This window comes from Cylas formicarius, unplaced genomic scaffold (assembly GCF_029955315.1).
Source record: "Cylas formicarius isolate icCylForm1 unplaced genomic scaffold, icCylForm1.1 PGA_scaffold_1__22_contigs__length_36826433, whole genome shotgun sequence".
NCBI lineage: Eukaryota > Metazoa > Arthropoda > Insecta > Coleoptera > Brentidae > Cylas > Cylas formicarius.
In genome coordinates, this window is record NW_026844264.1 from 29,584,636 (window position 1) to 30,546,504 (window position 961,869).

A 961,869-nucleotide genomic window follows, 5' to 3' on the forward strand; every position below is an offset into this window, starting at 1 on the left:
CTCGATCCAAAAAAGCAGGTGGAAACAAAGCGAAATTCACTTCATTCTCCATTCATTATCCCTGTTATCTTATACTAACCAAACTAAAAAAGCTGGTGGAAACAGATTTAGCGAAAACGTAAAATTTTACCATTTATTTATTCTACATCTACATAATATGGGACTATTTAGAGAAATGTAGTAAGTAGTAATAAATGTTCACTCTTCAAAGAATGTTCAAATTTACTTTCCATGCTTAGTTGCATTGATAGATCAAATAAGTTAAATGCTACCCAAAAAAAAAATCTGCTTGTCAAATATATTCCGACGATGGCAAAGCTTCGAACTTTGCAATTTATGATTTTGTTGAAAAATTCTGACAACGATATGAAGTGACATTTAGTAATTACATAAGACATCTGTCAACTGTCCAAGGCCGTCTATGTGTGTGATATCATATAGTACCACATGTTGCATGTAATGAAATTTTGATCCTCCTAATGTAATAAGAAACGACGAACGTTTGGTCCCATTTAATTAACGCCATTCTTCTTTATGCAGGCGGAACCCCATGTGACGTTTAACGCGCTCGGTCACCGCCACCGGCCACATCCTATTTTTGTCCATTCTTGGGGTATGGCGGGGGACAAGGAGAAATATTCTCAGAATGCCGACTGCAACAGCGTCAGTGAGTGACGTCACCACGAACAAGGGGATATATCGACGCCCGAAATCTACGCCGCCGCGAGTTATGAAATCCATTTTGTCAGCGATTTTGGTTTAATCTAGGACAGTTCAGTAAATTTATGTGTCGAGATTAGAAAATTAGAATCTTTGAAATTGTTGATGTTTTAATGGGCTAATTAATGAAAATAATAAAAAATGTGTGTTACTATCCTGGATTCAGATTTATTACAACTTTTTCGATGTCCAAATTGCCAAAGTTTTGGTTAGATAGTAAACAGTTAAAAAAAATATATCCAAATTTAGAAATTTAATTATGGAAAAACTAAAAATAAATTATTTATAATATTTGATGTAATTGTTTATAATTGGTAATTTTAAAATATAATGACCATTCGAAATTTAGGGGTGATCATAGATTGTGATCGAAGAGTTCGTGAATATTTAAAAAATATCTCTCAAAAGGCATATTTCTAGCTAAACAATTATGAGAGTCACTTGTTCTTTTACATTTTAACTGCTGTGATGTAGTGTATGGTTTTTTTATTGATAACGAGTGTAAGTGCTGTATTCAAAGGTTGCAGAAAGCTTGTGTTCGTTTTATTATGGGTCTTCGAAACTATGAAAATGTACCTGCTGCATATCGTCAACTTAATTGGCTCAAAATGGAACAAAGAAGAGCTTCATTTCAACATTTTCCTTATGAAAATTATCCATAACCTCGATTCACCCACTTTGCTAAGAGAGCGGCTTACTCCTAGGAGTACTATACATTCTGTGAATGTAAGTTACAGACTAACGATGCCACTACATCAGAGTGCCTTGTTTCGTAGATCCTTCACATTCAACGCAATTCGTGTTTATAATTCTTTGTCACAGGAATTCAGTAACTTAAATTTATATTCATTTCAAAAAAGGTACAAAGATCATTTGTTACAAATACAGTTTTCCTAATAATGTGTTGCTAATTATATTATTAGCAAGGGATTATACTAAGTTATCAAATTCCTTATCTTCAATTGCATTTTCTGTATTGTGTAGTAGTGTTATGTTGTTCTTCCGATTTTGCGGGTATTTTTCACATTTTATTTGCTGTTCATCCAGTTTTCATTTTAATAAATAGTGCGCAATTTATTAATTACATAAATAGTTCTTTAGCGATTCAGTAGAGTAGCTATTTAAAGCTGGACTGCGCCGCTTTTGAGTCATCTGTCTACTTTTCTTTGAAAAATATTAATATTGTATATTGTTTTTTTTTTGTTATAATAAAGGTTTTTTATTATTTATTATTATTATTATTATCATTATTATTCTTGTTATTATTATTGTTATTGTTATAAATGTAGAGGGTGATTCCTTATTTAAAATAAAAAAATGAAAAAATGATTTTGTATTTTATCTATAAGAACGCAAAAAGAACAATAAAATATTACAGAAATATTTATTATATATTTATATTTTTACTTGTTTTGTTATTGTTCTATATATATTTGTTTTAAAGATAATAAATTAAAAACATTATTTTTCGGCCATATTTTTAGCGCCATACTAGCCTGATGGTTAGCGTTTAATCCAACGTTTATAAAACAAACCACCTTTTATTTTAAACAAGAAATCACCCCCTTAAGTGTTTTGTTTTGACAGACCCTGTACATTTATATACTTCTTATCACATTGATAAGGCTTTTAAATAATTGTTTATTTTAAGAAACGCTAATCTATAAGTGACAATATCAAAAAACCAAAACATTAAGAATATAAAACAGAAATAAAGTCAAGAAATATGGATATTTTTGAACTAGAAGAAGAAAATACCGTAACAAATTTTGTTGTTTGTGCGATCCCAACGTTTTTAAGTAAAAAAAAATCGAAGAGAAGATTGATTTTTTATGTACAATTTGTGTAATTTTCCCGTGAGTGCGTTCGTTTGATAAAACTTTAATTCCAAATTGCGAAACCACTGCAAAAAATTCTGCAAGTCTTATTCTGCTTAGGATTACTGTCTAATTGATGAAATTATTTATTTCGTGGTCCCAATATCCATAATTTTATAATTTCAATCTAAAATATTTTAATATTCCGGATGGTAGATGGCGAACAAGATTTTTTTCCAAGGTTTTATTTAAATCACGTTTCGAGAGATGTAGCGACGAAATTCAAAATTACGGGGATGTTTATGCTAATTTCCTTGACGAAGACTTGTTTTCCCAATAAGCTAGAGGAATTCTAAAGTTTATATTTCCCGAAGGACGATAATTAAAGTTACATTTATGTCTTTTGGCATGTTGAATCGCTAAATTTGCTGCACAGTGTGATGTTTTCGAAAAAAATCTGTAGGAAGGACGACTCCAGTCATAGTTTTCAGACGTGTCAACGTATCTGATAATAAACAGCAAAAGTTTTGGTAAGCTCAAAGATAGAAACCTCAACAACGTGTTATTCTCAACACTCACTCACGCTGGAGGAAAAATAATTTAAATTGTTGAATTATCAATTGTTGACTCCATAAAACAGATAAGAATGTTCCCTGTTGGAACACAATATATCAAAAAGATTCATTAAACCTTGGTTCTACGTTCACCAGCATTCAGTAAAAGTTTTTTAAAAACATCTAATTGTTTCCTATTTATTTTCCCTACCATCGTTCTGGCCACCGTGTTGTTACAATTCAGTTTTTTTTGGCGAAAGCTGATTTTGTTCCCGGGAAATGTGTTTTCTTCTCATTTAATTAGTGATCTCTTATAATTGGATAGTTGGACTGTATGTAGCCTATCTTATGGAACGTACTCTACATGATACGAATTCGCGGATGATTTTAAATTGAATGGAGTCACCCCAAAAATGCATGGAGGAAAGACGATTGAAAATGCATAGACACCCAATAAAAAGAAATGCATTTTTGCCACACGGAGCCGCTTGCCAGGAATGTTTAAGTAATACAAATTTCACGTGTATTTAGGGTATTCCTGAATTAATAATATAAAATTAATTTAATATTCAATAGAATCATAATCTGTCAAGTACTTAGAATATTTTTGATTAGTTTTTATTGTCATAGTACTTCACCTAACTAGTTGTAGTCTGCAGTAATAAAATATCCTAAATATCGATGTATGTATTGATGTATGAAACGTTGTAAAGGTTTCTGTCATATTCAATTTTAAGGCCTGCCATTTTTTGATTTCATGGAAATGAGCGCTAAAAAGTAGATATTAATTTTTCTACTCACAGAGAATATTACACACACACACTTACTACAGCTGACAAATTTCACGTGTATTTAGGGTATTTCTGAATTAATAATATAAAATTAATTTAATATTCAATAGAATCATAATCTGTCAAGCACTTAGAATATTTTTGATTAGTTTTTATTGTCATAGTACTTCACTTAACTAATTGTAGTCTGCAGTAATAAAATATCCTAAACATCGATGTATGAAGATAACAACGTTGTGAAGGTTTCATGTCACATTCAATTTTAACGCCTGCCATTTTTTGATTTCGTGGAAATGAGCGCTAAAAAGTAGATATTAATTAGTCTACTCGCAGAGAATATTACACACACACACACTTACTACAGCTGACAGATTTTAGTTGAACATTCTTAAATAAAAAGTAGTCCTAAGTGCTCACGGAAATATTATTATTTAACCAAATATGCTATAGTAAAATATCGCCCATTCTCATTACTACATGATGTAAAGTTTGCTTTATAGCATTAGAATTTCTCCATAGGTCAAGCTAGAAATAATTACAATTTTTTAATCAGCAATCATTCCATCATAATTTTCAAAATAAATAATGCATGTTTAGCTCAGACTTTCCAGGGAATAAATAAAAAAAATAAAATAAGTTTTAAAAACACTTATTTAATTCTCTAGTTGATTAAATAAGGACTGGATTATTAAGCTATAAAATTTTGTAAAGGATAACTTCGTTTTTCAACTTAGGTAACTTATACCCATAGTACAATAGACAGCAAGTTTGATAAATGCCATTTTAGTCACGAGTTTGATTTTGCACGAGCGGAACGCCGCGAAACTGATATCTCAGCAACGGTTGGTCCCCCCATTGATACACGGCGTCAAAAAAAAACTTCTTTTTGTCTGTTTGTCCGTTCTCCGTTCTCTGTAGGCCCTTCATAAAAACGCGAATAACTTCGGAACCGTTGAAGCCAGGATGCTGAAATTTTGCTCCTTTTAAACTGGCCACGAGATACATAAGCCTAAAGCAAATGGCGGCGATTGGTAATTGACATCTGTCTTTTTTTTTTCGAATTTCGTCTGTTTTTCATACATTGCTCTGAAACACGATAAGTGTCCGAGATTTACCGCTATTGATTTCAAAATTGGCACATATGTAGAGTTTAATCCCCTAACGGAACCTACTGAAATTGGGTGTGCTGCGGGCAGGGAAGTATTTTTAAATATTTAAAAACCGCGTTTGCAGGGTCTCGAAAAAAAGTCATTTCTCAAAAACGGTATATACGGCCGAAAAAATTCTTTAACCAAATGACACGCAAGATCTGGCCAAAAAATCTTTACCTCTGATGATTTTTTAAAAATGTACAGGTTCCGTCGCCAATTTGCAAAAAACTAAAAATTGGACTCACTCAGCTAAAACTTTTATCTTTAAAGTTTTCACATATTGTACAGGGTGTTCGGGATATTCAGTTCTATATTCAAAAAAGATTATAAGTGACTCAAATATATAGCTATCAGCTTTAAATTTGATAAGGAAGTCAAAGTCGGTTACCACATCTAAACAGTATCAAGTGTCGCCAAATATTTTTGAAAATTTTTATTTGATTATTTTGGCTTCCAGAAAAACATGATTTTCTCTAAAACTATTTAACCGATCGGCAAAATTTTACCACCGAGAAATGCGTTATATCTGGTGCTATAACTTCCATTTCAGGAATTTTTTCGATTATAAACAGGATTTTTCAATTATGGACAATAATCTAAAAGACCGTGAAAATTGTACTTTTCTGGGATAAATTATTAACCGCAAATCAAATTTCGTAAAAAATATGTCTAATTGGTTTAAACTATGTTATAGATCACATCGAAGCCTACAATTTTTTTTTTTAAGGTGTATCAAAAAATCCAAATGAAAATCACCATTTCTCGCCCTCAATTTAGACACGAGGACGTCATTTACGATTACGACGTACTGAATTGTTTCAGAAAACAAGTATTTTCTCGATAACCATTTACTCTACTGGAAAATTTCATATACCGGTGAACCTGGAAGAACCATGTCTATAACCCTCCATTTTCAAACATCGTTTATATACAGGGTGTGTCGTTTGTGGGTAAAAAATCTTAAGATCCTAAAAATTTCCATTGTTTTTTTGGGTAAATTATTGGCGATAAATGAAAAACTGTTAGGGATAATTTGATTTGAAGAGTCTCGTAAACTGTGTCGAGGGAGAGTTTTCGTCTATAATACTATAATACTATAATAGTAAATCGCAATTACCAGTACAAATTTTAATATTTACCAAAGTTGGCCGTAAGTTTGAAGTTCGACGAGATGTGAAAAACGTTTTATGCAGGATGCATGCACAATTCAATTACTTCGATTTTTCGAAAGTGGTCCGTAGGAACTGAACTGAAAAACAATGCGTCCTTCAAGGAAAAAAAACAGAATTGGCTTCATTTTGAAATAAAAATCTGGTCCGCGCTACACGCTACGAACTTGCCCCGCCCACTGACGATGTATAAATACATTAACTATTTTTGTACTACAAGGGAGTTGTAATATCTCATAATTGTGTTACCAACCATAGTATAACATTGTGCTGAAATATCAAACCAAGGAAACTAACTAGAACTAACCAAAATAGAATAAGTAATAATAATAGAATAAAATTACTTGAAGAAAATGCGCATTGTTTCCTTAAAAGTTAAATTTATATATGTATTTGATCCGTGCACGAAAAGAAATATTCTTTCCAACGAAAGAGACAATGACGGTCAATTTTGGAAATTTTTCAATATATTTTTTAGTGGCTTTAAAAACAAATATAAAGCCCAACCTAGTAGAAGACAAGAACATTCCATACGACAGGACAGAGGTGCTGGGTATCCATTACAACCAATAATGGATATGATCATAGGTATATCACTTGTTGCTTTTACTGATTATGAAAAAAATGAAAAAAACATTTTTGATATAAAATATTTCTGTTCTATATTCATTCTAAAATTTACATTTGAAAATTAAGAACTTCCAGAATAAACTGTCATTTGGGTAACTTGATGAGTGTTTGAACATGCTTCAATCTTCTGAAATCACGCATGCGCCTAGTAATGATCCACACTGAGATAAGCTCCCAACGAGTTAGCATATATATGGTAGCAAAATCGACAATTGATCTATTCGAAATTTTCTTGGTGACCCAACAAATGGCACAATGACACATCCGCCCCCACGAACTCTATCGCTCCGAGCGATGGGGCAAGCGTAGCGCCGAAACATCGGTCGATACGTTGCGCCCCGAAGAACGGTCTCAGTGTGAGTCGTGTGCTCGTAACGCAACCCCTATCTCGAATTTATTTTTTTTTTCGTCCACTGAAATAAAAAAACTCGTGAGTGTGAGTGTGATCCGAAGCTGCGGTAGCGATGCCTCAAGGCTGTCATGAACTGACGCCACCCGATCTCTGAATGGTGTGAGTTGTGGTTGTGGCTGATGTGATTAGCGATAGAAATAGAAGTTGTAAGTTGACGAGCGTCAAATTGTTCTCTCCAGAAAAAATAGGTAAGTAGAATCGTAGCTACAATGTATCGTATGTAAACTCAGCTGGTAAGTGGTACTTTTAGTTTATTTCAGCAGGAATCTAGCTAAAATCGTTGCTATGTGGATTGGTATGTAAGGGCACTTGTTACTTCCCTGACGGGTGGCTAAAATAAGCTGCTGCATTTCAAAGATAAGCAAAAGGGTGAAAGCCTTGTCGAAACTTTCATATTTTTCTGGAAACTAGGCAATGCTTCACTATTTTCGTGTTGTAGCAAAGAAACTTTAATTTTATTTACCGCAGTACACTTCACCAAGCCTCAGCCAATGTTTTTTTCATTGATTTCATCTGCGCCTCTCAAGCATGGTCTGGGACGAATATTTGAACTTTTTTTTTTGAGTTTAGATGCAGGTACGTTGAGGTTATGTACAAAAATACCGTCTCCAGGTTATGTTCGAATCCTAATACATTTATATCAAAAAACACAATAATATTTGAATGGAAAATCAGAAATCTGAATTGAATTTAATTAAGTTCTGTGGAAAATCTTTATACCATTAGAATTTTTCTAGTAATAATTATATTACATTTATTTAATTTTCTAGTCGATGAACTGAGGACCAGAATCTTAAGCTATAAATTTTTTGTTAAAGTTAATTTCGTTTTGTAACTTAATTTTATTTACCGCAGTACACGTCACCAAGCCTTAGACAATATTTTTTCTTTGATTTCATCTGCGCCTCCCAAGCATGGTCTGGGACGAATATTTAAACATCTTTTTTAAATATATTTTTTAAATGTTTGAATGGAAAGTCAGAAAACTGAATTGAATTTAATTAAGTTTTGTGGAAAATCTTATGTTAAATTAAGGTTATATTAAAACTTCCTATTTACCAAATATTCTAAATATCCGAAAATTCAAAAAATATTGCATATTAGCAATGGTTTTATAGATCGGAGCAAATAATATTGAAATAATTTTTCAATAAATTTTTTTAACAAGTTAACAAATGACCCGTGTCAAACCGAAAATCAAATCGGCTCGTGCTCCATAATTTATGGCTTTTTTGACTTTCCTAATTTTTCTTCACTACGTTCGATGTCCGATACGGCAAAAATGGCAACCCCAAACCCGTTTTAAGCAGCGGCTGACATGTGATTAAGCGTTTTACTGTCGCTTCCACTTCTCACGACGTTATTAATTACGTTAATGACAAACGATGCAATTTTGTGTGATCAAAATTTTACCGGCACCGCAACACCGAGACGTCGATATAGGCGGAATTCCAATATTAGACAATGAATCTATCAAAGCTCATAACATCTAAAATATAAAAAATAAAATAAAAGATCTGTGTTAATACATTGGCTTAGTATTAGTACTGAGAGTGAGACTTATAATACATCAAAACTCCAAAACCGATTTCTTCGCGATATGATGCTGATCTGCCTCAGTACCTTTGCAGATTATTAGTACAGATTGGGGCCCTAAAGGCGTTACTAGCTACAATGATATCTAGTAATTAACCAACAAGTATAAGTATCTATCCGTTTGGCACAGAGAAGAGAAGAAGAGGAACCGAATAACCCCGTCGTGTTTAGGGATGAATTTATGTGGACTTGTTGACGTCATGTTTCACTCCTCGCTCATGTACCAAAGTACTACAAATAAGCATTTATTTAAAGTTAATTTCATAGATGCCACTCTTCATTCTATGGGATTATCCTGTTTTTTGTTACGTTTCCTATGTAAGTAAATAACCGCGATAACAAAAGGAATTTGATATTATTCAGCAAAAGCTAACAATGACAATGACCATCTGTAAGGCAGCATCTTTGAGCACTTGCAAAAATTCAATCCTTTGATTTATTGTTTATTTCCGCATCTATTAGGTTTCGAGCTGCTTCAGCTACAACTTCACATATTTTGTGTCTTAATTGATTAGTGTGAACTTATTGAATTCCTAGTAGAACTTCTTCCTTGAACTGGGCTTGACTTTGAAGTGGAAAAAACTTTCAGTTGACACCTAAATAGACATATTTTTTAGAATTTTTCATTTTTCATACTTGACAACTTACCATAAAAAGAAACAGTTAAATATAAATCCATAAATAAATAACTAAAATAGCCCGCTTACTTTTATGGTACTATGGGGGGAGAACTTAAGTTGTAAAACAAAACGCCCCTTCATAAACTAAAATTAATTAATGCCAAAAGTGAACTTAATTACGAACTTTTATTTTTCGTGGTGGTTTTTGGTCTACGGTATAGAACCGAGAACCATAGGGGATAATCTGCTTTTTAATTAGTCAATATACCGTCCCTTGTTCCGGGCTATAAATTTTAGTCTCGCTCGTCTTTTTCTCTGCGTTGGCAAGAAAATTATGCTCTTATAAATTTAATACCTAGATGGGAGTCCCAATTAGAAGAAGCTTTGCACAGAGCTTAAAAATTATCTCCTATATTTAAAAACTTTCTAATAGAAAATGTTTGGAAATATTATCACGTTTATTATCAATTTGTGATATCAAAATGACGTGGCCGGTATCTGTCAGATGACAGTTTTTAATTAATCCTTGCATTACACTCTTCGATACTTAAAAAATGTTACTCACCTGTGCGAATAAGTTTCAAATCCTAATTGTTAACACGAGGCGGCTCCACCAAAGTGTCGCTAAATTTCAGACTAGAATCACAATTGACCCCATGACACTTCGACGAAACGAAAATTAGAGTACATTAGAGTCGAAATCCAAAGCTAGGTGATATAAATCATTAGCCAGTCAGCACCAGGGGGTCGGTCGTTCACTTAATTGCGGGTGAAGTTTAAATTCCATCCAAAATTAACTAAGTTGATATGCTTACCAATGGAATATTGTTATTCAGTATTCAGTGTGTGGTGCACCTTAGCAGAAATACGCCAGACTAACCATCTCCTGAACAAAGTGGTACGTACAGCTGACGTATTGAAGCATGTACGTGCGTGTAGAATAAAAATATAAGACAACAACAATAATATTTTAGGATAATGAAATTTTTCTTTTTTTTTAATTTTTGAAGTGTATTTTACAAGAGTTGGTAAGAATAAAGTTATATTGCAAATAAAATTTACAAATAAATTTTATTATTATTTTTTTAAAAGTTCAGTAATTTAGCAGTTCCTCCAGGTTTCTAAAATGCAACACACCTTTTTGGTTTTGTTCCCGAATACTTCCATTGTACATTAAAACGCATTATTTTGTGATATTAGAAATACACATCTTAAAGTAATAACTAAACAAACTTAAGTATATCTTTAACAAAATGAAAATGAATTATTAAACACGAAAAATCTATTTTAAATTTAGACTTTTGAGTTTTTAATAAATACAATCAGTTTTTCAGTTTCACTATTCATAAACTATACACTGGTCATAATTTACATTATGTTTTACACAATACAATACGACTTGCTGACGTGTGTACAAAACTTTCTTGTTAAGCATAAAATAAAAAGGATTTCTCGCTTTTTCTGTTCCCCATATTTTCATGAAGCGAAAATTATTCAGCATAATGTTATTCCAACCACGTTACAGCGAAGGGCACCGGGAGCTAAATAAAATACCTGCCGGTGTGGTGAAAACATCAAAGGGGGAGTTTCAAACCCTCGTGAAGTTAACAAGTTTACCCAAAACCTGTCTCTGGCACATTCGCCTTCGATGTGGGTTACAGTGCATCAGTGCCAGTGGTCAAGTAGTCCGTAAGCAGAATACTTTTAAAACAGGCGAAAGTGTTACGTACAATACGTAGACTTGGGCCAAGACCGTGTAATTACTTTACTTTGTATGCTGATTGTTAGGTAGGGAATCCAATTTAACTGGAGAATACACTGGCAATGCTAGTGACATCCTTGTGGATTATCTTTCCAATTCCAACACTCTGGTCACTTTAATGGATTAATATTTAGCTATTTACCAATAATAATATGAGTTTGCGTTGTGATAACAAAGGTTATAAGTATTCAACATCCATCGCATCAGATAGAGCTAAGTAAATTTGAACTGAATGTGCATAAAAAAATATGGTTAGGAGGAAGAGGCAATAGCATCAAATCAATCATTGCATTGTTGTTGTTGCTTTATACTGGTTCGTTAAAGGTATGAGGAGATTTTTTTTTGTTACATATTTTGTTGCAATTTGATGTCTGTAATATATCTGTTAGATTACACATTTCGTTTAAATTTTGTAAATAAAAATGGCATGCTAGCAGAAAAAGACGACCCTATTATCCACAAATTAATTCGATGAACTTCTATGGCCTTAAAACATTTCTTTTAATACGCCAATTGCTTGTTTTTTTCTTTTGTTTAATTTTACAAATGCAGATTATTCTGTTTTATTAATTATTAACAATTGTAAATGGCATTATAGGTAGAACACTTGCATAATTTTTTGTGTTGTTAAAGTGGAAATATGTGCTAGGAACTGCAAACTAAAATTAAATAGTTTGGTCTTTCCCATTTAACCGACAATTAATGATTAAAGTTACCTATACAATCACGATTTTAATGCTTCGATGCCTACGGAAACAAAGGGATAAAATGTGAAGGGAATAATCAATTTTTCTCAAACTATCCTAGGAATTGGGTATTATATTTGTCTCAACATGAAATTTAAACCTTCTTTTATAGACATGCAATTTACATTTCCTTCAACGCCCATTACACATTTAGATTTGGCGGAAACCCAAGTGCCTGTATATCAGCCTGCGGCTTATTCGCTGGTAAACGTTATCGCATCCGACTTCAGAAATAGGAACTTTTTGATATTCAAAAGGCTGGAATTAATGAGCTCGAAATACGACGCATCCACGATCGATTTTCTGACGACGACGAATTCAACGAGCAACTGGTTAACATTTGCTATTCGTTGCCAGTGGCGATGCTGTTCTTGGTAATGGACAATATGTTCGACTTTCGACTGGCTTCGGTAGAGTATACTTATCTAGATCTTTCCGGAAACATTACGGATATGTAAATGCAGTATTCTCGGTACTAAAACGTACGAGAATAAGGGCAGACAAGTGGAAAGTGTGGTAATTTGAGAAAACTCCATCAAAAAATACTGCTAAATACCTGTACTTTAGTACTTCTTTACTTTACTTAATATTCCGAATACAGTCACGACATATTATATTTTAAAGCAAAAAATTTATTAAGATGTGTTAAAAAACAAATCCGAACAACTTGCGAGGATAATTTCTTATGCAAAACAAGAGATAGTTTATTAAATAAATATAATTATTTTATTGTTTTATATGATGTTAAAGTTATTTGAGAATTCATTTACAATGCCAAAAAAATATGTGTCCAAAGTTGTCTGCAAACCCTCGCAAAAGACAACTTCTTACACATTAACGTCGACTGTCAATTGCCATGAGGAGCAAACAAATTTCAAAAAAAGTAAAATATACGAGTCGGCTTTCCACAAATATTTGATAATGATAATGGACTTCGCATAAACGACAGAAAAATGAAAATTGCTATTTACTTGGGAATGAAACATATAAAACATTCAAACTCCATTGCAGTTGTTGCAGTTGGGGTATTTATTTTGATTAAAAAATAAAACTAAAAGCAGCAATAACATTAAATTAGATATCAGAGCGAAATAGCTTTGCCCGAAGTGACCGACGTCAATTTTTTTACATTATTTATGTTATAAGTTAGAAAATCCACTTTAAGTGCCAATTTAAAAATAAAATGTGAGAAACTCCACTTTAAAAGTTTCGCCTCAGAATTTAGATTCGGGTATCAGCTGCTACCGTGCGAAACCTTAAAAAGTATACCGCTTTTGCAGCTTCCACTGACTAATTGAGCTGAATTAAAACTCTAAAAATATATCTTTAAATTAAAGATACATTCCAGCTTCATAGAATGAAATTAGTGTGTTCGTCATAAATTTTTGGTTTTATTTTGAATTTTTTCCTGAGTGATTCGATAGAGGAATAAGTTAAGTTACTAATTTCAATATATCAAAATATATCATATCATAAAATAGCCACAAAAAAATACCTATATAACTGCACTACAATAAGAAATTCTTTATTACCCCGAAATATATACAATGCTATAAACATAAATATGAATACCACAGTCGAGATTATGTACAGAAAAGTTCACCAAATATGACTGACTCAAATCTTTGTTTTTAAAGTTTTTAGTTGTTATAACAAGTAGGTGCATCATAATTGTGGATGCATCTACTGTGTTCAAGTCTGGTATAAATTATTATTAACATAGAGGCAGTTCTCGTATGATAATAGTGAGAATTTTCATTTTTTATGAAAACTGAAATTGCAGTTTACTACAAAAAACTCAGTTTGTGCCTAATTCATAACCTTTTAAACTTCAACATGAATAACCCTTTATAATTTTGAATTATGCCGACGTTGTTGTTGCTAGAAAATAAAACCCATTAACGTTGTAATACAGCGTGAGTCGAAAAGATCTAGAGTCGACCCTTTAATGACAAATTCTCCGACAAATATTGAGATTTCCATAATGGTCATTTTTCCTTTTCACAATTTCTGTTAGAGTGACTTAAACCTTATTTAAAAACACTTTCTATTTATAAATCTTTTTGATGCGTGAAATAATTCTGTTAGGTTATTTTTTACTTGTAATTTTTTGTAATTGAAAATGACATACTAGCAGAAAAAAAGGTACCCTATTACCCTCAAATTTACTCGTTGGACTGATATGGCCATAAAACGTTTCTTTTAATACACCCATTAATTTGTAAAACATTTTTTCTTTAGCTTAATTTACAACTACAGATTATTATGTCTTATTAATTATTAACAATTGTAATATGCGTTTCTCTATTTAATTATCAATTATAATATATTATTATAATATGATAAACAAAACTAACTTATTGTAAATATAAATTATTAATTATTATAATATATAACAAATTACCATGCCAAACAGCTAATGAAATTCGATTTGAAACCCCAAACATCCTATAAAAATCAAAACTCCCTAAATCTGATATTGCAAAACCTGAACGCATTGAACTAAAATCTCTAAAATCTAATCCCAATATCAGGAAAAGATTCAAGATATTCTTACAGACGAATCATATCGTCAACTTAAAAAAAATCCTACGTCATCTATGGACCGCCTTAAATCTATCATTAAGGCTTCTTCTCTATCAGACTCCGTGAAAAAATCTGTCACCCCTCATGACTCTAAAATTCCTCGTCTCTACGGACGTCTTTAACAGCTGTGGATTCTCCACTATCACCAGTCATCGCGCATATATTTATGGAAGCCTTTGAGAAGAAAAAGCTCTCGACACCTCCCATCAAAAAACCAAAATTATGGAAACGCTACGTCGATGATTCTTTTGTTATTTGGCCTCATGGTCAAGAATCCCTAGTAGATTTTCTTAGGCATTTAAACTCTATACACCTTAACATACGTTTTACCATTGGAATAGAAACACAATCAATCAATCAATCAGACCTAACATTGAGTCATTGTGTTTACAGAAAACCTACGCACACAGTGCGATACCATAATGCATTGTCACATCATCATCCGGTCCAAAAATCATCGATTATCAACTCTCTTATTTACAGAGCCATAAAAGTATCTCAGTCGGAGTCGTTGAACCCAGAATTACATTAGAAACACCTTACTTCTACCCTTCTCGCTAATAATTTCCATATTAAAGATATTAAGCGCTCCATCACAAAATACACTTCACCACAATCTTCCAATAACAATGGAGCCGAAAGCAATCCAACACTTGCCACCGTTGTCCTTCCTTATATTCAAAACATCACTGACCACATATCAAAAGTTCTAATGAACATCTTCAATCCGTCAAACACAAAATTCCATTTCAGAGTTTACAGCATTCTATGCATATGCGGCAAAGAATACATTGGAGAGACCGGACGAAAAATATCAACTAGGCTCAAAGAACATGAAAAAGCCTTAGACTAAGACAAATAAACTCATCAGATTTATGGCTTTTAACCATCAAGTCCATTTATTTTTGACTAACTTTAACTTCTTATTTTTATTTATAAGATTTTCGAAAGTTCTTGCTTTACGCTAAATCCATAGAATTATCCAAAAAATAACACATTCAATAAATTAATTATGATTCTGTTATAATAATCTGGAAAAGCTTTTTTCAGAATTTTTGAGTGGTCCATTTACCCCTTTTTGGTGTTTCGCAAAGGGCCAAAAATGTTCAAATAAACAGAATTTATAATTATTAGAAGAAACAAAAATTTTTGGTTAATTTTTTCCGTTTTGCCCCCTTGCCCCACCCACCCCTAATAAAAATCCAAAAATTATCACACAAACAATTTGCTATTTACTTTTTGATTCATCCTGTACATCATCGTTTCGAAACTTTTTTTTTTATTTCACATTAAGGTTCCGGTCTCTATTTTAGTACTGAACTAAAAACGTTAAGTCGAAATTTCTAGCGACGCCGACCGCTCAATTGAAATGACGAGCGGCCCCTAATTCGTCGTTCTGCACTTGAAGCAAAATCGAGTTCCACGGCATCGTATTGGATCGCGAAAACGAGAAAAATTTTCTTTCTAAAGATCCCGTTTGCGGTGGAGCAGCTTTCTTTTTTCCGTTTTTCAATTTTGCGCCGATATCCAAGCGAGGGAATATTAGCTTCGCCATAGGAAATAATGCCTCGCCTCTGACAAATTGTTTTTATTTCCTCGAATTCCAGTTTCGAGACCCGCCAGAATTAAAATCTAAAAATTAAATTCTTAAATAAGCTAGCCAAGTAGAGATAAGGAGTGCACCAATTTTAAAGCAAAATATCAATCATAAAATGGAGGATTAGTTTTGGTTAGTTTGACCATCAGATTCACGCCAGAAGAATATAAGATTTTTTTAATTTATTATCAAAAAAACCATGGTTACCATTACATAATAGTTAGTTCTATTAATCATCATCATCACGGCGAGTTGTTTGCAACATTGTGTCGCTTCTCGCATCCCCTACTACAGCGTCGCCTCACATTCCAGTCTCCTTAGTTGAGACCTCTTACTTCGAATTCGGTGTTTGTAATCCATTTTTTCCGTGGCCTTCCGCGTTAATTTCTTTGTGCTGATGTCCAGTTGCAGACCTTTAATGGTAGCCTTTCTTCTCTCATTCAGTGCAGGTATCCATACCATTTCAATTGTTTAGAATTTACGTTGTCGATTATAGTATTTTCGACTTGCATTTTTTCTCTGATGGTCTCATTTCTTACATGGTCAAGTAAGGTTAAACCGAAACATTTTCTCCAGTACATCATTTTGGTTGAAAGAATTTTCTTGGTAATGTTTTTGTCTTGAACCCACACTTCCGACCCATACGTAAATACAGGCTGAATCATAGCCTGGTATATAATTTTTTTGTTTTTTTTCTTATGTTATTACTTCACAGAATTGGATGGAGTGCTTTAATCATGTTCTTTCCTTTTCCTATTTTCTTTAGTATGTCCTTATTGTTCTTTTCGTTCTCATCTATTGTAACTCCCAGGTGTTGGTATTGTCCAACGTTTTTTATTACGCCAATTTCCGTTTCAATATCTTGTCCTATGCTTCCCATATTCATGTATTTTGACTTCTCAATGTTCATATCTAGGCCCCAATTTGTGAATTCTTCAATGAGTTTATTTATCATGTAGGTTATGTCCTGTTGATCGTCTGCGAAGAGGATTGTATATAAGTGGGTGTCCTCTTTATTTATTCCCATAGGGCTGCATTTTCAAATCCACTGCCTCAAAGTGCTGCTGAGATAAACTTTTAACAGTATTGGAGAAAGGAAGAAGCGCTGTTCGAAGCCTTTTGTTTGTGTGAAGGGGTCCGAATTTGGGTTTCCGATCTTTACCATCGCTTGGCTTTCTCTATACAGAGCTTTTACATGTACATTATTTATGTTAGCTTCTTTCATTGCAATCCGCAATTTCGATAAGGGCACAGAGTCGAACGCTTTGCAAAGGTCTATGAAAGCAGCGTGACGGTCCATTCCTCTTGCTAGTCTCTTTTCTGCTAATTGTTTTATTATAAATATATTTTCTGTTCAGGATCGCCCTGGTCGAAACACATTTTGTTTTGAAACTTCTTCTTCTATTCGGGCTGTTAGAACTCTTTCATGTAGCCTTCCGATGGGCGATGAAATGCGAATATCTCGGTAGTTATTACAGTCGCTTCTATTTCCTTTCTTATGAATGTATCTCCAATCTTTTGGAACATTCTTGTGGTAGCGTGATTAATTAGTTCGTTGGGCAACTTCCCTGGTGCTGGAGTTTTATTATTCTTCATTTTTCGTAACGCTGCTTGTATTGCTTCAAATTTGATGTACTCTACTTCTCTTACTACTGCCTCTTTTATATTCAGTTGAGTGTCTCATCGTGTTTTTCATCCAGTAAGTTGTTGTAGTATTCCTTCCACTCTTCTATTTTGATTGGATTTATTTCTATTAATAATACTGCATTTATAGCTTCGATGGTATAATCTCGCTCAATCTTTTTTACTTCTCGCCATGCTCCTTGCCTCAGTCCCAGTTTTGGTTAGTTTTGACTTGGTCTTCCACATTTTTTTCTTTTCTGTATTGTTGCTTCCCATACCTGTACTGTTTAATAATTGTCGTATTTGTATCTATTCCCACTTTCGATATACTTCTTATTTTGTTGATATTTTTTAAATTATATTCATTGAATAGTACGGTTTTAGATTTTTTTTTTGTTTCGTTTGTCTGTTTTTTCCGCTGTTATCTATTTCTACTCCTTTATAGTTGGAACTTCATTGTCTATTACCATTATATTTATCTGAGTTTATTTAATGTCATTCCAAAATTTTTCCGACCATTTTCTATCTGGTTATGCTATTCTGTTTCTGTCGTTCTGCGATTACAATAGTATCGCCATGAAAGACCCCGTCGGATACTTAATATTTCTCATATTGAATTTCCTTATGTATAAGGGTCTCTCTCTTGTGTCACCCTGTGGAGTCCCAGGTGAAAACGTTTAATTGATTTGAATGAAATGAAATGTAATGAAATACCCTCCAGGATCAACCAATGTAAATATTTAGGTTCCCATTTCCCCTTAACAAACACATTTTCAAAAAATTAAGATAGTTTAATAAATCTGACGATTTTTCCTTATCCTAATACGCGTGTTGGCTTTTATCTACCTATGTGTCACGAATAGTCCAAAAAGCTCACCTCTTTCCGTCTCTCGTCAGTAACCCCATGTCGAAGACAAATTTCATTTTATGAATGATTCAAGTGTATGGTTTAGATGTATTGATTTTATTCCGACGTTCGAAGTAAAGCCATAATACGAACTCGTATTGTGAGGCGCCAAAACTAATTTCCATTTTAAATTGTTCGCTGTTTCACCAGGGCCTAAATTATTCATCTCGAAATAGTACAGATTTATACTCACAATACCTAATACCCCCGGAAAAATCAGGCAGGTTATATGCATATTGTAGTAATCTTAATGCAGAAAAGAAAAAACTCTAAAAATATTAGAAAGAGAAAATTTGGTATATTTAAATAATTAAATATGTACCACAGTTTTTTATAAAACCGCAAGCATATTTGTTCTATTAATAATGCATGGTTTATTAACAACTGAAAAAATTAATAAATAAAATAAATTTTTTAATGTAATTTTCATGTTCTATTGTTTGTTTTTAAATGATAAACGCTGGAATAAAATGCAGTAATTAATATTGTAGTTTTTTATTGTCAATTGAACTACAACATAATTAATAAGTATCCACCTAGTGACATTAAAATAATTGTGCAGCCTTATGCAGGGCTTTGTTATGTGCACATAAAATATTGGAGATTCAAGAAATTGTGCTATAATGACAATTCAGCCAGTGGTGCAAAATTTAGGAGGGTCAACCAGCCACTCATCCCGTAGTACTTCTTTAGGTAGAAACCTTTATTTAGTAATCTAGCATGCTGTACAGTACCTGCACGAAATATGTTTATTTATTTAAATCAAACACCTTGTAAATCAGTTACATTTTGAGATCAGAATGTTGAAATGTATCAAATTATTATTCAATCAGAAGAAAACAAAAAAAAACTGTTCTCCTTCACACCAATATAATAAAGGGCGTTCGAATTTAATTAAACGGATCTGTCATGAAGTTGCTGGGGCTTTTTTCTTTTTTTTATTCTACTATTCTTTGTAGAATTATTTATATTTTAAGCAACCACGCACTAGTACGCATTTAAGAAAACCGTCATTCAAATTGGGCAAAGTTGACAAAAATTTACAATACGCTTTTTATATACAGGGTGTCCCATTTAACAACTGTAGCCCCTGGACAACAAATTCTTATTCAGGAGTACTTAGAACCGAACTATACCAATTTTAATAATGTTTCAATACACAGCATTCGAAATATCGTTTGCACCCCGCTTAAGGCTGTAAAATCTTTGATTACTTTTTGATTTTGTTTTTTTTTTTTGTTGGATAGATCTCTCAAAAACGTACTAAATGCTTATGTTTCTTATTACGTCAACTAACATCATGGCTAACTGGTACTAATTTTTTATGTCACTAGAGACTATCTTTCTTATTCAGAAATGCATAAAAATTAAATATACTAATTTCCATAAAGGTCTATTGTAGAATGTTTGTTTAGGGCTCAATTTTCATAATTCTTTTTTGTTGGATAGATCTTACTAAAGAGACATGAAACGTTTTTTCGTATAGCATCGACTAAAGTCGTGGCTAAATGACAGTTTTTTGAAGCGGATTTTTTCAACAACAGATTTGTATTCAGGGCTACCGAAAAGAAACTTTTTTTTTTAAATAAATATTGTAAACCTTGTAAATAAAGATAGGAAAGCATTTACAGATCTTAGTATTGGAAAGGTGTAAATAAAATTAAAATATAAATTAGCTAGTGAATTTGACTGTCGAATATTCGCTTCTCTATGGTAAACTTGGTTTTACAAAGGAAACAGTATGTCGACGTCAACAAATTTTTTATCTTTCTGTTATTTTCATTATTAGATGGAGCGTGGTCAAGTCTATTAAGTTTATATTTAATCCTCTCTAATAACATTTAATTTTAAGAATATCGTTAGTGTCTTTGAGGCTACCACGAAATTCGAGCACCCTGTATTCGAACTTCATGGAAATTAGCATAGTTGGGTTTTATGTAGTGGTGAATAAGCATTCATTGACACTTTTTTCTTAAAGAAATCCATAATAGAAAAGAATAAAAAACGAACATAAGGTTTTAGTGCGTTTTTGAGAGGTCAATCCAACAAAAAGAAAAAAATCAAACGCTATTCAAAGATTTTACAACGATATACAGCCTTAAGCAGGGTTCAAACGATATTTCAAACACCCAATATTGAAATAATTTTGAAAATGGTATAGTTGGGTTCTTAGCACTCCTGAATAAGAATTCGTTTTTATTTTTAAATTTATTTTTAAAATATCCCTACTTGTACTTCTCTCTTCTCTATCCTTTGTTAAATAGTCTCAGTTGGAGATGACTTTAAGTCGAGGTAATAAAAAAAACAAGGTGCATTTTTCACCTATCCAACAAAAAAAATTCTAACCATAAACACAAATTTTACAAGGGCGTGCAGTTCTTAAGTGGAACAGACTGTAAATGCAAAGGTATTTTTTGCAAGGATAACTATGATGGACATAAAGCAATCACAAGCTGCTTAACCAAAATTCTCTAATGAAAATAGCAAGAAAAGATTTGCAAAAGTAAAAACACATATTTCAAAGACCTTCTCAAAATTTATGTACATCGCCGAATTATACAACTCAAGGGAAGGAGCGGGACTGTCGAAATCTGCTATTCAAAACGAATTTTCTGTATATCATGGATATTTCCAAGAAAATAATATTAACCTTAAATATTAAACATCTTTAGTTTACTGAGAGAGATAACAGGCAACTTCTAGTTGTAATTGAAATTCGGGCCAAAATAGTCGAGGATATAAGTGAGAAATGAATAAAGTTGTGGTCATAAACATTGTAAAACTCTAAATGCCTGCAGGAAATATTGATCGCAAAAACAGTAAATAACTTTCAAAGCGCTTCGGACACTTTATATCTAAATGCGATACGTTGTGGGAGAAATTTTCAAAGCCAAAGGCCATCAAAAGCATTTTAGAAGTTGTTTTTTATTACTTTGTATCGGAAGCCGTGCACCCTCCTCTACGAATCTTGCATGTCAAAGTTTGTGTATTTCTCACTAAATCCATTTACAAGTCAAATGAAACAAAATAAAAGTTAAAATTAACACAGAATGTAACCCGAATAATATACTCGGTGACTTTCAGTCGATGGCGAATGTATAGTTGCCATGCGAAGATATCGGCCCACTGTAAATTTTTTATTTTAGTTTTTTTTTCTAGAATCACCCAAAAAATAAACGTGCTATTTCGAAGACAATTTAAATTGGTCAAGAGTGCTGATCTTTTATATGCGTATCTACGGTTAAAGAAATGACACGTATTCGTGCAAAAGTTATAGTGATAGTAACAAACTTGCTATAGACTTGATGCATACTACACTGCAAAAAACCGTTCGGGGTATAGCTTTAATCGAAAGTAAACTTCGTCGAGCTGTTGCTCTACAACTGGAGTTGATACGAACAGCAGTTCATAGAGCATACCAACGGTATGAGGAGACTGGATCCTTTGCTAGGCAGAAGGAGAATTACAACGGCTAGTGATAACCGTTTTATTGTGCCAACAATAATAAGTTCAACAGCTCCATGAACTCCGAAGAGAGGCTATTAGTCAGTGGACAGTGAGAAGAAGACTGAAGTACAATAATCTAGCTCATCAACAAGCCCACCGATGGGGGGTCTGTTCTGTTCTCAAATGAGACCAGAATATGTGAATGAATACATTAAATTGTCTCTCAAACAGCATATTTTTCTTATCTTATCAGTGGTTTCTAAAAAGTATTGAAATTGAATTCAAAAATTCACAATGATTTCTATGCACTCAAGTTTATAAATTTGTTTTTTTAATAGGCGAATGAATAAAATCCCCAAAATCACAAATAATCAACCAGACTAACGCTGTTCAGAGAAAACGGCGCTATAAGGACATGCGAATAAAGGTCAATTTTGTTTATTTTCTTATGAATCGTATTAAAATGTACCAAAAATTGGCACACATGAATTTGGTTTTATTTTTGAAACATGTTCGAATATGGAAACCTTATCTTGTTACTTATTACATAAAACATCTAACGAAAATGTTTCTATACAAGAATAAAATATTCCTAAATAAGAAAGTTGTAGGTCCATTACTAAAAAAACAAACTCTGGCGAGCGCTTTTTATATTTGAACTCCACTATCAAGCAAGGATATACCCATTCGTTTTAGGCTAGCCGATGGAAATAAGGACAACTAACAAAAGACGTCGAATTTCGGAACGTATCGGGCGTCCTTTGGTTGTCTCTGGAATTTGGAAAAAAAAAGTGTAGCATCTGTCCCGTCAAAATAAAAACATCCGACTTGTTCAATTTAAACGTAAACACCTGTCGTTGTTCGCAGAACTTCGTTGCGTTATTTTGACGAAATATAAAAGTTTCGCCACTTTGCTCCCCATCTCCCCCATTCCGCCCTGATAAAATAGCAGTTCGAACGCCGGGGAAACTTCGCGCCTTAACGACGTTGTCTCAAAATTTTCCCGACATCTTTTTTCCGCGATTCACAGGCGGTCCCCGAAGCTGGAGGGGAAAATGTAATTTTCGTCTAATGCGATAAGCAATAATTTGTGCACACACACATCGTGGGAATGTCTCTATTTTCAAAAAATATACATGGTGATTCACGGTGGATTGCATATTGGACGGTGGGATCGCTTGACTATATCCGATTTTCATGAAATTGATGAATAGGCCGTTTTTTCTTCAAAACATAGCTCCAATTAAATCCTTATTACCGCAATATTTTACCAAGATCTCTTGCAATTGTTTAATTTAGACGACTCCGCTCTGCAATACATAGGGCCCTCAAAATGTGCTACTATATCATTTTTTCAACTATTGTGGATGACAAAAACTCCTCCTTCCTATACCGAAGTATCAAGGACACCCTGCCTTAAGCAGCCATAAAATGGTTATTCAATTCGATTGAACACAAATTAAATTAGAACAAAAAATGTTCAGATTTTCACAAATTTTAATACTTTATGACAAGTGTTTCGGCAACAAATACAAAATATGACTATATTCCGACACAACATAAAGGGCAGGCACTTTCTATGTGTATGGGTGATTTGAGTTATTGTGTATTATTGTGTCCGTGTGTGAGGGTTTATGGTAAATGGAAAACTCTTGTTCTGTAGTTTAGTTAGAGTTAAGTACAGAAAGTTTAAAGAGTTATCTTGTTCCGTCTCTATGGTAAATTGATTCAACAAGGACTGCAGTTGTCTTTCGGTTCCAGTGAAACAAGCAAAAACATCATCTACGTATCTATACCACTAGAGAAATCCTTTACTCAGAGGTAGTAGTAGAAGTAGTGGACTAAGTGATTTTCCCATAATTAATCCTTCTTTAGCAATATAAAATTGACCATTAAATTCATTCGATAATACAGATGTTTTTCTATCATCTCTAGTTGTTGAAATACCGTTTAATTTATTTTAGTTCTACAATAGGAAAAAATAAAGAAATAAATATAAACTTAACTTCAAAATAAAAATTTCCTAATTCTAATTAGCTAAATATGTACTACAATACTAGGTTTACCTGCCCTACTAGTTTTGAAGAAAATTAAATAAGATAAAATGCCTTAGTTTCCTAATTGGACAACAGAGTGGCAAAACAAAATACACCTGTTTTTTGTGATTTTAGGACGGCAAAGCTTAAAATGAGTTCAGGAACTCATTGCCATTCAAGAAATATGTCTGTGATCAATGAACTGTTGGTTTTCAAATAAAAAATCTTACTTCCGCTCTGGCAGTTCAAGCTGATCAAGCAAAGGGTTTAAATGGAGATGGAAGTTGTTTTGGGTACTTGTCGTGTCAATTTTCTGTGATTGGTAGTCGTGAGATAAGGCAACTTGTTCAAGATAGACAATTCATCGCTACAATCAACTAAACTGAAGCTAACGGTAGATCGATTTCCAGAAAACTTAGGTGATAGTACAGAACAGGAGAAAATATAGCGACAGCACATTAAGACTAGCACTTAGCACTAGCACTTTCAGAGAGACTGCCCTAGTAAACTCCATTCTAGAATGTCCTATTTATTTATTTATTTATTAACTGGAAATAGTAATGTAACGTTGCTGACGTTTCACCAAACATCCAGTTTTTTTCTTCAGAGTTTGACTGAAACTGGCTCGCATTCTTCTCCGTACCTGCTTATATATTGTGTGAAGGGAGCGGAGCATAAGAAGAGACGTGCACATTGTCTCGGATGACTGATTCCCATATTGTTCGGCGACTTCGTTGAGCCTAGTTGATATTTTTGGTCCGGTTTCCAAAACGTATTTTTTGCAGCATATTGCACATGGAATGCCATAAACTCCTGGTATTTCAAACGGAATTTCGTAAAATTGAAAATGTTGATTTTTGGACAAGCGGTAAATCGGGCTTTGACTTTATATTTCTTAAGATATGTTGAACAACAGAGGCAAGTGTGCTTTCGGACTCATTGCCTTTGGAGGGTTGTGGTGAAGTATATTTATAGGTGTGAGTGTCTCTAATGTGAATATTATTAGAGAGAAGAACAGAAGTAAGCTGTTTTAATTCTGGGTTAGTTTCAGAGCTCTGTAAACAACAGAGTTGATTTGGAGTTGATTGGAATTGATTTTTGGGTCGGATGGTGATATGACAGTGAGTTAAGTTATCGGTTTGTGTGCGTAAGCTTTCTGAATGACGCAATATTAGGTCTGATTTTCTATTGATAAGAATATCTAAGAATGGGAGCTAATAATTAGTTTCTAATTCAATGGTAAAGCGTATGTTAGGGTGTATAGAGTTTCAATGGCAAAGAAAATCTAGTACTAATTCTTGACCATGAGGCCAAATAACAAAAGTGTGATCAAAGAAGCGTTTCCATAATTTTGATTGTAGATGGAAAATGTCGAGGACTTTCTTCTCAAAGGTTCCATAAATATATTCGCGATGACTGGTGATAATGGAGAACCCGTAGCTGCGTGAAAATATATAAGCAACCAATCTCAACCGCGACTCAGAATTTTACCTTTCACCAACTTGGTGAAGCTATGCCCCCCTCAAACAATATATAAACCGCTACAGAGGAGAATACGCGCCAGTTTTCTGTTTCAGTTAAGCTGTGAAACATCCAACAGAAATTTCTTTGAAAACACACAATTATAAAGTAAAATATACACAAGTTGAAGATACAAAAATTGTAATGTAAAATAGATATGAAAATGTATATTGGAATGTGTAATCATTAAAAGGTCCTGCTTGCACAGAAAAGAAGTGAAGTTTACCACGCCATCAGCTGTCTAGTTCTCTGTCTACCATTTATGAGAGAAGATTTTCTTCATTCCTCAGTATTGAAGCAATACTAAAAATGCTAACGAATCTTGTCTGTTTTCTGTCACTTTTGTATATTTTTCTAAACTTTGAAATATTCCTCGGACCCACCCGCATACTCTCTACCCGACAATTCGACCAAGTTTAATTATGCAAAACCGACAAGTGAAAAACGACGAGCCGAGAATGGTGGGGATAAAAGGCTAATTAGGTGGGGTGAATTAGTAGTATCCAACGCGTTGTTGGAATATTAACGGAGCATTTTCTTTGTTTGAAAACAGCAATCGCGTGGGAGTTTTAGCAATACCGACAGATCTAAGAGGAGATTTTTTATTTGTTACTGCAATTTATATACGGACATTTTAGATGGTGCTAATTTTTCGCCTAATAAATGGTAGTAGTATCTAAATTCAGTCAGCTAACAAGAGAACATAGTGTTAACACTAGGAAATAGTGCAAAGTACGTAATATGAAGTATAAATCTAATCTAAAATTTCCTTTTTTTTTAGAAACAGTACTAGTCAATCTTAATTGATTAGTGTGGCAGAAGATGTTATTTTGTAATTATTTGAAATTTTCATTCATATATTATAAGAGAAAGAGCAAACAAAGAAGTGATAATAAGTGAAGCTACACCATGCATAAAAAGCAGCGCATGAGTACATGACTAACGCAACTAAGCAGTAATTTTACTAACATTTTTAAAATCATCCTTAACATACCGACCAATAGGAAAAGATCAGAACTTCAATCAGAAAATACCGCTCTGAAATTCACCCCTAATTTATCTCGACAATATATAAAAACTCCACAAAATACAATCTACATATTATCAAATTGGGTTGGAGTTTGACTTTCTGTAAAAAATGCTACATTGTGCAGCCATCTTAACCAAAGGCTCTAGGCTAAAATAGTCCAAAATTGAGAAATCTTAAACAAAAATTTAACTTTTAAGTTTTAAAAATTAAAAATTAAAAACCATAAACCATAGCGTTGACAGATGATAATTAATTAATTAGGGAAACGAAACTAGCTATAGAATAACATAGATTTTGGTGCTATTTAGGTTAATTTATTTAATATAATATCATTGTTTGTTTTCTTTAAGCTATTAAGCTTTCAGGTTTCACGCAATAAATAATAAAAATAGTTACATGAAATCGGTTCTTGTTTGATCTCTATTAATTTATTGCGTGGAATAAGCAGGAATGGTTTTTACTGCAGCCAGTTGAAACCAAATATTTTCCATCTGTAACTGTTGTATATAAGATACTCATTGATACTGACCTCTAAGTAACCTTAATATCTCAGTATTGCAGTGACAGCATACCTTTACCTCATCGGCGATACAGTAAGTTCAATTTCTACATTTGAACGTTGTTATTAACTTGATATATTCCGCTATAGACGAAGCATATAAATAATTACCCTCTTTCCTACAATATCTCCTCATGTAGATCGAATCACAAGACTTTAGCTTTGAGTTGTATACTGTAGCAACCTAGCAATCCATCATAAAACGTCAGCGGCGGAAACTGCAAAGCTATTAGAGGTAATTTTGTTAAAGGGAACTTGGTAGTAATTTGCAGTTGGCAAGCGGCGGTCTCCAATTTCGACAGAAAATAACTTGGATACAGATGGCACACTAATGGATTTAATTCCATGCAACTCGATCAAACTTATCCGAACGTTCTACGAAAATGTCATCGTGACGACTCATTTTTATTACTGCAGAAGCGTTGCATGTCCAGAAAATTTCAGCTCGAAAATATATTTTTCAACACGTTAAATTACAATAAGATTAAATGCATTGATTTCAAAAAAATTGTTTCTGATTGCGTCGACTAGCCTAAGTTAGCTGAAAGGATGTAAACTGAAGTTTGAACCACTTCTTAACAGAGAACGGAACGAAAATGAATAGAAACACCCCCAAAGTTGTGCGGTTTCTAGAAGAAAAGAAAGAATGGAAAAGAAATGGAAAGATAAATAATGGATAGTTTAGATGAGGAAAATGTGATAAGGGAAGAACTCAAAAATTTAGTCCGCAGGCCAATTTATAAAACGGGAAATCGCTGGATGGAGAAGCCGTTCGCAAAATCTTAAAGTACTAGTTAAAAGTAAAATACGTAGCAAAAGAAAAATAGGACAGAAGAAAGAAACATGGGAAATGGCAAGAAGCTTGAAGAAAAAAAGGCATAGAAATAGCAGCACCAAAGAAATTATATAATAAATAACCCACATACCTCTGAGTAGAAAGGGAATTGATTATATATAGACAGATAAAGTTGAAATAATGTTTTTTTAATATATTCGGAGTGATTCGGATAGTTCTCCATTAATGGAGAATAAAATGTTTGTATAGAAGTTTTATAAATCTGTTTTCTTTATTCGAAGACACATCTGAGTTCATTCAATTTGCGAACTACGTGCTTCGGAAAACCAATCAAACTTACCTAACAACATCAACCACCAACTTTTAAAGCCATTACAGGTGAAAGGTGAAATCACCTGGATGCTTTCGATTGCTGCGTCGGGAAATTCGCTACCCGGATTAGTTTAAACAGAGTTTAAAATACCCGGCAGAAAATTAAAAGTCCAGTATTGAGATGCTTATCTAACTAACTAGCTAAATAGAGGTTTATTTTAAAGAAATTTTAGATCAATTTTTCTAAAGCTAACGGTTTAAATATTACAAACCTAATATACATTTTCATTCGTCATCTAAATGAGAAAAAGTTTTAAAATGCATATTTAATAGTATATTAAAGTGCAGCCGAGCATTTACCAGTGTTTATATATATATATATATATATATATATATATATATATATATATATATATATATATATATATATATATATATATATATATATATATATAGACGACACTATATTCCGGGATATCATCTGTTCGCTTGTTGAACTTCAATGCTCGCGCTCCGCGAGTGTTTTCGGAGCGCGAGTATTGAAGATACCAAGTGGGATTTTGGCGAAACGTCTGTAGGATTCCAGTCGGATGCAGGATTCCAGTCGGAGTTCAATAAGCGAACGGATAATATCCCGGAATATAGTGTCATCACATTTTTCCATCCGTGAATCAATACGTAAAATATATATATATTAGAATTTATTTCGAATATAAACAGGGTGTTTAAAAAACGTTAATTTTACTTTTACAAAAGAAGTGAAATTTTTTAGCAAAAAATATACTACAGAAAATATTTACCCTGTACCAGGGAAGTTTTTAAAGCATTTCCCTTTCGTAAAAATCAAATATCACGAATTCCAATTAGAGAACACACCCCAGGCGATCGAACATTCGTGCATTTCATTTTGTATTTCAGTTTTTGGGGCTTATTATGTTTATCGACGAGAAGCGAAACTATAGAGGCATCATTAAAGTAATGACGCAGTTACCGGCATATCAGGAAAACCTCCAAATATTAACGTGATCGCCCATTTAGGTTTTACCCATTAAGTGGTGAAACCGCGGAACCGGAAATATTTTGGTGGGAAATATTAAGGGAGTGCCCGTATGAATTTAAATACCCCCATGGCGATTCGCGTGCAAAATCGCGCCCCGTCATCGATTTTCTAATAATAGTGAAAATAAAAAACAGGTTTTCAACGAGGGAAAGATTTTGAATATTTTCGCTTCATATCAATAATAGTATGCGGTCTCTGTTGACGATTAACTGAAGTGGGACGATTTTGTTTCAGGATGAAGCTGGATCAAATTTTGCCTTCTGATCGGGACAAACTTCGAAGAGATGGTCTGGTGTTGTTTAGTAAACTTATAAGGACGAAAAACGTAGAGGGATTGCAAGAACAGAGACAAGACAGAACTGACGATAAGAAACAAAAACTTACGGTGAGTTCAAAATTTTGATCAGTTAGCATGATTCGATCTTAAGGTGAATGATTAAAAATTATACTCAGCGATTAGAAAAGCGAAATCAATTTTGGTTGTTCTTACACCGTTAGGCATTATAGAATCAGCGTAATTTGAAAGTTTATACCCTGTAGAAGTCCATATAGCCAAATAAGCTAAAAATATGCTCTTATATATTTGTAGCTGGCAGCCAACAAACTTTGTTTTTGTTTCTACTGAGTTGTCAGGAGTGGATCTGAATCTTAATTTATCTTACTTAATTGTCTTACTTAATTAATCTAACTTAATTTATCTTAGAATATAAAATATTAACTACTAAAATAAACGGAGAGCTCAAACATCGAACTTAAACGTTCAAGCTTTTGTGAGTGCTAATATTTTAATTTGATTGAGTCTAATTTCTAATAAAAGAAAGGGTCGTAGTTTGGTTAGAATCGCATTTTTATTCGATTTTGTTTCTCAAAAATATCTGTTTCATGTTGGACAAGAGTGAATTTTTGGTCAGAGTGCCCTTTTGGTACACTAACCTACCAGTATTAATATAATAACTACATTTATTACTGGTTTACCGGCCGATGAAGACGAGTGTTTAAACCGTCAAAGCGGTATAAAGCTGTATACATTTTAGATCAAGAAGAATAAATGACTACAACTAGAAAAAAAAACTAAATCAAACTTAATAAAATTCATTACTAATGTCGAATGCTATATAAATAATTTTGGTAAGAAGGGAAGTGATAAACAATTGCAAATAAAAAATAAGAATACCAATGCACATGCAGAATATTAGTAAAACTGGTATGACCCTCCTTCTTTCTCTCTAGAAATGCCAAGAGAATAGTATTGTTTTAAGAGAGATATTCAAGAACACGGGTTCTAATACTTCGGTAAATACTTCCCATTGATTTTTAATCATAATAACTGCCTGATTGTTTATTGATCTAGTTTACTCTCAAGATATAATTAAAATTAGACCCTGTATGAAAAATATACGATTTTAAAGTCTTTGAAAGTTCAGCCTGCTTCGTGTTTAAATCTTCGCATAAATTTTGAATTTTCATTGCTTAATGCTATAACCCAGCCACGAAAATAAGTACAAAAAAGGTGTTTATTAATTTAAATGGGAAATTAGGTCACAGCTTGAGAGAGGATCGATAGGAAACACCACTCTGGATAAAGAAGAATTTTAGAGTCTGTATCTGTGTAATTTTAATTTGGAACCCAAAAGACCGTAAAATTCCACGTGGCATGCTGCTAATGAAAACACAATGATAAATTCTCGCTCCACTTATCCGAAATCGAACTCGTGACTAAAGTGGGATTTACTCAGCTTGTTATATCAATTACCGTTAATACTAAAATCTAAAATATTAAAATATTGCATTTAGGGGTTTGTATTTTATATTACTTAAATAATATATTGTGTGTTATAAACTAAAAAATGAATAGAATTTTAATTATACTTATATTGTTCTACAAGTTTTATAAATAAGACATTATTCTATATACTATACTTTTTTTACCCATAACGAATAATAAAATAAAATAAATAATATACAAAAAAATCCACTGAAATTAATATACGTTCTTTAGTATTCCATAAAAAAAATGGCCATAACTAATACAATATTGACTATACTTGATATATTATTTAATTTAAAGTGAATATGGATTCAAAATTTCAGCTTGCCCCTTCATTTAAGCAAACTAAATATTAAAAAAATGAAATCATTGATGCCCTAAAAAACAAATCAATATTTTTAAAGCTGGTAGAAAAAAGTGTAGGGGTAACTAAATCTTGCCTTACCAGTTATAGCGAGTTACCAAAGCTCTTGTATTGTTGTATAATACATACTTAACTGTGACTAATTTAAGGCTGACACCTTACAGGGTTTTACCGTCCACTCATAAGGATACCAGTGGCAAAAGCACCACAAAGGACACGGCCTCTGTAACTTTAAGTTTTATTGACAAGTTAACTTTACGCATTTGCTTTTACTGTTCTATATATTCTTGAATTTGATTGCAAGTTTTTTTTTACTTTTCGGAACAGGAATACTGTTATGACTTAGAAACTATAATATTGTGAAACGTTATCATTGGATCTTAATAAAAAAGAATAATTAACAATAAATGTCGGTGTTAAAGCTTGTGTTTAAAATGTTATCAAAACTTAATTCGTTCTATATCTTAGGCCACGGATAAGACATCGAAATCCCATTTAAATGTATCTTATTATATCAAAAAGTGGGCATATTACAGCTAAGGTTTATTTAATAGAGCAATCAATTTTAATAAAGCCGTGTATTTTAAGCAACCACTCTTTTATAATCGTATTGTTATAATTTTTTCTTTTTCTTCTTTCAATATGTCAAAAGAATTTCTGTTGTGCACTGTACAAAATTACCTAAAGTATCACAGCCACTTCTCATATAAAATACTACAAAATGAAATGTACACACAAGCGACGTATAAACATAACAATTATTATTTGCCGTATGTCCAAAAGCTCAAATTTGCAAAACAAATGCAACCCACACGAACTCGCGTTAAATTTAATAATCTGTTACAAGCGTTCTACACATTCAACGCCCCGAATTCCGCAATTAATTCCCGAGATAAACTGGGAATTTGCCAGGTTTGTTCACGGAAGATAATATGATACATGCGAGTAGATAAAAGTGTGCGAAACTCCGATACGCGATTGTACATCCGCGTAACAATTACACAATTGAACCACTAGAACAAATTTTATGCCGTTTTGAGCTAGAGAATTTATTTGTATTTGGTATCGTTTATTCAACGATGTACAGTTCAAGGGTTTTTGAAAATGGATGTTACGTTAAATTATCATCTATAATGAAACTTCTGATTTGTATCAACAGTGATTAAATTTGACATAAAAACTCATTAGTACATTTTGAGTTTGTTGTTAAATGTGAACTACGAAAAACATATTGAGTCATCCATAACTTATCTGTCATAAAAGAATAGGTAATACTATGACAAATTTTGGTGAGCACATCTTACCCTTCCTCTTTAGTTTGATGTTATTTGACACGGTGGACATCACAATAGTCCAATATTTCTTAAACAAAGCGTTTTTTAGTCCTTGTAAAGAAGAACACGTCTGGGTAAAAACTTCATTCGTTATTTTCTAAAAAAAAAAAACAGTAAAAGAAAAGATAATATAATAACAAAATACCAAAATGACTTCTATGGGTTGATAAATATAACTTTAAACTAAATTTAAAATCAGAGATAGTTAAAAACCGATAGGAAGTATAAACTGCAGTGCAACTTTGGAATTACAAAGAATACCTAAGAATTTTAGAGGAATTAATCAAAGAATTCCCTGGGTATTTTAAGACAATTCAGATAAAGGAATTATAAGTGTAAAGAATTATGAATAAGTTTAAGTAACCAAGATCACCATTAAAAATTTTAAAAACTGGTGGCTTCTAATAATTCCTAAGAACTCCGAAGGAATTCCAAAGAATACCTAAGAATTTCAGAGTAATTCTAGAGTAATTTCAAGGAATTCTTTGAAGAATTCGTCTACCAATTCTTCCAATAACAACTGATTATTAGTTTAGTATTCTTCTCTCTCACCTCCCGGCTAATAATAATCAAGATAACCTTCCACAATTTTAAAAAATATGGGTCTATTTGTGAAGCCACGCAGACTCTACCCACAGATAGGAATTTGCTATTTGCTCAGTTCTGTCCTACGTTATCACGGAATTATGTCAAATTTGTCAAGACCCCCTCTAGAGTTTACTTATCATACCGACCTTTTAGAGGATAAAGTGGAACGTTAGGTTTTTAAAAGGAAGTACCACGCTGATCGACGATATTTACCAAACAAAAATATAAACATATTTTCAGATGTAAGCAAAAGGGAATGTCGAACGGCCCCCGCCTCCAAATAAAAACATTTATAAAAGAACGGTGTTTAGGGACAGATTATCCTATCCAAATAAATGGGAACAGCACCTGTACAACGATATCTCTTTTTATTGATTTTTTGCGTTCCCCGCCTGGGAAACAATTTAAATTTCTCTGGCGGTGAATTGGAGCTCGAATAATTGAATTTATATGACAGTATGACATACAATAAATGCATGTCAACGTTCCGTCGAGTTTAATTTGGCTCCGGTTACAATTTGCGCATTGTCGCCTTTAGGCATCCAAACGTGCATTTTTAATGTCTTCTTTGTCATATTTGGCAACAGGATTTATGCTCAAAAATTAAGAGAGAAGGATACATCGTTTGTTAAATAATTCTAATAACAATTATTACCTATTTATTCTCCTTCGAGGAATTTACTTATCTCCTGAAGAGAACAATAAATCATAGGGTAGTTTCAAAGTTCGATCTCCTAATGCTTTGAGATTGGTTAAAAGAACATTTGGAAAAAATATCGAAACCATTAAGGACACCATACGTTGGGTTTTTCTTAAAGTTCCCAGTGATAATGAAAGTCACTATTGTCATCATTAATTACTTTTTGCTAAAATATCTCACACTCATTAACACAATATATGGCTATCAAACAGTTGTAAAAAAGGAAGAAGACAAACAATTTTTTTAATAACTGAACAGATCAAACCAAAACCAACAAATCTGGAGGAGGACGAGGTTTCTTTTGGAATTTCGATTGGATATGATTTTTGATAAGGACTTGTTACTATCTTTAACCTCTTTAACTTGAATTAAAATTTACCGCCTTCCCATTGACATTTGACACTCCTGATTGTGCATAAGTTCTGGATGATGATGTCACATCCTTGGTCTGCCGTAACAATACGCCTCTGCGTGCGGAACCTTGTGACCTTGCTTACTCTTCTGAGCCTCTTACACACACGATACAAGATTTAATTAAGCATTAAAAATAAGAGTTAAGACGTTGTTACCGGCAGTTTCGTTAATATATTATAATGGTGCCCCTCGTATCGGGTTGAGTGCATAAAAAGAGTCGATGGATGGTCCTCACTTATCAGATGGCGCGTGTATAGTGGGTGAGCTTCTTGTGGTTTTGGTTTTCCAGGGAAGAAATCTACTCTTGTTGAGGTTCTGTTTTTCCTGGGAAATGATAAATTAGGGACTGTATTTGATCTCCTAGTCCACTTTTGTTGGATTTTTTTTAAGCACCTTTCCGCCAACTCTACCTTCGACAACGTTTTTCTTACTGTCCTGCCTTAGTCTGTACCTGCAGAGACCTGCATTGCGCCTAACAGTAAAGTCCACGCAACGCAAGTTAGTTGCCTTTCTATATTGGTTAGTTTGGTATCAATTCCCCTTCCGACCTGGGCAAGGCAATTCTCTCGTGAAGCATTTTTTTTTTAGATTTGGGAGGTTTCTGACTAATTAATCTATGGATTCTCTTTGAAACAATAGAATCAATTCAATTTCTTGAAAGCTACGCTCTCAAATTATGCAAGCCAAACCTGTATTTTGTCCGTATTGGTTAAATTGAGGTAATATTTACGTTTGTATAAAAGCTGTAGAAAAAAGATAACGTTTGTGCTTATCCACCATTTAGATCGTGTCGAAAATCGCAATAAAATCCTGAATGAGAAACCGAAGGGTCGCTTCTCTCTTGTCTTTTTCTAAGGAACGCACAAAAAATGAAAGCACAGATACACATGCCGATTACATTCAGTGTGATCAAGGAACACAATAAGCACCTTATTTTCGACGCCTTGTGGATGTAGATAGTGAGTCGGGAAACGAACGAACGGAAAAAGTGAAGGACTCAAATTTAATTCAATTTATCGTGTAAGGGTAGCAGCTCTTCCGCAGAGTGCCACTTTCCCAAGAAAATTATACAAATAAGTAAATGTTTTTCTATTTTATCACCCTGAATTTCCTGTGCTTTCGTTGGCATTTTCCAAAGAATTATTCCAAAAAAAGCATTACTTCGAATTTATTATTAACCATTGAATGAACAATGTTAATATTTTTAAAATTTTTACAACTCTGGAAGTTACCAAAACTCGATGTGATATTAAATAGATAGAAAGGGTTTTTAACAGTATTTCTAGTAGTATTCATTGCCGTACTAACCATACAGACAGCATACACATATTTCCAAAAATTAAAATACGCAGAGACACAGAGATACCGATAAAAATAAAAAGTATGTGTTTCAAAAATAACGCTGCAAAAAAAGGATCGAATTAAAAAGTTATTATATTGCGATACAAGTGTCAAGTTAATCTATTCTAAAAGAGTAGACCTGAATTGATTTTTATATCTAAATTTAGAAAGTAAACATTTAAGTAAACAAGATTTGTGCCGAATGGGTGAAATCGGGTGGCATCTAGTCGCTAGAAAGTCTCTATGGGTGATTCCTTAAATCCTCCCTTCTTAGGCTTAGATCTTTCTTCATTAATCTGTAGGTTTTTCGTCCGATGCCAAAGTTTTGTCCTGTATTTCTAACGTATATACTCTATACCAATATCTGTATACCAAACATACAATAAGGTGTGTACATTGTACATTTTCCAGTACTAATATAAGTTGTAGAGTAACAATTCTATTCTTGATGCTATGATAACTTCCTAATGGTTTAAATTATAGCTTTTTTGTTTTAAACTGATATAGGTCTATTCTAAGTTTTTTTTTTATAAACATATGTGTATCTAAAGAGAAAAAAATCTCGGTTTTATTGCAATGCTCAAAGAATTACAATTTTTTTATTGGTATTATGTTAATATGTGAATAATTATGGTTATATACAATTACAAGGTTTACAAGGTTCTAAAATTAAATTCATCTAGTATCGTTTTATGGCAAACTACATCATTAACACCTAATTTGAAACACTATTCATCTACAAAGTGAACATATACAAGAACTTGGCGGCACTGTTAAACAGTATAGGATACAATTTTTGGTAATTATAAACAAAATTATAGATAGAATGGGTTCATAAATTCAAAATAAAAAAGTTTGGTAACATTTGTGTCAGGAAAAGTTAGAGGTTAATGATTTCAATTATATAATCAATTATATCAATTATATCGAAGGTATTCATAAGTAGGAGATTTATTCCTTCGATTGTGCTAAATGAAATTATGTTAAAGAGTTTGTCTAAATAGAGATTTTTCATATTAAATATCTGTCCAAGAATAATTTCCTGGAATTTTACTTCTTCATTTAACGGATTAACGTTTTCATAAAGTTTTGCTGTTTTGATTTAATAACATTTCGCATATTCCTTTAAGATCATTTTGATCAAGATTTCCAGTGATATATCTAATAGCAGTACCAAACACATCAAATGAAGTACATTTTTTTCTCTAGTGCTTCAAAAATGTAAATTCTTCTTGAAGAGATAATAAAGAATTTTCTAAGTTAATATGTAATATATGTTTTAATAGTAATAAACACTTAAATTTTATTATTAATACTAGTTAAGTTAACATGAAAACAAGTTTTATCGTAATAATTTACAAGTGAAGCTAAACTTCTTTGTCTTTGAGGCCGTACTCTCAAATGAAATGTTAAATTACGCTCATTCTGAACTTTTATTTTTTCATTATTTTGCATTATATTACTAGATTTTTTTTTGTAAAAATTTGTTTATCGAATTGAATTTTGGTATCTGGAATATTTTTATTTGCCTTTTCAAGAATTTTTTGACTTTTTTCATTTACTTTGCCCGCAAAGTTTTTCATAAAACAAGTAATTCTTTACGGGTTTTTGCATTATAAATTTCATAGACAGTTTTATCAATTTCCATCAGATATTTATTTAAATATTCATATGGACCATAGAGTAATAACAAGGGATATATAAGTATAGCCGTAATCGTTAAGTCTTTAATATGATTTGCATTTTGCATGGGTAACACCCTTAATTTTTCTTTAAGTGTACTGTGAAATTTTTCCAAGTGTGATAAAATTGGATTCATTGAAGATGTAACGTCATATTCGCCATTATGCACCTTGAGATATTATTTTATAGTACCTGACTACAATTTAAGAAGGTTTGCTGAACTTAGAAAATAAACATTTAAGTAAACAAGGTTTGTCCCTAATAGGTGAAATCGGGTGGCGTCCATATGTTGATAGTAAGTCCCAATGGGTGATTCTCTAAGTCGGGGAGCTCACTAAGGGTCCGCGCAGCTCACTCTAATTACAAAACAACCACATCACCCTATATTTGAATAGCAGTCGTATACTGAACATGATTTTATCTTCACTTTGGAGATGCTGAATATCTGAGAAAGCAGTTTACTGTTTACTGCATCCTCATAGCATCAAGTAAATTAGCATAGCTTCCGCTGCCTTCCAAAAATCAGTGTTTAATAAACTTGCAAGAAAAAAACGGTCACTTGTAGTTGCTGCACGTTAAGAATCTCATAAGAATCTCCATTTGTGAATGTTTGTATGTCTCTTTACGTCTCTTACTTTTTTATTTATATATATTATATTGTTTATAAATCTCTATATCATGGTTGTGCCACACATTGTTGTATTGATTTGGAAATTTGAAATATCCAAATATTAGTTCAAAAATGGCAACTTGAGAATCGCTGAAACACCGCGTTGATTTTCCGAGACAAAAACCCGAAGGAAAAGTTCACGAGGCGTGTAAATCGTTGGCACTTCGTACAAATGCGTTTCCCTTCGTATAAATTACGCCATACAATTACAGCTTCATCACAATCGACACTGACACAACTTGTCCAGGAATAAACTCGACACTCAGAACTGCCCGATAAACTCATTCCCGCTTTCCGTTCGTCGACATCAACTGGACCTTTTATTTTAAATGTCATTCGACCGAAAACGTGCATTGCCATTACAGTATCGATGGTGTTATTGGAATTAATACTGAATGACCCAATTGGCTTAAGTAAAACGCGGTAAAATTTATTTACTATAATAATTCTTTTGCGTTAATGTATCCACTTACTTAAGCATCTGATAATCTATGTTCCTTTGACACGCTCAACCTAGTAAATCATGTCGCATTAGGATATTTTATCCTACGTTGGAGGCATACATGATTATTTACAGATATAACGACACATTTTATAGGTAACAGAGAAACAAAGATGTACCGAGATCAATTGAATCAAACGATGCCCTCTTCTTAAGTTTTGCAAAAGATTTTCGCGTTGCGACGTACTAATGCAAGCAAGCGTCTGAGCTGAAGCGCCACACATTGGGTAGAAATAGGTATTTTTCGGAAATGTTCCTGTAATTATCGAAAGACACTTCATTATTCCAGTTTTCATGATTTTTTATAACACCAATACAACTTCAATGTATGTTTTAAGTTAAATCAAGCGTGTTCCGAAAGGGTTTTTATAAATAGAGGAAGGAATTTGTCTTACACACGATATTACAATTTATACAAAACAATTTTTGATACTAAGCTGCCCATCAGTTTTGGTTAGTTGCAACAGAGAGCAAGGTGTTCATTACAAATACATAGAAATTGATTTCATATCTTTGTTATAAGTTTAAATGTGCTATAAGATTTTTCGTTAGCTATCTTTACAGCAATTTCGAACAATATTCCAAAAAAACTATTACAGCAAAATTTTATCAAAAAAAACCTTTATTTCCCAAAGCAGCCACTTTCGCAAAGCAATTCCTAGCTTATTCCTTTCTAACTAAGTGAGGATCAATCTTTATATATCTTCTAAAACCCCCCGAAAGTCCCCATCCAGCATATATCATGTTTCTTTTTAAGTAACTATCTTTCTCCAAGGAGAATGGACCCCGAAAAAAAAACTCACCATTTTAATGTTCCATGGGTCCCTTTTTTTAAGTAAAAACACCATATATTTTGCAACTTCCTAGAAAAGATGCCACAGTTAGGAAAAATCGCAATAAAGAACGATTTTTATAGAGGGATGTTAGTAATAATGAATTTGAAGATGTAAATCTCTAAAATAGCTTGAAGATTCAACCGACGAGCGAGGGAGCATGTCCATATTGCTTCTGTAATCTGCCAATTACATGAAGGAAATTTGCTACCTAAAAATTGATAAAATTGGTCTTCTGATAAGGCAAAAGAACTAATTCGGATGCTTTTTACGATTATTGCTGCAATTTATGTCAATAGCAGTTGAAGTCGTTTGAAATCCAGCAGATGATATAAATCGGGAGTCCTAAGAAACCGATTTTTGATAGTTCCCACTCCGAAAGGAGCAATTAAATAGATTGCTTCGATGGATTCCTTTCTTTCTTATGTGGTTGAAAAACGACACAGACGGATATACGCGTCATTTCATTAAAAGCGTTATATCACTGAAACGACCAGGAAACTTCAAAGTTATAATATAAAGAACAAGAAAAATTCTGACACTCTATACAGCTGAAAAATAATATTGATTGTTGTATTTTCATCACCTTCTAAAACCACCGAGATGTTTTTTATGCGCCATCGCTGCCATCACGGTTTTAAAAGATACAGTATTAAAGTCACCAAAAATTACTTAAATAGTATCGCCAAAACTCGATGCTTAGCCTTGATTTAAAATTTTGCATCGCTCAATTTTTAACTTAACTCAATCAATTATTAAGATGTGAAATTTAATCCGTTAATGAGTTATAGTTTATATATACACACTACATTCCGGGATACACTATATTCCGGGATATCATCCGTTCGCTTGTTGAACTCCAACTGGAATCCTGCAGACGTTTCGCCAAAATCTCACTTGGCATCTTCAATGCTCGCGCTCCGAAAACACTTCGAACACAGCGGAGCGCGAGCATTGAAGATGCCAAGTGAGATTTTGGCGAAACGTCTGCAGGATTGCAGTCGGAGTTCAACAAGCGAACGGATAATATCCCGGAATATAGTGTCATCACATTTTTCCATTTTATTATATATATATATATATATATATATATATATATATATATATATATATATATATATATATATATATATATATATATATATATATATATATATATATATATATATATATATATATATATATATATATATATATATATATATATATATATATATATATATATATATATATATATATTTATATATATATATAATAAAATTATCCATCTAAAACTTAGAACTAGTCTAGAAAGTCCGCGAGTGAGTTGAAAAAGCTTGATGTTCTGTTAAGTCAAATAAAAATTAACTATCCCGAACGAATAACAAGCTGCATCAAAGTTCCAATGGTTGTTTATTTGGTTTTTTCAATATTGTCGCCATTTCCAAAAATTTAAACAATTTTTTTTCAGAAATGCCTGACAACATTGGATTTAACGTCACTTGGTGTCGGCAGTTGCGTGGGTACCGGTATGTACCTCGTTGCAGGTATGGTGGCAAAAAATTGGGCGGGCCCAGGCGTAATTATCAGTTTCATCATTGCCGCCATAGCTAGCATATTTTCGGGTAAGTAAATTTTACGTCTGGAAGCCACGGTTCTCAAACAGAAATCTGTTTCCAGAAAGTGTTTGTTTTCTATTCCAATCACGTTCAGAAAACAAGGAAGTTGCTTTGATCTTTAATGCATCCAGTTGTCTGTATGGATTGAATTTGAATTGAGAGAATATTTTTCGACAATATCCACAATCATTTTCGTGATGTAAATAGTAAATTTAAATTGGCGACATCACTCCTAACAAGTTGATTGGAAAAGATCTACACTGGTAGATTTGTACCTCAATTAATTTAAATGCTAAGTTCAGTTTTGTATTACACAGTGATATCAAATTCCCATTTTTTAGAGGTAGAGCTGGTATAGCTTAGTATAGTTCTCTCATGTTACGATTATTATTGAATCAAGCTTGACATAAATTTAGTTTTTACGGCAAAACACTGCGTAAATCCATATAAAACAGGCAACATTTAGGTGGTACAAGAAGACGTTTCATCGTCGATTTGTTATGACCACTTTCAACCAATCACAATTCCGTTGGATAAACTAAATTGGATCTTTGCCGTCTAAGAACAGTTAGAAAAGCGTCGGCCGACGGCAAAGCAGCTTGCACAGTCTTCCGTTTTCATTTGTTTTATATACGTTCGAAGCAAAATAATCTTATTTAATTTACTCAAAAAACAAATGAAATTTTCTTGGCTTGATTAAACTTTAAGATCAGTTTGCTCGAAGCTCAAATTACAGAGATATTCACGCAACGCAGTTCAAAAAGTTGCTAATAAAATAAAAGGTTAAAATTGGCCTTTTGGGAAATTGTACTAACTGGTATTAGAGCATAAATCAATTTTAACTAGTCCAGTCAGCAGGGCACACGAAATATCCTAAAATTAAGCTTAGACAAAACTTAACTGATTATATTTTCCACTAAACCATAACTAAAACACGACAGCACACTCAACTGTTGAGTGGACGTACAAACATAAACAAAAAAAAAGCAGATTTTAATACAAATGAAAGTTTTCAGTACTATACAGCTTATTAGACCTACTAGGTTTATGTCAGAATGAGCCTTTTAAAATTTTACATATTTCTACAGCCAACTGAAACAAGCAAAATCAAACATTTTTTTATTGAAAGATAAACCATCAACGACTGACTTTATTAGATTTTTTTCAAACTTGACTAGACAATATGCTTCACTTAGTTTAAATCTTAACTTAGATGGTAATCGAATTAAAACAATTATAAATACAACAAATACAAAGTAATTGCAACTCTATGTATCACATTTTATAATCGATTTAAATTGAGACCTTTGCATGCCCATCAATAACTGCCAGTGACTAAAATTTATTTAAGCTTGTGTTAATTATTTATTAACACAACATCTTGTGCTGACACGAAAAAAATGCGGAACTTTGTGAAACTGAAAATTAAATTATAAAAATTGTGTCTGCTGTCCAGAAACCCAAATACTATTAAAACTGTGTTAGTACGAAATACCTCTCAGGTGGCTATAATTTAATTAGAATGCCAAATTTTGGAAAACAATCTATGAATGCAACTGCTTTTGCGTATGCTACTACTTCAATGTAAAAACTGATAAAATGATAAATTTACATTTTTGTATAGTCTGTCTCTGTCTGTCTCATGATGGCTTTCGACGAACCCTCCCCAACAAAACTAACGATTTTATTATCTATTGTTACTTAGCTGTCAAGGCAGGGATGGGTCAGGCATATTTTTATCTCTCTGATATATTTATTGAGGGTTGACCATTTGTGGCAATGTGGAATAATCGTTTTTACTGTGCCTATGAAAATGAAAACGAAGCTAGAATAAAATGAAACCAATCCTCCATAGAGTTCTTTGTGAAATGGGTTTTAAGTGCCACAAGATATACAAAAGTAGTAATCGAATCTCACTTGGAGATTTAATTACCGTCAAAAAATTAAATCGAAAGAATGGGACGATACCACTCAAAACTCAAACTACCAAAGCAACTTCAAATAAAGGAAAACGCATCACCATAATACATGCTGGGTCAGAAGACGGGTTTGTCCCAAACTGCTTGCTCTTGTCTGCAATGAATATTAAGGATTCCAGCTTGGATTATCATGAGGATACAAGTGCCGAACTTTTTGAAAATTGGTTTCAAAACAATATTTTAACAAATATTCCCAATAACAGTGTTATTTTCATAGGTAACGCAAGCTACCACAGCCGTCTGCTACGCAATGCACCAGCCTCATGAAGTTCAAAAAATGATATTTATTTTGAATGCAGTTTCAAAAAGGCGCAACTTTTGAAAGTCCTGAATTCAATTACTATTAAAAATATAGTATGTATGCGATAATTTGGCTGCATCGGCTGGGCATACTGAGCATAGAACATTTGTGGAACCAAGAAAAAATCAAAGGTCAGATTAGAAAATATTACTCCTACTATAAGTCCCATTATAAAACTTTTTATAAAACTTCCTCCTGCGTCTTTGAAAAAAAAACATACCAAATGAGAGCTGGAAAAATTCAATGCAGCATATTATAAAAATTGAGGACTCCTCCATTACTATACGAAACAACATGAATCCTGTCATAATTAATCTCAATGACGAATCTGATAATGTAACAGAATTAGATTTTGGAAATTTGGAATAAAAATGTAATTATGTATAGATATTCCTAACTAATAATTTATTTATTTTTTAGTGTAATTTAATAAGATTAGACCCACCTAAATAAATAAAAAAAAATATTATTACCAAAATCTCCCCTAATGTCGTTTCATACTTACCGGACCCGAGTTTTATTGCCGTCGGCAGGTAACTTCGATAATTGTGGCCAAAAGCCAGCACCACGAAGATTGAGACAGCAGGCCTCAGAACAAGCCTCAGAATATTAAAACACTGTAATTAAAAACTTGGCCTTTCGAATCATACATTTTGGGTGACTACAAAACTTAGAAACTTAACTTATTTTCACATAGTAAGTTAATAAAAAACCTAAGAATTTCAGAACTAAATATCTAGATTTTAAAAAATCCTCTCCTTTCTATTGACTCAATAATATATGTTAAATATAATACTTCCTTTTTCGCTTCCTACCGACCGTTTATATTTTTTAGCAGACTGATAGACATCTTAATAAAAACAACCGCAAACCACTTAGTAAATGTAGGTTAACATTTCTAAATAAACCCCACCCTCGCCACCAAACATTCCAATTCCACGCCGTTTTGCTGGCTTCAAAGAATCCACGAGTCACAGCAAATTTAAGCAATATACATATTTGTCACTTTGTCGGAGAATTTACCGGTCTAATCTGATCAAAGAAACCAATATAAAGTAAATATTTTAAGCGGAAAACCGATCTGAAAAGCATTCATTCAACTGAAAAATATTTTTTTCAACGGTCACGTCAAATTCCAATTCCGTTCCATACACTAAGGAAATTACACCGTAACGAAATCGAGAACTCCAAAAATTACTTTCTAAAATTGCTGTATCAGATAAAACAGGCGCCTTCTCTTGGATAATTACCCACGAACCCTTACCGGGTCGTTTCGAAAACACGACTTGCGTGTTCCAACAGTTGAAACTGTAGTAAATTAAACTTTAAAATGACTAGACTAAAATGATTAGTTAAAATTGTCACTTCTAAAAGTTAAAATATTTTGTAGAAGGTGATTGGAAAGGAACCCTCTCATTATTTATTACGTAATCTTTTTTGTTTTAATATTTCAGCCGTAAGCAAGCAAGATGATGAATTTTTTTCATTTCCCCACACACTTCTACAGATTCTACTGGTGATTACGGTCGTGGATTAATATTATTATTGGATTCGTCATTATAATTTTTAAAGACAAAATAGTATGTTATGCAACAAGTGCGGTAAACGGCAATTGACTCACGAGATTATTTGACGCGAGCGGAGCGCAGCGGAGCGAGTTTTTAATAAACGAGTGCATTAAAAAGTTTTTCTACCCCCGTCTGTAAAACACCTAATTACCCACCGATGTAGCGTACGGGAAGCGTCACTTTACCACGTCAGTTTCGTTTCCCAGAAATCCGAGCCACTTCGGACATCTCCGGGATTTTACCGCACGGATTTGGGAGCAATCGGATGATTTCGGAGATATTTCCCACGCTTTGAATTTTGACGTTTGCCAATTCTGACAGTCAACTAACAGTCGTAGAAAAAGTATAGTATGCAACACGTTCGGTAAACTTTTTAACTCACTCGTTTATTAAACAAATGCCGTTTACCGCACTTGTTGCATAATATACTATTACCGAACGTGTGGCATACTATACTTTTTCTATGACCGTTGGTTTTTGGGTACATTTTCGCAAACAACACGATTGCATTCACCGACATGATTGTCAGAATTGACAAACGTCAAAATTCAAAGCGTGGGAAATGTCCGAAATGGCTCGCATTCATGGGAAACGAAACTGACGTGGTAAAGTGACGCTTCCCGCAGGCTATATCGGTGGGTAATTAGGTATTTTACAGACGGGAGTAAAAAAAATTAATTAATGCAGGGCTTTAGGGATGGGGCAATTCATTAAAAGATGATCTTTTGACGTTATGTTGACAAACGTTTCATAATTGTACTAAAGTTTGACAATATTAAAAAATGAAAAAATAAACATAAAAAATGAAAAATGAACACTTTTCAGCTTAAGATAATATTTTAGATCAGTTGGTGATTGACCAGAAGTACAGGCCAGATGTGGTAAATTTATGATTGGAGCAAATACTAAAGGACAATATATTGACAAAAAAAAAAGATTATTATTATATTAAATAATTGACTTGAAGCGGTTCACTTTTACAGAATGTTTTTTAAAGTGGAACGCATCAACGTTCAACCCGATAAAACTTCATGGTTTCAAATTAACTCCACTGTCTATTATTTTGAAAGTTGCAATAAATATTTTATAAATGGATTCGTTCGAGAATTATTCCCAATTTCCACGTATTGGTTGAGACAAATTTCAAAAGACACAAGGAAGTATAGAGTTGCTCAATTCGCGTTGGTACGAAGACACAAAGACGCAAAAAATGAATACACAAGTTCCTTGGTTCCATATTTTATCCTGAATTTGGCGATTCACAACTTCCACCAATTTAATATTGAAATGATTGTACATTCACACTTCGAAAAATATCGCTTCAAAATAGAGCAAGGAGTTTTGTATGAAAATTGACGAAGACAACCTTCGAGTCTGCGACGAGTCTAGCACACTTAATCCAAATAGTTTATAGTATGTATTTCCATTACATTTTATTGTGAATAAATATTTATAAGAATTTTAGAGTCTTTGGCACACGCATTGCATATTTTGTCTTGCGAATCGTTTGTTACAAATGCAATAAGCAAAAAACAATTACATGTCAATAAACTTGGATCCATAATCCATAAAAATTCGGAAACATTTTGTCTCAACTTAAACGCATACAAACATAAATTGCAAACTAATCAAAATGCTGCTGGTTTTCAACGAAATATTAAAATCTTCTGTTTTATCTGGTTTAATAAGTAGGAAGTATTAAATATAATATAGGATATTTGCAAAAACTTAATTTCGATAGTAGAGTAATAAATTAATATAGATTAATATTCAAATAAGGAAAATACAACTTTACAATTTTCCATACCCATAAAATGTAATGATTTTATAGTTGCCGTTAATGAGAAGTAAGAATAGCTCGTGTTATCAGCAACTTGTGAACCAGCGCGTGGGTTTTGTTAGTCAGCAGGGCATGTGTTTACACGCACCACTGGGGATTAATGTCCCGTTTCTAATTAGTGTAAACGAAACCACGCCGACCTTAAGCCCCTTTACTCTCCACCCATGTAACGGTTAATTAAAACGAATTCGATATAATTGGCGAGCACAGAAAAACTGCCAATCATCAAACTTTGCAACCATAACCAAAAATCAAATTTGTTAATGCATAATGTAACCCTTAAATAATATTAAATTGTATTCATTATTTAATTTTTACCCATATTGCTTTTTCAATTTAGCATAATTTATACAATTATCGCACTTTAAGGGAGTCCAATCACAACTTACAATATAATCAATTCAGGAGCTCTAAAGGGATCTTTGTTATTGAAATCGAGGAATTTATCTAAATAGGAACGTTTCTTCTCAGTGTTGAATCCAAAGCCATTACGAATTTCAGAGAAATTTTCTTTAGAAATTCAGTTATATAGGGGTAACCCTTTCATTAACTTCACATAGAATTCAATGTATATACAGTGAACGGCTAAACAATGATGAAAATTAATTTAAAAATTAGGTATCAACATTTTTTCTTGCTCATTATTTGCAGTAATTACAAAATATACAGGGTGGGTAAAAATTTCTTGTTTTTATGAAACAGTATAATTCATCTATGCACATACCCTGTATTTATTTCGTTCTTTTTATGAGCAATAGAATAAAATACAGAAATTTCAATTTGAAATGTACAGGTAAGTAGCTAGTACCATTTAAGCTGTTATTGGTCGCAGTTACATTTGGTTCAGTAAAGAAAGTGAACACGGCGCATGTAAATGAATCTCAGAGAATTGAAATTTTAACTTTAATATGAAACGACTAAAAGATTATAGTTTGTTTAATTCAAAATATACAGAAAAACCAATTACAAAATCCACACCAATGAGAACACAAGATTAAACATTTTATTAGAAGTTGAAGTAACTTCGAATAATAATGTTAGTCAACAAACAGCTTTGCGTGTATTAAAAGAAGAAAAGTATCATCCGTACAAGATTACATTAACGAAGCAGCTGAACGAAGATGGTCCCTTGCGTAGGCTACAGTTTTATGAAACTATGATGAAGATGATGAAGCCACATTTTGTTTAACATAAAAATCAAAATAAATAAACAAAATTGTATATACATAATTGTAAATTGCACAAAAAATAAGTGCCTGACCAGGGATTTTGAACAAAATTATTTCTTCTTATTTTTTTGATGAAAATCTTTCTGGGGACCGATATTTACATTTTCTCAAATTCAAAACAGCCTATTAACAGCTAATGTTCCAGACGAACAGAGTTGATTTCAACAGGATGATGTTCATGATGGTAAAATGCTTTCTTTCATTAAATAAAAATTTTGGAAATGAAGCTTAATATATCAGATCGGTTTGAGAAAAACGATATGTTAAATTTAGACTTTTGCAATTATTCCGTAAAGCTATTTCCGTCCTAGGTGGTACTTTTTCACGTCGCGTCCATATCGTGCAGAAAACTCCCCTTAAAAAGGCATAAAATTGTTTAGAGTCTATAAAATTTTACGCCTCTCGGAGTTTCCGCTCATTTTTAGTTGAGCTTGGAATCATGCTCTTTCTTTTTCTTATTTCAGTCATATAAATTTGGAGCGCATATGTGCAATAAATCAGTAGAGTATACCAATAGCTCTAGACCACAATCCTTCAAATTGATGTATAAATTATTAGAAGAAAATTATTCGAGCTCCAGACAAAATTTTGGCACAAAATTCTCCAATTTTTCGCCAATTTCATTCATTCAATTTATGATAATCTACTCTTAAGGAAGAAAATGCAGGGGTCTGCTTCTAAATTTCACTTTACGCCATTTTCTTTATAACTCAACTTAACTTATTATTATTTTCTGAACAGTTAACAGGACCTGGATAATATACTGCAGTAAAAATGCCAGATCCAAACTGCAAACTGTCAAATTAACGAACCGTCAGGGGCCATGTTGATTGTTGAACGCTAGTAGATTACATTGGTTAAAAGCGACATTCGAAATGACATAGCTTGGGCATATTGAAAAGTGCCTATATTATCATTAACGGTAGTGGCTCCACATACCTATATGATATGGAAAATAAATTTATTACATTAGTAATTAGCATGATGTCTACAATACAATATTATTTAAACTTATAGTAGACGATAAAATTTCATATAGTCTAATAACAAAAATAATAATAATTTGCAAAATAATTGATTTGAAATATCGGACTAACAACTAAGCGTCAATATGATTGAAACTCTAGTCAAATCATGACAAGAGACGATAAAGCAGGGAGGGATTAAACAACTATTTAAGTATCAAAATAAAGCTCCCCAAACAAATTTGTTTGGTGAAGAGACCCAATCTTTGGAGCATTAACAAAAAGGCACACGGAAAATTATTTGAAGTTTGGTTTGAAAATAGCCTTCTTCGAAAGGATGCAAAAAATATTTTAATAGCAAGATCTCTTCGGGGCTATGAGCTTGAGAAAATATACAAAAAAATATAATAATAATATATTATTAAATAAGTTTGGCATAAACTTTGGTGGGAATTATATTCAACGGAGAGAAGACTGAAAAGATCTCGTTGTAAGGGGTTTTTTTTTTCGATAGAACTTTAAGTTGCAATAAAACAAAGATGAATTATTCGATTGACATGAATTTTATTTATCCAAAAGATAATCTTGTGTCATTACATTTTAAATATGATTTCTGGCATATGACAGCCACGGCTGGCGCGGATGTAGTCCAATCTGGAAGTCCAATTTTCGATGACTTTTTCCAACATTTGTGGACGTATATCGGCAATAACACGGCGAATGTTGTCTTCCAAATGGTCAAGCGTTTGTGGCTTATCCGCATAGACCAATGACTTTACATAGCCCCACAGAAAGTAGTCTAGCGGTGTTAAATCACAAGATCTTGGAGGCCAATTTACAGGTCCAAATTAGGCGGTCACCAAACGTGTCTTTCAATAAATCGATTGTGGCACGAGCTGTGTGACATTTTGCGCCCTCTTGTTGAAACCACATCTCCTGGACATCATGGTTATTCAATTCAGCAATGAAAGAGTTAGTAATCATAGCTCTATACCGACCACCATTTGACTGTAACGTTCTGGCCATCATCGTTTTTGAAGAAGTACGGACCAATGATTCCACCAGCCCATAAAGCGCACCAAACAGTCAGTTTTTCTGGATGTAACGGTGTTTCGACATACACTTGAGGATTAGCTTCGCTCCAAATACGGCAGTTTTGTTTGTTGACGTAGCCATTCAACCAGAAGTGCGTTTCATCGCTAAATAAAATTCGCTTATGAAAATCGGGAACAACGGCAATCTAGTTTTGGGCCCATTCGACGAATCTACGCCTTACTTGATGATCGTTTGGCTTCAATTCTTGCACGAGTTGGATTTTGTAAGCACGTAAACCAACATCCTTCCGTAAAATTTTCCATAAAGTGGATGGACACAGATCGATGGCGGATGGACTCATTCGGGTCTTCCTCAATACTACGTTCTACAGCAGCAATAGCTTCTTCTGTACGCACCGTACGGCGTCTCTGGGGATGCGAGTTATCAATAACAGTAAACGTGGTGCGAAAACGTGCCATGGTTAATCGATGGACGATTTTGTCGACGATAAAATGGACGTAGTGCACGATACGTATTCCGCACAGAACCATTATTTTCGAAATAAAATTGCACTATTTGCAAGCGTTGTTCAGGCGTGAGTCTATTCATAATGAACTGCCAAACCAAACTGAGAATAAGTCACTTGACATCTTGAACAGTAATGCCAACTTCAAGTTCTATACATCGAAAATAGTAACCCTGTACATGTAATTAACGATGAAGACATAATCTTATCAATAATCATATTAAAATATAAAATCAACGAACATATCTAAAACAGACTTGACTTGACTACAGAACAACCACTCTTCTCGATGTTATATTGAAAAAAAGGTTCCACGTGTAAACTAAACATAAATTGGAATTATTCTGCTTTATAAATGCCCAACTAACAACGGGTAATTAAAGTTCGATATCAATAGAAAATTTGCCGATATACCGAACATTCGCGTCAAAACGCGGGAAACGTTAATGAACCTTTGTTGAAAGTCGCTCAACGATCCCGATTCAATCTACTGTTAATCAACTGACCCGGCCGCGCCTAAACAAATCAAAGAAATCGTATATCTCTCATATATAGACGCGTTAAGTTTCGTCCATTCACAAAAATCGATTGGGCCCGATACCTTTTTTTAGATTTTAGTGTCTGGAAACATCGTCAACTTTAGTACCATTTCCTGCTTTAATAGATTTTATCGATTCAGAAAGTATTTACTTTGGCCGTGAAAGCGAACTCCGAGTTTCGTTTGTTTCGATTATAGAGCGTGTGTTCGGAAAATTGTTAAATAAACCAAAAGGAAACCTATAACCACACAAACACTAATTTATCAATGATGGCCGCTTGTCACGTAGAACTTGATCAATATTAACTTCGAAATATTTGAAATCATTAGCATATTTCCGCATACGGTAGTCGGCAACTTTCGCATGACCTTTGGGACAGGGTTGCAAGATTACTACTATCAATCTTCATGTAAATACGAACAGTGCAAAAGAGAATGCAATTTGTGGCATAATAATCGACCTAGTTAATACTTGGGATATTTGACATTTCTAATAGCAATTTCTAAAAGTAAACCCATTTGAGGTAAATAGATACATCTGGCAACCCTGTCGAATAAGGCGTGCGAATTGTGCGAAAAATCCCCAGTCTTTAACGGTGCCGTTTGCAAACTTGCATGTTATGTAAAATTATGATTTCTTTTCCTTTTTTTTCCTTTTGTGCCTTTTTATTGTTGAACAAGCTTCCGCTCCTTCTCTTGTAAAGCCTTACAACAATCTTCGCCACAGAGGTGATTAACTTTCTAGATATTCAGTCACCGATTCTCTGGTTGATATATTTGTTGCTCCGTTCTATTGTATTTTTGTTTTAAATTTACATTTACTTATGTTGTTTGTTGTACATATTCCTATAACGTATTTGCGGGTCTCTATACGCATTAGTTTTATTTCGATTTTAGAGGTTTCAATACTGTGTGTAAATAATAATAGAGAAGTAGATATGTATTCAGTTAAAACCAATATTATAAAATTGTTCTACATTCGTCAATTACAAACAAACAAAGAATTAAAATGCACACATAATACAGATATAAGTGAATGTTCCCATTTACCAGTTATCAAATCAGAAATATATTACTACTTAATTTGTATGCCAGCTTATAAACATTTTTTCCAGAATAATATTGGTTCCTAAGCGAAACAAGATAGTTTACTTCATCCCCGTTATTATGGGTATGGTCTGTTCATAGATATAAGAAAGTGGCCAATTGCTTTTGAGTGGGATTATCCAAGGGTTGTCATTAACATATAATGCAACCAGATTATTACCTAAAGTTTCGGAATTTAAATTCAGGTAAAATTGTGGTCCGTAATAGAAAATAATTTTATATCTACCTGTGTTTAATATTCTTTGGTTTGGTATACTACTTAGTTTAATTTTATTTAACTTAATTAGTAATCAAGATATAATACGGCGTAAAATTTACCAGTTATACGAGGAACAGCATGCTTACATTAGATATCTTAATTAGGAGGCTTGAAAAAGATGAAACCGGTGTTAAATGTGGCAGAAATACCTTATGGAAGTGTATTCAACACATGGGTTTTAGATTTTAAAAAATTGACAAGAGGCAAGTTTTAATGGAATCTTTTAGAATTGGAAAATGGCTACTGGAATATCTAGAAAAAATTAGGATTTACAGAGAACAACAAAGGCCAATTATTTACTTGGATGAAACCTGGTTCCACACTTATGGTACCTCGGAAAAGGGATGGGTTGACTCAACTGATAAGTGTAAAACAAACGCGCAATCAAAAAGAGGTAAAAGAATAACTGTTTTGCATGCTGGCTCTAAAGATGGTTGGATTCCAAATGGACTTTCTCTGTCTGCGAAAAATATTAAAGATTCTTCTCTGGATTACCATAAAGACACCGCCGCTGATTTATTTGAAAGTTGGTTTAAAAACAAACTAGATCCAAACATTCCTCCTAATAGCGACATTGTAATGGACAATGCAAGTTATCACAGTAGACAGTTAACTAAAACCCCTTCCTTGTGTAACACAAAAGCAACAATCCAAAACTGCATGCATAATAACGACATTTATTTTTACGAAGATTATACCAAAAAGCAATTAATTGAGGTTCTACAAAGCTTGAACCTACAAAATGAATACGTCTGTGACAATTATGCAAAAAATCTAGGGCATACGGTTTTAAGGCCTTACCACCTTACCACTGTATATTTAGTCCCTTTGAACATGTTTGGCACCAACTGAAATCTGCCATTCGCCGTAACAATGTTTTTCCCCGTGTTAACTCCAATGTCCTCAAACTTATAGAAACCGAAGTTTCTAACATCCCTCCACAAAGTTGGGCAAATTCTGTTAAACATATAGAAAAAGCAGAACAATCGTATATCCATATTGCAAATAATATAGAACAAATAATAATTAGAACAGGCGATGATAGCGATAGTGATACTGATATATTTTGTGAATAATTTTAAGTAATTTAACTAGTTAATAAAAATAATTTGTAACTTTGTTTTAGATTTAAACATAAATACATAAATAAATGAATAAATATTGTTTAGTATCTTTCCTTACAAAACCCCAAATAATAAAATTCTAAGCAAAGTAGGAACCTGTTCGGCCATATTTCATTCTTACAGCTTGCCCGGGTCTTTCCTTAATTCGTATCAGTTAGTCATTTTCTTATATCTATGAACAGACTTTATTTGCCTGTTAATGGAGCATTTTCTATATTTAGAAATAGTTCTTAAACCAAGAGTCGGCCGTATTCGTTCATCGCTGTCTCCTACAAAAATCAACATCAACGTGTAGTGATATGTTTATACCTAAATATTCGACATCCAAAGGTAATAGGTGTTTTAGATATTGTAATTTCTACATGTCATCTTTGTATTTGTGCCATGCGCGAAGAAAGTGTTTTGGATGTGCGGTCCCACTATATTAAGCCAAAGCCACATCATATAGCTCAGCATATTATATTTATTAACTTGTGTATTATGTGCAAACTTTTGAATTTAAAAATTTTAAATAGTACGACATATTGTAAATTTCATATTATTTGTAAAATTTTTGCCAGAATTTTCGCAATGATGATATATTTTATGAAAGAGATCCAAACTTGACCGAAGCGACGCTTGACCAAGCCATGAATTTTACACTCATATAGCCCCGACAGGAAAAGAAATTTAAAATAGCAAAAAAAGGTTGTAAATTAAGAGATCCAAACTTGACCAAAGCGACGCTTGACCAAGCCATGAATTTTACACTCATATAGCCCCGACAGGAAAAGAAATTTAAAATAGCAAAAAAAGGTTGTAAATTATGACCATATTAAGGTTAATCGTCGAATATTAAGGTTTTATAATTAAAGCCCGTTAGACTGGATGCAACATCCGCATTTTTATCAGATACAATTGCTGTTAAAAATGCATATAGTTTTAACCGGCAACCCAGCAAAATATGAATGATTATTTTTGTGGAAACTTGTTTTTGAAGGTTGTCTTTTTAACTCAATATAATAGTTTTTAACGCCACAATGTATTTACCACACACACTTGTGGACATATAGCTGTTAGATGATATAGTGGCCCTACTTGATATTTTTGTAGAGAAGGTAATGTTGTATGTAGAGAAGGTAACTCACTAACTTGCATTTTCCGCCATTTTCTCGATAAACACTTATTTACACACACTTAAGTCGTCTCCCCAAGAACATTTAACGAGATTTAGGCATATTTTGAGAAAATACTGCCGAAAATTCCGCGTCCAAACTTCTTGACGATTTGTCAGCGGCCATGCTGTTGTTGAGTAGCACATGGTCGTTCGTTAAAAACGAGATTTTTAAATCTCGCGCGCATGTTGAATGGTTGCTTTATTATCGGCATAGACAGGGCCTCTATAGCTCTAGTATATGCTTGAGGGGATACAAAAAGTGAGAAAAATGGAAATGTTTGAATTGCTTAAAAAAATCTATTGTCTGCATTTTGCCTAGGAGGTGTGAATTTTACCTGAATACCTTCTCCACTTAGTTTTTTCTGTTCGATGTTTAATATTCCATAGTATTGAGAGGTGTAACTGAATGGCTTTCTTCGTAAAAGTATTTATGTTAAATATACGTATTTAAACTGCCAATGGTCAAATGGTCATTTTTAGTGATTTTGATTATATTTGGATTTTTTATCGACCCTTGGGTTTTTAAAAACAAAATTCTTGAGCCGACTTTCACACACAACTTCGGGAAAAAATAGCCGGTAGTACACAAGTTGCAAGTGTAATAAAAATCAAACTATACAGACATTAACTACAATTATTAATTTCAGCGAAGCTATAGTTATTGGCACCAATTAATGGAACTACTTCAAAGTTGTTTTTTTTTATTTGTAGGGGCGTGTTACGCAGAATTTGGTGTTCGAGTCCCTCACACGACGGGATCGGCCTATATGTACTCGTACGTTACAGTAGGTGAATTCGTAGCCTTCATTATAGGATGGAACATGATCTTAGAATATTTAATAGGCACGAGCGCGTGCGCGTGCGCGCTCAGCGCCTGCTTTGATGCGCTTTCGAACAAAGCGATTACGGAAGCGATGCACACAAGCGTCGGGGATTTTTTCGGTAGGCCTGGATTTTGTTTGAAAACCGTTTGTCCACCATATCGGTTTCAGGACGAGATCCCGACTATTTAGCGTTCGTTATAACCCTTTTTATGACGGTGGTGCTGGTCGCCGGCGTCAAGAAATCCCTGATATTCAACAACATCCTCAACGTTATCAACTTTTCCGTATGGGTTTTTATTATGACTGCGGGATTATTTTATGTTAACACGGATAACTGGAGTAAACACGGGGGGTTTTTGGCACAAGGCTGGCCAGGGGTAAGTGTTGGGCAAAAAAATATTAATATTAAATATTAAATTGTTGTGTATGCGGGCTGTTTGTATTTTCGTTGGCAAGTAACAACCTTCTTATTTTATATTTAAATAAATCCTACCGTTTTTGAATCATTTGGAATTCCATGTCAAAAATTATTTTTTTGCACGTCTAAATTGTCTATCGATTTCTCCGACTAAAAACTTTCATTATATATTTTGGGTTGATTTACTATAATAATAATAATAATAATTAACGAAAAAGTGACTACAACATTAAAAATTTAAATTCAAAAGACCTTAAAAGTTATTTGGTCAAAGAGAAACACCCCATTTTTATGTCATCCTATTTAACATTTAAAAAAAAGGGGGGGGGGGGCTTTGTATAAGGTGCCTTATTTCAAAAATTGTAGATACATCTAGCTATATAGAAATATTAGGAATAAAGCGTTTTTCGATTTTAAAAATACTGGGCTATTAACTGGCTAATCGAGCACTGATAGCTACTATTACCATCGTTTGACAATTTTGTTAATAAAAAGATTCTTGTAGGTAATAATAATATAAATATAATAAAACAGCCTCCTTTAGACTATATTTTCGACAAACATTCAAAATTATATTAATCTGTTTTTCTAAAGCAAAAAAAATACACCATAATAAAGCATAATTACTTCTTAATTAATATTATCATTAATTAAAAATGTTTAAATTAAAGGGTAAAGATGAAAGCGAACCCTGGCGACAGTTAAATGATAAATGTGAAAATGAAAATTTACATCCTTAATATAACTTAAATCCCTGTCGTTATTAACTCCATTTGCGACAATAAAAACCGTAACGGCAATTTCTGCCGAAGAAAAATCGATAACAACCCCAGTAAAAAATTGATGATTACAGCCGGGGTTGCGAACGACGTCAAAAATATACCGGAATTTTTCAGACCACAGGTTTTAATTACCCCGCATCCACCGTGCCGGGATATTTTATATTCATATTATTCAGGATCCGGTTAAAAATGTTTTAATAAAAGATATTTCGGACTATTTCTGAATTAAAAATGATTATAGCAAAAAAGGTCGGAATATTCAACGAATTTCTAAATACCGATATTAACGGACTACAAATTTGGTGGTGGGTGTTCCGTATGGCACGATAAAATCACAAAAGTGGTTAAACGAAATATCGATAATTGTTGAGGGCACAAACGAAAGTCATCAAAAATTAACGTTGTATGAGCTTTGGGTAATTAGAAATAGTTTGATACAAAGGAAATGTACAAAAACATTTGAAAGTATAATTTAATATGTGCACTTTATTTTATAATTTTGTAACGAAAAGTATTGAATTCGCAAATGCAATAAATAATGCGTTTTAAGAAAATGGTCAAAATATATTGAAACGTCAGCATCAGCACAGAAACCTTCTGATTTTACGTATTGCGCAAAATGTAGATATAATCAAAACATGCAATCCAAGAGTTTTGGTTAATATACTGGGTGCTAATTTAAATGTCCCACACTTCACAGGTTTAATTATAAAATATGTTTAAAGTAAAAAGTTACTATGTGTAAAAATAAGATCGAAAGGTGTCAAAATTTTATTTATATTTTTTTGGGGAGAACGTTTCTAACACTTATTGTTATTTTGACTTTCATCTGGTTATTTTGTTGATTGGAAAAATTATTTTACAAAACAGATAAAACAGAGTGAATTATCCATTTTTTTTTATTATAATACAGGGTAGTGCAAAAAGATGCAAGTCTTATAAAGTGATGAAAATTTCTTATGTCAAAGTATCGGAATTTTTTATAAAAAAGCAAAAATTAAAATTAAACTTTGACGCACCTTGCGAAATTTCGGACACTTATTAAATAAGGCCCTGTATAACGTCTTTAAATTTTTTAACACACACCTCACTAACTGCGAGTCGTCTTTATTGAAATATCCTATATAATAAATTTTGACAAACCGCCTGGTTGGTTAGTTTGTAATTAATTATTTGCTAACCCAATTAAATAATTTCTATGTTTCTTTGGCAATAGGTTTAGAACTGTACAGAGGTGTTGCTTAGATGTATGTAGTTTCAAAATTCATTTTATTTATTTTCTTTAATAATTCCGTGTATTTCTATATGGCTTGAAAACACTTAAATAAAATTTGTACCATTGGTTTACTCCTTGGAAAAAGTTGAAAAATTTCCGATAACAGGTCTTTACCGGTGCTGCGACCTGTTTCTACGCCTTCATAGGTTTCGATATAATCGCTACCACAGGCGAGGAAGCAGCGACTCCCAAGAGGTCGATACCATTGGCGATAATCTGTAGTCTTGGGATTATCCTTATAGCCTACGTAACCAGTTCTATGATGATAACCCTAATAGGTAGTATTTTTTTCAATAGAACTGAAAACTTTTCATACGTTTTCCCACACCATTTCAGTACCATGGAAAGAAGTGGATCAGGATTCAGCTTTAGTCGAGATGTTTGGTTACGTGGGAGCATATAGGTGTAAATATATCGTCGCGGTAGGTGCACTAGCTGGACTAACAGTATCAATGTTCGGCTCGATGTTTCCGATGCCCAGAATTATCTACGCCATGGCCCAAGACGGGCTAATTTTTAAGTAATTTAACGGTTACTTCTCTAGACCATGACTAAAAGCTCAGATTTACAGGATATTTTCCCAAGTATGGCCGAGCACGGGAACGCCAGCTCTGGCCACATTTTGTAGCGGGTTAGCTGCTGCATTAGCAGCACTTTTTATACGATTAGAAATACTTGTCGAAATGATGTCTATAGGTGAGTTTATTACTCGTAATACAACGTCAGCAATAAAAAAAAACTAAATATTTACAGGAACACTCCTCGCATACACCTTAGTATCAACATGCGTTTTAATTCTCCGTTACCAACCGCATTCTACCAATTTGGTGGAACTTCTTCCTCAGAGTCTTAGAACACCTCTAAGAGGTTCACCGACTAAGGATGGCATCCAACAAAATCCAAATGGTGTGAGGCACCTTTACGGCAATCAACTAGAACCAGACGCCTTGAAGCAAGCCATCGACGCCACATTAGGTCCTCCTGGTGCACCCACCCCTTCACCATCGCCGCTACCCACTCAGTCTACGCAAAGAGTGATGGTGAGAAGAGTAACGAGGAGGTAAATCGGATACGCCAGCAGTTTTCGTGTTGTAACGAACAACCATTTTAGATTTTTCTTTGTGGACAGAAGTTAGATGAATTTAAATATTTTTGTTACATATCTTTAAAAGTAAGCGCGCTAGAGTAAATAATATTTTTACATTTTTTCGCACCTTCTCATCCAACAGAATAAATGTAATGTATCAATAGAAAATCACACCTAACACTGGGTCAATATGTTTACAGAAAACACACATACCGATACCTTAATGCATTATCACATCACCATGCGTCCCACAAATCATCCGTTATCCACGCTCTGGGTTACAGAGCCGTAAAATTATCTCAACCTGACTCACTATCAATATGCTATATATCTACCCAAATAGCATATAATATGTGAGTGTACCTTTTAGACTGCATATCTTTTTTGATTCTAGACTTCTTTTGTTATCTTATTGTTTAGTTTTTGAAAACAAAAGTAAAATCTACTTTCTCTTCATGTTTTTTTAGCAGTTAAATTTAGCAATACAAAACTAAACTAATTTTTTATTTAAGTAAGCAATATTAGAGAAAATCGCCCAGAACAAAATTATATTTTTAGCTATATATTTGCATAATTTAAAAAAATATGTCATTTTTTTTTCAGAAAAGTATTTTCTGAAAATCACCCCCCCAAAAACAAAGTATTAATTTTAGGAATCAAATTTTCACATTAAAATGGTTGTTGGGTTATTTCATTAAACGTTTTCCCTATTTTTTAAGGCTTGTTTCATCTTGATAGTAGGTATCATCATATGCAAAAAAAAGTAATAAAATTTTTAGGTTGACAAAAAATATTGCATGAAAATAGGCCTTTACTGTCAAACTGAAAAGTCAAATTTGGCCTAGTTTGTTTTGCGCGCTATAGCACCTACTCTCATAAAAGAGATCTTACCAATGAGAGTTCTGGACGTAGGAGGAATCCAGGTTTTGTAAAAAGAATGTGATAATTCAATAGCTGCTTGGCTGAAAAGAGCCAAGGAGCGTGAGCAATGTTTTAAACTTCCTGCTTCCACCAAAGAATGACAGAAAACCTGTATAATATTTTTTATTCTTTTGGAGTTTAGTTCAAGATATAGTACCTTACTCTATATTTGCTCGTCCGAATATATATTTAAGATAATTTAAGTTAGGTTGTTCTATATTTTTGATATATTATATACCTACAATTTTTTCATATATACAATAGAAAAAAAAAGACGTATTTAAAATGTGTTTTATTAATGATTTAAATTGGCAGTCCTTCCCTTTTACCATCAGAAGCAAAATTAAAGATTAAATATTATTGGGAAAAAAAATTATGCATTTGAAATATTGCCAGTGATGACTTCGCAAACCATACCCAACAGATATACCCTACGCACAGTAACATCGTATATCCTTGAGACGTCTTAAGGATGTCCCTTAACTGAAACTTAATTGTTTTTAGAAACAAACTAATATTTTTGCTGACATAACTATGAAAATCTGAAGAGAATATCTATAATTTTAAAAGATTCTTTGAACGGGTTTAGGATGGGAAGCGTCTTAGATCAGTATCTCAATGCAGAGTGTTAATTCTGATAATTATAAAACAATTCCTTACCATAAAAAAACTGGTCTATGATAGAAGTAGAATTACTGAAACAGAATTTAATTATAAGTTGATATTATGTTTTTTGAGAGACACGCATCTTCCAAATTAATATATTTTCCACTGCGATTGAGCTTCCACCAAAATGTTCGTATCTAAGAGCGCTTACAGAAGTTCAATCAGTCAAATTTTCCTTATATTCGTGCAAACGTAGCACAAAATCGACTTCTAACCTATTGCAGTTCCCCAGACAGCGACGATACTTTTGGTGGCGACGAACCAGAAGAGGATTTTTCCATGAGGGACGATCAGTTTTTGGTGTCGGATAGAACCGAAAACAAATTTTACGGTAAATGCGGTTAAACAAAAGGCAATCATGTTTACTGAATTTTCCGCGGTTCTTTGCAGGAACACTTCATGGAGCTGGAAGCGCTACTAGTACGGGAGGTGTGGTAGGATCGACCGTTGGTCCGAGTCTTGGTTATATCGGACGTAGATTGCAGGTAGAAATCTTATTTACACCATTTGTAGATTTTAAGTTGCAACTCATTTTTAAATCTTTTAAATTAGGAGTAAATAGTATTACAGTATTCTAGTATGAACTCCCTACTCAGTGTCAGCTTTATATCGTAAATAATTATAAACAAAATAAATCATCCTTATGAATGAAAGCGCTTTCTAGATTTGCTGAATATTAACGATAATTAGAACATCGCGTACTTTAAGGTGAATGGGAAGAAAACATTTAGCCGGTAGGATGTCGAACTTCCATTGTCTTTATTTTTAACTTACACATCGTTTCGGACAGTTGTATCACTACCCGTTATCAAGTGTAAACTCAGTTTACACTTGATAACGGGTAGTGATACAACTGTCCGAAACATTTTGTAAGTTAAAAATAAAGACAATGGAATTTCGACATCCTTTTAGTATTTCTACTGAATCAGTGTCTACCACCTTCAAGTAAACATTTAGCCGGTTGTAGGACGACAGCAAAACAAAATGAGGTTCAGTTTAGGTATTTTTTAATGACAAAAAAATATAATATCGATATGGAAGTTAATTACTCATTTATCTCATTTACAACAAACGAATTACTTTAAGGGTAATAGGGAACTTGAATATTTTTTTATTTCGTTAATGCATTTGTTTATGTATAAAAATAACGGCATACCAAATATCAAAACGCAAAACCCAATATGTAAGTTGGAATAAATAATTCAAATTGTGACACCCAGCTATTCCTTTTAAACGACACTAAACGTGGGGAACGATCGTGACGTCATACCGCTACTTTTCGATCGATACGGCGATGTGTTATAAGTGTTGTTCTCTGGTTATAGGCCGAGAATTATATTACTTACCTTTATTTTTGACTGGTGTAAAGTGTGTTTGTATTTAATCTACGCCAGTTTGGTTAGTTTTTGTGTGTTATATATAATAATAATAATAATATTGGAAGCATCACAAAAACAATATTAGAGATCGTGCCAGCGTGTTTAAGTACAACACGTAAAACGTCAGATAAACTTTTTATTCGTCTACTGGAAAATAAAATCCGTCGTTTTTTGTTAACAATATGTTCAGATGTCACTTTAGCATTAATCGTCCAAACATTTTTAACTATCAAAAATGCACCCATCCCATTGCAGTCTCCAAGTTATAAATGCCAATATACCTTAAAATCAATATTTAGATTTCCACTAATTAAAAAAAATCATTACATTACAATATTACATTGGTTTAAAACTAGTTGCTAAATTTTATAGGAACGCACGTTTTAGCTTTAACAAAGCGAACATCGGTAAAATAAAAACTTTCGGTGTTTTGTATGTAAGATGTCACCATAAACATATCCACTAAAGGTATAAATCGGCTTCGGTCTTTTTCAAAACTTTCTTTTTGATACTGAACCCCAAGACAACAAAAACAAGCAACAGGATCAACACTAAATGGCTACCCCCGGCTGGCGCGTAGTCTAACTAGCGAACTGACGTCACAACCGGTCATAGCCAATGACTTATATTTTTTACATGGCACTACGAAATTATTTTTTGTTTTGTGAACTGTGGTTCTGTTAATAGTAAGTTCCATATTGTTGATTTATTTTTGAGAACTCTTACAATAACTTAACCCTAAATAGTTACCCCCAAATTAAAATTTTTTTATGATATAGGACAGAAATGTTGTAATCTGTGTTGATTTTTATAAATTTTTAAAACGGAAGTATCTTCATATACTATATCTCTATTTGTAAAGCTTGTTCGCTGTTTAATATGTGGCAGTTTGTTTAAATTATATACTGTGGATTTAATATTTCTTAAAAAGGGAAGTTGACTGCTGCTGACCTATAACCCACTAACTGTTTTTTTTTTAATTTTCGACTTTTAAAATCGTTAGCTTAATTTTCCATTTTCCGCCATATTGTAATTTTTTGTCAGTTTTTATTACCACTTGTTGTTTTATGGCGGATAAGTTATGGGAAACCCTACATAATTTTAAATTAGTTGTGACAACCACTAAAAAAGGTCAATAACTACATACATCATTTTTTTAGGCAGCCACGTATTTGTGCCCATCAATATTTCCGTGGGTCGATACCGGACCGGCGACAGAAGAGTCCGGAATGTTCGTCATGAAGATGGTGGGAATCCTGTACCTGTTGATTATTATTTTCGATTTAATCATAGTGTACGGGATTGATAACATGAACACAGCGACGAGCATTTTCATGTGCCTCTTTCTGTTAAGTATCGTCGCGCTGCTATTGGTTATTTCGAGAAAGCCCCAAAATAGGTAATGTTAGTATATACAATGAAAACGATACATGTGAAACAAACCTCTGGGCAAAATTAACGCACAGTCTTTTAATAATCTTTAATACCACATTTTATCGGAACGCAATGGTATAATACGACCAAAAATATAGTGCATTTATTGACCGTAACGAATATTTGTTGAATTTTTTATTTGAAACGTAAATGGATCGTTTTAAATTTGGTTAAGCATTGATGCTGCGGGTATTTTCGAATAAGTAGAAACGTTTATTTTAATATCAGATAATATATATCGTTCTTAAGAGTTTAACCTAAATTCCAATATGTTGGTATATATTACGGAGGTATTTTACTGTGATCCTTATTTATATACCTGATTCTCGAGTTTTGACTCTGCGTGGCTGTTTTCACTGGATATTTCAAAGAGTAAGGGTAAGTACCTGTACTCTATTTATCTTACACATAAGTTCGAAAATAATCATTTTTGTCTCGTGTGCCTGTCGATTAACAACAGTCTTCTTCTTGTATTTTTGTGTCTTCTACATAGTTCTTCGATTTGTCAACAATAGTCTTCTTTAAGACTATAAATCATATTCGCGTAGATAAAGGTACCTGTTTTTTAACTCTATAAAATGTGGAGACCGTGGAATGAAGCAGATGTTCTCCTGTTAGGGGAAGACATGGAAAACAATGACAAATTTGAAGACGAAGTGGAGGTTGTAGTCGAACCTAATGACAATTTATAAGACGAACTACCTAAGTAAATAAAAAAAGCGGATCCATTTGTCTTACTTCCTTTGTTTGCTAAACAAATTGTTTTGAATGTTTACAATTTTATAAGGGATTCAGAAGGGGAAGTACTAGCAGGAATAAAAACAAGTGACATGACCAAAGTTCCGAAGTCAACTGCAAGGACAATTGTTGCAAATGTGATAACCAACCGAAAAGTGAGAGAAAATGTTGTTACTTAGTTAGGCGTATAATCTACGACGCTTATAAAGTGAGTACTGTTTTAACCCTAAAAATAAAAAAGTACTGACAGACTCAAACATTAGTTGTGCCGAAGATCGTTGGGTACTTTTTTGAAGAAAATGGATTTTCAGTTCCACACAATTAATAAACGTGACGACAGTAGCGAAAGTTACTATTATTATTATATTTAATATTTTGCATATTAATAATGATACTATGTAGAAATGTAATGAAATAGAACATAATAAATTTTGTACTAATTTGTTTATGTACATGTTGCTCGGGGAAAAAGATTGAAAACATACTTATATCCCGCTTGTTAGCGTAAGGGCTGCGGTTTTGCAGTAATAAACACTAGGCAAAGTTAATCACGGGGTCGGTTGTAAAAGCACTATATTTCTGGTTGAAGTATATCTTTCCCCTCATAATATTGTGAAAACCGAATCCTTCTGTCTGGAAAGGTTCTTATTTTTCCAGAAAAAAAGATAAGTATCGATAATATCGGTATCGATAATTTTTGTTTCCTTGCAGAAGCACAATTTTGTTTATGACTCCCGGCCTACCTTTCGTTCCGGCCATAGCGATAACTGTGAATATCTACTTAATACTAAAACTATCGAAACTCACCCTTGTTCGATTCACCATATGGATGACACTGGGATTTATCATGTATTTCTACTACGGAATCAAAAATAGTACGTTGGAGGAACAGCCAGACGCGGACGGCAACATCGAACTGACCGTAACTGATCACGAAAAAGCCAAGTTCAATAACAGCACTTCGCCCTACAATGCTGATCAAAACATTTTCAGGTAAGCGCCGTCGGGTTGTCAGGATATTACTCAGTTTCAGCGTCAAGGAGTAGTGGTTGGGAAAAGACATAGTTTTCACGTTAAATTTTCTTTTTTAACACAGTGTTCTAGTTTTTACTTCGGCAAGACTATTGGACGGAAGTATTTCTGGGACCAACCAAAAAAGTAAAAACGAACTTTTATCTATTTTTCTGTAGTGTTATTTAAATACACTCCCAATTTTAAGTGGGTGTTTTTTTTCTAACAATTTAAGACTTAAATGGCAGCTCTCAAAAAAGCAGTAAATCATTAGCAAGGAAGAAATATTTGATATTATACTTAAATCAACGATATAGCGTTCATATACTGCCTGTTTTAGAAAACGTTTAAAACACTACCAAATTTAAGTGAGATTCTATTTCTTTTTAAACCTTAAGATTTATAACTCTTGGGAGAGCAGAGAGGTCATAGAGAAAAATCCCTGCCATACATGGCAAAAAAATCACTACAAATTATATCCAAATCCACCATATGGCCGATATATACTGCGTGTTTCAAAAAACGTTATAAACTTTTAATTTGTGTCATTTGAAAACACTACCAAGTGGGGTTCTATTTTTTTGTGATGAAAAAACTTTCCAATCATTTCTGGAGTAAATAGAATATTAAAAAATGGCGTCAGTTTTGCTTAGTTTTTAATCAGTTTGCCATAAAAAAAGTCACAAAAGTTTTGCAGTTATTAGCAGCAAGTAATGGTGACTGCATTAATGAATTATCTTCAGTAATTTTACTTAATTAACTTAAACTAACGTTATGTTCTAAAACCTATTTCAAAAGTATATAGAATAATAGAATGTATGTATAGTAAGTATGCAAAGGATTATAGAGTGACGAAACTAACTGGAATTTCATTGTAAAGTTCTTTCCCTCTATAGGGTATAAGTTTGGGTCAGTTTACCCAAAGGGTCCGGTAGGATATTCGTAACCAGGAAAGAACTTTATTTTGTTGTTTATATAGTACTAAGTACCCTTATTTTTTATTAGCAATTATTCAAAAAAATTAATTAAATAATAAAAAATCATAGTATTCTCCGTCATACACAATTTTGTTACTAATCTTATAATAACGTGAAGACTACAGCTTAATGACAAATACTGATGCGGTAATCTAAACAAATATATTTATAAACGCGCTACTGTGTGTTTGAATTACACTGGTTAAGTAAGTATATCAGATGGTAAATGGTCAAAAATGACTACAAAGTCTATTTATTGGCATCGGATTTGCAATAGGGATCGAAAATTATTTTATTGTTCCAAGTTTACCCATACTTCTACGGACGTTACCAAAACTGAGTGTAATAGAAACTTTTTTGAAATTGTCCATAATATTCTATTTATCCTAGAAATTAGCGAAAAGTACCCTGTAGAAAATGTAATAGTTAGTAATTGTATGAATTAAACGCTTTGAAGTGCTTGTAGGTAATGAATTCTGAATGGAATAATCTGAAATATTTCGAAAGTCTCAAGCTGTTTGATACAGCGTTGGTTTGGACATATGTAATAGTTATCAGCTATCATTTAGACCACAATTTTGATTCAATTGTAATTTGTTTGGTCTTCTTTGAATATAACTTCATCGGTTAATTATTTTCCGACAGTCAGGATCAACCGACTTACGATTGGAATCCGAACACCACCTGGGATCACCAACCTTCCTGGGCCTTGCCCCCTCAACCCCAAGCCAACTCTTGGGGCCAACAGCAGTACCAAGTGGAACAACAATACAACGTAGAAACCAATAACACGAGGTCCGTGATAAGCAACATTGCCAAATCCACGAACCCTTTTAACAGTGGCGTCGGCGAGAAGACTACAGCTGAAGTGACGAAAAGAGGTACGGTCGCTCCTGCGGCGGGAGGAAGTATGTTCGTTAGCGACCCATTGGCGTTCGCTAATTGGGACGACTAGTCGCTGAAGATGTCCCCACGTTTTGTTGTTGAATAATTTTAGATAATAAAGTTTGAAACGGTTTGCGGTTTTGGAGGTGTGGTACCCGTAAAAGGGACGACAATTTATCCGATGTTACGCACATTATTTAACTGTTCCCTGTATAGTGTTGATAACCTTCCAAGTCTCTTTTTTTTCAATAAATCGCCATATTTCCGTAAAATAGGTTTGAAAAACTTCCCTCATGCGTCTCAAAATAACAGACATGATTTAATAATTATAGTAATGAGCGTACAGAGAAAGTGAGATTATTTTAGAAAATATATTCCGGCACAGATTGGTTAAATCGAGCTGTGTATGAAAAAATTTATTGAAATTACTACTTAGATAGGGTATCTAATTTTAGAAGACATATAACACTGCAACATTTATTATAGAATTGTAAGATAAGGTACAGGGTGATCCGTAATTGTGAATGATCCAACCCAATAATAGTAGTGCACACACTTTGTGGCCATATAGATATTGATGCTTAAAAGCAACGTTAATATATAAAAAAAAGTGCTTCACTAAGGAGAAATCAAATAAAGTGTAATTCCACAAACACTGATTTTTGATGAAAAAAATTTGATCCTAATTATCATATATATTTGAAAATAGAGAAAAAAAAAAGATTGGACTAAAATAATCCACATACTTGCGGATACGCGTTTCTCCTATTAAAATAAAAAAAAAATAGTATCTTAAAAATTACTGAAAATCTAAACCCAAATTTGTGATAAAATACAATTACGGACCACGCTAATGTTAGCCGTTCTAGTGATTCTTACATATTTTTGCGTAGACAGTAAAGTTTGAGTTTGACCTGGGTTTCCTTAAAATGATAGAAAGTGCCAAAATTTCGACATTTATAATAAGTAATTGAGTGAAACAAAATTCTAAATCGCCTAAAATATCTATTTGTTAAGGGAATATGTAATCATTGCAGGACTGTATAAAAGTATTGCGACAAAACTAATAACATATCACAAGCAAAATATTTTAAATGATTTGCCTTAACAATAATATTGCAGGGCTCCTGGCATAGAGTCGCCTCAAAAATTGAAGTTAGCATTTTTTTAAGCTTTATTTGTACTCGATATTTGTATTTGATAGTCCCCGCACGTTTTTAAAGCAGTATTTCAATTTCGATGCCTATATTATACCAAAGTTGGTAAGTGTGAGATTGAAGAAGCATATTTTCAAAATTCATGCTCGATTTTTGTGTTTGTTACACCCTGGCCACATGTTTTAGATGAGGCGCTTACGTAGGGCGTTCACGAAGAGAAAAAGCAAAAAAAAAGTAATTGCGATCATCCTGCGTAAGAATTTTAAAAATATTGTGATACTAATTTAAAAGAATGGGTCTCAGTAGTTTTAGCTTTAGTTGTACGTATAAATTTTAGAAATAGTGTTGAAATAAAAAATATACCAATAACTTTTACAGGGTAGATCCCAAAATGCACATAACATCTCTTGGTTGGAACTCAACTGTCAATGAAAACAAATAATAAAATATTTATCAGATGTCAGGCCTAATTTTCATGTTTTCATTCAAAAGTATGTTAAGAATAGAAACTAACGAGATAACCTATGATGATTTATCTCAATCTACCCATATATTGCACAGACGGTTTTGATCTTTTTAATATACTTTGCGCATATATTCAAATTTAGAACAATTAGTGCTTTGAGAAATACGAGATGTTACATTCAATTTTCAGTCTTTCTATAAATAAGGTAAGGTAAGGTTGTATTACGTTACATGAAGCTATGGGTGTTTTGGTTGTGTAGTAGTTATGTAGTACGTATTAATGAATATTCGACACTGACGTGGTGCAAGGTATTTTAAGGGTCTTTTGTGAGGTTTTGAAAAGGTTCCCAATTTTAAAAAGTGCAATCCGTAAGGGTCTTCTAAAATTATTGCTGGGAAATATTCTTTAAACTTAGTTGACTATTAAAAAGTACAAATGATAAAAAAGGCCGGCGGACGCTTGTTCCACAAATTACAGCACCTGCCATGTTTATAATCAAATTTTAAAAATATCCCCTCCAACTGTTAGAAATACTAGAAGATTGTCGAACATTGCCCTTAATTTTTGTTTACACAAAGTTTAGAGTTGATGTTTCAGTACCCGTTATCAAGTGCACACTAATTGTAATTCTAAGGCTTATATACTAGACTACAAAGACTACGGAGTCGGGCACAGCCAAGCGTTAAGTTTTCAGCTACGAACCTTTTGGAAATACACCGCAACAATACTGGCATTTTTACTGAATCCTTGTCTATCACCTTCAAGCAATACCACTGTTAGAACTCACCAACAAATTGAGTTTGACTGTTGTTACACTATATATATTTACGTTATCGTGGCCGAATAATGTCTACCTACATACTGTAAACAGTATACTCAGCAATAAGGTATAGACCAAAATGACAAGTGATTAATACAATAATTCCACCTGTTAAAATTTGGGACCTTTTGAAATCATGAAGTCTCCGAGTATTTACACAAAACTTCCTAAAATCTATTACTTGTTAAAGTGTTATGTCCTGCGTATAACCACATAAAGCCTATACATATTACACCATGTGACGGTTCCGGTCTTCGGCACAAAAATTAATTTTATAATTTGACTGACAGATTAAATATTACAGCAAAATTGCACAACAATGGTTTTTTGATATCTTAGATCGTTTTGACATATAGATGCTTCTGGTAAACGGTTACAGATTGAATAGGTATCATTCAAAACCATATTATACCTAGCAAAATGTTCTGTGGGAGGCGGATCTTGATGCTGATGCTGTACGGCTTGTGATTTTATCAAACATAATAAACACAATATTTAAATTGTTCTAGTAGAAAAACACGAGATCTCAATAGGAAAACTTAACTAAATACTATTTATAAAGACTCTCTGAAAGCGCGATGTGAAGATCTTGGGAAAATCCAGTAGACGTTGAAAGGTAAAAAAATAGTAATAAACGGATTTTTAGTTAAACGGAAATTTTCTTTCTATTTTTATAATTGTATAGAAATCGACGACACGCCTTTTTGTAAATACACGAGAACTCAGAGTTATACATACATACGAGTTTATCAAATGTTTGATCGTATATTCACTTAATTTAAACGTCATCAGTGCCTGTATCTCTAGAAGTATTTGGTTTATGATAACAGCAAGTGTATCCAAAAGTAACAAATGCAAATATCAAGTGGGATTTGAATCAATCTAAATAAAAACGTTAATGTATTCGAATTCTCAGAGAAATGGGGCTCCGATTATCATTTTTCTAAATTCAAAGATACAAGAAACTAAGCGTTTTCACCAGTATATAAATTGACTAATTGACTAAACATAGAGCGGCACATTTCTACTTCTTTCTATAACATTATGTCTATAGTATCTTATATTTTACAACTAAAGATATGCAACATTTAAACAGTTTTACTTTTGGATCGCTTAGTTGCCTATAAAACTTTGAAACAGGAAGAACCTTAAATTGTTATATTTTTAAATGATACTATATATAAATGTATTAGTAGTTAGGACTCAGTACCAATGTGAAAATTCTCGACAAAATTGTATCTTGCTCTTTATAATCCGTAGAATAAATTTGTTGTGTAAACTGCGTCTCTGTCGGCATTGTATCATGTTTGTATTATACACCAGCTAAGATATGTCATAGCGTAATTTTTTTCAAATTTAACCGAAATTAATTATATAAATTAAAATTTTATCTGCAAAAGTTATATCGACAGTAGCTCTTTTTTGAAAAAAAAATGCGCTTTGTGGTTTTTGAAAAATAAGTGTATGTGTAGACAGTTTAGAAGCACTTTCTAATTCAACAAGTAGCGTGTGCAACGAAAACAAATGCGTTTAGTCTCTACATATTTTATTAATCTGATTATGGTTTGTTTTTCCTTAAAATAACTTGTATAATAATTGACTTATAGTGATATAGGTATATATTTCTTGGTGTTACTTCTTCCGATGATATTACACTAGATAAGTTTTAGATAACTCAAAATGTTAATAAATATCATTATTCATTGGAAATAAAGTTGGGAAAAATCGAAATATTTTATTTCTCGTCAACTACGTAAGATTTGTTTGCCTGGGGCTTAGATAAAATGGTTCGTTACGGTTCTGTCCAAAAATGTTTCCGAAAGTAGGCAACCAGAAATATATATGCATGGAAGAAATCCAATAAAAATCCCTGTAAACCTTCTAATATTGATGTATTATTTTGTAAAATTGCATCCCTTTGATCCATTTCAAGATAATTTTTACAGAAAAATAATGGAAACTATAGCAATAATTTGAGAAGCACGTTAAGCAGAATCCGGGTTTTTCAATATGTGACCAGCATCGTGTTAGAAAGAATTTTTATTGTCAGTACATTAAATAAAAAAAATACTCTTAAGGCAAATAAAAATCAAAAATCGATTGGAAATTTTGAAAAGTGTCCATTTTGATCTCCTATAGAAGTTTCTCTTTTATCGAACAGCCTCCTCGGATCGCAACCAAACCGTTCATTTCGAATTTGGCGGTACGTTACCTGTCGAACGCTGGAACGTCACGTGACCCACGCTCGCCGCCATTTCTCCGTATAAACAACGACCGGGACGGTTCGAGTGTGGTTCGTGTACAATTTGTGTTGATAAGTCGTCAAATATATTGTGAAAAATGTCCGAAGTGGATTCCGCCAACACCAACAATACTGTAGCAGAAGAAAACAGTTCGGTAAATATCTTAAGTTTTTGTTAAATTCCCGATTTAATTTTAACAACTCAAGCAATGTGCACTTACCAATGAAGTGTTGTTAGACGGTGACGGAGAATTGAGGACCTGCGTGCAAATTTTGCCATTCAATCGGGTTTTCAATGATGTTCGTTACATTCTAAGCTACTTTGGGAGAGGATTCTTGAAATCTGTATTTTTATATTTTTTACGTTATTTGGTTAATATTAAAGAGGCTTAAAATACTCAACAGTTTTACCCGGTTAAATACAATTTATTGTTTGAAATCGTGATCGATGAAAATCTCGAGAAAACGGAAAATTTTGATACGTACGCCGTGGCTTGTGGTCCAAGTAAAGCACATACGTTTAGCGTTGTCTTGCAGTCATTCAAGTGCCGGCGAGGTGGAAGTCACGTCTTTGAACGAATGTTTACATTTTGGAGGGAAACTTTAAGTGGTTACCTATGTTATTTGTTTTAAACAATTTTTTGGAAAATTTGTCTTTTCTATTCTAATTATTTGTATTTCTTTTATCCGCAGCAATTTTTGACTATGTAACTTAAATAATTATTTACTTAATTGTAGAATGAAAAAACGCCCAAGGGAAGAAAGTCTAAGTCACCAAGAACGTCTACTATAGACAAAACGCGCGAAGAAAGTGAAGCGTTAACTCCTCCAGTAGAGGGTAGGCGAATGACAAGGTCAGCTGCAAAAGGGGTAACAGCCACTCCGCCGCCCCCTGCCAAAAAGGAACGCAAGAGCAGCACTGGTCGATCTACTGGACGAGGTAGAGGGAGGCGCCCTAAAAAAGCAGCTCCTGAAGAAGATGAAGAATTACAAAATGAAAATAAAGTAAGAAGTTGCAAAATTGATATTAGTTTTCATTTACTTATTACAAAATAATGTGTGAAATAAGCACATAGTGAATCTGTAAAACATATTTTAAAAATCTTTTAGGATACTGTAGTTGCTGCTGAATCTGAAGAAAAGAATGAAAAGGAAGCCCCCAAGAGCAATGACTCTTCGGCAGAATCTTCAGAATCAAAAAAATCTGAAATAGAACCCATGGAAACAAATTCACATGACGAAAAAGATGAAACTGCAGCAAATAATAATGCAGCTGAATCTTCCAAAGTAAGTCATATTTTAATTGCTATAACATGGTACTTAACTATATATGAGCAATGTCTGTGTAATGAACTCAGAGGCTATAACTGACACTATGATTAATTTTACACTTTTCTTTGGAATTACATTTTTTATTTCTTTTTTTAAGTATGCAATTACTGTTTTTTTTTTTAATAAGAAGTTTACCTTAATTATCAACCGGGAAAATTTTGAGGAGTTTTGTTAAAAAACCAGAAGGTACGATGATTAACTCTGTTCAAGGAATTATTTTTTCTTGCATAGGTGCAAGGTGTGGATCTTGGAGTTGTGAGACATGAATATTTTAGGAATGGCTAAATGTTTTATGACGGATTTTGTGTTATTAGAATTTCAGTGATGACTTTATCTTAATTTTGCATTTTATTTAAATAAATGTAAAAAAATACATTACTCAAAGGTTTGGTTTCTTGCACAGCTAATAAGTAGTTGCCTGTTCAGTGTTGTTTCAACAAAAATACTTTTTGTAATTTCTTAGTAATTTCTTGTTAATATGTGCTGGCTGTGCTGGCATGGCTGTCAGTTTAATACTGTGATTACTTGGTTTGTTAAAATTACACCAATTATTTATCTGAAATGCAAATTTCAATAAAAGACTTATTTGGTTTAAAATTTAATAATCCATGTAAACCCCTTTTGTTGTTAATTGAATATTTATTTACACAAATCATTCTGATCATTTTCCATCTAGGTTAAGTTCCCTCAAGTGCACCATACACAACCTGAAGTAAAATTATGGAAATTTCATTCATGCCGCTTGTTTTCTTACGCTTCACGGAATAGGAAAAAATTTTAAAAAAAAAGCTCCAGCTATTCTTGTATCAAACAGGCAGGAATCCATTGTGCAATAATTAACAAAAAATCTGAACTCTACACAGAGCACAGATTTTAGCTTTAACTTGCGGAGCTTCCTCTAATTTTTATTTAGTACATTTGACAAGTTTTAACCTATGTGTATCTGTGTGGCGCTTGACGGTTTACGGTCGTCTATATTATCTTCTAATGGTATATAAAAAAGATGTTGATTGAAATTGGCATTTTATGGCTGTTGGTTATTGTATAATCCCACATAAAGCAGGATCCGTCTTAATTGGGCAAAAAATAGAGGTCTTGGTACTTACATTTTGATAATGGTGTTGAAAACAAATTTTCAGTCTCGCATGAATAGTGGCAATGTTTTTGAAGCTTGTCGTTCGTTTCAGGAACCCGAAGCCACCGAGAACGGTGCAAAAGAAGACAGTAGCGCGGACGCCGCTTCGGAAGACGAAAAGAAAGAAGAATCGAGCACAAACAATAGCTCAGAGGAGACACCCGCGGATTCGGCGGCGGCCGTAACGCCGGAAGAGGTGAACAAAGCCGAGAGTAGCAGCGATCCTGCGACGGAGATTGGCGACAAGCCAACAGAGTAAGAGGACGGTGTACGATTTAGCACGGAGAGTAGCCGGACAGAAGTGCGGGTACTCGCCACAAGAAAACAACTTTTCTAATAATAATGATGTAGGTTAAATGACATTAATCTAATTAAAAAGAGATACAAAAAATGAAAAACTTGGTTTGTATTTTTTTCTCAAGAATTAAAAACAAAAACTGGAAAACTCAATAGTAAGGTTTTTTTTTTTTAATGTTTTGTGCAAATTTCCGTGGGTGTGATTGCGGGTCGACGACAGTTTTAGGAAGACGGGGTGGGTAGGTTAGGTATCGACGTGTTCATTTGTTTTCGGGTTTTGTTTGCGGTCGGAAATTTCTGTCTGTGCCGTAATGAAACGAGATCGTTCGGTACCACGCCTACAGCGCGAACCCGAGTTTAAACTTAGTCACTGTAAAAACTTAGTTAAAATGTAGTAAGTTTAGTAATTCCTAAGCATGTGTAATCATAAATATTAAATTTAAGCGAGGTAGGACTCCCCATTTTGGTTTGCCTTGGTTATGTTATTTAAATTTTAAAAATGGATCAGTTTCAACTGGATATCACAATATTGCAAATAAAGACTTGCTATGACGCTTTCAGAATTTTATTTTGCTCGGTCCCTTAAGTGAACCCTTCTCAGACTTTTGAGAAGACCACTAGTTTCGTCCTGACCCGAAATCACACCAATATTGGGAATGGTGCAAATGTGAGCGGGAGTCGTTGCCGTTGTTAATCATTAGTGTAAATCGTCCTTTTGTATATTTGTGCTTGTTTCTCTTTAAGGTGGTGTGCACCAAAAATGAACGTTTTAGTGCAAAAAAAATTACTCAATATGCGTCACAAGAGCCAGTCCTCAATTAACTTACTGTTTTAATATTTATGAGCATTAAAAAAGCAATAGTATAGGACCTGAGAGAATTCAGTCTTTAAGTTATATTTATGAGCATTAAAAAAGCAATAGTATAGGACCTGAGAGAATTCAGTCTTTAAGTTTGTGTAAATGTCTACAAAACATTTCAGGTTAGACAAAACTAACCAAAATGATTTTATCATTTTTTTCTTTAGTAACCAAAATTAACCAGGCAAACTTGCGCTTCTAGTGAAAAGTAATGTAAAAAGAATCAACATTGTCCATGTTTTTTTTTGGTTTCAAGTTAATAATAAACGAGTTTTCATACATTATTGGTAAATGGCTGTGGAATAAATGTTCATTCGCCAACTATGTATAGAAATACATTTTTGACATGTCCATTACTGAGGTGAAAAAACTAACTTTTCATAATTTCCTTCGCCGTGCTGCTAAACTCCCGTGACATATAGATTAATTTTTTTTTAATTATTTTTTGATGCACGTCTCCTTTTAATGGCAACCGACTGCAATATTTGTTCCATTTTCTTTTGTTTTATTAGATATTGACATGTTACGCTCTAATAATAATGCCAGTTTTCATCTTTTACTCCCAACGATTTGTTAAATTTTTGGATTATTAAAGTCACAAGGTGAGGTTTAAGTTCTTGTTAATTGATCTTCCTGTACGATTTTTACAATAATCCATACGATTCAAATTAATATTAATTGGTTAATTTAAAGGATTTTCCTGGCATACATTCATTTGGTTGCTGGCAACTAAGTTATTAACTATTGGCAAATTTTTCAAAAATAATAAACAAATTCAAGATGCGCCATTAGAATCTCATTAACAGATAGCTTTAATTGGAAGTTAAACAATGAAAAAATACAGAGTTTTTTGAGAGTTGAGTTTTGGTCACCATATCTCCAAAAGAACGATCTTGACTTCAAATTATTGCTTGTCTGGTCTGCTTTGGGCAATGTATCAGGTGTTTAATTTTAAAGGTGTTTTGTTCTCATTTCGAGACAATTTAATTTAAAATATGCAAAAAAAAATCAATCGCAGGGACAAATTGGTTCATTTAAAGGATTTTCCTGGCATACATTCATTTGGTTGCTGGCAACTAAGTTATTAAGTATCGGCTAATTTTTCAAAAATAATAAACAAATTCAAGACGCGCCGTTAGCATCTCAGTAACAGATACAAGAATTTCATTAAATTGTTTTTATTTCGAGACAATTTAATTTAAAATATGTAAAAAGATCAATAGCAGTCGTACTAGTTGCGCTCTGAAAAACGTGGCTAGCGGTGCCTCTCGAAAAGTAATCTTCACACAAAATTCAAAAACGAAATCGTAATTCATCGTAAAAAAAAACTCCCATGACTTAATTAAATCATTTTATTCAATGCCAATGACAAATATTACAAGCAAAGAAAGTGCTACAAATTATGCAAGTAATATTAAAATTGCATATAATGCAATAAATCTTACGGAGTCATTTTTCTGAAAACAATGTTTGATTTGCTTCTATTTGTAAATCTGCTTAATCGTTTTTTTTTTCAGATGGTTTTTTTTTAATTTGTTATATTGTGGCATTTTTCATGGCTAATATATCAAACCTGATATTATCTCTGGTGTATCCTAAACAAACATTTAACTAATTTTTAAAAATTATGGGACTTTTTGACCCAATTTTTTTAAAAACATATTGGTTTTACAAGTTGTTAATATAAAACTACATTTGAATCTCCCAAAAGGAAAAGGGCTAGGTTTCTCATAAAGGCTTAGAGGTAATAAGGTTAACCAAAGGTTTAATTGCCTTACAAAAAAATTTGTTACAAAATCACTTCAGATATGATAAAACAAATTTGGTATTTTTTTTTAAGAACCTTGTCAGTATGATGTATATAGTATATTAATGGTAGTGATCTATGTATATAGTATTACTAAACACTTCCTACATGGATGGCACTGGTTCTTCTTAAAACTTGCTGATATGCTGATATTTGATATTGCCGAGTTCAGAACGTGTCACTACAGAAAAGTAACACTGCTCTTCAGACTTGTAGATTTTGTAAAAAATTAGACTCTTTATTTAAGTCTCTCAGTTGCTGTTTTTGTTTCCTTTTTTTTGCCGACATAAACCGTTTTTCGTTCTTTTCAGTTTTGGCTGCACTTTCAAACGTTTTTGAAAATATCTCGATTGTAGTCTTGTGTTCGTATTTTATAGACTTGTAGTAATAGGTATATTTTTTTGACACAGAATTGAAAAATAACGTCTTATTTTATATTTAGGTAATAATCTACACTGTACGGTTACATCAATGTGAAAAATAAAAAAATCATTAGACCTTAGAATGTCCCTTTAATTGTTACCTGTTTAATGGATTCAATTTATTTTTTTCCGACGACGCTATGAAAATAAAAATGTAAGAAATCATTATTTTTACTGCACATAGGTGCATCGCTAACCAAATAGTTTTTCAAATAGATAATGCTTACCCAAGCATTACATATATACCTAAAAGATTTCTAAACAGGAAATTCTCCAAATCCCTACATTTCGACATTTTGTTCTAACCAACATGCACTGCAAAGATAAACTGCAGCTTGTCTAATATACATAGTTCTAAACTGAAAAAGGCGCCATCTACTCCTAAATAATTGTCACGAACAGTTGGTTGCCTACATCAGACGGTTGGGGCGAAATTTCTCAATTAAAAATACATAATACTAATAATATAATTTAAAATGATTTATCCGTTTATAAAAAAGTTAACTTATCCTTATCCTCCGGTAGCATTCATCTGGAGAAAAAAAGATCAAAAGCTCAATTTATTCCGACATTCCACTCAGAGTTTATTGATTGGTGAAACCCGTAAAAAATTTCTTGAAACCAGTCCCACCAACGGCAACAAACAAAACATGAAAGAAAACATTTGAAACAGTTTCTATCGAGATGGCGTACGGTATAGAGCTATCGTGACGTTTATAGTCGGGGGTATTGGTACTTTAAGCTGATAAGTTTAAATAATCGCGGCTAAAATAAATTAGATTTAACGTCTAACTGAAAAATTAATATTGTTAGTGTGGGAAAGGTATGATTTGTGCCGCGTATTCTTGAGAAGGTAAGCAAAAATTGAATTAATACCAAATCCAGTTGATTTGATTTAGTTTTTTTTTTCAATTGGGTACTTCCCTTGTGAAATATTATCATTTTAAGAATATTATGTCATTTGCTATTACGCATTCCTTTTTTCTAGCTAAATTGAAATTTATTGGGTCATATTTTATTTTGATCCTGCTTTATAATGTTTGGAAAATTTTTGGGTTATTTCTCGACAAAATCTTACCTGAATACACCTAGGCTATGATTGGTCGATTAATGTCATCTTTCGTATTTGAAATATTTATTATCGAGATACAGTTTTGAGAAATAAATAAAAGAGATACTATAGGAAAATTTAAACATGGGTATTCTCTCTCCTTTTTGCTTAACAAAAGTATTTCAATACTGCACACGGTATTTTTAGAAAAATTGGAGTACTTATTTGGCTAAAACAATTGTTTGTCGGTGAGAAAGGTCCCCCAAAAATCTTGGCAAAGTTGATCTTGGATTTTTAATATGAATATTACTTTCATGATTGCTTTTACATAAAAGTTCGATAGAAATATATTGCTTATTCTTATGGTTTATGGTTATTACTTTAATATAAAATTGGGCTTACTTCTACAAAAACCTAATATTTTCCTTCCATTTAATGGAATTTTTGTTTAATTAACTTGTTTTCTTTTGCAAACTGTAGCTTCATTTTTCAGACTCATCTCGCATTTTGAGTTATCTTTAAAGTATTGATTGATATTCCGCATGATATATTTTGTGTAAGTGAAGTTAAATATTGAATATGTTAAAAATACCATTAGAATATATAGTTCATTAAAATGACTGAACTTAAATCTAGTGCCACAGATATGATAAGGTCAACGTTCTACCTGACTACCAAATATTTAATTGGTACCAAATAGCTACTACACCAATCAACTTTTTTTTTGTAAATTGTTAACTAAAAATTGTAAAAACATACGTTGTTTGTATAGTATAAATTAAATTTGTCAGGTAGAGCCTTTTCTAGCTTGAGATTGAACAATTACGAAAAACTAGAATTGTAAAATGTAAATTCGTATGCTAATTTACGATTGCGCTGAAAACTATTAATGAAATAACCTGTACCAAAAAATATCTTGATAAATTGATGCGCATTTGGTGCCAATGCTATTTTCGTAGAAAAGAGAATAATTTTCCGCGCATGCCTATAGATTTCACACACTAACCTGTGTTTTGCGCCATTTTCTTTTTAAACACGCACTAAACTCATTTTTTCAGAACATTTAACGAAATTTGCCGTTAAAGCACAGCATCTACATCGACATAAGCTGAAACTTGACAAATTGACGAACTGTCAGCGGCCATATTGGCTGTTGAAAGCTGCTAGGTCTTGTTAGTTGGGATGAAATGACATGTGTTATTGGTTGAAAGTTCTTTTTTCATTGTCGCGTCGCGTATTATCAGCATAGCAGGGCCTAAGTAATATTTAGTAGCTATATTATATAACATAATTTTCTTTTAATTGGCATTTTTCAATTAAACGACAGTTAATTAAATACGTGAACCTATTTCAAGGCACAAGAAAGTTGTCAACGATTTTAGTGTGTTTCGTAAGGTATAAATTTAGCATTTTCGTTTTAATTAAAATCGGATAGCAATTACTCAAAAATAGCCCAAGACTTTACGCCACTTAGGTGATCTTGACGATGTTTTAACGACTAATTGGCAAAACTTTGTTGCGCATTAATGATCGCAATATTCCCACATGCACCTTTTTATTGTTATAAATAAGTTATAAGGAAGGAAGCCATGCAGTCTGTCCAATTTTGTTGGGATCAAATATCTTTATGCCAACAACACAAAGACTAATTTTGTGAATTAATGTAAGAACAACAGACGCTCAATTTAAAAGCCACCAGGTGAAATATTGACTGAGTTTTAGATATAAGCAGAATTATTAGAAATTTTTTAAGGGACGCCATCGCTTCCCGCATGAAAATTATATGTTTCTCTCAGATATATACATTGTTTCTTACAGCCTGTAAGCAATGTAGAACTAGTGCCAGTATGCAGAAGCTAGAGACCAACGAGTCAATGGGGTCTAAGAGAGATAAATAATAGTTTTGCCCAGGAACCGATGACGTCACTAATAAACTGAACCCTATTCGTGGCTTTTTTGAAACAGAGAAAGTGCGATAGAAAGTCTTATGGCTCTCAAAGTCGGGATGGTGAGCGGAAAATCGGACGTTGAAAGTTTTTTTATACATTTTTTATAAATTTAAATAAATAAAAATTACATTTTCTAGATTATTTCCTATTTTACAAAGAGATAGATATAGATTTCTATCGGATATCCATATAGTTCCACAGTTCTCCATGGATATCCAATGGAGATTTGTATTTCTCAGTCTCTTTAATTCCGATCTTTGCAGTACCAAAAAATCCGCAATCCGCAACGGCATTTGACTAACTAGTTTATTTGGCACGAGCGGAGCGCAGCGGAGCAAGTTTTTAATAAACGAGTGAGTTAAAAAGTTTACCGAACGCATTGCATACGCAAAACACGAATACATTCACTGACATGAATGTCAGAAATGACAAACGTCAAAATTCAAAGCGTGGGAAATATCTCCGAAAACATCCGATTGCTTCCAAACCCGTGCGGTAAAATCTCGAAAATGTCCGAAGTCGCTCGAATTCGTGGGAAACGAAACTGACGTGGTAAAGTGACGCTTCCCGCACGCTAGATCGGTGCGTAATTGGGTATTTTACAGACGGGAGTAGAAAAAAATATTTATAGCATAGTACTAGATTTTACTTTTGAGCAGATATCCTAAATCTTATTAATTGTATTTAATGCACGTTTACAACAGAAACCAACAAAATAAAGCTGCACGCCGTCCCATATCGAAAAAGTAATATTCTTTCCAATGGTGGATGTTTTCGAGAATCGGTAAAGCTGCGTTAACCCGGAGTGCCCGTGGGACCTGTTATTTGTTATTAATTTTCTTTTATTCCGAAGCCTGTACGTGACATTCGCTAAAACACACAAAATATCGGTTTAATTTAAATTTTCCATCATGTCGGAACTGTCACGTCCATAAGCTTGGGCAAAATCCGTCTCTTCAGTATAAAAATACGATTTTAATGCGACCGGAAGTGCAAAATGGGATTTTAACGTTTCTATGCGAGCGAAATAAGGAAATTTTACAAATGTTGTAATGTTGGCTTTAGTAGATCCCAGGTCTAGACAATAATGAAACACCTTTGTTCACACAAACAGAGAAAGTTAATTGTAATTATTTTAACTTGTAATTATTTTACTTATGGGCAATGGATAAATATCAGTAAGAAAAAATTGGAAAAAAATTTAATTGTAAATTATTCATATTTTTATTCCGACTTTATTTAGAGGGATGTTTTAAAGTTAGTTTAAAATTGCCGTAGTAAGATTTTCTAATCTATCAAGATGATGGGTATTATATTTGAAGCCCGACGTAATCGTAACTTTAACCTTTGCCGACATTCCTAGTATAGCTAGTATTTCCAACATAAGAATGGATAGAGGTAGGGGATATGCAGAAACAAATTTGGTTAGTTTTGAAAAATTGTTTTTCCTATAGACTAATTTGAGAATGGATTTTGACATCAAAATCATTTTCATTTACTGACGGTTGCGAACATCATCAAACTGGGACTTAGTCGCTTATTGTTCTGTAATCGCCTCGTCTAAACCATTTGCAAAATGTCCTTACCTGTTTGTCTAATATAATATTTAGGACGTGATCCTCATTTCAACCTGTAGACACCTGATTCTTGAGTTTTTGGACACTTAGTTTTATTGTTTTTTAAAAATTTTTTAATTGTTTTCTTAGTTCTGAAAGCTATTTTTAAACCACATTTTGACAAATGTTTTGAAACTTTTGCACTAGGTTCTCCTATGTAAGTAATTGTCCATTACATTCAAAATAATTTTGCAGTTATAAATTTATATTGGACAAACAGGTAGATCCATAAAAGAGCGTTTAAAAACAATAGTCTAGATTCTAATTATGCTATACACAGAAAAACACATTTTTGACGACAATTTTCATATTTTACATACGATAAGATACGGTGTTGTCGAAACATTTGCCATGTGAATATCTGTAAAAATCTGAAATTTTAGTACTTATTTATTTTGTTAAATGAATTTTCATCAAGTGAAAGCCTCTTAAGTTCAAATTAATATTTTAATTAAGAACAGTGGATTAAGTAGGGCCGATAAACCTAGTATAGGAATATTGATTAGCTTAGGGACAATTTATATCTTTATTTTTCAAAACTCACTTAATCTGCAATTGAAAAGAAGAAGAAAATATCTGGTGCCATTTTTGGAATCAGAATATGAAAAACATTTAAAATCGGTTGGTGGGTTTCCGAAACTTTTTTTAATTAAGTATTAATAAAATTAACTAAAGCTGTCATAGTAACCATTCAATAATTTTTAATGTTTTCTTTTTAATTTAAGTAACGTTCTTTTTCGATGATTATTACGTATTCCGGTTGGTGACTATTTTTATTCTCACGAATTAGTTATAGCTACAATCAAAAAAATTAATTTCTGTTGACATGAATTTTTTTTCCGGAAGCGGTACCGGCGGTACTGAGCCCAGTCGTCTGTGACTGCATTTGAACGGCCCCGTTTTATTTGCTAACTGGCCATTTTTGTGCATCCGTTCTGTCTCTCGTCGTCAAAAGGATCGTTAACCGCTGCAAAGGACAATGAAGTTTACAACGCTAATTAGGAGATTTATTTTTGATGGGCTAAATTAACAATTAAACAATTGTACAAGCTTATTGCCTCTAAAAACCGTTTCCGGTGGAACCGTTCGGGGGGGTTGCTCGGATAATGAAGTTAAATTATGATCTGTCGAGAAATGTCTCACCCGAGATTACTTATTATGGGTACCTATATATTATCTTAAAAGAAAGACGTCTTAATTCTTATAACGCTTTTATGATAAGTTTAAGATGACCATGCTGAATAAAAGTAACCTTGTTGCTAGAAATACTGAGGGTCGTTCTTGGATCTTTGAAAAAATTTGCATTTTCGCATAAAACAATCGACTACTTTTCAAATAATATAATAATAATAATTTTTCGCAAAAATTATTTTTGAGACTTAGAAACAAGCCGGATAATTTTAATACTGTTATTGTTTTGGAAAAAAATATAAAAATCAGGCAAGCCCAAATTTTCACTATTTATAATTAAAAACGAATGTCTTCCAAAAGCCCGACTATTTTTACCGGCAGGTGATTTAGAATGTTATAGTCTATTTCATAAAGGTGTAGAATAATAAAACTTTACAAGGTATATAAAGGGACTACAGAGTGATCCAAGTAATACTTAAGAGACTTTCATTGTTTTTTTAAAGTGCAGGTAAGTATACTCGAACCAGAAATATAGTGCTTTTACAACCGACCCCGCTATTAACTCAGTCTACTGTTTATTACTTCAAAACCGCAAACCCTTATTCGCAGCAATTCTTGAAACATGGACATAAAAAAATTAGTACAAAGTAACATTATCATCATTATTAATATATCATAATATCATCATTATTAATGTACAAAATATTAAATATAATAATAATAAAGTATCAGTCTCTTAGAAAATCGTCACTGTCGCTACTGTCGTCATCTGGTTCAATTCTGAGATTCCATTAGCATTTGCGGTTATTAATTGTTTGGAACTGAAAATCCTTTTTCTTCAAAATGGTACGCAACGACTCTTTGGTACACTAATATTTAAGTCTTTCAGTACTTTTTTATGCAGTTCTTTTAGGGTTAAACTAAAAACTCGAGAAGTACCAGCATCTTCTCTCATTTTCCTGTTGACTATGCCATTTGCTATAATTTTCTTACAGTTGACTTAGGAACTTTGGTCATGTCACTTGTTTTTATTGCTGCTCCTACTTTCTCTTCTGAATTTCTTATAAAATTTTAAACATTCAAACAATTTGTTAAGCAAGCAAAGCAAGCAAGACAAATGGATCCGTTTTTTTATTTTCTGAGGTAGTTCATCTTCTAAATTGTCACTAGATTCCACTACCATCTCCACTTCGTCTTCAAATTCTGCGTTCTTTTTTATGTATTCTTCTAACAGGGGAACATCTGCTTTGTTCCAAGGTCTCCATATTTAAAAGTGTTAAAACACAGGAACCTTCAAAAATTGTTTAACTGTAAGATTCTAATAAATATTTATTTGTATTCTTATGACGTACTTTCATCTACCACGAATATAATCTATAGTCTTCTTAAGTTCTTTCCGAATCGAAGAACTATGTAAAAGACATAAAAATTCAAGAAGAAGAATGTTGTTAATCGACAGGCACCCAAGACAAAAATGATTATTTTCAAACTTACCTGTGAGATAAATAGAGTACAGATACTTGCCCTTATGCTTTAAACTATCCAGTGAAAACATCATCGCAGGGTTAAAGCTCGAGAATTAGGTACATAAATACGTACTTACTGGAAGGATCACAGTCACATACCTCCGTAATATACACGAACATATTGCAATTTAAATTAAATTCCTAATAACGTTACCTATCACCTAATGTTAAAATAAACGCTTCTACTTATTCGAAAATACCCTGCAGCATCAATGCTTAATCAAATTTAAAACGGTCCAAATAAACATTTCAAGTTTCTACAGATATTCGTTACGGTCCATCTCAGGCAAGACCTACTTAATACAGAATAAACATCTGTTGGGATGGGTTTTACCACGGTCCTGCGGTTAAGGTACTGCAAAATACTTTAAACGTCGAAGCAATAAATGCACTATATTTTTGGTCGTATTATACCCCCCGGATTTGGGTCATTTATGGGTTTTGCATATTGTTGTCGATTCATCAACGCCGAAAATGGCTTGCCAAGGACGTACGAAAGAATTTAATTTATTATATGAAACATCCATTATAATGACATTAAATTATAGAAAATCACGACTGGACCGATCAAAGAGTAAAGATCCCACATTTTCAAAAAAAATTTCTTACCATTTATAAAACGTAAACCGACACTGGAGAGTCAAGTTGCATGGCGGTTACTGGGGCAACCATTCGCATCGCGCATGCGTCATATTCTTCTCGACTAAATTCTGGGAGACTGCCATGAAAAAAATTTGAAATCTCACAGTAACCAGAAAAGTAATTATCATATCAATGAATCAGTAAAGATATTGTTTGTCCTTAAATATTTTCAAGCTGTTGGAAGACGTTTTAAAACAGTACATTTACGGTTCTGCGTGTTTACTGCCTATTTATGTTTGCACAATGTATACAGAGTGGACCAGATTTTTTGGGGAAATGCTTTTTTCACGAAACTAATAATAAATAAATAGTCCACTTTTTTCAGAAATGTGGTTTAATGGGATCAAATTTACTTCAATTTTTATTTTAAGAGTAACCACGGGCGTATTTTTTCTTTAAAAGATGTTTAGTTTATATCCGGATATCACTGATAAAAATATATATTGCACTGTTTGATAGGTAAAAGATGTGTGTCAAATTTGATAAAAAGTGTAGTGTAATATTAATACATACAATACAGTTTAAAGATAAAGATAAAGATAGCTTTATTTCCATAAGACTTGTTTTACAAGTGTTGGATATTGTCAGCATAATGTAAAAGTATAAAATTATCTTAGTATAATTAGTAAATTAATAATAATAATAATAAGTAATACTGATGGATAAATAACAAATATATAAACAATAACAAACAACGAATACGTATTAAAACATATCACAAGAAAGAAAATCCTTAATATTGTAATAGGCGAAGCGTAGCAATTTGTCTTTAAGAGTGCATTTGAATTTTGTTTGACTAGTTTTCTCCTTCAGTTCGATAGGCAATTTATTATAAATTTTTACAGTCAAAACAAAGGGACTATTTGCTGTAAGAGACAGTCGATGTGTAGGTATTTTTATGTTAAGATTCTGTCTTAAATTGTACTGAATATCTGAGTTTCTTGAGGGCATATAAAGATTAGAGTTACTTTTTACATACGTGGCACAATTTAGTGTGTACATACTAGGAAATGTCAATAAAGAGTGTTGTGGAAATAGGTTCCGACATGAAAAATTCCAGGGCTTAAACAGTATAGTCCGTAAAATGCGTTGCTGCATCCTAAAGACTTGCTCTGCACGTGGGGAACGTCCCCAACAAACGTAGTTGAGACACGAATAGACATACGAAAAATAGTACATTTTTAACAAGGGGAAAGAAACCTGATGGCGGAGCCTCCATATGACGAAGCAGTAAACAGACAGAAAGTTTTCTGAGAATGTGGTAAACCTGTTCGAACCAGGAGAGTCTCGAGTCTACATAAACTCCGTGGAATTTTACAACACTTTTCTGTTGAATTGTGCTTTCATTAAAGCATACTAATAAACTCTTATTTAAATCCCGTGTTGAAAAGGCGATCATCTCAGTTTTACTTTTATTCAATATCAATTTGTTAATTTCTGCATAATGTTTCATTTGCTCAACCGTTGTCTTGGTTGCAATGCTAAGTTGCTCAGACGATGCTGCAGAAAGGGTAGAAACTGCATCATCCGCAAAAAGGGAAAAGTAAGTATGGGGGAAAGATGAAAATACATCATTTATAAACACTATAAACAATAAAGGACCGAGTAAACTTCCCTGAGATACACCACAATTCATTGACCTGGAATCAGAGACGTATTCAAATCCTAAGGTATCTCTCAATTTGACCAACTGCGTACGACCCCCAAGAAAAGACCTTAACCAATTTAAGGCGTTACCTCTAATACCATATGAACAAAGCTTGTCCACTAAAATATCAACATCGACCAAGTCAAATGCTCTTTGTAGATCGAAAAAAACACATGCTGTCTGCTTCCTTTCTTCTAACTGGGTAAGAATATGCTTATATAAAGAGAGAATGGCTGGCATCCTGCGTAGATCGGTTTTTTCGAAAACCAAATTGCATGCCGGAAAAAACGTCTCGACTTTCCAAAAAATTAGAAAGTCTGAAATGCAGTCCTTTTTCGAAGATTTTTGAAAAAACGGATGCTATAGCTCTATAATTTGAAATAATTGCTGCACCGTTTTTTTTATAGGGTTTTATATGAACTTTTTTTCATAAAAACATTGTTGTCGATCAACTCTCTATATAAACACACACTATGCTTTAAATTCTAAGAAACAGAGCGGGATAAAAAATAATCATTTCTAATACATTTTATTATACTCAATTTAAACTGTCGACTTTTTTCAGTAGTTAATAATTTTTATTTTTGGAGGAACCACTGGCATATTTTTTTATTTAAAAACGTTCACAAAAACATTAGTTCCGATCAATTCTTAGAAGTTGTTCCCAAAAACCTAGTCCACTGTGTATGCAGGTGTTGGTTCCCCGGAATAACGTCAAACTAAAAGAGATTTATTTTTCACTCTTTTAGATCGCCGCGAAAACCATTTTGTGGCTATTACGACAGACGCATTGTTTGTCTATATCTTCCTTATCTTTCTGTGGGTTTTTCTTTTTCGCGCGCCCGCTTCCACGGTCTCAATAAAAGCCGCGTTTCCGAGTGAAAACGTGACGGAATGTCGTCAACTCGGCCGGTTTCGAGAAATTTTCAACACTCTGTCGCCACGGAAACTTGAAAAATGTATTCCGAGATGTGTTATGCTTAAAATTCTCGTCTACCAATTTCGCTGACCGGAAGTTTGAAGACCAGAAAATACACGAATACATTCACTGACATGACCGTCAAAATTGACAAACGTCAAAATTGAAAGCGCGGGAAATATCTCCGAAAACATCCGATTGCTCCCAAATCCGTGCTGTAAAATCCCGGAAATGCCCGACGTGGCTCGGAATGATGGAAAACGAAACTGACTTGGTAAAGTGACGCTTCCCGCACTCTAGATCGATGGGTAATTACTTATTTTACAAGATGGGTGTAAAAAAAATGTTACCGATTTTTTGGGTGGAAAGGACCTTTCTGGCATAATATTTGTCATGTATATTTAAGAGGGCTTATTATGGTACATATTTTGGTTCAAATTAAATCATTTCTGCTGCAACATATCGTGATTAAAGTCCACATTTTCAAACCGGCAATAAACGGGTGCAGGGTCGGCTTCAAAATATACTTTTTAACAAATAAAAACAAATAAATCACTTGCCGGAAATCAAAACAGTTATAGAAATCGCTTATCACAACTAATATATCTCCCTTATTTATCACAATTTTGAAAAACTGTTTTATATATTTTTTTTAAGAAGCCCCAATTAATATGGGGTTTCATAAAAGCATGGCAACACAAAAATCTATTTTCTAATTGAATACATTTTGTACATTTTACTTGTATTTTGAAATTTAAATTGCCCGCTGTATGTGTGAATCGCTTTCATTGATTGAACTGTTAAATGGAACCGTCCATCCTTATTGGCTGTAGAAGATCTGAAGGTCGGAACAAGATGGAGAAACAAGAATATCGCTTGGTATTTTCATTTTACACTCCCTTTTGAGTATTACTCTTTTGAAACAAAATTATGAACTATTACACGTTAAGTTGCTAAAAGGCGATTTTCGTTAATTACCATTACAATTAAACGTGCACTTTGAAATAGCAAATACAACATTAAACATTTTATTTTATTATTATTATTATTATTATTATATTATTTTTTTTTTGAACAATCTTCGGCCATAGTTCACTCAAATTTTAACATCTTCACCCACTCAAATCTTTATTTCATTTAAAAGTTTAAATTTACTTAGGCGCTAAACTCTTGGAGATACAAAACTTAACAATGAGGCGTCACATTGTAATATCTTCCTTGGCTAAGGAAGCGACTAAGAATTCCACAGTAACGTCAATTTTTAGTAATTTAAATGCCTCAGATATTTTTGTATTGCCCCTTTGTTATGAAAGCCCTGTATTATTAAAAATATTTTTAAAGAATTTATGTCTTGGTTTTATCAAAACAATTTTTCAAAACAGCGATAAAAAATGGGATAATCAAAGTTTACTGAAAAGGATATTATATGTTCAAAAGAATAATGAGAGTATAATTTGAATCAATCTATTAGGCCCAGATTATAATCTAAATGGTAATTAGTATCTAATTGATTTCCGCGAAGCGTTTAAAAATTGTTGTAAAACTGGGATGTCTTTTGTTGCAACGCTCATTCTAGGATAATGAATCATTTGCACCCGAGGGGATTCTTATGTAATTCTATATTCATTGTGAATGGAAATGGAAAAAAAACCGTAGCAAATCTTAGAAATATCGGTGCTAAAGAAAAATAGCAGATAAAGTAAATACCCATTCATATTAAATGTGCGAGATTTTTTTTATTATAATATTTTACGTCATACATTGGTTAATTGGTATCTTTTTATAAAACTTCTGGACATAAAATTTGATTCGATTAAACTAAAATTCTTGCATGTAATCAATTCTTCTACCAATAAAAAATCCGAGGGTCTCTACCTGTCACCAATATGGGAATCAGTCATCCGAGACGGTGTTTATGCTCCTCATTTAGCTCCGCCCCCCTCAAACAATATAAAAGAAGGTAGGTACAGAGTAAAATACGACCCAGTTTCAGTCAAACCCTGGAGAAGCCAACAGGATGATTGGCGAAACGTTAGCTAGTTCTACTCGACAAAAACCGACGCAAAAGAAATCCAGAACTTTTGTAAAAAGTATTACAGTACCCTATGGAAGTTTCTTTGAAAAATGGTAATGTTGATATCTATTAAGTATTAACTTCTGCTTAAACCTTAACCAAGTTTTGTTAAGATTTACCCACAGGTTATCGTAATCAATGTACTTGTTACCTTAAAAATAATTATTGGCAGTGGATACGCAATATAATTATATGGTCTAAGTATATTTCTTTACTAAAAAAATATCCAGAGTGCTGAAGTGTCATTTTGAGGCGCCAGCTTTGTGATTTTGTAAATGGGTACTTTGACCTTTATCAGTGGTGACAGTTAGGTCACATGTTTCTCAGTTAATGTATTACTTCAGTTTTGCAATGCACTCAAAACATAATGGTCCTACGACACCTTTTCAGTCATTCGTTTATTAAACACCAGCTTCGCTCGTGCCAAATGAAACTCGTGATTAAAATGACGTTTATCAAATTTTGTTGCTATATATGCTATATTTGCAGCGAATTGGATCAGCAACGGTCATATTATGTTCCACATGTAGGGTTGTGGAATGACCTCTTTATTTTTTTTTGTCATTTGAACGAAATACATCTAAAAATACTATAATAATAATAATAAACTGTCTTTATTGAAAATCAAAATGTTACAATATTAGTAAAAATACAAGAGTCGCGACATTCCCAATTTGCGCTCTTTCATGTAACCACAAGAACAAGAGCACCAAGATCATAATTGTCAACAAAATACACACCCGTATAGACAACGTAAACACAAGAAATAGACGCACAATATTAACGTTTTTTGAAGGACTTTATTGTGGTGAGGAACGTTATAGCATAATTTAACTGCTTTATAGCTAAAAGATCTCTGGAAAGTTACCGAAGTGTGTCTAGAAACGCAATATCTTAAACAATGAAGGGTGTCTCGATTATGAATATCATTTCCTCTGCAAAGTTTATCAAACAAGTACGACCGGGTCTTATTGGAGTTTAGTAAAAAGACAAAAGTGGCTAACTGAACTTTATATCGGTCCTCCAGCTTGAGCCAACCAAACTCAGAGAGGCACTGTGAAATATGGTTATACTTTCTAAGATTGTAATTGAAACGAATACGTCGTTGGAGTCTCTTCTTATCTCGATAAACTATAGCTATAGAAAATGTTTATGAATATACAATGTCCTCAACTTATAGAAGGATGTTTCTAAAACCAAGCCAACATGCTTAGAAAACCGCAAGTCAGCGTCAAACCATAATCCTAAATTTTTGCACCCCTCTGAAGAAGGAGAGATAATCTCATCATTTAGTGTAATCTTAAAAGAAACGTTTTTTACAATATCTTCCCTTTTATTTCCAAATAACAGCATCACTGTTTTGTTAATACTCAATAAGATGTTGTGAGCCACAGATACCTCCGAAATTATTTTTATATCCAAATTTATTTTAGTACCGGCATTTAAAGCTTCACTACCAACAAAAGATAAATATAACTGAGTATCATCGGCGTATTGATGAGATTTACAAAATTTAAGAAATGTTGAGAAGTCAGCTGTATAAACTGAGAAAGAATTGGTGCCAGAATACTCCCCTGGGGAACACCCCTCTCCAAATCAATGACATCTGATTGAGTATTTCCTATAAATACTCTTTGGTATCTCTGACCCAGAAAATTTAAAAAAAAAAGGAAGAGCAGTACCTTTTATTCCAGTTTAGTTAGGAGAAGGAAATCATCCAAGGTGATATAGTTCAAGAGTATGAGACAAGAGTTTAATTTAGAATCCGCTGCTCTCAATAAATCATCAGTAACATGAAGCAAGGCAGAAGTGCTGTGAAGAGGTCGAAAACCAGATTGAGTGTCCGGGAGGATTTGGTTATCGCAACTGACGAAGTTGTTTAGCTGCAATTTTTTCAATAATCTTTGAGATGGTTGGCAGCAAACTGATAGGTTTAAAATCAATAATGCCACTTGGTCACCCTTTCTTTGGAACAGGTATAACTTCAGCTTGTTTCCATGAGTCCGGGAGAACCCCGGTCAGCAGACACTTTTTAAGAAGGAAAGTGATATGATCGCGTAAATATGGAGTAGTCAAAAGAATAATTTTTATATCAACATTATCTGAGCCATGAGCGTTAGTTTTAATACTAATCAAAGTTTTATTAACTTCCTCAGGGTAAACTTTAGCAAAACGGAATGAACTAGAACCAAATTGTTTATTAATATAATTTGCCGACACAAACCCCGGATCAATACCACCAACAGCTCCAAAAGAAGTAAAAGCAACATTAAAACTATCAGGTTGGCCAAAATTGTTTTCAAACATTAAAGTAGGATTGCTGTGCCCTCGAAGTCTCCTCAAAGTACGCCAAAAATATTCAGGATCAGCCTTAAATGTACTTGCCAAATTGGTATTTAAAACATTTTTTAACTAGTCAATTAAGAAGTGGTCAACTGACTACGGTCAATTGACCAGCCCCAACACTATCCACATATAACAAACACGGGTTTTTATTGCAGTATTTTTTTTCTTATACAGGGCTGTCGAATATCTTATATCACTATAAAATTTCTATAACAAATGTGGTGACAAATGTTGTTAAAAATATACACAATTTTCTAAATAATTGTCAAACAAGAAAAGATGTTAAATTCATTTATAGAAGAAATGAATAACAATAACTTTTTTTTGCAACAATGTATCTTCTGATATACAGACAGATATGACATTTTTACGTTTTTTAACTACAAACAATCACTCTGTTAAACAGGGTAAATGAATATAAAAAAAACGTTTTCTTTAAGCATGAAGGCGCGATAAACTTGTCACATAAGTTTTTCACACAAGTTTTTCAAGTTTTAAAATAAGTGATGGGCTAGAAATTTTATACTAATTTAAAAATAACAATTTATAAATGTTTTTGAATTGTTCCTTAGTCCTATTAATATTTCCACATTTATAATTTCATCTTATCTATATCTATATCTATATCTTATATATATATATATATATATATATATATATATATATATATATATATATATATATATATATATATATATATATATATATATATATATATATATATATATATATATATATATATATATATATATATATATATCTTATCTATATCTATATCTATATCTTATATATATCTACTATCGTTTTTAAGAAATGACCTTGAAGCATTCAGCAACCAACAGATCGCCAATAAGTTTGGATCCGGCATTCTTATGGCAGTATTTTCTCAACTTTCTCAAAAACGAGTTAAGTATACAGAAATCGCTGTTTAGTAGTAGGGCCAGTATATTATCCAACAGCTATGTTAATGTTCGACGTTTATTCGACAAAGTTCTTGTTATTTTTAACAAAAACTCAACGTATTTGGCACTTGTTTGAGTTGGTTTTGGTTCCGAAGTAAAAATTCACGTCATCTCTTAAAATGCGCAAAAAGGGCCCGTTAACGGCAAAATTCGAAGAAAAATTCAAAAAAAAAGCAGAATATTCGCAAGACGGGGCCCGACGTCGCAGAAATATGCGAGCGAATGGCACGACAAATTTCGGGCATCCTCATTATTGGGCTCATCTTTTAGGTTTCGCGGCGCTCAATTAAAAGGCTAATTGGATACGCGGAATTACTTTAATTAGGGGGCGCCGACGTTAGGGGAGAGCAAAAAGATTCGCCCGTATACGCAAAAATGCGCCTCCGTGCCACCGTCCTTCGAACAACAAGTCAGACAGAGGCAGAGATAATAAAAGTGTACGAACGACAAACTAACTCCGATGCACTACTACTTTAATTTTAGTAACAAAAAGAAACCGGTGCGCCAATTCAGATTATCAGGCATAGGTATAGTCGGTCAACAAGGCGTCTAAATCGGAAAAAGGGCTGACAATAACAACAAATAATTTTTTTTTATTTAATTTAATAATTTAATATTATATTTTAATTTAATGTTTCATATTTTAAAGCAAAATGTTTATTTTTAGCGTCTTAGTTACGTTTGTAGATACACGAAGTGTGTTCAAAAAGTCAGGTGACTTTTAAGTTTTATCAAAAAGTATTTAATTATTTATCAAAATTAATATTGTCCCCTTCAAAGTAATCCCCTCCCCCAGACGTAATACACTTGTACGAATGTCTTTTGCAATCCTCGAAGCACTAATGGTAAACACTTTCTGGTATATTCTTGAGTTCATCCGGCGATTTTTTCTTTATCTCCTCAATCGTTCCAAACCTCCTTCCTTTCATGGGTTTCTTGAGTTTTGGGAACAGGAAAAAAATCGCAGGGGGCGAGATTCGGTGAATATGGTGGCTGAGCCATGTTTATGGTCTTGGTTTTGACCAAAAAAATAGACAAAAGGAACGATGAGTGAGCAGGTGGATCATGGTGATGCAAAATCCATGAATTGTTTTCCCACACTTCGCATTGCTTCTCGCAAACGGCGCATAACTTCACTTCACTTTTACTTATTGACCGTACGACCTTGTGGTAGGAACTCTTGATGTACTACGCCACTATAATCAAAGAAAACAGTAAGTAAAACCTTGACATTTGTTTAAACTTGACGTACTTTGTTTTCGATCTTGGCGATTCTGGGAGCTTCAGTTATTGACGTGCTGCACTATATTCCATTTTTACACAAAATGTTATGCAAATTCATTGTTCTATTTTTTTGACAGCTGAAAATCGCCGAACACACAAAACACGTCTAACGCTTCTGTCTCACAAAAAAAGTAAATGTACAAACTGGTTCAAACTATGAACATATGTTAGAGGCATGTGTGCCAACATAACAAAAAAAAATTGAAGATCGAATGCCCGATTACAAAAGTCACCTTACTTTTTGAACACACCTCATACTATGACATTAAAAAATACCTACATGGTGTCCGCTATAAGTTGACAATTTTTACAAAGTTTGCAAGTTATCTCTTTTTTAAAATTATACACCATGTAACTTATTATTTCATACAATTTGCCTGTCAAAGAACTTCATTTTTTTATATAAAGTATTTCACTTTATTTGAAAAAACTATATGACAAAAAGCGGTTCTTAAATGTTTCATATCTCGACACACACTTAACTTAAATTTAATTTAAAAATATTTAATAAAGAAGTCATTTAATTTACTCAAAGATATAAACATATCAAGGCTCTGTCTGCAATTAAAACTCAGTAGGTAAATGTTGAAATATGTAATATTTTTGTCATGTGATAATATTCTGTAATAACAAGAATACATATTTTGATAAAATACTACCGAAAAATGGCACATCCAAACCGTCTAATTGCAGCCAGACTTTTGATTTTGGTTGGTTTTTGGAGATATTCGAAATTTGAAGGAAAATGAGACCCAGAATGAGAGACATAGGGAGCAAAAAATTTGCTCTCTTATTTTGCTTAATAAGAATTTTGTTGTATTAATTTTGATTTGTCGGAATCGCTTTGTGTGAGACGTAGCCATAAAAACTGACAAACCACAAAATACCACCGGTGGCTGAAATCTACCGAACAGGCGGAACTTGTAAGGGGATATATATTTTTTACACTTCGCTAAAACCACTTTACGTACATTTTCAAAATCTGCTTACTCCACGTTTGCTGACTCAAAATATTCGTTTATCAAATGAAAATAGAAAAGCTGACGATGCGATGCTTCTTGCTTTTATCTAAATAATTTATACGTTGATGCCGGAAGTTTAGGTGCCGCCTGCCTCCATTTTTGGCTCAGTGTATGTGGTTCGACCCAACGCAACGATCTGTTTAATGTTCCGTTATTTTCGTGAACGCGCTAATCGGTTTTTCAGTTTTTCCGTTCGTTTTTTTTTTCTTTTATAATCATTAAAACAAACTACCGAAAGTTTTAAACAGTACAAAATTCGAAACGGGATTAATATTTTTTTAAATCATACAAATTTTTTGAATGGATGATTTCGCTCATACTAATTTTCAGTTAATGCTGCTAGTGAAAGGACGGCTCACTTTTGTTTCATGAGTTTTGCTATTAGAGAAAGTAGATCAAATTGTGGTGCTCGTTAGGTTTACATTATAGTCGCAGTCTCTTCAAGTATAAAAAAAAAATTTTGACTTCCTATCGGACATTTTTATCACGAGCATTTCACAATTGCCATGTTTTTTCCTTAGCAAATTGTCGAAAATTGTCTCTAATGAAAGTCTAACCAAAACCAAGGATAAAGTTAGAGAAACCAGCTTCTGAAAATGATTGATACTTATAAATTCGCATTATCTAGATCCACACAGGTTAAAATCCTAACTAAACGTGAATAGCCGTGACCATAAACCCTTTCAGGACGGCACCATTTTGCCGCAAAAGTGCCACACAGACGGCTGTTTTTTACGTGCCCTGTGGACGAATATCATATATATCGGTAATGGAAATATACTTGTATGACCCCCTATAAAAACGCAAAAAAATACTTTTTTTAATAGAATAACTTTATTTTAATTTAAAATGTATTTTTTGAACTAACAAGCTTTTGAAAAATATTAAAAAATGTAAATGAACTTATACAAAATATTTTTAAATCAAAATATAAAACTCATTATAAAAAATGCCTATAGTATTTGTTAGAATTTTTCCTTTGTGTGGTAAATCTGAAAACATTACACACAAGCCTTTGTCACATTCCTTACACATATATCTGGAAACCTTTCATTGTTTTTCCTTTACTGTTGTATGTGACCATACAACAGATCTTCTGGATTTTTGTCTTTTCGATTGAGGAAACTAATGTGGGGAAATGTCTGTTCTGTAGTCTAGCTATATCAGCAGTTGCAGAAACGAAAGTGGGCTTGTTGGCATTGGATTTGTATCTGCAACAATAAAAATTAACGTAATTAAACAGAAGAACTTGAAAAAAATCACCAATATATGTGAATAATAGCCAATAAAATGTATACAAATGAATACAAAATAAAATTTTTGAAATTTTAATTAACTTTTGAAACCCTTCATTTTTTGTTGTTACGGTATTAAATTTATCAAGAATAATTTTCCCTGTTCAGCGTGGAACTTTTTTCAACAAATGTTCGCACTCTTCTACTAGTGAAATTGACTCTAACAAAGACATTTGTTCGGTCTCCAATTTTTTAATAAAGCTTCTTAAAAAATTAAAATCATTTTTGATATGTGTAAGTTCCTATTTTTCATTACAATGTTTTTTATTTGATTAAAGTGATTCGCGTGAAATAAGGCTGAGTCTAACCCCGTTCGCCATCGAGTAATTCAGTCTCGGTCGCTCGGACAGCAAATAAAATGTTTAAAATGCTTCACAAGCACCATCAGTGATAATTTTCAGAAGACGTTGTTAAAAATCACATTAGTCAAATAAGAAATGGGACGAGGGCTTAATCTTTAGGTAACGGGATTTGAGGGCTATAAACAGAAAGTCCACAATATTGCAGATAAAGTCTGTTCATAGATATAAGAAAGTGACTAACTGATACGAATTAAGGAAAGAATGAAATATGGCCGTACTTTGCTTAGAATTTAATTATTTGGGATTTTGTTAGGAAAGATACTAAACAATATTTATTTATTTATGTTTGAATCTAAAATAAAATTACAAATTATTTTTATTACCTACTTAAATTACTTAAAATTATTCACATAATATATCGCTACGATATACTATTGCTCTGCTTTTTATTATTACTTATCACAGACGTATACCTTTTGTAGGTTCAAGCTTTAGGTAAAACGGGATTTGAAGGCTATAAATAGAAAGTCTTTTACGATGAATGAAGTCTAACAGTCCCACAAGAATTTGTTTTTTTTTCTTGAAGAATATATGATAAGATCGCACTGCTATAGAAATTATCTGTAAATAGGGAATGACCTTTGTTTAGATACGGTTTCATCAGCTGAGCTACTATATTACCAGTGACTCCTAATCCTGTAATGTTTTCTTCTGGATTATATTGTGTCCTTGCCAATATAGACAAGAAATCTTCCTTTAAACAGTATCATAGTTTCATCAATCACTAGGTTTCCAAAACAATAGAATTGTGATTGAAATCTTTGCTTTATTTGTTCTAATTTGTTGTATCCGTCTCTTGCCATTTTTTGGCTAAAGACTGGAAAGTATAAAAGAAGATCTGTTGACCACTCTTTCCGTTTATTTTCATCTACCACTGGATCCTTTCACTATCTGATCCCAACAATTTCTTGAGACTCCTTACTTCCGCGTCTATTAGTCCGCAATAATCACGTGGTGTGATGTTTGACAGATGCGCGCGCCTCTCTGGTTGAGTGCGGGCCATACAGACGAGCGTCACATATATCGGACAGTGGCCCATATATATGGCGCTAGTCCATATGCCATATATCTAGTCATGATATATCTTGGCTGATTTATCATACAGACGTCTTTAAAACCTAAAAAATGCCTGACTATATATCGGTCAGCCGTCTGTGAGGCAATTTTCCCACTGTCAAATATATATGTCAACCGTCTTAAAATGTTTAAATTCTACCTGGAAAAATATAAGTCAAACATAACATATTTCTAACATTGTTCTCTCCTAGGCGTCAAGTTGAAACGACCCAGGGAATGCTGTTGAAATGATCCCACCAATGACTTCAGCATTATGACCGTCATCAGTCGAAATCGAATATGTCGCCGCTTAAGTCCCAAGGGGTTTGCAATCACTGCGATTGGGTTGACACTACTCCTATGTCTCTACTACACCAGGTAAGATCATAAAATGTGATTTTTGACATGAGAAATCCCTCTCCGTGAATAATTTTTGGGACAAATTGTAGAGGGCACTACGTATGGTACTTTTCGTGCTTTAGATACTTCCTAATTTTTTTGCACTTGCATATAATTGAGCTAATATGAGACCTTAACAGCGTGTTTAATATTATTTATTTAAGATTTTGGCAACAAGAGACTCAAAAAAACTTTGACATCAATGAAAACAATTTTATGAAAATATAAATTTAATTTTAAACTAAATTAAAATACAAAAGCTATTCATAAAAAAAGGTTTATAATGGGCAATAATTGTTCTCAAATGATTTCGACTAACTGTGATACATTTAGGGACGCGTTTATTGACAGACTGCGTTATTTTGCATTTTCAATCCTGTGCCATAGTTCATTTTGAGTAAGTGGTCCCACGATAAATCCAACCATAAGGAAGTTAATTATTTAGTCTCTAACGTGTTTCGACAAGTCCGCCGGAGCGAAATCTTGCATAAAAATAATTGCCTTTCTTAACTGTAAGGACTAAAAACAGCCAGCAAAGAAATTCACCAGTACCTAAGTGTCTTTATCGCATTTGTTTTACTCAAAGCCTACTTTGAAGAATTTTGCAGATATTTTATCGTCTCGGTTTTCGTCAGAGCCTACATTGCACTATTTTAAACCCTTTCATTGTAATTATGTAATTACTATTGGGTTGTTCGGAAAGTCATTTCGTTTTTTTTGGGGAACATGAAAGACAGTTTTCGTATAATGAATAAATATTTTATTAAATTGTATATTGGCCATTCTGGTCCAACACCTTTTGCCATCTTTCTGGCAGCAACATAATTCCCCTCTCATAAAAGTTTTGGTCCTTGCTGGCAAAAAACTGGTTCAGGTGGTTTTTGACATCTTCATTTGAGGTAAAGGTTTTGCCATCCAAAAAATTTTGCAGGGACCGGAACAAATAGTAGTCGGAAGGCGCCAGATCTGGAGAATATGGTGGATGTTGCAGTACGTCCCATTCAAGCTGTAAAAGTTTTTGGCGAGTGACCAAACTTGTGTGAGGTCTCGCATTATCCTGGTGGAACACTACACCCTTCCTGTTGATTAATTTGGGCCCCTTCTCTTTAAGTGAATCATTCAATTTGTCCAGTTGATGACAATAGACTTCTGAATTAATCGTTGTATTGTCCGGCAAAAGCTCAAAAAAAACGATTCCTTTGACATCCCACCAACCGGAGAGCATCACCTTTTTTTGGTGAATGTTGGCTTTTGACACGCTTTGAGCCGGTTCATCTTTTCCGCTCCATGACCTCTTGCGTTTAACATTGTTGTATACAACCCATTTTTCGTCCCCAGTAATAATCCGCTTCAAAAATGGATCATTTTCTTGACGTTTGAGGAGTGAATCACACACGTCAACGCGACGACACAAATTTCGCTCCGTAAGGACATGGGGCACCTACACATCGAGCTTCGAGGTTAAGCCCATGTCCATGCCTTCAATTTAATCTCTCACCGATCTCTCGTGTGGTTATTCGCCGATTTGCATCAACTAATGCCTTTATCGCATCTTTGTCAGCTTCGACCGGCCTTCCAGACCGTGGTGCATCTTCGACATCAAAATTGGCGGATCGAAATTTTGCAAACCAGTTCTGGCACTGGCGTACTGTTAACACGCCTTCTCCATACACATCCGTCAATTTTTTTCTGGCTTGGACAGCATTTTTACCTTTTCTGAAGTAAAAAAGTAAAATATGACGAAAATGCTGCTTATTGCTCTCCATATTTAAAAGGGCACCAACCAAAAACTACTGCGTAGAATTAATAGAACTTTTTCACACACAAGCCTTGCAATATCAGCTCTCAAGACATATAATGGTTATGCGGCTTAAGTGTGAAGTTGGTTTCGAAAAAACGTAATTAAGTCCTCTGACGGGAAAAAACGAAATGACTTTCCGAACAACCTTATATATTAGTGTATTGTAATTACGTGTGTGTAAAAAGGTGTAATGTTTATTAAAAATCTGCATACACTAATTCTCGAAAAAGTTAGGACGTATCAATAGTACGAAAAGTGCCCCAAAATTATTCACGAAAATATCGGTTAATATCAACTTTTGGACTAAGCTAAGTTTCATTAAATCGTAATATTTCTAGTTAAAAATTCTCCTATTTTGCCCCGAAAATTTGTGCATTTCTAATATGAGCAATGCAGATGGCAATTTTCAAAATCATTTACAGTATCTCTTCGGACGTCCAGAGAAACCTTCGACAGACGCCATCTGAAAACGACGCAATCCAAAAAGATGCTCAGGCTTCAGGTCTAAAGTGGCCGGTGCGGCAGATATTTCGAAAAAGAAACCTAGAAAAATGTCCGCGACTGGTATCGGCTGAGGCAGACATATCGACCTTAGAAATTTTCAAAGATTTCGATTTCCAGGTAAAATTGCTTGTTACAGCGAATTTTTTCGTGTTCTTTGTTTAACTCAGTTACTTCCACTAAATGTTTTTCGTACCTTAACCATCAGTGGCACTTTATAGTCCGTAACAAAATTTAATGCTGTTCATTACCAATCCTAATTAAGAACTAGCTAAAAGCACTCATAGCGCCTTTTTGGTATCTAATGGTATGCATATGTCCCTTCAAAATTATCAACAAATTTTTGTGTTACTAATGAAATCTGGCACTAAGTGATAAAGTTAAAAATACGCTTTCAGAACTTATTGGGCCACAAGTCCATGGACTAAGGTTCGAAATCATATTGTGCGTTTTTTAAAAATATGGATATATTTTTTTCTTTATTGCACAACTTAAATTATAACGCAAAATTTTCATTACCCAAGCGTCCAAGGAAATCATGAAGCAATAACATCGGTAGTGTCCAAGCGCTTTTCTTGACTAGTCGCAATTTAGAATCAAATACGATGGTCACTTGAAAAGTTTCCGATCTAACAATGATAAAAGACATTTTCTCATTTCCATATAGTACCCAGCTTTTTTCTCCGCAAAATAATTGTTCCTACTTGTGTCCTCCGAGTATGGTTTTCAGATGAGGGAACAATAAGAAGTCACCTGGGGCTAGATCTGGTGAGTCATGCGAATGGTCGAGCAGTTCAAACCGTAATTCGTGGTAACCGCTGAGATGCGTTGTCTTGGTGAAACAGCTTGTCAAGTAATGATGCGTAGTATGTAATGGTTTTCCCTTCTTGAAGGTAATCGATAAAGATGACTGCATGGATATTCCACATCCAACTCAACTCTAATTTGCGTAGACATATTGACAAAAAAGTTTTTTCCATTTTTACGAAAACACTCCCATCCAGTCACTCTCAATTAAAAACCACGCTTGCAAAGTGGCTGAAACTGTGGTAAGTAACAATCAAGACGTGCACAACTTCGATCACTCGTTTGTAGTAACTAGTAGTAACTAGTACAGCCATCTTCAGGGTGAGGGCGGAATCTTTTCAAGTGACCCTCGTAGAAGGGTCCAAAACGCTTTTTCATTCTTGAAATGACTTTTAGAGCTCATTGGATCACAAGGAATTCGCGAAGATTATGATGGCGATAATGAATGCTTGGTTGAGTGCGAAATTCAGAGACGATTTCTTTTCAAATCGGCTAACAATTCTTATTTTCTGTACGGTCTAAAGTTCGAAAGGGTATAGGGGCGGCAAATCAGGTCGGGTCCCGGATAAGATTAGCCTTTTGTTTCTGGCACGGAGGGACTCTTTTTTATCGCCACCCATTCCCATTACTTAGTGGCTCCTTACTACCGGAAGAAGTATAAAACGGCGAACAATGCCGCCGACACATAAATTCTCTTTTTATTCGGTCGAAAAGTCTCGCGAGTTAACCGTAAGATAAACGGTCCGCTAGTTCTTTTCATTTTGTTAGAACGACGTGATTGGAAAAGCGGAACGAAAATGAAAAGTTTTAATTAAAACGTCCTAAAAGCGTCATAATCTAAGTGTCTAGAGTTTTTTTTAGTAGATAACGATTTGGAGCAAAATTGGCAAAAAAATGCGGTGTCTGGTTTTCCACCCAGTGTTATAAAAATTATACAACTTGTACATGTTTCGGGATTAAGAAGGAGGGAGTGCTTTAAAGACAATTCTTTCAGAGCATTCAGCTCTCTACTCAATATTCCACAGCTCTCACCGACGCTTCCCCTACTAAACGACAGATACACCTGCATATTGTCAGCGTAAAATTATGCTGAACACTTTTTTAGTGCCTTTGGAAGATCCGATGTATAGACAGCATAGAGAGGCGGGGAAAGAATTGATCCTTCGGAACACCTCGAAGGGGGTCCAGTGGTTTTGATAATACAGATCCGATTCTGACACACTGGGATCTACTTGATAAAAAGTTAGAAAAAAAAATATCGATGTGTTACTAAGGCCGACATAGTTAAGAATTGCCAGAAGCAATTTATGATCAATCATATCGAATACTTTCGAGAAATCCAGTAAAACCAGCACCGTGAGATTACCCTCGTCTGCTGCCCTCAATATATCGTCTGTTACATTAGCCAGTGCTGTAGCGCAACTATGATTTTTTCCGAAGTCTGATTGAGTTTCAGGAAAAATGTTGTTATTTTCATTATGATTGATTATTTGGATGCTTATACATTTCACCAGTATCTTCGACGTAAAGCTTTGTAACTTTTGGGGTTAGAAGTTTTTGGCAATGGCGCATTTTTTCCAGCATTCCGGAAACACTGAGTTTACTATACAAAAATTAATAATATGAGTGAGGAAAGGTAGAATAAATGGACAGCGAAGCTGTCAGCACCCTCCGCTCTGGACTTCATTGCTGCAATAATATTGAGTATCTGAATTTCATTAATTTCCTTAAGCGTTAAAATAGATGGTTTCAGAAATGTTTTGACTATAGAAGTTCAGAAGTTCATCACTAGTGGGTAATTGAACATCCACACTATTTACAAAAAAGTTATTGAGCTCGTTCGGGTTGCTGAGACTTCTAAGAAGTTCGACCTTTGGCTTAAAGTTACAGGCTTCAAACTTTCTTAAATTATTCCAAATATTTGTGTTATTTTGAAATTGAGATTCAAAAAAAGCTTTTTTTACCCGCATATCGAAAAACAACTGGGGTTTAAAAGCATATCTTGATAGTGAAGTTGGTCACCTTGGTTGGTTTTGATAATGCAATTGTTAAAGTTGCTCAATGTGACCACCACCATATGCAAATAATCAATTCAAGTCTTGTAAAATAAATCTTTTGAATGAGTAAATAAAGTCTGGCCGCGCAATATAATTTATTTCTTCACGCTAATCATCTATCGTGTTGGCATTGCTTCTCGAATTCAATATAAACCGAGTATCATAGACATGTATACGGATACGGATGTAGTAGGTAAAATAAAATTCTCATTCGTAGTAAAAATAATGCACAAAGCTCAACAACCAAAGTCGTCCCTGTCTATGAAGTCGATCTTCTGTTATTTTTCCATAAACCATTTCGGCAGTTCTTTATTCAGATAGAATGTACCTTTTCCCGCAATCATGTTTCCAAAGAACTGTCCAGCTCAAGTTTTGGTCTTCATTTAAAGAATCTTTTTTATTTAAAGATTCTATTTGCTGAATAACCTTCACTTTACCATAGTATACCTCGACGGTCACCCTGTATATTATACGACCGCGAATTTATCGGTTTATCGCTTTTAAGAAATGTTACATATTTATCGGTGTTGGGTGTCTACTTATTGAAACATTGACAATGTCGGGTCAATAACGTCTGCCGAAGGAGTGCGTGCATAATTCCCAGACCTCGAAGAGCGGTAAAAATTATCGATCGGTCGGCGGCGGCGGGCGTACCGCGAAGGCCCGTCTGTCCTTTGAACTCCCTTGCCGGATTATTATCTTATTATTACGCCAACGGTCTGAGAACATGGAACAATCGATCAAGCACAATTAGACCGCGGCCGACTCAAAAACGAATGCAACTCAGCACTCGTGAGTGCGAGAGATTGATCGAGGCTTTTTGCTTTTAAAAGTTCTTTTATACATGATAAGCTTGCTACTACGGGATTCTTTTATTATTTTTAAGAATGTACTGCATGTAATGAAGTCACAAGTATTTTACATTACTCATCTTACTATAGTTAAAGTACCATTATTTTAAGCGAAGGGTTTTTGAGACAATTTGAACTCGTAGAACGGAGTGTTATACCAATTTATGTAACGGTAATCTTGGCTCGCTTTTACTACTTTGTTTAATAGTATCTGCAAATCCTCCAGAGGACCAGCACACAAACAGTGTCGTACCTAATATTATTAAGGATTTTCCTATTTATTACTATCCGAACGGATTCATCTTCCAATGCTTCTCTAAAAATGTTTTCCGAGTATATGTTGACTAGCATTGGAGATACAGACACTTCTGTATGCTGATCTGTTCGGAGAGAGCGTTATCTATTCTAACCTTAGCGGCATGACTCCAATACAGCTTTGATATAATCTGCATATCGGGATAGTCGATGTTCAGTTTTTTGTAGGATTTACATTAGTTTTTCATGCCTGACATTATCAAACTCTTTACTATAATCGACAAATCACACATAGAGATCCTGATTGACGTCTAAGCATCTCTGGGCAAGAACGTTAAAGCCGAAAATGGCTTCCCGAGTTCCAAGCAAATTGCGGAATCCAAATTGCGTTACAGAGGTTTCAGTTTCGCATATATTGTGTATTCTGACGTGCACGATTCTTAGGAGTATTTTTACAACATGGCTCATTAAACTTATAAGTCGATTTAGATGGTCGAGATTTTTTTGGGATTGGGACACAAGTAGACAGAAGCTAATCACGGGGAATATTACCAGTCTTGTGTACCTCGTGGAACAGATCTAAGAGTACCTGCATCTAATATTCGTCAAGCAATTTCAAAAACTCTCAATGCACATTGTCTGCCCCACTGCTTTGCCAAATTTTGCTATCCTTATAGCGTGGTCTATTTCATCTCTTGTTATTAGAAGTGGGTTCTCGGTTGTTGTCGATTCTCGGTGTCCAAAATTATTGAATTTTGTTCGTTTCGTGATCTTTTTGATCCAATACTTCCTTTATCTTTTTGTGGATGTGAAAGCTATTGTATTTGCGTTCCAGGTCCTCTATTTCTCTGCGCACCTTTCCTTCATAAAGTTCTCCTTCACTTCGCGGATTTTGTTATGAATAATGTTTTTAATGGACTTGTATTTTGCTTCATTATGGTTTTCAAGTTTTCTTTTCTCTTCCATCTCTTCCTATTTCTGTTTGTATTTTTACTACGGTATCCTTAATTTTTTCCCTATTTGTGTTCTTGTCCCAGGTACCGAATCCTTCTTCATGTAATGTTGTTTGGATCTGGATCATAATGATCCTATCGGAGTAGGGTAAGAAATTGATCACTGATTTCGCCATATCTTTCGTTACCATAATTCCGGCTCCATTATAGTGGGAGTAGTACAGTATTCCTCTTCTTCCACCGCCACCTCACCTACACCCAACACACCAATTCTCAACCTCTCCATTTCTGCAAGAACGTTGTCCATCTTTCCTGCCTGATATAAGCTACGTACATTCCACGTTGCAATTCTGATGTTATTTTTATGCATTTTAAAACACTTCCCTTGAGTGAGTTGGCTGACGTGGAGATTCTTAGCATCGTCTCTCTCCGTCTGAAGGAATGCCCCGGACTAACAGCCGTCGTTCTAGGTTTTCAAACATGTGAGTTATCTTGGGAAAATAATCCCTGGGTTGTTTTCCCGTTGCCTTCCCCTGTATCTAATTCGGTCGCTCCTAACATGGAGAACAGACACCGCTTGCAGCCGCCCACTCTGGGTCAGACGCTGCTGTTGTGGACTTCTTTTAGCTTCACCTTCATCCTACCAGCAGCTACGCTACCGCCGGCATTGTTCCCTGGGTATTGAAGATTACTGAGCCCTCTCACCAGCGACAAGATGGAAGTCCCCAATATATAAAAACATCTCATTAAAGTTGCTTCGCAGAACCTGTTTCACTACTTTCATCTTCTAAAGAGGAACAAGGAAGATTCGGATTTTTGTAGGAGAATGTTGGTACTTTTAAAACAAAGGGTCTTAAAAAGTTGTTTTCTTTATTAAAATTAAAAATAATTATTTAGAATTAGATCTGCGTAAGATATAATCTACTCAAATGTCAGTGGCGTAGATAGATACAGAGAAACATTTTAAATCGTCCTGCTATTGTAACTATTAGTACAATATTAGCATTAGCGTTGCCGTCGTCCAGTGACTATTTTCCAAATACATCAATTAACCATTAGACAGACAAAACGAAGTAATTTTCCCTCAAACTTGCCTGTCCATTCCACGCGAAATACGTTTTCTTTGGAAGACTATTTAATTTCCCGTCGTGCAAGAAAAACTAATTAGGACATCCTGGCTCGGGCCGTTCTCAAAATGGCAGATTAAAGAAGTTTTCCCACAAAACGGAAATCGACTTCCACGGGGATTTCGTAGTCGACATAAAAAGGTCCGCCGCTTTCTATAGAATGGACGTTAAAAAAACTTTTTTGGGCCTTGAGGCCGCTTCAGCTGAGGGTTTTGCTTAAATAAGACGGAAAAATCTGGAAAATGATCTCCTAAGCTTATTTTCGAATATTGTTTTGTTTGTATATATAGATTTATTATTAATCACGTTCATTTTTCAGCCGTCTTGGATGAGGAGCAAAGAATATTGGGACAAAATCTTCGAAGATAGATACGAGAGGCAGAAAATGGACCCTGAAAGACCTCCATTAAAGGTACTGCACATTTTTATTGACGCCCCATTTTGCCTATCGGATGTTCTAAATCGGTAAAAATATTTGGGTATGCTTTTGCATTCGCAACTTTTTGTTTTGCATGTTCAGTGAGTAGATATAAATGGTAGTATTAATTTGCTAAAGGTTGGAAGCGTAAACTTTGATCCAAGCAAAAAAACTAGCGTGGCCAAAGGCTACATTAACACTCTTACCAACGTGAAGTATGTTTTAAATAAGTTTGAGTAGAAGATTTATGTACAATTAGATCATTAAAAAGATTCGAAGAAGTCAATGCTATAGTTGATTTCAGAAAGGATAGAATAATAAAACTTTATTACCGACTTCAGAGTGAGTCAACTTACGGGTTTTGCCTAATACTATCCGTTCTATATTATGCTCCAAAAAAAAAAGGATGAATTTTGTTTTAACATGAATTATAATATTAGGTACCCTTATTTTTTATTAAACATTGTACAAAAATACATTACACAAAAATGAAATCATAAAAAATCTAAATATTCGTCATCTGATTAGGGCGATCGGATCGGTAGTCAAGTGCTTTAGGGGCATGATTTTTCGAAGCAAAATATTTTGGAATATTCTTTAAACTGACCCATAAAAGTTTTCTAGTTACTTTCGAAAAATCGATGAGATCGATTCTTTTCGAAAGTATACGTGTTCCTCACTAAACTCGAGATCTCGGTAACGGTCAGTCCTGGGGACCCTTATTGATACAGAACGAAACAGCGTCGAAAAAAAAATTTTTTTTTGTCTGTCCGTTCTCCGTTCTCTTTTCCGACAATAACTTCCGAACGGTTTGAACCAGGCAGTTAAAATTTTGCTCCTTTTTAACAGTCCACGGGATACACAAGATATCTAAAAATGGCGGCGATCAAACCTCTGCGGCCATCTATTTTTTTCAATTTTCGACTATTTTTTAAACATCGCTATGAAACACGATAAGTGTCCGAAATTTGAATGTATCGAATTGATATCGTGTGCACGTATAAAGCTTAGCTCCCTAACGGAACCTATTGAAATTGGGGGGGCTGGGGGGTCGGGAAGTATTTTTTAATAAATTAAGAATCGCTTTTGCAGGGGTCCAAGAAAAAAATCGTTTCTCGAAAATCGTATTACACGACAGGAAAATTCATGAACGGGAAGACGCTGAAGATTAGGCTCCATATTCAAAAAAAACTGAAAAATGGGCTCCCCTATTAATAAAAAAAATTTTTTATTTGATATTTTCACCTATTGTGCAGGGTGTTTAATATATAAAGGGCTATATTGAAAAATTAACGGGTATTTTAGATTTGCAGCTTCAACTTTGGCAGAAAGATAGAAGTACACACCCGTTTTCCAACTGTTGAAACAGTACTCACTTAAATCTCACAAAGTATTTTCTCAAAAATTTTGAAATTTTTTTTTGGATATTTTGACTTCCAGGAAAAAAATGTTTCCTCCAAAACTATTAATCCGATCGGTAAAATTTGTGAACCATAAAATACGAGAGATCCGGGACCATAACTTTTATTTGAGACATTTTTTCGATTATATACACGGTTTATTAATTATAGACATTAATCTAAAAGACCCTGAACATTGTTCTTTCGGCATTAAATTATTAACCGTAAATCAAAATTCATAAAAAATATGCCTAATCGGTTCAAACAGTGTTATAGGTTCGAAGTATTTGAAAAAAATCCATATGAAAATCACCATCTTTCGGAAACATCGGTCGAAAGTTTCACCATCACGTACATCGCGTGCCAAATAAATAATAATAAAATAATCTTAAACCTTTAATATCTCAAAAAGTAAGAACAAACTTACCTTATTTTTTTGTTCTAGAATTGATATCTGAAAAAAAATAGTGTGTTCCATTTGAAAATCTTGTTTTTTTGTTAATTGAATTCGCCAAAATGGCACCACCTATTTGGGACATCCTATATAAGAGGATCATCTCCTTAGTCTGTGGTTAAATTTTCATTGCAATACTTGCATCAGTAGCGTCACAACACAATTTTATATGGAGTAATCAAAATATGAAAAAAAACACATAACCTCAATTTCTACCTAAACTATGCAAAATTCGAATTTGAATTTCTTAGGAAAGTGACTTTTATTTTAAAAAAGTGTCGATATGTACAGGGTGTTGACACTTATTATATTATAAATTTTCAGGAGAGTCGAAGCAACTTTTGTACAAAATTTTTTTCGTCTCTCCTATGGGTTTCCAGATCGTATAGTGGGTCGTTTTATTGGGCACACGGTGTACATTTAAAATCAGTCACTGATGCTTGGTGTGAGTGTCACCATTTTATGGCTAATCTTATAAAACTGTAAACACTGCGATTTAAAAACTCTATCGTAAGTATTTTTTAATTATTCTGTCATCCCTTTACCCCATCATGACATGTTAACACTTTATTTTTGTTTATCGTAATTATTTGTACTTATTTCCACTTATTAATATTTTCCAACCTGCGCATAGATATTTCCTAAAAAAATTGGTGGTTTTAGGAGTAATATCCTCTTCGCCCCATTTTTTCTTCGTTTTGTAAACATTTGCACATTGTCTAATTGCTTTAAACAGGCTGCATTTTTATGGCTGCCTAAACAAATAGTAACTTTACTTATGCCTTTGTAAGTTTTTAGTATAGAGGGACCCCTTATTTCGGTCCTGGCTGCGAGCTAATTTTGTTTTCGTCGGTCCATAAACTCGGCCCACTGCTCCGCATTTCGTTTGCTTTTGGTCACGCTTTTCTTACGTTTCGTCAGACGTCAAGCCTTGTTGCGCTAATTTTAATAATTTTCTATTTAACATAACCCGAGATTTGTTTAAACAATAGGCTTTCGTGGTGACACTGTTTGAGTTTGTTGACGGAAGAATTTTCGAACCAGCCAAACAAACAACCAAATAAATTTTCGTTTTTTTTTGCAAATTCGAATCATGACGGAATATTTTTTATTAAGTTTATTAACCCACAAGACTGAGCATAAAATTAAACTAAAAATAGGATTAAGAATCGCGCTTGAGCTATCAGCAACGGCTAACGAGTGACTTTTCTTGTTATAATATAATAAATGGCAATAAAATACCGTTAAAACTTAAGTATTAAAAACTTGTGTCCACATTATTTTTTGTTTATGGTGGATGTTTTTCAATGTAAGCATAATAAGAGATTTAAAAACTGAAATGTGTATAAGTTAATTGGGTTATAATTGTATTTTTCGCGCACAGTAGTTAATAACCAAATACAGTGTTTTTTACTTACTTGTTTCGTGCCTTTAAAAACTCTAGTGACAAAAAGGCAAAATGTTATCCATAAAGAATATTGATATACACAAGTATTTACCTTGCATAAAAGAAATAACTGAAATTCGAAGTAAGAGCACCACCTAAATGGCAACGCGCAAGGAAAACTGAAACAATTACGGTTTATTAAAAAACTAACAAAAACTTTAAGAAAGCAATGTATTGAAAGGAAAAATGGATACCCAAATAAATTGTAGTAATTTTTCAAAGAAACTTCCACGGGCTACTGTAGTACTTTTTACAAAACTTCTGCATTCCTCCTGCGTCGGTTTTTGCTGAGTGTGACTTGCTGATGTTTCGTCAATCATCCTGTTGGCTTCTTCAGAGCTTGAACTTGAAACTGGTTCGCATTTTACTCTGTACCTATGTATATATTGTTCGAGGGGGCGGAGCTAAATGAGCGCCATAAACGCCGTCTCGGATAACTGATTCCCATATTGGTGACAGATAAAGATCTGAGTCGCGGTTTAAGGCTTTCGTGCTCTTTGGGCAAAAATATCAACTAGGATCAAAGAACACGACTAAGACAAATAAACTCATCAGCTGTTGTCGAACACAATCCCGAAACCGGACACAAAATTGTATTCGATAAAACTAAAATTCTTGCATGTAATCAATTCTTCTATCAACGGAAAATCAAAGAGAACAATCTTAACCGCGACTCAGGTATTCATCTGTCACCAATATGGGAATCAGTTATCGGAGACTGTGTTTATGCCGCTCATTTAGCTCCGCCCCCTCAAACAATATATGAACAGGTACAAAGTAAAATGCTAGCCAGTTTCAGGATGATTGGCGAAACTTTAGCAAGTTCGACTAAGCAAAAATCGACGCAGGAGGAATCCGGAAGCGAGTAGTACTTTTAACAGATGTGAAAAACAAGCTTCTCATAAATAAGTTTGTAAAAATATTAAAAAAACAGAAAACTTGTGTTCAAAGTTAATTTTTCTCAATAGTTTATTTGTTATTATCGCGTTCTGTCTAGGTAATAATTGTACCTCATTCACACAACGATCCCGGCTGGCTGAAGACGTTCGAAAACTACTTCCATTTTTCGTCGCGCCAAATCATGAACAACATGGTGGCGAAACTGCAAGAGTACAAAAACCTAACATTCATCTGGTCCGAGATATCGTATTTGAATGCCTGGTGGGAGGAGGCGCATCCCAGCAAGCAACGGGCGCTGAGAGATCTGGTGCATTCTGGCAGATTGGAGATCACTACTGGAGGGTGGGTAATGACTGACGAGGCCAACGTTCACCTCTACGCTATGGTGGATCAGTTAATTGAAGGTAATAAGGAGGAGATGAGAATTAGCTACGGAAGTGTTCAGAAGCAAAAAACAGCAACATAAATAAAAAATGATTTGTTTTTATTCTACTGATTATATAGTACGAGGGCTGTCTTTTATATTTCGGGATTTCTGATATCTGGCCACTAACGTTTTTATAGGAAAGTTTGACATTTTGAGGTTAGATTTACTCAGTTAGGTTTTCGAGTGTTTGTGACGGTCAAAAATCGAACTTAATCGGGAGTATTTTCGTGCAATACTTGTTGACAACTTTAGACGTGGACTAACTCAACAACAACGCATCTAGGTCTACTTTATCGCTGGTTTTCGAATTTCAGTCGTGGTCGTAGTTTTCTTAAGGATGAATTTCGTGGAGGTCGTCCAAAATCGGTTGTTGATGCAGTGCGAAAACTGATTTTGCAGGATCGTCATGTGACTTACCATTGAGGTATCTTTGGGCATTAGTGGGATTCCACACAATTTGACATCAGCTCAAAAAAAGGCTCGTGTTGATTGGTTGAAGGAAATGCTAAAAAAAATACGATCGCGGTGCTCCCAAACACGTCTATGATATCATGATAGTTTTTTATTCAAAATACCGAAACATAAAAAGTGGCCCTCGTATGTAATTTCTTGTAAATATGAAATATAAATTTAAAATTATTTTTTTAAATATATTTCGTATCGAATAAGTATACACATACATATATATCCGGTGTATTCCCAATTTATGAATTACAAATTGCTTGTAACTACAGGATGCGTTACGAAAATGTCATAAATTAAGTGAATTACATGATAACTTCGATCAATTTGATAATCCGGGGAAACCAAAATTAAACCAAATTACCGTTCAATGACAATTTTATATTTGTAATTGTGTTTTTTTTTTGGAAATTCCAATTTAAGTTCCCCAAACTATTATTGGCATTCGCTATTACCAAGCTTCGTTTCTCCGTAGGTGTATGATTGCTGTTGTTCCACTCTAACGGCCATCGTGTAAATATTTTATTTGTCGATCGATTTAAACTATTTAGATTTTAAATAATATAAAAACTAATAATCGTTTCGAAGTAATCTGATTTGAAAGAAACTTTTGATACACCAATTAATAATTTTATTTATCAAATTATTTAATTCGAAAAGCTGCTCCAGCGGGAAAAGTAACCTAGTCCATCATAACAGCGAAATAATTGCAGAAATAAACTTTCAATTTGTCAACTTCTTAAATTATATGAGACTTCCAAAATTATGGTGAGAAGAAACAAGTATTTTCATATATTCATGTTAATTAAATAAAAGTAACATAACTAAAATATTTCATCAGTTTCTCCGATATTTATCGATTTGACCCATATTCTTTTTATAGACAGTGCGAGCGTCTAATGTTGCTGACATTTTTTTTAAATTTGTTAAATTAAATTTTCCACCACCTCAAGGAACAGACAAAGGATTTTTGATGAATCATCAAGAATTAGCCTAATTAGCAATTAGTTAATAAATGCAACTGCAATTGAACTTTTAATTCGGTCATTTTGCTCCCGGCGAACGCATAATGTACTGTTGAAATACATCAATTTAGTCCATAGCTTACTTGGTGATTAGCACTAAAAAATGATTAAAAATATAGAAATTTAACCATCCGTCGATATAACTTAATTAGTTTACGTGCGTAGATAGATTTAAATTTGACGTTGACCTTCCGAAACCGATTGTTTTTATTCGGATACTAGTTGCCGATTTTTAATGTTTTTTATTGCATAAATCGGCGTTCACCGAAAATGCTTTTTTATGTTCATGTTTTTTGAATTTTTAAAAATCATTAGAAAGAAAGAAGAATTAAAAGAAAAAAATAAGCGTTTTCATTTTTGCGTTTGTATACAATATAAAAAATCATAATGAACCGCTTTCAAAAATTGCAATTGAAATTGCATTGTAATTAACGTGTTGGTTTGTGTCTCTAAGTCTAATTCACCATCAGACTCCTCATTGAGATAAATTATAATTAGATTTTTGTTGTTTCGTATATAAATGTAAGAGTCAATTTTTATAATGTGCTGTACTGAATTTTTCCAACTCTCAATTGGTATTAACATTACTAATCAAATTTATGACACTGGGAGTTAAAGCGTGAGTAACATTTTCTGTGCTGACCTTTGATTTTACTTGGTTCCACAAATACTGTATGGGGCTAAGCATACAATGATATGGAGGAAAACGTAAAACAGTATTCCCAGCCTCTTCAGCCAAATTTTAGTTATTTTTTTTAATTGCACCCTCATAATAATCCAAGCTAAGTTTCTTAATATTCTTTGGAGACAACAGCAAGCACTTTGTGTGTATTATGGTGATGCGTTTTCCTTTATTTGAATTTGGGGGGGTGGGGGGTAGCACGGCTTATATTTATATTGGTTTCATCTTCTTCAAGATTCTTTTTCAGTTTGTCCAAGGTGGAAAGAACTTCACTTTGATAAAGACAATATATTTTCCTCCTTATTAGGTCCTGATCGCTATTGTCTATATGGCTTTTCTTCAGTTCTGCACCATTAATAATATTCTTTATCGCCGATATTGGCTTTTTTGTAGGTGACAGGCTTCTTTTAAAGCTTTTTGTTGAATAAATTCTCTACTGATTAAAGTTTCTTACAAATTTTTCGCAAGCTGTTTTGCATCGAGCGACAAATAACTTTTTAGAAACGCACAGTAAAAACGATTATACAATACTGCCACAGATGGTCAACACTCAAGAAATATATCACAAAGAAAAAAATATACCTGGCCTAACCCTGCCTTGTCACTCAAGTAAGAATAAATGTTTTTCTACTCCCGTCTGTAAAATACCTAATTACCTACCGATCTAGTCTAGTCACTTTACCACGTCAGTTTCGTTTGCCATGAATCCGAGCCGGATTTGGAAGCAATCGAATGTTTTCGGAGATATTTCCCACGCTTTGAATTTTGACGTTTGTCAATAATGACAGTCATGTCAGTGAATGTATTCGTGTTGTTTTGTGAAAATGTACCCAAAAACTGACTGTTTATTAAACACTCGCTCCGCTCGTGTCAAATAAACTCGTGAGTGAAATACCGTTTACCGCACTTGTTGCATAATATACTATTTGTTAATGGCTTCACCCAATACCAATAGGTAATAACTTAGTTAAAGTTTTATTTTGGAGGGTCCCGTCGAAAGCCAACACCATGAAGGTTGAGACAGACTATACTTTGCGATTTTAAGATCATAATCAACAAATAAAAATATCCAGCACTATGTAGCAAATGAGATGTTACGTATACTCAGCGATGTATTCGTAAAAATACGTTCTTCGATATAACTACCTTATTAAGACAATTAGTAAGTAAAAATGAGATTGAGCCAGACTATATGAAGGTAATACTAATCCACAGTTATTTTTGATTTAAAAAATAGCCGAATGAAATAAACATATTTTTGAAATCCGACTAAAAACACCCTAAGTCAAAATTTGAAAGTGAATAGCTTTTCTGAACTTCACACCAAAAACGATGATTTGGTTAATTACTCTGTAAAATTTAAAAAAAAACATTTTTTAAACTTTAGAGAAGCTATTGTTTTAAAAATCGCTTGCCAAGTTTTTGAGTATGACAATTTTTCAGAGCCCCAGATTAAAGACAAAACTTTGTAAGTTTTTTTAATATCATTAGTTTTTACATTATTACACCATGTTACATTAAAAATTTGAAGCCAAATAAGTTTAACATTTCAACAACAAAGTGTAATAGAATAAAACAAAACGCCATCACAGTGAATTATTATTGTTTCAGGACATCAGTGGTTATGGACCAACTTGGGGATCAAACCGAAATCAGGCTGGTCCGTAGATCCGTTCGGTCACGGCAGTACCGTCCCGTACTTACTGAGCGCTTCAGGCTTTCGCGGGACAGTAATCCAACGCATCCACTACGCGTGGAAACAGTGGCTCGCCCTAAAACAATACGGAGATTTTCGATGGGTACCGGCATGGAGTCCCAGCGACCAGCAATCTTCACTTCTGACCCACAACCAGCCGTTCGACATATATTCGATCAAACACAGCTGCGGTCCGCATCCGTACGTCTGCCTAAATTTCGATTTCAGAAAAGTGCAGGGCGAATACACAGAGTACTCGTTGAAAGCACAAGCGATCACGTCGAAAAACGTCAAAGAAAAAGCGGAACTACTTTTGGAGCAATACGCCCGCACAGGTTCACTATTTCCGCACAATGTGGTACTCACACCTTTAGGCGACGACTTTCGGTACAACGTCAGGGAGGAATGGGACCAGCAGTACACCAATTACGTGAAACTCATCAATTATATCAACGCCCACAAGGACCAATATAAAGCCGAAGTGGCGTTCGGTACTCCTACTATGTACTTTGACGAAATTTCGAAGAGATTCGATCAGTATCCCACCCTCAAAGGCGATTTTTACGTGTACTCGGACATATTTTCCGAAGGTCGACCGGCCTATTGGTCCGGCTATTTTACCACGCGTCCATTTCTAAAGATCCTCGATCGGCAACTGGAGCACAGCACGAGGTCCGCGGAGATACTCTATACGGTCGCTTTGAACTACGCGAAACAACAAAAGTCGTCGTCGTACTCGAAAATTTTGGAAAAGGATTACGAAAAATTGATACGGTCCAGGAGAAACTTGGGTCTGTTTCAGCACCACGACGCGATTACCGGTACCAGCAAATCGTTCGTCATGAAAGATTACGGTATCAGACTGTTCGAAGCGCTACGCGACACGACCAATATCCGGCAACACGCGCTGCAAAGTCTCCTGTTTCCTAACCTGCCGATTAAAAAGGATCAAAATCTAGTACTGAGCGACGTGGAGCGCGACTCTTTCGACAAAATACCGAACAAGACCAACATTCAAATAGCACCGAAACAGTCTCGGAAGATACTCTTGTTTAACCCCCTCTCTTACCCGCAAGAGCACGTGATCGTTCTCACGGTGAACACGACGAACGTTAAAGTAACCGATCATAACGGCAGCGATGTTTTGTATCAAATTAACCCAATTCTGGAGGCTAACGGCAACAAGTACTGGGTGGAACCGTCCGAATACGAACTCATTTTTATCGCGAAACTGGAAGAGTTGAGCGTCACTTCTTTCAACCTGGTCCACACCGACGACGCTAGCGACAAATTAGGCATCCTCTACTGCAAACGTTGCTTTAAGAAAAACGCGACTTCACCCGATGGTACCAGATTTGAAGCACCTTTCACGATTCGAGACATACCGGTCGGTGATATCCAGCTTGAAAATCAAAAAATGAAGATATTATTCAGCGGTATGTTCTTTTCATGTTTCTCTGCTACCATATTTTTCATAACTTGTCTATCTCTGGCAGTCTGGATCCATGTCTGAATATTACGTATGCCAGTCTACTGTCTCTTGTTCCTCAGAGATGACATTTTCTTTCGTTCTAGTGCTCTCGATTTTGCTTCGTCGTTAAAGAGTTTTGCGTTTCTCATTCTGGCTGTCCATGGTATCTTAGGAATTCTGCGATATATCCACATTTCAAGTGCTTCCAATTTGTTTATGGCTTTTACTCTTAGTGTCCAGCATTCAAGACCGCACAGAGGCACTGACCAAATATAGCAACCCACAAATCTCAACTGAAGACCACTTTTAATTTCCTTGTCTGAAGACCATTCTTCATAAAGCCAAGTTCCTAGGTACCTAAACTTTTCCACGCTATTGGCGTTTTTAAATGTATCTATCTCTCTCGTGATAACCATGAATTTAGTTTTCTTCAATCCCATATCCTGGCTACAGTCTCCCACCATGTTAACAATATGTTGATATGCTGTCCGCATAGCATATCTTATTTATCCAAACTTCATTAACTTTGATCCCAATTTTCTTGTCCTCAAGCGACTCCTGGAAAATGGCTTCCAAGTATAGGTTAAACAGGAGCGGCGACAGTATATACCCCTGCCACACTCCTGGACCAATTTACATTTGGTTAGTCAGACAGTTAAACACCCTGCCCTATGCTGATTTGTGCCGGCATAAGTTTTCAATGGAACGAATGTCTTTTTAACCCAAATCAAGTCTTTTGAGAAGCTGCATAACTTTATGATGTTGTGTACTTTGTCAAAAGCCTTTTCGTCGTCTATAAAACGTAAACAAGGGTTTTTCCACTGGTCATGGCAATTCCGTACCAAAACTTGCTTGCTAACGCACGCCTCTCTTGTGCCCAACCCCTGCCTAAATCCAAACTGTTTGTTGCGTATGGCGGTATGTTAGTAATTTATATTAGTAGATATATCAGCACTGGTCATATAGTGTTCGTCTCCATCATCTTCGTGGTGATAGTGACTTCCGCATTCCGTGACGTCTAGCAATTTCACATCCCACTTCTGAAATTGTTACCTTTTCGTCACTCGTCAGGCTTTTAGGTTAACTAGGCTTATTGATACACTGTGTATATTAATTGACATTTGAATTAATCGGTTTATTTCCCACAGGCAGTACCGGTTTCATGAAGACCGTCACACGAAAACACAAACCCAAAGTAATGCAGTGCAAAATTTGGTTCGCCGCGTATCGTAGCGCCCAGTTCCATTCCGGTGCGTATCTGTTCATGCCGGATCCGAATGAACGCGACTACGAAAAAGACGTTCTCCTACAGTACAAAGAGCAGATGTCGGTCATAATCACCACCGGTCCCGTTTCAACCGAAATACTAACTATTTACAACCCGTTTTTGGTGCACAAAGTTACGATTTATCTCGTCGAGAATTCCACTCTCGCCAACGCTATCCAAATCGAAAACACGGTGGACTTCGAGAACCCGCCCAAGAACAGGGAGACGGAACTTTTCATGAGAATCATATCGGACGTTCAGAACGGCGATCCTCCCGAATTCTACACTGATCTGAATAATTTCAACATGCAGAAGCGGGTCAAAGTGGAGAGAATCGGTATTGAGGGCAATTATTTCCCCGTAACGTCGATGGCTTATATACAAGATGAAAGTGTGAGATTGAGTTTGCTTACTAACCACGCGCAAGGCGCCGCGTCTTGGCAGCCCGGTTATTTGGAGGTTATGTTAGACAGACGAACATTATATGACGATTCCAGAGGTATGGGTGAGGGCTTGGTGGACAGCCGAAGAACTACCAGCAAGTATTGGCTATTGGTTGAGGATGTTTCAAAAGTGAGACTCGAAAATGGCGGGCAGAAACGGTTCGATGGAGTTGAAGACACTTTCGAGAAAGGCGATGTAATACGATCATTTAACGTGCCCACAACAGCGAACGAACCCACCAAGCAAGAACCTTTTCCGATGGCTTCTCTCTACGCCACTCATCTATCGAACGCTCTAAACTACCCAGCGGAAATCTATATAGTCGATTCGGAGTATCAGTCTTCGGTAAATGACTCCATCAAACTTTTAAACAAGCCTTTTCCGTGTGACGTGCTGTTACTGAATGTAAGGACTCAACCCGATGCAGTTTATTCGCAATTTCCGTCGAATAGTGCACTCGTTGTATTGCATAGACAAGGCTATGATTGTTCCATTAATACTAATTACACTTGCGACGTGCATAATTTCGAAAAGGACAATTATTTCAAAATTTTAACAGTCAAAGAGGTGGAACTTAAGAGTCTGACGGGATTAGATAGTATACACTACTTTGAGAGTTTGGGTGACGTGTATATAGAGCCAATGTCTTTAAAAACACTAAATGTAACTTTTGGATAGAGAATTGTCGTGATTGTTTTGTCAATGTAGGCAACTATGAGTCAATGGTAGCTAATCCATTCAACTTTTTTTTACTAAAACTTACTGTTCTTAAGAAACCTGAATTTTTTAAAACAAAATTAATGGATGGTAGACTTAGTGGATCAAATAATGCAACGCCTGATATCTTATGTGTCCTATTTCTATATTATAGTCACGCCCACAAGTCATTGAGAAAAAAAAACTCTGCAGCCAATATACTAGATGAATGTTTTTTACATATGGAAGGAATAATTGATAGTTTGAAATTTTTAGAAAACCGCATCTGCTTAGCTCATTGCGGTCCAACGTTGACAAGTGAATATAATACTTTAATACTTTTTACAAAACTTCTGGATTCCTCCAGCGTCGGTTTTTGCTGAGTCGAAATTGCTGCCGTTTCGCCAATCATCCTGTTGGCTTCTTCAGGGCTTGACTAAAACTGTTTCAGTTCAGTTCAGTTACAGTCAAGCTCTGAAGAAGTCAACAGGATGATTGGCGAAACGCCAGCATTTTCGACTCAGGAGGAATCCAGAAATTTTGTAAAAGGTATTTATTTTAACAGTAACATCCAAAGAAAAGCATACACATATGCTTAGATCGTAATCTAATTGTGGACTCCATAAGCATTAAGTGCGTGTCAAGTCTACCGAAACAAACTATATGTTTTAATTAAAAAAAAAACATGGATTAGACAACCTTCTCGCGAAGTGAACTATAAAAAAAATCAATCAATGTTCAACTAAAGTATAAAGCGATTAGTTTGTTTTGATTAAAATTAGAAAATTTAGCCTTAACTAACCAAATCCTAGAGCCTTTGTACAGCAATCGATGTCGTTATAGGCATTGAGTTTTAGATAGTTGAAACTGACTTGTTAATGTTTTATTTTATTAAACAGTAATTGTAGTCATGAAGTGTGAAATATTGTTTCGGCCGTTCTTGTATATAGTAAGCTTAAATTAAATTGTTTTATGTGCGTAAAGTGTTACGAACATCAAGGAATTTTCGCCCAGAGATTTGATCATATTAATTTTTCATTTTGATCTATACAAAGGTAAAATTAAAGTATGTAATTGGCGAATATAATATGGTGATTTGTGATTAAAAAGTTGTTCAAATTTAATCCAAGATTTTTATACAGGGCAGGTCCATAACACGACAAAAAGACCACAAACCACAGCAAACTAAATGAGTGAAAATATAAGTCTACATATGTTACTGTTTTTGTTACTCGTGCTATCCCCAATTCACTTTTAACCGGTTTATGTAAGATAATCTACCGGCATCTTTTAAACAATACCTTTTATTTTGTAATATTTGTATACACTTTGTTTTAGTTGAATGTTGGTCAGGATTTTGCAGATTGGCTTCATATTTTTACCTTAAGTTTTCCAAGACTGAATTTGATCTAATGGTTTATTCCACCAATAGATTTTAACTTGCATAAAATAACGCGTTTTATGTTAATTTTTCCACATTCGTTTATTTTAGTGTTAATAGTTTAATTATAAGTAACTTATACAGAGTCGAAGTTCTTGGACAGATTTTAGTAAACGTGACTGCTAATTTTAGTAAATATTCTTTGTTGTAATGCTCTAATGGGTGATATTATTTTGTTTTGTTATTTGTGGTGTAAAAAAATGAATATAAAATTCCTTCTAAAACAACCAATTCATTAAAATTCCCAAACCCCCTACTATTCATTTGGTGATAAAAAGTCGTTTTCCCTAATCACAAAAATGTATTTATAATAAATTATTATATAAATTATTTGCACTTTACTATAGATGCAAAAAAACCTCTGCACCTTTAAATGTATTAGACATTAACACTCCTCAATGTTTTCATAATACCATGCAATATATCTAGGGACTCCAAATGCAATGGGTTATCTTTATCTAGTTGACCATACAAAGTATTTATGGAAGAACTGAACAACTTAAATTCTGGCATGCTCTCTTGAAGCCAAACTCTGGGTAAGATTTGACTGATTAATTTAATTTTTTGAACGGCGTCGGTCAGGGCACAAAACTTTAGAGCACTAAGTAAATACCGGTTCAAAAGAGAAGTCAAGGCCAACTCCTTGAGTTTGTTATCATTCAAAATACCCTGCCAGCTAGTAATATTTTTCAAAAGTTTTAGGCCACTGGCAAATTGTCTCTGAAAGAAAGGGTTTTTACTATCTGCTAATTTGGGTGTTACTGGGATAAAAACATCATGTTCTAGGGCAATTTGCATTTTGTGGGAAATTGCCCCAAAAAGATTCGTCAACGATTTGCTAGCCGGCCCAAGGCTAGGATATTTCCTAATAAATCTTCCTACTACTCCCACCAATCTTAAAGTTTGGGAACTTGACAAAGGATCCCAACATCTATCCACCAGTTGGGTTAACTTCGGAACCAACACTTTTTCAATGATTGTGGGCAAAAGGTTAATATCTGGATCTTTGGAGAGGGAGTGTTCAGACTCCCCGTCGTGCAAACCATAAAGGGCCAAGGTTCTGTACCAATCGAGCTTCTCTAGTTCAATTGTCCCATTCAAAGGGTCCCAAAATATTAAATTTAATCTCACCAATGGACTCACTACTTTCGGTAGGCACAAAGTTGCATAAGCTTCATTATAAGCCATTATATCCTTACTTCTCCATTGCTCAAATCTAATAAGAATATTCGCCGCTGAAGAGTAATCATCCATTACATCTTCAAATATTTCCTGTAATTCTTGAACAATTTGTTCTTTTTCTTTGTCGAATGTCAAAATATTTTGCTGTGAAATTTCGTCATCACTAGACATGCCCTCTACATGTTTGGGCATATTCTGATTTGGTATTTCTCTGGCCCGCCTTCTCCGCGTTCTTCTTCCTTCCCGTTCCGCAGCCCTCCTCACTTTTTCTTCATCATCTGGTCCCTTTCTCATCATTGCTTTATTAGTGGCTTCTTCAGCTTGGTCTCTGACATCCTGACGTCTTCTTTCTGTAAGCCATGCTGATTTGTTGGCCATTAAATCCAACGCCCTCTGCTCCAAGATGGAAATTACTCCAACCTTTTCATCAAAACACTCTACCAAGTCTGTTATGTACCCTCTAAGCTCTTGATAGAATCTAAAACGCTCGGCGGCTTCTGGAGCTTTTAACTGCAAATCTTCAAGTTCTTCTCCTGCTTGTTGAATTTCCTGTTGGATGTTCTTCAATTTTGTTAAGTTTTCATCTCGTGAAGAACAAATTTCTTTATAGTGGTCTCTGAGTTTTTGAGCAATCATTTCAGGCGTCCTAGGAATTCCTGGATCTATAGCTGACAGTTGAGGTTGAGACACTGGTACTAGTTCTGTTTGATGGCCTTCAACCATTACATCTTGAGCAGCAGACATAGCAGCGCCTGCGATGAGACAATTTTCTAATCCACATGATAACTGCCCTAATTTTTAATGTTGCTCCATGGATGAAGCAACATAACATACCTGTAACCCCTTTTCGAATTTGCTGATCTTCCCACTCATCCAACTCATGATCAGAGCCCTGTGCTGACAAAAATTGCTCCCGACGTCGGTCTTGGTCTCTTTTAGCCATATTAACATCCATATCTATTCTTTCTTCTTCGCTTTCTTCATTGTCATCGTCTCTAATTAAACGACCTATAAAGTTTAGTCTTTACAAAGCATGAGTAAAAACAGTGTTTACTAACCAGTATCTTCCGGCTCTTCCTCCTCAACTGGCACAAAATCTCCTAATTCCCTGGCTCTTTGCCTTCTTTTCCTAGCAGCATGAATCATTGCAGCATCAGGAATAGCACCAGACTCGAGAACTTTCTTAAAACTCTCTGGTTTGGAGAATCTATGCATTGTGGTATTAGAATCTTCATCTTCTTCAGAAGACATATCATTTTTACCTAGTAAAATTTCACTCATAAAAATAAAAGCTGTCAGACAAAGTTTAAACCAAATACCTGCACATAAAGCATCTCGACCACTCAATATGGGTGGTGGAGGCGTTGGAGGTTTAATGTGACTTGGGTTGATTACCAACACCAAATCGTCAGTAACAATTTCAGTTTTGTCCTTATCTTTTTTGTCCTCTTTGTCGGATTTGTCCTTTTTCTTTTTTTCCTTTTCAAACATACGCATCACCTTTTTATTGTGTGATGATTTTTTTACTTGGAAAACTTCACCTTCTTCTTCAGTTTCAAAACTCAATAGCGTCTGTTTGGATTTCGCCCATTTGTCTTTTTTCTTCGGCTTCCTTTCAGTTTGAGGAATTTCGGTAATTTCCATGGGTTCTTCATCGTCGTCGTCATTGCTTTCGAGGAAAACACGCTTTTGAACTATGTGTTTTTTTGGTTTTCGGAAAAGTGACATTATTAACTTGTATGTTTTTCTTATGGTTATGATCCCTAGCCTAGTCTGATTTACTACTCCGTTGAACCAAAATAGGTCGGTTATCGATTTTGGTGTGTGTTTTGGTTAATCAGTTAATTTTACATAAATTTACACATATTTCAAATGAATCACCAATTTAATATAATTAACATCATAGTAAAAAATGGTAAATATAATCTAGGATTTTCCATTTGTTAAATTACCTTCATTTCCAAGGTATTTTATTTATCAATCGATGGAATATTTTGCTAGTGTTGTTGCTCTATCAACAGGTGCTAGTAGGTATATCAACTATCCAAAAATATATAAATAAACTGAGAAAGGAAACTTGTGTCTATTTGCGGAAAATGTGTTCTGGTAAAATAATATAAATTATTTATTTTTTATTATTATTTCAGTTTAAAAAAAATGTGTCAGTAAATAACAAACAAAACTGCAGTTACGCAATTTAATATTATGAAAATTATTTCCAAACATTTCGCTTAGCATTTTATATCCATATTTATACCTTACATAGCTAGTTTATCTTTCAATCCCTCTCGTACTCGGCGAAGTGACGTCGAAAGGTCGAATTCCTTCCATCCTAACCTGCAAAGTCGTCCTATAAACTTTCGCAATGGTTCCTTAAAACCATTATTAGAAATGCTACTACACGACGCTCGCGACTAAAGACCTCGCATTTTACCTTACACAAGTTTTGGCTGGAGTTTTTAGATTCGACCGGAATAAGTGAAATATTTTACCGAATTGTTATTGCCTAAATTTTTATTAAACATGGCTAGCAAAACCAGCATAAAGAAGCAATCACGTTTTGTGCACTTTTACTTGGTGGCATATAATGCCTTACAAACTCTGGGGTAAGTCTTCGTTTTTGAAGTTCTTTTTTTTTGTTTTTTTTTTTTCGAAATTTTGTTCCATTTAAACTTCTTAAACCGTTTCTTCCGTCGGCTTTACATATGTAATAAGCTGCTGTTATTTTTTGTAAATTGCTACAAACCGCTTTTCTCTAAGTAACCATTATCAATCGTTTCAAAGATTAAAAATTGGATACCGCATTACATTTTTTTTTTTGAGATTGGTATCTTATTGACTACAAGCAGATATACCAAGTGTTCTCTTAACAAATAAGACCTCTTTAGTAATCTTACATCTAACTAACAAGCATGCACTATAATTATTCCAATATTATATTACTATTATCATATATGACTTTTATATTTGCGTCTTTTAAATGAATTTCGGAAATATAGGGACGCCACTGGATATTTGGCGGTTTGGTTCCTTACTCTTTGCCCCCAACTTTTGGATACTTGTAAATCGTTTAAAATTTCGTTTGGTTAATTAAACGAATATGTAAATTATATACAATTTCCTTAATATGCATATGTCTACAAGATCAATTAGTGTCAATTCTGTGTTAGGTATAAACTGTATTCAAAATATTCGACTTATAATTGTTTGTACATAGAAATAAATTAGACAATTTAAAACAGTTTATTGACGTTTTGTAGCTTCGAAGTAATTCAATACCTTCACAGTTCTTCTGTTATTATTATTATTATTACAAACATATATTAAAAATGTAAATTTATTAGTGAAAAATGGAAAGTTTAACTAAACTAACCAAAACTTATTATTTTCAACGAAAAATCTGATCAAGTTTCGACCACAAACTTCAATCATTGACTCGATGTAGGTGTAGGATCCACCTTGATTTTCTCGTAAAGTATTTTAAAATATAAAAAAACGCTGAAACTCCTCGCATTTGTGTGGCTCTTTATTCGTTTGGGGATTTTTGGCTATTTTGAAATTTTCGTAGATATCCCCTTCAAGGGGTGAGGTTAACAAAGGCCTTTAAAAAGAGGGACCACTGAACACGCCTTCCTAATCTTCATTGTAACAAAATCCACTTGTTTCAGTATTTTCTAGTTTTCAAGTACTTTTCGAGAAAAAGGAGGCTGCTTTTATAGTTTACACCCTGTATACATATTTATTTTGTAGCTGGATCGTTATATTCTTTAAGCTTGTAAATTTTTACCTCAGTCCCGGGACAAGAACACTATACGAATCTGTCAGATGTGTTTTGAATATTTTCCAAAATGCCGCCGTGCTGGAAGTTATACACGCTGTTACGGGCATCGTTAGATCAGATCCGGTGATTACTGCATTCCAGGTAAATTTATATCTCTTACTATCTATGCGATGATGAGAAGCGTATGCCGCATTAATGTATACGTAGAAAATACGAAAAATGTATAGGTGAAAGTCTAGTACGCACATTAACCAACATGTATTCTCCATTAGAAAAAGCATTTTTAAATTTACAGCCAAACTGCTTTTACTATATTTACCTTGACTTTGGTTAAATTAAACTTAAAGACTGGTTTTGAAACGTTGATTTCAAGTATTCACATCATGTGGTAGCAATTTATACAAATTAGCCAAACAATTGTTTTGGTTAATTATATAGTTTGGCCCCAAAAACTTTGTTTACGTAATAAGACAGAAGAAAGATATATAAACTCAATAATTATTTCCTAAATTGAGTTATAAAAGTTCACATATTTTCATGGGATTTTATGATACTGTTAAGGATATTGTAGAAGGTATTGTTAACGTATGTGTTGTGGTTAATACACCAGACTGTGGGCTATTTTAAAGCATGCTTTGTCGCAATTTATTAATTGTTCTAATATATTTATTATAAAATTAGCTATTTTAAGGTAGGATCAAGAGTAGTTGTTGTATGTGGAGTACTTATGGCCACATATTCTCCTAGGGATAGCATAGGATTACCGTTGGCGCTGTTGGCATGGTCCGTAACAGAAATCATTAGATACTCAAATTATTGTTTGAGTTTGCTGGATTTAGTTCCTTACTTCCTTAAATATTTAAGGTGAGTTCATATGCTCATAATTCTTCACGATTTGCACGTAGTCGAACTAACCACTAAATTCCGTTCAAATAGATTTTCATTAAAATAAGGTTAAATAATTATGTTTATACTATACATATCATCATCATCATTAAGTGTGTTTTTTTATTAATTGTTCTGGCGAAATTGTTAAATCATAATAAAGTTCTTAGAATGCCAAATCGCAAATTAACGTTCGTTAAATTCTTAAAAGTTTAACCAGTCATAATTTTAATGGGTAATATATAATTCTCACTAACACTTAAACTGTTGTTTATATGAGGCTAATTTTTAACACCTATTTAAAACGAATATGAACAGGCGCACTCGATTTCCTTGCTAAAAGAGTTTGTGTCAAATTCATTAAATACTGCAAAAATATATTTTCTTAACAAATGACACAAATTTCTAATTACCGAGAGGTAGATTTCTTTTAAAAAATCCTGCAACATGTGACTGACATAAATACATAGCAGCATAAATTAAATTTTACACAAACAGAAATTGATTTTTACACCAACAAATTTGATGTCAGATAAGTACAAACAATTTATGACGCGAGAAATGACCGACAAGTATTTAGGTGAAATATTTTTTTTAAAGTCTGAGATATCCAATGTTATTTGAATACTTGGACACTCTCTGAATGTCAGCCACGTGTTCCTCATTTCCTTCCACATAGGTAGTTAAGACTTGCATAAAAACTAATGCCACGATATTACATTGTATAACTATTGTTACAAATAGTAAAATGGCATACTGCAGTTACCCAGTGTAATTAACTCTTGGCTTTTAAATCCGCATAGGAATTATTTCAACCTTGCCCCGCTTCCCCTTGCTATAATTTACGTATGCCCGCGTCATTAGAGAACAATCAATGTCAAAATGTCAATTAGGTGCACACATAAATAAAACATTACAATTAATGCGGAATAGAAAGATCGGAAATGTAGAACGCAGTTTACTGGTGTTAAAAAATATCGGAAAAAAGAAATTTTAGTAACTCGATGAATTTTTAATATTTTTGTAGAAATTAAATTTTGAATGAAATTTGCCGATAGACTAACAGACAACTCGGAATGATTTTTCGTACAACATATTCTAGGATGTCCCAATGTTTTCAATGCCAAATATATCAGCAGCTCTTAGGTTTGTTTAGATTTGATTTCCTTTAGCAGATCTGCTTGAAACATTATTTATCATTATTTGCTCTGAATACATTAACCCATAGTAGTAAGTAATAAAACTACCCAAAATCAAATCAAATTTCAATTAAAAATATTATCAATGGTGGTCAAAAATAAGTTTACCTAGACAAAGAGAGTTTATTCTAAGGAACGTTTTTTTTTTTTTCTCGCACATTTGGTCTTTCAGGCAAAGGTTTCATGGATATTTTTTAAATTTTAAGTAGCAACTATTTGGACAATTAAATCAAATATCGCTTACTTTTGTAATAATGCGAGGTATTTTGCTTATAAAAATATAATTTAAAATACAAATTAATTCTAAAAGGTAATTGCCAAAAAAAAACTGCACAAATCTAGGTACATTTTCTTGTAAAAGTGGGTACGAAACCAGAGCCAGGCATCGTTTCACTAGTAATACTAGTGTGGTATTCGGTTAGAAAATTCCACACCAAATTGTGTTCTAAAATCAAATTAAAATTTATTTTTCGATTTCTAAAAACGTCAATTTTTGTGTTTATCCAATACCAGCAAAACATAGAAGGTATTATCGACTTCATTATATAGTTACGTCTAGTATAATTCGCTGTTGAGTACACAGGAGAAAAAAAAATCCACTAAAATTCATCTGTTGCCATGGCGATCTGTCTGCGAGTTTCGATTGGGTAAAAATTACAGCTGTGGAATTTTCAATAAAAAAATTAGCTCATAATAAATAAATGTTCTCGGGTGTACTTTTTGCTGCTTAAAATTTTAGGTATACCTTGTTTATAGTACTATACCCAATTGGTATAACAGGTGAATTATTATGCATTTATGCCGCCTCTAAAGAAGTTGGTGCAGGTCACTTGTACTCCTTGGAAATGCCAAATAAGTACAACTTTATATTCAATTACCAGCATCTACTGTGGTTTCTGATGTTGCTGTATATTCCTCGTAAGTATTTTTCTTAAATAAAAACATTTGTTTTTGTTAAATAACTGTTCCATCTTTTTTTGCAGTGTTCCCTCAGTTATATCTTCACATGTTTTCACAAAGGCGGAAAGTTTTGTTAAAGGCAAAAACAAACTAGGAATGACATCGATTAGTTAAATTTTTTCAATTAGACTGATTTCTGATCTGGAACCATTCATTATTACTACCTTCCAAAAGTACATTAAGAAGAACTCCACAAAATAACCTATGCTTGGATTTTTGTATTAATAAATTTTTATCCCACATAAACTGGTTTTTCCTTAATTTAAGCTATATTGACAACACAGAACCCTTTTTATTATTTTTTATTAATAAATATCTCAATTTTCTATAATATCAATTATTGCTGCAGATTGGATAATGCTCTCTGAATTTTTCTTGAATGAAGGCTCTTGGATTCCACCAAGGCATTTTCTAATTCGTTACAGAGGTGCACCAAGTTTGTTGGGTCAGTCTGTAATAAATTATGAGTGATCTGCTGCGAATCATCACTTTGTGTTTTCAGTATTAAATCCATTGTGATCAAAGGGGTTATTTGATTCCTTAGACACCTTGAGGATAACTAAAAATATTAAGTTGAATTTTGTTTCCACCTTTACCTGTTTTTATAAACCTATAATCCTAGTGAATTTAAATCAATTTTAGATGAACTACAAGAATAGGAAATTTTTTAATAATAGCAAGCCAACGCAAAGTTTTACTGAATATAACAGCAATAATACCTGCACTTCAAAACGCCACTGCAGGTCATGATAATGGGGCTCATTAATTTTATATCTGCTTAATTCCTTAATTTCATGTTGTTTTGCTTGATAAAACTTGCTCAGCACTGCTTGAATTTCTTCTGTGAAGCCAAGACTGAGAATAGAATCCCGAAAATCTTGCTCACTTAACTAGAAATTGCAATAATGAGGTTTTTCACTCTGTCCATTCATAATCAGAAAATACCCTAGTTTTTGGTACCACATTGCTTGGAAAAATCTGTACCTGAATAAACAAATGTTTAAAAAAGTTATAGCCTACTTCATTTTTGCATCCTAATAACAGCAAGTTTATAATGCCAAAAATACAGTTTTGAATCGTATCTATGCCCACATCTAATTTTTGAGCAGCTGTTAAGTACTTCTTTTGATTTATTCCATTCTGTAGAAATTCTCCTGCCAATTTGCAAAAATCCAGTATTACTAGAAAAAAGAAAAGTATAATTTTCCAAAACAAACAACAAATCCAGTCTTACCACGTTCAGGTTGGTTAATTAGTAATTGCAAATGTTCCTTATGTTCGTTGCTTAGTGATAGCAACATTTTATTTTATTTTATTTATTAGACAGGCTAATGTAAACATAAACCACAATTACAAAAATGTCACCTGCCAAAACACATTCTTCTATAAAGTTTAGGTTACATTTATCTTGCCTACAGCCAGTACTAGGAATAAAATCATTTTATTCAAGTCTGAAGATTGAGTTTTTACTATTCACGTTTTTTGTTTTGTTTTGTGCACAGTTTTTAGGTGTGAGTTTAAAATCTGTAATAAAGGGTTAAGCGCGGTAGATAAGATACAATAATACGTACTATATATTTATATAACTAAAAATTGAACAACTCATTCAAAGTGCAAGCGTGTGGCAGGGTGAACGTGCAAGAGTTGAAAATAAGCAAGGTCAAACAAATAGGCCCAATTTTTCGTCGAGACCAATAAACGCAACGCAACCGAAAATATGATAGTTTGTTGATGTCGAACCGGATGGGCAAAAACATAGCATTACTTGTTTCCTTCCATTTTGAATAGATTTTATCTACAAAATTTGCACCACAATCACGAATGATCTCGCACGCAGGCCATCTGTTCGGGATTGCTTTAACTAATTATCTAGTGTTTAATGCCTGGTGTTAAATTAACGCATGTGCGCCATCTATTATGTTATCAACTAATTAGTTTCACAATCCCGCGAAAGATGGCACCACCAAAACGCGTGCCCGCCATCTATCAGAGGATGGATGGTCAACTAGTTAGATCCACGGTCTAACTTTTTTCAAATTCTAATTTATTGCGCCAAAGTAAAAACTCGCATGTCTTTTTGATAGGTTGCGCAGTCATGCTTGATATTCGCAGTTGCCCAAGGGTTTATTGACTTTTTCCGGTTTTCAGACCAGCTATAAGGAGCTAGGGAAGAACTCTACAAACTAAGAAGCTCAAGGATTTAACTAGAAAGTGGACCAAAGAGGGATTTAAATAAAATTCTTCGATGACACTTAATAGCACGATTACTATTAAAAAAAATAGTAGATAAACTTTGCATTTAATGGTAAGTAAATGTGTCATTTGTCACCGGCTTGTAGTATAGGACAACTCTACAATAAATTCCATCTTGCCTCTATACCGTAAAAGGAAAAAAAATGACTTGTATCCTAGAATGCATACAGGAAACAAAATACTAGGAGGCAAATAATTACTATTCCTTTCTTATTGGAATTAGTCTATCCTTATCCCTGAGTAGTCATGTTTTTGTGATATGCCCATGTGTCAATTTTTATGTTTTGTTCTTCACTGCTTCTGAAAAACAAAACTGTTTGTCTTAAAAAAAGAGCAAACGACACATTTTTAGTCTTCTCCTGAAGATGCCAACTTGGTTGGCAAAACGCGCGATTACGTAAAATTGAGTTTCGGTTTGTGGTAAAACGCGTTATTGTGTGTTAGTACAGTGCCGAAGGTTCCAGTCAAGAGTTTTATACGCAATTAAGGATAAAATTAATGGCTCTTTAAAAACAGTGAGAATTAAGGTTACTCGTTTTGTTAGCTAATAACTTACCTTTACTTACTAAACCACCACAACACTGTAAAAACAAGAATACCAACAAACGGCTTGATAAAACGATAATGAAATGCCACAACATAGATTCGATAACTTGGGATGTATAGTTCTTCCCTTTGTTTAGTGTATGATCTAAAATGTGGAGTTGCTTAATGCATAATATTCTGAGCATTCTAACCAACGAAGTTACAAGCAAAATAAATGAAAGTTGAAATGTTAATCTTCTGTAGCTAAATTTCAAAAATTACCACCATTGTGGGTGCTAATCTTTTGGACAACCCGTTTTTTATCTTCGGCAGCAATGTACTTGCCGCAACTATGAATGGTTAAAAACAAATTTAGCAATAATATTTTTATTTAATATATATATTTCAAAACTCCAATAATGTACAAAAAATATCTGTGTAATTAAATAATGTTTTTTGTCTGTCAATTTGTTCACATTACTTTCTTTAATTTAGTGATGCTGGGAAACCTGTGAGGAAATGGATAATGGGGGTCGAGGGCAGAATGGGGAATAAGAGGGGAACCGTAATTGACAATAATCAAGTATGAATGCTATTCTCTAAAAAATAAGTCCTAGGTATCCATCCTAGCAACAGTAACATGGCGCATGCCTATCACAATGTCCAACAAAAAACGACTTTGTTCAGCTGCGGCGACCGGCTCAAAATTTTAACAAAATTTCCTGAACCCTAGTGTCCCGCAACAAATTTGGAACCGTAAAAATCGTGTAAAACGTTCCTCGGACGTTACCAAATCAAAATTCCAAGCGGGCCTCCGCGCCAATAACACATTTTAAATTATGTATAAAATATTAACAGTTGCTATTTTTTTATGAATTTTTTTGGTAATGCGCAGCAGAGTGATTGTAAAAAAAGGGGAAGACGACACTAATTACATATCATATCAGCGTTGGGGGTACCTGAAAAGGACATTTTTTTGAGAGGGCTCCAACTGCCGGGTCCTTTCGAGGCATCACAACCTGGTCGCCTCACAGGGCGTAAAATCACTTTAAAACAAGTCCAATAATAAAATATAATAATTATATATAAATATTAACATGTTACTATGTACAATTGCACACAGCCCTGTGCCTCTTTTTGGAGGGATGCTCCACTAAGCCGAGGATCAAAATACTTCAATTTTGAGTATAAAAAATTGTTTAGTGAGTTAGACAGCGCGCATGGGACTCTGTAACTTGAACAACGCCACAATTTTCAAGTAAATAAGCTCTTTATGAACATCCCCCAGATGTCTGCAATCCGCACTACCGAACTTAATCCGAAAAAAAAAACATATTAATTACAACAAGCTATATGATTAATGCACTTTTAATACAGCTAACCTGTCTAAATTACAGCCTGCAGTACTTTATTTACCGATGAGGTACCTTTGTAGTAAATAACCTTTCGTGTTCTATTTACAATCTATTTCTTCCAATAAAACAATCTCGCCCTTGACAGACATGGTAAACGAAAAACTTGCTTCATTTTAGGTTAAATTTTATACGACTTAGCTATTATGTTCAAGATCCGAGTTATTCTGAGAGATCTGAAGTTTCAACACTTTTCGTTTTAATTATATTGCCCCCAAACATAATGACATCCATAAAATATTAAACAAGAGGTATTTTAGACGATTCTGCGTGTTCAGGATTTGCATTTGATAGAAAAAGATCAGTTCCTATTTAACAGATGTACAAAAATAGTAATACATATATATACATAAGTGACGTCTTTGGCTTTGTTCTATTCCTCAAACAGAATTTCGGCAAATTGATAGCAAAAAGAAAACGTAATATAAAAAGGATAAAACGAGAATATCCTACCACAGGCAGATTCCTTCTATAACACACGTTTAACATCGAAACATTTTCGAACATCGATTTGGTTTACTGTTTACTCTGTTCTGACAGGAGCTGTTGTAACAGCGACGTTTTGGCGGGATCACCTTGCCGTCCTTCCTCCATAGTAGTCTGTAAATAGAACAAACTGCGAATTAACCGATGGGACTGAATTTCAATTCCAATTCAATAATTTACGTATACCCTGGCATTATGACCGGCCACTTGCACAACTCGCAAGAAAAACGGTGGAATCGCAACACATAAGTGACTATCCCATACTTATGTATAATTATTACTAGTGCAAATGATCCAAGCCATATAGAGTTTGCTTTATTAGATGCTCTAACAACGCCGATTAGTAATTTACAGGCATGCATATTTGGTATGAGAAGCAGATCAAGCCAAAACCCAAGATTGCAGATTAAGTGCTACCTATTTCTGTACAAATAATTAAATTCTAAATTTTGGCAATGGAAAAGTGATTATGCGATTAATTAACAACGCCTTGTAAGTGGAGTACACAACTTTTGGTCAGAATTATTAATCTGTAAACCTGGTCAAAAGTGAAGTAGGCGTGTCGCTTACCCTGGAAGTGGCCTGCTGTGGAGACATTGAGCCCATATCTGACCCCATCGCACCCCAAAGTTTTGGGCTATCACTCGCACCTGCACGCAACAAGGATGTCATTTTACGCTACCCAACAGAGGAACCCTTTCCACTTCCCAGGAGAAAATGTTCAAATAAAACTTCAATACATCATCCAAATGGAAAACAATTCAATCAAATTGATAGTAACGAAAGTGATAAGGGTTCCCGCTGTCCCAATTTGTAAAAAAAAAAGTTAAGTAGTAAACGGCAAAAGTTGCAGCTGGGAGGGTCCCGTACAGAGATGGATTGAACACAACCTCACCAATTGTGTTAGTTAACATTTAAGCGTTATTTTAAACCACCCTCCCACATATATTAGCTCACACCCATTAAAAATGTAGTTTACCGTTGTTTCTTTTTAAATAAAAAATAACCGCAATTTTGAATATTTTTGCAACGCTGTGAGTTAATAGTTTTTCTTGTGTGCTTGTTTTGTACATGTGTGTTTATATTTACAACTGGATACGACTTCCTAGCGACAAGTCAATTTAACGCCCAAACATTTTTGTCAGTGAATGAACAACTCAAATAAGATAAAACACAAAATTAATTGAATTAATTTCTACTTTATAACATTCTCAAACTTACAGCCATTTTCAATATAATTTTATTATTTTAATTTTCCCATAATTTGTTTTATTCTTGAACAATCCCCATTTGAAACAAATTGAAGTTCTGATATAACAGTTTAATATATACTGTTTAGAATACTATATACCAAGTCAAAATTGTTTAATTAAATTATAATTACGAAAATTTTAATATTGTTACATTATAGTCTCACACACCAATGACTTATAGTCTCTGTTTGGAATTGTTTTCTTCCACGTTACGTGGTTACCATGTAAACCATTGACATTTAGGCACCACTCCTCACCCCGCTGTGTCCCTTGCAAAAATAGCAATGTTTGCACCAAACCAACAACAATTTTATGGATGATTTATGCAGTCATTCTCTTTTAGTTGGAGATTTGTGGTCGCTACAATAAAGAGACTGCCCAAATCGTCAAGTAACGCACTGATTGACCGCTTATATATACATATTTTGCAATTTTAAGTGCAGGTTTCGATTCATGTAACTAAAACCCTCCCGTCATCCGCTCATTTCGAATTTACAACATACCACTCTCATGGAACAAAAGCAATAAAAATCAATACCTGAAGGCATCTCAAAGGTGATGCCCAGTGCTTCGAGATCAACCGATTGTTGGCCCATTTGCAATTGTTGCTGAGGGTTTCTCTGTACCGAATTTGGTTGTGACTGAGCCGTCCTAGCTCCCACCACCGCGCGGAGTTCCTGCCTCACAAACTCGGAGGTCGGATTGGGCGCGGCAACACCTGCTGGAATAAGCAAAACTAATTCGCGAGCTGTACCATAAAAAAAAAGGTATTCGCCATAAATTCGTTGGGAATCGACAAAAGCAAGCTCGAACGTCGGTTGCAATTCAACTAGTAAACCCTCTATAAAGTTGGTGCAAATTCTATCAACACATCTAATATCAGACGTTCAAAGATACCGTTCCTAGCAGATTAACAACAATGCAATTTAACGGTGTCTATGAACTTCTTCGACAATCAAAAAATAACTGCAGCAATTGTTAGAACAGGAAAGGAAGCACATAATACAACAATATGAAAGCAAACAACAAACGGCTAATACATCTCAACAATGAAAAATTATTTCATTAGATAAGTTGACTCGTAGGTTATGTATCATATCTAGACGGGTTATGGAACTGGGGTACACAAAATAACGGGAATCGAACCCAAATCAGGATGCAGTACAGCGGATGTTTAATACGGGAGTCCCCCAATGGATAATACTTTGAGCAGCTGAGAGGCATGATTCGTGTGATATATCCTTTTAAATTCGATCAAAAATCAAATCAACCAACCAAGATGAAGGCAAATTTTTTTTTTGTTTGTACAGATGCAGAATGATTTTTGATCGAATTATAATCAGTACGTTGTTAGACACAAGGCAGTGCGCCGATGAGTGGTTGTCGTGAGATGGGTGTGACATATACTGGTTCCAGAATAATCGCTGTTCCAACACATCGACGCCCAATTTTTTTTTTTTGTAAATATTCCGATTGGGCGCGAACCGAAATCGACAGTCATTCTGGCAACCAATGCAACATATATATGAGTGATCTGGGTGCCCTCGTACTAAGGACGGTTCCATCCCACCGTCTCTTCCAGTTCGACTTACCGGGCTGCATGTGAGGCTGCGGCGGGGGGCCCCTTACCCCCCGCTGCTGCTCCGACGGACTGTACGCCAGCCCGGGATGTTGCTGTTGATCATAACAATACGGGGAATCTTGCTGATACATCATCGGAACGCCGTGGTTATGTGGAGGGGGTAAAGGATTGATAGGGGAGTTGTTAGGGGGATGTTGAGGAACAGCGGTCTGATAATGTGGTGGGGGATGGTGTTCCCTGCCCGTGTAGGGCCGGGGTGAGCCAAGACCGCCTGTAACACACGAAAAGACACGCCGCGCGCTTAGAGATTTGCCTCTGGCGTTCGCTTCTGATGTGGTTCGGACTTTTTCCTCTTAGATACATTCGCGGGTTCCATAGTGACGCAATCGGATTAAAAACTTTTACCAAAACTCGATGCGATAACGTCAAATATCTACCAAGAGCCCACTAAACCAGAAATATGTAAAAGTCTAGATTAATCAAAGTCACATGCTCAGCAAATAAAATCCAAGTCTATGCGCCCGCCGAAGTTATATTACATTCAGGGTGAACCTAATTATATAATATGATTAAACTGGCACCATCAGTCCAGAATCTGGTATTAGACATATGTTCAATCGACTATATGCTAAAGGTGTAAATATATTTTTAAAATAAAGTCATTTATTAGCATTTCCTGTTCACTATAGTCTTATATTTTATTTTTATTGATGAGCTAGGAGAAAATAAGTATTTATTAATATGTTTAATTAGTTTTTATTTTGTTAATCGTTAACAAAGAGGAATTAAGTTTGCCAAAATTGTATTTATAGATAAGACAGTATTCCCCAAGGACAATATAAATGAATTTTTTTTAATATTGCATTTGAACTGCGCCAAATAATATTTCTTCAAAAGAACTTTTGGCCAATGTAAAATTCTGCAGTTAACAAAAATTTCAAATGGCTAGTACAAAGATTTATAAAACCCTTAAAACTACTTTCGCTGGATGTAGCAGATACCTATTTATTTTTATAATCTACTTACCATAAGTTGGCATTTGTTGTGGATGGCACATTACCCAAAATATATAAAGTCTTCCGTCGAAGCTATTTTTTTCAAAAATCTTTAATTTCGGTATATTTTACGTAGCTAAATCAAGAGAAACTTAAAAATTAATTCTAAAAATGATGAAACAGTCATCAACTGGCAGAAGGGAAGACTTAAAAAAGGAAGTGTTTAAAATCGCCATTTTGAAAACAGAGATCCTCGAAAAGGATATCAGCCAACGATAACAGGGCGATATGAAATTAAAAGGCTCAGGTTAAAACGAAAGTAGTTTCAAACGTTCGAAACAAACAACCCTTTTTTAAAAATATTGTTTTTACGTCGCGTAATTCATTTTGTACAGAAAACGAAAATGAGAGAGAGGAATAAATCGTTGGTCACCTCACATTTTATGACGAAATTACCTTTTTTTTTAAATACCCACACATCCTATTCCTGAAACTTTGAAACTGTTATTCGGCATCTACTGCACCTTTTCGTATTTTTCTGCCATACAAGCGAGTTTAGGTATCACCCCGTATGAAACAAACTCAATCATTGAGGACAGTACTTAAGAGAAAAAAGGCCTAACATGCATCAAATAAAGGGTCACTGTCAAAAATAGAATAAACCACTGCGTCAGAATCTAGTAATAAAGTAATCTACTGTTGGTAGCAGAGATTCAAACCATGCAAATTTTCGTTTTTAATTGTACAGTATGTTAAGTAAATTAACGTGAAAAATTTCTTTAAACAAATATGGAAGTAACCAAAACACACTGTACACGAAAATACGTTGTGGTTACAAATTTAAATGATCAATCACATCAACAGATTACCATCTCATCGAAGAATATCTCAAACCTAACCTACGAAATGATAATAAACCTCTAAAAACTTTTTAACGTCCACGTCAACCTACCTGGCAACTGAGTCGACGTATTTGGGGCACTGTTCGCTCGCTGCAGCCTCTGCAAATATTGGGTTTGCGAGAAACCCGAGTTCGGTGACGAAGGGGGAGGAAACTGGTCAGCCGCAAATGGAGAATGTCTCGCGCTGACCGTTCCCTGCTGCTGCTGTTGAGGAGCTCTCTGCAAAAACGACGGCAAAGCGTGATTTGAAGTTATCCTGGCAAAAAAAAAAAATCCACTCACCGTTAACTGAGCGTTCAGCATCGGATTTTGTTGCACGGTGATCCTCTGCTGCGCCCAGTTGTTATTCGGGGTGCCATTGCTTTGAGGATAAGCCTGTCTTGGAGACAATTGAGCGGTAAACTGAGATTGCGGAGACAGTCGGGCGTTCTGCTGCTGGTAGTTGTTGACGTTAGATTGCTGCTGGAAACTCTGCTGGCCCAACGGCGAGGGCATCTGAGCGTGAGGCGAATAAGGTTGTTGCTGCTGGGACACGCCTCTTTGGTTTTGTTGAGCGAGCTGCAGACAAACAACTTTACTATTTCCGCTTTCCTTACGAGCTAATCCGCACTTACGGAATTGGAATTCTGCAACTGAGAATTGAAGTTAGGGGACAGTTGGGATTCTGGCACGCTCGAAGAACGTTGCAAAGACACATTCGGGGCTACCGTGTTGTTAAGCAGAGTATCGATATTCTGAATAGAGTTCATTTCGGCTGCAGTCGCGTTGGACGGAATTAGTAACTGTTGCTTTTTCTAGAAACGAAATATATGAATACCGCTTTGCATTGATTCATCTCGCAGCTTTAGCAACCAACCTGTTGTTGTAACAGGCGTTGTTTCTGTTCTTGTTGTTGCTGCTGCTGCTGTTGGAGCAGCTGTTTTCTTTGTTGCTGCAACAACAGTTGTTGACCAGCCAAGCTGGCGTTTGCGGTATATTGAGAGCCAGCAGCCGCTCTTGCGTTCATCGCCCGTTGGTATTTCGCTTGGAGATAGCTAGGTGGCTGTTGGTAACCCAAGTTATTCTGGCTGGTCACCTACCACATCAACCCTTATTATTGCACAGAACAAACTTTTGCCAATAAAAATATTGTAATCTCTGAGTTGTACAAAAGCAACAACGGATTTGTTACCTCTTGTTACTCAAGAGTTTATTCACTTACTATACCTTCTAATACCATTCGCAAATTCATGGTAAAAAAAAAAACTTGGGAATGTTGGTAGAAGGAAGACGGTAACTATATTTTGATAAATACGCACTAAACTTACATTTACAGACTGAGGATAAGCAGGTGGTTTGGCCGGCAGAGATATGTTCGGTGAAGTGGGACTCTTAACGGCACTTTCACACTGCATCAAAGATTTTTGGATGGTATAAATGGCCCAAGCCTCACTTAGTCCGCTCTGATAATCGGAATCCGGCACTATATCGATGACTTCATCCAAGAGTTCAGAAAGCACTGGATCAGTTACTGAAGTGGCAGAAGCTAAAAGATTGGCGTTGTCTACCCAGGCACTGTTATTATCAGAAGCTGAGACTGGAGGAGTATAAGCTAATAAAAAAGTGTACAGAATTAGACGTATTGTTTATATGAATGAATGAAATGAATCTTACTTGAAGACGGCATTTGCCTTTGAACACTGTTACTAGTGAGGTAGTTTGATGGTTGTCTGGCAGGTCGTCCGACGGATCTATTATTGTTCATCGTCCCCTGTGCCATGGTGCTTCCGATGGTTTTGGCCGGATCGGTGGTTACTCTCGGCAATTTCTCTTGGGGAATCGCGCAAATGACACTCTGAGGGACGGGCGGAATAGAGGGAGGGGTCGGCGTCTGTTTCGCCAACAGAGACGCCAACATTCTATTCCTCTTGCAAAGTTCACTTGACGACGATGACACCTAAAGAGAATAATAAACACTACATTAGACGACGATGATACCTAAAAACCACGATTCGTACAACTGCGTGGTCTAAATAGCCCCCCCAGTCACCACATGAAAATTATCATTCTAAGATACATTAAGTACTATTTGGATAATGTCAAACATGCAACCAATCAAAACTATTTGGACATTGTCAAACATCCATAGAGTTGATCGTTTATGGGATACTGAGTGTTTTTAATCAATTGAATGTGAAGATGATTTTAAGAAAAAAGTTATTGTCATTTTCAAGTCGCAAACCTCTTACTTCTTGAGCTGCGTTATGATAGTTTTCGTATCAGGCTAGATATTTTTATCAAATTTTATATACCCCTCATCATTCAGAAGGATAGACGTTGAACTGAATATATTTCAACATAAAAATAAATATATTTTTTTGTTTCTTAAGGCTGCTTTCTGTTCAAATTTTTATTTTCTACTGTTATCAAAGATCCAGTAGCTCTAAATTTAAGATGTTTACAATATACTTACTCTTAAGTATCCACACCCAATTAATAAACAGCCTTTATATTAGGCAAAAATGAGCGAATTTAATTATAGTAAAGTAAAAAATAAAATCTGAGGGACATAATATTTTAAAGGCGAAGGAAGAGAGGTCTCAAACCAAATTTTAGAATACGGTTTAAAAGAGCGTTTCCTTAATATGCGAATAGGTTGCCTGATAAGTACCTGCGAACCGTCGTTGCTTCTTTTCCCGTCTCTTTCGTCTTTATCGTCCATGGACCGTTTGGTTCCCCGCTGCTCGTTCGAGGAATCGTTTAAGAATCCCAACTTCTTAAACAGCTGATCGCTCCCGACCAACGCTTTCGTTCGGTCGTCGTCGGCATCGGGGTTCTGTTTGAGCAGATGCTCCAGCAGCTCGCTGCTTCTTTTCATACCGGCTTTCGCTTCTTTCTGGTCATCGTCGGTTTTGTCATTTAACAGCTGCAAACGAGGAAAACAATAGTGCAATAATAAAAATAATTACATATACGGTAAAATTTATTGCCGCAATAAAGCCCCGATGGTTGACTCTCTATATAAAATTAATAAATCAAAACACCTTCTATCATAACCCAAAGAAACAGAATGTTGTTTTAATAAACAAGACAGTTCGTAGCGAGTAGCGCGATGCAGCTTTTTATTTTAAAAAGAAGGCGCTTCGAGGTTTCTTGTCCTGCGGAACACTATGGAACTTTCAGAAAATCGATGCAATTTGTATTGTATCTTTCACAACTCGTAGAGCTTCAAAGTCACGGTACAGTTTGACAAATACAAAAATTTGTGCAAATAATAGCGATTTCCAGTTATATTTTTTCAAATATCTCGCGCACCCTGTATGATAGACGAAACTTAAAACTCTCTCTCCACACAGTTTACCAATTTATTCACGAAAACAGCAACTTTCAGGTAGCCCTGGATCTCCCACGTTTCCTGGATCATGAATTTTTCCAATGGCGTAATGTTTTTCAAGAAAATATATGTTTTCTGGAGCCATACAGTACATCGTAAGAGTAAATAACGTCATCCCGTCCAAACTGAATCCCAGGAACAGTGATTTTCATATGGATTTTTTCAAATATCTCGAGCAGCTTGTGTGATAGACGAAAACCGTAAATACAAAAATTGGAGCTCTTGATGTGGCTTATGATACTGTTTGAACCGATTAATAATATTTTTTACGAATTTTGATTTACGGTTAATAATTTATTATAGAAAAAAACAATTTTCATGGTCTTCATTTTTGTACACAATTGACAAGCCCACTATATAAAAGAAAAATTGCCTCAAATAAAAGTTGCTGTCCTCGATCTTCCGCGTTTTACGGTTCATCATTTTACCGATCGGTTTAGTAGTTTTCGAGATGAACTTTCTTATGAGGACAAAAAATTTTTCGAAAATTTTTAAAAAAATATTTAACGAGGTCCGATTGCACCTGGATTTTATAATTTGTATGCGGGGGTGGACTTCTACCACCTTGCCCAATTTGAAGTCAATAGCTGCAAATTCCGGGCACTTGCTGCACTTTTTAGCATAACACGATATATCTCGAACACCCTGTACAATATGCGAACACTTTAAATACAAGAGTTTTAGCACTCTCTATGGGCCAAACTGTCATGTAGAAGAAACTGCAGTCTGAGTAACAGTATAGAACTTACAGTGATTTTTCCTTTTTTTTTTTTTTCGGATTTTTGGCAATACCGGCATACCCTGTATATTTTCAAAAATAAAGGTAAATGGGCATCAATATTCTGCGTCTTTTCGTTCAAAATTTTTCGATCCGATGAACGATTTTCGACAAATAGGCACTTTTTGGTTTTTGAAAAAAAAAATGGTTTTGTGATTTTAAAAAATACTTCCCATTCACCAATCCCTCTCAATTTCAATAGGTTCCGTCACGGGCCTAAGCTCTTTTGCAAACATTTTAAATCGATAAATTCAACTTTCGGATACTTATCGTCTTTCATAGCAAAGTCCAAAAAACAGTCGAAAATTTAAAAAAATGGACGCCAATGTCCCATTTTTTTATATTTTTACATATATTGTGTGTAAAGGAGCCAAATTCCAACTCCCTACCCTAATCCGTTCGAAAGTTACAGTCATAAATTCGGTTTGGTCTACAAAGATCGGAGAGCACAGACAAAAAACAATTTTTTTTTCGATCCCGATTCATTAGAAGCAATTCAATAGAATCCGGTCTTCGCTAATTTTTGTAAGCCCTTTTAGACTGAGTATGTTAAATAAATCCAAGACCATCCTTCAGTTTCCAAATGAGTCAGTCATTAAAACATAAGTATGCAACTACAACCAATAAAATGTCTTTTAAAAAGTTTCGTACCAACTCATTGATGAAAACACGCTGCGTGGGTTACCGCCGTGTGCAATCACAATTATTTAATTCAAAGATTTCTGCAAAATCTACGATAGTGTCGGAATAACTTGTTAGTTTTTCAGGGGTCATCGCAGTCAATGAAAATAGTTACTGTAAAATATTTTTATTTTTACAAACCTTAAAAAATTTAATAACACTTAGGCAAAGCAAACGAGATTTTCGCGCAAGGTGCGCGATAAGATAAAAAAAAATGAGAGGTGAAGGTCTCTTGGTCATTGTTTCAGTCGGTAAGGGGATCAGATATTGTTGTAGCTATGGTATCTGTCATTCACCTCATTGTCTGGTGATACTTTCGATTGTTTATTACAAAAACAAAATCCAACGGAATGAAATATATTATAGGCTAGCTTCGCGTTTACAAAATGTTATTTAATTAAGGCCACCTATACGGACTGCTCGGAAAAGGAGCACCGACCATGTTCCACTTTTGGTTAAGCGATTAGGAACGTAGATAATATTCCGAAGATATATTAATGGAAATTTTCGAAGAACACTAATTTTTGGTAATTACGAAATCAAATCAACCCAGACTTTTTGTTATGGGTAAAAAAATCGCAATAAACAAGGGGCAAATAGTACTGTACTAGTGAGTAAAGCAAATAGACAATGTTTTCATATAATTTCAATTTTTTGCTATGTCTAGGAAATACGCAATGACCTATGCCTTCATATAGCTCTTATCGCCTCCATTATAAAATAACAGTAAAAAATAGTCAAATGATACCCTAAAAATATTTTGTTCTCAATATCAAAAAATTATGATTTGTTGAAATCATTATCGAATTAATACTTAACCTTAAAATAAGTGCGGAATCCTATACCGATCACGATAACTAATGGTTGTAGCAACTGGTCATGGCTTGTCACGTGTGGTTGTGATTTTATTTATATTTGTACCTGCTTCAGGTTCACCATGTCTTTATAATTTACGAAACAGTGGTAATGAAATATTTTCCTTTACAAATGTCAAGCTTTTACATTCGATTAATCGAAGTTGCTCATGACTACATATTAGGAAAACAGCTATGCCGATGCCGGGCATAAAATTCTTAAATAAATAAAATTAAGTGTAAGTAGATAGAAAGATATGTGACAAATTTTGCGAAAAGTTATGGACAAAAAACAAAAAATAAATTAACAAAATCATAAAAAATTACTAAAAATACTAAAAAAAAATAAATTACGAATAACTTTTGTGAAATTTAATTTGAATTGTCATTTTTTGAATAAATTGTAAGTATTCAACACAACTTGTATTTTACAGTGTGCAATTTTTGACAGAAAAAATTAATATCGCAAAAAACAATCACGAAACTAAGCTGTAAAACATTCAACAAAAACATCTTATTCAAATTTCAAAAATACTCTAGTGTCCGGAAAAAAGTTCATATAGCATTTTTTCAAAAATTTAAAAATAACGGAATTTTTTTATGAATTTTCAATAACAACTTTTTTTTTTCTAGTTGGCCGTTTTATTTTAAATTTAGCACATTTATTAGAAATTATTTATTATAATTATCAACCTGTAATTACTTTAAATTTTGTGCTAATCATTTCTGGACGCTCTGTACAAATGTGTTACATTAAGAAAAATAGTCAGAGACAAAAAACTAACTCTCTATTTTTCATTTTTGTTGTTGAAAAATTTTGAAAATTCAAAAAAAACAATAAAATTTATTTTGGGTATCTAGCATACGGACACTAGTTGTGTGCGTTACATTCATATTAATTGGCATGTTTTTAGCATACATTTGTTTTTTTTTTTTCAATGATATATTATCACCCCATGCAAAAAACCATGTAAAGCAAAAATATTTTATCTGATTCGTCCTATCTCCCGCAAATAATTTTTCAGAACAACAGTAAGGTAACATGGCGATACCGCTGATTAATTTTTAATCGCGCCACTCAAAAATAGAAGATAAAATGTGTAATAAATAAGGCACCGTTAACAGCTCGTATTTGCGTTAAACAATTTTTTGTTAAGGAATCCGAATCATAAAGCACAGAAGCGCAGAATACCAATTTGTTCAATAACGTCTTTAATCTAATCCTAAACGCATTCAAAGCCATTACCATTATCAATTTATAATAAATATAATAACATAAAAACAATAGCTTCTATCAAATCAAGCATCAAATCCCTGATTTGTCTATGTATTAGAAAATTTAATAGCAGTTAATCAAGCAACTACCAAAATTACCTAAGTTGTAGAAAACTATGTTTGGGGACCATGTAGTTTTCCCGTCGTTTTAAATGCGTCAGAAGCAAAATCTTATACTTATCTCTATTTTCAAATATATTACAAAAAATGACACATATTGCATATCCAGTGCCATCTGGTATCCATATTGCGACACTTTTCCGGGTTGTCTCAGTTATTATTGCGGTTTTTCTAGTTTTGCTCTACTTTTTATGAAACAAACTGTCCATTAGTGAAAACTTCATAATTCACATGCATTTTTCTATACAAGGCAAAATGGCAAAAAATGTAATTCTTGCATATTGCAAGAAACAAGACACGGAGAAGTTACATATTACAAACCACGAGAATTCAAACTGTCCATATAAAATGGCAATGGATTTTCAAATTATTAATACGGGGTGTGACGGCTGTATACCCTAAAAAATCTATTTTTTTAACTTAAACAATAGGCCCAGTTGGCCTGTTTACACCTGGCAGACTTCTACTGACAAGAAGTAAGCAACCAATCATTTACTTATTGTACAGTTTGTAATGTTTGTAATTGTGTTTGTAATAAAATAACATTTTTTAATCACAAATCGGTGAAGTAAGAAAAAAGTAATTTTTGAATAATTTATTAAAAATAGTATGGGCAGGAACCATTCAGGCAATCACCTCGCAATTTTTTTTACACTTAAATTTTGATAAAAAAAATCTCATCTAAATCACAAATGGTTGAAGGTCGGATCTCCTACTATATTGAGATACGGCTTTTTCTTGAACAATCCTTATCCGCGACATAGTTTTTTTTAATGGTCGCTCAAACAATGCGCAAAAAAAAACTCGTCACGCGGTAAAGTCCGTTCATAGATATAAGAAAGTGACTAACTGATACGAATTAAGGAAAGACCCGGGCAAGCTGTAAGATCGAAATATGGCCGAACAGGTCCGTACTTTGCTTAGAATTTAATTATTTGGGGTTTTGTTAGGTAAGATACTAAACAATATTTATTTATTTAGGTATGTATTTATGTTTAAATCTAAAATAAAATTACAAATTATTTTTATTACCTACTTAAATTACTTAAAATTATTCACATAATATATCAGTGTCACTATCGCTATCAACGCGTGTTCTAATCATTATTTCTTCTATGTTATTTGCAATATGGATATACGATAGTTCTGCTTTTTCTACATGTTTAACAGAATCTGCCAAACTTTGTGGAGGGATGTTAAAAACTTTGGTTTCTATAAGTTTTCTTTTCGAGGACATTGGAGCTAACACGGGGAAAAACATTGTTACGACGAATGGTAGATTCAAGTTGGTGTCAAACATGTTCAATGGGATTAAATATACAGTGGTGAGGTCAAAGCCTTAAAACTGCATTCCCTAGATTTTTTGCATAATTATCACAGACGTATTCCTTTTGAAGGTTCAAGCTTTCTAGAACCTCGATGAATTGCTTTTTGGTATAATCTTCGTAAAAATAAATGAGGAAGGGGTTTTAGTCAACTGTCTACTGTGATAACTTGCATTGTCCATTACAATGACGTTATTAGGAGGAATGTTTGGTACCAATTTGTTTTTCAACCAACTTTCAAATAAATCAGCGGTGGTGTCTTCGTGGCAATCCAGAGAAGAATCTTTAATATTTTTCGCAGACAGAGAAAGTCCATTTGGAATCCAACCATCTTTAGAGCCAGCATGCAAAATAGTTATTCTTTTACCTCTTTTTGATGGCGCGTTTGTTTTACACTTATCAGTTGAGTCAACCCAACCCTTTTCCGGGGTATCATAAGTGTCGAACCAGGTTTCATCCAAGTAAATAATTGGCCTTTGTTGTTCTCTCTAAATCCTATTTTTTTTCTAGATATTTCAGTCGTCATTTCCGAATTCTAAAAGATTCCATTAAAACTTGCCTTTTGTCAATTTTTTTAGATCTAAAACCCATGTGTTGAATACACTTCCATAAGGTAGTTTTGCCACATTTAACACCGGTTTCATCTTTTTCAAGCCTCCTAATCAAGATATCTAATGTAGGCCCGTTTTGTTCCTCGTATAACTGGTAAATTTTACGCCGAATTATATCTTGATCACTTTCATCTACACTACACACGCCTCTATTACAAACGAAATAAGAATGATTACTAATAAACTTAAACTAAGTAGTAAACCAAATCAAAGAATACTAAACACAGGTAGGTATAAAATTATTTTCTGAATCTAAATTCCGAAACTTTCGGTAATAATCTTGTTGCATTGTATGTTAATGACAACCACCTTGGGTAATCCCATTCAAAAGCAATTGGTCACTTTCTTATATCTATTAACAGATGATACCACGTCTAGTGGACAGCTCGAAGCTTACGTACTTACCAATATATCGCCGTTCTTGTAGACGGGCCTGATTCTGAACATGCCGCCGGACTAAAAGCGAACCAACGAAAAAAAGAAAAACCAATCACACTCGCGTAATGAAAAAACGCACTTCTTTCTTCTACACACGCGAACCGGCGGCGGGAAAATCGCGCTACCGATCGGCGGCGGAGGCGGCGGTACCGCCGTTACCAAGGTTGATCGAGTTTTGAAAAAAATCACGCATTTCGTTTTTTTTCCCTCGCGAAAAAACAACGCGCGAACTTATCCGCCGATGGGCGGACGTGACGAAATGCCAAACAAATTATCAAGCGCGGAGTCGAGTAAAATTTCTTATCGGGTAAAATGTAAGTGCGTGTGAGTGTGTGTCTGCATACGACGGCGATCGCTTGACAGCTCGGCGGCGGGCCACGAATTCGTTTTTATCATTTAAAAAAGAAAAATTCGTTCGGAATAGCCGCGCAGGCCCGGCCTAATCTGTTAAGGCTCCAGTTGATAAGGGGCGGCGGTACCGCAACTTAAAAATTTATTTTTTCGAGTGTGTTCGGTGCTCGTTGACCGCCGCCGATTTTCGCGATTCGAGAATCGCGCCCGTGAGATTCTAAAGCCGGCAACACACGATCCGGCAGGCCTGTCAGTTCAAACTCCTCCACACGTTCAGCCGCATATGAAATATCAGTCTCAATCATCATCATGGCCTCTACCGACGACGATGCGTTAGCACTTCTCGTCTTAATAGTTGCTTTGGGTAAAAAGAAATAAAAAAAAAACGTACGACGGATGAACGAGCAGAGTTTTGAATTTTCTTCGTCCCCCTGAACAGCCTTAAATGACACTTGGACTGGAACATATACACGTTCAGGCGACTAGTCTCCAGACGGACTGTTCAGTTCGAACTAACAGGCCTGCCGGATCGTGTGTACCCGGCTTAACGAGTGCTGCCCCCACCCCCCGTGCGCGCGCATTCGTATCCGTTTTAATCAGCTGATTATGACACGCAATAGGGTAAGCATTTTTTAATAGTTCCTCTGAACAACTTATTACACTCCAGTAATCTGGATTGCCCCATAAACCCGACATTTTCAAAAGTTTACTTCCGTATAAAAAACCATAAAATTTTCCCTGTCTTGACACGTTTTGCATTCTTCTTACTTGCTACTTACTTAACGTAAAACGTAAAATACTATCTATATTTTCATCTTCAAAAAACTAATTTTATTAAAATTAAGAGAATCAATTTTTATTTGATATAATTTTAAAACTTTACTTTTTCCTGTTAAGTTTTGTTGTTGACGGTAAAAACATTAACCAAAAAGATGATACCCTTGCCTGGGGATGCTGTTTGAATATATGGGTAGGTCAGAAATTGGGGAATTGGGCGTGAATTAATTAATATTTGCAGCAAGAATTATACTTGGCCTACTATATTTGAATAAGAAGGGGCTTACGGCAGGGTTGTTGTCTGTCACTGACGCTATGTAAGATTTACTAAGACCGGGTACTACTTCGCAGTCTTCCAGATAGTTATTGCACATGAACAAGAGAACTTACAATCTCTAGTCTAGGAAGCTGGTGGAATAAAATGACAAAAGGGCCTTAAAGTGTCGGAGAATAAAACCGACTGCTGAAAAAAAAATGAAAAAGAACAACGAGTGCTTTGAACTATAATACAACTATGATAAACAACTAATATGTAATGCCTTTTTTGAAAACACTGTACCGTACGGATCCGAAGTCTGACAAATAAATCAGAAGCAACAGAGGAAAGTAACTAGTAGCCACAGACTTCTGGAAAAGATCAGCATGAGTATTGCGGTTAGATCATATGAGGAACACAAGAATTAGGGAAATCATGAATGTAAAAGAGGAGATGATCGTTGGAAAAATTTAATTAAAAAAAAATCGGTGGTATGGTCACGTGGAAAGATTGTCACCAGAGAAAATCTCTCAGGTGTAAAGCTATGGAGTACAAAATACTCTGTCCGAAAGAGCTGGTGACTGGAACAACGGAGATGTCCGGGGAATAGGAACCGTTGGTATAGAATTTCCGCTATTAAACGGTTTATACATACTTGCCTTAGAATACTATCCAAAGCTGGTTTCTTTAAATATTCAACTTCAACTATCTTCGAATTTGAGTTCTTTTTGATTGGTTAAAGGGTAACTCGCATAATTTTCGTAAAAATAATAAACACTTATTATTATTTGATGGCCCTAAGTGTTCAGCAGCAGTGTATTCATCGTAAGCCCTTAAAACCCCAAAGTCAAAAAAGGAAAACAAAATTACCTAAATCTATTATCCTCCAAAATTTGTGTCGATTAATCTTGGCTCAGCCGATTTATTAATCGAAATTACGTAATGAAAACAAAAACAGAGGTAGATGGTTGACAAAAATGTCCATTGTCCGGATCAGATTAAATATCAAATTTATTAGTGCGTTGTTTTATCTCAATTTGGCAGTCCTGATTAACATTAATAAAAACATATCTCTAAATATTTTTAAAGGTTGGTTGTTTTTCTTCAGCAGACGGAAATATTCGCACGTATGTCAAGGGGGGTGGTGAGGATGAAATTTTTGTGATTGAGTGATTCGTTTCGCAGCGGATACCCGAACTCACTCACTTAACATTACCAACGCGCCGAACAAATCAACACACCATCAAATTAATTGTATTAAGTTTTATGTTAAGACCTACATAAATTTTATTTTGCTATATATTGGTTTTGTTTGGTAACACGGATTTTTTAAAGAGAAGAAAAACTATTATTTAATCTATTTTATAAAATTTATATTAGGTTAGTTTGGCGTACAACAAAAGGTATAATAGATGGCAAAGAACAAAATCTATCCCAAAAGAAATTAAAAAAATATATATATATTCGAAAGTATTGTATACTAACGCACAAAAATAGAACAGAAGAGCAGAGGATTTTCAAAATTTGTTTATATATTTATCATCAGTACCGTTTTTAAAGTGCGATATTAATATATTATTTAAGTTAGCATTTTTTGAGACATACACAAAACAGACAAAACAATTTATTTGATCCGGAATTTAAACAAAAATAAAATTATCAACTGAGCAACTTTGGAAAACCAGTTAAAACAGTGTTTTGCGTTAATATTGGAAATGCAATATCAAAATTGCTAATAGTTTCAGAAAAACCTAAAAACAAAACTGCAAAATATAAAGAACTGTTTAATTAAGATTCAGTTCCACGTTGTAAGGGCCAGGGCTTTAAGAAAGGAAGAATTTCTAAATTAATAGAAAGAAAGGGTTTTTTTTACAAAATAAAAAATTTATCTATTAATTTATATTTTTCTTGGTTTATTGTGATATTTTCTCATAATTTGGTCAATTTTCGACGATTTGTCCGTAGAAATGTGTATACATGAAAAAGTGCTAAGTTTAGGTTTAGGAATACTTAATGAAAAAACTGAAAGAGCATTAATAGGAGTAATTGCATTGTGTTCCATTAAATTGTTTTACAAGGATCAATATTTTTCGAACTAACTTCAATACAAGCATAGGATAAACGACTGTAATACTTTGAGTATAAAAGGGAATACCTACTAATGCATTAATTTACAATCCGATCCATTAAAAAAAAAATAAAAGTTTGGTTTCCCACATATTGTAATCTGAAATAATATATTCTATTAACTTAAACGGCAACGTCTAATATTCGTATTCCTCTCGGTTCTAAGAACGTAACCTAGATGGTCCAATATTGACATTTCAAATTTGGCGGTATATACACCACGCTCTCCCTGCCAATGAATCCGTGTTCCGATTGGTTCGGCGCGTAGACAAATTAATTTATGCTTTTTTTATTCACTTCTATAGCCGCCAATGGCGAAAAATAACTGGAACCACTTTCGCGTAGGTATTCACGAATACGCACCAAAAGAAACGACCCGTGACGTAACGAGACACTATGGACGCGGTCGCAAACCGAACGTGACTGCAAAAGGTACGTCTGTCGGAACTTTTCGGGGTTGCTATTGAAAAGGAACCCTCGGAGGGGTAGGTGAAGACGACGAGGGAGCGCAGGTAGACGCTTCAGATTAACGTTGTCATCATCCCTTATGTGAACGTTCGGCTGTTGTCGGATCTACGATCTAAGATTCTTCTTCGCTCGGAGCTTTCGTATTCCAAATTATTCGAAGAACTATTCGTACTCTATTTTGTTCTCCTTAGGTACCAAAACTATGGTTACTTCCAAAGTTGCGCCCGTAGCAAAATTATAAAATATTAACTTATCAAATCACAGAAATAATGTAAATATAAAAAAAGATAAAATTGAAACAATCGTAAAACATTTCACATTTCAAGATTTACAGATAATGAATTCACGAGTGTAGATCGTTAATATTATATTGACTACGGACAAAGTCAGGTAGAACTTTTAGGCTTTCGATCTATTTTTCTAAAACTATTTGAATAATAAACATATAACAAAAATTATTGTAAAATGAAATATTAAAAGACGTCAACTTAGAATAACTATTGGCAATATACGATTACATTTATTAATATTATTAGTAGACAGTAACAGTGCATTAGAGGTGCATGATATTCGTCAACGTCCTACACCGACCGACGTTTGGCAACGTCGCCGCCAGACACCGTTGCCAGACGATCCGATGCGACAAGCAACAAGTCTTTGGGGTCCACGCAGACTGCGGCACGTAAATCGGGGTGGATTTTTAATGTCTGTGGTAATTGTTAATGCGAGGCAAGCGTGGTTTTCCTTGAGGATGCTAGATTTCAGTTACAATTTAATGATAAACGTGTGCAGTGACAAGACGAGTAAGGCGCCAGTTCCCCAGATGTCGCAGTCCAAAGACAAAGAAAAGAAAGTTTACGAACAAATATATCTCGGGAATAGGCATTTAAAAGATTACTCATAGTTCCAAAATATTTCAAATTGTTGATGTTTCACCGCTAATATTTGCTTTACCGTTATCCCAAACAGAAACAATATTCAACATTCAAACATTTTGGAGATAACCAATAATAGATATTTCACAAACACGAAGATAATGCCTGAGTATTAGATTATAAGTACTGCCTATCTCCCTTCCATATCTTTTGTCCACAAGGACCGCTGGATTATTACTGTAAAATTCTTTGGCAATAATTTGTGTCGTAAAACTTTTAACTACCATTATATATCGTCGAAAGGATTTTTAAAATGACTCCGTTTTACCACTTCAATAATAATCGATGGAGGAATACCATATACAGTGCGATCCATTAAGAATTAGGCTACTACCAAAGACTGGTTGACCCTTTCCAAAATTCTACGCCACTGTCGGCATCGTCTTTTGGTACCAATTTTTGATTTTCCAATACTTTATATGTAAAGACAAAATGAATGTTATTAAAATTACTGTTAACAAAAAAGCATAATATTATTTGTCAAAATATATTCCAAATCAAATTATGTTGAGCCCATCATGGTAAAATATTTTCCATTATTAGAAAAATCACAATGTATAACATAATATTGTAATAAACATATTATATTTCTAAAGAAGTTATTAATTATAGTCCAGTAGATTTCTCGACAAAATGGCGAAAGCGCTGCACGGAAATATATATGAAGTTTATGTCCAACATGGTGTAATAACTGGAAATTTGCTGAAAAAACGACAGGTAATACAAATTTTTGACTCTTTCAACGTCGTGATTGAAAACCAGCCCATTCCATGGTTCGAAATAATGGTAAATTAACAATATTGAACCATTGGTCCGTATTATTAGCAAACGTGTCGTTCTATATTTAATAACATGAAACTACAATTTTTAATTACCTTTCGTGCATAAAAATTATAAGAAAAACTGTATTCAGGCAGATGTCGTATGGTTCTGGGTAAGTAAGCAAAAAAAATAATAAAAGCTTTGCTAAAGCATTTTACTAAAGAACTGATAAATAAATATTAATATCTGAAATGGACAATTATGTACAAAAGTAGGTAGTTTCGAGTCTACTGAAAACACCTGATTTACCCAACACGACTTACCATCAGCAAAAACATTCGATATTAAACGTCAGCTTGCAACAAGAACAGATAGTGTGGAAAAATAACGTCACCATTCCGAAATTCCCGGTAAAAAAAGACCGCTTAAAACGGATTAACGAACCATTTAGATATTTCATCATACTACAAAATTATCCCGAATATTCACTTCAGTGACCTACCAAACGTTTATTTATAGTGACGTTTGTACGCAGTTCAATCGTCCCGTCTCCTAATATCATCTTTGTGTTTTCTCTCGTTACGCAACACTTGGTATCGTGCACTGTGTAACCTCACTCACATCCGCCGGAGATGTATCAGAGACCAAACGATTCACCGTATTGGATTCAGTTTCTAAAAACTCAGAACTAAAAGAACAAACGAACCGCGCTTGCAAAATTTCAAATTGGCCGCCGCCGTGACGTCATCGCGACATTTGCATTCTTTTGTTTCCGATTCGCGGAATCATAGAGTGCGGCGGGCACCGTTTTTGCATCGAACGAATAACCTTCCGAAACGATAGACTAGAGACAGTGGCGGAACACAGAAACGAATGGAACTTATCTAGCAACAAAACTTTAACTAAACTAAATTTAAGTTGATTTTGTCAGACTTCCTTATTTGATTCTCTTAAATAAAAGGTCTTCAAAGAGCAAAAAAAAAACAAACGAAGTTATCAAATTTCGCATTCGCAATGAATTCCGATGAGATAGCACTAATTTAGAAATGCTTACTGTTGAAGTTCCGTAGCAGTATCGTTGATATTGTAAATGCGACACCCTGTATTACGCCTTCTAATAAAATAAAATGTTTATTATTGTAAGGTGTATATAATAATCAATGTAACTTGAAGTCCTTAATTCAGTAGCTTCCTGAAGAAAACGGCAGTCTAGGATGGGGTGGTTGTAACTTTAGTTTATATTTTCCTAGTAACTAAGAATAAGTCTTTTTTTTGTTTGATTTTGATTAAGTTTAATAAAGGGCACGTCTAAAATGATATTTCTACTTTACACTGTAAAACGCGGCATTCGATAAATATGTTCGTGTTAAATGCGGGAAGCATTCTTTAGAAAAATTAGATTTTTAAAAAAATTATTTTGAGTTTCAGCAAAAAAAATATTTTCAAGAAAACCATTTACCCTAACGTTAAATATGGTTGAACCACGAATTACGGGAGGTCCAGAGCTATAATTCCCATTTTGGGTATTTTTCAGAATAAGTATTGGTCACAGGCAAAAATCGAAAATTATTTTTTTCGAGGATAAATTATTAGTCGTAAATGAAAATACGTTAAAGACGGAGCAATTTAATTTAAACAATAAGTCAGGCCATATCGAGAGCTACAATTTTGCTATTTACAGTTTTCGTCCATCATACAACGTGCGCAAGAACTTGTGATGTTAGTAAATGGCTTTTTCTTTCAATAGAAAATTCAGTATGAGGGGGGACAAATTAGTAGAAGAAATCACAACCCTGTAGCAAATCATAATCTGTAGAGCACAGAATTCTTCTGGGTGGAAAACAAGCATAACCATTTCGGTATTCAAGAAAGGGCCAAGAAAGGATTCTAATAATTATAGAGGAATATTGTGTTATACATTGAACCTTTTCACAAAGACCCTAAAGCAAAAGAAAATGAAAAATAACTCTCTGAAGATTCTCTCGAGGAAACTGCAAAGATATATAACATGATTATTTCCACTGAAAAGACACAAGCTATGGTGATTCGCAAAGAATCGATCCGGTGCAAGTTGGTTGTAGACGAGAAGATCACATTCAGCTCCGGAGATGTGATAGAGGGAGGAAGTTTGAGCAAAACTCAATAAAGCGGCACGCATTGGATGACATCTGAGACTCGTGATCTGGAAGAACAAATATATGGTCAGCTGAAAGTAAAGTCAACGTGTGTAAGACCCGTGGTATCACATGCCGCGGAGACAAGAGCCAACAACTCAACAACACAAAGAATGCTTCGAATCGCGTAAATGAGATGAGTCACTCTAAGAGATCAGATGAGCAGCGAATCCATTAGGACAGAGCAAGATATAGAAGATATCGTAAGAGGAGAGACATGGTATAGACAAAGGGCAAAGACCATCAGGCAGACCCTTATAACGAGGGCGAGCTAGCTGGACGTCTCTCTCACAACAGGCACTATTAGCTAGATTAAAGAAGGCATAGTCCTAGTCAAAGAAAAAGAAGACAATAAAAAGGGATCATTTGGGACGCATGTAACTAAAATTGCATAATACACAAACACAAAAACTGGAACTTGCAATTGATTCTGATGCAATACAACTGTATTGCAATTGAATGTGCTGGTCATTTGTGTTGTTGTGGTTGCAAACTCAGCATTCCATATAAGCGGTAATATGATAATTATATGCAATTACACGAAGTTTTATAATTGGATTATAAAAAAATCTTAACAACTAACCAAAAGTAACCTTGTTACAGAATATAAAAGACCTTCATAAAAAACGGTATCCTGGCGATTAGATGCGCGTGGTTCTAGGAATATCCTAATGGCCGAACGAAAAGTCCGACCAGAAATTTTGCAAAAAAGAGGATGGATGGATGGATGGGAGGGCGGAAGAGCGGACCCACCGCTGACGGCACGGCAGGTAGAAAAGAAACCCGGCCATTTGAGTAAAAACAATGGAGCGCCGAAATAATTATTATGCAAAACGTTGTCAAAATCCTTGGGCATGGGTGTTTGATGAGGTGCCGACGGTTCCGATTTCGTTGGTACCCGACGAGTCGAAAGTGTTGGTTCAGGACGGGAATCCATATAATTTAATAGTTTCAACTTTACGTGGGATCTAATCGAGCTTTGGTTTCGAATTGCAACGTCATTCATTAGGTCAATCTCAAGTTAAACAAGTTTTGGCTTCAATCAGTCTATTTACGAATGTCGCACGTGTAAGTAGAAACAAATGATTGCGGATTTAACTTTATACGTCGGTTTGCCGATTTCTCCTCTTAAATTTAAGCCAGATTGGCGACTGGCGCGATAAATCGTAATAAATTATGTCACAGTTGCAATAAGTCAGGCGCCGACAAATTTTTGTAACAATGGAACTATTGTTTATGCAAAAAGCGTGCGGAACTTTGATGTCCATCCGATATCAATTTATCATTCGAAACTTGGTATCCATACTGTTCTCGGCTTTTCAATCGAATCGGACAACCGGATAATTCGAAGATGTGATATGCATAAATAGACCCTGTAGGTGTTAAAAATAGCATTGCAAAATTTACATTTGGCAAAATAAAAAGAAAAAATTATTTTTCAAGTACAGTTTTATCTATTATTACAGCGTCAATAATAACACCTTTTATTATCCCACATATCTGGAATTCAATCAGTGTGATTTGGTCAAGTAAGTCAAAATCAGGTACACAATATTGATCCCGCGAATGAAGCAGAAAACTACCGTTAAAATGTATATAATTAAGCAGAACACAACAATACAGTGATAACAAATATTAATAAGTAAAATATTCCTTTAAATTATAAAAACAGTTTTGTAGGAGAAAAAAATTTAGTTTGGATTTAAAAATGTTTATACGACTACTGTATTTTAGCTCTGCTACACTCTAACACCGTAAAATAATAATAAATATATCATAAATAACTAATAAAATAACGACGCTTGTGACTTTTAAATGACGAAAGAATTTGTGATAGTAATAAGCAAAACAAATCTCCAGAGGGCAACCAAAAAGCGGGGCAAAACTTCAGTTAATTCCGAGGTCCCTAATTGCCTCCAAAAATTCGCAGTGCATTAAAGCACTACAAATCAAAACATTTGCTGTATAAGTTGACTGTAATAATAAGTTTTACGGATTTGTATAAGCACAGACAAAAGTAGATAGAGTATAAATGTTAAAAAGTAGATAGAGTATAAATGTTAAATTCCTTAAATTATTTAGCACCAGTGAACTCCACCTATCGATCTGGCATGGTGCCGGTAAAGCAGCAAATATTGATTATGTTATGCAAACTTTATTTAGAGCATCATAATTATTTGAAGATGTACTTATATTTTTTTGTTTTTTGTTAATAAGGATTATTATATAATGATTATTATAAGGGTAATTATTATTGTAAGGGTATTATTATATTATATTAGTGGGTTTTTGGGACCAAATAGTTTCCTAACGTTTACTTTGCGAAATGATTACAATCATTTATCTTTCTTCAGTGTTTGTGATATATTTTGGACTATTTTTCGCGGTGACAATCTTGTCTATGTAGAATATCTACTAATAAAAATAAATAAAGCCGCCCAATTTTCTTTTTTGGATAAATAAAGGATGTAAGTTTTGCACATTACATGAACTAGTTTTATTTAATAAATAAATAACTTAGCAGATTATTATATAAATAAAATGTATAAATATGGTTTCTAATTAATAACGAAAATTGTTAATTTGATTTTATGATTTCTAAACATGATTACGGTATATTATAATATTTTACAAAATGATTTTCTCCTTTTATTTGGGTATATATGTTTGTGTTTTAAATTCTTTTTGAAATAATACTCCTGAAAAAAATACGTACTGTCGTTTTTCTTATTTTTTAAAACAAACATTTTTTTTATAAATTTTAAAGTTCTAAGAAAGTGTATATGCGCTTTTTTCGAAGATAGACCAAGCCTTTTTTTCATTTATTAGTACTTCTAAATAAGCCACATGGATCTATGATGCACTTTATAGGACGGTTTGTAGCTAGTTCGTTAAGAACTCGCAACGAAGCAACGGCGATGTTCCGTATTATGATTTTCACTAATTTTAGTTTAATAATCTAAGATTTTTTTAACTGTGTTGAATCCTTTTATTCTAAACAATAAGAACTTCAACATTTTTGAGTTTTATTCAACGCTACATAAGTAACTACAGTACTACATTACAGTAACTACATTAATAACATCATTCTCTCTAAATGGTTTTCTTATTACAATTTTTATACTTTTCTTTTATCGCGCATGCGTTAATGCAATTGCGAACATTTACAGCGCTGAGGAAGAAGATAAATCGCGAGAAAGTTGCCCTTCGGTGTTAATATGGTTAATCAATAATCGCCATGATGATCGGAAAAGTTTTATGGTACAATCCAATCAGGAAAAGTTGAGGTGGAGCGAATTCCGTGAAAGGAAACTATTCATGTGGGAGGGGGTGTGTGGGGGGGGGGACGACGAAATATCCATCAAAACGTTGTCTACATGCAAAACAACAAACGGGTAGCGTTTATCAAATGTTGTTTTTCGGTAAGCGGGCGCTTCGCCGTCAAGAATTATTATTATTATTTTGTTCGGCTGGTAGTGCGCTGCAAAAAATATCAGTTTTAGAAGGTTAACGAGCTCGGAGACCGTTCAAGGTCAACGGGCGCGCTGTTGCCCCGTTTACGCGATTTTCCCCAAACTCAGCGACATTTGCAGGTGGTTCCGGTTAATAACTATCTACTAATACCAATCGTCTGTCTAGAAGGGAAATTTGGCTTCTATATTTTTTAATCCAGAACTGCTGAAACATTCATTGCATACCGATATCCCAAATATATCACATTCTTCTTGATTTCTCCAAGGGATTGAAACTAATAAACCCAAAGCTTAACACTGACATTCTCTTCTTGAAACAAATTTTACGAGTGAAATGAACCACTTTGATTTCAAAACCAGTCAAACCAATTCACGAAGTCCTTACTAACGAAATATAATTTCAGTAATAAAATTCAGTAATGCCACAAACAGCGTCATAAAACAACAAAAAAAACTAATTTTAATAACTTACTTGTACAAATTCGTCCTATTGCTATACCAACTTTTGGTGCGACTAAGAAAATAATGGAATATATTCTGAAGCTTTGTATTAGGCATCGATAAGTTTCACCTATGAATAAAGATCAAGTTATGATAAGTTCACGAAAGTTTCTTGTCTGTGCTTTCATCAGTCTATTGCAAAATTGCAAAAATTGTTTAAATTGTTCAGGATCCTTTAACCAACTTTAACTCCCCCCTCCCATTGCCTGTGACTGTTTATTGAAAAATGGAAAGCAAAGAAGTAAATAAGTTTGTTTTTACTGCTATTAGAAAAAAAATAAATAAATTAGTTGATGACATGAACATAAAAAAACTAAGTTTACATTATTATGCCAAGACGGAGATGGATATCAAAATGATGTCAAACTAACGTACATCATACATTCTTTTAGAACAATTTTCTTCAAATTTTTAATTGGAACCAACCAGAAAATGGTATTTTTCGTGACTATTGATTTTCTGATCGGTTTGTTATTATCAGGATGACTTTTTTTAAGTAAAAATCTACACTTTCCGGGATCGAAGACCTTTGTTCACAGAAGGCACAATCCCGACAACAAATGTTATTGTGAAGTCAATCATAACTCAGTTAAGACATTCATTGCTGTATCAGCGGCAACGTTGCGTTGCCGCTATAAGCAATTTGGCGTTCTTAGTCGTAGTAGCTAATAATTAAGAAAAAACGATGCGTTCCATTCTGATGGTCGATCCGCGATTGTTCTTTAAAAATTTTAATTAGAATTTGGTCATTGTTATGCTCTCGGCCAGCCAATCAACGGAGCAAAGGAAGAGTCGTGCAAACAATTTACCTTTTTTTCGTAGCAGGGTTACGAATTACGAATCGACGGTACGCCAAAACTTAAAAATCATGATATATTCAAATGGAATTCGACAAACTCTTACATAGGTGATGACATTGCGGTTTTTTGCGTTTCTCGAGGAAGAATTGTTAATCTGGAACGACACGTTATTTAAATGTCGATCAAAATGTCGTCCTAATTTCCGTTTTTGCACGTAAGAAATTCGGAAAAACCACTTCACTGTCTCGGCAATAAAACGCATTCCTCTAGGCACAAGAGTGAGAAGCCAAGTTTTTTTTTATCACTTTGGATATAGTGCCTTAGTAAAACCGATTCGTTAAATACATAACCTCAAACACGAACACACACACGACAACACAAACAGTAATAAAAGAGCCTAAAAATCTTTGTCATTATCGTCCAAAACAGAAATTAAATAAAAAAAAAATGCTCGATATAGTAATCCATGTTTCTTCCCACGACAAGTAATTTTCCTTATCACGTATTAACCATCGACGGGCTATCAGCCGGTTCGAGGCACATAATCATTTGTTATCTTTTGTCAGTTTATTAATATTGCACAATAATTATTGTCCAAACAATACTTTCGAAACTCGTTAGACACTAGCAATTTAACGTTTTGATTTTAATTTCAACTTGTTACCAATCGTTTAAACGATTTATCGTTTAGTTGTGATTAGCTGGAAATAAATTAAATAACTAAAAAACGCCAGAGCGATAAAAACTACTTTTGCCACTTCGGATCGTCAGCGTGTTATTTTGAAATTGCCAGTTAACAACTTATTAAGAAATACATCAAATTCCGGTAGTGCAATTGTGAAAATGTACCTTGAAACGGGTAAGCAAAATCAGACCAAAGTCAAACTGATATTTGGATGAAGATTTCAGCATATCTGTCGCAGGAAAATGATAGTTTTAGGCAAATGGCCTTTGCCTAGGAAAATGTTATCTGCCTGGGCAAATGACTTCATTAAATTGATTTCTATTTAAGAGTTATTCACCCAGGAATATGTCATCTGACTAAGTCGCTGTTAGACAAATGTCTGTGAGATATATATGATGAACGTATTTGGTGCCTAGGGTTATGTTTAAGAGTGCTTTGCTAGTTTTGCTGTTACAATTTTCATTAATTTATTTTTAAGAATATGTTAATAAATATTTATGTTCACGTTTTCCTATTATTTGTGGAATTAGTATCTGATAAAATATATTCATTAAATAAACTGGAGCTTATTTTGTTATTGGAAATATTTACATTCCCATTTGTCTTAAAAACCGTTTAGGGAAGCATTATATTACAATAATTAATGTAACACAAATTTTGTTTAAGTTTAGTTAGAGTTAGTCTTTTAGTTTCGTATACAAAAAAATAACGTTATTTTATTGTTACAAATATTTCCATTTCCACTTGCCTAAAACATGTTGAGGCAAAGATCATTTGACTAGTCAAATAGCATTTGCCTAGTTATTTAGCAATTAAAAAAGAAGAGACACTATCTGCCCAGGCAGATAGCATTTTCTTAGACAAAATCTATATTCCTAGATTTACCATTTTGTGTAGAGATTTTTCAAATTGGATCCTTCTTAATAATAAAAATAAGGGAATTTTTGATGTCCTTATCAGTTTTGCCGATTAGATTTACTTGACACTTTTTAAACTTTAAAAAACTGTATTCCTCATTTGGAGTTTAGACGATTTTATAAAAAAAATGACAAAATCTAAAACTGCTTTTTCATCTTCCCTGCTGTCTACTCCAGTAATTTGTACATTAACGGGCTTCTCGACGACATTTCACAACCTTTTATGCTACAACCTAGTTTCTTGTTTCTTAAAATACTCGAAAATATTGAAAATAACCCTGCGAGTCAAACATTTTTCCCAATATGATGTTAAAGTTAAAGCCCAACAAACTAAACCCTCACCCAATCTGTACCTGGAATTTAAAGAGTAATAAGTTTGCTTATAATTAATTAAGTATACCTGCCAAAGGCAACCTAGGTTCGATGCTTATTATCGGTCGTTTAGTTAGAATGACCCATAACTTAACTTACTTGTTACAAGTTTTGTCTTTTGCCTTGTGGTTACCTCTACCAACTGTTCTATGGAAAAGTGGCGTCAGCGAAGGCTTACACATAAAGGGACCTTTAGATTTTCCATCGGAATTTTTGTTATCGGACCTCGATCGACACTGGTCCGACGACAAGTAATGTGCTTCAGCCTTTACAGACACCGTGCGTGAGTCATATGCGAGTGTGATCGTTTTTTTTTTACAGTCATTTCGCGCGCACAATAGATCGATTGTCCTTGAGGGCGTAAATAATTTGTTTAGCGGTAAAAACGGCAAATAATATCCGGTACTCGTTTACGCGCGTTCAAAACTGAGAAAGTGTTGTCCCAACGGATGCGAAAAAACGTCGTCAAATGTCGGGCACACGCATTTGAAAGAATCTTTGAAGGTGGAAATGATAAAGGATCGTCAACAGAATATGGGAATTTCTGCGATTTTCTTTTTTGCTAAATAAACTAAAATGAAATATAGACTTTTAAAGAACGCCTCTGAAGATTAGATATTTCCATTCATTTTCCCATCAATTTAAATAAGACAATATGGATTTGAACGTTTGATATTGTTTTCGTACGCACCGCAAAAACTATAGGTAGGAACAATATGAAATACTTGCTTCCCTATATATTTCCGATTTCAAGCGCCACAAAATAACAAAAAAAATGAGCATAAGAGAATTGAAATGTCAGTATACACCATTTTAATTGACTGTAACTTTGTTTTTAGAGATATCAAGGTAAACAAAAAAAAACAAAAAATTAGGGTCAGTAACAAAGTTTTTATTTTGTATAAAACAAAACACTACCACTTTTCTGACATATAATCGGGCATCATATTTATTTGAATTGAACTCCCTGTTTATTATATATGTGTTAAATAGAATATCTTACTCCGACTTTAATGATGTAACACACTTTATATTTTAGTCCACTCGTTTTTGAAAAATCGCCAAAAATTTTTATATAATTTCAGAGAGTGCCGTGACTGACTGCAACAACAATAAACATTTACAAATCAAACTAAAAATGACAAGACACACTAAAGTAAAAAATTCTTTAACTACTCTAAATACTGCTGTATGTGAACACCAGTTTCCCGAACACATTTCTCATACACTCTAATTGTATGTTGTCTTGCATTTAATAACTTTTGCGGAATGTCTCTTAACTGATTGATTGCCTCTAAAATCCTTTGCCGAAGTTTCACGATATTATTACCAGGAGTTCTGTGCACGTGATTTTTTATGTGTCCCCCAAAAGAAAAATTCCATTAAAGTTAAGTCGGGGCTGTTGGTTAGCCAATTCATAGTTCCGCCGTTCCCTATCCAAGCCCTGGCATATTCCATGTCAAGAAAATTTTTAACTTGCACAACATTCTGAGGAGAGGCACCGCCTTGCTGCCACATAATCAGCGCTGATATATTGTTCTATTTGGTGCTCTAAATATCTAAATATCGGAACCAAAATATGCCCATCCATGACACGACAGCATACATTACCCGTGGGGTGATATTTCGTGTATATGTCTAGGATTATTTAAAGACCAATATTGCGTATTTTGTCTAATACAACCCTTTTTTGTAGTGAACGAACCTTCATCAATCTATAAAATATTTTTCAAAAACTGCATATTCCTTTGACATTGTTCTACACTTATTCTAATATACCGACTATGAGCTGCGGTTGCACTGTTATTATTCAGAAAGTATACTTATCACATTTGTCAACATTTTCCTGTATACATTATCGATTCAAGTTTTTCTATAACATTTGTTTTTCATTGATTTTTACGGGAGACCTAATTTGGAAATTTGCCAGAAATAAGCCGTTAGCCACGCTGATGGGCCACCCCGTATCTGCGAGAGATCTCACAGAAAGTTTTGTTTACGTAACCCATCGATGTAAGAGATTCAAAAAGGGGAGAGATCAGATTCAAAATAAACAAAAGTCACTTTTTTTTTTCGGCACAAACTATAGAGGAGACCCGATTCAAGATCGTCGCCAGCAGCTGCCGATAATAACGCGGCTTATGGCAGCTGGCTTGACCTTGGATGGGAATTGGGGCCTGGTCTAGTCGGTCTCATTATTACTGGCGTTTTTACGCAACGCCGTGTCCAATTCGAACTCATTTCGTCCGTGATGTAACCAACGAGCCGAGAGGTAGAAGACGGGGTTTTGTTATTGTACACTGTGCATTTTGTAAAATCTCGACAACCTTTGTCAGCCAATGCGTGCAGGGTTTTGCATTTGTACTTAATAGTTCATTTAATGGGGATCGTCCAATTTTTCCAGAAGCCACAGGAGTCGCGATAGGTGCCGTTATCAAGTTTGTCAAGTATATATATTAAAGTATTTGGAAAACTTCATTAATGACCACACGTCCTATACACACAGTAAACATTTTTGTGCAAGCAGGAATTGAGTATGGAAAATCTAAGCCAATTAACATAGTTAAAACAATAGAATGTTGTTGTAACATAGATAATTGAACATTCTGTGACTGTAAGCACAAGTGCACAAATTTTGCCCCCCCCCCCCCTTCCCTTAAGATAAATACTTCCTTAGAACATTTTACCTATCTCGAATAGATATAGAACTAAATTTCAATAGGTTGTTTTGAAAAGTGATTTGATCGGCGACATCTTTTGTTAGACGACAAAGTAGGACAGTAATGGAAAAACAATATTTTCCTCAAACAAGAGACGGGCTACTCCAGAAAATAGAAGAACAACAAAAAATATAAAAACCACATAATTGCCATATACTGAGAAAATTTTTAACAGAATCCCGATCGTGACATAAAGATGAAGATAAAATTATATCTTACACCTTAATAGATGGGAGAGTAATGACCAAAATCTTTAATTAATGACCACCATCAAAGTTCGATTTAGATAGAGATCCTAATAAAAGAATTTTCTGCACAGATGTGCATCGGAGCGCGCGAAACAAACATTAATATACCGGTTGGTGCATATGAAATAATAAACTGCCACAAACATCAATTAGGTAATAAGTGAATAACCGAGTATTGTACCTTTGTCGCAAATACAACTTCATTTTGAAAACATATGTTTCATTTGTCGCCGAACTCGGTCAGTTCTACAAAACAAAACAGCCCTTATTCTCGTCACTGACAAACCGAACCCTGAGTTTGGAAACCCGTGAAGTTGAAATGAATAAATTTCCTTTTCATGGTAAGTTGAAGCATATATGTTGTTGTAAATAAATAACAGGCGAATAGTTATCCCGCTTGTCTTATTTTGTAAAGTTTGGAATTGCTGAGTCAACATTTCATAATACATCGACAAATGTAATGCAGTTTCTATTAGACTTTGTTAAGCAAAATAATTGAAATTCTTTTAAATACCATACAAAACGAAGATCTTACAAAGGACAGCTGTACGGGAAAAATTTTCTTGTGCCTCATGGGCTAATCTGGTATATGAACATATCCAAAACAATAGCTAGGGGACCTACCTTAGTGAGTGCCTCAACAGACTTTACTAGGACAATCACATCTATATTTGCAGGGACAGTCGAGTGGGCATTGAAGCTCTGTGAGAGAATGTTCGGAATTGCTAATTGGCTGACGAGGAACATTAACAAGACCGGCGGATTGGAATTGTAAAAATCTCTTCTGGGTTTGTTTGAATAACACACAGTGTGCTGAAGAGAGAAAAACAATTCTCTAGATCTGAGACGTATTGCCGGGGTCTGCAAGGGGTTTGAAAAGTGAAAAATTGAAACAATGTATTAAAGCATACCTACAGCGGCATTGTTTTTACTCGGGGCGACCATACATTGACACTGCCAGCAAACTTCGGTACTAGATAGGTTTCTTTTAATTTTATGTGTTGTACTTTGTTTTTTTTATGTATTGTACTTTTACATATTTTCTGTATGAAACGCACCTAATAAAGAAATCTGAATATTTTTTTTTTCATTTAAGGATACTATTTACAAGATTCTTCAATTATGAATGTAAAAGAATTTATGTATTATTGGGGAAGTCAGAGGCCCGTACTATGTTATATAATTGAAATTGCTATTAAAGTGGCTATTCGGAAATCCAATAATATACAGGGTGTCTCATTTAAGAAATTAAGAAAAGTCTTGATGATTTAAACATAACCTGAATTCTGAAGATGATCGCTAATAACTTCGAAACGGTGCATCTTAGACCCATACTCATATATATCCTTGAATTTGTCTTTGCAAGGACTATCCAAAAATGCAATAAAATGTAGGGTGATCTTTTTAGAAAAATGTAACTTAGTTTTACCACCCAGTACACAAAAAGGTGACGATTACGAAAATAAAAAAATAAATAAACGTTATTTTAATTGAAACAACCCCCGTAGGTTTCGAGATAAGGTATAGGCCCCTCTTGGGCCACCCTGTACAGTAACATGTCACACCTAAGACTCGACCAGACGCAATTTTATGAAAATTTGACAATTGAGACAGACTTAAATGCAGCAGCCGCCGGCCGCAAACGACACGCATGCAACGAAGTCATCCTGTATATACCGATGATAATCAAAGTAACCCGAAGTGCGTAGCATCCCAAATTGGTCGGCGTCCGGTGACCTTCGCGATAGCGTCGTCTTCATCTGGTACGGTTTTTGTTTACTTTCGCTCGTCGGCGAATAACGAACGATTGTTCGGTAAAGACGCCCGCTGCGACGCTCGTTTGTGCCTATTTGAACGGTGGAAGACACCGGCGCGTCGCTAATGATAGAAGATCGTCATTATCTCCGCGGTAGGCCAGATGAGTTCGGCGTGTAGCCTGCCATAGATTGGGCAAAAAATATTTTTGTAATGTTCGACTTCGTTGTCGGTCGCGTTACGATAGACAAGAGAACGACGCGTAAGTTATAATTTCACCTACGGAAATCTTCATGAACAACTTTTTTAATAGATGAAATTAAGAAGTCATCTAACATGCACAAAAATTCATTTCTAGATGTAATTGGAAGCTTCCCTGAAAGTATGTATATTAGACCTTTCCCTGAAGAGGAAATATCGAACTTAATAAAAAATAAAATAAAAAACAAATATTCTTGTGGCCCTGATAGTGTGCCTTTTGTAATATTTAGAAAGGGTGCCGACTATATCCTGAGTCCACTGACCTCCCTGATAAATGCATTATTAACAGAGGGACTTTTTCCTACAGCCCTGAAAGCTTCGCGTGTGGCTCCCATCTTTAAAAAGGGCGACAGGCATTCTGCAGCAAATTGTCGTTCACATCATGCTTTGCTAAAATATTTGAATACGCCATGCTCGACAGCTTGACCGATTATTCAGAACAGGTATATCAACCCAAACAGCGATTCATTCCTTTTTGGAGCATGCTATCAACTAGATTGACTCTGGAGAGCACCCTGCTGGGGTATTTTGTGATATTAGCAGGGCGATGGAACAATACAGAATTCGTGAAATAACTCTGAACTGGTGCAGGTCGTTCTTAACAAATCGTAGGCAGTGCACCATACGCAACTAGTAAAAATGTATTGTTTTATTTCTAGTAAAGAATAAAAATTAATATGAAGTTTAAAATAATTTACACGATTTCATATTGTAAATATAGTTAATTCAAAAAATTTTTTGTATAGAAATTACTATTATTACTGGCTAAAACCTCAAATAACTCCAAAACCATTAATTTATTTGACCAAAAATTAAAAATTTCGCAGTAAGAACAAAATTGGGGGCTCAAATTTTAAGATATTTGTGGTCTAAATTTAAGTCTCTTAAAATGTTAATCATAATAAAGATTTTCCTTCTGAAAGAAACATGCGAATTTTGTCAACGTATTAGAAATATCCAATACTCTTCTTCCTTTTGGTATTTCTAGTGAAAATGTTTGAGCATTTGCACTTAATTACGAATTAATTATATTTTCAACATTTTCTTTACTGTTCATTTTGTAGGAATAACTAACAAAAGGGTAAAAAAAATTTTCATAACAAAATACGTTTTTTTTTTGCTCGAAAAAATGAGGCAAGATACGAAAACAACTTATGGGTAAAAAAGTTGTAAATTAAGTTGCTTATTTGGATTAAATAACAAAAACTGCAATTTAGTGGCGTACATCTCTTCGATAATATTATTCGTTAGGATACTTACCGGGACGGCACTGGAGTTAACAATATTAATCTACTAGTAGTAGCCCTTTACTATTATAAATTAAAAAAAAAAGACGGACAACAAATATTTAAGAACGAACAATATTCAAACCAAACCAAAATTTAGCCATGAGAAACAAAGACTCATTTAGTTGACCAGTTTTTCTACTCCCTTCTGTAAAATACCCAATTATACACCGTATATAGCGTGCGGGAATCGGATGTTTTGGGAGATTTTACCGCACGGCTTGAATTTTAACGTCTGTCAATACTGACGCTCATGTCAGTGAATGTATTCGTGTTGTTTCGCAAAATGTACCCAAAAACTAAAGGTTGTAGAAAAAATATAGTATGCAACACGTTCGGTAAACTTTTTAAGTCACTCGATTATTAAACACTCGCTCAGGTGTCAAATAACCACGTGACTAAAATGCCCTTTTCCGCACAGTATACTATGACGGCTCTTATAACAAAATATCTGGTACAACTATGATACTGCATATGCCAAGAGAGAAATGAGCTTGCATTGCGAAAGAGCTATGGAATCAATTTCTAAAAAACAAAAAGATATTGGAAAAATTTTCCATTTTTAATAGTTTTGCTATTTACAAACGGATTTTAAAAATATTTATATTCATTAAAATGTTTATAACCGTCTCTAACTGAGAGATCATCCTCACCATCATTGTTCATTTTTCAAAGCATATAATTCATTCATTTTTTGCTTTATTATCTTCGACACGCTGCAAATGTATTCGAATATACCAAAACTTCCTAACATTGTTGATGTTAATTATTACGTACAATGATTAAATACAAGGGACTTACCTGTCTCAGCATGTTGTTATTGTTGCCCACGGAAGAACTGCTAGCTCTCGGTTGCTCGGTCGGCATCGCCATAGTCACCGCCCTGCCCAATAGATCCCTGGGACTCGCCCTGTTGTCGAGCGAGCCCGAATGGTCTTCGTCTTGCTGGTTCAGAAGCGACTTCAGAATTCTATCGTGACACTCCTTGTCTTGCTGCGAGTTGTTCATGCTGGTGCTGTTGCTGGCGCTCGACGGATTCGTCAGCAAAATTCTTAACCTTTAGCAAATGAATAAAATTTAGAATTAACCAGTGAGATGAGAGCTCGAGGTGCCACCCACCTATGCGAGTCCGCTAGACTGGCAGCCTCCTCGAGCACGTTGGCTTTGGTATCTTTGGGTTCGTCGACAGAATAACGTTCTGAATAATCTTCTATCATAAACGGGCTGTAACTAGAATTGGTTTGATTGCTAGACTGCTGCTGTTGCTGTTGCTGCTGATTTGAAATCTGCTGACTCGGACTCTGCTGGGCGCCGTAATGTCCCCCCACCGGGCTCTGGACTACCGTCGGAGCGTTACTATACGAAGGGTTGCTTGGCGGTCTGAGACGGAAATAAAACGTCGGCCATCAAAAGGACATTCGATGGAAAGGCATTCGTTCAAAATTTTGGTAAAATCGAATATGCGGACTACGAAGAATAAATACAAGGCGGGCCAAATAAGACCTACCAACGTCAGACACAATTTTTTTTTGGTTACAATTGAATTCTTAAAAATTTATTATGAAATCATACGGACAGTACAAAACAACGCGTTAAAATTATCTAGTATTTCTATTCTTCAATATTTTAACTCAAGATCGGCTCCCACAGCCTTCACAATTACAAGTTTGGACCGGCTGAGTGGAGTGGTGATGATCCATCAGTCCATTGAGCATAATTATAATTATAATTTAAAGTCAAATCTTATATTATTTCTATTGCTACTATAATACGCTATTCGTTTTATATATTTAGAAATAGAAATTAATTTTTTTAAATAATAACAACAAACAAAACTGTAAATTTTGAGGTTCTGAGCGACACATTAGTGTGGTGTTATGGACAATATAGTTATCGATCCATATTTCTTCGAGAATGAAGAAGGAAGGCCGAAAACGATTTCCGCAGCTTCTTAGAAAACAATTGGAAACTTTTCGTAGATAATAGCGAAGGAGAATCCAAATTTGTGGTTTCCACAAGATGGATCAACTGCTTGGCAAACTTTGAACCCGCTGAACCGAAATTTCTGGCAAACGTTTGATTTCAAAAAAATTTTCCTTGGCCACCTCGTTCGTCAGATTTAACTACGCCCAACTTTTTTATGGGAATATTTGAAAATAAAATGTAATGTAATGTGTAATGGAAAAAGAGCTGTATGTCTGCAAAAAAAAATTAATCAAAATAACTTAAACAAAATAAATTAATAAAATTTCGAGAGTCAGATGGTTTAGAAAATACTAACGCGCTAAGCCAACTGAAATCAAATTACAACGCGGATACGACACATAAATAATTAATTTTGCACCCCATGCTATCTGACGATCATTGGGAACCGCATATTTACCAAGGGCGAAAATGTTGAATATTTAATGGCGAGAATGAATGTGGGTGTTGATACCACGTCACTTGTATGTAGAGCGGTATTTTAAATTCTTAATTATAACCGACGCCTCATTGAAGGTGAGCATTTGAAAAAAAATCGATACATGTATGTCGGACATTGCCGGTAGGAATGAAAACTACACGATTCATTATGTTCAAAATTATTGTGTGTCTAAATAATTAGACAAAAGGATTTTTATTCCATTTGATGACGATTTTAGACAAGGTATGGTTTTGATCAGTTTTTAGCCAGAGCGCTTCCTCACTGTTATAGAAAATTGATTAGGACGAAAGATTTAATATAACAATATTTGCCAACAAAATTAATCTTTCTTATAAAACTTGAAACTTTGCCGTAGAAAACATGAAAAAAAAAGTGGTTTATTTCTTTCTATTTAAAAGAGGAAGTGAAACTAAAAATTATATACACAGATAAGACATAGAAGTTATTTAGTTTCTTATGGCCAAAATTTCTCCTTTATTGTTGCCTATTTTTGACAAGCTATAACTGCGAAATTTCTTTGCTGATGTTGGTGTGCCATTGGTGTGCGATTGATAGTCTATGCGACAATGACGTAGGATTTTATTTTAAATCGCAAATAACATATGCTGCCTAAACTGCGTTAAAGAACAACATGTAAAGAAACAACTTGAATGAAAATTAAAAAAAATGAATATTTTTACTTGACTATTTGACAAATTCGCTAAAAATTATTGTTTAATAAGTGTTACAACTGTAATGCGCTGATCTTCTATAAAAATTTTGTTTTATTTTGATATTGAGAGACATCTATTAAAAAAAATTATTCTCATTTTCTTGAATGTTATCTTCTTTCACCTTTACTTTATAAATAATACTTTGACCCTCTTCTATCCTGAATATTTACCGCACTTCATGCACGCCGCTGGTTTTGAGCGTTTTCTTTATAAGTATTCCTTGATGCAGTTTAGACATTGTTATTGTCTTGTCTTGTCTTCCATAAAAAGAACACATATTTCCAGAGCAATGCAATGCAATGCATCAAAAGAGCAATGCATTGCATTTTGATACAATGCAATACATCAAAAGAGGTCCCCAGATGTTGAACTAATGACTCGTCCAACATCATAAAGAACTTTGCAGGACGTTTCTACATTCTTTGACAAAAAAGTGAAAATTTTCACTGTCTTTGTCTGTACACAGAGGATAGATATGCCAGTATAAAGACAGGTCAAGAAATTCATCAAACTTAAGCTACAAAAGAAAGACCACCGCAATAATAATAGTAGTCGCTTAAGAGGCATCTAAACATAAAGGGAGTGCAAAGAAACACCGAATACATATTCTGCAAAGAAGAGGAGGAAACAGGCACACAAATGATATTCTGTCGGCCAGGCGTCACCAATGAATTCACTATGGATTTTAATCAGAGAGACGAATCTAGATAAGATTCTGGACAGCTTAGATTACGAAAACCAATATCGGGATAGTAGATTGGTCAACCGAATACGTTTTTCCGGGGTATTTGTTAACCAAAAACGTTTGCGAACCTATTATTAGTGGTGACTCACCTTGGTGTCGGCGTCGAGACGGGGGTGACGCTTTGCCTCGAATCCGGTCGAGTCGCTTCGTGCCAGTTCGCATCGAGGTCGGGCCACGTCGTCGTCGGGAAATCGATGCTGAAATCGTTGTCCAAATAAGTCGGCGCGAACACGCTGGCGGAGTTGATGGTGGAGGTGGCCGAAACGGGTACCGAGGACCCCAACAGACCGCCCCCAGCGGAAGATGTCGTGGAGGAGCTGTCACTTCCCGCTGACGAGGCGGTAGTCGCCGAGCTGTTGCGGGGAGAAGGTCCTCCGGTACCGTTAACGACGCTGGTCATGAGCGGGCCGCCGATACCACTCCCTCCGCCGGGATCACCCGGACCGACGTTTTCATTGTCGCTTGAAGGAAAACGGAGTTATTGCCAATTGCTGTTATTGCTATGACATGACAATTGTTTCTACAACACCGTGTTGTAGAAACAATATATATAACTTCGTGAAAATCTGAACTTTTAGTTTTTATTTATTTTGATAAATCGATTTTCATCAAGTAACGGCCACCTCAGTTCAACGTTATCTGAGGCTCTGTTATCAGCTTTGGTGGCATGTGGTTTGCGGAAAATGATGTACGAAAACATCTTACGACGAAATCCATTGTTATCGTATTTAAAGTGAAATGTGGAAGGCGGAGTTTTCTAGAGAGCGAAGCATTATTAAATGCAAAACGTGTAATTTTAATTGGATCTACTGTAGGAACCGTTAACTTATTCACAGGTACTCCCCATAAAAGTAACTACATTTGTATGTATGTATGCTAAGTATCCAGAAATCCATATCAAGCCGATATGTTGCAAGTTGCAAATATATTGCTAAAGCGTGTTAGGTGGGTTTAAATAATAAAACAAGCCTTTCCTTTAACGTTGAATACTCGGATCACTCCATAAGGGCACTGAATTTTTTTAACCCATATTCACATTAAATGCCAAACTTTATCTTCAAAGATTCCATATACGTGGATTTCTGGCACTATCTGACCGACACCAGTAAAGCTCTAAAATCCACCACTCAGTTTCTTGTACTTTATAAAATCAGTTTTCTATGTAAACATAAAGCTCAAGTATCTTGGATTGAAGTGGCTTTTACTTGATGAAAATCCATTTAATACAAATTAAATTGGAACAAAAAATGTTCGGATTTTCAAAGATTTTAACTAAACAGCAGTTTCAAATAACTTTGAACTCTGTCTATATTAAACATACATAGGAGAAGCGAGCAAGAAAATTTCGAAACGTCTATCTAAATTTGATCTTAATATTGCTTTTAAAACTGAAAACACCATAGAACACACTCTAAAAAACAACAAAACTAAATTACAAAAAACTCAAAAATCTGGAGTCTACAAACAAACAGTAGAACATTTTCGCATTCTAACTACACCATTTATTTAAATTTAGAAATGTACAACAATGGTAGAATGTCTCCTTCTAGGTTTTTTTCTCTATATACGTGGATACTGACACTATCTGACTGGCACCAGCAAATTTTTAAAATCTACCACTGTGGCTCGTGTACTTTTTAACATCAGCCTTCTATGTGACCATAAAGGAGAGTATCTTACTCGGAAAGAATGTGCGAATGTCCTTGTTTATGGAATAATAAAATTGGTAATGGATTGAAAGGAAGAATTGTTGATATAATATCAGATTCCCTAATCAGGAATTTCCCGAAGCCCTACAGAAAGGTCATTTTGCAATTTTATATGAGCGTTTGATTTTTGTAGTTCGTGAAATATTATGAGATTCCACAAGAAATAAAACCATTCTATTGTGTTTTGTTGGCCTAAGGAAACGCCTTGATGCTCCAATAACCTAGCTAAATTGAAGCCGACAGTAAGTTAATCATTTGGATCTTCCGTATGTCAAAGAAATCGGAGTTACTTTAATGAACACAAAAAACTGCGAGCGGACCTTTTATCTATCACATGAAATACCTCAGTCCAGCCAAATTATTACAGTTGGTGTACTCAAGTACTGATCACTCGCAAATTTTTAGGCAAAAAGGATCAGCCAGTACGTGCAACAATATTGCAAGCTGCATTGAACGCAACACAACCGATCCGTTTGTAACATTTATTAAAACCTATTTTAAATGATGTATTGCTTGATCCCGATTTTAATTGAAAATAATAAGGGATGACAAAAAACTTGTCCCCTTTACAAAGAAATTTTCTGTTTGCAAATTGCTTTCAGTTTCGAAACTAAAAGAAGTTTAAACTTCCATTGTCATTAGCTAACGTTTCAGAGTGATGGATCACTGTCCGTTATCCAGTGTAAACTAAGATAGTTTGGAAGGCTACTAAGCTTATATACTAGCAGTCAACTTTCGAGAGAGCTAGTAATACATGTTTCATAAAGTGTTTGATGCATCTCGACTTTTCAGTGACTGAATTTTTATATAATTTATGGCGGCACCTTTTTATGTAATAAGCAAATTCGAGAAAGTTCTTTTGGGAAATTGCCGTAATCTGAAATCTGTTTTTGTCACAGTGAAAGTTAATGGAAAAGATTCAGCGTCCCATCAACATTGTCGAAATAAAAAAAGCTTCGGACTTCTCAAAATTTTTCCATTATCTATGGGATAAACAGCCGGAATACCTGCATTGGCTTTGGCCAACTCGGGATACTAGGTACTGCCCATAATGGAAAGGTGTGATAAAATTGAACCCGAAAAAAGTGTTTTATTCAGAGGCCAACAAACTTTAATCGAAAGTTTAAATAATTTTAAGATTAAAATTTAACAAGGCAGACATTTTTGAGAGCGTTTACATACATTTAATCCTCCCCAAACTTTTTTTTTTCAATACAATTTGAAGTGTTATTCACTCTGTAATTTTAACAGTCTCATAATTAAATTAATTACAAAAGTCTTATTCAAAAGAGAAATGGATAAGAGGCGGCGTGAGTGAGAGCACCGATCACCGCTACAGTCCCGTTCTACCCGTTGATCAGTTAGCTGTACCGGCAGTACATTGTATATTTTCAGTTAACCTTAGTTGTTGTGAGCACATGTTTTTACATTATTATTATAATACCTATGTAAGTCAAGAATGTTATTTATTAAAAAGTATCTAATTTATTATTAACAATTTACAGTAACTTTTTAAATAAAATGTCGATTGAAAAAATGAAAAGTGTACCATGTGTGATATGTAAAAAGAAAGACGCTGGAAAACTTAATTTATTTACTGAGACTACTTTAAATAAATGTCGAACCACGTTAAAAATCCGACAAGAATATAACTTGAAGTAAGACTGACCGCCTTCTGAAAATTTTGGGATGCATCAAACACTTCATGAAACACGTGTTGCTGGCTCTTGGGCTATTACCACTTTCACGTTGATTTTGTTAAAATTTATACAAGTATGCAAGTCCGAAGCTTTTCCGAATATTTTCCACTCACTTTCACTGAGACAAAAACAGAATTCGGATTGCGACAATTTCCCAAAAGAACTTTCTCGAATTTGCTTATTACATAAAAAGGTGCCGCCATAAATTATATATAAATTCAGTCACTGAAAGGTCGAATTTGCTTTTGCAAATTTTGAATCGTAGTGACTCACCTAATAATCGAATGCGTCGCCATAATAAAATCCGTCTCGCTCGCGTGGGGGTTCGTTTTAAACAGTTTAGACTTGGTTTGCACCTGCACGAACTTATCGGGCGCCACTTGAATACGATAGACCTGACTTATCGACGTACCCGCACTCAGAGTCTCTTTCAAATGCGCGGTCACTTTGTGATCGTCCTGGGGCGGCACCAGGTCTCTCAGAACGCGGTTTTTAAAGTCTTTACGTAACGCTAAAGCGATCGAGTCCGAAACACCAGACGTGTCCACGCAAATAATCTTTCCATTGGAGTCCAATTTGGTGGTGAACTGTTCGAACGAACACGACGCCTTGTCCCGGTGCGAGATCCTGCTGGCCACGCACAACAGACAAGGGCCGCTATCGCTACCGTCTTCCTCCGATATCGACAAGTGATCCCGCAGTTGGGTACTGGAAATGTGCATCAATTCGTAACACGCCACCTGGAACCCAAAATCTTTAATGAAGCCGACGGGGACGGGTGAGTTAAACGCGGAAACACCCACCCTCTGTCGTTTGTCCTCCAGAGAATCTTCTAAGTCATCCTTGACCAACAACCGGACATCGATCGACTTGGATCTAGTAGGAACCGGCTGATCGCTGCCCCATTCGATGGTCATGGGAAGCAAATTCGAATGGAATTTGGTGTGATCGCCCGGATGCATAAAATTGTAAATGGTCTTGCCGATGATTTCTTCTTTTGTGTACCTGATGTACGTTGAGACGTTTTCCGTTACGTGTTCGACCTATGGAACGGTCAAACGACACTCCAGTGAATCATTTATATACCAACGTTGGTTAACGAAATCAAAGTTGTCTGAAGCCTTCTATAGCGACTTCGATATCTGTTATCGGGAAGTCGCCTCAAACGGCTCAAGTTTATTTCGCAAGATTCAGGAAGATCGATAGTTATATGACGCATACGATCTGCTGTGTCTTGCTATGACATTGGAAAGAAAAACAAGCAAAATTCAGACCAAGGTTCCAGTAGTTTTGGTTAATTAATAAATGGAAGTTGATGAACGGGACTGAAGGAGGCTTCACGTAGGTATTACGACTAACAGTCAGTTATCTAGCAGTGACATATCCAAAAATTTAAGGAGGATTTGGTTTATATGATTTTTTGTAAGCTACTAATATTCTTAATCGATTTCAATCTAAATACGTCAGGCACCCCAGGGATACCGTCTAAAAGAACCAGAATGGTTTTCGCTCTAAACTATTCTGCTTTTTTTCGAAGTTCGTCGATTGCCTTCTTTTATATGACGCCAACTACGAGTTGTCTCGTCCTGTGTTTACTTGCCGTTTTTGTCCAGCAATTATTAAACTCCCAATATCAATAGAAGGCTTCTGGGAACATAACAAAAAATTGATGCTGGCTTTTCAATCATAAACTTATAAAAAAACGTTAAAAAATAAAACAACTACGAGATAATTCCAAATCCCTTAAAAAAATATTTTTTATGATACCTATGGACTAGAATTAGAGTTAATATGATAATGTGATCAATTTAAACTGTCATTTGCTACTTAACATTTACAGCTTAACAGTTAACCAATAAATATTTACCTTTCCATCGCTGTTAACTACAAAAAGGAATCCCTCCAGTGCCTCCAATAAAAGAGGCCCGTAAACTTCGTTAGACAGGATCGTGGGTCGTGAAGAGGACACTTCACCTTGCTGCACCGGATCGGTGTTTTGCTGATCCCCGTTGTCCTGCAACATCATTTTAATATACACATTGTTTCAGAAAATTAATATTTAAAAATAACGTTATTTGAGGTAATAAACGTGTGTCCCAAAACGATTGCTTCGGAAGAAAGTTCTTAAAAGGGGCCCCCGGATAGTTGTTTTGCTTTTTTATTTTTTGAAACACCCGGTATGCGTTGTTAGTTTCCTTTAAATTCTGACTCCATTAAATTCTCTTTGCTACGACATGCTGCAAATTTACAACTCCTCCGTACAGACAATTCTGTTTCGATTCCGAAAATTTCTTCCACGTGTGTTTTCAATTTTGGAAAAAGCAGAGAAATGAGTAAGTAGTAAGACCACCGTGCGTAATTTTTGATACCGTTAAAAAACAAATATTTAATTATGTGCCTTAATATTGATCGAGGCTATGCTGATCAACCTTCGAATAGACCATATACTTCTTACTTTTTCCATGATTTACAGTTTACTTCTCGTCATACTTTTAATGGAATCGGGCAGCCCCAAAAAGACCAACTACATTGTTCTGTAACTGCCCCATTTTCATCAGCAGCGTCATCATATTAGAAAAATTCTTGCCAGAACAACAAATATAATTTTTATGCATTGAATTGTATCCTAAATGTTCAGATGTGACAAATATTTCATTTTTAAAGTTATTTTTTGAGTTACACCCTTCTAGGAATCATTAAAAATAAAATGGTTTTGCACTTGCCCATAACGTATCTTGTATATTCGGTGGATATGGTAGTAGTATATGGTATTTTTTCTTATCCAGTCCGATGAAATTTTATTTAAAATATAATTGAATGAACATTTTAACATACAATACAATATAATCGAAGTTCTTTATATAAAGTAAAAAATTCATTTTCAGTTTTTCATTTTTTAACATATCCTTCGTTTTTTTGCTTTCATACTCTTCTTCGTCTAAACAGCAGCCAATTTACTATTCGATTTTTTTTTTAAATATCTTAAAATCAGTTTACAACTACGCGACTACAGAACAAAGAATGATGTTTGATTGAACAGTGTAAATAATCTTCATATTTAAAAAAAACTAAAAACAATTGATTTTTGTGAATAACAATAAGAATTCAGAATATACGTAGAAGGATGCCGAAATACAAATTACAGGAAACTAGGTGGTCATCAATAGAAAATCGACGCAGTATTGTTAATAATTTGAAACCGATATTCATCATTTGAAGTCCTCTGTGCTGTACCTCACTTTTTTAGATATGGTTTTTATATAACGTATAAACAGTATCCACTACAAAAAAGGACCATTTCACCAAGAGTACTCCCCAATTGTGCAACGAATTAACCGACTTAAATATTTCTTCGTTCCCTATTATTACAGTATCTTAAGATCTGGCCTCTCTATATTATTGTTGATCTCTTTCATATTGTTTTGACATAACGTTTTATAATTTTATATTGAGTGGGCTTGTAATTGTTATCGCTTTTGTAATAATGTGTGACTCTTCTTAACTTATCTTCTTACTCTTTACTCCTGACCTTTTGCATATAATTTTTATGTTATTCGTTTTGGTTAGATCTTAACATAATATAGCTCATTGGTAACATCAAATTTAATTTACCTTTAACCCCATTTTGCGAATATGATTTGAACTTGAGTAATTGATAAGTAATAATTAATTTATTTTACTTCATTTACTACCAAAAGAATTTTTTGGTCAAAGAGAAGAAAAAGAAGCATATCATGGACACAAAACATTCTTTCAGTAGTGTGAGAGTTTGTAATTTCTGCAATTTAATTATCTCATAATATATTTTATTATTTTGTTGGTGGTATTTTGCCGATGCCAAACAAATGAATTCATTTTACAGTTGCGGTTCTCATTATCAAGCCGACATTTGAAGTAGTTGAGTGACTTACGGAAAGAGGTTTAATAGGATTTTTTGCAATGATGTTGAATGGAACATGTTTATATTTTACACTATACGATGTTTACCTGCTGTTTGATCCTGCGGATCTGGTTAACGGTTTCTTGTAAGATGGCGCACTTGTCCGGCTTGACGGACAGCGAGCTCATGTCCGCAAAATTGGCGGATATCAGCTCGGCCAGCTCTTCTATGTAGATGTTTTCCTGTTCGCGGCGCCGTTTCTCATTGTTGCATTTGTTTCTGTAACAAATACCGATTATTACTATGACAGGCACAATAAAACCCAAGATTTGGCGGGATTCTTTGTTTCCGACTTTTAACTGTAAGCAAAGCGAAACAGCAAACAGACACTCTGTATTTATCATCGAATTACTCTTCTATTGTTGCCGAATTCGCTAAAAAAATCGTTTTAAATCAAGAAAACACTGAGTTAAGCCATAAAACACATTTTTCTCTGCCATATGCTTCTCCGAAATCTCCTCAATATTTAAACGCAAAGCAAAAGGTGGCATTATAATGAAATACGACGTAGATAGGCATGTATGCTGGATCGCATTAGATGTCACCACCTGGTCGGAACAGGTGAACGGAAGCGTTGGTCTTTACACTCCTATTTTTTTACGAAAAACCTGCCCATTTTCTGTAATACGTCTTGCAAACTTTTCATTACTACGAACGCCAGCTTGCCGGCGCAGCCAATTTTAAGCAACGCGACCGTCGCCTTTGGTTTATGAAAGATTTTGGATAATATACGGACGACCACATGGCCTCGTGAAGGGCCTCAACGACTTTGAAAGAAAAAAGAAATTATAAATTGTAAGCCCATATCATATCGGCATATATTATTAATGAGCTTGAGCAAATTTGGATCCTGGGGATAAATTGTTTTAACACATGAATGAACAATTTCTATAAAAACTTCTTAAGGAAGATATAGAAAATGTTATTGGGAATAGCTTCGTTTTTAATTTTCTACAAATTTAAACTACTTTAAATAGACTTTATTAAAGTACGCCGTCAAGTTCATCACTTCCTTATATATTTTTTTACTCCCATCGTTTTCCACGGTTCCAAGCCACTTCGGACATTTCCGGGATTTTACCGCACGGGTTCGGGAGCAATCGGATGTTTTCGGCGATATTTCCCATGCTTTGCATTTTGACGTTCATTAATTCCGACGGACAGTGAATGAATTCGTGTTGTTTTGCGAAAATATACCCAAAAACTAACGGTCGTAGAAAAAGTATATTATGCTACACGTGCGGTAAATTTTTTAAGTCACTCGTTACATTCGCTCAGCTCGTGTCAAATAAATTCGTGAGTCAAATGCCGTTTCCGCACTTGTTGCATAATATACTATAAATTTAATAAAAATAAAAAAAGGGTTAAAAACGTGAAAAAATCAAATTGTTCCGATGTCTTATTTGAAAATTTGCAAATAAAATTTTTCAATATTTTCGAGAAAGAATTTGTAAGATTTTTTATAAAATAGACAATTTTTACAGGTAATGGCAAATGTTTAAGAACTTTCGTCATCGAGTTATTTATTATATTTGATGCACAAACTGGTACATTTATTATGACGCGGGCTTTAGTGTTGACACTGTATATTATTTTTTAAAAAATGTCGGTTGCTTTTTGCCTCATGTGTCATCTAATGAATGATCCACTATTCTATTGTATATATTGATATTGAGGATCAGTAGTTCTTAAGAAGGCAATAAAATTTCCGACTAAATATGATTTTTTTTTTTATAAAACCCGCCCGACAACTCATCAATTCCTTAGTATCTAAAGAGAGACTGTTAAATTTTTGATTAATAAGCGAGTAAATCATGTAAAAAAAAATCATTCAAGTAGGATAGTGATGTTTTTGTTATAAACTTCCTTGCTCATGTATAGTCTGTCTCAATCACAATTATGTAAGTTTTCTGCCGATATTGGTTTCATCTTCCTCTAGCTTCTTTTTCAGGTTATCCATTTTCCTTCTTATTAGGTCCTTTTGACTATTGTCTATATTCTATATGGTGAGTTTGAAAATCACTACGTTTATTGTATGTGTGTGTATACTTTAGGATTTTGTGATCATGAGATATATTATCAACAAATAAATATCTAGCACTATGCAGCAAGTGAAATTTGGAAATGGTACGTATAGTTTGGTAATTTAATAATAATAATACGTACGTCTATATATAGGCTACCTCATTAATACATTAACAAAATTACTAAGCAAAAAAGTGTAAAAACACTGCAATCAGTGACGCAATAGTTGGTAGTGATATTTCCAAAAATTAATAACAAAAATCTAATATTCTACCATCATCAGTGCACTGGACTCTCGGAAAGTTACATGTTTATTTAACCACCAGCTAAGTGACGAACGGAAAAATATTGGTGCACCAAAATGTGTGTAAAAAAAGGTGTAGATTTGGTTACACTACAGTAGGAAAGACCGATTCTTCGTTATGACGTCACCCGTCCCTCACACGGTCTTGGTCTTTAGAAAATAAGTTTCGATACGCGTTATCTTTTTCACTTGCGTTTTACTGGTTGCAAATTTTTCATTGCGTCAAATCCGCTTCGAATTGTAGATAAAGTACGATAAAACGACTAATACTGTTAAAAGTGACTCGGCGAGCAATCCTACACAAAACTCAAACGAAATTACGAAATGACTTACGAACTGGCACTGTCAGCCATAATCACAATCAATAATATCCTGTGAAGACGAGCAGGGTTCTCCGAAAAATAGAAGAAAAAACCTTTGTGCGCGGGGATATCGCGACGACACTAGCGCGAACTTATCTAAAGCGATGCAAGAAACGCGAGGCAAGCGAAAAGCGCATAAAAAAAACCGTCACTGTCGGCGTTTTCGCGTCGCACGGATTTTTTAAACAATAAAAAAAAGTGGGGAAGAGTGTTCTTGGTTACCAAGTGTTCGACTTGGGCTTTTGTTATTATAATACCGCTTGCATAAAACGCGACGTAGAGGTTTTTAACACGATGGCGGATATCAGACGACGCAAGTCAATAAGTCAGTATCACAAATTTATATATCGTAACTGTCTTCTCCTTTAACTGACGGGAACCGATGATTTTATTAATGAACGATGATTTTACATCCCCTTATTGTGAAGAAAAATTTCACAAATTGTTTGTTGCAGCGCAGCACGGTGGTTCTTAAGTCCACAGGCGACCTTAATTGGTGCCAAATTCATAATTATTTTAAAAAATGAAATTTTATTTTGGAACTACGTAACTATAAAAATCCAACTACAGCAAATTCGTTTTTCAACAACCAAACGCAAGCTTATTTTACAAAACAAATAACAGTCAAGTCAAACACAATTTTTTTACTCAAAAAAATTGGATACTGGAACTATATCGCTAATTAGGGCTCAATTAACTTCATACCTTACAAATATGCCTTTATCAAATTCAAACAAAATCGAAGATATTTATTAAAAAACGTACAGTGTTGCCAAAAAACTATACAGATATTGGGCAGTATATTTATATTTATTTAACATTAAATATATTTAATTTAATGTTATAGATTTTACATTCGGCTAAAGACTTAGACAATACCATTTATACCTTTATCAAATTCATACAAAATCGAAGATATTTATTAAAAAACGTACAATGTGTGGCCAAAAAACTATACAGATTTTGGGCAGTGTATTTATATTTATTTAACATATAATATATTTAATTTAATTTTATAGACTTTACATTCGGCTAAAGACTTAGACAATACCATTTTAATGTTCAAATTTTTTTTACATTAAGCTTAACAGGTTATATTCAATTAAATAAAAGATACAACTACAAATAACCAACAAAAAATACAACGCAAAAGAATTTTAAAAGATGGTATAGAAACACCAAAAACAAAACATCAGGAAAAAAATGTGTTTCTACTCCTTACTTAAAAATACCCAACAACATATACACGGATTAGGTGTGCGGAAATAGTCACGTTTAGTTTCGTGTTTTTAAGCGATCGGATGTTTTCGATAGATTCCAGCCATAGTATTTTGTTTGTCAGTTCTAATGGTCACGTGACACGTTACTTAGCGAATTTACTGTTTTGCAAAAATGCACCCGGGTCGTAGAAAAAGTATAGGACTTCTTAAGTAAACTCGTGTCAAATCAAACTCGTGACCAAAGTGGCGTTTTTCAAACTATTTTCCAAATATACTAGTGCAAAAAAACGCTTTTAACTTGCGATGCTGTAGAAATTGAGAATATCGATATTACGGAGAGCAAGTTGCACGTAAAATATAATTTGGGGAAAACGCGGATTTTGTCATGTAATAATATGTATAAAAAATATTGTATCTACCTATTATCTTGAGAAGGATGTGTCCCACTTACTTTTAAATATAAAAAATCACGAATCCTCTTTTTTAGTATTTTCTCCATGGGCCTAATATTACTATGACAACCACACTACTGAGTCATTTTCCAGTTAGGATCTTATTATTTTTTAATTACGTACGTATAGTACGATAAAGCACGTCTGTGACGAAAATGGTTGCATGCAGAACGAGGCTTTGAAAACAAATTTTGCTGACTTCTACGTTGAACAAACAAAAACAAAAATAGTACTTTCCGACAGCTGCACCTAATACATATTCAATTTGGGAAAATAATTTTGAGTTTTTGAATTTTGCCGCAAAAGAATGATAGGCATTCTACATAACGAATTTTTTCGACTCATTCGATTAATAACAACACTCTATTTTCGGGTGGGCCAACCGGTTTGGCGATTTTAACGAACAGATATCGCCTCATCGAAATCACTAATTAATATAGAGGAGCATCTTTTAGTTCGTCGTAAACACAAACATTGTTGTTCTGATCTCATCGATATTATTCTTTCGTGATTGTGTGTGGCATTATTTATAATGTTTTTCTGCGACACATTCGATATATTATACAGTTGCTCTACCGTAATTACTTCAAGTTGTTTAAATTAAAAATAAGATACAAAAATGTTGTTTTTTTTTTAATAACCCTTGAATAGGGCTCTATTTTGGGTTCAGGGTTATGTGCTGTTGTATATTATGAAAATGTCAGTCGTCGCATAAAGGTTTTTGTTTTTTTTTTTATGCTTTCAGCATAGGGCAATATATTTGTTATATCTAGTTCGAGTCAACTTCGAGTTGCAAACGACAAACAAATACAAATCAAGGTATTAAACATTGAAACTTTTTTCTCTTGTATTGCTGTAGGTTTAGGTGGTAAAATAGAAGCCAAGGTTGTAACAGGTAGATGAATGAAGATAGTTAGTCCAGTTGTCCTTAAAACTATACAGGGTTTTTCAACAGGTATAAGCCATTTTTGTCCTAGGTCCTATGTCCTTATGTCCCACAATCAAAACTTACAGAGATACAGGGTGATAAAAGAGATTTTATTTTTTTCGTTTTGTATTATCTATGTAGACCCAAAAATGCGCTTGTAGATGGCACTTCCTGCACACACACACACTTTAAATTCTTTATCCTGACTATTTCACACCAATCTAGCATTTACTGCCTCCTGATCTGCAAGCAAAATTAAATTTTTGGTCGAATCCACCAAAATGAAGATCCTAGTTTTGTTAACAAAATACTATTTACTGAAGAAGCTACTTTTACCAGCGGCAGCATTTTTATTTTTAATAACATACATTCGTGGGAATTAAAAAATCCTCAATTGATATAAGAAAGGCATTTCCAACACAAATTAAAGACGCACTTGTGAGTAGGCATAGTAAATAATTAAGCACTACGAACATTTGAATTACCCTTAAATCTTGATGCAGCGACGGTTTTACATTATTTACCTTACCTGACCTTGCCTTTGGTTGTAAGAAATCGAATGGATTTTTGTGTTTGGGACTATATTAAATCACTGGCGTACAAAAATCCAATAAAGAACTTTGGCATAAAATTCCGGATGCTGTTAATGAGTTCCGAATCAAAAAATAGTTTTTCAAAATAATAAAAAATAAAAGCGTGCGGTTGTCACGTAGAAATGTTTGTTTCTTGTAATAATTATTAAGTTGGTTAATTGAATAAAACTTGATTTGATTACAATTATGTCCAACAAAAGTTTTCTTATGTTCATTTTTCATTAGTAAGAATAATAACCCTTAACAGTATTCGTTCTTTTTCGGCTTGGTCTCCATGGGTTTACACGGTGAGTTAAAAATGTCTTGCAAACGATTTAAAAGACAGATATTGAACAATTAATACGCTTTTTACTTAGAAAGTACCAGAAAATGACCCTGTCTTATCAGAATTTAAATTTGGGAATACACAAAAAGGATACGGCGGTATTTCCGTACAAGTTATTTCAAAATTTGTGAAAGTAATAAAAAACGAAAAAAATGCTTTTATTATCTATGTCAATTTTGACTTTAAGGCGTAATTTTATTTGTCAAATCGAATTATTTTGATACAAAACGCAAAGTTTGTGAAAATAAGAAGAATAAGAGAGAAACAAGCATTAATAAAAAATAAAATCGTAGAATAATATATTTAAATTGTACAACTAATTTAGCGGATATAATTTTCAAATCCAATGAAGAATACAAAAATTGAAATGACTTTAACGATCCAAAATTTGAATAAATGGAGAGGTATTTTCCTTGAAAATTTAATTCTGGATTCTAAGGTTTGATAGTCGATCTCCGGAACACATCTCATAGTATGATAATAAATGATTTCCATTATATTCTATTCAATCTTATTTTCGAATGTCTCTATGTTATGTAAAATCAAAAGCTAGACTCGAACTAATTAGCGGGGTTATGATCATGTTGACGAAATTGCGTCGACATTGAAGCATTCTACCAGAATCTTCAAATATTGTATCCCGAACTGGTGGCAACGATAAATGGCAAGTAAAGAACCCGTTTTGTTCTATATGCGTCTCTATGGTATACGACGTCCGTTTCCTACGTCAAATAAGTTTTTATCGAGTGATTTAGACACGTTCGCACGTTGTGCTTATTCCCTTTTCGGCCTTTGATGCGGGACGAAGTCATTTTTTAATCCCACTCAGAAACCACTTCTCTGCGTTTGAGGGATTACATCCCTTTGAAGCTTGCATCTCTCGACCTGGAGTGGCGGGGGATTGTATATACTGCCTGCCGATCGCAAAGAAAACCGGAAACGCTGCTCAGTCGGAAAGAAAAACAGTTTTCTCGAAACGGCAGGATCGCACCAATTTGTTAAACGTAGCGTTTAATTAAAAAAATGTTTAAGCAGATTGTTGAGTAAAAAAGAAACGACAACCGTGGCTAAGCCATTCCGTTATAATCATCTTCTGACAGAATCGGTTTATTGGATGGAACACAAACCAAAAAAAAAACCTGCACAATAATGACAAATGCTTCACGATGGGCCTGTTCAAATAGATCTAATATTACTAACTACTAGAATTAATCTGAGTGGAACACCTAAGTTTTCAAAATAAATACATTGTTGAAACCATCTATAAACGCATTCAGTCCCTCATTTTATGATGCTAATCAAAACTAAGCAAACCAAATTCGTGATTCGGTGTTTATCGAACTTGTTGCATAAAATACCATTAGTTTTTGTTAGTTAGTTAGTTAAATAGGTACGAGATGACTGCTACTACTTTCTTATCACAGGGAGTTCCTTAATGATTGAAAGAAAAATGGGAAACACTGAAAAATACAATCATGATGCACTTAACATATGTAAACCGATTTTATTTAATATTTCGGTGGATTCGCGGGGAACCGATTGTGTACAGTTTAAGACTATTATCAATATTTGGTTTAGATTCCCAATTTCTTTGTTTTAAGATACAGGGTGTTCAAAATGAAGACCTGATGACGTTTTTTGGAAATAAACTTATTACTCAGTAAAATGATTCACTTAAAAGATATTCCGGCATGATATAGCCAAATATTTTAGATATAGAATATGTTAACATTTTTTCGTACACCTAGACATAAGCAAAGGCAGTTTGTGCGCAATGTAATTGAATCATGATAGTAATGGGATGTAAGCAACTATTAATATAGCACAGGAGTAGTAAATATCGTAAAATTGATGCACTTCAGGCGGTCATGGCATTTTGCTCCTAAATATTGCCGAAAAAATGTTAGAAGCGATGCGCATAATTTAATGTTTCCTTTTAACATTTGTCTAGTAGCTATTTAATTGTTCAGAATATAGTGATGGACATGCGTTCTTCTTCTTGAATTAATTCATCATATTTCGATTCCGCGAACGGACAAGAATTTGCCAAACAAAGGCCGCTTACAAAAAAATTAATATATCCATTAAATATTAATATATTATTTAATAAAATAGAATAAAGAAAGTAAATTTTGCCCGATTTCGCTTGTTTTGACTTACTGCAGGGTGGAAACAAATTATACTTCGCAGTTAAATGAATATTAAACAGAAACCCAATAGTCACACAAAAATTATTAAAAAAAAAATACATTAAGCAGACTTTCGAGATAAGGAAATTGAACTTTGCTAGCTTAAATTTCATCTTCAAAAAATTATCTGCCTTATCTAGTGTTTAATTTTCCAAATAAAATGTTCTGCACACTTCTTGCACCTAAGTCAAACAAGACATCAAACTTATAGGTACACTTCTTCTGGATTTCTCCATTTATGTTTTGTGAGTTTATGTAATTAATTTTCTTGGATAGAAGAAAGTCCTGGATAGAATAATATCTGGTGACCTGTTTCATGGTAACGTTCAGAAACTGCTGACGTTGTTATTTGATGAACTCTGATTGATCTCTGATGTTCTTTTAGTCCGGTTGTTAATTTTCGACCTGTTTCTCTGATGTGTTCTTTGGCTTAGACGCATGTTATGCTGTGAACGGCCGCTGCGGTGAGAGGAATTTTATCTTCAGAAAAATACCAACTAGACTAAAAGAACACCAGAAATCAACGACATCAGCTTTTTCTGAACATTATCACGAAACATGACACCACATTTTATTCTATAATACCAAATATTTAATCTAGCACTTTCTTCTTTCTATCATCAATGAAATAATTCAGTTTTAAACAGGACAATCAAGAAAACCCGGAAGAAGTACATCTGCAACTTCCACAGTCTGAATGGTCCTTTAGCTAAACGTAACGTGGATCGTACACAGAGACAATATCAAATAGAACACGTGAGATTGGTTTCTAAGATAAAGATGAAGGGGATACTCACATCTGGGACTGCGGTTTATTCTCAGCTTTTTTCCGTTTCTTGTTGACTCCGGCCAGGGCGCTCATCTTAGCCCAAACCGGGTCCTGCAGCTCACACGGGCCGAGCCTGCAACACAAATTCACAATCGTTAAGATCTGCGCTAAATAAAAATCTGTATTTTGATATGATTCTGTTTTCCAAGGTAAAAAGCCGTTATAATATGTTAGCGATAATAGCCGACAAAACTTACTATAATAATTAACTATACAAGAAATATTAACCGTTAAATTAAATTAATGGTCAATTTTTTTCATATTTAATTACGTTAAAACCAGTAACTAAATCCATTATCTAGCGTGACTAAATCGCACTGCAATTCGCCACTGCAGCGCAGCGGCTCGAGCGTTTTTAATGACATTTAGTCCGTGAGCGATGCAATTTTACAGTTTTTTTATTTCCCCGTCTTCTGATCTCTCCTTACCGAATAGACTCATAAAACGGGATATTGATGCTGATATTGGTTTTTGAAAATAACTACTGCAGCCAAATGCCGACAAATATTGCAACGCGGTCGCTGAATTACTAGACGTTCAGTGTTACTTGTATGAACAAGTAACCATAACGTAGAATTTTTAAATAGAACACCCTGTACGGTAGTCCATTTGCTTCTCCAATATCACTTTCTGAACGTTTCTGCAAAATACTTTGCTATACCCTATTCTGTCAGTTTTAAACATATTTTTATTATATATTTATCCCAGTATCCTGGGTAAGAGTAAAATCTTTGCGACGGGGTGTTTTAAGCATCATAATTTTAATGCCGTTATAATTAGATAATTAGTGATACGTTATTTTTTTCAAATAGATTATTAAATAATAAATAAATTATCAAAAGATATGTTGCGATAGATTCCCATAGTAAGGACGTCGAAGAAAAATCAATTCAATCAAATCCATTAAAACCGCATTATTTAAAAATGTGACATTCCTGAAGTGAAGTAACGAAAAATGCGTTGATGTGTATGCAGATGTTTATTCAAATATTAAGTTCCCTCTATAATTATAACGATAAATTGAATTATTGTTCTATTCTCATCAAAATGTTTTTTTGCGCATTTTATGTTACATTTTCTTTTATTGCCACCATTATTGTTTAGGTTCCCTGTATTCATTTTTTCTATTAATTAGCTTGGTTTATTTTTTACAAGTTTCGACTGCACATTGACCGTTCAGGGTAGCAAATTTTATCTTTAGATAAATTTTCTAATTAAATTTAAATTGAAGCGGATGTAATTAACAAAAATATAGGCTTTTATTATTTATTTAGTTTGTTATATATGCCATATAATTTTACATAAGTATCTAGTTTTGTCTGTAAGTCGGGCGTGCCTTGGTTTTATTAACCAAGGTGGTGAAATGGGAAGAAAAAGTATAAAAACAACAAGCAAACATCCTATTACTATTTAATTTATTACAAATATATGATTTATTTATTTCTATTTTTGTTGTTACTGTTATTATTTAACAATAATGTAATTACGATTTAATGCAATTATTTATATTATTAAATTTAGTCCGTCAACGTCAACTGATGTATAGGAAAAAAAACAAAACTTCCAGCTGAGTAATTTATAATTCAATTTGGTATTATTGGACGTGCAAAAACTAATTAGAGGGTGTAGGCTCCTCATACCCCACCCCGCCCATCAATCAAAACTTATTAATCCCATCCACCGTTTCGAACGGTACCCGTAAAAATCCGTCCCTGCGTCTTCGTCGCGCGCATGCGTCGGAAATGTCGAAAGCGTGACGTCGCCAGTCTGCCAGACTGAAGCTTTTACCCTTGGATATCGATTACCGCCGCCCGACCACGCCGCTTTTCATTTTTCGCGAGTAAAAGGGCCCTCGATGTCGCTTTCTCTCTCAACGACGAGGGAAAAGGGCGAAGGAGCGCGGAGACCAAAACAACGGCGAATCGATATTGCGCGTCAAACGCGAAAGTCGGAAAACACGCTATTTGTTAGACGCGCCGGGCATCGACGTTATTACAACTTGGAGACCTGACAAGTCATTAACAGATATGAGAAGCAATCTTAAAGTTTCGAGAAAAGTTTATGCACGAGAGACAACATCGAATTCTGCACGCAATATAGTAGAACCGAGTGACAGGCTACCCAAGAAGCCTATTCGTTTTGGATATTGACTACCGTAAGAGCCACAGGGACCCGCTGTGCCCTAAATGCTTTTCTAGTTATTTTCGAATATATTTTCTCTTCTAGGCACTCTCTTCCAAACATTTGCTTGGAGGATGGATTTTAGGAGTCATATAATAAACGCACTTACTGAATCTGGTTACGCTATAGATTTAGTAACAAAGTGTTTACGTATTGCATTTATATAATTACTAGAGGAAGTGAAACACGCCAATAATCTAACGCGAGTGGTTAGAAACATTTTTAAGGAGCGTTGAAAGTAGGTACTTCTCCTATCAAAAAGTTTATTATGACCCTTTGGTCATAATACACTTAATTTTGAAAAACACTAAACACCATATCAAGCATTGCATTAGATAAACAAGATATTCTGGTTAGTTTCGATGTAGTGAAGTTCCTATTCCTGAAACTCTCAACACCAGAGAATCTGGAACCAAACCTTCTCACCTTAATTGAAAAATGCTTATCGGGAACATATTTTTCTTATAACGGTCAAAATTTTGAACAAACGTAGGGAACAGCTATGGGTAATATATAATAAACGTAATATATTGCATATGAGCTTTTTTTGTTCAGTTGGTGATTTACGAACGTTAGAGTAGAAAATATACAGGGTGTTCCATTTACAAAAGAATACATTCCTTTATTTTTTCCTTAAATCCTACATTCAATTGTTTTTCTGTTTTCGCCATCGTAATCAGTGGCAAAAATGCTAATAGATGCTACGCTTTTTTTGTATCTCTAATCATAACAAAGTTATCCTCTCATATTATTTTGATCAATTTTATGAAAGTGCCAGAAATCGCGTAGTACGGCGCAAGATTATCAAAATTTTACTTTTTACAGGCAACAGGTCGTGTTATGATAAAAATAAGAATAAAAAATCTACTTTTCTAATTTGCTAGAATTTTCATTTAAGTAAATAATGATGTAGTTTTACGAATCGAGTTTAAAATATTTTATAACAGCCATTTCCTATGTCCATCTTTACCGTTTTTTTTAGAACGTACTTTTCGCCGCCACTGCCGAAACGAACGAAAAGTGTGTGCGAAATCAGCAAAAACAATTTTGCGGTGGCATTGCTGTTGTGTAAAATTGCTGGGTCGAATTGAGGGCTTTGAGGAGGTAGAACGTGAGATACCGCATTGGTTGCGGCTTTTATTTATAGAACTCGCAATTAAACAAACGAACACCCAAAAGGGACATAGCTGGAAAAAATAAAGATATGCAATTGGCTTTGTTGGTTTTTTAAATTAACGATATTTTATTTCTCAACTATAACTAATATATAACTTATAGGTTTGTGTAATTGAGAAACTGCGTTAAAGCTGTTTATTGCTTGTATTACGTATCTAGTTGTTACAATTTCTAACCTCAAATTTTGTCATATTGAATGGAACTTCATAGGCCGCAAAATGTGAATTTTTCAGAAGGGCGAAAAATTATAATAAAATATTAATTATAGCACTCTTCTCACTCGAACTGGATTATGTAATTAACGGCTTTTATAAGAGAAAAATTTATTGCTGAAAATTTCGATATTACAGTAAAAAAATATTTTTAAAAACAAAGGTTAGAAACACAGTACATCCCATTGTTATCCTCAATTGTAGTGTCAATGCTTAAATCATGTAGCATACATTTGACTTCGCCTAACTAGTGTTGGGACTGGTCAACCCACCGCGGTCAATTGACCACTTGTTTATTCACTAGTCAAATTCGATCAATACGTTTTCAAAAACAATTGAAGAGTGTTATCTATCATTATTTAATAACAATATATATTTTATAATAAATTATTTGGCGTTTCTCTTCAAGGAATATCCGAATACGATACTTAGCAATTAGGGGAATCTCCATGTAGTTCTCAGAACGACGCGAAATAAATATAAATAAATAAATATTGTATTGCATTTTTAAAATTCTTTAGGCCAATTGACTCAAAAAAATTTGACCGGTCAATTCCACGATCTAAAAAAAGTTAACTAAACTAACTAATAAAACTTCGCTTTACTATAAAAAAATCTTACTCCAAACAGGTAGTTTTCATTTTTTTAGGCTAGTAATACTTGCGCTGTTGCCAGATATGTATTTTGGATCCCTACTTTTGAGAATCCATGCCGGTAATCAGCGGATTCCAACCATTTTAGGCTATAAGGTATCCATTTAGTGCCGATACAGAGTTAATATGTAGAAATTATTACTATATTGGTGCACACTGGGTTCACACAGATGTGCGACCCTCTTAAATCTGTAGTAAGAAATAGACTTAAATCTGGCAGCAATGTATAAAAATTAATCTCTTTGGGCTACACGATTTGACTATGTTCGACGCGCCTGGACAAAAGAAGACGCAAAATATATTAAAAACAAACGAAATAACCGACGCGCAAAAAAAAAGCGCCCAAGGAGCGCGAACGAACGGTGGCAACAATGTGTAACTCATTGTTCAAACAGACAGAAAAGTTATTACCCAGCTCACTATAACCGGTTATTACTGCGAATAAATTCAGAAATAAAATTAGTAATAATAAGGTTTATTGTTCATTAACCATATTGAGCGTTTTTTTTTCTTTTCGGATTATTAACAAACCGGGTATCCGTTGCAAAAAAAAAAAACGAAAATTAACCGTATTGTTCTGCTCGGAACGGTGTGTATATCTCGTTACGTTTTTTTATTAAGCAACTTCAATTATTCATACAATAAATAATGTAATTGGCGTATACGTGGCTGAAATGTTCGTATGCAGGCCGGCTATCCGACGATATTGTGTCCGCGTTGACAAATATGACAGTTTCATCGAGAAAATTATGTTTCCGAAAGCGGTAGACAATTATTGCCGGTATAATAATAACCCTAAAGCCGCAAAGCTAAACAAAACTAACTTTGCCAATGGCGGGGCAATTGCGTTTGATTTCGTTGTTGATTAACTTCCCCGTACTTTTCTAGACAGACGACATTTGGTGTGTTTTTCATTACGCACTTTCGTATCCGAATCTGGCATAAAATTATAATAATAGTTTTTGTTTGTTGATCTGTTTTGCAGTTTTGACTGTTTTTTTTTTCCTTTTCCTTATTTCGTTTTGGTTGCGTTGCACTTTGCAAGTACAGTAGAGCTTCGCCAATCCGAACACCACTAATCCGGATTCATCCGGAAATTTAAATATTACTTATTTACATTATGTATTCTATAAGCCGGATTTCTTATATATTCCATAGCCCGGATCATGTGTTCTTCGATAATTTCATGTAACCTTTATGATGTTGTCTAGGTGAATCCCCTAATTATTAAAAAGCCGCAAAAGACGAGTCGAGATTTTCTTAGAGGTTAAAAAGCATCATGGCACCAAAGAGAGAACACAAAACTTTAAAACTAGCGGAAAAATATGATATTTCGGAAAAATAGCTAGCATGAATTTTATAAGTATGTAATGCAAATTTTGTTCTGAGAGTTTTGAATATTTTTTTGTTTTATTTTTGACATTTTGGGTACAAACTCTTATTATCTAGTGACCTAAGTGTTGTTAAGCCTTCTCTTCAGAAATTAACTATCAAAATTAGGGCGATGCAGGTGGAACCATAACAGCTTTACAACGCAGTCGAATTAGCACTGTTTTGGAAAATGTTTCAAGATCGTACTTTTGTACATCATAAAGAGAATTCGAAACTTTCGTTCCTTGTGCAAATGGCGATGGATCTCATAAGCTAAAGATGATGGTTATTGGAAAATCAAAAAATCCGAGGTCAACAATTGTATCATTTCAGTTAAATATCGTACCAATAAAGCGTGGATATACTTTAGCTTTATTTGTCAAATGTTTTCACGAATCTTTTAGAATATTAATTGATCAGTGATATCGTAGCTATGTTCCTTCTGCCGAATACCAACCGATGGATCAAACTGCAAATCGGCTCATTAAAATGTTTTATCGCAAAACCGTATTAATTCATGTTTTGTCACTCTAATTGCACTCTAAAAAACATAAATTTACGAGATGTCGCATTTCTGTTGGCTAGTTCATGGGATAAATTAAGTCCTGATGCAAAATTGTTGCTAATGAAAGTAATCCTTTGCAAGAAACAGAGATCAGAGAGTGGATCGATGGCGATGATGACCACTTACCGCTGGACAGTGAGAGTGGCAGTGAAGAGGGTGACGAGGAAGGTGTTGAGAATTGATCTAAAAATTAAACATGAGGAAGCTATTCCATGTTTTGGTACATGTATACAGTAGGCAGAAGAAAATGGAGCTAAACAGAATGTTTTCTCCATCTTACGAACCATGAGAGAACCCGCAATGCAAGCAAAACAGTTTAGTTAGTTTCATAAGTCCGAATTGTTAGTCTGAAGAAGCCCGAAGATATGATTTTACAAATGCCCTTATTAAATTTAAAGCTACTGCCGTATTCTACACCACTCGGATGAATTAGCCGTAGACCAGGATGCCGTTCTGTGTAGGGGTGGTAATAATTTTTGTGGGTGTCTTAAATCCAGATAATGGACACGATGCACAAATTTTGTTTTTTAGTATAAATGACGTCCACAGTGGGTCTGGATTTGGTCAACATTTGTTTGAAAAAAGTTCTTATCTCCAGTTTTTTATAATTATCATTTCTTAAAATGAAACAGTTTCAAAACAGTCAAATAAAGAAAAATCACATCGATATTTCCAGGTTATCTGGGATATTTAATTTAACCTCTGAGAATTTTAAATTTTTGATAAAATTTTTTACTAAATTATAACGTATTAGTTGACGCCTTTGATTTAATGATCCGAGGTTATTTTCTATCCAACACCTATTAAATTAACCATAGATCGGTGTGCTCATTAAATTTAAGCGTCTCTTTTAATAGGCAATTTAGGGTCAGAATCTAGTTCAATGTGAATGACGTCATTTTCTTGTATAAATATAATCAATTTTCTTTCAGGCCATCCGCTAAGTTTCGATAAAATTATTTTGAACACGATAGTAGCCAATAAGTTGATATCATCGCAAATAAAAATTATTCAAACAATTTTGTAATGGATGTTTGATTGGTTTGGTAGGATATGTTTTCTATATGGCGATTACCTATGTTTACCGTTATTTTGGACAGTTCTAGTGTGTTTTGCGTGGCGTAAACTTGATACAAGGCTCAGATTGAGACTTTCTGAGCATTTTTCTAAATGGAGTGGTGAAGATGATAGCAAAAAAATGCAATAGATTAGTTTGCAGAGCCAAAGTCCGCGTCATTGTGAATGTGTGATTGTGAAAGTATAATAAAGTCCGAGTACGACCCAAGGGTCGCGTGCAAATATTAAAACAAAATGTTTCAACAAAAATCTACCAAATCAATGTTGACCACGTAAATTGCAGATTACAGAAAACGATCGGATCAAAATATAGAAATTGTGGAAGAAATAAAATAAAAATATATAATTAATAACAATTTGGGAGTGTATCAAACACTCCGATTATCAAAAATGCGAATGCGGCGGAGTATAAAAATGAAGGATTTATATCCAATACATTTCAATTTTTTACGTAAACAACGATTCACAACGTTTATTAACTATATATCCCATTAAATACAATGTACCTAATGCGTTATTGGCCACATACAGGAACGCATTACGTTTTAATTTAACGACACTATTACTTTTTATCACCGCTCATAGTTAACAACGGCTTTTGTTATTGCCCGGCGTGTATCGATGTCGATCTTACATCAACTCGAACATGAATTACTCCATTTTTAATTTTAACTCTAAATATGTTTTGCAGCCATTCGACCGGCACATTTCACGAAAATATATAGCAATTTATAAAACAACACTGTTACTATTTTACCGTGGAAGATTTTGTTTTTTTTTTATTTATCAGTGCAATTTTATTGTTATCTAAAAATGAAAAACAAAATACTAAACACTTTAATATCTTATAATTTACCAAGTGTCTTGCTCATCCCATATATGTTATTTTTATTTTAAAAATGACGCGAAGGATGTTCTCGTACATACTAAACATTTTAGTATCTTGTAATTTGCCAAGCGTCTTGCTAATCCCATATACAGCGAACTCCGGTTATAAAGTACCCTCTAGGGAACAGAAAATGAGTACTCTATAAGCGGAAGTACACTATTAAAAAGCACAAAAAAAATGTAGATAAGTACATATTTTTATTTTATATAAAAATTGAAAAGTAATAAACACTAATATAGATGTTAAAAAACAAAAGAAACTAAACAACCTAAACTAAAAACTTATATATCTATATAAACTTTACAACATACAAGTAAAAATACAAAAATGTTTTTTTGGTTTGTTTTTTTTTGCAATACAAATTTCATATTCTTATCATATCATATCATATCAGTAGATTGTTCAAAATTTATAATGATTTTAGCGGTACAAAACGCTTCAGAATAACTTGGTACTTCTCCTGTTGAACATCATCATCGTCGCTTTCGTTAATAATTTCTTTAATAACTCCGCTATTTCGCAACCAATTACTCCCAGTCATCGTCGTCATTATTTTTGTACTTCTCGAACCACTGAACCAGAGGTAAGTCATTGTCTGGATCAAACTCATCTTCCGACTTTATCAGACATGCAGGTGTTTGAAATAGTGGTTGAAGTAACATTATTCCAACATTGTGCAGGTAATTTTAAGAAGTCTGGGATAGTGATGTTGACAGGTTCCTTATTTTCAAATGATACAAAAAATATCTGCGGTAATATGTCTTAAGGCAATCCTTTCAATAATTATAAAAAATTGCTATAAATGACAGGTAAATTTTTCACGTCTTTCATGGATCTCGGTCGACTGTATATGGCCATTTGAAAGGCATGGGCTTAACCTCGAAGCTCGATGTGTGGGTGCCCCATGTCCTTACGGAGCGAAATTTGTGTCGTCGCGTTGACGTGTGTGATTCGCTCCTCAAACGTCAAGAAAATGATCCATTTTTGAAGCGGATTATTACTGGGGACGAAAAATGGGTTGTATACAACAATGTTAAACGCAAGAGGTCATGGAGCAGAAAAGATGAACCGGCTCAAAGCGTGTCAAAAGTCAACATTCACCAAAAAAAGGTGATGCTCTCCGTTTGGGATGTCAAAGGAATCGTTTTTTTTTGAGCTTTTGCCGGACAATACAACGATTAATTCAGAAGTCTATTGTCATCAACTGGACAAATTGAATGATTCACTTAAAGAGAAGAGGTCCGAATTAATCAACAGGAAGGGTGTAGTGTTCCACCAGGATAATGCGAGACCTCACACAAGTTTGGTCACTCGCTAAAAACTTTTACAGCTTGAATGGGACGTACTGCAATATGTACTGCAAAAAAAACGAAATGACTTTCCGAACAACCCAATAGATATTGTTTTTTTTTAATTTGTTTTGTCTAGCAATTTCCACCTTACCGATGCCACGCTCAATACTTCTGTTAATATCTATCTTTTCTTTTACAGTTAAAGACTTGCGCCGATCGGCCATTTTAACCATAGACTCAAAGAATCGTTATATCCCATATATAAACGGAGTTTACTGTATGCGGTTTTTATTTAAAAAATGACGCAAAGGCTGCTGTGATATCGTTTATCCCAAAACGACACAAAAATGCGGCACATAAATAAATATATCAAAACTTTCGTTAAAATTGAGCATCTTAGAAGAAATCTAAAAAAATATTAAATATTTTCATATCTTTAAATTTGCCAGGTTAATCCCGTAGCGATATCTTTGCTTAATCCTTAATGTTTTGATAAATGATTTTAGATTTGTTTCATTAAACTGACCCGGCTTTATTCAGACTAGAATAGATCGATAAGGACAGTTAAAACCCAACGATTTATTATAAGTAACAACATTGGCATTTAAATTCTTTTCGATGAAAGCCGATGTACGTAAAGGAGAATAGATTTTCATTTCAAATGTATCTGCTTCGTGGTTGTTGACCTTTGAAAAAAATCACGCGACACGTAATTCGAATGAAAATTTCATTTTTTTTTCTCGCCCACGACCCGATATTATTTTCGGAGAGTTAGTTGGCATTATTCTGAAGTCTAATTTGAAAAAGTTTTTTGAAAATTTTATTGCTTACGAATTGTTCGGATGTAGAATATATTTCATTTATATATATTTTTTTATAATTATAACATATGTTCGTTGCTGGCGATCTTAATGACTTCCACGTTTCTGTTTACGAGGATAATCAATCACGGAATATGCACAAAATTAGCAACAATTATATAAAAAAATAAACTCGCCCTATTGACTTTTTAAAACTCGCACTAACGGTGCATATCGGTACTAAGCTATGTCAATAATTATTTCCGATTATATTTGTGAAATGGCTGCCCAGTATTTCGCCTCACGTTATGTTATTAACGTTGAATTTATAACTATTATTTATGAGTTGCACCACACGGATTATTTTTGCAAGTCCCCCATTGCTATACGGCAATAAATTAACTACCGGAGCAATAAAGAGAAGTAATTGGGCTTAATATCGGCTTCGCCTAACGTAACGTTCTTTTTATTGTTATAATTTTTATCCCGTTTTGAAGATACTTCCGGTGACCCTAACCCAGAGTGCTTACAAAACTGTAGTCGCGAAAATTCTATTGAAAGGCAAAGCCCAAAAAAAAAAAGAAAGCAAAGATTTGAAATGCACCTACAGCACAAATAAATATTAACGTGTTTAGGAGCATTTGGTGTTCCTGTAAAATTCCCAGATCGGGTGAATTTTAAGCGAAGTTAATTAAAGTTAAGTAAACTAAAGTATATTTAACTATAATATTACGTTACGTGTTTGAAATATCAGAAGAAAACATGACGTTAAAAGTTAACATAATTGCTTAATTTCGGATAATATCCATGAAGTGACGTTGTTAAAGAAGTCGGAATTATTGTGCTGAATCCGAACCTGCCGCACCTCTATCCAATTCCGTCCTTTATTACATTGCGGTCGGTTTATACTTTTTGTTGGAGTAGGTCAGTACAAAAGGGGGAAATCGCAAACAAAAGAATGCGACGCAGATGACTGGGTTTTCATGTTTTCATTGATTGGGTGGCTGAAATGAGACGATCATCCTAATGGATCCAGAAAAATTATTTAACTATGTGCACCTGCTAAATAATTAGGTATTTTACAGGAGGGAGTGGAGAAAACATAACAAACATTTCTTTAAATTTGTTAAACGTGTATATCAGAGACGTTATTTACTTAATGTATGGAAATTAAAAAAACTTTAAGAAAATGGTCGATATTATTGTTAGAATATTTGTAGTATTACGTCATGTCCGACAATACCCCGTAACAAAGAGGCGCCGCTTTGTTCTTTTGCCGATTGTAAAATGTATCGGCGTCTCAGGCAAAAAAGGCAGAGAGAGCAAGTTGCACTGAGGAGATATAATCACCGTTTTATTATGCGATGTTTTTGGATTTACGATAAGTTAGTCAAGACGTAGTTGTCGAACCGAGAGGATCAAATTCGATTCTGCTTCTTTACATTGTTTTTGATTATCCTTACAAAGCAGCGGTGGGATATTATCAGTTAAAATCGTTTTTTTTTTTCGGGCTAGTTAAAATTATTGTACGTCATGGGAAAATTTGAAAAGCATAATAAACGGAAAGAACGTTCATTGTCGTCTTCGTGAAGTTGATAGTGCCGAAATTTGACCCAACTCGGGATGACGTGATGGTGGATAATTGGTTGAGTAAGGTAGATAGTTTGGCAGAACGCTATCAATGGGACGATGATACTGTTCTTCGGAGAATTTCCGGACGATTACGAGGTAATGTTCGTCAATGGTATGACGAGGACGTGGAGTATGAGTGAGTCATGCTGGATTGAAATTAAACATGAATGAGCCTGTACTTCCGTAAGTCAGAGAGAGCAAGTTGCACTGAGGAGATATAATTAGGGTTTTATTATGCGATAATTTGATTATCCTTACATTATTTACATTAGTAAAAGTTTTTCCATAAAAAAATCATAGTTTAAATGACCTCATAGTTCGGCAAAACATTTTACCGGGTTATCTAATTCGATTGAACGTTAGAGCTCCTTACCATCAAGCGCGAATCATCCTGTATAATAACAAGAGTTGTTATTTAGATAATTAGATATTAAATAGAGGGGCGCTAAAAAACTACATATATAAGTACACAATATATAATATATGTATTAATTCAGATTTAATTAATGGTTGTACACACAATTTTGCGGCGGCTTTCACTTTCCGCCGCAATCGGGCACAAGGTCGGCGCGGCACGGTTTCGGCAAAATTAAATGCTTAATTGTTTTTTGCATTTCGTATTTCCTTTTTGAAATAATCGAAATCGCGTTGCCGCCACTTTGCGTACACCGTGCTTCACAAAAAACTGCCCTGGAAATCTGAGAAGGGTCGAGAAAAAGGGTTATTACAAAAATTGTAGTTTGTTGAGATAGTTTTAAATATAGCACTTTTGTGCATACAGGGCGGCCGCAATTGGCTGCAGCGACATCAAATTACGTTTTTAAACGAGACATCGAAATGGTTTTTTTTTTTCACTTAAAATGGTACATCCTCGGTAAAAAAGTTAAAAGATCGAATTTGCTACAACTTCAATGATGATTTCAAAAATAATCTTTATTTTTGGCTATACAGTCTAATCGTACAACACTGACAAGTTTCTTAATAAATATTTAGCATCCAAAAATATATTTTGCAATTATGATGGTTAAAAATTATTTTTTCTCAGAAACTAGGAAACTAATCATACTAGAACAACTAATTACAAAACTTCGCCAATAAGCCTGATGGCTTCTTCAAAGATTAACTGAAACTGGAAAAGAAAGTTTCAGTGAAGCCCCCAAGAAGCCAACAGGATGATTGGCGAAACGTTAGCAAAGTTCGATTTCGAAGACTGTAGAAGTTTCTTATAAAAGAAACTAGCACTTATTTTCGACGTAAAATATCTCACAAAAAAATTGTTTTAAAGATATTTGAGATTATGTGAACGTTTGTGAAAAATCAAGGCATTTTTTAATGAGCTATATAAATTGATCAAAATATATTTAATTTTGAGCAGCAATTCCCACTTGTAAAGCAACAATGCAAATACCGAACATATAGAGATAGATAGATAGATATATAGGAAGGATAATACTACGAAATGAACCAACATTTTATAACACGTAAAAAATCGATGTTTTTCTATCAAACACCTCCTATATAATTACTCTATGTTTAGGACAAAAAAATTCGAAGAGTTGCGGAGAAAATCGAAATTTTGAGACAAATCGTAATGCTGCATGCTCTTAAAAAAATAGAAGGCCATGAAATTGGAAATTAATGACATTTGCAATGATAGGGAAGTCTTCATGTTAGTATTCTAATTTTGGAACATTTCAATCTAATTCGTTTTGTTTATTTATAAAATTGCCTTAGTATACAAGTTAAGAGCGACTAAACTGAAGAAGAAGACGAAGAAGTAAATAATCTAAAATCTGAAGATGGACAACATTGCTGAGAATAAACTATTAATTGTTATAACAATATACTTTTTTCTATTCCCGTCTGTAAAATCCCTAATTACCCACCAATCTAGCGTGCGGGAAGCGTCACTTACCACGTCACTTTCGTTTCCCATGAATCCGAGTCACTTCGGACATTTACGGTATTTTACCGCACTGATTCGGGAGCAATCGGATGATTTCGGAGATATTTCCCACGTTTTGAATTTTGACGTTTGTTAATTCTGATGGTCAGTGAACTAACGGTCGTAGAAAAAGTATAGTTCGCAACATGTTCGGTAAACTTTTTAACTCACTCGTTTATTAAACACTCGCTACTATAGATACTATAGATATATTGTGTATCGAAACACAACTTATTCATTGTTGTTTTTTTTTCTTTAATGATTGGTTTATACTTAACGATTGCTTGTTATCTATGTTTAATAACTATACGTATTTTTGATAATTAAAGCAATTAGATTGTTTGTTTCTAATGCATTTTGATGGTGTTATTTGATTTTATTCTTATTTATTTTAGTAAGGAACCACAAACAACAATAGCCAGGTCGGATTTTCTCTTTCCTTATCTCTGTTAGATTTCCAGATAGTATAGCGGCTATTTTTGTGCAGAACACGGTGTACATTATCTGATTATCCTTCTGCGCCCAGGGAATTGAAAAAAAAAACAGAAATCGGATTCGATTCGATTATTTCGTGAACTTGGATGTTGAGCAACGACGTGGTTGCCGAATTTGATTTGCAAACGTCGATAATTTTTGGAAACATTTTTGAAATACGTGCACAGCAATTAATTCACGCACTTGAAGCCGCTATTTACCGGTAAAATTTAAAATGAAGCTGAAATTTATCGATTATTTATTTATGTCTCTAAGTTTGTAAAATATTTATTAATATGCTATAAATATATATATATATATATATATATATATATATATATATATATATATATATATATATATATATATATATATATATATATATATATATATGTGTGTGTGAAGCAATATATATTTTCCTTCCACTTGACTGTTTTTCTGTCACAAATTTTGATTTTCAAACGATTCAGCACTTCTCGAAAACAATCAACCAAAATTACACAAATTTACTCTCAAACATATACGGTTTCCTATGCTTAAAATTAAAAAAATACCGTTTTAATGTTACGACACTGTTATCATCAAATTTATAAAAATGGTAGAAAATCAACTAACATCAAACATTTTAAAAAATTCGATGGACTGTTCTAAACGGTAGCACTTATGTTCCGCCCAATACAAGTACCGTTTAAATGTTATCATCAAATCTGTAGACATGTTGTAAAAACCCAATCTTGTTATTAAGAGGGTTGTGTTGTTCTAGAGCGCCAACATTGTCTGCTAACAGTTAATGATTTTTAATGAAAAAATAAAGAGCCGTTTGAAATATATTTATTTGATAAGGCAAACCTAATTTTTGGCTTTAAACATAGGACCTTTTTTCCTTTTTCATTTGAATTACTGACAACAAATATGACTAAAAGTGCAAAGTAGTAACAAATTTTATTTCGTCCAAAACCAAGAGAAGTGAAATAAATGTGTTTTAAGTTCTGATGTTTTAACTCAATACACATACTTTCTACATTTATTTATATTTTTCGGATGAATATAATTTGATACCTTTTTCACATACTTAAGCAACGCCCTCTGTATTTTATTGACCCAAATGCAAAACAGTTTCCGTTTTAAATACGGATAAACATGGATCAAAATATGATTTGATGGTATAATCACGCAAACTGACTAAACTAACCAAAACACAGGAACAAATGGCAACATAAATATTAGCATTCATACCTCCTCTTAGTCCTTTTCGTTGAAATTGACCACATTCTACCAGCCGAAGGTAACGGTAGGCACAAAAAATATTTTACAGCAAAACCCCACCAACGGGTTCATCACACCACGGCACTATTTCGAAATTTTAAGTAGCGTTAACACTTCATTAAATAATATTATAATTTTTCAAATAAGTAACGAACTCATGAATTTTCGAAAAAGTACCGGTCGCACTTTCCAAAATTTTGTAACAAAGTTATACAATTTAATTTTATCTGTGTCGTCAACTGAAGCCTCGGAAGGACAAATTGGAACAATGTAGCAGAGATAAAATTGCTTTAATAAAATACTTTAGTCGCTGGAAGCGATAAGATTGTCTTTTATCTGTTTTCGGAAACAAAGGCGCTAAAAACGATTTTTTTAAAACGTTCTTCGAGAATATGGAACGCCGAGAAATTAATCGATTTTTTGGAGGAAGAACCATATTGTTTTCGTATTCGTTCTATACGTGCAAAAATGTGACCCGTAAAAAAAAAGTTAAGAGATCGAATTTACTACTACCATTTGTGCCGGTATGAAAAAAGGCAGATGTGACACGATTTTGTTAATAAAAAAGCACTTTCTCTAATATCAGAAACTGTTTACAACTTTACACTAAACAGAATTGACACTATCAATCAAATGAAGAATTTTCCGTACAGTAAACCGCAGTCGGAATTCCTTCGTACTCCCTCCTTCATTATCAAGTTGCTAAATTGGTGTACTCTGCCGCATAAGTATTTGAATCAATTTGGTTAAAAACTCGCAAATAATGGTTTCCGATACACATACAAATGTGCAGCGGTAAAATGGTCTCTCTGAAAACTCAATTTCCGGTCGAACGTCGGGCCACATTTGCTCGCATTCGTTTCGCGACCTTGAATGACGGACATTAAAAATATTTTCGCTGGCTCAGCAATCCGTTTACCATCCCGGTATGAACGACCTTTTGTGTACTGAGCGCCTCGATGTGCGACGTTGCCGCCAACCTTTACTGAATTTCTATATACCCGACATTATTATGAATTCAACGATATCATTCGGTCACTGCGTAGAGTCGACATTTGGGATATATAACGATTACGAAGTTCACTTACTCATTTCGTGATTGGCGCTTACAAGGGACCACTCACCTGAAAAAAAAAAACAAAAATTAAAAGTGACAGATTTTTGGGCGAATGGTCCCCAAAGTCTTGGGAAACGCAATAAGAAGTGCAAGTGATTTTGATTGATGTGGAAACCATCAGAGAAACTAGAGATTCTGAACCAAATTGAAATGAATTTTTTTAAAGACTTTCGTATACAAATTTTATATCTCAGTGACGGTGGGTCCTACAGGATCGTCGTTGGTACAGAAGTGATCGGCGTAAAAAAAAAAAAAAAACAGTTTTTTGTGTGTTTGAACGTTCTCCGTTCCCGCCTTTTGGTTTTTCCGGAAAAACTTTGTAACCGTTTGGGATTTACCTCCTTTTTAACCTTTTTAACCTTTTAACAAGAACTTGTGGTGTCCCCAAGTATTTAAAAAAAAAATCGCGTGTGCAAGTATTTTTTTTAAATGATTTTTTTTTGGTTATTTTGGCTTTCAGAAAAATGTGTTTTCCTCCATAACCATTCACCCGATTGTTAAACTTTTTTCGTTTTATGCATTTTCGATTATATACAGGGTGTTTTACATATGAACAAAAATCTAAAAGATCTTGAAAATTGTTCTTTTCGGGAGTAAATTATCAATAGTTAATCAAAATTCGTAAAAAAATATGGCTAATTCGTTCAAGCAGTGTGATAGGCCGCATATTTTCGAATTTTGGTATATCACATACGCTGCTCGAGATATTTGAAGAAATCCAACCCAAACAGTTGTGAAACGGAGAGATAATAGAAGCATGCGTTTTCATGACAGTTTCTACGCCGATTTCAAATCGATTTAAGAAAATGGTTTTCAAATGCTGATGTTTGCCATCTGCCAATTTAATTCAATTTTATAGTCGACTATCGTTTTCTTTTATTGGGTTTTCAATCTACGTTCGAATCCAAAATTATTTCAGGATCGGATACAGATTAAAATCATTTCGAATACATCAAAAACGAACGAATTCTCATGAAAACGTAACAAACATTGGAATCAAAATTTATTGCCGCGGACTAGTTGGAATATAAAGCGAACGTCTGGTGTATTTTATTTGTAATTTCTAATTTTTAATAAATATGTCTACTTGTCGACGAAGTTGGTGCTCTTTTCTAACCGAAACGACTATATATATAGTTAATAAAATGGAGAAAAAGATAGGGGCCGCCTATGTCTTACTAAACGACTTTCCCAAAATGTTTATGTTTGAGGGAGCCCTAAGCATGACGAGACTAAAAGCGGGGTTTTCTCAGAAGGGTTAATGACATGAAAACGTTAAACCCTTAAGCCGAATGGGAAGAGAAATAATGTCGTCGATTTCAAAATATGTGCGTCTGTATATTACGTCTGGTTCGTCGGGGATATACAAATTCAAACCGAATGTGACGAAATCAAATAATTTAAAGAATTTGAAACTTTTCGAAAATATATCTTAATTGACAACAGAACTTAATTACGGTGTCCGTTAATGAATTATTTATGATGTTTATGTAAATGTAAACGCAATATCATTAACGTTAATAACTGTACAAATATAATTAGTTTTATTTATTTTACTTTTCCACGTTTGTTTAAATAGTTTGTTGTCAAACATCTGCTCTGCTTCGGCGTAAAAGGTTTCTCAATCTCGGACGTCGGGATATACTCTTTTGTGGATTTATTACAAAGCAATGAGCTACTTACTTAATTGATAACGCGATCGGATCAAGTTAGACCGATGCACCGTCAACACGTATAGGTAAATCCAAAAGGATCTTCGTATTAAGAAAAAAATTTTTTTTTGAACAGTCAACATATAAAACCATAAAAAAATTTCCAAATTTGAAAGGGGCATACCACAATCATCATCTTCTATCGCAAACGTACACTAAATGCATTTTATATTTAATGTATTTTATTTTATGTAGTAATAAAAAGTTCATGCTATCGGCTATAGCCGACAGCAAAAGTTTCATAGCATTTTTTAATTTTGAAAACCGAAAATATAATAATATTTTGAAAATATCCAGAACGATCATAAAAATATTCTTTAATTTATTTACTTCGTTTTGGTTGGGAAAATATATTTTTTATTAATTTGTAATATGCTATAAATGTCAAAAACTGTGTCTAAACAGGGCCACAAAAATCGACTCATTTGTTTTATGAAATATAATAAATACAAAATTATTCAAAATAGCGAAAACATAATATAATATTCCTTAATATTAATGGGCATCACTTGTTTTGCAGTTTTTTGTCCTGATTTCCTTATTGCGTCAAAATTCTTTAATTTATAAAAAAGGTTTTCTAAATTTTCATTGGTATGGTAGAATGAAAACAAAATTTATTTTCAAAAAGGATCTCTTGATATTTTTTTATGTTTATGTTAATTTTATGTTTTTTTCGCTTTCACCTTTTTTTTTAATCAAATTCGTATTCTACATCACCGAAAATTATTAATACAATTACTAAAAATAATTTTAAAAATAGCTTTACTATTGAAAATTATTAATTTATATTTTAAACGTTAGTATAATATAAAATAAAACACTCGCTCCGCTCGTGTCAAATAAACTCGTGAGTCAAATGCCGTTTACTGCACTTGTTGCATAATATACTATTATTCCGTTGTTTATAAGACATATCCATCTCTTTATGTCTAACATACACGGTTAAAAGCAGACTACAATAGCAGAACGCATAGGAACGATCAACGAATATTTATAATGGCAATTAGTAAAGATTTTGTTTGAATGGTACGAAATTTAGTAATCCGGTAATCTGTTGTTATTTTTATTTTGTAAAATTGTCATTTTTTTCGTGACGGTCATAGAAAAAGTATAGTACGCAAACGTTTGGTAAACTCTTTATCTCACTCGTTTATTAAGCACTCGCTCCGCTCTTGAGTCAATGCAGTTTACCGCACTCGTTGCATATTATATTATTACATAAATCGTATGGCTATTTTGACTCACACATCTTTTCCCATTATCAGCAAGAGTTCAAACTTTTACGATATTTTTTTCGTAGTTCTGAATGATTTTACATTATTCCATCTTTTTGTCTACTTCGTGTCTTGAAAGAAATTCTAATTTAGTGAGATTGGTGAGTTTATTTATTAGCCGCGAGAAGTTGGTTTGTAACGAATTCCAGATTACGGTCTGTAATCGTCCATCACATTTTTTTGTTAATTCCATTAAGTCCGACTGACAGACTGTGAAGACGATTACTTTCGATATTAGATTTTCTTTCAGCAACCCGCGCACGGTGACAAAACCGCGTTCCACGTCGGAACCACCCAAGCGGAAAACGAAAGCCGACGTTTCCTAGAATTTAAAATTAACTTCCATTGATTTACGAAGAAGAAAAAAACGATTTCTATTGTCTGCCGCTTTTCGAAAACAAAAGACGAACCGGCTTTTTCCCGCGTGGTTAAAAATATCTAGAAACTAAATACTTTTTTCTACTCGGGTGTGTAAAATACCTAATTACCCACCGATCTAGCGTGCGGGAAGCGTCACTTTACCACTTCAGTTTCGTTTCCCATGAATCCGAGACACTTTGGATATTTCCGGGATTTTACGGCACGGATTTGGAAGCGATTGGATGTTTTCAGAGATATTGCCTCGCTCCGTTGGTGTCAAATAAACTCGTGAGTCAAATGCCCCTTACCGCACTTGTTGCACAATATACTATTTCGTTTCTATTCCGAGTTTTTCCGGAAACATCTGCTTTTTATTACTTACTATTACTTTACTATTAAGCATTGAACCGCGCCTGCTTGTAATAAAACATCATTAAAAAGCGACCAAAACACACCAGGAATTAGGCAACTAAATGTACTACTTAAAGGCAAACTTCTATAGCATTACAAAATGTAATCCTAGTTTATGTCGATGTGTATTACGAAAACTTTTCAGATAACTCAGAAATAAATCTAAATAACATCAAAAATTATTAAAACTAACCAAAATCTTATTATTACCAGACCTTTAGCTAATGCATGAAGACCAAAAGATTGGTTGCTTCCACACAATTACTAATCAAACTGTCATCTAAATCGAATATTGAAAGCGCTATGAACGAATTGTGTACTGTAGATCATGAAACAGTAAAGTTGAACCCGTTTGGGAAATAAATCCACTGTACGCAGATCCTCATTTAAATGGAAATTTCACAAAACAAAAGAAAATAACAAGTCACAAGAAAAAGTACGGGGCGCCAATGAAAGTAAAAAATCAGTGCCATTGTGAAATTGTACTTATATAATCAAATGAGTCGAATATGATCCATCTGTCAAAAAAATACAATGTTTGCTCCACTTCTCGTTATATTTATATTTTAAAGAAAAAAATCTATCTGATGAAGCCACCTTAAAAAAACAAATCATATGGGAATAAAAATTGTCTCACTTTTACTTTCAACGTTTCCTTTTGCGCGAGCGTTATTAAATACGATCGCAAAATTAAATTACGCACACTTTTATAAATTTATTAGTGCTCGTGTTTAAAAGGAGCAACTGTACATTGAAGGAAATACTCTCTAATGATGTGGTAGAAAATTTGTTTTTGTAGATCAAAATTTCGAAAATATTTATTTATTTGCTTTAAATTCTTTTGAACTATTGAAATTTGAATCGAGAAAGCCATTTTGCTCTTGTTGCCCGTAAAAAAAGAAAATGTTCGTCACAACATTTCAAACAAAATATGAAACGCGGCTAATTTTTTGCGGCTGGCTGTTAATATAATTCGTTCTGATGTGGTGATAACATTTAAATTATTAACAAGAAATGTTTCAGTGAAACAAAGCCATTCAACACCGAAAGAAGGCTATCACGTCACGATAAAAAAAGGTGACATCAGTCAACAGTCACTGTAAATAAACATATCATCATAATCATAAATCATTACACCGCGGAACATTTTACACGCACTTTCAAGAAAACGTTTGTTTTATTTTATTCTCGCAAATGGCCTATAAAATTCAGAACGCAGAAAATTGGTTGTTTGATTATGGAATTACATAATAAAGTGTCGGTGGTGAAGGTAAAACTGCACACATCATGGTTTTGCTAGTGGATTAAGATTTTTTTTTTCTGGAATAGCGCGAAGTAAAAAAAGAGAAAGTGACCTAAAAGACAGCATGGGCCACTAAAAACAAAAAAGTCATATTGTCGGGGAAAAACGGATGGAAATGGTGCTCTCCTTTGGGAGCTAGGAGTTCTACGCGTTCCGAGTGAGAAAAAGTTAATTTAACACATCTTAAAAATAAATCGAAGATGTCGTTGATTGAAATAACGTTTTCGGAGTTGCGAGTTCTGCTAATTTGGAATGAGAGATGGATTAACTTGGGAGTAGAAATAGCGAGATTCAATAATAAGTGCGATGTTTCATTCAGGAATGGCTTGATGCATTATGGTGTTGTGGAGGACGTTGAAAGTCTGGAAATTGGCTGGGATGTCCTTGATTAAAACAAAGGAAGTAAGCGAATGACATTTTATTCTGACTTCTTATTGTTATGATTAAAAATTACTTAAAGTGAAGAGAAATTTTGCTGTCAAGCCAAAAAATTGTAGAACTTTTTCTCCATTTGGTAACAGGTTATCAATTCTTGCTTCAACATTTCTTTGTAAAACTAAAGGTAAGCAAATTTTACAACTTATTGAGATTTTTCACATACTCAGAACATTACCCACTTAAACGCATATTAAAATTGAACTCTAAATCTCAAAAGATATCATTCATATTAATATACAAACATCACATTGCTAAAACGTTAACATTTTTGAAAATTCAAACGTACGGTTTGATGCGTTTTCGTCAGTATCCTCTTATTTGAGAATACGGTATTAAGCTTGACAAAATGTGAAATAGAAAAAACTCAGAGGGTGCGAGTTATGGACATTGGCCCTGCTTGGTTGCTTTTTCACGTAAAAATATCACGAACCTTTGAAATTAAGAGAATACATGTAGGTAGCTCCCCCTAAAAGTGGGAGCTAAGTTAAGCACAAATTCAAATTTCTCATGTTCAAAAATCCCCAAATACCGAGTTTTCATTCAAAAATCGGCATTATTTAGGAAATTCTGCAGAAAAAAAATGGCACCCCGCATATCGAAAATGAAGCATTTCAGAACCCTTTTTAAGATCAGAATACAACTGGAGAACCTAAATGTATGAATTTGATCCGCTCTGTATATCGACAATATTGGCCTACAAAATCATGTCGTACGAAGCGATTACCGATGACGGTGGTATCGCTAAAACCGATTTCGAGCGCTGTTGCGTCAACGCGATAATATAAAAAGAAATGTCAAGTTGAAATCGCCAAACGATCGACGCATACCATCCGACTTTCACGTTTTCCGTTATAATATAACTGCCATGCTGCCACGAGTTGATTTTTTCGGTTTCACTTGCTGTAGAGCTTATACCAGGCGCTTCTTCACCTACCTCGGAGTATTCATATTTCGTTTAATTACGTTCCAGGTGACCGCCTTCGACGCAGCGGCAAGAAAATCTCCACTACAATAAAGAAAATCGCAAGAGGAGGCGGCAACAGTGTTACCGGCAGCACAAACATACAACACCTCTCCCATAATTTATTAGCCGGTTGGTAACCGGTTGAGTGATTAATAAGAAAATCGTGGTCGCTAGGCCCGTGCAAACTGGCGTAAAATTCTACGTGCCGTGCAAGTTATGTGATCACATTGTTGCAATCGGGAGCCGTGCTAGCAAGGGTATAATTTTTTTTTTTTAATTTTCTGGCAAGGCAGAAATAAAATTACTTTTTAAAAATTATTGTTTCTTACTTTTCTGCTATTCTATTCTATCTGAGATACGTTAGGGCGCTAACCACTGCAGAGTGGAGTCAAGTTTGAGTGCCCTCAGGTAATAGCTGGGGTAAAAAGAACAGGAGGAGGCCCTAAAAGTGGGAGCTAAGTTAGGAACAAATTCAGATTCAGAACAGATTATCTTATGATAGCCACACTCGAGCACAGAGTGCCTTGTTAATCCTTTTCTATGGGGGGTCAAGTAAAAATATAGTATAGGTTGGTGCAAAAAGTCATGAGCCTTTGAATTTGAAAGAATACATGTAGATACATACTTCCCCTTAAAAGTAAGAACTAAGTTAAAAACAAATTTAAATTTCTCATGTGAAAAAATCCCCAAATACGAGTTTTCGGCATTGTTTAGGAAATTCTGCAAAAAAAATGAGACCCTATATATCGCAAATGAAGCATTTCACACCACACGTTAAGGAACTTTTGACCATCAGAATACTACTTGAGAACCTAATTGTATGACTTGAGAAAACTTGAATTTGATTTTTATCCGCTCTGTAAATGGACACTATTGGCCTACAAAATCATGTCGTACGAAACTACCTATAGCAAGCTACGACGTGGTATCTTGTGAACCTTGGAGTTCTGATAGAACACGGATAGTTTCGAGCCTGGATCTGGCGGAACCGGTACAACACCCAAGAATAGCAAGGTGAGATTTGTTACAAGCCTGGTTTTTTCTATTGAGATGTAGACTCAAACAATCATCTGCAGCATAGGTTGCCACAGAATCTCAAAATCAAAGCGATCACAAAGGAGCCGGCGTGGCATCGAAACGTTGGGCGGATACAACAAAGAAATTCCTCCAGAAACGATACACCCTGGCCGCCCACATAACTGACGACCGTTGACCGATGGATAAGCATTGATCGAGCTGAAGCTGAACAATTAACCACAACAAATGTTAACGACGATAATGGTGAGCCATGACGGCTTATGAGAACCAGTCACCTTTCCAAGATGTTTTAGCACTCAAGAATTTGAACGAAACAAATGCTGTGTTGACACCTTTAGTTTTACTAAAATTGCGAATTGTCCCACTTCATTCAAACTCGTTTTTAAAGCTTCCATCATGATCTACGATTAACATAACATAAATGAAAAAACAATTCAATAGACGAATCCGGTCAGGTCGCCAACAAATTCCCATTTCGACTCATAACACAGTAATTCCTTTACCATTTGCCTCGTCTTCGCACACATGGCGCGACGCAACGCAGATGACGTAGCCACGTCGGCGAAGCCGACGCGAAACAACGAAGAAAAAAAAAGAAGGAAAATGCCCATAATAACAAACGATTCGAGTAATAAAATAAAGCTCGCTTGATGCACGCTCGTTGCGCACACCATAAACCTACATTAACCTGACTCGGTTCGAATCGGCCCGATCCGAAACATGACGAACCACATGCCGCACATACATTATAATTTAGCTGTTGTCGCAGTCAGGCGCGACGTTGACGAATTTCGTTTCGTTCGACTTTTGTTTTAAGACGACTTATTATTTTTTTTACTTTAAAACTTCTCAAGCTAAATGTTACACACAACTTTATTTACTATTGGTTTCGTAACTTGAGTTTGATAGAAGGAGAAACTAACTTTTGTTCTTAAGTTTAGGCCTTTCATCCAATTTTAGATGCTTTCGAAGGTGTAGCTATAAAAAGTTACCGTTTACACATTTCTTAAAACTATTCCCCACAGTGCCGCTACATATTTGTTGTCACTAGTGTGATAAGTTTTAAGTAGAACCCTCTCGTCAGACCAAAAAGTAGCTCAGGCAATTCTATATGGAAACTAACCAAAAACGACCAGACAAGTCAACAACACACAGGCAAATATATTTCTGCTCCAACCGTTCCACAACTTATAGGTCACATTTATATGCTAAGTTTTCACCGCGTTCAATACGAGAGGAGAATGAAAAATACGTAGACCACAGTTTCAAAATTTATTTCCATTCTCTCCGGCTTTCTGCATTTCTCCTCCACACCTGGATTTGGTTTTCTGCCTCTTCTTTTTCCTGCCTTCGCGAACTTTCTTGTATTATCTGTACGTACAGTTCAACATCCGTCCTTTCCCACCTCAGATCCGTCAAGTCTTTAAGTTCTTGCAGGAATAAAAAACTGTTGATATTACTATTGTTTAGTATATTATCATTTTTGCAGAAACTTCTTCAAAATTCTTCTCAAGCTTCTACTGCATTGCTATTCAATGTTCAATTTCATTTTCATTGGCACACACTAGACACGCGAATATTTCGACTTCAGCTTTCAGAGAATGAAAAATGTTATCTGCTGCAGAAAAGACTTGAGGCCGCTCGAGACGACTTGACAACGTCGCCGGTTCGTCAGACGGAGACTAAATAGCGACGAAGGTCTATCGTTTGGCCGCTTTTACACGGCGTTCGGACTTTCAAGATCGTCCGAGGAATCGTTTGTTATTGACTTCATCTGTAAAAAATACGATCATGCAAACGATGTATGTGTTGCGACTAAAGAGATAACGCCCAGTGCTATTTGTGTGTGGATACAGTACAACTGATACGTTCACGTTCTTATTCGATAAAGACGTGATCGCAATGGGTAATGCGGGCTGATTTTGGAGGTCTCCTTAATATTGAATGACGCAATATCTTTGATGTCTATCAGAGAAAAACTCTTCGGCGAAAACCGACTCCGGAAATCATACAGCAACGTTGAAGGAAGTATCGACGCTTAACAAGCTGGATTTGAGAGTAAAAATAACTCGCCGGTCTTTGGTTTTAGAGAACAATGACTTGGGAGTTGGCTGATCTCCAATACATTCTCGGTAATTTCGCGTTCCGTTTTTTAATTACCAACAATATCGATATACGTACGGCGAATTTCACGCCTGACCTAATTCCTTTCCATCGACCCAAACGAAATATTTAATTTTGTATATTTTAGACGTTGCAGACGCAGGGCTCGTATCGTAAACCTGCAGAGTTTTCCGTTATACGAACCCAAGTAAGAAAATAATATCTAATGATTTTTCTTTAAATTCTACTTGGATGACGAATAGGTTTGCTTAAACCGATATGCAAGAATGACAACGTGACCGGTATGTTTGTACAAGCGATGAGACTGATTTCTTGAAAAAATTTATTACAACGGAAATACAATTGCATATTGTCACAATCAGGATAACTTCCTTCTGAATCCCGCGGCGCTGAAACGGCATCTTCCACCCCTCATAGTAGTGCTGGAACTCCGATACTGGAATAGCTGACATCAATTGAGGTGATCTTTTAACTTCGGGAAGAGAAGAAAATCACAAGAAGTCAGGTTAGGGGATTAAAGAATGTGGACAGTCATAAGAAACTCTATTACTGGAATTGCTGTGTGACAAGAAGCACCCATTGGTAAAAGTTATGATTCTCCGATTAGCATCCGATTAGCATTGAGGAAGGAACTCCTTGTGAACGATTCTCCTTCGACTTCCTCATCACTGCTGCTTGAAGTGTAGCCACTTTTTGTTCTGGGAACGTTCCACAAAATGTCTTGAATTTTCGGACTCGACTGAAAAGGGCCTTTAATAGAATACAAAAAGTCAAGTAACCATTTTTGGGAATTTTTTCTCATCTCCAATTCATTGTCCCAAATTGAGTGTGAGTCAAATTCAACTCAATAAATATAATCTCAATTTTTTAATCCTGCAGGCAAGTTCGTTGGTTCGCAAATCAAACGGGAAAAATCTAAAACAGTTGAAATACCATGGGGATGCGCGAATATAAAAAAAAGTGGTGATGGACGATCTCGTCGGTATTGCTGCGGCTGAAAATGCAGATTTACGCTCGATTCGTCATTTTAATTGCTACTCCGAATGTCGCGCGAGTTTATTTATTAGAATGTCCCATCGACAACTTGATAAATACATTGTAATTTATATTGTTTAAGGCGGTATGCCTGCCATTCGGATTGCGAACCTTGAAAACGTTGGCGAAATTCTTTTTCGAGATCTTTTCAAGATTTATCGCGTTTAGGAACAGGCGCATCGAAGGGACGCAAATAATTGCGACTACATTGTACAAACACTGATTGCATTTATTTATCGAACCATACTTACGCAAGAAACACAAGTAAAATAAATATTTGCCATGACAACATCAGTTAAAATTACATTTTTCTTCTTTTTCTTTCTAAAGGATCAAAACGAATATTGACTTAACCTATAGCTTTGTTATTAAAAGAATATTTCCTATAATCACTTATTTTGCTTTAACATTTTTTGTGGCACAGCAAAGTTAAATCAGTAAAAAACAGTTCTACTTTTATCTCGAGCAAGTAATTTCAAATGATTGAGAATATCCGCACAGTCATGATCGACAATGAGTGTTAAATTTTATCTGTAATTACAATATCTAAAAACTTATGTCGAACACTTTCCCGCATACAGCTGTATAAATTTGAAACTGTGGTATTCATATAATTGAGCTCACTGCTTGACATTGCTTCGCTGATTATTAAGAATAATTAAGATCATCCAAAAACAATAAAAACCTCGCAATTGTTCCAGTGGTCCTTAAGATTATTAACATTACAAATTTATCATCCAACCAGAGCCTAACCTAGCTATCTTAGATATAATATGTTGATTACTTATATTGATCTGCACCTTAATTATCCTAGAACAGTCGATCATTAGGACCTTAGAAACAATACGAAGAAGTGATTTTTATGGGGTCTGCAACATATTTATCCTTGTGCACTTAGGCTGGGTTGTTTGAAACTGCTCGTGCAGGAATAATCGAAAACTGGATGTCTGACTTGACGACTGCATAAAATTTCACTGTTTTTCAAGGAAATAAGTAGACCAGCAGCACCATAACCATCGTTATAACAACTCTTCTCTAAATCATAACTCGATCGTGTCAGGACTAGTTATGAGCAAAATGTCAAAGTCGCTGCCTTCAATAAAGAAACTATGCATCGAGTGACGAACGAAAGCTATGGTCAAAGGAAAATAATAAGTAACAGGAGGATATAATATGACGGGAGATGACAAAGGGTCCGTTCAGCCCGTTTCATCCAAATGAAATTGTTTGTTTAATCCACTCAGCCTTTAACGGCGCTGTTGATGTTTTATAAATATTTACGTCTTTAGAATAACATAAATTTGATTTTTTTGCGAAACGTGAGAGCTCTTGATTAACGCCCTCCAAATAACAACTGCAACCGCAACATATAAAATTGGATTTGAAATCGAAATTAGTTTTATATAAACGAAACCCAATGCGTTTAAACAGTTGTCACTAGCCAAGCAGACCAAAGCCGGCGTCCCCCTTTTTCAAACCAATGACGGTCTTGCAGTCGTCTAGTAAACTATCCCATTTACAATTCTTCGAAATATTTCAATAAGCGCGGTCTACATTTTTTGGTTACGGAGCAAATTGGCTATAAATCCGAGCGCGAACATAATCTCTTTTTATCTCCGGAATAAGAACCCAACCGCAAAATAATAGAACCCCGGAGAGTAGATCGCGCGACTGTGGAATGCGCCGTCGGAACAAAAAGTGTTCTCGGCCTCAAACCATCGTTCACCTTGAACGAGATCAAAAACAAATAAATTCTATTTCGTTGCAAATCGATCGTATTACATATCCATAGAAGTTAGCCCGGTCTCCAATGTAACCAAAACTTTTCACATATCCCAATACCGCCAAAGGAAATTGCTCGCATCATCATCATCTCTTTATTCTAGTTTGATAAAAGATAAAATGAAACGACAACGGAATGAATATGGTTCGAAGTATCACTTACACTTTCTTGAGGGCTTCCAAGTTTCTGATTGCGTCCATACCTTTTACCTTCCTCAGTTATCGAAAGTCTGTGATTAGGTAGCCATGACGTTCTGAGTTCCAATGTTTTAATTATGAATTATATTTCCGGTGAACTTTTTTTGAATATAAATATTAGGCATTCCTAAATATAGACTGCATACACAGTCATTACTGGTAATTATTTAATGTTGCCTCAATAACAGTCCTTGTTCTTCCTTTAGGGTTCCATTCTCATAATTTTACAACAACAGCTGGAAGTTGGACATAACCGTTGCTACATTTGTTCATTGCAGTTTCCAGTAACGCAGGGACAATACATAATGAGTTATTATTTCTTTTGATATTGTTTTAAGCTCCGAATAGCAAGGAAAAACAATCCTTCCATCAAAAAAATCAACTCCGCTGCAATTTCTTGGTCCTTAAAAAACAAGATGCAAAACAAACGTTTTGCAATGCGCTCGGAATATGTAACAAACAAAAATCTAAATCGCCAATATCGCTTTGCTCCCCGCCGCCCGGTCTATTGGCAACACTGCCTCTACGACGTTTTGGCCCAGTGCCAAATGGTTGTTTGTTGCCAAGCTCGAGCTTAGACCAAAACCCGTTCCCCACGAACAATTCTAATATTCCGGTTCGTTCGAAAAACAATCTATAGCAATCTGACACGCTCCGAAGCCGACCATCCGAAGAATTTTTTATTTCGTTTTCGTCCGTCTAATTTTGTATGAGACACGACAGCATATAAAACTGTATACGCAGATTTAATTGCTTTGCTTACTGGGTTATTCCCGATATTACTTCTGAGTCGAGATTTTATATCCACGCAAATCCAGTTAAATTCGCACAAAGCTGACTGTAACTAACATGATGGCGAATTGAAGTAGTATATCAGACCAATTTGCAACGAATGTGTGCGTTACTGCGTCGTTATAGGCGAACGTATCTGTAATTGCCAATTTTGCCAATTACCAAGAAATACTAAAGCTCCGGTGTTACGTATAAATATACGCAACTTAACTCTGTCGAAGATTTTCCATCAATAAAGGAAAAGTACATATCTTAAAAATTAAAATCAAATTATAAACTTGAAATTCATCACGTACAATTTTAATTTCGGTCCGCGCTTAATTAACGTTTACAGCAAAAGAAAATTTCCTTTCCTTTCAAAATACTGCTCCAACTCGTTCGTAATCTCTTTACAATCCCTCTAGAGACTCTACTTTCTCGTGCATAAAAGACAAAATTAAAATATATATTATTTCGAATGTTGCAAGGATCCCTGCCCAAAAACACCTTAGCAAGCTTATCATCATATTAAAGTTAAACCACAATGCCATGTGTATTCCTCATGTTTAGGAAGTGTAAATATACGTACCAAATGTATAAAAAAAAACACTCTTTTGAAGTAAGTCTGTACAATCCTATGTCACATTGTGTGTCTATCGAAATGTAATGTAGGGAGGTAATGGTTTGTAATGAGAAGGGTTGTAAACATACTCCATCTGGCCCAATTTGCCACGTGAAAAATATTTCAAGTGATATATGGATTCTAAATCAAAATTTAACGTCATTTTGTAACGACCAGACATTTTGTTTATCAACAAACTTCACTAAGCGTAATTTCTAAAGTCGTTTTTTCCTTAACAAAAGAAAGACGAGCGATCCGGACTCTAAAAACTGAATTCTGAGACTTACCGGGTATAAAAATCGGGGAAGAAAGACGCTTCGTCTTCGTAAGGAGGGGTGACGTTAAGATACATAGCACTGTGTTCCAACATAATCCAAAACGCACTCTAATTATCACAGACCAGTTATTCACTGACTAGAGGGCACATGGTGGCAGAATAGTATTACTCCAAACGCGTCAACCACACCACATTATCCGCGCCGGTTTTTGAGCAATCGTAACAGTAATCCGAAGACACAAACAACACCAATTTTCTAGTACCATAGTAACTTTGAATTCCAGCGGGGCGCAACAAAACACAATCTCCAGTACGAAAAAAAAACACCAGCCGCAAAACAAACAAAAAAAACCACAACACGAATACGCACGGCCAACTGCGACGACTACTACACAGCACCGCAAAATCAAGTACGCCGCCGGCCAACGCGAAATGTCAAGTTTCCGACGAACGGCGAAAAACAACTTACCAGAACCGACGTTCACGGCACAAAATTCTCCACCTCGCGACCGTCGCCGACTCAATGGCATCGGTCGTGTTCGTGAAGCTTCTACGTAGGGCGACCGGTCTCGCGGTGTTGCCGGATCGCGCGACTTATAAAAAAGAAAGCAGTAGCGACACGGATATGTGCGCGAACACGGTTCGCCCGATAGTTTCGCGTTTATATACGAACGAAATAAATAAAAGTTAAAAATATACTAATCAAAAATTCCCGTATAAATAACAACCACATTTTTCTTAGTTCAGACAAGTTCAAAATTCGGAAGAATTGAATTAATTAAAATTAAGGAGTATTGGATAGACTGACGGAGAATGGTTTCTATTGCTTTATCCAAAAACCAACATTCAGAAATTTCTTTGTTTTAGAAGCCTCTGGTTTTACCAGCCGACTCCTACGCATTTAGCACTGCCTAGGGCTCTCGAGGGTAACAAGAACAATTTCAGCAGTTTTAGTATGTAGACCATACTTCTAAAGAATATTGACGTAATGGACGCTTCTGCCGTCAAGACGTGTCGACTTGTAGCCAATGGAATCTACCTTTTTAAAAGAATTCTGGTGACCATGAGCCATTCACTACTCATACATTTGTGAAATGATAGAACGATATACTAGATCTTGCCACGTTCCTATATTTATACTCTGTCTTAATTTGTGTATTGTTCTACATCATAAATAAAGACCTATTAGATTGCTTAGTTACGGCATTTTTCTGTTATCATGAAATAGTTTCTACTGGTTACCACGAAAACTAAACCGTAAGTCTGCGTAAGATTATGTTAAAATTGACATTAGCTGCTTGGTGTGACATTTTTTATATTTTTAAGATACCTAATATGTATTCAATTCAATGAGTATAATAAATAGTGGAAAACCCGATAGAACCATAACGAACATTAACGACTGTCGATCTCAGACAATAATTTGAGGAAAAGTCCCTGGCAAATTAATATTTGGTTCAAAATGAAGGTCTTACCGCTCCTGATACCATAAATATTTATGCTCACTAGTCGATGCTCGCGTTTAGCACTTATAGCACTACCCGGGTGGGTAACAATGACGATTAACCTTTTGACGAAAAGCAGTAGTTCAAGAATTTATCCACGTTGATAATTAAAGTTAGTGCAACCATTTTAGCAGTTTTCGTATGTGGACCTTACTTAGAAAGAACATTAACGTGGTGGAAGCTTCTATCTTCAATACATGTCAACTTGTAAGCAATGGAATCGACATTTTTAAGACAATTCTAGTGACTATGAGCCAGCAGATCTCACTACTCATACATTTTTTTAAATAATAGAACGTTATGTTAGATGTCGCAACATTCCTATGTTTACACTTTGTCTTAATTATGTATTGTTCTACCTATAATTAGTTAGTTACGGCAATTTTTCCGTGATCCTGAAGTAATTTTTACTGGGACATTTTTTTATATTTTTAAGGTACCTATAAAGTCAATAATGGAAAAACCGATTGAACTATCACGAACATTAACGACTGTCAATCTCAGACAGTAACTGGAGGAGTAGCTCCAGGGAAATAAATATTGTCTTCAGAATGTCCCTATCGCTCCTGATACTATAAATATATACATAGGATGACTGGTCGATCTAATCGGATTTAGTCACATTCTAAATGCACATCATTCCTTTATTAAATTTCCCTTAGAAAAACACAGAAAGAACAGGTAAAAATTTGTTTGACAAGAATCCGGACCAAGAGGTTAATTAAATAAATTAATAAAGATAAAGCTAGTTTTGGGCAATTGGTACTATGAGTAACAAATCCAATCGCTAGAACCGTTTGTATCCCCTCCGCATAGCATACACGCTTTATTAATCGATAACACATCTAAAATTAAACCTTTAAAAGCGTCCAAGAATATTCCATGATTTGAGATGACAAAGTTTTCCGATTAAAGACGAATTCTGACGCAAAACGACAACGGGGCACCGTCCAAGCGCTACACAGCAACGCGCCTCGAGGTCCGCCTAATGAGGTTAGTAGGTCGCGGCTGGTGACGCAGTCGGTGCTGCTGCGAAAACGTCCGATTTCACCCGAAGGCTACGGCGACGTCGAGATTCAAACGGTACGTTGCCGGACATCGTCTGACTTCCGACTGATTGATGATTTTTGAGGGCAGCTTACGAATTGGCCGTTTGAGTTCTCGGACCGTTTGTACATGTCAACCGAATCGCAAATTATTATCGGCTCTTGCGCTATATACTCCTGAAAATTGCAAATATTTTTAAGAAATCAATTTTTAGATAACAACGATCCTATTTATGATAAGGGAACACCAGCTGGATTATAAGCCTATTAAGGCACATAATTATGCTGTTAGTCTGTGATTGGAACAATTCATTCACAAAATGAAATTTTAATTGAATTTACTTTAAATATTGTTTTGCTTAGTTAGTCAATTCATTATCATTTGTATTTTCCTTTTTACACGCTTTTTTATTATAATCTGTATATATATATATATATATATATATATATATATATATATATATATATATATATATATATATATATATATATATATATATATATATATATATATATATATATATATATATATATATATATATATTAAATTAGTGGCTAGCTGTGGAGATTAAATCAGTTAAATAGTCTTACGTAAAATATGATGAAATATTGTGAACCTCTACAAATCAAGAATCATAATATGGCTGCTGCCTAGGCTGATAGAATTTGCAATTTTGAAGTCAACATTTTTTCCATTTTCTTTCCAAACCTAAACTTTCAACGAGATCTAGGCGTATTTTGAGAAAATAATGTCATCGGCTGGTTGGACGGTGTTTGTTGAGTGCCGCATGATCATTTTTTTATAGTTGCTTTATTTATCTTAATAAAAAAATGGCTTCATTGCCTATTTCACCCGAATTATGACCAATCTTTTCAAAGTCGGAGCTGTAAATCTTATCAGGATTACCCACGCCTTCTTCCATCTATAATTTTGGGTGGTGCTTCCTCACAAATTAATAAATGAAATGTTGACGAATACCAAATTGTAAAACGAAAATCTCGTTCCATTTAATTTTAAAACGAGACTTTGTAACATTTCCACTAAAATATGTTTAATTATCACGCTAATCAATAAATCTAGTTTAAACAAACGTAAACGTGTGGTAAAATATCGATCTGAACCGAATATCGGCCGACAATAACTTAAACACCATCACGAATCTATCATCCGCAATTATATCCCATAAATATTTAAAGCTGGCCGCCAATCACCCTGTATACAGAACGCAGCTACACAAACACGAACCGTATCGATACTAACCAAATACAATCAATCTCTTTAGCAATCTCCATTATCGACGAGATCGACCGAGGCAAAAATTTGCATGGTTTGCAACTTTTATTCTGCAGATGTTTCCGTATGATAAAATGCAGTTCGTGCAACGATCATCTGCGACGTTGTCGGTAGTCGTGGGGTGTACCTCGAGGTTCGGTACCTGGACCTTATATACACGTAAGTCAGCATTCAGAATAGCACGCACAAAAAAAAGGAACGATACGGCAACGGAGCGACAACTTCCTCCTTAACGAGCGACGAACTCCCGCGATCGTCTTGTTGACGGAATGACTCGCGTTTTGCTTGCGGGTATGCTCAATCGAACCGCTTAACAATGAGGTATTCAGGATAAACTGACAAAAATCCGAACGCGCAGCGATGACGTTGCAAATCATCGCGTTCCTATGGAGAACAACGTCCAGGGCGACAAAGTTTCACCAATTCGTAATTCTCCAAAACAAACCTAGCTTAATTGTGTTCATTAGAAATAATTTATACTGCGTTATATAAGGAAATGCAGTTTGATTACAGTTCGGCGAAACTGTATTTATGTTTATGTTAACAGTATGAATTTTTTCGATGGAAAACAAACCGTTCAGCAGCCCTAACCGATATACATATATTCCGCCATCTTTAAAATATGCGTTAGAATAACTTTTTACTCTGATACGAATTTTTTATTGTAAACAATATCGTTCCACTTACGCAATGTGGTTTTAGAAAGAAGTCCGATATGAATATGATATTTTTCAAGCGCATGATAAGAAAATGAGTACCAGTACCGTTCTTGCGTTGTTACATTTCGCCATAATCTTAGGTTAAACTAGACAAAATCATTATTATTGCTTTTAGGTAATGAAAATAAGATGCATAGGATGAAAAATTCTTTAATTATTCTAAATTTAAAGAACATTTAAAAACCATATTTCAAACGCCAGATGCAGCATTAAAAATATTATACAGTAATAGACAAATTTTAAGTTAAAAGTTAAAGAAAACGTTGTGCGAGTTATTGTAATTTTGTAGATGGTTTTTGTTTAGATAATGAAGGTGAGTATAGAATTCAAAAAGTTTAAAACCAATGTGTCTGCTTTGTGTATTGGGTGGCTCTGGATTGATGGAGTCGAAAACTACATTTCTGTACGTTTTAAGTAAAGACTATAAACGATCCCGATACTCCGTCATTAGTTAGGGAACGGATAGTGTTTAGGCGCGAAATACATAACAGGAAGCTTGGGGAGGGTAATTCGTATAACAACGTAAAATACTATAATTCACTACTTAATAACGTGGTAAATCTACAGAATTTGCCATAGTGATTTTTTCTGTTCTTTTTTTTTTCAGTTTTCCTCATGCATTTGTTATAACCATTATTTAAAAATTCCTATCTGTGATAGGACGTCATCATCAATTTCTTTTTAATTTTATTGTGTACTATTCTAAACTATACTATACTTTGTTTATATATATATATATATATATATATATATATATATATATATATATATATATATATATATATATATATATATATACATATATATATATATATATATATATTACTGTTATATATAGTAATACGCTGTACTGTTAGGGTGAGCGTAGAATTGTACGAACCATAATACGGATTTCTGTAGATATATAAACTTCTCCGTTACCAGATTTATTGAACACATACTTTTATTTCAATTCCATTTCAGTTCAAATACACCAACTTTGAAATAGGTTGTTAAAGTTGCGATCGCAGAATAAAAAATGTAATTATTTTGACTAACAACTAAAAATACCTGGGTATCGTTTTTAGGATATCGATTTTGTTTACGCATTTGATGCAGGCAACAAAATAACAAAATAAAAATATTATAACAAAAGTAATACAAGCAAACTTGGTTACTTGGCTAACAATACATCCTTTTTCTAAAATTTATACACATTTATAAAGAGTAGCAACATGGCGGATCAAGCTATAAAACAAAAATAATACATACTTGCCTTGCCGTTCGACATTGACAGAGTAACATTGTAACATATGGAGTATGTGTGTCATTACTACGAGTCATATTTAAAAAAAAATCACTAAACACGATTCTTGTCAATGATCTTGCCGGGATGAAATATGAAAATACACCTTAGAAAACCACGTAAAAAAACTAGCATAAAAATTTGGTAATTGACAACGTATGGTATATATATTTCGCTCACATTTAACGCAATGTATGCAATCATTTTAAACCACCCACTGACGCGTCATATATTATCATCATAATGAAATTAAACGAAGAAAAGACTATTTATTACAACCTTCCTGTCTAGTTTCCTTGAAAGTAAATGCCACATATAGCTTTCGGACAACAACAAAAAGGCAAAAATGTTACCATTCCTAAAAGGTGCTTTAATGGTTGGCAATTATGCTAATCTTTAAAAGCCGCATTGCATACGGACGAAGCGATTTAGCTTAAAATTGCTCAGTATTAAACGTCGTTTGTCTTCCATTTAAACCAATACATCATGGCGTGTACTTACTGCTGTTTTGCTGGTGACGCGTCGAGAAATCGGAACAATTCGACTCACCTAAAAAAGAAATTCAGCGTCAAGGATACAATCAATTTCTTTATTAATATTACACAATACACCAAAGAGTACATAATTTTATTAATTCTGTTATAACTCATACATTTGTGAATGTTTCACACAAAGCGCTTTTGTTAATAAAAATTGAACACTAGAAGAACAATTTTTTGCAAGTTTATGATATCCTCTTCATGTTCTAATGTAATACTAACCAGCTCATGAACTCTTATCACTATTGCAGTATGCCAATCGTTTACTAAAGTCAGTAAAAGAATGCATATTGATGCGGTATTCCTTTTTTCTCAAAATATAAATCAGTTGGGGTTAACTAGACCAGATACGAAGTTTTCAAATTTGTTATTTTCCACATTTGATCACGAAACATCATTAAAGTGGCCGAACCATTTTTGTTTAGCTGCAGCAACGTTTCAATATATAAAGGCGGATCGATACTTTCAGGGTACGTTGTAAACAATTCGTGCCCAGTTTCTAATGACCTATTAAAATGCGAATTTACTTTCTGCTTGAATGACCTTCCGCACGCTTTATCGCACTTAAAAGAACTTAATAGAGCGTTAGGTTAAATTAACCTAATTGGAAAATTTATACAAAACAAATTGTATGTTCTATGATCGAAAATGTATATCGAGTGGAGTTTTTATGTTTTCACTTCATTTTTGAAATTACTTCTTTTTTTTGTAATTGTGATGGTTTGTCGTGTTGTGTGTGACCACCGTGGAACTTTACTTGTAGGCAACAATCTGCTTACGGCAGGTGTTTAAGGTTAACAATATATTGTACAACTATGTAGAATAAATGATATATTGTATTTACTGACGTATAATAAAATCAAATTAATAGAAAATACGATGGCGCTAAATATATACAAATTATTAATAACTACTTAAATAAGTAAGTCTTATTTTCAGAATCTAATTCTACTTCACTCTCAGAGTCGTCATTCATTCAATAACTTCATGTATTGGAAAAGACTAGCTAATATTCTGTTAATTCTCAAGAGGTTACCGTCCTGCGTTATTATACGTAAAAAATTGAAAAAATTAATTAAACTTTGACGGGGTGCATTTGAATATTTTATTTGAAATCGAGAGTTTAAGACAAACTTAAAGACAAACGCTTTATTAAAGTTCCTACGAAAACTGAAAAAGAAACAACATTCTGTTGGCTTCTTCAGAGCTCAATTGTAGTAGCCTGTGGAGGTTGCTTGGAAAAATTGACTGGCTTTTATGGAGAGGACATCAAGCGCAAAAGCAGAAAGTTAGATCAGCGATTGAAACTGGTAAGATTACTCAGCACATTGACGTTTTTGTTACGTTGTAGAGACCACAACGTTATCCGAAATTTTCTTAAAATATCGCATCATGTCAAAACCTCATCTGCTTATAAAATTCTTCGCAAATATACTTCTCTCTCCGTCTCTACATCTTGTCCCATCCGAGTTCGATTCTCTTTCAAACAAAGCATGACAAAGTTAAAAATCTTTGTTTATCTTTTACCTAGAATCACATTCAAAATTTTGAAACAACAATAGTGAAACCATCAAACTCTTCGCAACACTGTGGTAAATGAACCATCGCACCAACTTTCTGAGACAAAAGGCAATTTCAATTCAATTCATTTCAAATGTCGAATCTATACTAAACAAACTGACATCGCAAACAGCCAATGAAAATCGATTTGAAATCTCTTACCTCTCCATCTCAGGGTCGTGAAAAAGAAACGCATTAATTAATTAAATTCGTAATTTAATAGTGAGGTAAGACAATGCCTAGGCTAGCTCATTAACAACCGAGAAAAATTAATAAAGTAGGAAAAAAAAATACTAAACCAAAGCCAAGTTGGAAGGCGGTGAAGGGCACCTCGGTCAGTCCCGGAAGGTGGTAGGTAGGCGCCACGTGATTCGAAAAAGGTAGACTTATCAACCCGAGGTTCCAACCCGTAAAGGAAATAAACAAGTGAATCACGAACAATAATTTATTTCCTTCAACCTGGTGGTAGGTGTGAGTGTCAAATCTCACCTTCAAGTTTTGGCGGTGCAAAAGAATGTAAGACACTATAATTTAAGGCTATAAGTTCCGCAAACCGTTCTTGAAGAGAACAGGCCACTTAAGCTACCCAAACCTCAAGATGTCCCGAACGTTACACAGATGTCTGTCACTATCCCGGGAACCAAGCCAAGATGGAATGGTGGCTCAATGGGACAGCCGCAGGTGGGCAGTCCCAGTTAACCCAGCAAAGTCCGTCCGGAAAGCCGGCTGCTCGATAGGGGAAACTCCACAACTAAACATGTACCCAAGAAACAGCATACACTGCAAGACACCAAGTCTGGTCTGGTATTCCGGTGAAAGAAGAAACCACGTGGAAGGTTTGCGGGAAACGGAGCAACAATACGTACAATACTAATTAAAAAAAAAAACCCTGAAATAAAATCGGCATAAATTGAGGAACACTGATTAGGGGGCGAAATGGTTCCAAAAGGTAACTTACCTCGATTCGAGGGTTTTCTGGAAATATGGGGCAATGACAATTCTTTTCAAAATCCCTCGTTGAGGAAGATTCCCATTCCAAACTCCAAATAGATCCAAAAATATGGGAAATCATAAATTAGTGACCAATTCACATATCCCCCTCTTATTGGGGTAGCACTACCGGCTCAAAAAGAAATCGGTCACACAAAAGAAAATCTGCCACAACCCCAAGCTTCAAAAGCTAGCGTACAAAATGCCGGACGATTCAGACAACCAGTTTTATTAAAAGGCTAAACGGGCACAAAAAAATTAGAGGGAAAACGCCACTCTTGCCAACCTAGTCGATGGTACGCCGCCAGTAGAAAGAACAACCGAACTATATCTGTGGTGATGGCCGTATGGCCCGTGCCAAAGAATCGAGGTTGCGTCAACGAGATCGAATTACCCGAACGCTATCTATGGTGGCGACCGGACGGCCAGTCACAGAAAATCGAGGAAGAATAGGTTAAGAAACAAAACAATGTTTACTAGGCTCGCCAAGGAATACCGAAGCAACGAAAAGCAAATGTGGTCCCTAGTCTCATAGGGTGACAGATGGTAATGGTTATGACTCCTTCTAATGCGCAACTAATACTCTGTTTTTTGCATTAGTATCTCTCAGTAAACCGGTGTCACTTAAGAGAAAACCAAGCGAACAAGGGGCCACGCACACAGCCGTTGCAGCATAAAATATTTATGGTTCGGCAAAACAATCGGCCGGGGAGTACAAGTCCGAAACTAAAGGAACCGAGTCTACAAAAGAACATGTGTTCAAATCGCAAAATCGATATGAACCTAATAAACAAGAATTTTAATTGTTAAGAAGCACTCGCCAAACAGCAAAAGGTGAAGGAAATGGACAGTACAATTAATTCTACAAGGTACTAATAAAATAAACCCGTTACTTCGCAAATGTGCCAGCACTGGTACTTTAAAAATGCTAAACTTTACCATTGAAATATGAAACCGTCACAAATTACAAAAATCCCTAAAAAATCCAAACCTCCTAAATTTAATATTCCAAAGCATGAACGCGCTGCTCTAAAATCTAATTCAGACATCGTAATTTTAAAGGCAGATAAAGGAAATTAACACAAGTGAATACCAGGAAAAAAAATAAAGATACATACATACATACATACGTCGACTTACATAAAATTCTACGTCATCTTTAGAACTCAACCTTAAATCAATTTCAGTTACGCATTGAAAAAGTGAACAGGATGATTGGCGGAACGTCAGCAAACCAACGGAGAAGGAATCCAGAAGCAAATAGTATTGTAGTAGGCCGTGGACGTTTAAGGAAGGAAAATTAATTATTTCAATGTTTTTTTTATTGACAGGTATAGGCAAATATTTAAAAAAATTCATAAAACTAAAAAAAAGATTAGTTTCAGAAAATTTCATACAAATTTACCTACACATTTCCCTTACAACGCTTTCGAGTTCCCCTTGTGTAACTAGCTCACCCGAATTGCATAGAACAACCGGCGTAAACTCCAACAAAAACTCGAGAACCATTTGAGACGTGACAAAGGGTTTAACGATTTTCTATTCGCTAATAGTAAACCATCGATAAAGATTGTCCCGCGTGAACGGTAAGGACTATGCGCGGTAATTGCCTGTTATCGCGTTAAAAAAGTAGGACATCCTCACTTCGTATGTGTAATGTACCGCTTTTCTGGTATTGAAACGATCGCTTTGAACATACAAATGGCTTCAATGAGGCCCGCGCATAATAAAACGATCCAAAGGAAATGCCGAGGAAATACACGCCATGCCGAGAAATTGACATAATATTACGTAAAGTTACGTGCCCGACAAGTTCATAATACTATGAGCACAATTACGTGACGCACGACTCACTCCTATAACGCTTCGTCGATTAATAAATTTCATTTGTTTTATTTAGCCCCTCTAATATTTAAATTACGCTGCCGCCTACTCAATTCCCGAGTTTTAAAAACCCGGGAAACGTCGAAATTGCTAAACGCACAAAGTCTAAATTATTACTGCGACAGCGATACCTTTGCAGCGCCACATAAAATATGCAACAATATTAATCCAAAGCAGAGTTCATCAGTTTTAGGGAAGAAGATTTTCACAGTATCAGAATTGTACCTTGCTTTGGGGACTATCAACTTGTAGGTACTATATGTGTCATATGACTCATATTTACAACAAATAAAAAAGGTCATTTAAAGAATTCTTGGAGTTGGAATTCTGCATAAAATGAAATTCCCCCCTTTGTGTATATATATCTAATCTGTCTATATATCTAAAGAAGTTAAATTTAATTTTGTCAAATATTAGGCGATAACAAGAGTATTCTAAACGACAATTGGATCACTCTAATTGCTTGCTTATGATAATTGTTTAATAATTGCAAAATTCTTTAAATTTTATTCAACGTTTTGATTACAACAATCGAGAATAAATTAAGTAAGAAAGTGCAAATATGCAATAAATTACATTAATATTTTGACGTACTTATGTCATTTAAAATATGATTCTCGATGAAGATTCATATTGTCATCAAAACGTTCAATAAGATTCAAAAAATATAAAGAATTTTGTTTTTCCAAAGAAACTTCCACATGCTAGTGTAATACTTTTTACTAAACTTCTGGATTTCTCCTGCGTTGGTTTTAGCTGAATCGCACTTGCTGACGTTTCGCCAATCATCCTGTTGGCTTCTTCAGAGCTTGTTTCACAGCCAGTTTCAGTCAAGCTCTGAAGAAGTCAACAGAGAAGCCAACAGGATTATTGGCGAAACGTCAGCAATCTCGACTAAGCAAAAACCGACGAGCTGATACGAGTTGGCCATAAAACAGTCGAAATATTATTGAAACAACCTGTTGTTTATTTTTTTTATATAATGTGTTGTTTGTAAAGCGTTTTTTCCTTTTCTAATTTTAGGTTTTTAAATCTGGATTTTCTGAGCTTAGAGAGCAAGATATTTGTCATGCAAATACTTTTTTTTTACTTATATTGACTTATAAGACGTGCCAAGCGCAATAAAACAATATTATTTTAGGGTCATGTCCATAATTAAAAGCAATATATCTGGTCTGTTCTCTGGTGAGAGCATATGATAGCATAGTATAAAACACATAGTTAGTTATGTTAATTGTGACTTAGTGAGTTTTTATTTATAATTATGTCTAACATCTTGAAATATTTAACTGATTATCTACTTAATATGCTTTTTAATAATAAATACCAAGTAATTATAAACATGTATTTTGAATACAACTTAAAACAAAACTTTAGAATGGGCATGATATATTTGCCAAGTTATTAATGATTTCACATTGAAATGTCTTTTTTTCATTCATTATTTCGCGTTTCCTCCGATAATTGGAGGTTAGGTTGTGGTATTTGCCAGTCAAATTTTAAAATACCCCTTTGCGTATCACCCGGTTCGGTATAAAAGTTTGATCGAGGCGGCGAAAAAGAGTGGGGTCGCATACGAATCGAGCTTTGCACTAAATCTCGCCGTAAACAAAAAATAAAGTCCGTAAACCCGAATTACCGCGATCCCTTCGCAATACCCGACCGCAATGTCGGAGGAACGCTTGGAAAATAGGAACGGGTGACAACAACATATTTTTCCGTTGCCACGCTCTGTAATGCCGCGCCTTCGTTAACGTGGCACATATCCGCCACAATAAGGTTATATAAAAGCAATAAGGGATGCTTGCAGCATTCCGAAATTGCGTGGAGCGTATATATATAGAGAGATTTTCCGGCGTTGGAGGGAAAACGATATTTATTAGAAAACTATGTTTGGTAAAAAGTTATATCGCTCAGAAAAAAGTTTACCTTTGCCAAACACAGAAAAGCATTTTAATTCAGGACTTATTTACTAAAATTTTGGTTATAATTGGCGGCATTGTTGCCTTTCCACTGTACGTTTTTATTTTTTTTACATTTCGATATCGATATGGTGGTGAAACTTGCGATTTTGATTTTAGTTTAAGCTTATTAAATCGACAGTTATATATAGAAAACAAAATAAATAATAATCGAATATACGTTTACTTATTCCAAAATTGACAGTCGCCATTTTATAAACGATTGGTCTGTCAAAGACATAGAAGGGATGTATATAGCAAGCAGGGTCTCTTCGTATATTTGTAAAGTATGGTTTTAACGTATGGTTAGCTGTGCCCTCGTAGTAAACCGCTTTGTTCCACATTGCTAAGGGAAAGAATTTTATTATATAGTATTTACATATCTGTTTATTATAAGTATAGTAAAAAAAACTTGCTTGAAAGTCCATATTCATCTTATCTAATGAATGCATGCATTTTAAAAATCGAAATGGAATCCAATGGATAAATAACGAATTCCATAAAAAATCGGTATTATAAACATTGGCAACGCCGCAATTTCACATTAGAAATTAATTGAATAAATGAAGAAGAACTATTGCCTTGAAGTTTTTGGTAAGTGTACAAAAAAGTAACTGCGGTTTAAAAATATATCTCTGATAGTTGAGTTTGCACTCTGCCTATCCGGTACTAATGCAGAGAAGAAATAGTGTTTGCAATTCTAAACAACTTTCTGAGTAGCGAAAAAAGTCAACTTTATGTAAGTACTTTGAAATTAGCCATGATTACAAGATGCAACGGGAATTTAACTTGTTTGGGTGTTACAAATTTACAATTTACGAATAAGTGATCAAAATAAGAATTCTTTTAAACAATAGTTTATATATATTTTCGATATCTACCAGATTAAAGTTTTTATACACACAGAAAGTAAGTTTGCTTTTTTAGTCGATTTAGAAATATATATATATTTTATTTTTATAGGGGGTGGGGGCGGGGGTCGTCCTGGATTCATTTCTCTCGATGCTGGTCTCTTTGGACATTGTCATACGAGTATACAAAAAAATAAATAAAAACGCAACTCAAGGTGTCTGTGACCATGAAATTTTGCAAGAATGGGGTTGCTGATTACTACATAAAAGTCAAATTATTGATTTGATTCTTTTATTAATCATCACCCTCTGCTACCCGCTATAAATATAAATCATACGTGGAATATGATGTAGTACGTGTTGATGTTATGTAATAATATTCGAATTGCTAAAATGCGACCAGAAAACGAACCACTCGTTTAAGGCTCAAATTAGAGTTTAGTAGGTATATTTATTACTAAAATGCCGAAATAATGGCAGGAGGGTTCAAAATGTCCACTATAGTAATTAAAATCAGTGTCAGCTATTTGAGAAATTGCAACTAATTCATGATTCAACGCGAAAAGCTTTTGGCGCTTAGAGACGACAACTCTCATTACTAATATATTTTTTTTAAATCATGTAATTGGGAAAAGTTTTTTTTAAATAGGGATATGTTCGCTAAACCATGGATATTTGGATGCAAATGTACATTTACTTTGAACGATTTGTATAAAACAAATTGATGCAATCTCAAAAACATGCTCCAAACTTACTCGATTCACATTTTAAGTAAAAAATACTCATCGCTCTACACCACATCACACCATCGTCAATTATCCTTTAGATACAATTGAGTCACTTTTTAATCTTGGGAGCCGTAAAGATTAATACTTAAAACAATCAACAGGCAACAATATGAGGAATTAACTAAATGATATCTAAAATGATGAAACCAGCAGCTGCTAATAAACAATAACCTACTTTCAACGTATTGAATGCGCAAGTAAACCCAAACAGTTTTCGATTTTGACCATGTAACGAAATTACTGTTCGGAAACCGTGACAAAACTGTAGTGTCCCGGTTGGAAGGCAATTTAATCAACGCACATGAGCGTGATTAAACTACAACTACCAATATTCTGTCTCTTTAATACATACCCGTTCGAATCAGACTGACCTCCAAACAGGGTTGCACTGAGAGGTGGTCTAACACGATTATAGAGAACTACTAAATATCAACTGTGGCGTGGCAAATAATGTGTTCCAGTCTCTACATGCAAGGAAGGTAGTTTGATTCCATTGAATAATTATATCCGATACCAAAACACCATAATGTTATAAAAATGTGGAGAAGCTTTTGGCTCTGGCTGTGGCCGTAAGTGAATTGATTGACCCAAATCCCTCCCTTTTTGTGACTTCTAATCCCTCGTCTTTATGCACGAAGCCGATTCACATGCAGCTTATATGCATTGGTTGCATGCGAGTCGCGGGCATCGCTGCCAAGCAAAATAGCTTTGGTGCAAGTCGGGAGGCTGAAAATAATTTGTAAAAGGATTTTCTTGTTTACGTAATCGTCCAGGACCAAAGGGTAAACACGACGTGACGTGACGGGCGAGGTTTAGCTTTTGCATCGCGTAGATCGAGGATGAGTGGTTTCGCTATTAATAGCACGCATACAGCGAAATATATCTATCTGTGCGACTCTATAATATATTATCCGATCCCTATTAGGTGCACTAATAGCTAAAAAAGCGCAGTGTGCTGTTGTATTTTAATGGTAAAATTAGTTTCTTGTTTATGCTCAAGTAATTATTATTACGGTAACCTGTGTGTGAAGCTTCTAGCGCATATCTCATTCACATTCTATCCCATACAACCTATTGTCAAAGAATTATATTATAATCTGCAGAAAAAAGTATTCCTCTGTTATTATGTGGATCTCCTAATTTATTTAAGAATATAAAGAATCATAAGGACGAAATAAACAATAAACATGTGAAGCCTTCACATTTTGCTCATAAATAATGTCAATGTTTCACTAGTACTCGTGGTTGTTCCCTGCAACCTACCGTCAAAAAATTAGGTTATAGTCTGAATGTATCCTTTTATTTTGCACCCCTAATAATTATTTTATGAATGTAATGTAAACAACACGAGTATGTGAAAGCCTTCACAATTAGGTTACAAATCAATATATCTCTAGTATTAGTAAATACAATCATTTTCCCACGAGGCGTAGAGAAAGACTTTAAAAATTTTAGAAATTCTAAACAACTTTGTGGAAAGGACATTTTTACTAGAGTGGTGTACAAAGTCCCAATAACTGCAATACCAACATCGTGTGACGTGAAAATCGTACTGAATAGATATGAGGAAAATGCATCCCCCTTACTTAATACGCTATTGTGCTTAGATTTGGGAAATCACATGTGAAATTAGAAGAAAAATTACTTTTTGATCTTTTGAGTGGTACTTTGAAAATTAATTTTTTTATTAATTTATTTTTTATAGCAAAATCTCTAAATTGATAATTAGTCTATTTATTAAGTCTCTATTGATTCAAAATAAATAAGAACTAAAAGTTCAGATTTTCACGAAATTATATATTATGACATGACAATTGTTTCGACAACACCGTGTCTTTATCAAACTTGATAAAGACACGGTGTTGTCGAAACAATTGTCATGTCATAATATATAATTTCGTGAAAATCTGAACTTTTAGTTCTTATTTATTTTGATAAATGGATTTTCATCAAGTAAAGGCCACCTCAGTTCAATCTATTGATTCATATTATATCTCTACAAAATTTGAAATTATTTTCTTTTAATCCTTACTAAAATGAAGTATAGTTCTATTGAAACAAATCGTTTATTATTATTATTATTGGTGACATTCAAAAATTGACATTAATCACGACCATTTTTTTTTTAAATTTACTGCACCAACAGTAACACATTAAAATTGTGCGTGCGCTACGTCCGCCTTGATATAGGCATATTCGGATATAATTGAATTTAATGGAAATTGAAACAGGATCAAGCAGCGGAAAGAACATAAATTTTGCAGAAAGGCTGCCCACCAACTGGATTTATGGAAGCCGGATAATGGAAAATTCAATGCCACAATTATACAAATAAGGGCGGCCGATAGCACTAATACCCTCATCTGATAAACTCAGATAAATGTGCGGAGAGTGTTTGACCCACATGACATGTAAATTGAACTACGAATATGGCCGATTATCATTCTGGGAAACAATGGAGGATATTCTTGGCGCATACAAATATAAACGCTGAAATTAAACCGCAACTCGACAGCTGGTGACAATTATGGTGCCAATAAATTATGTTAAATTCAGTTTCGTTTTTTATTACTAATCAGCGAATACAGTAATTAAATTTCAATTGAGAACGCGCATACTGGGTGACTTGAGCGATCTTTTTACGCGAAAACAAAACAAACAAAAATTGTGCAAGTGTCTATTATTTTTTGTTAATAATAAATTGTTAATTTAGTAAAACAATTAAGTATGACTTTTTTCGCAAAACAAACTTTGTACGAAATATTCTAAAATCCAAAGAAAACGAACGCCGTAGGCCTTTTACGCGTTGGGCGCAAAATTAAGGCTAAGAAATTGCCTTGGAACATTTCAGGAAACACGGAATACAAAACGATTTGACTTCATAAACATCTTCAAATAATTTGAAAGAAGGATTGTTTATTGTTCAAAGAAGATTTTGATCCCTCGTTTCGTAATTATTACTAGTTCTATTCAATAACGCAGTACATAATCTTTATAATCAAAACTGTTAAAATAGAGAACAATATAAACTATAAATCAGTAGTGTTTTACACGTAATTGAATCCAAAAGCCAAAATGAAAGGAAACCCGTTTTGATTTTGGTTATTCGTCACTAAAAGACAACATTCAATTCGCGTTTGGCAGGCGAGAGCGCGATATATTTAAAGATATAGAAATACGGTTGTGCAACATATCATAAATCGTAATCAATCCCGCATCATTTCAGATCTTATATCGCCACTTTCACATCTGTACAAACATGACAATTTTCTCCTGATATTGCGTAATTCAGGAATGTCATCGATCAACAAAAGAAACAGACGTCTCTTTTATTGTCCCTAAATTTGTACAAGTATGCGCTTCATCCAAACCAATATCCGTTGCGCGTTTTGGCGGAAATCTGAAAATCTCTTTTTTTCTTGCCAATTAACGGTTAAAATTGTGTTCGTAGATCAATCACGCAATAATCGGTACTCTTGGGTCATCATTCTGCCACTAGAAGTCTATGTGTGGATGTCAATTGCTTGTTATACGTTAAAGATCTAAAGTTGTTCTGCAAAATTGATAGTATTCAGGACTGCCGACGCCTGTCATTGAATGTAAAGAGTATTGAAAACTGGTGTGTCTATAATAAATTGTCATTAAATCCCATCAAATGTAATCTAATGTCGTATTCACTTAAAAGTAATATTATCAGATATGATTACCAAATCAATACTTTTGTTGATCTAGGTGTCACTTTTGACCATAAACTTTCTTTCATTCCACATATTGACTGCCGCGAATAAAATGTGCGGGATTATAGCACGGAACATGTTTGGAAACTTTAAAGACTCTGTAGTACGCATTTGTTAGATCTAAATTAGAATACCGTGATATTATATGGAGTACGTTTTACCAAGTCCATTCAAGGAAGCTGTAAAAATAAATAATCAGGTTGTTGATCCGGCCTTCTTATCAAAATTGAACTTTGGTGTTTTCAGGGTTACCTCAAAAGTAGATCAAACCTTTTATCTACGCCGCGTACGAATATTTTAAAATTTTCTCCTTTCCACAGAATTTGCGATCTGTGCAACTCCACTAGTTTCCAGCGTGATATATTTTCTTCTTCTGTACGTGACGTAAAAATATGTTTTTTAAAGAATGGCACGTAATTATTTTTGTTTTATTTTATGTTGTATTATGTTGTATTATTTTCCATTTTTTTAAATATTTGTCACTTATGTCCCCGTTCTGTAGTTGGGTTTATCCTGTTGAATAATGTATCTAAATAAATAAATAAATTCTTACTTTTCTTTGCAAAGTTGATAAGGTTGGTTGTTCTTCCACAAAAATATTTTCGGGTTGTGTGTTTCGTCAGATTATTTTTATTCAAAATATTTACAAATTCTCATTTCCTTTATGGCAGCAATATCCTGGCATTGGAGATTTTAGGACTTCATCACTCTTAGCCGCCGTAGACCGACGGTGAAAACATATTCACATTCGACGATGCAACAGCAACACGAGACAGAAAAATAACTGTACCGTTAGCATAGGAGGTAATTGATTAAAATTCGCTTCTCCGACAGCAGTTACGGGCAGCTCAAAATATCCGATTACAAGCAAGCTGCTTGCATTGACCATGTAACTGTTAAGAAATAAGATTTGTAGCCATACTCAGAACTGTTAAAAAAAAATTAAATAACAAAAAGTTAAACTTATCAACACTTTTAAATTTCACCCCTCAGGCAATCAACATAATATAATCAAATGTTATAAATATTATCAATATTATATATATATATATATATATATATATATATATATATATATATATATATATATATATATATATATATATATATATATATATATATATATATATATATATATATATATATATATATATATATATATATATATATATATATATATATATATATATATATATATATATATATATATATATATATATATATATATATATTGCCTTCTCTATTGCTTTCTTTTCGAAGTAAATCATGAAGAGGTTGGCAATCACAGGTGAGAGAGATGATCCCATTGCTGCTCCATCTATTTGTCGGTAAATTTTCCCGTTGTGCATAAAGTAAGCGTTTTTCAGGCAATGTCTCGACAGATCCATTATGTATGGCGGAAGATCCAACGAAGATCGATCGCTGTCCTGCCATACATCAAGGGGGTTACTGACAAAATCGGCCGAATATTACGGAAACACGACATATCAACGGCATACAAACCTGACCATACCATCGGAGCAATACTAAGAAACCCAAAACAAAAAATTACTCTGGAAAACCAAGGAGTATACAGTGTAGCATGCGGATCGTGCAGCCTGACGTATGTGGGACAGACCAACAGAAGGATTTCAGCCAGGCTCGAGGAACATCGTTTAGCCATAAGAAACAAACAAACAACATCTGCTTTGTTTCAGCACCAACATCAGACAGGCCATAAAATTGATTTCGGCACTTGCAAACAAATAGCTAATATTCCTGATTTTAGGACTAGGATTATACGAGAGGCCATCGAAATAGAAAAGTCCAGACACCTCAATACGAGAGACGGGGACATATATATGTATGTATATATATATATATATATATATATATATATATATATATATATATATATATATATATATATATATATATATATATATATATATATATATATATATATATATATATATATATATATATATATGCAAATCTTGACTCGAAGTGTTAGAAGTGTTTTCGGAGCGCGAGCATTGAAGATGCCAAGTGAGATTTTGGCGAAACGTCTGCAGGATTCCAGTCGGATGCAGGATTTGCAGGATTCCAGTCGGATGCAGGATTCCAGTCGGAGTTCAACGAGCGAACGGATGATATCCCGGAATATAGTGTCATCATATATATATATATATATATATATATATATATATATATATATATATATATATATATATATATATATATATATATATATATATATATATATATAATCTTCCAGTCTAATGTGTACAGTTATAATTTTATTTGGAGGTCATTGCCAGAAATCGCGTTAGCGTTAATAGTTTTTTTTTGCGGACTTTCCGAAACAAAATCTTGACTGATTTTTAACAAGCAACAACTGCGAGAAGATCCGACATTCTAACGACGCATTTATTTATTTATTCTGGAGGACTTCGTACCGCGAACACTGAAAAACAATATACACAAATTGAAACTATTCTTTATAAATAAAGAAAGCACGAACGCGGATCAGCGTACTGGGTGAGAGGTTATCATTGCTCTCACATTGAAGCGGCATATAAAAAACAAACATTAATGTGGGCAAGCGTTTATAATAGGCCAAGGGCAGAAGTACACAAATTCGACACAACACTATTGTCAACTTCTTTATTATTGAAGCTTTTTCCCTTACATACCCTTTAACCGGCGGAAAAAATACTATAACTTCAATAACCTAATCGATTTGGTAGCTCCAATACCAATAAAGAAGATATCAATAGAAAGCTGACTAGTTTGAGTTGATATGCCTGCTGAAGTAATACTTCACTCTAAGAGAGGAGAGAGAGTGGTTGACAGGGGAGGGGGAGAGGGAGAGAGAGGGAGAGACAGAAAGAGATAGAGAGAGAGAGAGGGAGGGATAGAGGGGGAGAAAAGAGTCAGGGAGAGTGAGAGAGACGGCGAGAGGGGATAGCATTATGTGGAATATAATAAAATACTTTAATAAAAAATTCGTTAAAATAATGAGTTTTATTCTAAAGGAAGAAAGTACAAAAGATAATAACAAATATAAAAATATAAATAAAAATAAAAAAAAAACATTTTGACAAAAATCAATAAACAAATTTGAAGTGATATATTAGTCTGTCATAACAATAACCTTTGCCATCAATCTAAAATAATTATGATAGTGCAAAACATTCATCAAAATACATCATTTTTAATAACCAAAATGTGTTCCAAGTATAAAAATACCTATTTTCCGCAGTTGGTTAAAATCAAGAGCTTGCAATGATGAATTTTGCGAAAAATGGGCCAAGAAATTGTTTACTCGTAAACTTAATAAACTAAACAAGCATTTGCTGCGAAGCGAACGGGACACGTTCCTGTTCCTTTATTGTGTCCAGTGGGCTCGTATCAACCGCAACGCACCCAATCGAATTCCCGGTCAATAAAGCTGCAAATCTCGAGCAAAACATCCCGGTAACACAATTACCCATATTGAGGGAGGCTGTCTTTTATATAAAAACAGATGATTGCGTCAAGGAAACAAAATTAACGGTTTCTATCATCTTCCCCGGCAATTTCCGTCAAAGGAATGGCGGATTTAAGGAACTTATTTACGGTTACCATGGCACGACGGCGAAGGGTGTCGGATTAAAGTGAAAATAAACGGCAAATATTCCTTAAAAATAAAGAAAAATGATATTGTAATTATATAATTGGCTCGTTTAATCCATTAACAGCTATATAGAGAATGAAACTCTTAAGTGTACGTTTTTAGTTGAGGGTAGGCGATATTCTTCAATTACAAAAAAAATGGTGTCCACGTTCTACCTAGTCTGCCATGGCACTAAAGACTTCAACTGGATCCAACCGTTCGATTTTGAAATCTCAAAAACTGAAAAATTAAGTCGTCATTTTTATATTCTTTTCATAATAGGGTATTAAAAAAATTTATGAAGAAGAGTCGAGCTTGCAAACTTTTCGCCAATCATCCTGCTGGCTTTTCTTCAGAGCTTGACTGAAACTAGCTAGCATTTTACTCTGTACCTGTTCATATATTGTCTGAGGGGGCGTAGCTAAATGAAATACACAAGATATTCTGGTTTTAGTTTCAACGTAGAATCACTCTTCACTAAAGTTCCTATTCCTGAAAATCTCAAACATAATTTGAAATATATTAAAATCCGAGAATATGAAACCTTCTCACCTTAATTTAAAAATGCTTGTAAGGAACATATTTTTCTTATAACGGTCAAATTTTTGAACAAACATCGGGAACAGCTATGGGTTCTCCAGTATCACCAGACATCGCGAATATATTTATGAAAGTCTTTGAGAAGAAAGCTCTCGACACCTTCCATCTAAAACCAAAATTATGGAAATGCTACATAGATGATACTTTAATTATTTGACTTCATGGTCAAGAATCCCTAGTAGATTTTCTTAGACATATAAACTCTATACTAAACTAATTAACGTTACGTTTTATTCGTATCAATAGAAAATCAGACCTGACATTGGGTAATTGTGGTTACAGAAAACCCACGCACACAAAATAATACCTAAAAGCATTGTCACATCATCATCCGGCCCAAAAATCATCCGCTATTAACTCATCACGAGCCGTAAAACTATCTGAACCCAAGTCATTGAACCCAGAATTAAAACAATTCCTCTGAACTTCTCTCTAATAATTTCCAAATTAAATATGTTAAGCGTTCCATCACAAAATACACTTCACCAAAACCATCCGATAGCAATACCACACATGCCACTGTTGTCCTTCCTTTCATAAAAAACATCACTGACCATATAACAAGAGTTCAAAAGAAACATAACGTCAAAACTAGATTTACCACTTGTCCAAAAATCTGCTAACATCTTCGATTCGTCAAAGACAAAATTCCATTGAGATGCATTTCATGCATATGCGGCAAAGAATACATTGGAGAGACCGGGGGAAAAATATCAACTAGGCTCAAATAACATGAAAGAGCGTTAAGACTACGACAAATAAAGTCAGCAGTTGTCGAACACAATCGCGAAACCCGAGATAAGATTTTATTCTTGCATGTAATCAATTCTTCTACTAACGAAAAATCTTAGAAATCTATCTATAAGTAACCTAACAATCCTAACAGCGACTCGGGTCTTTACCTGTCACCAACATGGAAATCAGTCATCAGAGAGGGTGTTTATGGCCCTCCGCCCCACTCAAACAATATATAAGTAGGTACAGAGTAAAATGCGAGCCAGTTTCAGTGAAGCTCTGAAGAAGCCAACAGAATGATTGGCAAAACGTCAGCAAAACCCGACGCAGGGGGAATACAGAAGTTCTGTAAAAAGTACTACAGTAGCCTGTGGAAGTTTCTTTGAAAAAGTATTACAGCTTGTGGAAGTTTTTCTGAAAAATAGGGCTTCGCTTGTTGAACTCCGACTGGAATCCTGCAGACGTTTCGCCAAAATCTCACTTGGCATCTTCAATGCTCGCGCTCCGAAAACACTTCGAACACTGGGAGGTTATCGGCGGTGCGGGCGGTATTTATACCCTGCGCCGGAGATGGTAACGGCGCTGCTTGTGCGGGAGGGGAGGTGGCTCCGCCCCCTGAATTGTCGCGTTGTTAATTTCGCCCGATCGTAGTTGCGATGTCCCCGTTGGCTGCTGCGTATCGCTCTGCTGTCTGATTATCGTTCTCCACATATTGGATAAATGCAGAGCGTCGTCTCTCGTATTCAGGTATCCGGAATTTTCTATCTCGATGGCCTCTCGTATAATCCTAGTCCTAAAATAAGGAATATTAGCTATTTGTTTGCAAGTACCGAAATCAATTTTATGGCCTGTCTGATGTTGGTGCTGAAACAAAGCAGATGTTGTTTGTTTGTTTCTTATGGCTAAACGATGTTCCTCGAGTCTGGCTGAAATCCTTCTGTTGGTCTGTCCCACATACGTCAGGCTGAACGATCCGCATGCTACGCTGTATACTCCTTGGTTTTCCAGAGCAATGTAGCATGTAGGTATATGTTCATACATACTATGTTTATATATGTTTATATATACTGGGTACATATACAATACATTTGTATGTACATATATTATGATTGTCAGTAGATAGTGTAGGTGGCAGCACTAAATATATTGGATCATATGGTACAGTTGTCAAATTATCCAGTGTGTGCAACACATATATTAAGAAATTATTGTGGAATACTTCTACAAAAATAATTGTAAAACTTTTCTTATACTCGGTGTTTTAATGGTTGTGGTACAATTGTTGCAAACTATTTATTCTCTCGTCGGCTGCAGATTTCAGCCTCAATTTTGAGTACAAGAAAAAAATAGTTTATTGCTTTTATCATAGTGTATGGTATGCGTCGTTGCAACTTTTCCTTAGAAATTGGTTTAAGTTCATATCTGCATTTTTAAGTTAGCGGATTTTCTCTGGAATCTAACAGAAATGGGCAAGGAACGGTTAGTATGTGAGCCAGAAAACGAGGTTTTAGGCAGATATCTGCAAGTTGTTCTGGAAACAGGGGTTTTAAATTCATATCTGCATTTTTAAGGTAGATTTCGGTACAATAAGAGCAGAAAAAGCAGATTCTGACTGGAATCTAATCGAAATCGGCAACTATTTGACGCAGAAAGGGCGGTTTTAAGTCGATATCTGCTGCTTTGTTGACGTTTTCGTTACAATAAAGACCGAAGATGCCGATTTTGACTAGTATTTGAATGATACGACGACAAGAAAACGTGACTATTTGGAACAGAAAATGAGAGTTTAAGCTGATATCTCCAATTCTGATTCCGTTTTAGATACAATTTGTGTCGAAAGAAAAATATTCTACTATTAACAAAAGAAAGTGGATTTTCAAGTTAATATCTGTAGCTTTAATGTAGATTTCGGTCCATTAAGTTCGCAAAATGCTTGTTTTGACTATAATCTGCTCGAAATCAAGAGGGAAAACCAATTATTTGCCCCATACTTTAAGTTCATATCTGTATTTTCAAAAGAGATCTCGGTACAATTAGAGGCGAAAAAGCAGATTTTGACTGGAATCTAATCGAAATGGATAACGAGCGCCAAATATTTGAGTCAGAAAGTAAGATTTTAAGCTGATATCTGCAAGTTTGATGCTATTTTAGTAACAATATGGGGCAGAAAAGGGGTTTCCAATTGGAATCTGCGCAAAATCAAGAGGAAAAAATTTATTTGTCCTAGAAAGAGGGGGTAGGTTCATATCTGCCAGGAAATGGCCAGAAACGTTCTTTTGCAAACAAAATTAATGAATAATAAATCGGATTTCATATATTATAATCAGCAAGAAAAGATTGGACATTAGAAAACAATATTAATTTTAGGAGTAGATCTTAGAAATACTGCTATGAATAAAACACCGGGAAAAATTACATTACCTTAGAAAAACGTTATCAAAACCGAAAAATATGACAATCAAATCCAAACATTATAAATGTACGAACGGCCTCTGTCAATGATGGAGTTTGCACTTGTTTTTTGAAAGCGTTTACCAGTACTTAATATTATTTCAGTAAGACGATTTCCAAACAACTGTTGGTAGCGATAAGATTCCGTTTGGGTTATTTTGGAGTACGATAACTCAAGGTCGTTGTATGTTTCGAAATTAAATTCCCTGTTTATTAAACACCACATATAGGAGGAACTTTTATTTGACATTTGACATCCAACAAAATAACATAGTTTGCCCAAAATCGAGATCCCCTAAGTGAGTAATTTTAAAGTTTATTAAGATTTCACTTTATGTTAACGACATGAGAGTAAATTAAATAAATAGCATTCCTTAATTCTGTTTCATACGCGTTATGTGAAAACTGTTAAATGCCTCTATCTGAGGTGCTATACGAAAATTGATAAACCGGTAGCGACTTCATTTTAGTGATATTACTAGTAAGGTAGTGAAAGTCAATAAGAGTGAGAAAGAGCTCTAAATCAATTATATCACGAATAGACCGAATAAAAGGCTACAGCTTTAAATCGAATAGGAGAATCGACATACGAGGTGAATTTAATGGGATCAACCAAGCTCATCTTCACATCACCATTGTTAGTCCTTATTGTTAAATTAACAATAACTTCGCACTCATTGTGACACGGCACACCCCGCATACGCCGAACAAAGCAAATTCAGATGTTCTACACGATCCGATCTGCAATTATAAAAAATAAAGTTTCATACGGTGCCGTTATTCGGTTGGGTGTATTATTTAATTTAAATATCACGCGATTTCTCTGTCGATGATTGATGGATGGCGTGAACGACGGATATAAATTAATTTTACGACAAAACAGTGTGAAAACAGTGCGGAAACAAAAATATGGCAATACAGATTGAGTTACATAAGTATAAATCTCTACAAAAATGACAGATTTAATACCAACAATATAAAAATTAATGATTGTGTTTATTATCGAACTATAAGATAAATGAGTTTCAAGTAACTCAAAATAGAGCATTAAGATCAATCTTAAAGTGTATTAGGTACACTCCTGTAAACGTAATGTCAAATGTTGTTAATGTCATGACGGTTAAACAAGGAATTATTTATGATGCAAATACTCTTATGTATAAGTTAAGAAATAAACTATTATATGATTACATCTGTAATAAAGCAAAATATTTTAACAGCGTGCATAGTTACTATGATTTTATTTTAGTAGATAGGTATTGCTCTAACCAAATGACTAATTGTGATAATTTCAATAACTTCAAAACTATGTTGATGGAATATGTGATGCCTGGATTTTAAGTATAAATCACCGTTTCTTCTTAATTTTACCTATAGGTTGATTTCTTGTAATAGTTATGTTGTTTGTTGGTTTTGTTTCTTCATGCATTTTGTAAAACTTTGTAAACAACTGTTTTTGTATGTAGCATCCCAAGCTAAGAAAGAAATATTATTATTATTTATACCTCCTCGTTAAACCGTAGATCACCTATTTTCCAATATACTGGAAAAACCATTAGCGATCTAGTTAAAAAATATTTGGTTTAAATAAACAATTCAATGTATTCAATGTAAATAATGGTCGGTTTATAACGGGGTCTCAGAAGCTGTCAAAATATCAAAAAAATTTAAAGACAAAAGTTGGTTAGTTATTGTTTTCTATTTCCTAATTTTGTATATCTGGATTTTGTTTCATTATGGGCAATTAAATAAATGTGAATAACTTTTGTGTCCACAACTCAATTACGGATCATTCAAAATAATTAAGAACTAAAAGTTCAGATTTTCACGAAATTATATATTTTGACATGACAATTGTTTCGACAACACCGTGTCTTTATCAAACATTTGATACAGACACGGTGTTGTCAGAATATATTCTGAACTTTTAGTTCTTAATTATTTTGATAAATGGATTGTCATCAAGTAAAAGCCTCCTCAGTTCAATTTTACGGATCATAAGATTTAAAAAAAAATTCAAATCAAAATATTCAAAAATACTTAAGTATAGAATATTATATACTTAGAATCCTACTAAAATAATACCAACAATATACTTCTATTTACAATAAGAAAGTTGTTACTTGTCCACGAAAATACAAACATCCTGTATAAATAATAATATAAAATTTTAAAAGTACAAATGAACCCAAAAAAATTTTGTATCTAAGTTTGTTTGGTATTTTGACATATTCTGAGATAAGATATATTCGCATAATAAACACTCCCATCTTGTACGTTTTTATATAATGCAATTATACTTAGAAGAAAAAATACAATTTAATGTTAGTTTCTTATTAATTTCATTTTCGGCAGTACTTTCATATGATGGCCTAATACCATGTCCTACACCTAATAAGTTATTTTAATTAACATTGAATGTACAAAATAACCGACATGTGATTGAATTCTCTAATTCTTTAAATCCCATTTCTGTGAAATTTCTAGTACTTTTAAATTAGTAGGCTGCAAATATTACCAATATTTATTTACAGCTAAACATTTTTATTAATCTGAAATTAAGCCCGGATATTTTTTCATGTATAGATTATAGACACTAATGGACAGCAATTGAATACAACTTAAACTCCAAAAATACCGATAAATATATTGTTTATCGAGTGTAAGTACAAGTAAATAGCAGCAAAATAATAAAATATTGAGCGATTTTATCTTATACATTCATCATATGTCACATTTTGGACACTTTTTATTTTGTAAGATTCCTAGCAATTGAATCAATATGATTTATCATTGTAAGAATGGAACTGGATGCGACCGTTTGCATTGTGAAGTTCACCCGCTTTGATACATTCGTAACCTCGAATTGGGTGACGAAACGAAAGTGAAATATAAAAACGAAAGGGTGGCAACAACGTAAACGGTCGACAGACGCATATCGAGCTGCTGCGTGGGGCAGGTTATTCCCAGGGTCAAGGTCGATGGCAGAGGGCGCGATCGAGCCTCCGCCCAAAATGCGGGACGGCATGGCAAGTCCCGGGAGCAGAAACGAGCCATATCTGGCCGGAAATCATCGATTGATTGATTACGTATACAACGGTGAAAATTAATTGTTCGTCACATTAGACAATCCTTAATTACTTTTATGCCGTGTCAACGAATTCGAAGTAAAGGTTTTCTTTTTGGCGTTTTACGGACGATTTACCTGATTTACCAACATATATTATCTTAAAACTGCAGATAACTACTTTATTGGATTGATAGTTCGTTTTTTTTTCCATTTTTCAAACAAATTGCAGTCAAAATCGGCTCCCACGACACATCGATATCAGCTTAAACTATCATTTTTTGATGCAAACAGTTACCTTTACGTGTCAATATCTTTCAAATACTAGTCGATATCGGCGTCTTCGGACTTTATAGTAACTAGAACCGTAATAAACCATTAGATATCGACGTAAAACCAGCTTTCTAAGAACGTTGTATAACAAAGTGTTTACATTCTTTACTGTTAAGAGTTATTACCAAATCCAGAGGAAATGAATTTTTATACAAATTTCCAATTCCATACTATCTCCAAATGACGTTGTTTTACCTACTAATGGCTGGATAATCTCGAAATCAACTAGTAATAGGCCTAAGTAGCACGTAGTGAATTTTTGATAGCCCAGAGAGATTAGTGTACGGTGTTCTGGTGTTATATTTGGATTTAACTTATTATAAATGAAACTCTTAAAAATAGTGGAATCGTCAGCACGTGCGCATATTGAAAATCAACACATATATATTATCATTCCGGAACAGCTAAACTGATTTGAATTGAAAGAGATTTTCTCCATAATAGTGATACTATATATCCAGGTGTAAAACAAACAGACTCAGTGGTATGCACACCTGACGAAAATACACTTTCACTCTCACTATTCCGTATGCAAAAGTTACGTTAGAAAAGATAAGGCAAATGTCGAAACCACAGAAAAGCAAAACAGTTTTCAAGAAGCGTCTTTAAGAAGTCCCTTGACAAAAACCAGACAAGAAACATACAATCAAGAGAGATAGTGCATATATCAACTACTTTGTAAATACGATAAGTCGTATGATTATGACACACATAAATAATGTTTGGTTAGAGCAACACAATATATCATGATCAGTTTGTTCAGTCAGTTTTGTTCCGCAAAGGAAAAGCGTAAGTTTTAAGAACTCGTAATTAAATGGTAACGACTTGGTGACCACAAATGAAGCACAAACGTACTAGCGTCCTTACTAAACAGCTACATGATGCACACTCGGTTACGAATGTACAGTTGAAGCTAGCAAATACTTAGTTATATTTGAGGCAGTGATCAATCTGTCTAAAAAAACGTTATGTAATAGAGAAAATAGAATTGGAAGTTCTCTTTGAAACGTCTTTATTCTTTTTTTCAAGATACAATACCAAGGAGTGAAGCGAGTAAAAAAATCCAAAAAGCCCTTTAGGGTACAGCAGTGACCAGATTGCTAAGGACCATGGGTTCAGAGCCCTTTTGTAACAGACGACAACTTATGGCATCATGTAACTGATGTTGTGCCCTTTCTTTTTTGCTTCTTCCGCCTCTGCGCTTTACCATGTGAAACAATTTTCTAGTGTTGTCTTAAATTACCCTGTATTCTAGTAAATTAAACTTATAAGAAAAATATAAAATTTAAAAAGTTTTTATATCTTTCCGAATGGAAACTTTTGGTAAATATTGTAGCGGCGAAAACAAAATTACCAAGTCGTTCCCACATTTCCATAAAAGGAGCGAGAATTACAATTTAACAATAAGAGAATGTATCTGCGTCGCGGGATTTTTAACAATTTTTTTACTGCCGACGAAGTTATCGATCGAAACTAGAATTGAATTGACGGAGAACAAAAGTTCGCTGCGTATTTAAAACGAGCCCATATCCTCGGCAATAGGCAAATGCTCGTTACGTGTCCATTATTTAACGTTCTGCACCTGTCCACGATTCAATCGTATCTTAATTTCATATTTCCTAGATAAAGATCTATTTAACGTTCGCACAAACTAGTCATTAGTTCTTCCCTAAGAATAAAATCATTGCTCAATTCGGCCTTGGTAGCTTTTATTGTTATTCATCACGAACACAAATATAAATGGAAATTTAATTAGTGATAGATAGTGATTTAAGATTATAATTTATCATCAGATTAAACGATTTAGCAATTTTGGCTTCTAAGTTTGAAATACAGTACCTACGTGTCGGCGAGGCTTTCATGGGTATAACTCGTAAGTAGTTCATTAAAAAAAGCAGTCTCTTTGATAACTGTAAGTAGCCTACACCTAAGCATTTAAATATACGCCTAATCGGCACTCAGTAAATACAATTTTTTAATTGCTAAAACCCTTCTCCGAGGTACATTAAAATATAAATTTGAAGGAAAGTTGAAAGTACAATGACGGTTGTCGTCAGACCTCAATCTACATTACTTAATAAATATGAGCGTCCCCATTGAACCACTGTAAAGTTCTCATAAACTCAATGAGGGTTTTTTGAGTAAAAAGTTGTTATCAGTTTTTTTGTTACTGTCAAACCTCCGGTAATGTAACGAAGGTGTGTCGAGACTACTACTACTTATATATACTAAATAATACGATTTTCGTCGTTAATTTTTCAAAGAAACTTTTACAGGCTACTGTAATACTTTTTATAAAACTTCTGGATTTCTCCTGCGTCGGTTTTTGTTGAGTCAAATTGGCTAGCGTTTCGTCAATCATCCTGTGGCTTTCTTCACAGCTTGACTGAAACTATCTCGCATTTTATTCTGTACCTGCTTTTATATTGTTTGAGAGGGGCGGAGCTAAACGAAGGGCATAAACACGGTCTCCGATAAATGATTCCCATATTGGCGACAGGTAAAGACCTGAGTCGCGGTTAAGAATTGATTACACGTAATAATTTTAGTTATATCGAATAAAATTTTATATGTCCGGTTTCGTGATGGTATTCGGCAACTGCTGATGAGTTTATTTGTCTTAGCCTTAGTGCTCTTTCATGTTCTTTGAGCCTAGTTGATATTTATCGTCCATCTCTCCAATGTATTCTTTGCCGAAAAACCAGATTTACCATTTGCCAAAAAATATCTCAACATCTTCGATCCGTCAAAGACAAAATTCCATTTGAGATGCCAGAAGTTTACAGCATTCGATGCATATGCGGCAAAGATAACATTGGAGAGACCGGACGAAAAATATCAACTAGGCTTAAAGAACACGAAAGAACCTTAGGAGTAAGACAAATAAACTCTTCACCTGTTGCCGAACACAACCACGAAACCGGTCATATAAACAACCTAACAACCTTAACCGCGAGTCAGGTCTTTACCTATCACCAATATGGGAATCAGTCAACCGAGAGAGGGTTTATGCCAATCATTTAACTCCGCCCCCCTTAAAAAATATAAAAGCAGGTACAGAGAGCTAGTTTCAGTCAAGCTCTGCTAGTTCAACTCAACAAAAATCATCGCAGGAGGAATCCAGAAGTTTTATAAAAAGGATTTTCGCCGGTTTTTTACATTTTAATTGTTTTTGAGATTATTTATAAATATTTAGAGGACCCCAATACGATTTACTTCGACTTATCCTTAACGGAAAAATAGGAAACCTGAGACAACGGACAGGCCTTAGCGCAGATAAGTTACTAAATGTAGCGCAAGAAGAACGTCGTATTCCAGCAATCCAAATTAAATTTTAATTTTTTAGAATTCTATTTCGAGGTGAGCATTATCTCTCTATACTGGCCAGAGAAGTTAGGAAACTGCATGTATAAGAGATCGACAACGTTGTGCTTCACTGAGTACAACCAAAATAACACTGACCTGACCGCTTGGTTTTTGAGATCGCCCGTCATCCCCGAGATAATTCCCACAATCCAATTATCCGCCCGCGTAAATCGGGACCAGTTTACGTCGAGCAATTAACATACACACGTCCCATTATCTGTTTAAATATTAAATTAAATCTGAAATCGTTTCGACGTCGGTAATCACTAATTAACTTCGCCGGAACGGGATCTAAAAAGGGCATAACGATTGACGATAAATTGGTATTGATGGCGACGGCTCGTTTCCGATTTAGCCAATGTTTGTCGAAAGGCTATATGTGAGGGTAAATCAAATTTAAATAGGTCAGTGCTAGATTTTTACGCCTCGATTGATTACTGATAATACGGGTGTTCAAACTGTTTACCATTTGAATAAATAAAAGTACTACTTTTTTACCTAAAAAAACGCTGAACTATTTAATGCAAATAACTAAAAGTAAGCACACATTGATTCATAAAACATTTAGAATTTGGGACTTACATCGAACAAAAAGAAAAGACTATTCCAATATTTTCGAGCAAGCAAAAAAAAATCGTCCCCTATTTGTCTAAATCGATTTCAGAAGTGTCTCAGCGATCTCTAACTAGTCCTTTTTTCAATTTCGGTTTTCAGGAGCCTAAATGATCGATGATAACGAATTGAGCACTTATGTATCAAAAGTAATTACAGGAAATCGAGATTCTTAAACATGCCTGTAGGCGTTACGCATTGATCCGTACATTCTCGATCACCCCTGAAGTATCTGACTAACATTAGTAGTATTGTGTCCCTGTTGTGATGTATTATTTAAAAAAAAGCAAAAGAGAACAGGAAATAAAGAACAATTTGGGTGCACCCAATCCTGAGGAAGCAATTTACTTTAGAAACATATGAGACCTTAATCACTCAGTTGAGGAGTGAGTGAGTGAAATTCTTAGGTAAGAAAAATTTCATTTAAAACACACCTTCCTTTATATGTATTTATTTAAATAAAATCACACAAGTCAGGAGTAGGTACTTTGAAAATATTCAAATATAATCTGATTGTTGAGTAGAACTTGAGTGCTGTGTCGCAGCAGACATTAATTTTCAATTGCTTGTCGTTGGAATTTTTTGAAGTGTTGGAACAAAGGAAAGCTCTTTTCTGGGCCAAGGGGATAAACTCTTCGGGATTTATCTCCCTTTACAAAATGTTCTTACGTAAAAACATATAAAATTTGTACTGCAGTGACTAACTCGACAACCGACCAATGCGAACGGAAATAGAGATAGACAATGTTTAGCCACTGGGGTTCACGATATTTTGTTAGGTCCGACACCCGTCAACTGGACATATGTTTCCATTTATCCCATTATACCTCCCCATACTTCTCCTAAACCTTTCAAATCGAGTAGTTCAAATGTACTGACCCCTCTGGAACGAGCGACGCACTACTAACGTATAATTCCGAAACGTGGCTTCAATAACTAATAATTTTGGAAAATTTATGGAAATGCGTCCAAAAATAAAAGGGCTCTGTTGCTCACTTCTCAAAAACTGCACTCTACATCCTATAGATGGCCTAGAATGAACAAATTGCAAAATGAGAAAAATTAAACAACTTAAAAAATCGATATGCTTAGACCATTTTCGCCCGAAGGGATAACTAAACAATAGTATATTATGCCACAAGTGCGGTAAATGGCATTTGACTCACGAGTTTATTTGGCACAAGCGGAGCGAGTGCTTAATAAACGAGTGAGATAAAGAGTTTTCAATACTGCGATACGTATTTAAAGAAAAAGCCTTTAATTGGAAGAAAAATCATCCAAGGATAGAAAGATAGAGGATTAAATTCTTGAGATCGCTTAAGCAAGAAAAAGCAGGTCCTAACTTAATATTCTGTTGGGAACTTAAATTATAAATCGACTAGTTCACTAGATTTTAATTGTAGCTTATAGGACGTAGTATTTAGATTGTCAGATATACTGCATAACACGAATACATTCACTGACATGACCGTCAGAATTGACAAACGTCAAAATTCAAACCGTGCGGTAAAATCTCCGAAAACATCCGATTGCTCCCAAACCCGTGCGGTAAAAACCCGGAAACGTCCGATGTGGCTAGATCGGAGCGTAATTAGGCGTTTTATAGACGGGAGTAGAAAACTGCATTAGTTTGATAGTTTTATTATATAATAATATATAATTTTGCAAGTTTCGATTTTATTTTACTTTCAAATGAATTTATTAACCGTTTTCCAATTAAATTTTTAATTTAATTTCCAATTTTGCGATAATGAAAAGAATGTAATTTATACTTTTATTTGTAAACGTCGCGTATAAATCACCGATACCCAAATGATCCACTACAAAATGTGTTTCCGTTATAACAAACAGTGTTTCAAATTAAACAGTAATTTTATGCATTAGTCGGCAACATAAACAATCACATTGTACGGAAAATGTGGAACGGGGTTACCCGAGGGGTTACCGTATTTCATTGTGTTGAAAAAAATATATATTCCGTGGAAAGTCAACGCTGCAGCGACCAAACTTTTTCGCTACGCTCTCGACACTGGAAAAAATCCAAACCTTTTAAAGTAATAAATTGTATTAAAGGCGTCTATAGGTGGAGGTGACAAAGCAATTTGCAGACAATCGAAATAACTCAATTCGCAGCGTTGCAAAAATCTCCTTGCGTTGGAGTTTTTCATAATTTGATTGGACATTGACTTGCAGAGTACGTTAAGTGCCTGCGGGCCGAAAAATATAGTATATTATGCAATAAGTGTGGTAAACGGCTTTACCAAATGTGCAAACAACATGAATACATTCGCTGAAATCATCGTCAGAATTGACGTAAAATTTCCGAAAACACCCGAACCGAAATGAAAACACACAGACACAACCAATCAACCAACCACCCACCAGCCCATTCACTGATATGACACAAAACATCCGATAGCTCCCAAACCCGTGCGGTAAAATCCCGGAAATGTTCGAAGTGACTCGAATACTTGGGAAAGGAAACTGACTTGTGTGACTGTGTGTAATTAGGTATTTTACAGACGGGACTAAACAAAATTTTTATTTGTACTCCATTTTCAAAAATGCCCAATTATACGCAGATCTAGCGTGGGCCAGATTTGTTTCCTACGGCTTCCTCAGACTTTTCCGGGATATTACCACACGGGTCTGAGTGTTGTTTAGCAACAATGTGCCCGAAAACTAACGATCTTAGAAAAAGTATAGTATACTCGTTTATTAAGCACTCTCTCCGCTGCGCTCCGCTCTTGTCAAATAAACTCGTGACTCAAATACCACACTAGTTGCACGATGCACTATTTTGGACGGTTTTGAATCCAGATTTTCAAATTTCGGACATTAGCCGAAACCAATTACCTATATTATGCAATAAGTGTGGTAAACGGCATTTGAGTCACGAGCGGAGCGCAGCGAAACGAGTGTTTAATAAACGAGTAAATTAAAAAATTTACCAAACATGTTGCATACTTTTTTTTTTAGAGCTAGAAGGGGCGCGAAAAATCATGGGTTTTCGACCACGAGTTGAGAAACCAAGGTGGCCGTTAACAAAATATCGTATGTCATAAAATAACCTCGAATAGCAGAGGCTACTTTTATTAATCTCTATTGTGTTGAAGGGTTGAAATTCGACCTCACCATATCCGAAACTAAACGAAATACAAGGCAAAATTGCTAATTTTATTTAATACTCAGAAACTTAAAATTCCGAGTAGTTCCGAGATATTCGAGAAAACCACAAAATACAATAATACATAGATTGTATTTTTTTCTGAAGTTCTTTTAATGCATATTTTTATTGCTCCCTTTTTCTAATACACCATGAGATTTTCCACATAGCTATCAGATAATATAGTAACCGCAGTGCGGTTAAAAATTATGCGGGTCTGACTATCAACGTCATACATCCACGTTTGTTTTTTTGTTAAATTATTTATTAATTGTACTCTCCAAATGAAATAGACGTGACTGCCTTGACACGAAGGAAAATGATAAGCTTATAATTTTGGGCGGTCTAAATTTTTGATTTTTGTATTTTTGCATGCCAAAGGGTGTTAAATTTGATTAACTAACTAACTAATTTTAAAATGAAAGACAAAATAAGAAAATCGGCCACGAATATCCAGGAAATAGTAGCGAAAACACTGGGAATACGTTTAAGAACAGCGCAGACAATTTTGCATCAAAATAAACGAAGAGAGTCAGTGAAGTTGTGAAAATCGAAGTTAGGAACGGGATTCATGATTTATAGAGATCAAAAACCAATGTAACTCTTCTAGTTTTGAAAGAAACTCTAAAAAACCGAAAGGTAAACAGGAGAGCTAACGGTGTTGTATACCGTAATTGACGTACATTTTTTCGGAATTCCACTGACACCGCTGGGGTTCTACTGGAACTCTTTCATAGTGTACATCATAATGCCACTGCGTTATACTCTTCGAAAAAAACTTAGCGTTTTGGATATGGGACTTAAATCATTATATTGTTTTTTAATAATAATAAATAATAATAATAAAGTTTATTTATAATAAAGTTACCGAAATTAACAATATAATTTAGTACATTTTTTTCTAACATCTACTGCAATCTAATTCATGTAAAAAAAAAGGTTTTGTGGTTAGACAACACTCCGTGAAATAATCAAACATTAATATAACAAACATTTTGGTAGTGTGATTTCTGATTTGAATCATATAATTGGTGACCTGTGGACTTAACGATAATTGCGAAAAAGTTTTGGCATATCCTGTTTGTTGTGATTTGAAAAGGGCATTTTCTTTCAAACTCATCGAAGATTAATCGCGTTTGACAAGAAGTGTATTTAATAAAGGAAAAATAAATTTTAAATTACGGTGAATATGTTTTATTTTGGTTAGTTTTTAGTTTAGTTAGCATTTTATCCAACCCTTGTGAAGTGAATCTTATGTTTTAGGTTTTTAGGAAATGGACATTCTTTGAGAAACCGTGCTTTCTGGTGTGGATGGAAAACAACCTTTAAACATTTACACATATGTTTTAGATAAGTACTGCCCAACTTAAACAAAAATTGTATATAACTTGCCGGAAAGATATACTGCGCCAAAAAACAATAGTCCTCAGCAGCCAATTTTGCACCAATTAATTACATTGAAATTATAAATTCTAATGGCGAACCGAAAGATAATTGGAAATTTGATTTTAAGGAATTTTATTTTTTCTGCATGGCGTTCCTACAAATAACACTTTTCGAAACCACGTTTTGCCGATACACTTCATTGAAGGACTGTAACGTGCAGTTTAAAAAAATGTACCAAATGAACCAAAACCACCGTGAAACTAATAACTTTTCCCTCGTATCTTCTATGGTTTCGGAGATTCATGTGGTGGGGATCGCAATTGGAAACAGTTTAAATTAAAATTAGCCTTGCGGATATGTGTTTAAAAAAACGGCATTTACCAGTAACAATAACGACGAAAACGTAATGGCTCGCAGAAAAATTGGGCGCGCCTCTATAAACGAGGTGCGGCGGAAACCGTAGAGGTACGACGTTGAAAGTTTCTTTATTAAAATATTGCTAAAACGATTTCGACACGCGTTGAAGTCCTAATTAATGACCGTTATTATAATTTCATTATAATTTAAGTAATTAATTACGCGTTATTACGGTAAAAAAGGTTTTCAATTATCTGACAATTTTTATTAAATAGATCTACATGAGTAAAAAGTAGTTTCAATTTTGATTTAACCGTGGGTTTGGTATGAGAATTGCAACATAATTTAAAAGTAACGGACAAAACAACAGAAAAAGCGCCATTTTTATTTTTCAAAAAATGTACTACACCTTGCCCCTTTCTGAGAAGAAGTTGTTCCATAATGTAAGGGTGTAAAAACACAATTTCAAAGTGAATTTTATTTTTTTTAATTTTAATATAATTTTAATTAATAATTCAAAAATTCTTGTTGCAAAATTATCGAGGTGAAATGCAAATTCTAGTATCCAGTATACTATGGACAATATGCTTATATTTAATATATTTATCTGAGTTCGCGTGGTTAGGAATTATGGCAATGTTTATATTTCTGTGTTTCCATTGCTATTTATTTCAACTTAGACAATAATTAATTAATTAATAAAATTAAACAAAAGCGAATTTCGCATAATTATTTTGACAAAACAAATTGCTCGTTTTCAGCTGTTTGGTTGTCTTTAAGAATTAAATTTTCATCCTATTTTTCTCAAGAGCACATTCTTGTCCTAAAATCTAAACACTTTATGCCTGTTGCCCGTTGATTCATGTACCTGCAGCGTTCCAGACCAGTTGGTAAATGTTTATTCTGTTTACTTAGCCTGATTTTCACAGGATCATACAGAATTTAGAATGAATCAAATTAGTAAGTCGTATTGTTGTATTTTCAATTGAATAAATATTTTTTTTTAAAGATTCCTGACCGTTTGCACCCAAACAAGCGAAATAAAATTTTCCTGGCTATTCTGTCTTACAAACTTTTTTGGTTTCGGCCAAAAACAGTTGGCTATATTCAGAGATATATTTTACATAAAGCGACTTTGTTTCAAAATGAATTTGCTTCGGGTAAAATATAATTTGAAAACAAACAGATAAAAGCCAGATAACGGAAGAAACTCAGAAGAAGAAATACGGGCTCTTCGTCCGTTATCTGAATTTTATCTATTTGCTTTAAAATAATATTTTACATGAAGCTAATTAATTTTCGCAATTCCTTTTTGTACGGTGCGCTCAATTTATCTTGCTAACATTTTAATTGGCTGTAACTTTTTTGTTTTTAGAGATATCAAGCTAAACAAAAATACAAAACGTAGGGTTAGTAGCCGAGTTTTATTCCAAGTGATGTATAAAACAAAACACTATCAATTTTCTGCAATATAAGCCCAAATCATACTATTTAAAATGAAACACCCTGTATATAATTTATGGGTTTCATAGAATATCTTATTCCGATTACAATGATGTAATACGCTTAATATATTAGTCTACTCGTTTTTGACAAATCGGCAAAAACAGGAAATTATTATACAATTTCAAAGACTGACAAATAAAAATATGTTTATGTTTGACATATTAGTAAACAACTTTGATGGTTGAAATATTGTCCAAGTCATTATTGTTAAAATGGTTTTTCTCGATTTTAGCATCCGTTAAAGGCGTGACATGCTTCACGTATACTTACTGAATAATAAAAGTGGAACCGCAGCTCGTCGTCAGCATATTAGACTATATCCAGAGCCCCGAGCTCCTTCAAAACAGATATTTCCAAAGCTGGCAAAAAAGTTTGCAGATAACGGTAACGTATTAAATGCTAAAAAGAAATGCCGGAATCATAATGTTTTAAATGAACAAAAAAAGGCAAATATATTAGGATTCTATGAAGCACGTCCCGTTTCCTTTATTACTAGAGTATATGAATATATATATGTAAAAAAAATATGTAAAACTTCAAGACTTTCTTAACATGGAATATCCCAGGGTTTGGATAGGGAACGGCGCAACTATGGATTGGCCAGCCCAAGGCCCCGACTTAACTTTAAAAATTCTATTGGGGACAAATAAAAAATGAAGTGCTCCGACCTCCTTGTAATGACGTGGTGGAACTTCGGCAAAGGATTTCACAGGCAATCAATCAGTTACAGTTACAGTTATTTAAAATTAATACATAACTGGAAATGACTAAAAAAGAATTAAGATATCCATTTTATAAGCGATTAAAAATAATTAATTTTGAATTTGTGGCGTTTTCCGACCTACGTAATGCCACCACCCGGTAATTACATTCAATTGGTTGGAAAATAATCACTAGATAATTCGTGTTTAAATGTTTAATATTGGAGAGCGAACTGACATTTCGCTATTGAAACGTTCAACGAGTCGAATTTAATTTAATACACGTTCGGAAAAATGTTTGTGTAATTATCGTGCACGCAACATGTCAAACGTTCGATTTTTACTATCCCTAATATATTCCCGACATATATTATGATAAAATAAACGTGTGTGGCGGAGCGAACGCTAACAATTTGCATTGTGATTTCAAAAGTCGCTAATCGACGTCGGACGGTACACAAAGTCGTACAGAAAATGAAAGAAAACAAAGTAAAAACGTTATCTTTGAAACTAAAAGTTAAACAAAGCGTTTGCGCTATCACAATTGAAAACGAGGTCGGTTTTTGAATTTTGATTAACGTTTATCAAACAAGTACCTTGCGTCTTGCGTCATTGTAAACGACAAATATTAAAATTTCTAATAATAATTTACCTTTTTTAATTCTAAGAAGGAAGGACGATATATTGTTTACCCATATTAGAGGCATATTTTGCTCCAATACCAATTTTCAATTTATCCATTGCGCTCAAAACAAAAAATAGGATCTATTAAAATTTACATAAGTTTTGGTTATTTTTCCATTTTGTTTTTGTAATTTTTTTGGTGTCTTTAAGTGATGGACATTCTTCGCGGCTCATCTGTTGCGACCAACCTCATTCTTAAATTTTATTTCAGTAATTGCGTAATACCATTTATCTGGTACGTAAAAAAAATAAATATAAAGAACGTCAAAGCAATAATGATACTTTTAGCCGCTTTTCTTATCAGACTGAAATTATCAAATACCAGCGGCGTTCCGTTAAAAAATAAATGTGCGCACTGCTTTTTTTCCAATATTTCTACTTTTTAAAATTTTTAAAACTCTTGTTTTTTTTAGAATAAATACTAATGACAACGTGTGGTTTGAGAAAGGTAGTTTTTCTGTCTGGTTGGTCATTATTTTTTTTCTCGAAAACAAAGCGAGATAAAAATACCACAGAAAAAGAAAAACTGAACACCGTACATTCTTTTGTCAAAAACATTTTTTTTTGAGGTTTGAAACGGAACCTACTTTGGTATACATTCTTTGAAATTTGTATACCAATTTAAAAAACACTGCATTTATGACAATGAATATATAATTTAATCAAAATATTTTATTTACTTTAATGCCAGCTGATAAGTGCATTGGCAATATTTGACTTTACTTCTAACCGATGCTACTGCGATCAGCGACACGAACGGGATATCGGTTTTGAGGTTGTGATTATCGTAACACTTTAATTTCAGACAATAAAATACTACTTTTAAGTTTAAGAAAACAGGTTAATAAGTTCCTGAACAAACATTTCTTCGAGAGAAGACTAATTAGAGCAACAAACACGAAATCTAAGAAGTTTAATTTTCACCCGTTGCCGGAAAACAAAAAGCAACGTTTGTATTCTGCGGTGCTCTAACGAAAACCAGTCAAAATCGAGTTTTTGGTCACTTATTGCAGTAACCAATTTAAAAACTCTCTTTCTGGGCCCATCAGTTTTTCATGTCGATTCGATCAGATTCTTGTCAAAGTGACAATCATTTTATACCAAACCTTTGGATTTATAATACGACCAAAAATATAGTGCTTCCCAACAAATGTTTATTCGGCATTATGCAGTTCTTGCCTAAGATGGACATTTGAAATTTGATTAAGCATTGATGATGCGGGGTATTTTCGAATAAGTAGAAGCGTTTATTTTAACATCAGGCGATATTTATTGCGAAGCTGTTTTCACTGGACAGTTCAAAGGATAAGGGTAAGTACCTGTTACTCTATTTATCTTACAGGTAAGGTTGAAAATAATCATTTTTATCTTGTGTCGATTAACAACCAGTCTTTTTTCAGACTATAGAGTGTATTCGCGGTACATAAAGGTACTTCATAAAAATAAAAATAAATATTTATCAGAATCTTACAATTAAACATTTTTTTAATGCTTTGAAATGTGAACAATGTGAAATACTGTTATTGTGTTGGATAATGACTGGTATCATTCAGCCCAAATTAGGAAAATTCCAAATACTTCTTCAAATAAAGAAGAAATTAAAGAATTTCTGTATGAAAATGATTTATATTTTGAACAGAGCTACACGAAAAACAAACTTTTGGAATTATTAAAAATAAAATATTTTAATAAAGACTACAAAATCGGTTCGATAGCACAGCAAAACGGACATGAAATCTTCAGATTACCCCCGTATCATTGGATATTAACGTCGATTGGGATGATTTGGTCTGAGTTGAAAGCGCTTATAAGAAGAAATAACACTGCACCAAAATTTAGTGATAGTACCATAAACGTAATTCCGCAAGAGGTAGCTAAAATATCAGAACAAAGTTGGTCTTTAATACATATTTTGTACATATGTATATGTATGATATGTATATATGTAGTATATATATATGTAGAAATTATATTCCGCTTGGTAGTGTAGACAGATAAATTCTTAGGACGGCCCTGGAATAGTTACGACTAAGGGAGCAATAAACAGTGGGCAAAGTTAATCACGGGGTCGGTTGTACTATATTTCTGGGGCAAGTATATTAGCTTTTTCACTCTCATTTGAATAAAATGTCAACATCTGCGCTGTCAGCGAAAATTGTCCAATTTTACAGGAAATATTACAGGTAGGTGTGCTTGCGCAATTGAAAACGTTCGCACAAGCAGTACCACCCAGCAACTACGCGAAACAAGCGTAAAAGGAATATGTGCGTATCTCCATGTGTGCGAGTATGTGTGTGCCTGTGTGTGTGTGTGTAATAATAACATAAAATAACCCGTTACGCGTCGTTTCACTTTCCGTCCTTGTCGCACACTGTGGTTCCCGCTGCATGGGAACTTGGTCCTCACATTGACTGGTTTCTATTAACATACTGAGTGAACGTGTGTACGGATCTCTTGACCGTTAGATTCCGCGGTGTTATTGGCTTACGCACTTATGAATAGAGCTTATGGGTAAGTGGGACACTCGTATAGAAACACTGTATAAACACAGTTTCAGACGGGTACCCATTAAATGTGGATATTTACTGAGCGTCTGTCGTGCGTTAGACCACCAAACCGAGTTGAAAAGTTACAACTTTCTTTGCGATGAGATACATCTCTTAGAAGAATTTTTGGATTTCTAAAACTAACCAGAATAATATCTGCGGTTTTATCGTCAAAATATTAAACTTGTTTTTGGGACTTTCCGACTTTGCGTAGTATGTGTGTGTGTGGATCTTTCCATAGGAGATCTCGCCGGATTGAACGATCTAGATCGCTTTTTTTTTAGATAAACTCGAAGGTGTGTTTCCAAGAAATCTACAATTGTGGTTAATGACGTCGTAATTAACAAATGTAATATAAAATACAGTGTTTTTCTTCTCTTTTCAACCATGGGTATTAAAAAATTATGAAAATTTATACTCCTCAAAAAACAGGGCAACGATAGAATATAGTAATCAATATACACTGATATTTATTTTCTCTAAAAAAAATATAAACCAAACTTTTGCCATTTCACGTTAAGTCGCATAAAAATATTTCAAAAAAACTATTTTTCTAACATTTCAAGATGACAAAATTTAAGCGACGAAGCAGGCGTGGATTGATCCTCGACACTCCACGTCGTCTCTTGTGTACCTTAATTGAAACGCATGGCCGAAAGTGAATGTAAATGAGTTTTTAATCCGCGCCTGGATCCCTATTGCGTCGTTTAAAAGTTCATTATTTTAACGAATAAATAATAAGCCTGCCCGTTCTAATTGCAAATGCTGACGTAATTACCGACTAAAACGCCTATACTTTTCAATAAAAAGGTGGAAAACATTTTTTCTTGCCGGTGGTGAGTTATTCAAAAAACAAAAAGGAAAGAAACCCATCCATATACAGTGCTCCTCAAACCTCTCTTAGTCTACTAGAATTATATGCAGAATGTCATTACAGCGTTGCCACATCTGCTCGAGCAAGACAAAAACTTCATTTTTTCATGGTAAAGCTATTTTCGAAGTAAAATTAGTTTTTAGAAAATTTAGCAAAAAACATCTAGCATTAAAATAATGGACTTACAATTTTAGGTAAAAATATAAAAGTTTGGTTACTTATTGATATGACACTTGAGAATTTTTAAGTGCAACCTGAATCTGTATTATACAACCACGTAGAAGTATTGTGATTTTTCAACAAAATACATGTTCTTAATTTTTGCTACGTTAATCATGTTTTACATTTATATTTAGGCAAAAATACATATAAACGGTAAAATTACAAATATTTAATATTTTTTCCATAGCGATTTGCAAATTCCTGTACACATTTTTAAGATTATGTATACCCTTGTGAAATCTTGTAAATTTACGTAAAATAACAAACAACTATGTAATAATACCGCTGTTATAACAGTAATCATATGCATTATTAGAAGCCCTTCAAACCAAAACCGAATGATTGTAAATTAAAGGGTTGAAAAATATTGGTAGCCAAAAAGTAAAGCGGATCGATCATTCATGTTTTGTTAATGAAAAATATTTATTAATTGTTAATGTAAAAAAAAAATATAACACTTTCAAAACATAATAACACAAATCCGGGCACAAATCTAAGGTACGTACGAATAGGTACAGATAATTAAAACAAAGATTAACAATTTCATTGAATCTACTGCTAAGTCAAAACAAAACATGTTCTTGTAAATCATTTGGTAAATACTATCTAATTAAATTGTCAAAATGTCACCATTAATGCCACAATAAAATACAGGTTGTTTCATTGTAAAATTTGCAGCATAATTTCTATACTTTGCCAAATAATATTGCAAACAGGAAAGTGATGATAGAAAATCACATCTTATAATAACAATGGATTTCTTCCTAAAATGGTTGAAAGATAGATATAATTTTCATGTTTGATAAATTTTCATCTATAAGTGGAGATATCGCGAAATGATAGTCCAATTGTCAAAATGTTGTCGGATAGCGAATATGAAATTGTTGATGACTCACTGCGAATGTTGGTTCTTTCAAACAGGGAACATGTGCGAATGGATCTTTGTACAGTTTTATACATATTAGAGAAAGTAGCACCATTTCTAAGCGAGAAGTGCTCAAATTTTTTACGACAACCTATTTCTCCTGGAGAAGGCCTCAAGGTTACTTAAGTAGTGTACGACAGCTGTTTGAGCAACAAACTATTACATGTATCAATATAAAAGGGTAGTAATGAATTCTTAAATGCAGTTGTTGTAGGGTTTTTAAATTAAAATTTCGGTTTCGTAACGGAGATTCATTGAAATCCAATTGGCCATTAACTAATAAATTCGTTATTAATTCGTTAAAATTGTCATTGTCAATTTTCCATAAAATCTATAAAAATGTTTCAATATGTGTCTGGCAACGTCGCAATGAACCAAATTTTTTTAAAATCGAGACATGGTCGCAACCCAATTTTCAAAGGCCAATTTTTCTAAATTCTTGAAATATTTCGAACAGGCCATCGGTTTGAGGTACCCTGCATACCTACGCGCGTGAACATGTAACATCGAAAAGCAAATAACTTTAGCCGTGGACGGTCGAAAAGGTATTCGTGTCGGCCGAACATTTTGTTATTAATTCGACCGGCGATATATCAACCACCGCTAATGATTTCGTGGAATAATAAATCGTTAGAAAGTGAAATTTATTTAAATGGTACTTTCCCCTCTTTGTCTGACTCGCCTGGATACTATGGGACATTGCTTTAATGAATTGAACGGGGGGAAAAAATCGACCGGCGTACCTTATTTTTCGCGGAACACAAAAATGACTAACAGTCTGCAGATGTTAACGAGTTACGAGCAGATGATTTAAACATTGGCGTCACGCCGGGAACTTTACCGCAAATTTTAAAACGGCCTAAACGCGTAAGATCAAAGAGGTCTTCCTTGATATCTCTTACATCGTGTTCCATCTTTACTACATTCTCAAAGTACCCTGTTAATGCCCTCGTGAAAATATTCTTTATGACAATTCGGAACAAATTCAAGTGAAACAACATTTCTGAGGCATTACCGATAAACCATCTTAGGAGAACGAGTGATCTTATAGATAAGAAACAAACAAAACGTGATCATCAGTACAAGTTATTGTATGCTAGCATTCCTTTTCCCCAACGATCGCGATTTCAAGTAAGTTGTAAGCCTAAAAAACTACACTGCCACTATCCTCAGTAGTGCGGTAGCCCTCCAACATAGCTCATATTCGGGAAACAGAAAAAAATCAATGAAACTCTTAAAATATCTGTGCAGTATACAGCCTGCGTAACACACACAATAGTACATAAAAGTAAAAAACTAAATTTTCTTCTAAATTTATGTACCTACTTTAGTACATAGCAGCATTTTATTATTATTGTTATATGTATTGTTTCACTCAGTATCTATTGTAAATAAATAAATAAAAAATTATAATACAAATTCAAATTCCGCATTCCGCATAAACTTATTAATTAGTTGAATTGTTGATTTTTCTTGACTTGACTTATTAGATATACTTTATTGCTACATAACAATTTTGCCCTGAAAAAGCTCGACTTACCGGCTAAAAATTGACAATAAGCGCATATCAATTTATTTTGCCAATCCAAACAAAGATATTGCAAAGACGATTGACAATCACTGCACGCCAATGCCCGTCGAAAATCCTTCCTACCTACGGCAAATTTTGTAATTAAATATCCCATTAAATTATCCAACGTCCCGCGGGATTTACATATGTGTTTTATTGTTTAACATTGCCCACTTGTTTATTTTCGGACACGCCGGGATCCTTTTTAACAATATTAATGGGTCTGGTTTGTTTTATAAATAATATTGTCGATCGTTGAATTCAATCTGCCCGAGGGTTACTTTATTGTTCCTTTATCTATTTTCTATCGAATTTTAAAGCATATATCTTCTATAGTCATTTTAATTAGCTGCCAATCGGATCATTGTCAAACCAATTATAAGTTGGAATCAATTCACGTAATTGTCGTGTCGTTATGATATCGTTTATCGTAAATTAAATTAAATGATGACAATGAAGGAAAAGCTCTGGAAAATATAAAGAGAGACCACCAGAAAAATGACAGGGATCGAAATTGAAGATACATAAAGAAAGAGATTATGTTTCTTTTTTGCTTATCCACATGAAGTTTTTTCATGCCGTAATATAAAATTAAATAAATTATGCACCAATGAAGCCTGTGCGGTGTCGCTTTAAAGCGTCAGCCTGGTTCGTTTCGATAGATTTTATTTCGATTTTAGTTAGAGGACTAATGGTCATATGAAAAGTATGGTGAGCCACAAGTCCATAGATTTCTTCAATCAATTATGGTGTACAATATGAAGGTATTCCAAGAAAATTCGAAGAATTCCATTGCAATTCCGGGGGAATTATAGGTATACACTATAAGTCCTATATCACTCATTGCGGAGAACTTTTTTCCATTTTCCAATTTGTGTGTTTCTTCATTGAATCTACTGAGCCGATGTGCTGCAAAGGAAATTCCGAGTATATTCCGTCATGTGTGCGAGAGGCCTTAGCACTGCGGTTTAACCCACGTTGATCACAAAACGTCACTTATACCCTAAAAAATTTTTCGTTAAATGTCTGTATATTAGAACGGTCTTATGAGAAATTGCAAACCTGAACTCTACAGAGTCTTTCTTGAGATTTGGTAGTTTTTAATGAGCGCATTTCATAATTGCGTTATGATGATAATAAAATTAAATACCCGATTAAACCAAAATGAATGTATGTACGTAATATATGTGTATTAATTAAGTTACAATAAATGCGGAAAAGAAACCAAAAAATTATTTCATAAGATGCAAGCTTTTACTTCAACATGATACTAGATTCTACTGAGTACAGGACGCTTTGGTTTAATAGCGTATTACATTTCAATTTGAATTTGGGTTAAACAAAAAAATAATACATCATAATAACATTTATGAAAGATTTCCTTTTATTGAAAGAATTTGTGTTGACATCCTATTTCGGGGTTTTATTTATAGTTAAGATATTTTATCATAATCGAGAGAAAGGTCATTCAAAATCGGTATAAATTAAGGAGTACATTTTTTTTCTTAATGAAATGCCAACAGAAAAATAAGTGGTCGTTTAAACAGTTCGAAATGGGCTACGATAGGGCATCCTATATGTTTATATTGGATTTAAAATTTCTTCTGAAATTTTTTGCTTTACGCTGTTTATTGTAGCTGTAGTAAGTCACATTTGTTGAACATTCTTTTCATAAATGATTTTTTGAATTATGTTCTTAACAACATATTCCCTATTCCCAAAAATAAGGTTAGTTGAATACTGGAACTATGTTTGAGTACATAAAAAGGTTAATGAAAGCATATTGAGAAACACGACAGTGATTTGCACCGTTTCATTTGCAACAATTTCAATCCGCTATTAGGGGTGCGACAATCATATCTGCAACCGGGACTCGGCTCGTCGCGAAACCGTTTTATCCGATGTTCGCCGCCTGCTTTATATAGAAAAGAGCACCGCGTAAATTTGAGATTTAAATACTGTTCGGTCTGGCGATCTCCGGCCCCGTCCGCTTACAAAATCCATTAAAGCGTCTGGGAACGAGGGTCCTGTCCGCCGATAAATCACGTAATCCCAGTTCTGGTAGGGATAATAGGGGTACCTCCCCCCCCAACCCCCGAAAACCGTTTTTACGGAAATTCTGCGGGGTCCGGTGGACATCAGGATCCCGCAGTAATACACTGTACAATTCGAGGGATTGTTAACTACTCGGATACCGGCGAGGTTCTTTTAATGGCGGATTAATAATTGGAAGGGTAAATAATGGGAAGATAAATATTAAAATATTCGGGGTGGGTATGCGTAGAACAGGTACGGTGAACGTTTTCGCTATAGTAAAAACTAAAACAATATGAATATATATAATTTTTGTCAGCTATTAATTTGTTTAATGCCACTTAATTAATGATTTACATTTAAAAAGTTATTTATCATATTTCGTTGACACAATATTGAAAATTAAGTAATACATGTGTTCGAAAATAGAGGACGGCGATATTTTTGGAAGGCGATTCCTTGTTAAAAAGAAGCTTTTGCTAGCACTGGTCCGGAAAAGCAGAGCTTTTACGATACATTATTTTTTAAATGGAGAACAACTACCAAAAGAGTGGACAACTGCATATATGACATCGATATTCAAAAAAGGCGACCGTAAAAATTGCGAAAATTACAGAGGAATTAGCGTAATATCATCTATGGGAAGACTGTATGGAAAACTCGTAAAGGCAAAACTAGAAATAGAAATAAAAGGCAAAATTGGAAAAGAACAAACATGTTTTACGGCGGGTCGATCTTGTATAGACCACATATATATACATTACAACAAGTGATAGAGAAGAAAATGGCTAAAAATAGAGCGGTTCACTTAGCCTTTATAGACCTAAAAAAAGCATACGACACCATATCCAGGGGGATACTATGGAAAGCAATGAAGACCATCGGATTGCCACAAAAATTAATAGAGACCGTTAAAAAAATGTTTGAAGGAAACCAAATATCTATAAAAATCGAAGACTCTCAAAAAGCTTTAAAACAACAAAAGGGCTGCTACAAGGATGCTCCACATCACCAACATTGTTTAAAATATTTCTAGAGGAGATCTTAAAACCATGGAAGAAAAAATGTGAACAAATGGGAATTCCAATCCGAGGCGACTGTCTTTACACGTTAAATTTCGCGGACGACCAAGTTGTACTCGCACAAGACGAAGAACTGAAGGAAGAATATGAAAAAAATGGAATGGAAATAAATTTTTCGAAAACGGAATACCTGGCAACAACAGAAGATGGAGAAAACTACCTACAAGTCGATGAAAATCATCAAATAAAGAGAACCAAAAATTTCAAATACTTAGGTTTCATAATATCTCAAAAAGGGACAACAGAGGAAGAAATGAACAGTAGACTAGGCCAGACGCGAAACTGTATCAGACAACTAAATCCAATACTCTGGGATAGACACATCACTCGACACACAAAATCACATATATTTAACACCATAGTACAGAGCGTAATGACATACGGCGCGGAAAACTGGGTGATCAACAAAAAATACAAAAGTAAAATACAGGCCACTGAAATGGAATACTGGAGGAGAAGTTGTAGAATTTCGAGAATAGACAAAGTAAGAAACGAGGAGGTCAGGGGCAGCGAATGGGTGTCAAGAAAGATACCTTAACATTGATTGAAGAAAAGAGATTGGTATGGTATGGGCATGTAAGAAGAACGGACAGAAATAGGTGGATACACAAGATAACAGAATGGAGCCCCATAGGTAGAAGGAAAAGGGGTAGACCCAGAAGATCTTGGAGGGATGAAGTATGGAAAAAAGAGGTATCGGAGATGAATGGCAAGACAGAGATGGATGGAGGCGTTTTAAATTTATTATTAAATTTATATCCAAACAAATATTTACTTTGTTTTGTTAAAATTTTGCAATGTTATTGTATGCATTGAGTTGCTTACTTAGCTCTAATAGATTAAAAATTATTAAGTTCAGTGATGTCCATAACATAACATTATTCTATTGTTTCGATAAACCATGGTCCATATAAATCTATTGTAAAAGAATGATGGACAAGATCGTCAACAGCAGTGAAGAAGCTGATCTTACACTTAACTTGAAGAAGGACGGAATAAGATCCAGAATAAGCTAGAGCTGCACTTACAAGTATAAGGAAGGTATTCTGCTCTAAACATTTAAACATCAGACTTAATGTCATATTGGTCAGATGGTTATTTCTCAATCCTTCTCCAAGGAATTGAGTCATAAACAACCGACAATTTAAAAAGACCGAAGGTCTTCTAAATATAGATGCGTACTGAGAGTTCTTTGGAATGAAAGAGTGCCGACATATTAAAGCGAATGGAAAAAGAAGCAGAGACAGTGAGTGAGACGTTCGGAAGATGAGACAACCAATTTATGCCAAACGAAACAGGAGGTGATCGCACCTTCATAGTAATCGTGTACGTAATATTTTGTCTTAAGATTCATGAGGATAAAATAATAAAATATAAGTTGAGGAGTTATTATTATGTAGAGATGTGTTATTTAATTGCGATATTGTCATTTTATTATTTTATCTTAAACGCATCTTAATAACATTTTTGTGTATTTCCGACTGATTGTTTTCGTTTTCTCTTTTCTTGTCCAAACTGATCATTAATATTCGACGATTTCAAGTTCCGACATAAAATATTACTATAAATTATTATTATATAAATTATTAGTTTCCGGTGAATAAATGGGACTGGATAAACCGGAAACAAATTCGCCTACTACTATGAACAGAGCACCAGTAACACAAAACCGGACGCAATAGACATCCAATTACAAATTAACTGCAGATGGTGAGAATATTCGACAGAAAATTATTAACTGCGGTTGAAATAAACTGCAAACTGGTTCACATACATTAATATAAACTTGTTGCTGTGCATTTGGAAACTAAATTAATTAGTAAACTTCGGTAAAATTTTATATATCACCCAAAATTAGACAAAAAACTGTAAAGCTGACGGTTGGGTTTATTTGATTTAAAACTAAGCATAATAAGTTTTTGAGATCTAGAGGAATTTTCAGAAATTTATGGTGTCGTCACATATAAATCACTGCATTAGGGAAGAACATTGCCATTTTCTTTGTGTCTGGAATGATTATACAACACAGAACACCACTGAGTTAATTTTGACATTAAAGAAAATATTCAGTCAAAAAAACTTTTGACCTGTAAATTAAATCAACGTTGATGGGAAATTTTTGATTCGACTTTCGATTGGCTGTAAGTAATAATATAAACTAACTAATATAAAACCTAGTTCAAATACTTTTCGTTTCGGATACACGGATAATGTCACTTGAAGACAACATTCTCATACATGGTGTAGGTACACCCAGAAATTTTGTTATTGCTTTTTTCTGCTATCTAGCTTTAGCTGTTTTCTGCTTCTTTTCGAATAAAAATTGCTTATTGACGAGTACTTAGCCAGACAATAGGCATATTGAATAAAAAATCGACTTGACTTAACATAAGTTGCTTTTTGTTCATTCTTTGTTATAAATATTCTCCGCTGTTAAAAAGTCGCAAGTAATACGAAATTTCTATGTAACCATGCCATGCAGACTTTGTATTTTTAAAACTTATTTAACAACCGTTTTAAAATTTTGTTTTGACTCTACCTCGCGCATTTATTTTCCGAATCTCCTGAATAAATAATAAAACAGATAAAACTTTTAAATAATACCATTAAACCTCAAGTTATTCAATTGAAAAAGTTCCCGAACTAAAATTAAAATAAGAATCCCCCAAAAAGATCGCAAAAGTTAAACAAAGCTCTCCATTTGTCCACCCCCATCATTTACTCGGATTTTCGCAAAAAATGTCGCTCCCCTGCTGCGCCTCTAAAATTCCCCCATACATTAAAATGTTTCGAGACCTTCGCAGTTTGTTAGCGGTAATCCACGACATTTTGGAGTTACATGAAGAAGAGCAAACATAGTTAACAAAAACCATTTTTTGTTTTAAAGTTCTTTGAAGGCGCAAGTTTTTTATGAGGAAATTTAAGATTTCATGTTCACATGTTTCTCACAAACTTTTTGATTGTCCAATTTTTCACTTAAGTCACAAAACATTGAAATAGAAAATCAATCAGCATATTTATTTTGTCATAAAATTCGAAATCTCTAGAGAAAAAAAGAGTATATATACAATGTGTCCCAGATTTCCTTCTCTATTCGGGAATCTAAGCTAAAATTATACCTACAGCAATTGTTAAATGGCGGTTTTCATTTTTCGGCATTAAATCAAAAACGGTTAAATAGACAGCTGTCAAACGTTGCTGTGTGTGGTAATATTAGCAAAATCATGTAATGGTTTACGAATTGTGGAGATTTTAATAAGCACAACACTCATTACTGGGCTGTGGAAAACCCTCACGAAGCACCTATAATGATCAATCATTTCAGGAAATCGAACTACAGGGTCATTTTGGTTTGACTACGGTCTAAATTGCTAGATTTACCCAGAGCTTTTACAAAACCAAATTTTGATGATCGAACATCTTGGTCTCATAGATCCCCTGACTTTTCGTCCTTGGATTTCTTTCTCTGGGGTGACACAAAGAATGAGGTGATAGCATACTTGAGTTGTACGAAAAAGAGTCACCAATTGCCAAAAATTTCTAGATGCAAATGAACATCATTTTGCAACTCTCTAATTAATAAACAGTACATTATTTTTTTCCTTTTTCAATTTACATTGTTCAATTTTTCCTGACTTTTTCTTTTTAAAAAAGTGGGTAATCTAAAGGACCTCTAAGTTCCTCTAAAACTTTGCACAAAAAGTACACAATGCATTTGAATATTGCAATACAGTTGAATTGCAACGAAATAAGTCGTTCAAACTATTTTTTAATTGTTTCAATATTTTAGGTAGGTATGAATATTTCAATTTTAAATACTACTTTAACCAAATTTGAAAATGAAATTGAAAATTTCAATTTATATTAAATATTAAGAAATCTCGAAAAAACAAACTACTTAGCCTCCCATTGTTATACAAAATGGCAAAATATTACAAATTTTGAGAGTTCAAAAAATTAAATAGAATGCACTTTCTTTACACAAAAAATCACTATACTGTGGAGAGAACATTAAAACTGAGTTTACGCACAGAAATCAATTCTTCCTTATAAAATAAATATACCGATACTAAAATATTTTTGAATGGCTAAACAATAAAAAAAAAGAAATTAACAACAAGACAGAGTGTTTCTCGGTATGTATTCACAACAAATTTGATAAGTAATTAATAATCGATAAGCTGGGCAGCGGTGAACAGCAGATCGTGCGCAGCTAGAAGTTTCTTACTTTTTTTCGCAGCTGATTGTGATTTATCGCTGGGACGCCAATCCCATTAGTTTATAACTGGAATAATAACGCGGCGTTAACCGTTAGTTCACGTAAGGTTAAGAATTTTGAGTAATTGGCAAAAATCTTCGACCAAACGAACCGTGCTTTGCTTAATAAACCCCGACTGTTCCATTCCATTAACGTTTCGTACTTATTTAACTTAGACGTCTGAATTTATCAAATCAAAATACGTTGGAAAATGTACTTCTCTGTTATAGACAAAAAAGTTTGATTTTATTTTTGCTTAATGTTTTGTTTTAGACCTGGAAATGGTATTCTAATATGAATTTTCTAAAATATACTATGAAATAAAATGATATTATTCTATTATTATTACTATAAAGAAAAATGTGTAGTAAAAATTCTGTCTAAGCGACGTTTAAACACAGACATGTCCGGTGCACACCCATCTTCGGATAAATTGGTTCAATCTTCGAATGTCTGTGAGGTCCTAAATTGTCCTAAATGAATGACCACGTCAACGTTCATCATTGCTAAAGACCATGTCAAATGAAAATGGCCATACGCGAACATTTGGATAAGAAGTGGCTCGTTACCCTGTTTATAGAATATCACAATCACGCAACAGTCATGGGTCCCAGACAGGGGGGGCGAAAGGATTGGGGGAATGTAGGTGATTAAAAGTATGCAAGAGAGAGCGGACTTCGCTTTCTTGGCAATGTTTGATACATGTACTGATACATGTTTTTAATGAACTGTAATACATCTGAGCATTCGGTGGTAATAGTCAATTTGAGCAACACTTCCAAATAGTATTTAGTTCTGGCTGGAATGAATTCGCAGGATTTTGAAATAATTTTGTATCATCAGCATAAGCGCACGGGCCACGGTATACACTAAGAATAACATTAGTCCCAGAATTGATCCCTGAGGAACACCACTAGGCATGTGTTGTGGTACCACTTGGAACTCTAGACAACCGGTGGTTTAGAAACGCGGCTCGCTATCCAGCTCAAAACTTTGCTGAAGTCAAGGTATATAACATCTAATTGATTAGCCGAGTCAAGTATAAGGGTTTCTAAACTAACTGCTGTTAGTTCTGACAGAAAAAAAAATGTTAACTAAAGTGTGCAGTGTACGATAATATTATAACAAAAGAGCTCTAACAAGTGCCATTAATTTATGTGGTGGGTTTTTGCAAAACCGAATAATTTCAGCAAACTAATTTATTCATTACATTTATTGCGCGATGCTTCGCGTCAACAAGGCTGCTAAATTTACACAAAGAGGTCCAATTAAAATAAAGCTTTGGTTAAACTTATAACTTCTCGATAACGTAATAATTATATAATATATTTTAACGGTCTTTGAGAACACCACGTTTAAATAAACAATTTTACATATCTTCGTTTCTTTACAATTTTCGTGAAAAATAAAGGAAAATGACGAACTGGTATGGTCTGTTCATAGATATAAGAAAGCGGCCAATTGCTTTTGAACGCATGATCCAAGGGTGGTCAATAACATACGATGCAATAAGATTGTTATTATTTATTAAGGTAATTAACAATTAATTAATTATTAATTATTAATTGAGGTAATAATCTTGTTGCATTGTATGTTAATGGCCACCCTTCGATCATCCGTTCAAAAGCAATTAGTCACTTTCTAATATCTATGAACAGACCATACATAATATTTATGCAGCCAACAAGATATTCACATCTTAAACGCACGTGTGTAATAGCCACCAAATCATTTGCTTTTATTAATTCATTATAAGCATCGACATCGAGTTTCTCTCATTCTCTTCGATTAATTTAAGGTAGGATATTAATATTTATGTTTTAGTTAAGCTTTGAATCAAAATATAAATACGGTAGATATAAAAGAATGAGGTTTCGAAAAATTTCACATCGGATCCTTCATTTTAACAATAATTCCAAATCTTCGTTATTTAGTGAAATTCGACACTGCCTAGGTACTCATTATTGCAAGATATAAAAGGGGATTTTTAGTGCATTAAGGACTAAGCTCTCAATCCGACATTTGCAAATAATTGTGGACTTCTAAAGTTACATTTTCGTATTTAAGGAGCGAATAATAAATTTGAAATCGCTCTACAGATCTATTTGTTGCTTCCTTTAGATGTAATAACTGCGTTACACTTCATTTTTCTAATAACTTTTACCGTAGTCTCGATACAGTCTAAGCAAACTATTTTTATTTTTTTATTTTTAATTTTTTTTTTAAATCTGCTTAATTCATTTGGAATATGGAATAATTTAACGAGTACCTCCCACATGGTAATCAAATAACGAGAAATTTATTACGAAGAAAATGATGAGCGACCGACTCGAATTGGATTGTTTGGGTAACTTATAAACCATTAAAGACACAGGATCTATCAATGTTGTGCTTAAAGTTGCAAATTTAGATGCATTTCCTAAAGCTACCAAAATTAACTTTGATTTTAGTATTTCCTTTGTGGCACCACATTTATTTCGAACTTTTCAAACACAAAATATTCAGAATTAAATATAAAGTTTCTCAAACAGGCCGCAGCTCTTTATGCACTTTTCATTTTTTGATTGATTTGAACAAGAAATGGAAGAAAATTTCGATTTTCAGTAGTCTTATTCTCGACAACGAATAGACATGTAATACTAATGTAAAACTAATAAAGTAGTTCAGTTCAGACATGTAATACTAATAAAAGTAGTTCAGTTTTTTACAAATAATCTAAAAATGCACAAAAATGAAGAAGTATTTAAAATTTGAATGTTGATGGTAGAAGTTTGAAAATGGAAGACAACACAAGTGCATACAGAGGAATCGCATTTTGAACGTTATAACTTTATTTGTAAAATTGGAAATAAGCTAGGAAGGAAATGCAAAAATCAAAGAACTGAATATTCAGATAATAACGTGATAATTTCATTTTGGTGCTTTTTTAAATACTCCGGAAGCTTACAGGTCTTCCAATGTGACTCACTCTGTACGCGCGGAACGGTTGGTTTATTTGTTATGATTAGTAAGAAATAATGCATACAAGCGTCGGCATTGTGGCCAATAAAACTAAGTAAGTACATTGAAACGATTCGCATTCGACTACGCTGCGGGAACGTCGTACTTACTGTACAACAATAAAACGTGTACTTAAATTAACGACAACAAAAGACATTGCAAAATCGTTTTGGGTAATTGTTGTAGCAAATGAAAAGAAGCAATTAAAATTATGCGAATTTGCATGTAACCCGGGTCCGTTTATGCTGGTATAATGGCGCAATAAAAAATGTTATTCGCACAGAATTGCGTACGATATACGAATGACAAAATTACTATAAATAACGTATCTATGTAAAAAGGATTGGTCATAAAATTAATAAAATCGTATTACTGATCGGGTTTACATATGACTCAAACGAAATTAGATCCGATTCTAACCCCCGACTGAATTAAAAGTTTTCATATAGATTTTTAAGAATCTTAAAAATGCTTAAAATACTGACTTTCTAAGAAGTAGTAGTAACCTCAAATTTCCAATTGTTATCTTTAAAAGTGGACGAGAGATGTTATCAAAAGTGCATGTTTATATATTTTTTTCTTTTACTTTACTGCAGTCCGTGATTTAAAACCCGAGTCGCCATGTATAATGTGCAGTGCGTCGGGATTTTCAGAAGCATCCTTACACAGTGTGTCCCATAATAATGGAATATGGCAAAATAGGAGATTCTTTATGTGAAAATATTACGATTTAACGAAACCCACCAAACTTAGTCCAAAGGTAGATATTAACCGAGATACAGAGTGACAAAGTTGCAATTTTATTTATGATTTTTCAAGATAATTTCTGAAATAATGGAGCGTTTTGCACAAAATTTGGTTAATCAAGATTTTTTAATACGAAAAATCCATTTTCATGAATAATATAGATAAAGATGGTTTTATTTCCATAAGACTTGGGATACAAGTATCGCATATTGTCAGTATAACACAAATACAAATAATATAAAATTGTGTTAGTATAATTAGTTAATTAATAATAATTATTAATTAAAAATGTTAGATAAATAACAAATGCACAAACAATAACAAGCAACGAATACGTATTAAAAGGTTTCAAAATAAAGAAAATCCTTAATGTTGTAATAGGAGAGGCGTAGCAATTTATTTTTAAGCGCGTATTTGAATTTTGTTTGACTAGCAATCTATAATTCTATTTATTATAAATTTTTAAGGTCAAAACAAAAGAAGTGTTTGATGCAAGAGACAGTCGATGTTTGGGTATTTGTATGATAATATTAGGTCTTAAATTGTACTGAATGTCTGAGTTTCTTGAGAGTATATAAAGATTAGAGTTGGTTTTTACCGAAGTGGCACAATTTAGAATATACGTAGTAGGAAGTTTTTTGAGAATATGATTCACCTGTTCGAACCAGGAAAGTCTCGAGTCTACATAAACTCCGAAGAATTTTGCAACACTTTTCTGTTGGATTGTTTTAATGGATCGTACTAATAAACTCTTATTTAAATCCCGTGTTGAAAAGGCGATCATCTTAGTTTTAATTCCACTTATTATCAATTTATTAATTTCGGCAAGAAAAGACCTTAACCAATTTAAGGTGTTACCTCTAATATCATATTAACAAATGATCTTTGTAGATCGAACAAAACCTATGCTGTTTGCTGCCTTTCTTCTAGCTTGTCAAGAATATGCTCACATAAAGAGGTAATAACATCCTGTGTTGATCGCTTTTTTCTAAAATCTAATTGCATGAGGGAATAAAGGTCTTGACTTTCCCAAAAATTTGCCTTTCGAAGATTTTTGAAAAAATAGACACGAGTGCTATAGCTCTATAATTTGCTAATAGCTAATAACTGTGCATCTTGATAAATAAATAATAAATATAAATAAGAAAGCTAATAATAATAGTGAAGTTTACTGCGTGTATAGACAGAATCATTACTTGAAAATGCCAATGCAGACACTCTTCACGAACTGAAATTGAGATTTTATTTAGTTAAAACATAATACTTTCCTTGTAAAAAATATCATTTCGAAATTCAAAGGGAAAATTAGGATACGCAAGCAGAAAATGCGTTGGTTCGGTACATCAGTAAAAAGTTCTTAATTTATTATTAATGTTCGCAGTTATTTCCTTCTTTGTTTTCCCTAAACAACCTAAATCTACGCTTGAATATATTACCAATCTGCGCTCGTCAAATCTCTTACAGTTAAAAAATAGCAAAATTAATAATTAATTTTTTAAAGAAACTACACTTAACTGAATTGTTTCAGTTAAGCTCTGAATTTTAGTACATTTATAGTCTGAGGATGTTTCTTTAAAAAAGAAAATGAATTATTTTTGCCAGATTGTCAGTTTTGAAAAAGAACAAATCAGAATTGCAATTTGATGGCAAATTTGGCCGGAAAATATTTAAAATATTACTATACTTACGAAAACGTTAGAACATCTAAATATTAAGTCCTCCGTGTTGAGCATACAGACACTCACCTGAAAACAAAAAAAAATCTAATATAGTAATGTATATGTATACAGTCATATTAGGAGTTTCGCCTCGGAATGAAAGATAATAAGCTATAAATTGGTATGACCCTTTGTTTTGTCATTCTAAATGTTGTCTCAAAAGTCACACACGCCATCGTGTGCGCGTCTTAAGATAGTCAAGGTCAAAGGTCACAAAAATCGGTTTTTCGCGAATATCTGGCTTCCTATTGCTTAAATGAGATTTGCACTTATTATAAAAGTTGTAGGCTATAAAATTCTCTACAACTTTTGTTTAAACCTTTCTTTTATACGACCAACCTTTTTGGGGTAGAGCGCGAAGAGTTTACAGCATAGGAGAAGATATTGATTTGCTCGTTATTTTAATTGGACGTATTCGGTCACATCATCAGGAAATTTTCTTTAAAAAAGTTGGCAAAGGCAATGTCAAAACACAAATATACTCTTCAAAAAGTTTTGACCAATATCTTCGTACTAAAAAACACATTTTATTTTTACACGCATTTAGTGGCTATGACACGACTTCTGTGCTATTTAAAAAAGGAAAAAAAACTATTACTGGAGCATTGGAGAAAATTCCCGATTTAGATAAACTGGTGGAAGTATTTCAACAAGAAAACTGCCCGAAACAAACATTATTTGAAAATGGATGTGACCGAATACGTCCAATTAAAATAACGAGCAAATCAATATCTTCTCCTATGCTGTAAACTCTTCGCGCTCTACCCCAAAAACGGTTGGTCGTATGAAAAAAAAGTTTAAGCAAAAGTTGTAGAGAATTTTATAGCCTACAACTTTTATAATAAGTGCAAATCTCATTTAAGCAATAGGAAGCCAGATATTCGCGAAAAACCGATTTTTGTGACCTTTGACCTTGAATATCTTAAGACGCGGACACGATAGCGTTTGTGACTTTTGAGACAACATTTAGAATGACAAAACAAAGGTTCATACCAATTTACAGCTTATTATCTTTCATTCCGAGGTTGACCCCTTTTCTTACCTAATATGACTGGGCTAGTAATAAAAAAATGACAAAGGACAAACTTCGGCACCAACAAATAAAACAATTGAATGTGTCACCGCATAAGTAATGGTAATTTTTATTTGGAAAATTGTTTGTGCATCTTTGTATATAGAGGTAAGTTGTGCGCACAGATAACTAAATTGATTTTCCCCTAACAGAAACTTGAGTTTAGTGGTATTTTTTTACATTTTTATGCAGTACAAAATAAGTGGCAGCTACTACGAAGCAAAGCAGAAAACTGTTTCAAGCAGATCTTAGCAGCATTATGAATCCTTTCAAAGTTACATTCGACGAATATATTCTTTCATAACTTGAAGGTACACATTTGTACAGTAAAATTATTGTACATTGTAATAGGTCTGTCGGTTAGTTGCTGCTGCGGGTTTACGAGGTATAATCAGAGCGATCGGTTATAAGAGCGACGGTCTAATGTCGACGGCAGAGCAGAGAGCCGTTGTAAACCTTGCTAGGCAATCCGAATCTTCTCAACGTCACCTTCGGTAAATAACTAAATTAACCCTGTCCGGCGTTAACATCTCCAACCATCTTATCTTAGATCCATCTTGATTCAGCGCAGCGCCAATTAATTAAGGAGTCGTTTTCATTAACGACTTCGGTCGGGCCGCTCTTAGGCAACCGGCGTAATTGCTACCTTATAGTCGACGTTTAACAATCGACTTCCGGCCGTTTTGCCCACAAACTGGATGATTCATTTTGCTTTATGTGCAATTTCAGTTCGCGATCGTCTATTGTTTTTTTTTTTTGTTCGCGACTGTGCGCACGCCCGCTCCCGATTTGCATAATTGTAGACCCGCCGGCACGGAAACATCAGCTCAGTTTGCGTCTAAGTTGTGAAGGTTACCTGTGCAGAGGAGGACACTCCTGCCAGTTCCAATTTTCTCTACATTACACTAGCTGTATTTAAACATTCCGATCCATTGTGCCGGCAGATCTTCGCTCCCTCCCCTAGAAGAGCCGCCGTTCCTTCAGAAATTCATGCAGTTGAGTCAATCCTAGATACGTGACACAACAAAGTGTGAGATAGCGATTTGAAATTTGAAAGGGTTAATATAGGCTGAATGTCCAATATATAGTAAATAGTTAGTTCCGGTTTGAGCGGAAAAGACAGTAACTTGTATATGTTTTTGCATTTTTGGATTCAGGAGATCATTCTTCATTCTTCAGATCATTGTTTTACTAAATTTGCAGAAAAAGTTGATATGTTTCTGATATACGGGTAATGCAAAAAAAACTCTCGACAGGCCCGTGCATTGTATGCAGCCCACAATCCGGGACGTCGCCATTCTTTCTTTAGAAAGATGGAATTGAAAATCCACAAAATAATCAACATGAAGTAACCTTAGCCTTACAGTAACACACATTGATATACCACTCTCAAATTGATTCTAAAGGCATCGTTAAGGTTTTATTTCCTAAATTCACTTGTTCTTCTCAGTTTCCGGTAAAAAGTGCTTGTAGCTTGTATGACGTACGTATCATACGATCTTTACGTTAGTTTTTGACTGTATCCCCGTATTCCAAAAGCATATCAACTTTTTACCATAACAAAACACTTTCAACAAAAAATTCTAATCGTTGAATCTCAGAAGAAACTCTCCCTTGAATTTCATTTTTTGTCGAGAGTTTCTTCTGCATTTTTAATCTTACCGACTTGACAATTAAAAATGGATAGAAGCAAAGCCACCTAACTAATATTTTGTTTTATACTTATCTGATTCTTTCCTTCCTGTGAGTTTATTTTTTAACGGATTTTGAAAATTTTGGTTTCAAAATGTTGCAAAAATTTGAACTTTGTGAAGTGGTAATAAATTGAAAATTGGCTCCTTGAAGTTAGGAATACACTTACATTTCTTAGTGATTATTATTTAATATGAACTTTATTGAATTTACATTTTATTTAGAAAAAAACGTTTTTCTACTCCCGTCTGTAAAATACATAATTACCCACCGATCAAGCGTGCGGAAAGCGTCACTTTACCACGTCAGCTTCGTTTCCCATGGACCCGAGCCAGATCGGACATTTTGGAGATTTTACCGCACGGGTTTAGGAGCCAAAGGAAGTTTTGCGAAGATGTACGCAAAAACTAACGGTCGTAGAAAAAGTATAGTATGCAACACGTTCGGTAACCTTTTTAAATCACTCGTTTACTAAACACTCGCTCCGCTCGTGTCAAATACACTCGTGAGTCAAATGCCGTTTAGCGCACTTGTTGCATAATATACTATTAGATGGGAAAAAGAAAAGGGTTGTTTTTAGGGTTTTCCCGGCAATTATTATAATTTTTCTTACCTTTTAAACCTTCCCTAGCCCTCCACGAACATTTCAAGATCAAGATATGATAAATCCGTTCTGCCGTTCTCGAGTTCTAGCGCGACTAACGAACAGCAATTCATTTTTATATATATAGAGAAAGTGATGCTGATGTCGCTTGACATCGCCGAGGTTTTTTACGGATACACTATATACAAAAGAATACATTGTAATCCAAAAGGTAGTAGTAGATCAATTGGAAATTTCACTCAATATTAGTTAACATTTCCTTAAACATTGCCCAATAAAATAACAAATAGTTCTTTTTGGTTTACGACGAATAAACTCTGTGCCAGCGTAAAGGGGTTTTAAATCACGGACGTCTTGTACTACGTCTGCTTTTGCTTTTGAAAAAATGTTTTTGTATATTGCTATTACAACCACTGATAGCAAAAATGGCAAAAACAGTGAAGTTTGCAATAATTGAATTGAATTGAATTCCGAAATGTCATTTCATATGTATGTAAACAAATGGAAGACGTGTTTGGTATTTTCTTGTTTTGCATTATTTCTCCAATTGTATCAAATGTGTTTAATTTAACGACTTATGATCCAAATAATTGAATCTAATTTGGTTTTAAAATTTTGATATGCAGATTTTTTTACCTAATTAGTTTTGATAGTTTAAATTTGAGAAAGTGGGGACCTTTTGAGTTATGAATTTCTAAAATTGCATGTGTACCAATGGCAGTGGCATAATCCGAAATTCCTGAAACAGCGGTTGACGAATGGTCTCTATATTCCGATTTGGATATACTTCTGATAGCCCTTTTTTTATACGAAATTTTGTTATTGAATCTGTTGAGCTTTCCCACAGTATTACAGGATATGCCAAAATTGAATGGAGAAGAGCCTACTAAGTCGAGGTTAGATAAACATTTCCCATTAAATGTTTCAGTCGTCGTAGTAAAAAGTTGACAATGGAGAGCCACTTTGCTGAAAACATTATGGACAATTCAAGAGAGCCTATCGTCCAGAACCCAGAACCACTCAATGATATGTTCTTTTTCCAACTGGGTTTCTCCTTTATATATTCAGGTTTGATGTTTTAAATGAAGAGTTGTCTGCAAAATTAACTGCAGCCCCAGGCTTCATATGGACATACTACAAGTACCACAAGTATACGAAACGCTTTTACAATCATCGTTCAGAGTTTGGTTAGTAACTTTTATTTGAATATTCATTAACTTTGTCCGACCCGAGACAAAATCCCTTTGCTAATTAAAAAAATTAAAATTCAATTAAATTAGAATTCCAACAAAAGCAAATTTAACATTAATTCTCATCAGTTTTTCAAATTTCATGAACTCAAAAACCCTAATTATAAAAACGTAGTAGGAAAGTAGAAATGTCCGGAGTATTGTTTAATCACCTCTTAGTGCCGAATCGATAGTCGTTCCTCAGAAATTAAAAAAAATCTAATGTCTTGCTTAATCGAGAAACCCTCAAGTATTGACTATGACTTGACCCTTAGTTCCTAACCACTTCATTTCTGTTATTTATCGCGGAGCAACGATATTACAAAAGAGCAAAAAAATGGCGAATCCTTAAATTCAAAGGGTTACTTATAATGAAGTCTGACTACTGCACGTCGTATTGTCGGGTGGGAAACTAGTCATTTTTAAAAAACCTACCCCAGATATAAAATACGTCCGTTAACGGTCAAAGAGGCATTATAGGGGCGCCGCGAAAAATAATTTCGCATGTAGGGTCGAATATCAAAAACTCGATTTTAATCAAAAAACGCATTTAAATAGATTGATGGGAAGGGTAAATTCGGCCCCTTGCTCTTGATCGTACAATTTCCCATCTGCTTGTATAAAATAATACAAATTGTCATTGCTTAATAAAATGACAATCAGAATTTTAACCAAAATCGCCAAGTAGAGAATTTAAAAAATATTAAAATTTAAACAGTCATTATTAAATAGTAAACAGGCTATAAATATACACCGTACTTAAAATATGTCCACTTTTAAATAAGCTGGATTAAAAAACTTCCACCGTCAGAAAGCCGTAAAATTTAATAAACCCCAAAAGTTTTCGCAGCTCCTATTCATCAAGAAAAAGCTTTTGGCCAAATAAGCTGATAACTTTTTAGAAGTTTTGCAAAGTTATATTATCGCCAGCTTCCTTTACAATGCCCATACTAAAATGAATTAAAAATTAGGACAACAGAGATAAATTGTCAGCCGTGCGTTCCACCAAATGAAATAAAAAAAAAACAATAATAGTTTTGGTAAGTTTGCAATAAACAACAGAAACAGAAATGGGACCAAAACGAAGTTCGTTGAATAGTGAGAAAAAAAAATTATATATATATATATATATATATATATATATATATATATATATATATATATATATATATATATATATATATATATATATATATATATATATATATATATATGAATATGATGACACTATATTCCGGGATATCATCCGTTCGCTCGTTGAACTCGGTGTTCGAAGTGTTTTCGGAGCGCGAGCATTGAAGATGCCAAGTGAGATTTTGGCGAAACGTCTGCAGGATTCCAGTCGGATGCAGGATTTGCAGGATTCCAGTCGGATGCAGGATTCTAGTCGGAGTTCAACGAGCGAACGGATGATATTCCGGAATATAGTGTCATCACATTTTTCCATCCGTGAATCAATACGTGAGAAAATATATATATATATATATATATATATATATATATATATATATATATATATATATATATATATATATATATATATATATATATATATATATATATATATATATATATATATATATATATATATATATATATATATATATATTCTCACGTATTGATTCACGGATGGAAAAATATGATGACACTATATTCCGGGATATCATCCGTTCGCTCGTTGAACTCCGACTGGAATCCTGCATCCGACTGGAATCCTGCAAATCCTGCATCCGACTGGAATCCTGCAGACGTTTCGCCAAAATCTCACTTGGCATCTTCAATGCTCGCGCTCCGAAAACACTTCGAACAGTGTTCGAAAATATGCGTAACGAGAAATATCAATTTATCCAACTAATCTTGCCCGACAAAATAGATGATCGAAGAGGTCAGGGGCGACAACGAACATCGCAAGATGTACAAGATTGTATCGTCCAACATGATAGAGGAGGATAAGGACTAGAAGAAGAAAAAGAAGGCACTGAAACTCAATAATTGTTTAATAATTTTCTGCTCCTGTTGGTGTCTCTCCGGGTTTTGGACATTGGTCCACATGATTTTACTGACAGATGTTCTGAATTATTTGATATTCCTGAGAAATGATGTTCATCGGCGCCTCTAAGTTCGCCTTTCTAAAAAATTTAAGTGAAACAGCAGGTATTTTTCATTGCGCATCACATGTCTAAGGTATGACATGGTTAGATAGAGCGGTATTGTCGGTGACAATATAGATGTAAGAAATTTTAAGTAATCTTTTGAGGCTTCTAGCCGTTTTGATATCGACTCGGCCTAGTCCATGCTTCTACTCCATAGAAAAGAGTTGAAAACGCTAACGACATTATTATTATCTCGTTGTTTATAATACATATGAATGTTCTATTATTTCAATGCGGTGTCTAATCTCTTGTGAGTGGTTCCATTGGTTGTTCAGATTGCAACCTAGATATGTAATATTGTCTACTGTTTAGAGAGTTTATTTTGTTTCAATTGGCTACAAATCGATGACGTATTTCATACTATAAGAATTTTGATCGATTTGCAATATAATTTCAGACCATACCTTTCCACTGCAAGGTCTATTGGGTTTTCTAGATTGTTTGCAGTATCCATTATTAGAAACGCGTAGTCTCCATATAGCAATGTTTTGTCTATCGATTTTTATGTTAGCAGAATAGTATTGGTGATAAAATGCAGTCCTAAGCAACTTGCTGCTCTACTTTAAATTCGTATGAGTTTTCGTGATTTTGTGCAACAATTCGGGTCTTTCAATATTTGAAGCAGTTTGGGATGCTGTACTCTGTTAAATACTTTTTTGAAATCTATATCAAAACTTGAGTGGAAAAGAGAGTTTTTCGAGTTCCAAGTTTAATAGTCACATAGTAAAAGAAGTCCTAAACACTGGATCAGCTTTAAAGCAATAAAAAGAAACCTACTTTGAAATATTGGCAAAGAAAACTCGGAGGCTTTCCGGAAAATACCTAGTTTAGATATTAATATTTCACGTAGCTGACTAATCAGTAATATAACTATAATATCAGTGCACTTTATATTAATATTAATTTCGTGTTAGAAGGTCGGTTTCCAAAACAATTCTACCCAGCGGGTATATTTTTAAATACATTTTTATGCTGCTCTAGGGAAGTGCAAATTGTGCAGGTTGTTGGAACTTGAGACGTCTGTACCGAAATAAAACGATAATTTGATTGAAAATTAAGAAAAGGCAATGTTCTTCTTATTAAATGGTTTTTTATAAGTTAAAAGTTTTACTAACTAAAATAAAAATCTTAAGTATCCAATTCCTTACTTTTGATAACATGTACTGCTAGTTCGATTGCATTTCTGTTTCAGCTTTCACGTTTCCTTTTTCTTTTTATATTCTTCGTAACACGCAGTATTAGGTGCTATTAGGATACTTTCCCTTATTACAATTACAAAATTATTAAAATAAATATTCCGTAATATTTTCCGAATGCATAAACACATTTACTAGTAGATGCCGATGTGTTAGCAAAAGTGCTGGCCATTCGCCAAAGTATTATTTTAGCTACTCAGATATTCCGATGCCGATAAGGATTTTTCGAGTATACCCTATTAAAGCAATTTTAACACGCAATAAGTCCTTTGGGTTTCGCTCATCGAATCGATTCTAGGCGTCGCCTGTTTCTTCGTGGGGGCGGATCGTTTCGCATTCGCGTTGCGTAGGTTGAAGAAATGAAATTCTGCCGATTTTAGGTGTCTCCTTGATTTTGGAAGAATATATTAAGTTTACAAGGAGACCGAAGGCATACAAATTCAAATGATATTTTCATGGCGGGTTTCTTTGGCATGCGTTGAGCATCTTAAATCATTGGAACCGAAATTGAAAACAAATAAAAACAAACTCTAGAAAAATTCTTATCATAAATGTTTTTTTTGTTTAGGTAAACTAGCCAAAACTAAAAATTAATGAAATTTCAATTCTCGTACTTAATGTGTCGCCTTAAAAATTGTTCGCAGAAGACATACATTTTACTATTCCCATACTTTCTGAAACATGAAGGTTCATATTGAGCAATCCCTAATAAATAAATATCATGTTTCTCTGTCTGCAGTCCTTTGAAGTTTGAAGTGTGGTGCCACACAAGCATGAGGCCTCATGTTGTATTGTTAGCAATGTCTCTCCTTTCATTCCTATCAGACGTGCTTCCAATATTGGCCTAGAACGAGTTTGCTGTAAACTGCTTCTTTTGGCCAGCCTGGAGAGCGTTCTGTGAGTGGTGTTAGTTTTTACTTTTCCAAATTTTCCGCCGTCATTCCTTCTGCTGGCATGTCCAAAATAGTTAAGAATTTGTTGTTTGATTTTGGCTGACAATCTAATTTGGATATTAAACTTTCTAAGTATCGGCTGTCCACGGGATCATCAGCAATCTTCTCCAGGTTGTTATATACCGATCTTTCCAAATATTGTAAAGTTTGTTCACTGCCGTCTTAGCAAAGGCTATCCTTCTAATTTCTTGACTTGAACCGCCATTTTTGCTGATGTGGGCACCCAGATAGATGCTTTCCTATACGTTCTCAACAGCTTCACTGAAGGGTATGCAGTTATGCCATATTCTCTTGTTTTCTCTATAATCTGTCGGACATTGATAATCTGGTCTCTGCAGCCTTTTCTTACAAAATCAGTCTATTCCTGTGCTATGGGAGTCTAAAAAGTTTCTAAGCAGCAGCAATAGGATCCTTAGCACGACCTTGGTTGAATGAGAAATTAATGCTATATTTCCATAATTATTACATTTTGTACTAGATCCTTTTTTATGCAATCGGTTGGCCACTATTCTGTCTGCCAAGTTGCTTGAGTATTTTTGCAATTCAGTCATCTCCTACTGGATTCTCATTGCTTCTTTAGATATCGAATCGCGTGTTTTATTCCAATTTTTAAGGTATCGGCCTCTTGCTCTACATCCTCAATCGATAGCGGAAGCTCAGACTGTTGTACAGGTTCTACTTCTGTGTATAAGTGACCACTGAGCCTCGATCGACTATGTTTTCGGCTCAAATTCTTTTATGATCTCTTCAACACATTTAAATAGATCTCGTGATCTTAGAGAGCTCTTCTATGTTGCGATAAATGTTCTACAACTGTGAATTTTTAATTAGCATTTAGTCTATTCTAGTTAGTCTAGTCAATTTTTGAATTTCTCTGTTAAATTCTTTATATTTAAATCTCTGTTCGTCAGTATTTATTCCTATTTTTCTAAAATTCTTCCTTCTTTGTGATATGTTCTCAGTTTCGTCGGACATTCAATGTTTGTTTCAAATAGTAAAAACTTGGAGAAATTAATATTTATAAAACTAACCAGAACAAAGTTCAATGGAGTAGAAAAATTATCAAAATAGAGTATCTGAGAGGCTATAGGAAATACTAATATTATTTTGAGAATTATGAGGAACTAAAATTAATGTTAAAATGTACAGTTGTCCAGCTTAAAATTTTGAATGTGACATACATCACTTAGCACTAATAAGTAAAAATAATATCAAAATAGAAGATATAAACGAACTATTAACTATAAGACTTGAACTTTGTACTACCTTTTGTATTTAAAATATTTTAAAAAACGTTTAACTTGAAAAAAAAAGGTTGTTGTTTCATCGGGTAATTTTGGATCATAAATTTCAGATTTTTTAATATGTGCTTTGCTGAGGATTGTTGAGAAGTTAGGGACAGTATAAATGAAAGGGAAAGGCCATTTTGTTTATGTTCCTTAATTTGGATAACTTAAAAATTAAATTACTTATTTTGACATTACAATATTTACATAACATACCACACCAAGATCACCTTAAAATAAATTCGAAATAAATAACCATCGTTAGATAGTATTTGAATACCAAAACGATTTTAAGTCGAAAGACGGTCGTTACCTGTCGCGAACTCGAGCCGCAAAAGTACCCCTTAGTTGCGTTCAATTCGGAAACATTTACTTGGAGTATATATGTAAGCGCTAAGCAAATAATCTAAAACTGACTGCAAAGCAAAACACCGATGGGAAAACCTAATTAAATTTTCCGTTTACTTTCATGGACGAGCTTTACGAAATTTGTTTGCGACGTGATCTTCAGCAAGCGCAAATGCCGTTTGTAAATATTTGACACACGTTGAAATTAACTTGAAGCGGTCTTTTCAGATATATTACATACAATCAAAAACTATCCTCAGCCTCGCATGATGAAAATACCTTTCCGACAAGGACTATAGATACTATCCGCATAATGTCATACCATTAGCGAATACCCAAACTGTTTCTGTGCACCTGTTTTGTATAAGAAACAAAATTATTAAATAAAGCCTTGATGCTTGGTAAATACCGTTCCTGAAACTTTTGCACATGCTCACATTGCTACGCCAAACCCGTAATTGTTTTAATAACGGGTAGCGAAATTACAGTATACTCGCAGGTCAGCTTGACCGCATTTCATTTTGGACGATGAAATGTGTAAAACGCGAGAAAAGGGTCAAAATCGACCCGAACATTTTTAAATACTTATTTTGTTTTGAAGTTTATTCTTTGTATTTCGTGTTTCGAGGTTTAATTGTTGGTCATATATGTTTCACTATGTCACTATGTTTGTTTCGGTAATTTCTTCAAAACGGCAAAATACCGATGACTTCAAGAATTTTGAAGAATTTCGCCAATAGTGCGATCTTGCTTACTATAAATGGTTGAATATCATTTCATTTGTGCTTTGTATATGAAACATAAAAGCACTTCGGAACAGAAAGTGGTTGAATTGACATACGAGTCCAAGGCCTGAGAATAGATAAGTTTCTGTTTTTTGCTTTGCTACTTGCAAAAAGTTTTTGTTTTTGCATTTATTTGCTCAATCGATAATAGTATATTATGCAACAAGTGCGGTAAACGGAATTTGACTCACGAGTTTTTAATAAACGAGTGAGTTAAAACGTTTAACGAACGTTGCATACTATACTTTTTCTACGACCGTTAGTTTTTGGGTACATTTTCGCAAAACAACATGAATACATTCACTAACATGACCGTCAGTATTGACAAACGTCAAATGTGCGAAAAGTGCTCCGATAGGGGGGAAACGAAACTGACGTGGTAAAGTGACGCTTCCCGCACAGGCGGGAGTAGAAAAAATAAATGACACATTTATCCTATCCAAGATAATAAAAATCAAAATATAGCTGTTTTTTTTCTTTATTCATTTGCACAAACCCGGTTTTCAGAAGTGCATTACTGCATCCATATCTTATCCATAGTTATAAATTGTTCGTTTATAGAGCGTTGTTTAACACTAACTTCTAACTAACTAATTAAACCTTCTCTTTAATTTGAGAGGGCAATAAACCATTTAAATGGAAGTATTTGATGACTTCATGGTTTCCAAAATCCTCCATTTTTGAATGCCCATTAGTATATAACCAAGTTAAGGATAGTGCCATAAAATGCCGATTATATTGAGGAGGCATCTCTAGATCAGGCACGGCACTTGACTTATCTGCCCACCTTCATATGCATCTAATGTATTCCTTTCGGCGTTGGGCAAACTGAAAAATCATTGATTTCTTTAAAAAAATCGTGAATTTTTTTTAGATTTTAATTAATTTTTTTTTAATTTCATAAGAATATGTATTTCCAGTTTTTTTTTTTTGTAGCAATTGCAAAATATTTTAAGGCCACTATAAACAATAGAGAGCACAATATACACACTAAGTATTCGTCAGAAACCGCTTTTTGCAAGAAAATTTCTGATACGACCTGTTTTTTCCCCCGATCTATAAATTGTTGTCGAATACGTCTCGCCTATTTAGTTGGTGCTTTGTCAAAGGAGTGGAACTAGTGGGAAATAGAGCATTACGTCAAAAATTTATATGGCTGATTGAAAAGAAAATACTATATGGCAGTTTCACATTAAAAAAACAGATCCGAATAGATTTGGGTGTAGAGCGATTTGTAAAATCTCGAAGAAAGGAATGTAAGGGAGAGTTCAAAGACATAAAGTACACCATGATGTTTGTGATAATAAGCAGCCAGAAACGAATACAGGTAGATAAATAATATTTTGTTTTATTATTACTTATTTCATTTTCATTTAACTTTGCATCTCGTAAATGGTATTTACAAAAAGGTTTCCAAAAGGATTAAGACATTCATTATTTAAAAAATGTAATTTTTGTCTTTTCTTTCAAAATTTTAATTCATGCATATTTTATTTATGTTTGATGCTTATAATTGTTAGTTACTTATTTTTATATTTTACGATACATAAAAGTATTTCGTATTCACGTCGCATAATTTCTTTATTTTAGGAAAGAATGTACACACATTTTTCAATGTATTTAAAAAAAGCTAACCGAATAAATTCAATAAAATCCAATAATTTTTTTTAAAGAGAAATTGGGGTTGTATTTGGTTTATCATTTATCAACAAAGGTATAAATTTATAAATTATTTTTTAATGTTTTTATTTTCTTTTTAGGCACTCACAGACAGTTCTGTAGATCTTGTTACTGCATCGTCTACCTCGAGTTCCACGACGCTTACGACAGATTTATGAAGCCTTTGGAAATCTTCGCAGAGCAGTGAAAACATTTACAATATATATTCGGGAATGTTGTAGAATTGCCTTTATCAAAAATACAAAAAAAATAGGATCGATAAAAGCAGGCCCTCACGCCATATCATTTTATAGTTTATATGCTGAACCCTCAAAAAAAACAACCGAAAAAACGGATCTGGCGTTGGAAACAATTAATAATTTATATAGAAACACTGGACTTTTGCCATGAGTAATTAAGTGCCCATTTAAAAAATATATGTTTTCGGATGAAATAATAAAAACGTTGAGCACTTTTCGTTTTTGTACACTCAGATAAAAGGAACAGGATGGGGATAAAAAAAATTACGAGATACCACTTTTTTGGGGTATTTTTCAGGTTCGCGCCCAAAAATATTTATAATTATTGATAAATAAAATTTTATAAATTAATTAATAGTCAAACTAACCGCTTATTTCTATAATTTTTCAAAGGCAAATAATGAGTCGAAAAAGAAATGGAATACCAATTCTACAGTTTTTCAATTATAATTTAAATAACTTTCTAAAAAATTATAATGATTTAAAAATATTTTGTTATAATGATTTAAAACTATTTTAAGACGAAGTAAAACTCCAATTTGAAATTTAAAAAAATGGACAGGGGATTTAAATTTCCTAAATTACTACAAATCGAGGGCCACAAAATCAACTAATGGCGTCCGTAAGAATGAATGACGATGACGAACTCTCAAACAATAACAGACGACGTTAACGGTACGACGAAACAATCGAAAGCGGACGAAAAGTTTCCCACAACCGGCGGTCTTAAAAGCAAATTGGCCGTTTTACTTTAAATTACATATTTTCGTGAAAATAATTGTCCCAACCGCGACCTGTCAGAACGGAAAATATCCATTGTGGTAACGTGCAATTTTTAAAGCGAAAAAGGTCAACACACCACCAATTTCTTCCGAGAGTTCAACAGACGACAAAACGAAAAACAAAATATACGTACGCTAACGAAAGCAAAATTTATCTGAATCGGACGGATCCGCGGCAATCTCTTGAGTAAATTCGCAGCTGGTGACACAAAAGGTTTATCTCGCATTAGAAAATATTCGCAAACGATTTTATCCGGATATCAATTTACGTTCTTGAGTGCAGTAAAATTAATCGTCCGGCAACCCGACATCGAATAAAATAAATTAACGCCGCATTCGCACCTTCGCGTATCGCCATTTATAAATCTACATAGGCCGTTCGGAGTGATTTGTCACTTTACTGCACGACGTTGCCTAAAGGAGGTTCTCTCGTTCCTCCTATCCGCAGTCAGAAACACTTTCTTATAAACTCAGTTTATATATTCCCACAAACGCTGACGCAGATTCCATGAAATAGAAAGTAAATTAAATTTTTAAAATATTTTATTTCATTCAACATATCTCAAAACTTTGTGTTAAGCAAATCTTTCTTGTGATTCTATATTCAGCAGGTTTTAGGAAGATTTTAGAAAAACAACAAAAGTAGTAGGGGTTTCCGTCTACCGTCCAGAATTGATGATGAGATTGACTGGAATCCTGCAGACGTTTCCAGGGTCGAGGAACATCGTTTAGCCATAAGAAACAAACGAACAACATCTGCTTTGTTTCAGCACCAACACCAAACAGGCCATAAAATTGATTTCGGTACTTGCAAACAAATAGCTAATATTTCTGATTTTTCTAGGACCAGGATTATACGAGAGGCCATCGAGCAACAGCAGAGCGATACGCAGTAGCCAACGGGGACATAGCGACTAAGATCGGGCGAAATTAACAACGCGACAATTCGGCGGGCGGAGCCACCCCCCCCTCCGCACAAGCAGCACCGTTACCACCTCCGGCCCCTGGTATAAATACCGCACGTACCGCCGATAACCTCCCAGTGTTCGAAGCGCGAGCATTGAAGATGCCAAGTGAGATATTGGCGAAACGTTTGCAAGATTCCAGTCGGAGTTCAACAAACAAACTGATGATATCCCGGAATATATTGCCATCGCATTTTTCCATCCAAAACTTCACAGTCTTTGCGGTAAAACAGAAAGACCGAATTGTGTGTTTTTCAAATTTTTGCTCCTAGATTCTATGTATGATGCCACAAAATTTTTTCAAAGTTTGTTTAGTTTTGCTCTTGGCATATTCTGTCAAGTCCTCTGCAAATTTCACACTATGCGGTAGAACAGGAAAACGCATTTGTGCATTTTTAAAATTTTTGCTTGTTTAGTTTTGCCCCGGTAATTTTCTCTTGTTAATTGTTTGTATAGTATAAGATTTGTGTGTCTGTTATACTTTTGAATATCTCAAATTTTGAGTAATGGTTTGAAAAATCTGACCTTTGTAGACTCAAATCCACTAAAAAATGACAAGATTAAAGATTTATTTGTATTAAACTATATCTTACATGTCAACAGCTTGTTATTCTTATGAGTTTTGAATATTAAAATGTCAAAAACGCATAACCAATTCTGGACATCTTCATTGTATAACAAAACTATTGGCGACATTTGGGTGATTTTGCTTAAACTATGATTTGTCTTGTATCTTGTACTGTATGTTCGTACTGATCTTTAATTAATAATCCAATAATAAAATTTTTGTATTAATTAGATGATCATGTATATGATGAAATATAATAATACATTTTTTGTCCCAATAATTGATTTGAACTAATTACCTCATAAATTCCTATTTCTATGACCAAACTAAAATAAAAAGACACTTTTTTTGTTAATATATTAAGTTAATTAATTGCTGTTCAATAACTCTTGTCTCCAAAATGAAACGAATATTTGAATTTGAACTTGTATGATTCGAGAGCCATCTACCTTGAAATTTACGAAACATCTAATGAATCATGTTAAAAGTACGTCACCTGAACACCGTTTAAAAACATGGAGTTGATGAAATAATGCAAACAGTATATATGATATTACAACTTCAATTAAAAAGATAATAAAAAAATCTAGTTTTAAAATATTTAAAACTTTATGTAAAAAAGTAACAGTTAGAAAGGAATTACTCATTTACCCCAATTTTAGAATTTTTTTTGTCGCCGTCTATTATATTACTGTATAAGTTTCCAATGCTATGCAGATGAGGACGATCTGACAACCATGGGAGTAGGTACGCTCATCGGCAGCGACATTAATTTGATAATACATATTAAACAAAAGTGGGTTGTTTCAGTTCAATATTAGCAAATAAAGGAAACATTGAAATACAAAGAAAGAGCAAGATTGGAAATGTAGAAATGATGACAATAAGAATTTGTCAGTTAATGCTGGTAATAGGAAACAAGCGAATTAATATCCAGGGGCTGGTTTCACTGTAACACCTTTGATGTTCTTTGTGGATCTCATATTTATATATATATATATATATATATATATATATATATATATATATATATATATATATATATATATATATATATATATATATATATATATATATATATTCCAGGAACAGTCATGAATTAAGAACAACCAAAGCGATCAGTGACAAGAACAATTCGGATCCCTGGCTAGAAATAACGAATGTGAGACTGAAGGTCAAAAAGTATTTCTAGTAATGTGACCACACATACAGACAAACAGAAGTTAAATAATTACTTCTAATAAGTCTAATATGGTACATCAATCCACCAAGCAAGAAAATTTTAAATCAAAGCCAGACCAAAAAATTCAATTTCGTGAAATTAGATTGAGACTGCAAATATTTTTTCGAAACAATTTCCTTATACGCAAGTACCGCTGCTTTCCACGCCATGTTTTTACCATTATTCGTTAGTAGTTATTACGTATTCGTTCCTACGATTGTTACGCGTTTAGTAGAAACCGAAAACGACGATTTAAATTCAAATAAGGCAGATAGATAGGCGAGCAACCCATGTGTCTGCGTGTGTGTGCTGTTGGTAACGAAAAGTATGTCACCGTCACCTTGAATCACAATTACCTGTATTTCTTTAACAATCGATAATGGGTTAAAAGAAATTTCGGGTGAATCATGTCGAACAAACGGAGCGCGACAAAAGTGGATGTTGCGATTGAAGAAGCCAGTAGAAAAGTATAAAATCAATAACATGGAACCTTCCCTCAATAATGAAAACCAAACCCGCGAAAATTAGAAATCTCCGGATTGATTGATTCATTTATTTAAAAACATGAAACAAAAACTTTTGAAGTATTAAATAAAAATTAACACTGTACAGCACAGAATGGATCTTAAAATTAAATTAGGAAGCACTGGCAAAGCAGTATTATCCCAACAATACTACAACTGTGCCATATGTAAATCGATGATATCGTTTTATAAGTATATTAAAGTTCTGCATAATAAACAAACCGAGATCAATCAAACTATCAAACAAACCAAAAAAATATTGCAGTTTTCTGACATTTAATGTAACGTAAAATGTTATACCTACATAAAAGAGCAACGGAGAGAAATAATGACGTTAATAAATGGATTTGCTTGGAAAAAACAAATTGCCTTTTCAAAGAAAATGATTGTCTCGTAAAGGTGAAACATAAAAGAAAAGTACATGTTCCTTACACAGTAATCAGCACTCTCGATATAGGTAGTATGAATCGACTATAAAAAGTTGGACTGCCGACTTATCATCCGCCTGTATGTGATTGGTATAAAGGGTATTTGCAGAAGTTGTTGAGACTTTAGAAATATGGCGTAATAAATTATAGATGCAAGAGTATAAGTTGGAAGTCATGTTTTTGTCAATGCGTATTATCTTTAATTTACGTTATTGTGTTTGTGTTTTAGTGATGCTCTAAATCCCTCGATTTTAAAAATCAAATACATTAAGAAATTAATGTACATAATGTGTTGAGATGTGCATGATAACTTTTATTACAAATCCTGTTTGAAACAAAGGGAATGCTGGCTTGTATTTGAAGTGATAAGAAAAATATTCATATTATATTATAAACACTCAACTTATGTTAACTATTCCAAAGAAGACTTTCAAGCTGTTATAGTTATAAAATGTAATTTTTCTTTGTTTTGTTAATGCTGTGTTTCTGTATTTTTATGCAACAGTTCAGTTAAGCTCTGAAGCAGAGAACAGGATGACTGACGAAACGTCAGCAACTTCGATTTATCAACAACTGACGCAGCACAAAATCACATTATAAATAAGACATTTTTGGAAATTCAACTCATATTAATTTGTAGGTAAATACTTTGAATAACAAAGTTGAACGTTCTTGGTTATCTGCATCGTTAGGAATTGCGACGTTTTATCGGTATCAAGCTAAAACATGACGTCTTTATTATATAATTGTCCTTTTACGTTTTCTCTCCTTTTTCTAGAAAAAACGGCAATAATCCAGCAAAATTACTAAAATTTAATAATTTAATTATTGTAAATCTTCAAAATATTACATAGTCTCTGTAACAGAAACATAAAATAAATATAAATTATAATTCCTGCATGACGACCCTACACTTTATTGCTGATAAAACCTTCGATATGAGAGCCTGAAGAAAATCTACATGTTGGCTTCTTTATATCTAAACCAATTTCAAGGTGAGATGCCACTTTTGTTCATTTAGTCCGTTGTAATCTATGTTACACTAAAAGAGCAATTCGATTAACACCGATTAACTGGGAAGATAACTTTTACCGAAATTCTGCTCTCAAACCATACGCACCTAAGACAAAGGAAACGTCGTCGAAAAAGCGTCAAACCCGTCAAGGATGTTTCGATTGGCCACTGACGTCATTTTTTCAAACAGACTATAATTATATTTTGAATAACAAAGGGAAAGGCAATATTGAAGATGTAGCGAACAGATGTTAGAAGGATCGTTCTCGTATAAGGTGAACGGATGAATGGTTACTAAGTGCGATTGTTTCGACCTATAAATAGAATGTTATTGATTTTGCGAAGCCGAAACTATTGATTGGATCGTCTACTTATCGATGGTAACGCGAATTAATATTTTTGTGTAAAACGCGACGTTAGTTTTGCGATAATGTCAAAACTGCATTGTCTGGAATGCAAAAAAACCCTTCAAGTATTTTTCTAATTAAATTATGCAACAACGGTTCACGTATAACAAGATTAAAAGCTTTAAGAAGTTTCGTGATACCGTACAAAACTAACCAGGCCGCGTTGTCATATTTCATTACCAATCTAGAATTGCAATATTCCAATTTACAGTTTTAGTTCTTTTAGTGCAACGTTTAGGAACGCGTTTGGTTCCGATTAAAATAATTGCTAAATATCATCTATAAATTTCGAGAAAATTGGCATTTTTATGGCATTTAAAATTTATTTTACAGTTATTTCAAATTTGGATTATTCTTTGGGGTAAGAAATGATTTGTGAAAAACACCAAAATTAAATCGGTCGAATACGTAAAAAAATATTTCTGATACGTTAATAATTTTTTCTGATTTGCATTTTCCAATTTTATTTCAGTCGTTTGCTCTTCTACCAACCATCATCAACTTATTTAATGACATAATGAAAAGTGGATAAGAACCATTTTAACAAACACCCGGGGATATAAGAATGACATTTTTTACGATGATCTATTTCAGCGAATGTTGTAACTAACAAACTAAGGCACAAAATAATCTTAAATTAAACTTCACAAAAATTTTTTGTAATGAAAATGTAGGACGGAAAGATAAAAAATGCTACCTGCAACTCTGCAATTCTGAAGATATGAGAGGAGGTACGACGAATAGACAGCGCCGCACAACAATTTTTTAGATTTCGTCAGAAAGGAAATTCAAAAATACTGTACAGTGTGTTATAAAATTTTTGTTTATGGTTCGATATTGATAATTTTTGTGTGTTTGTTTTGCTTATTGCTTCAACTGAGACTGTTTAACAAAAGAGAGAGAAGACCCATTTTGATAATTGTTAATCTTAGTTGGCCATGACTTTAAGCTGAAGCAGTAAGCAAAACAACAAAGACTTATCAAAGAAAAATATAAAAAAAGAACCATAAAAAAATATTTTACAAACGTGTACATTTCTTAATTGGGACACACTGTATGCAGAGCAAAAACTATGATGAAAACTGACTCTGGAAACTCTTTAATTCTTGAATCAATCGATATAAGTGATTATAAGTGACTCTGGTTTTATTAGATACTTATTACTTTACTTTATTGCCTTACTTATATAATCATCAGTTTCTTTTCCTTAAATGCAGATTTTATGATAAAGTTTGCTTGATGAAGACAACTCAAATTTACAAAGATGCGTAAACCAAACATTAACTAAATGATCAAATTGACAGAGTTGATTCGTGATTCGGCGACACTGTGCCTTTATCTGGTCTCAGGGGAATACGGCAAGCATGTGTAATTTTGAAAATCTAAACATTATTTTAAATTAAAAAATAATATCTCTAGGTCTAGTATAACTTAATTGTCATTTCAACACAACTATAACAAAAATGCATGTACCAATTACAATTGGCTCATTTTCTCAGTAAATAAAAGCACATATGGGCACTACATTACTTAGCTATTGTGTAGACCTGATAGTGCTGACGACTTTAGCGACATGCCTATAAGCGCCATTTTAAATTTCGGATATTTTTAAAAAAATATATTCGATTCAGTGAACGTTGCGAAACAAAAGCATTTCTCGAAACTATCGGCAAGCTACTCGGCATTCTTGTAACCGGTCATCAACGACAGGATCCTTGGTTCCGGTGCGGTCGACGAGGCAAAAAAGTGAAAGCGTTCTTCGCCCGACTGCCAAGGTCTGAACCAACAGTCCGATTGTGCAACATTGGCCGAAAAAAGCGACTGCTGCATCGCCAAAATGCATGTTACAAGCTACAATACGATTTACTGCACCCGCCGTGACCGTTTCGGTATTTGTAGTCTCGAATGGGTTTTTCCAAATAACTCAAATACATTTATTTGGGCAAATGGATTCCGCGAATGTTCAAAACTTGAAAATCTGGATTTAAAACCATCCAAAATTGTATATTACGCAACAACTGTGGAAAATTGCATTTGAGATACGACGAGTTTATTATTATTATTATTATTTATTAATTAACGTGTGACTTAAAAAGTTCACCAAACGTGTTGCGCACTATACTTTTTCTAGAACCGTTAGTTGTTGGGTGCATTTTTGCAAAACAACACTAATACATGACCGTCATGCGGTAATATCCGAAGAGGCTCGGATCCGTGAGAAACGAAATTGACACTTTCCGCATGCTAGATGGGTGTATAATTAGGTCTTTTACAGAAGAAAAGAAAAACGTTTTTTCAGGAGTGCGTTGCCGGATCCATGTGTCATCTCTAGTTATAAATCGTTCGTTTACAGAGCGCCAAATTCTCCACTTCACTTTTTCCATATCAATCTGCGGCATTCGCGCACTATTTTGTGGATTTTTGTACTATTTCACTTACTGTCACTGACAGGGGTTTATGACTAATGCTCCTGTGACTTTTTTTAAATTCACCTGACTTTTAACCATTGATGACGAAGAACATTTCAGTGTGTTATCCATCTACTTTTTAATTTGAGAAGTCAATAAGCCATTTAAATTGAAGTATTTGATAAATCTTTGTAAAAATGACTAATAAATACGAATAAGTAATAACCTGAAAATGTATATATAACTTAGTTAAAGATAGTACTATAGGATGCCGATGAAAAATCATATCAAGTTAGATGTTTCAACGAATTTTTATTTGATTTGACTTGTTCCATCAAAACGAGGACAAATAGATAAAAAAAAATTACGAAATCTGAATTATTGGAGACGAAAAGTCATGCCATCTGAACAGAATAGAACTCAGCAATACTAGTAGGGATGTTCTGTTTAAAAGTTTAGCTACTTTCCAAACACGAATAAGATTTCTACTTTTCTACACCTCAAGACGAAAATTGTGCTCTCAGTTTACGACTACTAACACTGGTAGGATCCTAAGAGGACACTAACATTGAAAAAGGCACCTTATCATCTTATTCATCTTCTAACCAATTGCGCACCGAGGAACCATCCAGGAACAGGAATAGAACATTTCATAGGAAACGCAATAAAACCCAACTTATCAAATTGTAAACAGGTATACAAATTATAAGGCATAACAGTAAAGGTTTAAACTTCCAGTCTTTTTTACTTTATCTAATTACAAAAAAATAACCATTTTAGTAGTATTAACGTCTATATAAAAACTATAGCGACTATAAGTTCATCGATTAGTTCCTATTGATATATAGTTCTGGCAACGATATCACCAAATCTTGTAAATTTTCTGGAATATTTAAAAAACAGTTCGTTCAACAATTGGCGTTGGATACGCCAATGAGCCTTATTAAAACCAATCTCCTACTTTTACGGCATGGCGTGTCTCGAGATTTTTTTGCACAATCGGCTCCAGTAATACCGAATTGCATTATTAAGATTACCTGATAACGAGAACAATAGAGGAAGCGGGATTGTGCAACGAAATACAGTAATGAACGCATGAGATTTATTCGTTTTACACGAAGATAACTATGAATAATAAATTTAATCGCTTGTACTAAGCGATGTTAAAAAATACAGATAACGCACAATAATTCAGTATTAACGAACTTGCGCGAGGCAAAGATCACTTAAATATTCGTTTTAATATACTACGGGACAGATACAAATCCAAATTGTTGTGGTTGTTATAATGCTGATAGGATTGATACTGCAACTCTTTTATCAAACCAGTAGAAAAAAATAGAGCCATTATCATTATAGCAAAAAGGGACATTGGTATTTATGGTAATTGCGTATTTATTTTTTGTTTTCACCAACCAAATGAAACTCACAATGTTAATTTTAGATTTTTGATTATATTTTCCTATTAGCATTGTTTTATATGCTTAGTGATTGTATATAACCAAATGAAACTCACAACGCTTAGCGTTCTATATGTCGATAAAATACACTTTTGATGACGATTTGGTTGCATGTATATTAGGTTCTATACTATTTTAGTACGTTACTACTTACTGCTTACCATCAGATAGGTCGCATTCATGTCAAATTGAAATAGTACTGAATTTCGAGAATTTTTCTAACCTGCAACCTTTCTGACAAAAGGTCCTTTTGGCTAGCTCAAAAATTATTTAACAAGATTCCATCAAAGGGGAGATGAGAGGTAAGATCGGTTGATGGCCAAAGAAAACAACAGTCACTAACCCAAAGTATATTTGCTGAGTTAACTGCGTAACAAATGTTGAGGTTAAAAAGAATATATCAAACTGAGTGTGGTGATAAGCATCAGATAACACGGCACGGTATTTCTGTTGATTACAAATATTACCTATTACACCAAAAGAGAAGCACATCCACATGAAAAAAACGTACAGGACTTCGAAAGGGCTGTCAAGCAGGACACGAAGGAAGAAGATGGTCAATACAATTAAATATGGTAGATTAATCTCCAACCGTAATAAACTGCAGCGTACTATTATAGTAAACAAATTAAGATATTTAATAACTCGGACAATAAATAAGAAACAGACAGACAGATTAAAATCCAATATTATATGTTCAAAGTTGTTTTAATCCACACACTAACACAAACTAACCGAAATGTATAAGAATGATCAAGGATCGAATGTCGCTGCTAGACAAACAACAACCTGCATACAAAACAATGCCACTATTTTGTATGGATCGCTAGAAATGCCACTCCCATTGTTAATCGCTTCCAAAGTAAACGCGTCCTCAAGCGAGGTCATTCAACAAAATTACTCATTACATTTCCTATGGAGGAAAACTTGCATCCTCCAATTGTTACAAACACCGAAACCATTAACGCCGATTTTAGAGTAAAAAAAAACGTTCAAAGCTAAGCGGGACCGGAGGAGAATTGATTTTTTACGGGTTTAAAACGTAGGTCACATTCTAAATATACGCGAATGCCATTGCAACATTTCCAATTCATCACTTGTTCTTGAGAAAATAAACTCTTGGAAAAGCGTAAATGTTTATGATGCGTCAGATAATAATTTATTCGAAATTAGGACCGAGGGTTGCACTATAAGAACTTTGAATCAGATGTTTTGCGGTCATGAAGAGTGTGACGACATAAAATTGACGCACCATTCATAAGTGTTTGTTTATGTTGGCCGCAGGTTTAGAGCGTTTCAGGAATGACTAGATTTATTAAATAAATATCCAAGTAGATTCATACCGCGAGATTCTTTAACATCCCCACCTAGTGGATTTTCCGCACAAACACCCCCCCATTAACTGAAATCGCTCCCTCATTTTAATCTCGACGGCGCGTGAAGTGGCGGGAGAAGTAGTTTTTAATTAATTTTTCAGCGCCGTTTTGCCGTCCCCGCCATCAGCGGCGTTGTGGAATCGGAATTCTAAAATAAACCCGTTGGAATTTGGGACAATTCAGTCTAATATGAATCTCCTCCGCGTTAACCATGACGATTTCATTCCGAACTCGTATTATGTGAAATTAAACCATTTAATTTTAAATAAATAGTAAAAGTCCGTTCGATCTGTCTTACCCTTAAATAGAAAAAAAAAATGCATAGAAAATCCCAAATGGTGTGTAAATTTGCAAAAATTGTTTTTACTAAAAAGCTGCCAGATATCATATAAGAGACCATGCCTTGGTTTCATCTTTGGTGTCCACAACTTAGTATTCCACAAAAGTGCGTGAAATATGTATAAAATCAATGTACATTCCGTTATTATAGAAGGTATTGAAAAAATTTATAATCAAATTTTGAGTTACAGAACTACGGGGGAAAACTTGTCTAAACTTCTTTAATATGGAAAGATATTTTATTTTTTATAAACATCTGTTTGATCTATTTCGAAGTTGTCAAAAAGACCTTTATAATGCAAAAGAGACCTTAGCTTCTCTTCGCTGGGTATAGGCCACCGATAGTCGTGTAGGCCTTTCGTTCGCCAACACAGAATCTTATCTCTACTATGATGTATCTGTTTGCGTCATTCACTAATAGAAATTTTTCCTATTAAATAAAACCTGCAAACCTTCATAATTACAACTTTAGGATTTGTCGAGGGAATTGAATATTGTAATTCTAGAGTGTAAATTAGTTAAGTGTAAAACGAATTGTTTAAATTTTATCATTTTAAAAAAAAAAACAAAAATCTGTAAAATAGGTGTGTATTTAATAGTTTGATCCCGATGACAAAAAATTCTTTAAATTTAAGTTTTAAATAGGCCATTTTATTTCCTTTAAAATGTAGCAATCAAAAAAGTAATTATAAATTTTTTCAATGGAATTTCCACAGGCTACTGTAATACTTTTTATAAAAATTCTGCATTCCTCCTGCGTCGGTTATTGCTTAGTTGAAATTGCTGACGTTTCGCCAATCATCCTGTTGGCTTCTTCAGAGCTTGACTGAAACTGGCTCGCATTTTACTCTGTACCTGATTATCTATTGATGACCTCTGAAGAAGCCAACAGGATGATTGGAGAAACGTCAGCAAGTTTGACTCAGCTGAGTAGCAGCCATGCGTTTTTACCATTGAATTAGAATCTAATAACAACCTCCCATTCTTTGATATTTTTAACAATAGAAAATCAGACAAAAACATTAAGGCATTGTGTTTACAGAAAACACAGACCGATACCTCAAGGCATTGTCACGTCACCATCCTGCCCCAAAATCAACGGTTATCAACTCTCTTCTTTACAGAGCCGTAAAACTCCCCCGAGGCACTGAACCCAGAATTAAAACACCTTACTTCTGCTTGCAGCGTTGCATCACAAAATACACTTCACCACAACCTTCCAATAGCAATGAAGCCGAAAGCACATATTTGCCACTGTTGTCCTTCCCTACATTCAAAACATCACTGACCACATGTCAAAAGTTCTGAAGAAATATAACATCAAAACCAGATTTACTGCTCTCAACATCTTCGATCCGGCAAAGACGAAATGCCAGGAGTTTACAGCATTCCATGCAGCCAAACCTCCGAAGAAGCCAACGTTAGCAAGTTCGAGTAAACAAAAACCGACGCAAATCCAGAAGTATTATGAAAAGTCCAATTATAAAATTAAAATATCTTTGTGATTAACAGTGTGATGGTTTAAAAATTGGTCGGAGTATACTGTGTGGTGGTGATGTGCGGAGCGCCCTCTATTGCCAATTGTGGGAGACGAAGTCGGCCAAGGAGCGCGGAGTGGCCAGTTCCTTTTTAGGGGATAAGTAATACACTCCGTTAGTATAGTATAGTGTGTGTATTGTTTTCGCCGCTTCTGAACCCGGTGTGCTTCGGTAGAAACACATCCATCACAACAGAGATTTTTCGATTCTGATTCTGATTTTTTTGACTTAAAAATAATAACGGACATTCATATAAGGACAAACCGAAATGATTATGATGATTATATCAAGTCCTCCATTAAAATCCACTTAATTTGCGTAACTTTTATAAGCTATTGACTTCAACCTGTAAAAAATGTATGGCTTTGTACTCGACAACTACACACTATTTTTATAGCCGAATTTCCGGGATTAATGACGAAAGGATCCTAAAAACCAAAGAAACGAGTTTTCAATCTTCGAAAAGTTCAAGTGTAAACGAAAACCAGCGCGGAACAAAAGCAATATATTTTTTTTGTTTCCATCGCGGCCTGTTATTAATCACAATTTGGGCTAATAAAAATACGGCCCCGTGGGCATTAATCACAATCTTCGAAATAATACGGGCCGCCCGTTTGGCTGTAAGTCATATTTCGCATGTCGACGTGAATCTGGCCGCGGACTCGACGAGCCAAAACCGCCGCCGCCGCCCCCCGGGCCGCCCACCGAATCCTACTCAGGGTCGTTCACACTTTTTTCACAATGTACGGCGACGAAAAAGCACATACGCACTACGGTTCGTACAGTGATTTAAGTCGAAGTCTGTAAACCTGTCAATCCCCTAAATAATGACAATATTTTTAGGGGGAAAATGCTACTTTTTTTTTCAACTTTTAAGAATTGTTTCATTCAAAACGCTTTTTACAAAAAGACTAAGTTCAAGTTTAATTATATATTTTTATATAAACATTTACAACAAACACATTACATGGTTGGGCACTTTATTAGGGGCCTGTACGTTTTCTCAGGAACTACTGAATTTATAAAAAAAAAAGTTTATAGAAAAGTTTTGGTTAGTTTAAATTAAATTTTAAAATTATTTATTTTTTATATATACAGGGTAACCGATAAGTGCTAGGACGACATTACGTTTTAAAATTTTAAAAGGACTACCCTATATATTTTGATATTTTTAGAATCCTTGCCAAAAATAAAGGTAACTTTATTACAAATTACTTATTCGAATGTTATGTAGTTTAGATTGAGATTGAGATTACATATGCAAAATTATGTTCTTAGTAAATAGGGTCTTCCACGGCTGGCAGTAATGTCTATTTGATCAAATTTTAAACACATTTAAAGAAGAGTTCCTTCTAACGATCTGCGATGACTAGGCATCATTAAAGGGTATCTTAAATTAAATGACACTTTTCTTTAATTTCTACTCGCAGTATTCTTTTTTTTTTAATGAGACGCTATGTTTTTGATATTTTTCTCAAAGCGGGTCAAAATACCTATAATTTGGTATACATATGTAAAAAAACTATATATCATCTCAATTTCTGTCTAACAAATGGTTTCTATAAAAGTTACTTTTATTTTTGGCAAAAATTCCAACAATATCAAAATATATAGGGTGTTTCATTTAAAATTTTTATAACTAATGTCAGTCAGTCAATCAGTAATTTCTGAGAAAAGGTACAGGCCCCTAATAAAGTGCCCACCCGGTACATATGACACGTTAAAATTATAGTAAAAATACTTAACCCATGAGCGTAAAAATTTTAGCTTCCTCCATATTTTGAAGACGAAATACGAATCTAGACAGAATTTTGATGGAGTTTAAGTAAGTAGAACGCTGCTATGCAGAATATAAATTTCAAGGATGATGAATTGTTTGTTGGTAAAAAAAAGACTGGAAAAGTGTTCTACAGCCTGCGGAAGTTTCTTTTTCAAAGTTACCTTGAAGAAATGCTAAAACATCTAACTTCAGTAGTGATTATAGATTGGCAGCTGAGATTCACCACGCATAGCGAGCATAGCAACAGCGAGAGATCATCGGCTGATTTACCAACAAAAATATTGGATTTGAAAAATACACTAAAAAACGATTATAACGATTTTTTATAAACCAAAAATATTAAATTTAACGTAAAAAATTTAACATTCTTTATATGCGTTTGCGGAACTTGTTTCTGAATGGATAGCAACGCTAAAATTACAATAAATCGACCTACCTGCATTTGATAAACAGGGACAACTTCAATGCCAAACAATTGAATACGCATAAATAATTGGTGGGTCGCCCCTGTTGCCCTTTTGCATGCATAGTGAGATTTAATAATAAAAAATAATTCACCGTTTAACCTTAACTGAAAGGAGTCCTTATTACATGGGCCTGAGATTGTATAATAAATTACCAAATGAGGTCAAAACAATTGCAAATGCAAAAATCTTTAAATACACAATAAAAAAAGCTATTGATAGAGTTAGAACCTTACTCCATAGAAGAATTTTTCTGTAATATTTAAATAATTGTTTAATTTTCTTTGCGTTCGGTATATTATTTTTGGCTAATGAATTTATGACACAATGTGAAATAAAGTTGATTATTATTAATAACGCTACGCCATTTGGAAATGGAATACTACGTAACTTAACGCACCCATCAAGTTTTACAGATATCGCGCATTTCAGATTTCACAGATTTCTAAATGTTCCTCTGTTTTTTGTAATAAATATATTACAGTTAAATAAAAAAAAAAACTAAAACATCTGCTCAAAAATTGTATCGTCAGTGTCATAAATATTTAAAATGCACAAAAAAATAATATTTTTGAAATTTTTCCAAAAAAATTTAATTTCTTCCTGTTTAACTTTCATTCAGTAATTATTAGCAAAAACCATGTTTAACAAATTTAGATAGGAATTTAGAAAATTATTATTATAAGTTGATGAAATAATTTACAATTACAGCCAAATAGAGAAAAAGCCTTATATTGTACCTTAAACGTCATAATCTTAAAAATATTGGGTGCCAAGTGAAAAAATCGGTAAGAGTGAAAGAGAGTAAGAAATGTCACATCTTAGATCTACAAATAATTTGAGAATATGTTAAATAACTATTTAATGACATATTGGCAAATTATATACTTTAATTTATTCAATATTTAAAGATACTCAAAATACTCAAAAATTTTAGAAAAATAATAAAAATACGTAATGATTTCACAAAGATTTGTGCGTGAAGTGACAAAGTTCGAGTATTTTAAAATATTAGTAAATTAGTAAAATTAGTAACAAATCAAAATGAATAAGAAGTAAAAGTTCAGATTTTGACATGACAATTGTTTCGACAACACCGTGTCTTTATCAAATCAAAAACGGTGTTGTCGAAACAATTGTCATGTCATAATATATAATTTCGTGAAAATCTGAACTTTTAGTTCTTATTCATTTTGACAAATGGATTTTCATCAAGTAAAAGCCACCTCAGTTCGGTGAATTAGTAAAGGGAAATGTTTACGAGTACTAAACGTAGACAACTCGTCAAATAAAAGGAAAAGCGGTGAAAGCAGCTGTCGAACACACCCTTCGCCTTTGATGTGACAATTTCATTTCGGAGCCCTTCTGAGAAGCGTATTGGCAAAAAACATGTTTAAGGTTCTAAACGCGAGAGAAATTCGTTTATGCTTCGAAATTCTAAATAACATGTCAAAAGCGCCCTGTTCAGCGGAATTACTTTGTTTCTCGTCGTCCCGGGGTGGTTTACTTTCAATTTTGGCAATTTCTCGTATCGACTTTGCTGACATATTAGAAAGCTGAACGTAATGGCACTACTGCGAAGGTTCTGGTTGCAAGGATTAAAGAATATATCTTCATTGGTGCTGACAAATTATTTCTGGATAATATCCACGTTCGTTTGTTGCTTTCCGATTTAATCATAGACGCTTCACTTGGTGTTTTCCACGATATCGAACCACCACAGTGTACGAGGCCTAGTAACTACCTGCTGCAACAAGCAGATGTTTTGCGAATAAAAGATCAATTTCTTTAAAGAATTGAATTATTTTTCCCCTTTAATTATATATTTTATGTTGACTAATACATGTCTTGCTTTTTCCTCATGCTTGGTAAGCAAAAATTTTATGAATGATATTTTTTTTTTAATGAGAACAGTATAAACCGGCCATAATTAATAATAATAAAATATTTTTCTCCAAATACGTCGTTTAATTGTTAAAAAAGTGGTGTTTTTACATCATCACAACAATCAACGAAAAAGGATCGAAAACAAAAACAAATGGTAATCCAAGAGCTGGAAGAATTATAGCTTCGATTTAGTTTCTTTTTTGACCTTTTAAAATAACCAAAAAATGCAAGACAAAATATAACCTTGCCTGTCCATTTCGTGGAAAACCGGCTTTAAGAGGTCACCGAAGAAAAGTCCACAAACACAACTAAATAATATGAGATCAGTTCCGGTAGTCTGTCAAACAGCATCGCGCGAGATTGCGAGTAACACGGTGTAAACCGTTCAGACCAAACGACTCGGCCATCTTCGTATACATTTATCTGCGGGACATATCGCTTTAACATGGCTACGACCGCGTGCAAAATAGCTTTAGACATGCACAATTTGACCCCACTGCACACCGTGCACCCCCGTCCACACGTACGTTCTCGATACAGTAACGAGCGTATATCCCTCGTTCCCATTTTGCGCTTCCGTCCCGTTGCGTTGATCTGGACACAGCCAATCGAAGTAACCGCCGGACACAATACGCTTTGTTCTTTCTGGAGAAGCCGTTTGAGCTCCAATCGTCTAGAACTTAATGAACGGACGTGTTCGGCGAGGCTATGGAGAACACGAATGGGAGGATTTCACTAACGATATGTTATTGTGCGCCGTGCGGGCGGCACCAAATGACAACACCGGTGTCGTCGCACCGATGCGATCGGTTCACCAACATTTTAGTTCAAAAATTGTCAAGAAAAAGCCGCGACAACTATAGGCAACGGTAGGGGAGCAGGCGTGAACGTTTTGATCCAATTAAATTTTGAGCATATTATTGCAGATTTCACGATTTACGAATAGCTTCAGATTAGATATGTAGATTTATGCAGGGCCCTGTATTAGTACGTCGGGCATTCATAACATCCTAATTTACAACAGTAGAAAAAAAAAAGCTTAATACAAAAGCTGTAGGATGTGGATTGATTTCCACAAACTGCAACATCCTGTTGGCTTCTCTTCCGGCCTTAACTGAAACTGGCTCGCATCTTATTTAATCTATACCTGCTTATATATTGTTTGAGGGGTGGAGGAATTGAAGGAAGGGTGTGAACAAACGTAATTTGGTTTTTGAAGGATAGAAGAGATTTTTGGACTGTGGTAAATCTGGTTTTGGCTTTATATTTCTTAACGTGAAAACCGGTAAATCGGGTTTAACGTTCTTAAATTTTAATTAAAATCTTCATTCTGGAATTCGGGCATTTGGAGTCTATTTAAATTTATAAACATTAGCTCACTTCAAACAACACAACAATCGAAAAGTATAGTTTTTAAGAAACACTAAAAACTAGTCAACTAAAAATGGAATGTTTTGTTGGTGCAAATAAGTATTTAGTATATTTATTAATTTTTCTTTTTTGAAATGAACGATTCAGTAATTCGACACGCTTCAGTTATCTAAGGTGGCCCGAAATGAATGCACCAAAAGGCAATCCTAAACTAAACTCGTTAAAATAATGATTTTGAGCCAAACGAGCTCTAGGAAAATGTCGCTCACTGAGTGTTAAAGTTTAAAGTTTAGTTATCTACAGCGATTTTGAAAATATTGTATATATATATATATATATATATATATATATATATATATATATATATATATATATATATATATATATATATATATATATATATATATATATATATATATATATATATATATATATTTAAAATAGGGGTGAAATATACTTTAATTTATGCAAGTCAACGCTAATATTAATGTGAATGTGTTCATTTCCTCAATGACGATTGAAAAAGGGAGAAAAAACTAAGAGTGAATTGCGTTTCGGAACAGGTCCAGCTCGCCGGAAAGTCGAAAGAACGCTCCGTCGTACCGGTCGCGTACTTACGGATCGTCTTCACGGAGCACGGAACATCCGATCCAAAAAACGCGACAGGTACAGGATGGAAACAAAATTCCATATATTTTTAAAACATCTAAATTTTAGGCAAAAGTTTTGAGACAATATATTACAATACTTAAACCACACACACAAGTAAAATATCGCTTTCGATTGCCTTTTAACGCATTAATTACACTATTTTGTAATTGTACTAATAAATATAAATATAAAAAGAGGTAATTATTAAAAACGTAAAGGATAGAGGAAATTATTAACAACGCAAAGGACAGAGGAAATTAAAAACGCAAAAGACAGAGGAAATATTAAAAAAGCAAGAGACAGAGGAAATTATTAAAAATGTAAAGGATAGAGGAAATTATTAACAACGCAAAGGACAAAGGAAGTTATTAAAAATGCAAAAGACAGAGGAAAATATTAAAAACGCAAAATAAAGAGAAAATTAATAAAAACGCAAAGAACAGAGAAAATTATTAAAATCGCAAAAGACAGGAAATTATTAAAAACGCAAAGGACAGAGGAAATGAGTAAAAACGCAAAATAAGGAGCAAATTATTAAAAACGCAAAAGACAGAGGAAATTATTTACAACGCAAAAGACAGAAGAAGTTATTCAAAACGCAAAATAAAGAGGAAATTATTCAAAACGCAAAAGACAGAGGAAATTATTAAAAATGCAAAATAAGGAGCAAATTATAAAAACGAAAAAGATACAGGAAATTATTAAAAACGCAAAAGACAGAGGAAATTATTAAAAACGCAAAGGACAGGGGAAATTATTAAAAACGCAAAAAGCAAAGTTAAAATAAAAAAGGTTCCTTATCGGGAGTAGATTATAATAGATGCATTTTCTTCTAGTTTGTAGGACTAACATGAGATATGGCTAACCAAAACTAGCCATCATATGGATAAATAGATTTGCTTTTTATTATAACAGCAGAACCGGTCTCTGCGTAATTTACATTTTGTGAATTGTTTTTAAAAAATTTGGATTTTGTTTGAGATAAAAATATTTTAATGACCCTTTAGCGAACAACTTTGTTGAAATTTGATAATGACAGGGGGCTATTAGATACAGTGGCGTTTCGGAACGAATATACCTGACAAAAAATTGTTTTCGAATTGCGCAACTAAAAATACAATTCTTTATCTTTTGCGTTTTATTGAGACGATATTGCCAAGTTTGTATTACTGTATTATTTTGGGCCACTCAAAACGGATGCAATTTTGTTATTAACTCCCTCTACTGTCAGACACGTGCAATTTGCATGTTTATCCGGAGCAGACAGTTTTCGTGGAAAATTGAGCTCTTTGTGTCGGTATATAATGAAAACACAATTTCAATTTCGACGAAAAATTCCTATACGAGTTCCATTCTTGTGCTAATATTGTTGGGGTTCTATTTGGAAGCACTACAATAACCAATAAATACATATTTCGTACGAGGTTGTGTTTACAAATTCTTGGCCGAGCATATAAGACAACATAATAGTAGCCTATAAGTGATATTATCACATGTAGACATAACTCAAACCAATAATAAAAAAAATTAAATTGAGTTGCATTTTGGTTTCTTTCTACTGATAACGGTCACACCGGGGAATAGCTAGGTAAATTAATTAACTAAAACTTTCATAGATAAGTGGCTATTAACGCAACTAATACAAGTGTGAAATCAATTTTAGCGCGTTTTCCATTTTCCTATTGTTGCCGTTAATTAAAGCAATGATCCTTCGCATAGCAATTATCTTGCTAATTCTAATTAACCACCTATTGTGCGTTGCAAAATAAATATCAGATGCAAATCGAAAAACCATTCATGACGAATAAATGATGAACGTATCTGCATTTACCTTTCTCAACCTAATATTTTTTATTTAGGTGATGCGGAACGAAGCTCCTGGAAAATATACAATACTCCCTTGAAAAACCTGTGTCGTTCTCAACGTTTAAAAAAATAAATATAAGATGGTTTTAAGTGAGAAATGAGGCGCAGCGGTTTGGCAGATTAACACCAATGAATTTTAACTGTATCGCTGACACGTCCCCCAACCCCCTTCATACGGATTATTTTCGCGTGTTTTCCCCGCAAATTAATCGCACAAATTAAAATCGTGCACAAGCAACAACGTTCGTCAAGCGTTAAACGCGCTCGAAATAACTCAATTAGGCTTCCGGATGGATGTGGAACTTTATTACGCACTCAATTTATCATTATTGCTTTAAAGTGGGTTCGTTTGATGTGGTTCGAATACGAGTTTTTGCGAAAACTTTCTGCGTGACCGTTTTTAATCACATTATAGATGAAATCGAAAGGATTCCGTAGTGCGGAACACCATTTGTGATGTATACGGACAGAATATACAATTATAACAATCCACTGAACAATATCTTCATATATCAATAAGTAGTGTACAATTTAAATCGGTTCTGTACCAATTCGAAATTTTTATCGATTCAGACTACTACTTCAAGGTAGAAAGGAACAAGTCAAAAAAGGAGAACAGAAAGGTCGTTCAATATGCGAATGCACGGCCCCGTTAAATCTCAACCCCAACCAATCCAACAACCAACATATACGCTGATATCTCCATTTGTAGTATTGGTTAATTAGTTATATCCTCAAAATATGTCCAGATCTCGCTAAATGTTCAGGGATAACCAAATTAACTGAGCGAAGATCCCACGGAATCAAAATGACACAAAATGCAGATTGGTGTGTGAAATTTGGGGGCTAGGGTGGAAGATATTAAACAAAAGCCACATAAATAAATAGAAAATAAATTTCTAAAACTGATAAAACAAAAATTCTTGAAGTACAACAATCGTAGTCTCGTAGTATTTTTACTTCTCTGTTCAAAAATTTGTCCCTCCTAATACTAAAATTAAGCTTTTACTTTTACTTCTAAGCAATAGCTTTAGTTTTTACTACTCTATCCCTTCATTCATTGTTTGGTTAATCCAAATACCTGCCTTTTCAACGACATTTGGTAAACCGTTATAGTTTTGCACAATGTTGTTCTATGAACTCCTTCTTGGCATTGTGGCATTCTTGGGCAAGACTTCCTTTTTCTTTCGGGATAAAGTTTCAAAGATCTTATATTCATAAATGTAGGCATTTCTGCCAAACTTAAACACCACAAAAAATTTAAGGCCGGCTTAGGCAGGCATGTAAAAAAGTGTGCGTTTCCTTCATATAATTAGGAATTGCTTTGCCTTTAACAATCATATGTCCAACATAATTTTAAAGGGTTATAAAATGTTGGGCGTTATTGTGCTCTGGTTGGACCCCACTTGGAATATGCTTCATCTCTATGGAATCCTGATTATCAATGTAATATTCGTCGAATCAACAAGTTCAGCACTATTTCTTTCGCCTTTAAGTTGAATATCGACTTGGCTTATAACGATTATCTGGCCCTTGAAAACGCTGAAAGCTCGTCGTGACGAAGCAGGCCTGATGTCGCTGTTCAAACTTATTAATTCCAGTTGTTTTTGACCCTCCATTCTGTCAAAAATTACATTTTAGACACCAATACGAATAACTCGTCTAAATAGCACATATTTTGTACCGTACCACCGGACCAACTATGGACGTAATACGTTCGTCGCGAGGGCGGCTCGGCTGGCCAATGAAAACGAGCATTTGGACTTTTTCACTACTGAGGGTAGGGTTTAGGAATTTACATTCAAGCAAGCATTATTTATTTTTCTTTTCTTAGCTTGTGGGATTTTAGCCTAGCCTTTTACTTTTAGTTTTTCCTTCATGTATCAACCTGTAATTTAAAGTTGCATTTTGCAATCTAAGGAAGTTTAGAGTCTGCACCTCTTTTGTAAAACAAATCCGATTGAAACAATGTATGCCTCTAATAGTATATTATTGTAAGGAAAATAAACAAATTTGTTAACTACCTGTAATTGCAAAGTGCAGTCAGTCAGTCGCGAACGACCTTACGACCAGGAAAGGGGTGTGAATCTTTGGCGGTAACCGTACGATATCGCGGGTCACACGGTCACGCTTCGGCTGCCGTAATTCTTGACACCTTCTTCAACCGGTTGAAGGCAAACTAGGGGTCAAGTGCCCCGCCCCCAAGACCGGCGAGATCTGCTTCCTTTTCGAGATTATCGCGGGCAAATATGGGGAGCGGTACGCGCAGATGTCAGCACGACAAGAATACACGCTACGGTACAGTTACCTCGGGAGGAAACAAAAAAAAATAGAAGAGAGAATAGCAAAAATTAGACATGAATTGAAAATTACAGCCCGTACCGCTTCCCTGTTGTTTCGCTTAGCGGCCGACCCCGAACACCATGACCATGATTGTCGGCGTTATTGTTCCTGCACTAGTCAGAAAGAGTGAAGATTCTTCGTAGTAACCTTACGCGTGTTCCATCGAGAATATCTGACATTCTGACAACTAGAAATCACAAGTTATCACATCACATATTATTTTTAATAAATTTTAATATTTCGGTCCTAGAACGTACGTTAACAAAACTGATTGATTTTTCTGTATATTAAGATAGTTGGGAAGAAAGATATTATCAAATGACAAAGACAAAGGGATTAGAACAATCCTTTGATAGAGGGAGCGGCAGAATCCCAAAATGAAAGTTTTACACGAACCACTCTGATATTTTAATAGGGAATGCGTTCGTTACTGCTCGAAAATATTTTAGTTGTTCTTCTTCTGTGGTCGAATACAAATTTCACTTAAGGTAGCTCTATGCATCAAAAGAATCTCAGACTTAAAACATCTGGTGACCATGGCGCCAGCCTATGAAACTGAACTACTTGAAAATTTAAAATGGACACAAAGAAAAGTACTAAGACAATTATTATTAACTGAGATATTGTTTGCCCATAGGCACATAAAACTATTTTTTTAACGCCCTATATTTCAATAAAAATTTGCCTCTTTCATTTCGTATGAGAGGTTAGAAAACATTCTAACTAAATATTTAAGTACTAGTAGTAGTATACACATGTTCTGTAGCCCACTTCTGTGACCATACGTTATCATTTTCGACTAATCGAAGTAACGCCAGACCGTGTACGCAAGTTATTACTGCATTTTAAATTATAAAATGTGATTGGCTAAACCCATCTATCTTCACCACCAACTGGTTTAGGTTACTTAATATTTGTATCTGGTGTCTTCCGGTTTCGACATATTTTATAAACGATTTGTCGGGCGCCCTTTCACAATATCCGTGGGTTCGGAGTTTTACGTATTTCGCATTGCTACTGTTCAAACGTGTTGCGAGTTGTGAAATTTCGTATGAAGTTAATGTAACATTATGAAGGAAAGGGACATTTTTTTCCTTTTACCGATAATTTACAACAAAGAAGTGATATCTAACGAATAGGAATTCGCTATTCGATTTGATGATTTTATTTATTTTAGATATTAAGTTTGTTTTTTTGTTGCGATTCTAGTTTTGAAGTAAACCAGTATAATGTAACGAGTAATTTTCCCTAAAATTTAAAGATTATAAGTTGGTGGGCTTCGGTTAGTTAGTTAGTTAGTTAGAAAAAAAAAACAAAATATTTTGAAATATTTCCTTGAATTACCGAAATATTGTATATATATTTCCCAATATTTTCTCGCATTTTCCAATATTTCCTTCGTATTTAATAGTATTAATAACTGAAATAAGATGTACATCAATTATACACTACATATAAATAATAACAATTTCACGTTATGCAGTCTTATTGGTTATTTTATTGGCAAAATACTGTAGGCAATTTGTTATGACAGTGTGAAAAAAAAACGTTTGGGAGTGAAATTGTCTTCTTTGCTCCACAGTAAGCCATTTTGCGTCAGGCGACTTAGGTGGTGCTTCTTAATCCCATAATTCCTGTTCTACTGTCCCAACCATACATCCTGACTGCTGACCTAGTTGAAGTCCCATAATTTTTGTATTTGATTTTCTCAAGCGTTCTCTCAAACATTTTCCTAGCACTCTTTTATTTGCACAGGTTTAGAAGCAAGAGCATTTCCGTTGTGCAAAAAAACGGCTTTCAGGCTTCTTTTCGATGAGTCCATTAGAAAGTCTTCAGGACTGTTGTCTGTACGATCCTTTATTAGTTTAGGAATATCGGCACAATAAACAAGTGAACCACTTTGTTCAAAATAGCCTCTAAATTCTGTCTCGCCCTTGCTGAAACATGAAATTTTAACGTATTGTGCTAGTAAATTTTTATTTCGAAGCCTAGATGCTAAAATGTTGGAAAGATAATTAAGTAAACCTAAGTATCTCAATAAGCCGAGAAGTTCGGATTGTGAAAATAACTGTGGTTGCTGAGGAACACTCTATGTATCACCAACATCACATTTAAGGTTCTGATAAACAATGTTTTTAATATTTCTAGTATTATAACCACGAACATGGCACATGCAAAAATAGCAGTCATCATGATGATTTGTTGGCTATCTCTATATCATAGGTATTCCAAGAGGTAGCGATCGCCTGGTTCCATTAGTCCAATGTCGTAAACCTTCTTCACATACCCTACAAACAATATGTGGCGCCCCAGGTTTGTGTTCATCCCCAATTTTTCACTTAAAATATTATTACATTAAAATAGTATTACATTGTATAAACTTTCTGATTCCTCCTGCGTCGGTTTTTGTTGAGTCGAACTAGCTAACGTTTCGCCAATCATCCTGTTGGCTTCGTCAGAGCTTGTCTGAAACTGTTTCGCATTTTACTCTGTACCTGCTTTTATATTGTTTGAGGGCGGCGTAGCTAAATGAGGGGTATAAACACTGTCTCGGATGACTGATTCCCAGAAGAAATATAACGTCAAAGACAAAAAAAATTCCATTTGAGATGCCAGAAGTTTACAGCATTCCATGCATATGCGGCAAAGAATACATCGCAGAGACGGGACGCAAGATATCAACTAGGATCAAAGAACATGAAAAAGAATTAAGACTAAGACAAATAAACAATTCTTCTACCTAACAATCTTAACCGCGACTCAGGTCTCTACCGGTCACCAATATGGGAATCAGTCATCGTAATAGTTAAAATTGATAAAAATTGATAACCCAAGGATCTGAAAGAAAACGTATTTGCGGTATTGTGGTAAAGGATGTGCCTAAGCGGATAGGGCAATTTTAGACTTGCGACCAATTTTTTGTGCACAATCGGTCTAGTTTAAATTATCTATTTTCTAGAATTACCTACTGATCTTTTTCGATATTGTTTTTGGGTTTTCCAAAGAACATAACTGGTTGTTTTGCACGATTTATCTTTAAGTTGGACTTATTCGACATTATAAGACATGCGCAGTCAAACTAGTCGCGGTCGGGGACTGATCCTAGTCATTTCGATGTAGAAATAAAACCAATTTACGGGCGACCGTCATTTGTTTCGACACCCGAGATTTGCGCGATCGAATTCAATCGGAAAATGTCACAATGTCATTAAAAATGTTCGATTGAGTTGTGACACGACCTTAACCCGGTTTTGGTTCGGTTTAATTTCACGGAATATAGCTGCGGCAATTTGCGTTTAATAATTTCGCAAAATACCGGTAATTCAGTTTCAAAATGTGCACGAAAATGGAGAGCGGAAATAAACAACTATAAAGCGGGATAATTCGGAACGTGCCCGACGAATATCTGTTTATGCAATTTCACGTTTTGTTGTTTGTCGCCGAGTATTAAATTCGTCGGTATACTGATGGGGCTTACTCCCCTTTTTTACGAGGCTCGTTTGATAAGTCCTTAGAAAAAACGTAGGAAACAACGGTTTCCTTTTTCGACATAATTTCCATTCAAGTATGTATATTTGCCTAAGCGTTATTCCGATTTTTTCAAGCCGCTAAAACGTAGGAGCTTGAAACATTTATTTTATCCTTAGATGTAATCGAGCCGATTCCGTCTGCAAACAAAAAAAAACACTGGGAGCCAAATCTGGTGAATACAGACGTTGTAAGAACTGGAATTTCAGTTCAATAATTATGGCAATAGCAGCTGAAAAAGTTTTTTTTCTTTTTCCTTGAGTTTTTTGCTCGTACGTTCCAATAGTGAAGCATAATACTCTCCTGCTATTGTAGTTGCCTTTCCCAAATAATCAATGCAAGTAATTCCGCGAGTAAACCTGGAGGATTGTTTCGATCATCTCGGCCGTAGAAACTTCCATAGGGCCTCCACTTCCAAACACAGCTTTGATTTGTTTCGACGTCAATACTTTCAAATACGAGCGTTCATTAATCGCTGCTCAAAACTCACATTATATAGGCAGCTTAAATTTGTTTACTTCAATTATCAACAATCAAACTATGTGAGAGTTACAGCTGAAACTTAAGTGCTAGTTAATGGTAAAAAATTATTTTCGATATTCTTTGACTACTACTTGTTGAACGACCCTCGTAGCTTGAACGCGATGAGACATTTATATTTACCGGATTCCCAACCAACCAGAGAACACTTTCATGACTCTAAACGAAAATGAAAGATTAAAATCACAAAGTATCGACTTATGTTAAATTTGATAACTGTCGATATATTTTATCGTTAGAGAGAAAAAGAAATTTTGCCAATTAATGTAAGTGGGGTTATTTCGTCAACTTAAGGATTTTATTCACAAGTGTGATGAAATATCAACTCAAGTGACGATTGAGTATTCAGTTAATGGAGAATCAACGAGACGAACCTTTAATCTATATCGTAGATTTTAAAGACATTTAATAATCTATCTACCTCCCATGGCTTTTGACAAAAAAATTATTAATTATGAGAGTAATAAACTGCTGTTATCATACAGATCGTCCCAAAAATGTACAGTTGATCTGGATTATGATAAAAACTCGAACTCTAAAAACAAAAATATCTGGGACTAATATGCAACGTTTGGTTTGGGCTCGTCCTAGCAGTTATTTCGTTATTTTGTTAACAGACAAGTTCGTTTACCTGGTCTGAGTTATTCATTCAGCAGGTGCTGTTCTGGGTGGTCTTTGTAAATAGGAAATACCCATATATAATTGCTTGAATCTGAACAACGTTGGTAGCAGATTCATATAAAGATGATTTGTATATTTTTACTCGCTCCTACACTTTTTTGGTAAATTTATTAAAAACAAAATTTGAAAAAAATATCCAACTCTGATTAGTATAAAGCCATGAAAAATGAGGAGCTTATCAGTTAACTAATTAATTATCTAGAATATAAATAAAACATTAACTAAAACTTCATTCATTAATTTAATTTTATAATAAGGTTCAGATTTCAAGCTTTGTGGCAGAGAGTTAAAAATTGTTCGACGCTATAAATATGCTTGTGCCGAATACTATGTCTGCGGTTGCTTAAGAAAAAATATTCAGAATTGCATTTCTGGTTAAATGGAAGAGCGCAATTTGCGAATGTCGCCACTCTTTTATTAAGACTTATATTGTAATATATTTTTATTATTAATTGCTCACAACCCGCATTCCTCTAGAAAACTAAATAGTAATCGAGAATGGATTCTAAAAGATTTTTACATGGTTGTACATTGTTGTTGTACAATTGATAGAATTTGTGTGTATCTTACATGTGACATATTTAATATGGTCCTTTCTGAAAGAACTCGCAAGTATTTTAAAGAAAAAAATCTTTCGACACTGGTATCGCTGGTATCTTCCCTTATCTAAGATACATAGTGAATAAAATTCAATATTTTTTATTTATCACTATTCCGTGAAATCCTTTAATTTCTTGAAAAGCCTTTTCAGCGTTGAAACCAAACAATAAATATCCTCTCCTCCAAGTAAGAAAGTAACGATAGCCATGTAGGTATTAAATAATGGCGTAAGAATAGCGATTTATTTTCAACCCATAATGTTTTACATATTGTTATTAAATATTGAACAAAATCAACGTTCCTATAATGTAACTTTGTTAAAGGAAACCACCCAAAGGGTTGTTTTGCGTCGCCGACTTAATAATGTCACTTACTTTAAGGTCACTTACTTAAGACACAGATATGTGTAAAACGCAAACTTCGTTTGATGTTCTGCCGTATCGTCTTCTAAAGAGCCGCGTTAAATTCTAGAGCTCGCCTGGGATATGACACGGAGCGCAATTAGTTTGTTGGAAATGGCCTTTGCCTCCTTAGAACCGACGTTGTTTACCCGAATGAACATTCAAAACGGATCTCTCTAATAAACATTGTCATAATTTTGATCTTTAATAAAGCCGGGAAGTACATTAAAACTCCAGAGGCGTACTCCGCAAGCAACGCTAGCTTTAACGGGCTTTAAAGGCAACCTATTCCCGTTGCTCGTTCGACATAATTTGTTAATAATAATAACCATATCCTTTAATACCAAGAAAACATTATCAAATGACAAGGGACAGAGGTCAGAGGTATCACTTTCCTTAATCTAATAAACAATTTACAATAACCTAATAGGCTAAGATTACAAAATAAAATATCGAACATTTTTAAATAATAAAAAGACAGGGCTGTGTTTATATCTGTCTAATTTTCAAGTTAGTTCTTTCAAAAAAAGTTGAGTTGAAGTTGTATACTAGTTCCGCTTGAGAACGGATCTTGAAGGCGTTGGTTGCATACTTGAAAGAACCTTTTCTCAGATTTCTGAGCCAAGATATCCTTTTCCTTCCAACAGATCTTTTGTCATAATTTTTTGCCTGGATGGTGAGTTGCATATTTAGAACCTCTCATAATTTGGCCGAGATATTGGAGCTTTATCTTTCTCACGTACTGCAGGATTTCCATATCTTTCTCCATTCTTCTCAGAACCTTCACGTTGCTCACATACTCAATCCACGGTATTCTATGGTAGGTCCACATCTCGAAAGCTTCTAATCTTAGCTCGTAGTATGCGTTCAGAGTCCAAGCTTCTACACCACATAAAGGACCGTGTTCTTGGGCTCAAGCTTAGATCGCGGCTACAGAGCGGTTTTTTGATCTTCATAAAGGATGCACGGAGCAGTCGACACGTGAACCTAGATAGCTTTCGACCCTTCCACATACAACTGTTCACTGAGCGCCTCATATACTTGGTCGTTACATTGGAGTGTCAGACCATTATCTCCGTTCAACCTGCTAGTTTATTTGTGGCTCGTTATTAGCAATTTTGATTTGGTTACTTTGATTTCTGTAGATTGTTTGTTGCACTTGGTCTAGAAAATACTTGCTCCTATTCACGGCTTCATCTTACACAACACGGTCGTGGCAACGGTTAGCAAGCGCAAAGTTTTTATCCCAAGAGGTGTCAAAATATTATGGTTACGCTAGTAAACTTTTAATAAACAAAATAATATTAGTTTTAGCATGGTTAGTTGACCCACTTATCCGCCATAGTTCCTTAGAGAAAGATTTAAGGGATTTTAATTCCGTTCGGCTTAAATGAAACAGAACGGACTAATGTTACCTCAGAGGCCGCTTAGCTTAGAAGAAGCGTTTGTGGTTCTAAGACGAACTTTGAAAAGAAAAGCGAACGAAGCAAGCGACGACACGAACAAATTTCGATTAAAGATTATTAGCTTAGTTACGACTAGTGATGGAAATAGAGAATATTGCGAGAAAACAACAAATATCTGGGTTCAATTAACTTAGTTAACCAAGTCTTCATTATAAGTTTAACTGAAAACAAATTTGTACAACTAAGACTAAAAGTCTGGCATTCGATTAAAATTCTTAAAATAATTAATTTGGGTAAAAATGTTGGGCAATTTATATTTAATAATCATCATATTAACAACATATCGTTAAAAACTTTCCTATTCTATTCTACTGAGTCAAATTAATTACAAATATCTAATAACAACTAACGACTAAACTTTACCTGCTGCTCTAACCTAATTTTTTGCTAATCCAAAAGGGCTTATCCATAAAAGAATATTAATGATCTGATATATTTCACATGGGACACCATGCGTTGTTGAAAAATAAAATATTATAAATAAAATAAAAAATAAACAAATACTTCCCAACTTCGCAAGGGACTTCTCTATTCTCAAATGAAAACAAATATACCAACGTTTTCTGAACTAAATAAGGCACTTACGGCAAGTTTCCATGACACTGCAAATGGCGAATTAAAAACGCGTACATTTTTAATTACGACGCTTCCAGCAACACGACTAAAAGAGCGCGAGGCAATGAGATTTTAAAACTTATTCGCTCTAGCGTTAGAAGTTTTATAGAGCAAGCGTGGTGATGATATGTCGTTCGAAGTCTCAGTTTTATTGACTGAAGAGTTATCGCTCTCACTTACTTTCTGCGATATAGGAGTGTCAAAAGCGAGTACATTAAAAAGATTGAAAACAATAAAATAGAGTTTTAGGGCCCTATTTGAAATAAATTTAATGGTATTGCCGTGTATACGAGTTAGGAGATGAGTCGGTTACTCTACGCGGTTTTGTAGGCTCGAGTGACGTGTCGGCTGATTAGAAAATGTAAATCTAAAAACGTCATACGAAATGAGATATCTTAGACTATACTGGGACGACTATGGATACAGTACCGAGTACCACTTACGGTATAACGTCAGCAACACGGGATATTGGATCAGTTCAGGACCAGATGGTAAAATAGCAAAAATATAATGCATTTTCAAAGTTAGGTCCCGATAAAATTTAGGTTCCGATCCAAATCGCGTGGTGGGAAACGTCCAAGTGATCAAAGCAGTAGGTCATCACTTAGTGCTTACATTTTGTCATCGATTAGAAGGAAAAACGCAACTGTTCACCGCTATTTTGTCGAGGGAAAAGAGGTTACAGAAAACAGACCTCTTAGGAGTACATGGTCTATTGACGTGGCGGGATTTAAGCACCAACGCGGTAGAAAGAACATGCAGCTCTGGATTTAATATAAACATTGGGGCACAAACCTATTTTATTTGCCTTTTAAGTGTATTGTGCTCTTTCAAGCTTTAAAGTGACGAACTGGAGTTTTAAAACGGCGCTGATTATTATAGGTTTTTATAAAACCTTGCTTGACACTGTGTGGCGAGTTGTGTAAAATTTATTAGAATATATATTTAGCCATCAAATTACACTGATTTGGAATAGAAGAAGGAAAAAAAAATACATAGCAAATGATTGAAGAGAAAGAGTTTATATGTTGTGATAATAACATACCAAAACTACAATCAATCAGTTTCGAAAACTAAAAAAATTTGACGACGGCTAGTCCGAATACAATGTTCTATAAAGATTGAAGTGTGTGCCAAAACCAATAACAAAAAAGACGACGCAAAATAGGTCGATAAAAACAATATAAAATAACCAAACAAATATATCGTGCCTGTATTCCGATGTAGGAATTCCAATTCCATTTGGCTGCCTCCTTGGCGAGTTTTTTTTATAAAGAAAAACCGGGTAAAAATGTTATTCTTTGGTTGGAGTGAATACTAAAAATGCGCGCTGGGTTAAAAATTGTTGTGTGTACTTATTTAAAACCAAAGGATTATGTTTTTTTACTCAATCATGGAACAATGATAATGCCAAAAAAATATCGACTCGAGTGTCACTGAGGTTTCGTTGGGTATGTTGGTATTATCATCTGCGGACACAAAAATAATAATACTACTACATCTAAGTATACTGTTATTATTGAAGTAGATGTCTGTCTAACCCAATATTACTATCGTTATTCATAGACGCGGTTATCTTTAACCCAATAACATCCAGATAACAACATAGTCGGATCTAATTGGAATCTAGAAAAACCAAACTGACGTTAACACAATGGATCGATCTCGTATTGCTATCATTAGGAGGCACCACTATTCTAACGAGATGTTCAATTTATTTAATATTGCCCTCATGACTTTTGCATTTGTGTACCGTTAACGACGTGTTGGTATTTGCAAAATGCCGTACGATGTAAGTGGGCGCTCCAGACTAATGTATTGAAAAACGAATTGATATTGCAAGAAAATGATATACATTTTACATTCTCGGCCACAACAGCTCGCTACCGTAGTATAAATATACTGTGATACTGCGGTGAGCAACAAATGTATCGATAAAGGCGTGTTTCAAAATTATTTCTGAACTTACTTTTATAGTAGTTCGGATCTTCAATATACAGGGTGGTGAGAGAAACTTGCTGAAGATTTAGACACATAGGTTTTTGACTGTAATCTATCGACCTAAAACCTTAATTTTTAAGAAAGAACACCTTGTATATTGTTCAATTTTCCGTTCGTTACCAATTTTCGACTGAAAGTTAAATTCTTACTGCGGTGTCTAGACTATTTAAATATCATCACATATCTATGAAAATTTGACAACAGTCATGCTATTAATCATTGTACAAATTAAAGGTAAATGTGGTCTAAACCTAGGTATCTGTAATGATTTTTTAGAGCTCTTTTTAAAGAGCCATTTTGAAAGAGGCATTTTCCATAAAATAAATGTCATTCATTGAAAATAAGATGTTTTTAGATATTGCGCTGGGATAATGTACATCTTAACTTTGGCTTTACATATGACGCCCTTATATAGCAGAAATTAAAAAAAAAAACAAGAATAATATGAATTTTACGTCAATTATGTTAACATTGCGATTCATTTCCTTTTTAGAATTCCGTACGACGAAACTTAAAACCATTAATGGCCCTTAAGAACCAAGAGAAAATGAAAACATTAGTTTTTGATACCAACAAAATTAACATTTATGGTTGGTACCTAGAAATGAATATACATTATCGGACTATATATTCCATTACATTACGAGAATCTCACATAGTCAAACTAAAAAGGAGTGAAAATAAAAACTATTAGGATAAAACCAAATGAAATATTTTGTTGTACTTCGTGAATCATTAAAACAAAAACGAGTTACTTGTTCATTTAAGCAGTGAATTACTGTCAGTAAAATTGTGTGTTGCTAACCAAGTATATTTTTGTTTTACAAAAACTGCAATGCTAAATGTTTTTTGTTAACTTGGAAAGAAATTCATGTCGATTTGAAAGTTTCATTTTTGGTTCAATGTATTATTAGCATATAATTATCCAAAGTTATAAAACCGTCCATTACGAAAATATACTAAGGCATCTGCCACACAGATTTGGTCTGTTGGACTAGACTACACATTAACATTCAATCAATTGGTTACAGGTGTTTCACCTTTTTACACACTTACGTCGTACTAAAAATAACAATAATTCAAGAATATTAAATCTCAATACCAATCACAAAAGTAAGACGTTGTATTTCTTGTATTGTCCTGATCAATGATTTTAAAAGACGTGTTTTGTGGACACGCATTAAGCAAGGAGTTCAGAAATGAAAATTCTCTTTTGTTCTGAAAATTCGTCAAAAGGTATTTTTTATTTGTTCTTTTAAATAAACCGCAAATTTAATTTTTGGGTTTATTTTTAAATAATTTTGAAAACATTCCGAATCAAATATAAAATTTTCCTTATGTTTTTTATGTCGTTATTTCTGTTTATGTTTCGTATTATCTCCATATATATCATTCATATTAAATATGGTATTAGATAGGACACATTGTTTGGCCAACAATAGCTCGCTTACGCTTACTAACCCACTCAATTTAAATAAATAAATGGAAACTCCTTTGCAAAACCCAATCGAAATCAACGAACGAATAACAAGCGATCGAGTTAATGATAATCAAACCGAACCGAAATTAGGCGAACGATAAAGCCGACCGTACACGTTGACGTAATACGAAAACCACTTTGCCGCAAAACCACGTATGGATTAGTTTGATGTCAATTTGAAGAATTTATTATCTGAGATAAATATAAATTCCATAATCGCAATAGCTAACAACACGATAATATTTTAATCGTTTCCCTACATTTCAGAACTATCCAAAACTAATACCAGTCAAAGCGTTTTGAAATTATCCTGAATCTTCTATTTCCGACAATGGTAAATTTTGTTGTTTGGCATTAAAAATTTAAATAAAAAAAAGGAAAACTAATTTTGCTCAAAAATTTGTAGCTTTGACAAATCGGACACTCAGCACGCCACGTGCATGGAAAGCCTTTGCATTGCGGAAAACCCGCACCTGCTCTAATTGGTTCCAATTTATTTACGCTTGCAAACTTAATAAACCCACCATTAATTATACATAAATTAAAGCTAGCCCCCTAGACAAATTATCTTCTTTAAATTTAAGTATTCCTGCTGAACGATTCAAGTATTACTCCGGACCATCCGGTCGACCCGAAAACAAATCAATGTGAATATCAACATGTAATAGTATCATCATCATCATCCTCAGCTATCCATCCATCGTCGGACGTACGCCTCCCCTAAGCATTGCCACTCCTTTCTATCCTGCGCATGCCACATCCAATTGTCTCCCACCAGTCTCTTTATATCATCTGTCCACCTAGTCTGGGGGCGTCCTCTGCTCCTCTTACTGCTCCATGGTCTCCACTCCATCACTCTGCGTGTCCAACGATCATCTTTGCTCCTGGCTATATGTCCTGCCCAGCTCCATCGCAGTCTACATAATCTCTCTATGACATCTGTCACTTTTGATCTTTCCCGGATTATATTATTGTTTATTCGGTCCCGGAGGGTTACACCTATCATCCTCCTTTCCATAGCTCGTTGTGTTGTTTGTAGCTTGCAAATGATTTCTTTATTAATTGCCCATGTTTCTGTACCGTATGTTAGTGTTGGAAGTACATATTGATCGAAGATTTGCGCTTTGAGGGTGTTTGGGAGGCCTGAACAAAAAACCTCTCTGAGTCTTCCAAAGGCTGTCCATGCCAACGATATCCTTCGCGGTAGTTCTGCTTTTAAGTTGTTTTTTGAAACTTCTATTTTCTGACCTAGATAAACATAGGATTCTGTGTGTTCTATTTTTTTGTTATCTATTTCGATTCTCGTTTCTTGTGTGATATTATCGTTTGTAATAGTATATTATCCAATAAATATAGTAAACACACCATAGTCATGAATTTCTTTATTTCATAAACGAGTGGCTGAAGAAACCCGTGACTATAGTACCGAAAACGCATAAAGTGACTCGAACTTTTCTTTTTTTATCAAAGAACGTCTGAAAGATGCATAATCTGGTATTGTAGAGTAGGGATTAGAAAAAATGCATTTAAAACTAACAACTATCGGTTCCGTGGCGTGGCCAGCGATGGGCAACAGTGCGCAAAGCAGAAAAGATGGCAGGCTGATCTTTTTTAATCAACCGAAAGAAAGGAAGCGTCGAATATAATCATATAAACAATATTTTTTCTGCGAAAGCATAGAGGGCTGCTTGACCAGGACAGTGTCTCCAGAGTAAATACTGAATACCGAAATTTTGTTGGAGGCACCTGTATACATTTAATATAGTTTTCTCTGTTTTTTCACACAAGAAATTAATTTTATATAACGAATGAGAAACGGAACTTAAAACACGTCAAAGCCTTTTAGCAGAGTATTTTATTGATAACAGCAAATCGTAGTGATTTTGTATATTGTTTCGAAGGACAAAAACAACACAATTTATTTTTTCAATAGTGAAAACTTGTGAATTTTACACCTGTATCTCTCCCAAGTATTAAGGCACCCTTAGGTGAATAGAAAATATTTGTACATCTGTAATTGGCATATTTTAGAATCATAATGTCCCTTTACTCTTATCGTATAAATGAAGTCTCGTACATTTTGTACACCTTCTATATTACTAACAATTAACTATAATCAAATACATAATGACTTTAAAAATTGTTAAAATAGCCACTGTGTAAAATAAGAAGGGCGCAGTTTTAATTAATTAATGGTTAGAAACTAATTACAAAAATGAAGTTGTTGGTGCCCCACAGGCACCGTTCTTTGCCGAACTATTGCATATTACAACATCAACTCGCTTGCAAAAGTCAATAGCGTTCAATTAAACAAATAATAAAACCAACCATTCGCAGGCCACTGGCACTTTATTTATATACTTTTTTTATTGCCATTATATCGGGTGATTAACCTTACGATACCCTTTTTTGTAGCGACGGTACATACGCAATTTCGAAAGGTTCTCGTACGATAAAATTATTTACTTACACCGGGCTGATGACACTAAAATGCAATTTGGGCAAGGTCACGCGGAATTTTTTTAAGTATTGTTTTAAATGTATTTTTTTTAAACATACCGAAAAACATCAGTGCGGGTATATCGAAAACCGTAAAAAAAAAAATCGGATCTATTTTATATATAATTATTATATAAAATGCGTTTGCGGAGACGCACAATTTATGCAAAAATTACTTATCTGTGATACAATTGCAACCATATTCGGAAAGATATTAATTTAACTGAAAATATATGAAAAACTTCGCACCAAATAAAACAACACAACTCAAAAATTTATCGCATTTGTTAAGGTCACAGCTATTTGTAAATAATATTTAAACATTTAAAGATTACATTTGTTAACGTTTCGTATTTAAATGATAATAGTAGTTCTCCGCAAATAGAAAATTAAATTTCTCGGAATTTTGTCTAGGCTTAAATATTTTATACAAACGGGTTGAGTGAACTTTGCCGATTATTACTAATTTCGTCCTGAGCGGAGTCTATTAGGAAATCTCGACCATAAATGTCAAACTATAAGCGCAATAATTTTTTTTCGAAATTGCTTTCGAAAACTCCGGGCTTTTTGTTGTTTCAAAATTTCTAGTTTGTTTGATTTGCGTTCAGTCAACCAGATGTAAGTTTTAAAACACGATTTTCGAAAACATCAGGGGTCGAAAATAAATTCGAAAATATCAGGACCGAAAAAAAATTGATCAAGCAAAAACGACGAAAATAGTTTGCTGTGTCGACATTATTATTATAAAGAATGATAAATTATGTCAAAAAAGGAGGCCTGCGGAAGCGCGATCCTTTTGAACTTTACTGCAAATCATGCTTTATTGTCAAAGAAAGGTCTTATTGACAAAGAGAACGGTGTCGGAAAATCCATATATAACAAAATACAAATAAAACAACGAAGCACCAAATTACATTACTCAAATATCCATAAATCGAGTAAAAGGCTAGAGTCAATAGTTGACAACTTAAGTGAGATTGCACAACAGGAAAGTACACCAGCATGGCGACAGATTTAAGATTCCAGATTCAAATTGGGAGAACTAACAATTGGCCCGTCCGTTAAAACGATTCAAATGATTTATTGCTACTCTCCTCATAACATACAGCCTTATCTAGATGAAAATGCACTCCTAGAAGGCCTGCACAATGGTATGTGACGTCTGTCGCTGTTTTCGTCTCTTTCGTCTTTTTTTTCAACTGAAATTAGACTTGGATGCCGGCAGTGGTCCGTCAGTACACCTAGCATTACTTTTAAGTAGCAGGTCTACTGTAAATTTGATCCATGGGGTTTTGAGGAATTTCTTGGCCTGTCTTCGTGTCCTGCACTTGTTATCTAGTACAATTCTTAATGACAATGCAAAACTTGGACAAATATTTTATTAGAAATCTTTTTCGTCTTCATTTCTCTTGCACTGTGATACTGCGATAGTGCGGCGATCTCTGTTTAGTAGAGTTGCTAGACCTTGCCTATCGGAATAGAAATTTTTGTTTTTGTTTTGGGTTCATATATCCCAGCTCCAACTCCTTCCTTGAGTTTTTGATTGACTGTGTACCAGATTATTTCTGTCCTATGATGCATTTGATAGATTGACTTCGACAAGTCGCTCTACCAATAAAAGATCTCTTAAGCTCGCGTTTGTGCAAAAAATTGAGGAGTGATCAGCAAAAACAAAACTTGCTTCTATTTGGCCAAGCTTGAGCACTATAAATTCAACATAGAGGTCGTCGTCAAAGATTAATAAAAAACGAAACCTTCATAGCACGGAGTTCCGATAACCGAGCGTCAGGCCATTTTAAGTGTGCAACTGCCATAGACATTAATGTTGGCATGCTTAAGAAGCGATTAGGATCTTAAGTGTCCGAAGGCGTGCATCATTTCAGCACGAACAAATGAAAAGCATATTCGGGCCATTTTTCTGCATCGATTGTCCCGTTCGCTATCCTTTGGAACGCCTTTTTCGGAGCGAGCGTAACAAAGAACGATTCACCACGGTACCACCTTATGTTAATACCAGATCTTGTCTCCGCGTTATGATTTGTGTGCGATAAACCAAATTAACGCTGCGCGGTCGTTCGCAACGATCTTGTCCGCGGGACGCTCAGGTAATGACCATGGCTGAGATGGTGCGCCACCAAAGGCGTCCGGACCGACAAAGCTTATGTGGAGATGTACGCCCACGCGAAGTATTTTGACGGACGACATCGGCAGAAGCCGACAACTGAATTACTTGGTCTTCCTTGGAATATATTAAAACTATTTAAAAAAAAATATCTTTTTGCGAATTTTAATTTCACATTTACAATTACGAATGGCATCACACAGTGATGCCATTCGTAATGTTTTGTGAAAACTAATCAAAACTTTTTCAGACACTAGTTTGTTAAATACTCGACCCGCTAGCGCCTATGGAAAGAAACTCCTGATTAAAATGTTGCATTCAAAACATGTTCAAAGAGCCAACCCGACAGGCAGATGAAGCCGTCATATATCCCATAGCGCACATTAAACATACAAAATTGCATAGCCCGGAATACAAAAAGAAACTTAAGTAGGTATTTTTAAAGCTAACATAAAGATAATAGAAGAAAACGTCAAAATTTTGCTTTAAAGAAATTCAGGCTTCTGATAGACGACAGACATCTAATAATTGGGAGAGTTTCAGAAGTAGAAGTAGTTTGAATTTGAATCTGGATCTTTCTATAGAAAATATTAGTATGGTGAACACCTCATTGAAAGATAAGTAATTCACACTGGAAAGTGACTCAATGCAATATTTAAAAAAAAAACATCAGTGCACCTTCTGTTATTTTTGTGTATGTCATAGTAGTGTCTGTCTCTATTTTATCTAAAATTCAGTTTTATACGTAATGTAAAACCAACATTTCCTAGACCTCTAGATATAATATTAAAAATCAATTGGTAAGTAAGTAAACATAACTTGGTAAATTCAAAATAGTGAAAGTTTCGTGTCAGGACCAAGTGGCATCTTAAGACTTTGTCCTCAACAAAATGAAATCGTCAATCATGGAGGGAATAAAAATAATATTTAAGGAAGATAAGATGTTTTCTTAACTTAACTTGGAAAAAAAGACAAACAAAACCTGCAAAATTAAAATCAACAGCCAAAGGACGGCATTCCTTTAAGAATAAAAAGTAATGTACATTTTAAACGTCACAGGTCAAGGTACTTTTGAAAACATCCAAGTCATATAAAGCGCGTAACAACATTGGTGTCTTAAAGCAATTCATATTACCGCCTCTTTACGTATTTCAATACTTTTAGATTATTTTTTAAATTTAGATTGCCAGTGGCCCACAGATACCAAAGGTTTTCGAGAACAAGTAAATCTACCTACTTTCAACTGATTAACGTAAAATTTCTGATTTCCGATTTTCCTTTTGTTAAACGACATTTGCGGGACAAAAATAATTACTCATAAAGGTAGCGGTCTAATTTGGAAAATGAGTCCTTTTGGTTTAAAGGTTTAAAATATGGAAATTGATCGACGCCAACGCGACGCCTTCATCTTCCGGAGATTCAAGACCGCTAAAATATTTAACTTACAAATTGCTAAATGTGAGGGTTGTTCATCTTATTTCAATAATTAAAGCTGTGCTTAACAGGCGGTACGAGTAAACGCTGTAGGATATTTAGTAATGAATAATTTTCATGTAATCCGCTTTATATTTTTTAGGTCTACAAAAACGAAACAACAATATCTTGTTCATGATGTTCCTTGGGTATTAACTGAAAATTTAAAAATTACACTGCTAACTATAATTACTATTTAACATATTTACTAAAAATTAATGTTTAATAGTGCGGAAAATTCTCCTACATTGTCGTCGGTGAGTGATTTACATTAAAGTTAAATTTACAAAAAATAGGCTTCTATACGAAACTTCTGGACTCCTCCTCGTCACTTGCTGTTCAATCGAGCTTGCTGGCGTTTCCCTAATCGTCCTGTCGGTTTCTTTGGAGCTTAACTGAAACTCAATACTCCATACTCATAGCCTAGAATACGGTTTACCATTGAATTAGAAAGTGAGAATAATCTCCCATATATTATTATCGGACCTAACATGGGGCCATTAAAGTGTTTGCTGAAAAACTACGGTCACATCACCATCCGCTCCAAAAATCATCGGATATGGTCTGTTCATAGATATAAGAAAGTGACCAATTGTTTTTGAAAGAAATTATCCCAGGGTTGTCATTAACATACAATGCAACAAGATTATTACCTAAAGTTTCGAAATTTAAATTCAGGAAAATTGTGGTCCGTAATAGAAAATAATTTTATACCTACCTGTTTAATATTCCTTGGTTTGGTATACTACTTAGTTTAAGTTTATGTGTAATAGGGCGTGTATTGAATCGTGTGCGAATTACGCAAAATATGTGCGAGTCTAGTGTATCTCAGGAGATGCTCCGGCCCAAATGTAGAAAACACTATTCTATTGAGCCTAAGGAAGTTGTAAATAATGTTTAATTGATTCTCACTGAACGTGGTGCCAGCAAGCAAGCATCTTTAGAAGAAACGGCCAACATCAACTGTATGGACAATTGTGAATAATCCCATTTCGGCGAGGAAAAAAAGAAGCGATGGTGGATTACCATGAAGACACCACCGCTGATTTATTTGAAAGTTGGTTTAAAAACAAACTAGTTCCAAACATTCCTCCTAATAGCGTAATTGTAATGGACAATGCAAGTTATCACAATAGACAGTTGACTAAAACCCCTTCCTCGTGTGACACAAAAGCAACAATCCAAAACTACATGTATAATAACGACATTTATTTTCACGAAGATTATCCCAAAAAGCAATTAATTGAGGCTCTACAAAGTATGAACCTACAAAAGGAATACGTCTGTGATAATTATGCAAAAAATCTAGGGCATGCAGGCTTTCACCTTACTCACTGTATATTTAATGCCATTGATCATGTTTGGCACCCACTGAAATCTGCCATTCGTCGTAACAATGTTTTCCCCGTGTTAACTCCAATGTCCTCAAACTTATAGAAACCGAAGTTTTTAACATCCCTCCACAAAGTTGGGCAAATTCTGTTAAACATGTAGAAAAAGCAGAACAATCGTATATCCACATTGCAAATAATATAGAACAAATAATAATTAGAACGGACAATGATAGCGATAGTGACACTGATATATTATGTGTATAATTTTAAGTAATTTAAGTAGGTAATAGAAATAATTTGTAATTTTGTTTTAGATTTAAACATAAATACATAAATAAATAAATAAATATTGTTTAGTATCTTTCCTAACGAAACCCCAAATAATTAAATTCTAAGCAAAGAACGAAATATTTTCGGGTCTTTCCTTAATTCGTATCAGTTAGTCACTTTTTTATATCTATGAGCAGACTTTATATACACTCAGGATTAGAAAATCTTACATCTGCTTTTCTCTCTAACAATTTCCACATTAGCGTTCCATCACAAAATACACTTCACCACAAGCTTCCAAAGCAACGCTACACTTGCCGCTTGTTGCCCTTCCTTATATTCAAAACGTCACTCACCAAAAGGTTTTCAGTTAATCTCTGAAGAATGTGCTATGGCATCAAGCGATTTTTATTTTCTTATTTAGTAGACGGATATACTAACTAAATAAATAATGGAAGAATAAGAATAAAATGCGTTTATTTCTAGCTCGACGAGAATTGGAATTAACTTTCATTTAACAAAAGCGGTTTCAGATATAAAAAATCCATATCATACAGCGTTTATGACAAAGTTGTGCAATATAGATTTTGTATTATATTATTGAGTATTATATTATTGAGTCGATATTCGTTGGCTGAAGTGAAAATTTAAAACCCGTGATGCAAGGCTACCAAAGTATTAATTTAAAGCAATTTCAGACTTTTAAATAAATAATGCTTTCTAATAAACTCTTAATAAAGCTTAACAACTACTTAACTTAGCTTGTTTTCTTAACTTTCATATATATTTAACAAGTAAGTAAAGTATCAGACAAAACATTTTAGCAAGAGAACTAGACTGTTAGCGAATTTGTAAAGTTAAACTCTAAATGAATTTAAAATTAATAATAAAAAAGACCCTTTTTGTTTCGATTTTAAAAACATAACATGTGGGACTGATATTTTATCAACAGAATATTTTTTCGTAACTTACGTGGATACTTGCTTAAGCCGAAGGAAATGCGCTTACCTGAAACAAAACAAAAATAATAATGAAAACTGTCGAGTAACAATCGAGTAACAAAAAAGCAAAATTAAATAAATTACGCTTAAATTTCGCAACAACAATGGTGGATAGCACGCCACATATGCAACAGTATGTTATATATATATTTTCACTAATAGAAAATTGAAATCTCCGCCGTCATACATATTCAATATAACATTAAAGAATATCCCAATGACGAGCATATTTGACCCAGCCCAAACGAAATTTTGCGCACATTCTTTAATTAAAATAATTCTGATCCTTTTATATGACATTTCCCCCTCATGAACATAAGGGCGTCTTCTGCTATCTCGCAATATATTCTTTGATTTTTGTGCAATTTTGCAGAACCATTTTCAAATTTTGCGCACCTTCCTGTGTTGGTCGTTATAACCCACCAACATTTCTTGGTCATAATCGAATTAAAAAAAGTTATGACGTTAAAAAATTGAAAATCGTGATTGCTTGTGATATCACATTTTTTAGGCCAGTATTTATAGAAAGATACTATTCTATATGTATCTACTCATGTATACATATTTCATTACAGCGATAAACACTTTTTAAGAATTATATAAAATCCATTGCATTCAGTATTTGGCATTTCAGTCATCGTATTCTATCCAGAGGTTATTGTGCCTATACGAACGTGACAATAAATTCAAATAAGATCACTACCAAATAATCTGCCTTGACAACTCATTTAATGCACATTCAAGGTTACATACTATTAATTGATAGGTTCCACCAAAAATAAGTCAGACTGGTGATAAATCACTGATAATTGCGTTTAATAGACCTTTCCAGATTTGTTATTTGCATTTCTATTGATTGCTTGAAATTGGAAAATAGAAAATTTTAAAGTAACACCTAAGGAAGTTTTCATTGGTTTGAGATTGGGGAGAATTTTGGAAAATTCCCCTGGAAGGCACCAAAAATTTTAAACTGGCTGTGCAAAATTGCCCAAAATTCAAAGAATATAACGTGGGAGAACAGAATACAGAAGTTTACCCCCACTAAAAAGATATTGTTTACGGTGACATCGAATATATGTGGAGCGAAACTAGACGGAGCTGAGAAATAGTTTATTTTCGTTCGTTGCTTGCTTCAATTACATTTTAATGAAATAAGTCCTACACTCAACAGTAAGTTGACAATACTAGTTGAGACATGGATTTATAACCAATACAGGTTGATACTGGTTAAGCGGATAAATATGGAAAGAGAATCGCCGTAGTCAAATCCATCATTTTTCATTCCACGAATTACAATAGCGCACGCAGATGTTTTAAGACAACATCTTTCACATCGTGTCGTAATTAACACCTAATTAGACATGCTTTGCAACGCACAACTGTTCCGACTGCATACTCGCCACTGCACATGGCGACCATAATTTCCCTGCTCGTTCGTCAGTCAACGCGAGGAGTCATTCGTATGAAATCCGCGACATACCGACAAACGAAACCAACATTTTCACCCGGTTTATTATTATTATCATGTTTCCTGGAAAAAAAGAAGCTGCCTAATAAATAAAAATAAAGCCGATCGAGCACGGGCCGGGTCTATGAGGGGGCGCCCCCTCAATTAGGACGACAAGGCCGAGGTCGAGTAGCACATTGAAGACCAGTTTTAAAGGTCTAAATATGCACCGCGAATTTGCGTGGGCGGTCCTTTATCACACGCTCTCGAGCTGAAACGTAATTGTGTTTGACCTAACGAGGTGCGTGTTTGATTTGGCAGAGCCCCGAGTCGAAATCACGTTATGACCACTGTATCCATTTGTGTACGATTTATTTTCGTTAAGTGAACGGAGTGAAAAAGTCCAAATTTTAGAGATAGCATGATTTCTATTTTGAAAACAATTTAAAATTGAAATTTAACTCGATATTTCGGTAAACATTACCGGCAAAATAAAAATTATTTTTAACAATGGCGATATGGTTTGTCGAGCGTCTTGTATTACGTCTATTTTTGCTTATTTTTGCGAGAATAGTCACTTTTTAAAAGTAAAACTGTGTTTCAATTCAAAGATCTGAATCTGGTTTCATAGGCGGGTTTATTTATTTTCTCGTTATTATCTTGTCATTATCTCTAAAACTGTGTCAAATTTCTTTAATTTAACTGTTTATAAGGTAGTTACGAAAATTTAAACACTGTTACCATAGCAACCATTCATATTTCGGCAACACACCTGAGCCCACTGCTCTCTTCGCCGAATTTATTATTGTTATTATTTTATTTTTATTTATTTACTATTATTATAGGATTTATTTTTAATTTTTATTTTAGTTAGACGTCAGTGGTGTCTTCCAAAACACCACTGCAATTAATAATAATCTAGCCACTTACTACCGCAAATATCATTATCACATTTAAACAAAGTGATAACAGGATTGTTTTAAAAAAACGATTTGATTTGTATCTCAAAAGGTTTTTGTTCGAATATAAAACAAGTAACAATCTCAAATTTTGTAGCAAATTTCTCAACATCCTGCATTTTACCTAAAATTAAATATATATTAAATATAGATAAATAAATATACACACTTTTAACACAGAAAATGTTAAAGACCTGATGACGTTTTTTATTTTTTTCAGAAAACTTTACAATCTATAGAGCGTAGTGACACTTTAATATGATTCTTTTTATACCTGGGTAATACAACGCAGAATGCAAGGTAAATATTTCCAGTTCTTAATTTTTGAGATTTTAATATTTCTAAATTTGAAAATTAACACGCACATTACAATGTCAATGTTTTCAGGTGTAAAATAAATTTGTTATAAATTTTTCGAAGTGCAATTCTAGCGACGTATTACATTTGTTCATTGTGATCGCATAGGTAAATTTTAAATTATTAAAGGTACAGGGTCAATTAAGATGCATTTCAAGAAATTTAACATTAAAATTGAGAAAATGGCGATTTTTCAAGAAATTCTTATTGAAATTTCAATATTGGTCCTAGTAGTAAATTTAAATGCCCAGTAAAACGTTTGTATATTTTTTTTTGCTGTAAACATGAAAAGAAATGTGCTAGAAAGGAAACATTAAAATTAAAGAAATTAATCGAGCGTCCATCTTTAATGGTTTCAAAGCTACCCATACAATCCCATCGAGAAAATGGCTTCTATGTATGTATCGTTTTTTTTTATTCAATCTGTATTTATACATATGTTTGCGAAATCTAATGACTAATCTTATAACTTCGCACGCCATACTTGGCGCAGACATTCGCTCTTAGCGATTTTTTGCAAATTTTGCAAAAATGAAAACAGGGTTAGAGTGGTCTACACACTAGTTGCAATTTCCAAGTGAAAAGTTTGGTATATCTATTTCGGTCGACAGAAAATTTTTCACCGCTCCAGTAGATGACAGCTTTTACCTCAACTTGGTGGTTAAAATAATAACGCTTACTCACACGACGTTCTCCAAAAACAACAGTTGCACTTTATGAAGTCGTGCTGCTTTTTTTTTGCCGACATAAACCACAAGTTTCGACATATCCGGTTTTGTGTCTAAGAGCGGGCAGCGCATGCAAACTGTGGAAGTTGTCTTCGAACCGAAAGGACATTAAATTTCCATATACTAACGATTGACGTCCTGCATAGTATATATCCACCAGATGGTCGACGCCGCCGATTCATTTTTGAAGTCTAATTTCTTGGCCCCCGGCCAAAAGGGATCATTTCTGTCCTACCAGCGAAACTAAAGAACAGAGAACGAATTACGGCCGGACAATGTAAAATAATTCCCTTCCGGGAATCTTGAATTTAAACGCAAATTGAAGATTTGTCGCCAACGAAGCAAAACTTACTGACCTTTTGTCAAACCCACTACCCAAAACGCAACAAAATGTCCAGATTAATTTAGGAAAAAGATTTTTTAATTGATTATTTGGCTTTCACTAACGAAATTGCACATTTTCGTATGGAAGTTAGGGACTATGTTGATTATATCAGATATCAGCCTGGCATACAAAATCTTGACGCAATACCATTTTTTTGAGCAAAAAATGCTTACAGAACATAATATTAAAGTTGGCTTGTATTAATCAATGACCAATTCACAGGTACATTCACACGGTTAAAGAACACAAGACCTCTGCCGTAACCCTTTGGGTTTGCGCTCTGCAAGTTCTGTTAAGGAGGTTGTTCCTGGTAGACACCTTTTCATTGGCGTTTTGATAAAAGGCGATCAAGGGTAACTAAGTACTTAGGCTTATTTGTGTGGTCTACTGCCCATCCTTCCCAAATTATTTTTATTTTTAATTTTATCTGCCGAACAGGTATTTAGGTGGATTTGGTTTAAGTGAGTACTACTAAGGTCGTTATTTTATTTAGCATAATTTCTCCAAAATCAATAGGAAAAGAAATTATCAAAACTAATTAACAATATTGTAGGAAGTGGTTTAATATACATTTTTTGTCCAAATAACTGTAGCGTTAGTAAAATAAATATTTAGAATCTTATTAAAATAAAAAGATACCACAAAAAACGTTTTATGATGAGACAATTCTAACCGTATGTCTTCAATTATTAACAACTCGATTCCGCATACGAACACATCTTCAGCGACGTAATAATTATATCTTTATTTAGACGTTGCCCCTTCGGGACAGGCCTGCACGGAGACTGTTAATGTTTTTAACAGTGCAAAACTAATTGGTTGTATTAATTAGGCGAACTGCTGCGTATATCGTCATCTCCATAGTGTACAACATCCGGTCTGCTGCATGTTTCGTTCGCGGATGGAAGAGATTAAAAAAATAGACAAAAATCGTAATAAATTGGCATGTACGACCGAGCAACGCGCTCTTATAATATACAACAGGCAATCTATTCAGCTTTGTTTAATAACTGAAATAATGACTTGAAGAATTAAATGCAAATTTTCTTAATTCTTTGAGTTTGCCTTTTAATCCGGTTACCTGTATTGTTCAGGGAATGAAATTTGGTTTCGTATTTTATTACTAGATCAAAATGCGTTCCAAGTTAAAAAAAAAATAAATGAGATGGCGTGGCTCAGATGAGATGGCGGAATGGAAGTATCCGGAAAAGGACGTACGGATATAGTTTAAACGTTACAAACATTTTTAGTTTTTACTATCGATCTTATACCCTTTCAAAATTAAAAATTATTTTAGATAATATTTAGGCAAGTTAGATAATTTTATTTAGTTTAAGGGCTAGCCCATTTTTTCCCGAAGATTAATTAGTGCCAAATATAAAAAGTGACGAAAACAACAAATGAGACTCTCGTAAGCTTCAAGTTCAATACATTGACGGTGTGTGTTCAGTGATTATAAAAAAAAAATACAAATAAACATATTTTCGAAAAATTGAAATGACTATTTGTACACATTTTCAGTACTACTTTTTAAGCAGTTGTCTATATGTAATTTCGTGTCTATGACTTTTTTCCTGTATTTAAGATATTTCTCGTCTTCTCCTATACTTTATACTTCTACAAGTTCTATTTCAATATTCTTTAATAAGATGCAATATATTTTTTCAAACAATAATTATTAAATTTTTCTTTTTGCTGTATTTTACTGGAAATTTGATATACGAACAGGTCGATGCAATTTCAAATTGCGCTTCTTCATTTTTTTTTCCTTTTCTAAACGAATCAGATTATGCGTCGATAGAGCCGTTGCGTTCACCTGTGGATGTAATTGCAGGACGAATGGTTTATTTACGTCCAAAGGTATAGAATTACGAGGCCATAAATTAAGGTACGAAGCTTTTAAGAGGTTATTTCGTAGACGCGCAATTAGTCCGGCATTGTGTCTTATTGGATAATAAAAATTGACAACTTAAGCAATTAATCGAAAGCGAATCTATAGCTGGCTTAATATATCTTCGGATTGAAACCAAAGACCCGACAGGCCCTTAAGATTAAGATTAAGATTAACAGTTGGGAGAGCTAGCAGTCAGCCTGTCTGTCACTGCGACTCAGAGGATCTATTGTGACTCTCTCCATAGCTATAGAGCTTTATCCAGGTTGGTCTCTCTAACCAGACTCCACAACTTCGATAATGGCTCCCTCGTATAACTCTCTGTCTCTGGTTTGGTATCGCCCAGCAGATGGAAACGCACTCTCGCTAGGCCTTCGCAGTGGCACAGTACGTGTGCGGCTGTTTCCTCCTCTTCCTGACAGAATCTACATTCTGTTTTTTCTTCCACTTCCATCAGGCTTAGATGCCTCTTAAGCCTGCGGTGACCCGTCAGCAGACCTACCATTATTCTTACGGCTTTCCTATTGTAGCTTAGTAGGTCCGCTGTAAAATTGGCCGATGGGCCCCTTAGGAATTCATTGGCCTGTCTTTGTCCCGGCATGTCCCTCCACCATCGTTGGGATTCTCAGTCCATCCAATCCCTGATGGCTGTTTTTGCAACGGGTTTGGCCACCCCACAAAAGGGTTGTGATCCAATCAGGCGCACTGACGACTCTTCGCGGGCTGCGAAGTCTGCGCCTTCATTACCTTTATGCCCTCCGTGCCCCGGTACCCATGATAGAGTAACTTTGTTCTGGCTTGCTATCTCGTTTAATGCCTTATAGCAGGCCAGAACTAACTTGGATGTTATTTTATTAGATTGCAGGGCCTTTATAGCCGCTTGACTATCGGTGTACATTGCAATTGATTTGTCACGGATCTTCCTCGCTTTTATTACTCTTGCACAGTGTTCTAGTGCAGTTATCTCTGCTTGGAATACTGTTGCTAGCTTACCCATTGGAATAGAGATTTTCCTTTTCGTCCTGGGTTCATATATTCCGGCTCCTACTCCTTCTTGACTTTTGAACCATCAGCATAACAGGTTATTTCTGCCTTGATTGGTGGCTCGTTTTCCCAGTCTCCTCTGGCAGGGATTTGAGCCCTGTAGTGATTAACGAAGCAATACTTAGGTGTTGTGCTGTCCGTAGGCAGCCCTAAGACATTGTCCGCCCTTACCTCCAAGTAAAGCTTGTTGTTTCCTGCACCAATTATTGGGAAGTGGACTTGCAGTAATCTATAAACTACGGACCTTGCTTCCCCTGGTATATAGATCTGTATTGGTGGGATGTTCAGTAGGACCTTCAGCGCTGCAGTTGGGCGTTGTGCTCATGGCCCCCGTAGCGCACAGACACGCTAGTCTTTGCACGCTACTCAGCCGCCTTATCGCCTCCCCCTGCATGGTTCTTGTCCACCAGACAATCGCCCCATATGCTAACATTGGTCTCACTACTGCTAGATACAACCAAAGTGTCATTTTTGGGTTGAAGCCCCAGTTCTTTCCACACATTCTTCTGCATCTACCTAGTATAATTGTTTCCCTAAGCGTGATCTTTTGAATTTGCGCTCTCCAGGTAAGTTTTTGGTCAAATATGACTGCTAAATATTTTAAATCCCTGGAGAAGTGTTATTCCCCTTAACTAATATTTGATATGATTTCCATTTTGGCATTTTACTAAGATGCATAAAGATATTGAAATTTTAACATTTCCAATTTGGGTAATTTAGAAGTCCAATTTGGTTGTCTGCTGGGGTGGTGTTTTATTTCAAAATATTAATCAGACAGGTAGAAAAATAAGGCTGCCTAGTTTGGACTCGTACCTGACAAAAATATTATATAATAATAATAAGTATATGCTGCTTCGTGTATGGAATGACCAGTTACGATCATCCTAACCTTTCTTTTCATAGGTAAGCTGTACAGCAGCAGCACAGCAGAAACTGAACTACTTATGGAAAAATCGAATAAAACAATTGACAAAAATAATACAATTTAAGTTATTAGATATCTTAATTATTTATATTTATTCTCTCTCGTTGCTTTTCGTGTCTCCAGATGAGTCATTTCGAAAAATAAAAACGTTTAAAATTCATCAAATTGTCAACCATTTGGGCCACCTCCGCAACACATGTAATTCAAATCCTGAGCGCGTAGGTATCCAAAATATGGACGGTGTGGTAGTAAATTTCCCGCCATTGTCTCTTTCGATACGTTATGTATTATGAACTATACACACTTTATGCTTGTTTACTTCTGCGTGACATGGCGGAATTAATAAACACAATTTCGGTGACAGGTAAAAAATGAAATTTCTCAGATTTATAGCAATAGTAAAAAACGTTTGGAATGTCCAAAAGTGCCGTAAATTTTCCAAATTAAAAACTCGCGGCTAAATGATTTAAAGCGCCATCTAGTAATTAAAATAAGAACTGCTCTGTCAAACTATACTAAATTCGTTCAAAGTTGTCCCCACCACGTCATCCAAATTTGGAACTCTTACATTTAAAAGTGAATAACAACTGATTGGGTGTAACAAAGTCGAATTGTGAGGACTTGCGAAGTCAGTTTTTTTCAATCAACATTAAAAAATATTGAAAAGGGACATTCAACATGCGCATGCGTGAATCATTACAAAACTTACTACCAATCAATAAGAAGAACCAAGTAAAGTCTGTAGAGATTGCTATTAAAAAAGGAAATGACGGAAAGTGCATTGTAATGTGCGAAATTTAGAGGCATGTACGGAAGATTATTTATGAAAATATCATAGCCGCCTCTGGAGTGCAAATAATCTTACCCAGGACTAAATAGCATTACAATAACATTTACAAAACTTCTGGATTCCTCCTGCGTCGGTTTTTGCTGAGTGGGTAACATACTAACGTTTCGCCAACCATCCCGTTGGCTTGTTCAGAGCCTGACTGAAACTGATTGTTGTTTTTATTTGCTTTTTTTAATAACCATTAATTTTTTTTTCAAATACTATATTTTTACTAACTTTTTAATGAGAGGAGTTTGTATGTTCCTAAGCTTTGCTGCCATTAATAACTTTTGGGTTTCCCATTTTATTTTGTGAACAAGGTAGTGTAGTGTTTTAATAACCATAGGAAACGCGTTACTTGGCGACTACTCATCATCAATTAATAATTAGTCTAGATCGTTTTTTATCAGCAGAACCTTCAGTCGATTTACCATTGTTTATAAAATGCCCCGCAAATTTCAAATGATAATAAAATCCAGCTAAACAAAACAGCGTCAAAAGGATGGCCATGTTTGCAGTATATACATTTACAGTCTACATTTTATTACTCCCCTTGTTTTTGGCTTTGTCAATTTTAAAAATGTGTACATGTGCGTCGTATGATACTCGACAATAACATATTTCTATCCCGGTTTCACCGAAACGCCATGACCTATTTTAGGATCATGCAATGTAAATTCTCTCAAATTTGCATATATTCGGAGACAGAATTCCGCGATCTAAGGACGATGATGCGGTGTCGATTTGAATAGCCTGGCGTGTGACAAATTTTTTAAATCTATTATTTTGCAAAACGACACTACTCCACCATCAGACGCGCGGTTTTATCAGCCCAAAAACGCGTTTGTCATCAGCCAACTTCCGACAAGCGAGAAAGGAAATAAACCGCCTTTCGTTCTATCTGATTTGGATGCACTTCCGCCTGTACTGGCTGTCGCTTTGCTTTATGGGCGTTTTTGGAAGTAAAAAAACATCGGACCGAGCTATTCTTGTTTCGTGGTCATTAGACGAGTAATAACGTGTAGTCAACAATTTTTTTTGCACCAAAATTCCTGCCTTTGAGTTCGCAAAAATTGTCTATTATATTTAAAACTAACACCCTTAAATACCTTTTTTTCAACAATTGTTGTTTTGCTATTAATGTCAAAAAAAGAATGATAAAAATGGTACAATACAGAAAGAGATGGAAAAACAAAAATTTGGAGAACTTAAAAAAATGAAAAATGTTATTAACCGAGAAGAGAAACCGAGAAATAAAGTATAGTAGAGAAAAGTTTTTCAAAGAAACAGGCTACTGTAATACTAATACTAACCAAAACTTCTGGATCCCTCCTACATCGGTTGTTGTTGAAATCGTCCTTTTGGCAACTTAGCTTTACTGAAACGGGATTTAGTTTCAGTTAAGCTCTGAAGCTTAGCTTAACTGAAACCGACTTCAGTTTAAGCTCTGAGGAAGCTAACGGGATTATTGGTGAAACGTCAGCAAGTTTTGTGAATAGTGGAGAAGTATATTCGTCATTATAAAGAAGAGAATAGACCAACGGAACCCAGCACTAGGTCTGCAGTTCTACAAGGCCTGTTCAGCTAACAAATATATAATTAAACAGTTATTTAAAATGATATTTTTTAATTTTTTTTGCGATTAAAGATTTTCGAGACAATTTTTTGTTTTGTTATTAATTATCTTCTTAAAAATGCATCCCCACTAATGGATGATTGCGATAACATTTTCCATTGCGTCTCTCTTCCCTGTGGTAAATTGAAAACTCCATCGTGTTGCCCAGTCCACTGTTTGATGTTGATATCTCTGATTTCTCATAATAAGTTCCAGATATACTATTTTCATCTTCTTAATTATTTATAAACTTCGTTTGTTAAAACGCCTTAACTTAAGGGTTCTGCGATAGATTCACATATCGACTGATTTTTATTTGTTAATTTCAGTCCATTTCAATGGCCTTAAGAACCTTATTCTCAAATTAAGGCCACAAACGCAGCATACTTGGCGGGCCTGTTCAATAAGACATTTCATTTGCTTGTCCGATATCCAATCTTTGACAAGCCGGGTGTCCAAACACTTAAATTTATCCACAGGTTTAGGAATTGTGAGTATTTCGAAAACTAACAATCAATCTAAACAAACCTAACATTTGCAGAAAGAAAAAGGGCTATAGTTATCTAACTATACCAACACCGATAACTATTTTTAATAGACACCAATTTGCATTTGGGCGTCGAAACTATTCGACGTGGAAGTCCCTATCTTAACATTTTACAAAAGAGATCTTTAATTAACTCAAACAAACTGTCAATTGTTACGCATTTTCACTACCCCGTTGCCCTCGACGAACGAAACCGACGTTAATTGGACTGCCTCCCAGTCCCGTTAATTCGCCTTGAAACCGCGGTGACGGCTAAAACTTTACGCAATCAAACCAAACTGTTTTAAGCTGCAACTACAAAGTGGGAGGTTACTGCTGATATGATGTCGTTCGACAACACATTTTCCAGATTGCACATCTTTAAATCGGACACAATAAACACGGTACGCGATTGTCGAGACGAGGTCGACTGTGTTAAACCTCTAGCTATATCTGAGAAAACGTTACGCCATTTTTATAATAAAAAATGATGAGTTTAAGCGGTGTAGCAGATAGCCTAACTAATTAGTCTTGCATTATTAGTTTTGCCTACAATTTGACAAGAAATTTCACTCCCGATACCTCCACACTGTTCAGTATGTTCTTGTCAGATCCAATCGATAACAAAATGATTCCTACAGATATCTGAGATGAAGAAACAAAACAATTTTGCTAGATAAAATCAATTGGGCCGATGAAAACTGGGAAAGAGTTCTTTGATCAGATGAAAAGAAAAATTATCTCTAGAATTAAGATAGCATTAACCAAAACACAAGACTACTTGGTGAAGCGTCAGTTAGTTTTGGGGAGGAATCTCCTTAGCTGGACGTAGTGACTTGGTGGTAATTAATAATGGTAATTGGTAAGAATTTTTTGTTAATTAATGTTAAACCAGATCTGATCTTGCTCTACAGGCGTGTTTAAGAATTACTAAGTTCACACTTCGGATGGTCTTCAAAATAGAGTAGGCAATACCCATTATAATTACTTTTAACTAAAATTATTATTTTTTTTTTTGGAATTTTCTTTTTTATTTAACTTCTTTTGGCATTTTATCTTTTATTAATTCCTGCGATAAGTTAGAATAACAATGTACTTAATTAATATATAAAAATATTTGTTGAGTATTATGAAATAAAAAATGTTTTTCGGTGCGTTCATTTTGCTGGCCAGCGTAGATTTTTTTCGGCGTGGTCAAACGTTTTGCATAATACTACAGGCGAAAAAATGAAACTGAAGATCTTCTATATCTTCTTCCTTCTATATCTAGAAATTTCGTCAGTCTTCGTGGCCTTTTTCAAAGACTCGAACGCAATATTCATTGGAGCCAATTGAACGCAAATCGTAATGGAAAATCTGACAAAATGGGTGCCATAAATGCCACCGATGCACGAACTCTCATCCGAAACGCCAGACAACCGTGAAAAATGAGTCGTGTGGTATAGATGCGACCATTACAACATTATTACAAGGCAGCGTGGGTGTACTTAAATGCGGCATTTAGATCTCTATCTTAGGTTTACGTTTGTGCGACGCACGTGGTAGGTATACTTATTATTATTAGAGCATCGCGACGAACTATGCGGTGAAACCACAAACAAGAAAGAAGAATATTTTTAAGAGTAATTTGAGACAACATTCCCACAAAACAACCGATTTTTTTTACAGTTTTTAATTTCTTCTATTTTCAAAAGCAGTAAAAACAGGTTAAAACATACCATCAAGTGCAAATCTCGATAACCTGCTAATTGACCTAACATTAAAGAGTTAAATAATTCATGGTATATGCTTTGTATAGTATGTATAATAATTTTAATAAAAAAAAAATATTTAACGATGTGAAAATATGGTACAATATGAAAATGCAAATCAAATCACTGTGCCATAGTCACGTAAAAAAAACATTTTCATTATGAACTGTAAAAACTGTAGCACGATTTTTAAGAAATACTATTCAAGTGTCAAGAGTCATGTACAAAAAAATCATTAATATTATTATAATTTTATGTGCAAATCTTTGAAATCGCCTTTATATCACCGCTGCCTCTGCACATACAGCCTCTATCCACAGTCACATTATAGAAACATTTGCGGTCAGCTGTAATGTAATTTCTTTGTTTTTGTCGTGCACCTTACTATACTTTGACCAGAAATATAGTGCTTTTACAACTGACCCGGTGATTAACGTTGCCTACTACATGAAAAAATTAGTACAAAATTTATTACGTTCTATTTCATGACATTTCTACATAGTATCATTATTAACATACAAAATATCAAATATAATAATCATATAAGTCACTCAAAAAATCGCCACTATCGCTACTGTCGTCACTTAATCCAATGATCAACTCCACCACTAATCGTTCTCGATAAATATTTTCTTCTTTTATTTTGATTATTGTTGTTATTTTGGCGCTGTGCTATTTCTTCTTATATGCGCTTTCAACTCAGACCAAATCATCTCCATCGGGTTAACTATATAATGATAAGACGGTAATCTCAAGATTTCATGTCCGTCTGTAGTCTTTATTAAAATGTTTTATTTTTGATAATTCCAGACGTTGTTTTTTCGTGTAGCTCTCTTCAAAATATAAATCATTTTCGTCCAGAAATTCACAATCCATCTTGAATCTTTGTAGGAGACAAAAATAAGGCATAATCCACCAAACCATTTTTGGACCCAGCGTGAAGCATTATTATGCGTTTTCCATGTGAAGACGGCACGTCTAGTACACTTATTACTGTTATCAGACCATCTTTTTTTCTACACTTGTATTTAAATAAGCCGCCCTCCACTGCGAAATTATTTGAGATTCCACTAGTACTTGACATTTATTAATTATTTGGAACTGAAAATACATTTTCTTCAAAAAAGTACGCAACGACTCTTGGGCAGGACTAATATGTAAGTATGAGTACTTTTTTATGCAATTCTTCTATTGCTAAAATACTCTTCACTTTATAAGCGTCGTAGATTATACTCTTTGCCCTTTTAAAACTAGCGAAATACCAGCATCTTCTCTCTCTCTTTCCTCTTGACTCTACAAAACATGTTTTTATTGACGTTCGGTTTTTTAATTTCGTCTTCTAAATTGTCGTTAGGTTCGACTACCATCTCCACTTCATCTTCAAATTCTGCGTTGTTTTCCATGTCTTCTTATAACAGTGGAACATCTGCTTCATTCCACAGTCTCCATATTTTAAAGTGTTAAAAAACTTTTAAAAAATGTCTAATTGTAAGATTCTAATAAAGATTTATCTGTATTTTTATAAAGTACTTTTATCTACCGCAAGTATAATCTATACTCTTAAAACAGACTGTTATTGTTTACAAATCGGAGAACTATGCTGAAGACACAATACAAAATACAAAATGCACTCGAGACAAAAATGACTATTTTCAAATTTACCTGTAATATAAATAGAGTACAAGTACTTACCCTTACCTTTTGAACTATAAAGTGAACACCGCATCGCAGGGTCAAAGCTCGATACATAAACACTTACTGGAAGGATCACATTCAAATACCTCTGTAATATATACGAACACCTACACACCTATACACCTGATGTTAAAATAAACGCTTCTACTTATTCGAAAATGCCCGCAGCATCAATGCTCAATCAAATTTAAAACGGTCCATTTACGTTTCAAATAAAAATTTCAAGTTTCTACAAATATTTGTTACGGTCCATCTCAGGGAAGACATAAACATCTGTTAGGATGGGTTTTACCACGGTCCTGCGAAAGCAGGCGGTTAAGGTACTGTAAAGTACTTAAAACATCAAAGCAATTATTGCACTATATTTTTGGTCGTATTATAATAGTTTACTGTCGATTTCACTAACTACTAAGGTTACGTCTACCTTATATTAAGCACTGTCATTGAAAGGCTGTAATCGAACATCCTCGCCCGCTTATTCTACCCAGCATACACAAATTATATATAAGATCTAGTGCGTGATTTTAATCTGTTTATTAATTGGACGAAACAAAAACCGTGAGAATTAAGTTTTCGTCTAAAAAACTGTTTTCTTGCTCGTCTCAATTGGCTCTGATTGAAAGGGTTTTGAAATTATTCCCAAACACGAAAAAGGAAAAAAAAAGGCTCCGGGCTCGGTATTCGGTAAGCCATTACTTTAGGAATAAACGCACCACTGGGGAATGAGAAAATAATAAAGATAAAACTTGGCTCTCGGAAACGAAGGCAATTAAAGTAGCCGCCAGTTGCTACATTGCCACTTAAGTAGTAAAATTGCGAGTCGTTTGTTTCTGGGGATTTTTTGTTTTGGATCGGTAAGTTGATATTTGTTTGTGCCTGAAACATTGAGAATCTTTAAGACGTTTTTAATTGATTTCATAAATAAAAATATGCAGTTTCCTATTATAAAAGTTCCGGACAACTAACAAAAGAGAATTTTTCCAATATCTAGGTCAATGCAGCGATGGTCCGAAAAATAAATGTTATTCAATAGTTCATTGCAGTATGTATTCCTTAATTTAATTGTTACTAATTGAAATACTTTTACTTTTAGTTTAAAATTGCCTAAAAGAAAAAAACTTGCTAAATTTACATTGGTATAGATTTATCGCAAACGTGTCACACTATTATGAAGCCCAACGACGATATCTCATTTTACATGTTAATGAGAGTGAAACAATATTATAAGGGTATTTTTTAAACTAAAACAAAAACTTTTTCAAATAAAAAAGCCTTACATATAAAAAAAAGAAAAGTTTTATTAATTATTATACATATTTTTACTTAGCTGCCTTTTGTAAATCAGAAAAAAAGGGGTTCCTAAAAGTGACAGGTCTTGTATAAAATAAATTAAATTATATATTAAATTATATACAAAATGTATGCGTAAGCTTGGAAGGCCACCAATATTATATGTTGTGTATGTTTTTGAGAAACCTTAGAGTTACAATGGCTGTAAACAAATTATTTATTCAATCTGTGCTGTGAAAGATAATTCAAATAGGGATGAAGGGCACGAGTTCCAGATTTTAGGCCTCTTGTGTTCAAAATATTAACTGCCAGATTGCAAAAGAAAACTAAAACTACAAGCAGAAAAAATGTTCAGATATACAAATAAGTCAGACCCAAGTTAAGAGCAGTTGTCATGACTTAAACAGAAGTGGATAAAAATAAAAAATAAAGCTGATTTAATACATTGAATGGATAAAATCAGTCTTTTTATATAATAGTTAGATTTTATGTTAACAAAGTTTCTACGAAACATATGCGTAAACTTGAAAAGCCTTCAAAAATTATATGTTGTGTATGTTCTCGAGGAGCTGCTGGAACTCAGAGTTGCAATGGGTATAAACAAACTATTCATTTGGTCTGAAGGGCAGGAGTTCCAGATTTTAGGCCCCTCGTGTTTAAAATATATACTGGCGACAGAAAATCGCCAGACTGCAAAAGAAAACCTAATACCACCAGCAGAAAAAATGCTCAGATACAGCCACAAACAATATGTTGCTGTATTTGTTGATGCAACAGTAAGACTTAAAGTACCAGAAGTGGACAGCAGATGAGGTAAACAAAAGTGTATAAAAATAAAAAATAAAAAGGATTTCATACATGGAAAGAATGAATAAAATCGCCCTTCATTCATTATATCTACATAATAATTAACTTTATGTTAACATAGGTACATCAAAAATTTTGCAGTATGCGAATTTGTAATCAATATAATAATAATTTAAAAGTAACCGTTGCATTTTTCAGATTATTTCGAAATTTTTAAAAATTCAGTTAGCTTTGGTTAGTTTCTACTGAAATTTCCATTAGTTTCGTTGTTAAATTTTGAAATTCCGTCCATTAATAACAAAAACATTTGCGTTCCACGACAAACATGCCGGTTAACGCAGCAATTATTTCGAGATGGGAAACCCATTTCAGGCATACAAACGATAGTCGATCGTGTTTCACGCACAGTTGCCAATCAAATCAATTAAATTGTCGCGAACCGCATCTCAAACGAGATTATGCAGCTATGTGCTGAACTTTAACGATCATCGAGTTGTAAATAATTAACAAAAGACCCCACCGGCTCGAGCCTAACAGCGAGCCGAGTCACATTGTTAAGTCTATAAACCCCGAACAAGCGAAATGTGTGTGTTTGTTTGGTTTTGACGGGGTCATTCCCCGATAACTCGCCGGCTTTTTATCTCAAGTTCTCACAGTCAAAATAAAATATACAATTGACGAACATGTTAATCGTGCCCGTGGAAAACTGAAACTTTTTTTCCTTTTTCTTACTTTCTTGATATATAATATGGGAAATTATTCCAAATCCTGGAAGGATTAAAATATAAACTTCTGGGTGACCAAAGATTCAAAATAGGTGTTGGTATAAAATTGGTTAAGAAAAGAAGTAATAAAAGGGCACTAATACCAATAGCTCAAGTGAAACGAGAGATGTGGTCTAAAGATATATTAATAATTGTAGAAATAAAATTAGTACCTCCTGTAATAGAAGAAATACCTGCTAAGTGAAGACTGAAAATTGTCACCTGATCTGCCTCTATGCCTCTATGGGCGACATCAGACGCTAATGAGCCATAAACAGTTCATCCAGTTCCCGCAACTTTTTTAATAATTTTACTAATTAGAAGGTGATTGATTTCTAGAATCACTTCGTAAAGCCTTAGTTTTATTCGTGTACCCTATATAAGTGCATATACGTTGACCTTATACTTGATAGATATTTATTTATATATTTATTTATTGACTACGTTTCGTACAAAAGGGACGTACAATTGTAACAAGTCAGAAGTGATATTCAAGTGCAATAAAATCAAATTAATAAATAACATAAAAACACACATCTAATACAAACAAAATTAGACAGTACTATACAGTTTTATAGCGCATCGATACCAGTGACAGTGTCAATGTATGCTCGTAGGGAGTAAAAACAATGACGTTGCTGGAATTCTTTAATAGTATATTTAAATTTTCTATTGCTCATCTTTTTCACGGTACCTGGCAAAACATTATACAATTTCAGGTTCAATGAGTTGTTCTCAGACTTCCTCAGTCTAAACCTAGGCCGAACGAGTTTAATAGGCGTGGCAATCGGAATTAGCGCTAAAGTTTCCTTTCGTTCTCTGTATCTCTAATAACTGGTAGTAGATATAGATGCAAGGAAGGGGCATCACTTTGAATTTTTTAAAATAAGGTTGACAATGGTCCCTATATCCTATATCAGCAACGACTCGAATGGCCCTTTTCTGCATTCTAAAAATCTCCACAGCAGCTGAGGAATCACCCCACAGTACCGTGCCATAGCATAAGTGCGAATGCAACAAAGAAAAAAAATCCAATCCATTTTCAAAGTCACGACATATTACATGTGTTTTTATTGGTATATCAACATTATAAAAAAATTTGCTCAAAAAATTGGATAGCCCGGCAGATATCAAGTTGCTTCACAAAAGAAAGTGAGGATGAAAAAGCTTCCTCGTGTATGGTGTACTGTTGAGAAAATTACATAGTTGCTTCATGAGTTTCTGTAATATCAGAATAGGCAGGGCCTCTATATGTCTAGTAGCTATGTGGTTACAATTGTAACTTTTTCAGAACACAACACAACAACAGTTGCAATAAGATTACCTGTAACTAATACACTTGCTAGAGTTGTATGCTTTTGCCATTCATATTCTCAACATTGATTAATATTGAGTAGCTGATATCAAGATCATAACCTCGACCTCATTTCGTTTTTTTTAGATGTATTATATAAATACATTAGTACAATGTTTGAGTTGCTCTTGGTTCGAGGTTGTTTAACCAACATAAACATAATCATCCGCCAAAACATTTTTTTGTACATTTGTACTTTACTAATTCATAATATCACTGTGATTCTTGATAAAGATCCACATTGTGATGGTAAATGTAAAGAATTTTTCTATGTTTGAACAATCTCAACTCAAGTATTATATGTATTTCAAGGTAGGAGAATAAAAAGAAACTGTTAAATAGTTAAATAGTTTATGTTGTTCCAAAAAAGAAAATTTTGTAAAATAATTTGAAATATCTCTCAATAAACACTATCATTATTATTATCATCATTTTACACGAATTTTAATTTTTTGGCTTAGATTTTGTGATAGTTGTTTACTTCTTTCATGAATGTGTTGCAAGTTTTTCGTTCTAAATTTTTTCGTATATCATCACTTAACTCGTGCATAGATCTCCCTATATCATACTTGAGGTAGGCACAAATAATATACCCTACTCTCAAATCAACTTCGCATAGATCATCCGATGGGGCTTGTGTATAAGTTGATGTGATAGGGATTTGTGGACTATAAGCAATAGATAGGCTTTTATTAGACCTTGCCCACATAGTGACGCTTGTAAATAAGAAAATTTTGTAGAATAATTTGAAATATCTCTCAATAAACACTATTATTATTATTATCATGATAAGAGCGGCGACTATTTTACACGAATTTTAATTTTCCGGCTTAGATTTTGTGATAGTTGCTTACTTCTTTCATGAATGTGTTGCAAGTTTTTCGTTCTAAATTTTTTCGTATATCATCACTTAACTCGTGCATAGATCTCCCTATATCATACTTGAGGTAGGCACAAATAATATACCCTACTCTCAAATCAACTTCGCATAGATCATCCGATGGAGCTTGTGTATAAGTTGATGTGATAGGGATTTGTGGACTATAAGCAAAAGATAGGCTTTGATTAGATGTTACCTACACAGTGACGCTTGTAAATAAGATGATTTTACTCCTGGTTTACAACGCGTCAATTATTTTAGCAGTTATTTATCTAGTATTAAAGAAGATTTGAAACTCATCTTTCTTTTTGAATAAGTATATATTTCTTCATTTGCAAGCGCAGGTTGATTGCCAGTGAAACCCAACGTGACTAGGCAGTCAGTAGAGCGCTGTGCCGTACGATAGTCCCTCTACAAATGTTTCACGACCACAAACAAACGTATTTCTGTTATAGGATCTTGAGACATCCAGGAAATCAGCAGCTACTCCATACATGTTGGAGTCATCAAACAGTACAGGATAGCTTACCAGATAGCATATTGTTAGACAAAAGATATTGACGGGTTCTTTGAAAGAAACCATCGGTAAAAATGTTCTCTTACCACTACTGCGCAGGCTACCTTTCCAAAATCATGGGTGGATTTATGTTTATGTTAACTTTACTTATTAGGAAGCTTGTCGGTGTTTCTTTCTTATATACACTGATACAGTCTAATTTTACGGTTGGAAACGTCTGGAAGGAATTTCTTCTGGTAATATTATTAGTAATTTTTCAAAGAAACTTCCACAGGCTACGGGAATACTTTTTATAAAACTGCACGATTCCTATCCGACTGACGCAGGAAGAATCCAGCAGTTTTATAAAAGGTATTGTCGGTAATTGTTATTATCATTATTATCGTCATAAAATTCTTGAACAACTTGAAAATAACAATTTGGTAGACATTTCAGCGCAAAAAGCATTACTATAGTCACTAACGTCATCAGACCCCTAGACAAATATTGTTGTTAGAGGTCACCATTCCAAGACCGTCGTCCCCTACGGCAGTATAATTTAACCGTATGTTATTTCGGAAAACGGCCGCTAGATAAATTGTCAACGCATAACTGTAATGTCACTATTCCCCAACGCGGAATTCTAAATCCCATTCCTTATAAAATACGGACTTCATTGAATATGGTTATTGGCGTTATCGAAACAACTATCTCCCTTTTCCCACGTTCGCTGCGTTGCCGATGCGAATGTATACGTCAACTCGCAGTATTTAAACGCAGACTCGATTTTAGATGTGGGACAAAATGAAAGTCGACATTTATAATATCAAAAAAAAAAACATTATCCGCGATCCGACAAAATATACCTAAGTGACATTTAGTCCGTTCGCGGCAAACCGGTATGTTTATTCGTCATCGTGTTTACACAGCGGGCAAAATAACGTGCTTGCATTTCAAAATTAGAAGTAAATTTCTTGATTGCCGGCTTGACGTGTAAGGAAGAGATGCTTAGCAACAGGGGCTTCCGTATAATATAATAATATAATCTTTATTTAGCATTATGCTACATAAAAAATACAAAATATAAAATATAAAATTCCAGATTATCATGCGGTAAATTGTTAAAATGGTTTAGTCCTTTATGTAATATGGAGTTTTGTACATGGCTAGAATAACATTCTCTCAACATAAAATTACCACAATTTCTTGTATTGTAAGAATGAATACCTCCGAAATAGGTAACTTTTTCACAAACATAATTGGGAACGCACTGCTGTTTAATTTAAAAAAAAATACAGAAACATTAAATATTACTTCTCATGACCCTATTTTGAACAATCTGCAATTGCCCTAATTTATACTTAGGCAAATTGAACAAAAGTGTGGAACAAAATTCTAACTGGGGAGCAGGTGGGCTGTTATACAATAAAATTTTGGTGTCAATTGAGAAATTTTTCCCTATTCTAGATATAAAATTAATCTTTTTAGAAAATCTATTCAGTATATAATCGGCATGTGGATGACACGTCAAATTCGGGTCAAATATAACACCCAGATATTTAATTTCCTTTTCATGAATTAATTTTTTGTTGTTAATATAAATGTTTACATCGAGATTTAATTTACGCAATTTATGACGTTTACCAAAAATACAAAATGGTTACTTGTCCGTGTTTATACAAAGGTTATTATTGCACAGCCATTCTTCAGATCAGCATTCATTTTTCTTTGCATTTCATCCACATTTTCACCCACAATAAAAATCATAGTGTCATCCGCAAATAATACCGATTTAGTATCATCTAAAATATTTACAATATCGTTTACATACATACGAAATGGTCCCAAAACTCTCCCCATGTTCTACAGTTTTTTTTTCCGTTTTATATTTCGTTTTTTGTAGCCTATCTGTTAAATACGAACAAAGCTGTTCCCTATATATCCCTACCCCTAGTTCTACTTATTGTTTCGCATGCACGCTTAAAATCCAAAAATACGGCTAACACAAATTTACCATCCTCTAAGGCCGTCATGAAATCATCACAGACAGTAACAACGACAGATTCACATGAATGTTTGGAGCGAAAGCGAAAGGGACAAAAATTTACATATTAGCCGACAGGAAAATCCATCAAATATTCTTCAATTTTCACTTTTCATTATTTTTATAAAAATTTTACTCGCACTTATATATAATATCAGTTCTCGAAAATGGTGGCGCTGCCGACAGTACACGAACGTGGCCATATAAAGTATTACCTTTGAACAGATTGTCTTTGTCTGCACAAACGACAATAAAGCATTATAAGTGGCTCTGTTATCAGCATTTGTTGTGTGTGGTTTGTCGAAAATGACGCCAAAAAAAAAATCTTACAAAAAAATCCTTTTTATCGTAATTAAAGTCGAAGTTTTGTAGAAGCGAGACGTTGTTAAATGGAAAACATGCAATTTTAATTGGGGAAACCGATAAGTTAAAGGACATTTTTACAGTATGTATTGAAGGTCAATTAAATAGTCGAAAATGCCAAGTATCTACAAAACACAGATGTAAAGTTCGTATTAAATTCTTTCCTTCAAACATGCGCAGGGTAAATTTAGGATAATAGTTAGTTAATGAGCTTTTCCTTTAATGTTGAACACTGGGATAAATCCATAAAGACCACTGAATCGCGAAAGATATCATACGTACTATTTTTTAAGCAATATCACTGTAAACCATACAATGCCAACATTAAACTCATTTGAAAACCATGTGGCTATTCCAAGTTTTACCTGCCAAGTAGCTTAGCGGTCGTTTCCGCCAGAGGTTTCATTGATTTGTAAAATCGTCTATTTCTCAAGATGTTTTTGCCATATTGACGTAAACATATTTGCATTCGGAGATAAAAAATGCGCCCAGTATACGGGACAGTCCGCGTTAATATCTTGAAGGAGTAATGGGTAAATCTTTTATCGCTTTATTTGTTTATTTAACCAATTATCAAATTGTAAGCAAAGGCGGTGGCACGCTACTAATCAAAAAATTAGTTCCGATTTGAGTCACACTTGTAATTGATGACGCAAGGTAAATGTCGAACGGAAAGATTATAATGATAGTACTATTAGATTATTATTGTGCTAGAGTCATAGAAAGTATGCTACATTTATTCTGGTTTCAAAATATTTGCATAAATGTTTTAATCAGATAAGTGGCTGACGGGTGAATTTCTAAAATCTACCAGTCCGAATCAACAAACTGTCTTGCTATCAGACATAATAAAAAGAAGAAAAACGGAAAAAGAAAGGAATCTTCATGAATATCTTAATGACAATTAAAAAAAACAAAAAGTTAAAAAGAAGAGATGACGTGGTAAGTGTTGACTGGTTCTAATAATATTTGAGAAGAACATTCTGGCAGAAGTGTTTCCACTGAAGCAATGGCAAAAGGTAGTCTAGCTGGTCATTGGTGTTTTCGTTATTATTTATAATCTCATGTTCAAAAAGTAAAAAAAAAAACTTCTACGAGGATACAAAATCACAGAAAATTCTCTAATAATACGTCCGTCCAGTCTAAACGCTTTATCATCGCATCGGGTCGTTGCATTTTCGTTTCGCCTCTTGATCCGTTTCAAAATTTCTTTTCACAATATTACAACGTACAGTTATAAATATTACACAACTATTAGCCACGATATCTCTAAGAATATCAGTTTTGCTATTACCATTATCTCTACATCGGCGAGTTTAAATACCGCACCGTCACGCCGAAAGGTGTTTTCGAATTTGCCAAAGGACAGTAATAACGGTTAGCTTTTCAATGCGAAAGAATGTTTCACGTATATTATATGGTATATATAATGCGTCGCCAGCGGCCGCACACCGTAGATAATATATATTAGGAATATTTCGTGCACTAACAGGAATATTGCAATACGATGTAAATTCTCATCGATCTTTTGGTATCGGAAGGTAGAGAACTTTGAAACACTGCAAATTAAAATTGTTTTTAAAAACTGACTATTTGGATTATGACCACAATATAAAAAAAAAACGACAAAATCAAATTTACGAATTTAAAAATCTATGCTGACCACAAGTATCTTAAAAACCATAACGGCAGAATATTGTAAATTTTTGTAATTATCAAACTTTGATTGGGAGAAATGTATATACCTTTTCTATATATCTCTACTCTATTTAACGATATATAAATCCAGACTTAAAAATTATGGTTTCAAAAAAATTTTACAATTATGTTAATTAATAATTAATTTTTATTTTTTTTCACCCTTTTATGGTTATACGAAAGATTGCGATGCCAAGAATGGGAAAAAAAGTCATTTCTATGCACCAAGAAATGAAAGAACTGAAAATAAAATGAACAGTTTTATCATGTTAAAAAACTTTTTTTAATGGTGTTTCAATGTATTTATTAAAATAATGATACCCTTGCTCTGATTTATGCATAAATAAATACAAAAATATGGTGTGTCCCAAACTATATCGTTTTGGTTTTTGTCATTACAACCTTTGTACCTATTGCTACCGAATCAATCCAGCAACTAATAATTTATTCGTAGTTGAAGGACAAGATATCGAATGTAGCGGCAAAAGCTTCTTATGAGTATGCAACTAATTATGTCGCGTCGAAATCACTTATCATTAGAAACAAAACTGTAAAGAATGTGTATGAATGTCTAACAGGTACAAGATTTATCAAACAAGAAGCTTTAAAAGATACCTGCCTACTTATCTCACCCTCTGGACAATAGTGAACAACCAATTTATTACTGTTTTTGATAAACTGAAAAGAAAAACGGCACAGATTGCTCACATGGAGATTTGAATGCATTTAGGAAATTAAAAAGTGTAGATCCGAAAAGAGATATAATATACCTAGATAAAACTGTCTTACAAAAAACGGACTTACTTAGGTAATTACTTGTATATATTTAGTGTCACCGTATTATCTATTTTCCCCAATTACATTTTAAGACATATTAAGAGTGTGTCCCTGATGCTCCATCGCACCATCCGACTGGTCAGGTGTTTTAATGCCGCCGACGAAGACGATACACTTTGAGATAGACCATACACACGCAAAAGCAGCTCAAAAACATTTATAAGTACTTGCGGCTATGTTGTACTTGGGGTTAGTTTAAAAATAACAATTACTGCCAAAATTCAACATAATTTCGGCAAAATACAACTTTTCCTTGCACTCAAAATAAGAAATAAATAATATGAAATAATATGTTCTTTTTCAACACGAGCATAAATCGTTTAGCAGCAAAATGGGTGGCGATACCAATAGAAAATTGAAGAACCGGTTTTTTTTTTTCGTTATTAAAGTTCTACCATGTTATTCCATGAGAAAGATTATTAATAATATAAAATTCTCGTTAATCTGCGTTGCTCCCAAAACTAAAAACGAAAACGTGAATCACGCGCTTCCAAAACAGAAACCCCCGGCAACAGAGTTCAAAAATCTCGTCGGCCGAAAGTTGGCACTATTCCTAGATAGGATAACTTGGTTAGGTAATTACGTGTGACGTGGCGAATTAACACTGTCGGACAGTTCGCAGTTTATTCCGACGATCGCGAATATAATTAATATTGTGTGCACCGACCACAGCAAATCCGTCATTTTATTTATAGACGTCTATCCGGATTAAATGACGGAACAACATCCGCGGCAAATAATAGTTCGAGGAAGATTTTTTCCTTTTTCTTCTTAAGGTGTCTATTCGTTTCGAATGCTGGCTATTAGCATGGCTATTCTAATCTTGCCCACTGCTGCTTTGAAAATCCTGTGGTTGTAAGAAAGAACCATTTTCTCAGATTGTGGAGCCATGAGGTTCTTCTCCGTCCTGGGCCTCTTTTTCCAAAGACGTTTGCGCATAATGTGACATGAGTACTCCAGTTTCCGCTTCTTTACGTTGTTTATGATTTCGCATTCGTTGTCCATTCTGCGAAGAACCTCATCACTAGTGGTGCTATCAACCAAGGAAATTTTCAGCATACGTCTATAGCACCACATCTCAAAAGCTTCGAGTTTCTTCATAGACGCCTCTGCCAATGTCCAGGATTCAACTCCGCAAAGGAGAACCGTAAACACGTAGCATCGGAGCAGACGTATTTTATTTTTTATTGTTAAAGAGTGACTTTTAAACCTTTTCTACCTTTTGTCTGATTTCAACTGAATGATCCCATCTGCCATTAACATTTCTTCAAAGGTAAACGTAGCTTGAGACGCGAATTATAGGTTGTTGATTAACCAGTAGTTGTCCCGGTGCTATATTATTCTTGCTGATAACCATATATTTCGTTTTTTTTATGTTAAAGTCAAGACCATACTCTTTGCTGGAGTCTGCGATACGTGTAATTAGAGCCTGCAAACCATCCAAGCTATCCGCGAAACCGATAGTATCATCTGCATACCTGATATTATTTAACCGCTCACCGTTTATGAGTATTCACTCATCTACGTTATCCAAAGACAGATTCATAATGTACTCTCAATAAATGTTAAAAAGTAAAGGGGATAGTACACATCCCTGTCGAACCCCTCTCTCTATCTTTATTTCCTCCGCCAACTGGTCAATGTTTTCGATTATTCTGAGGTCTTTGTCATCTAATCTGACCAACTCTAAGATTGACATCAATTTTTCATGTTTTAATCTGTCAAAAGCTTTCTGATAGTTCATGAAGCAGACATATATGTCGCTGTTGACGTCCCTGCAGAACTTGAACCGCGAAGAGTGCCTCACGGGTGCCCATTGCGTCTGTGTGTTCCTCACATTTCTTGTAGACTCCCTTATTTTATGTTTTAAACATTAAACTAATAATTGTATAATCCTCGCACTCTCTAGCGTTTTTTTTTTTCGGCAGAGCGATTAAGGTTGACTTTAACCAGGTTTTTTCCTGGAATCGCAAAATTTGCAATAAACAATCAAAAGGATTCGAACGAAACGGCTACAACGAATTGGAAGGTAAAATTAACACATGAGTTCGGATTAGACACGCTATATTTTTCATTAAAATAAATCGATATACGACAAAGTAACAGATATCGAGCTATACAATTTGCAATTGCATCTTGTTGCTTTTCATTCTGAGAAATCAAATCAAATTACTCATCTATTCACTTGGATCGTTCGGCTTTTTAAGCAACAATCGATCAAGTAAAAGAACCACGGAAGCAAGAAACGGATATTGGGTTATAAATATATTTTACACCCGAACGCAGCATAAGGACATTCGGAGAGCTGGTCAACAAATTTATCTCGGAACAAAAATAGGAAGACTTCTGCAGAGGTGTTCATCATCAAAACACATTTGGCACACCGTTCAACGTTGGCAGGAATAAAAGGGCAATCAACTAAAACCCAAGAAAATAAAATTCTTAGCTATTAAAATCTGAACCTAAGACATTTTTGTTTTCGGCTGATTATTCAAATATCTTGCTTCAACTAAGAAGAAACTTTTATTCAAATAAATAGTTTTATTTGTTTCTTTAAAGCGTTACTTTTAATATTTCGAAATAATCACATTTCCAATCATTTCAGATATCTTTTCTACATTGCTTCTTCAACGTCATTCGTCCAACTTCTCCTTGGCCTTCCTCTCTCCCGTTTTTCTGGAGGTATCTATTCCAATATTCGTCTTGTCTCATCCATTCTTTTTACATGTCCGAACCAACTCAATAGTTGTCACTCTCTGTGTACCTATCTATCTGAACCGCTCGAGTTTCCATATCCGACAGCCTCCTCGCAGAACATCCATTTCTGTGAGCAGCAATTTTCTTCTATTTGTTTGACTCATATCCCATACTTGCGAACCAGATTTTATTATTTTGTTTTTCATCTGATGCTTCTTGCTCAAAACATAGCATTCCACTTTTTGTTATTTGTTGTTGGATTTCATCTTATTATCTAGCCTCGTTCACGCCTTTCATTGCCGCATTATCCACTATTAAGTTGTTACTTTCCTCGATGCCCACAGTTAAGTACTCACACTTACCGTAATTTATTTTAAAGCCAGCCAGTATTCTTCATTCAATTTGCGAACCATATAGTTCATGTTCTGGTCGTTATTTGAACTTGACGTTAAAAAGAAAGAACACATCATTGCGATGCTAATGTAAATTTTATGATATATGAATAACATGATGGGTCTATCCAATTTCAGGCAATGCACAAATTAAATAATGATACTATGCAGAAATGGAATCAAATAGAACGTTATAAATTGTTAATTTGTATTAATTTTTTTATGTATGTTTCAAGAATTGCTCGGCGAAAAAGAATGAAAACATATTTATATTCCGCTTGTTTGTGTAGGTAGGTAAATTCCTAGGACGGTCCTGGAATTGGTACCGGTAAGGGTCTGCTCGGTAGTGCGTTCTATAAGAGGGCTGCGGGTTTGGAGTAATAAACAGTAGGCAAAATTAATCGTGGGTTCGGTTGTAAAAACACAATATTTCTGGTCATGGTATACCCAAATAATAATAAAATATATTTACATTTACAGGGTATTGCAATTTCTATGACAATCAGTATATGCTTATCTATATCTATATATGTTAAGGATAACATTCCTGTATAGTCAAATTAGACATGTATCAGCAAAAATGCTTTCACACTAACGTTATACATTTGCAATACTGTTTCGATTGATTGTTCAACAATTACTAAATAATTCTTAAGAACCAGTTGAGTTGCCACGGCAACGAAAACCATTTACGCGAGAGAAAAGACTCGGTGTCCGATGTCTTCGGGTACAAATGGTAACCGGATTACCGGCAACGTTGTTTCGGGAAAAAAAATAGATTGATGGGGGAAAATGATACAGTGCCATCACCAGAGACGTGTTTATTATGTTTCCTCGTGGAGGTGAAGGAGAAAAATTATATATTTTTTGCCGGCAAATTTTCGTATAAAGTCAACCTCCGATGCCATAACCCACGCGATTTTGAATAACCAAACGGGATTTATTATTTGTAACCATATAGCTACTAGACACATAAAGGCCCTGGCTTTGCTAATAGTACAGGAATTTGCGAAGCAACTATCTAACAAAATTTTAAGGTCTGTCAAATACGCGCACGCTCGACATTTGAAATTTCGTTTTTAACCAATGGCAGCTCTATTTGGATATATTTGCATATACTGCATTTTTACGGCAGTATTCTCTCAAAATATGTCGAAATCCCATTAAATTTTCAGGCAAAAAGGAGATGAAGGTGTAGAAAGCGTTGTTAAAAAAAAATTAGCGACAAGTGCTGAGTTAATATAATTCTGTAAGTTTTTTAACGTTTTAGGTCTTTAAACGCTATAGACACAATACCACTTAATTTTTCTCGAATTTGTGCCCGTAAAACAATGGCACAGACTTAGTATTCTCTGGCAATAGCAGTTTCTAGTTCGGCGTTGCCAATTATATTCGGATTTCAGAGGCTAATTTTGCGTTCTTATGAAATTAGTCCATTTTTTCAGAAAAATTACGGAAATATGGGAGTGAGGTTTTTCTACAAAAATATAGTAGGGCCCCTACATTATCTTATGTCTATAACAAACGCAATCAAATACCGTTTACAATTTAAACGTTCAAAATGTCCCCCACCGTCTCACGGTAAATATCTCATTATAGTTTTCTACTCCGTACCAATTTCTGGTACTTTAGTCACGCGTTTGGAAGCGATCGGACGTTTTCGATAGGTTTTAGCTACGAATGGTATTTTGACGTTTGTTAATTATGACAGTCACGTCACATGTCACTAAGTGGATGTATTCGTGCTGTTTTGCGAAAATGTACGCAAGCACTAATGGTTAAAACATACTGAGTAAACACCTTTTTAAACATGTTAAGAAAGTTTAATAAGCACTCGCTCAGTTGATACCAAAACAAACTCGTGACTGCCGTGTTGTTTATCAAACTAGCTGCATAATATCCCTACATATAGTTATACATTCGGTTACCTTGATCAAGACTTTTAAGTAAAGTAGAGCACAATATCAATCGATCCTAGTATAAAATTACATAGAAATTTATTTGATCTTTCATTTAACATAGGAGCAGAAATATAACCGACTGAAGGAAAACAATAGTCGACGCAACTCATTTAAATGATTTGTCCAAAGCCTCCTTAGAAATATAAACAGACGAATGGAAACGTATACGCTATAAATACATATATAGCATAGAATTACCACAAAGGTCAATCGATTCACCATAAAGTTCGATGACTCAATCCAGAAAAATAATCGTTAAAAACGATTCGTTCCCAGACCAAGGCCAGTTGAAAATCTACGCGCTAATCCTATCCGTGTCGTTCGTTGTTAAAAAAAAGCAAAGATCTTGAAAACAGACAAATATGACACATGTGAATATGTAATATGAAATATGCACCAACAAGTTTCGTATTCAAAAAGTTCGAGCAAACCTGCGCATTATTGCGCAATGTGCTGAAATTGATAACGAGACATAAATGGAAAAAGTTCCTGTTTCAATGTCGGGACAGCACAGAAAAATCTTTTGATTTGTGGAACGGTGGGGAAACGTTAACATCGTTTGCTAAAAATTTATAGGGTTTCTAAAACATCTATCCAGTCTTAGTCTTCATGTAGTTTGTTAAATTAATATAATTACAAAGCATCAAACTTGTTTAATGTGCCATCGGATCGATCACGTGAATCCCCCAAGGAAATTGTTTTTCGTGGCTTGAAGCGAGACGAAATGCTGTATATTTTATCTTTTATTGAATTTCGACTGTTTCGTTCTATGTTTCCTTCGGAGCTGATTAATTCGAAACACACTCCAAAAAACACGGAAAAAATATTGTTTGTACGAGAAACAGGACGTTTTTCTTTCCTTCAACGGTTTCCTTGAATAGCGGGATATGTTTGGACTGTATTCACTTTAAAAGGGTCTTAATTAATATTTTTACGACTTTACGACAGTTTGCTGTTTTGTCGAGCTCACTGACGTTCAATGAACTGAATATTTTTCTAATTAATTGTAATTTTACATTCAAAAAAACAAAGCTCAAAAAACGTTCTTTGGCTTGGCTTCGCCGCGCAGCTGATTTAAATCAGCGGCAACACACAGAATGCGTATATAACTGGTGGCAGAACCATTTGGTTTTAAACCGACCAATAAAAAAAGAAAATAAATGTACAACGAGGGTAAAACATCTTATACAGTAAGCAAGTACGCAATAAACGGACAAGTATTCAATATATACTAATTCCTTGGACATGATGACCCCAGTTTAACTGGAGACTGGAATTGGGAAGACCACTGAATTTATCAAGTGGAAAAAATATCTAAGGAAACCAGTAAAATTGCTACAAAATACGTGAATCGAAAAAGTGTTCGCTTCATCTGCTTTAAGAAGAGAATATCCATCCTATTCATGATTTTGATGAAGCATGCACAAGGGAACACGTTTAATAAATAGCAAACTGAAGGACTTGAATTTTGCGGAAACGCAAATTCCTTTTACTTAAGAGCAATTTAAAGCATAAAGCGTTTTAAAAAAAATGTCCATAAACTGGCGATAAACAAAAAGATCAAACAAGATCGTTTAAATTTTTATTATACTGGGTGTCCCAGTAAGGAAAACGACGTACAATATTAGAAAAGCGGACAGTTCGAGAAATTTTACAAAAAAATTATTAAGTAGTATCTGTCAAGGAATAATTAATATAAAATAATGAAACATTTATATTATTAATTCTCTGAATGGAGGAAAGTAGTTGAGGTTGAACATTTTTGGAAATAAATGTCGATAACTCCAAAAAGGTTCAACGCATTCTTCTAGGCTGTCAATCATGAGCAAGATGGCTTCTTACCTTGCCATTTAGCATAATAGCAAAACATATTATTTTCTGAAAAAGGAGGTACGTAAAACAACAACCCAATGAAAACCGCATGTCAATATTTATTTTTACCTAGAATATAAATAAAGTTAAGGCTACAAAAAGATGATTTTTGGGAAGAAGGTAGGCATTATGACTGAAGCACCAGTACAAAAAAAACATACAAAAACATATATCCAGATACAACCTGCTGTATCCTATTTAATTAATGTTGGTTGTCCACACACGTCAACGTATGGGCAAGAGTAATCTCACTTTTTTTTCCTTTCTAGGTTTTTAGTTTCTAGTTTTTTCGTTTTCTCGTAGAACTCCTGGGTTGACGGTTTTTATAAATTTATTTATTTATTGCATCTGAATCCTGACGCCTTATGGAAATTCCTTCTGTAGCCGCATCCTGGGGACATCAGAAAAACTTTAAACAACAATCCTCCAACAATATTTTAAACTGCGGAAAACTTGGGGGATTTATCATCAAACCGATTCCGCAAAAGCGTTATAATGGCCAATTTATTTTTTTCTTCTTGTGACGCGGCCGTCACATCAAACGAGCCCGCCCATTTAAAAAAGATATACGGAGGAGGTGTGGGCCGTGTATGCGTGTTTACTTTTGATTGCGACACTCGTTCCCGGGAAAATGTATTTTAAAAAAAACGCGAATATTTACTTTAAAGTCATTCGCCAAAGTGTGTTTTCGATATTATACCGTCTCGTTGGTTTATTTCCAAACACCGCGAATTTGCAAATAAAAATAAAGGCGGGTCGGTAGTTCTGTGTCCCAACCATGAACGCTACATTACTTGCGATTTCGAAAATAAAATGGTCCAGTGTGTAAAGAACATTTTCATTTATGCAAATACACTGCGGGCGAAGTAACAAAATAATAAATCAAAACGATCAAAATTTATATAAAACCTAATAAAAACTTTTTCTCGTTATGAAACGTCCGGGGCATGCTTTTAAAATTAGTTTTGCTTAATGTCATATTAATTATCTCTACAACTGAATAATAGTTTTTTGGGCCACTTATCAACAATTCTTAAATTGACACTTATTCGAATTAATTTTAGAATTAAGTTATACAAAGAAATATCGGAAAATCAATTGAATGTAAGTAGACTTTGTTTTAAGGAACTTTAGACGAGATGATATGCACCATAAGAATTCCGAATCCTCTTAATAAAACAAAAGATACTGAAAGCCTAAATGGGTGTTTTATTAACATAACCGATATAATCTGGTAGATTGTTTATAGAATTGGACAAAGTTCATTATTTTCACATATAAAATAAGCCACAACAAAAGAAAAAATGCATTAATTGTTTTTTTCATTTTTTCTTCCAATGATACATAAAAAAATTTAGTTGCTTTCTGCGTGATATATGATCTAGTTAATGATTCATTATTATTACGGAGAATCATCCTTATTGTGAGTATCGTCTGTTGTCAGCCGTATTTAAACTCTTATTAGCTTATTAGTTTGTCGATTGCCATTCTTTTTTATTCTTTTACAAATACAATTAACCAAGATCAAAAACAAATACGAGTAGAAAATTTTTATTGTTTTATACACATTTATTTCGTTCTTTATTCTTTTATATAATTATTATATCTATTTCTATCATGTCTCCCAAATTATTATTTGTGAAGTGTCCCAAAAATACTGATTATTCTAATTCTACTACTTAAATAACTCAGTGATTAAGAAAATCTAATATTTATCTAATAATCTAATATTTATTTAAAAAATAAGTGACAATACTAAACAGTTTAATAAGTCAAAACGTAATAATAATGTCAGCCACAGTGTAATTTTGTGCCTTTCGGAAAATGCTCTCCTCGAAATTCAACTTTTTCATCGTGTTATTAGGCACTACTTTCACTTTATAATGACTTAAAAAAAATTATATCGTTGTATTTGTTTTTGTTCTTTTTTTTGCAATTATGTCATTAAACTCAATCTGTTGAGAAAAAGTCCTTTTTAGTGATTGTAAGTTTGTCAAAATGCTCTATTTCCGAAAACGTTTACACACCAAGCTAACCACGCTTTAGTTCCTCCGAAATAAGGCAAAAACCATTAAAATTGTTACAATGAACAGAAACCGGATATTAAAAAACAAAACGACAATCCCATTACGCCCCCCGGTGGCCTTTTCAGACACTCAAAAATAATTTGCAGAATTTTATTTGAACGGTATGCTTAATCGCCTTTTTGCCAAATTTGCCCGTTTCACTAATACAGCACGCACCTCGATAGCTTTAATGCGACACCCAGTATAACAACAATTTAAAAAATCTTTGACCAATTCCTTACGGTTGTTTATCACCAGTGAAATGTCGAAAATGATACTCTCCTTTCAACGCAAATTCCGTTTGATTGCGATTGTCGTTACAATAAAAAATTCTCAAATCCCAATCGCTCGTAGTGTTTACGACTGATGCCCGGGGAACCTTGGCCTTCGAATGGCCGATGCCCCCGCGTTTGTATGTATACGTACCGAGCGTCCCCCCACTGGGGCCCCGCGTGTTGTCCCACTGCCCCCCAATGATGGCGTTTCGCACAATTCCCTCGGATATTGTGTGCGTAAGAGGCCTCGGGGGCTGATCACGCGAGCAACATGTATACAGAACGCTTAGGTAATTTAGGTACGGCACACCTGGGGGGCACGATGGGAGCTAAATTCCGCAGTCGTCTTTTCGTTTAGAATCCCTGGGTTGAGAGTTGAGACATAGCTATAATGTAATAAAGCAATTAACGTAATATCTAATTCTCGATGCATGTTAGATAGACAATTGTTGCTATATTACAGAATAACGAACAATTGCTTAAATTATTATATTAATTTTGTGTCATTTAATTAGATGTGCTACTAATGCAAGGTAATGGATAAATTTTGATCAAAATTCAATTTTTCGTAAGTACCCGAAATTATAATAATAATAATAATAGCATTTTATTTCCAACAGAAAAAGGGACGTAAAAACTAATCTTAAATCTACTAATCAGCGAACCGGAGAAACCAAATTTTTGAGATGCTTTTTTCAATCAGTCAGTGATAATCTATATGTTTAAACGCTTTGCGGAAGTGAGTGTCAGTGTTATCCAAAGACTGTTTCAACTTGCAATATGATATGGTAAATTTCAAATATAATAGCTGTTTGTCATTTAATTCGTTGCCAAAAATTGAAATTTAAATTTAAATAAAATTTAATTTCGCAGTTCGATCTTCTGAAATCGAAGTATAAACTATTTATTAAACAGGCCAGAATAAACTGGCACACAAAGTTCATAGTTTATATAATATTGAATATTTTTTTCATTTTTTACGTAAATATAAAAAATTTGCTTTTAAATTAATTTGTACGAGAATTTTCGAGTCTAATATAAAAACGATAAATTTATATTGCTGAAGAGGTTTTTGAATGAATATATAACAACAGGATTAATTTCATTTAATATTCGGGGAAATGCGCAATTAATTTGTTGTAACAACTGAAAACATTTTTCGATATTTTTTTACTGGGAACATCGAACGAAGCGGTCGTGATTCCGCGATGAAATGAATTGACACTAGAACGACTCGATTGAATCGTTATTAGCAACAGACAAAAACGGAACTTTTTGCTATTTTCATTATGATCAAATCAGATACGTTTTGGATTTTAATACCTCGCCATTCGCCCCGTTACAGAACAGAGAATTACGTAATGTATTTTTTGTTGCGCTTGGGTAATAAACACGCGATACAGTGTGACAAGGATACAAGCCTTCTAAATCTACAAGTCTACGACTTCTTCGAGTTTTTAAAACTTCTTAAGAATTTTAAACACGAAAACGGAAAATATGTTGCGTTGAATTAATCTTTTTTGGTTAGAAATGCTACCTCACACTTTTTCAAGTACGAACTTATTCAATTAATCTGTTTTCATTTTGCACTAAACACTGTTTATATTCGCAAAAATTACTTTTTCTAAAACAAAAAAACTGTTTACCAACTCAACAAATCGACAAGTTCGGGTTTTTTCTTTTTGTCCTGTTGGTTCGGTGGCAACCCTTCTTCATTTTTTAAAGTACACCATAGTCGATACTTGAGCTATCTTGTAATTCTAAAATTGTTAAGGCATCCTCAAGGGCTGAACAACGATCATGGACGAATGGGAACGTTACAATGCCAAAATCTTTGACCCTATGACCATATCTTACATTTTGAGTCTCTCTTCTTGGCTGCAAGAGTCTTCGCACACTGAAACATCACATTGCAGCCCAGAAATTCTTAATAAAACCCTGGATTGAACCGGTCGATCTAGATCTGGAGGTTTTTGGGGTTGGACTGATGAAAAAGTGATGCACAAGGGCAGTCCAATAAATAGTTTAGATAGTGCTTAATAAATAACCATAGTCCTTTCAGCGAACACAATCGATTGCAATATGTCTAGATATTACTCCACTGGATTTTTTCAAAATCAAAATTGTATAAGGAAAAACCACAAAATTTGATAATGTAGGGTATAAATTAAGGCCACAAGAAATGGTGTTCCATGTACAAAAAGGAACTTGATATCGGCAACTACTTTTTGACCCATCCTACCTATTGTTATTATTATTATTTTAAACTATGATGGACGAATTTATAACTAGGCGCTATAGCTACTTAAAATATCGAATAAAACCAACCATTATCGGTTAAAATACTTTTTTACGTGGAAACGAACAATGTTGTTGCCAATAAAGTTAACATTGTTTCAAATGCAAGTATTTTTTCGTAACATAATAATATATTTTGAACTGTTTTTGGTATAAGTATATCAATATGGTTTGCAATTTTTACGGAACAATTTGCCACGCTCCTGCATTACAGCTCGTCAAGGCTGCCACTAATTAAAAACGCAGAAACGTGCCATCAGCAGTCGTTTTCGGTTTTGTACGAGCGTGTGCGTTTGTGTGCATTTATAATCAAACGAGCGAACGTCGTCCGACGGAATTCCGGATAAATTGCACTCCGGAGCCCGCCCGGAAGGCGCCTCTGCACCAGAGCGCTGCACCTTTTTCTTTCTTGCTGCTTAAGAACACGCACTATTACGGAAATTTTATTTTCCAAATGTTTGTAATCTATTTTTAAAAAGACGTTTATAACGTTGTAGGTAAGCTAATGATTTTTGGACTTTTCAAAAAAGTGATTTTTGTTTAGTACAATCCTCTCTACATTTTATGGAAATTTGATTAGTTTCTTGTCTTTACTTCCTTAACTTAAACCACAAACTTAAAAAATACGACGAAATAATTAGTTGGTTATTAATCCCATTAATATCTTTTTGAACACACAGTTCAAAAGTTCTCTCAAGAACATAAATCGAAATTTGCTTTACCTTTTTTTACCTTTTACCTTTTTATTCGTTATATAGCTTATAGCAAAATAAAAACCACTCATTTTGTTACTTAATAATAACAAAAATGAATTTTTAAGCAAACAAGGTATTAAATCTTATTAATTCTTTTAGTTCATATTGATGTATTTTTGTAAATGATTTATAAAAAAATTACAGAAAAAAATTCATTCAAAAGGCATACAGATCAAGTAGCTAGATATAGAATGTTTCATCTAAAATATCAGATAAAAGTTAAATACAATTTCGTCAAGTTGCCAAGACTGGAAAACCTGTACTTTACAAAACTCTTAGAAGAAGATTGAATGATAAAGAAAAATATTAAAAGAACTTTTTTTTTAATTTTCTGTTTTGGCCAAATAAGTTGGCAAAACGCGATTCTATAATACACCGTGTATTTCAAAATATTTTTCAAATGTTTATGATTTGGTTTCATACAATAGCTATTAAAATATTTTTTAAATACGATGGTACCTATGTAAGAAAATTGCAAAAAAAAACGCATAACTTATACGAAGCTCCCTCTAAAAACTAGAAAAAAAAACTCTTTTTGAGGGTTGTTGATTGTGATAGATGTTGAATGTTTTCTGTGCTGTTTGATATTATGATCCATTCGAACGATTACACAAAATACAAATTTGATGACATAGGTTGGAAGCGACAGCTGATCGGCTAGAACTTTACCCCTTCCACTTGATAGATATACAAGATGTTTCAAAAATAATGCGCCAAGCTTGGCTGGAGAATCGTCATAAAAAAAATTAAATAAAAAAAAACAATATTTCAAATATTTTTTGCCTGATTTTGTTGAAATTTCGCTAAAACTAGACTGAAGTTGTGAAGTCCAGCGTCATGCCAGGCGATATCTTAAGTAAGTATATTATTTCTAAACCAACTAGTCAATAATATTGTTCGTCTGCTTTGGTGGGGGCCTTGGTGTCCCATCATTATTAATTATTATTATTATGATTAGTATTATTATTATTGTCCTTAACTTCGGTAATGCGGTCAAGGTTTACGAAATTATTATCCACCTTTGATGAAAAATTGATTTTAACAAAAACTTAAACGAAATCGACCAAGAAAAGTGAACTTTTATGACAATTCACTTATCACTCGCTTTGGTTCCGAGAGAAGTGTTTTTGTTACTATTTGTTACTATGTTAATAACTTTCGTTATCGGTACACCGGCAATTTGCGACCCGTAATTTTAGCCCAACAATGACGTAACGCGCGTGAGATTTTGGAAGCCCGCATTATTTACTGCGGACAAGCTGCCGATTGTGTTTCTCAGTTGTTTCCCCGGAATGGCTCGTAATGGAGTTGTTTTTGTGCGAAAACTAGAACGCCATTTAAGACGAAATATCAGACACTACGAAAATGGCGCAATACGAACCATAAATCAAAGGTTAAAGAATGTTGCACTTATTTGCCGTATGTATATTCAGACAACGATCGGTTATTTTTATTTTCGAATTGCGTGGGCCCTTCGTAAATGTCCCTTAATGCAATGTATGTATGATCTGGTTTGTTTTAGTTGAATTAATTACAACAATTATTTTTTTAAAAATCTTGTTACTTGTTACAATGCGTCCCGAAAGGACAAAAACTCCGAATTGGCTTCTTTTTGAAATGAAAATCTGGTCCGTGCTACACGCTACGAACCCGCCCACCGAGGATTTTTCGAAAGCAATCTTGTTACTTTCAATAAATCAATGAAATCGAATTATACGCGTTTGGCAACGAAACAGCGTCGAAAAAAAAAAACGGTTCTATTTTTGTCTGTTCTCCGTTCTCTATCCTCTGTTCTCTGTCCACGCTCTATAAAAATTGGTAATAAAATGGCCATTTTTAGATAATTTAGAACCAGCCGTGGATGAAGCAGATTACTACGAGCTACAAAAACGATTCAATTCGGCTCTGAGAATAAAAGTTTTTCGTACAAATAAACTAGAATGTTCTTCGCGATCGCTGAACTCGTGAGGTGGTTGGGTCTGATGTTTTTTAAAATATGAGATGCCCTTCCGAACGGTTTGAGCAAGGGAGTTGAAATTTGTAAACATCCCACGACATACATAATCAATACTATAAGCAATGACCAAGATCGGGCGTTGGCGTTCATCTTTTTTTTTGCGATTTGTTTTAATTTGTAAGTGTCGCAAAAATTAAAGCTATCGACTTCAAATTTGGTGCACGTATCGACCTTGGTCCCTTTACGGAACTTATTGAAATTGCAACGGTCCGCAAAAAAAAAAAAAATTTCAAAGTATAGAATATATATGAAAACAGACATTTCTCATATCATCAAAAACCACTGACAGAACAAATGGTTTTTGACAGGTTAGAAATATTTTTGTACTACCTTTGTGTATAAGATAAACAATAAATAGTTTATTTTTTCCCGGTATTTTGAACAAGAAATCAACCCCTTGCTTTTCGCACTTGTTTTCGAACGCCTCGTATATCAATCGGCACTACTTGCATCTGTTATTTTTTATGTCCCAAAAATATTTTTAAATCGTATTAACCTCGTCTCGTTTTTTAAAGCAACCGTAAAGCGCTGTCCAGGTCCGTTTTTAGGTTAATGATGATCAATAACTGGTTCGATAAATAAACCACGTGTGTTTTACTTGAAACAAACCAGCAAAACAATTTGCGGTAATTGCTTTAACATTTAACTAATATATAAACGGACATTGTCGTAATTCGCACTCTAACTATCTATAAGCAGAAAGATTTATTATTGCTGAATATGCACGCATGAAGCAAAACAATAGTACCTACCCAATAGAGTGCAGGAAACAAAATAACCCATAAACCCTTAAAATAATGTTGTTATTAAAATAATATCATACGTAACGTAAATACCTATAAATCATTCAACTACACTCATTTCAGGCTTATGAAATTAATAAAAATGGAAATATAAATTGTCTTATAGATTAATATCTTGACGGAGCAAAGGATTTACAGATCCATAGTTGAGGACCGTACTTCAGGACCATAGATGAGGACCATGAGACAACGATTTGTTTTTAAGCGATGTTATTAATAATCATGGCAGATCTCACGTTGAAATAAATCAAGAAATACATATTCCCGAAGACAGTCTAACACCTGCTGCTCAAAAAGTACTTGAAACAAATTGTCTAATATGCTTGAAATAAGCACTTAAAAACGAATCAGGTTTACCATTCTTAAGGTAACGTGTATTTTCTTAACGCGTGTAATATTTACCCATAGTGCTTACTTACGAAGTCTGTACCGGGTCTGTTAAATGCGCAAATAAATCCTACACATTTAATAAAAATGACCTAATTTTATGATAATCAGACTCCCGTATGTTCCGCCTTGTAGTAGGTGAAATAAGTGTTTCGTCATCGACGAAAAAATAGGTGTCCAAAAAATGTTGAAAATTATGAAAATTTGTGATCATTCGCACTATCAACTAAACAATTAATTAATGATGGGGTTCTAGATTGTATACTCCCAAATATCTCATTTGTTTTGATGACCACAATACAAAACCAATGAGTTCACGAGAATTTTTGTCGTAATTTTTCGAGAATTTTAGTGTCTGTAAGTTTTGGTTAGATTATACGTGAATGAATGTTTTGTTTGAGAAAAACAGGGAAAAACTGGTAAATAAACATTAGGCATTACTTAACCCTAGGAATATATGGACCTAATATGCTATAACACTAAAACTTTAGCATAACGAGGTCCTTTCTGTTAACGCCATGAAAGAATGTAGTGCGTATCGCAAGAGTAAAAAAAATACCTTTGAGATCTACGACCTATCGCCTCCAATTATTTGATCTAATCACAACTGAAAAACACAGAGTGGTTTATGTTCCTGTTAATGTTTGGTAGTTTTGGTTAGTTTTGTCAAGTGCCTAAGACTCAATGACCATTTTTTGTCCCGTTTATTTTTTCCGAGATAGAATTGTTGTTGTAGCCGTTGATGAATAGCAGAGACACCTAAATTATACTATTCGGAACTGATGTTTGATGGATGAATCGCTGAACAAAATCAGTACACTGAAATTCCCTTTTGGGAAAAATATATCCAAAGACATATCTCAAATACATTGGAATACATTGGAAGAAATTCCCCGAAGTACTCTAAAATATCTTGGAATTACCCCAAAATTACAATAGTAACAGAATTGTTTACTACTATTAGTACTACTAGCATTATTTTACTATTTTTAGCTTGGTTCTTCACTTTTGGGTGAAAAATTATTTCACTCTTGGCGGTGCAGTTTTGCAAAATCGTTGAAAATGATATATAAATATTTATTGCCTATCATAACCAGGTGTGCTCGTCTAGATATACAAAATCGTCTTTAAGTCATATCAAAATATGATCCCAACAAATTTTTAGACATATTTTTGAAACACCCCGTATATAAGAATAATGCCATAAAAATTACAACTTAACATCACATACGGACCAGTAACGCGGCCGTATCGTCGCGCAACACCACCGGCCCAGTAAGTTGATTAAATAAATATTGCTTTCACTTTTTACGGGCTCGGTTATATTTAGAAATTATTTGGCAACAGTTTTATTATGGTGTATAAATAATGTAAAGAAAAGGTCAGTATTTATAAAAAGTTTTATATATTTTGCCACGCGTTGACTCGCCTAGACCGCTTTATGATAAGTTTTGTTTTTAAATATAACCCATGTAATCGAAATCGGCACTAACAAGGTTAGAAATCGCTTCGAAATTATGTTTGTGTTGTGGCTGCTGACGTCACGCGACCTAATCTCGAGCAAAGGTTTCGTTTTCTAGCCTCGCGCCGACCCTTGATTTTTAAATGTTTTCAGCGGAAGTAAATATAAACATTTTGCTCTCAACATTTTTTTAAGAACAAAATCTATGGCTTTTACTTAAAATAAAAAAAATATCGAAGTTACCTATTGTTGTTTCTTTTGGATGGACAAAAATGATACCAAAGTTTTTCTTTATGAAGGCATCCTTCAGGAATTTTCGATTATTGACACTATCGCTAAAAATGACGTAAATACGACGCCGGTTGTTTTGCTGCGGGTACGAGTACCTACATAAATGTCGAAACATGCCGAAAACTTGTCCCCGCACAAAAATAATAATTGTTCCTGAATCGAGCCGGCGACATGTCGGGTCAATAAACGAAAAACGAACTCGGTTTTAATTAAAATGTCCTTTTGGAGTGGTGTTTTTGACGGGGGGAAAACAATTTTTCAATTTTCGTTTTTCGATTACTCTCCCAATCACTTTTTTACACATTTCGCTGGCCCAGCGGTCGATGAGGAAAACAAAAGACGTTAAATTAACGAATGCTTATGGCAGCAGCACTAGGGGCGCAAAATTCTAATGACTAACCAACTAACCGAAACATTCTGGTGAACTATTCCCTTTTCCTCCTAATCACCTGTGACAAGTATTTGGCACGCGGGTCTAAAAAACTACCGAAGTAAAGTAAATAAAAAAGCTATTCCGAAAACAATACTATACTATATATACGGTTGTCCTCTACCATCTGTCATTTATGTGGACGGTAACCATACGACACTAAAATTATTTTTGTGTCTGAACCATAACCAGTGCCAGCTAACTAGAAGGGACATGGTGAGAAATACTGAAGTCAGCGAGCAAATCCTGGAAACTAAAAAGAAAGTAAAAGGTTGAAATGGTATGGCCACGTCGAAAGAATGAATGATCAACGATGACCAAAACGACTGTTGAATGGATCTCCACCAATGGCAGCAAAAGAGGTAGACCAAGAAAATCGTGGAAGCAAGAAGTAAACTGTACAGTGGTGGATAGAGATCTGGAATGATCGCAAGCGGAGGAAGCTGGGATGCGAGAAACGGCGTCAGCTATAAAAAACCCGTTGTCAAGAGTACAGTTAGCACTGTTTTCAGGACATTCTAAATCTATGCTAAACCTAATTACTTCGCAAATGCAAAAAAATATAAAGCTGCTATAAATAACACTATCAGTAACCGAATCATACTATTGGTATTAATCACAAAGTAACCAGAAACTGTGACAAGTGCTTTAGGAATATCCGTTGTTTATGCACATAGAAACTGACTGCAATAATCCAGTCTTTATCACAATGTTTATTGCACCGTACACGCAAGTCAACTCCGAAGAAGCTCGGAAAACTGGACTATAGAGACCCTTATTAGTTCTAGCATTAGCTTTATAAATATTGTACTGTGCTATAGTATAACAAGTGTAAATATGCTAGAATACTTTTTTTTATAGCAAATACAAGATTTGAGTTAGATTTTTGTTTTTTTTATAACTTTATATATCTCTACATGGATCAATGTTCAATATTCAACTTAAAACAACTCTCCCTATATATCATCAGTGTGTAACATGAAAAAAGAACTTTTATTTTTTTGTTTTGTACAGTTTGCACGGATTTATTTCTTCTTCTTCTTCTTCTTCTATTAACGACTGTACGTCGTGTAGCCCTATCCATTGTCTGATATTTCGTAGCCAAGCCATTTTTTCGTATCTGGTCTTCAAATTTGCATTCGATCATCAGATGCAAAAATTCATATTTCGTGATTCGCATTATATGTCCCAGATATTTTCCGCTTTACTCTTCTTAATTGATTCAAACAGTTCACGCTGCTTAGCCGTTCAAGGTATCTTTAAGATTCTGTGGTACAGCCACATCTCGAAGGCTTCCAATTTATTGATTGTACTTGAGTTTTCCAATATACAAACATATTTAGGTTTCTAGAGATAATCACAAACTTTTTTTTTTGGTGTTGATATGCAGGCCTATTGATTTGCTCTGTTCTCCTATCTTGTTGAGTAGTTGTTGTCGGTCATTTATGTTTTCAGCAATTAAAACCGTATCGTCACCATTGCGGATATTAATTTTGACTCCCATCTCCGCGTCTTCCAAAGCCTCCTGAAAATCGCCTTCGAATATAAGTTGAACAGGAGCGGAGACAGCCACACTCCCCTTCTAATCAGTATGGTATCCGACATATTGGTGTCTAGTTTAATTTGCGTAGTTTGATTCCAATATAGGTTTTCAATGCCTCTGATGTCTTTCTGGTCTATATCGAGCCTACTGAGGAGCTGTATTAATCTACTTAGTCGCATTACAATTTCCGCATATATAATTCAGAGACTTTGGAGATTTGGTGGGAAAAGGGGTTAAAAATGCAGTGTACAAATACATTCTAAAGTTTTGATTCAATTCCAAAAATAAAATTTAGGTTAGATGAGACGTCAGTTGACAAGAACAAATTTCGAAGTAAGCTTAGTAACAGTATCGCTGTCAATTGTCATGCCTTTTTACCCACAGTCTCCGTTGCGGATTCGGCAGCGACAGTCATTACTCAAAAATAATTTGCTGGCATTATGTGATGTGATTTCGACAGTAGGTAACTGTTTACATTCAATTTTTGTTCAAAAACAGAGGAAGTAATATGTACGCAAAGTAAGCAATTAAACTTTATTTAAAAATATAAAACCACCTGGTGGAAAAAAATAGATGAAATAAAAGAAATGGAACGTAAGTCGTGTAAAATATTGAATTCCAAAAAAATTGTGTATTTTTTTGTAAAAGTTCAAAATTAAAAAAAAAAACTGAAAATCGCCATTCCCAAATGTGCTAATAATTAATTGATTTTGAACAATTTTTTTTTTTTAAAGCATCGTACACTTAGAGACAACTTAATCAAATACTTATTAAAACGTCTCTGGGCCTTTTGATTAATGTCTTATATATAAACGGCTGGGATAAAGTCGAGCGAACTCGATTCATTACTCCCAAGATCTAGTCAACTTCTTAATCCGAACAAGAAACGCGAATTAAATCCCTATACGAAACGAAAACAGCAAAAGGATCCGACACGATCCTTATCGCAGCAGTATACGTCTGGGTCGCTGTAAGCTGTAAACCCGTTCGCCGGATTTGTTAAAACACGAGAAGAAAAGCGGAAAATGGAAAATTTATTCATCTGCGATAGGAAAAAAAAACAGCAGCGACCAGTTCGTTATCTTGTCTGACGTTTGTTTTGCGTCAATGTGAGATTTAGGACCGTATACACAAGAAGCTTTTACCAGATTATTGATTATGTATTATATTTAGTCGAGCAAAGTACTTATTCCCGTGTAGTTTGAAACAATATGCGTGTTCTCTTTAATAAATAGCCGAATATTCGTCTTACATTTTATCTTATATAGCAATCTCACAGCTAGATTAATACCATATTAAAACAGTCCTCTACAAAATTATATCGAACTTGTCTTATGAGTGAAGCACATGATTGAAGCTCTCAATGGATCACCAAGGTCTAAAGGAAAAAACCACGTATCAGAAAAACAACTCTCTTTTAAAAGTCAGCCTAGCAGAAGATCAAGATATGGTTGAGGATAATCAGAAATTACTAGGCAGATGCAGAATTTACATTTATTTTCTGAACAATCGGATAGTGCGGCTTTAACAACTCGTTTGTTTTGTTCTCCACATACATATTTCTTTTAAACATTGCTGAGATTTATATTGTGCGTTACGTCGATGTCGCATCGTTCTGGGAACCAAATGGAGTCGATATTATTATTGGGATTCCCCGAGTCGCTAAGTATCGTATTCCGGTTATAGGTAAATTGAACGTCACAAACGCATAATAAACTTGATAGACCCGTGACGAAATTGCCACTTGTTGTTTAATATAAAGACACGGTGTTGCCGAAACAGCTTAATAGATTTAGATTTTTAGAAGTTTTTCTGTGGCAAAATAAGAGAAACTTATAACGGAATGAATTATATTAAACTTATACAGGGTGTTTGGTGAATGGTCAGCGAAACTTTTTGAAAATATTTCCTAATTGACCTGTGTCCCAAAAGTTAATTACCAAATCCCCGTTACGGCTTTCCTAGAGCAACAAACCAAAAACACACTAAAAATGAGTTTAAGAAATATTTTAAGTTACACACGTGAAAACATCTACTTATATACTATACTATACTATACGGGCAACAAATTTGGCTAACCAATAATTTACATAATTGTAAAAAATCAAAGCTTCTTCTACATTCGAAATAATGCAATGCAAAATATGATTTATAATAAACATGTACTTTTATCTTGAACAAATTTGATATTCTTTTAATAAATATATCTATAAGAAATACATATTCTATGGCACATTACAAATCTTTAAACAATAACCTCCAAGTGAACAGCTGGTTCTCAAATACCGGTATCATGAAGTGCTTTTGCTACCTTGAAGGTTACTAGTCACGATGCTTTTATAATAGTCAGTGTTACCATGAAACTACAGGGTGAGTCGTTTATATTGGGATATAATATATATATTTTTATTATAAAACGTGGTCGTGACCTTTGAGACACCAGGTTCCGTTCACAGGTTTCTGGTTTCCTGCTAACCGACATCATTTATAATATTTATTAAGGATAAGTGATCTGATTCGTGAGACTCCTGTGGCCGTGTCATCTGGGGGAACCTGTTGATAAGAAGTCATAGTAATAACAGTATTTGTTTGAATAGAAGAAATGAATAAATGAATTTGTGTTTATTTCACTTTGGAATATGATGAAGAATGTTTTGAAAAGCTATTCATACTATTGTTATCTGTTCAGCATTTGCTGTTGTATTCCTTCGGGTTCGGGTTCTTGTTTGTGCTATGCTATAATTTTCTATAGCGTAACTCTTGTTTGGAACAGGTGGAACAGGCGTAGAACTCTGGTACCTCTTAGGGAACGCAATTAACTAACCAAAAATATGCGGAAAATGACCGTAATCGACGGCGGCACTGGCGAAGTTGGAACGACCGCTACACGAACAATTTACACTTCGTAATTAAGAAATTCCAAGAACTCGCTAATGAACCGCCGAGTGTGTTTTTAATGCCCAAATAATTAATATAAATAATGCCGGTTTCGTAAGTAAAATAATAACAAAGTTATTGCGAAACGAAACAACGAGATAATGAATGTTCGATAATGATTAACCATAATTATTGAGTCTTAATGGTCACTGTAAACTTAAACGGAGACATTATTTCCCCAATAAACTGTAGATACATATTCAAAGCAAATTCAAGGTAAAGACTCTTTTAAAAAATGTAGCAAAGCATTGTCGACTTATGATAGGGGAACTCTAGACCGCGTCATAGAACTGAATAGATTCTATGATCATTGAATTAATTTGCAATGTTGCTTTCAAAAGCAAAAATTGAAGGTGAACGTTTCAAAGATTAACCAACTTATTACTTTGGCCGATACCTTACATAGTGTATTACACTAATATTAAAAAATATTTTTTTAAATTCCACAGTAATTACAAAAATATGTTTTATAGATAGAATTTTTATTTTTTTATTTTTTCAACCCTGTTTAGTAGGCCTATAAACTTTAATTATTTAGTTTTGTTATTAGGTATTTTCAATCAATGTTTCTTCAAATATGAATTCTAAAGTTTTATTAATATTAAATCTGTTAAAAAGTGTGGTATAGAGTGTATTTCTCTCAAAATTTTCACGTATTAATGAGCACCCTGTATTGTTAGCAATAAGTTTTATTCGTATATCTGGGGTATTATATCTTTAAAAGAACTAGTATCATGTCTTTGCTATTTGAAAAATACCTAATATCACCAATAAAAGACCTTATGTGGGCAGCTTTAAATTCAACTAGAATTTATACGGGTGTTATCTTAAACCTCGATTATCTCACAAAGTAAGTAAAATTTAAATATAAGACAAATTACAAACTTACCTTATTTTTTGTCCTAGAATTGATATCTGAGAAAAAATATAGGGTAGTCCATTTAAAAATCTTGATATTTTGTTAATTTAAGGCGAATCTGTGCATCTAGTGCATCATCTCCTCAATCTGTTGTTAAATTTTCGTTGCAAACAACTTAACCTAAACTTTGCTTAAGAAAGTGACCTTTATTTTTACCAAGGAATTCCAAAAATGACGCAATATACACAGTGTTTCATTTAAAATAACAAAATTGATGTTGCGGCACCCTGTATCAGCAAATTTATAAATTTGAAATCTTCAGAAACTTTTGTAAGAACCTTTTTATTTGCCACACGTTGTTGTTGACTTCAGTGAATATTGGATTCTTTCCCGTTCGATACTCCACACCCACTCACCTTGACGTATCCAAAGATTCGCTCATTCCGACCATATCTTGATCCAGGTCCAGTAGCGGTATGGCGGCGACGGTTGCAGCCGGCGGCGGCGCAAAACCCATGGGATCCGACGGGCTCGGCAAAAGGGCCGGAGCCGCCGCCCCTTCCGTCGCCTCGTAGCTACTACCGCTAAGGAACTCTTCCATGACGGCAGCCGCATCTTCGTCGTTAAAATCGTCCCCGTCGCCACCGCCGTCATTCGGATCGCCCACCTCGTCCCCCTTTGGGTAAAACAGCTTGGCGGAAAGGTATGCGCACCTCCTCAACGAGTCATAATAGATCGGCACCGCGCACAAACTTAAAAATCGCACACAAACACTAAACAAACTATGATGCAGTTTTACGATAAGTCAGCTTCGCGATCGACGAGCACAAACGGAATTTGCAGCGGTGAGTCCACTTCGATATGCTTTACTCCCTTAGCGAAACATTTTAAACCTTTGATAAAAAGAGTAAGCTCGATGGGTAATCTGCTGAGTTTAAAGAAGGCACATCTCTTTGATCAAGTATATAGTAAAAGACATTCCCGAGACATAGCGTCGGTAGATTCCCTATTGGAAATAAAATTCGTTTGAGAAATATTCGTTGATTTCTGTGGTACCCTTAGCTCTAAACCATTATCTTAAAACCTGACATACATATAAAAAAACAAGTATGTATAGCGTAGACATGATTTAAGAACATCGCCCAATTTTTATATCTTGACGAGATCTGAATTGATAAGCATACCACCCACAAAATGGATGGTATGATCCCTAAAATGCTGAATTTAATCGATTCTTCAAACTACGTATATCAAAAAAGTTGATAATTAGAAGACACTATGCTAAGTAAATAATATTGCTATTATATATAGTTCGAGTTGTTCGAAGACTTTCTACCGAAATTTGTATTTCAGGAAATGTTTGATAATGTTAAATTTTTGTATAGGTACCGCAAAACAAAATTAAACGTAATATTTCCATTCGCTTTCACATTCCGTATTGCGTTCCCATTAATATGTTAGTTTTGGCATCTCAGAGGACCAATATGAAAAACATCAACAACGTACGTAGGGGCCATTAAATTCCGCAAAACAATTTCGCAGTAGGTCAGATCAGTGTCGCATCAAATGTGCACAAGCTGTGGTTTCCACATTGCAATTGGTACAGAAAACACTTTTGCCAAATATAAAAAATATTAAATTTTTCAAAGAAACTTCCACAGACTACGGTAATACTTTTTATAAAACTTGTGGATTCCTCCTGCGTCGGTTTTTGTTGAGTTGAACCAGCTAACGTTTCGCCAATTACCATGTTGGCTTCTTCAGAGCTTGACTGAAACTGGATCGTATTTTACTCTGTACCTGCTTTTATATTGTTTGAGGAGGCGGAGTTAAATGAGGGACATAAACACCGCCTCAGATAACTGTTTCCCACAGTGGCAACAGGTGGAGACCTGAGTCGCGGTTAAGATTGTTAGGTTGCTTATAGATTTCTATAGACTCTCGGATTTTTCGTTGGTAAAAGAATTGATTGCATGAATTTTAGTTTTATTTTTTCGTCTAGTCTCTCTAATGTATGCTTTGAAGCATTTGCGTGGAATGCTGTAAACTCCTGACATCTCAAATGGAATGTTGTCTTTGACGGATCGAAGATGTTGAGAGATTTTTGGACAAGTGGTTGTGGCGTTATATTTCTTTAGAACTTTTGATATGTGGTCAGTGATGTTTTGAATGTAGGGAAGGACAACAGTGGCCAAGTGTGGGATTGCTTTCGGCTTCATTGCTATTGGAAGGTTGTGGAGAAGTTTATTCTTTAATGTGGAAATTATTAGGGAGAAGGGCACAGGTAAGGTGTTTTCCGAACACCTGGTATCGCCCAGGGTGTCTCAAAACCAATTAAAAAACTAAAGGGTGCTTCCTTGTTCAAAATAAGCGCAGTTTATGATATAAGCGTTAAGTCAAAATCAAATTATATAGTACTAATATTAAAAACGACAGGGCAATAATATTTTATCTCAAAGTCTTCAAAAATTAAATTCGTTTTTCTAGACATGCATTTTTATTACGGTACGGTAGTTTTATTAAAAAAAAATACAAGAGACAAAGTTTTCTAAATAAATCTGGACAATTATTTTTTTCCAAGTCATTGCTTAAATTGTTCGTTAAATTTAGTTTTGGTTAGCAGAAAGTATGTCGTCCGTAACTTTTGAAACATTTAGCATATTGCGATGAAATTTGGGATGATATTATATGAGACAATTCACTATTTCTTTTACCGAAAATGACATTTCCATAAGTAGAGGAATAAATGGTCAAGTGAAAACCTTTTTATGCTTAATTTAAACATAAAACATCGAATTTGAACACATTCCATTAATTCGTTTTCAAATAATTTAGTTCTATTTTAAAATAATTTTGGTTAGTAGTAGTTAGTAGTAAAAAATACAAAACTAGTTAAAATTAATTACCAATTTCTAATTAACCTTTGTAATTATAAAAACTACGTAAATAAAAATAAAAATTGAGAAAAGCAGAAATAAAATGCAAATGTTTATCTTAAAAGATGAAACTATGTCGTGTTCAAAGTCCAGATTTGAATTAGGGATAAACAAGCCTTCAAAATAAAGCGTGATATTCTATAAAAAAAAAACCAACACCGTCCCAAATTTAGTAGAAATATACCACACGGTTCAAAAGTTAGAGGGGGCAGATTTTATAGCTTCACCGTATATGCGGTATAAATTCAAATACAAACTTTATTTGTACATCATCATTATTTGTATATGATCGTCCATCCTAATTACATTCACAGAATAACTTTAGCAAACAATTATAAGTAAATAAGTTTTGCATTTTTTTTCTCTTGCAGAGAAATAATCTCAGACGGACGCTGTGATAATTTTTTGTTGTACCAGTATTGATCATTAGCTTATCTCCTAATTTAGCTTTCAATTATTTCTAAAATAATTTAATAATAAACATTTCTGAAAGTGACGTATATATTAATAAAACAACAGAAAATCTGAAGTAAAAATTTGTAGGCCGATATCTCTTTAATGGCTAACTTTTGACCAAACATTTTTATAATCATCTACCCTCTATTTTGAACAAGAAATCACCTCGTTTTTTGTGAAAAGTTTTTTTTAATTACTTATTGATGTCGTGCGACAACTGACAGAACCCTTGTCAGAACTTCTACTCATATTAAAATTTAAAATAAAATAATTTTTTTGGCTTAACTTTTATTCAGAAAAAATGAAGTTAGTAGCCTGTGTTTCTAGTATGCCTAAGATTTCGAATTTTAGATTCATAATGGCTTTTGCAAATCAAAATTGTTTATTGGTACACCACATAAATGAAGAAATGTATGTGAAGGTATCAAGAGTGAGCCTAGTCAGGTATGTAGGTTAAATTAAGCTTTGTATGGTTTAAAAGAGCTCTAATACAAAAATGTTTTAGAAATTCCCCTGTTGATTACAGATAGGTGTGATACATTAAAAATTTATGTTGACGATCTTGTAGTTGTGCCAACAAATAATGAGTTTTTAAAAATTATTTGACAAATAAATTTTTGATGGTTGATTAATTAAGATTGAGATTATTTCTGGGAATAAAATTTACTCGTGAAAAGAATAAAATCAGCTTAGACCAAAGTGCCTATGCAAAAACAAATTTAATACATCTAATCAAAAATAATGTCAACAGTCCGCCTGAAAGTAAATTAGACATTTTAGCATTAAATTCTGACAAACCATGTACTACTTCTTGGCGAAGTGCTATCGGATGTCTAATGTATTTCGTGATATGCACGAGACCTGATTTAAGTGTCACTGTCAACATGTTAAGTAGAATTATAAATAAAAATAATAAAGAACTGTGGAAATGTATAAAGTGAGTTTTACTACATCTAAAAGGTTCCCTAAATATTAAATAAAATTACATACGGGGGACTATAAAGAGTTTCTCGTAGGTTACGTTGATTCTGATTGGGGTGGTAACGACGGAAGTGACAAAAAAAGTAAAATAGGACACTTATTTCAATTATTTAGAAATTGTATTACAAATCGCCTCATCAACAGAAGCTGAATATATGGCTCTATTTGAAACTGTTAGAAAAATAAGTTTTCAATTGTCAGGCCAATTATTATTTTTGAAGATAATCATGGTTATATCAGTCATAAAAGATTTAATAATATTGATATCAAGTATCATTTTTCTGGAGAACAACTCGAGAAAAGGTCATATCAAAATCCACTGCGTATTATTTGACCCCATACGCCTTCATCGTTACAGCAAATAAAATAATTGTGTTAAAAATTATTTATGGGAATAAAAATCAACATGTTAAAAGAGAAATCCAAAATATATAATACTCGAAACAGCTTCACGGAATAAACAAATACCAAAACTAACCATTCGAATTAGGAAACCGAAAATATCGAGAAGACGCTCCACTGGGTGCAACAGTGGCACATCCATAAAATAACGGTTCCGAGAAAATCAGTGATTTAGGAAAATAAAAACTCATGTCAACTCTCCAACTCATTACAAAATGTATAGTGACATGTGTTTATAATTATATATTGATTTGTATTATTCTATTTTCAAAACAAAAAATATCTTTTGAGGTTCTTTTTTAAATGTTTTTAAATTTTGTGCCGTTATTGATTTTTTTTTTGCATACATCAGTTTGACAAATAAAGTGCAATATTTTGATACAAAAACAGTAGATCAAAGTTTTAACATCATTATATTATAAAAATAAGTATAAAAATATAATAAAAATTAAATTAATAAAATACTAAAAAAATTGCTTTATAAACTTAGGCACGTAAACAATAAGTACAAAAAACATCAAAAAGCCATAACTAAAAAAACAACCGATATTTAGTTTTTGATAAATGTGTATAATAAAAGAAACAGCTATCAGGTTAGTAGTCTTTCAACATGTAAACAATAAAATTATAAGAAGCAAGAATTATCCTGCCACGTAAACAAAAGCTGAGTTATTCCACAGTAAAAGTAAAGTAAAAACTAACCAACTGACCTGGTTCTTGGAACATAAACAAAACGTACTATTTTGAAAGTACCTAAAAAAACGTGACATTACACACATTTGACACCTTTCAGGCTATTATAAAAGTAACTGCGACAGTTTTTAATAGCATTACTTTTTCGAAAATCCATTACGTTATTCTATTATTTTTTTGGAATTGGTATAACATTTCGATAAGCAGCATCTAGATTTTTATTTTCGAAAGATGTAAAAGTCGCGCCTGGTCGCATTTTGCTCTGCGTAATACTTACGATTCTTTGGTCACGAAAAGATGTAAACACATATATATAACAAATATAAAACAAAACCAATTTTCTAACATATAAGCATACATCATATATTTTTTTAATGGAACGCCATGTTTATTATACATGTGCTAAATGCGCGAAAAGCCATTTTAACAATAATGACAATGTGTTACATCATTGTAATCGGAATAAAACATTCTATTAAACACAGGGTGCTCCATTAAAAAAATTGATGAAGGCTTATATGTCAGAAAATTGATAGTGTTTTGATTTGGAAAAAACACTTGAGTACTACCCCAACATTTTATTTTTTTGTTTACCTCGATATCTCTAAAATCAAAAAAGTTGCAGCCAATTAAAATATTATCAAGATGAATTGAACGCACGGTACAGTTTACTAAAAATTTTTTACATGTGCCATTAATGCATCCAGTGAGCGACGTGTTCGAAGGTACTCACCGTACCACCGAGATTAAGAAAATTACATAAATCAGGTGGCGGCAAGACATACACCCGGCGAAGAAAATCTTGTAACAATTAACATTATCGCTCGGAACGTCTACGACTCTCCAATCACGACAACCGATAAACAAAACGGTCGCGTATCAAAACAATCCAGCAGAACCCACCGTAGTCAAATGTATCACGCGCTGCCCGCTTCGAAATCTTTCGGCGCTGCGGGAAAAGAAAAACGACAGACGGATCGACGGGGAGAGAGAGAGAGAGAGAGAGAGAGAGAGAGTGAGACCGACGGTAAACAATTCGATTCGCGCGCGGCGTGCTGCGATGTACGCGACGTGCTCGGCACGTCGACGAGCGTGGGCTTTGGCCACAATCGGCAAATGTCGGACGGCGACTGAAAGCTGAAAGCGTTCTGATTTTGGGCCTGGTTTAAGGCGTGGACGCAGACCGACCGGCTCGGAGGACCTGGGGGTAGAAAAGTGAAACCGACGACGACGACGACGACGATCATCATGTCGACTGGAAATTTTCGGTCCGTAAGAATAGATAGATAACCCGACAAATTGGAAAACTTTTCGGCGACAAGAACAAAATTGAAACATTTAACGGCAAAAAAATATTGAGCCATATTAGTTTTGTTGATTTCGAATTCGTTCGAATGATCTAATAATAATAATAAGAATAATGATTGAACTGACGTGGCTTTTACTTGATGACAATCCAAAATAAAAGTTCAGATTTTCACGAAATTATCTATATTCACATGACAATTGTTTCGACAACACCATGTAATGTAATATTTACAAACTACCTGCTAGTATATATACCGAAAATTAACAATAAAAATTTAATTAATGTTGTTGTGAGAATTTAAGTTTAATAACGGAGAAGTCTTTAAATCTACTTGATCGTTAAGCAATACATGAATATCTCATTTTATTAATATCAATTTAGATTTTTTTTTAAATTTAATTTAAAAGAGACCAATAATAATATAGAGAGGCAGGGTTGAGCTGATGAGCTAAGTAATATTTTTGAAATCTGTTTTAATTGAGACCCAAAACAAAAGCGCAACGTAAAAATATTATTCCAAAAAAAAAAAGTAAAGCACAACTCTTTAACAAAATAATAATATGCACTTTACGGTTCTACATTTTCGTTGTATAGTTGGCACAAAAATATTAATTTTCTCCCTTTTTCTATTCCACTTCTACTGACGCCGAGGAAGTAGTTGCACAGAGGAATTGTTTTATTATGGGTAGCTGTTTCGCAATTTCTGGCTCACCCTTTTTGATGTCCACCACTGTATTCGTTTTTTATTATTTCATCCGAAAACATAGGTTTTTGAAATGGGCAACTGCGGGCATTCAACTTTATTACTAATGGCAAAAATGGCAGTGTTTTCATATAAATTATTAATTGTTCCTAAAGCCAGATTCTTTTCTTCCAGTGTTAACTCATATAGGTTATAAAATATACTGTTCTAGAGCATCTGAGATAGTAGAGTTTTTTCTCTGCCAAATATCAAGAGCAACTGATATTGGGATTAAATTTCTGAAATATTCTTGTGCTGCATGTTTAAGCCCAATATTTGACACCTTTTGATAAACGGTAGAGTCAATTTGGTTTTTGTTTTTTTCCATCGCACATCACTTAGAAACAGACATAATCATAGCCGGACTACCAAAGTAAGCGAGCGGACCGTAAGATCAAGACTTGAAGAAGTCAACCTGGCTAGTCTTAGATATCCCAATATACCCAGAGCTTCTCAGACATCATCGAGATTTAGTCTGCGATCACAGGGTACAAGAAAAACCTCCAGAACATTTTGCAGAATGTACGTACCTTCAGTCCTAACGTAATTTCTTCAGAGACACAGACAGATTGGTAAGTTGTTCTGAGAGCATCTTTAATTGCCCTTAGGTACAGTGAAAAAATTCGGAAAGATTTTGTTGTCCTTTACATGATACCCGATAATGCCATGCCAGACGCTACACTGTAAAAATTACTCAACAATACTGAAACGATGTGGACATTCCTGTTTCGCAGGAACCAGTGAAAACCCAATTCAACATTTTCGGACATGCTTGGGCGTGGAATACGAAGCCGTACTTCCGATAGATGAATGGGAACTGATCCCTCATCTGATGTTAGGCACGCCAGGAAGAATGCATTTATTAGAAATGTTGGTTGGTTGTTGGCAATACGGTACAATGTTCATCAATTTAAAGGCCACACTGGCATAATATAAATGTCGTTCGTTGGTAAAAGAATTGATTGCATGAATTTTAGTTTTATTTTTTCGTCTAGTCTCTCTAATGTATGCTTTGAAGCATTTGCGTGGAATGCTGTAAACTCCTGACATCTCAAATGGAATGTTGTCTTTGACGGATCGAAGATGTTGAGAGATTTTTGGACAAGTGGTTGTGGCGTTATATTTCTTTAGAACTTTTGATATGTGGTCAGTGATGTTTTGAATGTAGGGAAGGACAACAGTGGCCAAGTGTGGGATTGCTTTCGGCTTCATTGCTATTGGAAGGTTGTGGAGAAGTTTATTCTTTAATGTGGAAATTATTAGGGAGAAGGGCACAGGTAAGGTGTTTTCCGAACACCTGGTATCGCCCAGGGTGTCTCAAAACCAATTAAAAAACTAAAGGGTGCTTCCTTGTTCAAAATAAGCGCAGTTTATGATATAAGCGTTAAGTCAAAATCAAATTATATAGTACTAATATTAAAAACGACAGGGCAATAATATTTTATCTCAAAGTCTTCAAAAATTAAATTCGTTTTTCTAGACATGCATTTTTATTACGGTACGGTAGTTTTATTAAAAAAAAATACAAGAGACAAAGTTTTCTAAATAAATCTGGACAATTATTTTTTTCCAAGTCATTGCTTAAATTGTTCGTTAAATTTAGTTTTGGTTAGCAGAAAGTATGTCGTCCGTAACTTTTGAAACATTTAGCATATTGCGATGAAATTTGGGATGATATTATATGAGACAATTCACTATTTCTTTTACCGAAAATGACATTTCCATAAGTAGAGGAATAAATGGTCAAGTGAAAACCTTTTTATGCTTAATTTAAACATAAAACATCGAATTTGAACACATTCCATTAATTCGTTTTCAAATAATTTAGTTCTATTTTAAAATAATTTTGGTTAGTAGTAGTTAGTAGTAAAAAATACAAAACTAGTTAAAATTAATTACCAATTTCTAATTAACCTTTGTAATTATAAAAACTACGTAAATAAAAATAAAAATTGAGAAAAGCAGAAATAAAATGCAAATGTTTATCTTAAAAGATGAAACTATGTCGTGTTCAAAGTCCAGATTTGAATTAGGGATAAACAAGCCTTCAAAATAAAGCGTGATATTCTATAAAAAAAAAACCAACACCGTCCCAAATTTAGTAGAAATATACCACACGGTTCAAAAGTTAGAGGGGGCAGATTTTATAGCTTCACCGTATATGCGGTATAAATTCAAATACAAACTTTATTTGTACATCATCATTATTTGTATATGATCGTCCATCCTAATTACATTCACAGAATAACTTTAGCAAACAATTATAAGTAAATAAGTTTTGCATTTTTTTTCTCTTGCAGAGAAATAATCTCAGACGGACGCTGTGATAATTTTTTGTTGTACCAGTATTGATCATTAGCTTATCTCCTAATTTAGCTTTCAATTATTTCTAAAATAATTTAATAATAAACATTTCTGAAAGTGACGTATATATTAATAAAACAACAGAAAATCTGAAGTAAAAATTTGTAGGCCGATATCTCTTTAATGGCTAACTTTTGACCAAACATTTTTATAATCATCTACCCTCTATTTTGAACAAGAAATCACCTCGTTTTTTGTGAAAAGTTTTTTTTAATTACTTATTGATGTCGTGCGACAACTGACAGAACCCTTGTCAGAACTTCTACTCATATTAAAATTTAAAATAAAATAATTTTTTTGGCTTAACTTTTATTCAGAAAAAATGAAGTTAGTAGCCTGTGTTTCTAGTATGCCTAAGATTTCGAATTTTAGATTCATAATGGCTTTTGCAAATCAAAATTGTTTATTGGTACACCACATAAATGAAGAAATGTATGTGAAGGTATCAAGAGTGAGCCTAGTCAGGTATGTAGGTTAAATTAAGCTTTGTATGGTTTAAAAGAGCTCTAATACAAAAATGTTTTAGAAATTCCCCTGTTGATTACAGATAGGTGTGATACATTAAAAATTTATGTTGACGATCTTGTAGTTGTGCCAACAAATAATGAGTTTTTAAAAATTATTTGACAAATAAATTTTTGATGGTTGATTAATTAAGATTGAGATTATTTCTGGGAATAAAATTTACTCGTGAAAAGAATAAAATCAGCTTAGACCAAAGTGCCTATGCAAAAACAAATTTAATACATCTAATCAAAAATAATGTCAACAGTCCGCCTGAAAGTAAATTAGACATTTTAGCATTAAATTCTGACAAACCATGTACTACTTCTTGGCGAAGTGCTATCGGATGTCTAATGTATTTCGTGATATGCACGAGACCTGATTTAAGTGTCACTGTCAACATGTTAAGTAGAATTATAAATAAAAATAATAAAGAACTGTGGAAATGTATAAAGTGAGTTTTACTACATCTAAAAGGTTCCCTAAATATTAAATAAAATTACATACGGGGGACTATAAAGAGTTTCTCGTAGGTTACGTTGATTCTGATTGGGGTGGTAACGACGGAAGTGACAAAAAAAGTAAAATAGGACACTTATTTCAATTATTTAGAAATTGTATTACAAATCGCCTCATCAACAGAAGCTGAATATATGGCTCTATTTGAAACTGTTAGAAAAATAAGTTTTCAATTGTCAGGCCAATTATTATTTTTGAAGATAATCATGGTTATATCAGTCATAAAAGATTTAATAATATTGATATCAAGTATCATTTTTCTGGAGAACAACTCGAGAAAAGGTCATATCAAAATCCACTGCGTATTATTTGACCCCATACGCCTTCATCGTTACAGCAAATAAAATAATTGTGTTAAAAATTATTTATGGGAATAAAAATCAACATGTTAAAAGAGAAATCCAAAATATATAATACTCGAAACAGCTTCACGGAATAAACAAATACCAAAACTAACCATTCGAATTAGGAAACCGAAAATATCGAGAAGACGCTCCACTGGGTGCAACAGTGGCACATCCATAAAATAACGGTTCCGAGAAAATCAGTGATTTAGGAAAATAAAAACTCATGTCAACTCTCCAACTCATTACAAAATGTATAGTGACATGTGTTTATAATTATATATTGATTTGTATTATTCTATTTTCAAAACAAAAAATATCTTTTGAGGTTCTTTTTTAAATGTTTTTAAATTTTGTGCCGTTATTGATTTTTTTTTTGCATACATCAGTTTGACAAATAAAGTGCAATATTTTGATACAAAAACAGTAGATCAAAGTTTTAACATCATTATATTATAAAAATAAGTATAAAAATATAATAAAAATTAAATTAATAAAATACTAAAAAAATTGCTTTATAAACTTAGGCACGTAAACAATAAGTACAAAAAACATCAAAAAGCCATAACTAAAAAAACAACCGATATTTAGTTTTTGATAAATGTGTATAATAAAAGAAACAGCTATCAGGTTAGTAGTCTTTCAACATGTAAACAATAAAATTATAAGAAGCAAGAATTATCCTGCCACGTAAACAAAAGCTGAGTTATTCCACAGTAAAAGTAAAGTAAAAACTAACCAACTGACCTGGTTCTTGGAACATAAACAAAACGTACTATTTTGAAAGTACCTAAAAAAACGTGACATTACACACATTTGACACCTTTCAGGCTATTATAAAAGTAACTGCGACAGTTTTTAATAGCATTACTTTTTCGAAAATCCATTACGTTATTCTATTATTTTTTTGGAATTGGTATAACATTTCGATAAGCAGCATCTAGATTTTTATTTTCGAAAGATGTAAAAGTCGCGCCTGGTCGCATTTTGCTCTGCGTAATACTTACGATTCTTTGGTCACGAAAAGATGTAAACACATATATATAACAAATATAAAACAAAACCAATTTTCTAACATATAAGCATACATCATATATTTTTTTAATGGAACGCCATGTTTATTATACATGTGCTAAATGCGCGAAAAGCCATTTTAACAATAATGACAATGTGTTACATCATTGTAATCGGAATAAAACATTCTATTAAACACAGGGTGCTCCATTAAAAAAATTGATGAAGGCTTATATGTCAGAAAATTGATAGTGTTTTGATTTGGAAAAAACACTTGAGTACTACCCCAACATTTTATTTTTTTGTTTACCTCGATATCTCTAAAATCAAAAAAGTTGCAGCCAATTAAAATATTATCAAGATGAATTGAACGCACGGTACAGTTTACTAAAAATTTTTTACATGTGCCATTAATGCATCCAGTGAGCGACGTGTTCGAAGGTACTCACCGTACCACCGAGATTAAGAAAATTACATAAATCAGGTGGCGGCAAGACATACACCCGGCGAAGAAAATCTTGTAACAATTAACATTATCGCTCGGAACGTCTACGACTCTCCAATCACGACAACCGATAAACAAAACGGTCGCGTATCAAAACAATCCAGCAGAACCCACCGTAGTCAAATGTATCACGCGCTGCCCGCTTCGAAATCTTTCGGCGCTGCGGGAAAAGAAAAACGACAGACGGATCGACGGGGAGAGAGAGAGAGAGAGAGAGAGAGAGAGTGAGACCGACGGTAAACAATTCGATTCGCGCGCGGCGTGCTGCGATGTACGCGACGTGCTCGGCACGTCGACGAGCGTGGGCTTTGGCCACAATCGGCAAATGTCGGACGGCGACTGAAAGCTGAAAGCGTTCTGATTTTGGGCCTGGTTTAAGGCGTGGACGCAGACCGACCGGCTCGGAGGACCTGGGGGTAGAAAAGTGAAACCGACGACGACGACGACGACGATCATCATGTCGACTGGAAATTTTCGGTCCGTAAGAATAGATAGATAACCCGACAAATTGGAAAACTTTTCGGCGACAAGAACAAAATTGAAACATTTAACGGCAAAAAAATATTGAGCCATATTAGTTTTGTTGATTTCGAATTCGTTCGAATGATCTAATAATAATAATAAGAATAATGATTGAACTGACGTGGCTTTTACTTGATGACAATCCAAAATAAAAGTTCAGATTTTCACGAAATTATCTATATTCACATGACAATTGTTTCGACAACACCATGTAATGTAATATTTACAAACTACCTGCTAGTATATATACCGAAAATTAACAATAAAAATTTAATTAATGTTGTTGTGAGAATTTAAGTTTAATAACGGAGAAGTCTTTAAATCTACTTGATCGTTAAGCAATACATGAATATCTCATTTTATTAATATCAATTTAGATTTTTTTTTAAATTTAATTTAAAAGAGACCAATAATAATATAGAGAGGCAGGGTTGAGCTGATGAGCTAAGTAATATTTTTGAAATCTGTTTTAATTGAGACCCAAAACAAAAGCGCAACGTAAAAATATTATTCCAAAAAAAAAAAGTAAAGCACAACTCTTTAACAAAATAATAATATGCACTTTACGGTTCTACATTTTCGTTGTATAGTTGGCACAAAAATATTAATTTTCTCCCTTTTTCTATTCCACTTCTACTGACGCCGAGGAAGTAGTTGCACAGAGGAATTGTTTTATTATGGGTAGCTGTTTCGCAATTTCTGGCTCACCCTTTTTGATGTCCACCACTGTATTCGTTTTTTATTATTTCATCCGAAAACATAGGTTTTTGAAATGGGCAACTGCGGGCATTCAACTTTATTACTAATGGCAAAAATGGCAGTGTTTTCATATAAATTATTAATTGTTCCTAAAGCCAGATTCTTTTCTTCCAGTGTTAACTCATATAGGTTATAAAATATACTGTTCTAGAGCATCTGAGATAGTAGAGTTTTTTCTCTGCCAAATATCAAGAGCAACTGATATTGGGATTAAATTTCTGAAATATTCTTGTGCTGCATGTTTAAGCCCAATATTTGACACCTTTTGATAAACGGTAGAGTCAATTTGGTTTTTGTTTTTTTCCATCGCACATCACTTAGAAACAGACATAATCATAGCCGGACTACCAAAGTAAGCGAGCGGACCGTAAGATCAAGACTTGAAGAAGTCAACCTGGCTAGTCTTAGATATCCCAATATACCCAGAGCTTCTCAGACATCATCGAGATTTAGTCTGCGATCACAGGGTACAAGAAAAACCTCCAGAACATTTTGCAGAATGTACGTACCTTCAGTCCTAACGTAATTTCTTCAGAGACACAGACAGATTGGTAAGTTGTTCTGAGAGCATCTTTAATTGCCCTTAGGTACAGTGAAAAAATTCGGAAAGATTTTGTTGTCCTTTACATGATACCCGATAATGCCATGCCAGACGCTACACTGTAAAAATTACTCAACAATACTGAAACGATGTGGACATTCCTGTTTCGCAGGAACCAGTGAAAACCCAATTCAACATTTTCGGACATGCTTGGGCGTGGAATACGAAGCCGTACTTCCGATAGATGAATGGGAACTGATCCCTCATCTGATGTTAGGCACGCCAGGAAGAATGCATTTATTAGAAATGTTGGTTGGTTGTTGGCAATACGGTACAATGTTCATCAATTTAAAGGCCACACTGGCATAATATAAATGTCTGTTTTTTATACTGTTGTAACAAAAAAGTTATTGTGTGTAGGTTTATTATTATGTATAAAATGGGCACGTGCTCTCTATTTCGCATCGATGAGTTTCGCACTGTGCATCAAAAATCTAATTTAAATGATCTTGGTCTTTGCAAACGGATATCACATGAATGTTAAATACATGTTTATAAGAAATGTGGTAAATTTCCCTGAAAAAGTGTAATTGCGATTTTTAATTCACTCGGATGCAAAATATTCATTAAAAAAAAAACAACTTAATTTTTACTTTCAACGATTAATATTGGGACTGACAAATAACCTAGCACTAACATTATTACTATTAATTAAGTATTTGAACTATTACCAATTGCCTCGAAACGCCCTACGGACATTTGCTGTCGCACCTACGACTGCATAAAAAGCGTGACGTAAACAACTAACGTCCTTTTAATCGAAATCAATATTTTCGCCGGCGGCAATCAATCACCCGAACTATTCGAACAATATTGTAATTGATAATTCGCTTTACCGACCACCGTTAATTTACCAACGTGCACACTCAATTATAATGCGTCACATTAATGCTCAACAATTTTATGACTGTAATTTGGATGACGTCTCATTCATCTAAGTGATCGATGGAACAATCGTTACGGTACTTTTAAACGAGCACACCGAAGGATAAAACAATTGCGACTTCTAATAGATGCAATCACGGTCGCTGTTTCGTTCGCATTATTATCGTGAACTGCATCATTATGTTAATGAAATGGATTTGGTATTAGCGGAACATCAGCACGCACGCATCCGATCAGTCTGCGGCATCTAATATGTTATCATTAGCCTCAAGTATAAATGTGTTGATGTTCGGACACTGATCGCGCCATCCGTATTAGATTTTAATGCCCGATGAACAAATTACTCAAGTAAAATCTTGAGAGTGGTGTCTCCTGAGGAGAGATATTTTTTTAAGTATGAGCCGCATTCAGCTTATTTGATTATTTAATCACTGGCTGGCTGCGTCCCCATCACCGTATGGTCTCCCTACAATCTACAGATTATTAGCGAACAGATCCAGAAATTATGAGAAGGATAGACCAAACGCAGCTCTGTACCTACCGACATTTATCGTGCCAAAACTTCATAGAAATGTTTCCACAAATCTCAGTTTCTTCTTCAACGTCGGGGTTGAATCGAAAATCCGATAGTTTAAGAAAGTTTTGAACATGATTTTGCATGGACCATCATGAGACCCTTATATTAATTAAATTTTCAATGGGAGCCGTCCACAAGTAACTTTCTGCGCTGCTTTCTCGTGTCAGATGATTTAGAGGAATAAATACTTCTTAATATATCAGTCAATTTCATGATCCATCATGCATCGCGCATCTATACATCACTATAAGAGTTTACAGATTTTCTCTGCTCATCCCTATTGTCGTGTAACATTCTATCATTACCATGTTAGTCATTTTGTTCCACAATGTTCAGGAACTCCTGTTAATGTTTCCTATTTCAAATCGCGGTACTTTGTGATTTGAATCTATTAGAATTTTTAGTGCCTATGAAGTGAAAAATGAGCGTCATACTCATAGAAACTTTAGTATTTTTTATTTACGACCTTGATTAACTCTTGAACTTTTGAATGGTATTTGCATTCCGTTTAAACCTACAGATATAATAAATAGTTACATATTACTCTATCCCAGTGTTTTCCAAACTTTCGACGTTCATCTACCTCTTATAAAGGGTTTTTCAATAAGTGAGGGTCAATGCTGAATTGAAATAAAACAAATTGTGTATTATCAAAATGCTTTTTATATTTGAAAAGTCTATAAAATGTGAGATATGACATGGTTAAATTGCCCAACTGGGCTTCTTACGGTAATACGGATCTCAATGGTTCAATTCTCAATGACCCTTCTGAATTTGATTGATGACCCGTGTTAGGTTCACCTTTATGATATCGGCCCATTGTGATTTATTCGCCCACACCTACGACTAATAAGAAAAAGTCGTGACCAAACAATTGAAGCCCAGTCATCGGGCTGGCCTAGTATCTGGTCATGAACATTTGTATCTTGTAGAACAGTTGGGTCTTGTAAAGGTGTAGGCTAAAATCCCGAACTAAAACTCGCAAAGTTGAAGTCTGCGAAAGGCCCAATTCTTGTTCATAACCAGAAATCGACTGCATCATGTGCGGTTCGTGAACGTTCGGGTGTTGTTTGATTGATTGCCAAATCAATAGTTTCAAATTTGGCCACAAACGTTTACACTAGCGGTCACGCTTTTGGATAATAAAATTTGTCATTTGGTCGCGGTGTTCCATAGTGTAACTTGCCGTGGTGATTTGGCAGAAATAACTGAATAATAAACAAGACAGAATGGCCGCTACGGGACGCTAAAATGTACCCGCACCAATTGAAAAACTTTATTATTGTTACTATAATCCTGAGTACCCCTCGTTAAAAAATGTATATACATAATTCAATAACAATTATACCGTTTTACACCCTATTAATAAAGAGTCCAAAAGCTGGATAGAACAACATTTAAGTTAAGAAATACTTGTAAGATTTAAATTTACTCGATTATTATTTTCAAACAAAATCCTCAAATGTGCCAAGCAACGAAGTGTTTTAGTATTGAACGTTTTCTAAAAAATAAGTTTGGAAACTCCGTAAACAGATTTGTATTAAATGGAACCCGAATGCTTATATGTTAGGATGTCCTAACCGGTTGCAAAGTACACAGCAAAAATTCATTGCGATTTCAAACAATAGTTTCTTAATAGAAATCGAGTTTGCGCGACAATCCGTGATATTGAGCGTTTCTCAATCTTAAAAAAATCAACGCGCCACTTTTTTCACACGCCGTCCGTGTATAAATAAATAATACCTCTGTGGGCAAACCACTGCGGTGTATTTCTCCATCGCTATGTTTGGTAACGTGCAAAATGACAAAAAAGTATTGCCAACCTTAACCCGATTACTAGTTCTAACGCTCGTTTCATGGGCTTGCACAAACCAAATATCTACTGTCTACGTACGTATTATCATGTGGAAATAATCTCTTGGTATACCTGGCGTATTAAAATGTTCAGTTCAAAGTATACCGGTATATAACTTCTCATTATTTCGAAAGACATTCAAATTGGTGAGATTGTAGCATCTGTATCTGTAAGTATTTCCTGCCACATAGACGATAGCAGATCCAAGGGTAGTCTTCCTTTAATGCATGCAAATATATACTCTTCATTCTTCTTCTATTTGATAATTGAAATTTGGAGTATCTCATTTTTCCGACTTTTCAGGGATGAGAATAATTTATAGCGCAAGTTCTCGTGCATGAACGATTTACTCCAATAAAACTTTTAGTTGTGATTACTTTTCCATGAGATCCGCTACGAAATTAGGAATATATCCTCATTTGACCACGACCACACATACAGGTAAATTTTGATTCGTTCACACGTTTTATGACTAAATTGTCCGATCTTAACGATGCTAAATTTAGATAAAGTTCGATGGATTTGCTTGTTGTAGTATGGGGTCAAATTACCAATTGAAGTGACGGTACCATTCTTTGCCACGTAGACTGGCAAACTTTTGCCTTCAGGCACACCGCTGCAATTAACACCCAAGTTTATATGATATATCTACTGGATTTTTAAAAAACCAAACAATTTAACACCCATGCGTAAGTGAACTTTTAATCACAAAATTTATCAAGGAACTACGTTCTTCAATATTGACACTTTGTTTCAAATATTTCCACGGTAATCACATGTTTCAAAACACATCGTTAGGAAGGCGAAACTTGATACAAAAGTTCCAAATCATATTCATTAGATAGATTGTAATCGGCTATTTCAGATAATTGTAGAGAAAAATTGGAAGAGCCGTCCCGTTAAGAGTACCAATACTATGTACAGTATATATTTTGCACCATAACTACAGCAAAATATTGAAGAGTTAGAAACAAAATTTGAGTACAAAGGATGTAGTACCTATTAGCCTTTGATAATTATGGAACAGAAAAAAAAAACAAATAACTAAAACCTAAATAAAATCTGTATAGTGTATTGGGTTCATTTATTTGCAAATTGCGAAGTAATTAAACAAACGTTTATTTTTTAAAGTAATTAATCAAGTAACAGTAATTAATACAAATGGAAAGTCACATCCATGTCACATAAATTTTGAAAATTAATAATTAACAGAAGTGATAGTTTTAGGAATTTTATATAAAATTTAAACGTAAATATTGGAAAAAGGGCTAAAGTTAATCCTGATATCAAGAACAAAAATTCCATTCAAATAAATTAAAGCAACGAAAATTATTTCATTTTGAGAGATCTAGATAGATAAAGATAATCTTTTGTATTAAAAGTTTTTCTAACTCAACAAATGGCTGTAGGTATCTCGCAAAATATAAACACCCTATACATAATGCCAAATTTTTATTTTACTAAAATCAAATTCTTTCCAATTCCCTCCTATCCGGACGCCTCTGGCATCCAGTGGGTGGAACGGATAGCAATAGGCGAAACCCATAAATTGTCCCAAACGCGGGTATCCTCCGCACTCGTTAAAAACAATTTCGCAACGAAATCAATAAAAGTGGTTTAGGTATTGCTTGGGGTTCTCTATAGTCCCATTGCATACTGAGGTCTTATTACTCAACTCATTTCGGAAACAGACTTTAGATACTAGGAAACTCACTACGGTCAGCTGCGATCACATCATTTCTTGCGTCAAATGTGGCGAAATTACCTGAAACAATTACCAACGGTTAGTTACCTGGTCAATAATTTTCAACGTGGATAGCAAACGACTCGAACTAGCGACGCACGCGATAATAATTACATAAATTCATCACTTCGCATTTAGGTATTAGTTTCTATTATTTAGCCAGATTTCCATCTTCACTTTGGGGCGAATCGGAGACGAAACAACATTTGGCAAGTCCCGCTGCTAATATTTATGGTTGTTTGTGCAAGGTATCGCGAATACTCCTCCCAGCTCGTACGTATATCATGCGACAGTTTGTTACTGTCTCTGTCGACAAAAAAAACGCTCTAAAACCGTTTCGTGCGACAGATTCCACCCGATTTAATGTACAAACTACTGTGTGACGTAGTTTTATATTGGCAATAATGGATACACTACCATTTTGATTAAATTATTATATTATAACTCCAAACGGGTTTAAAATTATATATATTTAGTGAAATATATTTTAATACAAGGAACAAATGTCCAGCCAACTGCTCTCGACGATCTTCTCGTTTACAACCTCCTAATTTCGGCTTCCAACGGCGAATTCGGCTTGCCTCTGGGCTTCCGAAACTTCACTCCCGGTCCCCCTTGTCATTCCAACTCCCGCCTCCACCTTTGGGCTCTGAAAGTGCCGGCCATGCGACTAAAGTTCGCAGGTAGGAGCGCACTGTGTAAAAGTGCAAGAGTCAAGTGTTTTCAAAGCGAGTAGTAGTAGTAATAATAAGGCACTGTTATCAATTCAGATTTTTTTTTCAACTATAATATAACATTCCTTTTAAGTTTTCAAGCGTATGTTCTATTCATTTTCAATGGGATTATATGATTCTATATTGATTCTGGTATTATTTTGGTACATCTTATGTATGGCTCTTTTCTCACAGGTACACACCTAGTAAGAAATTATCATGCATTTGTTTTTTAGTGTTCCTTGAAGACATTAAAGTTTACATTGTTCAATTTGGAGTATATATTTCAGTTTATGCATACGTGTTTCTGTTTTAGTTAGCCTATTATAATTATAAAATATCTTTAACAATTAGTTCTGTATAGCATTGACAAAATAAACTTTTGGTTACGTTTGCGTATTTATATTCTAAGAGTATGACAACACCTAGTGAATTAAAATTTCTAATAAAACAATATTTATTATAACATGTCATTGTTATTAGTAACAAAACAATTCAAAATATGTTGACACATAAGGACATAAGTATAAGGCAGTAAGTAAAAGGAGTTTTTCTAACTTTTAGTGTGCATATTGGCTACAAAATTTAACACGTAATAAAAGTGTAGTTGGTTTAAACTATAACATTTGCATTTTATTAAAATCTGTTTTAGTAGTCACATTTTTCTCATATAGAGATCTATAATAAGACAGAAAAGTAAAATTTGATTTTGTTAATTTTGCTGTATTTATTAAGGTAGAGGCCAATTTGATCGTCACAATATTGTAGATTTTGGGTGGCAGAGCGATATTTTCCAGACCAAAGACTTAAAGAAGTGCTTTAAATTTACTGTCGAGGTTTAAACATTATTTTATTTTTATAATTTTTTTGAATTTCAAATTTTTACAAAATCGGCTTGTCTGTTACAATAATTGTTGAATAATTATCACTGTCACACCAAATATTAACAAAAGGAAAAAACGGCTTGCAGGGCGTGGAGACCCAATGGAGACGAGATAGTTTAATAAGTATTTTTATTGATGCTGCGCGCTAATTGAAACCATCGAAAAAAATATATCCTCCTTTCTTATCTTTTCATTATTTTAATGTTTTCCGGAAACGAAGGGCAACTGGGTGAATATCAGAGTATTCATTATTATGTAAAAGGCTTATTGTCTGAATTTTTTGAGCGCCATACTGTTTAAATTCTACCGATATCGATCGGTTGGCGGCAGCACGAAAGCGTATTGTGCCTGACCGTCCCAATCAATTCCGCCACTCGGACTGCCTTCGATAAGAAGGAAAAAGATTTATTTGGCTGTCAAATTATATTATAGTTCGCCTAGCACGATAAACATGAACGCGATGAAATACAGATATATCACTGTACGTTTATATATTTTTTACAAATTAGGAAACATGGTAACAAAAAATATTCACAACCGGAATTAGACATTTTCTTAACAGATCTCAAGATATCTTGAAAACTCAGATTATTATTTACTAATTTTTTTTTAATTACTTACGGAATTTTTCGACAAATGCTTTTGATTTCTTTAAAGGCAACATTAGTTCGTTGATGATTAATACTTCACAATTACTTTACACTTTAAATGCCACCGTTCATACCTCGTTTACATAAACATTCATTGATAAAATGAAAGTTTCAGTTGGTTAAAATGCTAACAATTTCCGAGTAGCAACTAGCTCAAAAGAATGTAGGTAATAAAGATTCCATTAATGAGTGAGTTATAGAAGTTATAATGGTTTATCGAACAAATCCTTTAACGTCCAAAAATAGTAGTTAAAATGCTATGGTTAAATTTTTAAAAGGATAAGTATTTATGGTTTTGGTAATAACTTGACAGTGGAATTAATTATCATAGTTTTTCTTCACAATGTTGAAAGCATTCTTTATATGACGGGCTTCTTGGAACCAACTACAATATTATGCTGTTTGCCGCAAAACAAAGAGGTAATTTTATGAATACTTAGTTTTAGGATACATTGAAACATTATGTGTTGCATAACGCCGCCGTTAAGGATTAATGGTTCAATTAAAAATCCTGACGCTACCAAAGCTAGTTACGTTTTTTTTTTTTCGCTAGTTGAATAAGGCAGATTCTTTTTACTTTCCGTTCCCAGAACAAGCGTCGTGACTGTACAATTTATCAGCATTACTTGCAAAAATCCCATAATCGATACTCGACACGATCGGTACACAAACAAAAAATTACAAGTTTTATTAAAAATATTAGACTCAAAATAGTTATAACTGTAAATATTTGCGATGCACAAGAAATTCGACAAACGGCAAACCGAGACTACCATCGAAAAAAAAAAAAGATTTTGATCATACAATCTTCAATTTCGAATTTCTTTGGGTTTTAAAGAATCTCCATTGTGTTTACCACTAAAAACTGAAAAATAAAAAAAAAGTAATTTTGTAGTAATAAAATTGAAACTGTAACTTCCAGAATAACGTCGAGCGTGTGTTTTATGGTTATTTTTCTCGAATTCTAAACTGCAACTGTTATGACGATTATTTTTTCCATTTGTGGCTGACTACTGAGATCGCTCATTAAATTATATATCAATTTAATAAAACATTTTATAGGTAGCGAATGTTTGGCGGACGGTTGTCCAAACTTGTTGGTCATACAGATAAGTTAATATCAAAAATATTTTATTAACATACCAGCGCTCCAAATTCAGCACATTTTTTAGGTTTTATTTTCTTAAATTACCACTTGGTAATTATTCTGCTGAGAGGTTGTAAATAAATGAATAAATACAGTTTGAATTATTAATCCAAGTAAGACACAAGTTAACTTTTCTTCTGCCGTCACGTGACCTGTGTTTTTTAGTACGTTGATGTCACAATCTTGATATAAGGTATTTTTAGCGGTTTTGGTTACATTAAAAAGGAAAAATCTTATTTGAAACGATTTTCGACTGGAGCGAAAATGCTTAAATTGGTTACTGATTTTAATAAACAGCAGAGTGAGCGTCTTCGTTGTGGAATCGTTCTTTGCCAATGTAGCAAACATATTTAACCGGATTTGAAACTGTTTAAGATGTTACCCAAATTTCTCTGCACGCAAGGCAGCAATTAAACTCAAAAATCTCTTAATAAATAACATCGTATCTTAGATCTTCCCTACCTAACAAAAATCACAATCCGAGTTCGTAAATTTCGACGCCCGTAGAGCGACGTCGGTAGTATCGCCGTTAATCGGACCCGTTTCCGTGTTAATCTTACAAAGTGCGATAAATTTGGCCGATAAAGCAGTTTCCGTATATTTATCGACCGGGTCGGATCACGAATTTGCGGCGTGAAAAAAGGCCAGACATTTATTACGGTAAAATATCTCGCTTGAACATGAAATTTTTCCAAATTGCCCGGACACGTCACGGTATTCGACACCGCCCGATAGACTTCTATGGATTTTTTTTTAATGACGGAATTTTTCTTCAATTTTTACGTCACCTTGAACGTTTAGCGGGAATGAATTATAAATAAGGCACCAGTTCCTTTTAAGGGAAAGCTCATAATCAGGCAACACACTAAACGTTGAAAGTTTCAATCGTTCAAGAATACATGCTCCATCACATGATATATAGTTTCAAAGTTTGACGCGTGATGGCGCTAAGATCAGGTGCTCGTATTTCTTGTCGCGGAACAACAGCTTTTCCGTAATTTCTTATAGTCTGTGGTACAAAGAGTTGTTAAAAAAACGGAAGAACACAGATTTTGTACATTTCTGTATTGAAGGTTATGCGTTCACAATAAGGCCATAACGAAAACCTACGACCTGACCTCAATTGGAACAATGGCCTAATTGGGAACTAGGTGGTAAAACTATTAAATTATTTTTAGAAATATATTATGAAAATAATTATTCAAATTGGTTTGACTTGTAGGAATTTTTAAAAAAAGTTACGTGTTATACAGTTACTTATTCATCATATTTGACTTTATACCTATTTCTTACAATAAAAGCAGAGATCAAATATCTAATCCACGTTATTTTGATCTTTATTTGGTATCCGAAATGTCGAAGTTCTTAAGAATGGAAACAAATATTAGTACATTAAGACAGAACGAAACCTTATATAAGTTGATTGGTATTTACTTGAGCTTTAAGTAATGATTAAAATTTACTTTCATTAACAAAGCATTTTTTAAATCGCCGGAGAGAGTCATTGTGTATTCTGTGTTTGGTTAATCGGCATGTAAAGTATGTAATAGATATTTCATAACCATAACCGGATGGTTAAATAGTAGGAATAAAGGAACTAGATGTAGAGTAGAAGATCGGGTTGTAATAAGTAGATCATTAAAGATGGTTAATAGATAGAAATCCACCGGGTAGTCATTAGCTGGAGCTGGGCGAACCTCGACAGAATGATGTGATGATGACACTATTGTCATTTCCCAAAAATACCAAATACTGTACTATGTCACTCGCAAAGACAAACTTTGTGCACACCAAATTTTATAAATTATTGTTACCTAGTAACTGGGACACGGCCATTTAAAATTTACGGTCGCCCTTAATTGACACAGGTACCTATGGGATAATTTTGACGCTTACCTTTATTAAACGTTTATAAGAATGAATCAAATCAGTTAATTGACAAATTCTTCGTTTATTATACCACCAGTGTTGTTTATAAATTAATGAATTAGTTAAAAAGTTATGAAGCACGCTGTATATTTCAAGAGTTAAAATTCTTTAAAAATTTTAACCTATCACATTTGAGATGTTGAACACGGGGCTTGCGATCGTAAAGGCCCCCACAGACGCTCAGTTTTTGAATACAGGCCGCCTGTGCAAACCTAGTTTGTGCAGGCATATCGGTGCGTTTGCGTGAACGTCCGGCCGACTGCGCAGGCCGTTGCCCTGGCCTGAGCAAAATCAGACCGTGTTTGAATTTAGCCTGCGCAAACTTGGAAACCTGAGCTTGTGTGGACTCGTTCAGTTGATTTGTTCAGTTTTAAGGTTTATTCATCCAAAAATAGTAAGCAACAAAATGACGAATGTTAACCAACAGTTTTTAAGCGAATTTATTGAGGTATACAAAACTTTACCATGTTTATGGAAAGTAAAGAGTAAGGAATACAGTGACAGAAATAAAAAGTCAGCAACCTATGATGTGTTGGTCGAAAAACTCAAAGAAGTTGATACGGGAGCAAATAGGGAAGCCGTGGTTAAAAAAATAAATAATTTAAGGAATTCATTTAGGAAACAATTAAAAAAAGTATTGAAAAGCAATGTAAGTGGGGTCGGTACAGAAGATATTTGTACTCCAAAGCTGTGGTATTATGAATTGCTGATCTTTTTAAGTGATCAAGAGATACCACATGCCTCAATGAGTAACCTAGACGATGAAGGCCATGGAATAAAGATAATAGGATATTATTGGAACACTAATACGGTCAGTCAAAAAAGTTCAATCCTTGGTCCATTTACTTCTTTGAACCAACCGTTGCTTTTTTTGCTTTTTCCTTATTGCACAGGCAAGCACAATGCAATATAATGCCTTGTCTCGAGAAGCCATTTTCTTTTACTAAGTATAGAAAAACCGTGCCAAAACTAGTGAGTGTGAATTTACCCAGTTGGCTGTTTAGAAAGAACTGTGCTATAAAACGGCGTGTGTGTGGGACAGGCATTAGTACAGTTAAACTGCACAAATTGGCCTGCACAGTTGGCTTGTGCTAAAAAACTAAGCGTCTGTGGGGGTCTTTAGTGAAATGCGTCAAAATTTGTTGACAATTGGATTGAGAGTTTATGTGTTGTTGATGATTGTAATGTTGCCCTACTCAAAGCGATTTCCGTTTTGTATTATTAAATATTAAGCAACCTATAAGCCGACAACGGTGTAATTATTTGGTGTCAAGAATGAACAGTGACGATCATCCTAACCCGAGCTTCCATAAGCAAAGTGTTTGACATCCAAAACGGGATGCAACCAACGTATGATGGCGTATTTGAGCTCGAACAAGTAACCATTTGACTTCTTTGAATTCTTTTCTACCCCATATTTTCATAAAATTCAATTTATTTCAATTCAATTTCAAAAAATGCAGTGAACTTGAATTAAATTATCGTTGTTGATGTGAAATTTCGGGTGAATTAAAAACAAGTTTGTTTTCCATTTTCTTTTATAGACTAGGTTGTTTTGTTTCCGAAATTTTCTGCTGTCTGGGAATGTGGGGAGTTTATTTCCACTGCTCGAGACTGAAAGTTCTGCGCTGGACTCCTCTCCCATCGACCCGCAAAACCTAACGAAAACAGCCGAAAAGTAACAATCGAAAGTAAAATGATAGATCAAAATCTAATTTGGTAAGATAAGTCGATTCTACTTTCCCAGTCTTTTGTTAAAGTCACGGTGATGATCGTTCCAGAGATAAATACGATTTTTGGATTGAATAAAAAACCTTTTAAAAAGTATATATAAAACGTTAATTGTCTGCTCTCATTTAACGACCCATCCTTACGCGTTTTAACGTGGAAGTGAAAGACTAAAAGAGCACAAAATGAATTGAATGGCGGCAATCCAAACTTTCCCTTTCGATGGGGCATCCTTGAAAACATCGGTAACAATAGTGGCAAGTTCAAAAAGAAACGAATCGTACACACCACATGCCGTTTCTGGGCTATTACAATACACCTTGTAACAATAATCCGAATAATGGCGGTCGTAATACCTATCGTCGTCGCGGCTATAAAACTGGGGCAATATCAGCAGAACAGGTTACGCGGTTGCCATTTTTTCTTCCTATTATGTGAGCCGCGCTTCGAACCAGATCATGAAATGACCCGTTTTTGATCAATACGGGTCAGCGGAAGCAAAGCGTAGATGGCGGATGGTATCAACAGAGAGATGCATATTTCCAACGATCCGTGAAGCATGTTGTGCCTATGAATACTTTAAGTTGCGATAACCTCCACCATCCCGATCACCAACCGTTATTTCAATTGAAAACACTGCGACGGCTGGCTTTCTCTCATCAATCTGGAGCTTCCGATCAAAGACGTTGAATCCAAATCGGGGTTCCACATGAAATATTAGAAAAATAAAAATTTCTTTTGTAATTTTTTTTTTAATTAAATAAAAATTCGTTTATTATGCCATTCAGATTAAATTCTTTTTTTTTTAATGAGGTGATCTTGGTGATTGATTCGTTAGGTATATCAGGTGGAATCACTTTCACCCCTACACCCATTGTTAAAACACATTCCACGTTTTGTTACAAAGTTCCGGCCTAATTACAGTTGGGCTCGCTACATTGTATAGCAGAATAATAATACTCCGAAATCACCACGCTAGCATGGCAACGCTGCAAATAGCATATGACCAAGACAGCGAAAGTGCATTTATCCGACTCTCTTCTCTTACATTTCGGTTACGTATTTTGCTTGGGCAGGTACTTTCGCTTACGCTACGAAGGCGATTTCAAATTGAGAAGTCTCACAAAATAAGACTCATGTTATATTGAATGAATCTCTAAAAGGATAAAAGATTCAAAAGAGGCATGCCACTGATAGAACGACAAACATTCTTCTTCAATATGTGCAAGGATTTTTCATTATTGACGAATTGTAACTTTCAATTTTTTTTAAAAAACAAATTTTATTGGGCTAAAATAAAGACAAGAATAGGTTATAGAAAATTACAGAAAGTACGATGTTATCAATATTTGACATTGCAATATGCAGATATTACCACCCAGGGTTAGGTCATTTTTTGCCTATTGTTGTCTGCTCACCAGCAATGAAAATGGCGTGCCAATTTTATTTTATATAAATGGGAAATTAAATATTTAGGAGAAGTAGTCGCTTGAAAGGAAAACACAGAAATTGAAGCAGGCGCTTTAATTACTTTTTATGTCCATAATACAAAAAATATTGTTTTATTAATTTATATTTCATGTGGAAATCAATTTCGATTTACATTTTAATAGCACTTCAGATATATCTTTAACGATGTCACAATTGTGCAAATTAACAAAAGGTATCTCAAATTTGCACAGGATTCGGAAAGTTTTGCTACAGTTCTACAGTTCATTAAAATTTTATCTAGGGAACGCATTTCTCTTTTTAAATAAGAAAAACCAACTTTTCTTCGAATTACACTTTTGCCTTGAGTTTGAATTTAATTATTTCAGAAAAAAAACGGATTTCAACATTAAAGATAAATTCAGTTCGGCTACAAGGAGTCTAAGAAATACGCATTATTTTGAATACACAGATGCATCCAGAATTAATGACAGGGCATATATTCCAGACGAATCATCTATCACTTCACAAGATACTATTTAACAAAATCTAAACAATGCACTCATCTACTTGGGTTCACCAAGCGATATGACAATAAAAGCTAATGATATCAAAATTTATAATGATTTTTCCATTTCTTCGACACGGACTTTGACTGGTCTCCACGAACTTGTCGAGGGAGGTTCTGCTTGACCTGCTGCATCCCGCAGTAAGTTAAAAACCACGAACTTTTCAACTCCCAGTCTCTCCCATTTTCTTGTACAGTAAAAGTCGGGTAATTGTATTTTATGAAATCATTAATATTTAAAATAACTCACTGATAGTGGAGAATTATTGGAATATATTTTTGTTTGTGTGAATGTCACAATGTATTATCAAACTTATAACATATACTGTTAATACTACCGATTATTAGGCAAATATACTTATATACGCTCTAGCTTAATTATATTCTAACTATTCTGTCATTGATGTGTCATTCATTGGTCCTTACTGGATCATAAAGGAATAATGACGGACAGGTGAGTTGGAAAGTGGTGAAAAATGACAATGACAAACCTATTTATTTTACCTACGCCTATGGTCGACAAAGAAACTGAAAGGAACTGGACGGAATTTCCCATTTTAATACACCACAATTTTTTTAAATTGCCTATAGAATTCTCTTCAAAGTTCCGACCTGCTTCCTGAAATTTTTTTATAAACTCAAGAACACGAAAGTTCATATTCTGTTTTTGTTTAACACTCTGGTAACTGGGAGGTAGATGGGAATATTAAAAATTTCGATAAAACTGCTAATATAATTTATTGGCATCCAATAGGTTATTCCTTATTATATATTCATCGGCATCCATCGAAAAGGTTATACTTACCTTCATGCTGAACTCATTTTATTCGATAATCCTAAATTAATTTGGTAAATTTTTGAAATTCGTTAAATCCAACGGACCGTTTGCGGATACGAAATATCCTAAATTACGATAGAGCATCACTTAATTGATAGGTTCGGAATCTCAAGTAAAACTACGGATCTTGGTTTTAAAGTTCTTTTTTTCGTATCTTACATAGATTCAACATAAACTTCACAAGGAAGTAGCTGAATTCAAGAGGCGAATTCGATTGCCATTGCAGTTTCATCCTAATCCACACATCCACAATACCTAAAAAAGTATATAATCAGTGCGCACGCAATGTCCTTATCTACGAATCACAATCATGTACACTTGCAAAGTCGAACATGGACAAAGATAGAAATAGAAACGAATATAAGAGGAGTGAAAACGGAAGTTAGGAAGTCAGTCAGGCCGAAAGACGACAGGTAGGACAAAAGTATTATAAACTGGAGATTTTTGGAAAATAAGATGAGATGAATGAACAGGATGACAGACAGACTGGCAAAGAAGAATGGAAAACGCTGTGGGAGCCGTATATCCAAAGTTGAACCGAAGAGGGCTAAATGGACAGGACAGACAGAATTATGATGCATCAAAGTAAACATACAAAACACTATTTAAATACTGGGATACTAAACCTGCATATTTATTTCTATTTCTGAAATGGACAAATATAGTTCAGACATTTTACATAGTGACCTAAATATCCCAGGATCAGGATAATGCAAATCTTCATATTAACCAAATAATTGTTAAAAAAACATCATCACTATTACGCGATAATGACGGAGTCATACGCCACGCACGTTCGAAAATCAAATCGACTTCGTTTCACGAAACTTAGTACGTTTATTACGGGCTATCTCTAATTGGTTTGCATAAACAATCGGTGGCGGCCACCAGCTGTCCGAACGAATCGCAAATTAATTGAAATGGGTCACGGTCGGACATCCGCTCACCGTACCGGATGCGGATGCTCTAATTCCAATTATGTACTTAGTGATAAGGTCCGATACATATTGATAGCAAAAACGTTCTGAATCGCCACAACCGATATTACGTTTTTGTCGTTCTCAAAGGTCCGTTATATATATGACAACGTAAAACGAATGGCACTTGCCCAGGTTTAAACCTGCCCCCTTGATTCCCCAACTCGATTAATAATAATAATAATCATAATAATACTATAATTTAACTTATAAATTTATTTGATGAAGGACGAAAAAAAACGTAGCCTATTATAGCTAAATACAAATTTGTAACATTGCTAATAAAGCAATGTTCTCCGGTTTAATATGCATGGCGCTACCTCTTTTGTAATTCATTTTTCTTCGATGAAACTTCTAAAATCATAAATGCTTGCGACTTTGTATTGTATCCTAAATCAGATACCAATTTATGGCGGATTGTTAAAAATTCGTACTGTGTTCATGTATGCGGGGGGTCATAAGGGCAGATAGATGATTTCGTTGATTTTCACTATAAATTAGTGTTTTTAAAAGATGCTTTTGAAACATTACCCATTATCTAATATCTGATACAGAACATAAAAGGTATCTCCAACCAAGAAACTCAGCCAGAACGAAAAACAAACAAATGTGTCAATTTAATTAAGTTTTGAAAATTGTAAAATAAAATATAAAACAATCCACTGTCGTACTGATACCCCATCCCTCACCTAAATTGAGAAAAAAAAAGACTGTAGCTGCCTGCTTGTCTCTCTATCGCTTCCACATCGTCGTTTTAAAAACAAATGTCAACATGTTGTATCTACAGAACATTCGAAGTGAATGTGGATGCACTTCCTACCCCTTCCAGTAATAGAAAAGTGGTTTTAAAGGTATACTAAAATATAATATTCTAAATTTAAAAATGTTATTGCCATCTAAAACCTCGAAATTCACAAAATTTTTGCGCCTCTGCCTCTTATAATATAACTGGCACTATAAGTGCTTAAATTATGGTTCGCGTTACTGCAGTTTTTGATACATTGCCAATAGTCGGCTAAGTTGTTAAGAAATGTATCACAACTAATTTCGGAGTTACTGAAGCTTTTACCTTTTCAAGTAACACATAATATTAATTCGGTTCCTACGTTCAATTTATCTCGATAACATTTTTATTGGCGGTAACTTTTTTGTTTTAAGAGATATCAAGACAAACAAAAAAAAACTAAATGTGGGGTTAGTATTATATTAGGTTTATTCCAAGTGACGTATAACAAAATTATTTTGCAAAGTCGTATATATATTATTTATTAAGCATATTTTAAAGTCCTTCTCCCATAAAGAAAATCAACGTTAAGAAGAATGAAACTCAAAAGCAAGTTATGCAGGCGACGAAATATAATACGCGATAATGACGTCGTCATTTCCGAAGTTTATCCTAAAATTTGCGAAGCGCATACTATACCGTCAGCCATATCAGAACTAGCTTCCTTGATTCGCCGTTAACCTAGTTCGGGACGACTAACGCTGCGTTGCCGAAGTTACCGTTAAATAGAATTAAAAATATGACTTTTTATTGCCGCCATTACTCTGATGAATTAATGAAATAAAAGCGCCAAGCTTTTTAAATTATTGCTTACCTTTTATTCGGGTAATATTTCTGTAGCTTTTAGCCATCTAGGCAGACGATCTTTTTTAAATAAAACTCGCGCCGTTTATATTATATTTTCTCAAACGATTTGTCTCCCCTCCGATTCGGAATCTTTCCATAAAAAAATAAAAATACAAAATATCTACAGGACTTAAAATCGCAATTAGTAGTATCTTTTAAATTTATTATGTTTTGCTATAGTGCTAAAGTGGTTACGAACTAACAATGGTATAATGGTATTATTTCGCGATTTTCTGTAGAAATTATTATTATTATTTTCTGTAGAAAAATACAAATGCACACGGACATACGTACATACATAAAAATACAAAAATACGAAATTGAAAATTATGTTAAGCTATTTTCCTAAACTTGAAGGAAAAAGGTAACAAAAATATTCAACGAAAATAATCCTACAAATCCCCTTATTAAATTCAAATAAAATTAATTTTAAATTAATTTAATTAAATAAAATTTAATCTTCACAGGGAGTGACCCCATTTCTTTCGTTTTGGCCCCTATCGTATTTTCCCATCAAACGAATTACCAAGCAACCAATTACAACGCAATAAATGTTTGATAGGAGCTTCAGAATTGTTACTAAAGTAGCGGCCTTCTCACACCAGACCACATAAATTGTTTGAAGGCAATGAAAATGTTTTATCGTCTGAGAAATAAAGAACTGAATTATAGTACTGTGAAGAAACGAATAATATCGTGTTTTTCTAGTTATCTAGTTTATCTGTTCTCCAGCTTCTTTCTATATCACAGTAATTTGAAAATCACTTGTGACTGATACGTGGCAACCGTGCAAAGATGTCCACAAACGTCACAAATCATTGTATTTCGAGGAGGATTCGCTTTTCTCCCAGATTTCGCTTGAAATTGGATTGCCTAAACCCGGCAGACATAAAACGGTATCGGGTGCGATGAGTGACGGTTGCACTGGAAATTGCACTCTCCGCAGACTCGTTTTGTTTTGTTTTATGTAACAGGACTTTCCTCTATTTGGCTTTCGGTTTTAATCAAATTTTATCGGGAATTTGACGATTGAAACAGGATCTTCGTGTTATCGCCCAAACTAAAACGATATTAAGTTTATTGCACAATGACAAACTTAGCGAAGATATACGAAAACTAGCATTTTTAGCAGTGTGTACGATTAGGTTCTCAAATTGGACTCTTTATGGAGTCCCAAATGTATTTTAGACCCCTGCTAGATGTTAGAACACAGATAAGTTTTTTGGGAACGTACTGTTTTCCTTTATAATCGAAACTAAGCGAGATATTCATCAAGGCTATGTTCACTTAACTGAGCACGACAATAACCATGAAGCATTACCTAAGTTTTTACATAGCACCGCAAACCATTAACCTACGGAATATTCAACAATTTTCGTATTATTAACGGCCACTTAAATAGTTTTATATTAAAACTTCACTTTTTAATAAGAAAATAGGAAAAAGAATAATGAAGTTTGCAAATTTTTAATAGTTATATAGAAGAACATTAGGCTTATTAGGCCGAATGTAGCAACACTATTTGACCTTGACCCTACTGGGTGGGCCTCCAATTATTGTTAAAATGGTTTTCCCGCGAAATTTGCATTCGTAAAAGGAGTGATATGCTTCAAGTATACTTTCTGAATAATATCCAGAACGCCGAGCTCTTTCAAAACAGATATTTCCAAGGCTGGCAAAGAAATTTGCCAATTGAAATGCTAAAATGGTATGCAGGAATCATAATGTTTTAAATGAAGAAAATAAGGCAAACATATTAGGATTCTACGAAGCACATCCAGTTTCCTCTATTACTATAGAGCATATAAAGAGACAGGTATTTCTCGTGGATCAATCCACTCAGTTTTGAAGGAATATACATATAATTTAAATTTCGTAAAACTCAAAAACTAAGTGCAGAACAATGTCAATAATTTTTTTTTAAATATTTTATGCAGTGATCAAGGTCCGTTCACGACAAGAAAGGGTTATAACAGACAAAATACGTGATATTGGTCTTTAAATAATCGTAGACAAATGCACGAAAAAAAACCCAGGGGTACCAATCAATTAATGTATGGTGTGGTGTCTTAGAGATCATTATTTTTGTCGATTTTTCAAAAAATAGTGGATATCACAAGTGTGTTACATCATTGTAATCGGAATAATTCTATTCTATTAAACACTTATATAATATACCGGGTGGTCCATTTAAAAATATATGATGGAGGCTTATACGTCAAAAGATTGATAGTGTTTTGTTTTATAAGTCACTTCGAAAAAACTTGGCTACTAACCCTACATTTTGTTTTTTGAAACAGGCGAAATTAATTTTGTGTTACTTTTGACTTTCTATTGAAGTTAGAATTAGGACGCTGCTCAATCTCAAACGTGAACGCGGACCTTGTAAACGAGCTAAGTACGCTTTAACGTCGCTCCCTAAAACCATTTTCAGCAGTTCACCCCCGTTGCTATGTTTATCCCAAAAATCCTTGGCGCTAAAAGCTTCGCGAAAAGCGTGTTCGAGGACCCCGACCGACCTGCCGGGTGGCATCCCCGCGATCGGCAGGAAGTCGCGGTATCCGCCGCGTCGATAGCTACCCGCTGTGTTACCGCTCAGCGGTGCGTCTGGCTCCCCGTCCCGTTGCATTTTCGATTGTCCGAAATAAAACGCAGAGACCCCGACAGATTTTCTGCAGGAGTTTTTTATGCGAGCAATTTCAGTACTCGACAAATTTTACAACGAGACTATGGCGTACCAAGCAAAAACATATCTATCTGTGTGATATATAATCCCGTATTTAGAACAAACCAATTTTGACAGAGTTGATGCGGACTTTTAAGATGTTTTAAAAGTATAAAGATTAAATATTGTATTATGTTTATTTAGGCATAATAAAATGAATTTAATACCAATAGAAAATAATAATTATTATTATTATTATAATATGTTTATTATACCACAAATTTAAAATACAATCAGTACACAGCGTATTATGGTTTTCGTCAAGTAGGCCAAAATTAGGTACACAATATAGATCCCGGAAGTGAGACAGAAAACTACTTTAAAAATTTATATTTATACAGTGATAACAATCATTAATAAGTAAAATGTTTTAGTTTGGAATTAAAAATGTTTATATTACTACTGCTTTATAGCTCTGGGGAAGGGTAGACTCGAACACCGGTGTTAGTAAAACATTTTTTTGAAAATTCTAGTCTATTTTTTATACAGAAACAATCTTTGTTACGTGTATTATAGTAGTTTTTTTTTGTAAGTTATTTTTGCTTTTATACACCCATAAAAAAACTCCTAATATACACGCTAAAGGCAGTATTTTAAACTCCCTGAAGAGGGGCCTGTACGAGCTATCCGGCGACACTCCAGCGATACGCCTTAGGACTTTCTTTTGGGATATGAAAAGAGATATTGGATGACTTGAATTTCCCCAAAAAAGAATACCATAGAGTAATCTCGAATGGATATGAGCATAGTAGAAATTTATTATACATTTCCCATTCAAAACAGTTTTTTTTAATTTTTTGTGAGGAAACAATAAGTGTGCAGCTTTGAAGAGAGGAATTGGCATTGAGTTTCCCAAGATAGGGTTTCGCCGAGTTCTAGTTCTAGAAATTTAGCGTGCTATGTTATTTCAACGGCCTCCCCGATCGAGTGGATTAACAGAAAGTTTTTTTTTTTGTTTTATGGGCATTTGAATATCAATAAACTTGTTTTTTGGACACTCAAAAAGAGTTAGTTCGTGTGAGGAGATTAAACTTGAACAGTCGAACTCTGCGAACGGTGCTAAACACTGGATCTTGCGATACCCCCTTATCCACCGATTGGACTTGAGATTTTTCTAATTTGACACAAATTGCCCTTTTCCTACCTTATTTCAACATACTGCCTACGATTTGTTAAGAACGATCTAAACCAGTTCAGTGCTATACAACGAATTCCGTATTGTTCCGTCCTATTCAAAAGAATTTCTTGGTTCATAAAGGCAAACGCCCTGCTAAGATAACAAAATATCCCTGCAGGGTGCTCTCCAGACTCAGGTTGATAGCGTACTCCAAAAATGAATGAATCGCTGCTTAGGTCTGAAGCCGTGGTTTCTGTTAAATACTTTTTGCGTAATGAATCCTCTACCTATTAAACATTAATACACATTTTTCCAATTTGTTTTGGATGTAATGACAAGCAATTATGACGCGACACAACCTTTTTCGAAGCGCAGGGTAACCCACTGACGCTGATATCAGTAAAAATTTGTAAAAAGGGCAACTTTTAGGAATGAATCCGTCAAAAGCTAAGACGGTATACTTTGAGACATACCATAACCTGAACGAACTACCTACCATCAAAGTAGGACCAGATCCTTCCTTTTGTCCCTCCCTCGTTACTTAATATACACTTAAAAATCACTGCCCTAACAAATACACAATCACAAAGTATAGGAAGGAAGTGGTAAGGTTAAACTTGGGTTGATATTAATTTCCTTCTAGTTGGTTTTTCTAGTATTGACTGATAAAATAACTGGGTCAATGTAGGCAGTGATTAGGCTTTGATTTAGCTATTTTTAGGGCATTGCTTCGGCTATCGAAGCAGAAGCTCGATTAAATCACATTTAATTTTCGAGTAGGCTAAATTCGTTCGGCTCAGAAAAAGATGGTGTTCAGTTGGTCAAATCTGCTCGATCAGTATCTGCTCGAGAGTTAAACCGCGATAAAAAAATCTGCACACTAATTCCTAAATTTATAGTTTTAGATAACTAATTCCGATACTTACACTTTTATTACGATCTAACTAACTAACATATCTGATACCTAATATACTAATTTCCTTAGCAATTCCGATAATAAGAACTAACATACATAAACAATAAATATTGGTAGTTGGCGATCACAATAATTATTAAATGATTCTTAATGCCCAAAAATATATATTTTCTCACATTGGTCAAAGCTACCTTGGGTGTAATAATAAGTTCGAGAAGGCATGTAAAAAAAACTCTGTATTACAGTTTAATAAATTAAACATTTCCTCTTAGGAAATATCTGACAAAATACTGCAAAGTGAAATAAAATGTACCTTACGGCATTCAAATTATTGAAAACTACGTGATTTTGTTCTAAACTACCCGCCAACCAACACAACAACAGCGACGTTTGAAGATCACAGAAATACCGACAAAACTCTAACAACGTTAAGTTTGTTAATAGCTATTATATCGAGAGTTTATAAGGTGATTAGACCTAGACCTTTACCTTTTTAAAAAGTACTTCAGAGTAACCCTATAAAATTCTAGGGTGAATTTGACGCTAAGAAAAAGTTTTTCTTTTAAGTAGTTCCTCGACTAATAACTAAAACTCCTTAGCTAATGCAACTAATACCTCGAATATTATTACCAGTTCCTGTACTAATGCCACTAATTCGTCTATTATTAGCAATCAATCCCAAGATTTGTACACCAAAATTCCTCCGCCAACGGATTACCCCTCGTATCTGCTCTTTTCCTCGCTTCGTTAGGCATTTTTGTTTAGCAAAAAAAAACACCCCCATATAAGTACTCTCTGTTCCTATGGACAAAGTCTATTCATAGATATAACAAAGTGACTAACTGATTCGAATTAAGGAACGGGTCCTTACTTTGCTTAGAATTTAATTATTTGGGGTTTTGTTAGGAAAGATACTAAACAATATTTATTTATTTATGTATGTATTTATGTTTAAATCTAAAACAAAAATTACAAATTATTTTTATTACCTACTTAAATTACTTAAAATTATTCACATAATATATCAGTATCACTACCGCTATCATCGCCTATTCTAATATACGATTGTTCTACTTTTTCTATATGTCTAACAGAATTTGCCCAACTTTGTGGAGGGATGTTAAAAACTTCGGTTTCTATAAGTATGAGGACATTGGAGTTAACACGGGGAAAACATTGTGACGACGAATGGCAGATTTCAATTGGTGCCAAACATGTTCAATGGGATTAAATATACAATGGTAAGGTGGAAGCCTTAAAACTGTATGCCCTAGATTTTTTGCATAATTATCACCGACGTATTCCTTTTGTAGGTTCAAGCTTTGTAGAACCTCAATTAATTGCTTTTTGGTATAATCTTCATGAAAATAAATGACGTTATTATACACGTAGTTTTGGATTGTTGCTTTTGTGTCACATGAGGAAGGGATTTTAGTCAACTGTCTACTGTGATAACTTGCATTGTCCATTACAATGACGCTATTAGGAGGAATGTTTGGAACTAGCTTGTTTTTAAACCAACTTTCAAATAAACCAGCGGTGGTGTCTTAATAGTAATCCAGACAAGAATCTTTAATACTTTTCGCAGACAGAGAAAGTCCATTTGGAATCCAAGCATCTTTACAGCCAGCATGGAAAATAGTTCTTTCTTTTACCTCTTTTTGATGACGCGTTTGTTTTACACTTATCAGTTGAGTCAACCCAACCCTTTTCCGGGGTATCATAAGTGTCGAACCAGGTTTCATCCAAGTAAATAATTGGCCTTTGTTCTCTGTAAATCCTAATTTTTTCTAGACATTCCAGTCGCCATTTCCGAATTCTAAAAGATTCCATTAAAACTTGCCTTTTGTCAATACAATACATTTTTAAAAAGGAATAAACTTTAAATTGCTAATGTACTTCGACATTCAGAAACCGTTTACCGGCGGATTAGAATGCAAATTGACGCCCCATGGTCCTGAAATATCCACGCGACGCTTTGCACGTTTGGTCTTGAATAATTCCACAAGCGTCAACTTTTGTTTATTTCGATTTCAATTTTTAATTTGCGAAGAGAAAAGTTTTAAAATACTAATGGTTGTATTATGTACATAACGAGATACGCGGGCGTATGTCGAAACCGAATTACAAATAAATAAAACAGCAATTAAAATCCACTGGCAACAGCACGGGCCAGTGCAAAACTTCATTCATTCGCTAGTTTGGCAACACCGCATTTGGCTTTAAACATCGCAAAATATGCGGGAAATAACTAACGGAGGGAAACTCGGGAAGATATACAAAGACATTGATTGGTTTGTCGCTTTTATTGTGGCTAGGTATTCTGTAGTTTGTAGTTAACAACTAAGCGCCTAATTAAACCTGTGGTTGCCTATCATTTTCAGTTTTTTATTTTTAGATGATCCGCGTTAACCACCTGGATAGGTGAGTGTGCCAATTTTTCAAACTGTGTATGTATGAGTATAATTATTAGATATTTTTATATAATTATATAGCCAAAAATTAAATAAATTTAGAATGCGTAAAACCTAACATTTTACTTTGGTCAGAATTAAGAAAAAAAATGTATCTACTATATTTCTACAATATATACTGCAAATTATAATTTAAGGGTTAGTAAAACTCACTAGATACCTAGCGCACAGAATTAGAACAATTTGTTTACAGACATGAGCCACCGGATAACATACTCTGATAACCCAACATAACCTCGAAACTGCCCACAAATCACAGCCACAAATCTTTGCACGGCAAACTAACGAAAATACTGCAAGTATGTGTACAGTTACGTAAGTAAGAATTTTACCTGTATCTCTGGGAAGCATTTTGGTCGTCGAACAAAATCCAAAAGTTGCCTGTAAGTGGCTAAACACGGCTCAAGGTCTCGTTACATCAAAACACTAAAAGATGCCACGAAAAACACTCGCGGCACAACTAACACCGTCGAAACACGTAGCAAAAACGCAACGGAAGTTAAACAGTTTGTTTTAGTTTTAGTTTTCTAGTTCCGATCAAGTTGAATCGCCGAAAAAAATAACACACACTTCCACAAGAAAATGTTGTTTTCAATATGGCCGCCATACAAACTCGATTCTCTCGCAAGGTTTTGTTGACCCTGATCAGATGGCGAACGCGATTGGCCGCTTGCTTGTGCCGCTCTCTTCGATTGGTCACATTCAAGGTTATGGGCAAAACATGGTTATACACCTGTCATATACACATATTTTCTTTTATAAAATCACTCAAAATTTTCTCAAATAGCAGTTTTCATTTACGAATTCTATCACACGTTCGAAATTTCAAAAGATTTTCAGAAATACTTAAAAGTTCTGGCCGATTCGTATAAAACCAGTTTCTCTTATAAAATTGCTGCATGGCGCCATCTGCCGGTAATAAACCAACAATTCGCGCACCAATTGTCGATTTCTTCCAAAACTTTTGCGCATAGTCGCCGCGAATTTTAAACCACGATTATTAATAGAAGACGCATTTTTATTGCTAATTAAAAGAATTTTGCACTTACCTTTCTTCGACTGTCTCACTGTTGGTCCCAGGTACGAAACAATATTTCGCGTTTACTGAATCCATTAGATTAAACAATGCTAATGGATTATACTGACCAGACAATTAAGGATCAATGGCTTGCGTTCTACAAACTTCATAGATGTTGGAAGTGGACGGTTCATTGACGCACGTATTTTAATGCTTAATATTTTACAAAAATTCAGATTTACGCCGCCTGTAGCTTTAGAAAAGCACGGTCAATGTTCAAGATCGTGTCGGTGCCGATGCGTCGCCCGGATTGCCTAATCCCCATGCGCTCCGTGCTTGACAACAATGTTGCCAGGCAACCAGCAATGCGCGTCACTCTCCATTTCGTACCATCATGAACTCCGATGTAATGCGATGGGAAATGGAAAGTTCTCTCACCAGAGAGTGAAATTAACCGGGGCGCGGTTAATCTCTGCTGAGTGAACGCAAAATTGGGAAATGGTTTTTCAAAAACTTGAGTCAAATACTTTGTGTTATTAACAATGCGGTTTTAAAATCTGTAACGTTTATTAGAGCAAATATTATACAAGCATTAGAGTAATAAGCGAACTCATAAATCAATGGCTGATGCATTAATGCTTGATGCAATCATTAAATAAAATTGCAAACAGCCAAAAATTGCCTATAAACGGCTAGAACGTCATCAGTTACGATATTATATTATCACGGAAAAATATATGTAAGTAATTTTGAAATTTCTGATTTTCCCTGTTTCACTCCTTTTTATTTCTCTATATTTGTACAGCTCAGTGTAATAAAAGCAAATCTTGAACGGATTTTGAAGTTCGATCTTATATGATTTACTTTTAAAAGAGAACTGAACTAATAGGAAGCCATAGCCAAGTTGCCAATAATATTCGCATGGTAATTAATGTAAGATCAAATTGGTGATTTATTGATTTAAAAACTAAGCAAACCAATATTACCCTCCTCTGCTATGCAAATATCAGTAGAATAGAAATTTTGAGTAACGAAGAAAACTTGTTTGGAGCCTTGGTCAATGTACCTAATCAAAGTAGATCGAGAAACGTCACTGTAGCAGCACATGCCGTGAGGAGGATTGAAAATTAAGTAAATGCACCAGGATGATTCGCCCATTGTCAACTCTGAGGATTTTAATTTGTTAGTTAATTTAGTTTCGCTGGCTTTCGTCGACCGGTTCGAATAATTAAAGCGACAAGGAATGATGCTTTCATTTGGGAAATCCATTAGTTCATTCAGTATAAGAAATTGCTATAAACTCGATCTTGAAACATATTACTGTCCAAAACCAAGGATATCCGTTTTTCCCTATATATGATTATTTTTATTGAACAAATGTTTTTGACAAACTTGCTCGTTACGTTGAGTATTTTATTTATTGTTCCTTATGTAATGAATACCTTTTTCTGTTCTAGTTTTTATCGTTTTATAAATAAACAAATCGATAAAGTGTCCAAGGATAACGGTATTAGCAGAGAATTAAATGAAATGTAGCTAGCATATTGGTATTTTGTGCATGAGGAAGATTATAGTTTGTCACGTACTTAACCTCAACAAAATGTTTGGTCTTTTTAGAAATATGCAAAAGTAGAAAATAAAACAAGTTAACTGACATGCAAAAACTAAATAATTTTAAAAAATTTCGTATTTTATTTGTAGCTGTTTTGTCTTTTCTTCTTGGTAGTATGTTGACCATTAACTTGACTCCAATAGAAAGGACTTGCAGAGTAAAGGATACAGATAGAGAACACAATATTATGAAGAATTCTAAACTCAAAAGCCCTGAATTAATAATACTAATCCTCTCTGCACCAAAAAATCTCAACAAAAGGAATAGCATTCGCAGTACATGGATTACTTTAGGATCTCAATTTGGAAAAATCAACCCAATTGGTTATACATTTAAACACTACTTTGTGATTGGCAACTTTAATACTAATGATGATATTTCATCAGAACTTTATAATGAACAGAACAAGTTCAGCGATATTTTGTTATTGCCAGTATATGATAATTACAAAAACTTAACCTTGAAAGTTCTAAAAAGTTTCCAATGGTTAAGTGAGCAACACGACTATGGACTAGACTTCAAATATGCTCTAAAATGCGATGACGACAGTTTTATAAATTTAAATTCTGTCTTAATAGAAATTCATAAAATGGAAAATATGCTATTTAATTCAAATTTATATTTCCCATTAAATTTGTCTCCGGAGAAGCTCAACCATTTCATTACAACTAGCGTTCAATCAAATGGTGATTTACCAGTAGAAAATTTAAGTATATTTTGGGGGTACTTTAATGGAAATGCAAAAATTCAAACAAGGGGCAAATGGAAAGAGCCTGACTGGAAAATTTGTGATAGATATGTCCCATATGCTTTAGGCGGTGGTTACATTATGAGTAAAAAATTAGTTCTTTTTATTGGGAGAAATGCTGCGGATTTAAGGTAGGGAATATGTAATAATTAATACATTTTTAAAGTAAATAATAAGTCAGTTACTAATATCGATAGCAAAAATACATAAATTAATGTAATATTTATTTTTGCAGAATGTTTAAGTCAGAAGACATTAGTGTTGGACTGTGGTTGTCTTCAGTGAACAACATAATCAGAATACATGATATCCGCTTTGATACGGAGTGGATAAGTAGGGGCTGTAAAAATTATCATTTAATTAGTCATGGTGTGTCCACTGTAGAAATGAGGGTCAGGTATGAAAATCTTCTGGCAAATAAACAATTGTGTACAGAAGAAAGCATTAAAAGAGATTTTTATTTATATAACTGGTCCTTGCCACCAAGTCAGTGTTGCCAAGCATCATAAAACTTTACTAAATGTGTATCAAATAGTAATATATGCTCAGACATTTCTCTCCAACATGTATTTTTCAACTAAACAGCTGAAAATAAATAAAACTGAAAAACCAATCTATTCTGTATTTTATAAAAAAAAACTAAAATAAATGAATTTTACAATAAAATTAAATTACTAGTGTATCATCTTTAATGTCCCACTGGGACCTCTTAGCGTTTGTCATATTCCTTGGAGGAGTGTTCTCACACTGTATACCTTTAATCTTTTTTTCTTTAAAGACTGGTATTTTACTGACAGCATATTTCGATTTTCTTGGTTTGTCACTCACCTTTAACTTTGGTTGTTGGCGGTTATTTGAGGCATTCATGAGGCCTAGTGGAGTGCGAACCTGTTCTTTCATTTTGACTATCCTTGGACAAACAACCAAATCTTCATCTTCATATATCAGGTTTGTTAACTTTTTGTCAAATTCTTTTATATTCACATCTACCTGTGGTGAGGTAAGGGCAAGAGTATTATTCACGGTACCAAGCTTTCCTGCTTCTGGCGACAATGAAGCTATGGTAGATTTAGTTTCAGGTGTAGGAACATCATCAGTCTTGTCAGTAGATTTATAGATGCTATTTTCTAAGTTGTTAATCGGATAATCCTTGGAAATTTCTTGGTGAGCATTTTCACTTTCATCAACTTCTTCAAAAGCAACAATGGGAGAAAGAATTTCACCACAAATAGATTCTTCCAATTTAAGTTCTAAAACTGAATGTTTCTTGACCTTTTTAGTGCAATCATTCCCACAAATGTCAATGTCATTTTCATTCTTATTTACTATGCCTTCCTCTGAGTCTTTTAAAACTTGAATTGGGGTACGCCAAAAATTAGTTGTTGGTGATCTAGGATCTTCAACATGCTCAAATTGTTCTTTAAATTCTTCCCTTAATTGATCTGTTAGAATAGACATTATTGAAACAAGAAACCAATTTTTTTATTAATAATACTTGAATCCTACTTATTGTTTGAATTTGAATTTAAATATCAGAAATGACATTTCAACTTAGCGAACAAAAAAATAGTGATAATACCTGCATATTTTTCCCTTAAGACAATGTCCAAATCAGTTTCAGTAAAATCAATATTTGTTTCAAGGACTCCCCCAAATGACCTTCTTTTACCCATATCCATTTTTTGACTGACTGGAGTGCTTTCTAACAATTTGGGTGGAATATTTGTATACCTGGGTGTACCAACCTGAGTAGTTGAAATGGCACAAGCCCGTACTTTGTCTAAGTTTTTGTTTCTTAAATGAGTTGGTGGTTTTTCATCATATGAATCACTTAATATAATAGGAGTTCTTTTAAATTCAAGGGCAGGTGAACGTGGATCAAAATGTGATAAGGTGGTATGTTTTATTGGAGTTTCTAACTGAACATTACTTAGGCTTAGTTGGGCTAGTTTTTCAGCTGCTGCATTGAGGACCTGAAATAAATAATTCAGAGTAATGTTTTACATACACATTATCAAAAATATGGAAAATTATTGAAATTATTTATATCTTACATGTATAGGAGTTCGGGATATATTCTTGCTGGGCGACCTTGGATCTAAGCGGAACTCCAAATTTTCCTTTGTGAATTTTGTTGTTAAAATAGGGGTCGATGGAATACTACCCTTTTCATCAATTTCATCTGGTAATTTGTCAGCTAATTTGCTTTGGAACGTTCCCATTTTTTATTATAATAGCGGATTTAACCCAAATTCATTTTATATCAGAGCCCGGTATCACCTGCAAAAACAATATCGAAAGTGTTTGAAATTAAACCTAAAAAGCAATAAACAGCTGCCTGAACTCCCCACTATGAAAAAAAAAAACAAATAAAAACCGTTAACTTAAACTAAAACATTGTTGCCACACCACACGGACAGTTGCCAAATTTAGTAATAAATTGTAATAGATAGTCTTTTAAGAGCAAATGTTTTAAATTATTTTCTTGATCGTGAATTTTAAAAAAGAAACGTTTGAATTAAGTATATATATTCCTAATAATTGTTTTATTGTCTCTGACTAATAGTTGTTTACTATACCAAATATATTATTTATCTGTGGTCAATTCTGGGTCTGTGGTGTGCAAAAATGGCATTTATAATTTGATTTAAATTTCAGGAACAGATTTTTTCAATTGGGAAATTACATGGGGAAGTAGGTATCCTTTTTTAAAAGAGTAAAACACAACTATTCCAAATTTTACTTCTATAAATGCTTTTTGTGTTTTCCTCTGACCCACTGGGGTTATGTTTTTTCTTAATATTTTATCTAGACACTCTGCGTGGCGAAAAACTGCAAAAAAAATTAGAAGAAAGCGAATTAGACAGGCAAGAGCTCAAGATAGGGATAAAAAACTCGCCGAAGGTAAGTCAAATATTAATAAACTAATTTCTAAAGTAAACAAATGAGTCGAAAAAAAAATAGCGAAACTAAATAAATTAAAGCAATATTTATGTTTCCGGTACATATAAATAGTGACCAAAATACATTATTTAAGTTATATATTATTTAATTTTCTTCTTAATCTTTAGGAAACTTGTGTATGAACACTTTTGCACGAGTGTTTTGAACTGTAGGCTGTAATTTTTTGATTTTGTTAAATGATTTTAGAACAGAAGAGACTAGAAGATTCTCCCGGCTATAAAAAGTGTCTTGAGGAACAACAATTTCTTGAGCAAATACAAGCTGAGGAAGAGGCAAAGCAAGCAGCTCAACGAAACTCAGAATGGTTAAAGGTGGAAAAAGAAGCGCAAATCCAATGGCAAGAATTGCAGAAAAAAATTGCTTTAGCGCGGGAAGAAAAGCAGAAACAGAATATGAAGATAAGAGCAGAGTGGGAAAGGGAACAGAAGAAATTGTTAGATTTGAAAAGAAGGAAAGAGAAAGAGTTGGAAGAAGCAAGGATTTTGCAAGAAAAGCGAGATAGTGAAATATTAAACTTTTTGGAATGTGGAGGCAGTACCCCAGAACATTTAAAGACTGAGTTAGAATCTAATCCTGGCAAAACCACCTGTCCATTTTTCAAAAAAACAGGGGCTTGTAGATTTTTTGATGGTTGCTCAAGAAATCATGTTCGACCAGGTGTGAGTAAAACTATTTTGATTACCAACTTTTATTCCCATTATAGCTTGGTTACAAAAGAAAATGAACATGGTAGTGATGGAAGTTTGGAATATGAAAAAGATGAGACATACTCTCATTATAGGGAATTTTTTTATGATGTTGTGTCTGAAATGGAAAAATGTGGAAAGATACTGTAAGTAAGCAAGGAGAATAATCATTAAAATTTGCCATTTACCTTTCTGAATCTTAAATATTTTTTGCAGACAGTTTCGGACTTGTTGTAATCATGAACTTCATCTACGTGGTAATGTTTATGTTGAGTACTCCACCACAAGGGAAGCACTTATTAGTTATCGAAAATTTAATGGAAGGTGGTATGGTGGAAGACAATTAAATGTGCAATTCTGTCAAATTGATAGTTGGAAAACTGCAATATGTGGTCAGTAACTTTAGATTTGATTGCATTGATTTGTAAATGATTACATTTTTGTTAATAGGTCTATTTCATACCAACAGATGTCCGAAAGGTAGTTCTTGTAATTTTTTACACGTTTTTGTCAATCCACATAACCTTTACAATTTTTTGGATGACCATGGTCATAGGAGCAAAAAAAGGAAAGCCGACAGGGAAAAAAGGTAGTTCCCATAAAAAAAAGTAAAATAACTTTTTCATAATTTTTTTTCAGTTGGAACTCACCAGACAGGAGCAAATGGAGATGGTCCGAGTCACCTGAATTCCCCCGAAATGGTGAGGGAATTTACTGTTACAGATGAGTATTTAGATTTTTTTTATTGTAGGTTTTGCTTCGGATGATGATGGTGGAGATAGGGAAAGGAAATGTGAAAAAGTGTATAAACATAAAAGTGACAAAAAATCCAACTACTCTAGGTCTAGATCCAGATCAGGCAATAAAGAGTCGAGGTTAATAGTCAGAAGCAGAAGAAAAAAAAATCCAACCCGGGATAGCAGATCATCCAAAAAATGATTATTAAAATGTAAATGTATATATTTAAATGCATTGTTTCTAAATAGAAAATATGATTTATTGTTTTTTAAAAGTTTTATTTATATGTGGGAATAATTAATAAGGTTGTACTACAAAATTATGGAAAAATTGCACCTTGCACCAGGTCTTATTTGTCACATCTTTTTTGGGAGCACGCCCGTTCTAGTAAGTAGTAAGCCCATCATTTTTTGTACTCCCTCCCCGCTCTTTAACCTGCGTTTTGGGGAAAAAATCGAAGTAAAAATTATTTTTTCCAATCCTCACAAAAAAGCACTGGTAACAATAATTGTAGACAATTTACCTTTTTGAAAGGTCTTGGGATTGGAAGGATGGTTGTAATAAAATACAAGTCAATAGTACATAAAATATAATTGATTTATTGAATATGTATTTTCCTATAGCATATATTAATATATATATAATCTCTCGTGCGGTAAGGTGCTCGCCGCACTCACACACAATTCCCAACTATAGCATAATATATTCGTCATATAGATTAAAACAGTAATTTTTTTTCTATTTTTATTCTTTAAATTTAGTGCTTAAATTGTCTCGTCATCCTATAATACAAATTGCAATATATATATAGGTATATAATCTTTTATAAATCAATAAATGTATAATATTCTCTAGGTACATATGCTTCCAGCCACAGTAAAAACTTATTTTTCTGTTTTTGCATTTAAAATAATTTAATAAATTTAATAATACCATCAACCACATAGTATATTATATAAAAAAGAAATATACAGGGATGACTGGAATAACAACACGGACGGCCGTTTTTTTGAAAAAGGCCGTCTGACACATCACATCATTAGATTCTTATTAGCACCACTCGTAGAATACGGACACGTATAAAAATACCAAAACATCTGAGCTCTGGTCCGCTACACAGTTAAAAAAGATAACATCTAACACGATTTTACGATAATAATTAAAAAAAGCCCTGTCGAATAATACTATGTTCTCGTAATGAAAGAGATTGAAAATCTATTTCAAATTTTGATGTTGGGCAACGCTCACCGTCGATATGAAATTTGAAATTTTCTCACTTCAAATTTTAATCAACTATTTCGACATTGTTCCTTAATGAAAACGGCCTTTGATTACGGATTATCTTGACCGACTAATTTTGACTCAAATTTATTATTATCTCTAATGAAAATGTAAACCGAATAACCCACAAAACGTTTTTTTTGGAGATCTCTTTTACAGAGTTAACGGTTAAACGTCCAACATCAAAAGTTACGCAATAGTCTCAAAATCTTTCGGTAAATTGCACTTACAAAAATGATGCTATACCAAGCGATATGACTATACCAGCGACGGTAATAAACAATGCGATAATGTACACTAAATTTTCTTCGAAAAATTTTCTAAATGACACCGACTGCCATACTTGGGTCAAATTTCGACTCTTAGGCGTGTGCGTTGGCGTAACGTTGGCCGGAGATAGTTTGGTTACCGCAGATACCTCGGCCGTCATCATGGTAAAGTTTAAAATTGGCGAATAACATCCGGGTAGTTCGCCGGAGTTTGTGAGCCGCACCGGACAAACGCGAGCACAATATTCGACACCCGGTTCTAAATCTTCGAGAGAGCACTTAGTTTCAGATCCTTTATATACCTGAAAAACAATTACATTTACTTCATGTTTCCTTCATTTCATTTGTTATTTATATAAATCCCAACATCTAAAAAGCGTCTTGGTAAGAAAACTATATGTCTATCTTTCTTGGTTGTGGAATCTTTCTAACCGCAGATGAACGGCAATGGTTACGTTTAAGTCATATAGCTACTAGATATATAGAGACCCTGCCTGCTTATGCTGATAATACAGGAACTTATGAAGCAACTATTACAAAAAAAAATCCATCATGCGCATATGTGCGAGATTTGAAATCTCGTTTTTAACCAATGCCCTTGCCTTGCGGCATTCAAGAGTCCACATGGCCGCTGACAGATGGTCAATAAGTTTGAATGCGGCTTTTTTCGGCAGTATTTTCTCAAAATATGCCTAGATCTCGTTACACGTTCTGGAAAAATAAAATCGCTGTTTAGAAAGAAATAGCGCAGGTTAGCGGTTAAGCATGCGAGGAAAATCATTATCTTCTAAACGAAAATATCAATACCGCCTGTGGCTTATTAAGCTTTATCGTAGTAGGGCCACTGTAATTTCTAATAGCTATATAAAAAATTACTATCACCTTAATCAATCAGTAAAATAGAACTTCAATCGGAACAGATTATAATAAAGCGCTTTTGTTAATTTTTTAGTGCCGCAAAATTTTTGATATTCTGACGCCTAGTTTTAAAAGATGATCTTTTCACAACCCACATGGGCGTTGACGGTATTGGATCAAAGTTTACTTATAAAATTTTAAGGGAAAAACGAGATAGTGCGTGCAGAGATCTTGGTCATGTCTCTTTCCTATGAAAAGGCCCCTAAGGTAAAGAACAAACATCAAATTACTCACTTGTTTAAAAATTTGATCCTTTCGCCTGGCCAACTGGGCCACGTAAATAACCGGATCACAAAACGAATTTTTCGATGCCGGCCATTCAATTGTGCAAGTCCTCTGGTCAACTTCTAAGGTTTTAGGAATTTTTACGGCAACTGGCGACGCTATGCAGGTGCTAAATTCGTATTCATCAGAAAATTCGCCCACTCCCGCGTCATTTGTGGCATTTATCCTGAAATTATGCAGAGGATGCCAATATTCAATAAAAACTCTACATTTAACATGTTACAATTGAATATCTATTGGAAACCGCTTTTCTTCTAACGAAATACAAGTCAAACCTCATTTTATTAATTTTAAGTGACTAGCAAATCACGAATAAATAAAAAACTATAATAAGAAACAGGCAAACGTAATAACCAAAATAACCAGACAAAATTAAAATAAGAAACAAAAACAGAGCTCTATAAAAATAGAAACTTGAATACATATTTGAATTTTCACCCTAATTTAAAATTGTCTGTTGCTTATTATTATATTTTTTATTGAATGGAGCTTTCAATTGCATTTCAAATTCAAGATTAGTGCACCTGTGTTTTAAAACTAGGGAGGAGGTCGAAGATCTATTTACCAAACGAATAGTTTATAAACATTTCGTCCCAACATGCATGTGTGCACAGCTGTGTAAATGATACATACCTAAACCTGTACTTGGTCAATTCTTGCAGCTTGTTCACCTTGCATGACAAAGCGGTACCTTTGTACACGCACTGCCACTCGCGCGACCTTTGGTTCTCCATTTCTACTGAATACTGGGTGTAATCTAGGTTCTTGCCGTCGCCCCACTTGAGTTTCAGGTAAGTATGACCCGTCCCGACGCAGCTGAGCGTGGGCGGGGCGGGAGGGAGTCGTAGAGTCGATGTTCGCCAGGTCGCGGACAACGATCCCGCCCCCATGGCGTTGACGGCTTGAACTTTGACCTTATAATTCGTTTCCGGTTGTAGGCCGTCCAATTTCCATTCCGTCACGGGTCCCGACGTCTCCACGACTTTATCCCCGATTTCGATGTTGTAGTGGCTGATTTCTGCCCCGTTGCAGGCAGGCTCGGACCAATAGAGAGTGATCGTCGACGGAGTGGATTCGCTTCGTATTACGGAAACCGTCGATGGCGGCGCCGCGGACGTCATGGTGGCCGCTATAGGAGAATACGGTCCGAGTCCGGCCGAGTTGGCAGCCTGCACTCGGAAAAAGTATTTCCGGAACGGGGTAAGAGACTTGGCCTCGTAGGAATGATGGGGTCCTTGGTAAATGTTGGCGAAGAGGCGGCCGTCGTCGACGGAATCGGGACTCATTTCTAACCTGTATTCGGTGATCGGTGCTCCGTTTGAAGGCGGCTCGTGCCACTCGATGCTTACGTGGTAAGGCGATCGACAACGTAGGGCGGGTATCTCGGGAGCGCGTGGGGGCGCCGCCCCCGACGCCACCTTGAGCACCTCCGACCACGGCCCCGCGCCGATTCGGTTCACCGCTCGCACCGCGAAAGAATATTCCGCGCCCGGTTGAACGCCTGACGACACCGTGCATTCCAGTTCTTTGCTTTTGTGCACTATAGTAGGACTAGATTCGGGATTTATCTGGAACGAAACGGGGTGCAACGTTTAATGGTTGCATCCATTCACTTTCACACTAATTTAATACTAAATGTTAAATAGACAAATACCACTAAACCATTAACATTAAAAAATTATGGAATCCAAACCATGTGATCGAATATGGCGGTATAGGGCAAATAATAGGGAAATGGAACAAAATTTTAATTTAAAAAATGTTGCTTATAAAAGTAAGTTTATACTATTAAAAAAACCATAGTGCACAAAAAAATAATTTCGTATTTCTATATAACAAATATAAACAATTAGAAATTGTAAAATTTAAATCCTCTTTAAGAAGCGCTGTGATTGGCTGTGACCGTTGTGACGTCAATTCACTCGGAAGACTACGTGCCAGCCGGACAGTAGCATAGAGAAGCCATTAGCGAACGAAAATGCGTCTTGATGGTTTTAATTTTATGTTGCGTTTAGCATCAAAATGAGAGTTGACCGAAGCCGCTTTTTTAAAAAGTCAATCTGATAATTTACAGTTTTGGTTATGTTGGATATGTTTGTGGTAATATCTTACGTACAAGCCAGGGAAGGTTTTTCTTTTGCTGAGGTTCGAGGTGTTAAAACTAAAAGTTACGTCCATGGAAAATTTAGACACTAGTTTTAAACGAATATAACATTGTAACCAGCTTAAAGTTTTCTAGTTTTTTAAATTCAAATGATATATCAAATAAAATGTAAATTATTCAATTAAAAAAAAAGGATTTTTTTTTAACTAATGGAAACCTAAATACTGATTTTAAAGTATATTGTCATTGATTACTTAAAATGTTCTTTATTTTATATAGATCAGGAAGCCATTACTGTGGAGATTGCAATAGGATGGCTTGAAATTTGAAAAATGTTTGCACGGTTAAGGCTAAAGTGACACCTGAACCTAATATTACCAAAAAACGGCGGCTTTATTTTCTGGTAGACGAATAAAAAGTTTCTTTACGTTTTACGGGTTGTACTCAAACACGATGGCACGATTTGTAATATTGTTTTTGTGTTGCTTCCAAAATCATAATGTAAAGTACATTAAGCACAAATACAAACTGTCGTAGATTAAATATGAACACTTTACACGAGTCAAAAATAAATGTAAATAATATAATCCTCGCCTATAACCTGAGAAAAGCAGCGGTATGACATCACGATCATTTCGGTGCGTTTAGTGTAGTTTAAAAGGAATAGCCGGATATGACAAGTCCAATAATTTGTCAACTTAAATATTGGATTTTGACTTTTGATATTTGGTATGCGTTATTTCTATTCATAAACACATGTATTAAAGAAATAACGAAAAAAATGTTCCATATTGTAGTAGCTCAGGTAAAAGTAATTTTTTTTTGAAGTGTTCAAATTGACGGAGAGTCATTATTATAAAAAAATCCCGATTTGGTGAAAGGAAATATTAAAAAACTGAATGAAATCAAATGTTTTTTTTCTAGATATCAGATGGCTTATGGCTGGTAGAGGGCTTTTAAACTACGTTCCACCAGTCAACAATATGGATATTATAAGTTATTTGGTGTTTTCTCATACATAGATATTTACACTAAGTAACAGGTGAAGGCTTTTAATAGTTTGCAAGCTTATAAGATACGAAATTTTTGTTTAGAGTACAAGAATTTTGTGACGATTTTATACTATCATTGGTTCAATAATTATGTTGCAACAGAGAGATGGACGTTTAACAAAAATCTGTTTTTTTAAATAGCACTGCGAAAAAAACTTAGTCAATTGCGGTATGAAGGGTTTCCGCAACCAACCACAATATAAGTTATAAGCATTTTTAACATTTTTCATACCTTATGTCCTTAACAGTAATATAGTATTACTATGCTAACAAAAATGAATGATTTTACACAATATTCATGAAGAGCTAAGAAAAGTACACTTTAAAACCAAAATTAATAAGAATTTAAAGTTTAGAAAACACAAACACTTTCAGCACGAACACAAAATAAGATCATTTGCTAAAAAACAGTTTTCCTTTTGGTTTTATTGACTTTGTTTACTTCCCAGGGACGCCATATTGAATTTCAGGTCGTTGGATTGCTTAATTAGCAATTTTTAACTTTTCATTCCATTCTTAGGTACAATCAAATATGCGCATGTGCATCACGAATGGCAGTGTCAATTAACGTTTTGACTTTACATATAACTAAAAACAAGTTTTTCGATTACTTACTATTTTCTGTGAGCACACGGGATTTAATTTTAATTGATTCATTAAATCCCACCGTGAACCGTTGTTTTCTTAATTTTAATGTTAATATTAATTTAATGCTAAATTAACATTTATGGAAGCCCGTGTGAATTTACTATAAGGTTGTTTAAAACTATATAAGTTATAAATTGTTAAAAAAAACAATATGTTACTAAATTGCATTGAAAAAGGATTAAATGTCGTGACATTTTGCAGCTGATGCCTTTCATTCTTATGTGTTATCAGCTCCTGTGTTGTGGTTGAAATGGTTGGCATACGGTAATTGGACAGAGTCATTTTAAATCACAAGCTTGTGTCTGACATTTTCAATAAAATATTCTTCTGAATTGGCGCCGAGGACATACGATCTATATAGTTGTCATTTTTAACATTTTTTTGGTTGACTTTTTTATCTTTATCCTTGTGTTTATTGTTTTTTGTATCTAAAAATTCTTATCTTATTTTCAAATTTCAACAGGGCTTACCATTTCAAGCTCATAATCCAATACGGGTGCGCCGCCATTATAATCGGGTTCTGTCCACCGTACAGTTAGGGAATCTGATTTGGCGCGTCCCACTAGCTTGGGAGTTCCGCAACGGCCGGGAGCTATAGCGTCGGTGGTCACCGTGCAGGGGTCGGAGGGGCAGCTCTGGCCTCCCGTGCTCGAGCAACTAACTCGCAACTGGTAAGTCGTGCCCGGGGTTAAGTGGTCGCATACGGCTTCCGTATCGGGACCAGAATAGACCGGTTCATAGCCACTCCCGGAGTTCACCTCCAAGATATACCTAGTGATTTCGGCTCCTCCCGTATCTGAGGGAGGTTCCCATTTCAGTTTAAACGAATAGGCGTGGATTCGTCCCTTGACTACTGGTTTTGACGGTCTGCCCGGCCGGTCGGGTTTCGTCTTGTATGTTACCTCTTCTGACCAAGGGGATGTGCCTCCCTCGTTGCAAGCCCGTAACCTGTGAAAAAACATGAAATTAAACCGATAACATTTCAACTGCCATTTCAAATATCCCTTTCAACTATTGTGTCATTCAGTCACCAATATGGTCGCTGATATTCATTAGTTCAATATGTCCCTATTGCTGACATATGAAACTAACCAATATGGTCGCTGACAGATGGTCAACATACGCGACTGTTGCAGCAGAATTTTCTCAAAATATGCCTAGATCTCTCCAAATATTTTGGTAAAACGAAATAAGTATGCGAAAATCGCTCTTTGGAAAGAAAAAAATGGCCTAAAGTAGGTTAGTGAGTGAAATTGAGAGACATATCATAGGTTAGTTGGTGAAATGGAGAGGCATGCACTAAAAATGATTCCCTTTCTACCAAAATATCAATATTCGTTCCACTATGTTTTCTAATATGGAACGCGAGTAAAATTCAGGAAATGAAAAAAATGTTGTTAAACTTCTCGTTGTGAACCTCTCGCTTTGATTTGAATGATTGCGTTAATTTTTGGACCACTATTACGGCAAAGAGTGAGCTAAAAAAAAATGGATCACAACGGACCAATGAAGTTTGTTACGTTTTAGAATTTGAGGTTTAACTATCATCATCGTGTACAGATGGTTGTGTCCTACGTTTTCTTTTTTGTTATTTTGATATGACAGATTAAGCATGATACATTAAACCAAAGTTAGATTTATGAAAATTTAAAAGAAAATCGTTGTTTCCGGTATTATCTTTACCAGATCTACATAGAAAAAATGCCCTCGTCATGTGAACAAGTCAAGTTACGACTTACTTACGGGTGGCCGTCTTTATCTGTACGAGTTGGAATAGTTAAAAGTAGACAAAGACCATTGGGTTGCTCCAAATGAATGCGATTCTATTAGGATTTTAGGATACATCAAACACCTAAAGGATTAAGGGTTTTTCAACTTCTCCTACCATTATGATTTCTTTTTCAATAATTCAAATCCAATTGCCTTTTAGCTTCATTAAATGTGGAGTGGTGCATGTATCGGATTAGTAATTGGGTTTACATTGGGAACAAAAATATAGAAACCTTTATTATAATCTATTATTTATTTTCAGTTATATTATGACTCCGTCCTATAACTACTTATGAATAACTAACTAACCACTAATCACAATATTATTTTTATTTAAATTTTTATTTTGCTTTTTATATTTTTGATATTTATTAGTACTGTAGCCCTGGTGAATACAACTCTCTTTTTTATTAGTTTTCTCTATAACCGGCACCCTTAATGCTAGCTGAATTTATAGTTTACCTGAACGTGTAGTCGCTATAACACATCAGCCTCTGGCAGACGTAGGACGTCTCGCGGCCGTTGTACACGTTCAAATGGCCGTATTTTGTATTGGGGTCGTTCATCTGTAGCGTGTATTCCTCGTCCTTAGGTCTGCGCTCCCACTTGACATGGATGCTGGACAGGGTTGCCTCGACCAGTGACGGCGGATCGGGTTGGGACGGCGGATTTTCCGTTGTTCTAGAGACGTCGAAACGTAAAACCGACAAAATGGCATTTTGGTTGATGCATTACCTGTATGTGGCAATCTCGGAATAAGCACTTTTGCCCACTTCGTTGACCACGGCCAATCGAAATCTATAGGCCGTCGCTGGTTGCAATTTTTGAAGGTTAAATTGTGTCCTGCCCCGGCTCTTAAGCACCTCTTCGAAATCGCCACCCTTGCCAGCGTCATATTCTAAAGTGTAGTAAAGGATATGCGCCCCGTTGTCATTTACCTGGTTCCACCTAAGCAACGAAATCACTTTTGGTTTGGCGGTAATTGAGTTAAAATTTCCGTTACCAACCTAAGTTGCAGAGAATTTTTCGTTTTTGCGCCTAATTTCGGAGCTTGGGGTTGATCGGGTTCGCATGGCGGCGTTTTGAATTTGATAGGATCCGTCGCCGAACCCTGTAGTTCGTCTAGATGTACTTGAAGACACACGGAATATTCTTGACCAGGTTTTAAGTCCTAAAACAGAAACCCGAAGATCTAGTTAAACACGGTCCAGGAACAAATTTTATACTGACTTGAATCCGACAAGATAGCGAGGCGCCGTTATAAATTGACTTGTATTTCATCTCCTTGCTTTTATCGCTCAACAGCACTTCGTAGCGAAGATCATTTTCGGAGATGTCGATCTCGTGGCTACCGCTATCGGTGCTGGCAGACTCTGATAGCTTAATGGGCGTCGCCCATTGCAATAAGGCACTACGGGAACTTAGTTCTGAAACCTAAATGAACCCCACACATAAGTTTCTAATTTTCTTCCCTAGAGAAAAGCGATCACTTGCAAAAAAGGCTAATGCTAATATTTTTTACATTCCGATAGGAAAAAAACAGAAATTATGCAAAACTCTAGTTTACTGGTCCGGTCAAACAACATTAAGATAAAAAAGAAATATTTAAAAAGTAGCCCCGTCTGACCTTCGCATCTTCGCATATCTGAATCTCCTCCCTCTTCTTCTTGGCCGCGTTACCAGCGGCATAAGCAAATTAATTTATTATGAGCAACAGATCTCGTTCTACAGTATCACGTTGTGTTGTTGTATTGATTACTAGGGCTATAAGCTACCACATCGATTCGGGCATCTCCAAAACATGCTCTTGTTGCCCACGTAAATTTATTCTCAATGTGTGGGAATAAAAAGAATTCATTAGGTGCTAAATCAGGACTATATGGTGGATGGCTCATCAAATCAACCTTTTTAATGCTCAAAAAGTTCTTTGCTTGCACTGATGGGTGAGAGCTAGTATTGTCGTCGTGGAGAGTGATTCGTCTTTGGCGGTTGGTTTTTTTAATTTCTCCGAACACTTTCGGCAAACAAATGGTTTGTGTACCATCTAGAATTGACTGTTTTACCTTCCACCAAAGAAACAGTTGCAAGGTGGCCAGTTTTCCTAATAGGCTACCATTTGTTACGAGGTGCTTCGCACATGAACAACTTTTGTGGGCTTTGTCTAATTCTGAAAGACCCATAAAGTCGACTGCTGCTTACTTTCAGGTTCTAATGCATGGATCCATGATTCATCACCTGTCACGATATATATCATAGACGTGTTTGGAAGCAGCATTTTTTTAGCATTTCCTTCAACCAATCAACACGAGCCTTTTTTCGAGCTGGCATCAAATTGTGTGGAACCCAACGCGAAAAAATTTTTTTAGTGGCCAAATGTTCATGCAAAATTGTATGTATGCTGGTCCCACTAATGCCCAAAGATATCTCAATCTCATAGTAAGTCACATGACGATCTTGCAAAATCAGTTTCCGCACTGCATCAATGTTTTCTTGGACAACCACCGATTTTGGACGACCTTCACGAAATTCATCCTTAAGAAAACTACGATCACGACTGCAGTCATAAAACGAGCGATAAACAGTAGTTCTAGATGGTGCTTTAGCTCCAAAAGTAGAATTGTTGTTGAGTTAGTCCACGTCTAAAGTTGTCAACAATTATGGCACGAAAATGTTCCCGGTTAAGTTCCATTTTTAACCGTCACAATTTTTTAAATTTGTCGCAAAAACCACTCTTTCGCCAAAATCTAACTGAGTAAACCTAACCTCAAAATGTCAAATTTCCGTATAAAAGGCAGCCCTCGTATAATACTTCGACATTTCGGTAGCAAATTCCATAGCTTTAGTTAACACATGTCTTTCCAATTCATTAATATAAATTATTTGAATATTTTACGTGGATTTCATTATTCTTCAAGTATTGTTGTTTAGTTGTACATTTCTTTAGGTACAATTAAAGTAAATGGGGGTACATTTTAAGACGAGGTACTTTTAAATTATTTATATTGTTAGATACTCTTCAATTTACTTCAATTAGTGAAAGTAAAGTGAAAAATATGATCAAAGAAATAAACAAAAGAAAAAACTGACCTTTGGGGCCTGGACGGAGGACAATATGTCCATGATCATTTGCGCCGTATCTTCCTCGTCGGGCACGCTGCTTTCCTCGCCGTCCTCGCTCGTGCCGACGCTATTCATGCCCTTGTCCTTGACTACTTGTGCCGTCGATGACCTTTTTAGGCCGTTCACTAGATCCTTCTGCGGTGACATTTCGCCTCCCACGACCTTTTGATGTTTCTCTTGAAGTTTCTTCTTCAGTTTGATGTGTTGTCGTTGTGTACGTTCGTCCTGAAAAAAAAAGTATTACGTGGCACTTACAAGTATATTTTTAGTACGTCACTACTAACGAAAGCCTTTTTCCAGTTTAGTCACCATATTTCCAATGTGCGCTCAATTTATCGACTTACTATTTAAAAAACCCAGATGCTTGCTGCTTAGCAAAAGCTCGCCTTTCTCACGCTCCAAAAATGACCTCAAACTGACTTAATTATAGGCTATTTCAGAATAGTGTATAGCAATAAACCAGCAAATTCCTTCCAGTTCCGCTCAATTTCGGTGTCGGTCATAAGCGTAGTGATGGGTGTGCTACGAAATTATTTTTGTTCCTTCAAATTGGATGTTTTAGAAGTTATGGATACCGCAAGCTCTAATTCACTACGCACAGAAAAGATTCCAATTTTATCTTGGCGAAAAGAAGATATTATCGATTGGTAAACTACCAATAATATTGATTTGAAGATAATTCGATATATCATATAACTTTTATTCCTATAAAATAAAATTTTTCGTTTTACGAGCATCTTTCCGACACGCCTTCAGCACAACATTTGCAGTGTTGGTAAATGGATGACAATAGGCAAAACCCATAAATCGGCCCATGTCCCGGGGGTTACCAACTGCAGTCGATCGAAAGAAAGAATTTTACAATGATACCAAACCATGAAAGAAGCTTTTAGGTATTCATTGGGCCACTCTGTAATCCCTTTGCCTCTGCGTACCTCAAATTTAATTCTGAAATAGACTATAGCTTATAATAATATTTTACGTCAAAAATGAATTTAGGAAAACTGGGAATTTATTGGAAAATCCCCAAGTCGTAATTGATAAAAATATGACTGAAAATTGATAACGTTGAAACTATGTCACTTAAAGGCCATCAAAAATATTTCAGACATTAGTAAATCAAATTCATATCATATCGCCGTCCATACGTCCATATCTCGTCCTTGGATTCAAGTTAATAACATTACTTTGTTACTGACGACCCTATGATGGCTGGCAACTTCGTGAATGTTAATTTTTTATGAACTTTGGTGGAGATAATTGTTTTAAGTTCGAGTTTAGACTATTAGTATTGATTTGTTCATTTTAAATTTATTGAATCTATTAAGCACACCAGGCTTGGGTACAATCGTCTAAATTGCACAAGATTGTGGAAAAAGAAAATGTAAATCAAAACACCATTGTTCCAATCAACGACCACAATCAATTTCGCTGCTGGTATTGCGCAAGGAGCTAATACGGCCACTAATAAATAAATCAGTGAAAGGCAATAATATGTCGAACATATTCGTGGAAATCAATAAATAAAACACTAAACTCTTTAAGGCGATGATGTTTTTATTAAAATGAAATGCTAAAATCACCTCTAGTCCGGTCGATTGTGCTTAAAATAAATTCGAACATACTTGCTACTCAATTAGTAAATATGCGAAATTTTAATGTAATTATCTCGATCGTTTTCTATACGAATTTATCAGCGTTGTTAAAAATTCGTTTCCTGCAATCCCACACATACAGAGATTCTTCTTCCTGCGTTATGTAAAATTGAGTAGTTTAAAACTGCGATCGAATAGATGACCACAACGCTTGTGATTAAAGCTAAGGAAGCCATTTCATACCAGAACACTACTAAAATAATGCTAATTATAAGTCAACCACCAATATGCACTGTGGTGGTTTGCTCAAAGAGAAAGAAAGCAGAACTTACTGAAATGAAAGTATAATGAGTTAAAAAAGCCTCTAAACGAAGATGTCCTTATTCACACATAGAGAAATTGAAAATAAAAAACAATTTTTATTATTTATTATATTACAAGAAATGCTTGCACAGCTGTATATATGTCTTTATATTCTTGAGCCAAAAATTTAATTTGTACAAATTTACGGAATTTGACGAACTTAGTAGGTTTGATATAAACAGAAAAAAAAGCTACACGTAAATTGATACCAATTTTTAATTAGAAATAAAATAAACCTCGCTATAACATTTTACAATAATTTAAATAGCATTATATGACGGTAATACAAATTACTATCGATATCATATAGTTCGTTGGAAAAATTTCTGTATTTGCCAGACTGTTCCGGTCTAACTTGGGAATTCGAGTACATAATCTAACTCTAAGTTCTTTATACATTTTAAAACCCTCATTACGAACACATTCTATTTTCTTTCTTTTAAACTTATTTGGGTACTCATAAATACTGACCTTATAGTAAGTTGGGTTAGGAGGAGGTGAATGGCCCATATGCGTCGGACTAGGAACAGGATGAGCCCCCTGCATGTTGGAATGGAAGTGCTGCTGGGGATAGCCCGCAGGTAGTCCTGGGTAGTATTGTTGCGACTGGTTTGTGCCGTTGCCCGGACCACCACTCTGGAAAAGAAAATCCTACCGTTAGACATGTTAATGGTCCACTAAAAATTTCGCAATGGCCAATTATGTCCACACGTGACGAAAAATACACCAAACCTTTGCTCAATGCAGCACAAATTTACCGGCAAACTTAGCAATATCACGCATAGTGAAATTGACATTTAGTAAATAAATACAAAAAGTCAATTGGGCCGTTAAAAACCAATCGACACTATCAAATTTTATTGCATTTATACTGAACTTATTGGAGGTATAGAAGCGCTTCGTATAAAACACCGTGCCAAAATAATTAATGAAAACGTTTCAAAATACGAACTCTATATTTTTGATATTTTGAAAGCAATTCAATCTGGATACGCATGGACTCAAATTTATTTACTCAACTGTCACAAGAAGGACCAGAACAATGGACTTTGTTTATGTATCTATCCCCTTCAATCATCTATCGACATAAGCATATTTTTATATTTTTCCTGCATATATTTTAGGACTTAAATAGTATATTATGCAACAAGTGCGGTAAACGGCATTTGACTGACGAGTTTATTTGACACGAGCGGAGCGAGTGTTTAATAAACGAGTGACTTAAAAAGTTTACGGAACGTGTTGCATACTATACTTTTTCTACCACCATTAGTTTTTGGGTACACTTTCGCAAAATAACACGAATATATTCACTGACATAATTGACGTCAAAATTCGCAGCGTGGGAAACATCTTCGAAAACATCCGACTGCTGCCAAATCCGTGCGGTAAAATCCCGGAAATGTCCGAAGTGGCTCGCACGCTACATCGGTGTGTAATTTGGTATTTTACAGACGGGAGTAGAAAAAAGTCAAGTAATGGTCATTTTTAAAATAGGGACAATAGCAATTTAATTTTATTCTTTACTTATATACTTACTATAACGGACAAGTTCTAAAAACTAACTAAAGATAAAAAGATAATTAGTGCTGCTCATTTATGTAATAATTATGAAGTCTCCTTTGAGTCCGTCCACAGTTTCCACGAATTGATCTCTATATCGACTTCTAAAGTTTAAACATCACATTTATTCGGCTAAGTAGCTTCCATTACGTATTTTAAAATTTGCATTTTGGCCAATATTATTTAGGTGACTAATTCAAAAATAAATTATCTCACTCCTATACTGCCTAATTAAATTATCAGGGGTCATGTATGACATGGCATGAACATTTTTTTAATTTCTGTTAATGAATTACCAATTACCCCAAGTTTGGATAAGCAGATCTCCATGTTAAAATTTTCTGTTGAATGTGTTCTAGTTGAAAATAAGAATATAGTTTCATATGCTTTGGGAATCAATGAATGTTGATATATTTTTTAATTTGTTCCAAAATATAAATTTAAAAAACGCTCCTTCTATTAATTAATTTTTTTTCACCCCTGTCGTCAAAAATTGGTATATCGACGACCGTATTCTTAAAAAAATCGATTTAGATTAAATCTGAAAAGTTTTAATTAAAAAAAAAATCTCGACAGTTCTTTGTTTTGAACAGGGTCATAATTTTTTTCTCTATTCCCCTCTGTAAAATACGTAATTACGCCCCGATCTAGCGTGACGGAAGCGTCGCTTTGCCACGTCAGATTCATTTCCCACCAATCCGAGCCACTTCGGACATTTCCGGGATTTTACCGCACGGGTTTGGGAGCGATCGGATGTTTTCGGAGACATTTCCCACGCTTTGAATTTTGACGTTTGTCAATTCTGACGGTCATGTGCTATTTTGTCAAAAAGTACCCAAAAACTAACGGTCGTAGGAAAAGTATGGTATTCAACATCTTCGGTAAACGTTTTAACTCACTCGTTTATTATACACTCGCTCCGCTAGTGTCAAATAAACTAGCGAGTCAAATGCCGTTTACCGCACTTGTTGCATAACATACTATTTGATATTTGGACAACCAATAAGTTGGTTTGAAGTTGCGAAGAGAAAACAAAAAGCCTTGAAAACTTCGATACACATATTCTTTCCCAATAATTTCGTCAATTTCAACATAAATTATTCAATGTTCTCGATTTAATTTAACCGAAAAAATAGTGGGGTATTCCCAAAGATAAATAAGCGAAATTCATATCAAAGTAATACCGCTATCATACTTTTTCAGCCACGGAGTTGAGTTTCTTCTTGCCTCCCGCATTTGCTTCCTCCTTCATTTTTATTCCAGCTGTCGCCTAGCAAAACAGAACACAGAAACGGAATAAATCTAGATTCCAAAGTGGCAATACGTTCCGACTGCCAACTACTCGTGTGGCTTATCAGTTCGTGCGTTTGAGGTGGATTGCCAACGAAGTGAGGCGAAAATCGTTCGGCGTTTCTTGCTGACGTTTCTCGACGATAAATGAAATATTTATTCAGAGTGGGCCAAACAAAAAGTTTTAAAACTCGGCGATTTCAAACTCACCTTGAAAATCATCGATCGACGAAATAATTTGATAAATTTTGATGGGAAATATATACTTTTCTAATTTTAAATCCGATTGTAGATATTTTTGTTGTATAAAGTGACTTGAATAGATTTTTCAGGTTCTGTCAATCTGACTCAAGTTAGATAAATTTAACTTTATTATTACTTTTTTGTCTTATTATTTATTATTACACTTTTGTCTTAATAGACACTCTTGACTTTGTATGCTATAATCGGAATCTCAAATACTATAAAATAGAAGCACTAGAAGATTTGGATATAGTTTTAACAACGCCTTTTGTCTATTGAAAGGTTAAAGATTTTACACTAATCACTTCATATGGCAACTTTCCATTGATACGATAAGTTCCTTCATATGACGCTAAGCAAAACTAACCAAATTAGTGACAATGACATGTTAAAAAAATGGTTGAAAAGTGCAGTATTTTAATAATTTTTAGTTTGTAATATCTACTGCTAGACTTATTATATTGTTATATTTTAATTATTGATAATTACTAAGGTCTTTCGAGTAGACTATCGAGTCATTACAAGTGTTATAGATTTTCAATATAGAAAGAGATAGTTGGCTTTGGAATCCATGGTTTAACAGGTCATGTCAACTGACTTTTCAAAACTGCCACCAATTATTCAATGCTTTGTTCGTGCTAGTTATTTGACTTCTAAAAACGGCTATAAAAGCGTATTGTAACTATTATCGGTTCACGTGTGGAAAATACATTTCATTTCTTGTTACTTTCCTAAGTTCATTTATTTGAGATATTTTAAAATTTAAGTTGATGTTTTGGTTACTTTTTTACAACAGCAGAGTGCAGTGCATGTAAGGATAACTTTGGCGCAACCTGTATTATATATAATGCAAATCGGCATTTGATAAGGAATCAATAACACTAAAATTGCTTTATATACTATACCGAGAGTTTTATCACTATTTTTAACCATTACTTTGTAGTTGATATATGTATTTGCTGAATTCGTCTAAAACCAGTTTGTCAAACGGGTTTGAAAAATAAAATGTTCACGATCTAGTTTCGGTGCAGAATTCAATGTAGGCGCTATGAAATTGACGACGTGATAAAAAATTGTTGGGAAGAAAAGGTTAAGCAAATATTGGACAAACAGAACCGGAAACACATACATACTACATGCAGGGCGTTGTTGACTCTAACGAGAGTGAAAATAGTCGCTACAACAGTAGCGGTGTAATATTGAAGAAAAATTACTTCAAAAATGCCATGGGGTTGAGTTGCAAAGCCCAGCCAATAGTTGTTTAATACATTCAGCGTTTAAAATATTTATACGAATAATTTCCAGAAAGGAAGGAATCTCCTCTAACCACAAGATTTGATTAAACTCCAAGCAATGAATGAATCCACCTACGGCTGAGAAAAATACATATTTAGTGATAAAATTTCATCCCGTGTCATTTTAAACAGATAGAAACCCATTTTTTAGATTTTACACTTCTTACTAGAAAGCTAGATTTTCTTAGAACGCACTGTATATAGTTTTAAGAATGTTTATGTTTCGAACTTGGTTCAGAAATGCGTACTGTCCAAAATTCCTCAAAATATTTCTTTTCTTACAAACATAATTAATTCTTGTATCTTGTATATCCTGTGTTCAAAAAACCATCAGTTTACCTCAAAGATTTGACACCCCTTGATAGCTCGATTTGCTGAATACGTAGACTCGAAACAAATAAGCTGCCTAACATTTTCAGAAAAAGTTTTGCATTGTGGAACATTTAATATTTTCTGATTTGTATCTCTTAGAAATTAGCAACTAAATACTATTGTTAATCATTACTATAAACAAATTAGAGCAATATTTTCCCGGCTTAACTTTGACGATAATTGATTTATAGCCTTACTCACCTTCAACATTCAATTCGAAATTCTTATAATATTGAACATTATATAATGTACATTGGATTTTTTAGTTTTTCAGCAATAGTATTATGTATCAGGAGTAAAGGGTCAATGAGCTCGCTCGAGCGGGAAACTCTATTGGAAAATGCCTCGCTAAAACGAAGGAAAATCCCTGTATTCGCAAGAGGAGGTGATTGACCAACGCTTGCCACTTTACATCTGCGTGTTCATCAGGAATTTGCTTTCATCGTCCGTCTTCAGACGTTTTATTTCTATGGGGGGCGACGATATCGATTTGAAAATCCATGCGGCGGGGTAAAATAACTTTCCGAACTTGATCGTCGTTGCTAGCGATTGGACAACTGTACACGAGTCGTCAATGACCTGTTTAACGAACTTTGTAGCGTAAAGATCTGTAAATCCTGCGGGCACGAGAGTAATAAATTATTATTCATAAATCTGCGTTTGATCGAATGCCAGCGACCTATATTTAGCTTTTGTATTACCAGTCCCTGAAAAACGATTGGCGTACGAGTAGACGAAATCGATACTACGAAGAAATTGATTTACAAGTGTTCTGCTCGGTTGTTAAAATAGAACGCGATGTAATGGAGAGTTTCGATTGCCTTTGATTTATTTTCCTCTCCAAAGAATTCTTTTAGAGCCGTTACTAAGCGATTATTAAACCTTAAAGCGAAATTTACGAACAGTTCAATTCAGTACAGTTTCCTAGATTTTTGGTTTGGCTTGTGTTCTTGGTTTGCTGTGCCAAATATCAATAAAACATTTTGGTAGGTTATGGAAATGATTTTAGTGAATTTTTGAAGAAACAGCAATGAAAAACGGAAATGTGAGAAAATGTGTTTTTTTTATAGTGACGTCATAAGACGTAATAACTCTTTTAAATTGGTATTTATTTCGGCACAATGGTGTCGATTATTTGCAGTAATGTTCGGTGTTAATCGGTATAAATTCAACTGAAATATCCCTAGCAAAATTTACTACCGTCTCTCGAATCTTTGGGTACGGCTCTGTGCCGCTGTTCTGGTTTAAGTCAGTGAATTCTGGTAGGTTTAATTGCAAGTCTTGTAGGCACCGACACCCAGCAATTACACCATAATTTGTGATTTGATTGATTTTAATATTGCGCTGGAACTGTATCGCCGGGTCATTAGTTAATAAACTGTCATTAGGTTCTATCATCATTCAAAACTGGTTGGCGATTCAAATTCCGCTTTCACTGTTAGTCTCCAGGTTCAAGTTTTATTGTTTTCACTTTGCCCGGGAAAAAGGTGAGAGGCCCGATTTGGTGGGATGTTCGGAAATTGAAAAGAAAAGGAAATTGAATTAAAAATTATCTGTATTAAAAAATTGTTATCTCTCCCAAATATTTTTTGCACTTTTAGTATATAAGATAATAAAGACACCTCTTATTTTATTTTTAGCCATGTTGCTGCGGAATTCTCGAATGAAACGTTTTCCCTCCCGAGTCCAAAAATATCATCGTTTATTCGTTTATAGTTTATACTATAAAAATTAGTTTATTTGAAATTCCTGGCGCAATAAAAACCTACCAAATGTGGATGTTCCTAATTATACTCTGTGAATCAGTTGCAAAGTTTTACTTTTTTGAGACTATTGAGGTTAGGTATTTATTATATTTGTTAGCTATGTGCTCAGAATTTTCCTCTTCCCTCATTATTTCTAGTATTTCCTGTAATATCTTTAGTTATTGCCACATGCATTTCATTTTGTAAGCATCTTCATATTTATTATTGTTGTTACTTAAGGCAAAAAGAATGTCTAACCTTTTTTTAATTTCCTGTAATTCCGGATTTGTTTTAGCTTTTTCTGATTAAAAATAATTTTATACGTACTTACATGGTATGAAAAATGTCACTTTAAATGTCAAAAATTAAAAAAAAATATTTTATTTTTCGTTATCGATATATAAAATTGAACTTATGAGAAGGTATATTATCTAGGTGCCTAGAGTTGTCAGTCTGGCAAACCAACCTAATTTCATCCAGCTTTTAAGAAATCATCGCTGGAGGCGTAAAATAATTGATAAATCGATTTCTTTTGTTACGACGCCATCGACAGCGGTCTATTAGTCTTCTTACCTTTCTCTCTAACGAGAACGATCGATCTTCTTTAAAATACCGTTCTGGTAACGAGCAACGGGTCCGCCATCTTAAACCATTCGACGCGTTCATTTGAAAACAATTGTAGGCGAAAGTTTACCGCCACCAAAGCGAACTATCATTTCTGTGGCGAAAATTTCTAGTCCATTGTGCGTTAATTATAGTATCTGGATTACTAGTACGTACCCGAGATGGGCAATTGTAAGAATTTCAAAGAAAGTCGATTACACTCGAGAGTACTTTCAACCAAGCTGAGATGGACGGTAAATGCTTATTTGACACCTGACACACTACGTCAAAATAATTTTAATGAAATTGTTAAGCTCGGTAACGAAATTTCCGTAAACGATTGGAATGAAATTGCATTGTTGCACAATGCCTAAATTTAAAAATGTCACGCACGTGATTTTCGATTTAGATGGAACGCTCTTGGGTGAGTAACGGTAACCATCAATTATAGTTGTTCCAATATCTAGAAGGAGCTCTATATAGATATGATTATTTGAAAAAATTAAGTTTAATACAAGCGCCAAGGGAGACTCTAATATAACACTAATAATAATTTACAGAATTGTTTACATAATTTTTTATGAAATTTGTTTTGTGTAATGTTTAGTCGCACAAAAAAGCAGCGCACTGTACTACTGTACAGAATAGGGCAATCTTATTAACAATTATGGTTCCGTCACATTGTTCACGGGGTATAGGCAAAATTCAAATTTAAAAAAAGTTGCGTCCAATAACTTTTTGCCTGACCTTGTATTCTAAGAATGGCACTGAATCTTATAAGAAAAGTTATCCTTAAACTAAGTTATCCAAATGGAGAAAAAATTCACAACGTTTTAAAAAATCTCAAAACCAAAAAGGACTAGCCAAATTTTTTCTGCCTTTTGCCCAAAAAAGTAGCGAAAACGCAGAAAATGCATTTGGTTAACGTATCGCACGCACATAAACAAATTAAAGAAAAACAAACATTCATCACCATCATATCGTCGTTAATAATAATAGTCAAAACGTTGGGTGTTAAGCTTGTTACATCCCTGCGTTCGTAATTTCGTAACGGATCTTATGGAAAGACCAGTATGGACGAAATCTCAGTGAAAAAAATTTAGATACGCCATGCATTCTGATTTGAATACTACGATATAGCCTTAGGTAATAATTAAATTCGAGCAACAATATAAAACGAGAACCATGCACGACATTTCCTTCCATGATTCGCTACATACCAAAGTCTTATAAAACCTAATGTCTTATGCGAAACACGCTTAGAGAACAGAGTACTATCCCGCAAAGTTGTAGATTCAGAGAAAGTATACCTGGAAGCTTTGGCCAAAACGATTGAGGATTACGGAAAAAAATACTGCTCAAAGATAGCCGAAAAAGTGTCGGGCAGTGTTTTGGAGGAGACGTCCCGAATTACGAGGGAACTGCTCAAGATCAATGCCAGCAATGAGGAATTTGCCGGAAAATTTGCTGATTACGCTCACGAAAAACTGGGCAATTGCGATCTAATGCCTGGTAACTAATGGGGTTCGGGTTATATAGTAAGGTTCAGATTCTACCGTCGATGTTAACTGTGAAAAATTCACAAACTCCTTTAACCCCATTGTGCAGATTTTCCAAAAATATCGAACCAATTAACCAAGTAAACCAAATCAGTTTTTTAAACAAACTTCCACTGTAATAGTTTTTTTAAAACTTCTGGATTCCTTCTGCCAATCCGCCAATCATCCTGTTGGCTTGTTCGGAGCTTAACTGAAACTGGTTCGCATATTACTCTGTACCTACTTTTATATTGTTTGAGGGGAGCGTCTCGGATGACTGATTCCTATATTGGTGAGTCGTGGTTAAGATTGTTAGGTTGCTTATAGATTTCTATAGACTCTCGGATTTTTCGTTGGCAGAAGAATTGATTACATACAAGAAGAACTGCTGATGAGTTTATTTGGCCTTAAGGCTCTTTCCTAGTTGATATTTTTCATCCGGTCTTTCCAATGTATTCTTCGCCGCATATGCCGAAATGCTGTAAAATCTAAAATGGAATTTTGTCTTTGACGGATCGAATATGTTGAGAAATTTTTGAACAAGTGGTAAATCTGGTTTTGACGTTATATTTCTTTAGAACTTTTGATATGTGGTCAGTTATGTTTTGAATATAAAGAAGGACGACAGTGGCAAGTGTGGGATTGCTTTCGGTTTCATTGCTATTGGAAGGTTGTGGTGAAGTGTATTTTGTGATGTGTGTGGAAATTATTAGAGAGAAGAGCAGAGGTTTTAACTTTGGGTTCAATGACTCGGACTGAGAGTTTTATGGCTCTGTAAACAAGAGGGTTGATAACCGATGATTTTTAGGCCGGGTGGTGATGTAGCAATGCACTACGTATCGGTCTGTGCGCGTAGGTTTTTTGCAAACACAATGACCCAATGTTAGATCTGAAGAAAATCTACTAGGGATTCCTGATCATGAGGTCAAATAACAAAAGTATCATCGACGTAGCGTTTCCATAATTTTCGAGGTGTCGAGAGCTTTCTTCTCAAAGGCTTCCATAAATATATTCGCGATGACTGGTGATAGTGGAGAACCCATAGCTGTTCCCGACGTTTGTTCAAAAATTTGACCGTTATAAGAAAAACATGTCCCAATGTTCCAGACAAGTACTTTTCAATTAAGGTGAGAAGGTTTAGTTCCAGATTCTCAGATTTCAATATATCTGAAATGATGGTGAGAGTTTCGGGAATAGGAACTTGAGTAAAGAGGGATTCTACGTCGAAACTAAACAGAGTATCTTGTACTTTTTATTTGTTCAAGGTGAAAAGAATTAAGTACGAAACTGCCAATTTTCCCTGTAAAGTGTTTTAATAGGGAAGGTAGATATTTTGTTAGAGAATATGTTGAAGAATCAATGGTGCTGACAATAGGTCGAAGGGGAAATTCTGATTTGTGAATCTTTGCGAGTCCGTAGAAATGAGGCATTTTAAGAGTCATGAAGGGATGACAGATTTTTTCACGGAGTCTGATAGAGAAGAAGCCTTAATGATAGATAGGTTGCGTTCCATAGATGACGTAGGATATTTTTTTAGTTGACGATATGTTCCGTCTGTAAGAATATCTTGAATCATTTTATGATGAAGAAGCCAACAGGATGATTGGCGAAACGTTAGCTAGTTCGACTAAACAAAAACCGAGGCAGGAAGATTCCAGAAGTTTTATAAAAAGTAAACCAAATCAAACTAAACCGTTCACGTAATCCATAGGAGCGGAGAAGCTGGTGAGACATTTTCACGCGAATAAAATACCAATGGCAATAGCGACGTCGTCCCACGAAGAATCAGTTCGACACAAGTCGGAAAAACACAAAGAATTTTTCACGCTTTTCCATCACATCGTATGCGCGGGCTCTGATCCCGAAGTGAAATTGGGCAAACCCGCTCCCGACACGTTTTTGGTCTGCGCCTCTAGGTTCCCGGATAAGCCTCAACCAGAATGCTGCTTAGTAAGCACACGATACCATTGACATTGCATTTTTCAAGAATTCCGGTCAATTTTTAAGGTCTTCGAAGACTCGGTCAATGGTGTGAAAGGTGCTATAGCGGCAGGGATGCAGGTGGTAATGGTTCCTGACGAAAGAGTACCTCAGGACCTGTGGAAGCTAGCTACGTTAAGGATCGATTCATTAGAGTACATGGCGCCAGAGCTGTTCGGGTTGCCCGCGTTTCCAAAAAATTTATAATGTAATTAAAAAGATCCACAAACAAAATAAATGAACAATTAATCCAGACCGAAACGTGCGGATAAATAAGTGCCAGTATATCATAGTCAGTTTTTACTTCTTCCTTTTTCTAACGCCCTACTGTCAGTGATCTCTTTTAAAGTGAATTAAAGAAAAGCACTGATGATTTCATCATAATCATCATTTAAGGTATTGAGATCAAAAGCTTCATACAAGGTTGCTCAGTTTCGTACAAAGCTATGATTATTCACCATGTCATCTAAATCGTTATCTTGAAAATCATCCCAACCAAAAATTAAATTATCGGTTATAGCAAGAAGAAAATTCTGGAATAAACACGTAAACAGACTGATCGACGACAGATTGCTAATAATGACAAAGATTAATGTACCCGTCGGAAGAAGATCCAGAAGAAGACCGTCGAGCGGGATAGGAAGAATGATAGAAATCTTCATTAGGAGAGGTTTTACTAAGATAAACAGGGGTAAAATATTGATTAGAAACTCTGTTTTCTGCATGATGGTTTTGGATTAGTAGTGGTGAATTTTTGAGTATTGTCTAAGTTGACATCCTGATCCTACTAAAAGAGCGATTTCCAGGTATTATATAACGCTATTAGATAATGTGGATGCGATAAAAATTATTGTTCCTGGGAATGTTTCTACATTTCGCCTACTAAACCATACCCATACGCCATTGTCTGTGTAAACGGATATCTTCACACTCTAAGTGTCAACCGCTATGTTGACTGTAGAACGCCGCAAGGTCATTGGTTAAAATATCTAGTAGCTATATGTAGTTTTTGAAGTCAATATGTTGAATGTATCATTTCCAAACTCACTTTCAACGAGTAACACCTATCAGCTGCTAATTCATCATAATTCTCCGTTTGAACGTGGCATTTTTTCAGCAGCACTTTCTTTACATTTTGTGAAAAAAAAAAGTTAAGCGCAAGTGAAGATCCCTGTTTACGAATGAAATTCCGACATTTTCTGTACAAAAATGCCACTCCCGCTTCAAGCAAGAAAAAGTGTATAAAAGCTCATTGAACATCCAAACAATGAAATCAGCTGGTATATGTAAAGTTGGTTGCCTACGCTAGATACGTTACGTTTATTAATTTGGTTAGTTTCGATGATACACACACACTTTTTAAGCCGGAACTCATACCGGGATTGCATTCAATTTCTAATTTCTTTAGGTAATCACAAATACCGCGAATTCCGTAAACAAATCGACCAAGGAACGCAAACTTACCGGCCAACCCATCCGTCGATGACGGACATCGTTGCCAAATGTTATTGCTAATTTTTACGCGTATCAGTATAAACAAAATCGTATAAATGATATACTTTATATGTCTACTATTTAACTACATTCGTAATTGTTACAAACAATACATTACAGCTTAAATAAATTTACTTCGCGTAACTTCTCGGACATGTAAATCCGGCAACCTCGATACCGGCGGTGTGTCCCAGATTCCACACCGAACAGCCTTGCGTTTTTCTCCGGTGAACGGATTTGTGTTCTGTGCGTCTTTGAACGTTGTTTTCAAACGTCAGCTCTTTCCGGGAAATGTTGCAAACATATACTTTCACAAACTAGATAACATACCTTAACGTTACATTTGATGCGGAGTTAATGAAATCGCTTGAAAAAGAATTTATGATTTTCTTTAATGACTTATTTATGAATTGATGCAATCTGGTATAAAATATATTAATTAATTGTGAAAAATGTAGCAACCAACGACTTCTCTTCTTGAATTTAAAATTATTTTAATTGTTTTTTTTTTCATAATCGAACGACACCATCCCATAGTTTCCTAGTTGCTTTGCATTTTCCTATACGCCTTGAAGCTATCGATGGGTTGTTTTTTTAGTAATACGTATATATATCATCTTGTCTGAGCTTGTGCCTTTCAACGGCATAGGCAGACGTCTTTTATCATACTACAACAGCGCGTTCTTTTTGTTCTTCTTTCTTTGCTTCTTCTTTTTTAAGGATCCTTTTCAATACGTATAATGTGTCGCAGGAAGTGCATAGATGGACAGGAGTGGTGATTGCCGTACTAAACAATTGCTTGCCGAATATAAATAAGTAGATAGCCCAAAATAATATGATATATTCTTATTTTTATTTAACTTTAATATAAAATACTAACCATTCATAATAAGAAAACTGAGTATTGTTGAATTTGAAGGGGTTAACATAGAATTATCTAATATTCTATATTTCGGCGGACGCGCCGGGATCATTGTAATCCAAAAACTAAATGAACACTAACTCGAATTAAAGACAATAAAGACTTCTTGCACCTCTTATTTGATCCTTGTTTTGCTTTGTCCCTTATTTGTCAGAAGTAATAGGATAAGTTTCATAAATAGTGTGGGTTATGAATTAAAAAAAACCCCCACCCCCTCCCGCAAAAAAAATCTAGGAACACCATTCCCGTCAAGATGGAACGAACAGACATTTTTCCGAGATGATTCACAGAACGTATACGCTACCGATTTTTATATACCGCAATAATCCGTTTATGGAAGCATACTATGTTGGCGTTCAGGCCGGAAACGCGCGGATGACAAGGTGACAAAACAATGGGGTCGTTGAATTTAATTGTTTACGTTATGATTTTGTAATAGTCATCCTTGACGATCGGGGAATTAACTCGACATCATTTACTCGCCGCTTTCCGGTTATCGACGAAATTAAAACAATATTTAAAAAACATACCATACGAAGCGTGCAGTGTGGGCACTTTATTAGGGGCCTTTACCTTTTCTCAGAAACTATTGATTTTAGAAAAAAAAGTATACATTTTTAACTTTCTTGCTTGCTTGCTTGATTAAAATCACATATGTCAAACTTTGACTTTTAGTCATAACTTCACTTAAAACAATTATAGACACTCATTTGGTTACCACAGCCTACCAGAGTAAAAAGTAAGTTTTATTATAATATTATTATGCCTTTTAAAACAATGGGAATTTTTTACTATTAATGAAAACTTTATTTAAATATGCGAAATCTCAATATGTTGTCGCATCATTCCTTGAAACAATCATTAAAATTAAATAAAATATAAGAGAAATATGCCACTATAAAATTCTTTAAAATAATTAGGTCAGTATTTTTCGCCAGCGAGTTTATTACTAAAAATGTCGAAAACCATTAGATTTATATATATATATATATATATATATATATATATATATATATATATATATATATATATATATATATATATATATATATATATATATGATGACACTATATTCCGGGATATCATCCGTTCGCTCGTTGAACTCCGACTGGAATCCTGCAGACGTTTCGCCAAAATCTCACTTGGCATCTTCAATGCTCGCGCTCCGAAAACACTTCGAACACGGAGCGCGAGCATTGAAGATGCCAAGTGAGATTTTGGCGAAACGTCTGCAGGATTCCAGTCGGATGCAGGATTTGCAGGATTCCAGTCGGAGTTCAACGAGCGAACGGATGATATCCCGGAATATAGTGTCATCACATTTTTTCATCCGTGAATCAATACGTGAGAATATATATATATATATATATATATATATATATATATATATATATATATATATATATATATATATATATATATATATATATATATATATATATATATATATATATATATATATATATATATATATATATATATATATATATATATATATATATATATATATATATATATATATATATATATATATATATATATATATATATATATATATATATATATATATATATATATATATATATATATATATATATATATATATATATATATATATATATATATATATATATATATATATATATATATATATATATATATATATATATATATATATATATATATATACCAAATTACCCGCTTTGAGAAAAAATATGAAAAACATGGGCGTCTCATTTAAAAACAATGAATACTGCAAGTTTTAATTAAAAAAAAAGTCCTTTAAGTCACCCTGTATAATTTTTAAATACCGCGTCCTCGCAGATCATTAGAAGGAAGTCTTCTAAATATAAATTTGATCAATCAAAATATATAATCTCAATTTCTAATCTAAACTACAGAAAATTCGAATAAATGGCTTCTATAAAAATTGCCTTCATTTTATAGGGTGTTTGTTCCATTTAAAATTTTAAAAATCATGTCGGCCTAGCACTTATCCGACACCCTGTATATATAACAAATTAATAATTTTAAAATTTAATTTAACCAATAAAACTTTTGCATAAACTTTTTTTTCTAAAATCAGTGGTTCAGGAGAAAACGTACATGCCTAAAAATGGCCCACCCTGTACATAGTAGTAATGAAATAAATAATTTACTTTCCGATCAATGTTATGCGTCATCAAGCTGAGCTCCGCCTTCATTTAACAACGAGCAATCCTAATCAGATTAATATAAATCTGATATTTACATATTTACATATTAATATATATTGACAAATTATAGATCAAGGAGAATTTTTAAATCACCCAAGTATTACGTAGAGTCTGAGCACACAACGTTTGGAAGGCAAACATCGACGTTATCTGTTTATGTGAACTTTTATGCTTGAATTTCATACGAATATCATTAATTAACACCCTGTATATAAATAGTTCTAGTTAAAATAAATTTTACATAAATTAATTAATGTTTTTTTTTATTAAAGAATGAATAAAGAATCCAACATTGTCATTTTTATTACGTAGAATTTTAATCGAAATATTGCTCTGAACTGTCACTATCAAAAATTCCAACTAATTAAACTTCCTGTTTGTTTCATCACAGGTTATCACATTCTATTACAAGAAAAATGCAAAAAAACGATCAAACAGTCCCTCAAACAATAGCAGCATTTGAAGAAAAAATTCCATACCATTATTATTGCCTACTTTGCAGAGGTTACGCTATTGTTATTGCTTGCCTAAGAAAATTCTTTCAATTTGTATTTAAATTTATTTATATTTAAAATTTTGTGAAACTTTATTTTAAAGCTCGATACCTCAAACACAATCCATATAAAAAATCGTAATAATAAACTAGCTTCGAAATGACATATATTTTTTTAAATAAATAAAAAAGTTTTGGCTTGTGTGGACTTAGTAATAAATTATGCTCAAACGAAAGCTGTTAAAGTATATCAAGAACGTCATATATTATGCAAGCATGCAGACAAAAACGTTTTCTGGATATTCTGGAATAAAAAGTTCTAAACGGTCCCAAGTAAACTAAATTTTGCGTAAATGTATTGGTTATTGCCACATAAAAAAAAAGATTGCAGATTGTCAAGACGATTGCCAGTAAATTTTAAAGTCATTTCGTCTGAAATTCATTTAGTTAATGTACCAAAAACAAAAATGGCTTTTAAAGCCAAGCTTTATTCGAGTAATTTTTGTGTCACACTGTTTTTAGTAGAAATTTGCTACTTCGAACTCCACTAGGCTAGAAGAGATGAACATTCCACGAAAGACATTAACAATATTATCTGTCAAGGTTACTTAAAATTTCTCACGAAAAACTAATTTAAATTAATGCCCTAATACTTTTTAAGATATCATTTTTTTTTAAAGGCTTTGAAAATAGTTTTACCGCCTTAATTATCTGCACAACACACAAAATACACTGATTGTATATTTATAATTATTATTTTTACTATTACTATTTCCCAATTATTTAATCATCGTTATCAATGTTGAAAGAGGACAAATAAATAAGTGTTTTTAATATCTTTTGATAACAAAATTTTCTTTCTTTGATATTTTAAACTAGGATGGTTTGATGAGGTAATAAAATTTTTTTTCTAAAGAGTCGTTAACGAGAGCTTAATTATTTATTAACTTATTAATTGCAGGTTTCTTGAACTGATCGCTTGTCACGCGCTGTTTGCAATAAATGTTCCTCTTTTCCTGTGTCCTTTCGATTGCCATTCCATTGCTTGTTTGGGAAGTCTTGTATGGGCATTCGTTGCACGTGTCCCATTCCAAATTAATTGTTTCCTTTCAATATCATCTACAACGGTTCCTCCGATGCCCATAATTTCTTTGATTCTGTCCCTTCGAGAAACCCTTACTGACCTTGCATCCATCCCAACAGCTTCTACCCTTTTTTTATATTTTTCTGTAAGTCTTCAAGTTTCAGCTTTGGATTTTACTAACGTTTCATATTATTATTTTTTGTTATATTTTTATTCCATAGTATTCCATTACGACATGCTATTGTTTTTTTGGATGTAATTCTATTTCCTTGTTGTGTGTTCTTGTTGTATCGAAAGTAACTCCCAGCTATATTTGTACTCTTGGCAATGTTTAATGTACAATGTGTCATTCAATTGTAGATCACCAGGTTCTCCACCAACACATAGATATTTTATTTTTTCTATGTTAAGGTTTTCTATGCAAGGCTCCATTTCTCATATTCTTCGATCGGTTTACGCATCATGTACTCCTCTTTATCATTTAACACCTGCAAACTGCAAGGTGTATAAATAAAAGTCATTAATTTTAATCCCCATTCCGAGTATTTTCCTTTTCCATTGTTATAGGGCTGCAGCCACATAGATATTAAACAGTGTTGAAGATATATAAATCCTGCAGTGCAGCAACCAGTGTATGATTGATGTTTCTGTCCTTTAGGATCTTCCAAAGTCTTGTTGGCGGTATTGTATCATAAGCTTTTTGAAGATCAACAAATGTTATATGTGTGTCTCTGTTCGTGGCCATTTTCTTCTCAATGATTTGCTTGTTGTTACAAAATCTTCTAGCACGAAGCCCACTTTGTTCTTCTTCTTGTTGTTACTTAATTTCTGTTCATTAATTTAAAAGAAAGATCAAATTAAAAATTTAAGACGAAAAACATATTCCTTACTTTAGTAACAATAACTCTCGAAGACGAATAGCTTTCGAGATGCAGTACTTTATATTCTTATCCGACGACCCCCGTATTTTGATATTTTCATTCATCAAATCGGTTAAGAAACGCCGGCCATTACTTAAAACAGAAAACATCGTGTGATCCGCTCGTGTGAAAATCCGGCCGCCAGGTCCGCGTTACCGGATTTACCCGGAACTTTTCGGCCGGATTTATCTTACCCGGCAATTTCCTTTTTCGCCCGTTCTCCGCTCGATCGACGTTTAATTTCAATTCCGAAACGCCCCTCGGTCGACCTTCGTTTCCTGGTCTGGGCGGTGATATTCCGCGTTTTCTTTTTTTGGAGAAACTTTAACTGGCGCAAAAGGTATTTTTTTATCAACGGGTTTATCATAAAATTCACCTGAACGAAGGGTGGGGCGAAAATTACGTTACGCTATTATTAACTAAAGGGGAAATTTTGTGAAAACTTATATTTACATTTGTTACGCTTCAAAATACGGTGTCACTTTGGAAAAAAATATTAAATATTCAAAGAAATAGTAACATCCACGGACAAAATGGCAAATGATAATTTTTTTTGACAACCTTCTCTAAAATGGCAAACTATGCACTGATCAAGCTTGCGCAAAGTATCACGTTAAGAAGCGAGTTGGTTACCCATGCTCACGAGTCACTTCGAGCATTGTCGGTACTTTAGTCACGGTTGTGGGAGCGATCGCTTGTTTTAAATACTAATCGTATTTTGACGTAGATCAATTCCGACGCTAACGTTACACAGTGAATGTATAGCATGCGTTGATAAAGTTCTTAATCTTGGATTAACCAGGGTAAACTAGAGAGACTAATCTGTGGTTTATCAAAAATATTGTTTAATATACTATTGACAGTTTGCTTTATAGTCTTTTGTTTCCCCAGCGTCACATAAAATAAAGTATATTAAATTTCCTGAGCATTTGTATACAATACCGATTAAATATATCTTTTTTTTTAATCTACAATATACAATCCAACATCAAATAGGGTTGTAGAATTGACCGATCAATTTTTTTTGTGTCAATTGACCAGAAAATTTAAATGGTGAATATTGACTATAAAACAAATAGTATTATTAAATATTTGTAGGTATGCTCTACAATTGTTATTTAAGACATTTTGATTTAATTTGACTAGTCATACATTAACTGTACATTAACTATACCTAGGTTTTATACAGAATGCGTTAACTTTAATACTTTTCTGGTAAAATATTCAGTTCATTTTGGATTCAGTACAGACTAAAGGTATTTTTTTAAACCGACTTGAATTCCCTTATTATTTTTTATTTTTAAAACCTTTCTAGTGTTCGATTTCAATTGACACCAAAAATAATAGTTCTAAAAAATGGTTACTAACAATTTATTACAATTAATATACGCCGGAGATGGTAATAAACAATAAAATATAAACACGTTGGGGTGGGTTCGCATGGGTTCACAATATTACGAATGACAGAATTATAACTGTTTAGGCTAGACCGATAAATAATTCGAGTCCAAAATAAACATTCCAAACACCCAAATCGAAATGTGAGAGCGTATCGATCACTTAAAGCTAAGGACGCAGACATATATGTAGATAACGTTCTTCGACGTTTTTCGATTTCTTTTTTACAATCTTTTTCGGTAGTTCCATAGAGCTTCCTCGAGCTCTTTCTTTCTCTAATCCCATTTTCTATCCCCTCTCTCCACCACTTTCGTGATCACTTCCGGTTACCAAGTTCTAGTTTCCATTCCATACCAGTGGTTTTTTTCGAATATCGTCTCTAATTGTGGGTGTCATAACCATAATCTCTATAACTCGTTCATTGGTTATTCTTTCTCTCCTAGAGATTGCGGATGACCGCTTCCGAAAGTCCATTTCCGTTGGGTTTACGATTTTCTCCGTACTTTCTTTAATTGGCTATACTTGATCAATATGTTATAACGCTCTTAACTATTGTATTAAATATTCTTCTTTTGTTCTCTTTTGATGTGCTTTTGCCCATAGGTTTCAAATTCCATTCCCTTTAGCGAGCCTATTGCTTTCCTGTCTTGTCGATCTCTGTCTCTAATACCTCTTTTTAATGTAGTTGTGTGATTGTGACTCCTAGATATTTGTAGCTGTCCGTTCGTTTTCTTACTATATTTTCCCTATACATATGTATTGTATATCTGTTTGGTAGTCTTTGGCAGATGATCGTCAAATTTCGTTATTATTCAAAGAAGTGGAATGTTGCGTTGTGTTTGAAAGACCACTAGTGAATAACGTCATAATTCAAAACCACCAAGCAAAAGCGTTTTTAAGTAGATTTCCATGAAAATAGGAACGCCTTTATTGCAATACCTATTGCGCATTCGTATATAGTCAGTCACTGATGAAAGGAAAGGAAACGCAATCAATAATAGCGGCGTCGTAATAACAATAATAATTAGCAATACTTGTTCAAGATAAACGTACACGCGATGGTAAATCAGTTTACTACTAATTAAGATAAATGGTTTTAGGTAAATTTCGTTTGTCTGAAGAATGAACTGGCTGCATAAACGCAACCTAATTTTATATCCGTATTTTTCTATTCTGACAAACTCTTTTCTGAGTTAACAATTTTAATTTTACTTTTATTTCTTATGATACACATAATTCGCATCGATGCTATTTTCACATATTATGAGGAAAACAATTATCATATTTCTCATAAACATGTTCTGAAAATTTACACGATAACCGTTTGAAAAGATCAAGATCATTTTTCTATGTTAAGCACATACCATACCACCATTAAAGTATCGATACCTACTCATTTCGATAGCACTCAAATCTTTTTTCGATACTACTCAAATAAATACTCCTAAAGTATCGATACTTATTCATATCGATACTTTTAGCAGTTTATTATTTTTTTATTTATTTTAAGGAAACTAACAATGAACGTTGAAGGACAATAATTAAAACAAAATTAAGAAGGAAAAGAAAACTTTTATTATAAAGGTTTGCGTCACGTTGAGCACGTACTTTAAACAAAAAACTCCATGATAACATTGGAATAATAAGCCGATGAAAAAGAATGAAGGGCGGACATCTTTGTCGCTTTTGGCTCGGGCTTAGTCGAGTGAAGTCGGGTGAGTTCGAGTTGGCTGGCGCGAGACAACGCGTCACCATAGATCAGATAGAGATTATGTTTGTCTGATGCGTTCGTTTTTTTTTTTTAATGGTGAGGCTGACTCGATTTGATACCAAGTACTTTTGTTTCGATACCGAGTAAGTATCGCAAGATTGATTCGATGCTATAAATACTTGGTATCGAATCAAAAGTATCGAGTACCGACTCGTATTTACTAAGCCCTAAGCATAGATGATATGTCGATCGAACAGAGACCTGTAAGAAAGCTAATATGGAAACACTTACGTGCAAGTTTATTGATTCGACCCCAGTTCCAAAGTCTGGATATATATCTTTCTGCAGTATTAATAATAAAACACAATTAGTATTTAGGACTGGTGGTTTGTATTAACAATTAATGTATGAAACATTTTTTTTAATTGTGGCTGATAGCTATGCTTTTTTCGAGAAAAATATTCATACAAAATTTGTGTTTCATAAACAACGCTACTGCGATTTAAAAAAAAATTACTTTCGTATCGTATCCGGTTTCATATAATTCTTCAAAAAATCAGTTTCGATTGCATAATTTTCTCATGAATTATTTTCTTTGTTTATAACAAAAAATGAAACTAATGAAAACTAAAAATTATTTAAACAATTTAAAATGGATGTTTCATAATTTTCCTTTGTGATATTCTAGATAAGGTTATTTATTTTAAGTTATTATTTTTACTTGAAATTTTCAAGGCTTTTTTTATGGCCCAATGCTGGGGATGAGACTTGTTCCACGTGTTCCGTTACTGTGCATCCACATTATTTACTCAAACCGGAGATTATTTTGGCAGTCACTTTTAAGGAGCACAACTTTTCTAAAATATTCAAAACGTCAGCTAAGAGCAAGATTAAACAGTAAGTAAGCTGAGCAGGAAAATAAAATTTTTATCTTTTCTTACGATGATATAGAAAAAATAATATCCATGGGTTTGAAACAGCAAACGAGAACGATTTTAAAAACTAGTTTTGGTTAGTTGAGCGATTTCATGAGGTGTGGCTTAGTCGCGGTCTTTAGTTGTTAAGAACTGCACAGAAGTTCAGAAATAAAAATAATGATTAAAAATATAAATATAATAATAACAGATTACATATATTTAACGATAAAATGGTAATCTAAATCCTAAATAAACATACACACCTGATATCCGAACAAATTATCTTAGTATTTGGTAAAAAAGACATGTACGCCGCATTTGATACATCAAAAATTTCTTTGATATTGTTCTACAAACACAAAACTACATCAAGGTGATCTAATTTACTTATTTATTTTCACTATTATACAACATTAATGCGAATATGCGATATATTCCAATTAACTAGGAATACTATATGGTTAACAACTCAACGTTACACAAATTTTAATTCTTGAAAACTACCACTCAAGATTAAACTCGTTAAAATTCCTTTGCAGACGCACAAGTGGACCATGGAAGTCATAGTATGCACCACTAAAAGCATATAGTTATTAGATACAGCTGGATGGGTAAAACATAGCTACAGTCAATTTTTCCTGTGATTAATTGAAAAGCAAGGCATAAATCTGAGACTTAGGACTGCATTGTAGTTAGATAGACCGTTTACTTAAGAAATTCACTAAATGGCGCAAATTTTTCTGCAAAATGTTATTTAACTCTAAACAATTCAAGTTTGACCAACGAAAATTTGAATAGAAGCCGCTGGCAGCCTGTTAAATTTTTTAAGCAAAAAGAGCTTAAACTCATCGGCAAATCCTAGCAAATTGTAATGGAAATTCATTCTTTTTTTCATTTATTATCCCCGTTATTTTATATTCCTCACAACCAAAGCATATTTTTTCCTGAAAACCAACTCAAAACAGATGGAAATAGATCGAGTGGACGCATAAAAGTTAACCATCCATTTAATCAAAGAAATTACGATGATATTTCAAATAAATAGTTTTTTATGGAACCATTTAGCACAATATACATGAGTTCAGTGTAATTAGCAATAAATACTAAATCTTCAAACTATGTTCAAAGCATGCATGGACTAATTTTTTGGCCCACAACAAAAATTTGTTTTTCAAATTTAAATATTTCAAGTTATATTTTTGCGGAATAATTCCGACAGCACTATAAACCGACATAATTTAGCAATTATTTGAGACACCATTTAACTCTCCAAGGCCACCTGAATTACGGGGCTGCCGTACCAGCGTGCGTTGTATAAAACGTAAAGGATTAAAAAAATAAATAGTAGTGGAACGTCTGGGGACAGTCGGTAAAACGAAAAATTCGCTAATCCCCCAAGCCCGCGGAGATGATCACGTTGACGGTTTTAATTTGTATACGACACGAACCTGAAGCTTTTACTGTCGACGCGGTTGGAGGGAAAAAAATATATAAACAAACCCGGGGAGAGGAAAAATTAATTATTATGGTCGGCTTTATTGAGGCACTCGCTACATAAGGAACCCACAATGACACGGAACTGGAATTAAGTAATAAAAAGTTATTGTCGTCGCGACCTTTGGCGTCGACGGAAAAAATACCGCCGTTTGCGGTTAAGAAAGAAAAACTGAAAATACATTGTTTAGGATTTTATCTTCGCTTAGTTTTTGCAAAACATTTCCTCGCGACCTTTAATTTAGACCTAAAAGGACCGCTAAAATCTGGTTGGTCTAAATGTACCAATAAAAATTTATCTGAAAAGACGAAGAAGAAAAAAGTTTCACGCTTAATATCGAAGCGTAATTAAAAAACGTTAGAACCGCACGTCCATGGTCGACAACAATGCACTCGCGAATATGCTTAGCCTGAAATTCCCCAGATTTGCAACGTTTCACGGGAAATTTCTCAGGAAAATTTAACGAATTCACACGACACCATGCGCTCGCGTAATTAGTAGTTTATCTAGCCCATAGAAAACCATTGGGGGCAATATTTATATGGAATAAATTAATTGGATTAATTTATGCGATGCCACGCCTCAGATTTTCTTTTATGTTGATCGGCTTCGTATCCACACTTGTGGTGGCGTGTCATATTCCAAATGTCCACCACTGTTTGTGATATTTAAAATTTATTTATATACATAAAACATATAATAAAATTAACAAGTATACAATAAAAAAAATTATCAATAAAAAAGGATTACTCCTTAAAACTTCATTAAACACTATGGCCAGCAAATTCAAGTGTTTTCGGTATTTTGTCATGTTTGTATATTTACAAAAATTAATTTATGGGTTCTTTGGTTTTAAATCTCTGTCGGCTCGGTACGTTTATGTTTATATAAAATAATGACGGGACTTCGTGACTATGAATGAAAAATTACGGTGTAGGAATGTGCATCCTACGTGGTCCAAATGTTTGCTTTAAAAGCAAACATACAGTCGATAGTTAGTTGCGTTAAACCTTCCGAATTCGTTCTTCTTAAAAGACAAAAAAAAAATCAAAGTTTCTATAATATCGAAATCTACTGCTTATTATTTTACCCCATACCCTTCATGTTACTGGTTAACAATGATCGAATGTGGCACTAGTGGTATTTTAAAGTTTGTTAGGTCTAACGGTTCAGCGTGTGTCGTAGAAAGAGTATAGTATGCAACTTCTTCAACCTAGTGACCAAAGTGTCATTTATAAAATTTATTGCATAGTATTCACTATAGGTATAGCGTAAATAAATTTTGAAAATATTTTAAAGAAAATGCTGATACAATTTTGGCTTGAATTTGCAATCGGAATTTTCAGGTTCATATATATATATATATATATATATATATATATATATATATATATATATATATATATATATATATATATATATATATATATATATAGTTTATATTTTGTTTTTTCTTAGACCTTCTCTATATTTATGTTTAGCTTTTGGTTCTTGGGTTATAGGTCTTTGTATTAAAAGCGATTAAAATTTTTTTTGTCCATATATTGACGTTTCGGTCTTCTATGACCTTCTTCAGAAAGGGGTACAGTCTAAAATTATGTTATAGTACAGTTCTTTTTTTTTTACATATACACAACGGAATTATAAAGAACCTTACCAAAAAGAGACAAACACAAATCTTAAAATTGAAGAGGTAGCATCATATGAAAGTTTATACTTTAAAAGCGTTTGGTTTTGTCATAGTGCCTAGAAATATTATTGTTTTGGTTTTTTCCAACTATGAGAATAAAAAAGTCATACCCTTGATAAAAGATAAAAGTCCAACAAAAAATGATTTGTATACGGCACTCACACACATAATACACACAAATTTAACGAAACAGTTAAAATATATATAAGAGTTTAAAATAATAATAATAATAATAATACCGATACGCGAGGTTTGCTCGCGTCGACGTTACTGTAAAAACATCGTACGATGCACGATTGTTTTGGTGCAAGGTTCAGAGGATATACAGAGTGTTTTTGTTAATTTATAATTTTTTTCTTTTATTTATTTTAAATTATTTTTATATATTATAATTTTATATTAATATATCCCTATGTTGTTACTTCCATTGTTGTTTTATTTCAGAATGTTGCAATATAACTTACTGAGATTGTTGGTGTCTGTTTTCGAATTTATAGAGTTCTTATTTTTTTGGATCTCAACCATTTCCAGAATTTCCCTTTTTTTTGTATTATTTTCGGTTTTTAGAATTTTTACTTTCGCAAAGTTGAAAGAATGCTTGGTTTCCGCGCAATGACTCTTCAGGGCAGTTGTATTTTTTTTGTCGTATTTGTGACCATTAATTCTGTTTTTAAGATACTGGCTTGTTTGACCGATGTACACACCCTCACAATCGTTGCAAGGTATCTCGTAAATGACGTGACTCTTCTTTTCGTCCGGTATCTTGTCTTTTAATTTACTGAAAATGTTTTTTACCAAATTGTATCCTTTGTGAGCAATAGTAATGTTGTGATTCATAAAAATTTTGCTAAAATTTTCGGACATACTGGGTATATAAGGAAGCGAAAGATAATTTTTTTTTTTGTTTTTGTTGGGTGTTGCTTTTTTGTTTAGTTTGGTTATAGAATAGGTGTATACGTTTTTTGAAAATGGTGTTAATTAATCGTTCCGGATAGTTATTTAGTTTTAATGCTTGTTTTGCTTTAGTAATCGATTTTTCTCTGAAATCCGGATCAGAGAGTTTAATTGCACGGTCAGCCAAGCCAATAATTACGGATTTTTTTTGCGATATAGGGTGCTGGGAGTTAAAATTAACGTATCTGGAAGACCAGGTCACTTTAGTGTACCACTCGGTTTTAATTCCTTTTTTTAAATTATGAAGGGTTAAATCTAAAAAGTTGATTTTACTTTGGGACTCTATTTCTATTGTAAATTGTAATTTCTGATGGTAGCTGTTGAAGAGTTGAAGAATTTCGTGTTGTTTGTTTTTTGGTATTGCCGTTATGCAATCGTCTACGTATCTGTAGAAAAAAGGTATGTCAAAAAGGGCATTGCTAAGGACCGACTCCTCCAAATCTTCCAGTACAATTTGTGCGATGGCACCCTATATCGCAAAAAAAATCCGTAATTATTGGCTTGGCTGACCGTGCAATTAAACTCTCTGATCCGGATTTCAGAGAAAAATCGATTACTAAAGCAAAACAAGCATTAAAACTAAATAACTATCCGGAACGATTAATTAACACCATTTTCAAAAAACGTATACACCTATTCTATAACCAAACTAAACAAAAAAGCAACACCCAACAAAAACAAAAAAAAAATTATCTTTCGCTTCCTTATATACCCAGTATGTCCGAAAATTTTAGCAAAATTTTTATGAATCACAACATTACTATTGCTCACAAAGGATACAATTTGGTAAAAAACATTTTCAGTAAATTAAAAGACAAGATACCGGACGAAAAGAAGAGTCACGTCATTTACGAGATACCTTGCAACGATTGTGAGGGTGTGTACATCGGTCAAACAAGCCAGTATCTTAAAAACAGAATTAATGGTCACAAATACGACAAAAAAAATACAACTGCCCTGAAGAGTCATTGCGCGGAAACCAAGCATTCTTTCAACTTTGCGAAAGTAAAAATTCTAAAAACCGAAAATAATACAAAAAAAAGGGAAATTCTGGAAATGGTTGAGATCCAAAAAAATAAGAACTCTATAAATTCGAAAACAGACACCAACAATCTCAGTAAGTTATATTGCAACATTCTGAAATAAAACAACAATGGAAGTAACAACATAGGGATATATTAATATAAAATTATAATATATAAAAATAATTTAAAATAAATAAAAGAAAAAAATTATAAATTAACAAAAACACTCTGTATATCCTCTGAACCTTGCACCAAAACAATCGTGCATCGTACGATGTTTTTACAGTAACGTCGACGCGAGCAAACCTCGCGTATCGGTATTATTATTATTATTATTATTTTAAACTCTTATATATATTTTAACTGTTTCGTTAAATTTGTGTGTATTATGTGTGTGAGTGCCGTATACAAATCATTTTTTGTTGGACTTTTATCTTTTATCAAGGGTATGACTTTTTTATTCTCATAGTTGGAAAAAACCAAAACAATAATATTTCTAGGCACTATGACAAAACCAAACGCTTTTAAAGTATAAACTTTCATATGATGCTACCTCTTCAATTTTAAGATTTGTGTTTGTCTCTTTTTGGTAAGGTTCTTTGTAATTCCGTTGTGTATATGTAAAAAAAAAAGAACTGTACTATAACATAATTTTAGACTGTACCCCTTTCTGAAGAAGGTCATAGAAGACCGAAACGTCAATATATGGACAAAAAAAATTTTAATCGCTTTTAATACAAAGACCTATAACCCAAGAACCAAAAGCTAAACATATATATATATATATATATATATATATATATATATATATATATATATATATATATATATATATATATATATATATATATATATATATATATATATATATATATATATATTTTCACGTATTGATTCACGGATGGAAAAATGTGATGACACTATATTCGGGGATATCATCCGTTCGCTTGTTGAACTCCGACTGGAATCCTGCAGACGTTTCGCCAAAATCTCACTTGGCATCTTCAATGCTCGCGCTCCGCTGTGTTCGAAGTGCTTTCGGAGCGCGAGCATTGAAGATGCCAAGTGAGATTTTGGCGAAATGCCTGCAGGATTCCAGTCGGAGTTTAACAAGCGAACGGATGATATCCCCGAATATAGTGTCATCATATATATATATATATATATATATATATATATATATATATATATATATATATATATATATATATATATATATATATATATATATATATATATATATATATATATATATATATATATATATATATATATATATATATATATATATATATATATATATATATATATATATATATATATATATATATATATATATATATATATATATATATATATATATATATATATATAGTAGTACTTGTAGTACTAATTTTCTTTTATTACACTAGTACTACTATCAAGAGACGCTCAATAGACGTTAATTGTGATTTTGAGTGACAGATTTACGTATTGCGACTAAATGTTGAAGTAAATATCCAATTGTGACAAACCAACCTTAATGCAGTAATTCTTCTATTAAACTTGAAATTGTCGACCTTGTTTAGATTCAGTTATGTAGTACGCTAATGATAGTGCGAGTAAGATGTATACGCGAATTTCGATTTCCACTCGTGCAAAAATGAAACAAAATATTAATCGGCGTCCTAATTAAAATCGTAAAACGTTAAAAACAAAAATGTAGGCTCGCGATTATTGGGAGCTTTTCATGCTCACAATGTAAAAGACGAAATTAACGATGGCAAGTTTAATAAATCCGTGGGCTGATAAAAAATAAGAAGCGCGAAAACTGAATTATGGCAGACGGCTCTGCAACATGCAACAAAGCACTTACGAAGTTCTTGTGCGTCGTTAACAACTGTTGTTATTAACATAGCAACGTTAATACGTACCATACGTAAAGATTTTACGGCGAGAACGCGCATGTAAAGGAAGTCTAATCCTTGTTTTTTCAATACTAAACTCGTAATTACCCCCCAATCAAACGATTAATTACAAATGTTCTCATGCGCGAAAATAAAAAACACAATAATAAAAAGCGCTTATATGGTGCTTACGTGACTGGGCCACTGCATACGATATACGTACGTGTCGTGTGTACTATTGTTCCGAGAATGGACACGATCTTGATAGTGTCTTTAATTGTTTTTTGAAACATTCGTTTCAACACAATGGACCTTCCTTCGATATCTCGGGGGGTCTTACACACGATTGCATTTGCACAGAATATTGCATAAAATATTAAAGAGTTTGGTTATTCTCTGAACATATTCCCGAATACGTCTTTAGACGATACAGCACTGTAAAAAATAGCTTTTTTTTTTAAATTACAAATTACAAATACCTTTGTTTAAAAAAAAAAGGTAACTGATGCTAGAATTTAATTTCAAAATAATTTCCAAGTTCCAAAATTAAATAACTCCGAAACCAGAATTTCTTTTTTGCTCTTTGTGGAAAACTGTTTAAAAAAATACTCTAGTCGAATGAATTAAAAATATCTGTATAATAAAAAGTTTGGGGCCTGTATAGCGATGGTCGTGTACAAAATATTAAACTTTTGCCAGAAGTCAATCAAATGTATTTGTGGTCTAACTGTCACTTCGGTATCTTAAGCCATTACAGAAATATTTTTTGGGGTTCCTCTTACTGAAGTCAACTCCAACTTTCACAGTTTAATACCGTAAAGGCTAAACACACAATGAAGCATAAAATTTTCAACAATTGAAACAATAATTGAGCAATTATTGTTAAATAACAAGGGTTCCATGTCTGACGAATGTTCAGATAAAATGTCATCTTAAAGGAAATTATATAACCTTTTATAAGTCTTGAAAAATCAATGAACTGATCCTCGACCACATTTTGTCGAAACCAAAAATCCGGAACAAGGTTTCGTTTTTCTTGGTTTCTTTATTGCCTTTTTTTATGAGATACTACAAATTACCCTTGTAGATCCATGGCACGCTTTGATTTTTAACCTCAACTTTGACGGTTTCGGACGCACAGTTTTACAGCCAAAAAGATAATTTAATTTTATAGCAAATGAAGTTTATATAAGCAAGAACAATACTTACATAGTGTTGAGGGTTATGCGAGGGCAGTGGCAGTAAACTGGGCGGGTGGTGCGAGGGCGATAGGATCATGTGACGCAGAGTACCGTTTTCGTCGACGATCTGCTGCACCACGTGACCCGGCGGAACTTGTACCGGCATGGCGATGGGCGGCGAGGAATTTGTCGAGACCATGGGTACCGTCACCGGACCTGCAAATACCAAACGCACCAATCAAGTACAAATATAATTTTCAACGCCTGTAAATGATTAAAAAGTTAAATGTGCTCGTATCAGCGAAGGCAAACAAGCGAATGAAAACTGTAAAATATTTGCTCGAGTGCTGAGTAAAGGAAATGAAGTTTACAAAAAAACATATAACTCGGCTTGCTTTTGACAATATTAGGATGAGCCTGAGTTTATCCGTAGAAAATATAATAAATTCAAGTCATGCAAAAAATTGCAAGAACTGTTTAAAACATATAGGTTTTATACAATATCTAAAGTATTGTATTATAGTATTATCCAACAATTTGAACCACTTGTGTGACTAAGCTGGCTAGATCATGAAAGCAAACTTTGAGAGAAGAAATAAATAAATAAATAAATAAATAAATATATATATATATATATATATATATATATATATATATATATATATATATATATATATATATATATATATATATATATATATATATATATATATATATATATATATATATATATATATATATATATATATATATATATATAAGCATGACATAGAAACGACTTAAGTCACATAAAAATATAAAATTAACCTTGTTTTAAAACCGACTTAGGTACTTACCCACTATAACAATAAATTATAATAATTTTTTGTCTTTTTCTAGTTTTTATGAATTCTCTGTCTGATCGCTTGAATTGTATACGATGTCATTAATAATTTTCGATGCAACGATATTATTCAGTGTGAATTAGAGTGCTATATTTGTACAATGCAAATAGGTAACCCTATCCGCTCTGTGTGTATTTCTAACGTTTTATAGTCTAGTTTACCCACGTTTACCGGACATCCAGAATTGGGAGCGATTTCCTGAAATTGCCGACAAAACCTATCCTTTATTTATTGTTTCGTAAAACTGTCGATTAACCACACTTCTGGGCTGCAGTATGATCGAATACAACGGATGTAAATGCTTTGTGCGTTTGTGGCAACACATATTTAGTCATGGAAAATAAAAAATAAGGAAGTTTATAACAATAAAAAAGCTTATATAAAATAAGTGAAGCGAAAACTTTACAGCAAGATTTCATTGCCTGCTTTCCTTTTGCCATCACGGGAAAGAAAAGTGTGTTGGATAAAAAGCCTACAAGTGTTCACGATAGCGTTATTAATCTGAACTCGCATGTGTAAATCAGTACAAACAGCTTACTCATCGAGCTTAATGAAAAGATGGAATTCCCAAATCTTTAACATATGGCTGCTCGGTATGAGGAAACTCAAGCTGCACAAATGACGTCGTCGCGTGTTATGCGATTGACGCCACTTTTAACGTTGTGTAGGGACGAATGAGGAATCAAAAACCCTTACTTATTAACCTTATGGTGACAAGGGGAAAAGATTCCAAATGACACATAGAACATATTACAGTGCAAACTTTGGTTTATGTGTCAATTTATTTTCACAAACACCAAAATATTTTGTAGTTTTGTTTGTAATAGCTGTAGCGATTTAAATAATGCAATTTATTCAATGTTATGCAAATTTTTACTATTTTTCTGGTGAGTTTTGATTATAATTTTACGTCATTTAATAAAACAATATTACTTGAGTATTATTAATTTATGTAAGAAAAGGGTTGGTCTTGTGAACTTTACAACAAACGAACACGCCAAACACTAGCTAATTAAAGCGTGCCACTTGTAAAAAGTAGATTTAATTTTTTTTTAACTAATTTTTTATTAACATAATATAAACGAATGTTATGAGGTCTTGCTTTGATATTTGGTAATGAAATTTAATGTTTCGTCGATTTTTTTTATGTAAAGGTACTAGTGCAATTTTTATATTTCATTACTCACCTTGTATACCGTATCTCACAAACAACCGTATCGCGTTCTTATGCGAAAGCTTTCTGTTTTGTAGAGAATTCACTAAGGAATCATTCCTTTAGAGACTTAATTAACTCCCTGTATAATGTGAATCTTTTCTAACTGCATAATTCACCGTTCTCGGTCAGTGCAAGGATTTCCAGCATTAAGTAGTGCCAACCACTTGTTGACAAAAGAATGTTAATGATTTGTTTGTCGTCTCCAAGCCAAACAGCATAACATCATTAAGTAGGTCATACGCGTAACGGTCAATTCTTAAGATAAAGATTTTTTCCGTAACACAATCGCTATCGTATGAGATCTTCCGAGCACTAGTATTCTAGTTTTTCATTATATTTTTTCTAACTGAAGCCGGAAAGATAGGAATGTTAATTCAACGGAAATTAAAGCAAAAAACAATAACAGGTCTGCTTTGTTGTGGCGTCGTGTGTGGAGAACTTTGTCCTGTGTGAAATTTGCATTGCGTATCTCTTCGTTCTCGAAAAATAAGCGTCACCATGGTGACAAGACATTCAAAAAACACTTGCAACTCACTCTCGCAAGTGGTTCGATTTTCTTCTCGATTTTCTCCCAATTAACAGAGTTTTTGTTGGATTTGATTCGTCACTACTGAAGATTTATTAGACTTTAAACTGAAAATTACTGATATCCTCATTTTTATTGCTATTTATTATGCAAAGCAGAAAAGGAAGAACATTTTCTTATGTTCAAAGAAGTAGTTCATTAGAACCAATAAATTCTGCATTGAGTTTACACTACTAGCAAATTTTCTAAATTGCTATAATTTTAATGGTAATTTTCGTAATCAGAAAAAAGCCTTTATATAGTATCATTAAAAAGTAAGCGCGTTTCTAACTTTAGCCTTTCGGTTTTCAATAATATAAAAAAAGTGTTTCATTCGATCTTTTAGCTAAGAAAAATTGAGCCATTTAACAGTGTAGCAAAATTAATTAAAAATAAATAATATACACAGCCGGAAAAGTTTGGAGAGTATCTACACAAATTCAGTTCTGATCAGCCTAAAGAAGTTTTAAACTTGATAAAATTTTCGGAAAAAAAATCTTAACTTTTTCGTGTCCATATTTCAAACTCTTTATCAATTTATGTCATTTTATGAAATGGACCTTATCTGAGTATCGGTACGAGCTGTTGATTCATTGCGCAACCATTTTGATTCGGTTAGCAGCAGATGATTTAAGTTCGTCGCTGACAGTTCCGGTTTTGGCACGGATAGTAAGTAAGCCTTTGATTCGTAAAAGAAATTTATTACAATCGTAAATTAGCGTACGGTATATTTTTAAAACAGCTCGGCCAAATTTTTCTACAGACTTGAGTGCAATAATATATGTTGCCTGGCGTCTTCTCTTTTTTTCTCTCGTATTACGGTGGACAAATTGTATAGTGCTGGAATGCGGTATCCTGGCAATCAGTGAAAGGAAAAAGTGATGAAAAAGGAAACGAAAACGACGATTGTTATAATAATAAAATGTATTCACATATCGGAATTCCAGAAACACGAATACATAAATAATGTTTAACAGTATGTGAACAAACTATCACGGAAATAGTACAATTCTACTACAATTCACAAAAATTCACAAAATATTTTTGAGGACAACGAGATATGTTCAAAAAGTAAGGTCACTTTTTAGTTTCATCAAAAAGTATTTATTTATTCATCAAAATTAACGATTAATGATATAATTCACTTGTGCCAACGTTTTTTCCAATCCTAGAAGAACTTCGGGTAAGCACTTTCTGGTTTAGCGTTGAGTTCTTTCAGCGATTTCTTATGGGTTTCCTCAATCGTTCCAAACCTCCTTCCCTTCATAGGTCTCTTGAGTTTTGGGGACAGGAAAAAAATCGCAATAGGTGCCGTATCCGGCGAATATGGTGGCTGAGACATGATTTTGGTTTTGGTTTTGGCCAAAAAGTTAAACACAAGCAACTATGAGTGAGGAGGTGCGTCATCGTTATGCAAAATACACGAATTTTTTTCCCAGAATTCCGAAAGTTTTCTTCGGATTGCTGTTCGCAAACGGCAGATATCTGACCTTTTGATAAGAAAGAAAACAGTAAGATTTTTTTCGGGTCTTGGCGATTCTGGGTTCTTCCATTGGGAGGACTGGGTTTTAGTTTCGACGTCATATACCCATGATTCGCCAGCAGTTATGATCTTTTTGAGCATATCAGGATCATCATTGACGTCGTTTAACGCTCTTTAGACGATCCTTTTGTTCAAAATTAAGCAGTTTCGGAACAAAACTTGCTGCTACACGTTTCATTCCCAAAACTGCGGTAAAAATTGCATGATACGAAACAATAGAGATGATGCGACTTCGCCAGCCACTTCTCTTTCGACGATTCGACGATTTTTCAACACCTTTGGTTTCAGTTTTTGTGCTGGGGCGTCCATAGCGAGATTCATCACCGGCGTCTTCTCGGTCATCTTGAAACAGTTTCTACCACTTATAAACATTTTTTTTGCTCAAAGTAGATTCACCATACGCCATTGTCAACATTTTTCAAGTGTTTTGCAGCACTTTATTCCATTTTTTACACAAAATTTTATGCAAATTCTTTGTTCCATTTTTTTGACAGCAGAAAATCACCGAGCACACAAAACACGTCTAACGCTCCTGTCCTGTCCATATTTTTAATTTATTTCTACGTTTTTTTCCTTAATATACAATTGACTCAAGATGGGCGACACTATTAATAAATACGAAGCGTGAAACAAGACATATTTCAAGTTCAAGTTATTTAGGAAGTTGTAGGATACATCGGTATACCGCAGATTGGCAGCGAGTTCGTTACCTGTTGTAACTGTAACATACTATTATCACTGATTACCAACAATTTTACCAAAAAAAGCAGGTTTCCATGGCAACATCAAAAAAATACTTAATAAAAAGTGAACGCGAAGTTTTACAAAGTGTGAACTGTCAACTATCAACCGTTTGTTTACAATTAATAGAACAAAAACACACAAAAAACAAATTTTAATTTCGAGTTGAAGTCAAAATGTCCTGATTTCTCTTATCTAAACCCATTCTGTTCTAAACAAAACAAAAACAAAATGATACAGTTTTGCACGAGTTTTCCCAGTCGTGGATGAAAATATCGTCGACCTGGCAATCACACGCCAGGTTGTTGATCCTGACGCGTTGTCAGTCTAACCGTATCGTGAGACGGTCGGATTCGAAATGTAAAACGCGACGAAACATGTTCCGTAATGATTGCGCGGTTGCCAAAAATATGTCCTTGCTTTCCTTAAAGAGGTAGGCGTGTACAGATTGGTACCTACATCACCTTTATTTTACAGTTACCGAACAGCGACAATGCAACTTTATTCCGTAGTAGACTAATTTTATTTCGTTTCACATTATTTTTTATATGATTTTCTTAATTAATTCTCTGTGTTTGTTTTTTAATAATTTTTGCTTCTATTTAGTACTTCACTTTTAGTGAGATTCTGAGAAATGGACGCTAATTCAAAATGAAGTTGATCTTGAAAGAAAAGAATACCTCATCGAGAAATTAATATGCATTCATATACAAAAATGAATCAATGCTTTGTTTAGTACCCAATAAGACTCCGCCTTAACCCGCCAAACACGTTGAAAAGTGTATGTCGAGAGATACGCTTTAGTACTATTATATTACAAATTAGGAATCGTGTGACCTTTAATACTCAGTTCAACCGTGTGAGCGTCAATGTTATTTTCATGTATTTTTGAAATCTGACGTTTTTAACGCCAACATTCATACTACTTTTGAAGCGCATGGAAAGTAATAATTTTTGCTATAGAGAAAAAAAGAAAAAAAAAACAAACAGCAGAAAAATGGCAAATTTGTTGCAAAACTAACAATCCTGGTTAATTAATTTCCTGTTTTCGTAGACTTTAAATAAAACATATAAATCAAACATTTTCTAAGAAGTGTAGGAATTTTTGCTTCGAACTTTTCACTAGAACAAAACTGTTTAAATAATTCATTTCTGTGAACCATTTAGTTAGAAAAACAAATATTAATATTTAATCTTTAATATTACTAATTTTGGAAATCATGCTCATAAACATGGGTGAAATAAAGCTGCATCAAAGTGCCATTTTTGCCTTCGCAGGCTGAAGTGTGAAGAATAATCCGAAGACTAGTCAACATTGCTACGCGACTAGAATGTTTGATTTCAGTATCTGCCATTACAGTTGGTATCGTTATTATGTATTATATCACTTTTAAAGATCGCTGTGCTACCAACATTTTTATTATGTCATTTGCTTTTATCGTACTTTGTAATAAACTAATGCTAGCAAAGCACGCTAGACCAAAATGCTCGACGGTGAGTAGGTATGCGTGTATGTATATCGTGTAACTAGATCCGATCTAACCAATCGTATGTAACTAATCCTGGTGGAATACGCAACATACCGAGGGGGTACCCATAAAAAACCGGAATTGAATTGCCGCGCGCAGAGCTTGTATAGTACACCTTTCTGCCGCTAGGTTGTGGACAGTACAACTTATTGCGAGTTCAACGCCACCTTCGTTTTAAATTTAACTTGTTTTGTTCACTTGCAGTGCCATTTTTTGTTATTTCGTTTTTTTCGATGGCAAGTTTAAAAGAACAACGTGCAGCTGTGAAATTTTGTTTTCTGCTCGGTGCTGCTGAAACGGTTTCAAAGTTAAAAACAGCTTATAAAGACGATGCGATGGGAAAAAATCAAGTGTACCAGTGGTTTGTCCGCTTCAAAAATGGCGACGAGTCAATTGATGACCGACCTCGTTCTGGACGTCCATCAACTTCTCGAATCGACGAAAATATTGAAAAGATTCGAGAGTTTGTGCTCACAGACCGTCGACAGACAATTGAACAATTATCAAAGATTAGTGGGTTGTCTTGGAGCACGGTTCAGCGAATTTTAACCGAAGATTTTGGAATGAAAAGAGTTGCTGCCAAGTTTGTTCCTCGTGTTCTGACTGACATGCAAAAAGAACATCGAGTTGAAACACGTCGTGCTTTGAATCAACAGCTTGAAACGGATCCAGATTTTCTTTCAAAGATCATTACTGGTGACGAGTCATGGTGCTATGGTTACGATCCAGAAACGAAGCAACAGTCCAGCCAATGGAAGACGTCACTGTCTCCCCGTCCAAAAAAATGTCGTCAGTTCAAATCAAACATCAAAACGATGCTGATTTGCTTTTTCGACATCAACGGCGTAGTTCATGCAGAGTTTGTTCCACCAGGTGACACCGTTAATCAAGCTTTTTATCTGGAAGTTTTAAGAAGATTGCGCAACAGTATTCGGCAAAAAAGACCCGATTTGTGGCAGACAGGGGACTGGTTCTTTCACCACGATAATGCACCTGCACACACAGCCATTTCTGTTAAGCAGTTTTCGGCTAAAAATGGCATGGTTCCTCTGCCCCATGCACCTTACTCGCCTGATCTCGATCCGTGTGACTTCTTCTTATTTCCACGTATGAAAAGGGACATGAAAGGACAGCGATTTGACAACAACAAAGATGAATATAAAAAATGTTTCGAACAGTGGAAGCACCGCTGGGACAAACGTATTAGTTGTAATGGAGAGTATTTTGAAGGGGATAAGGTCGTTCTGTGATTTTCAAAACAATATATAGTTTATAAACAATGATTCCGGTTTTTTTTGGGTACCCCCTCGTACACAGTCAAGATCGAGATAAGAATTGACTTGCGCCGGTCCAAGCCGGTATTTGAGACTCAAATTAAAAAGGGCAGTGCACATAAAAAAACAATACTAGAAGAGTATAGTTACTACAATTGAGAACTTTCCATTCTTTTACCTATTATAATAGCCACTAGGGCTAGTTATGGCTATGGTTATCTAGCGAAAATCTTAGTTTAGTAGTTTAGGAGTTATCGAAGGGTCAAACGCAAGGGTCAGAGTGAGGTGTCAACCAACTCCTAAGTGATCTTTAAAAGCCCAAATGTCCAATTAAATAATACATCATAAGTCATTCATAAAATATAAAAGTGCGATAAACGGCATTTCACTCGCGAGTTCCTTTTTTGCAGAACAACACGAATACATTCACAGAAGTGACAAACGTCAAAATTCAAGGCGTGAGAAATATCTTCGAAAAGTTCCGATGGCTCCCAAACCTGTGCAATAATATCCCGGAAATGTCCGAAGTGACTCGGATCCGTGGGAAACCAAACTCACCTGGTAAAGTGACGCTTCCCGATCGGTATGTAATTAGGAGTTTTACAGGCGGGAGTAGAAGAAATTATTCGTGTTTGAGATTATAATAAAACAATACAAAAATTTTAAATTCAAGTTGAAGTCAAAATTCTAAACGCATTCTGTTGGAAAATTAGTACAATTTGGAATTAAATTATACCTAGAAAATTACTAAATTAAATAAACTTAAAAAAATCAAAAATTGCGCATACTTTTTCATAATTACATTATAAATAGTTAAATTTTAAAAAAATGACACCTTTTCAGAGATAATGCAAATCGTAACCGATGCCTTTGAGCGTTCTTCGGAAATCTACATTAGATAATACTAAGCGCAAATACACAAAACCAGAAAAAAAGTACACCCGGTATGAAACACGTCATCGATTTATTTGCGTACGTATGAAATGACACTGAATGACAAGCCGCCAAGTTAGCAAATATGAAAATGAAGACAATGCTGTCTCCATTGATTGTATATCTATGGGTCAAATGGCCGGAATAGATTATTTTATCTGTTCGAGGCTTGGTTCGAGGGGGGCATTTATAAAATAGAGTTTGTTTTGTTTAAACTGGTGCCATTTTGCCAAAGATGAATAATTTAAAAATCTTGCTAAAAATTTCAAGAAACACCATCAGAAATTTATTTAATCCTGTCACCTAAAAAATGTTATTGCACTATCAAATTTTGATAATAGCATTCCTGCCAATTTTCTCATCTTTGTTTGATTTTACTGAATCAAAGAGGCGATTCATTTTGAATTTACTTGAATCATTTAAAAAATATGAGTTTTTGCAGTTTCACCGGCCGAATCCGCAAAAAAAACCGCCAGTCACTTTATCATTTTTAACACCGCAGGAGAAATGGGAACGATCGCGTCGTCTTGGGCGCGTTGTTCCATATTCTCAGTTAATTTTAGTGAGGTCGCGATTAAAATAACCCGACACAAAACACCGCGGTTAATAGATATTTTAGTCACCGGTCTCCGAAATGACAAGGCATCAAAAACAATGTAGTCTGTCCGCGAAAAATTCTCGGCTCTCGGATGTCGTCTCGTGGGTGCCGTCCAAAGCCGCGGAATACGAGAATTTTCACAAAATTGCACGAATTTGAGGATCCTCTTACTTTTCATGTTAGAAATTGAGGACGCGGCGAAATTCTTAACGTGTGCTTCGAGTATAATATGTCGGCAACAAATGCGGAGGACGTGGCTCGACGGTTTGCACAAGGTCATTCGAAACGACAATGAACGGGCCATAGCCATGATCCCGAGGACAACGCCACCGTCAAGGACGGTCACGGAGCTCCTCGGTGGAAACAGAAACGAATTACCGGAACGTCGCTAAGCGGAACGCCTAACCAAATCGTTAACTATCGATAAGTTTGCGAAAATTCTATCTGTCGAATAGAAGAAGTCAGATCGTTGTGTTTGTGATTTCTTAATAGCCCTTTTGCTGTTTTTTTTATTTAAGACTTGTTTAATTCCCAGCTTTACCGCACTGAACAAATAGTATGGAGGATTCCACTTGGGAGGCAAGGGAATCGACAATGTCAAGCTCGTTCGTTGCAGTTGGTTTTTTTCCACAAGAATTATTGACGAGAAATATCCATTTTTAAAGTTTATTACAAAATGTTTTTTTTTTCTTTCAATGAGCAAATCGAGAAGAAAATAATTAGTAGGCAAATTAACGTAAATTCAAGTAATTTACTGTAATTTTCTACTTAATTTTTTATTCCAAGCCTGTTTTAGTTAACCGTGTACAATTCAAAGTTACATGTGTTCACAGTTTTAACCAGTTTGCACGTTTATTTATTTTTTGTGAGACAGAAGCGTTAAACGTGTTTATACTGTCAAAAAAAATAACAATCAAGAATTTGCAAAAAATTTTTTGTAAAAAATTGAATGCAGTACTGCAAATCACTTGATATTTTGATAATGGCATATGGTGAATCTACTTCGAGGGAAAAAAATTTTTTTTGAGCTTTGTATATTGAAAACCAAGAAACTGAGGACCCTATTACTTTGGTTTATAAAAATGATATTTGAATTAAATAATAGTAAATTATTAATATGATATTAAGTACTATTGCTACTATTTTTTAAGGCACGTGGACAGAGTGGAGTGGTACTCTTACCAAATATCTCCCGATCTGCTAATATGTTTTGGAGACTAATTAAGGTTTTTCCAATTTTCTACTCGCCCTTCACAATTAGTTGCAAGTTTTTGGAGGCACATCAAAATTATCAATGTACTAAACATTTGACGTGTTCACTGCCCACTTCACCGTTACAGCACTGAAGGTGTTGGTTCATTCAAGACTTGTATAAATTATAGTTTATTATGGATTCTTAATAGAAGACGAATTCTACGCTTGATAAAACGCGAGAAGTCTCGAGGTATTATTTCTAGACAACTTCAAAAAAAATTGTAATGTAGCTAATTCGATTTTCCTTCTTTTTGTTCACAGGTACTAATTTCCTCGTATTCTTTTTTAATTCGTTTAGTAATTGCAATTTCATTTTATATTACTAACGAGATTGGTCAAGATCTTTCTTGTATCTTTAATGCTTTGTACTGAGTATATAAACAAAATTAACAACTAAACAAAGAACTAAAAAGTATTGAGATATCGAGATAAATCTCTATAATATTGTCACTTCTCATTTAAACACTTATTTTCGTGATCTTTCTTGAATATTCCGACTGTTCTTAGATGTAAGTTGTTAATCGACTTTTATAAATCGATCTATTTGTTTTGGTTGTTTTGATGCGAGTTGTTTTTTTTATGAGCGATGATTTAATTCCACGGTGTAGCTAATCCGATTTTTACTCTTTTTGTTGGAATGTATTATTTTCCTCGCAATCCTTTTAAATTAATTCGTATAACAAATTATATTTTAGATTTATTATAAGGTTGGTCAGGATCTTTCTTCTCCTGTGTGTACTTCTTATGTTAAATGTTTTATACTGAGTTTATAAACAAATTGTCAATTTTATTATGTTATATATCGCCACCATTTCCACAACCATATATATTTCTGTTGATCCAAAAAATACGGCACATTATTTTTACTAACATAATTGAACAGTAGTTTAAAGGTACGATTACCTGTTAGGTTCACGTCCGGGACTTATAAAATAAATGACAGTGCTTTTGGTCTGTCCGGATGTCGTGTCCCTTGGTGGACGCCTGTTCCGCCAATTGGTACCAATTGCGCAAACACGGAAACGTATATGTCAGTGGAAAAAGAAATGGCGAGGAAGTAATCAAACTGCGATTACCACCGATGGGCCAACATAATTGGCAATAATTGGCTACGTTTTAAAATTATAGTAGTTAAGCCGGATTTTCCACGATATTTTTTTACTGAGAATATCGTGACCAAGTGGCAGCACTCGTAATTGAAGCATTAAAATACTGAGTTTGAAGAGGCTTTTGCAGAGACTGGCAAAATATTGAAAATTTAACACTCCAATTGCAGAGAGGCCTACATCAAAGGCCATCCCTTCTGATTCACACATTCCACGACATATGTGTAGTGCAGTTTATCAGAGGCCGAGATATTTATTTTAATTAGTAATTAGGAGCCCTCAGCAAGGACACCTAGACAATTGTGTGCTGAGGTAAATAATTCACCTTATACCACACTATCTTGCTTTTTATGAGTGTACGCAATTTCACAATCAACAACATCTCAAAAATCAACTTGACAACAAGAGAGTTTAGCAAAACTATAATGATTCAATTAAACTTCGAAGTCGATGTCTCAAAAATTATTATTTGTAAAACGTTACACGTGTTTCGCCCACACGGGCACTATCAAACCTATAAAATCAATTTTTTTAAATACTAAAACGTTGGAATTAAGATGTATAAAAAAAAATAAAACTAAACAGCAATGTACCGCAGACCTAAATTTTATATTATTAAAAAAGAATGTCGGCTCAAAATTAAAAACGCAATCAAGGATAGGACTCCTTTTGGCTTTGGTGATTTCTAATTTCCCCAGTTTTTTTTGTGTGTCGTTTTAACACCAAATAGAGATCTTCGTGAACAGTGGCGGAGATTTTCCTGGGGGACTGTCCGATATGAATTGCATTACAACAACATTCATCATCCTACCCTTTAAAGCCTAAGTTACATCTACTTAGGTAGAAAAATAAATTCTCACCTGAGATCAGAAGACGCATTGAACTTGAACAGGATTCGTTAATGTTGCCAGACTCCTGTGCTATGCATTTGAAATGTGCAGCACAACGTTATGAGTGAGCCGGAATGGTAGAACATCCAAAGCAAGACTAAGAAATACGAGTACTGTTTTCTTTAGCATTGATTAAAACGGATGAAACGAAAATAGTTCAATTAATAGAAGCCTTAATCAATATTTAAAACAAACGCTATACAACTATCTATTATCTTACAAAGTATTTCGATCAGAGATAAAACGTTAAAATGGTGTCACTGCTACTTTGTTTGACGCATCTGTAAAAAAGGAGATTTATGCCCCCGGCCCTATCCAAACATATATTTAAAGCTTAAAGCAAATATATAGTAATCTATAAACACCGGCTTAGACTAAATAAACAGGCGGTAGAGAAATGATAGACAAGGCCGTTTAAAAAACTATCCGTGAAGCTGCTCGGAATTGGAACAGCTTGAGTTTTATTTTGATGGGAGAAATTTTACAACCAGGAGAGATTTGAGGTAGGTGGTGTCCGCAATATGTAATTTGACATGAGGAAATGCTGGCCACTGGAATATTCATATAATTCGATTAACAGTTGGGGACGGGAATATGTCAGAACGTATCGACGAAGTTGCTACTCATAAAACCTTTACCCTAACGAGAGTCGGAGCAAATTGCCGACTCGGCCTTGGAAACAAACCGCCATATTGATTGTTATTCAATATGAGGTTTTTATACATTTTTAAATACAAATCGGATAAAAAAAAACCGAGGTCGGATTGTTTTCTTTATAACAGCTCCATCCTTTATTAATAATTCAGCCGGCGTTTTTAACGTCCACGGAGTGCAATAGGTTACAGCCGCTCTTAGAATCGATCACGAACTGCGTACGTAGTACGTGTTACGTTTTCGGAACGTACGGTGGGGAATTCACGGACGAAGTTTCTTTAAAACCCGGATTTTGCACGACACAAACACATATTATTAACCACCCAGGACATACTTACCGTCCTATGGGCAAATTCGAAGGAAATATGATTAAAAAAAATCTCTGAAAGTAATATATTTTTTAAATCTGTATTACTGATTCTTAGAAGTGTTGGTAAAACAACAGAAAAAAAAATGGAAGTGCACAGTCCAGAATTAAAATGCTTTTAGGTTGCGGATTTAAGTTAAAAACGCACATTCATGATATCAAACAACTTCAATTCCTTCATCCCGAAGAACCTCTCGTAGTGTTTACCAATTGAGGAACAAAGAACATGACATCTGCAAATACCGCAATTTCATATAATTTATGTTGATAAGTGAGATATATATCTTGTATTATTGTTACGCCATTTATTCAAATTCCGTACTTAATTTTTGTATTTAATTTATTTTATTTGTATTTAATTTGTATACTTAATTTTGTCAGTTGTTTCGATCTTGTTGAGAGAAAAAAAATAGAAGTTTACATAAGGCGTTATTATTATAGCTCAGTTTCTTACAAAAACCGATCCTAAAATATTGCATAAAGAGAAATACGAGAAATACGGAGAAATAAAGACAAATACGGGGTAGATTTGGCCAATACTAGGAAATATAGGGAAATACACGAAAAAAAAAAGGTGATACGGGTAAATAAGGCGAAATATATTTCTCTATGGGGAAATATTTATCCAAATTTCGGGAGATGGTTTCTCCTCGTACAGATTAGAGTAAATCCTGAATAGAACGCGATCTAATGTAATTATTATAAATAAAAATAATCTATTTTCATTTGTTTACTTCATGGACTTTCTATTGGCTGGGTTAAAGAAAACCTGTCTTTGGTATTGTCGACTTTTCCGAAAATTTATTGCCTCTAAGCACGATTAAGGATTCTGCTGCGATTCTTCGAGTTGGTTAGCGTGGACCGATCTTTCCACGTACCACTGAAGGCAATGAACATTTCTTGGAAATGTCGACACGTAAAATCAGCCTTATTTGTCCGGAGGTAGCACCCAATGTATTGCCTTCCTCAAAAATATGCCGCAAATTAAGAAACTGAATTTATTTTAATCCCGTCTAAGACTCAACAATTATTAGGAAATCAGTGGAAAAAAAATGTGGTTCAAGGGACATTCCTGTTTGTGTCTTCGAAATGCGTCTGCCATTAAATTATTTGACAAATAACTACCTCAAAAATTGATTCTTATCTCTAACACGCTCGTCTGGAAAAACCTAGAAAATATTTAGACCGCAGTTGGGAAACACGAACGAAATATTAAACATTACCATGAAATATAACGAAATAAGTTAAAACCGTGGTTAAAATATTCATGTAAATAATAAGAGGCGAGCAAACAAACCCCAGAGTTGTTCGCTGATCCAACCATATAGGTTGAAGTTTATTTGGACCGATTACATTTGGTAACCATGCACAATGGAAAACAACCTATTAACGATACTACGATAATTTTTGCAAAGATTTGCCGATGGTTAGTTACCAGAAAAAGAGGCTACCACCTGAAAAATGGTAAACAGTATGCTTTTTCAATGTATTTATAGTGTTGATTTTTTGGGAATTTTTGATTTTTATAGTACTGAGCTGTTGTTTACATTGTTTGTGGGTTCGGTATGCTTCCTTGATATCTCGCAGCCGAAGAATTTTCAAATGTTCATTTGAACATTTTTTTCATGATTTTGCGAGCGAAATCTCTGCTAGGTTTTTATGGTGTCCTGAAACATGCTTTACAATGGCAAGATTCGAAACGATTTTCTTTTGACTTCAAGATACCCGCCAGAATGTAAATTGTCGAAAAAAATTTGAAAATACCAAGAAATGACCCGATTCGTTATTACGTGTGAACGCGTGTAGTTTTTAGATGTGCTTTTGCTATTGGTTCGTACGGATGGTAAATACGCTTTTTTAAAAAGCTTAATGCCAGATTCGACGTAAGTCGAGCTCTAAACAAACTTTTCTGCTGAAAGCCGAACGAAAACATATCTATGACCTACATTCATCGCTTGTAATAAATATCAACAAAAACACAACGAGAAGTAATGTATCGGATATCAACAGATGTGTTATAGTGAGTATTAAGGTTATCTGGCAGCGGACCAGCAGATGTCATGAGAAGAAGAAGTTATATATCGCAAGTAAAAATTAATCATACTTAGCGAATTTTCCTCGACACGCACATAAATAATGAATCGTAGTACAACAACGCATTCCACAATACAGTGTGCGATGTTGATAAGAATAAAGGCGCTACACAAAGAGCCTTAACGTTTTATAGATTCTCAACTATAATGAGTTAAAGAGCAACTCGTTTAAATCGTTTTAGTTTTCACGAATGATGGTTATTTTTAGGTCATGTGAACTTTGGAAACTTTGCATTGATTAAACCAAAATATAAAGTTCCCGACCCGATGCCGCATGGAAATGTTAAAGGTTATTTGTTATACTGCAGGTGGAAAGTGGTGGAATCTCCGTCGCTATGGGAACCAAAATCTATTGCTGCGGAATTGTTAGGGTTTCGTATGTAGAACTCTTGCTGTTGCCAGCATCGTGGTAGAGTTTTTGCAATCAACCTTTTATGACGTCTTATTTTCCCCCACAAATTCACTGTGATTTTCCGTCTTATAGTTATATGAGACAGGGAGATGTCTGGTTGCGGATAACAACTTCAAAATTTGAAATCTTGTGCAAAAGAAATCTAACAGTTTAGGCGACTAAACAAATAATTATCTAATCAACCTATTTACTGAATTTTTCGTGCATTCTTAGCGCAGTGAAAGCATGTTTTCTCATTTATGGATGGAGGCGATAGCGTATACCGTACCGTACCTTGTTTATTTACGGAAATAAATGCTGGGCGCACGTGACTCACGTGTCTGCAGACGTATATCTATCTCCTGTCTGGGATAAACAAATCAATATTTGCATCAGCAACATTCGCCGACAACATTTAACGCATCAAACTCCGATGTAATGTCGAATGGCGCACGCCAAGGGTCGAGACTCCTAGAAACTTATAGAAACGAAACCTGTAAGCCGGCACGGGGTTCAACAAACTTTGCTTAGTAGGCATCTTGCGACGTAGCAGGACGGCGTGGGTATTGTACGACCAAAAATATAGTACATTTATAGGTATTTTACAGTACCTTACCGCAGACCTTCGCAGGACCGTGGCAAAACCCATCCAAACATATATGAGCTGAGCTTGACCGTAACGAATATTTTATTATTATTATTTTTATTTTATTTTATATTTTCGAATAAGTAGAAGCGTTTATTTTAATATAAAGTGATATGCAAGAGTAACAAGAGTATTTTTTAAGATGATAGATTATATTCGCGGTACTTCCTAAGAATACAGATAAATATTTATTAGAATGTTACGATTAAACATTTTTTGAAGGTTCCTGATTTTTAACACTTTAAAATGTGGAGACCGTGGAATGACAATTTAGAAGACGAACTACCTCAGCAAATACAAAAACGGATCCATTTGTCTTCGGATGATTTCTGGTCGAAGTATTTACGCATGTATAACCAGACCCAGATTTTTTATCTTTCCGTTAAAGTCTAAGCTAATAAAACCTTGAATACTGTTTGAACGATGGGATTTCTTAACGTCCTCCGACGTTTTTTGATTATCGAAAATACTCTTCTGGTCGACAAGGAATGTACTCGGAACGGGAATATAAAACGTGAGCGCAGGTGAGTTGACGTTAATTTAGACGCTAGAAGGTGTCCATCAACCAATAAAGGTCACCCAACCCAAGAGGCCTCTAAAAAGATAAGATCCCTTACCGTATTCGCTCTGCAAATGAACGTGGGGACACAATTCAGTATGTCCACCGGGCTGGACATAATGATAGTGACTGTCCGGGTAAAACTCTCCGTATGGGGAATGTACGGGTGAGCAATACATTTCTGCATTCTGCGACGACGTTTCGACGCCTTGACTGGCCACCATCCCACCGGCCCTTCGGCTACCTCCTCGGCCACCACCACCACCACCGCGTCTCGGATAGCCACGTAGCTGAGACACTTTTACAATACACTGAGAACACTTGCACCGTACTTATCCTCCTTCCGAATGTGCACACCGCCGAATATACACTAGGGTTTGGGTTTCGCGCCCGCAGCCGGCAGCTTCTTCTGAGCAAAATTATCGCGAGTTTAAATGATGGGAGGTGGATTTGCTAGGCTGCCTGTGTAAACGCGACCAAGCGATATTCTTCGCCTCCGCCTAACCTAGCATGTCGACGTGTCCGTCGTGACTGCCTCAGTGGAGCGAGCGAGAACCGCGTTGGGAAAGGGAACGGGGGAAATGTTTTCTCTCTCTTGGGTTGGCGCGGGACAACCCGCATTTACAGAAGAGGAATCGGAATCGGTCGATGCGCATATCACCGATGGCTCTCTATATGATAATGTCAATATTACAGATGAAAAAATTATTTAACATAACACACGGCTTGGCGCAATACAAACCGCATTGATAGAGGAGGAACTGAAGGGAGAGAAACTTTGCGGAGTACTTGGGTAATTTCGAAAAAAGATTATCACCTAAAACTATATTTTTAAAACTAAAGAAAATCGCGGCGAGTGCTGCTTCCGACAAAGAACCCAAGCAAAATAGCGGATATTCTACTAAAAATGTCCTTTGCCCAAAAGTATCTCGTATCATAATATGACAGTCCAGAAGAGACAAAATGAAACAAAAATTTGAAGGGAAAAACCCGGAGTATAAATCCATCTTTTAACTATTACAAAATACCATGCATAAACCAGACTGACCCGTATTATTTAGATAAGCAATGATGTGTGCTTTGTTCTAAAAATTTTGATAAAACGTACTTTTGCTGATGTAACTGGAACGAATTAAATAGCATTACATATATACGTTATTCCAAATGAAAAATAAAATTCGACTCGTACCGTCCGTGCCGGTTGTACCGCGCCCCGAACATTATAGTTTCTCTTTCTTGCCTGTTTAAAATTAGTTAGCATATCTGTACAGTGAACGGATATTGTTTATCCGCCACATTTACTTATTTTTTATGCATTGGAGCTGTATTTTTTCTTACGCAAAAATACAGCCACCAATTTCACTCGGTAGCTAGCTAGGTGGCTGACATCGAAAAGAGGCTACTGTTCTTATACAAGGTAATTCAAAAACCATGCCCCCCAATGCTCGGCTAGAGTTTATATAAACGTAGGTCCAGAAATACAATTTTCTAGATATGGGTTGTTACACATTAAAAAAAAAACCTTTCTTTACAATATGTGAAATATTTTTTGGACGATTTTGTTGCAATTTGGCAAGGGCATTTACAACGATAAAGTGAAGTTCAGTGCCATCTCGGCAGTTTTTTGAAATTTTTGTTATTTACTTTGAATAAGCCTCTAAAAGTACTTTCGTCTTTTGTTCTCTTTCTTTTTACGCTTGAGTTGACTACATTTTTTCTCGGACCGTTTGATCACAAATACACTAAAGTATTAAACTCACCGAATCTTGTAAACTAATTTTTTTTGAACCTATGTCCATATGAACATTTTTATCTCCGACATAGCGTTATAGCCCGTTTCATCAAACACCTGGTATATCCAAAAGTTCAATAAGAAGTGTAGCAAAAACTCTTCCTGTGAAACTTTTGAATATGACAATGACGCTATTCAAACCAATTGAAATTGGATGCTTCAAAAAATTTCAAATATTGGTGTTTTGAGTAGAATATAGATAGTCCCTTCAAAAATTTCAGCACCTCTTACAAAAAAAAAAGTTTATTGTGTCTAAAACATTTTGGAGTCAAAATAATGCTTGCCTGTAGTATGTAAGGTACGATATTGGGATAATTTAATATCGACAGGACTAGGGAATCACATAATTTGAAGTTTAAGCTTTTTACGTCGATAGTTTTTGTCTATCTATGAATAAAACGTTATTATTTAGAAAAGCAATCTATTTTTTTTTTTGGTGAATCTCATTACTGCACACTTATTTGAATTTACTTTTAGATTATTTTGAAAAGAATACGTAGAAATTATTTGCAAATCATTTTTTATGTCCCCAATGTCAAACGAGTGAAACAACTGAGTATCGCCCACAAACGATCGAATCAAACCGGTCACACCCGTTCTGAGCAAATCTGCTGTGCAATACAGAAAGAGAATGGGTCCAAGACCGACCCCTGAAACACGTCTGATATTGTCCTCTCCCAACAATACTCGTTAAGTGCGACTGGTACTCGTTAAGTCGTGATGGTACTAAAGCAGAAAGATTGGTGCGTTAGGCGGCATATCCGAATCGCTTCTAATAATTTGGTGCTTATTAAAATCTCATTCGCGGCGGAAACGGGGACGCAATTTGATGAATTGTTACGTGGGCCGATCGGCCTTCAACCCGGTTGTGTAATCGGTAAAACGGGAACCAAAATTATCAAACCACACGGCCCGAGCGTTAAAAACTATTGAAAAATCCTGGACGACAAATAAACCCACGTTTTGTGCGTGTATAGATAACAACTGTGGGCAAATCTTCGGTTAATTTTTGTCCACCTTTAGACTCGTCCCTAATAACCAGCGATTATAATTAACGGCAATTAAAATTTATCTGCGCGCTTCGCGTCTATTTTCAAGATCTAGTCATCCAGTTATCGCACAAACTGTCCTCAATGCGTGATGTGATAACCTTCACCTATGATATCATAAATGGTCAAATGGAATATAAATTCCACACTAATTAATAATGCAAACGCATATAAATTTACAGCACAACAGAGGAACCGTGGCGTTGAACGGTAAAGCTTTCCATGCGGTCGCAGAGATTCGTATAATCACGGAATCACTCGGTCGTGGTGTGTCCGCCTGTAAGCTAAACATTTTGAAGAGTCGGATTATGGTAATTTACAACTTTTCCGCTGAAGTAAGTTAAGAAGTAAAAAGCTGGGACTGAATCGGCGACAAAAATCTAAGCAATGATCGATAATTAATAGAAAAAACTTCCAGGAACGTCGAATAAACGAAAATTGCGTTATTTTTATGAAAATAATTCTCGACATTTACTACTAAGAAAAAGTAGAATAGAATAGTTTAGTTTGTTTAAACATTACTATGCCAAAATAAAAATTGTATGTGTTTGTTTTCTAGGACTTTCACATATATTTCGTTTTTTTCACCACTAACATGGAATTTCACAAAATCTATCATCCTTAAGTGTGGGGGGTAATTTCTAACAGCAGGGTAATTAATATAAGGTACCAAAGCTGAAAAGAGGAGTGAGTTACTAAAATCTAATTGAACATTTAAAAGGATATTTGAATTTTTTAAATCGTTTACGTCTAAAGCTGGATAGTAAATTAAATTTGAGCCCTTTACTTTCATAATATTAAAATTAAACCGCCGATTTTATTTGTTAATTATTGTTAATTAGCTATCCTAAAAAATTATTAGTTTCAGAAGCTATTTTTAGATTATGTTTATTTAAGTAAATATGTTAAAATATTATATTTATATTTAAAAAATAATGGTAATGGTTAATTCTAATTATTGATGTTGCAAATTTATGACAATAGCGATGCTAAGAACAATTTGGAAATATGCTCTTCTTCTTCTGTTGCAAATTTCATATTAGGGTGCAAGTTATTAATCACGTGAAGAAAATCGGATAACTGTCTAAAAAAAACAAGTTAAAATGTCATCCAGGCATAGGAAAAATGTCAAAATAATTAATGTTTTATTTTCTAAAGAATCGATAAAAATCTTAATTAAAGGGTTACCCATAATTAAAGCATCAGTTCTTAGATAAATGTTATTATTAAATTCAAAATAGTTTTGTTCTAATACGGCGGAGAAGATGATAATTTTTTGCTTCTTAATGTAAAACATCTAATTTTGTGTTAGTAACTTATCGACTAATATAATCGCATCCGTCATAGGTGTACTGGGGTGGGTCTCTGTAACGTGTTTTATGTGAAGAGGGAGAGATTATTTCAGTAATGGAGCACTTTTAAACTCTGTAAGCACTTTCGGCTACGTACGCTGGATCCGAACGTATGTCCGAATTTCAAGACAAAATATCGCTAAGAGGTTCTCTCTAAAAAACTCATACGTTGCATGTATTTATATATTTGGTTTGGTTTGAGCGTCGATTATTTTACTAGTTTATTCGAATAGGTCAAAATTAAGAAAGACACAATGATTTGTTTTCACAATTATTGAAGAGGTTGGAGTCAAAATAATTTTTTTGAATATAAAAGCGTCTGCATTCAATCAGTTCCTTCTCCTGCAATATGGTAGTTTTATTTTCTGTGTTAATATTTGTTTTTTATAAATAGTTTCCTTGTGAATGTTTTCTTTTGTGGGCAATTAAAAAATAATAATAAAACCGCTAGAACTTACTGAGTTCAGATTATTTTATTGTCTAAAATATCTATTAACAACTTCTGACAGATTCATAAATAATTCTGCCAACTTTCTCAGGAGTATAACATGGTTCGCGCTCCCCATTATGCATCTAAATCGAGTTTCGCGATACTAATATTGAGTTTCCAATCATGTGCATGTTTTTGGAATGAAATCTGTCTATGTCTGTCTGCTGACATAGCATCATAATCACACCACATTTTTATGTGGGGTGAACAGATCCGATGAAGAAAACAGAAAACAGATCCAATGATTAGACAGTTGACGCGCAATCAGTTCTTCTTTGCTTTGGAACTCTTGAATTCCTATTAATATTTTCCATGTATAGGAGCAATTCGTTAAATGAATTGCAGATTGCAGATTAAATGGATCACTTCTATCTCTCATTACTTTTTTGCAATCTTTAGAGTTGAGATCCGTCGTCGATTCTCCTCTTTGTGCAGTAAATGTCGATTATTCTACGATTATTGGTTAGGTTGGGATTTTCTTCATCATAGTTTCAATGTTCTTAACACGTGGAGTATAATTATCAGTGCCCGATCGACGAAACGAATCTTGGCGAACGATAGCCGAGAAGTCTAGAGTGCTTAGGGAGTAACCTCGGTATATAACGACGGTTACCTTGGCATCCGCATCTCTTTCGCTTAGGAATATGATATAAGTTACAGAGTCTAAGTCCTGTTACATCAAAAGAAAGAAGTTTGCATTGAAAGGTAATACTAATTCTATGGATTTTTTGATAGTAAATGTGTGCTTAATAGGTAATAATATTAATCCGTTTTTTTGGAAGGAAACTACCAGTCTTATTGGATAACCTGATTTGTGATCAGTTAAAGAGTATCATTTAGGCTCTTGTGGGTCAATATTTGGAAGACGGTGAATTTCTTTGGCACTTTTGAAGTGCAAGTTTAAAAGTTTTTTGAGAAGTTTAAATAGGATCGTGGTTTAGAATTTTAACGGAGCCTGAGTTTTATAATGCTGTTGTTTTATTGCAGTGAGTTTTAGCCGATTATTTTTTAAATTTGTTTTCGTAGAATATCTAGGTAATTTTAAAACGTGATACATTTTTTCTTGTATGAGTTGCGGGATTCCTGCTTGGAATGCTGTAAAGAAACCGATCGTATGCAAGTGCATGTCGCAATGCTTGCTTTCATCGTTACAAGTAACCTGAATGGATTTTGTAGGTAAAAACGATTAGGAAAAGCAAAATAAAAAAATCAAAAGTCGAAACTTTTTCTTTCCTCCTTTTAATTAAGTAAAAATTTTCAACCTTGCGGCTAATTGTTTTCGACGAAATTTTTCCGACCGGGATATTTGTAAATAAAGCAATTAAGACACGGGACAAAATGGAGAAAATTTACTTTTCGGACAACTTACGGGTCGACGGGACGTCGAAAGCGAACCAGCGGCAATAATCCGCTTATCGAGGCAATTCGATTGTGGACGAGAGTGATTAAATTCCAAGATGAAACCCCACGTGAATTTAATTATGCGATTGTCTTCCAGAGAAATCCGAATCTAAAGTTTGGAGATTATTCCTGGAAGTTTCAGACTTGAATGGCCATCGGAAGTCGGAACCAACGCGCCAGCTTTTCGAATTAAAGGTAGATCTATAATAACTATTGACTTCCGAGGTAAAAGTATAATAGTTGAGCAAAAATACAACTGAAATAATAAAGACGAGGCAACTATTTACATTACTTTCATAGACGAATAATAATAATAATAATAATAATAATAATAATAATAATAATAATAATAATAATAATAATAATAATAATAACAACAACAATGATAATAATAATAATAATAATAATAATCGTAATAATAATAATATCGAGGGTAGATATATCTGAGTTTTGAGAAAAAAATAAAATAAAAAAAAACAACAAAAATGTTAAGTAAACCGGTTAAGTTAAACTGTCTTAGAATAATAAAAATTAATTAATCTTTTATTAAAAGCAGAAATGTTCGGTGCCATTTTGATATTAGCTGCGAGCTTATTAAAAAATTTAGGGGCCTGATAAGTAAAGCAATGTTGAAAACAGGTAGTGCGATGTTTGAAGCTTGCAATACCTAGTTCGGTTAGCTTTTTTTCATGCATATCTGCACCGGAACACACAAACAGAATTTACATTCAATATTTGCCTTTGTCCAAAAGTAAAGCGAAACGCGCTAGTCAGTTGATGTGCCATAATAGGTTTCTTCTTACGCATCAATGGAAATGTTCTTTTTCATCAAAACGTTCTATGATTTGCTCTTGCCTGTCTCACGAGTCTATAGGTGAAGCGAAACGAGGTAGATGAGGTTCAAGTGCCATGATTTCCAAAATCGACTTATGCTTGAAACAATATGCTAAACAACGTGCCTTAGGCGTATCCAGTTTCCAGCAAAATATGTGATTTGCAACCCTAATTAGCCGAGTCAAATATATTTTGTTTGATTTGATATTTTTGGTGTAGCTTATCCTAAGCAGTGAGGAAGTGTAATAATTTTGTACTAGTGTGAAAAATTATCACATTCTTTAAAAGTCTTATTGCATACTGAATTGAAAAAGTAACGTAAACAAATAAGCCATTTCTGCAGTCAGATGAACCCACGGGAACCCACCATTTGGACTTGTCTCAGATATACTTTAAACATTCAAATTAGTTTCGCGAGTGTTCACTCAAAATTGGCATGCCGCAATTTATTCCCTCGTGGCAGCTTGTTGGAACTCTTGAAAAAACAAATTGTTATAATAAATAATTATCTATCGCTCGGGTTTTCCGGGAACTGGACATTGTATACAGCCATTTTTAACGCCAACTCTTTTTAAGCAATAATAAATAATACCAGGAACACAGCTTATCTGTTTGAGTTGTTTCTGTGTTGATATTTACGTAATAAGGCAAAACAAACACGTATATACGTATATACGGGTATTTCCATAAATGTAATTACGCTCCGTAATTTCGTTAACATACACGTTAACTGTTAACTCTCTGGTTATTAATTAAAATTGTCTATTATTCGAAAATAAAATTGCATTTTTTTAACGTCGAGTTGATCTTCCCGAACATAATACGCAGTATTCTTTAGAGAATATGGTAAATAACGTAAACTATTTAACAAAATAAAACTCACACATTTTGTCGTAGAAGAAATTTAACCGAAAATGCCAAAGTTCCATTTTTGATAAGCGAGAAAATTAATATATTTTTAAATAAAAGCGTTTCCCAAATTGCCTTAGTTAACGGTTGTAGACTGAAAATTCTTTTTTCAGAAAGCGAGCATAATAGGTAACATAACATATAAAATGTAATCGTAAGATTGTTTTTATTTTTTTCTACGGAGAAGAAGAGCAAGATGGAAATGAAAACCAACACAGTAATTCTCTTTTTCTACTCCCTTCTGTGTAGGTGTACGGTTGACACGAGCGGATAGCACCGAATCGAGTGACTTAAAAAGTTTACCAAACATGTTGCATACTATACTTTTTCTACGACCGTTAGTTTTTCTTTAAATGAAAAATGGTCAACGAGTAGAGTGACAAAGGCCAGAACTAGAAAGAAACAACCTACAAATTATGGTAGTCTCCCGCTAGCGGCAAAGGCGCAATGGACTTCTTTTTTTCTTTTAATAAAATTAATAGGACTGATTTTTTCCAATACAGTCGAGCTCCCTCTACCGGCAAAGCAGAATCAACTCATTTCCTGACTCTCAAAGAAGTTGACACACTTGATATAGTTTTAACGTTATCGCCTCGGTTGACGACGTTTCATCGTCCCGAGTGAGTCCCAAACGGTGCTCTTGCCCTCCTCCATATTAATTGGATGTTTTTGAAGTTTGAGGTGATCACTAGGGGACAAATCTAAACAACAGGATAGTTTGTCAAAAATGTCGAAACTTGCAGGATGAATTCCGGCCATCAAACCAGGAGTGTTGCTCTTATAAAAGAACACACCAGACCAGAGTTTTCCTTTCTTTTTTTAGTTACAGTGATGTATGACTTCGAGATAAAAAATCTGCTAGGCATCCCGAAAAATTGGGGCGCCTTGATTCTTGGCAGAAATATTGGTGCACGAAATTTTTGAGTCGTGAGTCATAATAACAAATTCAATTGGAACATTCTGGTTTCTTAAGTGACCGGATTTTGAAACCAAATGCCACAAGTTGCATAGTGATCATCTATCTTTTCTGGTTCATATAATCGACGAAGGTCAATGTTTCTTTGTAAACAAATTTCAGCCATTCAGTACCAACATCTTGTTCACAGGTTTCTACGTGAAGAGATGAAGATGCTGGTTCAGCTAGTATTAGTACATATACACACACCAATTAAAATTAATCAATTCATAATTTTTTAGTTTTCAATAATCTCAATTGTTTTTTTATTAATTTTCATTTTATATATTTTATGTTAATCGGCTGATTGAAATTAATACGCAAAAAACTAATTCCATCGCTTGTTGGGAAACCGGAATCTCCTCGTGGGATAAAAAGAAAGGAAAATGCTATCGACGCGTTGAACCGACGAACTGTCGCACATCAAAACAAACACACGTTTTCGCCGCAACGTTCGAGATTTTTTGACGCGGGTGGCGATCCACGGCCTACTCCGTTGCGATTCCATAAAGGTTCATCGTTTCTAGTGGGCGGATTTTTCGAGCCGTATCAGTGTCACGCGCGGAACACGACTCACGGACGCGCTGATTTCAGCTTTATTGACATTCGATAGGACACGTTATTAAATTAATAAGATTACTATTTTTTTAGGTCAATTCTTGCATGTAATCAATGCTTCTAGCAAACGAAAAATTCAAGAGTCTGTAGAAATCTATAAGCAACCTAACGATCTTAACCGCGACTCAGGTCTTTACCTGTCACCAATATGGGAATCAGTCATCTGATTTAGCTCCGCCCCCCTCAAGCAATATAAAAGCAGGTACATGGTAAAATGCGAACCAGTTTCAGCTCTGAAGAAGCCAACAGGGTGATTGGCGAAACGTTAGCTAGTTCGACTCAACAAAAACCGATGCAGGAGAAATCCAGAAGTTTTATACAAAGTATTACAGTAGCCTGTGGAAGTTTCTTTGAAAAATTAATTGTAGCTGTTCATATTTTATGCTGTTTTTCTGATTTTACTGATTAGTACTCCTGAGATTCTCCCGTTTTAAAGTCCAGGTCTCACATCCATATAAGAGCAACGACAACACATAGTACTTCAGTGTTTTCAGTTTTACTCCGATCGACAGACCTGGGTTGAAGACCACGCTACGCAACTTCACTACACCCGCAATGCGTCTCTGATTTCTCTCGAATGGTCGAGATGATTATTGATTTCTCTATCCAAGTACATAAAGCTGTCTACAGTTTGAAGGGTGGTGTTATTAATTTCAATATTTATTTTTTTCCGGTGGAGTCCGACTAAACACTTTGAGGTATTGATGTCCAATCGCATTCTGGCACTATGTTAATATATTCATCAACGTTTGTAGCTGTTCTTCCGAGGCGACGGTCTATAGTGGGAACACTATTCTTCTTCTGAGCGCATTTTAGCCCATTAAACAAAAATTCAAATTACCCTAATTTAATATAATTTTTCACTCAAAATATGTTACTTTAGGCGTCTCTTTAAGAGGACCTCCAATTACTCAAAACATATACTGAGGTACTTCAGTGTTCTCAGTTTTACTCCGATTGACAGACCTGGGTTGAAGACCACGCTACGCAACTTCACTACACCCGCAATGCGTCTCTGATTTCTCTCGAATGGTCGAGATGATTATTGATTTCTCCATCCAAGTACATAAAGCTGTCTACATTTTGAAGGGTGGTGTTATTAATTTCAATATTTATTTTTTTCCGGTGGAGTCCGAATAAACACTTTGAGGTATTGATGTCCAATCGCATTCTGGCACTATGTTAATATATTCATCAACGTTTGTAGCTGTTCTTCCGAGGCGACGGTCTATAGTGGGAACACTATTCTTCTTCTGAGCGCATTTTAGCCCATTAAACAAAAACTCAAATTACCCTAATTTAATATAATTTTTCACTCAAGATATGTTACTTTAGGCGTCTCTTTAAGAGGACCTCCAATTACTCAAAACATATACTGAGGTACTTCAGTGTTCTCAGTTTTACTCCGATTGACAGACCTGGGTTGAAGACCACGCTACGCAACTTCACTACACCCGCAATGCGTCTCTGATTTCTCTCGAATGGTCGAGATGATTATTGATTTCTCCATCCAAGTACATAAAGCTGTCTACATTTTGAAGGGTGGTGTTATTAATTTCAATATTTATTTTTTTCCGGTGGAGTCCGAATAAACACTTTGAGGTATTGATGTCCAATCGCATTCTGGCACTATGTTAATATATTCATCAACGTTTGTAGCTGTTCTTCCGAGGCGACGGTCTATAGTGGGAACACTATTCTTCTTCTGAGCGCATTTTAGCCCATTAAACAAAAACTCAAATTACCCTAATTTAATATAATTTTTCACTCAAGATATGTTACTTTAGGAGTCTCTTTAAGAGGACCTCCAATTACTCAAAACATATACTGAGAGACTTCAGTGTTCTCAGTTTTACTCCGATTGACAGACCTGGGTTGAAGACCACGCTACGCAACTTCACTACACCCGCAATGCGTCTCTGATTTCTCTCGAATGGTCGAGATGATTATTGATTTCTCTATCCAAGTACATAAAGCTCTCTACATTTTGAAGGGTGGTGTTATTAATTTCAATATTTATTTTTTTCCGGTGGAGTCCGACTAAACACTTTGAGGTATTGATGTCCAATCGGGCATCCATTCTGGCACTATTTTAATATATTCATCAACGTTTGTGGCTGTTCTTCCGAGGCGACGGTCTATAGTGGGAACACTATTCTTCTTCTGAGCGCATTTTAGCCCATTAAACAAAAACTCAAATTACCCTAATTTAATATAATTTTTCACTCAAGATATGTTACTTTAGGCGTCTCTTTAAGAGGACCTCCAATTACTCAAAACATATACTGAGGTACTTCAGTGTTCTCAGTTTTACTCCGATTGACAGACCTGGGTTGAAGACCACGCTACGCAACTTCACTACACCCGCAATGCGTCTCTGATTTCTCTCGAATGGTCGAGATGATTATTGATTTCTCTATCCAAGTACATAAAGCTCTCTACATTTTGAAGGGTGGTGTTATTAATTTCAATATTTATTTTTTTCAGGTGGAGTCCGACTAAATACTTTGAGGTATTGATGTCCAATCGCATTCTGGCACTATGTTAATATATTCATCAACGTTTGTAGCTGTTCTTCCGAGGCGACGGTCTATAGTGGGAACACTATTCTTCTTCTGAGCGCATTTTAGCCCATTAAACAAAAATTCAAATTACCCTAATTTAATATAATTTTTCACTCAAGATATGTTACTTTAGGCGTCTCTTTAAGAGGACCTCCAATTACTCAAAACATATAATGAGGTACTTCAATACATAGTACTTCAGTGTTTTCAGTTTTACTCCGATTGACAGACCTGTGTTGAAGACCACGCTACGCAACTTCACTACACCCGCAATACGTCTCTGATTTCTCTCGAATGGTCGAGATGATTATTGATTTCTCTATCCAAGTATATAAAGCTCTCTACATTTTGAAGGGTGGTGTTATTAATTTCAATATTTATTTTTTTCCGGTGGAGTCCGACTAAACACTTTGAGGTATTGATGTCCAATCGCATTCTGGCACTATGTTAATATATTCATCAACGTTTGTGGCTGTTCTTCCGAGGCGACGGTCTATAGTGGGAACATTATTTCTTTTTCTGAGCGCATTTTAGCCAATTAAACAATTACTCTAATTTAATATAATTTTTCACTCAAGATATGTTACTTTAGGCGTCTCTTTAAGAGGACCTCCAATTACTCAAAACATATACTGAGGTACTTCAGTACATAGTACTTCAGTGTTCTCAGTTTTACTCCGATTGACAGACCTGGGTTGAAGACCACGCTACGCAACTTAACTACACCTGCAATGCGTCTCTGATTTCTCTCGAATGGTCGAGATGATTATTGATTTCTCTATCTAAGTATATGTAGCTCTCTACATTTTGAAGGGTGGTGTTATTAATTTCAATATTTATTTTTTTCCGGTGGAGTCCGACTAAACACTTTGAGGTATTGATGTCCAATCGCATTCTGGCACTATGTTAATATATTCATTAACGTTTGTGGCTGTTCTTCCGAGGCGACGGTCTATAGTGGGAACACTATTCTTCTTCTGAGCGCATTTTAGCCCATTAAACAAAAACTCAAATTACTCAAACTACCCTAAAAAGCAGCCTTCATTCTTCATTAATTGGTGTGGAAGATGTCGTTTCTTTTCACTTTGAGAGATTGCCTATTGGCGTTTAAAGACAATGAAAGTTCTTCTTTTGGTTTAAGTTTATGTTCTACTTTTGTGCAGTTTAATATACTTTAATAACAATTTCTTAAATTCAGACTTATAATTTATGGTGTTATTTTTGACAGCAATAAGGTTCAACCAAATGAATTTATGCTTTAGAAACAATATTTCGACTTCGTACAAGCACGTAACGGGTCATTATTCACCCGAAATGCCATTTAAAAGTTATTTAAAACGAAAAGTTTTGAGCAAATTCAAGAGTATGGCAGTTAAAATTTAATGGACTTATGCGATTTCATAAGAACTTTCACGGCCACAGATAAGGATTTGCATGAAAGCAGTTGCTTAAAGGGAGTTGAAAAGTTTGGGGGAAGTCAATCTGAAGGTTAATCCAGATACGGTATAATTAGATTTAGCATTATTCCTAAGTTTTATGTAGAAATGAACTCTCTCCGTAAAATTAATAAAAAATAAATAAACAATGATTACCAGAAAATAACATAGAAGCACATACAAGAATCTAACCACACAAAATATGTCACTCAACAGAATGATAAATCCAATTAGTTACCCAATACGAAATGCTTACAAGAAACGAACAAAATTGACAGTTTTTCGCGTTTAATTTTCATTCGTCGCTTAGCGCCTAGGAAAATAACTCAATTTTCCAGACGCCCGCGCCCCCGCATTTCACGGGAAACCCGTGGGAAGCTGGAAAATCGGTCGTAGATTCGAGCGTGGGGGGTTTCGGTGAAAATACGAATAGCATTGCGTGGGCAAACCGGTGGGAGGAGACTTAGTGGGCAACGCTCGTGGAATTGATGGAAAATGAGAACAACAGCGCCTTTTCCACGCTCGCTGTTGATACCAATTTTAGCCTTAGCTTTTTTATGGAGTCTGGATCGGTGTCGGCAACATTGTTTTGGTTTAATTTAGCAGCAAATCCGATTTAGCCGGCTCTTTGAAATAAATAACAGCGTAGAACAATTTCGCCAGAAAAATGAAATCGGTCCAAATGACAATTTAGATCAATAATTGAATACGTTAAATTAAATAAGAAAAGCGAAACATTTTAAGAAGGAATAAATACCTACGACTGAGTGGCGAACTGCAGCTCATAGACAGAGACGAAAAAACAAAAAAGTTAATTAGCTCTTCAGCGATTCGTCCGCATTTTTTTTTCCAATTTGTACGAGAAAACACCTTTTCAATAATAAATTAGGGTACAGTGAATAATTTCCAGCGGCGTCCTTTAGGGGGTCTCATTTTTGCATAGGTGTGTAGATGTTCTTTTTTCATGATGTCATGATATTTAGCGTACTACAAGAATTGCATGTAATCAATTCTTCTAGCAACAAAAAATCCGAGAGTCTATAGATATCTATAAGCAACCAAACAATCTTAACCAGGACTCAGGTCTTTACCTTTCATCAATATGGTAATTTGAATCCGAGAAACTATTGATGCCCATCCTTTAGCTCCACCCTCCTCGAACAGTATATAAGCAGTTACAGAGTAAAACGCGAGCCAGTTTCAGTTCAGCTCTAAAGAAGCGAACAGGATGATTGGAAAAACGTCACATTGTAGGATTTGTAAATAATAGCCTGTAAATAGTCTCTTTGGAAAATGATACTTAGTTCTTCAGCAATTCGACCTTAAATTCACTCACATTCTGCAAGGAATCCAAAAAAATTTAAAAAATCTATCGAGCTACCGATTTCGATGGAACTCGTGATAGTTTAAGATCCATATGACGTAATTATTTTGCACAAATTATTTTAGTTAGAGTATCCAAATGGTCATTTATAGGGCTGCATCTTAGAAGTTTATGTGCTACTTTTTCTACAGCCGTTTTTGCAAAACAGCACGAATATATTCTAAACACTAGGAAGAGATGTTGGATATTACTGGATATTAAATGAGTACTGTATCTAGTAAAAACTTTTCAACTAAAGTTTGAAAAATATTTTTCATTGTCAGAGCCAGCCCAGATATGTAAGTGCCGTTTAAAAAAAATCGAAGTCCACCTAGCAAATTAACAAAAAAAAAGCTGTTTAAAACTAAGCTTTATTCGAGTAACAAACTTACGACGGAACCAATTTTAAGCAACAAAATTTTCTCAAATTTTAAAAATACGGTTTTATTGATAAATGATGAAATTTCATACAAGTATAATTTTTAAATCATTACATTATTAAACCTGAACATCCCAATACAGGAAGCAAATATCAATCATCTGACTAATATCGGTAGAACCACCCATTGATGGATACCAATCACAACTGTAAAGATATTCAAAATATTGTTTCTATGTAAGAGTGATAGAAATTACGCAGAAGGAAAAGAAAAAAAAAGAAGTGTCTCTTGAAATTTTAGAAGTTAATGTCAACACAAAATTTAAAATATATTTAAAACGATATCTGAAGAAGTGAACAAGTCTGTTACTATCTTCCGGTGAAACTGGGGAAAAAGATATTTTGTACCAGATCAATCCAGGCAATTTTCCAAAATCTTTGAGATGAAAGTTGCATGACAGGAATTAGTTATCAAAGGAAATGATTCTTGAAAGCATACGAGTAAGTAAAAACCACAAAGCGATACTGGATCTTAGTATATAAAATAAAAGTTTTGTCTAATTTCCACAGAATTTACGGAGAACTCGGGTGGAAAAGATAATAACTTATTGTTCTTCTCATGCCGCATTGAAGGGATTTAATATTAACCCGAATTATGTGCAGTCCGGATTTCGCGCTGGCAGAACCTGAACAGAAAACATTCTGTCTGAAACAATTGATAGAAAAAAAGACTGCAACCAATCAAGAAACACACCTCATGTTTATTGACCTCCACAAAGAACACAAGAAACCACAAGAAACCAACATCAACTTTACCCTAATCAAAGCTCTAAAAAGCCTGTATGAACAATCCACATCTCGGATAAAGATAGGCAATACATTGTCTGAAAAATTCATGGCGCATAAGGGTTTACGGCAAGGCTGCTGCATATCACCTACATTATTTAAGATCTACGTAGCAGACGCTCTAAGACACTGGAAGAGGAAGTGCAACGGTATGGGCATCGACCTTGGGGGTACATGTTTGTATACCCTACAATTTGTGGATGATCAGATTATCATGGCCAATGATAAAGAGGATCTGGAGTACATGACGAGAAAATTGCAAGAAGAGTATAAACAATTCGATTTGATTGAATATACTTACCTGGAAGTGATATTTGATGCAACTAGCAAAGATGACGGGGATATCAAAAAAAGAAAGTTAGACGAAAAGTTGGCTGTCTGAATGGAATATTTTGGAGTACGGAGATGGGAAAGAAACGGAAAATCAATATATATGAGACACTGGTCTATTATACGGCGCAAAAACGTGGAGGATAACGGAGGCCAATCGAAGGAGACCTGAAGCGGTAGAAATGGACGTCTTTAGAAGAACACTGAGAATTTCTAGAAGAGACAGGATCCGCAATGAAGAAATTTAACAACTAATTGGAATAGATGGCTCTCTAAGTACCGATATTGAAAGAAAACAACTAATATGGTACGGTCACGTTCACATTCACAGAATGGATGATAGCAGACTTCAGAAGAGAGTAATGGAATGGATATTCCAGAACCGTAGAAAATGTGGTAGGCCCAAAAGAGGGGAAAACCAAAGCGATGACAGATGACAGATTTGACAGAGGGCCAATGGAATGACCGAATAACGCGGAAGATAGATATCGGACAACGTAGCAAGTCGCCCGATACATGGAATCGATCTTTGTGGAACATTTTTTCTGCCCGCTAAGCGTATAATAAAATATTATGGCGATTGCGTAAGTAATAAATATTGCATTCAAAGAGATTGAAGTTGTTGCTAAGGAACCAAAAGTCGTGTCCGACATCTGCGAAACATTTTTTGTTCAGCGGTGAATGTCGGCGATTCGAGTGGACTGCCTTCACCTTTGGTTCGAATCACGAGACGGTCGCAGCGTTTGTCGCACGCGTGTGAACGAACAGGCATTTCTTAAGAGAGCCCGGGTCTGGTACAAGATTTTAATAGGGTGCGCTAAAATTTGTAAGAATGCGCAATAAACGAGTCATAAAAAAATTGAAAATTTTTCTATGAAACTGCGGCACCGCACTGGATTTCTCCTGAGTCGGGCTTGGACTCTTAGTTTCTGACGTTTCGCCAAACATGCAAAGTGCATAATGTCAATGACGAGACATCAAAAATGTTCAAGAAACTTAACATTTGAAGCAGATTTGATTTGCCCTACTTGCCCAAAATTTTCCAACATCTTCAGCAGCTGTAGTAAAGAATTTATTGAAGAAACATGTGGAGAACTATTAACCAGGTTAAAAGAACACCTGAGATCAGGAATACGAAAAACTAATGAAATGGTTAAGAACCCAAACAATATATCTAAACCATGACACAGACTTGATCCCGCCCCTGTCAGGCATTTGCATTCGTATGTCGCCGTATAGGCGGCACACCATGTCTCATCATTACAGCCGATTGGCCGGTCTGTCATCCCTAAGCTCCTTTCTAATATTTCTAAATTGCTTTCTTGAACCTTCGTTGAAGACATGTTTACGTAAAAATAAAAGATAACATGATATTTATTTTATACAGGTCACCGTAAGATGTTTATTTTATATCTGTTGATGTATATTTTTCAACCAGCACAGTTTTACAACTAACACGATTGGGTAAACTTGGGTGTATATTTCGAAGAAAATATATTTCAAATGCCCAAGAAATTTTTACGAGATGAAATTGTAAATGAATTGCAAAGTAGTGATTATCTATATTCTTATTATTCTTATTCTTATCTATATTCTTCAAACTACACATTTCGTCACACAACTAACCAGACTTATTCAATGGTACAAAACTCATAGTTGCCGCAACTAAACATACCACCAATGCTAGAAAGGATTTTGCTGAGATATCGTTAAGCAACATGAATAAATGGAAAACAACAAGTAAATGAGAAAAAGCCTGATCTTGAATAATGAAGCTAGATTCTTGCCACAAAGAGTGTTTAGAAAAAATTTCTAGTAACTCTGCCTCCAAATTGTGGCAGGCATTATTTGTTATTGTTATTTGTAATATAAATACTGCTCGAAGTCAAGCTTGGTGCGCAGATAATCGCACAAAAAATCCTCGCCTGCCCTGTTGTAATCTACATCTCAACGGTTAAGTCGACAGGCTTTGTTATCATTATTTTTTAAATATCCTTTGCAGAAGAAAACCGAATGCCTGCGGCGTTAAAGTAATATGCAGGACTTTATCCGACAACTACTTAGCAAGTATAAAGTGCGTTGGGAATTAAATTTAACATCCTTCTCGGGTGAGTCATTCGGTGCGACAAGGCGTTTTCAATTGACCAATCGCGGTACGTGACGCATAGATTTGATATGGTCGATGTCACATTCGCATATAGACGATTAAACAAATAACGTTGGTTTACTTTACGCGGTTTTTTGATGAGCAGGATAAGAGACCCGGCATATGGTATTAAGTCTGAAGCAGTTACGTGAGTCACGTGGCGGAACTTTGGGAATCGTTAAGATTCCGCCGTTTCCTCAAATGCTCAGAAGAACGAACCAGTACACTAGAGCCCAACGGAAACAACGTGCTATTATCTTTTAATAGTACAACATTAATTGACAAGTGTCATAAAATCTTTTGACCGGCAAAGAACGGTAGTTTGACAGGTTCAAATTTCAAAAAGCCGCTCCCATTTTATAATAGAAAAACCTGTCAACGGTACACATTTGCAAGGTTTTATTATACCATTTAGAAACATTTTTACATTATATGTATATATATATATATATATATATATATATATATATATATATATATATATATATATATATATATATATATATATATATATATATATATATATATATATATATATATATATATATATATATATATGATGACACTATATTCCGGGATATCATCCGTTCGCTCGTTGAACTCCGACTGGAATCCTGCATCCGAATGGAATCCTGCAAATCTTGCATCCGACTGGAATCCTGCAGACGTTTCGCCAAAATCTCACTTGGCATCTTCAATGCTCGCGCTCCGAAAACACTTCGAACACACACGGAGCGCGAGCATTGAAGATGCCAAGTGAGATTTTGGCGAAACGTCTGCAAGATTCCAGTCGGATGCAAGATTTGCAGGATTCCAGTCGGATGCAGGATTCCAGACGGAGTTCAACGAGCGAACGGATGATATCCCGGAATATAGTGTCATCACATTTTTCCATCCGTGAATCAATACGTGAGAATATATATATATATATATATATATATATATATATATATATATATATATATATATATATATATATATATATATATATATATATATATATATATATATATATATATATATATATATATATATATATATATATATATATATATATATATATATATATATATATATATATATATATGTATATATATATATATATATATATATATATATATATATATATATATATATATATGTATATATATATATATATATATATATATATATATATATATATATATATATATATATATATATATATATATATATATATATATATATATATATGTATATATATATATATATATATATATATATATATATATATATATATATATATATATATATATATATATATATATATATATATATATATATATATATATATATATATATATATATATACATATGATGACACTATATTCCGGGATATCATCCGTTCGCTCGTTGAACTCCGACTGGAATCCTGCATCCGACTGGAATCCTGCAAATCTTGCATCCGACTGGAATCCTGCAGACGTTTCGCCAAAATCTCACTTGGCATCTTCAATGCTCGCGCTCCGAAAACACTTCGAACACTGTTTTCGGAGCGCGAGCATTGAAGATGCCAAGTGAGATTTTGGCGAAACGTCTGCAGGATTCCAGTCGGATGCAAGATTTGCAGGATTCCAGTCGGATGCAGGATTCCAGTCGGAGTTCAACGAGCGAACGGATGATATCCCGGAATATAGTGTCATCACATTTTTCCATCCGTGAATCAATACGTGAGAATATATACATATATATATATATATATATATATATATATATATATATATATATATATATATATATATATATATATATATATATATATATATATATATATATATATATATATATATATATATATATATATATATATATATATATATATATATATATATATATATATATATAACTTTTATCTGACCAAGCCTATCCTGTAATATTTTACCAAAGTAAAAAATATGTAAATATTTATTATATTTATTTTAATATCTTTTAATAAAATTCCCTCTATATGCTGCAACTTTTTAAAAGTAGAAAAATGTACACTTTAAGTGAATAATTTGTAATTTATTGTCTTAAAGTTGTATGAAATTTGTATTTTATTGTAATAGTATGAGAAACATACTTTTTTTCCTGTATCTTATGTTATAGAATTATTTATTAGGCTAAGAATTTTTTATGCTATAAAACGATCAAATAGTGATTAAAAGCAAAATAAAAAACTTGAAAAAAATTAAGAAAGGTCTATGTGCCTCAGATTTCAATTTCACATTAGTTTACATCTATAGGGAGTATAAAAACATGTAAAAAAACCCAACCGAAGGAAAAAAAGCTAAGGGAGATGGAAAGTGATTTTTTTAAAGAACTGGTTGCCATTCACGAATGGTCGAACTGCTGAAAGTTTAATTGTGACCTTTCATTCTACCTGTTAACAGTTTATGTGGTGTGCGGTTAGTGGGAAATGGCTATTTACATTGTACTGTGGAAGTCTCCGTTTGGTAGAAGGAAGGACATACAACTTTCATTGGGTGCAAAGTCGGATAACTCAAACTGCCAATGAAATTAATGCCCAATTAAATGTTGCATTGTTTCCAATATCAAGATAATTGTTACTGATATCCACTAACACAACACTTTGAGGTAAACTTTTCCTTTAATTTTGAATACACGGATGAGTCCGTAAAGGCAGTAAATCGAGAACAATACCGAACGAACTATTTCTTTAAGCAAGTCGGTTCCAATACAAGTTGTAGATTTGCCCATCCCTCTCTGAGATTTATTGAAGCAAAAGAAATGATTATTTGTAGGAATTAAAGTTTTAAGTATGTATAGAATGGCGAAGAATATCAAGCCGCCTTGAGAGGGAAAAAGGAAGAAATGCTGAGCTGGGTCCAGTTTTGAGGGCATTTAATATACTGGGCTAAAATCTAAATCATCTCATGCCCATAGAACCAATTTTGCACTTTTGAGAGAGCATTTAAGTTTACAATAAGTACAATTAAACAGAAAAAACAATTGGGGAAAATGTTAACTAATTGGCTAGATAAAATTGCAAAATTATTTCGACATACCATAAACACTGCATTGATAGTAGAATAATATCATGTAATGTTAAAACGTAATAAGAACGAAATAGAGTATAAAAATTAATAAACTCATATATCGGGAGAGTTGTAAAACCCATAGAGGTTAGAAGCCGGTTTTTAAATATTTTGAATGGGTTGATCTGTCTTTGAATATAAGCAATCTCATTGGTACGTTGTGTACTCGAGGTTATCACAATGCTTCCTAGGGCATTGTTATTTAATGGAAATTCCACCAAGCAGTTGTCAATTGTTTACAAAATTCCAATCGTTTTCCGTTTATCAACGGGCTATCGAAACTAAGGTGAAGAGGTCAATAACAATTTCGAGGAAATGACTATGATAAAAATTATTTATTATGGCAACACGAACTGGGTTTGTTCAACTAGCGGATATTTCGAAATCTTCCAGTTGAACATTGATCTCGCCGAACATGGAAATGATTCACGCGAGCCAAAGGCGCGAGGACACTCATGTGTTATTAGCCTGTTAATTACTATATACTGTATAGTTTGTCTCAAAGTATGTCGTGTCGACTTTTACAGGAATTTATCGAAATTAGTTGCCGACGCCAATATAACTCCGGGTCGGACTGAATTTTAAAGGTTTTTTAATACTAGAAAGATTAGATAATTTATTGTTTCGATTTATGTTTCATTGTAGGTCTGTTTTGTAACATATTTAAACCAGTTTGGTTAGTTCTAGCTCAGCATTTCTTTTTCCCTTTTCCTTCTTAAGCGGTGTTGATATTCTTCACCGTTCTATGCATACCTAAAACTTTTAATTACTCCAACTTATCATTTCTTTTACTTCAACAAATCTCAGATAAGGATGGGCAAATCTACAATTTGTATTGGAAGCCATTTCCTTTAAAACATAGTTCGTTTGGTATTGCTTTCGATTTTGTGACTTTATGGACTCATCCGTGTATTCAAAATTGAAGGAAAAGCTTACGTCATAATGCTCTGTTAATGCACAATTATCCTGGTATTTTTTTGCAACCAACAAGCTTTACAACACGATTTACTATTGGAAATTATATGTCTTAAGCGAAACTTTGTATCGACTAGTCCGAATAAAACTTTATTTTGCTTTCTGTATAAATAAATGTTTTCAAAAACGCTCACCCGAATTTTGAACATTTAAGTATATTTCTGATTTTTTTCCGTTTAATCATATATTCCTACGTTTTCTACGTTTCTACGTTTTTCATGAAGGAACCTTAGTACCCATGAAAGCAGGACTGGTTTAAATTTTTGGCATTATATAAAATTCCTGAATCCACGTTTCATCAAAATAAAAGTTTTTCTTCCGCTTTCTTCGATTCTGCTTTATAGACCTCAAGTATTTTCTTCGACAGTAAGCAATTTCATAGCTTATGCTTTATCTAATGCTCAACACTCGAAGACATACTTGGCCCATCCCGGCCTTGTGAAATATAAATAAATTATGGTGGGTTAGGCCCCGACACGACATACTTCGGGATACACTATACCGCGGTAAAGCGTGATGCTGCATAAATCGTCGGTATAGCCTAACGCCAGCGTCTGAGATTGGAATTATACTTTCTATTAAATAAACAAAAATTATTCCACAGCGCTGTTACAAAAAGTGAATGGGTTCGGTTTATTGTTACAGTCAAGGCAGTTCAGTCGGTGTCAAAAGACATTTTATACCGAGAGGGTAACAAAATATTACAAACGCTGATTTTTTACCATCAGGCCGTATAATATGGGTCGCGTTTTCTTTGTGTATTGTGTTACGAATTTCGCAACGTCGTGGTTATGGATTTTATGCAATAAAATATGGCCGATCGGTGAGAACGTGCAGCGCGGAAAAGTGGTTAAATTTATACAACTTGGCATTTAAGGGCGAAAAAGAGCCCAATTGTAACAACAACTGATCTTTACTTACTGTAGATGTAAAGGATAAATCATTAGCGCGCGACGACGTTCGGTATATACCGGGCGACAGGCTAACGATCGCTCGGTTCGGCGAGAATGGAAACGACCTTGCTGTGAACCACTTACACTCTAAAAAAATGAATGCGAAACAATAACCTTTCCCAGACCGTTTCGCTGACTGCCAAATGTAGACCATCACTACAGTCTGCAATACGTATTATTGTGCTTGTGCATTTATATACATTTATTTATTTTATTACCATCCGCAGACTACATTTTCAATAGTAGTAATGGTGACTTTCTTAGTGCTTCATTAACAATATATGCAATAAATACAGTGAACTACAGTTAAAAAGCGGAAGTACGCTATAAAAAAAACACAAAAAAATTATGTATATACGTTATTATTATATCTCAAATGGCAACCCTAAAAAAGAAACAATACTAATTTGCCAAATGTCATGCTAATCATATATCCAGTGAACTTCGGTTATAAAGTACCCTCTAGGGACCAGAAAAAAAGTATTCTATAAGCGGAAGTACGCTATTAAAAAAACAAAAAAAAATGTAGGTACATATTTTTTATATGAAAATAGAAAACTAATGAACATAATATAGGTACTAAAAAACGAATGAAATTAAACTACCTAAACTAAAAACTTATCTATCTATATAAACTTTCAATAATAAATTAGAGTATAAATGTTGGGAGTCTAAGTTAACTGTTTAAAAACAATGTACCTTGCACACCTTTGGGCGCTTTTATTGTGTTGCAGCGCAGAAGTACCACCAAGTGCTTTGAAAGAGTAGAGAAAAAGAAAGGCAATGTTGGGAGTGGCTCATAGTAAAAATTCTAAACCAATACATAAGTGTTAAGTTAAGACATAATGCCAAATGCCATCTATTACCGAATCTTGGAGCTCAAGTAAATAGAATGTCTTCTCAAGATAGGAATAGTTCAAACCAACAAGAACAATTTAGACCAGGTTCATCCCTACAGAAACTGAGGCAAAGTAAAAACTCGAGATAAGATAAATTCTAGGGTTAAAAAAATTGAGATGGATCAAAATCTCATCAATCAGATTATTCAAAAGGATTTGATTTGATATATATTTTTCTATCAATACTGGTTTTTCCTATGGTTGAACAGAATTGTTTTTCTTGAATAAAGATTTTTTTCAATTCAATGAATAAATTGAAAATATTTATTAGAAATTATGAATGTAAGTACCCATTGGGATTCCAATGCAAAGATCTTCAAAATGGTTCGAGTAATCGATAAACCGCAATGATTTGATTTATCGAACAAGTATAAGACCATTTTATTAGAGAGATAAATTTTCTATATAAACTATTAATAAAATTGGCTTAATGATCTATTGGTGATAAGACATGATTATTTATATATGAGATCGAAAATGCAAAACTATAATAAGGATAATCTTCCAATTAAGGTGTAAGGTTACTAGCAACTAGTTTTTAAGTGTCAGCTCCAACAAAAATCGTTATCTTTTTTACCCACCCTAGTGTATAGAGATGTAAATTAATGAATTACCTAAATGCAATTATTACACAACGACGTAAAAGATTAATTATTTTAAAGTAACCTTTACAATTTACCGAAATTATCTAATGCATTAACAGTCCCAGATTGCTAATTTGCTTTCTCCGGGCATTCGAAGAAGGCTTTGCATTCTCCCGTCATCTGACGCAACTGGAATGGTATGCGGAGACCGTCGTCGGGCCGATTGTCTAGTACATATATTAATTTCGATATATGTATACGCCACTTGCGAAATAAAGCAACAACCGAGTGATAACCTAATTTGTCTCCGTCTGAATTTAATTATAAGGCAGCAAAATAGAACGCATTTTCGAATTCTTCGATAAATTTAATTGTTACTTCTTCTTTGAATGTCACTGCAATGACGAACAGTAATGCAAGCTGCCTAGTTTTCACTTTTTCGAATGAAGTTATTTAAAAAAAAAATTAATGCTGTTAACTTTACTCACATCTACGCAGTTAAAAAAGAATTATTAACGTAAGTCGCCTCGCACTATCCTGGATTCGAACCGGTGCAACAACCTTTTATATCTACGCTTTCACCACCTGCATTTCGGTTAAGAATTTCTCGATTAAAAACATTCTTACATATTCACGCAAGAGAATATATGCGTAAATGTATATATATATATATATATATATATATATATATCCGTGAATCAATACGTGAGAATATATATATATATATATATATATATATATATATATATATATATATATATATATATATATATATATATATATATATATATATATATATATATATATATATATATATAACTGACGGATGGAAAAATGTGATGACACTATATTCCGGAATATCATCCGTTCGCTTGTTGAACTCTGACTGGAATCCTGCAGACGTTTCGCCAAAATCTCACTTGGCATCTTCAATGCTCGCGCTCCGAAAACACTTCGAGTGACATAAGTTCCCTTTGTTTTACTATTTTCTATCTGTGCAGCCTTTACTAACACGTGGTGCTCTAGTTGTGCAAGGAGTATTGTGCCCCCTCTGCTGTTAGAGTTTAATTGATGGCAAATTAATGTTTGTATTGACTAACCTATTGTGTTTTTTCTTGTTTTTGTGATAGAGAGTTTTTTCCCTTTTATATTTTAGAGTCCTGAGGAAGCCTGAATACTTCGGCGAAAGCTTGACTTAACAATAAAAAGCCACTATTCAATGAGCATATATATATATATATATATATATATATATATATATATATATATATATATATATATATATATATATATATATATATATATATATATATATATATATATATATTATTGCTCCCTCTATATTAGTTGGGCGATCCGGTAGTTATTTTGTGCAAGAAGTTACCAGTAGCCCGTTACTGTCCTTACACTTACACATCGTTTTGTGCATTAAACGTTTGTTTTTGCAGGAAATCTCAGAATAGAGCAGCCTATTTCCCAGGTGTAAAACAACTATTAAATTTAAGATTGATTTCAAATTGCTTCTACGAACAATATTTTTCCCGAGGTTATCGTACGAGATTAATTTTCTACAGAATTCTGCTAGCTGTTTACTCACTAAACACAGCAAATAAGGATTGCCTGCTGCTAGACGGCTGGTTTTAAAATGTAAACTGCACCGCAATATCTAGTAGTTTTGTACTCGTAGTCAGAAAACCCAGGTATTTCGCATTAATGCGGCAAGACGATTCAAGATTACTTATTTTCTTATTATTTCCATAACAAAGTTTCAAAATCTAACTTAGACTAACAATTCATTTGACACGAGACAAAACGTAAAGCGTATACAAAAATACAATTCATACTGAACATTGCAACTTTTCTAGAAACGCGAAAGTACGATTAAATTTAATTAATTAAAAACATATCCAATACATATTATAAAGTAAGAAGTAGTATATTATGCAACAAGTGCGGTAAACTCCATTTGACTCACTAGTTTTTAATAAACGAGTGAGTTAAAAAGTTTACAGAACGTGTTGCATACTATACTTTTTCTACGACCGTTAGTTTTTGGGTACATTTTCGCAAAACAACACGAATACACTCACTGACATGACCGTCGAGATTGACAAACGTCGAAATTCAAAGCGTGGGAAATATTTCCGAAAACATCCGATTGCTTCCAAATCCGTGCGGTAAAACCCCGGAAATGTCCGAAGTGGCTCGGATTCGTGGGAAAGGAAACTGACGTGGTAAAGTGATGCTTCCCGCATGCTAGATCGGTGGGTAATTAGGTATTTTACAGGTGGGAGTAGAAAAAATTATAAATGTATTCGTGTTGTTTTACAGAAATGTAACGGTCGTAGAAAAAGTATAGTATGCAACACGTTCGGTAATAGTATATTATGCAACAAGTGCGGTAAATGGCATTTGACTCACGAGTGAGTTAAAAAGTCATCCGCATAATTAGATATCAAAAAATTATCTATGCTAATTGGTAGATCGTTTATATCATAAATAAAAAGAGTTGGTACTAGTATGCTACCCTGTGGTATCCCTGTACTATTTTGTAAGATTTCAGATTTGAAAGGAATAATTGTATCCAATTGAGTGCTTTACCACGAATCCCACATCTCTTCATTTTGTCCAATAAAATTTTAGGCAATCGAATGCGTCTAAGAATAAACCTATGGCTAAGTTTTTTTCCTCAAACTGCTCCAAGATGGTTTTTGTGAACTGGTTGTTCTGTTTTTTAAGTAGGCATGTTGAGAGCTAGAGAACAATTGACATTTATTCATAAATTGAACTATTCTGGAACAAATCACCATTTCAAACAGTTTAGAAAAACTGGGTGAAAGATTGGTCGATAGTTATTTAGATCTTTCAAGTCTCCTTTTTTGTAAACTGGTTTAATTAGAGCTAATTTTAGTTGATCTGGAAAGACCGCTTGTTTCGTTGAGTTATTTATTAAGTAACACAAAACTGGAATCCATAGTTTCACAATACCAGCCGGAATTTGGTCATAGCCGCTGCTATATTTGTTTATTAATTTTACTGAAATTTCCAGTATTTCATTTTGTGTCACAGGAATTAGATGCACTGACTGACTATTACCTATTATATAATTTTGAAATGGAATATAAGTTTGAGCGTCTAAAAGTGCTGGGTTTATGGTTGTTAGGTGATTGTTAAAATCGTTTGTAAATTTGGAAGATCTTCAGGGAAGTCTGGAAGGTTTTTGTTACTTTTTCTTGTAACTTTGCCGCAGACTGACCACTTACTTTTCATTAAGTTATCCGAGTTTACTATTCTCTAGAGTTGGTATCAACTATATCTATCATCAGATTTTACGACATTAACTGTTGTTACTACTTCAATAAACTACATGGAAATGATAGGACAGTTCTAGCAATTACATGGCAACTTACAAATTTTGGATAAACCATACTTTTAGTTTAAGACCATCATAAATCTTTGTACGCATTGTATGTAGTAAGAATTGCAAAATCACGAACAAGCTAGCTCGTCCAGAAGGTTTTTGGACGTTTCTTTCCATCCATTTATTAATTAAATTAACCCATAAAATAGAAAACATTATATAGAAGAACAAACAACAAACAACGATAAAATTGCGCCTGTCAAAAAACAGCTATTTAAATCGGCGTAGTTTATTGAAAGCCGGCAGAAAAAGATGGCGTAAAAACGAACGTATCCGAAATAAAACTTTGCAGGTGAATTTCACGTGAACGTTCCACTTAAGACTATCTCAGATCGAACGCCGTCAGTTTTTCAAACAAGAATGTCGAGCATTCGACATACTTTCGAGTCGCACAGTGTCAATTTGTTTCCCGTTATCTGTGCCGTTTATTCAACGCTCGGGTCCGCCAAGTGAAGATTTCTACTCGAAGAAGACGACATTGCAGCAAATGAACGAAGGAAGCCATATTCTACACCCCGACGAAACTAAATATCTTAAAGGGTGGCTTTCCAGTAAAAACTTGTAGGCTGTTAATTAAGAACTCTTTCGAAAAATAAAGTTCTAGGAGTAGAGTAAAAAAAGCAATTAATATGTTAGATGACTATTTACAAATCGGTTTTAAAAAAATGGTCTAATAACAAAAAATTTTACACACAGTACATGCCACACCAACGTGTACAAAATTACATCTCATTTGAAATTCTACATTCAGCATGTATTTTATGGAAAATTTTAAAATGTATATTTAACTCTATGGGTCGATTATTACATTAAATATGTAATTATAAATTGCAGACATGGTTATATAGTAGCAATGTAGTTACACCATTAAGGCAACTTATGACTATTTATAAAGTTTTATAAATTATTTACATCGATTAAAATAGATTTTTTTTAACTCTTGCTGTAGTGATCTCTCTATTTAACACATGACAACGCCATACCAAATTTGAATCGTAATCACACTAAACTAAAAGTTCAGATTTTCACGAAATTTTTTGATAAATGGATTTTCATCAAGTAAAAGTTCAATTTTTGAAAGAAGCTGAAATTGGTTTCTTGGCTATTTGGTATTTTAAATTGCTTCTACGTTGCCGAATATGTTCCCAAAACATTTGGTTTTTTAACAAATGTCTGCAAAATAAGGTTTTTCCCAAATACATAAAATTGAAAACCAACAACAGAAGTCCCGCTGCATAGAAAGCCCAGATTCAAGGCCAGACGAAATGGATGAAGGAAGAACAGCATTTATGTCAAAAAAATTCGTGAAAATCTGAACTTTTAGTTCTTATTTATTTTGAGAACTATTATACTTATATATTACCTACCTGCCCAACTGTTTCAACAAAATTTAGAATATCACCTTAAACGACAATAGGGAAATGGCTGACACCACATTACGGCATTACGTGGCCACTAAAATTTACATTGTTTACAAAGTTGCACTTTGTATTTTATACTTTTTAAAAGCAACTTTTAATTTCATTTTAAATTTAAATAGGCATCGATGGTTTTTACAAAAACTAAGGTATAAATACAGATGCACTTATTTAAATGTTGTATATTTTTGTTGTTAACTTTATCGTATAAATACTCCAAAATTAATAATCCTCTGTTTGTTGTTTGTTGTTTTAAATAAAAAATGGGTCATTAATTTTCGCTGAAAAACCAAGCTTTAAAATATTTCGCATCATCAATTTAAAAATTTCCTAGCCAGGACTTCAATTCTTATTCATTAATTCACCTAACTTATCTTCCTAAATGTTCTTTAGGGTATATACCGTACTATGTTCCAACTTAATTGATTACTCCTAAATGCAATGGCCCGCGCACCTTATACAAGGAAAAACTGCAGCCGAGTCAGTCCAGGTCGCTACCCACCCGTAGACGACAATGTCTTTTGATGCTAGCTCGACATTACTTCCGGTTTAAACATGCCCGGTCGAAACTGATTTAACGAGGATATCGTCCGGATGTATGGCCGTTGTTCCATAGATCAAAGGCCGGCTAACAATTTACGCGATGCAATTAAGTTGGGAATAGGCATTTTTGAATACATATAAGCCATTTCGACAGGTATATCTACCAGTTTCACATTATTTGGTGCCAATTTCATATCCGGTCAAAGAACGTGATTGAATATCGCCAACGTTTAGAAACAAACTTTGTTGTTGAGTTGATTAGTTACTCGGAATTTATACCAAACTCTCTTCGTTTTTTTTTAATTAATTATCGGCAGATATACTTTTGAATTGAATTTTGATTTTTCATGGAAGTCATTTTTTTTTAATTATGCATTAATTGTATTAGTACCACTATTATTATTAATTTACCTACATCAAGCAAAGAAATTAGTACAAAGCTATGTTAAAAGACGTCAAAGAAGAGACATTAGAGACAATTCCGCAGTAGGGATCTTAATATTTGAACGGGCCTCGTATACAACACCAGATAAGGATAGTTTCTGTTGACTGCTCATAATCCACAGAGTAAATAGGTACTAATAATATCCTTGTGTGAAAATGTGTATATTATATCTGGCATATTTTACTGGCAATTATAATAATTATCAAAGTATTCGCTTAATTTCAATTTTTTTTTAGATTATAAATATATTTTTGTTGTAAACAATATAATTTGTAGAATACTGGTGTGTCCAAATAAAAGTCTTTTCAAATACAACATTCTTTGAATACTTGCAAAAGTAAAAAGAACTTCTCATCTTATTATATCTTATTATATCTTATTACTAAGACTGTCAGAATTCTCGTTAAAGTTTTATCGGCCAGGGTCTGTCCAAAGTTAACACGATGAAGATTGAGACAGACTATACATATGCTTCATACGAACAAAACCACGGATCATCCAGGCCCATCACGTCTCTATGGCGGTGTTAATTGCGAAAACAACAGGGCCGGCAACACTTATCAATTCAAAATATTCAGTCGGGAGTAAACGGAGTTTAAAACGCCACTGCGGCACTCACAACATAACCCCCTCAGAAAATGTTTTGCAACAATGTAACCAAAAAGTAATGGTACTGGAAAAAGTATAAATGCAACGTTGATAAATGGTTTCAGACATTCTAAGAAATATTAACGCGATACTGCACACGATACAAAAATTCAGAAGTATGATTCCTAGAGTTGACGCCACGGTGACGTTTTCTTCGGTAATTTTTTTGAAAAATTTAAAACAACGATGGCACTCATGAAACGGTTAATCCAAACACGGGATCAATTCCACTTCTGATGTTAGATTTATACTATTAATAAATTCATAATTTGCCCGGGTTTCGGAAAACGAACTTGACGAATACATACGGTTCAAGGCACGTGGTGATTCTATCGCCCTCCTTTACCCGAGGTTACACAACGAACCACCACTTCGGACGTGATGTTTATTTTAACACAGTGGCGTTACAATATTGTTTATATATTGATAATTATACGGTGCTAACACTACATTTGACCAAAATGTCGTATACAAAGCTCGTTGCACAATATGCAAATGCATTGACATTTTTTCATTCACAATCTTTAGTGTCAGTAAAAAATTCCGCAAAATTTTGGGGTATATGAAAAACTAAGGTACAAAATCTCAAAAAAGTAGTCGACACTTGTGCAAACGAAAACTCGTTGTCTGTGCAGATAAACTGTGTCCCGTACAAAACTGTCGGAACATTGGACGTCGTGCCCACTACATACATATAGCAAGCGTTTCAAAAACGCAGAAGCCCTTGTCTTGCCGTACGTGTTTGCCAAACCGCAAACGAACTATGCGCTTAGATAAGCGAATACTTTAACGTGTGAGTCACACGGCCTGTAAACTGTCGGAACACGCTAAAGATAATATTGAAAGAAAGAAATTAATCGGCGATTACTCATCGGCAAACGACCGGAATTTTCGAATCCCGCGAAACAGGTACGGGTCAATAAAAAGTTTAAAAATAATTTTGAAGGTTAACATACACGCATTTCGGGCGTCGTTAGTGTCTCCCGTTTGTGAATTTTATATTGACATAAATTCTTAAAGACGATACAGGTTTGTGTTCGACCCGCAGATACCTGCGGCCAATATAAACCCCTTTCATCAGCGTTATTCACGCGGATTGCCGAATCTAACTAGAATAGCGCGCGTTGGAGTATGGTTTTGTTGAAATACTGGGTTACCGCTTAGGGTGAGGTGGTGAGAGTGCTTAGATGGTGCATATTTTGTTGAGTACGGCAACTGTACGTTTCAATGACTTTTTTTTTTGATAAATTATTGTTTGTTATCATAAAAAAATTAATACATTTTACAATTATATTAAATAAATTTTTAAATTCAATAAGTAGTTAATAGTACGTTTTTATAAAACTTCTGGGTTCCTCCTGCGTCGGTTTTTGTTGAATTGGACTTGCTGACGTTTCGTCAATCATCCTGTTGCCTTCTTCAAAGCTTCACTGTACTTACTTTGTACATGCTTTTATATTGTTTGAGGGGACGGAGCTAAATAAGGGGCATAAACATACGAAATTCCTTTACTGTTGGGATTTCAGTAAATACTTTTTATAAAACTTTTGTTGGCTTCTTAAGAGCTGTTAAGTTTCAGTTAATCTCTGAAGAAGTGAACAAGATGATTGGCGAAACGTTAGCAAGTTCGACTGCACAAAAATCGACGCAGGAGGAATCCAGATGTTTTGTAAAAAGAATTGCACCTACGGCATATTCGTTTTAATATGTGCCCGTACTTGAAAATGCTAAAACTGATTGTTATCAATGCAAAGAGCTCGTGGTTGACAGCATAATAAGATTCTCGGAACCTAACCCAGCCCGCTCCTACGCGAACATCTTTAAACTTTGCAAATACCATTAAAAATGTAAATAAGATGACAAAAACTCATCCGACCGGTGACCTATCGAAAATTAAAAGCACACAAAAACATGTTTCTGAGGCGCACCTCTTTCATTGTGTGATATTCAGATCCATTTTTTATATTCTTTTCAGACCCTTTCTACGTTTACTTATTTTAATTCTCGCGTTGATTGATTGCGTTGCAATTTTGCACGCTAATGATATTTTCTCGATGCACGTTGAAACGCTTGCTTCACGAAACCCTAGTGAGAGCTGACATTTTTCATATACTCTGTAATCTAAGATTCAAATAAAAGTGACTCTTCAACTATACCGTGCTATATACAGAGTGTTTTATTTAGAAATGTGACAACTGTCATATTATTGATATAAACAAATGAATTGCTATTGCTTAGCAAAGCCCACTTTTTCACTTTGGATTTATTTGACTTGATAAATTGTCGATTCAATGGCAGTTCGTTTCTTAAATTTTCCTATTAAATTGCTAGTTTAATTAAATAAAAAGACATTTAAAAATGATGATGTAGTAGCAAGTTTTAATGAATAAAAAAAAAAGCTAAAAAGGACCGCGTGAATGCTAATTGGAAATCATAAGTGTCGTCGCAAAACAAGTATGGGAGATAAAAAAGATATGACGGTGAAAAAAGAATCACTAGATTACAAATTATACTTATTTCTTTTTATAGGCACTAGTCATAGCATTACACGTGCCAACTTTCAAATAGAGCGAGACTTTACATACAAATTAATATTGCAAAATTAAATTTAAATGGTTTTTATTTTTTTAAGCGAAAACCGTGCGTCGTACGAAAGCAAGTTCCTGCACCAAATTTGCGCCAAATTGAATAGGGATCTTAAAAATAATTTTTGTTTTCAGAAAAAAAAGTGACGTGCCATTTTTTTCTTCAAAAATATTCAGTTCAAACCCCATACGGACGCCACTCGTAAGAATAAAAATAACGCTTTTGTGTCAAAAAAAGTGATATAAAAGTTATAAAAGGAAAAACAAATTTTTTAGAAAATTTTACCATCCTGTATCTTGAAAATTATGCATTTTTGGACCTATGTTTATATGAAATTTTTGTCCTAAAATCACACAAGGGATCTTTTCTGAAAGTTTGGCAACGTATTTTTTTAACACCCTGAAGAATTGAAGGAACTATATAAACTTGTCTTAAGTTTACTCTAAATTCCATAATTAAAGAATATACAGATAATAATTTACAGATATGTTTGAACTATTGCCGTATTATTACAATAAAATTGCTTTATTTAGATTAAATTAATACTTTTATTTGAAGAAAATGATAAAAAAATATTATGTGAAATAAGATATAAAATTATTATTTAAAAACACATTAAAACATTAAAATATATATTATATTATAAAACTATGGTTGCGATTTGTATATATGATTTCCAAATTTATAGCTTTTTTGACAGATTATTTCTCTAAGAAATTTTTTCAATAGAAAATCAGTAACTCTTTCCCGATCTGTTACCCCGATACCGTCTGTCAAAAAAAAAATCAACAAATTTTTTTTCTTATAACTTATAACACATACAATAAATACTTTAAGCTGTTTTGTTTTACGTTATCCGCCAGAACTTTTAAAAATTGTTTTAAAAAGTGTCTTCGAAAATCACAAAAACTATGCTCTACGTCCATTCTGATACCTCTTTCTTCCGTGCTTCCTTTTTAATTATTTGTGATATTAAATTATTAAATAACCAACCTTTTGATAAAATTATTAACATTGAAAAAATATAAAATGAAATTTGACCTTTGACATGTTGATCAAATGAACGAATGAAGAATTTTGAATTTTTGAATTTTGAATTTTTTGAATTTGCAAGAATGCTTTTATTTCAATAACCGTTTAAGATTAATTGCCAAAAACCAAAAAATTTGCTTGTATTATGAGTGACCATTTTTATAATCTTTTCATTATTAATGTTTTGAAAATCGAAACAATTAATTCTAGCTAATTATAAAATAATTAACATATCATTTGACACATGTTTTCGTATAATAAAAGATTAATATAGCTTAAAAATATTTACACTCTAAATTGTGCATTCCTACAATTTTAGTTAACTATAGATATTTGAAAGATTCCTTTAAAAGTATACTTGCAATTGCACTGAGGTGGCTTTGACTTGATGATGCCTTTGATTTGATAAACCAAAGTTTTATAACATAATACATAGTTTAATGTTTTAAAAATATGATTCTATATATTATTTTCCATTCCTATCCGCTATTGCATTTTGATTACTGTTTCGAAAAATGTATTCTATTTCCTACAAATAAAAGCTTTAATTTAATCTAAATAAATCAATTGTGTTGGGGCAATAGTGCAAATATCTTGCAACATATAGAAACCTTAGTGACGAGTTTGATTAGGCACAATCCAAGGGAGGTTTTAATAAACGAATGTCTGACGAAGTTGTAAACGTGCTGCATATTACAGTGAAAACATCGAAAAGGCAATTTTATCATAATTAAGATATGGAGGATAAATAGAAAATGCAAAGAAGCTGTCTCAGATACACAATTTGGTTGCCGACCATGGAACAATAGTCGCCCTACTTTTTACAAAACCTCTGGATTGCTCCTGCATCGGTTTTTGCTTGACTGAAACCAGTAAAAACCGACGCAGGAGGAATCCAGAAGTTTTGTAAAAAGTATTACAGTAATCTGTGGAAGTTTTTTTGAAAAATTAAAAGTCGCTCTCTTTAGCCCCCGAGTACTAGTACTACTGTATTTTATTGACTATATATTATAAGGTACAACATTCTAAAATAATACAAAACCTTCAAATCATCGGGCTGGATCAGCGTGCCATAAGAATTATAACTACTTTACGATGAAGATAGAAAATCAGAGGCGAGTCAGATAGGGTTGCGTGCTTTCCCTATTACTGTTTGATACGTTTGAGGTTATTTTGTTCGACGCTCTGCTTGAAAACCAAAAAAGAATTCACGTAAGTGGCGTATACCAATAAATAATATCAGCTATGCGGATGATACAGTATTATGAGCAGTTTATCTTCATGACAAACAAAAATTTAAAGAAGATCAAATTAATCATTGTCAGCAAGAATAATATTAGAAACGTTCATTGGAATTGGTCAAGGAATAATAGAAATAATTGATCACTATGAATGCTTCGGACGTTACCTGAACAGTGAATGGGACATCGGACAGGAAATACAGTTTAATAAACGAATGTCTGAAGAACGTACTGCATTTTACAGCATTCAGTGACAAACGTCAAAATACCATCAATGAAAACATCGAAAACACGAAAAAGGCAATTTTATCGTACTTGAGATTTGGAGATAAGGAAAGGTTTCCATTTTCTTGGATCCAAACCCCATTACCATACCGAAAATTCGGATAATAGAAGAATAGAACCCTCAAAGCTCGTAAACTTCTCTAGAATCGACCAGCAAACATATTAATGTGAAATAAGATTATCTGTACCCAATAAAAATAAATAGCTTTTAATTTAAAACTCGGCTCCGCCAATTGAGGATCGACTGCGCTTTTCAGAGTCATCGAACCCGGCCGTCGTCCGCCTAAAACGATGTCGAACGTTTACTAAATTATTTTATAAAATGGTCGCCGCTGGTAGACTTATTTACATAAGTCTAACGAATTTCGCAAGGAACTCGAATGGCCTCCAGACTTTTGCCGTGCCGGTCGTACACGACACGCTTTCTTTCACTTTTTTCTTTGCCGCTCCGTCTTGGGAGTTCCCAAGATTTATTCGGAAATTTGTGCCACGTAGACGTCTGCCCGTCGAATCGTGTTTCGGTTGTTTTTTGCACGGTTTGACGCGCTCGCCATTTTTAAGACGCGTTAATGTGGTTTAAGCGCCGTAAACGACGTCATTAAGACATTAAAATTGTTAATGGGCCGTAGATATAAAAACGGGATGTTTAGATGGCTTTAAAAATAAGTTAAATTAAATAAATGTCAGCATCATACATTTTTGAAATCGTATTTTTTGTAAGAAGATTTTTGTTTCAAAAGATTAAATATCTACTGAAAGGAAAGATGTTTCCGACGAGATTAACACATCATCTACAGCAAACTATCACACACAATACAGGCAAAAGAAGCAGGAATGGATGACGGACGATATTCTGAACCTAATCGATGAACGCAAACAATATAAAATTCACAATAGCGACCGATACAGAGTCATCCCCCTGAAATTCAAAATAATTGCAAAGGAAGAATGGTTGAATGGTAAAAGTCAAGAGAGTCAATCTACATAAAAAATAACAGAAACACTGGGAATGAACAGAAAACACGAGAGAAGAGACGAGTACTGGTCCAAATATCTTAAAAGAGGAAGTCATACAAGCTATACTGTCAGTCAAACCGCAGACCCTGTTAATATCCTCAAACTAGCAGAGGATAAGGTCAGCAGGGTGCTCACTGATTCATTCAACACCATGAATACCTTGGGAAGAATACCACAGGACTGGTTAAAGTCCACTTTTGTCACGCATCCAAAAAAAACTAATGTCAAGTGCTGCTTAGAGCCATATACTAAAACTATTCCTAAAGGTTAGTCACAACAGGATATACAAAAAGCGCGAAGATGCTGTCTCGGACACAATTTGGGTTCCGAAATGGTCTTGGAACAATAGATGCTCTCTTCATCTCGCAAGTACTGGTATACCAAGTGATGGTATACCAATAAATATTATATATTTATATATTATATATAATATATATAAATGAAACAGTATTATCGAACTGTTCTTCTACCTTGCAGATCAATGGTTGTTAACAAAAATTAACCAAGCTAGTAATGCCAATGGTCGAACACTAAATTTAAAAAAGACCAAATGTATGTTTTTTGATTTATGAAAAATATTGGAAATGGTCATTGGAATTAGCAGAGAAATAATAGAAATAATTGATCAATATGAGACGTGAATATTTTCTACTACGATTTTTGTACCCTCGTTTCGACCCGATATAGACAGTTAATTTTAAAAAATTGTACTCAGAAGCCTTATTTACTAAATATTTTATATATATCAATGCTCTGACTACAGCATTTCTTTAAAATGGATCAGCTTTTCATCTCTTTGGTGTTGATATCTTTGTCACACTTACCTATTCTGTGAAACACTTTTTTCAGGTCCAAATATTTAGTAAATAATAACTAAACAGAAAACTAATTAATAAGATCTATCCAATCAATACTGGGAAGTACCAGGTCATTTCATTTAACCTAATTTCAGTTTAGCTGATTCTTATTAAATTATATGATGATGGTCAAGTGTGTACCTAATCCGCTGCTAAGTATAGAATGGTGCCAGCAGTTGGATCGGATCGTTTTGTTCAATCCTAAATATAATTCCCACAGATAATCTCATTGTCTGCAGCTCGTTCGAGCGTTGCCACCAGCCTGGGAAATTCGCAACGTTATCAATGTATCCGTATGGTATGTACGGGTATTTCATAAATTCGAACCGGAAACGTGCATCTATGCACCGCATCAGGCCGACACAGGCGTATTCGTTCCGAACAATCAACCGATCAAAAAAATAGTGCATTGTTTATGTCGCGGATTAGAACCAATTTCTTAAGGTGGACGCCACTGTTTTACGTTCGCTAACATTATGTCAGTGAAAGTTGGACATTTTTAACACGCATGATCGTTATATTGAGTATTAATCACTAAATTAGGTTATTGCATAGTAGTTATTTTACATTTTTCCGTCAGATCTGATGCAACGCATTTTTGTGCATTGTTGCAACCAAAGCGTGGCGATATAATAACTTCTTGTACGACATATACGAGCACTTTTGGAAAGTAAAAATTATTCTCAACAAGCTTCCGAAGCTATGGTGCCTATAGAACCCTTTTGCTGTTATTACATACTGAAACAAATATAATCTTTGTCTTTAGTAGATTTATTGACGCTTCAACAACTACTGCCAAAAACATTTTATTAACTCAAAAAACATTAATTACTTAAAATAAATGAAAAAACGATCCAAGACCAAAACGAATTTGTGTCTTGTGACTGTGATTCTCTCGTTTATTGTTTTTAAACAGATGTATTAAACGGTCAAAATGACAGGCTATCTTATAAAACAGGAAAAATACTTTACTTTTTGTCCAAACATGAATAGTAAAAAACATCAAATTCACTATCAATGGTCGGTAGTACCCAGTAATAATTTTGATGATCTCCAGAGACGCTCTAGGAGTGACTATCGGCTATTTGTAAATTGGGAGGGCTTAGATCGCTCTGTAATTCCTTTTAAATGAGACTTAAATTTGTCTTTCAACGGAATTATAGACGAAATAAAATTTCTATGCCCAATTACCATTTTGACGTAATAATCCAGTGTGCTCTTCATATATTATAATGATTTTGAGAGCTGTAGTTGACTGATTTTTACATTCCTGATATCTCTCAAATCAAATTTTATTGCACGATGATAGACACGGATTATCTAGAGGTGACCAACACATGCAAAGACTTAGATCACTCGTAGTAGAAATTATATACCGCGTCCCCTACAATTTTAGTGCGATAGCCTTAGGTTTTTTAGAAAGGGTACTTAATGGTCCTTCAAATGATTTAAATCTTCATTTTTCTTAATGCGTACTATGAAACAAGTTTGGTAAACAAAACTTTAGTTACGAGTGGGTCGCGACCTTAGTTGGCAACGCTGACGTTATAAATTTTTCAAAAAAATCGAAGGAGAAAATATTAACAACATAAGGTATGCCGAAGACACTGGCATATTGGCTGGAAAACTAGAACATCTAGAGGACGTGTATGATCTTTTCAACACAGCGCAAGAGAAACGAGATCTCCAAGTTACTAGACAAAATTGATGATAGAGTTAATGATTCTAAATCCCAAGGCAGGTGGGTCAACAAATGTTAGAACTTTGATAAAGAAATCCTTTTGACTTGCAAATATTCACATTTTGGAAACCGATTTTAAGCAACAGAAACCTCTCCACGCATCTTTGATTCTTTAAATGACATGTTTGGTCGGTGTTGCTTTATGGTAGGCAAACAGCCTGGTTCTTAAAATTCTTCAATTATCAGGAGCCCCTACATCCAGGGAAAAATGATGAGCACGCCTAGGATCGGAAGTAAAAAACTGTCATGGTTGCGAAATTTATGGCATTATACTTATTTAGAGCTCGAAAATATTATCACCATGATGACCAACCTCTAAAGACAGACAGGTGTATAATTCAGTATCTTACATTTCATTATTAATATTAATAAATCTTAAATGGTTTGGCAAGTCTTTCTGTAGAAGGTCATCGGGATAACGATTTGCAAATATAATTCCGCCGCCTCAGAATGATTTAGCAGGATTTCATTATTAAATGTAAAAAATAAAAAATAATAGAAGAGGGATAATTAATTGTTTATTTAAAATGTAGTTAAGTGAGGATTTATTTTACGGCACAACTGTTAAATGTTTCCTTGTAAACTCTTTAAATAACCATCAGTCGTTAACTGTTGAAGTATTTTAAGTTGTTTTGCAAGATTTTCAATCGGCCGCAAACGCTTATTGCGCGGACACATCGATTAGTGTTAATGAAAGTAATATACGGGCTGATTGCAATTTGCATAAAATCTGGGCGTTCGACCTACATGCCCAAGTTATGTATATTACTTTAAGAACGGTTTTTTGAACACTTAAGTTGTTTTCATGTACGGTTTTTCCAATAAACGCCATTAATATTTCTACCCGTTTTGTTTAAAATTAGTAATGGTATAAGTATTTATCACTAATCAAGTTAAAACTCAATTAGCCCAGATATCCAAATCTTAGAAGTAGTTTAATGCAAATCAAATAGAATATAATTTAAACTCAGGTCTATCTGCACTCTACAAAAAAACTATCGCATAATAGGCTCTCTACAAAAAACTGGTATAAGCAAACCTCAAACGTACCATACGATGTGCTCTGGTAAAATGAGGAACTGTTACTGCCACTCCTGCTCGTATCTCATTTTCGCTCTTACGTACAATTCGACTACTTACACGTGTTTTTCCCAAATTGTTTAAGTCAGTGGTCAGTTGTCTTGCTTTAACATGTCTTGGCCACAATGCGCCTATATTCCACAGCTTCCAAAGATTAAGAATTTACAGAAAGAAAGCATAATTAAAGAGTCATAATGATAAAAAACGGAAAATGTGAAGAAGTTTTTTAAATACTCATATAAAGAAAACTTAGAAATAAAAGCAAAAGCTGGGCAAGTTATACACGAAAATTTAGTAAAGACAAAAAAATGCTCGATGTTTTCTCGGAAGAACATAAACATTCTAAAAGTCATCACTTTCATAATTGTAAGAAATTTGCGTTACCTGGTCAACCAATATTAGGGCTCAATAATTAGATTTTGCTTATTAGGTAAATATAAAGACACCGTGCATAAACTGAAACCTTTTAATTTGTTGAAATTGTTCATGTTATTTAAAAAAAAGTATTTACTGTAAAGAACAGTAGACTTGAAATCCATCATTTCATGATTGAAGTCGCAGAAAGCACGATAAAATCAATGGAACACAAACCCCTTATAAAGTAAGTTTTTTGCAAGAATGTCAGTTTTCATGTACTTTTCTACCGATTATGCATACTGTTTATTAGTATGACGAGAATCAACTTGAAATTTGGCAGTTTTACCTTGGAGCAACTTGTAAAATCTGAAAACTTTTCCAGCACTATTATCAAAACATCTATTCTATTCTATTGTAGAAATGCTTTTGCTAAAAAAAATAATTTTAATCATTTGTAAACAGATCTTAAAAAAATAACAAAGAATTAACTGATGAAAGCCCCTAAATAAAAAATCGTTTTCAACCATCAGTTTTACTGGGTAGTGGTCTGCGCACAAAAAGTCAAATGAACCCGCTTTACGACCGTTCATAATAAGCTGCCCATTATATTATATAATTGTTCCTGCGAATGTATTAAATCGAAGGCAAACAAGTTGTCGGAGGCAACAATCCTTTAGTGATCGTTGGGATTTGTATAAGACAAAAATCGCCGCACGCGGTGCCATAACGATTTTAGTTGAGAAGTTAATAAAGAAAATTGTTCTATCTTAGCGAGAAAGGTGATGAAATGCGTGTCGTTTTTTTCTTAAAAATGTGTTTTATGCGAATTAATTGAGTTGCAACTCGAACACCCTTCGGAAAGTGCAGCACGCGTGTATAAATATGAAATTGTATCGGAAAATTTATATTGGACGCCATGTATTTTTTATTTGGGCATTAATAAAATTAAATTTCTCGGTTCTCTCAGAAAGTGTTGGCCATAGCTTTCCCATATAAACTTTATAAATAATTTTCTAGACTTTTAGATGGCCGCTAGGAGAATAATTGCAAAACAAACAAATCTTGATTTAAAACAAATATATTCCCTCATTAAGGCAATAAGTGTTTGTTTATTTGTTATACTTTTTACAAAATTTCTGGATTCCTCCTGCGTCTTTTTTTTCTGTTTTGAACTTGCTGACGTTTCGCCAATCATTCTGTTGGCTTCTCCGGAGGTTGACTGGAAGAAGGCAACAGGATGATTGGCGAAACGTCAGCAAGTTCGACTCAGCAAAAACCGACGCAGGATAGTTATATGCCAATAAGTGTTGTTGTATGTTATTTGTTAAGATTATCGAAAAAAGGACAAAAAAAATCAATTGCTACCTGCAACACTTTGAAATACTGAGTGACCCTAAATTTAGTTTTAGAACTGATCGATCAACAACTAAAGCAGTACTGAATCTTCTGCAGGGCGTGATTGAAGACATTTATAGATTCATGGCTATTTTAAATCGTATAATTGACAGTTACTTATAATTTAAATTGAATTGTGTTTCTTATAATGATTACTTTTCAGAAATCACTATCACACAACAAAACTTTTTTGCCAGATCGCTCATTAACTTAATGTTTGTTAAATTTGGATATATCAGAGTCATATAATTCGCCTTATTTTATTCAAAAGTATCATACTTGATACGTATTCGGGGTCGAAGTAGTGCTGCCTCGAATATCTTCCAGTTCGTTGAACATCTTCAAGCTTCAAAAAAGGGGTATTCGGGTTTTGTGTGGACTTTTTTTTCTAGCTTACTGTAGAACATTAATTTCTGGCACATTATACAGTTTTTGAAAATTATAACATGACAGCAGACTGACTATACCACAGCATAAACTTTCGAAATTAAAGGCTAATTTATTGAATATAGATTTATACAACAACTCGCCACAGGGGTAAAAGAATTAAGAGTTGAAAAATTTAGAAAAATCATAATAAAATTTCTTTTGTATTGTTCAAGAATTCTTGTATTCTGTATTCTTATATTGCGTGTCACACCATTTTCTTTTCTTTTCTTTTTAAAAAAAATTTCACATTTTTCTTTGACTCCTGTTATAATTTACACACATCATAGAAAAATTGTTAATAAACTACTTCTAGTATTAGTTGTATTATTTGTACTCGTTTAAAAGAGAATGATATGCTTATTATAAAAACCATTCTGAAGGTACTGGCTAATTTTTAGTGTTTAAAGGGTGTAAGGGTTAGATTTTTTACTGTTTATAATGGTTTTGATATCCTTGTAAGTTTTCGAATTATATCCATATACAATCTTAACCGATTTATCCGTAATTTCTTTTTATCCTAAATCGGTGGCAATACTTTCTGCGATTCATTTTTTGAGAAATGATTAGTATTCATTTAAAATCTCAGTTTTGTCTTTGTCTTGTTTATAAAGTGAATCTATAATGTTGAGTGTACTAGCAACTCCAACTGATACTTTTAAAGTACCAGAAGGCCGTAGAAAAAGCGACATATTTAGAATGACTTGCAGGACGCACATTGCTTGCAACAACCTTGGACAAAATGTGTAATTTCTCGAGGCTACAGGCCTTCTAATTAAGAAATCCAACTATTATGGGATTTTAGATTGCTTTTATTACTAGTTGTCGCAAAAATTTCTACAATCTATTTTACGACTCAAACGTTAGCGGCCAATCGGGCCGCTTAGATGGCGATTTTAGTGGAATCACGCAACGTCACAAATTTCCAACCGTACCTTACTGGAAATATAATGGCGTCGCTTGAAAAATTTCGCAATTTGTTATCATGCATACATACGGCAAAGCGTTTAAGTAGATAATTGCCGGTCGATTGTCTTGGCTCGGGTGTTGCCAAATCGCCTACCTGCAACAAAATGAAATTAAACTAAACAATGGAACAATAAAACCACCAATTTTCCCTTATTATCGCACTCTATTGTGACAAACCCGACAGTAATGTGCTTTTCAACGTAACCAAATACCTATAAATGCACGGCGATTGGCACTATTATTTTTGAACAGGCGGAACAATTGAACCCATTTTGGTTAATCGTGGTTCGAGTACTTTCAAAATTTTGCTCAATTCCAGATTTAGCCTAATGCCATTATTTTTATCTCTTTCATAATAGAATACAGTATTTAAAAATATACAATTAAAAACTAAAACTGTAAACATTTCTCGGAACATTTTTGCATCTTCGGCAAGATATCTTACAAAAAAAAAAACTAAACAACACAGTAACAAAAACAATACGTTAATTTAATGTTATGAATTTCATCGCTTCCAAGAAATTTTGTTCCAAACCAGATAAATAGAGAAAAATAGATACTATGCAAATATTGGCATTTAGGCAAGTGGGGTGAAAAGTTTTAACTAAATCTGAATGGTTGCTATGGTAACCACATCAGGTGGTAAAATTACTACGTTGCCAGAGTGATCTGTCGAAAAAACGCGATGCCTTTGAGCGTTCTTTACATCCAATGAAATACGTCATCGATTGACGACTATAACTTAAAATACAAAAATACTTAGATGCTTTTCCAATACAAAAAAAAACAGTCAAAAACATACAACTTATAATTCAATGAATTATAAAATGCGTTAAAACGTTGTTTACTGAAAACCTCAATTAGATTTTTTCTGCGTCTATATTGTTATGACCATGGATAAATACCAATATTGTTACGACTTTAACAATAATAGCTATGAAACAAGACTGTAACCAACATTGCTAATGCCGTTGCTATTTGGGTGATGGCCGTCTGACCGATATTTCTGTCTAGAAGGAAAGAAGAAGAGTGCAATTTAACATAACCTACCATAGATAACCAACGTTCTAGCCCTGTTTCATTTATTTCTTTTTCTTATGCCGGAAAGTGAAATGAGATTGTTTCTGTCGAAATATGTGCAAAAATTCCGTTTTTTTTCTTTCTATAATGGAGGAACAAACAAGTTTAGTGGAGATAGAAGAGCATTAGTGAAAAACTTAATATATTTGCGCAAGAGTTGAACGGTTATACAATTAGTGACATGTTTAATAATTCTGGTTACTGCAGGTTTACCAATTGCTAAATTTAAATGTCTACTTGCTGTAATATGATAACCACCATGACCATAAAAATCAAATTAACGAGCCAGCAATATGAAAATATGCTGTAAAACAAAGTGTTAATTATAAAAATCTTTTTTTGAACTGATGAGACACGGTTTTGTCGAAACAATTTCCACATGGAAATATATCATTTTGTGAAAATCTAACTTCTAGTTCTTATTTATTTTGTTAAATGGATTTTCATTAAGTAAATGCTACCTCGGTTGAAAAAAAGATTTTGAAACAATTAATTATAGAAAGTATACTTTATTACTTTTTATAGTTTTAAGACGCAGTTAAACTAATTTAACAAATATTACTAACGACAAAAGAACTTTTAGCTAACAAGCTGCATATGCATTTCGTAATTAACTATTTTTCTTAAAACATACTTGGCCCAAAATGAGGAACTTTTGCACATTAGCGTAATAAAATGAATAAATTAATTATATTCTAAGCAATGTTGTGCTTATCTTTATTTATGTTTGTTCTTTGCCAACGCTAATGCGCGAACAATAAGGATTTAATTAAATGTAGGGAAGTGAAAAAAGCTCCGCAGAAGAAACACCAGGATGTTAATATGTAATTATTTACCAAGTACGAAGTATGTAGGTTTAAATGCGATAATTTACAAATAACAATAACTAATAATAATAAAGCGCAAGGGTTATTACCCGCTTATTTGTGTGCATTTTTCTGTTTACCATAAAAAATTGCCCCGCTTTAAAATACCGCAAAATTTTGCAACCGTTTTACTTTCGGTTTGTGCAACGATTTGCGTCATGCACAGGGTCGTAACCTAAAATCGAAGTCTACACGGAAGCTAGAGTTTTATTTTAAATTTAATAGTGCTAATTATTGATGTATTTTTGGGATTTTAATTTTTTCAATTACTGATGTTCATTTAAGGGATTCAAATTTAAAAACAAAAAAACCCAAATAATCTGTGATTGATAGAAACAAAGACTTTCAGCTGTCAGAATACTGTCTAATGTCTACTTGCCTAATTTATTATTATATTTGGTAATAAAACTAATAAACTGCAGGATGTTTTTTACTTCTTATGCATAACCTGCCTGCTATGTTGCAAATAAAATATAAATATCATACAATTTCGATAAAATCATTTTTCATTTCTTGGAACCATCGCAGGTCGAATCGGATTGTGCGAATAGAAAAACATTTCCTGTTATTGCACCAGTTATACTCGCATCCTGCAATTAGGAAACGTCCACAGCCAAAACATGACCAGCGGATGTGAATTTAGTGACCAATTCATTATATGCTGTTATAACGATTTCATAATGTTGAAAGTGCTGAGCATCGCCAGAGTTTTTTTACAGATACACCCACCATACACAGAATATTATTTTTTTCTATTCCCTTCTGTAAATAACTATAATACCACGTGAGATACTTTTTCGGGATATTACCGCACTGGTTTGGTAGCAATCGGATATTTTCGGAGATCTTAACGCAGGGCTTGACGTTTGTCAATTCTGACGGTCATGTCAGTGAATGTATTCGCGTTTTTTGGCAAAAATGTACCCAAAAACTAAAGAAGAGAAAAGGTATAGTTTGTAACATATTTGCTAAACTTTTAAGTCACTCGCTTCGCTGCGATCCACCACATTGTTGTATAATATACTATTTTCAACACCTCGACATAAATAACTTAATACTACACTTGGTAATTGAAAAGACAAGTGTGTCGCTCTAGTTATAGCTCTTTTGGCTCCCAGTTGTTGAACATTCTTTATTTAAAGAAAATGTAAAGGAAAAGTCCATCCAACATTATATTGAATACAGGGTTTCCATTGTTGAAAACATTATTGAGAATTACACTTAGTTGTTGAAAATACCTGAAATTGTTTCTTTTAAGGATTTTTTTCAAATTTATTTATTAGACAAAATCCCACTCAAAGGGTAAACCGCAAAAGGGTGAAAAAATTACCTTCATTTCCAAATTTCAGAGGAACTCCAATCAATAATGGTACATTATGCAACAACTGTGGTAAACGGCATTTGAGTCACGAGTGTGTTTGCCACCATTTTTGCCAAATGTCAAAATTCAAGCCGTGCGGTAAAATCTCCTTATTTTATTGCAAAAATCTAGCCAAAAACTAAGGGTCGTAGAAAAAGTATAGTATGCAACACGTGACTCAAATGTCGTTTACCACACTTGATGCATAATACAGTAAACTCCGTTTATAACGTACATGGGATATAACGTACTTCTCTTGATTTTTCATCGGATATAACGTACCATATATAACTCCTCCTGCGTTATAAAGTACAATATTTTCACTATTGTTCTGGTTATAAAGTACGAGTGTACGCGAGATTTTCTCTGTGCTAGCACAATTTTTTGAGTTTATGGTTAAAATGGCGGATCTGCGTAAGTCTTTAGCTGTAAAAGAAAAGATAGAGATTATCAGAAATATTGAGAGTAGCATCGGTAAGGCGGAAATTGCTAGGATAAAAAAAAATAGAAATCCTGTACGTTCAGATGTAGATAAAGCTCTTTTACAACGGTTTCAAGTTCGATTGCAGGGTGAGGGTTTTAGTTGTTCTACAGGTTGGCTCGAACGCTTTAAAGTTCGGAAAAATGGTGAAGTTGGAGATGTTAACAAACAAGCTGTGGTGAAATGGTTAGAGGATAAGTGGCCCAGTATTGCACAAAATTACAAGATGACTCCCGATCGTACCCTAAATTTAGAGGAGAAAAGTGTTGGGTGGGAAGCAGACGAAGTTGAGGTACACCGTTTGGGTTTGTATAAATATGACAGGAAGCGAAAAATGCAAACTTCTTGTTATTGGTAAATATGAACAACCAAGATGCATGAAAAATGTGAAAAATCTATCTGTTATTTATTAGTCAAACCAGCAAGCGTGGATGACTCTTTTATAATTACTTAACGGATTGGGACAAAAAACTAAAACGTCAGAAGAGAAAAATATTGCTTCTGGTTGACAATTGTGTACCTCATCCAAAAAATCTAATCCTGTCAAATATCAGATCGTTTGATCCAGTCACTTGAAAATAGGGAAACTTTCAACATCACTATCCTAGACTCCATAAAATTATTTGCACAATGTTGGAATGATGTTACTTCAACCACTATTTCAAACTGCTGCAGGTCAGATAAAATCGGAAGAGTTTGATTCAGGCGATGACTTACCTCTGAATCAGTGGTTCGAGAAGTACAAAAATAATGACGACGATGACTGGGAGGTTCCCTTAAGTAATTGGTTGGCCAATAGCGGCTAAGATGTATACAACATTGAAATGTATCTTCCTGAGCTGGATAGCTTCCCAACTGTTGAAGATAATTTAATAACAACGGAGTTATTAGCGGAAAATGATATTATTACTGGCTTTACAACCAAATGATCCTCACAGCACTGGTACCAAGTACCAAGTTATTTTGAAGCGCTTTGTGGCGCTAAAATTGTTAAAAAACTTTTACAGTATACTGATAATGTAATTGATGATATTATGCAAGCGTCCTGGAAGGTTGAGAAGCACATCGAGAATATGATATTTGTATGAGAAAAAATAAACAAACGAAAATAACAATAAAATGTGTATTTTTACTTAAACGTAAATTTTATATAGATAGATAAGTTTTTAGTTTAGGTAGTTTAATTTCTTTCGTTTTTTAGTACCTATATTAGTGTTTATTAGTTTTCTATTTTTATATAAAATATAAATATGTATGCACCTACATATTTTCTTGTGTTTTTTTTATAGCGAACTTCCGCTTATAGAGTACTAAATTTCTGGTCCCTAGAGGGTACTATATAACCGGAGTTCACTATAGACTGTTATGTATTCAAAAGTATAGCTAAATTAAAAACTTAACTCAATAGTTTTTTCAGCAGTAGCGATATAGTTTGTAAGAAATGACTGACGCCAATGTATGGGAGTTTTTAAATGTTTAACCTCGATTTTACACGGGTCTTGTACTAGATGTTATTTTGCTTATTTTTGTGTGAGAAAAAATTTTTGAAAGTGAAAAGGTGTTTTTGAATATTGCTGTCACAAAAACTGTGAGCAAAAATGCTGCAAGTTTCCAATAAAATTGGCAGAAATGTTCAAATGCATCGAGTGTTTGCCAAATTCGTTTATTTCAACTATGACATTTTTCTTATTTTCTCCCAACATACGCGGTTACCATGGCAATCATTATCCCACTCGTCCCTTGCTTAAATGTCTGTATTCTATATTTGCATCATAACAACAACAAGTTTATGAATAACTTATTATTACTTACATTTATCTAGAAGTTTGTGACCTTACCCAAAAGAGCTGACCAATTTAAAACAACCCTAGTATTGAAATAATAAGTAAATAAATAAGTTACGTTTCCTTTTTATTTTTAATGCCGTAAATTCGCAACATTTTGTTTCAATCAATAACTCAAGAAAACGAATATTGCGTCAGTCAAAAGTTTTTCACTGAGAAATGAGCAACAAAAAAAAACATTGCTTCCAAGTACCTATTTTTCATCGATGCCATTGTTAGAATATTTTCATTAACATTACGCAACCTTTAACTATTGGTGTTTATTGCGTCTCGGTTGCTCCCAAACGCTCCGTATTAGAGGGATGACGTTATAAATTATTGAGTGCCAGCAGGAAAAAGCTTTCTTTCTTTAAAGTGAACTTTGACGAAAGGATGCTTGAAAAATAAACAAAATATGGGTCGAGCAACGAACCAACGAAACTATTAATTTTATCTATAAATTTTATTCGAGGCAAGTAAAGCGTTTGATGCTATTTTATGACAGTTTTGGTTAGATCATAATCATTTATGATTAATATATATATAATATTATATAATACAATTTTTTAAAAAAAAGTAGAGATCATATATTTCAGGTCCTAAAACACCTTGAAAATGGAATGCTTTTCGAATCATCTAATGCCTGTGATATAATATTGGGTTGTTCGGAAAGTCATTTCGTTTTTTTTGGGGAACATGAAAGACAGTTTTCGTATAATGAATAAATATTTTATTAAATTATATATTGGCCATTCTGGTCCAACACCTTTTGCCATCTTTCTGGCAGTAACATAATTCCCCTCTCATAAAAGTTTTGGTCCTTGCTGGCAAAAAACTGGTTCAGGTGGTTTTTGACATCTTCATTTGAGGTAAAGGTTTTGCCATCCAAAAAATTTTGCAGGGACCGGAGCAAATAGTAGTCGGAAGGCGCCATATCTGAAGAATATGGTGGATGTTGCAGTACGTCCTATTCAAGCTGTATAAGTTTTTGGCGAGTGACCAAACTTGTGTGAGGTCTCGCATTATCCTGGTGGAACACTACACCCTTCCTGTTGATTAATTCGGCCCTCTTCTCTTTAAGTGAATCATTCAATTTGTCCAGTTGATGACAATAGACTTCTGAATTAATCGTTGTATTGTCCGGCAAAAGCTAAAAAAAAAAACGATTCCTTTGACATCCCACCAAACGGAGAGTATCACCTTTTTTTGGTGAATGTTGGCTTTTGACACGCTTTGAGCCGGTTCATCTTTTCTGCTCCATGACCTCTTGCGTTTAACATTGTTGTATACAACCCATTTTTCGTTCCCAGTAATAATCCGCTTCAAAAATGGATCATTTTCTTGACGTTTGAGGAGCGAATCACACACGTCAACGCGACGACACAAATTTCGCTCCGTAAGGACATGGGGCACCCACACATCGAGCTTCGAGGTTAAGCCCATGCCTTTCAAATGGCCATAAACAGTCGAATTCGACAAATTTAATCTCTCACCGATCTCTCGTGTGGTTATTCGCCGATTTGCATCAACTAATGCCTTTATCGCATCTTTGTCAGCTTCGACCGGCCTTCCAGACCGTGGTGCATCTTCGACATCAAAATTGCCGGATCGAAATTTTGCAAACCAGTTCTGGCACTGGCGTACTGTTAACACGCCTTCTCCATACACATCCGTCAATTTTTTTCTCGCTTTTACAGCATTTTTACCTTTTCTGAAGTAAAAAAGTAAAATATGACGAAAATGCTGCTTATTGCTCTCCATATTTAAAAGGGCACCAACCAAAAACTACTGCGTAGAATTAATAGAACTTTTTCACACACAAGCCTTGCAATATCAGCTCTCAAGACATATAATGGTTATGCGGCTTAAGTGTGAAGTTGGTCTCGAAAAAACGTAATTAAGTCCTCTGACGGGAAAAAACGAAATGACTTTCCGAACAACCTTATATATAATGAAATGCCAAAAAACGATTGTTATGGTATTTGCAAAATGGGAAGCAGATTGTAGCAGTAATAAAAGAGAATAGAACAGTTAGCTCACAGATGTTACAACATTAAGGTACTTAACAAGGGAGCATACTAGGACCAATTCAATGACCCGTGAGTTAGTGAATGAATGGAAAAAGTCTTCCAGATTTACTTTTTAAGGCTCAGGAATTCCTTACAGTAGCCTCAGTTTGGTTTAACAAAGAATAAATAAATTCGAAATAAAACTGATGTCATAGAGGACGCAAAATGTTTATGCATTCATTTCAACGAACATATCATCTAAACAATTTAACAAAAAACTCAACTCTAAACTTCGGCAATTTCTAATACATTTTTAAATGTGCCATGATATTTTGGGTAACAGACACAACTTGTTAAGGAATATTTTTAGGATACAAAAAACGGTAATTTGGGATAATCATGAAAATGAACTATTGAGAGATCTGCAGATCTAAATTTAAAAGTTTATATTGAAAACGGCTACAGTACAAGATCCTCATATATGGAGTGTGACTTCAATTAACTGAGGAAAAAAATTGTTAATAAGTACAGGGCTGAAATAAAACATTTATTTATTTCCTGCAACCATTTTTTGTGTTCATTCATAATGCTAAATTTGAAGTTTTCATGAATTCGGCTCCAGATTGCATGCGACATTTGGAGACAAATTTGTTTGCTGATTTTTGATTTCTGGTGAAAATAATCTAAAATCGTTTTTTCTGATTACCAGAAAAATATCGTTCGGCGGCTTCGTATTTCTAGTGATCCTTGTCGGGTTGATATTTCCCACACAACAAAGCAAGTAGTCGGAACGTACATTCACGATTCCTTGACATTTATATGTGCGCAAGCTCGCAGATTATATAGTGCAAGCGGTTCTCTCGTACTTCAATAACCAAAGAGCAAAAAAATGCTTTCACCATTACTTCGTTATTGTGTTGCAGCGTATCGATGGTGTTTAAACTGATTTTTTCCACACGAACGTTCTCTTTGATATTTTTTCCGTTTATGTAACGCAATTTTAAATTATGCAATTTTTAATGCGAGCTTTCGTATTTCGTTTGCTTTCGTTTTCGACCGTTGCCTTTGGAGTTTAGTGGTCGTTGGTAATTTACTTGAAACCACTAACCGATTTGTACACTTGTCTTACTTACTAGATTTTAGATTTCATTATTTTGCATAAAATCCCTTCACAATCAATAATATATCAATTGAAAAAAAAAAGCGTGACTATCGCTAAAGAACCTCTCAGATTGAAGATAAGCCCATGGAGCAAGTAATGCAAATAGATCGGCGCGAATAGGTCCAGCAACTACGTAGCAAACAATTAAAAAGGCCAAATTAATAAATGAAGAGTGACGTCACGCTGCCTGGCTGGACAAACCAATATATACGAAAGGATAGTATGATTAAAAGTTAAAAAATATACATGGTATATGGTATAGAAGAACAAACAAAAATTGCTACGTGTAGCCGAAATGAAGGAGCTGAGAATGATGATGGTGAGATGGTGTAGAACACAGACATCAGGGAACAACATGGGATTCCAGATAACGTCAGATGGGCATTCTATGTCGAAGTACTCAGTACAAAGGCAAGCGCTTTTAAACAGTATGCTAGTTTTGCATTACATTTTGGAAAGGCCGCTTCTTTTAAAATGCGAGGCTATCATAAAGATGCAGCGATTTCAGTCACTATACTTACATTCTGATTAAGGTTTAAACCATACTAATAAATTTTTTGGGCTCATGTAAAAAAATAACGAACATTTTCAGATGTGGGTGCAAGCCATGCATATTTCCATTTTTATAACGATTATATTTTTTATTAATTAATTAATTAATTAATTTTATTAATTTAACTCAAAGTCAACATACTTACCTTCCTAATATTTTTAGGAGTGTGCTATTTCAGTAAGACAGAAAAAATTCAGTGTGTTCTAAGCTAGAGAACTTAATAAATTCAAAGAAAAACTTAATAATACTTTCAATGAAATTTGCAAATTTTGTGGGACTCCTTATATCATTGAATGACACCGTATGGACTTATTTATTTATTAATCATCACTAAATTATGAATAGAAAAATTTTCAAATAGAAAGCGTGTCTTTCAAATGATAAGCAACAGCAAAAAATTATGGTTAGGGAGGGGAGGAATAGTAACCGTGTGTTTGTTAGTATTGTATACATATTCCATACATTATTTTTTAGACTTAAATGACATAAAATGCGGAAATTGCACCAAGCAAACTAATAGAAAGCAGCACGTGACGAAGAAACCACACAGACGATTTACTGCTGCACAGTAATAGTTTTTACGCAAAATGCGGTGGTTTGCGGTACAAAAAAAACACTTTGCTATAATGGCGAACTAAATTACAGTAATTTACGCAAAATGTCATTTAAAGAATTTCTCCAGTCATTATTTTTTTTGACGTTTACTCTTACTGCGTTTTTAATTAACCTGTTATTTAAACCTTTGTTAACGAAAATTAGTATGTTGAAAATGTGTGAGAATTACTGAAGGGCATAATGAGGGCATCCACACGTTTTTCTATCTGTTTCCCTTGAAGATAGGGTGCAAAACTAATCCCTACCCTATACCTTTAGATAAACATGTTTATTTTAAGTGTTTTGTGAAATAATATTAAAAAATACACATTGCTATTTTTTTATCAATAAATTTTCCAATAATTTTTTAAAATATATATATTTTTTATATTTATAGATATTTATAGATTTCCTATTATACAAATATTTAACGAAAACATTGTTTGATAAACAAACAATAATATCGTGTTTGTCATTTTTTCTTATGGTGGTAGTTGTTTCTTTATACTGTAACTATAGATGTGACAAATTCAAGAGAAAGATAACAATCAACATTTCTATTCCCCTTTTTCTTTTTCTATTGTCTACTGTAAAATTTGTATTACTTTTCTTGTTAGTTTTGGGGACTGCCTGAGTGATTCTCCCATTAATTTTTTATTTGCTTCACCTAACTTCAACTAACGCAATCTTCCTAGCGGTAACATGTGAACTCTAGAAAGCAGGTAAATTAGTCATCTACGAGTATATCGATCACTTCACTTTGAATCAGCATCATTTCTAAGCAATTTTCATATTGCGCGTTGTGTTTAGTGCGAGTAAGAGTAAAGACTTTGTTGCAAATACTTATCTAAACACCCAAACAACACAAGAAGTGTCACCATTTGCTATGGGGTAAAAGAGTATCAGCAACACAGTGGTAGTAGTTAACACGTACAACACACTTTTTTTGACAATCCTGACTAATATAATCCCCTTAGACACATCCCCCAATGAAAACAAGGTAAAAAACTAAGAATTTGTTTTGGTTAGTTTAAATGCATGGTTCGTGGAATAGAAGTGCCACGAAGAGTAGTAAAGAAAGATACAGGCAACCATGGCATACATGAGACGGCTGACAGTTTACATAATAGATGGAGGAACCGCGACGTAACTCGACTATCATTTCCGGTTATGCGCTGTCGAAATCAATTATAATTCGACCAAAAATATAATGCATTCATTGCTTTGGCGTTTTTAAGTATTTTAAAGTACCTTAACCACCGACCTTCGCCGGACCGTGGTAAAACCAATCCCGACAGAACTTTATTCTGCATTAAGTAGGTCTTGCCTGAGATGGACCGTAACGAATACTTGTAGAAACTTGAGATTTGTATTTGAAACTTAATTGGACCGTTTTAAATTTGATTAACCATTGATGCGGCGGGGTATTTTCGAATAAGTAGAAGAGTTTATTTTAACATTAGATGATATGTATCGTTCCTAAGACTTTAATCTAAATAACAATATATTCGTATATATTACGGAGGTATTTGACTTTGATCCTTCCACTAAGTACGTATTTATGTACCTGATTTTCGAGCTTTAACCCTGCGAGGCTGTTTTCACTGAATAGTTCTCAAGCACTCTATTTACCTGACAGGTAAGTTTGAAAATAATCATTTTTGTCTTGTGCGTCTGTCGATTAACAACATTCTTCTTCTTGTTGTATTTTTATGTCGTCTATATAGTTCTTCGATTCGTAAATAACAACAATCTTTTTTAAGATTATAGATTATATACGCGGTAGATAAAATTACGTCATAAGAATACAGATAAATATTTATTAGAATCTTACAATTAAACATTTTTTGAAGGTTCTTGTTTTTTAACACCTTAAAATATGGAGACCGTGGAATGAAGCAGATGTTCCCCTGTTAGACGAAGATATGGACACATTTGTATTCGGATGCTAAACACATTGTTTTCAATGTTCACAATTTTATAGGGCCAATAGTGTATTTAGACAAAACGTGGTTCGACACTCACGACGCAGTGAAAAAAGTAAATTCTTCATGCTTGATCCAAAAATGGTTGGGTCGAAAATGCCTTATTTTTGTCTGCCAAAAACGTCAAAGATTCAAGTGTGGATTACCACGAAAACATGACCTCGGAAATATTTGAGGACTAGTTTGAAAATAAACTGTTGCCAAAACTATCGCCAAATACTGTTATTGTGTTGGATAATGCCTCGTATCATTCGGCCCTAATTAGAAAAATTCAAAATACTTTTCCAAATAAAGAAGAAATTAAAAAAATTCTGTGCGAAAATGATTTATATTTTGAAGAGAGCTACACGAAAAAACAACTTCTGGAATTATTAAAAATAATTATTAATATATAAATTATTTAATAAAGACTACAAAAGTGATTCGATGGCACAACAAAAGGGACATGAAATCTTGAGATTACCCCTGTATCATTGTATATTGAACCCGATTGACATGATTTGGTCGGAGTTGAAAGCGCATAAAAGAAGAAATAACACTGCACCAAAATTTAGTGATCGTAGCTAAAATATCAGTACAAATCTGGTCTAACTGTGAAAAACAAGTAATAAAAGAAGAAAATATTACGGGTAAGGGTCTGCTCGGCAGGGTGTTCTATAAGAGAGCAATAAACAGTGGGCAAAGTTAATCACGCGGTCTGTTGTAAAAGCACTATATTTCTGGTAGAAGTATACCCACTTCTTCCTTACCTCGTAGTATCTCCAGGGTATCGCCAATTTGAAAATTAATCGTAACGCCCGGATTAACGTGCAAGTATACCACGTATTCCCCTTGGCTTCGTTGACTAGGCCCGGGCCCGTAGAAACCTACTCTCTGAGGTTCGAATCCCGCCCCCAGATAAAACTTGACGGGAGGTCCGCCGCCGTTACACGCGTTCGCGCACTCGGGTGGTGGAAAAGGACAGTGATGGTGATGGATGAAGTGTTGAAAATGGGCGTGGTGGGTATGGGCGTGACCATGACGAGCAGGTGGGCGAGGCTTGCGGGATAACGAGTGCATATGATTCGACGACGCGGTCGACGATGCGGCGTTGGAGAGGTGAGAGTTTGGGGGTTCCACCGTGGGGGGCAGAGGCTCGTCGGTCACTTTCACCATTTATGTGTTTCACTGAGGGCCTGAAATGGAAAAATGTTTTAGAGTTATGCGTGTTAGTTTTAACATTCCTATTTCAGCTAATAAGATCGAACGATAGTGCGCATTGGGGGTAATAATAATAATAATAAATGGCAATAATAATAAGACAAGATAAAATAAAGGTTACTTTAAAATCCTTAGAAATATTTTTCAAAATCTAACTATTTAAAACGTAAAAGTATTTTTGAATGTTAGAATAATATTTCGAGATACACATTGGTTGTTACATTTTCTAGAAATAAAATGCACTACAAAAAAGTTAATTGGTTAATTTAATAAGCTATTTTTATGAAAGCAAAATGTGCAGAACAGGGTAACTTAATAATATAACACTGTCCAGCAAAAACTGTGAACACACGGACGTACCAAAAACCAACTTGTGTTGCACAGGTATAGCAGCTGAAAATAACCAATCATTTTAGCACCTTGCTTTTATAGTCGAAATTATATATAAACATAAGCTGAGTAGGAGGGATATTGAGTTTTTTTCATTTCAGTATTAAATTTTAATTAAAAAGATTACGGTTACCCCAAGAACTTTTTCGTTTCAATTTTATATTTCAATTATTTTCAAAAATTTTATTTAGAAGGAACACTTCACATTTTATTTTAGCCTTAAGAGGAGGTAACTAAATTTAAGAATTTTTTCAATTATACCCGCATTCATGTACGGCAAAAATTGAAAAAAGATGAAAAAAAAAACTTTTTAACACCATTTATCTCAAAAATGAAGTTACTCTCCGTGTGTATCATATGCATTTGGTGCTTCTATCATGTTGAAGTCAGAATGCTACTAGGAATTAAATCACTCTGTATCTTGGGTAAGTTACAACACTGAATTGACTTTCATATGCCGCTTCGATAGTGTGGAGATCACGTCTGTAAAAGGCAAAGAGCCATACAATATAATTTTGCCCAAGTATATACCCAGTGGCAGTGAATGATAAATTATAATCTAAATTATTTATTATTGAATCAGTAAATACAAAATAATCTTGTAATTCATGGTAAAATCATTGGCTTTCGACAGCTAAAGACTTTTCTTTATGGAACTTCAATAACCTACAACCAATAAATAAATACATACATATACAGGATACATATTATGGATGGTCCATGATGTGGTTATTTTAATAAAAAAAAATTATGTTGCCTTGTCCTAAAAGCCATAGGTATATAAAGTTTGTATATTAGTGTCCATAAATCGGTTTATTATTGGTAGGTACCTAAAATATTTTAAATATATTTTTCTAATATTTTAACCACATAATAAAATTATATTTAAAAAATATTTGAATTATGCAAGAAATTTATGGCGCATCCAAACCTCATAGTGTTGAATTGACTATCTTGGATTATGCTAACCTTTCACAGTTGTAATTGATTTTCTTAAAACCACTTGGTGATTTTTAAACAACAGTTCTAATGTTGCCTAGTTGCCTGTATTTAAAATTGTCCGGTAATTTATTGAGTTTAGTCTGTAAAGTCCGTTTGTTTGTTTTTCCGATAGCCGACGCATGTGGTAGACATTTTTTAGCACTCCGGTTAGTTTAGTCTGCAAAATCTGATTTGGTTATAGCTAGCCATTTTATTTTTTGAATCTGTCGATGTATAATAGATCGTCTTTATGTGCTTTAGTGAAAATGAAGATTTTCGCTTTTTTTTTCGTGGAGGATGTCATCACTCGCTTCTAGAATTTATTCTGAACCCCGTTACGACAACATTAGCGACTGAAGAAGTGTAAGAGAAAGTAGAATCGTATCTACACCCTATTCTAAATTAATTTTTTTAAAATTATTTAAGAAATGTGGGAGGTACAGTATATTATATGCGATACGCTTGATAAACGATAGTCACGTTTCGACCGTGTTGATTGACTATTCTAGGGTACCACAATATAGCCGCTATATATACCTAGTCTAAGATCTTTGCTCCCAATCAACAGATGTTCGGTTAAGTGTTCTGCTTACAGAGATGGTACAAAGTGCAGGGTACCAGTGCGTGAAATGTATGTGCATGCGCGAAAGATATAAAAAAAAACCAAAGTCACCAGAGGTGTAACAATTTGACCGTCTCTGCGGCTTCTATACTATCACTATCGTATTCACAACTAATACATCGTTCTAGGACGTTGTATTTTTAGTACCAGACTTTTCTTAAATTAACTAAGTCTTTACAAGGACGACTTTAACAAAATATGAGTAGTCATAGTCCTATAGGCAATAGGAGGGCTACAGGCAATTAAGATTTTAGGATCTCTTACCATTCTAATGGACACTTCACGAAACCAAAGTTGCAATTTAGATGCGTTCAAGGAGTGGACCATCTTCAGAAGAAATTCATCCTAGGATGCAATATTGTTATAGGTATTTTTACACATCCTGTCGAACCTACGCAATAGGTCATGAATTACGGCAATTATTAAGCCATGACTGAAACACCTGGATAATTGTTTTTACGGAACATTACTGACGTGTATAAATTACTGGCATATTTTTGATTGATTAACCCGACGATTATGTATACACATTTAGAAAAGGAATTTGGTTAAATACCAACGTTGCAAGTGTTGGATGCATCAAAACGCTAGTCGAGTGAATGGATTCGGCTTATTACTAGAGATTTTTCTGTTTGTTATTTAGCATGTCGTTATATTTTTAAAGTTTAGCGTTACTGCAGTACGTATAACCAAGCACCAAATATTAATTTTTAAAAAAATTAGTTCATTACTGATAAAAAACATTTCAACGTACAATATTCAACTGTGTTAGTTATTCATAGCTGGAGATTTTGAAAATGTTAAATATATAGCGTCTATATTGGCTCTAAATTTTGCAGAGAAACAGATAAAAAAATCAAAGTCATCAATACAAAAACTTCACAAACATAATACTAATTAAAAACTACAAAAAAATGGAAGAAATCCTACAAGAAAAAGAAAGACTATTTACATCTACAAACATTCAAAAAAGCCAAAACTAACCAAAATGGTAATGTTTTCTCGTCTTATTTCTTTTTATTTGACCAGAAAATAAGTTGTTGGATTTATTTAGTTTACCAAAACATAGTTAGAGCGGTGGATCACGTAAACAATATGTGCGTCATGATGTTTTTTACGAATTTTTAGAAAGAGCGTTTATTTCAGATTATTTGTGTTTGCGAAATTTCCACAGAAAATTTCTACGTGGCTGGCAACATAAAGGAAGCTTACAAAAAATACAAAAAAAACAAGCATCTAGATTTGGATCAAAGTTAAAGTATTAATAGTATTAACTATCGGCAAAAAAAATTATTCAAGTTATCCTTTTTAAAAGGAATTTCTAGTCCAAACAATCTATCAAAATGCAAAAGCTTTTAATCAAAATGTATAAGTTGGAGTCAGTTAAAAGGTGGGTTTGTCAAAACGTCTTTTATCCTCGCTTTTCCCTATAAACTTTTTTCTCATTCACCCGTTAATAATAGAAAAAACATATTAAAGGTAATACAGGTTCTTTAAGAGTGTTGGGTCAAAATATCATTATTTTTTTTAAATGTCAAATTTTGACAGGTTGAAGTGATTTTATAATTACAAACATTTTAATATTCTATTGTAAAAGTACATGGCCCAAAATCTATTGGTTCCAACATGTATTAGAAGAAATTGTCATAATTTTTGGTTCGTTGCATAGCTAAGGATCATTTTAATCACAAATGAATGTTACTTGAAGCCTTACTAACGTACATAGATGTGAAATTGGAATGAATATATAGGGTGTTCTATTTTCTACAAATTGTTAACATGTTAAAGGTTAAATTCTTATATTGAGTGGAGCCTCGTAAGAAGGATGTAAAAATATATGAGCCCAAAAAAATTAATACAATTCTGTGATGCGACGCTGTGTGATAGAAAATGGGAGTTTCAGGAAAGGTCCACTAATTTGATTCAGTAGCTGCTTTTATTACTTTTATTTTAACTATCAGCCCAATCTCAATGGGAGGAAAGAGACCACTATCGTCACTATCGATTTTTTCAAACAACGAAAAAACGAACTTTGTTTACGTTCGCCTGTAATCAACCGGCCGGATCCTTCGGACAAATTATCCCATCCTTGAATTTTATGTATTTAAAGGGGGATATTTTTAGAGCGCACTTGAATACGAGTACCGAGAAACGGATGGCTCGTTTCTTATTTAAGGCGTAACGAAGGTCGAACGATCTCTCGCTCGTATACGAAAAATAAACCAAATTGACCGTCATCGGTGTACCACGAACAGGTTCGATCTGAAAAAAAGTCCGGCACTGGATGCCAACGGACTTATTTCAAACAGTAGCTCCTTCAAACCGGGAAGGGATTAAATTCACGCGGCACTGCAAGTACGGTAGTTCATTTAGTTAACAGAAACTTCACTTGTGGTCAATTCTTCTGACCATTTTCCGTATTTGCGGATACTGCTGAGAGAGGATCGTCGCTTACTTTTGGGTAACGAATGATCTATGCTTCAAATGTTGCTTTTGCCACAACTTCTGATTTTTTTCTATCCTTTTCATTACAATGATATTATTTCATATAAACATTGCGATCTGGGTAAGGTTTTAATTTATAGTAAGAACAACTTGAAAACAGATGCTGCGAAGACCGAGGTAACTACTTCAGCCTTGAGCAGAAAGTGGTTTGATAAGGTATTTAAATTTCGAGGTAAACGGAGAACCATTCATTTTTGTGTGTTGCTGGATAATGCACGAAGATTCAAGGATCATATTTCTAAGTTATGTAAAAAATGTAGGTAATTAGCAATTGAGACCTTGTATAACCCCAAACTAAATTAAACTTTAAGGTTAAGGAAAAAGCCTGCGAACCGTATATTCTATCTGTTTTAACATATTGGTTTATAGATTCGGCTTCCTTTTCATTTTCGTTTATGCAGAATGTTTTATCGCATTTTCTTTTCGAATTTGTTATATTGGTTGTTAAAACTAACCAAACAAGTTGTTGTACGAGAACACATTTTATCTAAAGGAAGGGAAGAAATTTGTGATTCCGTTCATGAGGTTCAAATTTTATGAAAACACGCCGATTCAAACGAAATAGCCAACTGTTTGGCCGATAGAGGGCGTCTATAAAAATTCTACAATTCAAACAATGCTACGTTATATTCCTATTTATAAAATTAAAAAAAAAACTTGCAACTTTTTATGCAACATTCTAAAATGTCAAGAGTACTTATGCAGAATGTTTCGTTGTTGATATCGAACTTATACTTTCTTTTCACATTTTTGAAAAGAGGTTAAAATTACCTTTCCAATTTCCTGCCGACGTTTTTAAAAATAGGAAATTAGACAAACATCCTTGTATTCATTTGTAACGATAATATTTACCAAGAACGAGAGTATAGAAAGATATCACCTTCTTAAACTCAAAAGTTCTAAAGAAATATAACGTCAAAACCCTATTTGCCACTTTTCCAAAAATCTCTCAGCATCTTCGATCCGTCAAAGACAAAATTCCATTTGAGATTCCAAGAGTTTTGCAGCATTACATGCATATGCGGCAAAGTATACATTAGAAAGACCGAACGAAAAATAACTAGGCTCAAAGAACATGAAAGAGCCTTAAGACTACATTGGTATTGTTATTGGTATTAAAGAGGGGCGCCCTCGCGGGCGTCCAAGCACTTAGGCCACCAGATGGGCCCGTTGTGCCCCCAGGCCGCTCTAGAGGGCGTCCAGAATGCCGCCCCTCCTGTAGAAGGTCGGCAACTCCTTTAGCCCAATACCGTGCACTGAGTCCGGATCGATCAGGGCCGTTCCGAAGACTCCCAATCTTGCCCATGTCAAGGCTACATACAACAACAGAAATTAAAGAGATGATGCTTAAGCACCTGTTCCACGCTTATGAAGATATATGCTCCTACATTTATATACATTGCTAGCTTTTTATAAGAAACTGAACTCTAAGTTTGCTTCTTAGTAGTAAACCACAATCATATCCATGATTATATGACGTAAACTGAACTGCACAGGTTTAAACTAAGATAAAAATTCTATGTGATTGTTTCATTGTATTGATAGTATAGTTAGTTGCTTCGTTGGATTTTCATGAATGTCGTACAGAAACGACAATAACTATTGTTTCAAAATTGACTTTAAACAGTACCAATTGGTAAAAACTAATGAGTCGGTTAAACAAATTAAAAAAAGACCGACGCTTTAAAATATTTGGCGACATATGGAAAACTATAGCGAAAAATTTCTGCGGACGTTCTGCATGACGAAAACCGTACAACATGCGAGAAGTACCAGTGACATGGAATGGTACCAGTAGTACGGACCATGTTGTTGACCGGAACCAGTCTTTAACGGAAAACCGCAACGTTGCCGTCATTTGACAAATATCCCCGGTTCATTGGACACATAAGACGATCACGTAGGTGCTTCAGGTTTATTTAAACACGTAATGAGTGTATACAATAAAAATTTCGAAAATTATTTTGCATTCGAATATCGGCACATAAAAGCTTGTAAAAAACATTTAAGAAATCTGTACGATGTTGTCGTTGACATTAACATAATTTTAATATTGAAACGTTTTGCGCAACGTCAAAATGGTGCCCTACGGGGCGCGGTGATAGACTTTTCCAAATTGCTTTAGGCTTTTTATCCAACAATTTGCCTTGCCGCCATAGTAACGTTTGTGAAGATTTCCTTTTTGGCAACAGCGCCAGACACGACGAAGACCTGTTCGCGGTTGTTTTCTTTCCAAGCTTGAAAAATCCTCGGAATGCTGCCTCCTCTATAGGGCGACCTAGGTGACAGTCAAGAATGTGCAGTTTTTGTTAGGCTCGGCACTCTGCCTGTAGATGCGTTTATGCATATTATAATATTATACGTATTCGTTTATTCCAAGTGCCTGGTTAATTTTATTCCAGCGATGACGAGTTAATGCAGAATTAATTTTAATCAAAAGCAAACGCTTGCGGCAATTAAAAATTATCATTTACCGATTAATTATGACTTATTCAGTGACATACTCCTGACTTGCTCACTAGGCCGTTACACTTAACTGGGTCTTATTTTTTAAATACATAAATTTTATTATAAAAATCGTTCCCTCTAAATTCACTAAAACAATGAGACTTCACAAATGTAACATAATTAATAACCCTTGCGAGAATTAAAAAAATTAAAAACTGGTGACCTGTTCATCAGGACTGAGACTCTGTAACTTGTATCATATTCCTAAGCGAAACGGATGCGGATGCGAAGGGAAACTAAGCTAAGCATTTCTCTAGACTTCTCGGCTATCATTCCACTATACTCCACGTGTTAAAAACATAGAAACAATGATAAAGAAAATCCCAACCTAACCAAAAGTCGTTTTTTAATTTGGTGAACTGATGTTTGTCACTTCGTTTTTGCACATTTCATTTAATTTAATTAAAATTGACATAAAATATACAATAGAATAACCGCATTACAGGTAGGTATTTGTTTTAATAATAATAGGAATGCTATGTCAGCAGAAAAGGATTTCATTCTAAAAACATGCACATAATAAGTGAACGTGACAGATTAATAACTGATGGATTTATATTTATATATATCAATCATTGTTTTTGAATGAATATGAGAAAAGTTGCACTCTTCAGCACTTTTTATGGCAACCTATGTATTTGGAGGTATATTTTAATTCTATACGTTTCCTTCAAAAGAAAATGTTTGTTGTTAGGGGGTTCAGGCTATGCATTACAATCTTGGGTGATGACTTGTGACAAAGCCCAAGTACTGTGGAAAGATGCATTGGTGTTTTTAAAACTTGATTTAGATGCATAAGGGGGTCTCAAACTATGTTATACTCCTCGGAAAGTTGACAGAATTATTTATGCATCTGCGATTTTACTGTCAGAAATTGTTAATAGATATTTTAGACAATAAAATAATCTGAACGCATACGTTGTAGCATTTTTATTATTATTTAAAAAAAAAAACACTTTAAAATTCAAAAAAATATTTTGACTCCAATGTTTTCAGTCATTGTGAAAACAAATCATTGTTTGTCTTTCTTGATTTTGACAGAATTTAAATAAACCAGTAAAATAATCGACGCTCAAAACAAACCAAATATATAAATACGTGTAACGGATGAGATTTTTAGAGAGAACCTCTTAGCGATGTTGTGCCTTGAAGTTCGGAGATACGTTTCAATCCATTGAGTTTAAAAATGCTCCAATACCGAAATAATCTCTCCGTCTTCACATAAAACGAATTACAGAGCCCCACCCCAGGTTCGCTATCAGCAATATGAAAAATTGAGGAATCATAATACGTTTTTAAAACAACAACCAATCAACGATACTTGACGACAAAAATCGTTTATTAACACACATCATCAGTAAAGTTTCATTTTGGAGAAATTGTCTGTAGGACTTGGTTTAGGGTCTCTACTTTTTATCACTTATGGTAATGACCTGAAAAGAGTTCTCTCAAACTTGTTAATATTAACGTTAATAACATTCAATTATGCCGACGACGGTAGTATAACAGTAATAAGACGTTTAGGAATAAATAGAGAAGTGCCAAATCTATTAAACATAATCGAGAAATAACCAAAAAAGTTATGCGCCTTTCATAGCTGCACATTTTACCCCATCGATGTAATTTAATTTATGGCTTGGCTATTATTTCATCTCGTGGAAAGATCCATTGTCACGACAATCATCTTAGAAGAAATTTTTGCAGCAATTTGTCCAGAATACCAGGAAGTATGTAACTAGTATTTAACTTTGCCATTATGTGATGTGAATTCAATAACAGCATGTTCATAAGATTCAGAACATTTTAATGTTTGCGGTTAATTACTCTTATAAAATCACTCATGCAAAATGGATTATAAATTAGTATCCCCAACTTCTTCGTTCGCAAGATCATCTTCTCTATATTTTGAAAAAGCGACAAAAAATGCTAACCCTAATTTTTACAGGTTTCAAAAATATTTAGGTCAGGTCTCCTTTAACACCCCGTGTCTAGTACCTAAAGCTTAGAAATTGTCACAAGTTTATAAGTATAATTTCTATTTAAATCTGAATACGTTAATTACCTACATCTCGGTGCTATTTTTAATTTTTTTGAATAATTTAAGAAATACAATTTACCATATATTCCGTTTTGACATAAAAATTACAGAAGCGATTTTTTGGAGAAAACTGAACACAAAATACTTTGTGAAGTCACTTAAGTATTTAAATTGTGATACATGGTATATTTATAACAAAACATGTTCTATTAATCTCGTAAAGCGTATCTCGTATGTTATTAGGTAATTACACGTGCAGGATCCAGAGAAAGAAAACGGACACAGCTTCGCTTTCAAGTTTACTTACGTACCGACTTTCCTCTTAAACGAATACACCTACTTTACCCAGAACATCATTTTTTACGTGGCAAAAACGTTTTCGTGTCCATCAAGTTTGCCAGTAGAGGTTAATACACTTTAAATGCTTAATCACACCTAATGGTATAAGAGAAAGTTTGTAATGTGGCGGCCAACAGAAAAACCAAACCAGGATTTATGACGGACCGCTCGAAAAAAAAATTGCAATGCGTTTTTAAACGAAACCGACACTTTGTTTACGCCCAGATTCTAAAATATGTGGCTGTTTTTTGACGATAGTATAAAATAACACTCTGTAGAAAATATGAAAAAGGCTTTAACATCAATCACTTTCGTACCTTTTTCCATGAATTTATAACAAATGCGTTTGGATACATACCTTAGTTACGAAAAACGACGCAGAGAACTCGGTTTACCCATATACTAGCCACCATTTTTATTGATTTTTGTTTATGTAGACGCCGAATACCGCGAAAGCTATGCAACACTATTCATGTTTTGTAGAGGCTCGCCCTCTGTGAGCGAGTGGTCAAATGACATTTTCTAATGAAGAGTTCTTACCAAGAGTTCTAATGTCCTATTATTGAATTGGTAATGCTGTATACGTTTCTTTAGCTTTGTGGTGTGGATATCCTACAACAGATAACGCCGGTATTTAATGGTGATTAAATTGGGAGCTGTAAGTTATGAAAAAATTATTTTCGATGTTATGTCAGGTCCAATTTAGTAGTAGTGTATTCCAATTTATAATTGACGGGGATTCATGAGCTGGTGTACAAAATTGTAGTTTACTTGGTTGAATTTTCAATTCAGAATAAGTTCAAATGTTTTACTTTTTGTGCCAAAATTAACTCATTTGATGTTTTCTCAGCCTACAATGAGAAAATCAAATCAGAATCCATCAATTGGTGATAACATTGTACAGTTCACAGAATAGAAAGCTTTTCGATGTTGAAAATACTTCTTCTTCTTGTGACATCCTGCATGGACAAAATAATATAAAAAAAATTGACCGACAATTAAAATTTTTAATTTTAATTTAAAAATTCTAAAGTTTAAAGCATATTTATATGTAAGTAACATTTCAAGTGACTTCTATATTGAAAAATTCGTATTTTTCTTCGACGAAGGTTCGGGTCAACAAAGACTTCAGAAAAAAGCGTGGTGACCTATCTGGTTGACTGGGATATAAATTAATACAAATAAACTATCGCGATAATTTTGATATTTTTATTATAATTTAGTATTTACAAAATGCTTAGTTAATACATATTATTTACAGAGTTTGTTTAAATCGGTAACTGTTTATTAACGTTTAATAATTTACATAGGTAGGTTGATTTCGAGCAGTATCTTAAAAAGTTGGACATGAATATTTCTAAGAGTTGTTTAAATATTGCCTACAAAATTACCGAAAATCGAACAAATAATTTGCTTAAGTTGATTGACACTCGAAAAATTGTGAACTGATTTCAGAAGCACAGAGAATTTATAAGATATCGTCCACCCTGTATATTTTATTATTAAGAGCTGGGAGTTGTACAAAATTTTTTTATAATAAGTAAGAAATTATTTTCACGAGTTTAAAAAAAATCAATAGGTATAAAAAGTGTTTCATTCAGAAATATGTCTCTCACAATATCTTCTCTTTACAATATTTTTAATTATTATGAAAACGCAATATATTCTGTACAACTCAGATAGTGATCACTCTGTAACTATGGATTATTATTATTTTTTTCTTATAATTTGTAAAAAATATATAACACGATGTATTGTTTATTTTTTAACAGTTTTATTAATTGTTAAAATTTAAAAATTAAATTTCATAAAATTTTAATTATTTATATCTGATTTTCTATGAACAAAATTTAACCAATGAGCGATAATTTGAAATAATTTAAGATTATTTATTAATTTTATATAATATATTTACCTAAAGATTAACAAATATATCACAAATATCAATATCTACATGACATTTACTTTTCTACGGTTGGCGTTAGAAATATTTGAGACTCTAACTTCCATACTTCCATGTTTCATGTTTCTTAGTTTAATTTTTGTATTTTCAATATGGTAAACCAGACACTGCATTTGCAGATGGTGATGTTTGTTTTCGTATGATAAAAATTAGATATGCAAAAAAGTGGATGCTAATTTTTTTAGAGGTGCAGAAAAAAACCTCTGAAATCACTCCGCAAATTTTGTTTACCTGCATTTCGAGTGTCCAGCATTTTTAAAATAGATTTAAACGAGATATTTATTAACATTGCTTATTATAGAATGTGTTGGTTTGTTGTAAATATGCGTGTTGTCTCAAAAATATTGATTCCAACACAAAATAATTCTCAGGTACTGATCGGTCGGAGTTGCCGCAGATGCCAGCCTGAAATTTAAAAGTTTAAAGTCGGCGAATCGAAATCGACCCTAACATAAAATTTGATATACCTATACGTGACGCGCAATTTCATCATTTACCCTGTATGTCGAAGAAAATTTAATATAGAATACCATATCTCGCTATCTCAACCCACTATTAGATAACACATTTTACTAATTAAACGACCCGTTTTTGGCTAAGTGCAATCAGCATAATTATTTCAAAACGATCGAAACTAATAACTGAGCGTTACGGTGCTTATGAGATGTAAACGTATTTGAATTGACGCAGGGGTAATAGTTGGGCGTTAAGTTAACTAAAATTCAATAATCTAAAGATAGTTAAGGTGCTGATCAAGACGTGGCCTCTATAACCAACCGAATCTAACTTACGTAGTACCTTTTTCTTCTACTGTGGTATAGACTATCTAATAGATGAAAATTTATAGATCAATGAGAAACGGTGATTAAAAATTAAGATTCGTCATCTTTGATGTAACCCCCACATAAAGGAGGCTTCGTTAAAAAGATACGGGGTGTTAAACTTAAAAAACTATTTTTGTACATATTTTAAAAACGCGTTGAGAGAAAAAAAATAAGCTCACATATTTATACAAACGCGAAACATAACCGTACATGATATTTCTATAATTTTCTGTACAACTCGGTAAAACATCAACTCTGTAGCTCAAGAAATTAAAAAAATACAGGGTGATCAATATCTTATCTTATCTCTGTGTTTCTTTAAAAAAAGTCAAAGCCGATTTTTTTGCAAAACTTAAAAAACGATCTAAAATCCAATCGCGTTACCCAAATAAAGTACTCATCAAAATTTCATGGTGCGCTTCCGATACAAATTTTGCCATTATCTACCTAATTTTATTGGCAGAAGATCGAAATTGATTATTGCAGATTATAGAGAAGCATTTTCTCCCGCCTATTTTGAGAATAAATATTTTGCAAAATTGGCAAATAGCTTTTCATGTTTAACGCCCGTGTTTTCAGTGTACTGGTACATCTTTAGATTTTTCCAAGATACATAATGAACTTATATTTTGATCAATCAGGACAAATAAATTAAATTTTGGAAGAAGTTGCTGAGGGAGGGGGTATGAAGTTGCTGGTACCGAATAGAAATGCGTAGTAATGGAAATTCTGCTTGTCATATATGTCCATACTAATGGCAGTTAATTGTAGTTTTTTTTTAATAATGTTTGGCAATTTTATATCTCTTTGAATTTTTTGACTGTAATAAATAAAACTAAATTCTTAAAACTTGAAGTAACTTATCGCATTATAATTAAATAAAATATGTATTTAAGGTTATATAAATAATGTACTTTGATGTGATATCAAAAATTGTTAATTTGATTTTCTAATTTGTGTGACTTGATAATGTATATTTTTCCTTTTTTAGGACGTAGAAAATAATAGTCTAATGTGCGTGATTACATGCGTAAGTATTTTTTTTTGAAACAGTACTTCTGAAAAAATGCATATTGACTATTTTTTTTTAAATAACAAATTTATATATTTACCATTTCTAAGTAAGTAGGAAGATTTTTTAAGAAGTTATTTTTACTTTTTACGTATATTTAAAGAAAATATTGCTTGATCATGTAAGAATTATATAGCCAAATGAAGTAACAGAACTACGGGAATTTCCCAACTGTAGAAATGAGCAAAATAAAGATAACAATCCCCATTACTACTATTAATATTTGTCTCATTTTGCTATCATGCATGGCCATACCTTAACCATCTAGTATATCTCACAAATAAAAACGTCAACTTGTTATTCGATACGCTGTACATTTAAAGATATTCTTAAATATATTCTATCACATCTTAAATTAGTTAGGGCAGTATTGTACGTGTTTATACAAAATATAGACAACGGACTTGACCAACTATGTCGACACGACGAAACATTTCGCCGGAAACGCGAAGATGTTAGATCACTTTTTGAACAAATTAAAAGACGTGATTTTTTTTTGGTGTCTAGTTCTTTGTGTAGCCGCTGACCAGTTGTTGACGCTGTAATGCTCTTTCCCTAGTATTATCTCAATTTCATCACTCGCATAACTTTCATAAGTTTATGGATCCAGTCCCGAATAAATTATACTTACAACTTCGTTTAACGAGGGTTCGCTCATAATTCGCCACATTCATCCTATCGTTTTTATTTGAATTACTAGAATTTGAGAATAAAGTTGAAACCATCCCACTCACTCGTTCCTCTTTTGCGATTTCAAATATAAGTGGATTTTTCTTTGATATTTAATTACTTGTATTGGCTATACACATAAAGGGAAGTTAGCGGGATGCCTTCTTAATGGAAGGGTCTGGAATAATCCATCATTCGGCAGGTGTTCGGTTAACTGGATATTTCTTCGGTTTTACTTGTATGAGCCAGGAAAAACTCCATTTGTAGCACACCCAACTCTGTATAAATAACATTAAAACAAAATTCTGGATGAAGAGACGGAAAAGAAAAGGAAAAGAATAGGACAAGGAAACAATTGTTCTGAAGACAATTTAATCGAATTTGGGGAAGAATAAAATTTCGATTTTTTGGTAGAGTATCCAGTGTCGTACTAATGAAATATTTACATCAGAAAACTTTCCAAAACTAAGTGCAAAAGACATACCTTGAATCTGAGAGTTAGTCTCTCTCTCTGGTCTCCTGCACTCCTTTTTAAAACAACAGCCGATTTTAAATGAGCATGTCCTATTATCATTTGTTTTAATCTACCCTGTTCATAATACTGTTTCTAACTACTTAATTTTTGCAGTGTAAACATTTCATGTTACTATCAATAGAGTTATTTATTATCATCATTGTTCAGACAATTAAATTAAAATTATCCTTTTTTTCGTTTCCAATAAAAACGATAGAAAGGGCGCTAAAACGAAACATCCTGTACATGGTGCGCGTTAAAGGACCTATTCTAACACAACCACGATAACGTCGCCAAAATGTTCGCAATATTATAACTGAACCGATACCAAATCGCATTGGTCTAACGAACCAAAGTCCTCACGATCTGGCGTCACGTCCGGTTTGACGCCTGTCGTATTCGGGGAGTCGACTTGTCGACGACTCCCGGACTCCGAATGCTATACCGATATCTCTTGGATCTGAACGCGTTTTTTAACGACTCCTCCCGAAGGATTGCTCGACGTCCTTAGCGGAGGTTGAGGTTTGTCCTTTTTGAGGGTGTTCTGAGCCGTGGTCACGCTTACATTGTAAAAATCGTGCGATGTTTGACTTCTCGGTATCTGAAAAATCACGATAAAGTATCATTTTATCTATGCTCTCCTTGAATGATGATACTATAATAGTATATTATACACAAAGGTTGATAAACGACATTTCAGTCACCAGTTTCTTTAGACACGATTGGAGCGAGTGTTTAATAAGCAACCGCGAGATGTCACTTATCTATTTGCTTCATTTTGAATGTTGTCACATTATTTGCGTGTTTCACATTACATTGCGCTCATTCAATTTAGAATTTTGTGGAAATATATCGTACCTAGTTGTCCTGATATATTCAGCAAGAAACATAGGTTTCCAGTTCAAAGATGTTATGTCCGATGTCCGACAACAAGGACTTATAAAGTCTGTGATTTGCACTTTACGGAAAATGATAAAGCAACAGGGACCAAGAGAGAAAAATAAACGAATTTGAAATGAATAAATAAATTTTTTAATAATAAAAAAATATGTTTTTACTCCAATATTTGATGAAATCCTGTGTTGTCGAGACTTGTTACGAAAATTCATCACGCATTTTCCGAAGTTCTTCAATGTACCTTTCAGAAAGTATTTATTTTCAATCTAGGTTACGCTCCCAATAACGTTAGGCTTACTTCTGTATATTGTTGCATGTATGCATAAAAATGCATACATTATAGAGGTATAATAACATTAAAGAAATTTAAGTTAACATGTTACAATTTATTTATGCAGAATCTTAAAAACGTGTTTATAAAAAAAAAGAAGAATATACATAAATTATTATACTGCTTCTTATTAGGCATCATAATATAACTGGCTAATGTGATGAACTATCTGACAAGTTTGTGGTAATAATCACAGTACTGGGTGCATACGGTATTCCTATATGTGGCTGTAATTTATTGAGAACAAGTAACTCAAGAAATGAAGAGGTATATGCGGTTATCATCGCTATATACCCCAAACACACCGATTTAGCAATCTGCAATTTTCTCAACTGCGCCCGATCATTCGTATGGAAGCATTACCTGACGATGTATGTTACAATACGCAAAAGTTCGGACACTACTAGAAATACACAATTTGTCCAACAAGTGCAAGAGATCGTTCACGAAATCGAGAGGACAGTTTATGTAGGCACAAACTAGGAGTCACAGACAAAAAATTTTTTATGATTATGGCCACCTAGCTTCCCGGATATTAATCCCCTTGACCACAATGATCAACATGAAGAAAGAGCATGTGATTCGGGCATGTAGTCGTTTCCGACATCGGATTGAGTCCGTTATTGCCGCTAATGGGGATTTTATTGAATAATTATATAGTCGGAGTCGCAAATGACGTAAAATTTTCATGAAATTATAATCAATTTTGTAATAAATATGAATAAATAATTTGTAATATCCGTTTGTCCTCAAATATCGTACGCACCCTGTAGTTTAATAGAGCCATTCATACTCAAAGCTATTAGTTAGGTAAATAAGAAAAAAGAAAAAAAAACTCCAAATCTACGCAATTGTAGTAGTGTTTTCACCACAGTCAATGCGGACAAAAACAAAAATTTCGTTTAGAGAGCCTCGAATTCTATAATCATTTTAAAAATAACTGGCGAATCAAAACCATGATTTAATTTCATAAAAACGTAATTCTTGGACAGATAAATGGAAATCTTGGACGGAAATCGAATAATCACTCACGGTATTGTAACATGGCGGAAGTTCTCGATGAGGATTTTCTCTTCTCGCGAGTATGGGCGACTGCCTTGTCGAGCTCCCCGGTGTCGACGGCCTCTGAGACATCGGTATAGTTTCCGTGGATGGGGTTGAATTGCTTCTTGAATGTCGATCTATCACATTATGGTTTTCGTTTTGACGTCTTCTGTCTCTGTCTCTCTGAGAAAAGGGAACTCTGCGCTTCGAATTTGAAAACGGTGGGTGGTTACTCACCTGGTAATAAATCCCAGCGAATATTAGCATATTAAGCACCAACAAGAGACAGCCAACTCCTACAGTCACACCCAATGCCGCCGTGTAGCTGTAATAATGTCTGGTAGCTAGTCGCTCCAAAAGTTCTTCGCTGTCTTCAATTTTTTCTGACAAAAACGTATCATATAAAGCTAGCATTAATAAATGACATTATATAGTTAAATACGGTCTCCATAAATGTTTGAAAACAAAAAGCAACTGTGCTTTTTATCAAACTTCTGGATTCCTTCTGCGTCGGTTTTTGTTGAGTCGAACAAGCTAACGTTTCGCCAATCATCTTGTTGGCTTTTTCAGAGCAGAGCAGTACTTGCTTCTATATAGTTTGAGGTGGGCGGAGCTAAATGAGGGGCATAAACACCGCCTAGGATGACTGATTCCCATATTGGTGACAGTTAGAGACCTGAGTCGCGGTTAAGATTGTGAAGTTGCTTATAGATTTCTATAGACTCTTTGATTTTCCGTTGGTAGAAGAATTGATTACATGCAAGAATTTTAGTTTTAAGAGAGTTATATTTCCTTAGAACTTTTGATATGTTGTCAATGATGTTTTGAATATACGGAAGGACAACAGTGGCGAGTGTGGGATTGCGTTCGGTTTCATTGCTATTGGAAGGTTTTGGTAAAGTGTCCAAAAATCTTTCATCTTTTATCCGTCAAAGAAAAAATCCCATATTGGTGGCAGGTAGAGACCTGAGCCGCTTTTAAGATTGTTAGGTTGCTTATAGATTTCTATTAACTCTCGGATTTTTCGTCGTTTATCGAATAAAATTTTATGTCCGGTTTCGTGATTGTGTTCGGCAACTGCTGATGAGTTTATTTGTCTTAGTCGTAAGGCTCTTTCATATTCTTCGAGCCTAGTTGATATTTTTCGTCCGATCTCTCCAATGTATTCTTTGCCGAATATCCATGGAGTGCTGTAAACTCTTGGCATCTCATATGGAATTTTTTCTTTGACGGATAAAAGATGTTGAGAAATTTTTGGACACTTCATCACAACCTTCCAATAGCAATGAAACCGAACGCAATACCACACTTGCCACTGTTTTCATTCCGTATATTCAAAACATCATTGATATTAAAATATCACAAGTTCTAAAGAAATATAACTCTCTTAAAACTAAAATTCTTGCATGCTCGCATTCTCGCAACCTAACAATCTTAACCGCGACTCAGGTCTCTACCTGTCACCAATATGGGAATGTTTATGCCTCTCATTTAGCTCTGCCCCCCTCAAACATTGTAATTGTAAGTACAGAGTAATATGCGAGCCAGTTTCAGTCAAGCCCTGAAGAAGCCAACAGGATAATTGGTGAAACGTTGGCTAGTTTGACTCAATAAAAACCGACGCAGGAGGATTGCAGAAGTTTTATAAACAGTATTACAGTAGCCTGTAGAAGTTTCTTTGAAAAAAAGAAAACAACAGATGACCAGCTGCACCAATAAGACAAAACACAGCCATTTTTGAAATATAAATCGGAATTAATTTAAACTGGAATCGCGGGTTATTATTAAATATAATCTGATATGTTATCATCAACTGTCTGTACCTTCCTCTCCGTCTTCTGCATTGTCACCGGTTGTGGAAGGCGGTACGCATTCTGTGCCAGTGTTGCTGCCACTTCCTCCGACAACGATTTGAGAATCCGTCATTGAAGCCGGATGCATAATAGATGGCAACCTCGTAAACGATTCGGCCCTTACCGCGCCTGAAATAAATGTGGCATTCGCTTAGGAGATTTATGTTTAAAGTTCCACGCTTAAGTAGTTTAAACTTTATCAAAGCACCACGCATCTCATCTCAATTATATCTACTAGTGAGATCTGACAAATGATCCTCGTTTACATAAAATCTAATGCTGCAACTTGGGTCGCGCTAGTTTGATAGCGGGAATCTAGTCACTCCAGAGGGTCTTTTCTGGGTCGCAGCAATTTTCAAATCATTTGATTTTGTAAGGCATCAACTGAAGTTACGTTTTCTTTTGCAAGAAACTCAGGGAAATAAATTAACTCAAATTCACATTTACGTTGTAGATGGTGAAAATGATGAAAAGCAAAGAAAAAAAAGGTCTTAACAGTCTCAACACCTTTTTGACAATACAATATATAAGAAGAGAACCCGTAGTAAAGAAAAATAAAAATATAACCAAAAGGAACAAAAAGTAAGTACTTGTAGAAATAGTTCTGTGATTAATTAAGAGACGAAAAACCCAATCAGCACTTTATTTATCCAGCCTTTAATGTTCTTTCGAAACAGTTTTAAAGATGATAAGGCAAAGAAATGTCTATGCCGATTCATATATATACAGTAAAAATAATAGCGGCCCCAAGATTGATCCTTGAGGCACCCCTGATACGACTTCACCAACTTTCGACACACCAGCTGTCGTCCAAACAACTTGTCTTTTTTGCAAATAGTTGCAGAAGAGGGCCCCTGGATCGGCAGAGAGTCCAAAGTATTGCAATTTAGCGCATAAAAGTGAATGATCCACGTAAGAAAAGGCACGAGAAAAATATGATTACAAAGTCACTCTAATTACAGTTTTCTTCGTAAAATTCACTATGCACATGCCATAGCTGCTTTTTGTAGCTGTTGTAGAAAATGTAACGGATTATTTATCTTTTCTGCGGTTAGAATATCATTCATTGCTGCCCAACGTTTTTCAAGATTATTGTTAAAATTTTTGTGATATCCACTGCGAAGAATGTCACTTTTACATTGTGTTAAATATAAATTGTGGTTTATACTAATGTGAAAAAGTTTAACAAACATGATAGTTGCCCCCCATCCATAGTGTCTTATATTAAAGCTATTTTTTGGAGACAGACATGCGTATTTATACTAATGGTTGCACTATAGTTGCACTACATCGTATATCAATATGTTTTTGTGCGATGCGCAATATAGATATGTAAAACGTATTTCTGAATTTTCCCTTCTATAGCTGAAGGTATAAATATGTTAATAACTTTGGAACTCCGGGTTCTTTTACATATCAACTGTTAGGATCCCCTTTTTTATGGGGAACCGATCTTTATCGGTGAATCTATTATTCCCGCAATAATAAAATAAAATCCCTTAACGCTTTATCAGGTCTCTAACAACGAAATTGAGCTGATTTGAGTTTCCGGTTTACGACTATCCTTTCTTTCTGTTGATAGAGGCTAGGTGTCTCTTAGCAATACAATATTTAATAAACTTGTATCAAAAACAGTTTTTGTTTGTTTGTCAATTAATTTTGTTCAACTGTTCAATTACTAAGTTAAAACTGCTGCAATTTAAATATTTTAAGTAAGTGCAAAACAGTTATGAAGACTCAAAGGCGGTCGGATATGATAAAGTTAAAAATGATAAGAGACGTATATAATAAAATTGCCAATTTGAACGCTCTTTATGTACCTATCCATATTGGTAAGTAGTGATAAATCACTAACTTGTACTTTCAACAATGGAAAATAGCATTTATTTTTATAATGTTATATTTTATTCTAATTCAACTCTTTTGATTTGTATATTTATTTACCTACTAAGGATTCTGTGTGTAAGGACCTTTAGCTTTACAACTCTTCAAATTAGGTGCAGGTGTAATATTGTCACAAAGAAGCCGAATGGTCAGGCCCAGTCTGCAATCCAAGAAACTGGGGTACGCGGGAATAGGAGCGTTATTCCAGATACCGCCTGTAGAGAACACGATCAAATATTTGCGAGAAGACGCTGCGTTTTATTAAAGCGAAGGGCTGCTCATAGGGAGAGTCAGTAGAAAAACGCAACCTTGCGGAAATATAAATAGCCAACTAATGTAAATGGCCGTTGTATAAATTATTAGCTTCATAGATACTAACTAGTTATTATGTTAATTATGTTATTTTAACCAAAATTAATTATCAGTTCTATTTTCGCGTTATAAGTTATAACTGAACCGTCAATTTCTAGCGAATACAATGACACACGAATATTGGTTTACTCGTCATATGTGTACCACATTGTGTAAAAATGGATTATAAAATTTATCACTGGGAAATGTTAAATACAATGCCCATTTTAATTTATCAAAGGAATTTCCACATGCTACTCTAATACTATTTAGAAATCTTCTGGATTCCTCCTGCGTCGAAATTGCTGCCGTTTCACCATTTTTTTTGAACAAACGTCGGGAACAAGCCATTATCACCAGTAATCGAGAATATATTTTTGGATGCCTTTGAGAAGATAGCCCTCGACACTTCCCATCTAAAACCAAAATTATTCTCTAGAATCTCTAGTAGATTTTATTAAACATTTAAACTCTATACATACATAATCTCCCATTTTTAGATATTCTTATCAACAGAAAATCAGACCTAACATTGGGTGTTTACAGAAAACCTACGCACACATAGCTTAATGCATTGTCACATCACCATCCGACCCAAAAATCATCGTTTATCATCATATCAGTTACAGAGTCGTGAAACTAAAACACCTTAGTTCTTCTCTCTAATAATTTCCACATTGGAGATATTAAGCATTCCATAATAAAATAAACTTCACCACACACTGTCGTCCTTCCTTACATACAAAACATCACTGACCACACATCGAAAGTACTAAAGAAATATAATGTCAAAACCAGATTTAATGCTTGTCCAAAAATCTATCAACATCTTCGATCCGTCAAAGACAACATTTCATTACATACAGGGCAAAGAATACATTGGAGAGATCGGACGTAAAATATCAACTAGGCTCAAAGAACATGACAGACCCTTAAGACTAAGATAAATAAACTCATCAGCAGTTGTCGAACAATCACGAAATCGCACATAAAATGTTATTCGATAAAACTAAAATTCCTGCATGTAATGAATTCTTCTACCAAAGAAAAATGCGAGAATCTATAGAAATCAATAAGCAACCAAACAATCTTAACCGCGACTCACTAATATGGGAAGCAGTCATCCGAGACGGTGTTTATGCTCTTCATTGAGCTCTGCCCCCTTCAAACAATAGGTGTATAGTAGGTACAGAGTAAAATGCCAGCCAGTTTCAGTCAAGCTCTGAAGAAACCAACAAAAACCGACGCAGAAGGAATTTTGAAGTTTTATAAAAAGTATTGCTGGAAGTTTCTTTGAACAATTAACATAAATGCACGTAAATAAAACCATAATGTTAATAGATTTTATGGCAAATATATAAGAAAACTTGAGACCTTTCAAATTAAAAATCACTACAAGAACTACCACGAGAACCAAGCAACTTCCACACTCAACGTCAATCAGCTGATAATCTACTTAATTTCATATGTCGGTTAAAAACAGTTCCCACTGCATAGCAAGTATCGATTCGTTTAAGAATGATGACGATCACGGTTTCTGATACACAAAATAATAAAGATTTATTGATTTGATACTTAGAACCCAAGTTTCCTTTTCTTGATGTCCCAATTGATCCCGTATAGAGTAGAGTAAAACTGTTCGGTAACAATGCGACAATAATGTTTAAATGCTCGGAGATCGAAACGGCCGAAAATGCTTGATGGAGGACAGGTAATTTTGGCTTACGGCGGTAAACAAGCGGGTAACATTTAAGAAAAAAAGTTTAATTTATCACTCCCCGCTCCAGTACGTTAAAAGTGCCCCTACATCATACTTCGTGTCGGCGACTGCGAACACCCTACTTCCATTTGGTTAATTGGAAACGCCCAAAATTTGCGCGTTACCTACCCCTTTGTCAGAACCGATTTTAAAGTTATTTAGCGTTTTGCATACAAAGACGAAAACGTTTTATTATATATCGATAACAAACATTTTAATAAATAAGTAGTAAGAATCCGGTTGAATATGGTATTTGCACGTTTTTCTTGGTTTTCGTATGTCCCTTATTAATAAAATCAGCTTATTCCAGCTTTCGTGAATCAAGGCGGCTTTCTCATGAAATAAAAGGTGCCACAAACAAAAATGACGTATCTGTTTTGGAGTTTTAGATGTAGAGATTTTTTTTTTAATCTAAAATTATTTTTGAACTGAGGTGGCTTTTACTCGATGAAAATCCATTTATCAAAATAAATAAGAACTAAAAGTTCAGATTTTTACGAAATTATATATTTTGACATGATAATTGTTTCGACAACAAAAAGTTTTTTCTCATATATTACATAATTTATTACTAAAAGTTACCTGTCAATATACTGATAATACGTTTCTATTATATCCAATTTCTCCTAATTGTCATATAGAGGAGGCAGAACTTAAATAATAATTACGAAATGTCAAGACTGCTTGACAGCTTTAGTATATTAGGGAAAACGACACTTTTTTCTCTGATCAAACTCATAAAAAAAAGTAAAGAGATATTGTATTGTATTTGAAATAACTTTGTAAGTGTTACATACGAGCCTAATGAAAATGATAAACAGGGTGTTTCATAAAAAGACACAAGTTTAGCGGATCTACTATTTCTGTTTACGCTACCTGCTTTCACTTCATAAAAAGGCAAACTTTATTAGCCTTAAAAATAAGACACACCGTACAAACGGCTTTTCGGACTTTTTGCACATTTGGGACATTTTTTGACACAAACAAGATAATAATATATAATAAAAAAATCAGTGGCCGATTTTTTTTATTTTTAAAAACTTCAACAATCCTAACACGGCAATCTAAAGCTGCACCTCCATCTCAAGGACCATGACAGCACATGGAGTTTGTGTTTAGAAAAGCTCCAGTTCATTACCTAACCAGCTGTGCATCACTAGGTGGCAGCCGAATGAAGGTACTGGGAGCTAAATTCATTGAGTCCAAGGAACTATCCAAACTTCTCAATAAACAGTTATATCGTATTTCCTCAAGATGACAGGGCTCTTCTAGGAGAGTGGAGGAAAGGTCTGAATGCACCACTTTGGCCATGAATGACAGGAACGCATCGCAGATAGAATAGGAATATAATCTTCAGATTTTATTAGAAATCACCACTTCCATTCTTTGAACGGCTATAGTAAAGCTTTTGGAACACCACAATTTGCCCTACATCTTAATGCTAAATAATTGTGTTAAAAGCTATCAAAGTTGCACCGAAAAATTTGCAATGTGTAGTGAAACAATTAAAGTGTGGAGAGATGCAGCTCTATGTATTCCATTTGCACTACCTGCAGTAAAACATATGGACGATTGATATGGTTTTAATGCAGAAATCTGACCGTGAAGTAGTTATAATGCAGAATGTCATTTGTGTAAGATATTTATAGTGTTCATCACTCCTGTTAAGAAAGGAATCCATTTTATTATATTATCAAATAATGTGGCTAATATAATTGTTGCTTAAACTGTTTATGTCAATTTTAATCAATTTTAAAAGTCTATAAATTTATTATATAGCTGTTTATGTAGTTTTTACAAAACGTATCAAAATTTTTCTCATCACACTAAGGTGCGGAAACTATTTTGAAAAAAATCAAAATCCCGTACTAACGTTTCTCCCGTCTGGGAGTAGCACAATAATAACACATTCGATGGGCAAATTCTATCAAAATAAAAACAGGATAGTAATATATCCCAAGTTATAATCAAATCCCGTCCCGGCTTTCCATTCGATAACCTCTCTGAAGGATAAATGCTAAAATAATAAATTTTCGAAACGGCAATTGGATTCTAAGCAAATTTGATTTTATCAGAATTTCGATAGAGTCGAGCGTTACCTTTTTCCTTCGTTTTTCTTCATTAAAAACTTGTTTCCCAACATGATAAAAACACATCCGGGAAACTTTAATAACGTTAACGGCCACGATTAGTCCGTGTTCGAAGGCTTTCGAAGGTTAGACCAGAAATTTTGAGAGTTTGAATTTTTTTTTTCAAACATCATTACCCAGTTCCGCTATGAATCAAGCTGATATTGAAATTCCATTATGTCTTGACTTTCCTAATATTATTTATATATATTTATATATATAATATACTATTATTCTCAAGAGAGTTTTAGTAGGTATTTAGTTTTTGCAAATTTATGATTAATCACTAAATAATGAATTCGAACATGAATCCATTCCAACCCACATATATATTTACTGATTTATAAGAAAACCGGAGAATGTCGCAGTCTGTAACATCTGCATCCCAACTAAAGACGCTAGGGACAAATAATAAAATACCCTTCGATCAATTAACTCGAAAAATTTTTCCCGTGTAATTAAATTTTCGTTCGAAATCGATTCCCAAACAGCGAAAAACATTCGTTAAGGCGAACCTTGTTTGCGAAAATGAAAAACTTTTCTGCTTCGGCCACTTTCCTGCGGATCGTAATCATGATGTTATTGTACGTTGTACCCGAATCTTCCAGAATTCATCTGCGGCGTTAGTACTATAACGCCTTTTGTTTTTTTTTTACTTTATAATGGAAATTACAATTTGGTTCTAAAGGCAGAGCCTTATATAATTTAATGCGTTTATTAAATATGTAAACTAATTGATCACTTTAATAATATTGATATTTTGCTAAATATAAATCAGCAAAAACTAGATTGGTTTTTCAGAAGAAAATAATTATTACAAACAAAAAGCTGTAATTTCTGCATAATTTTGTAATAAGATTGCATTAATTTAATCTATATGGATCTCCGATGATTGTTGCAGGATGATTGAAAATGGAAAAACTGTTGGAGATAGCTAGAATACTTTATAGAGGTATATCTGGGACTACTAAGTCTGTTGGCCTGACAAATTTAAAAATTCTGTAAAAAGAAAAGGTTTGTGTGAGATTCCAGAATTTCCACATAATTCTTTCCTTATTTGGTTCGTTTGCAACGATGTGTTTTAAAGTAGCGTTTCATTACGATAGTTTAGATTATATCCAAACCTGCAGTTTGGAGGACCAGAAGTGCCCGCCAAGTAACTAGTAACTTTCTACTTATGTTTCCTAAAAGTTTTCCAGTAGGTAAGTTTCTGTCTTACATGGAAAAAGTAATTACGAAACTTTGATAGTTTAAACACAAGCTGCTGGGGAAAGAAAGTAAATAGACCTTATATTTGTCTAAAGTACAAATTAAACGGGCCCGGACGGGTTAATAAGACGAAAGGGCTAGAAGTGAGCAAAGGATTTCAAAATAGGTTGTTACACTACCTGAATTCGTCGCTATATCTCATGATTAATAAGTTTTTAATCTTTCAAACACTAGATGGCTTAAGTTATCCCGGAGTTATAATAAATATGAACACTAGAAGGAAAGTCTCCTAAGTTGTACCACGCCAATATTCCTTGAGAACATTTGCCGGCAGTTTTGGTTAGCCATCATCATATAGAAGCAACTTTTGTGTATTTTTTTTATAAGCTTTAGGATATTATTACGTTGGTTTATTAATAAAAATAAAATATTTCATTTTTTTTGGTTTCTTTGAAGAAATTGTATTTGCAAAATGATTTGTATATAGCAAAATACATGATGGAAGCAACTTAAGTTGAAGGGTTTGTATGTTCGATTCGAGAAAATAAAGGTAAGACTTGTAAAACCAATGATAACATTTTACCTTGCTAAGAAATCAATTTTCACGTTTACAACATCTCTCAATGTATTCATCATTTCATCAAGGTGAGCATACAATTTTTTATTCGGTTTTTATTCAAACAAAGATTCAGAAGAAAAACAGGCTACCATGAGTCACAGAACACAAATAATGGCCTTCGAACCAATGAAACAAAACCAGATTTGAAGTATGTTTTGGTCATAATCGAAGTCGTATCATGAGATCCAAGGAAGAAAAGTTTTGAAACGAGTACAATAAAAAAAAAAATTCTAGCTTTTGTTACGAATTGGAAATTCATGTTAGCAAGTGGAGTGTGAAAGTTATACTTTTTGGAAGATGTGAGTGCTGATAAGTACGTTAATTTGCTTCAAAACAACACAAGTTAAACAAAAACCTTCAATCGATTCCAGTAGAGAATCATTCCAGAGTTGCGAAACCGTCTCCAAGAAATTTGGAACATTTTTACAGTGACTGCCAAACATTAGTTGACACTATGTCAAAGAATCAGTCGAAACGGCGGCGTAACGCAGTGGTAATTACATTATACTAACTTTAATGTCTTGTTTGTGGTCGTAATTTGCTGCTATTTGGTTTCGTTGATTTGTAATAATCGTTAGTTTTTATATTTATAAGATATTTTTTCTTTATTACAAAAATGTAATATTTCTCAGCAAATCATTTTAGTATTGGTTAGTGCTGGTATCAATTTTTCGCTGACACGACAAATTTCATAAAAAACGTAGTCAACAGTTGAGTCAACAGAGACAACGCTCGTATATCAAATGCAACTTTAATTCGCTTTTTTTATATTTGAGACTAATTCTAGCGCGTACCCACAAAATCCTAGTAATACAAATCGAAAACGAGAATTAAAAGCAGATTTATCATCAGCCGATGATATTAATCGAAAACGGGATCAGCTTGCAAAAAAAAACATATATTTCAGAGGAGGGGTCTCAAATTCCGAGTCCTCGGCTCTATAAACAGAGACACAAAAAAACTTGTCCGGTGTTGCTGGTTACCGAGAATTGATGCTTGACAGCGATCGACGTAATCAATCTTCTCTGTAGCGGCGATCCTGTGGGTGAATTCAAGCAGCCACTTTATGCTGCTGCAGACACTTTGTGTCGCAGCGTCTGTTTGTGAAGTCGAGGGTCGGCGCGAATAGTTTCCAAATGATGGACAGGGTGTTGTGATAATATTCTCGAAAAGGGAACGCGAAACCAGGCGATAACGAATATTCGCGTAATTGTTATTCTCTTCACGTTACACGGCAAAATCATTAAGCGTTATAATTTAGAGAAAATTAGAAGAGGCAACAAACTAAAAGTATGCAATTTTTTGTAATACCAAAATGCTTGCCTGCATAGTAATAGGGTTCCCTCTCGTAGAAGTGGTGATGCCTCATATTGACATCCTCGTCTCCAGGTTGGTGTAGTTGGGGTATAAGGTTTAGCCAAACGGCCATTTTGTGACCTCTGTAGTGACTCTTCATTTTGGGTTTCAACGCTGAAAAAGAAAGAATATCTGTTCTTACAAACTGTAAATATTTTGATCACTCTTGAAGATTGAGTACGTTTGCAACATCGTTAATTGTGAAATCAATTTCAAATTGTTCAGAGTCTAAAGAACTTTAAGGTTGCCAAGGAGACGCCCGATCCGCTCTAAACTTTGCGAGAAAAGATTGATTAGATGAAATACTTGTAAGGCAAGGGGTCTTAATTTAATCCATAGTCTTGGGGTGTTTTGTTGATTACGTACGCAAGTAGTCTTTAGAATAGGATGGTCGTTTCAAATAGTGTGCGGAAAATAAGAAAGAATTGGAAAAGGTCAGTCAATAATAAAAATATATAATAAAAATAAAAATATATAATAAATTTATATATCAAGATGCAGGGTGAATTCCTCCATTATCAATCCGCATATGCATTTACTTCTAGAAAATACTTTTTACTCTCGGTGAAAAATAAATTTGTGTTAAATAAAATTATACTCTTACATGTGTGCAAAACACGGTGATTTTCGATGTTCTTTTTGAAAAGACACTTCTCTTCACTTCTGTTGTTTTCTGTTGTCTCTTTTTTTTTTCAAACATCCATTGTTTTCCGTTATGACAAAATTATAACGGAACTGAACTTGAAAAGATAATTTTACACCAATATACCGTCTACAGATAACATAACAAAGTATGAAGGGGATAAAGGCTGATGTAATACAGTAAATAATTTTTATTAATGTATTTTGCAATTTTGTATAAAATTGTACAAGAAAATTTAGTTTTCGAAAAATTTCAACTTTAATCTTAAGTTTTTGACTTTGTTTTGCCAAATGATATAAACTGTTTGGGTATAGTATATTATACAACAAGTGCGGTAAACGGCATTTGACTCACGAGTTTATTTGACACGAGCGGAGCGAGTGTTTAATAAACGAGTGACTTAAAAAGTTTACCGAACGTGTTGCATACTATACTTTTTCTGCGACCGTTAGTATTTGGGTACATTTTCGAAAAACAACGCGAATACATTCACTGACATGACAGTCCGAATTGAACAACGTCAAAATTCAAAGCGTGGAATACATCTCCGAAAACATACGATTGCTCCCAAATCCGTGCGGTAAAATCCCGGAAATGTCCGAAGTGGCTCGGATTCATGGAAAACGAAACTGACGGGATAAAGTGACGCGTCCAGCACACTAGATCCGTCTGTAATTAGCTATTTTACAGACGGGAGTAGAAAAATATTTTTGTATGTACCAATGACACGTTAATTGTAGCATTTGTCCAGAATCGTATGAAAATCTGTTCTTAAAATGAAAAGGATTGAGATATTAAAAATACTGCGAAATAATTGCACACATTTGCTTTGTTGAGTCACAACAACTGCTTTGAATTAACCCAAAGCCGTAGTAATAGTCTAAAAAAATGAACCAAATATTTTTCTTTAGGTTTTATTTAGAAAAAAATTAAATTCCATTATCGTTAAGCAGGTTTATTTCGAATCAATCATCATCGCCTCCGGCTTTCCCTTTCGTCAACCCACTTAAGTAGCATGTGAAATTTTCACCCCAATGCCCCAATTACCTCCCGGTGTTTCCCTCCTCTTTCACTCGGGTGAAAAGTCATCTCTCTAATAGCGCAATAACTTATCCATACGAAATGAAACAAGAAAATACGTTAACTCGAGAAGAACGCTAAGTGCGGGATGTTTATCAGACCGGATTCGAGTGGCACGGAAGCGTTTCGTCCTCCATCTTAATTCAATTAAACGTGGCGACCGAAGTAGCAATCGAAAAAGTGACGTAATTTCGTTTTTATTTATTGTGCCGCCACTTCGTATCACGTTGTTGGCTCGATTGGCATTTAGCTTATTTCAAAGTACGTTCTCGGGGAAAATTTTGTGAAGTGACATAAAAAATTCGATTTCTAAAACAAAAGGTTTCATCGTTGCAATGATTGATTTCTTTCTGTTGTTACTTTGCCGTTATTATCATTTTTTTCCTTTGTCGAAAATCCATTTAGTTTTCTGCTTGGCTCTTGATCAGGCTATACAGTCGTTTTTTTAAACAGTCTAAGGTTGGCATAGGCATAAATACTTTTGGCAAAAAACATAATAAATAACAAACACAAGTAGCTCTACCATACTGTAATTTCGTCACCTTCTCAGGAGCCGAGAGTACAGAAGTAAGCGATCCCTACGACTTAGATTGGCACTATCATTAGTTAAGTGCACACTAAATCAAGATATTTAGGTCACATTTTCTCAGGCGGGATTGATTTTTTTCTTCTTCTTCGACTGTTTCGATTTCGCTGTCTATCGACGATGACGCACGCGGCCTTGCTACTAAATATTGTCTGTTGCAAGTGTGCATATTTTTGAATACTTATGTTATACTTTTACTTATACTTATACTTATACCTATACCTATACCTATACTTATACTTATACTTATACTTATCCTGTGAGTGTACAGAGTAATTTTTTAAATTTGCGTACCCACCTACAGGACTTTTAATACAAAAGTTGTGTAATTTTTGCAAAGTTATCGTTTAGACTTGAGACAAGACTGAAAGACTAAAAAACAAATGCGCGTCGCAAAGAAACAGTAGCAAGTTTTTTATTTTTAAACGGAACACCATATATAAAAACCGATAATAACGAAATTAAACGAATAATTATAAAAATATAATGTGAAGTAAATGACTGTGTTTTCTATATATTCTAGCTGATTTTCCAAGTATTTTCTAATATTATCTCTCATTTTATGGTGAATGGATGGTCTCCATTGACCATGATTATTTCTTGTTCAATTCTTTGGCTTAACATATTTTGAGGTCTGTCATTGCATACTCGGTTTCTTAAAAATCAAAATTGTCCCAATCTGTGCCTATCCAATGATCATATCTGTCGCTTAGGTATTGGATCGGTATTGTGCGGCGGTGCCCCACCAAATGGCCTTCCAAATAATTTTCAATGTTATTTCAAATGAAACTTACATGTCGATTGCCCATCAGATAGATATCCATCAACCAAAATCGGTCCAATTATTTGGTTGGCCAGCATGCCACACCACACAGGAACCGATCTATGATCCTGTATTTTTACTGGTTGAATTTGATGTGGGTTTTCATTTCCCAATAATTCTACTCTTTTTGAAATAAAAAACTCAAAAAAAATGAAGCTTTTCTTCCTCTGACTAACGTATTAACTAACTGAATGTTTCGATTTAAAGTTAAGCGACCTAATATGCCACACTGAACGCATGGCCACCTCGATCAACATCTATTTAGTTATGCAAAAAGTTAAACTTAAATAATTCAAGAACGACTTATCCAAATATCGATACAATCTATATATTTTTGAAATTAGGAGATAAAGGGGGGTACGCAAATATAAAAAGAAACCTGCACAATTTGTACTCACGGGTGTTGCAGTTGCTTAAGGACCCTTTTCATCAAGCTTTGGTCTCAATAAGGTTTTTAATATCTCGCTGCTGCGGGGATACTGTTACATTAGTTTGGGTCTTCTCTTGATATGTAAAGAATGAAGAGTTAATTTAGTACATCAATAGTGGGAATTGGTTAAACGCATTCTTGCAAAATTCCTGGAAAGGGCTTCGTCAATTGAGACCAAAAACTTTCTTGGGATAAGTTGTGTTGTGTTACTCCACCATTTTTTTTCCTTTTTACTAGTGGGGCCAAAACGAGAAAAGCAACCGGTGAAATTGCAGTATTCGTTATAGTAAAAAAATGTGTTACTGAATGTTGTAGTCAATTTAGGTGCCTTAATATAAACAAAGTCACACTAAACTTTGTGCGACTGAAGACTTTCCCAAAAGACTATATGCTATGCTATGCTATGCTATATTGTCAATTGTTGCCTTGGTGTAAGATCGTCTAAAGATCTTTGCTTGATAATAAAAGCAACACCTCCTCTCTCTTCCTCTCGCTCGCTCGCTCGCTAATGCAAATTTCGGCTCAATCAGTTTCTGAAAGCTAATATTTAGGACAACATGTTGTTCATCTCGCTTTATTTTGAAGAACAGAACAGAAAACTGAAAGGAAGATTATATCGAATCAATCACTTGCCGACCGGTCGCCATGTTAGGTTACCGCTATCGGCGTGTATATTTGCTTTAAATTTCCTGAACTGGTGACTTTGAGTTGCAACACCTGTCGATTACGGGCGTCGTTGTTTGCACGTTAAACAATGTCCAGCAAAATTTAATTATGGAAGCCTTCGGTCGCCACTGTAACCGCAATAACGATTTGCCAGTTATTAAAGCGGCGACGTCACGACCGCAGCTTTATGGAACGGATTTCGATTAAGTGTCTTTCCTTTAAAACACACCGTGTGTATTACGCTACAAAATACAGCCTTAAATCAAATAAATTTTTAAATATTACGGCATAAATTAATTCTGTAGTGATAAAAATATATTTAAAACCGATGGTCACAGATTTACTGAGAAACAAACAAAACTTGCTTTTACTATTTAATATTTCTCTTTTATTAAATGGTACACCCTGTACAATTATTATTTTATCCAATTATACTCAACAACGAACGGAAGTACGACTTCCACCGAAGAGCCGAAAGCAACTAATAATGTTGTAATAGTGTTCAAACACAAAAGTAGTTTGGTTTTTGGGGAGAGTTTTATTCAAGGTTGACACCCTTATGGCCCCCTTAAATTAACATCAGAAGTGGGATAGTTCCGTATCCACTGCGGCAAAAGCAATACGAATTATTAGTGAAAAAAGTGTGCCCTGAAAATGGCGGAAGACAATTGCATTCGAATTCGAAAGGATATAATGTGTCTAGTATATTCCTGAACTTTCGGAAAGTACAGTTAAGTGACAAGAAACTTTCATTATTTTAATCGCTGCCCAACAAGAACAAAATGCTGAGTTGACAATACAAACAAAGATGGCGATGATACCATCGTCACATTGACAGAAAAAACCAACGTCCAATCTTCCCTTTGCAGTTGGATCAAGTACGCAAGCTTCAACACCAGCTACGATGATCGCTAAAGGAAGCGTTGGTGAATGGCGGTCGATCCACCGAACTTGGGAACATTTCTTTGCTGACCACATCACTGCGTTTCCTCATAAAGAAAAACCCGGGGCTCAAGCATTTAAAGCTGCTATCTTGCGAAGTCCTGATTGTGATTCCTTATGTGATATATGATTATGGGAATCAGAAACTTTGAAGTATATATGTGACCGGCAAATTCCGTTATACAGTTATACCTAGGTTTGCTTAGGCAAAGTCCCCATTGCCGAGCCACTTTAGGCAAAGTCCGAAATTATTAGATATTTCGGACATTGGCTACACCGTGGTATGATAATCTTAGGTTTGCCAAATGTGAAGCAGGCAAACTCCAAAATAAGCTGATATCCCAATTGCAGGCGCGGATGTTCCGTTCAGTTTAGTTTAATTGTTGTCTGTTTTGTGACAAAGACATATACAAGTACGAGTGACGCGAGTGACATGAAGGCGAGATTTTTGGAGAAATTAAGGAGTATGCAAAAACCAATAAATTTATTTTGTTATTTAATTGTTATTTTAAATTAATGAAAGAAGTTGAAGAAGCCAAGACAGCTGAGAAAAAATCAACTCTTCAATACCGACGTCTTAAAAGTTACGATGTGTTACTTATTGGGGGCATTAAAAAGTTAATTTCGCCATTGTTTGAGCACGTTACTGAAGTGAAATACTTTGGTGCCCATCGAACATTTGTTTGAAGGACTAGATAATGCTCACAAGGAATGTGGTTATGCTGGAAAAGATATTATGATTAAAGCACAAAGCAGTGTAACCCGAGAATGCATTACACTTTACTTAGAGCTACGTGAAGCCTGTCACCAGAACAAAAATCATCCAAAAAAAGGAATAACCGCAAAACCGCTGCTATTTCTAGAAGTTAATTCGAGAGGATAAGTCGATCTTATAGACATGCACACTTGCCCTGATGGTTATTTTAAATATATCCATAATTACCAGGATCATCCTTCGAGATGATCGAAAACAGCAGATGAGGTCGCTTATTGTTTAATACACATTTTTTGCATTTTGGAAACTCCTTCTGTGTTGCATCTGATAACGGATGTGAACTTGCAAATCGCATTGTTGAAGCGTGAAAGTGATGTGGCCACAGAAACCCACGTCATTCCCAAAGGCAGGGAAGTGTGGAGCGGTATAATCAAGATGTTGATAATATATTGTTTGCCTGAATGGAAGATAATAAAACCAAGCATTAGCATTTGTCAGTTACAGAAAAGCAATGCACATTACAGTGGAAATCCGACAAACTGCTATAGAAGCAATGTTTGGCGATTAACTGTTATATATTCATTATTTTTCAAAAATGTAGTGGGCACAGTTCTTCATTTGGATTCAGATGTAACTGTACCAAAAAATGTACCACTAACTCTTGTAAATGTAAAAGATTAAAATTGTTGCGCAATTCTAAGTGTTAACATTCGACATCTTGTACAAATAAGTGACATAATTAAGACTAAAATATTTTATAGGGGTCCCTCTATAATACGTACTCTTTAAAACGTGTACAATGCAGGAGCCCTAATTCTCTCCAAAGGGACTTCCCTTTTTTTTACAAATACCTGTTTTTTGGTAGTAAGTGACATACATAAACAATGCCAGGTGTATTTGTGATTCTTCTTTAAGATACAATAAATTATTATTACAAATTGATTTCTTTTTCTTTAATCGCATACTGTGCAACAAAGAATATTGACAGTGTAGGCAATGTCCGAAATATCTAATAATTTCGGACCTTGATTAAAGTGGCCCAGAAATGCGTACTTTACCTGGACAAACCTGACTGTATAACGGAATTTGCCGGTAACATATACATAAGGAGCACCAAACACAGCTCTAGAAGAGATTCGAGGTTCCTACAAAACTTCCAACTTGCAACCATTATAAGAAAATTGGCTACAGTGAAAGTGATTGTTGGTATAAAAATGGGAAATCCAAAAAGACGTTTATATTAAAGAAATGACGTCACCCATAGAGACGTTATTGTGCAATAATAGTGCTCTCTATTTATAGTGGTGCCCATGACTTTATTATAAAACATTAAATGTGATAATCAAAACAGGCGATAAAGTCCTTCTTGGGATTTGGCACTCAAATGGTTTATGCTATCGGTGTTTGTAATTTAATCACTATTATGTATACGTTGAGTTTGGATATTACTTAGCTGGTTACTTATTGTTTTACAAAAATAAATAATACCACATTATCACTGGTGGAATACAACATAATTAAATGACTACTCCAGTGGCGATTGACCACCTAGGTTGGCGTAAGAAAGGCTTCAAGTTAAGACAATAATAGTTAATGACCTTTTGAGGGTATAATCGATCAGAATATGCAACCCATATAGCTAAATTAGCATATATTGCATCTTTCGCTTTTTAAAAATTATTGTTAATGTTATTAATTCTTATTATTACTATAATCAGCAAACAGTGATTTTTCAAATTTTACAATAACGAATTCATTTGTTTCTCTTCCAATGCATATCGTGTGTGTCTGTATATATTTGCTACCAAATAAGTATATTTGTACTAAAAGGTAAGTCTAACTAGCCTAATGATCTTATTTACGAACTCTTGATTCATTTGATCTGCCTTTTTTATAAAAGAAAATTTAAAATGAAGAGGGCTGTAACATTTTCGAAGCCAATTTCAGATAACGTATTATGTAATGTGAATTACCTTTGGTTAGCTTTTGTTTTACTGCAGATATTGTATGTATATAAGAATAGAGAAAGGAGGCCTTACAACATAAAAGTGACAAGCTACTTCTTGTTAATGCTAGAAAATTGAATTTTTATTTCCATATACAGACTTCTACCTATAACAAGATATATATATATATATATATATATATATATATATATATATATATATATATATATATATATATATATATATATATATATATATATATATATATATATATATATATATATATATATATATATATATATATATATATATATATATATAAATTGCATCTGTCTACTTTTTTGGAAATACCATTTTCATCACAAGTTTTGCGACAAGCGGGGTGAGTGCTTAATACACGAGTGATTGAAGAAGTTTATCAACGCGCTGCGTATTATACTTTTTTACTACAATTAGTTTTTAGGCACATTTTTGTACCACTGCATTGTACCATTCACTGAGCGACGCATATAGTGATCATCAAGATTAACCGACGTCTGTGCATAAGTGCACAACCGGAATATACAAAAAAAGTGTTACTTCATATAATAATTTATAAAGGAACCGTGAAATGTGGCAACGCTTGGCAAACGCTGTATATAATATGCACCCACACCTCCAAAACAAACACAAACGCGATATCAACTTACAGCAATTTAGACTTCGGGTGGAATTAAAGGAAGGATATTTGATATATGTGTGTTCTATCTACCCAAACTATGTGAATATCACGTTTGCAGTCCGGGTTTTAATAGAAAATGATCCGGATTAGTATATCAATAAATTTCTAATCCCGTGTGAGGGATTTGTTCCGCTGCTATTCAAACTTATTTCGAAAGGGTCAGATTAGTGTTAGGAATTCGTTCTATAATATAGTTCACTGCGGCGACGGTAGAATGACCGATTTGGGGGGGGGGGGGGTCGAAACTATTTGTTAGTGCGAAACGTACGGAACAAAGCGACCAAAAACAAAGCGTTGGGAATATCGAGAATGTTTCATTAACGTGACGATTTAATCTAAACGATGGCAACGTCATAATTAGTTGTGAAAAAATCAGTTCTACCAATATTCGTTAATTTCATGGTTCGAATAAAATTGACCAAAAGTCTGGTTGTTGAATTTTCTTGGCTATATCTACTTAGGTAAAATCGAAAGTAAAATAATAACCAAGTAAATTGTACAAAGCGTTTATGTATTTGCTTTTAGGAAATACTTTGGCAGGTGCGTGTGTTGGTATTAAAGTTTTTTATCCACGTTAAAACGTATCGTAAGAAATTATTAAAAAAAATTACTTACAGCTGAAGAAACTGATATTTCATATAGCAAAACAAAGACCAAAATTAAAAAGCAAGTTTGGAATCGCATAAAGAGAGAGAAAATCACAGGCCAGGTGAGTGTGCTCAGGAAAATAATATTGCTTTATTTTCAACAGACATGAAAATATTTCATATAAATTAAAAAAATTACATCCAGCGCTTTAATTACATCTTTTGAACATTTTTTACAGTTAGAGAGAGCAGCGCACTGAAAGTCAAAATTAATATCACACAAGTAAGCAATATAATTAAAGTTTAAACAAATTTGATCAGTTGGTGATTTGACCATCATATTGGCCCTTCTCTTAGAGTTAAAAAAAGGTCAGCACTGCGTGAATTATAGCGTTTAATTAGAAAGAGGATTCTCCCTAATAGGGATGGACAGTCTATAGAATTATTGACGAGTTTATACAGCGTGACCACAGATAAATAAGTCCGTCTAACCTTAAGAGACTCCATGTCAAGTAGTTGGAGTAAAAAAAGTTGATCAAATCCCCGTGGAGGCTAATATCTATGCGACTTAAAGCGCATTTATGAACGCCGGCAATTGATGGCTTATCGCAAAAATGCAAATTATTTAAAAATTGACGATTCTGATACGATACCAAATGAAAGAAATTAAAAAAAAATAATAATAATATATATTGATGTGTACACTTGTTTCAAAAATTATCTTTCAATTGCTTTAAAAGCATATAATTAGAAAATAAGTAGTTCGTGGTAATCTCGTGGTCATTTTTCACTTTTTCTCTATATTAGTCACTGGAGTGTCAATTATTTCCTCACCACTGTCGCAGGCCACAACCATCCTTCCCGTTACTTTAGTCACGGGTTGAAAGGAATCGCATGTTTTCGGTATATTTAAAACACTGATTGTATCTTGACGTTTTGCAGTAAGTGTATTCGTGTTATTTTGCAAAAATGTTCCCAAAAACTAATAGTCGAAGAAAAAGTATAGTATGCGACAAGCTTATAAACTTCTTCAAACAATCGTTTATTAAACGCTCATTCCCTTGCAAGGTTTAAAGAAACTAGTGACTAAAATGTCGTTCATAAAAAATTAATTTAAAAATATATTTAAAAAAAATGTATTGAGTATACTTAAGTACTAAGATATCCAAATCCCCCAACGATTATTTCCCAGACGATCTCTAAGTTTCAAACTATTCTTTACGATTGTATTCGATAAAATCAGAAATTATAGTAAACCGGTTCTCTTAAATGTTCCCAAACGGTTTCATCTTATCGCACGGGCTAGTTATAGAAATCAATTTCCTTTAGCCGAGGAGCATCGCCGCAGTAGTTTTAAAAATTCCGCGAAGTCTGCCGTAAAACTATCCTTTAATTACGCTCACGTGTAATGTCGGCACTTTAGGGAACGATTTTAGGAAGACAACAACGATATCGAGTTCTGCAGCTATTTCTTCCGATAAACCTTAATTTCCTGAATTGCAAGCGGAATGTGAGCAGTAAATTGAATTAGTAAACGGTGGAAGTTGTAATAACATTTTATGTTGGATGAAATATGTGTGTAATTTTCCGAGTTATGCACGAATCAAATCATATTTTGTCACTTCTCCGTGACAAAATTGTCTTCAGTATGTGTGGGAAATTATATAGCAACGGTAACTTTGGTCTTAATTTTTACAAAATTCTAGCCGTTTTAAGGTAAACTGTAAACTGTAATATCATGTAAGAGAAGTTCGTTGACTGACAAATGTCGCGAATGAAATTTTGACAATACCAGCAACAAGATCTGAACAATGTCAATGCAATTTTAAAACCATCTTACCTTACCTTAACTTTCCTTTTTACAAAATAGTTTTGTTAAGACTTCTTAACTTTTTTTCATCGTCATCTAGGTAGTAATATATGATTTTCTGTAGGATCCATTAAGTCACATTGACCACTGCTTATCTTCTCCTAAACGATCTTTACTTTGTCCGCAGCTTACTTGAACTGGTGAAGATTTTTGAGGCCATACGTACTTCGACGACAAGGACCACGCTTCCCAACTATTTTTTCTCATTACGTATGCAAAATATTCCACTTTTCTTTCTTTTAGGTATACCGCGTGAGTGACGGTCCACACGCGATATTTTCACCATTCTTCTGAAACGAAAGCCCTTATCCTCTTGCACACTGTTTCAGCGCAGGGTCTTTGCTTCCATGCGGGAATTCGTAAAACTCTCTTGATGACAACATTCTGTTAAGTCCCAATTTTCATTCACCCAGCAGTGTACATATTTCCATGTTACGCTGATATCTGTTGAGCTATTAACATTTTTTTTGCTGACGATTATTCATTTGGTTTTCTTTATAGACCCATTTCGTTAGCATTGTGCCCTCCGTTTTGTCGGCTTCTGTGAAGATATTTTCTCCATATAAATTAAAAGGGAGAAAGCAGCCTCGTCGAATTTCTCTCGTAATAGGCATTTCTTCAGATGTCTGGACATAAACTCTTATGTCAGCTAACTGATTCTAGTTCTATGTCATTCAGTATATCTATCTGAGTGCTAAACAGCGCTTCTCTTGCATCGAAACCACTTTTAAAACCAGATTGACACTTACAATCTGTGTTATCTGTAAAATCTTTGCGAAATCTTAAATTATTTTGTTAAATTGTCCTTAAATAATAAACAAATTTATCTAAAAAAAATCATCTGAATTTTTCCTTCGTTTGATTTAAGGTTATAAGGATATAAGGAATAAGATAAGGCCATAAATTATATTTTCTCTGCTGTCTATTTGGCCTTAATTCTAATTTTTTGATCGATGGAAAATCAAGAATTATCATCGAAGTTGCTAACTAAATGTTAAACAAATGTTAACCAAAAAAAAAAGAGTTAAACATATTAAGAAAAAAAATTGGAAAATTATTATACTATGTTGACGTCTGCCTTTTTCCCCATTTCTTGAATTAAAGAGTTTAAATCTTAATAATTAATGTTTTTTACAGTTACGACGGAATACCAGAATTTTCCACATAATTTAAAAAGTATTTTCTAGCAACTTCTGCAATGTTCTGTAATCGTCGCAAATAAAATACAACGAAAGTTGACTAGAACCAATCTTTAGCGGTTACTCCTGTTTTCTACATGCAGTTGAGCAAATTTAATAGAAGTACGAGATTCTATTTTCTTGTAATGTTATTCCTAAAACATTATCTATTATTGGTATAAAATTAAAAATCCAAGCCAAAGACTCGTATCAGATTCTATTCTGATTCACTATTCATTGTTGATTGTTTCGGCTTCAAACTTTTATCAATGACTTGTCACGTCTCCATGCCTTTGGATATAATATCATTGGTTCTTACAGCACATATTGCCCGATATTTAACGTTTTAAATGTTGCCAGAATTGCGTCTTATTAACTGATACGTCGGCGTTTAATCTTCGATACGCCCGTTATGTATCTGTTTCTAGATTGGAGCCGTTTCGAGCCAATGTCTAAAGAAATATGAATAGCCAAAATGTAAAAACCCCTTTTTCGGGACGTTCGTCGAGTTATCTATCATGTCGTCCTATTTGTCGTTCCATTACCGTGTAGATGTTGGCGCCAAACCCCTACGTACGTTTCGTCTCCTAATTGGACCCCGTTCTATATTTGGCAACATTAAATTATCCGTTCATGCTCCACTTTGTCGACGTATCGAAATTTTCGGTAAACGGACCAGAATCGATGGTTTTGGATAGCAGTCGACGCCAAAAATTGGGATATTCGTGAGTTATCGTGCTCGTATTTCACTAAACGCTGTGTATAATAAAATTTTCTGATGTCTGAGTCGGCTCCGGCTTCTCGTATTATTTCAATTTTGTTTTGTTTTTACTTTACTTTTGCCACTCAACAGAAAATCGAATTATTGATTGGAAAAATCGGACATATTATAAGAGTAAGTCGATCCGGAAGATAGTAAGACATTAACAAAAAAAGTTCACAATTTTGGTTTTAAGTAAAGTGTACTAAAAAAGTCACAAAAAAAACCTGTGTAAAAGATCTTCATTCGGGAAGCACTGATATTAATACGCAATTAATCATAATAATGATAATAATAATCTTTATTCTCTACAAACTATAACTATTCAAATATATTACCTACAGTAAAATAATGGTAAAAGCACATAATAAACCATATTCACTGAAACAAAAATTGCTGTTTAATTAATGTGGCAAACTGTGAGCGACTAATGCAGAAAATGTCGCTGATAGCGAACATTCTTGATCAAAATATAGGCCTTACACCTATTGAAGATACACGAAAATTCAGCTGACTCAGCAACTTAAGGCAATCCACATGGTTTATGTAATATAAAAAAAAACAGCATGGGAATCTTAAACATTTTTAATAGACTCTATGTCGGTGCCCTAGTTGGATAGAAATCATATATACGTGATGCGCATGTATTTCCTATTGCTTGAATATGGTTTCTATAGTATGCAGTTTATAATAGACATTTTCTGTTTCCTTAGAAAATCATGAAAACCAACATAGGATTTTCCGATTAAATGTGAAACTCAGTTAACTAAACAGAGTATGATAGAGAATTTACCAATTACTAGATCGATGATGCAAGAAATTTCTTGAGTAACCTAAATTTTTTGCTCGCCAGAAGAATATTTTGCAGCCTGGAGTTTTATGAACATGTTTAATGTTTCTAATTGCCAAATTCGTCATTTTGTCACTGCTTTTGGCAATGTCAGATACATGTGGGACGAACAAGAGCCTACTATGTAAAGTCACTTCTCTAAATCACTACATTCGGTAGACCTGGTCACGATCACACCATCCATAACAGTACTCATATTTTATCATATTGCGTGTTAAAGGGAAAGATAATAAATTACACTTAACCAGCATTATAATGTTCAGTGTGCGGTTTGTTCAAATATAAGCCTGCGTGACAGGTGTGGATTCAACTAACCCTGTAAAACTAAATTTTAATTTCAAATAAATGTAATGCTTTGCAATATATAAAAATTACGTGAGTTTATTCAGAAAACGTAGATTAAATGAAACATATTGTTAAAAATATCGGAAAATACGTCGTTTTCAAATTTAGACATTTAGATCTTTGTTTTCGTTTCCAGGATTATTTACTACAGTTCTCAAACAACCATTCCTGTTTTCTACGGCCTCGTCTTAGCTTTTAACATTAAGTTCATCTAATTTCCTTGAATTACCTGACGATAGAATGGCTCCGCTCCATCGGAGACAGCCATCTTGTTAAAAATAAAAGCACCCGAGTTAATTAAGCTTCTACGGAAGGGGTTTCGATAAAAGAATGATTAAGTTTTCAACAATCGAGGTGTTTTCAGTCACTAAGGAGAAGTCATTATGGAAAAACGTTTCGGCGACAGGTGAGAAAATTTGATTTTAATCCGCTTCAAAGACGCTACTTAATCCGTCAGTTTAAAAGCCGTCACTTTTTACTTCGCGTTTTAATCAGAAAAGCTGTAAAACAAAATCTTCTAGCAATTTATTTTACTTTTGCTTGCGTTTCTGTCGAAATTAATATTTAATTAATTATAATTGCTATGCACTACCTACGGACATTTAGTAAAGAGGAAGTTTTTGAAAGCTTTTCTATGTGACCAAATTTGTTAGGCCTTGCTATTTATTTACTGGGTGAGAATACACAAGTTTTTTTCACTGCAGTCATTTAGGAGGCAGGCAAACATTATAAATTATTATTAAATTTTTAAAAAAACCTTGACTTTCTGGAAAGAGAAAAACGCTTTACCACTACTTAATCAAATCTATAAAAGTCCATTATTTTTATAACAAAGGCTTTCAGCCTGAGCAATCCATATATATTTAGGCCTACAAACGTCACTTCTTACATAGAATTCAAAATATGTCAGAAACTGCAAATAAGACGTGATTATAGGTTATATATATAAATGAAATATGGTAGGAAAGTTCCGAGAAATTAAAAAAAATATTTATATACAGGGTGCACCATTTAAAACAAGGGAAACGGACAGTATTAAGTAAATCGGCCAATAGAATAGGCAGGAAATTATTAGCGACTTTCTGAAATGACCGCCGGGGGCGCAATAGTTTTTCTAATTTTTAAAACACTCTACAAAATTTTCTAATCTTAACTATAGTTAGAGTTAGTCTTTTTAAACTGAGACAAATTCATATATTTTTATATACATTTATATACAATAATAGTACTATGGGTGACGCGATTGCAATTGCTCGCCTTGCCAAAAGGTAGTATTTTCTGGCATAATCGAATGCAACTTTTTTTCCGTTTCTATATATCGGGTCCCAATATCTTTATCCCAAGCTAAAACACTAAAAGGGAAGTTGAATTTTGGGAAACAATTTCACTTTACGGGTTGTTATTTTTATTTAGCTTTATATTTAAAATGTAAATAGAATTGTTTTATTTATTTTGATTACTTTTTTACAATACCTTTGAAGAGCATCGCATTGACTTTGTTACCCATTTTCAAATATATATAGTATTATAGCTAACTCGGTCATTAATCAATAGACATTTGCTTTGACAGAAATAATTAATTTACAATTATCAACATTGTTTGTCTTTAATAATTGGTTAGTGTAATAATAAGTATAATATGAAATTAACAAATAATAAATAAATACTATAACAAATAAACCGCGCAGCGTAATGTCAGATACTGGGTAATTTCGGGAGCTTCTAATTATAGTATTATATAAATAAAATATATAAAATAAATAAAATATATAATTAAATATATAATATATAAAATATAAATATATAATATAAAATATAAATAACAATTATTTTTCCCCATTGTAAGTATTATTCATCAATCTAAATAATAAATTAGAGATAACAACCATCATCAGTTCAAAAAATTGAACTTTTTTTGTGCTTAAAGTTCTTTTAGTCATATTATAGATTAAGATAAAGAAAGATATCCAGAGGCGCTTGGTTCCCTCTTATTTGGCCATCTAGTGAAATTTTTTTTTTTTTGCTATTAGGTCGGAAAACGTCATCTTGTGGCACAGCACCATTGATATCTCAGGAAAAGCCGGTTTTAACGACTCCAAGTATATTAAAATGGGTTAAGCCGTTTTGGAGTTATCAATATATATTTCCGAAAAATCCGAATGTCCAACATCCCTCCAGCACTTTCCTTGTAGAGAGCACATGGACGGCTTTTGCATATGCGCTGCAGTGCTGCAAAGCTCCCAAAAAAATTAAGAACCTACAGGAGAAAATCATAATTATATAGTCCAAATAAAATATTTTCTTTTATCAACAAAAAAATGCATAATACATTGCAATAAAAATGCTGCCGAACGCGTAGGTACAATCGACCAGTGGAATAAACAACTAATAATCGAGCTGCGACATCGCTTTCTGTCAATTCATATTCACTGCGAACTATGGAGGTAGTCTTTATTTAATAAATGTGAAGAGATTTCGTAAATAGTCGTACGAAGAAAAGTTAGAATTAAAAGCAAAATGTAAGTAAAGGTAAGTAGAGGAAAAATAAATGTGGATGTACCAAAAAATTGCTCCATATTGTTTTCCCTGCTTATTCTTTGGTGGCGAGAAAGCTTGGACGGAAATCGGTGTCACCAATCCGGAGCATTTAAGTTGGCAAATGAAATGACACGAAAATTCTAAAAGCCACATTCATAGTTGTCTGCAATTTGCGTTGTTAAGGTCAACCAATATAGGGCTCAATTAGATTCTATTTATTGGATAAATATAATGAAAAAAAAAAAAGAATTATATATTTTATAATATTGTATTACATTTTACGTCCGGTCTTTTTCATGCTCTTTGAGCATAACTGATATTTTTCGTCCGGTCTATAAATACTATAATACTACTTCTACGAAATACTATAAAAAATAAAATGTTGAGAGATTTTGGGACAAGTAGTTCAAGACAAGACTCATTGCCTTTGGAAAGTTGTTGTGGACAATAATGTGGAAATTATTAGAAATATGAGCATATGTAGGGTGTTTTAATTGTTGGTTCAATGACTCAGGTTGACATAGTTTTAAGGCTCTGTAAAAATACTTTAAGGTAGGTGCCTACATTTTCTGTAAACAGAATGGCCGAATGTTAGGTCGGATTTTCTATTGATAAGAATCTCTAAGAATGGGTAATTATTATTAGTTTCTAATTCAATGGTCAAACGTGTGTTAAGGTTTAAATGGCTAAGAAAATATCGTAGGGATTCTTGACCATAAGACCAAATAACAAAAGCGTCATCGAATGTAGCGTTTCCGTAATTTTGGTTTGAAATGGAAGGTGTGATCTTTCTTCTCAAATATATTCGCGACGACTGCTGATAATGCAGAACTCATGACTGTTCTCTACGTTTCTTCAAAATTTTGACCGTTTTAAGAAATATATGTCCCAGACAATCATTTTTCAATTAAGATGAGACCATTTGATTCCAGATTCTCGGATTTTAATATATCTGAAATAATAACAAATGCAATAGATTAAGTACGAAACTATTCGCTTTCCCTGTCCAGGGTTTTAATATAGGAGTCAGATATTATGCTAGAGTACATGTTCGAGAACCAATGTTGCTGACAATAGATCAAAAGGGTGATCCTGGTTTGTAAATCTTAGGGACTCCGTAGAGACGAGGAATTTTAGAGTCGGGACGGGTGACATACTTTTTCTGATAGAGAAAAAGCGTTAATAACAGTTTTAAGCTTGCTTTCCATAGATGATGTAGGATCTTTTTTAAGTTGACGATAGGATCCCCTTAAACAATATATAAGTAGATACCCTGGAGGAATCCAGAAATTTTGTAAATAGTTTTACGGAAGTTTCTTTGAACAATTTTGAATTCGCTCTCCGGTGATATAATAGGAGGATATTTAAGGACACTTCCAGAAGACATTTAGAATGATCTGTTGCTTGAAGTTTGAGGAAATTAATAATTCCGTTTTTGTTTAAGGTAACTTTTTGCTAGAGTTGCAGAACACCTTAATTTTTTTCCACGAGCCGCCACTGGGCCACTCGGTACACAATGCTACACAAAAATACAAATAAAGTCGATTTGTCACAAGAAAAGGCTGAAATGTAAATCGAACTTAACTAACGCAACGGCGATGGCGCTGCGCTTAAACTAACACGTATCCATTGAACGGCGAAGCGTTTAGTAATTTTAAAACCCTATATTTGTTTTCCTTTTTTTTTTATTTTCTTTTTTCGCCGTTGCCCTTCCGGTCGGGCAGACCCCTTTTTACAAATACGAAACGATTACTCGAAAAAGCCGAACGAATTTTTCAGCGACGGACGAATCGCCCCACTTGCACCGTAAAAAAGTCGTTTTCAAATTTCGCCGGCGTCCAACTTTTATAATCAACATTAATTTTGTTTGCACGTGTGCTGCGTGTTTTTGTCCAGTTGTGAAAAATTTTTCCTTCACTTATTTTGCCGCAGTTGGTCTCCTATTTGCCATGCTAATTTCGTTTGTTTGGCATAACACAGCGGGTCGGACGTCAATACGACATTTAATTAAGAGAACTGAACAAAAATTTTTGGGTTTGCTGTAAACAATGAAATTCCAGATTAAATATGGAGATAATTTTTGGTTGAGATAACACAACAACAACGCAAAGATTTAAATTTTTTATTAGAATCTCATACGAATATCCTTACTTGCAATCATACTAAAATAAGCATTAGATAATGAAGTATAAGGATTGTTATGTTGAACGTTTATGATAAAGGAATCATCAAAAGAATATTAAAATGAAAAATTAAATTAGAACAAAAAATGTTCAGATTTTCACAGTTTTTAATACTTAATGACAGCTGTTTCGGCAACACCGTGCCTTTATCAAATACAAAATATGACTATATTCTGACACATATGTAAAGTAATGTATGTAGTAAATGTATGTAGCAATAGATTTATAATTACCGGTATAGGGTTATAAATGTAAATTTAACAATGGAGACGCATTTAAATGCAATTTGTCATTAAGTAATAAATTCGAATATCTCATTTTATTAATCTCCAAAATTTATATGGGACAAACAGGTAGAACATTTAAAAAAACGCATTAACGAACATAAAAGGGCGTATAAAAATAAAACTTCGGGGTCAAACTTTGTCATTCATTTAAATTCAGAAATGCACAACTTTGGAGGTAATTTTGATATTTTACATAATCTTCCAAGAAGCAAAAAACTAAATTTGTTGGAAGCTATGGAGATTAACAATATGAAATATTAAATAATAATAAATTTATAACCTTATACCTGTAATTAAAAGTCTATTTACTACCAGTTTTTTTATATATGTGTCGGAATATAGTCATACTTTCTATTTGATAAAGGCACGGTGTTGTCGAAACAGCTGTCATGAAGTATTATGAATTGAAAATCTGAACACATTTTTGTTCTAATTTAATTTGTGTTAAATGGATTTCCATCAAGTAAAAGCCACCTCACTCTGATAAAAAAGAAATTACCTTATTTTATTATCTCTACAGTACTTGTGATTCTAACTAATATTTACAAATCTTCTGGATTGCTGACATTCTGTTCTGGTTCTTCAGAGCGTAAGTGAAACTGCTTCCTATTCTCCTCTGCTTATATAGTGTTCAAGTGGGACAGAGCTAAAGGCCTGATGCCTGATTTTTCTTTGGTAGAAGGTGCAGAAGATTTGTAATTTAGTTCTACAGTAGCCAGAAGTTTCTTTGAATTTCAGTTTAGAAACCATGAAATATTTGGAAATTTTCTTAGAACAATTTTCAATTAAATCGAATTGTTACATTATGAAAAAGGAACATTTTTGAAATGTATATATACGTATTTAACAATTTATGGGATTTTAAGTTAGTTGGTGAACATTGTAAGCATACAAGATAGAGGGGTAAGATTTATGTTCCCTACTGTATGCTGTGGACGACTGCAAGGTCACTTGATTATTTAGGTGTTTGTATTTTTAACAATCTGATCGTGGAGTTAAGAGAAAGCAGAAGAAACGTTTAACATCTTCTATATTTAAGAAACGAATAAAAATTATTTTTGTTATCCAAGACATTTCATAGTTTGGACGCATTTTGTTGAGTAAATGTTTTTCCATATTTCCGTTGTACCTATTATGTATTTTGACTATTCCAATGCAATTTTGTAGTTGTATTTGGGAAAATAAATATTTGTAATATTATCATCATTACTATTATTATTATTATGCTACATAGTACATGTAATTATTTGAGATTTGAAAGTGGCTAATTAAAATCTTTGAAAAATTGTAAACCACTGCTTGAATAATATAAATTTTATTAATTTATGAATCTAAAATAAGTCATTCGCTTTTCCTTTAATGCGCATAGATAGAGAAAACTTTTAAAACTTTGAAATATAACTTTAGACCTCACTTCTCTAACATTTAATTTTTGTTTGATTAGGAAATACGAGAAAATTTTTGACAAATTCATAGTTAGAGTAAGATTTTTTTTCTATTATATGTTGGATAGGTAATAATATCCCACGGATAGCCCACGTCCTTAAATTATCATTCATAACTTTTTAAACCGCGAGACTATTGTCAGGTTAACAAAAGCGGAAATGTTACTGTGAAAAAATGTTTGAAATATCAACGACGTTCCCTTTCGTCAGTCAAAGAAGAAAAACTCAACTTCAACTACTGCAATCTCCATTCGTGCAAATTCGATTTAGAGAAAAAGACATACAATATATACATACGTATCATTTTCTCTGCGCTTAAGAACAAATAAAGAAAGGAATAATTCGATCCGTATTTAAGAAAATTTGGTTTGGGTATCAATTTTAATGACTTTTAGGTACTTTGTCCTCTGTCCATTCAGACTGAAATTCAGATAAATTCGAATACCGCTTGAAAACTCATCCTCGTTTAGTATTTGAATAACGAACTTTCCGATGTCCAGTTTAGTTTTTCTCAAAAGCGATTTTGGGTTCGTCCGTTAAACTTTTTATCAGAACAAGGTTTTGAAACGGCTCCTTGATACATGCGATATGCCCAAAACAGTGGAAAAGTGTATTATATTACCCCGGATGATGGAAACCAATACAACGCAGTGGTGGGAAGAAGTCTGGACGAAAATAAAAACATTGAATATCTAAGGAGTTCCTCGAAGTCAATAATAAGCGCAAAATTTCAAAAAATTACTGTTTTGTTACCATGGTAGCTGTTTACATCAGTTTCAAATAAAATGTATAGTGTGGGCCGTTTATTTTGGGACACCACCTTATGCAAGAAACTATAGGTGATGGAGCCAAAAGTTCAATTCAATTTATTTTATTATTATACATTCAGGGTGTTTCATTTTTCGTGGGCGGATATCAACTTTCCTATTTTAAATAGAACACCTGGTATATTACTTCATTTTTCAATTCTATACAATATTCTAGACATATTTTGTGTATAATGTCCTACACCTAACCACCTAAAATATTTAAATATGCAAAGGACTCGAATAATGGATAAGAAATTTCTATACATATTAATGATATACTGTTGCCATATTCGGTTAGTATTAAGTGGCTTTGATGGAATTTGAACAGAAGAAGCGCTAAAGTACTGCCGCTATGATTTATCATTTCATAGTCGAACATAATCTTGCTGATGCGTTTATGAAGATCCAAAGATTATGTAAATGTATGTATGCATTGTTTTATACAGAATAAGACCAAGGATATGCGATAACGTTGGTGAATATTTTAATAACGAATGATCAATAAAAAATTAATAGCACATAAAGGATAATAATTATTGTAACAGTTGTTCAATATGTCCTCCACTTTTAAATAGGATATTTAAACGGGAATGAATCTTCTCTTATTAGACGTTTAAATCTTTAAGTGTAAATATAGTGGAGTTAAGTCGGGGCTCCTTGGAGGACATGCGTACCTACCATTCTCCCCAATCTCTCGAGATCCTGCTGCCAAATAAAATTTCAACGAATGGATGATGTATAAAAGCTCTAAGTAGCGTTGGGAATTTAAACTCTGATTAAAAAATACTGGACCTATTATTCTGAATCTCCAAATGGCGCACCAACCTTTAACAGAAGTTCTACCTAATCTTGTAACTTTCGTATCTTTTTCATTATTCTTGTTGCTCCAGTAATGGGTATTCCTCCGATTAAAAATTTTAGTTGAGGTTCTAAATGTGGACTCATCTGTCCAAATAATATTAGCATATATATTTTCTGAAAAGTGTCTCTCCATATGAATGTTGCAAAAATCTAACCTGATGTAATCCCGTTTCTCTAATTGACATCTAGATCTAAAGACGCACGTTGGGTGGATTATTCAGGGGTCTCTGCCAAATGCAACAAAATATTACGTTACTCTTCATCAATCAAAATATGACGCCTATTTTTTCTCTTTCTTCAAGCTTCCATGTATTCTAGAGTGTTGGTAAATCCTGTCCAAGATCTTTTTTTTCTGGGCGCCTCCTTAATGAAAATTTTATTGTTCGACATGTAACTTTCTAACATATCAATCTTTTAATCTGTGGTAAACATGATACGCAAGCAAGCCAGTAATTTAAATTTATAAAAGGTAAATAAACAAATCAATAATGTGTCAAAAAATATTTGAATTATGACAGCAATCACAACAAAACACTAGTCGATGGAGGAAGCGTTCTATCACTTGTTTTGTTCAAACGCCGCCATAGCCATTTTACGCAAACTGAACTTATATTGCACCAGTAAAAATATTAGGCATATACAACCTTATGCAAAATTTAATGGATTTTTAATGCTAAATATGACAAGATCATAAAAATAGATAGTTTCCATTTAAAAAAAAAAGGTTTTTTTTGCATTTTTTTTTACATTTCATTTGTAATATTATTTTTCGCTTACCCTGTATTAATATGTATCGAAATTTTTTAAGAAGTTCGTTAGTCGAGTAATTTGCATACAACAAAATTTACGTCTTTCAAAAGTCATTTTTCGCATAAAAAAAATAATGTCAAAAACGGTTGTAGTTAGGTATAACACCCTGTATATACATTAAAGGTTTGTAATACCTTAATTAACTTTTGTATTTTTTATAGTTTCTGAGATAATGTAGTGTCCCAAAATGGATAGATAGGGATTCATTCAAATTAAATTATTTTATAGGGTAATGGACTTTATTACGAGTACGAACTTATATCAACTAATCGCTTCCTCCCATTTCTGCACAAAATGCTCTGTGGAAAGTCGGCCTTAATCGAAACAAAATTTTGTGACTTTTTTTTTGTTTGTGAAACAACATTAGTTTATTATTATTAATTTTATTTTGTATAATTTAAAAGATCATGTAAATAAACAGCATTGCTGTCTTATAACTGTCAATATGAGGAAGTAACATTAGCATAAATTAATTTTTGGTAGGTGACAAAACTAATTCAAATAGGATTCCTTGCACTTTTCTACAATTTTGAATTAAATATCCCACTCAAAGAACAGGGATTAAAGTAAAATACAAGTAATCTAAGCATGTATATGAAATAAAATACAAGTCGTACGTCATATTTATGTGTGCGACGATGTGAAGCAAAAATTAATTTATTTTTATGTGGAAAAATCCGATTTTTCAAATTTTCGATTTCTTAATTACATCGGACTCTCTGTATAAAATGAATTTTATTTATGGCGTCAATTTTTAAAAGTCGAAAAAGCCGAAAAATTTAATTCCAAGGCGCCCCGCCGTCCAAAAACAACTTACGAGACGTTCTTAATTAAAATTTTCAATTAAACACGCAAAAAACTTTTCCAATTTGAGCGATAACCCCATACTGTCTTTAAAGACATATTAATAATCTTTTAATTGTGTTACCCTGATTCTATCTCAGGCAAACTGACACAAGCTGATGAAAACTGATCGAAAGTGCCCAAAAGTTTCCTGCCTGGACCGCCCGAAATGTTATTAAGATCGTAATTATAATTTCCAATCGGCCTTTAAGTCTATAAAAGCAACTTTGAGGGATTAAGTTGGAAACTTCTTAGAGTAACAGTTTGGATTGAATTAAAGACCTTTTTGCAGCGTTGAACCGGCGTTAAATTTATCACCTGCGAAATGCCTTTTCTGAAGGTGAAGTTTAAGCAAAAAAACATACAAAGATGCATTTTATACAACATTTAAAAATCTGTATTTTTCTTAATATTAAAGATATTTTAATTTAGCCACTGTGATGGTTGCTAGTAATATGACTTTTATAATAAAAATTTTATTTAAAAATTAATTGAAACGTCGTATTGTCAAAAATGTAAAATATTCGGGAGTTAAAAAATATCGCTGAACTAATTATAGTAATAATATAAAAAAAATTATAGAAAGCAACTAAAATACAAAAAAAAATTCTAATCTGAATTTACGATAGCGACCATAATGTAGGTTAATTTTATTTCTAAATGTTTTGGTTATGAAAGGCATTAATATAGTATTATAGCATTATATGGTAATTTAATAATATGTGCAGATTAATTTTCTAGTTCTTCTGTTCAATTTATTATTAAGATCCAGTACTTACAGAATTAGAACCTGGATCTTTTTTACCCATCAATTTTACATTTCTCATCAATTGCAAATAAGCATCTCTGCTCTAACGTATGTAAACAAACCATATTATTTCAAGATTACTATTGAATTGTTACTTATTTTAGGTGTTTTAAATGCTGAGAATTGACTTGTTACGTTCCTGGCTTTCTTATAAACACTCGGAACGTTATCAAAGATAACTAACGGCAGATAATACACCAAATAACTAGTAGAACAACTCACTTATGCTGAGATAATATTGTGTTCCGATCTCATAAGGGTCCCACGTCAGTCCGCGATACCTCGTTTTCTCCCTGGGAGTTCCATAGTCGGGCACTTCTTTGTGAATCCCTGGTCCGTTGGGATCCCCGCTTTTAACAAAGTTGCTTATGAAGTTCAGTAGCGCTTCCGCTACGCCCATATCCTGCCGGGAGTAGTTTTGAGGGAAAAACGGCTGACCTCCGACTAGTGGTTGACCTAAGATGTAAGCGAGGTCTTCGCCTCGCACGGTGCCCAACCTCTGCAGAGAATATAAGCCATCAAATATTCGAATCCTTCAGTTTAGTGACTAAAATCAATTAGATGTCGATTAGAAAACGTGTCTTTTGTCGTGCTGAATAGTCCAAATTCGAATTCTAAATTAACAGTCAACCATTTTTTAATTTATTCAGGGTTATTTTTTGTTACATACTTAAAAACAACTTTTGAAAAATCGCTCTTGATTATTTTCTTCAATTGCGAGGTAGCACAGTACAAATTTAAATTATCGCAACAAAATTTCAGCAAATTCTTCTAAATTTGAATTTGAATTTTATTTTTCTATGTAAGACAATAATTTAATTACATAAGAAGTGCATTTCTTAACATTAAGGAAATAATTTTAACAAATATGGGCAAGTATGTATGTCATTAAGGTATCTATATGTATATTTCGCATATATAAAATAAAAGACAATCATATTAAGATAAATAAATTACAATTATAAGACAAATTACCAATAATATAATTGTTCTAATGCTTCTTTTTTTAAATTTACCGTGTGTTTCGGCAGTTATTACTTGATACTTATTTTATTGAGATTCGATTCAGCTTAGTATTAAATAAAATTTTCATTTTAAACATTTCCCTCGGATAATTTAATTATTTTTAATTAAAATCTAATTTTTATTACACTACAATTTATGAGCCTGGTGTCTAGATATGAATAAAAGCTTATAAAAGGCTCATTGTTATGGAATGATCTAGCCGGTTTATCACTTTGCTAATAAAATTTTCCTATTAATAACTGAGAGTACCTATTTTATTATCAGAGTGTTAGCAAAAGATGTTTATATTCTTAAATTGAACTGAGGTGGCTTTTACTTGATGAAAATCCATTTATCAAAATAAATAAGAACTTAAAGTTCAGATTTTCACGAAATTATATATTATGACATGATAATTGTTTCGACAACACCGTGTCTTTATCAAATGTTTGATAAAGACACGGTGTTGTCGAAACAATTGTCATGTCATAATATATAATTTCGTGAAAATCTGAACTTTTAGTTCTTATTTATTTTTATATTCTTATATTATCCTGAAATTTTCCATTTTGGCCCTTTTTTTTATAAAAAAATATGTTTCCATTTATCGGTAAATCTTTGCAAACCAAAATTCCCAGCAAAATTTCATTGTTTCGTTAGTCGATTTCCAAAAAATTCTGACACCGATAAAACTATGCTCATCAGTAAAGAAATCTAGATATCTAAATCTGTAGCACAATTTCACCTGTTGGTTATTCGATTGCTAGAAACTTCTGAGGTAGTTTGCTAATTAATGATTGCTAATCAAATCTAATGAGCATGTTTATTCTATTCGAATTTTATCTCAAAAGGGGAACGTCGGGATTTTCATCAATGCTCCTCAACTATTAGATTATATCCTTGTAACATGAAAAACATCTAACCTGGGGATAGTCGCTGTCCTTGCTCTGGTAACCGAAATGAAAAAAATACGTTTTTGCACCCCGACGCGCATGTAAATAAGCAACACGCACTAAGGGCGCGACCGTATGCCCATCACTTAACGCTTCCATGGTCGAGTCTCTGATATTGATAGGGTGAGGTATGGGCTTATCCCAGTCCGTATATTCGTTTCTGACCGCAGAAAAAATCTCATTCAAATGATACACGTAAGTGTTTCTGATGTAGGTTCTCAGCACGCGGTTCCTTTGGTCTTCTTCGAACCCGTATTGGATATCGTTCGCGTTGAAGTCGGAATAGCTTTCGGTTGTGGTGGTGCCCAACATCACTTCGCATGTGATGAAGTTCTCGCTAGCGTGTTCCATGGCGTAAGCTGGATCCGTCGATTCCAAATCTACCGGCAACGAAGGAGCTACTTTAGGCATAAACCGGACGGTTTCTAGGTTCACGTCCAAGAGCGCTTGCAGTGGCCTGGAACAATACGAACTGATTACTTAAATTTGTTTTATTTATGACGCACAATCAAGAATTTGGTTATTGAATTTTAACTAAGGACGCTTTGAAGTATCTGAAGAAAGTTTGTAAAAGTTTGACTACGATAATTTTAAGTTTTAGCTTTATACTTGACATTGCTAATAGCTGAACTTCTTGAGGAAAAGTTTACCCAGTTAAACATTACTCCATTTAGATTCAGTCTAAGTCGTCATCAGTAGAGATACGCCAGCTGGCTCATAATAAAGAATAAATGTAGGTTTAGGAAATACAACTTACCTAAATCTAATGTAAAATTTTAGACATACACCAGTTTTAAAAAAAGATTTGTTTGGTTCAGAATCTTTAAACATATTAGGATCAACTAAAAAATCATTTGGTAGTATCACCGTCTTTTCTGATAGTGAATCGAAAGTAATTCCTTTCCTTCTTAAAGATATATGCTGCCTAAGTGTATTAATAATGAGATTGTTTATTGGAAGTTCTCTTTGCACTGGTGTATTGAATTGCGCCACTGCATTTTATATTGTCGATGAGAAATCAACGAATGAAAAATCACAACAAAAAATATTTCGCTTAATTATATTGTAAAAAGTTCTTCAAGAAGTTTAAAAATGAACCTTCAAAATTTTTGAAATTGAACTGTTGACTACTTTATAGATTAAATAGATTTTAGTGTCTAAATATCAAGAAAATATTAAGTGTCCTCGAAATAGGACGAATACCCCTAAACCTTTCAACTAAAGAGACATAATATTTATATTTTCAGTAGGTTAAGGTTCTATTAATACCTTAAAATCATAAAATGGGCTAACATTTTACTCAAGTTACCTTCCTAGAGAATGGAAAACTAATATATTCAGCCAGTTAAGCCTGTGGAGAACCGACTTGGCAAGTACTCCGCCTTCTCTTTTTAAAGCCACCAAAAAGGCTGTAATTTCAAACAGCTACGGCAGAAATATCTCATTAAGCAACCACATTCCGCATTTAGCGAATTAAATGTTTGAAGGCCTTTTCTCCCGCTGATTAAAAAATAAATTGAAATCGAAAAAAAATTGTTTTAAAACGAACGTTGCTCGAATAACTGGGTTAGTTTTGCATTTAAATGTATACGTTTATTTAACTAACAAATAGTGGTTGTGGGAATTTAGCTGCAGGATATAAAAGAGGTCTCTTATCTTTTTTAATGGTCTAACACGGGATGTGAATTCAACGATGTTGCTTTTAATTTAATTTCCGCCCATTCCCCTAGCTCTAGCCTTTTTTTTATTCTCGCTTTAGTTCGGTTTTCCGTTTATGGAAACGTTGGATTAAGCTTCGTAGTTAGCGAAACGGTCACCCAAATAGCGGCTCGAACTGAATGAAGATGTAAAAGATTGTGAAGATTGGGTTAACAATGCTTAATCGGACAATTTAATGAATACATTTATTTAGCTGAGTCTGTACGTTGGTGCGGTAATAACAGTTAAAAAAATTATTATAATTATAGATCATCATAGAATCATTTAAGAAAATTGGTCAGTTGAAGAAAAAAAATGGGAAATGAAAAACTAATATCGCATGTTACGCCGACGATACAGCCCAAGTGATGGAAAGTGAAGACGAGCTCCAAAGACTTCTACATGAATTTGTGATGTCCTGTGAGAAATTCTAGTTTAACATATCTTCAAAACAAAAAAGACAAAAACCCTTTGGGTGCTAAAAACTCCGAAAGCTCAAACTTTACAACACTATCTTTCAACAAGTGTCATCCTTCAACTACCTCGATGTTCAAATAGTCCGCGAAGTCAGACTTCTACCTATTAAAACGTCCGCTATATCTGGATGCCTTAACGACACGCTCTGGTCGAAGTTCTGCGAAATGAAAACATTGAATAGAATGGTAAGATAGAGATGGACAGGGATGAGTGCAAGATTCGTGACACCATGACCTATGAGAAAAGAGAAGTGGTCGACGAAGAAAGAGGCTGAAGGACTCTTTGGATTAAAGAGGTCCAAGACCAATTAATGAATGAATCAGTGCAGGATATAGAAAGTTAGCTCACGGATTCAAAGGAGGAAAGCAGAGTGGAGTGCACAGTCATTAAGAATGAATGAAGACCCCTGCGTGAGGATGATTCATGACTCCGTCCCATTAAGAAATAGAAATGGTCCTCGTAGATTGAATGTGAATGAGTGCAAGGCTGCGAGAACTTTGCTTTTTAATATCTACAATGAATTTATTACAAGGTAAATACTGGAAGATCGGCATGATGGGGTAAATAGCGGTGGTAGAAAATTATTTAACTTAAGGTAAGAATTTGATTGTTGCTTTCCAAGAAGAAATCCTGGAACTCCTGAAGAAACTGGAAGAACTAAGTGCCTTTTATGGTATTAAAGTAACGTATTAGGAGTTCTAATAGAACATTCCGTTAGATATGATGGTAAAATAAGGCGACCTACCCAATTGGCTGAATGAGCAATGGCACAACTGAATTTGTTAGCGCCTTGGTATTTTCGGTCATTTTGTAACTAGTCACTTATGGAATTTTAGTGTCCCGCAAGCGACTCACATGTCCTCCGACTGAGATAAATGGTGAAATGTAGGCAAGAGAGCCATCCAAAAAATTGAAGCTCATTGATATCAGTCACAACACATCTTGCAAGATTAATAATAATAACAAGTGTACCAAAAGTATGCCGCCTGTAAGTAGAAGATTTATTGTGTAACTGATAGTTCGGCCTTCTCCTGCGACCTGATGATCTCTTGCTGCACACTTCCAAGTATTCATTCCCAATCACACTCAGCCCTTGGAAAAAGTCCTTTATTGTATGAGGTGGTAACTTGTTGAGATCCTCAAGTCTGGGGGTTTCGGCCCAAACTTTTGAGCGCCTGATTCTTCCCACCGCTGGACATCTGCACACTGTCGTCATCTTCCAAGAGAATTTTTAGAATTAATGTTCATTGCTAATATGGTGTCGTATGAGTCTCATGGAATGAGTCAACTTTGGTAATCGCAGTCAGTATGGATGAGTTTTTTTCGGGCTTTGATTTCATTCCTTGCCGTTTATCGTGATATATACAACATGAGGTCTGGACCTATTGGTGGCGTCTCTGCTGCTTTCCTCGCTAGGAGGTTGCCTATTTCGGTACTTTCCAGTCACATATACCCTGGTATCCATGTCTTATTATGGGACTCTAATGTAAATATGTTAATTTTTTATTCCCATACTTCGTCTTATGGTGCTCCCCAAAAAGAGGTCAGGGACATTAATGAGATCTTAATAGAATAATAGGTATTCCTGATCAATTACATCTAAAAATATTTATAAATTTAAATGTGTTACGTATTTTATTTCTAATGAATTGTTGAAAAAATCTGACTCTGAACGTATGTTACAATAACTAATAATCACACTAACACTATCCCCCATCCCAAAGAATTAATGAACTAACTGAATTAAACAAAATAAAGAAGGTTGTCAAATATACCGTTTACCTTAAATATGAAAAGTTGGGAGCTTATTTTTTTGCTTCTGCTCAAAAAAGGATATGATTTTAACAATTAAATTCGATAATACCTGAAGAATTTTCATCGTTTATCCACACATTTCCTACTTTAATTATTACTTTATTCGTCACTACCTTTAAAATAGGTATCTTCATAAATATGATGTTTTTGATTTTATTATTTGGTTGGTTTTTACATTGCTTAGATGCAAAATCGTTTAACGGAAAGTTGGTGTTCCGATTTAAAAATGGCAATAAAAAAAATCTTGGTAATGCTTTTATTGTACGGAGTGAACCAAGAAACTTAAATTAACGAAGTAATATCGGTATAATTAATCGAAAACCGCAGCTCACACACCCGTATCGACCTCGCATATTCATGGAATTGCAAATGTAGCACGATCAGATGCACATGCATCTTGAACCTGTACCGCTATCCATAAATTTCGCATTTCAGCGGAATCACTCGCGCCTGACGTATATTTACCCTGGAGCGAACCCCCCAATGGATTCAATCTTTTACCAGAGGCGTAGCTGAACGTTACCGTTCGAATTTGAAATTACCCCTTCTGTTGTTTTATTGATGCGACAATATTGGTACAAGAACAGCGATATATCTCAACCAGCGTCTACAGCTACTGCAGTGACGTCACCTGGTCGACTGGAAAGAAGAATTATTTATACAGGAGGAGTACTATTCTGATATTTTCATGTTAAATGCAGTAAATTTCGAAATATACCAAATTGGTGAAATATCAAGATTGATCTGTACAAAATTATTTAATTCAAGGAAAAGAAAATACAGAAAATCAATAAATTATATCTCATAGGTAGCATGTTATTGGATTAAGTGGGCCATTCTACGTCACACACCCAGTTATAAACTTTTCGGGGATACGGAATCTGGCAGCGCTTACGAGAAGTCACAAAATTTATTTAAAAAAAATAAATAAAATTTTGCATTCCGTTGTTAAACCAGCGACTTTGATGTTTATATGCTGTACCTTAATTGCAAACGCACTTTTAATAAGATTTAAGTTTTCTCATCATGTTTATCAACATTAATATTAAAAATTATTTAATTTAAAAAACGAGCGACATGTTTGCTCGAAAAGGGCATCATTAGGGCTATAAAAATATCTAATACAGACCTCAAATCCACAAAAGAAACTCGCAAACATAAATTAAAAACAAACCACACATATGAACATTTATGCAATAATCGTTAACGATTTACTGATAGAGACATACAGAAGAGGAGAAGAGGATATCTACGCTACACCAATCCAGAATATCAAAGACTGTATAAAAATTGTATTTTTGTTTTGCTTATTTGTTGTGTTATTTTCGAGTTATATTTTTTAAATTGAATGATTGTTTGATCCATTCATGCATTGTGTTGAATTGTTAATTGATGAATAATTTTTAAAATGTAATTGTTTAGAAAGTAACTGATAAATTGTTGGTACAAAATAGAACTGTTGGACGGTACCCAATTAGATTATTTTTCTAAAACATATTTTTTTCGAGGTGCTTTTTGCATGCATTTTATTTTTTATTTGGAAACTGTTTTATGAAAAAATGTTGTCAAATCAAAAAATTTAGTATACTTCAATTCCCCACTCATTGAAAAAAATAAATAAAAAATATTTGGAAAGCGTGTTTTTATAGTGGTAATACTTACTTCCATAATACCATAATACTTCCATAATTGTTGTATTTTCATTTGTAAGGTAAAAAATAAAAACATCATTTTTCGTCAGGTTTGTAGCGCGATATCTCCGTTGGCTTTTGACCCAACGTATAACAAACAATGCTTTATTTTAAACAACGAATCAGGTCATTTGATAAAGACAAGATATATGTACGAGATGTGTTCAAAACGTAAGGTGACATTCAAGTTTTATCAAAAAATATGGTAAGCACTTTCTGGTATAGCCTTGAGTTCTTCCATCGATTTTTTCTTTATCTCCTTAATCGTTCCAAACCTCCAATAGAGATGCTGACGTCTTCAGCCACTTCTCTAACGGTGATTCGACGATTTTTCAACACCATTTTTTTTTACTTCTTCAACGCTTTCATCAGTTATTGACGTGCAGGGGCGTCCAGAGCGGGGTTCGTAATCGGCCTCTTGTCGGACATCTTAGAACAGCTTGCACCACTTATTAACTTTTTTTTTTGCCCAAAGTAGATTCACTATATGCCGTTGTCACCATTTCAAGTGTTTTGCAGCACCGTATTCCATTTCACACGTCTAACGCGTCTGTCTCACAAAAAAAAGTAAACTTGCAAACTGGCTGAAACAGTGAACTGCCAATTACAAAAGTCACCTTACTTTTTGCACACACCTCCTATATTAATATCTTCTCGTGAAAATCGGAATAACTTTAGGTTTCTTGTTTAACCTGACAATTAAGGTAGTAAGCAACTCTTATTTTCCCACATTATGGAAGCAGGCTATAATTCGTCCTTTATCTAAAGTTTCTCCATCGTCCATCTGATTTAAACCAATTAGGATTGATTTATTACACTGTCAAATATTCTTGAAATGAAACGTCTATAATATTTCACCTCCGAACCAATCTGGTTTCAGAGAAGGTTGTAGTTGTGAAACAGTACTTTCTCATTTCACTCAGAGTCTGTGATGAAAATGAAACAACGATACTAATTTTATTAGCAATACCTTTCAAACCCTTGACCACACCTTATATGTCTCAATCCTTTATTATGTTGGTTTTAGCGAAAGCACTTGCAAGATGGTTGTGTCTGATCGAACGTCTGTCCTCTTTTGAATATCGTGTCAACATTCAGCTTCTCCAAATCTCTTCGTCCTTCGATGTCCATTCCTTCCCACTTCTATGCTGAGGAAACACAGATCTACTTCTCATATTCTGATAACTCCAGAAACCAAGCCGAACTACTTATAAATAATGACTTGGATAATTTTTACAATTTTGCAGCTGATCATCTTTTGAAGTTTGGGCTTAGTTTCAGATGCGAACCGTGTCACCTCGCTGACGGACTGATCACCTTTCTCTTTGATAAAATATGTATATTATACATTTTTAAATTAAAATTTGTGAGTGACTTAAGACGAGTTGCAAACCATACTTTCTCTACGACAGCTAGTTTTTGAGTACATTTTTGCCAAACTCGTGCGATAAGATCCCGGAAATGTATTTTAGAGAAGGGAGTAAAAAAAATGTTTTTATAGAAATTTACACCAGGCTTTTATTATTAATAAAATTGTAATAATTTCATTTATTTCGGGTTTGGAAAAACTGTTTTTACTCCTTTTTTCAAATTAAATACTATTTCTCCAAATTACTGGGTGATTCCATATCAGTTCGGTCGTGTATCTATTGCAGTTTTAGTAGCAACATCGCGGCAGTTGAATGACAGATCCGCGAAATAATCGGACCTGAATGTCGAACAACGCGAACAAATTCGAACGCTAAAAACATCGATTCGATTAATGCGCTAAATTGACCGTCACCGTTGCGCCTAATTTGTCGTGAAAAATGCATTTTTCGGCGCTACCTAAAAATAGCGCATCAATTTTTATTTTTTCCCTCGGAAATTATAATCTGTCGTTATATTCATAACTAGTAGACCGGGTCCGGTCCCTGCGGACGACTCCCGCAATTCCCAAATTTGATACGGCGGCGTGTAGTCAACCGTTACTATATCGATGTATATGGTTTCCGGTCGATAGTTATGTGCGGCATCGCAATACACGGGTTTACATTTATCGCGCCGTGCCTGGTCGCGTTATCGTTAAACACTCTGCGGTGCGGTATGTCGGTGTGTCAATGGAAATTAGTGAAATATCCCTGAAAACTTACACTGAAAATCGTGAAGATTTATTTTTTATTTGTGTCGCTATTCCCTGACACGTAGTATTATAACGACTAACGTCGATAAATAAAGACCGTTTGTATTGATCAATCGGAACAAACTCATTCCTTACTGAACATTCTAAAGGGTTATTCAGACTACACGGGATTTCATGGATTCCCAGTCACCGGTTAAAGTGTGTTATACTATTTTTTAACCAATTTCTATCGGCGGTTTCTTGGATGGCAGTGCTCCATCAGAGACTCAGTGATCCATAATGCTCGTCATGCTTCGCTCCCTTCTCTAGAAAAGCTCTGTACTCCCCATACCTATTTCATAGGGAGTTTGGATAAATGCCCGGACTCAATTTGTTTTTATTTAAAGTCTTCATTGTAAAGTTTACGACCACCCACACATATATGGCAACGTATGAGATTTTTTTTTACTAACTGGACAACTGAAATACTAATATTGGAAAAAGTTGGCGCTTATGTGCAGTAAACAAAGAACAAAAAATACAAAATTTCGCTAGACTAAAATCCTTATTTCAAAAAATTGAGCAAAATGTTATTAAAAGTTGTTAGGAATTAAACTGCGTCGGTCTTTGGTTACTCGAATTTGCTAACGTTTGGCCAATCATCCTGTTGGCTTCTTCAGAGCTTAACTGAAATTCAGAGCTTAACTGAGCTTAAGGAGCCGAAGCATTTCTGATTTTTATTTTAAATTTTTTATATAAATTTTTATTATTATTATTGCAGATATCCATGTTATAAAGATATGAGACTTTGAAGTAAAGATGAAGACAGTCTGATCACATTCAGATCGGCGTTTGTCAACCTTTTTTGGCCCGCGGGCCACTAAAACTACTACATAAGTTCATTGTAAACTTTTTATTATCATTTACTTACAATAATATTTATACATTAGCAGATAGAAATATTGTTCGACAAGCACATTTTTATTTGTCACTAGACAGGTTGTCAGTGTCTCTTACCTCTACGAAGTTGAACTCCGGATTGCTACTCGACTGCCAAAAAACATTCTGGAAAAAAACTGCCGGAAAATGTAATTCTGGTCTGAGTAGCAGTTGATGTGGGAATCGCAGACAGACACAGATACTGGGACTGAGGCAGTCGAAGATTCTAGCTGCGGGAGCCTCTACCGCATGGGATCCAAAGTGGGCTCTCAATCTCAGACGAATCCTAACAGGATATTGCAATCTAATAAGGCACCTCCATATTGTATGTGTGGGCGATGACAACGGATTAGAATGGATTTCATTGATAGCAGCCCATTAAAAGTATATATGAGGATTCACTCAATTTCTTCCGATTTCCTTCCTATACCTTACTAAATGTAGAAGTAAAGCCCAAACATCTTTGGATATTAGGAAAAGTTAAAATCTATGTGGGAATTTTAATTATGCTTGTAGACCATTCCTGACATTATTCTGACCATCCTCTTCTGCAATATTGCTTTAGAAAAGTATTCCCATAATTTGAAGGTTGGTCTTTGAGCATATCAGTTTAATTTTCCATGTAATGTCACCAGATTAACCCAGCAAACCAATTTGGGTGTTTTTGACATTTCTAGTAGATGGTAGTGCTACTGTATAGTGATTTTTGAATAATGGGGTAAGTGCTAAAGCATCAAAGGAATTATGAAAGCTAGCATCTCATGATGAACGATGAAATTTAAACAGCCATAATCGCAGGTTATACCAACGACGACTAATTTTGGTTCGTTTCAGCTTAAAAAAATATTCCTTAATTAAGAGATTGACTCAAAGCGCATGCGCAGCTGTCATTTTTCGGATAACGATAACAAACTACTAGGACAGGTTCAATGAATCCTTGTTATAAACAAAATAAGTGGTTCTGAAATGTTTCACCTATCAATGTATTTTTACCAATCGTAAAACGTAAATTGAAATTTCAAGAAAATCTAAGTAATTTTACGATAAAGATCGTAATTTGGAGAATGCGGGAAAGAAGGGACGATGAAAATACGACAGCAGAGCCCGAGGCACCATCTAGCCCTCTAATGTTGAGCATGTCTTGTTTGTATATTTATGGGAATTATCTGTCTCCATCATAAACAGGAAACGCCAAATATGCTTCGCGCATATTCTCCCATATTTTGATGGCTTATTAGGGATGATCCATTTTTTATCTTTCCACGTTTCCGATAAAACAAAAAATGCTAAAAAGTTTTTCCATCTCTAACACATCATAATTTACATCATTGTGGGAACTGCATAGACCAATTAATTCTATTAATTAGTCAAATTTATTAATATTGAATTTTTAAACAGTCGTGCCGATTTTGTTTTGTTTCATGGCAGTTTTCTTTTTAATTATTTCTTATTAAGAATGAAATTATTCAGGACATTGTTGTTTTTTTAAACTATTGCCAATAAAATAAAAAGAAGGGCTTTTGCATTTGTTATAGTTGAGAAATAAATTAATTTGACAAAGAGCTGCAAGCGACGCTTTTTCCGAAGTATATAAAATCTGGTCTGCTTCAAGAAGTGTTATGCAAATCTATACCGTGCGTACTTCCCATAGTGCTCGATCTGAATTTGAAATTATTTGCTACTGGAGACGGAATATTCTTTAAAAATATCAAGAGAAACTTTTATTGAGTTTGATTGCTACGGGTTAATATAAAAAATGTGATTTTCGGTAGTTTCCTGAGGAAACTGTAATAAAAAATAGTCGATAATAATGTTAATTGTTAATTTTACTAAGATAAAAACACATTTTTGTTTTTTTTTAGACGGTGATATATAAGTTGCGAGTACATTAATAGTTCAGCATTATTTTTAATATGCCGGAAAATTTAAAAAGTGGCCTAGGAGATATGGAAAAATCATACATACAAAAATATTGTTAATATTTCCCTTTACAAAAATATTAGCAAACATACAAGCTTGAGATGATATAATGGAATAGGTACTGTGGGTTCAATTTATTTTGGTAACATTTTAATTGGCTGTAACTTTTTGTTTTTAGAGATATCAAGGTAAACAAAAAAATAAAAGGTTGGGTTAGAAGCCAAGTTTTTTCCAAGTGATGTATAAAACAAAACACTGTCAATTTTCTGACATATAAATCTGCATTATATTTTTTTAAATGTCTTGTGTTTAGTAATGTTTCCGGATTGTCTATCAACTGATTCTGAAGTTCCAAGACATTATTACAAGGAGTTCTGTGCACGTGAATTTTTATGTGTCCTCAAAAAAAAAACATGAAAGTTATGTCGGGGCTGTTGGCTGGCCATTCCATAAATATCGTATATCGTATATCATTCATTGATTGGTACCCCTGGCTTCTTATTTCGTGTATTTGTCAAGGATTATTTAAAGACCAATATCGCGTAGTTTGTCTAATACAACCCTTTCTTGTAGTGAACGACTTCAATCATTCCATAAAATGTTTTTTTATTCTCATTATATCTATTTAAAAAATCCAAACAAAAGTGCACCCTCCTTGGACATTCTTCTGCACTTACTTTATAAGTTTTGCGAAATTTAAATTCTTTCAAAACTGAGTGGATTGATCTCCGAGAAATACCTGTCTCTTCATATACTCTAGTAATAGAGCAAACTGGATATGCTTCATAGAATCCTATTATGCTTGCCTTATTTTCTTCGTTTGAAACATTATATAATACGTTACTGTTTTCTGCAAATTTATTTGCCAGCCTTGGTAAAGCCTTGTTCGAAGGAGCTCGGCGCTCTGGATAAAGTCTAATATACTGGACGACGAGCTGCTCATTTCACGGATTCTAAATTCGCGAAAAACCATTTTAACAGTAATAACTTGGACAATAATGTTGTTTACTAATATGTCAAACATAAAACAACATAAAACATAAAACAAAATTACCTTTTTATCTTTACAGAAAAATTACTCTTAACATATCAATACACAATTTGAATCTGCGTGGAAGACAACGCGAAGAATTATTTAAAAGATCATATTCCTATAATATAGACATTTGCATTAACTCTATTACTAATTTTAATATTAATCAGTCCAATTCAAGGTTTAGGACTAAAAGCAGTTGTTACGTACGCACTAATATTAAGCTCTTCTACGAAACATGTGCCCCTTTCCTTTCCTTTCCTTCCCCCTTCATTTCTTCTCTTTTCTTTTCTTTAGAATTATGTGTATCTACGCTTGGCGCTTTCAAATAAATTCTATGAAATTTTTTACTATTATATTTTCGCTGTTAAATTGAGGCCTGAACAGTATCTAGAACTTCTTGATGGCTGCCCTAACAAGGCCTATTGTTGACCATTATTTCACTTATTTAACTTTGGTTATGTAATTATTTCTATGTAACTTTGATGGTTATAACAATAAATGTATTATTATTATTATTATATTTTTATTTGTTAGTCCGGGCACTCTTTGAAATTTTATAAAAAATGTAGGCTTTATGTCAAAAAATTGATAGTGCTTTGTTTTATACGTGACTTAGAAAAAAACTTGGCTACTAACCTTACATTTTTTTTTTATTTACCTTGATCCCTCTAAACACAAAAAAAGTTACAGACAATTAAAATGTTAACAAGATAAATTGAACGCTAACTGATAATTGTCTGCTAAAATTTATTTCATTTAGCACGCGTCCTAGCTTGGGTTAGACTAGTTGGTTGGGTTTCGTTGTTCTTGGTTTATGTTTGTTTTGGTTGGTTTTGGATTAGTTTCGACCTTTTTTTATAAAAAAAAAAACATAACCAAGTCAGGATCGTATGTATGGTACACATTTCATTGGCGTTCGCTGAAACAATGAGTGATATCGCATACTTCTGCTGCTTCTAATTTATACAAAGTCCTCAAAATTTAGTAAACAAAAACCCTAAACGCAATTAAACAAAAACTATTCGTTGGACGTTAGCCAAATAACGTCTAAAGAAAACTGTGCAACGTAAACAATGTGACGATGTGTGTGGCACAGATAAATCGCTAGAAACAAATTTCGAGGTTCGTTCGTTCGTTTAGAATTGCTGTTAATTCTTTAGAATTACCAAGGACATCATTTCATGTATGTAATATAAATTTAATGCCCTATGTAATCAAACTGGTCGTAACATATACCCTGTTATAAAGATGTCGTAATTTTCACTTAAATTTTTATTAAGCGATGACAGTTCAAGACAAATCATAGAAAGAAAAAGAAATGTAGCCGCCAAAATTGCTAAAAAGACTGGAACTGAAGTTCTCAGGTCATAAAAGTGCAATTTAATCTTAAACGACAATTAATACAAAACTAGGTTCGTTGTTAATAAACTCTTTGAAATCAATTATGATTAATAAAAAATGACATTTTTTTAGTTCAAAGTCAACGGTTAGAATCTAAATATTTAAAGTGTATTGAAACTCGACTCCTACTCGAACAAAAAAAATCAAACTATAAATTCGCCAGAAAAAAAAAGGTTTTCACGGTATGCGGGAACGTCCAAATTGCCGAATACAAAAACGTTGACAAAGTTTGCTAAAAAAGATCGCCCATCAAAGCTTTGTGAATCAGCTTTTCCATTTAGCTGGGAAATGGGGCGCGTTTTGTTTGATTTTACCCGGCGCGGTCTTCTGACGCTGCGCGCATTCAGCGCCATGTTTGAAAATAACGAGCAACATTCGCCACTTGGAACGAAAAAAAAAACTCGCTTCTAAACAAACGTAGTTTTTTGCTGATTCCAATTTAAAAATTCGATGAAATCGGAGAGAATGATTGTCGGCGTGCGGCAAAATATCATTCTTATCATAATATTATGTCACAATTACAATGAAATTCGTGTTATAAATGGACACACTAATTTCAAAACAAAAAATTCACTAACATTCTTAATTTCGGAAACGAGTTATTTAAGTCTACTTTTTCACGCCAATTGTAGTTAATTGGCAACACGGCGAAGACAAAATATTCTTTAATGTGAATTATATTGATATGTTGGCACAAAATATCATTTTCTAGTTTAAGTGGTTTTATTGTTACTCACAGAACCTTACATAACTGAACATAACTTACTCTATATCCTCTACAACATAAGAAAACACAGAGCCATATTACCAAAGATGGTAATATGGCCAATATTGTTGTGATTTAAAACATGGTGAAAATCAAATTTATATTGATCCAAGTTTATTGCATGGGTATCAATTATGCAATAAATGTTTCATTTCATGTTAATAAGAACAATTTCTTTAATTTTTAAAGGCTTTGGTTTATATTAGTCCTGATGTCATGAAAAATGCTGTTAAAATTATGTAGTGTAGGGTTCGTCCTTTTCAGCCAACTGTATCAGTAACTACTGATTGGTATCAATAGAGAACTTGAATATTTTTTTATATTTCTCTAATACATTTGTTTATGTAGAGAAATAACGCATATCAAACATGAAAAATCAAAAAACAATATTTAAGTTGCAATAAATAATTCAAGTGGTTACACCCGGCTATTCATTTCAAACGACACTAAACACGCGGGAATGATCGTGACGTCATACCGTTGCTTTTCCATCGATGTGGCGACATGTTATAGTGTTATTCTCAGATTATACGATGCGAACTATATTATTTACGTTTATTTTTGGGCCGTGTGAAGTGTGTTTGTGTATAATCTACGACAGTTTGTATTTGTGCTTAGTGTGCTTTACACGATAATAATCGAAACAACACTTTGGGCTTAATCGTGTAAATATTTTTAACTCTTTGAACTTGCACCTACCCTATTGCAGTCTCCTTCCTGATCTATATACAATAAAGAACATTTAAAGTTATCAATGACTATATACTTTAAAATCATTATTTAGGTTTTCACTCGTTCAAAAAAATCCTTTTTGTTTTTTTTTTTGAATAATTTATATTTTATTTGATATACCTTTTGAATTTTAAAAACTAGAAAACTTTAAGCTGATTGCAATATTATAACAACTGGTAACAGCCAATTTTTAATTCTCTCTCTCTCTCTCAACCTCTAGTTTTCACAATTTTTACAAAATTTACCTCGATCGAAGGCAGGGAGCTATGTCTTCGCCGTCGTCTCCTTTGGAGTCTTGAGGTAAACAACCCATTTGCTTTGCGACGCTTAGTCGGAGATTGTCAGCGTTGTGGACAGTACCCCAAGGACTAAGCGCTGTACCGCTCAGAAGAATCACTCTGTGGAGGAGCCCTGCAACATATTAGTTTGCTTTTCAGATATTATAGTTTGGTTATAATGTTTTTGTACGGTCAGTAGGTGAATTTTTGGAACAGGTATAAGAGTAATCAAAGTAGTTAAATAATTTATTTTCTTTACATATACGTGGGTTTTATTTATTGTATTAGGTTATTTATAAACTAATCAAAATATTGTAGAACAGAAACAATTCTTCTGCTTATTTTTACTGTTACGTGTAAAGACAGGGAAATGTGTTTTTACGTTAAAAATGTAATTAAATATTTTACTACGCATGCCAAGATACGTGCTACACTGTATTAAATTAATTAAATTATTACGTTCTCTATATAATATCAATTTTATAAAGATTTATTGAAAATATTGTTTAAGTGATGACAATTCGGTAAAATCACAGAAAGGATAAGAAATGTGAACTCTAGTTCTTCATCTCTGAAAGTGACATACGTGCAATTAATTTTACAGGACTACTAATCAAATATAGGTTGCGTTGCAAAATCCGTACTACACTGCGTTCAGGTTCAACACAGCCATACTCTACATAATTTTATCATTTTTACAGAGATTTACGATACAGCAATGATGGTTGAATGCCTGGAAGACCTGCAATTACTAGTGAACAGGGTCAATAACGAAAGCATTAAAGTGGGATTCTAGTAAATCCTGTAAAAACTATATTTATGCTTGTCTCGAAAAACCCAGTCAATCAAGTTCAGCTGATGATGCAAGGAAAACTCGCACAGCTCATGGAAAAATACAAATATCTAGTAACTTACATAACTTCAGACCTAGACTAAGACAACGAAATCAGAATCAAAATTGCGAGGCAGTCTTTCTTAAGATTTAAAACATAATTTAGTGACAAAAAACATATTCTAAGAAATAATAAGTACGAACAGACTCTTAAAGGAAGAAAGAAGAAATCCTGGATAAGAAACATCAGGGACTGGACTCAGATCAGTGTAGGAGAGCTGTTGCAAGAGACAAAGACGCGTGGTCGCCAACCTTCATTAAGGAATGACCCTGGAAGAAGTAGAAGAAAACAACGTAGGATTCGTTTTTCTTCATTTAAAGATAAACTTAGGATATTAGTCGTTCTAAGTGGCCTTTTTTATCCCCAGGTCTTTCAATCGGCCCCTGCATTACAAATTGCGAATTGAATACACGCCTTGTTTCATTGCATAAAAGTTATCCCGTTCGAGTTAAATTGAATTTTAAAAGGTTTGTTAATTAGCAGCAAATGATTAACGAACAATTGATGTAAAAGTAAATAAACGATTTGAAAAATCGATAGCTTTCGGCATCGGTGCAAATCCTTGTTTTCCTTTTTGAGTCCGAGACGAATAAGACGCGACTGACTGATTAAATCCCTGGAAACTCTTCGGAAATAATTTATCAGTAACGAGGACTAATGCGCTGGAAAATTAATAAGGGGCGTTGGCGGGTGGAGCGGAGGAAGTCTTCTAGGGTCATTTCTCCCTGGGTGCCGTAGGGGACGATTATTGGATTTTATTTGCGCTGTTTCGCTTTGCTCTCCGCATTCGTGGTGTCGAAAAGCGGCCAAATTAGCTCAGGCAACCGTACATTTTACTGCAGCAAATTGTCGATAACCCACCCGAAATATTTTACGCAATTCAATTTTAACGAAAGTCCACAGTCCGTGTGCATACATTCAAGGCCTGGGCGGAGGTTACCTTACCACGAATTCGGCACATGATCAATTTCATTCGTGCATTCTGCATTCGATAATTTCCGTTAAAATCTTTCAAAAGAAAAATTGAGGATTGAAGCTCGGTATAATGGAAACGTCACATAATAAACATAGGCACAGGGTGGGTAAAAAAAAGATTTTTTTTATCTGACATGCAAAAACTGGTTGCTAGTTACCTTAAGAAAGTGCTTAGCACGTACGAGCTGTTAATATTAATGAGAAGATTATCCTCATTGTAGTTTCGCTTTTCGATTTAGCCTCATAAATAAATAGTCATATCTTATAACCATATATATAACATTAAGCCTGTAATGATAATTTATTACTGTTTGATGATTCTGTTCCACTCGATACAAAAAAGGTAGTCGAAGCTGTAAAAACTAGAGATGGAATAAATTCTATTGTTAAAAAATTTGAGAACGATCAAAAGAACATCAATTCGATTATTCAAAGGGATTTGAGTGACTTCTCAAAAATCGTTGAATTTTTTCAAAATCATTGACCTACCATACGATTTCCTTGATGTTGACATTGCATTGTGGGCTTCAGATGAGAATTATAAGGAAAATGAAGAGTATTTCAAACAAATGAAAGTTGTAAATGACGCAGCAGAGCATGGAGTAGCTTTGGTAGGTCTCTGAATATAATCAGTCTTTGGCGAAAAACGAATAGTTTTAATACTTGCTGCGATTTGTATTACTCAATCTAAAAAATGTATATGTTTCTATTAATACAGTATTAAGGTATAAAATTTCATATGGTGGGTCGGAATGCTTTTTCTCTTAATGCATTTATTAATATTTCTTGAATAATGAACTTGTTTTTTCTGAAAGAGATAATAAATAATTTCAAAATTTACTACTTCAATGAATAAATTGTCGGGCTGAGGTGCCTTTTACTCGACGAAAATCCATTTAACACAAATTAAATTAGATAAAAAAATGTTCAGATTTTCACAGCTTTTAATACTTACAGTAAACAGTAATTATAGATTCATCACTTTTTAATGACAAGGATAAATACCAATTAATAATCATGAACCCTCAACATGCAAAGTTATATTCTTTAATTAAATTACACAAACAGCATATGTCAATAAGGCCTGTAACAGCACCATCAGTTAAATTTTCAACAAGATTAATTAAAATTTTAGAATACAATACTGCTTTTAAACCTAGATATGCTATCAAATTTCATTCGAACTAATTAACAAGGTTAAAGACATAAAAATTCGTCCTAAGCCAACTCTAGTTTCATTTGATGTTCAAAACTTATAATAGTTTGTTTAGACCAAAATGATTTTGAATTTAATGGTCAATTTTATATTGCTAAAGAAGGATTAATTATGGGAAACCCACTTAGTCATATCATATCATAACATCATCTGAGTACAGGATTTCTCTGGTGGTATAGATACGTAGATGATGTTTTTGCTTGTTTCACTGGAACCGAAAGACAACTACAGTCTTTTTTGAATCATAGTAACTCGATACATAACCGCACAAAATTTACCATAGAGATGGAACAAGATAATTCTCAAAACTTTCTGGACTTAACTATAACTAAACTACAGAACAAGCTAGATTTTTACATTTATCATAAACCCTCACACACGGACGCAATAATACATAATAGAAACACAAAATGTCTGCCTTTTATGTTTGTATCAAGAGACTACTTACTTAAGAATTAAATATTATAAAACAAATAGCTTTTAACAATGGTTACGATCCCTCTTTGATAGATAAGATTATAACTGAAAAGCAGTTTCAAATAACCATGAACTCTATCTATCCCATATTCACCATCGAAGACAAAATTTATAAAACAATAAAATACATAGGAGAACCTAGCAAGATAATTACAAAACATCTATTTCAATTTGATATTATATTGCTTTTACAACTGAAAACACCATAGGACATTTTCTAAAAAACAATAAAACTATATTACGAAAAACCGAAAAATCTGGAGTCTATAAGTTGGAATGTGGATCTTGTCCCAAAAATTTATATCGGAAAAACAGGTAGAACATTTAAGAAACGGATTAACGAACATAAAATATCCTATTAAAATAAAAGTTCAGATTTTAACTATGCCATTCATATAAACTCAGAAATGCACAACTTTGATAATTTTGATATTTTACATAATCATTCAAAAAGCATAAAACTAAATTTGTTGAAAAGTTAACAAAATGAGATATTCGAATTTATTACTTAGTGATCAATTGAATTTAAATGCGTCTCCCTTGTTAAATTTAAATTTATAACCCTATACTAGTAATTGAAAGTCTATTACTACATGTTTTTATATAGAAGTATCGGAATATAGTCATATTTTGCATTTGATAAAGGCAAGGTGTTGCCGAAACAGCTGTCATAAAGTATTAAGCACTGTGAAAATCTGAACATTTTTTTGTTATAATATGAACATAAGTACCCATTGGGATTCCAACGGTTCGCGTAATTGATAAACCACAAGAGATATTTCACGATAATTATTTTTCAGTCAATGACAAAATTCAGAACAAATAGTTATTTTTCTTTAAATTCTTCAATCTTTGACTTCGAATATCTTTGAAATGGTTCGATTTATCGAAAAAGTATAAGAAACTATTCTTGTAGACCGTTGAATTTCCAAATAAATGTTATAAATAAAATTGGCTTAATGATCTTATATGTAAGACTAAATCGAAAACTCCAAACTCTAATGAGGATAATCTTCCCATTAAATTTCATTAAATTTAAAAGCTCATACGTGGTAAGTACTTTGCAACTAGTTTTTGTGTGTCAGCAAAAAAAAATAACTTGACACAGCCTAATTGGTGACCATAGAAAGAAGTAAGATAAAATATGGCCAGAGAAATATATCTGACCAAAACTATCCAACGTAATATATCCTCCGAACAATTGAATATTATTATTATTATTATTATTATTATTATTATTATTATTATTATTATTATTATTATTATTATTATTATTATTATTAATAGATCATGCCTTGACAGCTTTAAAAGTGATCCCGGATTGCAAATTAGAAATCCGCAATGTTGTTTGGACTCTTGGACTCTATCAATCATGCCTAAAAGAATTCAAATCACGCTTGCCAATTGTCAAAGTATATTCAAGTTCCATTGAATCTTCGGGAAAAAAGAAATGAAGTGTGTGTATCGCTGCTTAGAAATCGACAGGAATGAGTATTTACTGGGAACAGAAAATTGGGGTTTAAGATGACATCTACAATTTTGATGTCATTTAAGTAACAACGTGTCTCCAAAAAAAACGATTTTTACTGCAATCTGCAACAAGAAAAACCAACCATTTGTCCCAAAAAGAGGGGTTTTATGTTCAGATCTGCAGGTTTATTGTAGGTTTCGGTGCAAGAAGTGGCGAAGAAGCAGATTTCGTCTAGGATCTTTATGCGCCGCATAAATTTTTAGTAAGGTCACTATATGCCTGGATCTGACAGCTGACCTGACCTGATTTGGAGGACTTTCTGAACGGCCATTACATCTTTTGTATAGTGTTACTAAATGATAAGTGTTAACTCCAGCGACTGGTACATTAAACTTGATATAACCATGCGTGAAGCATATTGGCTTTTTAGTGGAGCGAGCGAAGATGTACGGGCATAATGGATCGAAAAGTCTGAATGTCCTGACCATCAGGGACAGCGATGCACTGCAGATAAAATAAATAGAATGGAATGAAATAGAGCCTTCCACAATAAGTAATAAGTAATGGGTATGTTTATTTGTCATTGTTATTTTTTTAAACAAATGCTCAAATAATGCAGGTTAGTATCTACCTAATTGGCGTATTTAGAGAATGTTTTGTTGGATGGTGTCACCGAACCCATACAAGTCAGGAAAACTAGGCTCCGCATACATTCTCGTATAAAACCATTCGCGGTTCCATCATATTTAAATCCGATGATATGGTCGAGATTGCGGCGAAGATTGGCAACCTAATTAAACGTAAAATTAGTCGTGTTAATTTGCCCCATTTGATAGCGATGGTTTATTTCCAGAGGGGTAAAAATGTCAGAAGATTTATCTCGGCTTGTTCGGGTCGTGTTTCCAATTAATTACCGGTTTTACACGACACGGGAAAAAGATTATTGATGGCGGCGCTGCTAAGTCAGCTAGACTAATTAGAAGTTTCGCGCTTATTATTTTTTTAACCAATCGGAACATGGATTTTCACTTGGTAACCATGATGGACATCCAAATATTTAATAATAATATATTTAATAACTAAAATATCATTTTTAAATTGATATTTCTACCGGGAAGTACAATTTTCTTATGAAATAATACTAATTAAATTAAATTGATAAACGAGAATTTTGCTAAACTTCTGCACAGTAGGAAAGAATTTCAAGAAATTCTGCAAAAAATTGTAAAAGAATTCCTAGGAATTATAAGTGTAAAAGAGATTATGTAAGTAGAAGGACGTTAGGTGTGTCTTCGTTTGGCTAAGTTATAATCAAATATTTAAATAAAACCATTTTCACCTCTCACCTGTCACCTAAAGTTCACCTCGGACGGATATGGGTTCAGTTCAATATTATACTATTACAAAATAATAATGAGAAAATATGTTAGGTGAATTAAAATATGTAATGGCCAAAATTTTTGGAAAAAATATTGTTCAAGTTTAATGACGACGCGTTGTCTAATGCAAACGTGGATTAATGAGTTTTACCAAATATGAATGGGTTACCTTTCGACGTAGGCGACAGAAATAGTAAATTAACTATGGTCGCTCCGGTATCTTGCCCCACTAGGGTAACCCTGGATGGATCGCCTCCGAAAGCCGCTATATTTGTTTTAATCCAGCGTAACGATGCCGCTACGTCCTTGATCCCCAAATTTCCGCCTCCGGACGGGTCGTCCCCTAACCCCGATTTCGTCCGAAGAAAACCTGAAATATAAGATAAATGCATAGGCTGACGTTTGTATTTTTGTGAATAAGGCAAAAGCGTCTGTTGGATTCGACTGATATTACATTTAGCAAATATGTTTTGGGGATTTTCAAAACGTCCGCAAATATTCACTAGTTTTCTATAGACTCGTTCTTATAAAATTGTAGATAACCAAATATAATCACGGAAATGCTACCGCAGCTTCTAGAAGTCACTTTAATAAGCTGCATTTTGCCTGTTCCCAATTAATAACATGGTCCATCAAGTGAAGTCGTATTATTATTGAGATCGAGATATTTCAAATTTGCCAGGTGAAAATATTCCTTTAGGACAATCAAGCATTTTTCTTTATTCGTTTCCATAGCAAATTGTCAACATTAATTTTTATTTTACCACTATGCATAAAAATTCAATCTATGCGTTGGTGATTTTGTACTATTCCGGTCCTCGGAGAAGTAACTTGCATTTCAAAATAATAGCTAAAAATAATAATAGATGAAGTTTTCGCCGATAAGATCTAATACAGTAAAAAATGACGGTAATAAGCGAAGTTATGTCTTTCGTTGCTTTGGCTTCAGGCTTTTACATATGACTTGATAATCCATTTTGCTAACCGTCCTAGAGTAGCCTAATAGATATCAGAAAAAGGTTTGCTAATCTCTGCCATTTTCAACATTTAGATGTTAGGTGTAGTGCCACCTAGTGGTTTGCAATTTATGATAGAATTGACTACGTAGTTGTAATTATTTAAATTTGCCCAAATAAGGTCATTATTAATTGTGTGAATTATTTAATATTTGAATCATTTTGAAAATATTTGATTTTTCTATGGGGTGGTCCTTCTAGGTGGTCGATATTGTACAAATAACTTATTTCACAAGGGACAAGGCATTTACAGAACGGGAAGACTGTTGCTATAGTATTTTCCACTAAGAAACCTTGCTCGGTCGTTATATGAGATGCACTAAAAAAGTTGCATGACCATTAGACTCTATCCGGGTAATTGACCGTAACCAAGTCTTAAAAGTTTGGAAAATTGCCTCAATTTTTGAAAATACAACAATGTTTTCAGTGTTCTATAAATGGTGAGAACAACATGCCAATTTTGTATGGATATAAGTGAAGGGGTAAACCGATGTCGTTACAATCAGTACACCACGTGCGTTCTTGCGTTCTATTAAATATCAACCTAACGGAAAGGAGTATTTTATCGTCAGGGGAAAAAGATCGTGTCGCTTTCGAAAATCGCAGGGAAACCCCCGTCCCTTAAACAGGTGCAGGTTACTTTCTTGACGATATTCATTAAGCTGCGGTGTCCAATTAATCGCATCCCCTTTGTATTTCGAGGTCCTATCGAGTTGCGGCCGCGGCGCTGTCTCTAAGACCGCCCATAGAACGGCGGAACCACCGCGAACACAAATTACTTCATCAACAGGCTTCCGACGTTATAAATATCCAACTTGCTCGCGAAATATATATGTCTATTGTTTGAGAGTTTCCCTTTTGTCACGGTCGGAACTATTCGACTAGAATAGGTCGCCGAGGCACAAAGCTATTATCGATTTCCCAAGCTGCTGTTGGTTAAAGTTTTGATTTCATTTGGTCACGCGAAATATTGAAAAAAATCGTCGACCTTCAAACTTCCGCCATCGTATTAGAAGTTTTCGTTATAAAATGGTTCAGGAAATGTTATTAAGAATCGATCTTTTCGAAAAGCTGGAAAGTGTTCTGCTTGAAGTTATGGATTTTTGCTTTGAAACGATGATGGGATATATCGTCGTGGCCGTCTGAGTGGAATTTAACGAGAGCTAAATATGTGATGATATCCAGTGTATCCCGCGTTCAATGTATATTTTTAATTTTTAATTGGCATTAGAATAGGAAATTTTTATATCATTTCAAAGAGTGCCCTGACTGAAAAATAAAATCATGTTTATGTTTGACATATTAGTAAACAACGGTGATGGTTGCAGTATTGTCCAAGTCATTATTGTTAAAATGGTTTTTTGCGAATTTAGCATCCCCGAAAGGCGTGATATGCTTGAAGAATACTTCTTGAATAATAAAAGTGCAACCGCAGTTCCTCGTCAGTATAATAGACTTCATCCAGAGCGTCGAGCTCCTTCAAAAGAGATATTTCCAAGGTTGGCAAAGAAAATTGCAGGTAACTTATTAAATGCTATAAAGGTATGACGGAATCAGCACATCCAGTTTCTTCTATTACTAGAGTATATGAAGCGATAGCTATTTCTCGGGGATCAATCCACTCAGTTTTGAAAGAATGTAAATATTTTTTAAATTTCGTAAAACTCAAAAACTAAGTTGTTGAGCCGGATAGGGAACGGCCGATTGCTCATACTTAATTTTAATGGTTTTTTTCTTTTGGATTTCAGAGGCAATCAATAAGTCAAGAGACAATCTGGAAACGTTACCAAATGCAAGACATCGTACAATAAAAGTGTATGAGAAATATGTTTAGGAAAATGGGGGTCACATACAGCAGTATTTATAATAGTTAAAGAATTTTTTACTTTAGAGTGTCTTGTCATTTTTAATTTTTGCAGTCAGTCACGGCACTCTTTGAAGTAATATAAAAATTTCCTATTTTTGCGAGATTTTTCAAAAAGAGTGGACTAAAATGTGAAGTGTGTTACATCATCGTAATTGGAATAAGATATTCTATTAAACACATATACAATATACAGGGTGTTCCATTTAAAAATATATATGTCCGAAAATTGATAGTGTTTTGTTTTATACGTCACTTGAAAAAAAACTTGGCTACTAAACCTACATTCTGTTTTTTTGTTTACCTTAATGCCTCTAAAAACAAAAAAGTTACAGCCAATTAAAATGATAAATTTAATGCACGGTACATCCTGCAGGAAATTTGTGGATCACGGAATGTTTAGTCATTTATTAAGGATTTCTGATATTGTTTTTTGGTGAAACCCTTCTTAGAGTAGTAGTAACTGTCATGGCAGGATTTTCAAAGCGCGGGGTGATGTTATCAACTTGATACCGCCTCTGTGTCAAGCGTGACAGTATGTGTCACAGTCTGAACTGTCACAAAATGCCCGTAGTTGGACAATTTTCTATCACACTCGTCATTTTTATTAGTACCAGGAGATTTGTAGAAAATGGATTCTCGTGTTGGATTGTTCTTAAAATAATATCTGAATATATGAGTATCATTTGTAGTTGAAAAACTACATTGACTTTAAAAGGCGTTCAAAAATGGTGCCGGTGTCCTCTAATCCTGAAACATTAAGAGTTTTAAAACAAAATTTGGATTATTAGATTATGACATGCTCCGTGCTGGGTGCTCCGGAAATTCATTACAGTTGATTTCATTTTCAATTCAACGGTCTAACAGTTTAATTTGTTTCTGCAAACTGGGAATTGCGAATCTCCAAGGATTTTAGTAAACTAAATTGATGTACTCTTTTTATGGAGTGTTGGAATTTAATTAAAGAAACAGTTGATAAGCACTCCTGTAACCGGACCGTAACCTTTTAAAAATCATTAAATTAGTGAATTTTGTCAGCGCTACGCTCTTCAGTAGCCATATTGAAAATAATTGCAGCATTTTTTAACTCGTTTATGAATAATTTTAATACGCTGTAGATGGATTGTAATATAGAGATAGGTGTTGAAATTACTTATTCCTTCGCGGAGTTCTACAGTTTTGTTACAGTCAATAAAATAATAATAATAACGCTAAGTACAAAATACCATATTAAAAACTATGGATATGCAAAGTTGTTTGTTTTCTCTTGAGTTTACTTCTCCATTTTGGAATCTCTAGATTATATATTCGCAAGGAATTTAAAACCATAATTTGTAATTTGTGTTTGAATACCTATACAATGATCTGAAATTTTGTCTTCTATTCCTAGCACCAATTAAATATTTACTTCACCTAGAAGTACGAATTCTACTGTCAATAATACGATATGAAAAGGTAAACGAAACACAAACTCTTCGGATCTGAAAATATTCGCTGGTTTAGTTAAAATCGATGAAACCTATGCCTCAAGTCACCACTGTATCCCAGTGGATTGAAGTTTCTATCGCACTAATGAACCCGGAATATTCCTAACCGTATTCTTAAAAGCCTGTATTGCAGCTGGATATATAATCAGTTTGATGTTTATTACAGTATATTGTTTTAAATCTTTGATTGGATATGAAACGTGACATTTTTAGTTCCCTAAACTGACAACATCTGTAAACATTATAAATGAGTCTGTCGATACTGTATCAGTCCTTTAATTTGTCCCGCCATGAATGAGAAATTGATCGGATTCGTCGTCATACATTCTAAAGCTTCAATTATCGATTCGAGTGTTACTTGTATGTAACAGAGCAAATATTTTCTAGATGGTTCTTAGGGAGATGTTAGTGCGGTTCCTAGAAGAAAAGGAAATATTAAATAAAAATCAATATGGCATGGCAGGCAAGTATGTAGAAAAGACAATAGCCCCTTTAACGTCACAAAATTACAGCTCACTGGAAAACAATAACAAAGTTATGCCATTTTAAAAGGCGTTGATCATAAACTGATTTTGGAGGTCTTGGAGGACTCTAGCGTACGCGGAATACGATGGAAACTATTTCAAAGTTATCTTACGGAAAGAGCACAGAAAACAAAAATTAATAATGCCAAGAAACAATTCCTATGGGTCCCTCAGGAATTCGCATTAGGGCCAATATTATTCTTTCATTATAAAAATAATTTGTACTATGTAAACACGTCAGGAACCATTCTTGGTTTTGCTATGGTAGAGGACTTCAGTAAACATTTTGAATAAACACCAAAGGATAACGTCACGTTTACAATATGGTATTTTGGGATAGGGAGGAATACTAGTTAAACATCTTAAAAAATTGGAAATTATACCAAAATATTTCCTAAAAACTGTTTAGGGAGTCGACATGTTTTACGATAAAGCAACTATTTTTTATATCAATCGTTTTATATATTTTTAAAAACAAAACTGGCTATAAAATATAAATGATTCTTACAATACTAAAATAGACAAAAAGGGAAATGTGATAACAAATGTTAACATCTTTTAGTGCATTTAAAAAACATCTCAAAAAATATATCTATGTGTAAACCTCGAAGCAATATATAACAAAAAGTAAACAAAATATTAGGAAAACAAGAATAAATACAAACAAAAAGATAGAGAATGTCAAAAATAAAAAGACTAAGATTTACATGTAAGTTTTGTTTGTTTTCAATATCAAATTTAAAGCAATATTTGCTTAGTGGCTTTGTATTTTTTTATATATTATGTACAAATTGCTGTAAATATTCATTAGCGTTAGTCACTTGATCCCACACAACTTAAGGAAAAATTTTCATTTGTTTTTTTTTTGTAGATATGCTTTGAATGTGATGTATTGTTTCAAATTTATAACTATCGTTGTCTACTGAGTAAGCAACTTCTGTTCCGAAAACAATGGTACCAACATTTAAATATATCAAGACACTGATTTTTTTGCGGAATGTCTGAAAATTGCTTCAGACTGAAAGATTCCTACAAGATTGGCAAATTTTTCAAAGAAACTTCCGCAGGTTGTTAAACTTGTAGGTATACTTTTACTGATTCATTCTGTGTCAGGTATTGACTTCACCAAACATACTACTGATTTCTTTAGATTCAGAAAGCGCTCTTAACTGCAGCAATTTTCTTATATTAACTGCTGAAAATAATCGTCTCCTATTTCCAACATTCCGGACTGAACTGTCCTGTTTTTTAGATCTTCTACATTCTGAACAAGAAGTTGGTACATCAGCCACCCACTTTTACAAGCGTTTAGTTTAATAATTCTATTTAGACTAGTTAGTTACTGTTGAACGATAAGCCCAGAAAATTATGCAGTTTTTTATTAATTGATAATTCATTGGTAAACGTTACTAATGAGATTACAAACCGGTTAATTAGCTCGCTTTATTGTTTTAAGCCAGGCTATTCTAATTTACTGGATAAGTATTTGCCAGCTTACGAGCGATCCCGCTATCTCTTTAATCCTTTTCGTGAACAGTATATGTATATACGCGCTTTGAGAAGGGTCGGCTCTCGCATTAATTGACGAAGTGCTGAAACGCCGTTGTGATTATTTTAAATTTATTCGAACAAAACTGCTTCAATGATTTACTTCTATTTTATGTCTGGTTTTACTGCGCCACATACGTTCGACTACCGCGCAAAACTTATTGGTTGAATATTACGATTCACGACGACGACTTTATTCTATATATTCGAAGACCATGTGCCGTGGAAAGACCTGATTTTAGCAAAATTGTTCTACACCGCGTTCCAGATAGAAGGGGATTTATTTGTGACACTTTTATTGAGACAAATGTTAAGTGCATGTACGACGACTGCGCTCAGGATATAGCGTCCCTTTACGGGCAAATAAAGGAAATAACAATATACCTTCCACAGAGATAAATTTTCCACGAGAAGACCTCGATATCAATCGATGACTACCGTGGATTTTCGAATTTTGTCTCCTTGTTTTATGTGGTTTTGAAAAAAATGTCATATGAAGGGGAGCGAGATTAAGTACGTTTTCGTTTGGAGATACTGAACATAAGTAAAGTGATTACGAAAAATGGAGGAATTCCGTCTGAATCACCGCCCTTGTTAGGATCAAGCGGGTTGAGTACTTTAGGTACTTCACTTTATCTAAGAGAAAGGGTTCATAAGGAGCCGTTGCACTGAGTATCAGCTGGGCTCCGGTTGTCATAATGAACGCTCAGAAAGATCGCATATTTCAGACTCATTATTAACGATCTTAGGCGAAATATAGTTAAGAAGAAGAAGAGAGTTAACGACACAAGTTGTCAAAGCTTTTTGTATTTGTAAGCAAACGTAAACCTTCACTCAGTCAAGTTTCAAAGAAATCCATCAATCCATGCATCTTCTGCCTCACTCTTTACTTCTATTGACCACGACTGCTATAATCACTTGGCCACTTACAACTATAGTTCGACATTTACTTAATAAGCTGGAGAGTGCTTTAGTTAAAAAGGACTGGACGGATCCATTACCCTCCAAGCGCAACGGAAATAACATCTGTGAACATTATTCAATAATCTTTGACCGATAGCAAAAAACGGCTTCCCCCGCTTCCTCCGCGGACCGTTCGGGCCCATCCGGAAAAAACTAAACACACTAAATCCACTCAGTGGATACCGATTTCAACATTTTTGGGGATGATTACATGGAATTCTGTCAGGAGCGCATTCCACACTGCTCTCGACAGAATCCCCTGCCTCACTTTGGTGAGGGAAGTTTAAACTTGGAGCGGTCAAAGCAGAAAACCGATAAGGCCATCGCACACCTAACCTAAATGAAATATATTTTTCTGAATTGCTCATTTTTTTTAATATTGACTGAAATCGTCAAGTGGCAATTTTCGCTGGCTTGCTCCATGCATAACTGGATATTTTAGAGCAGTGAATAGGAAACTATTCAGTTCAAAACACATAACTGATATACCTAGCAAGAAATCACTGTCAACAATAAATCCGCCTGTTGAATATCGAATCGACGGCACTTTGACTGGTCCCTCGCGTCACCGTGCGACGATAGAATTTGATATATCGAATTCACCTCCACCCGTCGTCGCTACCGCCGCCACCTTCTTCCTGCGGGCTTCGAGACGCGTTATTCCCTCGTAGCGCCGCCGATCGTTAGCAAATTCATATATCGCTGTCATTAAATATTTACTAAACAAGTCGAAAGTCGTCGGGTAGCTTAATTTGACGCGGTTCCCCGATCTGTACAGAAGCGATTCGGTGTAATCTTGATGAAGGCGCAAACAAAGGCGCGCCAATTAATGGGGCGAAAGCCCGTCGGCGGGCTACGGGGAAAGCTTAATGAGTTTTCCAAAGGAAGGCATCTTGTAGTCACCGTTGCTCGGCTCGATCTTCCCGGATCTTGACTGACGCGACTGTTACTTGTCAGTTCTTTGTTGCGTGCTGTTTGACTTACGGGCCTGTTGATTCGTCAATGTTTTATTCTACCGATACATGGTAATTAAAATTAAATATGAACTGGGGAAGAAGGGTCACTCTATCTCCGCAGTCGGATCAAACAGTTAAAGTAGTTTTACGATCTCAGGAAACACTAAGGAGAGATCATTGAACAGGCGCGAAAAACTGAACGACATGAGAGTAATTTTGGAGAAGAATACTTCGCTGCTACATCTACCTAGTTCCTTTGTAGGAATGTGTGAGTTGGAGCGTGGATGGATGGATGGAAATGGACGTGTTCCTACGTCGGAACACAAGACAAACATAATTTTTTAAAGAAACTTGCACAGGCTACTTAATACTTTTTACAAAACGTTGCGACAATCATCCTGTTGGCTTCTTCAGAGCTTGACTGAAACTGGCTCGCATTTTATTCTGTACCTGCTTACATATTCTTTGAGGGGGGCGGAGTTAAATGAGGTGCATAAACACTGTCTCGGATGACTGATTCCCATATTGGTGATAAGTAAAGATCTGAGTCGCGGTTAAGATTGTTAGGTTGTTTATAGGTTTCTATAGACTCTCGGTTATTAACCCTCTTGCTTACATAGCCATAAAACTATTTCAGCCGGAGTCACTGAACCCAGAACTAAAACACCTTACCTATTCTCTTCTCTCTAATAATTTCCACATTAAAGATTTTAAGCGTTCCATCACAAAATACACCATACCACAACCTTCCAATAGCAATGAGGCGGAAAGCAATCCTACACTGTCGTCCTTCCTTACGTTCAAAATATCACTGACCACATTATCAAAAGTTCTAAAGAAATGTAACGTCAAAACCAGGTTTACCACTTGTCCAAAAATCTCTCAACATCTTCGATTCGTCAAAGACAAAAATCCATTTGGGATTCCAGTTTTATAGTTTACAGTTTTCTAAGCATATGCGGAAAGAATACTGTGGGAATCTATAAACAACCTAACAATCTTAGCCGCGACTCAGGTCTTTACCTGTCACCAATAGGGGAATGAGTTATTCGAGACGGTGTTTTTGCCCTTCATTTAGCTCCGCCTCCCTCGCACAATATATAAGCAGGTAGTTTCAGTCAAGTTCTGAAGAAGCCAACAGGATGATTGGCGAAACGTTAGCAAGTTCGACTCAGCAAAAATCGACGCAGGAGGAATCCAGAAGTTTTGTAAAAATTATAAAACAAACATAGAGGTTTTGCAGCAAATGAGATAAAATGTCACGACAATCAAAAACAAAACGCCTCGTTTTCAAGATACAAGGTTCTAAGTTTTACTTTTATTTTTGGAGATGTACGTTTGCCACATTTATTGTGATTTTGACCTGATTTTTTCATCCCGTTTTTATTTAGAATTGATCTGGCATTGTTTGAGATTAATTTATGTTAGAAAAAAAGGTTATTCTCCAAAATTATTTCCAAAAATATTTAGAAAACGGTTGCTCCTAGCAACTTTATAAAAATATAATACAGGGCCGTACAAAGCTTTTGAAAGTGAGAAAAATCTAAGAGAGAACTAACCATTTTTTTCTGAGAAATCCACATTATTAAGGAAATTGTGAAAAAAAAAACATTGAGACGCAACTTTTTACTGTAAATATACTTGAAGCATGCCATAATATTCAGTGTCTAATGAGTTTTATTATTAAAGAACTCCGTATCTAACCAATGTACAGGGTGTAAATTTTTATTTGTGAAAAAAAAAACTATATTACTACTACAAAAATTTAGAAATGAAGGAGTAATTTGAACAACCCTGTCGCCTAGATAATATCAAGCAAATTAAATAAAAAATAAAAACATTATTTACCAATTCTTCTTTTCTATCTTTCTTCTTATCTCAACGTCTTTAAAATCAATTTTAACAATATCTAGATATCAAAACTGAATTGTGGACAAGCCTAACAACTATTTTTCCTTTCTATGTTACTAACAAAATATAAATAATATAAAAGTCATGAAGAGGGGTATTTAAAAAAAATGGTAACATGTCCAAATTATTGTTGTCTGTTCGTCAGCGTGTTTAGACGGGTTAAGTGATCGACTCGAGAAGAAGAAGAGTTTCAACCTGGAAATGTAAGTCACTTAAAAATAGTTAGGGTAAATATTTGAAACTCATAGTTCTCCCATAATGCACGACTATGTTCGACCACATAATGTAAGTACAGGAAGAACTTTTTTAGAAGAAAACCATATTGACGTTTTAGCATGGCCTGAGCAATGGTCGAACATAAACCCTATCGAGCACTCGTGGGATATGCTTCAGAGACGTGTGTCAGCAGAAAATTTTATATTCCTAACAAGAAATGTGTTGTTAAATTGTTTAGAACAACAATGGCGTTTGATTCCCCAAGAAGACCTTGATAACTTTATTAGAAGCCTGAGAAGCAGACGTAGAGCTGCTATTAACAATCTAACTGGTGATACTCCTTCCTAAAATGCTACGTCATTTGTTTATTTTACTTTTTGCTTGTATGAGGAATAACATTTTGTACACTCTGTATATTTTACAGTTAAACGATAATTGTCTTATTGATTTCTGTGTAACATTTACAAAATCTAGAGTGTTGTCCCCTATTCAGTTTTGGTTTGTGTCTAACACACTTAAAAATAACTTTAAAATAAAAATGAAACGAAGTACGCGGTTTAGACCATAATCCATAATCACAATAATAATAACCATCTAACGGACATCTAACGTGTGAATCCCTTTGGTGTATTGGTTTTATTCAACAGAATTAAAATCTTTCGCAAAATTTCGTTAAATAAATAAACTAAAAATCATTATGATTATTGTATTTCTGGCACAATTCTAAAAGTTTTCCCGATACGTAGCATTCGAAATCCTTTTTGTTGATTGCGCGCGTTGACATTTTTCTTCAGTTTAAACTTTCCGAAAAACATGTTACGGCCGCTTTGTAATATAATCATTTATATCCATCCGCCCGAAACGCCTTAATTAAAGCGAACTATGCACTAAAGTTTGCCGTTCCGCACTTCCGAAATCCGGAACGTAGTTTTTCAATTAATAAAAGTAACGGCGATTAATTTTTAGCCGCGGCGCCTTGATAATAATTAGTTTTTAATTCCGCCGTTTCTTCCGAAACATGGAGAACGTTTGAGGAGAAAAATGTTAAAAGTTGCCTTCGTATATTAATTATGGCTCCCGGCTTCGGGAAATTTTATTTTGTCCCTAATTGAGTTTTCACTTACCCGTCTGGTTTCGTTTCGAATTTGAGTAGCGAAAAGTTAAAGTATACCGTCGCCTCTACTAGTCTAAATTTTTCTCAATCTACAATACGAGTTTAAATAGATTACTGCCTCTGGCAGAACCAGGTATTGTTAGATATTTTAGCAGTTACGGGCATTTTAAAAGAATCCTTTACTAAGATTCAGATAACACTTTCAAATTAACATATATTACACAGGTCTACAGTGATTTTGATGTTTGAAAGCTGTTTGCTTATTTGTATATGTATAGGGGCCCGTTCTCCAAAGAAAACGCCATATTTTTGCTCTATCACATCATTTTTTTTATGGCGCTCTATATCCTAAAATGTAATTTTGTTAATACACATACATTTTATGAAATTAAATGTGATTTGGCAACAGTGGATAATATTCGATTTATCTGCAAAATAACAGAACAGGCGCAGAAGCGTTAATACAGCGTTGTAACCTGCTTACGTGCACCTTGGTTGCATTTGGTAGACGCGCTACTGTGTTTCCGGCTGTTGTCTTCATTGTCGCGTATCTCTAGTGTTTTAGAACGTATAAATATGGAAGGAAGACATTGTGTGACCAATCCAAAAAAACCTCTGTTATATCTGTGGTAGTTATATCGTAGTAAAGCAAAGGCAAACTATGACTTCTTTTGTGAAAAATGTGTGCCACCCTTATTTTGACTACCAATACACGTCCTAGGCTCATCATACTGTTTGTTCCGTTCGCATTGAAGCATTGAGAAACTGGCAATGAGATTGCAAGAAATGTTTAAGCTTTGATGTACCTACGGTATGGCGAGAGCCTAAGAATGATAATGATTATTGTTATTCTTGTTCTTGTAATGTGCAAGGATTTAACAGAAAAAATAAAAAACAAATTGTTTATCCCAATTTTGAATCCGCTATTAGACCAGTTCCTCATGGACCAGATGTACTGATACTAGAAGAATTTAATTTCGACCCAGATGACTCAAATTTCACACCAGATTTCAGAGAGCTCGAAGTGTTTAACCAGAGCGAATTAAATTATTTATTTACAGATTTGCACCTTCCAAAGGATGCATTCGAAATGTTATTGTTGTTGTGACAAGCATTTACTGGCACCTCGCGTTACATTAAGCTTTTACCGGGATAACGAAAAAGAGTCACGTCAATATTTTACTCAGCAAGGATATTCCTGACCTTCAAAATTAGGAAATGCGCCGTATATTAAAGAAAAATGGTGCCTGTTCATTCAATTGGACAATGTTGGTCCAATGGTAATGAACTCGTTCCCGTTGCACATTCGGTACATTTAAAAGAAACGTATGAAAATGTAGGACTTCCTTTGAAGAAAATAATCCACCAAGAATATCAGTGGATGCTTTGACCTTAAAGTGCTGCACATGCTCATACGACAAGGGGGGGGGGGGGGGGGCTATACAAACTGTCCTTGCTTTATTTATGAGTGGGATGGCCGCGCAAGAGATAAACATGGGACTCAAATAGAATGGCCCTCACTTGAAGTATTTTCCTGAAAATCTTGGTGGAGTTAGCAAAGAACAAAGGTAAGGTTTCACCAACACATTAAGAAAATGTAACGGCAATACCAAGGCAGATAAACACACAGCGGAACGTCCGGACAACGTAGCTTTCTGACAAGAGTCGAATATTTCACTCATAAAAACCTGAGCATTTTTTTTAATTTTTTTTTTTAATAGAATTAAACTTTTTCACTGAATAAAAAAATAAATTATTTTAGATTTTTTTTCCTTTAATATTTCAACCTACTAAAATTATATAAAAACAGTTTTGAAAATGATTTAATTTCATTATTATATTATATTCATTATATTCTATCATCTTTGAATCTATCTCTCTATTCTCCATTGAATGTTACGTGCTTGGTATTTGTTACGCAGAGCCGCCAAACTCTTAAATCTGCACAAAGGTAGAAACTACATCAATTACTAAATGATGAATTTTATTTTATTTCTTATTGATTTTAAATAGTTATTTTTATAATTATATTCCAAAACAAATTGTATAAAAAAACGGACATGAAGTGAGCTCTTTGGATATGCCTCACTTATAAAAAATGACACTGTTATAAAAATGACATGACATAAACATATAACATATATACTCAACAAATATAAATTTTATTAATGAATACTTATGACTAGCATTATGTTTGACAATATTTATATATTTACTTAGCTAAGACTTCGCTAAGACCGACCATAAATTAAATTAGTTTAATGGTGGTCTCCTGAGGGAAATTATAGTGAATGTTTCGCTACTTACAGATTTGTTTCAATATTAGTTTGATGAAGTTTTCGTTACATGAAGTAGCAGCAAAGCCGATTTTCGTTGTTATCTAACTGTATTCGACTAGAATCAAATTATATAATATAATTATATCATAATAAGTGGCAGAAGAGCCGATTTTGACTATAATCTTACGGATTTCACCCAGAGATTTCATAAAAATTAAATAGGGCCTATATTTTGGTTAGTTTTGGCTTCACATAGGGCATGTGAAGACGATTCTTAAAATTAATCGAAAGCGTACCTAGTCTGCTGCCAATGCTGATCTGTCGTGTTTAACAGTTTTCCTTGATTTTTGTTTTATTGTTTATTTCAATTTGAAAATGTGTTTGACTATTTTGCCTGTGACGTAAACAAGCTTGCGCTTTACGGTGGAATAGTGAAGGACGGAAAAAAATTAAACACTAATTATATGAAATAATAGGTAGATTAATTTGCCCACTAAATAACACAAATCAGGGTAATAATGCTCTTAATTCCTCCATTTCATGCGCTCAAACAATTAACTCTGGGGCATTATTTATGCAATCGGTTTTTGCAATCTATAAATTTTGGACAGGGTCAAAATGAACGGCAGTGGCTGCACAATTTCGTTAGGTTCTTTTTAAATTTAATATTCTATGTAGAAATTGTTCTATTCGTATAACGGCGAGTTAGTATTTTCATAAGTGCTTGCGTTTATCCAGATGATTATGTAGAAACCCGCATTACTAGATTGATGGTTTTAGTATGGTGAAATGTTAAACGTAAAGATTTCTAAAAGCACAAAATCGTTATTAGCGCAGTTTGTGTATGCCCCTAGGTGCCAGGCAACTTATCTTTGCATGCAGTTCGAGGGAAACCCGTCTAAGTAATTTACATTTCTGTTCGCCAAGTTTGGATCCCTCATGATTTGCTTATCCCGTTCGCTCCGGATGCGCACGTGGATAGGCACGTATTTCGTATTCCGAAATCGTCTGGGATACATTAACGATGTTTTATATCTGCAAAAATATGACGCCCGTAGGTTAATAAGTTATGGTGAAAGTTTTCTTCTCGTGTTGGTATCAGAAACGTGTAAAGCAGGTGTTACGAGGGACATTCAATAAGTCCTAGAGAACACCATTTTGGGGCATTTTTTTTTAAAATTTATACGTTTGTCTAAGGCAATTGTTTGGGCGATTACTTCCTCGTTAGACGTAAACTTTTGTCTTCCAAGCCATTTCATCAAGTTTGCAAACATGAAATAGTGGTGAATACGGTAGATGTTGTCATAATTAAAACTTATTCTATAATTTTGGCCGTCACAACTGCAAGGTAGGCATCGAAGCATTGTCTTGATAAACCAAAAAAAAGATCCCAAAAGACCGTAGTCATAAACTTACCGGCTGACTTGAATGTATTCGTTTTCTTTGAAGCCCGTACGCCTTCAAAAATCTACTGTTTTGACTTTTGTCTATGGATTGTAGTAGAGTATATTAGTAATATATATAAATGATTGCGTTTATTCTCCACTGTGAGCAAGTGTAGCGTCCGTCCTGACGAGATTTTGTTGAAACCCAAAAATTGCAAAATTGAAGCAACTTTGATTCGTCTATCCTTTAAATCATTCAGGGCATAAGGCTCTGAATTCATCTTTTGTGGATGTATGACAACGTTTAAACTCATTCATTCACCTGTAAACAGTTGAAAACAGCAATTTTATCCAACTCAAATGCCTAAAAAAGAAGTTGTTTAATTCAATCGACGGATTCCAATAAACTATGTAATAGATACAGCTGACTTACTTAATGACAAAAATTTAATTTCGATACGCTATCCCTTGGATTTTCTAAGGACCTATTGAACCACCCTCGTATTAACTGTGAATATTGTGAATATGTTGCAAAAATTTTGAACTTAATTTCTCTATAACGCTTAATCTGGGTTTATGTTGCCCTATCATGATGGATAACAGTCTCATAAAAGTTCAGTTTCGTTTAAGCTTACTCACCAACTTATGAAAATTAAAACAGTGACGCATGTGTCTGACTTTTATAAGTAATGTCTAATGATTGTCTAATTTTGAAATAAGTATACATTAAAACGACTTTAAAAGATAGTTGTTTCTTAAAAATGATGATGTTTCTAATGAATTTCTGAATGTTCCGTAACGCTGGGACATCACAATTAAATGTGACTTCCTGATAACTTCAGCAATGCGCGATGTAAGAGAAGGTTCACATTTGCCTTCCAAATATTGTCTTTCTTGCTCTGATGCTCTCTTCTTAAACAAACGGCGACATGTAGCGGTAGAGACTTATGGCCGTCGGACGGAATATATTATTATAGATACTTGAAATACTTATAGTACAAGCGCCGTTCTCAATCAATATGAAGATAAATTGCGAAGAGCTTAAGCTAGGTTACAAAAATTCAAATATTATTGCACAGATTGTGATTATAATAAAGTGGCCACTTTATTTTAACCACCCACATCAACAGATATATTAATTTTATTCTAGTAATATAATATTTAGTAAAAAAATACATAAACGAATACATATTACGTCATTTTTTTTTAATGTGAGACTTAATATGGAGGCGATGGTAAAATAAGAAAGTAGATGGTAATTTCCTAAAATTGGTCAGAAGTTGGTTGAATAGTTTGGCACCTTTGTAGAAGAAAAAACTTTGGTATTGCGTTGTTGTGTTCTTTGGTATGAGGTAGAATGATCTATTGTGTAGTCGGGGACTATATCCTATATCCCAGAAATATCCTATATGTAAATAATAAACTATGCAGGGACGTAAATTTTCCGTACGCTAGCAAAATGTAAAAATTCGAACGTCGACGATACATCGAACAAATCTGCAATCGGGTGCCTAGACGTCAAATGAAATATTTCCCGATTTTCGATTAATCTGAAACTCCCCAGAAAATACCCCAACACATTATTCAAATTCTATCGTATTTCTATCCGTTACGATGCATTAACTCAAAATAAATCCCAATAAATATGGATTTGCCGTCGCCCGATCTCAACTGCTTTTCAACGAACCTTAAAACCGATTCGAAATCACACAATCGCGGTCAAATTGGGGTGCCGTTCGGCACGTAAGCCGTCATTCTTCCGCATCGCCGACAAAACAGATAATTTCCCTCGTTCCCGCCCCGGTTCCGTATATATATGTACCGCAATACATAACCTCGTAGATCACGTGATAATATCATTTACGGAAACCAATACACGTACTTCTGTGCGGAAGATCCAATTAAAAAATGACGTGTGCGAGATCGTGGATCGTATTGTGTGTTATTGATATTTATTTGAGGTCTAGATAATTGTATTGGAAATAGGGCGGTCTTCCATGGGCGTAACTACAGCACTCAGTCGTGGTCGCAGAACAAGAAAGTTCTCAACCGCTAGTTTGTATATTAGTCGGACAGCTTATCTTACGTTGTTAAAGTCCGCTTATTGGTTAGAAAGTTTTTCTTAGTTTTTTAATTGTAATCTTTTGTTTTTTTTTTATTTTCATGCATTTCAAATATGCCCGCAAAATTATCTTGTGAAATTATTTATTAGCGTAAAATTGGTTTAGACAATTAAATGCTATAATAGGGATATAAAATATAAAACAAATTAAACAGAAAAAAAAATAAAAATACACTTTATAATTATTATTTTATTTTATTTTAGTATGTAAGATTAATTAATTAATTAATTAAAAGTATTAAAAAAATACAACTTCTATGATCTTTTTAGCTGCATCTCGATCCACACTAATATTATTTTAATAATAATAAATAGATTAAATAATGCGTTTTCTTTTAGTGGATTTTTATTTACCCCCCCCCCCCTTTATGTGTGGGCAAAGTGTTTTGTTAAATATACAAAGAAATAAAAAATAGTTATATCTTTTCAGAACAAAAGATCACTGGCATAGCTGTACACGATTCAAGATTGTTGGGTTGACCACTCTTATCTTTTGAATTAACCTACAAATGCCAAGGCAAAACGCAAGAGAGACCTTCTTGCCATTAGCTATAACCGAACTAACCTAGGGCAGAAATTTCTAATTACTAGACTACAAAGTGCTTATAATTTGAATTTGATTGTTTTAAACGTCGGGTAAAAAATAGCTTTAGGAATAGAAACTATAAAATGTACATACCAAACCTTAATTTTTCATGCGTTGATTGGTTGAGTTTGCTTTCTTTTTAAATTATCAGTAAACTCATCCTTCTTTCTGTGTAGGCAACTTAAATAGGTACTAAATAAATAAATAAATTAACAAGAAATAGTTACATAAATGAAGTGGAACTTGTGCTATAAATAAGGTTCTGGACTCCAGGAAATAGCAAGTGAGTTGCTCTGTTTTTCAAATAACTGGGTTTTTAGACTAACGGTTATTTTATTTGAAATTATTCTTTAAAAAGTGAATATCATTGTTAAATTTGAATATATTTTAAAGATTTTTAGATCGTTGACGTTACCGGAAAACATTCCAACCCAACAAGGTACCTAGGTGAAGGATCGATCCTCCTATTTGACACGTTTAACTGGTGTAGTTCATTAATGATATTGGATATTATATCTTACTTTCTTAATCTAAAATCTAAAACGCTGAATACAGTACCAAAGCACGATTGGACATAGCATAACAGAACCGAAGCGCTTGATCAGGGTTTTTTTGCTTGTCCTTTCCTAAGCACTCATTTATATTATTAGACACGTTAATATCGATCTAATTGTCGCGCTCCTGAAAAAATCGCCAATTTAATTTAATTTTATAACCCCAGCAATCTAAAAGAGTCGGTGCAATAGACACCGCCGCGTAATTTCTGCATAAAAAAGTAACGATATCGGCGAACAAAAGCCCTTTGAAACACAAAGAATCGTGACATCATATTTTCTCCTATGCCAAGCTCCAAGGTACGCTGCTCCGTCTTTCTTGGAGGATATTAAAAGCCGAATCTTTTCATGGAGCCATACCTTAGCCAGATATGACATCATTTATTATGCACGTAAATAAAATTTAGCCACCGAACCGGCTCCGGCAATATCCCGCGGGCTTTATTATAATTTAAACTAATTTCACGATATTGATGTTTCAATTTTGCAGTTTCAACGTCGGGACGGGTTAAAGTTTATATAATTTTTTCCAAATATTCCCTGCCAGAATAGATTTATGTTCTCACAGACTCAAACAACATAGCAAATAGTAAATTCGGATTATAGGTGCACTGATTTGACGATTTTTTTAGCTCGTCCTTCTCTAATAATTCTATCCGTTGCATATGGCTCATTTTTAAATCCATAAGTGGAAATCAGCAGTCAACACATATTTATTAAAGCATCCATCTACTAAACTAACCAAAACTAATCAGGAGTAGCCAAAGTGTCGTTTTAAAATCTGTCTGTCTGTCTGTAAAACAGTCAGCAGAGTATTTAAGTTCGAAGTCTGTATGGGTAGAAAAAGTTCACGGAATCAACACTTGAATCTTGCGCTTGGAAAAAGAGGAAACAACCGAAATTGGGTCGAGCAAGTGGTCTCAACTTGCAAGACGGAATTAACAGTTCGTTTGGGCCTTTACCGCTGGAAAACAAATCTCCATTATTCAACTCGCACCGATTCTTTTATAATCGAGAAATTAACCATTTCCGGCAAAGCGGATTTCGTTAAATATTATTTTCCAAACTTCGGGGACCGATTTTTCATTTGCTTTTCTCAATAACGTCCGTCTACGTTGCCGTGCGGAATTCAAAGGATTCATTATCCTAGTTTTACACGTCGGGTTCGTTGGATCGACGTGTCGTATTGATTGAAGTTTAGCTGCCTGGCAAAAACTTATTCCGCCTTTCGTTCGGCGGGCCGGAGGAAGAAACGAAGCGCCCTCTGAATTTTATATACAGTGTCTCTCGCCTTTGCCGCGTTGCCGAAAGCGAATTGCAACGGCGGCAACACAAACAAATCGAATTAGGAAATGTTTTTAGAAACGCCCGGAGGATTCCGAAGGGGGTGTAAAGGGTGGCCACTTTTCCAGTGGGATCGTGGAGGTAACTTTTATATATTTATTTGCTTGCTATTTGGGACCCAAACGAGAATCTGCATAATGTTATCCAAAGCTTAGTTAATAACAATACAAAACAGAAAAAGAAAATAAATAAATTCGATGAATGAACGCTATAACTAATATTTCATATTGAAAAGCGCATCAAACCCTAAAATCTTATCATAGAAAGGGCAAAAGAAAAAAAAGAAAAAAGAAAATGTTCCGAGTTATTTATTTATTACGTAACGGTCAGTGTCTTCTTTGAGGAATAATGTGAGATTGTAAACAAATTCAGGTCTAAACAGTGAAGGTTACAGCATACATAGCAGAGGAGAATTTTGAGAGCTGTTCATGTTTCTAAAGGCTAAACGAAGATATAGTTCTAAATTGTCGAGGTGCTACATTAAATGGCATTCTTGCCAATATCTCAGAGGAGTCCTGCCATTTAAAATTTTATGCAAGGAAAGACTAGTTTTCGATCCCCTATTGTTCAGAGTTTATAATGAATCAATAAAGAATAAAAATTAATTCTGTAATATCACTCTTTGGAACCGTTGAAGATACAGGTTCCGTTAAATGGTATAAAAGTTACTTCGAATTCAAACCAAATTTATTTCCAATTAAAAAAAACTAACTGAAATTGTTCATAATGAGTTTCTTTTTGCTTTACTTGTTTTTCTACAAGGCGTCACAATTTTAAACTATAAAAATATGCCGCTTAACCCGGATAACATGCGCCAACAGGGAAAATCGTTAAGCGAATCAGGGTTAAGCGGGTTTACATTGGATTTATATGTAGATATGTTACGGTCCAACCAATCAAAACTAGAACGGAAACAATTTATAAGAGTAAATAATAAGAAACTAACCAAAAACGAGCCTGCAATGAGCCAAACTTGAATATAATAGCACTTTTGTTTGGATGATCTGAAATATGGTTTGGCCGGCAATATATACGTATTTATAGTGTATATACAGGGACATGATTATAAGTCTCTTATTTGAAATAGAACCTTCCCTATGTGTTACTTTCAAATTTCTATGTAACTTTTGAAATGGAAGCCGAATCGCATAATAAAACCAATTTTTTTTGAAAATATGGCATTGGAAGGAAATACTCTATTGCGAGTAAATATATCCAAAACCGTTGGTTCAAAATCGCCAAGGGCTGTTTTTAGATTCGGAATGGAAATATCAATTTAAAAGAATACAAACATAAAGGGATTTAAATCAAAAGTTAAGATAGCGTCGTATCAAATCAAAAAAACAAAAATTTTTCTTTTCTCTGATCAACTGACTTGGCCTACGATAGTATAGTTTGGTCAAAAATAGGTATATGTATATCTGTAATGTATGTATGTATGTATGAAGTGGATAGTGCCGAACGATGCAACAGTCAAAATAGTAAAAACTAAGCTAATCTTATAATTAGTACAAAAAATATGTTGCCTGCCACGTCAGAATATCTCGAAAATCTATATTGTAAAGTACTCCAACAATATTTTGAACAAATTGCATATCACGATCGAATAGAGATTTTCAATTCCATTGGTTCATTTTTTCAATGCATTCATCAGTTATTGACGTGCTGCGGCGTAAAGAGGGAATTTCGTCATTGGCGTCTTCTCGGCCATTTTTTTTGCTCAAAGTATCTACTTATCTACCTTACTTAAAGAAACCAAAGGCTATTCAATCCATGTTAATACAAAAGTTGTTGCTTTAAACGAGAGTCCTCCTCGCAAATCTTGTTAAAGTCCTGATACAAAGATTCTCAATCACTCGCTGTAGGTTTAAAGTGGTCATACGCGAGTAATTTCTTTGCCTACATCATTATCGGTGTATTGGTGATATAGCAACGCAGTTTTCACTGATTTTTGCCTTTATCAACATTTCAAGTGGTTTGGAGTACTTCACAAATTTTATGCAAATTATTTGTTCCATTTTTTTGACACCACACGTTTAACGCTTCTGCCTCACAAATAAGGAAACTTGCAAACTGGCTGAAACTGTGAACATATGTTAGCGACATGTGTACCAACATAACAAAAAATATCGAAGATCGAATGTACCTAGCCCGCCCAGTTATAAAAGTCACCTTACTTTTTGAACAGACCTCGTATTTAAAAAATTAAGATTTGTATAAAAAAAGTAAGAAAAGTATGAAATAAAAACACTGAGTTTACTGTTATGAGATCGATGCAGATCTACATTGATCAAACAAGAAAATCGTATACACCAAGTATTAGCGAAATATGTAGGAAAAACGATCATTATTGGAACAAAAGCGGAGTAGCACATTTTATTTCAAAAGTCCCAAGACGAATGCCAATCTCTAGAAACGAGTTAGATTATGCAAAACACTACCTCGTCGAAACGCGAATCTTGAATTTTTAACGCTGCTCGACTTCTAAGCGTTTTCCGGGATATACCTAAGGGGATGTACCTGGCCTAAAACTTAGCTCAGCATTTGCATATTATTTTATTTGAATTTCGTCGTTTTATTCGGAAACAATTCAAACAATAAATGTACATTATAATGTTAACTTCATTACTTATTTACGATACTTGTTGCTTCTTGTTTGTCTTGTTTCTTGATACTTTCTGAAAAACGTTTATTTTGCTAGTAATTTGCTAAACAACGGGGCTATTAAAACCAAAATAATATATTTTCAAATTATCTACGCTACTCGAGCGTAACTTAAAATAAGTAATCAGTTCCGAAAGCGTTGATTTTGCGTACATTCCATTTTATAATAATAATAATAAATACATTTCTTGCTATGCCAAATATACATATTATTTCACTACAAAATATTAATTGGTACCACTTTTAAGGCAAACAAGAGGTCTAATAAAACGCAAACATCCAGCAAAGCTAGACATTGTTCAAGCCTCAATTTAATGTAAACCAAATTACCCTAAGTACAAGAAAAAAAAAAGAATCAAAATAAACATGTTACGCAGAGTATAGAATACATTAATCTTTGACTCTAGTTTTCAATAAGAGAGAAGTCGCAAGGATAAAGGGTAAACAGCAGAGTGGTTTTCCGATACGGAAATTTTTGAGTTCCAAGAAGATATTTTTTATACCGGTTTTTAAAAGTTTTGGTTGATAATGTTAAATCCAAAAGACTTAAATTATTTATTGTATGTGCAATGCTATAAGAAAATGATTTTTTAAACATTTCTTTTCAATGTCGTGATATTCTCAATATAATTTTTTTTATATTCAAGTCTGTACGAAAAGCGATTTTGTTAAAAAAAATATTCAGGAGATTTATACTTAATTAGTTTAAAACCGAATGTAGCACGGTGTAATCTAAACCTGAAACAGCCAAGTATGGAGAAATATGATCTTGTCGGCGAACTCCATAAACAAGCCGCAAATATGAATTTTGTATTTTCTGGATACGATGTTGGTCAGAAGCGTCCAGGCAGGTTGCGTACCCACCACAGCAATGATTGAACTGCGACAAAACGATGAATTCACAAAGTAGTGACTTTGTAACCATTGGAAAAAAATATCTGTGAATTTACATTAACTTTAAATTCCCGTGTGCTATTCTCAATTTCTTTGTAAAGTGATCCTTTTTGATGTATACGAGTATAAAATAGTTGTGTCATTAATTTTTATGATCATTTTGTTTTGGGCATTATGTACCTGGAAATCATTTCCAAAAACCACCGAGTTGGATTTAACTGCAGTAGATGATCGGATGCAATTTTATAAAAATTTTGTTCTCAGGCTGCATCGTTTCATGATCTTGAAAAGAAAAGTAAATTTGAGTATCGCCAGCATATATGTGATAATAACAATATTTTAAAGCCTTTACAAAGTTAAACGTATCGTACACAACAAGAGACCCAATATGCTACCTTGTGGTACACCTAACTCAACGGAGAGTGGTTCGGAATACACATTGTTGCATCGGATAAAAATGATGAATTTAAAAACACTAAACCCAATGTAGTGTAAAATTGAAATAAGCAATTTATGATTGATCACGTCAAAAGCCTTACTAAAGTCTAACAAAATTAGGGTGCTGCCTTCGTTCAATGTCTGCAGTAAATCATCAGTAATATTGATTAAAGCACTGTCACAACTGATTTGTGATTTCTATTTAGCTGCATGTAAACTATAGCCCTGGCACTTGATTAATTCATTTTCAGAGAATAAAAAAGCATTATCGCAGAGCAACATTCTGAAATGTCAAATTATAAGATTAATATGGAATAGTTTTAGAACTTGGACGTTCTATTTCGCAAAAATTCCCGATTTTGCGAACCGCATTGTTAATAAAGGACAAATGTCGTTCCGATAGTGCACAGATGCTCCACCTAATTATGCAAATTAATGTGAAATAACACAAGCGCAAAGTTTTAACAATGCCCCAAGGTACATTATGAATTTAACATAACAATAATTCCTAGTGCCAAGTTCTGCATGGAATTTCTGACGTTATTATTGCTTGGGTAGCTAAACCGCAACAAAAATATATAAATACAAATACAAAGTTATAATGATTTATTTTTTAATGGATCGTATTACGTTCCCTTCTGTTAATTCCATTAAGAATGATCCTGGAATCATTAATTCTTAAAATATTGTCGATTCCACTTTTTTCTTAAATTTTGTAATAAATTTAAAATGATAACGTTTAATATTTACTATTTTGCTTTTTGAAGAATATTATAAATAACAAAATAAGAAAAATTACGAGAAATATAATACATATGTAAGCCAACAATTAGCGGTTTTTTTACATAGATAGGGTTGGGTGGTTTTCGAAATCATGAGAAAAATAATGCCTATTACAGAAGGTCAATATCAAAATTATTTCAAACATTTAAGTTACTATTTTATGAGGGCGCAGTAGTTAATATCGTGCGAGCAAGAAGGAATATCCGAGTGCTGATCGTGGAATGTTGAAAAGTTATATCAGCAAATGAAGCAAGTGGATACATTTTTAAAGAGGTCTTTACTGTATCTGACGATAATACTCCCTGGGTTTCTCAATAGGTGAATAAATTGAGTTTTTTCGTTAAAATCGTGCATAATATTAAAAAAATTCGAAGAAATAGTTCCTCTCCTGTAGCTCCCGATTTATGACTTTTTTTAAATGTCAAATTTGGAAACAATTTTGATTGTTTATCATATGAATTTGCTAAACATGTTATTAGTTTTTGTAATTTACACACCAATTGACTTAATAAACGTAACATATGCCACAATATCAAAGTTTCATTGCGGATGTGGGTTACGCCTTACTGATCAAAGTTGACAATTTATTATAATAATCAGCGCCGAATATCGAACCTTTTGAATTCGGCTTGTTTACACATTAATTCGCATTTAATTTGTCCCAATTTAAATACGTAATTAAACCGGAAATTAGAGCGGCTCTAACAAGGAACTTATTTAAGGAGGTTCGTGTCTAAAATATTCCGCGATTCCGACGATTGTGCGATTTGTAAGCGAGAATTTATACGGGTGTAATTCGAATTTCAGATTTCTGGGGTGTTTTAAATTAATTTGTGTGTCTTGCGACTTCCTCGACGAGTACGATCGGATAATTCTTTTTCGCTTATTCTTTGAGAAATTACGCGTAATTTGAGCCTGGTAAAAGTTGCTCGATGTTCAATTTTACACTCGAATCCAAAATTTCCAAATTCTAATCGCAAATTTCACTTTTTGACCTTAGAATTTTTGAAAAATTGAGATTCAAGAGATTTCAGGGAATGTTAAGTTAACCTCACAAATGTTTGGCCATTTTTTTTTACCCGTAAATCTAAAATTTGCACGTTTATTGCAGACTTCAACTCCTGGATTTAGAATTTTTGAGAATTTGAGATTTAGGGGACGTTCACGTAAAAAATAAATATCAGAAAATAAGCAGCAATAGAATGATGAAATTTTAGAAGTTCAGGTTTCAGTTTATTTTAAATTAACGTAAAAAAAGTGGGTCCATTTTTTATTTTACCGGTCAAACTGAAAATTGGACGTTTTATTCCAAATTTGGATTTTTGGTTTTAAAATTTTTTAAAAATTCAAAAAGTAAGAGTTGCAATAAAATGATAATATTTTAGAATTGCAGATTTCGGTATACTTTAAAATAACCTGGAAAAAGTTGCTCCATTTTTAATTTTACTTGAGCATCTAGAATTAGGACCTTCTAATAGCAAATTTAAGTTTTTGACTTTAAAATTTAAAGTAGGTGCAAAAAAAATACCGAAAACTGAAAGTTGCAATAGAATGATGAAATTTTTAAATTGCAAAAGTTGGTTCATGTTTTATTTTACCCGAGAATCTTTGCTAATAGAGCAAATTTCAGTTTTTGACTAAGATTTTTTAAAAAATCAGATTAATTTCCATGTGGATACAGAAAAATATCAAAAACTACAAGAACAACCGATTTCGGGATAAAAATTGTTTTATTTTTAATTTTACATGCGAATCTAAAAATATTGCAAATTTCAATTTTTGGTTTTTATTTTTTTTTTAATTCAGATTGCTGACGGCTACTTAAAAATACGTAAAATTGCAATAGAATGAAGAAATTTTAGATCCTTTAAAATTAAAAATTAAATTAATTATTAATTAAGAAACAATCTAAGTTTAAGCTTTTTTTTAATCCTTAAATGAAATAATTTTTTTCGTATTGAGCTCTTTTGTATAAAAACCAAAGTATTTATGACTGATAAGTCCAATAAAAGCTATAATTGTAAAATTTGTAGCAAGTAAGGTAGAACTACCCTGAAAATGAAGTTGGTTGCCAGGTAGAACTAGATTTTTAATTCCAGGTGATAGATAAAAAATATTTCTTTAATGTTTTCTTCCTTAGTTATTAATGTAATATCTGAGATCTCATGGGGAGTTTCTAAACATTTTCTATTTCTCATTATGGCTATGTTCTTGTTTATTCGTGTGTATGCTTTCTTTTTGTCCCCTTCCTCTCGCTCACCATTTGGTGACGAAAAGTGGACTACTTTACTGTGAATTAGCTAAGCTAATAGTGTGCATTTAAATTAATTTTTGATTTTTTTGAAGCAAAAGCCAACGCCAAAAGTAAATATGAATACATTGGGTAAGCATCTGACGTAAAGTGCAAGATGACCTTTCATCCAAAAACCGTCCCTGCAATGTTATAGAATTACGCTGTAGCAAGGCATATTCACCTTAATTTAAATTTTTCGGCAATGCAAAGAGGACGTATCTATTAAAATAAAGCGTTGGATAGATTGTAATAAGTTTGGTCTCGTTACAGCATTTGTTACAGCATTTTTTTGATATAATAATAGAAAATTCCAAAATGCCTAAAAAATCATTTTATCTTGACTTGTTTTCTAGCCTAAAATATCGCAGTTGCACTGCTGTTTGTTGTTATTTATTGGTCTTTCAAGATTCAGCCACAGAATTTCTAGGAACAAAGTTATCGAGCCAAAGTAAACAAAACCAGGAATATTATTGAAAAACTCACTAATCAGAATCAGACCCATAGGAAACCGCATAATCGATGTCCGCAGATCTGAAAACTCATCCGCTATCTCGCTTCCTGTTAAATACGATTAGGGCAATATTTTAATTCACGAGTACAAAATTTTCTCTAGAAAGGAACCAATTTTAATTTAGAAGCTCTGAATACATATACGCTTGTCGGTCGACTTTCGAAAAGCTGAGGCAGGATATTTTCCGTGGAGTTTAAGCAAATCGCCTCCCGAGAGAAATGTCGGAATAATATGGAAACAAGGATAATTGGCAACTTAGCTGGCAAACTGAGAAAATAAGTAGAAGATATACTCGGGGGTGCTTTTCTTAACCGAATTTCGACATTTAATGTCTCGGCCGAACGAGTCGCGTTGCTCCGTTCTTTAAACCTTCTTGGAATTTAGCAGGTGACTGCTCCGAGACGAAATCTCAAGTTATTTAAAACTGATCATTGGCCGTATTCTCTCATCAACAACTTTTCCCGGGACTCTCTAAACGCAATATAAGTAATCGAATCCGAACATTCGACGGAACGACATCGGGTAGGGCTGAACGAAAAGTCCTTTTAGGAAAAACGAGGTTTCCGTCTATCTCTACACGTCCGCCTGAGTTATTTGCACACAAAAAGCCTCTTTACTCGGGCTTATTGAATAAATGCGTTGCGGCCAAGTCGCTCTCGCGTATGACTGAAAGCACCGAAAGGAATGCATCGTTGAAACACGAGATATAATTGCGAGGCAATTGCATACGTCAACATTTCGTTCTTGTTGTAGAATAAAGTTATCTGACATCAAAATTCTGGAGCATTTCTTGTCAGTGTTTCGTATTTCTGAACCTTTTCAAGAGCTTGATAACTTGGATGTTGGGGATAACTAAGTTAATCAGGTAAGTTCTTTTGTGCATTGTGTAGTACGGTTTTGTTCGTTAATATTTCCTTGCCCCAAATTTTAAAAATCGCTTTAGAAGTACAATTTGTATCTACATTCTAGTTTGCTATACTGTGATGGTTTATGGTCTATGTTCTTAGGTTGTTACCTATCTGTTCTTGCATCAGGATTAGGGTTCCCTCTGTTTACGGATTCACGAACCTTTGCATTAACCATCGGATTAGGATTTCTGTGTTTGTAGCAGCATTCTCTAGAATTTTGGACAATCTGCCAAGCATCTCCATTTTTCAATAAATTCCTGGCCATTTGTCGTTCTTTCCTTCTTTGTTTTGACAACCTACTCTTGTATGAGGATTAGGATTCCTTAGTTCCAAAATCCTTGCATCCGCCAGGATGTTACAAAATCGGTCATGCATCTCCATTTTTCAATAAAGATAGGTTTTTTTAGATTTAAAGATTCAAGCTTCTAGTCTGTTTGTATTTTTTTTTCGTATCACTTTTAAAGAGGGGGGTATCGTTTCAAAGGCTAACCGGACCGAAGTCATGGTTACAATTCGTGCAACACGTAATGACGGACAAAGACGACAGGTTCCTAGTATCACGGGCTTTTGCGAGAGTCCACCAGATCTCGACTAAGTCCGAGCTTTTCAAGGCTTTTCGCTAGTCGCTGTTCAACAAGGCCAAGTGGTTGTTGTTGTTTGAAGTGAGTAGGTGATTTTTTCAGCGTATGCTTTCTGTATGTTGTTTTCTGCTGGTACAGCAAAACCTATGATAAAGGCCAATTCTTAATTTTTGTCTATCAGTTTTGATCATTGTATCCCAGTAAACTTTAGCAGGTTTCTGATTGCGCACTCTGCACAAATCGCTTGGGACGTTCTGCTTCAGGACATATCGGATATAGTACCTTGTAGGCACAACCTGATCCTGCCGCGCGGCCCTGGCATAAGTATGCGCAAGACAATTCCCTGTCGATGGCATCACTGCGAAGTACGGCTGCGAACCGGCCATGGATTTCTTTACATAGCAATTCTTGAATCCTTTCTTCCTCCTGATTAGAGAGATCAAACGCTACCTCGTTCGCCAAATTGAGGGTAGTGAAGTTTTTGTCTGACCACATTATTGCATCATGGACAGGTAAGTTGGAGCTCTTGAGAAATATTTTTCCAGTTTTTCTTTTTGTTTTAGGTGACGCGCTCGCAGACAGAAGAGACCTCGTTAACCCTTCTGTCTAGTGATATATAGAACCCCAAATGTGAACGCCACCACTGGTATCGCCCAGGAATTAGTAGCTGAGGAAGAATTTTTGGAATTGAGTTCTCTTTTCAGTACGAGTTGAAGTCTGTTATTACTATTAATTTGTTTAATAGTTCCGTCTCATTGTTCTCCGTTCTTTACCTTTTAATAAGCACTTATTCAAACCGACCGAAATGCTATTCCAAGCTCCATTTCACATAAAAATAATATAATGGGACCCTTCAAACTATACGCAATTGTTAAAGCGAATCGAATTTTTCGTTGCTGCTATTTTTGTTATTGTTTGATGTGCATGTGTCTTAAAATAATTATTATAATATAAATATTGTTAATACGTTTGCTAAAACAAGAAAAAATATAGTTCCCAGCTGACTTTCAACAACGGCAAATACATTAATATATATTTAAATAAATTTTTTTGTTTGGTCATATAATTTTTTGATTTTAATAGTCGAACCTCCTTAGGACACTCAATATAAATAAGTAAAATAAAAGAATTTCCCATTTTATTGACTACAAAAACTACTATATCTTGGTTCTAGTCTTCCATCTTTCTCTATTTGATTATTACCTCCACGAAGGAGAACAGTTGCAACACAATAACGTTAAAATAAGATCCTAATCTTCAACGGATGTATCTGCATCAGCACTCCCCCCAATTACCATATAAAGCTTGACAAATATCCCCGTCATGCCATATTAAACTTAACCCCGGGGAGCTTAAATCGTACAACAAACAACAAAGTAAAACCGAGGACGGACTCCTAAGGGTTAATCGAAGACAAGCGGAGACCTCAATAGCCCCCGCCTTGGGCGGCATTAACTCCCATGCCGAATGTTAATAAGCGAAACAAATGGGTATAATCTCTATTTGGTAGACTGTAAGTCCTAAGTAAGCGTGTTCACTGTTTAGTGTGGATCTATACGTACTTGGGCGACTCGATTTAAATTGGTAACGAAAGAATATAATGTGGAATGAGAATGGATCGATTTAAATAAGCCGTCAATTATGGATTATAAAATATTTACAGTTAACACTTGGAAAACTCCTTCTTTCTTAAATAAGAAAAAATTTTGTTGAAATATTGAGTAAATCGGACTGCTGAATAACTTCCTAGCTGTGTTTCGAAGTTTCTTTGGGTGCACGTTATTGTGAATTAAACCTCCGTCAAATCAATGGAAATTTCAATTAGAGTATAAAATTATTTATAAATTAAAGCAATAATAATATTTTTCACAAACAAGGTTTGGAACGAACTAATTTTTAAACAACTACACTCGATATATAGTGTTACATTTATAGAAATCATTTAATTCTTCTTGATTATGAACAATAGGTAGGCAATTTTGGTATTCATAAACCTATACTATTGCCTAAGTTTTTTTTTTGTATTAAACCGAAAATATATGTTGATGTGTCAAAAACCAAATAGTTATGTTGATTCCTATAAAAATAAACACATTAAAAGGACACCAAAACAAAAATACAATATTGCACAGAATGTAAACCCTCAATTTTCTGTAGAAGCATAGACAATAGGTGATTTCTAAGTAACCAAGTAATGTTAGTACAATAGGAGACTCTACAATGTTACCCAAGTAATTGGAAATGTATGATAATTATATCGTGGCGTTGCTGGTTAGGAAGATCATGTCGATTGCCCAGTCGGTACAAAATTCACTATCTTAAGATTAGTTGCTTTGAATTAAAGGTGCACGAGTCGTGCTAAATATCTAACCAGGAGCAAATATTGGAACATCATTCATAATACATAGATAAAAAATCCAAATTATAACATGTCCGCGGTAGAACATAGCGGTTGACATGTTAACAAGGTATATTTCATCGAGGACTATACAATGGAAACCGTGTTTACATTCTGGCATCGGAGACGGGGCAGGACGAACACAGCGTTCAGTTTGAAGCCAGGAATTGAATTTGATACAGGATTTGGGGCTTCGAGTAATACCAGCGAGATTGTTTCTGTTCAAATATGTCTGCGTTGATGTTAAGTGTTTAACGGCGTAGATTGCTTGCATACAATCAACAGACTCCCTGCAACATATAATTTTAGCGCAGCCATTCCTATTTCGGGAGTCTTTCGCATATTCCGGTAGATAAATCGTTCGGGAATGACGCGGAATTACGTGGATGCCACGAGTAAAGCACAGGCGTTCAAGAGCATGGATTTGGCCTGGTTCCCATTTTTAATATGTTAGCAATAACTTGGTAAGTTGAAATACCTATAAGATATCACGATCTTATCTTTTAACTATTTTTAAATTCTAGCACATCATCACACTTTTTAACTAGACTAGGTAATTCGCAAACCACTTCATATAGCCCAGTGAGAAAAGTTGAAAAATGCAAACGTTGAGTTCTCCAAATTTATTAACAATTTTTGGAGTATGGCCTTCGATTTTAGCTAATTTTTAAAAGTTGAGCGATAATCAAAAATACCCGTTGCTAAAGATGAAAACGTAAAGCAACAGTTTTTGAGATGTCATATTTTTTGACGAGCCTGTAGTTGAAGATGAATCTCACGAATTTTATCTAAACACATGAAACACATGAAATATCAAATAAAGAATGGTCCAACACATTATCTGTATCAAAATATTTCAATTTGTGAAATAAACCGAGACATAGGACAAAGTCGAAACTTACGGCGGGACCTGGACACACTTTTTCGCAAAATTACCGTAATAATTTTTTCACATATTCTCAATTTTAATTTGTGATAAGACAGTATTTTATAATTAAAAAAGGTTTTTACGTCCAATCATATATTTTAAATTTTATTATTCCGTCCTATCCGATTTTCACACTTCATTTCTTTTTTTCTTTTTTCCCGTTTGGAGACTTGAGTTACATATCGCAACATTGGTCCTTCGAGACGGATAGGACGCAGAAAATAAAGTTTTTAGATTTTCCTTGCCAAAAATTGCATATTTTAATCCGTTTTGAACATATTTAAGTTTACACAGGAATGGAATCCAATGTTTTTTTGCCAATCATTTCACATCAGTCCAATTTTTTTGCTGCCCCCTGATCTGCAAGCAAAAATAAATTTTTCTACTTTTGGTCGAAAATAGCAAAATAAAGATCCAGTTTTGTTATTTAATAACGAGGATAACTTTACACCAAGAGGCATTTTTAATTTTCATAAGAGGCATAGATATAATGGACAGAGCACTACCTCAATTTGCGTTAATTGTAAAAACTTATTTTATTTTAAACTTTCTTCATCAATGGATTGGCAGAAGGAGTCGACTTCTTCAATGGCCACTACGTAGCCCGGATGTCAATCCAATTGATTTTTGTTTTTGGGGCTACATTAAACCAGTGGTTTACAAACACCAAATAAAAAGTCGTTAATAATTTTGGGATAAAAATTCAGGATGCAGATAACGAGTTCCAAATCAAAAACATATTTCTTAAAACAACACAATTCTTCTTTAAACTAATTACAAAATGTATTAAACTGCATAGTTGTCACGTCGGACATCTACTTTAAGTTTTTGTTTTTCTGTAATAATTATTAAATTAGTGAATTAAATAAAACTTGATTTGTTCACAATTATAATTAACAAATTTGTCTTTATTTTGGATTTTTAAAGTAATAGTAATGAAAACAATGTGTTGTTTTTTTTTTCTTAAAAATATTCTTTTTTGGTATTTGCTTGTAACTGTTAGTAATTAAAAGTAATATTTATAATAATAAATTAATAGTCGGCTATTACAGAAAGTAAATTTGGTAATGTACAAATAGTTTTTGCAATACAACACGAGTGCATTCACTGGCATGACCGTCAGAATTGACAAACGTCAAAAGCCGAACCGGTAAAATCTCCGAAAACATCCGATTGCTCCCAAACCAGTGCGGTAAAATCCCTGTGTTTCGAAGTAGGTGGGATACGTGGAAAACTAAACTAACGTGGTAAATTGACAGTTTCCGCACGCTAGATCGCTATGAAATTGGTTATGTTCCAAAGGGAGTAGAAAAAAATATGACATAGTAGCCCAAAAAATAAACTCCAACTGAAAACATTTATCGATTTCTCGTTATCCTTGCTTCGTCGTGGCTATTGTAATGTATAATAAAATTCAACGGCATGCTAGATCGGTGTAAATTAGGTATTTTATAGAACGGAATGGTGTGTGTGCAGGTTGTGCCATCTACAAGTTATCCAACTTCTCATTCCCGGACTTAAGGTCATGAAAAAATACCGTGAAAAAAACTACATACCAATACGCGCTAACCTTGGTACATTGATTAGAAAAGTGAGGTTATGTTTGATCATCATATTGTATCATCTACTATTAGGAGTCTGCGAGCAAGGGAAGTATAGTTCAAAATTAATTAAAAAAAAAGGAGAACGCAAACACTCACATCGAAGGGAATATTGATTAGTTTAATCACTATGTATTATTGTTAAGTTCATGGTTCATAGTAAGAACACAAACACTTACATCGAAAGGAATATAGATTAGTTTAATCAATATGTATTACTATTAAGTTCATAGTTTATCAGCATACTATGGATACTTTGACTTTGCAACTTAGCCAAGAACCCGGATCAATATTTGTCTGAACTAGTAAAGTAAAGCCTGTTTTAGACGATGCGGAATAATCTTGCAGCAATAAATATTCATTAATCTGCTTTGGAGGGGTCACTTTTTATTAGTTTTGACAAACGTTTCCAACAAAATTTAGTGACATACAAAATCAACCAAAATGTTTGTCTTTAGATCTTCTAAATCGTGGTTAACAAGTAGGTTAAGTCGAAAGAGAAGCTAGATATAACATTGGATAAACAACCGGAAGAAAATTACATTTGTTTGGTTTAGATAAGACAAATACAATGCAAGGCAGTCAACTCTCTTTTTATCATTTGTATTTGAATGTGATTTTTCAAATACCAACATCGTTCTTATATTATCTCTTTCATCATTTTCATTTTTAGGAATGAAGATGCACTGATATCGGGCTGAAATATTGATGAAAAAACATGGTCCAAAGAATTGCAATTATCTCCTGATTGTACAAAATCCCTTTGAACAGAATCTCGTCGTCGATTTGATACGCCATCTATCACCCACATTTCGCTTTTGCAAAATTCTAATTAATCATTTGGCAACATATGTTGTTGAACCGTATTTGGCCCCGAAGGCGAATTAGAGTCGCACAAAAGGAAGACGACACTTTTTTGTTATTATCAGAGATTTCATTCTCTCTTCCATCTACGTCAACTGTTACGACACGACACTCGTCTCTGTATAACCCCGTCACTTTTGTCTCTTTGCCCCCGAATTCATTATTTTTAAACGAATCGCTGACCATGAAATCCGTTTGATATCGCAGTTTCCCGACTCGGCTTCGATTTAATGAAAATTTTCATGCCAATGGGGATGGCCAATTAGTTTTGTGCAGTTTTCTCCACTTGACGTTTGCTTTTTTTTTAAGTGGGAGTGGAAATTTATAACTTGATATTCTTTTGGTGGCGGAGGGTAGAGGGAACATATGACAGGGAGGTTTTTCTTTGGTAATATCACGGAAATGAACTTAAGTTTAATATAATTTTTATAATCAAATGCTAATGCCATTTACGGGGTAATTTTGCCACATTAGACCAGGCATTTAAACTCAAAATGAAAGTTATTCGTTTGATTGCCGGTGCAAGTTATCTGAAGCACTGTCAACCAATTTTTAAGAAGTTGGAAATTATGCCACTTCCTTGTCTGTATATTTATTATCAATTATTAGAAATAAACAAAAGCATAGACAGCTTCAGTCGGAACTCCTCTTACCATGACTATTTAACTAGAAATAACAAGCTATTTCGTGCTTCAAGATTCAAATATACCAAAAGTAAAAAAAAAAAATCACTAAATTTAAACTTGTACAATAAACTAACAGCTAACGTGAAAGTTTTAATAGAAAATAAAAATAAAAACATCTTAACCTTTCTTAACACTGCTTTTACTCGGTCGGGGAATACATGGGTACGCTGTAATTGAAGTCAAAGAAGCGTCTGTCCTGTTCTTATGTATTATACACTGTTTTATATAATTTATAAACTCTTTATATAATTTATTCATTGTCTTGTTTTTTATATACATATTTTTCTAGATATTATAATTATGACTTCCCACATAACAAAACGTGGTCATTAAATTCTATTCTATTCAATGTATCCGCAGTTAGCTCGATGCAAAATGGAGCGGCAACGGCGCAATAGAAAAGTGAGGCAAATTTTCCAATACAATAATGCGTATTGTTGCTTTGTTCTTCCCAATTAAATAAACGAGAGAATGTGGCATTCTTGTTGTTCGATTACTTTATTTACCGATATTTTCTTACTGAAATTGTTTAGACATTATTATACCGGGTGAGACAAGAAAGTGGGAACACACATGACTTTTAAATGACTTAAGATAGCGATTTGAAATTAGGAAGGGTTAATATAGGCTGCATGTCCAATTTTTTGATAATACATAGTCAATGGTTGTATTTCCGGTTTGAGCGGAAACGACAGTCGATTTCGAATTTTATTTGGCACAACCTTTATTTTATTTTTGTATTTTTGGATTCAGGGGATCATTCTACGTAGGATACGACGAGTTTTCTCTTCTTTTTTTGTTTTCTTAATTTTTCTTTTAATTTTAGGAAATAGAATTTGAAAATGAAACATTTCTTTGCTTGTCTAACGGCAGATATCATTTAATGTATTGAACTATTATTTTGTTAAAATAACCTAGTTTTTTTAAATAGCACCCTAGCGGGAATAACAACTTTTTATAACCTGTACTTTTTTTACATTTTTTTACATTTTCACACCAAAATTTGCAGAATCCGCTAAAAAAATCAAGAAAAAACCAGATAAGTAAATACATTTTTATAAAAACAAAATATTACTTAGGTATATTATTAATTGTCAACTCGGTAAGATTAAAAAGCAAAAGAAACTTTCGACAAGCTCATGCAGTGGAAAGAAAAAAACAGATTAGTATTAAAAAAAATCCAGGGACAGGTTTCTTCTGAGATTCAACGATTTGAATTTTTGTTGAAAGTGTTTTATTACCATTAAAAGTTGATATGATATGATATGGATAAGCTACAAACACTTTTTACCTGAAACTCAGAAGAACAAGAGCATAGAAACATTTTTGTTGTTTTCAAATCAATATTTTGTAAATCTGTTAGAAAATAAAACCTCAACAATGTCGGAGAATCGTTTTGAAAGTGGTATATTAATGTATGTTGCTGTAAGACGCTGCAACCCATCCTAACATTTCTGGAGTTATACTATCAAATGCAGCAGATATTCTCCGCTGTAATTCTTGTAGGTCGCACACTGGAGTTACAAAAACACGGTCTACTTCGTACCCCCTAACAAAAAAAAATCTAACAGTGTCAAGTGGTGTGGTGTGTTGAGATTAGTCTATTTAGGTGTTCAGTCATCATCTCTAAAATTATGGGGTGGCGCGCCAACCTGCTGAAAATACATATTTAATGTAACGGCACCGGGTAAATCAGATAACCAGTCTCCAATTTCATTTCTTAGGAATTGCAAATATCGTGCATCAGTAAAGGCACCATGAAAATAAAGCACTTCCTATCACTCTTGCCCAAACATAAATTCCGAACCGTTCTTGAAACTGTCAGAGACGAATAATTCTTTGACTAATTAAAGACCAGTTTCTGTTGTTCGTGAATACTTAAATGAATAATGGCCGCGTTTTTTAAAAATTCTCCTCGCAGATTCTCTTGAGATGTCTAATTCGAATGCCACTTCTCTTAGCGACGCAGCGGGATTTACGTTGACGTATCCCACAACATTGATTTCCATTTCTTCACTTACAATAAAATTATCATGTCGATTATTTTGTGGATTTTTCATTTTTAATTCCAGCATTCTAAAGAAAGAATATTTGGGAATGCGACGTTATATCAGAAACATATCAATTTTTTCTCTATTTCTAAATTGATTATTGTTTTCCATCATAATCCAAATCGATAACACGACAAAATCGATAATCAGATAAAAATGTACAAACTGTCAGAATCTTCAATCATTTTGACTTGATGGTGAATAGAATCGAACCAGTTTTAAAAAGATTTTGTTCCCACTAGGGTGATATTTGAAGAAACTAGGATATTATAAAAGTTTAATTGTTCATTACATTAAATTCTATTTGCTATTATATAAGTAAAGAAAAGTTTCATTTACAAGTTTTCCCATGATCAGGTGACCCGGTGAATAGTATTTATATGGTCACAGCCTCAATTTTCAAAAATTAAATAAAAATTAAAAAAAAATGCAAAAAATATGGGTTATGCCGTTTAAAATTCGAAAGTTACTGTCGCTTCCGCTCAAACCGGAACCATTGATTACACATTTTCAAAAAAAATTAAAATTGAGCCTATATTAACCCTTCCAAATTTCAAATTCTTATTTTTTTTTTAAATATTTGAAAAAAAGAATTATAATAATTCAACTTACACAAAAGCATAAAAATGGATATAGTTCAAAATTCAAGATACATATTGAAGTCTTTAGGTAAAACCAACTGTAGCATTTTTCAAATCACAAATTTCATTTAAAACATAGTTAAACGAGGCGACATGTTTCGCATAAAATGGTATCATCAGAACAATACAAATTAAAAACAAACCACACACATTAGCAACAGGATGATGACATTGTAGGCGATACATGTCAACTGTTGTTTTAAATTAATGTTTTTTGATACTGCAGATTTCGTGTGTTCTTTGGTTTTACCTATATTTAACTTTAAAGTTTATTTTTCTTCAAAAGTTTTTAAAACGGTTTTGGTTCAAAAAATGTAATTTCAATAGATTATAAAGAAAATGGTTTAAATTATTTACATATTTACCGAGATATGTACAATTTAACAATTATTTTTTATACCCTGAAAAGCTGAAAATTTTTAAAGTTTTGTTGATTTTGTTCTCTATTTCTCAGTAATAAGAATAAATACACGTTATTATGTCTTAAAAATGGTATAATTGGCAATGGTGGAAGACGAAGGCAGACCGTTGAGGTCTTTGGAAGTCTAAGCTAAGGTACAAAAGGAAGTAAGAATAATGGTAAAACTACTGAGGAGCCACTGCAGGCTTAAAAGGCACCTATGACTTATTAGGATGGAAGAAAAAACCGAACGCAGATTCTGTCAAGCAACTTAAGAGAAGACAAAATGAAAAACTTTTTAAGTGAAATTTCGTACATCAGTAAAAATTTTAAGTGTTGCAAATTCCCAAACCTTTAACGGCTTCAAGAATTTGCTGTGTTGTTATTGTAAACGGGAAAGGGGGATCATCTATGCTATACGTGACTATTCCCAACCTGTTAATAGTTGTGATAATTTCTATGGACGTGTGCTGCATTAAATATCAGCTTGTCGACGTAAACAAATCATTAAGCGATGGGAAAGAGGGCAAAGTTCTGAGAGATCAAACAAAAAAACATCAAAGGAAAAATAACTGATTGATCCCATATTGATTGAAAATGACAGAAAGGGAATAAATTTGAAGTTATTCCTTTGTATTTGTGTTTGCTTCATTTGTTTTAAATATAAAAGCTCTTGTTAAACCGTTCTCTGTCTATGTTTTCTTGATGTAACAAAATATGTATCCCCCAAAATCGACATTTTGCTGCGACGCGGTTGAGACAGAGAGGGAGAGAGAGGAACACACACACAATAACACGGACACCAAAAAAGCATTGTCAAGCAACAGCTATGCAGATTTTGTTATTGAAACACGTATTTTCTCCTTCTATTTCTTTTAATAGGATTCTGTCCTGTTTAACTATGAATAGTTAGCTACCTACCGAGTTCTTCTTCACACGTTGAGTTCCATCTCTCATATAATTTTGTTGGTGGTCTGATTAGTGGTTTTGGTTTATGGTTGATTGGTTTCACTGTGTCCATTTTCTGTCTGTCATTTTTTTTCATTTCATTCGCCCTCATTATCCTTTTTGTTGTTAATGTTTCTTCTTTTGCATACGTGACAATACATCTTTTGCATGTTTTGTATAATGTTGTTTTTCCATATTATTTCTTTCAATCATCCGCTGACCATTGATGCCTCTCTCGCTTGAGTTCGTGTCTTCTTAATTGCAATGCTCATATTATACTTATCTGCTATTTTCTTCATCCTGTACAGAAAGAGATGTATGTAATCTTGACTAGCCGTCACGAGTAGTTCAACATCAGCATAACACAACATTTACAATGATCTCCAATTGTTTACAATCCATTGAATCTTGTTGAGGCTTTCTATGATTCTGTCAATGATAATATTAAATAGTGTAGTGTTGAGGTCACCTCCCTGTCATATCCAGGTCGTAATCGGTACTTTTTTGAAGAGTCCCGTTCTTTGATAATATTTTGATATTTATGGTCTATAATGTTCTTCTCTAATATTTTTAATATGTCTCTCAATAGTACTTTATCGAAGGCTTTAGTGAGTCGATTTGATGATTGCTCCGCAGACACCTTAAATACCTGCTGGGAGGCAAGTGGTTTTGGTGAAGTGTAATTGTCAATTGACCGTCTGATATCTTGATGAGGGAAATTGTGTGTTTTATATAGACGAAATGATTCAAAATTAAGTTTTTGTTTTCGGTTAATGTTGTTATTTTCCAATTCAGTTGTGAAATTGTTTTTGTGTATGGAATTTAGATAGTTCAGAAACGTTTGAGGAATCCACAAGAAAAAAATGTTTCCCCTAATTTTATTTCCAAGTCTTCTGGCTATTGCAGTAAAAAGTGAAAGTGAAAAGTTATTGAAAGACGTGTACCGTTACAAAAAACGAATTTTGGCGATTAAAGACGCGACAAGTGCAAATTTTCAAGTTGAGAGGTAAATGTTTGTTATTAACTCTCTGAACGCTTAGTCAATTTTCCAGACAACACAAGAAAATCCTACATAAGGATCTAGTGCTGTTACATTTCTTCATCCTGTTTTTAAAAAATATGTATAATGTGCTAACGCTGTTTAAAGTGATCGATACTTATTACCCACACATTGTCATTTGTCAAACCTGGATGTGCAATTTGTATGGTGGGTGTCTTTAGAGGGTATGTAAATGGTAATCAAAGTAAATCAATCTAAAATAAAAAAAAACTATCGAAATGTGGACATAATTTTGGATGTAGTAAATAAAAGATAAACTTAAAGGTTTAAGCAAAACGGATTTAATACCGGCATGCAGAAAAGTGCAAGCCGTTTTATAAGCGAGACACGCATTCGTCTTGTAAACGCTTCATCGGAACGTCAAATGTCACCGTTTCCATCTCAGGCACCTTTGCTGTACATCAGCCGGAAAACCTATTCCTTCGCGAATTTTATTTGACGAAAATTGCCAACGACAACGTCATATCCGTTCGCGTGTAGCGCTGACGCTTACGATTTTCCGTTATCCGCTAAATATATCAGTCGAAATGTCTGTTCGAATTTCTGGTGAAATTTACGCTCCGAAGTGCTTATTGTGAACCGTGAAATCCGATATTTAGTACATTTTTCAGGTTCGACAAAGTCGATTGATTTTCTGTTGATGTCAAAGGAGGAAAACGTGCAAATATAGCTTGTTGTTGCCCTTTTTTGAGTCTGACACATATCGAAATACTATACCAACAGTATTACCAACTAGTTCCGTTGCTGTTACAAACGCTACAGCTCTGACCGAATTATTCAGCTCCCTCACTCAGCTTTATATTATTAACATTGTTCAGAATTTAGTAAGCAGCAATATTTTTGGTATAGTCTGTCTCAATCTTCATCGTGCTGACTTTCGCTAGCTTTTATGGAAGTTACCTGCCGCCGGGAATGAAGCTCGGGTCCCGTAGGTATTAAAGGATAGAACAATAACGACGGACTCTCAAAGGTTTTGTTAATAATATAATTTTTGTTGTTTATTTAGATAGGTATAATTTTATTAAACTACACAAAGAAAAAACAATGACATTAAATATATACAACTAAATCATAGCTGGAAATATCCATACATAAACAGATTTTTATTCTAAATGTTTAAATCTAATTCTGTTTCACTATCAGAGTCGTCATTGAGAGGATTTATGCCGTTTTGTATAGAAAAGTAAGAGTCCTCAATTATTATCAAGTGTTGTACTGAATTGGTATATTATTAATTATATTTTTTAACAAATTTATAACACTGGGGCTCAAAGCAGGAGGACAAATGCTGTATGGGGTTAAACATGCAATAATATGGAGAAAGCCGTAGAAGAGTATGCCCGTCCTGTTCAACCAACTTTTTTAATTGCATGTGATTTTATGACTTCCAAAGGTGGCGCTTTTTTGTAACTGAATTCAAAATAAGTATCATTTTCTAACCAATATTCCTGGATTTCGGTTTTTGAACTTGATGATGCCGGTACTTTGAGTAGCAGACGGGTGTGGTAGCTTAATACTCTTTGCGGACAACAGCAAGCAATTTGGGACAACTGCGTCTTCTGAGCGAGCGTGTATTATGCTGATGCTTTTTGCTTTATTTGACGGTGCTTTGGTCTGACAATTTTGAATATAATTAACCCGTCCCTTGGGCACAGTGTCGTGTGTATCGAACCATGTTTCATCAAAGTAAATTGTTTATGTGTTGTCTAACCTATATGTTTTAATTTTTTGAAGGTAATGAAATCTTCAAGTGCGTAATCTGTGTGATTCCTATCGACTATTTTGGGGTACTTAAATCACATTTTACAAGAACTCTATGGAGGGTGGCACGGTTTATATTTATATTGGTTTCATCTTCTTCTAGCTTCTGTTTCAGTTTATCCAAGGTAGGATAGAGACAATATATTTTCCTTCTTATTAGGTCCTGTTGACTATTGTTTATATTCTATATGGTGAGTTTGAAAATCACTACGTATATTCCTTTTCTTCAATATCGGTGATATTGGCGTTCTTGTAAGTAGACAGGTTTTTTTTAAAGTTTCTTGTTTAATAGGTCCTCTACTGATTAAAGTTTCATACACAATATTCACAACCTGTTTTGCATCAAGCAACAACAAATATATTTTTTTTTAACTCAAGAAATACATCAAGAAATATACCACCCCTGCGTCACTCAAGTTAGGATATTTTTTTTGTTAATGGCTTTACCAACTCACAATAGGTAATAACTTCGTTAAAGATTTTTTGGAGAGGGTCTATCGAAAGCCATCACGATGAAGATTGAGACAGACCATACCCTGTGGTTCTAGGAGAGGTCTTACACTACAGGCAAGACTCTTTAGCGGAAAATAAATTTTGAGGATGAGAATAATATTTCTTATAAGCAAGTTTTTACTAATTCTATCAATAGTATATAATAGTATATAATAGAACATTTGTGACACCACCTTAGAACCAGATGTGAGACCAGAAAACGTTCTTTCCTGAATAAGATAAGTGTACAAATTTCATTAAAAATGTAGTTACATTATCAATTAATCGTATACCTGTCGAGAGCTGGAAAATTGCAGTACAGCATTTTAAAAATTGAAGATTTTTGTATTTGTATACAAAATAATTATTCTTATTGACGGCTCTGAGAGTGACACTGAACTTTATATTTTTATAACACCTAAAAAGTCCGTCTCTGGTGCTCTGTTCTACAATATCAACTTGTCGCGTATTTTATTGACGTTGGCAGGTCATTTCAGAAGCAAATACGATATACTTTGAGAGCAAGTATACTTAACACAAGCATAAATCGAATGTTTAGAATAGCGTTAGGAAGAAATTATTATTTTTATATTTTATATTATATTTTATATTTTATATTATACATAGTAACTAATATGTATACATTTCTATTAAATCAATTCTTAACATTCCCAGGAAGACGAAATTATACCAGTCGTCGCCTCCGTTTTTTTGATTACCTTCAATACCATTATGCCAGAAACGATTTATCTACCAGTCCCCCAAAATCCGGCGATTCTCATTTTTTTTCTTCACGAGGCTAGGATCAGTAGCGCCGCGTAACGAAAATATCCATTGTAGTTGCTACTTCCAGTGATCTTAATTGGTAAGTTAAATAACTGTCATTCATAGATTCATAGATACAGAGTCATGTATTAAAACAATACAATATATTAAACAATATATTAAAACAATTTTTATTTATTAATTTATTTTTTCTACTCCCACCTGTAAAATATCTAATTATCCACCGATGTAAGATGCGGGAAGCGTCACTTTACCACGTCACTTTCATTTCCCATGAATGCGAGCCACTTCGGACATTTCCGGGAGTTTACCGCACGGATTTGGAAGTAATCGGATGTTTTTGGAGATATTTCCCACGCTTTGAATTTTGACGTTTGTCATTTCTGACGGTCATGTCAGTGAATGTATTCGTGTTTTGCGAAAATGTACCCAAAAACTAACGGTCGTAGAAAAAATATAACAAGTATGGCGTTCGGTAAACTTTTTAAGTCACTCGTTTATTAAAAACTCGCTCCGCTCGTGTCAAATAAATTCGTGAGTCAAATGCCGTTTACCGCACTTGTTGCATAATATACTCTTAATTATATTAAGTTAGAGCAATATGAATTTTTATTTGAAAGGCGCACCATAGAAAACCTGAAATTACATTTGTCTGTTATTTGAATCCATTTTAACAAATTCTAATTCTTCTGTCTTCACATACCTGTCTACATGACCTGTATACGTAGTAAATGAATATTCTTGAAACGTTCTTTGGAATTTTTATAGAATTTTTAGTGCCTAAGGAACATTAAACCCACACCACGCCACTGACTATCAGCGAAAATGTGATGATTTTTCGGGCGGGCCATAATGCCGTATCGATCCTCATCAATATTCATGTTCAGTGCCGTTTGAGTTTGTGTGTTTTCGGATTACTTTCTGAGTGGAAAACGAGAAATAAAAGATACCGATATCGATAAGAATGATTTAGTAATACTCCGTAAATGAGTGTTTCCTTTTGAGGGCTGTCACAGTGGAGCTCATAAATCTACGGATATTATGATCAATTTAAACAGTAATATCGGTTTAGACATCGAGAGCAGGAAATAGACACCAAAAATCGACGACATAAAAATGAACAATTTCATTTTTCTACTTGAATATAAATCGAAGCAAAAAATTGAGGCATTTTTATATTTACATTCATAGTTATTATAGTAATAGGGTGGTAGTCATAAATAATATCAAAACCAATTCCAGCATAGGTGACATCTAAGTTTAATCGATGCTGTAGCAACATTTCAATGTCAATGGTAAGCCCAGCTCATTACAATTTAAATTATGGAACTCCATATCAAAAATTTCAGTAGAACTAAGCTCCTGCCTTTTTAGTATAGATAGCAACAGAATGCGAAAACATGCCTTCGGTTCATTTATGGCATTCGCCGTAGAGAACCTTTCTCTCATAAATTAAAGGAAACGAAATGGCGGACTATGGAGAAGCGCAAAACTTTACACTCAGCTGAGTTGTGTCATAAAATCATTATTACAGATCGGCCATCGTATCTAATAATTAAAATTCGTTATCGTACAGATATGCACACTTTAATTTAAGATTTCGCCCTTATATATCCCCTCCATTTCATAGCATATTTTGTGTAAAAAATATTCCGCACCAACAGTTTTTTAAGTGATATTACATGAGTGACTTTTTTTTTGTTTTTTAACATACAGTTTTTTTTTAAGTGGACGTCGTATGAGTGACTCCTTTTTCCTTCCTTTCACATTAGTAGACATTACATATAGTTTACCTCGAACTAGAATCCTTTTAAATTGAATTTCGGCCTCCTTTTTACTTGTAAAAATGGTTATTAGATATTGATGCTGATTATGCAAATTATTATTATTATTATTATATATCTTTATTATCCCACATATTTTACTTACAATCAGTGTATTATGAATTTCGTCAAGTAGGTCTAAATTAGCTATTACACAATATAGATCCGGCTAATGAGACAGAAAACTACATTAAAAATTTATTTAATAAAATTTTTTTGAAAATTATTATTTAATTAATTCTTATTAATGCTACTTATTTTTTATTGTCTTCGTTACATGTATTATAGTTGTAAAAATTTCCGTTTATTTGTAAGTTACTTTTGTTTTTATGCACGCATAAACAAACTCCTAATATGTAAATACACGCTAAAGGCAGTATTTTAAGCTCCCTTAAATACTTAAGTATCTACAGCAAATAAATTATTATTATTATTGGTAAAACAATGGTGAATTATTTAAAGCAATGTTTCCGTGTCTTTGGATAAGACCAAATAAATATTATCTTCCCAAAAATATACCAAATGGTCTATAAGATTTTCCAATTATATATAATATATAGTTCCTTAAAGAAACGCAAATAATTTAATATCTTGATCTATGATAAGAAATAAACATATATTTAGCATAGTGCAATTCTGAATAGGATCCTTTTAAATGTAGTTTCAATGAAATAAATATATGATTATAAATTATTAATCTTGTGGTAAATTATTTTTCAAAAATGTTTACTTGGAACAAGAAGGAAGAGAGAGACCAGAAAAAAATTAAAAAGAGTCATCTTTTCTGCTCCATGACCTCTTGCGTTTGACATTGTTGTATACAACCCATTTTCGTCCCCAGTAATAATCCGCTTCAAAAATGGATCATTTTCTTGACGTTTGAGGAGCGAATCACACACGTCAACGCGACGACACAAATTTCACTCCGTAAGGACATATGCAATATCAGCTCTCAAGACATATAATGGTTATGCGGCTTAAGTGTGAAGTTGGTTTCGAAAAAACGTAATTAAGTCCTCTGACGGGAAAAAACGAAATGACTTTCCGAACAACCTTATATTTCCAAAATATAGCTATAGAATGCGCGTTCTGATAAAGGTCTGATATATAAGGGTCTTTTTAAAGCAATGAGATCTTAGCATATACAAATTTTAAACTTAACTTATCAAAATCTGCAACTATTCAAAAGGAGGATTTCCTCTCTACATAGCTTTAAAGTAATTCCATTAATACTTTTCTAGTAGCACCTTTATCTACATTATTATAATGAAAATACGTTGAAGATGCCGCTGGTCAAAACGCTCTCATTGATGGCAATCATCACCTTTTTTTCGTTAGTTACAAAACCAAAAAACCGGCAAGTTCTCAAAAGAAATGAACTCGAAATTTCAAACATTTGTACTAAATCAAGTGAATTAATATATATTGAAACGGATTTGTATCGCCATCTATACCGTTTTATTATCATCGAACTTACCGAGTAATCCTAAACGGAAGTTGAGAGTAACCACTATAACGTGACCGTACGAGGCCAGCACACTACCGTCATAAGGGTGACCCGCCCCCCACTCGAAACTTTCTCCGTGGACATAAACCAGGACTGCGTAGGGTGCTTCCAATCCTCTATTGCCTGAAACAAGAATAGAGAGAGAATTTTAGTTATTTTATTTTATGCCGTCTTCTGCTTTCTCCACACGTTGCCGATCAATAATCTTCGGTCAAAAGTGAAGATGCTTTGTAATTCTGTGATCTTTGAAATAATTACGTAATTTTAGACTTGTGAGTTATTCGACCAAAATATAGGTGACTAGGAAAATGGAAAATAAGATCAAAATAAAGTTGATCCGTTGCTATCGGTTGTTGCTGATGAATGCAAATCTCGTTCAGGGAAAATACATGCATTAACTTCAATATATCTAAAAAAAGTCACGGATCTTTAATTTAAATTAAGTTAGCCAGCAGTTAAAGATGTATAAAGATGTGTAATGGCCAGGCACTTGTTTGAAATTGGAAAATACAGTATAAACAGGAGCGCGCATTAACAGAATAGCGGTTACTCTCTCTGTCTGTATAAAATGACACGCTTAACCGGATACTTTACGAAAATCGCTGTCTATAATATTATGGAGTAATTGGCTTCAATTTGACTATTAACGACAAAAGAAGTTGAACTGAGGTGGCTTATACTTGATGAAAATCCATATATCAAAATAAATAAGAACTAAAAGTTCAGATTTTCACGGAATTATATATTTTGACGTGACAATTGTTTCGACAACACCGTGTCTTTATCAAATGTAATATTTACAAACTACCTGCTACTATATATACCGAAAAATTACCATAAAACTTTAATTAATGTTGTTGTGAGAATTTAAGTTCAATAAAGGAGATTAAGAAAATGAGACACGATCAATTAGATTTAATTCTCCTTTATTGAACTTAAATTCTCACAACAACATTAATTAACGTTTTAAGGACATTTTTCGGTATATGTAGTAGCAGGTAGTTTGAAAATATTATATTTGATAAAGGCATGGTGTTGTCGAAACAATTGTCATGTCAAAATATGTTATGTCAAAAAAAAAAGTTTATTTCAACAGAAACCAAGCATTTTTAAGTTTTTGGAGCATTATGGAGAGAAGGAAAGCAAAACTGTCTATTTATTTGGTACTGGATATGCAGGGCCAAATAAAAACCCGATAGTTGCCTTGAATCTACTATATTATTTACAAATATCAAAAACGTTGAGCACGGTTAGCCTAAAATTTTTTGAACCTTTCCACGGGCAAAGTGAAAGAGATTGACCAACATAATGTCACATTCAATATCCTTTAAGTTATCACATTGTGGTGAATTCTACAGATGCATTACCTTAAAAAGAACGCAGAAAAATCTCTTAAATTTACCTGTTCAAAAGCTTTATAAGGGAAGTCCTAAAGTTTCAGCTCTTAAATCAGTAAACATATAGCCGAAATCACATCAATGACGTCACGCGCGGTTTGAATTGAATAGAATGTTGACAGCCATCGTTAAACGCCAAGGCAACAAATTAAATAATAAATTATAGGCAAGAAGACATTTTTGACACCGTAGCATAACAGAATTCAGATATTAACTTCATTTCGTTATTATAAGCGATGTTATCTAAATAATGTAACAATGTGTGCAAGGGATAAATACTAAAGTTATTAAATAGCTATTTCCGTGCCGTTAAAATATCTTGCTATTTAATGACGCAGTGTTCATACAAGAAACGTTGCGGCATCATCGTTGCTCCGCACACATATCTAAATTGAAGGTAAATACATTAAATCCCAAGTTCGAGCGGTAACTAAATCTCGCTTTCGGGGACTAGCGGTTAATATGTTTCAAAACCGACAAATAACCTTTCTGAGCTGTTCGCCGTCTAGGATGGCGTTCTTATTTAAAATTCATTTTAAAACCTGACATACAGTACGTGCGTGTTCTTGAATGTAAATTTTTCATTTCTTTCTATTCAATATGCTGCCCTTCAATATGCCAACTGCCATCGCCCTTCTTTTAGCCTCTCAACAGTAGGAAAAGAAATATTGCAGGGTCCGCTATGCTCTTTCTGAAAGCTATTTGACTAAACAAACTTTGAATTGGAGAGCTTTTAATTCACCCAACTATTTTTTTCCTTCATGGTAACGATTGCGTGTTGATTAGCTATTTTATAATAGCTAAGAACGCGGACAATTCATAGTTCACGTTTTGGTTACACTTATAAAAGAAATATAACACTTAGATAACGGTGACTAAATTTTAGTCCCATATAAAACTTTTCGTCTAGCCAATAGCTACTCTCACTTGACCTGTGCATCAGACTGCATTAAGTAATTTAGATATACTACGTAAGAAAAGGAAACAAAGTTGTAAAAAAATAATAGCAAATCCGGTCTTGATGTCAATATCTCCATTCTATAATCACTGAATACAAAATTTGGATTAAATTGTAATCCTCGGTCCGTCTATTAAAAAGCAATGCTTGAACATCACTTTATATTTGCTACTTCTTAAATATAATGCAGTTTTATGTTCAGGAAGTATAATCTTATCTTTGGTTCTACTATGAATTAATTCTATTTTTAAAAGATTCGGAAATATGTTTTTTCGTGATCACAACTGGAACTGCAAAACTGTGGATGCTGTAGGATATCTGAGATGAAATGAATGAATTATGAAAAGGAAAAGTGCCAAAATAGAGCCTTGGGGAACGTCTGTGTTAGTGTTTTATATGAGATATAGTTAAGTTTAAAGACTGGTTTACTTAATCAAAGGTTTTTGAGTAATCCAGAAGAATAAGAATGCTTTCCTGTCCCTTATCATATGGCTCAAAAATATCGCTCGACCACTGCCGCCGTTTAATGTCTTTCATTTTCTTGCATTTAAAATGGCGATCATTTTTTAATACCATATTTTTGAGGAGCATGTATTCAAGTGCCAGATATATTTTTTTAAAAAAATCTTCCTTTTTTTGTAGGCTTCTATGTTAATTCGGAAAACAATAATGACCGCCACACACAAAAGATGCAATGTTCGAATGAGTCGCTTTTAAAAAGTTATAGTCATATATGACTTTTCAATTAATATTAAACCACTCGGAAGCTTTTGTAAAACTTATCTAAGTGCCCTAGAGCCTGATTTTATAAGTTACCAAAGAGGTATTTATTAAAGCTTTTGTAACTCGTATAAAACTAAGAGTATCTGGAAAACCAATTGAAAATCATTAGTAAGCAAATGGCAGTTATATTAATTAAAACCTCACTATTCAGTTGTTCTTGAAAGAAAATTGCTTAGTTTTTTTTATAAGATAAGGTTTAGAATTAAAGCAAACATGCCTTGTAAAATTCTGCAAGAGAAAGGAGTAGGGAAAATAGCACAATCTTTGACAGTCCATGGGAGACCAGGTTTCATACTAGCTCCAGACTGCTTACTACGTGCTTTAACATTTATAAGGATTTTACCGAGTAAGCTACAAAATCCCATGCGTAAAAGTGTTACAGTAACGCTATAAAGCCTTATTTAAAAAACTTGATCTAACATCATAATTTTATAGATGTTTCAAAAGCGTTTTGGACACAATGTCACAAAACTTAAAGGGTTTTGACATTTATTGGGCGTCCTACAAAATTTGTAACACCAATATAAAAGTATGAAAACTGTTATTGAAGCTAAGATTAGTCGGGTACTTTGGTTTTCGTCTTAACTCCACACGTTTCAAACACGCTCTCGAACCACTGCAAATGAGATTTCGATAAAGTTTTGCATTGCTTTTTTTGATATTTTTGAAAAACTATGAATTAATCATGGATAAAAAACGTTTTTTAGGCATCTTTCGGCCCTTGTGTTAAATTGCAATAGATATTGTCTAACAACAACAACAACTATCACCGAATCAAGCAAAAAGTTCCTGGTCGTTAATGGCGCAGTAATATCGCGGCAATTAAACAATATTCTCGGTCGTAAAACTAGAGCCGTGTTTTCGGATATTTTATCTAAATGCACTGGAGTTGGAACAAAACAAAACCGGTCTCGTTGTTTTGCCCATTTCCTCGCGGTTTTAATGTAAATGCATCACGGCAGTGAAATTACTCTTCATTTAGATAGCTTCCAACTGTTTTACTCAAAGTCTTTCTCTTGCGCCCCATCTAACGTAGACAAAAGACGGACATAAGTTTTTCACAATTACGAAAAGAAATTTTAGAATTCTCTCATTAAAACAGATTTGTTTCGATAAATTTTCTCGTTTTTAAAAGAAAATTGTAGTAATTAAATAACATTACCCACCATCTGAATGTTAACACAATCCTTTTGGAATGACGGTTTCGAAATTCATCCAAAAAACTATTTTCCTAGAAAATTTTATTTCAAATTGTAATGTTTTTATCTTATCTTATCTTAAAACAGACCAGACCTCAACTTCCAGTCTACATTGAGGTCCCGCAAGTCATCATGTAAATTGGAAGAACATTTCTGATGAATGCTTCACCTCGAATTTGGAGGAAAGCAATTTGATCCCAATCAACAGCCACGATCCGATGAATAAATGGAAAGTAGATGATAGTCATGACTGTGATTGAGGATACAATAAACAGACATTACAACACACATTGTACAGAAGGCCCGGTAAGGAAATTTCAACACATGTTCCAACTGCGTGATGTGGATATTTTTCAAATTGGTTGGTTGCAACTTTCGAACTATATTGTTAAACAAACTGCATCTGCTCATATTTCTTTTTTCTTTACCAATTTATTGTTTTACCACAACTTATAGTCCAATTAACTATTAGTAGCATGTTAATTGATTAGTTTAGTACATAGATGAAACTCTTTGCCTTATGCATGTGTTCTCTTTTTTTTGTTTGCTAACTGTTGATTGGTTGTAATAAATTGTAATAAATAAATAAATAAAAAAACTGGCCCAAAATTAACAACTTGCGTGAATTTTGCGACACATTAAGCGAGACAGCCCAACAAAGTATTGCTTTGTATTTTCATTCTGTCGTTGTTAATTAATTAATCAAGTAATTTACTGCGAACGCCAGACCGTTTTAATTACCGCCCAACAAAATATAAGATATCGTGGTTTGCGAAATCTAAGAGACAAAGGGCTTCCTGAACATTTGGTGCCCGACTAGCCCATCAAACTTCATAATTGCGGAAAATGTAATTGCTCGGAACGTTGCGGCACGCAATAAACTGTGACGTCAATTAACTGCAAAACATTTGTTTCGTCAAATGGCGAGATTGCACGGCCTATATATCTCGCTGTTGTGCACGGGTTGTCTCTAGATTCATATTGAAAGGAAGTATTAGAAAAAAAACGCCTAAAAATTTACGAGTGCCGTTTCAACATAGTTGTATACCTAAGATAAGGATAATAAGGGTTGTTCACAGAATACGGCAAGAAATATTGTGCTAAAATACAAGGTTTTCAAAAAGTTTCACCTTTTGCATGTGGTAATTGTTAAAAAATTACTTTTGTGCTATGTAGGTTAACCCAAAAGAATTAAATTTTTTATTTTTAAGTGGAACTCCCTCGTGTACATTGGATGCTACGCTCAAAATAAGCGTACGTTTCAAGGTTCTTTAAATAATGTGAATTTTATCAAAATGTTTCCTAATTTTAATTTCCGAAATAGATTAGAAATATTTAAGGTATTTACCATGAACCACATGGTATATGTTAATTGTAAACGGCATGTCAATTTTTACAGGGCAGCCACAAATTTATTCTCATCTAATAAAAACTTGTGGTTAAATCATAATTTGAAGGAAACGCCTTATTTTTGATTTATCAGAGGATGTACTTTTGAATAATCGAATGGCTCAAGGTTTCCTATAACTAAGTCTTCTTTTCGCAGAATATGGGTGTTGCCGTCATATTATGTATTTGTTATGGATTAAGAAATTATAAAAAAAAGAATGCAACGCACACAGCAAAACCAAACCGAATTGACAGCTTCAGTAATCTTATTAACATTTCTAAATTTCGTATTTTTATTTAGAAAAGGCCAAAAGGAGTCAAAAATTATAATTTCCTACTTCTGCATATAAGCTATGGAACACCCCACCCTCGATAGGTAAATTAAAAGTACGTACGCACGGAAAATTACAAAATATTAGTGTTTAATTTAATCAAATTATAACCACTTGCTAGGATAAGGATAAAATTTTGGCCACTCTGTATAAGACGGAAAATTTTTGTAATTGCAATATAAATTATTATCTATTGTTACACTCTACTGTGAATTTTTCTGACTTAATTTATATACTTCTTCTAATGTATTTCAAAAATTAAAATTAAATTACATGTTAACAAAACTCAAATTATTTAAAAAACCTTAAGTTTTAGGTATGATACGCCTTACGATCCTAGTATCCAAAGAAATAGAGTCTCGTTTCTTTTAAAAACATTTATACTTTTAACACTTTTGATACAACCTGCGAGTAATTTCAAAAAATTTTTAAAGTAAAAAATAACTATAATTAGATTTCACATTGTTAGAAGTTACACTGGTTAAAAATTTTGTAGGAATTTTTTTTTATATTTTCATCCATTTATTGTTTTTTTTTTAATTATTTCATAACTAATGTAAATGAACCTGTTGCCTTTTAAAAATAGCCTATAGGAAAATTAAAGTTGATAATTTTATGTACACACAGAATTATAATTAATTTTGATTAGAATTACCTTTTTTCTAAAATCTTTATTAATTATTACATGCCGTCGTCGCTAGAACCTCGTAAATTCGGAACTTCAACACTAATAAAATGGGTGAAACCACCAGCTATTTATTTACGGTTTCTCTCCTTTCTTTCCTTCGCTCTAAATCGCACCCGGGGTCATAAATATGTTACGCGTTATTAGACAATTTTCAAAATCTAACCCTTTTTGTTACGTCAGGGCGTTTAATAGTTCGAGGGCATCGGCAACCCGAAATTGCCCTGTCGTAATCTGCTTATCATGCGATACTCGGAAACCTCGGATCTTAACTGCCGGGTCTAATTAAAAAAAAAACGTGGGATTTATCGCTCATCCGACCTAATTGCACTGTAACTACGTTTCAATTATTGTGGGGAGTTGTCTCATTAGGATTTTCCCAACCATCAAAAAGTTGCCGTTATTGATCCTTTTCTGCTTATTGGTGCCGGAGGTGACGTTGAGAACTTTTCGCGCTGATTCATCCTGATCGGACATCCCTTTGTAAATAGCGATTGACCATGATAGTTTAAAGAAAGGTTTATTTTCCTTGTATAAATTTTATACATATTTGGTTTCTTCGTTCTAGACAGAGTGATCACAAAAGTTCCGGAGGAGATAATCGAAAACAATTAGTCAATTAATACATACCATTATTGACGATAACGATGAGTACTTTAAAAAAATTGACAATAAAAATGCTTTTGGATTTGGATTACAAAAGTGTTGCACCGTATGATTATTTTTGTATTAATTGCCTATCCGAAAGCTATATTTTGCTTGTCAAAAAAATCATCACAAAAAGCTCCTTAAAACATCTACGAAAAAATACCTAGATAATTAAAATCCTAATTGTCTAGGTATTTTTATGTAATATTATCATTGTGTGTCTTTCTTTTTTATTTTACTCTCGATATATATCTGTTTAAACCATTATTGTTGGGTTGTTTATTAACTTTTTAAACTTTTTTCCATCTATTATTTTTACAAAAATAATGCTAATTCCCAGTTTCATATCTTAATCATTTAAATCATACCCAGTTTTTAATTTTATCTGTACTGTGGTATTGGTATTAAAGGGGGGCGCCCTGGCGGGCGTCCAAGCACTTAGGCTACCAGGTGGGCCCGTTGTGCCCCCAGGCCGCTCTAGAGGGCGTTCAGAATGCCGCCCCTCCTATAGAAGGTCAGCAACTCCTTTAGCCCAATACCGTGCATTGAGTCCGGATCGATCAGGGCCGTTCCGAAGACTCCCAATCTTGCCCATGTCAAGGCAGGGCACTCGGTGAGCAGATGATACGGGGTCTCTTCCCCTTCCATGTACCACCTACACTCCGGGTCGTCTCCAATGCCTAGCAAGCAAAGATGCCTCCTAAGCCTGCAATGTCCTGTGTAGGCCCCTGTTAGTGCTCTACACTCCCTTCTGGTCAGTATAAGCAGCTCCCTGGTCCGAGGAAGGACGGGCCCATCCATCATAAGCCTCGCCTGCCTCATTCCCGGAGCAAATCTCCAGCCCCCGCGGCCCGGTTTCTCACCCAGGCTTCGAGAGCTCCCCGCCCCACACATGGGGCGATCCTCAAGCGGGGCTCTGGCCCTATATGCCTATGCGAGGAGCCCTCTCTGGCTAAGGCGTCCGCTGCCTCATTGCCCCGGATACCGGTGTGACCCGGGACCCAGACCAACGTGAGCTTTCTCTCCTCAGCCACCCTCCTCAGTACCCCTTTGCACTCCTTTATCAACAAGGAGCCCGTACGCACTGACTTCAGCGCCATGAGTGCAGCCCTAGTATCCGAGCAGAAGAAGACTCTCCTGCTTCCGTGGTTGAGCCGAAGCACCTCTCTGGCCGCCATTAATAAAGCGAAAATTTCCGCCTGAAACACAGTGCAGTACTGACCCAGAGGGACCGACAAGCTCGATCCCGTTGTCTCGCAGTACGCTCCAGCTCCGGCCAGATCTTCCATTCTGGACCCGTCCGTGTACCAGACAAGTCCCTCTCTCCAATCTTCCTTTGATGGAAAAAGAAAGGTCAATTTGTCAAAGAAGGTCATCTCGGGGAACATGACGTCACTCGGCATGCCCATGACTCCGCGATCCCCGCGACAGCCCTCTAAAATGTCGTACGGACCCCGATTGAAGGTTCCCTCCCTCCAGAGCCCGCAGCTCGCCAGCCTCACAGCTGTCCTGGTCGCCTCCATCTGCACCCGATCCGCCAGAGAGGGCAACCCCACCAGAGTCTCTAGGGCCCTCGTGGGCGCAGTTCTCTTTGCGCTCGTTATGCAGAGGCAAGCCAATCTGCAGTTTGTCAAGAACTAGCCTTGCTCCCGCTCTTTTGGTCGCCAGCCACCATGCCACTGTCCCATGCGTGAGCATAGGCACCACCATGGTACCGTAAATCCACTGCATGATCTTCGGCCCCAGGCCCCAAGTGCCCCCTACCACTCTCCGGCACGCCCACAGAGCTCCAAAGGCCGACCTGGTCCTTGATCTTATATGTTCCTGGAAGGTCAACTTAGAGTCCAACAATACGCCCAAGTACTTGACACTTCCGCTTGCAGAAAGAGGCACCCCATCCATCGAAATGTTGAGGTTGCACTCCATCTTCCTTTTTCTAGTGAAGATGACCATCTCCACCTTGCCAGGATTGACAGCCAACTTGCTGTCCAGGCACCATTGTGAGAATCTTGCCAATGCCCCGTTCACGTACGTCCCCTGTGTCATTATCACAAGGTCGTCTGCATATGCCTGGGCATAGACCCCGTGTTCTTCGCTCAGAATATGCAATATCTCCTTGACCACTAGGCACCACAGGAACGGGGACAAGACCCCTGTGGACAACCCCGTGCTGAACCGATGGAGACCTGCTCTCCACTTTCCTCCTGAGACGCTCTAGGGAAGAGCTCCACCAAGGAGTCCTCCCCGCCCTATGCTCCTCTGTCACAGGGCAGCTATTCACGAACGCCCGTTACATAGCGAAGCTGACTCGGTCGGCGGCCTCGTCAATCTCCTCTCTCTCCTCCTCCAGGTGTTTCCTTGGTAAGATCCCTAGGCGCCAAGCGAGCTCCTCTCTATAGAGTTCCCAGTTTGTTGCCCGGGGGTTCCTAAATCTAACAGGTTCCCGAACTCCCATCTCCAACCCAAAGGTGATGTATCTATGGTTCGACATAGAGTCCTCCCCACAGACACACCACCCAGTTATTTCCGGGACCAGAGCCCCGGTACAAAGTGTTAAGTCTATGACCGAGCTCCGACCCGTCGTGAAAAACGTGGGTTCTACCCCTCTGTTAGCCACCTGCAGCCCTGCCGAGGTCATGAACTCCACGAGGTCTCTCCCCCTTCTATTCGTTGCCGCGCTGCCCAACAAAACGTGGTGAGCATTGCTGTCACAGCCAATCAAAAGAGGAAGATTCGCCTCCTCACCACCAGGTCCCTGGACGCCTTGTCTCTTAGGAAAAAAGCCTCCAGCCCCATGGTTAGTATACAGGCCCAGGAACCGCCCTCTAAGGAGTCGACACTATGCAGCATCGATCCTCCCAGAGATAAGCCCTAACCCTTGATTTTACAGTCCAGGGCTCTTGGATCAGTACAATGGATGTACCGCCCTCCGAAATTTTCCTGCACAAGTGAGCCGTTGCAGCCCTGCTGTGTTGCAGGTTAATCTGTAATATCCCCGTGAAGATGTTATTACGGGAATACCACCTGCGGGTCACGATGCTAACCTCAGCCCGAATCCGAGCCCGAGGTAGCACCTTCCTCCGCTTCCGCTTCCTGACTGGTGGATCCTGATGGGATTCCCCGGTCAACTTCCATCCGAGATACCTCCTCGGTTTTCGCTTCCTCGGATGGCCCTCCGGAGGTCTCATCCACAGAAGTCGTGGGCGCCGCCTCATCTGTACTATGTTATATAATTGAAATTGCTATTAAAGTGTAGTACCATTTTACGAAAGGTGGCAACATCGCTTATTATAAGAAAATATTTTAAAATTGATCATGGTCTACAGAAAAGCATTACTTCCGTAAAAATAATAAATGGAAAACAGATTAAATAGTTAATAAGCAACCCAACAACGATGGTTTAAATATAACCCGAATTCTGAAGATGATCCCGAATTAGTTCGAAACGGTGTATATTCATATATATCGTTGAATTTGTCTTTAAAAGGACTATCCAAAAAATGCAATAAAATGTAGGGTGTTCAACTTTAAAAAAATGAACTTTGTTTTGCCACCCTCTATATAAAAAAGTGTTCAGTGACGAGTTGGAAAATAAATAAAATTCAAGGTCATCCTTATAGAAACAACTTTTGTATTTATTGTGTTGTAACCCTCGTAGATTTAGAGGTAAGGGATATGCCCCTCTTAAACTGGTCATTTTGTACATTTTCAACACTGTCTGTAAAGAAGTTGTAAACAATAACTCGTATAAAATGCTATCTTTAGAGTTTTTTCCATATTTTTGTACTTTTTTGATATGCAAAAAATGCTGAATTATCTATATTTAATTAGGTTAGGAGTCTTCCATGGGAAATATGTTTTTCTCGAAATTATATTATTATATTATATTTATATATTATTACGGAATACTCGTAATCGAATACTTAGAAATTGGAGATGTTCCCATCCCAGATTGCTCGACGAGGAGTCACAAATGAAAAAACTGTAAAACGTATATTCCCCAATTACAAATTGGCAGTCTAAGTGCCACTTGCTTAAATTCAAAATGTGTTATGGTCAATTAGAGAATTGAACCCTTATAAACCGTGCTGCTGACTTTAGATTTTTGCTTAATGAAAATGGGAATCCTCTTTTCCCTGTTTACGCTAGCCTTCATTCGAGTATTACGAATTAAATTTCAACGTAGGTGTCATCAAGTCACATCAAGCCTGAAATCTTCTACGAACTTAAATTTCGACTCGACCAACATTATTAATTTTGTCCTCATGGAGCATATATTCTAGGAAGTATAATAAATAAATTAAGTTCGTAGTACTTTTAATCGGATGCTCTCTAGTAAGGCGCAGTTAGGCTACAGGGTGATTTCTCCTCTTCTGAACATGTATTGTTGTTGTTCACCCTCAATGGATCAAACTAATTTACACGAGGGAGAAACATTCCGATTAAAGTGGCAGAAGTTGTGACAAGATTGAGAATAATTGAATTTCATTGATAAAATTTTGCTCTATTACCAAAAGGAGTAATAAAATGCACGATTAAAACCAGTTAACCGTTTTTTTTACATATCATATTTTCATTTACTCATATCATATATCGGCTACCCGGCTTCCGGTTTCTTTTAGTTTTATAGCCCTTACGAAGGCTTCTACGTAGCATTTTGGTACAAAACACCTGCGTATGTAATTGTTATAGAAGTTTTAAGGTATTTAATATAATTGAAGACCCAAATAGAAGTATAAGCTTTTAAAAAGCGAACCTGGTGAACATGGCGTCCATGTGGCGGTCATTTTTATGTTTTTTCGATTTGACATAAAAACCTGCATTCAAAAAACTATATCAAACAATATTCCTGAAATATGAAGGAAGTTTAACGTTCAGTTTTTTATAAAAATTACGTTTTTGAGTGCCTATTTTAGTAATAAAATTAATTCGTGTTTATAATAATGTTAAAGTAAAAATCCATTGTAGTTAATTTTAGGCTATATGCAAAATACTTGTAATTAGTAGAAGTTATTTTGAAAAATTGACAAGCTCTTACTTACAAGTTTTTATAAGGGACTAAAATTTGGTAACGGTAACCTTTATAAAATAATTGATATATTCCTAGATTTTATAAAATATCTAATTCACTCGTAATCGTTTAACATTATAAAAAAAAAATATTAGTTTTGACAGGCGCACGATTTTTGCCATAAAATTATCCTCGGCATCAGTCTGGGACCAATTATTAATAACGCATCATCAAGGCTGCATTTTCAACATCCAATTTCGAATCAATCAAACCTTACGGACCTTTAAGCAGGATAGGGCATATCTCTTAACACGTTCGCTCCTGCTCGCGTCCTGCCGGTAGGCAACCAATTTTCCCTGCGGAACGGTGTAGTTAGAGCATATAATTCAGGCACGTAATTAAAGTTTTAAAATCTTTTTGAAACAGTTAAATTGCAGTCGCGCGTTTAATTGCCATTGTGTTAGTTAACGGCGCGGAAACCTGCAATACGATTAAAAAAATGACAACGAAAGAGTAGTTAACAAGGGAGAAATAGCGGGCATTAAAAAAGGTTTTATGCACTGTGAAACGGCCATTCTTGTTCGGCTCTTATTAACGTGCAAGGCCGTTCATTGTTCCTTATTGGCGGGCGTTGAATGTCAAATTGAAAAAAAAACCTGCCGGCATTCGTCGGTACGAAAATGAAGTAGGTCTCATTTATCAAAAGTGCGCTTTAGTACACCCGATTTGCTTTCACGGGGCTTTGTCCCGTACGAAAGGGCGAACTTCCCTCAAGCGCGAAAGACAAGTATATCGATTGCCTTTATATGTGAAACCGTCTAGCCTTTCGTGACCGAACCGCGCCACCAAAACAAATACACGAGCATACGTCGACGTTAAAAAATTGCCTCCTCGGAGGCTGTTGCGATTGTAAAGCTTTTAAACTAATGGCATCTTTTTACATTCGACGGGATCACCGAAATGTTATGTTCAAAGACGAGTGCCGCTATTCAGGTCCAGAAGAGGTAAATCAATTCATCACGGAACAATACGGAAAGAAAATTATAGTGTCGTCGGTAAAACCTCTCACTTTAACAACCACTTTAGCCTTAACTTTTCAGCGGTGCTGATATTACCGTCTTTGATGACTAATACTGCAACCTGTAGCCTAACTTTATGTAAATTTAAAGAGTTAATTGTTATAGTGGGGATATAAGTCTGTAAGTCTAGTTAATGACATTCAATTCAATAAATTGATTTAAAACTTCGGCGTTACTACTTTTTTAATTATTAAAGGGTCATTTTCTAACTCACCTCGTGACATATATGCCTTTATATGTAATGTTTGAAATGCTGTTGTACCATGCGTTCAATTTATCTTGATAACTATTTAATTAGCTGTAACTTTTTTGTTTTTAGAGATGTCATGGTATACAAAAAAATAAAATCTCAGGGTTAGTAGCCAAGTTTATTTCCAAGTGACGTATAAAATACTATCAATTTTTTGGCATATAAGCCTACATTATATTCTTTTAAATGGAGCACCCTATATATTATATATGTTTTTAATAGAATATCTTATTCCGATTGCAATGGTGTAACACACTTCATATTTTAGTTCATTAGCTTTTGACAAATCGGCAAAAATGGGACATTTTTGTATAATTACAAAGAGTGCCGTGACTCGCATTGCTACAAAATATATCTGCAAACTGGCTGGAAATCTTACTGGCAAACCCTTGCCAAAATCATTTAGCTTCAGTTAATCTAATCCGCTGGCACGACGTATTTCTTACGCTGCTAAGTCTACTAAGCCCAACCCGAGGTGCATAATGTCATTTTGAACACAACCAGTAAAATAAATTTGCCAAGGACTTTACCAACAGGTCGATAATTTGGCCTTTACCGAATATATAAAACCCTCAAATTCCTAATCAATAAATCAATATACCATGATCTGAAATATTGTGTTTTTACAACCGACCCCGTGATTAACTTTGCCTACTGCTTATTACTCCAAACCCACAGAATACCCTGCCAAGCAGACCCTTTCCGTAAACATTCCGGGGACCGTCCCAGGAATTTATCTACTTACACTAGCAAGCGAGATATAAGTATGTTTTCAATATTTCTCGCCGAGCAACTATTGAAACATGTACATAAAAAAATTTCATTATATTTCTACATAGTATCATTAATATACAAAATATTATATTATATAAATATCATATAGTCAGAGAATCAGTTACATAAATACGTTCTTACCGGAAGAATCACATTCAAATACCTCCGCAATATATACGAATATTTTGCAATTTAGATTAAAATATTAAGAACGACCAAATATAAAACGGTCCATTTACGTTTCAAAATAAAAGTTTCTACAAATATTCGTTACGGTCCATAGATAGATAGATAGTTTTATTCACAAAGCCCAGTATGTATACAGTGGATGTTTCGTCTGGAAATGAGTACATTATAGAGTAGTATAAAGATACATGGAATTAAATATATAAACAATACGACAACACACATTTAACAGTACAGTATAGAACAGTTCCAAACGGATATACAAACAGTACAAACATATTGACAAAATGTAGAGAAAATATCACTAAACTCATCAGGGCACTCCTGTAATATATGTTTCAAATTCTTTCAGGTCGTAGAAAGCGTTGGTTGACAGAAGCTTTTTGATGCACTTTTTAAATTGTCTTGTAGATAATGCTTTTATGCTTGTAGGAAGCAAATTATAGTAATAAGGTCCTGCGTAATTTAGCGACTTTTTGTAGGACATGTAGTACAGTCTTGGCTTTAGAAGGTGTTCTCTGTTTCGGGTGAGAGCCTTCATTTTTATGAACGATGATGAATAATTTAAATAAATATATGCAAGGCACTGTTAGTATTTTATACTTTATAAATATATCTTTGCATGATAGCCTCCAGGCAGTCTGAACATCAACCTAAGTATCCTTTTTTGCTGAATGAACACCCTCTCCGCATCACTCGCTTGTCCCCAGTTTACGATATTATATGAAATAGACGAGTATGCTGAGGCGTAATAGAAAGTCAACAAGGATCTTTCAAAGAAACAATCTCTGATTGTTACCATTGCAAAAAACGTTTTGTTCAGTTTATTACAAACACTATCTATGTCGTAGTCCCACTTTAGGAAGGCATCGATGTAAGATCCAAAAAAACTTTGTTGTGTGGTTTAATTCCACGCGTGAACCCGCAAAGCTGAACGCTAGGTTAGTCAGAGGTTTAATATACTGACCAGTGAACTGTTTTTTCCAAATTTATGATCAAATGATTCTGTTTGCAAAAATCAACAAACTGTGCCACAACACTAGAGGACCTATTGATCGGCTCCTGAGAAAAAGTAGTGGACCTAAGATTCCTCCCTGGGGCGTGCCTAAGTTAACGTTGAACGATTCCGAGTATATTCCATTCACTTCACACATATCAGGCAAGACCTTACCACGGTCCTGCGAAGGTCTGCGGTTATGGTAGTGTAAAATACTTGAAACGTTAAACCAATAAAGGCACAATATTTTTGATCGTACAATATCTGACATGAACAACTGTGTCAGACTACTACATATTTAGAAGCTACTTTGGTATAAAGGTGCTTTTTTCACCCAATCCAGACAAAACTTTTTACGCCCTCGCCTTTGAAATGTTTTCTAAGTGCGATTTTTAATTCTCCCTTCAATTTCCTGATTCAAGTTGTAAAACAAATATATTTTCCAAGTTTTACCTCCTCGTTTTATAATTGCAACATAAAAACTCTTTTTTTTCCCGGAGTATATTTAAGAACTTTGTAAAAGACGGTTGAATGATCTGGAAGGGGGAACAGGGCTCCGACGGAATTTGAGTCTGAAAAAGTAACAAAAACTTTTCTTGATTTACCGACCACTTTCTGAGGGGATGGAAATGGATAATTAGCAAGTGGGAATGTAAAAAATTTAAACGCAGCTTACTTGAAAGGGTTTCTCGCTTAATGAGTTTTGAGAAGACATTGGTTGTAAATTTTGCCACGGAAATTCTTTGCGATGCGTTTACGGCTTTCCCAAAACACTTGAGAATATTTCCGTTGATTTTAATAACTTCAAATTCGTATTTAACTTTGAAAACAATCCCATAGAACTAGATAGAATGTAAGACTTACATATGTATATATGTTATTCGACAATAGGCGAAATTTGAAGTCTAGTTACTAATTTGTGATTCAACTAAGGTGCATCAGTGTCATTTTAATAAGAAAAAATTCCCCGATTAATGAAATTGACTCCTGTACTAATAATCGTCGACCTCCCAATGAATGAATAATATTTTCGTCTTTGCCAATTAAGTACCAGAAATAATTTGTAGCACTTTGTTCTTTTGAAGCTTGTCGTTGTTCGTAATAAATTATTGTTGATCAATCTAATCGTACGCAAGAATCCATGTGTGATCTGTGGGCATGAGTACATATCGCTTAAATCCATGGTTGGGATGCACTGAGATATATCCTTATAGAGACAACCTTTGGCTCTAAATAGGTTCTTTAAATCTGAATTCACAATTCACTCATTCACGATTAAGGATCGTCACGCATTTCCAGGTTAATATAAAGTGAAGTTCTCTTATATTTATTAGTTCATCTTTATGTTTTACAAATTATTATATTGAGTTAATTATAATTAAAATTTAGAAGCTCTCAGAGATGAATCGAATAATTTTTCCGCTTACTTTTCTACATCTAACATGGACGCCGAAACAGTAAGATAAAGAAAAAAGGAATGTTTATGATAAATGGAGAACAAATTTGTTGTGGTTTGAACTGTAACGACAAAAAAAAATGACAATTAAAGGCGTCATGCTTGGCCATGGCGTAATTTCAATTTGAATGGTACAGATCAATAATGATAATGATAATGATAACGGTTTTGCTTTTTAAAAGTGTTATTTCATTCCGTCTAAACTTTATTAACTATAGCTGGCGAAGCATATTTTGACGCTGTGTCCCTAGGGGTAAAAATCACCATAGTCCGATTAGATTCCACTATTTAATTAAATATTTTTGTAATATTATTATTGTGTTGGAAATATATTTCTAACCAGAAAAATTGTTGTATTGATGAACAGACTCTTATATGATACAAATGAAATTGTTTGGGTTAAGACAGTGTTTCCGAAATAGAGAATGCCATAGTTGTGGCGTGTATCAATTTATCCACTTTTACAGAAGATATCTATAAAAGTTTCTTGGAGTTGAGCGACACTCCTATGAACATCCAGCAATATGCGAAATTTAGCTTCCATTTCTTAAATGATCTGTTAATTTTACTAAATCTATAGCAAAAACCAACATTGTGGTAAAAGATGTTTGAGTTCACTAGGAAAATAAAAAAAAAGAAAGTGACATGCGCCACTTCCTGAAAATATGGATGAAAATAATTCCGCTTATTTCCTGAACTCCTTAAGAATCAGGCCATGAAGTGACCATTGTTTCAGTTAAATATCATCATATCATCAATGTTTCCTTAAAATTAATAATAACTGTTATACTTTTTGGAAGAAACTTCTACAGGTTACTGTTATACTTTTTATAAAACTTCTGGATTCCTCTAGCGTCGGTTTTTGTTGGCTTCTTACGAGCTGAACTGAACCTGGCTCGCATTTTACTCTGTACCTGGTTATATATTGTTTGAGGCGGGATGGGCTAAATATCTGATGATCTCGAATGACTGATTCCCATATTGGTAATAGGTGAAGTCTTGGTTAAGACTGTTGATTATAGATTTCTATAAACTCTCGGATTTTTCGTTGATAGAATTGATTGCATGCAAGAATTGAAGCGATGCAAGAGTTTTATAGAATAAAATTGTATGTCCGGTTTCGTGATTGTGTTGGGCGAATGTTGGTGAGTTTATTTATTTGTCTTAGTCTTAAGGCTCTTTCATATTCTTTGAGCCTATTTGAAATTTTTCCTCCAGTCTCTCCAATGTATTCTTTCCCGCATATGCATGGAAGGCTGTAAACTCCTGACATTTCAAATTGAATTTTGTTTTTGATGGACCTAAGCTATTAAGAGATTTTAGATCTTTTAATATGTAGTTAGTGATATTTTGAATGTAAGGAAGGTGGGCAGGTGTGAGATTGCTTTCGGGCTCATTGCTATTGAAAGGTTGTGGTGAAGTGTATTTTGTAATGGAACGCTTAATGTCTTTAATGTGGCAATTATTAGAGAGAAGAGCAGGTGTTTTTCTTATTCTGGTTTTAGTGACTCGTATTACTTCTAAATAAACAAAAAAGTTGATAACCGATGATTTTTGAGCAGGAGGATTTTCTATTGATAAGAATATCTAAGAGTAAAAGGTTATTATTAGTTTCTAATTTAATGGTAAAACGTATGTTAGGGGGTATAGAGTTTAAATGTCTAAGAAAATCTACTCTTAACTATGACGCCACATAACAAAAGTATCATAGACGTAATTTTGGTTTTAGATGGAAGGTGTTTTTCTTAAAGGCTTCCATAAATATATTTGCGATGACTGGTGATAATAGCTGTTCCCGAAGATGTTTATGCCCCTTATTTTGTTCCACCTCCCTCAAACAATATTTAAGCACGTACAGATTTCGAGTTTCAGTTCAGCTCTGAAGAAACCAACAGGATGATTGGCGAAACCTCAGCAAGTTCGACTGAACAAGAAACAACGTAGAAGGAATCCAGAAGTTTTGCAAATAGTATTACAGTATGAAGTTTCTTTGAAAAAAAATTATTAATATTATTTTAAATTGTTTTTTGTTGTTATTTGAAATTATGTTATTTTGATTTTTAAATATATTACGTAAAACAACAAACAACAATCAAGTTGTAAGCACAGTGGGAACAGTTTGTTTATGTTGTAGGCGACCATCTATTAACATAATAAATAAGAACTAAAAGTTCAGATTTTCACGAAATTATATATTTTCACATGACAATTGTTTCAACAACACCGTGTCTTTATCAAATGTATCTGACATGGTGTTGTCAAAACAATTATCATGTGAAAATATATAATTTAGTGAAAATCTGAACTTTTACTTCTTTTTCATCAAGTAAAAGCCACCTCAGTTCAATCTATTTACATCTTTTATCTATGGTTGTCGGACTTAAAAGCTATCAAAAATATACAAATTTTTTAGCATAGCTTCTACAACCACTTTAACCTATTATATCTGTTTTACTGGACCTGTTATGGAAATAATCCTGTCGACCGCAGACTAAGCACGAAAGCGCTTTTAAGGTGACACGCGGTTTATTTCACGTAATTTCTCCAGTTAACTGCGGCATTCAAAGAAAATCCCTTAAAATCTAAAAATGCGCTCTCGCAGTTGACATTCGACCCGACACCAAGGCGTCGCCGGTCTTTAAACTGGTCCAGACATTACACCTTTTTATCAAATACGTTTGAGGCCCTTTAAAGTGTTTACGTAAGTTAAAGGCGAGTCTTTGAGCCGTAATTAACGTGGCGGCGACGAAAGGGCGATGCCGTTTTGAGTCTAAAGAGATTTGAATTTGAATATGTATCTAATGTTATGCCGAATATTTCTTATCGGTTGGCATTTTGCCCGAAGTAATTTTCCATTTTTAAATCAATCGATTTTCTTCTCACTAAGCTGGAGATGTCGGTAACGGTAGGTCCTACGTTACCCCCATTGCAACAGAAATGATAAGCTTTAAAAAAAAAACATTTTTTTTTTGGCTGTCCGTTCTCCGTTCTCCGATTCTCCGTTCTCTGTTCCAAGGTTTTGAGCAAGATGCTTCAAGTTTTGCCTCTTTTTAACAGTTGATAAATGGCCATTTTTTGGACGTTGCTATGAAACACGATAAGTGTCCGAAATTTGAAGCTACGGACTTCAAATTTGGCAAGCAAATAGCGTTTGGCCCCTAATGGAACTGTTGAAATTGGGAGGGTTGGAGGGTAGGGAAGTATTTAAAAAAAAATAGAAATCGCGTTGGCAAGGGTCTAAGAAAAAAATTATTTCTCGAAAACCATTTACGCAACCGGAAAAACTCCTGAACGTAAAGACGCAGAAGATTTGGCTCCATAAACTGTTATCAGTGATAATTTTTCAAGAATTCCCTCAATATTAAAAATTGGGTATAACTAAAAGATTGTTTTTCAGATCTTAGTTTCTTTTACATTACTATATAGCCCGTGTGGACAGCTAAAACTCTTATATTTAATGTTTTCACGTATTGTACAGGGTGTTCCCGATATTCCGTGCTATATAAAAAATGTGTTAAGTGTCCTAAATTTGCAGATATCGCCTTCAATTATAGCAGAGATCCTTGGAGATCCGATGCTTTAACTTTTTTTTCATGCATTTTTTCGATTATATACAGGGCGTTTTAGTTATAGACAACAAAAAAAATATTACTAATTACTTCAAAGGGTGCTATACACCGCATCAAGGGCTACAATTTTTGTATTTACGGTTTTCGTCTATCACACACGTTGCTCGAGATATTTGAAAAATTCAATAATAATAATATTTTTCTTTATACCATTGGCATAACAGTACGCTTAGCTGCTTAGTGCCAACATTGCTGAACCAGATGTTAGAACAAAATCGTGATTGTAATAATAACAAAGCATTTTATTTGTAATTTTATTTGCCTTTACACCAACAACAATCGTGCTATTGCGTAGGTTCAAAAATACACTTATTTCTATCTAGTTTAAGTACTCCGCTCTGTGTTCCCTGTCTCCACCATCCAGCGAGGAAGTTAAGGGTTGGTTTTCGTATAAAAGGCCTGAGCTGGTTAATATGGTACTTTCATAGAGACAGCTCTCTGTGTTTAGTAAAAATTCGGAGAACATTTCAAACAGACAATGTCTTCTATCATGCATTCCAAACTCTCTTTATCCGGAATTTTCAGTTATCAAAAGATAAGCCATAAGCGTAAATTTTTTACTTCTGTATAGGAATGGTAAAGCTTAGCCTTGTCCACATATAATAAGCAACTAAGTCACACGGTGATGTTTAAAAGAGTTTTTTGACTTAACTATTCAAAATTGCCTTAAGACGTACATAATTTCCAAAAGCTGAAACACAATGGATCTCTTGAGTTGACTTCAAGGTGTGAAGAAACAAGAAATTTTGAATGAAGACTCAGATAATGAAAATGAGTTATAAAATAGAATAAAATAAGCCTCATTGACTAGGTAATATAGATACTGAGCGGGAAACAAATTTTCTGATGAAGAGATAAACTGAAAACGTAAGCTAACCTACAAGATACTTGAAATCATCATCGATATAGAGTGGTCCAAAACAATTGGAACAATTGCGTTAGAATTGTCATACGCTCCTTGCCGCATATCCTGAGAAGAGGAATATGTGCCTATCGTAATAATTGAGTAACCTGCATTTGCCTTATTTTTAAGGACATTTCATCTTGATTATCTCAAAAATGTATTTTGGCACATTCCTCCTTTGGCAATTCCAAGATTCAATTATTGTAAAACAACACCCAAATCAGTCCTTTTCTTGGTTGCTTTTTAATTACTTCTTCAATTTTGTTTATTGCTTACTTTTAATGGTAGCTTGGAAAATAAGCCTGCCCTCTCCCTCCCAAAAAGCAAACAAAAAGCTCCCAAACTTTTCGAGTTTTTTACGTAAAGGACATCGTAAACAATCTCGGTCCGTTAAGATCACTTTCTCAACTTTCACGAGTGTTTCCGCATCCCATAGACGTGCGTCACGTTTTTTATCCTGAAGTCAAAGTTTAAATAAGGTGTTTTAATAATTTCCGAGGGCTTGTAAAGTTTCTTGATGCACAAACAAGCAAATATGGCGAGATACTCGGTGCCGTACAACAGATGTTTCGGTATTTACCGTTAAATTTATTTTGTCCCCAATTCTTGCCAAAATGCGGCACGGAACAGAGAATGTTTTTGAATAAATTTGTTTAGTTTAACGCGGTGTGTGGCATAAATTATTCTGGAGAGAGGTTTATTTTAGTTATGAACTATTTGTGGTCAGTGTAACCTGAAAAAAAAAAGGCTCTACTATATGACAATGGTTACGACGAGAGGTTCGCACTTTTAATATTAAGTTTTAGGGAAAACTTATTACATAACGCCAATGGTTAAAGTTACTTTTTATTCTTATTCCGAGTTGATATCTCGGAAGCGAGCTCACATTGCTATGGTAACTTTTCCTCGCTTGCAAAATGAGAAAAAGCAGGTCCGTACTGAAAAAAATCAAGCTGATGATAGTTTCTTGGAAATTTGACATTTCTCCAACAATCCTGCTGACTTCCTCAGAGCTTAACTGAAACTGACCTGAATTTTACTCTGTACCTGCTTATATATTGTTTGATTTCCATATTGGTGAAAGGTGAAAACCTGAGTCGAGGTTAAAGATTGTTTGGTTGCTCATGGATTTCTATAAACTCTCAGGTGTTTCGTTGGTAGGTTTTATTAAATGCAGGAATGTGAGTTTTATTGAATAAGATTTGATGTCCGGTTTTGTGATTGTGTTGTGTGCTGATAAGTTCATTTGTCGTAATTCATGTTTCGAAAAGTATTTTAAGGACATTTATGTATTTATAGTTTACATTCCTCGCACTGGTGCCAGCTTCGAAGTTGAGAACATTTTTGAATCTTCGTCGTCGCTGGACTTGTTGTTTAGCGTATCTGTCTTGCTGTTAGGTAACTTCAATAGCCCTGTTTCAGCTCCTATTAATGATAGATATAGATCCGTACTCAAGTTCAGCGCCACATCGAATCTTAAACAGCCTTACTCTGTAACTAACCTAAATAGCCGTTGCTTAGATCTGGTTTTGGCCAATTTCGCCGTTGTGATAGTGAGAAATGCAGTCCCACTTATCGACGAGAATTCACACCATCCCTCGTTAATAGTTTCCTTCCGCGCCGCTTTTCCTCGAGTCTCTAATTTTCCAATCAATGGGTACGATGAAACCGAATTTAACTTCAGGCACTATCCTTATATGTATGAGCTGATGGAGCATGCAGACTGGAATAGTATTGACAAGGCTCTAACTCTTTTTTACAACATTCTAAATAATATATTCACCAAAGAAATGATCGCAAATCTATTTGAAAAGGAGAAAGCAACACAACGCAACGCAATTTCAAGCAACACAGATCTTATTAATGAATTATCAATCAATTAAGTTCCAGTCTCGCATTGCCTATACTGATTTTGTGCGTCGTGCTGAGTTAAGCATACTTGATAGTCCTACCAATTTCTGGTAATTTATTCAGCGTAAGAAGGTAGATTCGCGAATCCCACCCTGATGTCCTATTTTTATGAGCCATGCTATGGGCCTATTGCAGTTGTCGCAGTTTTTGTAAAAGTATTTTGGTAGAGTTTACACCATATCCCAGTCATGTCCCAATGTTCATCTTCAACGGTATCCTTTAATCCCGATCTAGTAGACATAGCTAAGCTTACCATCCGGGATGTCTTATCAGCAAGCAAAGCCAAAAGTAAAATATGCTCCTTTATGCCACATTTTTAACCTGGTACTTGAAACGGGTGTTCATCCAGAATCTTGGAAAATGGTCAAAGTTTATCCTATTTTCAAAAAAGGTGATCCTTGCGTATTTGAAAACTAGCGACCTATTTCGATATTGTGCAATTTTTAAATAAGCAATAAACTATCTACGCGGCAACAAGTTTTTATGCGAAAAGATCATGTATCATCAACCGTTGCTTCCTCTCTTCTTATATCCGTGACTCCCTGAACAAGCAAGGTCAAGTTGACGTTATACATACTGACTTCCACAAAGCGTTTCATCAGGTAGATCCTCACTTATTGATTGAAAAATCGTGTCAAATATTTGGTTTGTTCGATTCGCCGATTACAGTGTTGAGGTCCTATCTGGTGAACTGTAGACAGTTCGTTGAGATTGAGGAGTTTAGATTAGTTCCGTTTGTTCCAACTTGTGGAGTGCCTCAATGTAATGTAACCTTAGACCATCGCATATGCCCATGCGGATGGCCTAAAACTTTATCAATGCATTGAAACCTGCACGGACTGCATGAATCTCCTGGATATTGTTAGTCAGTAGTGAACTACAAATAAATTGCATCTTAACATCAGCAAAAGTAATGTGGTTTCCTACCACCGAACAAAAACTCCTGGGGATTTTATTTGACAGACGTTTTTTTTTTGTATCTCACATTAATAAAATGGTTTCCAGTGCAATGCAAATTTTAGGGTTCGTAATAAGAAATTGCACGCATTTTTTGATAGCTCAGCGTTTATTAAATTGTTATTTAACTGTTACGTTAGGTCCAAGCTTTACTATGGCTCGCTGGTATGGCCACCAATATATAACTGCTACACTCAGTCCATTGAGAGTATCCAGAGAAGGGTACTGAGGTATCTAATGTTCAGGGAGGACGGTTTTCTGCTGGGAAGGTTCGCTGTACTGTCTGTGAGCTTGCGCAGAGACTTGCAATCTGTTTCATTTCTCTACAGTTCATTACGGAGTCGATTGTCCTTTTCTTCTGGAACAATTACGTTTTCATGTGTCGCGGCTGGAAGGGAGACGTCAATCAACTTTCTTACCGCAGATACCCAGGTCCAATACCCATTTTGAAAACCCAGGCTATATTCGATTATCCGGTTATCCGTACTGATAAATCTTATCTTTTTTTTAACCTTTTTTCCTTTTTCTTTAGTTATAAGATTAATAGAATTAAGATCAGTTTTTATGTCCCCGGTGTATATATATTGTATTTCCTGTAATTGGTTCCTGTTACCTGTTATTGCTATTGTTATTATTATTATTATTATTATTATTAATTTATCTATATTTGCAACTTGTACCTAGATTATGTCTTTAACAATAACAACAATATTTAATGCTTTCGATACCAACAAGGTGTTATTTGATGATATGAAAGTACGAAAAAACATTTGATAAAGACACGGTGTTTGTAGAAACAATTGTCATGAGAAAATATATAATTTCGTGAAAATCTGAACTTTTTGTTCTTATTCATTTTACTAAAAAATTGTGAGAGGTTTCATTGCAAAAACAATTTCAAAGGAAATTTAAGACGTACGCCAATGTGATGCCAAGTCTAATGAATACCTCTCCGGAACAAATTTCTAGGCGTGCTTCACCTTGGTGATCGAAGCGTTTCCGTGAACTACAAGTTATAGATGAATTTTGTCATGTGAGTGGACAAAACAAAGTTTTTCTTCAAAAACAATTATAATTGCTATTTTATAGAAAACATTGAAATTGTGGGAAAATTTATATTTTGCCTTTATTATCGTGATATTTACTTACGTTTCAACCTTGGGAACAATTTGCAGTTCACCAATCAATTCAGAAGGCCAAATTTGTTCCTGTCTATTTCACAACATTAATAACGGCGTGATATTGAAATTTGTATGTACTATATGTATGCCATGCATTTCATCGATCAAATTCTAAACAAGATGAACCGCAACGCATATAATAAAATATATATTTGGACGATAATCAAATTTGATTCGCTTTGCATAAAACGCATTAATTTTGGACTAAAGCAAAAATTAAATGCATCCCCTTAAAACGGAGGACTTGAAGAAATTTCCTTAATTCGTCAGACGTAACTTAAAACCTTACGGACAGAAAACCTCAATTTTTCTCCTTTTTTTTCCACTTTTCCTCGTAAATCTTGGCTTACTGAATTGCCCAGTCAGAGATAAAATCAGGCGAATAAAAGACGAATAATTTCCGAGGATTATTCGCTCAACCGGAATTTCTTTTTGCAGTCGAATCTACATTTTAAATATTTTCTTTGCCACGTTGTCACCATCTGCAGTATATTTCACTTTACGTTTTTAGTATGGGGAAACCTGAAGGAACCTACCATTAAAATTTTATAACAGAAAATCGAAAATTAAGTTGTCTACCAGGTGGTATTAGATACCCTATGTACTAAAAACTAATTTTGTTACATGCAGCACACACCCTATATATTCAAGATATAACTAATATTATATAATGCAACACGTTTGATAACTTTATTTTAGTCACGAGACTGATTTGGCATAGCGAGTTTTACATTTTAGACACCCTCCCGATTTTGTACTTCTCCCATCAAGTTTAGCCCTCAATTAATTTATGGGGCGGAATCGCCTTCAGACTGTGAAGCTCTATGATGAGCGTTTAGTCTATCTCACCGCCGGGCATCGACGTAATAGCTACGTTAGAGGTAAGAATGCGCAGTTCAAATGAAGTCGTTCCTGGATTTTCCGTTTCAATTCCCATGTTCGCGGATAAGATAATTGGCGTATAGGTTTTGTGAACAAACCAAAACTGAGCATGAGTTTTAGTTATTTAGTGAATTATCCGTGATGTCAAAAAAATTTATCCTAGAGTGATGAAGGCCTGGAAGAAATTATAGGGATAGGGATTTTCCTATGTTGGGAATTTCGCTATTTCCTTAAATAATCTTTTCATCTTGTTAATTCTAAAGGACCCCACCTGATCCTTATATTGTTTCTCAAGCTCCAAAAATTATAATGCAGTATTTCCTCTGCTCATGCCTAACAACGTGTCACTTGTATTTCTTCATAGGTCATTCTATTACTTCGAATGGACTAATAAAAGCGTGCTTCCTCTGCTCTCCAGGTATCTGTATTTCTTAATGATTGATCCGCCAACATGTGCTGCGGTGTTATCGGTGTCCATAGTGTCCAGCTCTTATCTAATTTCTAGCCCTTTGCAAATTCTTGTTTGTGCCTTGCTCTCCGTTACTATATGGTGTTTCTGTGTGTCTATCTATAAAATGCTGTTAGTTGTATCAAAGTCGATCTTTATCTTCGTCTTTGGAGGTTCTCCATAAATGCTGATCGCAACACCTTTATTGAATCAACGCTCTACGCTCCGCAGTAGGTCAGTCTTGTTCTGGTCCCACTCTTCCCTACTTCACATGGTTATCGTCGTTTGCACACGTACGTCACAGGAGAACATCTGATCTCTCTGAGTTACCCTGGGTAATGAAGCTGACGTCTTCAAGAGTCATTTTCTGCATGCTTGATCAGCGCATTAGAATAGAGAATAAGAAAACTTACACGCTAACTTATTGTGCAGGCGCAAACAGACTTGAATGAGTCTTATCAAAATGGCTTTTTTCTGTGTATGGTTATATTAGGTCTAAAAATTAGGATACTTTCTTAAAGTACAAGCATTATATCTGTTTGATTGAAATTTCCGCCATCCAATCATAAATCTTTTTTTTTATGCTAACGCAGATGTTACTCAAATATCTCGTTCGGATGTGCACCCTGCTGCGTGTTGACGAAGTCATAGATAACATTAGTATGCTGATAACTATTGCTGTGACGGTTTGTTAATAACATATTTCATTATTTGATGTGCAGTTAATTAACGCGCCGTTCGGTACATAATACAACTTTATATCCGCAAATCGATAGTTGTAGTTCGCGGCAGGATCATAAATTTTGTAGACGCTTTAAAGGAGTAGTTAAAGGGGTGAACTGAATCATATTACAAAAAAGAGTGACGATTAAAAACTTAACAGGCTCACATCGTTACATTTAGAGAAACTTGATCACTTAGTAAAACTTCAGAAATGGATAACTTATAATTTGAGATTTCTTGCCTTTATACTGCCTACCCATCGGCAAAAATAGTCATTAGGCTTTATTGTTAATGTTTATTGCTACTAATCACTACTTATTAAGGTGTCAACATAATTAATTTTAAACTAAAATAATCGGTATTTTAGGATTAGGATTAACTCGTACCTCGTACCAGCTAATCAACTGATGACAAGTACTTAGTTTTTTTTCAAATATAAAAAAATTGTTATTAAGAAAATCTTAATAATTATACATTATCAAAGGAGAAATTTTAATCTATATCTCAAATGGTTTTAGACAGTTTTGTAGTTAAATACTGATTAATTCAAAGCAGTTAGTCTGTAATAGCTGATTCGTAAGCGTGTTGGTGACTAAACCTAATTTTTAATGAAGAACTAAGTAATAATTATAAATGTCTTCTATTGTGTAATATATCTTGGATTAGAGTATATTATAATAAATTTGTCACGACGAATCCGGCGCAGTCTAGCTAAAAAGTTACTCTACTGAAGACATTTAACTTTAGACATTACGCATTTGAGCAATTTATAAAAATAAAAATTTAAGCTTATTAGGGTCAGTACATGTATAAAAAAATATGCTATAAAAACCGTAAATCGTTTTACAATATGAAAATATTATTGTTAGCTTAAATCGAATTTATATTGCAATAAAGAAGAGAATGATGATTAAATTTTCGGATCCTATAGACAAAACGAAGACATGAGTTTTGAACTCATTGTATTCGGGTTCTACTCTCATGATTAGATAAGACAAGTGACTCGCATTAGTTTCTTCTCAAACTTTTGCCTAGTATATGACTGTTATTATAAACCATCTCTAGTAAGCAGTAGGTTTTGTTGAAAATAGATTTTAATTTGATAGAACTTTAATGTTAAGTCTGCCGACTAAAGGCATAGTTTTGTGTTTACTTCCGAAAACCATGCCGCATGGTTTTGTAGGTTTTATTTTGAGGTTGCGGGCACTACAAAATTAACTTATAATACTTAAATCTCGATTTATTTTAGACTCCGCCTCAACGGAGTCATCGCCAAAATGTCCGCAGTATAAACTAAAGTGAGCAATGGCCCTAAAATGGAGCCTTGTGGGACTCCACAAAGAAAAGAAACCTAATACATTATTAAAGAATATTCTTTGAAACCTGTTTGATAGACATGATCTAATTAAAGTACACGATGCTGATGATAAACTTTAAGTTACTTAACAGCAAACTGTGATTAATGGTGTCACATGCTTTTGAAAAATGTAAAAGTACCAATATGCTGACCATATTTTTGTCCATGTTCTGATTATATCGTCAATAACATTAGTTAATGCTACCAAAGTACCAAATTGTTTCCTGATGGCGCACTGCACAGTCGGAATTATATTATTGTTTTTAAAATAATTATTCGTAGATCATTGAGATGGTTAAGTTAGGTTTTTTCTATTGACATTGATAATAGTGAATATTTCAAAATGTTCAAACCGTAGCAATTACGAACAAAAATTTTTAACTTTTTAATCTTTAAGTTTTTTATTCAAAATTTCGGTTGGTATAAACATATTGATATGGGGATTTCAATGGTTTGTTCTATGTATCTTCTAGAGATATAGAAGCCCTGTCTAATGCCGATAATACAGCAAATATGAAATTGTTTTTGAGAAGATTCATTCATAATGCGCAGGCGCATGACCTATCGGCATTCAACAAGCAACAGACAGATAGTTTGGATGCGGCATTTTTATAGCAGTATTTTCTCAAAATATGCTATCGGTGGTATCGTTAAATATTCTCGGAACAGAAGTCAAGTGTGTGAAAATCGCTATGTAGAAAGAAAATGGCGCAAAGTGCAGGTTAGTAGCTGATATAGAGAGGCATGCATGGAGTATCATTACCATCGCTGCGAAAATATCAATGCCGTCTTATTTCTGAAAATGTTAGAACCCTCATTCATCACTTTCGTTTCAGGCGTATTTCAATTTGTCTCAGCTTTTAAGCAATACTCACTCTAACTATTGCTAGTAAAAGGAAATTTTGGGTGAAATATGAATATAAAAAAGTTGGTAATTATGCCCCCTGCTTGCTATTTCAGAAACACGAAAATAATTTCGCAATGTGTAAATTTCTGTTGACTTCCACTTTACTGATCAGGCGGTCGTTCCAAGTGGCTAAGAGGAAAAGTTCGCAAAATCAAAACGCGCAATAATTTCACTCCGAAATGAATATAGTATGCCGAAATTGATTTAATGATAATTTAATGACACGTAAAAGCTTTTATATCGGTTAATATATTGTGGTTCTACGTTGACGCGGTTATTTTCATTATATTACCGTAGGGGTGTATTATTAGCATCCAGTCGACACTAAATAGCGTTGTTGTAAGGACCGCATAAATTTGCATCGATATTGCTAACATAATTGCTAGCAATATAGGTTAACAACATACATAGAAACAATCTGAGACACGGACAGAGTGGCTTTGCCTTTCAATACCTTTCGAAGACTGCATAAAGAACGTTCGTCGTACGGACACATAGCTTCACATTTTTACAAAAACGCATCGTGGCAGAATTTTCGAAAAAACGAATTTTATTTATTAGTTATGAATTAAAATCAAAGAGAGATGGACACTAACACCCAAAAATCGGTTCAAAAAGAGTCTTAAAGCTAGTTTATTCCATTTTACTGGGTTTTATATCATTTCCATGTTTAAGATTGGATTTTATGAAAATCTACATTAAAAAACCTTTATCTAGCGTCCTGCCCTCCCTGGCATGACCGACAGAGACATATCAAGGACGCAACTTTTGGAGAAGACGACTAGAATATTCCACTGTTACCGCCAGCAGGTGGTGAGCCTTTTAAAAGCGGTGTGCTGCGCTCACTTGGAGTCAGTCGCAAAGAGACGCCGGAACGCGCATATATAAGTAATTCACGGTCATCAATAAAAATTAGTAGTCAGATTTATAGTGAATATTATTTATTCACTATAAATAGGGACGTTATATGTATAAATTTTTAGTAGTTAGTGATTTTGTTATTTTAGATGAAATAAATGTTTCAATTTTCTGCGGAGTGACTTCTATAATTTCAGCGTAGCTTTCAATGAACCCGCAAAAAAATCAGTACTTTAAGTAATGATTTTAAATCTCAGTATAACAGTTCTGAGCCCACAAGTTACCCAGGAACAGTAGATAAATCGCTTTCATGAAAATGTCTGTTGGCCTGTGTTATTTATCATCTCTTGCTTAAAGGAAATTGCTCGACTTAATTGGCTTAAATGCTTTTATACCGTATTTGAGCATGTCCGTGATTTAATTTCAAAACTTTTGATTTTAACTTGGTAGTTTCTAATGCCTTTCGACTGAAAAGTGGTAAATTTCCCATGACTCTAAAGTTTATGCAACTTTCCTTTGAGACATGAAACTGTAGATATTGTACAGTAAGCAAGCTAAATTGTAGACAAAATAATATTTATAAAAAGTTGGCTCACAGCTGATGGCATCAATCCAATTTGCTGTAGTTGAAGTGAAGTTCTTAACTGAAGGTTTTCCAGGATTTCGTTCATTTTCCCATGGCGACTTATTTAAATTTTCCCACAAAAGTTTGAAAAGTGGTCGAAGTTGATGAGAAATAAAAATATTCGGAACTCGCAAACTTTTTGACAAGTATGCAAAAATCAATAAATAATTGAATCAGATGACACACCCATAATTTTATTTTGGAAAAAAATATGTTTTGCCAAAAATTGGAGTGCTGAAATTAAAAAGTCTCGTCTTCCTCAGTTAGCGTTTATTAATTCAGTTTCTGCTGAAGACAAAATTATTTCATATTATAGATAGGAATTAGTTAGTTAGTTTTGGTTAGTTAGGGTTGCGTTCCGATTCGAGATTTATATTTTCAGACCACTTGGAATAAACTACAAGCAAAGCCTTTAAAATTCTGGATTTATTGAAATTGCAAAGAGCGTAGAATTCCCATCGTAATAACAATTTTATATTATTCCCATGTGAGACCAGAGTTGGAATACTGCAACTTAATATGGTTCAAGGTTTATAAAAATGGTAATGACGAAATTGAAAAAATTTAAAGTCAACTTTATCGATATGTTCATTTCAAAATCAGTGGAACATGGTCAACTTTTTCGTCATATACCGGTAGGTCGCGGAGGCAACTCTGGTAGCCTTCACAACGATTTTAATTAAAAACACAAACTGCCAAAATCAGAGAAACTTCAAAATTAACAAAGTCGCTCAACATATTGAAGAGGTTGGCGACCACTGTTATAAAGAATATTGGAAAGTCGCCTTTTTCCTTGATTGCTTCGACTTCTCTTTTTATCTGGGTGAATATTCTTAATGTGCTGTAGTGAAAACGGTCTACATATTTTTTTATTTGTAATTTGGTATAGCTTGGTATATTTGGACCGGAACGTAACAATTTGTTCTGTTCTATTTCATTACATTTCTACATAGTATCATTATTAATATACAAATTATTAAATGTAATAACAATAAAGAATAAGTCATTTAAAAAATCGTCACCATCGCTACTGTTGTCACCTAGTAGATCAACTCCGCCACTAAATCATCACCAAATCATCTCAATCGGGTAAAATATACGAGGGTAATCTCAATATTTCATGTCCGTTTTTTGTGCTATAGAATCGATTTTGTAGTCTTTATTAAAATGTTGCTTTTTCATTGACTCTTCAAAATATTCTTCAAACTCTTCGTTATTTGAAGAAATATTTGGAATTTTTCTAATTTGGGCTGAATGATGCGAGGCATTGTCCAATACAATAACACAATTTTTCCATAGTTTTCGCAACAGTTGATTTTCAAACCAGTCCTCAAATGTTTTCATGATAATCCACACTCGAGTCTTTGAAGTTTTTGCCAGACAAAAAGAATGAATCTTCCACCCAACCATTGTTGGACCCAGCATGAAGAATTATTATGCATTTTCCATGTGAAGGCGGCACGTCTAGTACACACGTGTTACTGTCATCACATCATCATACTGTCTTCAGTATAGAACCATGTTTTTTTTTCGAAATTTTTCAATTCTCTCCATGCGAAATTCTATGAGATTCCATTAGCACTTGACGTTTTCTAATTGTAATAATTAACATTTTTAGATTATATCTGCGTGGTGCTCTTTAAAAATTCGGGAAGTACCAGCGTCTTCTCCCACTTTCCTCTTGACTAGCCCATTTATAACAATTTTTCTTACAGTTGACTTCGGAACTTTGGTCATTTCATTTGTTTTTATTGCTGCTCCTATTACTCTCCTGAATTTCTTATAAAATTGTAATGCATCCCAAGACAAATAGATCCGTTTTTTAATTTGCTAAGGTAGTTCGTCTTCTAAATTATCATTAGGTTGCACTACAAGCTCCACTTCGCCTTTAAATTCTGCCCTGTTTTCCATTTCTTCTTTTTTTCCACATTTTAAAGTGTTAAAAAATGTTTAATTGCAACATTCTAATAAATATTTATCTCTATTCTTATGACGTATCTGAATGATGTTGCTAATCGACAGGCACACAAGACAAAAATGATTATTTTCAAACTTACCTGTAAGATAAATATATTACAGGTACTTACTCTTAGCCTTTGAACAATCAAGTGAAAACAGCCTCGCAGGGTTAAAAATCGAGGTTCAGCTACATAAATACGTACTTACTGGAAGGATCACAGTCAAATACCTCCCTAATATATACGAACATATTGCAATTAAGAAAGATACATCTCACTTGATATTAAAATAAACGCTTCCACTTATTCGAAAATACCCCGCAGCATCAATGCTTAATCAAATTTAAAACGGTCCATTTACGTTTCAAATAAAAATTTCAAGTTTCTATAAATATTCGTTACGGTTCATCTTAGGTAAGACCTACTTAATGCCGAATAAACATATGTTTCACCACGGTCCTGCGGTACCTTAAAATAATTAAAACGTCAAAGCAATAAATGCGCTATATTTTTGGTTGCATTATATACGATCAACGCAGGCACGGTGGTTTTACAATATTTGGGTAATATTTTAAAGATTTTTAAACTGTAATTAGTTCATTGTTCTATTGAACAGTAACGGTATAAATAAATTAAAAGTATTCATTACTTACCACTTCCAGGAACATAAACGTTCAAAAACAAACAATCCTCGGACTGATTGACCAGCAATGGTACCAACTTTTTCAGATATTGGTACCTCCCTCTGGGCATCGTCTGCAACGCGGCCGTCTTATTGCTTACGTCTGGATATTTTTGTGGACAGACGGCACCAAAAGTGTCGGCCAATCTAGTACCGGGCCAGGGAATTGGGGGACGGGGTGGTTCAAAACGTAGGGGACCAACGGGCGGCGCCGCGTAAGGGACACCCCTAAAAACCTGCAAAGCGTTTTCGCAAAGTTATATTTGCTCTTCGTTTATTTATTATTATATAACAAAGGCACCTAAAATGTTATTAATATTAGCTGAATGGTGGCCTCTCTCTGTCTTTTCATATAAATAGGAAAGCACTTATTCAAAACTTGTAGGTTTAAATGAAAAACCCCCCTTAGCAAGTTTTCAAGGGTAAAAAAATTCATTATCTTTTTTTCTTTGGTATTGGTAAGCTATTTTCGGGCTGTACTTTCCATCACACATTTTTGGTAGCGACTTTTCTAAACACCCCTTCTGTAGATAATTGACAAAAAGTTTTGGAGCAGTCAAGAATGGGTTTTCAAGTCAATGAGTATTTGAAGACGAAATATTATCCTGGGGAAAACAGATAGATATCCAAGGGGCCGGAATTATATTTATAAGCAAAATATCTGCCCCATATACGATAAAAAAATTACCATAAAAACGTAGCTTAGAAGAATTAAAAACATTTATACAAATTTTTCAAAGAAACTTTCACAGGCTACTGTATATTTTACAAAACTTCTGGATTCCTCCTTATGGAAACGCTACGTCGATGATACTTTTGTTATCTAGCCTCATAGTTTGTAAAGGTATATAGGGTGTTTGTAGGAGGCTCAGCCGAACTTGGTAGGCACATAGAAAGTAGATTTTGAAAATTGTTGTTAATAAATTGCTATTAATAGATACACAATTTTTTTACATCGTTGTTTATCTAATATCTTCAAAAATTTGAAAAATATATATTTTCACTATTTTAAATGGTTCTAAAACTTATTTTTGTGCGGGATGGAAGTTCTTTTTATACAAGTGAATGATTTAGGTTTTATATTATTATTGAATATTAAACATAATGTTTATATAAATGGATGATAAAATGTTTATAGCTTTTTATTTTATTCACCTCGACCGGCTCTAAATGTCTTGAATTCAATTCCAGGATTATGCCGCGAATGGCGCCCGTTTCAATCTCGACGATACGCGAACTATATCGCGGAGGACCAGCTCGCGTCACGTGATGCCGCCCGATTACCGAACACAATACGGCCACGAACAGCCACACCCCAGTTCGACCGTAGACGATGTGGCAACGCGCATTAAACTCACTGCGACGATGGCTGCATAGTGCCGCGCATCTAGAAAGCATGGTCTGCGCGGACGGGTTGGCCCAGCATTACTTCAGCCGCATCCGCTCCACTTGGGGGGTAGCTCCAATGCTGCACGGCTGCAATAAACGTCCAATATTGTAGAGCTTCTCTCATAGAACACTTTACATATTAGGGTAAACTGGGTACGGTTGGAATAGGGTACGGTCGAAACATCTTAAATATTGAGAAAACTAAATGCAGGGCGGGAAGGGGTGCAGGGGGACACGCTTACAGAAGGGTTTATTGTGTTTTGACAATTATTATTCCACGTGTTTGTAATCGCTTTTTTCTAGAATCAGAGGGTGGGTAAAGTGGGTGAACGAGGAAGACCCTGAGGTTAGCATGGGGTGCGTAGCCCACAATAGAGTTTTCAAAAAGATCAAGAGCGTGAATTGTCTAAATACCTTATTCGTTGTGCTGACATATATTTTGGTCTCTCGATAAAAGAAGTTAGAAAATTTGCATACGAACTTACCATCAAATATAATTTGAAGATTTCGCCCACATGGACTGAAAATGAAGTGGCTGGAGAGGAATGGTTCCTTTCATTTATGAAAAGAAACATAAGAAACATAGAACTATCAGTGCGTGCTGCACAAGCTACAAGTCGATCTAGAGCGACTGGTTATGGACAGGGATCACTTCGAACCTCAGAATATTTATTATGTTGACGAAACTGGAGTTACTACAGTGCAGAAGCCACACAGAGTTGTAGCAAGCAGTGGCTCAAGACAGTTGGGCGCACTGCTGAGCGAGGCCCTTTAGTCAAACTAGCATTTGCAGCCAATGCTTTGGGCAACGCAACTAAATCGATATTTGTAATTCCTCGGATTAGATACCATGAGCATTTTATCAGAGATGGAGCAGTAGGTTCAATTGGTACAGGTAATCCATCTGGGTGTATGCAAGATGAGCAGTTTATTGTGTTTCTCAAATATTTCAAAAAACACAGGAATGCTTCTTAGTCACATAAGGTCTTACTTGTATTAGACAATCATTCGTCTCATATATATATTCATTCTTTGGACTTTTGCAAAGAGAACGGATTAGGTTTACTTTCATTTCCACCCCACTGTTCGCACAAATTATAGCCACTGGATAGTTCGGTTTATCTGTTATCCAGGCAAAACGATTACTATTTATGACATACAGGCTGGGTTTCGAATTATTCCAAGGAATTGATTTCGCACCATGGTTCGTGACAGACAGGCTAGACCCAAGTGCTACAGAAGAAGTTGCCAGTGCGTCCATCTGAACCTGAAAATAGAGCAATTGCTAAAACTCAATCGCCAGTGTCTTCCCAAAACGTTGCGATGCAAGCAGCAAGAATCCCGCCTACAGAAATCAATCAAGACTTACAAGTTATGACAGCAAATCTGGAAGCAAGCGTCTCTTTTCGTGCTACTGCTTTTTGTATGGAATTAGAAGCAATTCCGTTCACAAGTAGACAATCTTTATTCTCGCCTGAAGCATTACGGCCCTTCTCAAAAATTCCTATTAGGAAATTAGGAACAAGAGATAGAAAAACAGATACTTCTGAAAAGGAAGCAGTAAGACAAGAATACGAAGAACGAGAAAAACGGTTGAAAAAATCACAAACGAAGAAAAAAAGTATTTGAAGCATCCAATGGAAAAAAGAATATAGAAAGATAGAGATAAAGGGAAGAGAAAGAAGGCCATTGCACCATCTGATTCATCATCAGATGAACAATATTATTGTCTTGTTTGTCTAGAATCAAATTCGTCAAGTGGATCTCGAGAGAGCTGGATATAATGTCAACGAGGATGTACAGTACGGTCTCACGAAGCTTGTACGGATGGGACTAATCTGAAACACACTGTGAAAAGTGTGCAACCAACCTATATTGGTTAGTTTTGGTTAGTTTCGGTTAGTCCAACCAATAACTAACCAACAAGATACTTTGGTTACCGATAACCAGAGTATTTTAATTCTTCTTATAGATGGTACTGACAACGACGGTAGTCAAAAGTAATCCAAAAACCAACAAACAGGATTTAAAATTAACACCGGTCGCTTCATCGCGCCTGGGGGCCGACGGCATCTGGCCTAGGCACTGATTAAAACTAGAAAGAACGAAATTGGATCTGTAAAAATACTCTTGGGTGACAGTTTAAACTGATGTGCGCCAACAAAAGCAAAAATAAATGTAATTTTTCTTGGATTTTTCTTTTGCCGCGTTCTCCGGTTGCAGGGAAACGTTCCCGCTGTTAAGAAACGTATTTTATTACCAACTTAATGGAGCTCCCGCGGGAAAAAGGATACTATTTCGTTAGTTGATTTTTACCGGTTTTTGTCGTTCTTGATTCCGGCCTTCTCGAGTACGTCGCACAACTGCCTCGTTGAAATTCGATTAAAAAAATTCTTTACCTATTTAAGGACTCTCGCCTTTTGTCATTTAAACAAAAAAAAAAGACCGGTTTATCTAACTGTTTCCGACTTCGCAGCGAGAATAATTTTAATACGAAAATTAATTAAGTTTCAGTAAATATTTCCACAAGTCTGAAGTAAAAAAATCTACACGCTGAGGTATCCACCGTTTTAGCAGTCAAAAAGTTTGGTCCGAACCCCGAAAGTTCTTCCCGGCTCGCTAAACTTTAACCCTGCTACGTACGCTGGAGGCTGCGATAGAGTTGTCGTGAATACTAAAATCGTGGAGGAATTCGCCATGAATCCAAGCCGAAAGTTTATCCTTGTTATAAAAACTGCTAGGAATAAAACAGAGTTTGCGTAAAAGTCGAGAAATATGCTCACTTTCCCATTACACCTTGCAACCGGGTGGCGTGTTCTGACATAATTGACTTTTTTTTAGGAAAATAAAGGCAGATATATATCTTATTTTACGACAATACATACATGAGGGTCCAACGACCCAGTGGAAACCGCATCTCAAGGTCTTTAAACTGACATAAAATATGAATAAAAGAACCTAAAATTTTGAATACTAAAAAGCTACTTTTTTGTATTACTTCGAAGTGCCCAAAAATAACCACAGTAGCTGCCACTATATTTTGGGATCCATGTCCATGACATAATTGATTTTTTTTAGGAAAAAAAGGCAAATGTATGTCTTATTTTGCGACAACACATAGCAAGATAAGGGTTCAACCATCCAGTGAAAATCGTATCTCATTCTAACATAAAATATTAATAAAAGAACCAAAAATTTTGAAAATTGAATTTGTTCAAGCATTTCGACTCTACGGGTGGATTTACTAAATAAAATACTACTAAAAAACTACTTTTTTGTATTACTTCGAAGCGCAGAAAAATAACCCCAGTAGCTGCCACTATACTGTGGTATCCATGTCTATGACAATTGATTTTTTTTGAAAAATAAAGGCAAATATATATCTTATTTTACGACAACACATACATAAGCGTAAAACGACTCAGTGAAAACCGCATTTCAAGGTCTTTATTCTAAGATAAAATATGAATAAAAGAACCTAAAATTTTGAAAATTGAATTTGGTCAAGTATTTTCAATTTGCGGCTTGATTTTTCAAATAAATTGCTAATTTGTTATTCAGGATGTCAAATGATACATCTAAACAACTACTTTTTTGTATTGCTTCGAGGCGCACAAAAATAACCCCAGTAGCTGCCACTATGTTTTGATATCCATGTCCATGACATAATTGAATTTTTTGGGACAATAAATGCAAATATATATCTTATTTTACGACAACATATAGTTACATAAGCGTTCAACCATTCACTGAAAACCGCATCTCAAGGTATTTATCCTAAGATAAAATATGAATAAAAAAACCTAAAATTTTGAAAATCGAATTTGGTCCAGCATTTCGACTTTAAGGGATGATTTACTAAATAAATCGCTAATTTATTATTCAGGATGTCTAATGATATTTAAAACGAAAATAAAATACTACTAAAAAACTACTTTTTTCGTATTACTTCGAAGTGCACAAAAATTACCTGAGTAGCTGCCATTACATTTTGGTATCTATCTAAGTGTCTACTTAATTTATTATTTAATTCATATATTTCATTTTATTCACTAATTTTTTGTTTAAAAATTAAAGTTTAGGTGAACGTTAGCTTCAGAACACATTTTTGAATTGCTACCGTTTCCTCATTTTTATTATGTCAGGTCCCAAAATTTTCTAACATTAAAACTAGTTAGATTGAGTACTATTTCAAAGTTGAGAGAAATTCATTTTTTTTGCCTTCAATTCTTTGCTCTGTCCCTGAACGCTTAATGCATTTTAATAAACTTGGAATCATTAAAAAGAGCTTTTCCGGAACTCTCAATTGTGCTATGAGCGACTTCATTGGAATGCCATTTTATAATATAATTTCAAAATAAGGGCTTCACAACCCAGTGAAAACCGCATTTTAATATCTTCGTGCTAACCTTAAAGATTAAAAAAAAACTTTGCACTAAAATAAAATAGATATTTAAAATCGAAACCAATTGTTATTTATCTTTATTACTTTTTTTGACAATACAAAATTGAGTTTGATCAGTAATTCGGTCCGAAGAAACAGAAGCAAGATAGACAGTACGATTTACACCACACAAATATTTCCAGATCCAATAATCACCAGATGGCTAAAAAATTTCGAATATAAATAAAATTAAGGACGGTTGGGGTTGTTGCCTAGTGTAAACGGGGTGCATATCCACTAAAGAAAACCAAGGGAATGGGCGGTCAGATGATTTATTACTCCCTACGTTAGGGGAGTTGATTATAGGAGACTAACTAATTTTGTTAAGTATTGACCTATTTTGCAATTCATATCCAATTATCAAGATTGCCATGAAGACCAATTCTGTTTTCATCTGACGAAACACAAAGCACCTTTTATATAGTCTTTTTTTTAAATTCTCCTAACTTGTAAAATTGCGATTATGTTGATTGCATTGCATGATTAATTTCAGCTACCGGAGATAATTTTGTGTGCTTCAAAGTATTGTAAAAAAAGTAATAAAGATAAATAACAAAATTTTATTATTATATTTCCAAAATGACTGCCTAACCTGTGACCATAACTGTTAAAACAGCAAAATATGCGGGGAGTCCTGGGCTGGATTGGCAAGCTGTTTACCGATTATTTTTCTAATATCTGCATGGAGTGACAACTGACAAGTATAAATTAGAGACGAAAAGTACATGGTAAATTTTTTGCTATGAAAATTACTAACCAAAATGTTTCTTAATTTCAGATTGTTTGTGTGGTGGGTGCTAAAATTTTACATACTTACATTATAAAAGTTCCGGAAAGTCTAATTTTATTCTAAAGAAACCAATCAAATAAATCATCAATAAAATGCAAGAAAATAGTTCAGAGATCATTTTAATATTTCAATTTTCTGAATCTGCCGTTCAAAACACGAAGCAGGCGTTGGTGTTATTTAGTATTTACTACATTTTTCTCTCCAAGATGTTTTGGGTCTCCAAAATTATTTATTTCAATACGGTTGCCAGCTTTCATAATAAGTTATTGTATTATATATAAAATAATAAAATATGTATTAATAATTATAATAATAATAATATTAATATTAATTCTAATCTAAAAATATAGTAATAATAATAAATAATATTTTGATTGGTAATCAATAAATTGACACTACAAATAAGGCCAGGCAAATCAAACCAACAAAAATATTGAATGTAAATCTTGTGTGATACTTTGATTACCTCTGGTTTGTTTTGGAAGGTATCTTTCAAAGAATATTGAAGTCTTAATTCTAAAAACTTGCAGTGCATTAGTAAGTTACTAGTTATATTAGTGTTTATTATCACTGAAAATAGTTGGTACTAACCTACGTCGATACAAACTGCCGCCACCTGAATCCTTCAACAAATTGAACCTCCAGAGTGTTTCTAATTTCCATTTTCGCACCTTTCGATCCATAGTCGTCGATTGGAAGCTACTGCAAGCTCCATAGTTTCTCTTGTATGCAGTTGTACTTAGTTAAAGGTGGGGGTGGTTTGCAGGCGATGAGGTAAATTGTTTCATAATTATCAAGCAGGCCCCTGTAGAGGTGTTAACTATTTGCCTTCGTCGGCTGTGAGGATTATTTGGTGTCTGTAACAAAGAAGAAAACGCTTCAACGTGGAACTATGAAATTTCCGTAGAAAATATCTTGATGTTTTGTATCATTCGATTAAATCTAAGCAAAACTTTTAAACAGTTGTATAGTGCTTAAGTCCCCGGCCTCCAATTCGTTAAATATGATTATAAATAATACGGAGTCATAGCTTGTTTGGACAAATGTAGTAATATTCTAACAATAAGATTTCATCTTCAGAAAATTAAATAATGGATAACAAAATCGTATATTCTAGTCACCTGCAAGCATTTGCACTGCTTGCTAAGCAACTATTACTGTAATTGATCATTAAAATTGATTTAGCAAGAGGTCAAATTTGAATTTTCTCCGCATTGCCAACTTGATAGTTCAGCAAGTTTCCAATTGTTTGACTCCTATTTGCAACGCAAATAATTAGTTTATTATTATTATATTATAAATCCCAATTAATATAATAGTTGTTTCGCAGTTCCAGTCAGCAACCGACTTAAATAATGACGATATCGATTACACAAACTCCCATATAACGTAGGGCTTAGTTTGGATTATAAAATGCATTTTTAAGGGTCATCTGCACGAAATTGATATTGATATATTCAGACATTAAGAAAATGCTTCCCGAAACTCCATTCTGCTGCTAAAATACTGTGGCCGTATAACCATATAAAACGCTTTTTGAAAGGTAATGGAATAAACTGAGCGCTTGAGGCTGATATTCAAAATAATTGGAAGCCATTTCCCACAAACTCAATAAGTGACAAGTATGGGAAATTGAGGCATTCTAAGTGTTACTTTTTAATTCTTATTTACTCACTGTATTTTCCTTCAAACGCTACATCCAAAAAATATAGAAGTGATATTCGTTACCCCAATTTTCCTCCATTTTATTAATCTATCGTTGATTTTCCTAATCCCTAAGAAATTCAACTACGAGCAAGGGGTTTTACCCAATTTATTTATTTAATTACTTTACTTCACATTTTATAGAAATGATTTTTTCTCCTGTCCAACTCAGTACCTCTAAAGTATTTATTGCCCAAATGTTTCTTGTCATTTTTCTCTGTTTGCTTATTTTGCAAAAAAGATGACAATACATTTTCGTTGCTTTATATTTCAACTCTGTATGATTATGTTATATTTTGTCAACAAATACTATTATTATTACTATCTTGGTGATACTATAAATATAATGAAATATTACAACGTTGATCGCAATTTCACAACAGAAAGACTAGAATTAACAGAAAGCCTATCCTACGTCCGAAATAAGCTAAATAAACCATATGTCGAGAAACGTCCCCTAACTGAACCACATGCCCAAAAAAAAAAAGAATGTGAACAAAAAATTGCAACTGACATTAAATTAACAATCCTGTGCCAAAGTTTACATTTCAATTTTCGAAATTCATTTCCTTCGAAAATGGTCTATCCTAGCGATATCACTCAAGTGTACCTTTTTTTAGTAACAGAACACAACTTTTCCGAATTTACAAGAAAAAGGTCTAAAAGTCAATCCACAAAAAAGTTATTGCAGTTTTTTCATTTGTGCCCCTCAAAAGTTATGTCCGAGACCAAAATTTGACATTTTCAATTTTAGTAAAACGGTTCTAAAATAGTAATGTAAAACCATTTTCAGGTCCATTCAAGTTTTATTCAAACTTTTATTCATGAACTGAACATTTTTAAATAACTTATTTATTAGAATGGAAGAAATGTGCCTGAGAAGGTACTAATATGAGGTATAAATGTACAGAAAGTTATAGGTGGAAATTATGAATCAAAAAGCTTTGAGAATCAAAAAAGTTCAATTAGGAGAACGCAAGTGTGGAGATTCTCATTTTTTTAACTAAAATCCAAAACACATTATGAACTTTATTATTGGTCCGCAAAAACACGATATTAAACTGCAACATAAAAAATTGTTTTGGTGTGACAAGCTAATTTTCAGTCTGGAGCTTTTGTCCGTTTTATTATCTTTTGTGTCCGTCGTAACCCGCCACACATACGTTGTTTGCACCCTGTCTGTAAACACAAAAACATGCACAACTGCAAACACATTTACGTAATAAAGTTCCGGCGACCTCTGTTTGAATTTACCCGGTAAACAGTTGTTACGACTCCTGGAAAGATTAAACAGTTTCCATATTTCCACGGCAGATATTACCCAACAAACTAAAGCATAAATGCAAACATAAACTGAGCCAACTACGATACTATAAGCTTTTTTTATTGTATTATACAGCACAGGACAGTATCAAGAGTTTAAATATAAATTAAATGCAGTAATATTATATTAAATTAGCTATGTAAATAGGATCGGGCATTATCAGAGCGTACTGATGACAAAAATATTTTAAGAGTAAAGACAGCTTGACCCCTTTCCGGTTTCAAAATCAAAAACATAACAATACCGATATTGCGGTAACAAAGTAAATTTTTGACAACCATTTACTATCAGAGAACCACTCATTCTCATCAAAGGAGAGCATAAAGGTTCTGCACACTTGTGACAGAAGCAGAAAGCTTGATTTCTTAGGAATATTAGAGAACAGGAAAACGATAAAAAGTTCAGATGTCATATTTATTAATGACCAGTAACCAGCTTAAATCTCATTTTATTTTTAACAGTTTGACAGAATATTATCCCCATTTTGTTATTTCGCAGTGATCGCCGGCTCTTTTATAATTGCGACATTAGTGATTTTGTTGATTTATCGCTATTTTGGTAGATGTCTCGTTAATTTATTCTTGCATAGTAGTTAGTCATGTGGTTTATTTTTAATTTGCATTGGGGAGTTTTCTAAATGAATAAGGTTTGAGGTATTTATTTAACATTTCTGTAGGACCAATATTGCGATTTTAGCCGAAAGATGTCACCGGTTTTTCAAATTAAAGGGATGGTTTGACAAATTGTTCTGTAGATTTGGTGTGCTTGAATTAACTAGAAGAATTACAGTACTGTCGAAAAAAAGTTAATATGAACATAATTATATTTTTCTACTTTCTTCTGTAAAATACCCAATTATACACCGATCTAGTGGGCGGGAAGCGTCACTTTACCACGGAGTTTCTTGTCCCACGGATCCGAGGCACTTCGGGCATTTCCGGGAGATTACCGAAGCGTTCGGATGTTTTCGGAGATATTACCGCACGGCTTGAATTGTGACGTTTGAAAATTCTGTGTGTGAACGTGTTTGACAAAAATGTACTCAAACACTAATGGTCGTAGAAAAAGTATAGTATGCAACACATTGTGTAAACTTTTTAAGTCACTCGTTTATTAAACACTCGCGCCGCTGTGCTCCGCTCGTGCCAAATAAACTATACTTTTTTTATTCTGAGTGACGTGTTGAATGCAGCACTCTCTAAACTGGCAAGGGTAAAAGTACCATGTTTTGAATATTTTCCGAAAACATTCGATCCTTCTCAACCCGAGACTAAAGTACAGGAAAAAGAGTTAGCTCTCGACAGTATTTAATGAAGCTGACGTTTTAAAGAGTAGAAACTATAAATTAAATGAGCTTCCTCACTTATCAGAATCTATCAATATTTTTTCGTCTCAATACCGGCCTGATAGTTCCGATTGTTTACATTAATTCTCATTTCGGTTAGAATTTATAGGAAACATCTGCAGATTAGACGGTAGCATCTGTCTGATTTTAGAACACAACTAAACTAAGCTAAGTTCGCTTGTTATTGCTTTGTACATGGTATTACATTCGCAGACTATTAATTGCAATCGACCTCGACTCGAAATAAATTCGTGACTGAAGCAAGTCAAAATAATATTCATTAAATTACTAGCAGACAGCTTGAAGCTTTTTTTCTAGCTAATCTTAGTGACAAATCCACAAAGACATATAGTGTCCCTAAACTGAACTTAACTCGATGTTTTTCCAAGAAGAAGGAAGAACGGCAAATTATTTATTGCAGAGTCGAAGGCCCTTAATATTATTACATTTTTAGGTTATATTAATGCTAGTTTTAGTTAGTTTTTTTAAAAGCTTAGAACTTGCAACTAAATAAAAATTCTTTAATATTGCAAATAGTTTTGATTAGTTGAGATAATTGATAATTTGTCTTTGTTCGTGACTGAAGAGGAAGTTATACAGTGTATCAATTTTGTGTATAAATTGACAACATCTGAGAGTGCCTTTTAGACAGACATTAAAATATTATCGTGGTTAATGTTTAAGATCCTGATTGTGAATATCCATAAGCATCTTAACGTCTTCTTTAAGAGACTGTAAGTAACAAAGAGGAAGCATTTTTATTTCAACCTGAAAAACAATATTAAACCGACTCTGATAAAATAAAAATGCAACCTTATCAAAGTCCGTGCAAATTTCATATTTCCATTCCGCTATAAACCTAACCGACCCAATTTTCCTCCCTCTCTTTCTCGTCTATTACTGAAATTCTATAAATTGCTTTATGGCGTGCAACCGCAATTTTCCAACAGAATTTTTCCAACTCCTTGCTCGTTAAAGGATTTTTCCGTGGCGTGATATGGGAAATTGACGAGTTTTTCAAAACTAAACTTTTTGTTATAACGTAAGTGAGTAGGGGTAAGAATATGAAGATTTTCGGTTCGCCTTTCATATTTCCGAATGAAAATCGACCTCTTTATTGTCGTTCCAGTACAAAGCCCTTGATAAAGTCGTTAAAAATATTGAACCCTGGTGATCCAACTAACCAAGAGTAATCATGGTCCATGGGTATTTGATCATTCTGAAAATTGGTATCTTTGATATTTGAAGTGCAAACAACAATTCAAGTAGTAGTTTGTTGTCGGAAAGAAATTTTCATTTTTAGGTTTTCTTCCAGGTGTTAGCTACCTTTTTTTGGTAATCATTATTGTAAAGTACCCAAGAGGATTCACTGGCGAATCATAATGGATAATATATAAAGTTACTTGTTCATTGCTCGAAGAAGTAGCCTTGTCGGTAGATAATATTCCAGATAAAAAATTTGAATCCTCATCTACCATAGATTTTAGCCAATTACATTAACCTAAGCTAATATCCAAATCGGGAATGAACAATTTTTGTCAAAAGCGATGTTTTATTTCTTTTATGGTTTTATAATCACTGCTTAAAAATGGGTAACTAATAAACTTGGTTTTTAACAATATTGATGAGTGACTAAACCTAATTTTTTAGAAAAAATACCACAACATGGTATTAATGTCCATAATAGTGTAAATATACTAACATAAAAATTCAAGTTCCTTAAAATTAAAATTATTTGAAAATATTTTGAGCTGATCTGCTTGGGCTCTTGTTTAAATAATGACGTAAAAAATCGTATAGTTGGATTTAATTTTCTTTTAAAAAATTACCTGTTTTGGCATTCATTTCATTCCTAGCACGTCTGACTCCAAGTTGGATAAATAGAGTAAAAACCTGTCCAAATTATTTGAATTTGACTCAGCTATAAGTATAAGTCTAAGTATTATTATTATAAGAAAACTTCAGAAAACCGGTTTTAAAATTCGAGATAACAATTACGTCCTCCGGTGGCCTTTTCAGATCCTTAAAATTAATTTCCGCCATATACTAACGCAAATTAACAACTGAAAATATTTGTACGTGTTAGACGCATATATATTTTTAAAATTTGTCTGGAATTATTTTCATAAGTTCATAAAATGACCGCTAGGGGGCGAACATCTACTGTAAAATAGAAAAAACGGGTGTTAAGTGTATATCAAAGTTAGTTTTAACGTAATCTGCTCTAAATAAGGAAGCTTTCTTGTTTGAACTATTTTTTTCTATTTCGTCAAATGAAGGGTAGGTAGGGGAAGGGTCAAATATTGAAAGTTGAATAACTTTGTAGGAATAACCGTTCCTGAGATATGGGCGGCGTCCTTTATTAATGGGCCACCCGGTATATAAAGCAACTAAAAAATTATATTTTATCGTATATACGTCAATCGGAATGCCTGAAAAAAAATGTTTTATAGCGTTTGAAACTTCTTGACACTCAAATTCATAATTAGCCAAAAAACGTAATTAATAAAATATTTGCGAGGCGAACATATTTAAATACTAGAATTTGCAGTTTTTAAAAATTCACGAAATTTTAGAAAATGGTAAAAATTGTAAATAACTTTATATCAAATATTAAACCTTACTCCCGAATATCAGAAAATAAAAATGAAAAAGCATACAATAACACAAACCACGCAATAGAATACCAAAAAAGCTAAAGGCTACGTTGTCAGTAATTGTTAACTAACATTTAATGGGTGTTTTGTACATGGACAACTCGTATCGGCAAAAAAATTTATTAAGTATGATTGCATAAAATAGTTTATTTTGAAACTTGATTTTTCCTTTATTAACCACCAAAAAAAATATAATGAAGTTAATGTCAGTGCTGCCAAAATTCTGGTCCAGCCTCCATTTCAAATGAGACACTTTAAATCCCGGCCCTGCACGTAAAGCAGTTTAATATTGTGTTTAGTAAAAGCTTCGCGCATTCGTTGCTACAAAAATCTCGCTAAAGTCTAAATAGTACAGATCGTTCATATCCGGTGCTTTAAGCACGGCGGATAAAATATTTAAAGTGTCACGGCAGTGACTGTTCGCTATACGAAACGAACCACGAAGCGAAAGTCTCGCCTTTTCGTCTCGATATTTTATTTAAAGCCGTGTATTATTCATGGACCGCTTCAACAGATAAATGGTTTTGCTGTTAGTGCGATCGAAAACACATCGAAATATCGTCGTCGCGTTGCAACTAGATTGCACCAAGATGTTAAGCGATGACTCACGTCGAAGCGAATTCCCAATCGGAAATGGTTTTCCTTCCACTTGGGTCGCGGTCTTATTATGAATCAGTTACTGTTATTGTTGTTTGAAGTTACGGTGAATTTTCCTCGAAACTCTAAGAATTACCGAGTCCCAGTGGCCACAAAGTTCGAACTGGTCAGTAAATCTTATGACTTAAATTACGCGCACATCAACCGACTAAAAAAAGACCAGCAAAAGTTATGACAGACTTGGCGTGGATCCTGGAATGTCATATATTACGACCAAAAATATAGTGCATGTCTTTAACGTTTTCAGTATTTTGCAGTACCTTAACCGCAGACCTTCGCAGGACCCTGGTAAAACCTATCCACCAGTTTATTCTGCTTCTGCATTAAGTAGATCTAAAAATGAAATTTTTATTTGAAACGTAAATGGACCGTTTTAAATTTGATTAAACATCGATGCTGCTGGATATTTTCGAATAAGTAGAAGCCTTTATTTTTGCATCAGGTATGTATCGTATATGTTCGTATATATTACGGAAGTATTTGACTGTCGTCCTTAAGTAAGTACATATTTATGTACTTGATTCTCGAAGGGTAAGTACCTGTACTCCATTTATCTTACAGATAATAATCATTTTTGTCTTGTGTGCCTGTCGATTAACAACATTCTTCGTATGTTTGTGTCTTCTACATGGTTTTTCTATTTTTAAACAACAACCCACAAACAGACAAATATTTATTAGAATCTTAAAATTAAACATTTTTTGAAGGTTCAAGTTTTTTAACATTTTAAAATGTGGAGACTGTGGAATGAAGCAGATGTTTCCCTGTTAGAAGAAGACATGGAAAACATGGTAGTCAAACCTAATGATAATTTAGAAGACGAACTACCTCACCAAATAAAAAAACGGATCCACTTGTCTTCGGATGCTAAATAAATCGTTTTATAAGACATTCAGAAGGGGAAGTAGGAGCAGCAATTAAAAAAGCAAGTGACATGACCAAAGTTTCGAAGTCAACTGTAAGAAAAATTGTTGCAAATAGGATAGTCAACAGGAAAGTGAGAGAAGACGCTGATACTTCCGGAGTTTTTAAAGAGCAACACACAGATCTAGTTAGGCATATAATATACGACGCATATAAAGTGATTAGTGTTTCAATTCTAAAAGAACTCCATAAAAACGTACTGAGAGACTTAAACATTAGTTGTGCCAAAGAGTCGTTGCGCACTTTTTCGAAGAAAATGAATTTTCAGTTTCATACAATTAATAAACGTCAAGTACTAATGGAATCTCAAAGAACTTCGCAATGGAGAGTAGATTATTTAAATGCAATTGGGTGGAAGATGCCTTATTTTTGTCTGCCAAAAACGCCAAAGATTCAAGCCAAATTACGTTTATGGTACTACCATTAGATTTTTGTGCAGTAATCCTTCTTCTTGTATGCATTTTCAACGCAGAGAAAATCATCCCAATCGGGTTAAATATAGTAATAAAAAAAGAAAATATTTATCGAGAAGGATTAGTGGCGGAGTTGATCATTGAACTAGGTGACTACAGTAGCAATAGGCATTTTTTGAAGTGACTGATGCTTTATTATTAATATAATTAATATTTTGTATAGAAATGTAATGGAACAGAATGTAATAAATTGTTACTTTGTACTAATATTTTTATGTAGAGTCATGTGGGGCAAGTGTGCGCAGCGGGTAAGTGTGCGCAGGCTTATTATTTATGAAACCGTTGACAGTAGAGTAGGGGAGTCAACTGCCTTCAGTAGTCACTACGACGTTGGACAAAAGACTAGAGTCTTGTCAGGCAAAGTTACGTAGTTTTAGTAATATTGCTACGTAAAAATTTTGGTTATTATTCTTACGATTTTTTCCAATTTAGAATTCAAATACTTTTATATTTAAGTAGCGGTAATTAGTATTAATTATGTCCAATTATGCTCGTTTATATATCTAATTTTATCAGCCATACATCAAAACTTGGTAGAATGACGCAAAAATGTGTAATTTTAAACTAAATCTGTAAAGGCGATTAGGGTTAAGTGTACGCATACGGTTGTGGGGTAAGAGTACGCATATTTTAATGCGTACTTTTACCCCGATAGTGAGTTCCTTGTGTATTGACACTCGTTGTTATTTGTTTCAGGTTATACTTATATATTTCTTAAAAAAAAACTACAATGCCTCGAAATTACAAGCGGAAGGCTCCACACAGGTCCGTTGTTACCCGTGATCAATTTGATGCTGCTAAGCGATTGATTGCCGAAGGTTTAAGTAAAAGAAAAGCAGCTGAACAGGTTGGAATGAAAGAGATTACTCTCAGGAAGCGATTAAAATCTGATTCAACTGCTCTAAAATTAGGAAGATTTACTTCAACTTTCACAAGTGAGCAAGAAAATGAAATATATAATTATTTAAAAAGATGTGATGATCTCTATTATGGTCTTAATATGACAACTCTAAGAACATTGATCTACGAGTATGCTGAAATAAATCATATTCCTCATCGGTTTAATCAAAAGTCGAAAATGGCTGGACGTGATTGGGTGTATGGATTTTTAAAAAGGCACCCTGACTTGAATTTACGACAACCCACGTCAACTAGCATAGCTAGAGCAAATAAAACTGAAAATTCTAAAAAAAAAAAACAAAGAAGAATACTACTACCAAAGATAAGGCTGTTAAAGTTAAGGCTAGTATAAAATATTAATGATTTTAAGGAAAATGATAATTACTGTGCATTGTGTGGTGAAAAATAAGTTGATCCACCTACTACAGAGGATTGGATTAAATGGAGCTTATGTCATAGCTGGTGGCATGAACAGTGCACTCATTATGAAACTGGTGCTTTCATATGTGATATATGTTCTAATAATTAAGATTTTATCATATTCGTTAAAAACGATCTCATTTGAATTTATCTCTATTCAAAACTGTTAACTACTCTAAGCTTTATTCTCGATAAAAGTCAAGTTAAACAGTATTTGCCAAAATTATATATTTAATATATAAATATAAAAAATGAAGTAAAAAATGATAAGTATTGATAAAAAATATTTATAACATTAAATATGGTGTAACTATATGTAACAAGTTATGGTTTAAATTATTACAAATGCGCACACTTACCCGCAGTGCTGCGCACGTTTACCCCAATATTGGGGTAAGTGTGCGCATTCTGACTAACATTTATTTTATTTTATTTCTTTAATTACAATTAAGTAAATTGAATTTCATGTTACGTAATTGTTAAATCAATAAATCCTTTAAATAAATACTTTTATTTCAACTTATTTTGTACAATTATTACAATTTTATGACCATAGAAAAAAAAAAACGCACTCTTGCCTCAGATGACTCTACATGTTTCAAGAATTGTTCGGCGAAAAAGATTAAAAACATGCTTATATCCCGCTTGTTAGTGTAGGTTGATAAATTCTCAGGACGACCCTGGAATGGTTACGGGTAAGGGTATGCTCGGCAGGAAGTAATAAACACGGGATCAGTTGTAGAAGCACTATATTTCTGGTGCCAGTATAAGTGTATCTTGAGATCACTCTGAACTTGGAAAGAAAGGTACAGACTTGAAATTGCTGTACGATGCCTGAAACAAATCCGGTAAATAATAAACTACTGTACCCTTTTTATTAACTACTTAAATATAACCTGTCACCTGACTCGTCCTAGACGAGCGAAACTTTTCATTTTCTTCATCACCTTGTGCTCAAACAGTTAAGGAGCGAAGTTACTTACCAAAAGTAAATAAAATATATATCCCGTTAGAGTACGCTAGAGGGTAAAACAAAAATTCAAACGGCGCAACTTTAAATATCTTCATCACATTATCAGACTGGCGGAGGATTGGAAGTATCCATTGGAAGAAATACATCAGGATAACAAAGGAGAAGTATGGCAATACCTAGAAAAGGATGAAGCGATACGTGCCAAATCAAAGAAGAAGAAGAAGGAGATATAGATTTCTATGGGGTCAAATCAAAGGAAATTTTCAAGAAATAAATTATGAAGAAAGGGAACGTATGGGAAGACCAAGAAAAGAATGAAGAGATAATCATAACCGGACAACCTGCTTAATCAACTACCTCTAATGCAACGCTGAAGAAGAAGAGTAGATGTAGATTTTATGAGGGTCAAACACAGAAAATCTTCATACTTTATATTAAACCTGATATTAATCAGATGGCGTTGACAAATTCTTAGGTTTTAAAAGATTTAGCAATATTGGTGAGTTTATAGCATAGTCAATCGTCAAAGTTTCGGCACTAGCAGTTCAGCAAACAATTGTTAGCTTACTTTTTATGGGATCTGTTAGGAAATTGACCAGATCCGGTACACCGAAACTTTTCTAAATGCCCCGCATTCAGTCCGTAAGCATCTTGCTTCCGAAAAAGTTTCCCGCAAACACTGTCTAAATATATTTGAATAACAGACACTCCTTTTTAAAGTTTTTAATAAGATTGCGCCGAAACAAAACCCGAGAACACCAAAAAAAAAGTCTCCCCCTCGAGACAAACCGACTTCGAAATGTCTACGGCGTTTCTTTTATCCAGTTCGCCATCTTTTTACTCGTTTCGTTGCTTAATAAAATTTCTTTAGCAGCGAGGAAAACCCAAATTAAGAACAGAGAAAACTGCCCTCGTTTGGGATTAAGGAAAGTGATATTTTTTCATTTATTTTCAATCTTGCCGCCGGGACAAATCAAATTAGGAGTCGCGTTGATGGACTGCGACGCTTTAGATGGTTTTAGGTACTTGATTAGTTAAAAAAATTTAACTCTTTTCATCTAGTATTGATTTGTTCTAATTTGGCACAACTTACAGTACAAAAGAGATATTCTATTAATTAATTTAATTAATCAATCTAAAGTTGTAAAAAGTAATCAAAATGGTAGGGGATCAGTATCTGTAATAAAAAATGTATAGAGTATAGAGCAAATATTTTAATCTAAGAACCCAAGGGTAATTCAAGAACCACAAGTGCATCCTCATCCTCGTGTAGGACTTCGGGACTTAGGACACCATGTAAATGGAGTTTGTTACCATGTAACATTGAAATAGTGTCATTTACAGTGGTTGTCCTATATGTTTTGAGTAAATCTTTCTTCTACATTATATGGTTCAATTTCTACGAGTAAATTAAAAATGGTTTTCTTTAACTTTTTAAATCTCATTGTTTTTATGTTGTTCGGCAAACTATTATAACTGATAATACGCACCCTTCCCACTCATAGTCAGTCTGTGCTTGGGATATGTGTAATTCATGGTTCTTGTCCTATAAACTTCCTGAGATAAACTGTTTTCAAAAAGGTTCTGAAGATAGCAGCTAAGGTTAAAATTTTATTTTATTTAATTTTTCCCCTACAATACTCTCGAAAATTTAATTGCAATATAGTTCGCAAGGCTCCTTTTTGGCAAATAAAATTTTTTGCTATGTCTCTGCAATTTCCAAATGTAACAAGGCCGTATCTCATATGTTACTCAAAATTACTGTGATAAAGATTTTTTTCGTTTCCCATGAAATATACCTACCAAATACTCTAAGACTATATATTAATTAATTTATCTCATCTACTACATTATTTACTTGATATTCCCATGATAAGGTGCTATCCAAAGACATACCCAAAAACATTTTGCAAGCGCTTAAAACAATATCAAAGTTGTTTAAATTTATCGTCTGTAGTGGGTGGTTCTATTATTGATCGATTTGTTCTAAGCATTGTTACAGCAGTCTTAGCATTATTAATAACTAATTTATATTTAGTAAACCAATTTTCCGTTTCCAGCCCATCCCAGCCTTATTTTTGACGTTTACGGTATCCTTATTTACAATTAGAATATCAGTATCTTCGGCGTAGTTAGTGATTTTACAATTAATATACAAAAGAAATAATATTGACCCTATTACACTGCCCTGCGTTATACCTGCTGCAATATTTTTGTCCATTACAACTTGCTGCTTTCTTTTTAAAGGTACGATTCCACCCATATTAATATATTATTATATATTATTCCATAATCATTAGACTTAGCTAATAAACTTGAGATTTTTTATAATTTGAGTATCCACTTAATATAGCCGAAATAAAATGAATAAAAGCACGGAATAAATAAATAGATAAAAACATCCTCACAGTAAGCGACACCGGTTTTATGCCAGTCCGTTTTCGACTACGGATGGAAGGTGGCGGGGTGGAGGGGCTTCTATAATCCGCGAATTAAGTTTAGAACGTGATCGTCCAGCAAATAAGCACTTTCCGTGGAAACAACGACAACTAGCCTTGTTAATCGGATTTATGACGCTTCGCTTGGACGTACAGTAAGATTATTATATTACCGTATTACCGTTTACGTAGGAGGCGGTGGCAGGAAGGGCGGGGAGCTGTTCAAGTTGTGCGGTGAACGAGATAAATTTGCTCGTCGCTAAGACGATGCTTCTATTGCTGGATTAGCCAAAATTCGTTTTTGTGTCCCCTCACGGTCTCGACTTTTCGAAGAAATTCGATAAGCTCTGAGAAAAGGTCTAAAAATAAATATTTCCTGCAAAAGGGTCGTAACTATGAATGAAAATATGTTACCAATAGAATTTTCACGCTATATAATAATAATAATAAATATAAGAATAAACAGCCTTTATTGAAAAATCAAAATATTACAACCTAAGTAACAATACAAGAGTGGCGAAATTCGCAATTTTCGCTTCCATGTAACCACAAGAACAACAGCACCAACACATTAATTACATACCCGTATATACATAGTAAACACAAGAAATAGACGCACATCATAAACTCATACGCTTCTGCTAGTTACGGGCTGGCCTAATAAACAATATTTAGGCTTTTTTGAAGGATTTTATTGTGGGGAGGGACGTTATAACATAAGGAATTTCATTAAATAATTTAACTGCGTTATAGCTAAAAGATCTCTGGAAAGTTACCGAAGTGTGTCTAGGAAAGCAACATCTTAAACAATTATGAGTATCATTTCCTCTGCAAAGTTTATCAAACAAGTATGATGGGGTCTTATTGGAGTTTAGTAAAAAAAAACAAAAGTGGCTAACTGAACTTTATATCGGTCCTCCAGCTTGAGGCAACCCGAATCAGAAAGGCGCTGTGAAATATGGTCAACTTTTGAGATTGTAACTAAAACGAATACAAGTATTCTGAAGTCGTTAACTATAGCTGGCCAATACACAATACTGCAATAAGCGACATGGGATAAAACTAACATATCACAGAGTTTAAGTTTGACTTCTTTACTGAGAAAATGTTTATGAATATACAAACTTCACTCAAGTCACCGTCAAACCATAATCCTAAATTTTTACACCTGTCTGAAGAAGGAGAGATAATCTCATCATTTAGTGTAATCTTAAAAGAAGCGTTTTTTTACAATATCTTCCCTTTAATTTCCAAATAATAACATCTGCGTTTTGTTAGTATTCAATAAGAGGTTGTGCAGCAGATACCTCCGCAATTATTTTTAAATCTTAATTTATTTCAGTAGCCACCTTCAAAGCTTCACTAGCAACAAAAGATAAATATAACTATCATCGGCGTATTTATGAGAGTTACAAAATTTAAGAAAAGTAGAGAAGTCGACTGTATAAACTGAGAACACAATAGGTCCCAGAATACTTCCCTGGGAACACCCCTCTCCAAGGCAATAGCATCTGAATGAGTATTTCCCATAACTACCCTTTGGTATCTCTGACCAAGAAATTTTTTAAAAAAGAAAGACTAACACACAACAACGTGTTTTACCACAAACCGAAACTCAATTTGGCATCTTCAGGAGAAGATTAAAACTGATTTTCTACTGAAGATGCCAACTTGGTTGGCGAATCGCGCGTCTGGTACGTAAAATTCACTTTCGGTTTGTAGTAAAACGCGTTATTGTGTGTTAGGAGCAAGTCGTAAAAAAATAGGAAAAGTGTTTGTCAGCAGGATTTCTGACAATCATCTGATTGTAAGTTTACTCAAATTTACTCAAAAAATGGCTAGTTTTTCATCGATATCTCCCGAGAAGGGAATGCGGCCAGAAAAATAAAAACAAGGTATTAAATATTTAAATGAAAAATATGCCGGATTGTTTTGAGCCTCAATTTTTCTTTATATTTGTTCTTCAAAAACATCAGATTTTTTTTAATGCTTCAGACGTCAATAGAATATCCCTAAAAATTGTACTGTTATGTTTTTTCTGTTCTATTTGACGGCATGGAAATCTGAACCCTCACTGATGTGTTACCTAAAAGGTTTGAAACATTTGAAATGTAGAGCTACCGCAGAATTCTTGGTCTATCATGGACGGATCAATGATGAAAAAGTTTCAGTACTTTGGGCATGTCATGCGAAATAACAAATACTTTGTATTAAAACTACTTAACATTACAAAAGGAGAGTAGAAGAGGATCAAGCAGAAGGAGACTTTGGTGGTTGTACAATCCCAGAAAATGGTTTGACCAAACTTTAATACAGCTTTTTAGAAATGCCGCTAACAAAGTAAATCTTTGCTTATCGATAGAACACACTAACAAGACTACAAGATATACCAACAACTATTACAAAGACATATGTGTATAACAATTCCAAGTTTATAAGTTATGAAGTATTAATGTTTACGTGCGCGTGATAAACATATAAAAGAACCATTTCGTGTGAGTATTAACATTTAATTTCAAACTAGCAGATCTACCGATATAATATATTGTCTGTATCGCATCATAGCAAACAAAACTTGGATAAAATCGAGAACCTCAGCAAAGTTAGACAATAACGATACAATATAAAGATATCATCAGCCCATTTAACGTTGCCCGAATAGGGAAGAAACCGAGTAGAACTCTGAAACAGTAATAAAGGTATCTTGCCTTTTAGATATACGATTATTACAGGACTGGGGAAAACCCTCAGCTTTAAACTTACGTTATTTATTGCTTTACGTTTGTCACATCCCACCTCCCCAGAGCGGGAGCGACTGTAATATGGGTATTCTACATACGTCAGGGGGATAAAGGGGATCATAATCGCTTTATGAAGTAATTTTGTTGAGCTGACTGCCTCCCAGAAGTTTAAAATTCATGTCAACCCGGAGAGGATTTTCACAATGGTTTGCACTTGCTTAATTACTTCGACAATTATATGATTGTGCAAATAAATTTACTCAAAAAATGACTAGTTTTTCAGCGGCTTCATTTTGGACATTCAACTGTATCTCCCGAGAAGTATTTCGAATAGTGTCAAAGATCAGTCCGCTAAATAGGTGGAATTCTGTGAAATAAATTTTGTACATCAAAAGACAATATTGTTGCGTTAGAAGGGATTTTGATATCTTTAATTTTGTTGATTAATTCAAACGAATTTTTTATTGCAAATTTTGGTTTAAAATCTGTGTGGAACTTTAAAATATTTACTGATTTTGTTGGGAGTTTAACTGCTGGAGCTGTTACATAAGACACGACTGGTCTAATGGGTTTATGTAATTTAACTAAAGAATATAATTTCGGCGGTTGTGGATTCATAATTGTTAAAGAATACTTGTCTTTGTCACTAAATAGTATGGAGTTAGTAATTACTTCCTTGACTTATCTTTGATATAAGTCAGTAGGATCGTGTTTGATACATTGGAAAAGTTCTGGTTTAAGAAAATTGTTGATTTTTGAAATATATTCTAATAAATCGATAGCTATGATTGTCTTCCCTTTATCTGCACGTGTAAATATTATGTTATTTTCAAAGTTTTGTTTTGAACAAATCAAATTTTTATTACTTAACATCCAGATTAATGTAACTTGGAAGAAAACTTAATAATTAATACGTAATCTAATCTCCATATATCTCAAGCATCAGGCGATACCACTGAAACTGCCCTATTATTGGGATTAAACGTCCAATATTAAATAAGTGTATTTCTTGGCGTCTTACAAGGTGTAGAGTATGGCCTCTTACACAGTATTATGCAAATATTAATTAGAATTTACCGCACTGCTAAATACCAGTTTAGCAATAAAAGTCGCCTCCCTCTTAGCAGGGTAAATTACACAACCAATTTTATATCAAACGTTGCCACTCGCAAACTTAATTTCCACCCCTATAATACTTCAAAGGGATTACCGAAAAGGTCTTTTATGACGATCGTTAAAATTTCATTTTCTTACTGTTTATTGCCCGCTGGCATCGGAGCAATCCTTATGTCTTAGCCACTGGCGTATCAATCGACATGACATTTCGGTACATTCGCCATTTATTCCTGCTCTGATGCTCTGATTCCAGCTCCAAAGTTCGTATTTGCAGATCGCATCAATGCCACATATTTCATTAAATAACTTGCTGATAAACTGCAAGTCCAAATTAAATTTATGTATATATGAATATAGTATAGTAATTACTCTGAATGGCAAAATCAATATGACCTAATAATATACAAATTTCAGAAAATTATAGATCATACGTAATGTTATTGAAATGATAATAAGAAAATAGCTTGTAGAATCGATAGAATAATTTGCTATAATTTTCACAAAAAATGTTCAATTTTCTAAAATAATATGTCTGTAAAACTAAATGAATGAATTTTGATTGGTGTTTTATGCGATATTAAATGGGAAACCCAGATATTATTAAATGTTGTTCAACTTTCCGAAATGCACAATTTTGTTGATAAGTTGATAAGAAATGCGAAGAAATCTGTAAAAAAGTTGCTGATGATAGACAGCCATAAACTGTTGTGATATAGTCATATCACGGTGAAATTGATAACTCAATCATCTGCTTTGCAATAGGTGTCGAAAAAATGTTACACCAAGAATTATGTTACTGGACGAGCAAGATTTGTTACTGTGGATAATGAGCATGAAACAGTATCTGCGGAAGACCATGGCCACAGTTTTGGAGGAACTCAAACGTGGTGTGATATTTCATCAAGTCTTTTCCAATGACCGCTTGTTTGGTTCGACAAGTCGACTCTTATCTTAAATCAAGGACGAAGAATTACTTCCGTGGATTTCTGGAAGTAGTAACGATAAGTGATCCCCAAAACATTTTCCCAAAATATGTCATCATCATTATCAACCGTTTTAAAACGACACTTTAAAATGATAACCCCCTGAAATTTCGCTAAAAGGTATAAAGGAAGTGGAGCAAAACGCTAAGCCGCAAAACGTATATTACCTAGGACTTATTAGAGGCAAAATAACGCTAGATAAGATTAGCTTTGAAACTAAAGCAGACTGTGTTCCATCCGCTTTTAACTGTTATGTGCTCAACTTTACGCTGCTCTTATGTTTCCAACGATGTTATGAAATTTGATCGTCGTGAAACAGCGGCGCGCCCTAGTCGGTACATTTTTTTATTTTTTTGACACCGTGTATACCAAGGATATTCGGGATATTGCCTAAGAATATTACCATTTCCAAATTGATGCCTTTGGTAAACGGACAAACAATAAAATAAAAGGTGTGTTCAAAAAGTAAGGCGACTTCTAAATTCTATCAAAGAGTATGTATTTATTTATTAAAATAAGAAAAGTAATTCCCCTCCCACTCCCCAGATTTGATGCAATTCTGGTAAGCACTTTTTGGGATTTTCTCTATATCTCCTCAATTTTTCCAAAACTCCTTCCTTTCATGGGTTTCGTGCGTTTTGGTTAATTAGGAAAAAGTCGCAGGGGGTCATATCCGGTGAATATGGTGGCTGAGGCATGATTGTGGGTTTGATTTTAGGCAACAAGTTAGGCACAAACAACGGTGAGTTTCTTCTCGTAAACGGCGCATAACTTCAAATTTTATTGACCGTACGGTCTTCTGTTAAGAACTTTTGATGTATTACGCCACGAAAATCAAAGAAAACAGTAGGCGATAAACTTGACGTGGTTTTTTCGGTCTTGTCGATTTTGGATTCTTCCATTGGCACGACTGGGCTTTGGTTTCGACGTGAGAACCCATGCTTTGTCACCAACTATGACGTTTTTGGGCATATCAGGATCGTCACTGACGTCGTTTAACAGCTTTTGAGCGAAGGGCCTTCAACGGTCCTCTGTTTCATGCTCAAAACTTCGGAAAAAATTGCATGACCAATAAAGATGCCGACGTCTTCTGCCACTTATCTACTAGTAATTCGATGATTTTTCAACAACATTTGTTTCACTTCTTCAAAGCTTTCATCATTTATTGACGTGCTGCGGGGTTCAATCGAGCTTTGTTATCGGCGTCTTCTCGGCCATTTTGGAACAGCTTGTACCACTTACAAACATTTAGTAGATTGGCCATATGCTGTTGCCAACATTTCAAGTGTTTTGCGGCACTGTATTCCATTTTGACACAAAATTTTATGCAAATTCTTCGTTCCGCTTTTTTTCTGACAGCAGAAAACCGCCGAGCATACCAAACACGCCTAACGCTTCCATTCCAAAAAAAATTAAAATGGCTGAAACTGTGAACATATGTTAGGGATATGTGCACCAACATAATAATAATAAGATGTATTGTACGTCACCCGCTCAATTACAATAGTCAGATTACTTTTTGAACACACGTCGTATATATAAACCTAAACATTTTAGAAAATGATAATGACACAAATAGGAAAGTATATAGAGGCCCAAGTAATAATTTATATTAAAAAAACGAATCAAGAATTGTTATTTGAACTTCGATTAAAAAAAAACAACAACAATTTTTGTACTATCAGTGCAATATTTTTTTGCACCACTTCATTTTGTAACAGTTCGGTATTTCATACTGTTTTTAATACTTGCCAAAATGCATTAAGTTTTTAGAAATGTATAGATTGTGTTTGCACTACTCCCTTTTATGAGGGTGATACTTTAACTTTGAAAAGGGAGAGGTTGTCATCTCAGGTTTCAACTATCTCAAAGTTTTAAAAATAAAATATCCGAAGAACAAAATTTGATTTTTTTTTGTAACCCGTAAAGGGCATCTAAAATACAGGTCTACTGATATTTAATTTCGATTTTTAAAGTAACAAATATACTGTTTCCATCTGACAATGCCGGGTCAATGAAGACATTTCTTCAAAGCACCCATCAAATAGTAAGTATAATCAATCTATCTAGTGTGCTGTAATTGTGTTAAATACAATACCTCTTAACGTGTTTATTAAAGTTAAAAAAAACTAAAAAGTACCAAATAATTTTTGTTTTTTGCACGCGATCTCAAAATTGGACAAAATTCAGTAATTTTTTTTAGCAAGAAAGGCTTCCCGGCCATCATATATCAAACTTAACTTAAAAATAAGTTGTAGATAGAGTGTTCTAGATCAATTCCAACTTTTTTTAAAGCGCAGCTCTTAGATCTGGATTTAAGGAATGCTTTATGGCTCACAAGAAGCAGTTTTTGATATAAGTAGGCCCATATGTGAAAATAATTGAAACTGAAAAAAAATCACCAAAATCGAAATTTTAATTAAACCATAGGGGAAAACGATTTAACGGGCTACAAATTTGAACTCATCCCCGTCGAATATTACGGGAAGTCGATATCGGTTTTTGTCCGAATAACAATTTGGAATTACGTTCAAACATTGTTCCAATTAGTATTTAATCCCGGAATGTCGCTTTGATCGCATTAATCTTGATTTCAAACTGGATGGAAGTTTTAATCTCGTTTTACCCTTTTTACACACAGTTGCGGTATGAGTTCCGAAGCACTCGCGTCGTAATCTTCTAGGTGTTTTCTTAAAACACTTACTCCCATTTTATAAATAATTCTTAATAAGAAGTGAAGAGTTTTGGTTAGTATAACTTATAATATAAGTGTGGTTGAAAGATAAGAAAATTTCGAAAAAAAAAGTATAATTTTTAACAAGTTCCATAGACAACATTAAAAAAAAATTGGTTGTTTGGGTAATATAGATTTTATAGATTAAGAAAAATCAATATAACTTTATATAAAATTTTCGAAAAGGAAAATTATCGGAAAACCGAAATGCTACAGGGGAAACTTTTTAATTTGTTGAAATATCAACAATTTTCCTAGGAATTAATGCACATTCTATTGCTTGAATATGATGTATAATCTTTCACCAACCAACAAAACTAAAAATTTTTAAGTAAATTTCATTTTTATAATTGTATTGTATACTTGTTTTGGTTAGTTTAATTAATAATATCAATGTGGTTGAAAGATAATAAAATTCCGAATAAAAAAAGTATATTTTTTAACAAGTTCCATAGGCAACATTAAAAAAAAAAATAGTTGTTTGGTTAATATAAATTTTATAGATTAAGAAATTGAAGCTTTAGAAACAATCAAGATAACTTTGTATAAAATTTGCCCAAAGGAAAATTATCGGAAAACCGAGATCCTGCAGCGGAAATTTGTTAATTTGTTGAAATATCAACAATTTTCCTAGGAATTAACGCACATTCTATTGCTTGAATATAATGTATAATCTTTCACCAACCAACAAAACTAAAAATTTTTAAGTAAATTTCATTTTTATAATTGTATTGTATACTTGTTTTGGTTAGTTTAACTTATAATATCAATGTGGTTGAAAGATAATAAAATTCCGAATAAAAAAAGTATATTTTTTAACAAGTTCCATAGGCAACATTTAAAAAAAAAATAGTTGTTTGGTTAATATAAATTTTATAGATTAAGAAATTGAAGCTATAGAAACAATCAAGATAACTGTGTATAAAATTTGCCCAAAGGAAAATTATCGGAAAACCGAGATGCTGCAGCGGAAATTTGTTAATTTGTTGCAATATCAACAGTTTTCTTAGGAATTAACGAACATTCTACTGCTTAAATATAATCTATAATCTTAAATCAACCAACAAAGCTTGTTACTAGAAATTTTAAAGTAAATTTCATTTTTATAATTGAAAAGCCATTTTATTGCAAAAAAAAGTGTATACACGATTGCATTGTTAAGGGGAATCTTCCATTGCTAAGGACTTGTTCGAGGTGTATCTTAACCTCTGTTTGAGGTCCTTCCTTGACCTAAACTCCTCAGACAGATTGGTATAGTTCGTGTAGTTGGTATACCATTTTTACAACATTTTATGATTTATGGCACCATTCTTCTCAGCACATGTATCACAAGCCAGGGCCGTATTTAAGATGTTAGCCGACAAGAACTGTGCCACGTGGAAAATTTCTTTGAACTGATATTAATTTATATCGGTGTGCTTTTTATAAATCGTCCTAAAACATTCTCTAGACAGGTTGATCTTCTATATTAAAAACACATTAGAAAGCTTAAAATGATTTTCAAAAGAAAGAAAATGTGGAAACATCGTTGGGTCCCACAAAGTCTACTTGACATGCACCATTCCGAAATAGTGAGACTGTTGATATATGGTTTTCCGAAAAATTGCTTCCCAATATTCCACCAAACAGTGTCGACTAAAGAAGTCATTCAAAATTTTTTGCATGAAAATATATTTTAAAAATTCCTACACAAAGAAACAGTTATCGGAAGTTCTCAAGACGCAACTGCAATTGTGATCCGATAGAACTTATATGGGGACAGCGTAAACCCAGTTTAAGATAAGCAACACCTCGCCGACATTTAGTTCTGTTACAATGGAATTAATTAGAAGTGAAATAAAAAAAATATCTGCTGGAAAATATTTGTAGAACATGTCATCGAAGAAGAAAATGTTTACAGACTAGTGTTAGAATTAATTATGTGCAGTGCAGTGACGATGTAGCATAACTTTTTTTTATAAATATTCTAACATTGTTTTGTAGCTAAATTTACTCCTTCATTTATATGTATCATAAACAATTTAAAGTAAGAATGGATTTTTCACTACATGGACTAATAATAATCGAGGAATCTCACAGCTGAAACTCTACACAAATCTGTCACCTTTCAGCATTTGTATGCACGAAGTACCGAAGTACGGTTCTGAAACGTCATTGTGCAATTGCGAATCTATTAGAGTTACAAAGTTAAATACCGGATTACGTCGTAAAACTGGTATATCGTTCGCGAACTCTACCGATTTTGACTTGAACGCGCCTGCTTTTATACAGTTCTTTGACAGCCTTTATTACGGAGCTGTTTATATTTGTCAGGTCTAATGTTTCCCAGAGCTATACTGGCGACATGCTGTCATAGACTTTTTATTTATATTATTGTAAAAGAGTAGTTTTTTCTGCATCCCACAGATTTTCCAAAAAATTGTAATCAATTTAATTGTATTACAATAACTTTCAAAATATTCCTAATCACTAATCACTAATGAAAATAACACAAGCGCGAGGTTTTGGACGTTATATTGAAGATGGCATGTATATAAAAATAATCTGCTACTGTTGTTGAAGGTGACACCCATTTACTACGCAGTAATTCGAGTGCACGTATGTATTTTTCCTTTCCACAAAACACGCGACAGTTGGCGGCTGGCGTAGATAAATCCGCAATAATTTTTTGACGACGAGGAAAGTGCTTTTGCGGGCGCAAAATTAGGTTTTCGCCGCCGACTGCGAAACATTAAATGAGATTAGACTCAACGAGAGGAAAATTAAAAACCAGTTCGTGAAAAAATAATTCCGAATGATAATTGCGGCTGGAGTAAATGCGGACGATGTATCAAAACCGTCGCGGTCAACAGTAGCAACGTGAAGCAAAATAAACAGACGGGTTTTCATTGTGCGTTGTATTTTTGAAATGGCAATCGTTTCGCTGCCGTTTAATATTCGCGTGGACCGATAATTTTACCATCCCATACTATCTCGAAGTACGTATTTATTAGCTATGTATACTTTTGTATTTGGATGTGAATAATAATGTTCTTGAATTTAGTTTCAATATCAGTTTTTTAAATTAATTATTATAAAAAATATGGGTTTGGAGGTTGCTGGGCCTTTTGATTAGTTCAAATCAAATGTATAAACATATTTCAACCAAGAGTTCAACGATGGGTCCGATATTTCAATTATTAGCCAATTTGACACGGTAGGTGCGTTGCCCTATTTACAGCTTTCGCAGATGATGTTTCGTCTTTAATTTCGGTTAACTTTGCCACAGTTCTAGAAAGTGACTGCAATAACTTCTGTGATCACTGTCTAAAAATCGAAAAGCTGATTCGAGTTTATTTCGCCAGTGTGAGGCTACGATATGGTGTCTGTTTCTGGGGTTGATCAAATCTCACTACAGATTATTCAAAAACCAAAAACTCATTTAATTCAATTTCAATTCAGATTTGTTTGCTTGATCAAATCTCACTACAGATTGTTCAAAAACCAAAAACTCATTTAATTCAATTTCAATTCAGATTTGTTTGCTGTTTAACAGGAAATGCAAAATAAAAAAAATATTGTTGAAACGACCTAAATTTTAGAATGGACAACAACCCAGAACAGCCAACAACCCATACTCTAGTTAGTTGCTAAGTGCGAGTTTTTGGAGTTCAACTAACCAAAACTAATAGCTATAAAGATGTTTGGTATACATTCTCTTGCCGAAAAACCAAAAACTAATGGTTATAAATATAATTTTCAAAAAATTTATACTTTAACAATTTTTTTAAAAAATGTGATATACATAGTTGAAATACTAGAAGTAAATCTACGCGTAATTATTTGCAAATCGCCTTGCGATCTCCTAAAATGTGCAGCCCTTAGTGCTCAATAACTTGCCACATAAAAACTTTTTCATGCAAAATATTTTGCTGTTGTGGAGAAGAAATTTACACATTGTAATATATGACCAGCGCATCATTTTTTAATTTTGCTTTTAGGCTAGTATTAGACTTTTCCGATGTATTGATGTCGATGGAAATAAAAGTGTTATATTAAATTTTTATTACTATAAGTAATATAATGTATACTATACATTATACTATATGTATGTATACTACACACTATACACTATAAAGTAATATATGACCAGCGCATCATTTTTTGACTTTGCTTTTAGGCTAGTATTAGACTTTTCCGATGTATTGATGTCGATGGAAATAAAAGTATTATATTAAATTTTTATCACTATAAGTACACATAACGTAAATACCAAAGGATAATCAGCAACCAGTAATTCAACTTAAAACCCAAGAAACTCCGATCGTTTGATTGCTGACGGTCGATGCTGAATTCAATAGTATTAAAACATATGGTTATATTGAGAAATTTCAAAATGTCAAAATGAACAAACAACTGACAAGAGATCTCTTCAATATTGATTGCACCCCACTTGGTCACCAGATGAATAGCTCAAATTGGAATTAGATTAAGTTTCACTTAATAACGGACAGTGATCCATTTATCTGAAAAGTTGTGTTATTAAGTAAAAATAAGAACGATGAAAGTTCGAAGCTACAGCTACAGCTTCCAACTCTAGCAACCCTATTTAAGTCAACCAATGGATGAAACGTCAAACACAGGTAAGATCTTGTGCACTACTGTTACAAAGTCAAATTTAAAGCAATTGAAGTAGAAAAGCTAATTTCAATTCAAATCAAATCGTTTTTAGTCACAGGAAACTGTTCTTTCTGGGATCTTTAAGGTGTTTATAATTACAGGAAATAGTATTTTGGGTCGAGTTAAATGTCGGAATAAAGGCAACCAGAGTCAAACATTATTCTCCCATATTTCGAACCGCGAGAGGCCCACTCGAGTTCTGAGTGGGGTTGTTCTCCCTGATACTGAACCACTTAAAGCCTATATTATTTTAAGGGACCCGATTGTAGTAGCGGAGTATTCCGGTCGGGTGAACAAGCGGTATTGTTTCAGCGTCCTTTGTTTTCCTTGCTCATTCTTCCGGAAGCCTTTTTTTTCTTTCATAATAAAAGGTTGTTAAAATATATGAACCTAAAGTTAAGTAGCTTTCCCGAAATTCGTCTTACCAACGTTGTTAGGATTGAATTGGTAAAATCAAACAAGAGAGATAGGCCGACAAATACACTGAAACAAAATACGATATGCCGTTGATTTTAATTTTTTTTAAAATACACATTAGGATAATTTTTCTTCCACTATTTGACTACTATAACAATTACACGTTTTTAACGTTCTTTTTGCATCGCATTTAAAAATTTAATTTTCAAAAACTCTCCATTTTCCTTTGTGGCTGCCTGAACTGATTTGCTACTGTAGTGTACTGACGAGTCGAACACTAATTGATGCTGTATTGTTGACTTTAGCTTCAGGAATAAAAATATACTTGACCGGAGCTGAAATTTTGTTGTTCCTGTTCAGTGGGACTTAAAGTTTGTTGGTTTTTATAAAATTAGAAAAATAATGGACTTTCCTGTGCTCTTCTTGAATTTTAAATGTAAAATGCTAAAACATTCATTAAACATTTTTATTTAAAAAAATTTGGTCATGCAAGATGAAAATGGGGTAAAAAGGCAATATTATATTTTCCTTCGTCTTTTGTGCTTATACAGGATATTCTTGTTATTAACTTAATATCTATCCTAATATTTGATGCTTTTCTATTATATGCGAAATTACCAGAGCTTATATTCATTTTATTAGAGTTGATAGTAAATCAGGTACTATAATGAAAGGTAATAGTGGCACTACTTGTTGGACTACTATTCCCTATTGTAATTCTATTAATAAGATAGCTTTAAACCATACGCGTTTTTTTTTGGGAAGATTTATTTATTTGTTTCTCGTATAGCTTTAAGCCACCATCGCAATCAAAAAATGGGACGATATAATAATAATGCAATGCAGCACAAGTTGGAATAACAAAGACATTTATAAACTAACATCCACCACATTCATGTATGCTATGGACTCTAGTAGTCATCAGACAATAAGCTGTTCAGCTGTTTGGGTTTCACCACATTTTAAAAGAGAAATGCGCTGATAATTGAGTTACTTTCCATTTTACGCTAGTATTGTTATGACCTTTTTATTCGGATGGTGAATTACTAACGTTAGAGTAAAAAATATACAAGGTGTTTCATTTTTTTGCCAAACCCTACATTGTTTTTCTGTTTTCACCATCGTAATCAGTGGAAAAAAAATGCTACTCTTTTTGTGTCTGTACCCATAACAAAGTTACCAATGATGAACACTTAATTCAGATCAATCTCCTAAGGGCGTTTTTGCAGGGAGAGGTATGTAACTTAATATAAGAAGCCGTTGCGCAGAGGTGGATTTGATCACTCCTGTAATCATCTCATTGTGTTAGTACGTTGTAAAACAAATCTATTAGGGATGTTCAGCAGCAAGAAAGACGAGACTCAGAACCGTTGCGCCTAAAATAGCGGCTGTATGACAATGTTTCTTTTGATGTGTTGTTGAGTGAAAATAACGTATTCTCAAATTGTATTCTGTTAGGATGAAAACAGGTCACTTCTGTTTTGCTGTGGTATGGCAGGAGGTACCATTTTCTGAAGTTCCTCGGGTCGGCTGCCAGTCCTCCTGTGGTTCTTCGGGGGAGCTCCTTCTTCTGATTAGCGACCGGTCATTAGGGTAGTCGTGCTTCGTACATCTTGGCGAGGGAATATCTGCAATACTTAGGCCAAAAAGGAGTGGTGCAAGCAACGATCCTTGTAGTAGTCCATTCTTAAGTTTCCTACGTGAAATAAAATCTAATTCCGTAATGACTTAAAACGTTTGGTAGTTTATCAATGGTTTGCAGAGAAATTTTTGTAGAATGTGGTGCAAAATTTTCCTTTTTTTCAAGAACGGCTACGCCAGTGCTTCTAATACTAAATTTCTTTGAACATGACGCTCCTCGATGTCAATCTCGCACCCTGCCGAGTGTTATACTTACGTTGAAACAATACCCACTATAATTCTCGGTGGGAATAGTTCGTTTCCACTCGATATTCATAATTTATCTACACATTCACGGGCCATAAAGTAAACGCACAACATCGTTGTTTAAATAAACTCAGAAACTCAGACACGCACCCGCGCACACTACGCTACTGCGTGCATTAATTCCGAATCAATCATTTACGAGAACGTCATATTCAACTAAACCGCAAACAGCACCAACTTAATTAATCATGATTTTCAAAATTCGATGGAATAAATTTGCACACGTTAGGGACGGTTTAGCGTTAACGTACGTGTAATTAGGTCGTTACCTAAAATGTATCGCAAACAAATATGTAATATTGGCAATAATACGCGCCGAAAAGTCTATGGCCGGTCTGGATTTCGTTTCAACGTCCTACGGATTTTTCTTTTGATATTTATGACAACGTTTGGGGCTTTCTTGTCCACTTCTAGCGAAAAAAAATTTACAAAGCTAAACTAACTTTTTATTTAAGTAAAGAATATTAGAAAAACTCGCCCAGAACAAATTTATATTTTTAGCTATTTATTTTTGTAACTTAAAAAATATATATATAACAATTTATTTTAGGAAAAGTATTTTTTTTTTCAAAATGGATCCAAGAATCACGCCCCCAATAACAAAGTATTTATTTTAGGATTTTTTTTTATTTTTTATATTAATTATTATTTTATTATTTTTATTTATTATTATTAATTTTTTATTTTTTAAGGCTTATTCTCAAGGTGATAGTAGGTACCATCACGAGCAAAAAAAACTAGGAAAATTTTTAGGTTGACAAAAATATTGAATCAAACTAGGCCTTTACTATCAAACAGAAAAGTCAAATTTGGCCTAGTTTTTTTGCGCGCGAGAGTAACTACTCTCATAAAAGAGATCTTATCAATGAGAGTTTTATGAAGATTTGTATTTATTGTGACGAAATACATACGTACACCAATGTTTTTTTTGTATTATGAAAATCTTCCATCCGAACATACGCACAGTGTATTGTCAGATTACCATCCGGCGCAAAAATCAACTCTCTTGTTTATGGAGTCATATAATCATCTCATTTCAGTAGATGTATAAAAAGAGTTCAGACGAAACATAACCTCAAAATACAGTCGTTCCCCTCGCCACCCCCCTCAAATTGAATTTCTTAAATATAATCTTCTTCTGCCAAAGAGAAATCCGAGGGTCTATAGAAATCTCATAAACAATCAAACCATCTTAGCCCAGACTCCCCCACTCTTTCACAATGATGGGATCAGGAATCAAGCTCTGAAGAACCCGTTAGGATGATTGACGAAACGTCGGCAACTTGGACTTATCAACAAGCGACGCAGGAGGAATCCAGAAGTTTTGTAAATAATAGGCAGGTAAGTTATTTATCAGGTGCATTATTATTATAATCATTCATTAATTATTATTTTATTTCTTTTCGCAATCCTTTATTGGTCATCCATAAATCGTATTTTTTTTCACTCATTTTCGTTTACATTATTTATGCGCCATATTTTAGAGCACCGACGACGACGGATTCATTAGATTAAAACGAATTTTTACGAGTTTTTGGTGTTACTCGAAAACCCGAAGCGCCGTTATTAATTTTAATGATGATAATTTATGGCGAGACGTAAAGGGATCAACTTTACCGAGAAAGATAAATTTTATCGACGCAAGAGGGAGCTGTAAAGCGAGAATTTAACGCCATTTTCGGCTGCGGACATTCCGAATTCGGAATTGTGAGGGTTCGTATACATCAAGGTTTTCGGTCGTTTGGGTGCATGCAAACATCTTATAATTATGATGTGAATTATGAATTTGCTATTCGGTAAAAGCTTAAACCTAGGAAGAGTTTTGTTTTTTTATGTTTTTACCTCTTTTCCAATAGAAATATCTTCTCTAACGCTCGCCTACCCCTAAAAATCTGCATTTTTTATTTTTCCATTTGTTTTTGAGATTGACCCTAGAAGGTACAGATTTTTTAGTTAGAACGACTAAAACTTGTTGTAAATGTAAAATACGCAAATGTAATTATATGCGCAGAAGTTATTAATTTTTTGTTTCTCTCGTACATTGCAAACAGTTGTTGATAAAAATTACCCAAAAGGGTTCAAGTTCAACAAGTTTTAGACTTTTCCTTTTCTTTTCAAAAGAACTAAGCAATGCTGAGGTGGTTACAAATTTTAGCTTCCAAGCTTCTTTCAAAATAAAAAATGTTCGAACAGTTGTCCCTTTCATTATAACAAGCATTAAATCGCAAAATCTTATATACTGGCCTTTTTAACCCACTATTTTTTAATCAGAATATTCATTTTTTACTTTATCCAAGAAGTCTGATTCTGTATTGTAGCTAAAGTTTCCATTGAGATTTAATTATACAGTGTTTGTGTTTTGTGAATATTGATTTGACGTGTTGAACTTTCATTGATTTTGTACCCAGACATCATTAAAACTTTTTTCCAATATATGCGAAAAGTAAGAAAAACGACACCAGGTTAAAATTTGCAAAGAAATGGAAGTTTTTTCTAAAAATGTCTCTATTGACTCTTTATTTGTATATCAACGTTACATTAATTTCATCTTGTAGATTCATCTGAAATCCAGTGAAAATGTATTCATGATCTATCATAGTTATGTATATATTCTCTTAGGTGTCAATATTATAGTAAAGTTTAGGAATATATCCATTTATGTTATAAAAATTATTGTGTTAATGTATTATGTATTGTATTAATATGTATTTTATTGCAGCACTTTTCAATATTGTCTAGATTGACTGCGGGACATATCGATGAATTGATATTTTATAAATAGATGTTACTCATTTGAGAGATTATCCATTTTTTCAAAAACAAACCTAATCACATGAAGTAAAAATTTTCTAAAAATGCAGTGTTTCGACCATATCATCTCGAATTTAACACTGTATTTTAAAATTGCTTTCGATTTATTTGTCAGTTTTGGTTAGTTTTTGAAGATATGTACTTCTGAAAATAACCCTCAAAATTTGATTCTCAAATTAGTAAAGTATCTTTGATCTCAAGTAATATCATTCAAACTCTTTTCTAATGCTTTCATTTTAAAATCGACTTGCATTGTAAAAATTCACATATATGGGCTGGCAATTGATTTCTTTATATGCATAACCAACGTTCTTCCGTAGACTTTCACGGCCGGTAGTGGTCTATGGGTTTTGCTACCAAAGCTCTCAACTGCTACTGTGGCAGTCATCCTCAGTGGACCGTAGATTCTAGTGCGATGACTTTTGAGGTACTGATGGAGGTAGTCGAATCGTACCTGTGTGGTAACTCTTGGACGGACGGAGGACTGAGCGGGTGGTGCTACGGCCCGCCCCCTTACCTAACCGTCAAAATATGATAACCCATTTCTAGTCTCCAACCAAATGAGTAGAAAATATTTACTTCCAAGTTAAGTCTATGACTCGGACTATGATATTTTTTTGAACGGTCTCTCCTACAAACAAATCAGATATGTATTTTACCAATCAACCCTGTTTTCTGGTTATTGATGAAGCGACATATCTATGACGGCTACAAAACCTGTCAACACTGGACACTATACTTGCAGAAATAGCCCAGCATTAGTACTAATATCTGGAAAAAATCCGATTAGACGCTATCGAACAAACATCAAGAAAATTGGCGGCCATTTTCCGAAGGAGATTTATCATCCGGCGCGGCGCGTTCATTAAATCGACGTATCCGCGTGATTTATATAGATATCAGAGGTTTTGGTCAAAGATAAATACACCTACGTTTCTCACCGACAAGTCATAATTTTTGTTGGATAGGGCGAGAGGAGGGGTTTTGTAGGGTCATCAATAAATCCGATTTACGATCGAGGCAGACCATATTGTCTTTAAGTCAGTGCGAAGTGATTTACGTGCCCAAAAGAAATTGCGGTCGGTAAAATAACAAGAAACCTATTATGTTGCCCTGATATCACATTACGTTCTTTCGATTCTTCTATCCAGATAAAGTCGATATTCCTAAAAGTTAAGTCAGTTAAATACAAACTAGGTAAGAAACTGCTACAGGGGTATATCCAGAAGTAATACAGATGATAAGTATTGTGGGACATCATGTCACATACAATTCATAGATAGGTATCTACTGTTGATATTCGCAATATGATTCTTCAACCAACATTTAAAGTAACTAGAAATCTCTATTCACCCTTAACTCTCACCTAAAAGTTGAGCATACATGCCGAGGACTGTTTTTTGTTGGTTGCTAACCAACTTAAGGCACTGACTCCATATTACATGGTACAATGGTGCAACATTAACATGGACTTTGACCCCATACGTGATTGGTACGGGTAGAATCCTAATCAGAGACCTTGTTGTTCGTTTTTTGAGTCAACGGGCATTGATTAACATGTATTGTACGACCAAAAATATAGTGCATTTATTGCAGTGATGTTTTAAGTATTTTACAGTACCTTAACCGCAGAGCTTCGCAGGATCGTGGAAAGTAGGTCCTGCTGAGATGAACCGTAAAGAATATTTGTAGAAACTTGAAGTTTTTATTTGGAATGTAAACGGACCGTTTTAATTTTGCGCGGTATTTATTTTAACATCAGGTGATATGTATCGTGCCGATGAGTTTAATATAAAATGCAATATGTTCGTATATATTACGGAGGTATTTGACTGTGATCCTTCCAGTAGGCATATATTTATATACCTGATTCTCGAGCTTTGAGCCTGCGAGGCTGTTTTCATTGAGTACTTCAAAAGATAAAGGTAAGTATTCTATTTATCTTACAGGTAAGTTTCAAAATAATCATGTTTGTCTTGTGTGTTGGTCGATTTTTATGTCTTATATATAGTTCTTCGATTTGTAAAAAACAGTCCTTTTAAGATTATATTCGCCGAAGAAAAAGGTACGTCATAAGAATACAGACAAATATTTATTAGAATCTTAAAATTAAACATTTTTTGAAGGTTCCCGTTTTTTAACGAAAATGTGGAGACCGCGGAATGAAGCAGATGTTCTTCTGCTAGAAGAAGACATGGAAAACAACGCAGAATTTGAAGACAAAGTGGAGATGGTAATCGAACCTAATGACAATTTAGAAGACTAACTCCCTTAGCAAATAAAAAAACGGATGCTGGACAAATTGTTTTGAATGTTTACAATTCAGAAGGGGAAGTGGGAACAGCAATAAAAACAAGTGACATAGAACGTAATGAATTGTTACTTTGCACTATTTTTTTTTATGTACATGTATCAAGAATTGCTAGTCGAAAAAGATTGAAAACATACTTATATCCCGCTTGTTAGTGTAGGGAGATAAATTGCTAGGACGGTCCTGGAATGGTTACAGGCAAGGATCTGCTCGGCAGGGTGTTCTCTAAGGGGCTGCGGTGTTTTAGAGGAATAAACAGTAGACAAATTTAATCACGGTGCCAGTTGTAAAAGCACTATAATTCTGCTCTAAGTATACCCAGATCTATTTCTCCGACATTGCGTGTATCTGTCGAGCAATTAATCTTCGACAGACTAGAAGCAAACAATGCTAGTCGTTCGATGCCCGTCCAAATCTATCAAAGGTCTAGGGACAATCCCGTATATTCGTATATCTCCGTTGACGTCATCGTTGCTCCAAATGGAAATAAAACAATATCAAATTCCAAGTGAAGCCATTCCCGGTTAACGCTCCATCGATTCATCCCGTTTATGCTTCATTCGCAGGGCCATTGATTCGCAGAGAATTATATGTATTCGCGTACGGGGCCTTATCAATCAATGAGAATATCGCTGGGGTTAGTGGGATACGTAATGATTTATCTTTCCTAGGATGGACGCTTCTGTGTTATTATCAATTATTATTGTTATAAATTATACCAACTTTTTCCCTGCAGGTTCAGGTTCACGTTAGAGCACAATATTAGAGTGTCACACAAGTGTGGCGACGTCTGCTTTATGTGCTATGTGGGGAGGTGTGATTGCTCATACAAAGATTCGAATAAAAAAAAATTAATTTGTGTATAAAGTAGGTGATAAAGGCAGGTATACTAGATTAGTTTAATGCGGTATTAGTGATTGGAATTACCAAGTCTTCCAAAATGGCTTATATTACAACAAATACGATTTTTTTCTTTTATTTTATATTCGATTTGAGGTGACTTGATTTTTTATTAGTGTTTAAATACAGCTGCGCTTCAAAACTGGGTGGTGTTAGCGAAAGAACAATTTTTAACATAAAGAAAGAAGCGAACAATGGCGAATTTAAACAATCTACTTAAGAAAAGCGATCAAGTCAGTGAAATTCTCGCGATAGAGATAGGTTTTGAATATGAGAAGCTTGGTGCCAAAGGATAGTGTTAGAGCGAAGAGATCGATCAAGAAACATCGCCAACAAGATTTGTAATATCATAGATTTAGATGAAAGCTGGGTCTATGTGGGTGCTAGGATTAATTATGCTTTGTGTGACAGATTTTTAAGCACCTACAAAAAGGGGACCACCGTTTGTTCCGATTTCTACCCGCTGGCCAAGTTTTCTTAGCAAAGAAAAGCAACGCCAATGACGAAATGAACGGTGAATATTTCGAGCAATTGTTTGAGAAGTCGCTAATTCCAATTCATCCAATAATAAACAAAAAATGTTGTTATAAATAACATATACTATCAATTTTGTAAATTCAACAATTTTTTTTCTGTGATTACTGCTACTTGAAATCAGAGCTGCTGGAAGCTGCGCACGGATGCAGAAATGAATATGACACATAAAATTGAAAAAATAGTTTCGAAATACCGGATATCGTATCGCTGTGAGCTTAACGCTATCTATATTGTATGGAATCATGTAAAGCGGTACGTGGCAATGAACAACTTCATTAATATATAAAGCAGTTACTGAAAAAAAATTGGAGTAATTATGTTCAACAGATTTAATGTGGTCCGCTGATAATCTCCAAGACAACATGGATGAACATATTATTAGCGTAAACTCTGGCGAAGGTTCTGTGAAAGACATTGGCTTTTCAAATCTCGACCAAGAATAGAAAATTTCACTGATGTAGATTAAAATTAGGTAAAGTAAACATGTTGGGACCGGACCTGATTGTTTCCCGTCACCAGCGTGATATGTGGTTCTGAAAATAACCCTCAAAATTTGATAACCCAACGGTACGCTCCATAATAACCCCCACTGTATTCTACTTCACCATGTTTTATAGTAACACCTGTCAATCTACTATTAAAAATAAAATTAACTGGTCTGTATAGTTGATCCTATTGACCTGTATAGAGATTGATATGTACATAGCAATGCGTCATAATCAAATTGTCGTTGAGAAAATCTGACTAAAACCTTCGAATGGTTTATCTAGATTTTAAAGTGAATGTGATTTTTGTTTAACTCATACTATTATTACGATTGATTTAAGACAATATCCATAAACAACAAGATAAACTAAGCACAAAGGTCACAATAATTCATTTAGGAAACTGATAGACTCTGTGTGTACGTAGCCAGGTAGTACTTTAGCCAGTTGCAACCATAATAATCTAATCCTATCTTTCCTTTTGCAAACCATAAATTATCGTCGATATCAACAACCGCCCAATACACAATTTGCGAGCCTCTAGGACGACATTGCGGCGACCCATAACCCATAACCTATAATATAATTACATCCTGCGTTAACCTGAAGGCCATTTGTTATTGATTGTTTGTCAGTGAATATGTTCGTCCGAGTTCGTGGTTCTAAAGTGGCGACATTGATTCGATTTCATTATTTGTTGTTAATTTTCGTGAACATTCGTAAAAATCAATTGGTTTTTAGTGAATCCAATTTAATGCATTAATTTATTAATTAATTTCATTTAATTATACAGATTTCAAGTGTGCGCTAAGTGTCGCTCTCAAAAGTCCGATAGGTTAACCATTGTAGAGAACCACTTCGGATATTTCTGCTATTTTAGTCACTGGTTTGGGATATGCTCCGAAGATTTCCAAGTGACATGGTACTCAATTAATGTATAGGTGCTGTTCGCAAAGGAAGCTTTACACGTTGATAATTTTTTTAGGCACTCGCTTATTATACTTGTTGCTTTTTATACTACTTATGTGTTTTCTAATACTTTGCTCTCCATACAAATGATATGGAAATCTAGTCAATCATACTTGGCCTGAATGGAAATAAGAAACTCGTTAGTGGATATAATATTTAGATCGTCAAATACTGCTTTCAAACAAGAAACTTTCTAGGGTTTTTAGTGTTTTCACTGTGCGGCATAAATATATTCATTTGGCAACTGAGACTGGGTTTGTGAGGGTATAAATTTTGGCTACTTTTCAAAATAACTGTCATATTTTGTAGATTTGCCCAAAATACTAATAAAAATTGCATTTTTTTAATCAATCAAACCTCCTGTGTATACATTTTGACAAACTTCAAATTATTTAAAAATCCTCGAGGTTTAAGTATAAACATTAGTGACACATACACTAATTTTGACAGCAGACTCGATAGTTGGCATTCAAACAAATATAAAAGTTGGATGAATTTAACACTGTTGGGACATCCTCTATAATATGAAAGTAATTCAAGAAAGTAACCAGCAAATATTCCAAAAGTAAAACTTTTTTTAAAAAAATGTCCTGTATATTACAGCGGCATCGATTTTTCCGGCAAAAATTATGAATTTTTCAGATTCGAAAATTAAATGTTCTATTCGAAAGGGAAGTAATTTGCGTATGCAAAACCGTATCCAATAAATTTATATTGCATCGAGCCCATGGAATCACGGAAGGCTCAGCGAAGCGGCGTTTACACAAACTCCATCATTCAACGAGAGAGACAATACGGCGCGCGTGCTGCTTATAAATTCACTTGCTGCGCTAAACAAAGGCACTTTAAAAATTTCATTAACCCCCGTCTGAAAAATTTCGAGCGCGGATATTAAAAATGCGAAAAAATGGATGTAGGTATGACCATGGAAGCGACGATAACACTTGATATAATGCACGTAATTCATAACTTCGAGGCGAACGCGAAAATGTAGCATTTTCGCTATTCCCGACGATGTGAGAAAACGCTTTTATTCTATGTCTGGGAGCTTTTTCTTCTTGCAATAGGCAGCGGCGTACGCCGTGTTCATTGCCGGTTGACATATGTTTGTTTAGTAGAAATCGCGTTGATTTCTACTGTCAACAAGCTGATGCCCAGGTGATAGGTATGGTTGTCATGTCAACAATATTACTTTTAGTCCGTACTTTACATTGTAAATAAAAATTTTCACCATTCTTTATAGCCCCCGTATTAAATAATTTATAGTTAATAAATCTCTTTAACAACTGATCAGAATAATATTAATATGTAAGTTGTATTTTGTGCTTTTCAAAATACAATGCTTTCCGAATCCATAGGTATAGATTTTCATCATTTCAACTACACCATATGGTAATTATTTCAGATCGGAAATTAATATCATGTTAAGCGAAAATTCAGTAAAAAAAATGTGAAAGTAAAAACAATAAAAAGTACATTTCACTAAATTAAATAGTACACCTTCATATTTGTGCAACTAGCAAAAGGTTATTTGTATATTTCATTTTCTTTGTTGTTTGTTGTTATGAGTTTTGTTTCTTTGTGTATTTTGTTAATGTTATGAGCAAGTGACACAATCGAAGGAAATCGAAGGAAATAGTAAACGAGTGATGTCATACAGATTGTCAAAAGAAGTTGCTTTATATCTATGGGGTACGAAGCAATTTGTTATCTACAAACGCCCTCCTTTTTAGAAATTTTTGGACAAGTTCTGGAGTACCACAAGAAGACATTTTATTAATATTATTGCTGTTCAGACTTCTGAGTGTGCATTATGTGATGGTCATTAAGAAATTCAATTCATTCAATTCATCAGATAATCTTTTACTCCCAAATGACTTGTATAGAGTATACGAGTGATCCGTGTCAAACTATAATTTGATATCAGCAACTAGGAAAAGCAAAATACTAATACAAGAATATAAATATAAAGACTTACAGGGTCATATTGAATAATACTCTTTGAATTTCCATTGAAAACCAAAACTAACCAACAACGAATAATAATTAGAAATTCATTCGAATTTACTATCTATATACGGCCTATATTTATATCTACAATGCGTTACTTTCTATCATACTTGAATACGCTGGAATAATTTGGTCAGCCTGTTATACTCAGTACATCTAGTACTAACACTAGCACATCTAGTTAAGAAAGTCCAAAAGAAATTTTCATTTCGTTTTCAATCTCAGTGTACAGTTTAATATCCTTGAGACTTTTTCCAAAATTATTAAACAACGAGTTTAGCTGTAGCATAATGCTCTAAAAAAAATAAAGAAATATATGAAGGTTCTATAAGAAAAAATACAATCATCGACATAACCTGGAAATTTGGAATTTAATCCAACAAATACCGAATTTTCAAACATTTCAAAATGTCATTTATAACCTAAATCGCGAGTTCCGTTAAGAGCAAATCATCATTTGTTAACAAACACTGTAGAGAAAATTTTGAACGGTCTCATCGGGCATCGCAACAGGTACAAAACTCCGATTCTCTTTTCTTCATTTTCAGACCTTCCGGCACTGCCTTTCCAGACTATCGCCGCTCCAAGAAAGGCAAATAAAAAGTACGCTGATTGAACAATCAATTTTTATGCGCTGCCGGTGCAGTTTCAGTGTGTCAAAATAGAATAGAGCGTTTTACAATTTGTAAAATGATCTAGCTCGGGGTCTGTTCTGCGAATTTCCCGAAGGGAATGTGCCGAGGAAATTAGCTCTGTGGTTTTCTTTTTTAATTACCCCTTCAGCTGAATTTTGCAGCTCGTAACGGCGGTGTAGATCTGATACTTTGCATAGAGTTTTTTTAATTTTAATCTTAGTATTAATTAATATTAATATTCAACACGGTGCATTGCCCCCTATAGTTGTAGTGTTGCTATTCGACTACCTCTCAACGGACACTTGGATTTTTCGAAAGCTTAAGGAGTTGCGGGATGATTTGAATGTCGACAACGGCATATGGTGAATCTACTTTGAGCAAAAGTTTATTAGATATGGAGTACCAAGATGGCAAAGAAGACACCGATGACGAACCTCGCTCTGGATGTCCCAGCAAAAACAAATGATGTTAAAAAATTGTTGAATCACTATTAATGAAGTGGGTGGAAAACGTCTGCATCTCTAGTGGCTCGTGGGAAAAACCCAGAACCGCCAAGACCGAAAAAAGCACGACAAGTTCTATCAAACGTCAAGGTTTTGCTTACTGTTTACCTTGATTATCATCTTACTACAAGGTCGTACGGTCAATAAGGAAGTTATGTGCCTTTTGCGAAAAGTAATACGAAGAAAGCGTCTTGTGCGAATTGTAGAAAAATAATTCAATGATTTTGCATCACGACAATGCACCTGCTCACTCATCGTTGTTTGTGTCTAACTTTTTGCCCAAAAACAAAACCACAATCATGCCTCAGCCACTATATTCACCGGATATGCTCCGCTGCGACTTTTTTATGTTCCAAAAACTGAAGAAACCCATGAACCCGTGGAAGAAGAAGGCTATACCACAAAGTGCTTCGAATATTGGCAAAAGAAATGTCTAGAGTCTGACATTTCTTTTGGGAACTGTTGGAGTGAGTTAGAATCCCCCCATTTGCTGCCCACTAGACCCGACGCCATAAAGAAGTCCACGGTGTTGCGGGAGTAAAGGGGGGCGACAGCTGTTCTAATTATTTCGTAACCTTTTTGGCGTTTGGGGAAAATATGTCGTAAAGATGAGGAATGCGACTTTCGGAGTATCACTAGGGGAGATTTTGTCTCTCCGACGCTTGATACAGACGAATACTCTCCGGATTGCGAAATTCCGGAAATAAATTCATTTCGGAATTCCTAAAAGCCACTTCTAGACTGAATTAACTTGATTGAAGTTTTAGCAATTTGATGGCCGAAAATAGGTGTAGTTTTTTGCTCTAAATGAAATGGATTTTTATTTATATATTTTTTACATCGGAAAATGTTATCTGATGTTCACAAGATGTGTACTCAATATTGTAGAGATTGATATGAAAGATATGATGTTTTATCCATGAAATTTCCTACCCTTCTAATACAAATTATTAGGTAAACTCAGGCACGACTGTTCAAAGGAACATCCAATCGGCAATATTCCCTATCTATGCGACTTTAATTCGCTGGAATAACGAAAGGATTCGATCTTTTTGACACCATTGAGTACAGGTTAATTAAACCCGGTTTTCTTTTGGATTTTAAACCCCTCATAATAGGATTACGCGATCTAAATCGATCTACTTTCGAACAAAAGGCTTCCATTGTTGGTTAAAATAATGAGTGTATAAGCTCTTTTCGGCGTTCGAGCTTTCATCGAATTCAATTCATTCGCCTGACACTTGCCCCGCGCGGATGGTTATAGTTTTATAATATTTGACGCAAAAGGTAATACTATTTTTAGTGTCCGTGTTCCTGTACAAAACGTGAAAATTATATATATAATATAAAAATATATATTGTATTGAAGTTAAATGATACATAAGAGAAAATGTATAACTGTCTGGAACAACACGACAATAAAATTTTTTTTTGTTCAAAATGGATTCACCATATGCAGTTGTCAGCATTTCAGGTGTTTTGCAGTACAAAATTGTATGCAAATTCTTTGCTCCGTTTTTTTGACAGCGGACAATCGCTGAGCACAGAAAACACATCTAACGTTTCTGTCTCACAAAAAAAAAGTAAACTGGCACACTGTTGCCTTAATTTCTGAACACACCTCTTATATTATATCTGGGTCCTTATCTTTAAGTGTCCCACACTTTCCCATGTTTCGTTTTGGGTATTATGGAAAAGTTTATTTTTGATTCTGCAATTCTGTCATTCGTAATGTTATAGACTCATGGGAACCAACTTTGGCATTTTAGTAATAGTTAGTTATAGTGCCTCCAATAGATAGATAATTTTAGCTATTTGACCTAGCGACTCGCAGACCGTTGTAGTCCCATCAATTAAGTAATTAGATTAGATTAGATTATTATATTAATATATTCAAAAAGTCTAAGCCTATGTCGATCGCCATCAGCCGCCCGTTTCCGTTTCTATTTTAATTTCTCGTTCTCTTACAAATATTATTTCTCATAAAACGAGGTAAAAAAGAAAACGTATTTCGTGAATTTCTTTTTATGACTCTTTGGTCGGTTGAACTTATCAGCTTAATTGTAAGAAAAACATGTATGGTATGTTCATAGATATAAGAAAGTGACCAATTAACATTCAATGCAACAAGATTATTACCTTAATTAATAATTATTAATTAATCAATTAATAATTATTTCAATTAATAATAATAATAATTTTGTTGCATTGTATGTTAATGACCACTTTTGGATAATCCTTTCAAAGGTCACTTTCTTATATCTATGAACAGATCACAACGCCAGAATAAAATTAGTTTTGTTCATGCTTAATGCATCATTATGATACGTTCATCCGGTTTGAATTTTATGACAAACTGATATTCGATACAAGCTAAAACAATATCGCAAATCTCGGTTTGCCAATTTCCTAATTTGGCAAGATAATAAGTGATATTCGTCAAGCGGACATCCTCAACGGCCCAGCCGAAATTCGTTAGCGAAATTGTGGTCAGATCTGTCTTACCCTTGTTCCAAGTTTTACCGTTCCGTTGTTTAACTAACCATAACCCCGTTTTCATTAAACACTTTCGTTCTCGGCGGCTTTTTGTTCGCCCTTCAAGTTTGTCGTCCCCGGACGATGAAAATGTTTTATTCCGGGGGTGGAAGTCTCGACTTAGCGTCCAAAAAAATTAATATTGTCTGGGCTGTTTTGTTCTAATTTTGGAACACGCCGACCCTAACAATTACAATACGGTCGTATTAAAGGGTTGACATTTTATTCGCAGTTAGAATTTAATGTGTCTGTGTAAAAAACGCTCTCGAATTTCCATTTCAATTTTATTTATTTTTATACTGCACGCTACAGAAATCCTGATTACGCGAGTTTAATTAAATAGAATTTAATATTAATCTGTTTCTTTGTTGCATTGCTCTCTACGTGGTGTTATTAAAATTTTGATTATTTAGGACACTGCAATTTGTATTTTATATTTATGACGCAAAAAACCGCGTGCTAAAATCCCGGAAATATCAGTATGTTAGATTAAATTAAATTAAACATATTCCCGCATTAGAATTAAAGTTTGAATATGAAATAATGAAGGTGACTTTTAATCACTTATAGAGGACCACGAAATTATTTAAATTAGCTGTTCACTTATATTGCGTTAGTGATTTGACCGAATTTTATTTATTTTCTGCAGATATGATGGCAACTTTCGTAAAAAAATAAATAGAGATAAAAAAAGATGAAACAAGGGCCGCAATCTGGTGCGGTTCCGGCTATTTCAACATTCACAATGCATTGGCGCTTATCGGGTTAATAATTCAAGTTACGATGTATGCTCGCCTGTTCCCCAGTGTTACATAGTCGACGGACCCATATGCTCCAGTTCACAGATACGAATCTGAATTGTACACGGCCGAGGAGAGATAGAATTTCCGCGGAAATTGCAGTTTCCGCAGATCGTCGGCGGGACGTTCGACCCTACCGGGACGACCCGACGCCTTTCGCAACTCCCGTCGGCTCCAGAAAAGGCCTGAATAATTCGGTCGGTGGAGTCGCATTTTAAAATTCACTTACCTCGCGAAAACGCTTCCCTCACTTTACATCATTCGAAACAACTTACGCAAATTTCATAACAGAGCAATACAACAAATATTCAATAGATATTTGCTAAAACTGGGGTCTACACTATCTGGCAACATTCAAGTACTCCTCGAGGATCGTCCAAAGGTAGAAAGTTTTGTGGAGTCGCGTTTGTTAAGTATTGATTCGAGTTAATTGAATGTCAATATTGATTCGGGTTGAGCTATCCAGACAATTCGAGCAAATAACTTCCGAAATGCGGTAGAGTGTGAAATGAATAAAATTGGTGCTTAAATTCAGCATTCAGCATTGTGCAGGATGATTCATTATTAACTCGAACTATTTTAATTGAAGAATACGAAGCTCAAAATATTAAGATTTAAACCAAATCACTTAGCTAATTATTTTTTGATGTTCTCTTATTTAGATTGTTACAAGATGGTTATATATATATATATATATATATATATATATATATATATATATATATATATATATATATATATATATATATATATATATATATATATATATATATATATATATATATATATATATATATATATATATATATATATATAGAATATATACACTATATAAAAACAAATAGCAAATGATGATGATGTCTACGATTATTTCAAAGGAGCGATTATAGATTATAATAGAGTTTAGAGTTGATAGTGGTCTCCATATTCCATACTATATCCACTGATGACCTTTTTTGATTGATATATATATATATATATATATATATATATATATATATATATATATATATATATATATATATATATATATATATATATATATATATATATATGTATAAATATATATATATATATATATATATATATATATATATATATATATATATATATATATATATATATATATATATATATATATATATATATATATATATATATATATATATATATATATATATAAACTATATGGTCTTTTTAGAAGAGGTTTATCCAGAACTACAACCAAGAACTCGCAAATTTACCCTCCGAAACCTTTATATGTGTGGACAATGTTGGAAAGTGATTTTCTCTCCTCATTTAATTTTAGGCGACTGACTCTCAACGACTAACTGTCATGTTCTTCGGTTTGATGTTTTGAATGTAGAGCCAGCCGTCTGCAGATATATTTACAATTGTTAATAAGTCACCCATGTACGAAGAGGCCAATACATACCCAGAGCATACGATCGTAGTCTCACCATACGCATACTCAACGATGTGAAGAAGCCACCGGCTAGAATATTTGGTCAGATGTTACCATTTTGCGATAAGATTTTCAAGAATTTACCATAACGTAGTCATCGAGGCTTAATTGCTGGTGAGCATTGTTTAAAATTGCGTTGTTTCAGTACTGTGTTTCAAAATTTGCAACTGTTCTACTAATTTTGTAAATCCTATAGCAAAATGGAGCCACCAAAGTCAACCAATTTCAACAAGCCATAAGCATCTCGAAATAAGGACACAAGTTGGCTACCCAACAAGCCATGGAATGGTGGCAAATACATATATACATATATTAGATAATATAGTAGCCTCACCATGGAAAAAATGGATACGCCTCAGACAACACAGATATTTTTGTAGAGCAGGGAAAAAGTTTTCGAGCATGCCTCGAAATTAAAATAAAAGAGCGACATTTTGAGAAAATACTGCAGAAAAATATTACACTGAAACTGATGAAACCGATGATGATCTGTCAGGGACCAAGCCTTAACTTTCATCGTTATTTAGGTATTTATCTTTTTAGTATTTGTTAAATTTGTTCAAATTGGATTTTAATTGTTTACCTGTAGATTGTATGTTTGTTTTTAAGGTTTATGTATAAAATATAAATAGAATAGGATTCTGACTTAACTAAGACTAAAAATTATTTTAAAAAATTTACATATAAAGGTTTATCATATAAACTCACCCGTACTGAATCTCTAAGGAAATGAAACCATTCCATGTACTGTTTACGTATTCTCTATATAAGGGGGCTAGAACTAACTTGTATAAAGATCTAGAGTTTTTCGTGAAACAACTGGATAATCTTGTGCATATTTGCGCAGGTTTTTTTTTTGCCCGGTTATCAGTGTTAGTTTAGTATTAACTTTAGTTTTTTTTGTAAGTATGCACATTTAGAGATCCTTGTTATAGAAATAATTACATTTCCTTGTAAACAATAAACAAATAATAAAAATAATTTAAAAAACTTGAAGTATTAAATAGAATTGAATTGAATTGAAAAAATAAGCCCAAGAGAGTGCGAAAAAAACACGTTTTTTTCAAGATTTTTCTTTTTCTTTTTTTCAGATGTTAGAAAACGCCACCAGCTCTTCTTCAAGTTGTGAATATTTTATAATTAATTTTCATGAAACATCAAGGTGAAAAAATGAAAGTTACTACCGATCATTAATTATAAAAAAAAACGAAAAGATACCACCGACACTGATTCGTTTTACTGAAAATAAGTTAGGTTAGGTTTAAAATTATAAGAAATTGCCAGTCGGTGTACAAGTCATCACAAACTGTATGCTAAAGTGGCAGAAAATCGAAAATAGATTTGGAATTGCTGTCTACGAATAAACCCTTTGTAAGACACGCTTTAAGTTTGAATATCTGTTAGCAAGCAGCCTTCCTACTGATCATTAAGCTAGAGCGCAACTTTGTTGTTGTTATACGCGATAAAATTTGATAATCTACTGTTAAAACGGTTGGCAAACAATTTCGCAAGAGTCGTCCAAATTATTGCAGCGTAATTAATTGTTCCTTGCCGATCTGCTTAATTGCTCCATTCTAAAATCCATCTGCATTCTAGGGGCCTAAACAGACAGTTAATAGTTGCTTTATCCCTCGGAGGATCCGAATTATTATTCAAATATTCAAAAGCCCGATACTATTCCGGATGAACTAGAGCGTCGACGGAGTTCTAGAGCCAAATGACAATCCATTTTCATTATTATTTCCATTGTAATGGGGACAAATTTCTCTTGAGAAGTGAAACCGCCTCGTGAATTAATATCGTCCCCGGGCATGCGGCGTGATAAATAAGCGGCAAGTATGGCGTCACACGTGAGAAACATGAAGATTTTCGCACGAAATCGCGAAAACACCGCGGAATTATTTTGAAAAACCGTTACTTATAACGACAATGTAATTAAAACCATGTAGTAACGTTACGACTTTCACATACGCAAATAAATAGATATAAGAACTGAGATGGAGCTAATTTATGCAGAGAAAAAGCATAAAAACTTAAAAATAATCGAAAATGTTTCGATGTTCTTGAAATATTATCAAAAATGTTCATGGAGTTTGTTTATTTACCATAATTTCATTTTAATTTACTGGCGCTGGTCGATAAAAGCTTGGCTAAGATTAAACTTCTATACTGTATTAATGGCAAAAAAGAAATATTTCATGGAAGAAATTCGCATAGTAATTAATATTGATTTTCGACATAGTTTTTTTAAATTTTATTTAAATTATATACAAAGTTTCTTAAATTCCTCTATATTTTATACTTTATTTATTAATTAACCTATTTTTAGGGTGGAGCATTTTCAAAGATTCTTCTTCTTGATGTGCCAAATCCGTTGTTTACCGAATGTTCACAATCATCTTCTTCTTATTCCTGGATCTCGTCTTCCCTAAATCTTGTCCTGAATGATCAAATGCTAGATGTTGTATGTCTCAGGATATTTCATAACATGTAGTACTAGTTTCCTAATCTTGATGTTAGCAATGATTTCTTTATTTTTCTTCATTATGTTCATGACTTCTATGTTAGTGAATACTTATCCTCAATATGCCCATGTACACAAACATTTCAAAAGCTTGCTGCCTTTTTAAGGTAGTCTCTTTGAGAGTCCAAGATTCTACTTCATACAGGATTGATACAATCCAAGCTCTTCCTTGTTCAATTCTGGATTTTATTTCCAGTGAATGGTCCCAGTCCTCGCTTAATAATTGTCCCAGATACTTAATCCTCTTCATCCTTTCAAGTTTTCTTTAGCCGACCCACAGTTTTGCACGTATATTCGGTTCTTTAATTACAGCCATAAGTTTGGTCTTTTTGATTTTAGTTGGATGAAACTATTTCCTCGCTCGGAAGCATTTATTGTTTCAGTTGAGTAAGTTTTGCTGTAGGCAATGGACTCGAATAACCGATACAGAGTACGCAAAAAATAATATTAAAAATTAAATTAAAAAAAACTACCAAAAAAACTTTTTTTTTAAATTGAAACTACCTATTTTGAAAATCTTGTCTTATTTAGCATTAAATAATATTTTTACTTCTTGAAATATTTTCTTTTAAACATTTGTCAATCACAAATAATATGCTGTTGCCAAATAAGTTCAGTTAGTGTAAGGTGGCTATGACGGCGTTTGAACAAAACAAATGCTAAAGTGCTGCGACTATGATTTGCCATTTCATAGTTGACCATAATCTTGGCGATGCCCTTATTATTTTTGCAGAATAAGATCAAGGATATGCGATTGGTGAATATTTTATTAAGGAACGATCAACAATAAATTAACAGCTTATAAAAGATAATAATTATTGTAATAGTTCTTCAATATGTCCTCTACTTTGAGCAATACAAGTAGTATAAAGGGTTTCTGAATACATAATGACATTTCTAACAGTCCCATTTAAATATACGCGACATTTTCTTATCCGACGTTTAAATTCCTCGGCAGTTGACGGCTTGTGTTTGTAAACTAGAGCTTTAAGTGAACCCAAAAAAAAGCATCTAAGGGAGTTAAATCGGGGCTCCTTGGAGGCCAGGCGTAACTACCATTCTCTCCAATCTATTTAAATAGGTGCAAATTTCTTGACTTCTGTGATAAGGAGCGCCACCCTGCTGCCAAATTAAATTTCGTCATTCTCTTTCAGGCACTTCATTTTCAACAAAGGAATGGATAATATTTAAAAGCTCTAAGTAGTATTGGGAATTTAAGTTCTCATCAAAAAATACTGGACCTATTATTCTCAACCTCCAAATGGCGCATCATACTTGGACATCATTTCTACCTGTTCCTGTAACTTCCATATGTTTTTTTATTATCTTGTTGCTCCAGTAAGTGGTAATTTTAGTTGAGTTTGTAAATATGGACTGATCTATCCAAAAAATATTAGCACATATATTTTCTGAAAAGTGTCTGTCCACAAGATTGTTGCAAAAATCTAACTTGATGTTGTAATCCAGTTGCTCTAATCTCTGAACTGGACAGAATTTATAGGACTTCCAGTTATTTATTTGAAGGCATGTTCGAAGCATCTCTGCAAAATGCAACAAAATATTAAATTGGTCTTCATCATTGAAAATATGACGTTGCCTATTTTTTTTTCTAAAGTTTTGTTAAGCGTTGTGATATTTTTTTCTGAGCGCCTCCTTAATGGAAATTTTGTTATATAATCTCTAAGAGCCAGGGTCCGGTTTTTATTGTTTGATATGTAACTTTCTCACATATCAATCTTTTCCTCTGTGGTATACGCAAGCAAGCGAATATTATAACATTTATAAACGATAAATAAATAAATCAGTAATGTGTCAAAAAATCTTTGAACTGTGAACACAAAACAACAACAACCAAACACACGTCTAAGGAGGCAGCCTTCTAGCACATGTTTTGTTTAAACGCCCTCATAGCCACCTCACACCAACTGAGCTTATATGGCACCAGCGTATTGTTTGTGATAGGCAAATGTTCAAAAGGAAATATATTAGGCATATACAATGTCATATAAAATCGTTTTAATTTTTAAAGCTAAAAATGACAAGATTATAAAAATAATATGTATTGAAATTTCTTATGACAAACGTCATTTTTCGTATAAAAAATAGAAAATGTCAAAAACAGTTAGACTTAAGTATTTTGTACTCAAAATATGTCTAGAACTTTGTATAGGACTCAAAACTGAATAATAATAATAAAATAAGAAAGTTGATACTTGCCCACGACAAATGAAACACCCTGTATATACAACATTCAAATAAATTGAGGATTGGTAACTTTTCGCTCCATCTCCATTTCTAAGACATCCAAATACGTTAAACTGTAGCATCAATTACAGCCCCGCATAACGAATTAAGTATAGTATCGAGCCAATTCGCTTAATTACTCCGATATTCACCGATCGTCGCCTGTAATGTCATTTTATGCAGTAATTTAAATTATCAAAGCACTTAATTACATCCAAATTCAATTTCACTGTTAAGTCGTTAACGTTTTTGACGGAGGTAATGAGGTGGTCGCGATATGCGATCGACGCCGAGTTTCCACCGTCGATGACTTTGGAAAACGCGATGGAAAAGAGCCGTTGGAAAAGAGGCCGGCTTGGTTCGAATTATAATCATAACTAGTAACCACAATTTCACCATTTTCCAATTCATATTTAGTTTAATAGTAGGGAACTAATTGAGTTTCATGTAAAATTTATAACATTTTAAGTGGCTTCCGATCTCTATAGCATATGCATTTTTTGAATTCCATAATTAGTAACAGCGCAAACTCCAAAAGAAACTTACAGTTAGTTCAGCTGCGAGAAAATTCTCATTGAAATAAATCTTGAAATAATGTGTGTATTTTAAATGCTTTGGTTTAAAAATTAAATGGACGACACCAAATTTTGAGCAACTAATCTACAAATGTTATAAATAATAGTCATAATAGTATAAAAATGTCAAACTGTAAACAAACCGATTTTAGCTAACATTTCAAAAAAGATATTGTTAAAATAAAACAATAACTAAGATCTTATAGCGGAATATGCAAATATGATCAACTTAATAATCACCACATTACAAGTTCCCATATATTGGCTACTAAGAATAAAATTTGTGGATAGATTTGGACACGCATATTGACGTGGATGGTGTTTTGGAACTTTACTATTCGTGATTAATAGGCTGACGATATGCAAATATACCTACGAATTGCGAGAATTTAAACATATAACGCCAGTTTTTATAATAGAAGCAGTACATCCGTTACAGTTAGTCAAATTTGAAATACCTAAACCATATTTGAAGGCTTTGCGCCATTATATTTATTGACTACAGACGGGTTTCCGAATTTAAAGGTCGCTTAGAAGAAAAAATCCACAAAATAATGCCGGAAGATCGCAGAATGTTTTTCGATAGAGTCTTAAGAGACATTGAAGATGGACACTGAAGGAGAACGGCTGGAACTGAAGATCAATATAGACAAGACGAAGGTAATGGTGGTGGGCAGAACACGAAACATGCAATTTAATATAAAAGTAAAAAACAAGAACAGCCAAAAGGTCACCAAGTTCAGATATCTCGGTAGTTGGATAACTGAATTTTACATTTACTTTATACTGCTACATGGTGTAGAAACCTGGACTATAAGCGTCAACGTGATGAATCGATTGGAGGATTTTGAAATGTGGATATTTAGAAGACTACACAAAATTCCCTGGACAGATCACACAACAAATGTTGAAGTATTAAATAGAATGGACAGAGAAAGAGAATTGTTGCCAATAATAAAAAAAGAAAAACTGCCTATCAGGGTCATATATTTATAAATTCTAAGTTCCAGTTCTTAAAACTTATAATGGAAAGAAAGATATAAGGAAAACGATGCATCGGAAGGAAAAAACACTCGAACATAAGAGATATGACAAATCTCGATGCGCATGCACTATTTAGAACCATACAATTGTCGCCAACATCCACTAATTGGATAAGGCAACTTAAGAAGAAGAGTACACGTTTTGCAAAATAAAGAGGTATTAATTATTTCCCGCTTATCTATTTTTTTCATATAGTGTTTGTTGGTAGCTTTTTCCATAATGGGGTCCAATTATTGTGTATAATAAATGCTTTAACAGCGCAACAAATTTCTAAAACTATTTTGTCCCGATTTCCGGTTCGAACCATTCCAGCTCGCCCCAAAACAACTTTCGACCTCCGAAACTTTAGAAGGGAAACTGTTTTCGGAATTTCGCAGCTTCACGAGTCGTTACATCGGCATGGCCACAACTCCGTCAGCGACCGCAGCGCTGTCTTTAAACTACGAATGCAACGAAAACTGAGACCGAACAAAGGCGATCACGAGACGGATCATTTACACCGCGAGGAGATGCGACTGTTTCTGACACGAGACAGAAAGGAAGAGATAGATAGTCAATGCTCAAAAATTGCTTTGTTAACAGGAACGCCATTGAGCAGAAACTATTAATTTTAAAAAATAAATAAATAAATGAAGAAAACACAAATAAGTAAAATAATAAAAAAAATTACTTCCATTGAAAACTACGTCCATTTGAATTTGGATTTCAATGTTTTCAATGGATTTCAATCGGTACAAACCACAATATACACCAAATCAAGGGGAATGTTGAGATACCACTCGAATAAAGGCAATCTTTTCTAAAGATTTTCGCTATAGTTTTCCATAGTAGCTCCAACATTTATAACTTTGACAAATATTGCAATTTATCAGTCTAAGTACGCGCCATATTGACGCAAAATATGTATATTTAGTTTTGGATTAAAATACGTTCAATAATAACAGCAAATTTTACAAAAATGCTGATAACTGAAATTTTTATTACTAGATCTTGGTATTAATGAAATATAGATGAGTAAATGAAACGGAATTTCAGATGTAGTACTACTTTTGACCCAATATATTTGCCGATATTGAAAATCCTATTCCTATTCCAGTCACCATCACCGACTCCGAGTTAGATCTAGATCTTTATTTAGGTTGTTTCTTCTTCTTGTGGAAATATTGATATTGATAACCACATCGCATTAATTATCGTAAAGATAAATATAAACATTTTCATAAGACTTGAGTTACGAGTGTTTTATATTGTCAGTATAACACGAATCCAAAAAAATAAAATTATCTTAGAACAAATGATTAATTAATAACAATAATAATAATTAAGAATTTTAGATACATAACAAATATATAAACAATAACAAACAACAAATAAGTATTAAAGCTATCACAAGAAACAAAATCCACAATATTGTAATAGGCGTGGCGTAGCAATTTGTTTTGAAGAGTATATTTGAATTTTGTTTAACTAGCAGTTCGATATTTAAAATTTTTGGAGTCAAAACAAAAGGACTATTCGATGTAAATTAAATTGATGTGATTAAATTGTACTGAATATCTGAAGTTTCTTGAGAGCATATAAAGATTTAGTGTTGCTTTTTACACAAGTGGTACCATTTGTACTTACTAGGGAATCTCAATATTGTTGTGGAAATAGGTTTCAACATGAAAAATTCCACGGTTTAAACAGTATACTCCGTAAAATGAGTTTCTATGAACGATAGAGAACCAATTAAACTTCCCTGAGGTACACCGCAATTCACTGACCTGGGGTCAGAGACGTATTCAAATCCTAAGGTATCTCGCAATTTGACCAACTGCGTACGATCCCCAACAAAAGACCTTAACCGATTTAAAACGTTACCTCTAATACCATATTAACAAAGTTTATCCACTAAAATATCAACATGGACCAGGTGAAATGCTTTTTTTTTATCGAACAAAACCCATACTGTTTGCTGCCTTTCTTTTTCCTTGCTTATGCTTATTTAAAAACAGAATGGCATCCTGCGTTGATTATCGTCATACGTTTGCACAAAAACAAGTTTCTTAAGGGAACAACAGGGTGGACATGATGCCCGAGTATTTGTATATTTGATAATAATATTCGATTTTACTATTGTATTCTATTTTGTTGTTGAAAAGCTGTAGGAAAATCTGCAATTGTGAAGGAGTAGAAACAAAACCTTGAGAAAAACAGCTCTTTTAAAGAACAAGAAAGTATGCACAAAGCTAATGATTGCTATATTTACTGATAGAGGTATGTTGCTCCATTTTTGATAAGAAATAAACAGGAACGCAAATTAAATTTAGATTTAGTTGCAGAGCGATCTACATCATTATTTATTGAAACTTTTTACTGGTTCATCTCTAGTGTCTAGCAATATTGGCAGCAACTTTGTGCCTGCAAATAATCGCTTAATAATCATGACAATATAAACACAATAGTCAGTAATTAAGCACTACTTAAAATGGCATTTTATTAGTAATTATTTACCCTCTTATTTGAGAGGACGGAGTAACGTATCTGACTGATAACGCATTAAAAGAGTTTTCTCCAATGCAGTTTTACAAAAATGAGACATTTTTTGTTTGGAAACTCTTTTATACCAAAAAATCCCAGCTATCTTATTCCCAACAGTTAGAACAGTTAAAGCAGCAGGGCCATGTATTATTTTTGTAAGAAAGCCAATATGCTCATTTAGTACATATTTTTACATTTGAAGACTTCTTTCAAGGCTACTAGCTAAGTTACAGTTACTTAAAATTCCTTAATCTCTTAAAAAGAAACAATCTCCTTAAAAACCCCTGATCCTTGCAAATAACGACCGTACAAATAATAATTTATGTACGTCTCAGAAGTGGGATTGAGATCAATACCTTATTCCAGGAATTAGAAAAAAATGAGCCCCCTTATAGTTCTGCAGTCATCGTCAGTATCGACCAAGCTTCCAATATCTGATGATCTGATTAAGAAGTTCTGGTTTAACATATACTTACATTATATTAAATCTCATAAAAATGATGTATTTCAACTTGCTGTAGTCTTCTTACTGCTCAGAAAACGTTTTTTATTGGCTCTTCTATACCTAGGGTCTGTTGGTTAACTTGAATTCTATCTCACTTCGAGAAAATATACATTAAGGGGTGTGACTCAAGTTTTAAGAAAATGTACGTCTGTCACGATACGCCTCTCGTCCCTTGTATAAGATCACACACGGCTCTCCGTATCCGGTTGCCGAAAAATCCTTAATCTCTCACAAAGGAAACAATCTCCTTAAAAGCCCTTGGTCTAAAAGTTTCCTTGCAAATTGAAAACGGGAAGTCATATCACGAAACAAAAACACGTGATGCAGGTCATCTGGCTGACATTTTCGTAGTAAATCACTGGAGTCCGGCACAAAACACTACCGTTTGTAAACGTAGCGTAAAGTTAGAATGTCCCAATAGTCAAGAAGACCTACGTTTCAAGTATGCCGCCGTTAGGTGGTTCAGAAGTCTAAGCTCGTTGTTTTGTTTGTTAATTTCTTCGGGCAACGCTAAATCCACAACAAAGTTTTAAGGGGAACTGTGAATTGTAAACTTCCACTGGAAATGGAACTTTTCGGCCAATTTCAACTATGTTGCATGCGATTCTTTCTGTTAATATATAAACGGCAAATGAAGATTGACAACCAAGAAGTTGATATCACTAGGGTCGGGTATACATTTTTGAAATTGACCAGTCAATTCACCAAATGGAGTCGATATTATTGTTGGAATTCGCCGAATCGCTAAGTATATTCGTATTCGGATATTCCGTGCAGAGGGTTATAGGTAAATTGAACATTACAATCGCATAATAGTTTATTATAAAATACATATTATTATTAAATAATGAGAGATAACACTTTACAATTGCAAGATGTTATTTAAAACATTTAAGAAGTGGTCAATTAAGCACGGTCAACTGACCAGTCACAACACCATAAATATGTATGTTAATATTAATGTTAATGTATAATAAGATATGTTATTAAAATTTGATTACTTCCTCCAAGGAAATTGTTGTCAAACATATGGTTTATAATTATTAATTTACGAGCACAAGTTGATTAATTAATTAATTTTCAAGCATGTCCCGCAGGAGAATATAAATTTATAATTAACTATCAAGGCCACTTCAGCAAATTGTGGCAGCAGTGTTGTGGCGCAGTTACATTCTAGAAACCAAATTGCAGCGTGCATCTCAAATGCAATTTCCATTGAAGAAGTTATAAAAGATAGTAATAGTAAGGAGGGCAAGGATTTGCACGATGTTAGTGTACCAGAAAATATACTGCTGGAAATTTCATTATCAACGAAAAATAAATAAATAAAACGCAATATGTCTGTTCTTAAAAAAAGCTCAAATCGCTACTGAATTCTACGTAAAAAAATCTGTAATATTTAGTTTTCATGATCTCATTACAATACACTGTGTTTCAAATACAAATGATAACTGAAATGGCCAAATTTACTGTTTCACCCTGTATCTTTAATTAAATAACTGAGATACCCAGCAATAGAAACAGTGGGAGCACTGTACATTACATCAAACTATGTGGCAATGAAAACAGAAAGTTAACACTAAAGCGGAAATGGCGGAGCGGCATCGGTAAACGCTGCCTTATTGAAACAAATGACGCACAATGGGAATCCCCGCGATTCCACTTGAAATTAATGAAGCAGGTCGCCGTCAGGTGGAGCAACAGATGGTCACCTGCCATTGGATTGTCATCGGCAAAAGCAACACGATATAATTCAGTCGAATTATATTCGGTGGGATCGTGACGTGTATAATTCGTCACGCGGTTTTCAACCACTGACGTTCGTCGACACTGAATTAACGCTAGCGCATTGTTGGGCCATTAGGAAAACAGAACACTCGCTTTGACGAGCGTTGATGGAGTCACTCTTCCTTATTTTTAGAATAGGTATTAAATAAATACTTCATTAATGTGATAGCATATAGCATATTGTTGTGGGGAGACTCTTCAAATTAAAATCAATTTTCAAAAAAAGATTGTTCGAACTTGTGCACAAAGTAAAGATCACTGATCACTAAAAAATGAAAATACTAACTCTCCAAAACTCAATCGTCTATTAATTTCATTGGCATTAAATTGTAAAACAAAATACCAGCTCTCTCAAAAATAACTGTTCCTCGATTGAATTTTAAAAAAACATTTAAACCCATTTTAACTGAGGAATACTATTATAATTATAAAGATTTTTTTGAATGCAAATTTGAAAGCTACATGACCTGACAACTTTAAATGTATTGTTTATATATGATTATTGTACGTAATAATCTCTGGTAAATTTATAATTAATCATTAATATAAGAAATGTCATAAAGGTGAAATTAAAGCTATCATTCTATAAATGTCCTGAATTCAGAATATGATTCAAATTTCCATGGTGTAAAACATCATTTTATTTGACCGAGATCTCGTAAATGTGATCGTATTCGTCCCCGGTAGCTTGACCCTCCGAAATTTTCTCATTTAACCCGTACTGGCACCAAATTCGAGCTTCCATAAGGCATGCGGTAACATCTTTCTCCCAACCTCGACCTGTTACGCAGGAAATAACAGGAAATAAATCACCAGTTGTGTCGGGTGTTTTCACGATCGGGTCGGGGGATATTTTAACCATTGACGTCCATATTTTTTTGTCAGAAAAGTTTAAAAAATATTACATTTTTCGAATCCCCGGGGAATTCGTTTTAATCTGAACGATCCTGCCACCGTCTCATGCCGATCTGTTACCTACGAGTATATCTGTATAGCTACTGTTTTACAATATAAAGGGGATTGTAAGGGGTACTTGGCAAGATGTTTCAAAAATCAAAAAAAAAAATTAAAGTAAATTGCACATTCGCAATGCTACTTTTTCCATTCTGTTGCCGTTAATGGTATCAATCAATCAATCAAACCATATTAATTTTTAAATTGAGGATTAATATTATTTTTTTGTTTAGTTTCAAAAGGTTTTAATTATTTCATTGTCTCGTCTTATTTTTTTTTTAACGAAAACTGCGTATTTGGTTTTTTCAATTGACGAAAATAAAAGGAAAATGGGATGAAGACGATATTCATAAAAATGTTTAGCTCCCAAAACCAACGATGTTAAATGAAATATTCCTGGTGAAATGATTCGAACTAAACATCTCTTTAAAATAATCAATAATTGGAAATCTACACGTTTTATTTTCGTTATATTTCTACGAATCTGCCATTTTGTATGGCGGTAATTAGGCCAGATTAATAATAGGTAGATAATGGATAATTCGTAACGCAGTCACTTGCCTGAAACAAAAAGAGATTTTTTTAAATTGACATCAACCAAGTACTTGGAAAAAATTGATCACTATGTTTTTATTATCCTATTAGGTCTGCGGGTCGTTATCAGCAAAGCGAAACTCCGGATAATTGCATGGGTTCCGGTTAGCAGTAATTCCTTCTGCGCAGATCCGTACGCTTAACAAATTATGTAATCTACCTTGGATGTCACTGATTGAACTAAGTAAACGAAATGATAAACATAAGTCGAACGCGCTGCAAAACCCAGCGGCTAACGATTTCATAACTTCCATATTCCCGGCACTTTTTATTGGAAATCTCTTTAGAAGTTAATGCCCGAACAGCGTGCTAAATCTTAACCCTCATCCCGAGGCTAATCCCGCCACCTAAATCCGGACCTGATCGATCGTAAACCTTCGCTTAATTCCTTACAAGAAAAACCCCTTCGGAAATGTCCCGGTACATGGCCGAGGGTAAATGCTGCTCTCTTTTTCCGCATTTTACCGCCCGCCTGGGGTGGAGAATTCCTTATCTACCTGTTATCATATTTAAAGGCAACAACGGAAGGCACTTGTCAGTACTTCGCTGTCATTACCGTTCGGTGTTGTGTCTGTGTTAAAATTCTTTGGCGAACCAAAATGTAAGTATAGGCGAGCGATATTGTTATTTAAATGGCGACGGCGACCAATTTCCGGTGACGCAATTTTTCTAAGTAAACTCTTAAAAAATGTGCAAGTTCACATTATTTTGACGTTTTACGCTGAATCACTCAAATAAACGTACATACTCATATGTCTCTAATAAATAAATCCACTCTACAATGAAAGAATCCAGTCTTAGTAGGATGGAATTGTATCTAGCCTTCCGTTACAATAAATGTAATTAACAGGTTTTGTTTGTTTTGTTGTAGTACACAAAAAAGAGATTTGGATATACATTATACAAAATAGACTTAACAAAAATGCAAATTAATAAAATAAATGGAAAATTGTGAAAGTCCTAAAAAAATTCGCTGATACCTGTCAAAAAATTAGTAATATTAGCACAACAGAGTACTACTATGGTTTTCAAAGCTACTGCGATGATTATATCAAAAGGGTCTATATATTTCTATATGTTTTTTAAAGGCATGGGGTCCATATTATTAAGAATATGAATATTTTTTTTTAGTTTTTTCCAATTTAAGGACCCTATTTATAAGATTCCTAAATTATGAATGTAAAATAATTTAATTATTATTATAAAATAATTGTCAATTAAGCCAAAACGGTAAGTCAGGACCCGTACTATGTTATATAATTGAAATCGCTATTAAAGTGGCTATTCGAAATTCACATAGTATACAGTCTGTCTCACTTAAGAAAATGAGAAAAGTATCATTTTGCGAAACGTGGTGACACCGCGTGTTTTACGAAAATATTTTAAATTTGATCATTGCCTAAAGAAAAGCATTATTTTCGTAAAAATAATAGATGGAAAAAAGTTTAAAAAGTTAACAAGCAACCCGAATTCTGAAGATGATCGCTATTAAGTTCGAAACGGTGCATCATAGACCCATAGTCATATATATCGTTGAATTTGTCTTTGACGGGACTATCCAAAAATGCAATAAAGTGTAGGGTGTTCTATTTAAAAAAAATGCACCTTTTTTTTACCACCCTGTATATAAAAAAGTGACGATTAGGAAATTAAACAAAAATAAAGGTCATTTTAATAAAAAACAACTTTTGTATTTAATTTTTTTTTGTAACCCCCGCAGGTTTCGAGGTATAGGCTCCTCTTAAACGCCCCCCCCCCTTTAAGTATAATGACAAACATTTTAGAAATGAAATGTTATCGCTAATTGCATGAGCGTACTTTTTTTAGTAGAGCTTTCAGAATCCCCATTTCAACGGTTAGGTAGTTTAAGTAAGTCTTTTTTATGGAATAACCGTTGAAAAGATACAGACAAAAATAAATCTCTAGATACCCTTTAATTCCGAATCACTTACAAGTTATTAGTGGAATTAAATTACAAATAATTATTATAATTAATATGTTTCTACATTTAATAGTTTGCATTCCAATATCCATCATGCTCATTGAAATAGTCTCCTAATTACCTACTTTAATTTTTCAAAGAAACTTCCACAGGCTACTGTAATACTATTTACAAAAACTTCTGGAGGTACAGAGTAAGTACAGAACCAGTTTCAGTTAAGTTCTGAAGAAGCCAACAAGATGATTGGCGTAACATCAGCAAGAGGAATCCAGAAGTATTGTAAATAGAGTTACCTATGTTATTTTGCTAAGTCTTCGGCACAGATGAACGTTATGTCTTAATTGTAGAGCTTCCAGAAAATAAAGTATTAGTTAATAATTCGTTTTCTAATATTTATTTATTTAAGTGTAATAATATTCAACCAAAACTATTAAAAATTAAGGACTGACGAATTAGCTAAAAAAAATAAAACTACGTTTTGATGGTTATAATACAACAATCTGACCTTTATAAAAAATGGTAAAATCGACCATTGCGCATTTAACTGGAAAATAGTAAATTCATCGTTATTAGAAAAGTAAATTGCATAAATTGAAATTTATGAATTATTCTTGTTAAAATTCTCCTGCGAAGAAAAATTTCCGTAATTTTTTTTTTGATTGGAACGTTGAAAGTTAATTGGATTAACTTTTTTTTTTTATTTCAAAGCAGTTTCACAACATTCTGTAAGGATGCAAAACCATAAACGACAGCGAAAGTTAATGATTTTTCAATTTTCATTACTGCTTTTGTATTCTATGAATTTAGGGAAATATTCTTTTGTCCCATGGCGTTTTCTGGTGAATTTTTGAAAACGGAGAATGTTGCGGTAACCCTAATTTCATTTGCATTTTGAGTTTAACGATTTGTATATAAACCCCGAGAAAAAATTGCGTGTCACCGAAGTTGGTAAACATTTAACGAACTGTTTTACCTGATATTTTTATGGTTCACATGTAGGCCCCATAAGAAATTCAATTATTGTTTTCTTTTGTACCCTCGACATACGTTTCGCGACAAAAAAGCACCCAATTCCAAGTAAGTTTTATGTCGGCACTTAGGATCAGGTAAATGGTTTGATAACGCCATAAAATATAATTGGCCTGCTGAATTGTACCTTGTAGTGCAACAATAAAAGAAACTTCGGATATTAAATCCTCCACTGGGAACCCTCAGGGTGTTAACGGCGCCAACGCAATAAGGGACGAATTTTCCAGGAACGCAAGAGATTGATTATGGTAAATTGTGGTTGTTTTTGGACTCCATAATGTTGAGGTATATTTTAGGGCAAAATTAACTCAAACCGTTGATATTGAGTAGTAAAAATAAATTAAGCTTAAATGCCATTGTGCACTGCTGAAGTGTGCGCAATTTGACACTTAAGATGCCAGAGCTTATCAAACTCTTTGCGTTACTAAATTTCATTCACATGAGTTTAATTTTCTCCAATTTTCTTCTTCACCAAATTTATATAACAACTGACTAGCAAGTCACTGTTATTACCTTCAAAGCACGCGTTCCTGGAAAATCGTTTAAGGACGATCCGTATCGAATATTTTATTGTAGAACGCCAATATTCAATATTTCCAAGAAAACTTTAATAATAACTGCAATATTTTGGCTGCCAAATTTTATCGCTCGCGTCGACACGCGTAAAATAGCATTTGCAATTTGCCATTTATACAATTTCCGACAACTTATTGGAATTTTCTAGGCGAACGGTTTTTACTAGCACCTTATCACAGATAAAATAACACGACAGGTCTTCAAGGGTTGATTACTTAGCTGTACTTTTTATTATATGCATATTTCTAACTATTTAGCATTTAAACTCATCAGATTAGACTTTTCAAATTCATAGCCTAATTATTTAAATTTATAAGAGCTGAAGACCAGAGTAAACGCAATTATTAACTAATACATTTGTTAAAAATTGCTCTTGCAGTTGAAAAATTACTATATAGCAATGCATTTTTTTTTAATAAATTGCGGGTTCACCCTTTTTTTTCTCTGTATTTTTTGTTGAAGGTATTTTGTCACTATATTTTATGTTATAATTTACATTTATTGTACAAAATAGTCAACATATCACTACCACTATTGTCCCTATTAAAGTGTGGGTTCATTTATTCGGCATGCTTCCCGGGTGCAAATAGTATCTTAAACTAAGCTATTTCTAAAAGAGGCAGATATACTAAGATGTACTGAGGCTCAGCGAAAGCTGAAGCTAAAATGCACATCATCTCACTACCAGTCTTCCAATGATGTTGGACCTGCCGAGGTTACCCGTAACCATTCCAGGACCGTCCTAGGAATTTATCTACCTACGATAACAAACAGGATATAAGTATGGTTTCAGTCTTTTTCGACGAGCAATTCTTGAAACGTGTACTTAAAAAAATTACGTTTATGATTCTATCACTAAATATATCCGCTTTCAACTACATATGTACATAGTATCTTTATTAATATACAAAATTTTAAATGTAATAATAATAAAGTATCAGTCACTTAAAAAATTGTCACTATCACTACTGTTGTCACCTAGTTGAATGACCAACTCTGCCACTAAATCATTCGCAAATCATCTCAATCGGGTTAAATATACGGGGGTAATCTCAAAATTTCGTGTCCGCTTCGTTGTGCTATGGAATCGATTTTGTAGTCTTAATTAAAATGTTTTATTTTGTTGTTTTTTCGCATAGCTCACTCTCTTCAAAATATAAATCATTTGCGCACAGAATTTTTTTAATTTCTTCTTTATTAGAAGAAATATTTAAAATTGTTTCTAATTTGGGCTAAATGGTACGAGGTAGTATTATCCAGCACAATAATAGTATTTGGCGACCGTTCCTCAAATATTTCCGCGGTCATATTTTCATGGTAATCCACACTTGAGTCCTTGACGTTTTTGGCAGACAAAAATAAGGCATTTTCCACCTAACCATTTTTGGACCCACCATGAAGAATGATTATGCGTTTTCCATGTGAAGGCGGCACGTTTTTGGCAGACAAAAATAAGGCATTTTCCACCTAACCATTTTTGGACCCACCATGAAGAATGATTATGCGTTTTCCATGTGAAGGCGGCACGTCTAGTACACACTTGTTATAACACCATCCGTTTTTTACCGTGTCGTGAGTATCGAACCGAGTTTCGTCTAAATACACTATTGGCCTATTTTTCTCTCGAAATTCAATCGCATTTAAAGAATCCACCCTCCATTGCGAAATTCTTTGAGATTCCATTAGCGCTTGACGTTTATTAATTGTTTGTTTGTTAAATCCATTTTCTTCAAACAAGTACGCAACGACTCTTTGGCACAACTAATGTTTAAGTCTGTCAGTACTTTTTTATGCAGTTCTTTTAGGGTTAAAACACAAGTTTCTAAAAATATTCGTTACAGTCCATCCCAGGCAAGACCTACTTAATGCAGAATAAACATCTGTTGGGGTGGGTTTTACCACGGTGCTGCGAAGGTCTACGGTTAAGGTACTGTAAAACACTTAAAACGTCAAAGCAATAAATGCACTATATTTTTGGTCCTATTATAAATTGTTATATTGAGGTTTCTTGGAATATCATGCGATATATTCAATACCGCGTACCTCCGAAATTATCAGAAATTGAGATTTAATTCTTGTCTAATTTGGAATACCTTTAAATCCTTTAAAAGCTTGTAGTGAGAAGAAGCAGTACTTAAAATCAACTATGTCGTTTTCGTTTGCAGAACTTGTCACCTAGTAATACTGCAAAAAGAATATTTTTAAAATCTGACTTAACTTCAGTCGACGATATTTTTTGCCATGGCTCGATCAATTAATTTAAAAAAATGCATAGTTAAAATCAACGGTATTATGCCGATGTCTATATATTCAGGAATATAAACCGTATTGATAAAAAAAGTCAACCAATTCCTGCGATTCGCAAAACATAACAAAAATAAAATAATAGGAGGGACGGTTATAGGAAAGCAATAAAAGCTGTAAAAGCCCAAAGCGATTTCCATGACAAAGGCAACCCGGATGGATATAACATGACAAAGAGGGTTCTTGTAAAAACTACCTCGAGAACCTTGGGGAAATATAATATTGTTACAGTTTACTTAAAAGGGATTTATCTTACGTGGTTTGCTCTGACCGGCTCTTACTTTCTTGCGTAAATTTTGCAATTTGTCCCCGATAAAATAAGAATCTGGAGAGCTTAATCCGCGAAAAAAATACTTTCTAATACTTTAGGGGTACCAACAGGTGATCAAAAAATATTTATCTCGATTATGCCTACTGTAACAACGCTATAAGTTGGTATATATGTATATAGAGTCAAAACTCTATATAGCGAAATTGAAGGGACTGCTGAGAGTTATAGGCACTTGAAAAATAACAATACGCATATGTGTTCTGTAATATTTAATTACTTTATATAACATATTTTAACATCTATTTAGGAACATTTTATATAAATATTTAAGAACTACATTTTCAAATAATCGGGCATTTCCTTTTGATTTTTTTTAGTAGGTCAATACGCACCTCGTACTTTGGCTTGTATTTTCACCATTTCTTCGATAAGGGCATGATAAATAAAAAACTTCTCTAGCAGCTTAACTGAATACACGGCTTGTTGAATGGTTGGTAGTGGTCCCATCAACTTCATCACCTTCTTTTTCCTCGTGATGCTCTTCCTCGCCCTTTTTTGTTTGTTGTAATATGGCTTCCTCTGTCAAGTCTGCTGTCGTAGGCAAATCCTGATCTATCACCATAAAATATTACAACTCCTCACTTGTAAATGTAATTGTCGTTTGAAACGCTTAGTGGCTGGTCATCTTCCAAGTCCTGTTCGCATTCTTCTCGGTAATAAGTCCTGCATGACGATAGGAGTGTTGAATTGTTTCTGCTGTCACCTCTTTCCAAGCTTTATTAATAAAGTTGACTGCATCTAGCATATTAATGGAAAATTTGCCTTTAGACTCGATCATTTTCATTAAAATGTTTTTCCTGTATCGACTCTTAAGACTTTTTATTAGGCTCTGGTCCATCGGATGCAGACTTGTTTGTCTTGTAAGTGACCGGCAAATGCTTGATGTTCTTAAAACATCGTGGGTTAGTTGATTTTCCAATCACGACTAGCTTTCTTTTTTCTCTCCCACTCATATTGGCAGCTACTAACACTGTTATACGTTCTTTAGAAAGTTTTCCACCCACACAATTTTCGCTTCGAAAGTTAAGAGTTATATCTGGCGTCATTTTGTAAAAAATACCAGTTTCGTCAGCATTAAAAATGTCGTCAGCAAGGTACTTTTCTGCTAGTTTTGGCCACGTCTTCTACAGCCAATCGTTAGCGATGTTTCTGTCGACATCGCGGGCTTCGCCACATAATTTATACCATGTCTCTGTTTGAACTTCCTCAACCACCCTTCCGAAGCCTTGAAATCGATAATGCCAAGCTGTTCAGCAAACTTTTCTGCTTTTAGTTTTACGATAGGTCAAAGAAAAACAAAAAATGGGATAATTGAATTTTTGAAGCAATAAACCATTTTTTTTGCCTAGTTGCAGAATCTATATATGTATAAGTTCTAAATAAAATATTGAAATTAATAAAAAACTCAGATTATGTGAAGACATTGAATATAAGAAAAAATATTATATGTCAAGTTAAAAATAGATTAGGTATTCGGAATTTATTTTTTAAATGTCGTATTATCTGATACGGAAACTTATTCTTCACAAAAGCTTTGACGTTATTAACATGATACACAGAATAACATTTTTGTGCATGCAAAAGAATAGGAAAATTAGAAACTTGACTCAATGTTAACAAAATGTTTTGTTAACGTTTTTTTAGCAAATCTGCAAGAAATGTTTTTTTTTTAAGTGAATAAACGCTTCCACCAATGCAATGGAGTTTTCAACCTCTGTTGCACGCAAGTCTTGTACTAGGTCTGCTTTTGCCTATTTTTTGGGGAAAAGTGATTTTTTACAGTGAAAAGGTGTTTCTTGATGTTGCTACTATGTGAACTTTATCAAGAAATTGGCCGTGTGAATCCCGTTTGTCCTTTCATGTGTATATAAACAAATCAACAGCATATTTCATAGTTGGGTGTATTTATTTTCTTGTTTTGTATTTGTGATCAGTATTATCTATTGTAGATTTAGAAAGAAACTTCGTCGATGCAGTTTGAATTATCTTTAAAAAGTGGGTCAAGTTTGTTTAATTTAGCTATTTATAATAAGTATAATTAATACTGGTAGATAATCTGACACTGCCAATGATTCATTGCTAATTTCGGAAATTATTTTCTAGCAACCATTTATATTTAAGCCACTCTCTCCATCCCACTCTTTCTTGTCCAAATGCCCATATTCCAATCCTGATTATCCATAGGGGCTATTATATACGACATATCACATGTTAAACATTTGCTTTTTGCTGTTCCTGCTTATCTTTTTGCATCGAGGTCTTCAACGAAGTGCATTAATATTCCAGGACTACTTTGGGAAAAACGATATTCCTCCTTGTGGTGGTGTCATCATTTGCGTCGCCTACAACTAGAGACGTGGGCAAAGACTCACAGGTCGCCGCGAAACAGCCCAATTCCTTCATGTGGAATAATTACAAATCGGTGGCGTTAACTACCGGTCTGGTGATAGCAGGCATAGGTTTGGCAACGCTGATGGTGCTCGCTTTCCCTATTTACGCGTACAAAGCGTGCTACGCATTGGGAGGTTGTCAAAGTACTCTGGACAATTACATAGACGGGTTTATCGGAGAACAATCGGGTGGGCACAAATTACCCGGAGTCGTGGGTGAAACAAGGAGGGTGAAAAGATCCACTCTCGACGATGCCGAAATTATTCTGGAACGTTTAAGGAAGGGCGTCGAAAAATTCGCAGATGAGGACTTTCTGAACGAGGTAAAGCTTTGTAACCTATCTCAAATCGAGAGATCCAACTTAGTTCCATTATTCCAGTTCCAGAATTATCTGTTAAACGGTAAAAATGTACACAAAATCAATACAAATATATAAAGGGTTATTCACTACGTTGCCACAATACAAGGTTTCTAAAAAGTTTTTTTTGGGTAATGTGTTAATTGCTACTGTGATAATTTTTAAAAATTATTTTCGTACCCTACGGGTTGTCCCCCAGTACTTTATATTATTTCTAAATTCAAAGTAAGTAAGTTAATGATACCTAAACCTTAACGTCTTTTTAATAATTGAATTTTGCCAAATTACTGATGACTAAGGTTTGCGTTTTTTGAATTTCACTATTAACTGGATTTTCCATTACCTAACCAACTGCAGTCAAAATATTTTCTTCCTCCGCAGCCACATGTTTTCTTGAATTAGGTTTTTTATAACAAACATTTTCCCTTGTGAGCATCAACTCGAGAAGTCAGTGAACAAAATTGATAGCATAAATACGTTTGGGTAAATTTTGATTTGGAATAAAAAGCTTCAAACAAACCAGAATACAGTTTCAAAAAATTATACCACTATTGCGAAAGGAGACAAAACAGATAGCCTAGCTGAAATATCTGACAATTCAAAATTTCGTAGGCAGGAAGACTTATATTTAGAGAACGCCAAATGGTATAAAATCCGTAAGATAAATAATGAAATATGAGGATAAATTTTTGGCCACCATTAAGCATTTTATAATTCAGATATAAAATATTTATTGTTGTTACGCCGTGCTGTATATTTCGCTGACAAAATTAAATACTTCTAACGTATTTCAGAAATTAAATTTAGGTGACATTTCAAGAAAAATAAAATTATTTTGAGTGGAGTAGATATTTTTATTAATTAAGACCCATTAGTATTTTGCACTGCCTAACTAAATTTTTATAAAAGATTATCAATAGTGAAATACGAATTTTCTTGAAAAAATAATAAGTTTTTGTCTCCTAACCAATGAGGATATCGCCCTGGATATAGTAGTGTAACGGCAGTTGTGAGTATTACAGATGACATTAGAAGCATTTGACCCTATATGTCATGAACTACCCTATCATGATCATCGAATGCAATATATCAAAATAAGTTTAGGTCAATAGGCTAGAGAAACAAAAAGTTGCGGTGTACCCCAAGGTTAAATACTGGGGCCACTTTCTTTACATTTTGCACCAGCAATTTTGTCTCGTGTATAGAAAACGGTTAGATTTAAAAGAACTAATAGAACTAATATGTTCATCTCTATTTATTGTACGAGACTCAAAAAGTGAATTCTCTAGTGTGAAGTTATTTTATATGGTCTAACCATGGACCATATAAAATGCGAGTGAGTACAAAAAACTGTTTACGATATATTTATGGTAAATACGATCCAGTTTCACACAAACTGCAGGAGGTCAAATAGCTGAACCTGCGGAATAGGTATAGCTCACGTTTTTTGATATTTTTGAAAATGTTATTTGTAATAACAGTTCATCAGGTAATAAAATAACATACACCATTAAACAGACGTATCTTTGTCCAAAAAAAGCTTTACCTGCAACATTTATAAACTTCATAATACCGTTGCTCTTTCTTTAAAAGCCTTACCTTTAATTCAAAAAATTTAAGACAGGAATGCATATTATTTTTGAGTAAGTCTCAGTTTCAAGCTTATTTTTTATGTTGCGTATATGTATTTTTGTTTGTTGCAGTTAATATATTACTGACGCAAACTAATAATTTAGAAATGGTTATGTACGAATTTATAGAGGATAAACTTTGAACAATTTATAATTGCTTTTATCTGCTTCTATATCGTGAATAATCCATTGTCTTCAATTGTTTCTGTCAGTTGGGGATAACCTTATTGTCTGTAAATGCGTACTTGACGATGCTTACTTATGTTCTCAGATTCAGAGCAGCAACGAGCAGCAGATCAAAAAAATCAAGAAAAGGGCCCCGCTTGATTACATTGAACCGATACTCGTGATGGCTTCGAAAGCTTACAACGAATACATCGATCCAGAGCTAAAAAAAAACTTCGAGAAAACGCCATCCATAAGATAGTCGTTCTGATGAGGATCGCCCCTATTTTCATCAGCGCAATTAAGAAGATTTTCGGCATTTACGACATGTTGGTTTCACTGTTTGATCTTGTTATAAAGTTTTATGATATTTTTGGTGAATTTTACTTGTGATTTCTTTGTGAGATTATTTAAGTTAAGTGTAAAATATAATTTTTTATTGTAATAAACGTTCTATAGTATAGTCAGTTTTTATGTCGCTGCCCAATCTTCAATGGTTACTCAGAAATTTGTTGTGTTGATGAATAAAGAGAAAGTTGTTTATTTTGCGGCCTAAATGCTGTAACTCTGAGTAACTGTGTATGTTACGGTTTAAATGTAAATTTTCGAGTACCTCCCAAAAAAGTGCTTGAATATTCTATTAGGCTTAGATATTCCAAATGCCTCTTTCATCCCTCTGCCTCCATACCATCGAACCGAACTCGCTACCCGCGGGAGGTTTATTAGTCTTTTGTTTTTGTTTACTTTCGTTTTGTTTTGACAAACAAAAGTAAAATGAGTCTTGCGTGCTAAACAAGGTTCTCCCTAAAAAAAAAGTGGTTTTTCTGTCCCTCCGTTCCGTGGAAATTCTAACCGCGCACAGTTTTCACTGTAAATTTTTCCAATGTTTTGGAATGTCTAATTCGATTGAGGCGCCTTCATAAAAACTAATAATTTATTTAGGGAAGACGGAAAGTGAATCTGAAAACCTTTCCCTGAAAAATATTTTTTTCCCGAGAGTTAAAGAATTTAAGTTCGTGTCAAAGATACTCAAGAATTGTGAATTATAACAGTAAGATTAGATCTTGGTTTAGATGTATTTTACTTTTTGTATATTTAATTTAACCAGCAATGCTTAGCAAAACTTCAGAATTTCCGTTCTTGGACGCCGCTGCTGTTGACCGTTTGGGAGGTATCTGTTTATATCTAAAAATTTATACAGAGAAAACGGCACCAGAATCTGTATCACTATTTACCACATTCTTTTGAAAAATAAATATCTTCGGAAGGTTAAAAACGTTAATAACAGTAAAATAGACTTCTTGATATTGTATACTTAACAACTGTTAATTATAACATCAAAACAATTGCACGTATCAAAAGGAAAAACTTAATAGAGGGCCACTGGTATTTGCATTTGCAGTTAGTTTAGACCTCTTTCAATTCATCTTCTTTCAGAAAATCTATTTCCAAGATGATTCAAAAATTCAAAATATTCCTAACAATCTTTAAAGATGTTTATTGTTGGACAATTAGAAAAATATCAACAATTTTAAGACAACTAGTCTTTGAACGCCTTTCCTCTTGCAAATCCAAAAAAATTCAATATGATTCTACAATTAGGAAAATATTAAGCAATATATTTCAGTTTTAGTTATAAATAAATAGTTTCTCTCTAATTGTAGAATCATATTGAATTTTTTTAAGCATCTTTAATTCTGACATATATTACTTTCCTTAATCTGCAAAATTTGAACAATTTATTATAACAATGTGTAGGATAATTGAATAATTTGAAACTCAAAATAATAATAGGTTCATCACATAAACAACAAAGAAACATATTTACATGACAAAACTGTAGTAAAAGCCTATGTTAACTGAATATTATTTTATTAATTTCATTTGAGATGAAAGCAAATCCAAAATTACTGAGAAGACTATATTTTAGAAAGTTCCTTTTAGTGCTGTGGTACCGTAAGTACACCGTTGTGTCCTAAGTATAGACCATGAACACTCACTCTTTTGTAAATAGATAAATATAATAGATATGTAAGGTAAAATTATACATTCAAAATAAAAAACAATATCTTGCCTCCAAACTTGCATACGTTTCGCTATTCATCCTATTGGCTTCTTCAGAGCTTAAGTAAAACTAGATTGCATTCTACACTGTACCTGCTTATTCACTGTTTGAGGGGGCGGAGTACATGTACATGAAGATTACGTCGAAGATTGTTAAGAAATTTCTATGGATTAAAAATATTTCTACCGACGGATCGCATCTGTCATCTATGAAACGCAAGCTTGAATCTGCTATTAAAGCTACTTCTCTATTAGAATCTGTGAAAAAAGATGTTACCTCTCATGACTCTACAATTTCTCGTTTCTACTCACTAAGATTCACAAACCAGGATTACCACTTCTACACATATTCTCCAGCAAAATATCTAGCTTTTATATTGCAGGTAAAACTTACAGTTTCGCACTTAATTCCTTTCACTTCCTTAAACAATTGCAAACCATTATATTCGAACCAAAGGGTGTTCTGTTTAGTTTCGAAATAGAATCCCTCTTTACAAAAGTCTCTATTCCTGAAATTCTTAATGTCATTTCAGATATATTAAAATCCGGGAATCTGGAACCAAACCGACTCATCTTAATTGAGACATGCTTGTCTGGAACGTATTTTTCTTGTCAAATTTACAAACAAATATTTCATACAAACTAGCATAAGAACCAAAGTTACTGACGGTTATTTTCGATTACATGCAAAAGAAGAGAACCATGGTTCCACCAAGGCAACAACAATTAGTATCACTTCATAAGTAATAATTAGAAAAATGAAACTGCATTTCAAACAGTTAAGCACTTGTCTGTGACTACGGAGAGAGAACTTCGTTTCCTATCCAAACACTAACGAAAAAACGAATGGCATCCTGAAAACCATCCAATAAATCAGCTATTCAATCCCGAATTTGTACCTCTATCAAACAAGCTTCTTTTATTTGGTCTGTTCTCTTCGGTCGCACGAATATATCTGGTCCGCTCGACATCGCAAAAAGCGACATTTTTTTTAGCAAACCTAAGGGGAAATTGATGACAATGTGCATGGCAGAGTCCAACCGAATTTATGATGACGGTCAATGTCATGTTTGGAAAGCGTTTGATTCGTTAACGGATTGATGGAATCGGTAACGGTTGTACCGATTCGAATGTCCCGTGGATTGTGTGCGCCATTACGTCAGCAACGATGCGACGCCGTTTGTAATTTGCATGCGGAATAAGCAATGAAGTAACTTGTCGGAATTTTGTTTGTACAGTGCTTCAGTTTGGATTAATTAAATCAGGATTTCTGTAATATTTGTATTTTAATACCGTTGTTTTTGACTATTCAATTCCGCAAAGTATATAAAATTAATATAACATAATCTGGGAACCATGTACATATGACCTCAATATAGAGCAAAATTAATTCCGAGATTAATTAGAGACAGATGACCTATCCAATCATAGAGTATGGAAAAACCTCAGGGTCGAAAAAAAGTAGAAAATACATCAATTAAAAACAAAGCCAGTGAATTAATTTTATCCGACCCAGAAAATAAAACGATGAGAAGAACAGTTGAAATGAATGGGACAGCATGAGAATGATGGCGAAGGTAAGTGAATTTTAAGAGCAAACAATGTCGTCAAAACCAGTAAAACGGCTTAAAAACGTTAAATGCTTGCGCTTTAGTTTGTAGTATTTATAGAGATAAAGAATCATAACTGGTCCAGAGGCTATAGAGAATTAAAATTACTCAGAATCACAAAACATAGTAACTACAACAATTAAAAACAAAGCTAATTGAATGAATGTTATCCGAAGTAGCGAATTAAGCGCCCAAAAGACCTCTTGAAAGAATTGCTTAACACAGAGAGGCAAATGTTAAAAGCACGAGGATACAGATAATACTGAAGAATCTAAGACAACCATAACGACGAACATGGCGGTTTAGAAAGGGCAAGGCAAACCACAAAGATTGCCACATTTACAGAAAAATAACTCCCATGATATTGTCTACATAACGAACAAAACCAGATAGAGATGTCCGGAAAAATCTCATATAGTTTACGTATCTTCAGGTTCTACAAAAACGTTTAATTAGGGACTTGGAACAACATAGGAATCTTATAGAAGAAGGAAACAACAATCGAGGCAGCAAAGAAACTACCACAATACAGAAAGAAGTAGAAATTATTAATAAATTATAAGCTAATAAAAAAAACGAAAACGCACAGCCTAGGAGGTATGTTTGCTATAAGTAGCTAGAACTGTATTGTGTGAAAGAGACCATTAGGCGTGGTCGATATAGCGACGTAGGTAAAGTTCTAGCGTGCGGGAAACGTCACTTTACCACGTCAGTATCGTTTCTCACGGATTCGAGCCCTTCGGACCCGGGTTAGGGAGTAATCGGATGTTTCCGGAGGTTTTACCGCCAAGCTTGAATGTTGACTTTCTGTGTGTTGTTTTGCAAAAATGTACTCAGACAATTTAAACACTACGTGCTAAAAGCTACAATTAAAATCTGGTGTACTAGTCGGTAAGTAAAGTGATATTTATAATTTGAGTTTCCCCACAGAAATTTTACATACCGTTCGCAGTGGTTTTTACAATTTTTATATTAATATCTTTCCAAGATCAATTGTACCATTCTCAAATATCCAGATCCCATCAGGACAAACAAAACGAAATTGAAGGTTAGGACCTGCTTTTTATTGCCTCTATGATCTTAAAAATTTTATCTTCTTAAAAGCTCTATCATTATCTCTATCTTACAATTACAGCCTTTTTCTTTAAATAAACTATTTAATTATCAATTGTAAAAGCTAAATAAACAACATAACCTTTTAAAATTGTGTTTTGTGTTTATTGCGTTGTTTATCCAATAATACATCTCTCTCTTTGTCTAACGTGCGCAATTAAAAAGAGACAACAATAGCAGAACCGATTTGAACGATAAACGAATAGGTTTAATGGCAAAACTATTTAATTATCAATTGTAAAAGCTAAATAAACAACATAACCTTTTAAAATTGTGTTTTGTGTTTATTGCGTTGTTTATCCAATAATACATCTCTCTCTTTGTCTAACGTGCGCAATTAAAAAGAGACAACAATAGCAGAACCGATTTGAACGATAAACGAATAGGTTTAATGGCAACTAATTAATATTTTGTTTGGATGGTACGAAATTTAGTAATCCTATAATCTGTTATAATTTTTAATTTGTTGTTGAAAAAGAGACACGTATGTATGTATGAGACACATTTGGCAAACTCTTTATCTCACTCACTCCGTTTATAAAGCACTCGCTCCGCTCGTGCCAAATAAACTCTCACTATTTTTTATTCCCTTCTATAAAACGCTCAATTACACAGCGTGCGAAAAATGTCATTTTATCACGTCAGCTTCGTTTCCTAAGGCTGCGAGTCACTTCGGACGTTTCCCCGGGGTCTTACCTCACGGGTTTGGGGGCTTGAATTTTGACGTTTGTCAGTTCTGATGGTTATGTTAATGAATGTATTTGTGTTGTTTTGTAAAAATGTACCCAAAAACTAACGGTCGTAGAAAAAGTATAGTATGCAACACGTTTCGTAAAATTTTTAAATCACTGGTTTATTAAGAATAGACACTGGTAACTAAAATACCGTTCCTTTGTATTTCAAACATTAAAATAATGTATGCTAAAATCAAATTATTGAGAAAAGCTACTCACGTTACTCATATTTGACCACATTATTTGAAATATAAAAACGTAAAATTATAAATCATGCCTGTTTAGCGACGTCTCTTCTAGAACGAAGGCAAACCTCGCAATCCCATTTATCTAGTTTATCGCTACTTAAGTGAATTAACAATAGCCGAAGACCTTGATAGTTATAAAAAGTTCCGATAAGCAGCCCTAATCGACCGAAAAGAAAAAAAAATGACGGTACATTATCGTCATTACCGGTGAAAATGTTTTTTTTTCCCTCTAACCGCTTTACGAAAAAAATGTTAGCAATTTATTAAGTCTTGGGGTGACCCGGAATCTAGAGATTCTTAGAACTCCCGATTATATATAATTACCACGGTATATCATGCGCAGAATCAGATTGTAAAATAATAAAGCGAGGTCCTTTTTTAAAAAATGTTTACTGTTATTTATGTTAAATCAATTCGCTTTATTTTTAAATTTCTGTCATCGCCGACAAACGTTAGATGAAGCTTGGGCATTTCTTAAGGCATCTGCTAAATTCTAGAAGGCGATACCTTGAACCTCGCTTATTATATTTTATTTTAAGATATTTGAACCTCCCAGGGGTTGCTTTGTACTTTGTAATTTTACTCCTTATTTAAAATTTGGTGTTTTGTAAGAGAAACCGATCCCGAGATATTGTCTTCTTTATTTGAAAATATTTTGTTGGATATTCTTTTAACTAATATAGATATCCATCAAAACATGGGGTTTGACATGGAAATACAAACGCATAAATGTATATAAGTCGCTTTGTTCAATTTTATATTTGTTTGTACTATGTATGACATTGTTCTCGAATTGAAAGCATTGATCTGCATAAATCAATATTATTGCTATTTTTATTAGGCAAATAAATTAAAATGTACAGGAGATGGACTTTCTATACACGCACGAAATTTTAGAATGTTTGAAATCGTGTTGTACATTTTCATGTCTTTCTGTCTTTTTGAGTTCACAGCGGAGTGTATCGCCAATTCGGAAGAGTTTTGCATTGGCGGGCAGTGCCATCGAACTTTCTGAAACTTAGAAATGAAGTGTTTTCAGTAGTAGTTGTTAATAACATCTTTCTTATTATTGTTACTTGTAATTACTTCTCATTTGCTCATTTGAAACAGCAAAGAGTTTGAAATTGGCGCGAGAAATAAAAAAAAACAAGAATATTCTAAATATTATGTAAAGTTAAAGAACATGTATAAGTAAGGAAAAAAATAGTATCTGTGAAAGTTGTTGAGAAAAACACGAAAAGAAATGAAATTGAAAATGAGTTTACGTTGGGTACTTTGAACCTCCAGAGTATCTATGCAATGTGTTTTCTGAAAGAACTGGTAGGAACAGTAAGGAAATACAAAATAGACATTGAAATTAGTGATATGATCGTCTTTAAAAGCGTAGGAGAAAAAAAATTGAAACTGCTTTTTGATACAAAACCTAAAAAGGAAAGTAATGAAGTTCATCCCAAAATCAGCTAGAATGTGCATTATAATACTGATTAACGTACTAACACCCACGGAAGAAAAGGAAGAAGAGGAAAAGGACACAAGTGTCATATAAAAATGGTAGCACATCGACTTGGGTTTCGCTTGGTGGTAGAGTCAATCGAATAGATACACAGGAGACACAGTGGTTTTTAAAATATGAGAAGAGGTGAAATTGTTTCCTACCAATTCTTAATCAAAATTGAATGCCATAAGTGGGGAGTAACCTTGTTCCTGTCATATCGAGCAAATTATTACTATTTGCAGATGATATCAAAATATTTAAAGTTTAGAGTTTAGATTGTTACCTTCTTCAGAGGGATCTTCAAATTGTTGACTTTTGATGCAAACTCAACAGATTGCTTTTGAATATCGACAAATGTTTTTCTGCTAGTTTTTCGAATATAGTTTGTTGGTTGTATTATTTTTTAGGCAATATAAAAGTAATACGAAGTAATGACTCCCAAGATAGAAGGTTTTATTTGACACCAAGCTTTCGTTTGGTAACCATATCAATCAAACTTGTAATAGTGCGTTGTTGGGATTCATATTTCAGAATGCTAGTGGGTTTATAAGCGAACGGGTAGTACAAGTACAGTTAAGTTAGTACAGTTACAGGAGTACAGGGTGACTATATGGCAACTTAGTTATTATTCATTTAGAAAAAGGAAATTTTTAAAATGTCTAGCTTTTAAGTGTGATGTTGCATTTCCACTGGGATGTTTTGGCCATAATGTTCTCTTAAGACGATTAAAAACGCCGGCTTTAATTAATCGTAGGAACTATGTATTAGTTCAATTTTTATTTAAATTCACGATCCTTCGCTTGCAGCCAGAATATCTCCAATATTCCACCTTCGACCTCCAAAAACATTGGACATTTTAAATTGTATTTGTAGTGAAATAGATATCAATGATCTAACACCGGTTTAGTTTACTTTGGCATTAAAAGATTTTAGTTTACGTTTCAAATGATTATTGTAGATTTGGTTTTGAGTTTTGTTTATATACCTGGTGACACAAAAAAGTGGGAACAATGTATAACTTTGAAATGGCTTGAGATAGCTTGTTGAAATTTGAAAGGGTTAACAAAGGCTGAATGTCCGATTTTCGAAAAAAATAATAATAATTCATTACATTAAATGCTACTTGCCATTAGATTAGTAAAGAAGAGTTTCATTTTCCATTTTTCCCATGATCAGGTGACCCGGTAAATAGTACATATGCCCACAGCCTCCTAGACACAATTTTCAACAATTAAATCAAAATTTAAAAAACCAAAAAAAGAGAGAAATTATACTATCGCACGCAGAATGATCTTCTGAATACAAAAATGAAAAAAAAATAGGCTGTGCTATTTAAAATTCGAAGCCGTTTAAAAGTTATAAAATGTTCTCACTTTCTTTCCGGTATGTAAAGTTTTCTATACGGTTGCTTTTGTTTTTATTGGTTTTTACTACGTTGTTTATTTGTAAGTTAACTATACTTAGCGAATTAATTGTCTTGTCAAGAGAACAAATCGGAATATAAAAGTTATGATGAAAATGAATTATTTAAGAAATATGTACCCATCAAATGAATAGTACTCGTAATTGGCGCACAGTAATATTAAAACTTGAAACTTTTCTCGAATACCCCGAATAGTAGCCGCGTTCACTTTTTATTAAGGAAATAATTTTACGTGGTCATTGGGGCACCAATTTACTGTAAAAGCGACACATCGCGGGTTCATATCGGGTGACATCTCCACATTCCGTAGTAAAAAAAGTGATCCGAGGACGGCATAATGACGCAAAAACCATTTGCAAAAGCCGCCGCGACGGGCAAAGTTTAAATAATGTATGTAACCGAACACAAAAGGTTAAATTGCGCTGCAATTCGTAACGACCGAAATGACAAATGGGCGGCGGATCATAACCAAAAACCGCCGTTATGGTATTTTGCGAGTTTCGTAGCGCTGCGAGTGCTGAGGAATTGTAGCGTTATTATTTCTAATTGTGATGTGGGAACATTTCAACCGCTCACCACTGTGACCTTATTGATCGGAAATATACACATTCAAAAACGTAGAGAAAGGAATTTATGTACATTCGATTCATTGGTAGTGCTTTCACGTGTGGGCAAAATTAACCACTTACTATTTTTTATGAACAATCTTCCAAAATACAATAAACACTACAAACACGAAGTACCGCAACTTCTCTACTATAGAACAATAGGCAATAATATAAAAATTGCAATAAAAAGAATTTTTTTTTAACAAATGCAAAAACAGGGGGTTAATTTTCAAAAATTACAATTATTTCGAAACGACTAAAGAAACATATTTACCTCATTTGGAAATACATCGAATAGAAAAAAATTGAGAACATATACACCCATGAAAGTATAAAACTAACCGTCTACCCACGAGCGTGTAGCTTATTGAAAACTAATAAAAAATAGAACTCACCGGTAATAATATAAATATTACAATAAAAAGAAAATTTCTTCAACAAATGCGAAGACAGAGGGTTAAAGTAAAAACTCAATTTTCGAAAATTACAATTATTTCGCAACTACTAAAGAAACATATTTATCTTATTTGATACTGTAAAGGGAGGAAGTGAACTGAGGATTTTCCTTAGACATTACTAGAAAATTTTGAAAAGGAAGTTCATTGAAAAGAAAAAAATTGAGAACATATACAACAATGAAAGAATGAAACTACACGTCTACCCACGAGCATGTAACTTATTGACAACTAATAAACAATAGAACCCATCTGTTGCTTATTAATAAATGATAATAAATGCTAGATAGATACCTTAAGGAAAGTATCCCAATGTATTATATATATATATATATATATATATATATATATATATATATATATATATATATATATATATATATATATATATATATATATATATATATATATATATATATATATATATATATATATATATATATATATATATATATATATATATATTCTCACGTATTGATTCACGGATGGAAAAATGTGATGACACTATATTCCGGGATATCATCCGTTCGCTCGTTGAACTCCGACTGGAATCCTGCATCCGACTGGAATCCTGCAAATCTTGCATCCGACTGGAATCCTGCAGACGTTTCGCCAAAATCTCACTTGGCATCTTCAATGCTCGCGCTCCGAAAACACTTCGAACACTGGGAGGTTATCGGCGGTGCGTGCGGTATTTATACTCTGCGCCGGAGATGGTAACGGTGCTGCTTATGCGTGGGGGGAGGTGGCTCCGCCCCCTGAATTGTCGCGTTGTTAATTTCGCCCGATCGTAGTTGCGATGTTCCCGTTGGCTGCTGCGCATCGCTCTGCTGTTTGATTATCGTTCTCCACGTGTTGGATAAATGCAGAGCGTCGTCTCTCGTATTGAGGTGTCCGGACTTTTCTATTTCGATGGCCTCTCGTATAATCCTAGTCCTAAAATCAGGAATATTAGCTATTTGTTTGCAAGTGCCGAAATCAATTTTATGGCCTGTCTGATGTTGGTGCTGAAACAAAGCAGATGTTGTTTGTTTGTTTCTTATGGCTAAACGATGTTCCTCGAGCCTGGCTGAAATCCTTCTGTTGGTCTGTTCCACATACGTCAGGCTGCACGATCCGCATGCTACACTGTATACTCCTTGGTTTTCCAGAGTAATTTTTTGTTTTGGGTTTCTTAGTATTGCTCCGATGGTATGGTCAGGTTTGTATGCCGTTGAGATGTCGTTTTTCCGTAATATTCGGCCGATTTTGTCAGTAACCCCCTTGATGTATGGCAGGACAGCGATCGATCTTCGTTGGGTCTCGTCCTGCACTCTCTGCTGCGGCTGTTGTTGTTTACTGATTGCCTTGCTGATGGTGCGCCTTTGGTATCCGTTTTGTCGAAGACAGGTACTAATTTTCTTCAGTTCTTTATCTCTGTTCCTCTCGTTTGTGAGCCTGAAGGACCGAGCAATTAATGTATTTGCCACTGCCTGTATCTGTGATGGGTGGTGATGAGATTTAGCGTTCAGATATCTATTAGTGTGTGTTGGTTTTCTATAGACAGTGTGTTCCAAGTGTCCATCTTCGGTCCTTGTGATGAGCACATCTAAAAAGGGCAGACTGTTATCCTCTTCAAGTTCTATTGTAAATTGAATCCTTGGGTGAATGGAATTCAGATGATCTAGGAATTTCAAAAGCTCCTAATGCCAAAAGGCCATACAACAAATACGTCATCAACGTATCTTGTCCATAGTTTTGGCTTCAGATTTGCCTTCTCTATTGCTTTCTTTTCGAAGTAAATCATGAAGAGGTTGGCAATCACAGGTGAGAGAGATGATCCCATTGCTGCTCCATCTATTTGTCGGTAAATTTTCCCGTTGTGCATAAAGTAAGCGTTTTTCAGGCAATGTCTTGACAGATCCATTATGTATGGCGGAAGATCTTCGTTTTCTTCTATAAGCAAGAGTGCCTCTTCTACTGGAATACTCGGGTAGAGGGATTTGACATCGAAACTTGCCATAATGTCGTCCTTGTCCATCCTGAGAGAACCTAAAATCTGAGTGAAATGTTCTGAGTTTTTAACATAGGAATCTGCCTTTTCCACTATAGGCTGAAGTGCACTGGCCAGATGTTTTTCCAGCTTGCATAATGGTGAGTTAAAGGCGCTTACGATTGGACGCAGGGGAACCCCGTCCTTATGGATCTTTGGGAGCCCGTAGAATTTTGGGCAACGACTCGATTTTTCCCTCGGAATAAGTCTCTTCTTTGTATCCTCGTTTATTGATGAATCGAGAATTTTGGACTTAGTTGTTTTTTCCAAATATGTCGTGGGATCTCTGGTGACTAGTTTGTATATTGGGTCGTTCAAAATATCCTCCAATTTTGCATTATAATCCGACGTATTCATGACGACAGTGGCATTTCCTTTGTCTGCTGGCATTATTAGAATGTTTTCGTTTTTGTTTAGATTCCTTAAGGCTTGCATTTCTTCTCTGCTTAAGTTTGGTTGCGGTGGTTTTGACTGTCTTAAGACTCTGGCGACATCTTGCCTAATTAACTCCGCATCTTGTTCGTCTATGGTGGAAAGACTTGCTTCGACGTTGGAAACGATCTCTTCGACGGGTACTCTTTTTGGAGCTATTGCGTAGTTAAATCCTTTATTCAGTACGCTGACTTCTGTATCGGAAAGATGGTATGCTGAAATATTATGAACTGTACTGCTTCGGTTTGTATTTGGCACTTGTCCTGATTTTTTGGAATTTGACTGAAGGATTTCTAATTTCTTCCACAGTTTTTTTGACGTGATGTCCTTGTCTTTCTCAGTGGGCCATGATGTTAATAATTCTTTGCGGTCCCACAGCAACTGATGGATCTTGTTGCTCAGTTTCAGGTGGAGTCTGAAAAGTTGTAGCTCAGTCTCACTAATTTCGTACCGGGTCCGCCTGATCTGGTCTTGGAGTAGGGCCTTGCTAGCTTTGTCCAGGATAGCTTGTGTCTTTCTGGTGCGTGTGTGATAAGACAACCTTGTAAATGTTGGCAGCAAGTTCTGGTTGCGGCAGCTTTTAAGAAAATTCAAGTTGCACAGCGAAATAACCCTCCTTTGTCTTAGTTTTTCATAACACTTGGTGGCTGTAAAGATCTCCTTCCCGTAAAGGTGTATGATATTCTCACGTATTGATTCACGGATGGAAAAATGTGATGACACTATATTCCGGGATATCATCCGTTCGCTCGTTGAACTCCGACTGGAATCCTGCATCCGACTGGAATCCTGCAAATCTTGCATCCGACTGGAATCCTGCAGACGTTTCGCCAAAATCTCACTTGGCATCTTCAATGCTCGCGTTCCGAAAACACTTCGAACACTGGGAGGTTATCGGCGGTGCGTGCGGTATTTATACTCTGCGCCGGAGATGGTAACGGTGCTGCTTATGCGTGGGGGGAGGTGGCTCCGCCCCCTGAATTGTCGCGTTGTTAATTTCGCCCGATCGTAGTTGCGATGTTCCCGTTGGCTGCTGCGCATCGCTCTGCTGTTTGATTATCGTTCTCCACGTGTTGGATAAATGCAGAGCGTCGTCTCTCGTATTGAGGTGTCCGGACTTTTCTATTTCGATGGCCTCTCGTATAATCCTAGTCCTAAAATCAGGAATATTAGCTATTTGTTTGCAAGTGCCGAAATCAATTTTATGGCCTGTCTGATGTTGGTGCTGAAACAAAGCAGATGTTGTTTGTTTGTTTCTTATGGCTAAACGATGTTCCTCGAGCCTGGCTGAAATCCTTCTGTTGGTCTGTCCCACATACGTCAGGCTGCACGATCCGCATGCTACACTGTATACTCCTTGGTTTTCCAGAGTAATTTTTTGTTTTGGGTTTCTTAGTATTGCTCCGATGGTATGGTCAGGTTTGTATGCCGTTGAGATGTCGTTTTTCCGTAATATTCGGCCGATTTTGTCAGTAACCCCCTTGATGTATGGCAGGACAGCGATCGATCTTCGTTGGGTCTCGTCCTGCACTCTCTGCTGCGGCTGTTGTTGTTTACTGATTGCCTTGCTGATGGTGCGCCTTTGGTATCCGTTTTGTCGAAGACAGGTACTAATTTTCTTCACTTCTTTATCTCTGTTCCTCTCGTTTGTGAGCCTGAAGGACCGAGCTTGTTTGTTATATATATATATATATATATATATATATATATATATATATATATATATATATATATATATATATATATATATATATATATATATATATATATATATATATATTCTCACATATTGATTCACGGATGGAAAAATGTGATGACACTATATTCCGGGATATCATCCGTTCGCTCGTTGAACTCTGACTGGAATCCTGCATCCGACTGGAATCCTGCAAATCCTGCATCCGACTGGAATCCTGCAGACGTTTCGCCAAAATCTCACTTGAAGATGAAGATGACGATGAAGATATATATATATATATATATATATATATATATATATATATATATATATATATATATATATATATATATATATATATATATATATATATATATATATATATATATATATATATATATATATATATATATATATATATATATATATATATATATATATATATATATATATATATATATATATATATATATATATATATATATATATATATGTGAATTAATTAATAAGAAAATGTCAATGTCAGTAATGATAATTTTGTAGCTATGCAATTTAGTTTTACAAAATTAATTTAAAACATTGGATTAAGTTTTAGTATTTATCTTCAAACTCTCAAGTCCATAGGAGCTTGGTTGCTAAATTAATTTTTAATCTATCATAATTATTGTCAAAAACATAGGCTTACTACGCCTTTGCCTTTCTTCTGACAAACGACGGACTTATTTGAATTAGTATGTGAAAAAAGAGTTTTTATGGTAACGATACAATATTGTCACAACAGAGTTTCCAGAATTAATCAGCGACTGGATTATATTTTGCCGCAATAACTAATAATATGATTACGTAATGTTAATGGGTTTCACATTATAGCAAAATTTGTCGATGCTGTGTAAACGTCGTATTTTTAGTTATCAATCCCGTTCATTTTAATTTATAATTTCGCTAAAATATTTACGGCTGACGCCGCGACATTTGCATCCATTTGAATATTATCATTTCGCCAAAACGCATATGATATAAATTATCGATGGCGATCGTTATTGCCCGCGCGCACAGCTTTTTAAAATTGATTTATGAAACAAATGTTTGCGGAAGCACGGAAGATTGTTAATAAGTTGTAAAATATGTACATCGCAACTCGGTAATTAACAGCAAATGACACTCCATGCAGAATAATGATAGCTCAGCTATAGGTAACCAATAATAAAAAACATCATCTTTGGCTGTACGTATGTCATCATTCCACCAATAAAATGGCAGCTGAGAAACTTGGGTAAGAAATAGTTTTTGACTTTTAAGTAATTTACGTCAAGAGCCGCGTTAGTAAAATGGAAGAGAATTAAAATAGAAATTAAATACCAAAGAAAATTGATTTCCAACTGTAACTCAAAATTCAAAGTTAAGTTCGGTTCTTAATCTTTTCATATCCTCTGTTGGAATAAAACAGAAATAGCAGTCGTGGATGTTCTAAGAGACACTTTGGCATTAAAAAAACATGTAAAAAAACTGAATACGTTCACTAACAATTACATTTTTACAGTTTGAGGTCCAAACTGGATAAATACAGGTTAGCTTTAGTGTCTTAAATATCAGTTAAAGGAACTTAAGGACGTGGTTAGTATTCTAAAACAAATTTAAGTGTCACCTACCCTTAGGTAACCCCAAAAAATATTGGTGGAAATTGCCTTATGATACTAATAATTCCGGTCTTGATATTTATATTACATTATTTTTTCACTGTTAAAAGCTCGTAAAGTCTGTTTTTCTTTTAACCAGGTTTGAGCAAAACACCGATTTTCAACTCAGCTCTGCATGTCCCAGTAACACCTTCCTAATCTCCTTAAACTATATCGCCACCAATTTTTTTTAACACGTATGTCAAAAATGTCTTAATTTTTTACAAGTCCTTACAAGTTTATTTGATTTTAACAGTGCTAAGTGTACATAGAGGTTTTAATAAACATTTTAACTAATTTTTTGAAGCTATTTTTATATTTACTTTTATAAAACATTTGTTTATTCTACATTCATAAATTATTAAGTAAAATAATCAAATATACAAATCAAAAACGTTATATAACGTCGAATATTAACGCAATACATAATTTAAAGATTATTCAATTATTATTATAGAATCGAAGATACAACTCTTAACAACTTCTCAACCCTCACATATTACTCCTGTCTGTAAAATACTAGCCACAAACTAAAGGTCGTAGAAAATGTATAGTATGCAACACGTTCGGTAAACTTTTTAAGTCACTCGTTTATTAAACACTCGCTCCGCTCGCGTCAAATAAACTCGTGAGTCAAATGCCGTTTACCGCACTTGTTGCTTAATATACTATTTTCTACTCCCGTCTGTAAAATACCTAATTACCTGCCGATCCAGCGTGCGGGAAGGGTCACTTTACCACGTCAGTTTCGTTTCCCATGAATTCGAGCCATTTCGGACATTTCCGGGATTTTACCGCACGGATTTGGGAGCGATCGGATGTTTTCGGAGATATTTCAATTCTGACGACCATGTCAATGTTGTTTTGCACAAATGTTCCCGAAAACTAACGGTAGTAGAAAAAGTATAATATACAACGCATTCGGTAAACTTTTTAGTTCACTCGTTTATTAAAACTCGATCCGCTGCGCTCCGCTCGTGTTAAATAAATTCGTGAGTCAAATACCGTTTATCTTACTTGTTGCATAATATACCATTTGCAACTCCCGTCTGTAAAATGCCTTATTACTCACCAATCTAACGTGCGGGAGCGTCACTTTACCCCGTGAGTTTCTTGTGCCACGGATCCGAGTAACTTCGGACATTTCCGGGATATTACAGCACGGGTTCGGGAGCAATCGGATTGTTTTGGGAGATTTTACCAAACGGCTTGAATTTTGACGTTTTTCAAATCTGTCACTGAATGTATTTGTGTTATCTTGCAAAACTGTAGCAAAAAGGTACTAGCATCGAAGAAATATCGCATTGCTCCGTGATCTAAAAATAGACATTACAAAATTCCACATAATTTTCACCCTTTTCACTATTCAGTATAATAACGTTTTTTGAGTTTCGCTATTTTTGTTTTTTTTATGTTATCATTCAACAATATTATTGTATTATTAATTAAGTGTGTGAATTAATTTATACCCATGCTTGACATCAAATATATCAAAAACTGTTTAAATTAATTAATTTTAATTAAACGATAAATGTATTAACAAAACTAGTTTAAAAATTGTTAACTTGTTTTATAAGTTTAAATATAATAGACAAATGAGGAACTAAATATTAAAACAGCCAGGTTCTAAAGATTTTGACGATATTACGGAGTCTTAAATAATAACGATTTAGTTAGTTAAATAAGAACAAACGTTGTTCAGATTTTCACATAAATATATTTAAATGACAGCTGTTTCGGCAACACCGTGCCTTTATCAAATGCGAATATCAAACGGTACCGATGTTTATAAATACAAAACAGGTAGTAATTACTTAATGTGAGGTATTACATTGAGATTTAACAAAGGGGATCCATTCAAATCCAGTTGGTTATTAAGTAATTCATTCGAACCTCTCATCTTATTAATCTCCATAGCTTCTAGTAAATTTAATTTTCTACTTTTTGAAACAGTGTATAAAATATCGAAATTGTCGTCAAAATTGTGTTTTTTTAAATTTAAATGTATAGCGTAATTAGAATCTGAACTATTGTTTTTAAATGATCGTCGATGTTCGTCGATACGTTTTTTGGAAGATCCAATATAAATCTTAGAACATGATCCGCAATTTAATCTATAGACTCCAGAATTCTGGGATCTATTAGATTTAGATTTATTGTTTTTAACAAATTTTTCTAGGGTGTTATTAGTTTTTAAAGCAATTTCTCTCAGCCCCTACGAAACACGCAAGATAATTAGATACCTTTTGAAATTATATCAACTTATTACACAATCATATAAAATTTACTACTGAGATCGAACAAAATAACTCTTAAAATTTCTTGAATTTAACGATAACTAAAGCACAAAACAAATTAGATTTTTCAATATACCTTAAATCTTCACACACAGACACTATAATACATGAGAGTTCAAACCATCAAAATAAATAAGAACTAAAAGTTCAGATTTTCACGAAATTATGTATTATGACATGACAATTGTTTCGACAACACCGTGTCTTTATCAATGGCTATGACTCGTCTCTGATAGATAAAATCTTAACTAAAAAACAATTTCAAAAAACTATATATCCCCGCTATATTACTGAATCTCAAGATTTTAAAACATTAACATACATAGGAGAACCTAGTAAGTTTCAAATCATCTCTCGAAATGTGGCCTCAAAATTGCTTTTAAAACTAATAACACCCTAGGAAAATTTGTTAAAAACAATAAATTTAAATCTAATAGATCCCAGAATTCTGGAATCTATTGATTAAATTGCGGATCATGTTCTAAGATTCATATTGGACAAACATGTAGGTAGATCTTTAAAAAAATGTATCGACAAACATCGACGATCATTTAAAACCAATAGTTCAGATTCCAATTAAGCTATACATTTAAATTTAGAAAAACACAATTTTGACGACAATTTCGATATTTTACACACTGTTTCAAAAAGCAGAAAATTAAATTTACTAGAAGCTATGGAGATTAATAAGATGAGAGGTTCGAATGTATTACTTAATGACCAACTGGATTTGAATGGATCCCCCTTGTTAAATCTCAATGTAATACCTCACATTAAGTAATTACTACCTGTTTTGTATTTATAAACATCGGTACCGTTTGATATTCGCATTTGATAAAGGCACGGTGTTGCCGAAACAGCTGTCATTTAAATATATTTATGTGAAAATCTGAACAACGTTTGTTCTTATTTAACTATTTTAAATAGATTTTCATCAAGTAAAAGCCACTTCAGTACAATTAATAACCAAAAACCAAATAATATCCAGAGCATTTTTAATTTTCAACCAGCGTAACAGGCATTATCGACAAAAAACGCAAAGTTGATAACTGCAAACAGTTGTTGCGCTATAGCCGTTCAATTATTATTCAGTCGAACTTAAAAATCTAACGAGAAATTAATGATAGAGTAAAATGCAATTTTAAACTAATAATGCCGTCGACAGTCGATGAAACTCGATGACGCATTGTTCGTTCGGTAACAATAAACGAATTTCAAATCGGCAGCCGAGTGCCTCCAAAAATAATATTCGCATCTGAAAATTGTCGTATTAGTGTGTGCGTCACTAAAAAATCTTTGAATTTTCAAACGGTTCTGTCAAAAATGCTAATTGTGTTTATTCTAAGCCCGAGCTAGCGTAGGAGTATCTGTTGTATCAACAAGAACCGAATACAAACATTGATTTACGCAGCGAGCTCGTGTATCTCTTATACATATTATATTGCCGTAAGCGGAACCATTAAGGAATAAATAGAATCCAAATATATTTTCATTGAGGACAACATTAAATGCCATGCTCCATAAACATTATTATCGAAGAAAGCCTAGTTCGTTCGCGAACGGCATTCCAGAATGTTTTGGTTAGTTTTGTAAAACTACAAGTTTTAGAAAATAGGAAAAAAATAATTCTTCACGAATTTAAACTAATTTTCTCTGAATAATAATAATTACTTTCGGGATTCTGAAGTCAATTCCAGCAGGTGCAATTGTCATTTTGATTTTCAAATCAATTTTTCTGCAAATTTTTATTATAATTATTATATATTTTTTTCTTAGTTATTCTACGAAACACGCGGTGGGAAGAAACGTAGTGAAGCTTTTAAAAATCTTGCAAAATTAACTACTACTATCTGCCATTAATAGTATACAAGTACAACAAGTGCGGTAAACGGCATTTGCGTCTAAAGTTATAAAATAAAAGAGTGATTTAAAAAATGTACCAAATGTGTTGCATACTATACTTTTTCTACGACCGTTAGTTTTTCGGTACATTTTTGTAAAAACAATATGAACACACTCACTGACATGACCGTCAGAATTGACAAACGTCAAAATTCAAACCGTGCGGTAAAATCTCCGAAAACATCCGATTGCTCCCAAATCCGTGAGGTAATATCCCATAAATGTTGGAAGTGGGATAAGAAACTCACGTGGTAAAGTGACGCTTTACGACGCAAGTTTGGTATTTTAGAGAAGGGAGTAGAAAAATTAAATTAAATTTAATCTCAGCTCCGCTCGTGTCAAATAAACTCGTGAGTCAATTGCCATTTATTGCATAATATACTATTATAGCTATAATAAAATTATATTTCGTCTAGCGTAGATAAACTTATTTCATCAAGTAAAGGTTTTGGCTATCGTGCGCCGATCCTTGGCCATGATTTTTTATAATTTAATTTCTGCACAATGTATTTTTGTATACTTGGATAATTGTTTTCCTGTTTCAATAAAATTCTTTCCTTTTACGAATATCCCGCCGGGATACTTTTTAGATACCATTTCCGGTTTGGTGGTAGAATTTTGCAGTAAAATCAATGCCCAACAAAAAGTGTCTTATATATTCGTTGAATCACTCTGTAGTCCCTTTGATTGTGCATCTTTCTGAAATAGACTATAGCATTGCTTGATAGTTGAAACGAATTCATATCATTTCGTTCAATCCTTTTTGCTCCATCTTTGAAGAGAAACTGATGGCGATTTTCGAATATTTTCGAAAATAAATGTCCATAGCTATAAAAAGGCTTAACGCATTATAATAAACTTGGAGTCGTTAAAAATAGCATCAAACGTTTATGTAATAAATAATATATTACAATACAAATCTTATTTTTTATATAATAAATTTTGTATATATTACATAAATTAGAATAAAATATTTTTTTTTTTTTTTGAAAAAAAGTCTCAATACTAAGCATCTGAAATCGGGGAAGGATATCAAAACCTAATGATAACGCTATGTACTTAGTTATTTTGTGCCCTTCGGACGTTGTGCAAACAAGAAAATTTTGCAGAAAATGGCGTGCCCGGCTTGCCACGTCTCAAACTCCAAAATAATTTCTAGCTTTTGTCTTGGTCGATCTACTTAATATTTCTTTTTATCCTTGATACTATACCTAGTTGTTTTTGATAAGACAACCGGCATTAATTTCGAAATTCTTGCAAATTGTAAATCTATTACAGGTTTAATTTTCATAGGAATGTTGAAGTAAAAACGTGAAGATTAAAACAGTTATGGTTTCCCTCACAAACAAATTTTACATGTTTTAGATTTTTCTATTTTTTTTTTTTGTGAAAATGAAAATTTCACAGTTATGCAACAAAAAACAAAAAAGATGAACTTCTGATTGAGTCGGACCATATTGGCTACTCCATTGCCCACAATTCAGTCAACAGATTAGAGTAGTATAGTTGTGGCCGTTCTAAGTTACTTTTGGCGGCAAAGTTTGAATTGTCGTGCAGCGTTGGTTGGTTCGGCAAAGCGCATGCGCAGGGAGGGAAAATTTACTTCGGTTAATTTATAAACCTCGAAATTCTGCTTGGTTAATGCTAAACATGTCTGCACTACACGTGCAACTCTCTGAATTATATAACTGAAACTGAAACATTAAAAATACCTTTAGGATAAATATGCAGTTACAAAAACCTAGGCAAAAGTTAGAACACGAACCGGTTGATTCAACCTCTGATTCTGAACATCGAAAAGAATACAAATGCGCAATTTAAAATCTCAATCTCGCCTGGATATTTTACCAAGCAGTTCTTTGACTATTTAGTTTTTTTTTCGTCCTCAGGACGCGGTCGGTGATTTTTTTTTTCGTTTCTTTTACGTCAAAAGGTTTCAATATACACGTATATCTACGACGAACTTTGTGAGAAGTAAATTCGTGACTTTTCCGAGCTTTTCTGCGGCAATAATTCCGCAAGTCTGTGAAAAGACGTGACCCGCTCGACAGGATGGAAACTTTTTCGTCCGTGTAATAAATTGTTTCAATAAAATTTGGGTACGATTTGATTTAGTTGTAGTTTTCTGGTCACGTTCATGAGGTACACAAGCCTTGTATTATATATTTTTATGAAACATAATTTCATTGGTGGTATTTTGTGTAGGCATCATCAAGAAAATGAAGTAAATTGTCGAAATTAGTATTGCACGACGAAAGTAATAATTTTACAATTTTGCCTCAATATACCAAAATAAAAGCAGCATTATTTAATTCAGCAATCACTGCTTATCACATATTTAGCCTTTTTTGTTACGATTTTTTGCGATAAAGAGTGTTTTGATAGCTTTTATTAAACTCTGTAAAAGAATATCCATATGTAAAGGGGCTTCTTTAGTGTTTGATCTTTTTTGCATATGATCGCATTTACTTTAATTAATTTTTAATAAAGCTGGATAAGAGGAAACGCTACATCTTATCTCGGTGTAACAACTAACAACAAGAAGAAAAATATTTTTTTAAATAGAATTCTGCTTGATGAATATATATCAATGATATCATTCTTCAATTTGCTGTATTTTCTCATACTTTTTTGTCTATAGGGTTTTTTTTATTATTAAAATAGCATTTTTTAAAAAAATCAAGTTTCCTCAGACTAAAATGCTTCAAATTAGGGATGGAAAAAGTTTCCTCGCGTCATTAATAACATTAATGATCGAAAATGTGCGCAACTGACTTTTTTGAAATCCTTATTCATTTTTCTTTAATTAAAATTAAATTTCATTGCCTTTTGAAATTTTTGTTCCTTTTAGAGGAAACAATAGGATCCACTTTACAGCATATTTGTTCATTCTTTTATTTCCTAATTTGTCCTAAAAAGCGAAGTACGATACGTTAAAATGTCAAGATATAATGTGAGATTCCAATTTGGGATGTGTATTAGAGGAGGGTGGGCCCCTTGCCTCAGGAATTTTTTTTTAGTTTTTTCTTATAATAATTACAAATTCTAGTTATTTGTACATTTTTAGTCTTTTGCGTAATGCCAGACGTAAAATGGAAAGCTTAAAAATTCTTTAAAAAAATTATATTATTGTAACCGAATCATAATTAATTTATTAATTTATTGACTAATCTAATTTTAAGACAGAGTTTTCGAAAATGTTATAAATACCAATAACAATATTTTTAATGAATAGAAAAATAATAAATAATCAGTGTTTTTTTTATTAAATACTTTTTAATAAATAGTTATAAATATTATGTATAACATTACGGGGTTACCTTGCCCTACCCTCATCTACTGATCAAATCTTTAAAGAACTACTTAAACATGAAAATATTTAGTTATAAACAAATGGTTCTATATTCTTTTAAAAAATGTCAAGTTAGATCTACCAACCATTCCACCGTGATTCTAAAGTCAAAACTATTATGACTTTATAATTTAATTTTGGTATAACGCATTTTTTTGAACAATGTTCAATAAAAATCAAGGAAACCCAATTTTAATTAAGTTAAAATATTTTTTTATTAACGTCCTGTAGGGACGTATTTGACACTACTTGGACTCTATAAAAAGAAAGAATTTTGCAATAAAATCAATGTTATTTGATCACTCTGTTGTCTTTTTGCGTACCTAATGAGGTTTTATTACTCTAGACCCTTCCGAAATAGACTTTAATTATGTAAATTCTGCCGCATTCAATCAATTATCGTACTGAAATACAGTCAGCTCAATCTGAAAAAGTCAAAATGGAATTTCATTGAAATGTCAAGTTTACTTTGGCACTAACACAATGACCAGAGAGTAGAGAGTCAAAACTCTACTGTTTATTTAACAATGACACAAAGAACTTCTAGCAAATTTTATTTGGCGATTTCGGAATAATAGTTTCTGAAGTATGTGCCGGTATATATAAAATGGCACAAAACACTCCAAACCATTCTTTATGATTTTGCCTGTCAAAGATCATTTAAAATTTGTCCACACCGTATAAGCAGCCCAGACACCGCGACGTGAAAGTCGGCTTACAGCTGGATTTCATCGATTTTACTACCTTTCCGGCGTACGTCGGGATATGTTCCTCCTAGGATATTCCTTGGATTTTTAGAAACCCTCTAGAATGAATTTTTTTATGCCGGTCTGTATGTAGCTTGTATGCAGTGAAAAAGGCCACAAGGTACTGAAAAAAATATGCTTATTAAGTTATAATTGTTTTATATGTTGTTTGTTTGCCTTAAAGTTACTAAGATAACGATCCTTCCCTTTAAAGTTTGTACTTAATAAATATCCCTTCGAGATAATATTTCATAAGCTTCAAAAACAGCAAGGATGTATATGACTAGAACTAGATTCCCAAAACAAAAGGCTTGATATTCTATGTCAATGTTTCCTTATTATGGGATAAGGGCAATAAAATTTGCACTGATAGAATTTATTACTTCTAATTTAAAAGGAAGTTTTTTAACTATTTATAAATTTTTTGTGAAAAATATAACAAAAATAATATATTTATATTAAAAATTTTCAAAAGTATTTTTCAATTCAAAGTGCCACATTCAAGTTTGTTTCTGCTTTAAAGAGTTGAATGAAAATAAACGAGATTAACGATTCATTATTATGCTTAATGAAATTCATTCATAAATTAATTCATATATATAAATAAATAAATAGTTGCAAAAATTAACAAACAAAATAAGAGAAAAAGAAAATTAAATAAGCGCAATCCATGCATGCATTAAATTTGTAGGTTAAATTAAAAATACTTTGTGAAGGACAAAATAAATAAATAAATAAACAATCAAATCATAATATTGGGCGACTGAAGCTTTTCCAGGCTTCCAGATTGGAATTGTTGTGGAACAGTTTATGTGTTACTTTTACTCACATAATACTGACATGATGTTTAGTTATTAATATTTGAAAAGGAAGAAGAATCTTCTGCTGTTAATGTTAAATATTCAAATTTAATTGGTTGTGATCTGATTATAAGAGATCCAAGAGACGTTTGTTGTACATTTGTCAGTATTTCTGTAGTATACAAGAATTGAGTTCTAACCAATCCATGCAAGAAATAAGGAGTTGACCAACAAAAGACACTCGCTGGATTTACGCGAGATATACCAATATTTGAATTTGAAAATTAAAGGATTTTTTTTTGTTAATGGACTATACATATTGAGAATTGAATGAAAGTTATATTTATTAGTTGAAATAGTTCAAATTCTACTTCACGATAGAACTAAGAAATCGATATGAGAATGGGACGAATCAAACGCGGTCAAAAATGTAAAACACGTGAAAGAAATCGAAACATCGAATGCGACTTATTCGTCACGACAAAAACAATAGGAAAGGCCGCAAAGTAAACCGAAACTATAAAATCGGGAGGCGACTAACTGAATTTTAAGCGACGAATCAATGCGGAAAAGAGATTTGTAGCGAACGGGTTCTCCGCGATTTATTTGGTCGGCTAAAAGATTTAGTTTTAAAGTTGAAATAAAGGGAATGCGTCGGTCGGAAGGTAAACGGCAGGTGCATTTGAAATTGCTCAATAAATCGCAGGAAAAATCTGTTTCCAATATTATGTTTTATTCATATAAATAAATTTTGTTGATATACGCGGTCTCAGGTTCATTCGATATTGTTACGACCATTAAGAAGGACCTGCCATAGATGAATATCACTGTTGTGTGATTTTAAAAACACTGCTATTTGTGATCGCCAAAACATTTTTCAATAAGCAAGAAACATAGCTCTCCAATACATTTTTGAGAAACAAGAGCTCTGAAGAGCTGAGAAACCTTCTAGGCATCTGGATTTTGGAGAAAAAGATTGGGTGTGGTTCTATAGGCAATTTGTCCCCTTTTCGTGCTAGAAGATTTGCCTTGACAAATGAACTCATCAGCAGTTGCGGAGCACAATCACGAAACCGGACATAAAATTTTATTCGATATATATAGAACTCTATAAGCAACCTAACAATCTTAACCGCGACTCAGGTCTTAACCTGTCACCAATCAGTTCCCCCCCCCCGCCCTCCAAAAAAAAAAAACAATATATAAGCAGGTACAGAGTAAAATGCGAGCCAGTTTCAAACTAATCGAATATTCAAGTATTTGGTGTTTTAAAAATGTGCAGCGTACGTAAAGCATTTTTGCGGTTTACATTGTTTGTGTTAACTTAGTTAAGATCAATATTATTTTCTAATTCCTTAATTAACATTTGAAGTTGTGCGGTAGTGGTGGCGGTTTCAATTGATCAATGGAACAAACTGTGGTATCGGTAAGGTTGGACCGAAATAATTTTAAAAATACCATGAAAATTATATTTATTGGAGTCGATATGGCATTCTTTGGATATTCTTTGAAGAGGGTAATTGTATAAATTAGACGCCACAAACACATAGTATTTTATTATAAAAAAATATGTTATTTAAAACATTTTTGCCTAGTTAACAATAGAAAGATGTACGCTAAGATTATAAATGATAGACTGAGAAACACCTTTTCCACGGTCCAAAATATCGCACCAAAGATCAGAAAGCAAAAGAAGCAGTAGTGGTTGACTAACGAGATTTTGGGTTTGATGGAATTGCGGAGGCAATATAAGATCCGATTAGATCTAGCTATGTACATCCAAATTCAACTAGAGATCCGGGTTACGATTAGACGAGCAAAAGAACAGTGGATGGAAGAACGCTGCGATGAAGTTGAAGCTTTACAGAATAAAGCGGACTCGTTTGGCTTACATAAGAAAGTCAAAGAAATATCACACGCACAAGAAATGAGCAAAACGGGTATCAATCTTTTCAAAGAAGATAGAGCACCCCAACCAACATGTAAGGTCCCACACGATGGCCTATCTGGTCACGCAAGTTATGAGATGATAAAAATGTAAACATCTTGGTGGAGTTATTTAATCTTATTTATGACAGGTCACATCCCTTCAGAATGGTTGCAGTCAACATTTAACAAACTCTTGACTGGAACCTTGGGCACTGCACTAACACACAATAACGCGATTTACCACAAACCGAAACTCAATTTGACGTACTCGACGCGCGTTTCGCCAACCAAGTTGGCATCTTCAGTCGAGTCGCGTCGAGTACGCAAAATTGAGTTTCGGTTTGTGGTAAAACGCGTTATTGTGTGTAAACATTTAAGATGATCCCGAAGACTTAAAACGCGGTAAAATATTAATCAGTTTAATGAGTCATCTTCTGAAACTGCTACTTCGAGTCCCCCGCACCAGAATATTCAAAAAGTTGTAAGATTTGAGTGGGAAAACGCAGTTTCGATTTAAAAGTGCCCTTGGTACAAGAAAGGTAGTATTCTGTATGAACACCTTAGCACAGAATTGCTGGCTCAACGTAAGGATATGCACCTACTATTTGTCGATTATGAAAAGACATTCGACAATGTCATACACGATGTATTCCAGAAATTGCTCCGTAATGCTATCATTGATGTAAAAGATAATGCAAAATCTGTATTGGAATCAAACGGCAGGCATCAGACTGGATGGGGAGGCCGTTACAGAGGAGTTTGAAATAATCAAGAGGGTTCGCCTGTCACCCATATGGCATTCCAATTAATAAGTTGCGCTATGCCGATGAAATTGTCATAATTGCTGATAACAGCGAAGATCTACAAATGATGTTGGAAAAAGTAGAGGCTTGAATATAAACATCTCGATAACTAAACATATGACCATTAGTAGACAGCCACCGAGGAACCATATATTATTATAACGAATCCTATAGAGGAAGTTAAATCATTTAAATATATCGGAATTGCTATAAACCATGCATGAGATCCAGAAATGAGAAATGAAATGCAGAATCAAAACAGGCAAGACAAGCATTTACTAGTTCAAACCCTTCCTCTGTAATCAATCTGTTTCGATGTGACATTATGGCATGGAAACCTGGACCCTAAAAACATCGTCAATTGACAAGTTAAGGGCATTAGAAATGTCGTCACGTAGGAGAATGCTCCGAATTTCATGGGTGGATCGTGTTCGTGATGAGAAGGTTCGCAGAAAAACTGGTGTAGAGAGAAAGCATTTTCAAGTAATTAAAAGATGTAAAATTAGCTACCTCGGTAACATATTCAGAGGAGCAAAGTACAGAATCTCGCAAGGAAATATTGAGGTATAAAAAACACTGGTGAGCTTTGTCACGCTGCTATCAGTAGAACCTTGTTTTTGACATAGTCGCCAACGCAGTACGTGTAGGGCATGTTAAGAAAGACTTTTTGCTCAGTAGGTCTTGTGCTTCATTCAAGAATCAATTCTGAACTACGGGCGACGTCGCAGATGAAAGAAATCTTTTTACGATGTTGGTTTCGGCGTGTTGGTCGTATTTATGTCGTTTAAACGACTACCGTTTTTTATTCGCCCGCTTTATCAAATCGCGATTCGGTCGGCGCTGTCCCCCGTGTCGATTTTTGTCAAACGCTAAATTTCCGTTAAACCCGGATACACTACTCGTTAAATTGAAATTGAAAATTACGGACGTCCGCGCGGCAGCTTCGGCAGCTACACGGCGAGTTGTAGTTTTATTATCGGCCGATGGACGGAAAAAAGTGGCAGTTTGAAAGCATTTACAAAAACTGAGAAATTTCGTTTGATCTGGATTGTTTAATTAGTGGCGCTTCGGGTTTAATTTCCTGGTCAGAGGTGTTGATCGACAGCGCCATCTGGCAACGTTTGTAATGAACAAAAACAGACAGGTAGAATAAATATTTGTACACTTTACCAACGACAATCACCAGAACTAAATAACCAAAACAAAAAAAAAATTTCCATATACACAAAGATAAATAAATAAATAAAACAAAAATATCCCTACACACAAAGATAAATAAATAAAACAAAAACGGGAATGTAGCAAAACGCTTATGTACTTCTTTGAGATGCTGACACAGCGAAAAAATTAACATAACAACATTTCAAAATGGCAAGCCCGACCAAATAAGTTACTACCAATTTTTTTTTAATAAAGTATAAAATTTATTAACATTTATTAAAGTTCATCTGACAAGTCATCAAAATTTCTTTGACATAAAAAAAATTTAAAACCTTTATGAAAAAGTTACTTGCTTAGTTAAACAGTTCGGAGTTATTTGAAACTGTTTTTTTAGTTGCAGAGAGAGAACCTATCAAAAAAATTGTCAACATCTGTCTAAATTTGGTCTCAAGATTGCTTTTAAAACCGAAAGCAAAATTTTAAATTTAAAAGAAAACAATGAAACTAAAAAAGTCATAAATGCGGAGTCTACAAGTTAAAATGTGAATCATGCCCCAAAAATAAAAGTTCGGATTATAACTATGCCATTCATTTAAATTCAGAAATGCACAAGTTTGACGATTATTTTGACATTTTCCATATTCAATCATAAAGCAAGAAACTAAATTTGTTGGAACAAATTGAGACATTCGAGTCTATTATTTAATGACCAATTGGATTTAAATCTCTGCGGTTAAATTGAAATTTATAACCCAATTTAGCGTCTATGACTACCATGTCGGAATATTGTCATATTTTGTATTTGATCAATAACCGTGAAAATCTGAACATTTTTTTTCTAGCAACTGAATGTTTGACATTGATACCAAACGCGCTTACGTTTCTTGAAACACCTCCGAGAGCGAAGCAAACCACGACTCTTCGCATCTAAATGGCAATTTTAGCTTTGGAAACTGCAGCAGCATGAAAGATTTTTGGAGACGAGAGCATGACCTAAGTGCGGACCCATGAAATTCAAAGCATTCGTCTATGAAGGTACAATTCGAAAGCTTCTTTTTTTTTCTGGCTGATGGTCTAGGAAACAATTCTAGCATCGTCACAACATAACAAAGCTCACCAGTTCAGAATTTCATTGATTCTTGAATGAAGCAAGACCTACTCAGCAAATAAGTCCTTCTTCTTAACACACACGTAGTGCGTTGACGACTATCTCAAAGAAGAGGTCCTACTGATAGCAGCTCAACAGTGTTATTTATATTTTATATTGCACAACCAGGAAATCTGCTTACGACCGACACCTTTCCTGCCCTCGATCTTTCCTTGTAGGATTAACTGCGAGATTTTGTAATATGCCCCTCTGAGTATGTGGCCGAGGTAGCTAATTTTACGTTTTTTAATTACTTTAAAAAGTTGTCTGTCCACGCCAGCTTTTCTGAGAACCTCCTCATTGCAAACACGACCCACCCATGAAATTCGGAGCGTTCTCCTTAGTGACCACATTTCGAATGCCTCTAACCTGTCGATATTTTTAGGGTCCATGCCATAAAGTAATATCGACGAGACATAACACTGCATCGTAAGCGAAAGGGACTGATTACAGAGAAAGGGTTTGAACTAATAAATGCTTGTCTTGCCTGTTGGATTCGTCATTTTATTTCTTGTTGTGTATATCGTGCATCGTTTATAGCAATTCCAAGATATTTAAAAAATTAAACCTGCTTCTACTTTTTCCAAGACTGTCTATTTTATTCAGCGTCGTAGATCTTCGTAGATCTTCGCTGTTATCAAACAGCAATTGTGACAGTGTCATAGGCATAGCGGAGATTATTAAATGGAGTGCCATTTACTTTAATTCTACAGTCAATTTCATCCAAAGCATCGGCGAATATGCTTTCCACATACAAGTCAAACAATACGGGTGGCAGGCGAACACCCTTGAGTATTTTAAACTCCTCTGTGACAGCCTTCCCTTCCAGTCCGATTCTTGCTGTTTGATTCCAATACAGATTTTGGATTATCCGAATATCTTTTTCATCAATTAGCAATTTCTGGAATATATCGCGTATGATATTGTCGAATGTCTTTTCCTAATTGACAAATAGTAGATGCGCATTCTTTGTGTTCTCTCTCTCTTGAACCAAGGCCACTTTCAAACCCAAACTGCGTTTCCCCACCCAAATCTTCCAAGCTAATCTAGTTAAAAATGCATCCGAAATAAGGTCTAGGGAATAAAACCCCTTAATCATTTAGTAAAAAATAGTTACCCTACAAAAAACTAGCGTCTATCCTAAAAATGAAAATTTCCCTTCCATCATTCGCCCTGGCTTTTGAAAAAGGGCCTCATTTTAGCCGCAGATTAGGTTCAGCAAACCGTCCTAACACACGACTTTTTTTTTATTCACTTGTTGCTGGCTCTGTTATTTTTGACTAAACCCGATGCAAAATAAACCCTTTCATCGCATTTCGGTCTCTGATTTGTTTGCGTGCAATTTTCCCAACTCCGCAATTTTCCCGTTCATTACTATTTTCCATTACCTATTGGGAATTTTCACTAAAGCAAAATTACCTCGGAAAAAAGCTCAACCGTTGCGGCGCCCGTAAGTCCGTAATAACAAACAGACTCCTCGTTTTGTCATTCTCTAGGTAAGAGCGGTAATTATATACCATATTGCTTTATCTTAGCGAGGAATAATTAATAACAATGAAAGCCAAACGGAACCCTCAAATGTAACATCTGAAGGCATTTTTAATGAACGAGAGATTGTAAAACGTTAATAACTAGGCCTCACACTCGCAAATTTCTCATCGCCCACCACGTACCCAGAGGAACGAGCTTATTAAAACTTGGATTGAAGTTTTAGTGTACTAATTAAACTGATGTAGGGGTTTAGCTTTGCAAGAAATGTGGCCAAATGGTTTGAACTTGACCATTATATATTTAGCCTTTGTGTTAGGAAACATCTAACAAACAAACACTATATATCTTGAGAACGCTCTATTCAAAAAAACATTTAATAAATTTTTCTTTATATTAATTATATATTTTGATGATATATTTATGAAATGAATGAACAAAATGATCATGTGCATTCCACCATCAAATATATGAATACGGTTGTTAAAACAATTTATCTTGATAATATTTTTATTGGATGTAACTTTTTTGTTTTCAGGGATATCAGGGTAAAAAAAAAAACAAAGATTAGTAGCCAATTTTTTTCCAAGTGACGTATACAGCAGAACACTATCAATTTTCTGACATACAAGCCTAGATTATATATTTTTTAATTGAAAACCCTGTAAATTGCTTAATAGAATATCTTATTCCGATTACAACGATGTAACACACTTTATATTTAAGTACACTCATTTTTGACAAATCGGCAAAAATAGAATATTTAATCTCGTATTTTGTCTATTACAACCCTTTCTTGTAGTCCGGTCCATCATTCAAAAAATTAGCATTCTCGTTATGTCTATTTGAAAAATCAAAACAAAACTGCACCATCTTTTGAGACTGTTCAGAACTTAGTTTTTGAGCTTTACGAAATTCAAATGTATTATAGTTATATTCTTTCAAAACTGACTGGATTGATCTCCGAGAAGTACCTGTCTCTTCATTTACTTTAGTAACAGAGGAAATTGAATCCTAATATGTTTGCCTTATTTTCTTCATTTAAAACATTATGATTGCGGCACATCTTTTTAGCATTTAATACGTCAACGTTTTCTGAAAATTTCTATCACTCCTTGCACGGATGTTAAATTCACGAAACGCCATTATAAAAATAAAGATTTGGACAATAATTCAACAATCAACGTTGTTTGCTAATATTTCAAACATAAACATATTTTTATCTGTCAGTCAGGGCACTCTTTGGAATCATAAAAAAAATATTAAACACATATATAAAATACAAGGCGTTCCATTTAAAAATATATACCTATATGTCAGAATTTTTTTTTGTTTACCTCGATATCTCTAAAAACAAAAAAGTTACACCCAATTAAAATGTTATCAAGACAAATTGAATGCACGCTCATATATCAATCCTCAATTTAAGGAGCTCCCCACCATCTAAGTGGTATATTTTGTCGGTTTCTCTCCATTAGCTATCGAGTTCTCATATCTGCAGAAGATTGTTTACAAGACAGACAGGACGAGACAGTATGTGGATCTAAATATTACTACTACTGTACAAATCATTATTATTATTGGGCAAATTTTCTATTAGTCGCTTAGTTAGGTTATTATCCAACTATGATTTGTTTTATTTGTTCGGTCAAATTTAGTTATTTAGACACACTTGTTCGTTTTAAAAGCTTTCATAGCTTAACCTGTCACTCGATATTTAATTTGATATTTTGTCTTCTGAAGTATTCGGCAACATACATATAAAAAGTTTTCAAGGAGTGGCCATTTTACACCAAACAATCTGGCTATAGATTGGTAATTGATGGATTTTTTAAGAATATTCTTCATTACTAGTCCAGAAACTAAATTGTTTCCGTACGTGCATGAATAGTTCCCGTGTAAAGTATGTCTCAGAAAAAGCATAATGAACAGACTGAAAATGACAGTATTTTCAGTAAGGTATATTGAAAAGTTATTTTTTAAATAATCTTAGATTTTGATGTGTCTAAATGGAATACAAACTTTGAGATAAGTTCCTTTCAATGTGAATGTGAAAGGCAAGCAAGGGTATAAATGAAGAAGCGTCACAAAGAGTTCTACGGATTTTTCAGGCCCTAGCCTAAAATAATTTGGGTGATCTGCTGTTTGTAAATAGATGGAAAATGTGTCGCTATGCTTTGAGCGTGCAATCACCAAATTGAAAATAAAAAACAAAATTATCCAAAGGTAAGCATTATCTCTTATTCACATGTATTTTTTTTAAATTCCACCTATTTATACCAGGAAATTTATCAAAGAATTGAATTTAAAAAAGCACCATATTAATATTATTATCAAGTAAAATGTCTGTTGAATAAGAATTAATCTATTGTCTGTGGCCATAAGGACAAAAAAAATTATAAGGTTATCTCCAAACCGAAACGTCCCATTGAAGCATTGAATGTACCAGCGCTCAGCCTGCAAAAAGTTGCTTCAATAGTGTTTTGTAGCACTTTTTTAATATTATTTATAGTTTTTTTGAACTACTCAAAAATTAAAAAAAAAAATGAAACAATGTTGAACTGCCAATTAAGTTCTCAAAAACGTTCCCAATTTAATAATATTTCTATCTCTTTTACTTTCCAAGATTCCTGTACTGTCCCATCTTATCCGGGACACCCTGCATTATATAAATAAATATTTTTTGTAAGTTTGGTATTTAGAAATTCAGGAAAACTACATTGAAGTAATGCATTAATTTCCTTAAATCAATGTGAAAAGTGCGTCGAATCACTTAATTCAAAGAAACCAATCCATAAGTTCAAAGAATAAATTACATTAGATAAATGCAAAACTTTCTCAGGAATTGATATTCATAAATATTATGTATACCCTACACAAAACTGATAATTTTTTAATGAATTATTTCTTACCAGGTAAATGCGTAACCGGTGGTCATTGTAATGCACAATTTTATTAATATTATGTACTTTTTTGGTTCAATGCACGTCGACCGAAATATGAAACTACCCCAAACAGAGGAACGCTTCTAGTTCACCCTGTATCTCGAGGAGGAAACAAGATGGCATAATTTCTTTGCTGGTTACGGAAAAAACCCTGTGATCCCAAGCAATTTGGGAAATAGTGTAATATTATTCACAATAGTAGATTATGCAACAAGTGCGGTAAACGGCATTTGACTCACGAGTTTATTTGACACGAGCGGCGCGCAGCGGAGCGAGTTTTTAATAAACGAGTGAGTTAAAAAGTTATACTTTTTTTACTACCGCTTTTGGGCACATTTTCGCAAAACAACACGAATACATTCACTGACATGACGGTCAGAATTGACAAACGTCAAACTTCAAAGCGTAGGAAATATCTCCGAAAACATCCGATTGCTCCCAAATCCGTGCGGTAAAATCCCGGAAATGTCCGAAGTGGCTCCGATTCATTGGAAACGAAACTGACTTGGTAAAGCGACGCTGTGTAATTAGGTATTTTACAGGCAGCAGAAGAAAAAGTACATTATACAGAAATTATATTATAAAATAGCATTTGTGATCTGTGATGTCTTGACGTTAAAATAAATAGGTCGACGATACAATCGATCGAGGAGTCAAGATCTGACTGGACTGCTTTTCGCCAGTTCTCTGGTATCAATGGCTAGATGCCTTGCTAAAAATACATTTTAACATTTCGTCAACGTAGTCTTCCAAAACATCTGAATTCATGTCTTCGTGGTAATTTCCTAGTCAATTACTTGACTCAGTAATTAGGAAATAATGACTGCCAATATATCACGTCAAAATTGAGAACAAAACTTATTTATTACTATTAGCAATAGCCAATAGCCAAATAGAAATAGAAATTTCCATTTGGCAATAATGGAGAATATAAATGTTTTGGTTGGTTTGTCCCTAATAAACTAATTATTACTGTGTATTTACATACCTACATAATTTTCTTAAGATTAAACCAAGAAATTGCTGTTATTTCTTTTTAAATTCTGGAACATTCAAATAACCCAAAACATGGTTTCCGCAAAAAGAAAATGGAAACGAATCGTGAGACAAAAACTGAAATTAAAAAACTTGCTCGAATCTATTTAGAATTCTTTTTACATTTTCCTCACAAAGTAATTGCCAAGTTTATAAGTGGAACAGAAAAGTTAAACTGAAAAAGTTTTTCCGGTGGATTATTTGCTAGTAATGCAGCGGTACAAGTGCTTCTGTGATGGGAAGATCGCATGAAACGCGAAAGACAAAAATAGAAAACGAGAAAAATGCGACTTAATGAGACCGGCTGTAAGGGGACTCTCGCGACCTGCTTGCGAATTCGTACGCACGATTTCAGAAGTTCGTTTGGAAGTTATTGCAATTTTGCGAGTAACTTGTGTTGTCTCCTTTTTCCTATAAACAAAAGTAAATGCCAAATATAACAAAATAACAATATGCCTGTTCAAAATCTTAGCGTAATTCCTAAATTTTTACTTAAATAAAATGAATATAATCTTATTGGCATGAGATGGTTTCGTGATGCCGCTAATGTCGAAGAAGTCTGACTGATCTCTTGTGTTTTTTAGTGTGGCTGATATTTTTCGACAGTTGGATGGTATTCTGTAAACACCTACTGTCTCTTGAGGAATTGTATCGTTACCCATCATAGATTTTGCAATATGCTAGGACAAGTTGAGTATCTAGTGTGATGAATATTTGATAGGGGACATTTCGAACATACAGAAGTAAGGGGTGTTTTTTTTCGATGTATAGAACTTTAAGTTGCAATAAAACAACGATGGATTATTCGATTGACATGAATTTAATTTATCCGAAAGATAATCTGTGGCATTACATTTTAAATATGATCTCTGGCATATGACCGCCACGGCTGGCGCGGATGTAGTCCAATCTGGACGTCCAATTTCCGATGACTTTTTCCAACATTTGTGGCCGTATATCGGCAATAACACGGCGAATGTTCCAAATGGTCAAGTGTTTATGGCTTATCCGCATAGACCCACAGAGAGTAGTCTAGCGGTGTTAAATCACAAGATCTTGGAGGCCAATTCACAGGTCCAAAACGTGAAACTAGGCGGTCACCAAACGTGTCTTTCAATAAATCGATTGTGGCGCGAGCTGTGTGACATGTTGCGCCGTCTTGTTGAAACCACATCTCCTGGACATCATGGTTATTCAATTCAGGAATGAAAGAGTTAGTAATCATAGCTCTATGCCGATCACCATTGACTGTAACGTTCTGGCCATCATCCTTTTTGAAGAAGTACGGACCAATGATTCCACCAGCCCATAAAGCGCACCAAACAGTCAGTTTTTCTGGATGTAACGGTGTTTCGACATACACTTGAGGATTAGCTTCGCTCCAAATGCGGCACTCTGTTTGTTGACGTAGCCATTCAACCAGAAGTGCACTTCATCGCTAAACAAAATTCGCTTATGAAAATCGGGAACAACGGCAATCTCGTTTTGGTCCCATTCGACGAATCTACGCCTTACTTGATGATCGTTTGGCTTCAATTCTTGCACGAGTTGGATTTTGTAAGCACGTAAACCAAGATCCTCCTGCAAAATCTTGCATAAAGTGGATGGACACAGATCCAATTCCTGTGCTCGATGGCGGGTGGATTCATTCGGGTCTTCCTCGATGCTACGCTCTACAGCAGCAATAGCTTCTTCTGTACGCACCGTACGGCGTCTCTGGGGATGCGAGTTATCAATAAGAGTAAACGTGGTGCGAAAACGTTCCATGGTTAATCGAATTAACTGCTCTGATGGACGATTTTGTCGACGATAAAATGGACGTAGTGCGCGATACGTATTCCGCACAGAACCATTATTTTCGAAATAAAATTGCACTATTTGCAAGCGTTGTTCAGGCATGAGTCTATTCATGATGAATTGCCAAAAACAAACAGAATAAATCACTTGACAGCTGCGAAATCGGTCGCCATCTTGAACAGTAATGCCAACTTAAATTTCTATAAATCGAAAGAAAAACACCCATTACTACTGAGGCAGACGGAGGGTCAATTATGGAGTTACTCTGTCTAAGTGGCTTTGGTAAAGGGTATGAGGTCGTCAAACGGGATCTCATTCCTATTATTCTACTATTCATGAAGATAATTACATAGAAGTACTATTGAGAGAGTTTGTGGTCAGTGTAAGAGGCCGAGTATAATTTTCCATCCAAATAAGCGCCCACAACTTTCTTCATCCCTATTTCTATTCTAAAGCTTTTTTGCGAATAAAATTTAATTTTTATACTTTTAAAGTTAGATTAGAGATAGAATTTAAAGAAATATATATTTTTATTTATATTGTTTACATATAATGCGCATATTGCTTTTGCTTTGTTTGCTGCGAGTTATTCGTTTAAAGTCACTAAAACAATTATTTAGGAACTTTAAGCTTTAATTACAGAAAAACATAAACTTGTAGACTGGCAAACCTAAACTCTGCGGTATCAGATCAGAAACAAAATTTATGATATTTGGTGACATTTTGAAGATTGGGAAGTGCTACAGCCGCAAACGGATGGTCAATGGCTTTGTGTAAGTGAGACTGGTGAAAAGCATTTTTTAGCCAAGCTTATGACATCTTTATATTTCAAATTCTTTGAAGGAAGAGCTAAGATAAGATGTGTTAATTCATGGTTAAGAGGTTTTGGGGTGCATGGTGATATGATTGCATTTAGGAATTGTTAATTTCATTTCATTTAAGATGCACGTAGAGCAACGGACCTTCCGTTTCATTCAGCGCCATTAACAAGCATGTGTGCGAAACATGAACGAGGCAGAGTCAATACCCGAGGCAGAGGAAATCCAGAAAAAGTGTAGCTTTAAAGTATTGGCAATTCTGTTTTGAAAAGTTATAACAGTTATACGTTTTTCTATAAGGAAGGTAATGCTTTCAAGTGCGTGTTCCATTTGACGCAAACTCCATTTGCAAATAAATTTGACAATCAAAGAGGTTTGTTCTGAAAAAAAAAATAAGCGACCGTATCACAAAATACATCATAGACGGAGGTAAGGCACTTAATATTGCTATTAAAATTTTAGTTTTCCTTTTCTCGCTATTCTCCAGTTTACGTGCCGGCAATATCTTCGAACTCGAAACGTATATTAATCCCGGCCATATTCAGCGCCAAATTCACTATATAGACAACAAAAACTGTTTTAAGCTATAAACATGAAATATGCGCATAAAACTCAAAGCGCCACGGAATAAGCCCAATTTAGAGTCGGGACACGTATTCGACGCTGGCGTAATAGTTGAATAAAGATGGCTGCTGTCAAAGTTTGCACGGGAGAGAAAACACTTTGTATTAGAATGATGGATGCTGATATCATCTCGGAAATTTTATTAGGTGCATGTAACGTATATCCTAGCGAGCGTGATGGGTCATTATTTACTTGCACGTAAAATTAATTGTCAGTTGAAGAAGTAAGTATACTTGTCTCTATTCTTTGTCTAACAGGGAATAGTTAATAAGCAAGTGAAGTGAAGTGAAGAAGGGTTCGAAATTATCAGTGCTAGGAAAATTTTAATCCAAATTAAGGGCTAGGGTTGTCACTCTTAATTATCATTGGTATGCACAGTTCAGAGGGCAACTTTTTTTTACATTTTATTAAACATATAATATACTATAGTATAATACATATAAATAATATAACGACTAATAAATTCCATACTCACAGCTTCGGTTTCATGACTAAATAATGTTGCAAATGTTATATTGTATAAACCAATTATTCAATATAGCAAATTTATGATTTTAATTCTAAATTTCTTTCTACGTGAAACGGTAGAAGTTTTATTAACAAATGTAGAGATGGTATAGCTTAATTTTCTATTATTTTCAAAGCTTTAAGCTACAGTCTAAAGGTTCATGAGTCACCTACCCAAAGTTCACGCTTTCATAGTGAAAAGTGCATCCTACTTTTTGAAGGTTTATGATTGGATTAAAATATAATTTGTTAGTATTTGTGACAAACATACAGCTATAAATTTTGCTCAAGGTTCATTTTCCATTCATTTCCATTTTCATTTTGAGAAAGAATGGAATCTCAGTGCATCATTTGTTTTTTAGATTAGAACAAACGAAGAGTTTTGGAAATACCTATTTTTGTATATTGATAAATAACATTTTAGTGAAACTATTGTTCGCTAACTCTTCTTTTCATATTACGAATAATATAACAATAAATGTAGTTACACGAAAATAATGCTTTTGTTATGTTGACTGCTTACTCGTTTCAAGGAGTTATCTTAATTTCTTTTAAGTTTTATTAGCGAAAATGAGGAAACAACTTTAGTTTAAGAAATACGCCGTCAGAAAACATTTGTGCGAGGAGTATATGCGATTCGTCTAGAATTATGAGGCCGAATAGTGTGAATGCTTGGGCATTTGTGGCTAATAATGAACATTGGTATTTCAAAATATTTTGGAGAAATAACTCCGTGCCTAAAATCCAGATCAAACAAAAATAATAACTACGTAATAGAAAATTATGCCGGCAATGCTTTAATGCTTTAATATTTTTCGTTAGTGTAAATAAAGACATATTTCATCCAAAGAATAACCCCAGATTGACGGACATTCCGTTTTCAACGTTGTAATTTCAAACTACCTCACTGACAAAACAGGACTAATGCAAAAACGACGGGATTCAAAATACCGCTTCATCTAAATTTCTAGCTTTTATTGCCGGAAATTCCAAATTTAAATGCTCGAAGCATTTCGCGGCGTTTCGCTGTTTTATTAAAATGTCCTTCGTTCTAGTAATTTCTTGCTCGTAATGAGCTTTTAATAATTGAGGAAATCGTGTTTCGTCCTACTTACACCATTTTCTGCTCTGCGGCGGTTTCCACACTATACCCAAACGACCTAGACAATGTATTAAGTAAAAAAATGAAGAGCAAAAGAGTAAACAAATTGGTCAATGGTTCTAAAACAATCAAAAATAAATACACGGTCATAAATGTTATTATTGTTCTAGATATTTAAAGACTAAAAAAATTCAGCAAAGATTAAAAAAGCTAAACACAACAATTTAAAAAAGTGGAACAAAAAGAGAAGAAAACCACGCAATAAATAAAACACAATTCGCAGCCCATCAAGTTCTAAGGTTTATTAATTTTGCTTCATTTCATTTGTACCTACACAATTTTGTATCAAAACTTTCGAGAACCGCTGATATACAGTACCACCTCAATCTTCAATTAAATATTCAATTTGTCACGGACTCAAAGATTATTATTATTTATTTACCTAAAATCGGAAAGCTTAGAACAGTTTCCTTTTATTTTCTAATATAGGTATTTTCTCCGGCATAGGAGCAAAATTTTAAGGCAAATTTTGTTCTGATGCTTTTATAATACTACTGTATATACTGAGTTCTGCAAGTTTTTTACTTTACTTAGATCAGACTGTCTTCTTGAAGTTTTTGCAAAGAGTGGATTGGGATCACATCTACAGTCTTACTGATTTTGACATGATCGATTTCGAATAAACTGAAACGTAATGAAAGGATAATTAAAATATTTGATATTTGTGCGACCTTTGCCGAAAGTCTCTAGTCCAAAACGATTTTCCCACTTGAGGCCAATAAGAATTCTGTCTGTCTTTCCCAAAGTCTCGGAAAAAATTATGAAGGAACAAATCTCTGAGCATGTCTTTGAAAATAATAAAATTTCAGCTGCTCAGTCTGGCTTTCGACCGAATTTTAGAACTACGATATGATTAGTTTGATACTGATTCATTATAGTAAAGCTTTTGACACAGTGCATTTGACTTCGGGGAGCCAACATACTTATACCAGAAATTGGCCAGAATAGAGAACATTAGTACGGCCATTTTCAGTAAAGCTCTGAAAAAGCCAACAGGATGATTGGCGAAACGTCAGCACTTTCGACTCAGCAAAAACCGACGCAGGAAGAATTACAATTACAATTACAATACAAGAAAAAAAGTTCATTTAGTATATTGCAATGATGCTGTCGGGCTTCTTCAAGAACTTAGTTTTCTAGAAATGTTTGAATTGAGACTTTTTATTGATGCCTCAAATATAAGTTTGAAAGTCGGTTTACTCCATAATGGTAATAAATACCAATCAGTGCTAGTTGCACATGGAACAAACATGAAAGAAAATTATTCAAATCTAGAGGTATTACTTGAGGAAATAAAATATTCTCAATATCTATGGACTATTTGTGCTGAGTTAAAAGTTATCACTATACTTACTGCATTACAAGGAGGGTACACCAAGTGCTGTTGTTTTCTATGCGAGTGGGACAGCCGCGCAAGAGAAAAACATTACAAAGTCAGAACTTAGGCACAAAGAAAAAACTTGACTCTTGGACTCAAAAATATATCTCATAAACCTTTCGTGCCAAGTGACACAATTTGACAAACTATGAACAAGGATGGTGCAGGCTTTCAATATGTCAAAACAAATTTTCCTAGAATCAGTGACGCAAAATTGAAAGGATTTTTTGTAGTTCCTCAAATAACCGAGCTTATGACGGATGGAGCTTTTAATTCCAAGTTGAAGAATGCAGAAAAAAGAGCTTGAGTGGCTTTTGTAAATGTATGTCACAATTTTTTTGGGAATACTAAAGCTGACAACTACCGACAAATCTTTTGATCTTTATAATATTCATTCATTTTTTGGACTCCCATGTAGATCTCATTCCTGAAAATCTCAGAATATTATGCAAATTGAAAGACGCTACAATGGGAAACGTTCAGCAGCAATGCTTGCTGTTTCTGTTAACCGAGAAACCCCGATGCAAACGATGAAAAGAAAAACCTACAAAGCAACTTGAATTTTGTCACCATAATGAGATAAATTTACTGATATTTTTATAACTTGTAAGAGTAAAATTAGCATTTACCACTGTCAAACTTAGACCATAATATTTGTTATTTTTTTTTATTTGGCTATTGAATTCCGCACAAAATATGATGAAACCATGCACAAAATAAATAATTAGAAAACAATTTTTTTTGCAGCTACACTCCCATATATACCTACAACTTTTATCCCAGCCCCTGGATGCCGGTGAGTACAAAAACGTTGTTTTCAACTTTCACGTGTTATTTGCTCGACCAACTGTATACATTTGCAGCGAAACCAGTTTCCAAGACAAAGTTTAGTAAGCGTCTAAACGAATAAAATAAATAAGACTGTAACCGCGGTTCTCCGAAAACCTTCCCCAATTATTGCACAATGCAGTGTCCCTCTAGTTGCCGTTCCCAACTTTTTAATCCGAGTTGATTTCACAAAAGGAATCAAAGCGAAATAAAGCGAAACGAAAACCTCGGTACAGGATAAAACTTAATCAAAACGGAAGTTTTTAAAAATTCATTATACACTTTGTTTTCGTCGAAGTTCGCCTTTACAAACTGGAATCGCGTCAGAATTGCTTCCCTTGTCGTGCGCGAGCGAACGGGGCCTTCCCTTTGTTGGACCTCTCGTAAAATGCAAATTTGCAACCGTTTTCTTTATGACCGCGCTTTACGATCGAATGTTGTGAAAATAGTAAATTCCACGCTCGCAATAAATCTCATATAAATGTTAAGAGGCTGTAAAGTGTACGGTTCCAAAAATTAGCCGCGTAAGACTTTTTTTTATATAAGGCGGGGAAAATGCGCATTAGCGATCCACACAAAAGTGGAAAAATTAGAAGCAACAATAAGCAAAAGATTTTTTTTTTCAAAGAAACTTCCACAAGCTACCGAGTCGAACTTGCTGACGTTTCGCCAGTCTTCTTGTTGGCTTCTTCAGGGCTTGACTGAAACTGGCTCGCATTTTACTCTGTGCCTGCTTATATATTGTTTGAGGAGGGCGGAGCTAAATGAGGTAGAGACCTGAGACGCGATTAAGATTGTTAGGTTCTTTGTAGATTTCTATAGACTCTCGGATTTTTCCTTGATAGAAGAATTGATAACATGCAAGAATTTTATTTTTATCGAATAAAATTTTATGTCCGGTTTCGTGATTTTGTAAGGTTCTTTCGTGTTCTTTGAGCCTAGTTGATATGTTTCGTCCGGTCTCGCCAAAGTATTCTTTGCCGCATATGTATGGAATGCTGTAAATTCCTGGCATCTCAAATAGAATGTTGTCCTTAACGGACCGAAGATGAGAGATTTTTGGACAAGTGGTAAATCTGGTTTTGATGTTATCCTTTAGAACTTTTGATAAGTGCTCAGTAAGGAAGGACCACAACCTTCCAATAGCAATGAGGCCGAAAGCAATCCTACACTTGCCACTGCGGTCCTTCCTTAGATTCAAAAGATCACTGACCACATATCAAAAGTTCTAAAGAAGTATAACATCAAAATCAGATTTAACACTTGTCCAAAAATCTCTTCGGTCCGTAAAAGACAAAATTCCATTTGAGATGACAGGAGTTTACAACACTCCATGCAATTGAGGTAAAGCATACATTTGAGAGAACGGATGAAAAATACCAACTAGGCTCAAAGAACGCGAAAGAACCTTACGATTAGACGCAAATAAACTCATCAGCTATTGCCGAACACACTACTTTTCACGGATGATCAATTTATTTTTGAACAAGAAAAAAATTCATGGAAAACATGAAAACAAGTACCTAGGAAACAAGCCACAAGAGCAATTCATGAACTGATATGGAAAAATAATCTCAATAAAGAAAACAAAAAAAAATCTTCCAAAGCATAATACAAAATATCACCTTATATGGAGCAGAAGTATGGCCAATGAGAACAACGAAAGGAAATAAAATAAGAACGGTCGAATTGGACTTTATGAAGAGATTTCTACAAGTCTGTAGAAATAGAATAGAATGCTGGATAACAAGGAAATTAGAGCATTACAATGGTATGGTCACGTAAAAAGATTGCCAGACCACGATTGCCGACGGAGAAGACGAAGAGGGTGGCAGGACGGCAAAGAATTCCTTCCCGCAAATAATGACGAACGAAGTGAGAGTAATCACTTATCAGTTATCAGCTTCAATCAGCAACATCAAGTGTGAAATATTCATTACTCAATATTTTCAAAGTCCAATTGTGAACTGTCGAACAGCACCGGATCTAGGGAAAACTTTTTATTGGATTTGACTTTGAAATTAGTCATCAAACGTTGATTTTTTTCAATATTTTACATTTAATTTACTCGCTTATTATAGGATATTTAATTTTTTAAAATGCTGAACAGTAGAAATAGATAAATTAATAAATAAAGTGTATCAGATGGAAGAATTTAAGAAACCTTGTCAATAGTACACTATCCCTATGAATTATTGATGTGCTGCTAAGCTCGACTTGACCAACAAGTTGCGGAAGATATAGGACGATTTCCAATACTACTAAACACATTGCTGATGGTGGTTCGAATCTGGCTGATTTAGTACTTGATTGAAGTTGAAAAGCGTAAAATCTTTGCAAAGAAAAAATAATCGCGATGGTGTTTTCGGTGGAAGAATATAAGCCACTTTCGAGAAATTTGCAACAAGTAATCGTCATACCATTTCCAAATCTTCTGGATTCCTTCTGCGTCGGGTATTGATAAATGGAAGAATGTACATATTCTTCCCTTTGTTCTACCCCCTGCCCATTAAACGTATATAAATAAGTACAAAGCAGAATGCAAATCAGCTTCAGCTGAGCTCTGAAAAATCAAAGACAATGATTGGCTAAATGTTTGCAAGCTCTATTGAGCAACAACTGATGGAGAAGGAATCGAGAAAATTTGTAAATAGAATCATAATAATAACAATATTAATAATGTTTAACTAAAGGGTTTCTATAGAACAATGCAACAACAACAACAGATATAAGAAAATTTCAAGCGATGAAGCAAATGTTATGAATTCAACTAGATCTAAATTTTTCATGAAAGAAAACAAACTGATACATTGGCAAAAACACTTTCTCGTTATAAGAAGGTTAGCTGACAAAGCAATTAGTTGCTTACTCCATATCATTATTTGTTGAATATATACATATTGAGGTAGAACACACTAATTGTTGGCTTCTAATGTCATCTATAATGTCGGATTTTTTTTCCATGTTCTGTCTAATCGTGTGGTTCGGTATCCTCTCTCGTCTGGACTTTCCGGTCGCCCTTCTCTAGAAGTGCATCTCCGTGGCACTTGTGTTCTTTGTGTTTTTTCCTTCAGAGGCCACACTTAAGCACTGTATGCTTTTCACGATTGAGTTGTAGATTTCTTTTTTGTTATTTATGGATCTGTTTTTGTACCATAATATATTATTTAGCACTGAAATTTCTCTTCTTCCTTCAACGTGTATTTCAGAGCCCGTCCAGTATTCCTTCTTGGGAGATATTCATTAATAGATATTTGCATCCATGTAATGCTTAATGATTTGTCCCGTTGCTAATCGCGGGTCTCGTTGTTGCCCTCTAATGAACATATACTAAATCTAATAAATGTTGACCTCAATCAACTTGGGTATTGTATTTCTGTATCTGCAAGTAGAGGAGGGTAGTACACATTAGAGCCTTAGCAAACCCACTGTGCTTCCTCCTGGGCAGAGCACTCTGTTTTACATCAAGAGTAGTGACAGAGTCGTCACCCTGATTACCATAAGGAAATCGTACAGAATATTTTCTACTATCTCGTCTTCTTATTGGTACACCTTTCAGGTGGAGGTGCTATTCAAAGTCAATCTAAATTGGAGTTTGTTAAGCAAGCAATGTCGCAAAGCATTTTTTAAAAAATGGAATGCCATATATATTATTAGCTTAAATCGTAGATATTTTTTTCCTGATTTCAAAAACAGATAGTTTATGGACATTTCATTTCATTAATAATTATTATAATTTGATTTCTGGAAAAAAAAATTGTCAAGTCTGCCTTGAGGGCAACATTATTATCTATGTTTGCAATTGTTTTAATATTGTTCTACTTTTGACAACCAATCATAAGTAGGTAAGTTAAATAACTTAAGATATTTCAAAGGGGTGATACTGAGGAAGAACAATGCCAAATAATAAATAATTTGCAAGGGTTGAAAGAGAATATCGACAAATATATCCGGCAGAAGAGTTACTTCAAAAAATGTAATTAAATAATTTGAAGACAAAAATAGTGTCACACGGAAGACCAGGACAATAGAAAGAAAAGTTGAAGAAGACCTCAATATTACTTTACTTTCAAGGTTAATTATTATACTATTACGGCACTTATCATCATGACTTTGAGTTCTATTTTCTTAATTTTTATATTTAATATTTTTTAGAAAATCCTGAATATTCTACCTTAAAAAATTATCCGGAAGGTCCTATAGCGCTAACGCTAAAATGTCACCCGTATAAGTTCATTCCAGTGCAGAATTTAACCGATAAACATAAAAGACAGAGGCTCGAATTTTGCACTGAATTGTAGAAAAGATCTCAGGAAAAATGGAAATTTCCCAAACAAAATGATATTTACAGCAGATATATTTAATAGGAAGAATAAACATTTTTGGTCCACCAATAATTCACACAAAATGCAGGCGTTGAAAATCAAAGAACGGACGTCAAATAATGTATTGTTGCATGTTGAACAATATGGTAGTAGGACCAATTATGTACGAAGAATATTGAAATTTCATTGCAACAAATAGAACAGTTGTTATAAAATGTGACAGTTAAATTGATTTTGGCATCAAGATGGCGCACCTAGATATATTGTCTAACTGGTTACCGATTATCCAAAATATAAATATAGACTTCGAATAGGTAGGTAAGATCAAATGACCTGTCAACAGCCCGACCTGAATTCTTGTGACTTTTTTTTGGGGGGATACTTAAAAAAATTATTGTTTGAATAATGGCGTTTTTCTTTTTCAGTATAACCCATTTGAAATATCTCAAAAACGGCTAAATGTAATGTCAATAAACCATATGTTTTTGAAGTCAGGAAAAGAATATCTACGATTTAAGCTAATAATATACGGGGCATTCCATTAAAAAAAAAGATTCTGCTGTCATTTTGACAGCTTTTGATCGTCGTTTATTTTTATGACATTTGCATAAGATAATAGAGCAAAAATCTTCAAACTTTTATAGTTACACTTTTTTTTCTATCTTTCAAAATTAACCCTGTAGGTGGATATCAAAATATAATGAATAGCTTTACTTTGCGTGCAAAAATATTGATTTTTACATGTTGCGTCATCTCTAAATTTGTGCCAATGAACTTTCCCCTACATCCCTACAACTTTTTCCCACTTCACCTCATATAGCTGCGTCCGATTGATTCATTATTAAGCAAAGCCCTTTACATCACATCACAACAATATCTGTTTGACGAATAGCTTATACAGTCTCATTCAATTGAAATTCCAAACATACTGCCGCAGATTGACGCTCCGCAATCGACGCGTTACTCAATCAAACACTTTTCTCTCCAACATCCAGTTATTAATACTCTTCTTGAATGCACTCAAAGTAAAACCAGTTTCCCGAGCTGCGAGAAATAATTTTCGCTGCTTCCATCATTCGACTTCCATTTAACTAAAATAATAATCAACCGCAAATTTGGTATTATCCGGCGAAAATTGAATAACCAATGCCGGAAAGTCGACTCGGTAATCTCACTCAAATTTTCAATTAAACTCGACCGCATTGCAAAACTTTGAAAACAAAGACGAAAGGGACTTCAAATTACCCCGGAAAATTTAACAAAGCAACCGCTTTTCTGATATTCAGTAGCCCACAAAGATTCGTAAATTACCTGGAGTGAAACTTGTGCTGAACCTTAATTATTCTTAGTTTCTTTTCGTTTGAGTCGCTTAACACCACTGTCACTTTTTTGTCAGACATCTTCGCTCGTCTGTTTGATCTTCATCGCATCTTCTAGAGTAAAATAATGAATTCCAGGAAGCATTTGTCGTTCACGTTCAATCGAATCGACAACGTTCAAAGGCAAACAGGAGGATTCGAACAAAGGGTGCACATAGATGTCGTTCCCAAGTAACGCAAGTATGTAATAAAATCGCATAAACGAAATAGGGCAAAATCCAAGACATTTGTCTCTTTACCATGTTAAAATAGTTTTTATGTTCTCTAGTAGCAGCTACTGGAAGCTTTTTAAAATGGAAATGACAAAGATATTGAAAATTAGATCTCTTTGGTGATCGGCAAATCGGTGAAATTAAGGAGATTTTGCATAAAGCTTTGCGATATTGAAAAAAATATTTAGCGTAATTAGCATAATACGCTTAAGATACGCTTTACAAAATCAAATTCTGCCCGGAATATTTTACATTTTAGCGGAGCGGATCCCGAACCTATTTGGAATATAAGCCGAATAAATCATGAATTTTACCAATGCACGTGCTTGTCATCGAACTAATTCAGGATATTTGAATTCCGCGAACAGGCCGCTTGATTTTACGAATTTCTATATTTAGGTTCGAATTTGACAAATAAACACCACCTGAAAAAAATAATTAAAACACCCACATAAATTAATAATAAAATGAGTTGTAGAAAGTATTACCCGAGTAGTGATTTTTATCTTTTTATTGTCACATGTTGGATGTAAATAAATTATTTTTATTTTTTTTGTGCAGTTTTGCGTAATTTTTTCTAAATTTGTTGCTTCTGAGCTTAAATGCATCATCTAAAAGTTATCTGCAAAGTAAAATATAATAAATAATAAATAAAGTAATATCTGAAGCAGATTTTTTCTACTCCCTTCTGTAAAATACCAAATTACTATATATATATATATATATATATATATATATATATATATATATATATATATATATATATATATATATATATATATATATATATATATATATATATATATATATATATATATATATATATATATATATATATATATATATTCTCACGTATTGATTCACGGATGGAAAAATGTGATGACACTATACTCCGGGATATCATCCGTTCGCTCGTTGAACTCCGACTGGAATCCTGCCCAGTGTTCGAAGTGTTTTCGGAGCGCGAGCATTGAAGATGCCAAGTGAGATTTTGGCGAAACGTCTGCAGGATTCCAGTCTGATGCAGGATTTGCAGGATTCCAGTCGGAGTTCAACGAGCGAACGGATGATATCCCGGAGTATAGTGTCATCATATATATATATATATATATATATATATATATATATATATATATATATATATATATATATATATATATATATATATATATATATCTCCAATTGTTAGATATTCTTATTAATAAAAAATCAGCCTATGCACGCAGAATAGAAATATGGGAATCATGCTCTTCTAGCTCATATAATATATATCCTCCTTTAGCTTGGTCTGCCTCAAACAGTATATCAGCAATTACAGAGCAGAATGCAAACCAGTCTAAGTTAACCTATGAAGAATTCAACAGGTTGGCGAATCGTCAGAAAGTTCGATTCAACAACAACCGACAGGGGACGAATCCAGTAGATTAGTAAATACTATTACAAGCCTGTGGTAGTTTTTATGAAAAATCAACACAATCAAAATCAACAAAAATCATACAGAAGATGCAAATTCTCAGTACGCCGCTGGCGTCGTTTTTCATACACAGATTCCGTAAAATTCGGCCTACATAACCGTTCTTTTTTTCTAAACTCGCAGTTTTTGCTAGTTAAGATCCCAATACATCACCCAAACGGCCCGCACTGTATAACAATGCAGCAGCAAGTCGCCCCATGACGCACGGCTATATATTGGTGCAAAAAAACATACTGCACGTGACCCGACACATCCCAAAATCATATATCACCGCTATAATTTAAATTTTTAACGGCGTTTCCTCATTCCGGAGGGAAACCCACAGCGCTTTTCCATAAATCATCGGCACGGAAATCTTGAAAGCGATCCGTGTTTTAAATATGACCTGCATGCGTGGCTTAAAATACCATCCAACAAGTTCAAATTATTCAAAAGTTATAGGTCTGTACCAGCTGAAGTTGGTGATACAACTTACCATATCACTGTTAACAAGATTTAGTTTAGTAATTCAAATTTGAAAAAATAAATAAATAAAAATCGCTTAAGCTATCTCATTATTTTATCTACTATCACTGCAGAGGATTTCCAAGGACTTTCCAGAAAGCATACATAGCTACATTGCTACACCACAATCCAAACCTCTAAAAGTAATTAGTTATATTTTTAGTAAATAATAGAAGTTCAAAATCCTGATAACATTACATTATCCCAATATTTTAGTAATTTTTAGATTATTTGGCATATCGAAACGAGACTTGGAATAAATAAATAGTTTAAAAAGAGGAGAGTTTCGTTATATTTTATATAATAACTTTTTGAGTTGTATTGAGAACAGTGAAGAAAGCCATGACGCAACTTGGCACTCTGATCTAGAAATGTCTTTAATTTAATGAACAATAACCAATAACAAAAATACTCGTTATAACGGTCGCAGGCTTTAATTTCACAAAAGTTGCTTCAAACATTTAGAACAAAGTGCTTGTCATGCCGCTGCCAAATCGTGCAACCCGCTTTTAATAATGAAAAAACCGTTTCAGAGGACTAATTTTTTTTTTCTACAAAGTGTTCCGAAATAATTTTTTTCATAAATATTGCTAATCCGAATTTCCAAATTATTTTTTTTAGTTGTAGTTTTCACAAGATTTCGGTACCATCAACTAGATATAAAAAAACTGATTAAGCGTTCTTATTGTTTTATCTACAAAGGATTCCGACTACGTTGTCTGTCAACTATGCAAAGGACTTCTGTATATTTAACCAAAACATTGCTAATAACATAACTTTAAACGCCAAACAATAATGTGAGAGTGTCAACAAAATTTTGCTATGGTCCAAATACGAAAAGAATGTTAAGCGGACATTGGAGTTGGTCTGCTAACACGTCAAAAGATTCCCGATAAATTTTTGATACGAACATTGCCAATTTCGGAAGTTCAGTTACAAAGTGCAAAGTTTCTCAATATCTCAATACTAAGGAAACAAATTTTCTTGACAAACTGATAATTGCAACCAAAAAATATATACGACGGGGATCTATACTATTTCTCCCTAAATTTTATATTTTTAAATACGTAGTTTTTATTCGTGGCACAGATTTAAATGAACCAAATGTTATATTTTCTCGTTGACAATTGCGCTTTGTATTGCATAATAGTGTGTGTACTTTGACATCTTAAGTATGATTTTTTTATTTCTTTTTCATTAAGTTCAACGTCGATGCTACATTGGCTACAATAACCATTTTGTGTCCGATTGTCCGAAAGGAAAAAGGTTTGCACGTTCTGAGCCAATATAAATATCAAAGGCGCTTTGAAGGTATCCAACCTATACAGAATTTGACAAAGAACAACTAGTGACCCTGACAGAATAAAAAGTAGTATACAGAGACGGACTGCAAAAATCGCACCGTAATTTAGGGATAGTCTCTTATAGTAAATGATCGGTTTTATGATTACCCAAGATTCTGCATCATTCTGACATTCTAACAATATCTTGGTTGTGTCATTATTTAAACTTGAACTTGCACAAATATTGAAAATAGGAGAAGAAATATTAAAAAAACGTGTGTTTTTCGAAATTATTTTTTAACGAATATTGAAGGTTGATTTATTGCTAACAATAATTTATTATTTGTTAAAACATACATAAGACAAGAAAAAGAAAATCAAGTCTGATTACCATCTCCCTATAAGATACAGGGCCAAATGCGTCTCAATCGAAACACGTCGAAATTTGAAAAGAAGTTTTCTGTGTAATTTTTGACTTTTACCTAAGACCCCAAATCCTAAACCCAAATTAGTCCACAATGCTCAGATTCCATAATTCTAAATTCATTTCGGAACATACTATTCAAAAGCGCACTCAGGGGTTTTAGTGCACGGAATCTAAATCTTCTTGAAGTTCTATAACAGGAATTTGATTCTGGAAATTTCATAGTGTTACAAACTGAAAAATAACAAACATGAAATCAGATTCCGTTCTGGCAATCCTTCTTCAGTAATTTTATCCGCCAAATCCTTAACCCTAGTTGGTTAGTCCTAAATTTCGGGGTTTCATAGTAAAAATACCACTCCTTCAACTATTTTAATATTTGTGTGTTTACCCTTTATGCGACAGAAAAGCGAAAAGGAAATGAAAGGAACCAGAAGTATAAACAGAAGAGAAAATATACAGTTTTTTGAAGTAGCATTTGATATGATTTAATGTTAGTAAGGGATTTATTGAAAGTGCTCATAAGTAGCAATTTATAGAAATATCTTGTAATTGCGAATAAAATATTTATTAGCGTATTTCTCAGGTAACATTTTACGCTTTTTCATGTTTTGCATGGTTGCTCCCCTCATTGAATTATTACTTTGTAAATTAAAAAGTAAAAAATTATTTTTATAAACACAGTTATTATATCCTGGTATGCCATTTTGTTTAGTTGACTTTTTTGAAAATGCATGGTATGTATGATCACCTTTTCATTGACGAACGAAATGAAAATATACACGACATATAAACGACACCATCGAAAACACCTACCTAAAATATTTCTTTTATTTCGTTTCCCATGTTTTTATAGATGAATCCGTTCCTGGAAAAACGAGACGAAGACAAGGACGTAAAAGAAAAGCGGAAATGAAAGATAAGATACATTTAGATCTGGCTGTTTCCTTTATTCACTTCTTTTTTATTTTTTCCACGGCCGGGATAAGACGAAATCAGATTTCGAAAGGCTTTACTACAAAGAGATCCGTGCAAGAAAAAGGTAAGATTATTTTAGGTGGAGCGGAACACATGCGTTACGTATGCTATACAAGGTGCTTCAAAACAAATGCCAGGTGATTTCGAACAAGCAAAATAAAGGTGAGATCTTGTATTTACAAAAGAAAAGAGATAAGAGGTCAGAAATTATAGAAGTATCACTATTTACTTGAACTTTCTTCTAACGAAACTTAATACAATATTTAAAAGAAACTTTCTCAATAACATGAAAAAAAAAATAATCTTGAGAGATTTTTTAAATTTTTATCTTATGCATTTTTTTATTTGGAAAAATGAAAAAATATAAATGGTAGATAGATACCTCTGATCTGATACCTCTCAATTCAAAATAGCGAAAAAATATGCATAAAATTAAGTTTATCTATTCGCCATATTTATGCTAATTATATATAAAAATCCGTCAGTCCATAATTTTTTCAATGCTTACGCTTTCAAGAGACCACAGGAGTATGTTGCTTGGCTGAAAATTAAGTAATAGGAATATTTTTATTTGTTGGCATTTAAGAAAACGACTTGAGTAAGGAGGAAGTTCACCACTTCACTGATGAATTGAAGAAATATTAACGAGACCACAGCTAGTCAAAAATTTATTACAGCAATTGCTGCACAAGTGTTAGTGGTCTACAATCATCCATAAAAAGTTTGGAACATAAGTGTAAACTATATTAATAGGAAAATAAATAAACATAGTCCATTTCTTGTTCAAAATAAATGAGGGATTTTTTACCCAAATGGCGAAAAGAGAAAAAACAAAAATTTATGGAAATTATGGAAGTATCATTATTTTAAAACTTTCTGCATATTTTTCCATTTTGTTAGAATAATAGATTAGAATACTCGTATCATTCTTCCTAGCAAAATTTAACAAATGACAATGAAAACATAAAGTAAGAACAACAGCAGCAGAAAATAACAATTTTATTTATCCGCCATGTTTGTAGTTGAATGGTTGACTTTAGTTCGACCATATATGATAAACTATCATACTTTTTATAAAACTTCTGGATTCCTCCTGCGTCAGTTTTTGTTGACTCGAACTAGCTAACTTTTCGCCAATCCTCGTGTTGACTTCTTCAGAGCTTGATTGAAACTGGCTCGCATTTTACGCTGTACCTGCTTTTATATTGTTTGAGGGGCGGAGTTAAATGAGGGGCATAAACACCGTCTCGGATGACTGATTAGTGACAGAGTGACCTGAGTCGCGGTTAAGATTGTTAGGTTGCTTATAGATTTCTGTAGACTCTAAGATTTTTTGGTTAGTAGAAGAATTGATTACATGCAAGAATTTTTCATTTTATGATAAAATTTTATTTTTGGTTTCTCGATTGTGTTCGGCAACTGCTGATGACTTGATTTGTCTTAGTCTTAAGGCTCGTTCATGTTCTTTGAGCCTAGCTGATATTTTTCGTCCGGTCGCACCAATGTATTCTTTGCCGCATACTCCTGAGATCTCAAATGGAATTTTGTTTTCGACGGATCGAAGATATTGAGAGATTTTTGGACAAGTGGTAAATCTGGTTTTGAAGTTATATTTCTTTAGAACTTTTGATGTGTGATCAGTGATGTTTTGAATATAAGGAAGGACAACAGTGTGGGATTGCTTTCAGTTTCATTGCTATTGGAAGGTTGTGGTGAAGTGTATTTTGTGATAGAACGCTTAATATCTTTAATGAGGAAATTATTAGAGAGAAGAGCAGAGGTTCAATGACAGGCTCTGTAAATAAGAGATTTGATGACCCATGATTTTCGGGCAGGATGGTTTTCTGTAAACACATTGACCCAACATTAGGTCTGATTTTCAATTGATAATTCAATGGTAAAAGGTATGTTAGGGCGCATAGAGTTTAAATGTCTAAGAAAATCTACTAAGGTTTCTTGAACATGAGGCCAAATAACAAAAATATCATAGACGTACCGTTTCCATAATTTTGGTTTTAGATGAAAGGTGTCGAGAGCTTTCTTCTCAAAGGCTTCCATAAATATATTCGCGATGACTGGTGATAGCGGACAACCCATAGTAGAGGGATTCTATGTCGAAACTAACCAGGATATTTTTGTGTACCTTTTATGTGTTCAATGAAGTCAAAGGAATTAAGTTTTCCCTATAAAGAGTTTTAATATGGAAGCTATATATTTTGATAGAGAATATGTTGGAGAGCCAATGGTGCTGACACTAGGTTTGTAAGTCTTTGGGAGTCAGTAGAAACGAGGAATTTTAGAGTCATGAGGGGTAACAGATTTTTTTACTGAGTCTGAGAAGAATCCTTAATGACAGATTTAAGGATGCGTTGAATAGATAACGTAGGATCCTTTTTTAAGTTGACGTTATGATCCGTCTGTAAGATTATCTTGAATCTTTTCCTGATATTCATTTTTGTTCATGACCACTGTAGCATTTCCTTTATCTGCTTTTAGAATTACGATGTAGGGATTAGATTTTAGGGCCATGCGTTCGGGCTTTGCAATATTAGATTTGGGGAGTTTTGTTTTTTACGGATTTTTGCGGTTTCAAAGGGAATTTCATTAGCTATACTCGACATTTGAAATGATTTCCTCTTTTGGGATAATACGCAGGGCAGGGACAAAGTTCGAACCTTTTGAAAGAACTGATTTTTCCGTTTCCGAAAGCTGGTGCGATGATACATTTGATCACAGTGTTTGGTAGTTGAGAAGAGTTTGCTGGTTTTCCTATTGTTGACGTTAGTTTTTTAAATATCTGAATGTGATTCTGGGTAGAAGATAAACGGAGATTCAAAGCTCTATCATGAATCATGTTGAACTCGGATGGAGATAAGATGGAAGCAACTGCAAGATGTAGAGACAGAAAAATCTTATTGATTAAGTCTATTTCCTTACAGGTATGATGAATTCTATCTCGAAGTAAATCGAAACTAGATTTTCGGTAGGAGGAATCCAGAAGTTTTATAAAAAGTATTACAGTAGCCTGTGATAGTTCCTTTGAAAAAAAAAACTACCCTTTATTTTAATGAATCTCCTCCTTAAGCTTTTCGCATTTGTTTCGATTTTTCGGTGAAACAAAAGCACTTTGAATAAAGTCGTTAAATATATTACTTAAGTTTAAAGTTCAAGGAGGACATAAACCTATCCACGGTGAGAAATTTGAATTCTAAAAGACTTTCCATCTGTGCCTGAATCAGCTGCGATCGGTCTACCTTCAGAAAATATATTCTAAAAAGACCTGACACCGCATTTACATGTATATTGCGGAAGGTAAAACTTAAGAGACGCTAGAACGACCCCGGCGTGAAAATGGCACTTTGGCAACCTGAACCTCTCTCTCTGAAAGCGACTCACTCGTGAAGAATTTTTACTCTTTTTCCGTTAACCTTTACAAATTTAATAATAATAATAATAACAATAATAATAATAATAATGATAATGATAATAATAATAATAATAAATTTTATTGATTATAATCAAAGTGTAAATGCATGAATATATATATTCCTGATTTTAAGACTAGGATTATACGAGAGGCCATTAAGATAGAAAAGTCCGGATACCTGAATACGAGAGACGACGCTCTGCATTTATCCAATACGTGGAGAACGATAATCAAACAGCAGAGTGATACGCAGCAGCCAACGGGGACATCGCAACTTCGATCGGGCCAAATTAACAACGCGACAATTCGGGGGGCGGAGCCCCCTCCTCTACCGCACAAGCAGCACCGTTACCATCTCCGGCGCAGGGTATAAATACCGCACGCACCGCCGATAACCTTCCAGTGTTCGAAGTGTTTTCGGAGCGCGAACCAATAAAATCGATTATTATCATTAATATTATTACTATTATTCAAACAAAACAGGTCAAATATTAACAGATCCCATTCAATTTTGGGGGAAAATAGGCTACAAAAGGGGAAAATGTCTTTAATCTGTATTTATCGGCGATCATTCCTTCTTGTATAAAAATGTAGCCGCGTGAGATGTTTCAATTTTACTATATTTATCGCCTCAATATTATGTAATAAAGAAAAAGTTTTATCAAATTTGAATTTAGCAAATTAGAAACACTAATTTTACAAATACGAATAGAAAAATTATTTTTTTAAAATGTACCCGGAAAAAGCGGTATACAAAATTTCAACCGAGTTTTTATGAAAACAACTCTTTCATTTTTCTGCAAAAGCATTTTTCGTTTGAATGTATTCCAATGAAATTTGTTTGATGAGCATCGCAAAGGGTTTTGTTCTACACAAAAGTGTACCCTTTGAGGTTGTTGTGAAAGGCCACACTGGTCGGATTAAGCCGTGGTTTTTGTTCGCGAGATTATTTCGTGTCAGGATCAGACTCGAAATCAATCGCTTCCGTCCCTCACCCCCTTACTGTAGGATTTCCGAATTAACCCTGAAAGCGTATACTGTTACAAAGCTTTTTCAGTTTACCCTATAATAGGTACTAGATCGCAGATACAAAGCTAACTCTTAAAAGTTGCCATTCATAAAAATTCTCAGATAGTGCTGGAATTCGTTTTACTAAACATGAGACCCCGAGGTTACATTATTTGTCAGAAAATAAGAACTAAAATTTTCAAAAATTTAATCAATTTATTTTTTGTTTGTTTACGGTTTAAATATTGTACTTATTTTAATATTTGCATATTATCGTGAAAAATTATACACATCGCATTTAGATATATTAAAATATAAAATTTGAAATTTATTAGCAGCTTTTAGACAAATCAAGTCTTTATCCGGTAATATTCAGCTAATTTTTTAGATGCTTTGTTATCATTTTATTATAAATATAAACCAAAAAGTATCACGAAGACTGCATATCCTGGCCATATTTCCCGTAGAAAAGATACTCGTGGATCATAAAAATCAGAAACTGGACAAATCTGAGCCCGCACACATTATTCGGAGCCGTTCAAAACCCAGAAGGCACTTTAAGAAGGACTCTGTACTGAAAACATTTGGAAAATAAGTAGGATATTAAATTGAAAGAGAAAATTTATTAAGTAGCTTTGTTCTCTACCAATCTAGTGACGGTTAAATAATAATAAAACTAACCAAACCATCCGCCTGGGAAATCTTTTGTTCGGTGTTTCAGAAAACTGAAAAGAAAATTAGATATTCGGACAACACCAGCAGTCCGTGCGCATATGAATTTTATCCCGTCAAATTTCCCGGTTCGTAAAACATGTTCGGGTTTTATCCGAGTAAAATAAATATGTCTTCGCTTTCACTAGACCATTTTGATCTAGGAAAAACACCGGAGAGTGACATAAAATTCTCAACCGGAAAGGCTTAGAAACGTAACAGGAAAAACAAATGCATAACTCGGACGCTCCTCGCGATGACAGAAAATGAGAAATGTATAACGCCCGGGCGACTCCATTGTTCCCGGTAAAATTTTTCTGGACGCGACGTTCGCAATTTCTGCTTTAATTGATCACAAGTTTTCAATTATACTGACCGCAACAACAGACATATTTTTCTAAATAAGGACAATTCGATTTTCGGAGATCGTGGAAACAGTTTTAATGATTTGAGGTAATTGTTTCCGATGAATCTGAGTTACCGGTTCAAAATATAATTATAACGTCCCTCTTAGAAAGGGGTTCTTGTTCTTCTTCTTCTTCTCAGGCACCACCACATATCGTGAGTCTTGACCGCGCTTACCATCGCTCTCCAATATTGTGGATCCTGTGCACTGATTTCCCATTGTCTTATACCCATTTTCTTGGGGTCTTCAGCAATTGTATCCTTCCACCTATTACGGGGGCATCCTACTGACCATTTTGCGTTTGGCATTTCCCAAGACACGTTGTTAATGAGGTTGTGGTTCTGCCCATCTTAGGCGGTTAGGCTTTATACACCTTACAATATTTTCCCTTGCATATAATTCCTCTAATTCTTCATTGTGCTTACTTCATTAGCGTTTATATCTCTATACGAACCGTATATACTTCGTACTATTTTACGTTCTCACACCAACAATTTCTGTTTGATTTAGCGTCCAGACTTCACTGCCATATGTCGAATGAATGATTTATGCAATTTTACTTTTGTTTCTCTAGAGGTGAGTTTAGACTTAAATAGAAGGCTTTATTTCCTGCTTGGATACTTGCTGCTATATCCATCTCTACTTTGTTGTCATCTGCTATAACCGCTCCTAAGTATTTGAATTTTTTAACGACTTCGAAATTATGATCGTTGATAATGATATTTTGTCTGATTCTTTGTCAGGTATTGTATTCTTTGACACTATTTGGTTTGTTCTTCGTTGACTTTGAGCCCTATTGGTAATGTAGCGCTTTCAAATTGTGTAATCATATCTTTTACATCTCTCGTTGTTTGTGCTATAGTGTCGACGTCATCTGCAAATATTAATATTATTTTTGCTCCTCTTGCTTTCAGTCAAACCAAAACTACATCTATTTTGACAATTGCAGTTTAACATTATTATTTATTATTTACATCATTTGGAAACGGGAGCTCCCACTGAAGAGGTCGATGAAACATTACATTTTTTATTAGTAAGGTATTAATAACACACAGACTCGCAGTCTATTTTCAAATCCTTATTTGCTAGTGGAAATTATATTATATATGTTGACACTATATTCCGGGATATCATCCGTTCACTTGTTGAACTCCGACTGGAATCCTGCATCCGACTGGAATCCTGCAAATCCTGCATCCGAATGGAATCCTGCAGACGTTTCGCCAAAATCTCACTTGGCATCTTCAATGCTCGCGCTCCGAAAACACTTCGAACACTCGGAACAGTCGGATGCAGGATTCCAGTCGGAGTTCAACGAGCGAACGGATGATATCCCGGAATATAGTGTCATCACATTTTTCCATCCGTGAATCAATACGTGATAATATATATATATATATATATATATATATATATATATATATATATATATATATATATATATATATATATATATATATATATATATATATATATAAAATTAGAGCTAAACAACAACAAACACCGTTTAAACTGCATCAAACACAGAAACCAACGGCTTTTAAACAGAAAGTTTGTGGAATGCGGTCGTTATTCGGCATTAAAAAGGGCCCAAGTATTACTTATTAAACAAGATTAATTAATATGAATTAAAAAAAATCAGAGAAACTGTTTTCCTTTTTATTGTAAGCATGCGAATGTCAAAAATCAAACGTAACATTTACGGAGAGCAAATCCATTACCAAATCTGTCAAAATTTTTATTTTATTTTTTATTTCATAAGACCCTTTGTGCACGATGTTGATGTTGATCATTTCCTTTAAAAGTAATTCCTTGACGCCGGTTAGTTTTGGTTAGTTAGTTAGGTATCTTTTCAGTTGCCTACTCAACGTATTGTGAGGGTTTTTCTACTGATTGTGACTGATAAATGAACTTTTATATATTTATTTATTTATACGTATTGCGCTGTTTAATTTCCGCAAACTTTTCCATTTTAATTATTTGTAAAGGCTCGCGAATTGATTTGTGTACGTTCGGTGTCGATATTTGCGGACCGAATAACAACGCGTTTTGAAATTATGTTATCGCTGACCCAAAACATTGAATTTTATGTTTATTATAATGAAATATATTTTTTTATTATAAACGAAATGTCGGAAAGGCAATTACGATTGCCGAACCGAAGCCACGTTCAATTTTTAGATTAAACTAAAGAACAAGCAACAAACATCCAGTAAAAGCCCTCTTAGTAGTTAGCGGGCGCCTATTTAAGAAACATAACACGCAAAGTTCAGCGCGGAAACTTCCGGAACTTTCCGGGGGCTTAAAAGTATAAGCCTCCGGGCGGCAAGACAATTCCAAATTCGGCCGTTGTTATTGAAAATACGTTAACTTCGGAAGTTTGTCGGGAGCTTTAAGAACGAACGAAGTAATTCTCGACGCTGTTTTGTATTAACGGATATTTATAGTTATCGCACAATTGGCAAAATGAAAAAGTATTATATATATATATATATATGCAGGATTCCAGTAGGAGTTCAACGAGCGAACGGATGATATCCCGGAATATAGTGTCATCATATATATATATATATATATATATATATATATATATATATATATATATATATATATATATATATATATATATATAGGCTTTAGCTTTGGATGATGGGAGGCAGGTGGATGTGAACTTTTCAAAAGCCTGATTCTATAACTCTTAATTACCATCTGGGTCACGCGTTTTCAAGAAAATGTGACAATTTTAAAGAATTGTGTGAAACGTTTGGCACAAAAGTCTCCTTCAGAGATCATATCGATGAAGCCTGTAGACGTGAACTCGAATGCTGGGATTCATAGTTAGAAATTCTTGTCAACTATGTCAACTAGAGCACTAGAGTTGCAAGCAATGTTTGGCAAATACATTATTCAAGTTGGTTCTGAAATTTCTTCACTTTCATGTAACTGGTTTCCACCCGGCTAGGGCACTGCCACAGAGTGAATTATTACTAATATTTAAGGTTCCCTCACTGTTGAATCGTAGGAGGTACCTTTCATTACAGTTTTTATATAAACTTTGCAATTTATTAGTGAATTGCCCTGAGTTGCTGACCCAGATGAACATTCATGTTCCATCAAGGACTATAAGGGCATCACCTGTATTTCACCTAGTAACTCCAATAACCAATTTTTTGATTAAAGGTGTTTTCTATCAGTTGAAGAAATTATTTAATCACTTCTGTCATGATATTGACGTTTTTTGTCTTAGTTGCTAACAGTTTATCACATTAATTAAACGTAAATTTAAAATACTATAATGGATTGTATGTTTCACTATTACTTTGCTGGAGTGAATATAGTCGACTAGTTATTATAGTTATAGTTATTGTTCTTAAAAAGAAATTGTTTTTGAAATGGATGTTAATCTGATAGACAATAAAGATTATTATTATTATTATTATTATTATTATACCTACATGTCGCTTTGTTGTCTATAAAGCACTCAGTTGAAATGTGTAAATGTATTGCAATGAGAAGATGCATGCGCATGGGTCGATAATATAGTCTTTTCAAAAACAGCTCGATCTGAAGATTGAAAAAGGATTGCTTTAAATAAACTTTCAATACATTTCCTCAATCGGTCCTCGAGCCAAAGACCAAAAACTATTTAATACTGTCGAAAAAGACTTTCAGATGCAATCTCGAGCACCTCTTCAAACTTTTACTACATTCGATCGACTCAAAAGTTTCCGTAAAGTTTTTCTTTTGAATTATAAAAAAGATTACCGCGCATCCTAGTCAGTTTAGCTCCTGTGGCTGTTTATTTTAATATTTATTTTGTACAGCCCGCTAACGATTTGTGTTGGCTTAGAAGTTTCCGGCTTTGCCGACAAGCGCAAAGAAATCCTAAAGGTTCTCCGACGATTTAAAAAAACGACGTGACTTTAGTGGGGTGAACGCATCCCACATACCTACGCCATTTTCTTTTCTCATACGTCAATCATTAGGAAATGGGATCAGCTTAAATTCGGATTCCTTCCAGATAACGTCGTACAATCTTTCAGTTTTTGGGCATTTTACCTGAGAGAGAATTTCCTTATCGTGTCTTATTTAAATATATACGTCAGATGTGACGACGGTGTGATGGAGTTCCCTGAAGGTTGAAACGAATAATGATTTCAATACTTTTAAATTGCAACTGAGATTTTTTTCTTTCGCGTGGTGCTTAATTGCCGGTTAGTTGTCTTGCGGTAGTAGGAAGCGAGTGAAACTTGCAAAACTGGTTTTAAAATTAACATTTTCTACTCCCTTCTCTAAAATTACTAAATATACACCGATCTAGCGCGGGCAAAGCGTCACCTTACTACGTCAGTTTCGTTTCCCACGGACGTTTTCGAGTTATTACCGCACGGGTTTGGGAGCAATGTTTTCGGAGATTTTACCGCACGGCTTGAATTTTGGACGTTTGTCAATTCTGACGGTCGTGTATTAGTGTTGTTTTTCAAAAATATACACAAAAACTAACCGTCGTAGAAAAAGTATAGTATGCAACACGTTCGGTAAACTTTTTAACTCGTTCGTTTATTAAAAACTCGATCCGCTACGCTCCGCTCGTGTCAAATAAACTCGTAAGTCAAATGCCGTTTACCACACTTGTTGCTTACTATACTATTAAATATATTTCGGATACGTGTAAATGTAATAACGCAAGCTATCACAGCCGGCTGCTACAAAAAGCACCAAATTCCTGAAGTACAAAAATTGAAAGTCAAGAATGATATTTATTTTGAATCTAGTTGCAAGAAGGGAAGGATCCGCTATTAAAAACCAATATGGATGTGATAAATTGACTTAACAGTGAAATAAACAAAAGCAAAAAATGTTACTCCAGCATTAATTGTAAGCGTAAAAGTGTAATACCCCTGTTGAGAGCTGGGAAAAGGTAGTACGGCACATTTTAAAAATCGAAGATACTTGCACGTGCATACGGAGCTTATTGAAATTAACCTTAATAACGACGCTAAGAGTGAAACGGAATTGGATTTTGAAGGAAAACCTATTTATTCAGGTAATTATTGATAATCCGTATAAATTTTATGTGGTCGTATTTTCTATCAGTACTCGTGTGATTTTGTTATACCTAAATAAACTCGATATAATATTTAACATTTTTATTTTTAAAGCGCCTTAAAAATCCTGCTGCTCTGTCCCACAATAATGAATAGTCAGCTGTTTTAACGCAATTAGAACAAAAAATGTTCAAATTTTCACAGTTATTTATTGGTTTACGACAGATGTTTCGGCTATACCGTGCTGTTAACAAATACAAAATATGCCAATATTCCGACACCTGCATATATAAACAGGTGGTAATAGATTTTTAATTTACGGTGTAGGCTTATAATTTTAAATATAACAACGGAGACGCGTTTAAATCCAATTGCTCATTATGTAAAATATCAAAATTATCGCCAAACTTGTGTATTCCTGAATTTAAATGCGGGTTATAGTTACAATCCGAACTTTTATTTTTATACACCCCCTTATGTTCGTGAATGCGTTTGTTAAATGTTCTACCTGTTTGTCTGATATAAATTTATGATCCACATTTCAACTTGTAGACTCCGGATTTTTGAATTTTTCGTAATTTAGTTTCATTGTTTTATAAAAAATATCCTTTGATGCTTTCAGTTTTAAAAGTAATATTAAAACCAAATTTAGATAGACATTTCGAAATTTCCTTGGTAGGTTCTCATATGTATTTTATTATTTAATTTTTTTTTTTTGGTGTTTAATATGGCATAGATAGAGTTCAGAGTCATTTGAAACTGCTCTTTAGTTATAATCTTATGTATCAAAGGCGGGTCGTAATCATTGATAAAAGCTATTTGATTATAGTATTTAATCGTTTTTCAAAATTTTCTGTTAAAAGTGGTTTATTAGGTAGTATGTGGATAAAAGCGTAAAAGACAGCCATTTTTTTTTCCGTGTGTGAGGGTTTATGGTAAATGGGAAAATCTAATTTCTTTTGTAGTTTAGATATAGTTAAGTCCAAAAATTTTAGAGAGTTATCTATGACCGTCCCTATGGTACATTTTATACGGTTATGTTTTCTTTCCTTCCCAGTGAAATAAGCAAAAACATCATCTACGTATCTATCCTTTTCTCAGGGGATGTTTATGTATGATATTAACTAAATTGTCCATGAAAATTTATGCTAGTAGTGGGCTAAGAGGACTAATTGATCATTAAATTCAAAATAATTTAGGTCTAAACAAACTATTAAACTATCTAGTAGGTCTTGTTTTATGATAGAGTTGACTTGAGTGAGAATATTGTGTATTATGTTTATTACGTCAATTGGTGGAATACTAGGAAATAGGTTTTGGGCGTCAAATGAAAAAAAAATCTATTACCACCTGTATATATATATATATATATATATATATATATATATATATATATATATATATATATATATATATATATATATATATATATATATATATATATATATATATATATATATATTCTCACGTATTGATTCACGGATGGAAAAATGTGATGACACTATACTCCGGGATATCATCCGTTCGCTAGTTGAACTCCGACTGGAATCCTGCAAATCCTGCATCCGACTGGAATCCTGCAAATCCTGCATCCGACTGGAATCCTGCAGACGTTTCGCCACTGTGTTCGAAGTGTTTTCGGAGCGCGAGCATTGAAGATGCCAAGTGAGATTTTGGCGAAACGTCTGCAGGATTCCAGTCGGATGCAGGATTCCAGTCGGAGTTCAACTAGCGAACGGATGATATCCCGGAGTATAGTGTCATCATATATATATATATATATATATATATATATATATATATATATATATATATATATATATATATATATATATATATATATATATATATATATATATATATATATATATATATGATGACACTATATTCCGTTTGCTTGTTGAACTCCGACTGGAATCCTGCAGACGTTTCGTGTGTGTGTTTTCGGAGCGCGAGCATTGAAGATGGCAAGTGAGATTTTGGCGAAACGTCTGCAGGATTCCAGTCGGAGTTCAACAAGCGAACGGATGATATCCCGGAATAGAATGTCATCACATTTTTCCATCCATGAATCAACACGTGAAAAAAAAAAAAAAAAAAAAAAAAAAAAAATATATATATATATATATATATATATATATATATATATATACAGGTGTATCAATATTGTCATATTTTGTAATTGATAAATCATTAGCTGTTTTGTTGACGTGGGCAAAATAAAATTGAAACGATATACTTTACAAAACTCTATTGTAGAATCGACGACCAGTTGTGCAATGAATTTAGAGATGCTTAAGATATAACGTCATCGGATTTACTTTGAACATAAGCTCCGCAATACGTCATTACACCGAAAGGTAACCGCAAATGTTTCACACGGCAACACATATCGTAAAGAATTTTTATCACTCGCCTCAAATCTTCCACAGAAATATTTAATTCCGCGCAAATCTTCCGGGCCGCAGGTATAAATTTCAAGTTTAATTCTTTTTGCTTTCGTCTTTTCTAGCGGGCGAAATCTTTCGCGGCGAAACAAAACAACATCGCGAAATTTACGAGCGCGCGCCCCGCCTTCGTGAGGTCGGGCGGCGGGGGTGGGGCGGGCGCGTAGGTGCGTTTGGCAGATGGGAACAGCGGCAACGTCGCACAGAAACCGCAGCAGTAAATTTTCCGGGCGGATGTTCCGTCATACAAAGAAAGAACAACAATTCCACTTACGGCGAACGTTATAATAATTAAAATGACGAACGTACCCTTGGCATTTCCATCCCAGACGGCTATAAATAAGTTCCGGTCCACGCGTCCACGAAGTCGGCAGGTTTATTTCACGCTCCGTGACCCTTGCCGGGGACTTTCCGGTTCGAATTCCTAATCTTGGTGTATTTACATTCGGGGCACATGGGACAGAAGCGCCCGACATTCCAGGTGGACTATATTGCTTTTACTATTTGCGGGAAAGTTAACGGTCAAAGAAAAATACAGTTGGCTTTTCCTAGTAGGCTACGGTCCTAAATGTTAAATGATTAATTGAAAACTGGCCGCTGTAATTTCGTAAAGTGTGGTTATATTATTTCGCTTGTAAATTGGATATATTTCAAAATGCGAGAGAGTAATAAAATGTAAATTTGCAATGATGGTTTTCCGTTGTTAAGAACTGCCACGTATCAAGTAACATGACAGCAGCCTTATTAAAGTAAAATTACAGTAATAATTATAGAGATGAGCCAAACCTTGAGAGATATACTATTTGAAGATTACGAAAATAAAAACTTATGTAGAAGTAGGAAGAATATGACATATAAAATGTAATAAATATTATTACTAAAAAATCTACAATTTACTATACATTTTTGGTAATCACGTTCGAAGTATTTTATTCGCTTCCCACATTCTTTCTTCTATTTTATTCGCACGTTCGACGCGCTTACTCCATTTTTCACAATCCATTGCCTTTATTTCCCTTTGCATTCTCTCAAAGTGACCCATACCAAGTCTACGAGGTTTAATTCACAGTGATAACGCCGAAGTAAAGTTATATCTCGTTTCGCAATCTCCAGTAGCTCCTTTTTCCTCCAATATTTCTAAAATTCTGTCTTATCTACAGTAGGCCATTTAAATAAGTCTATCGTATTTTTTAGAATTTTCTTGAGTGGTAGCTGACATAATCTGTGCATTTGTCTTCAAAAAACGTCAGTATTCTTGCCTTCACGATAGTCTCCAGTCAGTTTTGATTGAAATGCTACGAAGCCAATACCGACATTTCTGCTATCAATCGGAGTAATTGTTAGTCTTTAATAATTATAATTCTTTATTCTAGTGGACCATTATGCCATCAACGATATGTTTTCGCCCAGGTAGTAGATGTTCTTGTTTTCCTACGAAACTGTCTACCACTTCTCAAATATTTTTTTGGTAACAAAAATTCATTTCATTCAAAATTTTCCGCAATTTCTTCTTACCCACGGGTGGAATGAAATCATATTAATTGACTTCAGATATTATCTTATCCTGTCCAAAGTAAAACGAGTGTATTATTATTCTGGTGGCAGTCTTCACATTCTTATTTATTAGTTTCCCTATTTTCTTGTACTCCAATTTGGTGACCTGATGCCGTGACGTGCATAAGTCGATATATTGTTGACTGTCCAACTCCATTCATATTCAAACACATTTCCGTTTTTGCAACTCAGAATGTTGGATTTTGGTGGCGAAGAGCTGAACACATTGAGGATAACAATTTTCTGATTTTCAGTTTTCACTCATCCGTTTCTCAGAAACAACAAGATTTTTCTTTTATAACAAACCAAAAACGGTACTTTAACGCTGGGGCAGTAACGATAATTTTTGTTCCGTTTTCCTTAATGTATTGAAGAAGTACGCACAATCATGAGTAAAAAACTAAAAAACCTACGAAACAAGTTGGTAGAAGATAGAGAACCTACGTTTAGTGGAACCTGGTTTAAAAGAAGGCATAATGTAACCAGTGAAAAGATTGTTGCAGAATCTTCTGCTGCTCTACTACTCTACTACTACTCTACTAGTACTGATAAGGACGTTGTAAACGATAGACTGCAGAACAAGAGGTCAATCATTCGAAACGGCTTTTGTGATGACGATATATTCAATGGAGATGAATCTTACCAGCTTACATTGAGATTCAAAGGCGAGAAATGTCAATAATAAAAAAGCATGAATGACCTCAGCGATTTTTGCGAATGAATTGAGGGAGTGGGATGGCAACTTAAAACCTAAAAACCGAAGAATTAGATTTTAACTAGACAATTTCGCAGAAATTTGGACTGCATCGAGTTAGTGTTCATATCATCACTTGAAAACTACAACCTTATCGTCGACCTCTTCTTTTGAAAATAGTAGATTTTATTGATAGTGGGGTGGACCAAATGACAGAGGGAATCGAAACAAACAATTTTCAACTGTTTTCAGTACGATGGTTTCCTGAAAGTGAAAAAGTTGGACCGGAAGACGATAAAAAACGAATTTGTGAGTACATAATTGAGAACAGTTCAAACCACATCAGAGGGAATTCAACCTATTTTTAACGTTCGTCATTTCTTAATTAAATAGTCGAAGTACCATTGCAGATTAATGAATTCATTTTACAAAAATAAAACAAACCAAAATAATAGATTTTTTTATAATTAGGCTCTTAGGAAGAGTTATTAATGTATCTACCACATTACAAAATATTATTTGTATTTACTATTATTATTGCGAACTTCGCTTATAACGAATCGTTTTCGCTTATCCCATGAGGTTCGTCATGTCCTAACAATACTGTACACAGATGTATCTGTATGTATATTAAACTAACCAAAACTAACCAAAAAATAATTTCATTAAAAACTCGTGCGAAAGTTTTAACCACTTTCACAATCCAGTTGCCGTTTTGACTACAATAATAATAACAGCTGTTGTCCAAAAACGGAAAATATAAAAGAACATTTTTTTAGGTCTAATGATAATTAATTATACAACAAAATTACTGAAGGAAAAATTTCGGGTTGTAGGTTCACAAGATTTTGTTGCTTTCAAGTACCTTGCCTAAATCGATCTGATCGTATGTACCCTGCATTCAATTTATCTTATCATATCAAGGTAAACAAAAAAACAACATGTTGGTTAAGTAGCTAAGTTTCTTTTCCAAGTGACGTATAAAGCAAAACACTATCATTTTTCTGACATAAAAGCCTACATCATATTTTTTTAAATGGAACACCCTGTATATTATATATGTGTTTAATAGAATATTTTATTCTGATTACAATGACGTAACACACTTTATATTTTAGTCCACTCATTTTTCTTCTTCTCCTTGAGGATGAGCTAGCGTCTGGTTAGAAATTTGCAGAAAACGATAGTATATTAAATAATAAAAATGTATGCCGGAATCATAATGTTTTAAATGAAGAAAATAAAGCAAACATATTAGGATTCTATGAAGCACATCCAGTTTCCTCTATTACTAGAGTATATAAAATCAATCCACTCAGTTTTATACTGTGTGTCTTGTCATTTTTAGCGTTTGAAATTATATAAGAATAAGAATTCCTCTTGTTGCCGTTTTGTAAAAAACTAGTGTACTAAAGATAAAGTGTGTTACATCATTTTAATTGGAATAATATATTTTCTTAAACATATGTAATATGTGTTCCATTAAAAAATATATGATGTAGGCTTATATGTCAGAAAATTGATCGTGTTTTGTTTTATACGTCACTTGGAAAAAAACTTGGCTACTAACCCTACATTTTGTTTTTTTGTTTACTTTGATATCTCTACAAAAAAGTTGCAGCCAATTAAAATGTTATCAAGATAAATTGAACGCACGGTACTTACAATTGGATACTTGCAAAATAAACCAAATATAAAATAAATATTTATATTTAGATATTGATAGCAATTGCAGCGTGCAATAGCACAAAAAATACACAGTCGAGTTTCAGCTTCCATAAACAATAGCACTTTTGTTTCATTATTTTATAATAATTCCGTTATTGAAATAATAAGTTTTCAATAACACTTTTAGGTCACCGGTGCTTATAGTTAATAAATACATTTTTGTTTGATTTGATTTGATTTTTGTGCGTTCATCAATATTCTAAAACCACTCCAGTCGAAAACACCATTAAACGCAGAAAATCGACAAACATACAAGCTAAAACCATAATTTATTACGTAGGTAACTGCGAAATAATTTTCTCAGCATTTCCCGTGGGCAAATGCGACGCGAATTCAAAATGTTTCGAATACAATTCGCGGCTATCAAAAAATTGTTTATGAAAGGATTGGGAGAATAATTTTAACTGGATTTGCAAATCCAATTTAAAACTGTTAATGACATTTGTTTGCATAGTGCGCCTATCGATCAGCACCGGAAAGCCAAAATGAAATATTTTTTTGCAAATATACCTTTTTTTCTCCATAGAAAAGTCCAATTTCATTTCCTGTTGCGTATTATACTAATTAGTCTCTTTGAAGCCCATTTATGTATGACAGTGTTAATTGGAATTTTGGATGTTGGGTTAAAACACTGGACATTAAAGTGCAACTCGATAGCAGCACTATATATATATATATATATATATATATATATATATATATATATATATATATATATATATATATATATATATATATATATATATATATATATATAGAAAATTAGTAGAAAAGAAAATGAAAACAACAAGTAAAAATGAATTGTTCTGAAATCTGGTCGGAGGACTTTCAAACCCAAAAACTTTCCTTTTTTTAATTTCACGGAGCCTGCAAAGTTTTATCAGTGACACTCATGTTCAAATGGGCGAGGTCATATTTTCACAAGAGAAAAATTAATTGCAGTTTTAAAAAAAAATGTCGGGAACAAAAGCAATGGAAATTCAAATTTGTTATTGTATAAGGTTGTTCGGAAAGTCATTTCGTTTTTTCCCGTCAGAGGACTTAATTACGTTTTTTCGAAACCAACTTCACACTTAAGCCGCATAACCATTATATGTCTTGAGAGCTGATATTGCAAGGCTTGTGTGTGAAAAAGTTCTATTAATTCTACGCAGTAGTTTTTGGTTGGTGCCCTTTTAAATATGGAGAGCAATAAGCAGCATTTTCGTCATATTTTACTTTTTTACTTCAGAAAAGGTAAAAATGCTGTCCAAGCGAGAAAAAAATTGACGGATGTGTATGGAGAAGGCGTGTTAACAGTACGCCAGTGCTAGAACTGGTTTGCAAAATTTCGATCCGGCAATTTTGATGTCGAAGATGCACCACGGTGTGGAAGGCCGGTCGAAGCTGACAAAGATGCGATAAAGGCATTAGTTGATGCAAACCGGCGAATAACCACACGAGAGATCGGTGAGAGATTAAATTTGTCGAATTCGACTGTTTATGGCCATTTGAAAGGCATGGGCTTAACCTGGAAGCTCGATGTGTGGGTGCCCCATGTCCTTACGGAGCGAAATTTGTGTCGTCGCGTTGACGTGTGTGATTCGCTCCTCAAACGTCAAGAAAATGATCCATTTTTGAAGCGGATTATTACTGGGGACGAAAAATGGGTTGTATACAACAATGTTAAACGCAAGAGGTCATGGAGCAGAAAAGATGAACCGGCTCAAAGCGTGTCAAAAGCCAACATTCACCAAAAAAAGGTGATGCTCTCCGTTTGGTGGGATGTCAAAGGAATCGTTTTTTTTGAGCTTTTGCGGGACAATACAACGATTAATTCAGAAGTTTATTGTCATCAACTGGACAAATTGAATGATTCACTTAAAAAGAAGAGGCCCGAATTAATCAACAGGGAGGGTGTAGTGTTCCACCAGGATAATGCGAGACCTCACACAAGTTTGATCACTCGCCAAAAACTTTTACAGCTTGAATGGGACGTACTGCAACATCCACTATATTCTCCAGATCTGGCGCCTTCCGACTACTATTTGTTCCGGTCCCTGCAAAATTTTTTGGATGGCAAAACCTTTACCTCAAATGAAGATGTCAAAAACCACCTGAACCAGTTTTTTGCCAGCAAGGACCAAAACTTTTATGAGAGGGGAATTATGTTACTGCCAGAAAGATGGCAAAAGGTGTTGGACCAGAATGGCCAATATATAATTTAATAAAATATTTATTCATTATACGAAAACTGTCTTTCATGTTCCCCAAAAAAAGCGAAATGACTTTCCGAACAACCCAATATTTTATGATGAGACATCCGCTTTTCTTACTTAATTCTCCGTGAAATGCATTTAAATATATGAGCGCTTCAACTCAGATTTCCACGAAAATTTGTCAAATTACAAGATCATATTACAGGAGATCGCGGAATTCAATTACCTGAGACAGAGTATTATTAACATTCTGCAGCATCTCTTGGTTGTTAGCCCTCCTTCATAAATTCTGACAATAATTTTCTTGGCAAGCAAAATACACGACATACTGAATTCCAGTCTCCTGTTCGAAAATAATTATGTGAATTTTCTTGGAAATTTTCCGTCCCTTCTTAAGTGTTACCACGTCGATATAATTTTAGAAATTCTAATATTTTCCTAATGTACAAACAAAACTAATAATTAGGTTACTGAGTGTCCTAACTCTTTTTATATAAATAAGACCAAAAACATGTCAAATTGTCAAAATCAATAATAACCAGAAAGAAATTTGGGTTTTGATCGAGCATTAGTAATAATATAAACTAGTGCCGACAAAATAAAAAAATATGACAAAGCAGCTCCACAAAAGCAGATGTGGCACACGTTACTTAACATAGTTTAAAGCATAGAAACATTGAGTGTGCAACCGTCTTTTCAGTGCTCTAATGTTTCTAGGCAACATTCGAAAGGTTTTAATTGCCATGAAGTGTGTTCATTTTTTTAGAAAGAGTTGAATTACGTCTGGAAAGGCTCAATTCATATTTCCATGTCACCAGCATACAAATCTTTGTTCTCAGGGAATAGATATAGATATGTGGTAGCTGGATAATATCTCATAATCATACGAAATTTTCTCATGAATCCGTTTATAGTATATAATAGTCTCTATAATGGAAATAATTTTTAGCCTATGAAGCAGAGTCAAACAACACGATCGTATAACAAAAACTCAGTAGACTTGATTTTTTTTAGTCCTTAGTAGTATATTTTCTTAATTCTTCTAAAAGGTGTTTTTAGATAACTTAAAATATTCAAAGTGTGTTTATAATTTATATGAGAAATTTTATGGACGACACGTATAATGGAAACAATTTTCAACGCATGAAACAGAGTTAAACAACATTAAAAAAGAAGAATCACTAGTAATAGCACAAGAGCTTGCGAATATATAATTTATAAATAAAGAACCAAAAACAAAGCACTAAACAGAAAAAAATATTTCTGTTTCTACCTGCTCTCTCAGTTCAAATTCAATTCCATTTGTTAAGAAATACAAATAAAATTCTGACGTGATTTTGTTTAGTTCTTAATAATATATTAGTTCTTAGTTCTTAATAATATATTTCACAAAAAATTATGTTAAAACATGTTAAATGGAAAATACTTTAAAATTAATTAACGTACGTCAACAGATATATCTTTCCTATAGAAAGTTAATGACTTATGAATCCAGACTTTTTGCATTAGCTTCTCAATTTCTTGCCTAGCTAGTTTTAATACATAATATTTCTTATAACCGCTGTTTTCTGGTGCCGTTACTAAATAAATTTGTAGATCAACTAACAATCACATTACATAACCTTATTCTTTCTCAAAATTTGACACAATTAGCTCAAAGCCATCACATTCAACCACGTATTGTTTTGATCGATTTTTTTTTCTGGCTTCCGAATATTTTATTTATTTAATTTTTAAATAAATTTTAAATTTTAAAATATCTAAATTTGCTTTTATAAAAATTTTTCAAAAAAACGCGCCGGTGGTCATGGCAACGTTAAGAAAAGCTTATATTTTATTGGTTGAACATTGAAAATAAAGTATTATGGAGATATAAAAGAATGCCTGCCATGAAAAAAAAGCACACGATGCATATTTAAATCCTGCAACATTTTGTCTTTTTCATCATCATAAGAGCTTGTGTCAGATAATGTATATAAGCCATATCTAACATACAAATTTCGGATCATTGAGGCGCAGTACCTTCCAGGAAAGTCCCTTCGCTCATATTGAGAGAATGCATATTCATGCCGCGAAATCCGGATTATCTCCCCAACTTTTCAACGATCCGCGCCTGGATTAGGGCCAAATCTGCAACTGCAGATGTGTATCCACTACTCCGGGGATTGTTTTTTAAGTATTTCGTTTTCCATTAAAAAAAAAGCAACCACCGCGGCCGCTTTGGTATCGACGAGCGTATTCAATTCACGAATCCTTATGAATTTTTGAGGACTCATTATGCCCGGGTCCGGTATATAGCGTCGCTTTTCCATTGTGCCCAGTTTTAACTTGCAAATAAAATTGTGGCTTTGTCAATTGCGAAAAACCGAATCGAATTAAATCTTAACGCCAACGGCTGGCAGGAAGAGAAATCTGCGCCAAAGCCTTCAATGTTCGCTCGTTATTTCCTAAATAGTTTTTATTTTAAATATTTTCATCGTTAGCGGAAAATTAATCCATATACTCAATACCTTTATAAATTTTTATCCCAAATATTTTTTTTATTTTTCATACACAAATATAAAGCAATATTTATGAATAGTTTATAGCGCAAAATAATTTTAAATAACGGTTCAAGTAATATGAATTGCCAACTAAGAACTGTACCGAAAACCAAAAAAACATAACTATTTAAAGAGAAGATAGTTTTATAAACCAACGAGAAATTATTTTGTTTTTTCGCACACAAACTCGACTAAGTAAAAAAAATGAAAAAACTAATTAACGTCTTATTCCTTCTCAGAAATGGTAGAACGAGAAAAGGACGTCTTTTGAGTGCGTGGCATATTTTTATCGTTAGATTCATTGCAGGCAGGTTTTTGTAATCGTTAACTAAATCTTTAGAAATAAATAAAAATTTCTTATTATTTTAGATGAATTCGCAGTTAGTTGGATATATTAATGAATAATATAAAATCCTTGTTTCATTAAGCTGACGTTTGATTAGCCCAAAGTCCCGATCGCGCCCACAACAATTATTGCAAAAAATGGAAAGTCTTTTATACTTCTCATTTCTTTCCGATGTAGGTTATGTTTAAGACAGGACCAACCGGCATTTGGCCTTTACCCGGCTCTCCTTCATGGTATTACGTAGCAAGTCATATTTTTGTTTTTTAAATTGTGAATTCCAAAGGTACAAACGACCAGCTAGCGAAAATAATATCGGTCCTGTACCGCAATGTATTGTCAAGCTAGGTAAGAAACTGTATTCTCAGCACATTTTTCTAGAATTTCTAGAATCGTGTGGTGAGATGTTTTCACAAGGTAGGAACTGTGTTTACGAATACCAATTATAATGACATGTGCTTTTATTGCATTTCCACTAATGTCTTTTCCACGCAAATCTGTCAGACATTTGTTATTTTTCAAGACAGATATAGATATACCGTAAGCAGACAAAAAGGCCCTTCCGCATGTCTGTATTCTACGGTATTCTACGGTGACTTTAGTTCACTAATATCTGCTCTTTCGCAAAACTATGTCTATTTCTACTAATCTTTTAAAGTGCAAATGTCAGTTTGAACATTTCTTGTAGCAACTAAAAGAGCAACAATAAATTTACCATTAGCGACGCCCAAGTATAAATAGTTATAAATCACCATTCATCACCAGCAATCACTTTTGCAGGAATAACTTTTCCTAATAACATTTCTTTTATAATTCTCACTATTTACAACACCTTTTTTTCGGTATTGCTAGGTCACTTTCTGAACTCGAACTCATTTTAACGTCTTTATTACAACGCAATAGAAATGAGACTAAACCAATACTAACCCAATGACGTGTTATACTGTTTACGAATTATAATTACACATTAAACTTCACTTTAGGCTGCTCAATTAGATTTCAACGTCAATTCTTTATTGCAAAAAGGTGATATCTACCGGATATGCTTCGTTTCTGCAGTAAGCGCAAATTAAATCTCTTAACACTTAAACAAACCCGGTTAGGCAGTGTGTCTGCTTTCTGCAGCAAATGATGCGCTCACTCTTTTACAATCGACAAATATATAAGTGTCAAAATGTCAAAAGTATCGATATGTCCCCTTTCTGCAGTTAGCAATTCTTATTCAGAAACAAAGCGCTTCTCAAATCACAAGGAATGCAAAAACATAATCGGCATCAACAAAATTCCGTGAAATTGTGTTAATTTAGAATGTGTCTTTCGGTTCTCTTATATGTAACGTGTTTGGTCTAATTATTGTTTGATAATTTTAACCATGACTGAAATTTGAGTAAGATTAACAGCACATCAATAATGTATAGGTGATATCAGTAAATAATCTTTGCACCAAAATTTATATTTAATATATTTTCTATGCTAAAATGACTAATTTTGCGTTGATCAAGCGTGATCAAATATTTGTCAGTTATGACTTCACTCAATGAGAATGTATTGGTGTTGTTTTGCAAGAATTTGTCCGAAAGCTCTTGAGCGCAGAAAACGTATATATAGTGGAAAGTGTTTTTTTTTTGAAAATTTACTGGCACTAGTTTTTCTATCGATCTAAAAAAATGGAGAAATAAAGTACACATGTATATAAAGATTAATTAAATGAAATTCTGAGAAACCATTTTATTGACTTTGTAAAAATAGTTAAATCTTAGCCCGTCGACCCTTCATAGCTAATAAAAAGTTTCTCCTCAAATCTTTGTTCGTCAATGTAATTATTATTGTTAATTTTTCATAAACATAATATTTCGCCGCTACTCTACATTTACAAACATATCAAAATTATTATATTTTTTACTTTTTTTTTTTGAAAACCGCTTTATTCATAACATTTTCAACAAAATGTGGGGCACTTGCATCCAGAATATCCATGATACTGGCAGATTTCAGTGAAAATATCAGCTCTCTAAATATTCTAATGATCTGACAATAAAACTTTCAGTCAAAGAATATAGAAAATGATTACGATTTGCGAAACTTCTAGATTCCTCCTGCGTCGGTTATTGTTGAATCGAACTTGCATTCGTTTCGTTAATCATCTTGTTGGCTTTTTCAGGCACAGCTAATTTCAGTTAAGGAATCCAGAAGTTTTGAAAATAGCATTACAACAGAATGTGAAAGTTTTTGAAAAATTAACAAGCCTGAAATTGGTAAGATTGTACACTGACTTTTTTATTACGTTGTAAAAAAAAATCGCCAGTTTGTAGCAAGTCCCATTTTCCGAAAACATCTACTGAACCATCCACAATAACAAGCCCTTGTCCCTTCAATTATTGTAGACCCACATCTTCGTTCAGAATTTTCATTTCGATTTCGTATTTTTTTCATAATAACTATACCACAATGACTCTGAGTTCTAAACGGTTTAATGTGGAGGATATTTATAACGTCGACTTTCCACTTGGGCCGCGATATTATATCCTATATTTATATCTGTTACAATAGAATAAATTCCCCAAAAAAAAAGGTTATCCTACGGGATCCGGTTCCGACCGTCGTCGATATAACGCAGCAGCAGGTGAAAATCACTGACCGCAAATCCCGAAGGATATCCTTGCTCCCTATCCGATGAATAGATTTTAATATCTCCCGATGGAAAACTGGCAAAATATGAATCAGAAAGGAGACGCAGCATTCGTCGTCCCGCGCTTCAACGACTCTGTAAATAATATTCCCCTTATCGCAGATCTCCCGGGATTGATATTCAGCGTTGAATCATCTACAGTAGTATTGGCCCGGTCGACAAAGATTTGGCATAGCATTAGATATTAAAGGAATCTCGAAAGTAAATCGATAATCGGTTATTAATCCAAGTCTGAGGACAACGGTAGAGATAATTTAGATATTTAGATATGTAGCTGAAGCTATGGTTTTTCAACACAAATTGTGGACCCTGAAAGCAGCTGCACATTGAGTTGCGGCTTGGGTAGACCGGTTGTTTTATGCCCAAAAGACCGTCTGAAATAGCTGTTTCTGTTAATTGGTAAGAAGATGATGAGGGCGATTCAATATTTTTTTCACAATTAATTTGTTATTAAGTTTTTTGTTTTTTTCTTTATTATTTATTTGAAGATAAACGAAAATTATCTCTCAAAGACAGTGTTCATTTCTTTAAATGGAATTATATGTATCAGATCAGCTTTGTTTGTTGGTCTCTTTTTGTCCATTCTTTTTAGGTGTCAATACCATTGTAGTTGGCATTTGTGAATATGTTTGAGAACTGGTTGTACTTTTAATCTCTCTCTAACCGGGTCATTTCGGATTCTGTCTCTAATTGTGATACCTAGGACCTTTCGTAGGTACTTCATCTCCATGCTTTGAATCCTATTTTTTGCTATTTGGGTCAGTACCCAGATTTCACATCCAAATGTTAAAATTGGGATGAATATTGTTTTGTATATTGTTATTTTGGTTTTAGTTGATATTTCCCTCTTTCCTATGAAGCTTGATTTTAAAGTGTGAAATAGTCTTGTGGCACTCTCGATTCTCGCATTTAGTTCTGCTTGGTGACACCTGTTCCTACTTAGTTGTAACCCAGGTATTTAAAAAAGTCAACTTGTTCTATTCGTTTCTTATTTAATTCGATGTTCAGAATTTTGGACGTAACTATTATTTTCGTTATTTCTTCGTTTTTCTCATTTAGCCTATTGTTTCAGATTTCCAGGTTCTTTTTAAGTTCCCTCTCATTTCTTGCAAACACAACCACATCATCTGCAAACGCACATTGGAGTATCCAAACTGATTCCAGATCTTTATATCTTACTAAGAAACCGGATGTACTGGTTCTTGTTCTTCGCTGCCTAACGCCCTCGTTTACTGTAAAGTATGCTGATTGCATGTTGTCGGTTCTGACGCAATTTTTGCTGTTCTTATATGTGGACCACGAAATTAGTCTTCTTTCAACGCCTCGCTCTATCAAACTCCGCCTCACCGCATATTTTGGAAGTTTGTCAAAAACTTTCTCTAGGCCTAGGAAAGCTAGATAGATCTCTGTATTGGTATTTTGTTTCTTTTCCATCATTTGCTTGATACTGAGGATGTGGTCAGGTATGCTTCTTCCTTTCCTGAATCCGCTTTGAGATTGCTCTAGTTGTGGTTGCAGAACCTTAGAAAGTTTTTCTTGTAAGACTCGCTCATATACTTTCGATGGTATGCTCAATAATTTTCTCTCTATATTTACTACAATCTCTTTTGTTTCCTTTTTTAAGTATTGGCACAATGGCTCCGATTTTCCAATCTTCGGGCACCCTTCCCTCTTGCCTCGCTAGGCCGCATATTCTTGTTAACACTCGACATCCCACTTCACCCATATTTTTCCAGCAGATTTGCCTTTTTGTTAGCTTTCAAATGGAATTACTAATCGGAAAAATATTATCAAAATAACCTTGATATGATCATTGGGAATGTAAGTAGTGAGCTTTTCTATATGCAGGAATGCATAAACATCCATCAGTATTTTTTTTTTTCAAATTTATTCATGTAGCAATAGTTTCAAGTTTGAAGTAGCTGTTCGGTTTCGGTCAGTATGTGCGAAATAGTGCTCAAGGGCATCGACTTTTCGAGCACGTTGTAGCTTTCTTTATGTAGCTACGCTTCGCTTAGTATGCGGGTCTTAACTTTAAATGCTGCCCCATCATAATTCGGGAACGGGCTGTCCGATCGAGATGAAATTTGCAGGGATTCTATGGGGCGGAACTACCGCCCTCGAAATAATGTTTTTTGGCAAACGGGGAAAACGATATTGGAATTAAAAGGGGGTCTTTGGAGTTAAAGAAGCGCTCCAATATTCGATAAAAGGCCTGTTTTCAAGATAGTCAAATTGTTCGAAAAAAATGCCAGAATCTTGAAAATAAACTAATTTTCGCTTTACACAAACGCCGTTAGCGGCGCGGAAAATCTATAGAAAATGTTTCATCGTTCCACCAACTAACCAAAAATTACCCATACAAATTTTATAATTTTAATTTATAATTTATGATTTTGGTGGGAAGCGAACCCTTAAAATGACAGAATCTAATTTTCAAGCCGACTATTGCCACAGTCAAACAATGCTACGGTTACTTTTTTGAGAAAAAATCTAGGCCTCCATTGACGAGACCCAAATTTTTTTTAATTATTCAAAAAATATTAGCTTTCACCTCCAGTTATAATTTTATTTTTTGATATTACCAGAATTACTAGAATAAGCTTAATAAACAATAAAAAAATTGAGATTTTCAGAGATTTGCTTTTGCAATGTCTAATAAAAAAACTGTTTTTCACACCTGTGTCGCTTTTTAATAACGGTTGTGTTTGTTGAGAAAATGAGTGCCATATAGTACTTTTCTCTTCAGGCATTTTCTATTTTTCCTGCACATTTAATCAGATATTTTTATATAGTAAATTGGTTTTTCCTACAAGCTGAACTTTAATCAAGAAGGACTTTCTGTTGTATAAAAAAAATAAATACCCATGTGTTCCTTTCGTTCCTTTGCTTATATATTGTACAATTTTAAAACTTAAAAGACAAGTCAAAGTTTTACCAAAAGAATTTAAAAAAGAATATCAATATGACTAATATTCTGGTCATTCATTTAAAACATTAACAACAGAAAAGACAACAAACAAAACATTTTTACATACAAACAACAACAAACAAAATAACATCAGAAAAAAAAATCCTGATTTGTTAGCATTTCCATAATTATGATATTAGTGTGTATTAATGTACGTCTTGTGGCCATCTAAAAGTATATAATTTTAACATATTTATAGTTAGAATTTTGTTAAATAATTAAGCAAGTTATTTAATTTTTGTTTCGAAGAATTTTTTTGTTTGGACTTGGTACCGACATAAGGATGATGTTGTACAAAATACTGTTGTGTCATTACCATGCTTGTAGAAATACTCTTTACATTGTGGAATCACACTTAACACGTAAAAAGCATGTTCGGCTTGTAAATTACAAAAAAAATGCAAATTTTGATGAAAATACAAAACTAATTTTGTCATGATGTTGATTTTAATTTATTTGTAATATTTTTGTGAAATCCAACACCATTTTTCCAGTGTGTGTTGTTCGTACTGTACTGGAGGCATTCGAGCTTTGCATATACCGTAGAATACTAATGCGTAGAATACATGATGCAAAGAAAAATTCAAAACGGCGAAGCGCGAGAAGAAGGCACCGTTCAAGATTGAAAAATTTATGGGACTGGTTCAATTGCACCACAAATGAGCTACGCCGGAGAGTTGTATCAACGAAGGACATACCGCGCACGAATAGAAAAGTCATTGTCTTGTTTATGGCCGATGCGCGGTTCGTAATTTTTCTTCGGAATTGTCTTAAAGGTTTTTTAATTCGTTGCGGAAATCTCCGCAGAGTCGGCAAAGTAAATCTCCATTGTAAAACTTTTAACGAAGCCTTAAGAGCATTAAACCCGAAAACGTACAGCTCCACATTTCAGATAAATAGGTTTTGGGTTTCTTCGCTGACTTTAAAGTTTAACCGTTTCGAGTAAAAATGATTGGATAAGGGGGCCGCAGGGAAATTTAATATAAACTGTCTCGTACCATGTCCTAAGCCGATTCCGCTATGCAGTTTTACGCTTTGCAGCAAGACGAAGGTCTCGATAAAATATGCCTCGAAAACCTGGCAGAATTAAAAATGCCAATAGGAGTAAGGAACTGCTGGATCGAAATTAATTATTAAAATCAATTAAATTTTGATATTATTTCGGTTTCCGGAACACGCTGTAATTCCCACGCGAGCGTATAATCGTCAAAAACAATTTCCAATTATGTCGGCCGTTTTTAGTCGAAATGAATATTTAACTGTGTTACATTTTCGTAAAAAGTATTACGGATTAAAATTTGATTTGTAATAACAAGTATTAAATGTCAACAGAAACAGAAAAATCATTGATAAATATAAATAAAAATATTTTTTTTTTAAATAATACTAATCGAAGCCAATTGAAAACATGTAAAATATCTTTTCTACTCCCGTCTGTAATATACCGATCTAGTGTGCGGGAAGTATCACTTTACCACGTCAGTTTCGTTTCCCATGAATCCGAGCCACTTCGGACATTTACGGGATTTTACCGCACGGATTTGGGAGCAATCGGATGTTTTCGGAGATGTTTCCCACGGTTTAAATTTTGACGTTTGTCAATTCTGACGGTCATGTATTCATGTTGTTTTGCGAAAATGTACCAAAAAACTAACGGTCGTAGAAAAAGTATAGTATGCAACACGTTCGGTAAACTTTTTAACTCACTCGTTTATTAAAAACTCGCTCCGCTCGTGTCAAATAAACTCGTGAGTCAAATGTCGTTTACCGCACTTGTTGCACAATATTCTAAAGTCACTCGCTTATTAAACACTCGCTCCGCTCGTGTCAAATAAACTCGTGAGTCAAATGCCGTTTACCGCACTTGTTGTATAATATACTATTAATAATTATTTATAATTGTTAAATTTAAAATTTTTTAAACTATAAGAAAAATTCTACCGTACTCTTTTCTAATCTTCTATTAATAGCTATTCTAATTCCCAAACAAAAAGAATACAAAATGATTCAAAAATTCGTGTCGTAAAAGAGCTTTCCAAAATTTCCACCAGCGGTGAAAAGAGTTCAGTTCATAATTAAGGCAAAAGTTTCGCCGCTTTGGGAGCTACTTTCCACTGACATTAGATTTTTACTATGGTATGGTAAAAACTCTATGTTAAAAACCCTAGTGAGTAAAAACTACAAAATAAAATAATTAATTCAAATCAAATACTTCTTTCTGCAGGAAAAGGAAGGTCTTTTGGTACAAAAAAGTGTGTCAAAATTAATGTTAAAATATTTTTACACAATTAGTTTGTTAAGATCATTTTTACTATTTTTTAAGGGTCAGATGCGCATGAAAACAATGACGAATTGATTTTTTATTGTTCAAAACAACAACAAACAAAAAATGCAGTTGATAATTTTTGGATAAGTGTCAAACCCAAAAATATCACATTTGAAGCAATAGAAGTCGAGGCATTTAAAAAAAAAATCCACTGCAGTCTTATTTATGAACGTTAGCATAATCATAATAATAATAATCAGAAAGAGCCTATACAATATCAAGCAAACGGATTCCACTCGATAATGTGAAAATTGCTAATATGAACATTGTTATACTATTTACAAATGTTCCGGATTTTTCCTGCGTCGGGTTTTTATATATCAAACTTCTTGCTGAAACTGGATTCAGCTAATCTCTGAAGAAGCCAAGAGGAACGCCAGGAAGTTCGGTTAATAAACAACCGATGCAGGAGGAATTGAGAAGATTTGTAAATAATATGACAGTAGTCTGTGCAAGTTTCTTTGAAAAAAATGGAAATTGTTTAAAGTTCTTTAGGATCCGAGAGTGACGCTTCCAATGCATTATCCCAGAGAAAATTAATTTTAGAAGCTTCATTTGTTTTAAATTTGTAGGATCTCGACGACAATAAAATAGTAATTATTAGAAAAATCTTGTTAAACTTTATTTTTTCATTTTTAACGTACCTGATCCCTGAAATGCATTAAAGTTATCCAATGATATGCGATTCGTGAGGGGTTTAAGAATAATAACTATAATAATAATAAGACTTCATCCAGGTAATTTCGACAGGCAAAAAGGCAAAAACTTCAGCGCGCTGATGTATCTTTTGCTGATTTCCACACCTATTATTAGAAATTAAAAAATATCCTCCCTCCCTCTCTGTTCATTTTTTTTTTTATATCCTCGAAAGTTATCAGGATTTTAGTTTATTTGGGAAAGAATATATTGCGCATTAAGAACGAATAATATTTATTTACTAGTAGTAGTTAATCTATTCGATCTTCTTGGTGGCAGATAGGGCCTCAGTGTCTGTTTTTAAAAAATTTGAAGCATCTATAGAAAAAAGCTCACAAAACTGTGTATTTGGCGAACTCTACATATTCAATTCTTTTCGAGATATTATTAAACAATAATTCATCCATTGCTTAATGGCTTTTATATCTTTGGCAAAGTCATTAGATTAGAAAGATGAAAGATTTGTGGTGCTTCCCCTCTAATTTCATCGGCACTTAAAACCAAGCTTAATAAAAGCATAAAAAAGCGATTGGATAAAATTGCATTTTAAACTCAGTCAAATTTAAATTATGAGCCGCATACGTAAATGAAAATAAAACGAAAATTTAATTAAAACATTTATCAAATTTCGCAACCCGAGACTGAACGACAACGGAGTTAAAAATGCAAGCAAAACGGGGGTAATCTAGTGATGGCATCCGACAATATTTCTAGTTGTTTGCACACCCGGAAAAACTCACCAATGTAAAATCCCGGCGGATCCAGAACATCGCGCCCGTGTTCCTATTAACAATTTAATATTGGGAAGACCGCGCACTCTGCGAAGTACGTGGCCCTAAAAAACGACACGTGCTTCCAAAAAACTTCTTTGTGAAATATCCGGGTCCATTAATGCAGCGCATATCAGTTATTTTTTTGTTTCCCGCAATGGGGTCTTTTGTCTTCAAATGACAACGTAATGATCTATTGAAACGGATCACAGATGCGAACGCTCGCGTTACAATTTCGGATTTTTTTCATCTGCGCCATTGTATGGGAGCAATTTATCAAGTTCGATACCACACTGCGGTTTATTGTCTATCAGCAACGAAATTCTGTCCGAACTCTTTAGGAGCAGTGTTAGAATATTAATCTTTTGACAAAGGTCGGACAAATATTGCAAAATGGGACAATGTCTCGTCAAGTTCAATACTTGAAGGTTAGAATTATGTCTAGAGTGCCGATGAACGGGGGTATACCTTATCTCAAAACCTACGGGAGTTACAAATCAACTTTAAATACAAACGTTGTTTCTATTAAAATGACCTTCATTTTTTTAAACTTTCCTAATCGTCACATTTTTATATACAGGGTGGTAAAATAATGTCACATTTTTTTAAATAGAATACCCTATATTTTATTGCATTTTTGGATAGTCCATTCAAAGACAAATTCAACTATGTATATGAGTATGGGTGCACCGTTTCGAACTTATTAGCGATCATCTTCAGAATTCGGGTTGATTATTCACTTTTTAAACTTTTTTCTCATCTGTATTTTTTAAAATACTGCAATGCATTGATAAAGGCACGGTGCTGCCGAAACAGCTGTCATTTAAATATATTTATGTGAAAATCTGAACAACGTTTGTTCTTATTTAACTATTTTAAATGGATTTTCATCAAGTAAAAGCCATCTCAGTAGAATTCAGTGGTGTAGTTAGTTTTTTTTCCAAATGGTTTCGTCTTTTTGAAAAAAAAATAAAGTTTTTTTAAATGGAAAATGTATACCAGTATGTGGTTAATTGTATATATAAATATAAAAATATAAAAATAAATATAAAATTATAAGCCACTGAAGCAGGTTTTGAAAGTTTACTAATGCAACCTCTTGTTATTCTGGAAACTTTTGAAAAGGATGTTCCAAATTGTAGACTGTCAAAGGGAAACTCTCTTTTCTATAGGAGATATACGAAAACTAATGCCGGTGTCTGAAACTGGATTTTCAATAAATAGAAAATTGTAAAAACAACATATAGCTACTTAGTATCGTTTAAGAATTATAGAGTATTTCGTACTCTCTGGATATTTATAAGTGAATGAGAAGTAAAGCTTACTCGATATTTTGCTCGAGTCTTATTCAAAATACCACTCGAAATAAGTAGGCTTTGGACGGAGCGGACGTAACACCGAAAACAAATGCTTACCGCCAGTTGTTAAATAGTGATATTTGATTTTTAGTACGGCCCGTTTTGACATAGTCTTTCTTCGTATATTATAGTTCCTTTTATGAAAGCTGAGACCAATGAAGAGACCGTCACCAATTTCCATATCTTAAAACAAAGAAGTAGTCGATTTGAGAAGAAACGGGCAAAAAACTCCTGTGCGTTTTAAGAGCCGGTAAACATTATAGTTAATGCATCAACAAGGCTAGCAAGAAGTAATGTTAGACGAACCATAAAAAAATGCATGCCAAAAAAGTGTATATTAGCCAGTGGTTCCTAGAAAAATGTAACCCAGTTCGGGTATCTCAGTGATTCTTTCAAATTTGTTTGTCTTTGTCACCAAAACACAATTTGGTCGCTATTAGTACCCATTTGTTTTTCATATTAGGATTGCACCGTCTAAAACAAGGGTCTCTAAACTTTAGTTGTTTACTCCAGTAAGTTTCAAGGGCCGAAGCAATTGTCTATAATTTCCAAACTAATTGCCGATTACGCGCTCTGACAAAGCACATACTTGCTATATTTGCTGGTTAAATTACTGCAATTACTATTGTGTGTACATACTACTGTGACACTTGACGACACTGGAGGTTCAAAGTTCAAAACTTCTATTCTTTGCAAGAAAACTCGAGCAAAATATGCAGTGTGCAAGATTTTTGGAATGATAAATTCTTTTCATTGATCCGCACAATACATGGGGTGTCCCATATAAAAAATCCAATAATTGAGTTGAAAATTTATGACATATTAGTTTTAAAAATATGATATTTAGGCCATTAAATTCTGCACAAACAGTTGTTCTGCAAACGTTTTTATAGTAACACAAAATTTGCATTTGTGTGCATTTGTCTAAAACGGTACTGGATGCACATATGCGATTTTATGAAAATTGAACTTCTAATTACCAACTGGTAACTTGAAAGATTATTTCGAAGCTCAAATTTATCTAAAAATGAAAATTTTGTAACCTGTGAAATCTGTGAAATCTTTGTGAAATCATAACCTATAGAAATACCATTATGTGAATAAACAACTCTTTTTGCATTATTTGTAGATGCGACCTGACCAATGTTGATTGTCAAGATGTTTCGCTTGGATTTTCGACTGATTCACTGAAAATTATTCCAGATATGCGAATGGAATGCAAAGAACTCTAGTGGCACTTTTGACGTTGATATAATTTACATGAATATTTATCAAAATTGAAAAGTCCTTTCTATGAAGAAAATTACGTATTTAAAGTTGAAGGGAAACAACACAACCAAGTAAAAAATTTTCTGAAAAAAAAAACAGAATTATTATTTCTATGCCCCTTTCCAAAAATTTGTGAAATTTATAAAATTTATATTTATTAATTTAACACTGACAATTATCTTTCTCACTTTTTGAAATATATTGTATTGAATTATATTGTAAAATTTAGTGAAGTCATTTAGAAACCTGTAAAATCCGTAAAACATTTGGGAAACCAGTGAAATCTTGTTTGAAATATGTGAAATCCTCGAGTTTTGTGAATCATATTGTACCAAGATTTAGGGTGATTTTTACTTATAATTATTTTAAGTTTTGAACGTTTGTGGCCACCCTCAACTCGTTAACGTATTTTTGCTTCATGAATTGCGAAAATTGTTTCATATCTTTGTTGGGTGGTCAGAAATTTATTAATTATTTTTCAACTTATTGTCTAACGAATTTATTAATTTTATTAAATCCTGTATAGTTAAACTCTAAAATTTGTTCTGCAGCAGCTGCTTATTTTTTCACAAAACTCATAAGCAACAAAAGTTCATATCAGTGGACAATTTTTGCCAACAAAATTTTCTACGATATTATTTTATATTATTTTTTTACGATATTATAAACAAAAATATAATTATAATTAAATACATTATGGGTTTTCAAGGGATAAATCAATCAGCTTACCTTTGATACGAATAAAGAGAAATGCTTTTAAATATTTGATAAATTTGATAAATGACCAGTTGGTAAAAAATATTTTCGATTTATGATAGCAAATACAATTTATTTTTCAAAGCAGAGCTTTATAATTTGTCCATACACTTTTTAGTAAAAAAAAGGCATATTTAAAATTAAATTCAGCTTAGGCTCTGTCAATAAGTTGTACAATTTTTCCTTTACAATAAATAAATCATTTATTATCCTATTGCCTCCTTCCGTTGAATTTCTGTTCGGAAGAGTGTCCATAAATTTCAAAAGTTGCAATCTGTGCAGATGACTGGATAAACAGGGAAGAAGAAACGAAACAACATTTCATATACTAATCCAAAATTTTGCCTACAAATGATATTTATACAACCAATTTTAGTATTACTATAAAACAAATCGTCACAAAATATTTACCGTCGCTGGAAAATCGGTCTCCAAATATAGGCAACAGTTGCACAATGGGTCTGTTAGTGGTTTTCGATTAACAGTTTAATCTATTGCACGCAGTTTTCTCATTAATAACGCAGAACATAGTCCCCGCGGGCGCATACTAAATAAATATTTAAACGGAGTAATAAACAATGAATTTCATTTGTTTTAAACAGAAGGACGAGGACAATGCCCTTTCACGTTACACTTAAACCACGCACAATTTTGAAAACTCAGACGATTACCGCTAAAAATGAAATTAATACAAAAAATAAACATATCAAGAAGAAAGGTTTTATTTATTTAGACTGAACAGCGAAATGGGAAATAGAATAGAACTTTATATAAATCAGCTAGGAAACTACAAATGGCAAATAAATAAAAACTTATAATTGAATATTGATAAATGATAATAATAGAATAAAATAAATTAAAGAAGAGACGCAAAATATATAAGTAGTAACCACAATTACATAAAAGGCAGTGAAACTTTTAATAACTCAAACAAAGCAGACTCACCTATTTTAATTGGAACTCCATCTATATTTTATTACACACACGGAGCAAAGATGAATTAGCCAGTTTTAAGTTTAAGTTCCTTTTATTATTTTTATTTCATGTGTGCAGTATTTGGTAAGGCAAAAGGGTTGCAAGAAGACTGCATGCTATTCCCCGCACTTTTCAACTCATATGGCATCATAAGACGAGCTCTGGACGGATTCTAGCGAGCAGTGTCAATTGATGGTAAAAGATTGACATATTTACGCTATAAAAATGACGTTAACGAGAGACGGAGAGCGGGGATGAAGATGATGGACCGAGTGTCGAATAAAATTGGGACTCAAAATTACTTGAAAAAAAATTGTAACTCGGCCTATAACATAAACAAAAGCTTGAAATGAATTTTATCCTATTCAAAAAATAACTCTTAAACATGAAAAAACCCCTGAATTAAAAGCTTTTGCATGTTTCTTAGGATGTTATGTTGTTATGTCGCCTTTGCAGGAGTTCTAGGTGGCATTTACTTCAAAAATGTGAACAATAAATCTTCAAGCTCGCCGACCAAGTTTTCCGAATAATGATTTTCTAATACGATACGTCATTAAAATGGAAAAAGAGGATAGAATTTCCCAGAGCAACGGAGCAACGTCGAATAAGAGGTTCGATATTACGTGGCGTTACGAAAAAAAGGAAACATTAATATTGAAAGGTTTGCGCTATTTCAACTTCGCTACCTGGTTCGTTCGAGATATTGCAAAATAAAGACAAATTAAAGAGATCGTTGCGTTGCGTCTTGAATCCATCCCTAATCCGTTATCGTGTCCTTAAATCATAAGATATGAAATTGATTTTTGAGAAATGGGTATCTATCCCAAATATACAGAAAGCCTGGAAGCCGTCTATTTCATGTCTTACTCACATCTGGTAATAATTTTTTCGGTAAGCATTTTTAGACTTTTGAATAACAACCTTAAACGGATCTTATTTAACCAACATCATGAAATAAAATAAAATAAATGAAATAAAAGTTTGTTCATCTGATATTATGTTAGCACCAAGGTGTTAAATGTGAAACTGCAAAACGTAATAATGTATTTTTTGAAATTGACATTTGTCGGGTTTTTTAGGGGTGAACCGAAACTTGAAACTGAAGGTTTTACAGCGCTAAACAATTAACATGGCCGCTGTCAGTTTCTGAAGTCGACAGCTTCCATTTGGTTCGGCTTTTGAAAGTATATTCTTAAAATGCCATATAGCTACTAGATATATGGAAGCCCTGTCTAGCGTTGATAATACAGAAAATTATGAAGTAACTATAAAAACGTGAGAAGATCTATTGGACATGGCTGGGTCATTTTTACGGCAAAATATTTCCAACTAATCAGTTGAGCATTGCTTAAAAAAATACCGATAAGTGCAGGGTTGTAATATACGAAATTACAGGGCCCGTAATGTTTTGTTCTATTTAGATGCTAGCATCAATTCACACAATTTAGCTACACTTTACCGTAATCTTCATAAGATGTTCGGAATGTTTTGAAAATGTAAATTCACATGGAATATTCTAAAAGACAAATTTCCTATTAAAAATTATTTTTCTCCATATGCACACTCAGAAATAGTGAGTAGTTTTTTAGACATAACTAAAAGTTATTTACAATAGGGAACTGGAACAAAATTTTTATTTGAAAAATATTGCTTATAAGTAAGTTTATATTATTAAAAGAACCATATTCCACAAAAAAAAAAAAATTTCGTAGTTCTATGTAAGAATTATAAGCAACTTAAAATTGTAAAATATAAATCCTCTTTGAAACTCGCTGTCATTGGCTGTGCTTGTGAAGTCAATGCGATCGTTAGACGGCACCAGCCGGATGGTAGCATAAAGAAGCCATTAGAGAAAGACAATGCGTTCGCCTTGGTAGTTTCAATTGTAATTTTAGTCTTGATCCTGTCGCTTGCTATTGTTATCTTGTGTTTAGTATCAAAAAGAAAGTTTTGAAAATGGAAGAAGCCGATTTGATAATTAACCTTTAGTGGATATATTATGGTGATACCTTACATACAAAACACCGAAAGTTTTTCTTTTGCTTTTAAAATTCAAATGGCAAATCCAATAAATTATAAAAAGAAAAATGATTTTTTTAAAAACTAGTAGAAGCATTTATATAGTCAGGAAGCTATTCCTATGGAGACTGCAATAGGATCGGTGCAAGTGAAGAGTTAAGAATGTTTGCACGGTTAAAGCTAAAATGACACCTGAACATAATATTAACAAAAAACGACGGCTTTTATCTTCTGGTAGACGAATAAAAAATTTATCTGGCGTTATATGTGGGTTTTACTCAAACGTGATGGCACGATTTGTAATATTGTGTTTGCGTTGTTCTCATTGTTATCATGTGAAGAACACTAAGCACAAATGCAAACTGGGGTAGGATAAATACAAACACACTTTGCACGAGCCAAAAATACAGTTAAAGAATATAATTCTCGGACTATAACCTTAGAATAACACTATAACAATCGCCGTATCGATCGAAAAGCAGCGGTATGACGTCATGATCATTCCTGGACGTTTAGTCTCGTTTAAAAGGAATAGCCGGGTGTCACAACTTGAATTATTGGGTTTTGATATTCGGTATGCGTTATTTCTATAAACAAGTGAAATAAAGAAATAAATAAATGTTCAAGTTCCTCATTATAATTGCATTTTATGTAAATTATTTATTAACTCGCTCTAAAATTCACAAAAATTAACCACCTTCAAGAGTTTAAATTAACGTGTACATAAGGCAACAGCTACCAATGACGGCAAAAACAAATTTTTCAATCGTTGTGTAGTTTTCTCACAAAGACACGATAACGACTTGGAGTAAGCACCAAAAATTTAAACAGTGTCACAGGTATTCTGCGGTAACTTGCCACGGCGTTGCCAATAATGTAAATATTTCAGAATATTACGACAACGTCGCAACTCAATCAGTTTCACGAAAGATCATTCCCAACTTTGGCGGAACAACTTTTACCGTAGTTGAGGCACTACATCATTTAATAGTTATATGCAAAATGTGGTAGCTGCCTGATGCATTACAATTTTCCCCTCTTTACACTATAATTCTAATAACTATTAAATTGACCGATTCAGGCCACAAAACATAATTATCGTCGTTGAATCGTTTCGTAAAAATGGCGGTTTTATTAACGGCAGTTAATAAATCCGCACGGCGGTGCCCAATAAGATTTTCATAAAAGCACAAAATTGCGGGCGACTTATATTGCCCTTTGACGTCACTAAGCAAAGATGTAAATAGAAGGCAACACGACGTTGCGTTTGAAGGGTCGACCGCCCCAAGTCTGTTTAAAACATCCGGGCCGCCGTTTACTGCATGGGCGGAAACGCTCATTTCACCTCGTTAATTCCGAATTTTCGGAAGAGGTATCATTAAAATTTGCATTTAAGAGATAGTGAGAAGACGAAAATAGTGTGGATGGAGGAAATTTTTCTAGTTCTCTCTCGATAGACGAAGTAAAAGATTATTTTGTCTACTAACACTACAAAGAGTTCAGGATTAATTTGTTGCAGTTATAGTGTTGACAAGATTTCGGCAACGTTGGTTTAATACAGCTAAATATGAAAAAACTGATTAAGCGATCTTATTATTTTGTCGACTAACAATACAAAGAATTCCAGACTATCTCAAAAATTTTTTTTTTTTCAATGTTATTCTTAGCGAAACTTCGCCACCATACAAATATGAAAAAACTTTCTTATTATTACGTCTACACTGCAAAAGATTCCTGGATAGTTGTTAGCCCGAACATTACTAATCACATAAGTTCAAACCCCGAAAGATAATTTGATCTATAATAATAATAATTACGTTTATTTTTGAAAGTCCATGGAAACATTTAAAAATGCTTGTCAGTGGAATCACTAGATTTAAAAAAAAATAGCTTGACAAATCAGAAAATCAGAGTAAAGGTCATACGATCATTTAAAAGCTGTCGATCAGTCGCAATTATCCATTGGTTTGCTTGGTATTTAATTGCTTTGAAGCTGGTTGTACAGTCTACGTGCATAATATTTTTTTGTTGGATTGTTAAGAAGTCTCTTAAGTGGTAAAATTTAGACAGTAGCCCTTGAACTTCATAATAATATATCATGCAACAAGTGTGGTAAACAGAGTTTATTTGGCACCGAGTGTTTAATAAAGTAGAGCTTTAGATTTTGTGTACATTTTTACAAAACAAAACGAATGCATTCATTAACAGGACCGTCAGAATTGACAAACGTCAAATGTGCGGTAAAATCCCGGAAATGTCCGAAATGGCTCGGATCCGTGGAACGAGAAGCGCACGTGATAAAGTGACGCTTCCCGCACGCTAGATCGGTGTAAAATTAGGTATTTGCTCTGTGTAAATCGCATCCCAACATACTGTCGATAGTAATACCGAGGTATTTTATAGAATATGTTTCAATATTATTATTTACTGTTAATATCCCCGGATTTGGCAGATGATTTTTATACCACTCTCTCATCATTACGTTTTTATTATTGACGCTGATAAATATTTTTTTAGTAAATTAAAAATTTTTCCTCTGAAGCCGTATTTTTCTAAATTCTCAAGTAACTTCAAGTCGAATGCCTTGGAACCTTTTGCGAGGACCAACCCATCCTAAATCCCTACTGCAAGTCTGAAAGTAACTTATATTTGTTCAAAATTGTAATCATTTAGGATTTTATAAGACTCTCCAATATTTTCGCAAAGATTGATAGAATTGATATTGGTTCATATTTACCGATTTTGTCTCTGTTTCCGCTTTTGTATAAAAGTTTTATAATTCATTTTTTCAGACACTTTAGACAACACTCCTCCTTATTTCTTATAGTGAGAGGTTCTAATATTTCGCTTTTAGTATTGTCCCAAATGGTTTTCAATTTCAGAAATTCAACACCATTATCTGGTCACAAGTTTAAATCATGGCAATTATAAAAGAAAGTTATCCACCTTGTCGAGAATTCACCGTTTTGGAAAAATTTTGCATACCCTTCACACCTTCGCTTTCGTATAAAATAACATCTCCAACTTAACGTTTAGTAACGATTTTCTTTAACACGCACCAGATACGAAACCTTACGCAGTTTTTTGATGACATTGCATGAAAACGTTTCTTTATTGTGTCTAAACAAACTAAAAAACCCAAAAAACAACTGCAACAATCGGTGTCAGTCTGGGCATGCGCATAAGCTTACTGCAATTCTCGTAGATGGCCGCGCTTTGCGGCACAAACCTCTAGCCACCCAGTGAGCTTGGCACCGGAGGTGAAAATATTAATCAGCGGTACTTTCTAAGTAAAGAGTTTTGATTAAGTTGGTTCAGTGATCTATTTAACACTACTAAAATTAATATTAGTAGACAAGACTGAACTAAAACAATATCATCGACAAGCACCTGTTTAAATTATTCCTATGTGCCTAAAGTTAATATTAAAGGTATAACCAGAAACAATATTCACAAATGGACATGTCCTGATTTAGGTGTTGTATGAAGACCTGTAGTGCACTTATCCATTCATGAACTTTATATTTTATCGTAAAAGAGCAGCCTTTGCCTGAATACAGTCCAAACGGTTGGGGTCTTTTTTTGACTGTTTAAAATGTCTAAAATATGTCCCAATTCCTTTTGAACATTTAAGCGGCACGAAGGAGAAATATAAAGCATTGTTTTTGGAACATCAGTGTACACTCTGCATTGATTTCAATATTGGCTTTAAGAGGTGTCATAGTTCAAGGAAAACAAGACTTGATCAACGAGCCTTTGGCTTCGGAAGAGAAAATCTTACTTCACCATATCAGCACATCAATGAACTAGTCTGAAGCCAGCGCTTGGTGTTCATTTGTTTAAGCATTACAATATTTTTTTGGTAATCGTAAAGCAGAGAATTATTGGGCACATAGATCGCATTTCTGAAAACTTATGTAGTAGTAGTGAGGAACAGGACATTAAAACTATGGAAGATCGTTATCAAGGAAGATGGGATAGTCACATGATGGCCGACCGCTGCTGGAGAATTCAATTTCATGTTATAAGTGATAAAAATATATATAAGATATGTAAAGGTAGTTTTTATAATAAATACTTAAATCCATGTGTTTTTTTTCAAAGGGCAATAGCAATACAACAGTGATACAAATATAGATAGATCAGATAGACAAAATCTGGATGCTCCTTCAGATATTAACGCACACAAAAATTAACCAGTAACAGTTGAAATATGGCAGGCACCAAAAAGGATGTTAGCCTGTGTAATAAATAGTATTTGAGAGTACTTTTTGAAAATTGAAAAAAAAAATGTTGGAAAACAACATCGGTCCTCATTGGCAGACTACACTAATAGTTTCCATCGCAGTCTAATAAGAAAAAAACATCTCCAAACCCCTGATTGTACTATAATAAAAACTCCGCCATAATCTCCCGCGAAGATAGGTAATATGCTTCATTCACTCCCCTTTAAATAAATTGAAAAATCCAAACGTGTTGGTAACAATTTATATGCGCCTTTATGTTCCAGATAAAGGATTCCGATTCCGACCCAAAAAAACCCACCCTTTTATCTAACTATGGATCACAAACATGGACTTGCGGCTTTGCGAGATAAGAGGGTGTGTTTGGTTTTTTTGTGTACGCGCCTCGGGGAATATTTTTTTGCTTCAAGTTAGGATCGCGCCGAAATGAACCCGTTTTTCTCTATTTTAGAGAAATAGTAACCCCTGTTCTTGTTTAATTCAAACACGCGCTGGGCAAGGCATAATATCCGTTTTCCTTCGGGACGAGACGTAAGAATTTCAACTCTCAAAGTAGAATTGATACAATTAATACCATGATACAATAATAATAAAGTTTGGTATACCAAGCTATAAATTATACATGCTAGAGCTCATGCAAAATGTAGTCTAATGGGAACTTACACTTATTTACAATCGAAAATTCAGGTGAAACTAACTAAGCCTAAAATATAATATTAATGGCTCAACAGAAAGAAACCGACGAATTAGAAATAGCAAGAAAGATGCCAAATAAAACGACCCACTATAAGATCTGGAAATCCATAGGAGATACGAAAAAAAGATATGTACAAAAGTGTCCCCTTTGATTTGTTAATTTAAATGGAATACCCTGTATATTTCAACATTTTTGGGATCCATGGTTAAAATAATGGTCACTTTCTTAAGAAATTAATATTCGAATTTTGCATAGTTTAGGCAGAAATTGAGGTTATGTGTTTTTTTTTCCGTATTTTAGTGGCCCCATATAAAATTGTATTGTGGCGCTACTAATTTCAACGAAAATCTAACCACAGACTAAGGAGATGATGATGAAACCTCGAATATCTCACAAAGTAAGTAAAATTTAAATATAAGATTAATTAAAAACTTACTTTATTTTTTGTCCTATAATTGATATCAGAATAAGAATATAATAAAATAGTATAATAATAGTATAACAGAATAATAAAAATGTTGAGATTTAAATGTGAGATTGAATTCGCCAAAAAGGCACTATGTGCTTGGGACACACTGTAACAGCGGCGGCGCATCTGTCAAACTGATTGAGTAGCATATCATCTCCTTAGTATGTGGTTAAATTTTCGTTGCAATACCTGGATCAGAATCTTATATGGGGCAATCAAAATATGAAAACAAAAAACATAACCTCAATTTCTGCATAAACTAAGCAAAATTACATTAGGAATTTCTTAAGAAAGTGACCTTTATTTTAACCAAGGAATCCAAAAATATCGAAAATTCGTAATATGGGCTTGTTCAGAGGAGAAAAATATTGTGCACGTAGCCGTTAGAGGGCGCCAGCAGTGTCTCTTATTCTCAAAAATACTGGTAATTTTATAGTAATTATTCTATGCAGCTTATTTACATTGAAAAGTATATTTATTTATTTACTGTAATGGTTGTAGATTTATTACAATTTGCATTATTAGTTATGGCAATGCTTCAAACAAATGAATAAAACATCATCAGTGATATTGCAGCGACAATATAATAATAATGAAGTCTTCTCCGCCCAACCAAAAAATTAAAAAAATTATTAAAATTGTAATAGAACGTGAAGACCTATCCGTATAACTTTTGACAAGTTAAATTTAATTTAATTTAAATTTCTTGCTTTTTTAATTTAATTTAAATTTCTTGCTTTTGTTAAGAAGAAGTACTGGATTTTAAAAATCCCAATCTCATAATTCTAATAATAAAAGAGACGGCCCGGCAAAATGTCAAAAACTGGATGACATCTTGCACATTACTGCGTTTATTTGAATTATAAACCGGGAAGAATCTCCTAATTCATTTTACCTGGATTATTGGACTATATACGCCCACGTGTACGATTTAATGCGTGAATTATATGATATATTATGAAACAAGTTAAATTAACGTCACATTTTGACTGACTGAAAAAATGCATCAAAGTATAGCATACTGTACTATTTCTACGACCATTTTTAGTTAAGGCAGTATAAAATTGTATGTTATGCAACAAACTTGATGAACGCCATTTTAGTCATGAGTTTCATGAACCTTTAAAGATCGTGGGGTCCAGAGAGTGGTACGTTTTTAAGACGCTGTTGAATCCACTGCAACATTGCCCCATCCAAAGCTTCAAATTTTGGCTTTCTTCATTTTTTACCAGAACTGCCTGAATTATTTTTCCTTTGCACCTCCAAATCGTGGATACAGTCGACGGCGTGAGTCTGTATCGACGTCCCACATCACTTTTCTTTTCTCCCCGTTCCATCTCCCGAATATAAGCAACTTTATCATCTAGAGATAAAATTTTTCCCTTTCCATGCTCGCCGTATTCATTAATTCGAATTAGAACTGATTGAAACAATAGTGTGCTTTTATATATACCGATTAAGGCATTAACATAATCGCTTATTATGAGAAAAACACTTAGGACGACCAGGATCTCGGTAATTTAATTATCAGATTATGGAATTCCGACAAGGTAAGAGACTCTATTAATTACAAGTCGGCCTGCATTCCTTTGTTACCTGATGTGCCCTTTTTCTTTCGGTATAGAGAATGAGAAATTCGTTATACAGAGTCGATTATACAGAGCTTTGTATGGGAAACCTAATAGTACAACCGTTTCTTCTTTTAATAATAAATAACATAGCCATTGTAGATTTCTTATGCAACATGATATTACGCTTTGTTAAACCTGAAAGTTTCGCCACAATGGGTCACGCGAGCATTAACATCCATCGATTTTTTAACCAAAAAATAAGTTAATTTTTCGCGGAGGGAGAAAAACTTATCGCGACGTGTTTGCCTTTAACGTGCCCTCTCCTATTATATATACGCATTTTCACGGCCCTCGAACTTTACATCCACAAGCTGCCGTACGCGTTTTCCATAAAAACATCCAGTTTTTAAAGAGGTAATGATCCGTGGCAGCTCGCTCTCGTGTGAAGCAAAAAGTTTTTTACGTCGGGGCGCAGAATAAACCGAAACGTTCCTCCTTTCGTTCCAATTTTTGAGATAAAAGGGACAAAAAAATTATCGAACGCGCGGGGCCTGATTATGTTGGCTTTAAAAACTGCGAATAAAAAAAAACATCGGAAGGGCAAATCCGGTATTTATTCGTGGTGCTCGTTTTATTCTGAGCAAAGCGCAGCTTTTGTTTCGTTTAGATATTTAGAAGTCCAACGCAATATCGATGCGTCACGGAATTACATTTTCAGGGCATTAACAATTATCTGGATAGCTACAAACTGTTTTGTTTTTTGTTTTTAAAATAAAGGCCTTTACTTCAAATTCTTCAAACAGCGGGTTAAGCTGTAACCTCGAAAATTAGAAAATTACAAAATATTCGCACGAAGTGTTATTGATCACTGCTAAATATCTAGTTACAAATACACGAATGATAATAGTAAACACTTAACTAAACATACATGTAGCAACTTTTGAAATGTTTACCAAAATTATAATATTCCTTTTGACTTTTTAAGACTATAGGCAGTGGATTAAGGTGTTCTGAACCCATTTTTAATGGAGCCATATTACCTTATTATAGTTCTAGTAGCAATTTCTAAATATTTTTCAATATTCTAGATATTTATCTTTATATATATTATCTTGCGTCAGTTATCGATGATGGAACTTGCTGACGTTTCTCCAATCATCATATTAGCTTCTTCAGAGCCTCACTGAAACTGGCTTGCATTTTACTCTGAGGGAGGCGCAGTTAAAGGAGAAGCCTGTATATTGGTGAAAAGTGTCTCTCGGTTAAATTTGTTTGATTGCTTTCAGATTTCTATAGATTGTCGGATTTTAGTTTTATCGCATGGAAAGCTGTAAACTGGAAGGTGTTAGGAGTTTTGGACGAGTGGTAAATCGGGTTTTGACCTTATATTCCTTAAAAACTTTTGATCTGTAATTTGGGGTAAAGTGTGTTTTGTGATGGGACGCTAAATATCTCTAATGTGAAAATTATTAGAGAGAAGAGCGGATGTAAGGTGTTTTAATTGTAGGTTTAGTGACTCGGTAGCTGATAATCAATGATCAATGACAATTGTCCGTGATGAATATAAGGGATAAGCATTTTTAATTAGTCGTCCGATAGGTGGGTGGTCGTACTATATGTGGAGTACAACAGTGGCCCGAGAACCGACCTTCCTAAAATCTTATAATTATTAGCTCTTAGGTCACAATTTATGTTGTTTACTTTAACATATTGTTATCCACCTTCAAGATAAGTATTACCAACTTTTATACACATATATACATATACATCCAAAAATCAAATATTTTAAAGCATTAATTGTAAATGCATAATTATTAGCAAAAATTGAACAGCGGTGGTCGATTCTTGTCCTAGCACAATTTTATGGCAGATATGAGAACGTTTCTAGAAATTAAGAAAACATTGGGAACAAAAGGGGTTCTTGAAAAGAAAGGAGGGTTCTGGTCGACCTTAAATTTCTTGTCCCGAAGAGGATTGTATGCTTCTGGATCTCTTAAGAGATCATCCCCTTGCTTTTTTTAAAATAACTTCACAATATACCTTAATGTTTTACATTTATTAAATACAACCGTAAACATATGTCTCTAATAACCTTAAACCAATAATCCAAAAAGCATGTTTCAAATTAGTGAAATAATACAAAAACTAATCACATTGGTACGGGCTCCTTATTGCTGTATTATTAGTATTATTATTATAGGTTTAATAACAATTCTTTTTGAATACCCTTAATGGAGAAATTGTTGTTATTTATGCAACTTCTGATATTCGACTTAGAGATGGGACATCTAGTGCTACAATTCTCCAGTCTTGTAGCTATTATTATTATTACAGTTTTTCTCATGCTGTATTTAAATCGTATGTTAATAATATTTATTCATTATCTTCCATGACCCCGACATAATTAGCTTTTATTAATAGAATAATTGTAATTCTATTAGGACGAATTCAATTTGCTTCACCATCATGCACGAACTGGCCAATTGAAAAGATAACGAGAATACAACAAATTCTAATTTGTCTCTTTTCTCATAAAAGCTTAGTTTTGCGTATCCGATATCTTAATTAGCACCCAAAATTTGAGCTTCGCGTTCCAATATTCACCTTTAACATTAAAAGCGAGACAGAGTTTCGCTACGAGACGTCCGCCGGAAAGCTAAAAATTGACGTCACGACACAATAACATCGTTAAGTTCAAACTTAATTAACATCGCACTCGAATCTGTCGATAACCATTTTAAACTCGCCGACGACTGCAGTCGAACGTCGCTAACTTCACCCAGTAGACGTGCCCGGTTTCCAATCTCGTAACTTAACCATCAGAAACACAATGCTCGTTTAATAACGAACAGTATAACCTAAGCGATGTGCAGAATACAATCGTTGAATCTTGTTCAACATCGATTCCGTTTGGGATAACTTTTCGACCAGCAGCGGCTCGTAATATTACTTAAGCTAGAAATTTTTGGTTCACATTTTTTCCTAGAGGAAGGATCTAGAAAACCATGCAGGACATTCCGTAGAACCTACTTCATATATTTTGTGGTGATATGTTGGCCTTTTGTTGCAATTCGAACCCGATTGTTATATTCTACAATTCTCCATGAGCAGAATATTCTTTATCTAAGGAATTTGTTGGTATTTGTGTTTTTCGTTTTTCTCTTAGGAATTTAACTCCATCTGTTGGTTGGTTTTCGTTTTCTTTCTTATATCTTTATTCTAAAACAGCTAATTCAATTGGCTTTAAATAGATTTTCCTTTCCTGTTGCCGGGTATTTTCCAATAAGTAGAAGCGTTTATTTTAAAATCAGGTCATATATGCCGTTCTTAAGAGTTTAATCTAAATTGCAATATGTTCGTAAATATTAAGGAGGCATTTGACAGTGAAGCTTCCAGTTTTCAAAGGGTAAGGTTAAGTACCTGTACTCTATTTATGTTACAGATGAGTTTGTCTTGCGTGCCTGCCGATTAACAACATTCTTCTTCTTGTATTTTTGTCTCTTCTACATAATTCTTCGATTTGTAAACAGCAACAGTCTTTTTTAGGCTATAGTCATTCGCGGTAGATAAAGGTACGTCATAAATATTTATTAGAACCTTAAAATTAAACATTTTTTCAAGGTTTCTTCTGTTTTTTGACACTTTAAAATGTGGAGACCGTGGAATGAAGCAGATGGTCCCCTATTAAAAAGAGGCATGGAAAACAACGCAGAATTTGAAGGCGAAGTGGAGATGGTAGTCGAACTTAACGACAATTTAGAAGACGAACAACCTCAGCAAACAAAAAAACGGATCCATTTGTCTTCGAATGCAAAACAAATTGTTTTGAATATTTACAATTTTATAAGAAATTCAGGAGGAGAAGTAGAAGCAGCAATAAAAACAACTGACATTACCAAAGTTCCGAAGTCAACTGCAAGAAAAGTTGTTGCTGGTGGGACAGCCAAGAGAAAAGTAGTACTTCGCGCGAAATATTTGAGGAGTGGTTTGAGTATAAATTGTTGCCAATACTATTGCCAAATACTGTTATTGTGTTGGACAAAACGGACATGAAATCTTGAAATTACCTACCCTCGTATCATTGTATATTTAACCATAAACGTAATTCAGCAAGAGGTAGCTAAAAAATCGGTACAAAGCCGTTCTAACTGTGAAAAACGAGTAATAAAAGAAGAAAATATTTATCGAGAACGATTAGTGGCGAAGTTGATCATTGAACTAGGTGACGATAATAATGATAGTGATGCTTTTTTAAGTGACTAATGATTTATTATTAATATATTTAATATTTTATTACTTTGTACTAATTCTTTTATACACGGTTCAAGAACTGCTAGGCGAAAAAGATTGAAAACACTTATATCCTGCTTGTTAGTGTAGGTAGATAAATTCCTAGCACGGCCATGGAATGTTTACGGTAAAGGTGTTGTAAAAGCACTATATTTCTGGTTGAAGTGTAACATACGAACGCTTGTAACTACGGGCTTCAAATTTTCCTCCACACTCGGACTAGGCAGTGCATAGCGACTCGCAAAATATCAAGTATCGGCAGCCATTTTGTGGGTTGTTAGGGTTTTTCTACTAGAACGATCGCTTGTGAACAAAGTAAGTGAACGAAATTTTGACCTATCGAGTTGAAATTCGGCAGAAATTAAGAGTTTCATTCACGGATGCAATCTATTCAACTGAGCGGGATCGGAAGTTTCGAACAATTTTTTAAAAAGTTTAGTTTTTTCGGGGCGGAAAACAAAATAATTTTTGAAAAACGGTACGCCCGATTGAAAATATCTTTACCCAGAAGACGCGCGAGATTTGGGACAATAGCACTACAATACAGTTGATAGAAATATATACAGGGTGTCGCGGTTATGAGCAAAAAACTAAAAACATATATGACAAACCGCGCCGCCTGGTTTGCACGTCCTTTTAGGGCGCCTCGAGAGCTATAATTTTTGCATTTATTGTATTCGCCTACCATACAGGGTGCACGAAATCCAAGCTGGAAAGCATTGGTTGAAATTAAATATTAATTTATAAATTTCTTACCGTAAGGGATGGGTCAATTTGGGTTTAATGGTTTTGTAGACTGTAACCATCTTTGCATATGCTGTTTTGCCATAAAAAGTCAACGATATGTTGAATCCATCTAACTCCATCTGACATCGCCGTCCATAATGTTTTCAGGATTTTTAGAGTTTTATGTTTTTATATTTTTCCTAATCATTGATGAAAATTCTGAACAATGAAAATATTCTGGGTAAGCTCATCGACCAAAAAAAATTGTTGAAACCATGTTCCAGCGCTACAGCCAGGAGGCGTAATTATTTTGGTTCAGAAAGTGTCACAGCACGTTGTTTGCATTTGTTCGAAAGGTATTCAAATATTTTTAAAACGTAATTTTGTAATTGGAAACTTTTATATCGATAGACACAAGTAAATAAAAGAAGCGACTCGAAAACTACGAATTTTCACTTTCAAATCAAATCGGAAAAAGCGGAAGCGTAAAAATGGCGCCATTATAACATGCGAAGGCTTGATAGAAGTTTTCTTTACCAAGTCATCCTCTAAGGAACCCGATATTCAATTAAATTTTGCCAAGAGAGTGGTTAAAAAATCGGAGCCGGCCGGCTGCATTTTCGTAGAATGATGAAGTCTAAGACTTGCAAGGCCCCTTAACAATGGCAGAGATTTATAGAAATATTTCGAAAGGTTGGTTTTCTGGATGATTGTTTAAGTAAGACGGTTGGTTGTCGGATGTGAAATCTGTGTTCTTTTAAATCGGTTTAGTTGTGAAAATCGAATTTTGCTAATGATGTGGTTTTAAAAATATTTAGGAAATTGATACGTCTACGAAAAACTATCCGTTGCCGACATTATTAAAAGATTTAGAAACAACTTTTTAATGAGATTTTCCACGGGTAACGTGTTGTACAAAAGCCCGAGAGAGACGAGAAAGTTGTTTTCTTATAGATTCCAACTTGTGAAGTGTTTGGTCGATATTAATTGTGCGGGAAAACTATTTGGTGAAGAGAGCAGAATTTTCTAAAAATTTCTTTTTTAACTTCTTTGAAATCTCTGGGCTGGCCAATCGATTGTCGCGTCGACAATTTCAAATTTTATTTTTATATATTTGTCGAACGCAAAAAACGCAAGGGGTTGATTCCGTATTTTACCTGCCCCTTATTTGACGTCGAAGCCATTCGAGCTCTGCCCTAAATTTTCATCTTACTAGCATTTTTATAGAGATGGTCGGTGCTCTGAAATACGCTTATTATAATCATCTAGCTCAAAAGGCCAGCCGGGAAGTCAAAACGCCCTTTATTCGAGAGATTGCCGTAATATATTGCATAATAACGTTACACTAATGGAATTAATAACTTTGTTAACCTAAGGGGGAAATAATTTTGATAAAACGTAAAGGCGAAATCGGAACAGAGGCTTGTTTTCGGTTGACTGTTTGCGTTTCGACGGCAGAACGAATACTTGATCGGGTTATAAGACGTGATACTACAAATTAGAAAGACGTATCCAAAATTTGAAATTTATAATTGTAAGTTTTCAAGTTGGCACCAAATGCGAGGTAGGACAAGTGATAAAAGCTAATTGAGACAAATATTTAAAGCTAGAAAGTATGTTTCTTCCTCTTTGTGATCTAAAAAATATTGTTCTATCCCCTACGCCACTGTCAATTCAAAACGTCAGCTTTATGAAGCATTGTCGCAAGTCAGATGTTTTCAGTCTATGAAACAGAGTAATTACATTCTCTGAAATATTTAACTTCACTGTGAAAATTCGCAAGTTATTCATTAGCATATTTGTATATTTGTTTCTTTAGTAGAATAAATTTTACCTTATGGTATTTGTGTTTGGGGTGCTGCAGCGAATAAGGCTCTTCAACCGCTAGCAATTAGCCAGAAGCGAGTTGTGAAAATAATATCATTCAAAAACAACATCCCTCTAAAGTATTGTTTACTGAAGCGAAAGTGTTATGTATTGACAAAATCTACATTAAGATAGTCATCAGACTATTATGTCTTAACAAAATTCGAAAAGAAACAATCAACCCTTCAGTAAAAACCAAATGTGTATCAAATCAGGCCGTGGCAGTACCGAGGGTGAAATTTTCCTCAGAGGGGCGGAGCCTTCTGTTTGCAGCCCCCTTCCAGTGTATTTGCAAAATATGGAATATACAAAAATTAAGAAACTTGTTGACTGCTGGTTGTTTAGTGTTGACTATGATACTCTGGATGTGATCAATTAACTGTGAATCGATTTTTCAAAGAAACTTCCACAGACAACTGTAATACTATTTACAAAACTTCTGGATTCCTCCTGCGAAGGTTTTTGTTGAAGCAGTCTTGCTAATGTTTCGCCAATCATCCTGTGGGCTTCTTCGGAGCTTAACTGAAACTGGTTCACATTTTACTGGGTACCTGCTTATATATTGTTTGAGGGGAGCGAAGCTAAATGATGATTTATTCCCATATTGGCGACAGGTAAAGACCTGAGTCGCGGTTAAGATTATTGGTTGCTTATAGATTTCTATCGACTCTCTGATTTTTGTAGGTAGAATGAATATCAAGAAAAGATTAAAGATATTCTTACAGATGGATCACATGGTCAACTTAAAAAAGATCCTACGTCATCTATGAAACGTAACCTTAAGTTATTAAAGCTTCTTCTCGATAAGAATACGTGAAAACGTGTCGGCACCTCAAAATTTATCGTCTCTACGGACTCCACGAACCAGGATATTGAACAAATAAAAAGCATTACATTAGATACACAAGATATTCTGGTAAGTTTCGACTAAAGTTCCTATTCCTGAAACTCTCAACATCATTTCAGATGTAATAAAATCTGAGAATCTGGAACCAAACCTTCTGATCTTAATTGAAAAATGTTTTCTGGAAAATATTTTTCTTACAACGGTCAAATTTTTGAACATACGTCGGGAACGGCTATGGGTTCTCCATCAACACCTTCCATCTAAAACCAAAATTATCCCTAGTAGATTTTCTTAGACAATTAAACTCTATACACCCTAACATACGTTTTGCCATTGAATTAGAAACTTATAATAACCTCCCAACCTTAGATATTCTTATCAACAGGAAATCAAATCAAAATCATCGGTTATCAACTCTCTTATTTATATAGCTGTAAAACTATCTCAGCCCGAGTCACTGAACCCAGAATTAAAAGACTTTACCTCTGTTCTTCTCTTAATAATTGCCATATTAAAGATATTAAGCGTTCCATCACAAAACACACTTCACCACAACCTTCCAATAACAATGAGCCCGAAAGCAATCCCACACTTGCCACTGTTGTCTTTCCTTACATTCAAAACTTTATTGATCGCATATCAAAAGTTCTAAACGACAAAACTAGTCCAAAAAGCTCTCAATGCATTCGATCCTTCAAAGATCAAATTCTATTTGAGATGCCAGGAGTTTACAGGATTCCACGCATAGGCGGCAAAGATTACATTGGAAAGACCGGACGAAAAATATCAACTAGGCTCAAAAAATAAGAAAGAGCTTTAAGACTAATACAAATAAACTCATCAGCAGTTGCTGAACACAATCATGAAACCGGACATAAAATTTTATTCGATAAAACTAAAATTCTTGCATACACTCAATTCTTCTGCCAATCAGAGAGCTGATAGAAATCTATAAGCGATATTATGTTTATGCCCCTCATTTAGCTCCGCCCCCCTCAATCAATATATAAGCAGGTACAGTAAAGCTGAGAAGTCAGCCAACACGATGATTAGCAAGTTCGACTCGGCAACAACCCACGCAGAAATAATACACAAGTTTTGTAAATAGTACAAATGTGAATAAAATTAAGTGGTAATAAATTTAATAACAATGTAATTTAATAATTTTTATTTAAGTATTCAAATCGAATATTAATATGAACTTAGTCATAATTAGTAAGGTAAGTTGCGTTCGACTGAACAAATGCAAGCACAAATTTTTCAAATTCAATGTGCATTTGATATATTTTTTACATGTATTTATTATTTGGTGAAATAAGTGTTAAAAAAAGGTTATTCGATTTGCCGGCGGAAAATCATTTTCGCGATTACGCTTAATCGTCGCCCCCGGGCGTGGTGCATCGTCCGTACAAACACACCGCGTGGTTTTATTTCATTTATACCCCCGGAATCGTTCTCGAGATTTACATCTCGCTTTAAAGACGTCGTACCGTGACGGTCGCATGCATATACGCGGTCATATTTCTCGTATAACGGTCTCGGAATTAGATTTGGGAATTGAGACCCGTCTCTCCCGTTCAATTCCGGGCGATACACACACACACGCTCATACGCGAACACATCAATCGCCGAAAAACGTTCGTCTCGTTTTTTCGCGAGCAGGAGATTTCCAATTTTGTTCGAGAATTGATAAATAATTCGCGGGCGAATTGAAACCGCGAGATCTATTACGATAGGCACACGGAATAACTTGCGGAACTCTTTTCTTATGTGAAATCTTGGAGGCGCAAGTATTTGATTGATATGTTTTTAATTATTTATTCAGACCTTACCCTCTGGAGTACGGTAGGTGTTCTTTTCATTATTAAATCCAATGAACTACAGTATATTGTGCAACAAGTGCGGTAAAGGGCATTTGACTCACGAGTTTATTTGACACGAGCGGAGCGAGTGCTTAATAAACGAGTGACTTAAAAAGTTTATCGAACGTGTTGCATACTATACTTTTTCTACGACCGTTAGTTTTTGGGTACATTTTCGCAAAATAACAAGGATACATTCATTAATTGAACTGAGGTGGCTTTTACTTGATGAAAATCCATTTAATAAAATAAATAAGAACTAAAGGTTCAGATTTTCAGGAAATTATATATTTTCACAAGATAATTGTTTCGACAACACCGTGTCTTTATCAAATGTAATATTTACAAACTACCTGCTACTATATAAAAATGACAAGAAAACCTTAATTAATGTTGTTGTGAGAATTTAAGTTCAATAAAGAAGAGGTATGTATTTAAATCCAATTGATCGTTAAGCAATACATTTGAATGTCTCATTTTCTTAATCTCCATGGCTTCCAATAAATTTAATTTTGTACTTTTTGCGGCTGTACGTAAAATATTAAAATCAATATCATAATTAAAATCTGGACTATTGTTTTTAAACGCTCTTTTATGTTCGTTAATGCGTCTTTAGAAGGATCTACCTGTTTGTCAAATACAAATTTTAAGACAGAATCAACATTTCAACCTGTAGACACCTGATTTTTGAGATTTTGGAAATTTCTTTTTATTGCTTTTTAAAAAATTTCCTATAGTGTTGTTAGTTCTGAAAGCTATTTTTAAACCACATTTTGACAAATGTTTTGAAACTTTTTCCCTGAGTTCTCCTATGTACGTATTTGTTTAAAATTGTTCGTGTTCTGTATTATGTTTCAGATAAATAGAGTTTACTGTTGTCCGGACTTGTTTTTTATTTATAATTTTATCAATAATTGAGGGATTGTAGCCGTTGTTCAGTGCAATTTGTTCAATGATATTAAGTTCTTTGTTGTAAATTTCTGTTGAGAATGGCGTATTAAGAAGTATGTGTATAAAAGAGTGAAATGTGTGTATAAGGGTGATTTGAGCTGTTATGTATGACTGTGTTTGTGTGTGAAAGTTTAGTTTTGGTTTAAGTTTGTGCCCCCATTTAAAGCAGTAGAAAATTTAAAAAAATAAAATAATCACTGAAAACAAAGTATTGAAAACAGAGAACAACTGGTAACGAGAAAGAAATGTAAAATTTTGCCCTTTTGAATTAAGTGTTCCTTTCAGAATAAAAAAACATGTTTTATGCATTCTGGGTTTGAATTTGACACAAATTATATAGAAGAACTCTTGAATAATGATAATAATGCTATTCTTGGAAAAATGTGACTCTATGAAGTAACCTTCCCATACTTCCCTGACCTAGATGTTTATCCACAGCGGCCACCTTAATAACCAGATTTCCAAATGGATGATAAATTAAATGATATTTCAGATTTAATGTAACCTAAACAAAAGAACCCCAATAATAGCATCATAATATCGAACTTCTGTTGGCGGCATCGTCTTTAAAAAACCCTTTACAACGCCTTTGTCGATGATAGTTTAGTACACTTCTCTTCGAAGTTTCACTAGGAAAGTTTCCCATTCTCGAGCTTTAGATATAAATAATGCAGGGCCATCAAAACTCTGGGACCATTAGACGTGTTAAAAACGTCTCAAACTTCCGCAGCCGAATACGAACCGACGTCTCCGACACCTTTATGATAAGCAAACCCGAAAAACTATAATACCGTCAGATAACTTGCCAACAGCGCTGGCGCGCGAATAATAGTGCCTTTCCTCGGAGGAAGGGTAAACCGAGCTTTTTGCTTGACGCTACTCACACCTAATTAATTTCTTACTTTGTGAGTTGAGTAAATCAATTTATATCATAATAGAAATTATGAAACAGCGCATTGGCGAAGCAAAACTAATGACACCTTCAAGCATTTCAAACACCTCAACACTACTTTGTCTTTCGTGACTAAAAAAAATAATTTGTTTTCATTTACGAACAAAGGGTTTGTTTTTTTGATTCTTGGTGTTGTAAAAGTTTCGCATGGTGGATACATTGAAAAAGAACTTTTTCCTCAATCTAAAAAGTGGAATGAAAGTATTTTGGTTTGATTGATTGGTTTGGTTTGAAAATTAAAAAACCACGCTATAATTTTGGACTTGCACGGACTTAACAGTAACTAGCGAAAATACAGCTACCGATGATGAAACAGTATTAAATATTTGAAGATAAACAAACGCAAAATCAACTAACCTTTGGAGCAAAAATCGCTTGCACGCATGCATAAAAAGCTTCGTTTCGTATGCATTTTCAGTGCAAAATTATTGCAGCAGGAGATAATATGCTGAGTAAATAAGGGGAAAATGCCAATCATCGAGATATCGCGGCGAAGTGCTGAATTTTCATTTATTCTGTAAATAGCGCGTGCAAAAAAGGGTAAAAAAAATATTGATAGATTATTTCGATTAGTCCGCATTTCGGTCGACGTGAAAAAATGAAAAATACGCATATTTTATTTGAAGCCAAAGTTTACCTTCGCAAATAGAAAAATGCAAAAAAAATCTTTTGTTGGACATTTTGGACAAAATTTGTATTTTTGTTTTCCACATTATCTTTATGATTTCGTGAATTATAAACGTTAAATCAAATTTGCAAATTACATCCATACAATTTCATTTAATTTTTATTCATTCCCTTATTTTATAGACATCCTAATTTCTTCTATTAGCTATAAATTAGTCAATGGTGGATATCCAGATAATTTCATACATTCACCAGTGGAATAATTGTGAATGGGAGAAGAGAGATTCCTCAAACATTTTAGAGAACTTTGATCCAAAACAGCAGAGCTTTTCTAAGTTTTAATTAGCTATTTTCTTTAATTCACTTCTTCTATTATATGCAGTAATAGTAATGTCTCATTTATTGAACTCCTCAGATTCCTTGATTTTGTAAAACCGATAGGCGACAAGCGACTTTTTAAAAAATACCTGGTATAACTACAACTAAACTTACTTATATCATATCCTCAACGACCTCAGATATTCGTCATTTGCGATAGGAAAATCCAATACAACTCCACCAAGATCGGAAACAACTCTCCAAACACAACACAACTTATCGAAAGTATCTCGCGAATATATGCACGAACTCTTCGTAGACGCTGAAGGGTTGAGGGTTCGCGCCTCCCCAAACAGAGTGACTCCAACGGCGTCTATCGCGCCACTGACGACGACGATGGGCGTCGGGTCGTGCAACGGCATCGATCCCCGCGGCGAACGGAAGAGCGTCGAAGTCTATATACCATCGTGCATCGAGATACGGCCTGGTGGACGTAGGGACTACGAAGAAGGTGCCCACTGAAGGGAAAAGTGCGTGATAATCAACGACTTTGGGATAATATTCAGACGAACATAACCTCAAAACACAATCGCCCCATTCGCCCACCGCGGGGGGGCCGATCCTTCTAGGCTGTGCTCCGACCCCGGTGCCCATTGTAGAAAGTTCGGACGAACATAACCTCAAAAGACCGTGATGACTCACCTTTTTTTTCGCTACCGAGTATCGAACCCAGGATTCGTCCTTTGTTCGACGACGATTTTAACGTCGAGCTAATGGGCATATTAAGAGCAATGGCTAATTATGTGTTAGATATGGAGAATACTTCTACATCTTTTTTTTCGTTACCGAGGATCGAACCCTAGACCTGTCCGTTGTTGAGCGTCGACTTTAACGCCGAACTAACGGGCATATTAAAATCAATATTAATTAAATTAGGAAGACATCCAGTAGTACATGATTCCATTGAAGGGACCTTATTTTAAATTACTTAAAATTATGTCCATTATATGAAGCTAAATAAAAATATAAAAAACAAACACAAAAAAAGGAAAATAATCAGAAACTCATAGATCCATAGCGACCGTTTAAAGCATTGAATTGTGTATAAAAAATTATAGGCGGTGGTACTAACATCGAAAATTTAAATGGTATACTATATATAATTATACTTTACGTTAATTATTAACGATCCTAATGGAGAAACCCATTTTACATTTACAAACCCACAAACCTTTGAAACAACTTGAAAAGTAAATGTGATGTAATCTTAGACGTTAAAATCAAAAAATTTGATTTTTCAAGAACATCTCGCAGTCCACCTCTTGAACCCTTGATTTCTTATTTTCCAACCTAACTATTAACAAATTATTTAAATGAACTATACTTAAATTACTTAACATCCAATAAAATGAGTTTGAAAAATTGAATTGAATTGAATGAAGCATTTTTATTTAATATGTTTTATTAATATTTAATATGCAAATTAAATATGTTTTTAGCATTCCAAAAAAGTTTTGTCGATAACATTACAAATCAAATAATACAACAAAAATGATAAATTGAATGATTAATTAATTCAATACTTTCCCATATTATGTGGCGCTCCCAATCAAAATAAACTATGATAGGGGGGTGTTTCATTGAAAAAAATGTATATGACAACTTATAGTAAATACTGAATTTTTCGTAAAAAATCATTACGTTTCCCATAAACAAACAAAAAAAATAAACAGCTCTACTATTGCGGAAACTGTATATTTAAAGACAAGTGAGATACCGTTAGTTAAAAGTAAAATAAAGTAACTTAAATTTTAAGAATATTTTATATAACTTACTTCTATTTTCACAAAAAAGAGAACCATACGGTGAAACTGGCATAAATGTTTAATACATTTTTGTTACTCTATATACAGGGTATATACATATGTATCATGTGCAGCGATATCATTTATATTTCGCCACTCACCTACAGCCATAACTACATGTTTAAGAAAAAAGTATTTGATAAAACCATGTTGTTAACAAACAGCTGTCAACATTTTTGGTTTCGTAAATATTGGAATACTTGAAAAGTTATTTATCCACTTTTTCTTTCCCATTTTAGTTTAATTATATTCGCATGTGAATTTTTTGATTTTTTACATTGAATTATTAAACTTGTAGATGGCAACGCAAGATAGATTGTCAAAAGCTAAGATCTTGGAATGTGGAAGCTATTTGGGCATAAGTTGAATAGATTAGATTTTAAAAATTTAAATTTAAAATAAAAATTTAAATTTAAAAAGACGAAAATATTACTTTTCGAGTGTGAATAAATCAAAAACGATATAAAATAGAGTCATATATATCACTATCAACAAAACTCGTTACCAACCTAAGGCAGATTTCAAATATATGTATATAGGGTGTTTGGAATAAAATAAAAGAATAGAATTTGTAGGGTTGAAATACTATCTGACGACTTATCTTAATTTAGTTCTAAATTTTACCTAAATAAGTACTAAAGTAAAATAATATGTACATACAAAATAATTCTTAAAGTTATACTTAAGAATAATTTTAATACAATTTGTGGACAACAACGGTGATAAGTTTGAAATTTTGCCTAATAAAACGCTCCATGTCACACCATATATATTTCCATGCTGTCGACACGTGCACTCTTTAATCGCATAGTTTACGCAAACAATGGCAAACTTTCAAAACTAATTAAGGATCTAAATTAAAGTTTCTCTAAATGGAAGACCGGCTTATGTTTTCCTTAACACGTAAATTAGACGTCCTAATTCCGGTGCTTCGTCCTGATTAAGGGACGTATTTTAATTTAAACTGATACATCATGTTTCCGTAGAACAATTAAGTTCCGGTTAAATTAAAAAGCAAAGCGGAGAAGGCAAAAACGACAACTCTCGCAAGTGAATTCGTTTCGGGAAGAGCAGAAAGAAAACAATACGTGGATTTATACAGAAAGCGTTTAGTTATTCGTATGTCGTTTGTTCATTTCTGAAGATTAAATCAACAGTTCCCAAGAATCCACAAAAATATTATAAAATAATTAAGTGATACATATTATAAGAAATTAAGTGTAATAAAGCTGTTGACTTGTCTGTGACAATTGTACATATATTTTTCATACTGCAACCTCATCTACATATTATACAAAAAACTTATTATTCATTAAAAGTGCTGAATGTTCTAAATATAAGTCTAAAATACAGTAAGTATACGAGGTTTGTCAAAAAATATGATTTTTACTCAAATGTGGAAGTACCTTTCAATTTAAATATAGAAAAATGTCATTAAATACAGTTAATCAGAACTAAAAAGAAAAAGAAGTTATTCGTTTTATAATTATAATAATAAATTTTATTGCAGTTACGTATAATCTAGGATGAGCTTACAAACTAATGAATGTTTGTTGACAGCTGTTGACATTTGATAGTAACTGTCAAAACGAGTTAGAATATTATCCAACTTAGTCTTATTAATTAGTAGAATAGAAATCGTGCTGTTGGCGATTTCGAAAGAACAATTTCAGTAGGCATTGAACTAAAGGGTGGCGGATACGTCGAAGCATTAAAGGAATGAGTGATAAGTTTCTACTTATTACGTTAATAAGTGAGAATGTTATTATTATTTTGATAATGACAAGAGATAAACAAGCACGAAAATATAATTTTAATATTGTTTTTTAATATTAATTTTATAATTATTTATTAATAATAATATTAATATATAATATTAATATTATTAATAATAATAATATTAATTTAATAATTTTAATATTGTTCATGCCACGAAATAAAAATGCCTATTTAGCGCATGTCGTAATATATTGTTTTATGGATATAGCATGATATCCTAGAGACTATCCATCCCCCTCTAATTAAAATTTGCCTCGCAAAATCGATATTGTCTGGATTAACAGCTCTATTCCACTATATCAACTATTAAGAAAGATAATGAAAATCAACATGTTGCTTTAGCAAATTATGCGTATTTTTATCCAAAATTACTTCCACAAAATCAGGTTGTTAATTTAATATATCTTAGTCATCGAATATTTTACCCATCTGCAAAAGAACATTAAAAAGAAAACAGAAACAGGAAAAATATATTGCACATAATTGGGCAATATATTAAAAGAAGCACATTTCACAAAAAAAATATTTCTTACTTCTATGTAACAAATATGACCAATTAAAAATGGTAAAATTTAAATCCTCTTTGAAACGGGCTGTCATTGGCTGTGGCCGGTTGTGACGTCAATGCGCTAGTTAGACTACGCGCCAGCCAGCAGGTGGTTATAATTTTAATTTTAGTCTTGATCCTGTCCTTTGCTTTTGTTATCTCGTGTTTGCTATCAAAAAGATATTGCCATTGATAATTTAAAGAATTCTTTATTTTATTATTATATATATTAGGCTTTTATTTCCTGGTAGGCGAATAAAAAGTTTATCTATAGTTTTACGGCTTATATTCATACTCTATATAGTATTGTTTATGTGTTGCTTCCATTATGATCATGTAAAGCACACTAAACACAAAACAAACTGGCGTAAATTAAATACAAACACATATTTACACGAGCCATCAATAAAGGTAAATAATATAATTCTCGGGCTATAACCTGAGAATAATCGTGTCGCAATATCGATCGAAAAGCAGCGGTATGACGTCACGATCATTTACGCGCGTTTAGTAACGTTTAAAAAGAATAGTCGAGTGTCACAATTTCAATTCATTATTGCAAATTAAATATTGGGTTTTGAGTTTTAATATTTAATATGCGTTATTTCTATACATAAACAAATCTATTGAAGAAATAGAAAAAAATATTCAAGGTCCCCATTTGATCTTTGTCTGAAATTTCTGGACTGTCCTGACTTCTCCAGAACCTGTTTATATATTTCTATTTCTAAATTTGTTTTTTTTTTATCACTGGCAAATAAGTAAATAAACGAATAAAAGTAATATACTTTTGCAGGTTACAATTTATGTGATAAATGCATTTACGTTCATCGTAGGGACAAAGCGAGTGTATCGAACTTGATATACCTTTTAAAAATACAGGCAAATTTAACGAATTCGCCCAAGGTGAAAAATAAATTTGTTAATATGGGCGGCGGCTGTCGATCGCACGGAAGGACAGATCTATTTTTTTCCGTTTAAAATCGTTAACATTTCGTACGGCACAAACCGATCAAAAATCCGAAGCTAATCAAGTCCACAAATTAGCAAAAACCACTCAAACTCTGATTCGGCCTAATGCAATTTTACCGCCAACCGTCCGTTCGATTATGGGGCCATCGTTCATGCGAGATGAATAAAATACCCGGGCTTTTTCGGACCAGATTTTTTAAACTGTTTTCGGTTAAGATACCGCATTTGCTGTTGGAATTGGAAAAAACAAGGGACTCACTATCAAAATTATAATTACCTCAATAAAAGAATATTCTTCAAATTTATATCACTTTACAACTTTTACTACTCAAATAAACTTTATACAAAATTAACTCGCAAGATTTGTTATAAACCTACATTTATAGTATATTATGCAACAAGTGCGGTAAACGGCATTTGCTCCACAAGTTTATTTCACTTAATAAAATAGTGAGATAAAGATTTTATCGCGTTGCACACTACGACCGTCACCAAAAAAATCACAATCACAAATTTCGTGCCATTTATTCGTACATATTTACTAGATGCCATCAAACCTAGTCATTTATCGTTCCGATCGGATCTGCTATCGTTGTATATATATATATATATATATATATATATATATATATATATATATATATATATATATATATATATATATATATATATATATATATATATATATATATATATATATATATATATATATATATATATATATATATATATATATATATATATATATATATATATATATATATATATATATATATATATATATATATATATATATGATGACACTATATTCCGGGATATCATCCGTTCGCTCGTTGAACTCCGACTGGAATCCTGCATCCGACTGGAATCCTGCAAATCTTGCATCCGACTGGAATCCTGCAGACGTTTCGCCAAAATCTCACTTGGTTCACTGAGTGTTCGAAGTGTTTTCGGAGCGCGAGCATTGAAGATGCCAAGTGAGATTTTGGCGAAACGTCTGCAGGATTCCAGTCGGAAGCAAGATTTGCAGGATTCCAGTCGGATGCAGGATTCCAGTCGGAGTTCAACGAGCGAACGGATGATATCCCGGAATATAGTGTCATCACATTTTTCCATCCGTGAATCAATACGTGAGAATATATATATATATATATATATATATATATATATATATATATATATATATATATATATATATATATATATATATATATATATATATATATATATATATATATATATATATATATATATATATATATATATATATATATATATATATATATATATATATATATATATATATATATATATATATATATATATATATATATATATATATATATATATATATATATATATATATATATATAAACAACGGAATAAATACAAGTTTAAAACGTTATGTTGTTTATTTACCTTTTACCTTTACCATTAAGTTGTTTATTTAAAGAAAAAGACGGTAATTGGAAGAAAAATCATCCAAGTATAGAGCTTTTAAGAGGATGAATTTTTTAAAATCATATAAGCAAGAAAAAGCAAACCCTAAACTTCAATTTTGTTTTGTTTGTAGTGATGAGACATGGATATTTCAAAATGGTCTGGGCAATATGTTATTAAAAAAAACTGTAAAAACCACTAAAGTTTTTGCGAACGGTATGTAAAATTTCTGTTGGAAACGTAAATTATAAATGTCACTTTACTTACTTTAGTTCACTAGATTTGAATTGTAGCTTATAGCAAGTAATATTTAAATTATGTGATATATTGCGTAACATTTTGGTGTGCGTTGGTTTTCGGGTACATTTTTGCAAAATAACACCTGGTAAAGTGACACTTCCCGCACGCTAGATCGGTGTGTAATTAGGTATTTTACAAACAGGAGTAAAAAATAGCATATTATGCAACAAGTGCGGTAAACGGCATTTGACTCACGGTTTTATTTGACACGAGCGGAGCGAGTGTTTAATAAACGAGTGAGTCAAAAAGTTTACCGAACCTGTTACATACTATACTTTTTCTACGACGGTTAGTTTTTGGGTACATTTTCGCAAAACAGCACGAATACATTCACTGACATGAATGTCAGAATTGACAAACGTCAAAATTCAAAGCGTGGGAAATATCTCCGAAACATTTCGATTGCTCCCAAACCCGTGCGGTTAAATCCTAGAAATGTCCGGATTCGTGGGAAACGAAACTGACGTGGTAAAGTGACGCTTCCCGCACGCTAGACCGGTTCGCAGTTAGGTATTTTACAGACGGGAGTAGAAAATTACTATATTATCAAATAAGTGCCGTAGACGACATTTGACTCATCAGTTTATTTGACACGAGCGGACAAGTTTTGAAATGGGTATAGAAAGTGAGGTATGGAGGCTAATTTGATAGATTCCCACTTAAAAATGTTGCAGTAAAATTGTAACTTTAACACAATTTGCTTAATACTATATTATTAGTACAGGTTCCTTGGAAGCCGGTAGTTAAGGGTCGAATTGACTTTGACTGTTTCCTTATCATCAAGTAGTTTTAAACGCAACAAAACAATTACAGAAAATTCTTCGCATGACTGTGGCGTGACGTGTTGATTGATTAGCTTGCGGACACGCCAATTTGGCTTAATTTGATCCCAGTATTCGCAATCTTACTAAACTAATAGACATAGCTGTTAATACCAATCATATCCGCTATTGAATTCAATACGGTACATTACGTACCTAACAGATTGCGAACAAGATAGACATAATATCGAAGAGGACGTGCGAGGAATTCGTTAATTAGTACCGTCACAGAGAACTTACCCGCCTACATCTTATTCACAATAATTATAAGACGCAGCGGAGGTGCCATTTTGTTCGCTTCGTGACGGTAGTAAAATATCGCCGACATCGTCTGGATTTAAACAGAAATTCCTCCAATTTCGAAAGGACGATTTTTGAAACAATTCGTTTAGAGCGTTTATGCTGCCAACTCTCTATTTGAGTATATGAAATATTAAAATTAAATTGTCATGTCATATGTCAATACGTCCATACAAAAAACATCGCGGTTTACTTTTGCATCAAGTTATCCCAAGTACATTGTTAGATTCGAAAAATAGATGAAATCGATTCTTTTCGAAAGTATACGCTCACTAAACTTCAGACCCACATTTAAATTATTAAAATCCAGCGCAATTTTTTGGTAATTTTGGCTTCCAGAAAAACATGTTTTTCTCCATAACCATCCACCCGATAGTCAAATTTTTTTTTTTCGTTATATACAGAGTTATTAAATTATAGGCAAAATATAAAAGACTCTGAAAATTGTTCTTTTCCAGGTAAATTATTAACCGCAAATCAAAAATCGTAAATGGTTTCAAACAGCGTTATAGGCCGCATCAAGGGCAACAATTTTTCTACTTGCGGTTTTCGTCTATCACAGACACTGCTCAAGAAATTTTAAAAAATCCATATGAAAATCACTATTCCGGGGGCAGTCAAGGCGCGATAACGTAATTGATTATTACGGCGGGCTGTATGGTTTCGGAAAAATCGAAAACCATTTACTATTTTAGAAAAATTCTTGTACTAGGAAACGTAATATGTATAGGGTGTGTCAATCAGCAATCTTGTAGTTAAGTAGTTAAAATTTCGTACTTTGTTACTTCTTCGTATAAAATTGAATCAAAATTTACTTAATTAATGAGTATCTCATCTAGATACATTTTATTCTTCTTGAGTGGGCTGTTAATACACATCTTCTTCTGCTTCGATTCGGGGAACCCCAATAAAAATATATCGACTTCATATAGTTCTCAGAACGACGCGAAATATAAATTTTATTGTATTTTTAAATTAATGCTGTCAAACGATGAATACTAATGGACCCTTATATCATTTGGAACTGGTTTGACGAACACTTACTTACTCCATCACTTATGTACCCTTTTCTAATAACGCCTTAACATTACTAAGAGGTTTACCTGACACAGAGATATGAATTTTGGCAACTAAAAAAAAAACAAAATCTTGGCATACTATTGGACAACCAATGCGATATTCATATTCAAACACTAGTATATATTTTTAAGCAAACGAGACAAATTCTTTTAATAAAAGAAACTATTTCCTTGTAATTTGCGCTGGTCCTGTCACTTTCACTGAAAGTTATATTTCAACTTAACCGACAGTGTCTCTCAGAACAGCGTTTTAAGTATTGCAGGGTATTAACTATTCGACAACTATACTATAAAATAACTTATTATTCAACAACCAGATATCTCATGATGACTTTACTAGAAAAAAAATAAAAGGAAACTTAACACAACCATTTGCAAAGAAAAGGATAATTCGGTTATAAATTGTCTAATTAGTTAATGGAAAACTGTCCCACAGTCATTGATTAAGTTCAAAGCTAGCCATAGCAACTTCAATTAATGCAATATGTTATTTTGTCTGGGTTGTTTGCAAAATAAATAACACTTGAGTTTCGTAAGTTAATTGTTATGAATTCTCTCACAAACGTTATTATCATATCTTATGTATTTGTTAGTTTTGGTTAGTTTTTTGTTTATCCCAAATTCAAATTTAAATTTGATAAGCTATTAAACTACTCAGTAGAATCTAGCATTATTTTACATTCATTTCATGTAAAAGTTTTTCGATAGGCTGTTCTTTTCGGTGTGTAGGCACTAGACAAACTTGGACAGCGTCTTTCAGATAACAGTTTAAATTCTTTAAAATTTTTATCTAAAATTTGATGATGATTTAAATGCGGAGTAATGTCTTTTCGAGGTGGTGTTCAATCGAGCTGTCAAAGACTGTTTCTCCATAATCAAATAGAGATAAAACGAAAATTTCACACAGAAGAAATGTTTATTTTGGAGGTAAATACTTTGTCAATTTCGGATTGACATGATTATCGAGAACCATCAAAGATAATACCGAAATTTTTTGCTTGTTGAACGATTGAGATTATGAGTCATTAATTTGGACTTGCAATTGATATATTTTCTTACGTTTTTAATTGTATCTATTACCCTTAGCTGTGATTTTTCAGTGTTAAGTTTTAAATTGGCATATGGTAACTGATGACAACATAAAAGTAACTATAAATATTCGTAATATGCAACCTAATACGAAGTAACAGAACTTTCATTTCTAAATTAAAATGTAGGTGTTTCTTGTTGAAAAAAATGATTTTCGCCAGTTTAATGGTTATTTTTTCAAGATCTTGTATTATGAAATTACTATCTATATTAGTTCAACAGATGATTTTCTACGGGGAAATTAAAAAAAAAAGTATGAGAAAAATTTACAGGAAGTTGACACTCATTTCCGATATATACGGATGCGCTATCATCTTGAAATTATTTTAGTTGGATTGTCATCACCAACATTAGTTGAATTCCAAATTTATTTTTTTTTGTAACTATAGTTTTTCCTGTATAGCATTTTCTTTGCATGCGACACATGCAACACGCATTTGGATAAAATAAATTCTCAAGGAGACATAAAAAAATCTAAGAAGGCCGCGACACATCGTTTGCTCGCTGCTCCAGGCAGTTTTCGCGTATTCTTCTCCCCCGTTTTTGCTGTTTCACCCGAATCGTCCATGCATTTTTTATTAAATACCGCTTCCTCCCGTGTGTCGTTTAAAATAAAACTTTGCCGAGTTTATCCCAAAATACATTAAGCTTATTTCTTATAGAACGTACGTGGTATATTTTTAACGAAGGGAATTCTGTGGATGGGGATTTATTATTCCACGACGGAGGGCAGCAGTAGAATAGAAAACTCGGAGAAAGGAGAATAACACTCGACCTGCCCGGTTGATGTCGAGAACACTAGATGTCTGCAACCAGAAATTCACCGTTCAGTCGGACGTTTCGTTTCAATTAAAGGGGCAACAAAAGTGGTATTTTCAGTTAAATAGAATTTCTTTTGGTATTTGTACGTTTCGTTGTTGTCATTTGCTATTCTAGAAAAAAAGAGCCCACAAGGGACAACCCGCAAGGTTATTACCAACAACCAACAACTTTTAGACCAATTCGTTATCTTTTGGGCAATACCAATTTCACACACACGCACATTTAGTTAAATAAGCTTGGTTGGTTGTAGTTTTAGATGGGTACCTTTCTTTACGCTTTTTCTTTTGTACCCATTTTTAGTTAATGATACTATGAAAAATTGCAGCGTTTCGTTGCTAATCTGTCATTGATATATAAGTACCAAATATGACTATGATTAAAGAATTAGTAGTATGGACGCACATTTCCTCCAGTAAATTTATATTCAGTCCCGAGAGTTGCTTAACCTTCGTCGTACCGTGTGGGGTACAAATGTACACCAACAACTCAATTTTTCTTATATTTTTTTATAAACTTTACACAAGGATTCCACAATTTTATTTATTTATTTCTTATTTATGACGTGTACCCCGTATAGTATGCAAGGATACTCATTTTGATTAGTCAAGGTCATGCGCAATACAGTAAATATCAGCTGGTGTCAGACATTTTTGATTTTTGAACTCATAAAGCTAGAGTGAAATGTTACACAATGTCTGATAAAATAAATGTTGGGAATACAAACAAATTAACCAATTTAGAATTGAAGATGACATGGAACTCTGCGATAGTGGAGAAGATAGTGATAATGTTCCTGAAATGATAGGTTCTGAAGATGATATAATAGAAGGAATAAATAACGATGGTGCTCTAAGGAGGGAAATAGTGTCTGAAGAAAAAAATGACAGTGGTGGTGGGAACAGTGTACTAGAGACTGACGATAGTGAAGAAATCTTAGAAAAAGGTAGATTATTTTATCGAACCAAAGATAACACAAAATGGTATAGAATGGCACTTAGACAAAAACGACGAACAGTTGCAAATATAATTAGGAAAAAGCCTGGACTCAATCAATATTTTGTTCAAATTTTTCAATAAATATAATGTGCATTATACATGTTTTATTTACATTAACTATTTAATTTTGTTGTTACAGTGTATATCTACGAGAATTGTCGCATAAAATATCCCAAAGCGTTCAAATTAGAGTGGGGTACAATTTTACCCCACATGGTGTTCTTCGTAATTTTTTGACCGCGGTACGACGAAGGTTAAAGAAAAGCAGATATCATCCCTTCGCTTTTACGTCGTAAAAATTCTGAAAATTTTGATTTGCTAGGAAAATTATTTGAGATATTTATTATTTTCTATCATTGTTTTTCTGTTATCCGTTATAATAACAATTTATTTACCATGCAATACAAATACATAATACCTGGTCCTAGGGGTAATGTATCAATTGACTGGAAATTTACTTTTTCATATGGTAACATTGCCAATTAAAAATTTCCTGCCTATCTGTCTCTTCGGTCCATCTTCGGACATAAGAATCCCCCTACGTTCTCAACTATCTCTCTGCGATAAACCATCTGGATCCAGCATGCGTTTTCAGATGATCGGCCTTCTTTCATATTTGCTTTATTTTCCAATGTTTATAAAAACTCGTTGCTTTTTATATCTCTCAGTTTTATACCTTTCCAATGACGTTTGTACTTTCGCTACTTTCTCCATGCGTCCAAGTCGCCATCTTTGGCATATAAACTCATATAAGTTCACAAGTAGTATAAAAAAACATGTTTATAAATATGAATGCAAAATGGTCCCCACTAAACAACGCCATTCACGGCTAAACTCGCTAATAAAGAGAATTTTGGATAACAGGCATATTTTCTACCTTTTCCTCGGATCCAATTTTCAAGTAACTGGTTATAAATTTTTAACGACCATTTATCGGATGAGCCCCGAGGTTTCGGTTTCGGACCGCTTCTAACCCCGCCATAAAAATTAATAACGTTTTCCGTTCTAAAAGTATGCGTACGTGCATATCCATTTTTCGACAGCGTACAAAATTTTACCACATAAAAATACCATGTGTCGCAGTAAGGGTAACGAGGACGGCATTAGGAAAACTGATTATCCTAGAAATTTGCAAAAAGAAAATATTGATTATATTGGCCAATAGAAAATGTGAGAATTAATTTTCGAGTTTCTGAAATGTCCCTTGGGGGGAGTGACTGTTATTTAGCATTTTTCTACAAATATTTGTAATTCTGAGCAAAATTCACACTTTTTTGTTTAAATACAGTTTGCTCCATTTCTGCAAGGAAGATCAAGGGCATGTTAGAATTTTTCTTAAAGAAATGTCCTTATCTCCAAAAAGCCTTAACGTACTTTAAAGTTGTTAAGAAGAGTTTTTCGCAGGCTATCAGGTGGAGTTTTCTGAAATACGTCACAAAAAATATAAACAAAACGAAAGCTGCATTTCCGTATCAATTTCGGAACCTAAAATTTGAGTAAAAGAAACAATGTTGAATTTTGGAAAATGCTTGGTGTTATTATCCCAATTTTACCAGTTGAAACCGTAATTTATTATTTAGGATGCTCAATTCGTATTCAAACTTACGATTTTAAATATTTCCAAGAACAAAACTGAAATACAAAATATAACTCATTCTTAAAATACAAGAATACAATACAATACAAATACAATAGAGAAAAAATATAAATGCATAAAGAACAAAAAGTAAATTAAATATTAAAAAAAGGGGAGAATGTCAAACATTAAAAGACTAAGAGTTACATCTAAGATTTGCTTGTTTTCAATATCAAATTTAAAGTAATATTTGTTTTTAAAATATATTGTGAGGTTAGACTTTGCATTTTATAAATTATGTAGCAATTCCTGTAAACATTTATTGGCGTCACTTTCTGCAATATTTGCAGAATAAATTTATTATATGTGATCCCGCACAGATTAAGGGTTTTAGGGAGAATTTTCATTTTTTTATTTTGTGGACGTACAAAATGTGATATATTATTTTTAATTTAAAATTTTTCGTTGTCCACAGAATAAGATTATTATTATTGTCTTTTATTTATATGATTTTTTTTTAATTAGCAAGGGCCCCAAATTACCCTGTTAAATGACCTTTTTACGTTTTAATATACTTAGTCGATTTTAAATTCTTTAGTACTAACCAAAACTAATCAATTCTTGAAGACCAAACGTCAATATTTCTCTTGGTTCCTAAATTCCTAGCAAGAGAAAGACTTTGAATGCAATAAATATTTAATAAATTTAAACTAATTAAAAAGATAATAAAGAATACTTTAACAAGCGTTAAAGTATGAGTAGCGTTTGGTGAGATGAAAGTAAAAAACATTTTATGACTATCTGGGATAATTAGAAATTTTTGTTCCTAAACTCCAACTTTTTTAAAACTTTTCTTTAACGTTAAGTTATTTAATTTATCTGTTAGTTAAGAATAAACATGAAAGAAGTCATATCTCTGCATTTACTATTTTTTCAAAAGCGCCATCTGGAGGCAAGTAGGCAATCGCAATCACTCATAGCACAATCGATAGCTTAGTAAAAGCCATTTTAACCGTTTCCCAGTTTAATATAATGCGCTAAGACTTTTTGAAGATATGAACACCTATTTAAGAAAATTTTCGCCACGGAAAAAACGAGTTTTATAATTTATGGTTTCTTCAACCAACTTCTCTCAGCCGATTTAGTTAATAAATTTTTGGTTGTTGCCCTTACTGGTACGCCCAGTACACACAGAGGTTTCTTTTTTAATAATCAAATGTGACTTCCCGAGATATTTACCGTTTTCCGTTTTTTCCTCCGCTATAAAGAGCCGAAACGTTGGCACATAGGAAAACCGAAGCCGGTCTTTAAATGTAAATAATTCTACGACCGTTCAATATACTTTGCATCGAGAGATGCCGAACAAAAATGCAAAACGAATGGGATTCGTCGGAAAAACAACTCTCCACGGGATACGGTAACGGAACAATGTAAGAGAAGTAGTGATTTTGTGTTTTTCGACCTATCGTACCGATCTCATTCTTGGATTGGTTATTGGAATTTGCATTATTGAAGACGCGTATATCTTTCTGTGCTTACAGATATAAAGTCGGTCCACGTAAGTTGAATAAATATACGGTCTAAACTAGTTCCTGTCTCCTCAAAATAACAACTGTTAATTGTAAGCAGCGTATTTTTTTACAAACAAAATTCAGTTAAATCAACTTAAAAGCTTGTACTATGTACTATGTAAATTTTTAATACTCGATGCAAGACTACGGTCTCAAATCAATAGAAACAGAATGAACTAAGCCACTGTTAAACCTAACGTATCTAAAACAATAGGATAAATTTTTTTTACCTCTCTGGAACGGTTTCAAAAAAGATAATTGGATTCCTTAATTATTTAAAATTATATTAAAAACTTTTATTAAAACTGAAATAACTAAAGATGAAATCCACAGTATAATAGATTTGAAGAACAACAACTATATTAATTTGGTTCCTTTATTTATTACTTGCTTGTGATTCTTTTCTATTTTTGTACACTTACCAGGATGAAATCAGTAATCTAATCTAAGAGCTATTATTTACTTATTTAATGCAAAATTAATAATTATTATTGTTTTGTCTTGTCTTTTCTTTATTTTTTTGATTCTACCGATATTTAAAAGAAATCTTCAAGGCTAGTATAGTTTTAAGATAACTAAGTAGGTTATAGTTTAGCTGATACTACCTTGGGGAAGTATTCAGTATATATGGTCTTTTTTCCACCTGCGGGGTTATTCTTGTGGAATGAAAACTGTATTTATTAGCTTCGTGAAATGTATTAGAGTTGTATTATAACATTTTATTTGTAGTATTTATATATTTGTTCTCCTTTTCTGACAATGAATGCTCCATTATAATAATGAAAATTAAATAATTAATAGTATATAAAAATTGTATTTTTCCAGAAATATGCTTTTGCACTCTATATCTCTTTCTTATTGTAAAAGAAACAATCGGGACAAGAAATTTTTAAAAAATAAACAAGCAAGCTGAGTGTACAGTAACATAAGAGTATATTCTGATATCGCAGGGCATTATAGCACATATCACGTCCTGTGTCATTTACTGTGTCATTTACTGTGGTATAATATTTTGGATGTTTTACGACGTACCTACCTAACTTACTACAGCTATCAAGAAGACAGTTTTTTATGAAATAAAAACCCGAAATGTAGTAGCTCTAGCTCACAAACATAGTTTAATAGCTTATACCAGGTATCTTCACTAGGAATTGTAAGAATCTGTATCTCCTATAAAATCGGTTTATACTAGTTTGGTCAGGTCTGGTCACCCTATCACACAATACTATGCAGTTTCAATTAAGAGCATTCAGAACTTATTTTTATCATTTTTTTAAATATTTTTATACTTTTGTGCTTATTATACAGGACAACAAATTCAACATCAGTTGGATTCAGTTTGGAAGTTGGGTTTTCTGGAACTTCATCGGGTTAAAATAATAATAATTTATTAGTTTTAATACCACTGAGTTTGAACTAAACTTTCATACACATATGTAGATTGCAACAATTACGAGGAGGTTTATTAGTTTAATGAATGATTTATTTTATTTTATTTAAGAATTATGTTATTATAATTGATATCATTGATTAACCTATATTTTGCGAATATTTTTGCGTTAATAAGGTAACGCTTTGTAACACTGAGTAATATGAATTACGTCTTGTTCTGCCACTGAACAGAAATAGAACTGTTATAGCAAAAACGTGACAAGAAAAACAATTTCATCTCGTACCAAAAAGAAGAAATAAGACAAAAGCCACAAACTGCAAAATAATAAACAGAAAATAATGCGAGACTGAAACAAGACAATGTTTATTCAGGGTGTAATAAAAAAAGGGCGAAACATTAAAAGGCACACTCGATTCAGAGTTAATCGCAGTCTTTCCGCTCCGCAATAAATCGTGAGTGTCACGACCACGAGCTTGATCTCTGGGATTTGTCAAAGGACAAACGCTAAAGATGTTTTCCACCGGGGGCAAGTGGTCGTGTCGGGGATCGAGTTTTTACCCGGGTCGATTTTTGCAGAGGCGAACGGTCGAAACGGCGAGATGTTCGGTAAACTTTTTACACACAACCGTTTGCAAATTGTGATAAGAAATTGGAGGAATTTGGGTTTGTTGATGTTAAGCTTGGATGGTGTGAGAGTCTAGATGCAGTTCTCTCTCAGCTTTCTTACTGTAATGTCATATGTTGGTCTGCTCTTATACCGACACAGTTTTACCTTAGGGCGCTAACTTATCTCAGAAACTGGGGATGGAGGGAAATACAAAAGTTAGTTGAGATATTACAAACTATTAATTTATTTTAATTTTGTATATACGAGGTGATTCATTTTTCGGGGTCGAATGTCAACTTTATTATTTTACCTAGTACATTACTTCATTTTTAAATTCTATACAAAATTCTAGGCACGTTTTGTCTGTAATGTCCTATACTTAAGTCTAATCGTTTTTGATATTTTTTTATTTTTTATGTGAAAAATAACGTTTTTAAGACTTAAAATATCTAAAAAAATTTTTATTCGGAAGTATTTATTGTTTCATTTCAGTAAGTTTTCTTGTAGATAAAGGACTCAAATAATGGATTTTATGAGAAATTTAGATACATACTCGAAAAACAACATTAAAAAAGAAATTAAAGAAACTGCCAAAACAAAATTTGTAATGGAACTACCTATTATTATTAATGCAATTTTATATGGGGTTGTATATGCCTAAAACTTTTACATGAAAACTTTTACAGTGAAATTGTAGCGGACATTAAGGACTGATATAATTTTGCAGCTTTTAAAAAGGCCTTAAAATATTATGTTCGTAATGCAGTTGTTTTTGGCCTCCCAAGCAGAAAGCTTAGATTTATTAAGTTATTATTATTCATTTCAAATTCAATCGAGCTGAGTTTGGACTCAACATTGCTATGCACATCTAGATTGGAATAATTAATCAACACAATTGGGAGTTCACCGGTTAATGCAGCTGCTGACAATCTTGATAAATCGCAAATTTATAATTATTTATCTAGCGAATATTATGTTAATATTAATTTTAAACATTTTCCTTCCATTTAGGTGGTTTTAACATATGGTAATATCGCTATCACCTTTCTTTATAATAAAAATAAAGATGCTATTGTCGTTATTTTTATTGTTATTAAAATATAACATAAAAAACGCAAAAACAATAAATGAAGTCGATATATCTACAAATCTAAGATAGGCGGGGATTTTTGTCCTGATCCACAAAATAATATTTAAAAAGTCCAAAGTGAAAACCATGCCTTCAAACTCATCGTATTTTGATTGATATTGTATCTAGCCCTGCTCCTGTCTTGGGAATTCCACAGGGAAGTGTCATTGGTCCTATTTTGTTTGTACTTTACATAAATAATATAACAGAATTACTTACAGGAGTAGAAAATTGTGAAATAACGAACTATGCTGACGATACAAGTTTAGTGAATAATGATACAAATATCTTAAAGAACGCAACCGCGAGCTTTATGACGACAGTTGAACATTGGTTTCATAAAAATCAATTAGCTGTTAATAATAACAAAACAAATGTAGTACTATTCAAGACGAACGAGAGCAAAATAGCTGAACCAAAAACGATAAACATGAATGGATGTGAAATAGACCTAAGCAATAATAATGTATGTACATATACTTTAAATAAAGATATATTATTAATATTATTATTAGATAGATAGATAGATATATAGATGGTTTATTGACTACTTTACAATATCATTGTTTGTAGCAAGTCATACAAAGGAAAAAAAAATTGCTTACAGTGTTGGTTAAAATTTGAATTTGTAATTATATAATATAATACAATATATAACAATTATTATTACCCACAATTTAAAAGCATCACTTCCAATAAACTTTATACAAAACCAGAACCCAAACAAACTTTTATTTTGCCAAGAAGGTTTAATGACTGCAATCCGTATTACTTATACTAACCATCCTCACTAAATCCTGGCGTAATACTTACACATTATTCCCAATAATCGATAATTTCAAGATTTTGGTTTTACTAAGGAAAGAGCTTCAAAAATCTGATATGTACAAAAGAGGCCTAATAAATATGCAACTGCGCGAAAAATATCTGAGAAACTAATCCAAGCGCATTATTTTGGAACTACCATTTTAGTTAGACAATGTACCCAAAAACTAACGGTAGTAGGAAAAGTATAGTACACAACATGTTTGGTAAACTTTGTAAGTAACACGTTTATAACTTGTTGCATAATACGAGGTGTGTTCAAAAAGTAAAGTTAAGTTTTATCAAAAAGTATTTATTTATTTAGTAAAATTAATGTTGTCACGATGATCAAAGACAACAGTAACCAAAACCTTGTCATTTGATAGAGCTTGACGGGTTTTTTTCGGTCTTGGCGATTCTTCCATTGGGACGACTGGCTTTTGTTTGGACGTTATAACCATATACCCATGATTTGTCACCGTTATGACCTTCGACGGTCCTTTTGTTTAAAATTAAACAGCAAGTGCTATGTTTCATGCCCAAAACTTCAGAAAAAATTGCATGGGACGAGCCAGTAGAGATGCGGACGTCTTCAGTCACTTCTTTAATAGTAATTAGACGATTTTTCAACACCGTTTGTTTCACTTCCTCAAAGTTTTCATTGGTTATTGACGTGCTGGCGAGTCCAGATCGAGATTCGTCATCGGCGTTTTCTCGGCCATCTTGGAACTGCTTGTACCACTTATAAACATTTTTTTTGCCTTAAGCGGATTCGCCATATGCCGTTGTCAAAATTTCAAGTGCTCTGTAATATTATATTCCATTTTTTACACAAAATTTTATGCAAATTGTTTGTTCCATTTTTTTTTGACAGCAGAAAATCGCCGAACACACAAAAAGCACCTAACGCTACTGTCTCACAAAAAAAATAAATGTGCAAACTGGCTCAAACTGTGAACAAACAAAATTAAATATGGGAGATCCAATATAAGTAGCCCGCCCAGTCACAAAAGTCACCTTACTTTTTGAGCATAGCTCGTATACTATTATTGTCAAAGTACACATTTTTTTATTTCTATATTTATATAACTTTTATGACCACTGCGCCAATATTCAGTGAAGCAGTTGTAGAACTCTTATCAATTATTGGGTAATTAACTCTAAAATTACACGAGAGCTTTATTGATATCTGCGCCACCATTGGTAGGGGATAACGCGTAATAGAAATTGTAAAGTTCTGTAAAACGCGGTCTGTAAAAATTTTGAAGAAAATGACGCAGTAAAAGGGAATTTTATATTTTATCGAGAAACTTCTATTTGCATGGTACAATGAATTTCTTACCCGTCGGAGTTTAGGAGTTCCTGACGAAGTTGGCCCATAAAGTCTTGCTAAATTTCAGAGTCCATTTTATTTTTACCAGCTTCGTTAGCAAAACCGAAACGCAAGCACATAATATGTATATCTCCTATATTTTCATTCAGTCCCTAAGAAAACTATGAGTAAAGTTTATGGCTGCTGTCAATTTTACGCTTTGATTTCAATTAAGTGCTCGATCCCATCTAATCTGAATTTAATGCCATTATGAAAAATTTTATTTCAATTGGTTTCTTTACTTGACAAAACATGCGATACTAGGAGAAAATGATAAGTAAGTTAGTAACTAAAAAAAGGGTCAACAAAATTTAGAATGTATTTAAGGGAAAGGATAGATGACGATCAAACATCTTGTCCGGTTGGGATATATATATATATATATATATATATATATATATATATATATATATATATATATATATATATATATATATATATATATATATATATATATATATATATATATATATATATATATATATATATATATATATATATATATATATATATATATATATATATATATATATATATATATATATATATATATATATATATATATATATATATATTTCAATAATAATAATTGACCGTAATTACGTTATCAGTAAAAAAATTAAGTAAAATTTTCGATGTTGTACTATTTATTAAGAACCTATTAGTTTTCGTTGCTATATGTGAAACCCCGCTATGTTTGTGCAGCCGAAGGGATGCCGCCCAGCGCGCCAGTACCGAACTGACCACCACAAAGGAAAGTGCGTTTGACGGTACGAGAGCAAGATACAGTCCACACACGAAGGTGTATAGAGGTTCTATACACTATTTGAAGGGCCTTTTTTCAGTCATGAATTGGTTACTTAAAAATAGATACTATACTACTATACTATAGGCACAGATGTACGATTTAAAGAAACAATGTGATACCTGACCAGGAAAAATTAAGTGCCCAGTACGCATAAAAGGTAAAATATCTAAACAGCTGAAACCAATACAAGGAACTTGTTTATTTGTACATAATTTGTATTTACATCTACCCTCTAAGAACACCAGATTATTTATAAATGTAATTCATATTAATTGATACAGTTAAATATCGTTAAACGCACTTTCTTTTGTTCTATATGCTTGGTGTTAACACAGTGCAATTATAGAAACGTCTGCTTTTATGTATAGTTGCTAGCATCTTTATTTAGTCTTAATACTTTCTGAAAGATAACGCGCACTTTGTGTCACGATTTTCACACCTAGAAAAATAACACGCTTTATACCAAACGAAAAACTCGTCTGATTGACTACTGATAACTCATGTTTCCATTGGGCTTGCGTTATGATTCTCTGGAATAAAAACTGGTTAGTTTTGGTTAGTTGTCTATATTTACTACTAACCTTTGGAAGTACAAAGTAACATAGACATATTCAAAATATGTAACTTCAAGTTTCAAGATTCAAATATACTATAACTCAAGAAATTTTGTTTGGAATTGAATGTAGTACAATAAGCTAAAAGCTATTATAAAACTGCTATATAATAGGCAATTTAAATAAACCCTTTGCAAAAGGCACTGCCTTTAATCGAAAATTGAAAGAAATGGTTAAAAATTCTGTTGTTATACACAACACTGTGCTTACTGTGTTGCTAAACTTTGCAGAAAAACAAACACAAGTTGCATGGACCGACCAAAGAGACTCTAGTCCAGCCGATCAACATGAAACAAATCAATGAAATTATAAACTGGTTACTCGACCTCGTCTCCAAGTATTGTCAATAGGGCGTCACTACCGCATAGTACACTCCAACAAATTCTAAACCATCACAACACATATGTATATTTGTATTATACTTTTTACATCTATCGCCGTTTCTACCTTCTCCATTTTGGTGCCTTCTTCGTTTAAATTTCCTGCTTTCTATACATCATATTTCCAGGTTCTTGGTGGTCTTGCCCATTTTTTTCTTTCTAGAGGAACCAGAAAATAGAGCCAGTTGCGTTTTTAGTTTCTAATTTCTTACGTGCTACATAGTTGAAATTCTATTACTTCTTCTCCAATAATCAATTTATACAATTTTGTTTATGATTTGTCATAATGGTAATACAAGACGTGGTCAAATTATATTCAATTCGTATGTATAATTCGGAGGAATATTCGTGCTCAAAACGTACTGGCATAGTTTTCGGTCAGGCAAAAGCACAATCGATCAACCGCGCAAATGCAATCAATCTTCCCCATATCGGTCGCGGTAATTGTTTATCCGAACGATTCGGTTAACCGGACCAATAATAAATATAAATTAACAAATTAAAATAACTTGTCGTGTCCGGTCATTATTTTGCGACCCGAACGGCTTTTCGGTACGTGTAAATGAATTTTATTGCTTTTATTAACAATCGTTTCGAATTGAACAGTTTGATTTATCCTGTGAATTGCAGCCAACAGGCTTCCCCCCCCCCCACGCGCGATCTGCTGCCGCTTGGAAGATACTTATTTCCAATTTGGGCTCTAATAATAATGGTGGATTCTGTATGACTATTGGGACAAATATATTGAATCATCGGGTAGGGCCCAGTCAGTACTAGTGTGCTTCATAAATGGTTGCCAAATCATGGCCTCTTGCAATGGGCAATTTATAGATACATGATTGATGGTGCTTGGATGTAAACCAGGAAGTGTACATATGTTTTATAGATTATGCAAAGGCCTTTGACAACATCGATTATCACGACATACAAATCATTTCAAACTTTCACTGGCGACAAGTAGCTCGAGCACGATAACAGCACGACAGAAGAAATACAAATCCAAAAAGGTGTCAGACAGGGCTGTATTCATTCTCTAATGCTATTTAACATTTACACCTTTCGAGAGGCTTTGGAGGAGGAGTCGGCAGGAGTCTTAACGGTAGAGCAATAAACAATATTAGATACACCGATGACACTGTTCTTATTGCAAGCACACTAGAAGACCTGCAGCGCCTGGTAGACAAGGTGACAATCATTAGCAAGGAATATGGACTCACCATCAATGTGAACAAAACAAAAATGTTAGTAGTGCCAAAAAACAGGAAATATCCAAGGGCAATTATTTATAGGACAGCAGACTGTTGAGCGGGTGGCGCAGTTTAAATACCTCGGAACAATTATAAGTCAAAATGTATACTATATAAACCATACTATCAACAATAGCACAAGCTAGGACAACATTCATTAAGATGAAGAAACTTCTTGCAGCTAGAGATTTGTCGCTAACTTTAATAACAAGGGTGGTACAGTGCTACGTATTCCCAGTACTACTTTATGGCCTAGAGGGTTGGACCTTAAATAGCAAAATTTCAAAAAGGTTACAGGCGTGGGCTGAGGATTTCGTGGATGGATCGGGTCACGAATCAAGAGGTTCTCCGTAGAATGAATAAAGAACTTGAAGTCTTGTTTAGTATAAAGAAAAGAAAACTTGAATGCTTTGGACACGTCCCACGGGGCTCAAAATATGATCTGTTGCAGCTCATAATGCAAGGAAATATCGGGAAAGATGGGCTGGTTAAAAATTAAAAAGAATAGTCCATTTGGAAAATTTTATTCATCGGCCTATTTCACTTAGTCACCCTAACCCCCTCAAAGTTTCCGTCAAGTCATCAGAGCCATTTATGTAATAATTTAAGAAATAATACTGTGTTCCCTGTTTCTAAATTTCATACTCACCTTTTTAGAAGAGACTATGCAGATAATGCTATTATCTTGTATGTTGAAAAAATCTACCCTTCAAGGCTTCTTAACAAAGCTTCTTAATTTTTTTTTATTGGGGGATATTTGGGTTGTCTTGTACATGGTTTCGCAAAAATATTTTTCTTACATTAGAAAGTTTAAAAAATAAATTTAAGCAGAACTCTGATATGCATAACAGAAACACCAGAAATAAATAATTTTTTTATACCAAAGCACAGTAGAGCAGCATACAAAAAAGTTTTACTTATGACCGTAATCAACTTTATTACCCTTCTTTGCGACATACGCATCTTTTTATTTATTAATTTCGGTTAGTACGCACAAATTTGTTGTTATAGTTATTGCATTGATAATGATAATAATGATGATTTTGAACTGAGGTGGCTTTTTATTTAAGATAAAGACAAATAAAGGCACGGTGTCGAAACAATTGTCTTGTGAATATATATAATTTCGTGAAAATCTGAAATTGTTTATTTTATATAATGATATTTTCACTTTCTTTTTAGCACATAGTTTATTTTAATTGTATTGCCGTAACAAAATACGGTTAAATAATATTTCTATTGGAATACCAGCACCTAGATCCCCTTCCCCGGTGATTGTTTGGTGGTAATTGTTTTGCAATTTTGCAATATCGTCCGGTGGTCATGTTATTTACGTTAGCGCTCTGTGTACGATCCCTAACCGCCATAATTAGCAATCCTCTTATCCTGCAATATCTTCCAATTCTAATGGCTCCGACACGAAGCCCAAACTAATCGAAATCAATTTAGGCTTTTGCGAAGGATTTCTCCCACCAATTTGACCGAAGCCCGTACACGACAAAACATCCTACGGAAATACCGTAGTCCGCTTTGGCCGTACAAATGATGCCGGCAGGAGGGGGTGGGGGTGAGACGGAATATAATATGTATATTAATTACCAGTCGCTTATTGTCTCGTTACGCTCAGCCCAAGTTCGCATAATCCACATTCTGAAACCTCTAGTTGATGGGAATAAGGAATAATACAAAAACTACTGTTACGATTTTCTTTTTGTTATTGTTCGTATGCCATTTCTCTTTTCATTTTTACCCTCTGGGGGAGGTAGGTTATAGATCGATGGGGCTTATTAAACTGTGACAACCGCTACGCTCAGTCAAATTCCATGTTATAAAGTGCATCATTTTAATAGGTTCCGGCCCAATCTAAAATGAATCTTTAAATGCTACAAGCCTTGAGCAGATAATAACAATTTTTATCGTGGTACCTAAAGGCTGCTTGGTTTGTTAAAATATAGAATATGATATCTTGCCTTGTATGTGTGTAGCATAAACAATTTTTGTAGCGCTGCTAATACCTGAAATGGCTCGAATTACGACCAACTAGTAACGGACGGTGGGCGCGCCGAGGATTGTAAACTCTCCCGGTTTCTAAAACTCCGTTTAAAAGCCGCATTTCCTTCGGCCCACGCCTCACCGACAATTGAGACAGCCGAGCAGCTGCTCGTAAATTTTGTTAATAAGTAACACTACCAACCTTTATACCGGGTGTAAGGGCACCCAGGCACCGTATGAAGGAAACGGATGGTATACTTCGACCAGAAATATAGTGGTTTTACAACCGACACCGTGATTAACTTTGCCCACTGTTTACTGCTCCCTTGAATTGAACTTAAATAATCCACTCTCGACTAAGACAAAAAACGTCAATGTCATTACAGAAGTCATTAAATAATTTCATCAACTGATAGAGAGGACCGTTAATCCAAAAATTTTGATCTTGGAATTACTAGGTGAAATACAGGTGACGCCCTTACAGTCCTTGACGGGACATGAAAGTTCAACTGGCTCAGCAACTCAGGGCAGTCCCCTAATGAATTGCTAAGTTTATATAAAAACTGAAATGAAAAGCACCTTCTACGATTCAATAACAATATTTGGCGATATTTTTAGCAACAGGCAGCATGAAGAATTTTCCATGTGAAGGCGGCAGGTCAAGTACTCACTTGTTACTGTTGTCACACGATCCTTTTTTCACTGTTTCATGGCCTATTGTGCTCTCGAAATTTTTCAATTGAATTTAAATAATCTACTCTCCATTGCGAAATTCTTTGAGATTCGATTAGAAGTTGATGTTTATTAATTGTTTGGAACTGAAAACCTATTTTCTTCAAAAAAGTTCGCAACGACTCTTTGGCACGACTAATGTTTAAGTCTTCTACGGTTAAAACACTAATCATTTTGTAATTATACGCCTAATTAGATCTAAGTGTTGGTCTTTCTTCTTATCTTCTCTCACTTTCCTCTTGACTACCCCATTTGCAACAATTTTTCTTACAGTTGACTTCGCAACTTTCAAAACAATGTGTTTAGCATTCGAAGAAAAATGGTTCCGTTTTTTTTATTTCTTCAGGTAGTTCGTCTTCTAAATTGTCATTAGGTTCGACTACCATCTCCACTTCGCCTTCAAATTCTGCGTTGTTTTGCATACCTTTTGCCAATAGGGGACCATCTGCTTCATTTCACAGTCTATTTAAAAGTTTCGATATGACGTCTTTTTTAACGTATTATGCACGGCCTACTAATACACAAACAAAAAATGCTCTATATTTCCGTCTTTTTTATGTTTATATTTCTGAAAAGGGCGTATTTTTAAGACTATAGTCAAATGTCCTAATAATGTTTTAATCCGAATCCAAATCCAAGTTATATGCAATTCTCAAAATTTAAAAACGAACTATATCTTGGTTAGTAGTAAAGATATCGCCATGCAGTTTCAACCATTAAATATTTCTAAAAAATCGAACCCTCTCTGTTAAAACACACCAATTACGCCCACCTGTACAATCACTCTGCAGGGTTTTATATTATTAAATACCCAAATATTTAAAATTAAATAAATTATTATGGAGATGAATAATCTGGCGTAATTGGCTGTTGTGAGTGGTAAATTGGGCTTATCTTCGAATGTCAAATAAATTATTTCAATACAACATATTCGCGCGACAAAAATAGTAAAGCAAATTTTATGACATTTATCAATGAAAAAAAAAATAGGATTTAAGAATTTCTATCAAAACTTTCTATCTAAATTTTTCATCGATGACGCGGAATTCTGGATATTAAGAACGAGTAAATTCACGTTCCAGGTTCTCAATGATGGTGATTGGATTGGCCAGGAAGAACTTGAATGTTATGCTTTTGAACCGCCATGTAACAAGGAGAGATGAGAGAGGATTGCTGATCTGATAGAAAACAGTTTTGATGTACATTATAAGGAATGAAACATTCCAATGCATTACAAGGATCGTAAATGAAATAAAAGTTAACGTAAGTGGATCAGTAAAAATACAAATCAGTAGACCTCGTGGTGTAATTATAATGAATTTTACATAAAAATTTATTTTTTTGAAGTATTTAAATAGGTGTGGAGCTTAAATAACGTACTTACAAGAAAACAAGAGCGACAGACGATAATAAAACGGGAGGCACTTAAAAATATGCATTATTTTGTGATTCGAAATTTGTATTGAATGTGAAAACTGGCGACCGACTGGAAATTGTAATACGCGGCAACTAAATTCGCGAAATCAACATACATTGTTTGGGTACACCGGTCCCGTATCCGACATATGTTTAAAATGTATTTTGCATGCTCTTGTACAATATAATTAAGAGCTACATGCAACATTCACCGCTCAAACATTAATTATAAACCTAAGTACGGATATAGTGCCAAAGCAATTTGGCTCATGCATAAATTTAAATAAAACTTATGGATTTTCTAGCTAAAAGCTATTACAATGTCTATTTCAAGCTTCGTTAACATATTGATGCCTCTAGTAGGTGGATACTGGATAAAATAGAATCGCGTTTATTAACAGTAAAGAATTTAAATAGTGTAACTTAAATAAAGGATAAAAAATTGATTCACAGCTATGAGAACTAAACTCTCTCTCTCTTTATTGTCTAACAGATTAACATCAATTTAAAAACAATTTCATTTTAAGAACTATAACTATAATAAGTAGTCTAACCAAAACTATATTCACTCCAGCAAAGTAATAGTGAAACATACAATCCATTCAATCCAGTGGTAAATTGTGAGCGACAAAGACAAAAAACGTCAATATCATTACATGAGTCATTAAATAATTTCATCAACTGATAGAGAGGACCATTAATCCAAAAATTTTGATCTTGGAATTACTAGGTGAAATACAGGTGACGCCCTGACATGAAAGTTCAGCTGGCTCAGCAACTCAGGGCAGTCCCCTAATGAATTGCTAAGTTTATATAAAAACTGAAATGAAAAGCACTTCCTACGATTCAACAGTGAGGGAACCTTAAAAATTAGTAATAAGTCACTCTGTCCCCTGGAAGGGTAAAAATCATTTACATGAAAGTGAAGAAATTTCAGAAACTTTCTCTGTACGTTTTCAATTTCAATTATGTAATTACCAAATATTGGTTGCCGCGCTGTTGAACCGTACTCTAGTTTCGAGCGCACACAACAGTATAACAGTTTTAAAGGATGATCCCTTGCAAAGTCTCTAGATTTTCTCACTATGAATCCCAGCATTTTGACTTTACATCTACAGGCTCCATCGACATGATTTCTGAAGGACAGTTTTGTGTCAAACGTTACACAATAGTCTCTAAAATTGTCAAAATATGTGATCCAGATTGTAAATAAAAGTTATGGTATCAGTTTTGTTTCAGGGGTAGGTTACCACACCAAGAACCAATAATCTCCAAACCATTCTGCAGAGGCACACAGTCCACCACATTATTAATTATTCTAAACAATTTCACATTATCAGCAAAAAGCAAAAATATCAACGGCGCTAAATTGGTACCCTGGGGAACGCCGCTACTAACCATTATCTTAAGCGAATTCTCTAAAGCAATCCAAATTACTGATGGTGTTTTGACCTTTAAAGAAACCATGTTGTTTGTGGGTTAGCAACTGTTTCATTTGGGTGAAAATACTATGATGCAGCGACATCTCGAAAGCCCTCGCAAAATGCGATATGATAAAACAGCAAAAGCATTAACAATCTCTTCAGTGCTGGTGTAACTCTCTTCCTTGTTAGTGAAAATTTGAAAGCTTTGATCTAATAAACGACCTGTGACTGCATTTTCTGTCTTAAGGATGTAGTTTCTATATGAGACATCAATCATTCTTTTAATAGCCGCGTTTTATACTGTTTTATACTGGATTAAAACTGACTCTGATCTGTTGTATTTGTGTTTTTTTAATAACCTATTTCTTTCGCTTAATTGCTTTAATTATTTCAGATGTGAACAATACCGGAAAAAATCTTGTATGGATAATTGATGAAGGGATGTAGTCGTTAAAAATCGTATACAATATTTGGTAATCCTTGTCACAAACCTCATTAACATTTTTTTTACTTAGTAAATTTCATCAATCTGTATGGAGTATGTTGTTGACAGTTGAGAGTCATACCAATATTCAACGCAGGATGGTATGAATCTTCCGGAACTAGTGGCAAAGACTCTTTTGTGACTACACACTCGATATTGGACACAACTAAATCAAGTACCTCGTTATTTCTATTTAAAAAGCTGTTAAGTTAAGAAATTCATAAAACTATAATTTAATTCAACTTTATAATCACTTTCACTATCTGTGCCAAATAGACGAGCATTGAAGTCGCCCAAAATATTATTATGAAATGTTTTTTTCTACTACCGTCTGTAAAATACCTAATTAATCACCGATCTAGCGGGTGGGAAGCATCACTTTACCACGTCGGTTTCGTTTCTCATGAATCGGAGCCACTTCGGACATTTCCGGGATTTTACAGCACGGATTTGGAAGCAATCGGATGTTTTCGGAAATATTTCCCCCGCTTTGACTTTTGACGTTTGTCAATTCTGTCAGTGAATGTATTCGTGTTATGCAGTATATCTGACAATTTTAATACTACGTCCTATAAGCTACAATTAAAATTTAGTGGACTAGTCGATTTATAATTTAAGTTCCCAACAGAATATTAATATCTTGCCACGACCAATTGTATCATTTTCAAATGTCCATGTCTCATCAGTACAAATAAAACAAAATTGAAGGTTAGGACCTGCTTTTTCTTGCTTAAGGGATCTTAAGAATTTAATCCTCTATCTCTCTATCTGTTTGGAGATATTTCCCTCGCTTTGAATTTTTATGTTTGTCATTTATTATCGTTTATTAGAAACTCGCTCCGCTGCGCTCCGCTCGTGTCTAATAAACTGGTGAGTCAAATGCCGTTTACCGCACTTGTTGCGTAATATACTATTATTGACGTAAAATATTTTGGATATAGCGCAACATAATTCTTGTAAATTTAAACGCTATTTTTGTTATAACGCTATAATAATTATAATAAATATTTCGAAGTAAGTTCAGTTTTAGTATTTAGGGAAAAAAAATTCTTGCCTTGAAATTACAAAAGTTTGAGATGTAAGTATGTAAGCATATTATTTTGTATTCGTATTAGGGAATTCTTTAAAACGTAATGTGCAAGAATTTAAAATACCTCAATTAAGGCTATTATAAGTTGCAGATCATTATTGATTTTGAATTAAGTGGGAACTGTTTTTAAGCCGAAACCATATTTAAAATGCCAAGCGGCATCTTTGCTTCGGCACTTGTTGTCGCCGACTTCTAAAATTCTCAAATTATTAAATTCCCTCCCACGTCATTTGGAATTCCTCTCGTTCACACGACCGACATTATCCGAAACAAATTTTCTCAAATAATCCCCTTTGCCATCAACCGTTTCAGGCCTCCTCTATTCCAACTTTATACGTTTTCAACTCCAGATTGTAAAGTTTAAACTAGTTATATTGCCGAGGCGGAATTCATTCCTGACATTCCGTTAATGAAGTCAACACATTATAACATCTATTTGCCGAAACTTGATAGTTGCGGAATCGGGACGAAGCCGTTGCGAAACACGTGGCGATTCGCGAAACTTTGCCAATTTAACCTATCGTTTTTAAGCGTTTGGTCCCTACACTGAATGGCGTTTTCCACGTATGTGCGATATGCAATCTATCTGCTTTCTGAGTAACTGGAAATCCGCTTTCCATGAAGCGAAGCAATTTGCTTAACTATTTGTGTGGATTTTAGTTACTTTCAAGTACTCGTGACTTGATTAGGAGCATAAAAGTCCCGACGCTATAGCGCAAAGGAATGTAATGCGATTTTTGGTAGTACGCTTTGGTATTTTCTTGATAAAAATGCTCTTGTCGCAATTCGTTATATATATATAAAAGCTAGCATAGCATAGCTTCATCAATTCCTGCCTTCCAGCTTTTCCGTAGTCTGCCTCTTTTCCTTCTTTGTGGTATCCTCCACCAGTAAATGTTTTTGGGTATTCTGTCTTCGCTCATTCGACTCATATGTCCAAACCACATTAGATGTTTTTCTTCAATAGTATCTAATAGTCTCTTTTCTACATTCATTCTGTTCAAAATTTCGTCATTTTTGATTTTCATTTCTTTCATAGCCTTTGACATTTTCCAAACCTCTGACCCATACGTGATTGTACTTTGCACAAAGGAATTAAAAATTCTCCTTTTAGTTTTTTGGGAAATTAGGTCATTCCATGTAATTGACGTATAACAATTTTTCCTTTATTAATTTTGTTTTGTACGTCCACCTCGTCTCTTCCGTCCGATGTTATAGTCACTCCTAAATACTTATACTGGTTTGTATATTTAACAGTTGCCACATCAGTGTGTAAATCTTGTCCGTTTATTCCAATAGCTACTGGGTTTTCTCAATATTTATTTCCAGGCCCTATTTCTTGTATTCTTCTTCAAGCTTTTTAAACATATAGTTTATATCTTCCTCATCTTCTGCTAATTTTACTTGATCGTCTGCAAGTAATAGACTGTAGATGGAATCACTCTTCATCAATACACCCATTTTACTGCATTTTTGTTTCCACTCCTTTAAGGTCTCGTCTATATAAATTTTAAATAAAGTTTAAAGCTTTTCGTGTTATGACAGAACTGTTTCACAGTGTTTATGTACATCACTGGTAATTCTTTTCCTTTCAAAGGATCCCATAACTTATTTATCGACACGGTATTATATGCCTTCTTGAGGACTATAAATATAAGCTGTAATTATCTCGAGCAAGCTATAGTTTTTTCGGCTAGTTGTTGCAGGCAGAAAATGTTATCGACACAAGATCGTCCCGGCCGGAAACCAATCTGTCCTTCTGCATCTTCAGTTTTCCCTTCTATACTGTTTTTCAATAAACGTCCATAAAGTCTACCGATAATTTATTAAAAGTGTTGTATTTTGGATAATTCTATGGATTTACCTTAAAACCAGAGCTTTCGAGAAGCTTATAAATACCAATAACAAATGTTTCCATCTGTAGCAAAATAGTTACGACTTTTTTTATTAAATGCTTTTTAATAACATTATAGGAGAGAGTGGAACACGACGGCCAGAAGCTTCGCCAAAATTTGGGTAAATGCCATAAAATGTAGGGTGTCCTATTTAAAAAAAAATGTCATTTTAATAGAAATAACTTTTGTATTTAATTTTTTATTGTAACCCCCGTAGGTTTCGAGATAAGGTACAGGCCCCCCTTAAACGGGCCACCCTGTACATGTGTCGGTGGCGCCATCTACAAGTTATTGCAAAACCCTCCCCACGTAAATTTTGATGGCTATATTTTTAATACTGTGAATGTATGGAATAAAAAAGAAAACAAAATTACTTTCGACTCTAGGAGTATAGGTTTATTTGAAAAATTAAAAGATGCAAGGAATATGCTGGGATAAGAAACGATTTCAGATTGTATAGTTATTGCATTAACACTCCATATATTTCCTGTATTTTCTAAATGTATTCATGCAAATGTACCGGCCAACGAGGAACAAAAAAATGGCTTTAACCTTCCCAAAATGATATTCACCGATAAATTCCAAGAATCGCACGTCGCAACTAAGAAATTGCAGTTCATAAATTTCTGAATTGCGCCCATTTACGCCAATTAACCGCGGAAATTCGGCCCCAACAATGGAAATTTCGAATCGGTCCGCCCGAAATGACGCAGCCAGACGTCATCCGACTTGCAAAATGCCATCGTTAACCTCTCAATTAGTTAAGAATAACGAGTTCAGGGTGGTTTTTCATGATCCTCGCCCTGGCGGAGAAAGAAAAATCCTTTTCCGCAAAAGCCGCGTCTAATTTAAGTACATTGCCAAATTTCAATCGATGACGGTTTAAATGCGAAAAGTTTATAGAAATAAAATTCCGCTAGAGATTTTCCCGACACAGGGGTGTAATGCTTTTTAAAAAGCGAGTTTTCGTACACTATTCACTAAGTAGATCCTTAAAACCGATTCTATTCATACATTTACTGTTAATATTACCTACCCTACCCCACAAATATTGATCTTCGACCTTAGATATTGAATCTAAATTAGTCGGGTAAGTACCAAGTTTATAAAAATAATATGGAAAGCTGAAGCTCCTACATTTCTAGTTATTTACTTATAGTACGACCAAAAATATGGTGCATTTATTGCTTTGACTTTTTAAGTATTTTGCAGTACCTTAACCGCAGGCCTTCGCAGGACCGTGCTAAAACCCATCCCGACAGATGTTTTTTCTTGCCTCAGATGGACCGTAACGCATATTTGTAGAAACTTGAAATTTTTATTTGAATCGTAAATAGGCCGTTTTAAATTTGAATAAGCATTGATGCTGCGGGGTATTTTCGAAGAAGTTTTAATCTAAATTGCAATATGTTCGAATATATTACGGAGGTATTTGACTGTGATCATTCCAGTAAGTACGTACTTATGTTGAGCTTTGGCCCTGAGAGGCGGTTTTCACTGGATAGTTCAAATATTTATGGTAAGTACCTGTACTCTATTTATCTTCCAGGTAAGTTTGATAATAATTATTTTTTGAAGGTTCCTGTTTTTTAATAATTTAAAATGTGTTAGAAGAAGACATGGAAAACAAAGCAGAATATGAAGTGGATATGGTAGCCGAACCTAATGATCATTTTATAAGAAATTCAGAAGCGGAAGTAGGATCAGCAATAAAAATAAGAGACATGTATAAAGATCCGAAGTCAACTGTAAGAAAAATTGTTGCAAATGGGATAGTCAACAGGAAAGTGAAAGAATCAACGACGCTTTCAAAGAGAATTGTGTTTTAACCATAAAAAAGAACTGACAGACTTAAACATTAGTTGTGCCAAAGAGTAGGATTTTCAGTTCCAAACAATTAATAAATGTCAAGTGGTAATGTAATATCAAAGAATATCGCAATGGAGGGTGAATTATTTAATTGCAATTGAAACATTTCGACAGCAAAATTGGCCAATAGTATTTAGACGAGGCGTGGTTCGACACCCACGACACAGTAAAAAAACGATAATCAGTGATTCGCAGAGTTTTAAATTGGAGTTAAACGTCACACATTGGATATAGCTGCCGTAGTATACCGTACGAGCAAGTTTGACACAACTAATTGAAGTGTGAAAATCAGAGTTTTTCACAATCCTAAATTATTGACTAGTCTGGAAGAGGATAACGATATATACAGTATAAAATAAATCCAGAAGAATTCGTTCTTCGGTCTGCAGCTGAAATTGTTGTTCTAAAAGAGAGAGAGAGGGGGGGTGGGCGAGAGGGAGTTTGGATGAGTAATTTATTTCCTAAACTAGGAAAAGCTATCAACATTTTGTAATCTTAAAATGTATTTGCGCATTTTATACTACATAGACTATAAACTATAGAGTTGTCTTTTTAATGACAATGACAATTAATTATTTTACTAAACTAACCAAAAATCCGAAAAATTGTTTTCATATATATAGCAAAATACGATATATCAAAAAAGCATACCAATTATGTTCAAAAAGTAAGGTGACTTATAAGTTTTATCATCAAAATTAATGCTCTAAGCATTTCTCATAAGCATTTTCTGGTATAGCCTTGAGTTCTTCCAGCGATTTTTTCTTTATCTTCTCAATCGTTCGAAACATCTTTCCTTTTATGGATTTCTTGGGTTTTGATAACAAGAAAAAGTCGCAGGGGGCGATATCCGGTGAATATAGTGGCTGAGGCATGATTGTGGTGTTGCTTTTGGCCAAAAAGTTAGAAACAAGCACGATGAGTGAGCAGGTGCATTATCGTAATGCAAAATCCATAAATTGATTTCCTACAATTTCGGGAGTTTTTTCGTATTGCTTCCCGCAAACGGCACACAACTTCAAGGTACCGTAGGACCTTGTAGTAAAAAATCTTAATGTACTAAGCCAATAATCAAAGAATACAGTAAGAAAAAAACCTTTGATCTTTTTTTGAACTTTTTTGGTCTTGGTCTAACTATATACCCTTGATTCGTCGCATATCAGGATCATCACTGACGCCGTTTTTAACAGCTCTTGAGCGATGCTTCTTCGACGGTCTTTTGGTTCAAAATTAAGCAGTTTCGGAACAAATTTTGCTGCTACACGTTTCACGCCTAAATAGAGATGCTGATGTCTTCAGCCACTTCAGTGATTCGACGACTTTTTAACAACATTCGTTTCACTTCTTCAACGCTTTCATCAGTTATTGATGTGCTTCTTGGCTATCTCGAAACAGCTTATACTTGTTAATTTTTTAGATAAACTTCCGCAGGCTACTGTAATACTTTGGTTGTATTTGTAGTGCGCCCGCGATAGTCGATGGACGTTCCTGGAACTGGGCGAGTGGGGGGGTTAAAACGCGCTGGAAACGGACGGGCGGTATGGGGTTACGAGGCTAGGAGGCCGGTTCATCGTTTTTCAATCCGGACCCAGCAGGCCGCCTCAAAGAGTGTTATTTTGTTTTGATTGTTTGTCGTGGGACAGTATTGGATTTCCAATACTGCTCCTCTCAAGTGTATCCTTGGTTTTCACAAATATACGCTGTTTATTACTCCAGAATTCCACGAGATTTGACACAGTATGTGAAGACCGCAACATACTTTGTAATACTACGATTGGCTTCTTCAGATCTAAACTGAAACAGTTTCAGTTAAGCTCTGAAGAAGCCAGAAGGATGATTGGCGAAACGTTAGCAAGTTCGACTCAACAAAAGGGATAAATCCAGAAGAATAAGTAGGTTGTACTTGTACTTATACATTTTTTTTTGCTCAAACTAGATTGACTATATGCCGTTGTCAATGTTTCAAGTGTTTTACAGCACTGCATTCCATGTTTTACATAAAATTTTCTGCAAATTTTTTGTTCCATTTATTTTTTGACAGCATAAAATCGCCTAGCGCACAAAACAAGTCTAACACTTCTGTCTCACAAAAAAAAAGTAAACGTGAACACTGGCTGAAACTGTGAACATGTGTCAGGGACATGCCTACCAACATGACAAAAAAAATGTCGAACATCGAATGTACATAGCCAGCGCAAAAGTCACCTTACTCCTTGAACACACCATGTATAATTTAGGCATTAGGGTTAACATTGAAGCTCCTATTATTGCAAATTGAAAAAATATACACGTCTCCTTGGAAAAAACGTTATCATACATTGGATTATTTTTACTAAGAAAGGTATGCCGAAAAAGGAGCTACTGGAGATGCTAAATTTTAATAAACGGTACGTCGCATTCCACTATATCACTATATAACACTACTTTAAAAATGAGGGACGTTGAAACCCTCCTGCAGTGTTTGTAAAGGAACATTACCATTTTTATTTAGATATGTTGTCCACGTACGTTGTCGAGTCTCTGAAAAAATGTCCTATCGACCTTTAATCATTTTTGCAAAGAATAATTCTCTGAAAAAGTTATAGCAAAAAAAAAATCTCATTCTAGTGAATTTAGGCGTTTTTGGCAAGTTTAAAGTATAGTTTTGATCGTATTCTATAGAAGTCGACAATAAAGAAAATTTATTTTAAATTTAATCCCAAACCCTCGAATTTTTCTTCACCGCGATATTAATATTAACGCCGTCGCCCCTGACCAAACATCTTATTGTCCTCCTTCAACCGTCCGTGTCTGAGGTAGAAAAAAATGCTTAAAATGTACAAAAGGAAACTCTAAAAATGGATGCTTCCTAACCGAGGGGGATATATTTTTCCCCGACTGTATTGAATACTTATTAGCCTGACCCGTTTTCGCGTTCAATAAAATTAAGTTACGCCCTTGCAAATTTGTACAATGCCTTGCGATTCCCCCGTTTGATTTATTTCCTTCATTAGACGGTTATTTGTTCACGTCTCGGAATTTTTCAATCATAAAAACGGCAACATTTATTTGTTTCGGCGTATCCCTAGGCTTAAGCTCGACGTATGGGGGCTCCACACAGCTTGTATACCTGACGTACACCGTGTGCTAAATAAAACGATCCAGTATACGATCTGGAAACCCATAGGAGAGACGAAACAAAGGTTCATACAAAAGTTTCTTGGATTCTCCTGAAAATTTAAAATATTATCCCAAAAGTGTTCCCTACGACATCAAGTTTGTTATTTTAAATGGAACACCCTATATATTTCCACATTTTTGGAATCCTTGGTTAAAATAAGGGTCACATTGTCAAGAAATTCCTATTCAAATTTTACATAGCTTAGGCAGGAATTGAGGTTATGTGTTTTTTTTTTCATATTTTGATTGATTGCCTCATATAAAATTGTGTTGTGACGCTACTGATGCAGATATTGCAACGAAAACTTAACCACTAAGGAAATGATGCACTACTCAATCCGGTTGACGGATGCTTATACAGGGTGTTTCAAATAGGTGGTGCCGTTTTGGCGAGTTCAATTAACAAAATCTTTATATTTTTATTCAGATACCAATTCTAGGACAAAAAATAAGGTGAGTTTGTAATTTATCTTATATTTAAATTTTACTTACTTTTCGAGATATTCGAGGTTTAAGACGACACACATATATATTCTCGTTGGATTTAAAACTGCCCACATTAGGTGTTTAGCCACTTTGAATACGTTATCCATTTCGTAACTGAATTTACTAAAATATTAGTTTAGTTTGGTATACCTAATGTTTGTTTTCAATTCTTGTAAGATTCCAAAACAAATGTGTTATTTTTGCTGTGTTCATTGATAATTTAACAAAAAACTGACTGAAATTTGTATATAAAAAGTGAATTTCACATTTGAAAATTGTCTTCTTAGCAAATCGGTATAAAAAAAAATAACGGCTTCACTTTTTATGTATAATTATATAATTTTTATTCAGGTCCTTTCAATTCTTTGAATTAGCATTTCAAAAATATAAAGCTTGTCGGTTTTTGGTTCAGCCGTCTTTGAAATGACTAGGGTTTGTTATTGAAAAGTAGAATTTGATAGTCAACATCAACATTGCCTTGGAAAAGAAGAGCATTTAGTACATTTTTTAGTCCAGTATTATTTGAACTGAGGTGACTTTTACTGGATGAAAAACCATTTATCAAAATAAATAAATAAAAAAATAAATAAACTAAGAGTTCAGATTGTCACGAAATTATATATTTTTACATGACAATTGTTTCGACAATACCGTGTCTTTATCAAATGTGATTTTTGTGACATTTGTTGTCGAAACAATTGTCATGTAAAATCTGAACTTTTACTTCTTATTTATTTCCAGTATTATTTGCATATTTTCCACTTAATTTATAGAGTTTGCTAATCAGCTGAACAGGTTTTTTTCTTAACTTACTTGTGATGGCCCTCTAGCTATAATAATGGTGATTAGTAAAACTTAAATTATTAAAAAAAAAAGATAAACCTGACACCGACAATCAATATATTGTTAAAATCGGATTAAAAAAAAACTTTCATCTTAAAGATATACAGGTTGTTAACTTAAAAAGAAGGTGATTTTGTTCAACTTGCTGCGCTCATTTGTATTGATACCTTCAAAAAATAATGGAAAAAATAACAAACAGCTTTTGCATAAAAAGTGTAGACGGGTGTCAAATGTAATAAAATATTTTTTTCGAAGTTTAATATCTTCATTTGCGGCCATTTTTTTAATTTTAGCTTTTTTTGGTTACAACGTGTGTATTACATCCTTTGAAAGTTCTTCAAGCGACACTATTCATACTTTAAAAATCAAGGGAAAATTCACTTATAAATTCACTAATGTGATTTGCTAGGTCATTTTGGTACAAATACTTCCAGCAGTTGTCCAAGTATGAAGAAACGATCAAGGGAATACTCAAATTCATTTTTATTTCTAAAAATTTAAATTAAAAAAAAATTGGCCACATATTCACTATATTACATCGGATGTGAGTATAAAATACTAACTGGAACGTTAGTTTACGATGGTGAATTCAGGATTATTTTCAATTAAATCTTGTTGATTTTAAATGTCCCTATTGTACTTATTGAAGAGTTTTTGCTTTCCGGTAAACGCTTAAACGGAAAGGGAAGTTTTTTTGATTATTCGATATTTTTTGTACGTATTTAACAAACAACAACAAAACAGCAAAACTCTAAATATGTCCTACCCTATAATTAGCTTTGTGATATATTAATTTTGTGGTAAGTGATTCTTTTGGTTTGAAAATCGGTTTTAAATATCATAATTTAGAAAGTTGAACAAAAAATTATTCAGAAACAAAAATAAATAAAAATATGTATTTTTAGTCTCCACTTTCGTAACTGTAATCTATGTACTAATTTGTTTTGAAGTTATAGGGTTTCAAAAAATTAGAGGAATAATTGAGCAAAAAGTAAAGCTTATGTCCTATTTCACTTGACCGTTATTCCATTTTAACGAATATCCACATTTTACGTACACGTCGACCATTACCCAATTGCAATTTTCAGGCAGCCAATTATGGCCGGCCATACCCAATTAATCTTAACCTGGTTAATACCTAGTTTGTTATTCGAGTGAAACGCAATTATGATTTATTTACCGAATAACATTTCTAATTTGCCTTTCAATTAGAATGGTATTTGTGAATTTTCGGTTCATTACGGTTTAGTTATTTCCGTAAACAATTCGCGATGACTACATTGTAGATAACCTTGGGAAAATAAAAAAAATGAACTAGTATTAGTATATATATGACAGGGATAATACAAAAATTAAAAATATTCCCAAAAAGTCATTAAAAACGCCCTCAGCATTTAACAACTGGAAATAATATAAATACTTTTGTTTTCGAAGGAACTTCCACAGGCTGCTGTAATACATTTTATAAAACTTCAGGATTCCTCCTGCGTCTGTTTTCGTTGACTAGAATTTGCTGACGTTTCGCCAATCCTGTTGGCTTCTTCGGAACTTGACTGAAACTGGCTCGCATTTTACTCTGTACCTGTTTTTATATTGTTTGAGGGGGGAGGAGACATAAGAAAGCTTTGTAGATCATTTCCCTAGTTTTTTTTTTTTTTGATAAATAACATCTACATTTACATATTGCAGCCTCCATAGGTACCATTTTATTTTCCATAGTATTTAGGTCCTCTATCCAACTTAATTTGTTAGTTAATCCAAAATATCTAACATTATTTTCTTGCTTAGAACATGTATTGTTAATATTTGTTTTTACATTTTATATTTGTTAATTTTTTAAAAAAGTATCAAAGCAAAAAAAACACTGCAATAGCTATATTTTTGTCATCTAATGCTTTTAAAGAAACCATACTGGAATGTGTCCACTCCAACTGCGTTTGTAATGTAATGTAATAAGAGTTTTTTTATAACTTTTTCCATGATTTTAGAAAAAATGGTCCTTCTCTTTTGTACTTGGCTGTTTTACTTATTCTCCTCGGTTTGGTGACCTAAGTACTCCTGGTAGGTGGGGCTGTTCACCTGGCGTACCTTGATATTCGACTCATTAATGACTGATTATATTATCTCAGTTGTCATCAGATTCTTGCCACAGGTAATTGCCTCCACGCCCACTTTCTTGAGTGTGATTAGGCAACTCTGTAGCTGCAGTGTATTGATAAAAATATGCTATTTTCCTTTCTCCACGAGAGGTTGCACTGATGGTGTGTTAGCTTCAAAATATGGAATAAATTTTGGGCCAAAAAATTCGTAAAACTCGATCTCTCTAAAGGAATTTTTTCTCTTGTCCTGGACTAGAAAAGCAGTTTAAAAGCAAGTATACTTACATCATTGGATGATGTGATCCATGCATTGCTCTAATTACTCCCTCTAATTAATATTAAACTTATTACTTTTTACAAAACTTCTGGATTCCTCCTGCGTCGGTTTTTGTTGAGTCCAACTTGCTGACGTTTCGCAAATCATCCTGTTGGCTTGTTCAGAGCTTGACTGAAACTGGCTCGTACTTTACTCTGTACCTGCTTATATATTGTTTAAGCTCTGAAGTAGCCAATAGGATGTTTGGCGAAACGTCGGCAACTTCGACTCAGCAAAAACCGACGCAGAAGTATTACAGTAGCCTCTGGAAATTTCTTTGAAAAATTAAACTTATTCTAGGATTCTAGAAAACATTCGGACTATAATAAATAATAATAGTTAAGTACTAGCACGCCGACAAGTCTAAGTGACCGTATCGTTTAGCTACAACAGCAATTAATCCTGAGGTTGATAAACCGCCCTCGAATGTCCATTTCATAAACCCGTTTGTTATTTGTCCGCCGTACGTTCAACCCCGACCGAACGTGCATTAAGATAAAGGCAAAATAGTCATTATTTAATGCCCCCCAATTACCGACATGAATGTCAACCAAACGAACTAAACACAGTTTATGGGTAGATAAATTTATTGTAACTGCGTGCCATTATTTAGGCAGGCACACGGCGAAATATAGGTTAGGATGTGTCTGAATTGCACATTGTGAATTACAAACGCGCGGACCGAGATCGTGGTAGCAGAAAACGGTCAGAGGAAGAAACTTGGCATGGTATTTTCAGGATTTTATTACAAATAGGAAAGTCGTAGAACTATGCTAAATAACTTAATGAAGTTTCAGTTTTCGCTTAGTAGCAATTTAGAAGAATGACATTATTTGGAAAAGTTCATTGTCAAATCGTGTAGATTATTAAATTAAACAGAAACCAAATCTCATTGCAGAGGATTCCCAAATAGCACAAGGCCGGCAGTAAAACGTCCTCGGAATATCGTCAGTTTCAGCTAAGACGTCTCAAAAATATACGATGTTACTAATTGGAACGTCCACAGTATATCAGATACGCATGTCCGCAGGATATCCAGTTATACTGGTTGAAACGTAGTTAGTATATCTGACTGTGGGGATATAGGATCTTATATACCAGTACTTATTAGCTTATGAGCTTATGAGAAATACTGGAAAGATAATGTCCAGTAGTCCAATTAGTTGTACGACTACAAAAATTCTATCCCAGTATTTGGTACTCGCGTGTGATGGAATTAACCTCTTGCGTATGGTTGGCAAATTCGCCACTGGAATTTGAAATGAACAAGTTTTTTTTGCCAATTTTTTGATGTTAAAATTGTAGGTTTGCCGATTGATACCATTAATAAAACCCATTTTACACGCACCATATAGCAAAAATATAGGACAACGCTCTTGGTATAAATCCATTTCTGTATAATATTTATTATGTTAGATAAGAATTGAGGAAAGAAAAATACAAATACAAATTTATATAACATAATATCGTACACAACAATCTCTTTACCAATTAGTTCATATGCAAATCCCACCGTATGTGTTGATCTAATTTAACATATTTATATTTAATATGTGTTTCCCTAGAAGTTTCAACATCACTTTTTATAAAACTTCTGGATTCTTCCTGCGTCGGGTTTTGTTGAGTCGAACTAGCTAACGTTTCGCCAATCATCTGTTGGCTTCTTCAGAGCTTAACTAAAACTGTCTCGCATTTTACTCTGTACCTACTTTTATATTGTTTGAGGGTGGCGGAGCTAAATGATGGGCATAACCACCGTCTCGGATGATTAATCCCCATATTGGTGACAGTTAAAAACTCGGTTAACATTATTAGTTTGCGTATAGATTTCTATAAACTCTCGGATTTTCCGTTAGTAGAAGAATTGATTATATGCAAGACTTTTAGTTTTATCGAATAAAATTTTTTATGTCAGGTTTCGTGATTGTGTTCAGCAACTGCTGATGAGTTTATTTGTCTTAGTCTTAGGGCTCTTTCATTCCTAGTTGATATTTTTCGTCCGGTCTCTCCGATGTGTTGTTTACCGCATATGCATGGAATGCTGTAAACTTCTGGCATCTCAAATGGAACTTTGTTTTTGACCGATCTTTTTTGGAAAAGTGGTAAATCTGGTTTTGACGTTATATTTCTTTATAACTTTTGATATAGCGATGTTTTGAATGTAAGGAGGAAGTGTATTTTGTGGTGGAACGCTTAATATCTTTAATGTGAAAATTATTAGAGAGGAGAGCAGAGGTAAGGTGTTTTAATTCACACACACAATGACCCAATTTTAGGTCTGATTATTATGATTAGTTTCTATTTCTACTATAGATTCCTGACCATAATTAAGTCTTCCATAAATATATTCGCGATGACTGGTGATAGTGGAGAACCCATAGTTGTTCCCGACGTTTGTTCAAAAATTTGACCGTTATAAGAAAAATATGTTCCAGACAAGCATTTTTCTATTAAGGTGGGAAGGTTAGATTTCAGATTATCGTATTTTAATATAACTGAAATAATGATGAGAGTTTCAGGAATGGCAACTTTAGTAAAGAGGGAGTCTACGTCGAAACTGACCAGAATATCATGTGTACTGCTTTTTGTTTGTTCAATGAAGTGAAAGAAATTAAGCATAAAACTGTCAGTTTTCCTTGTAAAGGGTTTTAATAAGGAAGTTAGATATTTTGCTAGAGAAATCCTGGTTTGTGAATCTTTGGGAGTCCATAGAGACGAGGAATTTTAGAGTCATAACGGGTGACACATTTTTTTTTACGGAATCTGATAGAAAAGAAGCCTTAATGATATATTGAAAGTTGCGTTCCATAGATGACCTTCGAATTATCATTAAGGCTTCGAAGAAGTGGAAAACCTTTCTAAATCACAAGAAAACTGGCCAAAGCTAACCGATTAAAGGGCTCTGACCATTCTAAATTTTTGTTAACTCTAGGTCCATTTTAAATTTTGTAGAACCTTTTACGAACACCCTTTTGAGAATGTCAGAACATACTCGTTAAAGCAGATGTCGCGTATTCACTAATAACGAGAGAAAACACGAAAAGCGGCCATCAGAAAGAAATTTTAAATTAAGCAGCGAGCATCGGACCTACCAACATAGTCACCGGCGGCGGCGGCGTCTTTTATCGCCCCCGGGACAATAGTAGTTCGAAACTGGGTCTGGTGTTCCCACTTAAAACTTGCCTAATCGGCAACGAGGATCGTTAAAAGGGTTTCCATATTAATTATAAGACCGGAGGCCTGCGGCGGACACCTCAGACGCGCCCGTTTATTCAGTCTCGATGACGCATTGCTTCTTTCCTTTTTCCAAGGTTATTAATACCGCCCGAAGTCATACTTTCCAATACTTGAACTATGGCCGAGCGACCCTTTAACTTATCGCGCACCGTAGGGATGGGAAATTTTACCATAAATTTATCGGTTTCGCGCGAAGCGAGTGTGCGGATTCACTTTGAGATAGATGAGTTATTTGAAACTAAACAACGTGATTGGGTAAAATATCAAAAATATTTTTTTTTACTCCTAGAAAACTGCAATCTGCCCAATAGGTAATAAGCGTTTGCCGTGACACTATGATATTATGTAGAGCATCACTAGAGTGAGTAACATCTTTAAAATTAATCTAAATAATAACCGAAGTGTGAAATCTAGAGCCTATTGTTTATACAAGTCTTATTAACTAAACTTATGTGAGTGCACAGACATTCTTTTTTAGTACTTGACACTGGAACGATGTATGGCATCCTTGGCGGGTTTCAGCAGGATATCATGATGTATTACGTCGTTTGAGTTTGAGTTTGAGTGTTTGACTGTGTCCGGCATCCTGTTCTTCTGAGTAAATTGCAGAGGTATGGTGTGGATCCCTCATCGGCTGAATTCCTTCAAAATTATCTTTTCAACAGGAGGCAGATCGTGGTCCTGAATGGAAAATCATCTCAAATTAGAGTTATTGAACATGGAGTACCCCAAGGATCCATTATGGGCCCTCTTCTATTCTTGATCTATATAAACGATTTCCCTGAGCATGTTGCTAACATAGTTTGTACATTGTTCGCTGATGATACTACCTTTTCTTGTCGAAGTCATTCTGAAAACGACTTGGTGCACAGGATGGAGGGGGCACAGTCCGTGGCTAACAAACATGACCTCATTGAATCAAAAACACAAAAAATTATATTTTCTTTACGCCAGTCAACATTGAACCATCCATTACGTGTTAAATGTCTTGGGGTTCTGCTTGACCCGAAATTGACGTTCGAACAGCATATTATTGGTCTTTGTGAGAAGCTCTCCAGGGTGGTGTACTTGTTGCGCGGTTTGGTCGGCGAGGTCTCTCGACGTATAGTCAGAATGGTATATTTTTCACTCTTTCAGGGATTATTTAGCTACGCAATTTTGGTTTGGGGTCACTCCTCACATACAGACAAGGTTTTTTCGATACAGAGGCCTCAGGGCGATGATGCAGTTGAATTTTAGGGGTCACGTAAGAGCAAAGTTTAAAGATCTTCAAATATTAACTGTTCCATGTTATTATATTTATGCGACATTAAAGTATACTAAAAGCAACCAGGATCAATATCCCCTTTATATTAATGTTTGCCACCTTCTCAATAGAAAGAGAAATGATATGTTGATAACTACTCAAGAATTGCAAAGACTAGAAATTATAAGAACTATTATGGACCTAAATTCTTCAATCTATTGCCTCTATGCGTCAGAGAGTTGCTGGAGAGAAAATTCCCTATTAAGGTCAAATCACTTCTGCTGGATGGGGCCTATTACTCATTTGATGACTTTTTTACCAATTTTAATAATGGTTAGCGTTTTTTGTGTTATGTCCAGGTGCCTTTGTAATTATACATATATGTACATTTTGCTCAATGTTTTTGCTGACTTGTGTAAAACCGTAGGGTGGTTAACGACTACTATTGCACTCAACACTTTGTTTTAAAACCTTTACAGGACAGTTGGATACCGTACATCAGGGTAGCTTTACATAATAACATTTTATTGTCCAAGGATAGTTTAGATCTACGGCCAATGAGAAAATGTAGTTGACTTGGTTTAAGTCCTAGCTCCTAAGTATACGCTTTGTGAATATGTGTTTTCTCCATATCAGGCGTCCATCCAAATGGATGCACAGATATTTGGCATCCTCTGATAGTCACTGGTGGCCATGTTTCTTTACGTACCCTGAATGTTACGTGGGTACATTTTGTTTCCCCGACTTTGTTTTTATTTAGCCAATGCTTTGATTAAATTGGTTTGTAGATTTCTGGAAGCCATGTTCGGATCAGTGGGACATAACACAGGTTGTAGTTTCTGTTGTTGCTGGGTCTGCCATATATAAAAGGTATAAGATTGGTCCTAGAACACTTCCTTGAAGAACGCTATAATGAAGAGGAATGAATAGATCAGTATCATCGTTACCTTGAGCTACAAGAAAGTCTCGGTCAGTTTGGTTAGGTTAGGTAGGTAGTGCGGATTAGGAACTTCTTGAGTTTGATTTGCAATCCGCTGTGCCACACTTTGTCAAATGTCTGGTATATGTCGAGAAAGGCTGCGTAACTTTTGGCATTCAGATCCTTACTAATTTAGCTGACTAATCTGCGGACTTGTTCAATCAATTGTTTCGTGTTTCTTGCGATATCCAAACTGATGGTCGGGGATTATTTTCTTTTGATGTGTTACCTTTTAGCATAGAATTTCTGAAATACTTTGGAGAGGAACTCGCGATGTAGAATTGAAGATGAATACTATCAGTTTAGAATTTTGTTCTAAAAGTCCTTAAAACACTTTTCCAGAGATCAAGTCATAACCACGAGCTGTTTTTATGTTGATCTCTTTCTTAATAATTTGTCTAATTTCCTTTATTGTAAACTTCTGGTGGGGGAGGTTCAATTGAAATACTGCATCCGGTGATTTGGTTATTTTATTTTCCCCTTCCATAGTTAACTTTGAGCGGAAAGGTTTAAGCAGTTTCTTTATATTGATAAAGCATTAGCTTTATATAGCCCAAGTCTTTTAAGTATTTTCGAATCAAACATATTATATCGTAAATAATGGTAGTTGCTTTAAGGAAGAACTTAGATGAGATGTTTAAATTTCTTGTTGAGAAAGTTATATTGATTTGATATTGCATATAGGTACCGATCAGTAGACCGTTTTCTATAGATGCAAAACGTCCAAAGTTAAGTCTGGTTAATCGTAATCATTTAACAAAATCGTGTATTCCTTTGTTTTGGTTAGTATTAAAAAGTAGGTTTCTGAACATATACTCTTCAAAATTAGGCGCCAGATATTTCCGATGATCCCTCCATCTTAAAAGTAATACTCTCCAGCTCCGACAATGACGTTTTCCATCTTGAATCCCAAATTCGAGGACCCGGCCATAAAATAAATTATTATTTTCGTTCGCAAATCTGCGCCGTCCGCAATATACCGCAAATGGCATCGTAAATTTTAATGAATAAAAAATTTCCGAATGAGATTTGCATGGCAAGCCGTGATAAAAATAAACATTCCGGACGCTAATGGGCGCTCCCGGACGGGAGTAATATCCGTCTGCGAATTCATACATCTTCGCGCGACGACAAAAATTAAAGGACCGTAGGAATACAGCCTTCGGGATTTATCGTAGTCTCGGATCGGGAATAACTTTTACTCTTAATCGCTAAAAAATAACACCCCTAGCACGGTTAAAAAATAACTCACTACGTTTTCAAGGCAAAAGCTACTGGGTCGCCGGAAGCAGAGGAAAGTTAAAGTTAATACCTAGAAAATAGCATTTACAAAAAAAAATCTCATAATGGTAATAGTTGCTTCGGTTTGTTTTACTGCTTTTCTTTAAAGATACTCTCATTATTAGCATAATAAATATAACATGGAATAACAATTTTACAGAATGACAATTTACAATATGCATAATACAAAAAGCATCTGGACATACATTAAAGCTCAGATTATCACAGAAACTTATCACCGAAAGCGGGGAGTTGATGAGCTGCTATCATCTGACTAGATATAGTTATTGAAAATATATAAACTCCTATAAGTTGTAAAAGGATTGCTTAGTAATTTGAACTTCGCATACCGATATTGAGACGGAAGAAATCAGGTCTGAGGTTGTCCCTATTCCGTGTTTTGTAAGGGTGAACTTCTTTTACATGTAAGTAATCTGTTTGATGCTCGTAAGCGTAAACTAGACACTTAAGTATGTAAGCGCTTGATAGTGTAAGGATTTTAAGCTCCGAAAACATGTTCTCTGTATTTGAGGTTTGTGATTATTCTAATTACCCTACGTTGAATGTATCGGGAGCTTGACCCCAGTTTATCAGACCATAAAATAAGTGTATGCTGTTAATAATAATTACTAAAGCAACTCGATTACAAAATCAATCAACTGTTGGCAAGATGTCAAGGAAAAAAAAAACATTGTGAAAGGAGTATATTATGCAACAAGTGCGGTAAACGTCATTTGACTCACGAATTTATTTGGCACGAGCGGAGCGAGTATTTAGTAAACGAGTGACTTAAAAAGTTTTTCTACTCCCCTCTGTAAAATACCTAATTACACACCTAACGTGCCACTTCGGACATTTCGCTTTGAATTTTGACGTTTGTCAATTCTGACAGTCATGTTAGTGAATGTATTCGTGTTGTTTTGAGAAAATGTACCCAAAAACTAAAGGTCGTAAAAAAAGTATAGTATGCAACACGTTCAGTAAACTTTTTAACTCACTCGTTTATTAAAAACTAGCTCCGCTGCGCTCCGCTCGTGTCAAATAAACTCGTGAGTCAAATGGCGTTTACCGCACTTGTTGCATAATGTACTATTACCGAACGTGTTGCATACTATACTTTTTACACGACCTTTAGTTTTTAGATTCATTTTCGCAAAACAACACGAACAGATTCACTGACATGAGCGTTAAAGTTGACAAACCTCAAAATTCAAACATCCGATTGCTACCAAATCCGTGAGGTAAAATCTCAGAAATGTCCGAAGTGACTCGGATTCATCGGAGTAGAAAAACAGAATTTTAACCACAATCTGGTGAGATAGCTTTTGAATTCAAACGATTACGAGGTTTACTTACTAGTTACTATGGCAACTGAATTACAAAGTCAACTGCTGGCGTTTTCCCAATTAAACATTACCAAAAACGAAATTTTAACCACAATTCGATGTGAAACTCTCTCACGGAATAGCACTCGAGATTAAATTGGATTTTTTTTCTCTCATTAATATTTTTTTGAAAATTGTCCCATGAAAATATTCATAAATTCGAAAAAAAAAATAGGCAATAATTTTGACTATTATGAAATGAATATTTTTCTTATTATAAGAAGAAAAAATAAGACCAATCGGTTCCATTAATTAATGGAAAGACAAGGTTTATGTTTTTTACTTCTCCATTCCTTTAATCCACTAAAGTAGGTTTTTGGTTTTTGAAATAGTTCTGCTGTCGATCGGTAGTGAGAGAAAACTATATTTTTCCCCTCTTTGCCATCTGTCTTAAAACAAAATGTTAAGACATGCGAACATCATTAGCGTTATTAAACAAAATCATCTAAATATTTAAAAGCAAATACTATAGCGCCATTTCATCACTCCGACCCTTTGCTTCGGCTTTATGCTTTGCTTATTTGTTGTTTGCTTATTGCCAGCTCGAGTGCACACATGGGACCGACTAAGGTAGTTATAATTTCGCTTTGCAGTATACGTATTTACTATAAAATCGCAATTTACTTATGGCAACGCGATACCTTACGGAATTCTCTAAAAGAATAAATAAAATACCCACAGTCAATAGTGAGGCTGAATTATATTTATATTTTTGTGCGGAACATTGCTAAAAGAGTAAAGAAAATGTAACCCGATTAAATCATCTCGCTCCCTTTTGTTTTTTGACTCCCGATATAAGTGTTAAAGTATTTTAAAGCTTTCTACAGCGTCTTAAATATCTACGTAGATGTTTTAGATAGATAGATAGATAGGTACCATTTATTATTACCTTTAGAAATAGTTCGTCAAACATCAAATAAATAAATATAAACTTGGTAACAGGTAACAGCAAACAACAGATACAGATCAGCACTAAAACATGTACAAGTATTAAAAAACTGTAATCCATTTGTTTATAACCTTTTGAAATATCGAAGTGGAGATATTTTTCCACCAATCTAAAAGCAGAAAATGTTTCACAAAATGTTTCGATTTGAAAACATCTTGATCTTGTGGAATTTGTGATTGTTTATTATCACAATGAAAGCTGACTGAGCTTTTTATTGCAATTTACGAATATTAAAACATTTTTTAATTTTCTCCACAATTTATGATATATATTTAAAATTATTTGCTTCCGAAATACAAAGCGAACAATTCCCATAAATAAAACACAAAGTTTTTGTTTTTATCATGTGTCAATTGATTTGGTATCGACTATACGGATTGCAGCGAAGCACTTTTAAATTAAAATAGTTGAAAAACAAAAGCGATTATCCCATCTAACTTAAAACATGTAAAACACAGGTTGCTTCTTAATGATATGTCAATATTAAAAGGGATCATTGTTGAATTCATTTAAAACACTCCATATAACCGTTAAAACTTTTCAGACTCAGGGCTGACAAAATTGCAAATGCAACAAATTAGATTAAAACAACGATTCAAAAATCATTAAACAGTGATGCACAATTTAGCACATTGAAGTTAAATTTTTATAATCAATTTATGCAAATGCTATTCAACTAAATTACTTTAGTATTTTCTAAATAACGTGTCCATCATTAAATAGGAATAATATTTCTAACTTAAAACAATTTGACGTATTAGATTTCTGCTTTACCCATAACTCAAAAATTTTCTCTTCTAGTCATTTTTACTGGCAATTCTACAAAAACAAAACTATATAAACTTAGACATCTTTTACACCTTCTATTTTTTAATTAGTAACAAAGTAACAAGTCCCAGTTACTAGCATTAATTTATGTTATTTTTATATTACTTTTATTTTTATTGAATTGAAGCAATTAATGTTTTTATGAAAACTTTAATTTAAAATAAAATACACTAGTTCTTGGAGAAAATTGGCCATAACTTCTAAACTACCAATTTTTGTAAAAAAGGTATATATACAAAATCCCAAATTGAATAAAGGTACTAAATATAGGGTGTTTCATTTAAAGAAATGAGTTTTTTAAATTAGAAAAAACATTTTTTCATGGTTATTTGTATCATATATTTTCGCCATGGATGGGTCAATATTAACTAGTTCCATAAAACCATAATAAAAATTCTCAAATTCCGTATGCTATGTAATGACAAAAAATACTCAAAATTAAGCAAGCAATTTGAATTTTTTAAAATATTTTCATTAAAAAAAAAAAAAAAAGTTCGTTACTGTCCTGTCACAAAAGAACATCCTGTATATACAAATACACTTAGGCACAAACACTTTTTGTATTTCACTATGTTTCCTCAGTGTCGTACAATAAGATATGTGAGCATCTTAAATGGACCACCCTGTACATTTCAATTTTAAAAAGCATATTTGTTACCAAAAACTAACCCCAAGCAGATGAAAATATTGGATTGGAGCATGAAAGTTCACCATTCCTAAAATAAGTTGATATCCAGAATAAAATATTCAAAATATTTCAAAAAAAAATTTCAAGGCACATAGCGTAAGAGTTCTCCATGCTAATTTTTTTTTATTTTCGACCTCAGCTATCAGACTGCCGTACCAGCGTGCACTGGAAGAACAAAAGGTGTTGTACACCTTAAGATGCCTCCTAATGTACAGAATTTGTGTATCAAATTTTAATAATATATCAATAATTTCTTAGATAATATAATAAATAGGTTTTTTCTTGAAAATTTTACTACTCTGTATCTCAAAAGTTAAGACGTTCCGGACATACTTTCATATGAAGTGTTAGAATGAGCTTAAAAATTGTGTCTTGTCTAACAAGAAGGTTGAAGCTCTAACATATCTCAGGCTCAGCTCACGTGACGTGTCTCGTTATAAACGATGCATTTAGTGCCTCTTCCCTTGTGCCGAAATGGCAAGAGGAGTTTTGTGAAGTACGTCCATCTTTCTCTCTCTTTCCTACTCTAACGAACCTCTAGCAGTTACTGCACGTATAAATGCGTAGACGCCGACGTGTTTGCTTTGCTGAACTCGACTGCAATCCAGAAAACTGAACAAACAGCCGACGTTTTTATTTCCGTGCAATAAAATGCGACGGCAGTGAGAGCGCATTTCCGACCTTAGTTATTTACCAAAATAATTACGGAGCGGCGTTGTTTATTTTAAGAGGAAATAAGTTAAGTTTCAAACAATACGAAAAGAACAGAGATCTCGGTCCGTAGCACGTTCCGTATTCCGAACGGACTGCGCTAAATAATAAAGCAGAAATAAACTCCGAAGTTCGAAGTTCAGCGGCGTGGATAATTGAAAGATTCGAACTTTCAATCAAGTGAGGATATAGAATAACTTGTTGGCTTAAATCTCATTAATAATGATTAGAATTAGGTTTCCCACAAACGACGCAGTGGTTCAAAAATTGATAGAATATCCATCCAATGTTAAAGTCCAATTCACGGGCTATATTATCTCTTCCGTACGAAATGAGGAATACGATGATTTTGTTTTTGGTACGTAATTTTCAAAAAAGACATAGGAAAATGGAAGAAAAGCAACAAGTTTTTATTGTTGATTAAACATCAATTTTTGCCATTTACTTTTTAATTAATATTTCATGTAAATGTTGGTTTAGTTACCTACTCTTTAGAGGAATCTCACCGACAACGAGTGTATCTTCTAGCACTTGAATCGGTGCTGGTTTATAGTATAATAAATAGTCCAACGGCGTCAAATCGCAATATCTAGGCTGCCAATTCACTTGACCAAGACGAGAAATGAGTTGCTCACCTAACTCATTGCGCAATATGTGAAAATTGTGAGTAGCTTGATCACCATGACTTGACAACAAGACTCTTAGTAGAGGTTTAGCAGATTTTGAAACAAGTTTCTAGGAGTTCGTTTAATCAGCAGCTATTTCCGAAAAGTTTGAAAAAGGAGAATGTGTAATAATAGAATTTAACAATTAGGACCTCGATTGGAACTGTCTCTTTTTCCACGTTCGGCATGTATAAAAACGGCTTTACATTGTGCGTGTACAAGTCAGTTAAATCAGTTACTGAAAGCAAATCTTTTATTGTTGTTTACGTTGTTCCACTAACTTGGGACTGATGAGAACATAAAATTAAATGAGGGGGAACGTATACCACAGTGCAAAATAGCACATCTGCAGTAGCGTTCTTTTGTAACTAACCAACATATTTACAAATCCAATAAACATAAACCTGAGTCAACTGTAGATGACTTTTGGTATTTACCTAATGGAACAAGATACATCTAATAAGAGAACACAAATTGTACCACCTAGCATGCAGAAGAAGAGTCCCAAATAGTTATTGAAAATATCGATTCTTGCTTGCCGGCCTTGATCATTGAGTAGGTCGAAAGAGAAATAAACTCGGTGCAGAGTAGTGTGTCATTTGAAGGTAAACACAAACACAATAAAAATTTAAAAAATAAAACTTTATAATCATTTGCTTCATTGAAGGTAAAGGATAGCATGCCTTTTACAGCTGAATTAAGTTTTCTGACCACGCTGATAGTTCATTGCAATAATTTGTTTATCCTATGAAGGCCTGTGTGTTTTTTTCTTTTAATTTTGACAATAGGCGACTGTTGCAGCCCCAACTCTAAACGGAACTAAACTGAATTTGATTTTGATATACTTCCACACAAAAACAAAACGTAAAATTACAGTAACCAAAGTAAAATATTTGTAACCATATTTGGGTTCAAATATACCTAAAGAGGTCCAATAGAGTAATTTTAGACAGTAGAATGACAAATGTGAATAAATACTGCTTAATCAATGACAATATATCCAAAGGAATCCTTAAAATTTTTGAATACCGAACATGTCATCGTAGAAATTAACCAGCACTTTTCTCCGCACATTTTTAACGATAAATTTATGTGAAGTGCAAACAGACAATCAAATCAAATCAAAAACTAAATTAGAATTTAGAAATTATTAAATTTAAGTTAAAGGTACGCTACCTGAAAAATTCCTTAAAGATCTTTGAACAAACAATATAAAAAAAAAATCAAAATCCTTTTTCTTCTACTCCCTTTTCAAAATTCTCATATATATCCACTGATTGTGTCCCTTTAAGACATCACATTCAGGTTTTTCCTGATTTAGGAGTGATGATATGTTTTCTTTAGATTTTAGTTATAGTGACACACGTCACTGGCTCTTCCGAAAAAATGTACCCAAAAAGTAATATAAACTAGTAAAAAAAGTATAGAATGCAATAATCTTGTAAACTTTGAATTCACTCGAAACTCAACTCAACTCAAACGAAACTCGTGACTAAAATGACATTTATCATAATGCTTCCTCAAAATCTCAAATCTAGCCAGCGGGAACAAATTAAATCATACTAATTAATATAAGAATTTCAAAGAATTAGATTTATAAAGGTCATTCTTGTTTTTCCAAGCCTAGTAGCTTTCGAAAAAAAGAAATCTATGTTAGGACTAAGATTTTTTATCAGGGATGAAATCCGCACTTAGCCTCCGGCTACCCTTAAAATTATATTTACGCACGCAGCTGCTTAGAAGTAATCCGAGAGCAATTTCGTAGTACTTCGGCGCAAATTGCGACGGGATTTATGTTTCCTTGCCTCCGTGAAATAAATCCCTTAAGTCAATTCAAAAGTTTTTTAATATCCGCGATGACTAAGTGAATTATTAGCTTTGCGGGAATGAATATTTATGCATGTTTCAACGAAATGTATGCTGTTAAAGGGCGCAAAAAGTCTGGTAGGTAGGAAAGAGTCTTTCCTAACGCCACAATGTTATTTCTTTAAAAATGTTTCAGATTAAAAAATCTCGCCAAATATTAAACGTCAAAGGTCAAAAGCATTTAAATGGAGGATCGGTATCCATTGACATACAGTGATTCACAGCTATGCAGTGATACAATAGCTATAACAAAAACTAACTGGTCTGAATGTCTCCTTATTTATTTGGAAAAAAAACAACTTATTGAAATTAAGTTGGTAAAGAGCCTTCTAAAAAAGACTTCTAAAAAAACTTAGAACAATATAGAAATAATTAAATTATATACAATATTAACGTCACAGCTTAAATGATGCAAAACAAAATATAACCAAATCAATAGAGAAAAACAACTGCATAATTTGAAGTACCCCTGCTAATCTTTAGTGGAGCCTCCCTCATTATCGATAACGGCTTGTAGTCTTCTGGGTATTGATTCATTCTATTATACTCTGGGGAAATTGTGTTCCATACTTCAGTAATTTTTACTTTTAATTCATTCTTCTTGGATATTAAGGCACTATTTACTTCATTTTTTAATGTCAACCACAAATTTTCATTTACATTTCTTTCATTTCTTCGGCTTCTGGTAGTTCGACCATGTAAATTATTTTTTCGCAGGATTCGTCGAATTGTTTCGAGGTTTACACCTTTTTCCAAACTGTCCTTCGGCCGCGACACACAGATTTGGATCTTTTTTTTTTTTTTGACAATTCGATACCTCTCTTACAATCCATCTTTCCTCACGTTCATTGAAGATCTTATTTGGAGCTAACCTTGACTTATTCTCGACTCTATTTTCGTTACAATAACGCTCAATTATATGCTGAACAGTTGACGGACATTTTTTGAACATTTTGGCCATGTCTCTTGGGCTGTATTCATTTCTGTGTCAAACTAAACAAAAAACAATTGCAGTAATAAATAAAAGCCCTGGTAAATTTGAAACTGATAAGTTTGGACCCCAGTTATTATTTTTGTATCATTTTAGCTGTTATGTTAATATCTGCATCACGATATAGCACCTGATCACTCAAAAAAACCATGAAAGGAGGGGGGTTTGGAACAATTGAGGAGATAAAGAAAAAAATCGCTGGCAAAAGTAAGGGCCATAGCAGAAATGCTTCGAAGATGGGAAAAAAGCCGGGAAAACAGTATTATCTGGGGGAATTACTTTAAAGGGGACAACGTTAATTTTGATGAATAAGTAAATACTTTTTGACAACACTTAAAAGTCACCTTACTTCTTGAACACACCACGTAAAATGTTTATTTTCATTTCAGTTTAATTTAATAATTGCAGCGCCTTCTATCGGACGGATGTGCTAGAACCAAATAACGACGTAATGTCAGGAAAAGAAGTGACGCGGAGTGGAAATTCCAATAACGAAAGAAAAAAGTAAAAAAGAGACCAACCAAATTCGTGATCACGTTTGTCGTGCTTCCAATGCCATAATTAGAAGACATTTTGTTGAGAAAATGATAACAATAAAATTAAGAAACGCCTGACCTTATCTTTTTCTGCTACGAGCCAGCCTTGTTCTTCTTCTTTTAACTTAGACGATAGACGGTGCAACAATTATTAAACTAAACTGAAATTAAAATAAAGTTTAGGAATTCCTAAAAGAATCTATGTGATCATTTTCTGAGGGTGCACGAGACATCGTTTAGTTTGCAACTCCGACGCCGCTGTTACTTCGTAATTAATAGACGCGAAGTCTCTTATATCGGAAGATCTGCCACAAAATTTGAGTCTAGGTTTTCTTGTAACGATGACACAAGAAGCATAAAAGGCAAACCGCGAACATCAAACGCCTGAGACGGTAACAAACACTTTTATGGTAAATTAGTCCAGATCCCGGGCTTTGCCGTATTACCCTCGGTGTAGCAAATTGGTGTAAATAAGAACACAACAAAATACAGGTCTAGATTAAATTACGCATTTACACGTGTTTTGAGAGGGACTCTTAACCCCAAATCAACCTGCAAATTCTACTCACAAAGGATTATTGGTTTAATTTATAGCATTGCCTGGCGATTGTTCCGTTACTAGTATATTGGCTACCAAGATAAAAAGATTTGAATAATGTATATACTAAAACGAATTTTGTCTGAGGTGGGACATATGGTTGTGAATAATTATGATCATAAGGCTCATAAAAAAAAAGAGTGTCCCATAAAAGGTGAAACGTTTGTGGTTTGAGAGCGGGTTAAGCTTTGTTTAGACAAAATTTCCTATAATAATGTATTCTTAAAAAGATGCTGATTTTCCAGTTTTCCAGTTCAATTATACTCTTTCCAACTGCCTGTTCCAATAACTTTAGTTGTAATGAATTTGTGAACCGAAACTAATCCTTTATTTATCTACAAGTATGTGTATTCTTTGTTGGAAAAGAAAATTAAAAGGTAATCAAAGGCATAATAAGTTCAAATTAAACGAAAATCAAAGTTCCCAACAACGATGTGCCCCACAGACAGAGATGGAACAAATAAGGGAAAATCAAATTTTCTGTAAATAGTATAACTACTAACAGGTTAAAACCTTCGTATTTAAATAAAAATGTGTATAGACTAACAAAAAATACTTTTCTGCTTAATTGGTCTAGCTTTTACCAGCCTCACATTCAGCAGCATATAATACTGAAAAAAAGTCACAAGAATTATAAGTAAATTAACTAGACTGTCAATTTAGCAACATACCACAACATTAAACCAATAAAAAAACAATTTAAAACATTATAATATATAAATATTTGCAAAGCATACCCATTTTTTTAGCATATTTCCCTTAAAATTTTAATTCTTTAGGAGACTCTCGTATCATATCACCATGTGTTTTACGTAAACGTCGTTCCTGGTACTTTGGGTGACATTCCCTTTCTAATTGTTTCTGTTTGATTTGCTGCTTTAGATAAATTTGTGCTTTGATTCTGAATTTGGTTTCCTGCATTGATACGTTGTGACCTCCTCTCTTTGTGATGTATGTGTTCAATTTTTGTTCCTAGGAAGTTTAGGGTGATCTAAAGCTTTCACTATTCAATATTTAAGAAATGTCTGTAGCAATTAAGCGCCGCATACATTTATACTTTTTCAATTTTGGTTGAACTGTATGTCACTCCACATTTTCACCAACAGCTTTCACTCAGATTCGAATATCGGACTAATCGTTATTTTACCTAGAATTGTTTACTTCTTACGTAATAGTAATAAATATTATGAACACTTAAAACTAATATAGAAAAGTACTATAACTAATTTTGGCCAAAATCGGCTACGAAAAGTGGAAACTTATCTCATTTGTGGTAATTTGGACGAATTTGATTAAACAAATCATTCTTTATTAATGACTCCGCTAAAAGCTGCGGTTGTTGCTTAGTTTCCGGTAAAATCGTTGGTTGATAATTGGAGGTTTGCACTTTTAGTACGAAGATTCGCTATTACGTTTTACTAGACAGCTTCTAGTATTTCACAATAACAGTAGTATCCAGTAAACATACATAACTTCCCTGTTTCTGCCTACATGAGATTATTTTTAACAAAGCATCGGTTAATGCACTCCAATATCATAGCTCAATGGAAAATTTAACGCGATTGTCCTGTCTATGGAAAATATCGGACGCGAAATTTGCCCAAATCGTACAATGGTTGGGAGAGCGCAAAAACACACTGCGACAAAAGTACAAAAGGCTTCCGAAAGTTTTGCGAAATAGAATAAGTGCATATAAACTCGCAAGGCGAAATGATTTATTTCGGTCTTTGAGCGGGGCGTCTATCATACGTGAAAAATAAGGTTGAAAGAAGACCTCCAGAAATTTATACATGGCTTCTGCCAACATCGCCTGCCGTTGGCAGTTTAAAATTAGGGGATGGATCACCGAACCTTAAATAAATCAAAATCGTACCCGACACGAACTCGGAACAAAAACTTTATTGCCCTCGGTATATGCGCCAGTTTATTTATTAGACCGTTGCTTCGGTAACCAACATACAACCTTGTATAATAGGACCAAAAATATAGTATATAGGAGATATGTATAGTTCTTAAGAGTTTAATCTAAATTGCAATATATTCGTATATATTACGTGTGGTCCTTCCAGTAAGTACGTATTTATCAGCCTGATTCTTCGAGCTTAGACCCTGCGAGGCTGTTTTCATTGCATAGTTCAAAGCGTAAGGGTAAGTACCTGTACTCTATTTATCTTACATGTAAGTTTGAAAATAATCATTTTTGTCTTGTGTGCCTGTCGATTAACAACATGAATTATGTTGTCGAAAGACAACATAATTCATGTTGCCGTTGCGTACCAGAGAGAGAGAGAGAGAGAGAGGAGAGTTGTGTGATATTGTATATTCATATTGGCGAAGCACATATGTGTCAGTTTCTTCACTTCTACGTGAATTGAATAAGCAATGTATAAAATGTGCCATTGATGTTAAGAATAACCTCGTCAACAATAAATTTGCGATTATTTACCAAGCAAAAGGGAAAAACGCTTAATAAATACAAAAACTGCAGTTTAACTTGCAATTTGCGAAATATTTGACAACAGGTCCAAATTTGACAAAAATATCTCAGTTACCTTCTTGGATTTATAAAAGGCGTTTTTTCACAAGACGGCACATGCAATCTTCGAATCTTAGAAAATTAATTAAATCCACCAAAATCATTTACCTCGTGCTACTAGTATTCGTATTAACCTAGGGAATCATATAATTGGGACTCGGCTTGTGAAACCGTGAATAATGCTCAGAAGTGTCTAATTAAAATCTAAGCGAGACAATTCGGGTCTCTTGCTTAAGGAGAACGTTTTGTTCTATATATATGGCAGTTATGTGCTAATAAAGTGATAATAATTTGCATTAACATGATATATATTGCAAACTATGTATTTAACACGATACAAAACATGGCTACACAGGGAACCTACGTAATAAATCCCTTATGCCCCTTCCTAAATGTTTTTTATCACTGAAACAATAGTTCCAAATTCACAGTATTTCCAAATGAGAATAAGGTTGTATTAAATTGCAACTAATGTAAATATAAATAAATAATGTAAAGCAAATTGTCACTAAAAACATTAATGACAGTTATTTTAAAGTATCCAATGCAATGCGAGTTGTAATATATTTAGGTTTCCATACCTACCGAAATTAATTACTCCAAACTTACCAAAACTAACCAAAACTTATAACAAAACCCAAATTTATTTGACTTCAGCAAAACCATCGTTGAACAGTTGTCTTAAATTATTATTCGGTTTTATAGTATATCTAGCAAAGGGCGGACAACAAATTTTGTTATGTGGTAAAGCCAACGCCATATAATCATTGCTGGTTCAAATACCATATACCTCCAACTTAAGTAAAATCTAAAAAACCAATAATCTATGAATAGAGAATCAATGGCCCTTATCATTATTAAATTGTTAATATTAATAATGCCTTAGTTGTTCATGATCTAAAACTCAAACCTTAATCTTTTTTATAGTCCGCAATTAAAGATTATTAGAAACACGTCTTGTTATACTACAATAAAATGGACCGTTGCCGATAAAATTGCCCTTACAAACAGCAGTTACACTAACTAATATTAATTACTAGCCAGCTATTTACGGTTGTTGATGAATCGAACTTGCTGATCTTTCTTCGCGAATCATCCCGTCACCAAGTTTGATTAAACAACAGAAAAATTACTAGCTAGCTACGTTAACCAAGCTTTGTTGCTTAATTCGAGAGACTTATATATCATTACTAAGTTGTAAAACTTATTCGTCCCTACCATTCCCTTTAATAACAAGAACAAATCCAGAAACATCGATTCAAGAGCAAGAGTGTATCTACCAAATACCCTGTCAATGTCGAAAATCATATATTGAGGAAACATTGAGACCATTAGAATTGAAGGACATAGGTATAATCCAAAGGTTAGGAATAGCGGAACATCTATGAAACAAACAACACAACTTGGTTGTTCATAAGGAAGCGCATTCTAAGAAACGCATCTTTGGGAATCCAAGCGTGGTGAACGTCGTAGTCTGGTAGGCTTAGAATTAATGTTAGTCTGCACTTAATAACGGGTAGAGTGATACATCGAAATGCGTTCGAATATGGATGCAGTTGAACAGTCATATCACCATAAGTAAAAAAAAGCTCATAACGTAACTTCTTATGCGACATCTCCAAGTTATAATCATGTATAATTAGATTAGATTGGATTAGATATTCTAAAAATTACCTGTACTAAAGCAGCAATCCCATTAGTTTACATTTACTAAAGTTGCGTTTCCTATGTATGCAAATTGATATGATAATTTAAAATCGATTAGGGGTGTGTTGGTGTTATAAACTGAAATACGGAAAAGCATCATTCCAATTTACTACTATTCTAGCATTTAAGTTGTCGTTGCATTTTTATTATTTATTATTTAGCTATTAAGAAAAAATATTCGAAATTTCGGTTTTTGCCCATTATTGTCGAACACCCCGTACAATACAACTGTCCGATTGAATGCTCGACATCTGCTAATTTCCATCAATACTTCCATCAATATTTTATGCTACAGAATGCGATCCGGTATTTTGTCTATGAAGGTTTATTAATAAAATGAAAACTTACACCGTTTCACTGATGAAACTACACTTTCGCCAAAGCATATGGGTCTATTGATCTAGGATTTTGAATTACACGTCCTGTTCCTGTTTTGAGTACGGCCCAGCAAGCAATTTACTAGCGAAAGGAATTTGACCGGCTTCTGGCAGCCGAGCCTCTTAACTCTAACCGACGACTACTCCATTTGCCGAAACCCCGGGTTTGTTTATTTTCCGCAGGAATTGGCAAGAATGTAAAGCCGCGGGTGTGTGTATACACGTCCAAGTCAGGTAAATATGTCCGACTTTTTCCTGGGTTTCTATCCGCTCTCGGTAAAATGGCATCCCGAAAACCGGGATGTTTTGGGCTCGTGTCTCCTGTGACTCTTGTTATTTTAGGAAGAATACTATTAATAACAAAAAAGCAAACGTATTTCTTCTTATTCTTAGGGCAGGTAACATAAGGAGAAAACACGATGAAACATTCATGATTAAAAAAGAGAAAAAGTGTTCAGAAAATCATCTTGTGACTGAACATTTTACTGCCATGTTCTGATCAAAAATAAAAAACTAAGAGATACAAAATTATTTTCGAATTCAATAGCGCATACCGATGGTTCCCGTTTTTATCGCAGTATAGTTGAATAGTTGAGGAAACAAATCAATTATTAATAAGTTATAAATAATAAAGGATAATAAATAAATGTTGACAGTTTCAGGTTGTACCGAATAATAAAAACTTAAACTTACTGGAATAAAAAAAATAGAAATCGCTTCCCATAAGCAAACCTCAATATTCTCAACATTTGTGAAATTCATTTTTTAACCTTTAATCCACAGTTATTCAAAAACTTTTAGTCAGAATAAAATCAGACTCTTTAACCTATACTTTAATATTAATAGCAAAGGATAAAACTGATAGAGCTATTCTGTGCCTTTAATGGAGTTTTTATTTGCTATTGCAAACCACATAAATTGAGTAATTCCTGTTTTGGAAGTATTTGAGACCTTATCGATGAGTTATTAAAGATCTTAGTTCTAGTTTTCACCATCTATAGTGCCTTTGATGCAGTTATTATTTGCTATTACACACTACCTATATTGCGTAATTCCTATTTTGGAAGTATTTGAGACTACTTGCTTAAACATGTGAGTGATAAAAAAGCATTCGGCAACATAATGGAGAGGTAGCAAATCTATATGTTTCCATAAAAAAAACTTTGCCATTGGTAAGATGTGGCTTTAGATAATAAATCGCAAATGAAACATGTCAAAGCAATTGAAATTTTGTAAAAACAATTTTGCAAAATATGCGTTGCAAACTAAACACCTCATCCACAAGTAATTAAAGATCTTATTTTTAGTTTTCTACATCTGTGGTAGAAACTAAACGTTGATACGAATAAAGACGAAATAAATAGATAAATAAAAACATAGAACCATCATCCGGAACAAATCAAATTACGTGTTTCAATCTCAGAGTGCCTCGAGGCAACAGTTTCCTCGTTCTCGTGAACTTTCCCCAAAAACAATCTGGAAAAGTAGGATAAAATTGTATCCGCAAAGTTAGGCCGCAAGTGACAACGATTTGTTGGGGACGGTAAAAAATTTGGTAGAATTAATGAAACATTGTGTTGTAGACTTGACTCCGGATAGTAATTTTTTATATTAAATTCGAGATTTCCGAAATTTTATTGCCTTCGTCACTGACCGATAGGAACAGTTTTTTAACAAATGCTACACAGTTTTCACAAAATATTGTTGGCTAACTTGACAAACTTTTATTATAAAATCCTAGATTCAAATAATCCCGGAGAAACAAATAATTTTATGATAAAATGCAAATTGATATTCAGCTTGGCTTAAAATTTTCACCATTGCAAGGAGAAAGGATTGATTGACGATTATCGGAGAAAGTTTATTAATTATTGGTCCCCTTCTTGCATTAAAGAGTAAAATTTGATTTGAGTGCAGTTTTATTGCCTTAATGTTTGGATTTTTCTACTACGTTCCGCTTATCTGTACGGGCATCCATGTACAATACTTTCATTTCATAATACTTCAAATGTAAGAATACTAACACAGAAAAACACTCAAAAACTACAAAATACTAAATAAAAGGCAATATCAACACTTTTGGGTCTCAACAAATAAAAGGTTAAATCGCTATAAATTAAAAATCTAGGGTGACAGCTTAGGAACATTCTTCTTCTTTGTTTTTCCATACCGTGGGCATGTCAACTAAGGACATTCACCCTTTAAGGAACATATTTTTAAAATGAACAAACAAAAAAGAAGCAAAATGAAAAGGTAGACAGCATATTATTGTCAACCCATTTAACTTCAGGGCTGTTAAACGTTTTGGTCTTAGCTACTTTGAATGTGTGTGAAATACTTTTATCTATTGATGTACTTAAATAAGTTAAATAAGATATTAATTGTTTTGAAACTAATCACTATTCTGTGCTCATTACCTGCTCAACTCCTTATTGAATGATTTCATGCTTAATTTTGTTATCCTATTATCAAAACAAGAAGAAGCGAGGTTAACCTAATAATCTGTTCACACTCCAAAGTGAATTCAATCCTTGGTGAGTTAATAAAATCAACGAACTCATGCAACGTTCCAAAGTAAAAGAAATATTGTCAACATACGCTTAATAAAACATATTTCCTACTCCCTTTTGTAAAATATCTAATTATACACGGCTTGAAATTTGACGTTTGTCAATTCTGACGGTCATGGCACTGAATGTTTTCGTGTTGTTTTGTAAAAATGTAGCGAAAAACCAACGGTCGTAGAAAAAGTATGGCATGGAAAGAGTTTGGTAAACTTTTCAAGTCACTCGTTTTTTAAACTATATACTATATTTATTATAAACTATTAATTACGCACCAGAATCTTCAAGCAATGATGAGTTTTTTGAAGTACTATGTGTTGTCTGCCAGAGATCTAAATTTCCTTTGACCTCAGCAAATATCTTTTTAACTCACATTTTAGTTGGTATTTCTGACAGAATCAATAAATTTGTTGCTATTATTATTATTATTTACCACTTGGAAGGAAACCTTTAGTTTCCAATTCTTCTTCTTCCATCTTCGTATCCCAGCTACCCACTACAGCAAGCATTCTTGTTGGTATGGTTTTAATTACTATTATCGTAGTTCTATCACGATTTCTACCGGCTTGATTTACATGCATTTAGAAACTAGGGCACAATGAGGTAAGGTTATAGGTCTTATCAAATTTTCTGATAGCTCAAGTTGTTACAAAGACTTCAGGTTTTCCGCCAATATCTCTTCAAGCTGCCAGGTATGTTTCATATCGTTGCACAGATTTTGGTATTTCCTGATCTTCTCGCCCTTGTTTTTTCCAGATTGCAGGTTAAGGGGCAAACAACATCTATTTTTTACTCTTACTATGTCTGGTCGGTTGTAATCTACAGTTCTATCAGTAAGTATGGTGCGATCTCATATATTAAAGTATCTTCTGTTTGGAATACTGCAGTATCCATTATTATTATTATTAATGAAAATTCAAGATAAAGCTAAACAACATCGAACCAATATTCGGAAGAGTAAATATACCTCATCTCAGGCATCTACTAATTTATCTCAACCGGCTATCGCCGAGACAATCACAATCAAAATCGTTCCCAATTATTCAAGCCCTTCCGGGCCACGGACACTAAATTTCCTCCATATGCGGTTCAACGATCTTCCAGCTTATCAAATTATCAGCGAGTCCCCGTTCCACAGTTACTTACCAATAACTTCATCTAACGAGGCAGATAATAGCAGACTGGTATCTCGAGGCGTCTCCTAAAATGACCAAAACAGGGACCGGGACACATGTTCGACTCGATAAACAAGAATAAGGCGTCGCCCCCCGTTAACATTCGGCTCCCAACTCGCCGCCCCTATGGGGGACTACCGGAAGTTTAATTGAATGAAATCGGGCCCCGATTAGAATGAAACTCCCATAAGACGGAAACTTCGTAATTGTTGTATATTTAGCGGGGCCGAACTTTAAACGTTCAGAGGCAAGAATATATAGATTAAGTTTGACGATCGATGGCTTCTTATTTTGCTAGGCGGCAAACGGAGCAAGTGAGAAAATGGAGCCCGCGTGACAAAGTTTGGTAGGTGTATAGGTACTGAGATATGGCAAAACTTCGTAATATTATCGAATTTTGCCTATTTAATCGTATTCGCACGTATTTTCTCTTGTACCCACGTCCTTCAGCGACCTCAATGTACAGCTATGTATTCACACACTATACAGCGTGCTCCATTAGTTTCCCCTATATTCCTTGGACACAGCTCATACTATGTGAGTCAGTCCACAAACAATATGTTCATAATACTATATTTGCAATATAATAATAAGAATTTTTCTTCATAAAATTTTAAGCTAGCTGGTGCCAATTACCAATTATTGCTTAAAATAAGCAATTGTACTGAAATACTTCAAAATAAGTAGATAGTGCATGCAACAAGTGCGGCAAACGGCATTTGACTCACGAGTTTATTTGACACTAGCGGAGCGCAGCGGAGCGAGTGTTTAACAAACGAATGACTTAAAAAGTTTACTGAAAGTGGTGCACACTATACTTTTTCTACGACCATTAGTTTTAGAGTACATTTTCGCAAAAACACGAATACATTCACTGACATGACCGTCAGAATTAACAAATGTCAAAATTCGAAACCCTGCGGTAAAATCTCCGAAAACATCCGATTGCTCCCAAATACGTGCGGTAAAATCCCGGAAATGTCCGAAGTGGCTCCGATCCGTGGGAAACGAAACTGAAGTGACGAAGTGCCGCTTCCCGTACGTTAGATCGGTGTGTAATTAGGCCTTTTACTGACTGGAGTAGAAATTTTTTTTAACTTTATCGACACATTTCAAAAGGTTAATAAAACTCAACTGGTAAACTAATTCCTGTATTTTATTTTTATATCCTGCTTCTCGATTTCAAGTGAAAGGCTACAATATCTTATAAAGTATATATTCATACAGCATTAAATAGATATAAAGAAAATGTGAAATTAAAATAATTCTTCTGAAAATACCCCAGCATAAGGAGCTCTATTTCTTGCACTTTTATTCGTGCAATTACTGAGACTCTCGCAGTGCAGAAACGGACACATACGAGGAGAGTTCAAAAAGGAAGGCGACTTTTAAGTTTTATCAAAAAGTATTTATTTATTTATCAAAATTACTGTTGTCCCCTTCAAAGTAACCCCCCCCAGATATAATACTGCCAACGTTTTTTCCAATCCTCGAAACACTTCTGGCAAGGACTTCCTGGTATAGCCTTGAGTTATTCCAGCGAATTTTTATTTATCTCCTCAATCGTTTCAAACCTCTTTCCTTATGGGTTTCTTGAGTTTTGGGAACAAGAAAAAGTCGCAAGCGGCTATATCTGGTGAATATGGTGGGTGAAGCATGATTGCGGTTTTGTTTTTCGCCAAAAAGTTAGACACAAGCAACGACGAGTGAGCAGGTGCATTATCGTGATGCAAAATCCATGAATTGTTTTCCCACAATTCCGGACGATTTCATCGTATTACTAACTTCAAGCTAATACTCTTTATTCAACGTACGACCATGTGGTACTCTTGCAAGCAAGGAAAACAGTAAGCAAAACCTTGATATTAGATCGAACTTGATGTGCTTTTTTGAGTCTTGGCCATTCTGGGTTTTCCATTGGGTCGACTAGGCTTTGGTTTCGAATTCATAACCATATATCCAGGATTCGTCCCCAGTTATGACCTTTTTATCCATATCAGAATCATCATTGACGTCGTTTAACACCTTTTCGACTGTCCTTTTGTTCAAAATTAAGCGGTTTGGGAACAAATTTTGCTGCTATACTTTTCATGCCAAGAACTTCGGAAAAAATTGCATCGTCCGAACCAATAGAGATGCTGCTGGGACATGCTGGCGCGTCCAGACCGAGATTCATCGGCGTCTTCTCGGCCACCTTGTAACAGGTTGTACCACTTATAAATAATAATATAATAAATAAATTATAAAAATAAAATAATAATAATAATAACATTAATAAAAATAATAATAATAATAATAGTAAGTATAATAATTTAAATGTAATATTATAATAATAATACATTTTGGACATCGCTGTAGCTCTCCTCAACAATATAAGAAGAAATACACATAAAAAATAAATACTTACCGTTAGCCGATGAAATTAAGATGTGGAAGATGGAAAAAGTAGTGGTAGTTCTAATAATAATCAGAGCGATAGGCGGAAGTCCCAAAAACTCTGCATCAAAGTTTACTCACGATTTCAAAAAGTCAGTTACATTAGAAACTTGCAGTGAGGAGAATCCTTGGAATGCAGGACTAAAAGTATTTTCAATACCATCAGAAAACTCAACAGCTTGTCAATAGATCGACTTGACAGCTTGAAGCACCAGGAATCCTGTGAAATTGTGAAAAATATTAATAAATATGTAGAACTCTCAATGTAGTTAATAAATTGGGCACTATTTATTTAAATATAACATAACCTTAATATTTTGGAGGTTAAATTTATTTTTATTTCCAGAAATCATTAAATGAGATTTAAACTATGGGCACCAGAAATTTCATTAACCATGGTAAGATCATGGTTTACAAAAACCTCTGCATCAGCGGTACTATCCAAATCAAAACAACAATGCAATTGAGTGCCCTCCGCATATGCCTGAATCTTGCAAAAATAATATCGGACCCGAAGTCGAACCCTGCAGTTCCCCAGAGAAAATTTATATTTCTTTAGAACATCTGTCCTCGAAGTATATCTTTTGATATCAATTTGAGACATAAGACTTAATCAGTTTCCACAAATTAGATGATAAACCATAGAAAATCAGCAATGAGATCAATAATGTATGATTAGGGCACACATTAGTTTCTTGTCAGTTACCGAACAATATCATCTAGAAGAGCACTCGCAGTACCTGATTTTAAATTAAAACTACATTGACTGTCTGGTATTATTCTATTAACAATTAGATAATTACACATTTGATTATAGAGAATATTTTTCAAATATTTTAGAAAAAGCAATATACTTATTATTTTGAAATCATTCTGTGACAAGTGGCGTTTTCCAGCTACGTGGAAAATAGAAGAATCAATAATATTTAAGCATAAGTGGAGATATTTCGTCAACCCCAATGGAATTTGTTTTAATTTTATGAACATCAAATATGTTTGTTAATTTAAAACAAAAGTGTAAATCATTAGTCAAATAATTGTTCTTATAATATTGTATTTTAGCATTACAGATGTTTTGAGTTGATAATTTTTTTAGAGCAGCCCAAGTGTGCAGTTAATTAATAACTTACAGTGGTCTGTAATAAAATCCTCCTTCAAAAAATTATGTCATAAATATGAAGATTTTAATACTCGGAATATATTCCCGTTGGACGATATTTTCTATCACGTATAAATTTTTCTATATATATATTTTTTAATATCATAAATGTAAGTTTTTTTGAATTCATTTTATGCGTTAACATCATAAACAGTGTATATACATACAAAATAGGTTTAAGCGAGTTATAAGATAAAGAAGGAAGGAAGGTTAAATGTGATTTTTATGGTAGTACATATGCGCTTGCGCAGCATTCGCTGTGACTTTACAACAGTTAGTTAAAAACTTGTCTTTTAATTGTTTACGTTCTGTAACAAATATTTTGGTAAGTTTTGCATAAAGTTCATATTCTCTATATTTTATGTGTAGTCCATATATTTTTTCATGAACAGAGCCAATAAATATAAAATAACAAATTGAATTTTTTTCTAGAATAAATTTATTATTATTATATTATATTAGAGAATTGTTAAAATTGTTTTTGTTAAATTTGTAGTGAGTTTATTCTAACCAACCTTGTTAAAACAGCTTATCAGCTTTATTTTGGAATTTTTAACGATAAGAGGGATAAAATTTGGCTGCCAAAAATATGCTGTAACAGTTGCTCAAGAACGTTGAGAGGTTGGCTTGAAGGTAGTCACAAATTTATGCCGTTTACAACGCCAATGCTTTGCATCTCAGAATCATGAAAAAAAAGGATTCTAGGAAAAAAATAAAAATGAAATTATATATCGCATCTGCAAAAAGACCAATTCCTCGTGGTGAAT

The 961,869-nt window shown here is 34.0% G+C and overlaps 13 protein-coding genes across 29 annotated transcripts; 7 read left to right on the top strand and 6 right to left on the bottom strand.

Moving 5' to 3' along the window:
- Nucleotides 1-7,203: 7,203 nt before the first annotated feature.
- LOC132696838 (probable cationic amino acid transporter) lies at nucleotides 7,204-71,584 on the top strand. Of its 4 annotated transcripts, none has more exons than XR_009618087.1 (15): nucleotides 7,204-7,432; nucleotides 29,677-29,827; nucleotides 41,090-41,243; nucleotides 55,576-55,806; nucleotides 55,857-56,065; nucleotides 58,271-58,442; nucleotides 58,501-58,684; nucleotides 58,736-58,860; nucleotides 58,918-59,224; nucleotides 61,063-61,169; nucleotides 61,229-61,323; nucleotides 63,378-63,616; nucleotides 65,101-65,382; nucleotides 67,023-70,160; nucleotides 70,218-71,584. XR_009618087.1 is itself a non-coding variant. In XM_060661896.1 (15 exons), the coding sequence occupies exons 2-15, from the start codon at nucleotides 29,678-29,680 to the stop codon at nucleotides 67,330-67,332; spliced, it is 2,511 nt and encodes an 836-aa protein (XP_060517879.1). In that variant the 5' UTR covers nucleotides 7,204-7,432; nucleotide 29,677; the 3' UTR covers nucleotides 67,333-71,584. The 4 variants fall into 4 exon arrangements, 3 of the variants coding, with proteins under 3 accessions (XP_060517879.1, XP_060517878.1, XP_060517880.1); XM_060661896.1 differs by having other exon boundaries at nucleotides 55,576-55,653; nucleotides 55,708-55,806; nucleotides 67,023-71,584; XM_060661895.1 differs by having other exon boundaries at nucleotides 67,023-71,584.
- Nucleotides 71,585-71,944: 360 nt separating this feature from the next.
- On the top strand, nucleotides 71,945-75,261 carry LOC132697004 (nucleolar protein dao-5-like). Its single transcript, XM_060662232.1, has 4 exons — nucleotides 71,945-72,102; nucleotides 72,686-72,952; nucleotides 73,058-73,234; nucleotides 74,467-75,261. Exons 1-4 carry the CDS (start codon nucleotides 72,046-72,048, stop codon nucleotides 74,671-74,673), a joined length of 708 nt encoding a protein of 235 aa, XP_060518215.1. The 5' UTR covers nucleotides 71,945-72,045; the 3' UTR covers nucleotides 74,674-75,261.
- A 3,200-nt stretch (nucleotides 75,262-78,461) lies between these two features.
- Nucleotides 78,462-120,620, top strand: LOC132697378 (alpha-mannosidase 2). Its single transcript, XM_060662837.1, has 7 exons — nucleotides 78,462-78,652; nucleotides 98,895-99,060; nucleotides 101,305-101,503; nucleotides 107,753-107,845; nucleotides 112,150-112,456; nucleotides 116,260-117,780; nucleotides 118,964-120,620. Exons 2-7 carry the CDS (start codon nucleotides 98,957-98,959, stop codon nucleotides 120,202-120,204), a joined length of 3,465 nt encoding a protein of 1,154 aa, XP_060518820.1. The 5' UTR covers nucleotides 78,462-78,652; nucleotides 98,895-98,956; the 3' UTR covers nucleotides 120,205-120,620.
- A 1,366-nt stretch (nucleotides 120,621-121,986) lies between these two features.
- On the bottom strand, nucleotides 121,987-124,641 carry LOC132697380 (PAX3- and PAX7-binding protein 1). 2 transcript variants are annotated; one of them, XM_060662838.1, is made up of 4 exons: nucleotides 124,165-124,641; nucleotides 123,904-124,107; nucleotides 123,680-123,853; nucleotides 121,987-123,615 (listed from the first exon to the last, which is right to left on the bottom strand). In XM_060662838.1, exons 1-4 carry the CDS (start codon nucleotides 124,571-124,573, stop codon nucleotides 122,042-122,044), a joined length of 2,361 nt encoding a protein of 786 aa, XP_060518821.1. In that variant the 5' UTR covers nucleotides 124,574-124,641; the 3' UTR covers nucleotides 121,987-122,041. The 2 variants fall into 2 exon arrangements, with proteins under 2 accessions (XP_060518821.1, XP_060518822.1); XM_060662839.1 differs by having other exon boundaries at nucleotides 121,987-123,597; nucleotides 124,165-124,640.
- A 239-nt stretch (nucleotides 124,642-124,880) lies between these two features.
- Nucleotides 124,881-129,920, top strand: LOC132697382 (very-long-chain (3R)-3-hydroxyacyl-CoA dehydratase hpo-8). The gene is made up of 5 exons (XM_060662844.1): nucleotides 124,881-125,451; nucleotides 126,596-126,767; nucleotides 127,318-127,490; nucleotides 129,450-129,628; nucleotides 129,694-129,920. The coding sequence occupies exons 1-5, from the start codon at nucleotides 125,369-125,371 to the stop codon at nucleotides 129,762-129,764; spliced, it is 678 nt and encodes a 225-aa protein (XP_060518827.1). The 5' UTR covers nucleotides 124,881-125,368; the 3' UTR covers nucleotides 129,765-129,920.
- Nucleotides 129,921-129,950: 30 nt separating this feature from the next.
- Nucleotides 129,951-131,525, bottom strand: LOC132697381 (COMM domain-containing protein 2-like). 3 transcript variants are annotated; one of them, XM_060662841.1, is made up of 5 exons: nucleotides 131,436-131,525; nucleotides 130,905-131,194; nucleotides 130,616-130,851; nucleotides 130,390-130,560; nucleotides 129,951-130,229 (listed from the first exon to the last, which is right to left on the bottom strand). In XM_060662841.1, exons 2-5 carry the CDS (start codon nucleotides 130,969-130,971, stop codon nucleotides 130,008-130,010), a joined length of 696 nt encoding a protein of 231 aa, XP_060518824.1. In that variant the 5' UTR covers nucleotides 130,972-131,194; nucleotides 131,436-131,525; the 3' UTR covers nucleotides 129,951-130,007. The 3 variants fall into 3 exon arrangements, with proteins under 3 accessions (XP_060518824.1, XP_060518823.1, XP_060518826.1); XM_060662840.1 differs by having other exon boundaries at nucleotides 131,242-131,513; XM_060662843.1 differs by having other exon boundaries at nucleotides 130,691-130,851; nucleotides 130,905-131,513.
- Nucleotides 131,526-132,929: 1,404 nt separating this feature from the next.
- LOC132696590 (nuclear receptor coactivator 3-like) lies at nucleotides 132,930-425,675 on the bottom strand. 8 transcript variants are annotated; one of them, XM_060661505.1, is made up of 20 exons: nucleotides 385,343-385,657; nucleotides 189,829-189,933; nucleotides 180,681-180,852; nucleotides 178,561-178,707; nucleotides 177,497-177,736; nucleotides 176,967-177,433; nucleotides 173,374-173,745; nucleotides 170,521-170,781; nucleotides 170,203-170,458; nucleotides 141,729-141,983; nucleotides 140,732-141,014; nucleotides 140,386-140,669; nucleotides 139,935-140,153; nucleotides 139,693-139,872; nucleotides 139,361-139,636; nucleotides 139,129-139,297; nucleotides 137,192-137,452; nucleotides 136,138-136,320; nucleotides 134,917-134,996; nucleotides 132,930-134,460 (listed from the first exon to the last, which is right to left on the bottom strand). In XM_060661505.1, exons 1-20 carry the CDS (start codon nucleotides 385,525-385,527, stop codon nucleotides 134,377-134,379), a joined length of 4,479 nt encoding a protein of 1,492 aa, XP_060517488.1. In that variant the 5' UTR covers nucleotides 385,528-385,657; the 3' UTR covers nucleotides 132,930-134,376. The 8 variants fall into 8 exon arrangements, with proteins under 8 accessions (XP_060517488.1, XP_060517490.1, XP_060517492.1 ...); XM_060661507.1 differs by lacking the exon at nucleotides 385,343-385,657 and adding an exon at nucleotides 425,412-425,675 and having other exon boundaries at nucleotides 136,138-136,317; nucleotides 139,129-139,636; XM_060661509.1 differs by lacking the exon at nucleotides 385,343-385,657 and adding an exon at nucleotides 424,695-425,362 and having other exon boundaries at nucleotides 136,138-136,317; nucleotides 139,129-139,636.
- Nucleotides 425,676-425,979: 304 nt separating this feature from the next.
- LOC132696595 (beta-1,3-galactosyltransferase 6) lies at nucleotides 425,980-428,268 on the top strand. The gene is made up of 3 exons (XM_060661515.1): nucleotides 425,980-426,119; nucleotides 426,186-427,871; nucleotides 427,976-428,268. Exons 2-3 carry the CDS (start codon nucleotides 427,036-427,038, stop codon nucleotides 428,247-428,249), a joined length of 1,110 nt encoding a protein of 369 aa, XP_060517498.1. The 5' UTR covers nucleotides 425,980-426,119; nucleotides 426,186-427,035; the 3' UTR covers nucleotides 428,250-428,268.
- A 104-nt stretch (nucleotides 428,269-428,372) lies between these two features.
- LOC132696592 (uncharacterized) lies at nucleotides 428,373-430,154 on the bottom strand. The gene is made up of 3 exons (XM_060661513.1): nucleotides 429,795-430,154; nucleotides 429,320-429,713; nucleotides 428,373-429,182 (listed from the first exon to the last, which is right to left on the bottom strand). The coding sequence occupies exons 1-3, from the start codon at nucleotides 429,960-429,962 to the stop codon at nucleotides 428,407-428,409; spliced, it is 1,338 nt and encodes a 445-aa protein (XP_060517496.1). The 5' UTR covers nucleotides 429,963-430,154; the 3' UTR covers nucleotides 428,373-428,406.
- A 73-nt stretch (nucleotides 430,155-430,227) lies between these two features.
- LOC132696594 (U2 small nuclear ribonucleoprotein auxiliary factor 35 kDa subunit-related protein 2) lies at nucleotides 430,228-432,364 on the top strand. The gene is made up of 7 exons (XM_060661514.1): nucleotides 430,228-430,434; nucleotides 430,553-430,644; nucleotides 430,891-431,536; nucleotides 431,607-431,782; nucleotides 431,841-431,979; nucleotides 432,030-432,091; nucleotides 432,142-432,364. The coding sequence occupies exons 1-7, from the start codon at nucleotides 430,427-430,429 to the stop codon at nucleotides 432,327-432,329; spliced, it is 1,311 nt and encodes a 436-aa protein (XP_060517497.1). The 5' UTR covers nucleotides 430,228-430,426; the 3' UTR covers nucleotides 432,330-432,364.
- Nucleotides 432,365-432,730: 366 nt separating this feature from the next.
- On the bottom strand, nucleotides 432,731-560,130 carry LOC132696093 (fibronectin type-III domain-containing protein 3a). 4 transcript variants are annotated; one of them, XM_060660691.1, is made up of 13 exons: nucleotides 560,059-560,130; nucleotides 549,867-550,292; nucleotides 475,577-475,764; nucleotides 446,005-446,169; nucleotides 443,543-443,800; nucleotides 441,686-441,889; nucleotides 441,463-441,626; nucleotides 441,191-441,403; nucleotides 440,918-441,136; nucleotides 439,156-439,633; nucleotides 435,515-436,449; nucleotides 434,831-435,047; nucleotides 432,731-433,980 (listed from the first exon to the last, which is right to left on the bottom strand). In XM_060660691.1, exons 2-13 carry the CDS (start codon nucleotides 550,270-550,272, stop codon nucleotides 433,636-433,638), a joined length of 3,792 nt encoding a protein of 1,263 aa, XP_060516674.1. In that variant the 5' UTR covers nucleotides 550,273-550,292; nucleotides 560,059-560,130; the 3' UTR covers nucleotides 432,731-433,635. The 4 variants fall into 4 exon arrangements, with proteins under 4 accessions (XP_060516674.1, XP_060516678.1, XP_060516675.1 ...); XM_060660692.1 differs by lacking the exons at nucleotides 549,867-550,292; nucleotides 560,059-560,130 and adding an exon at nucleotides 492,850-493,337 and having other exon boundaries at nucleotides 432,733-433,980; XM_060660694.1 differs by lacking the exons at nucleotides 549,867-550,292; nucleotides 560,059-560,130 and adding an exon at nucleotides 491,881-491,999 and having other exon boundaries at nucleotides 432,733-433,980.
- LOC132696094 (probable pseudouridine-5'-phosphatase) lies at nucleotides 452,533-456,412 on the top strand. The gene is made up of 4 exons (XM_060660696.1): nucleotides 452,533-453,068; nucleotides 453,938-454,156; nucleotides 455,894-456,132; nucleotides 456,190-456,412. The coding sequence occupies exons 1-4, from the start codon at nucleotides 452,990-452,992 to the stop codon at nucleotides 456,367-456,369; spliced, it is 717 nt and encodes a 238-aa protein (XP_060516679.1). The 5' UTR covers nucleotides 452,533-452,989; the 3' UTR covers nucleotides 456,370-456,412.
- Nucleotides 560,131-560,959: 829 nt separating the features above from the next.
- Nucleotides 560,960-892,234, bottom strand: LOC132696591 (neuroligin-4, Y-linked-like). Its single transcript, XM_060661512.1, has 14 exons — nucleotides 892,047-892,234; nucleotides 714,391-714,656; nucleotides 708,332-708,652; nucleotides 707,148-707,412; nucleotides 672,981-673,133; nucleotides 626,293-626,493; nucleotides 619,680-619,845; nucleotides 604,829-605,315; nucleotides 603,123-603,399; nucleotides 578,142-578,288; nucleotides 568,838-568,996; nucleotides 567,252-567,397; nucleotides 567,003-567,197; nucleotides 560,960-565,343 (listed from the first exon to the last, which is right to left on the bottom strand). The coding sequence occupies exons 3-14, from the start codon at nucleotides 708,572-708,574 to the stop codon at nucleotides 565,182-565,184; spliced, it is 2,601 nt and encodes an 866-aa protein (XP_060517495.1). The 5' UTR covers nucleotides 708,575-708,652; nucleotides 714,391-714,656; nucleotides 892,047-892,234; the 3' UTR covers nucleotides 560,960-565,181.
- Nucleotides 892,235-961,869: the final 69,635 nt, after the last annotated feature.

Excerpts from the sequence above, each read along its gene's own strand:
- LOC132696838 (XM_060661895.1), top strand. The coding sequence starts at position 29,678 with ATGAAGCTGGATCAAATTTTGCCTTCTGATCGGGACAAACTTCGAAGA. Across the intron at positions 58,685-58,735 it reads CAAGACGGGCTAATTTTTAA|GATATTTTCCCAAGTATGGC; the intron begins GTAATTTAACGG and ends TCAGATTTACAG. Across the intron at positions 58,861-58,917 it reads TGTCGAAATGATGTCTATAG|GAACACTCCTCGCATACACC; the intron begins GTGAGTTTATTA and ends AAATATTTACAG.
- LOC132697004 (XM_060662232.1), top strand. The coding sequence starts at position 72,046 with ATGTCCGAAGTGGATTCCGCCAACACCAACAATACTGTAGCAGAAGAA. Across the intron at positions 72,953-73,057 it reads AATTACAAAATGAAAATAAA|GATACTGTAGTTGCTGCTGA; the intron begins GTAAGAAGTTGC and ends AAAATCTTTTAG. Across the intron at positions 73,235-74,466 it reads ATGCAGCTGAATCTTCCAAA|GAACCCGAAGCCACCGAGAA; the intron begins GTAAGTCATATT and ends CGTTCGTTTCAG.
- LOC132697378 (XM_060662837.1), top strand. The coding sequence starts at position 98,957 with ATGACCGTCATCAGTCGAAATCGAATATGTCGCCGCTTAAGTCCCAAG. Across the intron at positions 107,846-112,149 it reads CTGAAAGACCTCCATTAAAG|GTAATAATTGTACCTCATTC; the intron begins GTACTGCACATT and ends CGTTCTGTCTAG. Across the intron at positions 112,457-116,259 it reads GGTGGATCAGTTAATTGAAG|GACATCAGTGGTTATGGACC; the intron begins GTAATAAGGAGG and ends TTATTGTTTCAG.
- LOC132697380 (XM_060662838.1), bottom strand. The coding sequence starts at position 124,573 with ATGTCACTTTTCCGAAAACCAAAAAAACACATAGTTCAAAAGCGTGTT. Across the intron at positions 123,854-123,903 it reads GGAAGAGCCGGAAGATACTG|GTCGTTTAATTAGAGACGAT; the intron begins GTTAGTAAACAC and ends TAAACTTTATAG. Across the intron at positions 123,616-123,679 it reads AATTCGAAAAGGGGTTACAG|AAAATTGTCTCATCGCAGGC; the intron begins GTATGTTATGTT and ends CATGTGGATTAG.
- LOC132697382 (XM_060662844.1), top strand. The coding sequence starts at position 125,369 with ATGGCTAGCAAAACCAGCATAAAGAAGCAATCACGTTTTGTGCACTTT. Across the intron at positions 126,768-127,317 it reads CGGTGATTACTGCATTCCAG|GTAGGATCAAGAGTAGTTGT; the intron begins GTAAATTTATAT and ends AGCTATTTTAAG. Across the intron at positions 127,491-129,449 it reads TACTTCCTTAAATATTTAAG|GTATACCTTGTTTATAGTAC; the intron begins GTGAGTTCATAT and ends TTAAAATTTTAG.
- LOC132697381 (XM_060662841.1), bottom strand. The coding sequence starts at position 130,971 with ATGTTGCTATCACTAAGCAACGAACATAAGGAACATTTGCAATTACTA. Across the intron at positions 130,852-130,904 it reads AATTAACCAACCTGAACGTG|TAATACTGGATTTTTGCAAA; the intron begins GTAAGACTGGAT and ends TCTTTTTTCTAG. Across the intron at positions 130,561-130,615 it reads ATGTGGTACCAAAAACTAGG|TTAAGTGAGCAAGATTTTCG; the intron begins GTATTTTCTGAT and ends TGCAATTTCTAG.
- LOC132696590 (XM_060661504.1), bottom strand. The coding sequence starts at position 385,527 with ATGGAAGAGTTCCTTAGCGGTAGTAGCTACGAGGCGACGGAAGGGGCG. Across the intron at positions 178,708-180,680 it reads TCCGCAGGATCAAACAGCAG|GACAACGGGGATCAGCAAAA; the intron begins GTAAACATCGTA and ends ATGATGTTGCAG. Across the intron at positions 134,997-136,137 it reads CACCTTTGAGATGCCTTCAG|GTGCGAGTGATAGCCCAAAA; the intron begins GTATTGATTTTT and ends TGTTGCGTGCAG.
- LOC132696595 (XM_060661515.1), top strand. The coding sequence starts at position 427,036 with ATGCAAAAACTAAATAATTTTAAAAAATTTCGTATTTTATTTGTAGCT. Across the intron at positions 427,872-427,975 it reads AGAAATGCTGCGGATTTAAG|AATGTTTAAGTCAGAAGACA; the intron begins GTAGGGAATATG and ends TTATTTTTGCAG.
- LOC132696592 (XM_060661513.1), bottom strand. The coding sequence starts at position 429,962 with ATGGGAACGTTCCAAAGCAAATTAGCTGACAAATTACCAGATGAAATT. Across the intron at positions 429,714-429,794 it reads TATCCCGAACTCCTATACAT|GTCCTCAATGCAGCAGCTGA; the intron begins GTAAGATATAAA and ends TATTTATTTCAG. Across the intron at positions 429,183-429,319 it reads CTTAAGGGAAAAATATGCAG|ATCAATTAAGGGAAGAATTT; the intron begins GTATTATCACTA and ends CTATTCTAACAG.
- LOC132696594 (XM_060661514.1), top strand. Across the intron at positions 430,645-430,890 it reads GGATAAAAAACTCGCCGAAG|AACAGAAGAGACTAGAAGAT; the intron begins GTAAGTCAAATA and ends AAATGATTTTAG. Across the intron at positions 431,537-431,606 it reads GAAAAATGTGGAAAGATACT|ACAGTTTCGGACTTGTTGTA; the intron begins GTAAGTAAGCAA and ends TATTTTTTGCAG.
- LOC132696094 (XM_060660696.1), top strand. The coding sequence starts at position 452,990 with ATGAAATTGCATTGTTGCACAATGCCTAAATTTAAAAATGTCACGCAC. Across the intron at positions 454,157-455,893 it reads CAATTGCGATCTAATGCCTG|GAGCGGAGAAGCTGGTGAGA; the intron begins GTAACTAATGGG and ends CGTAATCCATAG. Across the intron at positions 456,133-456,189 it reads CTCAACCAGAATGCTGCTTA|GTCTTCGAAGACTCGGTCAA; the intron begins GTAAGCACACGA and ends TCAATTTTTAAG.
- LOC132696093 (XM_060660691.1), bottom strand. The coding sequence starts at position 550,272 with ATGGTGAAAGTGACCGACGAGCCTCTGCCCCCCACGGTGGAACCCCCA. Across the intron at positions 441,137-441,190 it reads TCCGAGATTGCCACATACAG|AACAACGGAAAATCCGCCGT; the intron begins GTAATGCATCAA and ends CGACGTCTCTAG. Across the intron at positions 436,450-439,155 it reads TGGATTATGAGCTTGAAATG|ATAAATCCCGAATCTAGTCC; the intron begins GTAAGCCCTGTT and ends GTTTCGTTCCAG.
- LOC132696591 (XM_060661512.1), bottom strand. The coding sequence starts at position 708,574 with ATGCTTTCTAGATGCGCGGCACTATGCAGCCATCGTCGCAGTGAGTTT. Across the intron at positions 626,494-672,980 it reads CTTCCGTTTAGGATTACTCG|GTTTTCTTCGGACGAAATCG; the intron begins GTAAGTTCGATG and ends CTTATATTTCAG. Across the intron at positions 578,289-603,122 it reads ACAATATTATCTCAGCATAA|CGTTGAAACCCAAAATGAAG; the intron begins GTGAGTTGTTCT and ends TTTCTTTTTCAG.